Source organism: Schistocerca gregaria, chromosome 2 (genome assembly GCF_023897955.1).
Source record: "Schistocerca gregaria isolate iqSchGreg1 chromosome 2, iqSchGreg1.2, whole genome shotgun sequence".
Lineage (NCBI taxonomy): Eukaryota > Metazoa > Arthropoda > Insecta > Orthoptera > Acrididae > Schistocerca > Schistocerca gregaria.
In genome coordinates, this window is record NC_064921.1 from 548895185 (window position 1) to 550048617 (window position 1153433).

The following is a 1153433-nucleotide window of genomic DNA, read 5'->3' on the forward strand; positions in this document are numbered from 1 at the left end:
TATGTTGCTTTACACAAAATTTTTTAGTTTCTAAATTTTTTGCACTGTGGAAGCTTTTGACATATATGGCAACTCCTCCTCTCATCATATTATCTCTACTTACATGTGCAGCTAATTTGTACCCATTGATGCTAACCTTTTGCATATCAGTGACAATGTGATGCTCAGACAGGCATAGTATATCTATTACATTCTTGGTTTCTATATCTTCTAAACAAAGCAGAAGCTCATCAATTTTATTCTTCAATCCCCCAATATTTTGATGAAATATACTAACATTATTTTTCACTTTACTTTTGTGAGTATCTTGAACTTTTTTAACATCTTTAGTGCTTGCCTGGCTGAGTTTCCCACTGGACACTGATCTTACACTAAAAAAGAGTTTCCACCATGAGATGTAGTTCCTCCCCCCTTTAAATTTCCTGCTATCAGCCCAGCCAGTTTACCCTTCCCTTTCCTGTTGAGGTGTAGGCCATGTCTAGTATAGTCCCACCTACAGAGTGAATCAACAGGAACCACACCAATGTGTGACCCTGCACCAGATCCAAGTAGCCGTTCCAACTCCAAATTAACTCTCCTGACAGAAGAGGTCAAATGAGGTCGGTCGTGGCGCTCCAGAACCGACACAAACCCAACACTGGTATGATTCGATGCCGATGCAATCTTTGCCAGGTCACACTCTATGCTGTACCCCGGATCTCTGTCAATACTGTTACCCGGCCCACCCACAATAACCACGGTGTCTTCCTTAGTAAAACCTTTACATAGTGAACCTAAATCCTCTGTAACCTGCCCAAGTTCAGCACTAGGTTTGAAAAAACTTGTGACCTGGTAATCCAACCCTAATTCATCCTGCAGAAGTTGGCCCACACCCCTAGCATGCGAACTACCTAGCAACAAGACTTTCTTTCTCTTTGCAGACTTCCCTACATTCTTAATCAATTTGCTGCTGAAAGCTTGTTGAGCCCTGTCTACATCTACTTCTTTGAGAGGCTCATCAGTTTCTGACTGAGGCAACAGGTCAAACCTATTTTGTACAATAATAACAAAGCTGTCAGAAGAATTTCTTGGCCTGTTCCTCATGCCTGTTGCCACTTCCCACCCCTGTTTACCCTTCTCCCCCCTTAACCTGCCCAGTTCTCGCCTAGCCTCATCTAACTCAGCCTGAATGGCAGCAATTTTCCCCTCCTGTCCCACAATCTTCTTATCTCTACTGCATAGCCTACAGAACCACTGACGAGTCTCGCTCATTTTCCTAATTCCCACGCCACTACAGTCGCCCCAATGAAAAAAGTTACTACATCCATCACACCAGACCCCGGAGCAAACGATCCTACGGCACGTCAGGCACTTTACACTCATGGTACAAATCGATTTTAGTGACAGAAAGACAATTAAGTTACCGGAAAACAATGAAAATACGTGTACGAAAATTTAGGCCTACTCGCGACTATGTAAACAGTGGTTCAGAAGTTTTTTACTGGAAATTACTTAAGAGATGACGATACTCTACAGATATGAAGGGGCAGCAAACGTATTTAGCACACTAAACTATCAGTAAATGCACTTAAGATTGCGGTATGAAGTTTAATCTGAAAACTCAAAAGTTCGGCCTGGCCGCGATATGTAAACAAAACGAACTTTACGTGATTACTGTGAAAATACGCGAGTGAGACAAAAACCTTTAATGGTACGCTTGCAGAGCACTATAATTAACGTAATAAATTAGTTTAAAGTGTTAAAAAACAGTTTATTACTACTTAAATTACTTATCTTGTACAAGAGCTGTGACTCAGACGTCCGTGTAGCAGGTGCAGGGCTACCAATGTGTTCAGATATACCAATAATTTCAGAGTCAACATCTATAAGCAGTTCACTGACTTTATCTCTAATACGCTGTATATTTTGATGAAATATACTAATTCCCTCATTAATTGGATACCTAAGCTTTGTCGAAAGTGGTTTCTTTGTTAGAAAAACTTCCCTTAAGCAGGAATACCTATCAGTTGACTTAAATCTAAAAAAGGTACAGCTCTAACACCCACAACTACCAGAATTTTCCCATGAATGATCCCACCACCCCCACCTAGGCTGTCACCTATAAGCTTTGCCATCCTCCCCTTTTCGTACCTGTTGAGGTGCAGACCATGTCTAGAGAAACCCGTCCTGCTGATAGACTCCACCGACACCACTGAAATGTGACTCATGCCTTCTGTCATCAGCGCACCCCCAAGTCTCATGTTATTACGCCTGACGACTGTATTAAGAGGAGGCCGATCGTGACGCTGAAACAGTTCCACGAAATGCACATTCGTTTGCCAGTCTGAGTGGCTATCTTTTCCAGGTCACCATCTATGTCATACTCTCCATCCCTATTAATACTATTACCAGCCCCACCCACAATCAGTACCTGACCCTCTTTAGTAAAATCCCTACATAACCTCCCTATGTTAACAGTCACCTGAGCCAATCCTGCATTAGGCTTCGCAATGCTGGTGACCTGGTACTCACTCCCCAAAACTTCCTGCAACTGCTGGCCTACGCCTCTACCATGAGAACTACCTAACAGCAGAACCTTCTTCTTTCTCTTAGACTTTGCCACTGTCCTAGTCACTGTAACTGCTGAGGTCTGCTGCATACTTCCTACACCTACAGCTACTAGAGACTCCTCTCCACTAGACTCTGACAGTTGGTCATATCTATTACAAACACCAATAGTAAAACTATCTGAAAATCTCCTTCTCCTAGCAGATCTCTTGCCAACAGCCAGCTCCCATTCCCCAACCCCCTTCTCCCTCCTCATCCTATCTAGCTCCTCCTGTGCGTTTTCCAACTGCCCCTGAAGGGCACAGATCTTACGCTCCTGCTCCTCTATCAACTTACTCTTGCTACATAACCTGCAGTTCCAGGAGAGGATCTCACCAGAATGCCCACTGGCTTCCCCACTGCATTCCCCCCAGTGAAAATACTTCGAACAAGTCTCACACCGCAATCCACTACTCACGAACCTACGGCAAAGCTCACACTTCTCACTCATGGTAAAATTTTACAGTTATTGAAACAAGAAAACAACTTTATCTAAGTTCCTCTACTACAATAAGATGTTAAAAACTGACTACAATAATCACAATAATCACAAACTTGCTCTACAAGGGAAGTAACTACTATTATTGACAGTATTAATCAACAACAAATGAGAATATAACAAAATACTAACACAGAAAGAAAATCAAACGTCTAATGACACAGTAACGAAACTGAAAGCAGATCACAAAAATTTTTTCTGAAGTTATTTCACCGGAAAACACTAAGAACACCGGTTGAAGACTACTAAAGTTCATAAATAAACTATTATACACAAACAATTAATTAGTACTTAGCGCCGGCCGCGGTGGTCTCGCGGTTCTAGGCGCGCAGTCCGGAACCGTGCGACTGCTACGGTCGCAGGTTCGAATCCTGCCTCGGGCATGGATGTGTGTGATGTCCTTAGGTTAGTTAGGTTTAAGTAGTTCTAAGATCTAGGGGACTGATAACCACAACAGTTGAGTCCCATAGTGCTCAGAGCCATTTTAGTACTTAGCTTTCGATGCGCCGCTACAGCTGCAACTGGTCAGCGCGGAATGTAAACACGGGTAAGAGGTTAAGTTGCTCGATACTAAACACTCACAAATGTCGTGTTACAGCACAGGAAAGGCAGAGGTAAATGAAGAAACGACTAATAAGTCACTTATATGGTAAATATTATCACAAAAACCGTTAAAATGTATATCTGAAACCTAAAAAAAAAAATATCAAAGGTAACTAACGCTCACGAGGGTTACAGCACCCTCATATTGGCGCTACTGGGGGTGCTCCATCTTGGTGCTGCGATTTTTTCCGTCAGCGCGTTATTTCATAATCGAATGTCGTAGTAACAAAATTTCTATCGAGTTAATTCTGTTTTTCCTTGCACATAAGATACATTTATGATAACAGCACAGTATTACCGATTGCTTTCTGATTATTCCACCGATACCATACAATCCTCAAAAAAAAAAAAAAAAAAAAAAAAAAAAAAAAAAAAAAAAAAAAGGACTTAATTTCTGTGGTCATCAGTCCCCTAGAACTTAGAACAACTTAAACCTAACTAACCTAAGGACATCACACACACCCATGCCCGAGGCAGGATTCGAACCTGCGACCGTAGCGGTCACGCGGTTCGAGACTGTAGCGCCTAGAACCGCGCGGCCATTCCGGTCGGCTACCTGACCTCATATTTTGCTACAGCCAGCCGAGAATCTGTAGCAACTAAAGACCATAATAGAATAATAGGTTTAATGGGTGACCGATCAATTTTGTTACTTCATAAAACTGTATCACATCTTAACGTACGAAGTTGTTGAGCAATATTCAAATGCAGCTACAAGAAGACACACAGCAAATCTCAGAAGACATCCATGAAGAACTTCCTAAATGTTGTTGGAATTTCAGGTTCATCTTATATGTTACACAGACCAATGTGGAGTGCACAGTTCTATTCATGTGTGAAGAGAGGGGCGAATGATTTGCTTAAATACCTCGGTGAGCGCTGTAATTAGTCAAAAAATTTCCTTGGCGATCCGTACGATAGCGATGTGTAGCCGGTTAAATACTGTCCAGTCACAGTCAACAGCCGGAATGACCACCTTTTGAGAGCGGACCATTGCAAGGCGTGCAGGAAGAGCGTTAGTGAGATTCTGGATGGTACCGAGAGGGACCTGGGGCCATGCAGACTCCAGTGCTGTGGCCAGCTGTTCTAGGTTTTTCGGGTGAGGATCCAAGACGCGAACAGCCCGACTGTGGTGGTCACACAGATTCTCCGTCGGATTTAAATCCTGTCAGTTTGGTGGCCAGGGGAGTACGGTAAATTCATCCCGGTGTTCTTCGAACCACGCACGTACCCTGTGAGCTGTATGACACGTCGCATTATCCTGTTGGAAGATGCCATTGTGCCGAGAAGAAAGATACTGAAACTTCCTGACAGATTAAAACTGTGTGCCGGACCGAGACTATAACTCGGGACCTTTGGCTTTCGCAGGCAAGTGTTCAACCAACTGAGTTACCCAAGCACTCCTCACGACGCGCCCTCACATCTTCAATTCTGCCAGTACCTCGTCTCCTACCTTCCAAACTTCACAGAAGCTCTTCTGCGAACCTGAAGAGCTTCTGTGAAGTTTGGAAGGTAGGAGACGAGGTACTGGCAGAATTGAAGCTCTGAGGGCGGGTCGTGAGGCGTGCTTGGGTAACTCAGTTGGTTGAACACATGCCCGCGAAACCCAAAGGTCCCGAGTTCGAGTCTCGGTCCGGCACACAGTTTTAATCTGTCAGGAAGTTTCATATCAGTGCACACTCCGCTACAGAGTGAAAATCTCATTCAAGGAAGATACTATATGTTGTGTTGGCAGAAGAGCCAACACCGTATTACGAATGGAGGCCGAAATGCAGCGTCTTAGCTCACGCAGGCTGGCGTGAGGAGGGAAGAACTATACTGACGTGAGGTCTTGAACATGACAAGGAATGACAATTCAGAAAGCGGACGTAATTAGTTTGATACTTAACTTTAATCCATTAATGATGAACGTCGCTTTTGACGGTACATGGTTCACAATATTATCTATTCAGAATACATTCTTAAAAAGTATGGCGCCTTGATAGGTCGCATCAAATGACGTAGCTAAAGGCTATGCTAAACTGTCGTCTCTGCAAGTTACAGCGTATGTAGTCAGTGAACCGTCGCTAACAAAGTCGGCTGTTCAACTGGGGCGAGTGCTAGGGAACGTCTCTAGACTAGACCTGCCGTGTGGCGCCGCTCGGTCTGCAATCACTGATAGTGGCTACACGCGGGTCCGACGTATACTACAGGACCGCGGCCGATTTAAAGGCTATCACCTAGCAAGTGTGGTGTCTGGCGGTGACACCACACTGTATGTGGAGGTAGACACGGTCCCCAAGAATAGATGCATAATGGTGTTGATCCACAGTGCCCTCCAGAATGATGAAATCCCCCAAGAAATGCCAGGAAAACATTCACAGATCATAATGCTCCCTCCTCCGGCCACGATTATTACAGTGTGTTTACTTTCAGACGTTTCACACCATTAGAGCATAAAATATGATTCATATGAAAAGGTCAGTTGCTGTACGGGCGTGAAAATTGCAGGCTTCATCACCGGGTACATAAGCAGGTGCCCACTGCTGAGGCTCATACGCAGCAACGTTCGCTGAATTCTCGTTGAGAAGTCACTGCTGGTAGTCCAGTGGTTGAGATGGACGATCAGTTCAAATGGCTCTGAGCACTATGGGACTTAACTGCTGAGGTCATCAGTCCCCTAGCACTTAGAATTACTTAAACCTAACTGACCTAAGGACATCACACACGTCCATGCCCGAAGTATGATTGGGATCTGCGACCGTAGCAGTCGCGCGGTTCCAGACTGTAGCGCCTAGAGCCGCTCGGCCACTCCGGCCGGCGACGATCAGTTGCTCAATATCTGCATGTCCATTCGCCCGTGCACAACTTCACAGCTGTCAACCAACCCTGTCATTTATAGCACCACTGCTGTCTCGTCGCCGGTTTTGGAAGGCGCCATTTTGCCATGCGGCGCATGAACAGTTTACAAATCTCGACGCTTCGAAAATGATTCCTCCAATGGTGCGAAAGCCAATAAGCATGTATTTTCGCATGTCAGATAAGTTGCTCCGTTTCCGCATTATGATAACGACTGCACTGTTTTCCAGATTCCCTGCATCCACCGCCAGCACTGCCGCCTGCCTGCCGTCTGTGAATGGCTGTTGCACGTCGACGTTGAACATAGGCGGTAGTCTCATTAACGGGACTGGATCGTGTGTATTCATACAATTCTTACTTAATACTGGCTCTTCAGTCTATGTAAATAAGCTTTTGTCGTTTCATCTGAGTCTACCTGTCCGCCAATTTCTGAAATCGTAGCATCTCTGTGTCGATATCCAATGGTTTCAACAATCTTGAGACGTATCGTATTTCTGCTCTTTGTAAACTTTCAGTATCCACTGTTAGTCCTGTTTCGCACTGGTCCCACACTCTTACGCAATGTTATTTGAATGCTCGCACGATTATTTTGTAAGCAGTCTATTTTGTAGACACTTTATTTTTCCAGTGTCCTACCAATGGACCGAAGATACCTGCTTCATCTACTACCGAGGCTACCGTATGTGACCATACCATTTCATATTCGAACGAAATGCTAGGCCTAGAAATTGGTATGAGCTGACTGACTCCAGTTGCCACTCACTGGTACTGTAATTTTTCTGTTCCACGTTTTACTCGTCCTGTGACATGTACGATTACATTTAAAGCAAGCTGCCCATCGTTACACCACTTTGAGATCTTATCAAGATTTGACACAGTGTTTGTGCGGCCTTTTTCATACACTTCTTCATCATAATTTACTGCATCATCTGTGAAGAGTCTGAGGATACTATAAATACTGTCTCTTAGGTCATTAATGTGTAAAATGAACAGCAAAAGTCCCAGGACATTTCCTAGGGCACGTACGAAGTTAGATCTATCGATGTACATGGATGTGATATGCCGATTATAAGAAAGGGGAAAACACCTCAACTTGTGTCTAACTTCCTCGCATCGCTATTATACACAGTCGTTAACAAGAAAGTAGACAAGAACTAGTCTGGAGTATCATAGTGATCCACTCATCATCTGTGCCTATTTAATTTCTTTTTTTGTCAATAGTTTTTGATTAACACACACACACACACACACACACACACACACACACACACACACACACACACACACACACACACACACACACACACAGAACAGCACAGCACAGCACAGGAATATATTCAGAGGAAATAAAGAAGTTCTAAGAAACGTACAAAGATAACAATGAAGAGGCATGGTATGAGAGACCAAGAGAGGATGAAAGAGACCAAGGGAGGGTGTTAAGTGCACGAAAGGAAGGGATACGAAGAAAGGGAGAGACGAATAGGAGATACTACAAAAGAAGGAGAAGTAGATCAAGGGACTGGGTGAGTGAGAGCAAGTGAGTGAGAGCAGGAAAGGGAACGAATCCGAGAGATCAAGATAGGTAGGAGAAGAGCGAGGGATAGTGAGTACCTGAGAGTGAAGTAAATAACGCAGTCGAGAACAAAAGATGGGACAGAAGGCTTTTAGGAGTGAGGAAGATAATGCGCGGAAAGACAAAAATGTAAAACTGAGAGAGTCATTGGAAACTCTCTACTGTCTCACAGCTTTCTCTTCGACGAGCGTAACCAGGCCTACGCGGTGGTAAAACGTGGGTAAATGTTTTCTAATTGTATGAAAACAATGATATTTACAGCAGTGACGACCTGACCGACCAGCCAAAATTTAGATATTTTCGATATAGTAAACTGTTATTCCGGAAAAAATACAGAAATTCTCTGTGTGCCAAAAGAAACGAAATTTACAGTAACTATTTTCCCAGGGAAATTCGATCGCAAGTCTGTTTAGTAACTGTGTGTAAATCATGCTGAAAGATTATGCATACATTTCAAATCCACCACTGAACTATACATTTACGTCAAAAAAGAACACATGTACCGTCTCGAAACCACCTCTGCTTAAAGCGAACTTTTTGTTTTTTAAACATGGAAAATGGCAAACGTGGCTGGCTTTGGCCACAGAGGATTTCGTTATAAGTTTCTTTCTGGCATTAGTGCACTAGAATACGTAGCTGTAAACTGGATACAAAGCTATTACTTTGTCTTAAGTTATGTAGCTTCAAAACCTGTTAAACTGCCAAGCGTCGTAATTTGAAACCGAAACGCAGGAAGGAAAAATGTCTTTTCATAACAGGTTCCAGACTCTGTTAAGGCGATCGAATATATAAAGTATTCAGTTTCCGTGATTACAAAAGGAAACCGGAAACGATTTCGCTTTGCCCGCCATTCAGCATCGGTTTTTTGGATGTGTGCGTGTGATGTTCGTATCTCACACTCTTACGACTACAAGTGTACAATTATCTGCTTCTTCTATCCTGATTCTGTAAATATATATTAACGAAAACTGCTATAGTCAATTGATAGAATTCTGTCCTACGACAACACTGTTTCGCCAGTATTGTGAGGTAAAATAGAATAACTTACCTGTTATCAAGACAACAACTTATTCCTTCTTATGTTTAGTGGAGTAAAATATTCAATTTAATGGTAAGTGAAAATGAATGTATATCGTTCAGTCACATTGAAATGTCGCTACTAAGTGCGGCTGAGTCAGCAACAGTGTAAAATTAGATGGAATCGATACCATGATGAATTTATGAAATTGATAATTAAAATCTTTTGAGTGAGCTTACTTGAAGGCCAATGTAGCCCTCAGTCACTTACCAGTTGTAATATTACTTTATTCATTATTTCATAGATACTTCGCCTCGCATTGTTTTATGTGTTTCAGTGTATACCATATTTCGTAAATTAGTGTGTCAAGACGTAGGTTGGAGCTTTTTGCCATGTTTCATTCTATGAGTTCACCTGATGTTATTGTGGTCGCTTCTCGGCCGCGTATTTTGTGATAATTCGTGAATATTTTTACGCTGAAGTGCGTGGTGTGCTCGTAAATTTGTCGAGAGAAAATTCTTGGTAAATTCTAGATGTTGAGTATACGTAGTGGTTAGTATTCTCCAAGTCCCTTGTATAACGGGTGACCAAAATTTTCTGTTCAAAGACCGTACAGTCCAGCATCGCTATGCTAATAAGACAAAATCGCCGTGAACATTGAGGCAATCATTCCACCGATGCACCACGTTGAAGGTACCCGTTTGGTAAACCACCTTGTCCTGCTGTGTGAAGAAATCCGTAACTGCGTGCTGCACATCCTCGTCCGACAGGAATTGTCACGACCCTTCAATGCCTATTCTGAGGGACCCAAGGAGTGATAAAGGCATGGGGATAGACCAGGACCATGGGGCAGGTGATCCGGTGTCTCCCACCTGAGTAACTGCTGCGTTACGACATTGAGATGCAGGGACGTGCGTAATCAAGAAGCAGCAGCATTCTCTGCACATCATTTCACAGAGGTGGTTTTCGGTATACATGCTACCCCTTATACATTCTTCATTCTCCGTTGGATAACTGTCGATGTCTGTCCTTCGGCAGCCAAGAAAATAACACCACGTTAGTCCTATCTGGAAGCATTTGGTAATATCGTCGTCATAGTTCATGTTTTCGCATTTAGAGCGCGGACGTCGGAAAAATACGATTCCCACACTAATCTCTTGCCTCCACGTCCTTGCTTTTATAAGATGGTCAGAACAGTCTGAAAACCTTGTAAGGATGTTGCACGGTATGTTGCGATGAGAAATAGTTGTTAAGAAAATAAATCGATCGTTGTGCCATTTCCGATTTAATTAGCATTGACGTTAGCCAATCAGGTAGTTGTGCGTGAAAATTATCACGTCCATGCATTAAAATGCACTAAAGCACGGGCACCTGTGGGTTTGTTGGTTATCACTTGTTCAACTGCTCATTACCCGTTAAAATATGCCTTTTCCGAAGCGATAAACTTAAGCTAGGTGAGGAAGAGTTCGATCTCAGGAAACCAAACGAAGAACAAGTTTGGCGATACTGTCTCTATCAGGCTGCTTCAATTATTGCGCTAAAGGACCTGATCGACTAACTTCAATGCCAAATAATTCGGAAACGGCGCAACGTATGGAATTTCTTTCTGGACCATAGTTTCTCAGAACAACCTACCCTGAAACACCCTCACAAGCCTATCAGACTGTTTCTGACCACCCTATACATCTGGACTGGAGGGAAGTTAACAGGGAAGTGGAGAACAAAAGATGGGGCAGAAGGTTTGTAGGAATGAGGAAGATAATAATGGGAGAGACCAAAATGTAAAACTGAGAGAGTCTTCCATTGCCCGCGGGGTAGGAAACTGCCCCTAAAGGTGGAACAATCATTAATTCATGAAGATGCAGAAGGCAATTGAAACCACTCCATCAAAGACACGTAATGTGTATCTACAGGACATGCGGCCTATAATAGAAAAAGTGTCATGAGGGCCTCTCCATTGGCAAAAGGTTGCCGGCCGCGGTGGTCTCGCGGTTAAGGCGCTCAGTCCGGAACCGCGTCACTGCTACGGTCGCAGGTTCGAATCCTGCCTCGGGCATGGATGTGTGTGATGTCCTTAGGTTGGTTAGGTTTAAGTAGTTCTGAGTTCTAGGGGACTGATGACCACATATGTTAAGTCCCATAGTGCTCAGAGCCATTTGAACCATTTTTTTTTTTTTTTGGAAAAAGATTACCCCTGTCTGAGCCTAAGGGATTGTGAACTTCTTGATACGGTAGGTGTTTTCCAACACAGGCTGGAAAGAGATTTTTAAATATCCTGGCAGCGTGTTTCGGAAATTCATTTACCGACTTTGGGGACAGGTTCTTTATACCAAAACAAGACAAAAAGTTCATATAAACATATGTCCGGAAACCGTTCCGTTTCGAGTTATGAATGAGAAAAAACGATGTCAATGAAAGTTTATTATCTATGCGGTTGGAGTTCAGCAACATATAAAGCCATAATAAACGCTCTAAATGTCCTCATTTTGGTTATAAATATGCGTGAAGTGGTCAAATCATGTACTGTCTCATCCGTTCAAATATTTTCTGAGGGTTACGAATGGTTTCGTAGGCTTCTACGACAAGGTGATGAAGGGTTTCGGCATCCGTGCGATCTTGGGGCATACACCAATTGTTTAAAATGTATGAAATAAAAGTCGTAGGTCAAGATCACAAAAGCATATTTACTGATAACTAGTTTTAACTTACTAACGACCCGTCTTCAGATCAGTGTATAATTATTAATTTGTTTAGTGTGTATCAGCCACCAGATTACAAGTCGTAGTAACCTGTTGAGCTGAATCGCTCTAATTAAACTGAACGATCATATGGCCATGTTTGTACTAATGTAAAAGGTTGTCATCGGCTGCTTTAGTAAGTGCATATCCATACGATCCTTCAGTTTAAAAAGAGTGATTCAGCTCAACAGATTATGAGTATATGTAGTGCCTGGTAACTCACAGACACTGAACAACGTAATAATTTTATACTGGTCTGAAGACGGATTGTCAATGGGCTGAAACTATTTATCAGTAAAGGTATTTTTGCTATCTTGACCATGGATTTTTAATCCATAATTTGACATGACCGATCGCTTCTCTCTCTATTTGACAACAACAAAACCATTTGTTTAAGTTGATCCCAGAGATAAGAATCGAAAGGATTGAGCTCGGGGGAACGTGCGAGCTATGGAACTGGCTCTCCCCTACCTATCCATTTGCCATGGTATTTACCAACCTTCGCAGATCGAATGCTGACTGAAGTGTTCTGGATCTCCATCGTGCATAAACCACGTGTTCTTTTTATTTACAGGGGCACTAGTAGATCTCGGAGGGAGTCCGTAAAGACAGCATCTGGTCTGCTGGGAGAACATGTGGCAGTACCAGGGAGTCACCTACAATTCCAGCCAACCGTTGCTGATGGCTAGACTATACTGTAGCATGAGGACTGCGATCGGCCCGTATGTGTTGATTATAGAAATTTGTTATTCCATTTCTTCCAAACGTTGAAGAGACAGACAACGGCTTGGCAGCAAACAAACCATCGCCAAAAGTTTCCTGGTGGTGGGCGATCGGTAGGTTCAAGGCGCTGCACACGTTGAAGCTGATACACGAGTTGCTCGTGAAGTATCTTCCACTTGGAGGTGTACCGCATGGCAGTGCCACTTGTCTGGCGCTGATAGCTGGCTCTTCTTTGATAGGCCGTAAAAGGTGCCCTTCCAGGTCAGGCGTAGCAAACCCACGTGGTCTTCGTCGGCCAGAAGTCTGAGGTGCTACTTACGCTGTCTCGGCTACACGACAATACATCGTACCAGAGATCGGAAAACTCGGGTGCCTTCGGTATGGAAACGCCATCTGATAAAGCAGTGCTGTCTCATTTCCATTATCATTCTCTCGGCTGTACCTAAAAATCATGTCTGCCTGATCGCGAAATGAATATCCTGCCATATGTGAAAGGAGCACATTCACTTAACTCACAACCTGTAGCACATGCACAAAATGGACACGCTGAAGAGAGACGAATGAAGAATGTAAAAATGTCTCCCTGAGAACAAAGTGCCATCTAATATACACAGACAGGCGGGTACATAGATAAGTGAAGTTGTCGTGTTGTACCTGAAAGCCACTGAACGTCAGCTTTAACTGAAAAACGAAGCATTTTCGGACATATATTTATGTGAACTTTTTTCTTTTTTTAGTACAAGTAACATGTCCCCAAAATTTGCGAAACTACTTTTGGAAAACCTTGTACATTAACCTTCTGGTTCTGGTTAGTTTAAGTACTGTGGGCAGCCTCTGTCTCCTATTTCACAATAATTACTGAGTGAAACACATACTCCAGGTTCGATCTCCGATGCTGCCACAGTGAAACACACAAGAAGATCTTCAATCAAACTAGTTTTTACTTGGACATAGTGAAAAAAGTATCTGTTAGTGCAGTAGGTCCAATACTGCATCATTCAGTTTAATTATTTCGCTGAGGGCCATTCTAATGAAAATCACTACCTTCTTTTAAGTATTAATTTTTGTATGCAATTTAATAACATACATAAAAAGTCACAATCTGATGTTATCTCTTAAGGATCGTAATAGCAACAACGCAGGGTGCTCCAACTCGCTTCAAAACTTGTACAGAATAAAAACAGAGGAAGGTATGCATTCCAAATTCAGTCCCGCGAAATCTTATATAGACTGCACTAGTGCATACTTACCCAACGCTGCGTTGGCATTCTACTCACAAGTCAGTGGGGTATGTGCCGTGAGAGTCGCCGGCAAACAGTGCACCGGACAATGACTATTATGATATCGGCAATGTCGCAAGCGACGAATGTGACTACGGTTGCATTTGAAGAATCTAAAAATCAAATAAAGCATTTCAATTGGACAGTTTCGACTTATAATTCGTTATCAGCTTCATCAAATTACTTTATACCCGAAGTTTTAATCTAAACCGCTAGATTTAAAACATTTGATTCGCCAAATTGGATCCGTCATTTTGAATTTACAAAATTCCGACATTGGATTAGTAATGAGTGACGCCAAAAATCTAAAAAGAACACGGATTTGCAGAAATTAATAGTGATTTTTCTTTCATGTCCAGGTTCTGAAGCCAGTTGCTCCACTGGGCGACGTGGAGACACCGTGTCAGGCGCACACATGTTACTTTTTCATTTTTTTTGGTTGGCTCCAGCTAGTATCTGATTTTTCCACACAAGTCCTGTCACCCAGTCCCTTGTTCTAGTTAGTGTCTTCCATATAATATATCTTTCTTCAGAAATTCTGCTAAGAATCTCCTCATTTTTAATTTTATAATTTAATGTTATTACTAAGTTTTCAAGTTTTCAGCATCCGTCTATGACACCACAACTGAAACTTTCAACTTCTCTTCTCCGTATATCCCACCGTTCATTATTCACTCCCATACAATAGTGTGCTCCACATGTACACTTTTAGAAAAAGTTGCTACATAGGGTCACAGTTTTTCTAACGGTCTTGATGTACACGGGTGGCTGAGACCTAATTCACATTGTGTCTCAAGTGAAATGGGGAAGTGACTAAGAGAAAGAAATGAAGAATGGTCATTTTATTGACACAGACGTTAATTTAGATTTCATAAAAGGAAAACTATCATAACATTTTTGCGTTTTAGAAACGAAGAATACTGGTAAGCGTCGTTGGTAAGTACTAATAACACTATACTCAAGAATTCACCTTCCGTGCGTAGGATGTTGATTGACAGAATTAAAATATTTTATTCCATTTCGTTGTCGGTATCGGGCAATGTGTTCGTCACTTGACAGTGATCAGGTAGTCTAATTGTAAATCGACCGATAGTGGAAAAATGGAGGAAAACGGTTAATTTCCAACAATCAGTAGCATATTCCGAAAAAAAGAAGAAAAGACTACTCCTTTCTCTTAGTTTACCTTGGCAGTGGCTCACGTTCGAGGAAAACAGTTGACAGTGTAATGCGTTACGGAACACTGCCGTTAGGAAAATACATCGATATTTCTGGAGCTGACGAAGTAACTATGTATATATTTTGCTATTCCTCGTTGATTCACTGATGCAGCGGGTGATTCACACTGTTTCTGGTGTCAATTCCTTGTGTTAGGAGGCCTGGTAGCGGAGACTGCAAAAATGCACAATGTGACGAGAACAGAGCAAATTACTGAAAGCGATCTGGCAGCTTTATTCGAAAGGAGTGTGAAACTGCAACTCTCTCACCTAGAACAGTATTTTATGGTCCGTGGTCGAATCGAAAACCAGCTCGCCCCTTGCATTTTACTTACATGTGATATCGGGGCTAGGAGCTGGTGAAGTGCTCCACGAATACTGTAAGAGACTGTACAATTTGACACTAATACTTACGGAATACGACAGGATGGTATTCTAACTAAGCAGGTAATAGCTCGGCGATTAGTGGTGTCGGAAACCTCCTTTTGGCACAATAAAAACTGTCAAGCCAGGTATTAACATAAGTAGTGTTTTAATAGGCTGAAATCATTATCGGGATTGATGATTGCAGGTATCCGTGTAATACTACTGGTTTAGCTTTCCTAAGATACGTCACGTCGATTTGTTTGCATATATTTGCCCAGCTTGGGCTCATGCTCCACCGTTAGTGTCATCGGTGTCGACAAAAGATAATCTTTCTTTCTCGAAGCAGTTGTTCCGTCCCCACACAACGAGAGCTTGTTTTCCTGGAGTTCAGTGACTGACGGCATCAACGGGTGATATTGCCGTATCCAAACAAAAAATCAGAACACAGTGCAGAGAAAATCATTTTTCTCTGCTCATACAGAAGAAGGCTAAGTAAAGCAGTCAGTCTACACAAGCAATATCCATGAAGCATGAAATCATTATTTTCTAAGTGCGTTCATCTCTGGGACTATTGTGTACATTCCAGCGTTCCTGGTATTCATCATGCTTAAGAATCCCAGAAAGACTATAAAGTGAAAGAAATAGCTCAAGGAGACTCCGTTAAATTATGAAACAAACTGAAAATCAGTGCTCTGATAGAAGCTCAATTTGTTTAGGCTGCTGGCGCCAAAATACAGAAAAAAATTCCTTATTTCTTTTGCTTAAATGCTTTATTAGCATGTCCGTAGCGAAGCAATGCAATTAAACTGACAAACAATATGAATTGTTGGAAATCAGAATGAAAACTCGCAAGAGGCGGCCATGCCGGTGGGAATACAAACATTTACTGCAAACTTTGTTCACTTTTAGTAGGCCATTGAAACATCATAATGGGCAAATAGTAAGATGCACTACTCTGGCAATTCCGAGAAAATCACAAGAGAAGTTTTACGCGTAATAACTATGTGTCACATGTATCTGTGCTTTGGTGCTGGACGCCAGAGATCATGGTGATCAAGTGATTAGCGTTCGAGCATCGTGAGACGAACGTGTCTGAAGCGAAGGTTCGACTCATGTTCAAACTGAATTGTTGATCTATTTTTTTTTCAACGCTGGTAATATTATTTAATTTATATGACATTTGAGAAGAAATATAATGGAAAAAAACACACGTGTAATCGCATGAAGTTTTAATTTATATTTTCCTCGTCTGTATGACAAATACCATCCTGCAACGTGTGATGAATAGAGGTCATCCGACGAGTAAACTGTTCATAGTCTTGTGGCCTGGCACATTGTGGGCTATTATATTACTGTTCGTGTGTAACGTCGTTCGCATCATTATTTATCTAGACAAGTTCATGAAAATGCAATACCTGACCAGAAGGCTGTTTTTGTGTGTGAGGTTGGTGACGGAGGGCTACCCCTCTGGTAGCTTCCGCTGCATGGGGAGCTAGGTAATCTCTAAAGAGAAAGGGGCACTCTTCGGTTAACGCTTGGTGAGTACGGATCGTAGCTCTGAAGGGGTGGTTTCACGTGATAGGAAGCAAGTTGAGTTAGAACTTCGTTATGTTTAACTATTGAAATACGTAAGAACTTCAGCTTAACTGAAGCGTGTGAAGCGAGTTATTATTCCGAATGTACCATAATTATATTGCTTTAAATAGGCGATTTTTGAATGTTTGAGTTAAAAGTGTGGAAGAACAACGATGAAGTAGTATTTCAAACGGTAAATCTGATTAGGAAAAACCGGTTAGGATCACTTCAACCGAACGTGAGTACAAAACTGTTCGAAGCGAGTGTGATTTTTAATATTATATTTTGTGAAAGTTCCTTTTGTCTTTGTGTGTCGATTTTGTGCCACGTGTTTGATAATCAATGACCCTTCTGGTCCACCACGGCACCGCAATAGGCTTCATTTTAACAGTTTGCTTGTTTAATAAGCTACAATTTCTACACGAATATCTGTTCTTTCGTGCGAAAGCAGCACGACAGTTTGATTCGGACTGCACCACGTGTTCTAGTCCGGCCGTTTGCAAGCAGCAGACGCAGTTAGTATGCTGAATAATTATCGCACAACCTCGTGCAATGGTTAAACCTCTGTCCAGAATAGTACATGCGTAGAATCGTAATGCGGATCCCACTGAGATATTTTTATGGTATGAATGCAGAGGAGATGATAGTAACATTGTCTCCCACCCCAGTTTTCTGTGTTTCTTCATGCTATAGTTAAATTGTGCTCTGTTACATTATCACGTAATTCTTGCTTAAATTTTCTAGTCAGGCACCAGTTATGTGTAGTTAGGATGTGCAACCAAATAATTAGATACAATAAATAATCTACGTGAAAGATAAATTCTGTGGTATTGATCTTACCCACTTACTCCGATTTTCAATCCTGAGTTAATCAAGTTGCTTCATGCACGATATGGAGTGCTATTTATCTGGTTACTTAAACAAATTTGAATACTTGTAATTAAATTATTAAAATAATTAAACTAATAATTTTCCAGCTCTGTTTTTTTCTAAATGATTAGGAAGATCCTGGGCTGGTGGCGCCCCTGAATCTCTGAATTTTTATCATTATTTGTGTGAGAGAAGCAGCTAGAAATGCGAGATAACGTATATGGCTCGGTGAGAAAGGTCGTAAAGATAGTAATACGTTACCAGCTTTAGATATCTGTAAGTTGTGTTGATCAGCCTACGGGCTTCATTCTTCAATTCCAGGATACCTTAGGTTCCTCACGGTGGTCATAAGGAGGGACACTCCTTATATCGGCAGTCATTTGGTGCCCGGTTATGTGCGAACCACAACTACTCAACATAAAGACTGAGGTTGTAATCAACTGTTATAACTTGTGCCAGATATGCATTTAAAGATAATCTAAAAGTGTATCGATAATATATGTCCACGCATATTATATAGATTTCTGGCGCGCTATTAAGTAAAATCATTCATTCTAAAGTACATAATTAGTAAAATTTGTTACGATATCAGAATGGTATACATTCCATTATACAATGTGAATAACTTTTTTTTCACTATGTATTATTATTGTGCACATTGCGTGATTGGATATGTACCATTTTGAGTTTGTAAGAAATGTTACATATAACGGATTTTAGATTGTGAAATTTAACTACCATTAATCGGCGCTCCAGGTAACTATGTAATACAAGTGGACCGAAGACTCGATTATTATGTTGTCTGTGATTTCTCCAGACTGTAAGTAAAGTAGTACTCTTTTACGCTGTTATGTTCTTTTATAGGTTCTTGACAATGACATGGTAGCAAAAAATGGACAATTGCACAACAAATAAATGGTGTAAAGATACAGCCTACAAAGGACGGTGTTTTCTTTAACATATAGATTTTTCCTTATACTATTACGTAAATTAACAATCAATTTGTAAAGACAAATGTCCTTAGTGAATAAAAGAGAAGAAGGTGATGGAAGAAGGTAACCCATACTCATTAAAGTCTTCAAAAATGTTGATCGTCCAGAGTCAAATTTGGGACAAGAAAACAAATTCAGTTTACACCATTTTCTAAAAAAATGGCTCTGAGCACAATGGGACTTAACATCTATGGTCATCAGTCCCCTAGAACTTAGAACTACTTAAACCTAACTAACCTAAGGACATCACACAACACCCAGTCATCACGAGGCAGAGGAACATCATTTTCTAACTCAGAATTACACTCACACGCATGGGAGAAGTAAATTTTGATTCTTTGTAGGTAGAGGGAGGAAAAAGGAATGGTTAAAGCGGACTCGATTGATGATGGCAACCCCTGATCGGTCTAAATGAGGCCCGTAAACCACAGCCTTATAGGAATTTGAGGCTGTAATGCCGCATAATAGTCACGTTTCATTCGTTGGGACATGTTTCACATCTCTCGCTACTGATGTTTTCCATGGCTAGTGACCTCACGTAAGTGAATATGGAAACTTCAAATCGAAGATAATTGCTATAGACAGCTTGCTTCATTAACACTTCAACTTACTCTCACAGCGGTTGGCAGCGTGGGAATGCACCCACAGCATATTGACTGTCTGATCTTTTTGTTTACGGCGAACATATTCCAGTATCCCATCCAGTATATAACGGTTGGCTGTTTTATTCCTTCTCAGGTCTTAAATATTTTAAAGGACACTCTGGGAATCGTATACGATTAATATCTTTAAGAAGACAGTAGAAAACCCGTTCTTGACTGTCTCCAAATTCCCCGGAGTCTCAGTAGTAAACACTGAAGGTATTTCACGTAGTTTGAAGTCTTTAAAGATTTGGAATGTGGTCAGAGAAAAGTACATGCAGTAGACTTCTCTTGTGGAATTTTGGATCCGTCTACATATGCAGGTATCACCAGCGTACTGAACTGCACTGCAACGAGACGACTGACTTTGCATTTTACATTAACATTCTCTGAGCGTACTGTACTAAAGTTACAGATTGGTATCTGACAGATGAGCATATAAATATCGTATTCAAATAAAGGTAAATGCTACGAACATCGTATAGAATGCATGGTAGGAGGCCGTGAATCAAAGCTGTTACAGCCGACCGGAATTTTATTTCTTCTGTTGGAGGGAGTCCATAATTTGTAAATACAGTCTTTTCTTGTGTAAACAGAACTGTCTTTGAAGGCTACGCCTTCAAGGTAAAATTTATCTGATCACGTTTGACTTCTAACGCTCAACAGTACCATTGCTTCCACTAAAAAGACCTTTGTGGGCATCGAACGCATGACTATAACGCAGGTAAGAATGACTTTTTATTGATGAGTATCTGATTTGGTAAGATAAACCATCGGTGTGCTGTGTTACGGTATACAGTCATAGTCCGGCAGAGGTCGAATAATCTCTCCATACAAGCTGAGTAGAATAGTATGATGCGCTCCCTACTCACACAGGTGAGTGAACGAATTCCATTCAAACCTTCTACGCATTCATAAACAGTAGATCAAATGTGAGGCACCCAGCTTAATAGAGAGCTCAATACCATTCGTAGGAATCGAGCACTAGTTTGTATCCGGAACGTATAGATACCATGTGATTTGACCGCGAATAGTAACAAGGTTCGATTTGTAAGAAGACACGAGCACCGATTTTTCAGCCGAAATCTCCAGCCCTTTCGTAGACAGCCATTCATCGACGCGTCCTGTGTTAGTGAGTAATGCCGTTTTGACCTGAAGGTATGAGTCTAAAATTAAATATACAGACACACACATCGACTGCCTTCTGTAATATTCGCCGTTGACTGTAAAGATCATATGTTTCACTACTGCTGTTTCGGCCTTTGCAGAGATGTGCTGAAGCAAAATGTTTTGCAGTACCACTTGAAAATGAACCAAAGGCAGAAACTGAAATAGGGAAACAAATAATCTCTACAGTCAACGGCGAATAAGACGCCCTTTACAAAGTTTTACGTGACTATGAACTCCTGCTATGAGAAGTTAATCTGTTATGTTGGGAGAAACCTGTCCTTCCTAAATCGTGAGTATACAAAGTATACAAGGAGAGACTTGAAATTGCAGCATGCGGCAAGCTATACCAAGGAAGTTGTAATGGCACTACGAATGATTTTTGAAAGAAAGACTGAGATAAACGGGAATGTGTCTGTCGTATTTATTGAGCTAGAGATGGCTTTTGATAGAGTTAATGAAATAAAATTTGAATAGATTGAAAAAGAAAAAAAATAGATTCTCAGTCTACATAAAAATCTTGCAGATATATCAGTGGCTTTGAGAAAATGCATCTTATTTACTTAAGGATAAACAAATACATTGTATTCGAATATCCGATGACACACTAGTCTTACCTGATTCGCAAAGGGACATGAACTATACATGAAAAGTTTTTTCTCGCTCTTTGAACAGCCACAAAGTGAAAATAAACACAAAAAGATTAAAATAACGCTGATAAATAAAAAGAGCACGTAAGTAGGGGATACAATACTAACGCAAATAACTGAAGTTCTCGGGAAGTACTATGAAATGAAATGATTGTATGGCATTTATTGTTGGGATATCCCCTTCGGGGTTCAGCAGCCGTATTGCAAGCCTTTTTAGTTGACGCCATTCCGGCGACTTGTGTGTCAGTGATGATGAAGGACACACAACACTCAGTCCCCTGCCGGGAATCGAACCCCAGCCCCCTTGGATGGTCGGCGGTGCCGCTACCACTGCGCTGCGGAAGCGTACGGGAAGTACGATAATAGACAGAAGTGGTCAATATTTAGGGATATGACAGAAGCTACAATTCGAAGCAAAAAGTCTAGTGAACATGCATATGGGATATGAGCACCGGTTGATTTTCGATACTGTAAAGCAAATCTCTTCTACTGAAAGCTCTGTGCTTTCCATGTATTGGGAGTAGGTAGTACGCACATGCGAGATACGAGCACCTCTTCATCTTCGATTCCTTAATAAAAATCTTTTCTACAACAGGCTTTGGCTTTCCATATTTTGGGAGTAGGTAGAATGTATCAAAACAAGAAAAAAAAATTACTAGTAAACGTGGGTTCTAAACTGCATCCCCTAAGACATACGAGCACTTGTTCTTTAGAAAAGATATGTTCCTCAGTAGTGAAGATGAATAAGTGTCATAGCTCCTAAGGTGTGCATTTTTGAGCCCATGTTTGCCAGACATTTCTGCTTCTAATGATCGTTCCTATCATATCCCTGAATATTGAATATTCCTCCTGGAGAACCCTTACACTTACCATTTGTAAAAGGCGTCAGTGAACGGCTAGGCAACATCTTCCGCCGACGAGGTTTCAGACCGATTTTTCGAAGCAGTCACAGGATCCACGAAATGATAGGTTCCACCAAGGATGCAGTCAACCATCTTAACACTGCAGGTGTTTACGAACTACGGTGTGAATGCGGAGCTGCCTACATAGGAGAAACAGGAAGACCTATCAACTTACGAGTAGCAGAACACGAACGCTACGTACGACTACAACAACACAATAAATCGGCGATAGCGGAACACCACCGTGACTGTGGACAACCTATCAGGTTCCAGGAAGCACGAGTACTGGCGAAACAATCGTGGATGCGAGAACGCAAAATTCGGGAGGCGATCGAAATTATTAAGCAGCCTGACAACATCAACAAAGAAGATGGCTACAAACTCCCAGCGTCCTGGCTGCCGGCCATCCCAGTCCAACGGGCCGCGAGCGGCCGCGGGGCAGAAGCTACACGGGACACGGACGTATCTACACAAACAGCTGTAGAGCAACTGTCAGTCCACTTCCGCGCACAACAGGAGGAAAACTTGCCGACCAGAAGCGGAACGCTGATTGGCGGTCAGCTACCAATCGTTGACGACATGGATATCCACGAATAGCCCTTTTCTTCCATCTTCCCTTACGTCATGACTAGCCAATCATTTTAGAGGGCCAATTAAAATTCTACAAATGTGACGTCAGACATCGATAGTCTGTAATAAATAGTAGCACCTAACCCATGCAAAACCAGTCGTGCCCTGAGGAAGGCCGTTGCAATTCGGCCGAAACGTCGGTTTAATTTATTATTGTTGTTATTTTTTTAAAAATATCGCGGCATATTACCCAGAAGAATTTTAATCACTATGACACCGGCCGCGGAAGCCTACGTTCTTATAACCCTTATAATAATTATTAAAAAGGAATAGCAGTGAACAAACAAGACTACAGAAATAAGATTAATTTATTAACGAGAAATTCACCAAGAGAATTATCTTGATCAGTTTTGTTCTATGACTGTGTTATTTGGATAAGTTTTTTCTATGCCTGTGAAGGATGGACTCTGACATAAAAGATAGAAATGGTAGATAATGACACTGATTACCACAATACAAAGGAGAAAAACTAAATTAATTGGAACCTAACTGAACGTAAGCCTCATAAGTAACATCTTAGAAGGAAAAATCCTGGGAAAAAGTGAAGAGGCTGGCAAAAAAATCTGTATCAGATAGTGTTACCAGCAGAGTGAACTGAAGAAAAGACAAGCAAATGATAAAGTCGCCAAGAGATAGAGAAGGGTGGCTGCATCTACAAAGTTTTCCTTTCAGTGTCTGACGATGATGGCTCGCAAGCAACAGAATATGCCCTACTGGTTATATTGTGGTCACCAAATCAATGCTACAATATATAGACATAATTACTCATATTCACCAACATCCCGATAGAAACTTCTACTACAGTTTGCTGCACTTAAAACCTGCGATGAGTGTAATGAGTAACGTTTTCACTCTGGGATACTCGACTTCTGAATAATAAATAGTATACACCTTGTTGAGTAAGACTTAGTAAGGAGTGAGCGGGTAGTAACTTGTAGTAGCTTCTTCTGTGAGCACCAGTTACGCAAATACCATTGTGTGTCATCTCGCAAAGTACTGGCCTAATATCAACTTCTTTGCCCATGGGTAATTGCTTACTGATACTCAGAATAACAAAACTATCAAGTATCTCAAAGGCAAATTTACAGTTGTCAGTTGCCATTCTTATCTGTCCATGCCCTCCCGAGGAGTAGGCACAGAAAAGAGCGCATAGTGCTCTGCGTAACCCATGCAGGTGTTAGAATGATCGTAAAAAGTATCTAAGCGAACAACGGTGAATAATAAATGCGTGCGTGTTGAATGGCATACCAACATACGTGGGAGATGCAAAAATCTACTGCTCCGTACACATGAAATTATTGTTTCAGTGGATATCACTATTATTCTTTCGTTCGTTGTCATTATTTTTCTACTTGTCGGGCTACTAACCATCAGATCAAATCACATGATTACTGCCTTGTCATTACTTGGACACCAGTACGAAGCACTATGTTTCATCCCCTGGTGAACAAGTAGCAACTACCACTTTAGACCTTCCGTTTAGGAAATAATATAGCAATTTGGGAGACTGTGACAGAAATACAACAATATTTAAAAAGGAATTGATTTAAAACTCACATTGGCATTAGCAAAACTGAGCCAGATCGATTACGTATTTAAAATGGAATACTCCGCAGATCCAGAAAGGTATTACGCAAAGAGATTATTTCGCCCTTGAAGTTAATGGCACCGCCTCATAGTTTATGGACCAGAAGAAACAAAGCAGACTTCTAAATGAGGTATGATGCACTATGTATGTGACTGCAGAGCTATCAGTCGATACTGTTGTATGTGTTCTTTGCAGAGGGTGGCAAATTATTACGAGAACGCAAATACATTATTTGTATTTTTCGCCGCGGTGCTCGTTGGTAATATCCCTCAGTCATTTTTGGTTCATTGTTTGCAATTACACTCACGCAGATCAGCAAAACTTTGCTTGTAATAAACACTTGTTATTGTTACTTCCGTTCATTGATGTCATATGGAATAATTTTCTGGAGCGATACCCCACGTGGACACAAAGAATTCATTGTAAAGAAATGTTCTGTATGGATAATAAATCGTATCCATTTTCGAACTTCGTGTAAACCACTGTTCAAAAACTATGCATATTAACAACAGATTCACAGTACAACTACTCTGTCATGAAGTTTATGGGGAAGAATCATGCACAATACAAAAATAAAAGTAGCATTCATAAATGTAATATTAGGAACGAAGTTAACTAGCTTCTGCTACCCATAAACACCATATTCTTGTACAGAAAGGAGCAAAATTCACAACCATAAAAATATGTAACCACCCCCCCCCCCCCCTCGAGAAGTGCAGGTGCTGACGGAGCTTGTATATTTTAAAATCGAAATAATTTCTACTTGAATGCTCCTTCAACTCGTAAATGAATTCCTGAGTAGATTGTATGTGTGAGACTGAGTTGTTTCTCAAGTTTTCTTGTAGATTAAGTTTAAAACAAAACATCACTTTATATAAATGGCCAGCATGTAGCCATGTTTTGACAGAGAAAATGTATCTTATTTGTATGCATAGCGACACGTTCTATAACGCGGTGGTTTGTTGTGAATATGATCGATGAAACATGCAGAAAAATAAAGTGAACAAAGCTAACAGAGTTTTGTCATGAAGCCCATAAACTGTCAGCACAGTAGAAATAGCAGTACACCCTAACCATACAAGACCTGACAGCCTCGTCATGATTGCAACAAGTGAGCCTCCAGTCTGCTATCAAAAGTAGACAAACACAACACAGCACTCACCGACGTACTATTTCCTCAGTACGCTACCAGAAATATAACAGCACGAGTTTAAAATGAAAGATAACGTCTAAGTGTTATACATAAGGGACAAAATAAGTTGCAGCAACAAAGGGCTTAAGTAGGAAAGCAATATCAAATTGGACATTTGATTGGTTGCCGACGTCAAAACACCCCAACCTTCCTCAAAGTCAGGCCTCTCTTAATAAGCCAGAAATCACCCCGCCCCCTCCCTCACCAGTCACTTCCTATACTCATGACCCTCTTCTCTCCTTACTAAATCATTATCTTTTTTGGGAACAGACCAATCAAAGAGTTCCTTTGACAGGTATGGTACATTTATTTAAGTGTCACAAGAACAACCCAGGTCACGCGTGTTCGTACATGTATATAAGCGAGCGAGTGCCGCTTAGCGGCTATGTCGCGCTGCTGCTGCTGCTGCTGCACAGGCAACTGCATTGAACGCTGCCAAGATGCCTTACAGAAGATATCGCCGCCGTTCTAAACAAACAGTCTACAAGACCATCGAGAACATCGAATTTGCTACAACAGCTGGAGACAAGAAGAATCGTATTCCAGTTAAGTCTGTCGCTGCACAAGCTCTGCTGGATGGTCCAGCTGTTTTCGTCGGGTGTAGACTTAATTTTAGTTTAGATATAAATGATACGTTTGGTCATGGTAACGGATGGTTTACTGTTGCCATTGTTCGAGGAGGTACTGGAGTACCAAGTGTTCCTGGACTCGAAAGTTTTGTGGACAGAGACATTATTGCATTTCGTACTTACCATATTTCTGAATTAGCTAATAAGGATTTTGGTAAGTGTTTAAAGTAATCTGGTGTGTTGCAGATTTGCACCAGAGTAGTCTTTCAGAGGTCGTTGTGAGCGGTCGTGGCTACGGCCGAGCTAAAAGGGAACGGCAAGCTTCTCAGCTCGAAAGCTCATACTGTCAAAAAAATTATTTCTGTCTCTGAATAAATTGTAACTTGATATTTAGAGGGTGCTTTCTGATTATAACTTTTAATTTTTTTTAAAAAAGAAAGGGTTTTTAGGAATAAAATTTCCATTTCTTGAAATTTAATTTGTTTTCATCAGTTACCCACAGGCAACTACTTCCACGCTCACATATTTTGATTAAATGTGTTAATGATTTTGATGAATCGCTAGTAAATAAAGTAAATACTCCAAGAAAAGATTTTGAATGTAAATGCACGGTTCAGTCAGTCAAAGACATTCGGATCGCTATGGTAACGAGCATCACGTCTTCCTTTTTTTTGAACTGTGGGAAAACCAGAACAGAAGCGAAGCATTTGGGGTGTGGTGCTACAGGCGGATGTTGTAAATTAGGGGATTGATGAGTTTAGCAATGAAGAGGTTCTGCGCAGAATCGGAGAGGAAAGGAATATGTGGGAAATACTGACAAGGAGAAGGGACAGGATGATAGGACAAGTGTTAAGACAACAGGGAATGATATCCAAAGTACTAGAGGGAGCCGTAGAGGGCAGAAACTGTAGAGGAAGACAGAGACTCGAATACATTTAGCAAATAATTGAGGACGTAGGTTGCAAGTACTATTCTGAGACGAAGAGGTTGGCACAGGACAAAAATTCGTGGCGGCTCGCATCAAGCAGTCAGAAGACTGATGACACACACACAAAAAAAAGACTCATGAAGTGAGTATTCTCTTGGTTTCTTCATATGTGTCAGAGATCACAGCAAAACCATCAACTAAATACTTTGGTTCCCCTTCTAAGCAGCCCCACAAAAAAAAAGTGTTTGTGAATGGTGAATATGGTGGGATCTTGATCAATCGATTACGAGAATTGTTCCCAAAAGTGAGACCAGTTCTCAACATTTCCAGAAAACGTCTCGAGTTTTATAGTGAAAAATTCGGTATTAGGTGGTGGATCAATTGAAATGACGGTCGTAGCAGTTTGCTTATCACCCTCTATTCACCCGTGTCCTGCGTATAACAGAGCACTTGGCTGCTTCTATGTATAAGTCACATTTGAGCTCATCAGCAGCGTAATCAGGGCCATCGAGAAGACCATGTACTTTGTTATCAAGATTTGTTAGTGTACATAATAGTTCCTGCGATCGATTTTTGGAATATTCATAATCTTCAATGATAGTTGTGTCATTAAAGTTGTGTACTTCATTCAAAATACGTGTAATATTAGCTCTTGCTCTCACCCGTTCTGGATTCATCGTTGTAACTGATGGTTACTATCAGCGTTTTCTGTTTCAGACATCATGAAGTGATTGTAATCGTCCAACTTGTAAGCTGACAAAGATAGTACGTAGTTTGGTAAACAGCTAACAGGTGGCAGCACCAGTCGTAAACAATCTACAGGCGTAACGTAAGATCTGATAATCTGTTAAAGCGCCAATCGAACAGCTACAATAGCAGGATAGAATTGCTATTATGTAACGAGTTGCCTTTACAAATGGCACTACGAAATATGTGGCGTGATAATTCGGTTGAAATTAACTTTCTATGCAGGCGGTCGACGTCGGGAGTTTGTTGCGTGGCGTGGCAAATTACTGGAGTGACATTCTCGTGGTATGGCCGCGTGAAGTACGTTAAAAATCGTGTTGTCACAGCAGCGATCGTTTAAAGCTCCCCGGTCCCGGCATTAATTCTTATGTCGCGAATCACGGTAGTAAGCAGCGGTTTGTAGTCTGGCACCCCACTTTATTTAACAGTCACAGTTTACACGCAAAACAAAAGAGTTTATAACAAGTTATGTCTTACATAGAATAAGTTAGTCAGAGGTATAATGTCCGGGATGACTTCAATTCCCAACACAGTGAGATGCTTACTGAAGACTAAAACCTGCAGTTCGAAGCGAACGCCGAGGAGTCCTGTCGAGAGGTGCTGTATTGTTGCACGTCCACTTACCGTTGTCCACAGTGCTGAAACGCTCCGGAGACTCAAGGATGAAGTAGTGGTTCATCCCCCGTATAGTTCTGACTTGCTCCTTCCGACTACCACTTGTTTGGTCCACTCAAAGAGGCATAGAGGAGTCGTCGATTCAGCTCGGGCCAAGTAGTGAAGGGCGAGGTGAATGTGAGTCTCGTTGTCGAGCCGAAAAATTTCTTTACTGAGAGCATCAGAAAGTTTGTGCAAGCATGGACCAAGTGCATTGAAAAGCAAGGGGAATGTATTGAAAAATCGTGTTAACGTAGTGTTCTATTTATATTGCGGTAAAAGGTATAATTTTTGACTTACTCTTGTATATTAAAAAGCCAAAATAGCGCTGCTGTCTAGCTCTATACTAAAAATACAGAGTAGCCCAATCTTGGGCATCACGATTGGTATCTGCATTGGTAGACTGCTGGATGCACAAATCTAATTAAGAGTATAATGGACATTTCGTAATATGATAATTGTCTATAGTAAGTAAACCTTCTTCTGTACTGGTATAACTAAACACACTAAATCTGTGTAACATTTTAACCAATAACAGTATAACTGTTTTAAAAATGAAAAAGTAGAACTCCAGAATTTCTGTGGTCTTCTTTAGGTAGGCTTTGGTTACCTCGGCTGCATAGCGAACACATCAGTGTTGAAACTTCTAGAATTTGAGAGTGTAGCCATCAGCCTCCTCAGTACCTCATTTTTAGATTTCTATTCCTTATCTAACGTGAAGTTATGAGCCAATGCAGGTCGCTGACTCTACTTGGTTAATACGTAAAGACAGATGAACGATCCTGAAGAAAAGAAGTAAATTCTTCCAGGAGTGTAATAGAACTTAATGGAGTGCAGCAATCAGCAGAAAGGAAACACACAATTTTACGTTAATTACACTGTCGGCAGGTTGTGCACTACTATATCTGCACAACATAATTCTGTGCAGGCAGCGCATTGCCACGTATACTATCACTCCTGGTCCAGAGCGATCGACGATTAATAACTGTATATAAAGGTATGCCACCATGTTTATTCCGATAATAGGAGTTATGGAACTCAGGCACAGACGATGTTAGCGGATTTATTAAAGTTTCAATATATTTCGTGCAGGTGATATTCCTCAGCCTGCAGATATTTAAAGAAAGTAATATTTCTGTATCAGCAGTAGCTATCAGTTTCTTCCGAATAAATCATCATCAGGTAACATAAAAATATTACAGCATGATATATGCTATTACTGCAGTGTCAATAAAAATCGAACTAAAAATAGTCCTACATCACTGTCGTGAAGATTAAAATGTATTTGGTGCACAGCTCAAAAATGGCTCTGAGCACTATGGGACTCGACTGCTGTGGTCATCAGTCCCCTAGAACTTAGAACTAATTAAACCTAACTAACCTAAGGACATCACACACATCCATGCCCGAGGCAGGATTCGAACCTGCGACCGCAGCAGTCGCACGGTTCCTGACTGCGCGCCTAGAACCGCGAGACCACCGCGGCCGGCTGGTGCACAGCAACACGGAACATACACTATCGGGAATTTAAACCATTACACCAGGAAAGCCTTGAGTGAGCATTGCTAACGTGACTGTGGGACATGTTGATTAAAATTTCATTGTTATACCCGCTTATTTTCGGTACAGATAACAGTTATTCCTACAGATAAGAAGTCTTGTGAGTACATTATCGTCACTGAGTGTGTTATAGGAACTACATGCCACATAATGTCCAGAGGGCGTGCATATGTAGCTAATGTCTGTCTTTCTGACTTTGATAAAATCTTTGGCATGATGGGAGCATCATAGTGGTCCATCACACAGACGACTGCAGTGCAATGTCTCCAGAAGAAATGGCGACATGTGGACTGAAGTTTGAAAAAGATTAATTTTATCAGCATTCTCTGTGATACATATATATGACTTTCTCTAAATGCTGACATTTCGCCCATTAGAGATACCCGTGATCATGTGTGACTAGAGGACAGTTTTAAGATGCCCCCACTCGTAGCGTGAGAGTGCCCCCTGTGAGGTAGCTGCGCTACATTCGTGTACGCACCTACATGCGTGTACGCTACTGTACGAGTGCGTGCGGCTAAATGCGTGTACGCACCTGCACGCGTGCTGCCTCTTGGCGAGGCCGGCGGCCGCCGCCGCGTCCGTGGAACACCGCCGGCACAGCTTGCGGTACCTGCAACAACGACAAGCACACACACCGCTGGTTACTCCCTCAGCTGGGCCAGTCACTCCTCACTTACCCAGATTTCCTTCTGTCACCACAGCACTCCGCCTTACAACTAAGCTGTGACATCCAAGGATGGGACGACTTTCGTCGTCAAGCTGTGCTCATCCTCGGCGTTTGGTGCGATTGACTCATATACGTGTGGTGCACCAGACGTGCTATTACAGTTGTTGCCAACCTTTCTGAGACCATTACCCCTGAGTGCAGTCAAATATTAGGTAGTAACCCCCCCCCCCCCCCTAAAAAAAGAAAAATCACCAGCATTAGCAATCAACTAAGTGTAGAAAGAAAAAGAATTTTCTTTGAAGAGTTTTAGCTTCAAAATTTCGTAGGCATCTTATTAAGCCGCGAACTGCTGAGACAACGATATAATTTCTACTGCTTATTTGCAGCAATCTTTTTTTAAATATATAGTAGAATGTAGCAGTTCTTACCGCATCGCGAGTGATATCTACAACTCCTTCTCAGAAAAGAAAGTTAACTAACCACATTGACCGTAGACATTTGTTACAAGCATGTTTGCTCTGCACGACTCCTCTAACTAATGACACTTGCTTCGCCCGCACGCTTCATGCCCATTTAAAAACATACAAGCTGAAACCAGTGCACTGTACTTACTGTTCTAAAGTCACTTAATTTCCCGATTCCTTATTTCTGAAATTGAAAGAATTTCCATGCCAGTGCTTTCTGTCTGGCAGGTTCTAATAATAATAATAATCTAAAATTCTGTATGTCCTTGACAGCAGTGAAGAGTATGTAACCACAGTTACTGTCGAATTATTTAATATACTATTATCACTTAAATAAAGAAGCAGTTTCCGGTCTATTGCAGGATTTTTCACGAAGTATTTAAGCATATGTGACGTTCAGAGTGACAAATCCTTAACGCAACCGTCTTGTGGGGATTTTCTCGCCCGATCGGCAACCGTCCGGCGGCGGACCTGACATCCCATCCGGTACGAGTCCTTTGTTTGGGCACGTAGCACATGTTTGTTAGGTGACGCAATCCAGTGTATTGACTGAAAGTGTTTCAAGTGAAATGGCGAGATACAAGTATTCCGTTCACTAAAGGGAAGTCACATATGTTTCATATGTGCGTACCGAATCAGCGCTCGCAGTGAGGAGATTATTTCAAGAGGAATTTCCTGCGGTTCACACTCCTAATCGGAGTAGGATTCATCGATTGATAAATACATTTCGCGAAACTGGGAGTGTTCTCGACAGGAAATATAGATAAGCACGTAGAGCTCTCGCAGAAGAAAATCTGGATAACATGGGGCACGCTCTGGAAGGGTCTCCTAAATAATCAATTCGACGTTTTTCTCAGAATATGAGAATTTACCATAGCTCTGTTCAAACGGCTATAAATTACTAAAGTTTCAGCCCTATAAAACAACTGCAGCGAAAGAACGTATACCTGGTGACGCTACAAAACGTTTGCGATTTCGTGAATGGATTTTGAATAGGTTGTATGACGGAGAAACTGATCCGTACGTAACTTCACTTTCGGACGAATCGTAATTCTATGTAAGTGGTTACTTTAATTCACATATATCCATTATTGGAGTTCTAAAAAGCCAAACACGTAGGCAGCCCTGCATCATCACAAGGTAGGAGCATGGTGCGCCGTTACCGGTGAGAGAATACTAGGCCCATTTTCCCGGGGAAAGTTTAGAATTAGACATATGTGGAAATCGTTTTGCAGGCTCTTTGGAACAATTAAGTGAAAGAGAACGTGCTTTCATCAGGACTCTGCCACTGCACGTAACAGCCAACTCCTCATCACATCAAATTCGTGACGTGTTTCAAGATAAAGCTATCAATCACTAAAAAACACATAGGTTCCTCGTTCCCACAAATTAACCTCTGCAATCAGGTTAACAGCTCATGCATAAAGGTTCCTTACAATAAAAATAAACAGAATAATGGAAAAGAGAATTGAGGATGTGTTAAATGACGATCAGTTTGGCTTCAGGAAAGGTAAGGGCACCAGGGAGGCAATTCTGGCATTGCGGTTGATAATGGAATCAAGAGGGTTGGGTTGGGTTGTTTGGGGGAGGAGACCAGACAGCGAGGTCATCGGTCTCATCGGATTAGGGAAGGACGGGGAAAGAAGTCGGCAGTGCCCTTTCAAAGGAACCATCCCAGCATTTGCCTGGAGCGATTTAGGGAAATCACGGAAAAACTAAATCAGGATGGCCGGACGCGGCATTGAACCGTCGACCTCCCGAATGCGAGTCCAGTGTGCTAGCCACTGCACCAGCTCGCTCTATGGAATCAAGACTAAAGAAAAATCAAAACACCTTCATAGGAATTTTCGACCCGGAAAACACGTTCGACAATGTAAAATTGTGCAAGTTATACGAAATTCTGAGAAAAATTGGATAAGATATAGGGAATGAGGGTAATACACAATATGTACAAGAGCCAAGAGGGAATATTTAGAGTGGACGACCAAGAAAGAAGTGATCGGACTAGAATGGTTGTAAGACAGGGATGTAGCCTTTTGCCTCTACTGTTCACTCTGTACATCGAAAAAGCAATGATGGAAATAAAAGAAAGGTTCAGGAGTTAAAATTGAAGGTGACAGGATACCAATGATACGATTCGCTGATGACATTACTATCCTGTGTGAAAGTGAAGAATAATTACATGATGTGCTGAATTGAATGGACAGAATACGATTTTACAGTCAATCGACGTAAGACGAAATTAATGAGAAGTAGCAGAAATGAGAAAGGCGAGGGACTTAACATCAGGATTGATGGTCACGAAGAACATGAAGTTAAGGAATTCTACTACCTAGGCAGCAAAATAACCAATGACGGACGGAGCAAGCCGACTAGGACTGGCAGAAAGGACATTCCTGGCCAAGAGAAGTCTACTAGTATGTAACATAGGCTTTAATTTCAGGTAGAAATTTCTGGGAATGTATTTCTGGGTCACAGCATCGTATGGCAGTGAATCATGGACTGTGTGAAAACAGTAACAGAAGACAAGCGAACCATTCGAGATGTGGTGCTACAGAAGAATGTTGAAATTTAGGTGGACTGATACGGTAAGGAATGTCGAGGTTCGGCGCAGAATCAGAGAGGGAAAATAATATACAGAAAACACTGGCAAGGAGAAAGGAAGGATGACACGACATCTGTTAAGACATCAGAGAATGACTTCCATGTTACTAGAGGGAGCTGTGGAGAGCAGAAATTGTAGAGGAAGACATAGATTGGAATACATGGTGCAGATTATTGAGGACGTAGGTTGCAAGTGCTACTCTGAGATGAAGAGGTTGGCACAAGAGAGCAATTTTTGGGAGGCCGCATCAAACCAGTCAAAAGACCGATGACTCAAAAAAAAAAATTATTTGAGAAATGACATTTAAGAAACGTATCATGGTAATTTCTGTAACAACACGCCCAATATGGCTAGACCCTACTACGTGTTTGTCGTGCTGTACTGGCCACCCCAGTGTCTTCCATTATCGACCAGATGTAATTTCAATCTTTAAATTATATTTTCTTCTTCTTACTTCTTTTCAGATTGAAATGGTGGGAAGTGAGAATAAATAAGAGAACAATGGTAAGAAGGGAGAGTGAAAAGGGTTGTGAGCAAAGTTATGTCTAACAAATTGCCCACGAGGGAGGTAGTTGAAGAGTTTTCAACAATGAGAAAACAAAACTCGCCACGGAAGAGAAGAAAATAAAAGCAAAAAAAGTCTTAAAGAAAGCTGAACTTGTATTCCAAAGTAAAAGTAAACATACAAAGGGTGACCATGGAAATTCAATAATAAAGAGAGGAAGAAAAGTGGATTTTACGGGAAATAAGGGATCAACAGAAGAGACTGGAAAGTGTTTTATGTGTCTAGAGACATTTGAAGAAGGCTAGCTGTTGTACACCAAGCCATGTGTAGAGGCTGGGACAAATGTAGGATTTGTGGATCAAGAGGATATTTTGTAATTTATTTGTGATCTGTATGAAGCAGTCAGCTATACGTTCGTGAACTGAGCAGAAATAGTAACAATAAGTTCCCATGCTTATGTGTTCTATTATTATTCAGTAAATATCAATGCAGTGTATCATCAGAAACCGATATTATCACAGAAAAGACAATGGCCGATACTGCGAGACACTTTTTACAAGTCTCGTAATTGTAGCACTTATACTTTCGTAGTAATTAAGTGCTATTAACAACAAATAAAAATCACTACACTATGCTATTCATAGAATATGTCTTGAGATGAGAGCATAGTATATTATTATGCCGATTAACCACGATAGTTACATAGTAAAGCCAAAAACCTAAGCTGATGGATACTGCACGACTTTCCCCTATAGCTGGAGGAAAACATAAGTAAGTTCATGGACGGTTTGGGAATATACAAGGTGCGGCATGTAGCATATCGTCCTGACAGGTCTGATAGCAACAACGGACCTGATCCGGCCGGTCATTGACTCGAACTGAGCTCGGAGGCACATACGTTTACGTCATATCATGCTGATACAACTTTATGCCAGCGTTCATCAGTAGCATTGACTGGTGTCGTGCCATGCTCTCGGATAAGGTGTTGTCAGTGGATGAGAGATCTGGAGAACCAGCTGGCCTCTTTATTGAAGTGGTTCAAAATAGCATGGATAACTTGCTAATTTCGATTACTTCGCTGAAAGATAACGTTCCAGAGATCTCTAACACAGCGTACAGCCAGAGGCCTTAAAACTTCATAAATATAACGGTTTCTGACCAGCCATGCCCATGAGAGGTATACGATTTGTCAACGTTCGTCCTACTTGGCACCTGCGCACACGGATACATACATCGTGACGCAATATGAAGTATCGAGATTATTGGAAAAGATGATGTGATGTCACACCTGTTGGCAGATTTGGCATCGAGTGCACCGGGCTGCCGCATCGAGTGATATCCCAACCGTGATTGGTCTGCTGACGGTCCGTGGTAGTCCTGACGTCTTGCTGGACTCAGCTACATGAGATGGATGTGCGATGGCTACATCTACATCTACATCTACATGACTACTCTGCAATTCACATTTAAGTGCTTGGCAGAGGGTTCATCGAACCACAATCATACTATCTCTCTACTATTCCACTCCCGAACAGCGAGCGGGAAAAACGAACACCTAAACCTTTCTGTTCGAGCTCTGATTTCTCTTATTTTATTTTGATGATCATTCCTACCTATGTAGGTTGGGCTCAACAAAATATTTTCGCATTCGGAAGAGAAAGTTGGTGACTGAAATTTCGTAAAAAGGTCTCGCCGCGACGAAAAACGTCTGTGCTGTAATGACTTCCATCCCAACTCGTGTATCATATCTGCCACAGTCTCTCCCCTATAACGCGATAATACAAAACGAGCTGCCCTTCTTTGCACCCTCTCGATGTCCTCCGTCAATCCCACCTGGTAAGGATCCCACACCGCGCAGCAATATTCTAACAGAGGACGAACGAGTGTAGTGTAAGCTGTCTCTTTAGTGGACTTGTTGCATCTTCTAAGTGTCCTGCCAATGAAACGCAACCTTTGGCTCGCCTTCCCGACAATATTATCTATGTGGTCCTTCCAACTGAAGTTGTTCGTAATTTTAACACCCAGGTACTTAGTTGAATTGACAGCCTTGAGAATTGTACTATTTATCGAGTAATCGAATTCCAACGGATTTCTTTTGGAACTCATGTGGATCATCTCACACTTTTCGTTATTTAGCGTCAACTGCCACCTGACACACCATACAGCAATCTTTTCTAAATCGCTTTGCAGCTGATACTGGTCTTCGGATGACCTTACTAGACGGTAAATTACAGCATCATCTACGAACAGTCTAAGAGAACTGCTCAGATTGTCACCCAGGTCATTTATATAGATCAGGAACAGTAGAGGTCCCAGGACGCTTCCCTGGGGAACACCTGATATCACTTCAGTTTTACTCGATGATTTTCCGTCTATTACTACGAACTGCGACCTTCCTGACAGGAAATCACGAATCCAGTCGCACAACTGAGACGATACCCCATAGCTCCGCAGCTTGATTAGAAGTCGCTTGTGAGGAACGGTGTCAAAAGCTTTCCGGAAATCTAGAAATACGGAATCAACTTGAGATCCCCTGTCGATAGCGGCCATTACTTCGTGCGAATAAAGAGCTAGCTGCGTTGCACAAGAGCGATGTTTTCTGAAGCCATGCTGATTACGTGTCAATAGATCGTTCCCTTCGAGGTGATTCATAATGTTTGAATACAGTATATGCTCCAAAACCCTACTGCAAACCGACGTCAATGATATAGGTCTGTAGTTAGATGGATTACTCCTACTACCCTTCTTGAACACTGGTGCGACCTGCGCAATTTTCCAGTCTGTAGGTACAGATCTATCGGTGAGCGAGCGGTTGTATATGAGTGCTAAGTAGGGAGCTATAGTATCAGCGTAATCTGAAAGGAACCTAATCAGTATACAATCTGGACCTGAAGACTTGCCCGTATCAAGCGATTTGAGTTGCTTCGCAACCCCTAAGGTATCTACTTCTAAGAAACTCATGCTAGCAGATGTTCGTGTTTCAAATTCTGGAATATTCCATTCGTCTTCCCTGGTGAAGGAATTTCGGAAAACTGCGTTCAATAACTCCGCTTTAGCGGCACAGTCGTCGATAACAGTACCATCGGCACTGCGCAGCGAAGGTATTGACTGCGTCTTGCCGCTTGTGTACTTTACATACGACCAGAATTTCTTCGGATTTTCTACCAAATTTCGAGACAATGTTTCGTTGTGGAACCTATTAAAGGCATCTCGCATCGAAGTACGTGCCAAATTTCGCGCGTCTGTAAATTTTAGCCCATCTTCAGGATTTCGCGTTCTTCTGAACTTCGCATGCTTTTTCCGTTGCCTCTGCAACAGCGTTCGGACCTTTTTTGTGTACTACGGGGGATCCGTTCCATCTCTTACCAATTTATGAGGTATGAAGATCTCAATTGCTGTTGCTACTATATCTTTGAATTTGAGCCACATCTCGTCTACATTCGCATAGTCAGTTCGGAAGGAATGGAAATTGTCTTTTAGGAAGGCTTCTAGTGGCACTTTATCCGCTTTTTTAAATAAAATTATTTTGCGTTTGTTTGTGATGGATTTGGAAGAAATGGTATTGAGCCTAGCTACAATGACCTTGTGATCACTAATCCCTGTATCAGTCATGATGCTCTCTATCAGCTCTGGATTGTTTGTGGCCAAGAGGTCAAGTGTGTTTTCGCAACCATTTACAATTCGCGTGGGTTCGTGGACTAACTGCTCTAAATAATTTTCGGAGAATGCATTTAGGACAATCTCTGAAGACGTTTTCTGCCTACCACCGGTTTTGAACAAGTATTTTTGCCAACATACCGAGGGTAGGTTGAAGTCCCCACCAACTATAACCGTATGAGTGGGGTATTTATTTGTTACGAGACTCAAACTTTCTCTGAACTGTTCCGCAACTGTATCATCGGAGTCTGGGGGTCGGTAGAAGGAGCCAATTATTAACTTAATTCGGCTGTTAAGTATAACCTCCACCCACACCAATTCGCACGGAGTATCTACTTCGACTTCACTACAAGATAAACCACTACTGACAGACACCAACACTCCACCACCAATTCTGCCTAATCTATCTTTCCTGAACACCGTCTGAGACTTCGTAAAAATTCCTGCAGAACTTATTTCAGGCTTTAGCCAGCTTTCTGTACCTATAACGATATCAGCTTCTGTGCTTTCTATTAGCGCTTGAAGCTCAGGGACTTTTCCAGCGCAACTACAACAGTTTACAACTATAATTCCGACTGTTCCTTGATCCAAGCACGTCCTGTAATTGCCAAGCACCCTTTGACATTACAGCCCATCCCGCACTTTCCCGAGGCCTTCTAACCTAAAAAACCGCCCAGTCGACGCCACACAGCCTCCGCTACCCGTGTAGCCGCCAGCTGAGTGTAGTGAACTCCTGACCTATTCAGCGGAACCCGAAACCCCACCACCCTATGGCGCAAGTCAAGGAATCTGCAGCCAATACGGTCGCAAAACCGTCTGAGCCTCTGATTCAGACCCTCCACCCGGCTCTGCACCAAAGGTCCGCAGTCGGTTCTGTCAACGATGCTGCAGATGGTGAGCTCTGCCTTCATCTCGTAAGCAAGACCGGCAGCCTTCACCAAATCAGATAGCCGCTGGAATCCAGAGAGAATTTCCTCAGATCCAAAGCGACACACGTCATTACTGCCGATATGTGCCACCACCTGCAGCTGGCTGCACCCTGTGCTCTTCATGGCATCCGGAAGGACCCTTTCCACATCAGGAATGACTCCTCCCGGAATGCACACGGAGTGCACACTGGATTTCTTCCCCTCCTTAGCCGCCATATCCCTAAGGGGCCCCATTACGCGCCTAACATTGGAGCTCCCAACTACCAGTAAGCCCAACCTCTGCGATTGCCCGGACCTTGAAGGCTGAGAATGATCCTCTGAAACAGGGCAGGCAGCTGCATCTGGCTCAGCCAGAGACAGTGCCTGAAACCGGTTTGTCAGACGCACCGGGGAGGCTTTCTGATCAGCCTCCGGGGACGCCTTTCGCTGCCTGCCACGCCTTTGGAACGACCTCCCAATCAACCACAGGCGAGGGCTCAGCCCCACTGCGGGCAGCAACCGGGGCAACCACAGCGGCAGACCGATCTGGGGACAGACGGGATGAGGTTGACATCCCCGTGATACCCGAGTCCGACTCCCCACAGTGGTGCCCATCTCGTTTATTATGGTACGATCGGTCACGAAATGGAAACCGCAATGAAAATCAAAAGTGTTTTATCTGCAACAGCTTGCTACTCTATTTTAACTAAAGTTCAGTCTTGATCACAACACTTATGTCTCTATAACAACAGTGACCTGTTTCGGTTATATTTATATAATAATCTATTGATCACTGTATTCCAAGAACATTTACCAAAACTGTACAGAGTTACCTACTCCTTCCAGCTAACTCTCTACATAGTCGCCAGTATGACTTAGACACCTATCATACCATTGTACCAACATTACAATTCCGCTATCACAGAAGGCAGCCGCCCGTGCCTTCCACCAATTCTCTACGTGTTTTTGAACCTGATTATCTGTGCCAAAATGTCCTCATAGCGGGTGGTTCATGTGAGCAGAGATGAAACACAGAGGGAGCCAAGTCCGGGCTGTATGGAGGATGATCAAACTTCCCATCACAAACGCTAGAGAAGCGTCTTCATTGCCTCTGTAACGTGCGGCCGAGAACTGTCGCGAACAACGGAAATCATGACAGTTTCGTCATGCAGGCTGCATGAAATCAAGCGAAATCTCTCAGCAGGCACTTATATTTGGTGGGAGGCACTATTTTCTAGGCAGCTCTACTTGCCCACTGTGCGCTCAGCATTGAAAAGTGACGTGATGCGGAGAATGGGCGTAATAGAGACACTGTCGAACACATCTGTGCAAAGCTTCATGGAATTTTCACTATGGTTTCTGTTTCGCGACAGGTCGGATCTTAGTAAAGTGAATCAATTGAAGAGTGGTAAGTCAAATGTTTCAACTGCAGTTTCTTACAAGGCGCGTTTTCAGCGCTGTTATGTTCTCAGTATCGTGTTGCATGCCAATAGGCTTCTTCCAAGTGCCAGATCACGAAGAAATAACTAGTAGATGGCACATGCTGTATGAAATAATACTTTCCTCTGGAGTTCCAGGTGCCATCCGTCTCCATCTAGTTTTTAATGATGCTTCTGGTAAGCCTGCGATGGTTTGAGGGGATAACACACAAGTTTCTGGTGGGTGGGCTTGGCTTTCTGAGCTACGACATACATTCTACAGTTTTAGAGAAACGAAGTTATCGTAGTTCTTTTACATTTTATCCTGTGTTATGGTAAGACCAATTCATGATACGTAATAGATGGTCATGTAAAATCATTGTAACGTTGAGGACTTTTGAAATATCTAACAGAAAGATGAACTTCTTTTCCATCTGATGTATTTGCCCTTTTCTTCCAATGATGATATTCTGAGTGACCAAAACCGGTAGAGAATAAAGATATATATGTACAACTGATAGTAAAAAAATGCAATTTAAGAAAAGACTTTGTTCAGCAGGCTTTGTGTCTGGTAAAGCTATACTTATTTCAAGTAATTCGAATGCAAGAACGTGATTTATTTTCAAAATAAAATATTTACTCTGCTACGGAGTGTACGCTGATATGAAACGAGCTGGAAGATTGAAACTGAGTAACGGACCTTTGGCTTTTAGGAGAAACTGCTGTACTAAGTGAGTTGCCCGAAAACCACTCACGAGCCACCCTCATCGCTTTGCTTCTGCCAATACCTCATCTAGTACCTTCCAAACTTCAAAGGAGTTCTCTTGCTAAACTTGTAAGACTAGCACTCCTAGTGGAAAGAATGCTGCGGAGACGTGGCTTTCCCACAGTCTAGGGGATGTGTCCAGAATGAAATTTTCACTCTGCAGCAAAGTACTAATTTTACAAGTTTCGCAGGTGAGCTTCTGGAAGTATAGACGGAGGGAGATAAGGTACTGGCGGAAGTAAAGCTGCGAGGACAGATCGTGCTTGGATAGCCCAATCATTTTTGTTTTGCCGTCGGCAGGGCAGCACTGTGGACGTGCTGTCTGTGTCCTCGCCGCGTATTGAGCGCTTGTATTCGTTTAGTCACCACTCGGTCGTTCCATGCTCGCCGGCTTCAGCATACGCATTAGCATGGCGAACCAGTGTTCCAAAACGAATCTGTACGACCAAAGGTACACGAACTCGATAGATTTTTACGAGAAGAGGTGAAAATCCCGGCGGCCGACGTTATTGGCATACGTTTATCCACTGTGAACGGTATAGGCTTTGTAAAGATCAATGATGCAACATGTTAAAAAATTGGAAGGAACACACAGAAAATGTTGTGGGGAAGGCTAACTAAAGACTGCGTTTTATTGCCAGGACACACAAAATATAACAGATATACTAAGGAGACTGTCTACACTACGCTTGCCCGTCCTCTTTAGAATACTTCTGTGCCTTGTGCGATCCTTATCAGATAGGACTGACGTAGTACATCGAAAAAGTGCAAAAAAGTTTTGTATTATCGCGAAATAGGGGAGAGAGAGCCAGTGAAATGATACAGTATTTGGGGTGGACATCATTAAAACAAAGGCGTTTTTCGTTTGCTACGGAATCTTCTCACGAAATTCCAGTTACCAACTTTCTCCTCCGAATGCGAAAATATTTTGTTGCCACTGACCTACATAGGGAGAAACGACCAGCACGATAAAATAAGGGCAATTAGAACTCGTACGGAAAGATATAGCTGTTCATTCTTTCTACGCGCTGTACGAGATTGGAATAATAGAGAACCCTCTGCCAGGCACTTAAATGTTAATTGCAGAGTATCCAAGTAGATGTAGATGTGGATTCTTCGGGAAACGGAACAGGGTCTCGCTTCTGCCTTGCTGATGGCAGTGTGGGCACTTCAGGCTGCTTTGGGACTCCACACCATCAGGATATTTGAGCTTCCATATGAACTCCCGGCAGAAGAAGTAGTGTCGGCTCTTCGCCCCTACGGCGCGGTATTCAGTCATTTGCTGAAGGATGGACGCAATACCGAACAGTCCCTGACCTGAACGTAGTTCGATAGGTCCGAATTGAAAGAAGAAACTTCTTCTCATATTTCTATATCGACAGCTGCAGTGACGTCATTTACGAAGAAGAATCAAATATCTGTTCAGGATGTGGGAAACAGGGAACCTCCGATCCGAATATATGGAACGACAGATCACGCAAATACCGTCTGCGGACGTGGCGCCAAAAGTCGCAGTCGATACTGCTTTGCATGACACGTTGCCGCTCTCATCGGTGCTGCCACTTCACCACGGCATCCTCCGATGCGACGGGAAGATGGAACGCCCTTTCTATGTGTCGCGGTCTCAACTCCGACAATGTAGGCCCCTTCGACAGATGACGGATGTCCATGACGATAGAGTGCTGATGGACTCGTCGACTGTGCCAGCTATAGCCTTCATCTAACAAAGAAAGACACACCAGAAGACAGCGATTCCCAAAGTGCTGTAAGCGGAGGTGCAGAGCAACTTCGGAACAGGTTGAGGACCAGCCGTGGGACGAAGACTCCATCCGCTAACACGATACTCACACAGAGACAACCGCTACGGCTGAAGCATATTATCACATAATGAAACTGAGGGTTGGTTGGTTTGTTGGGTGATTTGGGCGAGGGGACCAAACAGCGAGGTCATCAGTCCTATAGGATTAGGGAAGGACGGGGAAGGAAACCGGCCATGCCCTTTCAAAGGAACTATCTCGGCATTTGCCTGAAGCGATTTAGGGAAATCACAGAAAACCTAAATCAAGATGGCTGGACGTAGGGATTGAGGATATTTCCTACATACCCTCAGCTGAGGGTATGTACTGGCTGAATCCTACCGGGCTTGCCACACTGTGTTGGAGCCAGGGCGGATCATCATCTACCCAGAGCTGATGTCCCCCAGTTTTTGCGTACGACCTGCTTTCGACGAGGTACAACTCACTCCGAAGCACAAGACTTCAAGAGGTCGATCAATTGAGCTCTACCACCTGATTACAATGTTAAATTCGCACTATAAAATCTTTTCCCTGTCCCTGGTGGCGCGCACAAGAAAGGTCCTGCCACTAATGGTTTCGATGCTGCGTGCAACACAAGGAAGCGCGACCAATATGCAGTTGGCCACTGGTGAATGTAGGGATTTGATAGCTCTTGCTAAATCTGGTCGCCTTCTAACTGCTGTGATCTAAATTGACTTGGACCACGCTTTTGACAGAGTGCACCACAATTTTCTTATGTCAGTTCTAACCTGCGTGGGCTTCCCACCGGACTTCCTGGACGTAGTTTTGGTCCTCTTCCGTGGAGCAATGATCCCATGTACTAGTAAATGGACGCACGGCTGATCCCTTGCCAACTTGGCATTCAGTTCGAACAGCATGCCCACTCTTCATGATTCTTTACACGATCACACTGGAACCGCTCATTGGAATGCTGAAATGCAGACATTCAGTTGTGTTGAGGGGCACACCTTCCACTGCAGTGCGTTTGTTGATGACCTTTTACTGCTTGTCCGATCAGGTGATGAAGTGCACTCTATGCTGGGATGGATAAAGAGATAAGGATGGGCGGCGAGAAGAAACGTGAATGTAGCGATGTCAGTGCTGATGCATATTGGAAGCGGGCTCCAGGAGGGCTGTGACCGTCCCTCCCACAGGTGAATGTCATCAAATATTCGGACATTAAATTTAATGAGATGTTACGTTGCACAGCTGTTATGAATTGTAGATGTCCACTGCAGGTGCTATTTACAGACGTACACTAGGACCTACACTCTTGGAAATTGAAATAAGAACACCGTGAATTCATTGTCCCAGGAAGGGGAAACTTTATTGACACATTCCTGGGGTCAGATACATCACATGATCACACTGACAGAACCACAGGCACATACACAGGCAACAGAGCATGCACAATGTCGGCATTAGTACAGTGTATATCCACCTTTCGCAGCAATGCAGGCTGCTATTCTCCCATGGAGACGATCGTAGAGATGCTGGATGTAGTCCTGTGGAACGGCTTGCCATGCCATTTCCACCTGGCGCCTCAGTTGGACCAGCGTTCGTGCTGGACGTGCAGACCGCGTGAGACGACGCTTCATCCAGTCCCAAACATGCTCAATGGGGCACAGATCCGGAGATCTGGCTGGCCTCGGTAGTTGACTTACACCTTCTAGAGCACGTTGGGTGGCACGGGATACATGCGGACGTGCATTGTCCTGTTGGAATAGCAAGTTCCCTTGCCGGTCTAGGAATGGTAGAACGATGGGTTCGACGACGGTTTGGGTGTACCGTGCACTATTTAGTGTCCCCTCGACGATCACCAGAGGTGTACGGCCAGTGTAGGAGATCGCTCCCCACACCATGATGCCGGGTGTTGGCCCTGTGTGCCTCGGTCGTATGCAGTCCTGATTGTGGCGCTCACCTGCACGGCGCCAAACAGGCATACGACCATCATTGGCACCAAGGCAGAAGCGACTCTCATCGCTGAAGACGACACGTCTCCATTCGTCCCTCCATTCACGCCTGTCGCGACACCACTGGAGGCGGGCTGCACGATGTTGGGGCGTGAGCGGAAGACGGCCTAACGGTGTACGGGACCGTAGCCCAGCTTCATGGAGATGGTTGCGAATGGTCCTCGACGATACCCCAGGAGCAACAGTGTCCCTAATTTGCTGAGAAGTGGCGGTGCGGTCCCCTACGGCACTGCGTAGGATCCTACGGTCTTGGCGTGCATCCGTGCGTCGCTGCGGTCCGGTCCCAGGTCGACGGGCACGTGCACATTCCGCCGACCACTGGCGACAACATCGATGTACTGTGGAGACCTCACGCCCCACGTGTTGAGCAATTCGGCGGTACGTCCACCCGGCCTCCCGCATGCCCACTATACGCCCTCGCTCAAAGTCCGTCAACTGCACATACGGTTCACGTCCACGCTGTCGCGGCATGCTACCAGTGTTAAAGACTGCGATGGAGCTCCGTATGCCACGGCAAACTGGCTGACACTGACGGCGGCGGTGCACAAATGCTGCGCAGCTAGCGCCATTCGACGGCTATCACCGCGGCTCCTGGTGTGTCCGCTGTGCCGTGCGTGTGATCATTGCTTGTACAGCCCTCTCGCAGTGTCCGGAGCAAGTATGGTGGGTCTGACACACCGGTGTCAATGTGTTCTTTTTTCCATTTCCAGGAGTGTATTTCGCCACGTGGACCTCCTACAGAATGTCCGGTATCTTAACTTTTATGTGGCGACAAAGCTGATACACATAGCGCAGGTTCTCCCACTAGTGATAGGTGTGGCACACAGATTGCAGGAAGAATTCCTATTTAAGGTAAACTACTACACCTTCACCCTCCTCCATGTGAAGGGGACTAATAAATGTACGAGCATGGGCTGCAGCCTTATAATTATGCACAATGGCGAAACTGAGGACCCATCAACATACTTCACTTATGGGCAGTCTATTGGGGGAACTGATGTCGGCATACATCCTGCCACATATTACGATTGCGCACATCGCTCCTTCTCATTTCCATATCCTGGCATTCGTACTTGCATATACACACATCAAAAAATGTTTTGCATCACCCCGGTTCCCAGAACTCCTGAAGATAGACGTTGACTGTGAATATTGTATCACAGACACCGTCCCTTTGACTGTTCAGAGATGTCACTAAACTCGCACAAACATGTAAAGAACCATGCACGAGCAGCGCCCACTATACGAAGGGGGTCCGACAGCCGATTAGTTCCACTTATTCCACCAGGCAGTAGGTACGCGGCACGTGTTGTCTGTAGTTCAACCATGCCTAGACGGTCAACACTTCGGTTCGATAGCGTCCGTTTTGTTACTTTGTGCTATGAAGGGCTCTCAACGAGGGATGTGTCCTGGCGTCTCGGACTAAACCAAAGAGATGTTGTTCGGAGATGGAGGAGATATAGAGAGGCAGGAACTGCCGATGACATGCCTCGCTCAGCCTCCCAACGGCTACTACTGCATTAGATGACCGATACCTATGGATTATGGCTCGGAGGAACCCTGGCAAGAACGCCACCAAGTTAAATAATGCTTTTCGTGCAGCCACAGGACGTCGTGTTACGACTCAAACTGTGCGGAATAGGCTGCATCATGTACAACTTCACTCCCGACGTCCATGGTGAGGTCCATCTGTGCCGCCACGACACAATGTAGCGCTGTACAGATGTGCCCAACAACATGTCGAATGGACCGCTCAGGTCTGGCATCACATTCTCTTCACCGATGAGTGTCGCATATGCATACAACCAGGCAATCGTCGGAGACGTGTTTGGAGGCAAGCCGGCCAGGCTCAACGCCTTACACACTGTCCAGCGATTGCAACAAGGTGGAGGTTCCCTGCTGTTTTGGGATGGCATTATGTGGGGCCGACGTAAGCCGCTGGTGGTCATGGAAGGCACTGTAACGGCTGTACAATACGTCAATGGGATTCTTCGACCGATAGTGCAACCATATCGGCAGCATTTTGGCGAGGCTTTCGTCTTCACTGACGACAGTTCGCGCCCCATCGTTCACATCTTGTGAATGACTTCCTTCAGGATAATAAAATTTCTCGATTAGAGTGGCCAGCATGTTCTCCGGACATGAACGCTATCGAACATGCCTGGGGTACATTGAAAATGGCTGTTTATGGGCGATGTGACCCACCAACCACTCTGAGGGATCTACGTCGAATCGCCGTTGAGGAGTGGGGCATTCTGGACCAACAATGCCTTGATGAACTTGTGGATAGTATGCCACGACAAATACAGGCATGCATCAATGTAAGAGAAAGTGGTACTGGATATTAGAGGTGCAGATGTGTACAGCAATCTGGACCACTACCTCTGAAGGTCTCGCTGTATGGTGGTACTACATGCAATGTGTGATTTTCATGAGCAATGAAGAGGGCGAAATTGATGTTTAGGTAGATCTCTATTCCAATTTTTTGCACAGGTTCCGGAACTCTCGGAACCGAGGTGACGCAAAACTTTTTTTGATGTGTGTACTTATGTATACACTGATCTGCGCACCACTCGAGCTCCGAAGGCGAAGGATATTTATCGTTTGCTGCTGAGATCCATCCCTCACAGCAAGATTGAGAGTGAAAGCCCAGCCTCAATATAGCCTGCGGTGTGGAGAGCAGTCCAACTGATCTTCCTCCCTACTTGGGTAAAAGAAACGGGATATCATGGGGTCAACCAGAAATACGTAAACGGACATAGGATGCACGCTATTGGGTTGATTGGTTGGTTAGGAGGAGCGGACCAAACAGAGAGGTCATTGGTCCCATCGGATTAGATAACGATGAGGAAGGAAGTTGGCCGTGCCTTTTCAAAGGAATTATCCTGGCATTTGCCTGAATCGATTTAGGGAAATCACGGGAAGCACAAATCTGGATGGCCGGATGCTGATTTGAACCATCGTCGTCCCGAATGTGAGTCCAATGTGCTATATGCTGCGCCACATCGCTCGGTACGCTATTGGGCTGACAGAGTCTTCCCTCTGTGCACAGTGTAAGCGCTTGGGCCCTGACGAACAACGTTGAACTTGTGGAACAGCGTTTGACATATGGATGCTGGTACAGGAGATTCTCGCCTTTCACCTTCATGGCCCTCCTCGCACTACGACCCCAGGCACCTCCAATGCTCGAAGAATATTTGCTTCCCTACTGCGAGGACTCACGCTCCCACATGATTTAAGAGCATATCCATTTACTACTTATTCTGTGATGATGAGTAGATACTTCTTGACTCTTGGCACTATCATCATGATAATCACAGCACACTTGAGACACTCCATGCTATCAACAACGCTTCATACATTATTTGTGCAGTGTCATCATAAAAGGCCCACATACTTGGGATGCACCCAGAGAACGATCTTGACACCAGCAGAAATGATTATCGACTTGGTACCAATGAACATTGTCCGCACATGGAAAGCGCGACTGGTATGCCGTGCATGATTTGTTTTTCATCTTATTTTGATTTTCTTTGTCCATGTAGTCGTTGTTTAAGCAAGATAACTATAGGAATTTCGTTTCCCTTATTTGTTCTTAGAATGCTTGAGTTCACTTGTATGTTGGAAGATGGACACATGAAGTACGTATGACTGAAAATATTATTTCATGTTGAGATGATTTATGTTATTTAATTTGTTTACAATGCCTTCTTTGAAACAGAAACAATTTGCATTACAATTATATCCCAAATTTTGGAGTTGAAACGCAAAAATAAATAAACGAAAATAAAATCGTAGGGTGAGTTCAGGGACTGGAAGAAGGAGGCAAGGTGACAGGACTCGTGTTTCGATCCCTGCCCTCCCCCTCCCATCTGACCGCTCTACTTTACTCCAACTTAAGAAGGTGAACAGAGCATCTGAAAAAAAGACCTCCTTCATTTAAAAAATAAATAAATAAAAAAAATCTGTACAGTACTTGGTCGCGAAAGGCAATGTCCCAACTTCCAGTCTCGATCAGGCACGCAGTTTTAAGTGGCTTCTTTGATTTGAAAGATGCTGCTGAAACAGTGTTTTCAATGCAAGCGTGTAAGATTCCCGAACGCCGTGTGATCAAAGTGTCTCTTACTCATCCGTCTCACATAGCTATTTAAAAGCTAGACTCTGAAACAGGATGACGGAAAAAGTCAACTACTTCAAAAGAGGAAACACCACGGCTGATGTGTTTGACATGCCGTATTTCACGTGAAACACCAAACGTTAAACAGTTGCAAAATAGAAATCCCTTAATATCACAAGGAATTCTACAGTAGAATTTACAACATACAAACCCAGAACGGAGTTGCGTAAGACAAGAAGTCAGTAATAAGAATTTTTTATTGAATATAATTGTTTTATTCTCTTGCAAAAATGTAAAAGATATGAGAAAAGATTTTTGTTGAGTGCAGTCCTCCTAGTTAAAACATTACTAATTTATTTCTGGGCTTAAATTATGACTAATAAAATGTAGTGCCTCTGAACTAACGGTATTTGAAACAAAAACCGTCTTAGTGGCATTTAGAACCAATCAGGGTTATCGTGTGGCATCTACAACGTTCTTAATAAATTATTTATTTTCTAATTTATCTCGTTATTTTTGCAGCGATGAGGTATAAGTGAGTGGTACCAGTAAAACTTCTCTTATTTTCTGGATAGAAATAAGTTTTGTAGAAGCAAAGATGCATAGCTTTTTGATTCTCCTCACAAAAGTGTGATTTGGAACATAGAACCTTGGAAATTACCGCTATTCATATGTCTCTCGAGCGCTAGTCGCGTGAGGCCATTGGGCTCCACTGAGTATGGCCGCCTTGAACACTTCGTTTCCATTTTCACACGATCCTGATCCACACTACCAGTATTTGCAAGGAATGGTAAATCGTAATCTCGATAGAGGAAGATCTTGTCGAAGTCCAACCCGTGTTGGTGTACGTTTCTACTCGTTACACTGGATTACAGTCAACATTAAAAAGATTTTTCTGAATGAGAAACACGCTGCGAAATGTTTCCTTATGTACTTAGAATGTTGGTGGTATTACTGCTACCTACTTTCCACTGCAATTCTAGTTATTTGTACAACCGAGCCATTTTGAGGTTTGTTGCACTCCGTCTTTATGGTGTGACCATCAGTATGGCTGAAACTTCTGGCAACTGGTAGCCTGCTTAAGTGTGATTTTGACTGGGTCTATAACCTTCACAAAACTTTTGAATGAAGTAATTTAACTTTAGGTGGTAAAAATTTTATAAACTACGATTTCAATTTCGGCACTTGATCATTGTCATTTATTCTGAAAGCAGTCATTTACCAAATTAAATTGACAAACGCTGGGAAATTAAAATTTCAAAGCCACTGAATAACATAAGGCTGTGATATGCTGGAACATAGTTCCCACGAGTGTAGAACCATAACCATGCGGTGGTGTAAATTTATCCACTGTTCCGTACACCATGCGATCACTGTTTAGAAAACTGGTGAAATAAGCGCATCTATGATGAACACTAAGTCAAAATCTCGTGTAACAGCCGTGGTATGTATGATCGCATGTTTGCTTTTATTGTGATACATTTAACACGCCTGCTGCACAAGATTTTGCTATCATATATGCCATTATTACATTGGATTTCCAACGTGTGATCACATAGTTTATGGAACAGCGGATGAAATTGTTATGATTTTTCGTAAACTTTCCCTTCATGGCCAACAGCAAATGATCAGTGACCTGTTGTATTTCAGTTGTTTGAATCCAAATAAAACTTTTTAGATCTTCGCCAATTATCTCTTCTGGTAACGTGTAACATGAGTATGTGTTATTTTCTTTTTAATTGCTTATCCGTTAAAGACAAATACTCTTTCCACTATAAGCATGTTGTACAAAAACACCTTGCTGCCGCACGCAGGAGAGATAAGCCTCGCACCGCAATGACTAGCGTAATGGCGCTTTCTGTTCTTGATGGAACAGCTATTGGGGGCTTAACAGGATGAAATTACTTATCTCTAAACAGACATCACCATCTGGCGGAAAATGTGGCATGCGCTGATAACGGATAGCAAGTGATAACTTGATCAGTCTGCGAATCTGACAACGCTCTTTGTTTACAGGCAAGAATGACGTCGCGAGGTCTTAAGTGAAAGCAAAATAATTTGACAAAATTTCAACGTGATGCAATGATGGCAACTGACTTTAAATGTGGATATATCAAGTTAACATCTATAATAAAGAGAAATAATCCGTCAGTATCAGATAATACGGTTAGCAGCGAACTTATAAATATTTAGGTGTAATAACAAGAAGCGCTTTCAGATGAGGAATATATAAAATCATGAATAAGTAAAGCGAATGGTTTGGTTCGTATATTTTACGTCGATATCAGAAGAAAAAGATAAGAGCGATTAGGGTAGCTACCGTGGCATGTAGACAGCCATTTCACCTTCCTCGGCACGCGACGGCATACAGCAGACAATCTCCGATATTTGTACGAAGTATTTTCACCATACGCTCTAAAGCAACTTGCGAAGTTACAAGGACGGACAAGACGGTTTAGGAAAACCGATGGCCGTCGAAACAGCTCCCAGTCATCTCAGAATAGATAAATACAGGTCCTGCATTGCTTGCCACTGCAAGTTAGAGTAACAATGGGGCAGGTGGATAGCGATCACGCACCATTCTCTTCAAAATAGAGAACAGAGGCTCAATAATACTGAGAACTGGTGACTGGTGGCCAGGGGATATACGACGATTCATCCCAGTACTCACAAAACCAGTCACGGATAATGTGAGCTTTATGGACAGGGAAACCGTCGTCTTACAACACAGCATCACCACAGGGGAACAAAACTATACCATTGGATGGACCTGATCACCCACAATGAATCTTATGCGGCGTTGCATAGTAACCGTGGGTCCAATGGAACTTCATGTTTTTGTTGTTATTGTTGTGATCTTCAGTCCAGAAACTGGTTTGATGCAGCTCTCCATGGTACTCTATCCTGTGCAAACTTCATCTTCCAGTACCTACTGCAACCCATATCGTTCTAAATCTTCTTAGTGTATTCATATCTTGGTCTCTCTCTACGATTTTTACCCTCCACGCTGCCATCCAATACTAAATTGGTGATCTCTTGATGCCTCAGAACATCTCCTACCAACCGATCCCTTCTTCTAGTCAAGTTGTGCCACAAACTTCTCTTCTCCCAAATTCTATTCAGCACCTCATTAGTTATGTGATCTACCTATCTAATCTTCAGCTTTCTTCTGTAGCACCACATTTCGAAAGCTTCTATCCTCTTCTTCGCTAAATTATTTATCATCCACGTTTCACATCCATACATGGCTACACTCCATACAAATACTTTCATAAACGGCTTAGTGACACTTAAATCGGCACTCGATGTTAACCAATTTCTCTTCAGAAACGCTTTCCGTGCCATTGCCAGTCTACATTTTATATCCTCTCTACTTCGACCATCATCAGTTATTGTGCTCCCAAATAGAAAAACTTATTAACTATAAGTGTCTTATTTCATAATCTAATTCGCTCAGCATCACCCGATTTAATTCGACTACATTCCATTATCGTCGCTTTGCTTTTGTTGAAGTTTACCTTATATCCTCCTTTCAAGACACTGTCCATTCTGTTCAGCTGGTCTTCCAGATCCTTTGCGGTCTCTGACAGAAGTACAATGTCATCGGCGAACCTCAACGTTTTTATTTCTCCTCCATGGATTTTAATTCCTACTCCGAATTTTTATTTCGTTTCCTTTACTGCTTGCTCAGCACCATGATATGCCTGCCAAAATCATCACCGAACCGCCACCATGTCCACTTTTGGGACGTAAACTTGGTCACAGTTTCAAAAACAAGGCTGACTAAATGATTTTCTTCCATTCCTCCGAATTCCATGTTTTATGGCTTCGGAACCACGATTTCCTGGTACACGCATTTCAGTCACTGAAGAGTGATTGTGGAATCCAAGCTCGCTCTACAGTTCTCTTCTTATGGAGGTCCCTTTGAGTTGTTTTGGTGCTGACAGCGTACGCGAGTGCAACATTCAGTTCTCAGTGATGTTCACAGCTGTCGTCCTCGTATTTTTCGTCACAGTTCTCTTCACTGGCAGTCCACACTACCATTTAGGACACACTCTCGTCCGCGTTTTGTCACTTAGCGAGTGGTGTTTTTCCGCTTTCCGCTGTGTGCGGTATAAATGATAGATACGGTGCCTCTTGAAAGGCCAATCATTTCGGCTATCTTGGCTACGGAAGCACCCACAGTATGAGCACCAACAATTCGCTCACGATCGAATGCACTGTCCTCTGACATAATACACTCAGAACTATACATAATACATAGCGCGAATGACATTGTAAGCGTACTGAGGACGTTGCACAGGTTCTGCCAAAGTCAGAGAGTTGTCCCGAATGGAAAGTGCTGCAACGCAATGCTAAATGAAATGTGGCGCTGTTGTGGGTACTCCAGAGAAAACCCGAGCAAAGCCCAGTGACAGACCCGACCCTGGCCCACATGCGGACATCACACAATGCATGCGTGAAGTTTGACACGCCGTGGCCGGCTCTGGTTTAAATAAATTGCCTTTTAGTCAAATCAGAATATTATGGTGTAACAGTAAATGCTGCAAAATGGTTTAAATCCTATATCTCTGACAAGTAACAAAGAGTGTCAATAGGAAAGAGAAGTATATTAAGCTATTAGGCATTACCCAAATGGCAACTAATTACATGCGGTGCCCCTTGCTTTTTCTTGTATATACCAATGACCATTCACCTGTAACATTACCAGATGCAGAGGTTGCCCTCTTCAGAGATGATACATACATTGCAATAAACAGCAAATCAAAGCTGAGTTCAAACTGACGTACTTTTGGCCACATGTGGATGACATCTTTGTCATCAGGTCCCATGGCACTGTGTTGCTGAAGTCATTTTTGCAACACCTAATTTCCCTTCATCCAAACATCAAATTCACGTGAAGATGGGGGAAAACGGCGAACTACCTTTCCTGGTTCAAAAAATGACTAAGCACTATGAGACTTAACATCTGAGTTTATCAGTCCTCTAGACTTAGAACTATTTAAACCTCACTTACCCAAGGACATCACACACATGCCACAGGCAGGAGTCGAACCTGCGACCGTAGCAGCAGCGTGGTCCCGGACTAAAGCCCCTAGAACCGCTTAGCCACAGCGGCCGGCTTACCTTATCTGGACTTGTTGGTATGGAGAAAAGAGGATGGCGGCTTGGGTCACTCTGTGCACCGTAAACATACGCAATGTGGCGATCCGATGGCTGCGTGAGGGTATGGCGAATGCCAGCGTGTGTAGTGCCAACAGTAAAATTTGGAGGCAGTGGTATGGTGTGGTCGTGCTTTTCATGAAGGGGTCTTGCACCTCTTGTTGTTTTGAGTGACACTCTCTCAGCAGAGGCCTACATTGATGTTTTAAGCACTTTCTTGCTTCCCACTGTTGAAGAGGAATTCGAGGATGGCGATTGCATCTTCCAACACGATCAAGCACCTGTTCAAAATGCACGGCCTGTGGCGGTGTGGTAACACGACAATAACGTCCCTGTAATGGACTGGCCCGCACAGAATCCTGACTTGAATCCTACAGAACACCTTTGGGATGTCTGGAAGGCCAACTTTGTGCGAGCTCTCACCGACCAACATCGATACCTCTCCTCAGTGCAGCACTCCGTGAAGAATGGGCTGTCATTTTTACCAAGTCCCATAAGAGTTCGGGTAATATGTGTGCATCCTCATAGTAGAAGAAGGTCATGGCCGGTTTTGCCAGAACTATATACGTACGAATGTCTTCAGCCGTATGAATTTCTTTCACGAGTAATAAGTGTGTTGGGTAGGGACACTACGAATGTAGTATGTGGACATGTAAGGTGAAAATGTAGGTCTCGAGGGAGGCGTGCGTGGGATAGCCCCTGCAGTCGCACTCTCCACTGTGCCCTCGGTGGCTCAGATGGATAGAGCGTCTACCATGTAAACAGGAAAATCCCGGGTTCGTATCCTGATCGGGGCACACATTTTCACCTGTCCTCTTTGATTTATATTAACGCCCGTCAGCAGCTGAAGGTATTAATATAATTCTAATTTCGCTGTAGACAGCTGCAGGTCATCACTGGTGTCTGTTCTTTCGGACATATTCGATGACCTGCAGCGGTCTAGAGCGAAATTAGAATTCTTTCGAATATGTCCGAAAGAACAGACACCATATCCATATACGTATATATTTACAACTGGTCCATCGGGAAAGCCTTAAGCAACAAATCAAATATAGTCTTAGCAAACTCGGTTAGTGACATTTTCAGGTACATTAATAAATACTTTTTGCCACTTCTTTTTCAGTAAGCGTTGAAAAAACACTGTATGTAGTTTAGAACTTGTAAGAGGTTTCCCGCCTGTATATGCTTAAAATATGATGGAAAACAGAGGGAAGAAGTCGACGCTGTTAAATTACGGATAATAAAAAGAACTTGGAGGAGCGTAACATAAATTGCTGAATCGACTAATTGCAATGAGACTGTTGTCAGATATAGGTGATACTAAAATAAAAATGCTAGCATACTATGTTACTTTCTTTCCATAATGTCATCCAAGATTATTTTTTGGGGTAGCTCATTCAGCCAATCTAAAGTGTTCCGGCCCCAAAGACGTATAATAAGAATTATTTGTGGTGTGAGCTCAAGAACATTATGCAGACGTCTTTCTAGGAAACTAGGGATACTTACTACCTTCTCTCAATATATTTATTCCTTAATGAAATTTGCCATTAAAAATATATATCTCTATTTATACCAACAGCTCAATTAATGGAATCCATACTAGAAGTAAGAACAATCTTCAGAAAAATTTCAAGTCACTATTCCGAATTGTGTCCATTATTCAAAAACGTACATCTTCAGTAACTTGCTAGCAACCATAAAAATTTTAACCAGTAATAAACTGCAGTTGAAGAGGAGCCTAAAGAATTTTTTGGCGAACAACTCCTATCCTTACTTTGGTGAATTTTTTCTAGAATCAGCTGATGTGTTTGTTACGAATAATATCATATAACGAGAGTATTAATACACTCTGCACAAATTCATGTCATCATTGCAAATAAGTGATATAAAATGCTGTTTCTATTTGATGATGAACAGCTGCGATAGCCTAAGAATTATCATGTGCACCTCAGTGTATTAAACATTTACGTGTTTTGTGAGAAGTTTGCTGGAACCTATTAAATGGAAATACGTTAAGAGTTTTTGACTTATTCAACTCCCATGAAGACCATTTCTCTTGGCGTTTTTAGAAGGGACGTTTACATATTTGTTTTTCATTGTAAATAATTACTGTATGTTCTTGTTTTTCTGGCATCTTCTACATCCCGGAGGATCTCTCTACTATGGGCCTATTGGAACGAGAAGTAAATCTAATGTAATATAATATAATATAATATAATATAATCTAGCCTAATCTAAGAGAGAGCACAAGCTTGGAATGGAGACCGATGCGAAACCATCTCAGTGTTTTCCTTCGGCGACTTTGGGAAACATCACCGCAAAGAACTCGATATGTGAAAGACTTAGTGTTGTCAGGTCAACACATATACACGAACCCATGGTAAGTTCTGTCACGGACATGGAAGAAAGAAACAGCAATAAAAAAAAGAAGAACGGACTGCATAAAAAACCTTTATATAAATGACATAGGAAAAACAAATTATAATGGTAAATAATTCTAGTGACTTTGAACGAGATTCTGGAGATATATACAGGCAAATAGAGGGTTACATGAGGACTTCAAGAAATTAACCATTTGTCCGTTGCCTTGAAACATGTGGTCAAAACCTAGGACTCACAGCTATTAATAACTTAAATTGGAAGGAACACATAGAAAATGTTATGGGGAAGGCTAAACAAAGGCTACTTATTATTGGCTAGACACTTAGAAAATGTAACAGATCTACTGAGGAGACTGCCTACACTACGCTTGTCCCTCCTCCTGCTGCGCGTTGTGGGATCCTTAACCGATAGAATTTACAGAGTACATCGAAAAAGTTCAAAGAAGGGCAGCACGTTTTGTATTATCGCGAAATACGAAAAAGAGAGTGTCACTGAAATCATACAGGATTTGGGGTGGACATCCTTAAAACAAAGGTGTTTTCCGTTGCGGCGGCATCTTCTCACGAAACTCTAATCACCAACTTCCTCCTCCGAATGCGAAAATATTTAGCTGACGCCGACCTAAATAGGAAGAAACGATCACCATGATAAGATAAGAGAAATCAGAGCTCGTACGGAAAGATATAGGTGTTCGTTCTTTCCGCGCGCCATACGGGATTAGAATAACAGAGAACGGTGAAGGTGATTCGATTAACCCTATGCCAGGTAGTTAAATGTGATTTACAGAGTATTCATGTAGATGTAGAGAGGACTAACCCCGAGGGGAACACAATAGTATGTATAATACGAAAGTTTACAACTTAATCTCCATAACTCTCCGACAAGTATCATAGAATAGAGTGATCTGCTGGGAAGAATGTTCACAAGTTGTTAGGAATCTCTGATCCTGAAGGAAGTATACTGAGATTGAGTAAAATGCTATAACAGGGTGATTTTCTGTTCAAGCCAATTGGTCGAAATATAGACATACCACAAAAAATCATCTTGCACGTTCTGAGTAGATTTTTCCCGAAACATAAATATCATGAAACAGCGTGATCAACAATGACCATAGATACATTTAACAGAGGAAACAGAGAGAATCCAAAGAAGGCACTATGTTTCGTTACACGTTCGTTTAGTAAGCGTGACGGGGACGCTCAACAAATCCATTGCTGGACGTTGCACGAGTGGCGTTGTGCTTCATGGTATGGTTTAACGTTAAAGTTCCGAGGGAGTACGTTCCTCGAAGAGTCAGCCAAAATATAGTTTCCTCCTAAGTATACCTCTCGAATAGACCATGAACATAAGACCAGAGAGATTAGAGCCCATAAAGGAATTTACCAGCAATCGGTCCCTTCGCGAATCATTTGCGATTTGAACAGTGAAAGCGAGGAATGACGCTGGTGCAGAAAGTACCCTCCGTCACACACCGTAAGGTGGATTCGCGACTACAGATATATATACTGATGTCGCTCTGTCCAACGAGGTCAGGTAATAATTAAACAAAAATTCGTAGGACAACTGCTTGAAGATAACGTGAGTGCAGCGTTCGTCATTTACACCCGCTTGATGACGTACTCACTGTTTCACGTAAGAACATACAATGGCTTCCATGCTAGCAGCTTACTTTTTTGAATTTAAAAGAACTATATGCTTGCAAAGAATAGAGGATGATCATACCGAGATAATGTTCAGGCATTTCGCGCCATGCACTCGGAAACTGATTTTCTTCGCGTTGTTAGTTCTGACTTGCGCATGTAGTCAGATCGCAAATACTTTTCTCTGCGATAGGTTATTTAGGCATTGTGTAGCTTTGAACGTATATCAGCAACTCTCAGTGGAAATGGTGAGCTGTTACATGCAGTCCACACGTATGGAGAATACAGGTAACAAACTCGATTACATTTCAATAAATACCAAATTCCAATTCCGACACTACTGGTCGCTGACGAAGTTGCAGTTTTACAGATTCTGATACAGCATCAGTGCAGGAGTGTTAAATCTGCTACTCAGGAACAAAAAGGATTAGTAATGCTACAAAAAACTTAAGAAGAAATGTGTGTAGTGCTCAGTATTGATTAGGAGTTTGGATTTATAATATCTAGTCTCAACAAGGAAGAGCGGCGGGTTAATGATTGGATGACCAAACATTGATTGCAAGAAGCAGGGTCTGATGGCTGTAGGTTGATAAAGAACTAACACGTGATAGACTAATGTGAAAACCTGCATGAAACCAGAGTTGAGAATAAAGGCCTCAATAAGACAAAAGTCTGCGAAACTGTACGATTCCTCAGTTGTATACGAGTTTTCAATTTTTTCTAACAGGCACGCTTTAGTTGCAGGTACCTAATGAGTTCTACTTATCCTGCGTATGACACCTGTCTCCTCCACGAGATGTCGTCGTTAACAACTCAATCTCGTTGTAAAAGAAGGGAAGGATTGCATTACATTAAATTACATAGATCATGAATACGACATTTGGTAATGATGTGGAAAATGTCAGAGTCCGTGTTATATTTTGCAATTGTAGCTTGTTAAAGTGATAGTTTGGTAATTTTCACACCTGTCAACGCCTGCTTTCTTTGGGATTGGAATTATTACATTATTCCTGAAATGTGGGGGCATTTTGCCTGTCTCATAATTCTTTCTCACCAAGTGGAAGAGTTTTGTCATGTGTGACCCATTCATGGCTATCAGTAGTTCTAATGGAATGTATTCTACTCCTAGGGCCTTGTTTCGACTTCCAGTGCTGTCAGACTCTTTACGCAGAATCATATCTCCCATTTCATCTTCATCTACGTTCTCTTCCATTTCCATAATATTGCCCTCATGTACATCGCCCTTGTATAGACCCTTTATATATGCCTTCCACCTTCCTGCTTTTACTTCTTTGGTTAGGACTGAGCTCTTGATGTTCATACAGGTGGATCTATGTTCTCCAAAGGTCTCATTAATTTTCGTGTGGGCAGTATCTATATTACGCCTAGTGATATATGTTTCTACAGCCTTGCTTTTGTCTTATAGCCGTCCCTGCTTAGCCATTTTGCACTTCCTGGCGATCTCATTTTTGAGACATTGGAATTTTTTTTGCCTGCTTCATTTACTAAATTTTTATATTTTCTCCTTTCATTAATTAAATTGAATATCTCTTCTGTTAGCCAAGGATTTCTACTAGCCCTCATCGTTTTAGCTACTTGACCCTCTGCTGACTTCACTATTTCATTTCTCAAAGCTACCCATTCTTTTTCTATTATATTTTTTCCCCTCTTGTTGTCAATCGTTACTTATTGCTTTCTCTGAAACTCACTACAACCTCTTGTCCTTTCAGTTTATCTTCTTAAATTCCTACCTTTTTGCAGTTTCTTCAGTTTTAATCTACAGTTCATAACCAGTTGTGGTCAGAGTCCCATCTGCCGCTGGAAATGACTTACAGTTTAAAACCTGATTCCTAAATCTCTGCCGGTCAAGGTGGCCGAGCGGTTCTAGGCGCTACAGTCTGGAATCGCGCGATCGATACTGTCGCAGGTTCGAATACTGCCTCGGGCATGGATGTGTGTGATGTCCTTAAGTTAGTTAGGTTTAAGTAGTTCTAAGTTCTAGGGGTGTGATGACCTCAGAAGTTAAGTCCTATAGTCCTCAGAGCCATTTGAACAATTTTGATCCTAAATCTCTGTCTTATCATTATGTAATCTATGTCCCCACGTCTCTTCCACGTATACAGTCTTCTTTCACGATTCATAAACTAACTGTTAGCTATGATTAAGTTGTACTCTGTGCAAAATTCTACCAGATGGCTTCCTCTTTCATTTCCTACCCCCAGTCAATATTTACGTACAACGTTTTCTTCTCTTCCTTTTCCTACTATCGAATTGCCTATTAAATTTTCGTCTCCCTTAACTATCTGAATAATTTATTTTATCGCATCATACATCTCTTCAAATTCTTCACCATCTGCGGAAGTAGTTGGCAAACATGTACTACTTTGGTAGGCGTGGGCTCCGTGTCTGTTTTGGTTACAATAATGTATTCATTATGCTGTTAGTAGTAGCTTATCCGTGTTCATATTTTTTATTCCTTATGAAACCTACTCCCACGTTACCTATATTTGATTTTCTATTTATAACTCTATATATACCTGACCAGAAGTCTTCTTCCTCCTGCCACCGAACTTCACTAATTCCCAATATATATTACTTTAACCTATCTATTTGCCTTTTTGTACTTTGTAATTTAAGGTATTTGTCATGCCACGCTCCGATCCGTAGTACGCCAGTTTTCTTTCTCCTATAACAACGTCCCCGCTCGGAGATCCGGCTGGGGAACTATTTTACCTCCAGAATATTTTACCCAAGAGGACTCCATCATCATTTAACCATACAGTTAAGCTGCATGCCCTTGGAAAAAAATTATTTCTGCAGTTTCTCCTTGCTTTCAGCTGTTCGCAGTACAAACCCAGCAGGCCGTTTTGATTGATGTTACAAGGCTAGATCAGTCAGTCATGCAGACTTTTGCCCCTGCGTCTACTGAAAAGGCTGCTGTCCTTTTTCATTAACCACACGTTTATCTGGCCTCTCAACAGACACCTCTCTGTTGTGGTTGCGCGTATGGTACAGCTATCTGTATCGCTGAGGTACGTAAGTCTCCCCACAAATGACAAGGTCCATGGGGGAGGGGGCACTTAAGCTTATCTAAAAAAATTCATGATTCACATACTCAAAACCCTTTAAGAGATCACAACATATCCCAGTGCGTGATGTTCAGTTACTCAGAGCATTTAATATTTGATCAATGAAAGCTTATTTTATGTTGAAAAGCTTTTCTGAAAACCGAGTCTCCCCACAAATGACAAGGTCCATGGGGGAGAGGGGCACTTAAGCTTATCTAAAAAATTTCATGATTCACATACTCAAAACCCTTTAAAAGATCACAACATATCCCAGTGCGTGATGTTCAGTAACTCAGAGCATTTAATATTTGATCAATGAAAGCTTATTTTATGTTGAAAAGCTTTTCTGAAAACCGTATTGACATTTTGTTAGTACTTCATTTTACAGATATGTGAAGCTACTCTTGAATACATTACTTTTTCAAGAATTTTCGATATAGCTGTTAGAAGTAATATTAGGTGGAAGTTGTTAGCATTGGACCTATCTGCCAGTCTATCCAAAAATGTTCTATTTCAGTCTGCTACTACGTATGTGGTCGCGGCTCCTACTTATCTGTTGGGAACAAGCTTTTAATACTCTGTTGGAACTGTCATCAACTCCAAGTGAGCTTTTACTTTTGAGTGAATTTAATATTTTCCTAACTTCAGCAGAGAGGTTGGTTGAATTTCAATTTTATCAAACTGCATATGTTTGCGTCTTCCATGTACAGTCTGGCATTTTCTAATAAATAGCTGGATTCTATTTTCTCCACAACACTTAAAAAAATATTAATAAATTATTTTCTACTTCTGACTTTTTGTTAACAAAGTTTTCATTGAGTTTGGTACAAACACAGTGTTCCTGTGCTCTCAGTTTCCATGTTTCCGTTTTTAAAATAGTTCAAATTGCTTTAAATTTTTATCAGATTTGTTTATCTCAAACATAATGCAGATGCTTCTGGAATTTTTAATAACTTTTCTTACCAGCGCAGTAATTTTTATAATGTTTAGCTGTTTCTGGGTCATTACTTCTTCTAGGTGTAAGATAAATTTCACTTTTCTTTTAACAAGATATTTTTATCCCTTTAGTAAGCCATGACTTTTTAAATGCTTTCTTACAGTTATGTTTCACTGTTTTCTAAGGGAAACTGTTTTCAAATATACTCACAAAGGTATCTTCAAATAGGTCAAATTTAAACTAGCGTCAGATACCCTATACACCTCATCCCAGTCTAACTGTTGCAGGCTTTCCCTCAAATTTGCAATTTTTAAATTGTTAACTGAATGCACTATTTTGGATGATTGTTTTGCATTACTGTATGGAGCTAAGTCATATACTGTAACTAGTTGTGCAGCACGATCAGACAGATCATTCTTAACATAAAAAGTTTTTATTTGTTTAAATTTACCTTGGTCTTTAAAAATATTACTTATAACTGTCCACTTTCTTCCATTACCTGAGTGGGAAAAATAAATACCTGATGTCAAATTGAAAGAACCAAGTAATACTTCAAGGTCAAGGTTTCTGTCAGACTCTTTCACAAAATCTAAATTGAAATCCCTGCAAACAATAATTTGCTTCCCTCTGTCTGACAGATAGCACATCAAAGAATTCAAGTTTTTCAGAAATAGCTGAAACGTTCCCAATGGGGATCTGTACACAGCTGCAATTACAAAGGTATCAATATTTAGTTCAAGCTCACATGCACATGCTTCTATCTGTTGCTCTACACAAAAGTTTTTAATTTCTAAATTTTTCTCACTATGATAAATTTTAACATATATGGTAACTTCACTTCTGCCCATAATGCTTAAATACATCTACATTTACCTTTTCCTCATACGTGACCGTATGATGTTCTGACAGGTATAATACATCTATTCCACCCTTCTAAAGAAAGAAGAACCTCATCTACTTTGTTTTTTAATCTCCTGGCATTCTGATGCAATCTACTAACACTATTTTGTGCTTTTATGAGAATCTTGATGTACTAACATTATTTTTCACTGTATTTTTATGAAAATCTTGTGATATTTTAACATCTCTAGTACCTGCCTGTCTGAGCTTCTCATTGAGCTCATTTCATTCGATGTTTAATCATTGGACACTGATTTTACCTAAAAAAAGAGGTACTCCCATGAGATTCAGTGGGCCCCTTAAAGATTTTGCTAACATCCCAGCCAATTTACCCTTCCTTTCCCTACTGAGTTGCAGGCCATGCTTTGTGAAGTCCCACCGACGAATACCATCAACAGGAACCAAACCTATGCTTGACAACGTAGCCGTCTTAAGCAGGACTAAAGCCAACATGTGTGTGGTGCCTGTCATTTAATTTTTTCCCGCAAGATCTGGTCCACATCTCTTCCAAGGCTACTACCTAACAATATAACTTTCCTTCTAATTTTTATTTTTTTTAATAGTTGGTTTCCTGGTGAAAGCCTGTTGAGTAGTAACTACACTTACATCTAACTTAGCCTTTTCCTTAGTTAAATTATGAAACTGTTAGCTACTGATATCTTTCTGCGACCACTGTTCCTTTCTACCATTTCACACCTGACTTCACCCTTCTCCCCCCCCCCATTCTCCCCCCCCCCCCCCCAACGTCATCAGCTCCTCCCTTACAGTGTCAAGTTAGTCCTGAGGGCTCTAATATTCCTGTTCAACCCTTTTCCTATCGCTTTAATATACTCTGCAATACCATGGAAGAGAGCCATTTACTTCCCCAATTCTCATGCCGCTACATCCTCCCGATGTAACACTCTGTCACAACAGCTGCACAGAACCCCAGAACTCAAACACTTCTCGCTCATGGTTGTTTACAATGTTTTTACAAAATGTATCTAGGTAGTAACAATCATTTTCTTTTAACTAAAGATCGCAAGAATCTCTTAAGTTATGTGGAACACATGTGTATAGGCATTAACATAGTAACGTAGTGCACATGAAATAACGTTAAAACTCGGAACCTGTATATTGAAAAATTTGGCCTAAGATTGGGTATGAGCGATTTGGAGACAACTTTCTTTGAAAAGAAATAGAAGGTAGAACTTAAAACCTTTAAATCTCCATGTATATGCGGCACTGCTAAATACTGCTTAATACTTACCCAGACGTCTTAAATTCGTATTATAACATGGGTCTGCTCGGGAAACATGTTCTTAGTTGTTTTTTGGTCAAGAAACACTTTGGGACGAGAGAAAACTTTAATACAGAAAATTGAATATAATCTAATTAACTTCTTTACAGTATAATATTGACTTAATTGACAGTTATTCTAGATCTGACTACTTATCTGCACGAGCTCCATATTCAAGTGTGTGCCTCTTCTGAAAGTATTTTGCGTTTTCGTGTTTTATCTGCATGAATGTGCTTTGATGAGGCGAATCAAAAGTACACGCCCATTAGCGGACGCTAAAATAGCCTACAATCTCCAACAAGGCCTCCGTACAAGGTTAACAGTTGTTCAACATGGGATCATGGATGTGGTGACATGCCTCCCTGTTTGAGGAACGTGGTAGAGGCAGGTACAGAAATGCTTTTTGAAAACTCGTTGTTGAACTTAGTAGGAATGCTGGTGCACTTCTGGAACACAATTCAGTTGCGATTCTGCGTGGCACAGATTCGACAAGTCATTTGCAAGTTTCCAGATACTTGTGGCACTAGCTGTCTAAGCACAGGTTACACAATTCCCATAAATTAAAATTACGAGCCAGTGGTTTGTGGGGGGGGGGGGGGGGGGGGGGGGTGGAGCGACCCAAATGTGTTCCAACAGGTTCAGATAGAGTGAATTTGGTGGTCAAGGCGTCAAGAGTTAATTGTCATCCTGCTCAGGCCACTGAAGCATGACGGTGGGTTTGTGACAGAGACAGGTAGCCTGCTGAAAGTTGCTACTGCCGCCAGAGAAGACGTGAAGGGAAGCAGGTTGTCCGAAAAAATCGCGCAATCCATGGTGCATTCGGTTACTATCACTCTGTTTCCGCTGGGCAGCGTTTGTGACGCGGTATATGTTTCGAGCAGACGTTCATATAGATAACGGCTTGTCCGAGTACGTCTATCGATCTGTTGCAAGAGGAAACGTGATTCACCCGATTAGTTGACACGTTACCATTGATCCACGGTCTAATCTCGACTATCTCGTGCCCATTTCAATCGTAATTAAAGATTCACTTGTCGGTCGACATGCGAGCACATACATGTCGTCAGCTGCAGAGCCTCACGTCCAACTATGTGCGCTGAAAAATACGAACCGCGAAACTCCTGTGCCTGCACTAGTACTGTACTCTATGGTAAAATGTGCCAAAGATAAAAGATTATACTGCTTTGTAGAGCGGACAATACTGCGTCATAAACGCTCTATGATTAGGGGTGTATGTCCAACACCCTGTCAGCTACTCGAGATTTCACGGTCCTTCACTCACTTTCCATAGATGCTGACGACAGTAGCTCGTGAACAGTCGACCGATTTCGTCATTTTCGAGATACTCGTTCCTAGGCGCCGGACCATAACAATCTACCCTTTTTCAAGTCAGTTATCAAGACACAAGGGAACTGCCAGTCGGCATTGATTTATACCAATGGGGAAAATTGAAACTTGTAGCAGACTGTGATTTGAAGACAAGTTGACCCCCATACGATCTGGACACAGTGGTCGGCGCAGCTGCACAGACTGCTCCAGCGGGCCTCCCATCAGTCTCAGATTCTCGACATATCCACACACTACTGATGTAGTGCCCCTTGCCCTTTATCCTCGTTACTCGCAGCATTTCCGCAGTTGCGTAAGAAATCGACTTCTATGTGCATCTGTACTGAAGGAACCATTTCCCGACCTCTTCTTAATTCGGTGTAGATAACCAAGCTCGAACGTTTACGGGAATCGGCGAAATGCCACAAGCAATTAGGATAATAGGCATCGGACACTTCATCAGTAGTGTGTGGATAAGCTGAGAATTTGAGTCTGATAGGAGGCGTGCAGGGTAGTCCACGCACAGTGGTCACTACCTCTGCCTAGCAAACAGGAGACCCGCGTTTGAAATCGGATCCGGTCACAATTTTCAACTTTCTCCATTGATACGAATCAGTGCCCACTGGCAGCTTATGTAAATTGAAAAGGGAGGAACTACTGATGTCAGCTGCATCAGGGCTTTATGCAGATTCAGCGACTACCAGTGAAAATGTGTGGTGGGCCGGAATTCGCACGCGAGATCTCCTGTTTACTAGGCATTTGGGTTAATCACTGAAGCATCTGGTTACAGTGTTTATTGCAAAACGCGTACTATGACACCACGCCTCTCGACCGACCCACATTCCTACCAGGCGCCACCTGTCTCGACGTGTCCGAAAGAATAGATGCTACGCATTCACATAACTGATTCTCCTCGATGAGCAGTGAATCCACTCCATTTAGTGGGGAGGCTTAGATCACTTCCACCTCCTGCGGGAATTGCAAAGTAATGAGCACGGAGAACAGGGACGAGGGCTGTGGGTAGGTGGCGCTAGGTGGGAATGTGGGTCAGCGAGAGGCGTGCCGAGGTAGATCACGCTTTTCAGATAAAACACTGTGTTCGGATGACGCAGCGGTTAACGCAACTGCCTAGTAAGCAGGAGATACCGGCATCGCATCCCGATCTGGCACACGTTTTCACTCATCAAATGGTTCAAATGGCTCTGAGCACTATGGGACTTAACATATGAGGTCATCAGTCCCCTAGACTTAGAACTACTTAAACCTAATTAACCTAAGGATATCACACACATCCATGATCGAGGCAGGATTAAAATCTGCGACCGTAGCAGCAGCGCGGTTCCGGACTGAAGCGCCTAGAATCGCTCGACCAAAACGGCCGGCTTTTCACTCATTGCCGCTGATTCCGCATAAAGTTGGGATGCAGCCGACTTCACTAGTTCCTTCTCCTTTCTTTCCTTTCCTTTCTGCCTTATTCCATGCACATAATATGCATCACAGCTGCGAATTCTGCTTGGTGTCTCTTCTTTCAGACACGTGTTAAAGAGCAGACCAGGCATTCATATAAATGGTTCCACTGTATCTTGATTCATAGTAGATGCGGGATCAACATGTCTGAAATAACAGATACCACATATATACAAAGGGAGCTATGTCAGTGAGTTTCGCCATTTTTATTGTGTGTCAGAGCGGCAGTCCAGCTTATCAACAAAAAAATGTGTACGACTCGCAGCCATGAAACACGACAGTGGTTGTATATATTAAAAGAAGAAAGAAAAGTTACAGAAATCGAGGAATTGGCGTTGAGTGGCAATAAAGCTCCATCTCATGATTTTTCACAGGCGAACACATCGAAATGAAATGCATGAGATAGACGTGCGGAGTCGGGTACCTAGCAAATAGGCCATTACCCACAGCGGGGTATTAATCTGCACGCCTGAAGTTGACCAAACAACATAGAAACTGGGGACAAACTGACCAGAGGTGTAGTGTGGTCCGTTGGGTCGAAAGTTTGCATCTTTTCAAATGATATCTGACTTCAATAGCACAAATTAGGCGTTTAGCCTCCAGTGTGTAGAGGGTCTTGATCAGGACAGAAGTAATTTTCTGATGTTTTGGGAATGTAGTTCGTAGCACGACCTGGGCCTAATTATTCAGGTTACTGTGAAAATAAATAAAGGTGTTTATTTCAACATTTTCAGTGACTGAGTGCTATCCATTCTTCTGTATCTTCACGCTAAGTATACTGTGGACACTTCTCTCTCCTAAGGAAGATGACAACAGTTGTGTTTGCATGGCTGCTCGTGTACGTTACTGACCTGGAGAACACTCAGGCACCCTCTAGCCCAGGGATAGCCCGCTAAGTCATCCGATCTTAATCATATAGAAAATGTCTTCAATAATAGTCTCGAATTATTTGGAACAGTGGATGAAATAAAGCAGTCAACATCCTCGCAGTTTAGAAACCCTCGGGATCAAATCATCTACGAGTCACTTGATATATCATACCTGAAGAAACTTGTGGATTATCAAGGCTGAAGACAGAATTACAAGGCATTAGCGTAACTTCTCCTGCGCTTGAGTAATTTTTTGTCTGGTGATTTCACTAAGGAACGACCAAATCATTTTCAGTTATTCTAGTCTTTATCTGCTTTGTAATTTTTCCCTCCCCTAACCTCTGTCAAAGCCACATTATTTGTTACTAAACCACTTCGTATAGATCCCTCGAACGCTTTGTTTCCTCTCTTATGTGAAGGACTTGTGGTGATAAGGAACAGATATTTATTGCTAGGAAAAATATGAAACGATATCTGTTCATTACCGGCCTCAGAACATGAACGACGATAACACAGTTTTGTCTTTTCCTCATCGAACTGAGGTCAATGTCAGATTTAGAAGTTATGTTTTTCTATATTTGCATGGTGCTCGTAGCTTCGAGGGGGTTACTAATTTCTTGTGTGAATTTACTTAGTAATAACGTATGTATAGAGTGTATCAGAAGGTAAAGTTAATCTTTGATGGGATGATAGAGGACCTTATTTACAATATAAGTGTTAGTAAATTTTTTTTGTATTCGTCAGCATTTTGGAGTTACAGATGAAATTCAAAACATATTTTTTTTCTTTCCTTTGAATACTACCCTCACATAACACATTCGTCATATTATTCATTACATCACATTCTTCCAATATCTTTGATGATTACATTAATAACATTAATAAGTGCCACTACCCTTCGTTTGTCTTTGTATGTCCATCCTTGTAATTGATGGTCTGCGGGATCTCGCTCATCACTTACGTAGGAAAAAGAAGAAGTGGAACCCTTTCAGCCGTCGTTTTGAGGTTATTTCATTATATTCCACCAGTTTTGGTGACTCAATACAGCCCCCCCACCACCCCCCTCAGTGTCACTTAAGGTCTGAAGAAGGTGTATTGTGTCACCGAAACTGAGTGGAAAGTAATAAAGTAACAACAAGACGACGGTTGCAGGTGTTTCATTTCATGTAGGCAAGAACCCTCCGAAAACGTAGCTTATCAGCAAGAGTTAGTAAGCTACCTGTTAGTAAGGGTTTTGAGCGCGTTGTAAAAGCTGTTCTTGTAAGCTGATTGCTATGTGCAAAACCATATCTGTAACATTCTACATGTGTATATGTGGGAACGTGCTCGTCCCCACATAATGGCTTGGTTCAAATGGCTCTGAGCACTATGCGACTTAACTTCTGAGGTCATCATTCGCCTAGAACTAATTAAACCTAACTAACCTAAGGACATCACACACATCCATGACAGAGGCAGGATTCGAACCTGCGACCGTAGCGGTCGCTCGGCTCCAGACTGTAGCGCCTAGAACCGCACATCCACTCCGGCCGGCCCCCACATAACACGGAATAAACGTTTTTAAATGTGACAGATCACCAATATCATGTAAGTAATTTCAACAACAGTTGTAATACACTGGCGTAATGTTATCCACTAATGTGTCTTACCTGACGCGCGGGATTAGCCGAGCGGTCTTGGGCGCTGCAGTCATGGACTGTGCGGCTGGTCCCGGCGGAGGTTCGAGTCCTTCCTCGGTCTTGGGTGTGTGTGTGTTTGTCCTTAGGGTAATTTAGGTTAAGTAGTGTGTAAGCTGAGGGACTGATGACCTTAGCAGTTAAGTCCCATAAGACTCCACATACATTTGAACGTTTTTTGTCTTTACTGTCGGCTGTACCTTCGGTATCATGTCGCAGACATTTCATAAGGGCCCTAGGCCGAAACTGGCCACTATTGTAATTTATATACATGGTGCAGTAAATGAATAAAATTTGCAGCCCACTTTGGTTAAAATTGTTCCGCCTTTAGACGATGTCCACGACGTTGTGGCTTTAACTCTTGCACAGGGATCATATGGTACTGATGAAGACTTTGCTGGTTAAGCACTCGCCAGACAGGTGAGTGAGGGAGCCCAACGCGCCGCCCAATCCACCTTGTACTGATAGACGGACGTGCTTCTACAATATTAAGAATTTTATCTTCACGATCTGGATCATGTCCTGGTCAGTCAACACCATGCGTAGGTTTTAGCATTCCTATATCGTGCATGCATTGGAGAAGTACTTGAAATAACCGTCTCCTTGGATAGTGTTGTTGTGAAACCTCTCTCAGTATTCTCTTTCAGATGTGACCGCTTTACCGTTAGAGAAACCGTAAACAAAGTGCATGTTCCGGTATTTCTCGGGGGGTAGATATTGGGGATAAAATGTTCACGGGTTTCCAACTGCGTCAATTGCTTAAAACGACACGAGCTTTCGGCCAAGCAATCCTTGGCCATTTTCAAGTGTTATGACTGCCAGTGGGCTGTTGGTGTGCCCTTATATACGCTGGCTACAGACTGTGACGTCACTGGTGCCCGTGACATGGCCATAAATGGGCATGTTTTCAGTCGGCGTTCGATGTGCCCTCTTCAACCGCGCGATCGCTGGATCCGACGCAGCGCTGAGCTGCAATCCACCGTCTGTATTCAGGGTGTTTGCGGTAATTTTTATTTCGATAGCTTCCTTTATTAAACTGTCCCAGACGCCGTTAGTGCGAGCCACGATAGAGATATCGTCAAATTTTATGTGGTGACCGTTGTTTCGTAGGCTCCAGGTGTTCTGAGATCTACTGCGTCTTTAACTGGTCACAGTAATTAACGGACAGTACATTGATACATCGTGCAAGAATAATATCAGACGACGACAACCTGCCCCATGAACTGAGCCGCCTACGCAAGGTTTTCAGGAATAACGGCTACAGCACCCATCAAGTGAAAGAAGTGATTTCTGGGAAATATCAGAATAAGACTACCGACGAAGAGCAGGAAAAGAAACTTGCTTTGCTGCCATTTTGTGGCGCTGTGTCGGGCAAGATAAACCGCCTGTTGAAAAGACACAAGATCAGATCAATTTTCAACCCTCCAACGAAAATCCGTCAATTACTGTGACCAGTTAAAGACGCAGTAGGTCTCAGAACACCTGGAGTCTACGAAATACCTCGTGAGTGTGGCCAGAAGTACATCGGACAAACAGTGCTCACTGTGGAACAACGCAGGAAAGAACATGAGAGGTATTATCGCATACGCTATCCAGAGAAAGCTGCGTTAGCTGAGCATGTATTAGAAAACGGTCACCACATAAAATTTGACGATATCTCTATCGTGGCTTGCACTAACGGCGTCTGGGACAGTTTAATAAAGGAAGCTATCGAAATAAAAATTACCACAAACACCCTAAATACAGACGGTGGCTTGCAGCTCAGCGCTGCGTCGGATCCAGCGATCGCGCGGTTGAAGAGGGCACATCGAACGCCGACTGAAAACATGCCATTTATGGTAATGTCACGGGCACCAGTGACGTCACAGACGGCAGCTAGCGTATATAAGGGCGCACCAACAGCCCACTGGCAGTCATAACACTTGACAATGGCCAAGGAGTGCTTGGCCGAAAGCTCGTATAGTTTTAACAAATTGACGCGGTTGGAAACCCGAGAACATTTTATCCCCAATATTTACCCCCCGAGAAATACCGGAACATGCACTTTGTTTACGGTTTCTCTAACGGTAAAGCGGTCAAATCTGAAAGAGAATACTGAGAGAGGTTTCGCAACAACACAATCCAAGGAGACGGGTTGCTGTGATTTGCTACTTTCATTTTACGGCACTGTTGTAGGCCGACAATGACTAACGTTTTGAAGCGTACTGTGAATGTGTTAAGTGAAAGTAAAGTCTTAAAAATTTTGTCGTTCGTATTCACTGACGGCGAATTGTCACTTAATACAAAACAATCCGGAACGGTACTGTTTTTATCCAGCTTATATTTCTTGTTTACGGCTCGAAGAGGATGTTGTATTGCTCGTGTCTACCGGGATATATTTTTCTTTTACTAGGGACCTAATACTAGAATGGTTCCACACACATGTTTAAAAATACTATCAAATGGTTCCAATGGCTCTGAGCAAATGGTTCAAATGGGTCTAGGCGCTATGGGACTCAACTGCTGTGGTCATTAGTCCCCTAGAACTTAGAACTACTTAAACCTAACTAACCTAAAGACATCACACACATCCATGCCCGAGGCAGGATTCGAACCTGCGACTGTAGCGGTCGCGCTGTTCCAGACTGTAGCGCCTAGAACCGGTCGGCCACTAAAAACACTATCGATGATGTCATTGATACTAGCTTCAATATATCTAACACCCCTAACATCCCCCACCCCCACCTATTTTATACCCCTACACTGTTGTGTGTTGTTGAAATGTGTTTAGCTATGTTCAACATGTATCTTTTATTTTTCATTAGAGACATAGTACTGTCAGGGGTTCGCACATATGTTATAATTATTAAAAAATATGCACACTATGAGATAGGTCTTGGATACATACAGCATATTTCTGATCTGCCCTGCCCCCTCTTTTTAAACTCTTACATTTTTGTGTATTAGGTATAATTTCACAGCTGGCTTATTTTGATACAATAATAGATTGTATGTATTTTTTGAAGTTAAATTCATTGTTAGATTTTTCGTACTGATGCTGCTGGATAATATAAGGTGTACTTGGCATATGCCATGTTCAGATTACTGGTAAATTAGTCTAATAAAATTGGTTAGCTATAGACAGTAGTGTCACACATGTCGTACTAATATGAATAAATACAGTTTCTCCACGACACTACTAGTAGTGATTCGACCTTTGGTGTCTCAAGTGATTACAATATGTTTAATCCTGAACCTGACATTGGAATTGTTGTGGTTGTTGTCTGGTTTTTATGCTCGCTATTTTTAGTGGTTATTGCTTAGCATAATTTATTTGATATTGTATGTCTATGTACAATTTTATGGTGTTGTTGGCATCGAATCTTTGGGTCGTTATGTGACACTGTAATATCACTAGATTTCTTAATAGTATCATCTTATTATTGGATAACATAATACTACATGCTGTATGCAGTTCCTCATTTCGTTACATTATTTGTATCCTCAAACCTCTGATGTAGATTTGACTTTTGAGTTATTTGCTGCTGCCACTTTGAATTTGGAATACCAAACATAATTTTTTTTCAACATCATATACCTGAGGACAGTTCCATATGATGTAGGTTTTACTAAATGGTCAGTTTGTTCCATTATGTGACATTGTAGAATCATGTGACAATGCAATAACATCATGTGACTTTTCTTATGCGCTGGTTTTCACCAAAGGGTTGGTTTGCTTTCTTCCTCTGACAACATATCGTGTAACATTATGAAAAATTATAGATCTGTGTCTGCTTTTATTGTATTTCTTTTATTGTAATTTTAGTGCAGGTGTATCTCCTGTGACTACTATAGTGTACGCATATTATGTAACTAGTTCTTTCATCTTGGCTTGTAGCATCTTTCATCAACACTTATATGCTAACCAACTGGATGATGTTGTGCTGAGCAATGGTACTGTGCTCCTACTGCTATTGCATGATTTCATATTTTCAATGTTTTCTGTTTGCTTAAGCCAATATTGGCGGGAAGTATCTTTTTCTGACACTTGCAAGTCAGCTATAGCGTCCTTTCTGGTTAAATAGCGTGGATGACATGTGAAGTTGTTACAGTATCTTTCATAAGTAGATTTAATTTTTCCGACTAATAATTCCTATGAAAATATAATTTTTGATGATATTCACAGTTTTCACTTTGTTTCCATTTTTGTGCCGGTTCTGCTACGATGATCAACAATGGTTGTGAATGAATATGTTTGTAAGACAGCACAGTGTGTACCATGCATTTCTCCAGCACACATAAGTGCCTGGCAGAGAGTTCATCGAGCCACTTTCACAACAATTCTCGGTTACTCCACTCTCGATCAGCGTCTGGAAGAAACGGACACCTATATCTTCCTGTGCGAGCTCAAATTTCCCGTATTTTATTATGATAACTGTTTCTATCTGTATAGGTTGGCATCAACAAAATATTTTCACATCTGGAGGAGAAAATGGGTGACTGAAATTTCGTGACAAGCTGCAGATGCAATGAGATTTTATTTTTATATCCATCTCAAATCGTGTGTAATACACATGACACTGTCTACCCGATTTCTCGATAGTACAAAATGTTCTAACATTCTGCGTGGTGTCTGTCTGTTCTAAGTCGTGCCACCCTACCACTTTCGCGCAACGACGCTCTGAGCGTGTTTTTTTTAGGGAAGCGACTAGTTTAAACCTGGGACCTGTTGCTGATAAGGAGACGCCAGACCACACATGACATGTAGAGTTCAGAAGAGTTCAGTGAGACTAGCGATGATATAACGAAATACTTAATGATTTCAGCGTCAGCTCCACTGCACTCCGTGTAAAAGAATCTTAATACTAACTAAATTTAGTGGAAGGGGTTCAAGGCTTTCCTATTTTTAGTTAGCTGGAAAAATAACGTCGAAAAAGCAGTTAAGTTTACCATTAGAAATTTTATTCTACTCACAAAACATGGTTTATAAATTGCACTATTAATAAAAGGAAACGTTTTAATACAGGATGATAAAAACCAACTGCGCTCAACAAAAATGTGAACGAATATTCCCTGAATGGGTTTCCAAGTTCTACAATGGATCGAAGGATGACCTATGCCATATCACATCTATAATCTAGGTTTAATTAAGTTTCTTAAGAGAGAAAACTATCAAAATGGTCTACAGTGACCCTCAATTATCTTTAATTATTTATCTAACTGGTCGTAAATTACAGTGGCTGATGTGGCTTCTCAATAACTATATAACAGAAAAATCGTCGTGTTTCAGATTTTACTTCAAGTGGCAAATGTGAATATCAGGAGGTTTAATTGATGATCGACACTAGTATTACTCAAAAAAGGGGTGTAACAGATGAGACTTCTGCAGTTCTGAGTGAAGTTTTATGCGCTGTTATGCTGCATCGCGTGCCTTCATTACCTTGTCGGTGTTCGTTAGGGGGCGGCGGGCAGTACAGCTCCGCTCACCTCGCCGTCTCGGAAGCAACTCTCTCCTAACTTCTCCTTACTACAATTTACCGAAGATGGTTTAGAAAAACTATCTAGCTGTGTTTTCATCTGACCAATGAGGGTCTCAATGTTAACCTTAAGCCCCGCCTTCAAAAATTCTGTCTATCCAATGATAAACGTTATATTTTTCGTGGTGGGGCAATGTTTTTAAAGTTTGCAACGTAACAGAGACGAGAAAAAGTCTCACGCTAAAACTTGCAGCTGGTGTGGTCCTTTTTGTGTTAGCGTAAGATCTATACTGTTCTTCTGGAGGGCTCTAGCTTTTAACATGGGCTGGGGGGGGGGGGGGTGGTCCTGACGTAACACACGAAAAAGTCTCATGCTAAAACTTGCGGTTCTGGTGGTCCTAGCGGTAAGCTGGCAACGTGGGAGTCCGTCTATTATCGTAGGGCCTTCCAGCTTAACACAGTTCTGCTCTCGGCTTCTGTTCTCGTTTCTCCCCTCGGAACTGCGTCTGTCTCACAGTGGGAAGGTATGACATGCATTTAGGCATTCTTGTGTTAGTCTGTGGTATTCCATTTGCTCACTTGTTACTCGTATTACTTTGGTTAATTTACTGTCACGATTTATTCGGAGCTATGTGACATACTACTGGATTTGCTTACCATGTCAGGGGTTTCATGGAAAGTGTTGGATTTGCCTGACACCTTACAATGTGTGCCTTTCTTTCAACTTGCAATCTGTTAATTCTGTCTGACAAGGATCCCACAACGTACAGCAGTACTTCAAAGGAAGACGGACTAGCTTCTCTTTAATATATCTGTTGCATTTTCTAAGTGTTCTTCCAATAAAATACAGTCTTTGGTTCGCCTTCAAGACAGCATTTTGTATGTCTTCCTTTAAGTATTTTGTAATTGTAATTCCTAGGTATTTAGTTGAATTTACAGCCTTCAGAAATGATTGGTTTATCGTGGGACCGAAGTTTAACAGATTCCTTTTAGAGTTCACCTGTGTGATCTCACACTTTTCATTATTGGGTCAATTGCTACTTTTCTCTCCATACAGCAATCTTAAGTAAATCGTTTAGCAGTTGAATCTTCTAATAATTTTACTAGACGAGAAACGACGGCACCATCTGGAAACAACCTAAGACGGCTGTCTCCTAAATCGTTTATATAGATAAGGAACAACAAAAGGCCAATACAGCTACTTGAGGCACGCCAGAAAACACTTCTGTTTTACTCGATGACTTTCCGTCTGTTACTACGAACTCTGACAGGAAATCACGAAACCAGTCGCATAACTGAGATGGTATACCTGCACCTAATTTGATTACTACCTGCTTATGAGGTACAGAATAAATTTGAAATCCCTTGTCGATAGAATTCAACATTTCGTGTGAGTAAAGAGCTACTTGTGATACATAAAATCGATGTTTTGTAAATCCATATTGACTATGTCTCAACAGACCGTTTCATTAGAGATAATTCATAATGTTCGAACACAATATATGTTCCAAGATCCTGCTGCACATCGACATTAATGATATGGATCTGTAATTTAGTTGATTACTCCTATTGGTTTTCTTGAATATTGGTGTCACCTGTGCAGCTTTCCAGTCTTTGGGTACAGATCTTTCTGTGGGCGAGCGGCTGTGTATGTTACGTGTTGAGCTTTTACATCAGCATAGTCTTAACGGAACCTAAGTGGTATACAGTTTGGAATGGAAGACATTCTTTTACTAAGTGATTTAAGTTGCTTCACAGCTCAGAGGATGTCTTCTTCTAAGTGACTCATGTTGGCAGCTGCTCTCGGTTCGAATTATGGAAAATTTACTTAATCTTTTTTGGTGAAGGAATTTCGGGAGGCTGTGTTTAGTAACTCTGCTTTAGCAGCACTGTCAGCGGTAGTGTTTACACTGCTATCATGCAGATAAGGCATTGATGGTGTCTTGCCGCTAGCATACTTTGCACACGACCAGTATCTCTTTGGATATTCTGCCAGGTTTCGAGACAAGGTTTCGTTGTGGGAACTCTTACAAGCATCTTGCATTAAAGTCCATGCTAAATTCAGAGCTCCTGTAAAAGATCGCCAATCTTGGGCTTTTGCATTCGTTTGAATTTGACATGCTTTTTCGTTGTTTCTGTAACAGTTTTCTGACCTGTTTTGAGTACCATGGAGCATCAGATCCGTCGTTTGTTAATTTATTTGATATAAATCTTTCATGTGCTGTCGATACTATTTCTTTGAATCCAAACCACATCAGTCTTACACCTACGTTGTTAACCTGGAAGGACTGGAGATTATCTCTCTGGAAGAAGTCAAGCGAATTTTTATCCGCTTTTTTGAATTCACCTAATATTAATGCACAATGAGTTAATTTTCTCAAAAAAGTAAATAATACCATGTATAACACTCGTTATCTCCTTCTCCATGGTTGAGTAACTACATTTGCCTTTATTTAATTGCCTTGATGCATATGCTAGTACATTCACATCTTGAATTATAATGTATCCTATTGCCCAGTTGCTGGCATGACACGTCAGCATAAATTCTCTCTCATATCTTGGAAATATTAGTACTGGTGTTTGGCAAGTTTTCAATGCTTTCTTAAGAAATAAATTAACACTGTAGCCATTTCATCAAAACCTTTCACATATTTTGTATAGTAATTACATAGATCTAAAAATGATTAAAATTGCATTAAAATTCACAGGGGTACGGAACCTCAGACAGCGCACACCAATGTTGGGTCGGTTTTCAAATCATCTTGGCTAATGATGTGAACCAGATAGTTCACCTCTGTGGCCGTAAAGTGACACTTTTCAATACTTAAAGTTAAATGTGCCAAGAGTAGCCTCTTAAATACTTATTCCAGCCATTGTGCATGTACCTCTTGATTTTCAGAAACTCAAAAATACCATCTAAATATACTATATACTGACATTTTTTAGCATTCCGTGTAATAACTTGAGGAATGTGGCTGGTGGATTCTTGAGCCAGAACAGCATCTGTAAAAAAAATGTTTGTGTCCCATGGAATCGGAAATTTGGTCTTTGTATGGCCTTCTTGAACCTCTTAAAACTGGTGAGCCCCACTCCTTAAATCCATTGTGGAGAATTATTTACATTGGCCGAGGTTGTTCAATGTTTCCATTACGTTTGGTAACACTGTTCTTGCGTTCAGATATTTGTAATCACAACAGAACCTTTTTCTTCTGTGTGTTCTTTTGGCATAATGACAACTGATGCTCCTCTTGGACTATCATTCTTCTCAATATCGCGATCCTCCAACTGTTGAATGATGAATTCCTCCATTACCATATGCAAGTGTCATGATATTCTGGAAGAATTCTTGTAGACCGAAAGATTAGGCCCCATCTTGGTATTATGCAGTGTCGCGTGTGTTACAAAATTTCAATGGTTGTCTTACGTTTTCAATTTAAATGCAGTATTTCTTTGTATAATGTAACTGCATTGACTGCTTGCTTGTGCAAGGGCCTCCTGTCGACCTGTCTATATCTTCCTCATCTAGGACATCAAAATTGGCAATCTATAACGCTTTCATAAGTTCCAGCCAAATTATCTACACTCACTTGATCCATGTAATATTCATCTACTTCTCGCACTCAACCATAATTCCATATTGCACTGTGGAAGATCCATTTTTGCGTGATGATTGTTTAGGAATCCTCACTTATGTGGGGTAATACTTCCCTGCATTCCCAAAAATTTCGTGCTTCAATACAGCACTTGAGCAATGTTGACTCCAATGATAGCATACTGTTGACCTACACTCCATCATATTTATATCATGGAGAGCACAGACTCTTCCTTCCCAAGAGTTGCTGAGTAGCTACTGACACATGAGCTCCTGTTTCCACTAAAAACTGAAGTTCCATTTCATTTACTGTGTCAACCTGGTAACATTCCAACTATGCATACACCTTTGTAGCATTACACTTTACTGGGAATGATGTACGGCTGTTGAGAAACTCACACTGGCTCTTACCAGGACGTTGCCCACCATCCTTTCCACTCTGACAGTAAAGTGCCTAATGCATCATCTTGTACGCTTAGCATTTCTGATCTTGGCGTTGTTTCCTGTTGTTGCCCACATGTCTAAACTTATAGAACTTTACTTCTGAGGAACAAAAACTGCATTTAATCTGTGTCCCTGTCACTATGTATACTTCCTCTAGCTGTGTTTCAACCTCAATGGCAGCAGCCAAATCCTTTGGATTCTTCCTTCACCCCCTCCTTGAACTATCAGTTGGAAGTACTCCCAAAGACATATTTCATTCTCTTTGCACTGTCTTTAGCAGAACAATTTAGTCTGGCTCTTCATTCTGTGCTAATTCATATGTTTGTGCAGCGATTTTCTTAACTGTAGCTAAGAATATTTCCGTCTCGTTTTGTTTGTGAGATATCGCATGAAGTTGCTCCTAAATAATCCAGTATCATTCTACTGCTGGTAGATTTCCTTTTTGAGTTGTTCAAATTCTATGTTCCTTATTTAGCCCCTCGTAACTTGGTTGTGTGCAAACAAATTCATGTGAGAAACTAGCCAGACTAACAGCAGCTTTCACATTGACGGTAAATGCCGACTCAAACTAAATCTCTCTACTTGAAAAAGGAGCGACTACATAGAAGGACCAGGTATTCAATGAATAAAGCTCTTGCCTCTAGCATCCTCCGTAACCCGTATTGTCTTTGTGCATTATCTGCTACTGAAGTGTCCACCTGCTTTTGTAATGTGGCATTCCCCTCTGGCAGTTTGGCCATCTGGTTCACCAAAGGCTCAGCCACATCCTGCTTCGTCATTGTACAGGTTTCCGGCTTTTTTGGAACCTCCATCTTCCAAAAATACAACATACTTAATTTACACTACACATTAACTAAGCAAGAACCACTATCACAACACTTGGGCGTAAATACAAAAATGATAGTAATCCAAATGGCAGACCATCGCCCATCAAGATTCTGAGTTCTCATATGCCTCACGCCCATAACGACTACAAGTGCTACAGGTAGCTGGTACTACCTACAGGCACGAAAATTTGTTCTACACCAAACTGCAATCTTGGGACCTCACTGGCCGAAAATTAATACTCCCTAAATTTACCCCTAAACTTTGACATATCTGCAAGTCTCTCAAATTTCACAAATCGCACCCTCAAGTTTCTATTTAATATCAATTCTGTCTACAATCGTCATGTACAAAACAAAGTAAAAAAAGCGACAAATATAAAAAAAAAACTCGCCAAAATAATACTGCTGAACTGCATATTCCAGCTGGATATGTGGTCTTGGAACCTACTATGGACCTCAGTAATGGTTTCTGATAACACTTACAAAGACTGGGTGGTAGATAGTCCTGTGTTGGTAGAGGTCAGGACACAAGCAGTTCACCACCCTGGGCATGGAGCATTGGAGTGAGAATAGGATGCATGGTAGCTGTCCAATGTATCGTCATGAAAACATTGTTAATACATTCATATATTGCTCAGCAAACTAGAACAGTTCTGACAATTCTATGATGAGCCAGCATCCCCAATGCATAAGCTGTAGGCAGCCTGCAAAACGGTGTGGCCATCAGCAGTGTCGCACAGCTGGTAGAGCGATGACAGCAGTCACTCAGCAAGTGCTCTGACCGCAGCAGTGGGCGGTATACCACGACATGGACAAGACGCAGGCTAGCTTAGGACAGGGCGAGTGAATGACATGATTCACAGCAGCAGTTGCATCCCACTTGAACAGAGGTGGTTGGCAAAGAGTTTTCCCACATTAGCTATGGTGGTTGAGTGGCTGCGCAACACCGAGCCGTACTGTTGATCACCAGGGCTGCAGCTGAGGTAGACTTGCAGGTAAGGTGTTAAGTCCACAACCTTAGAATCAGTGTGAAAAGTAGTGCCAGAGCTAGCAGCTGCAGCAGAGTGTGGAGGTGGTGACTTCTTGCTCCACGTAGGCTCAGTGACTTGTGGACCTTTGTAGTTTCCACGTCGGAATTGGTTGCCTCTGTACAGAAATGAGGAGTGTCTTTGATTTGCTACAGAATTGGTTCCTAAACCACAAATTGCAGCACAGCTACAGCTGAGGTGCGAAACAGATCACCCACACTACTGCAGCGCTGGTTTTCTGCTGTGTCAGTGGTAATACATCTCTGGTCCCACTGCTTGGCCTTATTGATATGATAACTGTTTCGATGCCTTGGAGACATCACTTGCCATATCAACAGGTAGTCCCTGATGTAACTTCGCCATGTCAGTCTGAACTAGTATGTTTCCAAAGCCTCTTGCAGTAGTCTTGAGTTGTCTTGCCGTAGCCATATCAAGTAAAAAGCTCGTTTTTTCCCGCCTAGGTTCATCCTCTACTGGCCCTATAGGAGTTATTTCAAATTATCCTTTCTGTCACAACGTTCAAGTAGGTACTGACGCCCATACTTCGTATGTGTAGGTTATTACAAATGTCATGCAAAACTCTATAACCGTTGCGATGGTACATAAAGATTATGAATGACTGTAATTGCTCTAACAGCATCCCATACAAGGAAACCAGTTGATTCTTCTCCTGGGTTCAGTCATATTTTAGGTTCTTGGCCTATGTGCGGCTCTGTTTAAAAAGAATAGCTTGATGTAGTCTTAAGATAGAGCTATGCATGATTTCATACCACACAGATATTTCGCTGCAAATTAGCCTTTAGCTTCCATACTGCAGTTAAACAGTCTATGAATTGGCTAGAACTGCGAGTTAATGAAACGCACAGATATATGTAATAAAAGTTAAATGGACAATTAATAGCCATAAATCTATTATAACGTCTGTAATTGATGTAGAAGACAGAGAATTATGTTGAATAGTGTTTAGCCAAGAAAGGCTATCTCAAATAAAAAGGAGGTTGTCTTACGGTACGTGATTAAAATACAGACAGAAAATACCCCTATCTAATGCAGTAAAGTAAGGTTGAGAGCGTTGAGAAAAAGGCACCAAAACCCTAAAATTAAATAGTCATCACAGATACATGAAAATGAAGTCCATTTCGTAATAAAAATACAGAAATATTCACCAGATCAAAACTGTTCAGAGTTCAAAGTGATTATTCACAAGCTAATTCACGTGATACAAAGAATAACAACTCATACTCGGTCAATACGCAGTTCCGTAAATCAGGCGGAAGTAGTTAGTCATACTCTGGAGGACATTCAGAAGTGAAGGTATTTTAGTGGCAGTTTGCCACCTAGAATGAAACATGTTGTTGTTGTTGTGGTCTTCAGTCCTGAGACTGGTTTGATGCAGCTATCGAATGAAACATATCCACCGCTGAATATCACTCATTACCACAGCAGATCTGGCTCCCTCCAGAACCCACATAAAAGTGCCTGGTTTCGCTCCCATGAGCTCTTCGGTCGAAAAGCTCTAGTCTCGACATAATTCTCACAGGGTTCTGCTGCTGTCTGTTTTCCCATTGGCTGAAGGCCGTTCCCAGCAAAAATACATCGTTCGTTAGGTCTAAAGACATGATTTGACTTAAAATGATCAAATCCCAGTCAGGAATAATGTATTGCAACAATATATAAATAAATAAATGCTATTAATAATCGATCACACATCATTCACAATAATTACAAATATAGGTTTGTTGAGAAATAAATAAGCGGGTGTTCTCACATTAAATGCACTCACATTAAATGCACTCACATTAAATGACAGCGAACTTTGGTTAAATTTCGTGTACACAATTATTTATTTCTTCTTGACAGAAGCATCTTCGGTTTCTCTTTTTAAATTAGCACACTTTTTTAATAGCATTTGCAATCAATATCAGAAAAAAATTATTGGTAAAATATTAAACTGTTCATTAAATAAAAATACAAGTACGACAAAATGTGAGGTATTTATGCTGCATTCATTTGCTGTGTAATTTCGGTGGCTAAGATGTTCTGAGAAACATATGCACAATGAAACGGATATAAAATGTGTAACTCAATAAATGAAATAGACACATATATCTAGATTTCAGGAGTGATAGCCATAGTGCAATGCTGTCATCTGAGATAAAGTTTTTTTTAAATTGCATGATGTGATTGAAAGTTGTTAATTCTAAAGTACACTGAGAAAACGTTCGTTCACTGTGAAATTTTAACTTCTGTAGTTTTAAATATATTGAAACTGAATGTGTCTCATTTTCCTGAGAGTGCAGATGTTATCAGATTTGCACTAATATTTGACTGAAAATTTATTGACGAAGGCCAAAGAGCTGTAACTTAGTCATCTTTAAGATGACACTCCGTCATTTCTTGGAGCGTGGTCTATTCTCCTAAATGACAGTCTGTCATAAAAATTCCGCATACGGGGATTTACTCACATCTGGCCGTTTGCTGATGCACCTGGCTCTCCTGGAGCAGTCGCGACATCCCTCCCTGCCATGATCTAAACAAATTAACCTTAGCTTTTAACTGTTCTAGACAGACGATTAGCTAACCTACATATGCGCAACGTTACACACTCAGTTGTTATGCTTAAGTGTGTTTTGTATTTTATTGTATTACTCAGATTAAAATCCCTGTCTCATATGTGCTTAAACAGAAGTTTCAGTTTATACCGATCGTAAGTAACTGAATAACGTGCGAATTATGTTGTTTGCATTTAAAATTATTATTAATTACAAATGAGGATTTGTTCCAGTAGTATGCCTCTACCAAAAAAACCAGATAGCCACATGAAAACCCAAATATAGGATTAACAGGTATGTTCCACAAATCTTCAGCGAAGCTGATGACCATATTGACACCAACAGAAGTTAGTTATACAAATAACTCGACTTCTACGCTACTGGTATACTAATGATGGTACAACACCACAACTAAACCTGTATGAAAAATGATAAACTGTCTTCTGTTCAAGGCAGTGATCTCAAATTTCTTAGGTGATAAGCTAATATCGAAGTGAAGTGTAACATCAGCAAAACTCATGATTATCTTTTTATCCTTGTGTGAGAACCATTGTATGTCTGACGGTTCTCCATCTTTTCCACTACTAACGACTATTTTGGTCGTTTTATTGGAAGTCTGCTTCACAGAAATACTTACTGGCAGTGAGAATACCATATCTAATGCTCTCATGAACAGATCATCATTAGTAAAGAACATTTCCGCCACCCACGCTGTAAAACTGCTTACACTTAGTTCACAGTCTTGCTATGTAATCTAATGATCAGGTTTCACTTTCTAGTATTCTTGTAAAGTTCCTGCCCACCATGCTCTGCCACCATCAAATATCACTGCAATTTATCTACTGTGGCACAGTTATATTTTTCCTCTTTTTCCCAAATGCGTGGAACGACCAAATGTAAGTTAGAACACCATGAATTAATACGATACCTACTCAGAGATGAAATCAATACACTATGGGTGGAAGCTTATTATCTCATATACGAAATATAACCAGTCTTCGGTCCAGATTATGCACGCACGACTTAGATACACGTTACAGACATGGACGTCTGCTAAATTGCTGCATACTGAAGCGTCGTATATGACGTAAATACATTCCAAAATTGAAAAATGTTGCCACTATCTAGAACAGAGGATCTGATGATGGTGTGTTGGTTTGTCGAAACCAGTAGCCTATAAAACAAACTGAACATACAGCTTTTATGTTCATATATACATATCGGCTGCTGTACGCCACCCAACATAGCGAGATCGATGCTTCTAAGATACAGCGATTGTAGTTGCTCTTTTATTCCGCGATTTCTCATCTTAATATCTACCACTTCGGCGTTCATGCAGTGATTAATGGTATGTGCTAGTAATGGAGCCTGCATTACCTCAGTATTGCAGTATGGTGTATTATACTGTAGAGGACGTCATAATGTGTGTCATCCGGCGCTTTTTGGAGGTATGTTTCTTCACCATGGTCTCGTGTCACTCGCCTCGCTTGTGTTCGGCTGGAAATGGCTTCCATTTCCCGGTGGGTATCCCTCATCTCCGCCACCGCCCTCCTTCTGCAACGGATGTCATCTGCAGAGAAATCCGGAACGCCACCTAACGAAGTTAGGTTCCTCAAAGCTTCGCTTCTCACGGCCGGAAATAAATACTGGAATTAAGTAAAAGCTGTCCCTGACCCGCGCAGAAGAGGCGTTCTGTTCCGCTGCTGCCTTTTAATGTTCTGTCTGATGTTAGCCTACCTGCTAATTCTTCTGAAGTACGGTACCAGTTTCCACGAAACACAGTCCTTGGTATCCGTAGATTAACTACATTTTTATTTTATTTTAGATTGAATCCTGGATTTTTAGAAATATGAGACGATATGACACGTACAAAATTAATAACTTGAAAGAAGTTTTGAACTAATTATAAGCTAATTGCAGATGGAAAGTGGACAACTTCTACGGCTCAGAAGTAGAAAGAGAAAATTCTCACTGGGCTCTAGAGAAGAACAGTACAGGCAGTTTATCAAAACACTACTGTGGATTTGGTACAACATAGACAAATGCTTTAAGACTATGAATGGGTGTTCTGTTTGCTTGATTTTTTTTTTCGTTGTGCTTTGTTAGTAAACAATGTTGGAGTGCCAAGACAGATTTTAAGTCCACAGTTCGTAGTCTTCACTGAATTCCTGCGAAGGTTCGGTGTGGATTTTGACAAACCCAATGGTCCTCCGGAAGAATTTCTCAGCAGGTTGACGACGGGAAGTAGCAATGCGTGTGTGTTGACGCTGATAATCCAAGGGCAGTGCAGACGCTAGTCGCCCTTCCTGCAGACACTACTGGCATACGTGTAAAATCCTTCATCGCCTTGTTGAAACGAGCGGCGACCGCAACACGAAATAGCCGTAACGTTCCACAGAACTGGAAGTTCCAGCAAACGTCTGCAGGAAGCTGGACTACGAGCAAAAGCACCAGTCGCAGGGCCTCCTCTCGCCCTACGTCAGCGTCCAGCCTGTCTCCGATGGCGTACTGAACGACGCAGCTAGCGGACCGAATGGAAAAAGTTTGATTCACCCTTTCAGTACCAGTGTTTTCTGCCTGAAACCACTGTTTCATTACACTGTTTTTGAAGTATCAGTGAAACCACTGATGGATGCTACTGCAAGGCACGTCTTCTAGTGGTACACTACGAATGTAGTATATTGTCGAAGTCACTTACTGCGTTCAAAGCAACAGTCCGCGCGGAGATTGTGCTACTTGAATGTCGGAGATCGTGACATGGATTTATTTTATTTTATTTCTTGTAGTAGCCATATAGATCAGTGACAGAGGAAGTAAGTGTATCTAAGTTATTGTAACATAAACTTGTGTTTCTACTACTGCTCTTATGCGTAGTTGAGAAATGAAACCAATGGGGCAGTGTGAAATTTTGATTAAAAAAAAATTAGTCCCTTCCTTGCTTGTTATTTAGGACTATAATTTACTTCAGGGGTTATGAGTCCATGGAGATCACGAACGTTTCGGGATGTGGGATTTTGTCAAGGAAAAATGATAATTTACTTTCAAATATATCACACAAAATGACTGGAGCTTGAGAACTGTATGTTCCAGTGATTCCAAAGTAAAGATCCTCCCTTAAAACAATTGATTTTTTACTTTACGCCAATTTTATTCTTCTATTCGTGGTTACTGTGATAATGAAATTTAATTAGGTGGAAAATATTAAAACAGCATTTATTAAAAGTTGTTTGGACCCTAAAGTTTAATGATGAAATCAGAATCTACCTTGGCAGCACAACACCGTTAATAGATCGCCAATTAATGGGAAATGTAACAAGCACCTACATACGCCTGTCTGAAGTCTCAGTGCACCACTACTGGATTTCATAGTTTCTAACGATTGCTATACAGGATGTAGAGATGATTACCTGTGTGTGTGATTATGAGCATGCGCAACAAACGATGTTTTAAGATGTAGAGATGATTGCCTGAGCCTGTGTTTATGAGCACGTGATTATGCGCAACAAACGATATTGTTTTCTTAATCGACTGTTTCCATACGGCCCACCACGAATTCTGCGCCTGCACTAACCTCTTCATCCCAGAATAGCAATTACATCCGCAGTTATTTGTTAGAGGTATTCAGATCTCTGTATTTCCCTACAGTTTTTACTCCACACATTTTCCTCTAGTGCCATGCAAGTTATTCACTGATGCTTTAACGCATGTCCTATCACCTTGAGCCTTCTTCTTGCCAGTGTTTTCCATTTCTTGCTTCCTACACCGGTTCTGCGGAGAACCTCCTCATTCCTTACCTCATCAGTCCTCCTAGCTGTCAACATTCTTCTGTAGCACCACATCTGAAACGCTTCGATTCTGTTCTATTTCAGTTTTACCTTTGTCCATGATTCACTGTCATACAAAGCTGTGCTCCGAACCTACATTCTCAGAAAATTACTACGTAAATTGCGGCCAATTTTTGAAATGAGGAGATTTCTTTTGTCCAGGAATGCCCCTTTGCCAGTGCTAGTCTGCTTTTTATGTCCTTGCTTCGTCCGTCACGGATTATTTTGCTTCAAAAATAGCAGAATTCCTTAAATTTGTCTACTTCGTGATCCCAGTTTTGACGTTACGTTCTTCGCTATTTTCATTTCTGGTACAACCCAATACCTTTGCAGTTTTCCTGTTAAGTCTCAATCCGTATTCCATGTTCATTAGGATGTTCGTTCCATCCAATAGACCCTGCACTTCTTCTTCAATTTCACTGAGGATAGCAATGTCATCAGCAAATCTTTTCACCGATATCTTAACACCCTGAATTTCAACCTCCTCAATTCTTACCTTATCAGTCCACCTAATTTTCAACATCATTCTGTACCACCACACCTCAAATGCTTTGATTCTCTTCTGTTCCGATTTTCCCACAGTCCATATTTCACTACCACACGGCGCTGCGCTCCAAACGTACATTCTCAGAATATTTTTCTTCAGGTTAAGGCCTATGTTTGATACAAGTAGATTTCTCTTGATCATGAATGCTCTATTTGCCACTAATAGTCGGCTTTTGGTGTCCTCCTTGCTCCGTCCGTCATTGGTTATTTTGCTATATAACTTCATCTACTTTTTGACCATCAATCCTGATTTTAAGTTTCTCGCTGTTCTGGTGCTTCCCATTACTTTCGTCTCTCTTCGATTTACTCTAAATCCATATTCTGTACTCATTAGACTGTTCATTCCATTCAGCAGATCGTGTAATTCTTCTTCACTTTCGCTGAGGATAGAAATGTCATCAGCGAATCGTACCATTGGTATTTTTTCATCTTGGATTTTAATTCCACTCCGGAACTTATTTCATATTTCCGTCATTGCATCTTCGATGTATACATTGAACAGTGGGGGCTGAAAGGCTCAATACTTGTAGTGCATCGTTTTCAGTCTGAACACTTCGTTCGTTTTTTTCCAGCGTTATTGTTCATTGTTTGTTCTTCTGCATTATTACCGTTTTCCCCTACAATTTACTCATCAGAACTTTGAGCATCTTGCACGATTTTACAGTATCGAAAGCTTTTTCTATATCGACGAATCATACGAACGTGTCTTCTGTTTTTTCTTTCCCGTTGCTTCCGACATCAAGCGCAACGTCAGGACTGACTGTCTGGTGGCTTTACTATTCATAAACCCAAACTTGTTGTCATCTAACGTATCTTAAATATTCATTTCCAGTTCTGTATATCATTCTTGTCAACAAGCTTGACTTCATAACTGTTAACATATTGAGCTGTTAAGCTGAATGTGCAGTAGTTTTCGCACTTATCTCCGTTTGCTGTCTTCAGAACAGTGTGGATCATATTTTTCCAAAAGTTTGACGATACGCACCAGGCTTATAGATTGCACACACCAATTTGAATAGTCGTTTGGTTGTCACTTCCCCCCAATGATTTTAAAAATTCCAATCGAATGTTATCTGTTTCTCCTGCCATCTTTGAACTCAAGTCTTCTGACTCTGAATCACCTACATCATTCCAGTTGACTCCAATTTCTTCTTGTAAGATATCGTCAGACAAGATCTCCCCATCAGAGAGTTTGTAATGTACTTTCTTTTTTTAACTTTCTTGCTATCTCTTCTGCGGATAGCAATTAAATTCCCATTGCACTCTTAATGCTACCACCCTTACTTTTAATTTCACCGAAGGTTGTTTTGACTTTTCTGTATGCTGTATCAGTCCTCCAGACGATAATTTCTTTTTCGACTTCTCCACGTCTTTCATATAGCCATTTCGCCTTGTCAGCTTTTTATTTGATATATACTTCATTCCTAAGGTATTTACATAGCTGTATTCCTGTCTTTACCTCATATTTTTGTGCTTCCTTCTTTCGTCGAGGAACTGAAGTATTTGATCTGTTATCTATGGATTCTTCGCTGTTACCTTCCTTGTGCCTGTATTTATCTGGCCAACATCCATGAATTTCCTGTTTATAGCTGTCCACTCGTCTCCAGTTGAGCTGCCTACCCTGATGCTCCTCATGACAGTGTCTACAAACTTAGCAAACTTCAAACACGTCTCGTCATTCCTCAGTACTTCAGTACCTTCCACTTTCACTTTTTCCCGGCGATCCTGTTAAACTTCAGTCTAATCTTCATCATTATTAAATTGTCATTTGAGTGTATATCTGCACCTGGATACGCCTTACAATCCAATATATGATTTCAGAATGTCTGTCGGACCATTATGTAATCCAGCTGGAACCTTGCCGTGTCTCCCAGTCATTTTCGAGTACTCCTCCTCCTCTTGAGATTCCTGAGAAGAGTATTCGCTATTGTCATCTGATAGATTAGATTAGATTAATACTTGTTCCATAGATCATGAATACGACACTTCGTAATGATGTGGAACGTGTCAGGTAAATAAAAGATGTCTGTACAAGATATTACATTACACAAAATATTGCATGACACTAATGTTTAAGCTAGTTTTTTTCCCTTCTCCTCCCTTAATTTATATCTAAAAATTCAGCCAGTGAGTAGAAGGAGTTGTCATCTAGAAATTCTTTTAATTTATTTTTAAATGTTGGTTGACTATCTGTCAGGCTTTTGATGCTGTTTGATAGGTGACCAAAGACTTTTGTGGCAGCATAATTTACCCCTTTCTGTGCCAAAGTCAGATTTAACCCTGCATAGTGAAGATTATCCTTTCTCCTGGTGCTATAGCTATGCACACTGCTATTACTTTTGAACTGGGTAGGATTATTAACAACAAATTTCATAAGTGAATATATATACTATGAGGTTACTGTGAGGATCCCTAGATCCTTAAATAGATGTCTGCAGGATGACCGTGGGTGGGCTCCAGCAATTATTCTGATTACATGTTTTTGAGCAATGGATACTTTTCTACTCAACGATGAATTACCCCAGAATATGATGCCATACGAAAGCAGTGAATGAAAGTAGGCATAGTAAGCTAATTTACTGAGATTCTTGCCACCAAAATTTGCAATAACCCTAATAGCATACATAGCTGTACTCAGACGTTTCAGCAGACCATCAATGTGTTGCTTCCAGTTTAACCTCTCATCAATGGCCACACCTAAAAAATTTGAAAATTCTACCTTAGCTACAGACTTCTGTTCAAAGTCTATATTTATTACTGGAGTTGTGCCATTTACTGTACGGAACTGTATATACTGTGTTTTATCAAAATTTAAAGAGAGTCCGTTTGCTGAGAACCACTTAATAATTTTGTGGAAAACATCATTTACAATTACATCACTTAGTTCTTGGTTTTTGGATGTTATTACTATACTTGTATCATCAGCAAAAATAACTAACTTTGCATCTTCATGAATGTGGAATGGTAAGTCATTAATGTATATCAAGAACAGTAAAGGACCTAAGACCGAACCCTGTGGGACCCCGTACTTGATAGCCCCCCACTTTGAGGAATCAGCTGTTGTTTTAACATTGCATGAATCACTTATTTCAACTTTCTGCATTCTTCCAGTTAAGTATGAATTAAACCATTTGTGCACTGCCCCCCTCACACAATCAAAGGCCTGAAGTTTCAAAATTATGCTTCAAGTGCTCTTATCATGAAGCCCTGGATGAATGTAACGTAATTAGAATTATATTAATACCTTCAGTTGCTAACGGGCGTTGATATCTATCAACGGGGACAGGTGAAAATGCTTGCACTGACCGGGACTAGAACCTGTGATCTCCTGCTTACGTGGCAGACGCTCCATCCTTATGAGCCACCGAGGTCAGAGAAACTTTTCACTCGAGTGAAGACTTGAACCAAGGACCCCTCGTTCCGCATCTGATCACGCTAACCACAGGACCACGGCGCTCCTTATTGTTGTCTGTAAATTACCCACCAGGATCCGTAGACTTGAATCGATATTAGTCGGCACTAGTCGGAGGGCTTTGCCCAGTAATCATTTGTTTTTGTTTGCGCCCAACTTTACCCAGCTGTTAGTGCTTTGTGGTTAGCTATTGTTATCTCTGAGTTACTGTCTTGTACGTCAACCCGTTTTGTACTGTTTCCTTTCCTCGTTTTATGTGTCACTAGATCAAATTCCACTACGAACAGTGTTTAAGTGATCTTCACCTCCTTCCATGGTCTCTGTGAAAGCACGAAGCGCAGGTTAAGGTAGCTGCTTTGCCGGAGGGGTTCTCCCTCCCCTCCCCTTTCTTCCCCCCCCACCCCCTCACCCCTCCCCAGCCGCTGCCTTTCCGACATAGCTGAACAATCTAAGGCGGTCTATGGAGGCTCGCTTCTTACGGTAGATGTTAACTCCCTGTTGGAGTCGACCGACTTACAGCTAATACTCTGCAGTACGCAGAGTCCATTGTATCATGATGCCCGTTTGTCTTTACGTCTGTGTTAAAGTGAATCATCATTTCGTCAGGCGAATCTTTCGCGAACTTTCTAGGTAAAAATAGCCGCCTAAAATGCCTTATTTGACAGCGTAGGTTATGTTATGCTGCGCATTGAAATATGTATTCTTGATAAGACATCTAAATGTATATTTATGAAACAATTATTCATTTCCAGTCACAATATTTGAAAAGGCGTAATTCATTAACACAATTGTCTTTTCGGCAGCATATTAGATAAAGCGACGATTATGGAAATGTTGTAAATCAGCGTCTAAGTGTTAGAGCGAGGCGTGTGTAGAGGGAAAAACAAAAATTTTTTTCCTCAGATCTAAGTAACTATTCTTCTCGCAAGTGGTGGGAAACACTTGTCGTATATGATGTTTTAGGTGACACAAGAAAATTCCAACTGAATGCTAACTTTGTAGACAAAATCTATACAACATAAAAAAATATTACGCCTTTACGAATGCTACATATCTGATGTATTCTTTGTAGAGAATTGATAATGGATTAAAAACTGTAAAATGTTAGTAGATACTGAACTATGAAATACTTGCCTTCGTTTATTAACTAAAAAAAAGAAAGCAGCTCATACATGTCGACCATATCCAGTAGGAGCTGGAATCAACTGCCTGGCATGACATTCAGATTTCAGCGTGTCGCGTGTACGTCATCACGGTCTTCTAGAAGAGGTTACGGCGCATTACTCTGTCATACGCGGTTGGGCTTCATCTACGTCACCATCTACATGGCTACTGCGGCAGGAATTTACATTACTTCGCAACTGTTCCACTTTAGAGCAGCGCTAGGGAGAAACGAAGACGTAAATATTTCTTTGTTAGCTCCGATTTTCCTTATTTCGTCATGATCGCTTCTCAATATACACGTGGGCGATATCAGAGTATCCATTACTGAAGGCCAAATTGCTACTTTTCACATCATACAGATATCGTGTGTAAATTACTTTGCAACAGTTTTTGATCATTAATGACTTTACGAGGCGGTACGTAGCATAATCATCTGCAAGCCGGCTAAGAGGGCTGTTAAGGTTTTACCTTAAATCGTTTATATACGTTAGGGACAGTAAAGAGCCTGTAATACTTCCTTGGCGAAGGCCAGATATTACACCTGTTTGACTCGATCACTTTCCATCAGTTATTACTAACAGTGCCCTTTATGACCGAGAATCTCAAATCCACTCCACAGCTGAGACGAATCTCCCTATGCTCGCAGTTTTTTCAGAAATAGCCTGTGAGGAACGGTGTCAAACGCCTTCTGAAAATCTAGAGATGTGGAGCCAGATAGGGAACGCCTGTCGTGTGAATAAAGAGCTGCAAGAGAGCAGTAATTTATCAATACGTGCTGACAATGCCATAATAGATCGTTTCCTTCGAGCTAATTCATAATGTTCAAAACAGTACATGTACCAAAAGCCTACTGAAAAAATACGTCACTGATATGAGTCCGTAATTCAGCGTGACGTATGCAGCTTTCCAATCTTTAGGTACGGGTCTTCCGTTGAGTGAGCGGTTGTACATGGTTACTAACTATGGAGCTATTTTATCAGTATACTCTCAAAGGAACCAAACTTTCATACAGTCTGGATCGGAAGACTTGCCTTTATTAAGTGGTTTGAGTATCATCGCTACACCGAGACTTCTGAGCTACTTATGTTGGGAGCTTTTCTGCATTCGAATTCTGGGATATTTACTTCGCCTTGTTTGATAAATGATTTTCGGAAAAAACTATTTAAAATCCCCGCTCCACTAGTACTGACATCGATAACACCATCATCACTATCATGTAGTGAAGGTGTTGGTACTTTCACAGCAAATGATAGTGGTGTTTACGGGATGTTACGACTGTAACGCTCATCTGCTCCTCCACGTCTTAGTTGAGCTATTACTGTGTTGTTCAACAGCTAGTCAAACAATTGCGTTATTACTGACATAACCGAAATAAAATTTGAAAACGACGACATAAGGTTTACTTGACTTACTGAGAGATGAAACATCCCATGACCGAATCCCCGTGCTTCATTAACAACCACTGTTGTGGTACAACAGCCAATATCTTCCTCAGAGACCCAAGAAATGATATGATCAGACACCGAACTAGTGGACCTAAATTTTTTTATAGGAATCGTTCTCTTACCAGACAACATAATGTTTGTTTGTGTATAGAATAATTCGAGTACAATGTTGACAACTTATATCTGTTTTTGGTAAACCTGAGTCTGCCTCTCACGAGCTGTAAAGTAGTGGGGTGTGATAAGGAGATTAACACCCCTCAAAGTCCTTGGCCCAGTTGGCCCAGCTAGTTGCACTGCATAAGAGGCCTTACCAGGGTTACTTGCGAAGATGGTCAGCGGTCTTAAAAAGGATACCTCATGGGCCAACAATGGATAAAAGGGATAGAGGCCATTGGATGGGGAGTGTTCATTGCAGTTGACAAAAATATTGCCTTTAGTGAGGTCGAAGTTGAGTGTCACAGTGAAGTTATTTGGTCTAGATAAATCCAAGTTAATTGTTGGATGCTTTTATCGGCTACTCGACTCCACTGTGACATTTATAGAGTCATTCAAAGAGAGTCTATAGCCAGTAGCGCATAAATATCCACATCACACAATACTGGTGGGGGGCGACTTTAAACTATCGAGTAGAGACTGGGATGTATATAGATTCATTGTAGGGGGTACAGACAGTCGTGTGAAGTACTTTCTAACACGTTTTCTTAAACCTGTCGTGAGCAGCGAACGTGCAATGGAAATATCTTAGAGCTTGTAGTTACAAATAGGCCAGACCTTATCGACAACGTCAATATAGAAGCGGGGATTGACGATCATGATGTTAGTATAGCAACTATTGTTACGAAAGTTAATAGTTGAGAAGTCTAGCAGGGTGTTTCTGGTAGAAATAGCAGATAATCAGTTCTTAGAATTTCACTTAGATAGTGGACTGACATCACTTAGTTCCAGTAAGATAGATATAGAGGAATTATGGGCAAAGTTTAAACAGATTGAAAATCATGGGTTGGAGAATGATGTGCCTAGTTAGTGGGCAAAAGACCGAAAACACCCACCATGGTTTAATAACGAAATTCGGAAAACGCTGAGGAAGCAAGGGGCTGTTCCGCTGTCGGTCAAAAGAAAACGCGCAAATGACATCAAACAAAGTTTAGTAGAGATTCGTTAGTCTGCGAAAAGGCCTATCAGCGAAGCCTACAACAAGTGCCATCGTCATACCTTAGCAAAAGATCTGCCAGAGTAACCTAGAAAATTCTTGTCTGATGTCAGATTGCTAAGTGACTCCAAGGCTTCCATCCAGGCACATGTCGACAAGTCTGAAGTGGTAATAGAAGATAGTAAAACAGAAGCCGAAATTCTAAATTTCACGTTTAAGAATCCACTCACGCGGGAAGATAGTACAAACATACCATCGTTTGACATCGAACTAACTATCGTATGGACAACATAGTAGAAAGCATCCCTGGTGTACAGAAATAACTGAACGAGTTGAATACAAATAAGTCACCAGATTCGGGTGGAATTACAATCCGATTTTTCATAGAGAACTTTACAGCATTGGCCCCGTACCTAGCCTGCATTTATCGCTTATCTCTCGTGCAGCCAAAAACTCCCAAGCGACTGTAAGAAAGCACAGGTGACTCCTGTACACAAGAAGGGAAAAAAACGGACCCGCAAAATTACAGACCAGCATGACTAACATCGGTTGGCTGCAGAATCCTTGAACGTATTCTCAGTCCGAATAGAATAACTTTTCCTGAGATCGAGAATCTTACGCCTAAGAATCAGCACGTTCTAGATTTCCGGAAAGTATTTGGCACGTTGCCCAATTGCAGGCAGTTAAAGAAGGTGAGGGCATATGGATAAGGTTCTCAGATATGTGAGTTGCTCGATGCTATTAAGTTGTAGAGCTCAGTATGTTGTCCTCGTCGGCGAGTGTTCATCAGAGACATAAATAAGCCGGCCGCTGTGGCCTAGCGGTTCTAGGCGTTTCGGATCCGCGCTGCTGCTACGGTCGCAGGTTCGAATCCTGCCTCGGGCATGCATGTGTGTGATGACCTTACGTCAGTTAGGTTAAAGTAGTTCTTAGTTCTAGGGGACTGATGACCTCAGATGTTAAGTCCCATAGTGCTTAGAGCCATTTGAACCATTTAGAGAAGAGTATCTCAAAAGTGCCTCAGGGCCGTATGATAGGACCGCTATTATTCTGTGTACACAAAATGATATGGTGGACCAGGTGAACAGCAATTTGCGGTAGTTTGCTAATGGTGTTGTCGTATACGGTAAGGTGTCTAAATTGAATGACTGTGGAAGGATACAAGATGACTTAGAGAAAATTTCTAGTTAAATATCTGGGCGTAACGTTGCAGAGGAATAGGAAATGGAACGGTCATGTGAGGAGTATGGTAGGGAAAGCAATGGCCGACTTCGGTTTATTGACAGAATTCCAGGAAGGTAAAGGAAACAGCATAGATGTTGCCAGTGCAACCTATGCTTGAGTACTGCTCGAGTGTTTGGGATTAGCACCAGGTCGTATTAAAGGAACACATCGAAGGAATTCAGAGATGGGCTACCAGATTTGTTACTGTTAGGTTCGAATAACACGCAGGTGTTACAGACTTGCTTCGGGAACTCCAATGGAAATCCGTGGAGGGATGGCGACCTTATCGAGGAACACTACTGAGAAAATTTAAAAACCGGTATTTGAAGCTGACTGCCGATCGATTCTACTGCCGCCAACATACATTGCGCGCAAGGACCACGAAGAGAAGAAACTGGGGCTCATACGGAGGCATATGAACAGTCGTTTCCCTCTCGTGGAACAGGAAAGGAAGTGCCTCGTACTGGTAAGTGGTACCCACTGCCACGCGCCGTACGGTGAATTCAGTATTCATGTAGATGTAGATGTTGAGGAACCATCTACATGAACGTCGGGCCTATAACGGGGAAATCTTCTGTACATTATTCACGTCAGTAACTTGAAGTTATAAGCTATTATGATTACTGTGTTACAGTTCTCGCATTTTTCTGTCATTATTATCTTAGGGAATGTCTGAATGATATTTTTCTGATAGTCTGATGAATTATCATCAGTACTACAAACCACGTACAAAGCTGTTTGTTTGCCGCTTACCCAATGATTTCGAGAAATTCCGAAGGACTTATCTATGCGTCCGCCTTATTTCATCACAAATCTTCAAAAATGGTTCAAATGACATCTCGTAAAATCGGGTGTACTGCCGCTGGTCCACGTCTTCCCAACACGATATTTCGATGTCGTAACTCGGCGTCTTCGTCAGGTGTTCCATGAGACTGGGAATACCTGATGAAGACGCCGAGTTACGACGTCGAAATATCGTGTTGGGAAGACGCGGACCAGCGGCAGTACACCCGATTTTACGAGATGTCAACAAATCGCCGGGAAAGTCTTAGAAATTAGATGGTTCAAGTGGCTCTGAGCACTATGCGACTTAACTTCTGAGATCATCAGTCGCCTAGAACTTAGAACTACTTAAACCTAGCTAACCTAAGGACATCACACACATCCATGCTCGAGGCAGGATTCGCTCGGTTCCAGACTGCAGCGCCTAGAACCCCGCGGCCACTTCGGCCGGCCACAAATCTTCAAAATTTCTGTGAAAAACTGACCCTAATACTAGATACCTCATGTCTTTCTCTTCAATTACTACTTTTCTTTTTGTCACACCATCAGACGTTTCCCTTCCTTTTTAAAGGCCTTCGGCCTCTTCTATAAATCACGCTGCATTGTTCATGTTGACGCACTTTTAATTTCAACGAAGGTTTTTTGACATTTCTATACGCTGAATCAATTCCACCGACGGCCACATCTTTTTCGATTTCATTGCATTTGCTCTGCAGCCATTTCTCCTCGGCTTCCCTGTACTTCCTCTTCATTTTCTGCTGAGAAATAAGTTGCTGTATTACTCTCTTTATCTGAACAATTTCATACTACCTTCTTTCGTCGAACAACAAACGTCTTTTTTCTGTTATCGTTTCTTCGTAGTTACTTTTCTTGTACCTACATTTGTTTTTACTACTTCTGTGAGTGTTCTTTTTAGGGATGACCATTTATTTTCATCTGTGGTGCCCACCATCTCAGTATCAATAGCTCTAACGAATTCCAAACGCGCTTCATCTTCCTCAGCACTTCAGTATCACACTTCATCCCATATTAATTCTTCCAGATGATTCGCATAAACTCCAGTCCAATCTTTATCATCATTAAATTGTGGTACGAGTCTATGTCTGCTCCTTGGTGCGCCTTACGATCCCATACGTGATTTCGTAAACTTTAACTAATCATTATGTAATCCAGTTGGAAGTTCCCCATACCTCGTGGGGGTCTTTCTTTTTTGTTTCTTGAGCAGCGTTTTGCTGTTATTAACTGAAATTTATTTTATTGAAGAACTCATCCTTTCTCCTCTCTCATTCCTACTGCTAAGTCCATATTCTTCCGTAACTTTGTATTCTATTGCCCGCCTAAAACAGCGTTCCACACATCCATGTCTATTAAATTTTCATTTACTTTCTGCACACTTTCGTCTTCTACTTGTGGCGTGGGCATGCATAACCTAAAATATATTTGTTGGGCCTCGTTTATTGTTGATTCTTATAAGAATAACTCTATCAGCGAATGTTCGCAGTAACTCATTCTTTGCCGTACCTTGCTATTGGTGACGAAATCTATTGTCGTTTATTTGTCGTTGCTGTTGATATATTCGTTTATTCTGACCAGAAATTCTTATTTTCTGTTCTTTTCAGTTCCCTGACCCACCGAACACAATAATACAGCTACACACATAACAAACATCCGAATAATACACAATCTGGATGACGTAATAAACAGATAACGGTTTTAGTCTCTGGCGCGTCTACTGAATTCATAACCACAACACAAACGACGAACAAAAAAGCTTACAGTGACAATCAACATCATAACATACAGTTAACACAACTAACACGCAGTGAAAATGAAGTGTTCAACAGAAATGTGATCGAAAACACCGAAAATCGGGCAACCTGGAGTACGAAGGCGAGCTAACTCCAGGACAACACATATGGAACAATAAAAACACAAAATCGTAAGCAGAGCAAAATAGTAATTCAACATAACGAAATTTGTGCTCCAAACAGTTGTTTCTTACTTAAGATCAAGCGAATGACGTAAGATTGTGATACGGTAATTTTTCTTGAATCATTATATAATGAAATTACTATACACATAAAGCAGACATGTGTTACAGGCCAGTGAAGATGCATCATAAACAAAAAGAAGCGAAACGCTTAGAGCACGAAACAAACTGCCTCTCATTTAATTGCATAGACGAACTCCATCGTGAAGTCGACCTGTTGTGATGCAGTTTTATCAAATTTCTCAACGAGTCTATTAGTCATCAACTTTCTCCTGCGTGAACGAAAACTGTTTGTCGACACGCACCCACTTTGTGAGAGATGACCATCTTAATAAAAGCCAGCCAGTGTGGCCGAGCGGTGCTAGGCGCTTAAGTCTGGAAATGCGCGACCGCAACGGTCGCAGGTTCGAATCCTGCCTCGGGCATGGATGTGTGGGATGTCCTTAGGTTAGTTAGGTAGAAGTAGTTCTAAGTTCTAGGGGACTGATGACCTCAGAAGTTAAGTTCCATAGTGCTCAGAGCCATTTGAACCATTTTGAATAAAATAAGAGAAATCAGAAATCGCAAAATCAGAAATCGCACGGAAACATTTAAATTTATATTTTACCCACTTGCTATTCGCGAGTTTAACGGTAGATAAGTAGTCCGAATGTGGTTATAAACCCTCTGCTAGGCACTTAACAGTGAGTTGCAGAGCAGTCATGTAGAGGTACGTAAAGTTTGGCTAAGGACACCAACAGAAAAATTAATTATGTGAAACGAAACACGAGTGCTGCGTTTAACCGCAAACTACGTCATTCACTACAAGCAAACATTGAATTATACAAGTAAATTGCCAGATTAAATTTATTAATTAATTGCTAATGTTCTGCCAACAAAAATTACATTTAGTGGAGTGCGCAACGACTCAGAACTGTATTATTTGTTGGTATTGTAATTAATTCAGTTTACAGATTTCTACGAATTACAAGCAGATCTAATTATCTGAGATTAACTAACAGGTTCCTACAGCCTGCAGTTGTCCAGACAAAGGGAGAACGAATTACCGTTACCAAACAGGCTACATTATTCTTCTTAAGTTCCTCTCAATATTTCGATAAATATTCAATCTACAGGACTTATCTCATAAGTACCACATTGCACGAGCTTGTTGTTCGTGCTGTTTTGTTCCCGAAACTGCATGCACACATCGAGATACAGTATGTGATGAAAAGGATTCGGACATCATGCTGAAAATGACTTACAAATTTGAGGCGCCCTCCCATAGCCTTGATGACAGCTTACACACTCGCAGCATCAGGTTCTGGAAGCTTTCTTGGGGAATAGCAGCCCATTCTTCACGGAGTGCTGCACTGAGGAGAAGTATCGATGTCGGTCGGTGAGGTCTGGCACAAAGTCGGCGTTCCAAAACACCCCAAAGGTGTTCTGTAGGATTCAAGTCAGGACTCTGTGCAGGCCATTCCATTACAGGAATGTTATTGTCACGTAACCACTCCGCCACAGGTCGTGCATTATGAGCAGGTTCTTGATCGTGTTGAAAGATGCAGTCGCCATCCCCGAATTGCTCTTCAACAGTGGGAAGCTAGAAGATGCTTGAAACATCAACGTAGGTCTGTGTTGTGATAGTGCCGTGCAAAACAACAAGGGGTGCAAGCCCCCACCATGAGAAACAGACCACACTGTAACACCACCACCTCAGAATTTTACTGTTGGCACTACACACGCTGGCAGATGACGTTTACCGGGCATTCGCCATACCCACACCCTCCCATCGGAACGCCGCATTGTGTACTGTTATTCGTCACTCCACACAAAGTTTTTCCAATACTCAATCGGACTATGTTTACACTCCTTACACCAAGCGAGGCGTCGTTTGACACTTACCGGCGTGATGTGTGGCTTATTAGCAGCCGCTCGACCATGAAATCCAAGTTTTCTCACCTCCCGCCTACCTGTCATAGTACTTGCAGTGGATCCCGATGCAGTTTGGAATTCCTGTGTGATGGTCTGGATAGATGTCGTGCTATTACACATTACGACCCTGTCTCTGTCAATCAACAGACGAGGTCGGCCTGTACGCTTTTGTGCTGTACGTGTCCCTTCACGTTCCCAGTTCACTAACACATCAGAAACAGTGGACCTAGCAATGTTTAGGACTACGTCCGAAATCCGTGACTTCCGCAGAGCGCCCCATTCTGCTCTCACACGATGTCTAATGACTGCTGAGGTCACTGATATGGAGTACCTGGCTGTAGGTGGCAGCACAAGGAACGTAATATGAAAAACGTATGTTTTTGGTGGTATCCGGATACTTTTGATCACATAGTGTATTATTTTTGGGAATGAATTTCCTGCCTGCAAACGTTGCTGTTTAATCTCGGACGCGACCGCTAGCCATTTGTAAGGAAAAGCAGATGAAAGTGGACTGTGTGCTAACGCCTTTTCGGAATACAGGAACTTTTTAACCTTTAATACCTCTACGACAATATGTCATTATAGGAAAGAAAGCTATGCCTTCAAAATGGAGAGAAAATTCGTGCGGAAAGCTGTGTTCAGTCTGTAAGTGAATTAAAAAAAATTCTTTCGCTCTCAACGTGTTTAGAGATACGCGTTCATCACTTAAGTGCACATTTCAGTGAAACGAAATATGTCGCCACTAACAGGTAATCAAGCATCAAATGATGTAACGTGCCTAATGCTTGAAACTCTTGTATACTGAAAAAAATAGAGATGGCGATGTCACTAAAGCAAGCCTGTGGGGTGGCGATCAAGTCGGAAGAAAAGGGTTCAAATGGCTCTGAGCACCATGGAACTTAACATCTGAGATCATCAGTCCCCTAAAACTTAGAACTACTTAAACCGAACTAACCTAAGGACATTGCACACGTCCGTGCCCGAGGGAGGATTCGAACCTGCGACCGTAGCAGTCGCGCGGTTCCGGATTCAAGCGCCTAGAACCGTTGGGCCAACAGGGCCGGCTGATCAAGTCGGAGATAGCCGGTTCGAATTCTAGTAGTCGAAGAAAGTTTCACCACCAGAATTTTGCTTGCAAGAGAAGGACGGGTTGTGGTGTAAGCTTTGTGAGGCACATTCTTTGAACGAAAATTCTGCACTTATATTGTCAATCTCACGACAGTGCAAGGACCTAACATCCCCCCCCCTCCCTTAACCATTATCACACACGACGTAGTTGCCGTTCAGTGACACTTAAAGATATTTTGAGTTTCAATCATACGTCGAAAAAGTGTTAGGCACTATCGCAAGGCCAACGACAGATTTATACTGTCTATACATCCCTGGTCCTAGCAGCTGTCGCCCATTCCTATTTTACCGAGGACCGATTGTTGGCCTTGCTTGTTTTTTTAACCAGTGCAGTTCGTACTTGCAACTGCATTCAATGTTACGTGCTACCGTTTATTGTGCTGTTGTGATAGTTTCTAATTATGGATAAGACTGTAACAAAAAAGAAGAGGTGAATCGATTTCGATTCGCCCTCTAATGGTAAATTAAAAATATGTACGCACTTCTATAATAGGCTAATTACGTAGCTATAACAGTTTAATTTTAGAGCTGTGGTCGTTATTTGGAGACTGGTTGAACTTTGGGGTTGCAGTATTTCTGTATTTCACATGGCAACGAAGCGGTAAATATAGTGACACATAAAATTAAATCAAAACCAGTTCATAAAAATGGATTTGTCTGTGTCGCTCAAAAACAGCGATGATCAACAAAAATGTCGCCCAAATGGCGATGGTTGCATTTCATTACAAAATTTGCCCAATACTCTATCATTAGTAGCCGAAATGGCAAAATATCGCCTACTATGGTCACCCATGGTACTCAGTTATGAAAACCAGTTCCGATACGAAACGATGGTAAGGGAGTTGTGGAGAGCGGATGGGATATGTGATGACAGCACATTCCATAGTTGGTTCGTTTCTAAAAGATTTTTTCAGCGGGCTGCTTGAATTCGTTCGAGCCGAGAGCACCCTTCATTACTTCCTTCCATTTCCACCAAAAATCTATTTACGCTCTTGTAATACAGTATTAATTGAAGCTATCAGTTTCATCTGCAATTAAATCTTACAATATGCTCGCGATCATGTATTAGCAGAGGACTTAACATGCACAATTAAGGGAAAAGTATGTTATGTCAGAATTGAATGTTTTGTTGTGATGAATCATTGTATTTAAAAAAACATTGTACAACAACCAGTTTTTTCCAGATTCTTCATAAACTTAATGTAGCTCTACGAGTTGAGCCGTTAGCTAGCAATCCGTAAACCCGGGATCCAAAGTGGTTTGAATGCATTCGCGACAACCCCGAAAAATTTTCAGTTTGGGCAAATGCCAAAGTTGGTTCCCAACACTTCCCTTTACAAACAAATTCTAATTCCCTTAAAGATGGAGTCCCTCTTCTTAAATGAAAAGAGCTGCATCGAAGGCAAGCCGAACATTTCTTCGGAGACTCTCGGCACTAAAGGCTCTGTGATAAGTAATAATCCTAATGATCCATTTTTAGGCTCATGCATTTTTAATACAGAAAATGATCTTTCTGCATTGCAAGAAGTGACGAATGCATACTTCAATGAGGAAATTTCGGAACCTGTAAGGTTAATAATTCCAGATCATCTGCATTATCGCCATAAAAGATGATTCTAGCTTCTCTGTCGAACACAGATCTCTTTTTTTCCAAAAGCCCTGTCGGCAGTAATCATGATGTCTTAAAAAACTAGCTCTCATGCATTCCAGATCACTGCCTCAGCTCAGATCCAGTCCGAAAGAACAAGAGAGTAAAATGACAGCGAAGAGAGAATGGAGTATGACTGCTTCTTAGTGGTTTGCCAATATACACTCCTGGAAACGGAAAAAAGAACACATTGACACCGGTGTGTCAGACCCACCATACTTGCTGCGGACACTGCGAGAGGGCTGTACAAGCAATGATCACACGCACGGCACAGCGGACACACCAGGAACCGCGGTGTTGGCCGTCGAATGGCGCTAGCTGCGCAGCATTTGTGCACCGCCGCCGTCAGTGTCAGCCAGTTTGCCGTGGCATACGGAGCTCCATCGCAGTCTTTAACACTGGTAGCATGCCGCGACAGCGTGGACGTGAACCGTATGTGCAGTTGACGGACTTTGAGCGAGGGCGTATAGTGGGCATGCGGGAGGCCAGGTGGACGTACCGCCGAATTGCTCAACACGTGGGGCGTGAGGTCTCCTCAGTACATCGATGTTGTTGCCAGTGGTCGGCGGAAGGTGCACGTGCCCATCGACCTGGGACCGGACCGCAGCGACGCACGGATGCACGCCAAGACCGTAGGATCCTACGCAGTGCCGTAGGGGACCGCACCGCCACTTCTCAGCAAATTAGGGACACTGTTGCTCCTGGGGTATCGGCGAGGACCATTCGCAACCGTCTCCATGAAGCTGGGCTACGGTCCCGCACACCGTTAGACCGTCTTCCGCTCACGCCTCAACATCGTGCAGCCCGCCTCCAGTGGTGTCGCGACAGGCGTGAATGGAGGGACGAATGGAGATGTGTCGTCTTCAGCGATGAGAGTCGCTTCTGCCTTGGTACCAATGATGGTCGTATGTGCGTTTGGCGCCGTGCAGGTGAGCGCCACAATCAGGACTGCATACGACCGAGGCACAGAGGGCCAACACCCGGCATCATGGTGTGGGGAGCGATCTCCTACAATGGCCGTACACCTCTGGTGATCGTCGAGGAGACACTGAATAACGCACGGTACATCCAAACCGTCATCGAACCCATCGTTCTTCCATTCCTAGACCGGCAAGGGAACTTGCTGTTCCAACAGGACAATGCACGTCCGCTTGTATCCCGTATCCCGGATCTGTCCCCCATTGAGCATGTTTGGGACTGGATGAAGCGTTGTCTCACCCGGTCTGCACGTCCAGCACGAACGCTGGTCCAACTGAGGCGCCAGGTGGAAATGGCATGGCAAGCCGTTCCACAGGACTACATCCAGCATCTCTACGATGTCTCCATGGGAGAATAGCAGCCTGCATTGCTGCGAAAGGTGGATATACACTGTACTAGTGCCAACATTGTGCATGCTCTGTTGCCTGTGTCTATGTGCCTGTGGTTCTGTCAGTGTGATCATGTGATGTATCTGATCCCAGGAATGTGTCAATAAAGTTTCCCCTTCCTGGGACAATGAATTCACGGTGTTCTTATTTCAATTTCCAGGAGTGTACAACACGTCTAAGTACCGAGGTAATATCTCTGTTTGGTGAAAATGTTGAGATTATTTTCCAATAAAATGAGTTATTGTTCTTTATGAAAATTTTCAGAATAAGGGAAAAACATGAGTATTTGTGAGATTCCCTTTAAGAAATCAGACCCCATCCTCAACTCCGTTGAGAAAATCGTCCTTGTGCAGTGGCTTATTTAGTGACGGCATGCAACACCGTAGATGGTCATTCTTTCTTCGGCTGGGATTTTAAGCTCGGTGGTCCGCTCATTGTTGTCGGGAAGCAGCAGGTTATGATCCAGGACGGGATTTCACCATCTCTCTTTTCTCGTCATCAAAATACAAGACATACTAATAAATGTCACTACGCAGTACACTCATCCAATATAGTCACCTAAGCTTGGTACATACATTTAAAACTCTATAAAACCGCGACAAATTCTATCATTGTGAGCTAGAGGATGAATACTTCTTCCGACTGGGTGCCATCAATGTTTCGCAGTCAGCAGTGTCATATGACCTTTTTCTTTCTTTCTTAATAGAAGGAAAAAACCGAGAGTGACTGTGCCGACGAATCGAAGAAGGCGAAAATTAAGACATATGGATTGAAGGAGTAGGTAGGATGTTTCCATAAGAGCGTGCAAAAATGTAACAGGATATAGAGGATGCTCCACTAAATGCTCCACTAAACAATTTGAGGTAAGAGAACCTGGGGCTGGAGAAGTCAGAGTCAGCTTAAGGAGATATGCAAGTAAACTTGTCTACCACTTTGTCTAGCGTTACTGTTTCCCAGCTTGTTTACAACTAACATGCGTACAAGTTTACACGTACTGTGTTTCTTTACATGTCTTTTTTTATTTCTTGCAAAGAAGCTAAAAGAACACGCATGATTACTAGGATGTCATAGTGCATGTTTTGTTTACTGCAACTGTCCATGAGGTGGCTCTGTTGTATAGTATTTACATTGTTCCATGACAGAAAATGCTATGAATCAATGACAGACCCATTCTTACTCGGTGCTATTCACAGATGTACAATTCAGTACGATGGAGCAGTACCGCTACGGTTCGCACAAGTCACTGACCTGAACCTTATGTATGGGGAAGCATGTTACAAAGCTCTCGCTGCTGAAGGGCTGTGCAGGGAACCATTTCCTAACAGGTATCATCCGTCACGACGAGTGTTAATTTTTCTCGATGGACGAATGCGGGAGACTGGTTCATTGGAAAGAAGAAACGAGAGACGTAGCAACACGAGGACAACACACACACCAGATTTTGAAGTGGAACTGCTGGTGCGTGTTGCAGCAGACCCCACTGTAACTACTCCTCATACTGCACCTGAAATGGGTGCTGCACATAATAGCGTGTGGCGAGTACTCCACGAACAATTACACCCACATCAATACAACGAGTCCATGAAATGCTTGTGACTGACTTTACACCAAGGGTCGCTCTGTGTCAGTGTTTGCCCTAACAGTGGATTGTTCGACCAGATTTCCTCCCAATCCTGCTGTTTACTGACGAGGCCTCTTTTGATCACATAGATATTTCGAACAGTGGGATGAGGAAAACCCTTACGCTATAGTAGAGAAACACCATCAAGTATGTTTTTCTGTGAATATCTGGGCCGGTATTGTAGGCGACTCTCTCGGTGAGCCATATTTTCTACCTGGCAGTCTGAATAGCCACCTGTACTTGAGGTTTGTGCAAAGAGTTTTACCCGAGTTGTTGGGGAACGTGCCCTTGTCTGTTAGTAAGAGGTGCACCGCCCCACTTCAGTGAGTATGTCCGCAACCATCTCATTGCTGTATTTCCTGGCCGCTGGGTTGGAAGAGAAGTTCCTATTCCATGGCCTGACCTAAATCGGATATTTAAAGTCACTCGTGCAGGAGACGCCAGTGGATACGGAGATGGAATTAGTTGCTAGAATTGTAGCAGCTTGTGACATGATTCGAAAAGAACCAGGGATATTTGTCAGAATGCGTCAGTATCTTGTTCGCCGATGTCATGTTTGCATTGAGCTTGATGGACATCAGTTTCAGCACATTTTGTAAGATACAGTACAAATAATATGCTCTTTATGTCGACGACGGTATATGGAATTAACTGTAACTAACATAAATAAAAAAGTACACAGTAATGTGATTTTATTCCTATTATCTCCTTAAGCTCGTTTCTCACACTCCAGGTTCCTTACCTCAAATTGTTCTGTGGAGCATCCTCTATGTCCCGTTAAATTTTTGCACGCTCTTATCGGAACACCCTGTATAGTACCTTCTCGTCTTCATACTATCAAAATGTCTTCACAGTTTTCGACATTACCGAAATAAACACACAACACTATCCTTTCCTAGTCATCAGTTTTCATATGAGCGCCACTTAATGTAACAAGAGATTCGGGAAGGTTATTTACTGAACACGTTAAGAAGTACTTACTTTAGGACGTCCTGGCGTTTTCTTGCTAGAGAACAGTCCACACAGAGGTCGTAATACCTGTAACAGAAAACAGATTTACTGAGAAAAAATTTTACACAATGAGTAGGCTAGTATTTTATTCAGGCATGAAGTCAAATTCAAGTTGATTGACAATAACCAATCTATGACTTCACGTGACATATAAATTTCGTTTCCTTAAACATTATTATTTTTATGTACTCATTCAGTGCATAGGTACCTTTTCGGATGCTCAAGTAGATTTTCAGCTTATCACAGCGGTTTCAATACAAAACTGCGGTGTCGACATTCTTCACGGTACGTGTTAAGCGATTTTCAGTCAACAAAAGGTTCCTTTACTATTACTGGCCACCGGTAAAGCCATTCCTCTTGCTATACGCCATAGGCTTTGTTCCTGATACGTCACTGGTTATTTAAACAAACAAGGTTCGTGCTACAAGTGAACGCCGGGGTACCTGGTTGTTAAAATCTCAGCGACATCTTGCGACGGATTACTATACAGTTTTCGTACTCACAGAAGCCAAAGTCGTCAACAATTTGTTTGTAGAAGATGGATATGACATACAGACTTGTAAGAATATGTAAAGTATATGTACGTATATCTGGCTGTAGTCTTTAAATCGATACGAGTCATGTCCTAGGTTTATGTTCCCGCAAAACACCTCTATCTGGTGTGTTTCTCTTCAATTCTAAGGGAGTAGTGATACTACTGTGTGTGATATGTGAGGAGCAATACCGTTTTGTGGAATTTGTTAATATTCGAAATCGATGTAGACACTGACCTTTGTGGCGTAGTCGATACAAAGCTACGGGTGACTTGCTCATGAAAGGACCTTTGATTGGCAGGCTCTGGGCAAGAGAGGCAGGTTCCGGTAGGGTGACGGGAGGCGAAGCTGAGGGGTCGGCTTGAGTGTAAGCAGGGCATTATTTCCGGCACACGGATTTTTTTGAAGGAGTTCTGAGAGCCGCCCGTGCCGGACGTAGCGGTGTGACTTATCACTGCATGCTTGCCAGTGCTAGTGCTGTCGTAAATAAAATTTTCTTGAGGACCACCCCACCTTGCTAAAAGAACTGGTCTTCGCGGTAACGCTTTTTTAAGTTACTCTGGGATTCTTCGTCGAACAGGGAGTCTGTCTTTGCTCTCCGGAACGTGGCCTCGTATGATTTCATCTGAGTTACTCTGATTTAACGGTTATGTTTTGTTAGGGAATCATTTAGGTGTTTCAGTTACAAGTTTGCATACGTTTGTAATTTGGTTGTGGTTTAATTCCTATACATTTATAGTGAAACGAACAAAGTTAATATCGTCTTTTCTTCTGAGCGGTCACATCATCATGTCTTCCGCGCTTGTGCCTATTAACTTGAATCTGTTCGTGTCTCCAAGGCTTACTATCTTGGAGCCTGGGACCATCGTATTTCATCGGGTCAAGTATTTTAAGTTGAATTTTCGGAACGGTTATTGATGTTGAACAGTGAATTTCAGTGTCGTACCCACGTTACATAAACATTGTAACAATTTGGATGCATAATCGGCTCTAATCTACCCATTGTTCTTGTGCTTGTTTCTGTTAATTTTATAATGGATTTTACTATCGCTTCCCGTCCATGTTTGTCAACATTCGTGTCGTGTGGTCGCTAATGGTGTTGAAAATAGCTATTTTGTGGCCACAGACAGCATCACTAAATAGAACAAAGTATCATACGCAGAAAGAATCCCAGTTTGTTTGTGAGAAGTCGAGTTAAATGAAGTTATTGAATTTCTTAATTTTGCGAGAAAGCTGTGATGTCAAATTCTACGTCACTGTTTTGGGATAAGACTATATGGTTATTTGACAGCAGATATCGAAAACCGAGTTACTCTCTCTTTCATGAATCTTCGTAGTTCGATATGCACACTCTCAGAAAACATGTGTGCCACAATTCCCATTGAGTCTTGGCAGAGTATATAATCATTAATGTTAAGCAATGATTTTTCTTGGTATATTGATTCGTTAATAGTTGATGTGCTAACGGGTCTTTTTAAATAATTTTAATAAATTACTATTTTGATTGTAATCTAGCTGTAACAGTCAAATCCGTCATATTCGGTTCCATTTCTTACGAGGTTCCACGAATAGCTCATAGTTCATGCTTTTTAAGGGATAACGTAACAGAGGATCAAATATTCTGAATCTTTACTAAAACAGGTTACTTAAGGTGTATTTAGTCTCCGTGTGCCTATACCGTATCTGTAGCAATCCAATGTCGAGCAGCCTAAATTCAGGAATGGACGATACTACACATAAGATAGGCGAGAGCGGTACGCTCCCCTTTTTTCAGTCCAGGGAGAAAAGAATGTCCATAGCCGTAAGGCAAAAAGTGTATCTACTAAGGTAGTGGAAAATTAGACAAAATTATTAGATAGTGTAATTGGGGAATAGAGTAAGAAATGCTTAGCTTGCCAGTTCCTATCAGAACGACTTAAAATTAAAACTAATTGGTGGCTATTAAGATGAATTCCTGACATGCAACTTTATTCCTATCACGTGTTTTAGAGTATGTAAGTGTGTTACTAATGAATTATTTTACAACAATGTTCCATAACCACTTGTGAGGCATGTTGTGTGACCTTAATAGAACTGGATCGGGTAGTTCAAAACAGAAGGAGGGGCAAGGATTATTAAGGATTTTTTTCTTTATGCGTTAAAAAAATGGGTCTGAGCACTATGGAACTTAACTTCTGAGGTCATCAGTCCCCTAGAAGTCAGAACTACTTAAACGTAACTAACCTAAGGACATCACACACATCCATGCCCGAGGCAGGATTCGAACCTGCGACCCTAGAGAACGCGCGGATCCAGACTGTAGCGCCTAGAACCGATCGGGCACCCTGGCCGGCTCTTTATTCATTCCCAGCTCACAAATGGCACAATGATTACTAAATCTCATCACATAGTATGGATGGCAATAACTCTTTGACCCTCCACATAACCTTGATATAGAACCGGCAATGAATAGTTTTTTCCGCATCTGATAAAAAGTTAACATAATCGAGGGCGATGTCAAAACAGTCGTTTTATTGGAGGTTGAACAATAAGGTTGCTGATATTATCGGTGTGGAATTCAGAAGTATATTGTTCGTCATGACAAATGTCTTGATATTGGTGACAATTTAATTGAAAAATATGCTATGGTACAGGTTTTCGTGTAATCGTAAAATTGTTTTAAATACGCACCTATCTTTCTCTTAAGATAAAAATGGATGTATTTGAAATCTACAGGGACGAGTGGGAAACGATTATGACAGCGTCTGAAGATTAGTAAAATATGTGAATACTTTTCATTGTTGGCTGTACGACGTAATTTACTACTGACCCTCGGTGACTGCATGATGCCTCTGTGTGAACATTGCCTTATGGGATTGTGATTACCTGACAGAAACCGACAGTTACAGATTTATTTAGCAACAATTCTCGGTGCTTCGCAGATATCTTCTTTTCTTTCTTAAACAGTATTACAGATTCACAGCAACAAAAATTCCTGTAACAAAACAGCGTGTTCAAAAATTGATTGCACAGTCACAGTGATCATGAGAACTGTACAATCCATTTAGGTGTTAAAAACGTGTAATCAGCGTATGAATTCTTAACTTAAAATCTATTCAGGATGAAAGATAAGTTAGCAATTCAACGTATTTTCACATAGTGGTTTGTAGAGACAGAGAAAAGTAGTAGTAAAACTGTGGTCGTCAGCACAAAAAATTGTCAGTTCATATTGTTGGCTCAATTTAAAAAAAATTGGCGCTTTGCATGGCCCCCGAGCGGTGAATACAACGACAGAATATAAGTCAATAAACAGATAACGGAAATTAATTATGCGGTCCGGTGTGGAGAAAAAGTTGACAGTATAACCAGAATACAAATAAAATATTAGAATTCTGAGAAACAATAAACATTATACGCTTCGAGTTTTATTAACGGATCCAGCCAATATTATTAAATGTTTAGAGAGAGAGAAAATCCAGCATCATTTGTTATGCGAGGGTAACGTGAAATAAAACTCGCCTCTGTATTTAATGTGATCTTTTATTCTTTAGCTCGACTGTAGAGTACGCCTGACATGAAACCACTGATTATTCGCACGGGCTTTGTATTATCCCAGCAATTAAGTATCCAGTTATCCTGTGGCCGCTGTCTCCGTCTCGTAAAGGCGATATCGTTACAGCCAAAACGTTAGAATATTTCTCACAGGAGTGAATGTCACAGGATTAATAACAAACAATGCCTCTTTCAAATCAGGTCTTTCAGCTGCCCTTTGTACCCAAATTAAAGATAATGCAATCTTTCAGAAAGTGAAATCAGAAATTATTACCGGATTAACGTGAAATGGCGATAAAACACCTTCGAAACGTTCGCATAAAACCTGCTGAACTCTGACAAATTCTGCTTGGATCATGTCAGCATACGTTATAAATGTTTCAGGCTGCAATGTAGTGACATTCTTCAATAGATTACAACTCCGTGTTCGTTGAGCTCTGGGATGCATGTTTATACCCACTGAGGCTGTCCTCTTACCAACTCAGCTATCCGAATCCACATCACTGTCTTACTCGAAGTACCTTGCGACCACTTTCCTGACTCTTTTACTGAGCAAAAAGTACGGCACATGTTCCATGTAGATACGGAAACATTGTGTTAGCTCAGGCGTATGTAATACAACAGTTAAGAGATTTGTGTCGGAAGGCAGACGCCCATATTTTATGACTCACAGTTTTAATTTTCTCTCTTGTTGTAGTTAGCAGACGTAGAAATAGTATAAGTCTCTCCCACTATGCTCTTGTATGGTTCACCTGCATGCCACAGGAATTATTTGGAGCACAGACGAACATTCCTATGTTTTTTATCTCTTTTCTGAGTGATCTGAGTTTAGAAATGCGTCGCCCAAAGTATTGGTGCGTTACCGCTATTGAGAACAAAGTTTTGCTCCACTCTTCGTTACTCACTCTGAGACTTAAATTTTCTATCTTTTAGTGCCGTGCAGAAGTTTTTCTCCATGTTTATTGGAACATGCAGTTTTATTAAGAATGTCTGCTTCATGATGCATCCACTTCCAGATGGTTGCCAATTTTGACTAATACTGAAAGGCAGGTCCACATAAATGAACTTAATGCTTTGTTACTTACTGATTCGGTTGCTGGCTCCGTCACCTTCTTTTCAAGGATGTGATAATCTCGGATACTTATTGCACGAATATATCGAAACTTTTCAGGAATGTAAGTATTCTTTTGGTCAGCCACAAAGAAATGAAGAGTTTTCGGAGCTTTAAGTTGTATGTTATGAAACATTACTCTCTACGGACTGACAAAATTTAGAGCCAGAATTTTAGGTATATACAAAACATGACTACTCTTCACGTCTGCAGTAGCACTTCATTGTTTCTTCCAATAATTAAAACCCAAAATTCTCTCCAAGTGCTAGTAAGAACAGAGATCATATTGAAATGCATAGAACTTGATGATGTACATCTCTGATAAAGATCTTACTTAAAACAAGTGATACATTATTAACGAAAATTCAAAAATATCACATTTTTCGTGTTAAAACTTCAAATTTATCCTATGGACATTAAATATCAACAGTAGAATACGACATCTGCATTTTTCCATAAACTTTACCATTTATAAATGAAAATATCGAGGCCCATAGAGATCGGAGGATTCAAAATGTGTATCAGGCTTCATAACAACACCCCACATAGTAGTACGGACTTGTTTATCTGTGCAGTGCTCTCCGATACTCAGGAATACCCATAGTTTACGAATAGTTTTTGCTATCTCAACTGACTGATAATCGTCTACATCGCTTCTCAGGTAGTAAAAAAATTCATCCACAACCATCTTCGTACTCTGGCATTGAAATCGTTAACAGTTGGGGTAGATAATCCGGGGTATAACCACAGATAAAAGTAGTACGGTCAACAGATGTTGATATGCAGGGCGTCATCTAGGTCAAATTAATTTCACGTGAGCTCCCGAGGCCCACCGCAGGGCGTCCATGGAGACGAGGCGCTCGCCGAAGCATAAGTTAAGTTTTGGTGCCGACTTAGTACATATGCACCGCATTTTTAAAATGTGTCTACACCTATTCAGTCTGTTTTAGTTTTATTTCTAGACCATGCCCTCGTAGACATATTATAGAATCAGGTTTATCTTCTGAAGAAGTCTCAATTACTGAAACCTAGGTAAAGGTTGGTTTCATTACCGAAATTATATTAGATTATCACGATTACTGACTGGGCTGCAATGTTGAAACTACTACTGTTTACAGAGATTTGGCAAATCCTGAGCTACTAAAGAAGTGTTTACATGGGAAGACTCAGAATCTGAATGAGTCCTTTAATAATGTTGGGTGGTAGAGTGTGCCTAAAAATGTATTTATTGGCCTTATGACTTTAAAGTTAGCAGTGTGTGATGCTGTAATAACGTTTAATGGTAGAAACTATGAAAGATTTAATGTTCCGGAGAAGTTAGGGATAAGATTTGGACAGAACACAGCTAAAGGACTGCGGGAACTGGATGTGCTTCGTGTACGTAAAGCAGAGTTAGCTGCTCAGCAAATGACAAAAGAAGCAAGAACGAAGAGGAGGAGGCAAGCACTGGGCTGTTGTGACACTGGAGAAGACACAGACTATGGGCCAGGGTAATTGTAGTGCATAAAAGACGCAGAAATGTAAGTCTGTATAAGAATTTGCAATAAAAAAGTTTTAAACCTCAATACCTTTGAACTACATTTTTTGCAATAAATGCCCCGTTTTCTAGAAAGTACTGATGATAGAGACATGAAATTTTCACAGAATGCAAAGTGTGAGATTCATATGGAACTAGAATAATTAGAATACACTGAGTTGTTTTGCTTTTATGCTAATTTATTTACAAAATTGTCAAAAATTGAGTGTTTGAAAAAAGGATAATATGCCCAACAATAAAATTTTAGTAATAATTCTAGTTCAGTATATCTACAAAGGTACATTCAATAATTATGGAAAATTGTAAGTTAGTGTCTTCAAAAAACAAAACTAGATAATTTAACACTGGCGGCATAGGACGTACAATGTCCTGTTAAATCATCTTTTATGCTTTATATTCTGTTTTATACTATATTGTTGCAAATATTAAGCGTAACGTGAGAAGGACACATTTACGTATTGGGCGTAGTAACTACATACAGGAGAAACTTTAGAAGAAATTAATCGATTCACTATCTAGCTTGCCATTGAGAAAAAATTTTCTCCTTGTTTTCTGAGGCTAAAAAAAATTTCCAGCTCTTTTTTTAAATTTGTTGTATGTGATTTCTGAAAGTAATGGAGCATCTTAAGATCTGCTATGTTTGTCGCCACGACTGACTTTCTGCATTGGTTATGTGTCTAACAACTTGTGTCTTCAGTTATCCAGTATGGAAGGTCTTGCCACTATTTACTTTGTACTAGCTTAAGCGAGTTTTATATGTGACTTTGTATATCCCCGAGTGAAAATTTATCCCCATTTTTTTGTTTAAGGTGTCAACTTTTTTCTGTTGAAGTTTGCTATTTGTGGAGAAGCTACCTTCACTTTATGTGATAAGTAGGTCTGCTATTTTTTGGGAACTGTTACCTGCATAACATGTGATGGCCACACATTTGATTGTGTTATTAGTTCCTTCTAAAGAGTCACAATCTTCTTCCTTCTCTGCTATTTATTTATGTGGGAACTTGGTATGGATAATGAAATATCTCTAATCCAAACTCTTTGGAAGCCATCTTGTCTAATTTATTTTCTTTGTATTTTGTTTTCACATAAACAATCATCATGAGCGATGGTTTGCATTTGTGTGGATTTCTGCACAATGATAGTGACACAACACCTGTAAGCAGAAAGACAGAAAGCAACATTGCCTCATAAAAATAACAAGATAAATGTTTTATTTCTTCTGATTGTAGTGAAACCACTAAAAGATGATTGCAGAGCAAAAGATGCAGAAAAACACACATACAAAAACCACATAAAATACCAACATAAAATCTGACGGATGAAATACCGCCATACTGAACCCAACTGAATCAAATATAGCTCACAAACAGACCAGAATGTAGCCCACTCGATCATAACAGCGATTGCCACTCTGTTATGACTCAGCATCAGTCACAAAGGAACCTCGCCAATACATTATTGCTTCGCAAATATTTGGTTGTAAAAAAATGGTACCTTTTGATCCAGAATAATTATATATAAGGAATTTTATGATTTTTAGCTGCTCTTCACTAACGCAAACACCCGGTGTTGGTTATAAATGGAAACAGTGAAGATTGTTGAGAAGGAGAAAGCTACGTAGGCTGCCTGACATTACATTGGCAGTACACTGTCAAAAAAGAAAAAAAAAGCCGATAACACGGTACTGCGTATCATTCATTTCAAAGTCACTCACACAACCAACTCGTCTAATTTAAATAAACGTGCTAACCAAACGATTCCGCTGATCAGATTAACTTTTGACTATAGTCCATTGATCGTGACCGGACCAAATATTTCACGAAATAAGCGTCAAACGACAAAACTACAAAGAACGACACTTGTCTAGCTTGAAGGGGAAAACCAGATGGCGCTATGGTTGGCCCGCTAGATGGCACTGCCATAGGTCAAACGAGTATCAACTGCGTTTTTTTTTTATTAGGCACCCCCATTTTTATTACATATTCGTGTAGTACGTAAAGAAATATGAATGTTTTAGTTAGACCACTTTTTTCGCTTTGTGATAGTTGGCGCTGTAATAGTCACAAACATATGGCTCACAATTTTAGACTAACGGATGGTAACAGGTGGGGTTTTTTAATCGAAATACAGAACGTAGGTACGTTTGAACATTTTATTTTGTTTCTTCCATTGTGATACATGTATCTTTGTGACCTTCTCATTTCGGAGAACGTATTCTGTTAGAGAGTTATTACCTGTAAATACCACATTAATGCAATAAATGCTCAAAAAGATGTCCGTCAACCTCAATGCATTTGGCAATACGTGTAACGATATTCCTCTCAACAGCGAGTAGTTCGCCTTCCGTAATGTTCGCACATGCATTGACAATGCGCTGACCATGTTGTCAGGCGTTGTCGGTTGATCACGATGTCAAATTTCCTTCAGCTTTCCCCACAGAAAGAAATCCGGGGACGTCAGATCCGTGCGGGCCATGATATGGTGCTTCGACGACCAATCTACCTGTTATGAAATGTGCTATTCATTACCGCTTCAACCGCACGCGAGCTATGTGCCGGACATCCATCATGTTACAAGTACATCGCCATTTTGTCATGCAGTGAAACATCTTGTAGTAACATCGGTAGAAAATTAAGTAGGAAAACAGCATACATTGCACCATTTAGATTGCCATCGATAAAATGGGAGCCAATTATCCTTCCTCCCATAATGCCGCACGATACATTAACCCGCCAAGGTCGCTGATGTTCCACTTGTCGCAGCCATCGTGGATTTTCCGTTGCCCAATAGCGCAAATAATGTCGGTTTACGTTACCGCTGCTGGTGAATGACGCTTCGTCGCTAAATAGAACATGTGCAAAAATTCGGCCATCGTGCTGTAATTTCTCTCGTGCCCAGTGGCAGAACTGTACACGACGTTCAAAGTCGTCGCCATGCAATTCCTGGTGCCTAGAAATATGGTATGGGTGCAATCGATGTTGATGTAGCATTCTCAACGCCGACGTTTTTAAGATTCCCGATTCTCGCGCAATTTGTCTGCTACTCTGTGCGGATTAGCCGGGACAGCAGCTAAAACACCTACTTGGGCATCATCATTTGTTGCACGTCGTGGTTGACGTATCACAGGTGGCTGAACACTTCCTGTTTCCTTAAATAACTAACTATCCCACGAACGGTCCGGACACTTGGATGATGTCCAGGATACCGAGCAACATACATAGCAGACGCTCGCAGGGGCTTTTTGATCACAATAGTCATACATCAACACGATATCGACCTTTTGCGCAATTGGTAAACGGTACATTTTAACACGGGTAATGTATCACAAAGCAAATACCGTATGCGCTGGCGGAGTGTTACGTGATACAGCGCCATCTACCACAAAACGAAAAAGTGGTCTAACTAAAACATTCATATTTCTTTACGTACTACGCTAATATGTAATAAAGAAATGGGTGTTCCTATTTTAAAAAACGCAGTCGATATCCGTTTGACCTATGGCAGCGCCATCTAGCGGGCCAACCATAGCGCCATCTGGTTTCCCCCTTCAAGCTGGACGAATTTCGTTATTTGTAGTTTTTTCCTTTGATGCTTAATTCGTGAGATATTTGGCCTGGTCTGTATCAATGGACCACGCTGTATATATATGCTGGATACACAGCTTTCTCCCTTTTAAGTGCTTCAATTTTTAACTGCATATAGTAGCACATGATAACCAAACTACACAGTTTCGAACAGAACGAACAAGAACATTTTTTCCACGTCCAAAACTACGAGAGCATGCCTAGCGTCCTGCCTTCTCATTGACTGATGCCTCACTCGTCTCAAAGAATTGCGACAAGGAAAGAACATTAACAGACGCCACAGTAGGTAAATAGTGGGCGACCAGTAGGTTGAGAGATAACAGCAGAAATCGCTCGCGAGCAGCTGACACGTAAGAAATGGAATATCTGGAAGTTGGCGGATATAACAGACAAATTTCATCATCTTCGTGATAAATACGTCAAATTTAATTTAAATTAGCCATTTTTAAATGTTGAAAACGATGTTGTAGATTTTTGATTAGAATGCACTAACTCTGCATGATCTTCCGCTGGCAGTACACTGTTAAAAAAAAAAAAAAAGAATTCTGATAACGTGGTACTACGTACGATTCATTTTAAAGGTACTCACACAACTCGACTACTTTAAACAATCGCAAAACCAAACTATTCCGCTGATCAGATTAACTCTTGATATCCATACTCTACGTATGATGATGTGCAACCAGTAACAACGCAACAAAAAATAAATTTCGGCCATATCCACGGGGTATGTTTGTAGGTTTAGAAGTTTCCACCTGCTCGTCATACTGTAATGGCGGAGCACATCAATGGCCAGTAGCGTTATGGACCAATTTGATTAACCATCTTTTGGATTCATCAGCTCTATCATCTATCCAAACATGTTATATGTTCCCTGGATCATCTTATTACATAATAACTCCTCTGTATTTACACACTCTGTAAGGAGTGGTACTGTATTGGACAAACCTATTTTCACTGAAACCTCCTTTCTTTGTTTTATGTATTCCTGTCTATTTCTTGACGATTTTGAGTATTTTTTCTGTAGAAAAGCTTGTCTTATAACTCTTTCTATTTTACAAGTATGTTTCACTCGAAACAGGTTAATTATAAATATCTTAGGTTATCAATGTGATGGAAGAGTCAGTCTATAGTTTCATGTGTTAACAGCACGTCTCCCGCCATTGTGCTTTTATTTATTTAAAAACTTCTACATTGGTCTATCCTCCTTCCCAGATATTCTTTGCTAGTCTTCCCAGCAGCCATATTTAAATCACTCGTAAGTGCTTTATACTGAGATGACGAACGGCTTTGGGTAGCGATATGCACGCATGCAGATGGTGGTAGTATTGCGTACACAAGGTATAAAATGTCAGTGCATTGCCGGATCTGTCATCCGTACTCAGGTGGTTCATGTTAAAAGGTTTCCGACGTGATTATGCCTGCATGACCAAAGTTAACAGACTTTGAATGCAGGTTTAATAGTTGAAGTTATGCGTGTAGGCATACCATTTTGGATATTATTAGGGAATTCAGTGCCAAGAGTGTCCCGAGAATACCAGATGCTAGGTATTACCACTCATAACGGACGCCAAAGAGTTAAGAACTGAGAGCGCTGAAGACTGCGTAGAGCTGTCAGACAAGCAACACTGCCTGAAATAATGGCAGAAATCAGTATGAGACGTTTCCTTTAGGTGAAACCTGGCTTTAGTGGACTACGATAGCAGTCGATCAACGCGAGTGCCTTTGTTAACAGCACGTTGTCGGCGCAAGCGTCTGTCCTGGGCTCTTGAGCATATTGGTTGGACCCTAGACGGTTGGAAAAGAGTGACCTGCTCAGATGAATCCCAGTATCAGTTGGTAAGTCCTACTCGTAGCGTTAGAGTGTGGCGCAGAACACACGAAGCCATAGATCCTAGTAGTCTACAGCGAACTGTGACAGCTGGTGGTGTCTTCATAATGGAATGGGTTGTGTTTACATAGAATGGATTGGGTCCTCTGGTCCAAATGAGACGAACATTACCCGGAAATGGTTACGTTCGGATACCTGGAACCATTTGCAGCAATTCGCGGACGTCACGTTTCCATGACAATGCGCGCTGTCGCTTGGCCACAGTTGTTCGGGATTGGTTTGATGGACATTCTGAACATTTCGAGCCAATGATCTGGCCACCTATATCGCCCGACATGGATCGTATCGAACTTTTATGGAACATTGTCGAGAGATCAGTTTGTGTACAAAATCCTGCACCGGCAACAATCGCAATTATGGCCGACTACAGAGGTAGCATGGCTCAATTTTTCTTCAGGGGACTTTCAACGACTAGCTGTGTCCATGCCATTCTGAGTTGCTGCACTGGGCGAGGCGAAAGGCGGTTCGACAAGAATTAAGAGGTATCCCATGACGGTGTCGATGGCACATCTTACCACCATGTTGAACTTAATTTCTGAATAATTTTTTCTTCAGTTGTTGTTAGTTTTCCTGATTCTCTTGAGAGTGTTTGGGTTTTGGTTGTGAGATTAATAAAGCTCGAAATTAATGGTAAAAGATTTTCTTTGATGAAATATTTTTGTAGAGCAAGTGTTGCGTGCTGAGAGAACAGAGGGCTTGAGCCGAGGAGCGTCTGCCAGTGTTAGAAATGGACGAGGGGAGGAGGAGGTGTGAGAAGAACGGAAATAAAGGAAACGATCCCGTAACGAGGGCAGGAAATTGGAGCGCGGCAGCTCCAGGAGGAGCTGCCGACTTGCTGCCGAGGGGACAGCCTCGGCTGCAATCTTGGGATCATCCTCTGTACGCTAAAAGCCGTAAACACTGAAGCATGTACACAGATTTCGTTTCAATGACGGGTCTAAAATACCCGTGTCGCTGCTAGACTCATACTGTTCAGGAACAAGAGGCACACACGCAACTAGCGACATGCTGCTCTAATGGTTCGCTGATTTTAGGGATGGAGCTACAGTTTTTAATGAAATCCCAGTGTCATTATTTAGATTTATCGTGACTTGTGGAGGTGCAGTTCTTTCCGCTTCATCCTTGTAACTACGGAACTTGTAACAGAGCTCCTCAAATTAAAGTGAGGCGAATAACCGCTAAATAAGTAAAATGAATAAAAGTTTTTATGACCTCTATCTGTACTAAAAAGTGGCTACCTGTCAAATACCTGAATATGTTAGAATAATGTGACTTCGTATGCTTTCCCGGCGTAATAAGTCTTGAAAATCTCTTCGGGTTTGCTGCCGGATCCTAAAATCAACTTGACTCGATATTTCGACGATCCAACTGGTCGCCATCTTCAGGAGAATGCTGCTTGCTGATGATTAAAGCTGAGAACTAACGCCTGGCTGCAAAACGACGTCCTATATAGCCCACCGTGCAGTACACGGCGCGTGCGCCGACCGTCACAGTTGCTGCCCTCCAAGACAGGGAAGGGGCGCCGCCCCTGGTAGAACTTCGCGGCAACGATATATCGCACTCATGGTCGCACTGAAGAACGTTCAATTTTGATGCGGGATAGTACCGGATTCCACGTCCTGCTAAGGGGAAACCCCTTGTCTCTATTGATTAAATTATCCGCCAACCTAATTTCAATTGCCTCTTTATAAACACTATTCCAAAAACTGGAAATGTTGGCAACTACCACCGTTTCGTCATATTTCATGCCGTGTCCCTCATTTAAACAGTGTTCTGCTACTGCCGATTTTTCCGGCTGTTGTAGCCTCGTATGGCGTCGGTGTTCCACACACCTGTCATGAACTGTGCGAATCGAACGACCAATGTAAGTTTTCCCACACTGACACGGAATTTTGTATACACCGGGTTTCCTAAGCCCCAGATCATCTTTTACAGAGCCAAGTAGTGCCCTAATCTTAGAAGGCGGTCGGAACACACTTTTGATGTTAAAATTCCTTAAAATTCGTCCAATCTTAAACGATATACCTCCTGCATAGGGAAGAAAGGCCACCGATCCATGTTCCTCTTCATGCACCTCCAGAGATGGTCCAAACTCCATAGCCCGACGAATCTGCTTCTCGGAGTATCCATTATCCTTAAAAACAGCCATCAAATGCTCAAGTTCTTGGGTTAAGCTGTCCGCGTCGGAAATGGCATATGCTCTCCTTACCAAAGTCCTGAGGACGCCACTGCGTTGGTACGCGCAGTCCGGAACCGTGCGACTGCTACGGTCGCAGGTTCGAATCCTGCCTCGGGCATGGATGTGTGTGATGTCCTTAGGTTAGTTAGGTTTAAGTAGTTCTAAGTTCTAGGGGACTAATGACCACGCAGTTGAGTCCCATAGTGCTCAGAGCCATTTGAACCATCTCGTCATTAGGAACCTATCGGACGCGACCGATGGCCAAGTCATCCTTTGCCAATAACGTCATCGTATGCAGTATGAAAGTACATGGGGAGAGCACAACGCTGTACATCTACATCTACATCTACATCCATACTCCGCAGGCCACCTGACGGTGTGTGGCGGAGGGTACCTTGAGTACCTCTATCGGTTCTATTCCATTCTCGTATTGTTCGTGGAAAGAAGGATTGTCGGTATGCCACTGTGTGGGCTCTAATCTCTCTGCTTTTATCCTCATGGTCTCTTCGCGAGATATACGTAGGAGGGAGCAATATACTGCTTGACTCCTTGGTGAAGGTATGTTCTCGAAACTTCAAGAAAAGCCCGTTCCGAGATACTGAGCGTCTCTGCTGCTAGTCTTCTACTGGAGTTTATCTACCATCTCGGGAACGCTTTCGAGATCACTGAATGATCCTGTAACGAAGCGCGCTGCTTTCCGTTGGATCTTCTCTATCTCTTCTATCAACCGTATCTGGTACAGATCCCACACTGCTTGCTGAGCAGTATTCAAGCAGTGGGTGGACAAGCGTACTGTAACCTACTTCCTTTGTTTTCGGATTGCATTTCCATAGGATTCTTCCAATGAATCTCAGTCTGGCATCTGCTTTACCAACGATCAACTTAATATGATCATTTCATTTTAAATCACTCCTAATGCGTACTCCCAGATAATTTATGGAAGAACTGCTTCCAGTTGCTGACCTGCTGTATTGTAGCTAAATGATAAGGGATCTTTCTTTCTATGTATTCGCAGCACATTACACTTGTCTACATTGAGATTCAATTGTCATTCCCTGCACCATGCGTCAATTCGCTGCAGATTCTCCTGCATTTCAGCACAATTTTCCATTGTTACAACCTCTCGATATGCCACAGCATCATCAGCAAAAAGCCTCAGTGAACTTCCGATGTCATCTACAAAATCATTTATGTATATTGTGAATAGCAACGGTCCTACGACACTCCCCTGCGGCACACCTGAAATCACTCTTACTTTCGAAGACTTCTCTCCATTGAGAATGACATGCTGCGTTCTGTTATTCTGTTACATAGGAACTCTTGAATCCAATCCCACAATTGGTCTGATAGTCCATATGCTCTTACTTTGTTCATTAAACGACTGTGGGGAACTGCATCAAACGCCTTGCGGATGTCAAGAAACACGGCATCTACTTGGGAACCCGTGTCTATTGCCCTCTGAGTCTCGTGGACGAATAGCGAAAGCTGGGTTTCACACGATCGTCTTTTTCGAAAACCGTGCTGATTCCCACAGAGTAGGATTTCTAGTCTCCAGAAAAGTCATTACACTAGAACATAATACATATTTCAAAATTCTACAACTGATCGACGTTAGAGATATAGGCCTATAGTTCCGCACATCTGTTCGACTTCCCTTCTTGAAAACGGGGATGACCTGTGCCTTTTTCCAATCCATTGGAACGCTACGCTCTTCCTCTGTGAAACAGCGTTGGAAAAAGACATTTTTTATCTCGGCCTTTAGTCTGTCATCCTCTGTTTCAGTACCATTTTGGTCACAGAGTGTCGGGACATTTTGTTTTGATCCACCTACCGCTTTGACATAAGTCCAAAGAACTACTATTAATCGATCGAGTAGTTACTGAGTTGGCCCTACCCTCCTCTCACATCAAGGAAAAATTCCTAGCAGTACCGGGGAATGGAAACTAAGTCCCCGCATGGCTGTCAGCCGCGTTGATCACTGAGCTACTGATGCTGACCATATGCGGTATGTGTCTCAACTGCGCCGGAGATACTTCGTACGAATTATGTGTGTAGTAGGTGGGCTGTGTAAGGAAGATGTTCACACATTCGTTTCACGAGATGTAACTTCCACCACTTGTGTCTCACGTTAATGGTCTAGCATTTTTAAAGGTATTCAGTGGCAATTTAGGTAATCAGTATAGCACTCTTACGAAATAGAGAAAATAGTAATGATCTACTAAAAATAATTTAGTTTCGTGACCGAAATACAATTTAAACTTTCTTTTTCTACCTTTCCTGAGGTAATTACCCCCATGTTGTTAAACATTGGTTCAAAAAATGGTTCAAATGGCTCTGAGCACTATGGGACTTAACATCTGAGGTCATCAGTCCCCTAGAACTTAGAACTACTGAAACCTATCTAACCTAAGGACATCACACACATCCATGCCCGAGGCAGGATTCGAATGTGCTACCATAGCAGTCGCGCGGTTCCGGATGAAGCGCCTAGAACCACTCGGCCACGGCGGCCAGCCGGTAAACATTGGTGTAATCATCTTTATGTGGTTCAGAACTATGTTGAAACATCCCGTTACATGTGTCGGGGGCCAAAATTTTTATGTACCTAAATTTGCTGGAAGTTTGCAGTTTGGTGCGGAAAGGTATCTGTTGGATTCCTTTCATGTTAATTTCTTGAATCTGCTGTCATTTACGGCATACATTCCAGTTCTAAATTTACTGTGGTGTTTCTCCCTATCTGGGAGGAGACTGAGCAGTGGAACGTGTTACTTTTACACCTAACCAAGAACGATCTGTCACACTGCCACACTTTAAAACACAGTTTATATGTACGAGGGTCAGTCAAAAAGTAATGCCTCCTATTTTTTTTTCTACGTTTAATTGTCAGGAAATTTAAATGCAATTACATAGGTTGAAAACCACAACATTGAGGATCATTTTGTCATTTTTCAATGTAATCTCCACCCATCTTTACAGTTTTGGTCCATCTTTGAACAAGGGCATGTATCCCAGCACGGTAAAAATCACAGCTCTGCTTCCTAAGCCATTGACGCACGGATGTTTTGACGGCCTCCTCATCTTCAAAATGAATCCCACGATGAGCTTCTTTTAGTGGCCCGAACAGATGGAAGTCTGATGGTGCCAGGTCAGGGCTGTATGGGGGATGAGGCAAAACTTCCCATCCAATTTTGACAATCTCGTCAGAGGTGTGACGACTGGTGTGTGGTCTTGCATTGTCATGCAAAAGAAGAACATCTGCCATTGATTTTGTTGGGCGAACTCGCTGAAGACGTGCTTTAAGTTTTTTGAGGGTTGTGACGTATTGAACAGAATTTATTGTGCATCCCTGCTCCAAAAAATCAACCAGAATCACACCCTCTGTATCCCAGAAAACTGTTGCCATAACTTACCCTGCCGATCGCACAGTTTTGAATTTTTTCTTCCTCGGTGAGCTTGTGTGACGCCACTCCATTGACTGCCTCTTTGATTCGGGTTCAAAAAAATGCACCCATGTTTCGTCCCCGGTCACAATTTTTTTCAGAAACTCATCTCCCTCCAAACGGAAGCGCTGCAAGTGTTGGGAGGCTATTGTTTTCCTTGCCTCTTTATTCTGATCGGTTAACATTCTTGGAACCCACCGTGCACAAACTTTTGAGTACCCCAATTGTTTAATAATCGTGATCACACTGCCTTTACTAAGAGAAATAATGCGACACACTTCATCTGCAGTCACCCGACGGTCACCACGAATGATGTCATCAACTTGCTGAATGTTGTGTGGAGTCACTGCACTCACCGGCCTGCCGCTCCGCTTTTCGTCAGTCAACGGTGTTTGCCCTTCAGCTTCCTTACAACGACGAACCCATCGTCTAACAATGCTGACATCCACTGTCACAACACCATACACCTTCTTCAGTCTTTCATGAATGCGTATGGGCGTTTCACCTTCTGCATTCAAGAATTCAATCACACAACGCTGTCTCAAACGAACATCGATGTCGGCCATCTTACAAACTTCTGCTGTGCTGCCACCTGTTGACACAGAAAGTTACTACTGCAGTGGATTGCAGAAGAAGGTTTGAGGAATGGCGCCAAATTCAAATTTTTCACTTAACTTAATTTTTTTAAGTAGAAAAAAAATGGGAGGCATTACTTTTTGACCGACCCTCGTAATTAATGTCACACTGTCTCATACGGAACCTACATCCGCTTTCTTTTATATACTTTATATGATAAGATACTGTCATCCCCCTTCCCTTCTGTCTGAAAGGATGAATGAGCAAATGTATTTCTAGTTGAATGCTTGATGGTAGCAGACAAGCCTGTCTGCTAGAGAACGTTAGGACCAACGTCGGAACAAGTAGCTATGCTTTCTAAAAGCGGAGAGGTTTCTCTTCTTGGTATGGTCCTGTCCATCCCTTGTCATGTTGGTATAGGGAGCTGCCTCTCTGGTCACTTCCGTTTGTATCTGTGAAGCACCCTCGGTAGGGGCCCAGGCCAATCTGTCTGCGGCGAGCGTCTGAAGTGGTAAGATCCCCGGCTAAGCGCGTGTCTGCTAAGTCTGTAGGACAATGGATTGCTTAAGTACAACCTAACTGAAAATTTAATCAGGTTTAGATCTAAAATGTCTAATGTTATCTTAAATTGCAACGCAGTGTAATTCGAGTGTGAAGTTCAGAATATCTTCCAGTAGTTGCTTGGTCACTACTTTGTGAGTAAAGTGGAACCACGTGTGGATGATCCGTAACTATAACTAAGATCATCAATCTTAAATGCGATGTGCTTGAGATTATGACGTCTCGTCTTGACAATATTTTTCAATATAGCAACTTTTCTTTATGTTCAAACCACTTGGGGTGTACTTTGTGGGACCAGTACCACATGCTTATACAATTGTTTACCCATCAGGTTAAGACAATAGTAACCAGTTCGAGGTTTTTCTTTTGTAAATTGCGTTTCGATGTAATTTATTTTAATTATCAAAATTATTGTGGAGTTACACTCTTTGTGTAAACCAAGTTGACCACGTGAAGCATGTGGTGTAATCATCAAAGTATCCTCAGCTATTCTTTTCGGGAAGATTTCACAGAGACTTAGTATGAATTTAGTATACCAGTGTGTGGTAATTTCATGACGGACACGATTGCGCTACGAACGTAACTTCTTTGGGTGAAAATTGAATCGGTTGGTTGTGGTTAATTTCCAGTTGCATATGTTTCAACGTTCTTCTTGTGTTATTTTATGAATGCAGTGTTGTATGCAGTCTCCCAATCTTGGTTCCATATTTGATGTGTTCCGTAAGATTACAAACTCATATTTTCAGAATCCTAAATAAGGCACCAGCTTAGTTATGAATCAAGTTTAATATGCTTAAATTTTAACGGAACAATGATCAATGCTAAAATAAATGTCCAAATATAAACTGATTTATTTCTTTTTATTTAAATTCTCTTTTTATGTGTATTTCACCGGTTGTCATAAGATGACTATTAAAAGATTATAATTAATATTAGTGTGGTTGGGAATTTGGTAAGCTAGACTGGATACCTAGTGAAACAGTTGCTCAGTAATGCCAGGTTAACTTCCCCAGATAGCTCACAGCTTTTAACCCGCTTTTGTTGTCTTGAATATCAGCACCGCTTTCAGAACAACTTAAAGCATCAACATTGCACTGTCAATATTCATATGCAACAGTTCCAAAAGTCAGACGTAAATATTTACTCTTACCATCATAATTTAAAGAGAAAACGTTATTTTGCTACTTATTTCTGTTGAAAATGGCCGAATGAGTATTACATATGCTATGATGCAGCATCGCAAACTTACGCATATTTTCATGTCATGATTAATCGAGTAACGAGCCTGCCCTTGGAACAAGACAGCATACAGAAAGACATGCAAGTCCTACAATACGTTGCAGAATGAAATGATTTTGATCCTGGAATTGTCACATACGTATACGATAAACGCACGAAGCAAAAAAAAAAAAAAAAAAAAAAGTCAACCATATGTAAGGAAATGACGCTGACAAGAAAATTAACAACAAAACAAACGTGTATGTGTATACCCGCTTCATATCTTGGAATGATACCACACAATTAACGCATTACTAAAACACACTAACATAAAATTTGCAAACCAAACACATAACAATCTTTTAACATTACTACATTCCGGACACACAAAAACCAACCACATTTGCAAATCCATGTATATACGAAACTGAACGTAAAGTACGTGATACATTCTGTATAGGTCAAACTGGACGGAATTTCAATATTCGATACCGGGAACCATTACAGAGAATGGCAATAACCTATTAACTTTGTTCCACTACTTAAAGACAAGGGACACATATCAGACGATATAGAACGGGATGTCGAGATTTTACACAGTACACAAAAAGAACCACTAATGAATATTCTTTAAGAGATCAAAATATATTCACACACGTAAAATTACCCTAAAGAAATTCTAAATGAACAGATCGATTTGAAACACAAACATTATGGACAAAATTTTATTGAAATTATCCTCTCAAACCCGAGATGAGTAGAAAAACAAAATCCACAAACACACCAAAGATCATGCTACCCTTAAATTAAAAATAATCACTGGAAGCATACGTTTAAGAAAAAAAGCAACATAGGGAAATTGTCACAAAGCTCGAACACCACAATACTGTCTGGCATAACCAACAAAAAAAAAAAAGGAAAAGAACCCACAGTGTGGTTAAATTACCTGTGAACAATGAACCACATAAGCACGAATTGTATAAGCAAGTAATATAGTTGGTAAGAACAAAGATATGACCTATAGGATACCATACAAACAAACAGCTTAAAACCATATAACATTACTGACTCAACTGTCAATACAGCTGCCAAGTAACGTTATTATGAAATAAACTTTCATAGTTTGCCAACTTCAGAAATAACTGTTTCAGCTGGAGATTAACATCTAATATTGATCTACGAACATCACAGGAGCAAACTTATACGTAGTGACAGCAACGGAGACATCGATTTCACATTTAAAGACCACCTGATGTAGGTAGCAAAGCATAACAATATAATGCGTTAAATTATCTACTTCAAAATTGGGAATATTGTACTACACCATGTGCTTTCCACATCTAACATGATGATGGCAGTCACGCCGAAACAGTCCTACTGTAATGAAAAATTAAATCGAACAGAGCTGCGTCTTGATAGCACATGATATTAAAAAGGAAAAACGGTGTTAGTGTAACTGCATGTGAAGAAAGAAGGAAAGCAAACGTATCAGAGCCACTGAACCAAGCCGGATGAAGTGGCCGTGCGGTTTTAGACGCTACAGTCAGGAACCGCGTGACCGCTACGGTCGCAGGTTCGAATACTGCCTGCTCGATGTTCTTTGTAGTCACTGTTGCCTCTTTGCTAGAATATTTTCAAAACCTTCAAGAAAAGGTTGCTAGGTGAAATATGTCCTTGCTAACAGGATACTTTGCATCCAGAACGACGGATCTACAGCTAGAGGACACAAGCGTGTTACCAAGGTATGCTTGACGTCATAATGGGGTGACGGACAACAAAAAATATTTCTGGTTACAAACATATCCAAAATACATCTTGTGAAAAAAATAGTGCTAATAAGTGGTAGAAATGTTACTGCAAATGATCGGAAGAATAACGAACGATTATGAATATGTTAATGAAATACCTACAGTGTAAACTGAGATCCAAAACTGCTCGCCGACGAGCAGACTAGAAAATCAGTGGTGTATGGTCTTTGCCTAGCAGCATAATCTGTACCACTCCGTAATATTTTGATAAAGTTTGATTGCTCTGATAATAATTTTGTGATAAATTTGCATTATATCCATTTTTGTGCAATTTGTGTGGAACAATTGTGCGTTATACTCTCTCGTCCACGGTCCCGTTTCTCATTTTCGCTTGAGAGACTAAAGTTGTGTTTGCCGTGGTTATGACTTCCCCATGATGGTGTTATTGGAGAAAATTTTGAGTCATCTGTTTATTAATCGTATGAACTCTGTAGAATATATTTCCGATTGAAATGCCATCAGATACAGAACTGAGAGTAGAAGAACCTAATGTAATGCGAATTCAAGTAAATTTTATTGAGCATTCATTATTTTTCAGACTAATAAATTACGGCAACCACCGGGACTTTCAGGTAAACACCTCGCATATGCTGAGTGATCTTGTCACGGTAGAGATGTTTCAGACTGTCAGTGACGTCATATAGAAGTGTTTAGCCTCAGTTCGACAGTTCTCGTTCTTCTAACCTAGCTGCCGAATTACGGAATTGGGAGGCAGCAGACGAACCCGCTTCAGGTCCAATAGAGTGAAAAACCTGCACCTGTATCAGCAAATCACGCGAGTTACAGCCGTCTACGGTTGCTGGTCAGTGTAATGTTCCATTCATTGTCTGCAACCCGATTCATGTCATATGGGTTTTATACCGCTGAGCGAAATGAGCACGGAACAATTGGTAAATAATATCTCGGTGCTAATAGCGTGTGTGATACGACAAATCAACTAGTCTATGCAAATTTTATTAAATCGCTGTAATCAAGAACTGATTCTTAAAGTATTAGAGGTCATGGTACGGAAATTCTGCTCTTCGAAAGCAAAAGGTGAGAATATTTTACGAACACTGTTATTTTAATACATTGCTCAGAGCTGTCACTGAAACCAGGTTAAAATCGACAAAGGTGTTCGTACTGCTAGCCTGTAATGTGATGTAATGATCGCGAGGATGTCTATGGAAACTGTGCAGATCTGGGACAAAATCGAGTACAATGTTGACATATTCGTCTCAAATAAACAAATATTGGTGCCCATTCTCTAAATGCCAGATAATTCACAGGATGACAGAACTCCTGCTTACAAACATACGAAGTCATTTTTTCGTATAACAAAAACATTTGAGGGCGCGCGTAGCGGCAGTTTTATTGTCAGACAATATTCTTATCTTATGTCTACTAAATGTTAGAGAACATCATAAAATCTGGATTGTGAGCTGGTGCGCTTCTGGCGCCAGTCGCCATCGATTCTCATCACGATCGTCTGAGTCGATTTTCGAGACCTGCTGGGCTTCGTATCTTTGGCGGATGGCTATTTAACTGCGGCGAGCGCACTCTAGGTCATCAGTTCGGGTATCAGCTGTCAGCGACTGTCAAGTGTGGCGATGTGCCTGTATGCAGCGTGGCGAGAGGCCGAGTCGGTTCGACGAAGGAGCGTGGGTCCTGCTGCCGCGTGTTCAGCCGTTGTAATGCAGATCCGCTGCCGACGGTGAGTGCGGTTTCTTGGATATGTGAAGGACAGATTTCCTTCAGATCTCTTGCATATGATTCAGTCAATGAACTGGAGTTGTAGAAGTGTTCATCGGTGGGTTCTGTTCATGATACATGAATACCCCTGTGCACTGAAAACTATCTTGGCTGTTTCAGTTATCTTTGATCTTGCTGCCTGATACGTTGACGGCATTTAAGGGAGCGCTACTGAAGCACAACCATTAGACATTAAGCCATATTTAATGCATACCAAGTAGTGAATAAGTTTGTGCCTGGCATTCAGAAGCGGACCTATATATTTCCCTAATTCCTTTCCTATTTTATTATTTTATTTGTTTTAGAAGTTGTCTAATCAAATCTTAAGAGCTACTGTCACGTATGTTAAGTCTGCTTAAGGTTCATTTGTGCCCTGTAGAATTAAAGGTTTATTGATAACTGGTTGGGTTTATATCTTGGTGTATCTGTTGGTTCAGAATGTTGTCTGCCGCTGATGTGTTTATGTTTCAGATAATTGGCGGTTGTCGACGCAAGCTCAGATCGGGTTTTCACGGTGGAAGAGTGAAAATTAAGGACCTGGATTCGTGTCTATGGTTATGTTGTTAACGTGCGGCAATTCCATATTGCCGGTTGACCGTTGTGGTTTTCCGCACGCTTACTTGTAGATCAAACTTGAGTGTATTTTTATTTCACCTTCTTGTCCGCGCAGCCGGTCGAAGTGACCGAGCGGTTCTAGGCGCTTCATTCTGTAACCGCCTGACCGCTACTGTCGCAGGTTCGAATCCTGCCTCTGGCATGGATGTGTGTGATGTCTTTAGGTTAGTTAGGTTTAAGTAGTTCTAAGTTATAGGGGACTGATGACCTCTGAAGTTAATTCCCATAGCGCTCAGAGAAATTTTTTTTGGAAAGATCTGAGCTGATTGGACTTAAATAGATTAATGTTCTTAGCCAGGTCCTGAGATATATGAAAATCAGTTTCTATGTTAGTTGCAGCATGTTTGAGATTTGATTAATTATGGTTTTGTAAATATTGTTTTAATTAATGAAAGTTGGCTAAGCAAATTTTGAAAGATATGAGTTTGTTGCACTTAATGCATTCTTTAGCTGTTGTATGTAGTCAGTTTTGATGTGAGTCATGTGAAAAACAATTCCATGAAGTTTGTGTGATTTAGTTCACTCAGTCACATTTCGTTAATGATGCTTCCATGAACATTGTTTCAGTTAATGAAATTGGGTTGAGACAATTTTGAAAAACATGTGCAAGCGCCTTTCTATAATTGTTGTTACTGTTAATTTGATAAGAGCAATATGTTCGTAATAAAGAAGTGTCTGGCAACTACAAACCGGTTATGTGTTTAATTTCGATGTGTTGAAAGGTTTCCACACATTAGATTGTAGCAGTGGACAGCAAACAGAAGTATAGGCCCTTGTTAACTAATGAGTTCAGGGTGAACCAGTACACTAATAAAACTTTGGTGCCCTTAATGACAGACGTTGAACTAAAATTCCGTTGGAACAATTACTTGGTTTTTGTAAATTTGTTGTTAAGTTCCTATGGGACTTAATTGCTGGGGTCATCGCTCCCTAGGCTTACACACTACTTAATCCAACTTAGAAACTAACTTACGCAGAGGACAACATTGACACACCCGTGTCGAAGGTGTTGGAATTGAATGAACAATATATTTCGTGTGTGACGGCGCGAAGTGCACTGTGTAAAATAGACCTCTTTGGTATTGTCTAATACTCTTTGTGTGCGCTAATTATTCTGTTGTGTTCGCTGTAAATTTTTTTGTTCTTGAATGTGCAAATATAGTTATTAGTAAAATGTCCTTTTTTCTCCTTGATGCTTATTCAGCTGCGCAAATTCCAATATGAGGGAGCACCCGAACCTCCGACGAATAGTGACATGCCCCCCCCCCCCCCCCAGACCACACGGCTACCCAGGGTGGCAATTACTTGGACGCCGTGTTAAATAACAATAACACTACCAGCCCGACGACAAAATATTTCTTACTCTTATGGAAGACAAATAAGTAACTTTGCTAGTCCGGACTCCATTTATTCACAGCATACACTGATAAGCACAAATACATGACCACTCACTACTTCGTGGCGTTGCGGGAACGTGACGCAGTAATGAAAGTTTATAGGCGGGGCAATGACGAATGGAGAATGATTTTAGCGACGACACCGGTTACAAATGGGTAAATACACTGACATAGGGGATTTGAACAAAGGGTACGTTGCTGTGACACGGCTCCTGCGAACAAACATCTCGGAAACGGCGAAGTTGGTCGACTGCTCGTTCGGTACATTCAAAAGTGTATATGGTAAGTGAACGACAGTGAAGCCACGAGTATACGAAAAGGTGTTGGATATCGACGCCTCATCAAAGAACGTGGATGTCGGAGACTTCTCCGCCCTGTAAAGCAGTATAGGCTGAGACATGATGGCAGAGTGCAATACCGGTACAGGCACAAGTGTTTCAGAGCTTAACGTACAGCGCATGCCGTTGGAAATGGGGCCCCCAATGTGTTCGAAAGACATCGTCAATTACGGATGAAGTGGGTGTGGGATTTTCGAGATTGGACTGTCAAACAATGGAAGCGTGTCGCGTGTTCGGTAAAGGCTGTGTGTGACGTTCACCCGGGCTTCCACATGACTGTGGCAGTAATTGGACATCGGAGAACAATTGACGCTCTCCATCAAGGATTGGTACTGTCTCCACAATTATTCAGCCTCATTACTTTCGACTTACAAAAAGATCTCGTCTCACTTTTAAGTTTCTGCAACATGGTACCAACATGCACATTAACATGACTGGCAAGAGCCTGTCGGAACGCAGACAATATGACCGCTTCACTGCTCTTGTCTGATTACTTCCACAATGTGACCACAATTACAATATTCAGTAAAATGTATTTAGGTGGTAGCTAGGTCTCTGCTACCATTGTCAACTTCAATAACGCGTTTCAGAGTATTTGATCTACTAATCGTGTTGTTTTATAGACCAACGATTCTGCCACCATTGTAACGTCACTTGCAAAACATTGCTCCAAAAACATGATGTGGGACTCATTTGCTACCGCACTCTGCTACATCAAAATATGTGCTTCAGTTCATCATCTGACGGAATTATTAAAACATTTGATACAGAGTATTCAGAAATTCCCGTTACAAACGTCAAGGACTTGTAGAGAGAACTGAGTAGACAAATGAATTGGAACCCATATCGGGGAACGTACCCTTTGTAGGTAGTTGTGCACAATCTACATCTACATCTACATCTACATATATGCTCCGCTAGCCACCAAGCGGTGTGTGGCGGAGGGCACAATTCGCCCCAAAGTCATAATTCCCCCCCCCCCTCCTCCCCCAATGTTCCACTCGCAGTAAAGTGGTTATGGTATGGGATCGCTTACATCGTATCAGCTGATGTTCTTTGACATCTGTCCTACCTCTTGGCCCTGTTCAAGTTTCATTCTGTGTCTGTGAGTGTTAGAGCAACTTCATTGAGTAGACATTTGCAGAACACACCTACGTGATCATTCTGTATTGCGAAGATCACGGTGATGGAAAGTCTACTCATCCCCTTTATCAAGCTCGTTCTCCACAACGTCTGACTCCATCGCATACCCTTTGTGCCCCAATAACGCAACGGCTTCGGGAAAAGGGTAACTTGACTGTCAACAGGCGTGACTGGGGTTCTCCAAGGAGACGCGACACACACAAAATGGAAGGGGCTGTAACGTAAACAACATTATTTGTGAAAACTGATTAAGTTTCCTTTTGTTCCTTTGGTTATTAATGAGTGGAATTGTAGAAAAAGTGATATATTGGGTGATGCCTACTAAATTACTTGTAAAAGTGGTCGCGTTACCAATATGTTTTCAAGTGGATTGCAGTTCAAAATAATATCTGCTCAGTCTGTTCTACAAGTCCTAGAAGTTTGTAACGGTAATTTCCGACAGCCTGTAACTCAAGATACACAAGCATGTATGAGTTTCTTGATGACCAACACTCTTCCCGTCGAAACGAGTAAGATATCTGCTAAAGAAGATGCTCAGTACGCTTGAAAGAATCATGTCTTTTTGCCCCGTTTCATGCTACAAGCTCGGAAATGTACCACGTGTTTGGTCTGCTCTGTTGGACAGACCACGTAACGGAGTCCTCCCCCTTCATGGCAAAAAGGCTCCTTTGTAACGGCCGTCCGTTGGCTACTTTCCTAAGATACTCTTACCGGAGCTGTTGTGTTGTGAGTATTTCTGTTCCTTGGAACAAATCGCTTTGTGTAGACCAAATTGTGGGTGCGGTCATGGGAAACAACACCTTTACATTTAGCATTCAATAATGTTAGTTTAGTGAAGATATACGATGTTATCCGTGCGTAATGCATTAACTTTCGATTACGCTTTGCGCTCTGCGTCAAGATCACATGCCTTCAGCACAGTCTTCTTGGTTAACTTCAGGACCCCCCCCCCCCCCCCCCCCCCCCCCGGTGCCTAATAAGTTAATGCGTGCGGCTTTGCGTGGTACTAATTGGTCGTATTTAAGTGTCAGGAAGTCGTTTCTGAAAGTATTTGAATAGAGTGTAGCCATGTATGGAAGTGAAACATGGACGATCAATAGTTTGTACAAGAAGAGGATACAAGCTTTCGAAATGTGGTGCTACAGAAGAATGTTGAAAATTTGTTGGGTTGATCACATAACTAATGAGCAGATACTGAATAGAATTGGGGAGAAGAGGAGTTTGTGGCACAACTTGACTAGAAGAAGGGACCAGTTGGTAGGACACGTTCTGAGGCATCAAGGGATCACAAACCTACATCCTTCTGAATCTGCTTAGTGTAGTCATCTCTTGGTCTCCCTCTACGATTTTTACCCTCCACGCTGCCCTCCAATACTAAATTGGTGATCCCTTGATGCCTCAGAACATGTCCTACCAACCGATCCCTTCTTCTGGTCAAGTTGTGCCACAAACTTCTCTTCTCCCCAATCCGATTCAATACTTCCTCATTAGTTATGTGATCTACCCATCTAATCTTCAGCATTCTTCTGTAGCACCACATTTCGAAAGCTTCTATTCTCTTCTTGTCCAAACTACTAAGGATTGAAATTAAGTACGTATGCGTCAACTTCGAGCCACATGTTTTGGCTACCAATGATAATCTTTTCGAAGATTAATTTTCGCAGTAAATTCCGCTAGCTGTTTAAGATTTTCCTCGTGCTTCGGTTTCCTGAGGTTTGGTTTATGAGTTTGACTTCTGTTAATCCTTAGACCCCCCACTAGCCGAAAGTCTGTTATGCCAACTGTGTTACTGCAAAGCACATTGAGGCTATCGCAGACATTTCTGAGCTCATGAAACAGCTGAATCCATAGCTAATGTACAGTTCTCTCCGTCTTTGGAGTAGAGGAGTACGCCACGATTCCCAGCTTTCTGTTAGAAATGATTTGAGACCGATTTACTGAAAAAAAAGCAGAATAAATACAGATCATTCTGAAAGTGGTGACAGTGTGTAACATCACAATGAATAGTGAGTAGTTTATACAGTGTGATTTATTACGTGAAGCATAAAGTGTTTACTCTTTATTGCTTAATGTCTTTGCATTACTGTAAGGAAGTGGTATTTAGCGAAATATGTTGTGTAGAATTATAACTGTGTGTTTCAATAATGGAATTTTATTAAATATGTTTGTCTGAGTATGAAAAATTACATTGTAAAAACTGCTTCATACATAGGGATTTTGTATTGTATAATATAAAAGACATAGTAATTACCCTACGCTACGGAAGTGGTGTGGCGCGAGCTAAAAAGTGGAACTGGCGCTCAATCTGGGCTGCAAGCGAGAGAGCACAGTAGGCAGTCAGTGGCCATGAGTTGTGGCGTCAACACCGCAGGTGCCGAGTGAGGCGTTCGGTATCCTCACCTATGGTGGAATGGCCTCGGATGGGGTTACTGCTATAAAAGGGTGCTCTAATATTGGGAATGGCTCTAAAATTAATATTTACGTCACCAAGAAGATATGAAACACAGCAATAATCCACCAGATGAGAGATGAGGTAACTGCCACGTGCTCGCCACAGCTATTGCGCCACTGCTCTAACAACTTCAGGAGGTTAGAACTGTATATCAGTATGAACCAGTGTCTTCGTGTGTGTTCCGTTGTGCAATAATAATCCAAGTGCTACAAAAACGGGTATTTGAACCATGAAAGTTTCCTCTTCAATCAACCAAGCAGAGTCCTTTCCTTAAAGTATTTAAGTCCGAGTATCCTATTTGTGAAAGACTGATATTAATCCAGTTTATTTTAATTTTAATTTAAGAAAAGCTTCAAGTTACTTTGAATAGTTTCTACTTTACAAGTGTCATTGTTCAATGTGTAGGACCATTAAGATTGTCAGTGAAAACTACTCGCTTCACGAGTAATATAAGGGGCACATAATGTTTATTAGAAGAAAAGTTTTTAGTTTACTATGAGTTGCTAAAGATAAGAGGCACATAATGTTTATTAGAAGAAAAGTTTTTAATTTACTATGAGTTGCTAAAGTTGGAAAGTGCCAAAGTTGCAGCATTGATGAACAAAATTGAGGTTAATTTAAGAACTCTTGCTTCTCAAGTGATGTTATGAGACACTTAAATTTTAATAAGTTAACTTTTAATTAAAAGTCTTTTATAAAGTTGGTAGAGAGTATTGTCAATGCAAATGGTATTAAAATATTGCAAGATAAACGATTTTAGGTGGAGAAGTCATTTAGCTTTCATCATAATTAAAAATATTTATTAAAAGTATGTATAGTTTCCATATATAAAGAAGGGATCATTTGTGCCCCCCCCCCCCCTTTTTTCAATCTGTTATATCAGGAAAAAACCAAACTGGATAGTTATTTTCAATGTAAAGAAACCAGAAGTGATAATTTGAAAGAGTATATATAAAAGATATGTGTACAGTGTTATCTTATTGCATTTGTGATGTGTATGTGTGTTTTAGCCATATTACCAGATGATACTCAATCTGGGGAACAATTCGTGTGCCAAATTAGTGAAACGTAGAAGTGAAGATTGTGGTTAATAAGGATAAAGTTTCTTTTCCATTTCTGTGATTGCTTAACTATGCTGTTGATAACTACTGCTACCCACTGTGCACTTTGGCTGGTTATTGTAGGTGTTCATTGCATTTTCCTGAGAACGAATCTATGAAACTCACTTTTGGAAGAGTCTATGCAAATCTGTTGGAAATAATGTTTTCACATTATTCTGCTTAATTAGGCTGGCGACTGTTTCATTATTTTATTTATATTAAATCTGTTACTGTAATTTCTTACAAAATTTTTAGTCTTTCTGTTGTCTACCAACTGCTACTCTCACAAGTGTCATGTTCGATACCCTCTTTCTGTTCGGTAACACACGGTCAAATTCAAAAATACTCCTAGACGGTAGCACATACAGTGCGTTTGTCATATTTAGGCAAGTTGCAGCTGTATTGTTATATTTGGCTTCCTTGTGACAGATTTGTAAGTTCCGTTATTGGGAAACAGTGTGGCACACATACACGCGAACGTCAGTATTAGCGTTATTAGTGTCGTAAGTGGACATTATTCTGTCACTCTACAAAGTAACTGATGGATTAAATGTGAGGAAGTTTCCGATCAACAAGTATTGCCAAATGATGTTTGCTTGTATGAAGTAATAAACACGAATAACATCGATCAGATAGAGATGACGTGTAAGCTTTCATCATAAGTTCCTCCGTTGTCGCTTAAACCTCTTGGTTTGACAAAGATTGAACGTGACCAGATTGTTTAGGTTAATTAGAGTGCGAAAGAAACAGATAAATTATGTGGCTGTTCTGATTTCGAACTTTCAAAATTGGGGAATGGATTATCACCAGTGGTTGGTTGTGCTTGTTACATTGCCATATCGCTCTGTGTTGTGGCCACGTCACACAGTTCTCATTGGCACCCTTCCCAGGTGCCGGCCGAGGTGGCCGAGCGGTTCTAGGCACTACAGTCTCGAACAGCGCGACTGCTACGGTCGCAGTTTCGAATCCCGCCTCGGGCATGGATGTGTGTGATGTCCTTAGGTTAGTTAGGTTTAAGTAGTTCTAAGTTCTAGGGGACTGATGACCTCAGAAGTTAAGTCCCATAGTGCTCAGAGCCATTTGAACACTTTCCAGTGTGTTTCCTGCTGCGTAAGCAAGGCTGTTAACGTGCTGAAGCGCCTTGAGGAGGAAGCTAATCTGAGGAGTAAGGCACACGATATCGAAGGCAATGAATCCGTTACTCCAGACGATAACAGAAGAAAATTATTCGGTGAGAACTTTACTTTGCAATTGTTGCTGTCGTCGGTTTCCGTTGCGAAACTTCTTTCCGTCGCGGAACTGCGCTTTTATGTAGATCAAATTACCAGCAGTTCTATACTTTAGTAACTTTAAATAACTTTCGGTATCACTGCTACTCGCACCAGAAATCATTGGCCGAGGGTAGCGTTAGAGAGGAATGGAAAATTAAGTAGCTACCAGAGTGATTCTATGCTACATGTATTGTTACGGATAGCTCAAAAGCTGCCGAAGAGACGCTATGCGCATGCATTAACAGAAAACCTCGACGCCATGCAAAGATTAAGCTTCCGGTAGAGAACTCAGTAATGGCTATTAAACTAACAGCTTTCTTTAAAGAACTAGTACATACGAGAAATTAGTTCGATGAAACAAAACCAATCCTTTTAGACACTCTCTCTTCGTGATCTTATAAAGGAGCTTTACAATAATAACCATTAAAACAATTTGGTTAATTGGATAACGGAAATGATACAAAACTGGAATAAAGTATCATTCTACATACTAAAGCTTAATGCAGGCTCACCCTCAATGGAAAGGTGTAATCCCCACTTAAGAATGCTGGCCTAATCGTCTGGTGCCGACTGTCTTCTATATCATTAAGATTCATTTGCGGATACGGAGGAACAACTGATAAAATTATTCAGAACAATCAAAGGCAGACACTACATTGGTACCCATTGCCTCGAGCGACCAATTACATGAGGGCAGGAAGTGCATCCGAAGTCCCAAAGTGAGAACTGCCTGGATAGGATTTCCACCAGCAGCTTTACCACCTTCGCTGAAGCCCTATCCGTAACTGCGATCCGAATTTCATCTTTATCTTCAATGTCCACTTCGACACAGATGCTATAGGGATAACTGATGACGGTCGCAGCAGATAGCATATAAAATGTAGACTCGCTCTGGCATGGAAAGCGTATCTGAAGAAAAGAAATTTGCTAACACCGAGTGTAGATTTAAGTGACAGAAAGTCTATTTTTAAAATATCTGTGTGGAGTGTAGCCGTGTATGGAAGAGAAACATGGACGATAAATAGTTTAGACAAGAAGAGAATAGAAGCTTTCGAAATGTGGTGCTACAGAAGAATGCTGAAGATTAGATGGGTAGATCGCGTAACTAACGTCGATGTACTGAATAGAATTGACTAGAAGAAGGGATTGGTTGATAGGACACGTTTTGAGGCATCAAGAGATTACCAATTTAGTACTGGAGGGCAGCGTGGGGCGTAAAAATCATAGAGGGAGACCGAGAGATGAATACACTAAGCACATTCAGGATTATGTAAGTTTCAGTAGTTATTCAGAGATGAGGAAGCTTGTACAGGACAGAGCAGCATAGAGAGCTGCATCAAACCAATCTCTGGACTGAAGACCACAACAACCACCAGTATGTTACCATGGAGATAAAATCATAACATCTAAAATAGGAAAAAATGAAAGTAATACAGTCCATAAAGAGCAAATTGAAGAGCAAAAGGCTGCAGGGATTTGGAAATGTTAGGAGAATGAACAATGACAATGGGACTAAGAGCGTGTCAGTTTAAGCGTCGAGAAGAACAAAGAAATGGACGACCACTTGGCGTGAATCACTGTAGTCAGCAGCGATTTGCAGCCCAACAATACTTTACTTAATAGTCACCGAACATACTATAACAAAATAGTTTACAACATGTTACGTCTTACAAAGAGTGTTACTAATTAGAGATATAAATGTTCCGAAGACTTCATCAATTCCCAACGTCCTTCCAATCCCGATCCACCTCCAGGGTGGTGACCGGCTGAACCGAACGTGCTGTCTACTGTCCTTCTAGCGTGTGGAATATTATTGTCCTTATTTTATTGTCTCTTACCTGTACACATCCTCCTGTTTTCCCTTTCCTCAACATGTATCTTGATCGTCTATCCTTTAGAATCAAAGGCTGATCACCAGGTCGGTAATCAATACGTCTTGCAGTTGTTGCCGTATAAAACACTGCTGATGTACAGAGCTGCGCCATACGCTCGTTCGGAAGCATCACAAAATACGTGAATCTGATCGTCGCGATCTTTGGTAGTTGATATCCACCGTGGGATACAAATGCAAGGCAATGAAGGTAAAGTGGACACCCAAATATTCCACTGTGATGGCAGATTGATGAGTATCAATCCATTCCAGTCAATTTGCCTATACCAGGTTTCTTGGAATAATAGTTTTGCCATTTTATGTAAACTTCGAAATTAGTCGTAGTAAAACATAGAATGATATTTTGTTTCTTAGGATAACGGACGAATCCTCGCTGATCCTGCACAAGATCAGATGCCTGAAATTCCAGTCAATTTACCTACACCATGTTTCTTGGAATAATAGTTTTGCCATTTTATGTAAACTTCGAAATTAGTCTTAGTAGAATATAGAATAATATTTTGGTTCTTAGGATAACGGACGAATCCTCGATGATCCTGCACAAGATTAAATGCCTCAAATTCTGGAATGAGGGCAGAATGTTTATTAGTGTTTACGGTGTCATGATGCGCAATTATGTCAGTACTATCTAGATCCCAGAATCAATTGGTCATCCGTGTACATGTGAGCCAGAAGTACGAAGTTAACAACAGCTAAATTCGCAGAGGCGGCAGATCTACAGCCACTATGGCTCCAACCAAATATGGTGGGAAGCAGAACAACAGATTTCAAAATACGGATCGGTAAATCACCGGAGGCAATCTTCCAGTAATGATCACTACCAATCTGTCTGTGGACCAGGTAACTGTAGTGTGCACAGATGTGCTACACTCTTAATATCTTGTGGAACTCTGGGATGAGGTTTGAAGTAGTGGTAACTTCCATACGCGTTGAAGTAAGTCGTAGAATTAGTATGTACTCCTCTAATTTCGAAATTGACAATGCTACGACATCGTGAGGAGCCAGTGTGGGATTCGAACGTGCTAATACTAAGTTGTCTTAGGTGTAGTTCAGGCAGTTTTAAATCTTCTGTTAACAACTTTGCTATGAAGGGTGCTTGGTTTCCATTGTCTAGCGCACATCGAGTGAGTTTACTTAATTCTGTTGGTCCTACGATGCGCACCTAAGCAGTTTGTAAGAAGGTAAAGGTGGGTGTAGCTGTGTCTGTTTTAGTAACAGAAGTGACGTTGCTCTATGCTGCTTTGTTACACGTCGTATCGCCTTGTGATGTGGAGTTTTACAGTTAGAACGAAATGCCCTACCCTTCTTCTCGCAATCTGACATTTTATGTCCTCTATTTAGGAACATAAGACACTGGTTAGTACTTTTCAGTTTCTGTTTCCTTTCAGTGAGGTCAGTAACTTTCTTATATTCTCGGTCCCAATGGCCAGGTTCTTCGCAACAGACGCAAAATGGATCGTAGTTTTTACTCTCCTTGGGTAATGTTTGCTTCTGATCAGCGCAGACATGAAATGTAGCAGCTGTGAGAGTGTAGGAAAACGTTTTATCGTCACAGCAGATCTTCTGTGAAGTAAGCGCTGCGTTCGTTTCCGTTCCTATAAATTTCACCAACCGAAGTATGTCCCCACCTCAAAGGTCGGCTTGCTTGACATGAATGAGACAGCGTCGGCAGATATTATCAGGAAGATTTTTGAGAAATTTTGGTGCTAGTACCCGTCTTCACCGCACGCGAGCAAATCTTAGATGCGGCGGTTACATTACATAAATGTGGAATTAAGGGATTCTGGATTCGGAAATGGTTATTGGTGTGATAGATTCTAAATAATCCAGGTGAGCTTGTAGTTTTATCGCTATAGAGTGCTGTGAGGATTCTCGGTTTTTTCACATGCGTCAGAGATCACACCAATACCATAAACTAAATACCTTGGTTCCCCATCTAAGTAGCCAACCAGAAGTATGTATTTATTAATGGTGGATATCGTGAGACCTCGATCAATCGATTGCTGGAATTATTCACGAAAACGAGCACAGTTCTAAATATTTCTAGAAAATGTCTCAAGTATTATAGTGGGCAATCTGATACTAGGAGGAGATTAGTGTTCAACGTCCCGTCGACAACGAGGTCATTAGAGACGGAGGACAAAATCGGGTGAGGGAAGGATGGGGAAGGAAATCGGCCGTGCCCTTTCAAAGAAACCATCCCGGCATTTGCCTGAAGCGATTTAGGGAAATCACGGAAAACCGAAATCAGGATGGCCGGAGACGGGGTTGAACCGTCGTCCTCCCGAATGCGAGTCCAGTGTGCTAACCACTGCGCCACCTCGCTCGGTGGCAATCTGATACTAGGTGGTGGAACAGCTGAAGTGACGCTGGTGGCAGGTTGTTAATCACTGATGGTAGTGAAAGCCATGGAATTCGTAAGTCATCACTCTACTTCGCGCGACGTGCGTACAACAGCGCTTTTAGCTGTGTATATGTATCTGTGACATTTGAACACATTAGCAGCGTAGTCAGCGCCATAGAGAGAAGATCGTTTATTCTCTTGTCAACATCTGTTAGTGTGCTTTGGAATATTCAAAACCTTTAGTGGCAGTTATGTCATTAAAGTTGTGTACATCGTTCTAAATACATGTAATACTGGCTCTTGCTCTCACCCGTACTATTTGAAGCGTTGTAACTGATGATGACTATCAGTATTTTCCGTGTCAGACATCGTGAACTGATAGCAGTTGTTTAAGAGGAACAAGATAGGACGTAGTTTGGTGAACAACTAACAGATGGCAGAACCAGTCATAAACAGCCGACAGACATATGTAAGAGTAGATAATCTGTTCAAGCGAGAAACGAGCGGTTGAAATAGCAGTATAGAGCACAACAATGTAATCAGATGCCATTAAAAATGACACTAGAAAATGTGTGGCGTAATAATTTAGTTAAACTTAGCTGTGTGCCCAGGCAGTTGTCGTCGGAAGAGTTTTTTGCCTCCTGTGACAAATAACTGCAGTGAGCCGCTCGTGGTATTGATGCGTGAAGTACGTTAAAAATAATGCTGTGGCAGCAGCAATCGAGGAAATCTCCTGGGTTTCGGACCACTTCTTACGTCGTGATTCGCATCAGTTGGCAGCGATTTGCAGTTTAACACAGCACTTCAGCAGCCACAGAAGGTACAAACAACAAAAAAGTTTACAACATGTTATGTCTTAGAAAGAGTATTACTAATCGAGATATAAATGTTCCGAGGACTTCCATTCCCAAAACCAGTTTTACCGTATTGTTCGAGCAATGAACAACAATGGGCTAACAGCTTTCGATTGGGGTAACCGTGGTCTAGGATCGCCGACACGGTAGCTCACCGTCTTCGGTCAGAGAGCTGGCTGTGCTCTGTAATTAAATAAATAAATAAGCAAACCCTGAGTGAAGTATTCAAAGACGAACTTGAAGGGTGACATGTAACGTCCACCAAAATAAATGCAGAGAACAATGACGAACAAAATGAGGGAGGAAAGAAAAGGGTAGGGTCTTTGACTAGTACTCGAAACGAACCGCGACATGGGATCGATCCTCGTTACTGCTTAAATTCTGAATAAAAATCATCAACGACGGTGGGCGAAGACTACCGGAAAAAGTCACTCTAGTTCTGCCAGTGGCCCTGTAGAAGACGGTGGTAGTGCAGGCAGATGTTCAGGGCACTCTCTTGCCTTGGTGCTAGCAACTGTTCCTAAATGCGTAAGAATCAGCAATGAACAACTGCATGAGGATGCAGAAGGCTATAGTAAGCTCTGCACTAAGGGCGCATATTGTGTACTCAAAGAACATTTTGGGATCTCCGGGAAGGAGCTATCAAGGGGGAGGTGACCTTGAGAAAAGTTTAATTAACAAACGAAAGGCTAACATTCTACGATTGCGGCGTGGAATCTGGTACGGAAGCTAGAAAACCTGGAAAGATATATCGGAAGGCTCAATCTAGATATAGTAGGGGTCGGCAAAGTGAAAAGGAAAGAAGAGAAGAATGTCTGGTCAAAGGAATGTAGGGTAATGTCAACAGCAGCAGAAAATGGTATAACGGGAGTAGAAGCCATAATGAATAGGAAGATGGGACGGAGAATGAGTTATTGTAAACGATGCATAGGGTTGTCCTCCTCAGAGTCAATACGGCAACGCCGACAACATTAGGTCAGGAATTGATGCAGATACCCCACGCAGGAGGTGACGATATAGAGAAAGTATATGAGGATATTGAACGGGTAATTCAGTACGTAAAGGGAGATGAGGATCTAATATGGGAAAGTGTAGAAGGAAAGGTTATGGGAGAGTATCGGCCTGATAATAGGAATGAGAGAATGGAAAGAGTAACTGAGTTCTGCAATTAGTTTCAAGAGTAGAGCGAATAATTTGTTCAAGAGTCATAAGAGTGGAAGGTATACATGGAAAACGCCGGTATATACGACACGATTCCACTCAGAATTAGTCATGGTCACGTAGAGATTCCAAAAACAGATCCTGAATTGAAAGGCGTACCGAGGAGCAGATAGAGACTCAGGTAACAATTCAGTAATGATGAAGAGTAGGCTGAAGTTTACGAGACTACTCATGAATGAAGAATCAGTGCACAAAGAGGTGGGATACGGTAGTACTAAGGAATGAAGAAATACGCTTGAAGTTTTATGAGGTTATTGATACTGCGATAATGAGAAGCTCAGCACCAGGATCAGTTGAAGAGAAAAGGACGTCTCTAAAAAGGGCAACCACGGATGTGGTAAGAAATCATGGGTAACAGAAGAAACACTTCAGTTTCATGACTAAAAGAGAAAGTACAAAAATGTTCAGGGAAATTCAGGAATACGGGAATACATGTCATTTAAGAATGAAACATGTAGAAACTACAAGGTAGCTAAGGCGAAATGCCTATTTGAAAAATGTGAAGAAATCAAGAAAGAAGTGACTGTTGGAAGGACTGACTTAGCATACAGATAATTCAAAGCAGCCTTCCGTGATACTGAAAGCAAGGGTGGTTAAATCAAGAGCCCAATGGGAATTCTACTCATAATGCGCACAGGAGAGAACCAATAGATGGAAAACCTATACTGGAAGCCTCTGTAGGGGGAGGACATGTCTGATGACTCGACGTTGGAATTTAAAAGAGCTTTGGACGATTTCGGATCAAATAAGACAGATCGGGTAGATAACATCCCGTTGGACTTCCTAAAATCATTAATGGAAGTGGTGACAAAACGAGTATTTACGTTGGTGTGTAAAATCCATAAAACAACCGAATACAATCAAACTTTCAGAAAAAATGAAATAAACATTCACAAAAAAGCATCATCCACACAACTGCGATGATAACGAGAGCCGACAACGGCGAGAACTATAGTACAGTCAGATTAACAGTTCATGGATCCAAATTTCTTACAAGAATTATATTCAGAAGAATGAAAAAAATGTGGATCTGTTAGATGACGATCAGTTTGGCTTCAGGAAAGAGAAAGGCAGCATAGAGGCAGTTGTGACGTTGCGGTTGATAATGGAAGCAAGACTGAAGACAAGTTCATAAGATCTGAGGGCCTAGAAAAAGCGTTCGACAACGTAAAATGATGCAAGATATTCTAAATTCTGAGAAAAATCAAGGTAAGCAGTAGGGAAAATGGGTAACATACAATATGTACAAAAATCAAGAGGGAACGATAAGACTGGAAGACTGAGAAAGAAGTGCTCGTATTAAATACGGGGTAAGACAGGGATGTAGTCTTCCGCCCATACTGTTCAATCTATGCAACGAAGAATCAAAGACGGAAATAAAAAAAAGGTTGAAGGGTGGGATTAAAAATCAAGGAAAAAGGATATAATGACAAGGTTGTCTTGTGACATTACTGTCCTGTGTACAGGGGGAGAAAAATTACAGGATGTGTTGAATGGAATGAACGGTCTAATAGTAGAAAATATGGACTGAGGACAAACCGGAAAAACAGGGGTTATAAGTGTCAAAAATGAGGATAGCGAAATACTTTAAATCAAAATTTGATGTTCAGAAAGTAGGCGAAGTTAAGGAATTCTACAATCTTCGAAGCAAAATAAGAATTGACGGACGCAGTAAGGAGACCGTAAAAAGCAGACAAGCACAAGAAAAGAGTGCATTTCTGGCCGAGAGAAGTCAATTAGTATCAAACATAGGCCGTAACTGGAGGAAGAAATTCCTGAGAATAAGCGTTTGGAGCCTAGGATTGTACGATAGCGAAACATCGACTGTGAGAAACCCAGAACAGAAGAGAATCGAAGCATTCGAGATGAGGTGCTACAGACGAATATTGAAAATTAGGTGAACTGATACGAATGAGGAAGCTCTGCGCAGAATCGGAGAGGAAAGGAATATATGGAAAGTACTATAAGAAGATGGGACACGAAGATAGGACATCTGGTAAGACATCAGGGAATGACTTCCATGGTACTAGAGGGAGCTGTGAAGGGTAAAATGTGTAGAGGAAGACAGTGATTGGAATACATCCAGCAATATCTGAGGATGTAGGTTACAACTGATACTCTGAGATGAAAAGGTAGGCACAGGAGAGAGATCCATGTCGGGCTGCATCAAACCAGTCAGAACACTGATGACTGAAATCAAAAAGGAAATAAAAAACGATACTGCAGAAAACAGAGAACGACCAAACAGCAGTGGAAGAAGTCAAAGAAGAAGAAGAAGAAGACGGCGGCGTCAGTGGTGGTGGTGGTGGTGAAGATAAAAACATACACTGCATTTTTTATGTTTATCGCGTTAGCGGTTTCTTCTTTTGTTACACACAGGTCATCTGTCAGCAAGTTGAAAGATGCAATTAAAACCCAAGTTTAAAATTATCTATGGATAATAGACGGCACGCTGAGTGGTCCTGTTAACGACGAGATACCGCGGGCTGTTTAGCTGCACTGAGGGTGCTGATTTCATTTACTGCCAGTACAAAGATGTCTGTACGTAGAAAATTCCTATGGCGAAATGAATACTGAGAAAATTGTTTCTTAAAAATTAAAAAAAGTTATAGATAATTTTCGAGAAGTTAATGTTATGAACTAAGACAGAAGTTTCACTTTAACATATCTGAGTTTATCGACCTGAAGATGATGAAATGAAATAAATTCTGACCTCGGCCATAGATAGACACTGAAATGAATTGAATGGCTACAAAGGAAAATGTATGCGAACCCTGATTTCCCACATGGGGCGAGTGGGCGCCATAACTTTTGTTTTCTTTTTGGTCGATATTGTTCGCTGCATTTGTTCGGGGCGGGCGTCCCATGACACCCGTTAAGGTTCATCGATGATCCATTCACTAAGTCCTTTTATTACGGAGGACAGCTAACACTCCGACAGAACACGCTGAGCAACCGTGCCGTCTTGTTTCGGCTATCCGAACACGCTTTCCGTCTAACCCAAATTCCCACCGTGTTGCACACTGCTTATGTAACGCCCGCCGTCAACCATAATGCACGGCGCATTACGCCGCATTACTGCATCAGTTCAAGAGGCGCAGTGCATCCGCACTGAAATGATCGTATGATACGGTAGACAAATTTTCTGAGGCCAAGATGTCATAAATATTTGTTTCCTTTCAGCAACCTGTTTCGACAGTCTTTGCTGTCATCTTCAGGTCTCAAAAATGTCTGTCGAATCCGGTTGTTGAAAATAAAGAAATATTAAAGCGATTCTGGCTTTAGAAAACTGTTTTACCAAGTAAAACATCGCTCCTTTACGTTTCTGAAAATGAGAAAATTCGATCTTACTGTCATCAAGTCATCAATGTCTTCATGTGTGCTGTCTGTTCTTTCGAACACGTGTGACTGAACAGACACCATCCCTCATCCCGCAGCCATATGTATACGTTATGACACGAAATAAATTCTCACATCGGTCGCAACTGGGCATTTAAATGAACTCTGTAGGGATCCATTGCGATGTAGCAATAAGGGGCGCTAAATAAGTAGTGTGTGACAAGATAGGGATTGGAGTGGGACTAAAAGTGCGGTCGGATATCCGAAGCGATTCAGGAAACGGTCGCGTAAAGCGAGACATCCAGTTTCGCGTCCCGATCCGGCACAAATTCTCAATTGTCACCATTCAATTTATTTCTCACAGCTGGGGCAATGTTAGAATACATTTCATCCTGTGTATGTACGGCTGCGGGATCAAGAATGATGTCTGTTCGTTTGGACATGTCTCAAAGGAAAGATACCGCACAAATAGATCTGAAAATGGCCATACAAACCGAACCTGAAGAGGATTTCCAGTAATCTGCAGTCTAGAGAGAAGTACATTACTGGCCATTAAAATTGCTACACCACGAAGATGACGTGCTACAGACGCGAAATTTAACCGATAGGAAGAAAATGCTGTGTATGCAAATGATTAGGTTTTCAGAGCATTCACACAAGGTTGGTGCCGGTGGCGACACCTACAACGTGCTGACATGAGGAAAGTTTCCAACCGATTTCTCATACACAAACAGCAGTTGACTGGCGTTCCCTGGTGAAACGTTGTTGTGATGCCTCGTGTAAGGATGAAGAAATGCATACCATCACGTTTCCGACTTTAATAAAGCTCGGATTGTAGCCTATTGCAATTGCGGTTTATCGTATCGTTACATTGCTGGTCGCGTTGGTCGAGATCCAATGACTGTTAGCAGAATATGAAATCGGTGGGTTCAGGAGGGTAATACGGTACGCCGTGCTGGATCCCAACGGCCACGTATCACTAGGAGTCGAGATGACTGGCATCTTAGCCGCATGTCTTTAACGGATCGTGCAGCCACGTCTCGATCCCTGATTCAACAGATGGGGACATTTGCAAGACAACAACCGTCTGCACGAATAGTTCAACGGCGTTTGCAGCAGCACGGACTATCAGCTCGGAGACCATGGCTGCGGTTACCCTTGACGCTGCATCACAGACAGGAGCGCCTGCGATGGTGTACTCAACGACGAACCTGGGTGCACGAATGGCAAAACGTCATTTTTTCGGGTGAATCCAGGTTCTGTTTACAGCATCATGATGGTCGCATCCGTGTTTGGCGACATCGCGTTGAACGGACGTTGGAAGAGTGTATTCGTCATCGCCATACTGGCGTATCTCCCTGCGTGATGGTATGAGGTGCCATTGATTACACGTCACCTCTTGTTCGCATTGACGACACTTTGAACAGTGGACGTTACATTTCAGATGTGTTGCGACCCGTAGCTCTACCCTTCATTCGATCCCTGCGAAACCCTACATTTCAGCAGGATAATGCACGACCGTATGTTGTAGGTCCTGTACTGGCCTTCTGGATACAGAAAATGTTCGACTGCTGCCCTGGCCAGCACGTTATCTAGATGGTATCGTGTTGAAGCTGCATGGGCAGCTGTACTTGCACACGCTATCCAAGCTGTGTTTGACACAATACCCAGGGGTATCAAGGCCGTTATTACGGCAAGAGGTGGTTGTTCTGCGTACTGATTTCTCAGGATATATGCACCCAAACTGCGTGAAAATGTAATCACGTGTCCGTTCTAGTGTAATATATTTATCCAATGAATACCCGTTTATCATCTGTATTTCTTCTTGGTGTAGCAATTATAATGACCAGTAGTGTACCTTTCCTTCGTAATTGTGTCATGCCGACTGCCAAAGCTGTTGAACCGAGGATGGTTATGGTGGAGAGGGGATGGAGCAGTGCGGCAGCTAGACGGCGTGGCTGTCAGCGGCCGTGATGGATACTTGTGTTTACGGCTGCCGGCGGCAGGGCTCTGTTTACCGACTGCTAATGACGTGGCGGCTTCACGTAGTCTGGTAATCACTAGGATCCGCCGAACGAGTAGGCATTATTTAGCGGCGCGGCGCTACGCGGCCTGGCGGACTCAAATAATTAATACGCCTCGGGTGATCAGGCGCGCTCGAACGTCATCGCAGGTGTGCGTGATGCGCGCTGCCCGAAGCTCCGGTGACAGGTGCGACCGCTTGCAGCAGTCGCGCCACCGCCACGTCACCCACGAACCGCACGTCGCGGCCAGCCACGCGCCACTTGTTCCCAGCATCGTCAGTACGCTTCGCTGCCTGCGGAAGTTTGGGATCCTAAATAGTGCCTGCCGGCAGGAAAACATCGGCGTTACACATTTACCGACCCGACAGATGCTAATTTCGGTTACTGGGACAATGTCTAATAGGGAGCTACTGTGCGCTCCATAGTCTACTATTTTCCTATTAAAGCTGAATGAATTTTCACTCGGCTGTGACGTGTCCACTGATGTGACACGCTACTATTTTCCTATTAAAGCTGAATCTCTCGTGAGTCCAAAGGTTACAGAATGAATTCTCACTCTGCAGTGGCGTGTCCATTGATGTGAAATTCCTTTGCAGGTTAAAAACGTGTCAGTCAAAACTGGGCCTTTGCCTTTTGCGGGGAAGTGGTCTACTGACTGAGCTATCCAAGTCAAAGGTGAACAGATTCCACATTTAACCTATCCATGTTTACCTGTTGGCCACTCAGGCAGAACGGGCAAGCTCTTTTACTCCCTATGCCCAACCCAAGGAGGCTAAGGAAATTTTGCTTTCCCGCCCTTCTTACCGCTACGCTACGCCTTGTAACAGATAATTGTATACGCTTTCGTTCTAGTTTTAGGAGTAGGGTTCAGAAGTTGATGAAAAGTATTTTCTTACCCGTCTATCACGCGATATCAATGAAATAGATATTCGTTTTGGGGCATTGTACGCGAGAAAATTATGCATTTTATTTTTTCCCTTTTCAGCGTATTTCAAGCTTATTTATTTCTTTCGTGATGAACGGTTTCTTCTTCATCTACACTCTCCTTCGAGTAGCACTGGCTATTCTGAATGCGAACCAAGTCACCTCTAATACATGTTTTCTGTAACAAGCAGAACCATCTCTGAAAATCGAGATCCTTTGCACCTAAGAACCTAGTCTATTGTGCTGCAACGGCGACTGAAGTAAGGTTATGGAAGTCCGGCCGGTTAGCCGAGAGGTCTAACGCACGACTTTCCGGGGTGGGAAGGAGCGCCTGGTCCCCGGCACGGATCCGCCCGGCGGACTTGTGTCGAGATCCGGTGAGCCGGGCAGTCTGTGGATGGATTTTAGGCGGTTTTCCATCTGCCTCGGCGAATGCGGGCTGGTTCCCCTTATTCCACGTCAGCTACACTATGTCGGCGATTGCTGCGCAAAAAAGTTCCCCACGTACGCGTACACTACCATTAGTCTACCACGGAGACATAGGGGTTACACTCGTCTGTTGTGAGACGTTCCCTGCGGGATCCACCGGGGGCCGAACCGCACAATAACCCTGGGTTCGGTGAGGGGTGAAGTAGACTGCGGTAGTCGTCGTGGGGTTGTGGACCACTGCGGCTGCGACGGGGACAGAGCCTCTCCGTCGTTTCTAGGTCCCCGGTTAACATACAATACAATACCAGGTTATGGAAGAATAGTTTCATAACCTTATCTTGTGTCAGGCAAAATTGACCGCTGATATGCCAATTTTGATTACTCTTAGGATGTTTTGTATTTCCGCTTCGCTGAATCCATTCTAAGTGGTCAAAATAGTTCGCTTTAAATGCTGCGAATGTAGCAAACACGAAGTTACTTATTTATATTACGGTAATGTAAAAAGTACGTGTCTGAAGCTTTTCTTTCGCACTAAGCTCTTCGTACTATGTTTCGTAGCATAGCATAGCCATCTTTTACTCCCATTACGATCAATCTTCGTCCTAGATTTAGAAAGCCCTCATGTCCTCAGCAGACGTTTCCGCACAATTAGCTGCCCTAGTCGCTGTCCTCTTTCAGAATATTTATGGAGTAGGGAAACTGCTGGTCAGTTTTATAAGCATATTGTACCATACTCGACGTTCCCGAATGAATGTTTTTATACAATTTGTATGCAAGACAGCTACCGACTTATTTGAAGCTGCCTCATAAAGACACGAAAACTTCTATGTTCGACTTGGGCTCTGTTTCGTGATTGATATATATTCCTCAATTCTTAATTTCTCCTTAATCTCCTTTAAGGTTCTTTTTTTTAATTTTTCTGCCCCAGTCGTTGTGATAAATGAGCCTTAGTGAAGCTACCTACGCAAACGTACACCTGGCTACTCACGTTGGATTGATAGCGCAACATCTAGTAAGGTGCAGCAAGCTGCATGGGTTCCGCTAAGCTCGCCAGGCTTGTGAAACCACAAGTGATTTGTCTTAACCAGTGTGTTTCGGAACACATGTACCCTGTGTGTCCATTGTGGGAGGCTGAGCTGCTTAAACGCTTTCTACGAGAATGGGGACCGGGAACCTGGAAGGAGAATTTGTACATCTCTGATCCAAGCACGACTCACAGCCAACTCTCATAGATTTACTTCAGCCAGTACCTCATTTCCTACCTTCCAATCTGCACAGAATGCCTCTTGCACACCTTATGGGACTAGCACTCCCGGAAGAGTGGATATCGTTGAGATATGGTTTGCCTATAGCCATGGAGATTGTTTTTAGAACGATTTTCAGTCTGCAGTGGAGTAGGCGATAATCTGAAACTTGGCTCGTATAATAACACTATATGTTCGACTGGGATTCTAACTTTGGACCTTTGCCTTTACTTTCTTCCAGGACTGTTTTGACCTTTGTGATCTTTTTCGAGTAACTTTGAATCTACTTCGAGATTCGTTGTTACATGTGCAGTTTCTGTTGGGAAACCGGTATGTAAAAGCGAGCAGGTTTCATTGAGAGGCTTCTACTTTTCCGTCGATTGGTTCGCTCGAACACTGAGTTTTGACACAATTCCATGTTCATAGCGCTCCGTACCTCCTTTAATTTTTTGTTAATTCGTTTAATACGTACACCGGCATGACAAGATCTACTGGAAGTTGTGTGTGACATTTTCTATTAGAGCAGCTATCGTTACGTGGCCTTTGCTTCTCGTTTTAGCAAGAGTACTCCTCATTCGCCAATACCACGATTTTCTGAAAGGGCGCTGCTGCCCACGCTGCTCTGTGTCAGTGGTAGTTACTAACAATCTCCTACCACTTTCTTGATAATCATTATTGAACTTTGAATGAAACGGGAACATATTGTACTGATGCGTTATCACCCCTGAGGTATAGCCTGGTGGCTTTGGATTTTCAGCAGAAACATGTGTAGGCTCTGTCTCATTATTTTATGCCAGCTAGATCGCTTCAAAACAGTTTCTGCTGCAACCCTACTGAAAGATTTCCTTGAATTTTGCTGAATAATTCCAGTAATAATGGCGACATTTGCAGGAGTTCTACAGTTTGCCTGGCGCCAATATTTCCCGCTAGATGACCAGCCACGCTGCGTGTCATTTGGAATTTGGCGTGGTGCTTGCGAATGGCTTTCCCGTCGCTTCCTTCTGAACCATTAAATGGTTTTTATAAGCTGAGGCTTGTTGCCTGTGGTGTTAAAGTACCATAAGATAACATGTTGTTCAGTGGAATACATAATATCAACCACTTCCTTCGGTAGGCTAACCTCTTTTCTCGTTTCAAAAGTGGAACTGATAACCCTGAGCTACGGTAAATTGCTTATAGACATTATGCATTGCGATTAAAGCACCGTCTCTTAGGAATTTTTAGAACTATTTCGAAGCTTCTGTATAGTATTCTCAGAGCTTTCACAATGAACATAACGTTTTTTGCCCTCTATTGATCTTGGGTTTCGAGATATTTCTTTCTGAAATCAGTAACTTCTTCACTGTACACACCGTAAGATAAAGATAAACATACGAAAGTGTTAAGAGAGAAGTATTAATTTTTTGTGAAGTTAGAGATTTCATGTGATTTGCTTCTGTAAGATGGCTTAATAAGTTATGTTTCGCTCCGGTAAGATGGCTTAATAAGTTACGTGTGTGGTTTCGATCGCCTCAATGACGATTCTTTGTGTATAACATGCAAATAAATGAAACTCTACTGAAATAAGTTTATCGCTCTGTGAATACCACTTCTGCTGAAACAGGACAGAAGTGTACTTTCTTATAACTTGTCTATAAATAGTACTTTAACTTTAATATAATCGTGGCCCCTTACCTAAAGTCACAACCGCTCCTGATACAGAGTGATCTTACATTAGAATAGAAAATTTTCTGTAGAAGAAATTCCTGTCGGATTTAATTAATCGAATACCGAAAGAAATTTTAGGTAAGTGCAAATTCACTGGATACTAGAATGACCAAATCTCGCATTGTATTTGTGTAAATATGGACGGTAGGACGTTGCAATCTGAAGAGTAGTTGTTAGTGGCATCTGAACCTTGAAACTTCCCGAGGAGTCGATTAGTCGATGAAATATCGGAAATTCTGTCATAAATTCAATTAAATCACTAAACAAACGTCGGAAAAAGTACCCGAGACAGAATTCAGCAGACAATTCGTCAAATATTCAATACATCTGTTCCCAATATATTGACTGTATTTGCCGCCCAATAAACATCTGTCTGAATATCAGGATCAGCGCGAATTGCTTCACAATACTGATGCGTGTAGCTAATCAACGGCATTTGCGCCTGTACTAAGAAACCACCAAACGGCGCCTTGACGACTGGCTCCTGCAAGCCCGCAGTGTAGATACGTATGGCGGGTGGCTGTGCACTTCTTTGTAGGCGACACTTTACTAGGCCTAAACAAGATACGCCAAGCTTTAGTGAAACGATAACGCAGTGAAGTAAAAGGAAGTTCTCTCTTTAAAGTAAGAGCTTTTCAAAGCACAATACACTTCCTACCGAGAGGCTGTTTACAAAAACTCGTTTGACGCAAGCACTGCAGTTACAGGTCATATAGGTGAAGCACATGGATGGGGCGGACATATTTGAAAGTTGTCAGTGTTTCTGCGTCACCTCGAAGTGATCGGCAGAGCTGTTGGTAGATCGGTTCATTCTTCGGCCATCGCGTACACTCTGTAAACGGAAGTACGTGACTTCTACACACGGCGATACTGGGTCATTTGTATTTCAGATCATTAATGTAAAATATTGGTTGTTTGTAGTGGTGCATTTTTCAGTCGTTCACGGCTGAGAATTAAATAAATTTTCTGTGTGATGTGACACTTAGAAAACCATAAAAAAGAAAACCATCAGATTCATTAAAGACACTAAATTTCAATCTGTTATCTCCAGTACAGGTTATTACAGAAGAACTTCCTGATCTACTTCTACTGTAAAAACCTCACAGTGAGTGCTTTCGCACATAGAACAACTAGTCTAGTATTCTCTGGGACTTGCCCAAGAGGATTGTCCCCACGACTTCGATGGGTACCGAAACCCTCTTCGCTATCATTTGTTTCTGAAAATGGTTGTTGTGCTTTACAAGGAGCAAGGCGATCAAAATTTCATCTCGAATTGCATGCCTTGGAACTGTACTGCAGCTCCAACACGTTTCTCAAAAAGTAAACACATATGCACTTTTCCTGTCAGGAGTATAGTCCATAGCTTAAGCTAATGTTGAATTTAAGACGCTACTATTATCGTGGAAAATTTTGTACCCCCATGCCCATATTTTCAGGTACTACAACGTAGTCGCCTGCATTAGTAGTGTCGACCTCGCTGGAGATTGGGGGAGCAGGTGTTGTCTAGTCAGGATGGCAATTCCGATCTCCTCATCACGACAATACTTATTCTTCAGTGGGGAGCAAGAACAAACATAGCAATACTCATGTTGCTGTCAAATCCATTTATCGTTACTGGTTGTGGAACATCGACGCTCCAGGTTCGTGTTCAGTGGAGAGGATGTGTCGAAACCATGGTCCTTAGGGGCAGTACGCTTTCAGCTTCCTATCCACAGTTCAGAACAGTGCATCAAAGCCGGAAGTGGAGCATTGTTGCTGGGTTGACATCCGACGGCGCCGTAATCGTGCTTCACAGTTGTATGGCGGCTTTCACGCTGACAGCAGCTTGTGGTGAAAGTGGTGTTGTCAAGGGAGGAGGTAACAGTGGCTCTCGACGTATGTATGGTAGGCATGAAGGACAGTAGGTTGCTGTTCGGCCCCACACCCATCAGCCCTAGATGCAGGCCCATGCGGCAATGACATTGATAGCTTCTCCATCGCACAGTGGAGCAACAGTGCCTCTTCCAGCCGGCCGGTGTAGCCGAGGAGTTCTAGGCGCTACAGTCTGGAACCGCGCGACCGCTACGGTCGCAGGTTCGAATCCTGCCTCGGGCATGGATGTGTGTGATGTCCTTAGGTTATTTAGGTTTAAGTAGTTCTAAGTTCTAGGGGACTGATGACCTCAGAAGTTAAGTCCCATAGTTCTCAAAGCCATTTGAACCACTTATTTGCCTCTTCCAACGATAGGGCAGGTGCCCGCTCAACAGTGGTAGCTGACTGAGTCCTATTTTCCTGCTGTGCGAGTGCTGTATGTAACAGCTCGGATCACGTGTGTTTTCTTGTAGACGCCCCAGATGCCATGTAGTTCTTCTATCGAAAGCTGAAGTGGCGTCCTAGATGCAGTACCTCTGGCATCTGAACGATGGTCGTATGGAAGAATACCAGGTGGCATAATGCTGAAGCGTCGGCTTGTACCAATAGAGGACGGTTATGCGGATATCAGGCAGTGACCTGCAACTCTTGAGCGGCATTACTTTACATTACGTAAACTGAAGACCTGAAACATTATGACTACTGCCCACCACGAGATTGGACGCCTTCACGTGGAATTGCGTGCAAGTGACATCATAGGAAAAGTACGTAAGCAATAGGTCATAACGCTTTGGCTCATCAGTGTAATCGTATGGAGAGGAAAATGAATATGTACTTTGCTTGTTGCATAGAGATGTATAGATAACTGGCCACTGGCCGAAAAGAACTAGAAACAGCGATGGCCACGGAGAACACATATCAGCCTAGTGCTCTGAGGTTAACTAGGCTGAGAACCTTGGCACTTCAGTTGCTCTGGCGGCACGTGGTAACCTCGAGGTCACCACATCAACTAGTCGTCACAGCTTCTGTCCAAAACGAATGCCGATAGTTTTCACGTCGTGAATCTGTAAGCGGATGTCTAATTCAAGAACAGGCCGTACCCCCCTCCCCTAACGGCATAGCGACAATTCAGAACTGATTATGGCACTGTATCTGGACCAAACCAGAACACCTGCGGAGGTTGCGGTTTATCTTCTTGAGAGGTAGGTATGGTGGCCAATGGGGAGAACGTTGGGTGCATAATGGAATTTCTCACAGAAATAGCTGATAGATAGGGGAGATTGATCTGCGTCCAGTCGGTATACTTTATTAACCTTGTCGTCTTATGCCCTGTCGGCGTCAAGTGAGGGCACTGGTTGCAACCGACAGCTAATCCAAGATCATGTCGACACGAATGACGTATACCGACTGAGTTCAGATGCCATAGTCAATTTTTCTAGGCAGGTCGGTGATGCTACTAAGCAGGATCATTTCCAGAATAGATCACAGTCCTCTAATTTGGAGCCGAATAAAGTGTTTGAGCCGCAGGATCATATCTTGCTGTGACTATTTTGGAGGCAGATATATGGAGCTACGCTTTCGGTTGGAGACCTCTAGACCATCAACCTTCCCCTTTTTACTTCACACCCGAGGCGCTTACTCAAGTATCATAGTACGAGTGGCGCCGACGTATCAATCTTTAAGTGCTAGAGAAACCCCACCATAGATACGATGATGAATTAGGAGCTGTATTCGGATAAAAACGTTGATCATCAACAACAGGTACATTGAGGAGGCTGAGGACGCAAAAAAGAGAATAAATAAATTTAAAAAATAAAAAGTGTCGTGAATTTGGCTTTGTTGACTGATTTTTGCGAAAGGAATGCTGCGAGTAGTGCTGAATGGTTTCAATAAACGAGGAAGGGAGGTACGAATGAGGCAAGGATGAGATAATTGAAAACAGAGGAAGTTGGAATCTGATAGGAGAACAAAGTGAATATCACGAGTTTGAAGAAAGATTTCATTACTAGGCTGAAATGAACACGGAATACAATGAAACGTTCAGTCAGGAGGTTCACCTGGGGATTTCAACCACGATTATTCTAAATAAAGTCCGTCGTCTTTATCTCTGCACTACTTTTCTCGGTCTGAGGCTGATGTCAGTGAACGTTTGTCTGGAGTTATCAACGTTGTTTATGTTGATACAAGATTGTATATCACGCAGAGAACGATGAATATTCCGTCTTTTCACAGCTGAGCTACCACATTCCAGGCCATTAAGGCTGCGAAAAGTGGTAGCCGGGATTTACCTTCAGTAGCTATGAAATATATAACCGCCTCTGGTCCGTGTAGCAGCATAAATCTGCCGTGAATGTGAGTTACGGTATCGTTCCGGAGATGGGTGGGCTTTAGGCTGACAGGCTGTAGAGTATGAATCCCTTCTCACGGTTTATAATAAAAATCTTGTGCAGAGGCCTTAGATGGCCAGCTGGAGGGAGTAGTCTCAGGTCTATCTTCCAAAGCGAAAGCGTATCAGTCTAGGCTCTGTCAAGTGGAGAACGTGGTCGGTTTCCATTTGGTGGAGTAATCGAGGGCGGGAAGCTAATCATTTTGTCACTGCTCGAAGCATAGCGCAACACACTGAATGTCGTCGTTACTGGATTATAAAATACATAATTTAATGTAAGGGAACACGAAGCAGCTGTGTGAGTGTGTGTGTGTGTGTGTGTGTGTGTGTGTGTGTGTGTGTGTATGTATATGCGTGTTCGTGTATGTGTTTGTGTGTATGCTTGTTCAAAAATGTTCAAATGAGTGTGAAGTCTTAAGGTCATAAGCCCATAAGCTTACACACTACTCAACCTAAATTATCCTAAGGACAAGTACATACACTCATGCCCGAGGGAGGACTCGAACCTCCGCCGCGTTCAGCCGCACATGTATATGCTTGTAAACCCCCGCAAGAGGACGACACAATCTGAGAATATCGCATTAGTCGTAAGCTTGGCAGTTCGAAATCCGGAGACATGGCATACGGCATACCTTCTGTGCTGGAGTTCCCCCCCCCCCCCCCCCCCCCCCCCTTGTACTGCAGATGTTGTCCCTCATAAAATAAATAAACAACGTAAAACACGACTTGAGAAAGTTCCCACTCGGTGCTCGAGCTCACAGTCACGTCTCGTAAACTAATATTCTCCGTGTGGAGTAGCGACGTGCCTCCTATAAATGTACAAACTTACGTGGCAATAATTCTCCTGGTTGGGTGACTGCGTCTTGATGAAATAAACCTACCACTGCCTGTAACTTCATTAGGGTCAGCCAAGAAGCCTGCCTGCAGTAGTAGCTTATCACATAGTAGGAGTTCTATCACGCGTGATGCAGTCACGCCACCAGAAGAGTTTTATTGAAAGGAACACCGGTCGCGAAAGCCCTTCCCACGAGTTGGCTCCGAATAAATTCCGGCAAACCATTCGGCCGCATGATATTTTGACGATATGTTGCGCTGGCTGTGGTCAGCCGGATTAAAACATCCTCACATTTTGTGACCAACAGTAACCTGCAATTTCAGCTGCGTACCCATTTTCAAATAAAAACAGAATTACCGATCAGTCGGGCTTATTTGTGTTACAGTCTGAACGTTCGCCTAATCATACGTTATTATAATGTATTCGTTTTGTCGGGGTCTAAAACTAAAAACGGAATGACAATAACATCTCGTGCTACCCAAAGAGAAATCCTATGTCATTGCTGTTTAGAAAAAACGTGCTGTAAATTTTTAGTTTTAAAGTCTGGCCGGTCACACAGTTTAATAATGTTTAACAAGAGGAACATTCAGATTACAACATTCATGTCCTCATGATTTGTTACACCATATTAACTTGAAAATAGCTATATAGCCATAACCGCTCAAAAGCGGTTATTACAAAATTAAAAGATATTCTAAAGTAACTAACTACAGACAGTGCTGTAGAATTCTTACTTTTAATTTTATTTTCTAAGCCATCAGTCTTCTGACTGATTTAATACAGACGAATTGCTCTCCTGTGCCAGCCTTTCCATCTCACAGCTGCACATGCAACCTACGTCCTCAATTATTTGCTGAATGTGTTCGAATTTCGGTCTTCCTATAACCTTTAATGCTACCTTTAGAACTATAGAGGTTATTCCCTGGTGTCTGAACAGATGTCCTATTATTATGTCCCCCCTTCTTGTTAGTGTTTTTCACATATTCCTTGTCTCACTGACGTTGCAGAATACCTCCTCATTTCTTACTTCATCAGTCCAGTGGCTTTCCGAGATTCGTCTGGAGCAACACACGTCAAATACTTCGAATCTCTTTTGTTTCCATTTTCTTATAGCCCGTGTTTCACTACTGCTCCAAACGCACATTCTCAGAAATTTCCTCCTCAAATTAAGGTCGATGTCTGATACATACAAATTTCATTTCGACAGAAATGCCCTTTTTACCCGTGCTAATCTGCTTTTTATGTCCTTCTCGCTCCGTCCGCCATGGGTTATTTTGTTGACTAGGTAGCAGAATTCTTTAACTTCATCTACTTATTTATCCCCAATCCTGATACTAAGTGTTTCTCTGTTCTCATTTCTGCTACTTATCATTGCTTTTGTCTTTCGTCGATTTACTCTCAGTCCATATTATATATTCATTATTAGACTATTCATTTCATTCAGCAGAACCTACAATTTATCTTCACGTTCACTGAGGATAGGAATGTCATCAGCTATTCTTAAGACTGACATCCTTTCACCCAGAATTTTAATCCCCTTCTTCACCCCTACATATTGTGTGTTATGCATCTTTTCCGATGGGGCTGCGCGGTTCTAGGCGCTTCAGTCTGGAACCGTCTGTCCGCTACGGTCGAAGGTTCGAATCCTGCCTCGGGCATGGAATTGTGTGATGTCCTTAGGTTAGTTAGGTTTAAGTAGTTCTAAGTTCTAGGGGAGTGGTGACCACAGATGTTAAGTCCCATAGTGCTCAGTGTCATTTGAACCATTTTTCCTATAGCTTACTTATATTTTTATCAGAATTTCGAACAGCTTGCACCTTTCCACATTGTTGAAAGCTTTTTTCAGGCCGATAAATCCTATGAACGTATCTACGTTTTTGTTTAGTCTTGCTTCCATTATCAGCAGCAACGTCAGCCCTGCCTCTCTGACGCCTTTACCTTTCCTGAAGCCAAACAGCGTCATCTAACAAGTTCTCAATTATCTTCTCCATTATTTCGTGTATTATTCTTGTCAGCAACTTGTATGCATGAATTGTTAAGTTGATTGTTCGATAATTGTAGAACTTGTCAGCTCTTGCTGTCTTCTGAATTGTGTGGATATCGTTTCTCTGAAAGTGCTGTGGTATATCGCCAGTCTCATACATTCTACACACTATCGTGAGAAGTCGTTTTGTTGCCACTTCCCCTCTGTAATATTGGACCTTACGATGGATTCCCTTCTGCCTAATTTTATCTTAAGTGATCCAAAGTTCTTTGAAATTCTGACTGATACTGGGTCCCTTACCTCTTTCCTGTCGACTCCGTTTCTTCTTCTATCATATCATCAGCCATATCCTCCCTTTCGTAAAGCTCTACAGCGTACTCTTTTCACTTATTCACAACCTCCTCTGCATTTAACAGTTGAATTTCCATTCCAATCTTAATGCTAAAGCCCATACTTTTAATTTCACTTAAGGATATTTTGCTTTTTCTATATTCTGAGACAGTCCTTCCGAGAATCATTTCTTTTTCGATTTCTTCACATTTTTCCATGTAGCCATTTCGCGTTAGTTTCCCTACACTTCTTATTTATTTCGTTCCTAAGTGACTTGTATTTCTGTGTTCCTGAAATTCCCTGCACATCTTTGTGCTTCATTCTTTCGTCAGTTAATTTTAGTATTTCATCTGTGATCGATGGTTTCTTCACAGTTACGTTCCTTGTATGTAAGTTCTTCATTCCAACTTCTGTGATTGCCCTTTTTAGAGATTTTCATTCCTCTTTAACTTGACTCCATACCGAGCTCTTCATTATCGCAGTATCTATAGTCTTAGAGAACTTCATTCATTATCGCAGTATCTATAGTCTTAGAGAACTTCAAGAGTATCTCTTCCTTCCTCAGATCTCATTTCTTTGCGCATTGATTCTTCCTAACTTGTCCCCTAAACTTCAATTGTTAAAGTTAATGGTGTAACCTTCAGCTGTCCTTTTTTTTGTACAGTTCCCTACCAGTTTCGGTCAAAATGACCCTAATAAATATGGTGTAACTCTCCTGCTGTTCATGCCAGCTAAAGTCGATAACGGCCATTGACCGGAACTACACTCCTGGAAATGGAAAAAAGAACACAATGACACCGGTGTGTCAGACCCACCATACTAGCTCAGGACACTGCGAGAGGGCTGTACAAGCAATGATCACTCGCACGGCACAGCGGACACACCAGGAACCGCGGTGTTGGCCGTCGAATGGCGCTAGCTGCGCAGCATTTGTGCACCGCCGCCGTCAGTGTCAGCCAGTTTGCCGTGGCATACGGAGCTCCATCGCAGTCTTTAAAACTGGTAGCATGCCGCGACAGCGTGGACGTGAACCGTATGTGCAGTTGGCGGACTTTGGGCGAGGGCGTATAGTGGGCATGCGTGAGGCCGGGTGGACGTACCGCCGAATTGCTCAACACGTGGGGCGTGAGGTCTCCACAGTACATCGATGTTGTCGCCAGTGGTCGGCGGAAGGTGCACGTGCCCGTCGACCTGAGACCGGACCGCAGCGACGCACGGATGCACGCCAAGACCATAGGATCCTACGCAGTGCCGTAGGGGACCGCACCGCCACTTCCCAGCAAATTAGGGACACTGTTGCTCCTGGGGTATCGACGAGGACCATTCGCAACCGTCTCCATGAAGCTGGGCTACGGTCCCGCACACCGTTAGGCCGTCTTCCGCTCACGCCCCAACATCGTGCAGCCCGCCTCCAGTGGTGTCGCGACAGGCGTGAATGGAGGGACGAATGGAGACGTGTCGTCTTCAGCGATGAGAGTCGCTTCTGCGTTGGTGCCAATGATGGTCGTATGCGTGTTTGGCGCCGTGCAGGTGAGCACCACAATCAGGACTGCATACGACCGAGGCACACAGGGCCAACACCCGGCATCATGGTGTGGGGAGCGATCTCCTACACTGGCCGTACAGCTCTGGTGATCGTCGAGGGGACACTGAATAGTGCAAGGTACATCCAAACCGTCATCGAACCCATCGTTCTACCATTCCTATACCGGCAAGGGAACTTGCTGTTCCAACAGGACAATGCACGTCCGCATGTATCCCGTGCCACCCAACGTGCTCTAGAAGGTGTAAGTCAACTAGCCTGGCCAGCAAGATCTCCGGATCTGTCCCCCATTGAGCATGTTTGGGACTGGATGAAGCGTTGTCTCACGCGGTCTGCACGTCCAGCACGAACGCTGGTCCAACTGAGGCGCCAGGTGGAAATGGCATGGCAAGCCGTTCCACAGGACTACATCCAGCATCTCTACGATCGTCGCCATGGGAGAATAGCAGCCTGCATTGCTGCGAAAGGTGGATATACACTGTACTAGTGCCGACATTGTGCATGCTCTGTTGCCTGTGTCTATGTGCCTGTGGTTCTGTCAGTGTGATCATGTGATGTATCTGACCCCAGGAATGTGTCAATAAAGTTTCCCCTTCCTGGGAAAATGAATTCACGGGGTTCTTATTTCAATTTCCAGGAGTGTAGTAGTGAACTGTGCAACATAAACGATAGCTGAAGGTTTCACGATGAATGGTAAGAACTATTTATCTACTAAATATCCCCAACCGCAAACACACATAAATTAACTTTAAACTCCAGTCTGCATTTCACCAATACTAAAATGTGATCTGAGTCTATATCTGCGCCTAGGTACACCTTACAATCCAGTATCTGAATTCGGAATCTCTGCCTAATGATAATGTAAAATAACAACTGGAATCTTCCGTATCTCCCAGCGTTTTCCAAGTACACCTCCTCCTTTCGTGGTTCTTGAACACAACAAACGTTACTACTAATTGATGTTTATTGCAGAACTCAATTTCTTCTCTCTTGTTGCCACTACCAAACCCATATTCTCCCCCAAACATTTCTTCAGCTCCCTCTCCTACAACTGCATTTCTGTCTCTCACGGATACTAGATTTGCATCTCCCTCTACGACCTGTTACCCGTTCACTATCCTCATGTACTTTCTGTATGTGCGACGTCGGCATCTATACTTAAAGCACTGTTGTCGGTGTTCGTTTGCTGTCGATTCTGATGAGAACAACTATATCACCGAACTGTTCACAGCAACTCAATATCTGCCCTACCTTCCTATCCGTAATGAACACTACTGCCGTTATGACATTTTATGCTGCTTATGATATTACCCTATACTCGTCTCCCCAGAAATTTTGGTCCTCTTTCCATATGACTATACTGACACCTATTATATCTCTGTATTTCCCTGCCGCTTGGTCCAGGGTTCAAACCTCGCCATTGTTTGTATGGCCGATGACTTCTGTCATAAGAAGTCTCCCTGCTTCTTCCAAAGGCCAAGGTCCCGAGTTCGAGTCTCGGTCGGGCACACAGTTTTAATCAGCCAGGAAGTTTCATATCAGCGCACACTCCGCTGCAGAGTGAAAATCTCATTCTGGAAACATCTCCCAGGCTGTAGCTAAGCCATGTCTCTGCAATATCCTTTCTTTCAGGAGTGCTAGTTCTGCAAGGTTCGCAGGAGAGCTTCTGTAAAGTTTGGAAGGTAGGAGACGGATACTGGCAGAAGTAAAGCTGTGAGTACCGGGCGTGAGTCGTGCTTCGGTAGCTCAGATGGTAGAGTACTTGCCCGCGAAAGGCAAAGGTCCCGAGTTCGAGTCTCGGTCGGGCACACAGTTTTAATCTTCCAGGAAGTTTCATATCAGCGCACACTCCGCTGCAGAGTGAAAATCTCATTCTGGAAAATCCTGTGGTTAGAGGTACATGATAATATTTCAAAAATTTCGCCCGACTACATTCTGGAAACAAGAGATACTGTTACAAAACTATTACTGTAAGAACTTGAATCAGAAGACCCCCGCTGCGACAATTGATTATCAGGAGAATAAAAAGGAAAGTATAATTTCGATTAATGGTCTATGATCACCTCTAGAGATTGCGTAATATTACCCATAAAAGTTCGCACGGGAAGGTCGTACCAAAGCTACTCTCCTCCTCAAACTTATCTCGTGGCATTGTGAGGCGTTCTGCATTATAGAATCCAAGTGAGGAAGTTCTTCAGTAACTGCCAATAAGTTTGATATGACACTCGGTTACAAACGCTGTTTAATCTGTGGAATACACCTCTTATGCCGTAGGAATGAAGGACTTCACATCTGCAGCACTGCTAGTATAAGTTGTTCTTCACGGAGCCCGTCTTCACTCAAGACGAGCATTCGTATCTCTGGAGATGAAAGATTGCTAAATCCGAGATATCTTTGTCAATTCTTGGAATGTTAGTACCCAACCATCAATCAATTCCGGTGAGCTACAACTCCGCTGAAAACGTCAAAGGCTATATACAGGGAGGGGCAGATCTTTCGAAGCTGCTATCTGCCACCGAGATGACTAATTTATGCGAAGAGCTAACGGAATACTAATCAGCTTCTGTGAGTATCTGTTTCTGCTAACATATGTTTTGAAAGTCGTCGAAGATTGATATTTGTAGAGCGAAGCCCTTCTATTCTCGTCCTAAAATGTGGCACCTAAATATCAAGTTACTGTCTAGCTTTTACGTCTCGGTCTTGAATGTCCAGCAACCACTTCGCCTGTTTACAGTTGAGTAATCACTAGATTCAACAAATTCTATTTCGAAGATTCTGTACCTCACTGGCGTTACAAAGCTGCTGGAGTTTTTTCTCATGAATTGCTGGATCTTTTGCTACAGGAAGCTATTTTCTCTCCTTACGAATTTAGTGACACTGTAGTAGTCGGGTACACAATATTAGAGGCACTGTTGAAATGATACGTACGACGTCACTTTCGAGACACTTTTATTCATGGGTGGAATCTAAATAAATTCCATATGAAAGAATTTCCAGAACCACCATGAAATCTAAAACACGTTCATAGTGTATGCGCTTCTGTTCAACTGCACAAGAGTTTATTGTGTACCTTCTCAGCTCCAGTGCGTAAACGAGGGTCGGTCAACAATCAGTTCATTTTCTATGCTGAACCACAGACGCTACTCGACTCATTTCTATCTCTCCGCATATCTATCTGTGTTTCGAGGAAACCCGTACACAGCTCTCAAGTGAATCGGCCTTCACTGTCCCCCACGTGGCGTAGCTCTCTCCCACTGTCGCACAACAATCACAGCTGCAACTGTTACGTGCTCTCATAAACTTTTCTGTGTATTTGTAGACGATTCCCACATAACACATACAGGAAATGTATAATAATTTAAAAACAAGGAAGTACATCCGCCTGTATCCTTTGCAGAGTGAAAAGACAACACGTAGCTTGCAGAGAGGCTTTTATTTTTTTACATGGCCCATTTTCAGGGCATATTAATATCTGTTACGTTTCACTTACATTGAGTTGTCACAATGTCCACACCTGATGCATCAGGTACGTTTTTGTTTCGAAAAACAGGTTTTTCGCCTTCCAGCCATACAGCATTTCTTAGGTGTCGTCAATAACTGTACTTTACATTGTGAATGTAAGGACAATCCATCAGTATTGTGGACAACACATTTAGCACCTGAATATACGCCTACAAAACCATCCGCATGTGAACGTACAAGCATCGACGACACGCTAAAAGTGAAGGGAACTTTCCGTGCTCGGAGAACCGACAAATGCTTTTGGGGTACGTTCCGAAAGAATGATACCGCTCTTGTCGGTGGCTACGAATGGTTAATTTATTGCAGCTCCAAAGCCGAAGACGAATAATTTCACAAGCTACGTGTTAACTGTAAAATACACAATAAGACTTGTAATCATGTTTTTTAAGGGCAACCAAATTCCAAGGGCGTAATATACATACATCTTAAAACGACGTTGATAAATTTAAAAAAAAATCAGAATCTCTGGGTGACCTTACAGTATACCGGGAAAGGAAAGGTAGGAAGGATACAAAACTAACGCTCTAACGTAACACACGAGAGACGCACAAATAAAAGCACAAGTGGACATCTTGAGTTACGTAATTCCGGTACACAATCTTAGATGGATTCCTCAAGATATTCGTGAAGAGCTAAAAACAAAGCAAGCACTAAACTAGCTTAGTAGAGTATAAGCCGAAGTAGAAGTAACATGTTCTCGGAATGTTAGTCTGCAGCCAGTTTAAGTTAAGACGAAAATACGCCGAGGGTTTTCCATGCAATTGGCTTAATGCGGTTTTTCATTAATTTTATTAGCTGAACTTGCACGTTTATTTGTGGAATTACAATGTTACTGTACTATTATTATTTATTAAATTCATTTTATAACTTTCAGATTTGTATTACATTTTATGTTTATTTTAAATTTTGTGTAACCAAAGATGATGTCTTATGAGTGGTTATAAGAGTTTCAAACAATTTGTGCCACTAGTGTTGTAAGTAGGCTGTTTAGTTTTTTTTTATATTGGTAACGCCGCCGCCACGTAGCGCTCTGTATGAAAATCACTGGCTGTGCCGTGTGCAGTCTGTGGCTGGTTGGCATTGTTGTAATACTCGCCATTGTAGTGTTGGGCAGCGGCAGCTGGATGCTAACAGCGCGTAGCGTTGCGCAGTTGGAGGTGAGCCGCCAGCAGTGGTGGACGTGGGGAGAGATATGGCGGAGTTTTGTAATTTGTAAGACTGGATGTCATGAACTATCATATATATTTTGACTATTAAGGTAAATACATTGTTTTTTCTCTATTAAAATCTTTCATTTGCTAACTGTGCCTCAGTAGTTAGTGACTTCCGTAGTTTGAATCTTTTATTTAGCTGGGATTAGTGGCGCTCGCTGTATTGCAGTAGCTTGAGTAACGAAGATTTTTGTGAGGTAAGTGATTTGTGAAACGTATACGTTAATGTTAGTCAGGGCCATTCTTTCGTAGGGATTTTTGGAAGTTAGATTGTGTTGCGCTAAAAACTATTGTGTGTCAGTTTAAGCACAGTCTTGTATAAATTGTTCTAAGGGGACGTTTCACTGTAAAGGGACCTTTTTAATATGATTTTCTTATAATAATAAATGGCATATCGCAAGCTTTTCCGGTGTGTATCACAGAAATTAAGAAAACAGTTATACTTGTTGTATCATACATTTGTAGTTCAACCATTGGAACAAAACTATCCTAAAGCAAAAGGCAGTACAAAAAGTTTCATTTTTTTTGTCAAGAAGCACGAATTATTATTAGGAGAACGGACCACTTAGTTGCTAAGTTACTGAACTCTTTGGTGATTGGTAAGGTTTACAAAAATATTCATCTAGCTTTGCAGGTAAAGGCTGGTCTTTTCGACGTAACCTAGTCCCATGTATTGGAACTGATGGAAACTTTATTAATCTTTGAAAATTAAAAAATTACTGGGATCGATAGTTGGTGTAGATAAAAATCTAAAACACAAGGAAGAATGTCACCTGTTCTATTTACGACTAAACCTTCATTTCAAATCACGAAAAATTGTTACATCCAAACATTTGTATGAGCTGACAGATTACAGCTGTGACCCACTGATACTGTTGTCATTTTCTACTATCTTTGTGCTCTTTGTCTAGTACACAGTTTTAAATTCCTGAACGTTCAAAAAAAGTTTTCAATCTATATTGACCGCTTTAATCACGAAATATATATAACATCTTAACACAGATTGTGTTAGACTTCTATGTAGTATCCTGTAGCCGAGGTATTGCGTTGGCTTAGTTGCATAATTTTATTATCTGCAGTATTTGTTTCTGTTGACATAATAGTCTTCTGTGCTTGACAGGGTTCAATTCTGTGTCTGTTACCATAGGTGTAGTTTCGCTCGCGGCATATCCCAGCTGCTTTCCTTATGTCCAAAATTGGAATATATTTGGTACATTATTAATACACTCCTGGAAATTGAAATAAGAACACCGTGAATTCATTGTCCCAGGAAGGGGAAACTTTATTGACACATTCCTGGGGTCAGATACATCACATGATCACACTGACAGAACCACAGGCACATAGACACAGGCAACAGAGCATGCACAATGTCGGCACTAGTACAGTGTATATCCACTTCGCAGCAATGCAGGCTGCTGTTCTCCCATGGAGACGATCGTAGAGATGCTGGATGTAGTCCTGTGGAACGGCTTGCCATGCCATTTCCACCTGGCGCCTCAGTTGGACCAGCGTTCGTGCTGGACGTGCAGACCGCGTGAGACGACGCTTCATCCAGTCCCAAACATGCTCAATGGGGGACAGATCCGGAGATCTTGCTGGCCAGGGTAGTTGACTTACACCTTCTAGAGCACGTTGGGTGGCACGGGATACATGCGGACGTGCATTGTCCTGTTGGAACAGCAAGTTCCCTTGCCGGTCTAGGAATGGTAGAACGATGGGTTCGATGACGGTTTGGATGTACCGTGCACTATTCAGTGTCCCCTCGACGATCACCAGAGCTGTACGGCCAGTGTAGGAGATCGCTCCCTACACCATGTTGCCAGGTGTTGGCCCTGTGTGCCTCGGTCGTATGCAGTCCTGATTGTGGTGCTCAATTGCACGGCGCCAAACACGCATACGACCGTCATTGGCACCAACGCAGAAGCGACTCTCATCGCTGAAGACGACACGTCTCCATTCGTCCCTCCATTCACGCCTGTCGCGACACCACTGGAGGCGGGCTGCACGATGTTGGGGTGTGAGCGGAAGACGGCCTAACGGTGTGCGGGACCGTAGCCCAGCTTCATGGAGACGGTTGCGAATGGTCCTCGTCGATACCCCAGGAGCAACAGTGTCCCTAATTTGCTGGGAAGTGGCGGTGCGGTCCCCTACGGCACTGCGTAGGATCCTATGGTCTTGGCGTGCATCCGTGCGTCGCTGCGGTCCGGTCTCAGGTCGACGGGCACGTGCACCTTCCGCCGACCACTGGCGACAACATCGATGTACTGTGGAGACCTCACGCCCCACGTGTTGAGCAATTCGGCGGTACGTCCACCCGGCCTCACGCATGCCCACTATACGCCCTCGCCCAAAGTCCGCCAACTGCACATACGGTTCACGTCCACGCTGTCGCGGCATGCTACCAGTTTTAAAGACTGCGATGGAGCTCCGTATGCCACGGCAAACTGGCTGACACCTACGGCGGCGGTGCACAAATGCTGCGCAGCTAGCGCCATTCGACGGCCAACACCGCGGTTCCTGGTGTGTCCGCTGTTCCGTGCGTGTGATCATTGCTTGTACAGCCCTCTCGCAGTGTCCGGAGCAAGTATGGTGGGTCTGACACACCGGTGTCAATGTGTTCTTTTTTCCATTTCCAGGAGTGTACAATCCACACTTTATTCATTGGGCCAAACAAAGTCGGAAGGTGAGAGATCCAGGCTGTAGGGTAGAAGAGCAGGAACATTCTAATGAAGTTTCGTGAGTTGCTCTCAGCTTCGTAGCGTTGGTGATATCTTATATTGTCATGGGGAAGGAAAAGTTAGTTCACATTTTTGTGGCGACGAACGAGAATGTCTGACGTGCCAACAATGCAAGGGTGACAGCTGTGTGCGTCCGGGCGGCACGCGGGATGTCGGACAAATTTGTGAGCCCTTGCTGCGATGATGACATACGCCTCGCCCATGGACTCACTGCCAGGTCTGCGTAGACGTTCTGCGGGCACCTACGAATGTCTGCTATGTTCTACTTGGAACTCACCTCCGTTACTGATTCCATTGTGGAGGCTACGTATAGCACAGCACGTATCGGAACGTCATGAAACTACTGTATATGTGCTGAAGCAGGAATGTTTCACGATGTCCTACAACAAATTCCGCATTTTTTTCAATCGAAATTGGCTGACATGAAAAATGTGTAGCATATCTTACTGAACGCCCCGCGTAATTCAGAGCACGCTGTAAACAGAAACTCTACCTGAATCATCCTCTATCGTCCTACAGTCACTCAACGACGATTCTTTCCCGGACACTAAGGGGTCATCAGCTTCCACTCCTACACCCACTTTCCAGCCAGATATTTTGCATGTATATAGAACAAGTGTCGTTCGATCACAATTCTGTGCCGTCTTGTCTTTAATGAAAACTCGCTGTCCAGTGACAAGTACTGTGTTCAGTTACCTGAAAACTGCGGCATGCACAAATCAAGAAAGAGGGTATCTAATACTGGTACATAATGCCCTCTGCTACGCTGTCTAGAGTATAGCGTCGGGAATATCTTTGAAATGCTTATTTCTTCCTCAAGTCCTTGGCCAGTTCCTCTTTCCAGCTCTTACAAGAGCTTCATCTGGAGGAATCGCGTTTCCACTGCGTGTTTCTCTTTGTAACACTGTTGACTCGGAGTAATGGCGAAGCTTACTTTTTAGGCAGGCGCCCTAGGGCCGGCTTAGGCGAGGCTAGAGGGCGGTCCCCCCGGCAGCCCGGCAGGTGTGGTGCAGTTACTCGGCGCCTAAGTGCTTGTTGGCAGTTTCCGGGGATCCCCTCGGAAGTTGGCGGCCCTGCGCGCCGCTACACGGGCACTTAGCGGCGCGCCGGCGCAGCTACTTGTCTTTATCTGCGCCAACTGTGTTAAGCTGGAGTGACTTTATGACTTGCGGTAAGAGCCCGCGTCGGTGCTCCATTAGTCTAACGATCCAAGTTTCCCGCGGAGGGGCGACCCCTGCGACGCAGTATCAAACATGCACTCCCACGCTGACAGCCGCGCCGAGCTGTTCGCAAGCAGAATGGACCGAAATTCCGCAGTCTCCTCCCGAATGGCTCCTCCCCGCCTTCCTCGCGCTTTATGTCTGCCCCCACAAACTCGGTCTCGACTGCTTGCATAATAATAACCTTGTAATGCGAACGCAGTAACGTGACAAGATTCGATGTCAGTTACTGTTCTGCAACTGGAATTACACTTGCAGAACTGTGCTTCAGCTTGCATTTCGTATGTTTTTAGAGCTACGTTAAAAATCAGGCAGCAAGTGTCACATTTAAAGAGAGTATATTTTAATTCTTTTTACTAATATTGTTAAGACGGATGTTGAGTAAGTAGTGCACACTTTTGTTTCTGAAAGCATGATGGTTATTTTAGGATTCCAATACACTACATTATTCCCCAGTATTTTGGCTACAAAACTATTTTTCAACATAATCTCCGCTCAGTTCGACGACGCTGCGTCACCTTAATGGTAGAGCCTGTGTGTTCACATAGTGCGACTCCGTCGGTAGGGGGCGGGGGGAGGGGGGAAGGAGGGCAACATCTTGGCTTCATTAATAACCTCCCCATCATCCACGTACTGCTCTTTATGGAGTGCGTCCTTCACTGAGCCAAGTACGTGGTCCATGTTGGGTCTTTATGGTCTTCTGTTAGGTGGCTACGATCCCCGAGGGCAGACATGAAAACCCCACGTGGTGGACGACTTCGTGAGCACCATTAACAGGAACATCCAGCTGAGCAGCGAAGTGTTTAATTGTGGCCTAAAGATCATATCGAATGAGAGTGTCCGCACGTTCCAACACTGCAGCAATGACATCTGTGTACGGCCGACTGGCACCCGAGTGATCGAAAAGTTTTGCATGAACTTCATGGCATAGTGACAGACGCGCAGCAACTCACCGTGCTTTTTTCAGTGTCAAGTCTCCGTAGACATTCTGCAAACGCCTATGAATATTTGCGACACTCTGTTTTTTTTTCTTTTTTTTTGCCAAAAGAAACTCAATGGCAGTTCTCTTGTTGGAACGCGCCTCCGTTACAGACGCCATTTTTGAGGCACAGTCATCTACCGGAAATTCACGGAAATTCATGAAACTACAGGAGCTGAAGCGAGAATATTGCACGAGGTCCAACAAAAACTTCGCGTTCATTTAATCGAAATTTGCCGGGAACGAAGTATCGGATTAACCACTGAACGTCCGTCATAGCATTGAACAGGCCTGAGTTAAACTGGTGCGTAATGGTGGTGCGCCTGCCGGTCGGCAACCCATCTGACCGCCAGGCAGTACTTTCCACCTAGCACACAGGCGTCACCGTGGGGAAAAAAATTCACTCGGCAACTGCTGGTGAGCTGGGTAAGTAAACAAAATGTGAATTGAGCACAAACAGGCGCGGTGCGATAGGAAGACAACCATCACCAGACGACCATTTAGAGAAAGCCACAGTTGTGCAAGGAGGATCTAGCTTCACAGCTGTCATTTCCACAAACTTTTTTGCCAATAGTGGCAAAAATGTCGCTAGGAGAAGCATGTAATTGCTCTCGACTTGGTATGATAGTTTCTGACACGGTGTCGCGGACTGGAAGCATTAGCTGGGGCACATCAAGAGCCCGTTTCGCGCACCAACATCCAGCTTCTGCAACAGCGACGGCCGACAATGAGTGACTGTCGCCACGTCCTTGATCGACTGCTTCAAACCTTCAATCCACTAACAAGGAAGACTGGAAGGACGTAAAGTTTTAGAACTGTATAGCAGACCTCAGCTTTTCAAATTGTTCCATTTTCGTAACTATAATTACAGCAACTTAGCATGAACATTTGTTGCTCATTGTCCCAATTGCATTACCAAGCAGGGTCCCTTTCCTTTTCCGGAATGAACCCGAGTGTCGTTGAAATTCAAACGCCAGAATTAAAGTAATATTCGATTTCACTGGTTTATTTTCAAAGTTCAGTTAAGGTATTCATAGCTGGCTACAATATTTTGATTATGCAAGCACAAATTATGAGTCCGAGTTTTGTTACCATATTTTAGATTACCTGTGACTACAGCTGAACTTGGTACGTACTAAATTTTACTATTGTCAATTGTTGAGAATCATTTAATTCAAGTTCATAGTTAAATCTCTTATTTCTAAATTGCGTAGATTCAAGTAGCTTTTGAAATGATTGTTGAGGTAGCCCAACACTAACCGTATTTGACTGAATTTAGATGTGCTTCAGGAACAAAGCTCACAATTAATTTCAGTCACTAAATTAACTTTCAATTTTCCGGTTTTATTAATTCTTTTGCTAAATTAAGTCAGAGTGCAGCGAAATTTATTACTTCTGACAAACATTATTTTCACACTACACGTGTCAACCTTCAGTTGCCACGCTTCTAGTGCTAATTATATCTGCAATAACCTTTCTTTTTCAGTTACTATAGTAATTGTCCATAGGACTGGCGACCGTAATTTCCCCCAAATCTCAAATATCTAATTACCGCTGGTTAATTGTTAACGTAACGGCCACACATTTACTTTCTTTATTAACTTTACCCCTTTTCACAATTAATTTCCACCAGTTTCATTTGCATTTTTCCTTTCATTTAGGTGTAACCCTTTCCTCCCTCTTTACTGACAGATTAACTTCGGTGACGATTGCTTTTCCCAAATTTCCATTAGCTACACGCGGTTTTATTTTTCACAGTCATTAAGGTCGATAAGTGAGGGGGAGGTTACAAAGTGACCGAAGTACGAGGTTTGATTATCTAGGAAACCATCCGAACATTGTGCATTTTACTAGTGCCCATGGCCCGAATTGAGTGATGAAAATGCACAAAAGTGTAACAAAGTCAAGATTTATGTGGACTTTAGTTTACCGATTAAATATTGATAAAATATTTGAACACATTAGTGAACAAACAAACTCTTATATTACACAAACGAGAGTTGTTAGAAAACCTCTGAACCGATGGGCGCCAACAAACAAAGATGAAATAAGAGAATTGGTTTTTTGGATGGGATTGCTGAAACTTCACTCCATACCCTTTATATTGGTCCCAGGATCCACTGTTTATTCAAACATTCCCGTGAAGGGTAATGTGTAAAGACCGTTTCTCAATTTTGTTGAGAGTATTACATTTCGCAGACAGTATAAGAGTTGACGTTTAAGATCGTTGTGTTCATCGTCGACAAACCCCTGCCGAAATACTATGTGATTGCAAGTTTCTATACCATTCCCAGAGGAAATCACATTCAGGCAATACAATACTTCAAACAAATGAGACGTAAGAATGGCATCAAAATATTATATCTTATACCATTGTACCCCTTGTGGGCGTGTCCAAGAAATGAAAGTAGGTCACTTCATCCTGTAGGGATGAGTTAGATTTTGATCGTTCCTTAAATTCTTCCGTTTGTTATCTCGTTGACTGAAGAAACCTCGACTTAACATGGCGAACATTCATAACGCGTAAGGGAGACTGTATGGCAGCTTTATGAAATTTTTCAATGTTGGGCTCCATAAGGTTCCCTTTCTGTGCAGCAACCGTGGAAGATAAAATTTAAATTTAAGCTTTATGAAATTATTGCAAACACGGAATAACAGAATTCCTGGGTCTGCCGGAAATCTCTTGTCATCTCAGTTCCGTAAAACATTAATGCTTTCTGGAACAATAGTTTTGAATGTTGTGATCATCATTCCTTAAGAGAAGGATAGTAACGCTTCTCCGAAAGCAAGCTATAGACCCAAATCTCTCGAACGATAATCTCGAGGGAACGAAACTTTAAAGAGAGATGCGTTCAGGACAAGCGATACAGATTTACTGGTTGCCACACATGGTTTTAGGTTACAGATTCGGCGCAGTGATCGATGAAACAAGTGGGTATCACGTCTATCGCTAACAATTGCCCACATAAAGGATCAAAAACAGAAAAACCATGTAGTCTGCGGCTGGAAGTAGCTGAAAATGCGTACCCCTGACGAGAATGGGATAGTGTCTACGAAGTGCACACAAAATCGTCGATTTCCTTACTGAAATTAAAGTTGGGGGTCTGATCCACTGGACGCAAAACACAATTACAATCTTCGCCTAACAGAAATTTCTGCGAAGTCCTACGATATAAATAAATTATACCCTCTTTGTAACAACGCGCTAGATATGTGCCAATCCCAGAAGGGGCAAAAATTAAAGTAAGGTCACAAAAGTGCGGACTATCCTTCGGCCGCTACTAAGAACTTCGAAAACAGTCAATGGTATTCCCTCTCTGTAAAATAATACAGTACGAATAGATTGTTCAGGAATTGTATTGAAGAAATTAGGAAAGCTGATAATAGGAAAATGATCAAATAACACGCAAAAATATCTCGCCGCATTTGAAACGTGAATAAACTGCCGCAGTGCTGCAAGTGTAAGATCGGAACTAATTCCATTTCATTCAAGGTAAGGAAGGTACAGGCCTTCGTCCAGTTATTACCAAAACAACTCATCTGATTACTTGCAAGTGATGTTTAAAGTCGTGTACCACAGTACACGGCAGAGTCAACAGATGAATCTGAATGTAAAATGCTGGCTCCCTCTCTTCCACCCTTGTTCTGTTCTTTTTTTTTTTCTTTTTAGATGCCGCACGCTCAGGCAGGGGATTGCTGTTTGTTGCGGCTTTGGGGGAAGACGACTGTCACATGGGGCAACGTGAGGTGGGGAGGTCCTGTGGTCCAGATGACAAACATCACTCTCGCACAGGTGGGCGATGCCGCTTCTGATAATCAGCAGATATCTGACGGCATGTCTTTCACCGTCACCACGTGTTCCACTTGAAACGTCCCCTTTGAACAATTATACAGGACTGTGCTTAAACTGACACACAATATTTTTAGCGCAACGCAATCTGACTTTCAATAATCCCTACAAAAGTATGGCCCTGACTAACGTTAACCAATACCTTTCACAAATCACTTACCTCACAAAAATCTTCGTTACTCGAACTACTGCAATACAGCGAGCGCCACTACTGCCAGCTAAATAAAAGATTCAAACTACTGAAGGCACTAACTACTGATAGGCATAGTTAGCAAATGAAAGATTTCGATAGAGAACAAAAAATGTATTTACCTTAATAGTCAAAATATATATGATAGTTCATGACATCCAGTCTTACAAATTTCAATACTCCGCTATCTCTCTCCCCACATCCACCATTGCTGGCGGCTCACCTCCAACTGCGCAACGCTACGCGCTGTTAACATCCAGCTGCCCAATGCTACATTGGCGAGTATTACAACAATGCCAGCCAGCCACAGACTGCACACAGCACAGCAGTGATCTTCACACAGAGCGCTATGTGGCGTTACCAATAAAAAACCTAAACAGCCTACTTACACACCGGCACACTTGTGGCGATCTGGGTCTGATCAGCAGCAGCCTGTGGCATGTTTTTCACATCCCAGGGGCGCAGAGGAAGGGTAGGAATACGTTATGGGCAGCTATCTGTAATTGCTTTATCGACATTTATGAAGTCCGTGCTACTGATCCATTTACTCCTCTCCTAATTGCGTGGTACCTTCTACATTAAATGTTGAGTTCAGTAAATCAGTATACTTGCGACTTAACACATCGCTTTATTGTTGACTCACCATTGTAATAATGACCTGGACTCGACGGTATTCCCAAGAAATGTTATATACAGTTTAGGCCTCTTATAAGTGATATCATTACATCACTGGTAAATGAGGTGAAATGGAGGGGGGGTTGTGTCCTGTCTAAGGCTGGTAAAATCGTTCTACTTCTTCCGAAACAACCGGAAGTCATGACATTGATGAGATCCATCTGAGTACACTACTTAAATTCGGTTACAAAACTCGCCGGCGGTTAATAGCCGTTTGTCGATATTCGATATTGCTAGACAAAGTTCTTCCTGTTCACCAAAGTTTTGTACACGATCTTGACTTCTGTAGTTGAATGTCGCGACGTCTTCTGGATAGCTGCAGCGACTTGTGTTTCCGGAGCCTTACTTTTTATTGATTTAGTAAGTCACAGCTGCTTGATGAATGTGCTCGAGGCAACAAGTCTCAATCATGCTGCGTGTCAGGTATTATCCAATCTCTTGACTGGTATTCAAGCATCTGTAATAGTGAATAGATTAACGCAGGGTAGCCCCCCCTCTCTTTGTCTTGTCTCCAGAGCCTCTGCTTTGCTATATAGCTGTTCAGTTATGTGGCTGAAAGATACTGGGAGAAACCGGTACGAGCGTACTCGGATGATGATATGGTATCGCTATGTCACATCGATAATATATCTTTGATCCTCCGTTCACGTCAGTTAATCCCAGGTACCACAATCGCCGAAAATTTTGCCTAAGCAAGAATATGAAGGGAAATCCACACCAACAGCGAGGAGCCCTGCTAAACGTAAGACCAGCGCTTGAAAACAAAAACTTCAAAGCTATAACTGCTTCTATAGGTCATCGCTAGAAAACTTGCGTGCTGTAGGAGAAGTGCCGGGTAGATTCATAGGCTTGAGAAAGGCGTCTGTGTAGAAGAATGATTGTCCCTGACCAAAACAATTACTACGACATATTAATTATATGTTTCAACGGGTATCAACATATGACAGTTAATTATTAATAACACAACAATTTGTGCTTCACAATTGGCAATAATACATAGATGTTATCATATCAATGGATTCCTCATAAATTCTCTATCCGTATAGGCCTCCGAAGACCCAACGGTACCGAACGGCCGCCGTGTCATCCTCTCAGCTCAGAGACGGATACAGAGGGATATGTGGTCAGCACACCTCTCTCCCGGCCGTTGTCAGTTTTCGTGACCGGAGTCGCTACTTCTCAGTCAAGTAGCTCCTCAGGTTGCCTCACAAGGATTGAGTACACCCCGCTTAACATCAGCGCTCCGCATACCGGACGGTCACCCATCCAAGTCCTAGCCCAGCCAGACAGTGCTTAATTTCGGTGATCTGACGGGAACCGATGTTACCACTGAGACAAGGCCGTTGGTGGATTACTCATAACACAAATGTTAAAAATGCTTGTCTGCCTTACGCCTCTCGGTCTTAGCATGGACACCTCTTAACATTTCTGCAGATAATGAAGCGCAGGCGTTACGCATTCGTTCTTTCAACGGATTTTCCGATTCTGTTTTGTGAACCCTGGATTGGCAATCCAGAAAAAATTCAATGGGGTTAAATTTCGAGATCTCGTTGGCCATGGAATGCCACCACCACGACCTACCCACCGCTCGGTGTGCACGTCGCTCAGATATTACCTAAGCCGTCGACAATAATGGGGTGATGCACCATCGGTATGAAACTAGTGCCTCACAGCTGAATGACGTGGGATGTGTTTTAGCAGATGCTCAAGATCCAAATTATCACAAATACAGCCGACCAGTAACTGGTCCAACGTTGTGGTGTCCTAGAATGCCACATCATACGTTAGTACACTAGCGTGATTACATGACATGTGACCAGTGATTATTTGCAGGAGCTCAGTGTCTGTTGGCAGTGGCCTCATTTACGAAACAGTATTCATCTCTCCAAAGATTTGCCTGATGGAACCTACATTTACGGCTACTTTATTTAAGAGACGGCTGCAGAACAATGATTGATTTTGGAAATCGTTTTCATATGGGTGTTGGTGTAGATGAAGCTTAAAGGAATACCTTTTTAATTCCTTTAGGATCCACTATACCGAAGACATCGATAGCCCCAGGTCAGCTGCAGCTCTTCTTTGTCCTAATTATGACGAGAAATAAATATTACTAGGCGAGATCTAATGACTATCATAATATTAGTAATAATGACAATAATAGTATTATTATTATTGTTATTATTGTAGGTAAAAATAATACTGCAACCTAAATCAATCGCAAGTAAACACTTTTTTTTAAATATTACATTGTACATACGCGCTATTTTCTTTTAAGCTATGCTTGTCGTGCATGGGATGTCCTCCAAGATACTCAATAACTTTCCAGCTAACATCGGTTGCGTCAGGGATAGGTCTTTCACGACACGTTGTAATTGGAAAGCTCCCTCGTTTCTTAAACGCACCACTGTACACTTAAAAACATGCGCTGAAGGCAGACGTCACGTTGGAAAACGTTGTGAATACAGCATTCTGGCCTCAGCTGCATTGCGTTGCGTCTCCCCATAGATCAATTTCATCTCGGTGTATTCAGCGCTACAGCACATTGCAGTTGTAACCTGTTTGACTGTAAGATGCGACTCGAAGTACAAACGAACTGCCACGTAACCTTATCAGTGCGGAAGAAAGAGGAAAAAGCACCCAGATGGCGTCACAGATCGGTGGAGGTTCGGTTGTACGTGCACTTTCCCTTGACAAGGCAGCGCTTCTCGCACGTACTGCACTAACGTATGAGAGAAACGTGAAACTACAGATCAAAGCGTGCGTGGGCCAACTGCTATACTATCAAATTAAAATTCTCTAATCTTGGGTTCCCGGGTTCGATTCCCGGCGGGGTCAGGGATTTTCTCTGCTTCGTGATGACTGGGTGTTGTGTGATGTCCTTAGGTTAGTTAGGTTTAAGTAGTTCTACGTTCTAGGGGACTGATGACCATAGATGTTAAGTCCCATAGTGCTCAGAGCCATTTAGCCAAAATTCTCTAATAAAGCTCAAAACTGTTTAGTCGAATTTAAAACATACGGGACTGAGAAAGGAACGTTACGCCCAAAATTTACAATGACTGGTAAAGTATCGGAGTGTTCAAATTAACCACAAACCAATTTACAATTTTTGAATTTACATTTTATTAATTTCATACTCAACTATAATTTGTAATCAATGTCTTATTTACAAAATACTTAATGAATTAATAATATATAAAAACTGAATTTTATAAATGAGCTAGATAAGATTGAATTTTAACTATTTAAAGTTATTAAAATTTAAAATTTTCAGTTATCTAAGCGCTAATTTGAACGGTTTTCCCACACGTCAACAGGCGAAATAAAGTTGCCCGTGAGTGAAACACCTATTTTCGAAGTCCAAATTGCAAATAGTCATTGTTTTGTCTTGGAACTTATTGATGATCATCGCGAAAACCATACTAATCCGAAATTGAAGCCTTCTAAATGGTATTGGAGATTGTGACGCTATCACGGCAATACATGGCAGCAGCACGATTTCTCCTTTAAACGTTTTCTTCAAAATGATTGCTTCGATAACATTTCCGGTGATACTTTCGAAGATCAAACGTGTACCATTGCATAATATAGGTGGGTTGAAATTATGGAAAAGAATAATCGGTGAACCAGCCTTCAAACGAAGACTGCGTGTTGGCATTTCTGCTGCATCCAGAGAATTTAAAAATTCATTTGGAAAATTTACGGCTTCGTTTTCATTAACTATTGTGCCGATTGATTTAAAAGACATCAAATCACCGGGACACAGTTGTCATATCTAGAAATAAATTTCGTCAACATCAACATTTCTTGCTGCTAAAATAGTACGATTACTGAGCCAATAATGACCTAAGTAAGTATTCAATATATCCTGGAAGACACTCTCAATTAGTTCTTCTCAGTAACAGTGAAGAAATTGTTTGTCAATCTGATGTATTGTGTATTTTGTTGCAGTTCAATTTCATCGTTTCCAGTATCCAGCAATTGCTTAGAAGATACCGGTACCTATGAATCATTTTTGAAATTGTAGTCGCATGTTTACGGTCAATCTAAGTGTCTTGACACTTCGCCATAAAAACGATTAGTTTAAAGATGCGTTAATATGCAAAAGTAGAGCGAGGAATGACTAGTAATGTCTCTCACAAGACACCGGACAGTTTTAAGACAGTACAAACGAAAAGTTTATTGCTGCCTGTCAAATCTTGTATAGTTCTATGAGATGCTTTGAGTGAATGCTTACGAGCCACAGTACAATCATCCCAAATTATAATTGAATCTTTTCCAACACTGCACCCTTTCCGCTCTTTAATGTTACACATTGTGTTTGGTTTGTTACGAATGTCTAATGGCAACTTAATGCTGAATGCGCCATTCGTCCACCAGCTAACAAAGTGGCAGCAAGCCCGGCAATGCAACTGCCAATGCAATTTTCTGTTGCGACCGTATCTTCGCAAGGATTAATGACGCTAAAAATGTCCTACCGATTCCACCTGGTGCGTCTAAGAAAAAAACCCGCCTTGTTGAGTATCAACAATCAACGTAGTCCGATTATAAATATTTTTTGTTTAGCTCTCAGTAGTGGGTCATTATTCGCAAAAATTGTAGCCAAGTCAACGTCGTTCTACGGTTTTTCTCTGTGCAAATCACTGTTAACTAAGTTGCGGCCGGGCGATCGTATGTTGGCATACCACAATGACTGTCAAATATAAAATAAAAATACATAAATCTTCGATCAACACTAATGCTTCATTCCATATTTCTGGTGTGAAATCTACATTTGGACTTTAGTTGGTTTGTTTAACATGGTGCAATATGTCTTCGGTTATATAGTTTTTATGTTTATCCCACAAAGTCTGTGATTGTGTTGAATAACATGTCGTCAAAATAATTCAAAACAGATGACGAATACTATTCGTCGTGGATGTCAACGCTACATCAGCAAGTGTCAAGTCCCAATGATTGTCTTCTTTCAGTAATTGCAGCTCGTGACATGCACCTTGATATGAACTGAAAACTCGGCCATTAACTCTTCGCAAAAATTCGTAAAATGTTGGTCTGGAAATATTCACCAACGACAGACGCAAAAAGGGGCACTCACACATTTTTGCATCTACTGTGCAAAGTCGAACCAATGTCTTGGCTTTAAATATGCCTGGGATTGATAGATGTGGTTTTCCTTGTTTACGTGGCTCCCATTTCTACCCTGATTTATTCCGTGTGAAATAGCGCGGAACATCGGCATATAGTGATGTTTTTGCGAATCGACCGAACATATCACATTTTTGACGCAATGTGAAACATTAAGCTATTGTCTTTGGTGGGTCAGGTGCTCTTTCTAGCGTATTTTCTTTGGTGAAATACACACGTTGATTGTTTTTGATATTTACTGTAAGATGCTGGATAGAAGGGTCTCTTTTGTGTATGGGAAAACTAAAAATCGCTGCTGATACACCTATCCCTCTGGTATCGCGTTATTTCGTCATTTTTGTTTATATTTTGTACTTGAAATACTGCCAGATCACTATCTTTGTCTGCAGCTCGTGGTCGTGCGGTAGCTTTCTCGCTTCCCAGGCCCGGGTTGCCGGGTTCGATTCCCGGCGGGGTCAGGGATCTTCTCTGCCTCGTGATGACTGGGTGTTGTGTGCTGTCCTTAGGTTAGTTAGGTTTAAGTAGTTCTAAGTTCTAGGGGCTGATGATCATAGCTGTTAAGTCCCATAGTACTCAGAACCATATGAACCACTATCTTTATTAACGTATTTGCAAATGTAGGCCTACTTAATTGATTTTACGGAACTGCAAATCTCGACCTCAATGGGAGCCTTTATGTTTTTGAAGGTAATAGTGAGTATGATACTACCTAATGATTGTCAATTTCAGCTAGAATTGTAGAATTTGACATTCGCATTGTAAACGTGTGGCCACCATTCTCAGCGTTTCTGCGGTAACCGTCGATATCCGTAACAGTATCATTTGCGTATTGTTTTGGGAAACGCTTCTTACATCTTCCATCTGCCATGCATGGCGATGTCATGTTAAGAGCACCACACGGTACGTGGGTCATGTAACTGGTAACAGTATCAAAGAGTTCTGGGTCAATTTATGTATTCGGAATTTCGGCACAAATTATTTGACCAATTTCTTCTGGGCGGATTTTATCAAATCAAAATGTGAGAATGGGACAAACCTCGCTTTTGCCAATTATAAGTACAATATAAGCAGCAACGTGTGTTACCGAAAACTGAATGTTTTGCGATTAAACGACATAATGAGCCGCTCGGGGTAGCCGCGTGGTGTTAGGCGTCTTGTCACGGTCCACGCGGCTCCACCCCCGTCGGAGGTTCGAGTTCTCCCTCAGGCATGGGTCTGTGCGTTGTCCATAGAGTAAGTTAGTTTAAGTTAGATTAAGTCGTGTATAATGTGTAAGCATAGGGACCAATGACCTTAGCAGTTTGGTTCCTTAAGTTCTTACCACAAATTTACAAATTGTACATAATGATTTTAATTTTCGTTTGAACAAACGTGCGCTGATATCATGACGATGTATTAATTGTTGGCCTGGTAATAACAAATTTTGTATTTCTTCCCAATTCGGATTACATGTAAATGTAATAAACGAATCAGGACAACCGTAATAACGTAAGTAACTCATCGCATCTTGTACGTATTCCTGCATGTTCCGTGGACTGCCAATGTAACTTGAATGTAAAATAAATGCAGTACCGATGCCATTGGTGCTCAAATTTCCATCGATGTTTCCGTTAATAACATCTCGGAAATGAATATATTCCTCCGATCGTAAATTGGTCTGGTTGTATCTAATGTATCGTAAACGTTCACTTTCGATCTTAGCGCACATATCCACAACGTATTCATTGTACAGCTGACGATATCGAAGGCTATAATTATCTCGATTAAGTCGGATCATCAATCGCTTGCCAGAATATTAGAGGATACTGAAGTGCGTCATACGAACAGTATAGGTTTGAAATTGTACTAACCGTTCTGTCTCGATGTTGTGATTTTGGTGTCTCTGTTGAAAACTGGATCACCAACCATAATAACAGCAACTTCATCTACGGTTGGCGCGTTGAACCTGCCATCGTGTTCTCCTGATTGTACTTTGTAGGCTTTGATGACGATGCGATAGTTGTAATTTCTTGGTTGGGGAGACACTCTTTTAAACAACTGAATACGTTGATTACAATTTTCCAAAATATTTTCAAACTAGTCGACAATTACTCTCTCTTCTGCTTGTTCGATGAAATTTAATTGGCCCCGTGATGTCACGCGATCCTCACTACTGCCCATAAAATAAATTTAGAGAAACTTCGGATCATCACTAGGTATCGGCATCTGTGACCTAATCTTAAGACACTTGCCCTTCGATTTTGAATGCAATTTCAAAATTATGTTCATTAGATGTGAGATCGTAAATTTTAGTTGAACCAAAGGACGTCATTTGAAAGCAAGAATTTAATTTGCGTGTCTTGCGTAAAAACAATTCTAAATTGTCTGATTCGTCAGCAAGAAGTGATTGTAATGGTTCCGGAGGAGTAGGAATATGTGACAGTACAACTTTTCTTGATGCACAACGCGTATCGATGGCGTCATTGCGGAATTTTAACGCATGAAAATATTGATATAATTTGTTCACTGCACCAACTGTAATTTTGGAACGTGCAGAGTAGTTAATGTCTGGTGCATATTCGAACGCAAAGCGAACGAATGACGCACGGGTTAATGCACGTATGGTTTGCTGCCTCTCTCCTTCGCTTTCTCTGAATGTGGCTATGCGCCTTTTCTCGCGCTGCTCTTGATATATTTTGTCTCGGACGTTCACCACGCTGTTCTCAAGATTCTTGTACACGAATTTCTGTTGTTCTGATTCGTTGAGCTGCGTTCCTTGTCGCGATTTGTTCTTCCGATTCATGAGCTCTCTCAACACGCTTGTGTCGTGCTTCTCTGCTACGTGAATTGCTAAGGTTAGATTTTTTCCGCGGCATTATAATGAAATTGAAAAAAATGATATTTGTTATTTTAATCAATATGTTAGATGAAAAATAATGAATGAATTAATGAACAGTTAACAGATTAAAAAATACAAATAAAATACAAATAATAAAATAGAAAGCAAGCAAGAAATACTTACATGTTTTCGCGGTGGTATGAAGATCAACAGAAAAATTATCAATAAAGTTTTATGTTATTATTATTATTATTATTATTAAAAATGATGATAATATTCAAAAGATACACATAACAATTGTAACACAATACGCAGTACTATTATAAAAATGATACACGAAAAATTAAAATAGCACAGCTATGTCGTATACATAACAAATATTACCTAGAACAGATTGTAGCATCTAGAAATAGAAACAGACGCCATCTACTGCATGTCTACCCAACCTAGATGTCAAAAGATGTTAGAGTGTTTGTCGATGAACTAACATACACCGAAATCTGCTAGGAAACATACAACTTAGAAATAAATACACGCTACTGTCGTATTATAAATATTTAATATGCCAGAATCACGTTATATACTGGCATACCTGAACATTCTTGAAAGCTGATGGCGTAACTGTGATGAGCAGACGTGAATGTTCCGTCAAAACATCATTGGAAAAAAACACCTACGACGAAACAAAATGCTTAAGGTACTTAGGAAGTATCGTGATAGAAGGTAGAAAATTTGGGGAGGAAATGACAAACGGACCATCTTTGGCTGGATGAACGTTGGAAAACGTGACAGGTTTACTGACAACAAACAGAATTCAGATATAATTAAGAAAGAGATTTGCCCATTGGTTTGCCTAGAGGGCAGTTGTATGTGGCAGCCAATCATGGATACCGAAAAAGAAAGGAGAAAAATTCTGGGACAGTTCTGAAACGTAGAGGAGGAGGCAAATGCTAAGAGTGAAATGCAGTGACAGAATGTCGAATGAAGTATTACCAAGAATAAGAGAAGAAAAATGAACTAGTGTAAAACTTGGATGAGATATATGTTGCAAGAGAATTGGCTGCAACGATAAGTAATAGTAAAATGCACAAAAGAGCGAAAATAAAGAAAGACGTTTGGAATATTAAGAATGGATAAAGTGAACAGGTCGAGGAAGACGCATCTAGTAGAAGGAAGAACTTCCACTCGATACACGATGTAAAACGGATATATGAAAGAGGCATACATGTAACAGTTTTCTGTGTGTGCGCTATTGGTTGTAGGTAGTTTCATCACATATATTTCATTTCATTTAACGTATTTCATTTGGATAGCAGCTCCTGTATGATACTTCAGATAATACGCACTGTTTAATAGCTGCCAATAGAGATCTTTGGCGCATTTAGCCTGTAGAAGTGATTTTACTGATTATGTTCTTCGAATCAGATATTACATCTTGAGCTGAGTCTTAAGTGGTTGGGGGTGGAAGGCTGGTGTTTTATCAACTGAAGAGGCTAAGATGAATTGCATTTATCAAAGAATTCATCTGCGACAGTAATGTCCGCGACCACAGCGAGCATTCTTCGTGGCTGCGGGATCACCAGCTTTGGAGGCGACGTAAGCCCCACCAATCCCCAGCTGTGGCCACAGACGTCTTCTTTTGAGATCAGTATAAAAAGCAACTCTCACTCACAACGTTACCGCCCTTTAAGTTCAACGTATTAGAGGTTGTGTATCAAACATATTTTGAAAAGATTTTGCTTTTGAAATGTCATGAGACAATATTAACGAATTTATACAGCCTTTTAGAAAAGAGCACTGAAATCGACAGCTGCTCATTTAAGGAGCTCCGGAAAGGTTCAAAATCACGAAATGTTCCATTTTTTTTGCATTTTAAGTATCTGTAGACCATCCAATTTCAATTGATATAAAATTTATTCAGTCCAAAAGACTACAAATATCTTTAAAATATTTTTGAAATATATTCTGCGTGGGCGTGACCCAATATAACGCTATTTAACTGCTGTCAAATGTTGTGCTCAAGAATCTACATGCTCATCATGTACATTTTAGCGATGTTAGAGAAAATAAGAGTTATAAAATAAATGTTGTGGCTAACTTGTGATAGTTTGCTATATATCGCTTGCTAGAGTTTCATTTGCTTCATGTTTATTTAATCTTTTGTAATCCTGAAAATATTCTTAATGAATTCTGTTCATTGAAGTTTTATTGGAGGATATTCAAGGGTAAACGTAAAGTCTTTGTACTTTCAACATGGTGTTGGTGTTGACTTACTACTTATGTACCGAATTTTTAAAATGTGACTACGCCTCTTCAGGCTGTTTTAGTTTTATTTCTAGACCATTCCCTCTTAGACAAATTATAGATTCAGGTATACCTGCTGAAGAAGGCGCAATTATTTGGGCTGAACCCTAGGTAAAAGTTGGTTTCATTAACGCAATCAAGGCTGATAGTTTCTTATATATTAAACGTTAAGTGACTAGGAATCCACTGAAGACTTTTAAAAAAAGGAGAAATGTTGTAAAGCGTAAGGTAGGTGTTATTACCGTAAACAATGAAGGCGATAACCTAGTGTGTGAACCTAACCTTGCTAGTACACCTACCCCTTAAAATGAAAGTGAGAAAGATAGTACTTCGCGGAGGAAACTTGGTTCAGTTAGTGAAAAACATGAATGTTTTACTGCCAATTGGATCTGAAAGAAATATTTCATATGTCGGTTCTCAACCGGATCCTTCCAAACTGTGGTAGACGTGTTCAGTGTAGTGACGTCAGTCTGGGACGCTCTGTAAAAAATCACGTAGGACTGCCAGTGAAATGGAACTGAAGTGTAGCAAGTGTTCATACATGACCAACTTTTGGAACAGTGTCGCACTAAATGAAATGAAGAAAATGGTTGTAAAATCTATGAACACAACATTATATTTATTTATGCCTTGCGTACAGTTGGTAAGGGTGCTATTGCAGGTGCAGTTTTCTGTGGAATAATGAATCTTTCGAATCCCCCAACCGAGTTTATGAACTACATTAGAGTTATAGGGTCTCAATTGGAAGATATCTGTATAGAATCTATGAAGAAAGCTGTGAAATAGGCAGTAATAGAAATCAGTGGTAATAGAGACTTGACTGCAGCATTCGATGGTACCTGGTGTAAATGATACACATCTATTCATGGCATAGTATCTGCCACCAGTATGTATATAGGGAAAGTTTTAGATGTAGCGTCTAAAATAAAGGTACGCGTTCTGTTGAGTGTGATAAACTGTGATATGTGAATTACCTTGGTGACGTTGATTGTAAAAGTTTCAAACATATACAAGAACTGAAGCCCTATGGTGATGGTGTTGTAGTGTAGAAGTTTGAGTGTATTGGATACGTACAGAAACGAGTAGGATCTAGACTTCGGCGACTGAAAGCTTCGTAAAGAAAACAAAACCTCAGTGATGATAAAGGGTTGGATGAGAACCGAAGGTTAACTCACAGTCTAATTGACAAAATACAGAACCATTATGAAGCGGCTATTAGGCAAGATACACACAGTGTCGATGAAATGAAGAAGGCTGCTTGGGCTCTTTTTTTTTGTACTTTTTCAACCAATGAAAATCCCCATCACTATTTGTGTCCCAAAGGATAAAACAGTTGGTGTACGTACAACAAGGGATAGCTAACTAGTGAAGTGTACACTCATGAACATAGTCTGCCTGATCCGGTTATGGAATGATAAAACCTATTTTCAGAGACTTAACAGCATCTGAACTGTTGAGAAAATGTATTCATGGAAAAACTTACAATCCCAATTAAAGTGTAAATAGTGTTATATGGTTAAGAATCCCCAAGACTGTGTTTGTTGGAATAAAAAGACTTCCGTCAGGAGTGTGTGAAGCTATTGCTACTCTCAACGACGGCAACGTTGTCACATGTAAGGTATTCTGAAATATGGGACTGAAGATAGGTTTCAAAATGGTACGAAAGGTGCTTGATTTAGACAAGGAACGTCTTCGGGCTGCTGAGAACGCAGTAAATAGGCTAGAATTTCAAGCCAGAGTAAACAGGAGGAGGACAAAGAGGATGCTGAAGGAGGAGTTTGTAGAAGATAATACATCCTATGGACCTGGAATGCACTAAAAGAGTAATCCAAACTTTGTCGCTCGATTCCAAAAAGTTTTATTTTTTCATGCAAATTACATGTTTCCTCAGCATCTACGAAACCAATTTGTTCCAAATTTTCCGGAAATGTTACGCAGTTCCTTCTGCGTAACTTAACTCTGCCTTTTTTCAAAAACCTGTGCATTGTTGAATTTATAAGCAAAAAAGGCCCAAAAATCTGTGAATTTTCATTACAATAAAAAATTTATCTCTGATAGCAAAATTCAAATTTTTAAAAATGACTGTCTCAAGTTGTAGCCAATACTCCAATAAATAACCTGTAAAAAGTTCAACTTCCTAACTCAAATACTTTCGAAGAAAGCATGTAATTTATAAGCGCTATTTTAACTTTGGAAAGATAGGACATCAGGAGCCAGTTAATAAAAAAGTGAAATAACGCCAAATTCTACCATAAATTGAAAGGTTAACTTTAATCACGTGGCAATTAAAAATTCAGTTTAAATGATCAATATCAACACTTGACTTTTTTATCATGTTTCACTCAAAAATGTTCAAAAGCAGGTAATGAAATTGGACTCGATTTATTCTCGTTGACGAGAGCTACCCCACCATAACAAATCAACAATTTACATCGCGTTTAAGAACTAATGTTCCTCTTATTACCGGTCACCACAGGACACGAATGCCCTTGCACAACCTTAATGGTACAGCATCAGCCCAACTAGTTTCTTGCGCAGCGGACTTTAAACAGCTCAGTAAGCCTTAAGAAAAATATACACATTTTGTGTAGTTCAGCTTAATAGCGCTAGATTAGCATAGATAGCTAATCAGGAAACTAGCATAAGGGAGCGTGGTACCAAATTTATTTTAGAATTAAGTGTCACCGTTATTGAGAGCAAGAACATTTCTGACTGTCTTACTCTTAATTAAGCACACACTACCAACCAGTATCAAAACGTCACGCTGATATTGCTTTATGCCAAATTACAAAATCCTGAGTTCAGTTCTTTGCTCACACTGAGGACGGCAATCTGTCAGTACACTTCCTGGTATATTACACCAGCTTACATAAGGCGTGTAATACTTCCACAGGGACTGTCACTAACTGCGCAAACCTCTGCTTTTACCTTGCACCGGAGAAAGACGTCTGAAGAAGAACTGAAAGTACAATATTGCTCGATCAGCACATCTGTAATCACATCATACAACAGAAACATAACACGTCACTGTCCGACACTTCAAGCAGTGAAAGTAGAGGGAGAGGATTAACGACCTACTGCTTGCTTTTAACTTCAAGTCCAACATACCAAATAACAGCAATACCATGCGACAACGCTGGAACAACTGACGTGGGCCACACTTCTGTGCTAAAACGTGACATTAGACAGAGAAAAATCTGAACTTGCTCCTTGCCTGTTGATAGTGGACACAATCCACCACACATATTCTGTAGTTAATTTATAGCGTCTGCTGTCAAGGAGTTACTAAAAATTTCCAGTATTGGTTGATGCACACGCCAAAGCACCTTTCTTAACTGTAAAATATTTTTTAAGCAACAGTGAACATTCACCAAAATAGTGAAGCCAAGGAGCTCTCAGTAAGACAACGCTGGACTAAATCCAAACAGCACCCCACTCACAACTTCGCCGACCAGAACGTTTCTGCAGAAGACTACCACCATCTGTGGTAGCAACGCTGAGCCAAGACGATACCAGACCCAATGTACGACTTTAAACCAATCGGCTCAGCATAAATGTACGGTCTTCATTTAGTAACTTGGTATCTGCTTTTCCGTCGACGCCCTGCACATTACTGTAATACCCTCTTGTTGTTGTGGTCTTCAGTCTGTAGACTGGATTGATACATCTCTCCATGCTACTGTATCCTGTACAGGCCTCTTCATCTTCGAATAACTAGTGAAACTCACATTCTTCTAAACCTGCTTACCGTATTCATCTCTTGGTCGCCCTATACAGTTCTTACTCCCCCACACTTCCCTCCACTCCTAAATAAAAAAGGGTGGTACTTAACTACTAAGGTCTTCAGTCCCTACGCTTACACACTACTTAACCTAAATTATACTAAGGACAAACACACACACCCATGCACACTCGAACTCCGGCGGGACCTCCACTCCTAAACTGGTGATCCCTTGATGTCTCAGAATGAGTCCTGTCAACCGATTCCTTGTTCTAGTCGGATTGTGTCACAAATTCATTTTCTCCCCAGTTCTATTCAGTACCTCCTCATGAGTTATGTGACCTACCCATCTAATCTTAAGCATTCTTCTGTAGCACCACATTTCAAAATCTTCTATTCTCCTCTTGTCTAAACTGTTTTTCGCCTATGTTTCACTTCCATACGTAGCTACACTTCATACAGATACTTTCAGGAAAATTTCCTGAAACTTAAATTTGTATTCTCTTTTAACAAATTTATTTTCTTCGTAATTGCTTTTATTACCATTGCCAGTCTACATTTTATTTCCCGTGGACTTCGGCCATCATGTTATTTTACTGTACATATAGCAAAACTCTTCTATTGTTTTAAATATCCTGTTTCCTAATATAATTACCTCAACATAAACTAATTTTATTCGGCTGAATTCTAATATCTTTGTTTTGCTTTTGTTGATGTTCATCTTATACCCACCCTTCAACTGTCCGCTCGGTTCTACTGTTCTTCCAAGTCATTTGCTGTCTCCGACAGAATTACAGTGTCATCGGCATATCTCAAAGTTTTTATTTGTTCTCCCTGAACGTTATTCCTTCTCCATATTTTTCTTTGGTTTCCTTTACTCTTTGCTCAATATACAGACTGAATACCTTTGGGGACAGACTACAAGCCTGTCTCACTCCATTCTCAACAAGTGCGTACCTTTCCTGCCTCTAGACTCTTATAAATGCCGTCTGTGTTTTTACATAAACAATAAATAGCTCCCTGTATGTTACCCTTGTTATCTTCCGAATTTCAAATAGAGAATTACAGTCGACACTGTCAAAACCTTTCTCTAAGTCCACAAGTTTGCCTTTCCTTGACCTATCTTACAAGATAAGTCCTAGGGCGGTATTGTTTCGCGAGTGCTCACATTTCTAGGAATTACTACATTCTGCATGAAGTCTGAGGGTAAATTGCCTGTTTCAACTATTTCGCACACCAGATGGAAGAGTTTTGTCATGCCTGTCTCTCCCAAGGCTATTAGAAGTCTGCCGGAATGTCGTCTAATCCTGGGCCGTGTTTCGACTTACTGTAGGTCTATCAGTGCTCTGTCAAATCCTTATCTCAGTATTGTCTCCCATCTCCTCTTCATCTACGACCTCTTCCATTTTTATAACATTGGCTGCAAGTTCATCTCTGTTGTGGAGACGCTGAATGTACTCCTTCCACCTTTCAGCTTTCTCTTCTTTGCTTTGTGCTGGTTTTCCATCTGAGTTCTTGATAGCCACACATATGCTTCTCTTTTTTCCGAAGGCCTCTAATTTTTCTTTGGGCAGTATCTAATATATCCCGTAGTGCTATATGCTTCTATATTCCTACTTTTGTCCTCTAGCTATTCTTGCTTAGCCATTCTGTAGTTACTATCAGTCTCACTTTTTAGATTTCGCATTCCCTTTCACCTGCTTCATTTACTTTTTATCCTTTCTCCAATTAAACTCAATATCTGCTGTGTTATCCAGGGATTTTTAAAATGCCTTGCCTTTCTACCTACTTGATTGCTGCCTTCACTATCTCATCTCTTGCAGCTACCCATCCGTCTTCTGCTGTATTCCTTTGTTCCAGTCAACCGTTGCCTAATGCTCTCTCAGAAACGCTCGAAAACCTGTGGTTCTTCCAGCTTATCCCTGAAGCATCTCCTTAACTTCCTCCCCTTTGGCAGTTTCTTCAGTTTTAATCTACAGTTTATAACAAATAAATTGTGGTCAGAGTCCACATCTGTCCATGGAAATGTCTTACAGTAAAAAATCTGGATCCGAAATTACGTCTTACCATTACATAATCAATCTGAAACCTCCTGCTGTCTCTGGGTTTCTTCCACGTATGCAATCTTCTTTCACGGTTCTTAACCACGTGTTAGCGATGATTAATTATGGTGTGTGCTAAACTCCACCAGTAGGCCTCTTCTTTCATTCCTTTCCCCCAGTCCATTATTCACCTACAATTTTTCCTTCTCTTCCTTTTACTATTATTGTATTCCAGTATCATTACAACTAATTTTTGTCTCCCTTAAGTAGTTGAATGATTTCATTTATCTTGTCATACCTTTCTGCAATGTCTTCACCACCTGCAACGTTGTTTGGCATATAGACTTGTACTACTACTGAGGAGGTGGGATTCGTGTCTATCATAGCTACGACAATGCGTTCACTACGCTGTTCACAGTAGATTTCCAATATTTCTTTATTTTCTTCTTCATTATTAAACATACTACTGCATTACCCCTATTTGATTTTGTATTTATAAACATGGATTCACCTGAGCAGAAGACCTGTACCTGCTGCCGGCGAACTTTACTAATTGCCAGTATATCTAACTTCAACCTATTACCATTTTTAAATTTCCTGTTCTACCTGCCCGTTTTGTTCCTCCTGAGTAGTCCCCTCACGGAGATTCTAATGAGGGACTATTTTATCACGTAAATATTTTACCCAAGAGAACGCCATCGTCATTTAACCTTACAGTAGGGCTTCATGCTTTTGAGAAAAAATTATAGCTCTAATTTCCTCTACCCTCTTCAGGAACCACACGTTTGTCTGGTCTCTGAACAGAAACCCCTCCGATGTGGTTGCACCTAAGGCATGATTACCTGCATCGCTGAGGTAAGCAAACCACCCCACTAACGCCAACGTCCATGCTTCTTATCAAACTGGTAACTCAAACAAATCCACGAGTCCAAGACCAGCAGATCAACGACGTGGCCACGTAACCAATCATTAACATTCTATCCTTTGAGTACCGAGTCGCGTCACACCACAGCAGGGATGAACGGAAAGGTCCCGGTTGCACCAAGCCACCGGGTTCAGAGACAGCTGCTCGCCTCGGTCGGCCACGGCTTGTTCACCACAGAGGTCGCTCCCTCGACAGCCTAGAAGCTAGTTGCCGATCAGCGTCCCAAAGTGCGGTAGCCGCAAAGCAGACGCGAGAGCCTAAATCACCGGAATGATGGACATCCGGCACAACCCAACTTACTACTTTCATATAAATCAGAACGGAGCAGAGCAAAAAAAATTAAGGTTTCCATGTTAAGATAGCTTTACACGAAGTTAATTAGTATGTGGAACAGTAAAAAGCACACTTTCAAATGGCTCTGAGCACTATGGGACTCTATGCTTTGCCGTATTGTGATTTCTGTTTTCTTAGTGGTACAGTCCGTGTGTTTAAATATATAAAAAATAACTTTCATAAGAAAATTGTAATATTAAAAGACTTTCTGATAGCAGCCCTACCAGATCTCTAGACGTAAGTCTTTCGGGGAAGCCATCTTCGCCAAAGTCTTTCCCAACACAAATAAAAATCTGGCCCTTGTCGATACTTTATTGTGTAATAATAAACGCATACGAAGTTTTCTCTGTACCGGAAAGCTCAGAATACGGTCGAAATCCGATACGAGGCGCAGCAGCCTCTCAACGCCTCCTACTGAGCCTTGTAAGAGTGGATAAGAAGTTAGTTGGAAACTCGCGGCCGCTCAATTTTGTCTTTAAAGTGGCCGCCTGGAAGACGCACACGACGTTGCAGAAGTTCCTAACATAGGACGCAATTCTGAGGTCTTAAAACTGTGCATATCGGAGCACTTAGCGCTTCGTGGACCTCCCTAGTGTAATATGAAACTATTTTAGACTACTTCTCCTTGCGGTATAAAATTGTCTGAATACTTGAAAGTTCTGTGAGTATCTTCTTTAAAAAGGGGCTACATATAACTGCTACCGGATGATTCTTTCCTTAAGTAGTTGAGTAAGTGTTTAAAAATACGAGGGTCACTCCAAAAGAAATGCACTCTATTTTTTAAAAATCAATCTTTTATTCTACATGTTTGAAAGTTTTACAGTGTGTAGATACATCCTTTAGGAACAATATTTTCATTTCTCCACATAATTTCCATCCCTCTCAACTGCGTTACGCCATCTTGCAACCAGCGCCAGTATACCCGGACGGTAAAATTCTGGACCAACCTGTTGGAGTCGCTGTTTGGCAGCGTGCAGAAGGGAGTCATCATCTTCAAACCTTGTTGCACGAAGAGAGTCTTTCACTTTCCCAAAGAGATGATAGTCACATGGAACCAGGTCAGGATTATAAGGCGGGTGTTTCAGTATCATCCATCCGAGTTTTGTGATCGATTCCATGTTTTTTTGACTGACATGTAGCCGTGCATTGTCGTGCAACAGCAAAACACCCTGCTTTAGCCGATGTGGTCGATCACGACTCAGCCGAGCTTGAAGTTTCTTCAGTGTCGTGACATATGCATCAGAATTTATGGTGGTTCCACTTGGAATGATGTCCACAAGCAAGAGTCCTTTTCCAGCAGATGGTGTGGTTTTGAATTTTTTTTTCTTGGGTGAATTTGCATGATGCCATTCCATTGATGGCCTCTTTGTCTCTGTAGAAAAATGATGGAGCCATGTTTCATCACCTATCACAATTCTTCGAAGAAATTCATCTCCACCATTCTCGTACTGTTCCAAAAGTTCGCTTCATACAGTTTTTCTTGTTTCTTTGTGAACCACTGTCAACATCCTGGGAACCCACCTGGCACAAATCGTTTTCAACACCAACACTTTAAGTATCCTACACACACTTCCTTCCCCCATCCCAATGTAGCGTGACAATTCGTTCACCGTGATGCGTCTGTCAGCAGTCACCAGTTCTTTAACTCTCTGCACATTGTCTGGAGTGTGTGCAGTACGAGGCCTGCCGCTGCGAGGACAATCCTCAATATTGCTGCGCCCGCTTCCATCGCGTAACCTGCTTGCCCACCGACTAACTGTACTGCGATCGACAGTAGCATCTCCATACACCTTTTTCAACCTCTTGTGGATGTTTCCCACTGTCTCGTTTTCACAGCGAGGGAATTCTATTACAGCACGTTGCTTCTGACGAACTTCAAGTGTAGCAGCCAACTTGAAGACAAGCTGTGACAGCGCCACTCATGGGAACAGGTTGAAGTGAGTTTGAAAACAAGCGGGAAGGATGTATCTACACATTGTAAAACTTTCACACATGCAGAATGAAAACTGTATTTTTACAAAAATAGTGTGCTTTTCTTTTGGAGTGACCCTGGTATATGAGTACCTGTTTCTATAGCCGCTCAGCTGCCTGCAAAACGACGAACTCTCCTGAGTTCTGATAGTCGACGCTTATGAACCAACATCAGCTTCATTCCTTTGCTTGGGATGTTCACGTATACTGGCTGGCTTATATACGGGTCGACCAAAAGATCCCGTCAGGAGGCCACAGCAACTCCTTTGGCTGCGTGTCGGTGCTTATATACCCGCATCGGACTAGGGCTTTGTTGCAAATCGCTCAGACCGAAACTTCGTAATCATCCCTTATACGGAAGGTTGTCGGAATGTTACACATGTCGTTCCACGCAAGACCATTGAGCAACAGCTCCACGGAGTGTCGGCGGGTTTTAGGGCGCCACGTCACGGATTGCGCGGCCGCCTCCCACCGAAGGTTCGAGTCCTCCCTCCGAAATGGGTGTCTGTGTTGTCCTTAGCGTAAATTGGTTTAAGTAGTGCCTAAATCTCGGCACCGATGACCTCAGTAGTTTGGCCCCGTAGCAGTTCACACACATTTGAACATTTGAGCAACAAGATTCACGAGTCATCAGAAGAGACTAAATGTTTCGGGTGTCCTGCAGAAACGCCTCTGCTGCGGTACGGATAACAGTTGCATCACAGTGTGGAAGTGAAGTGGCGCTGCGACTGGAAATGTACCCCACAGTTAAAGAACACGAGACAATGGCATTCTGCTGGGCAGAACTTTGAAACTGCACTCATATTCACAGTACAGTTCTGGCAGCATATGGGCCAAAAGCAGTGTCGCACCCAAGCGAGCAGAAGCATTGCGAGCGAAATGTTAGAAAAAAGTGGAAACGACTGACTGAGTGACAGATACATTACTTAAAAGTTTTTTTTTTTTTTGTTTAAATTTCCACAGATCAGCCAATTGCAATCTTGTGTTCCGTAGAACAATCTCCTTTATCATCAAACATCTCATAAGAATAATCTTTGTGCTGAAACATGATTACTATTCAAATCAGCAGTAGCTCAAGATCATTAAAATGCTCTTAAAACCATTATTCATCCAACATCAAAGAAGTTGACAGCATTAAAAATCAATTGACCGCAGTCATCAATTATTCACAAGAGCATCAAGTATGTTGTTTGGATTGAAATTATAGTATGGTTCAAAAGGCTCTGAGCACTATGGGACTTAACAGATGAGGTCATCAGTCCTAACTAACATAAGGACATCACACACATCCATGCCCGAGGCAGGATTAGAAACTGCGACCGTAGCAGGAAATTATAGTACAAACTCCAGAATATTCTTAAGTCCCAATCTTTGGGTAACGTAATTGCGTAGCTTTAAAAGAAAACACCACAGACGTTATTAATAGTACCATCAAATAGATTTTAATGCTTCAGAGTAATGAGTGTAAAGGCATATTGAGCAATTTCTGCGCATTTCATCTACCAGCCAGATCAGCATTCAAAATAATAACTATTATTGTGTTAATTGAATATTCCATAGATTCTTGGTACAGCAACATTATAACACATGAAAAGTGCTAATTTGCATTTGTTCTGCAGTATTACTTTTATTGTGTTAACCGGTTTTCGGCTTACAAGACCATCTTCAAATATCTTTGATGTTAGATGAATAAGTGTTTTAAGAGCAGTTTAAAGATCTTGAGCTACTGCTGGTTTGAATATTCATCATGTTTCAGCATAAATGTCTGAAGATGGCCTTGTAAGCCGAAAACTCGTTAACACAATAAAAGTAATACTGTAGAACAAAAACAAACTATCGCTTTTCATTTATTATAAAATTATTATCATCGACCAAAATTATCAGAATTGCTTTATTCCCTTTTGAAAAGTTCTTTCAGTTTCCAGGTGCCCTTCATTAAATGCAAATACTCGTTTCCAAGTCCTTCATACAGAAGAAAAAGTGCCTCAAAGTACACCTGAAACAACGCAGTATTAGAAAAGGCGCTACGGTATTTGACTAATGTGTGCACCATCCGAAAGCTTCTCATAAGTCAGCAGAGTCAGGCGAGTACATGTTTTATTGCGACACCGACACTGGCTATCATTGAACTTCGAGGAAAAATATGAATGCCACAGAACTGAATGTGAGACTAACGGCACATGTGCAAATAGTAGTTAACGCAGCATACATGTTTTATTCACTTTAGCAAGAAACGCTTTAGACAGCTATGTCTAGAGCACAAAAAGTGAACTAATGTGTTTGCAATCCAAGTATACATCAAAGTCTCACGAGGGGCACCAAAACTACAACTTGTTTCACGAACTGTTACAGTACTTGGGAGCAATTAGCCATAACCTGTAATACGATAATCATTACACAGTACCTGAAAACAGCGAGTCTTTTACACAAAAATGGTTCAAATGGGTCTGAGCACTATGGGACTTGACTGCTGTGGTCATCAGTACCCTATAACGTAGAACAACTTAAACCTAACTAATCTGAGGACATCACACACATGCATGCCCCAGGCAGGATTCGAACGTGAGACCGTAGCACGTCTTACGCGTTGGCGAACTTCGGAGTTCGGTACGCTCGCAGCCAATATACGCAACGACGATAGTGCACGGAGCCTTCCGTCCAGAGCCAAGTAAACAAGTAGTCTGTGCTTACCGTGCGTACATCGAGAAGCGCAGTTGTCGCATACTCGCCGTCACCGTCCCGCGCCAGTGTTGCCCTCCTTCCGCCACAGTGGCGCAGATAAAGCTTCACTTCAGTCGGAAAGGTCACCGTAGCATCTATGAAGAGTATAGGTAACGTAAATATCGGACCGAACACGGCACAGGAGTGAAATAGTGCCAATAATTGCATGAAGGCAGCACAGACGTGGCTGATGGTGACAGGGTAGTTCAGACGTCGTAGCACGCAATTCCCATCCTCTTCGCATTTAATGAATATGTGGAAAGAAGAAGTTTACCAGCAATGAGGACGTTCATACAGCTGTTCTCGACTGACTTCGTGGATTTCTACCGTCGAGTAACTCATTGTTTGGTAGAAGGTACCGACCGTCATGCACCGAGAATATTGAACGATGTTGAAAAATATTGTCATGCACCAGGGTCATTTTGAGATGAAATGCAGCGCTATAAAAGTCAGGTGGCCTGCCATTATAATGTCTTACTCTTTGCAGTCCCCTGGTACCACCACCATGCCTTCAGCTTTGTCGATGGAGCCAACATTCGCCTTGTGACGAGGGAAACCACAAAGTTTATCTGCCCCTCAGCCATTGCAGCTGAGTTCGTCCTAGTTGAATAGTTCGTACACCACGTTTATTTGGTTATGTCTGAGTAACTACGGTCCTTGGCAGCGGTAAAACTCTGGAGCAACAGTTCCTGGCTGTGCGTTAGAGCTCGGCCTTTGCCCTTTTTCATTGTCCGAGGGAACTGGGTTGAGGCCGGGTCCTAAGATACTGTCTTAAGAGCTGGCGCTATTCTCCTGACAGCAGGTGTTGGAAATAAGTTTTGTTGAAGCCAGGTATTAGCGTCAGCACGAAACGGCCCCACAAACTGCCTGTATTCTGCGCTTAAGACTGACTGACGATTTTGTGAGCATACTGTAATATCGGTGCCTACCCCACGGCCCACGGCAGATTGGATGGTGTCCTCTCTGAAGAACAAAGAGTGCAATTGTCTCGAGGCGTTGTTCATTCTCCGTAGTAGTTGGCACGTGTAGCACCGACGTCGCTGTTGCAAAAACGCAAATAGTGATATTTTGTGTTAATAGTCGAAAGTTGTGTATTTTGCATCAGTGTTGACGGCTCGGTTCTACTGAGTTATTCGAGTGGGAAAAATTCCGAGCCCTTGTCTCGTGTCGCGGGCTAACAGTCACCCGTGTCGAGACGGGTGCACGAATAGTAACGGGACAATTAAATCTGAGTGAAAAATTGAAATGAAAGGGACACATACAATATATCGAACTAAATCTCCTTAACGCAGATACTTTTCGTTTGCATATCGTACCACTAAATCGCCAACAACTGGGTCGCGAACAGTGACGCGTACACATGTGGAAATGATTGGTAACATCGTTAAAATGGATTGATATTAATTGCGAGAACTGTGGAATTTGTCTTAACTTATAACAACATATTTTACGTATTGTGTGCTCCAGCTAACTGACGTGAGTGGCTAGCACCTGGACAACAGACTTTAGTATATTTCGGCTGACTCAAATACCAGTTGATGACTACATCGGTCATACATGGTTGTGAACAATCCATGCCGTCTAACTAGTTTATGATACGAGAGCGTGCTGAAAAGTAATGCCTTCGAATTTTTTATTCTGTTCTCAATATCGCTTAGTCGGTCGACTTTCTCGTTTAGCTGACGCGAGTTCAACCCTCTGCCGCTAGAGGTATCGAAATAGTAGCGTGTAACATGGCTCTTTCTAGGCTATGTCCTTGCGTGAGAAACAGCGTTCTGTAATCGAGTTTCTAATCTCAGGAAAGTTCATCCATACATGGAAGACACTCACCTTCAGCTGGACAATGACACACTAAGCACAAGCGCTGCGACATCTACAACAGTCTGGTTCGCTGTCATCTAACATCCTCCATACAGTCCTAACTTGGGGCAATCCGATTTTCATCTCGAAAAATATCCGAAAATTGTATGCAGCAATCACATGAGTAGGAGAGAACCTTTTGTTATTTAACCCCAGGGCGTGTTATAAGTTGTAATTATTTATTTATCGTAGAGCTGCCGTGAGGTCGGAAAATCAAGAAATTGTCGGACAGCTGACGTTGTGTCTTTGGGGCGGGCATGAAGTTTCCAAAGTGTAGACTAGTTCGATTCGGAAGAGAGTGGTCTTCAGTGACCAGTGAAGATATTCTGGCAGTTTGAAAAGCTTTGGAAGAGCTCCCAAGTAAACAGCGGTCGTGGGTGTGGAATTGTAGTTAATCTTACTGTTTTTTAGGCGAGTGTGCACTTGCTCGGTAGGTAAAGATTGCACAGTAGGTAGTGGAGTGATACGATATCTGGAAGGTGTTTAACGACCGGGGTATAATTCAAGGCGTTTAATCCCACCTGTTCCCGTGTGCCATTTTCATACGCATTTTCGCCTTTTTCAGCTTCACTATTTTATTATAAGGAGATTATCGGCGGGAGTGGCAGAGTACAAATGGGAGCGGTTTAGTGACAGTTGACATTGTATGTTTTCCGAGCTAGCGGTCGGGATGTGGGAGTGTATCTGAAACCGACTGGCTTGCAACAGAGCTAGTACTATTGGTACGGGAGTAGTGACAATTGTTATTCAGTCACAGGAATCAAACGAAGCTGTCAACAGTTATTTAGACTTTTACACTGTCCAGACACACTACTGTAACCACCTGACAAAAGCCTCAAGAAACACCTTTTGCAGAACGAGACGTGCAGGAAGACAGTCAGCGAGGCTTTTGAAGGACCGACAGAGATGTGGAGCCATGCCGGCTCCTGCGCTGTGGCCATCCTCGGTTATCTAAAGGTTAGATTAGATTAATACTTGTTTCATAGATCATGAATACGTCACTTCGCAATGCTGTGGAACGTGTCAGGTCAACGAAAGATGTCTGTACAAGATATCACATTACACAAAATATTGCATGACACTAATGTTTAAGTTAGTTTTCTTTTCCCTCCCTTAATTTATATCTAAAAATTCAGCCAATGAGTAGAAGGAGTTGTCATCTAGAAATTCATTTAATTTATTTTTAAATGTTGGTTGACTATCTGTCAGGCTTTTGATGCTGTTTGGCAGGTGACCAAAGACTTTTGTGGCAGCATAATTTACCCCTTTCTGTGCCAAAGTCAGATTTAAACCTGCATAGTGAAGATCATCCTTTCTCCTGGTGTTATAGCTATGCACACTGCTATTACTTTTGAACTGGGTTGGATTATTAACAACAAATTTCATAAGTGTATATATGTACTGTGAGGATCCCTAGATCCTTAAATACATGTCTGCAGGATGACCGTGGGTGGTCTCCAGCAATTATTCTGCTTACACGTTTTTGAGCAATGAATACTTTTCTACTCAACGATGAATTACACCAAAATATGATGTCATACGAAAGCAGTGAATGAAAGTAGGCATAGTAAGCTAATTTTCTGAGATTCTTATCACCAAAATGTGCAATAACCCTAATAGCATACGTAGCCGTACTCAAACGTTTCAGCAGACCATCAATGTGTTGTTTCCAGTTTAACCTCTCATCAATGGACAAACCTAAAAATTTTGAAAATTCTACCTTAGCTACAGACTTCTGTTCAAAGTCTATATTTATTACTGGAGATGTTCCATTTACTTTACGGAACTGTATATACTGTGTTTTATCAAAATTTAAAGAGAGTCCGTTTGCTGAGAACCACTTAATAGTTTTGTGAAAAACATCATTTACAATTACATCACTTAGTTCTTGGTTTTTGGATGTTATTACTATACTTGTATCATCAGCAAAAAGAACCAACTTTGCATCTTCATCTATATGGAATGGTAAGTCATTAATGTATATCAAGAACAGTACAGGACCTAAGACCGAACCCTGTAGGATCCCGCACTTGATAGCCCCCCAGTTTGAGGAATCAGCTGTTGTTTTAACATTACATGAATCACTTATTTCAACTTTCTGCATTCTTCCAGTTAAGTATGAATTAAACCATTTGTGCACTGCCCCCCTCAAACCATAATGATTTAGCTTATCTAAAAGAATTCCATGATTTACACAATCAAAGGCCTTCGAGAGATCACAAAAAATACCAATGGGTGATGTACGGTTATTCAGAGCATTTAATATTTGATCAGTGAAAGCGTATATAACATTTTCTGTTGAAAAGCCTTTCTGAAAACCAAACTGACATTTTGTTAGTACTTTATTTTTACAAATATGGGAGGCTACTCTTGAATACATTACTTTCTCAAAACTTTTTGATAGAGCTGTCAGAAGAGAGATTGGGCGATAGTAGTTGACATCCGACGTATCCCCCTTTTTATGCAATGGTTTTAAAATGGCATATTTCAGTCTATCGGGGCAAACACCCTGCTCCAAAGAGCTATTACATACGTGGCTGAGAATCCTACTTATCTGTGGGAAACAAGCTTTAAATATCTTGCTGGAACTGCCATCAATTCCGTAAGAGCTTTTACTTTTCAGTGAGTTTATTATTTTACTGATTTCAGAGGGAGAGGTTGGTGGAAATACAGTTGTTTCAAACTACACACGTATGGTCTCTTCTGTTAGAAGCCTTGCCTCTTCTAGTGAAGATCTAGATCCTATTTTCAACCAATTAATGGAGCTGAAGAGAATTTTAAAGCAGGGGCCCTATTGAATAAAATTCTGTTCTTAACGACGACTTAAGTAATAAGGTTTTACGAATACTTGGACTAAATATCAGGCATTGAAACAGTGAAACAACTTTTACCACAGTATTATTTCAAAAGCAATTTTCGTGGCGTGAAGCAGAAGCTAACGAAAATTTATCTCTCTTAGGAAAACCAATCACTAATCTTAGCAAAGAGCAGAGCTATAAAATATGTTTGCTTTTAAAAGAATTTTTTAACAAATTAGCAAGTATAAAAGTGCCTGCTCATATATAATTTTTCAAAATATTGAATCAAAATAAGCGTCAAAATAAGTAGCTCTCAGCTAAAACAAAATCTTGAAAGATCGATAAAAAGTCTGACCACACAGTGTACCACTGACAATATAGATTTGAACACAATCTCCTCGAACAATGCCAGACTCTCTAACAAGATGAGTGGTTTACATTGATACTAAAGCTAACAAGTGCTTGTGTATCAAATTGTAAAGCTCGCCGCTTATTTATTTGCGGTCTTCTTTCTTTTGCTACGATAAAAATCCACAAGCAATACGGCGGACTTCAGCGTAATTACCAAATGACACGGGACTCAGTTACAGCGCCTGCTGACCTTTAAATAAAACAAAGTGCACGTTCGGCAGTGTATGCAGAACTAGTAATCTCGACGGAGAATCAGTGGGGCCGGCAAGTATAACACTTTCATTTTACTGGTTAGTTTAAACGCCAAACATAGCTCGAACTACACTTCACTTGCTGGTGACCGTGCGAGCGTTACTATAAATGCAACCGTCCAAGGTAACACTGAGCCAACCTGCGAGCGTCAACTTCGCATACGAACGGCTCTCCTGCTGTGCCACAAGACTTGCTAGCTTTGGTATTTGGTGGAGGCGACCAGACCATGAGCCGAAAAGCGCAAAACGCTTTATAGTCTCATCGCTCTACCCCGCTTCCACCTAGAAGTACGTCGTGGAAGACGCTGACAAGAGACGTGGTCACCGCATCTTTGAATGTCGATAGTGGAACAGCTAGCAGGTAGCAGGGATAAAATACAGGGAGCGAAAGGCTATTTACAATTTGTACAGAAACCAGATGGCAGTTATAAGAGTCGAGGGGCGTGAAAGGGAACCAGTGGTTGGGAAGGGAGTGAGACAGGGTTGTAGTCTCTCTCCGATGTTATTAAATCTGTATATTGAGCAAGCAGTGAAGGAAACAAAGGAAAAATTCGGAATAGGTATTAAAATCCATAGAGAAGAAATAAAAATGTTGAGGTTCGCCGATGACATCGTAATTCTGTCAGAGACAGCAAAGGACTTGGAAGAGCAGTTGAACGGAATGGATAGTGTCTTGAAAGGAGGATATAAGATGAACATCAACAAAAGCAAAACAAAGGATAATGGAATGTAGTCGAATTAAGTCGGGTGATGCTGAAGGAATTAGATTAGGAAATGAGACATTTAAAGTAGTAAAGGAGTTTTGCTATTTGGGGAGCAAAATAACTGACGATGGTCGAAGTAGAGACGGTATAAAATGTAGGATAAAACTTTAAAATTCACATGCATGGATGATGACGCCAATATTAGAGACTCTACAGTCCAGATGAAACTTCCTGGCAGATTAAAACTGTGTGCCCGACGGAGACTCGAACTCGGGACCTTTGCCTTTCGCGGGCAAGTGCTCTACCATCTGAGCCACCGAAGCACGACTCACGCCCGGTACTCACAGCTTTACTTCTGCCAGTATCTCGTCTCCTACCTTCCAAACTTTACAGAAGCTCTTCTGCGAAACTTGCAGAACTAGCACTCCTGAAAGAAAGGATATAGCGGAGACATGGCTTAGCCACAGCCTGGGGGATGTTTCCAGAATGAGATTTTCACTCTGCAGCGGAGTCTCGGTCGGGCACACAGTTTTAATCTGCCAGGAAGTTTCATATCAGCGCACACTCCGCTGCAGAGTGAAAATCTCATTCTGGAAACATCCCCCAGGCTGTGGCTAAGCCATGTCTCCGCTATATCCTTTCTTTCAGGAGTGCTAGTTCTGCAAGTTTCGCAGAAGAGCTTCTGTAAAGTTTGGAAGGTAGGAGACGAGATACTGGCAGAAGTAAAGCTGTGGGTACCGGGCGTGAGTCGTGCTTCGGTAGCTCAGATGGTAGAGCACTTGCTCGTGAAAGGCAAAGGTCCCGAGTTCGAGTCTCGGTCGGGCACACAGTTTTAATCTGCCAGGAAGTTTCATATCAGCGCACACTCCGCTGCAGATTGAAAATCTCATTATGTCTACAGTCCAGATGGTTGCCATTTCCCCCAAGTGATTTTATAAATCGCGATGGAATGTTTTCCATTCCTTGTGTTTTATTTGATCTCAAGTTCTCTAAAACTCTGTTAAATTCCCACTGTAATACTGGATTTCCGATGTCTTTCATATCTATTCTTCATCAAGTCATCGGATATGTCCTCCCCCACACTGAAGGCTTCAACGTATTCCTTTCGACTCTCCCCCTCGCATTGTAATTTCCATTGTACTCTTGACGTTACCATCCTTGCACCTAATTTCACCGAGGGTGTCTTGCCTTTTTCATATGCTGAGTCAACATTCCCTACGGTCATTTCTTTTCCGATTTATTCGCATTTTTCCTGCAACCATTTCTCCTAGGCTACTCTGCAGTTCCTACATGCTTCATGTCTCAAGGACTTATATTGCTGTCGGCCCATTTTTCTCTTTCCGTGAACATCCTTGTACTTCCTTCTTTCCTCGATCTATGGCAGTATATATTCTGTTATCCAAGATGCCGCCGCCGCAGCTCCTTCCTAGTAACTATGTTGCTCTTTCTAACATCTGTGAATGCTCTTTTTAGATATATCCTTTCCTATTTCACTGGTCTGCGTACCGAGCTAAGCATTATCACAGTATCTGCAGCCTCAAAGAACAGTCTTCATTCCCTAGTACATGCGCACATACTTCTTGGGGCATTGATTCTTCCTGACTAGTGTCTTAAACTTCAACCTGCTCTTCATCATTTGTAAATTGTGATCTGAGTTTCCTGGACACGCCTTATAGTCCAAAATCTGATGTCGCAATGTCTGACTGCGATATAATTCATCTGAGATCTTCTCATGTCTATTGGTCATTTACAAGTATATCTCCACGTCTTGTGATTCTTAAACAGCGTATTCGATATTATAGGCTGAAATGTTTTGCAGAAATCAGTTAGACTTTGTCCTATCTGGTTGAAACTGCCATGCCCATATTCTCCCGTAACTCTTTCTTATGTTTCTTCCTATTCAACCGCATTGCAATCCCGCATGCAGTGGTTACATTTACGTTTCCCTTCACATACTGAATTACCCGTTCAGTATCCTCACATACTTTCTCTAGCAACATCAGCTTTATACCGTCCCCAGTGAAATATTAAGAAAAGATTTAAAGACAGTATTTATAAAGAAGAGACATTTAAGAATTGAATAATAAGTGGACACTAGCCACTCAGGCGAACATGTATTTTTCTCATTTATCCGTATTATAATAATTTCTCTGTCTACGTTTCGAGGGCAAAGAAATATGAAAGTGCACTCGAAACAAAATGATCTAAAGCGACGACAAGATGCGCTCTTTTGTTAATATTTTAGCCGTCCTCACTTCTCCTCGTGTCTTGGTTGCGTATAGAAGGACATTTTGCGAGTGCTGACAAATATAAGCATATTTGTACTAATTATGTAGATAATATATTAATTTAATATTATTGTTCACTTTTAATTTGTAGGACGTGATCCCGATTTCATTTCCGCCTTCCTTGAATTAACCTGCACTCGAGTAATTTACAGTACAACAATCGCAGCGGGCGATGCAGCCAACGACGCAATACGTGGCCATATTAACTCATAAAAATTACTGGAAGCGAAAAACTCGCCCGCTATTAACATAATATACATTTTCTCTACAGCAGCCCGACGTTGCAGAAAATACGTAGCTTAGAGATTCTTATTTTCAGTGCAACAACCGAGAGCCAGAGCCAGGACTCCGACTACAATGCAGTGGTTAACGTGGGTAAGAGAAAATACTCTCGCGCGTGTGTGGGCCGCAATTGTAATTAATCACCAAAGATTTTTTCCTTTAAAGTGAACTTACTAGCCGAGAAAATTAAGATGAAATATTTCGCCGGCCGCGGTGGTCTCGCGGTTCTAGGCACGCAGTCCGGAACCGCGCGACTGCTACGGTCTCAGGTTCGAATCCTGCCTCGGGCGTGGATGTGTGTGATGTCCTTAGGTTAGTTAGGTTTAAGTAGTTCTAAGTTCTAGGGGACTGATGACCAGAAATGTTATGTGCCATAGTGCTCAGAGCCATTTGAACCATTTAATATGAAAAGTTTATTCCATTGTTCAATTTACATCCTCATGTTTAAAGATTCAGCGAGTCTTAGCGTAACAAGTAATTTCCACTGAAGATTAATATTGTTAAAATTGAGACAACTTCATAAAAGCATTTAATTGTAAATCAAAATTGAATGAAATATCATTTTGATTAAGGCCCACCACGTAAGTCGGCAACAATCACCATTACCAATCAATTTGTGTAGTAAATAATAAATTAAATTACGACGGCTGTGGAATTCGAGAGGTCATACACCCGAACTATCGTTGTCAGCGTTATTCTGTTTGTGGTTCTGATGAGAACAACCCTATCAGTGAACAGTTCGTATTAAATCGGTTTATGCTGTGCTTTTCCCTTCGTCATGACTCCTAAACGTTGTTATACCATTTTCTACTCCTATTTATATTATCCTCCATTCGTCTGACGAGACTTCATACTGTTTTGACATCGGTTTTCCTTAAAAAGAGGTGCCTTGCATGATCTTCTTCTTCCCTGACATAACGGTTCCAGCCACACCCATACCACACATGCCATCATATGGAAGGGCAACCAGGACCTGGCGAGGATTCCAGATATAGGGCCCCATGGAGCCAAAGGCATACACGACCATCTGCATCATCTACAACTACCCCCAGGCAAGTCGACCATGTGGACCCCGTCGACATCGAAATCTCCATCATCGATATGGGCGCCTCCATCACTCCCCACGGGAAGGATGGGGGAGCGTCGGTTGCGTCGGTTGCGTGATCATTGATGGATCCACCAATTTTCCCCTGGGTGAGGGAGGGATGCTGTATCGCTGCATCCTGGCAACCTCCAACTTCCCAGCGGCGGGTTGCCGCACTAAGAGACCATAAGCTTCACGACACGGACCAGCAGGAACAGCGTATCACAGACAAGCTGGATCAGGTATCAACACAGCCACTGACTAAAACCAATCACAATAAATCTCGTTGGGAACATTTGATACCGAATATCGTAATAGATGTCGGTAATCTTAAGGATTGTCTTTTTAAAGTACGTAAGCCCATTTGGTCTAATAAATGTCTAACATGAGGCACAGATCTTCGAGTGTCGCGGGACTGGATAGTACTGAGGCGAGTACAGGAAGTGAGCGCGGAGCATTTGTTAGACCGAAACAAATCGTGAATTTCAAAAATGAAAGCCTTGCAGCTGAACGGATAATTTTCATGTCTATTACAAAACAGACCACTCTGAGTCAGGTTCCAGCCGACAACATAGAAATACGACGGTTGGAACTTTAATAGTGGCAACTATTTATTTACCGCTCGCACAAAATAGATACGTGTTTCAAAGTTTTACTGACCTTCAAAGTGGTCACCAGCATTGTGTATACTCCGTTGCCAGCGATGTGGAAGTCATAGTATACTCTTAGCAGTGCCAGTTGTGTTGACACTTCGAGCGGCACGATCTATTGCCTGGCGAATTTGTAGCAGTTATGAAGCGAATGCCGTGAAGTGTTTCCTTCAATTTAGAAATCGAGGGCTTAAGTCAGGGGAGTACGTGGTATAGCACGTAGCAGCCACATCAGTCAAACAAATCAGTAACAGCTTGCACTGTACGTGCTTGAGCATTGTTCTGCAAAATGATGGTCCGGTACTGCAGAAAGTGTCATCACTTCTGCCTCTATGCTGTTAATTTTTGGAACACAGCCTACGACCAGCTTAGAGACAGAAGTGATGACACGTTCTGCAGGATCTGACCATTATTTGTCAGGATCTGAACTCCCCTGACATAAGCCCTCGTGAGTTCAACTCGATTTCTAAACTGAAGGAAACGCTTCACGGCATTCGCTTCAGAACTGCTACAAATTCGTCGGGCAGTAAACCGCGCTGCTCGAACTGTCAACACAACTGGCATAGCTAAGAGTATCCTACTGCTTCCACATCGCTGGCAACGGGTTATACACAATGCTGGTGACTAATTTGAAGGTCAGGAAAACTTTGAAACACGTACCTATTTTGTAAGAGCGATAAATAAATAGTTGCCACTATTAAAGTTCCAACCCTCGTATGTGATGATGTCAACTGCGGTGTCACGACAGTTGCCTCCACTGATCACACATCCTCACGAAAACCGTGAAAATATCAATCCGCCAAGTCTGTATTTAAGTAGCTGACTAGCGACAGAGCGGCTAGTTCTACTCACAGCTCCAATACAGCTTCTACTTAGCACAGCAGTTGACGTCCGTTGATCCTCGATACCTGCTCCGTTCACCGCCTTCTATCGTGATATACTATCGTCTGAAGATGGTATCAGTTTTACCGTAAACTGTTACCATTGCCAATAAATATTTATCGCGATCAAGTCTATCCTTTAATTCAATTTTTTAAAATTCCATTTCATCGGTGACAGATGTCTATCCTTGACTTAGAACGACTCCAGTGCTATCGATTTCCCCCAATGAACGGTTAACACGCTAGAAAAAAGCTTCGCATAATGTCCACTGTCTGTGAGACCCGAAATTTTAAGAGAAGTTAATATCGGCCGTAAAAGCTCAAACTGTATGAGCAGTAGACATAGATTTGCATCATTCCTATTTTCAATCCAAATCTAGAAGACTTACAGTTGTGTGTTATCAGATTTATTGAATATGCATCCTCAAGAACAATGTTTTGAGAGTCACTTATTTTTTGTGTTCATTTTGTATACCACCGGAAATCTTCTTTGTGTGAGTGGGTGCACTCCTGTCACCTTGTCTGTTCAACATTTACCAGACAGAACAGTCAGATATCGTACATGAGTTTCAGCGACGTCATCCCAGAAGGGCTGCAAGTTACACCATCGAGACTAAGGGTAAGGAGATGTATACATGCTCCTGACGAAGAACGCACACATACAGACTATACCACGTCTGAAGGCACGATCTTGATGAACATTTAATGAACGGTAACGGGTTCTCTCGTAGTCCAGTTCCGCCCTTGACGCTTGGTGGGTAGGACGCTGTTTACTTCCGCTCCGTCACAGCGCTACATTTACACCTACATCTACATCTGCATCCATACTCCGCAAGCCAGCTGACGGTGTGTGGCGGAGGGTACACTGAGTACCTCTAGTTCAATACTCTACGAGTATATGATGCTCAATATGTGACATTTTGTGCTTTGTGAATGTCTACCCTACGTCGTGTTCATCTTTGTGTCTGTTTAAGTGTGCTCTTGGTAGAGCGTTGTTCGCTTGTTTAGGTCGTGTGGCGTCTTGGTTCGTTTCACGTAAATGTACAGTGAGTTTTTCTTTTGATAAGTCAACCCGTCATGTGCTGCCCAGTTCTCTGGCAATCCACAATTGTTTGGTAGATACTATATCTCTGACTTCGTTCAGATACAAACTGCGTATTTTGACACGGAAGTCATGTTTTATTTCTCAAATTTGTGAATCCCTTACAAATTAATGCTTAACATGGTTCTCAGGTTAGTTTCCGTCACAGAGATTACTCAGTTAGTTCAGTCCTCCTGCCGAACACTGAAGTTGAATACATAAATATTTGTGTGTTCAACGTGCTTCGCCACGCGAGGCAGCCGACCGGTTTGAGGCGTCTTGTCAAGGTCCGCGCGGTTTCCTCCGTCGGAGGTTCAATCCCTCCATCGGGCATGGGTGTGTGTGTCGTCCTTTTTTGCCCTCTACAGCTCCCTCTAGTACCATGAAAGTCATTCTCTCATGTCTTAGCAGATGTCCTATCATCCTGTCCCTTCTCCTTATCAGTGTTTTCCACATATTCCTTTCCTCTCCGATTCTACGTAGAACCTCCTCATTCCTTACCTTATCAGTCCACCTAATTTTTAACATTCGTCTATAGCACCACATCTCAAATGCTTCGATTCTCTTCTGTTCCGGTATTCCCACAGTCCATATTTCACTACCATACAATGCTGTACTCCAGACGTACATCCTCAGAAATTTCTTCCTCAAATTAAGGCCGGTATTTGATATTAGTAGACTTCTCTTGGCCAGAAATGCCTTTTTTGCCATAGCGAGTCTGCTTTTGATCTCCTCCTTGCTCCGTCTGTCATTGGTTATTTTACTGCCTAGGTAGCAGAATTCCTGAACTTCATTGACTTATTGACAATCAATCATGATGTTAAGTTTCTCGCTGTTCTCATTTCTACTACTTCTCATTACCTTCGTCTTTCTCCGATTTACTCTCAAACCATACTGTGTACTCATTAGACTGTTCATTCCATTCAGCAGATCATTTAATTCTTCTTCACTTTCACTCAGGATAGCAATGTCATCAGCGAATCGTATCATTGATATCCTTTCACCTTGTATTTTAATTCCACTCCTGAACCTTTCTTTTATTTCCATCATTGCTTCCTCGATGTACAGATTGAAGAGTAGGGGCGAAAGGCTAAAGCCTTCTCTTACTCCCTTCTTAATACGAGCACTTCGTTCTTGATCGTCCACTCTTATTATTCCCTCTTGGTTGTTGTACATATTGTATATGACCCGTCTCTCCCTATAGCTTACCCCTACTTTTTTCAGAATCTTGAACAGCTTGCCCCATTTTATATTGTCGAACGCTTTTTCCAGGTCGACAAATCCTACGAACGTGTCTTGATTTTTCTTTAGCCTTGCTTCCATTATTAGCCGTAACGTCAGAATTGCCTCTCTCGTGCCTTTACTTTTCCTAAAGCCAAACTGATCGTCACCTAGCGCATTCTCAATTTTCTTTTCCATTGTTCTGTATATTATTCTTGTAAGCAGCTTCGATGCATGAGCTGTTAAGCTGATTGTGCGATAATTCTCGCACTTGTCAGCTCTTGCCGTCTTCGGAAAGGTGTGGATGATGCTTTTCCGAAAGTCAGATGGTATGTCGCCAGACACATATATTCTACACACCAACGTGAATAGTCGTTTTGTTGCCACTTCCCCTAATGATTTTAGAAATTCTGATGGAATGTTATCTATCCCTTCTGCCTTATTTGACCGTAAGTCCTCCAAAGCTCTTTTAAATTCCGATTCTAATACTGGATCCCCTATCTCTTCTAAATCGACTCCTGTTTCTTCTTCTATCTCATCAGGCAAATCTTCACCCTTATAGAGGCTTTCAATGTATTCTTTCCACCTATCTGCTCTCTCCTCTGTATTTAACAGAGGAATTCCCGTTGCACTTTTAATGTTACCACCTTTGCTTTTAATGTCACCAAAGGTTGTTTTGAGTTTCCTGTATGCTGAGTCTGTCCTTCCGCCAATCATATCTTTTTCGATGTCTTAACATTTTTCCTGCGGCCATTTCGTCTTAGCTTCCCTGCACTTCCTATTTATTTCATTCCTCAGCGACTTGTATTTCTGTATTCCCGATTTTCCCGGAATATGTTTGTACTTCCTCCTTTCATCAATCAACTGAAGTATTTCTTCTGTTACCCATGGTATCTTCGCAGCTACCTTCCTTGTACCTATGTTTTCCTATCCATCTGCTGTGGTTGCCCTTTTTTTGAGATGTCCACTCGACTTCTGGGATGGCCCTTTTTAGAGATGTCCATTCCTCTTCAACTGTGTTGCCTACTGCGCTATTCCTTATTGCTGTATCTATAGCGTTAGAGAACTTCAAACGTATCTCGTCATTCTTTAGAACTTCCGTATCCCACCTCTTAGCGTATTGATTCTTCCTGACTAATGTCTTGAACTTCAGCCTACTCTTCATCACTACTATATTGTGATCTGAGTCTATATCTGCTCCTGGGTACGGCTTACAATCCAGTATCTGATTTCGGAATCTCTGTCTGACCATGATGTAATCTAATTGAAATCTTCCCGTATCTCCCGGCCTTTTCCAAGTATACCTCCTCCTCTTGAGATTATTGAACAGGGTATTCGCTTTTACTAACTGAAACTTGTTACAGAACTCAATTAATCTTTCTCCTCTTTCATTCCTTGTCACATGCCCATATTCTCCTGTAACCTTTTCTTCTACTCCTTCCCCTACAACTGCATTCCAGTCACCCATGACTATTAGATTTTCGTCCCCCTTTATATACTGCATTACCCTTTCAATATCCTCATACACTTTATCTGTTCATCTTCAGCTTGCGACGTCGGCATGTATACCTGAACTATCGTTGTCGGTGTTGGGCTGCTGTCGATTCTGATTAGAACAACCCGGTCACTGAACTGTTCACAGTAACACACCCTCTGCCCTACCTTCCTATTCATAACGAATCCTACACCTGTTATACCATTTTCTGCTGCTGTTGATATTACCCGATACTCATCTGACCAGAAATCCTTGTCTTCCTTCCACTTCACTTCACTGATCCCTACTATATCTAGATTGAGCCTTTGCATTTCCCTTTTCAGATTTTCTAGTTTCCCTACCACGTTCAAGCTTCTGACATTCCACGCCCCGTCTCGTAGAACGTTATCCTTTCGTTGATTATTCAATCTTTTTCTCATGGTAACCTCCCCCTTGACAGTCCCCTCCCGGAAATCCGAATGGGGGACTATTCTGGAATCTTTTGCCAATGGAGAGATCATCATGACACTTCTTCAACTACAGGCCACATGTCCTGTGGATACACGTTACGTGTCTTTAATGCAGTGGTTTCCATTGCCTTCTGCATCCTCATATCGTTGATCATTGCTGATTCTTCCGCCTTTAGGGGCAATTTCTCACCCCTAGGACAAGAGAGTGCCCTGAACCTCTATCCGCTCCTCTGCCATCTTTGACAAGGCCGTTGGCAGAATGAGGCTGACTTCTTATGCCGGAAGTCTTCGTCCATAGAGTAAGTTAAATTAAGTAGTGTGTAAGCTTAGGCCCGGTGACCTCAGCAATTTGATCCCATAGGACCTTACCACAAATTTCCAATTTCCAAAGTGCTTCTTGACGTAGTTAATGTTTACCTTAAAGACGTTTTGGTTTTGTATTGTGAGGTGAGGAACATGCGTCTTGAACGATGGTCTAACCAGTATAGACATTAGTGTTATAGATGGTTTCGTTCCTTAGGAATGCAGGTGAGACAGAATATTTCGACTCATTTACGAGTAGGTGTTAACGTGTACACTTGAGAGACAGTGGCCAGGTGGGGAGGTGCTTTTTGTGTAAGGAGAGTGGTCACCTTCGTACCAGCACATCTTCATACAAGAATCTGTGTTGGGTTTTCGTTTTGAGATCTTCTCTTGAACAGCGGCGTAAGTTAACGGTGGCTGGCATTGTCCACAATGGCACTGTCTGAGGGACCGAACAATCTTCTGATAATGACGTCCACTGGAAGTGTATGAATTTCACCGTGGGAAATTTGTTTCCGTTATGACCAAAGACGGGTCCTGATGAGATAGCTCCTCGAACGGATGCTTAAGCGATGCAGAAGAAGAGGTGCCGTACATAGCATGGGGTTACTGCTGACGTTTTTCCTCCTATCCTGGCCCCCACCCGCCCCACACCTCCGTCCTGTACCTCGAGCGTCTGCTCATCCTTTGGGTGATGGGGGTGGAGTCAAGACTGATGAGGCGGCAATTGAGATGGAGAGTTCTGGTGCTCCTTCGAATTCCACAGGTGTTTCCTCTGACTCTTTCTGGCGGTCGGAATACTAGGTATCAATTCAGTTCACTTGTCGCCTTTACCGTTCGTTCCACCTATTGAGCCGCAGCAACCCTCTCCCCCCATCACCGTTCTCTTGCCTGCTCCTTTTGACGGCGGATCTAATTCAAAGCTCCTTGGGAAGCTGGACTTGAGGGTAGTTTCACATGATTTGTCTTCCGTTATACCTTGTTTGTCGTCTGACTGTCTTGTTGACGAGAGCCATTCGCTTAGTCTTGGGATTCCTCCTGCGCAGACTGCATCCGAATCACTTGTACTTCATTGCAGATCTTCGAATGAGCACTAGTGTAACGATTGAATTCACGATATCTAGAGATTTATGGCACCATATGACATTTGCGTTTATTTAGATAGATGCACATGGGGCCTGAAGGTGGCATAATGAAATGCCGAATCTGGTAGCTTTCACAATAAAAGAAAATAATGTCTTAAGTTACACGGCTGTTGGTGAATTTCAGTGACATTGACAATTATTTAACCAGTCGATGTCCCCTGTCCATGATGGACCAACAGGGATTACATCTAAACCTATGCCACTTGTTAAAGAGGAGTTGACGTCCTTTTATCACCTGGCTCTTCGCTTTTTCATTACGTCTGTCACAGTTGCTAAAGGCCGCCAACTGACTGCGCAAGGTGATACTGTTCACGCTCTCCACCGCTGTTAAGCACAACTACTTGCGGTGGATGACGATGTGGGACCCTTTCCGGACCATGTTCATACACACCTGCGTGGGAGGAACACTCGTGCACAGAACATTGAGTTTCTGGACGCCTTTCAGGCAGGTAAGGCTTTTGTTGTTACTACTGCTTCTCCCCCCAATAAATTACCTGGTGGAGACGGTGTTCAACGAGGCGGTGTTACTAAGGAGTTTTATGTTCACTTTTGGTCCCCTTTGAGGGCGACGAAGGCTTATTTCTTTCTTCCTCTCTGCTTAATTTTGCTTATAAAACTATTGCAATGGTAGTCGACATCAGGTTATCTTCTCTGCAGGTTCACGTGACTGGAGTGTATCAAAGTTGCCCTCTTAGTCTTTCGATTTTGACTCCACGGGCGGACTGCCCCGTAGTGATTTCAGTTGCTGCAATCGTTTCTGTTGGCAGTGTCTTTGCTTCTCTGGACTTTACCAAGCCATTTGCCCTGCGGAGTAGACACTTGGTAATGATGAGATAATGCCGCCGATAGCGATTAGGGTTTCTCCCAGGGCAACCCACTCTCAGAGTTCTCATTTGTTCTGTTCCTGCAATGGCTGCTTCGCTGTCTCTCGCTTCAATTACGTGGGGTTATCCTCTCTGGCGTATGCCAACGATGTATTTGGTCTTCTTCGCCGTAGAAAGGAGTTCTCCAAGGTGCTGTCACATGATTGTTGTCGAGTCTTTGGTGCACGGCTGAATGAGGGAAAAAGTAAAATTCTTAGGGAATTTGACGATACTGTTGTTCCGTGGGCGGTTGCTGTAGAACAGCTTGCGTCATCGGGGTCATAGTCGATTGTTTCCTTATTAAAATGGCGACAAGGCGCCGAGTTTCAGTTCTCTGAAAAGATTGCATGTTGGATACTTAGGTGTTGCGTAAGGCATTTTACATTGGACTCGGAGATTTGTATCGAACCGTTACATATTTATGTTCTGCTATGCGATCAGCGATCACGAGCAAACGGGTTTGGGTCTCTATGACATCAAGACCAAAGATTCTGCTTACACATTAGGCGCATGGTTCGGCTGTGCACACCTGTGCGACATCCGAGTCTCATTCTGCCTGCTGAAGTTGGTCACATTAATTCTAAACTGAGCCACGTCAGAGCATTTTACCTTGCTGTGAGCTATTATGGTGCAGATGTACTACTGTGGCCGGTGCCTAAGACACGGTCTTTGCTCGCTGGCTGGGAGAGAGTGGACTGTCTCAGTCCCGTAGGACGATTGTCGCTGCGGATCTCCTGGAAGACAGTATGGAACAATGTTACTCTACCGGTTCCATGGCAATGGCCTCTTCTTTGTATAGAGTCGTAAATGATTTAATCCTCACTAATGACCGTCTGCATCAGATTGGGGTTAGTCACACGGACAAATATAATAAGTATGCTTTTATGGATACCATCCAGCATCGATTTTGCTGCTATGAACATTTGGCCAACAGTTATTGGCTCCGGAAACAGTTGGCTTTGCTTACCAGATTTGTTGACACCGCCTACACCAGTCACACTGTTCTGCAGCCTTCGACTTTCCTTCTTCCAAGAATGAATGTGGCTGTTTGGCCATTTTGTACACTTTGTGGGGAAGACGTACAGTTGGCGTTACGCTAGTATACACATTTTGCATACTGGTAGGACCAACAGTTGCTCCGGTTAAATAGAAAAAAATTGTCTGATCCTAGTTTTATAGTGAAAGGTAAAAGAAGCAACATAAGAAAATGGGGAAGCATCCTTGACTAAAGAAAGAAAGCGGTAGTGCATCACCAGCGAACAGGCAGACTGAACAGATTGAAGGAAGAAGAAGAATAAGAAGAAGTGGTAGCGTCATTGACAACTAATCAACACCCCAAGGGTTCAGGTTTAGTTGCTTATGTTTCGCTTACTGGTTGTACACTGAAGCTACAAAGAAACTGTTACAGGCTTTCGTATGCAAATACAGGTATATGTAAACAGGAAGAATACGGCGCTGCGATCGGCAACGCCTATAGAAGACAACACGTGTCTGGTGCAGTTACTGCTGCTACAATGGCAGGTCATCAAGATTTAAGTGACTTTGAACGTGGAATTATAGTCGGCGCACGAGTGATGGGACACAACGTCTCCGACGTAGCGATGAAGTGCGGATTTTACGGTACGACCATTGCACGATTGTACCGTGAACATCAGGAATCCGATAAAACACCAAATATCCGATATCGCTGCACCCGGAAAAAGATCCTGCAAGAACGGCACCAATGGCGACTGGAGAGAACAGTTCAGCGAGACACAAGTAGCCCCCTTCCGCAAACTGCTGCAGATTTCAATGCTGGGCCATCAACAAGAGTCAGCGTGCGAACCATTCAACGAAAGGTCATCGATATGCGCTTTTGAGCCGAAGGCGCATTCATCTACCCTTTATCACTGCACGACGCAAAGATTTACGACTCGCCTGGGTCCGGCAACATCTACTGGTCTCGTTTCACATTGTACCCAGTGGATGTACGTGTACGGGTATGGGGACAACCTCATGAATCACGGACCCTGCATGTGAGCAGGGACTGTTGAAGATGGTGGAGGCTCTGTTATGGTGTGGGGCGTGTGCAGTTAATGATAGGGGACGCATGATACGTCTAGATACGACTGTGACACGTGACACGTACATAAGCATCCTGTCTGATCACCTGCATCGATTCATGTCCATTGTGCATTCCGACGGACTTGGGCAACTTCAGCAGAACAATGCGATATCCCACAAGTGCAAAATTGCTACAGAGTGGCTCCAGGAACACTCATATCAATTTAAAAACATCCTCTGGCCACCAAACTGCCCAGAAATGAAAATTGTTGAGTGTATCTGGGTTGCCTTGCAACGTGTTGTCGACAGAGATCTCCATACTACGTACTCTTATGGGTTTATAGACAGCCCTCCAGGATTCATGGTATCAGTTCCCTCCAGCACTACATCAGACATTCACCGAGTCCATGCCACATCGTGTTGCCGCACTTCTGCGTCCTTGCGGGGGACCTACACGATGGCAGATGTACCAGTTCCTTTGGATCCTCAGTGTACTTTGAATAAAAGTCACCAGCAACAGCCCCCGAAAATGTCCGGTACAGAAAGTCACCCTCGCTCTACCAACGGCCTTATCACAGAGGGCGCAGAAGCGGACAACGCTTCAAAGTTTCAGGCGCTCTCTTGCCCTTGGTGTGCGAAATTGCCCCAAAAAGGCGAAAGAATCAACAACTGTAATCGGCATGAGGATAATGTGTATCCACAGGACATGTAGCGTGTGACAGAAAAAAGTGTCATGATAACCTCTCCAGTGTCAAAAGATTCCTGATTAACCCTCTATTCGGATCTCCGGGAGGACACTGCCAAGAGGAAGGTTACCAGGAGGAAGGGATGAAATAACCAACGAAAGGATAACATTCTACATGTCAAGGCCTGGGATGTCAGACATTTGGGCATAGTAGGGAGTCAGTGAATTTAAAGTGAAAGAAGACAAGGATTCCTGGCAACCGCAGGAGAAAATGGTAGATTGGTAGTAGGATTCGTTATCCATAGGAAGGTAGAGTAGAGAGTGAACTACTATAACATTTAAGTGGTAGGGTTGTTCTCATCAGATTGGGCAATTATAGTTCAGGTATGCATGCCAACGTCTAAAGTAGAAAATGAAGAGACAGGGAAAGTATATGAGGATATTGAACAGGTGATTTTGGTATGTGATGGGAAATGAAAATAATAATAATCATTGGGGACTGGAACACGTTTTTAGAGGAAGGAATAGAAGACAGGGCTAATGGAGAAGATGAAACTGGATGTAGGAATGAGAGAGCAAGAGTAATAGAAATCTGCAATAAATTTCAGGTGCTAACAGCGGCTACTCAGTTCAAGCATCATGAGAGGAAGTTGTATTCTTTTCAAGTAAGGCAAACCTAACTACAATCACAGAGACAGATCATAAATTAGTATCGTAAAGAGTAAACCGAATATTAATAGAATCGTTCGGAAGATTCAAGTAGAAGGAAGTGGGGCACTGAACTAGTGGGAGAAATGATGAGACGCGTTGGAACTTGGCTAAGGATGTGGATACTGAGATAAGGAATACCAGAGTAAGCAGTTCACTTGAAGAGTAATGGAAAGTTTGGAAGGTAGGAAACGAGATATTGTCGGAATTAAAGTAATGAGGTCAAGTCGTGAGTCGTGCTAGGGTAACTCAGACGGTTGCGGAGGCAAAGATCCTGACTTCGAGTTTCGGTCCGGCACAAAATTTTAATCTGCCAGGAATTTTCAGGAATGAACATCCCTAAAAAGGCCTATTACAGATGTTTGACGCACAATCATAAGTACAACGAAGGAAACTACGAAATGACCCTGGGTAACAGATAAAATAGTTCAACTGATCGACAAAAGAAAAAAGAAAAAAAAAACGGTCAGGGAAAACAGGAATACGGCAATATAAATTCCTTAGGAATGAAGTAAATAGGAGGTATAGCGTTGCCAAGGCGAAATGGGTGCAGGAAAGCCGGCTGGAGTGGCCGAGCGGTTCTAGGTGCTACAGTCTGGAAACGCGCGACCGCTACGGTCGCAGGTTCGAATCCTGCCTCGGGCGTTGATGTGTGTGATGTCCTTAAGTTAGTTAGGTTTAAGTAGTTCTAAGTTCTAGGGGACTGATGACCACAGCAGTTATGTCCCATAGGGCTCAGAGCCATTTTAGGGTGCAGCAAAGGTGTGAATAAATATAAATGATCGCCAGAAGGATTGACTCAGCAATTAAAAAAGTCACTGTTAAATGCAAAGAAGAGAGTGGAGAGGTAGAAAGAGTACCATGAAGGCCTCTATCAGGGGAGGGTTAGTCCGATGACACGATAGAAGAAGAAATTGGAGTTGATATGGAAGAAAAAGGGGAACCAGTATCGGAGTCAAAATTTAAATGGGCTCTGATTACATGAGATCATATGAGTCACAAGAGACTGATAATTTCCATCTAAATTTATAAAATGGTTTTGGGTTGTGGCAGCCAAATGTCTATTCATGTTGGAATGTAGAATCTTTGAGACTGGCGACATACCACAGACTTTCGGAAAAATACAGGGTGTTTCAAAAATGACCGGTATATTTGAAACGGCAATAAAAACTAAACGAGCAGCGATAGAAATACACCGTTTGTTGCAATATGCTTGGGACAACAGTACATTTTCAGGCGGACAAACTTTCGAAATTATGGTAGTTACAATTTTCAACAACAGATGGCGCTGCAAGTGATGTGAAAGATATAGAAGACAACGCAGTCTGTGGGTTCCCCATTCTGTATGTCGTCTTTCTGCTGTAAGCGTGTGCTGTTCACAACGTGCAAGTGTGCTGTGGACAACATGGTTTATTAATTAGAACAGAGGATTTTTCTGGTGTTGGAATTCCACCGCCTAGAGCACAGTGTTGTTGCAACAAGACGAAGTTTTCAACCGAGGTTTAATGTAACCAAAGGACCGAAAAGCGATACAATAAAGGATCTGGTTGAAAAATTTCAACGGACTGGGAACATGACGGATGAACGTGCTGGAAAGGTAGGGCGACCGCTTACGGCAACCACAAAGGGCAACGCGCAGCTAGTGCAGCAGGTGATCCAACAGCGGCGTCGGGTTTCCGTTCGCCGTGTTGCAGCTGCGGTCCAAATGACGCCAACGTCCACTTATCGTCTCATGTGCCAGAGTTTACACCTCTATCCATACAAAATTCAAACGCGGCAACCCCTCAGCGCCGCTACCATTGCTGCACGAGAGACATTCGCTAACGATATAGTGAACAGGATTGATGACGGCGATATGCATGTGGGCAGCATTTAGTTTACTGACGAAGCTTATTTTTACCTGGACGGCTTCGTCAATAAACAGAACTGGCGCATATGGGGAACCGAAAAGCCCCATGTTGCAGTCCCATCGTCCCTGCATCCTCAAAAAGTGCTGGTCTTGGCCGCCATTTCTTCCAAAGGAATCATTGGCCCATTTTCCAGATCCGAAACGATTACTGCATCACGCTATCTGGACATTCTTCGTGAATTTGTGGCGGTACAAACTGCCTTAGACGACACTGCGAACACCTCGTGGCTTATGCAAGATGGTGCCCGGCCACATCGCACGGCCGACGTCTTTAATTTCCTGAATGAATATTTCGATGATCGTGTGATTGCTTTGGGCTATCCGAAACATACAAGAGGCGGCGTGGATTGGCCTCCCTATTCTCCAGACATGAACCCCTGTGAGTTCTTTCTGTGGGGACACTTGAAAGACCAGGTGTACCGCCAGAATCCAGAAACAATTGAACAGCTGAAGCAGTACATCTCATCTGCGCAGTGCCGATGGTACCGTAATCGACGACTGTGCCTCTAAAGCGGAGTTATTGAACGCAGTTTTCCGAAATTCCTTCACCAGGGAAGACGAATGGAATATTCCAGAATTTGAAACACGAACATCTGCTAGCATGAGTTTCTTAGAAGTAGATACCTTAGGGGTTGCGAAGCAACTCAAATCGCTTGACACGGGCAAGTCTTCAGGTCCAGATTGTATACCGATTAGGTTCCTTTCAGATTACGCTGATACTATAGCTCCCTACTTAGCACTCATATACAACCGCTCGCTCAGCGATAGATCTGTACCTACAGATTGGAAAATTGCGCAGGTCGCACCAGTGTTCAAGAAGGGTAGTAGGAGTAATCCATTTAACTACAGACCTATATCATTGACGTCGGTTTGCAGTAGGGTTTTGGAGCATATACTGTATTCAAACATTATGAATCACCTCGAAGGGAACGATCTATTGACACGTAATCAGCATGGCTTCAGAAAACATCGCTCTTGTGCAACGCTGCTAGCTCTTTATTCGCACGAAGTAATGGCCGCTATCGACAGGGGATCTCAAGTTGATTCCGTATTTCTAGATTTCCGGAAAGCTTTTGACACCGTTCCTCACAAGCGACTTCTAATCAAGCTGCGGAGCTATGGGGTATCATCTCAGTTGTGCGACTGGATTCGTGATTTCCTGTCAGGAAGGTCGCAGTTCGTAGTAATAGACGGCAAATCATCGAGTAAAACTGAAGTGATATCAGGTGTTCCCCAGGGAAGCGTCCTGGGACCTCTACTGTTCCTGATCTATATAAATGACCTGGGTGACAATCTGAGCAGTTCTCTTAGACTGTTCGCAGATGATGCTGTAATTTACCGTCTAGTAAGGTCATCCGAAGACCAGTATCAGCTGCAAAGCGATTTAGAAAAGATTGCCGTATGGTGTGTCAGGTGGCAGTTGACGCTAAATAACGAAAAGTGTGATATGATCCACATGAGTTCCAAAAGAAATCCGTTGGAATTCGATTACTCGATAAATAGTACAATTCACAAGGCTGTCAATTCAACTAAGTACCTGGGTGTTAAAATTACGAACAACTTCAGTTGGAAGGACCACATAGATAATATTGTCGGGAAGGCGAGCCAAAGGTTGCGTTTCATTGGCAGGACACTTAGAAGATGCAACAAGTCCACTAAAGAGACAGCTTACACTACACTCGTTCGTCCTTTGTTAGAATATTGCTGCGCGGTGTGGGATCCTTACCAGGTGGGATTGACGGAGGACATCGAAAGGGTGCAAAAAAGGGCAGCTCGTTTTGTATTATCGCGTAATAGGGGGGAGAGTGTGGCAGATATGATACACGAGTTGGGATGGAAGTCATTACAGCATAGACGTTTTTCGTCGCGACGAGACCTTTTTACGAAATTTCAGTCACCAACTTTCTCTTCCGAATGCGAAAATATTTTGTTGAGCCCAACCTACATAGGTAGGAATGATCATCAAAATAAAATAAGAGAAATCAGAGCTCGAACAGAAAGGTTTAGGTGTTCGTTTTTCCCGCTCGCTGTTCGGGAGTGGAATAGTAGAGAGATAGTATGATTGTGGTTCGATGAACCCTCTGCCAAGCACTTAAATGTGAATTGCAGAGTAGTCATGTAGATGTAGATGTAGATGAAGCCATTCCGCCAGACACGTTGTCAAAGGTTTCGGGTAATTTCATTCAGAGACTACGCCATATTATTGCTACGCATGGTGGATATGTGGAAAATATCGTATCCGAAACATACAAGAGGCGGCGTGGATTGGCCTCCCTATTTGCCAGACATGAACCCCTGTGACTTCTTTCTGTGGGGACACTTGAAAGACCACGTGTACCGCCAGAATCCAGAAACAATTGAACAGCTGAAGCAGTACATCTCATCTGCATGTGAAGCCATTCCGCCAGACACGTTGTCAAAGGTTTCGGGTAATTTCATTCAGAGACTACGCCATATTATTGCTACGCATGGTGGATATGTGGACAATATCGTACTATAGAGTTTCCCAGACCGCAGCGCCATCTGTTGTTGACAATTGTAACTACTGTAATTTCGAATGTTTGTCTGCCTGAAAATGTACTGTTGTCCCAAGCATATTGCAACAAACGGTGTATTTCTATCGCTGCTCGTTTAGTTTGTATTGCCGTTTCAAATATACCGGTCATTTTTGAAACACCCTGTATCACCCACATAATTCCGAAGATAGGATGGGCCGATAAGCGTGCGAGCTATCCCACATTCGGCTTAACAGCTCATGCATCCAAGCTTCTGAAAAGGATAATGTACAGAAGAAACCAAAAGGAAATTGATGGTTTGTCAGATAACGATCAATTTGGCTTTATGAAAGCTAAAGCACAGAGAATTAGTTCTGATATTACGCTTGGCAATGGAAACAAGACTGAAGAACAATTAAGACATGCTCTTAAGATTTGTAGAGAAGGTAAAAAGATGCAAGATGTTCGAAATTTTGAAAGAAATAGGAATAAGCTACAGGGAAAGTTGGGTAGCATACAATTTTTAAATGAAATGAAAGGGAACAATGAGATTGGGAGATCAAGAAGAAAATACTCGAATTAAAAAGGGGTATAAGAGAGGGTTGCAGTCTTTCGCCCCTAATCAATACATCTAAGAGGCAATGACGAAAGCAAAAGAATGTTTCAAAAGAGGGGGTAATATTCTGGGTGAAAGCCCATTAATGATAAGGTGGAGAAGAATTACAGCATGTGAGGAATGGAATGGACAGTTCAATGAGTACAGAATGTGGTTTGAGAGTAAACCAGAAAAAGACAAATGTAGCGTGAGAAAGCAGAAATGATAATTGCGAAAAACTTAATATCAAAATTGATTATCACGAATTTAATTGTATAATATATATAATTTGAGGAAGAAGCTTCTGAGAACTTACGTTTGGAGTGCGGAACACAAAAGAATCGAATCATTTGAAATATAGTACTACAGAATAATGTTGAAAACTATGTAGACTGATAAGATAAGAAATGAGGGGGCACTCAGATGAATTAGCGAAGGGAGGAGCATTTGAGAAACACTGACAAGAAGAAGGGACAGGATGATAGAACATGATTAAGAATATAAAAATTGTAACGGAAAACAGAGATTGGAATACATCTAACAAATAGCTAAGGACGTAGGGTGCAAATCCTACTCTGAGATGAAGAGCTTAGCCCATAAGTGGAATTCATATTGAGCCGCAAAGAAACAGTCGGAAGACTGATCAACTGATGACTCAAAGCGGTTTCAGATTTCATGACAGAACCACGCATTACCCACGGGGTAAATTGTTCGAGGATATTCTTGTTATTTTTTCTTATTTTATGGGCGATGTGATAGAGGTAACGCAGACGACAGTTAATGACCGAAACCTCGAAGAATGAGTCGTGCGAAAGTGAAAGTTTTTTAATTTCTATGTGTATAATTTTCTTTAAGTTTAAATTTATGTTTGTTAGTACAGAATTTTAATTTTTTTGTTTTATTTTAATACAAATAATTTAGTTTCATCGTTGTGAGTTGACTACGAAGCTTCGGATATTCATCACATAAAACAAAATTTCTTCATTTGTAGCAACACCACAACACCATTGCTTTCTTTCTTTCTTTGTAACAGCAGCATAAGACGATTGTTTTCGTAGCCAATGTTGCCCTTTATGGTGAAGATACAGAAGTTACATCACGGCACCAAAATAAATGTTGTTTCCAAAAGTCACGCACAGTAATAAACTGTTTTTAAAATTACTCCTCACGTAAGAACAATTAATTTTTAGATGCCAGTGCAACACTTTCTTTTTATGCCGTCTGATCGCAGTATATGGTAGCGATGTGATTACTGTATTGTTGGCCTGATGCCCACGTCGTGCGCTATAGCAACCTGTCAAGGTGCTGTTAATGCGATGGGGCTTCCGCATGGGATTGCCAGCTGTCGGCAAGCTGTCGTAGTAATCTCCTTTGATAGCAGTCGATTAAGGTGCGACAGACGTTGATGGTTGCAGTCATCTATACTGACAACTGGCCGATAAAGCCTGTTTATTACTGTATCTCTGTACAGGTTTTACCGCACACAGACCTTTACTTTGCTCGAAGGTGGCTATAATACAGATAAAGTCACCCACTTTTTGTGTACTGGCAGATTTAAAAAAAATTGAAATCTGCATGAATCATTCTATCAGCACAATCATCTAAACGAATTCGTAAATGTCCTACGGGGCGGACAGCAAAATGCGAGTATCTCAAGTATTTCTTGTTTTTAAGTGTCGGTTATGTCCAAATAAGCCTTTATCATGTTTTTCTCATAAATTAGTCACATGGTAGATCAGTGGTTACCTCGGAAGCAGTAACACTACGTAATACATTTAGTTCTTTTCAGAAAGTTGATAACGTTATGAGCAAATACCAGTGTAGACCATAATTTGGATTGTGATGCCAGAATTACGGCAAATTTTTATATAAAATATGGAGACATAGCTACAACCGGAATCGGCTGTCCCTGTTGTCAAAATGACTCCTATTCCATTTTCGTTTTAGTTATTATTCCGCCATCCAATCCAGTTGGTTCTTTAATGAAACTGTTTTCTTTTCTCTCTAAGTAATTCGCAGCCTGCTTTCTACATTGTCCACCAAGTAATACTCCCTATTTGAATAATTTTTGCATTAAGAAAATGTTTCACTATCGTAATCCAAAATCGATGGATAATTTGCGGCTTCAGACACGTCAGACTTCTTGGTTATCCAACGGCCCTCTGGACAAAATTTCCTCCTATTTTAACCAATTGTTATTGAGTCTTTTTCCTGTTCGTCTTTTTGTCTTCAGGACAAAAAGTTGGGAATTTATTTTAAACTAATTTTCAGATGAGTTCGTGACTTGCAACTTTCAGCACAGCTCGGAACCGAATGACAGTGTAATATTAACTCGCATTATTGCCTTGTGTATGGTGGAGGGCTCTTTGTGTGCCGCTGCTATTCTCAGTTTTCCTGCTGCAATCACGAATGTTTCGCAGGAGCGATTGCTGGCAAATCTCCGTGAGAACTCGAATCTCCCAATTTTTTTTTTACCTTCACGGTCATTTCGCGATATGCATGTAGGAAAAAAACAATATTGGTTGACTCAGGTGAAAATAAAACGAATTAAACCTGAAATTTACCATAAGTGTCTGTTGTAATCTAGTGTCAAAATGCGTGAAATCGACTGAAGAATTTCACATACAGTAGATTAAAAAGCAAAAAATATGAAATGATCGTATGGCATTGCTGGCCGGGAGGCACCATCCGAAGTTCGGCCACCGAGTGCGAGTCTTATTTCTGTCGACGCCACATTTGCGACTCAAATGCCGGTGATGAGGATGAAATGATGATGAGGACAACGCAACACCCAGTCCACGAGCGGAGAAAATCTCCAACCTGGCCGGGAATCAAACCTGGGACCGCAGCATGGGAGGAAAGCACGTTACCACTCAGCTAATAAGGCCGGCAAAAAGCAGAAACTAAGTATGCAAATAAAAATTAATGTTTTTAAATAAAAAATATTCAACGTTTTGATACAGGACTAAAAAGAAAAAAAAAATTCCTCCTAGCGGCCTACAGATTCCTAATTCCATACAGATTTCTACGCCTATTCTTCTTAAAGACTGTGATTGCGAGTCAAGTGTATGGAAATAATTGTAAGATTTAAAAATAAAAACATGAGTTGCTTACAATATGTGACTGATGTAGAAATAGTTCACTTACATAGAGTTACCTGATGCACGTGCCTCACGTTTTCTGTATAAATTACAACTGCTAAGAGTTCACCGTCATAGATTTTCAGGCCTATTTCGTGGGCTTACGAATCTGTATGGAATTAGGGGAAATTATTTTATACATTTTAGTCTGATTTACAAACGTGGTATACTACAAATTGAACTTTATTTAAACAATGTTATATCATTTGTTGCTAATCTAGCTGTCATCTTCAGCTGCTCTAATTACAAAAACTCAGTAACTACTTACATTACTTTATTATTAATATGTTCTAATTCTCTTAGGATTGTTGTTTATGCACTATTTTAGTAAAACATATAATAAAAGTAATTAAAAAAATGTTCAAAAGTACGTTCATTTGTCCTTGACGCTTAGCTGTATTATAGGTCAACAGTGCAATATCCATTAGGCATATTACGTTTCCCAGTTTAAAGACGTAAAAGCTTCCTCTAGAGGTTCTGAGATTGGATTTTGTGGTATATACGTAAGAGCCAGAATTCTCTTTTAGTTTTGTCCTCTTACAGTCTCCAGATTGTTTAATAGAAACAGCAGCATTAATGTGCTTGTTTTTCGATATACTAACAAAAATTAATCAAAATATTGTTCCTTAAGAGTTGTTAGTAGATATTTATAAATTTGGAATGAAAGTTTTCTCAGAATCTTCGAATCTCTTACAATACGTTAAAACTCACTCGTAACTCCACTTTTCAATCCCGCTTTCGATTTGCAGATAGTCCATGAGCTTGTTCCTTTCTACATATAGGCTTATATCTATACTATGAAAGCCACTGTGAAGTGCATGGCAGTGGGTACGTCCCATTGTGCCAGTTACTGGCGCCGTTACCTGTTCTAGTCACTTATGGAGTGCGAGAAAAATGACCCCTATGGGAGCGATATATAGGGGGTCGTAACATATTCCTAGATTCATCATCTAAAACTGGTTATAGAAACTTTATAACAAGGGAAACTCCCCATCATCCCCCATCCACCCCACCCAACCCTCTCTTACACGTTTATTGGTAAGATGGCCCAGTGGATAGCTCGCCAAAAACTGAACATAGATTAAGCACGAAAACAGGAAGAGGTGTGGAAAAAAAAAAAGAAAATAGATACAGTGATCGGTCGAAGGTTAACAAGTGCAGCATTGAGTAGAAGAAGTGTGGCCTGGTGATGAAGTGGTCATGGTGTTGGATTGGTACATGGGTTTAAAACTTTTTCACAACACTTATTTTTAATATTTTTTCATAAAATTATGAACCATCTTTCCGGTCATTGAACTGCTTGTTCTTTCCTGTAGTCTTGGCAGTTGTCATACTACACAGTGATTAAAGAATATGAGCAATATGGGGAGAATACGTTGCCATCGCAAGTAAATATGTTGAATAGTGAGAGCAGGAGAGATACCTCATAGACGTCTCACAGAAATGAGAACAACAAATAAACGGGTGTGAACTACGTTACAACAAAGGAATTCAGGAGCAGAAACGCCCAAAACTGAACGAAACTTCAAAAACTTTAAATTCTTATGTTTCTGACAGAGCGCAGGAAAAACTATGAAACTTTTGCGTTCATTTGTTTAACTTTATGTGACAAACTACTATGTTTTCATCGTTCCCTTGGGAGTGATCACATTCACGTTCATACGAACATCTAAACTGGGCAAGGAGATCAAGGAAATATACCTCACTCACTCACTGGGCGTACACGTTAGGTACGTCGATAAGAGATTCCTATCACATGACACATTCCGTTACTAATGTCTCACTAAAAAAAAAAAGCTTAATCATGCTAAATCTCATTTCTGCTTATGATGGGCTGTTAAGTGAAGTGGGCCCTCTTACCACTAAATCTGAGGAGTAATGGGGAGTTTCCATTGTAAGCAGACTTTCGTGGTACAGTTTACATATGTCTTCAAGCGTCTGCCAGTTTAGCAGTCTCAGCATCTTCGTTATACTCCCTGTGGCCGTTAGTTCTGCTTTTTTGTATCCGTTAAACATCCCCACGCACTTGAACTGCATTCACACCCTGTGCTGAATGTAGTCTCCTTTGTAGATTGACTACATTTCTCTGGTATTATATAAATGAAATGTAGTCTGCTAGCTAATGTGCCTACGACTGAGCCTATGTGATCGTTCCATTTCATGTCCCTAAAAATTGTTCCACCCGCAAATGTTTGTGAATAGATCGACTTCAACAGTGACTGATCGATATTATACTCAAAAGATACTAAATTTTTGTTGGGAAGTACGCAATTTTACATTGTGACCATTTAAAGGAAATTACCAAGTTTCTCACTACATTCAAATGTTACCAATATCTGACTGAATATTTGTGAAGCTTCATTCTGAATATATTCACTCTGTTGTGCCCCTGCGATGGGACTACCGCTCTTACAGACCCGTACAGCGGGTGACGCACAGCCCCTGCTGCTGCTCACAACTGTGCTCCGAGAGATTGCATGGAAACACTAGACGTCAGCACAACTTGCCGGGCTGATTTCTGCAAGCCACACACACTCGCCACAGCGTCAGGGAGCGCGGGCCATGCTGATATGCGTCACACATGTCACAGTAAACATCGCTGCAGTCACAGGTATCATTTCGCTTCCATGAAATCATGTGCCCACGCAAGTTGGAATGCATTTTTACTTTTTATGCCTTTAAAGTAATTTAAAATATTCTACGTAAAGTGGTATAAATTTTTTTAAGGAATTCTAATTGTGAAAATTTAATACATTTTTCAGAATTGCGTGTGCCCTCAAGGAAGTTACCCAACTGGTAAGGTGTTTGTATTCAAATCTCCGCATTTCCGGAAACATGACTCCTCTGTTGAGAAACGTTGATATTCTAGTTGGTACCATTTCATAGCAACCACCTGTGTTTACAGTTTAGTTTGTGGTCTGTTAGTGTTTTCAGTCTAGAATTTCGTTTGCGCCTCATTCAGAGTTCATTATCTGTCTTGTTGTTACTTCTAGTCCTGATGAGACAGTTTGTACAGTGCGTGGAGTGTACAATTATTTAAAGAGCGTAAGTTCTGTGGAAATCGATTTACAGACACCTTTAGTGTAGTAACTCTCCTTAAATTTCTTATCGCTTTCACAGTGTAGGTATGTCTCTGTAATAATAGCCTACCGGAGTTCTTTATCACCATAAAACTCCTGTCTCAGTGTCTGTTACGGTTGCAATTAAGCCAGTATATAGCGATTTGGAGCATCCTTATCATCTCATAAAATGTCTTCATGGTTGTATCAGAGTGAATACGTGTCGTTCGACAAACTCATATGAACTCGTGCGCCTAAGTATTTATTTCTTAAGGTAAAAAATGAGATGTTTAGTTAGTGATGGTCCTATTTCATTCGGCAGAGGCCTTTTGGGTACATTAAAGGACATGGCAAGGCTAGACATTGTTCGGCTTCAGCTTTTGGACAAGCTGCCAGTCAACAAAGCTCAGTATACTGCGGACTTTATTAGAAAGAAAGCAAGGGCAGCTTGAAGAAGAAAGCTTCTAAGTGAAGAAGAAAAACCAGAAGATTATATTATTTCACTGCTGGACCCATTTGGTAATAAATTAGGAGATATTTGTGATTTTGTTCAATAAATTAATTACTTTTTCTAGCATTGTTAAGTATTAATATCAGTGTTATATGTACCTCTACCTCACAAATCACTAAATCAATGACATTTTTAAAACTGCTGGAACTTCAATCATAATCAACTAGAATCATGAAAATAACTGTCCTATTCTGTGAAGCAGAGTGATTTATACGAAATTTTTTAGAATTAAAAATGGCTTAACGTTAAAAAAATTCATAAATATTATGCTAACAAAAAAACATTTATTCTAGAAGAGTAAATCAACAGTACATGCTGAAAACAGCTACCAAAACTTAATTGTTGTAGGTATAGTATTTCCAGAGCAAAAGCTAGAGAAAAATAGCATATTGAACGTTGGTGACATGTTGATGTTGTCTGTTCGAGATCGGTAACTTAGGGATATTGTTGTTGTGGTCTTCAGACCAGAGACTGGTTTGATGGAGCCCTCCATGCTACTCTTTCCTGTGCAAGCTTCTTCATCTCCAAGTACATACTGCAACCTACATCCTTCTGAATCTGTATAGTGAATTCATCTCTCTACGATTTTTATCCTCCACACTGCCCTCCAATAGAAAAATGGTGATCCCTTGACGCCTCAGAATATACCCTACAAACCAATCCTTTCTTCTAGTCAAGCTGTGCCACAAATTCCTCTCCTTCTCCATTCTATTCAGTGCGTCACATTAGTTTCATGATCTACCCATATAATTTTCAGCATTCTTCTGTAGCACCACATTTCGAAAGCCTATATTCTCTTCTCTTATAAACTAGTTATCGTCCACGTTTCACTTCCACACATGGCTCCGCACCATACAAATACTTTCAGAAAAGACTTTCTGACACTTAAATCTACACTCGATGTTAACAAATTTGTCTTCTTCATAAACGCTTTATATTTTATAACCTCTCTACTTCGACCATCAGTTATTTTGCTCCCCAAATAGCAAAACTCATCTACTACTTTAAGTGTAACAATTCCTGATCTGATTCCCTCAGCGTCACCTGATTTAATTAGACTACATTCCATTATCCTCGTTTTGCTTTTGTTTGTGTTCATCTTATATCCTCCTTTCAAGACACTGTCCATTCCGTTTAACTGCTCTTCCAGGTCCTTTGCTGTCTCTGACAGAGTTACAATGTCATCAGCAAAAATCTAAGTTTTTATTTCTTCTCCATGGATTTTAGTTCTTACTCTTTGCTCACTCCCTTCCCAACCACTGCTCCCCTTTCATGCCCCTCGACTCTTATAACTGCCATCCGGTTTCTGTACAAATTGTAAATAGCCTTTCGCTCCCTGTATTTGATCACTTCCACCTTCAGAACTTGAAAGGGAGTATTCCAATCCAAATTGTCAAAAACCTTCTCTATGTCTACAAATTCTAGAAAGTAGATTTGCTTTTCCTTAATCTGCTTTCTAAGTTAAGTATTAGGGTCAGTATTGCCTCACGTGTTCCAACATTTCTACGGAATCCAAACTAATCCTTCCTGAGGTAGGCTTCTACCAGTTTTTCCATTCGTCTGTAAGGAATTCGTGTTAGTATTTTTCAGCTGTGACTTATTAAACCGATAGTTGGGTAATTTTCACACTTGTCAACACCTGCTTTGTTTGGGATTGGAATTGTTATATTCTTCTTGAGGACTGAGGGTATTTCGCCTGTCTATACTTCTTCCTCATCAGATGGTAGAGTTTCGTCAGGGCTGGCTCTCTCAAGGCAATCAGTAGCTCTAATGGAATGTTGTCTACTCCTGGGGCTTTGTTTCGACATAGGTCTTGCAGTGCTGTGTCAAATTCTTCAAGCAGTATCATAACTTCAATTTCATCTTCATCTACATCCATTTCCATAATATCGCCCTCAAGTACATTGCCCTTATATAGACTCCTTCCACCTTTCTGCTTTCCCTTCTTTGCTTAGAACTGATTCCCCATCTGAGCTCTTGATATTGATAGAGGTAATTCTCTTTTCTCCAAAGGTCTCTTTAATTTTCCTGTAGGCAATATCTGTCTTACCCCTAGTAATATATACCTCTACATTTTTACATTTATCCTCTAGCCGTTTTCTCTTCCTGTCGATCTCATTTTTGAGCCGTTTATATTCTTGTTATGCCTACGTCATTTACTGTATTTTTATATTTTCTCTTTTGATTATTTAAGTTCAATGTCTGTTCTGTTACCCAAGGATTTGTACTAGCCCTCGTCTTTTTACCTAGTTGATCCTCTGCTGCCTTTATAATTTCATCTTTGAAAGCTAACTCATTCTTCCTCACTGCATTTCTTTCCACCGTTCTTGTCAATGGTTCCCTAATGCTCTTCCTGAAACTCTGTACAACCTCTGATTCTTTCAGTTCGTCCAGGTCCCATCTCCTTATATTCTCACCTTTTCGCAGTTTCTTCAGTTTAATCAGTTTAATCTTCAAATGGTTCAAAAGGCTCTGAGAACTATGGGACTTAACATGTGAGGTCATCAGTCCCCTAGAACTTAAAACTACTTAAACCTAACTCACCTAAGGACGTCACACACATCCACGCCCGAGGCAGGATTCGAACCTGCGACCGTCGCGGTCGCGCGGTTCCAGACTGAAGCGCCTAGAACCGCTTGGCCACTCTGGCCGATTCAGTTTAATCTGTTTTCAGTTTAATCTGTTTTCAGTTTAATCTACAGTTCATAACTAATTGATTGTGGTTAGTGTCCACATTTGCCCCTGTCAATGTCTTACAATTTAAGACCTGGTTCCTAAATCTCGGTCTTACCATTATATAATCTGAAACCTTCCAGTGTGTGCAGGCCTCTTCCACGAATACAATCTGCTTTCATGATTTTTAGACCAAGTGTTAGTTATGATTGAGTTATGCTCCGTGCCAAATTCTACCAGAAGGCTTCCTCTTTCATTCCTTATCCCAATTCCGTATTCGCTTACAACTTTTCCTTTCCTTCCTGTCCCTGCTATCGAATTCCAGTCCCAAGTGACTATTAAATTTTCGTCTCCTTTCATTATCAGAATAATTTCTTTCATCTAATCATACATTTCGTAAATCTCTCAGTCGTTTGTGGAGCTAGGTGACACATAGACTTGTACTACTGTGGTAGGCTTGGGCTTCGTGTCTATCGTGACTACAGTAATGCCTTCGCTACCCTGTTTGTAGTAGGTTACCCGTGCCCCTATTTTCGTAATTCACTAGTAACCCTTCTCCTGCATTACCCGTATTTGATTTTGTATTTATAATCAGGTATTCATCTGGTCAAAAGACGTGTTCCTCCTGCCACCGAACTTCACTAACTCCTACTATATCTACCTTTAACCTATCCATTTCCTCACAGTAATTGATAACAGCTAAACAGTCGCAGGATTAAGATTTATTGAAATCCTTTACCACAGTTTCGGTATATCTAAATATACCTTCATCAGAAGCAAAAATACATTAAAATCACATGTAGCAATGGACATCCATAAAAAATCGTGCTAAAGGCGACACTACTAGTGTACGGCAATGAATCACAAACTGTGGAAAAAAAAAGTATCAAAGGGTTTGCGATGCGAGGTGTGATGCGGTAAGAAATGAGGCGGATCTGCGCATCTCTCTCAAATACCTCCATGATATTAGAGAGAGCTTTAATGCGCAGAGGCTGCAGGAGAAGACGATGGGTGATTTCCCACCTGCTGAATTTTTAGTTTTCTACCTTTGTATCTATTTATCAGCTGTGTCTTACAAGTTTATGTTCACTTGGAGTTGTAGAGTCCTCAAAGGATTTGTAATTATTAAATGTTTTATAAAAAAGTAACATTTTTCATTTGTAGTTGCATTTGGCGATCATCAGGTCGTTTTCACTTGTTTTCTTCTGGGATACTGTGCTAGTGATAAATATTTTTTTTCTCCGTATAAAACTAAAAGAAGTGTTACTGACATTGTTTTCCACTATTCTCTGGGATACAAAAAACATTATTTATTTATTTGCCAAGAGTAAAAAATAACCGGCAAATACCTGAAGAGTTTTCTCGACCAACTGGTTGAAAGAAACGCCTGCACTATAAATGGATGAGCACAAATTACCTTTAATTAAGAAAATTCTCGATATCCCTATAGGGATAATAAAAAAAAGAGAAATGAAAACTTACGAAATTTAAGTTCTCTCTATTTAAACTTCTGTCCTGTTCCCTTGTTTCGGAAATCTTTCGCAGCCCGATTTTCTCAAACCCAAAGAAATTTGTGGCTCGCAATTTTTTTTGGGGTAGTGAGGATTTTTTATTTATGCAAAGTTACAGAGATGGGTTTCAATAAGTGTAAAAAGCTTTTTATAGAATGTAATAACCCTAAAGGAAATTTCAGCACAAAGTATAAATTTATGACCTAATAACAGAGTATTTTACTGCTAAACCCAGAAATATTTCACCTTACAATTGAACATAGGTTGGCGAACAGTTGTAAATGCAATCCTGCCAATACAGGTCACCGATGTACTGACGACAGAAATAAGCAATAAGACCATTAGTATAGTAAATTACATAATCAGGTATTAGCTTCATTCCTCAACACGACCTATAATCCCATAATTCAGGCAGCTATGTCATTTCAGCAAAAGTTTGAACAAGAAGATATAGTACAGTAGAATATACATAGAAAAAGTACTGAAATGGTAAACAAACAGTTCTATATTCACAATCAAAGCTTCATCTAATTTCTTTTTGGGTTAGCAGTCTTCTGACTGGTTTGATGCGTGCCGTCACGAATTCCTCTTCTATGCCAATCTCTTCGTCTCAGAGCACTTGCAACCTACGTCCTCCATATTTGCTGGATGTATTCCAATCTCTGTCTTCCTCCACAGTTTTAGCCCTCTACAGCTCCCTCTAGAACCCTGGAAGCTATTCACTGCTTTCTTAACAGATGTTCAGTCAACTGTCCTTTCTCCTTGTCAGTGTTTTCCACACATTCCTTTCCTCTCCATTTCTGCATAGAACGTCCTCATTCGTTACCTTAACAATCCACCTAATTTTCAACATTCATCTGCAGCACCACATCTCAAACGCTTCCATTCTCTTCTGTTCTGTTTTTTCAACAGTCCACATTTCAATAACATGTAATGCAGTGTTTCAAACGTACATTCTCAGAAATTTCTTCCTCAGCTCGAGGGCTATGTTTGATACAAGTAAACTTCTCCTGACCAAAAATGTCCTTTTTGCCAGAGCTAGCCTGCTTTTGATGTCCTCCTTGCTCCATTGGTTATTTTGCTGCCTAGGTATCAGAATTCCTTAACTTCATCTATTTTGTGACCATGAATCTTGCTATTTTCTCGTTGTTCTCATGTCTACTACTTCTCATTACTTTCTTCTTTTTTCGATTTACTCTAAATCCCTATTCTGTATTCATTAGACTGTTCATCATGTAATTCTTCTTCACTTTCGCTCAGAATTTCAATCTCATCAGCGAACTGTATCACTGATATTCTTTCACCTTGAATCTTAGTTCTACTCCTGAAACTTTCTTTTATTTTCATCATTGTTTTTCCGATGTACAAATTGAACAGTAGGAGAGAAAGATTATGTCCCAATCTTACACCATTTGTAAATCGAGTACTTCGTTCTTTGTCGTCCACTCTTACAATTCCGTCTTGGTTCTAGTACATACTGTGTATTACCCATCTCTCCCTGTAGCTTACGTCTATTTTTCTCAGACTTTCGAACATCTTGCACCATATTACACTGTCGAACGCTTTTTCCAAGTCAGCCAATTGTATTAACGTCTCTTCTTTTTTCTTTAGTCTTGCTTCCATTATCAACCGCAACGTCAAAACTGCTTTTCTCGTGCTTTTACGTTTTCTAAAGTCAAACTGATCGTCGTGTGACATATTTTCAGTTCTCTTTTCCATTATTCCGCATATTATTGTTGTCAGCAACTTGGATGCATGAGCTGTTAAGCTGATTGTGCGATAATACTCGCACTTGTCAGGTTTTGCAATCTTCGGAATTGTCAGAATGATATTTTTCGGAAAGTCAGATGATATGTCGCCAGACTCATATAGTCTACACATCAACCAGAATAGTCGTTTTGTTGACACTTCCCTGAATGATTTTAGAAATTCTGAAAGCATTTTATCTATTCCTTCTGCATTCTTTACACTCAGGTACTCCAAAGCTCTCTTAAGTCCTGATTCCAATACTTTATCCCCTATCTCTTGTAAATCGACTCCTGTTTCTTCTTCTACCACATCAGAATAATCTCCTCCCCCCCCCCCCCCCCCCATAGTGGCTTTCAGTGTATTCTTCCCACCTATCCGCTCTCTCCTGCGTATTTAAGATTGTGATTCACTTTGCACTGTTAATGTTACCACCCTTGCTTTTAATGTCACAATGTCACCGAACGTTATTTTGACTTTGCGGTATGCTGCTTCTGTCCTTATGAAAATAATTTCCTTTTCAATTTCTTCACATTTTTGTGTTACAGTTTCATCTCAGCATCCCAACACTTCCTATTTATTTCATTCTTCAGCGACTTCTATTTCTGGATTCCTTAGGTTCCCGGAGCATTTTTGTACTTCCTTCATTCATCGATCAACTGAAGTAGTTCTTCTCTTATCCAAGGTTTCTTAGCAGTTACCTTCTTTGTACCTTTGATTTTCTTTCCAACATGTGTGATGGCCCTTTTTAGAGATGTCCAGTCCTCTTCAACTGCACTGCCTACTAACCTATTCCTTATTTCTGTATCTATAGCGTTAGCGAATCTCAAGCGTATCTCGTCATTCCTTAGTACTTCCGTATCCCATTTCATTGTGTATTGATTCTTCCTGATTAAGCTCTTAACTTCAGCCTACTCTTCACCACTACAGTATTGTGATCTGAGTCTATATATGCTCCTGAGTACGCCTTACAGTCCAATATCTGATTTCGTAATCTCTGACCAAGATGTAATCCAACTGAAATCTTCCTGTATCACCCGGCCTTTTCCAAGTACACCACGCCTCTTGAGATTTTTGAACAGAGTATTCACTATTAATACCTGAAATTTATTACAGAAATCAATTAGTCCTTCTCCTCTATCATTCCATATCCTAAGTCCATATTATCCTATAACGTTTTCTTCTACTTCTTCCCGTACAATTACATTCCAGTTCTAAATGGCTATTAGATTTTGATGTACCTTTACGTACTATTTTACCCTTTCAGTATCCTCACATAGTTACTCTATTTCTTCATCTTCAGCTTGCGGCGTCGGTATTTATACCTGAACTGTCGTTGTCGGTGATGGTTTGCTCTCGATTCTGATAATAACAACCCTATCAATGAACTGTTCACAGTAACACGCTCTCTGTCCTACCTTCCTATTCACAACGAATCCTATTCCCGTTGTACCACTTTCTGCTGCTGCTGATATTACCCTACACTCATATGACCAGAAATCCTTTTCTTATTTCCATTTCACTCCACTGAACTCTACTGTATCTATACAGAGCCTTTTCATTTCTCTTTTCAGATTTTATAGTTCCCCTACAATGTTCAAGCCTCTGACATTCCTCCCCCCGGCTAGTAGAAGGTTATCCTTTCGTAGTTTATTCAGTCTTTTTCTCATCTTCACCTACTCCCTGGCAGTCCTCTCCCGGAGATCTAAATGGGAGACTAGTCCGGAATCCTTTGCCATTGGAGAAATCATCATGATACTCTTTCAGTTATAGGCCACATGTGCTACGGATACAGCTTATGTGTCTTTCATGCAGTGGATTCCATTGCCTTCCTCATCGACATGCCGTTGATCATGGCTTATTGTTCTGTCTTTAGGGGCGGTTTCCGGACCCTCTGTCCTCCGCCTTGTTTGACAAACCCGTTGGCAGAATAAGGGTGACTTCTTAAGCCCGAAGTCTACGGGCGCCAATGCTGATTATTAATCAAAACTTAAGCTTTGGCGGTATTCGAACCTGGAAACTAGGACATTTTGATTACTAATCAAAGGCTCTAGCCCTATACCACAGGTGTAGAGCTTCATCTGTACATATCTGTAAAATGTAAACCTCGAACAAAAGAGGATGGGAGTCAAACAGAAGACGTCTTGTTACCACGAGAAACGTGTGAATAATGAGATTTCGTAGCAAAACCTCACAAAGAAACGTATAGTGACAAAAATCCAAGCACTTTTATATCACTTACTTAGAAAAAGAGTCTAGTCTGTCTAGAGATTCTAGATTTGTTGATTACATAGAGACATAAATAGATAAAAGTAAAATGGAAATTGTAATGACAGTTCTGATTTCACGTTCTCAGGTATTACCTGTCTAGGGAAAAATGTTATTCATTATGAGTGATTTATGTATCGTGTCAAAATCAAGTGATACTGCAGTACCCAATATAAACTCCTGTGGTTGACAAAGTACATAATGCATTCTGTCTTTACTTTGAATGTACATTTGTTCCACTCAACTGCAAGTTTCTACTATTCCCACGTACAACCAATTGTTTCCGTTGCCTCGATATCAGTATCTGGTGTTCTGACCTAAAGTGACAATATTACCTTTTCGGTGCAGTGGAACTGTACAGAGAACTCGAAAAATTATTTAATTGTTGCAGGGCTTACAAACAATACAATCCCCATTACAATCATTTTTCTTAAACTCATATTGTGAAGTTTTTTGGATAATATCGGAATTAAATTTAGTGTGACCATTTTCATAATTTTTTTCTGCGAGAAATATCGTACATTACAAAGTGGATATTAATCACTCGTATGCGATTCATTCAAATCAGAACAGTATAATACTTTAGGCAAGGCTATGATGGTTAATAACGAGACAGGAGCTTGGATAAATCGATATTTCATGCCCCAAGTTCGGAAATGTTAATAATGATATAAATATTCATAACCATAACGCATTTTAGTGCTAGAAAAAAAGAGTTTCTCACTTACAGATGGCAGACGTTATCCGCATCACCAAACAACCTGTAAGAGGAAGAGAATGAGTGTTACGCACATTTATATGCAAAATAGAAGTCATGTTAAAAATTACTGGTAAATACTGTCCGTACTGCTCCTTGTATGAGGATTTACTAGGTACTTACAGCGTGCATACAGGTTTAATGAGTACACATTAGATATAAAAATGGGTAAGATTTTATCGTCAAACTCATATTGTTACATAGTTTCATGCATATATTACACAGCAACTTTTTAATGGCTAGTTTTGATATACAGTAGTCTTTCGAAACTAGTATATGAGTATGTTTCATAAAAATTAGGGCATGGACTACAAAAAACACTGCAAAACATAAAAATATAAAAGGAAACCCAGATGACTATGGGTTAATATTACTATAAGGCATTCCAAGATGAAATGTGATGGCTATTTGGAAACGAAGAATATATATAGTATTCTAATCATAAGGACTGGATTGGTGGATTGAAGAATGCGAAGAAGGAAAATAATAAGAGAAAAATGATGATAAGTTGACTTGAAAATCAAGTGTTTGGAATCGTGTGTAAAAAATACCGGAACTATACTAAACATAAAATTCAGTATTATATCTTTGATAAGGCGCACCCATTTCCTTCCCCATCCATTACCAGGTTTAGCTTGTGCTTCGTCCTTAATAACACAGTCGTCAACAGCCCATTAAGTCCTAATCTTTCAGCGTTGCTTTCAAAATATTGACACCACAGTCACTGGACTTAACCATTAAAATATCAGTGGAGATACCAGATTTATTGATTGAGTACGATTACATGTCATGCCTATTGATAGGATGTGAAGCACATATATAGTTCATGCTTTGGCAGAGGCGTTGTTCACAAAATTATTTGCGAAATTTTGTAACCGAATGAATTTCGTGGAAAATATAGCCATTAATGATGTGGTCAACAGGAACCTCATCATGTGAACTACGTATTTACTATGGGAACTTTCTCCTGATATAGTAAGATGAACTGACCAGAAAAGGAAACCCCTAATATTTGTTTAAGAGGCTACCAATCGAGAACTCCGTAACTTATTTTAAATAGTACGACATTGTAATGGAGTGGTGACTCTTGACTGTTACAATACTTTCCACTTCCCAACAAAACTACGTTTAACGCTGCCTGAAAAATATATCAGGTTGAGAGGATGTGTGGTAGAATTTCAGTGATTACAATAGCGAGTCAAATTCAGAAACGATTTGGCTGTACGACTTCATTTGTCAGTATGAAGCTGAACCCCTTTTGGCCAGGATACATACGCCGAACTGGTACCTAAGCGTGTCATAAAGCCGTTTTATTCTATACTGAGGTAAGCTGGCTTACTGTTGTAACTGGTCCTTGATGTCCTAGATGCAATGATCCCCTGTATGTTCTGTCGGTGACAGATTCGAGGATTTTGTGTACCACAAGTGTAACTGAGTGTCACGCAGCCGGTTTGTAGAGACACGTGCTTTCTGTGGACGAGTATTGTTCTTTTGAAAAATGGCACCTTCACAGTATGTACGTGACGAACAGTTGTGTCGTACTGTCATCTAAATCATTATCTTAAGTCATACTCTATATATTCTCACACAATGACTCCAGGAGAAACATTGCCGAACGTCTCAAAATCGATGCAAGAATGAGCCCTCTCCTAAGAACACCACCATACACGCCTATTATTGTCAACCGGAATCGTGCAGAACTACGATTCATCGCTGAACAGAAATCGATGTCAATCATCAACAACACCCCCCCAATGGATCCCCACACCATGACGTTGGGAGTAACGCCTGTGTATCTCTCCAAAACTCTGGACTAAAGGGACGTCCGACCAAGTCGTGGTAACATCATTAAACACTCTTCTGGACGTTCTACCTGTCACAGAGATATGGAACAATAAGCATTTACGTACCCGCCTGTGGAGTGAGTGTGTTGTAAGTTAAACTTACAACTGACCATGTCTTCAATTTTTTGTCAGGCATCGTATTTTTATATTAGTGGTTTTACAGTATCTTCTGATGAAAGTGTAGCAGGATTTTGTTAGCCTATGATACTGTGACAGAGAATAGTCCTTAAAAGTGGTGGGTAGGTTTGGGTCTGAGATACCGTCCATGACGAGGTTATTTGAGGTGGAACAAAAACTCGGATTGAGGAATAAAATCGGTCGTGTCCGTCTTAAGGAATCATCTCGGCGTTCGACTAAATAGATTGAAGAAAACCACGGGAAACATGTATCTGGATGGCTAGACGGGGATTTTTTACCACTGTCCTCCCAGCTTCTCTTAAAAGAACTAAGACTAATTTGCTGCCTCTTGATCTGGAGGTGATCTTTTAATAAGGACAAAATAAGTAGTGGTTGTGTCAGCAAATAAAATTTGCTTTAACGCTGCCGTAACACGTATCATGGAGGGCCTGTGGAAGGACATCAGCGCATGCTGAAACTATTTGCAACGCAATAACGCTGACCCTCATTTACTCTTTATTATTTTATATTCCCTTCAGGAAGTGAAAGTGGTTTGTATCGCAATATTGTCTACTTAGTAATCGATTTCACATTTGCCCTTATTACACAAAGGTTCCACTGTTTCTTTGCAAAGCATAACGTGGCACGACGCTGTCCACCCACTTCTCTCGGACAGGCTATATCTTTGTATTAAGGCTATTTTGAGCTGTTTCACGCAGCACTGCTTGTCTTGTTAATATCAAGGTTACATCCAGTGGAGGCAGTCCTAAGGTGCAGGTAGAAGGAAAGAAAAGGCCTCCATTTGAAATATGGCAGGTAATGCACCATTAATGGCGGCAATTTCCTAATGCTCTTCCCGCGACCCCACGGCAACTTTCTCTTCCCTCTCCCGCACGCTCTACTCACAATCAGAATATTTTCGGCTCACGGCCTTAATATCATTCAACGAGCACTAGATTGTGTCTGATTTGAAGATTTGACTTAATATGGCCCGTAACTACGCTATTAAGCTAACAGCCTGAGAAATTGTAGACATCGTTCGTGACATGCTGTGTCCGGTCACGAGAAACCCGTTCTGTGCTGGGGACTCACAGATGACACATTGGTCACCTTGTAACAGGATGACCCATTTTGTTATTCTAGACGATAATTTTGCGTGTATGACTTGTTAACGCTTATACACGGCGATACGATTAACTACATTACACTAACCAAATCGAACAACTTGCATACTTTCATTTTGTCTGCAGTGCAGTGGAACGTATTCAAAATATACTAAGTTGTGAAATCCACGCTCAAATTGCGAACGCCCAAGATATCGGACTAATACCGCCCAACAGCTATAATCGGAAAAACAGAATGCTGATATTGTTTTCAATATTGTTTGTTACAACAAATCAAACATTCTGTCTATGATTTGCGAGTCATGGTTTGTTCCACTAGCCACAGTCACAGCCATATCCACAGATACTAGCAACAGAACTGGCGACTGCTAACATTCAGCCCAAGTTCCATTAATTTGTCAGTGCCTGAGCACGAACAACAGTTTTACCAATAGATCAGACGCAAAACAGTCCACGCCATAACATAGGTCACGTCGGATTTTCCTTAACACTCATGGTGAAAGAAGGTAGACGTAGGTTAGTTCGCGTCATCCCAATGTCTTCTAAAGACCTCATCACTCCGCAGATGATCAAGCATATTACAACAGTCTGCAGAACATTCATGTTAGAGCACCTCCAGTTCATTAACAAGATTGAAATTTTCGCTCTGGAGTGGAGTGTGCGGTGATATGAAACTTCCTGGCAGATTAAAACTGTTTGCCGGACCGAGACTCGAACTCGGGACCTTTGACTTTCGCGGGCAAGGGCTCTACCGACTGAGCTACCCAAGCACGACTCAGTCCCCGTCCTCACAGCTGTACTTCTGCCAGTACCTCGTCTCCTACCTTCCAAACTTTACAGAAGCTCTCCTTTAAAGCTGCGAGGACGCGGCTTGAGTCGTGCTTGGGTAGTTCAGTTGGTAGAGCACTTGCCCGCGAAAGGCAAAGGTCCCGAGGTCGAGTTTCGGTCCGGCACACAGTTTTAATCTGCCAGGAAGTTTCATTAAAAAGATGTCATTAACCTTCTGATCCCTCTTCTCGCATCTTACTCCGAAGCTCTAAAAAACATACACAGAAACCAAGTCCACATCTTATTCAGTCCTACCTACGTTTCGACGTTCCTTGGAGCCCCCTTTCCTTAAGTCTGTAGAGTGACAGGAGGAAGATATTATATCCATAACATCCGGTCTCTAAACTGCAACCAAATTCTCCTAGCCCCGACTGCAGTCGTATATTATCCTGCACTCCATTATTAAAAAAATAAAAAAAGTGACCACATCAAATTATTCACCTTTCTCGTTAAAATCTCCCCCGAACCGGCAACTCCATTCCCAGGCCCATAGTAGAGTTGCCAATGATGGTACAAGAGCTGGCCATATGAGGGGTAGTGTTATACAATCATCGTATCAAAGAAAGTACGGTAAACTAATCACCTTCCTGAAAGTTATAAAAATCACCAGCCGACAAGTTAGGTATTTATGTTACAAAAATCACTCATTCTACTACTCGATACGTCCTTCCACCAGCGCCACGTTCGTATACATTCCATTGCCAGAACTGGATAATGAAATAGGTTTACTAACAATGTGACATCCATTCCACCAACACCCCCAACCGGAAACCAACTTAAGGACAACTGTTTCAACAAAATTATTTTTTTAGCTTTTTTGGCACTCAAAAGTACCTTACATTTATTCTCATATTTAGATAACACTTTATTACAAATTCTTCTGTTACTTTAGGAAAACTAAATACTAGTAACACTTGTGTATAGTTTTGTGTATCTCATGTACCATGCTGTTTTTGAGGTGGTATTATTGTGATTCCTTTTAGTTTCTTGGCAATATTCCTGTCCTAAATGGAGCATTGACGATGTCAGAAGTGGGAGATTAATTTTCGAGAGTGAATAAATTTTATTTCTTTCCTAACTCATAACTGAGTCATTTCCTTTGTTTTTTCTTTGCATCAGCAGCTTTCCTATGTACCCTCCTGGAGATATGGTTTCAAAGCTGCATTTGTTATCAGCTGCACTAAGCTGAGATATTTGGATGATTTCCTTTTCCTTAATGTTTTCCTCGTGTTCGTCTTTACTTTCACTGTTAATGGAACTTCAAAGTTTTATTTGTAATTACAAAAAATAAAACCTACCACAGTGCCATATTTTCGGACGTTATTAGCTTCGCGGGCACGCGCTTTGTACACTATCTTTCCTGTGTATCTTGCGAAGGATGCAAAGGGATGGGCTCTTAAGCGTAATGGAACATTTCGAATATTAAAGTAGAATGGCATCTTTTGCATGCATATAGCCAATGGAGATTTATATTATCATATTCATGTTACACTGTGCGCTCTCTCATAAGCTACTTTTGCAACATCTAAGCTAAAAATCATAATTTTTTCACTATAACCTACGCTTCTTATTACATAGTTGTCTTTGATGTATAGTTGTTATTAAGCATACTTTCGTAGAGTGGTATACATGCGGGCGCCCAGAAAGTATCATTATAACTGAATCTGGTTGATATCTAGTTTTCAGATGTCGAATATGTGTGAACCCCAAACATGTGCCCTAACTCTACAAATACCGGGAATACAACTAGAAGTATTTCCGGGAAAATGTCTGTTACGCTCAAGAACCTTAAGATGTCCACTGCTTTTCTTCTTTGGTAATTAAATTTCCGCTTTAGTTTCACACCTGAAGGTGCACCCGTGGTAGAGGTAGTCTGACTAATAATGAAAAAGGTATGTGTTTTGGGTTCTAACCGAGCCACTGTTTCAATTATTAATAAAAATAATCACAATTTCAAATGAAAAATTCCGTATAAGGAGGTTCTAACAGAATTTCAGGGCAACCATTGGCCCATGAGGTAGGAAACTGCCCTACGAAAACGGAATAATTAGCAGTTATCAGCGGCAAGCGGATGCAGGAGGCAGTATTAAAGACAAATCATGTATATTCACAGAAATTTCCTGTAACTGAAAAAGTGTTGAGATGCTTTGTCCATTGGCAAAAAGTTCCGGAACTGTTCTCCATGCGGATCTCCAAGAAGGGAATGCAAAAAGGAAGAGGACAATGGGAAAAGAATGAATAGCTAACGAAAGGGTAATGTACTACGAGCTGGAATGTGAATGTCAGAAATTAGAATATTGTAAGAAAGTTTTAAAATCTGAAAAGGGATATAGAGAAGCTCAGTCTAGGTATAGAAGGACCAGTGAAGTGAAATGGAAAGAAGATAAGAATTTCTGGTCAGACGAATATGAGTAAACAGCAGCAAAAAATGGTATAACTGGAGTAGGATTTATTATGAATAGGAAAGTAGGGTGGAGAGTGAGTTATTACGAGCAGTTTAGTGATAGGGCTATTAGATCAGAATTAATGAAAAATCAAAACCAACAGCGTAAGTTCAAATATGCATGCCGCCATCACAAGCCGAAGACAAAGAGGTAAAAGTATATTACGTTTTTTAATAGATAACTCAGTATTTAAAGATAGATGATGATCTAACTGTCACGGGAACTGGAATCTTGTCTTAGGGCAAGGAATAGGACAGAGCTATAAGAGAATAAGGGCTCAATAGTAGGCATGAAAGGGAGAATAGCTCAGTTCTGCAAAAAGTTTCAAATACTGATAGCGAATACGTTTTACAAATATCACAAGAAGGAGGAGGTATACTCGAAAAGTCGTGGAGATTCGTGAAGATTCCAGTTGGATTCGATCATACCAGATACTGGCCTGTAAGGTGTACCACGAGCAATTATAGACAAAGATCACTACTTAGCGAAGATGAAGGTAGTCTGAAGATTAAGTGTGAAAGTAAGTGAGACTCTGAAGTAATGAGGAATGATGAGATGCGTTTGAAGTTCTCTAAAGTCGTAGATATCGCAGTAATGAATATCACAATATACAGTTCAGATGAAAGGGAATGGACATTTCTACAAATTGTAATCACGGAAGTGTGGTATAAATTAAAAAAATGCGGTGGAACTTTGGGTAACAAGGGAAATACTTCCAATGACTGACGAAAGAAGACAATGTAAGAATTTTCAAAAAAAGACGCGAATACAGCAATATAAGTCACTTAGGAATGAAATGGATGTAGCCAAACTGAAATTTGAAAAAACACGAAAGGAAGTGTGTGTGTGTGTGAAATCTTATGGGACTTAACTGCTAAGGTCATCAGTCCCTAAGCTTATACACCACTTAACATAAATTATCCTAAGGACAAACACACACACCCATGCCACAGGAAGGACTCGAACCTCCGCCGGGATCAGCCGCACAGTCCATGATTGCAGAGCCTGAGACCGCTAGGTTAATCACGAGAGGCAGGAAAGGAAGTGGTCGTCGGAAAGACTGATGCAGGATAAGGAATAGACAGAAAAATCTTCGGTCAAATTAAAATCGAGGGTAGTAACATTAAGACTGCACCAGGTCTTAGTCTGTTAAACACCTTCAGGTTTGAAAGTAAAAGGGAAATTAAAGTACCAAAGGATAAAAGTAGTGGAAAGCTTAAGGTTCGTCAGCGTAACAGACATTTTTCCCATATTTTCATTCCTTTATAATTTTTACTTCCCCCCCCCCCCCCCCCCAACACTTTCCTCCATTACTAAATCGATGATCCCTTCATGTCTCAGAATATGTCCTCTCAACCGATCCCATATTTTGGTCAAGTTGTGATACAGTTTTCTTGTCCGCCAAGTTCTATTCAGTATCTCCTCATTAGTTACGTAATCGATCAATCTAATCTTCAAAAACACATTTGTCTTCTTCGGCCATCATGTGTTTCTTTGCTGCAAAAATAGCAAAACTCACCTGCTACTTTCAGTGACTCATTTCCTCATCTGTTTTCCGTAGCATCCCCTGATTTAATTCGACTACATTCCCTTCTCCTTGTCTTGTATTTGTTGATTTTCACCTTATATCCTCCCTTCAAGACGATGTCCATTTTGTTCAACTGCCCTTCCAAGTCGTTTTTAGTCTCTGACAGAATTACAATGTCATTGGCAAGCCTTAAACATTTTATATCTTCTCTCTGAACTTTAGTTCCTACTTCAAATCTTTCATTGGTATTCTTTACTGCTTTTTCAATGTACAGATTGAATTACATCGGGGATAGACTCCAACCATGCCTCACTGCCTTCTCAAACACTACTTCCCTTTCATACCCGTCGACTCATAACTACCGTCTGGTTTCTGTACAAAATGTAAGTAGCCTTTCACTTCCTGTATTTTAACGTTCCTTCCTACGGATCCATGGTCAAGGGGTCGCATCATTGATTAATAATGAGAAAGTCTTCGGTTCTGGGTTCGAAACCCGCGAGCACTTAAATCTAGATTAAAAATCAGCATTGTAGGTCGAAGACTTCCGGCATAAGAAGTCACCTTCATTTTGCCAACCGCCTTGTCAATGAGGGCGGTGGAGTGGAGAGAGTTTCAGAACACTTTCTTGTCTTTGGCGTGGAAAACCGCCCCTAAAGACGGAAGAATCAGCAATAATCAACGGCATGACGATGCAGAAGGCAATGGAAACCACTGCATTAAAGACACATAACGTGTATCCATAGGACATCTGGCCTGTAATTCAAAAAGTTGTATGATGGTCTCCCCATTGGCAAAAGATTTCGGAACAGTCACCCAGTTGAATCTCCGCGAGGGGACTGCCAAGGGAAAGGAGACAATGAGATCAAGATTGAATAACCAACGAAAGGGTAACTTTCTACTAGTCGGGGGGTGGAATGTTAGAAGTTTGAACGTGTCAGGGAGGCTAGAGTATCTGAAAACGGAAATGCAAAGGCTCAGCATAGATACACACTCCTGGAAATGGAAAAAAGAACACATTGACACCGGTGTGTCAGACCCACCATACTTCCTCCGGACACTGCGAGAGGGCTGTACAAGCAATGATCACACGCGCGGCACAGCGGACACACCAAGAACCGCGGTGTTGGCCGTCGAATGGCGCTAGCTGCGCAGCATTTGTGCACCGCCGCCATCAGTGTCAGCCAGTTTGCCGTGGCATACGGGGCTCCATCGCAGTCTTTAACACTGGTAGCATGCCGCGACAGCGTGGACGTGACCCGTATGTGCAGTTGACGGACTTTGAGCGAGGGCGTATAGTGGGCATGCGGGAGGCCGGGTGGACGTACCGCCGAATTGCTCAACACGTGGGGCGTGTGGTCTCCACAGTACATCGATGTTGTCGCCAGTGGTCGGAGGAAGGTGCACGTGCCCGTCGACCTGGGACCGGACCGCAGCGACGCACGGATGCACGCCAAGACCGTAGGATCCTACGCAGTGCCGTAGGGGACCGCACCGTCACTTCCCAGCAAATTAGGGACACTGTTGCTCCTGGGGTATCGGCGAGGACCATTCGCAACCGTCTCCATGAAGCTGGGCTACGGTCCCGCACACCGTTAGGCCGTCTTCCGCTCACGCCCCAACATCGTGCAGCCCGCCTCCAGTGGTGTCGCGACAGGCGTGAATGGAGGGACGAATGGAGACGTGTCATCTTCAGCGATGAGAGTCGCTTCTGCCTTGGTGCCAATGATGGTCGTATGCGTGTTTGGCGCCGTGCAGGTGAGCGCCACAATCAGGACTGCATACGACCGAGGCACACAGGGCCAACACCCGGCATCATGGTGTGGGGAGCGATCTCCTACACTGGCCGTACACCTCTGGTGATCGTCGAGGGGACACTGAATAGTGCACGCTACATCCAAACCGTCATCGAACCCATCGTTCTACCATTCCTAGACCGGCAAGGGAACTTGCTGTTCCAACAGGACAATGCACGTCTGCATGTATCCTGTGCCACCCAACGTGCTCTAGAAGTTGTAAGTCAACTACACTGACCAGCAAGATCTCCGGATCTGTCCCCCATTGAGCATGTTTGGGACTGGATGAAGCGTCGTCTCACGCGATCTGCACGTCCAGCACGAACGCTGGTCCAACTGAGGCGCCAGGTGGAAATGGCATGGCAAGCCGTTTCACAGGACTACATCCAGAATCTCTACGATCGTCTCCATGGGAGAATAGCAGCCTGCATTGCTGCGAAAGGTGGATATACACTGTACTAGTGCCGACATTGTGCATGCTCTGTTGCCTGTGTCTATGTGCCTGTGGTTCTGTCAGTGTGATCATGTGATGTATCTGACCCCAGGAATGTGTCAATAAATTTTCCCCTCGTGTTGAGCAATTCGGCGGTACGTCCACCCGGCCTCCCGCATGCCCACTATACGCCCTCGCTCAAAGTCCGTCAACTGCACATACGGGTCACGTCCACGCTGTCGCGGCATGCTACCAGTGTTAAAGACTGTGATGGAGCCCCGTATGCCACGGCACACTGGCTGACACTGATGGCGGCAGTGCACAAATGCTGCGCAGCTAGCGCCATTCGACGGCCAACACCGCGGTTCCTGGTGTGTCCGCTGTGCCGCGCGTGTGATCATTGCTTGTACAGCCCTCTCGCAGTGTCCGGAGGAAGTATGGTGGGTCTGACACACCGGTGTCAATGTGTTCTTTTTTCCATTTCCAGTAGTGTACAAAGAACTGGAATACGGAAGTACTAGGGAGTGACGAGATACGCTTGAAGTTCTATAGGGTCATAGAAGCAGCAATAGCCCAGTAGGCAATGTAGATCAAGTCGAGTGGACATCTCAAAAAAAGGGCAACCACAGCAGACGGATAGGAAAACATAGGTACAAAGAAAGTACTGCACAGCAACCACGGGTAACAGAAGAAATGCTTCAGCTGATCGATGAAAGAAGGAATAGTACAAAAATCTTCACGGAAATTCAGGAGTACAGAAATACACATCGCTGAGGAATGGAATAAATAGGAATTGCAGGGAAGCTAAGACGAAATCGCTGCAGGATAAATGTGAAAACATTGAAAAAGAAATGATTGTCGGAAGGACTGACTCAGCATATAGGAAAGTCAAACAACTTTCGGTGAAATTAAAAGCAAGGGTGCTAACATTAAGAATGCACAGTGTATTCCTCTGTTAAATGCAGAAGAGCGACCGGATAACTGGAAAGAGTACATTAAAGAACTCTATGAGAGGAAGATTTGTCTCACGCGATAGACAAAGAAAAAAGGAGTTGATTTAGAAGAGACAGCGGATCCAGTATTAGAATTAGAAATTAAGAGAGCTCTGAAGGACTTAAGATCATGTAATTCAAAAGGGATACATAACATTCCATCAGAGTTTCTAAAATCATTGAGAGAATTGGCAACAAAACGACTATTCACGTTGGTGTGTAGACTATATGAGTCTGGCGACCTACCACCTGACATGCGGAATCATTCAGCCAATTCCGAAGATTGCAAGACGTGACAAGTGCGAGAATTATCGGACAGTCAGCTTAACAGCACATACGTTCAAGTCGCTGACAACAGTAATATACAGAAGAATGGAAAACAAAATTGAGGTTGTGTTAGATGACGATCAATTTGGCTTTAGGGAGAGTAAAGGCACCAGAGAGGCAATTCTGACGTTGCGGTTCATAATTGAAGCAAGAGTGGAGAAAAATCAAGACACGTTCATTGAATATGTTGAAGTGGAAAAAGTGTTCGACGGTGTAAACTGGTGCAATATGTTAGAAATAGAGGTAAGTTATAGGGAGAGATAGTTAATATACAATATGTACAAGATCTAAGAGGGAATAGTAAGAGTGGGCGAAGTGATCGAATTAAAAAGGTGTAAGATGGGGATATAATATTTCGTCCCTACTGTTCATTCTGTACATCGAAAAAGCAATAATGAGTAGAATTAAAATTCAAGGTAAAAGAACATCAGTGATACAATTCGTCTAATTATGCTGCTTGAGGCTCTTCAGGCGAACTATTAGAGGTCTAGTGTCGTTGTGAGAGTTCCAAAATATGTCATAGCAGACATCTTCAGGTGTGACGAACATACTGCTACCAGTTTAAGAAGAGACCTTGCAGGTGTGAACACGACAAATTCGGTGATCAATAGCTCAGATATCCGCTAGCAGGAGAGGCGGCTACACCAGCTGTCGGAGGATGAACGAGCAGTTTCGACGGATGCGAAAAGGATGTCACTTACACTGTGCACTGCCGTCGGCCGCCCGTGCTCCCTCTGTCGGGAGGCGAATGGCTATACACGTGTACGCGCTAGTTAGTGCCCAACATCTCCGTTGTCAAACGAATATCAATTGCCACCGCACCGTCATCCCTCGTACAACGAACAGTTCCTCTCTGAGGTCGCTATGATTTTATCATGGCCAGCGCTGGATTCCATGCAGTGCTAGGATGTATGCTCTTCAGCAGATTAGTGGAACTGCTAGCTGCCGTCGGGAAAGCCTCGAGCAACACGTCGAATGGGGAGGAGATAAGTGAAAGGAGTGTATAAGTTTGAAAACTTCGAAATAAGAAGAGTAGACTTGTGTGTATTCTTACTTTCTTATTGCGATGCCGAGATCTTCGAATTATTCCTACTTTCGCTAATGTTACTCACTTTATAAACTCTGCAGCCGTTAACAAAATTAAAAATCGAGCTGCTCGCACTATGGTGAAAGAGAGGATTCGTTGTACTCTGCGGGAATTGGAATTCGTATCCAGAGATCCACTGGTGTTTCATCTGGAAAATCGTGACGACTATCAGTAGAGTCTTGGACGGATTGATAGCGATACCTGTGTTTCTCGCGTTGGATATAACAACACGACACGGCACGGCAGACTCGAAAGTTCAGAGACTGGTTTCGACAAAAAGAAATGCTAGAAGGTGATCTTATTAGACAGCCCGTGAACAAAATTACGCACTAAGTTCTCCCTGACGGCGTAAGGTTCGGCCTTGGGACTGAACTTCAAGCCCACACTGATTACACCACCAGTCGTACCTCTTTCGAAAAGGGAATCTCGAAACTGCCTAGGTACGCTGCCGAGGAAATCGGGCGGGAGACTTGCCGTACTATGACATGGGCGCCAGCATCCAAGAATAATGTCTCAGCTCCAGAGTAGTCGGCACTTCGATATCTACGTGAGGATTCCAATTTTGTAATCAGATGGCAGAAGCAGTGGTGATAAAGACAACGCAACAGTCATCCTCTCCAAGCCGATGTGATGATACAAGATGGTCCGGTTACTGGACAACTGTGCATAACACCTTCTAAACAAGGACCCCAAGACCAAAACACAGCGTAGAACTTTAGAGTTTCTCAAGAACAGCACAGTCTCTGATGTTGTGACCAAGACACTACGTACGTAGGCGCCTGAATGTACTTACAGCCGTTCTTTAATTTCAGTAGCTCCATGAACCCAACACCGCTTATTAAAACCGGTTTGTTATGGACTGCAAAGGGGATTCATTTGTTATGGCAATTAATGTTCTATGGTTGCCGTTGCACAACGGCTTTTGATTTCACATCTGAGTCTACGGAGAGCGATAGGCATCTGAGAAATTTGCCACATTGGTCTCAGGACTAGTAATTATAAACATTTTGCTTCATTTATATTCGAGTAAAAGAGTATTTGAGACGACATGTGACAGTTTCACCCACTTATTGTGTTAACAGAATCAGATTAACAGTTCGTGGAGTTGGACATTAGAGTGCTCTAAGGCAGTGCATAAAATCTTATTACATCCAACTCCAAGTTTCTGGTGAAAGCTACGTGGCACAGATAGTTAATAATTCCGTATCGATGGGCGTTTCCGCCTGACAGATAGGAGGTAAACCCATAAATATTTACGGTTTGGCTCCAATTGCCTTTAGGTTGGGTCTACGGATTTGTGTGCAGACCAGCCGGCAGGTGGCACCGTATACTTGGCTCTTGGCAGGTTGCAGCCTGGGCCATCGAGATATACGGGCCCTGCAACTTGGGGCGTCACACTAGCCGGCTTGTCCGCCAAACTTAGCGAACGCTCGGCTCCGCACAGAGCTCGCGAGAAATCAATATGTGATTGAAAAGATAACCACTTAAGGATCTATTTTTGTAGTGTGCTGTCGGGAACTTGCAAGCATGTAAACACGCAGTTACGAATTATTAAACTCGTCTGAAATAGTGAATCACTCGCCGTCAGAGACGACTGCTGACACTCGTAAGACCTGCAGTACGGGCTGTGACGTACGTGTCACTGCCTGTCTTTCTCGTGGGCCTAAGGTGCAGCGTTATCACATCAATATGGTTTGCGCTGTTGCGACGTAAAGATGGTCTCACCAAATGGTTCAAATGGGTCTGAGCACTATGGGGCTTAACATCTGAGGTCATCAGTCCCTTAGAACTTAGAACTAGTTAAGCCTAACAAACCTGAGGACATCACACACACCCATTCCCGAGGCAGTACTCGAACCTGCGACCGTAGCGGTCTCGCGGTTCCAGACTGCAGCGCCTAGAACCGCACGGCCATGGTCTCACCACCCTTTGTGTTGCACCACAAAAGAAATGCCTTCCTTAATCGCTTTTTCTTTAAATAAAGTTATTCTATTTCGGCTGATTTTAATACTAATCCTCTAAACATCAACAACTGTAAAAAAAACTGGGACGCCAGTCTCGGGAAACGAGGTTGACTCACTATGATTCAGGCCCATCTCACCGTTCATTTTCCGAAGATAAAGAAGCCCGTCATCCTAATACGAACGCCGGAAATGCCAATAATAGTTCCAATTAAATGACATAATCTTCCTTCCACCGTTATCTTTCGCACTTACATGCTACAGAACACTTCGGTGTACAGCGACAACAGAAAATATCGAAGAACACTTTAAAGGAAACAAACATCAACTACTAATGAGGATACGTTAATATAAATTAAGACAGGAGCTCTTTCACCAAATATAAACTCAAAGTTACGTTAATAGATTAATGCCCAGAAATTCCTAGATTTACATCTTGGCTCAAGTAGTTACTAAAGAATTGGTAACAAACCTCAGTGACACACTTAGTAACTCGTAGGTTCTTCTGAAAACTAATCACAGTAATAGAAAGCAATCCACTTTCCAATCCTTTGCCGAACATTTCTATTCTCCCACACGTAAACTAACTACAACGAGACTCTTTCGGCAGCGTACCTTGAGTTCTTCCCTCCTACCCGTAAAGCAACTCCACTGCACAACATAATTAAAGTGTCACTTTTTCGAAATCCGAAATTGTCTCCAATTTTAAATTTGGCTCAAAGGTGCTTGAAAACTTCATCTCTAATGATGCAAAAGCGTGACGCACTGCGACGGCACCCTCTGGCTCTCGACGACGCTTCAAACAGCAAATTGCTGACACATGCAAAAAATAAAATAAAAAAAAGTTGCAGCTCAGAAGTTCATATGACGTGTAACGTGGATTAATGACGTCATATTGACACCAAAATTCATAATAATTCCTCCTGATGCCACTGTGGACGTATCGCGTGATAGGACGGTCGTCACAGCCTCACCTACCTATATTTCACCCCTTCTTTGGACGCCTCTGTGATGAAGGTTGGAACCGCGACTCGCGGCGTTGCAATGAGGCTATTTTCTTATGTGGGACAAGGAAAACATTCCAGATACACGTCCGCTCAGAATCGGCACGAAAGGTCTCACGGAGTGCCATAAGCGCGTCAGTGAAACAACCCTGGACGTTGATTTCCACACATTTCGCTGTCCTCAACTGCAGCGTAGTTTCATTCCGATCTGGACCACCGACAAAGTGCTCTCGTCATCTACTGGTCCTAGTGGTACAGATCAGACCAGTCTACAATAAGGGCAGTAGCAATGATCCACAACACTACCGTCCAAGGTCAATGACGTCCGTCGTACAATCCCAGATCATACTATGAGTTCGAACGTAAAGAGGTGTCTCGATCAGACTTAACTCCTCCATGCCATTTTGCATGGATTCCGGAAATACCCGATATGCTCTTTTATCATATGACATGCTGAAAGCGATTATTCATGGAAATAAGGTGGATGCAGTATCTCCTGATAACCGAAAAGTATTTTACGGGGTATCTCTAAAATGTTCATTAACAGAAGTAATTTTATATGCATTATCAAAACAAATTTGTGACTGAGTTTATGATTTTTTGTTCGGCAGGAAGCAGAATGCAATCTTGGAAGGACAGTAATCGATATAATTTAGGAGCAACTTCATGCGTGCGCCAGGGAATATGTTGGGAACCTTGTTGCTCTTTATATAATGGTTTGACAGACAATATTAAAACTGAAACCTGGCAGATTCAAACTGTGTACCAGCCCCAGACTCGAAATGGGACCTTTGCCTTTCGCAAGCAAAGTAGGAGACCAGGTACTGGCGGAAGTTACTTTTTCAGGACGTGTCGTGAGTGGTGCTTGGGTGGCTCAGTCGGGCGTAATCGACTTTCAGCCGTGACGCCGAGCGGACGCGCTTGGTACGCTCCGCAGGCGTTATTGTTTACCCGCTAGCTCGCGGACGTGCGTCGTTGTATTGACTTACAATACAGGTACCGACACGCCATGGCGTTGCATATCGACAAGCCACAAACTAACGTTCAACGCGTGGTCCACAAGATCGAAGGTTCATGAAATAGAACGATTTCTTCGAGGCGTGATGCAAATAGAACCGCAAGATCATATCGGCGTCCATTTGTCTATTGCATCCGGCAAATTGATTGAGGAAGTAACTTGTGACAGACTAATACAACGATCTTCCACGCTGACGGTAATCGAGGTAGCAATTGACCATGCCGGTGTGGAGATGCGTACAGTAGGCATCTTTGAAGTGTCGTTCGAAATTTCCGCTAACTTCGTCGTTGTCGTGCTGCGGCCATATGGCACAGTTCTGGGCCACATAGAAGAGAAATGGAATATCATTGAAACGCAACCTTTACTTAACGGGATATGCGAAGTACACATAGAACTTAAGAATCATATTTCATAATGTGTTTTCGTTGGCGGCTGCTGCGCGATTGTTATATATGATGGCCAACAGAGGACGGGTGTTCGGACTACGAGAGTCATATCCTATCTCAGTGCCTAGAGCGCCGCCTCGTCCATGAAGTTCCCCAGCGATCCACGACGACCTCCCTCCCGCTAATGTGTATGGAGGCAGCACGACATGATGTGAACCTGGTACCACCTCAAGCAACTACAACTTCCATTAGAGAGCCGGCATTAGTGCCGCCGGACAGTACAGAAATTCTTGCAGGCTCTGCACATCGCGGTGTTGGGGGCACGCAGCGGCCGTCACTTTCGGGATCAGATCCAGAGATTCCCAAAGACCGTGTCGAGTCCTGCCCTCCGGTGGATGTCGATCCACGACGACCTCCCTCCCGCTAATGTGTATGGAGGCGGCATGACATGATGTGAACCTGGTACCACCTCAAGCAACTACAACTTCCATTTGAGAGCCGGCACCAGTGCCGCCGGACAGTACAGAAGTTCTTGCAGGCTCTGCACATCGCGGTGTTGGGGGCACGCAGCGGCCGTCACTGTCGGGATCAGATCCAGAGATTCCCAAAGACCGTGTCTAGTCCTGCCCTCCGGTGGATGTCGATCCACGACGACCTCCCTCCCGCTAATGTGTATGGAGGCGGCACGACATGATGTGAACCTGGTACCACCTCAAGCAGCTACAACTTCCATTTGAGAGCCGGCGCCAGTGCCGCCGGACAGTACAAAAGTTCTTGCAGGCTCTGCACATCGCGGTGTTGGGGGCACGCAGCGGCCGTCACTGTCGGGATCAGATCCAGAGATTCCCAAAGACCGTGTCGACTCCTGCCCTCTGGTGGATGTCGAGTCACGGACCTGCAAGCAAAAGTCACTCAACTGGCACAAGAAGAGACGATTGTCAGCTGGATAACGGGATGCTGAAGTGAGAGTGATGAAAGACAACGGCTCTGTCGCAGCGTCTACAGTTGCAGCCTCATCTAACAGCAGGCGCCAAACTGCTTGGAATGGTTCAAATGGCTCTGAGCACTATGGGACTTAACTGCTGAGGTCATCAGTCCCCTAGAACTTAGAACTACGTAAACCTAACTAACCTAAGGAGATCACACACATCCATGCCAGAGGCAGGATTCGAACGTGCGACCGTAGCGGTCGCGCGGTTCCAGACTGTAGCGCCCATTAACCGCTCGAAACTGCATGGAATACTCGCCCCCTCTTGGTGCTCCTGAAAGCGAGATACATCGGTTTTATCCCCAGAATGTAGAGTCCTGTGAATGTGGCCCGCCACCACTGATCTAGCAATCCCCTCTTAGTGATTAGGCAGATGACGTGGAGGCAAATGACACGCAGCACATACCGATAACTCCTCTGGTGCCCATGGCTGGCACTGAATCTGGAGGATCCTCCCTGTCGAGGGACCATGTAGCATAGTAATGCACATCACGCTGTCCATCCCCACGTTGGGCTTGCGCCTGAGTATTGCCTCTACCATTTGAGATTTCTCAAACCGACCACGTGTGGTCTGTCAGTGTCAATGATATCCACCCCACCGTCAAGACCCGCTTGTTACACGACATGATAAGAGCGGCAGACTGGCACATTGCCCTTCTCCAGGAGGTGCGTCCAGAGCTGCGTTCGTAACTCTATGGCTACAAAATCTACAGCCTATCACGTGTTGATGGCGCAAGAGAAACGACCTTTCTTCTCCGAGATGGCACTGAAGCAACGGACATGACGAACTTGCCGAATGTGCGAGGCATAGCACTCACCCTTGGCGCGTTAACATCTACACGCCATCCGGTATTTCACATTGCCATTACAGGCACACCTTCTTCTCTCTGCAGGTCGTCACACTTTTGCGGGGAAGCATGGACTATTACAAAGTGAGCGGCGATTTTCATCGTGTCCTATGGCCCGAGGACCAGATATCACATTACGTCCCATACCTGGCTCTATACGCAACGATATGTGACCTCGCGCATGGTTCTTACACCGCAAGAAACATCGCAGATATATGCACTTTGCCGGCCACTCTGCCAGTCGACTGGACCGGTCGTATGTCTCGCGGGGCCTCCGCACAGCGACCCTTGATGCAGAAATCTGGCTGATGTGGCGTTTCTGGACAGATCAGGGGACGAAATACACATGACACCTCAGTGGCTACACCATTACACAGCGGTCGATGGGAGCGTCATCAGTACGAAGATAAAAAGATACATGGATGTTTTAGGGGGCTTCCCCAAACAACAGCGGTGACTTTTGACATAGTGCCCGTACTCAAATGTTTGGGAGTGCTGTTCTCTAGCAATGTACGCCACACTCCGGCAGCTACGTGCCGTCGACTACTACACCAGACACGTCCTTGATGTAGAGCAACTAATTGCGTCGAACTGACATGCTCGTATGTACACGTTATGTCAACACCTATCTTGTCTCCAAACTGGACTATTTTGCGCACTTCTTTCCCTTGATGGGTACTATGGACGAGAGATTTCTAGCAGCATATGGACATTTCGTGAGCACCGATCTTGTTTCCATAGTCCGATATGCTAGGCACTGCTGCAGCGGGCGGCCAGTATCGGTTTAATTCATGACAATAACCGTGCAGGACCACTCTGTCTCAACACTGCCGACTGTGGACCTCTGCCCGCGCCAATCAGGCTAGCACCCTGATGGCTGAATGTGCACCTCCGCTCTCTATAGCCATCGGTTTCTGTGGACACATTTCACTGGCACTCGACCACGTCAGAGAGTCCTCGATTAGCCTCAACTGCTGATGATCGGACTTTCAAAAGACACGGATGCCCAGCACGAAAGATTGTTATCGCCTTTATGAACAGCAAAAACCCATCATGGTCACACACTGGCATGGCACACTGGCACCCCGAAGTGCCCTGGAACAAAGTGTCTTTCCTACGAAAGGCGGTGCGTTCGTTGTGTTGCGTGGTTGTGAACGGGAAATTCCCTACTCGCTGGCGGCTACATTCCATTCATCTGACGGATGACCCCTTGCGTCCGAGATGTTGATTCGGGTATCCACCGCCTCACGTGTGACGTGACTGGCGACTGCTGGCTGCTCACGCAGCGCCTGCTAGCATTACTCTTGCGACGATTGCCGGAATCTGTCTTCCCTGACGATATATTGGTCTCCGACATCGTATATTTTCCACCTACCGGGACGAATTCCATTCATTGGATAAGAAACATGGCCTTTTACTATATATTTATTAGAATTTAAGTTCCTACTGATGACGACACATGCGGCTTTCAGACACCACCCGAAGTACGGAACCCACTTTGCTAATTATTTAGGTTCATCATTTGCGGACCCTCCTGCTCATTGCGGCGTTCCAGGTATGAGACGCTGTTCTGAAGAAGAGACTTGGAGCACGTAGATACCCTGTCGACGGAATAGGGATTGGAAATGGGATTTATATTTATTGAAATGTAAGAAACCCGTGGTCTAGGGGTAGCGTCTTTGATTCATAATCAAAACGTCTTCGGTCCCCGGTTCGATCCCCGCCACTGCCTAAATAATCAGCATTGGCGGCCGAAGACTTCCGGCATAAGAAGTCAGCCTCATTCTGCCAACGGCCTTGTCAAAGAGAGCGGAGGAGCGGATAGAGGTTCAGGGCACTCACTTGTCCTAAGGGTGTCAAATTACCCCCAAAGACGGAAGAATCAGCAATGATCAACGACATGAGGATGCAGAAGGCAATGGAAACCACTGCATTAAAGACACGTAACGTGTATCAACAGGACATGTGGCCTGTAGTTGAAGAAGTGTCATGATGATCTCTCCATTGGCAAAAGATTCCGCAATAGTCCCCCATTCGGATCTCCGGGAGGGACTGCCAAGGGGGAGGTTACCATGAGAAAAAGATTGAATAATCAACGAAAGGATAATGTTCTACGAGTCGGGACGTGGAATGTCAGAAGCTTGGACGTGGTAGGGAAACTAGAAAATCTGAAAAGGGAAATGCAAAGGCTCAATCTAGATATAGTAGGGGTCAGTGAAGCGAAGTGGAAGGAAGACAAAGATTTCTGATCAGATAAGTATCGGGTAATATCAACAGCAGCAGAAAATGGTATAACAGGTGTAGGATTCGTTATGAATACGAAGGTAGGGCAGAGGGTGTGTTACTGTGAACAGTTCAGTGACCGGGTTGTTCTAATCAGAATCGACAACAGACCAACAACGACAACGATAGTTCAGGTGTACATGCCGACGTGGAAAGACTACATTGAAAGCCTCTATGAGGGTGAAGATTTGTCTGATGTGATAGAAGAAGAAACAGGAGTCGATATAGAAGAGATAGGGGATCCAGTATTAGAATCGGAATTTAAAAGAGCTTTGGAGGACTTACGGTCAAATAAGGCAGAAGGGATAGATAACATTCCATCAGAATTTCTAAAATCATTAGAGGAGGTGGCATCAAAACCACTATTCAGGTTGGTGTGTAGAATATATGAGTCTGGCGACACATACCATCTGACTTTCGGAAAAGCATCATCCACACAATTCCGAAGACGGCAAGAGCTGACACGTGCGAAAATTATCGCACAATCAGCTTAACAGCTCATGCATCGAAGCTGCTTACAAGAATAAAATACAGAAGGATGGAAAAGAAAATTGAGAATGCGCTAGGTGACGATCAGTTTGGCTTTAGGAAAAGTAAAGGCACGATAGAGGCAATTCTGACGTTACGGCTAATATTGGAAGCAAGGCTAAAGAAAAATCAAGACACGTTCATAGGATTTGTCGACCTGGAAAGAGCGTTCGACAATATAAAATGGTGCAAGCTGTTCAAGATTCTGAAAAAAGTAGGGGTAAGCTATAGGGAGAGACGGGTCATATACAATATGTACAACAACCAAGAGGGTTTAATTAGAGTGGACGATCAAGAACGAAGTGCTCGTATTAAGAAGGGTGTAAGACAAGGCTGTGGCCTTTCGCCCCTACTCTTCAATCTGTACATCGAGGAAGCAATGATGGCAATAAAAGAAACATTCAGGAGTGGAATTAAAATACAAGGTGAAAGGATATCAATGATACGATTGCTGATGACATTGCTATCCTGAGTGAAAGTGAAGAAGAATTAAATGATCTGCTGAACGGAATGAACAGTCTAATGAGTACACAGTATGCTTTGAGAGTAAAAGGAAGAAAGACGATGGTGATGAGAAGTAGTAGAAATGAGAACAGCGAGAAACTTAACATCAGGTTTGATGGTCACGAAGTCAAAAAAGTTAAGGAATTCTGCTACCTTGGCAGTAAAATAACAAATGACGGACGGAGCTATGGGAAAAATGACATTTCTGGTCAAGAGAAGTCTACTAATATCAAATACCGGCCTTAATTTGAGGAAGAAATTTCTGAGGATGTACGTCTGGAGTACTTCAATGTATGGTAGTGATACATGGACTGTGGGAAAACCGGAACAGAAGAGAATCGAAGCATTTGAGATGTAGTGCTATAGACGAATGTTAAAAATTAGGTGGTCTGATAAGTTAAGGAATGAGGAGGTTCTACGCAGAATCGGAGAGGAAAGGAATATGTGGAAAAAACTGATAAGGAGAAGGGACAGGATGATAGGACATCTGCTAAGACATGAGGGAATGACTTCCATGGTACTAGAGGGAGCTGTAGAGGGCAAAAACTGTACAGGAAGACAGACATTGGAATACGTAGGTTGCAAGTGCTACTCTGAGATGAAGAAGTTAGCACAGCAAAGGAATTCGTGGCGGGCCGCATCAAACCTGTCAGTAGACTGAAGACCAAAAAAAAAAAAAAAAAAGAAAAGAAAATTTTACTTATTCCTTGTATAACTTTCAAATTAAAACGGAAAACATATCATTTTATAGTCTCTTTCAGTCAGTTTATTCTGGTTTCACAATTTTGTAGCTCCTTTACCAGAAGCCTGTCAGTGCTTCCGAGACAATGATCTTCATATAAAGTTGCCCGATGTTTATGAAGATGTGCAGCGAGTGGACAAAAATATGGAATCACAACAAATACAGCGCATAACCATTCCTAATACGACATAGGAATACTTTTGGAAGCTCAAAGCATCTTCCCGTTCTCTTTGAGTGGACAAACGCATGTCCTATATGGATTCCAATGTAATTTTATACCATTCCTCCTGCAAAATAGCGATGAGTGCTAGTAACGATGATGAAGGTGAAAAGCGATCACGCACCATCTCTCAAAAGCAGACCACAAGGTCTGAATAACATGACATCTGGTGACTGTGGTTGGCGGGAGGGGGGGGAGGAGGATTTGTGATAAATCTTCTTCATGCTAACAAAACCAGTCCTGGATGAATCTAGCAGTGTGAACTGGGATCTTGACGTCTTGAAAATCATAGCATACCCCCCCCCCCCCCCACGAAAACTTCATTCAATGAGTGACGCGTATTCGACTTTAGCTGTCCTCCGTCAGTGAGGTCAATACTGTGCTGGCAGTACAGAGTTATAAACTCAATACTTTTAAGGAGGGAACCAGTCACGGAAAATGTATATTTAATTTCTTATTGTCATAAAAACTCACTCCTTGTAGTAACAAATTACTATTAAAGCGACAGATTGTAGTGAAATAGGGGATAGCTGAGGGATCGGTGGAAGCAGTGGGAAAGGCTGGCGACCGGGAAGTGTTGCTCTGCTGCTGAAATTAACTGACACGCAAGAAGAATGAATATAATTTGTGAGTTGTAGAAGCACTCTACAATTCTCTGTTTACTTGCAGAAGAGGTTCGTGCCCTTTGGGGCAAATGGAACATGCTTTTTATTACAATGGCTTGCCTAGTTACCGTGAAGTACAAGGAATGATCCGTTAAATTTTGAGCATGCAGTCGCGCAAATAAAATTTCCTCCACTCATATTTCGGACGCGTATCGTTCGGCCATCCTCAGAGTAAGTCACAAGACTGATGACAAGATGCCAAGAGCGGCCTTTGATGCTCCACCGCGGCGGTACTGCGCATGTGGGTCACCGATGCTGGTCGTCGGCAAAGAAATACGCTTACACTTACCTGATGGTCGTGATCCTTGGCGTTCAGGAGGTCTTGTGAGAACGGTGTGAGATGAGTTTCACATGTTCTTTGTTTTTGAAATCTAGCATGGAGGGATCATTTAGTTCCAGATACCTCATTATGTCAGAGTTCAGAATATGCTCTAAGATTCTACAACAAATGTATATTGGACGGTAATATCGTGGACGACTTAGGATACCCTTCTGATAGAAGGACCTTTGTTTTCTTCCAACTACTGGGCAGGGTTTTTTTATTCGATGAATCTGCGGGACTAACTGAGCCGCAATTGGCTACAGAATCTGACTGGAATTTCATCGTACCCTGGGAATTTAGAATTAAGCTGTCTCTCAACGCCGCTGACGTTAATATCTTTTTCACTCAAATTTTCAGTGGTACGAAAATTAAATTGGGGCGTTTATCCTGGCTTTTCCTTTGTAAAGGAACGTTTGAAAACGGAGTTAAGTATATGTTCTTTTCCTTTGCTACTCGAAATTTCAGTTCGTTTCTTGTGCTTCAGTAACTGGACACTAACTTTAGTGCCACTAACAATCTTCACATACGGACAGACCGTCTCTGGATTCTTAAAGAGCTCTTCATTCTGCTAAGGTAGTCATAGATGGCTGCACGCATTGCTCTATTGACTGCCAAATACGTTTTATTCAGCATATATCTACCTGTAGTACTAAGCTTTGTTGTACACCTACTACGCAGTAGTCTGCTTCTTTAGAAATTTCTGTACAGTGGTTGTATACATAAAGAATCTCTCCCAACATGAAATGATTCACTGGGTACATATGTATGCAGTGCATGGTTAACTATTATTTTAAGCCCGAACCGCAGTTCCTCTAGATGTTCATGACCTGAGCTAAAAGTTTCACGTTCCTTGTTGAGTTGTGACACTGCTGCTTCTTTGTCTAGTATTCTGAACATATAAATATTTCTACTTCTATTAATTGTCGTTTGTACTTGTCATTCAGTGTTGCTATAACTACTGATGCCAGTTTCGTTGTGGACATCCTCAATGACGCCGTTTTTCCCCGTGATTGGGATTTGCAGCTGTGAATTCCAAGTAGTTTCCAGAGAAGCCATTTCGTAACGTTTCACATCATGCCTTTGCAAGTCCATCACTAAAAGTAACTATAATTATCCTAATTGATTGTTGGATGATTAATGTCTAGTTCAGTGATTATAACGTGAATGCAGATGATGAAGAAATTGAAGAAATGTACGATGAAATAAAAGAAATTATTCAGATAGTGAAGGGAGACGAAAATTTAATAGTAATGGGTGACTGGAATTCGAGTGTAGGAAAAGGGAGAGAAGGAAACATAGTAGGTGAATATGGATTGGGGCTAAGAAATGAAAGAGGAAGCCGCCTAGTAGAATTTTGCACAGAGCACAACTTAATCATAGCTAACACTTGGTTTAAGAATCATGAAAGAAGGTTTTATACGTGGAAGAACCCTGGAGATACTAAAGGGTATCAGATAGATTATATAATGGTAAGACAGAGATTTAGGAACCAGGTTTTAAGTTGTAAGACATTTCCAGGGGCAGATGTGGACTCTGACCACAATCTATTGGTTATGACCTGTAGATTAAAACTGAAGAAGCTGCAAAAATGTGGGAAATTAAGGAGATGGGACCTGGATAAACTGAAAGAACCAGAGGTTGTACAGAGTTTCAAAGAGAGCATAAGGGAACAATTGACAGGAATAGTGGAAAGAAATACAGTAGAAGAAGAATGGGTAGCTCTGAGGGATGTAGTAGTGAAGGGAGCAGAGGATAAAGTAGGTACAAAGACGAGGGCTGCTAGAAATCCTTGGGTAACAGAAGAAATACTGAATTTAATTGATGAAAGGAGAAAATATAAAAATGCAGTAAATGAAGCAGGCAAAAAGGAATACAAACGTCTCATAAATGAGATCGACAGGAAGTGCAAAATGGCTAAACAGGGATGGCTAGAGGACAAATGTAAGGATGTAGAAGCTTATCTCACTAGGGGTAAGATAGATACTGCCTACAGGAAAATTAAAGAGACCTTTGTAGAGAAGAGAACCACTTGTATGAATATCAAGAGCTCAGATGGCAGCCCAGTTCTAAGCAAAGAAGGGAAGGCAGAAAGGTGGAAGGAGTATATAGAAGGTTTATACAAGGGCGATGTACTTGAGGACAATATTATGGAAATAGAAGAGGATGTAGATGAAGACGAAATGGGAGATACGATACTGCGTGAAGAGTTTGACAGAGCACTGAAAGACCTGATTCGAAACAAGGCCCCCGGAGTAGACAACATTTCATTAGAACTACTGACGGCCTTGGGAGAGCCAGTCATGACAAAACTCTACCAGCTGGTGAGCAAGATGTATGGGACAGGCGAAATACCCTCAGACTTCAAGAAGAATATAATAATTCCAATCCCAAAGAAAGCAGGTGCTGACAGATGTGAAAATTACCGAACTATCAGTTTAATTCGTCACAGCTGCAAAATACTAACGCGAATTCTTTACACACGAATGGAAAAACTGGTAGATGTGGACCTCGGGGAGGATCAGTTTGGATTCCGTCGAAATGTTGGAACACGTGAGGCAATACTGACCTTACGACTTATCTTAGAAGAAAGATTAAGAAAAGGCAAACCTACGTTTCTAGCATTTGTAGACTTAGAGAAAGCTTTTGACAATGTTGACTGGAATACTCTCTTTCAAATTCTAAAGGTGGTAGGGGTAAAATACAGGGAGCGAAAGGCTATTTATAATTTGTACAGAAACCAGATGGCAGTAATAAGAGTCGAGGGGCATGAAAGGGAAGCAGTGGTTGGGAAAGGAGTGAGACAGGGTTGTAGCCTCTCCCCGATGTTATTCAATCTGTATATTGAGCAAGCAGTAAAGGAAACAAAAGAAAAATTTGGAGTAGGTATTAAAATTCATGGAGACGAAGTAAAAACTTTGAGGTTCGCCGATGACATTGTAATTCTGTCAGAGACGGCAAAGGACTTGGAAGAGCAGTTGAACGGAATGGACAGTGTCTTGAAAGGAGGATATAAGATGAACATTAACAAAAGCAAAACGAGGATAATGGAATGTAGTCAAATTAAATCGGGTGATGCTGAGGGAATTAGATTAGGAAATGAGACACTTAAAGTAGTAAAGGAGTTTTGCTATTTAGGAAGTAAAATAACTGATGATGGTCGAAGTAGAGAGGATATAAAATGTAGACTGGCAATGGCAAGGAAAGCGTTTCTGAAGAAGAGAAATTTATTTACATCGAATATAGATTTATGTATCAGGAAGTCGTTTCTGAAAGTATTTGTTTGGAGTGTAGAGATGTATGGAAGTGAAACATGGACGATAACTAGTTTGGACAAGAAGAGAATAGAAGCTTTCGAAATGTGGTGCTACAGAAGAATACTGAAGATAAGGTGGATAGATCACGTAACTAATGAGGAGGTATTGAATAGGAATTGGGGAGAAGAGAAGTTTGTGGCACAACTTGACTAGAAGAAGGGATCGGTTGGTAGGACATGTTTTGAGGCATCAAGGGATCACAAATTTAGCGTTGGAGGGCAGCGTGGTGGGTAAAAATCGTAGAGGGAGACCGAGAGATGAGTACAGTAAGCAGATCCAAAAGGATGTAGGTTGCAGTAGGTACTGGGAGATGAAGCAGCTTGCACAGGATAGAGTAGCATGGAGAGCTGCATCAAACCAGTCTCAGGACTGAAGACAACAACAACAACAACAAGGGACTTAACGTACGAACTGGCGGTTTTGGTTATATAAGAAACTTACTATAACTGCATGTCCACCCTTGATACGTAGTCTTGCCCAAGGAAACTCACATATAGTTTCAACTTATGTTTCGGTGGGTTTGAGTTTCTCGTCTACCGTGAAAAATACAATGTCTCCATTCCCAATTTTCCATTTCTCTATCTTTTCGGTACACGCATAAATTTTCTCCAAAAATCACAGTACTGTCAACTTTATGTTTGAACCAGAAATCTGCGCATAGTATTCTGTGAGCTTCATTACTATTTAGTAGCACCCACACTCTGAAAATTTATTGCAAATAATTCAACAGTTAACTAATAGAATTTCAATGCTCTCGTCTGTGGCGAGCTTCCCTTTGGATCATACACTAATACATCCGGGTCTCCTACAGCTGTCATTTTCCGCACTGATGGTGAGACACCTCATAAAAAAAAACTGTTGTATGCAACCTACACACAGTCAACTACTTGTGTAGCCGCCTCTGATGAATAGTGCACACCTGACCCATTTAAGGGGACCCAACAACCCTAAACTCTATGGCGCAAGTCTAGGAGACTACAGCCAAGCATGTCACAGATTCTTGGCAGTCTCTTGTTCAAGCCTTCCTATTCGACTGTGAACTGGGTGGCCACAATCTGTTCTGGGAACAATCCTCTATATTGGGAGCTTTTTTGAATCTCAATGAGCGAGGCCGGTATTCACAACCTTATCTGCTAGACAGTGGAATGGTCCAGCTTGCGCCACAGTCCTCTCACCTCTCGGTGGTTGCCGGAGTAGTCTGTTCAACATGGTGACTGAGGCCACCAAGCACACATACTGACTGCACCTGGTGTTCCTACCATCCCTTGCTACGATTCTCTAAGGGGCACCATTATTCGCAGCCGATGTGAACTGCCGACAATTAGTGGACACGTACCACTTTGCGTTTCCTGCCCCTTGACATAGGACACAGGAGGTTTCCCAACAAGTGAAGCAAGTCTCACTAACTCTGTTTCAGTTTCAACGGAAGACAGCACCTCGAACTTATTGGACAGGTGGATGGGTGCAACAAATTTGGTTCGCCCTGATCTCTGCCTCCCCTAAACAGGACGCCTAACGGGCGCTGATAAATTCGCAGTTGAGAGTCTGAAAGCTCAAAACTAACCCTGAGATCTACCATTGGCACTCTGTTCACACTGAAATGGAATAGTAATGACGGCTCCTGTATTTCCCGCAGGAGGGACGATATCAACAAGACAGGATATTAGTAGAGGTACATTTGGTATCTCTGGTATACACCTCTTCATAGCCCTCTAAACAAATCCATTCGAGGCAGCTTTTGATCGTTTAATAGTAGTCAGGGCGATTTGCAGCTGTTCACGGATAACAATCAACTCCTCCCAGGAAACTTAAGGGCTGCATTAAGGCTGTTGCATTATTTTACATAAAAGTAAGCAAAAGCTTATTCCTGGTGCAGTACTATACAGAATATTTAATTTGTGAGACTGATATGCTTCGAGTACTAACAGTAGCGGATTGGAGTTAAAGTAATTTACAGCCAATAACAAGATATCTATTACAGCAGAAAAACTGGTACAAGTACCACTGTTTCTTTTAAACATTTTTCAGGTTGTGGTCAGTAATAAAATTTGACAGTAGCGTTAATCTACGGTAATGCAGACAATATCAACTACGAAGAGAGAGAATTAATGTATAACTGTATGTTACCTATCTTTATTACAAAACGGCTTAAGCAAAACACTTGTAATTTACCAAGATAATTGAAAGTTTCAGAAACTTTACAAAAATATACCGTTTTCACATAAAAATGTAATGAAATTAGGGGAATAGCTCTGAGGGAGGATACTGTGGCCAAAGCTTTCGAAAAGGACAGGCTAAGTTTTTAGTTAACGATATAATGTTACACAATGTACAAAGCACAGGTTATGAAAACATTTGACGACTAAATACTGCACAATATATCATATCACCTGACGAGTTTTGATATAAAAAGGTACGAAAAACACATTTAAGTTTTACATCAAGTTTGTACCTAATTTTTCGAAATGAATTTTTGTGACTCACGTATTATACACCAAGGCAAAGGATATACCGTGAGTCATCTTTTATGGGCAACAATAAATAAATAAACGTGCGAATTGCACAGATATTTGGCACTTCACTGATTTTGCGCCCCGTGTTACGATAGCGTGCCAAAGATGAACATTGCAGTATCAGTATATCTCACGAAAACGCACGTCCGCTTAGAGTGGCTAGAGATGACGCTGTCGTTTATCGTCTAATAAAGTCATCAGAAGATAAAAAAAATGCAAAACGATTTAGAAAAAAAATGTCTGAATGGTGCGAAAAGTGGCAGTTGACCCCAAATAACGAAAAGTGTGAGATCATCCACATGAGCGCTAAAATGAACTCGTTAAACTTCGGTTACGCAATAAATCAGTCTAATCTAAAAGCCGTAAATTCAACTAAATACCTAGGTATTACAATTACGAACAACTTAAATGGTAAAGAACACACAGTTGTGGGAAAGGCTAACCAAAGGCAGCGTTTCGTTGTCAGGACACTTAGAAAATGTAACAGAGCTACTGAGGAGACTGCCTACACTACGCTTGTCCGTCCTCTTTTAGAATACTGCTGCGCGGTGTGGGATCCTTATCAGGTACGACTGACGGAGTACATCAAAGAAAGGCAGCACGTTTTGTATTATCGCGAAATATGGGAGAGAGTGTCCCAGAAATGACACAGGATTTGGGCTGGAAATCATTAAAAGAAAGGCGTTTTTCGTTGCGACGGAATCTTCTCACGAAATTCCAATCACCAAATTTCTCCTCCGAATGCGAAAATATTTTGTTGACACCAACCTACATAGGGCGGAACGATCACCACGATAAAGTAAGGGAAATCAGAGCTCGTACGGAAAGATATAGGTGTTCATCCTTTCCGCGCGCTATACGAGATTGGAATAATAGGGAATTGTGAAGGTGGTTCGATGAGCCCTCTGCCAGACACTTATATGTGATTTGCAGAGTATCCATGTAGATGTAGATGTGGATGTAGATTTTCTACAGTCGATCTTCTTCGATTATGTTTCTTGGTCAGTAATGCTCACTTCAGGCAGATTCCCATAAATAAGGAAGTAAAGGGTTCCTCTGTTCAATGGAGGCGTCCTGCTGGATGTATAGAGTTACCACAGCTCCAGCAGGTTTTACCATGGCTGCCCCGTCAGCCAGCACGCCTTCCCGCACCTCGGCCACCAAAGCAGGCACTCGCAGTCGGCGCCGCACAGCCCTACGGCTTGGAGCTGCCCGCCTGAGGTGCCGTGCGTAGCGGGCGGCCGCGATGCCAGGCGCACTGCCGGCCGGTTATTGATTCCCGGCGCGGCGGCCCTCTTTGCCGGCCAAGCCGCTGGGCGGCCGCGGCCGCCGTCTGCCGACCGGCAATTTGAGCCCGAGGCGGCGCGCCGGCTCCCGACTGTGGCCGCGACGCAGCCACTTGCGGCGCCGGCTGCGCTCTCCGGCCGAGCAGCAGAGAGCAACGCACCAGCTCACTTCCGTACAGAGGTAAGGTCGACCAGACGGCGAAGATTTACGACAACGGGAGATCAAACTGCTTAAGTCAGAGGCATACCCACAAGCGAATGGAACAAACGGAGGGATATTAAAGATACGCTTATGGGCGCCTGGTACAGACGGTTTTGCCTATTTCTATCGTCGGCACAGTTATACGCTAGAAAAGGGAGAAACGAAACGTAATTACACTGGAAGTAGGCAAAAAGTTCCTTGAACCTACATCGCACACACGTTTTCAAAGACCGTTGTTAGCACTGTGTCAAATTCTGCGATGTCAAATTCTGCAGATGCAATACACTGACGTGACAAGTCATGGGATACCTCCTAATACCGTGTCGGACCTCCTTTTGTACGGCATAGAACAGCAACTCGACGTGGCATGGACTCATCAAGCCTTTGGAACTCCCGTACAGAAATGTTGTGCCATGATCTATAGTTACCCAGAAATGCGTAAGAGTTGACTGCAGGATTTTGCGCATGAACTGACTTCACGAGTACGTCCCGTATATGTTCGATGGAATACGTATCGGACAATCTGAGCTCGTATTGTCCAGAATGTTCTTCAAACCAATTGCGAAAAATTATGGCCCGGTGGCACGGCACATTGTTATCCATACAACTTCCATCGTTCAAAAAATGGTTCAAATGGCTCTGAGCACTATGGGACTTAACATGTGAGGTGATTAGTCCCGTAGAACTACTTAAACCTAACTAACCTAAGGACATCACACACACATCCATGCCCGAGGCAGGATTCGAACCTGCGACCGTAGCGGTCACGCGGTTCCAGACTGATGAGCTAGAACCGCACGGCTACACCGGCCGGACTTCCATCGTTCCTTGGGAACATGAAGTCCACGAAGGGCTGCAAGTGGTCACCAAGTAGCAGAACGTAACTATTTCCAATGAATGATAGGTTCGGCTGGGCCAGAGGAATCAGTCCATTCAATGTAAGCACATCACATACCATAATGGGGCTTCAAATGGCTCTGAGCGCTTATGGGACTTAACATCTGAGGTCATCAGTCTCCTATACCTTAGAACTACTTAAACCTAACTAACCTAAGGACATCACACACATCCATGCCCGAGGCAGGATTCGAACCTGCGACCGTAGCGGTCACGTGGTTCCAGACTGAAGCGCCTAGAACCGCTAGGCCACAGCGTCCGGCCATAATGGGGCCATCACCAGCTTGGGTTGGGTTCTTTGGGGGAAGAGACCAAACAGCAATGTCATCGGTCTCATCGGATTAGCAAAGGATGGGGAAGGAAGTCGGCCGTGCCCTTTCAAAGGAACCATCCTGGCATTTGTCTATAGCGATTTAGGGAAATCACGGAAAACCTAAATCAGGATATCCAGACGCGGGATTGAACCGTCGTCCTCACCAGCTTGCACGGTACCTTGTTGATACCTTCTGTGTATGGCTTCGTGACATCTGCGCCAAACTCGAACCCTACCATCAGCTCTTACCAATTGAAATCGGGACTCCTCTGACCATGACACGGGTTTACACCTGCCTAGGGTGCAACCGATATGCCCACGAGCCCAGAAGAGGTGCTGCAGGTGATGTTGTGCTGTTAACAAAGGCAGTTATGTAGGGCGTCTGCTGCCATAGCTTATTACAGTCAAATTTTCAAACACTGTACTAATGGATACGTTAGACATACGTCTCACATTGATCTACACGGTTATTTCACGCAGAGTTGCTTGTCTGTTAACGCTGACAACTCTATGCAAACGCCGCTGCTCTCGGTCGTTAACTGAGTACAGCCGGCCACTGCGTTGTCTGTGGCGAAAGGGAACGCCTGAAATTTGGTATTCTAGGCACATAATTGCACTGTGGATCTCGGAATTTGAATTGAATAACGATTTACGAAATGGAATGTCCCATGCGTCTAGCTCCAACTGCCATTCCGTGTTCACAGTCTGTTTATCCCCGCCGTGCGGATATAATCACGTCGGAACCCTTTTAACATCAATAAGCTGAGTACAAATGACAGCTTGTGTTTGCGATACTCCGGCCACCTGTATATATATGCACAGCGCTGTCCTATGACTTTTAGCACTTCAGTGTAATATTATACAGAATGGTTACAATTTTTGAATAAAAATCATCTGCAAAGGTTTACGAAGGTTTCCATTATAAGGAATCATGCTAGTTCTGTCAACGATTTTTCATAGAGGTTTGAGAGGCAGAACGGAAACCAGTGAACTGAAGATGCGTAATATGTATAGACAGGACATTGGCCTGTAATAGTAAGTAGCGTTGTCATGATCTCTCCATGGGTAAAAAATTAGGATCACAGTGAAAGGACACCCAGAGGGTGGTGCCCATGAGGGAAAAACTGAATAGTCAACAATAGACAAGAAGAATGATTGTTTATTATGTAAGCGAAGACATCCGCGGCCGTTGTCCACAGTCATACTCTTCGAAGGCTATTTGCAGCAGTTGCTGAACCGTCGGAGAATTTGCATACAGACAACGCAAGTACACACTCAGAAGAATTTTATCGACAACTATTTACTATCTTTATTTTGAAACTAAACGCTATTTTTTGCTGATGTTCATTTCTTAAGATCGATTTCCAAACTCTGATGGTGTCATAACCTTCCAAAAGTCGTTAAAATCAAATAGCTGTACAGCCAGAAGGTAGAGGGTGGGCTACAATTCAGCTGTCATTAGCAATTTGTAGACTTCGTGTAGACTAGTAGTTTGAAGTTATGTTGACTGTTGTTGTCTGAGCAACAATGATTAAAAACCTAACTATAGGGCAGAGTGTCTGGTCACGGTGGAAAAATGGCAACATGGCAATTTATTTGTTTGTGATTACCAAACATCCAACTTCCATCTCGAAAATAAAATTTAAGATTTGAAGAGGCTGATCGGTAGTGGTCCTCCACCGTTCGTGTGGACTGAATGCTGGTGCAGAAGAGAATCTTAATATAGTGCACAAAGTTTTGAGCAATCAGGGAGGAAATTTTAAAGAAAAGCGTCCAAGGAGAATGACACAGCAACAACAAGCGTACGAAGGAATCAGAAGAAACTGAAATTGAGGCCATGTCGGCTTTACTTTACTGCATCAATGAAATTGATTCTGTCATGGGCATGAAATTCTGCGAGCTGTATACGATCGGAAAATGAGCAAATCCCAAGTTTTAGAAAACCATTCCTTGGAGCAACAAAGCGACTTTTAAGGTGAATCCCGTTTTGCTTGAGTGCACCGCCAGAGATTTGCACTGGTGGACCAATCTGGTTTTATTTTGTTAATTATACTGTCAATTTTGTAATAAATGACTTACATCTGCATCGATATGTTTTACTATAATTGGGAAATGTATTAAAAAATGTGCATGCCTTCATCCATGTCTGTCCAAAGGAACATTACATCGTTCCTCTGAACAACACAGGCACTGCAACATCGTAAAAGTTGATATGTCAACAGGAGTTACTGTGAGAGACTTCATAAATGAAAACTTTGGTGAATGGATTGACAGACGGGGTAATGTTAAATGGCGTCCACGATCCGCAGATATCACACTCGCGTATTTTTCAGTCTACGGTATACTAAAAGTAAGATTTAGTCCGTTAAGATTTTAGATATTGAGCATTTTTAAGAAGCGAATCCAATCAGAATTTGAAAACTTATAGCCTACACATCCGAAAATTTCTGACAAAATTTGTAAATCAGTACTGAAAAGATTTAGTGTTTGCTTAGAACAGTGCGGAAACCACGTTTGGCATTTTTTGTAAGTTCATTTAACTCTTCTTGTATGTCTGTGTTGGTAATAAACTCATTTTGATGAATGACCTATCACCCACCTTGGATATATTTGCAGAATAGTAAAATACTTTCGTACATACTTTTACCGTGATTGTCAACATCAGTCAAATGCAAAGTCGAACATTAACATGGGTAGCAATAAACAAAATACACATGTATACACATGTAGCTCTGGCTTAACTCACCAGAGGTACACAAATTACTTTGGAGATACACATGTATACGTGTATACTTCCCTTATTAGTATTCAGGATAGTGTTCACTCGATATTTTGGTTGATGCTGACAGTTAAGAAGAAGCTGTACCTGACAATTTTCTATGGTGGAGCAGATATATGGCTCGGCCTGAGCAGCAATTTGTCACAGCATGTGCCTTCAGAGCATCGAAATCGATCGCAGTAAATGAGCAAAGCGGAATACAGCTGGTCATCACTAAATCCAAAATAAAAAGAATGCTTATACTACGCAACAATAGTACATGAACTAATGCCCCCAACTCTTCAGAAAAATGGAAGATGACAGACATGGATTTCTGGTCAGACGGATATAGGGCATTATCTATGTCAGTAGAAAATGGATTAACGAGAGTAAGATTTGTATTCAGTAGCAAGGTACGACAGAGACTGAGCTATTGTGAACAGTTGAGAGACAGCATTATTCTCATCCGAATCGACAGCAAACCAGCATCAACAACAAAAGTTAAGTTGCTTATGACGATGTCACACGCTGAAGATGATGAGATAGAGAAATAATGTATTTTGAACGTGTGCATCAGAGGAGATGAAAATCTAATAATCATGGCTGTTTGGAAGACTGTACTGGGGGATAGGATAGAAATTACTCTTTGTACTAAGTGAGCGAGCTGTTGAGAAATATCTGACGGTGCCCAGCAGACGATTTGTCTTTGTGAGCTCACACGTGGAACGCTCGATGCTACGAAGCGAAGCCATCAGTTGGTTTGATACATGCATTTTAGTGTCGAATGGACGCAGCATGCAGTTTGTGTTTTAAGTTACAGCGTCTGAAATTTTGAGAGACACTGTTAAATATCGTTGTGTAATGCGGGACAAAAGTAAAAATTGTAGTAACCGTTTAATACCGTACTGTGAACCGGAGAATGGTGCCAAAGTAATAATTCTGTTGTGGTTTTGGTATATTTCGGTATACGTTGTAGTTTATTGATCCTAAATCACATATGATGTTGTGTAATAAAGCTATAGCTTCAATATGAAAGCAGATGAAGGAGCTGTGAAAACTGAAACGCGACAAGTGCCACTACTTCATAATTCAGATCTTGCTAACCTTTAAAAATGTAAAAAAATCTCTATGGTAATAAGAAAATAAAAGAACTTATTTACTATTTATTTGTTTTCTAAACTTAGTCATCATGAACTGCATCAACTTGCATTAACTAATTTTTCGTGCCAGATGCTGGTCGTTGACTTAAATCGGTATCAAATTAATAAATTGGTCTAATGCAGCAAAGAGTCACCATTCTCCTGAAACACATATCCTCTGCTGGCAACTGCCTGAAAAAAAACATCATCATTAACCTTTATTCAAAGCAAACAGTATGTTGCTGGAAATTAGAGCTGTAGTATAACAGATTTTGCAACGCCCACTATATGACTAAGGGTCTTAAGAAAATTCTGAGCGTATTCCTTGAACACTAAGGAGTTACACTAGGGTTAGTCATAGAAAGGATAAAATTTTCCACGAACACATCTCTCCAGATGTCGAGTACGACTTCGCACTCAGCGGTATGGAGAAATGAGCTACAGACCAGGGCGGCAACAGTCGTCGTAGGAAAGCTGTACAGGACCAGAAGTGATTACCGAACAAACAGAAGATTTACTTAACTCGAATTTCTCCAAACGTACGAAATTACATTAAAGATGAGGCAACAAGAAGCAGAGGTTCACTGTAATGAAGTACGAATGTTGGTGTCGGTGGCACGACTACACCGCGCATAGGATGACGTGGCGAAGTGGCTGTGTGCCCGGGAGGGCTCAGTCGCTGGTGACGGCCGTCCTGTATCGTGGTGGCAGAGGGCACTCGTAGTCTAGAGGGGCTGCAATCGTGGCTCAGAGTGCGAGCTCCACTGGGTCCTCCAGATCCTGCGCGACCACTAGGGTCGCCAGACGGTAATTTGGAACTCCATCGATGTGACGCCAGTGGAATGGTATCGACACGTGGTACCACACCGGATAAATAACAGCAATGCTTCACAATTGCTACGTATCTTTGGGAATTGGGTATGAATCCTTATCTCCTCCTCCTATCTTTGACTATCTCCTCCTCCTCCTCCTGATCCTCCTCCTCCGCATCTCACTGTCCTCCATTTCCTCTTTCCCCCTCTCTATATCCTTTTCCTACACCCACCTCTCCGTCCATCTCCACTTCCCCACTATCTGACCTTGAACCTGACTTATGTTAAAACAGACAGCCAAAAAATCCTAAATTAGGAGTTGCATTCACTTGAAATGAATCTGCAAATCGGATGGGATCATTGTGTATGGGGTTGAGAGACCTCTACTATCGCTGGATCTTTACATAGGTTTAATCTGCAAATGGGCAGGATTACAAGGTTAGATATAATACAGCTTTCCTCTTTTCTGTTAAAATCGACAGTGAGAAAGAAAACAAAGCAACACACTGTTGTGTGTACTATTGTTATTACCAATATATATAAGGAGAAAGAGTATGCAATTCGTCTAACGGTTTGTGATTTGTGTTTAAAATTGACAGCGAGAAAGAAAACGAAATCGCACATTTTTGCAGCGCTGTGTTTTCTTTCCCGCAATCTGTTTTAACAGAAAACACGCACATCGTTGTTTAAAAATTATTTAGCTTATCGCCTTCTGATTGTTTACTAGATTATCTTGTAAATATTTCAAGTAAGTTGAACGAGAGCTCTGCGAGATTTTTGCTATCAACGTTTCCCTACAATTACACTCCTGGAAATGGAAAAAAGAACACATTGACACCGGTGTGTCAGCCCCATCATACTTGCTCCGGACACTGCGAGAAGGCTGTACAAGCAATAATCACACGCACGGCACAGCGGACACGCCAGGAACCGCGGTGTTGGCCGTCGAATGGCGCTAGCTGCGCAGCATTTGTGCTCCACCGCCGTCAGTGTCAGCCGGTTTGCCGTTTCATACGGAGCTCCATCGCAGTCTTTAACACTGGTAGCATGCCGCGACAGCGTGGACGTGAACCGTATGTGCAGTTGACGGACTTTGAGCGAGGGCGTATAGTGGTCATGCGGGAGGCCGGGTGGACGTACCGCCGAATTGCTCAACACGTGGGGCGTGAGGTCTCCACAGTACATCGATGTTGTCGCCAGTGGTCGGCGGAAGGTGCACGTGCCCGTCGACCTTTGACCGGACCGCAGAGACGCACGGATGCACGCCAAGACCGTAGGATACTACGCAGTGCCGTAGGGGACCGCACCGCCACTTCCCAGCAAATTAGGGACACCGTTGCTCCTGGGGTATCGGCGAGGACCATTCGCAACCGTCTCCATGAAGCTGGGCTACGGTCCCGCACACCGTTAGGCCGTCTTCCGCTCACGCCCCAACATCGTGCAGCCCGCCTTCAGTGGTGTCGCGACAGGCGTGAATGGAGGGACGAATGGATACGTGTCGTCTTCAGCGATGAGAGTCGCTTCTGCCTTGGTGCCAATGATGGTCGTATGCGTGTTTGGCGCCGTGCAGGGGAGCGCCGTAATCAGGACTGCATACGACCGAGGCACACAGGGCCAACACCCGGCATCATGGTGTGGGGAGCGATCTCCTACACTAGCCGTACACCTCTGGTGATTGTCGAGGGGACACTGAATAGTGCACGGTACATCCAAACCGTCATCGAACCCATCTTTCTACCATTCCTAGACCGGCAAGGGAACTTGCTTTTCCAACAGGACAATGCACGTCCGCATGTATCCCGTACCACCCAACGTGCTCTAGAAGGTGTAAGTCAACTACCCTGGCCAGCAAGATCTCCGGATCTGTCCCCCATTGAGCATGTTTGGGACTGGATGAAGCGTCGTCTCACGCGGTCTGCACGTGCAGCACGAACGCTGGTCCAACTGAGGCGCCAGGTGGAAATGGCATGGCAAGCCGTTCCACAGGACTACATCCAGCATCTCTACGATCGTCTCCATGGGAGAATAGCAGCTTGCATTGCTGCGAAAGATGGATATACACTGTACTAGTGCCGACATTGTGCATGCTCTGTTGCCTGTGTCTATGTGCCTGTGGTTCTGTCAGTGTGATCATGTGATGTATCTGACCCCAGGAATGTGTCAATAAAGTTTCCCCTTCCTGGGACAATGAATTCACGGTGTTCTTATTTCAATTTCCAGGAGTGTATATGACATGTACAGACCACATATATTAAAACAATATATGGCGTACGTCTGTCTGAACGTTTAAACGTTTGAAGTAAATCAGTCAAGAACGTTCTGAGAATTTTTCTACAGACGTTTCTTCTTTAGATATAAAGATGAGGCTTATATCTCTCCAAACATTTATTGGAGGATCATGTAAAAGTTTTTAGTAAATCGATAAAGATGTTTTCGAAATCATTGCTAATAAAGCTTTCCCTTATTTAGTATGTACCTATTTATATATCGTATATATTTAAAAATCGTGGTATGTATCAATCAAACATTTTGTGGGGAATAAAGTAAAAATTTTGACTAAATTCGTAAAAAATTTTGGAGAACATTGGTTACGACGTTAAAAAAACGACTTGTCATATATATATTTAAAAAATATAAGTAGACTATGTTCATCTGACAGTTTATTACAGTACTGTGCAAAAATTTACATTAAATCGGTCAAGAAATTTTCGAGTTTTTAGTAACAACGTTAAATGACTTGTCATTATACCACGGGAACACCGGGTAACGTGGAACAGTGAAAGGAGAAGGAAGCAAATAAGGTCCTGTAAGATGATCTTGGACAATGCCTAGCCGTACATCGACAGAAAACCGTTGCTGGTAGCCAGCTATGTGAGAGGCGTGAGTGTTGCCCTGACTCCAGACATGGCTGTTTCGGCTGTTGAAAAGATCATGCATCATCTATAAATAATACAAACTATCGGGGTTCGGCTCTACAGCACTGCAGTGGATAATCCATTGACATAAGTGAACGCAGGGGTCAAAATCCCTTGGTCCCACTGTTTGCACACGATCTTTATGATACGGGCGTAACAGCTACTTCGCCAGTACTCCCTACAATGTATACTTCGCAGTGTGCGATCCGCATGAAAGTTGACGGGTGTTTACTGCTGGGTGGACGGTTACCGATCCAACGCCATCTCCTCAAAGTGTGGTATTAGGACATGTCGTTGGCTGGAATCTTGGCTGGCTCTCTCTGGCGTACGTCGGTATCCATGGAGGTAAACTGCTCTCATTTGGGATGAAGTCTATTGCCAAAGCCTTACCTGTAAATTTGTGCTGCTTTATGGGCACTACATCATGGGGCAGAGTACATAAAATGTGTCTCTGCCAAATCTTGCGACAAGTAACTATCCGTCATTGACTACGTGTCATGGACTGTATGCAGTAACACACCTCACCACGGACACATCACAAGTTGTCTGATGAAGTAGGCATCATAGCGGTGTGATTGCGACACAGATTAATGCACCGGTACGACGCATGCAGCCGTCGCATGACAGCTATGAGCTAAGTGGTCAGGGGTGTACACTGTTTATCCTCGCTACCTGTTCCATTGTACAACAGACACCGGGGATCTTGGCGAGAGCGCAGCAGAACTGCATGCGCCGTTGCAATACATGCATCGAGACTGGCGGTCGTCGCGTTGAACATTTATTGTGAGCTACGTTGTTGGTATACGGTGTATGCTGTGCATGTCTATAACACAATAAATATGCAATTCCGGCCATTAGGTCCGTATCCCAATGTCATCAGTTGTGGGTTCACTATCACACGTTTCAGTTGCCGCAGAAGTTTGGAACACCCTGTATAGTAGTGCACAATAGGATCTCCCCTTTGTCGCAGACCATTTTCCTTTGTTATTTGCTACTTAGGACACGAGTTTTCCATTAAAAATCTCTTTCGTCCAAGATAGCAAATGAACTTGTGTTACTGGTTGGGCGTGCACTGGGCGAAATTGTATGGCAACGTGTTACACATAGGACAAAGTAACCATAACAAGCTGCTTCGTGTTGGCTCCTTCGAATACGTGTGTGGTCGGCGCCGATTACTCGTATCAGACTAGCTGTCACGGGAAAACATGAGCTCGGTGGTAGAAATGAGTGTGTACATTTGCGTGCATATGTGGGTGTTTATTTTTCTTATTTAGAAACTGGTTTGTTCACAGAAGATCACTTTTTGTGCACAGTTGTTATTAATGTAAAGAACTCTGCTTTGAATTACTTATAAATTTTGGAAATACAGCTCTGTAAGTCTGAATTGACTATATTGGTTTACCCTGTACTGTGTGTGAAATCGTATTGCACTTAAGTGCTAAGGTCACCAGTCCCTGAGCTTACACACTACTTAACCTAAATTATCCTAAGGACAGACACACACAGCCATGCCCGAGGGAGGACTCGGACCTGAGCCGGGACCACTCACAGTCCATGACTGCAGCGCTTAGACAGCTCGACTAATCCCGCGCGGCGAAATTTGTCAGCTGCTAGCCTTCTTTCTTTCTGTTGTTATGTGAATGTCATATTTAAGATCTACAAAATCTGAATATTCGGAATACAATAATAATATTTGAGGCAATATTTCGTTAATGCACAGGGGATTGGTATGCGAGTGCATGAATTACCTTAATAGCCAGCAGAACGCAGTACATCGTTCGTGAGGTACTATCATCAGTAAGGCTTTGGAGTCCTAATCCGTAAGCCGTTTCTGTTCACAAAGGCTTCCTGGAAAGGGACCTCCTTTCGGCTATAACTAAAACTCTAGGATAGTTAAATCCATTGCAAAAATCTTAAAACTACGTCCCTGTGTTATTTCTCTATACAATGAGCATTCAAATTTAAGTATGCACATACCAGACGTATTTAAAAATTCTTTTTGCATGAAATTGCTAAGATAGCAACTTGAAGATATTTAAGCCGGCCGAGGTAGACGAGCGGTTCTAGGCGCTACAGTCTGTAACCGTGCGATCGCTACGGTCGCAGGTTCGAATGCTGCCTCGGGCATGGATGTGTGTGCTGTCCCTTGGTTAGTTAGGTCTAAGTTCTAGGGAACTGATGACCTCATAAGTCAAGTCCCATAGTGGTCAGAACCATTTGAATCATTTTTTGAAGATATTTAAGGGGATGTTGAAGTGATAATGGCCGAAAAACTTTTTTTATGTTCCATGAGAACAAGATTTTTTTTTTCAGATTTAAAAAATTTCGGTATACTAATATTTACACTTTTCTTTCCGACTGAAAGGCACTTTGAGAGAAAAACTAAGATTGGCTCACGACCTATTTTATTTACATGACGAGCAGGAAAATTTACGTTCCTTCAATTATGGCAGTCACATTTTCAGAACATTTTGACACGTGTGGTTAAGAAAGAGCAGTTCGATGAAAGAACTTATATACACGTATTTTTATTGTCTGTTGTCATAGCCAAAGATTATATTGTATTTGTGTGCCGATTGTGAGATCGCTGTTGCAGTTTCATTTCTGTATTTGTGGTGCTCAAAATGGTAAGAGTGATGAAATTTGGTACTGTACAACAGTTTACTGCAGTTTAAAAAATAACAACATTCACTAAAGGCACCTTGGAAGACCAGTGAGCCAAGAGAAACAACCTGCAGTGCTTTCAAACCTAATGGGCGCCAATCTGAGGATACCATGTAATGCCGTGCGGCTGGTCCCGGCGGAGGTTCGAGTCCTCCCTCGGGCATGTGTGTGTGTGTGTGTGTGTGTGTGTGTGTGTGTGTGTGTGTGTTAGTGCTTAGGATAATTTAGGTTAAGTAGTGTGTAAGCTTAGGGACTGATGACCTTAGCAGCTAAGTCCCAAAAGTTTTTTTTTTTTAAAAAAAGCAAACTATGTAATGACTTCGGTGCGACGAAACTTACAGAAGTAGAAAATGTGTAGATAGCTCTGGCTGTCTTACACAGAGCGTAATAAACAATATGAAACAGTATTGTCGGCTAATAATAAGAAGAAATGTGAAGGGATTTGCAAAGCACGAGAGTAGCTGTCTGCACAACTTGGTACATAGCAGGCCAGAAAACGTGGCATAGACGGTGCATCAGAGGATAGGCCTCAAGGTGCCATTGGATGAATGACGTTATAGACAGGTAATACCGCTGTAGGGGTTCCTTGGCCGCCACTGTTATGGAAGCGATGTACACTGTATATGGGGTTTTTGTTTGGGTTGTTTGGGGGAAGAGACCAAACAGCGAGGTCATCGGTCTCATCGGATTAGGTAAGGAAGCCGGCCGTGCCATTTCAAAGGAACCATCCCGGCATTTGCCTGGAGCGATTTAGGGAAATCACGGAAAACCTAAATCAGGATGGCCGGACGCGGGATTGAACGGTCGTCCTCCCGAACGCGAGACTGTACATAGGGATCATTCCGATTTCATGTCGTTTGCTGAATCTTCACGCGGTTCCGTGTAGAGCTTAATGAAATTCGCAAAATCTGTACATTAGTACAAGTCCGAAAATTATCTGGAAACTCATGATGGATGGTATCATATGTTTCAATTACGGTTAATCAGCTGGACTGAAATCGTCGAAGAATCCTGAAACCGGTGCAAAGGAGCCTAGAGCAAGGAAGAGCCTGACAACAGAGAGTTGTCTAGTCAACAAGGCATAGAAAGAGCTATATGATGTGGAAAGAGCGAACTTTAACTCCTCATTTCCTGAAAACGTCGTTTTCAGTGCGTAAGGAATACATACCTTACAAAGTATTACAGCTATATTCATCAAATTTCCCACAATTGAAGATGATGATGAAATTTTTGTGTCGTACCACATACGTCTTAGAAATTCTCCAATGTAAGTACACTACACATACTGTTGTTGGTCGCTGTTCGTAAATAATGAGTAGGTAAAACAACTACTTGTTATTTTCTCATATATATTCTAAACTACAAGATTTGAGTCATAAAGTGTTTCCATACGTACCGAAGGAAGCGTGGCACAGTCTAACGATATTAGATTCAGGATGCACCAGAAGATGGTAGCCATATTAAACGTTGTTTCATAATTACCTCATAGACAAATCGCTTTAATAATTACACTAACACATATAACTAAATAATTTTCTAATACTGGTCTGTTTAGTACTATTCGATTTTGAGATGTGCAGCTTCGGGAGTGTTATGGATAAATAGTAACGTACTGTCAAAGTACGTGGTGAAAATATTCCCGGTTCGGCTCCAGCCCTTCAAGGTTATATCACTAGTATGAATGTAGGACTTGGAAAGGCAACTGATAAAATGAAATTTATCTAAGCGTTTCAGAGGGAATATAAGGGACGTAGTCAGATTTTTGGTGAAGTGTAAATTTCTTGCATTTTGCTGACACTATTCAATACGCCTTCCATTTCATATCACCTGGAGTTTCTTTTCTCATTGGCATCCGTTGCACTATATTATACTGGTGTCTTGTTGAGATAGTTTTAGTCGCAAATGATACTGCAAGGTGACTATTCTGAGGCAGAGAACCTTGAAAATATGTACTCGACGCTCTACATCTGTGGAATTTTCGAAATGCCTTACGAGATCCCAAAAATTCGAAAATAAAAAATTTCCTGTTGTGGACCAATCATATGGCAGGAAAATTGCCACGGCCATGTTTTGTGAGGCCTGGAACTTGGATTATGAAGGTACCATCGAGATAAATAAGGTTTTTAAGCATATCGCGGAACAGCTCCAGTATATTCTTGGATTGACAGAATGTAAAATGTACAGAAGCACGTGCATATAAACTTCTGGCCATTAAAACACCACCTCCATTAAGAATTGCCAGTAACGAAATTTTACTAGTTGTGACTATTCAGTACGGTAGAGAGAAATAATATTTAAATTCATAGGTGATATATGGGTAAAAAAGTAAAATCGTATGATATAAATGTGTCATAAAGTCATACAGGGAGCAGGCGACTATTATTTCAATAATCAGTAATTATAATTCACTTTGTAAAGACATGTATATTGCTTGGTGATAGTAGGAATCGCTGTCGTGGAGCAGATCCGTCTGTACTGCCGTGCAAATAATTGTAGCAATGATCTCCACGCCACCACGGACTCGTCTGCTCCACGACAGCGATTCCTACAATCACTGTTTACTAAATAAATTATAATGTTATTCGATCGCTGTTTTCTAGGAATAATGTTCCAAAAGATTTTAAGCAGTAGTTCTGCATTCAGGCTGACAGATTCACACACGCTTAAACATCCGATCACAAATCATGTGTTGCAGATCATTCTCTTGGCTCCGGTCATCCTATGGAATACAACAACACGGAGGTTCTGGCAAGCACTTCTTGCTACTGGGATGGTGTTATTAAAGAAAGGAACTGAGATTAGATTAGCATGTCACCTTGTAAACAGAGATGGGGGTTGTTTTTGCTCTCTCCCTCGTAAAAAATAGAAAGACGGTGTTAATATTACCTCACCCGTTGTTTAGCAAAATTTGATTGTCGATAACATCCACCGTCAGTCATCTTTGGTTCTGTGGTGGCACCAGTGTTTACAATTGAAGTTTTAAATTCACTTGCATCGCTCTTACTCGCCCCAGTTTTGCCTTGAAATGATACGGAATGCATATGTCGAAATATCGGCAGTTGCCGACGACATCACCCGGCTGCATTCCCACAAGTTATCCGAGCAATTACAAGTTATGTGATAGCTATATGAGACTATCAAATGATGACGAGGCGATTGGAAAAAGTAAGTATACTCTTTATTATTTCAAATGTAATCGCAGCAACTGTTAGTACCCATACCCCCTAAGAGAAAAGATTTTCATTCCAGAATGAGATTTTCACTCTCCAACAAAGTGTGCACTGTTTTTCATTGCCTTCATGGAAAAATGTTTGAGGTTGCCTACGGAACCATTATAGCACCCAGCCATACACTTCTTTGTCCGGACCAAATCTACACCTAAGAATGTCTTTCTCCAGGCCTCCAAAACGAGGAAATAGCTTGGAGAGACAGCGGAACTGTATGGCAAAATCTGTAACGGCTCTCAATTGAAACGTCTGCAGAATTTTCGAAACGACCTTGGCAACATGTGGGCAGGAATTATGTTGCGATAGAATGATGTCAACTGTCAACGTACTAGAGCTTTTGGACTTGGTAGCGTGTTTTACCTTTTGAGAAATGTCCACGTCCCGCTGTGAATTCATTGTGGCGCCAAGCTACAGAGAGTCAATGAGCAGCGGGCTATTACAGTCAAAGAACAAGGTAATCATGACTTTCCCGGGGCAGATGTACCTGTCGTTTCGATCAGGCTGCAGAAGTTTCGCTGAGAAGCCCTCAAACATCCATCATACAGTCGCGTTGTCTCCCCAATCCTGTTTCCATATTTTTGTGATCCCGAAGGAAGACATCCATGGCCGTCGATTTTCCTCCGACAAAGAGGTGCACTCTTGGATGCAATCATGATTTCGTAGACAACCGAAAAAATATTTACATGAAGGCACCGTCAGTATTGTCTCACAGTAGGATAAATGTATTAATAATTATGGCGATTACTTTTGAAGTAATAGTTCACTTACTTTTTTCCATCCACCTCTTTTTAATTTGACTGCCCCTTACAGATAAACTACAATCATTGAAGCTCTTTATTAGTACTGATCATGAACTACTTCTCTCTAAACTATCTTCTGGCAGACAGAAAAGCTACAGAAAACAGAGAGAGGCAATTAAAAATGTGGCGTCCTGTACGAACTGATAAACAACCCAGCTTAAAAGAAGCCTCAGACAATATTATGTTTCTGGAGAAATGTACAACATGAAGTCATTTGTGAAGCTTTAACTGAAAATAAAACTGGGTATCAACGGAAGACACAACGCTGGAAAGCAAGTATAATGGAGAAAAGAATATACCATGTGGTTAACACTCGCCAGGCAACTAGCAGGGTAATAAGATAAAAAGAGCAAGTACCCAAAATCATAATGTTAAACCCGAGATCAGAAAGAAAAAAATAAAGCAATGCTTGAAAATTACACAAGAAAAAAACATTGATGAATCTGGAACTAATCTAAAAAATAATCAGTGATAAGCAGAAAATCTTTTGTTACTAGGGACAGCCTAAAGAAGATAAATCATATTGAGGAAGAAGCTACATTAATGGAATCGCAAGAACGTGAGGAGACAGAACAAACTATGAAAAGCAGGGCCACGCAGTTTCGACACTGAATTAACAAATGCAGTGTTTCATTTCCTAGCGAAAATTTTTGGTAGCTTACTGAGAGGGAAATTATGTCGCACGAATGTGAAAATAAAGCAGAAATCACATGTACTCGTAAGAAAGGAGATGGTGGAGACTGCAACAATTGTCATGGCACAGGTTTTACTACAACAGGAAGAATTTACCACAGTGCTAGCACAGGATAAAACTATCACAGTTGAGAGCCGAAAGATAATGACTGGGCGGACAGTATGGGTCCGAAAATGTTATGTCCGCATCTCTTATTTAATCAAATTGATATTGAGATTTTAAGCTTCAGAACAGTTATTTACGCCTGGAAGCTTCGATTAATGCAGTGGGCTGGACGCCAGAATAGCTGCTACAATGCCATTAAAACATGTGGCAGTACTGTTACTGTAAATACCACCACACGCCTACGCCAACAATGGCGTAGCAAATCTGAGAAGCCGAGGCGGAAAATTGCCTGTAATACCGGAAGAGAGACGCTAGGGAGGTGGTTCTGTACTGAGTATCAGGCTCTGATACATTAACATTGATACGTGCAAGTGCTGAATCGTTGCAAAGTATAGACAAATCGGAAATCTGTTTACTAGAAACACAGTAGAAGGAGCGCAGCATCCTATGACAGTGAAAGATAGACGATAGGAAATCAGGAGAGTGACTGCAAGTATCTGAGATGATGTGCCATCGAAAAATTTAATAAGGACGTTTGCATGTAAGGAACGAAATCAGCAAATACTGAAAAGAATAGTTGACGTAGAGGATGAGAAAATTGTAAAGCCTGTTAGGTGGAATGTTTACGTAAAGAAAGGAAAAGATTGAAGGCACCATCAAAACCAACGGAAAGACGGATGACTTAAGGTAATATAACGCTCTTCGCTAACTGAAAGTTTAGGAACCTGTCTCGTCATTTACTTGCAGAGAGACACTTGAGTTAGGCTTCATCGATTTGGAGTTTCTTTTTTACTACTGCAGTAATTGGTATGAATCTGAAGGTACATAAGCTTCTTCAATTGAAATTCAGTTTTATAAATTGTCGAACATTGTCTTTATTGCAAGAGACTATTAATTCTGACTTCTAATTTGTGTTCTGTACACTTTTGTCTCCAAGCTTCTGGAGCTGAAGCTGACCACTACTAATCACTCGAGGGTCAAACATTTTGTAGGAGCCAATCCCAGCAGCTACTACACAGCCACTGCAAAAACGAAGGAGATTACCATGACGATAAGGAAAAGGGCTTAGAAATTATAAGCAAAATTCTAACTTAATGTTTATTACCTTAATCAAATTATCTTTGTGTGTGATTAATAGTTACTTTAGTACAAAAAGCCAGCTACCTCTACGTGTAGTTATCAAAAACTTCAGTAATGCTCGTTAGTCGAGTTCATGTCGTCCGCTAAATACCGTTGTTTCCAGTTCACTGATTCTGTTGGGAAAAACTGGAACGATGATGAGTCGAAAATTATGAGGAGAGCAAAGTATGCAGCTACTGCGCGAACTTAATGCAACCGCTGAACTGTGCAAAACTACGAACAGCACGGAGCTAACGCGGTAGTACAAGACTGTCGTGTCTGTAAATACCACCACATGCCTAGGTAAACACGGAACGCCATCGTAATTCAGAGCAGCCGAGGCGGAAAATCACATTATGTCGTCGGTGGGCACTGGAGAGCATCCTCTGAATGTAAACTCAGACCGCTCTTCAGTCTGCTGCAGAGCTTCATATGCGCGCGTGCTGCGTGTACGAAACAAACCATCCACGTCGTCGTAGACGCACCGCAACTACTTGACAGAAATTTCCAGCATCGCACATGGCTGACGTGATTCGCTCAACATGAAGACGCAACACGCCGTACATTGCAGCACGTGCTAACCCTTAACATAGCAAGCCTAAGTGGTCAACATTGTATACAAGACTGGGGTCTTCCGGAAAAGCCATGCTTTTTTGTTAATTTCCCAATAAATTAGTGTAGAAGGTTACTCAGGTTAGATCCTTTGGACGTCTAAAGTTAAGTAAGCCCTGTTCACGGGTTGCTTTATCATAAATCCTGATAAACTGAAGAATATGCACATATTGATTTCGTACCATCGCAGAAATAACAACAGCACCATGAATAATTTCTCCTGCTGTCCACATTTGAGAAACTACTTCCTTCCGGAAGCTCCAGCACTGAACAACACACCTCTCAAGTTGACAGAATCTACGCCTCTCAAAGTTCGAACTCTCTTCAGAGAAGCACTTGCGTTATTATGATGAGCAACTTGTGGCGGTTCAGAATTGGTAAAGGTGTATCTAGTATCTTCAACTGGGCCATCAAACAATATGTTGCAAAAATCAGATATTGTGACTACAAGATGACTTGCGTGAGTAGCCCCCCACGAAATCCTTTGGATACCTTTACTGACGACAGCAAGTCGCCAGGGGCACTGAACTTGCCCATTTTCGCCCTGATTTTGCAATAAACTCATTTACTTCACAGGAATCCTTATCAGAATTTTCGCTGTTCATGCAAGTTTCTTCTGAATTCACTTCAAAATTATCTTCCGATTCTGACACACTTTCTTCCGGTATAAAGCCTCAACAGTTCTATTCAAGACATCTTCCGAGACACTGAGATCACATTCACCCAGCATCCGAAGAACGTCATCATCTGACGGTTGCTTGTGAGCCATTTTCAAAAATTTATTCACATAACAAAGAAGAAAATACAGCAAGATAAGGACCCTTGCATCACAAATCTAACTACACAATTTATTCCTTAAACAGATGCAGTCCACACATATAAATGTAAAGAATAAATTGGTTCCTATCCTTGCCGCTGTATCACCAATATTTACTCTCTTGGATACCTAGAGCATCCTGCTTCGTATGTTCAGGGTGAATTGCTTTACTTCGGTATCTGCTGTTGCTGTGCTGAAAGTACACCGAAGAGCCAAAGAAACTGGTACACCTGTCTAATATCGTGTAGGGTATCAGCGAGCACGCAAAAGTGTAGCAACGCGACGTGTTTTGGATTCGACTAAGGTCTGAAAATAGTGCTGGAGGGAACTGACAGCATAAATTCTGCAGGGCTGTCCATAAATCCGTAAGAGTACAATGGGGTGGAGAGCTCTTCTGAACGACACATTGCAAGGCATCCAAAATATGCTCAACAATGCTCATGTCGGGGGAGTTTGGTGTCAAGCGGAAGTGTTTGAACTGAGAAGAGTGTTACTGGAGCGAATTTGTATCAGTTCTGGACGTCTGGGGTATCCAATTGTCCTGCGGAAATAGCCCAAGTCAGTCAGAATGCGCAATCAACATGAATGAATGCAGGTGATGAGACAGGATTCTTAGGTACATGTCACCTGTCAGATCCGTACTTAAGCTTATCAGGGGTTCCATATCACTGCACTGCACGTGCCCTACATCATTACAGAGCATCCACCAGCTTTAACAGTCCACAGATGACCCGAAGGGTCCATGGATTCATGAGGTTATTTCCACAGTCTGACGTCTCCATTCGCTCGATACAATTTGAAACGAGACTCGTCCGACCAGGCAACATGTTTCCAGTCATCAACAATCCAATGTTGGTGTTGACCGGCCCATGCAGTCATGAAGGGTACACGAGTGGGTCGTCGGCTCCGAAAGCCCATATCAATGACGTTTCCGTGAATGGTTCTCACACTGACACTTGTTGATGGCCCAGCATTGAAATCTGCGGAAGGGCTCTACTTCTGTCACTTTGAACGATTGTCTTCAGTCTTCGTTGGTCCCGTCCTTGCAGGATCATTTTCTGGCCGCAGCGACGTCCACGATTGGATGTTGTATCGAACTCCTGATATTGACGGTACACTCGTAAAAAGGTCGTACGGGAAAATCCCCACTTCATCGCTACCCCGGGGATGCTGTGTCCCATCGCTCGTGCACCAACTGTAAGACTACGTTCAAAGTCATTTAAATCTTAACAATCTGCGTTGTGGCAGCAGTAACTGGTCTAACAACTGCGCAAGACACTTGTTGTCATATATAGGCACTACCGACCGCAGCACCGTATTCTGCTTGTTTACGGATCACTGCGTTTAAATCTGCATGCATATACAAGTATCGCCGGCCGCGGTGGCCGTGCGGTTCTGGCGCTGCAGTCCGGAACCGCGGGGCTGCTACGGTCGCAGGTTCGAATCCTGCCTCGGGCATGGGTGTGTGTGATGTCCTTAGGTTAGTTAGGTTTAAGTAGTTCTAAGTTCTAGGGGACTTGTGACCTAAGCTGTTGAGTCCCATAGTGCTCAGAGCAAATTGAACCATTTTTTTTATACAAGTATCTTTGGCACTTCGGTGTAAATGCTTATTGATGAAGTATAAGCCGGACAGAATGGACATACTTTGGGTGGAGTACTTTAAAAGTAATGAGTGTAGTACAAACAATGGATACTTAGAAAATACAGGCTCTCTTGCAAGTTATATAGAAAATATCAGAAATGATTGCAATGGGACAGATAATCTTCTCGGCCTGTGCCGAATGAATGAAAACAAGCTCTCCAAATATTTCTGAAAGTCTGGAAGAAAAATGTCAACAAGAACAGGGCAAGGGAAATGAGAAAGTGTGTTGGAAAGACTTCACCTATGTTCCTGTCTTTCAAACAACTGTGGCTGAATTTTGTCGAGCTGAAGTGACAGCTGTAAAAGGAGGATTTCTGGACGTGCTCGCAAAAATACGGGATGCGTCTGATTATCTTGTGAATGCCTATCTTGGTTGAGGCAGAGAGCATAGTAAATCCTTGTGAAAGGTAAATGAAATTTTCATCCTAACATAGATACGAAAAGAACGCTATGTTTATTAAATCGGTTCTCTCTTCTGAAAATAAAACTTTGTGTGCGTACATATAACTTAAAATGTACCGCAAGTTTATGAGAAGCCGGATTAATCTTCTTAAACACCCTGCATTTCACAAAAATTGCTATTTCTTCGAAAGAAAGTCTGGTTCTATTATTTACACTTATTTTATACCGTTATAATAGCTATCGAAGAAGTTTAACTATAAACAACATTCGTTCTCGAATACTATCCTACTGGAGAATCAAATGGTTCATATGGCTCTGAGCACTATGGGACTTAACTGCTGAGGTCATCAGTCCCCTAGAACTTAGAACTACTTAAACTTAACTAACCTAAGGATATCACATACATCCATGCCCGAGGGAGGATTCGAACCTGCGAACGTAGCGGTCGCGCGGTTCCAGACTGTAGCGCTTAGAACCACTCGGCCACGCCGGCAGGCACTGGAGAATAGACAGCAATATAGTTTACTGGTCGTTGGGGTTATGAATGCTCTTGACCGTTTCGCAGAACAATGAAATAGAAGTGACTGGTTATAAACGGGTTTGTCCCCCACAGAAACATAAAATTGCTAACTGAATCATGTAACCGATGTTTATGTGTAGCAATGCGATTTGAAAAGTGTTTGTTTGAGAAGCTGTACTTTCTGGGTAGGCGAGAAACACGTTACGCAGTGGTAGGAATGGAAATACTGAGACTTATAGAAATAAAACCTTGAAACAGACACTCTGAGCTCCGTTAACTGTACGAACTACCATACGTAATGACAGCTGTATGAGACGCATATTTTTCTAAATAACTGGCAGTGATAAATAAATATTCATTTAACATAACTATCGAAAGCAGAGCGGTCGCACAGTCCACGTTATATATCTCGACAACTTACTTTTCGCCACGTGCTGCTTCCGGTAGTAACAATAGCTTATACACGCTAAACAGTAGAAAGGTAACTGCAGTTGAGAATGTAGTTGTAGAGAGCCTACCATCCACATACGCAGGATGTATCGTAATTAATGGAGAACACTGATACTGATATAAGTATGTGGCAATAGAGCAGAAACACTCCATAAAACATCGATCTGTAAAGGAGACGTTAGGAGATAATTATGACCGTGTGGTTATCAGCTGCAACTGACTTCAGGATGAATTATTGTCCTACTTAAAACACTGTATCTGAAATGCGACCAAGGCCTTTATCAGTTGAGTGTAATGGTTAGACTCATGACCTGTGATATTAACTTCTTTAATTTCACTCCTGCTGGACGACGTGTATACGAATTATGCACAACCATTAACAACAAATCAAGACCCTTTTCAGAATTACAGAAGAATTACTATTATTTTTTGAAGAATAGAGCAAAAGTAATAAAACTACTGAATACAGAATGCCTCAACGGGTTGGTTTACAAATTCACAGCAGATTAACAACATCTCTAAATTAATTAATAGGCTGTATACATTCACGTTACAAGTGTGAAAAACAAAACAAAAATTCTAAGCACACGAACATTTCATTCAGACAGCCCTTACAGTTGTGATAACTTGCTTTGATTCCCTTATGTCTTCAGCTGGACCACATTTTTGGGAATACCTTCGGTAATACGATGTGCACCTGCTTCTCTTGCTGCCGGTTTCTTGCAAGACACAGTTCTATGAACTTGATGGTCCTTGCACATCTTTCAGGTTTCCAATGTTTTTCAATGCAAGTGCAACTTTCAGTTACTTGGAAATTTATGTACAATACTTGACTGTAGATAGCATGTCCATTGGCAGTTGCCGTATTTGTGAGGTGTTCAAATGCAATCTTGCGACACGCTTCAAATCTTTTATGGAGGCGTAAGTTGCCATTTGCTCTTACACGTCTATGAAGAATTTTGCGGCATTGTAGTCCAAAATTGTGGATGGTTTTTTGGTTACTCCTTTCTTTGAGATGTTTCTGGGACTTTTTTTAATGCTCAGAAATAAAAAATTTCTCTTTTCTGTCCCTTTTCGTACCTTAACACTTGTGTTACTCTGCATGCACAACAAGTCACCCTTCTTAACCTTCCTTTTACTACGGTCGTTCGATTGTGCCTCCTGTTACTCTTCAATGAAGCTACGAGATCATTTGAAGTGTTCGTTCAGGCAACACTTGTGTAGTAAATACAGAGTGTGTCCGACTTTTATCCATTGACCCATCAATTCCATCACTACACGCGAGGGCACTTCTTGATCTGCAGGACCATCTCCTTGCAAGAATATATTTTCACATGTAAAGTATAGCCTCTCTGAACACACAGCTTGAGTAGCTTGAACCACGTTCATGACCTTTCCTTGGAATATACTTACGAAATCCAGCCTGCTTCTAAACGACAGTCCGCCTGCTTCAATGAGTGGTAACGTGCTTGCCTACCCTGCAATTAGCCCGGGTTCGATTCCCGGTGGGGTTGAAGAGTTTCCCCGCCCGTGGACTGGGTGTTGTGTTGTCCTCGTCATCATGTCCTCATCAACGACGCGCAATTCAGCCTATTGGAAACATTTGAAATCAGACTTGCACCTGGCGACCGAACTTCCCCGAACGGGGAACAACAATGCCACACGACCATTTCATTTTTTTTCCCAAACGGTACTCATAGTTTCATCAATGGACACTTTCTCACAATAGCAATACACTTAGTGAAGTTCATCGTTTATTAAATTAACCAACACTGGAGTTTTGTAATGTTTGCTTTTGTTTCTGGCAAAATTGTGCGAAAAATGTGGCATATTCAAAAGCATCTCAAACCTGTTGCGGAGAAAAAACTTACATCCTTTTTTGTACAATGCATTCTTTGACCCATGGTTTTAAAGTGTAGGTTTCCGATCCAGACCAATGCAAAAGACGAATCCAAAAAGCCTTGCTTCATAATATGTGTCCATCCATTGTTGTGGCCTGGAGTGTTCTGTACATTTTTCATTGACAACACTCTCAGTAATGCGTTGCTTGGCATAACTGTTCGTCTCGGTGACAACAAAAAAATGTTCAAATGTGTGTGAAATCTTATGGGACTTAACTGCTAAGGTCATCAGTCCCTAAGCTTACACACTACTTAACCTAAATTATCCTAAGGACAAACACACACACCCATGCCCGAGGGAGGACTCGAACCTCCGCCGGTGACAACATTTTCAAAATTGGGCCATCAGAAAACAATGGTTAAAAGTCCAATTCATCACATATTCCAGTCATTTTCGACTTCATATGATCATCAATTCCCTCATTACAGATTGTGATAATATATTTCATATTTCCAGGTACATCACGCTAAGTAACTTAGGAGACGTCGCTGGAAGGCACATTTGCTGATTTCCCACCAGTTGCTCTTTCTCCTTGCCTCGGTCCATCTGAATCCGAATCGTCGGAATCACTGCCTGAACTCTCAAGAGAGTGCACAAGATCATTGCTGACAGATACTGCGCTGAACAAATTCGCCTCACTCTCTCTGAATTAGCTCCCCTTGTGGGACACCGTAGCAGGCTCACTAAGAAACATTTTCTAATCTTTACATAAACACTACTTAAAACACACATAACCTCTAGAAACGTTGCCGGGCGAGTTACCACGGCTGTAAAAAAAATACTAAACGCAAAGAATTAGTTGACTGCAGGGAACACTATGAGAGTTGATTGTCATACTATCCATCAACGAATTTCGGTAACGAAAGGGCACGGCCTTTCCAGGAGGCTAGGGACACTATGCATCCATTTGAATTAAATGTAGCTGTATATACGAATTATTCACGCGGCCTGGAATATGTGTATAAATCGACGTACATGGCCTGCCTTTGATACACATGGCGGGCCATATGTTAAGTCATCTAACCGTTTTTTATGTACATTAAGGATTAAAAAATCCTCGAAGTCAGAATCACAAAAAATTGTCATTACTGCATATCGTTTGCGAAAATGGGAACTCCAAGAAGGAAACGCATGAATTCAATTAATTTAATATCGCAGGTTAAGCACACGACAAGTAGCAAATGATAAGCTTATCAAATCTGTACATGTCCTTTGAGCCCTACCATTCAGTATGTCGTGCGGCCACCATGCGCTGGAATTAGAGCTGCTTTACACTGTGGCATTGAATCAATAAGGTTCTGAATACATTCCTGAGGAATTTCCCTCCACGCTGTTTGTATCCGAGACCACAAATCCGTCGTGCCAGTTACTGGAAGACCGTGACGCACCAGGTACCTACCACCCATATCCCAGACACGTTCGATGGGCGATATGTCTGGCGAACGTGCAGGTCGGTGAAGCAACGGTACCCGTCGCTCTTCGAAGAAGGCCTGTACGTTCCTCGTCATATGTGGCCGGGCATTGTCCTGTTGAAATGTGGCCTGTGGAGCTGCCTGAAGCAGGGGGAGTACCTCAGGCTCTACAACCTCCGTTAGGCACCGGTTGATGTTCAAAGTGCCCGCAATACGTACGAGGCGAGATCGGTTGTTGTAACGAACGGCGCCCCAAACCATCACACCTGGTGTTTGTCCGCTATGCCGCTGCACAATCCAGCCCTCCAGGTTGCGCTCAACAATGTACAGCCGGCCATTACTGTAGGATACGCTGAAACGGGACTCATCTGAAAAGATTACATGTTGCCTCACAGCACCCCAGTGACGGTGTTCACGTGCCCACTGCAGTCGTAGGTGCTTGTGGTTTCTGGACAATGGAAGCCGACGTAATGGCATGCGTGAAACCAGTCCAACCTGGAGCAGACGGCGACGAACCGTCGACGCTGACAAGGTCACACTTGTTGCAGTGCTCCAGCGATGATCCAACACTGTGTATAACGCTATACGGGCCGTAATGGACATGCGGACAAGATGACGGTCATCCCGTATTTCGTGGTTCAGTTCTCGCTCGTCGCTGCGTACGACATTCCTCTATTCACTGCTTCCACACACGCGTCACTGTCGTAGCTGCATGCCCTGCGTGAGCCGAAATGTCACGGTGTGACAGCCCCGTTTCCCGGGGACCGATCATTCTGCCCCGTTCGAACTCGCCGATATGGCCTCCTTTGATGTCGAAGGGGAATACTGGCACTCACTGTATTGTTTCCACCTTGTGTGACAGCTGTGCACCGACTACACTAGGCGCAACACCGACCCTGTCGCACCGAAACGAGATGGCTCTGCGCGGCCTACGTGTACCCCATCTCGCTGCAAAATGTATCACTTACTGCTTGCACACCCTTCACCACTTCCACCAGGTGTGGCGCTATTCGGGTAATTCATTCTTGGTGTTTCACTTTTCGCAAACGGCAGTGTAGTTTCAGCTGCGAACGAACCATTGGCACATAAGAAAACAGCAATGTCGAACAGCATATTACAAGAACAGAAATTAGAGATCTAGGATACAAAACTGCATGTAAAATTACAGAAATGTCCAACGGCATGTAAGAAAACATTTTTGCAGGATATGTTCCATAAAAGCAGCCTTGATTAAACTACCATAGCGGCTTAACACATAGTCATAATACTGTGAGTGACAACGTTCATGCAGAATGTAATGGTGGAGTAATTTGACATATCGTTCATATTCATCAATTAGAACTTACTACAGATATATATTCATCGAAATGCGAGGACGATACATAGAACATCTCTTTCAACAGACAAACTATAATGTGTAACATGCTGAACCAGTGCTGTGTTTCTCAAAATATGACTTGAGTAAAACTAGAATCTAATTACTTTGTCGAAAAGTTATTCTGCCTAAGACAATATTTCATACCACAGACAACGGCGGCGCTAAACCACACATTTTCCGTTATGTCGGAGACGGCTCGTTTTTGGACCCATGTATACTGGAACATTTTTACTTCTATTGTCGTATGTTTCCACCCGTGTCGGCTTTCTGTATTAATTGAAGAGTGTAACCAAAAAACCTGCTATCTGTAATTTTTTAAGTAAATTAGTATTTCCACTACGGCCCATCTATGTAAAATTGCCATTGCACCCAAGACATTGTGATGTGTCAAAGTAGTTAGTTCAGTTCATGCATTCATCACAACCTTTGCTATGTTGGCCACCGGTTCACTCAGAAGTCTGCTAAGTGCCATAGCAGATCTCAATAAAAAGGGGTGCTAATCTCCCTTTTTGTTTATTATGTGTCATTTGGAGTCTCTAACATCACTGAACAAAATTTCTTAGTTGTGCAGGGCATTTGTACCTGAAGACGTGTTCGACATTGTAGAATCTGCTACGTATGTTAACGGAACAAAATTTCATTAATATTTACTATCCTGGTGACGTCTCGTAGCGCGGCTGCCCCCGGCGGAGATTCGAGTCCTCTCTCGGGCATGGTGTGTGTGTGTCCTCCTCAGCGTAAGTTAGTTTAAGTAAGATTAAATAGTGAGTAAGCTTAGGAACCGATGAGCTCAGAAGTTTGGTACCATAAGACCCTACCACAAATACCCAAAATTTTGCTCCCTCTTAGTAACAGCGAAGTTGCATATGTCAAAGGCAGTGATGGTACTCTTCTCGGCAACGAACCATGGAGTTAGAGAAGTGCAATATCCCTTCAGCGACCTGGAAATTCGGAAAGAAATTGTTACAATCTAATAAAGGGAGTGGAGGTTCCTAATATCAGAAATGGTAATAAGCCTGGTACCACCTTTGGCACTTGGTTGATTTTTGAGTAAAAGTGTATACACAGGAATGTTCAGTTTCTCTGACTTCAGCAGTTCACACTAATATGACATGAAATAAAATGGTCGGATGGGATTGTTCGGGTTTGGCAGCCAAGTGCAAGTCTTATTTCCGTCATTCAGCTACTTGCGGCCCAGGGTGAGGATGAAATGATGATGAGGACAATACAACACGCGGTCGCCGAACGGAGAAAATCTCCAGCATGCCGGCCTTTGAGGCAGAGCGGTTCTAGGCGTTTCAGTCTGGAACCGCGCGACAGCTACGGTCGGAGGTTAGAATCCTGCCTCGGGCATGTATGTGTGTGATGGTAGGTTAGGTAGGTTTAAGTAGTTCTAAGTTCTAGGAGACTGATGTCCTCGAATGTTAAGTCCCATAGTGCTCAGAGCCATTTGAACAATTTTTTCTCCAACGCGGCCGGGAATCGAATCCGGGCCCCGTGCATGGTAAGCAAGCACGTTACCCGCCAGATAAGCAGGCGGACACTAATATGACATGCAATACGTTAATTAAATATAAAAAACTATCTATAATTCTATTTCTTCCATTTAGTGCTCACTGTATTTAATATTCAAACTTAAAATGAAAACTCATGTGATACATGTTTTAATGTAATTCCTAAACAACATTTTGGCGCTTAGAAAGTTTCTGAGTTACACTATTCAGCTGGCGAAATTTAGTTCCAATGACTATTCATCTGCACATTACCGTATCCTGTGCGGGTAGGAGAGTAAGTGACTGGAGTACCATAAGCTGCTTGTGAAGCTGGCAGTCCAGATTTAGGCCTTACGTGGTTTCTCGATTTCAGTTAAGCAAAATACCGGGAATGGTTCTTTTGGAATGGAGCCGACCGAGTTTCCTTCTCATCATCCCCATTTCCGGTCTTCTGATCCGTCTCTAGTTGATGGGACTGTAAACAATAACACCGTTTCCTTGGTTTTAATGCACTCTGGCTGCTTGAGTTTCTCTACTGGTCAACGCTGTTGTCGGCTGTCTGTTAGATACAGCTGTTGTCAAATCTGAAATGACGGGAAGGTAAAAAAAAAAAATCACTAAATCGAAACCGAACAATGTTGTTCTTGCAGCAACCTGACATTTTAGAGATAAATCTTTAATTATGTAAATATTTTATTGTGAACAGTTTAAATGTTGTGGAAGGCGAAATTATTTCTATGGTCCCACACTACTGAATTGAGGAGAACAAATATTTATGTATTCTTTCATTATAAACTGTACATTCGAAACACTCTTCATGTTGGATTATTCAGCGTTGGCATTCCGAGTCATGCTGAAATAATAGGCTGGTTGGCTCTGGTGTAAAGTCAATATTGGTACTCGAGGGAAAATATAATTAGCATTTATCAGTCATAAAGACATTCAGGATTGATAAACAACGTCAGATAAGAACTTCAGAATGTGGTACAGAAAATTTGACCAGCTGCCACAAATAGAGTGCTCATGATTCACTGTTTGACACAAAATACGAAACAATAAGAGAAATATTCTTTTATGTGAACATATTCGCATTGCGTGTCGGATGTACCACACAGCTGAGTGCGTTTCTCCTGCGTAACTAACCGTCTTATTGCTGGCCATAGTAACATAACACAGCATGTGTTTCGGGTATCATATCGTGTATGGTCCTACAAGAGACGAGATACTGTTCCCATTTCAAAAGAACTATTTGTCTTCCTGCATTGGTAAACTACACCGCCTGTTCTCGACGTCAACATATAACAACCACTCACAGATATTAGGTGGCAGCACTAGCACAGGAGGGCATATAAAGCGTACCGGGGGATGCGGAAAACAGTGCCGTTGCCGAAACGTAACGGTTTATCTGAAGTAAAAAACGGCATGATCACTGGCTTTCGGGGCAAGGGCGAAAGCTTTTCCGAAACGGCTAAGCTTTTAAACTGTTCCCGTGCTACCGTGGTTAAAGTATACAGAGCACGGCTAAATTTAATTATCCAAAATCATCACTGAGGCAGCTGTGTTGCACCACGGGCCATAGAATGAAATGATAATTGAATCAAGATCTTAAGCTGTCGACAGGCGTAGATGTACACGAACAGGGACAGTAGAAAATGTGTGCCCCGACCGGAACTCCAACGCGTTATCTCCTGCTTACATGGCAGATGCTCTATTCATCTGAGCCACCGAACGCACAGGGGACAGTGCGACTGCAGGGACTTATCCCTTGCATGCTCCCAGTGAGACCCACATTCCCAACATAATGTCCACACACTACATTCGTAGTGACCCTGTCCATTAGACTCATTATTCGCGGCAGGCAATCTTACAGAGTCCCCTAAGAGGTCGGGAAATGCGTGTGCATCCAGCACAAAAGAATAAGATCAATGGCCGGTTAGCCTGAACTGTAGGAGGATCGTATCTGTTCTTTCGGGCATGTCCGAAAGAACAGATACCATCTTCACATACGGGCCGTAGACGTTAACTGCGGAGATGTGTACGGTCGATTAGACGTGCAGCTGTGGCGCAATTGACCGCCCATATGAATCAAGGAGCCAGCAACAGTGAACGCTGCTACGTTTGGCCCTCCACAGCAGACGTCTGGTTCATGCATCCATGCTGGCTGCTCTTCATTGGCGACGATGTTTGGAATTTACACGCCACTAGCGCAACTGGGCATCCATAGAGTGGCGATAGGTGGCGTTTTGCGGATGAATCGCGTTTCATGCTCCGTCGGACCGATGTCCATTGGCGTGTACGGCGTGAAACGTCTGAAAGCAAACAATCGCCACAAGGCTCCAGGCCAGAGGGCTTTCCGTGGCCGATCTTGTCATCCTGGAACGTAAAATAATCAACGCAAGTATGCAATACCTTTGGGGACCATGCAAACCGCTTCATGCCGTTTGTTTTCGCAGCCTTGATGACATCTACCAGGAGGACACTGTAACGTGTCACACAGCCTACAGAGTAAGTGCATGGTTCGAAGAGCAGCAGGTTGTGTTTACAGTTCTCCCCCGTCTACCAAACTCCCCCGATTTAAACGGAATCGCGAATCCGTGGGAGCTTCTCGATCAGGTTATACGTGCCACGGATCCTAAATCGAGAAACTTAGTGCAGCTAGACAATTGAGTCCTCACGCCTCTACATCCCTGTCTGTACCTTCCAGAACCTCACTGACACACTACCTGCACGTCTCGCAGCGGTTCGCGTTTCTTAAGGTGGTTATACAGGCTTTTCCTGGTGGTCAGATTAATGTGACTGGACTGTGTGTCTCCCAATTTGGACGGCATGACATCGACGTTTTTCGCGGCAGCACCCTTATAACAAAGGCATCGCGTCGGTCGTCTGCTGCACCTAATTTCGCAACACTGTCCTAACGGATGCATTCTTCGTACGTCCAACATTGATTTCTGTGGTTATGTCAAGCAGTGTTGCTTGTCTGTTAGCACTCCACCTATCCGCCAAGGCCACTGCTCTCGGTCGTTAAGTGAAGGTCGCGGCCACTGAATTGTGCGTGGTGAGAGGTGGAACCTGGCTTCGCGGGACCGAGCGGAGCAAATTATGGTCGTGGAAAGAGGCCAAGATCAGTTACTGCTAGTTACACAAAACACCCGAGCTTGCTCTCTGTCTCTAATGACCTCGTTGTCGACGGAACGTTAAACACTAATATCCTCCCTCCTCCTCCTCAAACATGCCCTTAAAAGGATGCAAAACCGTTCGGCTGAAAGCCCAAACAGAAGTCATAAAATTGTTTTAAGGAATACACTCGGCTGAAGGCCTTAGTTTAAAAAAAATTCACGTAAATACTCGGCTGAAGGCCACATACTGAACATAGAACAACTCAAGGCTTAAGGCCTGAATAACAAAGATTTGAAACAGAGCAAAATCTCCTTTCCAACATAAATTTTAAACAACTGAATCTTAAAACCTTAATTTAAGTCGCCTGCAGGCCTTATTTCAAAATTAAAACAAACTCAATTAACAGGCGGCTGCAGGCCTCGCACAGTACTTGAAACGAAAAGAAAGTCACAATCAAAAAAACAACAGAACAGTGGTGCTCAGAAGTGTTCCAAGGGTCGGCCTGAGGAGGTAACTCTAACATCAGTTTAGGTGAGTCAGGCAGGCAGCCAAACGTATGATTAAATAATCGGACGGCAACCCGACCCAGAGACGGCTGAAGGACCGACCAACAACCTAATCAATCCCCTTCCACCCGATCAACGGCACGACAACGGAAAATATCAGCGAGGACGAAGATACGCCTTCAAAATCGGCGTTTAAATAGAGCCAATGCACAATAACCACTAAAATATAAACAAACATCAAAGGTTGTCGAACTACACGCCGTGCCGGACAGCATCAACAGGCGAGGCAACACACACTCGCTGCTCTGTCCCAAACGACCGACTGCCTACTTCAGTACGCAGACAGCATTCATAACTACTGAGTGGAAATCACAGAAGCTACGTAAAGGTCCACGTAAACACTTACACCAAGAACTCTGACAATCCTAAAACCAATCACTGTGGAACAACAAGGAGAAACCACAAATCGACACTCACAGGCTTTCCATAAGTGGTCGGCAGCCAAATACACTTCGCCCGATGAGACGACAGACCGAACGACAAAACTAGGTCGTCCCCACTCAAGTTATGTGTGCCTGCAACTGTCGGGCGAGTCATGCCTGCATGCCTGTCCGGAGATCACTGCAGCTTCATCCCGACTCCCTTGATGTCCGCTTGCAAGTCGCACACACGACGACACCGAGACACTGGCTCGGACCCAACCATGCAGAGGGAACACTTGCCCATTCACCACCCGACAAGGAAGGAACCTACCCACGTCGGGCAAGGTGATCAATCGACGAGGCACAGAAGCGGTCAAAAGACCAAATACACGTCGCCCGATGAGACGACAGACCGAACGACCAAGCAATAGTCGTCCCCGCTCCAATCTCTTTCCGTCAGACAGTTCATGTGTATCGCCAGCGGTCGGCGAGTACTGGCGGTCCGCACCTCACTGGCGCTCCGTACCACCGACTGAACTCCGACAGACCACGACCCGTAAATACTAGCGGTCGTTCCAGAGATAGTACAACAGTGCACTTATTGATAAGCGCTGCTGCTGCCACTCACGGGCAAGCAAACCAGCAACGTACAGACGCCAGTGGACCGAATAAGAAACGAGGCGACAGTTCCGTAAAGAGCAGCTGTCAAGCAAGAAAGGGCATGATCACGAGCCGCGCACGGCTCAAGAGGTAATGCCTGAAATTTGGTATTCTCGGCACACTCTTGATACTGTTGACCTCGGAATACTGAATTCCCTAAGGTTTTCCGAAACAGAATGTTCCATGCGTCTAGCTCCAACTACCAATCGGTGTTCGAAGTTTGTTAATTCCCGTCGTACGCCTACAGTCACGTAGGAAATCTTTTCACATGAATCACCTCAGTACAAATGACAGTCAACCCAATGCACTGCCCTTTTGGACGTTGTTTTAGGCGAGACTACCTCTGTCTGCATATGTGCGTATCGCTAATCGCATAAGGGAGCCCTAGTGTCTTGCAGGGCCCCCTGTAAGTTCAGTTGCTGGTTAGTTGTGAAAGTAATCAGGTGCTTGAATGAGCGGACTAGAATTTGTGTTAAATTGCTTAGTTCATCGTGAGCCAGTCGTCGTACAAATCTATGAATCAGCTTTGGAATCGCTGTTTGCCAGTAGGCACAAGTTCTGTGGAAAAAATGTATTATGTTGACTGGCAAATAGATTTCTGTGAGATTTTGCACAGAGTTATTAACTTTGATTTTTGTTTCATATTCTGACCCCCTACCCGTAGGAGGTTAATATTTAATACGATTTGAAACCGATTTGTGGCTTTGTTATTTTATCACAAATTATTTTATAATCCGTGAACCGTAGCTGTCGAAAGGCATGCTATTAGGAAGAACTCCGAAACAGCTGGAAAATTCTTGTTTGGTAAATTACGACCTGTATCGTGCCTTAAAGCCATATCATCAGTTGGAACCTGCATGATAAAAGGTAAAGTACAATGTTACCACATTTTGGTGATATTAAAATTAATAAAGAAATGTTTAAAATATACTCACAACGTTAAAAGAACATCGCTCCTGCTCAAAATTTACTGTTCAGAGAATATCGTCATTGTATGGCGAGCGAAAGGTAAAGAAGACATGCTCCATTCTTTTAAAGTTACCTACGTCGGAAATGTAAACAAGGAAAAATTTTTTTGTGAGTGGACGCTAAAAGTTTTTAAATATGGGCCAGATTGTTGATTAAAAATTGTGACTGCTGATATGATTAGTCGTGGCAGTATGCAAATTACTACGTGGAAAGTGTCACGTGGCACTGCCTTACCAGTGTGACGACAGGGCAGTTCCGTGCAGGGCAAGGAAAAGCGGCAAGCAGGAACGACAAAGGGTGACTAGCTGGCTGACGGAGCGGGAGAGACCCATGTAGACAATGAGACGTCATATACTCATGTCTAGGAGCGCTGGGTCGCCACCTTTACAAGCCAGAATAATACAGAATTTTATTACGTATTCATAAAAACTCTCAAAATTAGCCAGAATGCTATGGTGCTTTAATTCCAATTGGTTATTCAAAGTGAACTGTGCGTTTTCGTTTCTGTATATAAAAATTTCTGCTTCCTATAATACATTCAAAATATGTTTTTCTTCTTTTTCATGAAGTGTTCTTAAATTTTCTGAAGGGCTTGTGATGGTGTGCCCCTGTTTGTGTAAGTGCACTGTTAATGCATATCGTGGGTCATGTAAGTTAAAATGTTCGTGAAATCTTATTCGAAATGACCTATCGGTTTGTCATATATACAGGGAGATCAAAAAGTTAGTATAAATTTGAAAACTGAATAAACGACGGAATAATGTAGATAGAGAGGTAAAAATTGACACACATGCTTGGAATGACATTGGGTTTTATTAGAACAAAAAAAAAGTATTGCTAGACGCGTGAAAGATCTCTTGCGCGCGTCGTTTGGTGATGATCGTGTGCTTAGCCGCCACTTTCGTCATTCTTGGACTCCCAGGTCCCCAGAACTCAGTCCATGCGATTATTGGCTTTGGGGTTACCTGCAGTCGGGCCTGTATCTTGATCGACCGACATCTCTAGGGATGCTGAAAGACAACATCCGACGCCGATGCCCTAACTTCGGGCATGCTTTACAGTGCTGTTCACAACATTATTCCTCGACTATAGCTATTGTTGAGGAATGATGGTGGACATATTGAGCATTTCCTGTAAAGAACATCATCTTTGCTTTGTCTTACTTTGTTATGCTAATTATTGCTATTCTGATAGGATGAAACGCCATCTGTTGGACATTTTTGGTTCAAATAAAACCCCATGTCATTCCAAGAATTTGTGTCTATTTGTACCTCTGTATCTACATTATTTCGTGATTTACTGATTTTTCAAATTTATACTAACTTTGTGATCATCCGGTATTTCTTAAGTCAATCATTGCTTTTAACGTAGTATACACCCGCTTTATTGTATATATTTACCACAGCTTTTTCCTTGTGCCTAAGCCCACTGCCTACATCCGAAAATGTAAAATATGCTGGAATAACGTTTTTAGATCTCATACGTCTGGCAGTTTTTCAGGATATTACACCAAGATACGGTATTCTACAAAAAAAAAAAGGCGTTCCTTTATCTGTTCAGCTGCTCTAAGCTCTATAAAATCTTCTTCTGATCCTCTATGGAGAGGAAGATTTTTATTTCTCAGCATACTTCTATTAATTGTGTTAGCAAATTCTGGATCGTTAGCGTTCTGATACGCTGTGTACTGTATAATCTCACATTCAGCCACTTGAGCTTCAATAGTAAGGGACACTTTATACATACGGTTTAACATGGCTCGAAATCTTGCGAATTTATGTGTCATTGGGTGACATCGTATGTTCAGCTGCAGCTGCTAATGACTCATGACTGTTTTGAGAATATTTTAGTAACAGTTTAACAAACTCAAGAGACTGACTATATATTTAAGTACATTGATTCAAGGCATTAACCCGCTATTCTTGAACTAATTATTCAAGCTGCAAGTGAGCATTTCATTTGCTCCACAATAAAATCGCTCAAGCGATTTTGTTATTCTTAAGATAGATTGGAGAATGAAGTTATATTGATATTTCATCCTTTTTTTGTTGCTGTAATCTTTTAAATGATGAATGTGCTTGTAAATGGCAACTGCGAGCATACCCCCTGGAGGCGGTATTTGATTCGGTTTTTGAGTGTATGTAAATGGTTTTTTAAATTTGCACACACCTCTCAATCCAGTCCATCACTCCTAGTTCCGCTACACATTCGCTGTTGACTGAGTGCCTCTGCTGCTCTGGATTTTAATTCTAGTACATCACTTTGTTTATTATGGGGAGCATTGAAACTCCCCTAATCCCTCTCAATAGGAGGTACACGAGCTTTAAAATGTCAATTTTCATTTATTGGAGCATAAGATTTCGGAAATTTATCAATAATAAAAAATAAACTTCAACGTATTTGAAGTCATTAAAACTTCGCATCGCAATAATACTGAAGGGTAATCACTGGAAACAAGGGTGGATGTTGACAAGATTCATTGGAAAATTGTAGAAAATTAAAGTATACATACGTAACTGATTAACACAATTGGTGACTGAAGTATAATGGCTCTACAAATCAACGAAAATATTTGTTTCGCTGCACTAGATTCCATCTCTTGCTTGCATTCACAAATGTATACAAACTACTAATAATATCAGTTTCACACAAACAGTATATTCGGATTTATCTACACATGCAACTTGTTAATTACATCAGAATGTAATTTAGATCTCTAAACATATACTACAGAACAAACAATTAATTTTGACGCCTGAACCTGCCGCTGTAACTAGCTGTAATTCTCCAAAAAATGACGACAATTTTTCGTGTGAGCGTATTGTCAACAAAGCCGTGAACAGTAAATTGCTCAAGAAGAATTCGAAATCTTCGGAAAACCGTAACACGTTTCAGAGATGTTGGTTGCTTTGTGTAAAACACTTACCATAGCCTGTGCCTAAAAACTGTTAATCTTTTTACCAGTGTCATTCTGGTATGATACGACTTCGCGACAGTCACATCAAGAATCATTATGTCAACCTATTCAAACAGCCGGACAAGACTTACATTGTCATGACTGGGGAGTATATTATTAAGCCTAAGGAAATAAGTGAAACAAATCCGACGGAGCTTCTTGGCAGATGCTCATGAGTGTGTGCTGCCAGTTGCCACAAGGACGTGGCAGACCTGAGTATTTGTAAACGATAACGCCTTAGGAGGCAGCTGCTCCAGTTATCACTTGACAGCCTGCCAAAGCTACGGTATGTGAGTAGCACTTGTGAAAATACCAAGTGAGTCTAGGTTTGAGGACAAACCCCTGACAGGGAAAAGCCAGCCGTGGAGTATGGAAACTGGATTATAATTAATATGATCATTTCTAGATGGAATTTCCCAGAAAGATAATGAAGAGGGTCACGTGCAGTCACCTCTCAGTGGAGAACTTCGCTTAGGAAGTTATAACGGGGCGCTGAAAGGCAGTAGTGAACACTCAAAGAATCAGTGAATAGTCAGTAGTAACCTAGTAAGTAGAATATCAACAGAGGTACCAACAACTTGGATGGGCCATTGGGCCAGTGATATAATAATAATTAGGTCAACTGGCCGCTTAGTTGGTAGGCCAACTGGCCATTGATTCAGTATACTGCAGAACAACAGTTGTACTAGCGCATTTGATACTGACTGGAACAAGAAGGTGATAGTGGGAAGCTGTTGTGTAATATGATGGAATAATGGTGATGAAGGTTTCAACAGTGAAAAGTGGGTATCGGGTGTAACTGTTATATATATGTTAAGGGATTTGTTGTTTAGGTAGATCCCACATAAATATCTCTATAGATAAATAAACTTATTTAACGAATTAATATCATGAAACTTCCTGGCAGACTGAAACTGTGTGCCGGACCGAGTTCGATTCTCGGTCCGGCACACAGTTTTAATCTGCTAGGAAGTTTAATATCAGCGCACACTCCGCTGCAGAGTGAAAATATCATCCTGGATTTAATATCATGTTGATACTTTTGACGCTCACATCGCTTTTAAACATTCTTCTCTCTTCCCCAACACCAACCCTATGCCGTCTCAAGTCCTTTATAAGTGTGTGTGTGTGTGTGTGTGTGTGTGTGTGTGTGTGTGTTTTACGACAGGTGGGGGAAAATAAGGGAAAATTTATCAGTGATGTCGTTGGGTAGTAATGGAAGAAGAAGCTTTTATGAGGAGCAACACCCAAGAGGCAGACGACCAGAAGAGTACAGCAGATCAAATCAGCACTACATGAAAACATCAGAACTTTCAAGTTAGCTCATCAGAATTAGATATAAGGCCACTTCTGATTGTGTAAAAGGGCGTTCTCCAGCAGTGACAAGAATGCTACAAGTGCTAAGGAAGCACTGGTATTAGTTTCAAGAACATTCGAGTGCAACAAAAGGGAACTGCAAGTGGTTATTGAGAATATGAAAGACACATTTGAAGTAGTTGAAAGTGGGGACAAACAATTATTATTGCAACACGTAAAATAAAAAATTGAGGAAGATGCATGGGCTATAGACAGAGGTAATACGAGCACCTGGCCAGATGTGTGAAGTACGTTGGGAGAAAAATATTCTGATAAATGTATGAGTGATTTTTATGCATGTAGAATGTTTCAAGCCAGACAACTTTTAGGAGAATCGAAACCATGATGGGCGAATAGGATCGCTGAGCTACCAAAATCATTCAGAGTTGCGATAATGAGGGTGACTGATAAAGCACAACTGAAAGGCGCAATATATTTTTTTTTACGTGCTTGAAAGAGTCTGTTTCTTTCTTCATGCACAGACAAATGATAGCACTCCTCTCCTGTGCCAACACCTTCATTTCAGAGTAGAAATTGCACCCTACATCATAAATTATTTGCTGACTGTATTCAATTCTCCATCTTGCCCTACAGTTTTTACCCTCTTATCTCTAGCTCTAAGGAGATCATTCCCTGATGCCTTAACACATATCCTACCATCCTGTTCATTGCATTGCACTTGTCAGTGTTTTCCATACATTCTTTTCTACGCTGATTCTTTGGAGAACGTCATCGTTTCTAACCTTATGAATCCACCTTGTTTTCAAATTCTGTCTGTAGGACCACATCTCAAATATTTCAGTTCTCTTTTTTTTCAGTTTCCTCACTCTCCATGATTCACTATAGTGCTCTGCTTTAGATGTACATCCTCAGAAAATTTCGTCAAATTAAGGCATCAGTTTCATTTCTCTTGGCTGGGAATGCGCTCTTTTCTCGTGCAAGTCTCTCTTCTATGCACTTCCTGCGTCATCTATCATCGGTTATTTTGCTGGCTAGGTAGCTGAGTTCCTTAATTTCATTTACTTCATAATCACCTATCCTAATGTTCAGTTAAACACAGTTTTCGTTTCTGCTACTTCTCATTACTTAAATCTTTCTTCGATTTACTCCCGATCCATATTCTGTACTTGTTAGACTCTTAATTCCATTCAACAGATCCTGTACTCTCCTTCACTCTCACTGAGAATAGGGAAGTCATTAGTGAATCTTACCTTTGATATCCTTTCAGCCTGAATTGTAATACAGAGTTTGATCTTTATTTTATCCCCATTATTGCTTCTTGGTTGTATAGAACTGAACAGTAGGGATGAAAACCTGCATCAACTGTCTTACTCCCATTTTAATCCGAACAGTTCCTTCTTGGTCTTCCAATCTTACTGTTGCCTCTTGGATCTTATACACACTGTTTATCACGTATCTTTCCATGTACCTTACTCCAATTTTTGTCAGAAAACTCGTTGAATCATTTCACAATGTCAAACGCTTTTTCCAGATCGAGAAATTCTATGAGCACATCTGGACTTTTGTTCAGTCTTGCATCCGTTATTATGTGTGCAGTGAGAACTACCTCTCTGGTGCCTTTACCTTTCCTAAATCCAAACTGATCTCAATTTTCTTTTTAATTTTTCTAAATACTGTTATGATCAATAGCTTGGCCACATGAGATGTTAAGGTGATAGTGTGACAGTTTTAACACCTGTCTGCCCTTGCTATCTCACAATGATGCAGATGATACTTTTCTGTAAGATGATGGTACATCGCCATTCTCACATGTTCTACCCACAAATATGATTATTTGCGTGGTTGCCACTACTCTTATTAATTTTAGTAATCTCTAAGGAATAGTACCTGTACATTCCACCTTATTCTCATGTCTTCTGGTGCTCTTTTAAATTCTGACTCTAATAATAGATCCCCTATGCCTTCTAATCAGGTCCAATTTCTTCTTCTATCAAGTCATAAGACTAGTCCTCCTCTCATAGAGACCTTCAGTGTACTCTATGAACCTATCTACTCTTTCCTCTGTATTTAACATTGCACTCTTGATATTACGATCCTAGCTTCTAATTTCAACGAAGGTTGTTTTGACTTTTCCTAATCAATCCTCATGAAGATCATTTATCTTTCGATTTCTTCACATTTCTCCTGGAGCCATTTCACCTTGGCTGCTCTGAACTTCCCTTCTATTTCATTCATTAGTGATTTCTATTGCAGTATTCCTGTCTTTCTTTCACCTTTTTTTTACTTCCTTATTCTACCAATCAACGGAAGCATTTTTACCTTCACCCTCAGTACAATTTGTAACACAAAAATGCACATTCTATACAGTCACCCTTATCTTAATTATTATAATTTATGATTTATTACATCTGATAAATTACGAGATCACTGTCAGGCTACCTAAGATAAGTCTGACAATATGACATTACAGTAGCAATGTAGAAATCGTGAGAAATTAGAAAAGAAGATGACTAATTTTTCAAAAATCTCATAGTGCTGGTCACACACAAGAAACCTCTAAAATACACCGATGGCCATTTACCAAAGCATTTTTTATTCGATACCACTGTACTAATAGGTACAGTATGGAAGTAACAGACCATTACGTCGTCTTCATGTTTAAAACAAGCAAACTGCACAGTTCATAAGAAGCAAGCTCGAGCACTGTTTTCATAATATTGCCCACTACAGCGTTCTGGAGTGTGTTAGCTCGCTGCTTCCACCAAGGCTTGACCAGCTAATGCACTCACCAACCACAGCCGTCTGACTCAGTCGAAGGTGCAGTATGTAGTGATTGTAATAACGCAGCGGTAGGAGGTATGGTTCTCCTGTCCATTACTGTTATAAGAGGATATTAATAATTCCTAGACCACTGTACCTGTGTATTCCATTCTGGAACCTGGAAACCCATTCAGCGAACATTCTTTCACATTTTTGTTGAACACAGTTGGTTTTTATCATCCTGTATTAAAACATTTCCTTATATCAATAGTGCAATTTATAAACAATGTTTTGTGAGTAGAATAAAATTTCCAATAGTAAACTTAACTGCTTTTTCGACGTTATTTTACCAGCTAACTAAAAATAGGAAAGCCTAGAACCCCTTCCACTAATTTAGTCAGTATTAAGATTCTTTTACAGGGAGTGCAGTGGAATGGCTCTGAGCACTATGGGACTCAACTGCTGTGGTCATTAGTTCCCTAGAACTTAGAACTAGTTAAACCTAACTAACCTAAGGACATCACACACATCCATGCCCAAGGCAGGATTCGAACCTGCGACCGTAGCAGTTGCACGGTTCCGGACTGCGCGTCTAGAACCGCGAGACCAATGCGGCCGGCGGGATTTAACAGATGAAACTTGTGCAGTTCTGAGTGTAGCGTTATACGCTCAAAAATGAGGCATCGCATGTGTTCATTACCTTGTCGGTGTTTGTCAGAGGGCGGCGGCCAGCGCAGCTCCATACAGCTCGCTGTCTCCGAAGCAACTCTTTTCTAACTTCTCCTTACCACAATTAACTGAAGTTGGTTAAAAAAAAACTATCTGGCTATGTTTTCATCTGACCAATCAGGGTCTCAATATTAACCTTAAGCTGTGCCTACAAAAATTCTATCCAATGAGAAACGTTATACATTTCGTGGTGGGGCAATGTTTTTAAAGTTTGCAATATAACAGAGACGCGAAAAAGTCTCACTCTAAAACATGCAGCTGGTGTAGCCCTTTTACTGTTATTGTAAGATCTGTACTGTTCTTCTGGAGGGCTCTATCTTTTAACATGGGCTGGGGGTAGTCCTGGCGGTTACTTTTCGTGGTGGGGCAATGTTTTTTAGGTTTGTAACGTAACAGAGACACGAAAAAGCTGGTGTGGCTCTTTTAGTGTTATCGTAAGATCTATAGTGGTCTTCTGTAGGGCTCTAGCTTTCAACATGGGCTGGGGGGGTGGTCCAGGTGGTTAGCTGGCGACGTGGGTGTCCGTCCCTTATCGTAGGGCCTTCTAGCTTAACACAGTTCTGTTTTCGGTTTCTGTTCTCGTTTCTCCCCTCGGAACTGCGTCTATCTCATGGTGGGAAGGTATGACATGCATTTAGGCATTTTTGTGTTAGTCTGTGGCATTCCATTTGCTCACTCTGTAAGTAGGCTGTTTAGGTTTTTTTATTGGTAACGCCACCTCTGTATGAAAATCACAGTCTGTGGCTGGTTGGCATTGTTGTAATATTCGCCATTGTAGTGTTGGGCAGCTGGATGTTAACAGCGCGTAGCATTTCGCAGTTAGAGGTGAGCCGCTAGCAGTTGTGGATGTGGGGAGAAAAATGGCGGAGTTTTGTAATTTGTAAGACTGGATGTCATGACGTGCTATATACACTCCTGGAAATGGAAAAAAGAACACATTGACACCGGTGTGTCAGACCCACCATACTTGCTCCGGACACTGCGAGAGGGCTGTACAAGCAATGATCACAGGCACGACACAGCGGACACACCAGGAACCGCGGTGTTGGCCGTCGAATGGCGCTAGCTGCGCAGCATTTGTGCACCGCCGCCGTCAGTGTCAGCCAGTTTGCCGTGGCATACGGAGCTCCATCGCAGTCTTTAACACTGGTAGCATGCCGCGACAGCGTGGACGTGAACCGTATGTGCAGTTGACGGACTTTGAGCGAGGGCGTATAGTGGGCATGCGGGAGGCCGGGTGGACGTACCGCCGAATTGCTCAACACGTGGGGCGTGAGGTCTCCACAGAACATCGATGTTGTCGCCAGTGGTCGGCGGAAGGTGCACGTGCCCGTCGACCTGGGACCGGACCGCAGCGACGCACGGATGCACGCCAAGACCGTAGGATCCTACGCAGTGCCGTAGGGGACCGCACCGCCACTTCCCAGCAAATTAGGGACACTGTTGCTCCTGGGGTATCGGCGAGGACCATTCGCAACCGTCTCCATGAAGCTGGGCTACGGTCCCGCACACCGTTAGGCCGTCTTCCGCTCACGCCCCAACATCGTGCAGCCCGCCTCCAGTGGTGTCGCGACAGGCGTGAATGGAGGGACGAATTGAGACGTGTCGCCTTCGGCGATGAGAGTCGCTTCTGCCTTGGTGCCAATGATGGTCGTATGCGTGTTTGGCGCCATGCAGGTGAGCGACCGAGGCACACAGGGCCAACATCCGGCATCATGGTGTGGGGAGCGATCTCCTACACTGGCCGTACACCTCTGGTGATCGTCGAGGGGACACTGAATAGTGCACGGTACATCCAAATCGTCATCGAACCCATCATTCTACCATTCCTAGACCGGCAAGGGAACTTGCTGTTCCAACAGGACAATGCACGTCCGCATGTATCCCGTGCCACGCAACGTGTTCTAGAAGGTGTAAGTCAACTACCATGGCCCGCAAGATCTCCGGATCTGTCCCCCATTGAGCATGTTTGGGACTGGATGAAGCGTCGTCTCACGCGGTCTGCACGTCCAGCACGAACGCTGGTCCAACTGAGGCGCCAGGTGGAAATGGCATGGCAAGCCGTTCCACAGGACTACATCCAGCATCTCTACGATCGTCTCCATGGGAGAATAGCAGCCTGCATTGCTGCGAAAGGTGGATATACACTGTACTAGTGCCGACATTGTGGATGCTCTGTTGCCTGTGTCTATGTGCCTGTGGTTCTGTCAGTGTGATCATGTGATGTATCTGACCCCAGGAATGTGTCAATAAAGTTTCTCCTTCCTGGGACAATGAATTCACTGTGTTCGTATTTCAATTTCCAGGAGTGTATATTATGACTTTTGATGATATTAAGGTAAATACATTGTTTGTTCTCTATTGAAATCTTTCATTTGCTAACTATCCCTATCAGTAGTTAGTGCCTTCCGTAGTTTGAATCTTTTATTTAGCTGGCAGTAGTGGCGCTCGCTGTATTGCAGTAGTTCGAGTAACGAAGATTTTTGTGAGGTAAGTGAATTGTGAAACGTATAGGTTAATGTTAGTCAGGGCCATTCTATTGTAGGGGTGTTTGAAAGTCAGATTGCGTTGCGCTAAAAATACTGTGTGTCAGTTTAAGCACAGTCATGTATAATTTTTCAAAGGGGACGTTTCAACTCGTTACTTGTATTACATTGGTTAATTTAATGTCACGATTTATACAGAGCTATGTGACATACTACTGGATTTACTTGTCATGTCAGGGTTTTCTTGGAAGGTATTGGATTTGCCTGACATCTTACAGGTCAATTGTGCAAAAGTGCCTACAGCACTTTGATTTACCCTTAGTTTCTGTAATGTTAGATGTGGCATGGAGAAGAGGTGGACAAAAATATGGAAGAGGCAAAAATACTCAAATTAGAATGCGTAATATGGTGAAGAAAAACTACTGGCATTCAAAACACAATCCTCTCTGAATGGTTAAAACACGCCCTGTATCGTCTTCAGGGGAATCTTTGTCCATTCTACCTGTAAACCAGTGGCAAGTTCAGGTGACGATGATGGGGATGAATAGCTTTCATCCACCCTTCTGTTCAAAGTAGACCACAAAGCCTAAAAAATTTTGATATTTGATGACTGTAGTAGCAGGGAAGGTGTAACAATTCATCCTTATGCTTACAGAAACTGTCCTGAACGATGCGAGCTATACCTGTCGTATGAACACAGTTTAACCGATTGGCTACATGGTATCATCCGATGGACCTGATCAGCCACAATGGTCTCCTAATTCTTGGCAGTATTGCGAACTTACAATTAACCATGGGGCCAGCCTACCCTGTTAGCCGTGCGATATAATGCACTGCTTTCCGGGCGGGAAGGCATGCCGGTGACCGGCGGATTAGTGTCGACGTCCGGTGTGGCGAACAGCCTGTGGATGGTTTTTAAGGCGTTATTCCATCTGCCTCGGCGAATGAGGCTGGTTTCCCTTGTTCCGCCTCAGTTACACTATGTCGGCGATTGCTGTGCAAACACTGTCTCCACGTATGCGTACACCACAATTACTCTACCAGGCAAATATTTGGGATTACACACGTGTGGCGTGAGACGTTCCTGGGGGTGGGTGGGGGGAGATGGGTTGGGGGGCGGGAGGGGTCCGCTGGGAGCCGAACGGCACACAATACTCCCGGGTTTAGTGTGGGGTGGCGGTGGGGTGGTGAGTAGACTGCTGTAGCCCGTTGTGGGGTTGTGGAGCACTGAGGGCTACGGCGGGGACGAAGCTTTTCCGTCGTCTCTTACGCCAGTTCCATACAATAGAATACAATTCAATACAACCGAGGGGCCCACGGAATACTACAATACGGCTGCCCAAATCAGCACCGAACGTCCACCATATTACACTCTTTGGACATTCTCTCGGCTAGACGGTGTAAATGGTGTGAAAAAAGACTCATCCAACATTCTTCCGTTTCTTCATAGTCTCGTTTCGTGGCTTCGGCACCAGGTTTTCCTATTATGCCCATTTTAATCACTGATGAGTAGTTTTAGAATTGCAGCTCGCCCTGCAGTTACTTGATAATGAAGCTCACTTCTAGTTGCTTTATCTCGCGAGTGTGAGATTTATTCCTGCATTGACTTTTGCAGCTGTCCTGCACTTATTTTTCTTCATAATCATATTTAATGACCTTACGCTACCATCACTTAACACACTTTTGTCTGTGTTGTGACTTAAGCGGTGATGTTTCTTCGATTTCCCTGAATGTTGTACGTAAGTTCGATACGGTGCTTCTATGAGAACCAAAACACTTAAGGGCAATCTTGGTTACGGTTGCTTCCACCGTAGGAACAAAAACAGTTTGCCCACAATCAAATGCTCTGGACTCCGACATCATGCGCCCACTAATTCATAGAAAACTGTCCTGACTACAACTGACGTTTGCATTGATTTGTGGGCAACGCACAAATGCCTTTAGAGGTCAAATTCGACAGTGCAACCTGCAGGCTTGATTCAAGCATTTATTTCCAAAGATGCATTCTCGCAGCCTTCCGATATTTGGGTTCACCCTCTGTACGTCCGTCACCGTTCTACTGTTTAATTAGCGATAATCCAACAAAATATATATTTCCTCATTTCGTCTGATGACTTCTTTTGTACAATAACTCCAGCAGCTCCCCAGTGGCTAGCCGTTGAGTAAGTAATGCAATACATTTTTTCCCGACAAATTTGGGCTCAAAAAATTCGGGACTTGTTGTGGGACATCGTGGGTTATTGCTGCTTCAGCCCCTATAGTTTCATGAATTTCCGATGTGTGGTGGCGAACAAGTAGCCTGTATCGCAGGGGTGTTACTGACTTCCTTTTGGCGGAAAGCCAGAACATCGCAGATAATACACAGACGCTTGCGAAACGGCTACGGAGACCTGGCAGTGATCAAACGCACAGTGAGTCCTGTAAAACTGTTCTATCTCCCGAGTGCCTGTCAGCGGCATACAGCTGCAACGTTGCAACGTGCGGACACACTCCCTCGAGGTGACCGACAGGTCACAATAAAACACCTCGCTGCACAACTGGACGTCTCTCTTGATACTGTCGATCTACTAGTCCACTAGTTGGGGATACTCAAAGGTCCCTGCCTGCTGGATCCCTTGCCGCCTAACAGAACTCGATAAAGAGCAACGAATGACCATATGTGCGGAACTGCTTAGTTAAGTGACTGATCGTGACCAGTTTTTGTCGAACACCTCCACAGGCGACGAAACATAGGTTCATCATTTCGAAACGGAAACAAAATGGCAGTCCGTGGGGTGGCGCCTCACTACCTCTCCTCCGAAGAAGATGTTCAAAGCCGCTATCCCAGCCGGTAAAGTCATGGCGACGGTCTTCTCGGAGTCTGAAGGGGATGTGCTGTTTGATGCCCTCCCTCATGGTGCAACGACCAACAGTGAAGTGTATCGTCCGGCCGGTGTGGCCAAGCGTATCTAGGCGCTTCAGTCTGGAACCGCGCGACCGTTACGGTCGCATGTTCGAATCCTGCCTCGGGCATGGATGTGTGTGTTGTCCTTATGTTAGTTAGGTTTAACTAGTTCTAAGTTCTAGGGGACTGATGACCTAAGATGTTAAGCCCCATAGTGCTCAGAGCCATTTGAAGTGTATTGTGCTACGCTCAGGAAGAAACAGCTTCAGCATATTCGTCGCCACAAAAATGCAAACGAACTTCTTCTCCACTACAAAGCAAGGTGTCACATAAGTCTGCGCACCCGAGAGGAGTTCACAAAACTTTGTCTGTTCTTCCTCATCCAAACTACCGACCGGATCTCACACGTTCCATCTGTTCGGCCCAAAGAAGAATGCACTCCTCGGGAAGCAGTGCTTGGATGATGCGGAGGTTACTGATGCAGCAAGACGTTGACCCCAGTGTCGACCGGTAGAGTGGGACCATGCGGCTGTACAGGCCGGCACATACAGGTGCTATATTGAACGGATATTATATGGAAAAATAGGGTTCATTTGAACCCTGAATAAAACCGATCTGTTTTAAGAAAAAAAAAGTGTTGCACTATTTATTGAAAGTCCCTCGTAATTTCTTCTATGATAGTATCGTTTATTTGCTGGTTGATGAATTCCTTCATAGTCGGTTTTAAATGACTGGGGCTCTTCGCGGTCTTCGATACACAGGTGCTTTATCTCAAGCAGCCATTCAGTGTTGTCTTTGTAGCCAACATCGGACGATGAGATACAAATGGAAATGAGCGTTTGGTGTCATTGGCCGGAAGGCCCTTTGCAGGACAGGTGCGGCCGTCTTGGTGCAGGTCTTATTACATTCGACGCCACTTTGGGCGACCTGCGCGCCGGATGGGGATGAAAGACAGCACAACACCCAGTGGAGAAAATCCCCTACCTAGCCGGGAATCGAACCCGGGCCCGTAGGACGGCAATGCGTTCCGCTGACCACTCAGTTATCGGGGTGGACGGACGATGAGATTGAAACAGGGAACGACAAGAACTCCATAGCTGTTCTGTCGGTTCCCTTCAAGATACTCCACTTTGCATTTAATACAATGTACTGGCAGCTTGCTTCTGGCAACGGTCCATACATGAGCTGTCCACATTCGTCTAGTAAGTGTAAATTAGTATCTTACAATCCCTTAACCGACTTATTTCAGCGGCGGTGAAGTTATCCACATTGATGAGAACTATTCTTCACTGTCGATTTCCTGTATGCTTACTATACTTCTACGTATAAAACATTGTGATGCGTCGAACAGTTTTCCTCTACTACACTCAACATGTCAACGGCTAGTTTTACCCAATGCTCACCCAAAGAAATTTCCAACTGCCTTGCGGCACTTTATCACATCAGTCGAGACTTAGTGACTTTGTCTGCAGATTTACTGGTTTGTCCTTCAGTACGGACGAACTTGTGACAGTGCGTCACTGGCGACGGTTTACCCAAGCAACAGCAACGTTCCCCGAATTCTAACGTGCGTCGCAGAAGGTCCGTTTTAGCATGATGGTTACAAATAAAGCCGGCCTTTATGACCGAGCGGTTCTATGCACTTCAGTTTGGACTGCTACGGTCGCAGGTTCGAATCCTGCCGCGGACATGGATGTGTGTGATGTCCTTAGGTTATTTAGGTTTAAGTACTTCTAAGTCTAGGGGACTGATGACCTCAAATATTGTCCCATGGTGATCAGAGCCATTTGAACCATCTGATCACGCATAAAATCCAGCTCCACGAATCCTATACTGTGGCGGGTTACTCAAGAGCTACAAACACACCTGTGACACACGCACTCAAGTATTTAATAAAAATGTGTGTTCCTTACCATTTGCATCGCCTACTAAGAAACACTCCACATCTGCAAATGTATTCGCAGCACCGAAAGATACTGAGGACACTCAGCAGCAGGTACAGAGTTCCTGTTATTGTTTAATGAATAATTATTCCGCCGCTGCGCATTTAGTTTTACATAACTGCAATCCTTCTGTTGGTGCACAAGCCCTTCACGTTTCCTACATTGCGGTTGACGACACTGCTTCTGTATGTGGTCCTAACGTCCATGTCGTAACACGTTGGCATAGTCATGCCGTAGGAGAGGATGCTCCATTTGTGGACCAACTATTTGAATCCGAAACTCAATTACTGCACATTGTTTACATTCCATCATGTTTCACGCTACATGTCAATAGACGTCTAGTGGGAGAGGCCTGCAAATATGATGACATGACGAATAATGATGCACAGTTTTAATTTTGGCGGTAGGGAGCTGGGTTGAGTTGGGAACGGTAAGGTGCTAGACCAGAGTAACAATAAATATTCAGTCAATAAAATTCTTCTGGGTATGTCGCCGCATTGTCAATTGTATAAGATTCTCTGACTTTTCTGCCACTGTTGCAAATGGCTTTCCTTGGGTGTTTTTTTCGTAACACCCTGAGGAAGGCCATTTGTAGCAGTGGCCCATGTCAGAGAATTTTTCAGAGTGTGAATGCAGTCTCATGCCTAGAAGAATTTTATTGACTGTGACAACGGCCGCGGAAGCCTATGATTACAAAAGATATTCAGTGTAACCAAACAGGATTTGTTTGCAAATCGAAATACCGTTATACCACAAGACATTGGGTTTCATAAGTTACAAGGGCTATTCAATATAATTCCCCTAAAAAGAACATTCTGTCTTCCTGATTGATAAAGGTTTTACAAAGTAACAGCAAACGGAACTTGAAATTAGTTTGTTACACAATGCAAGCGTTTACAGTAGACACACACGAAAAGTATACCTAGGCCTTGGGGTACTTTAAACAAAGTCATTAATTACCTCCCCTCCATCCCTCACAACGACTGAACAACAGCGATAAGGCATTCAAACACTGAAATTCCCACTGAAGCAGGCAACATACATCAAAATAAATACTTTTCAACAGAACAGTAGGTGAGTTACTCTTCTATTTACCACGCTCCATCGAGCAGACCAAGTACAAACACAAGATCGTCAAACCTTAAAGAAATAAAACTGAAAATATTATTATTCTGCCTGTAAGAGACAAGTCAACATTGCGTCAAACGACGCTGAGAGCTGTACTGTCTCTGGAACAATTTGGGCTTCAATTTACACGTTCTTCTGAGCCAACTAGTCTAACAAGTCAAGAGGCGCCAAATAAGGTGACGTGTTTGATTTGCCTTTCTGAATAAAGACACCTCAGAGTGCGACCGTCGCGTACATAGCAGTGATTGTCCCAGGTCAGTGTTGACAATCAGACGGACCACGCAGCTCTCCATTCTGTTGGCCGGTAAGGAACATCCCTCAGCTTACTGCGCGTGCCTCTGAATACACTGCAGTCGGGTTGCAGACTACAGACTATACTGGAGCGCGGATACCAAAGACTGCACCTGAGCTATCAATACGGACTAACGCCAAGAAAACAGAACACGGCGATCGCATATTAATAACGTCTGTTTTATTTAAAAATATTAAGAGGTTTCACATGAAAAAGTCGGAGGCATTACTTTCCAGTACGTTCTTGTAGTACTTTTTATTTCAGACACGCGAAATAACAAGACGCACGATGTGAAGTCCACCACATATTCGGACTTTTTTAAAGAGATCGAAATAGGATTGGATGTTTATAAACAGGTCCTTTGTATATCCCCTAACGTCATAAACACCATCAGACCCATAATTTTTTGATTGTACGTCAGTAGTCTGCGGATAAAATGAGAATTTGAGTCTGAGGGGAATCGTGCTACGACAAGCGATGCAGCTGCGATGACCACGTGTCTGGATGGTTTAGTGGTCAGAGTATCTGCCTTGTAAGCAGGAGGCCCGGGTTTGAATTCTGTGCTGGCACAAATTTTCAACTTTCTCCATTAATGTAAGTGATGTCCAACAGCAGCTACATGTCGTAATTCCTTTGTGTCTTGATTTGTTAATGTTGTTTCGTGAAATGATTTGTAATAATTCGAAAGGGTTTTCTGTAGAATGTCGTTTAACCTGAAGAAGCTAGTATGTTTATTAGTATGGACGGAACCATAGAAATCGTATGTCCTTAATGATAAAAGCAACGTTAGAAAATGACGAATGAAGCTTTCCTGTTAAGTTCCGATCCGGAATGATGTTTATAAGGTAAATAGAAACTGTTTTAGCGGCTCTTGTTCCTTTCTTAATTAACGCTATCTGGAAAGTGGTTCTTCTGTACAATTATTAAAATTCGTTCGTCTGACAGTTCCATTTACTGTTGGGAACATAGAGTAAATGGACTGAATAACGGAAATCTGTTGGTCAGAGACTATAGATGAACTACGTGCTTTTCAGGAAATCACTTTAAGTTCGGGAGGGTTCCACATGCACGGAACCCCTAACTTCTTGAATAAGCAAATAGTACACGTTATTGCTGCTTCTGTATCGGTACTCGTAACCAGAGTGCCTCTTTACACAACGCAGAGTTCGACATTCCGTGACGGGAGGGCGCTTTGAGCGTGAGTGATGAAATCAAGGACCAGCACGTGCAATTGACGGGAGAGAGCTGTTAAGGACCACGACGCCAGTGGAGAGACGTCACGTGAAGCGAATGGGCAGGACAGAGCGGCGTACAAAGAACGACTTGCTGGCCGAAGTACGGGAAAGGCATGCAGGAGGACCACACCACGACAGTCGCCGATGGTCGAGTGTCTGGGCGCGGTACAGCAAGAGTGCGTGTGTCCGTCTCTTCCCTATTTCCCAACTACGAGTGCGCCAGCGCATATGGACTTCATTTTTACAAACGGTTAGCATCCTTGTTAAACTGTGCTCCGAATTTCTCGACAGCGTGGGAATTGATTATCAATGCTGCAACATCGTGAGCAGTCACGCTAAATGACGATGGAGTCTTTCTGTCATTGCGGACAGTTAAAGTGTGCTAAGCCGGGGTTACCAACTGTTGTGGTTTATTAATGGTTTAGACTTCTATGTTTCTTGCACGACGTTCATTCATTGTCGTAGTTCCTTACGTTTTTAAAGATGCAGCGCTTCTCATAGGGTCACTGAAGACTTCGATTATCTACTCACAGAAGGTTAATGGTAATTGTAAGGTATTTTGTTTCGCCGGCAATCAATTTAATTACGCGATGCCTTTGGTGCTACGATTTTTCAATCAATGCTCGTGTTTTCTAAAGGCATGAAGTTCGCCACCAGCAAAATTAACCGTTCAGTATTTCTTTTCGTGAACTCAGTCGTGATAATCTTGCAATTAATATTCTAATTCAAGCCAAAGGCAAAGCGTACCCCATTATGAAATGTAATTGTGCTGTAATTTTTCCATGCATAAAGGACTACGTTAACTCTAGTTGTTGATTTAAAGACAATATTATTAGAGCAATGTGTATGTGTTTTAACGTCGTGCTTTTTAAGAGTGGCATCAGCGTTGAAACTGATTGGTGTTTCCCTGTTTTAAAAAGTATGTTTTCTACTTGTTACACGCCTGTTCTGTGGGGCGACGGCCTGTTCGCACAGTGGCACACAGTGGAGGCATAAGCTGGGCCACCTGAGTCACAGTAATGCTAGCCAGTTTCTGCGTCCGCGTGTATTTGATACTAGTGTATGATTTCTAATTGTTTAACCGATTCACATTCATTGTTCATGATATATTAATTGTTTTGCCCATGATGCTCTTTGCATGAGTAATTTTTTTTTCAAAAATGGTTGGATTTTAAATGTAAAGATTAAGCTTTCGATGGTGAATACACTGTACTGTCTAAAGATGCAATGAAAGAATTTTGACAGCGGCCCCTTTAAGTAACTTAGAAGGGATTAATTAGTTAAGTAACATATGTGTATTAATACCAAGCTTTAATGTTTTAAAATTGATTATCACTTATTGTTCCCTCTGAGATATGTGCAGTTTCACCTTTGCATGGTTAAGAGTACTTATTGTTAGTGTGTGCACAATAACTGTCATAAGAACTAAAATTTGTTGTTGTATTTGTTTCTATGTGGTTTCCGCTCCCTGGATCCCCAAGTTAAAATGTTCAAATGTGTGTGAAATCTTTTCGGACTTAACTGCTAAGGTCATGAGTCCCTAAGCATACACACTACTTAACCTAAATTATCCTAAGGACAAACACACACACCCATGCCCGAGGAAGGACTCGAACCTCCGGCGGGGCCATCCGCACAGTCCATGACTGAAGCGTCTGAGACCGCTCGGCTAATCCCGTGCGGCGGATCCCCAAGTCCTGTTATCACATTTCATATATAGTCGACTTAGACAAATTGGTTCAAATGGCTCTGAGCACTATGGGACTTAACATCTGGGGTCATCAGTCCCATAGAACTGAAAACTTCTTAAACCTAAGTAACCTAAGGACACCACACACATCCATGCCCGAGGCAGGATTCGAACCTGCGACCGTAGCGGTCTCGTGGTTCCAGACTGCAGCGCCTAGAACCGCACGGCCACTTCGGCCGGAATTATTTCTTCCCATTAGTATTAGAAATGTTGTTAGTTAAGGAGTGTTGTTAAATGTTCTGCTATTATGTTACTGTAATAGTAATTGTGTCGTGTTTCGTGCCATATGCAGTAACCACACTTTGTAATAGGTGATTATTTTTTGCCTCAGGCATCTGCTTCTGGCTCATTGTTGCCCAGACATCCACTTACACACGCCCGCATCTACCCAAACACACACACACACACACACACACACACACACACACACTCACACACACACACACAAACGCGCGCTCGCTCGCTCACGCTAGTAATTGTGGGGTGTGCAGCAATTGGTGAAGGCAGGGGTTACACATGGCTTGGTTTTCGTAAACTATCCTCGTTGCTGGCGTGCACTCGGGAGACGAGCGGTCAGGCGCGCAAAAGGTGAGGGAGGCTTAATCCGGCGACGCCCCTAACCCTCCAGCTCCCCCTCCTTCCAGCCCCTCGGCCTCAGCCCTCGCCGGAGCCCCGCAGTAACGAGACGACGGCAGGCGTCGCGACGCGAGACGACGCGCTGCTAACGACGCCGCCAGTTAAGTGAGCGCGGTGCACTTCCGGCGCCTAATGAAAAACCCGGCTGTGCCCGCCGTCCCCCGCCGCGCCGCGACGCGCGGTCAGACCGCTGCACGCTTCACGGCCACTTCCTCAAATGAGACTGCTCTAAATTGCCCCGATCTCGGCGCCGTGAAGTCGCCTGCGCGGCTGTAATTATTTACTGAACTTCAGCTGTACTGCCGCCTTCCAGATGATTGTAATAATGATCCCGCTGAGTTTCTAGGCGAGGTGGACAAGTGTACAGCTGCGGCGCTTCTGGGAGACTGAGTTCGTTAGCATTTCTGCTGCGGACCTCGGGCTGCCACTACGAGTCGTGGGTCAGCGGACTGGGAGGTACAGCGAATGAGAAGACATCATCTTAGCAATAAGATCTGTCTGTGACGGGTTCTGTGCTTGTCACTGCCATGAAAACTACCTTAACTTTGCTTTCGTAACATTGGTGCTTGTTTTATAAAGCTTAGGGTGCTTAAATGGCTCTGAGCACTAAGGGACTTAACAGCTGTGGTCATCAGTCCCCTAGAACTTAGAACTACTTAAACCTAACTAACCTAAGGACGTCACACACATCCATGCCCGAGGCAGGATTCGAACCTGCGACCGTAGCAGTCGCGCGGTTCCGGACTGAGAGCCTAGAACCGCTTGACCACCGCGGCCGGCAGGGTGCTTAAAGAGTGGGATATAGGATCAATTAAGTTTTGACTTGAACGGAAAGTATAATCCAGATTTCCAATTTCGATTCTTTGCGCAAGTATCTAAAAATCTAAAAATCCTAGAACTGAAAATTCCAACTCGCAATTTGTCTTAAATATCGAAATATACATAATACAAAAGAATTAAAAGTAGGCATAACGTGAAAAACTTCTTTACTATAACTACAAGCAACTGTTGTTCATATTTTTATGGTATCGAGCAACATACGCGTACAGCAACGTAAGTTCCGCACATATTATGTGCAATAATGTGATCAATGTAAATAACTATTTAAGCTGATTTTATGTTTGATATTTTTAGCCAAAATAACCCAAGAATTATCGTCTGCACCTAAATGTACCCTTCACTGATATAGTACATTTGGTGATGTGTTTGTTATTACCTATGAAAAGAAAATATGTTTAAGAATTTTTGGCTTCTTTCACATCCGTGAGGACCAAAAATGATTCAGATGGCTCTGAGCACAATGGGACTTAGCTTCTGAGGTCATGTCCCCTAGAACTTACAACTACTTAAACAAAATTAACCTAAGGACATCACACACATCCATGCCAGAGGCATGATTCGAACCTGCGACCGTAGCGGTCGCTCGGTTCCATACCGTAGCGCCCCAGAACCGCTCGGCCACTCCGGCTGTCTCCGTGAGGACCGTTCCACTTTGTATGGGAGGAAGCAACATTGCGTATATATATTTTCGTGAATGTGTATGACATATACATTTTTTGTGAGATGCTTCAGGACCCTTGAGGATCTATGAACAAAAAATATACCTAAACACGTCTTCAGCAGTATGTATACCTGCAGCGACCCAAAAACCGCATCGTTTTTACAGGAATCTGCTGTACGGTATAAAGGCCTGGATTAATCAAGTAGTAAAGTTTTACACGAGACAAAGCGTTGCAGTATTAAAAAGCTAAACGAATGTGATGAAATGTATCAGCATTTCCACAGTTAAGAAATAAGAGAAAAATGTCAGCAGAAGTGCGTGGGATACTAGAAAATCTAAGTGACGAAGCTGAACACATTTGTTTAATATGTAAAATAATATGCAGCTGAATGCGTCAAAACATAAAAAGAAAAAAAATATTAAATTACAACACTCAAAATAAAATAGAGAGCAGTCAGTGCACGTTTTAGTGTAAACCGACCGGTAACTTTCCTGTGAGATGTAATTTATTTTGGTGTTGATTTTTTGTGTACTCTTGTTTTTTGTACAGTTCGAAGTAGATAACTTGGAATAAAATACAATCATAATAATGGAGGATTTTCTCGAGTACAAATTCGTCGTTGTGTTGTCAGGCTAGATAAGGAACCAGATGCTTCGTTTTCAACATTTAACAAAACTATCGTTCAATTCAAGTGTGACCCTGCTTCCAGCTGCAATATATCCAGAGACAACAATCATGGGGTAAAGAAAGCTGAGTAGGTCGCCAATCAGATGTGTGAATAATAGCGATTAAAGGTGTTCAAAAATGGTTCAAATGGCTCTGAGCACTATGGGACTTAACTTCTGTTGTCATCAGTCCCCTAGAACTTAGAACTACTTAAACCTAACTAACCTAAGGACATCACACACATCCATTCCCGAGGCAGGATTCGAACCTGCGACCGTAGCAGTCGCGCGCTTCCGGACTGAGCGCCCAGAACCACTAGGCCACCGCCGCCGGCATTAAAGGTGTGTCACAGTGCTGACTCCATAGGTGTATCAGAAAAATAACTGCGTTACGCTTTTAGGAGCGAACTTTGAGTGGGATTGGCAAGATGCATACGATATTTGTTGAAATGTACAGAAAATACAGTGAATATGAGTATTTTGGCAATGTTTGGAAAGGAAAAGGAATATCCCTTATTTTATGTTGCTTTTTGTTACTATGAAGATGACATGTATCCATCCTTAATCACAACAATCAGATCAGCGAGTAGAAGGGAGTATTCCTCACATACAACTTTCAAAATAGATCAATCCACCGTTGATAAATTTAACTGGAAATGTATACCAATTTTCAGAATTTTAAAAGCGGCAATCCTCACCTAAAACATTTTTCGAATATTGTTCTTAGCTCTTTTTACACCTGTAAGGTGGCAGCATGAATGAATGTCAATTTCGCAACTTACATGAGATTTTACATGTCATAACAAGTAGCTGAAAATGTCACCTGACATATTTTGGAGGAAACATACTTTGGAGGTAGTGAGCAGATTTGGCTATCGAAATTTACAGTAGGCAGTGCCAAAAGGGATGACACTCGAATCGATGGTATTAACACACTGCACCAAAATCATGAATGTCAATAGTATAAGGAGAAAATAGCTGCTGGAGGAAACGTTTTAGTTTGGGGGAAGGCGCGAGTTGCGCCACCACGATCTATATACAACATAAGGCTTCTACCACAGGTTGGTGACCCACAGAGAGAGAGAGAGAGAGAGAGAGAGAGAACATACACGCTGGGCTATACAGCGAGGGGAGCAGGTAGCAGCCCAGCGCTGCTTGCGATGGAAAAATTCTTTTCAAAACAGCATTGGGGAATTTCCAGATGGATACAAACAGACCAACAACAAAATTTATCATGTGAAAGGCCCATGGTACGCCCACGATGTACACGTGTAACTTTTAGCCATCAGGAGTGGGTACAAAATGTCCGATTGCCTGAAATAAACTGAGAAGGAGAAAAAGAGGCGATGTTGCGACGCAGTTTGAATGTAGGTCTTTGCGGTATGCAGGGGTAGTTTCCAAAAGGTTAAAGGAACGCTCCCATTGGTCTGAAAAAGCCGTGAAGTAAAGAAGGAAAGGACACAGGTGGGGGACAGTTTGCTACGAAAGACACAATACCCAAAACTCTGGGGACTCTCCTCTGAATCAGCGTCAAGTGTAGAACAGGGCGCATCACGCTCTGCACGACGCCAGAAGAGGAACTTTGTATGAACACTGCGTTTACTTTGGCTGACATTTAGATAGAAATTAGCTGAAGAGTCGTTGAGCTCCGATAGTGGAGAAACAAAACAACCTCGTAGTTAATTGTTCTTGCAAGAACTGAGAGGGCATTGAGCAAACTGCTCCATCTATGCATGTGTATATCGCCATATTTTCCAGAATAGGGATGAATGCATATTTTTTCGCCTAACAAGAGACAAAGGACAGTTTCATCTGATAAAATCAGTACAGATTTTGATTAGCTTTTTATAGGATTTTCAGAGGGCGAGAGAACCTATGCAAACTTTGCCACGTCGCAGCTAAAGGTAAATGCCACTGTCAGAAGCTTAAAATTGTTGAATTACCAGCTTGCATCCACGGTGAATTCGAGCAACCTTGAGTAATAACTTGATTATCTTGCACAAAAAGTGACCATCCTCCATAGATTTTATTGTCTTTCTAAAAAGTATCGGACTTAGAACCGGAATCGAAAGGTTCGTGGTAATGTTGGCCAACTTCATTGTCTAGAAGTAAGAAAAATCTTGTAGAGAACCTCCTCACAATGTATGTAAACCCATGTGCTTCTTTAATAACAATATAGGAATAAAACAAATTTGGTTCAGCTAAGCACCGATGTGCTGTGTCACAGAAAAAGGGTCCACCCACCCCAAAAATTTATTCTAGTGAGCCTAACGAACTCACAGGCCGTTTTGCTAATGTCTGACGAATGTGAAAAGGAGTGGTATGTCAGATAATGGCGACCCTGCCAGGATGGCAATTGGTCAGCCAGGATGGTAGTTAGTCAAATCAGAAAGAGTAATTAATATTTCGTATTACAAAAAAATTGTTTTCTTTTTAAAAAACAAGAAGTGAGATGGTTAGTAAATGTATGTGTCTGTATAGTGGTCAGAGTACTGTAAATGTGTGAGCCACAGAGTAGAAAAGGTTGTATTAACGAGTAAAGAAGAATTTTTGTGTTTTGGGTCCAAATGGCTTTGCATGACCTTCCTGGCACGCGCGAAGTTATTCAAGGCGTTGGTGAGTTGGTTTGAGTGGCAACAAACCTTAAACGGCGTTGATGTTGATGTGTTAATGGCATAAAAGACTTTCTATGATAATTTGGAGACGTTTCAGGTTATATAACTTCATGTTGACTAGAGCTCAGGCTCCCGCTAATCATGATAGACAGAGGTCAGTTAGACGGTCTGAGATGGCGGACGGACGGAGATCATCGGATATAGGGCAAACTGAAGACCTTGATAGAATAGAAAATGACGTACAACGAAATGTATCGAATACGAGTCACGAAACCGAAGGAAGTGACAATGCAGAGGGAACGGTGGCAATTTCGCGATCGGTATCTCAGGTTGAGATCTCGCAAAACCGAACAGATAACGGATCTAGTGGTTCAAAAGCAGAATTAGAGGATGTAAAGCTTCGGTACGTTGAAATAATAGTTGTAATTCTAAATCAAACGGGACCGTCTCCTACGGAAAGAATGTGTGCAAGTGCCTCAGCACTGTGCACCAAAGTCAGTGAGGTATCACATGAAAGACGCGAACGGCAAAATTTACACCAACTGGTGACAGATGACGATGGCGAAGAGTCTGATAGTGGATTCTCAGTGTTGAAGCAACTCACTACTGTTGTCAAGCAAACAAGTGAAACGACGGGAGCAGGATTAGCAGACTTAAAAAGAGAAACAAATGCAGTGTTAGCGGTCACAAATGCTGCTTTAAATGGTCTTAAATTTGAAATAAATGCAGGGTTCGAAAAAGTCCACAAAGATTAGCGAAAGACGCAAACGAAAGTTAATGAACAGTGTACTGAAATCAGGAAAGAGGGCCGGCAGCGGTGGTCTCGCGGCTCTAGGCGCGCAGTCCGGAACCGTGCGACTGCTACGGTCGCAGGTTCGAATCCTGCCACGGGCATGGATGTGTGTGATGTCCTTAGGTTAGTTAGGTTTAAGTAGTTCTAAGTTCTAGGGGACTAATGACCACAGCAGTTGAGTTCCATAGTGCTCAGAGCCATTTGAACCATTTGAACCAGGAAAGAGGCAAGAGACTCGCGCGAAGTAATTCAATCGCTTAAGGCCAATGAGAAAAAGATGCGTACTACATTAACCAGGTGAAGGATGCAGTGTCTAATATCAACCAAAGAGTTGATCATTTAGAACGTAAGGCGTCTGGTAAAGCGCAACAAACCGTGGAAGACCTCAATTTCAGAAAACGTGTCACGCGAGCCGCGTTTAAAGATTCAATACACGCTTTGTAAACATCGTCTTGAAAAATAAGCAGCTTCGTAGAGAACTGAAGCAGTGTTTTGAGAAACGTACAGAAAGCAATAGGGAGGTGACGGAATTGGTAGTATCATCTTACATGCTGGTGAAAAAAGATTCAAAGGTAGCCTAGTTCGTTATTCAATCTTCCGTGTCAGTTGCGGAAACACAGAAAGGTCATGAGATGCCACTTGTATGTCCACAAGACGTTGAGTCAATATTTTCCGATTCGGAACAGAAGCAAGTGGCAGAAGTACAGTTGAGACAGGTGAGCGAAGGAGGTAACGTGCTTTCACAGCAGGCAAAGGTGCGAGAAGCGGTAACTGCGCGCATAGCAACAGAGCGGCAGCCGACCCTCAGAACGTAAGCGAATGACGCCAGAACAGTGCATTTTACTGCACTACACGTACCAAATTCTCAATTTACGAGTTACAGTACAACAGGCCATATACCGCAGGACAAAAAGAAGCAAGTTCAACGATAAAATCCTGACCCCGTAACGGGAAATTTAAACGTACCTTCCAGTCCGATACATGAGTATGGGTACGGTTGAGATAATTGCACACCACTGCGTAGACGCGATGCTAGATGGGACTGAAATATGTCGTCTCAGGATCCTAATTTGCTATTACAAATAAAGGAAAACATGAAGCAAGTGAAAGGAACGGTAAATGTTGCGAAAACAGGAACGCCATATGGAATTGAAAAATTTGACAACGATCGTTTCGTGATAGTCAGAAAATTCCAATCTTGCAAAGAAAACGGGAACGGCTTACACCTCCGCACGTTTATACATCAATTCCAAATTGGTTTACCAGAACATTTGGGGTGATATGGAAGGCCCAATAGCAGAAACGATTAAAAGAGTGGCTGCAAACTGTCAGCCGTATGAACAATTCAAGTCTCCATTCTTGGAGCGACACTGGTCTGTGGAAACCCAAAAAAAAAAGGATAAGATATTAATTTTTATACAAGACGTCATTTGAAAATTCGGGAGAAAAGAAGGCAGTTTTTTGAAGAAATGACGAATAAGATTCAGTATTTAGACAATCCATACAGTGATGGGGAACTGGTACGTATGTGCACAATGAAGTTACCCTTGGTGTTATCAGCAATCGTTGGTTGGTAAAGCTGGAGATAATATTCAGGTATTTAAACGAATGTTCATCTTCAGTGAAGATGACGCGAAGAAACAACGTGCAGTGAGAGAAACCAATGGTAGGGGAAATAATAGCAATCGTTTGGCCTTTAATAATGCCCACAATGGCAATAGTAATATAGGGAAAGGTAATCGTTTTGGGAAGAATAGTAATCGCACATGGGATAATAATAGCTATGGTTTTGGCAACTCACCGAGCTCAAACAATAATTTTGGTTTTGATGACGCGCCTAATTACAATAATGGCGTTGGTTCCATAAATTATGGTAGTAAGTATAATTCGCGATATGATCACCATGGAAACGAAGCTGGAAGGTTTAGATGTGTAACTCCACAAAACCCAAGTCATTCGGGTGGAACTAGAATGCCTACAACGCAGAGAGGATGAGAGAATCGGATTTCAGTAGGACAACACACGTGAGTGGAACCGGTACACGAAGTCATGTTGATGCCACCAAACCCTGGTAAAAAGCAGAATTGACGAGATGAAGAATACGAAGACCAGTCACAAGAGATTCAATCGGAAAATGGAGTTGATTTTATAATTAAATGTGTAAATAGACTTAGCTTTGATCAACAAGATTCTGAAGTAAGTTTAGGGAGTGATCAGATACAAACACTAGCATGCTGGGAGACAATTGTGTGGGCATCATCCGATGATGAGGGGAACTAGAGTTGTCAACAGTTAAGGAATGCAGCTGCACAAAAACTGATTATGACCAAATTGTGGAGGATGTAGTTCAGCCGGCCACGGTGGTCTATCGGTTCTAGGCGCGCAGTCCGGAACCGCGCGACTGCTACGGTCGCAGGTTCGAATCCTGCCTCGGGCATGGATGTGTGTGATGTCCTTAGGTTAGTTAGGTTTAAGTAGTTCTAAGTTCTAGGGGACTGATGGCCAGAGTAGTTAAGTCCCATAGTGCTCAGAGCCATTTGAACCATTTGATGTAGTTCATTTATTCGAAACCGAGAGAGCAATGTTATGCCAAGAGGATAATTCACCATTGGCAGCACCAGTATTGATACGCAAGTCAGATGATGTGTATAGGAAAGGGACTTATCTGGGGAATAATTAAGTTCCCACCAGTACCCAGAGTACATTAACATCTAGTAAAATTGGCACGCAGCAATTTGAAGGCTGCTGCGTTAAATAGAACAGAGCGAACAAAACGGCTCCCTTACTAGTATTTTCAATAGGACAAAAAGTGCTTGTGAAAACCCATCATCTCTCTAGCAAGAAAAAAATATCAAAGCCATAAATTCTCTTCAGCATATAAAAGCCCTATAGAAGTAAGTAAAGTGTTTCATGAAAATGTGGTTGAATTGATTAACCCAAAAACAGGAAAATCATTGGGCTTGCACTATGCGAGTCACTTGAAAGTGTATAGAGGGTAAAACAGTAAATATTCACTCCACAAGGCAAATTAGATGTATGAAATATCCAGATCCTAATGAGTACAAATAGTAGAAGCCAAAGACTAGGGAAGCTAAGGAAATGCACATAATATTTTTTTATTTATACTTCTCTCATTAAAATAAATTGACTAACTTTCCCAGTATATCAAAAGGATAGTTGTGAAGTTAGAACAATAAAGTAAGAGCTAAAGTCACTCTCCTGCGCTGGCAGCTGTGACCTAGCGGCGCTAGGTGCTTCAGTCTGGAACCACGTGACTGCTATGGTCGCAGGTTCGAACCCTGCCTCGGGCATGGATGTATGTGATGTCCTTAGGTTAGTTAGGTTTAAGTAGTTCTAGGTTCTAGAGGACTGATGATCTCTGATGTTAAGTCCCGTAGTGAACTTATCTGCAGACGAAATTTGTTATTGGTAAGGAGTAGAAAGAAGGGAGAAAGATTGATATTGGCATGTGATAGTTTGACGAAATAGTGGTAGATTCTCTCTTAAAATGTAGTGTAAAGTAGAAACAAGTTGATTTTCTTGTGGAGGAAAGGAAGCCAAGAAATTAGGTGTGTGAATAATTATGTAAGAAGGAAACATTCATTTGTGATTTGTTCCATAGTGAACAGTGAACATTTTGTTGAGGAGATATTTTGGGGGAAAATGAGAAACATTTATTATTGATGGAAGTTACCACAAGTTGATATTAAATGGAGATGTGAGGGAAATAGATATAAAAGATTGCTATGGGATAAAAATTAAGAGACAGAATTGAATTATTAAGGAAAGTGAGAAACATGTTATTTCTTGGAAGGATGTAGATGGAAGGATATGAGTTTAACACAGGGATAATTTCAATAAGGAAGAGTAAGATAGGAGGAGAAAGTAATATAAAAGTTTACTGTTTAGAAGAAGGAGATAGGGATAATTACAACTAATTACAACAAACAAAGTACGAGCTCCAGAGTAATCGAATTGGAGAGAGGAGAAAGTTTTAAAAGGGAAACAATAATAGAGATATATTGTATTTTGAAGTTCTGTTACAACTTATGCCGAAAAGAAGAGATGGCAGAGAAAAAACGCTGGAGTCGTAGTCAAGGTGCGAAGTTTTCATCATAATATGATGTACCTGTAGTTAGAACAAAAGAAAGCTGACACACTAATACACTAACCTTCATCGCCATCAATTTTCCTCTTGATATTCATCGTGATGAAGATGAGGAAACCATTACCTTTACAGTAATAGTGAAAAAAGGGAGAAAAGAATATTTACATATTCAATGGAGATAAAATATGTAAAATAATGAAGAGTATAATAAGGAGAATCTTAAGTATAGTTTAAATACGGAATTTTTGTGAAGTCTCTTAGTAGTTTAGTGTTTGTAAAGCTTGTTGCTTAAGGGAGAAAGGGTTGCGATACTATAGGCGGTCATAACATGTAAATTTGAGGAATTTGGGGATGTAAGATGCAAAAAGTGTGTATAATGTTGCACTGTACATGACGTCTTCAAGAATGATGTATCACCATTGTGGTCAGATTGACAGATGAACTGAGTAGAGCGGTTAGGCATGAGAAAAGGAACAGTGAGTGTGGGTGACTGTTATATCTGCTTTCGAGATGACGAAACGAAATGCATTGGTGGAAGCAACAGTCCAAGAGGATAACACCTTTGAGGAAAAGTATGGGAATCTACGACGAATTCTGGGTACAATCAACATGTGCCATGACGCGATCTTTATTCATGTGAAAGTCTCACGCTATCTTCATAACAACAGTTTTGTTAAAGTGCTAGATTCTTATCACTTCTGCCACAGACTATTTAGAGCAGAATAAGGAGTTACGGTGGATGTCCACCAAACCGGAATGGAGACGGACGTGTTACATAAAGGACGAACGAATGTTTGAATTCACTGGAAGAAGAAGAGTTGTATTTCTGTAACGCCATATGCAGAATGGCTGAAACTATCGTCATACCATACGGAATCCAGTAAGTGTGAAACTTTCCCTGGACACTCATGGGAGTAAGCAAGAGAAAATTGGAAGGCTGTCTCATCTATCCTGATGAACATTCTCATACAATAAAGGACACAAAACGATTTGAAAGGAAATATCATAAGAATAAATCATACATTAATGAGGTTAAGCGTGTCTTAAATCCCAATTCTCGGTCCAGAGAAGTACGAAGGCACAATTGAGAAGACAGCAACAGGCAACAAGAAAATAAGATTCAACGCAGAAGATAAGGAAGAAAGAAGATCTGGACAAGAAGAAATCAAGAAACCTTTCTAAATTCCTTCCTATAGAAGACCACTATTGCGTCTACCTACCAAAAATAAAAGAATCCATTTTAATTGCTCTACGAATACAAATGCCCGATATTCCTTATGGCAAATTGCAACACTTTCAAATGTCACACAGAGAGATGAGGGATGACTATTAGCTTATAAAACAGGAGATGAATAAATCAACAACGGATTGGCATAAAGATTCGTGGACTGACGAATAATATAAGTTTTATGCTGCTAATAATGATGATGAAATCCCATAATCCTTGACAGGGCATAGGGTAATGATGCAGGAGACCCCCAGCGCCTTACCAGGCAAGGTCATAGTGGGGGTGCCTTCCTCCGACCGTAATGGGGACGAATGATGATGAGGAAGACGACACAGCAACACCCAGTCATCTCGAGACAGGTGAAAATCCCAGACCCCACCGGGAATCGAACCTGGGACCACATGCTCGGGAAGCGAGAACGCTACCGCGAGGCCACGAGCTGAGGACATGCTAATACTAGATCTCTAACATAATTTCTCCATGGGTACATGCAGAATGGAACAAAGACAACGAAGCATTCACAATACACTCAAACCTTCTGCTATCTTTCTCCCTGCCGACTGTCAATCCTTGTTCAGAGGAGACGCGTCAAAGCGTATGAAGATGAGAATGACGGATCCATTGAAACACGTTGAAGATATATGAGAAAAGACGGTATGTGACAGACTAGTAGCAGATTAAACAGGAAAAAAGTTACGAACACACAAAGTTTATTATTGTTTAAACATGTAATTATTGAAGAGTTTTGAGCAAGAAACTGATTTTTGCTAATAGTACTTTCGAGTTTTTAATCTTGACTGATGAATGATGTTTTCTTGTATTTAATATTTTGATAACACATCTGAGTTTAGAAAACCAAATGTTGATATTTTCTTTGGAGGCTAGGGTTTTGGTTATGTAATGTGTTTGTTTATATATAGGTTATCTACAAAAAAGAATTTTGCAATTTGATGATGCTGATTTAATATTTACAAGGTAATTAGTAGGATTAGGAATTAATATTTTTGTAAAAGGCAATGAATAATTTAATTCTTCTGTAAAGTTGTAATGCACAAGTTTAAGATTTTTGGGGGATATAAATATGTCTGTGAATGGAATTTTGCTTGTAAAGTTATGAGAAAGGTGCTGTTAAATGTAAGATAAAATGAGAAATTATTGTAAGAGACGAAACTTTCTTGAATTATAATTGCCATACAAGTTACTAACAGACATAGAAATTACGGTTGAGAATAAGACATAAGTATTGGAGAAAGGGACGATAATTTTAAATGAAGGTTTTCTCAACTTTAGTACATCTACATCATCATTTAACATAAGTCCTCATGTGAAAAAAATCGTCTTCTTCATCTACGTGATTACTCTGCTATTCACAATAAGTGCCTGGTAGAGGGTTCAATGAACCACCTTCAAGCTGTCTCTCTACCGTTCTACTCCCGAACGGCACGCGAGTAAAACGAGCACTTAAATTTTTCTGTGTGAGCCCTGATTTCTCCTATTTTATCGTGATGATCATTTCTCCCTGTATAGGTGGATGCCAACAAAATTTTTTCACAATCGGATGGGGAAACTGGTGAATGAAATTTCATGAGAAGATCCCGTCGCAGCGAGAAACGCTTTTGTTTTAATGGTTGCCACTCCAACTCACGTATCATGTCTGTGGCACTATCTCCCTTATTTCGGGATAGTACAAAACGACCTTACATTCTATGAACTTTTTCAGTATCATCGATCATTCCTACCTGATACGGATCCCACATCGCACAGCTACACTCCAGAATAAGCCACACAAGTGTAGTGTCAGCACTCTCTTTAGTAGATCTGCTGTACCTTCTAAGTGTTCTGCCAATGAATTGCAGTCTTTGGTTTGCTCTACCCACAACATTTTCTATATGATCGCTCCAATTTAGGTTATTTGTGATTGTAATCCCTAAGTACACTCCTGGAAATTGAAATAAGAACATCGTGAATTCATTGTCCCAGGAAGGGGAAACTTTATTGACACATTCCTGGGGTCAGATACATCACATGATCACACTGACAGAACCACAGGCACATAGACACAGGCAACAGAGCATGCACAATGTCGGCACTAGTACAGTGTATATCCACCTTTCGCAGCAATGCAGGCTGCTATTCTCCCATGGAGACGATCGTAGAGATGCTGGATGTAGTCCTGTGAAACGGTTAGCCATGCCATTTCCACCTGGCGCCTCAGTTGGACCAGCGTTCGTGCTGGACGTGCAGACCGCGTGAGACGACGCTTCATCCAGTCCCAAACATGCTCAATGGGGGACAGATCCGGTGATCTTGCTGGCCAGGTTAGTTGACTTACACCTTCTAGAGCACGTTGGGTGGCACGGGATACATGCGGACGTGCATTGTCTTGTTGGAACAGCAAGTTCCCTTGCCGGTCTAGGAATGGTAGAACGATGGGTTCGATGACGGTTTGGATGTACCGTGCACTATTCAGTGTCCCCTCGACGATCACCAGAGGTGTACGGCCAGTGTAGGAGATCGCTCCCCACACCATGATGCCGGGTGTTGGCCCTGTGTGCCTCGGTCGTATGCAGTCCTGATTGTGGCGCTCACCTGCACGGCGCCAAACACGCATACGACCATCATTGGCACCAAGGCAGAAGCGACTCTCATCGCTGAAGACGACACGTCTCCATTCGTCCCTCCATTCACGCCTGTCGCGACACCACTGGAGGCGGGCTGCACGATGTTGGGGCGTGAGCGGAAGACGGCCTAACGGTGTGCGGGACCGTAGCCTAGCTTCATGGAGACGGTTGCGAATGGTCCTCGCCGATACCCCAGGAGCAACAGTGTCCCTAATTTGCTGGGAAGTGACGGTGCGGTCCCCTACGGCACTGCGTAGGATCCTACGGTCTTGGCGTGCATCCGTGCGTCGCTGCGGTCCGGTCCCAGGTCGACGGGCACGTGCACCTTCCGCCGACCACTGGCGACAACATCGATGGACTGTGGAGACCTCACGCCCCACGTGTTGAGCAATTCGGCGGTACGTCCACCCGGCCTCCCGCATGCCCACTATACGCCCTCGCTCAAAGTCCGTCAACTGCACATACGGTTCACGGCCACGCTGTCGCGGCATGCTACCAGTGTTAAAAGACTGCGATGGAGCTCCGTATGCCACGGCAAACTGGCTGACACTGACGGCGGCGGTGCACAAATGCTGCGCAGCTAGCGCCATTCGACGGCCAACACCGCTTTTCCTGGTGTGTCCGCTGTGCCGTGCGTGTGATCATTGCTTGTACAGCCCTGTCGCAGTGTCCGGAGCAATTATGGTGGGTTTCACACACCGGTGTCAATGTGTTCTTTTTTCCATTTCCAGGAGTGTATTTTGTTGAACGTACAGCCTTCAGATTTGTGTGGCTTATCGTGTAATCGAAATTTAGCGGATTTCTTTTAGCACTCATGTCAATAACTTCAAACTTTTCTTTATTCAGGGTCAACTGCCACTTTTCGCGCCGCATAGATATCTTATCTAAATAATTTATCAATTCGTTTTGATCATCTGATGACTTTGAAGACAGTAAATGACAGCATAACCAGCAAATAATCTAAGAGTGCTACTTAGATTGTCTCCTATTACGAGCGGTAAAAATTTATAGAGAATCCCTAATTTGTATAAATTTAAAATTGAAATATAATGATAGAATAGAAAGAAAAAGCTTCATATTATTTGAATAATTGTATTAAATCAGGAAACTAGTAAAAACAAGCTAAGTTCTGAAGAAGCATTACTTTAGTGCTCAATATCAGTAGCACATAGTAAATAGATTGCATTGAAAAAAAAAGGATACTGAAAAATCTCCTGTTTGACTATGCCATATTGAAATAGAGATTTGGTCAATATAAATATGTAACAATTGCTACATTCAGTAGTTGAGAACAATTTTGCACTGACTTTAATCAATTTCTCAACCGTTGATTGACCCTGTGCACAACTGACAACAGAAGGAAGTGGATATGTAAGGTGGCTGTTTGAATGAATGTCAATTTTGCACCTTACAAGAGATTTTAAACGTCATAACAAGTAGACAAATATGTCACCTAACATACCTCGGTGATAGTGAGTAGATTTGCCAATCAAAACGTACAGTAGGTAATGCCAAAAGGGATGACACTCGATTCGACAATATTAACATACCGAAACCAAATCCTGCATGTGCATAAGCAAAAGGTGAAGATAGCTGCTGAAGGATACGTTTTAGTTTGGGGGCAGGCGCGAGTTGTGCCGTCACAGCGTGCATACAACGGAAGGGTTCTAATAGGGGTTGCTAACCCTCAGCGAGAGAGACAACATATGCGCCTGGCGATACAGCGAGGGGAGCGGGTAGCAACCAAGCGCTTCCTGCGATGGAGAAATTCTTTAGAAGACTGTGTTGGGGAATTTCCGATGGACAGAAACAGACGCAGTTGATCATATGAAAGGCCCATGGTACACTCGTGATGTGCACATGTAACTTTTAGGCGTCAGGAGTGGGCACAAAATGTCAGATGGTCTGAAATAAACTCAGAAGGAGAAAACGGGCCGATGTTTCGACGCAATTTGAAGGTAGGCCCTTTGCGGTTGGCAGGGGTAGTTACCACAGGATGAAAGGAACGCTCCCATTGGTCTCAAAAAGCTGTGACATGAAGCACGAAAGGACACAGGCGGGGGACAGTTTGCTACGAAAGACACAATACCGAAAACTCTGGAGACTCTCCTCTGAATCAGCGTCAAGCGTAGAACAGGGCGCATCACGCTCTGCATGACGCCAAAAGAGGAACTTTGTGTGAACACTGCGTTCAATTTGGCTGACATTTAGCTAGAAATTAGCTGAAGAGTCGTTGAGCCCCGATAGTGGAGAAATAAAACAACCTCGTAGTTAATTGTTCTTGCAAGAACTGAGAGGGCATTGAGCAAACTGCTCCATCTATGCATGTGTATATCGCCATATTTTCCAGACTAGGTATGAATCCATGTTTTATCGCCTAACAAGAAACATAGGACAGTTTCAGCTGATAAAATCAGTAAAGATTTTGATTAGCTTTTTATAGGATTTTCAGAGGGCGAGAGAAGCTATGCAAACGATACCACGTCGTAGATAAAGGTAAATGCCACTGGCAGAGGCGTAAAATTGTTGAATTAGCGTCTTGCGTCCACTGTGGCCTCGAGCAACCTTGAGTATTATTTTGCTTATCTTGTTACAAAAACTAACTATCCTCCGTAGACTTGATTGTCATCCTAAGTAGTATCGAACTTAGAAAAGGAACCTGATAATTTGTGGTAATATTGGCCTACTTCACTGTCTAGAAGTAAGAAAAATCTTGTAGAGAACCTGCCATTTAAATTTGATATTGTTGAGCTGCATTATCTTGACAACTGTCCTGAAATTGTCATGTCAAAATCTACATAAGCCCATCTGCTTATTTAACTACAATATAGGAATAAAACAAATTTACTACAGCTAAACATAGATATGCTCTGTCACAGAATACAGGTCCACTCCTGACCCTAAAAATTTATCCTAGTGACGCTAACGCACTCACATGGTGTTTATGCTAATGTGTGACGAACATGAAAGGGAGTGGAGAATCAGACAGGTTTGTTTCGTTACATAACTGTCGTCTCCAGATTTTCATGTACGAAGAAGGCTGAAACTTTTGAGCATTGTAAAGAGGTTGAGAGACTTCTAACTATAAAATAGTTAATGCTGAGTGTTCTCAAACATTTCAAACAACTGGTTTACAAAAACAGCTTGTATCTGCTACAAGATCCAGCTAAATAAAAAAAATATCTGCTCTATACAAACAACTACAAATCACTATCTGTTACAACTATTCTCCCTGTAGCGCGAGAGAGAACAGTGATTACATTTATAGGCACCTACAGGTATTTACATAGGTGACAATAAAAGTACTTAAATTAATTTTACATAAAGATCACGAAAACTTACAAAATTTACAGTTGTGTTTCTGTTCATATATAATACAAGCAGTATTGCACAGTATGTGACTTTTAAGTAGAATTATTTTTGTGTGATATTATTGTGGTGCAAATCAAATTATCTATATGCAACAGCATCAGAGTGTCAGTCATGTACATTAGGTTTGATTATATCACAACCTGAATTTAGGAGAAAATTTTGGCATGACTTTAGGTTTCCAAAATATAATCATCACAACGAATATTTTACAAATGTTAAAAAAAGAAAAAAAAACAATGGCACTTCTCATTTCATCTGGCCACATAGGTAACCGAGGGATCTGCAATACGAATTTTTACTGGAAACGGCCGCATAGTATGCTCGAATAGCATCTGAAGAGGGGAAATGTTAAATGTTCTAAGTGCCATTTTTTTTTAAAAAAATGTGGTGTCAGTGTTACTGCGTGCTCGATACCCTGTTGCATGTGACTACACTTATTCCAAGAGCCAAATGAAGGAGAAAAAAATCATTCATTACTACATGTCACCTGCTATAAGCAGGGTAAGGAAGATATTTCTTCCGAAAGATTTACACATTGTTGATTCAGCTAATTCCAGTACGTACAGTTCACTTGTTCCGTTTTAAAGACGGTGGTGAAACATTATGATCTTAGTGTGAAACAGAGGAGTGGAAAACTGCCAATGGCTTCAAAACAGGAAAGATTACGGGTGATTTTTACCATGCCGTACTTTATCTGAAAGATCATTTGTTTATCAGTTACAAAACAGAATGACCAGTTGACGGCGCTATAAACAGAAGACAATACTGAAGGATTTTTTCTTAAATTTAGTTTAGTTAAACGATATGAGAAGTGATTTATTTGACTATAGTTGTACTATGTTTCTGGTACTGTATAACTGCAGAAAACATAGTGCCTCAGTATTAATCGCACTTGCAACGAAAGCTTTCTTATTCGAATTTAGGACCAGCTATTTCCCTGGTATGGTAGTTAGAACTTTCATAATAATGTATTTATTTTCGAATTTGTCAGTGTTTTCAGTGACGAGATGAACAGTATAGTTCTGGGCTATCTGAATACCTTCTCAATTTTTGGTCAGAAATATGTTATGTACAAAAAGAGAAGCGTTCGTTTCTGATTCTTCTAATAAAAGTCAGACTTGATACTTGATTTTTCCACTCTTCAATTAGTGTTAGTGCTACTTTCTATTGTGCTATACATCTATGGATCTCTCTAATACAATGGCTCCCCTTAAACTTTCACGTGGCCAGCGAACCCATAATAAACTGCCTCTGAGTAAGTGTGTACCTACAGTCCTGCAATGTCCGTTAACGTCTCCCATTCTTGTAATATATGAAATTAATCTACCTTATATGATCTTAAGACGTTACCTAAAAACTCTTAAACCTCTTCAGACGATTTCCGTATACCGTATGACACTGATTGTATTATTTTTGTCCTGTGTGTCAAAAATCTGTAAATGAAATGTGCTGTGGAATATCAAATGTGCAACATAAGCTACTCTACCTGTCGGATAAACTTGCAGTTTCTAACGTCTTGCTAGACTATGGTCTGGAATTGTTTTCTGATTTTTATAGTTGTTAGTTGACAAGATTAGTAACAAAAAAAGAAGAAATTTTTACCAAAATGACTGAATAAAATTTTTTGCTCTTAAATTTATGTTCAAAGAAAAGTTGTATAGTACGTTAATCGTTATACAAATTATGGATTTTTCCTAACTTACAGCTATTAAGAATTGTAAACGTAGGTTTCCGCGGCCGTTGTCACAATCAGTAGAATTCTTCTGGATATGCCAGTGTGCAGAATTCTCCGACGTTTCAGTCACTTCTTTCCCACTAGAAAGGACGAATACCTATATGGCTCCTCCCACCATCACCTCACCGAGCGACGTGGGTCAGAGGTTAGCACACTTTTCTCGCATTCGGGAGGACGACAGTTCAAACCCGCCTCCAGCCATCACGCATTGAGTTTTTCGTGATTTTCCTAAATCACTTTAGTAAATGCCGGGATGGTTCCTGTGAAAAGGCACGGCCCACACCCTTTTACATCCCTCCCTAATCCGATGGGACCGATGACGTCCCTAATTAGTCCCCTCCCCCTAATCAAAAACCAAACATCACCTTGCGCAGAGGAAATCTGCCCTGCACACTTTAAGCAAAAGGGTCCACAGGATTAGCGATGAAGAACATCTGACCACTGAACTACAAAACAAAAAAATGTTCAAATGTATGTGAAATCTTATGGGACTTAATTGCTAAGGTCATCAGTCCCTAAGCTTACACACTACCTAAATCATCCTAAGGACAAACACACCCGCCCATGGCCGAGGGAGGACTCGAACCTCCGCCGGGACCAGCAACACAGTCTATGACTGCAGCGCCTAAGACCGCTCGGCTAATCCCGCGCGGCAACTACAAAACACCAGGTCCATTTGGTGCCAATTTTTGGGGGATGAAGGTGGAAGATAAAAATTATGACGACAAGGGATGTAGGCAATAGGGAATTGCAGAAGGAAGCACGAACATCGCCATACTACCGCACGTTCAAGGGGTCACTGAACGAGCGGGCAAAATTCTCCATCGAGCAGGCATCTACTGCTATACTTCGTCGATTTTTCGTTTCTGCTTCTTTCTTGACGTTTCTTCTCCCTAAGAAAGCTGGTTCTAACTGCGCAGTAATACGGAATTGATTGTGTAGATTAATCCTACAGCTGGTTCTGGCGGCAAACGCTTGCCTACAGTTTACGTTTTTTTTTTTCTTTTTTAAAAGAACTCGTGCATTTGTCATTGACAATGACGACCTATATTGTTATTCTCCCTACAGATCTCTTGGAACCAAACCATACTTCACGTTTATCGATCTTTGTTTTCACTGGGTTAGAGAAAATACAGAGTTTGGCTATAATTCTTTGTTTTCATCATCCTACAACAACAGCAAATATCGGCTTTTGACAAACCCGTTTCAACAGGCCATGCGTGGCAGGGTGAATGACGTGAACTGCAGCCCATCAGCAAAGAGAGAAGTCCACCTACCAAAGTTCTGGTAGTGTCGAAGAAATAATGATCTTCCGAGAAGGCATCGCTGAGAATGTGATTCTTCTGTCGTTGCTGGCGTACATTCTTAAAGAAAAGTTCAGGACGACGATCTGGATTTCCGTGGCAAACAAGCACAATATTTCGACGGCTGTGGTGCCATTATTAAGCACAGGGCAGGCGGATGGAGTAGAGCGGCCGACTTCACAAAAACGCAATGAAGGAATTTTGTAAATATGGGTGGCAACTGATGATAAGTGGCTCAATATCTCGACTGCGCTGAAATTTGAAATTTTGAACTTTAAGTGACGATTTTTCTTATCTTCACAAGGGATTCATCAATGAAAATACTCGTTCGGTAGTTGCCTTCGTCCCTGGTAAACAGAGAAGGTACCGGACGACGCTTAGACAGTTTTTATGTGGTATTTGCCATTCATTAAGTTTTTGGAACCCCTAACCACCATTGCTCCGTACAGTTCTTCAGTTCTTCCCATCTCTTCGGAATATCGTTGTCCACTTGATTTGAGACGTCGGGAAAGTTACATTCTGATAATGTTGTTGCTGTCGGAGGCGTCTGTACCATTAACTGTTGGTAAATCTGCTCTACGTCAGCCTATTTAAGTCATTGTTGTAGCTCAGTCCAATTATAAGTTTTGAATTCACTATATTGATGAACATATCATTGCATTTCTGTAGGTGCTGAACGCAGCTGTGAAAAAAGTTACGTATTTGCCCCTTATCAGTTACCTGTATGCTCCAGAAAATAATTTCTGGCGATTTTCCCGCTCTCCACAAACTGTTTTAATTCATTTCGTGTGCTCCGAGGAATATAATCGTTTTATAAACTTGTTGTGTACTTTCTTCAGATCCAAAAGAAGTGAGAAACTTTCGTAAAGTTAAATTTGTCTCTACCCATCATTTTCACGGAATCGTTAAATAATACAGCTTGAATATGTACGAATTTTAGCCATAACTCTAGGTATTCATTATAGAAGAATGTTGGTAGTCCAACTACACGTTTTTATTGTGATAGAAGTAAGCTTTCAGTGCTACATTTGAAAAATTCTCTCAACCGCAGGCAAAAGTGGAAGGCATTTTGTTTTACTACATCCCAAAATTCATTTGCACTGCATGTCTGCCTCTTAAAAAAATATTTGATAGCTTTCACATGCACTGTTTATATATAAAAGTACGAATATATCTTTGAAACAATATTTTGGTCGTCCATTGGTAACGAATCTCCTGACGTTTATATAGCGTCGTATGAAGAGCGTGCTGCACGCTGCTCACCAACTGTTTTTATACCTAAGCCTTCTTGAAGTTTGAAGTAAACGTTACATTGTCCTTCACATTGAACTCCGCTAAAATTCATATTGGTATTATCAGCACAATTCCGAATCACTGGCGGCAGATTCAGCATTTTCCCTCTCATATTCCTGTTCCAAGGAAAACCCTCCGCGTCCGACTACTCTGCCAACTTTTCACCGGTGCTGTACTGGCGCCTTTTAACCTTGCTTAAAATATTATTATGCTCTATTTCTTTCTCTTTAATTTGCACTTGACAACGAATGCCATTGCACATAGTCACACACAGATTCTGTGTTGATAAGTTTATTTATGCTTCCTATGACATATGGAAGTAAAGTAAGAAGTGACTTGTAGAATGTGAAAATTAGCGGAATAAGGGACATGCGGAACTTATTAAGAGTCCCGTGGGACTTTTTTTGTTACTTATTACAATGCAAGATTGCAATTACCACCGCTGGGCCGGCCGGAGTTGCCGAGCGGTTGTACACACTATAGTCTGGAACCGCGCGACTACGGTCGCAGGTACGAATCCTGCCTCGGGCATGGATGTGTGTGATGTCCTTAGGTTGGTTAGGTATAAGTAGTTCTAAGTTCTAGGGGACTGATGCCCACAGAAGTTAAGTCCCATAGTGCTCAGAGCCATTTGAACCATTTTGAATCACCGCGGGACGGTCCCGCAGAATCTGGGACTGCTGGCCGCCTTGGGCTGGAACGACACCTTTCATTCCTCTTTCACCCCCTCCCACCAACACCCCACCACACCCCTCTTCTTCAAAGGTTATCAGCACCTTTCGGCGTACCTACTGATAATGCTGTTGCAGAAATATTGTCCATATTCGTCACGCGACCCAGCTGCTCGCTCGATAGCTATTCTGAAAACCCTGAGAATGATTATCACACTGAACACATTATTGTTTTCTTTTTCAGTTGTAATATGTGATGGAAAGTTATTGTTTGTGTCCTTTTTTTTTCTTTTGAGCCATCAGTCTTCTGACTGGTTTGATGCGGCTCGCCACGAATTCCTGTTCTGTCTCAGAGTAATACTTGCAGCATACGTCTTTCGTTATTTGCTGGAAGTATTCCAATCTCCGTCTTCCTCGACAGTTTTTGCCCTCTTCAGCTCCCTCTAGTACCATGGAAGTAATTCCCACCTGGCCTAACAGGTGTCTTATCATCCTGTCCCTTCTCTTCGTCGCTGTTTTCCACTTATCCCTTTCCTCTCCGATTCTGCGCAGAACCTCCTCATTTCCTACTTTGTCAGTCCACCTAATCTTCAGCACGCTTCTGTACCACCGCATCTAAAATGCTTCGATTCTCTTGTGCTTCAGTTTTCCCACAGTCCATATTTCACTACCATACAGTACTGTGGTCCAAACGTAAACTCAGAATAAATTCTAAAAAAGTGTAACATCAGTCAGTCTATTAGTAGCCCAAAACAAAATAAGTGACTGTAATGTACGTTATTTACATTCCTGAAACTGGCGCACTTAATCCTTTTAATTAATTGCAAATGCTGCACTCAGCTGCCAACAGATTTTGTAATTAATAAAAGTAATCAACATAAATTAGCTCCTCAAATTGAAGCGTAGCAACATCGTTTATAAAATATTGTAGGCGAGCAGCTTTGGTCTCTTTTATAGGTCTTCTGACGGTGTGAAAAACGCCGGATTTTAAGTTCAATCGGGAAATGCCAATGCAGAAATAGAGAAAGGTGTACAGGTCTTTCATTGTCCACAAAAATACAAAAATTGTACTTTCAGAGTAAACGAGTGCGGTCTGATTCCAGCAGACGCATGATTCTGAGGTACTGGTAGGTACCGAATTAGACACATAGCGCCCCATTCATGTCCACTCAGTTGTTCTGGACGAAGTGTAGTGTCTTCATGAAATTTACAACTGAATTTTCTCCGTTTTGTTGCGGTAAAGCTCCCATGCGTTTCGGAGGTCAGTCACAGATAAAACGTGAATTATTAAGACACAGGGAACACACACCGTCGTTCAGCAGAGCTTACAAGAGGAGTAGTCACTACTGAACAGCACCGGTCCCTGAGCTATGCCGCATAAATCTGCCACATTCCATACCTACATAAAAAGTTCTCAACCTCAAATTATTCTTGGGAGTAAGAGCTGGCTAATATCCAAAGTAAAAAGCTCTGAGACATTTAACGATTCATGGAATGTTTGTCGGAAAGACACATTCGACGCCGTAGGAGGGGAAGTGTTCTTTGCAGTCGACAAAAGTATTGTCTCTATTGAAATTGAACCAGCGTGTGATGACGAAGTCATATGGTCGCGCATAACAGGTGAAACCAACTATGTACCTAGTAAGTGGATTAAGGAGGGAAAAGACCCACGATGGCTTAATAATGAAATTCGGAAAATGCTGAGGAAGCAAAGGCTGTTGCACTCTCGGTTAAAAAGAGGACGCGCAAATGACGACAGGCAAAGTTTGGCAGACAATGAAAAGATCTGCTCGCATAGCACACAAGAACTACCACAGACATACTTTCTGGCGATGAAACCGAAAAATTCTGGTCCTGTGTAAAATAGTTAGGAGGATCTAAGGCTACCATCTTCTGCAGTAGAAGATAGCAAAAGGAAGTTCGAGTTTTTAAATTTCACGTTAAAGAAATCGTTCACAGAGGAGAATCGTATGTACGTCGTTTAACCATCGCACAGTCTGGTATGGATAACATAGTAATAAGCATCCCTGGAGCAGGGAAACAAGTGAAAGAGCTGATAATAAATAAGTCTCCAGGGCCGGATTGAATCCCAATTCTGTTTTACAAAGAGTACTCCACATCACGGGTCTATAACGTAGTTTGCATTTATCGCGAATCTCTCCACTAGCGCATTGTGCCAAGTGGCTGGAACAAAGTGTAGGTGACTTCTGTATATAAGAAGGGCAGAAGAACGAACACGCAAAATTACAGACCACTATGACTAACATCGGTTTGCTGCAGAATTCTAAAACATTTAAGAGTCCAAGACTCAGCACTGCTTTAAAAAGTATTGCTTTTGTGGAACCCAGCTTGCTCTTTTCTCAGATGATGTACTATGAATGAAGAGCAACAGGCAGATTTTATACTTCTAGATTACCGAAAAGCTTTCACGCGGTACTAGACTGCAGACTGCTAACAAAGGTACGAATGTACTGACTAGGCTCCAAGATATGTGAGTGGCTCGAAGACTTCTTAGGTACTGGAATCCAGTATGTTGTCCTAGACGGCGACTGTTCACCGGAGACAGAGATAACATCAGGGCTAAGTGTGATAGCACCGTCCTATTTTATATACACATAAATGACCTGACGGACGGGGTGGGTAGCAATCTGGGGTTGATCGATGTGGTGTACAGGAAGGCAGGATCATACAGGGTGACGTAGACACAATTTCTAATTGGTGTGATGAATGGCAGCAGGGTCAAATGTAGAAAAATGTAGTTAATGCGGTTGAGTAGGAGAAACAAGTCAGCTGTTTTCGAATACAGTGTTAGTAGTGTTCTGCTTGACACGGTTACTTCATTTAAATGTCTGGGCGTAACGTCGACAAGTGACATGAAATGGAACGAGACTGTGAGGATTGTGATACGGAAGGCAAATGGTCGACTTCGATTTATTGGGAGAATTTTTGGAAAGTGTGGTTACCTGTAAAGGAGACCGCATGCAGGAAGCTAGTGTGACCTAATCTCGAGTATTGCTCGAATGTTTGGGATCCGCACCAGGTCTTATTGAAAGCAGACATCGGAGCAGTTCAGAGGCGAGCTGCTAGATTTTTTACCCGTAAGCTCGATGATCGTGCAAATGTTGCGGATGTGGTTCAGGAACTCAAGTGGGAATCCGTGGAGGGAAAAAGACACTCCTTAGGAATAACACTATAGAGAAAGTTTAGAGAACCTACATTTAAAGCTGACTGAAGAACGGCCCTACTGCTGCCAACATTTATTTCGCGTAGGCATAATGTAGCTGTAGATGTAGATACAATACACAACATTGTGTCTTCATTGCTGAAAAATCCAGCAGAATTTCGTATTCAGTGATGTTGTCTACAAATTTAACTTTTCTAAATTCGTCACTTCGTGTATGCTGTGAGAAGAGTAAAAACTCTTTAGGGTCAAACGGAAAGATTGCCATCTCGCTTTCTAACACATAGAGAACTTTCAACGCAGCATACCCGTATGAACTAATCACTCTTGTCAGTTTTCCATTGTTCGTGCAGGTATGATACATAAATATGCACTGAGTCGGGTAGGATACAGCAATTATAAGATCTAGGCAGCGAATACTTCAGAGAAGGGGCAAGCGGCTCTTAAGGTCAGTCTGATTGACTCTCTATCAGGCACTGGCGGGACGTAGCTACAGGTTTACTACTACGAGCGCGTGGCGTGCCATACTTTTTACACTTTTCGAAGTACGAATACCTACAACAATAATTTATTCTCTCCAAGAACTGGTGTTTATAGTTGCTCTTTTCTCTGTCTCTGGGTTCTCTGCACAATGTGAGTGAAACCCGAGTGGGCACAAAATAAGAAACAACTTAATACACGGATTCATGATAAAATATTTTATAAAAATAATGAAATTAAACAAAAACACAATATTTGCCTCATTAGGAACGATTATGCAGAGTGATAAGAAATTCTCGTTACAAAATTCTTGGACTTGTGGAGGGGATTGTGTAAATAATATTTTGAATAGAAACTCTTGTCCAGAAAAGTACTGCTTCGGTTCTACGACGCTTTCACTTCAGATGTTTAACTCATCCACTTCTGCTTGAGGAACTGAATTAGGCGTGACGCAGTTCAGTAACAATTCGAAAGGAAACGTAGTTTATCACGGAATCACATTTGTTTGTATTTATACTATTCCAAAACATAAAAGAGAACCCAACATACTGCACATAGAAACCAGTGCTGATGCGGCAGGACAGGCGTTAAGGGACATCAGGTAACCGTCTGACGTAGTATGCTCCATCCTGTCTACAACATTGCATAGCAGGACAAGCAACTCTGAGCTTTTCTCTTTCCCTCAGCAGATATGGACATATTACATATCTCAACTTAAATCGTTTCCTGTTGTAGGTTCTCATTCAAAATATTATGTACTCACTCCCCTCTACAAGTCCTAGATCTTCGTAACGGAAAATACGCCAGCGAACGGCACTAAATTAATGTAAGGGACTCCTCTACAGGGCAGCAGAAATATACCACAAGATCTCCGACTTCTTGGTCTATCAAAATCTGATATTTAACAGAGTAGTGCACAACTTTATGTGCAAAGAACTGTTTTCCAAGTTAAATTTGTTACTGTGTCAAGGGTTTACTGGATGAAACAGTTTTATTAACAGCACATTCCTTCAGGAATCAGTGTACATGCTATAGGGTGCCAGGGGTAGTATCCCAAGACTATCCAACATCAAGCTGAACAAGTTCGCAAGCTGATATCGCCGCAGTATGTGCTACAGCACATGATAGAGAGGAGATAATAAGCTTAAATAAGCTTTCGAGTTTTAATAGGAGCAGCAATAGAGATCGTAATCAAAGTGAGCAGAATAGCTCGCAGTTTTCAACAAGCTCATTAGTATGCGTGATTAATTATTTAGATCTTATAAGAATTAAGAATAATACGTAAGGAATGCCGGCCACCCTCCCTGGGTTATCTTTCTCTTTTCTCTTAAGAGTCATTATATCCTCTGTGGGTCACAAACTGATGTTGCCAACTATCCTATAAGTCAGTCCGTTTACATTACATAACATGACTTTCACAAAGGCAATTTTGTCATTTCCCAACACCTAGTCTTTGGAATAATCTATAACATTAAGTTAAGTCCAATGTACGTATGACAAGAAACGTGCAGAAGACATATTCTGATGTCAATGTAAACACGTACACGGTTACTCGATCGGCGGGTATGTAAATCATGACAGGTGTAGTTCTAGCGTGGCCAACCACAAGAGTGCAATACTGTAGTCCGGGGCTTGTTTTGTTTCCACGTGTGATAGGGCATATAAGGGGCGTGAGCAGCGTCAGAGCTAGAAGCGATCGCAATGAAGAAAATGGAAATACCGTGTACTTGTATGAGAAAGCGGCATCAGCACATGACAGAGTCTGAAAGGAGCTTCGTCGTTGATTGACCTCCATTGGTCCGCTTGGTAGAAACATGCAATATTTGTGGGGCATCCGAATGTGTGAATGGGACGATGTTGGACAGCAAGGGAATGTAGGGTAGGCATATTTGTTGCCTAGATTCTGGACGACCACCTCTCACCACAACAAACGTCAACATCTCTGTGTGGTGCACCACGTACATTGTACCCCTTCACGTCCCTTCGCCTGGCGCTCGAGGACAAGTAATGAACTCCCTACAACTTTCTGTGTCACCATGATCCGTTGGTCAGTGACTAACAGTAGCTAGACTCGGGAACTGTCAAAAAAAAAAAAAAAAATGGTTCAAATGGCTCTGAGCACTATGGGACTTAACAGATATGGTCATCAGTCCCCTAGAAGTAGAACTACTTAAACCTAACTAACCTAAGGACATCACACAACACCCAGTCATCACGAGGCAGAGAGGTATCATGACCAGAAAACGTAGACTGATAATGGATGTGTTCAGCGATCTATCGGGATTCTGCATTGCCCTTGATGATCACCGTCAGCGACTGTGGTGGCCAGCTACGGAGAAGACCCATTATTTCAATATCTTGGAGAGGATCAGTAGTCCTAATCCTCGCGTCATTGTGTGGAGTGCCCTCGGGTATGACTGTAGGTAGTCATTGGTGGAACCCTGACGACCGAACGAAACGTTAGGGCTTCCAGCGTTCTCATATGTTAGCTCCCACGTGACAGTATCGTGGTACCACATTTCAAGAGGACAATGTTCGTCCATACGTGGCACCTGTCTTAGTGACTGTCTGCGTAATTCCAAAGCACTCCCGTGGCCAGCAAGACGCCAAGATCCGTCCAGGACGGAGCATGTGTGGGGCCATGTCGGGCGTCGAGTACGTCTTACTGTCAGGTTGTCTCAGGAGAGGTTATAAAGGCTTTATAACAGCTTTCACAACAGAATCAGTGCATGCATCCAGGGCAAAGACCGTGCAACATCACACTTACATTTGCCTTCAGACGGCCAAGTTATTTGTAAATTTGAGACGATATTGAAATAACTGAAATGATATCAGATATGCTATCAATCTTCGAAGTTTCATTTCGTTTTTTTCTCCCCCTCACCATCTCCCCCGCGTGTACTTCACTTCTTTTATCCGGCAGTATGCATCACAAAAAGTACCCCTCGTTTATAGCATATCGGGAATATTTAAATTTGTTCTTTATTTCTTAGTAAAGAAGGACAATAAGTGTTTTGTATTTGTTGTTTATAAAATGATCCTACAATGAAATATTTCTAATCGGACCTGGTGTTCCATTCATTTTGCCATTGAAACAGTTGGTCTATAATTGGCAGCGACATGGCAACAATCAGGGTAAAATAGTGTGTTTTAAGAGATTATTAACCTGTATGGCCTTCTCCCTTCCAGTTCTTTATGTCTACATTTTGTGCGATCGTAAAATAGACCCGACGGAGGGGAATATCACTGTTCATTGGCACACATGTTTTTTCATTATTCACAAATAGGTTTTCTTAGTTTCACACGGTGGGTTGCTTCTAGGTGACAGCTCTCGCATTAGAAAACTGCAGCACCAAAAAAAAAAAAAAAAAAAAAAAAAAGGGTTCTGGGCATTATGGGACGTAAAATCTAAGGTCATCAGTCCTCTAGAACATAGAACTACTTTAACTTAACTAACGTAAGGACACCACACACATCCATGCCCGAGGCAGGATTCGAACCTGCTACCGTAGCAGTTGCGCGATTTCGGACTGTGGCGCCTAGAACCGCACGGCCACCGCGGCCGGCCAAACTGCAGCACCAACGACGCGTGGAATCACTAATATTGCCATGAGATCCACATCTGAAATTCTGCTATATACATTAGATGTAATGTCACTGTCGGAATACAATTAGCTTTAGAGATACGCTGGTCTTGGCTGTCGCTTTCAGTAACAGCAGCAGTAATAAGTCAGGTGGTAGCACCGGTGTCTATTCGCCCTCGTATAGTGCCGACTGGCGAAGAGGCACTGTTATTCAGTGGTTGTTGACCTAAACCGATACTTCAAGCCGCTGTTACCTGTCTTCCCCGTAAAGTGTCGTTGTGTGTGTCAATAAACACTCGAACAGCAGGACAGACTGTGAATGTTACCGCCGATGCTATAATCTGAAAGTACCAAGACTTTCGACATTAATTTTACTCACTTCCCTTAAAGGAAAGCTGCTGTGCAACTAGTTAACAGGATAAACCGTCCTAGTAGTTTTTCATTTCCTTTAAGTCATTCAACTGCAACGCCGTGATGTCACTGTACTGTCCACCTGACAATTGTTTATGTGTGGAAAACGCCATCCTTCAGTACCAATATTCTTCTTTTGTGCTACACATTCTGTTGTGTATATCAAGCTTGGATGTGTCTGTAAAATTTCTGTGAGTCATTCACTTATTTTAGGTAATATACCATTTAAGTAAATTTTCGTTATTTACGTACAGCGGCACGCATACCATAATGCATGGGTGTGTGTGTGTTGTCCTTAGCGTGTTAGATTAAGTAGTGGTAAGCCTAAGGACCGATGAATGGTTCAAATGGCTCTGCGCTCTATGGGCCTTAACCACTGAGATCATCAGTCCTCTAGAACGTAGAGCTACTTAAACGTAAGTAAACTAAGGACATCACACGCATCCATGCCCGAGGCAGGATTCGAACCTGCGACCGTAGCGGTCGTGCGGTTCCAGACTGTAGCGCCTAGAACCGCTCGGCCACCCTTGCCGGCCTAAGGACCGATGACCTAGCAGTTTGGTTTCATAGGAACTTACCACAAGTTTCCTAAATACCATAATGATGTGGCAAATATACTTGAGGGTCTCATCGGCGCTGTGTACGCATATTTTTGTACTGCCAATTACTCGAAAATATAGATGTAGACTTTCTGACTAAGGAACTGTACACTCACGACACGATTTTTCCATTCGAAAAATTATCGGGTGCCTCGTAACTGTCTTCTTCTTAGGGGTGGGGAAAACCGACCATTTAAAACCGATGCCGTTATTTTAGTTCTGAATAATCGTTATTTTTCGGTATTTGCTTGTTCTCGGTTGTAACAGGTGTTTCTCTTTATTTTTTTACTAAAAACTGAGTCATTAGTAATATTTGCAGTTTTCAGATTTTTCGTTTCTAAATAATTGTTAAAAATGAAAGAGGAAGAAAATTATGGCAACCGTAATCAGTTAAAAACACTACACGTCATTCATAGTAATCATATAAAATAAAGATAGAAAGTAGCTGATCCGCAGCCCGTGTCTACAAATATGCCCTTACCCGCTAACAGGCTTTGACAACGGACAAATTGACATGAAAGCCGTATTTCTTTAACCATAGTTTTCAGCATTTGGCACTTATTATTAGTAATGCCCGAAATAGCTGTACGATTCGCAGTTACAACACGATTTTTGGGCTGAGTACCAAAATTTTAATCAATAGGAGAATACTAGTGCTCGTGGTATACAACAACTTATCACTTTTCGACAAAAGGAGCGAACAGTGGACGGACTGAGTTTCCTTTTATTTGCATATGTAATTTAACATTTAGTCAAACTGAGAGGGGCAAATTTTTCAGCCTTTCTACGACTTCTACGTTTATTACAGTTGATAGTAGGAATGAAAAACAGAAAATTGGTTATTTCAGAAACCGGTTATTTTGACCGGTTTTAGCAGTCTCGTTAAACTGCCACAAAAGATCGATATAACTGAAAACAGGTTGTTTCAGCGATAATCACAACCCCAACCTCTTGGCGTGTATCCTGTGTGTAAACTGAAAGTGCTGTTCGTCGTTGATATGCGGCGGGCAGTGTTAGCTGTGCGCATTGCGATATTTTTCTTACTTAACGACTGATCTGACAGACGTTCGCACTGGACCGTCATTTTGGGACGTGCAAGAATACACCGCTAAAGCAAAAATAATGCTTTTGACATGAAGGAAACAGCTTCTTCCTTTTCTCTCCGTGTTCTCTTACAGTGCTCCTGTAAATGTTGAATAATGTGCCTATGTAGTATCGTCTTGGTTGTGTAACTGGATTCGTGTTTTCCTAACAGAAAGTTCACAGGGAAGTCAAATAAGGAAACAAGTTATTTCTGGCGTTCTCCAAGATAGCATTATAGGCCCTCTGTTCTACTTCAGCTATATAAACAATTTAGTTGTTGCATTGTTTGCAACTGATGCCGGGTTTTACCATCCAGTAAAGTTATCATTAGATGGAATAAATTACATAAAGGCTTAGGCAATATATTTGCATAATGGGAAAAATTACAACTGACTCTGGACAAGGAAATGTGTATGTCTTCAAAATGCGTACTAGAAAGATTCTGTTAAATTTCGGTTTCACAATAAACCACATGCATTAAATATTTGTCGATTCGAATAAACACCACGGGAATTCAGCTCCTAAGAATATCTGTTAAAGCATCCCATAGACATTGTAGTGAGGATGACGAACCAAAGATTGCGTCTAACTAGCTGAACACTCTGTATTTGCAACGGGTCTATTAAACAGACGACACTTGTCTCTGGTCTTCTCGAGTATTGCTCCACGCTGTGTGATCCTTGCCAAATAGGACTCACAGAGGACATCGAAAAAGTTCAAAGAAAGGCAGCTTCTTTAGTATTATCAAGAGAGTGTCACGGGTATGATAAGCGAATTAAAGTGACAATTATTAAAGCAAAAGCGTACTTGTTTGTGGCCACGTAGTATCACATTTCAGTCTCCCACCGAATACCAAAATATTTTCTTCACCGCTACTTAGATACAGAGAAATGACCATTCTGATAAAATAAGAAAGACCAGAGTTCGCGAGGAGAGATTTCGTTGTTCTTGTTTCCAAAGTGTTGCTCGAGATGTAGGGAAACAGTCTGATAATGGCTGTATACAAAACTTAAGTCTTAAGAGCAGAATAATCATGTACATGCAGATGTAGACTTAGAATAGCGGCATATCCCGGTAGACCCGAAATATTGTGACAAGGGAAATCCGTTTTGTGTAGACCGATCATTTTACATCGTTAGAAGTCATCCTTATATATTATAAAAAGGATATACTTAAGAATGTAAGCAAGTATTTTATATGTTCCACATGTCTACCTAATCTACTGGACCAATCTGATCCAAACGTGGTACAGGCATCATTTACTGTCTGGAAAAAATGGGAACGAGGGTGAGAACCGTGTGACTATCAAAGGGTTGCCATGGGACTACAAAAACAGCGTAGCCCACGAAGCGTGAATATCCATATTTTAGACATTCAGTACTTGAGAATGAGAACACTTAGAGACTTCACTTTTATGAAACTTTTACTCGCTGACGACTCCCACAAAATGATGAAAGTCAAAAAGTTTGTGGCATACCATATTCTCTCTGTTCATGCAGTATAATTTCCGCATGAAGCATGACATTTTAATTTATTACTTCTTCAAAACTAGCTGTATTGGCAGCACATTTTGCAGCCAGTATTAACATGTACCTTTGAATATACAAGCAAAGTTATAATATCGTACACATAGTTCTTAGACATGACGTCATTTACACTAAGTGCGTGATAAAACTAGGGCATCATGCATTACTTCTTTTGTGATAACTGTATTCAAAACACATTTCTCAGACAGTACCCACATACGCCATTGGATGTACTTTAAAATTATATCATCGTACAGCACATAATGCAAGAGATAATGAAACTGCACGGCGAAATTCGCTTGAGATGCGGATAAAATGTGTGTACAAATACATGTGAAAGACGTTAAATATGTGTGAAATGTTTTTGACATGTGAGTAGGCGGTAAAGCTAATGGTATAAAGCACACCCTAAGCCCCCAGATTTATTTCAGCTAAGCTAGTTACGATCCCAAAAGAAATACTGTCTGGGATAAGAACCACCAGCCTCCTATTGGTGTGAGATTGGGCTGAGGGAGTATGGGTGAGGAGGATGTGGACTGACACCTGGAGGTGCAAGGAGGAGATGGACACATATAGTGGTAGGATGAGGTGGTCAACAGAGAGGGAGGGTAAGTGGACAGAGACAGGTGGAGATGGACAGGAAAAGGAAAGAGGAGGACAGAGAAAGAAAGAGGAGGTGATGGACAGAGGCTGGAGGTGATAGGGTTTGGTAGATAGTTGGCGGGGGAGGGTGGGGAGATGAACAGAAGTAGAGGAAGGAGGTAATGGATAGAGAAGGAAGAGGAGGAGATGGACTCAGAGAGGGGAGGGGAGACGACGGACAGAGAGGGGAGGAAGTAGATGGAGAAAGGAAAGAGAAGGAGATAAACAAGGAGAGGAGGGAGAAGGAGCTGGACATACAGAGGGGAAAGTGATGGATGGAAGAGGGGGGTGCAAGATAGGGGGGTGAAGAAAGGGGGGGAAGAATAAATGAAGTAAGAGGGGGGGTGGAGCAGCTGGACAGAGTGGGAAGGAGCAGACGGCCATAGGGGGAAGAAGCAGATGGACAGAGGTGCAAGAGCAGATGGATGGCCACTGCCAAGTATGAGAGATGCACAGAGAGTGATGCACGGCATTTTTTTCAACAATTCTTTATTAAACATAATGAGAATTACACACACGAAAGAATGGTGTTTTATCTACGCACCTTATTTTTTCACGTAATCTCAATCCCGTTCTATGGCCTTCCTCGTGCGCGAAACAATGACGTGTATGCCCTGTCGGCACCAGCCCTTGTCCTGGTGGCGAGCCAGTTCTCCACTGTGTGAATCACGTCCTCATTGTCCTCAAACTGTCTTCTAGAGTCGTAATGCGTGTGTCCTCAAGAGTGACATCAGCTCTCTGCAACATAGTCAGGTGTCACAGCAGTGGATGTTCTCCTCGACCGCTACAAATCATGGAGCTCCGTCGAACCGCCTTCTGATGACCTCACCCTCTGTGCCCAGCGACTAACTGTCCTTTTGTAGACAGTAGATGCTCCGTAGACTTTGTGCAAGCGTTTGTGAATAATCCCCAAGGTTTCTTTTATTGCAGTGATAAATTCAATGAAGCCACGTTGCTTGTAACATACATTACCTACAGATGCCGTTTTGCTACTGTCCTGCAGCTAAGCTATACGTTGTATGTGACGGAAAATTGGCGTGCTGACTCAGGAGAGTCAAATAAGACGCACGTAACGTTTCGCATTCGTAGCATCGTCTTCGGCTGAGAAAAGAAAATGCGGTGCATTACTTTCTGGGCAACCCTCGTAAACTAGCTCTATTAAACTTTGGCCATACAGCTGTAGTATAGTCCAGAAGAAAAACGGAATAAAATACGCAATGAGACGAAGAGAAATGACTCTTATATCCAAAGGAAATAATTACGTTGATATCACGACGATATGATGGTCACATGGACATTATGAACGGCGTGACAAGATTCTTAATAGCATGTGAAATGGTCAAGTACGACAATGCAAGTTATGGAAATTGCTTATATGCTAGTCAAAATATTCTTGTGACAAAGAATTACATTGAAAACTGCTGGATGGTTTTTGGAACGTATGGACGTGCTGCAGTACGTTTTCTCAACACATAAGACACGTTCTCGACGTGATTTAAGTCGGGTATCGGGCATGATCTTCCATCGCCGAATATCCTTTCGTACCAAGAGCCCTTAACTTTCGCAGTTCGGGGAACTTACGCATTATCGTCTACAAAAATGAAGAGAGGGCCAAATGTACTCCTGAAAACACGTACATGGAGAAGGGGTACAGTGTTACAATAACATTGCCCGGAGAGGGCACGGTGTTCGAAGAGTTAGAGGTCACTACTCTCATGCAGCTTAATGCCTCGCAGAATCATAGCACCAGGACCACCAAAACCGTGATATTCGACTATGTTCCCTGGCGCACTACATGTTCCTGCATATCGTCGTATGAGGGTACGTAAAGCGTTATGGAACATGATCGTTTCGGTACTCCATATGTTATGGTGTGGGAAACATAATGTTGCATGTGAGTACTCAGCTCCAAATGACTGAACACGGTAAACTAACAAGTTATGGTTATTGTGACACTGTAGTTCTTCACCATGTGCGTATTTCCACGGGTACATTTTCCCCTGACTTAATTTTTAAGGACGGCAGTGACTGGCCACATCGAACTGCACAGGTGGAGGAGCTGTTGGAATGAAGGGTATGAAGGGATATTCCGCGAATGGAATGTCCTGCCCGTTCCCCGACTTAAATCCCGTCTAGAACGTGTATGATGGTATGATGTGTTGGGGAGACATATTACAGCACGTCCACATGTTCCAACGATAATCCAGTAGTTGTCAAACTGCTAGTGGAAGTATGGAGCGCCCTACCACAATTACTTCTTGACAATTTTCTGGCCAGCATGAGAGCATGTTACATATTACCGTCTGCAGTGTTGGAACTTGGTAGGGAAACTAGAAAATCTGTATAGCAAAATGGTAAGACTCACTCTAGATGTAGAGGGGGTCACTGAAGTGAAATGGCAAAAAGACAAGGATTTCTGGTCAGATGAGGATTGAGTGATATCAACAGCAGCAGAAAACGTTATGACGGGAGTGTGATTCGTTATGAATGGGAGGGTAGGACAGACAGTATATTACAGTGACAGTTTAGTGAGGGTAATTTTTATCAGAATCGACAACAAACCAATACCGACAACGGTAATTCGGATGTACCTGCTGACGTCAAAGGCTGAAGATGAAGAGATAGAGAAAGTATACGTGGACAGTGAAATGATAATGCAGTATGTAAAGGGGGATGAAAATCTAATAGTCATGGGCGACTGGAATGCAGCTGCAGAGGAATGAGCAGAGGAAAAGTTTGCAGGAGAATATGGGCTTGAGACAACGAATGAGAGAGGACAAAGATAAATTGAGATCTGTAATAAAGTTGAGCTAGTAATAGCGAATACTATGTTCACGAATTACAAGAGGAGGAGGTATACTTGGAAGAGGCCGTGTGATACTGGAAGAATTCAGTTAGATTACATCGCTGTCAAACAGAGATTGCGATATCAGATACTGGATTGTAAGGCGTACGCAGGAGAAGATATGGACTTAGATTGTAATTTAGTAGCAATGAAGAATAGGCTGAGGTTTAAGAGAGTTGTTAAGAACAATCAGCGAGGAGAAATGTGAATTACATAAGTAAGAAGGGACGAAGACATAAGCGTTAAGTTCTCTGTGGCTTTATATACTACGATAAGGAATAACTCATACGTAATTAATCTGAAGAGGAATGAACATCTCTATAAAGAGCAGTAACAGAAGTTGGAAAGAAACTAAAAAGAAGGTAACCCTGCGAAGAATCGAAGGACAACAAAAAAGTACTTCGATATGAAACTTCCTAGAAGATTAAAACTGTGTACCAGGCAGAGTCTCGAACTCCGTACCTTTTCCATCCGCGGGCAAGTGCTCTACCGTCTGAGATACCCAAGCAAGACTCACGACCCTTCCTCACCGCTTTAGATCCTGCAAGTACACTCCGCTGCAGAGCGAAAATTTCATTCTCGAAAAAATACTTCAGTTGATGGATGAAAGGACGAGGTACAAAAATGTTCAGGAAAATTCAAGACTACAGAAATGCAAGTCACTTAGGAATGAAATAAATAGTGAGTAGAGGGAAGCTGAGGCGAAACGGCTGCATGAAAAGTGTGAAGAAACAGAAAACGGAAAGGATTCCTGAGGGATTGACTCAGTGTATACTAAAACCAGAAAAACATTCAGCGAAATTAAAAGCGAGGCTGGTAATATTAAGAGTGAAAATTGAATTCCAGTGTTAAATGCAGAAAAGAGAGCAAACAGGTGGAAAGAATATATTGAAAGCCTATCTGAGGGTTAAGACTGGTCTGATGTGATAGAAAAAGGAACAGGAGTCAATTTAGAAGAGATAGGGGACCAATATTACAATCGAAATTTAAGAGACCTTTGGAAGACTTAAGATAAAATAAGGCAAAGGGGATAGATAATATTCCATCAGAATTAGTAAAATCATCAGGGAAAGTGGGGATAAAACGACTATTCTTGTCGGTGTGTATTGTCTGGCGATATCGCATATGAGCTTAGGAAAAATATCATCCACACAGTTTCCAAGACTCCAAGAGCTGACAAGTGCGAGAATTACAGCGCAATCAGCTTAGCAGCTGATCATCCAGGTTGCTAACAAGACCAGTGTACAAGGAGAATGGTAACGACAACTGAGGATCTGTTAGATGACGATGAGTTTGGCTTAAGGGAAAGCAATTCTGATGTTGCGGTTGATAACTGAGAAAAGAGTAAAGAAAAATCAAGACACGTGCTCGGACTAGAAAGAGTGTAAGGAAGGTGTGCAGTCTTTCACCCCTGCTCATCAATCTACATCTACATCTACACATACATGGATACTCCGCAAATCACACTTAAGTGCCTGGCAGAGGGTTCGCCAAACCACCTTCACGATAATTCTCTATTATTCTCCTCTCGAACAGCGCGTGGGAAATAAGGTCACCTATATCTTTCTGTGCGAACTCTGATTTCCGCATTTATCATGATGCTCGTTTCTCCCTGTAAAAGTTCGTGTCAACAACATATTTTCACATTCATGGGAGAAAGATGACGATTGAAATTTCGTGAGAAGATACAGACGCAACGAGCAAACGCCTTCCTCTAATGGTGTCCACCACAAATCCTGGATCACGTCGGAGATATTCTCTCACGTATTTCTCGATTATACAAAACGCGTCGCTCTTCTCTTAGCTTCCTTGATGTATTTGGTAAGGATCCTATACCGTGCTGCAGTACTCCCAAACAGGACGGACAAGCGTAGTGTATGTAGTCTCTTTAGTAGACCTGTTTCATCTAAGTGATCTGCCAATAAATCGCGGTCTTTGGTACGCCTTCCCAACAACATTTTGTTTGTTCATTCCAATTTAAATCGTTCGTAACTGTAATTTCTAAGTGTGTAGTTAGTTAGCGGCCTTTGGATTTGAGTGATTTATCGTGGAACCGTAGGTTAACGGATTTCAAAAAGTACTCACTTGGATGACCTCACAGTTTTCAGTTGCCAATTTTTACACTATACATATATCTTTTCTAAATCGTTTTGCAGATTATTTTGACCATGCGATGGCATTACTAGACGATAGACGACAGCATCATCTGCGAACAGCCCGTGACGGCAGCTCAGATTGTCTCCTAAATAATTTATGTAGTTAAGGAACACCAGGAGGCCCGTAGCACATCTCTGGGAACGCCAGACAACACTTCTGCTGTACCCGATGAGTTTCCGTCTGTTACTACGAACTATGACCATTCTGACAGGAAATCATGAACCCAGTGGCATAACTGAGGCAATATTCCATAGGCAAGCAATCTGATTACAAACCGCTTGTGGGGAACAGTTTCAAAAGTTTTCTGGAAATCTAGAAATACGGAATCGACTAAAAATCGCTCGTAAATAGCGTAAATAGCACTCAACCCTTCGTGTGAGTGAAGAGCTAGAACGATGACCTGTAAATCCGTGTCACTGTGTGTTAATAGATCGTTCTCTTCGCGGTAATTCATAATATTGATGTTACCTATGCAAAATTCCATACATTGTGTACGGATGTTTCGTCAAACGAGCAGTTGTATATGGTTGTTAAGTACGGAGATATTGCCTCACAATACGCTGAAAGGAACCTAATTGGCACGCAATTTGGACCGCAATTCTATCTCTTGTTAGATTATGTAAGTTCCTTCACTTCTCCGTGGACAGCTACTTCTAAGTGACTCATGTTAGTAGCTGTTCTTGATTCGAATTCTGGAATATTAACTTCGTCTTCTTTGGTGGAGGAATTTCGAAAGACTGTTTTTAGTAACTCTGCTGTGGCAGCACTTTCATCAGTAGTATTTCCATTGCTATCCGACAGAGAAGGCACTGGATCGATCTAGCCTCTAGCATATTTTAAATACAACCAGAATATCTCTTGATTTTCTGCCAGGTTTCGAGACAAATTTTCATTGCGGAAAGTATTGTAAGCAGATCGCATTGAAATCCGCGTTAAATTTCGAACTTCTGTAAAATACTGCCAGTTTCTGTGATTTTGCGTTCGTTTAAATTTAGCATGCGTTTTTAGTTGTTTCTGCTAGAGTTTTCTCACCCGTTTTATATTCCAAGTGGGATCTGATGCGTCGTTTGTTAATTTATTGCTATAAATCTCTCAGTTGCTCTCGATATTACTTGAATTCAAGACACGTCTGATCTGCTCTTACAATGTTGACTAGGAAGGAGTGGAGATTGTCTCTCAGAACGTTGTCAAGGCGATATTTATCTGCTGTTTTGAATAGGTGTATTTTTCGTTGGTTTTTGGAAGATTTTGCAGTTACCATATTGAGCGTCACCACGACAGTACTGTGTTCACTAATCTCTCTATGCGTCTTGCTGCTCGCTATTAGCTTAGAATTATTTTATGCTAAGAGATCAAGCGCATCTTCGCTACCGATTACTATGCTAGTTTGCTCGTGAACTAACTGCTAGAAATACTTCCCAGAGAATGCGTTTTGCACAATTTCGGACGATGTTTTGTGCCTACCTCCGGATTTAAACATGTTTCTTCGCCAAGGTATCTAGGATAAATTGAAAACACTACCAGCTATAATTATATGAGTCGCATACATGTTTGAAATTAGAGTCAGCTTTTCTTTGAAAAAAATGGTTCAAATGGTTCTGAGCACTAGGGGACTTAACATATGAGGTCATCAGTCCCCTAGAACGTAAAACTACTTAAACCTAACCAACCTAAGGACATCACACACATCCATGCCCGAGGCAGGATTCGAACCTGCGACCGTAGCAGTCGAGTGGTTACGGATTGGAGCGCCGGCCACAGCGGCCGGCATACGTGTTTCTTACAGTAGAAATTAACCATTACTTAATGCTTTATTTATCAGGGGAAAAACCAGAAACGTACTTCGTTGTATGCTTTAGTCTCTCTGGTGGTATTCACAAAACGAATTTGTATACTTCCTATACATCTTTAGCAAAGTATCTATTTTGATGCAACAGGTGGCCAGCTGATGATAGTAAGGCCGCATTACCTGTCATTTGATATTTCCCAGATTATCTGCCTGCGTATTAATTGTTATGTCATTTGTTTATTTGGCGTTCTGCCCACCGGGCCTAGTTGATTCTGCCTATATTTTTATTCTATTTCCGCTGTTTGCATTCCGGTAACCTGTGAAAGCAAGCATTTACCTTGCTTTGGTATTTTATATTTCAGCTGTACATGATTTAATGCAAAAATAATTGTAAAAAAAACCTTGTTAAAATAATTCCAAGCGGCACGGTCTAGAGGCAGCTTTTAGTATACGTTTAACTTTAGTAACTTAGCGGTAGACATCCTCTGAATAGTGAAGCAGCTTAAATTACTTAGTAAAAGCAAAGTTTTCGGGACCACACTGTATAACAACTAGGTTTCTCTCAGAGTATACTGATGCAATAACTCCGTACTTAACAGTCATATACAACCACTCGCTGGACAAAAGATCCGTGCCCAAACACTGGAAAGTAGCACACGTCACACCAGTATTCAAGAAACGCAATAGGAGTAATCTTCTAAAATATTGGCCCACATCATTGACATTCATATGCAGCAGGATTTTGGAACATATTTTGTGTTGCAACATTATGAATTACATCGAAGAGAACGGTCTATTGACACACAGTCAACACGGATTTAGAAAACATAGTTCTTGTGAAACACAACTAGCTCTTTACTAACACGAAGTGTTGAGTGGTATTCACAAGGGATTTCTAATTGATTACTTATTTCTAGATTTGCAGAAGGCTTTTGATACTGTTCCTCACAACCAGCTTGCAATCAGATTCCTTGCCCATGGAATAACGTCTCAGTTATGTGACTGGATTCGTGATTTCCTGTCAGAGAGATCACAGTTCGTTGTAACTGACGCAAAGTCACTGAGTAAGACAGAAGTGATTTCTGGCGTTTCCAGAGGTTGAGTTACAGGCTCTCTGCTGTTCCTTACCTATAGAAACAATTTAGGAGATATCTGAGCTGCCGTCATAGGTTGTTCGTAAATGATTCTGTAGTTTATTATCTAGTAAGGACATCACAAGATAAAAACAAACTACAAAACGATTTAGGAAATATTTATGTATAGCGTAAAATGTGGCAATTGACATTAAATAATGAAAACTGTGAGGTCATCCACATGATGACCGAAAATACATCTACATGTCTAGGATTTACAGTTACGAACAACTTAAACTGGAAAGAACACACATAAAATTCTGCGGGGAAGGGAAACCAAAGACTAAGGTTTATTAGCCGAATAGTTTGAAGATTCAACAGGCCTACTAAGGAGACTTCCAACACTACGCTTGTCCGTCCGTCTTTTTTGGAATACTGCTGCACTTTGTGGAATCCTTACAAGACAGGATTAACGGAGTACATCAAGAAAATTCTGAGAAGAACGGCACTTTATGTAGTATCGACGAACAGTGGAGAGAGTGTCACGGACATGATACAGGGTAGAGTGTGGACATCATTAAAATTAAGGCATTTCTCATGAAAATTAAATCACTGATTTTCTCCTCCGAATGCGAATAAAATTCTTGAAGCCGAACTACATAGGGAGAAACGATAATCTTGGTAAAATACGGAAATCATAGTTCGCTTGGAAAGATATAGATGTTCTTTGTTTCCCAGACGCTGTTTAAGAGTGGAATAATGGAGAATTATGGTTTAGGTGGTTCGATGAACCCTCTACCAGGCAATTAAATGTGATTTGCAAAAAAATGGTTCAAGTGGCTCTGTGCACTATGGGACTTAACATCTGTGGTCATCAGTCCCCTAGAACTTAGAACTACTTAAACCTAACTAATCTAAGGACATCACACACATCCATGCCCGAGGCAGGATTCGAACTTGCGACCGTAGCAGTCGCGCGGTTCCGGACTGAGCGCCTAGAACCGCTAGACCACCGCGGCCGGCTGTGATTTGCAAAGTATCCTAGTAGATGCAGGTGTAGAACTTTATGCTTTGGCCAGTCATTGCGCCATAAAGCTCTGTGTGCTTAATCTCAAGACCCGCCTAATCAAATACTAATGTCTGTTAATCATGAGCAGGTGAACTATTGTGAAGTTGGCTGAACGGTTGCTAGCAGTTAATTTTGTTGCTCTGTATTTGTCATAATTGCTATTAAGGTTCCTTGTAAAGTAATTCTGTCCATTGAAGTTTGTTCACTGTTGTCGTTTACGGGTCATCAGGATCGAGGCATCATATTTCATAGTGAAAATTGTTTATAAAATTACACGTAAAACTGAAATGGATTCACCATAGTAGATATACGTTATTAATTCTTAAGGGGTTTGTGCAATTCCTAAGAATGATTAATTGATCTTCACATGTAATTTTTTGTTAACCACTTGTACAGCAGCAGCTTCTTAACGCTTTAAATTATTTTGGCTTCTCAGTGGAAGACATTCATCCCTTCCCCATAAGCCGTTGTTTACAGTTGCTTAGTATAGTCAATTGAGGCTCTCGAATTATCAATTAACGAGCAACGCTGTTTAGCGATTAATAATTTTTTTCTAATTCTTTGTTAACCACTCCTACCTCAACTTCTTAACGCTTTAATTTATTTTGGCTTCGCAATGGAAGACATTAATCACTGCACCACAACTACTTGGTACTTTTGTCGTTTGATAATTTCATTTTGGACCTCCTAGGTGTAGTGATCTGTGTTGGTTTTTCATTGCAATCTTACTCTTAGGCGTTTCAAGGATTGTATTTAACTGGGTATTTTCTCATTATAAAAGGTTTAACTTTTTATTAATAAATTGCTTTTATAGTGCACATTATTTTGTGGTCCCAGTATCTATCCACTACAGTCAGCTCCTTACCGCTTCATTGATGTCTTTTAATAAACGATTCATTTCTGCGCGGCCCACGGCGTAATTGTTTCAGTTACCTTCTGTGATCCACTATGGCAGTTCTTAGTACACGTATGCATGCTGCAAGATTCATCGAGCAATGTAACTTGGCAGTGACACATCAAGCGAGAATTGTTTTCGTCCTCACGTTTTGCACATTAGTGTAATTCTGATACTACCGTCTTTCCTGACGCACCCTGCTCGTTTCTCGAATAGTATGTGGGAAGAATGACTGTCGTAGGAGCTTCTGTTTCTCTGATCCTCACAATGCTGGTAATTACGAGAGATGTATGTTCCTTCCTGGAACGTCTTTTTCGTTATGTCAATGGTGAGCTTCTGCAGGATGCAGAACACCCTTCTTGTAGCTTCTGCCACTTTTGCTTGATGAAGATATACATAATACTGGAGCTTACTAGTGTATGATGTCCCACAGCGTAATAATATTTATGTGGCTGAGAAAATAATTTTGAAGTCTTTCCCAAAAAACGGAAGAGGCGACCAAAGCAGGTCAATGCACAACAGCCAAGTAGATTACCCATCACTGCTGACGCTGCACGTAATATGACTGCAAGACAGAGTTAATTGTTGCACACCGTAAGAGTGGGATGAAGTGCCAATGTATCAGTATGACATTTCAGAGAGAGAACGATGTCATCATTGTGTTGACAATGCTGAGTGAAGCAAGGAGGCATAACTCGGCTGCAAGAATAGCTCTCCAGTTTACTGACTTCGCAAAATATTTCCGCCACCATTCATGAAAGACGAAGTTGATTCACTTTCTAGCTCAATCTAGGGCAACCAGAAAGCTGGCCAGACAAGAAAATCAGGTCAGGTGATGTCACTGCCGCCTCACAGTGACAAAACACAGGGCCAGCCCTGTATGAGTGCTACTCTTGGTCCAGTGGAGGTAAGTCTGCGGACTACAAGCCCGGAGGAGGGGCCTTTGTCGGTCTGCGATCTAAGGTCACACCAATGCAGCCTGTGATGTGAGCCTATGTTGATGTAACGCATACTTGGCTAACTGTCTACATACTTTTATGGAGCAGCAAGTCACAATCGGTAGATATAACAACCGCGAGGCTCAGCCATTCGAGTCAAGACTGCAGATGAGTTGCCGACGCCTTCTTTCAACGGGCTTTTTGGCTTCCTAACCAGCAGGTCCTGAGAGTATACCATTATCTGTAATCGTGGGAGGGAACCTTTCCCACCAACCGCCTCTGTTTCTGAAGGCAGACTTCGACGCTGCCAGCCTTTCTCCTGATGGGAGGCAGCAGCATAGCTGGGTGTTGCTACATGCACTTTGAGCAGCATTGGTTAGTGTCTTCCAGGAAGCCGTACACAGTGTGAGCGAACACTCACTGGTTACCCACTTTCTGAAGCTGAGAGCGACCTTGGAGATCGCAGTCGGCAGTGCCAATACAGTGTGCCAAGATCCTTTGAACTTGTTGGACACGGACTCCTTGGCTCTCTCTGACGCTGTGGCTGAGACGGTGTGCTGCAGCCAATCATCACCGCATTCCAAAATGTCGTGTGCCACATACACCCTGCCGTTGTTGCAAGCAGACCATAAATCAAGACAGTTGCGTGTACTTTGTTAATCACTTTACATTAGTGCCTTTGGACGTGAGACACGACGTGTCACGACTAGCAGCTGCTAACCTGCACGTAGGGGTAGTGGTTGTGATGTCCTTAGATTAGTTAGGTTTAAGTAGTTTTAAGTTCTAGGGGACTGATAACCTCAGATGTTAAGTCACATAGTGCTCAGAGCCATTTTTAGGGGTAGTGGCCCATCAAGTTCTAGAACTTGACCACCAACCACCGCCACCTAGTGTAGTGTCTGGTGCCATGGGCGTTAGATCTAGTGTCAGAAATGGTCAAGTCTGACACTTTGGAAGGAAAGAAGTTAGGTTATGGTCTAAAGTCATTTGGTATCCAGTGTCAGGAATCATCCGATGTTGGCTGCGGTCCAGTGTCAGGAGTACAGCTCGGTCTGGTAAAACAGCTTTATCAGCAGTTTGCAGATCGTTGTGGATGGAGAACAACTGATTGACGACTGGCTTAAAAGTTTTGGTCGAGGACAGGAAACAGGATGTGGAACAATATGTCAGAAATTGTAAACTATGCAATGTGCCAATCTCAGTCATCAACAAGTCCCATTACAGATGTGACCAAAAGCACGTAAACCGTTTGAAATGACAGAGGATGGGTATTATAGGTCCATTTAATAAAACACACGCAGATATTTCTTACACATTGACCATGATAGATCATTTTGCTCCTTATCTCAGAATGGTTGTCATTTCAAACCACCAATCGAGCACAGTATCGTAAGCTTCAGTGAACAGCCGGTTGCTTAAATTTAGTGTTCCAGACATCATAACCACAGATCAGGGCACTAACTATATGCCTGAAACAATGAAGCAGCTATGCAAGCAGTCATACATTCACATGCTTCGAATTAGCCCCTTGCACTCTCAATCTAACTGGAGACATTAGCAAATGTATCCCACAATTTTAAAAATGATTAGTCCTTATATGAAGAACTATCACTATGATTGAGACATCTCTCATTGACTGTGTCCAGGTAGAACTCTAAAATGCATGACGGGAAGAGACATTCATCACATGAGGTAGTGTATGGTAGGAAACTGTCTTTACCCTTTGAAGAAGTGAATCATAACAATGGAAGATATCGTAATTTAGTAGCCGGCCGCGGTGGTCTAGCGGTTCTAGGCGCTCAGTCCGGAACCGCGCGACTGCTACGGTCGCAGGTTCGGCTCTTGCCTCGGGCATGGATGTGTGTGATGTCTTTAGGCTACTTAGGTTTAAGTAGTTCTAAGTTCTAGAGGACTGATGACCGCAGATGTTAAGTCCCATAGTGCTCAGAGCCATTTCAACCATTTTCGTAATTTAGTAAAGAAATTTTCGAAAACGTTAGATGATGTTTTTCAGCCATGAGCATCAGGAATGAAAGGGTAATATGTACTATGTTACTGTAGTACAGAATGTGCCAGTAGGTTTTAATGACGAATACCTACACATGTAAGATACAACAAAAAATTATTGTTCCTCTACAAGGGAGCGTACCTCGTCTTAGAAATCATGTCACTTACCAACGTCACGTTCCAGCTAGCAACGAAAAATTCTGTTGTTCGCGTGGGGAATGTGGAGCCATTTAAAGCGGGTGTAGATGTTTTGCCGCAAGTGATTGTACTGTCGCCAGTGCAGCGTAATGAATCTAAAACTGTAGGAAAAAAGAGAAAACAAAGAAAGAACGAGTAAACAGGGTGCACAGGAGACACCTTATGCACTCTGATTGCGTCAATGAGTAGCACACTAATTTATTTTCTATATCTTCATCGTGGGCAATACGTGTAGTAATTAGTTTTTGTTTAGGGATGTTACATGTTTATTTTTGTTACTATGCAACGTGTATTTTGGGGGATTTTTCATGACGGTGCAGACTGTACGTAGGGAATGTTGTTAACTGTCGTAGGTATTCATGAACCGTGGAGCATACATGCGCGGAAATGGGAAATGAAGGAAATTACTTTCTCCCAAGTGTAAAATTACTGAGATGAGTGCGATTCTCCTGGTTGCTCCATACCTCTTCAGGGGAAAGAGTAGCAAATGCTAACAGAGTGAATGTCATAAAAATTAGTCATCAGTAGACACAATAATTGATGTAAAACACATGGGAGGCGCGAAACGAAGTAGGGAGGTTGGGAGAAGTATTTACAAAACTGCAAGCGTACCAAAGAAAGTGTGTTAAGATCTGTCAGACTAGAACGGTTTAGAGTTACGAAAGACCACGTGGCGAACAATTGTTCTTGGGGAAAAACGAAGCACTTGGATGTCAGAGGGAATGTTGTCCCAAAACCTTATTTCAAAAGAGAGAGCATGTAACGGGTTAACTCCTTTTCTTCAGAAGTAATAATAGTAGCCTGTAACGAGCACTGAAAGCCAAAGTGCTTCACCAAGATGGAGTTGCGGGACTACTAAATACTAAAGTACTAATTGATGGTAGAACTTGCGACAGCAGGCGTGAAATTCTACATCTATAATCCGCAAGCCACCTGACGGTGTGTGGTGGAGGGTACCTTGACTCCCCTTATCGCTTCTCCCTTCTATTCTAGTCTCGTATTGTTCGTGGAAACAAAGATTGTCGGTATGCCTCTGTGTGGGCTCTAATCTCTCTGACTTTATCATCATGGTCTCTTCGAGAGATATATGTAGGAGGGAGCATTATACTGATTGACTTCTCGGTGAAGGTATGTTCTCGAAACTTCAACAAAAGCCCGTACCGAGCTACTGAGCGTCTCTCTTGCAGAATCCTCCACTGGAATCTATCTATCATCTCCGTAACGCTTTCGCGATTACTAAATGATCCTGTAACGAAGCGCGCTGCTCTCCGTTGGATCTTCTCTATCTCTTCTATCAACCCCATCTGGTACGAATCCCACACTGGTGAGCCGCATACAAGCACTTGGCGAACAAGTGTACTGTAACCTACTTCCTTTGTTTTCGGATTGCATTTCCTTAGGATTCTTCCAATGAATCTTAGTCTGGCATCTAGTTTGCTGACGATTAACTTCATATGTTCATTCCATTTTAGATCACTCCTAATGCCTACTCCCAGATAATTTATGGAATTAACTGCTTCCAGTTGCTGACCTGCTATATTGTAGCTAAATGATAAAGGCTCTTTCTTTCTATGTATTCGCAGCACATTACACTTGTCTACAATGAGATTCAATTGCCATTCCCTGCACCATGTGTTAATTCGTTGCAGATCCTCCTGCATTTCAGTACAATTTTCCATTGTTACAACCTCTCGATATACTACAGCATCATCCGAAAAATGCCTCAGTGAACTTCCGATGTTATCCACAAGGTCATTATTGTATATCGTGAATAGCAACGGTCCTACGAAACTCCCCTGCGGCACACCTGAAGTCACTGTTACTTCGGAAAACTTCTCTATATTGAGAATGACGTTCTATCTAGGAACTCTTCAATCAAATCACACAATTGGTCTGATAGTCCATATGCTCTTACTTTGTTCTTTAAACGACTGTGAGGAACGGTATCAAATGCCTTTCGGAAGCCAAGAAACACGGCATCTACCTGGGAACCCGTGTCTATGGCCCTCTGAGTCTCGTGGACGAATAGCGCAAGCTGGGTTTCACACGATCGTCCTTTTCTAAACCCATGCTGATTCCTACAGAGTAGATTTCTAGTCAACAGAAAAGTCACTATACTCGAACATAGTACGTGTTCCAAAATTCGATCTCCTGGCTACTGTCACTGATATAACAATTATTAAATTGACACACCAGGTATTGTATTGACCACACACGCTGTTGGACGTTTTGACAACCCAGAATCTGACACCCCTAATGAGACCGTGGTCTAGCAGTACCGTCTTCGAGTAGTGACGATAAAATGTCCTCGTTCCCAGGTTCGAAATTACTACGGTTTAAATTCTGAGTAATAATCATCACTGGCAGCCGAAGCCTTCTCAAAGATGGCGGAGGAGCGGGCAGAGGGTCAGGAATCTCTCTTGTCCTTGGGGCAGGAAATTGCCCCAAAAGACTGGAGAATCGCCAATGATCAACGGCATGGGAATGCAGAAAGCAATGGAAACCACTACATTAAAGACGCATAACGTGTTTCCATAGGAGAAGTGGTCTATAATTGAAAAAAAAAATGTCATGACGATCTCTCCGTTGCCAATAGAATCAGGAATCCCATTCGGGCCTCCGGGAGAGGACTGCCAAGGGCGAGATGACCATGAGAAAAAGATTAGATGACCAACGGAAGGATAACGTGCTGCGAGTCGGGGTGTGGAAAGTCTGAAGCTTGAACGTGGTACGGAAACGAGAGAAGCTGTAAAGGGGAATGCAAAGGTTCTATCTAGGTACAGTGGGGGTCAGTGAAATGAAATGAAAAGAGGACAAGGATTTATGGACAGATGAGTATAAAGTAAAATCAACAGCAGGCCGCAGAAAATGGTAAATAGGATTCGTTATGAGTAGGTAAGACAGAGAGTGTGTTATTGTAACCAGTCCAATGATAGGGTTGTCCTCATCAGAATCGACAGCAAAACAACACCGACAACGACAGTTCAGGCTTACGTGTCGACGCCGCAAGCCGAAGGTGAACGGCTACAAAAATTGAGTGGGTAATGCACTACGTAAAGGGACATAAAAATCTAATAATCATGGGGTACTGAAATGCAGTTTCAGAGGAAGGAGTAGAAGAAAAGTATACAGGAGAATATGGTGTGGTTCTAGGAATGAGAGAGGAGAAAGGCTAATTGAGTTCTGTAATAAATTTAAGCTACTAATTATCAAGACTCTGTTCATGAATCACACGAGGAGGTATATTTGAAAAAATGCCGGAAGATACGGAAAGAGTTCAGTCAGATTACATCATGGTCAGACAGAGATTTCGAAATCAGATACTGGATTGTGAGGAGTTACCAGGAGCAAATATAGACTCTGATCACAATGTAGTAGTGATGAAGAGTAGCCTGAAATTTAAGAGACTTGTCAGGAAGAATCAATACGCAAAAAAGGTGGAAACGGAGGAAGTAAGGAGTGAAGGGACGCCCTCGAAGTTCTCTAAGCCTATAGATAAATAAGGAACAGTTCAGTAGACAGTACATTTGAAGAGGATTTTACGTCTCTAAAAAGGACTGTCTAAGAAGTTGGAAAGAAAAACGTTGCAACAAAGAAAGTGACCGCGAAGAAACAATGGATAACTGAGAAAATTCTTCATTTGATCGACATCTGTCTCGCGTGTGTAATCAGGAAAATTTAGTGGCACAGAAGTTCAAGTCACTTAGGAATGAACTAAATAGGAAGTGCTGGGAAGCTAAGACGAAATGGCTGCATGAAAAAGTGAAGAAAAGCGAAAAAGATGCGAATGTCGGAAGGACTGACTCAGCATACAGAAAAGTCAAAACAACCTACGATGAAAATAAAAGCAAGAGTGGTTACATTAAGAGTGCAACTGTAATTACAATGTTAAATGCAGGCGAAAGAGCGAGTTGGTGGAAAGAGTACACTGGAGGCCACTATGAAGAGGACGATTTGTCTGCTGTAATAGAAAATGAAACAAACGTGGATTTGGAAAACTTAAGGGGTCCAGTATTAGAATCAATGCTTAAAAGAGCTTTAGCAGATCAAATAAGGCAGAATGAATAGATAACATTGCAATAGAATTTCTAAAATCATTGGGGAAGGGGCAACAAAATGACCATTCATGTTGGTGTGTAGACTGTATGAGTCTGGCGATATACCGTATGACTTACGAAGAAGTACCATCCACACAATTCCGAAGACTACAAGAGCTAACAAGTGCGAGGAACATCACACAAGCAGCTTAACAGCTCATGCATCCAAGTAGCTGACAAGAATAATATACTTAAAACGGAAAAGAAAATTGAGGATCAGTTAGCTGACGATCAGTTTGACTTTAGGAAAGGTTATGGCACAAGAAATTGTGACGATTCAGCTGATAATGGAAGCAAGACTGTCGAAAATCAAGGCACGTTGAAAGGATATGTAGATATGGAAAAAGCTCTCGACGATGTCAATGGTGCAAAATGATCGAAATCTGAAGAAAATAGGGTTAATCCATAGAAACAGACGGGTAATATGAAATGCGTACGAGACGGAAGGGGGAATAATAAGAGCGGATTGAAGAAGGTGTGAGGCAGGGATGTAGTTTCGACCCGATACGCTGATAACATTGTTATCTTCAGTGGAAGTGAAGAAGAATTACATGATCTGCTGAATGGAATGAACGGTCTAATGAGTAAAGACTATGGATTGAGAGCAAATCGAAGAAAGGCAAACGTAACAGTAGATTGATAGTCAGGAGCTAAGTTAAGGACTTCTACTACCTAAAAACAAGCTAAACTCCTTCCGAACAGGCCATGAAGGCACAACGATACGGACCGGGCACTATAACCTCTGCCCGTAGGCGTCACTGGATGCGGATATGGAGATGCATGTGCTCATCACACCGCTCTCCGGGTAGTATGTCAGTTTCTGACACCGGAGCCGCTACGTTTCAGTCAAGCAGCTCCTCAGTTTGCCGCACTAGGTCTGAGTGCGTCCCGCATGCCAACAGCGCTCTGCAGACCGGATGGTCACCCATCCAAGTGCTAGCCCAGCTCGACAGTGCTTCACTTCGGTGATCTGCGGGAACCGGTGTTACCACTGCGGCAAGGCCGTTGACAATTCTACTACCTACGCGCAATATAATCAGTGAAGAACGCACCTAGGAGGTCATCAAAAAATCAGACTAGCTCTGGCAAGGTGAGCACCCCTGGCCAAGAGAAGTCGACTAGTATCAAAAATAGCTCTTAATTTGAGGAAGAAATTTCCTGGAATGCACGTTTGGAGCTCAGCGTTTTGTGGTAGTGAAAACTGAACTGTGGGAAAGCCTGTACAGGAGAGAATCGAAGCATTTTATACGTCGTGCTACAGAGGAATGTTGAAAATTAGGCAGACTGATAACCTAAGGACTGAGGAGGTTCTACGTAGAATCTCAGAGGGAAGAATCTATATAAAAGGGACAGAATGGTAGGACATCTGTTAAGGCATGAGAGAGTAAATTCCATGGCACTAGAGTTAGCTGTAGAGGGTAAAAACTGTAGAGGAAGACAGACATTGGAATATATCCAGGAAATAATTAAGACGTAGGTTGCAAGTGTTGCTCTGAAATGAAGAGGGCGCCGCTGGAGATGAATTCGCGGCGAGAGCAAGAGTGAGAGAAAGAGAGAGAGAGAGAGAGAGAGAGAGAGAGAGAGAGAGAGAGAGAGAGAGAGAGAGAGAGAGGAGAGAGAGAGGGAGGGAGGGAGAGATCTGCTACGTTCATTAGACGAGTTATTAGCACCACAGAAGGAACTGACCTCAGGAGTGTAAGTACTTCAGCATACGTATCAATATCGCGGTAAGCAACGTCACAATGTCGTGACTATCATCGTCACAGTTTCCGCTACTGTAGTGGTTTTAAATGCGATCTGTGCATTCTTTTTCTACATGAGACGGGAACCTGTACATCACACTGACTTACCATTTCATCATATATCCATTAGGTAGATTATCAGTAGAGAATATGAATTAATTAACTGAGACTTAGAGTGAGAGCTTACTAATTATGTGAAAAGTACTTGAGACTGTAAGCTAGAATATATGAGAGGCTATCACATACGAAAAGTACACTATTGGCCATTAAAATTGCTACACCAAGAGGAAATGCAGATGATAAACGGGTATTCGTAGACAAATATATTATACTAGAACTGACATGTGATTACATTTTCACGCAATTTGGTTGCTTAGATCCTGAGAAATCAGTACCCAGAACAACCACCTCTGGCCGTAATAACGGCCTTGATACGCCTGGGCAATGAGTCAAACACAGTTTGGATTGCGTGTACAGTTCTCGGCCACCATTGACCAGACGTTTTCAGTTGGTGATAGATCTGGAGAATGTGCTGACCAGGGCAGCAGTCGAACATTTTCTGTATCCAAAAAGGCCGGTACAGGACCTTCAACATGTGATCGTGCATTATCCTGCTGAAATGTAGGGTTTGGCAGGGATGGAATGTAGGGTAGATCCACGGGTCGTAACACATCTGATATATAACGACCACGTTCAATGTGCCGTCAATGCGAACAAGATGTGACCGAGACGTGTAACCAATGGTACTCCATAACATTACGCCGGGTGATACGCCGGTATGGCGATGACGAATACACGCTTCCAATGTGCGTTCACCGCGATGTCGCCAAACACGGATGCGACCATAATGATGTTGTAAACAGAATCTGGATTCATCCGAAAAAATGACGTTTTGCCATTCGTGCACCCAGGTTCGTCGTTGAGTACACCATTGGAGGCGCTCCTGTCCGTGATGCTGCGTCAAGGGTAAATGCAGCCAAGGCCTCCGAGCTGATAGTCGATGCTGCTGCAAACATCGTAGAACTGTTCGTGCAGATGTTTGTTGTCTTGCAAACGTCCCCATCTGTTGACTCAGGGATCGCGACGTTGCTGCACGATCCGTTACAGGCATGCGGTAAGATGCCTGTCATCTCGACTGCTAATGAGACAAGGCCGTTGGGATCCAGCACGGCGTTCTGTATTACCCTCCTGAACCCATCGATTCCATATTCTGCTAACAGTCATTGGATTTCGACCAACGCGAAAAATGTCGCGATACGATAAACCGCAATTGTGATAGGCTACAATCCGACCTTTCTCAAAGTCGGAATCGTGATGGTACGCATTCCTCCTCCTTACACAAGGCATCACAACAACGTTTCACCAGGCAACGCCGGTCAACTGGTATTTGTGTATGAGAAATCGGTTGGAAATGTTCTTCATGTCAGCACGTTGTAGGTGCCGCAACCGGCGCCAAATTTGTGTGAATGCTCTGAAAAGCTAATCATTTGCATATCACAGCATCCTCTTCCTGTCGGTTAAATTTCGCGTCTGTAGGATGTCATCTTCATGGTGTAGCAATTTTAATGGCCAGTAGTGTACTATGTTAGTTTATAAGTAATGACTTAGATAAATCGTTAAGCTTAAACACCGTGCTAAGCCCTGTGAATTAGAGATTAAGTACAGGAAATTTATGTTTTCTCTCTGTTAGGAAACAAGTAAAACACAATGTAGAATGAAAACATTTTGTAAATGTTTGTGAAGATTTTTTTAAAGGAGTATTTGGGGCACATTCGTGATCGGTTTGTTAAAGTAAGGAGGGACTGAAGCTCCACGAAATAATAGGCTTTACGAGGATGAGACAAAAAGTCGACGCCTTGGCCTGGTAAAGCAAGAGGTGAGCAGTCAGGTCAGTATGCAGTGGCCAGGTAGAAAGCAGAAAAGAAGGGACTGCTGATTTTGCATGTAATACGGCCTCAAGACATAGTTAACATAAGTGTTTACAAATGTGCTCTATAATGGGAAGTATATACACTTTCATAAGTCTGTCTGCTCATACCGTACTTGAAAACTATCCATCGACTGCTGGAAACAGACCAGAATTGACATAAATTTGGAAAAAAAAATAATTATGTAGACTGTTAATGCAACTAGAAACGAGCTCCCTCGAAGAGCATCGTGCATGGAAATAAAATCGCGTTTTTGACTGAAGGCGACGTTCCAGTGTAAATATATCAGTCTGCAGCCCGAAGGAGGGACCTATATGTTGGTCTGGCGTCTACTCAGTTCTGGCCTAGCGATTCTAGGCGGTACAGTCTGGAACCGCGCGACCGCTACGATCGCAGGTTAGCAGGTTAGAATCCTGCCTCGGGCATGGGTGTGTGTGATGTCCTTAGGTTAGTTAGGTTTAAGTAGTTCTAAGTTCTAGGGGACTGATGACCTCAGAAGTTAAGTCCCATAGTGCTCAGACCCATTTGAACCATTTCTACTCAGTTCGCAGCAGTCGACCCTGGGAGCTGGATCGATGTTGGTCTAATTTCTGTCTTTACAGACGTATACATTTTTTGGCGAAGCAGCAAGTCCCACCTGGGAGACATTACCGCCATGATCCGCAGTACCGCTATCTGAGTCCAGATATTGGGGAGCTGCAGTCGCTATCTTTCAGTATAAATAGTGGATCCAAAGAGCGGACCATCATCCCTCACGGTGGGGGCGTGCCGTTCTCTCCACCCGCCTTTGTTCCTGTAGGCAGGTTTCGATGTTGCCAGCTTTTGCCCTGATGGAGTCCTGTAGCATAACCACTAGGCGCACTACGAACAGATAACGTGAATGTCTTCCAGGGCTCCGTGTATGGTAACATGGAGTGCGCCTGTTCCCACTTTCTGGAGTTCTGGGCGACTGTGGAGAGCTCGTATGCCTACGCCAGCACGGCGTGGGTAACAACCCCATGAAATCGCTGGACGCTGTCTCCTTGGCTCCCTCTTCTGAATGCACCCGAGACAGCAAGCCGCACTTAGGCGTCACAGCATTCTGGCGTGGCATGTGCCACTTGTGTCTGCCACCAGTGCAAGCATCTGCTGAATAAAGACAATTAGGCATCTTGAACGATACATGTGGACTTTCTCAATGATATTTCATCAGAGCTTTCTAGTGCAATACAGTTCATCTCATACCTAGCGGCTGGTAAAATGCGACAGTGGGTGGCGATCCACAAAGATCACCATCATCTGTGGTAGCATCCACTTCTGCGGCCGTTGCACCAATGACGAACATGGATTTCTATTAAATCTCATAGCTGGTAGCTGGTAAATGTCCCAATGGGAAAAAAAACAGAAAAAAATCAGCAGCGGATTGAGTGTTTTGTGAGCCATTTATTTTGTAGGTAAATTACGTTTCCACGATCTAGCTACTGGAAAGGCAGATAGTAAACTAAGGCTTACTATGCAAATACGAAGGAAAAGTAATTAATACAAAATTGAGGTACCTTAAAACATACGACTGATTTTAGAATACCGTACTCGGATGTGGGACCCGAAGGAAGTAAGATTACTGGAACTAGAGGAGAAGGCTGGTATAGGAGCTGGATGACTCATCAGTAATTAATTACCTAACAGTGAATGAACAACTATATTCAGGGAGAGACTACAGTGAAGGACTTTTTCGTCACATTAACGATTCCTGTAAAACTCTACGACTGTACATTCCAGGGCACAGCTAGAACTCCATTTAATGGCCACGTCCACGTTAGAGGAATTTAGGCACATACTGAGATATACCGAGAGTAATGGTTTCCTTGCTGTCTGCTACCAGAACAGATCAAATGACTCACGTAAGTTATGTAACGTCTCCCCCCCCCCCCCCCACGACCCCTACCCCACACCCTTCGTGTTATTACCGGAAGAGTAGGGTATGTCAATGACTAGATTTGCAATTCTCCGAGAGAGGTATACTGGCCACCAGAGTGCATTAATGTTTTTTTTGTGTTTAGTGTTATTACGAGGCGTGGATGGGGTACATAAGGATCGTGAACAACGTCAAATTCTGAGTAATCAATGTGAAGGAAATGGAGATAACACCCAATCGTTTGAAACCACGTTATTGGCACCTGACACAGTTTGAAGTGCGACTCATTTTCTGAGCGGCTGGTGGAATCGAGCAGTATCCAGATTTGTGGGGCACTCAGACGTGACAGTGGCCTAATGCTTGACAGCTTCGGTAAATGACAGGCATACTAATATTCATGCTCCCGCTCGACAAAGTCAGACCTCTATATGTCACGATAGCCGTATTGTGCATCATGCACATCCTAATAGACTCCTTGCAACGTGTTGGGTCATCCGGCACTATTGGTCGAATACTAGAAGCAGCCGAGTTAGGGAATCATGTCCCAAGCGCAGGCTGCTGTTAACAGCAGAACACAAACGACTGCGTTAGGTGTCGTGACCAGAGACAAACGGCGTCGCATTGTGTTCCGGGAGATCTCATAATGCGAATGTTTTGGAGAGAGGCATCACATGTGACTTCATGTCGAGGCTGACAGAGATTGAGGGAACTACGACGGCATAGCGGTAAGAAAAATGGTTCAAATGGCTCTAGGCAGTATGGGCCATTTGTCCCCTAAACTTAGAACTACTTAAACCTATCTAACCTAAGGACATCACATACATCCATTCCCGAGGCAGGGTTCGAAACTGCGACCGTAACAGCAGCGCGGTTCCGGACTGAAGCACCTAGAACAGCGCGGCCACATCAGCTGGCGCACAGCGGTACGTCTTGGACATTCTGTGTTCTCATGTGTTACCTTTCACGTGATAGTATAGTGGCAGGACTGTGCTCGTCTACGGATGGGACGTGCCTCTGTGAACTCGTACGGTCAGTGCGGTCAAGTCAGAAGCAACAACGGGTGCGGCTGCCTTCGACAGGACAACAGAAGTCCGCACATAGTGAAAATGAGGGAATTCACGTCGTCTGTTGAGATTCTGCTTGTATCACGATGGAAGTATCCCTGTGTGGAGGCTCCGAGGATGTTGCACTCGTCATCGCCACATGGACCAGCAGCTGGCGTGATAACTTGAGGTGTATAAAACAAAACCACCACTGGTTTACGTAATTGATAATTTGGGTAGCAGGCCTTTCGTTTCTGAGATATTAAAGACGATGGTCATCCCATACGTTAGACGTATCCGCGACCTTGTATTTCAACAGGATAACACAGGATCACTTGTTGTCCATCCTGTCCTGACTTTCACGGTGGAGAAATTGTCCGATTTTTGCCCTGGCCTGCAGGGCTCTCACACACTGGTAACATCTGGTACGCGTTCCCGGGAGATGCTGATCCTCGCTCACCAGACGCTAGGGTTGGTGTACTCTGTAGTTGAAGCAGCATGGACTGACGTACCCTTATGTAGGTTGCACATGTTGTTCAACTATGACCGTAGGTTCAAATACAGGGTGTTTAAGCACGAATATTGGATTTTTAACGCTTTATAATATTTATTACATTAAACTTACAGTTAAAAATGAAATGTCAAATGAAAGAGTGACTCACGCAGTTTTACCAAGAACCTTATAAATGCGCCATGTGAACACTGGCATAGCGAAGTACGTAATAGGTTGAACTTCACTGTATCCAAGCGCTGGATAGGACGCAATGGGCCCAACGATACGGCTTGCTTTGCATGGCCTCCACGTTCACCCGACCTAACGCCATGCGATATTTTCCTTTGGGGCTTCATCAAGGATCGTGTGTACGTGCCTCCGCTACCAGCAGACCACCCTGAATTAAGAAACCGGATTGCAGCAGCTGTTGCAACGATCACTGAAGACACACTTATGAACGTTTGGGAAGAACTCGGCTATAGACTTGATGTGTGCCGTGTGACAAATGGTGCTCACATTCAACATTTATGAGGTTCTTGGTAAAACTGTTTGAGTTGCTCTTTCATTTGTCATGTCATTTATAACTGTAAGTGTAATACAATAAATATTATAAAGCGTTAAAACCCCGATATTCATTTATAAACACCGTATATTTTTGTTTACTCGATGACCAGTTTAGACAGGTCTAGCAGCAATCTTCGGATTTTCTGGAAATAATGTTACTGTGCATGAATCGCACACCCGTAACGAGAACACATTCTTCTTATGAAACAAGCCAATGTGACGCCTCTGTTTTATAAACGGTGTGTTCCCTCGATATGGTAGTACGATTATTGTACAGTAACATGATTTGCAGAAAATCCGAAGACGACAGCTAGACGCGTCGAAGCTGGTCATGGAGGAAATAAAAATAATTCAACACGTGACCTTGGTTAGCGAAAATTCTTATGTAGCCTTATGTATCACCTAAGCACAAATGGTTCAAATGTCTCTGAGCACTATGGGACTTAACATCTGAGGTCGTTAGTCCCCTAGAACTTAGAACTACTTAAATCTAACTAACCTAAGGACATCACACACATCCATGCCCGAGGCAGGATTCGAACCTGCGACCGTAGCGGTCGCGCTGTTCCGAACTGAAGCGCCTAGAACCGCTTGACCACCGCGACCAGCCCACCTAAGCACAGTTCGCTACGAGGGAAAAACGGGATAGAATAATTACTGCTGGTAGAGCTACCAGCTCAGTGTGCCAAAATGGCTCCCTTTAGTCCCTAATCATTTACAAAATTAAATGTTATTCTTCACACGATACTGTACAAGTATAATAAGTAAAACATTATAATTCTTATCCCTCCTGGTATTGCAGTTAACTTACTTGATTTTAATATTAAGGTGGCAAGTTTCGTAAGACTTGTATACTAATCTTAATGTTAAAATTTTTAATTGCCTGTGAAATAGTGTAAACGTCTACATCCCAGTTATCATTTGAATGAGACTGATGAAAGTAGGTAAAGATTACCTTTTTAGAATAAAGAAACTTCTTGCTGTAAATCAGGAATTTACAACTATTAGGTGTTCGATTGCTACAGGTAACAGAGTGAATAAATTAAAATCCGTCATCCCTCTGAAATAAAACTACAGAAGGTATTTGTACTCCTATGCAATTATCATCAAGTCAAGTTTCCGAGCACCAAATGATTAGACTTAATACCCCAACGCATGAAATATTGATCAGTGCTTCGGTTTTGAAGCAATCAAAACTCTACTTAGAGAACTATCGACAACAAAAATTAATGGCTGTGGTAGACATCAGCATATTTCCGCAATGGACGTTAAATATGGATATCATTGGGAGCAGACGTTTCGGTGTTTAATTTGTAGAGAGTTTCTTCAAATGCACGGCCGTTATGGAGAGGAAAGAAAATAGTGACTTCATCTATGGAGCGTAATTAGTAGAACTGTGTAGGTGACGTGCCCATATCTTGCAGAGTTAACGAAGATGATGCTTAACTTCTGTTAGTACTGAGAAGAAATTAAGTGACCCATATCTTCCATATCAGGCAATGTCTGCTGTGTTGACTTATTCGTGTTCACAGATATTTATCTCCAAGCATCATCGCTGTGAGTCGTTGAGAAATAGCTTTCTGCAGTGTACCAGTTATTCCAAAAGAGTTTCCATTACGTTGTGTTAGTCTGTGAAGGAAATAACATCTTAAAACATAGTCATATGTATCCTTAGTCAATTTTCTTTTGCTTCTTTGAATAAACAACAGTTACATGTGTTTGGAAACAAAACACCGTAATAAAGAATGGTGCAAATGGCTCTGAGCACTACGGGACTTAGCTTCTGAGGTCATCAATATCCCAGAACTTATAACTTCTTAAACCTAACTAAGCTAACGACATCCATGCCTGAGGCAGGATTCGAACCTGCGACCGTAGCAGCCCGGTGGTTCCAGACTGTAGCGCCTAGACCCGTTCGGTCACCCCGGGCCGGCAACAGCCTTATACATGGCTTTTATAGGAAAGCTACGAAGGTTTTTAATTCTAATAACCAACAAATTGATATTTGCCCTGCGTGCCTATAAAATGGCAACACGGGTAAGTTAGCTCCCTCGTTGTCTACACAACTGCCAGAAAACACGTAAAATGCCGTAACACTTGCATTTTTGGAAGGCTATTAAACTCTCTTATTTTAGAAGAGCATTTTGGAGTAAAAACTTTATGAAATTATCACCATTAAAACAAATTAGTCAAATCAAGTACGTATCGCTCTACGTAATGTAGTAAATTTTGGGTTTTAAGACGGTATAAGGCACAGCTCCGTATTATTAGAGGAACTCTCCTAAATATAGTTATCCTAACTCGGATGGGACATTGGTGGTTACTGAAATTTCAGGATTCTTCGGATGTTAATCTCTACAGTTCGATATACTGGAATCAGTCATGTGGTGAGGTACTGCTGGAATGAATGCTGGTCGGTCGCAGAGTGTGGTAGCGAACACCTTTCACATTTCCCGAACTGTCACATCGCCCATTCCGTCAAACAATGGCAGCTATTTTAAGTAGGGCCGAATAAGGTCGACCAATTGCAATTTCTCCAAGTTAATATCATTAGGTTACACTTAAAACCTCGAAATAGGTGAAGCTGAAGCTAACCTCTCAGACAAAAACATGCAGAAGCAAGTCAACCAAAACTGTCAGAAATTTTATTCGTGATGATTGCCTCTACGTAGATCTACTGATTGTTCAGCAATAAAATTCCACCACAGTTCCAGAAAACAGCCAGTGCAAAAATGTATAATGGTTAGGAACACATCGATTTTTTTGGCATTAATTCGGGTTAGTGTCGCTTTTTGTTTATTGAACGAGCTCCTGAAATGGCCTCAAGATATCACGATCTTATTTGGTCGTCGGGCAGGGTACGTCGGTAACTCACGTTATCTGCGAAACGTGCAGCAATGTCTTTCAGGCTGAGTATAACAGCCAAGATTTCTGGCAATTTTTTAGCTAAGTTGCAGTTAATGACGAAACTTAAAAATAAAAGGACGTACACCCTGATAATCCTCCTCCCTTCCGGACTTCCAAGTGGCCATTGTGTCTGGAAGGGTAGAGCATACTGACACAGGTAAAAAAGGCTAAATAAATTGAGAAAATCGAAGTTGCTGAAAGTTTTTTGAGAGGAAAGAGAACTTATTTAAGTACAAATTATATTCTGAAATCTAAGAATTTATTACCCAATGAAATTATCATTATCACGGAAAAAATGTTATTGCTTCAGAGGAAAATCAAGATAAAGTGATTAAATAATAGTCACAGTTTTAGCAAAAGTTGTTCGTCTTCACCAATAGTCGCGCACTGTTCGATTGCCACAACTTCAGACTACTGGACACTGACGCTACTGTGCCCTACTAGACGTCATTGCGCGGAAGGTGTTATTAATTCGCGACGTCCTCTGATGAAACATTCGGTGACTCGATAAACTGTCGCTAAGCAACCACTCTTTCAATACAATTACGTTAGACAACCGCAACTTGTTATGTAAATTTGCAATAATTACAGTCAGTGATGACTTACCTTAGACTTCATGATGTTAAAACCATACAAAACGTGACTGATTCCTTCAAGTGTTTCAGTGTACCGGCGGGGCCTTCTTGCAATTTCCACACGATCTCAGCTCTGTACGGACTCACAAATTCAAATGGCCTTTATGCAGTGGCGATTTTTCTCGCACTTCCCTCCATATTATATGGACTTCCACAGGCAAGTCTCGTGCCAGTCTTGCAAATACGTTACTGACTGGAATCAACCACATCCTCTGCCTACCAGACAGTCCCAATAGAGAACAGAACATTGAAAAACAATTTCCAGAAATATTTCTTCAACGGTAAGGGGACAGCTTAGTAACTCCGCTGCAGAGTGAAAATCTCATTCTGGAAACATCCCCCAGGCTGTAGCTAAGCCATGTCTCCGCAATATCCTTTCTTTCAGGAGCGCTAGTTCTGCAAGGTTCGCAGGAGAGCTTCTGTAAAGTTTGGAAGGTAGGAGACGGATACTGGCAGAAGCTGTGAGTACCGGGCGTGAGTCGTGCTTCGGTAGCTCAGATGGTAGAGCACTTGCCCTGAAAGGCTAAGGTCCCGAGTTGGGGTCTCGGTCGGGCACACAGTTTTAATCTGCCAGGAAGTTTCATATGTCAGGATGTTATAAAACATCCATTTTAAGGAAAATCGTCTTGTAACTGACATTATCAGAATTATACTCTGTACCAAATCACATTATAAAAATTAAAATTCGCTCGCGAATCGCGACACATAGCCGTAAGTGTCAAACTTCCTCTCTTCGACAAAGAACTGTTAAGATTATGTGCTGAACGTGACCCTCTGCTACTGAAATTTCTATAATTAGTTTAGCATGCTTCGCTAGTGGAAGTTTGCTCTTTATGCATTTTAATTACTCATTTGCCTAAAATATTTGATATTAATACGGATGTAGGGTAACAATGTTATTTCAAGTTCCACTTGGGAACCTTTCCAATAACAACAAATTTAATCCTGAATTATAGTAGCCTTGACTTTCAGAGTCAGCTGTCTTCCATACGAGACCCAGGCTTACCGTCTCGCGGTTTAAAGTAGTGACACTATGAAGTCCAGTGCAAACAGAACTCGTGAAATGTTCCATCCAGTTCACAAGTGCCTGAATGAACTTACGAAATTCACTTAATATACTGAGAGAAATATAGAAAAATAAAGGGTATTCGATTAACCTCAGAAACCGGAGCCGATCTCTGCAACATGAGGAACTGTTCAGTGGTGCTGCAAATGTCCATTGATAAAGCGCTTCAAGTTGGCGTTGACGGTAATAACGGTCGCCACAGTGAAGTGATTTAGAGGAACCAGACCTATCGAAAACTTCAAAAGTTCAAAAGTGTATGAATCCCTAAGGGGCTAAACTGCTCATAAAAGTGCTTGGCAACGCCCTCAGTCTACTTCGCAAACGTATATACTGTTTTAGATCTTCTGTATTCTATTATTATGCATATTAATGAAAGACTAATTTCCTTCTGTTGCTTCGCAACCGTATACGTAAAGCTAAAATTGTTAATAATAATTTTATCCTCTATGTCACTAATTTTTTTAATGCGAAGGTGTGCTTTCCAAATGTATACATTTCAGATATTCTGCTTTCATTATTCTACAAGCTAGTGGGACAACAATCCCTCTGATTACCTTACAGTTTTTCGTATAATATTCTTAAAAATGTTTAATAGTAGTTCTATCAAGCATATTGGGTGGTTGGTCGATGTCGGCGACGGCTTTCCAAACAAGCTCAAGTGGGGAGCATTAATTATCAATATGCTGCGTCAGATCTGAGCGGATTAAGCGAGGACTAGGCCACCCCTCCCCCTAGCGGCCACTGCTCTGGACGCTGTTGGAAATACCCTCTGTCGCCGACTCCTTGTTGTCCAGGTGGGCGCGTGTGCCGATTCAGGCCTACTGAGTGAAAAACTGCGTACAGCCTGCTGACGACGACTTTCCAAGCAAACTCATGGAGGTACCAAGTGCTGCATTTTCAGATGTTTACGTAGCGATTGTATGTGGCAACCAAAGCTTTCCCCCCAAACCTCGCTTGCAGTCTTTCAGGGAATACCTGTAGCAGGGCATCCGTGCAAAAGATACTATTCTCAGACGTTCAAGTACGAACATTGTGTGGCAACTTAACAGGTTCAGACAAAAATTTCCTTTGTCTTCTATGTCATCAGGAAAACATTCAAAATAACGAAATTCTTCTGGCGCTGTGTGGAAAAAGAACTTTATTGGCTGACTGGAAAAATACCTAGTAGGAAAAGGATGAAGATGTGCTTCTAAAAAATTGAGTGGGCCACCTTTAAGAGCGAGCCTTCCCATTGGCTGGAAAACTTTGTGCGAACAGTGCAGGATCATAAAGAGAGGTTTTTGGTGGACGTTCAGGCAGCAGTCGAAGGAAAGTTAGATGGAGAGGAGGGATGGCTGAGATAAGACTTGCATCTTGGGAAACGGCCCGCCATCCTCTGATTGATGCACGGCGTTTGCCAGCAGGTAACTGGTAACAGTAAACTTGTTGTTTCATTTAATGCCTGCAGGCTGTTGCGAGTGCGGGTGATGTCGAGCTTCTGCGTTGATTCTGGTAAGAATTTCTTGCAGCATGGGGTATCGTGATAGGAAGGCGATCGGAAACTTCCGATTTGATTAAAAAATTTGAATGATTAACGTGTCACGACGTTAGGCTTTGTGAACATGGGCTCACTTATTTTCGAGCGCAAGTGGTTCTTGCATGTGAACATTTTCTTACGTCACACTCGCGACTGGAGCATTCATTACAAGCTCAACGATTTATTTGTCTCAGGGGAGTGACTTGGCAAAACGTTTGCCACTCCGGTCTCATCCTTTCCTAGAGGTCTGTCAAGCTAAGTCAGCTTCAACTTGGTGATGTTCATATACAATATCAGTTATTTATGTTGTTCTTCTTTCTTTACTTTTTCTCGTTGAGGATAGTCTTTCTTCGTGTTTGATCACAAATTGAGGTTAAAATGGACTATGACTATCAATTCAGTAGTTAGATTACCTTCCCCATAGTCAATTATTACTGATTTATGTAAGAGCTGGCGAAGGCCTTGCCGCAGTGGCTACACCTGTTTCCCTCAGATCACCGAAATTAAGCGCTGTTGGGTGTGGCCGGCATTTGGATGGGTGACCATTTGGCCTGCCATGCGCTAATGCCATTTTTAGGGGTGCACTCAGCCTGGTGATGCCAATTGAGGAGTGACTCGACCGAATAGCAGAGGCTCCGGTCAAAGAAAACCATCATAACGCCCAGGAGAGTGGTGTGCTGACCACACGACCCTCCTATCCGCATCCTCATCTGAGGATGACACGGCGGTCGGATGGTCCCGATGGGCCACTTGTGACCTGAAGACGGAGTGTTTTTTTTATGTAAGAGCCGCCAGCTATAATTCACTTACTTGGGTCATTCCTTCCTACTAGAGCATTCTGCTGTGCGACAATGAGGAACGATCCTTCATTCGGTCACTTCAGCCAGTGGAGATCACAAACACGAATGAAGGGCTGCATTTTGCAATATCCCCACAGCCTTCGCTATTCGCGCAGTGTTGCTAATCCCATGGCTCATTTATTCGCAATAGATTTATTTGTCTTCATGTTTTTACCATTGTCCCTAGCAAAACTGATTACTATTTCTTGCATTCGATTTATATCATGAGAACAGTTATTTGAAAACAGCTATATCTATAGTTTATGTTATGTATGGTTAAACTTGGATCTAGCATCTAATTATTTGTTCCTATTGTACCACAAACTCATTTTGACCAGTACACAAGAGCGTATCCTTTGTTTGATGGAGCACCACAATTTCCGATATTTATAATGAGAAATCCAGGAAGTCGCGATGGATTCCCTTAAAGTAGGTGTCGTGAAACTTTTATGTTGAAGAGACAATACTAACACTGTTGACGGCACCTCGGGTCGTATACGAGCCGATGTTATTATGAAGTGGTAACCTACATAAATTAATTTGTTATGAGCCCGCGGTAGACTAGCTATACTAAGGGCATGGAAAGTTGGCTGACGACTCTCAAGTTCTGGTCGTTAAAAGTCGGCACCATGCGAAACAGTTCGTGTCTATTGTTCTCTAATTGAGATGGCTGACGCTCTCAACGTCACTAAAGTAGTGACACTGTAATTGCCTGACGAAGTTTTGTTGTGTTGTCAGTGTGAGTGAATCATTAATCGTTTAGTGACTGTTTTTGTACTTATATTAAAACCTTGCGTAACACACGATCACAAATGTTTACTAAAGAACTCGAATGTCATTTTTCTTCAACTTATTACGTTGTATTACAAAATGCTTAGTATAATTTCGCATTCCGTGCTACAGATGTGTACCCCATTTGAAGCTGACCGTCAGTGTAATGCATAGTCACGAATCCAGATTACTTCTATGTCAAAATGTATACCATAGCAGCTGACCGGGACGAGTCGAGCAGCCCCTTAGGGTGTCATTAGTAGGAGACAAACAATGAAACATTACCCCATCTTGCAACCTGTAATCCCGTAGTGCCCGGGATACTTATCCCTCCATCCTTGACGTAAGCTGGTAACTTAACTCACCAACATTCATTAAAATTACTGTCTCTATTAGTATTTTTGTTTGATACTACGCAGGAAAACTACGATCTTAAGCTCTTATGTTGGTTTACTTTTTTGGAATCGGCTGTTAGTAACTAGACGCAAATTACTGTAAAATACAGCTGATAACAGCGGGCCGCAAGAACACTGGATTCGGGCCGCATGTGGCTAGTGGGCCGCACTGCCAACCGTGCCACGGAACAGCTCGGTGCACTGCATAACTAGCTCTAAAAGCTGTGAGCAATGTTTTGTGCAAAGAGCTTCTCAGTTGCACTGGAGCTTCTGTGGACGATAATTATGAGATGCGTCAAAGCTCATTGCAGTTGATTTCATGGCTGAAGGCAAATACTTTCATTCAAAGCGATACTTGTCCCTCGACGAGTCGAGCGTTCAGTGAAATTATACAGATAAAGTAGTGATGTAATTAACCTGTTCTTTTGAGTCATTCTTTTTACTAAAGAGATTAGTTTATAGATTTTCTGTCATCAAACACACAGGACGTTCACCATCTGCAGCAGAAGAAGAACTATTTAAATACTGTAAGAGATTGGGTGGCTATTGACTGTTTCTTTTTTTGAAAAATGAAAAAAAATTAATGCTACAAATAATAGCTGCAAATGTAATAGGCATTTCTTAATAAAGGATTCTGTGCTATGTTTCATTAGAAAATTGTTAGCGACGTAGTAATAGGCCATGTACTTATATGCACATGGTGTCTGTTCTTCCGGACATGTCGGAGAGAACAGACCCCATTGAAGACCTGCAGCGCCTGCCATGTAAGCAGGAGATCCCGGGCTCGAGTCTCGGTCGGGTCACACATTTTCACCTGCTCCGTTGATATATATCAACGTCCGTTAGCAGCTGAAGGTGTTAATGTAAGGCCAGCCGGTGTGGCCGTGCGGTTCTAGGCGCTTCAGTCTGGAACCGCGTGACCTCTACGGTCCTGCCTCGGTCATGGATGTGTGAGATGTCCTTAGGTTAGTTAGGTTTAAGTAGTTCTAAGTTCTAGGGGAGGGCAGGGACCCGTGGTCTAGGGGTGGCGCCTTTGATTCATAATCAAAAACGTCTTCGGTCCCGTGTTCCATCCCCGCCACTGCCTAAATTTTGATAAATAATCAGCAGTGGCGGCCGAAGACTTCCGGCATAAGAAGCCAGCCTCATTCTGCCAACGGCCTTGTCAAAGAGGGCGGAGGAGCGGATAGAGGTTCAGGGCACTCTCTTGTCTTAGGGGTGGGAAATTGCCCCTAAAGGCGGAAGAATCAGCAATGATCAACGACATGAGGATGCAGAAGGCAATGGAAACCACTGCATTAAAGACACGTAACGTGCATCCACAGGACATGTGGCCTGTAGTTGAAGAAGTGTCATGATGATCTCTCATTCGGATGTCCGGGAGGGGACTGCCAAAGGGAAGGTTACCACGAGAAAAAGATTGAATAATCAACGAAAGGATAACGTTCTACGAGTCGGGGCGTGGAATGTCAGAAGCTTGGACGTGACAGGGAAACTAGAAAATCTGAAAAGGGAAATGCAATGGCTCAATCTAGATGCAGTAGGGATCAGTGAAGTGAAGTGGAAGGAAGACAAGGATTTCTGGTCAGATGAGTATCGGGTAATATCAACAGCAGCAGAAAATTGTATAACAGGTGTAGGATTCGTTATGAATAGGAAGGTAGGGCAGAGGGTGTGTTACTGTGAATAGTTCAGTGAGTGGGTTGTTCTAATCAGAATCGACAGCAGACCAACACCGAGAACAATAGTTACGGTATACATGCCGACGTCGCAATCTGAGGATGAACAGATAGAGAAAGTGTATGAGGATATTGAAAGGGTAATGCAGTATGTAAAGGGGGCGAAAATCTAATAGTCATGGGCGACTGGAATGCAGTTGTAGGGGAAGAAGTAGAAGAAAAGGTTACAGGAGAATATGGGCTTGGGACAAGGAATGAAAGAGGAGAATGACTAATTGAATTCTGGAACAAGTTTCAGCTAGTAATAGCGAATGCCCTGTTCAAGAATCACAAGAGGAGGAGGTATACTTGGAAAAGAACGGGAGATACAGGAAGATTTCAATTAGATTACATCATGGCCAGACAGAGATTCCGAAATCAGATATTGGATTGTAGGGCGTACCCAGGAGCAGATACAGACTCATATCACAATATGGTAGTGATGAAGAGTAGGCTGAAGTTCAAGACATTAGTCAGGAAGAATCAATACGCTAAGAAGTGGGATACGGAAGTTCTAAGGAATGACGAGATACGTTTGAAGTTCTCTAACTCTATAGGTACAGCAATAAGGAATGGCGCAGTAGGCAGTACAGTTGAAGAGGAATGGACATCTCTAAAAAGGGCCATCACAGAAGTTGGGAAGGAAAGCATAGGTACAATGAAGGTAGCTGCGAAGAAACCATGGGTAACAGAAGAAATACTTCAGTTGATTGATGAAAGGAGGAAGTACAATTATGTTCCGCGAAAATCAGGAATACAGAAATACAAGTCGCTGAGGAATGAAATAAATAGGAAGTGCAGTGAAGCTAAGACGAAATGGCTGCACGAAAAATGTGAAGACATCGAAAAAGATATGATTGTCGGAAGGACAGACTCAGCATACAGGAAAGTCAAAACAACCTTTGGTGACATTGAAAGCAACGGTGGTAACATTAAGAGCGCAACGGGAATTCCACTGTTACATGCAGAGGAGAGAGCAGACAGGTGGAAAGAATACATTGAAAGCCTCTATGAGGGTGAAGATTTGTCTGATGTTGTAGAAGAAGAAACAGGAGTCGATTTAGAAGTGATAGGGGATCCAGTATTAGAATCGGAATCTAAAACAGCTTTGGAGGACTTACGGTCAAATAAGGCAGAAGGGATAGATAACATTCCATCAGAATTTCTAAAATCATTAGGGGAAGTGGCAACAAAACGACTATTCACGTTGGTGTATAGAATATATGAGTCTGGCGACACACCATCTGAATTTCGGAAAAGCATCATCCACACAATTCCGAAGACGGCAAGAGCTGACAAGTGCGAGAATTATCGCACAATCAGCTTAACAGCTCATGCATCGAAGCTGCTTACAAGAATAATATACAGAAGAATGGAAAAGAAAATTGAGAATGCGCTAGGTGACGATCAGTTTGGCTTTAAGAAAAGAAAAGGCACGAGAGAGGCAATTCTGACGTTACGGCTAATAATGGAACCAAGGCTAAAGAAAAATCAAGACACGTTCATAGGATTTGTCGACCTGGAAAAAGCGTTCGACAATATAAAATGGTGCAAGCTGTTCGAGAATCTGAAAAAAGTAGGGGTAAGCTATAGAGAGAGACGGGTCATACACGATATGTACAACAACCAAGAGGGAATAATAACAGTGGACGATCAAGAACGAAGTGCTCGTATTAAGAAGGGTGTAAGACAAGGCTGTAGCCTTTTTCCCCTACTCTTCAATCTGTACATCGAGGAAGCAATGATGGAAATAAAAGAAAGGTTCAGGTGTGGAATTAAAATACAAGGTGAAAGGATATCAATGATACGATTCGCTGATGACATTGCTATCCTGAGTGAAAGTGAAGAAGAATTAAATGATCTGCTGAACGGAATGAACAGTCTAATGAGTACATAGTATGGTTTGAGAGTAAATCGGAGAAAGACGAAGGTAATAAGAAGTAGTAGAAACTTAATATCAGGATTGATGGTCACGAATTCAATGAAGTTACGGAATTCTGCTACCTAGGCAGTAAAATAAGCAATGACGGACGGAGCAAGGAAGACATCAAAAGCAGACTCGCTATGGCAGAAAAGGCATTTCTGGCCAAGAGAATTCTACTAATATCAAATACCGGCCTTAATTTGAGAAAGAAATTTCTGAGGATGTACGTCTGGAATACAGCATTGTATGGTAGTGAAACATGGACTGTGGGAAAACCGGAGCAGAAGAGAATCGAAGCATTTGAGATGTGGTGCTATAGACGAATGTTGAAAATTAGGTGGACTGATAAGGTAAGGAATGAGGAGGTTCTACGCAGAATCGGAGAGGAAAGGAATATGTGGAAAACACTGATAAGGAGAAGGGACAGGAAGATAGGACATCTGCTAAGACATGAGGGAATGACTTCCATGGTACTAGAGGGAGCTGTAGAGGGCAAAAACTGTAGAGGAAGACAGAGATTGGAATACGTCAAGCAAATAATTGAGGACGTTATTTGCAAGTGCTACTCTGAGATGAAGAGGTTGGCACAGGAAAGGAATTCGTGGCGGGCCGCATCCAACCAGTCAGTAGACTGATGACAAAAAAAAAAGTTCTAGGGGACTGATGACCACAGATGTTAAGTCCCATAATGCTCAGAGCCCTTTGAACCATTTGTTAATGTAATTCTAATTTTGTAATAGCCCAGTTTGGGAAGGATAGGAAAATAAGCCATGTGACATGTTTAAGAAAACATCCTGGTGTGCAAATGAATTTAATTTGGAAATACGTGTGATACCGTCTGGCGCGATTAGCGGCACACGGCACAGTTATAGTCTCATACAGCTGAGAGCACGATGGACAGAAAGGCAGCAGATCACAGCGCTACGATGAACCGATGGACGGTTAGGGATAAAAAAAATCTTTATTACAAACCATAATAATTGTAGAATATTAATACACTTCCTTATCTGATTAGTAGGTCACAATAATTATAAACTGGTAATTATGTTGCAGCCAATTACAGTTTTCAAGTGAGCTACAGTTAGTATTACATACAATGGGTATTTAATATCTAGTACCTAGGACTTATATATATTTCTTATAACTAGTTCCTATCACCTGCAGCGTCACAGGTGTGCCACTGAGCTATAAACCTATTTTGATAACCTTGCTCATTGAGCTAAGCCCGAAGAGCGTGCCCCGGGCACTGGGCAGGCCACGATGTTGATTCGGTGCAGTTCCCTGGCATTATTTTGGGGCCATAGCTGAAGCGTCAACGGCGCTGCCCTAGGAGGACTACTTGTAGTCCTGCTGATTCTGCTACCACGAAGCCATTACAAGAAAGAACAAAATGCATGACGACTCTCATAATCGGTCCTTCTTAAGACCACGTTTGACTATCATCTCCATAAATGTGGAGGGATTATCACCTTCCAAACAGGATATACTGGCTGATTTGTGCAGATCGGACGAATGTCACGTCCACCGAGGCCCAAACAGAAATAGACCTAAAATTGCCGGCATGAAACTGGCAATCGAACGGCCTGACGATCAATACGGTAGTGCAATTTTCATACGAGAGGGAGTAGCCTACGAAGGGTTTTAACTTTCAGACAAAAACAACATTGAACTTCTCAGAGTTGAGACTAATCATATGACAATAACATCAATACATAAGCATCTAAATACGACGTTCGAATATGACCTGTCGCTCAATAACCCCCTTCCCACGGTCAGTATTGTAATGGGTGACTTCAATAGTCACCATACACGCTGGGGTTACAATGAATCTAATGAAGACGGACTCAAGGTGGAGACATGGGCAGATGCTGAATCACTCTGTCTCATACACGACGCCAAACTCCCCCCATCTTTTAACAGCGGCAGGTGGCAAAGGGGATACAACCCTGACGTCGTCTTCGTCAGCCAGAACTTGGTAACTGAGTGCGTGAAAGACGTCCTGGCTCCTGTTCCAGACTCCCAATACAGACCCATCAAAATCACAGTTGCTTCAGCAGTGGTGCCAGTGCGGATTCCATTTCGACGAAGATTTACTTTCAAGAGGGCAAACTGGGAAGGTTTTGCAATTGGAATCGACGAAAAGCTGCAAACTCTAGAACCAACACCCAGCAACTACGATAAGTTCATAGAAATCGTCCAGAATGTATCAAGAGAGCATATCCCTAGGGGCTGCAGAACGGAGTTTGTACCGGGCCTAACGAAAGGCAGCCGGCAACAATACGATGCATAGAAGGAAAAGTATGAGGAGAACCCCATCTCTGAAGAAACTCTTGAACTTGCAAATGCACTTACCGACCAGCTAATCGAGAAGCGCCGAGAAGAATGGCAACATCTAATAGAAAGTGTAGACATGAAACACTCTAGCCGGATTGCCTGGAAGACAATTAAGAAGCTAAATAATGACCCTCAACAGCAAACGGAAACACCAAGGGTAACAGCCAACCAAATAGCGCACCAACTCGCTCTTAATGGGAAAACGAAGACTCCAGCAAAACAATCCCAATAAGAGGTGGCGAAAGTAACACGAACTACTACAGCCGTCCATTTACCATCGAAGAGCTAGAGTCCGCACTTAAATCTCTGAAACCTGGCAAAGCAGCAGGGCTAGGCGACCGTAGGAATGAACAGATCCTTAAATTTGGCGAGTACACGAAAAATTGGCTGCTCCTACTATTCAATACCTGTATCCGGCTAAACAACATCCCGAAAATCTGGAGAAAGGGCAAGGTCATAGAAATTCCAAAACCCGGCAAAACATTCGACGAGCCAAAAAGTTTCAGACCGGTAACATTACTTTGCTGCTTGTACAAGGTGTTCGAGCGCATGCTGCTGAATCGACTTGTGCCTAATACTGATCATCAGATAATTCCGGAACAGGCGGGGTTTCGCCCTGGGAAAACTTGCTCTGGACAGGTCTTGAATCTTACCTAGTTCATAGAGCATGGGTCGAGAACCGTCCAATTACTGGAGCCGTACTTGTCAACCTCTCATCCGCATTCGACACTGTAAATCACAAACGGCTGCTCACTAAAATACACGCTATGACTAATGATTTCGGGCTGATACAAATTATATCAACTCTTCTCAGCAACAGACGGTTCATCATCAACCTGGGAGGGAAGCGAAGCCGATGGCGTATCCAGAAAAATAGACTACCCCAAGGCAGTGTCCTCGCACTCACTCTTTTCAACATATATGTGAATGATCAACCAGTTGCACCAGGGACTATGAGCTATGCTTACGCGGACGATCTTGCAATAGCCGTGCAGCGTCGGAACCTTAACGACATAGAAATTAGCCTTACGAATGCCCTCAACGGTCTAACGCCATACTACGAAGCCAACTGCCTACGCCCGAACGCAGCAAAAACATTATCCTGCCTATTTCATCTTCTAAACCGAGGCGCCAAACATACATTAAACATCACGTGGAACAACCAACGCATCGCGTTTAGCAGCACTCCTTGTTATTTAGGCGTCACCCTTGATCGCATACTTACTTACAGACATCATGTAGACAAGGTCAGGGGCAAACTATCAACAAGAAACAACCTCCTGAGTAAGCTCACCTCCACAAAATGGGTTGCCGACTCACATACTTTACGTACGTCTGCACTTGCACTCTGCTACTCGGTTGCTGAATACGCTGCCCCAGTCTGGGAAAGATCAGCGCATGCGAAACGAGTGGATCCTCTGCTGAACTATGTCTGTCGCGTAATCACGAGATGCCTAAGACCCACCCCGGTTAGCCAACTTTATTTGCTTAGTGGCATAGCTCCACCCAACACCAGACGAGCTATAGCAAGCGAAGCAGAGCGCCTCGAGCAGCTGCGCGACCAGCGCTACCCTCTCTTCGGACAAAACCCTCCACACACACACGTCTAAAATCAAGACGGAGTTTCCTCACCTCAGTTCAACCGCTCTAAACCTCAAAACAAAAGGCCAGATTGTCAAAATGGAAAGAAACACTGCCTACGGGAGACCAGGCACCTCTAATCTCACCCAACGAACAATTGGCCTCTGGAAATGCACTAAAATGGCCATTATGGAGAACCCTCGACCGCCTACGAACTGTGGTGGGCACATGCAACGTAAACACGTGTAAATGAGGATACCGGGATGGGACGGACACGTGCCAGTGCGGGCAGACCCAAACAATGGACCACCCCCTGGAATGCACCAACATGGGGGAAGTGTGCAAGAAAGAAGATCTGGCAAACGCTACGGCAGTGGCAGTTAAATGCACTGAATTTTTGTCCTTATATTGTAACCTGACTCCCCATGTTGGGTTTGTTTTATTTATACATATGTGTATTGTATTTGTATTTGTGTATATATGTAATATGTGGGTTGTCTATGGCTTGACCACAATTAAATAAATAAATAAGCATAACTAAGCCCTACAAGCTAACTTATCCTACGTCATATACAGTGCATGTCCTTATCGGTAGCATTGACCCCGACACCCCTAATCCTGCAGGTGGCGGATTCCAACTATGATGGAAAGTCGGCCAGTCCACGCAGAGGCGGTATGGGAATAGAGCTCTGGACGCAATCAGTGTTTGTTGTCTCAGTTATTTAGTTCATGTCCCTCAAGTATTCCGTTAAAACTTTCCCTGATACCTCGCTGGCCAATGTATTTAGCAGTTGGAAAGTGTCCTCACGTCTGAGCAGTTGATATGTGTCGTGGTTTGGAAGTCTGTCTCGAAATGTAGTCGCAACATCATTGAAGAGGAGGCACTCGTAAACCACATGGTGGGGAGTACTCTCTGACACACTACGGTCACACGCGGGTGTAGCCCTCTTCACATATCGACATAAGTATGTCAGAGTTACAGCACGAAATAATCTGATGTGTGGCAAGGGGGCAACCACAACTTGAAGCCACTGCTGGGGCCGTGCGTTGCAGCTGACACCTCCAGACAGTGCTGGACGCGTGGTGGGTGCGCCGTCCAGTGTGGCCTTGGTCCAAAATTGCACTCACTGGTTCTTGTTATTCTGTATTATTATTATTTGGCGAGAATTGAGAACTGTTCCTGAACGTTTGACTTGAAAATTGTTATCTTAGTGAGCTGTTTAAGGATTTCCCTTAACATTCTATACTCATAGCGAACTGTATCACTTGCAGTCCGCCTCCGTAGCTGACTGATTAGCATAGATGGTTACAATTTAGAAGACCCAGGTTCGATTCACAGTACTGCCAAGGACTTTTCCTTGGAGGGAGGACTGGTACGTGCTGCACTCAGCCTCGCGAGGTCAACTGAGGAGCTACTTGGCCGACTAGCAGCGCTTTCGTGGTCTTGAAAGTCTGCAAGACGGCTGAGAGAGAGGTGTGCTGACCACATGCCCCAGCGTACCACATCCGCTTGATGCCACAATTCGGGGGACAACGAGGTGGCTGGTAGACATCCCTTGGGCCTCCATGGCTTCGACGAGCTCATACTATGAAAGATTGTGTATTCCGATAGCAAACGTACAGGCCCCCACAACCTACAGTCACTACCACTTGGCAGCCAATATATCTGCTAATCTCGTCATACCACTTGTAGGCAAGGAAGAATGGAAATTTAAATCTCTCCTCTCCATAAAATATGAATCAAGCGTGTTTAGCACCGTGGCAGCTGGCTGGCAATATATTCGCGCATTTATAAATAATTCAAACTGGATCATTTAGTACCACGTACGCAGTGTCTGCTCTTTCGGGCACGTGCGAAAGAACAGGCACCAATTTGGTTCTGCAGCCACTGTGAGGTAAAGCACAAATAAATTGAAGACGTTAGCGGCCAGTGGGCACTGATGTATGCCAATCACACAAGTTGCCGCGCGGGATTAGCCGAGCGGTCAAAGGGCGCTGCAGTCAAGGACTGTGCGTCTGATTCCGGCGGAGGTTCGAGTCTTCCCTCGGGCACGGGTGTGTGTTTGTCCTTAGGATAATTAAGGTTAAGTAGTGTGTAAGCTTAGGGACTGATGACCTTAGCACTTAAGTCCCATAAGATTTCACACACATTTGAACATTTTTTGAACAAGTGCAAAATTTATGCTATGCCTGGATTCGAACCCAGATCTTCTATATATTAGACAGAGTGGTCTACAGCACAACTGCATGAACTACCCTACAACATCTCCTGCCAGAGCCAAATTCTCAATTTATACCATACAATACTGATGAAGTGCCCCTGCTCGTTAGCCTAATTCCTCGTAGCATTTCGCCAGTTCCCATAAGACTTCTTGCTTGGTGTGCATATGAAGTGACCATTGGCCGTCTACGCCGTTGGCAATTTAGGTCTCTTGAGAAGCGTGCTAGGGTAGTCCGTGCAGTTGTGCTTACCACTGTGTGTGGATGGCGTAGTGGTCAGTGCATGTGCCTAGTAGGCACGAGACGAGTTTCAAATTTGAGTCCAGCACAAACTTTGAACTTTCCCCTTTGATATAAAACAGTGCTTTTTGTCTTCAGTTAAATGTGTCTTGATTTAGTATCAAATTTTGCAGCCTGAAAGTTATGTCCAGCACTAATAATAAATGCGAGAAATCGACTGTCAAGTATGCACACATAAATGAAAATGTGAACGATTAAACAGCTGTCCTGTATTCATGAAACAGCTGTTAAATGATAAAACTTGGATTCCAACTGGAAATGATACAATCAATATTAGTAAGATCTATGACGCCAATAGGCACAAATTAATTCTTTTATTCATTGGGACATATATGCAAACTGCCTCTGAAGGCCATTTCAAGGAATATGCGGCAAGCCTGAAACAAATATTTGATCAGTTCAGGACTGCTGGGTAGAGGCCAGTATTAAAGAATACATTTTCCAAAAACTGCTTTTTGGGTGACAAAGCTGGGACACAGACTCGTCAGTCAATGTTTACGAACTCCAGTGTGCCATCTTGCATTGTCCTGCTGAAATACGCGGCTTATTAATCTAGTGATGGAGAGTATGACAACTGAGTTTACCATTTTTCCCACAATAAAGACAGAAACCTAGGGCTGAAATGAGCGTATGGCGTCAGTGGCCGGGATGTCCCAGTCGGGACGTTCGGCCGCTAAGCGCACGTCTTTTTGAGTCCGACGCCACATTGGTCGATGGGTGTGGTAAATCGCTGCTTCCGGTAACCTTAGAACAGATCGTCTAAAGAGACAATGGTGTCAGGACTCAGATATGGCCAACCGATTCGGCTGATGTTTGGCAGGTGGTTGTGTACCATCTAGCATGTAACGTCTTAAGAGGTTCTGGCTCATTTCCACCTCGCGTGTCTTATGAACTCGCTACGTTCACGACTTGCAATTCTTTCAATGTAAACTAGACCGAAAGATAACTAAAAATTGCTCACTGTTCTATATACATATATGATGTCTGTGAATGCTTACTTTCTGAGAAACTGAGAAAAGAAACTTTGACAACTACAACTGCCTCTAATGTAACAAAAGTTCTTGAACGAAAGCGGTACTAACCTAGCGACCGAGGTAACTGGAGCAGGAGCAAAGGATCTGTGTAACCACGCTAACTGCTGTTCATCGGCGACGAACGCTGGAATTTGCACCCCAATAGACGTCCTCTGAGTGACGACAGTGGCCGTTTCAGATAAATCAAGCCAATCGATGAGATGGCCTTTGGCGCACAAGGCGTGAAGTCTGAAAGCAAATACTCTGCTACAATTGGTAGAAGGATGGAGTATCAAGGTCTACGGAGTGTTTTTGTGGCAGACTCTGAGTGTTCTCGTCATTCTGAAAGCCACGATAGATCTACTCACGTATGCATCTATCCTTGACGACTATGTCCACCCCTACACGGACTCTGCTTTTCCTTGGACCGATGGCATCTACCAGTACGACAACGCAATGTCTCACACAGCTCGCAATGCACATGCGTGTACGAAGAGCACCCGAGTGAGTTTACCCTTCTTCCGTGGCCATCAACTTGGATCCTCAACCGAGAAACCTATCGTAGCTAGCCGCGGCACTGAAGCCTGCATGTCTCCATATCCCTGTCTGTACCCCACAGAACCTCACAGGCTCTCTTTCTACAAGTCTCACAGCGGTCCGCACTGCGGAAGGTGGTTACTCTGGCTATTACAGGCGGTCACAGTAAGGTGACTGGACAGCGCATTCCGACATTTAAATCCCAAATATTTATTCTGCAAGCCTTTGCGAAGTGCTTGACACTTACATTCCTTTATTACGACTTAAGGATCTTTCCCTTTCCATCCGCGTATCGTGTTAAATTAATCTAATCTTCTTGCTACAGGAAAGATATGTAAGAGATGAAACTATTTTTCTATATTTCTCATTTAAAGATGGTACTTGAGACTTTGTAAGTCCTCTTTGAGGCTATAGTTCGCGTCCGTTTTCAGGCGCCACCCACCTCAGTTTCTCCAACATTTCAGAGACGTTGCAGAACTAGCACTCCTGAAAGAAAGGATATTGCGGAAACATGGCTTAGCCACATCCTGGAGGATGTTTCCAGAATGAAATTTTCACTCTGCAGCGGACTGTGCGCTGATATGAAACTTGCTGGCAGATTAAAACTGTGTGCCGGACCGAGACTCGAACTCGGGATCTTTGCCTTTCGCGGGCCAGTGCTCTACCATCTGAGCTACCCAAGAACGACTCACACCCTGTCCTCACAGCTTTACTTCTGCCAGTATCTCGTCTCCTACCTTCCAAAAGGTTCGCAGGAGAGCTGCTGTAAAGTTTGGAAGGTAGGAGACGAGATACTGGCAGAAGTAAAGCTGTGAGGACGGGACGTGAGACGTGCGTGCGTAGCTCAGAAGTAGTTCAGCCCTAGCGGCAGTGCGAAGCGGAGGTCCGATACTTCCGCGTGTGCGGCGTGTGCGAGTGTTTGTTTACTTGTGGACTTAATCGGCGCGCGGGCTAGTGACAACGATCTGGCAAACAAGTACAGGAAAACTACATTACGATTTAATTTCTGCAAAGACTACGAACGACCAAAGGCTTTAGCAGTGGAACGATTCATTCGAGAGGAAGTCAAGATACCACCAAACAATATTGTCGGAATTCACCTGTCCATCATTAGTCCCACGGTGTATGTTAAGATGGTAAATGACGCGGCGTGTGAGAGAATTCTACAGGCGACAAAAGCAGGTCTCCGATTTTGCCATAGTGACGGGAATGTTGGCACGGTAACTGTAGAACGTGCTGGTCTGGGTGTACGGACAGTACGTGTTTTTGAGGTGCCATTTGAGCTCCCGGCTGAGCCTTTTAAGCCATACGGCACGGTACATGGTCACACGACAGAACGCTGGACACAATTCGCCACGTACCCCGTTCTTAACGGAGTGCGACAGATCACTATTGATCTTCAGAAGCATGTACCGTCCTATTTTACAATTGGTGGTTGTCGGGGGGTGGTGATTTACGATGGTCAACCACGTACATGTTCTGGCTGTGGCCAGGAGGGTCTCCTCAGGTCGAACTGTATGCAACGGAGAATTACGCAACTGCCTTCAGATGTGCGGGAGCCGTCGCCGGCGATGACGGTACTACCGATCACCTATGCCAAAGCCCTCACTGCGTCCGCTGATGACCGAAAGGACACAGCCCCAGTGGAAGATCAAGATGGCACTCTCCGAAACCTTGTAGCAGACGTGGAGATGACAGAGGATGCTGCTCCATCGAGCATACAATCTACGGCGATAAGATCAGATGAGATCGAACTCCCACCAAGCACATCGATAGTACACGAAGCAGTACCAGCCACTACGGCTGCTGTTCTTTCTAGAACGCACTCCGTGGCGACAACATCAGTTTTGACCGAACTCTCGCCAAGTACAACGATGGGCTCGAAACACTTCCAGTTCCTACGGATGCTTTTCTATCGGGCAGCCGTGATTCCCTACAATCTGAGGACACGGAAGGAAGATCACGCAAACAGCGTTCCCCGAAGAGGAGGAAACGGCGGCGTCGCACGACATCTCCTAGGGACGACTCCCCTTGCCCCGACGACGATGTGCCTTGTGCCTGTGGACCAAGACGACACAACAGCCTCTACGAAACAGGATGAGGCAATGGAATCACAGCCAGTTGGCTCTCCAGACGCAGATGCTGTGGCTATGGACACGAATATATCACTGCCTTAAAAGGTATAGTATGATGATATTGAGAAGGCGCCGGACATCATACAGAGGCAGCCGGCACTCACAAAGACGGCCTAATAATTTGCTGAAGGTGAAGTGAGAGGGGCGAGAGAACGTCTCCTAACTCAACCCCCAGCGCCGATGCAGGGAGATGTTGTTGCGCCTCGACAGAGTGGGATTCAACTCCATGCGAACCGTATTGCGACATTAAATATAAATGACGTGCGTTCACCGGCCAAAATACACCTACTGATTGAAACGATTTGGGAATCTGATGTGGATATTGCTTTGCTGCAGGAAGTTCACACAGCGGCACTCCCATACATCGCAGGCTACCAGTCCTATTCGTCACATGGAGATCACAATGGGAGTGGGGTGGCAGCTTACGTGCGAGATGGCTTCCCAGTGGCTTCCATCGGCCAGGGGAATGGCTTTCACAACTTTTGGGACACGCATCATCAATCTTTATGCACCGTCGGGAAATAATAGGCGGCGGGAAAGGGGGCGATTTTATGCACAAGACATTGCCCCACTATTCCATGGACGTTATGAATGTGTAATAATTGGTGGAGATTTCAACTGTGTTCTCAACCAGAAAGACCAATGACCGCAAGCAAACATCAGCCAGGAGTTGCGAATCGTTGTCAACGACCTTGTACTTAGTGACACGTGGGAATTACGACATGGAGATGCACCGGGATACACCTACGTGACAAGTAATTCGGCGAGCAGATTAGATCGCATTTCTATCTCACGGGCTCATTCAAAAGATGCCCAGGACGCAGAACGCTGGCCATTGGCATTTTCCGATCACAGCGCTTACATCTGTCCTGTGCTTCTTCCCTGTAGAGAGGTGTGGAAAAGTAAGGCCCCGTGGAAACTAAACATTCAACATCTACATGATACCGAATGCCGTCAACGGATCCTTGAGACATGGACGATGTGCGAGCGAAGGGTTGGAAGGTATGTGACGATGCTTGATTGGCGGCTGACTTGTGCTAAACCGGCGCTTCGCCGTACGTTCATCTCATATAGCAGGGAGATAGCAGAATAGCGCCGCCGTACGACCGAGTTTTATTTTGCAGCACTGCACGACCTGGATGATGGTCCGCCTGGACAGGACATCTGGATCGAACGCAAAACACTAAACTAGTGGCTTTAGCTCGGAAACATCTTTAGGGAACCATGGTGCGCACCAGATGTCACGATACGATAAGGCACGAGATTCCTTCCATGCACCATGTCGTGAGTGAACGGAAGCACCGACGATGCGTTTTGGTACGGGAATTAATTGCCCGTGAAGACCGAAGAGTGACGTGTCAAGCAGACATTGTCTCTGCATTCATCGACCATTACCAACACATCTATCGGGAAGAAGCAGCCCCTGTCGATGACCTCGACCGTATAGCCACGCATGTCTCCCGTACACTGACGGTGGAAGCCGCGGAAACCTTACTGGAAGCCATTAGCTGTGAGGAAGTACATGATGCGCTCGCACAAGGTGCGTTGAATCGGTCTCCAGACATTGATGGGCTTCCTGCAGAATTTACTCGAGAATTTCGCAACGAACTGGCACCGCGATGGACAGAAATATACAACGAGATGTTAAATTCCGATGCGCCTATTCCACCGGCTTTTATGGAAGGCTTCCTGGTGCCAGTACATAAACCGAAGCCAGGAATTACGGTCACACATTATCGCCCCATCACCCTGCTTAATGTCGACTGTAAGATCTTTGAACGGTTGCTAGCGTCCCGATGTCGTATGTTAATTACCAGCGTTCTCTCTCCAGAAGAGACGATGATACCGGTGGATCGGTGAATGTGCAAACAGCTACTGGCGAATGCCGTGATGTGATAGCGCTAGCGGAGGAGTGCCGGTTTCAAGCGGCGATGGTGGCGGTTGATTTTGACAGTGCTCTTGATAAGTTGCGCCACAACTACCTGTACGCTATACTGGAACAAATGCTATTTCCAGACCGTTTTACTCGTCTCATTAGAAGAATTTATGGGGCGCACAATCCTTGGTACAGTTTAATGGGCGTATAGCAGGGCCCATTCAAATTTGACGATCCATTCACCAGGGCTGCCCTCTTTCGATGCTGCTGTTCGCGATAGCGTTGGAACCATTAATTGGGAGGCTAACAAATTCTATTTCTGGGATGGAACTACGGGGCTACACCTTCAAATGTCGTGAATATGCGGACGTCCTCCTGCTGCTCGTTCGTTCCGAGGAAGAGGTGAAGACGGTCCTTGAACTGTTGTTTGACCACAGTGTGACGGCGGGTAGTGCAGTGAACATGAAGAAATCGGCGGCAATGCCGGTTGGAAGGGGTCTTACGCCGGAAGAAATCAGTCCCTTTCCTTATGTGCAACGATTCCGCTATTTCGGCATAGACTTTACCTCAGCTGTAAAGCATACTGCGGCAGTTAACTACGAATGTATTTTACAGACAACACGTACCATGGTCCGACAACATCTCCTATGGCGCCTCGATCCTTTGCAGCGAGTCGATTATCTGAACACTTATGTGGTTTCTCGAATGGTGCATATTTCGCAGATCCTGCCCCTACCACTCACACTCGGACGTCGACTTCAATCAGCACTAGGCTATTTTGTGGTGATTGGATCGCCCCTCAAGGTGCGATACGCAACGCTCACGCTCCCTACGGACAAGGTGGGGCTTGGACTTAACGAATGTTCAATGCCGAGCGACGGCGCTCCTTCTAGCCACGATGTACAAGCAATGGCGTAGCGGGCGTGATTCTCTTACGTCCCGCCTACTGGATCTCTTGGGTCCAGCGTCCCTCACACCTCCGGTGGCGGTGGGCAACATTACACCATATTTTGCGCATGTACCAACATTTATCGTGGAACTTTGTTAATTAAAGACGGGCTTCCGCGCACGAGACCGCCATGCGCGAAGGATTTTTATGTTTGGCTGCTACGACGGACAAGCCGTAATGTCATTGAACTCAAACATCCCAGGTTGAAGTGGCTGAAGATTTGGAGATATGTGAACCAAAAATTCCGTCCTACCTTCGTTCGGGCACTGTGGATCTCTGTCGCCTGTGGCAAGTTCAACACAAACCAACGGCTCCATGCAACTGGACTAGTGAACACTACACTATGCCCGAAATGTCGCCAAGTGGATGACGACCATCACCGCTTAACTTGTATCGTGGTGGAGGACGTCTGACTACTAGGACGACAGACGGTAGCTTGCTACCTCCGTGTGACCCCGCTACATATTACACCTGCTTCCTTCTCACATCCGGAAAATGACTACTTTCCGGCGACTAAATCACAGTCGATCATCTGGGTCAAATGTTGGACGATCGCGTACCTCTATGGGGATGCTGCCAAGTCGCGACTTGACTTTTGGTATTTCTTGCAGCAAGCCCACAATGAGGTTAATAGATGGTCACCACTCAATATGTAATGCTCATACAGGGTGTTTCAAAAATGACCGGTATATTTGAAACGGCAATACAAACTAAACGAGCAGCGATAGAAATACACCGTTTGTTGCAATATGCTTGGGACAACAGTACATTTTCAGGCAGACAAACTTTCGAAATTACAGTAGTTACAATTGTCAACAACAGATGGCGCTGCGGTCTGGGAAACTCTATAGTACGATATTTTCCACATATCCACCATGCGTAGCAATAATATGGCGTAGTCTCTGAATGAAATTACCCGAAACCTTTGACAACGTGTCTGGCGGAATGGCTTCACATGCAGATGAGATGTACTGCTTCAGCTGTTCAATTGTTTCTGGATTCTGGCGGTACACCTGGTCTTTCAAGTGTCCCCACAGAAAGAATTCACAGGGGTTCATTTCTGGCAAATAGGGAGGCCAATCCACGCCGCCTCCTGTATGTTTCGGATAGCCCAAAGCAATCACACGATCATCGAAATATTCATTCAGGAAATTAAAGACGTCGGCCGTGCGATGTGGCCGGGCACCATCTTGCATAAACCACGAGGTGTTCGCAGTGTCGTCTAAGGCAGTTTGTACCGCCACAAATTCACGAAGAATGTCCAGATAGCGTGATGCAGTAATCGTTTCGGATCTGAAAAATGGGCCAATGATTCCTTTGGAAGAAATGGCGGCCCAGACCATTACTTTTTGAGGGACGATGGGACGATGGGACTGCAACATGGGGCTTTTCGGTTCCCCATATGCGCCAGTTCTGTTTATTGACGAAGCCGTCCAGGTAAAAATAAGCTTCGTCAGTAAACCAAATGCTGCCCACATGCATATCGTCTTCATCAATCCTGTGCACTATATCGTTATCGAATGTCTCTCGTGCAGCAATGGTAGCGGCGCTGAGGGGTTGCCGCGTTTGAATTTTGTATGGATAGAGGTGTAAAGTCTGGTGCATGAGACGATACGTGGACGTTGGCGTCATTTGGACCGCAGCTGCAACACGGCAAATGGAAACCCGACGCCGCTGTTGGATCACCTGCTGCACTAGCTGCGCGTTGCCCTCTGTGGTTGCTGTACGCCGTCGACCTACCTTTCCAGCACGTTCATCCGTCACGTTCCCAGTCCGTTGAAATTTTTCAAACAGATCCTTTTTTGTATCGCTTTTCGGTCCTTTGGTTACATTAAACCACTGTTGAAAACTTCGTCTTGTTGCAACAACACTATGTTCTAGGCTGTGGAATTCCAACACCAGAAAAATCCTCTGTTCTAAGGAATAAACCATGTTGTCCACAGCACACTTGCACGTTGTGAACAGCACACGCTTACAGCAGAAAGACGACGTACGGAATGGCGCACCCACAGACTGCGTTGTCTTCTATATCTTTCACATCACTTGCAGCGCCATCTGTTGTTGAAAATTGTAACTACTATAATTTCGAAAGTTTGTCCGCCTGAAAATGTACTGTTGACCCAAGCATATTGCAACAAACGGTGTATTTCTATCGCTGCTCGTTTAGTTTTTATTGCCGTTTCAAATATACCGGTCATTTTTGAAACACCCTGTACTATACCATGAAATGATCTACATGTTCCTTTTAACAGAGTGATCTTTATCGGAAATAAACAAATAAATAAGAAAAAACAACATCGCTGTTCCTTTAAATTTGTGATTTGTTTTAGTGTTTGTGAACTGCCTAATTTTGTATCCAAATCGAATACAAAAAAAGAGGTAGAGCACTTGCCCACATAAGGCAAAGGTCCTGAGTTCGAGTCTCGGTCCGGCACACAGTTTTAATCTGACAGGAAGTTTCATATTAGAGCACACTCCACTGCAGAGTGAAAATCTCATTCTGGAAGTTTGTGACTGTTCGTCCTGCGTTCCGTTGTATACACTCAGTATCCCCTGTCATATTTGGAACGTCTTCCACACTGGTAAAATTCTAGGATGGGTCGAACGGGTGTTTTGTTAGCAAATTTCTTTGTGTACTGACTGCATTCTGCTAATGGACCGATGTCTGCAAGCTGTCTTACCTACAACTGAACTTATGTGATCACTTCATTACATACCTCTACACGTTGATAGATCCAGGTATTACATTTTTGAACATTTCAAACAAGTTGCCATATTTTGTACAATCTTGAGACGATATGAATTCTGCAGAATTCTCCAGACAGTGCGTCATTACCGATAACACCACCTCCTGGAAAACACTTAGGTTTCTGTAATTAGTAGAGAGTCCGCAGCGTAATGTAAGTCTTGCAGAGACATTTTAAGTACAGAAATCCATGTAGCTGCTATGTTTAAAGTATTTAGCGCTTCATTGTTTGATTTTCGACAGGCCTATTTCGGCTACAGTGGTGTTTACTAGCTGCCTGCGAATAATAAATACCTTCGTTAACCTTTGTTGCTATTTTTCGTATAACTACTGACAATATTGGGTAATTACACAGCAGTATTTGCGTGTAGCTGTTTTTCACGTCCTTAAAAACACCGTTTGGTGCTGTCACTGCCTAATTAATATCTTGCAAGAAACAGAAATTTAAATGCACGCCTTTAACTACCCACAGAATATGTTAAACGAACTAACTGATTTTAAACACAAACACTATGTCGAATATTTCATTGACACATAATGTAGAAATAACGGATAAAAATAAATAGCAAAACCGTTTTCAAAGAGAAGATGAAAGTAATAGCAAAGATCAAATCACTATCCTTATACATTATTAATTTAAAAAAACAATTGACCATATGACATTGCTGGTGTCCCGTGAAAATTAAGCTGTCAAAATACACACCCCTTAAAACGAAAAGGCAATAGACAATAAATAATTTCGTGCACAACAACTCTGACGATCGAGATATGGCAGTATAGCTGCCACAATCATAGATCAAGACATGTATAAAACAATAAGGTCATTAAAAAGTGACAGCGCCAGTTGCTGTTTTATGGACGTCAAAAACAGCTGGAACAATATTGCCAAAGTGTATACGTAAGAACAGATAATAATTTAACGAAACTACGTAATAGTCGCAGGCAGCTATAAAATGGCACTTTAGCAGACGTAGTCCTTTCCGAGACGAAAAAACAAAGCACATTATCATAGCAGCGATTTTGGTTTCTCTTCGTATAAACTCTTAATAATACTTGCCAGTTCAGTAATATGCAATATGAGCGACAAGAGTCTCGTCCCATTTAACTGTATCTCATCCATCATTTGCTAATAGCAGCAGGCTGTTTGAATGAAATCCTTAACCCAGTCAAGATTCCGCTTGATACTCCATATGATCGTACATTCGATACTATGCGTAAATGTGCTTTAGCCAAAGGCTTTTAGGAAGTCAAGAAATACTGCAGTTGCCAGATTATTTTGATCCTAGGCTTCCAGAATGTCATTTCGGAAATGCGCAAGTTGGGTGTCACACGAGCGATGTTTTTGAACGTACTTCATAATATCTGAGGTTGGTTTATATTCTAAGATTTGACAACACATTGATGTCTGGGACATTAGAAACCAGTTTTCTGGATCATTACTTCCACTACTATTACAGACGATTGTAACCTGTTTTTTCTTCCAACTGTTGAGTAAATATATTCGAGGGATGTGCGATGTAGTGCGATTAAGAGAGGCTAACTCAACCGCAAATTCCGTAAACAACTGATAGAGTCTCTGTTGGACCCTGAAACTTTGTTCGGGTATTTAGTAGCGTCGCTGCCACTAATATACAGTGCGATCCATTGATCGTGACCGGGCCAAATATCTCACGAAATAAGCGTCAAACGAAAAAACTACAAAGAATGAAACTTGTCTAGCTTGAAGGGGGAAACCAGATGGCGCTTTGGCTGGCCCGCTAGATGGCGCTGCCATAGGTCAAACGGATATAAACTGCGTTTTTTTAAATAGAAACCCCCATTTTTATTACATTTTCGTGTAGTACTTAAAAAAATATGAATGTTTTAGTTGGACCACTTTTTTCGCTTTGTGACTGATGGCGCTGTAATGGTCACAATCATTTGGTTCACAATTTTAGACGAACTTTTGGTAACATGTAGGTTTTTTAAATTAAAATACAGAATGTAGGTACGTTTGAAGATTTTATTTCGGTTGTTTCAATGTGATACATGTACCTTTGTGAACTTGTCATTTCTGAGAACGCATGCTGTTACAGCATGATTGCCTGTAATACCACATTAATGCAATAAATGCTCAAAATGATGTCCGTCAACCTCAATGCATTTGGCAATACGTGTAACGACATTGCTCTCGACAGCGAGTAGCTCACCTTCCGTAATGTTCGCACATCCATTGACAATGCGTTGACGCATGTTCTCAGGCGTTGTCGGTGGGTCACGACAGCAAATATCCTTCAACTTTCTCCACAGAAAGAAATCCGGGGACGTCAGATCCAGTGAACGTGCGGGCCATGGTATGGTGCTTCGACGACCAATCCACCTGTCATGAAATATGCTATTCAATACAACTTCAACCGATCGCAAACTATGTGCCGGACATCCATCACGTTAGAAGTACATCGCCATTCTGTTCTGCAGTGAAACATCTTGTAGTAACATCGGTAGAACATTACGTAGGAAATCAGCATACATTGCACCATTTAGATTGCCATCGATAAAATGGGGGCCAATTATCCTTCCTCCCATAGTGCCGCACCATACATTAACCCTCCAAGGTCTCTGATGTTCCACTTGTCGCAGCCATCGTGGATTTTCCGTTGCCCAAGAGTGCATATTATGCCGGTTTACGTTACCGCTGTTGGTGAATGACGTTTCGTCACTAAATAGAACGCGTGCAAAAAATCTGTCATCGTCCCTTAATTTTTCTTCCGCCCAGTGGCAGAACTGTGCAAGACGTTCAAAGTCGTCGCCATGCAATTCCTGGTGCATAGAAATATGGTACGGGTGCAATCGATGTTGATGTAGCATTCTCAACACCGACGTTTTTGAGCTTCCCGATTCTCGCGCAGTTTGCTACTGAAGTGCGGATTAGCCGCGGCAGCAGCTAAAACACCTGCTTGGGAATCATAACTTTTTGCAGGTCGTGGTTGACGTTCCACATGTGGCTTAACACTTCCTGATTCCTTAAATAACGTAATTATCCGGCGAACGGTCCGGACACTTGGATGATGTCGTCCAGGATACCGAATAGCGTACATAGCACACGCCCTTTGGCCATTTTGATCACAATAGCCATACATCAACATGATATCCACCCTTTACGCAATTGGTAAACGGTCCATATTAACACGGGTAATGTATCACGAAGCAAATACCGTCCGTACTGGTGGAATGTTACGTGATACCACGTACTTATACGTTTGTGACTATTACAGCGTCATCTATCACAAAGCGAAAAAAGTGGTTCAACTAAAACATTCATATTTCTTACGAATATGTAATAAAAAATGGGTGTTCCTATTTTTAAAAAAAAGGCAGTAGATCTATGGCAGCGCCATCTAGCGGTCCAACCATAGCGCCATCTGGTTTCCCCCTTAAAGCTATACGAGTTTCGTTCTTTGTAGTTTTTTCGTTTGATGGTTATTGCGTGAGATATTTGGCCCGCTACTATCAATGGACCACCCTGTATAAATAACCTATCTTTGAAATAGTGTGACCGTAAAATGGGGTAATAATTGATTTTCATTTGTAAAAAACTTTCGAGAACCGAGTTCAATATTTCTGTATTACCTTTGCGAATTTAAATTTCAGTTTCTTTGTCATCCATGAATGCACACTACCTACGGTGCTGCTGACAACACTTACAACTGACAAGAAATTCATTCGGTGTTGTGAGATGTTTCTCGAGAAGTCACTGGAGACTGCATACATAGCATTTCTTCCGTTTTCGGTGGTTTAGCTTAGCAGTTTCTCCCTTTCTATGATGCGTTAGAAGGCACCGCCTGCCATGTAATCACTTTGTTTTCCAGACTACTGCTGAAGAGCTTTTCGCATCTAAGTTGGCAGCAGAACTGCCATTTGCGCTGTGGTGAGTTTAATCAGCTACAACCATCCACTGCCTGGTTAATCCCCCCACATCGCGAACACTGTTCCGGCGGCATGCAGCCTGGGTCCTAGCAGAACAAAGAGCCTTTCCCTGGGGCCGGAAAGTGCGGGCAGACCACGACTACTCCAGCGCAAGCGGAAATGGCACACAATGACCGCCCTGCAAATTGCTGCACAGGGCACTTACGCCTGAAGCTAATTCAACGGAGATGCACCTCAAACACGGTTCTTACCGTTTAAAGAGTGTCTTAAGTTGTGAAATTTTCAACATACTGTTGGTATCCAACGGCTTTTTACCTAGACTATTTACGCGATTCTACTGATCTGGGAATACCCGAACACCAGTGCAAATGCCTCTGAGAGTTAAGAAGGGGAGGGAAGAGAATGGGGATGGGGTAGGTCGCTTGTGTGAATTTTTCTAAGGCAAGCTTCTGAATTAATTCAAAAATGGTTCAAATGGCTCTTAGCACTATGGGAGTTAACATCTGTGGTCATCAGTCCCCTAGAACTTTGAACTACTTAAACCTAACTAACCTAAGGACATCACACACATCCATGCCCGAGGCAGGATTCGAACCTGCGACCGTAGCAGTCGCGCGGTTCCGGACTGAGCGCCGTAACCGCGAGACCGCCGCGGCCGGCTGAATTAATTAATGCTATACATTTCTTATAACTTAGGTAATGAAGTACCCTCTTGCCATTTTGGAACCAAGCAACGATAGGACTCTACCGTGTGTAGCGAAACACACAAAAAGCTACAAAATATACTGTACATGCCTGTTACTGGAAACATGGCATACGTTGAAGTTACGATCTTCAGTCCGAACGCTGGTTTAATGCAGTTCTCCACGTTAATCTATTCTGCGTAAATGTGTTCGTCTCTGCGTAATTACTCTAGTATACGAGGGTAATTTGAAAAGGCCTGCATACTGCGCATCTGTGACCGTTATGGTGGCTTCATCAAGTTGACATTCATGTCAGTTGTGAAACTTTAGGCGTGACGGTTGATTGTGTCTTTGATGGTTCACGTAGGCTGTGTCATGAGTCATTCAGTTTTAAAAAGAAAGCTGAAATCGCGTTAAGTTGGCATACACTTAGTTACCAGAATTCCAACATGAGAATCGGATCCCTACGTGGAAAGACACTTACTGAAATTTACAACGCTTTGAGGTAGATGTGTTGGATTGATGTATCGTGGCACAGTATCACGGTGCTCTGCTCGTTTATGTGAAGGTCAGTTAAGCATTGAGAACAGTCCGGTAATTGCAACGCCATCAGCTGAAACAACTCTCAAATTACTGTCAATGTTTTGAGAGAGGATAGACGAAAAACATGTGAGGAAATTGCGTATGAGGATAGAATGTTTGTGACTTCAATTTAAGGAATCATAGCTGGAAAGTTAAAAATGAGAACAGTAGCTGTCAGAAGGATTCCGCATGATCTGAGTGAAGTGAAAAAAAAAGCACATGAATTGCTTAAGAATTGCTCCAACGACATCGAACAGAATGAGCACAGTTTCTGAAAAGTATTGTTGGATTTGATAAAACCTGGATACGGGATTTTGAGACTGAACTGATGACTCAGTCACCACAATCGATCAGTTCTGACTCTCGACGCTCGATGAAATTGCGCTGTCGTCTATCATTGATGAAACTCATGACGATCTTTGCGTATGACATGAATGGAGTCATAGATGAAATAGAGTGCCCCATAGGTCATCCATAACAGACGCTTACTACAAGCGGTTTCTGCAAAATGTTTTGCCCGCGATAATTCGTCAAAGAAGGCCTGACATGCTTTGAACTGGTGCCCATATTTTGCACGATAACCCAAGACCACATTCTGCCCCACCGGTGATAGAATGTCCGAAAAAAATACGGATGGTAAATGTTTCCACACACACCATATAGTCCTGATATGAGCCCTGCAGACTTTTTGTTTCCAAAATTGAAAGAATAACTCCGTGGAAAACGTTTTGATACACTTGATGAAGCTTCCAGTGATGACCCGAGCAGACAGACACCTCAGCAATGAGGGTAACCTATCCGGAATACAGAAGTTGCCAAAACATTGGAAAGCTTTCATCAGCAAGAATTCGGATTATATTGATGGCCTAGAGAGCATTTTGAATACAAAATTATTGTAAAATAAATTATTTTCTTCAGTTCTCTCTCAAAGTGTGCAGAACTTTTGTCCTCTTAGTCAAATGGTACCGTATAGTTCTTCGTTCAAGGTCTGATTCAGTAACTGTTAGTTGGTTACTCTGTCTAACCACGTTGTCTTCAACATTGTTCTGTAAAATCATGTTTTTTCCTTTCTGTACAATTTTTCGTTCATGTTTCACAATCAGAAAAAATTTGCTGTCTCTCCAATTAATATTCCATGTTATTCATTTTTTTCTTTGTTGCCTCCAGTTAGAATTTATATCCCCTTTAGTTAGAACACTTTTAATGACTTTTCTGCAGAAATAGCAAACAAGTTTGCTACTGCTAGTAGCCCATTTCCTAATTACCTCAGCGTTACCCCAATCAATTTTAGTATACTCCATTACCTTCGTTTCACTTTCTGTGTTTATCGTACACTTCTTTTCAACTTTCAGTTGAATTTATTTTGCAGTTCCTTTATATTTTCTGATAAAATTAGTATGTCTTCGATAAACTTTATGGTTCTCCAAGTTCCTCCTTGGTTTCCATTACTGTTTGCTCTACCTGCAAATTCAGTTAACTGTAGTCTGGTTTTGTATTTACCTCTGACATATTAAGAATTTCGAAGAGTATATTCCAGTCAACATTCTCGAAAGGTCTCTCTAAATCAACAAATGTTGTACACGAGTTTGTTTTTCTTCATTATATCTTCTAAGGTGAGTCATAGAGTACTTAGGGCTTCTAGAAGTCCTACATTTCCGTAGAAGAAAAAATGATCTTGACGCTAGTCGCTTTCTAGAATTCGTTCCATTCTTATGTCGACAATAAACGACGATATATCAGGGATTGCACAGTGCGATCTACATCTACATCTACATTCATACTCCGCAAGCCACCCAACGGTGTGTGGCGAAGGGCACTTTACGTGCCACTGTCATTACCTCCCTTTTCTGTTCCAGTCGCGTATGGTTCGCGGGAAGAACGACTGTCTGAAAGCCTCCGTGCGCGCTCGAATCTCTCTAATTTTACATTCGTGATCTCCACGGGAGGTATAAGTAGGGGGAAGCAGTATATTCGATACCTCATCCAGAAACGCACCCTCTCGAAACCTGGCGAGCAAGCTACACCGCGATGCAGAGCGCCTCTCTTGCAGAATCTGCCACTTGAGTTTGCTAAACATCTCCGTAACACTATTGCGGTTACCAAATAACCCTGTGACGAAACGCGCCGCTCTTCTTTGGATCTTCTCTTTCTCCTCCGTCAACCCGATCTGGTACAGATCCCACACTGATGAGCAATACTCAAGTATAGGTCGAACGAGTGTTTTGTAAGCCACCTCCTTTGTTGATGGACTACATTTTCTAAGGACTCTCCCAATGAATCTCAACCTGGTACCCGCCTTACCAACAATTAATTTTATATGATCATTCCATTTCAAATCGTTCCGCAAGCATACTCCCAGATATTTAACAGAAGTAACTGCTACCAGTGTTTGTTCCGCTATCAGATAATCATACAATAAAGGATCCTTCTTTCTATGTATACGCAATACATTACATTTGTCTATGTTAAGAGTCAGTTGCCACTCCCTACACTAAGTGCCTATCCGCTGCAGATCTTCCTGCATTTCGCTACAATTTTCTAATACTGCAACTTCTCTGTATACTACAGCATCATCCGCGAAAAGCCGCATGGAGCTTCCGACATTATCTACTAGGTCATTTACATATATTGTGAAAAGCAATGGTCCCATAACACTCCCCTGTGGCACGCCAGAGGTTACTTTAACGTCTGTAGACGTCTCTCCATTCATAAGAACATGCTGTGTTCTGTTTGCTAAAAACTCTTCAATCCAGCCATACAGCTGTTCTGATATTCCGTAGGCTCTTACTTTGTTTATCAGACGACAGTGCGGAACTGTATCGAACGCCTTCCGGAAGTCTAGGAAAATAGCATCTACCTGGGAGCCTGTATCTAATAATTTCTGGGCCTCATGAACAACTAAAGCGCGTTGGGTCTCACACGATCGCTGTTTCCGGAATCCATGTCGATTCCTACAGAGTAGATTCTGGGTTTCCAAAAACGACATGATACTCGAGCAAAAAACATGTTCTAAAATTCTACAACAGATCGACGTCAGAGATATAGGTCTATAGTTTTGCGCATCTGCTCGACGACCCTTTTTGAATACTGGATCTACCTGTGCTCTTTTCCAATCATTCGGAACCTTCCGTTCCTCTAGAGACTTGCGGTACACGGCTGTTAGAAGGGGGGCAAGTTATTTCGCGTACTCTGTGTAGAATCACAGCGATAATGTAGAAGTGGTCATGATCATAATGTTCGCAATTTTGGACGGCAAGCCGGCCGTGGTGGTCTCGCGGTTCTAGGCGCGCAGTCCGGAACCGTGCGACTGCTACGGTCGCAGGTTCGAATCCTGCCTCGGGCATGGATGTGTGTGATGTCCTTAGGTTAGTTAGGTTTAAGTAGTTCTAAGTTCTAGGGGACTGATGACCACAGCAGTTGAGTCCCATAGTGCTCAGAGCCATTTGAACCATTTATGGACGGCAAGAGAAAGAGTTATTGAATGACCTCTTGTTTTGTACGGCAAGAGAGTTACTGAATGACCTCTTGTTTTGTACATATGTACATATTAAAATGAATGAAGAGTGGGAATTTTGAATGGTAAGAAATGACTTCTGACAAAATTCAATGAATCTTAAATTCAACTATGTCAGCTAAATAAAAGATTCAAACTACAGAATGCACTAACTATATATAGGCATAGTTAGCAAATGAAAGATTTTAATAGGGAACAAACAATGTATTTACCTTCATAGTCATAATGTATATAGCAGTTCATGACATCCAGTCTTACAAATTTCAGAACTCCGTCATTTCTCTCCCCACATCCACCACTGCCGGCGGCTCACCTCCAACTGAGCAACGCTACGCGCTGTTAACATCCAGCTGCCCAACACTACAATGGCGAATATTACAACAATGCAAACTAGCCCCAGACTGCACACAGCACAGCCAGTGATTTTCATACAGAGCGCTACGTGGCGTTACGAATAAGAAAATCTAAACAGCCTACTTACACACTCTTAGTACTCCATGGGGACAACAAAATGTGTAAACAGTAGCGCTTACTTCTCAAAGTGTTATTGAGAAAATCGCAAGATAATTTCGGTCGTCAAATATATACCTGTGCGTGGCCATTTTTACCATGAAGCGCCGGCAACCGAGTGGTTAGCGCTCAAGCCCCGCAACAGTCACTTTCTTAACTGTATAATTACATCTGATATAATGGGAAATATACGTGTAATCGGATGAACTTTTATTAAATTTACAATGTTATTGGGCTATCTACAAATTTTTATTATCACAAGTAATATAATATTCATAACTCTCGACTAGTAAACGACCAAACACATAAAGCGATACAGAAAAGTATGCTTGTCCGTGATTACTGAAAGCCCTTATACCTGTAAGGAGCCCGAAACTACCTGATAACTGCGAGTTTTGACCGACACACACGGCTTTCGAAAGATGTACAATTAATCGTCGCTTTCGACATTACAAGTTGCAGGACGGTATTTTTCGTCGAAACATGGAAAACAAAGTTATGAATATTATATTATTTGTGATAATAAAAATTTGTAGACTACCAAATAACATTGTAAATTTAGTAAAAGTTCATCCGATTACAGGTATTTTTCCCATTATATCAATTGTAATATAAATAGTAAAGAAAATTGATGTGTTGAAAAAAAGAAAAAGTAACTATCTTTCGATAGAGCGACTACGGTGCTTGAACGCTAACCACACGGCTGCCGCAGCTTCATGGTATAAATGGCTTTGTACAGGTATATACTTGACGACCGAAATTATCTTGCGATTTTCTCAGTAACGCTAGAGAAGTACGCGCTTCTGTTTACACGTTTTGTTGTCCTCATGGAGTACTACGAGTGTACGAAGTTTGCAGTAAATACGCGTTCCAAACGTCGTGGCCTCCTATTGTTAGAGACACACAATGGTTCGAGAACCTGAATAAACTTAAGAAAAGTAATCACACTGTCTTATATAAACTTTATCTGCAGATGAACATAGCACGAGTTCGTAAACACTGACTGGCAGCTAAAAACATACTTGCAAATTATTCTAGCATTTCTCTCGTCAACATATGGGCAAACAAAAGTAATAAAATAAATTAAAATCGCAGAAATTTGCTCTATAATACAAGACATTATAATACCGCGTCTCGATATTTTTAAACATATAAAGCGCCTCACAGCAATATGATATTCACTATTACAGATTTATTGCACGTACCTATGAAAAGTAACTGTTCCTCCTTTCACGCACTTCACTTTACATCCGTCGCAACAACAGTACTGTACCATGGCTGTTATTACTACTAAAACGTGTAGAAACGTATGTAAAACAAGTGAATACGTGTAATATTAAACTTTCGCTGTTACCACAAATTGCAGAGAAGCAGCGACGTCCCAAAACCACGTGTCTAGCCCGGTTGGATGATGAGAACATGCGCAGTAGGCTATGCTCACTCCATAGATATTTATACTCTATGGTAGCAATAGTCAAAGATTACTCAACTACATCGTTTTACTCTTTGTGAGCTATGTGTATCGATATTTACGTAAGAAACAGATTGTTCAGAGTGACTAAAATAATATGCATACCTCACACAACTTATATTGTTGTCTCTTTTTAAGATGAACATGTGTTTAAACAGCGAAAGCTTGAGTCTGTTTGGGCAAGACCACATCCACACAGTCTTACCACACGGTTGGAAAAAGAAATCAGTTAACAGGCTAACTGTAAGTTCCTGCATTGGGAATACCAAAACTCTGGACGAGCAATAAACATGTGTTTCCCTTGAGTAATGTACAAAACCATTTAAAAGATATACAGGGTGTTACAAAAAGGTACGGCCAAACTTTCAGGAAACATTCCTCACACACAAGAAAGAAAATATGTTATGTGGACATGTGTCTGGAAACGCCTACTTTCCATGTTAGAACTCATTTTATTACTTCTCTTCAAATCACATTAATGTTGGAATGGAAACACACAGCAACAGAACGTACCAGCGTGACTTCAAACACTTTGTTACAGGAAATGTTCAAAATATTCTCCGTTAGCGAGGGTACATGCATCCAGCCTCCGTCGCATGGAATCCCTGATGCGCTGATGCAGCCCTGGAGAATGGCGTATTGTATCACAGCCGTCCACAATACGAGTACGAAGAGTCTCTACATTTGGTACCGGGGTTGCGTAGACAAGAGCTTTCAAATACTCCCATAAATGAAAGTCAAGAGGGTTGAGGTCAAGAGAGCGTGGAGGCCATGGAATTGGTCCGTCTGTACCAATCCATCGGTCACCGAATCTATTGTTGAGAAGCGTACGAACACTTCGACTGAAATGTGCAGGACCTCCATCGTGCATGAACCACATGTTGTGTCGTACTTGCAAAGCCACATGTTCTAGCAGCACAGGTAGAGTATCCTGTATGAAATCATGATAACATGCTCCATTGAGCATAGGTGGAAGAACATGGGGCCCAATCAAGACATCACCAACAATGCCTGCCCAAACGTTCACAGAAAATCTGTGTTGATGACGTGATTGCACAATTGTGAGCGGATTCTCGTCAGCCCACACATGTTGATTGTGAAAATTTACAATTTGATCACGTTGGAATGAAGCCTCATCCGTAAAGAGAACATTTTCACTGAAATGAGGATTGACACATTGTTGGATGAACCATTCGCCGAAGTGTACCCGTGGAGGCCAATCAGCTGTTGATAGTGCCTGCACACGCTGTACGTGGTACGAAAACAACTGGTTCTCCCGTAGCACTCTCCATACAATGACGTGGTCAACATTACCTTGTACAGCAGCAACTTCTCTGACGCTGACATTGGGGTTATCGTCAACTGCACGAAGAATTGCCTCGTCCATTGCAGCTGTCCTCGTCGTTCTAGGTCTTCCCCAGTCGCGAGTCATAGGCTGGAATGTTCCGTGCTCCCTAAGAAGCCGATCAATTGTTCGAACGTCTACCTGACGGGATACCTTCGTTCTGGAAATCTGTCTCTATAAAACGTACCGCGCCACGGCTATTTCCCCGTGCTAATCCATACATCAAATGGGCGTCTGCCAATTCGGCATTTGTAAACATTGCACTCACTGCAAAACCATGATGAAGACTAACCTGTTGATGCTACGTACTGATGTGCTTGATGCTAGTACTGTAGAGCAATGAGTCACATGTCAACACAAGCACCGAAGTCAACATTACCTTCCTTCTATAGGGCCAACTGGCGGTGAATCGAGGAAGTACAGTGCGTACTGACGAAACTAAAATGAGCTCTAACATGGAAATGAAGCGTTTCCGGACACATGTCTACATAACATTTTTTTCTTTATTTGTGTGTGAGGAATTTTTCCTGAAAGTTTGGCCATACCTTTTTGTAACATCCTGTATACCCTATATGCTATTAAGAAATGAGAAAGGAACTTCCTTGTTCGTGTCAGATACTCATGACAAGATACACGGCATAGGTGGACATGACAACAGGCGAGTTTTGTAAGCGGCAAACATCCAGATCACTTAATCTGAGTTTTGAGCTCCACCAGGCTTAACATACTGGCAATTAGAAAACTAATATCTCGTCACGGGATGGAGTGTTTTCCGTATAAGTCACTGCGTTCAAAAGTTCTCCAGCTCTTCAGTAAGTTCAAGGTATACACTAAATAAAAAGTCCTATCATGGACTACTCACCTCCTACACAACTGATATTGCAGTTAAGTCTTCTCTGTCTCCTCCCAGCCCCTGTTTAACATAACAACAATGGGCGACGTCTTTATTCAATTGTAAAGCTTCAATATATCGTTTGTCTATGTGTTTACACAGAAGCCAAATGCCAGTATACATTCAGGTGACAAAAGATCTCCTTTTGACTGGCGTAGTGCAGCAGCTCGAAGTGACATGGACTCAATAAGTCGTTGGAAGTCCCCTGCGAAAATATTGAGGCATGCTGTGTGTTAATAGAGTTGAGAGGTTCTCCATATCCTGAACATATATAAGTGACAAGACTTGGAAAACGTAAAATGTCCAGTATCGTGAAAAAAGGGTATCATTCGCTTACAGCGTTGCAGGTGTGCAACGAAATCACCAAACCTCTCTGCATCGATGTAATTCGTTTATCAAATTCACCATTTTGAAGTACTGGTTACGTAGCATTGCTCTGGCTCCATTGTAGGTGGACCTGTCTATCGGTTCTCCAGATTTGAGGGCCACTGACTCAGGTTATTTGTACTGGTTCACAGAATTCAGTGAGGGAGGTGTAATATCCACGACAATATATTCTAGCCGCGAGATGTTAAAATGAACTATGTGTACAAACGTCAACCAATATTATCGATACTACGTATAAAAAGACATTATCGTGTAAAAATGACGTTAATTATTTCATTATTTCTGTAATAATTTAATGTCTGTGTGAATTAAAACTATTATCAGAGAACTACATTAATAGAAAACGGCAATTATAACATTTTTTTGTTATCTGTGATAATTATGGTTCAGTTGTTCTTCATGTGATGAACTGTTCGGACGTGAGACGTGTGAGGTCTGTAAAGAGAAGACCTGTAACTATATATATTGTTAATTATTATTTGTAACTAGAGTCTCTATTGTCTAGACGTGGATTTGTATTTATTTCAATTGTAATCCAATCTAATTAATGTTTTTAATTGTTAATTTTCAGCTCCGCAATTAGGAGCACAGCCATTAGCGCTAGTAACTTCCAGCGGAGTTTACTAGTGGCTGGTAAAAAAAATATGTCGGTATTTATCATTGAAAATGATTTTAAATGATAAAGAATAGAGATAAAAGGGTTAAAGAGTTTTATCTAAATATATTACCTTGATATAAAGTAAATCGAGATTAACAATATACAAATTGACCATCGTCTGTCTGCCGCTATCGTAGCAAAGATATCTCCGCGGCAGTTTTGAGTCGAGAATTTTAACAAACATAAATGTTGTTAGGTATAAATGAATGGAAGTAAATGTGCACTGGTGGTCCCGAATCTACTTTAAAAGACAGAATTCAACTCAGATTGAATCCTTAAATACAGTGCTCACAGCACGTTAAGTAATATTAATTTCTTATTTGCTGATATATGAAGCCTAATTATTTCGGACGATTTACATGAAATATTTTAATAGGAGACATACGTCAGTGTTGTGCGCGGATAGTATTTTGTGACTAAATGTTCCCTTTGCTAGAGAAAAGTGCTTCCATCTTAAGTAACAGTTGTGTAAAATCTGATAAATGATATGCAATTTTGTGCCACTCACACGACTTTACAGACAACATTTCTTCACAACGTTAAGTGGATATTTCTTTAGCAGAGTGACAATTATTAGCCAGGATAATCATTTTTGAGTTCAAATGAATTGTTACGCTGAGAATAGGTAACTGGTTTTATACTTTTTTTTATCTAACGTGAAATATTATTTATAAGTTCAGCCACAGAGGCTCAGATAATAAATCTCTCGTAAGGATGTTGTTGTGTGTCTGCTCTTCCTCTGAGAGTTGGACTTCGTGTGATAACATGTCTGAGAAGGTATTTTTAAACGGAAGACGACCCCGCACTGCTCTGCTAGAGGCGTGCCTATTCAGTACGTCGTGCACTGATACTGGAGCATACATAACGGATGGAACGTCTTTCAAACCAAAACCTATCATGATGTGCTTTACACACCCCAAAAATGACAAAATCAGATGAAATGCCCCGAGACGTATATAGTTCAAAGTGTAATGTATTTGTTGCAGCTGTAACAATACACCTGGCTTTCCAATGCAGCAGTTCATCAAAAGCTACAAATACATAATTTTGATCTAGTTCGTCACATAACCTCCGTGAACAGTGCAGCGCCGTATGAGCTGTGTCAAGTTCTGATGGAGGGTGGGGGTGGGGGTGGGGGATGAATTTATAAACGGAATGGTAATCACTCGAGTCTTTTCACTTGGTTTTCCTCTAGTTATAAAATGCATGTACCCCTTCCATTCTGGGACTGCAAAGCTTCATTTTTGGCTACGAACCACAGGATGTCATGTGATGCAGGATGTATTGGCTATTCTGGTATATTAGTCGATACCACACTGACATTTGGTAGACGTTCTTCTATTGCGTTGTACATTTCTAGTGAAATGGTTTCGAGCATTCCAGTTTAAGTAAACGTTGAATCTTGGTATTCATTTGAACCACTTTCAACATGTTTGGGTGGAGTGACACATTTCATCCTATCCATAACGTCGAAGGTATTAAACACATCTATGGTGCAAACATTGAAATTCACGTTATCTAAAGCAAGTTGGTTGAATTTAGCTGGCTTGTAGATCAGCCGAACGGGGTCAGTCACAGGCAGTTCAATTTTTGTGCTTTGTAGTATGGTGAGCTGAAATCCGCACTTCCCAGGAGGTCAACCAAGTTCTTTGAGGTATTTCCTGTGCAGAATAAGGGAGATTCCCATCAGTATTGGTGACAAGAAGATATTAAAAACCTGAGAACCAATATGATTGTGGGAACACAGTTACCTGGCCCATCGACTGTTTCATAACACACAAAACAGGAAGCAGCCATTGTGCAAACTACTATGTCCACAATGTAAACATAAATTTTAAAAAATCAAGAAAAACCCACTCATAATACCTGAAAAATAGGCCCGAGAAACACTTGAAGTGAACTGAAAGATAAAGAAAGGAAGAGTCTGAGAACCAACCGATCTTTTGGAAGAAGCCAGGTGGCTTTGTTGTTCCTCGAGAAGGCTCCCCATTCTTAACCGTTCCTCGGGCGTGCGGTATCGGTCGCTTTGACGGCGTTCCCACTCCTGACGAAAATGAATGCCCCTCGACTCTCCCGCCTCAACAAATTCAAGATATTACCACGAACGCACATTTTTCTCATTTTTAAATTACTATTAGTCCATGTAAATACTTTGATTATATCATTCATTGTAATGCAACAACAGCTGTAATTAAAAAAAACCTGTTGTGCTTCAATTGTTGTTACCTTATTTCCATTGTTAAAGTTTTGTTATTTATTATGACAACAAGTTATAGCAGTTAAACCGCAACTTCCTCTGAATGTACTCAATTCTAGAGGATCATCGAAACTGAGTGTATACCTTAGAAATTCTGTAACGTCTGGTTGGTTAAATCCCAACTTTATAGTGGATTGTGGCTGCCCTTCTACCACAACTGTGTTCTCATATGAGCATTAAAAGTACTGGTGGTTGTTGTATGTATATTAGTATTCGTACTGTATCTGTGGCGTATTAGTACAGACACAAATTGTACTTAGGCCTGTAAAGCCATAAGATAAATAAATAATGAAATTTGATTGATCGAAGGTAAAGTGATAAAAGTCCACTTCAAACTGAAGGAAATTTAGAACTCCACAATTTCTTTCCTGGCAGTTTTTCTGATAAAACGATCGTGGGAGACACTAGAAGCAGATTTTCGACAAAAACGGTTAGCAATTCGGCAAATATGTATCGGCGTAGTTTTATATGAAATTTAAAAAGTTCTCATTTTTATTCGGAGCATTTTTTCTACAGTGCAATGTTTTCGAGATATAAGACAAAAATTAAAATGCGAACTTTCACCCTCCCTCTTCCCACCTTTAGCTCAGCTCCCAGGGGCAGTAACGTATAGTATTTTTACCTCTTTACCAATCCTGATGTAGTCTTGAAGTAAAAAGTTCTCGCATATTCCGTGCATTTTACACCTCTCTTTTGAGCACTAATTGACTGGTCGATATTACATGGACCTTACGCAGGTTTGCAGATTATGTATGTAGATACAGAAACGCTCTATTGTGAGATCTGTTTTAACCTGTCTTCTTTCGACGTTCAGTAACGTCATTATTAACCGAAAAAAGCTACAAGTTACGCGCTAGTCGGCATTTAACAGTGAGACACGTGCAAGGCGTAACAAAATGTAACATTGAAGGCTCAGAACAAGTCTTAGGAGAAAAACGCGAAATATTGTTGGTAAAAACAGTTAACATCGCTGAATATCTCAGATGACCGGTTTCCGCACATTTAATCGCCCATCTTCAGATTGTGAGGACCATTTGATTGGCGCTGAAGGCGTGATGAACGGTTGAGCGTGGTTGCAATGGTAACAGCTGTTACTGTTTGTGTCTTTTAAGCCCTTTATTACACTGGTCCGCCAGGCGACGCAGCCAGACGCGCCACTGGAGGTGCTGCTCGTTATTGCGAATAGATTGTTATGGATCCTATTAGACTGAGGCAGCGAGTGGCGACGCCAGAAGCTGGCTGCCAACTGGTTGCCTTACCCCGCCACCACGTCGGCCGCCACTGGTGGCGGGGAGTCTTGGTGGGGCGTTGTGTCGAACGGAGCCTATTACACTGGGTCGCCAGGCGGCGCATCTAGTCCTCCCACCACCACTGGGTTTGGCCACCACGTCGTCAGTTCGCTGTGCACTAGTGACCAGGAATCATGTCGGACAACGACTCTATACATACTTGCTCCTTCTAGAACTTTCAATGAAAAGGAGAAGGCGAAGGGAGAGGAAGGCGTGTGTACAACCTGTGCTGTCATTAAGAGAATATAAAGGGTTGCATTATACTCTTGCTGATGAACTACGTATAGACGACAACAAGAGTGAACAGATAACTTCATTCCAAACATTTAGTTTTAACTTAAGCTTCAGAACTAGTGTCCCAGATTGTGGGATGTTGTTCAACTGCACAAATGAAATCTTCAGTATTCACTTGCTAGTCCAATAACTTCTGGCATACTCTCAGTGCTTCTTCCAGCGTCACGTTTTTCCCTTTTGTCGTGTCTACTCTTTTGCTCCTTTTCACAGTGACGGTCTAGAGTTCACTAGACAAATCAAATAGTGCGCAGAAAAGTAAACAGACTGCTCGTCGATCACGTCCAAGCCGGCTAATTCTGATCACGAAACAAAACTCACCGGCATTTCCGAAGGATGGGCCGTTAGGAAGAGAAAATAAGTACTATACAATAAGCTCGTTTGCAGACAAAGGAAGAAAATATTTGACAGATATAATTCGAAATATCGGTCGGCGTAGGCACAACACAGGTCAACTACGTGAGCGTCGAGTAAGACTGACAAAGAATATAGACAGCGTTTGGAGGCAAATCGAATACACACAAGATTTTACTGAAATTGTTTTCTTTTTATTCACACAAATTTAAGGAAAGATTCAACTACATGAACCTCCTCTCAACCAATCGACTGACTGACACAGACAACGCACCCTCCAAAGTACAAGGCACACATACATAGTTGTTATGGAATAAAAACTTTTCGGTAAACCGACTGCGAGAAAGAACATGTTAAGATGTGCTTTAAAAATATGTTCTTGTTTACCTACTCGCAGTCATTTTTAACACAAAACGGGAACGTTCTGTTTATGGTCAGCTTTACGGTCCTACATGTTCGTAAATTAAAAATATGTGAAATATTGTCATTAAAGCTTCTATTCCCATAGATTCAGCAGCTAGAAAAGTCTGTCTTATACCCCATGTTCTAATGATTTCAACCAATTTACCCACTCACTTAGACCTCTATTCGCATTCAAGGTTCCGTTTACAGTGACAATAAATAAGGTCAGGGGAGGGGGAGGAGGAAATGGACAGATAAGGGGGGCAGGAAATGGATATAAAGAAGGCTAAGGAGGATATGAACAGGAGGAGGAGAAGATGGATAGAGAGAGAGTGTGGCATAAGACATGTACAGGGAATTGCTCAAAGGTAATGGACAGAGATGCCGGGAGGAGGAGGAGATAGACAAAGGGTGGAGGAGGGGGGAGGAACAGAGTGTTAAAGGGAGGAGGGGGAAGTAGATTAGGGCTTATAATGAACTCCCACACATAATTAGCAAATGCGAAGAATTGCTAGGTTCGCTAGTATTTTAGCTGACCATCAAAAAGATTCGGAGCTCGTGATCTGACGCTTAGCGTCGTTGCCTCTAGGCTGCGGTGTACTGGGTTCGATTCCCGACCGAGACGAAAATTTTTTTTTTTTTGCTCGGCGACCGGCTGTTTGAGCTGTCCTTACTATTTCATCTCATCTTTATCGACGCGCAACCCCGAAACGGCGTCAAACAGAGAGATTTGCATTTAGGCGAGCGACCAACCCCAGACAGCATCTCCTGCTCAGAAATGCCATCCGATCGTTATGGTACAAGGAGAAAGCGTAGTTAAAATCTGATAATTCATGGAAAAAGAAAGAAATTTTATAACGTCTTGTACGGCTTTTGTTTTCAACAGATTGTGTTATCTGAAGACCACTTCAAGTGTCCAACAGTGTCCTTTATAATCCCTGTACTCTGCAACGTATATACGATGGCGAAAGTAAATTTGTGCCAAGTTGGCATTCGGACTTTGATATCCTAGTTCTCGCCATCCAGTCAACGTATCCATTAAGCTATCTGAGCACGGCGAGAAGCGCGACGTACACTTTCGTTCGAGCATGTTTCGACATATGATTTCAGAGTCTACTATTGTCAGATATTGTCTCACTGAGAATGCAACTTTCATGTCACTGCACTTAATTTATGTAGGTCCATTTTGCCTTGTAAGCTGTAGTTCACCGGTTTCAGTAAACAGAGTTACAGTGTTCAAATTTGTGTGAAATCTTAGGGGACTTAGCTGCTAAGGTCATCAGTTCCTAGTCTTAATCTAAATTATATTAAGGACAAACACACACACCCATGCCCGAGGGACCAGCCGCAAACAGAGTTACTGTCATCTGACCTGTGAACAGTGTACATAGAGAGGGAAGCGCAATCGATTATATAAAAAAAGTAGGGAACAATGTCACAAATATAATACATATAGTGAATCGTTACTACACATACCTCGGTGAAGGATAATACAGCAAGAGCTATAGATGTGCTCCATACCTTACTGAAATGATCAATTAACGTAAGATGTACTGGCATGTCAAAGTTGCAACCAGTATTTACGATATGTTTCACCGAGTGCATCCGTCGCATATTAAAAGTCGCAGAGTACATCACTGATATGGGATCGCCGCTCAACTGAGGCGCGACGTCTGTTACTAGAGAACGTGTTGACATTTAGTGCCGCTAATGTTCACTTGTGTACTCATGTCATTGTTCACTGCAAACATACGTATTTAATTTTAATAAAGTTACGGCAATTTGAACTACACAATTACTTTTTTTAGCAGATACAAGTTAAAATATTTTATAGAACAGAACGAGCAAGTCACTATCAGTTGCAAATATAAATATGTAATTTTACTAAAAAACCTTGTAACTGATACATAATTACAAAATTTTTGTAGCAGGTATAAGCTAAAATATTTTCTAGAACAGCTTGAGCAAACGTAACCATACAGAATTGAAACAATAAGCCGAAATAAAAAAAAACATGTCGCTAAGACTGCAAACTGCTGCCAGCTTATTATTTTGATTTTGAGATTGTTTTCCTTTGTAACGGTTGCTGAGAGTCCGCAGTCATACGCAGACGTCGCGCTACGTATCATGTTGTATATCTAATAGGCTTTTTCGCCCAATTGACCTCCCATATTGCGTTCACCACTTCAAACAGATAATGAAACCTTAGTTGTTGAATTTATTTAATGAAAGTTTGCCTCTTCGTCACCTACGTAATGAGGTAGATATGGCGCTCTGTATTGTGTAATTTCGTCATCTACTGGGTTTCTACTGTACAAACATATTGTCAATAAATGTTACTGTGCGATTATTTTGTAGTTTAGCTGACTTTGTAGTGTATGTAGGTAATATTTTGACATACGTTTTTGGCATATGTTTCTGTTACGACTTACTGCTCTTTCTGTGTACAGAAAATATTTTAAGTCTTACCTGGCACAAAACAATCTAGAAATGTGTATCACTTATCAGAAATTTTATTTCAATTTAGTATCTGTAACTGCAGTTGACTTAGTTTGCAGTCTTAACGACATGTTGTCTTTATCCACTTACTGTTTTATTTCTGTATGGTTGCGTATGCTCTTGCTGTTCTACAAAATATTTTGGATTCTACCTGATACAAAAATTTTGTAATTGTATACCAGTTACCACATTTTTAGGTAAATTACATATTTATATTTGCAACTGATAGTGACATGCTCTTTTCGTTCTAGAAAATATTTTAGCTTCTACGTGCTGCAATAATTTTATAACTGCATTATCGAATGCCCACACTTTTATTAAAATTTTGTATGTATGGTTGCAACTGATAATGACATGAATACACAGGCCTCCTCTAGTGGCAATAAACGTCGACATATCCTCCAGTTAATGTCGCCGCGCTACAGTTCAGCGGCGTTTCTGTATCAGTGATGTATTCTGTGACTTCTAACATGGGACAGATGCACTGGGCGAAGCGTATTGTAAATGCTGATTTTAAATATGAGACGCCAACGTGTCTTACGTCAACTATCTGGCTATGTGATGTGTAGAGTACATTTTTAGACATTATGTGAACGTTATCTAGGTAAGTGTTTCAATAATTCGCTGTTTGTATTAGATTTATGGCATTGTATGCCATTTTTTATAATCCAATATGCTTTACACTTTATATACACTATTCATAGCTCTGCTTTGCGAAGCCGGTCATCGTAAATAAAGTTTTCACAATTGCGATCTTAGGTAAGAAGTTCTCTTCCTTCATACAAAATATTTACAGATCGTCTCTTGTAACTCAGTATCAGTAACTTAAAAGAAAATAATGTTGTCTTGTGTTCTTGTTACATACTTCCAGACAGCTTTTTGATGACTCAGTAAATTAGTCCCGTGAAAAATATTAGAGCTTTTCCTTAAGTTTCTACAAATACCATACAATTGACTATAGACTGTACACTTAAAAACAAACATTAGTGAAAAAGGTATCCTACACACTTGAAAAAAGGTTTTGCATCACCTCGGTTCCGAGAGTTCTGGAAACTGTTAAGAAAATTGGAATAGGGATCAACATAAAACTCATTTTCGCCATTTTATTGCCCATGAAAACCACACATTCCAGGTTGTAGCACCATACAGCGAGACCTTCGAGGTGGTGGTCCAGATTGCTGTACACACCGGTACATCTAATATCCAGTAGCACGTCCTCTTGCATTGATGCATGCCTGTATTCGTCCTCGCATACTATCTACAAGTTCATCAAGGCACTGTTGGTTCAGATTGTCCCACTCTTCAATGGCGATTGGGCGTAGATCCCTCAGAGTGGCTGGTGACTAACGTTGTCCATCAACAGCCCTATTCAGTCTATCCCAGACATGTTCGATAGGGTTCATGTCTGGAGAGCATGCTGGCCACTCTAGTCGAGCGATGTCGTTATCCTGAAGGAAGTCATCCACAAGACGTGTACGTTGGGAACGCGAATTGTCGTCCATGAAGACGAATACCTCGCCAATATGCTGCCGATATGGCTGCACTAACCGTCGAACAATGGCACCGTTACGGCGCCTTCCATGACAACCACATAATTTCACCTCAAAACAGCAGAGAACCTCCACCTGGCTGCATTCGCTGGACAGTGTGTCTAAGGTGTTCAGCCTGCCTCCAAACACGTCTCCAAATATTGTCTGGTTGAAGACATATGCGACACTCATCGGTGAAGAGAACATGATGCCAATCCTGAGCGGTCCATTAGGCATGATGTTGGGCGCATCTGTACCGCGCTGCATGGTGTCGTGGTTGCAAAGATGGACCTCGCCATGGACGTCGGGAGTGAATTTTCGCATCATGCAGCCTTTTGCGCACGGTTTGAGTCGTAATACGAAGTCCTGTGGCTGCACGAAAAGCACTGGTTCAAATGGTTCAACTGGCTCTGAGCACTATGAAACTTAACTTCTGAGGTCATCAGTCCCCTAGAACGTAGAACTACTTAAACCTAACTAACATAAGGACATCACACACATCCACGCCCGAGGCAGGATTCGAACCTGTGACTGTAGGGGTCGCGCGGTTCCAGACTGTAGCGCCTAGAACCGCTCGGCCACCACGGCTGTCCACGAAAAGCATTATTCAACATGGTGGCGTTGCTGTCATGGCTCCTCCAAGCCATAATCCGTAGTTCGTAACCCTTGGGCGGCATGAGCGAGGCACGTCATCGACTGTTCCTGTCTCTCTGAATCTTTTCCATGTGCGAACAACATTGTTTTGGTTTACTCCGAGACGCCTGGACTCTTCCCCTGCTGAGAGCCCTTCCTGCAACAAAGTAACAATGCAGGCGTGATCGAACCGCGGTATTGACCATCTAGCCGTGGCTGAACTACAGACAACACGAGCCGTGTACCTCCTTCCTGGCGGAATTACTGAAACTGGTCGGCTGTCGGACCTCCTCCGTCTGATAGGCGCTGCTCATGCATGGCTGTTTACACCTTTGGGCAGTTTCAGTGACATCTCTGAACAGTCACATTGTCTGTGTCTGTGATAGAATATCAACAGACGTCTATCTTCAGGAGTTAGGTAACCGGGGTGGTGCAAAACTTTCTTATGTGTGTATTTAACAAGCTATGGATATCGTTAGGACGCTTTTCATACAATAGTTGCAATGGTGGTAAGCTTTTTTGATGCTTGAAAACTTAAAATTTTGTACTTCTCCAGTGTCTGTAATAAACCTCTCATTGTGTGTATGTGTGTGTGTGTGTGTTTCTTTGAAAACTTCAATGAAACATTTGTGAAGACTACTGTAAATTTAGTTTAATATTATGCTCTCTATACAGGGATAGTCTAAGAATTACGTGGTAATATACGTACTAGCGGTACGTTCCCGAGTCTGTGACGACAGCAGAAGTAGGCAGGACACGAATTGGAGGTGTGTTCTCTTTATAGTGCAATAGCGATTAAAAATGAAAATAAATTTACTACAGTCTTTGAAAAATTACAGAAATACATGTTACGCTACACAACTAACTATTAGTCAGTATATGCAAGTTACTATGACACGGAGAATACACGAACTATCCCACATGGCGTTTTAGTATCTATGGGTAGTATTGTTCCGTTATCATACTTAGCATTCTATCTTATGCTAACACACAAATAATTTTAAGAGAATATTTGTAGCTGTGCGAGTTAATACGTTGCACTTTATTATCTAGAGCAATAACCAAGTAAATACAGATTTTAATTTTTAATTGCCATCAATTGCTGATGAAATGGAAGTTTGTGTGTGTTGCAACAAATATGAAAAAATTATAAATTGATTTTCATAAGTAGAATTGACTTATTCATAAGCTACCGACCTCTGATTTCCTATATCGCTTATTTAATAAAACATCGTTCCATGATTCCATAGTAATTGCAACTACATTATCATGTTAGTGATATGAATCTTTGTAAACTATCCTGAGCTTTAGAAAAAGACGAAAATTTCGACATGGAAAGAAGAGAAATGTAAATATTTACTAAAAACTCACCACTAACACACTCCTGCGCGCTTTAGTAAGGGCACGAGTCGACTAGAAGTAAACCACGGTAGCACCACATTCCCAGACCCGCCATACTCGCGGAATTTTAGTGGGAAGGAGAGAAGCCTACATTACACTGACGTAACAGCGACGCCTTGATTTATAATGTATGCAGCTCTCAACATTGAACCCTTCTGAGCGGACTTTCGTATGGTGCTGAGATCTGGAAATGATATGCTAAAGGAGAATGTAAGCTGAAGTACCTTTCATCTGCAGCGCTTCCGAATTATTCCGGGCGTAGCATTGAGGGATCATGTGACAAACGAGATGATCCTGAATATTGCGAAGCAACTGAGTGTAATCGCTACTCTCAACGAGCATCTCCTGTAATGGCTAGGACACTTACATCGCATGCACCACTCTCGTCTTCCCTATAGTGAGACAGCACTTTCCAAGAGACTGCCTGGGTGACCTACATTGTGCTTTAAAGATTTCACCAAGTGTGATATGAACAAATTTAATATTAACTGCAAGAAGTCAGAGGAGCTCACCGAAAACCGCAGTAGGTGGTAGAAATCTGTCAAGGATAACAACAGCTTCCGTGACGGCGTCTTGTTCAACAACTTAGCTATGGAACGAGCACGTAGACTAGCACCTTTCACAAACCTCTCTTCTGGGGTGATTCGCACTTGCCTATTGCAGTGCGTTGGCCTAATACCTAGCCGCAATGAATTACATCAAGTGTTAAGTCATTTCCTATTTACAGTGATGAATTAACTAAGTAAATTCCTTACATAATAAAATTTCATTAATTAAAAAATGTGGATTGTCAGTGGTCTCTGACATTTGGTTTCTGAGTCACCAACGAAAGTTCCTGCGTGATGGTATTTGAATCTTCTGTTAGAAAATATAGGCCATTGTTGATGAGCACACCATTCTCGACTATCGAAAACCGCTATGAATGAGTTTTAGCACCATGACAGACGTTAAAATGGCAGTGGACTAGCAACACATCACATAGCCACAAATTCTGTTTTTCAGTTTCTATAGTACACAGTTTATCCTCATCGTCTTTTTATTTGTTACAGGAAAGCTAAGAAGATAGGTCATCTAATCATGGTAGCTAGTAACAGATGCGGTTATTAGTTTTGGTTAAGGCGGGTCTGTTTATGTAGAAAACTGTTCTTCATGCAGAAAAGTTTATTTGAAATAATAGGAAGCTTACCTCAAAGCGTGCTGGATCCTAGTCGAGACTGTTGCAGTTATACACGTCCAGATGTAAACCATCCAGTTTCTGGAACAATTATGTTTTTTAGTTAGAAAAATATAATAAATTATTGTCATTAAAAGATAGCAACATGTACATTAAATAAGTCCATTGTTTATGCACTCTCTGGGATTTATGCAGACAGTCCACTGCAAAACATTTGCCAATGCTTTTGAGTAGTTCTGAACAAGAAAAAATCCATTTTTGCTCCAAATTATAAATTAAACTAGACACAACCATCGATTTCAGCAAAATTATTCCCGTGAAGATTTACGATACTTCGAGACAGCTCTATTCTATAATGCTTTCATGAAATGTTTGATTTGTTGGGTAGCAAATCTTGCAAATGAATATTCGTCTATGCCAATAATACAACTATAGTTCTCTGAATACTTTAACTGTCAGTACTTACTGAAAATATCTTTGACGCTCCCAGATTCGGTAGTTCTTGCCTTAAATTACTAAAATCATTTTTGTACCCTTCACTCCATGAGCTGCAGAGGACGTAGTGGTATTAGCATGAGGTGGTTGACATAAACGTCTTAGTCCGTTAGCAAGATGTGGTTGACGTCACTGTCCGTCTCTTTATCTCTGTGCACGGTTCTTCATCTCTAAGTGTCGTTGCCATCACCATATCTTTGTAAAACTATGGAGGGTATGGGTACGATCTGGTGGAGGATAATGGATTGGGGCGTCAGAAGTCGCTCGATGCTAGCAGAACCCCTGTGTTAAGTTATTACAGAATCAAGCCCTCTTCTTGCGGCAGTTGGAAGCTAAGTCTCGACTCTCAGACCCTGTGGCAGTGAAGCGTCGTCCTAGGAGCTTAGAGAGGCCAGAGGGGTGGCGCGACCTTGCTCCTGGACAGTCCCAATAAGCATAGCTAAGTTCGATGTTTATGCAACAGGCTATATCACTGCTGAGCATGGGACAGTCAGTGTCCCCCCCCCACTCCCAACCACTGCAAGTACCGAGCGGCAACATCCAGGGAACGAACCGCTGTCAGGGGCAGTCTGGAGACGGCTAGTGACCCAGGCTAGCATCGAAATGGTTTGGTGGCTCGGAGGGCCTCAGTTGGATCCTCGGTCAATCAGACGTTGGCTGGACCTTCCTGTTACTGTCAAGATGTCGGCAGAATACAGGTGACCTCATGCCGGAGATCGTCACTACGGATACTGAGCGCTTGATGGCTCGCCGACTTGATCGTTGATTAGTGTGGCCGGATGGCATTTATATCCGCCACAGCGGGTCTGTTGTCCTGATGCGCCTGCTGAAATCACGTACGCCATATGCCGAAGAGCTTTCTTGCTTCAGCAGTCGTCTGAGTACTGCCCCCCCCCCTCCACCACATAGGGTAATTAACTATAAAGGGTCTCGACAAAGCATTGTAACACCAAAAACACAACACACTGCCGTACCTAATGTGGTGTAGGAAAACCACTGGGATTCGAAACATATTTCTACCTACTTGGAGTGAATAAACACAGGTCCTGTTTGGTTTTCAAATGGCTGTTGTACCGTGGCAAGTTTAGGTAACGATGATGCTTGTGGATAACGTTCACATACCTTTCTATCCAAAGTAGACCACAAAGCCTGAACAAAACAAAACAAAACAAAACAAAAAAGATACTGAGCTATGATAACTGTATTCGCCAAGAGAGATGCCACATTTAATCATTGTGCTCGCAAAACCACTCCTGAATGATGCGAGCTGAGTGAACAGGGCCCTTGGAACCCAGGGTCACCATTTGAGGCACAAAAATTGTACCATGGATTAGATCTGATTAGCTAAAATGGTCACATAATCATTTCCAGTAACGCGACCTTACAGAGTAACTGTGGAGCCCATGAAATGCACATGATATGGCTGCTCTCATCATCATAGAACCCTCGCAATGTTGGGAGATAAACTCGGCGGCCATTGCAAAAAATGTGAAACAGGACTTCACCGACAAAATGACTTTCTTCCATTGCTTCATATTACGAGTATTACGGGTTCGGCAACAGGTTTTCCTCTTACGGGGAGTTGCACCACTGATGACTGGTTATGGACTTGCAGCTCGCCCTGCAATTCCTTGCTTATGGAACTCCCTTCGTGTTGTTTTGTTGCTGGCATTCTTCGCAAGTGCGAAATTCGGTTCTACAGCAGCTTCTGAAGCTGTCTTAGTTTCCGTCACTGTCCTCTTCAGTGACCTTCTGTTAGAATCTCTCAAAACAGAGTTTTGTCCGCGTCGTGACTCATCGGACAGTATTTGTCCGCGTTCCCTGTATGCGGTAAGAAAGTTCGATATGGCGCCCCTTGAAAGACCAAACATTTCGGCTCCCTTGGTTACAGAAGAATCCACCATGCAAACACCAACAATCGGCCAGCGTTAGAATTGACCTAGCTCCGACATAATGCAGTCACGTGACACCGGTATGGCCCCGACTGTCACTCGCAAAGAATTGAGGACATGGCACAGGCGCCTTTCATGGTCAAATACACTATTGCAACTGAAGACTTGGCTAGCATCGGCTTATATGTTCAAGCGTGCATTTCTCTCGCTCTTTCCTTTTGTGCAACCACAGACATTCGACGTGGGTCTGTACATGGTGAGCAAGATTTTTTTCGTAAAACTGTTTTAGCAAAAAAAAAAAAACAGTGACAATGCTGCTGCTGTAAGCTAGTATCGAAGCAGTAAAGGAATACGGAGAGTTCGTCTTTCTGCATAGGGGTTGAAGAAAATGATTCAGATGTTCGAATTAACTATCTATTTGGGATTGCTCCTGGCCGACTGCCAACAGCACCACAAATTGTTGAATACCTTAATGTTGACATGGCTGAGAAAGCTGGACGCAATATACGATCTCAACCAGTGCATGTACTGTGTCGCGATAGTTGAACATTCCATGTCCACTGTTCGAAAAGTGCTGCAAACAGTTATTAAATACTACTTCTAGTGTGGATCCAGGCTGTCGTGGGTAGGGATGGTCGTCACAATGAACAACATGTTTAACCTGGACGTAAACGTGGTACACAATTAACAAATGTTCCTCTATTATGAGGAAATTAAAACGTATTTCTTTTAATGGTTTATTCGTTACGTCCTTACAAATATTTTCACAAAGTTTCATTCTCCTACAACATTCGTTTTCATGGCAGCCTTCTCAGGAAGCTAATGTTTAGTTATAACTACCCTGCACTTAATCTGTAAACTCGCTTTTACTCCGCGCTTCAGAGTCTCAGTACTTCTATTATGACATTCCGTATTCAGTCTTCCACTTTCTGACATAAGTGTTTATCGAGCGTCTCGTTTCTGAAACTTATTTCTATCGTTTTCTCCCAGTAGCTTCGCTTTACGGTCGCTAGACGTTCCGGTGACAAAAGTCATGCGATACATCCTAATATCGTGTCGGACCACTTTTCACTCGGCGTAGTGCAGAAACTCTACGTGGCCTAGACTCAACAGGTCGGTGGAAGTCCCCTGCAGAAATACTGGGTCATGTTGCCTCTATACCCGTTAATAATTGGGAAAGTAATGTCAGTCCAGGATGTTGCACACAAACTGACGTTTCAATTATGTCCATAAATGTTCATTCGTTCATGTCAGGTGATCTGGGTGGCCAAATCATTCGCCCGAACTACCCAGAATGCTCTCCAGACCAGTCACGAACAACTGTAACCCAGTGGCATGACAAATGTTGGAATGTATGCGAATTCCTAAGGGACCAAACTGCTGGGGTCATCGGTCCTTAGGCTTACACACTACTTAAACTAACTTATGCTAAGAACAACACAAACACCCAAGCCCGAGGGACGATTCGAACCTCTGGCGGGAGGGGCCGCAATCCGTGACATGGCGACTAAAACCGTGTGGCCACTCCGCTCGGCGTGACTTGAAAACTTTGTTTATGAACGTAAAGTCCATAAATGGCTTCAAATGGTATCAAAGTGGCCGAACAAAACGATTTCTAGTCTGTGGTAGGTTCAGTTGGACCAGCTTTCGCAGTGCCTTGTTGATAACTTAGGTTCATGGTTTTGTGGGATCTGTGCCACACTCGAACCCTACCATCATCTCTTACCAACTGAAACCGGGGCTCATATGACCAGGCTAAGGTTTTCCTGTCATCTAGAGTCCAGCCGATATGGTCACGAGTCGAGGAGACGCGCTGCAATTTCGTTCTGTTAGCAAATGCACTCACGTCGGTTGTCTGCTCCCATATCCCACTAACGCCTAATTTCGCTGCTCTGTGCTAACGAACACGTTGGTCGTATGCCCCACATTGATTTCTGCAGTTGTTTCAGGCAGTGTTCCTTGCCTGCTAGCGCTAACACCTCTTCTCAAACGCTGCTGTTCTCGGTCCTTAAGTTAAGGCCTTTGGCCACTAGATTTCGGAATACTAAATTCACTAACGAATTCCAAAATTCAATGTCCCACGTGTCGAACTCCAACCACTACTCCGCGTTCAAAATCTGTTAATGCTAATTGTGCGGCCATATTCACTACGGAAATCTTATCAGAAGAATCACCTGAATAAAATGACATATTCGCCAATGCTCTTCCATTTTATACCTTGTGTATGCCGTCCTATTGTCATCCGTACATGTAGGTAATTCTATCCCATGAGTGTTGTCAGCTCAGTTTTGATTTTAAAATCGTACTATTCGTTCGCTTCGATTCAATTTTTTCTGGCTATTTATGCATTAAAGAAATACGTAACTATTTGAAATTATGGATTTTCTACTTCGATCGCGTAGTCTACTTTGACACCTAATTTCAGGTGCGTCCCCTTTTGTTGCCTTTCTGAATATTATTATATTTAGCGTATTAATGCTTCGTTCGTCCACTGTTACTATTAGTTATCCGTGTTCTGTTTTGATGTGTAATGGAAGACGTGGTGAACCTCTTTGGCCGAAGCTAAGCAACGGCCTGCGTCGCGTCCGGGCAGATGGCATTACCTCGCTCTCAGTCCTTGAGCATTGATAATTGGAAGAGGCATCCAGGTACAAGTGCTGACAATTATATGTGACATGCACGTTATATGCAATTGAGGGAGAGTATGTGTTGCGAAGCCGTCAGTTTACATGACTGAGAAACACATCGCTAGGATTTAGTGGAATACGGCTTTGGTACTGCGTCTGATCTTTGGTATCTACACAAATCACGGGCGAAGTGGAACGGCTGAGCCAAGTGGATCTGTTTGGTAAGCATCTTAGTGCGTAGACTACGAGCTAATATTCGGAGCTATCCGCTGTGCTATAGGCTTCTTTGTACTGTGTGTGTAAGTGTCACTTAAAAATTTACTTATCTTCCTAACCTATACTGGTAAAATATTTTGTGTCCCTGTTAATGCTGTACATAACCTTTGAGCCCTTGTCCATAATTTATGAAGATTATACATGCTGCTGTCCTATACTTTAAGAGTTCAAGACCAGTATTCACGTCTTAGTTGAACTCATGTGGGCGTACTAATTCGAATTTTATTCATTCATTTTTTTATGGAACTGGTCTCAGTAATCTCAACTCAAAATCAAGCCCCGTAATTTGCTCAAGATTTCGGTCAATGTATGCCACCGATATTCCTGTGTATTGGGTTCGAGCTCAGTTTGTAATTTATGAGCATTTTTTCTTATTCCGTTGGTAATCAGTTTTAATTTTACTTCTTGTTCTGCAGTTCAGCTAGGCGTTGTTCTTTATATTTTATTTAGGTACCTTATATGGCTGGCTGTCCCCTCCATAGTATTTTCTTATGGTAGTCATTATGCACAGATCTGATAGCTTAATATTTATTCATGTTGGGTTTGTTATCATTGAAAACTTGTTCATTGAAAGGCTTTTCCCTGTATATTAGTTTATAGTATGATTTATTTAATCGACGTTGAAACAGAACCACTGGAGGGCGTTGCAACTCATCCGTCTGATATCTCAAGTTAAATTGTTGAATTTGTAATTCTAAAAAAATGGTTCAAATGGCTCTGAGCACTATGGGACTTAACATCTGTGGTCATCAGTCCCCTAGAACTTAGAACTACGTAAACCTAACTAACCTAAGGACATCACACACATCCATGCCCGAGGCAGGATTCGAACCTGCGACCGTAGCAGTCGCGCGGTTCCGGACTGAGCGCCTTAACCGCGAGACCACCGCGGCCGGCTTTGTAATTCTAAAATTGTATTGTTCACTTGTTATATTCACTTTTTCTGGCATTTTACGCGTTAAAGGAAGATGCAACAATCTGTTGTACCCTTAATAAAACTGGTTCTCTGGTTCTAAAACTGTTTATATCTTGCATGGCGCCTTACCACTCTCATCTCCTCGCTAACTATAGTTTTTTAGTTGATGTATCTCTTATATTATCCTTGACTGAATTTCTTCTACTCCTCGTTTATCAGCTGTAGTCCATAAAATAAAATTTATAAATTTGCAACAGATAAAGCAAATAATGTCGGAAGATGCAAAAGAATATTGAGCAATAATAAGATCTGGTACCATATTCTCCTCATGTAAAGGCACTGTACGTCCAAGACACCGAATCAAAGAGTGTCAGCCCTTCATGCTTCAGTGAGAATAGGAACTGCAACTTAACTAAATTTTGCTGGTAAAAAGTAAAAACCTTGAAAGCCATTTTCTTGGACTGATGTTTTCACGATCTTATCTGAAAAAGCTCACTGTTTATAAAAATGTTAATTACGTTAATGAGGGATTCGCCAAATGAAAGACGTACCTTATTTCTATAAGCAGTAAAAACTTCCTTGTTCGTCATATAGTTTAGATGTCAAGAGTGATATTAAAATCACTTGCTACGAGGATTACACCAGAAATGAAAAATAAACGTGACAGCACTGAATGATCCCACAGTATCACTATCATCCTACCTTCCAGATACAGAACGTATTAAGCCCGACTATCGTTAATTAATTAATTTGGTCATTAATAAAATAGGCAGTAATCAAATACTAGTGCGATAAATGTAAATTAACTTATCATTTAATGTGTTTAGGCCGTGACTAACGCACTGCTTTCCGGACGGGAAGGCGTGCCGGTTCCCGGCACGAATTCGCCCGGCGGATTACTGTCGAGGTCCGGTGTGCCGGCCAGTCTGTAGATGGTTTTTAAGGCGGTTTTCCATCTGCCTCGGCGAACGCGGGCTGGTTCCCCTTATTCCGCCTCAGTTACACCATGTCAGCGGTTGCTGCGCAAACACTTTCTCCACATACGGGTACACTATAATTACTCTTCCACGCAAACATTGGCGTTACACTCGTCTGGTGTGAGACGTTCCCGGGGGATCCACTGGGGGCCGGACGGCACAATAACCCTGGGCTCGGTGTGAGGCGGCGGTGGGGTCAGTGGACTGCTATAGCCTGTTGGAGGGTGGCTAAGGCGTGGACGAAGCCTCTCCGTCATTTCTAGGTCCCCAGTTCCTTACAATACAACAGCCCGTGACTATTAAATATGGTGTTTAACTGCAGCAGATAAACCTCTGAATATAAGTTAGTTATGTGTTGAAATGTGACACGCAGAGCTGTCTGCAAGGGGGGCAGTGTCTTGAGCTGCAAATTCTCCCAGATGTAGCGCTTATTGTTCAGATTTCTGTTAATACGTACGAGGCCAGATCACATACTACAGCCAATAGTGCCCCAAACAGTCATACTTGCCACGTGTCGCCTACGCCACTCGAAATCACAGTCTACTTGACTGCGTTCATCACGGTCGCTTCTAACATGGATGCTGTAGGAAAAGTTCAAGCGGGACTCTTCCAAAAGCACTACACTTTACCAGTCAGCACGCCACTGATGGCGTTCACGTGCCCATTACAGTCTGAGGCAGTGGTACTTCCGGCTCAATGGACGTCGACACAATGACATGCACGTCACCGGTCCAGCCCTCTACAGACGGCGTAGAACCTCGACTCAGGCATTTACACACCCGTTGCAGTATTCCAACACAGAGCCAAAGCTGTGGATGAAGCTGTTCTGTCAGTTACAGCCATGCGGACAAGAGGGTGGCCACCCCATGCTATGGTCACACTGTGTGGCCCAGTATCCGCTCTTCTATCCACTGGTTCCACACACGCATCACTGTCGAAGCAGCGATGTGAACTGTATGACTCCAGCTCTCCCTTTGACGTCGATGAGGTATAACGGCACTTCATTGCACGTTTTCCCTTCGTTTGACATCTCTCAGCGATTGAGCCTGGCGCAACAGTGACCTGTCCGATAAAACGGAAGAGAATGCTGCTGGGCCTACGTGCATGCCATTTCTCTCCAGTTTTATTCACTTATTATGGTTTCACTATTCTACACATCCTACAGTTTTGGAATGATTTGCTGGCCGGAGTGGCCGTGCGGTTCTAGGCGCTACAGTCTGGAACCGGGCGACCGCTACGGTCGTAGGTTCGAATCCTGCCTCGAGCATGGTTGTGTGTGATGTCCTTAGGTTAGTTAGGTTTAATTAGTTCTAAGTTCTAGGCGACTGATGACCTCAGAAGTTAAGTCGCATAGTGTTCAGAGCCATTAGGAATGATTTAGGTGCTTCTATTTGTCACAAACTATAAACCAGTCTCACAAATGGATAGTGCCGACTACAACCACTTACAGTTATTATCCTTTGTGGCGCAGCTTTGGCATGAAGTAATTCGATGGAGACACTACCGCCACCCCGAGGCGGTGTCGAGTAGCGCGGTCGGCAACGGCCTGGGCAGTCAGCGTCACCGTGCAATGTGAGACGAACTTGGGGTATACCTGGGTACGCCAGCCGAATGGAACTGGTGTGCATTCTGCTGGATAATAATGCTTCCTGTGATTTGGAAGAGAAAACTGTCCAGCTTGTCTTCGATGACAACGTTAGCGATGGTATATGCCTTGGGGCTGCATGAAGGAATGAGTCTGCTCAGTTGAATAGTACAATCGGACACAGTACGTAAACTCTGTTAAATAGACTTTACAGCAGAAGAGCGTACCTTCCATTAGTTTCTTGTTTTATGCAGAGTAGATTGTGGCCATGTGCTTGCGTATGGTATATGCAGTTATACTTTACTATGAGTGTCTGAATTAATACATACTGTGCTATATTTCTGTGGTTAGAGCTCAGCGTGGTGACCGGAGCCGCACCGTAGTTGTGATCTGCAGGCTTGGGAACACTGTTAGTGTACCCTTGCTGTAGCTCTCCTTTCATGGCCCTTGCAATTGTACCAAGTTACGCTGAACTCGTTTGACGTTACCTGTGTGTACTCTGAGAGAGATTGCCTCCTGCTTCCATATATGTCATGGGATATACCCTCATATCGTATCGGACCTCCTCCTGCCCCGCATAGTGCAGCATCCCGATGTGTCGTAGACTCCGCAAGTCATTGGAAGTACCTCGCAGAAATATTGAGCCCTGCTGACTCTAAGCCACCCGTAGTTGCGGAAATATTGTGCTCGAACTGACCTCTCGATTATACTCATGTCGGGAGATATGCGTTGCCAAGTCATTCGCTCAGATTGTCCACCATATTTTTCAAACCAAACGAGTGCTCTTGTGTCTCGGTGACATGGTGCATTGTTCAATCGTTTTTTGGGAACATTAAGTCATCAAGTAACCGAACATAATCGTTTTCAGTTAATGATAGGTTCATTTGGAGCAGAGGACCGAGTCCATACCATGTAAACACAGCCAACGTGGAACCACTGTCATCTTCGGAGAGTCTTAATGACAATTTGATTCCATGGTTTCATAGGGACTGCGCCACACTTCAATGCCACCATCAACTTTCACCAATCGGGTTTCAAAAAAATTGTTCAAATGGCTCTGAGCACTATGGGACTTAACATCTGTGGTCATCAGTCCCCTACAACTTAGAACTACTTAAACCTAACTAACCTAAGGACATCACACACATCCATGCCCAAGGCAGGATTCGAACCTGCGACCGTAGTAGTCGCGCGGTTCCGGACTGAGCTCCCAGAACCGCTAGACCACCGCGGCCGGCAAATCGGGTTTCATCTGACCAGACCACAGTTTCCAGGTGTCCAATCTATATGGTCACGAGCCCATTAGAGGCGCTGCAGGCGAACACGAGCTGTTAGCAAAAGTATTCGCATCTGTAGTCCCGTGCGATAACCCATTAACAGTGAATTTCGCCACAGTGTCCTAAAGAATACGTTCGTCGTATGTCCCGCCTTGATTTCAGCGTTTATTGCAAGCAGTGTGGCTTATCTGCTAACACCGACAACTCTACGCCAACGTCGCTACTCTCGGTCGTTAAGTGAAGGGTATCGGCTACTGCGTTGTCTGCGGTGAGTGGTAATGCCTGAAATTTGGTATTCTATGCGCACTCTTGAAACAGTAGACAAAGCAATAAGGAACTACCGCCGTCTGTGTAAGTGCTTATCGCTGTACCATGACTTTTATCACCTTAATGTACATGTGTGTGCTATCCTAGTGTAAATGAGCCATGCAATGTTTTGAATGTGACGTACAATTGTTTGTATAGAAAGGTATGATACTTCAATTTTAAATATTATCAAGTATTTTGGAATAGTGTGAGTTGGAGATTGTGTGCTATCTGCTTGCTTAATACGGCACTGAGGAAGAAGTTGATATACATTGTTGTGATGGCAGTAGTTATTAAGATTGTGAGTAAACTCTGAAAGTGCCTGAAACAGGGGCAGTGTATTGATGCTTTTGCAGAACGACGACGGTGTGATATTTGGGAAGGAACATTTTATAAATAGCCAAAATCCATAGCTCTACAACTGAGGTTTGTGCTGATTTGGGGAAAATGTGCCACACTGAAGGAAGACTGTGTAAATACGGTTTAACACCAAGGTTTGTGGTGGCAGGTTAATTTTTTTCGAAATGATACAAATTTTACAAGTGCTTCTCATACACAGTGAGGCAGAAAAGATATAGTGACCTAGAGAGAGAGAGAGAGAGAGGTATAGTGAAGTAGACAGACAAATAGCGAGAGGCTGAGACTGAGAAACACAGGGAGAGAGAAAGTGAGAGGACAGGAGAAGTAGAAAGAGAGAGAGAGAGAGAGAGAGAGAGAGAGAGAGAGAGAGAGAGAGAGAGAGATCTTAACAGGTGATAGGAGTCCTAGGTAATGACACGATGAATACGGTGAATAGAATGACTTTGTGACATTTGAACGGAGATGGAATGTGTTGACATTTACATGGAGCGTTAAACACCTTCAGGTAGTTGTACCAGGGAACACGCTGTTCCAGAAGTAGGATATACACCGGCCCGTTTGTCACTACCCACTACGTATTGCTGGGAAAGTCCACTTCCCGCTCTAAAAGCGTAAATCAGTGTGTATATTGCAGACTAGAACTGTTGTGGCACGTGAGTCTCTTCGAGAGTTCAGACATGCAGGTGGTTGCTGTCTGACAAGTAGTGTTTCATATTATCACTGTTGCAGAGATGGACTTCAACCAGACCACAAAAGAAAAGCCTTTACTGATTTACAAAGGGTATCAGTATTTGTGGACTATAACAATAAATAAGATGTAACATATTTGTGTTGTGTCAAGTATAGAAGAGTAAGTGCGAAGGAAAATTACCCACTAAAAATACCATACCTTTACGCGACGGTAGTCATGTCTGTAACTAGGTGAAGCAACAAAAGAAGTGCGAGAGCTTTTGTAAGTGCAAAGAAAGCACGCAAAAGAAATATACTACGATTTCATCAATTTACGCTATTTAATCGAGGCTACGAGTTAGTAACATCGTATTGTTGAAACGTTCCCTTAGAGAAATTATACAGGACTGGGCTTAAACTGAGACACACTATTTTTAGCGCAACGCAATCTGACTTTCAAAAGTCCCTACAAAAGAATGGCCCTGACTAACATTAATCTATACCTTTCACAAATCACTTACCTCACCAAAAATCTTCGTTACTCGAACTACTGCAATACAGCGAGTGCCACTACTGCCAGCTAAATAAAAGATCCAAACTACGGAATGCACTAACTACTGGTAGGTATAGTTAGCAAGTGAAAGATTTTAATAGAGAACAAACAATGTATTTACCTTCAAAGTCATAATGTATATAGCAATTCATGACATCCAGTCTTACAAATTTCAAAACTCCGCCATCTCTCTGCCCACATCCACGACTGCTGGCGGATCACCTCCAACCTACCCAACGCTACGCGCTGTTAACATCCAGCTGTCCAACACTACAATGGCAGACAACAATGCAAACTAGCCGCAGACTGCACACAGCACAGCCAGTGATTTCATACAGAGCGCTAGGTGGCGTTACCAATATAAAAACCTAAACAGCCTACTTACACTGTCTCGCAGAAATGCGAAACAATAGCTGCGTCGCAAGACACAAAAATATATGGAACCAATACAACATCTGATCGATGCTGGAGGGATATTCTTTCAGAAAGTGATTTTATGATGAACGAAGTTAGGAAACTTTCCTGTGGACGGGACGTAATAGAAAGCGCTGATGCTCAAATCGGTGTAGGCACTGAAAGCTGGTTAAAGCTGGAGATAAGTTAGGCCGAAATTTTTGTGAATAATCTAACAATTTTCGGAAAGGATAGGCTAAACACTGTTGATGGTGGCGCGTTTGTTGCTGTTAGAAGTAGTTTATCTTGTCGCGAAATTAAAGTAGATAGCTCCTGTGAGTTAGTACGGGTAAAGGTCATTCTTGGCAACTGGAATAAAATAATAGTTGGATCCTTTCACCGACCTCCCAATTCAAATGATAGAATTGCTGAAAGTTTAAAAGAAAATTTGAGTTTAATTTCAAACATGTACCCGACTCGTACGATTATAGTTCACCGTGACTTTAATTTATCCACGATATGTTGGCGAAAATACATGTTTAAATCCTGAGGTACGCTTAAAACATCATACGAAAGTGTGCTAAACGCTTTCTCTGAAACATTTTTGGAGCAGTTAATTCATGAGCCAACGCGAATAGTAAACGGTTGTGAAAACTTGACCTCTTTACTAACAAATAATCCTGAGCTAAAAACAAGCATCAAAACGGATATGGGGATTAGTGAACACAGGGTTGTCGTAGCGAGCGTGAATATTGTAATCCCCAAATCTTCCAAAAATAAACGAAAAATATGCCTATTAAAAAGCATATAAAAATTCACTTAATGCCTTCCTGAGAGACAATCTCCACTTATTTCCAATTAACCAGGTAAGTGTAGACCAGATGTGGCTTGAGTTCAAAGAAAAAGTGTCGGCAGCAACTGAGATGGCCAGAGCACTGTTCCCGAAGCAACGGAAAAAATATGCAAAGTTTAAACGTACCCGAAGTCTCCAAGATTGGCGACCTTTTACAGTAGCCCGAAATTTAGTGCGGACTTCAGTGCTTATAATAGTTTCCGCAACGAAACTTTGTCCCGAAACCAGGCAGAAAATCCAACGAGAGTCTGGTCGTATGTGAAGCACGCTAGCGGCAAGACACAGTCACTGCCTTCCGAAATTCTTTCACCAAAGAAGACTAACGAAGTAAATATTCCAGAATTCGAATCAAGAACAGCTGCAAACATGAGTAAGGTGGAAATAGATATCCTCGGAGTAGTGAAGCAACCCAAATCACTTAACAAAAGCAAGTAAGTCTTCCGGGCCAGTCTGTGTGTCAGTTAGCTTTCTTTCAGAGTATGCTGACACAACAGCTGCATACTTAACAATCATACATCATACATCACATGAAAGGTAGTAGGAGTAATCCACTAATTACAGACCCATATCATTAACGTCGATATGCAGCAGAGTTTTTGAACATATATTGTATTCGAACATTACACATTACCTCGAAGACAACGACCTATTAACATAGAGACAATACGGATTTAGAAAACATCGTTCTTGTGAAACACAACTAGCTCTTTATTCACAAGAAGTGTTGAGTTCTCTTGACAAGGGATTTCAAATTGATTCCGTATTTCTAGATTTTCAGAAGGCCTTCGATACTGTACCACACAAAAGGCTCGAAGTGAAATTGCATGCTTATGGAATAACGTCTCCGTTACGTGACTGGATTCGTGTTTACCTGTCGGAGAGGTCACAGTTTGTTGGAACTGACGGAGTCATCGAATGAAACAAAAGTGATTTCTGGCGTTCCCCAAGGTAGTATCTTAAACCCTTCGCTGTTCTTTACCTGTATAAACTATTTACGAGACAATCTGAGCATCGGTCTTAGGCTGTGAGCAGGTAATGTCGTCGTTTATCGACTAGTAAAGTCATCAAAAGATGAAAACAAATCGCAAAAAGATTTAGAAAAGATATCTGTATTGGCAGTGGAGCCTAAATAATGAAAATTGTGAGGTCGTCCACGTAAGTGCTAAAAGGAATCCGTAAAACTTCGGTTACACTATAAATCAGTCAAATCTAAACGTCGTAAATTTAACTAAATACCAAACAATTACAATTTCCTGTCGAACAAAAAGCGAGAAACATATGATCGTTTTCTCTACAGCTATTAAATCCAAGGTCCCAGGTTCCTGCGTCTCTCAAGATGGATTACGAAATAACTGTCGTCCAATCAGCAACAAGTTGGCTCCCCCAAACAGAGACCGAGGATTTCTATTATCAGTTTAACCAGTGTTTGTGGAAACAATTTCAGTGCTGCGGCCTTGCCCCTGCCTACAAAGAAAAAGAAGATATTTCCTGACACGTAAAACGTTCTTGAGATCTATCACAGCCTACCCTGGAAATTTTGGGTGATGGTTGGCTGTGAATTCAGGATATCATTCCCGATAAACAAAAGCTGCAAGGCCACTGCCACTGTTTTGTTGACAAATGACTCGATAAGGAGCACACTGCAAGTATGTGGACTTCTAGTGGACGGCGCCATCCCACTACCAACACCTCTAAAGGATGGAATCGAAGAATAAACATGTTGTTGTTGTTTTTGTTGTTGTCTTCAGTTTGATGCAGCTCTCCGTGCTACTCTGCCCTGTGCAAGCTTCTTCATCTCCCAGTACCTACTGCAACCTACATTCTTCTGAATCTGCTTAGTGTATTCATTTCTTGGTCTCCCTCTACGATTTTTACCCTCCACGCTGCCCTCCAATGCTAAATTTGTGATCCCTTGATGCCTCAGATCATGTCCTACCAACCGATCCCTTCTTCTAGTCAAGTTGTGCCACAAACTTCTCTTCTCCCCAATCCTATTCAATACCTCCTCATTAGTTACGTGATCTGTCCACCTTATCTTCATTCTTCTGTAGCACCACATTTCGAAAGCTTGTATTCTCTTCTTGTCCAAACTAGTTATCGTCCATATTTCACTTCCATACATGGCTACACTCCATAGAAATACTTTCAGAAACGACTTCCTGATACATAAATCTATTTTCGATGTTAACAAATTTCTCTTCTTCAGAATCGCTTTCCTTGCCATTGCCAGTCTACATTTTATATCCTCTCTACTTCGAGCATCATCAGTTATTTTACTTCCTAAACAGCAAACCTCCTTCACTACTTTAAGTGTCTCATTTCCTAATCTAATTGCCTCAGCATCACCCGACTTAATTCGACTACATTTCATTATCCTTGTTTGCTTTTGTTGATGTTAATCTTATATCCTCAAGACACTGTCCATTCCATTCAACTGCTCTTCCAGGTCCTTTGCTGTCTCTGACAGAATTACAATGTCATCGGGGAAACTCAAAGTTTTTACTTCTTATCCATGAATTTTAATACCTACTCCAAATTTTTCTTTTGTTTCATTTACTGCTTGCTCAATATAAAGATTGAATAACATCGGGGAGAGGCTACAACCCTGTCTCACTCCTTTCCCAACCACTGCTTCCCTTTCATTCCCCTCGACTCTTGTGACTGCCATCTGGAATGCAAATTGTAAATAGCCTTTCGCTCCCTGTGTTTTACCCCTACCACCTTCAGAATTTGAAAGAGAGTATTCCAGTCAACAAGGTCAAAAGCTTTCTCCAAGTCTACAAATGCTAGAAACGTAGGTTTGCCTTTTCTTAATCTTTCTTCTAAGATAAGTCGTAAGGCCAGTACTGCCTCACGTGTTCCAACATTTCTGCGGAATCCAAACTGATCCTCCCCGAGGTCCACATCTACCAGTTTTTCCATTCGTCTGTAAAGAATTCGCGTTAATATTTTGCAGCTGTGACGAATTAAACTGATAGTTCGGTAATTTTCACATCTGCCCGCACCTGCTTTCTTTGGGATTGGAATTATTATATTCTTCTTGAAGTCTGAGGGTATTTTGCCTGTCTCATACATCTTGCTCACCAGCTGGTAGAGTTTTGCCGTCATTGGCTCTCCCAAGGCGCTTAGTAGTTCTAATGGAATGTTGTCTACTCCTGGAGCCTTATTTCGACTCACGTCTTTCAGTGCTCTGTCAAACTCTTCACGCAGTATCTTATCTCCCATTTCGTTTTCATCTACATACTCTTCCATTTCCATAACATTGTCCTCAAGTACATCGCCCTTGTATAAACCCTCTATATACTCCTTCCACCTTTCTGCCTTCCCTTCTTTGCTTAGAACTGGGTTGCCATCTGAGCTCTTGATATTCATACAAGTGGTTCTCTTCTCTCCAAAGGTCTCTTTAATTTTCTTGTAGGCAGTATCTATCTTACCCCTAGTGAGGTAAGCTTCTACATCCTTACATTTGTCCTCTAGCCATCCCCACTTAGCCATTTTGCACTTCCTGTTGATCTCATTTTTGAGACATTTGTATTCCTTTTTGCCTGCTTCATTTACTGCATTTTTATATTTTCTCCTTTCATCAATTAAATTCAATATTTCTTCTGTTACCCAAGGATTTCTAGCAGCCCTCGTCTTTTTACCTACTTGATCCTCTGCTGCCTTCACTACTTCATCCCTCAGAGCTACCCATTCTTCTTCTACTGTGTTTCTTTCCCCCATTCCTGTCAATTGTTCCCTTATGCTCTCCTTGAAACTCTGTACAACCTCTGGTTCTTTCAGCTTATCCAGATTCCATGTCCTTAAATTCCCACCTTTTTGGAGTTTGTTCAGTTTTAATCTACAGGTCATAACCAATAGATTGTGGTCGGGTCCGCATCTGCCCCTGGAAATGTCCTACAATTTAAAACCTGGTACTAAATCTCTGTCTTACCATTATATAACCTATGTGATACCTTTTAGTATCTCCAGGATTCTTCCATGTATACAACCTTCTTTTATGATTCTTGAACCAAGTGTTTTAGCGATGATGAAGTTATGCTCTGTGCAAAATTCTACCAGACGGCTTCCTCTTTCATTTCTTAGCCCCAATCCATATTCACCCACTATGTTTCCTTCTCTCTCTTTTCCTACTGACGAATTCCAGTCACCCATGACTATTAAATTTTCGTCTCCCTTCACTACCTGAATAATTTCTTTTATCTCCTCATACATTTCATCAATTTCTTCATCATCTGCAGAGCTAGTTGGCATATAAACTTGTACTACTGTAGTAGGCATGGGCTTTGTGTCTGTCTTGGCCACAATAATGCGTTCACTATGCTGTTTGTAGTAGCTTACTTGCACTCCTATTTTTTATTTATTATTAAACCTATTCCTGCATTACCCCCATTTGATTTTGTATTTATAACCCTATATTCACCTGACCAAAAGTCTTGTTCCTCCTGCCACCGAACTTCACTAATTCCCACTATATCTAACTTAAACCGATCCATTTCCCTTTTTAAATTTTCTAACCTACCTGCGCGATTAAGGGATCTGACATTCCATGCTCCGATCCGTAGAACGCCCAATTTCTTTCTCCTGATAACGACGTCCTCCTGAGTAGTACCCGCCCGGAGATTCGAATGGGGGACTATTTCACCTCTGGAATATTTTACCCAAGAGGACGCCATCATCATTTAATCATACAGTAAAGCTGCATGTCCTCGGCAAAAATTACGGCTGTAGTTTCCTCTTGCTTTCAGCCGTTCGCAGTACCAGCACAGCAAGGCCGTTTTTGTTAATGTTGCAAGGCCAGATCAGTCAATCATCCAGACTGTTGCCCCTGCAACTACTGAAAAGGCTGCTGCCCCTCTTCAGGAACCACATGTTTGTCTCGCCTCTCAACGGATACCCCTCCGTTGTGGTTGCACCTACAGTACGGCCATCTGTATCGCTGAGGCACGCTAGCCTCCCCACCAACGGCAAGGTTCATATACATATCAGTATCAATATCAAAAGTTCATCCAAATGTTCACTGAATACTAAGACGCAGAGTACCGTGCCCACCAGTTTCACCGATGCACATATTATAAAACGGATCACTGCATCTACGATTTCTCGGTGACAAAACGAAAAGAAATAAATCAGTGGTTAAAGCGGACGAGAATATTGCAAAGGCTTTAAAAACGCTCAAAATTGATGGTAAGGTAAGATGGTTTCTAAACTGTGTGGCCTTGTGACAGAAGTCTCAGTGATGAAGATAATACACTCCTGGAAATTGAAATAAGAACACCGTGAATTCATTGTCCCAGGAAGGGGAAACTTTATTGACACATTCCTGGGGTCAGATACATCACATGATCACACTGACAGAACCACAGGCACATAGACACAGGAAACAGAGCATGCATAATGTCGGCACTAGTACAGTGTATATCCACCTTTCGCAGCAATGCAGGCTGCTATTCTCCCATGGAGACCATCGTAGAGATGCTGGATGTAGTCCTGTGGAACGGCTTGCCATGCCATTTCCACCTGGCGCCTCAGTTGGACCAGCGTTCGTGCTGGACGTGCAGACCGCGTGAGACGACGCTTCATCCATTCCCAATCATGCTCAATGGGGGACAGATCCGGAGATCTTGCTGGCCAGGATAGTTGACTTACACCTTCTAGAGCACGTTGGGTGGCACGGGATACATGCGGACGTGCATTGTCCTGTTGGAACAGCAAGTTCCCTTGCCGGTCTAGGAATGGTAGAACGATGGGTTCGATGACGGTTTGGATGTACCGTGCACTATTCAGTGTCCCCTCGACGATCTCCAGAGGTGTACGGCCAGTGTAGGAGATCGCTCCCCACACCATGATGCCGGGTGTTGGCCCTGTGTGCCTCGGTCGTATGCAGTCCTGATTGTGGCGCTCACCTGCACAGTGCCAAACACGCATACGACCAACATTGGCACCAAGGCAGAAGCGACTCTCATCGCTGAAGACGACACGTCTCCATTCGTCCCTCCATTCACGCCTGTCGCGACACCACTGGAGGCGGGCTGCACGATGTTGGGGCGTGAGCGGAAGACGGCCTAACGGTGTGCGGGACCGTAGCCCAGCTTCATGGAGACGGTTGCGAATGGTCCTCGCCGATACCCCAGGAGCAACAGTGTCCCTAATTTGTTGGGAAGTGGCGGTGTGGTCCCCTACGGCACTGCGAAGGATCCTACGGTCTTGGCGTGCATCCGTGCGTCGCTGCCGGTCCGGTCCCAGGTCGACGGGCACGTGCACCTTCCGCCGACCACTGGCGACAACATCGGTGTACTGTGGAGATCTCACGCCCCACGTGTTGAGCAATTCGGCGGTATGTCCACCCGACCTCCCGCATGTCCACTATACGCCCTCGCTCAAAGTTCGTCAGCTGCACATAGGGTTTCCGTCCACGCTGTCGCGGCATGCTACCAGTGTTAAAGACTGCGATGGAGCTCCGTATGCCACGGCAATCTGGCTGACACTGACGGCGGCGGTGCACAAATGCTGCGCAGCTCGCGCCATTCGACGGCCAACACCGCGGTTGCTAGTGTGTCCGCTGTGCCGTGCGTGTGATCATTGCTTGTACAGCCCTCTCGCAGAGTCCGGAGCAAGTATGGTGGGTCTGACACACCGGTATCAATGTGTTCTTTTTTCCATTTCCATTTTCCATTTAGTGACTGGAAACAATGTAAATATTTACTATATCTACAATATATCTAGACGTATATTCAATACTAAAATGTGCTCGTATGTTTCAATTTACTAGCTGTCAATTACGTAACGTAATAATCTCTTTCGTTCTAGCTGTGAGCGTATCGTTATGCATATCTATGTATGTGACCGCAAGTCCTTTTGTGGATAATTTAAGCTATATTTTCATCAATGTCAATGTATATCTTTCAGTTTCAACTCTATTTCTGTCTGTAGTTTTATTATGTCCCTTGTTCTTTTAAATTTGTTTTCTACGTCCGTCTCCCTGCCTCCTTCATCTTCCCCGTCCTCCCCCCCTGCTCTCCCCCACCCTACCCGACACCTAGGTTGTTGATTTTTTTTAGGTTCTGTACATTACGAAAGTACCATCCACTGCTTACAATCTTCTTATGAACTGAGTCTTATCCAGTGGTTTTGTTAATTCGTACTTTATAACTGCGACAGTTATATCTAAGGACGTGTGCTGTACCAAGCCACGTTTACATGCTTCCATTTACTGGCTGTCAGTTACATAACACAGTGATCCCCCTAGATTTACGAATCACCCTACCATCAACGTGTAATGCCATTGTAATCATGGATATCTGTAATCTATTCGACCCTAGTCCTGTTTATGTGTTTGATCGGGATTGTGAACAGTGTCAGTGTTTATTGTCCAGTTGGATCTACACTCAAGCCTCCAATTCTTTTTTATGTAACAAGGTTAAAACGAAGTTTTATGTAAATAGTTAGTTCGTACTGTCTTATAAATAATCACCCACACATCGTCCGTCGCCTTAGTGCTGGGGCACCGCATGGCGATCATGCTTATAAGCATTTAATTTGAGTTCTACAGCCCAACAGTTCAGTCTTCCGGAGTTGGCACCGACACATCATATTTACTTATGTACCTGTTTTTGCGCCTATACACCTTACTGGTGCGATGGACATCTTATTTAGCAAGTTTCATATATTTGACAAATCATGTGGAGGTGCATGATTGTAACCGCAGCACGAGCTTAGTATGTCGACGAGGCATGTGTAACTATATTTCTAGGAGGTAGGTAAATTTTGCTATACAGGTAATATGGTTTCTTGTGTATAATTGTTGTACGATTATGCAGATTGCTACACTAACGTACATTGTAGACCCGAGAATCTGAAGATGACAGCTAGTTCCAGTCGAAATTGGTCAGGAAGTAAACTGTTTTACATCAAGCGATCTTTGCTTCTAATAGTATAAAAGTAAACAAATTTAATGGAGGACGAAAAGGAGGCTACCTCTTAGTTGTGTTCCTTGGAAATGACACAAATTCGGCTAAATGTCTCTCGCAAAACATTATTTTATTCGTGTGGATATTAGAACTGTTGATATGATGAGACATCCTAGAAGCAACACCTTACGCATCACTAATGCCGTTATGTATAAACGTTCATATGTAGCAGCCCTGTGCAAATGAAACAGTTTTGTTCATCCTTTTATCTTATATTAAAACTAATTCCCAGTAACTTTTGTCGTAACCGCAACTGTACCGCACTGCTAGACAGTAAATAAATTCTTACGGTGCCTGTACTCGCCTATCGCTACCTGAAGAGCCCCAGTCTCCGTACAGATATGTTTATGTGGACGTGCCACTCCGTTCAAGTGTTCCAACCCTATATAGAATGACAGCAGCTACTCCTCACCTGTAGCTACACAGGATTCGTAACTCTCAGAGATAGCCACTACGCTGGCGTGTCCTTTCGCGCGTAGAGTCCCTGCACAATGGAATCCCGAAGCGCTTATCTTTCCATTGCCAGCGCGGCCTGCGGGACCGAAAGCACGTCCGCCCACGGCTCCACTCCACTCCACTTCCGCAGCTTTTAAATTCAGTCCGCACTCTGCGGCAAGCCGCACTTAATCGATTAAGTGGTTTTCGGGCCAGTGTCCTCTTCGTTGACGCATTAAGATAATTTCGTTTTCGCCGAGTTGCTAAAAGGAGGAAGTTCGCCACAGATGCCACTTACTCCGTACATCTTCTAAGGTTCCGTCAACGACAAAATAACTTTCACAGAGAACCGATGGATGTGTTACGATATATACCGCTATAATTACTGTCTCTCGTAATGACTAATCTCGCCAATTGGAAAAGTTCTTAACTCATTTAATTGTTAGGCCTGCACTCATACATGCCCTTTACTGTGTAGACTCTATTCCAATGGACACATTTTCATTTCGAGCAGTTCGCAGCTCGTGGTCTCGCGGTCGCGATTTCGCTTCCCGAGCACGGGGTCCCGGGTTCGATTCCCGGCGGGGTCAGGGTTTTACATCTGCCTCCAGATGACTGGGTGTTTGTGTTGTAATCATCATTCCTGAAAGTGGCGAGATTCGACTGAGCAAAGGTTGGGAATCTGTGCGGGTGCTGATAACAGCGCAGTTCAGCACCCCGCAAACCAAACATCATCATTTTGAGCTGATTTGACCCGACCTACGTGGATCTCATGCTAGGAGGAAAACAATATGTCATGGTGTGAGGCGTTTTTTATTAAGTCAATAAGTGTGAGCTCTTGCGAGAAGAATTTTAAAAATTTTCGTGTACTCGTTATCGTGAAATTCTTCAGCTGTCAAAATGGTGTGAGCTACCTATCGGAACAAACATTTCAAAACTCTCGCACAGTTAGTGTTTCCTTCAGTTTTCAAACAGAATAACACTTATCCATCATCAGTAACTGTGTTTCTATTTATTGAAATTATCAGCGATGCGCTGATTATAAACTTCTGAAGGAGGTCACTAGGAGCCTGAAATCAATAAAGGGGTTTCCTTAGCGCACAGTTGGTTGCTAATTATTTCAACAAGAAGAACAACACTTTTATAGAAAAATAGCAGTGAAAATTCACTAAGAATGTGGGCAGGCGTACGAGTGTACTATTAAAAATGTCATATTGGAATTTTTAGCTCTGTTCCGGTGCTTGCAGAGAAATAATAATGAATGAAAGTTGGAGCCGCACTTTATGGTTTTGCTTTAACACCCAAACATGTTTCGCCACTGTTGTGTCATCCTCAGCGAGTTTTTAGTTTCATTTCTCTGAAATACATACATACAGACTATGTTGACATTTGGAAATATGTTACAACAGAATTTCTTGTTATTTAAATTATGTCTCCACTTTACCTTTTATTGTACATGGTATGTGTCCCGCGGCTGGCAACCAAATCATCCGAAGTTCATAATTAGTAAACCATGTCATCAGCAAACATGAGAGATATTACGACATCGTCTGCAGTGAATTTATGTTTATAATCCAATGTGCCCCGTAAAACTCATGGCATATGCCCGTTTTTGGACCTACCATTGCAGTATTTGGCTACTCCTAAGCTGTGGCTGATTTGTGTATGTGTGTCAAATGTGTTTTTGTTGTTTTTTGTGTAGTTGGACAGACCTGTGGACATCGGTAAAAACTTTTTGTGAAACTTATGTATGAAGCACCATTTGGTGTCGTTTATTTTTCTCGGACCATGTTTCGCATTTAGATAGTGTTTACTCAAGCTTTCACCTGTCCATTTTTGAAACCAAGTTGCTGTGGCTTGGACTCCTGAGTCACTGATGAAATTTGCGTTTCTGGCGAGAGTCCAGTTTTAGTTGGTTTACTGTTCCGTTTTGGTTTCACTTTCGCGAAATTTTAACTCCGTTCCACGCGCGTCCGCGCGTATGTGTGTGTGTGTGTGTGTGTGTGTGTGTGTGTGTGTGTGTGTGTGTGTTCAATTTTGTGTTGCCGAATAGTTCGTTTAGAGTGTAGCATGGTATTTTGTTGCAGAGCACTGTTTGGTCATTGATGACTTTTCCCCTGCGTGATAGGTTTTTGAATATAACAATTTTCTTCTATTAGTAAAAAATGGTGCAGATGTTTACTGCGTTTTAGGATTTGAAGGACCGTTTTCATGCCAGTGGGACGGCGGTTGTATTCAATGAAGCCGTCCACAAATCCGGATTGAGTGCTATCTCCTTCATTATGAAAGAAAGTTGTACTGAATAAGGGAACAACAGACGCCGAGCCGAGAGGGCTCACCAGCAACAGTAGGATCAACAGTAATTGTCTGATACACAGTAATATATGTTATTTTACTTTTTCTCACGTTTCCTGCAAAAAAGTGAACTATACCGGTGTATCTCACTGTGTAGACTAGTGGTTAGCAAATTACTCTAAGTTTTTGTTTCTGAGTACATCTTAGTGTATATCCTTGTGCAAAGCGGCTTCCTAAGGTAATTTTCCCGCCGCCAGGAGCTCCGCTCACTCCACTAACTTTAAATCTCGTGCTGGTATAGTGTATACAGTTTCGATCAGTGTATTCCAGTGTGCACGGTTATCACATTCAGTAGCTTTTCGGTACGTAGAGTATCTAGTAACAGGTAACTGTAGATATAACCACAGTGGAGAAATTTATTTCTGATTAAGAGTTGCCTTTTCTTGGTATAGTGAGAAATCTGCCCAGCAACTTTTCGTGTTTCCTTAGTCTCCTCGTTATCTTTTGCGTACATTCCAAACTATGGCCAGGGTCTATATTTTCTTTGAGCTGAAACAAGGAGAATTAGCTACTGTCCGTAAGCAACTGGAAGCTGCATTGACTACCGTCAATATGCTTCTGGTTAATGCTCAAAGTTTCGGCGACATTGGGGCGCTGGTGACGAGACCTGCGACACCCTTGGTTCCGTTAAAATCACCTGGTGACCCAGGTGTCGCTGCATCATCGGATACGCAGCATCTGACCGGTCCGTCCTCGTCTAAAGTGGGTAGCAGACAGTGGTGGGTTCGCTTGTCAAAAGGTGGAAGGAGAAGGAGGGAACAGGTCTCGCGGCTGGCTCCTTACGCTTCAGCAATACGTACGAAATGCTGCCCGGTATTGATATGATAACTCTCAGCATGTACGGGATGCCCCTCGTGTTGTGCCAGTGACCGATTTGTCTGTCTAGTCCGGACAAGTGCAGAGGGTGGGTATGCTTGTCTTTGGGAGATCCAGTGTTACGCGGGTGATGTAGCCCCTTAAGGAGATATGAGGCAAGACGGGAAAGAAGGCGAGTGTGCATTCGGTATGAACGCCGGGCGTCTCGTCCGTGATGTGGAGGAGGCCCTGCCAGCTGTTATCAAGCGCACTTGGTGCAACCGGCTGCATATAATGGCACATGTCGGCACGAATGACGCCTGCTGCTTATGTTCTGAGAGCATTCTTAGGTCCTTTCTGCGGATGGAAGATTTGGTGAAGGTTAACTAGGACTGCACGCGGGGTGTAGGCTGTCTATTTGTAGCATCGTAGCCAGGGTTGATGGCGATCCTCTCGTTTGGAGCAGAGGGGGAGGTCTGAACCAAAGGCTCAGTAGACTCTGCGACGGTACTGGATACAGATTTGACGACCTCCGCTATCGGGTGCAGACTTGTAGAGGTCTTCTACGCAGATCACGCGTGCACCACTAGGATAGCGGAATACGTGTGGCGCATTGGGTTTATTTAAGTTAGAGAAACCATCCTTGGGATCAAAGACGATTTGCCTGCTACATAAGACCCAATGTCCTCGGCGAATGTTCGTCGTCGCAGATCAGAGATAGGAAACGTTAATATGACTTTAGTAAACTGCAGGAGCATCACAGAACAGGTGCCAGAATTAGTATCGCTCACTGAAGGTTGTAATACACAAATAGTATTAGGAACAGAAAGTTGATTGAAACTGGACGTTAATGGCAACGGAAACCTAAGTTGGGATTGGATTATTTAGCTTAAAGATAGGTTAGTCGCCAATGGAGGCGGCGTATTTATCGCAGTAAGCAATTCGATAAAATCTATGTAGGTTATCACGGATTCCGATTCTAAATTAATTTAGGTGAAGTTAAGTATAAAAAATCAGTCAAAAATGGTAACTGGTGGCTTTACAGACCGCCTGAGACAGGAGCTCTAGTGGTAGAGGTATTCCAACAGAACTTGCAGATTATCTTCCATTAGGAACGTGGTTGCACTGAACGACTGTGTTATAACTTTTAAATGACAGAGCACAGCAATCAGTCTCCCTTTTCTTGCAGGGTTTATTCGGCAAATCTAGATTTCGGCTAAAAATTATCAATGCACCATTTCATAGTATCGGTGCCTGTTCTAGTACGTCAGTCCCCTGTTGTTCGGGTTTCTGTCACAGTTCTTTCAAGACTACTCAGAACTTACTAGAACATGCATTCATACTGTGAAATGGTATATCGATAATGGCTGGGCACAAGCCGAAGTCTGGATTTGCCGAATAAAACCTGCAAGAAAGGGACGACTGAGTGCTGTGCTCTGTCATTTAAAAGAACTTGCAGAATATCGTTGGTAATTTTCCTGATCGTACCGTTGTAATGCAACTTGCCAGTTATGGATTAGGAGAGCAAGCTATCAAAACTGTTGCCAGAGACAGAGATTCCTGTGACATTGTTCTGGATGTCTTGTCCGAAAATTTCTTTGACCAGACGTAGAACCAACTCGTGAAGGTAACGTATTAGACCCCCTGGCAACAAACAAGCCTGAACTTATCGAATCAGTTACCGTAAATGAAGGTATCAGTGATCATAAGGTTGTGACAGCATTTGTGACAACGGATCTTACAAAGAATTTTAGGAAAAGTAGGAAGACGGTTTTGCTTAGCAAGAATGAGAGGATAAAAATTTCAGAGTATCTGGGCAGTCGGCATCATATATTCGGTAGGACGAAAATGTGGAGAACAAATGGAAAAAAATTCAAAGCAATCATCCATTATGCCCTAGACAGGAGCGTTCCGAACGAGGGCTTAAGGGATGGAAAAAACCAACCATGGTTCGATAGCCGTGTTAGAAAACTGCTATTGAGAGAGAGGGAACTTCATTTCAGATTCTGGAGAAGTTAAAGCCTAGCGACAAACAAAATCTGAACGAAAATGAGCGTAAGGAGCGTAGGGAGAGCTATGAGAGAAACGTTCAATGACGTTGAAAGTAAATCTTGTCAAACGATGAGAGTAAAATACTCTATGAGGTTTTGGTCGTGTATAAAATCAGGAAGTGGGTCAAAATCATATATTCATTCACTCAGTGACAATGCTGTTACCGAAACAGAAGATAAACGTGAGAAGACCGAATAACTGAATTCATTCTCCCGTAATAGCTTCCCCGCGGAGGATGTAACATGCCCCTCGATTGAATCGTCGTACGAACGTCGAAATAGCAGATACTGAGATAGCAAATCGCGAAATGGAAAAAAAAATTACAATCACTTAGTAGCAGAAAGGCGTCAGGGCCAGATGAGATATCTATATGATTCTACTAAGATTATGCGAAAGAACTTGCTCCACTTATATCAGTAATTTGCTGCAGATTGAGCAACGAAGGTTTCTTAGTGACTGGAAGAAAGTGGAAGTCATTTCCGTTTTTAAGGAGGGCAGTAAGACCGATACGCACAATTGTGGGCCTACATCGTTGTAGTGAAAGGAGTCTACTGGGACAGAATTGTATCTGGCACCAGAATATGATAAAAATATTAATAAATCAAAATGAAAGTAGTATACTATAAACGATGAATGTCTCCTATAGGCTCGATAATGCGGATCACTGACTGTGTAAGACCGCGGACCCAGAGATACTGCTTTGTTGATGTAAGAGAGCGCGGGGCGCACATTTATATAAAAAATTTTATAAAAATAAATATACTAATTCTATCATTATTACTAAAATTTTAAAATTAAATTATAATCTTAATAAAAAACCTAAAATATTTATAAAATAAAAATATAAAATAATGAACTAAATTATAATAATATAATTAATAAATTATCTATAATTAGATTATGTAATTATTATATATTTAAATTAATCTGTGAGGGAAAGACAATCGAGTAGGCAGTTTTTGTGGTGTGCTGTCTGAAGCCACTAAGAGTTAGATTAATTCAGGTATGCCAATATTGTTGAACATGGAAACAGAAGTCTTCATGCAACCAAGGTAAAGATGTTAAGTAATTATGATTTCTGTTTTTGCCAGTGCGTTAGTACAGATGAGTTGGCTGATAATTTGTAATTGCTGAGTAACCCCACAATATACGTAAGCGATTTTGATAAAATTCTAGTTAGATATTTCATTTTAGTAATGCTTTTCAGATTAGTTAACAGAGCTATATGTAATTTGATGATTTCCATTTATGTTGAATTAGTGAAGTTAGATAATACTTACTGTTTAAATTTCAGTGTTTGTGAATTAATTGAGAGTAATGTAACTTCAATTGTCAGATGTTTGTGAAAAGTCAAACTTAAGTTGCAATATAATTTTTGCAAAAACACTGAGTGTTAGGAATTCACCATATTCAGTACCATCTCACTGTCCAGGTCAAATATTTTTTAAGGAAGTTGGATTTTCTTAAATGTGCTCGTTTTTCAGCCAAATGAATTTCATGTTCATCTCAAAAAATCACAGGCATTATTGCACACCCTTTCCATTTGAAAGATAGTATTACTACTGTCATTTATGTTAATGTCTGATGAATCATTATTACATTTTTGTTGGTTAGTCGCTCTTTGCATTTTATAATGTTCCCATGTTTCATTGATGCCCATTGTTGTGCTGTAATGTGCTGTATATCTCTTGTACTTAATGATGTCACTATTTTACTTGCTTTCACCTACGTAGATTTAAGAAATCAATGTACCCTTAAGTCATGTCCCTTAAATATACTCATCCATTTCGTATATTATGCAGAACGAATGTACCGAAGTCTCAATGTATCCAAGCGAGCCATTATGTTCATAAACAGGAATTGCATTACGTAGAAAGCATGACATAAGCAGCTTACTTGGAATACTAAACGCCATTGACACTACTGATACTGTTTTCTAGCAGGCTTTTGTAACCACTTTCCTTTTCGTGCACTAGGTAAACGTGGCAGATTACCTATAAAGATTTAGGATTAACGATATTTTTTCTGCATTTTGTGTTAGGCATAAGAGTATTGTTAGATTATTTACTGAATGCTCATGCCATGTGCTGCACCAGATTTTTGAAATAATGATGGAATACTCATGTTTAATAATTGTTCATGCCATGAGCTGCACTTCAATAATGAGAACTGTATTGGCATATTGATGGTTGATCTAAAATGGTATTAAGTTAATATGCATTTTGTTTCTGTTTTGTCCTTTCTCGGAAAATCTGTCTAACCTTGTGCCACATAATTGGAGCTTTCGACATAAAAATATTTTTTTACCATTCCGTATGAGATTGCATTTGGTACTGCCTTCTTATGTTAGCCTACATGACTTCTTTTTTTTCAGATCACTAATCACGTTTACAGGTTCCACTGTTTCTGCAATTCATTCGCATCGTTGCACATTTACTTCGTGATTTACTGTGATGCGTTACATTTACCTAGTCACTGAGCTGTATGGCACTTAGCGCTCCTGTCTTTATGCTTGGATATACTACAATCACATTTTTCTTTGCTTTCACCCTAGCAGTTCTTGAGTCAAGACGAATGGCGATTGACTGTTAATCACTTTCTTTACAGATGAAGTGCACTGCCATTATCAATCATTCCCATATCCTTCCGTGAAGATATGAGCATTGTTAGGGTTATAGGTCATTTAACAGATACTTTTATGAACCCCAAAGCTGTAACAAAAGATACAAATATTGTGTCTTTACTCACACAATGCCATACTTTGATTCTATGATTTTGTTTGTCTAATATGTACTCATACTGGCCACAAAGAGCCATAATTTTATATAATACTGCTGTTTATGCACCTTCTTGTAAAAGCCTTATAGAGTTACATATTCTCATAATGAATTATGCATAGGCCTCTGAGTGCCATATAAAGTTGTAGGTAAATGATATTTCACGATACTCTAGGCCACCTTGAACCACAAACATGTTTTCTACCATATGTTTGCTACTAAGATCAAAATTTATGTATGCAAAAATGCCACTTGGAGCCCCTGATTGATTTTTTCTCTATAATTGTTTTAGGTATTAAGATTTGCATGTATTTCAAGTACAAGGCCACCTGGAGCCGTTCAGTTCTCGATTTTACTGTCAGGTTTTCTTAAGTGGTTATGTCACAATATTGCAAACACAAGGACACAGTATAATATTTGGAACCAGTCATGTTAGGCTATTCTATGTCTAATTGGCAGCCTGATGCCACATTTATTGATGTTATCTTATTCAGAGTTCACTTTCAATTTTGAGAATTCACTGTGATGTAAGGCCTTGTTACTTCATCCAGTCTGTAATTTCGTTAGGATGCTGAACTTTTTCTAATCAGATAAATTACTCGATGTTGACATAGGTAGAAATGGTCATGTCGCACTACCTTACCTTTGATACTTTTTTGTACTTCCTATCCAGTCTCCTACCTCAAATTATGCTACTGGAACAATTTACTACTGGTGTTCGTACTTCAAGATAAGTAACTGTATGTGTTGTTTGGATCTGAGACGAATCTCTAGTATGAAGACCAATGATGATGCTGGTCATCAGGTTACTGGTATTATGATAATCGCCAACTATGGTTGTTGGCAATCTGTTGCCAAGTACTTCTTGTACCTCTGCATATAATTGAGGAAAATAATATGGAGTTCAGATGTATTGGTACACTGAATAGAATAAACATTAGTAAACACTAAGTTGTTGAAACTGCACAAAACAAAAAGAAATGGACTTTAGTATGCAGTCACTTCAACATGCTCATTGGCTTCAGCCATGACTAATCCTTTTCCTTGCCCAATCCTATACCATTATCTTGACGATTAGTATTGTATACTGATTCTGCTTTTCATGATTCATTTGTCAGCAACTTTGTTCATGAGACAATTTACTCATATTATAACCAGACTGTGATTTATACTAGTGCATCTGAGCCCTATAAATTCTTTCAAGTTTAATGATGTTAATGGAGTTCGATAAACTTACCATACATTTGTTGTACAAGGTACTTCTAAATATGTACCAAATTTGCTAAACCCCGCTGGACGGTTGTGAAAGGAGTCTACTGCAGCACACTTGTGTATGACTCCAGAATAAGATACGAATATTAATAGATTAAAATGAAACTAGTATACTGCAAACGATGAATGTCTCAACTCAATTTACTAACTTGTACAGTTTTTCTACATTTCATCGGAATTCTTATGCTCCACCCCGCTTTTTTTTCGCAATGTTGAGTGTTCTAATTTTGTCTTTGGATTCGTACTCTGTATTTGACTTGCGATGCCGCGCTATAGTGTCAAGCGTAATCTTACAATTAGAGATACCGAAATAGACGCTTTTCCTATTTTTGACAACAATGTTGAGAATGATAGTGACCACTCTGCGGCGCAACAAAAAAATGGCTCTGAGCACTATGGGACTCAACTGCTGTGGTCATTAGTCCCCTAGAACTTAGAACTACTTAAACCTAACTAACCTAAGGACATTACACACATCCATGCCCGAGGCAGGATTCGAACCTGCGACCGTAGCGGTCACACGTGCGGCGCAACAGTTGCAAAGCACCAAATAAAACGTGAGTTCCGTTTCCAAAAATAATGTACAGTTTCCTGACACTATAATTTCACCCACTAATCTGACTGCTAATCAGACGCTAAATTACGGTATTGCAGACGCTGCTGATCTGCACATGGCTCATGTGCGCAATACAAAACTTGATCGTTTACCGTATGACTTCAGTGATTTACCTACTTTTCACACAGTTAATCAGATAGCCAACAGTATCTCAGAGGACAGAGTAGTGCAAAGTACTCAATCTGTTTTTAAAACTCCGTCAGATTCCGTAAACGGCAATTATGCAGACAACGCAACAAACGAGACGTCCATGGTTGAAGATGAGGCCTCCACACCACAAAGCAGAACACAGGTGACACCCGATGCGTCAATTCAAAGCAAGATGGAAGTGGTGTTTCAAAATCTCACGCACATGTTCAATGAGCGATTTAATAAATATGATGAACAATTTTCCATCATACGAATAATACAAGTTGGCACCACGAATCAGTTACAATAAGATATACGAGAAATACAAGTCAACACCACCACTCAGTTCAAAGAATAATTTTCCACCTTACGTGACGAGCTTAAATCGTACACAGAAACGACTAAAAACCTTTTCCAACAGATAGATACAGACATTAAGGCCAGTCAAACAAGTCTTTGCGATAAATTTGAAGCTATAGCCAGGCAATGTGCAGGCAGCACCAAACCTGTAAGGGATGACATTAATGCTATAAGACATCAATGTTGTTAAACCTATCAAAATTTTACTGAGAAAGTGTCCATGACCTCTATTAAGCGGCATGAAATTGTCAGATTTTGCTGCCACGCTACCGTTATCGACAGCAATCTGATAATCTCAGAAAACATTAATGAGCTCATTGTGCCTACCAAATCTGATAATAAAGCAGTTCAATGATACCGACAACAGTACCGTCTGGAGTGATGCACATGACCGCTCTGTTGAGCCACCCGTGCAGTCTGAAACAGTTAACAGTGAACGTATCAAGCCTCATATAAAGCATGATGACACTAACAGTAAAGAAGTTTTCTGTCAAACGAAAAATGGCATACACAACGTCGCCTTTTGTCATGAAAACCTTCCCTTCACACCACAGGTTTCCTCTTCAACGTGTGCAGACACTTTTACCACTTGTACTTCAGTCAGCCTTTGTGCTGATAAATATGCTACTCCCCACCGATCGATTTGCAGACCACATTCTTACAGAAAAATCAACCTCAACAAATAACTTTTATTTCCGTCAGTTTAATGATGTGAACAATCAAACATGAGATGTCACGTTCAGTCTCAACACAAAACAGTTTGTTTCCTTCCGTGACGCATACCACAAATATTACATTCTCACTGCGTTACAACGCCAAATTTTTTGAAGAACAAGACGATTTCCCTTACTCTGAATCTTTGAATTGAACAACTAATACTGGGCAAAAGCAAACTACGTATACTCATCACAGCCCACTGATATACTTAGCAGCCCATCCAGTCAAGCAAAATTTTTCTAACAACAATAATGTTTGATATACTATTGCTACAGATTCCTGTGAAATCACGCAGTATATTACCATTCCGTTTATCTCTTTCAAACCACATACGTATAATCATGACAACCTACTGCCAGAATGCAAAATTAACAGCTAGAAGCTACGATGTCCATTACTACAGAAAATAAAACACAGCAACTTCGTGGAGGTCACGTGCAGAATTCCAGCACGGATGTACATGTTATTTTGAAGAAAAAGGGTTTTATTATCGACTGTAAACCAGCCCAATCTGATGTGACAGCCCATACGAATAATGGTCACAACAGTTCGAATTCATTTCAACAGCCCACTTCTAATTCTAACGAACAGCATATTCACTCTGATTACGTGAGAGAACAACTGACAGCGGCTTTGCTAAAAAAAATATCTTCTGGCACAGCTGACCTTACACTGTTAAGCAACATTTGTGACATTTCAGATAAAGTTTGTGATACACACCAATACTTTCAGTACCAGTACAGAAAAGCCTAAGTTACGAAAGCAACGCCGTAGCGAGCATATTCAGAATACCGGTATATATGCAGATGTCATTTTATGTGAACAGGACTTTATTATCTACGATCAATCAGTTCTACACTACGTGATCAAAAGTATCCGGACACTTGGCTGAAAATGACTGACAACTTCGTGGCGCCCTCCATCGGTAATGCTGGAATTCAATATGGTGATGGCCCACTCTTAACGTTGATGAAAGTTGATGACAGCTTTCACTCTCGCAGGCATACTTCAGTCAGGTGCTGGAAGGTTTCTTGGAGAATGGCAGCCCATACTTACCGCAGTGCTTCACTGAGGAGAGGTATCGAAATCGGTCGGTGAGGCCTGGCACGAAGTCGGCGTTCCAAAACATCCCAAAAGTGTCCCATATGATTCAGGGCAGGACTCTATACAGGCCAGTCCATTACGGGGATGTTAATGTCGTGTAACCACTCCGCCACAGGCTGTGCATTATGAAAAGGTGCTTTATCGTGTTCAAAGGTGCAGTCGCCATCCCCGAATAGTTCCTCAACAGTGGGAAGCAAGCAGGTGCTTAAAACATCAATGTAGGCTTTTGCTGTCATAGTGCCACGCAAAACAACAAGGGGTGCAAACCACCTCCATGAAAAACACGACCACACTATAACACCACCGACTCTGAATTTTACTGTTCGCACTACACACGCTGGCAGATGACATTCATTGGGCATTTGTCTTACCCACACCCTGCCATCGGATAGCCACATTGTGATTCGTCACTCCACACAACATTTCTTCACTGTTCAGTTGTCCAATGTTTACGCTCCTTACACCAAGGGAGGCGTCGTTTGGCATTTACCGGCGTAATGTGTGGCTTATGAGCAGCCGCTCGACCATTAAATTCAAGTTTTCTCACCTCCCGCCTAACTGTCATAGTATTTGCAGGTGGATCGTGATGCAGCTTGGAATACCTGTGATATGGTCTGGGTAGTTGTCTGCCTATTACACATTACGATCCTCTTCAACTTTCGGCGGTCTCTGTCAGTCAATAGACGAGATCGACCTGTACGATTTTGTGCTTTATATATCCTTTCACGTTTCCACTTCACTATCACATCGGTACGGGTGGACCTATGGATGTTTATCAGTGTGGAAATCTGGCGTACAGACGTATGACACAAGTGTCACCCAACCACCTGATCACGTTCGAAAGTCCGTGATTTCCGCCCAATCATCAGACCACGTTAGAAGCCCGTGAGTTCCGCGGAGCGCCCCATTCTGCTCTCTCATGATGTCTAATGACTATTGAGGTAGCTGGTATGGAGTACATGGCAGTAGGTGGCAGCAAAATGCACCTAACATGAAAGACGTATTTTTCTGGAGGTGTCCGGATACTTTTGATCGCATATTGTATCTAACAAGGCAGCCTGTCAAGATAATGCCAAAAACAGTTCCAAAATATTTTCGCTCCAGGAAGCGCAACGGGAAGAAAATATTTTATATTCAGTTCACCGTTTATTTAATACAAGCAAACACAGATTCAGATATACCGACATCGTACAGTTATCCTATACAAACTGAAAGCAGCTCTGATAACATTTAGATTTCTCCAACGTTACAAAATATTCAAGGTCAAGTTGTCTGTATTAGAGCCTATGAAAAGCATTGAGGCGTGACATCTGCAACAGGTATGTGCCATGTCGTCCTTGAAATCAGCAGCGGCGCGGCCACACAGCAGCACGCCACAGCTTACTTCAAAGCAATGTAGAGCCACGCCGACCAAAACAAAACTCTGCTCCTCATTTTCGAGCCTATCAGAGACATTCATCATTTATAGTATACTAGTTTCATTTTAATTTATTAATATTCTTAGCTTATTCTGCTGCCACATACAAGTGTCCCCAGTAGACTTCTGTCAGTAGGATTATGGAACTCGTTTTATGCTCAAGAATTATAATGTTCTTGGAGAACGAAAATCTTCTCACAAAAATCATCATGGATTCCGAAAACAGAGATCCTGAAAAACTCTGCTCGCACTGTTCCTCCTCGTGATCCACAGCGCCGTAGGCAGCGGCGCACAGACGGATGCCGTGTTCCTTGACTTTAGGATAGCATTTGACACCGTCCCACACTGTCGTTTAGTGCAAAAAATACGAACTTTTCGACTATCGGAGTGATCTGTGACTGGATTCGAAACTTCTTTGGCGATCGAACTCATCACGTCGCTCTTAATGGAACAAAATCGGAGGACGTAATGGCAATTTCCGGATTACCCCAAGGAAGTGTGATTGGACCGTTACATTTTGCAATATACAAATAATCCAGTAGAAAGCGTCCTATGTTCTTTAATGCTGTTCGCGAATGATCCAGCTGTAGCAGCGCCAGAAGGTAGTAGCAACTTACAGAATGACCTCCAGAGAATTCGTGAATGGTGCAGGCCCTGGCAGTTGACCCTGAACGGAAATAAATGTAGCATTTTGCACAAACTTTTAAATAGATTCGATGAGTTACTTTATTTTTAGTTTTATTATTTATTTATTTAGTTTCATTATTCATTATTAGCCTCATTTATTTAGTTTTATTGTTTTATATTTACTTTAATAACCTGTAAAGCTTATATGGTGACTGAGTGGGGATGCGGAAAGAGAATAACGATTGCATACGAATCTACATAAAAAAACAAATCTTGTCATTTAAGAAATGGAATTATATAAGATACAAAATTGTTTGCTGCGTGGAGGTGCACAGCCTGAAAGAATGAAAAAAAAATGAACGAAGAAACAGGTGCACTCTGCTGCTGTAAAAGATTGTTTAATGTGGAGAAACGAAGTACAGGGAGGTAATGCGTTGTTGTTGTTGTTGCGGTCTTCAGTCCTGAGACTGGTTTGATGCAGCTGTTCATGCTATTCTATCCTGCGCAAGCCTCTTCGTCTCCAAGTAACTACCGCACCCCACATCTTTCTGAATCTGCTTAGTGTACTCATCTCTTGGTCTCCCTCTACGATTTTTACCCTCCACACTGCCCTCCAATACTAAATTGGTGATCCCTTGATGCCTCAGAACATGTCCTACCAGTCGATCTCTTCTCCTAGACGAGCTGTGCCACAAATTCCTCTTCTCCCCAGTTCTATTTAGTACATCCTTACATACCCACCTAATCTTCAGCATTCTTCTGTAATGTTTATGAAATACAAAAACCCAAAAATTATAGGCTCGTTCTCTACATAGCTTACTTCCACTTAATAACATATTCATCTCCAGAACCCAGAAGTACTGATTACATCCAACTACAGTAGAAATTGCTGGAATAATGATTTTCAGAGGGAGTGTTGACTGTATGAATACAAACTTCAGATTTCTTGGTAAATTTGTTTATCCACGTATATATTTGAAGAAATTATTGTTATTTCATGGAGAAACATAGGTCAGAACAAAATCTCTTTTCTCTTGAAGACAGGATCTGGTGAACTACTTAATAGTAGACACGGTCGAACATTGCGGCAGGGTCACATTAGTAATTCTGAAGGATAAAACAATGTCTGACAGTCTTGTTCCGTATTCGAGGAGTCCGCAGCTCGTGGTCGTGCGGTAGCGTTCTCGCTTCCCACGCCCGGGTTCCCGGGTTCGATTCCCGGCGGGGTCAGGGATTTTCTCTGCATCGTGATGATTAGGTGTTGTGTGCTGTCCTTAGGTTAGTTAGGTTTAAGTTGTTCTAAGTTCTAGGGGACTGATGGGCATAGATGTTAAGTCCCATAGTGCTCAGAGCCATTTGAACCATTTGACCGTATTCGAGGAGGAACTGGTTCAAATACACAACAGGGCATCGTAATTTCGTTTTCATGTCGCCTCTCTATGGAAGTAACAGGTGAATTCCAGAACGGTTTAATCAAGAAAGGTTAAACGCAATTCAGTTCCGTGTCGCTCCCCAGCACTAGCACTTACCGGGGAAACATCCCGTCGCACACCCCCGCAGATTTAGTGGTAAGATGGCACAGTGCATATCCCGTCAAAAATTGAAAGCAGATGAAGCACGAAAACAGGAGGAGGCTGTACTGAACTGCGAAAAAAAAAAGCAAAATAGAATCAGTGTATGGTCCAAGGACAATGAGTGCTATAAAGAGCGGCCTGAAATACACTCCTGGAAATTGAAATAAGAACACCGTGAATTCATTGTCCCAGGAAGGGGAAACTTTATTGACACATTCCTGGGGTCAGATGCATCACATGATCACACTGACAGAACCAAAGGCACATAGACACAGGCAACAGAGCATGCACAATGTCGGCACTAGTACAGTGTATATCCACCTTTCGCAGCAATGCAGGCTGCTATTCTCCCATGGAGACGATCGTAGAGATGCTGGATGTAGTCCTGTGGAACGGCTTGCCATGCCATTTCCACCTGGCGCCTCAGTTGGACCAGCGTTCGTGCTGGACGTGCAGACCACGTGAGACGACGCTTCATCCAGTCCCAAACATGCTCAATGGGGGACAGATCCGGAGATCTTGCTGGCCAGGGTAGTTGACTTACACATTCTAGAACACGTTGGGTGGCACGGGATACATGCGGACGTGCATTGTCCTGTTGGAACAGCAAGTTCCCTTGCCGATCTAGGAATGGTAGAACGATGGGTTCGATGACGGTTTGGATGTACCGTGCACTATTCAGTGTCCCCTCGACGATCACCAGAGGTGTACGGCCAGTGTAGGAGATCGCTCCCCACACCATGATGCCGGGTGTTGGCCCTGTGTGCCTTGGACGTATGCTGTCCTGATTGTGGCGCTCACCTGCACGGCGCCAAACATGCATACGACCATCATTGGCACCAAGGCAGAAGCGACTCTCATCGCTGAAGACGACACGTCTCCATTCGTCCCTCCATTCACGCCTGTCGCGACACCACTGGAGGCGGGCTGCACGATGTTGGGGCGTGAGCGGAAGATGGCCTAACGGTGTGCGGGACCGTAGCCGAGCTTCATGGAGACGGTTGCGAATGGTCCTCGCCGATACCCCAGGAGCAACAGTGTCCCTAATTTGCTGGGAAGTGGCGGTGCGGTCCCCTACGGCACTGCGTAGGATCCTACGGTCTTGGCGTGCATCCGTGCGTCGCTGCGGTCCGGTCCCAGGTCGACGGGCACGTGCACCTTCCGCCGACCACTGGCGACAACATCGATGTACTGTGGAGACCTCACGCCCCACGTGTTGAGCAATTCGGCGGTACGTCCACCCGGCCTCCCGCATGCCCACTATACGCCCTCGCTCAAAGTCCGTCAACTGCACATACGGTTCACGTCCACGCTGTCGCGGCATGCTACGAGTGTTAAAGACTGCGATGGAGCTCCGTATGCCACGGCAAACTGGCTGACACTGACGGCGGCGGTGCACAAATGCTGCGCAGCTAGCGCCATTCGACGGCCAACACCGCGGTTCCTGGTGTGTCCGCTGTGCCGTGCGTGTGATCATTGCTTGTAAAGCCCTCTCACAGTATCCCGAGCAAGTATGGTGGGTCTGACACACCGGTGTCAATGTGTTCTTTTTTCCATTTCCAGGAGTGTAGCAGTGGCGTCGTGGGAAAGTGGTCATGGTGTTTAACTGCAAATTCGGTGAGCCATTTTCATAACTCCCTCGTGCAATTTACTTTTTCACAACATTGTGAACTGTCGGTCCGGTAACTGAAATGCTTGTCCTCTTTCTGCAGTCTTGGCAGTTGTCATACTATACATTGGTTATTGGATACGTCATGCGGCAAGAAAATGTCACCGTCAAAAGTAAATGTGATAGCGAGAGCATGCGAGTCCTACACAGACGTCCCACAGCAATGAAAACAACACACAAGCGGGTGTGAACTATGTTACAACAAACGAATTCAAGACTCAAGACTTCCAAAACGGAACGCAACTTAAAAAAACGTTAAAAACCTATGTTTTGACAGAGTACAGAGAAACTGTGTGATTGCGAACATGTTCCGTTCATTTATTGCAATGTTATGTGACAAACTATTATGTTATCATCATTTCCAATGAAATACACATTGGGCAAGGGGACATATCTCACTCACTTATCAGTCATACGAATCAAGTGCGTCGCTAGGAGATTGCTATCATGTGACAAACGTACTGTCATTAAAGACGTGTATGGCACATAAGTCGTGTTTTTCGGTTGAGAGTTTGGTTCACGTGTTGCCTTGTCATCAAACGTTAGCGGTTCCCTTCTGCCACTTCCTTTCTGCTGCTAATAGTTGTGCAGATTCAACTCTCATTATAGGTCCCTACCTTACACCTAGCTTTCTCAAACGGACACTTTGCACGACGACATAGACACGAAACAGAATTAAGCGAAAAGACACGAAAGACGTTTAAACACTGTTCGCACGCATGGTAGCCCCACACCGTAATTACTAACCCATGACGCCAGTGGCCTTCGTGTCTGCTATACATTACACTAGTTATTCTTGGACCGTTAATTGTTCCTATTTTGCTTTTTTGCAGTTCAGTACACTTTCTTCCTGTTTACATGCTTTATCTGTCTTCAGTTTTTGACAGGATGTCCACTGGGACCTCTTACCGCTAAATCTGAGGGGGGAGGGGCGATGGGGGGTTTCCCTTGTTAGTTGTACTGACTCGAAGTCGATGGTAACATTCCTCCAACTCAATGATAATCGATTCCATTAAGAAATTTGTTCCTTCTACTCTCTGTATAAAACGCAAGACTTTGGACACTCGCTGTCAAGTTGTAACTGAAACAAATGGAAACTGTGTCCGGGTACTGTATTACATTATCGCATTCGCTAGTCAGTACGTATGCGCTGTTATGAGTTAAAAGCAGTCATTAATAAGGAAAGAGAATCAGCTCGAATATCACGGTGGACTGAGATATTAAAACAGTAGGAATCAATATTCTCTCGCACAATGTGAAAACGCGCCGCTGCCGGGTATGGAATCTGTCGCGTTCAGTGGCAATTTTTCTCTATAATACAGTTGTTACCGATGTAGTAGCGTGCGACGAGAGCGGTGCAGTTAATGGCGTGCAAATGGCTGTTAATAAATGCAGCCCACATCACTTGCAGAAGAATCATTTTTCCGCACACCGGCTGAGAGCGGTCGATATTGAATTTACAAGCGCTGTGTAACCGCAGCCCTGGCAGACGGGAGCCCTGTTCACCGTCACTGATGCGAACGTGTTGTTTATACTACTGTCACAATGAATGTTAAATCAGTGTATACACGACTACGTTCTAGCTGTGCACAGGTATGTAATTGCCTGCTTATTTTAATTCGAAACCTCATTTCGAATACAAGACAGTACCTAATAAAGTATTGTTACAATTTGTGTTTATATCCGTTTGTGCTGTATGCGACATACTTCATTTCTAAGCATGGAGTAACGACTACGGTGACTGTTTGGTTCTTCCAGAGTTAAAGGGGAATTATGTTTGAGACTACCACTACTATTATCAAAACAATGTGGATTGTTGGCAACATTGGGAGATTTTTCGGCTCCTTATAGCGACAGATCACAATTTAGTTGTGATGAAGAGTAGGCTGAAGTTTAAAGGACTAGTCAACAAAAATCAGTGCGTCTAGAACTATTATACTGAAGTTCTATGGAATGGAGGGGCACGATTGAAATTCACTGAGGCTATAGATACTGCAATAAGGAATAGCTCAGTGGGCAGTTCAGTTGAAGAAGTATGGATACATCTAAAAAGGGCAATCACAGTAGTTGGAAAGAGAACAGTCGGTGCAAAGAAGGTAGAAGCGAAGAAACCACAGGTAGCAGAAGAAATACTTCAGTTGATCGATGAAAGAAGGACGTACAAAAATGTTCAAGGAAATTCAGAAATACAGAAATGGAAGTCGGTTAGGAATGAAATACACAGAAAGTCCAGGAAAAGTAAGGCGAAATGGCAACATAAACCTGTGAAGAGATCGAAAAAGAAATAATACCGTAAAGACTGACTCAGCATTTCGAGAACTCAAAGCAACTTTTGGTGAAATTAAAAGCAAAGGTAGTAACATAAGGAGTGCAATGGGAATTTCCCTGTCAAATGGAAAGCTCAGAGCGGATGGGTGGAAAGACTATATTGATAATCTCTATGAAGGGGAACACTTGTCTGATAACGTGGTAGAAGAAGAGCAGACAGTGTAGAAGACATAGGGAATTGAATGTGAGAATTTAGAGTGAATAAAGCAGAAGGGATAGATAACATTTCATCAGAATTTCTAAAATCCTTATGAGAAGTGGTAACAAAAAGACTAATCACGTTGCTGTACAGGATATCTGTGTCTGGAGAGGCACCATCTCACTTTCGCAAAAACTTCATCCACACAATTAGGAATACGGCAACAACCGACGAGTGCGAGAATTATCGCATAATCAGCTTAACAGCTTAAGCATACGAGCTGCTGACAAGAACAACATACAGAAGAATGGAAAAGAAAATTGAGAACCTATTAGATGACGATCAGTTTGGATTTAGAAATGGTACAGGCACTAGAGAGGGACATCTGACGTTGCGGCTGATAGTGGAAGCAACGCGGAAGAGAAATCAGGATACATTCTTAAGATTTATCGACCTGGAAAACGCGCTGACAGTGTAAAATGGTGCAAGATGTTTGAAATTCTGAGAAAAATAGGGACAAACTATATGGAAAAACGGGTAATATTTAATATGTACAAGAGACAAGAGGGATTAATATGAATGGAAGACCAACAACGAAGTGTTCGGACTAAAAAGGGTGTAAGACAGGGGTGTAGTATGTCGCATCTACTGTTCAGTATTTACACAGAAGATGCAATGACGGAAATACAAGAAAGGTTCAATCGTGGAATTGAAATTCAAGGTGAAAGGATTTCAAGATAAGATTTGCTGATGACATTGTTATTCTGAGTAAAAGAGAAGAAGAATTACAGGATCTGCTGATTGGGATGAATAGTCTTATGACTACAGAATATGGACTGAGAGTAAATCGAAGACAGACGAAAGCAATGATGAGTAGCAGAAGTGAGAACAGCAAGAAACTTAGCATCAGGAATTGTGCCCACGAAGTGGTGATGTTAAGGATAACCGATGACAAATGAAGCAAGGACGATATATAAAGCAGTCTAGCAAAGCCATAGAACCCATTCCTGTCCAAAAGAGAAATTTTCTAGTATCAAAAATAGGCCTCAATTTGAGGAAGAAATTCCTGAAATTGTACGTTTGGGGCACACCATTGTTTGGTGGAGAAACAAGGACTATGGGAAAACCTGAACGAAGGACAATCAACTCATTTGAGATGTGGTGCTACAAAAGAATGTTGAAAGTTACGTGGAGAAATGGCTCTGAGCACTGTTGGACTCATCATCTGAGGTCATCAGTCCCCTAGAACTTAGAACTACTTAAACCTAACTAACCTAAGGACATCACATACATCCATGCCCGAGGCAGGATGCGAACCTGCGACCGTAGCGGTCGCGCGGTTCCAAACTGTAGCACCTAGAACCGCTTAGCCACACCGGCAGCAGTTATGTGGACTGAGAAGGTTAGGAATGAGAAGGCTCTGTGCAGAATCGGAGAGGAAAGGAAAACATGGAAAACATTGATAAGTGGATAATAGGGGACATGTGCCAAGACATCAGAGAATAACTTCCTTGGCACTAGAGGGAACTGTAGAGGGTAAGAACTGTAGAGGAAAACAGAGACTGGAGTACAATCAGCAAGTAATTGAGGACGTAGGTTGCAAGTGACACTCTGAGACGGTGAAGTTGGCACGGGAAAGGAATTCGTGGCGGGCCAGTAGTAGAACTATGACTATATATATATATATATATATATATATATATATATATATATATATATATATATATATATATATGCTAACAGAGGCAGGTGAATATACTGTAGAGGATGTGAGTATTGGAAGCTGTATAACATCTTTATTACTACATATTTCATTGCATTTCGTAGTACTGAATTTCACAGTACAACTCAGGCCCACACCCAACAATGCTGGAAAGCGGGCCTCTACACACAGGCCACAGATAACATATGGAGCGAGTAAAGGTTTCATACCGCGGGTTGCACACTGTATAAATCAAGGTGCCGCTGTTACGCCAGTATAGTATCGTCTTCTTTCCCTCCTGCTATACTTCAGAGAGCGTGACGATTCTGAGAACGGTGGTGGTTCTGTCGCTTCCAACCAGTCAACTCGTTCTCTCTTACTGAGGCGTGCTGGAATGTGAGGTTAGTCGTGGCTGTGTACGGAACTTGAGTACAATCTTGTTGTAAACCGGCACTGACAAGTAGGAATGACAGACTCTCAGCATCAGATGAGCTTCAACGAAGATTTGTTCTGTTAAACTGTGGAGAGAGAAAGACGAAAATTAAGTGATGCTGCGTATACAATTGCCGATGTGTTCCATTAGAGGAAGACTGAGGTCTAGAATAATAAATTCCATGGTGTAGTCCGCGCTTCACACGAAAAACATACAAATTTTATCCACCACGAAGAAACACCTCCATCAAATGAAAACTGGGCACAAAGCAGCGTCACTCTTATGTATCTGTGACTGGAAAGCGCCTTTTGGTCACAACAACTTGCGTTTACGGGCTAAAGCGAGTTGTGAAGATTATTATTAATTTCTGCAACTTTTTCAATAGATTGCTGTAAATTTATTCTAATAATTGATTACCATTTAGCACTTCATGCTGGATTCATGTTTTCTTGTACCTTCGTGACAAACTGACCCGATGATGTGACGAAAATATGTGCATGTCAACGTTACTTGGATAAAGTTTTACACATATACGTAGATAAACATAAAAACACACACACACACACACACACTTAGGTGGCGTAAGTCAATGATTAGCGAAAGGCACGTATACAGATGGGGGTAGTATCGCAGACAGAAGGTATACAACGGCGGTGAATCGGCAGAGCTGTCACTTTTCTCAGCTGTTATGTGGTAAGGTCTCCGACTTGATTATGTCCTCATGCCGGGAACTAACAGACATTGAACGCGGAATGGTAGTTGAAACGAGACGCATGGGATAGTCCACTTCGAAAACCGCTAGGGAATTCAATATTCTGAGATCCACGGTGTCAAGAGAGTGTCGAGAGTACCACATTTCAGGCGTTATCTGTCATCACGGCTAATGGCCCTCACCTTACGACCGAACGCAGCTGCGTTTGCGTAGAGTTGTCAGTGCTAACAGAGAAGCAACACTGAGTGAAATAACAGCAAGAAAGAATGTGGGACGTACGACGAATATATCCGTTAGGACAGTGCTGCGAAATTTGACGTTAATGATCTATGGTAGCAGGCGACCGACGTTAGTTCCTTTTCTAACAGGACGCATCGCCTGAGCTCTTGACCATGTCGGTTGGACCGTAGACGTCTGGAAAATCGTGGTTTGGTCAGATGAGTCCGATCACAGTTTGTAAGGGCCGATGGTAGGATTCGACTGTTGCGCTGACTCCACGTAGTCAAGGATCCAGTTTGTGAACAAGGCACTGCGAAACCTGGTTGTGGCTGCATAGTTGTGCGGGCTAAGGTTGCAAGGAAGCGACTGAGTCAGTGTCAGAAAATGGTTATGTTCGGCTACTTGGAGACCATTTTCAGCCATTAAATGACTTCATGTCCCCAAACAACGATGAAATTTTTGTGAATAACAATTCGCCATGTCACTGGGCCAGAATTGTTCCTGATTGGTTTGAAGAACATTTTTGACAAAGAACAATATTCGCTGCTAACCGGTCATTGTGTTGGTATAGAACAATCATAATTACCAAAGTTCCTGTGTAGTGTCGATGCTGTGGGTCCATATAACTGCAACTCATGTACTTGGAGTCGTTTCTACACAGGGTGATTTCCATTGTTTCCGGCAACGGACTCAGGCGATTAGTTCTCAGTTAAATTGTCAGTGACGAAGACCTGCTCCTACTATCGTATGTGACACATCTCCAGGGGATCAAGTTCAGAATTTAGTTTTTCCTGTGTTTCCTTAGTAGTATATTTTACTTAAACTGGGGGCGTGTTTTTGTATTTGAGATATTTACTATCGCATTTTGGTAAGTGTATATTCAGTAGCGCAGTAGTTTCTCCTTTGTTTGTCCCGAAGGCAAGTGACCATTTGGGTCAGCCTAGTTGGCCATTTAGTCCAGCTCTGCTTCCGTGTCATCTCCTTCTGTTCCCAACACGGAGGATCCTCCCTGACAGTAGGATCAGTGGCGGGCTGTAATGCGTTCACGTCACTTGAAGCGGAGGACCAATGTGGAGGTTGGTCATCTGGCCTAGCCACGCACCCTATTCATGAACAGACGGCTGTTCCTCTAACAGGGTCTGAACATGCATGCGTCGGCAGGGGATTGCTAGTTACCAGGATTCCAAGGTTAGGTGCGTTATGGAGCCCCTGAGGAAGACAGCGTTCCGGGGTTGAAAGATAGCCAATGTCAGGCGCTATACATGCCGGCTGGGCCTCCTCAGAGATGTAGAGGCGACCATGTCTGCAGCTATCGAGCATGCCGGGTGCAGTCATCAGCAACTTCAGGCTCACTTCGGCACCATCGATGCCCGTCGGATGGGTTCTGAGGCCATCATCGATTTATGCAGAGGCTGGCAGAAATGGAGAAGCCTATTGGCGTCGCATGCAGGGCGCAAGCAGAGCTTGCAATTTGCAGCATTGCACCCAGTGTTGATCGGCGTCATTTGGTTTGGACCCGAGTGGAGAGTCGGAACCAAAAAATCTGTCAACACTGTGACGGTTTTGGCTGCAGATTTCTAGACCTGCGTAATCGCGCAGCGAACTGTAGCACTCCTCTTGATAAGTCAGGGATGCACTACAGAAAGGAAGTAGCTACTCGGGTAGCAGAATACTTGTGGATTGCATACGAGGTTTTTGAGGCTAGGGAGTAGTCTGAGGTAATCTGATGAATGCTCGCCAGTCGACTCGCTCATAGAGACATCAGACTACGTCCAGAGTAAAGACAATTCGACTATCAAAAATTTATAAACTTCCGAGGTATCCGCAACAAGGTTCCTGAATTTACTATCCTCCAGGAAAGTACTGGCGCTCAAATTATTCATGGGACGGAGAGCTGGCTAAAACATGAAGTAGAAATCTCTGCGACATTTAGCGAGTCATGGAATGTATATCGGAAGGACAGATTAGACACAAGTATGTGCCCATAAGTGCATTAAGGACGGAAAACTCTCACCGTAGTTTAGCAATGAAATTCGGAAAACGTTGAGGAAGCGAAGACGGTTGCACTCTTGGCTCAAAAGAGAACACGTAAAAGACAGCAGGGAAAGTTTACCAGAGAGTCCTGCGTCTGTGAAAAGATCTATGCGCGAACCATACAACTACGACCAACGTCATACCTTAGCAAAAGATCTAGCCGAGAACCCGAGATGATTCTGTTCCCAAGTGAATTTGCTCAGCATGTCTAATACTTCCATCCAGTCCCTCATTCCCCAATTAGGTGTGGCAGTTGAAGATAACCGAAGTTTTAAATTCCGCGTTTCAGAAATCGTTCACGCAGAATAATCGTACAAACATGTCTTCGCTTGACCATCGCACAGCATCTCGCATATATGACACAGTAATAAGAAGCTCTGCCGTAGAGAAACAACCGTAATAGTTGAAAACAAATTAGTCGCCATATCAGAATGGAATCCAAAATCGGTTTTACGAAGAGTACGCTACGGCATTGGTCCGTTACTTAGCTTGCACTTTTCGCGAATCTCTTGCCCAAAGCGAAGTTCTGAGCGATTGAAAAAAGCACACGTAACTCATGTCGATAGGAAGTGTAAAATAACGCACCAGAAAACTACTGATGAATATCCGTAACACCGGTTGCTGCAGAATTCTAGAACATAATCTGAGTCACAGTATAATAAATGTCCTAGAGACCGAGAAGCAGATGATCACGAATGAGAATCAGCACGGTTTTAGAAAGCATCATTCATGTGGAAGCTTGTCCTCTTCTCAGATGATACACTGCGAAGTATGGATGAAGCGCAACAGGCATGTTCCATATTCCTAGATTTCTGAAAGCGTTTGATGCGTTGCACCACTGCAGACTGTTAACGAAGGTACAAAAAATGGCTCTGAGCACTGTGGGACTTAACTTCTGAGATCATCAGTTCCCTAGAACTTAGAACTACTTAAATCTAACTAACCTAAGGACATCACACACATCCATGCCCGAGGCAGGATTCGAACCTGCGATCGTAGCGGCAGCGCGGTTCCGGAATGTAGTGACTATAACCGCTCGGCCACTCCGGCCGGCAACGAAGGTACAAGTGGACACCCAGTTGTGTGAGCGGCTCGAAGATTTCTCAAGTATTAGAACCTTAGAACCTAATGTCCTCGACTAGCCTTCATCAGAGATACGAATATCGTCAGAAGTGCTCCAGGAAAGTGTGATAGGACGGTTGTTATTTTCTGTGTATACAAATTATCTGCCGGACAGATCGTTTCTTGATAATGTTGTGATGTATGGGAGGTGTCAAAGTTGAGTAACGTAGTATGATACAAGATGACTTAGACAAAATTTCTACTTGGTGTGATAAATGGCAGCTGGCTCTAAATTTATAAAAATGTAAGTTAATGCGGATGAGTGGTAAAAACGAAACTATCACTTCGGATACAGCGTTAGTAGTGTCCTGACTGATATAGTCGCGTCTTTTAAATATCCCGGCGTAACTATGCAAAGCGATATTATTTCGAGACTGTGGTTCATTTGTTTAGGAGACTTCTTATAGGCCGCTAGTGTGACTTCTTCTTGACTGCTGGTAAAAAGATGGGGATCCACACCATGTCGGACTAAAAGAAGACGTCGAAGTAATTCAGAGGTGGGCTCTTAGATTTGTTACCACCAGGTTTCAACAACACACCTGTGTTGCGGAGAAGCTTCGGGAACCCAAATGGAAATTCCTGGACTGGAGGCAACGTTCTCTTCGAGGAACACTGCTGAGATAATTTAGAGAACTGGCGTTTGTAGCTGACTGCAGAATGATGAGATGATGTCATAGAACTCCCTGGCGAGTTTAAAGCGAGTATACGGAGCTCATTTCTGATCTCTTCCACGGACCCCCGCAACAAAGCATTGTAGTAAGGCTCTGGCCACTGATGTGATTAATGAGGCCCTGGTGTGGTGCAACCTTGCGTTGTCAGCGGTCCTGGCCATGACGGAGAAACACCAGGACTGATGCACCTGGCTGAGATGGCGCGCTGAGTGCGGGATGCTGAGTTCCACACAGCCATGGCAGGTGATGGGGCGAGGCGTTCAGGGACCGTACGTCAGACCGGCGGCTGGCTGGCCAGGGCAACGATGGTGGTTGACAACTTGATGATTCGCTACTTCGCTACTTCGATGCTGAACCTGACCAAACGGCCAGTATTATTAGGGCCAAAACTGGTCTGTCGTTTCGATGCAGCTGCAGAATAACAGAAAAGGATGAAAGACGTAGCATTACAATTACCTGAAAAACGAAACGTTAACAGTAACGCGTGAGAGTAAGAAACATCCACCCTATATCCCATGGATTTAAATGAAATCAACTTCTATACCAAACCATTTGGTCATAATCCAGAATCACACTAAGTACAATGAAATCTGTATTATAACAACAGTGAAGTGTGTGGGCGAAAAGCTAAACTCACTGCTTCGAAATTTCATATGTTCCAAATAGACAGTGGCTTATTTATGCGCTTTAGCCATTCTGAAGATATTTGTTCTTCCACTGCTGGCTGGAATTAATACGCAAGTGATCCAGCTGTATTTAAATCGAAACAGGGTCGTGAAATGGGTACTAGGCACATGGCTAGAGCTTTTGTATTGTTTGTGATCTCCACGCTCACAATACATAAAATGTTATTGCCTTAACTGAACATCCTTGAAACAGACTACGACTGTGGTGTGGACGCTTACACTCTGAGATGACACAAATCATGGAACAGCGATATGCACATACACAGATGGCGCCAGTATCGTATAAAAGGGCAGTGCACTGGCGGAGCTGTCATTTGTACTCAAGTGATAAATATGAAAAGGTTTCAGTCGTGGTTGTAGCCGAGCGACGGGACTTAACAGATTTTGAACGCGGAATGTTAGTTAGAACTAGACGCTTGGGACATTCCATTTCTGAAATCGTTAGGGAACCCAATTCTGAGATATATTGCGTGAACAGTGTGCCGTAAATACTGAATTTTAGACATTATCGCCCAACGCAATAGTCGATCTCCTTCGGTTAACAACGGAGTGCAGCAGCGTTTGTTTAGGGCTGTCAGTGCTAACAGACAAGAAACACTGCGTGAAATGACAGCAGAAATCGATGTGGGTCTAACTACTGCGTGAAGTAACCCCAGAAATCAATGTGGGACGTACGACGAACGTATCCGTTAGGAAAGTGGGGCGAAATTTGGCGTTAATGAGAGGTGGTAGTAGACGACCGAAGCGAGTGCCTTTTGCTAACAGCCCGACCTCACCTGCAGCGCCTCTTTTGGGTCCTTATTCAAATGTTCAAATGTGTGTGAAATCTTACAGGACTTAACTGCTGAGGTCATCAGTCCCTAAGCTTACACACTACTTAACCTAAATTATCCTAAGGACAGACACACACAGCCATGCGCGAGGGAGGACTCGAACCTCCGCCGGAAGCAGCCGCACAGTCCATAACTGCAGCGCCTTACACCGCTCGGCTAATCCCGCGCGGCTTTGGGTTCTTCACCACATCGATTGGAACCTAGGCGACTGGAAAACCGTGACCTGCTCAGATGGGTTCTGATTTCATCAGTAAGACATGATGGTGCCGTTCGAGTCTGGCGCAGACCCCACGAAGCATTGCATCCAAATTTTCTACAAGGCACTGTGCAAGCTGGTGGCGACTTCGTAATGATGTGTTCTCTGGTCAACCTGAACCTGTCATTGACCATTTGCAGGCAATCATTGACATCATTGACATGACGAGGAGATTTTTATTGATGCCAGTACGCCACCTTACCGGGTCACAGTTGTTCGTGATTGCTTTCGGGGACATTCTTAACATTTCGAGCGAATGGTTTGACCACATTCCATCAATGATTTGTGGAACGTAATGGAGAGGTCAGCTCATGCACAGAATCCCGCTCTGGCAACACTTCGCAAATATAGACGGCTGTAGAGGCAGCATGGCTCGATATTTCAGCAAGGGACTTTCATCAGTTTGTTAAGTATATGCCGCGTCACGTTACTACATTACACCGGACAAAAAGAGGTCACAGACTATATTAGCAGGTAACCCATGAACTTTTTCACCTCATTGGACATAAAAAGTGTGATTATATGCTGTGATCGATCTTCTTAGACTAGTGCTGGGATGTTTACTGTGTGTTTGCATCCTGTTACTCGCTCCAGTAAGGGCTGCATGTGTGTTTCTGCCACAGATTGACTGCCCTAACCCCTTTCCCTATAGCGAAACTCACCGAAGTGAAGCAGTGCTGCACGCTGCTACCAAGCTAATGCAGTAGATGTGAGGAGTGGTGTCATTACAAAACGGAGCACGAAATGGAGCATAACGCTAACAAGACGTTTCGTTGCAAATTAGGGAAAACGACAAAGGAACCTTTTCAGAAGTTAGTGAAATGTCCAGTGTGGGAGCAGTGAGTAGAAAATGTGTGTCTGAGTGGTTTAAACGCTTTAGAGAAGGAAAGGAAAGTGTCGAGAATGAGCCGTATTCGAGTCGACTGATAATCGAACGAGTGCGACGGATGCTTGTGGCTGATCGGCACCTGTCTTTTAAAATGATGGCAGAAGAATTGGAGATAAGCAAAGAACAGTGTAAGCATTATTGTTCACCAAGATTTGGAAATGCGAAAGTGTTGTATTCGATTTGTACCTCACACGCCGACATTTGAGCTGAAGCAAACTCTGATTGAAACGTCTGAATGTTTCTCCGACGTGTCTCACCGGAATCAGCAGTTTCTGGAAACCAAACGTTACAGGAAATGGGATCAGGTGATAACAAAAAAGATCCCAAGAACAACTGAGAGTACTCATCGTCCCAAAAAGGTCGGCTTACAAAATCCACGATTATGACGATTTCTACCGACGATGAAACCGTCAACGCAAAAGTTTACGAGGGAATTTTGGAGCAGCTGCTACAACGTGCCCGGCGGGTTTAAAAATGGTTCAAATGGCACTGAGCACTATGGGACTCAACTTCTGAGGTCATTAGTCCCCTAGAACTTAGAACTAGTTAAACCTAACTAACTAAGGACATCACACACATCCATGCCCGAGGCAGGATTCGAACCTGCGACCGTAGCGGTCACGCGTTTCCAGCTGCAGCGCCTAGAACCGCACGGCCACTTCGGCCGGCTGTGCCCGGCGGGTTCAGCCAGAACTGTACCAGAGTGGACACTGGAATTCGTTCCACGATGATGCCCGTCCGCAGCCAGTAGTTTTGTTATGATGACTTACGGTAAGTATGCTACTGTATGTACGATAACATCAGTTGCCCTCAAGTGTTGCCCCCCAGTCTGTCCCCTGCGTATATAGGGCATGGGCAGGAACGGGCGTCTTTGCTTCTTGCTACTGAAGTAGGGGGGAAGTATGGGTGTATCCGTCATTCTCAATTATTAGAATCACATCACGTACCCGATATCAACCAATAAAAGTGATTTTACGTATATAATGAAGTCCAAAGACAAAGAGCAAATAGTTGTCCCTTTATTCTCGTAATATAATTCAAGTCAATAGGTATCTTGTACTACATACTTTCTAAGGTATCTTGTGTTCTTCCCAGGGTTCAGCTTATCTCCTTATGAAACTTACGGAAAGTTCTGGTTGAGAATTACTACTTATTTAAGAATAAAGGAGACGACTCTCCGAAAGGCAGAAGAGCCTTGTCGTCGACGAATACACTATGCTAGCGTTAGGAATGGAATTCATTTTTCATGCTTGTAGGAGAAACATGGACAAACACACACACACACACACACACACACACTCTCTCTCTCTCTCTCTCTCTCTCTCTCTCTCTCTCTCTCTCTCTCTCTCTCTCTCTTTTCCCTCATGCACATGGCTGTCTCCCTACATTGTGCTCAGTCGCGTTCGACTGAGGGAGGCAGGCGTGTGCATGTGAGTATGTGTGTGTTTGTGTGTATGTTTCTCCTACAACCTTGAAAAAGGAATTTCATCCCGAAAGCTGTCAAAGGCCTGTAACTTTTGTCTATATACCCGTGGACGACGCAGCGCTTTTCTAAATAATCCTTACGGAATTTTATTGAAATAGGTTCAGCTGGTAAGTAACTAAATATTTAAATACCTCGTGTTATGCATGATGCATGTATCCTGAACTATGTATCGCAGAAGCTGTAATTTTCCATGTACAGTGAGTAGTATATGTGAATTCTGTCTGCAAAATGTGTTACAAATATAGTCAGTAGGAAATAAGTCATAAATTAAAAAGTCATAAGGTCAGATGCGAAACTGACCATCATTTTCTGTGAGTGACTGTGTGTGTGTGTGTGTGTGTGTGTGTGTGTGTGTGTGTGTGTGTGTGAGTGTGTGTGTGTGTGTGTGTGTGTGTGTGAAGGGTGGGGGGGGGGAGGCGGGGGGTATGGAGGTGTCAGTGAGAACAAGTTTCCTAAAAGTTTGAAATTACGTGTCAAGTTTGAAGCAAATCACTAACAGGTCCAGTGATTTCGGAGAAGGCGTTGAACACAAATATATACACTTTTATAAAATTTGTGGGTATTTTCTTTTTTGTAATCCGATTTTGATGATATAAAGCCTATATGGTGAACAAGCTATAATCAAATTACCTGCGAAAACCCCGTGAAAATTAGTGCAGTCGTTTTGGAGACTACCATCTTCAAAGACAAAGAGACAGACAGACTACGTAACAGATTTGTTATTAACGTAGACTAGATCCAGTTGACTCACCTAATTGCGGGGAAGTTGAGTACTACGTTTCACCCATTGATCGAACTAATTCCGGGTATTTTATGTAGAACTGAGTTCGCACGATATAGCGGGCCAGCCAAGCGGCAATAGGATGCTCGAGTGTTATCAAACCAGTAATTCACGCTTGTATTTCTCTTGTCATCTTGGAATACGGGGAATGAACGCGCGATAATACACGAAGACGCAGAAGAAAGGCAACGTTTCGCCACCAGTAATAGTGAAATAAAATAATATCGTGGTAAGCTGAATCGGTGGTTTCAAGTCATGGTACGAAAAACGCCATCAAAACATGACAGAAGCATTTCCGCCCTGAAATGCACTCTCTACACACTGCTCGTTAAACGCTTCAGTTTGCCGTCGGTGTACATTCGTAATGTCTTACCCTACTAACCGACTCCGACCACCTAATGTCGAGTCTCTGTGTTACTTGGCCCATAAATAAGGTTCAGTATTAGGTGCTCCTTGAAGCAATGGTCTTTCGCGAGTTACCCGAGGCGGAATGTCATTTTAATGCAGTCCTCTTCACTAGGATACCGACTGAGAAGGTGTTGTACTCACTTCGAGCAGTAATTCAAAACGTGTAGACCGAGTGTCATTCACAAGAGGTGTGATTTCTGGTGCCCTCTAACTTTGTACGACCGTTGTTATTACTCCATATTACATAACAGTGAGTAGATGTATTGGACAGTGGGTTGCCACACCAACAAATCGGGAAACTTCATTCACATAGCGGTCATGAGCGTCTCCAAACACAATAGCTTCTTCTTGATATTCTGCTAAGTCTTAATGTAGATCTTTCTAACTACGTTGATACCACACAAACGAGTGGCATATACGTACCACTTAATAGCCACGCATTACATCAGTTGTGGACGGTCAAATTACCAATAAGGGATTTAAATCAGGCGAACGGTCAGGCCAGTCCATTCGCCAAACACTCTCTCGTTTTAAGAGCTCTTCCATCTCGCATTGACATTCATAGATATGAATTCAACCCTGAAAAGACGCACGCAGGGTAGGAGTATAGTGTCACGATAAAGTCGACTGCCGAATATACGGCGTTCCAAGATTTATAGGTTGGTACTCCCAACCAAAATTACGCCTTCCCACATCATAACACTTGGACCACCAAAACGATCATGTTTGATGGTAGTTACAGGCGCATTACACGCTTCCACCTCTTGCCACATGAGGGTACGTCTAGAATCACTGCTCATACTGAACCTGGTCCCGTCTAAGGAGAGACCGTGAGCCTGAACCTCACTGATACAATCTGTGTGCTCTTGGCACCATCCAAAATCGTATCGCCGATGTTCGGATGTCAGCTTAACGCAACATACTGCTCTTCGGCCGAAGAGGCCGCCCTCTTCCCTGAGAGTCGACGTGCCTCTGTGGAGCACCTTGCAATGAGTTAAATGCGGTTACAATTACTTTTTGAAGTGAATCCCTTCTTGCCTGTTGCACAATATAGCGATGTAGCATTCATCTGCCACTGTCCATCGGGCAACAGTGTTTGTGGTTGGAACGACTCACATGCGCTGAAACGAATTTGTGTGTATTACCAAATTCCAGGACTACAGTCGTCACACTTCGACCCCCAAATTTCTCGATGATTTATTTGTGTGTGAAATCATCCAGATATTTGTACTGTTCTCGGGTCTCCAGCCGGGTGCAGTCATTTCCAAACCACGATATCTCGACAGCATTCCTTGCCGTCATCTTCAGGTGGTACCTGCAGACTGAGCGCCTCCGCTGAATCTCCTCCCTTTTATACTCTGGTCTCTCCCCACCCCTTTCCCCGCTTCCTGCCTTACGCGGCGCTGGAGGGTTGGGCTGCTGGTTGCTGGGTGCGAACTGTGGACCATCAGATGTCCTGTGGCCTTCGTCAGGTGTGGAAGTCGCTTTGGCTCGGTGCTGTGCTTTTAGTTGGCTGAGTGCTGTGTCCCAGGCTTTGCTGAGGTTGAACCCAGCATCTATGTTGATCAGCCCATCAGCTACACGTATTTCAATCGCCTCTCCCCACCGCTACTCCACGCAGCGCCGCGTGCGGCAGGACGCGGGGGAATGGGTGGGGAGATGTCGGTGTATAAAGGGGAGGAGATTCAGCGGAGACGCTCAGTTTGCATGTACCACCTGAAGATGACGGCAAGGAACGCTGTCGAAATATCGTGGTTTGAAAACAACTGCTCCCAGATGGAGACCCGAGAATAGTACAAACAGTTAATTCACCGGGAAAGCCTAAGATCACACATCCAGATGTTGTCTCTAGGCTACAGTGAAATGAACAACAGCACCACACTGCACAGTAGCTGCACATTGATTGACACCCGCTGTCTTTTCCCATTCCTTCAACTGCCTCGTGTAGTGGGGTCAGCTACATATGGTTCTACAGTCATGCTGACCTCAAGCCACGTGATGTCAACTTTCAGCGCACGCTCCGCCCCCGATAGCTGAGTGGTCAGCGTGACGGAATGTCAACCCTAAGGGCCCAGGTTCGATTCCCGGTTGTGTTGTCCTAATCATCATCATTTCATTCCCATAGACGTGCAAGTCGCCGAAGTGGCGTCAAATCGAAAGACTTGCACCTGGCGAACAGTCTACCCGACGGGAGGCCATAATCACACGCTTTTTTTTTTTTTAGCGCACTACTGGGAGACATGTGGAAAATAGTTGCGCACCTACATTCAATTCCACAGAGTTGTTAGTATCTTATCTTACTTTACATGTTTCGTCATAATTTTTGTCAGAGCAGAGTGCTCGTATTTATATCATTTATATACATACTTCATTTAGATAGGAGTATACTTGGTTCCTTGTAACCTGTCAGGATTGCGGAGTGAATTGGAGAGCCCACTTCTAAGAAAAGAGATGCCATGCAGGCCCAGGATCGAATATGACAGCTGATTAATGATGAGAACCGATATGCCAGCCAGCCTGAATGTGTTTTTAGGTGGTTTCCCACATACGACATGGAGACGTCCCACCTCAAATCAAGCTGCGAAAACATTTACAAAAAGTTATCACATTTTAACATGGGGTAACACCAGCTGCAAGAAGGTGTGGTGCACAGATTACGTAGTATAGGGAAGTGGTGACGTCAGGAGGGGCATCCTGCCATCCACTGCCAGTAAAATTGCAAGATCTGCAGTGACACCTCGATACCATAGTGACATGGGAAAAGGCCAGGAAGAACAAGAAACAAGAATCCTCGTCTCCTAACTAAAAGATGAATGTACATAGAATTCAGTGTAAATGCTGTCCCTAGTTGGTGAATTCAGTAATCTCATGAGGTTTAAAGAGTGTTATGCCCGCCAGAAGTTTCTCTTCGCTATACCTGCTCTTTAACTACTCGTTTAAGCGTTCACCCTTATTGCTGAACCTTTCCTTTGCTCACAGTCATTAGCTAGTTTCACTCATTGTGAAACTTGCCTCTTTGTTCCTTGTTGGCTATGCTAGCTGTCTGCTGTAATTCTCAGCTGGTATGTCTCGGTTAGGAGTCACATTTCACTTCCTTTCACCCGGCTTATCTTGTATTTTGGACAACTGCGTGTTTATTTAAGGGTCATTATCAATGTCACTGCTGGTGTGTACCATTCAGAAGTCGCATTTAAATTTATGCTTTCCCAGCTTTGCCTGTATTTTGGGAGGCTGTGTATGTTATTGCTGAAGGTTTTTTTTAATTAATGCTTACGTACTGTTTAGGGCTTTCCAACAGCTACAATCAGTGGCGTGACTTGCTATACTTTCTGTAGTTTGGACAACTAAAAACCATTTCATTTAGTTGTACCTGAATAAAATAAAATTCTTCGAAAACCAGTATATTTAACTCATTGGTGTTATATAAATCTCTGTTCTATGATAATTATTATTTCTGTGGAATACGCCACACTAGACTGAATTCTTCTTCTTGTTCTGGCGAGGACACTATACGGATGAAATATGCACAAGAGCTATATTTTGGACAGTAATATCTGTAACACTGTATTTAAAGGTTATTTTTTATTCTGTAAAACTACTGTCTTGTCAGTTTTCCTGTTTAACTCGAATCATGCTGTTATTTTTGGCCATTGAAATGAAATTGGAAGCGAGCATTTGTGAAGCAACGGTAGAGCACCTTAGGCCTTCCATCGTTAGATATTATATTATTAAAAAGTCGGGCCTACATCATAATTCGAAGACTGATTATCTTTTAACAAAAATAGTTTCTTTTTTATCAACATTAACCACTTAGACAGTCATTGGTCAACAAGGGTAACGTTAACCAACAATGACTTTTGACCTGAATATAGTTTTCTTCCAGTCAGTTAATGTCAGAGAATATCATTTCGTCGTCAACGGCAAAATGATGCAGAAGCCAATAGAAACCACGCCATTAAAGACACATAATGTGTATCCACAAGACATATGGCCTATAACTGAAAAACTGTCATGGTGGTCTCTCCACTGGCAAAAGATTTCGGAATAATCCTTCATTCCGATCTCCGGCAGGGGACTGCCAAGGGGAGGTGACCAAGAGAAAAAAAAGTGAATATAAAACGAAAGGATAACGTTCTACGAGTCGGGGTGTGAAAGGTACAGAGTCTGAATTTAGTAGGGAGGCTAGAAAATATGAAATGGAAATGCGAAGGCGCAATTTAGATAAAGTGAAAGTCAGTGAAGTCAACTGAAAATACCACAGGGATTTCTGGTGAGGTGAGTTCAGGGGAATACTAGCAGCAGTAGCAATTTTTATAATGGAAGTAGAATTTGCATTGAATAGGAAGGTACATCAGAGAGTAATCTAGTGCGAAGAGCTCAGTGATAGCGTTGTTCTCATCAGAATCGATAGCAAAGCCGCAACAACAGGTATAAATGGCTGAATCAGTACTTCAAGGGAGGCAAAAACCTAAGAGTCATAGGGGATACGAATGCTGTTATAGGGGAAGGAGTAGAAGAAATGGTTACGGAAGAATATGCGCTTCGTGGTAGGTACGAGAGAGGAGAAAGACAAATTGACTTCTGCATTAAATTCCAGCGCATATTAATGAATACCCTGTTCAAGAATCACAGGAGGGGAAATAAAGGCTGGGAGACGAGGGGAGCTTTAACTTAGATTAAATCATGGTCAGCCAGAGATTCCGAAGTCAGATACTGAATTTGAAAGCGTACCCATGAGCAGATGCAGACTCAGATCACAATTTAATAATGATGAAGTATACACGGAAATTTAAGAGACCAGTTAGGAATAAACATTGCTCGAAGAAGGGCTAAGGAATGAAAAGAGACCGTAGATACCGCAGTAGTGAATATCTCAGTAGGCAGTTTAGCTGAAGAATAATTGACTTCTGGAAAAAGGCCAGTCACGGAAGTTTAAAAGAACAACATAGGTACAAGAAAGGTAACTGCGGAGAAATCATGGATAACAGAATAAATACCTCAGTTAATCGATGAAAGAAGGAAGAACAATAATGTTCAGGGAAATTCAGAAATACAAGTCATTTAGGAAATAAATAAATCGGAAATGCAGGGAAGCTAAGGCGAAATGGCTATAAGAATAATGTGAAGAAACCGAAAAAGAAATTATTGTCCGATGAACTGTCTCAGCATACGGAAAAGACAAATCAGTCTTCGATGAGATTAAAAGCGAGGTCGGCAACATTAAGAGTGCAATCGGAAATCCATTTTTAAATGCAGAGGAGAGAACGAATACGTGGAAGAAGTACATTGAAGGCCTCTACAAAGGGGAGGACTTGTTTGTGGCGTGATAGAAGAAAAAACAGGAGTCGGCAGGGAAGAGATAAGGTATCCACTATTACAATCAGAATTTAAAAGAGCTTCGGAAGATTTAAAATCAAATAAAGCAGAACGGACAGATAACATACCATCGGAATTTCAAAATTCATTCAGGGGAGTTTCAACAAAACGACTATTCATGTTGGTGTGTAGATTGTATGATACTGGAGATGCGCCATCAGACTTTTGGAAGAACATCAACCAACCAGTTTCGCAGACAGCAAGAGCCGACAAGTGCGACATTTTTCGTACTATCTGCTAAACAGCTCATTCTTCCAAGTTGCTGACAGAATTGATCTACAGAAGAATGGAAAACAAAATTTAGAATGTGTTAGATGACAGTCATTTTGTCTTTAGGAGAGGTAAAGGCACCAGAGAGGGAATTCTGACGTTGGGGCTAATAATGGAAGCAAGACTGAAGAAAAATCAAGTCATGTTCATAGAATTTGTTGACCTGGAAAAAGCGACCGTCAATGTAAAATCAGGCGAGATGTTTAAAATGCTGCGACAAATAGGGGTAAATTATTGTAAAGGGCGTTGACACAAAATACGTACAAGAGCCAAGAGGAAACAATAAGAGTGGAATACCAAGAACGAAGTGTTCAGATTAAAAAAGGTGTAAGAAATGGATATATTCTTTCCCCCCTCATTGTTCAACATATACATCGAAGAAGCAATGACGTAAAAGAGAAGTTCAGGAGTGGGATTACAAAAGAAATCAATGATACGATTGGCTGCTTGCTATCCTCAACGAAAGTGGAGAAGAATTACGGGATCTAGTGAATGGAATGAACAGTCTTATGACTAGAGAATATGGATTGAGAAAAAATGAAATTATAGAACATTCTCGATTCTACTGTCAGATTTGCAACCTTTTTCAACATTCTCCAACAACATAGAGGCAACTCTCCTACCAGCCTCTGTCGTTTCGGCACTCTATTTTTAGCTGAAGTTCAGAGGTCTGGTGTTCTTTTTTGACACTTGCGTCTTCGAGTGCAGTTTCACACCGAAACTTTTGTTCATGAATGGTGGGATGGAGGTTTACCATGCCATATGAACACCACGTGGCTGTGAGGATGAGTTGTTGATTATAGTGCAAGGACGGGCAAACTATGCATACTTTTACTATGTACACTCCTGGAAATGGAAAAAAGAACATATTGACACCGGTGTGTCAGACCCACCATACTTGCTCCGCAGACTGCGAGAGGGCTGTACAAGCAATGATCACACACACGGCACAGCGGACACACCAGGAACCGCGGAGTTGGCCGTCGAATGGCGCTAGCTGCGCAGCATTTGTGCACCGCCGCCGTCACTGTCAGCCAGTTTGCCGTGGCATACGGAGCTCCATCGCAGTCTTTAACACTGGTAGCATGCCGCGACAGCGTGGACGTGAACCGTATGTGCAGTTGACGGACTTTGAGCGAGGGCGTATAGTCGGCATGCGGGAGGCCGGGTGGACGTACCGCCGAATTGCTCAACACGTGGGGCGTGAGGTCTCCACAGTACATCGATGTTGTCGCCAGTGGTCGGCGGAAGGTGCACGTGCCCGTCGACCTGGGACCGGACCGCAGCGACGCACGGATGCACGCCAAGACCGTAGGATCCTACGCAGTGCCGTAGGGGACCGCACCGCCACTTCCCAGCAAATTAGGGACACTGTTGCTCCTGGTGTATCGGCGAGGACCATTCGCAACCGTCTCCATGAAGCTGGGCTACGGTCCCGCACACCGTTAGGCCGTCTTCCGCTCACGCCCCATCATCGTGGAGCCCGCCTCCAGTGGTGTCGCAACAGGCGTGAATGGAGGGACGAATGGAGACGTGTCGTCTTCAGCGATGAGAGTCGCTTCTGCCTTGGTGCCAATGATGGTCATAGGTGTGTTTGGCGCCGTGCAGGTGAGCGCCACAATCAGGACTGCATACGACCGAGGCACACAGGGCCAACACCCGGCATCATGGTGTGGGGAGCGATCTCCTACACTGGCCGTACACCTCTGGTAATCGTCGATGGGACACTGAATAGTGCACGGTACATCCAAACCGTCATCGAACCCATCGTTCTACCATTCCTAGACCGGCAAGGGAACTTGCTGTTCCAACAGGACAATGCACGTCCGCATGTATCCCGTGCAATCCAACGTGCTCTAGAAGGTGTAAGTCAACTACCCTGGCCAGCAAGATCTCCGGATCTGTCCCCCATTGAGCATGTTTGGGACTGGATGAAGCGTCGTCTCACGCGGTCTGCACGTCCAGCACGAACGCTGGTCCAACTGAGGCGCCAGGTGGAAATGGCATGGCAAGCCGTTCCACAGGACTGCATCCAGCATCTCTACGATCGTCTCCATGGTAGAATAGCAGCCTGCATTGCTGCGAAAGGTGGATATACACTGTACTAGTGCCAAGTTGTGCATGCTCTGTTGCCTGTGTCTATGTGCCTGTGGTTCTGTCAGTGTGATAATGTGATGTATCTGACCCCAGGAATGTGTCAATAAAGTTTCCCCTTCCTGGGACAATGAATTCACTGTGTTCTTATTTCAATTTCCAGGAGTGTATATTGATTTGCCACAGTTCTTCGATTTCGAATATTTATGCCATTTGTAAGGATAGTTGACGCTGTCATCGTTTAAGAAAGTTTGTGGGACTGTTGAACCTACCTGAAATAAAGCCATCGTGTTTCCATTAACTGTTATGATTTATTGGTTTCTACAGCACTTCAAACTATAAGAGCCTTTGTTGCACTAAGCTAAGCATCTTTCAGGTACTTGTCTTATGGAAATGAGAAACACAGTTCATAAGCCACGATCGCATAGTAAATACTTTAATTACTCCCAGATAACTGATGTCAACAGCATTACGTTGCCGTCATCAGATCCGAAGAACGTTGTGATGTTACATTATATGAAGTTAGAGCATAAAGGACACTCCGCACGAACACTTATCTTGATGAAAATCCAGGTGGTAACTTGCACACAGCTGAGAAAATCCTCGTACCGTCAATGTGTATCGGCGGCGAGCATGGCTGTCCCAAGCCTTCCGCGCTGCCTCGAACAATAGGAGTGTCTACACTGCGATCGCGGTTTGTGTTCTTCATTTCCAAATGTACAGATCGCTTCACAGCACAGCTTGTGTGCCTTACTTCTTTGATGTCGGAAACCACAAGTCACTTGTTTGTGGAGCGTTTTCTGGTACATCACATGACTCATTTTAGTTTGGACATGCAGCATAGTAAAGCCGATTTAATTCTCATGATATGTGAATGAAACGAACATGCAAGCTCCACCACTCCTCCCATCTAGTTACCGATGTTGAAAGCATTGTCGTATGTATGGTGTTGGTAGAGGAAATATCCACTCGGCAGCAGATTGTAGTACCGCTGAGAGTATCCTTAAACGGAGAGATTTAGACACGTCTAATCTTATCGGGCACGCTCATTATCGTCAGCTCTCTTTTACAGGGCATTTAACATTTCACTGCACGTAGCAGGGCTTCCGGAGGAAAGTCGTCCTTTTATTTTGCTTCAAGGTTGATTCTTTATTATTAATGCAGACACGAATGGACATACACATTGTGTATTCAGTAAACAATGGTACATTCATGAAATGCGCGCGCTTACATTGTTGAGTGAGTAGCTATATTACATTTTTATTATATTTACGTGTTAATTCTCGGTGTCTCGAAACGACAATAACACGAAGGAACAGAGACATTAGTTTTGATACTGATGATTGCTGATGGTGAACTGCGCGAAGCCAAAGTGCTTGAGACCGACTACGGACTGATACGCTCTGTTGGGAGTCTACCCGTTTCGTGGTTGTGAGGTCATAGTGCGCTAATGAAATTACTAGAATTGCAGGTGTAACGTGCTTATTACTAATTCAGCGATCCAATTTACTGGAGTTCAGTAACCGTTTGACAGCAGAGAAGCTTCCCATTGTCGGCGCACCTGTGGAGCTTTGCAATCTCGCCTGGCCGCTATCTGATAAAACTGCACGCGTGGCATTTCATGTAATGACTCAAGAAATAATTCAGTACGGGCTCTCTTATAATACGTTGTTGTTTAGAGAGAGGTGCCGCTTGCAGTATGAAACAAATGCGCTGATTACAGAGGGTTGAAAGAGTATCACTCACACAGTATTTGGAAATTTTGCACTAGAGGTACAAGAATTATACTGTTATCTGTATTCGAGTAGGTCCTGAAAAGTAGGGACTGTTTCGTTAACACATCAGCAAAATCGTGTTCCAGGAACATGCAAACCAGGAGCTAGCATTCAGCACAAGAAATTCAAAACTTGTTCAGTGAGTGTCGATGGTTTTTCCCCTATACGTATGTGTGAATCAGCTCAGGAATAAATTTAGAGCACAGAAGAACTCACGTAGTGGTTCCATATTTCAACAAACGAAGATGAAGATACAATCATACTTTGCCTCAAAACAAGTAATGCCTCCAAGACGAATAATATTTGGTAATTTGATTAAGGGATTACGGGCCTATTACTTATTTCGACAGTTTGCTTTACTGATGGATCCAGAGGATTCTAGCACTTCCTCGTAGAAATGGAAATGTTACGATGCATCAATGGAATGATTTTGGTCTACGCTTCTGTGGAATGAGTGTCGAGTTCCTTTTTGTACAGAAATGATGCAATCATTGGAAAATAAAGTATCTGACGGTGACCCACTGGTGTCGAGCTGGCTAGTCGAAATGTACGAATATCTAAGAAGTGAGCATTACGTACTAATCATAGCATCAAGACCAAACTAAAAATTTTATGTAACTTCGACAAAACTCTATTTATTTAAATTTAACACGAAGACCAACATTACACAGATAGGTATTGCTTGAATTCGCAAGGGGAAACTACAGCCGTAATTTTTCCCGAGTGCTTGCATCTTTACTGTATAATTAAATGATGATAGAGTCCTCTGGGGTAAAATATTCCGGAGGTAAAATAGTCCCCCATTCGGATCTCCAGGAGGGGACTACTCAAGAGGACGTCGTTATCAGGAGAAAGAAAACTGGCATTCTACGGGTCGGAGTGTGGAATGTCAGATCCCTTAATCGTGCAGATAGGTTAGAAATTTAAAAAGGGAAATGGATAAGTTAAAGTTAGATATAGTGGGAATTAGTGAAGTTCGGAGGAACAAGACTTGTGGTCTGGTGAATACAGGGTAATAAATACAAAATCAAAGAGGGGTAATGCAGGAGTAGGTTTAATAATGAATAAAAAAATAGGAGTACGTGTAAGCATAGTGAACTCATTATTGTGGCCAAGATAGACACAAAGCCCATGTCTGCTACAGTAGTACAAGTTTATATGCCAACTATCTCTGCAGATGACGAAGAAATTGAAGAAATGTACGATGAGATAAAAGAAATTATTCAGGTAGTGAAGGGAGACGAAAATTTAATAGTCATGGGTGACTGGAATTCGAGAGTAGGAAAAGGGAGAGAAGGAATCGGCTAGTAGTCGCTCCGGAGATTTCCGTCACTTCTACTTGGGTCAATATTATGTCTCCATGGCAGACATTCGTTTCTGATGGTTCTGTTAGCCATTCAGTACTCAGGAATGCGATAGTTATGTTGGAAATGGTAACAAGCACGAATTACATCGTGGAAAAGTTAGAAGCTTATTCTTAAACACTGAAGTAAAACACAGGTAGGTGAGTGAAGTACGAGGTACTGAAATCCATGGCTTCTATTTTTGGTGCTTTACGATATGATTGTATAGTGCCAGAGGGAAGCATATAAAGCCTTTAATATCTTGATGCACATGAGAACGACAAATGTTTTCTCTGATTTTCATTTCTGAAATTAGTTTCTTTAACAAAAAATTAAAAAAAACTGTAAATGTACTAAATTTATTGTAGATTCAATTAAACTGCAAACACATCATTCCATATCTGTGGAATATTCTTCAGTGAACCTCAGCATTTTTAGATTTTTAAATTATTTTTTCTGTGACAATTAATTATAAACAATTATAATTAGACGTTGTGACGAAGTTTGTATCGCTGATTACTTTGACTTTAATTATCTTTAATAAAAAAATACTTCTTTTTATTACGTTTAATGAACTATGCACAAAAAATAAATAACTTTCTTTAATTCAATTTTTGAACGAATGTCTGAACTGTGGAATGGATACAGAACTCGAATTTTCGTGTTGCGTGTTGGAACTGCAAGTGATGTGCTTACTCTGTGTTATTCTTAGCAAAAGTTTACGGATTGATTGAGCAATGCAACTCCCAATACCAATTTAAAAATACAGTCACTGCAAAATACATTCACCCCTTAGGCAATGAATAATCTGGCCATGTTCAAAACTGATAACTTTGGTCCTTGTGCACACAATAAATAAATTGAATTGTCTTACCTCTAAAGCAGCAACGGAGTAACGCGATATATTCTGGTCTCTCAAAAGAATATGAATGCTAGCTACAGGCTCAGCAGTGTGCAATGCTTCCCATAATGCTTGAAATGCCCATGAAATGGCTGATAAACGAGAACGTTTAAGAAAATTTGACTTCTTTAAAATAAATATGATCTGGACTAGGAGGCGGTACTGATTAAGGTGAATTAATGATTCTCAGCTTTTTTTAGCAAAATTATATTGCAAGTTAAGTTTGGCTTTTCAAAAACATCTGACAATTGATGTTACGTTACTCACAAATGATTCGCAAACAGTGAAATTTAAACAGCAAGTATTATCTAACGTCAGTAATCCAATATAAATGCAAATCTTCAAATTGAACAAAGCTCTGTTAACAAATCTTAAAAGCATTACAAAAATGAAATATCTAACTAGACTTTTTTTCAAAATCATTCACATACACTCTGGGGTTACTCAACAATTACAAATTATCAGCCAGCTCATCTATACTAACGTGCTGGCAAAAATAGAAATCATGGTTATTTAATATTTTTACCTTGTTTCCATGAAGACATGTGCTTCTATGTTCAACAATATTGTCATACCCTCATTAATCTAACTCTCGGTGGCTTCACATAGCACACCACAGAAACTGCCTATTCCATCGCCTTTCCCTCACAGACAGCTACCTACAACTGTGAACCAAGTGCTGTCTTACTCCAACAAATCAGTACAGTATCTTTGGCTCTGCGGTCGCGCACAGTCAGCGATCCACTTTATCGAGCCTATGAGAGACATTCATAGTTTATAGTACACTAGCTTCATTTTAATTTATTAATATTCTTATATTATTCTGGTGCCACATACATGTGTGCCCCAGTATATTCCTTTCAACTGTACCATGTATATAACCAATGACACGATTTATGTAATGTTCTGGATACATGGAGGTCTGAAAATGGTCTCAGCTGACCGAAATCAATTATCTGATTATTAAAAATGCTTGTAACAAAACAAATTAATCGTAATTTTAGCAAGAACTTACGAATTTCGTTTCCTGAAAGCGTCTGAGAATGAACTACGATTGCTTTCTTATGAACTGAACAAGGCTGGTGGCACCCAAGACTAGTGTTGTCTTGTTGAAATTGTATGTGACTGTGTCGCACAATTAAACAATTTTGAAGCAAGTATTTCATTGCTTCATACAAATACTGGTGTTTAATCCAAAGTTATTCTTTCTGATCGTGCATTAATTGCTGTTGTATCTCTAACAGTTGTATTATTTGGGAGAAGTAAAGCTGTTTCCGGAGCTGGTAAATACCGTACCTCGTGCCGGTTCGGCAGATTTTCTCGTTTCGAAACGGTTCGGCTCTCAGTCACTTTAGCGAAGCCGCACGCCTACCACATCCGTACCGTGGGCGTGTCTACCGCAGCCCTCCAGCAGGAAGTGCTAAGCCGTGTTGCTCGGTATGTCTGACGCCGACTGGGCTAGTAGTCGGGTCCCCCGCCACTGGTCGGAGGCGTGCCGTACCTAAGCGCGCCACCGCTCCATCGGCCGGCGATGTGCAGGGCTCTGGTACTTGACATTACGTAAAGAGGTCGGTGACATTTTATTGGGGGTTTTCTTACCAATCATTCTGTGAGAAGTCTATTAACTGGAAAATGTTAATTGACTGTATTGTAGGGAGTGACAATTGACATGAATGAATGACTGTAAAAGAAAGAAAAGAGCAGCGACGCAGGTCACGTATAACATTAAACGTACCCTCTCTGTTATTGTTATTGTTTTTTGTTATTGTAGTTGTAGAGATATGAAATTATTGTAGCGGTTTGCTTAGTCAGCCGTACTTCGGAATTTTTTGACATTAAATGGAGCCTGAAACTTGCGTAATAAATACTTCGCGTGAAGTGCGATTTGCGGCATAAATAAAACTTAATTGCGGAGATGCAATCCACAGAATATTAACAGAAAAGCCTTAGAACAATGCGCACTACTGACTAGCCACATTCAGAGGCTACGTACATTTGCGTACGAGTGGTTGCGATCTGATGAGAAAGATCTATCTTAATTTTTTGTGTGTAAAATAATTACGTCGTAACTCACTCGGAGATTAGTGGCACGTACTTTCTGTCTTTCCCCGTGGTCTGGGTAAAAGAATTGCAATTATTGAAATTTAAGAATATTTCTTTTTCAATCGGGTTCCTGTTTTTATACGAAATTAATCTTAGCGGCCACCAAAGCAAAGTAGTGAGCACAATCACGTACCTCTATTGTTGAGCAGCGCCGTCGTAAAAATCGTCGCCTCAATCTAAAATTCGCCTTCTCGAATTAACAGAATAGTTTGTACTCCATTGGTATGGGATTTAGGCTTGATCTTGACAGAAATTATAAAACACATTTTTCATCATTTAACATCTTCATTTAACACACACATAGACATGAAACTATACAGTACGTCTTTACGCCAAAACATCAGAACAAAAAGATAGTTAATCCTAGAACTAATAAAAGAATCTCGAAATTGGTCCTTTGTCTCTCAATGATAAAAAAGTTTTTTAGAGTATTCCTCTGGTATGACAGTCGAACAAATTTTCTTCTTGTATCTTTGAGATTAAATTCCAACATTTTTTAGTTCCTTTTAAAACAATAATCATTTGTTCGTGCTGTGCGGAATTCGTTAATATGAGGGCGCGTCAAATGAAAACCTTAATTTTTTTAAAAATATTATTTATTGTGCAGAAGTGGTACAAAGCTGTAGCACTTTTCAACATAATCTCCCCCACGCTCAATGAAAAGTCCTCCAGCACTTACAAAGTGCATAAATCCCTTTAGGAAAAAACTTCTTTTGATAGTCCGCGCAACCGCTCATGCACCGTGTGGCGTACCTCTTCATCAGAACAGAACTTCTTTCCTCCCATTCCGTCTTTGAGTGGTCCAAACATATGGAAATCACTTGGGGCTAGGTCTGGTGAGTATGGCAGATGAGGAAGACACTCAAAATGCAGGTCTGTGATTGTTGCAACTGTTGTACGGGCAGTGTGGGGCCTTGCATTGTGATGTTCCAAAAGGACACCTGCTGACAGCAATCCACGTCGCTTTGATTTGACTGCAGGCCGCAGATGATTTTGTAGGAGATCTCTGTATGATGAACTGGTGGCAGTGGTCTCTCTAGGAATGTAATACTCCAAAACGACGCTTTTTTCGTCCCAAAAGGGAGTCAGCATAACCTTCCGTGCTAGTGGTTCTGTTCGAAACTTCTTTGGTTTTGGGGATGAGGAATGACGCCATTTCTTGCTCGCTCTGTTCGTTTTCGGTTGGTGGAAGGGAACCCAGGTTTCGTCCCCAGTAACGACTCTTGCAAGGAAGCCACCACCTTCTCTTTCAAAGCGCTGAAGAAATTCTTCACAATCATCAACACGTCGTTCTCTCATTTCAGGAGTCAGCTTCCGTGGCACCCATCTTACAGACACTTTGTGCAACTGGAGCACATCATGCACAATGTGGGGTTCTGACCCATGACTAATTTGTTAGCATGCTGCAATGTCATTCAGTGTCACTCGTCGGTTTTCCTTCACTATGGCTTCAACTGCTGCAATGTTCTGTCGAGTCACAACTCGTTGTGCCTGACCTGGACAAGGAGCATCTTCCACTGAAATCACACCATTAGCGAACTTCTTATACCACTCGTACACTTGCTGCTGTGACAAACATGCGTCATCGTACTGAACCTTCATTTGTCGATGAGTTTCAATATGTTTCACATCTTCACTATGCAAAAACCGAATAACAGAACGCTTTTCTTCCCTGATGTAAGTCGCAAGTGGAGCGGCCATCTTTATACTGATACTGCGACAGTATGTGTGCATCTGCACTATGCTGCCACCTACAGGCCATTCTGCACGCTGTTTGTAGCACGCTTACCAACTTACAGGTTAACGGTGTGAAATTTCCATTTGTTATTACAAATTTAAGGTTTCCATTTGACTCACCCTCGTATGATGCAACAAAATTCTGGCGAGAGTTTCGTGGTTATTGCTGTGTAGAGAGACAGTGGATCCTGCCAGCAATGTTTTTGAAGCTTAAGTGGGGCACTAACAAAAATGCACTGAAAATTAATGAATTTATTTTATATGCTGTACATGCTGTGTCGGTAATACATAAAAACTCAAAACCTCGTTCCATACCAGGGTTCAAATTCGTATAAATAATTTTATGCCACAGTTGCTTGTCTTACATACCATCTCAAAGTTTCATCGTGTTCGTTTCTGTTTCGACCAGCTTGGTACATTTTTATCAGAGTTTTATATTTTCAAGACAGTAACTCGGAAAACAAGACGAGATAATGAAGGAAACAAGCTGTAAAGCATGAGAAGAAGCGACATTATCTTCAGCTACAGGTGCAAAAACTCGTCTTGCTTGTGCGTCAGTCTGTCTTATAAGGAAGCTAACACTCTTACGTGCAGGGGAAATGACCTCAATCTAAATGTTGTTTTATGTTGATTTTCTTCTAAGGTCTCTCCGACATAGAGTTATTTTCTTACATTACACAGGGTATTAGAGGTACAATTATAGATATTTCTATTGATTACTGGATTACAGTGTACTTAACAGCATTGCATCAGTATTACTTCATTTGCAGACTGATAATGTCGGCTGTTGAGAGTAGTATGTTTAAAGGTTAGTTGATACCTCCAAGTAGACGTGGCAAAAGCAAGCCATTAATATTTATTTTTCCCTGGGCAGTAGGCCAGATATTGCATGGACGCAAAACGGTTAGTCTTTACTGACCTAAGTAGTCCGCTTAGTGGTGTCGTTACGACTGCGTAGGAAACATCAGGTAGTAAATTATGTGTCACAGGCAATAGTGTTAGAAACAGAGAAGAAACAAGTGACACAGTGAATACAGGTTTGGTTCTCCTTTGTTTTATGTCACTCATAGTGTAAATTTTCATTTGCATACTATTTGACATAAAAAAATAAAAAGACTAAGTAATTAATCTGCATGGGCGATAGACATATAAGAAATATTTGTTAATAATTTTCATAACAGGAAAAGACGTCAAGAGAAATAGCTGTTTCTAACTCATAAATAATAAGAAGGAAACTAATGTTACAGTTTTGACTTGGCGAGTAATTTGATCTTTGCTAAGAGTCAGGCAAATTTAAGTGACAAAGGAGAGGAGGAAGGAGGTTCGTAGGCATATTTCGGTAAACTGTAACTAAATGTATTAGTCGACATTTTAACCGTAAGCCGGCCGGAGTGGCCGAGCGGTTCTAGGCGCTACAGTCCGGAACCGCGCGACGGCTACGGTCGCAGGTTCGTATCCTGCCTCGGGCATCAATGTGTGTGATGTCCTTAGGTTAGTTAGGTTTGAGTAGTTCTACGTTCTAGGGAACTGATGACCTCAGAAGATAAGCCCCATAGTGCTGAGAGCCATTTTTTTTAAATCCGTAAACAAGCTGGAGACAGAATCTTGCGTTAGTTGTAACAAACTTTAATTACGTTGTCCGTAAGAGTCGATGACACTGTAAAGGTCCAACTGCACTTCAAAGAAACACACTTCTTCTACTATTGCATTTTGGGATATTAGTTAAGCAAATGATCCACGTTTCAGCCTTACTATAACGGAACTATTCGTTGGTAAGGCGTGACCCATAGATTACAACACAAAGATGAACCTCCAGCAAGTGTCGCTGTACATTAACAAAGGGCAAATAACGTAACTCTATAGAGTGTACTAATAATAAACTGTCACAATACTGTTGAATGCTACTCATGCTTAAGCCAGCTAAACGTAACCAAGTAATGTTTACAGTATCTTATTACTTGAAATTTTTCATTAAACACTGCTACTTGCCATCTAATTAATAATTTTTTCAATCCTTAAATCTAGATATTCAGATAATTTGTAGGAAATTTTTAATAAGGTATATTTTCCATTTCCTTTCGAACTGGTTAGATTTTTCAATTTGTTACTTTATCTTATATGGGAATCTGTTGAGTACCTTCGCCCTACTGCAGGTAATTCTACTATGAACACGACAGAGACAAAATTTGTACATGAAAATTGTTTTGATGTCCTGCACTGTGACTGTATGCGTCACAGTTCAGCTGAATCTGTTTTTCATCGTTAGAAATTGTTAAGGGGTAAATATATTCGGAAATGAATGTCAGAATTCCAAGATCTTTAAAAAGGCCTCTGTAAAATCTATTGTTATGTACTTGAGGCGGTATTCTTACCATTCGCTTCTGCTAAATTAATATTTTATTAATTGTAGGTGAACTGTCCCAGAGGATAAATGAACGAGATAAAAGGAAATAAAGATTTAAAAAAGCTAAGTACGTTACTGTGTATTCGAGTGTGACAATTTTCATTATTTTTCGAACAGAGCTTAAAATAATACGAGTGTATTTGTGTGTGTTTTCAAGATCATGATAGTGAGCATATGGACCTAGTAATTATTCTGCAATCTAAAGGAATAACCTGATGTACCGAAAGCGAATGTTCAAGCACTGGTCAGTCAGAGGTTTTTATGCGCTGCTGTTGACTGAATGTGGAGAACAAAACACTATACGTGTTAGAGAACTACTGTCACTGTTGCTTTTCCTTTACTTCTTTATGTATTTGCAAATGTAGGATTAGGTGAAATATTGATACACCTTGGGGAAACAGTGCGGTATGTTAATGCACAGCACTGTAGTAATTTATGTATAGGATCTGTCGTTTAATATTCCTGTTTATTTCTGATGCAAAAGAGAAACCATTCTCTGTTAGGACAACGTAAATGTTTATGATTTGTTTACTGCGTGAATAAGAGTTGAGATGCATCTGTTTGATGTTTTGGAGAAACTAAAGTTATATTGCAATTTTGTGTAAACATACTGTAATTGTGAGATACTCTTTTTTTTTTAACAGTTGGACTATGACCTGTTGATGAAGTGTCTCACATCATGAGGAAACATCTTGCACTCAAGAACGACATTAATCTCATTGTAATCCCACATCCATCAATAGCTGTAAAATCATTAAAATTCTGATTTTATATCTACTTCATTGTGTAATGCTTTTGCAAAACTTGGAGTTGTAGCAAAGAACCTGGATCATTTAGAACCGATGTCCTGAAGCCATAGAAACTACAAAATTTCTTGTGTGGATACAAAGTCGATAACTTTATTTCTATAGTACGAAATTATATTGATAATTATTTATAATGTTGTGTTTTATTGGAAAAATTTTCATAACATTTCTAAAATAAAGTTTAAAGTCATCCAAAAAAACCACAAAATAAAAAAGAATTAAAGACCAGAAATACAGTACGAAAAACATACTAAGTTCAGATGACTTCAAAAACGTTAAAGAAAACATACAGAGCCAGCTGAAAAAATATCAGGGATAACTTATTTAATAAAGCTGAACTAATAGGATCTCAAACTAGAATTAGATCACATACATGGTGGTCACATGGAATGTGAACCATACACTGAAACAAGAAAGAAGTTTGGCAACAATTGCAATCACGAAGAAGGGTGAAAAACATTAAATTTCATTAAAATTAGGAAAACTGCAGATAAATATGTAAAAAAGTTAAAGCACGCAAAAACAAAACTCAACAAAATTGATGAAGAGTTTACTAAATGCAACAGAAGAAGTTTGTATACAATTTTCAAGCAAAAACTGTCAAAATACAAAGCGCCAAGCCTTAAATTTAGAGATGCTAATGGAAACACTGCTGACAACAATGTAGAAAATTTTAATATATTAGCAGGGTAATTTGAGAAACTCTAGAATTCTGAACACTTTCTTGAAAAATTTTAATTAACTCAAAATAATTACGTTAAAAGAGCTTCAGATCCACAAACGATTGCAAAATTGCAAAAAAAAATCATTTCAGAATTATACAATAATAAAGTATTGAGTGAAATCAAATAGTCGCCATTGCACCTTCAGCGGGGGGGGGGGGGGGGGGGGGGGATACCAGGCAGGGATCACAGGGATCAGAAAGGGTAGATCTTACTTTGAACAAGTTCTATACCCCAAAAACATTATAAAATAGCAAAAATCAAGGTCAACTCCCTTTGTTGATTTCAAGGAGTCTAATTCGATTGAGAGCAGTAATACGAAAACAACTAATGTAATAAAAGTCACTACTAGAAATACCTTTCCAAAAGGTATTTGTATGGGTGGATTACCAGATGTTAATTACTGAAATAAAAACAGAAGTAAGTCAAGGGGATAGGGTTTCCCCTGTTTCTGTTTACCTGTGCACTTGAGAAAGTAATCAGTGAATGGAACAAAAATTTAGAGTGGGATAAGAGTGGAAAAAACCTCAAAATCAACTTAACTGCTTTAGCAAATTGCTGAAACAATGGAAGAAGCAAAGAGACAAATTCATAAAAACAAGAGAAATAAAACAGCTAAATTACGTATTAACTTTCCTTTGAAAAAAATGAAAAAAATTCACAAATCTGTGAGAGAAAGAAGACTAAATGTATATGTGCATCTTATCAGAATTAATTGAGATCGGTTAAAGAAACCAATTGTTATTTCTTCCATAAATTGATAACGAAACCTAATTAGTATATTAAAATTATGATATATCTAAAAGAAGCAAAAAATACATTAAAGTCACTCGATAGAACCACTGAGATAAGTTCTTAAGGCGAAACAACTTGGTCCTAAGACAAAGTTAAAATGAAGTCGAAACCTATTATCTCAGAAGGGGAGAAAAGAAAAGGTCAGAGAGAATTAAGAAATACTGGACACAAAGGGAGGAAAAATATATAAAGAAACGACTAATGTATTGTACGTCAAAGAAGGCGACACAAAAGAAGAAACAGAAGGAGAGGATTAAGAACATCTTGAAAGTGATGTGAAATGTTCACGTGATTCGCTCTTAAAAACAGATCTCCAGCCAGGTCTGCTCACTACCACTGCTACTACCTTCTCTATTATCTACTTATTAATTTTGTGCTGTTGCAAGATCTCCTCCTATCAATGTCAGACAAGCCACGCTGAGACTGTTGTATGGCTGGGGTTATCTGTGGCCTAGGAGTAAGTGACCCGCATCGGCTAGTGTGGGATCTACGCTTGCATTCTGCTTAGAACGCGGTAATGAACTGTCTGTCTGCTGCAGTGGATCGGCGAGCGGCCAGTCCGTGCGCGCACTCACACTTCAGTCCACCACTAGCAATGGAGGGTGAAACATTGGCAATGCCAGCCACTCGTGCTGGCGATACGTCAGAGAGAAATCATCAGACGAACTTCGGCCGAAGAACCTGAGACAGAAGCCTCACACAGGTGTTGCCGCTGAACAGCGAGGGTAGTGCCTGTTTAGAAGCATGTGCGCTGGCTGTCTGTTTCCTTTTATCGTAGCCGTGTACGAAGTACAGGGGCCTGGTGCACGCTAGTGGACGCTATGCCAGAGAGTTTCCAGCAAGTATCGATGCGGAAGTGATGTGATTATGATATCATAGTGCTCAGCTGCGTTTGCAAACGGATAAATTGCCACCGCGCCAGCGATTTCTGGAATAGAAGTTATCTTCTGTTCAACACACTTCTGGTATAAGCTGTTTTGTATCGTATCCTCCCTTCTGCTTTGGGACGGTGCAGTAGTGTGATGAGTATATCAAGTGAGGGTACTCATTGTTTGAGTAACATTATTTGGCAGTCATGGTCGTTGATCAATATCAATATCAATATCAATAGCAATATCACCCGTCAGACATTCTGGTTGATCAGTGTATGACAGAACTCATTTTGGTTACCATTGTGGTTCCTTATGACGTTGTTCTTGTAGTTGTGGCTCCTCCGTCATGTATGAATCATTTGTTATTTTGAGTTAATGTTCCCTTATCGCGTGACGTTGTGCCGTAGTAAAGCGTGTTTGTTGGTGCATTGGTCTCTGGTATAAGCGAGGTGCACTGTTCTAATGCCAAGAAAAAAAATGTGTTCAGATGTGTGTGAAATATTATGGGACTTAACTGCTAAGGTCATCAGTCCCTAAGCTTACACACTACTTAACCTAAATTATCCTAAGGACAAACACACTCACCCATGCCCGAGGGAGGACTCGAACCTCCGTCGGGAGCAGCCGCACAGTCCATGACTGCAGCGCCTTAGACTGAATGCCAAGATTCTTTCTTGTTTATGTCCTGTTTTGAAATTAATGGTTAAGTAAAACACAAGTGATTCCTGGCTTTTGGAAAGGTGGTAGTGTTATAGGCTCTCGGTTTTTCTTTATCTGTATTAATGATTTAGGAGGCAGTCTGAGTAGCCGTCTTAGGTTACTTGCAAATGATGCTGCCGTTTATCGTCTAGAAAAGTCATCGGAAGATCAAGATATCTTCATTGTGCGAAAATTGGGAATTTACCTAATTACTGAAAAGTGTAAAGTCATCCTATGAGTGATAAAAGGAATACGTTAAACTTCGGTTACACGATAAATCAGTCGAATCTAAAGGCTGTAAATTCAACTAATTATCTAGGAATTGCAATTATGAACAACTGAAACTGAAAAGAACAAATAGAAAATGGTTTTGGGAAGGGGAACTGAAGACTGTGTTTTATTGGCAGAACACTTAGAGGATGCAACAGGTATATTAAGGAGAATGCCTGCACTACGCTTGTCCATCGCCTATGGGAGTATTGCTACACGGTGAGGCATCTTTGCCACGTAGGGCTCACGGAGTATATTGGGAAATTTCGAAGAAAGGTAGAAAATCTAGTATCGAATACGGAAGAGTGTGTTACAGACATGATATAGGATTTGGGGCGGCATGTTCTCACGAAATTTGAATCACCAGCTTTCTCCTCCGAATGCGAAAATATTTTGTTGACACCGACCTACATAGGCAGAAACGAGAATCATAATAAAATTAGGAAATATTCAAGTGTTCGTTTTTGCCGCTCTGTTAGAGAGTGGAATAACAAAGAATTGTTGCGAAGCTGGTTCCATGAACCCTCTGTCAAGCACTTAATAGCAGTTTGCAGAGAATCCATGTAGATGAATCATTAAACGTAGTTGATGTTTGGCTTGCTTGTTGCTTACTTATGCCTGTAACTGTGTGTTTTTACAGTGATGCAAAGAATTTTGATATTTTCTTGAGAGGTTAATTTATGTTGTTTTCCACCACTTGGCTCGTGTTAAATATTTACTATGCTGGTAGCGCTGAGACTCTGTAACAAATAGGTCGATATATACTTTTGGTACCACTAACTACACTACTGGCCATTAAAATTGCTACACCACGAAGATGACGTGCTACAGACGCGAAATTTAACCGACAGGAAGAAAACGCTCTGATATGTAAATCATTAGCTTTTCAGAGCATTCACACAAGGTTCGCTCCGGTAGTGACACCTACGACGAGCTGACATCAGGGAAGTTTCCAACCGATTTCTCATACTCAAACAGCAGTTGACTGCCGTTGCCTGGTGAAACGTTGTTGTGATGCTTCGTGTAAGGAGCACAAATGCGTACCATCACGTTTCCGACTTTGATAGAGGTCGGATTGGAGCCTATCGCGACTGCGGTTTATCGTATCGCGACATTGCTGCTCGCGTTGGTCGAGATCCAATGACTGGTGGCAAAATATGGAATCGGTGGGTTCAGGAGGGTAATACGGAACGCCGTGCTGGATCCCAACGGCCTCGTATCACTAGCAGTCGAGATGACATGCATGTTGTCAGCATGGATATAACTGATCATGCAGCCACGTCTCGATCCCTGAGTCAATAGATGGGGACGTTTGGAAGACAACAACCTTCTGCTCGAACAGTTCGACGACGTTTGCAGTAGCATGGACCAACAGCTAGGAGACCATGACTGCGGTTACCCTTGACGCTGCATCACAGACAGGAGCGCCTGCGATGGTGTACTCAACGACGAACCTGGGTGCACGAATTGCAAAACGTCATTTTTTCGGATGAATTCAGGTTCTTATACATCATCATGATGGTCGCATCCGTGTTTGGCGACATCACTGTGGACGCACATTGGAAGCGTGTATTCGTCATCGCCATACTGGCGTATCACCGGACGTGATGGTATGGGCTGCCATTGGTTACACGTCTCGGTCACCTCTTGTTCTCATTGACGGCACTTTGAACAGTGGACGTTACATTTGAGATGTGTTACGACCCATGGCTCTACCCTTCATTCGATCCCTGCAGTACCCAACATTTCAGGAAGATAATGCACAACCACATGTTGCAGGTCCTCTACGGGCCTTTCTGGATACAGAAAATGTTCGACTGCTGCCCTGCGTAGCACATTCTCCAGATTTCTCACCAACCGAAAACGTCTGGTCAGTGGTGGCCGAGCAACTGGCTCGTCACAATACGCCAGTCACTACTCTTGATGAACTATGGTACCGTGTTGAAGCTGCATGGGCGGCTGTACCTGTACACGCCATCCAAGCTCTGTTTGACTCAATGCCCAGGCGTATCAAGGGCGTTATTACGGGCAGATGTGGTTGTTGTGGGTACAGATTTTTAAAGATCTATGCACCCAAATTGAGTGAAAATGTAATCACATGTCAATGGAGCGTAAGAAGAATGACTGTCCGTAAGCCTCCGTATTGGGTCTAATTTATCGAATTTTCTTGTCGTGGTCATTACGTGAAATGTGTGTCGGAGGAAGTAATATGTTATTCGTCCCTTCCCGGAAACTGCTCTCTCGAGATTACAATGGTAAACCTTTACGTCATGCCAACGCCTCTCCGTTACATCTGCTACTAGTTTGTTCATCATCTCGTAACGCTCGGTCCGAATGACGATCCCATGAGACACGTGCCGCTGTTCGTTGGGTTTTCTCTAGCTGTACTATCATTCCTAAGAATCACTTACTGTTGAACAATATTCGAGAATCTGTCGAACAAGCGCCTTATAAATCGCTTCCTTCGTGGATGAGTTACATTACCTTAAGATTATTACCGGAACCTTAAGTTGGCATCTGATTTTTCTATTGCTTGTTTTATTTGGTCATTCCACTTAAGGTTGCTCTCAATAGTTGTATCTAGATATTTTACGGCAGATACTGTTTACACTAGTTTTCCATCAATGGTGTAGCTGTACAGTCCTTTTCCTTAGGTATGCGCAAGAAGTTACATTTATTTTTGTTCAGGGTCTATTGTGAGGGCATGCACCATTCATTAATCCTCTGCTGGTCATTTTAAAAATAGATACTATCTTCTGGCGTTGCCACTAACGTACAGGTAACAGCATCATTTGCGAAGTCTTAAAAGAGCATCTGAAGCTTACTATTATATCACTTATATACATTGTAAAAAGTATAGATTCTATCACATTTTCTTGGGGTATTCCGGAAAGCCGTCCGCGGTGGTCTAGCGGTTCTGGGCGCTCAGTCAGGAACGGCGCTACTGCTACGGTCGCAGGTTCGACTCCTGCCTCGGGCATGGATGTGTGTGATGTCCTTAGGTTAGTTAGGTTTAAGTAGTTCTAAGTTCTAGGGATCTGATGACCACGGATGTTAATTCCCATAGTGCTCAGAGCCATTTGAACCAACTCCGGAAATCACCTGTACCGTTCTTGAGTTCTGTCTGCAGGAAAGTCTTGAATCCAGTTGCAAATCTGGTCCGACTCAGTAAGCTCGTAATTGATCTGAGACTGCAAAGATTTAATTGTGTATATTTTTAGAGTGTGTGTTGTGTAAGATTTATTTTTAAAGAAATTGCTAACTACTTGCAAATGTTTTAGGTGAGTCTTAAGGTGAAGATACCACTGGTTGCGTTCTTGCTGGCACTCTAAATCTAAATATTTTTCATAACAGTCCCTGTTTTGAAACTGGAGGTTAGCATTCAACTTTGTTATCACTTTTTGTGAACGATTGCCCCTTAATAATAGATATATTGCTGGGTGTTGGTTTGCTTTAATAAAGCGCCTGAAACATTACAGCTAAATATTATTTTACAAGTAGCTACAAGATAAAACATTGTTTTTCTTGTTGCCAAATATGTTAACTGGACTGTGTTATGTTCAGCTGTGGTGAAATTGCTGTTACAATAAAATTTGTCGTTCAGATTGTGTTTTTGTTAGTAAATGATGAATTCATAATAGTTCCGCAAAACCAGCAGAATGCTCCGACTCTCCACGCCCACGCTCGCTACTGACATAAATTTTGATGTTCTCCGTAGTGTTTAAATGGAACTACATTACATGCACAATGAGAAACAAAGGAAACGTTCGTGTAAAAGGAGAGAAAATAAACTATTTATGGATGACTTTCAGGTATTTAACGGTGGTGTTAACAACCTGTTCCCTAGTGCAGATAATTCAGAATCTTGTTAACGTAAATGTGTAGCAGCCAATAAGTCCTAGAATACTGTTTTCCTGAAGAAGTTTGCATAAGTCTAAGTGCTCTTTTTTTCGAAACTGTTTTAAATTAGTCAGTGGATTATGTAGAATATTCTACAACGGTTTTGCTTCTTCATAAAAATTTTAGAGATCAGTGCAGCGTTTTCTTGACGCGTGTTTGCGCAGAACGTCTAATTCAGTTCAATGTAACTTGGCGTTTAATCTGGTGAAATCAGGAAAAGAAAAGGATATCAAGGATTTATTTAAGTACATCGATCATCAAAGTAATTCATGGTCGCACAGTATGCTTGAAGATAGTTAGCAGAACCCAGACGCTAAGTAGAAAATAGACGTTCATACAGGACAGGAAGAAGAAGAAGAAGACGAAGAAGAAGAAGAAGAAAAGGAGAAAAAAGGACCTTCAGTAGCTGGAAACTGTCTCAGAGAACTTGTACATCTTAATGCATGTACCACAAGATAAAACAGTGATAGCTAATATGTGTGGTTGCATTTTGTTTTCACTTTACTTGCTGTTATATTATTTTTGTACCTTTCTGAGGGTGTCAAGTCGTAGGCATTATTAAGAATAATATCACTGTTACGTGTTAATGTTTCACAAGAGGTAAAATAACGTTTGATGAAAAAATATTTACTCATAATCTATTGACTCCAATAATAAAGAGGCAGAATACGGGGCTGCGATCGGCAACGCCTGTATAAGACAAGTGTCTGGCGCAGCGATTGCATCGGTTACTGCTGCTAAAATGGCAGGTTATCAAGATTTAAGTGAACTCGAACGTGTTATTATAGTGGGCACACGAGCGATGGTAGATAGCATCTGTGAGGTAACGATGAGATGGGGATTTTCCCGTACGACTATTGCACGACTGTATCGTGAATATCATAAATCCTGTAAAACCTCAAATTGGCGACACCGCTGCGGCCGGAAAAAGAACGGAATCAACGACGATTGAAGAGAATCCTTCAACGTTACGGAAGTGCAACCATTCCGCAAATTGCTACAGATTTCAATGCTGACCCATTAAGTGTCAGCGTGCGAACCATTCAACGAAACATAACCGATATGGGATTTCGGTGCCGAAGGCCCACTGGTGTAACCTTGATGACTGCAAGAAACAAAGCTTCACCACGCGCCTGGGCCCACCACAGCCGAAATTGGACTGTTGATGATTGAAAACATGTTGCCTGGTAGGACGAGTCTCGTTACAAATTCTATCGAGCGGATAGACGTGTACGCGTGTGGACACAACCTCATGAATCCATGGACCATGCATGTCAGCAAGAGACTGTTCAAGCTGGTGGAGGCTCTGTAATGGTGTGGGGCGTGTGCAGATGGAGTGATACGAGACCCCTGCTACGTGTAGATAAGACTCTGACAGGTGACACGCACGTAACCACCCTGCCTGATCACCTGTATCCGTTCATATCCATTGTGCATTCCGACGGACTTGAGGAATTCCAGCAGGACAATGCCACATCCCACACGTTCATAATTGCTACCGAGTGGCTCCAGGAACACTCTTACGAGTTTACACTCTTCCGCTGGCCACGAAACTCCCCAGACATGAACATAACGGAGCATATGTGGGATGCCTTGCAGTGTCCTGTTCAGAAGACATCTCCACCCCCCAAACTCCTACGGAATTATGGACAGCCCTTCATGATTCATGATGTCAGTTCCTTCCAGCACTACTTCAGACATTAGTCAAGTGCATGCCACGTCGTGTTTCGGCACTTCTGAGTGCACTGGGCCCCTACACGATATTAAGCAGCTGCACTCGTTTCTTGGATCTTTAGTGTATGTGGCAAAGGGTTTATGAATGTTAAAAACTTAATAGAATACACAGCATATTAAAAATACTAGTGTATTACAATCCGGTTGCTATACAGATATTTTTGTAATATGTACACTCCTGGAAATTGAAATAAGAACACCGTGAATTCATTGTCCAAGGAAGGGGAAACTTTATTGACACATTCCTGGGGTCAGATACCTCATATGATCACACTGACAGAACCACAGGCACATAGACACAGGCAACAGAGCATGCACAATGTCGGCACTAGTACAGTGTATATCCACCTTTCGCAGCAATGCAGGCTGCTATTCTCCCATGGAGACGATCGTAGAGATGCTGGATGTAGTCCTGTGGAACGGCTTGCCATGCCATTCCCACCTGGCGCATCAGTTGGACCAGCGTTTGTGCTGGACGTGCAGACCGCGTGAGACGACGCTTCATCCAGTCCCAAACATGCTCAATGGGGGAGAGGGTAGTTGACTTACACCTTCTAGAGACGTTGGGTGGCACGGGATACATGCGGACGTGCATTGTCCTGTTGGAGCAGCAAGTTCCTTTGCCGGTCTAGGAATGGTAGAACGATGGGTTCGATGACGGTTTGGATGTATCGTGCACTATTCAGTGTCCCCTCAACGATCACCAGAGGTGTACGGCCAGTGTAGGAGATCGCTCCCCACACCATGATGCCGGGTGTTGGCCCTGTGTGCCTCGGTCGTATGCAGTCCTGATTGTGGCGCTCACCTGCACGGCGCCAAACACACCTATGACCATCATTGGCACCAAGGCAGAAGCGACTCTCATCGCTGAAGACGACACGTCTCCATTCGTCCCTCCATTCACGCCTGTCGCGACACCACTGGAGGCGGGCTGCACGATGTTGGGGCGTGAGTGGAAGACGGCCTAACGGTGTGCGGGACCGTAGCCCAGCTTCATGGAGACGGTTGCGAATGGTCCTCGCCGATACCCCAGGAGCAACAGTGTCCCTAATTTGCTGGGAAGTGGCGGTGCGGTCCCCTACGGCACTGCGTAGGATCCTACGGTCTTGGCGTGCATCCGTGCGTCGCTGCGGTCCGGTCCCAGGTCGATGGGCACATGCACCTTCCGCCGACCACTGGCGACAACGTCGATGTACTGTGGAGACCTCACGCCCCACGTGTTGAGCAATTCGGCGGTACGTCCACCCGGCCTCCCGCATGCCCACTATACGCCCTCGCTCAAAGTCCGTCAACTGCACATACGGTTCACGTCCACGCTGTCGCGGCATGCTACCAGTGTTAAAGACTGCGATGGAGCTCCGTATGCCCCGGCAAACTGGCTGACACTGACGGCGGCGGTGCACAAATGCTGCGCAGCTAGCGCCATTCGACGGCCAACACCGCGGTTCCTGGTGTGTCCGCTGTGCCGTGCGTGTGATCATTGCTTGTACAGCCCTATCACAGTGTCCGGAGCAAGTATGGTGGGTCTGACACACCGGTGTCAATGTGTTCTTTTTTCCATTTCCAGGAGTGTATTTCTGACCTCTCTTCCGGAAAATGCCTCTATAGTAGCGTAGACGGAAGCGGTGGCATCTCATTTGATTGGACAGGCGCGTGGCCCAGCACAGGTGGCGGGAGAGCGCGCAGCGTGCTAGGCCTCGCTGCTCGGAGGTGCTACGGCCACTATTCGGCCTGTCCCAGCAGAGGCCGACACAACACGGCACGGCGCAGCGCAACAACACGAGGCGGCGCTTTCCGCGCCAGCGCGCAACAGCCGGGCCGTCAGCACGACGAGAGGAGGCTGACAGTGTGGCAGCGATCCCGGCAAGCCTTCCGGAAGAATGGCTCCGCGAGGAGCAAATAAGACGCACGCTGAGGGCCGCAGTCGTCAGGGGACGGCGAGCTCGAGGCGGCGCGAGGGGCAGAGGCTGCAGCCTAGGGACTGGAGGTCTCCACACGGCAGTCGTGTCCAGAGCAGGACGTTTGTACCTGGCTGCAGTAGCAGTCAAACACGGCGCAGCGCCGCGTTACTTATTTTGTGAACAGCAGAGCGTGCAACAGTCTCAAGGAAACCCTTCCACATCGGTATATCACATTTTTCTTTTTCTGAGATTTCTGTTAGTGTTTCAAATTGGTCTTTTCTACGCTAAGCGGTGCTTTAACTTTCCACTGTGTAGATTTAAAATGTTAATTACTTGATAATAATAATAATTACTCTTGGCCCAGTATCCGGATTCAAGTATTTCAGTGGGATGATAGTACTTCGACAGCGTACGTGTCCGTAATCCACATCTACATCTACATACATACACGGCAAGCCACCATCTTCTGCGTGGCGGAGGCAACCTTGTAGCACTTCTAGTAATTTCGTTTATCCGTCCACACTCAGATTGTGCTAGGGAATATCTTAACCATCCTAAATAACTGTTTGTCGAGATGAAAATCACAAAATGTTTCAAGCAAATGTTCTTTAGCCGCCAGCGGGACATCAGTCACCATGATTGCCTTCCTTGTAGCTTTGGATTTTACAAAGATATGAACAGCGGTATGAATTTTTTAAAGGGCGACCTGTATTTTTTATTCGGTAATTCATTTCCTCTCCTAAAGACCTAATCAAAAATGTATAACAGAGTACCATTCTCTGATACACGGTCTATTTCATATCGCTTTGCAACGATACGCCTAGATAATTGGTAGACCTGACTATGTCATGCCGGAGGCTGTGGCAGTGCGGTTCTAGGCACTTCAGTCCGGAACCGCGGTGCTGCTGAGGTCGCAGGTTCTAATCTTGCCTCGGACAGGGCTGTGTGTGATGTCCTTAGGTTAGATAGGTTTAAGTAGTTCTGAGCTTAGGGGACCTCAGATGTTAAGTCCCATAGTGCTCAGAGCCATTTGAACCATTTTTGACTATGTCTTGCAGTACACGACTACTGCTTTTTTCGAACAATACGCGATTGCTTGTACTACTCATGTGAATTAAATTAAATGTTTCTACATTTATAGGTAGCTGCTCAATAACAAAACATTTCGTCAGAGGAGGAGGATATAGTAAATGATATTGACTAGTTTTCCAGAAACTTCGCTCGAAGGAAGAGGAGTGAAAATAACCGTATAATTATCTCGGTTTATCCGTGGATATTAAACCTTTTATAAGAAAACGACGGTCAAAGTTTTCGATGTAAGTTACGTGCCTATTAATGCGCTATTACTTTGGCCCAAATGATGGCACAGTCGCTATGTTTTTTGGCATCTCACCTTTACGCTCCGTGTCCCAAACCCGATCATTGGTTTTTATAGTATTTTACTTTTCATTTATGTAACCCTTGTCCATAAAACTGTACTACAATAATGTTTCTTAACAGGGGAGGGTATAACAAGGGGTCATATTAATTGTAAAATTTCAACTAGGTTTCACAGTGACTTGCCATACATTTATTACATACTAAATGTATTTATGGTATTTTCGGGGGTTTCGACCTTTATATATTCTCATATTCTTATGTTTCATTTTAATACCAATTCTTATATTAATTCTTAAATTTTATTCCTATGTTTATGTTTCGGGAAGATTTGGAGCATTCCCTTGGATGATACCGATCGCAGCAACATCGGAAGCATAGAAATTCCAAACACCACAAGCATTGCGCGTAGACAAGTTTGCCACAGTGGCATTTATTGGAGTGAATCTCACTCGGGAATTAAACTTCGTTAGTACTGCTGAAGATTACACGCGTTGGGAATAATTACACGCCAATCCAAGCGTAACGGATAACCTTACCGAAAAGTGGATCTTGGAACTGATTGTGAATCAAAATATACTACAGGAATTTCACCAAAAACAATTTGAATAATTTTCTCGTTCATACTCTGCTTTTTCTTAAATTCATTTAGCAAACACGCAGTTCGTAGACGAACAAGGACAACGTTATTTCAGTGTACAAAAATAATTGAAAACATTCTCGTAGTAATCTTCAGTGAACATGAGTAGGTAAATGAAACATAAAAATTAAAGTAACAGTCAGGTTTCGAATAAGGGGCGCATAAGTGCGATGCCGCGACGTTGACCATTGCACCACCGCTTCGGTTGAACTACTTACCCGCTAAAAGGCAAATAGACTATTTCTAAGCTCTGACCATCGTTTTCTCAGAAGCTGTAGAAAATCTACGGATAAGGTCTAAACACGGTAATCATTGTAAAGAAAAACATTGGTACAAGGAAAGTAAATGGAAAGAAACGATGCTTAGCAGAAGAAATACTTCAGTTGATCGATGAAAGAAGGAAGTATAAATATGTTCATGGAGTCACAGGAATACAGAAATACAAGTCGCTAGAAATGAAATAAATAAGAAGTAAATGGAAGCTAAGACGAAATGGTTGCGTGAAAAATGAGAAGAAATCGATAAAGAAATGATTCTCGGAAGGATTGACTCATCATACAGGAAAGTCAAAACAACCTATGTAGAAATTGAAAGAAGGCTAGTAACATTAAGAATGCAACGGGAATTCCATTGATAAATCCAGAGGAGAGAACGGATAGGTGGAAAGAGTACATTTAAGACCTCTATGCAGGGGAAGATTTGTCTGATGTGATATAAGAAGAAACAGGAGTCGATTTAGAAGAGATGGGGGATGTAATATTAGTATCAGGACATAAGAGAGCTTTGAAAGAGTTAGGTTTAAATAAGGCAGAAGGCGTAGATAACATTTCATCAGAATTTCTGATATCATTGGCGGAAGTGGCTACAATACGACTGTTCACGATGGTGTGCAGAATGCATGAGTCTGGCGACATAGCATCTGACTTTCGGAGAAATATCTTTTACACAATTCCGAAGACTGCGAGAGCTCACTAGTGCGAGATTTACTGCAGAATCAGTTTAAAAGCTCATTAATCCAAGTTGCTGATAAGAATAATGTACAGCAGAAGACAAAAGAAAATTGAGGATGTGCTAAATGATGATCAGTTTGGCCTTAGGAAAGGTAAAGGCACCAGAGCTGCGAATCTGACGTTGCGGTTGATAATGGAAGCAAGACTAAAGAAAAATAAAGACATGTTCGTAGGATTTGTCGACCTGGGAAAAGCGTTCGACAATATAAAAGGGGTTCGGCATTCTGAGAAAAACAGGAATAAGGTTTAGGAAAAGACGGAAAATACACAATATGTACAAGAGCCAAGAAAGAATAATAAGTGTGGACGACCAAGGACGAAGTGCTCGGATGTAGTCTTTTACCCCTACTGTTCAAACTGTGTATCGAAGAAGCAATGATGGAAATAAAAGGAAGGTTCAGAAGTGGGATTAAAGATCAAGGTGAAGGGATGAATACAGGTTAAGACCAAACAGAGAGCTAGATCTGAAAACGGAGAAACTAACTGATGTAATGAGGAAGAGGAGACTACAGTTTTTTGGACATTTATTGAGAATGGATAACAACAGACTAACCAAGCGGGTATTCACATTAATAGCTACAAATCCAAGCCAGCATGGTTCATAGAGACTGAAAAGGACATTGAAAATGCTGGAGTTACAATAGACACAATAGAAAACAGAACACATTTCAGAAAGGCAGTTCAAAAGGCATAATTTCAGGAGAGAAAGAAAATAACTAGACGAAAGTGGACTCAAGAAGAAAGGGAACAACACTCTAAACCGATGAAGGAAATTTGGAAACTGGGGAAACCTAATACAATGAAGATTAGCCAAAGTTGATTCATCGTACCCTCCAAATGCGTTATTCGAAAGAAGCAGAAGAAGATTGCCACTCCAATTCACGTATCATGTCTGTGACACCAACTCCCCTATTTCGCAATAATACAAAACGAGCTGCCCTTCTTTGTACTTTTTCGATGTCATCCGGATTCCACACCGCACAGCAGTACTCCAAAATAGGGCTGCAACCGTAGTGTAAGCAGTCTCCTTGGTATACCTGTTGCACCTTCTAAGTGCTCTGCCGATGAATCGCAGTCTTTGATTTGCTCTACCCACAATATTATCTATGTGATCGTTCTAATTTAGGGTATTTGTAATTGTGATCCCTAAGTATTTAGTTGAATTTACAGCCTTCAGATTTGTGTGACTTATCGCGTAAACAAGATGTAGCTGATTTATTTTAGCACTCATGTGAAGAACTTTGCACTTTTATTTATTCAGGGTCAACTGCAACTTTTCACACTATACTGATGTCTTATCTAAATCATTTTGCAAGTCGTTTTGATCATCTGATGACTTTACAAGACGGTAAATGGCAGCATCATCTGGAAACAATCTAAGGCGGCTACTCAGATTGTCTCCTATGTCGTTAATATAGATCAGGAAAAATAGAGGGCCTATAACACTTCCTTGGGGAACACCGGATTTTACTTCTGTTTTACTCAATGACTTTCCGTCTATTACTACGAACTGTGACGTTTCTGAAAGGAAATCACGAATCCAGTCGTACAACTGAGACGATACTCCGTAGGCACGCAGTTTGATTAGAAGAAGCTTGTGAGAAACGGTGTCGAAAGCCTTCTGACATCTAAAAACATGCAATCAATTTGACATCCCCTGTCGATAACAGTATTACCTCATGAGTATAAAGAGCTAGTTGTGTGCCGGCCGCGGTGGTCTCGCGGTTCTAGCCGCTCAGTCCGGTATCGCACGACTGCTACGGTCGCAGGCTCGAATCCTGCCTCGGGCATGGATGTGTGTGATGTCTTTAGGTTAGTTAGGTTTAAGTAGTTCTAAGTTCTAGGGGACTGATGACCACAGATGTTAAGTCGCATAGTGCTCAGAGCCATTTGTAGCTAGTTGTGTTCCACAACAACAATATTTTCTGAATCCGTGCTCACTATACGTCAATAAATCGCTTTCTTCGAGGTACTTCATAATGTTCGAATACAGTATATGTTCTAAAACCCTACTGCAAATCGACGTTAGTGATATAGGCCTGTAATTTAGCGGATTACTCCTACTTCCCTTTTTGGGTGTTGGTGTGACTTGAGCAATTTTCCAGTCTTTAGGTACGTATCTTTCTGTGAGAGAGTGGTTGTATATAATTGCTAAAAATGGAGCTATTTTATCAGTAAACTCTGAGAGGAATCTGACTGGTATACAATCTGGACCGGAGGCCTTGCCTTTATTAAGTGATTTAAGCTGCATCGTTACACCGAGGATATCTACTTTTATGTTTGTCATCTTGGCAGTCGGTGAAGGAGTTGCGAAAAACCGTGTTTAATAACTCTGCTTCAATGGCACTGTCATTAGTGACTTCACCGTCGTTATGGCGCAGTGAAGGTATTGATTGTGTCTTGCCACTGTTGTGCTTTATGTATGACAAGAATCTCTTTGGCTTTCTGCCAGATTTCGAGACAGAATTTTGTTGTGGAAATTATTAAAAGCATCTCGCATTGAAGTACGCCACATATTTCGAACTTCTGTAAAACTTTGCCAATCTTGGGGATTTTGTGTTCTTTTAAATTTGACATGCTTTTTTTCGTTGCTTCTGCAACAACCATCTGACCCGTTTTGTCTACCATGGGGGATCAGTACCATTACTTATTAACTTATGTGGTATATATCGTTCAATTGTTGTTGATACTATCTCTTTGAAAACATTCCACAACTTTTCTACACTTATATGATCAGATCGGAAGGAGTGAAAACTGTCTCTTAAAAGGCGTTAAGAGCATTTTTATCAGATTTTTTAAAATAGATATACTTTGTGTTTCTTTTGGATGGTTGTAGGTGTTACGGTATTCAGCCAAGCAGCAACTGCCTTGTGGTCGCTAATCCGTGGATTCGTCACAACACTCACTATCTGTCCAGGATTATTTGTTGCTAAAAGGTCAAGTATGCTTTCGCAACCATTTACGCTTCGAGTGCGTTCATGAAGTAATTGTTCGAAATTATTATCTTAGAAAGCATTCCGTACAATTTCGGATGCTGTTATATGCCTGCCGCTGGCTTTAAAAGTATAATTTTTCCAGCATATCGAGGGTAGATATGTATATTTGTATGAGAGGGGTACTTAAATTAAATGAGACTGAAGTTTTCTTTGAACTGTTCAGCTACTATGTCTTCTGAGTCGGGGGGTCGGTAAAACGATCCAATTAATAGTTTAGTCCGATTGTCAGGTATAACTTCTACCCATGCTACTTCACATGAACTACCTACTTCAATTTCCCTTCAAGACAATCTACCTCTGACAGCAATAAATACTCCACCACCAACTGTGGTTAATCTATCCTTTCTGAACACTGTTAGATCGTTTCAAAAAAATTCTGCTGAACTTATTTCCGGCTTCAGCCAGCTCTCTGTACCTACAACTATTTGAACTTCAGTGCTTTCTATTGGGGCTTGGAGCTCTAGTTCTTTCCCAACACAGCTACGAAAATTTACAACTACAATACCAATCGTTTCTACAACTACCTTACTGTGTTTTACCTGCCTACTTTTAGACGGACGCCCCTACTGTGGCTCTCTCAGAGCCTCTAACCTAAACAACCAGCCAGTCCCTTCCACACAGCTCCCGCTACCCGTGTAGCCGCCTCCTGTGTGTAGTGGACTCCTGACCTATTAAGCGGAACCCGGAAACCCACCACCCGATGGCGCAAGTCAAGGAATCTGCAGCCTACACGGTCACAGAACCGCCTGAGCCTCTGATTCAGACCCTCCACTCGCCTCAGCACCAAAGGACCATAGTTGGTTCTATCGACGATGCTGCAGATGGTGAGCTCCTCCTTAATCTCGGAAGCATGACTGGCAGTCTTTACCATTTCCGCTAGTCGCCAAAACCAGACAGAATCTGCTCCGACCCAAAGCGACACACATCATTGGTACCAACATGAGCCACCATCTGCAGTTCGCTGCACCCTGTACTCTTCATGGCATCCGGAAGCACCCTTTCCGCATCCGGAATGACTCCCCCCGAAATGCACCCAGAGTGCACAATGGCTTCCTTCCCCTCCTTGACAGCCCCATTACGCGCCTAGCGTTGGAGCTCCCAACTGCCAGCAAACCCACCCTCCGTGAATGCCCAGACCTTGCGGTCGAGAAGCTTCTTCTGGAGCGGGGTGAACGACGACTGCATCCTGCTCAGAGACATCGTCAGTCACAGATAAAGCCCGAAACCTGTTCGTGAAACGAACCGGAGAGGCCCTATGATCGCTGCCTGCGAGACTTTGGAATGGTCTGGGTGAGGGGTCAACCTCAGTGCAGGCAGTACCCGGTGAGGTCAGAGCAGTGGTCCGACAGGAGGACACGTGGGACGTGCTCGACGTCCCTCGCATCCCCGCGTCCGATCCCCCACAGTGACGCCCCTTGGCAGCAGCCTCAAGCTGTGTGATGGAAGCCAACGCAGCCTGAAGCTGTGAGCGAAGCGTCCCCAGCTCAACAGTTCCTATTCATTACTGTACTCCTCCTGTTTGAAGCTCGAAAAAATATGTAACAAGCGAACGGTGTACTCACCTTAGTAGTCGCAGGAAATCAAGTCGCTCCTGTTTCAAGCTCGTAAAAACATGTAAAAAGCGAACGGTGTGCTCGCCTTAGTAGTGTAAGTAGGCTGTTTAGGTTTTCTTATTGGTAATGCCACGTAGCGCTCTGTATAAAAATCACTGGCTGTGTTGTGTGCAGTCTGTGGCTAGTTTGCATTGTTGTCTGCCATTGTAGTGTTGGGCAACGGCAGCTGGATGTGAACAGAGCGTAGCGTTGCGCAGTTGGAGGTGAGCCACCAGTAGTGGTGGATGTGGGGAAGTGAGATGGCGGATTTTTGAGAATGGATAATCTGGAGGTGTGTCCATCAGAAACAGTACGTTTGTAAGAATTGATGTCATGAACTGCTATATATATTTTGACTATTAAGGTAAATACATTGTTTGTTCTTTATTAAAATCTTTCATTTGCTAACTAGCCCTATCAGTAGTTAGTGCCTTCCGTAGTTTGAATCTTTTATTTAGCTGGCAGTAGTGGCGCTCGCTGTCTTGCAGTAGTTCGAGTAACGAAGATTTTTGGTGAGGTAAGTGATTTGTGAAACGTATAGGTTAATGTTAGTCAGGGCCATTCTTTTGTAGGAATTTTTGAAAGTCAGATTGCGTTACGCTAAAAATATTGTGTGTCAGTTTAAGCACAGTCATGTATAATTTTTCTAAGGGGACGTTTCATAGTAGTAGCAGGAACTGACGATGCGCTCTCTTTGACGGTCTATCTGACTGCTAAGACATCTATCAAGACAGCAGGGAATGTCTTCCATGATACTAGAGGGAGCTGTAGAGGGCAAAACTATAGAGGAAGACACAGATTCAAATACATCCAGCAAAGAATTGAGGACGTAGGTTGCAAGTGCTACTGTGAGGTGAGGAAGTTTGGCACAAGAGAGGAATTTGTGGCTGGCTGGCGGCATCAAACCAGTTAGAAGTCTGATGACTTAAGAACGAAAAAACGTTGAATCACGTGTTCACTTATTTTTACCCCCCTCCTACAGAGAAAAGTTTCGGGGAAACGGATTATGGCACTTGTCGTGTTCTGCTTCTTAGTCACCACGTATGCTCTCGCAGTCACTCGACGTCGACACCTTCCCATATAAGACAGCTCACCCGATACGTCATGTCATTTACGTATACAGAGAATTAGAGCAGTCTTATCACACTTCTCTGTGGCGTTCCTGACGATACCTTCGTCTGTGAAGAGCACTCACCGTCTTGGGCAACGTACTGGACTCCATTACTTTAGAGGTCTTGGAGCCACTACTGGGATCCACTCATGTATCTGGGACCCTGTTCTGTATGAAATGATTTCCGGAAATCTATCAAATGGATTCTGCCTGTTGCTCTTCATCTAGATTCCCAGGGCATTATGTGAGGAAAGGGCAAGCTGAGTTTTTCCCTACCGTCTCAAGGAAATTTATTATAGCTGAACTGAAAAATGTTCAAGCATTCTGCAGGAAACAGACGTTAGGGATATTGGTCTGAAAATTAGCGAGTCCCTTTTTTTATCCTTCTTGTGTACGGGAGTCACCTGCTCTTTTTTCCAGTCGCTTAAGAGTTTGCGCTATGAGAGAGATTCGCGATAAATGCAAGCTAAAGAAGTGACCAGTGACGTAGTTTACATATTGTAAAACCGAACTGGGATTCCACCCAAGTCTTTCAGCTACTTGTCTACGTCAGAGACGCATATTACCATGTCTTTCATATGGCAGTATGTACGACGATCGAACGATGGTATATTTGTGCGCTCTTCGAGGGTGAATAATTTGTTAAAAGCGAGGTCCAAAACTTTGGCTTTCCTTTCGCTGTCGTCTATTACCACACTAGACTACCCCACAGGGGTGATAGCATCTTGGCAAGCAGAAATACGACGAAGTAAAATGTTCACAGCGTAAAGTCGCGGTCATATGGCAGTAAGAAGTTGAAAATTAGAGAAAGCAGTCGTGGAACAGCTTTACCAGGAACAGTTTTTTTTTTACTGACACAGCGTAAGGGGATGGAGTCCAACATGTTCAGCGGGAGTTAGTATGGCAAATGTGCGAGTAGTAGTGGGCGATAACTTCATTTGCAGCAAGTACAGCAACACTCCTGCAAGCTGTCTAACTCAGCGATTGCATTAAGTATACAGAAGGGGGTAATTAACGGAGAGTAGCAAAACGAGTTGTTGCGTCAATAAGTTACTGCACAAGTAAGGAAGAGATGGATGGATAAGAACGTAAGCCAGAAGCCATTGCGAATAGAAATAGAGCTGTATGGGATGAAAAGTGATTTATTAAAAGTAATGAAAGCTGATAGCTTCTGACGCAGACTATCTATTGATAGTAATGCTTTGTGGAAGTAATAATTTTTTACTTTGTTGTTGGTTTTACCGTACGTGAGGCGGGTGTATCAGTTTTATGTCTGTACTTCTATCACGCAGGTTGTAAACGACGTTACCACTTACTGATGACGACGGAGCGGACTTTATGGAACAGTATGAATGATCAATGTGTAACTACTGATCACTGAAACGTATGAGAACTTGAAGTTCGCGTCTGTTTGTATGTTAGCATATGAAGTTCCTACATGAATTTCTATGGCAATCATTTCTATAGGTACCTTAACTGTACGTACTTAAAAAATAAATTCGTGACTCTTGTCACGAATGAAACAATCAAGCGTCCATCATCATTATACCCTTTATGATAGGTCGGACATGACTTTGATAACACAATACTTAGACAGTTATAGACGTACAGCAGCCTGAAAACACTGCAAGAGAAGCAATACTGCACGTGGAGAACGAAAGGGTAATATCATTTTATTACAGACCATCCAGGAGATAAATATAGGGAATGTCAAGTTGATATGAAGGAGTTCAAGTGAAATAATTGAGACCATGTAGCCCACAAAGTGGCCTAGTGAAAATAAATAAATAAATAAATAAAAATGAAAAAAGTAAATAATAATTTTTAAATCCATAAGACAATGAAATATGATGGAAAGGTTCTTTCGTCGTTTGTTGTCACCATGCCTGAGACGAAACAACTGCAACAGCGCAAGAAGAAGTATTGCTGACGTAAAAGATAGTACAATGTTGCGAGGATGGATGCTAGCATATCAGTAAGACCATACGTAACCGGGTTATGTTCCTCTCAGTCTTTTTATGTACGCAAGCCATCAGCATGTTTGGTAAATGGAGATTTATTTCCAGAGCAGGGGACATTGTGGAGATATAAAATGACGCGTACGAATTTTATATTACGTACAGCTGTTGTTGACTATCGAAAATTTGTGTGTCATAAGCCACGGGCGTTCAATGAAAGGAATTTGGCGTCAAATTAACAACTATTTACCTAAAGGATGGGTAAAGCGAAGTGTCGCCTCTGGAACGTGACAAAACTGGAAAGCGGTGAATTAAATTTGATTATTTTTCACAGCATTATTGAAGCTAGCGTATTTGTGTTAGTATAAAGTGAAAAACAAACACCGCATTTACGTGTTTATGTGGCGCCTTCTGCTCCTGCCTTCAGACAGCTGAAGGAGAAAAGTCACCTACCTTAATTTTACACAAATAGAACAACTAGAGGGAATTAAGTGTTTTTTCAGCTGAATCTTAAACATCTCTACTGGTATTGATATAATGTTAAAACAGTAAGCGCGTACCACAAACAACAAATGCAAGGAGATGTATGCCGGTTCATGTTATTTAATAATACACTGTTGCCACACGCAAACAAGTGCGTGGTTGTCATTAAGGAAATGAATCTGTGGTGTTAAACCAGCTCTTTACATTAATATCCATATCGAGGAATTATTAATAAGCGAAATATGAATCGAAATGGTCTTCTGCAGATTCTTATCCTTTAGTGGACTAACTGCGTCCGATAACACATGTACACTAGAGGTATCGTTGCTACGATGCATTTGACGCAGTGGATCGGTTCGACAGATTAAAACACGGGTCCTAAAATAGCATTTCTCAGATTGCAAAGTCCACCGCTGGCTGTTAAAGGTTCAACATCATGCTTGGATATGCGAATAGTTAGTGTTTACAGCGTAACCTCATAATGTTTATATTTTCTATATGCGAAAATATTTTGCTGCTGGTCATTCATTCAAAAACGAGTTTGAATATTTTGTTTGCATAAAACCCGTGCTGTGCTTCATGGAAGAAGGACAACGTCTGTCAAGTGTCGCTATTCGACAGCAACAGGAACTTGGCCTATCGAGACTGTAGCTCATCTTTCCTCGATACTGCTGTTCGAGTAGGTGAGGGTATCATGACTGTAACGCCAATATGGAATCGATTGGCTCACAAGAGCCAGCCGCTGCGGCCGAGCGGTTCTAGGCGCTTCAGTCCGGAACCGCGCTGCTGCTACGGCCGCAGGTTCGAATCCTCCGTAGGGTGTGGATGTGTGTAATTTCCCTAAATTAATTAGGTTTAAGTAGTTCTACGTCTGAGTAATCATGGTTGGTTGGTTGGTTTGGGGAAGAAGACCAGACAGCGTGGTCAGCGGTCTCATCGGATTATGGGAGGACAGGGAAGGAAGTCGGCCGTGCCCTTTCAGAGGAACCATCCCGGCATTTGCCTGGAGTGATTTAGGGAAATCACGGAAAACCTAAATCAGGATGGCTGGATCCGGGATTGAACCGTCGTCCTCCCGAATGCGAGTCCAGTGTCTAAGGGTAATCATGACCTGAGATGTTAAGTCCCATAGTGCTTAGAGTCATTTGTACCATTTTTAGTTCAAGAGAGACGTACTCAAGTCTGTGTGTGATGTCAATGACCCAAGCGCCTAGCGCCATAGAGGAAAGACAAGTTTTTGACTCGCCTTTGCACAGGAACTTACAGAGACGTGTCGTACCATGAGCGAAGAAATGGGCTCGTTCACAGCACATGGACAGTTTTTTTCATTTGTTTGTTTCTTTGCAACATGTTCAATTACAGTTTTGCTTAATACTACTTACACGTATTGTGTGTTTCTGTGGAGTGTAATTCAATGTTTGTGTTGTGTGATGATGATGATGATGATGATGATGAGAGATGGGAGTGGGTGAAACCCGGTGCCGACACATAGCCTACTCCCCGCAAATACCATCAAAGTGGCCGCCAAGCTTAACGTCCCCATCCGACGGTAGGTCAGCATCAACAGTGTCATATGCCCTCACTTCATGAGACACTACGGACAGGATTTATATTTAAACTAGGACATTGGCGCAAAGTCTGTTTGTCAGGAACGTTACGCCACCACCTTTCCTCCCCTTGTCAGTCAAATACTGGCAGTGAAACGTTTTCCCACCACCAGGTTTCGAACCTGCTCACTCTCTGGTCTAGCGCCATCGCACAAGCATGCGTTAGCGACTTCAGCCACAGAAGCGGGTAGCACATGGACAATGTGCGAATTCTGGAGTACCATGTAGTGTTAGCATGGCGGCCATTAACTCAGCAGAAGAGAGAGAGAGAGAGAGACAAACAGTAATATGAGCTCAAGAACAACACTGGTACCAGGAGTTTTATGACGTCTTCTGTTTAGACGAATCCCCGTCCTACGTTCAGCATCACGGCCGTCGCATCCTTTTGAGAAGTCTGAGGAAGATAAAAGTTAACGCACAGCATTTTTCTTCGTCGTAAGAGCCTCGCACCTGTCGAAGGAGTTTGGGGTGCATCCAGTTCACAACATGACGCTTCTGGCTCACATATCCGATAATCTAGACAACAGCCATTATATTCCTCACCTGTCGACTCTGTGTTATACCTCTTACGTGTCTGAGACGTTATCTTTCACAAAGATAACGAAAGTTTGGGTGTTGTCCGTACTTTCCGGATCTCCCTCGATACAGAGTGTATTCGACTTTTGTCACGCCCAGTAAGCTGTCCAAATCTCAGGATACTGGTGACGCCACTATTCGCGAACCAGTACGACTGATGAAGCGTGGCATAGAGCACGGAATGATGGATCCGTTCTGACATGCAGTCTTTCGTCTTTAGGCTGAGCATTATTAGACGTATTGATGTTGGATGTGACAGCACTCCGTACTAAATTTCGCACCCAGTGTACTCCAAAATCATCGGCAGATTTAATGAGAGGATTGATGGTACCATATTCAGCCGCGATTTTTAAAATTTCTTCATTCAATGGTATTAACTGGATCAAAACCAATTATCAATCCATGCCAATTGGGGGTCGGCTGACGGTGCATTGTAGCACCCAAAACGGTCGCAATAAACAATTGAATTTTAAAAACACGTGCGTGAAGGTGGCACCATCAATCCTATCATACCAAAAGGTCGTTGTCTCGTTTCCCACCGAAGATGAATATACGAAAAATACGCGTTTAATCATGCATTCTTCCCACTGTAATCTGTATGCACAATACGTAAAACTTTTCTGTTTGCTCTCTTTGCTCTCCTACCTGACGCTACAATTTTTGAAGCCAGCAGTGTATTTAGAGCTACTGTGATGCAGTGCTTATTTTACTATCTGCCACAGCTGTCTTGGATACAGTCGTTCATTTTTCTTTGCCATGTAGACCTGAAGGAAGGCCAGTCTGTTTCTTGAAGACGATCCAAGAGTTACCTGAAGGAGAAAAGACGATTTAGCTTTAACAACCTGGAATTTTAACGCTGGTGGGCTGGTGTACTGAGCATGTGGTTTCGAATGAGATCTTAGGAAGAGGATGAGACTATTGCTAGCTGAAACCTCACTTGCACTACAGCAATATCGTGTTCGGCCTCTCTTACAAGCGATCCTCTTCCTTGGATAGTTTCGAATACTAATCTATCAATGCTGATCCAGCTGACTAATGTTTCTCGGTGAACCAAGGTGTAATAAAACCTCTCTGATGTTCGGTGAGAGAGTGATGATGAAAGAAATCGATATTTATTGATGAAAATTATTATTTGGATTTCTTTTGCCGGTATTTTTACATGAAGGGAATGCCGCGAGCGCGACATGACAATAATGCCGCGATGAACAGCAGCGCTTAAGACCAGCCTGAGGCACACATATTTTATGTTCTGCTACCGCTCGTGCCATATCAGATGTGTGCTCATATGTAACTCCTTATCACAACTCCGTGTAGGGTGTTTAGTTTTGTGGTTTCTCCCGGGTACTTTTCGACACTTAGCGTTTTATCAGTTGTATCAGTTCAGGTCGAATTCCAGTCCTTCTTCAATCAGTAATTTTGCGGGACTTCATCTGTCCAAACAAAAACAAGCTGGAGAACACGTGTATATAATACATAACATCATGAAAGCACACTATCTCATAAAAATAAAATTAGTTCTTTGCGGCGTTTTTGGTACGTATAACTCCTATAAATTGATATAACGACACTTGCAGTGGTAGTGTATTTTAAGTTGGGCTGTTCGAAACGCACCTCTGAAATACTAACGACACAAAGGAGAAATGCAAAGAGTATTCCTCTCCGGGCAGGCACCACGGTCCTCCAAACCTGTGAAACAACAGTTTCCACCTTTAGCGTAAGTTACTCTTTTTCTCCGACTATTAACCAGTTTTGTCTGTTATGTTATTTTCCACCATCCGCTGGTGACTGGGTACTTAAGTGGACTGCGTTCATGCACGTCAACTACCTTTTAAAAGTGACATGAGACCCCAAATTGGCCAATGGTAACAATTATCCCCTTTCAATGTGGAAAAAGTCATTTCAGCAAAGAATTGTGGCTTAACACTTCTATTATACCCTGAAATGGTGTAGTGTCAGTAATTTATTTGTGACAACCGCCTACCTGATGTACGTTCGACGCATTTTGTTCCAGTTTTTATTATGTTTTGCATTATGTGTGTACCTGAAACGACCACAGAAAATTGTTTTTCTCTTTTCGTGTAATCGCTAATCACAGGAAGAATTTATGACGCCTTCGAAGACGAGTAGGCGCTTTCAAATATATGGCCACAACTAATAAGACGCCGAAGGCCATCGTTTCTCTGAGAAACGATCACGCATTGTTCCTTCTTTTATCGTTAGTTTATAACTTTATGTTAATGGAATTTTATTACAGATGTTATCGGGATGAAATTGAGACTCTGTCAGATTAACTTCGAAAACAATAAAATTTTAAGTTGTGCAAGAGCTGGTGATGTTTATTTACATTACGATATGCACTAAACGAAAATAATGTAATGGTTTATTAAGATGGCGATGATTATTTTTGTTAAGTGATACATATTATTTTTCCAACCTGAGAAGACAGAGAAAGAAGCTACAAAATATTTCAAACAGAAAGTTATGAGCTTTGGAAACCTTTACTATGTTTTGCGTGATTTAAGATTTTTTAAAAGAAATACAGTGAAGTTCTGTACCTTTTAGCGGCTTTTTAATGAATGCCACTGACGACAGATACGTCAGAAGTTTATCACAGTCGCCACCCTGATTTATCTATCATATGATAGGTTTACAAAGTCTAAGCTGCCATCTAAAGACGAAAATTAGTATCATCAGTCAATGATGGAATTTCATGCACAGCGAAGAACGTAAAACTTCGTTATCGATTGTTTGCTTTCTGAATTGTTACGTGGTGTTCAAAAAACTTGCAGGTAATGAAATATAATAAGTAAAACCTACGCACGACGACGCAACATCACACTGGGCAACTGCAAAGCTATTTTGTGATACGTACAATCGTGTTTACACGTCCGTGCTTCTGAATATCAGTATGAAATTTTATGATGAATTATTTTAACCTGTTTAGCAGTACCGGTATTTTACATACTGGCCTTGTTATATTTCCGTGGCCACCCACAATCACGTAACGACGTCTTGTATATTTAGGTTATGTTGTTCAATAAGGAAATGACTCTGATGAAGTTATGACTGCATTTTAAACAACTCCTAAAGTGATTCAGTTCACCACTGTTTGCGGGAGTGGTGTGGCGCGCCACGTTCCACAGAGGAGTGGCAGGCGCGGGGTGGCTGCCACCACGTGCACTGCACGCCGCTTTGCGTGCGCCAGCACTGTGTTCGCGACCACGACTCAGTCGATGGCTCGCCGTGAATTGGCAGAGTTCGCCTAACGGTCGCCCCGTCCCGACGTATTGGTACGAGCGATCCGAAGAACACCTCCCGCTTTCATAAAGCCAGATACACGCGATTCCGTCATGTAAGAAATTGTGTTGCGGGTTTTTAGTTGCACGTAACGTGGTATGTACTACAATATATATACCTTTACAAGTAAATACTATAAGGGTTGTTAATGTCCATGACTGAAATTGGAAAATACGCCAACAGAAATAACTTATCAGCGTAAGTAATATAAAACAACGTTGAAATTGGCTAAACGATTGTGTACTGACTCTTCTTATTCGAGCCGTTTACACAATGTTTATGAGAGACGCTATAGGACAGTCAACAGAGAATTTGGTGGCATGGGTCTGCAAAACAGAGTTACCTATACTAGAAGCAAATAACGTAAAACTTTTCATTAAGGGCAACATCAGATATAAGAAATTATCTTGAACGTTAAAACCGGCAACTCAGAGAAGTATTCTAAATTAATGACGACGTCCTTCCAAAATTCTAATATTACACTTAAATATTTTTAGTAGTGGACAATGAAAAGAATGTGTTGGTTTCTCACGCTGACAGAGTGATCTCCAAATAAACAACCCAGCGCTGCACGGCGGATGGTAATGTCAATGCTGCTTGATATTAAATAGAAATACAATAAATGCTTCCGGATGCTCTCCTACAATTTCTGTTCTCGTACGGCATTCCTGTTGCAACCCTTTCGCATTGCACCATGCACCGTTTACCTAGCGTTGCACTCGTTAGACATTTGTATAGTGATTACGCGTTGTCGAAATGAGCAAATAGTCGAACACCGACCAAATAACTCTCTGAGAAAATAAGCCGTTAGCGATACATTGTCGTATTGTGAGAGTGGTAACTAGAAGAGAACGTTTGCAGATTATACTGCCATTTCAAAAGCTTTTCAGTTGTTTTGTTATAGTGATCGTTACAGTCTTGAAAAGTGTAGGAAATTTTATTCTAAGCTGGGTAGAGACATTTTTCCGCGAATTCTAATCAGATGTTTAATAAGATAAAATATTTAAGTATCTGAGTGAATAGGGTAAGTATTCGTAACGATGACGTCGAATTGAGAGGACTCTCTGCATCAAACAGTGGTTATTTGTTTAACTAATGACATCTGTGTATTTCTGCTGAAACCAAAAAGAAATCTGCTAAACGTGTATTGAAGTTGACATTCCAATTGCGTCTTTACTTTTATTACAAATCGTAACTGGCACCTGAATTTAATTTACAAAAACGTACGTTTGACAAATGACATCACAACAGGGAGGAATTTGTTACTTCTATAAATGAAAGGGAACGGTAAAGCTGTCGGAAGAGCTGTCATCGTAATAAAAATTATTATGTTGGTAAAGGAAGAGATTGTCAAAATATTTTGACTGCACTCACTTTGACAAATGACATCACAACAGGGAGGAATTTGTTACTTCTATAAATGAAAGGGAACGGTAAAGCTATCGGAAGAGCTGTCATCGTAATAAAAATTATTATGTTGGTAAAGGAAGAGATTGTCAAAATATTTTGACTGCACTCTGGGGGAAGCAGTTCAGGTTCAGAGTATTAACGGGCAGTGCTAAAGCTCATCTGTGCATAAGTTTGCAAAGGATCGTCTGCGGTGGAAAAGCGTCGTGCGCAGTGTATGAGCGAACTGACCTTATGTAGGCAATCAGCATAGAGAGGCTGCATGTGTAGGAGCAGGCGGGCGGCAGCGAGGCCCGTCGCGGAGACGCCAGCGTGCGGCGGGCGCCGGAGGCGGCGGCGGCGGCAGCGGCGCGGCGTGGCCCGTGCCTGCGAGCTGCCCCTGGCACTGCCGTGGCGACCCGCCGCGGCGCGCGCTGTCCGCACTGTGGCGACGCCGCCGCCGACGCCGCCGCCGCCGCCGCCGCAGCCGCCTAGAGGCGCCACCTCCGACGCGACCTGCGCCGGACCGCGCCGCGCCGCGCCGCCGAGAACCGGCCCCCCAGGCCAGCCTCCACGCACAGACGTACGTGCCTTCCACTGGAGCAACATCACGGATAGCGGGGTCAGCCTGCGCACCGCGACACGGCGATGCAGTCCTGCTATTGAGGACATTTCCTGTAGAGTAGTGCTTCTCAAATTGGCGTAATTACCGCCTAACAAATTTTCTCTAGGGTAAAAACAAAGTCAGGTGACTGTGCTTCAGTCGTAAGACTAAATTATTTTCAAAGACAATTACTACCACAATTACCTCAAAAGATTTTAATACTGATTACATATGTTATCAATAATTACACTTCCTAGTAAGTACACAAGCCACGAAAAAGTTGTATGGAATCTCGAAATATAGCATACTCTTCAGTGTGATCCTTCCAGAATCCATATAAAAAAGAATTGCCAATATGAGTAACTTAGATGTAGATATCCTTAGTGTGTCGAAGCAGCTGAATTGCTTAAGTCCTTACATGGGTAAAATTGATCAGCATACATTTGAAAAATGAAAGGTCAAAATATGTATTCCTCTGACCTAACTAACATTCAATTAGAAAAAAAAAAAAAGAGAGAGAGAAGAAAGAAACAGTTGGTTATGTGGGACACATGTGTCCCATGAGCCTACCTAGATCCAGGTTTTCATGTCAGTTTAGGATTTTGCCAGTTAAATTTTTAATATTAGGATGATTTTATCAGGATTGCAATTATGGAAGAAAATTACAAGAAATCAATACCAAAACACGTTTATTCTCCTGCTAATGAAAACATCAAATATGACACAAGTTTTCATATAATATTTAAAGATGGCATTGACGTATCACAAACCAATATTTACTACATTATATGAAGTTTTCTGGGGAATATATGCCTCACTATATACAAAATATGCACAACCCTGCAGAATTACTGGGCTGTGTACTCATGTTTTAAAATAATATACACTCCTGGAAATGGAAAAAAGAACACATTGACACCGGTGTGTCAGACCCACCATACTTGCTCCGGACACTGCGAGAGGGCTGTACAAGCAATGATCACACGCACGGCACAGCTGACACACCAGGAACCGCGGTGTTGGCCGTCGAATGGCGCTAGCTGCGCAGCATTTGTGCACCGCCGCCGTCAGTGTCAGCCAGTTTGCCGTGGCATACGGAGCTCCATCGCAGTCTTTAACACTGGTAGCATGCCGCGACAGCGTGGACGTGAACCGTATGTGCAGTTGACGGACTTTGAGCGAGGGCGTATAGTGGGCATGCGGGAGGCCGGGTGGACGTACCGCCGAATTGCTCAACACGTGGGGCGTAATGTCTCCACAGTACAGACCGTAGGTTCCTACGCTGTGCCGTAGGGGACTGCATCGCCACTTCCCAGCAAATTAGGGACACTGTTGCTCCTGGGGTATCGGCGAGGACCATTCGCAACCGTCTCCATGAAGCTGGGCTACGGTCCCGCACACCGTTAGGCCGTCTTCCGCTCACGCCCCAACATCGTGCAGCCCGCCTCCAGTGGTGTCGTGACAGGCGTGAATGGAGGGACGAATGGAGACGTGTCGTCTTCAGCGATGAGAGTCGTTTCTGCCTTGGTGCCAATGATGGTCGTATGCGTGTTTGGCGCCGTGCAGGTGAGCGCCACAATCAGGACTGCATACGACCGAGCCACACAGGGCCAACACCCGGCATCATGGTGTGGGGAGCGATCTCCTACACTGGCCGTACACCTCTGGTGATCGTCGAGGGGACACTGAATAGTGCACGGTACATCCAAACCGTCATCGAACTCATCGTTCTACCATTCCTAGACCGGCAAGGGAACTTGCTGTTCCAACAGGACAATGCACGTCCGCATGTATCCCGTGCCACCCAACATGCTCTAGAAGGTGTAAGTCAACTACCCTGGCCAGCAAGATCTCCGGAACTGTCCCCCATTGAGCATGTTTGGGACTGGATAAAGCATCGTCTCACGCGGTCTGCACGTCCAGCACGAACGCTGGTCCAACTGAGGCGCCAGGTGGATATGGCATGGCAAGCCGTTCCACAGGACTACATCCAGCATCTCTACGATCGTCTCCATGGGAGAATAGCAGCCTGCATTGCTGCGAAAGGTGGATATACACTGTACTAGTGCCGACATTGTGCATGCTCTGTTGCCTGTGTCTATATGCCTGTGGTTCTGTCAGTGTGATCATGTGATGTATCTGACCCCAGAAATGTGTCAATAAAGTTTCCCCTTCCTGGGACAATGAATTCACGGTGTTCTTATTTCAATTTGCAGGAGTGTAGTTGCACGGGACTTAATTAATCAATTGTGTTAATAGAAATTCCTTGTCGTTCTTTATTTTAATTTTATGCAGTCAGAGTGCGTGTTAATACTAGTTAGGGCCAACTGGTTACGAGACCTCGTAACTGGTCACACAGCTACTAAAATTATTGCATTTAATTCTTTTTAATTAAGCCCCCATGCACGTGGCGACTCTCCCAGGATAGTCCCTTGGAATTCTTTTGATAATAAAAATAGTAGACAGTAGTATTGTTGTAGTAATTTGTATTTTAGTGATTGGAGTCTATATTACACGTGTTGATTTTGTAAGTGAACATTTGTAGTTGTCGTGTCATTCTTCTGTTGGTATTTTTGTAGAATTTAATTTTTGATGTGTTGTATATGGGTTTGACAATTTTGTGCAATTGTGAAAGTTTTAATTGTTCGTTAATCGTGTTTGTAGGCAAGCATTTCTTGTGAATGGTATTGTTGGTGATGAAGTGTTATATTGTGTGTAATTTTCGTATAGTGGCGAGTTTTGTATGTTTTGTAAATGATTACATGATCGATGAAAAAGGCAAGAATGTTCGAGAGTCAGAATAACGAAACTGTTAACAAGGCGACCTCGCCAACACAGGAGAACAGCATGGTGAATAATAGAGTAGAAAACAATTTAATAAGCCGGGAAAATAGTCCGGAACCACTTCAAATTTTTTCACAATCGGATAATTTTCAGAATACGAGATTAACGTTAGAAGATTCTGAAATAGTATCGAACACAGACAGCTTTATGTCTATGCTGAAGGAAGTTAGTTTTACAGGAAATATTAGGGGCGAAAATAATTTAGAATCAGTTAATATGGAGCAGTTGATGAGTGCAATATTAAATTTGGGATTACAGTTAGGATCCGAATTAAAAACAGAGTTGGGAACATTGGCAACGCAGTTAGACTCACGAATAGGGACATGTTTTGAAAACAAGAAAGATGAATTAAAGAAAGAAATTAGAGAAGAAGTACAACCGATTTTGAATGCTCACAATAATAGATTAACTTCATTAGAAATTAGACAAAAGGAACAGGATAGAGAACAGGAAGAAAGAGATCGCGTGTTAGTACAAAAATTTTCAGAGTTAAATTTACATTGTGCACACGAGAGAAGGAAGAAATATTTGAAAGAATCGAGGAAATCGTACCAAATGACAGAATAAATAACGTAACACAATAATATGAACAGTTAACTACTGAATGTGTCAATACTGAAACCCGAGTCGCGACACTTACGGAAGACGTAAATAAACAGAAAGAACAAATAGGTGACTTACCGGAAAGAGTTGAGGAGATTTTAAATAAATTGACAAGTCTTAGTTTAAATGGGGGCAGAGATTCAGAGGATACAGCTCCATTGCCACTTGCAGAAACAGTAGAGTATCAGAATATAAATAAACATGTTGAAAATCAGGGAAAATTTAATGAACGCGTTAAAAGCGAATCTGAGGCGTTACGAAAGCAAGTTAAAACAAATTGAAACCGAAATCGTTGGAAAAGACAGTAGAAGAAATTTAGAATCACCGATAGCAGCAGGTTTTGAAGAAAATAATATTTCATTTACGAGATGCAACAAGAGAGCGTCAGGCGCTCGATTTGACAATAATCGACATTCGGACTGGGACAGACGCGGTAGGTCTTTGTCGCAACGAGGCGAAAACTTTGACTATAAACACTTCTTAACTGTTCGTAAATTTAAGATCTTTCGCAATTCTAATAATGACATACATCCATGTTCATGGTTAGATCAATTTATGTACGAACTTCCGCCAAACTGGCCACTAAGTCACAAACTGGAAATTGTGTGTGGCTATTTAGGTCCTCAGGGGATTCACTACACTAAGTGAATATGTGCCGTAGCGTGCACAGGGCCCCGAGCTGTAGTGGTGCTATTTCCCTTTTAGTTTCCTGCACTGCTACCTATTCTTTTACTATTCTCTGTATCTATCAAAACAACTCTTCAACTATCAATCTCTCTAGAAAAGGAGTCAGTAAAGAATAACCGAATATGACTATTTTACCCAAAAGTGACAATTTTCAGGATATTGGTGAAAAACGAACCGGTGACATGGATGCGCACACTTATTAGAGATTGTAATAACTTAAATGATTTTTATCATGCTTTTCTATCGGCATATTGGTCCGAAATCACGCAAGACAGAGTCAAACATAGTCTTATTATGCAGCGTAATTTTAAACAGTCTGAGTTCCCCACGCCGGCAGAATACTTTGAAGACATGATTCGAAAGAATCAATTCCTTTCCAACCCTTATAGCCCGACTGAATTAATTCGCATTTGTTTAACTAAGCTGCCACAATCGATAAGACACTTTGCTTTGGCCAGAAGGTGTAAAGACGACATTGAAACCTTTAAGACTTTGCTACAAGAACTTGAGTATGACAACGACGACGGAACTTCTTGTAATTTTTGTCAGTAACGGTAATCACAATAGATTTTCAGAGAAAAGGGATAGTGATCGGAACGGACGTTATAACGGTAATTTTGGAAATGACAGACGAAACAGTCAGGACAATAAATACCAGCCTTATGACAAAGGAAATCATAGCCATGAGACGGTATTATTTAGTTCGCAATGATATTCTTTTTGAACGAAAATCGGTTGACAACTCTGGTTAGTTTGCATTCCTGATGAGTAGGTTAATAAATTGATCTGGTATACACATTTCAGTTACGCACACTTTGGTCCCAGGAAATGCTTTCATAAATTACGAGAAAATTGCTACTTCAGTAATACGGAAAAACGTATTTGATTTGTTCTTGCCAAATGCAAAGTATGTCTAAAGGCTAAGCCGTCAAACTACTTCTCACAGAGCACTGTTGGTTCCTATCATTCCAGCGAAATTAAAAGAGATGGCCGCAGTCGATTTGTTCGGTCCAGTGGTTCGTTCTACTAATGGTTTTGCGTACATTTTGGAAGTAGTGAAATTGACATCAAAATATGTCTGTTTTACACCCTTTACACAAAGCAACAGCTCTTTCAGTATCTACTGCTTTCATCAAACATTTTCTTAAAGAAATGGGTCATGTTGATAAAGTTAGATCAGATAATGGATCACAGTTTCGCTCTAAAATTTGGCTTCTTACTCTACGGCGTCCTAAGATTAAACCAATTTTCATTTCACTTTTTCACCCTCAATCTAACGCTTCAGAGAGATGGATGAAGTAAATCAATAAATTGTGTCGTCTTCATTGTCATCATAATCACAGAACGTGAAATCAGTATCTTCATATTTTTCAAAACATTCTGAACGAACTCCCTAATGATTCAACTTTTTTACCGCCTATATTGATATTAAAAAATAAAGTACTGACAAATCGCATTTCTGGAATCGCTCCTTTCCCACCTACACGGAAACTGCAGCATTCTGAAGTTGTCAACCTGGCTCTGCAAAATATTGCATCTGCGGCTGATAGAAGAGAGAAATCAGCTAAACGTCCTGACCGTTTAAAAACTTTGTCAGTTGGTCAAAAGGTGTTAATTAAGTCTCATCGTTTGTCTCACAAAGGGAAAAGCTTGTGTCGCAAATTTTTTATGCTTTATAACGGTCCATATAGAGTTCGCAAAATTATTCATGATAACACTGTTGAAGTAGAAACTCCTAAATCACGGCGCTCTAAGGGAATACATCATATATCCAACGTTAAAATTTTTGTGGAATGCCATAATTTTGAGAAATTAAAAGTTACACGTACATACGCAGAGAATACAGGGATACCACGCCGTGTTCTAGCGGCAGCACATACACAAAGCGACAGTCAGTCCGCGCGCCGCTCAAGGTAGCCATTGACAGCAAACAATTACTTCCTACGTCACGGTTACCTACAGCTGATCGTGCGCTCAGTGCGAATGCACTGACAGCGCTAGACAAATACAAAGTCTAATTTCTCCGATTAAATTGAGTATAAAGCTACAGTGACTTGATAACTTGTGTTATTAACGTTCAGTTTTTCCAGGATACAGTTGCATAAAATATTTAGGAACTTCAGGTAAATTCTGTGCGTTTCCGACGTTAAGAGGACTTGCTATCGAGAATATTTCAGGAAGACTGTAATCTCGTAGAAGAAAGTAATAAACTAAAAAGGTAACTATTAATTGAGTCTATTTTTCAGGTAACATATTTCTACTTAGGTATGCACTTTATACGTCAATTGCTGCTCTTGATTACGTGATTTACACTTTGTGTTAAATTTTATGCTCTATGAATTTTCTTGTGAAGCGACATGCTTGCGTACATTTGCTGATTTTGGCAATGTTTTATTAATGAACAGGGTTGTTACTTGTGTATATTATGCATTGCTTGGCAGCTATGCTTATTCACTGATGTCATGTTTTTTATTATGTGCCTGCTGTGCCTATTTATTTAAATTATAGTTGTCACCTGATTAGTTCAGCTTATGTGGTCATGTATGTAAGTAATAATTTGTGATTTATCTGCTTGCGCCTTGTAAGGTGTCAGGCAAATCCAACACCTTCCATGAAAACCCTGACATGATAACCAAATCCAGTAGTATGTCACAGAGCTCCGAATAAATCGTGCCATTAAATTAACCAAAGTAATACGAGTAACGAGTGAGCAAATGGAATACCACAGACTAACACAAGAATGCCTAAATGCATGTCATACCTTCCTACCATGAGACAGATGCAGTTCCGAGGGGAGAAATGAGAACAGAAGCCGAGAGCAGAACTGTGTTAAGCTGAAGGCCCTACGATAAGGGACGGACACCCACGTCGCCAGCTAACCGCTAGGTCCACCCCCAGCCTATGTTAAAAGCTAGAGCCCTCCAGAAAAACAGTATAGATCTTACGATAACACATAAAGGGCCACACCACCCGCAAGTTTTAGCGTGAGACTTTTTCGCGTCTCTGTTACGTTAGGACCACACCTCAGCCCATGTTAAAAGACAGAGTCCTCCATAAGAACAGTATAGATCTTACGATAACGCTAAAAGGACCACACGAGCTGCAAGTTTTAGCATGAGACATTTTCGCGTCTCTGTTACGTTGCAAACTTTAAAAACATTGTCCCACCACGAAAAGTATAACGTTTCTTATTGGATAGACAGTATTTTTGTATGTGGAGCTTAAGGTTAACATTGAGACCCTGATTGGTCAGATGAAAACACAGCCAGATAGTTTTTTTCAAAACCAACTTCGGTAAATTGTAGTAAGCAGAAGTTGGAAGAGAGTTGCTTATTATCAATGCTCTTACACTAAACATACAAATTATAATAAACACACAAATGGTAACAGACAATTGTCATATTAGCTATTACAAATACACAAATATCAGTAGACCTATAATATTTATGGGTGTCAGTGTACGCCACAACAAACAAGTAAAATAATGTTTAGTAGATAGGTCGGTACCATTTAATCGGGATTAGGAAAAGAAAACACACAAAACACACTCACTCATCTTTCATCCACATATTAAGTACTGTTGTGTAATTGAATAGTGTTAACAGTGTAAATGCCATTCTATCAAAATTTGATGTTCAACATGTATATCAAATAGTAGTGGCAGCAGTGCATAATAGTCAATAATATTTAGTCAACGTACAAGGTGTCAGGCAATTCCAACACCTTCCATGAAAACCCTGACATGATAAGCAAATCCAGTAGTATGTCACAGAGCTCCGAATAAATCGTGCCATTAAATTAACCAAAGTAATACGAGTAACGAATGAGCAAATGGAATACCACAGACTAACACAAGAATGTCTAAATGCATGTCATACCTTCCCACCGTGAGACAGACGCAGTTCCGAGGGGAGAAACAGAAGCCGAGAGCAGAACCGTGTTAAATTGGAAGGCCTTAGCTAACCGCTAAGACCACACCACCCGCAAGTTTTAGGGTGAGACTTATTCTCATCTCTGTTACGTCAAGGACCACCCCCCAGCCCATGTTAAAAGCTACAGCCCTCCAAAAAACAGTATAGATCTTACGATAACGCTAAAAGGACCACACCAGCTGCAAGTTTTAGCGTGAGACTTTTTCGCGTCTCTGTTACGTTGTAAACTTTAAAAACATTGCCCCACCACGAAAAGTATAACGTTTCTCATTGGATGGACATAATTTTTGTAGGTGGAGCTTAAGGTTAACATTGAGAGCCTGACTGGTCAAATGAAAACACAGCCAGATAGTTTTTTTTAAACCAACTTCGGTAAATGGTGGTAAGGAGAAGTAAGGAGAGGAGTTAGTTCCGAGAACGTGAGGTGAGCGGAGCTGTGCTGCCCGCAGCCGCCCTGACGCTGCCTAAACACCGACAAGGTAATGAACGCACGCTATGCCGCATTTTTGAGCGCATAAAGCTTCACTCAGAACTGCAGAAGTCTCATCTGTTACACCCCCTTTTTGCGTAATACTAGTGTCGATCGTAAATTAAAGCTCATGGTGTTCACATTTGCCACTTGAAGTAAAAATCTGATACGCGATGATTTCTCTGTTATATAGTTATTGAGAAGCCATATCGGCCACTGTAATTTACGACAAGTTAGATAAGTAATTAAAGATAATTGAGAGTTACTGTAGACAATTTTGATAGTTTTCTCTCTTGTGAAACTTAATTTAACCCTACATTATAGATGTGATATGGCATAGGTCATCCTTCGATCCATTGTAGCACTTGGAAACGCCTTTCAGGGAATATTCGTTCACATTTTTGTTGAACGCAGTTGGTTTTTACCATCCTGTGTTGAAACATTTCCTTTTATCAATAGTGCAATTTATAAACAATGTTTTGTGAGTAGAATAAAATTTCCAGAAACTGCTTTTTCAACGTTATTTTACCAGCTAACTAAAAGTAGGAAAGCCTTGAACCCCTTCCACTAAATTTAGTTAGTATTAAGACTCTTTTACAGGGAGTGCAGTGGAGCTGTCGCTGAAATCATTAAGTATTTGGTTATATCATTGCTAGTCTCACTGAACTCATCTAAATTCTACATGTCATGTGTGTTCTGGCGTCTCCTTACCAGCAACAGGTCCCAGGTTCAAACTAGTCAATTCCCTAAAAAACACGCTCAGAGTGTCGTTGCGCGAAAGTGGTAGGGAGACACGATATAGAACAAACAGACACCACCATGAATGTTAGAGCCTTCATGTTTACTTATTGAGATTACATATGAACATTTAATTGCTTATGTGGGTATGATGCTAATGACCTATTTATTACGTAAGGTATACTTGCTGCTTTGCTAATGGATTGCATATTTACCCATTTCTGCTTTGTTGACATAACTACTCTGTTATTTAGTATAGAGAAATATTTTTATACTATGTACGAATATAGAGTTTAGGTTACACTCTGGTATTAATTATAGATTGTCCGCTTGGCAGAGCCTCGTTGTAGGGATTGTGCTGCATCCACTTGTTGACATTCTGTTCCCTACTGGTATATTTACTCGGTATTGCATGTTTTGCTTACACTCAGTGCTTTACGTTTTAAGAAAAGGAAATGAACTGCTATAATTCTACGAACTACATGGGTACAAGAAACTTCATTGAAGTCACTCGAACCCGAGGTTTTATGGAAGCTGCATTAATTCATTATTATAGAAAGGAAGTTGACGACATGAAATACTAACACTAGCTTTAGACCATTGACAGTTATTACACTGCGTTCTTCGTGAGCAATTGAAATAGCAAGTGACACTTGACACAAGGAAATACTTCGCATGTTTGCTTCTGTTTTGCCATGATTCTTGAAGTGGTGTACATATTGTGAAATATTACGATTTATTCATTCAAATTATTATGTGGTAATTACTACTGTGTACTCGCACCTGCTTACTAAAAGTTACTCAAATTAAAGACTGTTAGAGGTCATGTATGCATTTCTTTTATTTTATGATGGACAAGGTAACCAAAATGTATTTTATCATTCATAATGAGTAGAAGATTTAGCTCAGGTGGATTACACAGAGGTTGTGTGTGGACACTGTGTCTTCGGATTGAATGGGATGATGAATTGAAGTCTGCACTAGGATTTTATCTGTACTTGTTCGAGGAGACTGATTAGAGGAAAGAGTTGTTGTGGAAGTGAAATGATATTGGTGGTAAGGTTTATATGTATCGACGTATGGAAGAGGTGTTATTGAAATATTGAGATTATGTGATGCTGATGATAATCGGAGTTTTGGTGGATAAGAGGTAAAGTAAGAGAGGAGCATTTTTCTTCTTGGTTTATATGGAACAAGAGGGATGAAGATGGCAGACTAGAACACTCCAGTGGAAGGAAGATTGTCTACACAAACACATTGTTAAATCAATGAGCAGTATATACTTTTTGGGGGGGGGGGAGGAAGTATTTGCGTATCTTGGCCAACTGACAGTTGTTCAGCAACTGCACATTTTGATTTGCCTTGGCAAACATTGGTCTTGTCATGATGGGTGACACTTGGAAATGTTTAATTTCTGCTGATGAACTCTGATGAACTGCTTAATTATTGCTGGGGAATATTATGGACTGTTACCTGGACTTGTTCAGTATTACTGGGTGCCATTGTTGGAACTGCTACTATTGATGTGATGACACTCATTCCTGACTGCACCTGCTCGCCATTACTGGGTGCCACTGTTTCAACTGCTGCTACTGAAATGATGTCACTTGTTGCTGTCTGCACCTGTTCAACATTGCTGGGTGCCACTGTTGGAACTGCTGCTACTGGAATGATGTCACTTGCTGCTGCCTGCACCTGTTCAACATTGCTGGGTGCCACTGTTGGAACTGCTGCTACTGGAATGATGTCACTTGTTGCTGTCTGCACCTGTTCAACATTGATGGGTGCCACTGTTGGAACTGCTGCTACTGGAATGATGTCACTTGTTGCTGTCTGCACCTGTTCAACATTGATGGGTGCCACTGTTGGAACTGCTGCTACTGGAATGATGTCACTTGCTGCTGCCTGCACCTGTTCAACAATGCTGGGTGCCACTGTTGGAACTGCTGCTACTGGAATGATGTCACTTGTTGCTGTCTGCACCTGTTCAACATTGCTGGGTGCCACTGTTGGAACTGCTGCTACTGGAATGATGTCACTTGCTGCTGCCTGCACCTGTTCAACATTGCTGGGTGCCACTGTTGGAACTGCTGCTACTGGAATGATGTCACTTGTTGCTGTCTGCTCCTGTTCAACATTGATGGGTGCCACTGTTGGAACTGCTGCTACTGGAATGATGTCACTTGTTGCTGTCTGCACCTGTTCAACATTGATGGGTGCCACTGTTGGAACTGCTGCTACTGGAATGATGTCACTTGCTGCTGCCTGCACCTGTTCAACATTGCTGGATGCCACTGTTGGAACTGCTGCTACTGGAATGATGTCACTTGCTGTCTGCACCTGTTCAACATTGCTGGGTGCCACTGTTGGAACTGCTGCTACTGGAGTGATGTCACTTGTTGCTGTCTGCACCTGTTCAACATTGCTGGGTGCCACTGTTGGAACTGCTCAACCACTGATGAGATGTCACTTGTTGCTGTCTGCACCTGCTCGCCATTGCTTGGTGCCACTGTTGGAACTGTCAACAACTCTGAGGAGTGCTACTTGTTTATTGAACTATTGCCAAGATTTTATGTGAATATTTGTGTAAACTGATTTAATGTGTATATACTGTTTATGAAATGTTATGAGACTTTTATCTGCACCTATTCGTCATTGCTGGTGACATTGATTGAACTGTTTAACTACTATGAGAAACGATACTTGCGTAAACTATAATGTAAAATCACATGTAAGCAAGCATTTGTATTCCTTACTGTATTTTTATATATTATGTTATTGAAGGGTCAGTGCAAAGCCAAAATTTATTTAGTTAGGTGATATTTACTTATTAATATCATCTTTTATTTTTGTCTGTGTATTTTTGGCGAATTTGGTGGTATTTTTACCACCAATGCTAGCAAAAATACCACCAAATTCTAGCCCGTGGAGGAGAGGCATATGAAAGGTGGCTACACTGAGTCACAGCGCCAGGGACCGCGCCAAAGATTATTATTCCACCGCCTCCACTGGAGCAGTAGTAGATCAGAGGATGTTTAGGGCAGTTGTTGTTCTGTTGGGCGAGAGAGTAGATGCTGTTCGACTGGTGTAATTTATAGATGGAATATATTGCAAGTATCACAGTGTATTTGAGAAAGAAGATGGGCTTTTGATTTATGATGCTGGTGTAATATAAAATTTTTGTCAATATATAATGAGGTAAAAAGGTATTATAGATTTCTTTAGTGACAATGCCACTTGCTGACAGGTACAACCAACAAGGCATCTGGCTCGTGTTCATTTATTAGACTTGTATTTCTGGTTTCTAAGTGCAATTATAGTATTTCTGGTTTTTCAATTAGTTCATTGTAAATGTTGTTTAAAAATATTTTGTCGTATTGAGAAAAAACCGAGCCAGATACGTGTACGTTGAGTCAGACTACCACACGCAGAACAGTTACACTTGTGGTTTGTAGTTTAGTAGTTTTTATAGTTGCAGGGGACTTAATTAAACAATTTTATTAATGGAAATTCCTTGTCATTCTTTATTTTTATTTTATGCAGTCAGACTGCGTGCTAATACTAGTTAGGGGCAACCGGTTACGGGACTTCGTATCCGGTCACACAGCTACTAAAATTATTGCATTTAATTCTTTTTCATTAAGCCCCCATGCAACCCCCACCCCCACCTTTGAATATACACTACTGGCCATTAAAATTGCTACACCAAGAAGAAATGCAGATGATAAACGGGTATACATTGGATTAATATATTATACTAGAACTGACTTGTGATTACTTTTTCAGGCAATTGGGTGCAAAGATCCTGAGAAATCAGCACCCAGAACAACAGAACAAACACCACTGGCCGTAATAACGGCCTTGATACGCCTGGACATTGAGTCAAACAGAGCTTGAATGGCGTGTGCAGGTACAGCTGCCAATGCAGCTTCAACACGATACCACAGTTCATCAAGAGTAGTGACTGGCGTAGTGTGACGACCCAGTAGCTCGACCACTATTGACCAGAAGTTTTCAGTTGTTGAGAGATCTGGAGAATGTTCTGCCAGGTCAGCAGTCGCACATTTTCTGTTTCCAGAAAGGCCCGTACATTACCTGCAACATGCGGTCATGCGTTATTCTACTGAAACGTAGGGTTTCGAAGAGATCGAACGAAGGGTAGAGCCACGGGTAGTAGCACATCTGAAATGTAACGTCCACTGTTCAAAGTGCCGTCAACGCGAACAAGAGGTGACCGAGACGTGTAACCTATGGCACCCCATACCTTCACGCCGGATGATACGCCAGTATGGCGATGACGAATACAAGCTTCCAATATGCGTTCACCGCGATGTCGCCAAAGACGGATGCGACCATCATGATGCTGTACACAGAACTGGATTCATCCGAAAACATGACGTTTTGCCTTTCGTGCAACCAGGTTCGTCGTTGAGTACACCATCGCAGGCACTCCTGTCTGTGATGCGGCTTCAAGGGTAACCGCAGCCATGGTCTCCGAATTGACAGTCCATGCTGCTGCAAACGTCGTTGGTGCAGATGGTTGTTGTATTGCATACTATAAACCGCAATCGCGATAGGTTGCAGTCCGACCTTTATCGAAGTCGGAAACGTGATGGTAGGCATTTGTGCTATTTACACTAGGCATCACAACAACGTTTCATGCGGTAACGCCGTTCAACTGCTGTTTGTGTGTGAGAAATCGGTTGGAAACTTTCCTCATGTCAGCACGTTATAGGTGTCGCCACCGGCGCCAACCTTGTGTGAAGGCTTTGAAAAGCTAATCATTTGCGTATCTCAGCATCTTTTCCCGTCGGTTAAATTTCACGTCTGTAGCACGTCATCTCCGTGGTGTAGCAATTTTAATGTCCAGTAGTGTATGTATCGATGAAAATAAGAGATAGCTTGAAATGAAGTTGAGGCTGAAACAAAATAGAAAATCAGTGGTGATACTCCCTGATAAAATTGAAAGTGAGGAAGGTCTCGAGAAGAGCCTCAGTCTAGGACGGTGCAAGCCAAACATAGGAAGGTATACCTATAAAACGTCGGAATTCGAGTTGTAAATTGCTGGAGCTGTGTTGGAAAAGAGCCAGAACTCCTAACACTGAAATAAAGCACTGAAGGTCAAATCAGAGAGCTGACTAATGTCGGAAATAATTTTAACCGAAATTTTTACAAAGGACGAAACCGTGTCCAGATTAAATACTGTTTATGGCGGAGTGTTTATTTTGTCAGACGTAGTTTACTTCGTATAGTGAAACTGAAGTACAGTAGCTCCTGTGAGTTTTCTGTTTTAGTGGGGGAGTTTGAGCCGGCAGAGTTTGATATTTAATTTTTTTGTTTTTGAAATCACCCGCCTTCTCAGTAGTTGCCGCGATGTCAGTATCGCGATCGAATTTGAGTCTCCAGTCGTCGCATATCTTTGGCGAGTTAGCTTCCCGCGAACCGCGAGGCGACGGAGCGAGGACGAACGGACTTGCTGTGTGCTAGCTCTGGACTGTGCGTGAGGAGCGACGCCGGTGTCGGAGGGCAAGGCCGCTTGGCCGGTGGGCCACGCGGAAGCAGTCGGTTGGAGACGGAACGGCGTGGGCTAGTGTGGAGGGCCGGTGTTGTCCCGATGGCTATCATCGTGTAGTCATTCAAGGGCTGAGAAGTGATTTCTTGATCCTGCCCTTGGACTCAGACGAAGAATTACAGCATATTTGGTTTATGAGGTGAGCATAAGAATTCAAAAAAGGCGCGCGTTGGGGGCGTGTATATCAGACTTGTCGGTGGTGTGAGCTTTGCTTCGTTACTGCAGTCTCCAGTTAGAGCTCTGCTTGGGAGGAGAGCGTTGATGTCGGCATTTAGCTGTTTTAAATAAATGACTATTTTGGATCGAAGTTGGATCCAAGTGAGGGACAGAATCGCTGCTTGTCTTATTAAGAAACCTAAGTCGGACCCCGGCGTGTTAAGCTCTATTATCTACGATTACTACGAGTAATTTGGCACTTTGGCAGTGTCCACGAGTAAACTTTCGAAATACTGTTAAGTGTTTGCAGTAGTGGAAAGATTTAGTGTGTAGCTATTTGATCGGACGCTTATGAAGCGTGTTCATTGCAGTTCACCTCATATGGTTGTTAACGGTTCTACGTGTGGCAAAATCGCCGATAGTGTTTTCACTATTTAGCTTGGGACCTCATTCTGTGAGTTGGTGTGGTGCTCCCAAGAGTTTAAAGCACAAATATATTCTTACTTTCTTTGCTGAGCTTGCCTTGCAACAGTTCTCGATTTGTCTCTTGTCTACCCTACCGTATTGCTATTTGGTGCGGTGCTGCACAGTCGCAGAGTTGAGCAGTACCGCATCTACCCCCTCAGCCGTTTAAAGCTTTTCGAGCCGCAGACATGCAATTTGTGTGAATTGGTTGTGCTCTGTTAACGTTTTGTACATCGTGGAAAAACTTTCCCATGCCGCATGTGATCCTGAAGGACAGAACGGTGCACAACAGCGCATGATCACGACGAAATCAAAAGATATGTATTGTATATCATTTTCGTAACGGAAGTAAACCACAAGCTTAGCAGTTGATTAGTGTGTTTTTTATTTAATATTAAAAGAGAAGATTTACATACCTGGTTAATTATAACATCTACGCTTCACTGTTTGACACAATTCGGTGGGTGTTGTATGCATCACATGTAGGGAAGTTTGTGGTGTAAAGTGTTTAAAAGGAAGGAAAATATTTTGTGATACGGTCCGCATCGTAGAGGCTACGGGATCTGAGTGTACGTTGATAGTAATCAAATTGTATTGCATTTAAATTCTTGTTTAAATTAAAATTTTGTAATCAATATATCATTGGCTTTAGAGATCACAGATGACAGGAAAATTTTGGTACTACCGAGTGGCGTTATAATCTTTTATTTAACCTTGCATTATGCAGTTTATATTTTTTCCTTTGCTGAAGTAGGGACTTTTAGTTTTAAGCCTTGTAAATTGATTCTCAGAGTTGTTCTTTGATATGTTCTTATTCAACAGACTGTTGATGAAATAATGCTTTAGAAACTATCATTAAGAAACTATATTGAGGATCTTGCTGTTCATGATAGCGAATGTTCACTTACTATTTTAAAATCAAGTTAATAAAGTCGTAAAATTTTAAAGGCAAAAGAAACAACTTTTATTAGACATGCCGTGTGTGCCCGTACTCCCCACAACTTCCACGAATTCAACCTTGAATTCGTGGAAGATGTCTCATGTTGCTCCCGGTATCTATCCCAGCTAACAACTGTGGGGAAGAGATGGTACTTGACAACCGCATGTTTAAAGTCGCTGGTAGGCATAGAACATCGTCCGGAAACATTCTGAATATGTTCTCAGTAAATTAATTTGAACAGTTAGTTCAGGAGGCCATTACAATTTTAAACAGTCGCGAATATATGCTTGACCACTTTACGAGGAATAATTCTGAGCAGATAGGGAACATCATTATGAATACAGGATTTGGTGACCACAAGGTTGTTGTAGCAAGACTAAAATACCGTGATATTAAAACCCACTAAAAATCGCAAATTACATCAAATTTTTTAGAAGCTGATAAAAATTCACTTGATGCCTTCCTAAGAGACAGTCTCCACACCCTCCAATCTGACTATGTAAGGGTAGACGAGATGTGCTTTGAATTCAAATAAAAAGTATCAACTGCAATTAATAAAATAATGAGGGTTGGTTTGGCCCCACATGGTACACGAAACAGGTCAGCATACTTGAGCAGAAGCAACGAAAAAACCATACCAAATTTCAAAGAACCGAAAAACCTGCAAAAGATGCAAAGTATTACTTAACGCGATTTCAGTGCGAGATGCTTTTAGTAGTTTCCAGAACGGAGCATTGTTCTTGAAATCTGGCAGAAAATTCAAAGAGATTGTGGTCGTATGTATAGTACACCAGTGGAAAGACACAACCAGTATCTTCAATATGCGATAACAATATTGATTTTACGGATGACAGTGCCAAAAAAGCAGAGTTATTCAACTCTGTTTTCCGAAATTTCTTCACCAAAGAAGACGAACTAAATATTCCTGAATCGAATCAAGAACAATCGCCAACATGAGTAACTTAGGAGTAGATATCCTCGGTGTAGCGAAGCAACTCAAATCACTTAATACAGAAGAGGCTTCCGGCCCTGACAATATACTAATCAGGTTGCTTTAGAGATACGTTCCACACTTAGTAATCAAATACACTACTGGCCATTAAAATTGCTGCCCCATGAAGATGACGTGCTACAGACACGAAATTTGACCGACAGGAAGAAGATGTCGTGATATGCAAGTGATTAGCTTTTAAGAGCTTTCACACAACGTTGGCGCCGGTGGCGAAACCTACAACGTGCTGACATGAAGAAAGTTTCCAAACGATTTCTCATACACAAACAGCAGTTGACCAGCGTTGCCTGGTGAAACGTTGTTGTGATGCCTCGTGTAAGGAGGAGAAATGCGTACCATCACGTTTCCGACTTTGATAAAGGTCGGATTGTAGCCTATCGCGATTGCGATTTATCGTATCGTGTTGGACGAGATCCAATGACTGTTAGCAGAACATGGAATCAGTGGTTCATGAGGGTAATACGGAACGCCGTGCTGGATCCCAACGGCATCGTGTCACTATTAGTCGAGATGAAAGGCATCTTATCCTGATGTCTGTAACGGATCGTGCAGCCACGTCTCGATCCCTGCGTCAACAGAGGGGGACGTTTGCAAGCCAACAACCATCTGCATGAAGAGTTCGACGACGTTTGGAGCAGCATGGACTATCAGCTCGGAGGCCATTGCTGCGGTTACCCTTGACGCTGCGTCACAGACAGGAGCGCCTGTGATGGTGTACTCAACGACGAACCTGGGTGAACGAATAGCAAAACGTAATTTTTTCGGATGAATCCAGGTTCTGTTTACGGCATCATGATGGTCGCATCCGTGTTTGGCGACATCGTGGTGCACGCACATTGGAAGCGTGTGTTCGTCATCGCCATATTGGCGTATCACCCGGCGTGATGGTATGGGGTGCCATTGGTTACACGTCTCGGTCTCCTCTTGTTCGCATTGACGGCACTTTGTTCGTTACATTTCAGATGTGTTACGACCCGTAGCTCCACCCTTCATTCGATCCCTGCGAAACCCTACATTTCAGCAGGATAATGCACGACCGCATGTCGTAGGTCCTGTACGGGCCTTTCTGGATACAGAAAATGAGCGACTGCTGCTCTGGCAGCACATTCTCCAGATCTCTCACAGACTGAAAACCTCTGGTCAATGGTGGCCGAGCAACTGTCTCGTCACAACACGCCAGTCACTACTCTCGATGAACTGTGGTATCGTGTTGAAGCTGCATGGGCAGCTGTACGTGTACACGCCATTCAAGCTATGTTTGACTCAGCGCCCAGGCGTATCAAAGCCGTTAATTCGACCAGAGGCGGTTGTTCTGGGTACTGTTTTCGCAGGAATTATGCACCTAAATTGCTTGAAAATGCAATCATATATCAGTTCTAGTACAACATATTTGTCCAATGAATCCCCGTTAATCATCTGCATTTCTTCTTGGTGTAGCAGTTTTAATGGCCAGTAGTTTACAACTGTTGGCTCGTTGAAAGTCCGCAGCTAAAGACTGGAAAATTGCACAAGTCATACCAGTAGCCAAGAAAGGAAATAGGAGTAATCCGCTAAATTATGGACCCATATCGCTAAAGCCGATTTGCAGCACGGATTTGGAACCTACAACGTGTATGGTTACCTCGAAGAAAATGATTTACCGACAAACATCAAAGATGGATACAGAAAATATCGTTCTTATGAAACTGAACTATCTCTTTATCCTCACGAATTAATGCGTCTTACAGACGCGAAATGTGTAACTGGTTACTTATTTTTAGATTTTCAGAAGGTTTTTGACACCGTTCCTCACAAGTGACTTCTAATGAAATTGTGCGCTTATGGAATATCGTCTCAATTGTGCGAATGGATTCGTGGTTTCCTGACAGAAATGTCATGTAGCTGATGGAAAGTTATCGCGTAACAAAGCAGTGATATCTGGTGTTCCCAAGGACGTGTTATATGTCCCCTGCTGCTGCCGAACTACATAGACGGTTTAGGAGACAATCTGAGTAGTTCTCTTACGTTGATTGCAGAAGACTTACCGTCTGGTCATCAGATGATCAAGACAAATTGCGAAACTATTTAGATAAGATTTATTTATGCAGCGAAAAGTGGCAGTTGACTGTAAATAATGAAAACAGTGAAATCATCCCCATGAGTACTGAAGGGAATCTGCTATATTTCGGTTACAGGAAAAACACATTCATCTACATTCTTATGGATTACAATCACGAATATCTCTGATTGGAATGATCATATAGATAATATTGTAGGGAAAGCAAACAAAAGATTTCGATTTATTGGCAGAACACACTTTTGTAGTACGGCTGCGCGGTGTGGGATTCGCTTCAGACACCGACAGAGGACGTAGAAAAGATCAGAGAAGGTCAGCATGTTTTTCACCTTACCGTGGAATAGAGACGAGCGCCATGGATATGATACGCGGTATCGGGTAGAAATCAATAAAGCATAGATGATTTTTTGTTGTGGCTGGGTCCTTTCATGAAATTTCAATTGCCAACTTTGTCCTTAGTGTCCGAAAATATTCTGTTGACGCAATCCTACATACGAGGCTTGATCATCATAATAAAATAAGAGAAATCAGAGCTCGCATAGAAAGGATTTAGTGTCCGTTTTTATAGAGCGCTGTTAGACAGTGCACCGGTAGAGAAATAGCTTGAAGGCGCTTCGATGGAGGGTGAATTGTAATCATATATATGTAGATGTAGTTGTGTCACTGCTCAGTAAAAGTTAGACTATTGACAGGAAGAATTGCCACAGCCGGCCTCGGTGGTCTCGCGGTTCTAGGCGCGCAGTCCGGAACCGTGGGACTGCTACGGTCGCAGGTTCGAATCCTGCCTCGAGCATGGATGTGTGTGATGTCCTTAGGTTAGTTAGGTTTAAGTAGTTCTAAGTTCTAGGGGACTAATGACCACAGCAGTTGAGTCCCATAGTGCTCAGAGCCATTTGAACCATTTTGAATTGCCACACAATAGTACAGGAGGTACCTGAAATAAATACGCCACTAGATGATCAGAAGCGACACTTTTATTCAAAAGCAATAATTACAGAGAAGCAACCACGATTTATGATATACCCCTATATACCCCTTGGACATCGCAAAGGTGAACATGGTTATTAACAGGGGTTGTGATAACTACGGTCAGTAGAGCATTCTAGGCAACGTGTTCCCAGGCTGGCCACAAGGTTGGTAAGGAGTTTTTGTGGTAAGGCGAACCATTCATCTACCAGAGCGGTTGACAGTTGCTGGATCGTCGTTAATGCTTATGGACATCCGGTGATAAATCATCCCAACGAATCCCACGCGCATTCGATGTGATTAAAGTGGGAGGAACGGGTAGAACAGTCCATTCGCTGAATATGTTTCTCCACCTGGGCTGTTCGGTGAGGTGTGTCATCCCCAATGAAGTCATGGCCGTAAGCACCTCCGAAAAGATGCACTTGGCGAACTATGATGTGCTACGTTAAAAGATTTGGTGGTCATGCAACATTACGCCTTCCATAACCATAACACGTGGAGCACCAAAACGATCATGTTCGACAATGTTCATGGGTGCATTACATGATGCCACCTCTCACCATTTGAAGATACTGAATCTCCTCTCATTCAAGAGGAGCATGTATCTCCATTCCTTGTTGGTCCAGTCCTCACGCTCTTGGCGCCATCGAAAATGGTTACATCGATGTGCGGGTGTTAACGAAACACGGAGCACTAGTAGTCGCCTCAAGGGACCGCAATCCATGCGGTCGCCGTGCCACTGTGGAGCGTTCAAATGGTTCAAATGGCTCTGAGCACTATGGGACTTAACATCTGAGGTCGTCAGTCCCCTAAACTTAGAACTACTTAAACCTAACTAACCTGAGGACGTCACACACACCCACGCCCAAGGCAGGATTCGAACCTGTGACCGTAGCAGCAACGCGGTTTCGGACTGAAGCGCCTAGAACCGCTCGGCCACAATGGCCGGAGTGGAGCGCCATATTGCGTGCCTTGCAGTCCGTTAAATGTCGTTGAAATTGCTCCCATTATCCGACGTCAGTTGTACAAGCATGGGTCACCTGTTGCTGCAGTTGACTGTGTCGAGCACCTCCTCTCCTTGGGGCCTATTCTTCAGAACGGCCCTATGTACTTGAAGGAGTACTGTGAGCAATATCAAGCTCCTTGGCTACCCCAATCACACTCCGTCGTTCTTCCAGATTCGCAATGCTGTCTCCCCATCCAGATGCCTTCAAGGCATGTTATAATAAACACAACCACTGCAGATGTCTTCGAGGCATGTTATAATAAACACAACCACTGCAGACTGTAACTGCTGGCTCATTGCGACGACTATCTTTTCATGTTCCTTGAACTGCCCCGTTCTGATGTCACGCTGTATGACGTCCAACTTTCTGTGCTTGACAGGAAGACCTCTGGCAACATGCTTCTGCACTTTCATTCATTTTCATAAAGCGGTTAATATGAAATCACATTTCTCGGTTGAAAACTATACTTCCCCTGCGATGACCAGCATTTTTTTGACAATTTTGATACTACTTACAACTCCCTGGTGCTTCAACCCTTCTCCAAGGACATCGTAGGCTAACAACCCAAGTGAACGTGGTCTTATTCTTGTGAAGCGCAGTCCAGCTTTTGTTCTTCTGTACGGTGGAGAGGGGGGGCGGGACCCTTAGAAACCATTCAAAACCATTCGAAAAAAGCTGAACGTGATCCAAAACGGCAGATGGCTATTTTTCAGTGCTCCTGTTCTACGTCCTTCTGCAGCGTGATCACGGAGGTATGCAATATTGACACGTGTGGGAAGAAAATGGTAAATGGTTCTTCTAACACGCCCCCCCCCCCCCTGCACCCTTTTCGGTAATAAACTCGGTGGCATGCGCCTTCTTTTACGGAAAAAAATTTCAACCCCCCCTCCCTCCCCCCCCCCCCCCATCGGACGTCGGAGCCTCGAGTCCTCCCTGGGGCATGGATGTGTGTGTTGCCCTCTTGCCCTTAGCGTAAGTTACTATAAGTTACATTAAGTAATGTGCAAGCCCAGGGACCGATGACCACAGCGGTTTGATCTCTTAGCAGCTTTTTACAAATTTCCAAACATATGCTTCGCATCGGGAGACAATTACGTGGTGATCCTTTATCTGTTATGCAGTGAAATTTTTTGTGTCATGTGATTTTACACAACTGGCCATTAAAATTGCTACACCAAGAAGAAATGCAGATAATAAACGGGTATTCACTGGACAAACATATTATACTTGAAGTGGCAAATGATTTCATTTTCACGCAATTTGGGTGCATAGATCCTGAGAAACCAGTGCCCAGCACAACCACCTGCTGCCCAGCCGTAATAACGGCCATGATACACCAGGGCATTGAGTCAAACAGAGCTTGGATAGCGTGTACAGGTACAGCTGCCCCTGCAGATTCAACACGATACCATAGTTCATCAAGAGTAGTGACTGACGTAGTGAGACGAGCCAGTTGCTCGTCCACCATTGACAGACGTTTTCAATTGGTGAGAGATCTGGAGAATCTGCTGGCCAGCGCAGCAGTCGAACATTTTCTGTATCCAGAAAGGCCCGTACAGGACCTGCTACATGCGGTCGTGCGTTATCCTGCTGAAATGTAGGGTATCGCAGGGATCGAACGAAGGCTAGAGCCATGGGTCGTAACACATCTGAAATGTAACGTCCACTGTTCAAAATGCCTTCAATGCAAACAAGAAGTGATCGAGACGTGTAATCAATGGCACTTCATACCATCACGCAGGGTGATAGGCCAGTATGGCGATGACGAATACACGCTTCCATTGTGCGTTCACCGCGATGTCGCCAAACACGGATGCGACCATCATGATGCTGTAAACAGAACCTGGATTCATCCGAAAAAGAGGCGTTTTGCTATTCGTGTACCAAGGTTCGTCGTTGAGTACACCATCGCAGGCACTCCTGTCTGTGATGTAGCGTTAAGGGTAACCGCAACCACGGTCTCCGAGCTGACTGTCCACGCTGCTGCAAATGTCGTCTAACTGTTCATGGAAATGCTTGTTGTCTTGCAAACGTCGCCGTCTGTTGATTCAGGGATCGAGACACAACTGGACCATCTGCTGTTACAGCCATGCGGAAAGATCTCGACTGCTAGTGATACGAGGCCGTTGGGATCCAGCACGGCGTACCGTAATACCCTCCTGAACCCACCGAGTCTATATTCTGCTAACAGTCATTGAATGTCAACCAACGCGAGCAGGGCTGTCGCGAAACGATAAACCGCAATCGCGATAGGCTACAATCGGACGTTTATCAAAGTCGGAAACGTAATGGTACGCATTTCTCCTCCTTCACGAGGCATCACAACAACATTTCACCAGGCAACGCTGGTCAACTGCTGTTTGTGTATGAGAAATCGGTTGGAAACTTTCCTCATGTCAGCACCTTGTGTGAATGCTCTGAAAAGCTGATCAGTTGCATATCACAGCATCTTCTTGCTGTCGATTAAATTTCGTGTCTGTAGCACGTGATCTTCGTGGTGTAGCAATTTTAATAGCCAGCAGTGTACTATTTAATATACTACCTCAGGAATCTTGAATGCGAAGTATGTAAGTATATACGTATCATGCCCTTATGCATTTTTATTCCTATGCCCCAGATTTTGTACGTCTACGCCGTCCTGTAGCGGTGTACATAACGGCGGCCTGGCACGACAGGTGGTAATCAGACGCCGCCGGGCCGCCAGTGAGATACGTGCACAGCGCGCAGGTGCGAGGCGGCCAGTTAGGGTGCCGGTCTGGTCTGGCGCCAATCGCCGTCCGCTGGCGCGCCGATAAATCCCAGGCGTGCCGCGGCCCCGCCGTGGCCCGCGCTGCGCGGCGGCGGCGGCGGCGGCGGCGGCGGCGGCGGTCCGCCGCTGGCCGCTGTGTCCTGCCACTGCGGGACGCTCGCCGTAAATCTCGGCGTGGGGCCGCATCACCTGCGCTGGCGCCAGATCCCGGGCCTCCTCCGGTGCAATAGCGCCTCCAGGCCGAGACCGTACCCCGTAACTAGACGGCTTAGTTCTCCGTTTGTAATACGCATGGAGTTTTAACTATCAACTCGAACAAATGAAGTTACGTAGTTAGTAAAAACTGAAGAATATGAAAAAAAAAGGGGCATGGTTATGCCGAAAGAAGCAGAGTTATTTGTAAGTTTCAGAGGCAGCATTAGGAAACAATTGACTAGAACAGGAGAACAGCGTACAGCACAGGATGAATGGATAACTTTGAGGGATTAAGTAGAGAAGGCAGCAGAGGACAAAATACCTAAAATGACAAGTCCTGTCCTCTTTGGATAATGCAGAAGACACTGAATTAAACTGATGAAAGGAGAAAATGTAAAAATGGAGCAAACGAACTGAACGGAAGGGAATAAACACATCTAAAAATGGGACTGATAGGAAGTGCAAAATGCTCAAGCAGAAATATGGACAGAGGACAAATGCAAGGTTGGTTCAAATGGCTCTGAGCACTATGGGACTCAACTTCTGAGGTCATCAGTCCCCTAGAACTTAGAACTACTTAAACCTAACTAACATAAGTACATCACACACATCCATACTCGAGGCAGAATTCGAACCTGTGACCATAGCTGTCATGCGGTTCCAGACTATAGCGCCTAGAACCGCTCGGCCACCTCAGCCGGCGCAAATGCAAGGAGTTAGGAGCATGCATCACTAAGGGAAACGGTCTACAGGAAAATTAAAGAGGCCTTTGGAGGGTGGAGAAGCACCTCTACTAATGTCAAGAGTCAGGTGGAAAATCAGTTCTAATCAAAGAAGGGAAAGCTGAGAAGTGGACGGACTACAAAGAAAGACCTACTTGAAGGCATTATTATAGAAATGGAAGACGAGGTGGATAAATATGAGGTGGGAGATACGACACTGTGAGAAGAATTTGACAGAGCACTGAAAGACGTAAGTCGAAACAAGGCCCCGGGAGTACATGGAATTATGTCAGAACTACTGATAGCCTTGGGAGAGCCAGCCTTGACAAAACTCTTCCATCTGATGAGCAAGATGTATGAAACAGGCGAAAGACCCTAAAACTTCAAGACAAATGTAGTAATCCCAATTACAAAGAAAGGAGGTACTGACAGATGTTAACATAATCGAAGTATAAGTTTAATAAATCATGATTCCGAAATACCAATAGGAATTCTTTACAGAAGAATGGACAAACTAGTAGAAGCCGACCTTTGGAATCCCAGTTTGAATTCTGGAGAAATGTATGGAACACAGGAGGCAATACTGACTATACGATTTATCATAGACGATAGCTTACCGAAAGGCAAACCTACGTTGACAACGTTGATAGACATAGAAAAGCTTTTGATAATGTTGACTGGAAAAATGTCTTTCAAGTTATGATGGTAGCAGGGGTAAAATAGAGGGACAAAAGGCTATTTACAACTTGTACTAAAACCAAGAGCCGATAGTCATGAAAGGAAAGCAGTGCTTCAGAAGGAATGAAAGAGATTTGTAGCCTATTCCCGATGTTATTCAATATGTACTTCGAGTATGCAGTAAAGGAAAGCAAAGAAAAATTTGAAATAGGAATTAAGGTTCAGGGAGAATACATAAAAACTGTGAAGTTTGCCAATGACGCCATAATTCTGTTGGAGACAGCAAAGGGCTTGGGAGGACAGTTGAACGGAATGGACAGTGTCTTGAAAGGAGGATGTAAGGTAAACCTCAATAAGAGTGTAACAGCTATAATGGAATGTTTAATTTTTTACATGTGGCAAGGGCCTTATCGACCATACGCCTGCTCTATGAGCCTCTTCCATTTCTGCCTGTCCAATGCGCTGTTTGCCCAGTTGCTGTTGCTCTCTCGTCCTCTCCTTCCATCTATTGTTCTGCTGAATGCCATTCTAGGTAGTCTATTCTCTGTCATTCTTGCTATATGGCCTGTCCAAGAGGAACAAAGTCTCTCCCTTCTTCTCTTGAGCGATGTTACGGTGTTTGTACAGCCTTCTCAATTCTTCATTTCTTCTTATTCTCCATTCTATGTTATTTTCGTCGTATACAGGTCCAAAAATTTTCCTTAGTACTTTTCTCTCAAATATTAACAGTTTTTCCTCATCTTTCTTTCTAAATATTAATGTTCCACATCCATATAACATCACAGGTATAATGGTCGATTGATATGAGCGGATTTTGCAGTTACTGCTAAGTGATGTTTTTCTTAGAATTTTGATGAAACTAAAAAGTGTATTGTTAGCTGTTGATAAACGGGCATCTATGTCTATATCTGTTCTGTTGTTATTACTAAAAAGACTTCCTAGATACTTGAAGTGGTCCACAGTCTCGGAATTGAATCCATCAACAGTCAGAGGTGCATCTTTTCTGGTTTTCTTACTTATGGGCTGGTATTCTGTCTTTTCTTCATTAACATGTAATCCTGTTTTCTCAGCAATTTTGTAGTAATTTTGCATCATTCTGGTCAATTCTCTTTTGGGACAACTTATTGGTACTATATCATCTGAGAAGCAAGTCTTGTAATGTTCACATCCTGTAGCCGAATCCCTTGTGGACTGGTTTTAGAAAATTCTCTATCGATTTTCTCTAGGACAAGGTTCATTAAAATAGGTGAAATGGCATCCCCTTGTCTCAGTCCAGTGTACACCTTAAAATATTCAGTTTCTCCTATCAGTGTCATAAAGTTTCATCTATACACGTTTTAACTAATCTGATTAATTTTGATGGTATTTTGAATTGCTTCATTATACTTAGGAGCGTCTGTCAGTGTATGCTGTCATAGTCTTTTTTAAAATCTTTGAATAATGTGTGGACATCTACATTGAATTCCCACGCCTTCTCAGATACTTGTCTTAGGGTGAATAAGTGATCTAAAGTGGATCTGTTTCTGCGGAAACAGCATTCGTAGTCCCCAATCGGTTCTTCTGTTATTGCCTGTTTAATAGACAGCTCGATAAGATTTGTAGGTGACATCCAGCAAGGCAATTCCTCTGTAGTTATCACAAACAAGTTGATCATTCTGCTTAAATATGGGGCACACAATTTCAGTGTTCCGATCTGCAGGAATGGTTTCTGTCTCCCAAATTGCTTCTATTAATGCCTTTATTTCTAATTCCAGTTGTGGGCCTCCATTCTTTAATAACTATGCGTATATCTTGTCCTCGCCACAAACCTTGTTATTCTTTAATTTCTTTATTGCTTGCTGTAGTAACTGTATCACCTGATCAGTTGTATCAGTTCTTCTAATTTAAAGTAAGAGTGTGTGTCATTGCAGTTGAGAAGTTGTGAAAAGTAGGCCTTCCATCTGCTTTGTATGTCACTTTTGTTGGTCAATATTTTCCCATACTGATCCTTATAAACCGTTCCTTTTTATTGAATGTACCAAAGGAATTTTTTATATTTTGATACATCTGCCTTGTCCTGTAATGTTGGAAATTATCCTCTGCTTCTCTAATCATATTGTTATAGTATTCCCTTTTGTCTTAGGGTTCTTTGCGTATTTGGGCGGAGTTTATAATATCTTTCCTTCAATGCCATACTGCCTCTTTCTTTAATCCATGCATTCCTCACATTTCTTCATTCTTGGGCTTTTTCATGACTGTATTAAACCAAATTTTATTAGGTCGTTTTCTTTCGCCTATGATCTTGGGAGCTGCTTCTTGAATACAGCCCTTCAGGTGTCTCCATCTGCTTTCGACGTCATGTGGTTCTGCATTGGTCAGTCTCGGTTTTGTTAGATTGCTTTCAATTTCTTTTGTAAAATGTTCTTTTATGTCTACTTTCGCCAGGTTTCCTATGTTATATCTTGTAATTTCTTCTCTATTTCTGATTCCTGATATTCACGGTACAGTCGTGAAATAGTCGTACGGGAAATCCCTACTTCATAGCTACCTCAGAGGTGCCGTGTCTCACCGCTCGTGCGCCGACAATAACACCACCTTCCAACTCTTAAATCTTCATAATCTGCCATTGTACTAGCATTAACCGATCTAAGATCTGAGACAGACACTTGTTGTCTTATATAGGCGTTATCGACCTCAGCGCCGTATTCTGACTGTTTACATATCTCTGTATTTAATTAACTTGCCTATACGAGTTTTGTTTGGCGCTTCAGGGTATACAGCTGCTGTAAAATACTAAAGGTCGGTATGTTTTAATAAACAGATACTGTCGACTATTGTTTTTAAAGTGATCTTACACATGTAAATTTAACAAAATCGATTTCATTTTCCTCTACATTAGCTGAAATCGTTTGGTAAACTCATTTTCAAAGGATTGTATCACCACGACGTATGTTTCAAAGCGCTTTCTTTCCCGCACGGATGCTGTCAAATGAAACCGTCGTACTGTTTTGAATAACGCATTTTTAAAAACTGGACGCCATATTGAAAGTAAAATTTATGTATCGCTTACGTAGATCAGGTAAGTGTTGTATACTTTTATCTGAAATGTTGTTTATGAGGAGCTGAAGTTTGTGTTGGAAAGCTTTCATTTTGCCGATCATATCACTGATGAGATTATTTTCGTTTTGGAGTTTCAGAATTAAATGATTTTGGAGAGCCATAATGTCTGCAAAGATCCCATTGACGGCATTTCAGAAGTGTCCCCGGACCGTTATCCTCAAAAACCGAGCTTTGTTGAAAAATTCGGAAAATCACTTTTTCTTGGTTCAGCCAGTTTTATCATGGTAGGGGATTTCTGGCCACTCCTCTTCAAATGACATCAAACATTCTTTGAACTGACAGTGAATGGACCCGTGGAAACGAATGTAGTTCTTGATAAGCGCCACTACGTTAACCCCGTCTTGATAACCGATGATTTTTGTGCAAAGATCCTTGTGGTGTTTCAAACAGTGACTGAAGGTAAATTCGGCACGTTAAGCTTCCTCTGCAGTAGGTCAATAAGTTCTATTACTTTACCGCGCGTTGTAAGGGCCCATTCTATGTTAATGGAACGCAGCTTTTCGCAAGTGAGTCCTATTCATTCACCTACCATTTCGAACGCTTCTATAATCTACTCCTCTGTTGCAGTGTCCATCATGGAAATCGTATCTAGGAGTTCTTCTTTCACATGTAGGTCGTCGTTCTCACCACGCAAAAAGAAAAGAAAAGGCTAACTGAGCTGTGTCGCTAATGTCTGTGGACTAGTCAATTGTGATGGTGTACGATAGAAGGTTTTTATTTTGGGTTCCAATTGTTCATACATATTCCCGGAAAAGCCTCTAATTTGCCGAGATAGTGTCATGGGATGTGGTTTTCTGGTTCATGTAGGAGCCAAAGTGGGATTCATTTTTTCTACTACGTCCAGCAAAATATTCCTTGTTAATGGCCCTTCCACAAACGTCTTTCCAACTCTTGATAAACATAGAGCAATTTCATAACTATGCCTTTGCCCTATATTGAAGAATAAAGATTGTGTTAGGAATAATACAAGAGGAAACGAAGAAGAAAACACGACTGAGACGTATGTGAACAAACTTTATTTCATTTCTCAGGACCTTTAATCAAAATAAACATGCTATGATACTGTACCAACCTCGTTTGTGGATACAGAATTTTCTACTCCAAGAGTTTGTAAATTCCTTAATTATTCCTCCCTGTTGCCCCGTATAATTTCATCATTCTTTCCTTAATGCAATTTGGTGTAGTGTTTTTAACAGACAATTTTCTTACACACGTAATTACTGTACTGCCAAAAAAAATGGCTCTGAGCACTATGGGACTTAACAGCTATGGTCATCAGTCCCCTAGAACTTAGAACTACTCAAACCTAACTAACCTAAGGACAGCACACAACACCCAGCCATCACGACTGTAGTGCAGATTAGGATTCGGCCTTACTGTTACAACTAACCAAAAGATAAGAAAGTTCTCACTCCTGTTAAGTGGACTTCGAGGAATTGTGCCTTTTTCCGGAGCAGGATGTTCCCTTAATCTAGTAAATACCTTGCGTTTATCTATTTCATCGTTGAATAAGGCGTCTGTTAACGCACTCGGTAGTGCATCATGGCTTCACCATACAAGCACAGTTGAGGCGAATTAAGCTGAGATGGACCGGTTTACTGTGCAAACACTTTCTGCGCCTCGTTTTAAATTCGCGCGATTTCCCATGTTTGAGGGGACCTGATGTAGAGGAAGACAGAGAGTGGAATACATGCAGAAATGAAGACGTAGGACGCACTTGCAACACTGAATTTGTGCTGGGCCTCAACAGACCTGACAGACGACTGATGAATATGAAATGTCGTATGGCGAGGGCCTCACGGCGGGTAGACCTGATCGCCTGGAGAAAATCTCTAACTTAGCAGGGAATCGAACACGGGCACACCTGCATCACAAGCCGGCGCGCTGGTCACTCAGTTATGGTGGCGGACAGAAAACTGATGACCGAAAACAAAGAAGAAGGCATAATCAAGGCTGTGCAGGCTAGTTATATGCTTGCAGAGTCACTTAATTCGATCAGGGATTTAGGTATTTTTCGGAGATTATTCAGTCTAATTTGATTCTTAAAATTAACATATAGAAGGAATCACATAACGTGTCAACTGTTATTTTGACCTATTACTGTTGATCGACTGACTGGTAGACGTACAATTTACACTCTTATCCAAAAGCTACAGGTAAACTGAAAAGGATGAGGGACTGTCAATGATTACTGCCGAATGCAACAGTGGAAGACCGGTAACAGGACTCCAATTCGCAATTCAACTATTACTGACCAGAGCCGCGTCTTCGCTGTCAATGCCAGAAGAAATCATCTCACATTTCTGCCTTTGATATCCATGTGTCGTACGGCACAAAAATTGCCACAGGCACAGAAAATAACAACGGGATGCTCGATGCATGGGGAAAGGAAATCTTAGTCTCTGAGTTGAAGTACTCTTTGCGTGACGCCCGTCTTTGTCTCAAGGTAGTCGGCGCTTACTGCATGCAATTAATTTCTTTGACTGCGTTAGGATGGTATCCCTGATGTACTTGTCGTACCTCCTGCACCTGTAAAGCGACTGTTCAGGTGCTAAGTGGAAGTAGAGAGTGGTAGGTTGACGATTCACAAAGGAATTTCCAAGTGCCAATAAAAGTGGCAAAGTGGCTATTGAAAAAAAAAAAAAAAAAGTGGAAGTTGTCGATGCAGTAAAACAAACTCGGAAAGAGGAGCAAAGATGGCTCAGAAATCGTTACGGTCATCACTTGCAATGATTTAAAGTAACCAAAAGCTAACCATTCTGTTCCCGTGTCTTCGAATATGCTTTGCCTAAACAGTCGAAAAACCGGTTACACAAGATTCCCGCGCCTCCTGGCGCTGTACAGCGCGCGAACAGGTGTGTAACAGTTCATCACACTATCCCCTTCGCACCTCTACATGTATCGAACAGGTGTGTAACAGTTCATCACACTATCCCCTTCGCACCTCTACATGTATCGATTCATCCCTCAGTATGCCACAAGAAGCGATTTAATTAAAAGTGACAACAATTTATGGTAGTAATTACGAGGTCCGAAGACAGATAATGTCACTATATTTGTAGGTCATAGTCGAAAGTTCCCACTGATGGGGAAAAAGCGAGTTATCTTTTATTTCTGCACAAGCAGCCATTTTTCAGTCACTAGAAGCCCAATTCACTTCTGTCACCCAGCTGTCTTACAATTTTCTTCAACATTTATGCTATAAAACAAGACCCTTTAGTGTGCACATATTTTATGCTGCGAGAAATAAATATAGAATGTCTCAGGAAGCATCAGAAACTGTAATTTTATTTACGGACAAAGTTCAAATTGTATAACAAGTGGGACATGTGTGCTCATGGAATGATAGTTTTATACATTAGCTCGTCTATGCTACACAGAGATAATAGATTTCCTTGAAGGATTTGTGCAGTCATGTTAAATTCTTTTATATTCGTGGTCCTTGACGGGATAAATAACCACAGTAGCGGAAGAAAAAGAGTGACGCCTGAATACAAGGCAAAAATGCAGTTGAAATATACGTCAAGCAACAGGTTAGAAATGGATGTATGAAGATCAAACACGCGTTCATAAAATCCGTAAATGAAGGTGTTCCGAACGCAAATGGAAAATGGAAGCGACGAAAAAGCTGATGAAAGGATACTGACGTGGAAAGAAGGTAAACTAAAGTTCATTGAGTACTAGAATCAAAGGAGGAGAAAGATAGATTTTGGTTACTGCTATTACTGAATTCTACAAAGCAATGCACGATACAAACGCAAGCAAGGCAGGATGAGTTAGCTGCATGTCTTTAGAGTTACGTATGTAGTGATAAGAAGGTTACCAAATCGAAACTGTTTACAAATATCATCGAAAAAAAGCTGACATGTATGCAAGATAAAATTCACTAAGGGCCATTAAAATTGCTACACCAAGATGTAATTCAGATGATTAACGGGTATTCGTTGGACAAATATAGTCTACTAGAACTGACATGTGATTACATTTTCACGCCATTTGGGTGCATAGATACTGAGAAATCAGTACCCAGAACAACCACCTCTGGCTGTAATAACGGCCTTGATACGCCTGGGAATTGAGTCAAACAGAACGTGGATGGCGTGTACAGGTACAGCTGCCCATGCAGCTTCAACACGATACCACAGTTCATCAAGAGTAGTGACTGGCGTATTGTGACGAGACATTTGCTCGACCACCATTGACCAGATGTTTTCAAATGGTGAGACATCTGGAGAATGTGATGGCCAGGACAGCAGTCGAACATTTGCTGTATCCAGAAAGGCCCGTACAGGACCTGCAACATGCGGTCGTGCATTATCCTGCTGAAATGTAGGGTTCCGCAGGGATCGAATGAAGGGTAGGGCCACGTAACACATCTGAAATGTAACGTCCATTGTTCAAAGTGCCGTCGATGCGCTAAAGAGGTGTCAGAGACGTGTAACCAATGGCACCCCATACAATCTGGCCGGTTGATACGCCAGTATGGCGATGACGAATACACGCTTCCAATGTGCGTTCACCTCGATGTCGCCAAACACGGATGCGACCATCATGATGCTGTTAACAGAACCTGGATTCATCCGAAAAAATGACGTTTTACCATTCGTGCACCAAGGTACGTCGTTGAGTACAGCATCGCAGGCGCTCCTGCCTATGATGCAGCGTCAAGGGTAACCGCAGCCATGGTCTCCGAGCAGATAGTCCATGCTACTGCAAACGTCGTCGAACTGTTCGTGCAGATGGTTGGTGTGTTGCAAACGTCCCCATCTGTTGACTCAGGGATCGAGACGTGGATGCACGATCCGTAACAGCCATGTGGATAAAATGCTTGTCATCTCGACTCCTAGTGATACGAGGCTGTTGGGATCCGGCGCGGCGTTCCGTATTACCATCCTGAACCCACCGATTCCATATTCTGCTGACAGTCATTGGATCTTGACCAACGCGAGGAGCAATGTCGCTATACGATTAACCGCAATCGCGATAGTCTACAATCCGACCTTTATCAAAGTCGGAAATGTGATGGTACGCATTTCTCCTCCTTACACGAGGCATCACAACAACGTTTGATCAGGCAACGCCGGTCAGCCGCTGTTTGTGTATGAGAAATAGGTTGGAAACTTTCCTCATGTCAGCACGTTGTATGTCTCGCCACCGGCGCCAACCTTGTGTGAATGCTCTGAAAAGCTAATCATTTGCATATCCCAGCATCTTCTTGCTGTCAGTTAAATTTCATGTCTGTAGCACGTCATCTTTGTGGTGTAGCAATGTTAATGGCCAGTAGAGTATATCTGAGCTGTAGATTAAATCCTGTACGTCTGAATATGCCGTCAGGATTAACAGTAAGTCTGGCGCCAGTGGAGGTGAATTAACAATACAACCCAAGTAATAAACGTATAATCGTTTTATTGAAAAGTAAGGACATCTATGATTCTGCTGTGTGCATGCACGAACTCTGAGACATTATTACCATGAGTAGTAGCGAGCGAGCAGTTGTCGACAGGAGTCTGAAGTGGTCGGACGCATGCTGAGGTGAAGAGAACACGCGAGATATAGAGTGGTCGCTACCTGTTGTGATCGTGTTACTACCGCCGGCGGAGACTGTGGTATTAATTGAGGACTTTTTTTTTGGTTATTCGCCTTTTCACAGCTCTTAGTTATAGGTTGCTGCGCACTGGACGCTTTTGTCAGATTTGTGTATGGGTACAATCAGAGTAAAGTCTGGGTAATGTTCGTCGGCATTTAAATTATCAATTTTCTGAATACAGTAAATAAAAAAAATTTTCTTGGTTTCTTTCAATTTTCCCTACCTTGGTTAAGGTTAGTTGACCAAATTCCTCCTGATTATTCAGTTTCTGTGTGTAAAAGTAATTAGTCCATGAATTGCACTCTGCATGGCTCGCAGTATTGCTCTTTGAAATATGTTAGCACGTTGCTGATCACGCAGTTGCAGCGGCAAGGCGAGGTAAGTTGTATTCTGCATTGTGTTTGTTCTCCACCACGACGCCATTATTTATTAAAGGTGGAGTGTCAGACATATAATTTTGTACAAATATACAAATATACAAATAGGGCATTAGATTCGGAAGTGAGACACTTAAAGTAATAAATGAGTTTTTATATTTGGATAGCAAAGCGACTGATGATGGTAGAAGTAGAGAGAATATAAAATGTAGACTGGCAATGGCAAGGTGTTGTTGTTGTTGTCCTCAGTCCTGAGACTGATTGGATGCAGCTCTCCATGCTACTCTATCCTGTGCAAGCTTCTTCATCTCCCAGTACCTACTGCAACCTACATCCTTCTGAATCTGCTTAGTGTACTCATCTCTCGGTCTCCCTCTACGATTTTTACCCTCCACACTGCCCTCCAATGCTAAATTTGTGATCCCTTGATGCCTCAAAACATGTCCTACCAACCGATCCCTTCTTCTAGTCAAGTTGTGTCACAAACTTCTCTTCTCCCCAATCCTATTCAATACCTCCTCATTAGTTACGTGATCCTCATTAGTTACGTGCTCTGCTCTGCTCAGTGCTCTGTCAAACTCTTCACGCAGTATCGAATCTCCCATTTCGTCTTCATCTACATCCTCTTCCATTTCCATAATATTTTCCTCAAGTACATCGCTCTTGTATAAACCTTCTATATACTCCTTCCACCTTTCTGCCTTCCCTTCTTTGCTTAGAACTGGGTTGCCATCTGAGCTCTTGATATTCATACACGTGGTTCTCTTCTCTCCAAAGGTCTCTTTAATTTTCCTGTAGGCAGTATCTATCTTACCCCTAGTGAGATAAGCTTCTACATCCTTACATCTGTGCTCTAGCCATCCCTGCTTAGCCATTTTGCACTTCCTGTCGATCTCATTTTTGAGACGTTTGTATTCCTTTTTGCCTGCTTCATTTACTGCATTTTTATATTTTCTCCTTTCATCAATTAAATTCAATATGTCTTCTGTTACCCAAGGATTTCTAGCAGCCCTCGTCTTTTTACCTACTTTATCCTCTTCTGCCTTCACTACTTCATCCCTCAGAGCTACCCATTCTTCTTCTACTGTATTTCTTTCCCCTATTCCTGTCAATTGTTCCCTTATGCTCTCCCTGAAACTCTGTAGAACCTCTGGTTCCTTCAGTTTATCCAGGTCCATCTCCTTAATTTCCCACATTTTTGCAGTTTCTTCAGTTTTAATCTACAGGTCATAACCAATAGATTGTGGTCAGAGTCCACATCTGCCCCTGGAAATGTCTTACAACTTAAAACCTGGTTCCTAAATCTCTGTCTTACCATTATATATTCTATCTGATACCTTTTAGTATCTCCAGGGTTCTTCCATGTATACAACCTTCTTTCATGATTCTTAAACCAAGTGTTAGCTATGATTAAGTTGTGCTCTGTGCAAAATTCTACTAGGCGGCTTCCTCTTTCATTTCTTAGCCCCAATCCATATTCACCTACTATGTTTCCTTCTCTCCCTTTTCCTACACTCGAATTCCAGTCACCCATTACTATTAAATTTTCGTCTCCCTTAACTATCTGAATATATTTCTTTTATTTCATCGTACATTTCTTCAATTTCTTCGTCATCTGCAGAGCTAGTTGGCATATAAACTTGTACTACTGTAGTAGGTGTGGGCTTCGTATCTATCTTGGCCACAATAATGCGTTCACTATGCTGTTTTTAGTAGCTTACCCGCATTCCTATTTTCCTATTCATTATTAAACGTACTCCTGCATTACCCCTATTTGATTTTGAGTTTATAACCCTGTAGTCACCTGACCAGAAGTCTTGGTCCTCCTGCCACCGAACTTCACTAATTTCCACTATATCTATGGCAAGGTAAGCGATTCTAAAGAGGAGAAATTTGTTAACATCGAGTATAGATTTAAATGTCAGGAATTAGTTTCTGAAGCTATTTGTATGGAGTGTAGCCATGTATGGAAGTGAAACATGGACGATAAATAGTTTGGACAAGAAGAGAATAGAAGCTTTTGAAATGTGATGCAAAAGAAGATTGCTGAAGATTAGATGAGTAGATCACATAACTAATGAGGAGGTATTGAATAGGATTGGGGAGAAGAGTAATTTGTGGCACAATTTGACTACAAGAAGTGATCGGTTGGTAGGACATGTTCTAAGGCATCAAGGGAGCAGCAATTTAGTATTGGAGGGCAGCGTTGAGGGTAAAAATCGTAGAGGGATACCAAGACATGAATACACTACGCATATTCAGAAGGATGTAGGCTGCGGTAGGTACTGAGAGATGAAGAAGCTTGCACAGGATAGAGTATCATGGAGAGCTGCATCTCAGGACTGATGATCACAACAACAACAGTATTAAAATAATCACGAACGCGTTTCATCCTTTAAAGGAAAGTTAATCGTTACAAGGTAGGTCGTAGTTGGTGATTATAAATTTCATGAAAGCGAAAATGGTTCAAATGGCTCTGAGCACCATGGCACTTAACTTCTGAGGTCATCAGTCCCCTAGAACTTAGAACTACCTTAACCTAAGGACATCACAAACATCCATGCTAGAGGCAGGATTCGAACCTGCGACCGTAGCGGTCGCACTGTTCCAGACTGTAGCGCCTAGAACCGCTCGGCCACTCCGGCCGTGAAAGTGCAACCTAGTTTGAAGGCTGTGATGATCTAACAGTCAAAGTTAATGTTCACTCGGAAGTGGAACAAAATAACGTAGTGAAGGTCGACGGCCGTGGAAAGTCCTGGCGATGGCGAAGGGAGGCGCTGGCAGCTCCATTGGTCGGTGGTGGCGGCTGTGGCACGGCGTCACACTTAGCGGAAGTTCCGATCGAGACTTTGACTGTGGAACTTACAGTGCAGTCAGCGCCTGTCTCTGTAAACAGAAAAGTACCCGTCTACCAGATGTGTCAGATGCAACTGTGGTGAGAGGGAGCGAAAATTTCGTTTGCAATCCCATAATTATCAAAGGCCTGCGTAAGCCACGATCCTGGGATATTGCAGCAAAATGTGTAGAAGATTTTCGAGGGTAATGACATTTCAGACGATACCGTCTGCAGCTCGTGCAACAATTAAAAAAGGCAGATAATGGCCGATGCTTTCAATTTTGCATCACAATGCAGCAAGCACTTGAGAATGACAACTGACTGTTGATTCTAAGAATTTCTTCGTCCAGCAAGACAGGGCACCCTTTTACTTGACGCTAGATGTTTTCGCAACCTAAACGGCGGACTTCCGAAACTCTGGATTGTGAGGTTGATGTGGCTCTTGTGTTTTTCCTTTAGGGTTGTTTTAAGGGCCTAGTCTGTATACTCTCACTGCCAAGAACACTGGAACAGCTCAGAGAACGCGTCAGTGTTGCTGTGATGGCCATTGGCAGGATGTTGCTACATAAGGAATGGAACGAACTTGTCTACCGTTTGTACGTGTGTCACTTGACCAGAGGGTCACTCACGAAACAGCTGCATAATGCAAAACGTGAACTTGGAATGTTTACCGTTCTATTCATGGATCGGTCATATCTGTACACGTAATACTGTGCAGAACATAGAGTTTTGGAAGCTAATTAATTATTTATAGCAGCCCTGATTTATTAAGCGGGTAGCCCAGTCCATGGCTCATGGATAATGATGCGCGGTCCCAGTTGCAAGTTGCTTATCTAACAACTGAATAATAATAATAATAAAAAGCTCATTAAGATTTAAATTCTTAGGTTTACTACATCTAGTATTACAGTTAAAAATTGTTTAAAATGTCCGGAGCCAGCGTAGCTCATTGCGTGCGAATACTAAGACTATACGCATCCAGTGTTTGAGAATAAGAGCACTTACAAAAGAACATTAGTAAGTGTCAATAAACGATCTTGATGAAAACTGGCGAATTTGTAGAAGGTGCAAAATAATGCAATACGTTAGTTTTTGTTTAAGCCTAGTTTCAAGTTTAAGGGGTAAAACACGTTCCAAAAGATAACTGGGCAAATAAATTTGGACGGAATGTCTTCGAAACGATAATAAATAAATAATGTTTCTCATATAGGAGTTAATATATTATTAACGTCCTTGAAAACTATATAATCGAATTTTGTAATACACTGAAATTTTGCAATATACCCCTCCACCACTAGTTAATCCTGTTGTTGTTGTTGTTGTTGTCTTCAGTCCTGAGACTGGTTTGATGCAGCTCTCCATGCTACTCTATCCTGTGCAAGCTGCTTCATCTCCCAGTACCTACTGCAACCTACATCCTTCTGAATCTGCTTAGTGTACTCATCTCTCGGTCTCCCTCTACGATTTTTACCCTCCACGCTGCCCTCCAATGCTAAATTTGTGATCCCTTGATGCCTCAAAACATGTCCTACCAACCGATCCCTTCTTCTAGTCAAGTTGTGCCACAAACTTCTCTTCTCCCCAATCCTATTCAATACCTCCTCATTAGTTACGTGATCTATCCACCTTATCTTCAGTATTCTTCTGTAGCACCACATTTCGAAAGCTTCTATTCTCTTCTTGTCCAAACTAGTTATCGTCCATGTTTCACTTCCATACATGGCTACACTCCAAACAATTACTTTCAGAAACGACTTCCTGATACATAAATCTATATTCGATGTTAACAAATTTCTCTTCTTCAGAAACGCTTTCCTTGCCATTGCCAGTCTCATTTTATATCCTCTCTACTTCGACCATCATCAGTTATTTTACTTCCTAAATAGCAAAACTCCTTTACTACTTTAAGTGTCTCATTTCCTAATCTAATTCCCTCAGCATCACCCGATTTAATTTGACTACATTCCATTATCCTCGTTTTGCTTTTGTTAATGTTCATCTTATATCCTCCTTTCAAGACACTGTCCATTCCGTTCAACTGCTCTTCCAAGTCCTTTGCCGTCTCTGACAGAATTACAATGTCATCGGCGAACCTCAAAGTTTTTACTTCGTCTCCATGAATTTTAATACCTACTCCAAATTTTTCTTTTGTTTCCTTTACTGCTTGCTCAATATACAGATTGAATAACATCGGGGAGAGGCTACAACCCTGTCTCACTCCTTTCCCAACCACTGCTTCCCTTTCATGCCCCTCGACTCTTATTACTGCCATCTGGTTTCTGTACAAATTATAAATAGCCTTTCGCTCCCTGTATTTTACCCCTGCCACCTTTAGAATTTGAAAAAGAGTATTCCAGTCAACATTGTCAAAAGCTTTCTCTAAGTCTACAAATGCTAGAAACGTAGGTTTGCCTTTTCTTAATCTTTCTTCTAAGATAAGTCGTAAGGTCAGTATTGCCTCACGTGTTCCAACATTTCGACGGAATCCAAACTGATCCTCCCCGAGGTCTGCATCTACCAGTTTTTCCATTCGTCTGTAAAGAATTCGCGTTAGTATTTTGCAGCCGTGGCTTATTAAACTGATAGTTCGATAATTTTCACATCTGTCAGCACCTGCTTTCTTTGGGATTGGAATTATTATATTCTTCTTGAAGTCTGAGGGTATTTCGCCTGTCTCATACATCTTGCTCACCAGCTGGTAGAGTTTTGTCATGACTGGCTCTCCCAAGGCCGTAAGTAGTTCTAATGGAATGTTGTCTACTCCGGGGGCCTTGTTTCGACTCAGGTCTTTCAGTGCTCTGTCAAACTCTTCACGCAGTATCGTATCTCCCATTTCGTCTTCATCTACATCCTCTTCTATTTCCATAATATTGTCCTCAAGTACATCGCCCTTGTATAAACCTTCTATATACTCCTTCCACCTTTCTGCCTTCCCTTCTTTGCTTAGAACTGGGCTGCCATCTGAGCTCTTGATATTCATACACGTGGTTCTCTTCTCTCCAAAGGTCTCTTTAATTTTCCTGTAGGCAGTATCTATCTTACCCCTAGTGAGATAAGCTTCTACATCCTTACATTTGTCCTCTAGCCATCCCCACTTAGCCATTTTGCACTTCCTGTCGATCTCATTTTTGAGACGTTTGTATTCCTTTTTGCCTGCTTCATTTACTGCATTTTTATATTTTCTCCTTTCATCAATTAAATTCAATATTTCTTCTGTTACCCACGGATTTCTAGCAGCCCTCGTCTTTGTACCTACTTTATCCTCTGCTGCCTTCACTACTACATCCCTCAGAGCTACCCATTCTTCTTCTACTGTATTTCTTTCCCCTATTCCTGTCAATTGTTCCCTTATGCTCTCTCTGAAACTCTGTACAACCTCTGGTTCTTTCAGTTTATCCAGGTCCCATCTCCTTAATTTCCCACATTTTTGCAGTTTCTTCAGTTTTACTCTACAGGTCATAACCAATAGATTGTGGTCAGAGTCCACATCTGCCCCTGGAAATGTCTTACAACTTAAAACCTGGTTCCTAAATCTCTGTCTTACCATTATATAATCTATCTGATACCTTTTTGTATCTCCAGGGTTCTTCCACGTATACAACCTTCTTTCATGATTCTTAAACCAAGTGTTAGCTATGATTAAGTTGTGCTCTGTGCAAAATTCTACTAGGCGGCTTCCTCTTTCATTTCTTAGCCCCAATCCATATTCACCTACTATGTTTCCTTCTCTCCCTTTTCCTACACTCGAATTCCAGTCACCCATTACTATTAAATTTTCGTCTCCCTTCACTATCTGAATGATTTCTTTTATTTCATCGTACATTTCTTCAATTTCTTCATCCTCTGCAGAGCTAGTTGGCATATAAACTTGTACTACTGAAGTAGGTGTGGGCTTCGTATCTATCTTGGCCACAATAATGCGTTCACTATGCTGTTTGTAGTAGCTTACCCGCATTCCTATTTTCCTATTCATTATTAAACGTACTCCTGCATTACCCCTATTTGATTTTGTGTTTATAACCCTGTAGTCACCTGACCAGAAGTCTTGTTCCTCCTGCCACCGAACTTCACTAATTCCCACTATATCTAACTTTAACCTATCCATTTCCCTTTTTAAATTTTCTAACCTACCTGCCCGATTAAGGGATCTGACATTCCACGCTCCGATCCGTAGAACGCCAGTTTTCTTTCTCCTGATAACGACATCCTCCTGAGTAGTCCCCGCCCGGAGATCCGAATGGGGGACTATTTTACCTCCGGAATATTTTACCCAAGAGGATGCCATCATCATTTAATCATACAGTAAAGCTGCATGTCCTCGGGAAAAATTACGGCTGTAGTTTCCCCTTGCTTTCAGCCGTTCGCAGTACCAGCACAGCAAGGCCGTTTTGGTCAATGTTGCAAGGCCAGATCAGTCAATCATCCAGGCTGTTGCCCCTGCAACTACTGAAAAGGCTGCTGCCCCTCTTCAGGAACCACACGTTTGTCTGGCCTCTCAACAGATACCCCTCCGTTGTGGTTGCACCTACGGTACGGCCATCTGTATCGCTGAGGCACGCAAGCCTCCCCACCAACGGCAAGGTCCATGGTTCATGGGGGGAGGAGTTAATCCTGTAAATTGAAAATTTTGTTGCAACATAAATTAAAGAAACGTTCAAGCCACATACATCCATGTGGAATAAACCTTGTTTCTTAAATACCTTTTTTGGAAAATAAATTGTACGTTATGTGCTGTCAGAGTATTTTCAATGTACCTTATTAAAATATCTAAACATTCACTACTAGTTTAGTTATTTATTTTAGTTGTAGATACTCCGTGCGAATTGGTATGGGTGGGGGTTATACTTAACAGCCGAATTAAGTTAATAATTGGCTCCTTCTACCGACCCCCAGACTCCGATGATACAGTTGCGGAACAGTTCAGAGAAAGTTTGAGTCTCGTAACAAATAAACACCCCACTCATACGGTTATAGTTGGTGGGGACTTCAACCTACCCTCGGTATGTTGGCAAAAATACTTGTTCAAAACCGGTGGTAGGCAGAAAACGTCTTCCGAGATTGTCCTAAATGCTTTCTCCGAAAAATATTTCGAGCAGTTAGTCCACGAACCCACGCGAATTGTAAATGGTTGCGAAAACACACTTGACCTCTTAGCCGCAAACAATCCAGAGCTGATAGAGAGCATCATGCCTGATTCAGGGATTAGTGATCACAAGGTCGTTGTAGCTAGGTTCAATACAGTTTGTTCCAAATTCATCAGAAACAAACGCAAAATAATTTTATTTAAAAAAGCGGATAAAGTGTCACTAGAAGCCTTCCTAAAAGACAATTTGCATTCCTTCCGAACTGACTGTGCGAATGTAGACGAGATGTGGCTCAAATTCAAAGATATAGTAGCAACAGCAATTGAGAGATTCATACCTCATAAATTGGTAAGAGATGGAACGGATCCCCCGTGGTACACAAAAAAGGTCCGAACGCTGTTGCAGAGGCAAAAAAGCACGCGAAGTTCAGAAGAACGAGAAATCCTGAAGATGGGCTAAAATTTACAGACGCGCGAAATTTGGCACGTACTTCGATGCGAGATGCCTTTAATAGGTTCCACAACGAAACATTGTCTCGAAATTTGGTAGAAAATCCGAAGAAATTCTGGTCGTATGTAAAGTACACAAGCGGCAAGACGCAGTCAATACCTTCGCTGCGCAGTGCCGATGGTACTGTTACCAACGACTGTGCCGCTAAAGCGGAGTTATTGAACGCAGATTTCCGAAATTCCTTCACCAGGGAAGACGAATGGAATATTCCAGAATTTGAAACACGAACATCTGCTAGCATGAGTTTCTTAGAAGTAGATACCTTAGGGGTTGCGAAGCAACTCAAATCGCTTGATACGGGCAAGTCTTCAGGTCCAGATTGTATACCGATTAGGTTCCTTTCAGATTACGCTGATACTACAGCTCCCTACTTAGCACTCATATACAACCGCTCGCTCACCGATAGATCTGTACCTACAGATTGGAAAATTGCGCAGGTCGCACCAGTGCTCAAGAAGGGTAGTGGGAGTAATCCATTTAACTACAGACCTATATCATTGACGTCGGTTTGCAGTAGGGTTTTGGAGCATATACTGTATTCAAACATTATGAATCACCTCGAAGGGAACGATCTATTGACTCGTAAACAGTATGGCTACAGAAAACATCGCTCTTGTGCAACGCAGCTAGCTCTTTATTCGCACGAAGTAATGGCCGCTATCGACAGGGGATCTCAAGTTGATTCCGTATTTCTAGATTTCCGGAAAGCTTTTGGCACCGTTCCTCATAAGCGACTTCTAATCAAGCTGCGGACCTATGGGGTATCGTCTCAGTTGTGCGACTGGATTCGTGATTTCCTGTCAGGAAGGTCGCAGTTCGTAGTAATAGACGGCAAATCATCGAGTAAAACTGAAGTGATATCAGGTGTTCCCCAGGGAAGCGTCCTGGGACCTCTGCTGTTCCTGATCTATATAAATGACCTGGGTGACAATCTGAGCAGTCCTCCTAGATTGTTCGCAGATGATGCTGTAATTTACCGTCTAGTAAGGTCATCCAAAGACCAGTATCAGTTGCAAAGCGATTTAGAAAAGATTGCTGTATGGTGTGTCAGGTGGCAGTTGACGCTAAATAACGAAAAGTGTGAGATGATCCACCTGAGTTCCAAAAGAAATCCGTTGGAATTCGATTACTCGATAAATAATACAATTCTCAAGGCTGTCAATTCAACTAAGTACCTGGGTGTTAAAATTACGAACAACTTCAGTTGGAAGGACCACATAGACACTATTGTGTGGAAGGCGAGCCAAAGGTTGCGTTTCATTGGCAGGACACTTAGAAGATGCAACAAGTCCACTAAAGAGACAGCTTACACTACACTCGTTCGTCCTCTGTTAGAATATTGCTGCGCGGTGTGGGATCCTTACCAGGTGGGATTGACGGAGGACATCGAAAGGGTGCAAAAAAGAGCAGCTCGTTTTGTATTATCACGTTATAGGCGAGAGAGTGTGGCAGATATGATACACGAGTTGGGATGGAAGTCATTACAGCAAATACGTTTTTCGTCGCGGCGAGACCTTTTTACGAAATTTCAGTCACCAACTTTCTCTTCCGAAGGCGAAAATATTTTGTTGAGTCCAACCTACATAGGTAGGAATGATCATCAAAATAAAATAAGAGAAATCAGAGCTCGAACAGAGAGGTTTAGGTGATCGTTTTTCCCGGAGTGGAATAGTAGAGAGAGTGTTCGGGAGTGGAATAGTAGAGAGATAGTATGATTGTGGTTCGATGGACCCTCTGCCGAGCACTTAAATGTGAATTGCAGAGTAGTCATGTAGATGCATGTAGATGTTTTATGTTATAATTATTTTAAATTTTTAATTAATTTTTCTTTTGTCTTTTAATTACCGTTTCAAGAAAGTCTATTTTGATAACTGAAAACAATAAATAAGCCGTTATTATTATTCACATTTTATGGCCTTCATTGGACCACTCTAGCAAACGTTATACAAAGAATTTTTCAGTTTCCTGTCAGCCCAGTACGTCTTCATTCTCTCGTATCTCATACTTCTTTCTTCATCGAAATCACCCTTCCTATTTTCTGTTTGTTGATTCTCGTTTGCAGTCTGGTTTGTTTGCCTGTGAGTTTTCTGATTTTTGTCAGTTTTGTTTCTTAGGTCTTCCAATAAGCCATTATTATGATACAAAATAGCTACATTCATGATAATCTGCAAATAAATCCTTAAAACACAACGTTCTCTTGCACCATGCACATAAAATGAACGAAATTTCTTCACATAGTGCACACAACAGAGGATACAGTAAAATACTAAATTCAGCATCATTTCAAATTGTCGCGGATGACTCTCTAAATATCCTAATTTGTATCAGGCATATGTAAATACACTGGTGAGCGTTGGTGGAGAAAACTGATTATGTACCAGTCACTGAAACTCGATTTCTCAATTCGAAACCGATATATTAATCACTCCAACAGAACAAGACCAGAAAGTCTTCTCATATAGTTCTTCCACCATCGAAAACCAGATGGATTTCATGACTGTACCTGTGCCTTTGAGCCCTTTGGGATAACCAGGCGAACAAGATTCTGGTCATCGGGTTTGTGGTCAATACGCTTTATTCACATTGACCTAATGTGCCCAGTTACCTTTCGGGGCAATTTTTACCTCTGAAAAATGAAATTGGGCACAGACAAGAAAACACGTGTTGTATTATTCCCTCTCCCCCCTTCCGGTTACCTGCCAAGTTTAATCAACATTTTTTATTGGCTCTTGGGAATGTTACTTTGTTAGTGAAGTTAGTGAATTCCTACAAATTTTGCATATAATTTCAAACGATTTTCTCGCTGAACCTCCCACCTCTTGCCTCCCCACAAAATGAAAGGAAAAAGGGTTTTATGCTTAATAAATATTCATTGTTCATGCAATAAAACTGCTGAGTCATAGGGTAACTTTTTAATTTATTACTTCCTCACTATGGTCTCTACCAACATACTCCACCCAATTTACCTGCAAAAGTACGTCTCTGTGGGACACGTAGGTCAGGAGATAAGACGTCATCAACATTGAGATGCGTAAAAATACAGCATTCTCTTAAAACAGAGGACAAATTATTTGGAATATACTCGTCAACTGTTTGATAATGAGGATGTTCAGCGACTTACAAGGAACTTTAAACACAGTTTAAATTTTTTTTCTAATTCTCCTCCAAAATATGCATAACGTCAACTGTTTGACACATCAGCTCATATATAATCAAAGGTTCTACATCTACATCTACATGATTACCCTGCAATTCACATTTAAGTGCTTGGCAGACGGTTTATCGAACCACAATCATACTATCTCTCTACCATTCCACTCCCGAACAGCGCGCGGGAGAAACGAACACCCAAAACCTTTCTGTTCGAGCTCTGATATCTCTTATTTTATTTTGATGATCATTCCTACCTTAGTAGGCTGGGCTCAACAAAATATTTTCGCATTCGGAAGAGAAAGTTGTTGACTGAAATTTCGTAAATAGATCTCGCGGCGACGAAAAACGTCTTTGCCTGAATGACTTCCATCCCACACTCTCTCCTCTATTACGTGATAATACAAAACTAGCTGCCCTTTTTTGCACCCTTTCGATGTCCTCCGTCAATCCCATCTGGTAAGGATCCCACACCGCGCAGCAATATTCTAACAGTGAACGAGTGTTGTGTAAGCTGTCTCTTTAGTGGACTTGTTGCATCTTCTACGTGTCCTGCCAATGAAATGCAACCTTCGGCTCGCCTTCCCCACGGTATTATCTATGTGGTCTTTCCAACTGAAGCTGTTTTATGTACAGCAGTTAGATTTTTTAAAGAAATGCGACTTTACTGGTTGTTAACTAACACGGGAGGAATTACTAAACGAGTTACGCTTTGCAGTAAATCGAGCTTCAAATGAAACTACTTAAATTAAACAGTCTTGCTTAGCAAGAGCCACACCAAATGTTACTTTCTTTATAAAGTAATTGTGTGGGGAAGGACAGGAAAAGAAGATTAAGCAACATAAATGGGATGAAACCAAACTGATAGCGGACAGGTAAAATGGTACCAACGAAAGTGTCAGTCAGTCAACAGACGAGGTCGTTCTGTATGCTTTTGCACCTAATACGGAAAACGTATGTTTTTGGGGTATCCGGACAGTTTTGATTTCATAGTGTAACTGATAGTGCTGCGAAATGACATCACCTAAAACACTGCGGTCAGTTGGTGCTGTGTACTCCGGATCCAGCAATGACGATGTAATTATGCCCAGAAGTAGAGTACGCTACTTGAGATCCGGTCCGTATTAGAGTCAAGGTTCTTCTCAACCAACTACAGGTCATTGAGACCACGTGGAGGGAGATTAACAGTCCCAGGTTTCCCTTACTTACTATAAAAACTTGCCAAATGCCTTGACCCAAACCTCTTTTTCTTTTTTTTCTTTTTTGAATGATCAGTGTCCTCACTGGTTTGATACAGCCCGCTACGGACTCCTCTCCTGTGCCAACCTCTTCGTCTCAGAGAAGCACTTGTAACTTAGGTCCTCAGGTGTTTGCTGGATGTATTCCGGTCTCTGTCTTCCTCTACAGTTTTTTCCCTCTGCAGCTCCCTCTAGTGTCATGGAAGTCATTCCATAATGTCTTAACAGATGTCCTACCATCCAGTCCTTTCTTCTTGTCAGTGTCTTCAACATATTCCTTTCCTCCCCGATTCTGCGCAGAACTTCCTCATTGCTGACATTATCAGTCCACCTAATTTTCAACATTCGTCTGTAGCACCACATCTCAAATGCTTCGATTCTCCTCTGTTCCAGTTTTGACACACTCATTGTTTCACTACCATACAATACTATGCTCCAAATATACACTCTCTGAAATTTCGTCCTCCTATTAAGACGTATGTTTGATTCTAGTAGACTTCTCTGGGCCGAGGACGCCCTTTTTCTTCGTACTAGTATGGTTTTGATGTCCTCCTAGGTCAGTCCGTTATTAATTATTTTACTGCCTATGTAACAGAATTCCTTACTTCATCTATTCTGGGACCATCAATCCTAATGTTGAGTTTCGCGCTGTGATCGTTTCTGCTATTTCTCATTACTTTCGACTTTCTTTGTTTTACTCTCAAACCATATTCTGTACTCATTAGACTGTTCATTTCATTCAGCACATCATATAATTCTTCTTCACTTTGACTCAGGATAGCGATGTAATCAGCGAATCGTATCGTTGGTATACTTTCACCTTCAATTTTACTTCCACTCCTGAAACTTTTTTTTATTTCTATCATTCCTTCTTCGAATTACAGATTGAATAGCAGGGTCGAAAAACTACATCCCCCTCTTACACTCTCTTTAACCAGAGCACTTCGTTCTTGGTCGTCCACATTAAATGTTCCCTGTTGGCTCTTGTACATATTGTAAATTACCCGTCTCTCACTATAGCTTACTCCTATTTTGCTCAGAATTTCGAACAACTTTCACAGTTTGACGTCGTCGTACGTTTTTTACAGGTCGACAAATACTATCACCGTATCTTGATTTTTCTTTAGTCTTGCTTCCATTATCAGAACCGGCTCTCTGATGACGTTACCTTTCCAAAAACCAAAATAATCGACACCTAACACATCCCCAGTTTTCTTTTCCATTCTTCTGTAAACTGTTCTTGTAAGCAGCTGTGATAAATGAGCTGTTAAGCTGATTGTGTGATAATTCAGCTCTTGCAGCTTACGGAGTTGTATGGATAATACTTTTTCTGAAAATCAGTTGGTATGTCGCCAGACACACACATTCTACACACTAACGTGAATAGTAGTTTTGTTGCCACTTCCCCTAATGATTTTAGAAATTCTGATGGAATGTTATCTATCCCTGCTGCCTCATTTGATCTTCAGTCCTTCAAAGTTTTCTTAAACTCTGATTCTAGTACTGAATCCGCTATCTCTTTTAAATCGACTTCTGTTTCTTCTTGAGGCAAATCTTTCTCCTCATAGAGGCTTTCAATGTATTCTTGCCACCTATCCACTATCTCCTTTGCTTTTAACAATGAAATTCCCATATCAGTCTTAATGTTATATCATTTCTTTTTCAATTTCGTCACATTTTTCCTGTTGCCGTTTCGCCTTAACTTCCATACACTTCCTATTTATTTCAACCCTCAGCGACTAGTGTTTCTGTATTCGCAGTTACTTTCTGTGTACCTATTTTTTCTTTCCAGCATCTATGATTGCCCATTTCAGATATGTCCGTTTCCCTTCAACTGTACTGCCTGCTGAGCTTATCCTTATCGTTTTCTCTATAGTTTTAGAGAACTTCAACCGTATCTCATTATTCCTTAGTGTTTACGTATTCCATTTATTTGCGTATTGATTCTTCCTGACTAATCTCATAAACGTCAGCGTACTCTTCAACACTACTACTTTCTAATCTGTTCCTGGGTACGTCTTAGGGTCCAGTTTCTGATTTCCGAATCCCTGTCTGACTGTGAGGTAATGTAACTGAAACACTGCTGGATCACCCGTCATTTTCCAAGTATACATCTTCCTTTCGTGATTTTTGAACATAGCATTCCCTACTACTAACTGAAATTTATTGCAGACCTCAATTAGTCTTTGTCCTCTCTCTCATTTTTTATCCCAAGTCCATATTCTTCCGTAACATTATGTGCTACTCCTTCCCCTACAACTGCATTCCAGTCTCCCATGACCTTAGACTTCGTCTCCCTTTATGTACTGTATCACCCTTTCAATAACCTCATATACTTTCTCCATCTCTTCATCTTCAGTTTGCAACGTTCGCATGTATACCTAAACTATCGTTGTCAATGTTGGTTTGCTGTCGATTCCAGTAAGTACGACCCCGACACTGAACTGTTCAGAGTAACACACTCTTTGCCCAGTCCCCCTACTCATAACCAATACAACTCCCGTTATAACGTTTTCTGCTGCTGTTGATATTAACCTACACTGATCTGAACAGAAATCCTTGCCTTCTCTGTACTTACTTACTTGACCCCTGATATATCTAGATTGAGCCTTTGCATTTTTCTTTCTCAGATTTTCTAGCTCCCCTACCACATCCAAGCTACTGACACTCCAGGCCCCGAATCGTAGAACGTTATCCTTTCATTGGTCATTCAATCTTTTTATCATCGTCACCTCCCACTTGGCAGCCCCCTTCCAGACAACCGAATGGGGGACTATTCCTGAATCTTCTGCCAGTGGAGAGTTCATGATGATACTTTTTCAGTTACAGGCCACATGTCCTGTGGATACACATTATGGATCTTTAATGTCGTGGTTCCCATTGCCTTCAGCATCCTAATGCCATAGATCATTGTTGATTCTTCCACCCTTAGGGATAGTTTCCCACCCCAAGGATAAGAGAGTGCTCTGAGCCTTTGTCCGCTCCTCCTCCCTCTTTGACAAAACCGTTGGCAGAATGTGGGTGGCTTCTTATGCCGGAAGTCTTTGCCCCCAGTGCTTAGGTAATGCTTACCAAACATTGTATATATCGCATGTTCGGAAATTTTCGTTACAAACTTCTAGCTCCAATAGAGGAGGGGGGGAGGTGATAACATGGTATTTTAAATAGGAATCCACCTTCGGAAACGCAAGTTTACGTTCTACAACTGTTTCAGTTCAGATGTTTAACGCATCCAATTCTGCTTTGGGAAATAAATTAGGTGTGAAGCTGAAAAGTTATCGGTAACAGTTAGAAAGAAACACAATGAAACATCCATTTATCACTTTACATTGTTTGTATCTAAAATATTATGTTTTTGTATTATTGTAAAATGGAAACGAACCCAGCATACAGTTTGCACAGGACAAAAGTGATGCACTAGAACCAGCTAAATGTGGCGATCACCAATGTTTTTACAAACATTGCACCTACAGACCATATTCTGGTACACACGCTCGCCTTTCTACTTGGTGTCCCTTCAATTTATTGTGCAGCGGCTGGATCTCGTACCAAGATCTTTCTTTGTTTCTACTGGAGTCTCGTAAATTAAACTTAAGTGACGTCAGGTGACCGTCTGACACGTCATCTTGTGTACCCTGTTTCACACCGGAATAAGTATCTTCCTTATTTTTCTTTTTCCCTCAGCAGACATGGACGCGTTATACCTCTGAAATGTAACCACCGTAGAACGGAAACTGTGCGTTTCCGGACACGGGTTCCTATTCAGAATGTTATGTACTCACTCTTTTCTATTAAGTTCTAGAAATTTCTAACGGGAATATTCCAGCACCCAGTATGTCTCTACACGCGCACGCGCGCTTGTGTGTGTGTGTGTGTGTTGTGTCAGTGTATTTAAATCGACCAGTGGTTGATTCATTAAGTTTTAGGTGCCAGAACGCACCTCTTCAGACATATAACGTCCCAGCCGTAAAGAAACACAAGGTTAGATTTCTGAAAACTTGTGACAAAACTCACAATGACCTTCTGTCAGTCGTTAACAAAAGACAGTTAATACAATGGTTACTAACATGTGCCGATCACAGCTTAGGAATGAATTTACCCTCTTCGCGGGTATATTACGCAACTCACACACACACAAACACACACACAGAAAGTACCTCGCACGGCGCTCCTGCCCATCTTGCTGTTGACGCGTGTGAACGCGACCAACCGCAGCAATCAACCGCCGACGTCTGTGTTGCAGCAGCCTTCGACAGCGAATTCCAGTCGTACTTTAAGACTTTACTCAGCTTGTTTTCAGCCATCGATCTACAACGTTGCTACGCTGTGATGACTGAATTCTTTTTTGACTAGCGATTTGGGCTTGTTCTGTCTACCGTTGACATCCTTTATAGTCACTGCGTATTCTCAACCGAACAGTGTAATTGCGGTCACTTCCCTTGCAAGACTAGTTCAGGGCTTTCGTATTACGCGTTTATTGAGTTAAAAAGATCCAGACTGCATGGATACAACAATAGTCATTTAACAAAGACCAAAGAATACCCGATTGGGATGAGTAGAAATTTTACCATTTGCGGCAGATCACGAGGAACTATGAAGATAAGGTAGCTGCGACATAAAATCTTCGTACGCCACTACCACCTCCGTACGTGTTGAAACGCATATTTATATTCCTTACTTATATTATCTGTGTTATTCCCAACACTCTGTATGTGTTGTACATCTCAAAAGTATTCTACATTCGGGATAAATATTCTTTATTTGTAACTACTTTGCGATGTTTTACTTGCATCATCTCAATTATAGTTTGAAAACATTCCGACATTTAGTAGCTGATCGATTAGTTTGGTAATAAATAACCATTAACGCTCTTAAGGCTGGTGTAATTGTTACTGATACTTCGGATTCTACTTAGAAGGAAAGTTACTTGTCATTGATAAACATAGCCTCATTGGACTATAATGACACAATTTCTTCTTATCTTCAAGGTACCCTTCCTCCCTGCCTGCTAAAATGAGTAATCTGGAGGACGAGGGATTGCTGGAAGGTAAGGCCTCAGAATATTTTATGAGAAAAATCTTAATGCTTCTTAAATAAGACAAACGTTAATAACAGTCTGCGTCTTTATTCTTCACTAGCAAACCTGATAATGCTTTACAATTGCAAGTATCTTTTGGAATTGCACGTACTTCTTAAATTCCTTGTTCTCCCTCTCTGCGTATCCTCTCATCTCTCCTCTCCGTATCCCCCCTCCCTCTTCATCACCTACCTGCATAACTTTCGTCCTCCTCTCACTTCTTTCCGTCCATCTCCTCCTCTGTCCTCTCTATGTGCATAGCCTCTCTAAGTCCGTTTCCGAGTGAACGCGTAGAAATTTGAACTAAATCCATAAAGATATTTTCGAGATATTTGGTAACAACCATTTCCGCTTTATACCTGTATCACAATTATATTTATGTATGAAATATGCTACAAAAATATATTGCCTGTGTCCGTCCGAATGTTCAACAGAGTATCGTGTAAAACAGCGGGAAGAACTTTCAGAAATTTGTCAGTCCGAATGTTCATGAGAGTGTCGTTTAAAAATTTTTAGTAAAGCGGTCAAGAACTTCAAAGATTTACGGTTAAAACGTTTCCCCTTTATATAATGCAACTATATTTGTATACTGCATATATAAATGTCAAACTGAATTTTTTGTTAGAATACATGAAACAACTGAACTGTCAGACTGGGCTGAAACAATATTTTTATTTTCTTTTTCATACCAAAAATAACACTACTGTCCACAATTACGAACACACACACACACACACATACACACACACACACACACACAAAGAATCAACCAAATCGGTTGAGCCATTCTCAAATGATGGTCTATCACAACTGAGTTTAATTTTCGGCTCTTTTCCGTTGGACTTTCCAAAAATTTTCTTTCATTAAAATCTTGTCTGGACACTAGCGAACAGAACAATAAGAAATGAACCAGATCGGTTAAGCTGTTCTCAGGATACGATTTTACAAGTGCGGCAATTGATTTTTATTCATATAGGTTAAATTTCGAAAACATATTTCGTGAAAAATATCGTCGATCTAAGTAAAATGCATTAGGAACAGTCTTGAGTCAATGAAATAATGTTTGCTATGGTAACCGACTTCTTTCAGAATGTGAATATTAATACCATGATGGTAGCCGATGGCAGTGAAACGAGCAGGTGTTGTGGCTGTACGGACGTCCACTGAGAGCAGTTTTACTCGCACCTCCCCTCAGTTACACTCCGAGCAAGCAGGAGACGTTCTCAATAATTTGCACATGGAATATACACTCCTGGAAATTGAAATAAGAACACCGTGAATTCATTGTCCCAGGAAGGGGAAACTTTATTGACACTTTCCTGGGGTCAGATACATCACATGATCACACTGACAGAACCACAGGCACATAGACACAGGCAACAGAGCATGCACAATGTCGGCACTAGTACAGTGTATATCCACCTCTCGCAGCAATGCAGGCTGCTATTCTCCCATGGAGACGATCGTAGAGATGCTGGATGTAGTCCTGTGGAACGGCTTGCCATGCCATTTCCACCTGGCGCCTCAGTTGGACCAGCGTTCGTGCTGGACGTGCAGACCGCGTGAGACGACGCTTCATCCAGTCCCAAACATGCTCAATGGGGGACAGATCCGGAGATCTTGCTGGACAGTGTAGTTGACTTACACCTTCTAGAGCACGTTGGGTGGCACGGGATACATGCGGACGTGCATTGTCCTGTTGGAACAGCAAGTTACCTTGCCGGTCTAGGAATGGTAGAACGATGAGTTCGATGACGGTTTGGATGTACCGTGCACTATTCAGTGTCCCCTCGACGATCACCAGAGGTGTACGGCCAGTGTAGGAGATCGCTCCCTACACCATGATGCCGGGTGTTGGCCCTGTGTGCCTCGGTCGTATGCAGTCCTGATTGTGGCGCTCACCTGCACGGCGCCAAACACGCATACGACCATCATTGGCACCAAGGCAGAAGCGACTCTCATCGCTGAAGACGACACGTCTCCATTCGACCCTCCATTCACGCCTGTCGCGACACCATTGGAGGCGGGCTGCACGATGTTGTGGCGTGAGCGGAAGACGGCCTAACGGTGTGCGGGACCGTAGCCCAGCTTCATGGAGACGGTTGCGAATGGTCCTCGCCGATACCCCAGGAGCAACAGTGTCCCTAATTTGCTGGGAAGTGGCGGTGCGGTCCCCTACGGCACTGCGTAGGATCCTACGGTCTTGGCGTGCATCCGTGCGTCGCTGCGGTCCGGTCCCAGGTCGACGGGCACGTGCACCTTCCGCCAACCACTGGCGACAACATCGATGTACTGTGGAGACCTCACGCCCCACGTGTTGAGCAATTGGGCGGTACGTCCACCCGGCCTCGCGCATGCCCACTATACGCCCTCGCTCAAAGTCCGTCAACTGCACATACGGTTCACGTCCACGCTGTCGCGGCATGCTACCAGTGTTAAAGACTACGATGGAGCTCCGTATGCCACGGCAAACTAGCTGACACTGACGGCGGCGGTGCACAAATGCTGCGCAACTAGCGCCATTCGACGGCCAACACCGCGGTTCCTGGTGTGTCCGCTATGCCGTGCGTGTGATAATTGCTTGTGCAGCCCTCTCGCAGTGTCCGGAGCAAGTATGGTGGGTCTGACACACCGGTGTCAATGTGTTCTTTTTTCCATTTCCAGGAGTGTACTTTAGATGCAAACGGATGAGGTACACAGATGTCCCCTGGGGCTAAATAAGAGCCTGATAAGCTTAGATGTTAACCACCTCCAATCCTTAATCAGCAGTAGTTCAGTTCTTATGTGGCTGCATCATTAAATGCTGAAGAGCGCGTGTGTGCTGTTTCTTGAAGTCAATGATGCTGCTGCTTCGGCAGTAGCCCGCTTTAGAAACATGGTCGTTGGGTTGCATATGTACAGACGCGCAGTTTTATTTTACTGTGATAGAGAATTTAATTTAAATTTTTTATAAGTACTGTTATCTTTGTTTGAGGGTTAGTTTTAATTTTTTATATCGTTTGCTTCCTTTACATTTGTTGTTTATTATTTTTAACTGCATTACAACTGCACTGTCAAAGATGACAATTTCTGTATATTCGTATTCACTCTCGAAACTTAGTATCTCGTGCAACATTTTTCACTAATATTGTGTCAGTTTAACTCTCATGATGGCTTCTTAAGCTGAAAACCGGTTAATAAGCTAAAGCAGTACATAGAAAATGCGTGTATACTTAGCACTTTGATTTCTTCATAGTATATTTTGCCTTCTCATAAACTGTGAGGCCCATAATTGCTACTTTCTTTATCCAATTTCTATCGAGACAAGCTCTTCAGCAACCACTTTGCCTGGCGACTGCATCAGACCTAAGTCTTTAGTGAATCTGTTTGCTCTCGACCAATAGATTTCATTCAAAGGTATGACACGTACGTTGGTCCTTGTTTTAAAATTGTTCACTATTAATCTTAGTTACGTCTTGTTCAGACTTTGTTTGGTGAAGTAGAGGAAGCACTTTATGCTATGTTCTAGTGTTTGAGAGGAACCTACTTTTGGGTGACGGAGGTCCAAGCTGTTTAGCAGACATTGCAGTACATAAGGAATTGGATAAGGCCAACTCAATTTGTTGATTGTGACAAAGGTTAGTTTTACGTGATGACGTTAGTTTGGGAACGTTTCCTTGAGTTATTGTGCTTGTAGGTATCCAATGGCGTCCATCTGCTCAGTGCATTATATGTTCAAAGCTTGCTATTAAAGACTATCTAGAAGTTAGTTATTGTGTCACATATTGGATCACATCACTCCATGACATCACGAATTCGTATACGTTAGCTTCTCCTAAAGTGTGAGAATAATTTTTCAGGGAACTGGAATCACATATCTCAGGTGATGATGTTCTGTGCTGTAACATCAGGTCTTAGAGTTGTTTGTTAAAATACTTCTACACGGTTGTAAACTTTTTCTATTGTGTTTACAGTGAATAGAATGCTTGTTAAGCCCACTTCTTACTAATTCATTTGCCAGAACTATTAAATCTACTTGAAAATGCCCCGCTCACTTCGCAAATCGCAGACACTCTGCTGTATGGCCACAGAGCTGGTACTAAGAACTGTATATAATGATAAGTAGAACTGATCGGCGGGCCACTTAGGTTTGTGGCTCTGATAGAAAGTGGGTCACGTTTTCTGCACTGCTGGTTGCTGCTATTAGACACTGTGTTGTGTCGCCTCGCTTATCTAGTAAACTGTTATTGAAGGAGGGACTTAGGACACTCTGACAATTATTTTCTACTACTGAATTTCTCTGTCATTATAGTACTATATGTGATGAGATAATTGAAAGTTGGGGACGCATTTATTGTCATAAAGTATATATTAGATTACACTGTTTTAGTTCAGTGAAGCAAATGTGATTTCCATGTTTTGTTTGAAGATAGGATGTAGATTAGTTGTGATCGGTTACTTATGCGGTGTTTGAAATTAAAGCGACACAGTGCACAGAGTCAGAGGAAGCTGATGACATTTGGCTGCGATTAAAACAAGTCTGTTTCAATTCAAGTATACTTTGGGAGGTTATTTTTTTGTTTGAAATACAGAGAAATACAGTGTGCATTGCGCAGGAAATTATCGTTTGAGAATTGTAGAGTATATTTATATTCATCAGGGTGAAATTTCTTTCAGTGATGTTGCAACTGTTCAGTCGCGTGAAGGAACATTAAATTTTGCAGTTAAAGGTAGGACTTTTTTTGGAAGCGGTTTAGTTAATTGCGTTACGTGCTTGTAGCAGATCGAGACCTTTACTTTTGCAGTTGGTTGTCGGTACATCATAGTTGTATTTTATTAATTGAACAAATAGTGGGTAATTCTAGTTACTTCGCTAAATTTATCGAGTCAGTTATTATTAAAAGGAGACACATTTGGCATTTAAATGGCGTAATGCAGAAATTTGTGGTAGTATGAAGCAATCGAAAGTGTACAACAGTAAGATAGGACTATTTTAGACAAAGACCACCTCAGCTCCGAGAAGAATTATCGATGAGAGTGTTCAGAAGCAACGTGAATTCCGTCCTTCATGTTAGAGCTACACTGTCGAAAAAAAAAAAAAAAAAAAAACAAAAAAAAAAAAAACGATGCCGCTCAAACAAGCCAAGAGAACCGACGCTTATCGCTCCTTCCGTTCCGTGGTGCAATGGTTAGTGAGATAAGAAGAGTTCTAAACAAGCAACAACTGAGATCGGTCTGCTGACCACCCATAAAAAATAAAGAAATGTTGCAACCATTTAAAAATAATCTCGCGCTTAGAATTCCGAAACTTTAGATTATTCCTTGAGAGAGTGGCAAAAGTTATGTGAGCCAGTCTATAAAAACTGTAGCCGATAGCTGCGTCGAGCATCAGCATCACCTTAAATACAAATATTTTCATAAATCAGCGATGGCTTTTTTTCTTTTGTTGTTATTTCATCCCCTTCGCCCCATATGGGCGAGGTGCTGGCTGTCAACATTACAATATTCTGCTCTTAATCCAAGGGAATTTTTAAAAACATAAAACTTACGAGAAGAAAGAAACACGTTAGATTTTTCTTTCTTAAACTATAAATCAAAAACGGGCAGCTAAAAAAACGAAAATATATAGATTTGAAAAACACGTCACAGAATGGTGAAATTTTTCAAAGGAAAAGAACTGAAGCACTGCACTTTCACGTACAATCTGAAGGACCTGTGAACGGATAGAAGTATTTCAGGAGAAGAAACTAAGTTCCTAAAGTTTGAGGGTGGGGCTACAAAAGACGTCTGCTGGGTAGTACAATATGGAGGTGAATATAGGTAATGAGGTGGATAGTGAGAAGACAGGGGGTAGGAACGTAATAGTGTGTGAGTAGGGAAATGGTAACAAGAGGGGAGGGATGGAGATGGACGGATAGGGGAGGGGGAAGGGGATAGGCGAGGAGGATCGAAGATTGGTAGGAGGGATAAAAATCTGGCCAGATCCCCTGATCTGGGAGAGGACTGAAACAGCGTCTTGAGAGAATATGGAGTGTGTGAAGGTTTAGGGATGCTGACACGAGTTTATAAAGGCTCCGCAGCCTATCAGCGTTGATGATCAGAGGGGAGACCATCGCATTATTGATATCTAGCTGGCACTACTACAGGTGATGTGGATGTGTTCCATGTGGGTGACGAGGATAGGTATTGCGAGGCGGTAAAAGATCCCAGTGGGGGAAGGTAAAATGATGTGGAAAATCAGACTAATAGCGTAGCATTCGAGTATTTGGAAGGACTTCTAAATCTTTGGTTGGGCGTAAATCCATGCAACATTTGTCTGCCGTGCATGCTAGTACATCCGGCGTGCGGCACGATATCAACTCCGCTTCGGTCGTAAGCTGGTCTTTGGCGATGGCCTTGAAGCCTGCTGAGAGCTGGAAAGTCGCTGGGAAAGTATATTTAAGAACTGAATGCGTTTGGGTAGACGGGCTGTTGTTTCAGTCTGAGCGAAGCATTAACGCTTCGAGGACGCCTGTACATGCCAGGATCGATGGGCAAGGTGTCACGCCTCTGTACAAGTTTAAACCGATGGAAGTAGGAGCTGTTGGGCATCTAAGCGGTTGTGCCGTGAGGCTACAATATGCCCGAGTTAACAGTAATAGCTCGTTTTATTATTTAGCTAGCGGACTAACCATGTAATTTTCGGTAAGAACTTTTCTATTTTGGTCAATGCCTAGGAAGTATTAAGTCTTGGTCATTCCTTAAATTTTTGCTGACTCTGTGTGGCCTGAACGTACTTCAAGAACTAGCTTGTTAGTGGCATATTTTTGTTTAACTTGTAATTTTGCTGTAGTTTATTCGTATTTGTTCGCGATCGAGGATCTTAAATATTTTCTTTTGCGTTACCTACAGAAGTGAAACGCCTTTGTTCTGCCTAGTGTTAGGAGGTGAACGGAGAGCGGCTGTGTAGTTCTGCCGTTCTTCTTTATTAACAGGCTTTATGTATAGGTGCTGCAGTTGTTTTACTGCGAGAGTGGCAGGAAGCTCGGGTCTGTGTGAGGTTGTCGTTTTCTGTCCAAACGGTGCGACCGACGCACGTTATTTGCTGTAGAATTTTGAGGAATTGTGTTGAGTGAGGACTGCCACAACCGACTACGTATTTCCTGTTTGAAGTCATGTTGCTGATCCTGTTGCATATTAGCTAGCCCCTCGAGGCGATGGAATTTTCTACTTAGTATTTGGTTTTGGCAAATTGATGTAGTAAACTGTGGTTTACCATCGTGAAACTTAATTATGTTTAGTTTTGTCTTTCTTCGATTGTATGTGTAATGGGATTACTAAGTTTGGAGTATTGTTGTGGCTTCGGCGCTTTTTGGTGAAGACTCTAAACCATTGGTCACTGAATGACTTTGTAAACATCATTCATTCTAGGAAGATCCCGCGCGCATCAAAAGGAAAGATATATTTTCTTCTCTGTTCAAAATGACGAGTAAGTTAACTTTATGTTACTGTCGTCACTACACAATTTCAGAACATGGCTACCTACACAGCGATTAATATACCATTTTCCTCAGTATTTCTACGTCGCTTGTGGTGAACTCGAGAATTTGTTTTTGACATCACATAACATGAAATTTACCAAATCGGCCCACATTGGGGGACAATAATTAAGTGTGCCGGACCGAGACTCGAACTCGGGACCTTTAACTTTTGTGGGCAAGTGTTCTACAGCCATGTCTCCGCAATATCCTTTCTTTCAGGAGTGCTAGTTCTGCAAGGTTTCGCAGGAGAGCTTCTGTAAAATTTGGAAGGTAGGAGACGAGATACTGGCAGAAGTAAAGCTGTGAGGACGGGGCGTGAGTCGGGCTTGGATAGCTCAGATGATAGAGGACTTGCCCGCGAAAGGCAAAGGTCCCGAGTTCGAGTCTTGGTCCGGCACACAGTTTTAATCTGCCAGGAAGTTTCGTGTCAGCCCACACTCCGCTGCAGAGTGAGAATCTCATTCTGGAATAATTGACAGCAGTAGTTAAATGAAATAAAACATAATATGTTACGAGATTAAGTAGGTGATGTATGAATGGAACAGCTTGCTCAAATGATTAAAAGGTGAAAAAATGTATTTATTTAAGTACCGTTTACACAATACAGAACAAAATTACAAATCTCAGGGCTGATTTGACTGGGAGTGGACATTACTCAGCTACCAAGCGTAAGGAGGGAATTGTTATCTCACCATTATTCGTGTCATTCGTCGTGTAGCTCTGCCGGTGGCAGGCACTGCGTTGGTAATGCGCACCGCCTCGGAGCTGTGAGGCGTGAGTCGGCAGCCCTTCCGGCGGGCCGTGGCTGTGCAGCGACGGCCGGGAGTTGTCCCCACGTTGACAGGTCGCCATGTGTCGCTGCAAACGAAGCATGGTTATCGCGCTGTCTTCTTCGTTCCCCATCCTCCTCTCAGCCCAACGATTTCTCGAAATTTTTCTCCTCCCAACGTTTTTTGGCGGAATAAATTTTCAGTGCCTGATGGCCGTTTCATGAGCACACTACCCAGCCCAGGGCGGAAATTCTTTACGTTGCGTGAGCTGGTGTGCAGTTCGGGAGCTGGCATCTCTCTTACGATTTGACACTCTTACCATGTTTTTCTGCATCCCGAAGTTGTTGTGAGAGCAGCCACACATCATTTGTTTTTAGCATCTGTCTCTGCGTTAGGTCTGGAAGTCTTACAGTTGGGCTTCGTCTCTGAGTCGGCCGGCGTCCGTGATTTATAAGGAACCTCATTACTGTCCCCAAAACATCTTCTGAAGAAGGCGGACTTCTTTCACACGCGTCCCTGTGCGTGTGCTTCGCGCTTTGTCCTCCTCCTTGTGCCTGCGCGGTGCTAGAATTGTCCTGCTTTCTAAGGCAGGTAAAACGACTTCCGTCACTCCAGAAGAACTCGCTTCCTTTGGCGTGGTGCATTCTTGGCGTTGCATCCTAATGGATACACGGGTCCATCAGTTTTCTGCGCGCTTCTCATTGTTCGCCAGGCTCTTCGCAGCATGCCTGTTCTTAAGGGAGGCGAGGGAGTCCGCCCAGCTATCCCCTGTATGGTTGCAAAATGGCTCCTGTGTTTGCTTCTCGGGCTTTCGCGGCATAGGTTTCACCGTGATTTCTTCTGGGCTGCTGAAGGCGTTAGTCGGTGATCGAGCCATTGGGTCGAGGTATCATACGTTGGAGTGCTTACCTTAAATTTGTATTGATTTTTCTGTGCTTTAACGACGTCATGTTAAGAGTGTGGACGCTTGTTTGTTCTTGTTTTGGAAGATGGTATAGTTCTTAGTAGATTAATGGTGTTAGTATGAGTTGAAACTTTTGTGCCTATGCGTTGAAGCAAGGTATAGCTCTTTGTTTGCGTTCTTAAGGTTGTTGTTTTATGCGCTTTCTTAATGGTGGTTATTAGTCTTGGTGCCTGTATAAATTCCTTGAGTATTCTCTTGTTTCTAAAGTCTCGTCTTGTGTCGACATTCAAAAGACGTTTTATGCACATCACAAAAAGCAGATCCTTGTAAGCATCTTGGCGAATGGAAACTCTATCACGAAATTTAATAACTCGTGGCCTGTGCTGGTCAGACAATAACTTTAAAGGTTGTCTTACTGAAATTGATGTCACGTGCTCCGGCGCTAGCGTCAAATATAGGTGATTTACTTTTACCTATTACTATTAAGCTGTCACTTGCCTGACATAATTGTTATTGTACTCTGTCCTGTACGTATTGAGACTTGCTGCTTCGTGTTATCTGCCGTTGAGCCCCGCAAAGGTGGCGTCCGTTTCTGTTGTATTTTCTATTGTGATTATTCTTGTATAACTTCTAATATTTGATCATTGTCCCTTATTCTAGAGATCCTTAAACATTGTAGAGGGGTTCCACCAGTAAATTTTTTCTGTTTCAAACAACTTACCAAAAAATTTGGTAAAATGTTGGCGCATGGTAAAGTTAAAATGGGATTAATTTTGGTTGTCGTTTTTTATTGGGTACAAACTTCTGATTTGAAATATTTCTACCTCTGGAAAATTTTTAAGATTTTTAATAAATTTATTGTTAGCCTTGGACAGTGTTTACTTTGGTGGCACTACTGTATCGCCTCAGACATAGTTCTCTACCGTCAACAATTTGCATAGCAGAGGATGGGTTGGATAAGGGTTTTGTAGGTGTGGAGAATAGCCGAGGGACGCAATCCCATGTTCAGTCTGCTAGTAGTTTTACTAGAATAGTCTGTTTGGGCTTTCTATTTGCCGGTTAGTAGGTGATGTTTCCAAGGTAGCTGCAAGTTGAGCGTCAGTCCAAAATATTTTAGTATAGTAATTTGCTTGATAGGGTGGTCGTAAATGGTAAGGTAAAAGCCATGGAGATGGCGGGTGTGACTGATGCATCCTATAATTAGTGCCTGTGTTTTAGAGGGGTCCATCCAGAGGAGCCATTGGTTACACCAGGAGGTAAACTTATTAAGGTGGATTTAGAGGGATCTTTGGAATTTCTGGGCGCTTCAGTCTGGAACCGCGTGACCGCTACGGTCGCAGGTTCGAATCCTGCCTCCAGCAATGATGTGTGTGATGTCCTTAGGTTAGTTAGGTTTAAGTAGTTCTAAGTTCTAGGGGCTCATGGCCTCAAATGTTAAGTCCCATAGTGCTCAGAGCCATTTGAAACATTTTTAGAATTTCTGGAGTGTGAGGGTGAGGAATGCAGTGCCATCAAAATATGAGCATATGAAAGGAGGTTAAGTGATCTCCACAGTTTGGACATATGAGGAATACGGAGGACGTAAAGGAGAGGGGAGAAGACAGGGCCCTGGAGCACCCCTGCAGTAGGATGGTAGTTATGGGAATTGGTATTATCAATAGTGATGAAGGTTATGCGATTAGATATGAAGGATGAAATAAGGCAGACATAGTTTTTAGGAAGGGCGTATAACGTTCGAAAAGAAGACCAGAATGCCATGCATGGTAGTAGGCTCTTTCTAGGTTGAAGAAGACACGAACAGCGGATTTAGGGGAGTAGAGCTGGTGGGATAGGAGGTGAGTGAGGTGCAGGAACTGATCATCAGAGAATAAAGTAGGACGTCTGACGCGAAGGAGGTGCTGTTGGTTCAGGCATTGATGGATGTTTCGGGAGAGAATGGATACGAAGGCGCCGCTAAATATGGAGATGAGGCTCACCGGACGGTAGGAGGAGACTTCAATGGGAGGTTTGTGCTGTTTGTCGAAAATAGGTATGGCCTGGTAGGGTATCTGATCAGTGACCAAAGCGTCCTCAGCGCTGGGTTCCAATCAGACCACCAATTAAGTTTGGAAGAAAACTGATCAGCGTTGACGGCCGAAGACTTCTGGCATAAGAAGTCATCCTCATCCAGTCAATGGCCTCGTCAAAGAGGGCGGAGTAGTGGACAGAGGTTCAGAGCAGTCTCTTGCCCTTCGCATTGGAAACTTCCCCTACTACAGACAATTAGCAATGACCAACGGCCCGAGGATGAAGACTGCAACGGAAACTACTGCATTAAAGACACATAATTTGTACTCACAGGATATGTGACCTGTAATTGAAGAAATGTCATGATCTCTCCATTGACAAAAGGTTCAGAAACAGTCACTCATTCGGATCTTCGGATCTACGGCAGGATGCTGACAGGGGGAAGGTGACGATGAGAAAAAGACTCAATAACCAACGAAAGGATAACGTTCCACGGGTCGGGGCGTGGAATGTCAGAAATTTGAATGAGACAGGGACGCTAGAAAATATAAAAAGTCAAATGCTAAGGCTCAGTCTAGATGTAGTGGGGAGTCGGTGAAGTGAAGTGGAGAGCAGAGATGGATTTCTGAGCAGATGAGTGAAGGGTAACATACGAGCTGCAGCAGGAAACTGTTTAACAGGATTATACACTATATGATCAAATCTATCTGGACACCTGGCTGAAAATGACTTAAAAGTTCGTGGCGCCCTCCTTCGGTAATGCTGGAATTCACTATGGTGTAGGCTCACCCTTAGTCTTGATGACAGCTTCCACTCTCGCAGGCATACGAACAGTCAGGTGCTGGAAGGTTTCTTGATAAATGGCAGTCCATTCTTCACGGAGTGCTGCAGTCCTGCTGCCTGGCACATAGTCTGCGTTCCAAAATATCGCAAAAGTGTTCTGTAGGATGCAGGTCAGGACTGTGTGCAGACCAGTCCACTACAGGGATGTGTAACCACTCCGCCACAGATCATGCATTATGAACAGGTGCTCGATCGTATTGAAAGATGCAATGTCCATGCCGGAAATGCTCTTCAACAGTGGGAATCAAGAAGATGCTTAGGACATCAATATAGGCCTGTTCTGTGATAGCGCCACGCAAAACAACACGAGGTGCAAGCCCCTTCCACGTGAAACACGACCACACCATAGCACCACTGCCTCCGAAATTTACTGTTGGCACTACACACGCTGGCAGATGACGTTCACTGGGCATTCGCAATACCCACACCCTGCAGTCCGATTGCCACGTTGTGTACCGTGATTCGTCACTCCACAGAACGTTTTTCCTCTGTTGAGTCGTCCAAAGCTTGCGGCCCTTACACAAAGGGAAGCGTCGTTTTGGATTTAGCGGCGTGATGTGTGGCTTATGAGCAGCCCTCGACCCTGAAATCCAAGTTTTCTCACCTCCCGCCTAACTGTCATAGTACTTCCAGTGGATCCTGACTCAGTTTGCAATTCCTGTGCGATGATCTGGAGAGATGTCTGCCTATTACACATGACAATCCTCTTCAACTGTCGTCGGTCTGTGCTAGTCAACAGACGAGGTCTGCCTGTACGCTTTTGTGCTGTACGTGTCGCTTCACGTTTTCACTTCACTATCACATCGGTAACAATGAACTTAGGGACGTTTAAAAGTGTGGAAATCTCGCGTACAGGCGTATTACATAAGTGACACCCAGTCACCTGACCACGTTCGAAGTCGGTGAGTTCGGTGGAAGGCACCATTCTGCTCTCTCACAATGTATAACGACACGTGAAAAATTGAGGAGCAGCCATAGGGCCTCCAAAAATTCTGAAGATGATTTCAACGTAAGCCGAAACCAGTAAATAAACAAATGTTATTACGATTTCGACTGATGATTTTAACCCAAAGTATAGCACCAGATCGCTGTACTCCAGACTATGTTGTCTAAATTTATGAATAACTTCAAAAAGTTATTGCTCTTTGAGTGCTGATAAGTACACACTGAGTACAGTTGCATAGGATGTTGTGACGGATCTCCTGTTACATAATAACAACGTAGATAATTCAACCGATCGTATTTACAGCTTACAGAGCTCATGCATCTGTGGTTAGTCAAACAGTAACAAAAATTGCGAAGCGCTACTTTCCATGGACCAAGATGTAATGTAAAAGGATAAAATCAGTTAAATTCAAATTCATTTTTGCTTAAGTTAATTTGCTCGTTTAACATTCCTTAATAGTTTTGTTGTCTTCATACGTTCATACGAATTGGATGAAAAGGCGCGTAGCTAGTGTTCTGCTCTTGCACTCGAAGCCTTCGGACGAGGACTGTAGGAGAGACCATGAGTAAATCTGTTATACAGTGTAACAGTCTACGAATCAGCAATTCCCCGTAGTCCTTTAATTGTCTGAATGGAAGTTTGCTCGGTGGCATAATTCCCTTTCCCGGAGAACGTCTTAAGAGCCCCGTTGTTTGTTTTAAGAGGATATCGACGCGCGGGGAGCGCCGATTCTCGGACGGCTCAAAAAGCGCCTCCGCTCCGTCTCCCTCTCTTGTTTCCTGTCCCGCGCTGCCACCTTCTCTTCATTCTCCTCTTTTTCTTCCAGCGGTCGCAGGGATTCAATTAGATTCCATAAATATGCAAGAGCAGCTACTCACGCAAGAGTAAGGCACGGGAGAGAAAGAGTAAAAAAAAGATAAAAAAAAGAAAAAAGTGAGAGGAAGGAAGGAGGCGACGCACCAAGGGAGCGGTGAGAGCCGCCGCTCCGCTGCTCTCCCCTCCCCCTCCCTCTCCCCCCCTCCACCACCATCCCACTCCCCTCCCACCCTCGTCACCCCAACCTTCCTCAGCGCGGTTAGGAGGCTCCCCGCGGAAGTCAGTATGGCAAAGGTCCCGCAGGAGCCCAGCGAGCGAGCGGTCATGCGAGGTCCTGTGGGGCGCAGATCCCAGCAGGAGGGACCGACAACCCCGCAGCCGTCAATGAAATTACCTCTACCGGTTCAGAAAACTTCAGACGAGTAAGGAGCGTGTAACTACCCTGGAAGCAGAAATTATCACTCGAATGCGACCAGTACGCTGACAAGGAGACAGCGTCTACTCGTCACCATCGATTTCGACGAGGATATTGTGGAGGGCTTGACCAGGTGAGAATGTGACAGAAGTGGGATCTTCATACGGCCAAGCATTAAGGGGGAAAAATAGTAATTTTGGTGTGCGTCGAGCGTGGCGTGATCCTTTTACATTGCCGTCGTTTCCATCCAGATTTGGGGCAGCCGAAAGAGTGCCGTACAGTAATCAGAGGGTCATGGGTACGAATCCATATTAAGAAAGTTTCTTGTTTTCAAATTTTTATGTTATTTACACTGCAAATAATCAAAGTCTGCGAAAGTTAGCAGCAGCCTTACGCGAAATATTTTTGACTAGTATCCTGGAGCTTTAAATGTAGCCGGCCCTAGTGGCCGAGCGGTTCTAGGCACTAGAGTCTGAAACCATGCGACCGCTACGGTCGCAGGTTCGAATCCTGCCTTGGGCATGGATGTGTGGTATGTCCTTAGGTTAGTTCGGTATAAGTAGTTCTAAGTTCTAGGGGACTGATGACCACCCATAGTGCTCAGAACCATTTAAACCAGAGCATTTGTATCAGAGCAGATTTCTTCTTTTAATATACATATGGCAAGTGCAAACGAATCCGCAGCTATACGACGAGATTCTTCAAGATGAAGAATGGTAACTGTGCAGCATTTAAGAAAATTCCCCCTCCCCCCCCCCCCCACCACCACCACCACCATCATATGCACTCCGCTGGTACAACCGTGTGATGTCGTAAGGAGAAGAATGTGTTAAAAAAGCTTCAAAACTGCTGTTATCTGATGGAGAGAGAAAAAAGAAATCACAGCCAGAGGAGACTGGATCAGAATACAGTCCACTGTGTATCATCAGTCCTCCATAAGAAAAATTAGTGAAATGATACGTTACATGTTGTTTGATGTTGGTTTGATGCCAAACTTATTTTTTCTTTTAATGAGAACCGTTTTTATGTTACTTACGTCAGTGTATGTATTGCAATGTTAATCTGAACAATAAGAAGGGTGTGATTATGTAAATGAAAAAGAGTCAGCAAATCCATCTCGAGCTGTAGACCAATACTGAAATTAAAATTTGTATACTAAACAAGCTATCCTGCGATATTCAGCATTGTGCAGTTCTCTGAACAGTGCTACAATGCGTGACATCACAGTGTTTGTCTTAAAGTTCCAAAACATAAAAGTAAAATTATAAAAATGCTGCCTAAAATTACAAACCGAATTTCGAAAGAAAAAGGTCCAAAATTCTTCCCTGGAAACGACCTCAAAATTTATATATGCAAACTGAGAAAATAAAGTACCGAACCCTAAATGACGCAGCCGGCCTTTATGGCCGAGCGGTTCTAGGCGCTACAGTCTGGAACCGCGCGACCACTACGGTCGTAGGTTCAAATCCTGCCTCGGGCATGGATGTGCGTGATGCCCTTAGGTTAGTTAGGTTTAAGTAGTTCTAAGTTTTAGGGGACTGATTACCTCAGCAGCTAAGTCCCCTATCCCAGCGGAAGTTCGAGTCCTCCCTCGGGCATGGGTGTGTGTGTTTGTCCTTAGGATCATTTAGGTTAAGTAGTGTGTAACCTTAGCGACTGATGACCTTAGCAGTTAAGTCCCATAAGATTTCACACAAACAAAAAAAGGTTAAGTCCCATAGTGCTCAGAGCCATTTTGAACCTAAATGATGCAAACAGACGCGTATGTAATACTACAATGTAAGAATGAGATTGCCTGACAAAGTAATGAAATCTAAACAGAACTTTACCTAAAATGTGTCTGCTGATAATTTTTAAAAACAACGCTTTACTTCAAATGATGTTATCGTGTCCTGGCTGTAATGTTAAACTGTCCCTAACAAATGCAACAGAAATTCGATAATGCTCTAAAGTGATGAATATTAAAATACAGCTGGCTAAAGATAAACCTCGACATATATAGTGCAAGGGAAAAGAGCTGCAATCAGCACATAATGTGACTGTGAGGGCGCCTGTGTTCCGCTCAGTGCAATGTAGGGACAAATAATGGCAAAACAAAATTAACGTGAGGGGTCGGTGCAAGGAACTAAACTTACTAAATAACTCTAAAGAGACTAGCTTTCAGGAAGTGTGTTGTTAAACTCTGATTCCTTAACAGTTACAACTAATTTAACAACATTCACATCTTACGGAAAAAAATATTACTCCGTCACTTAACACTTTACTGAAATAGTAAAAGAGTTGTGAATTTCTAAATGTGAGTCCGAGCTGTGTGAGCAGATAACTTTGTTTAATCGCCTCTCGACACTCAATCTAAATATACTGAATCAATAAACAAAATATCGTGCTAAATATTTGCCTTTCAAAACTCATGATAAATATCGCGCAAGCAAGCCATGATGCGGCAACACTAACTGAATATCTTCAAACTTTTTAAATCAGTCTTTAAAAAATCATATTTCCAAAAGGCAACATACTCTGCGTTTGCATCTCTGTGTTCTGCTGGTTACTCTGCCTTTGCATCTCTGTGTTCTGCTGGTTATTTCCAAGTCGTTCAGCAACGTAGCCAATACAAGACTCCCTTACTTACGACTCTCGAATGCTACAACAACAACAATAATGCTACTGACAACCAAAGATCACACTGCCAATAATCAGAATCGCTGTGGCTAACTTACCGACTATTGAAGACGTCTGCTTCAAAAGTATCCAGTGTACATATATGAAGTGTAGCACATCGAATGAACAGAGACCTCACATCACTCTAATTTAATACCAAAAATGAACTAGAAACGTTACATTATCGGGTGAGAGAACCTTTTATGAATGTTCCTATAGAAACTTTGAAACTACCGTGTTTTTAACGAATTCGGCGTATGGGTAAGATACCGTAAATATTATTGCTTCTCCTGTTTTAAGATGAAATGATACATCGTAAAATTATAAAACTATCAAATTTTTATATAGGAAATTCTTGTGTATGCCTGACAGTCTCTTCTGAGAAATTTATTTGGAATTTAAAATTTGCCTTTGTTTCCCTTTTCATGCTTATTATGAAAATATTAATACGTACAATATACTGAACATTATATCCGTTTATTTTGAAGTGTAACTAGCGCAAATATCGAAAGTAAGAAAATTAAAGAAACTTTTGCGTATAAGAACTCGACCTTAGGAATATTGTTACGCACCCTTTCCGCTGGGCCAAACAGTTCCTGCAAGCTACGGTAGCATAAATGGCTCATGACTCACCTGACACTAATTAAAAATGATTTCTTTCCTAAGCTCTCTGTCATCTGCAGATTGGACTTCCGTCGCTTTCATTTTCGGCCGAGCCCTGAAAATACACTCCTGGAAATTGAAATAAGAACACCGTGAAGTCATTGTCCCAGGAAGGGGAAACTTTATTGACACATTTCTGGGGTCAGATACATCACATGATCACACTGACAGAACCACAGGCACATAGACACAGGCAACAGAGCATGCACAATGTCGGCACTAGTACAGTGTATATCATCCTTTCGCAGCAATGCAGGCTGCTATTCTTCCATGGAGACGATCGTAGAGATGCTCGATGTAGTCCTGTGGAACGGCTTGCCATGCCATTTCCACCTGGCGCCTCAGTTGGACCAGCGTTCGTGCTGGACGTGCAGACCGCGTGAGACGACGCTTCATCCAGTCCCAGACACGCTCAATGGGGGAGAGGGTAGTTGACTTACACCTTCTAGAGCACGTTGGGTGGCACGGGATACATGCGGACGTGCAATGTCCTGTTGGAACAGCAAGTTCCCTTGCCGGTCTAGGAATGGTAGAACGACGGGTTCGATGACGGTTTGGATGTACTGTGCACTATTCAGTGTCCTCTCGACGATCACCAGAGGTGTACGGCCAGTGTAGGAGATCGCTCCCCACACCATGATGCCGGGTGTTGGCCCTGTGTGCCTCGGTCGTATGCAGTCCTGATTGTGGCGCTCACCTGCACGGCGCTAAACACGCATACGACCATCGTTGGCACCTAGGCAGAAGCGACTCTCATCGCTGAAGACGACACGTCTCCATTCGTCCCTCCATTCACGCCTGTCGCGACACCACTGGAGGCGGGCTGCACGATGTTGGGGCGTGAGCGGAAGACGGCCTAACGGTGTGCAGGACCGTATCCCAGCTTCATGGAGACGGTTGCGAATGGTCCTCGCCGATACCCCAGGAGCAATAGTGTCCCTAATTTGCTGGGAAGTGGCGGTGCGGTCCCCTACGGCACTGCGTAGGATCCTACCGTCTTGACGGGCATCCGTGCGTCGCTGCGGTCCGGTCGCAGGTCGACGGGCACGTGCACCTTCCGCCGACCACTGGCGACAACATCGATGTACTGTGGAGACCTCACGCCCCACGTGTTGAGCAATTTGGCGGTACGTCCACCCGGCCTCCCGCATGCCCACTATACGCCCTCGCTCAAAGTCCGTCAACTGCACGTACGGTTCACGTCCACGCTGTCGCGGCATGCTACCAGTGTTAAAGACTGCGATGGAGCTCCGTATGCCACGGCAAACTGGCTGACACTGACGGCGGCGGTGCACAAATGCTGCGCAGCTAGCGCCATTCGACGGCCAACACCGCGGTTCCTGGTGTGTCCGCTGTGCCGTGCGTGTGATCATTGCTTGTACAGCCCTCTCGCAGTGTCCGGAGCAAGTACGGTGGGTCTGACACACCGGTGTCAATGTGTTCTTTTTTCCATTTCCAGGAGTGTATGATAAATCTAGATGAAATCTGTGATGCCGAAGAGTAGTGGTCCCTTTTGTGAGTCGCACAACGGAGATTAACAGCAAACAGCGAATTTGTATTAACGTTGTTAGGGTACCTTTTGTAATTGGAGTTCATGAAATAAATATAATTTCACTATACGGCAACACTTCTTAATTTAAAGAAAACGAAAGGTTTCAGTGTTCCGCGTTTATCATTCGAGTTTTTGTATGCGTGTTTTGTGTCAGGGAAGCAATTTAAAAGAGTTTTGTCGATTATCGTAGCGAACAGTGTCCAATGGCTTACGGAGCAGAGCGAAGTAATCGGGAAGATTACCAAAGGCGCCAAGGCTCCTTAAGAGGGAAGCTTAGGATTGCAAGCGTGTTTACACGGGACAGATACCGTTGAAGGTATTGTTGCATACCCACATTACGTCCTAGCAGCTGTGTCTGCCAAGTCCAGGGCGGAACTTGAGGAGAAGACGATTAATGTGGTTTTTCGGATGTAGCGATGATGCATGAACAACAAACTGAATACAGCCGTCCGTAGGAACATACTAATGTACCCGTGGTCTGGGGGTAGCGTCTTTCATGAGTAATCAAAACGTTCTCGGTGCTTGGTTCGAAACCCGCCAACGCTTAAATTCTGATTAAGATGATCAGAATTTACGTAGAAGACTTCCGGCATAAGAAGGCAACTTCATTTTTCCAACGATCTTGTCAAAGAGATCGGAAAAGGAGATAGAGATTCAGGGCACTCCCTTGTCCTGGGGGTGGGAAACTGCCCCAAAAGCGGGAGAATCAGCAGTGACCAACAGGATGAGGATGCAGAAGGCAATGGAAACCCCAGCATTAAAGACACATAACGTATATCCATAGGGCATGTGGCCTGTAATTGGAAAAGTTTAATGATGATCTCTTCATTGGCAAAAGATTCTGGAATAGTCCCCCATTCAGATTTCCAGAAGGGGACGGCCAAGGGAGAAGTGACCATGAGGAAAAGATTCTATAACCAACGGAAGGATAACATTCTGCGGGCCGGTGCGTGGAATGTCAGAAATTTGAGTGTGCTAGGGAAGCTAGAAAATCTGGAAGGAGAAATGCAAAGGCTCAATCTAGATATAGTAGGGGTCAGAGAAGTGAAATGGAAAGAAGACAAGGATTTCTGGTCAGATGAGTATAGGGTAATATCAACACCAGCAGAAAATGGTATAACTATTGTTATGAACAGCAAGATAGAGCAAAGATTATGTAGTGTGAGCAATTCAGTGACAGGGTTATTCTAGTCACAATTAACTACAAACCAACACCAAGTTGAAGACGAAGAGATAAAGTACATGAGGATAATGAAAGTGTAATACAGTACTACAAAGGTAGATGAAAATCTAATAGCAATGGCGGACTAGAATGCAGTTGTAGGAGAAGGAACTAAAGAAAAGCTTACTGGAGAATGTGGGACTGCGACACGGAATGAGAGAAGAGAAAGACTAATTTAGCTCTGTAATAAATTTCAGGTATTAATAGCCAATAGTCTGTTCAAGAATCACAAGAGGAGGAGATATACTTGGAAAAGGCCGGGTGATACGGTAAGATTTCACTTCGATTACATCATGATCAGGCAGAGATTCCGAAATCAGATACTGGATTGCAATGCGAATCCAGGACCAGATATAGACTCAGATCACAATGTAGTAGTGATGAAGAGTATGTTGAAGTTTAAGAGATTAGTCAGGAAAAATCAGTACGGAAAGAAGTGCGATACGGAAGTACTTCGGAATGGCAAGATACGCTTGATGTTCTCTAAGGCTACAGACACGGCAATGAGGAATAGATCTGTAGATAGTACAGTTGAAGAAGATTCGACATCACAGGATTCGGAACGGAAAACATAGGTACAAAGAAGGAAACTGCGAATAAACTATGGGTAATAGAAGAAAAACTGGACATGATAGATGGAAGATGGAAGTACAAGAATGTTCAGGGAAATACAGAATTACAAGCCATTGATGAATAAATGAACAGGAATCGCAGGGAAGCTAAGACGAAATCGCGGCATTAAAAATGTGAAGAAATCGAAATGTTCAAAAGTGTGAGAATTTCTAAGGGACCAAACTGCTGAGGTCATCGGTCCCTAGACTTACAAACTACATAAACTAAACTAACTTACACTAGGAACAACAAACACACCCTTGCCCGAGGCTGGACTGGAACATCCAGTGGGTGGGCCTACACAGTCCGTGCATGACGCCTCAAACCGCTCGGCTACTACGCGCGTCAAAAAGCCGAAAAATAAATGATTGTTGGAGAGGTTGACTCAGCATACAGGAAAGTCAAAAGAAAGTTCGGTGAAATTAAAAGCAATGGTGGTACTATTAAGAGTACAATGAAAATTCCATTGTTAAATGCAGAAGATAGAACGGATAGGTAGAAAGAATACAGTGAAGGCCTCTATGAGAGGGAAGATTTGTCTGAGGCGATAGAAAAACAAAAAACAAGAGTCGATTTAGAGGAGATGTAGGCTCCAGAATTAGAATCAAAAATTAAGAGAGCTCTGAAGGACTTAAGACCAATTAGCGTAGAAGGGATACATAAAGTTGCATTAGAATTTTTAAAATAATTCGGGGAAATGGCAACAAAGCGACTATTCAGAGGGTGTGGGGAACGTATGAACTGGTGACGTACCATTTGGCTTTCGGAAAAAATATCATCCACACAATTCCGAAGACTGCAAGACTTGTTAAGTGCGAGAATTATCGCACAATCAGCTTAACAGCTCATGCATCCGGGATTCTCACATGTATATCTTCAGATGAATGGAATCGAAAATTGTGGGTGTGTTAGACGACGATAATTTGCCTTTAGGAAAGGTAAAGGCATCAGAGAGGAAACTCTGACGTTGCGGTCGATAATGGAAGCAAGACTACTGAAAAGTCAAGACGGTTCGTAGGATTTGTGGACAATGTAAAATGGTGCAAGGTGTTCGAAATTTTGAGAGAAATAGGAGGACGGGTAATATACAATATGTATAGGAGCCAAAACGGAATAATAAGAGTAGACGATCAAGAACGAAGTGCTCGGGTTAAAAAGTGTGTAAGAAAGGGATTTAGTCTTTCGCCCCTACTGTGCAATCTGTACATCGAAGAAGGAATCATGGAAATGAAAGAAAGGTTCAGAAGTGGAAGCAGAATTCAAGGGGAAAGGATATCAATGATATGATCCGCTGACGACAGCCACAGCGCTTACCGGAAATCCACCCACACAGACCGATATCTGCACGCTAACAGCAGTCACCATCCGTTGCAGAAACGTTCTGTTCTGAGGACCTTAGAGCATCGAACCGACACCGTCTCAGAATCTGAAAACTTGCCGAAGGAACTGAGTCAGTTACGAAAAGTTTTCAAGGAAAACGGCTACAACCACCGCCAGATTTCGCAAGCTATCTTTCCGAAAACACATAAGCAGAAAGACTCCGAGCAGGACTTGAAGAAGTTGCGTTCTTGCCATTCTGTGGCTCAATAACAGGAAAGATGAGCCGCCTCCTAAAGAGGCACAAAATAGATTCGGTCTTCAGGGCTCCAGCAAACATTCGACAGCTCCTGAGTCCTGTGAAAGACTACGTAGGTTTCAGAACATCAGGAGTATATAAAATACCATGTTTCTGTGGACAGTTCTACATAGCACAGACTGTGCGTACCATTGAATAGCGCTGTGTGGAACGCGAGAGATGTTTTCGTCTACGGTACCCAGAGAAATCAGCGTTAGAAAACAGTCATCATATGGCATTCGACGAGACATCTGTTATCAAACGGACTGACAGTGTTAGGGGCAGCATAATAAAAGAAGCTATCGACATAAAAATTTGTGACAACACGTTCAATAAAGACGCCGGCCTACATCTACATGACTACTCTGCAATTCACATTTAAGTGCTTGGCAGAGGGTTCATCGAACCACAATCATACTATCTCTCTACTATTCCACTCCCTAACAGCGAGCGGGAAAAACGAACACCTAAACCTTTCTGTTCGAGCTCTGATTTCTCTTATTTTATTTTGATGATCATTCCTACCTATGTAGGTTGGGCTCAACAAAATATTTTCGCATTCGGAAGAGAAAGTTGGTGACTGAAATTTCGTAAAAAGCTCTCGCCGCGACGAAAAACGTCTATGCTGTAATGACTTCCATCCCAACTCGTGTATCATATCTGCCACACTCTCTCCCCTATAACGCGATAATACAAAACGAGCTGCCCTTCTTTGCACCCTCTCGATGTCCTCCGTCAATCACACCTGGTAAGGATCCCACACCGCGCAGCAATATTCTAACAGAGGACGAACGAGTGTAGTGTAAGCTGTCTCTTTAGTGGACTTGTTGCATCTTCTAAGTGTCCTGCCAATGAAACGCAACCTTTGGCTCGCCTTCCCGACAATATTATCTATGTGGTCCTTCCAACTGAAGTTGTTCGTAATTTTAACACCCAGGTACTTAGTTGAATTGACAGCCTTGAGAATTGTACTATTTATCGAGTAATCGAATTCCAACGGATTTCTTTTCGAACTCATGTGGATCATCTCACACTTTTCGTTATTTAGCGTCAACTGCCACCTGACACACCATACAGCAATCTTTTCTAAATCGCTTTGCAGCTGATACTGGTCTTCGGATGACCTTACTAGACGGTAAATTACAGCATCATCTGCGAACAACCTAAGAGAACTGCTCAGATTGTCACCCAGGTCATTTATATAGATCAGGAACAGTAGAGGTCCCAGGACGCTTCCCTGGGGAACACCTGATATCACTTCAGTTTTACTCGATGATTTGCCGTCTATTACTACGAACTGCGAGCTTCCTGACAGGAAATCACGAATCCAGTCGCACAACTGAGACGGTACCCCATAGCTCCGCAGCTTGATTAGAAGTCGCTTGTGAGGAACGGTGTCAAAAGCTTTCCGGAAATCTAGAAATACGGAATCACCTTGAGATCCCCTGTCGATAGCGGCCTGCAGCTGAGTATAGCGTGGGACCTGGCAGTCGGAAGGCTGAAGCCGCCGCGGCGGCTGCACACCGCAAACATTACCAGATGTGGTGCTGGAGCTGGTACTAGTGTCGTCACGGAAGGCAGCGCTGCTATATAAGGACGGCATCAACAACCATAAGACAGTCACCACCTGACAATGACCGAAGAGTACTCGGCCGAAACTTCGTGGATTTTAGACCACTTGACACGGCTGGAAGCCCGAGAAACTTTTATTAATCATTGTCTTCTTCCCATTTCACTTCCCTTACCCCTAGTATATGTTGACTGAGCCTCTGGATTTCATTTTTCAGATTTTCTAACATTCCTACCACATTTAATCTTCTGACATTTGTGGAACGTAACCTTTCATTGGTTATTCAAATTTTTTATCATAGTCAGGCATTCCTTTCCCGGAGATGAAATGTCCCCTTAGAAAAATTTATACAAGACTGTGCTTAAACAGAAACACAATATTTTTGGCGCAACGCAATCTGACTTCCAAAAATCCCTACGAAAGAATGGCCCTGACTAGCATTAACCTATACGTTTCACGTATGACTTACCTCACAAAAATCTTGGTTACTCGAACTACTGCAATACAGCGAGCGCCACGACTGCCAGCTAAATAAAAGATTCAAACTACTGAAGGCACTAACTACTGATAGGCATAGTTAGCAAATGAAAGATTTTAATAGAGAACAAACAATGTATTTACCTCACTAGTCATAATATATATATATAGCAGTTCATGACACCAATTCTTACAAATTTCAAAATTCCACCATCTCTCTCCCCACGTCCACCACCGCTGGTGGCTCACCTCCAACTGCACAACGCTACGCGCTGTTAGCATCCAGCTGCCGCTGCCCAACACTACAATGGCAGACAACAATGCAAACCAGCCACAGACTGCACACGGCACAGCCAGTGATTTTTATACAGAGCGCTATGTGGCGGCAGCGTTACCAATAAAAAAACCTAACAGCCTACTTACATAGCCCCCATGCTCCCCATAAAAAAATTTACAAATTGTTTAGGGCAGTGGCCAACACAGATTTGAAAAATTTTTTCATAATTACAATGACAAAGAAATGAAATGCACACACTTATCGATACAATGTTGGTCAAAAGCTAAAATTTTCTCACAGTCCATAAAGACAGTCCTGATCATTCATCAAAGTAAAATTGCAGTGTTTTTCTCAAAGTCTGAGTAGTAAAAGAAAATGCACATGGAAGTAGTGGATTTCCATGCAGTCTTGAAGAAGTAGTGTTGTCCTTCCAACGGAAAGACAGTGCTGACTCTTGACATGCAGACAGGTAATGGGCCACAACAGAGCAAACCCACAGCAGAGTCAGTCGAAGTTTTGAAGAATATTGGTAGGTAGGTCATCACAGAGTAGACCCCTTGTAGTCCTGGTAGAGATTACGGTATTGGTGGGCCACCAGAGATGCAGACCCACTGTAGACCTTGTAGAAATAATGGTATTGGTGGGTCATCAAAGGTGTAGACCCACTGTAGTCCTTGTAGAGATGGCCAGCAGCCATCTGTTTGACTGTGCAGGCGCACAATCACCATTGAAGAGTCTTGTGGATAATATAGCAAGTCCATAACCACCACTTGTGCACTCACAAAAATTGTTTTTGAAATGTCCTTACAACCAGCAATGCTGTTATCCAGTCCCTTACTGAATTATTAACACATGTGCTAACACTATCAGTCCCTACTTCTCACATATTGTCCATATACTATGACCAACAGAAATGTGTGCAGTGAAATGTAACTTACAAGTTACTTAATTTGATGAACTGGTGTCAATTACAATTTTATAACATAAGAATACAATAACAAAGGTACAAAATATATCATTAAAAAACATAACAATACAGATAACTTTTGCAGTAATACAGGCTTTACAAAAGAATCGAAATAACAAATACATCAGTGTTACAAAAATTATGACATAAGTACATACATAAAATATCAGAATAACTTTTGACACATCAACTTCACACATGAGCATTAGAACAAAACAGAATAAATAATGCATAAACATCTTTATGAAGTAAATAACATGTTATTAACGCAAATTATATTTGAGGATAACAGTATTCCTCATCATAGTGAATGTAGCTTAGTATTAGAAGAGAAAAAATTCTATGAAACACCACACAGAGACAGGAAGAAAACAAATACACATGGGTACACAAACACATAGTGGGATAACACAAGGAAAGGACAGGGTTTGTTTTACTGCAGTATTTTGCATAGAGATCTCCCTTAGTTCATCATTATTCCCAAAAAGTCCTATCTAAACCTGCTTTCTGTATTCTGTTCACATCCTCTTTCAAAAATAATTTTTCTCCACTGTACACTGCTTTTTTGGCCAAACCATTTTCTTATAGCTTCTCAATACTTTTCTTCCAATTCATTATAGTTAGTTTCTTATATAGTCTACCCCCTCTTAAACTAACTTAAAGCTACTGAGCTCAGATGCTAAACTAAGGGACGACGCAATGCAGCAGCACAAAACAATTAACACAAACAACAATAACAAAAATGGAAATTGTGAAAGCAAGCAGCAGCAAATGCAATAACTTATATCTAAACATGACAAAGCTGAAGCAGAAAAAATATTACAGTAAAAATTTTAATACCTATGTCACATCTTAACACTAGAGTGATGCATCACGAGAATATACGCTAGCAGATAAGTTACCAAATCGTAAAAAAATTATTTTTGCAATTCCTGTTAAGGGAAATGTCTATTTTAGCTCCTTCGTTTTTTTTAAAGTGCATCATAAGGTTATTATTTACTGGATCTGTAGACATAAAACATTTATATTAGTACATCCATTAAGTTTTATAGTAACCAATGCTGCAGTGCACCTATAAACTAGATATTTAAAAAAAATAGGCAAAGCAAGGCGTGAAACGTCATTCGCTAGCTGTATGGCGTTTCATAGTGCAGTAAACAATCTTTCAACTAGCAAGACAATAGACATGAAACGTTTCTCATCAGTTCATTTCAGTAAATATCATGAATTAAGAACTCTACAGTGTAATCATGTTTTCAAGTTTGAGGGTGTCGTATTTGTGATGCTTTCTACAAAGGAATGCCAATAGCGAAGATAATGGCTTCCCTTTTTTTTTCTCCACCTGTGCCTCTGACAGGCACACACTAATGGCTTTCTTTTGTCAGGTGGTTGTCGCGCAGCTGGGTGCCCACGACGCATTACGTGCAGGTGGTCACTTACCTTTCTTACTGAAAAACTTACGACAGCAGTTTCCGCTACAGTGACAGTCTCATATAAAAATATTTTCACAGGCTGAAAATTTGCGTTAGAAATCTGTAGAAAACTTTTTACCAGCATAGTGATACATTCACGCATATACACACATTTCATAACACTTAAAGTACGATTCTCGGTTTCCAACATCCTTTTTCACAAACCAGAGTCCCTAAACATTACTCGTTATTCCTTACCTTTATTACATATAAACATATTCGTAGACACTTCTTCAATTTTTCATCATAACAGATACGTAGCATAATCAAGTAGCATCAGTTTATTTATCATAAACATACCACAACAGCATAATACACACCGTCGTCGTAATAATATCATAACATCTCAGTCAATTCTCAAAAACGTCGTAGCTTCCTCCAATAATTTCAAAACCTAAAAAAATTCTCTGCTCATGTCAAAAGAGTCATCTGCCTCAAACGTACTTTAAAAATCATGATCCCATACCAAATACATCAATCAAAGCTCTCATAGTATCACAATGGTTCTGAAAAATATGAAGGGTTTACACAGTACAGACAAAATACAATTTCATAAGTGTGAAGTTATCCAGCTGTGTAATTGCGTAAACATCTGTCACTGACGTAGTAAAAAAAAATGTTTGTCTCTCTCAGTTAAATGATCAGATAGCTGTGTAATTTTGTGTTAGAGAAATATGGTACCGATGTGTAAAGTTGTATAAGCAAGTACCATATTAGCTAGGGCTCCTTGTGCTTACCAAACACATGGTACACAAAGTAAGCGTGTACCCCCCTGAGGATTAATGTAATTATACCCTCAGGTGTTACAGATTACAGCAATGGAATGAAATGTATCACAAAAAACTTTCTTTTTAATTCAACAATATTGATAAATAAATGGTTTAAGTACCAAACTACTCACTCAAATGCGTGCCCTGTAGTGCTAAATGTGCGTTTTGCTGTAAGATAATTCTGTGGAACTGTTGTAGTTATCGTCCTCTGTAAGCAAAGTTCCGCTGAAGTCAATGTACTTACCTCATCATAAACGAAGGTGAAATGCTTTCCATATAGATATCGTAGTTATTACGTACCTTACCGTGATCAAGAAAGTACTATAATGTAATGTATTGTTGTGCTACGATAAAGGCTGCCTCATTGTAGCTATACCACAAAAGTTACTACTAAAACATGTTTTACTTTCCAGAATAATACAGAAAAACTGTGCAGATATAAAACAGATACACCGCAAAAGCAACAATGTAAATCGTGTCACATATTAGTAGTGTCGTGATATAATCGTGTAGCTATCAGAGAAACCAAATGCTAAGTCATCTTTAATCTTGGCGAATGTGCTTCAAATAAAGAATGTATTTTCAAGTAAACCAAAATGTTGCATTAAAATCTCATTAAGAGTATATGTTCTAAGTATGTAAGCCTTATAGTCGTTACGTAATCGTGCAACTAACAAACAAGAATGTACAAATAAACACACTGTGTCCTCTGTTCACTATAACAATGCATTCGTAATTTCTGTTTAAAAATGTTCCCTAGTTTCTAGACTGGATAGTTAACTTCAGAACATTGTTGCATGTTAACAGTTTCACAGTGTGACAAAGCATACTAGAAATGTGAAGTGAAATGTTTTATGGCAAAGACAAAGTTAAAAAGCAGATTATCTTTCAATAAACGGTTTTACATGTGAAATGTAGTACAATCCTTTACTCTTCCTAGTGGTCAGAGTTAACTTGAACGCAATTATCATGCGGTATACGTCGGCAAAGAATACTGGAATTTTTCTCAAGGTTAGCGTCTATGTTATTTTTCTCTAAGCCAGCCGGCGCACGCGGCTGCCTGCGGTGCGAGTCATTGTCTGTCTCTTTGTTGGCGCGCGCCGTTATTGGGATTAGGAGACCTAACTTCTACAAATTCACCTTGTGGAGAGGGCCCCGCCCTGTTTGAATCCTGCCAGTTCTGATGCAATTCAGGTCTGTCGTTACGATCATATCGTCTGTCATCATGTCGGTAGATTCCATAGTTCCTTTCTTGTCGGTCACGTGGTGGTGAATTTCTCCCTGAATCCTAACTGCGCGCTGGTCCGTTGCGTCTTAAGTTATTTCGTCTCCCTTGATAATAATTATTTGGGTTTCCATATTGTCTGTTTCTCTGATTGTCTCTGTGATAGTCATTACCGTGGGAGAGGTGATCTTTCCCTGTAATAATTACTACTCTGCCAACGGTTGTCATACGGGTGGTGTCTGTTTTGGTCACGATTTACGTTGTACGAATAGCCTTGTAGTGTATTATTTCTGTCATCGCGGAATTGTGACAGGTGTGACCTGTAATTGTTGTGCTCCTGTTTTCGCGTTCCGCGATTGTCAGTGTCAATTTCCAGTTCTTGTAACAGTCCCTGAAAAGCTTCAATGTCGTCTTTGCATCGTCCTGCTAAAATAATCTGTCGTAAATGTTCAGGTAATTTGATTAAGCAAATGAGGATGAGTTCTGAGGGGCTGTATGGGTTTGAAAGATACTGATTCTTATGTAACATGTCTTCACAATATTTGACAAGACTGGAAAATTCAGATTGTTCGAAATGTTTCATCATTATGATGCTATGTTTTACTCGGTCTTGTGTAGCTTGAGACCAATATGCTTAGAAGAAGGCATGATAAAATTCTCCTTCAATATGACAATCGTGAATGACCGATCGCATTCTTACAGCTGGTTCATTCTCAAAGTAGCCACACATAAATTCTAATCTGTGCTCTAATGACCAGTTGGGAGGAAAACAATGAGAGAATTGATGGAGCCACGCTTGTGGATGAATGTCGTAGCCAGAATTCTTAAATGTTTTGAATTTACGTGCAGTAATGAACAGATTATAGTCAAAACCATCGTGTCGGCGGGTAGCATATCGGTCATTGTTACGTCGTGTCGGCAGTTCCATCTCAAAATTCGGTGCACACCTTGCCAATTTCTTTCACAATTTCCGAAATGCCCTGTGTTATTATTTTGTGGCTTTTCCGTATTTTTGAGTCCCTCTTCCCGTGTTGGTGCGCGAGTGTCCTCTGAAATACGTAATTCTTGTATTACCTGTGTCAGCTGGTCTTGTACTTCCCGAATTTCTCTTTGGTGTTGTGTATTAATTTGATTCTGATTTTGTTTGCATTTCCTAATTTGTTCGCACTCTTCTGTATCATTCAGATCATCATCTACCTTTGTAGATAAGTTAGTGAACTGATCTGAAAGTTCGGCTACTTTCTCCAATGTTGTTGTTGTTGTTGTCTTCAGTCCTGAGACTGATTTGATGCAGCTCTCCATGCTACTCTATCCTGTGCAAGCTGCTTCATCTCCCAGTACCTACTGCAACCTACATCCTTCTGAATCTGCTTAGTGTACTCATCTCTCGGTCTCCCTCTACGATTTTTACCGTCCACGCTGCCCTCCAATGCTAAATTTGTGATCCCTTGATGCCTCAAAACATGTCCTACCAACCGATCCCTTCTTCTAGTCAAGTTGTGCCACAAACTTCTCTTCTCCCCAATCCTATTCAATACCTCCTCATTGGTTACGTGATCTATCCACCTTATCTTCAGTATTCTTCTGTAGCACCACATTTCGAAGGCTTCTATTCTCTTCTTGTCCAAACTAGTTATCGTCCATGTTTCACTTCCATACATGGCTACACTCCAAACAAATACTTTCAGAAACGACTTCCTGATACATAAATCTATATTCGATGTTAACAAATTTCTCTTCTTCAGAAACGCTTTCCTTGCCATTGCCAGTCTACATTTTATATCCTCTCTACTTCGACCAATAGTGAACACATTTCCTCAGCGTGTTTTTCTGAACCAAGTTTCAGAGTGTCCATTTGTGTTGAAATCGAATCTACTGTGACCTTTAAGTTTTCCTGAGTTCTTGCAAGTTGCGTAACCGAATCGGTCGATGCAACTGAGTCCATTTTAGCTTGCAAGGTGTCGTGATTTTCACGAACAATAGTTTGCAGTTCTTTTATGGCTGCTTCATGATTCTGTAATGCATTTTCATGCGGCGAAAAAATAGGTTGAAAATGCTCACAAATTTGTGTTTTTACGTCATTACAGATTTTTTGGCATTTCGATTCAATGTTATGTAACTCAGTAGTTAAATCGTCACGTGTTTGTTCAAGTGTGCTGTCTAACTTCCGAAGATTTTGTTCCATTGTGTCTAACTGTTGCCGTGTTTGTCTCTGGTGTTGTTCCATTGTGTCCAACGTTTGAAGATTTTGTTCCATTGTGTCTAACTTTTGAAGATTTTGTTCCATTGTGTCTAACTTTTGAAGATTATGTTCCATTGTGTCTAACTTTTGAAGATTTTTGTCCCATTTGTTTCTGATTTTGTTCAAGCGTTGTGTCTAACTTTTGTAGCCTTTGTCCCATTTGTTGCATTAACTGTAATAACAGTGCACTGGTGTCTGAAACATGTTCCTCAGTGCTTTTTGGCAGTGCATTTGAACCGACAATATTCGCATTTTGAAAAGCAGAAAATGTGTCTTGATTTATTTGAGAAAACGGTGAGGACGCAAAATCTGAATCTACAGTATTTGCAAGATTGTGTCCTGTCATCTAGGAATCCTGAGGCGAGCTGTTGCCGACCGATCGATCGATAATGCTTCCCTGTTCACTAATTGTTTCACTGCCTACACCATTATTTGCAGCCCGCTCCATTTCCCTATGCGCTATTACCAAATTACTACTTTGAACATTAGTGAATTCATTACATGGTGACGCTAACACACTGCTTTCGTCTTCACTGTCATTTCTCAGTTTACTTTGGAGCCTAGTATTACGTTTTTCACATGCCATTATAGTCGCAATATTTCACACGACAACACAGAAAAGCACAATTTGAAGAGCAAAATAATAAAACACATAAACATAGCACTGAAAATAATATCTAGTTAATTGCAAGCGCAGCTGCGAAATACTTTGTGCAAAACTACATGCATGCCACAACTATTTTACTGTACAACAATGAAAGACTGCAACTACAAAGGAAATTCTCTCTATGATTACGCGCTAACAATAAACAAAAGCTACACTAATTACACAAACTAGAAGGAAAAAATCAGCAGATTGCAGTGAGGTATCCTTGGCTAAGGGTCGACATATGAAACGTCCCCTTAGAAAAATTTATACAAGACTGTGCTTAAACTGAAACACAATATTTTTGGCGCAACACAATCTGACTTCCAAAAATCCCTAAGAAAGAATGGCGCTGACTAGCATTAACCTATACGTTTCACATATAACTTACCTCACAAAAATCTTGGTTACTCGAAATACTGCAATACAGCGAGCGCCACTACTGCCAGCTAAATAAAAGATTCAAACTACTGAAGGCACTAACTACTGATAGGCATAGTTAGCAAATGAAAGATTTTAATAGAGAACAAACAATGTATTTACCTCACTAGTCATAATATATATATAGCAGTTCATGACACCAATTCTTACAAATTTCAAAACTCCGCCATCTCTCTCCCCACGTCCACCACCACTGGTGGCTCACCTCCAACTGCACAACGCTACGCGCTGTTAGCATCCAGCTGCCGCTGCCCAACACTACAATGGCAGACAACAATGCAAACCAGCCACAGACTGCACACGGCACAGCCAGTGATTTTTATACAGAGCGCTATGTGGCGGCAGCGTTACCAATAAAAAACCTAAACAGCCTACTTATACCATCATGCCATTGATCATAACTGTTTCTCCCAACTTTTTGCGGGCAATAACCACCCCAAGCGCAACAGAGTGTCCTCAACTTCTGTCCGTCCTCCGCCATCTTTTACAAGGCTGTTCACAGAACGAGGGCGACTTCTTATCTCGAAAGTATCAGGCCACCACTGTTGACGATTTTTATTCAAAATGTAAGCAATGGTGGTGGTTGGATCTGAGTGCCAGGATGATTTGATTACCAGCCGGAGACGCTACCCTCAGACAACAATGTCTATGGAATCGTTATGTAGGGGACTGTAATTTGTTCCAAAAGTCATCATTAGAGGCCGGCCCTTGGAACATTATTAGCAGACTTTCTCGGGATAGTGTCTACTTACCCTCAGGAGTCTGCCATTTCAGCTGTTTCAGCATCACTGTGACACTTCCCTGTAAGTTATGGAATACCTATCCATTCATGCTGTCTTTCTCTGTATACGTTAATTATCTCTTCCCAGTCTTATTGGTAATGGTAACACGCACTTGAACAATATTCTGGGAATGGTCGTAAGTGTATTTTGGTAGCCTCCACTTTTGTATACTTAATGTATTTCCCTAGCATTCTACCAGTGAATCGAAGTCTGCTACCTTATTTACCTACGTCTGGGACTATATTATCGTTCTAATTCATGTCTCTAGGAAGTGTTACACCAACGCATACGCTTTGACAAAAAAAAAAAGTAAATACGTACAATGAGAGAGTTATCCGAATTGGACGATAGGACTGAAATAAACGATTACAACTTCAGGAAAACTGGATGAGCTGTTCAAGAGAAAGTGCTTAAAAAATTCAGCAGACCAGTAACGCTTTGATTCATCTCTAGCCTTACCCAAGCAGTTATTCGGCATGGCATTGTGTGACAGTTGTTTGTTGCCCTCCTTTCGGATTTTTCAGTCATCATTCTTCTGTCAGGTTTGATGTGGCCCGCCACGAATTACTTTGCTGTGCCAGTTACATCATCTCAGAGTAGCACTAGCTACCTACGTCCTCAATTCTTTGTTGGATGTTTCTGTCTTCATCTACAGTTTCTGTTCTCTAAAGTTCTCTCTAGTACTATGGAAGTCATTCCCTGATGTCTTGAGAGATGTCCTATAAACCTGTCCGTTCTTCCTGTCAGTGTTTACCACATATCCATTTCCTCTTCGATTCTGCGCAGAACCTCCTCATTTCGTACATTACCATCCACCAAATTTTCAACATTCGCCTGAAGCACCACATCTCAAATGCTTCGGTTCTCTTCTGTTTCCGTTTTCCCGAAACCAATTTCTAGATTTCTAGAAGACGTTTCACACCGTACCTCACAAGCCGCTTATAATAAAGTTACGTGTTTGTGGAAGATCATGTCAGTTATTCGACTAGATTTGTGATTTCCTGTCAGAGAGGTCACAGTTTTTAGTAAGGGCAGAAAGTCATCGAGTAAAAAGGAAGAAAGGAAGTGATTTCTGCCGTTCCCCTAGGTAGTGTTATAGGCCCTATGTTGTTCCTTACCTAAATAAACATTTTAGGAGACAAACTGAGCGGTCGTCTCAGGTTGTTGCAAATTATGCTGTCGTATCTGGTATATCGATGTCATAAGAAGGTCAAAACAAATAGCGAAATTACTTAGACAAGATACCCACAGGGTATGAATATCGGCAATTAACACTAATTAATGAAAAGTGCGAGGTCATCCGCATAAGTGCTAAAAGGAATCTATGAAACTTTGGTTGCACGATAAGTCAATCAAATATAAAGGCTGTAAACTGAATTAAATATGTAGGAATTACAATTATGAACAACTTAAATTGGAAAAAAGACATAAAAAATGTTTTGTCTATGGCCAACCAAAGACTGCTTTTTACAGGCAGAGCACTTAGAAAATACAGCATATCTACTAAAGAGACTGCCTACACTCAACTTGTCCGTCCTCTTTTAGAGTATTGCTGCGCGATGTGGGATTCTTACGAGTTAGGATTGACGGATGCTGCAGATTTTTCACTAGAAAGCTCTTACACATCCCCATACAGTCCCTTTCTCCGTCACTCCATTTCCGCATATTTAGAGCCTTGAAGAGAGACGTTCATAGCCATCGATTTGCTTCGGACAAAGAGATGCACGGCTATGTCCAGTCATATTCCCTTAGGCAACCGTAAACATTTGTCCGTGAAGGCACCGACTATTTTCTTTCACAGTGAGACAAACCATCAGTTATAGTTTGAAATAATAAACAGTTAACTTTATTTTCTTCCATCTGCCTCTTTTGATTTGACTTCCCTTTATAATATCTGAATGACTCACGTATTACAATTCTATATAGGCTTCTCCCTTAAGTCACTGATGAATCAAGTGATTTGCTCAAAACAGCTAGGTGTTGGCGAAATAGCGTTCCCAATTAAGTACCAATATGCACATTACAAACGAGTAACTTCTAACTGAAGTCATTCATCTCGCACAGTCAAAGACCTACAGACCAGCAGCTCTGATCGGAATACTAAACCACGGACGACTATCGATAACAATAGAGACACTACTCTGCCCGCAAAGTCAGCACGAACGGCTTAGGCGCATTCAGAATTGAAAAAAGCGTGTTCCATTCAACGTTCACAAAGAATTCTCTGAACGTACAAATGACGTTTATGTAGGATTTTTGTCTTCTTTCTTTCTTAGGTAGGTCGTGGGGTCAGTGTTGCCACAAGTTATCTCCATAACCGAAAGCGAACTTTCCCTAGGTCGATTAATAGGTACTGTTTCATTCGTTGAAATAATTCATATTATTATTTTGCAATCACGATTTGTTAAAATGAAGTTGATGAAACTTACGTTTCTTATGAGATAAGGTAAGGAAAGGCAAACCTATATTTACACCATTTCTAGTTCAATGGAACATAATCTTAGAAATTCTGAAGGCATCGGGAATAAAATACAGGGAGCGAAAGGTTATTTACAACTTTTACAGAAACCAGACGGCATTTACAAGTCGAGGGGCATGAAAGGGGTGACACAGGGCTATAGCCTATCCAAGATATTATTTAATCTGTCAAGTGAGCAAGCAGTAAAGGAAACCATATAAAAATTTTGAGTAGGATTTGAAGTTCAGGGAGAAGAAAGAAAAATTTTGAGGATTGCCGATGAAAATGTGATCCTGTCATAGATACCAAAGGCCTTAGAGGAGTAGTTGAACAGAAGAGACAGCCCGTCTTGGAAGGAGAATGTAAGATGAACATCAACAAAAGCTAAAAAAAAGAAAAAAATGCAATGTAGGCAAATTAAATCAGATGATGTTGAGAGAATTAGATTAGGAAACGATACAAAGTAGTAGATGAATTTTAAGATTTAAGCATCAAAATAATTATTAATGACCGAAGTAGGGAGGATAGAAGATATAGAGAGGCAATGGTAAGAAAAACTATTCTGAAGAAGAGAAATTTGTTAACATACAATTTAAATTCGAGTGTAAGGAAGTCTTTTCCGAAGATATTTATCTGGAGTATAGCCATGTACGGAAGTGAAACATGTACGATAGACAAGAAGAGAATAGAGGCTCCTGAAATTTGATACAGCTAGAGACTGCTGAAAGTTTGATACCTAGATAGAGTACTAAACGAAGAGATCAGTTTTGAGACATCAAGGGATCACCAATTTAATATTAGAGGAAAGATCGCGGGGGTTGTAGAAATCATTGCGAGAGATCCAGAGTAAGCTGATTTGGAAAGCTATAGGTTGGAGTAATTACTCGGAGATGGGGGCTTGTGCGGTATGAAGAACCACAGAGAGCTGCATCAAACCAGTGTTAGAGGGTAAGATCACAGCAAAGGGTTTCAGTAAATCTGAATATAAAATCTTATAGACAGTTACGTCGCGTCATTTTCGATCAAGTAGGAGAAAATGGCGCGACATAACAGCCCAGAATATTTTATGTTCAGTGGCAATGGGCACGAAAGCCTGTAAACAAGCACAAATTTGAAGTCTGTCAACGCCTGCCAACGTAATGGAAGCTAAGTGGCAAGTGCTGCATAATGGATCTTTAAAGCGGGAGGTACGGGCCCTTCTCCAGGGAATGCTACAGCCCGTGTTTCAGCACACGTACCAAAGAGAGCGAAAATACAAGTACTGACACAGACGACAAGTTCACCCGACAGCACTATTTGCAGATTGTACTTACTCTAATATCAGTGAAGATTTGTTAACATGTTTTGTAAAAAATGGTTCAAATGGCTCTGAGCACTATGGGACTTAACTACTGTGGTCATCAGTCCCCTAGAACTTAGAACTACTTAAACCTAACTAACCTAAGGACATCACACACATCCATGCCCGAGGCAGGATTCGAACCTGCGACCGTAGCAGTCGCGCGGTTCCAGACTGGGCGCCTAGAACCGCTAGACCACCGCGGCCGGCCATGTTTTGTAGATCAGTAGATAACCACTTGTGTCTTGGCCCATATGATGCTACGTCACACTAGTTTACTGCACACTGTATAAGAACAAGAAGTATTTTAGCAGCTTTCACATAAAAAGCTGTTTAATACAATTTAATGAAGAATCTACGACATTATTTTAGGTTGCAAAGTTAAAACGGTCTTGTTTGGTTTCCGATTAAACAAAATCTACTACTAACCACGAACAGGCTTCAAAGGGATGTTTCCGAATGAGGTAGTGCTTAGTGCATATCGGCTCGTTCACGTACGCCATAGTCTCCCCACCTGGGTAGAACATGACTAGTAGTTTCAGGAATCATTAAAAAACCTGAAGTTATAGCAGTTCATTAGAGTATGGGGCCATACTTGTCATCACTTTTTCTTCTTATTTATTTGTTGATCAAGTACAAAATTAGAGTTTCCCTAGATATGCCTCTAATGCAGCAGTTCTTTGCTTGAGACTCCGCTGGCCAAGGTACTTCTAGCAAGTCTAGTTATATTGACTTTACATAATGGTAAAGGAAAAACTATTGAAAACAATGGGGAGAAAAAATTGCAAAAGTTGTAAAAATTGCATTTATAACATTTGCAATACGTAGAAACTCCATAATGTTATGTTAATAATGTCGTAGCCGCAGTCCTGTATCCCGGTTCTTAGAAGTATCGGCGACAGCTTGATGCGATACTGTATTGAAGAGAAAATCCACTAAGCATGGAGATACAGAGCTTGAACTTGAGATTATTGCCATAATGTGCCTGGCACGTAAGATTACTACAAAAAAATTTTTTTGTTTTACAGTACCTGCTTGATTTACTTTTTTCTAGACAGTAAGTGTGTTAAAAACGGATTTTTCTTTCTTGAATGAGAGTTGTTGGTGTAACCATTTCAGGTAAGATGTTAAATTGCACTGTATGTACCTGAGAAATAGATGAACTGTTGCCTGTGATAATTTAACACAAAATTGTGATGTTCTGTTAATGAGGGGTGTGACGCCAAAACTACGCCGTCTCTCAGTTACCGCTTCATTATTTGCCGAGTCCGATTTCTGACAAGAAAATGAAAATTGCCCTTAAAAGCGCAACTCAGTTCGAGACCATTCTGAAACAACTATTAGAAAAAAATTAAAATGTATACCTGTGAAACTTTGTTGCAGAAGTTTATTAGGGCCACGAAGGTCTGCATCTGACAGTGAAATATATTTCAGTGTGCATAATACGGAAATGAATACCGTGGATTGCTCGGGTAACTTCTGGCTGCTCCTGCAAATGACGCTGTACTTCCAAACTAAAGTAACACGCAATGCAGCAAAGATAAAGTTCTGCCTCGTATAATAAGTACTCAGGCGCTGGTGTAGGTCTTCCGAGTAGACCGCACAGTTTTCTGCTCTTTCATCCGTGCTTCCCCAGCAGCTACCTACATTGTGGTAATATATTGCCAACGTTATTTTTATGCACTGCACATATGGATGTCAAAAATCTATAAAATCAGACGACTTTCACCATACGCAGTTACAGGGCAACCAGTCTGTCACAGTTTCCGAAATACAGTAATGGTCTCAAATACAATCATGGTAACTGAGATACACATTCTTTTAAGACAGAAAAGTTTTATACAGTACAGGCTAGAGTTAGTCATCTTTACAACACTGGTTTCCTTAAGAGAGGTCTAAATTTCGTCGTATTAATAAACTGAAGAGCACGTTTTTGCTGTGGGCTTCAGTCCAAAGACTGGTTTGGAGTAGCTCCATACAGCATAAGCCTCTTCATCTCCGAGTAACTGCTCCAACCTACATAGTTATGAATCTGTTTAGTTTATTTATCTCTTTGGTCTCCCTCCCCGATTTAAGGGGAGTCAGAATGAAAAAAAAATTCATATTTTCGGATTTTTACCTCATTACAAAAATTGCAATTTTCCTAATAAAATGATATGTCTAACCTAGAAACTCACATGGGAAGTATTTTCATTTACTTTTTTAAATATAATCTACAGTGGTTGAAAATGTTAAAATTTTTACGTGCAATACATCAAGATCTAATAAAATCGGTAATTTTTTTATATATAAGGTTCTTGGTTGCTGTGTTATAAAGGTTAAATTACGTGATTGTATTGGTCATGTCCAGAAGAGGATGGACACCAGGTTGAGGAAGTTGAAACAAAGTTCGAGAGACAAGAAACTTTTTGATGGTACAACCATAAGAGGCAGGCTGAGAGACAAAATGATTGATGAACTGCATCAGTATTATGGAACGGCCATTAGAAATAGTACTGAGGATTTGTTGAAAATGAAGGAGGCAGTATGGGCTAAATTCTTCCACTGACTATCAAATCATGAAAAACTAGTACATTGTCTTTGCCCTCCCAGACCTGATTCATGGTGCAATTACCGCAATGCCCAGTACTGAAACAGGTCATATAGCCATAAACATTCTATCCCAGCAGCAGTCATGGATATCATAAAATCTATTTACAGATACCTGAAATGTCCTGAATTACTGCAGTAGGTTCTGCATTGTCAGACTCAAAATCCCAACAGTCGTTCAATAATATTATATGGACTTGCTTACAAAAAATGTTTTTGTTGGAATGAAGACACTACAGTGGGGGGTCAGTGATGCTGTTATGCTTTTAATGATGGCATCATGGGTAGGGTGAAAGTGCTACAACATATGGGAATGTATACTGGAGCAAACTGCATGAGAGAACTTGAATGGATGCACAAGGTTCGCATTAATAAAGCAGAGCATGCAGCACAGTTGGCCACTAAGGAGTCCAGAAAGAAGATTAGCAGAAAAAACTTCGAAAAAGATCAAGAGGATGATATACAGTATGGTACAGGGTGCTTCTGAGTGACTAAAAATAAAACAAAAATAAGCATATATTACGTGAGTTACAGTCTTTTGAAACTTTAGAAGCCGTTCCTGAAAATTTACATCTCCTAGTGCATTGTTCCCTAAATATCAGAAACCACTTCGAGTACAGTATTCAAATTTTTAGGGAGTGATAACATACATACCCTGACTCTACTGTACTAAAAGAAGAACGTAATGTTGTGTTTAATTAAAATTATTTATTATAGCATACAAAAAAGTACACAAAATTTTGTCCATGTAATTAAAAAATTTTATTTCCGAAGGCAGTAGCTGAAATGCAATGATTATGGTTCAGAAGATTCAGGACATACAGTTTAGTGTCCTGTGAAAGTTTCATGTCAATGGCTACAGTGGTTCCTGAAGTACATGGAAGCCAAGTCACTAAATTTAACATCGTCGGCGCAGGGCATAGTTCGTTCCTGCTCCCCTTAATAGTTAATAGGCAGGGGGGGGGGGGGGGGGGACGCTGGGCTCGCCACCCTTATCCTCGCAATGCCTCACTGAAGAAAGGTTGTTCTCTACCCTCAGCCAGGCCAGTATCCCAATTACGGGCTTGTGCAAAGGACTTACGAAATTCAACGGCAGTACCTTCCAGCTAGGGAGCATAAACTTCAAAGATTTGGAATAGAAGTAGCACAATTGGAAGAGGGGTCAACTAACATGAAATGGTAAATAATAGCGTTATTTAAGGTAAGATAAGAAGAGAGATATTAAATCAAACTTGATTTCGCTCATTCATTATGTCAGAGGCGAAAAAAGCTGCCACAAAATTAATCTGTATACCTTTTTCATGAAAACGAGGGTCAAAAATAATGTTTCAGATACTAGTATCTATCGGGCCACCACTAGCCAGTGCTGGAGCCCGCAAAATATGGAACATGGCGCTGGTAGAATATTCAGAAGTAGAGGACAGTGTACAACGGGAAATTTAAAGATACGAGATGGTGTTGCAGAGAATTTGAAATATGCAAGATGACTGTGATGAGAAACGGTAATATGTAATATGGCGGTAACGGGAATTTAAAAATTCAAGTTAATGTTGGTCGGAAATTATAAAATCCAAGATAGTGGATCTGGCCTAGCTGTGTCTTTTAACCCTTTTTTATCCCTATCCGCGGGGTCAGGGATTTTCTCTGCCTCGTGATGGCTGGGTGTTAGGTTGAAGTAGTTCTATGTTCTAGGGGGCTGATGACCATAGATGTTAAGTCCCATAGTGCTCAGAGCCATTTGAACCATTTTTAATCCCTATCCGCCCTCTTATGCTGCCTGCCAAGCCGTAGTATTAAATTGGCGTGGGCAATTACTTCGACTGTGTAAAATTGGCACGAAGTTAAGAAAATAAGCGTAAAATTCGCTTTCAATGCTTAAACAATTTTGTCGTGTTCAATGATACTTGCATCTCAACTACGTACAGTAGCATCGTGTTCAAATACGTACAATATTTACATGTGGGGAAACATGTAATTTTCACTTGAATTGGCGCCAAATTTACAGATATTTGGTTCTGAATTGCGTAAATTAGCAAAGCACACAATCTCTCTCTCTCTCTCTCTCTCTCTCTCGCACACACACACACACACACACACACACACACACACACACACAGGACTGGATTGGATGAGGGCAGCGATGATCAGTTTACAAGGATCACTGTCATTAATCCTCATCCTGTTGAGTGAGGCGATGATGGTCAGTTTGCAGGGTGATTGCCGTTACCACCGAACTCTTTTTCAATACGTGTTCATCTTCATAAGTAGCAAATTTTATTGCCCTGATTTGTACATCACAGAAAATTAACTTCAACAATCTAAGGGAAGATTGTACTAGATACTTACCAACAGTGACTGATAAAAAATTGGAGACAGTAGAGCAGAAATATTAGCGTATAGAGAAGGCCATACTTGAAGCGCCGAAAGAAGCTATTGGAGAATATGAGAAAAAGATAATGGCAGTTTGGTGGAATGCAGAAATAACAGAGATGACCAAAAGAAAAAGAGAACCTTGTCTAACGTTCCTGAATCTGAATGACAGCCAGAGTGGAGATATAGGTCACTAGGTACAGAAGTAAAAAGATGACTGTTAAAAGGGAAAAACAAGTCCTGGTTAGAATGATGTAAATTTGTAGAGAAAATGATTGTTAGGGGTCGTAGTGCTTATGCATGGAGAGCAATCAAGCCAATGTGAGTATCAATTAGTGAAAAGTTACATTATAATTATATTAGTCGTGGTCTATTTATTAAGCCACAATAAATTTTGAGTCTAGATTTTGCTCACTCCAACTTATGTACACTTTGACCATTGAATATCAAAAGCTAGGATACTAACCGACCCTGACATTGAGTACATGAGAGCTTTTGCAGTGGTTCAAAAAGTAAATTTGTTCTCCACCAACTCAGTGCATTGACCAGCTACAACAATGCAGATCTAAATGAGCTAATAAAGATTTTTAATAATCATTCCGTGTATAAATTTCTATGTGTAGAGGTAACGATTTTAATAATCGTCATTTACATATGTCCAAGACTTAAATATTTTGTTGATGAGGGTCAAAAGTAATTGAACATGATTGTTGTTTATCACTTGACCCCTGAAAGCAACAATTGATAAATTATATATAGAATGAAAAAAGGGAATAGCTGTTTCGTCATTCCAGAATAGGCCCCAAACTTTCACTTTTATTAATCCATGCATTCTAGGTATGTAAAAGCAGAATTTCTAATGATTTTTGTTACGATCCGCTCCTGATATTAGCTGCCTTACAGAGCCAGGATCATATTTATTTAGAAAGTCTGTAAGTCTGTTTGGCACCCTGGACTTGAGAAGACAGTTCAGATGCTTCGTCCATTTGCGCAGTAAGTGGTAAGTCAAGTTCTCACACATTAGTACATTCACTGTGCTGATACAAAGGTCAGACATATGACAACAATAGATGTCAGCAAGATAGTTAGCCTGTATTTTGCAGACAACAAGATTGAATCAGCTGTCAATAAAGGTGATATGAGTTCCATGATAAGAAAGTCAAAGAGGAATACAGTAAGGCTGGCCAGAAGATAAACATGAAATGTGAGTACTTGACGGCTGGAACTGGAATAGCAAATAATTTGGAAGTAGATAGACAATAATTGTAGGTGTGGAAGAGATAGAACATCCTGGGGTATTATTTTATAAACAGGGCAAACCCAATGATGAAATCGGTATTACGATTAATGAATGGTTCAAATGATTCTAAGCACTGTGGGACGTAATATCTGAGGTGATCAGTCCTCTAGACTTAGAACTACTTAAACCTGACTAACCTAAGGACGGCACACACATCCATCCCCGAGGGAGGATTCGAATCCGCGACCGTAACAGCAGCGCTGTTCTGGACTGAAGCGCTTCGAACCGCTCGGACACCATGACCAGCTTACGATTAATGAAGGACTAGCTGTAACAAGAGAGATGAACTCCATTCTGTGGAACAAATAACAAGAAGAACAACGAAGAAACCACAGGAATGGATTACTTAAGACGAAGCTCAGACTGTGCTAGGATAGGTGGGATAAATAACGACGTAATCGGAGAAAGGAGGACATGGGCAGGAGTATCTGTGACGACATAAAAAAAATCTAAGAAAAAGCAGCCCATGTCATTTTCCATGTGAATAAGATAAACTAAGATGGATACAGAACAGGATACTACTATGGATACCATACCTGCAAAGGAAAGGGGCATTCTGGAGGAGGCAATGGAAGCAAGGAATCTGAATGTTGAGAAAAGTGAAGACAGCAGAAGATGGCGACTGGGGGCCATCAAGCTGTAGATAATTCTCTCTCTCTCTCTCTCTCTCTCTCTCTCTCTCTCTCTCTCTCTCTCTCTCTCTCTCTCTCCCTCTCTCTCTCACTCTCCCCAACTCTCTCTCTCTCTCTCTCTCTCTGTCTCTCTCTCTCTCTCTCTCTCTCTCTCTGTCTCTCTCTCTCTCTCTCTCCCCTCTCTCCTTCTTTCTGTCCCCTTCTGTAACGATCGCTTTAGTGAAGCAAAAACATAATATATTAGAGAGGGAATGAAGAGAAGAACAATCAACCAAATAATACTATAGTACACATATTATTCCTTGTTTACATTAAAATACAATAAATGAAAATCAACTTTGAATTGAAGCACTAATTGTTCTGCCTCTCCTGTCACACAGTGGAAATGTATGAATTCAATACACTTTTCAGAAAGTCGTCAGTTGTAAACAGCTGGGTCAGTCTGAGTGAATATTTGAGATGTCTCCATTAGACAACAAAGTTCTGAGAACGTAATCTTACTTAATGAAATCGAAGAGACATTGAACTGCATTTTGAGGAGAAAACTGAATACTGTATCATATATTCTTGATGTAACAGTCAATCATGTTGTTACTCTGAATCACAAACAGTTCAGTGTTACAAATACATTCATACACAGCACACACTTCAGACACATCAAGTGATCATACTCGATAAATCACTCCCTTTTAAATGACTGCATTATATTAACATCTAAGACGAAAAAAGAGTTTAAACTGTAATCAGACCCAATGAATTTGTGTTTGTAAAATTAAACACTCCTGCAAATTAAATACAGAGCCACGGCGACCTTTCTGTAAAGAGTCAGTATTAATGCCTTTTATACAAAAATAAAAAAAAGTTTTGCGTCATCCAAGTTCCTAGAGTTTCTGAAGATAGACGTTGACTGTGGATAATGTATCGCATACAAATCCCGTTGACTGTGCAGAGATTTCATTAAATCCACCCAAAGATGTAAACAAACATGTATGAGCAGCGTCCGTTAGATGGAGGGGGTCCGACAGCCGATCAGGTACAGGCATTCCACCAGGAAGGAGGTACACGGCTCGTGTTATCTGTAGTTCATCCATGCCTAGACTGTCAATACCGCGGTTCGATAGCGTCCGCTTTGTTACTTTGTGCCAGGAGGGGCTCTCAGCAAGGGAACTGTCCAGGTGTCTCGGAATGCACTAAAGCGATGTTTCTCGGACATGGAGAAGATACAGAGAGACACGAACTGTCGATGAAGTCCCTCGTTCACGCCACCCAAAAGCTACTACTGCACTGGATGACCGCTATCTACCGATTATGGCTCGGAGGAAACCTGACATCAACGCCACCATGTTGAATAATGCCTTTCGTGCAGTCACAGGACGTCGTGTTGCGACTCACACAGTGCGTAATAGGCTGCATGATGCACAACTTCACTTCCGACGTCCATGGCGAGGTCCATCTTTGCAACCACGACACAATGCAGCGCGATACAGATGGGCCCAACATCATGCCGAATGGACCGCTCAGGATTGGCATCACGTTCTCTTCACCGTTGAGTGTCGCATATGCCTTCAACTAGACAATCGTCGGAGACGTGTTGGAGGCAGCCTGGTCAGTCTGAACGCCTTAGACACACTGTCGAGTGAGTGCAGCAAGGTGGTGGTTCCTTGCTGTTTTGGGGTGGCATTATGTAGTGGGCCGACTTCCGCCGCTGATGGTCATGGAAGGCACCGTAATGGCTGTAGGATACGTGAATGCCACCCTCAGACAGACAGTGAAACCATATGGGCAACATATTAGCAAGGCATTCGTCTTCATGGACGACAGTTCGCGCCCCCATGGTGCTCATCTGGTGAATGACTTCCTTCAGGATAACTACATCGCTCGACTAGTGGCCAGCATGTTCTACAGACGTGAACCCTATCGATCGAGCTGGGATGGATTGAAAAGTGTTGTTTGTGGACGACGTGACTCACTGACCACTCTGAGGGATCTACGCCGAATCGCCGTTGAGGAGTTGGACAATCTGGACCAACAGTGCCTTGATGAACTTGTGGATAGTTGCCACGACGAAACAGGTCTGCATCAGTGCAAGAGGACGTGGTACTGTGTATTAGAGGTACTGGTGTGTACAGCAATCTGGACCACCATCTCTGAAGGTCTCGCTGTATGGTGGTACAACATGCAATGTGTGGTTTTCATGAGAAGTAAAAAGGGCGGAATTGATGTTTATGTTGGTCTCTATTCGAATTTTCTATACAGTTTCCGGAGCTCTCGAAACCAAGGTGATGCTAAGCTTTTTTTGTTGTGTGTAGTTCCCCTGCACAATACCTCACGGCTAAGAGCTGACATTTTTAAATACACATTTTTTACTAGGTACACTTCGAAGCCCCCTGTGTCCATGTTGTTCAGTCCTCCAAGTCTTACCACACACAAGGTACCGCTGTTTTAAGTTCACCAGCACTGGTGGTCGAGGATCATGACAGGAGATATACTTAGCAGTTCTCCAGATGAAACAGCATTGCCACAGAGTGATGTACTTTGGGCAAGTGCGAGACTGTATGTTTATTCTTAGGACCGTGTATCTTTGACAAGTTGTATTGTATGTTCTGTGACTATGTAATAAAGTGTTGTTAAACTGCTAATCGCTGCTCTACTGTGATTCACGACATACAAATTTGGTGCCGAAACCCGAAAGACAGTTTCCACGATTGCCGTTGTGAGCCACCAATTCTGGAACGCACGTCACGCGGCAATACTACGAGGGGGTTTACTGCATCTATTTTTCATACCACGCAACAGGCTCTTGGACGACAACGGCCTGCATACAGCTACGTTCAATTGAATTACCACGCAACATCTTTTGTAGTGCCATTTGTAAAGGCAACTGATTACATTATTGCCGCTCTGTACTGATACTGTAGATGTTCGATTAGCGCTTTATCGAATTATCAGATCCTACGCCACTCCTGTAGATTGTTTATGACTAGTGCTGCCATCTAGCGACCATCAATTGAACTACTTCAACTAGCGCTCCGAAGATAACGCCTTACTAGGTCCAGCTGATCGCTAGCATGAAAACGCATTACAGAATCACGAAGCAGCCATAAAAGAATTGCAAACTATTGTTCGTGAAAATCACGACACCTTGCAAGCTAAAATGGACTCAGTTGCATCCACCGATTCGGTTACGCAACTTGCAAGAACTCTGGAAAACTTAAAGGACACAGTAGATTCGATTTCAACACAAATGGACACTCTGAAACTTGGTTCAGAAAAACACACTGAGGAAATGTGTTCACTATCGGAGAAAGTACCCGAACTTTCGGATCAGTTCACTAATTTATGTGCAAAGGTAGATGATGATCTGAATGACACAAGACCTGTAGCCATCACTGACACACAAGAGTATGAACACATTAAGAAATTCAAACAAAATCAGAATCAAATTAATACGCAATACAAAAGAGAAATCCGAGAAGTACAAGATCAGTTGACGCAGGTAATACAAGAATTACATATTTCAGAGGACACTCGCGCTCCAACACGGGAAGAGGAGCTTAGAAATACGGAAAAGCCACAAAATAATAACACAGGGCATTTCGGAAATCATGAAAGAAATTGGCAAGGTGCACCGAATTTTGAGATGGAACCGCCGACACGACGTAACAATGACCGATATGCTACTCACCGACAAGATGATTTTGACTATAAGCTGTTCATTACTACACGTAAATTCAAAACATTTAAGAATTCTGGCAACAACATTCATCCACAACCGTGGCTCCATCAATTCTCTCATTGTTTTCCTCCCAACTGGTCATTAGAGCAAAGATTAGAATTTATGTGTGGCTACTTGGAGAATGAACCAGCTGTAAGAATGCGATCGGTCATTCACGATTGTCAAAGTGAAGGAGAATTTTATCATGCCTTCCTCTCAGCATATTGGTCTCAAGCTACACAAGACCGAGTAAAACATAGCATCATGATGATGAAACACTTTGAACAATCTGAATTTTCCAGTCTTTTCAAATATTTTGAAGACATGTTGCATAAGAATCAGTAACTCTCAAACCCATACAGCCCTTCAGAACTCATCCGCATTTGCTTAATGAAATTGCCGAAACATTTAAGGAATATTATTTTGGCAGGCCCTTGCAAAGACGACATTGAAGCTTTTCAAGGACTGTTACAAGAATTAGAAATTGACACTGACAATCGCGGAACGCGAAAACAGGAACACAACAATTACAGGTCATATCCGTCACAATTCCGCGATGAAAGAAATAATAACTGGACACGACAAGGCTATTCTCACGACACAAATCGTGACCAAAACAGACACCACCCGTATGACAACTGTTGGAAGAATAATAGTAACAGAGAAAGATCGTTTTTCCAGAGTAATGAATATGACAGAGATAACCATAGAAACAGACAATATGGAAACCAAAATAATTATTATGACGGGAGACAGAATAACTTCAGACGCAAGGGTCCACCGCGCCGTGAAAATATAGGTACAATGAGACAGCCTTTATCGTAACACAACAATACGTTACATTATAGCACTTTATTGATCACGGTAAGGTACGTAATAACTACGATATCTATACGGAAAGCCTTTCCCTTTCGTTTATGATGAGGTAGGTACATTGACTTCAGCAGAAGTTTGCTTACAGAGGACGATAACTACGACAGTTCCACAGAATTATCTTACAGCAAAACGCATATTTAGCACTACAGGGCACGCATTTGAGTGATTAATTTGGTACTTAAACCATTTATTTTCCAAGATTGTTGAATTACAAAGAAAGTTTTTCGTGATACATTTCATTCCATTGCTGTAATCTGTAACACCTGAGGGTATAATTACATTAGTCCTCAGGGGGGTACACGCCTACTTTGTTTACCATGTGTCTGGCAAGCACAAGGAGCCCTAGCTAATATGGTATTTGCTTATACAACATTACACATCGGTACCATATTTCTCTAACACATAAATTACACAGCTATCTGATCATTTAACTGAGAGAGACAGATATTTATTTTACTACATCAGTGACACTTGTTTACGCAATTACATAGTTGGATAATTTCACACTTCTGAAATTGTATTTTGTCTGTACTTTGTGAACTGTTCATAATTTTTCGGAACCATTGTGATACTATGAGAGCTTTGAATGACATATTTGGTATGGCATCATGATTTTTAAAGTACGTTTGAGGTAGATGACACTTTTGACATGAGCAGAGAATTTTTTTTAGGTTTTGAAATCTGGATGAGGTTTTATGATTTTATGATGACGATGTGTATTACGCTGTTGCGGTATGTTTGTGATCAATAAGCTGATTCTATATGAGGAATTTGATTATGCTACGTATTTATTATGATGAAATATTGAAGAAGTTTCTAGGAATATGTATATGTGTAATAAAGCAAGGAATAATAAGTAGTGGTTAGGGACTCTGGTTTGTGAGAAAGATTGTTGGAAACCAAGAATCGTACTTTAAGAGTTATGAAATGTATCTAAATGCGTGAATGTATTGCAATGCCGACGAAAATTTTTTGGACACTGTTATATCAATTGGATTTTGTTGCTACAGATGTGTAACGCAAATTCTTGACCAGTGAAATTTTTTATATGAGACTGCCACTGTAGCGGAAACTGGTGTCGTAAATATTTCGGTAAGACAGAAGTGACCACCTGCACGTAATGCGTCATGTGCACCCAGCTGCGCGACAGCCACCTGACAAAAGAAAGCCATTATGTAAAAAAAAGTCCATTATCTTAGCTATTGACATTCCTTTGTAGAAAGCATCATAAATACGACACCCTCAAACTTTAAAACATGATTACACTGTAGAGTTCTTAATTTATGATATTTACAGAAATGAAATCATGAGCAACGTTTCATGTCTAGTGTCTTGCTAGTTGGAAGATAGTTTACTGCATTATGAAACGCCCCTTAGAAAAATTGTACAAGACTGTGCTTAAGCTGACACACAATATTTTTAGCGCAACGCAATCTGACTTTCAAAAATCTCTATTCACAAATCAGTTACCTCACAAAAATCATGGTTACTCGAACTACTGCAATACAGTGAGCGCCACTACTGCCAGATAAATAAAAGATTCAAACTACTGAAGGCACTAACTACTAACAGGCATAGTTAGCAAATGAAAGATTTTGATACAGAACAAACAATGTATTTACATTAATAGTCATAATATATATATAGCAGTTCATGACATCCAGTCTTACAAATAACAAAACTCCGCCATCTCTCCCCATGTCCACCACTGCTGGCGGCTCAGTTCCAACTGCGCAACGTTACGCGCTGTTAGCATCCAGCTGCCGCTGCCCAACACTACAATGGCAGACAACAATGCAAACCAGCCACAGATTGCACACGGCACAGCCAGTGATTTTCATACAGAGCTCTACGTGGCGGAGGCGTTACCAATAAAAAAAACCTAAACAGCCTACTTACATACACTCCTGGAAATTGAAATAAGAACACCGTGAATTCATTGTCCCAGGAAGGGGAAACTTTATTGACACATTCCTTGGGGTTAGATACATCACATGATCACACTGACAGAACCACAGGCACATAGACACAGGCAACAGAGCATGCACAATGTCGGCACTAGTACAGTGTATATCCACCTTTCGCAGCAATGCAGGCTGCTATTCTGCCATGCAGACGATCGTAGACATGCTGGATGTAGTCCTGTGGAACGGCTTGCCATGCCATTTCCACCTGGCGCCTCAGTTGGACCAGCGTTCGTGCTGGACGTGCAGACCGCGTGAGACGACGCTTCATCCAGTCCCAAACATGCTCAATGGGGGACAGATCCGGAGATCTTGCTGGCCAGGGTAGTTGACGTACACCTTCTAGAGCACGTTGGGTGGCACGGGATACATGCGGACGTGCATTGTCCTGTTGGAACAGCAAGTTCCCTTGCCGGTCTAGGAATGGTAGAACGATGGGTTCGATGACGGTTTGGATGTACCGTGCACTATTCAGTGTCCCCTCGACGATCACCAGAGGTGTACGGCCAGTGTAGGAGATCACTCCCCACACCATGATGCCAGGTGTTGGCCCTGTGTGCCTCGGTCGTATGCAGTCCTGATTGTGGCGCTCACCTGCACGGCGCCAAACACGCATACGACCATCATTGGCACCAAGGCAGAAGCGACTCTCATCGCTGAAGACGACACGTCTCCATTCGTCCCTCCATTCACACCTGTCGCGACACCACTGGAGGCGGGCTGCACGATGTTGGGGCGTGAGCAGAAGACGGCCTAACGGTGTGCGGGACCGTAGCCCAGCTTCATGGAGACGGTTGCGAATGGTCCTCGCCGATACCCCAGGAGCAACAGGGTCCCTAATTTGCTGGGAAGTGGCGGTGCGGTCCCCTACGGCACTGTGTACGATCCTATGGTCTTGGTGTGCATCCGTGCGTCGCTGCGGTCCGGTCCCAGGTCGACGGGCACGTGCACCTTCCGCCGACCACTGGCGACAACATCGATGTACTGTGGAGACCTCACGCCCCACGTGTTGAGCAAATCGGCGGTACGTCCACCCGGCCTCCCGCATGCCCACTATACGCCCTCGCTCAAAGTCCGTCAACCTCACATACGGTTCACGTCCACGCTGTCGCGGCATGCTACCAGTGTTAAAGACTGCGATGGAGCTCCGTATGCCACGGCAAACTGGCTGACACTGACGGCGGCGGTGCACAAATGTTGCGCAGCTAGCGCCATTCGACGCCAACACCGCGGTTCCTGGTGTGTCCGCTGTGCCGTGCGTGTGATCATTGCTTGTACAGCCCTCTCGCAGTGTCCGGAGCAAGTATGGTGGGTCTGACACACCGGTGTCAATGTGTTCTTTTTTCCATTTCCAGGAGTGTAGATTTCTCTGTTATTGTAATTATGAAAATTTTTTCAAATCTGTATTGGCCACTGCCAAAAACAATTTGTAATTTTTTTTGTGGGGAGCATGGGGGCTATGTAAGTAGGCTGTTAACCCATTTAGTTTGTAGCAAGAAAAGACTTGCTCGTATTAAGATGGTGACATTGCCTCGATTCGAACTTTTAGCGGCAGTAGTTGGGACCAGACTATTGTGTTACTTTTGCCGGGCAACAGACTTTAAAATTGCCCATGCGACATTGTGGACGGATTCTACAATAACACTAAGTTGGATTCGCTGTGATCCTAACAGATGGAAGACCTTTCTTTTGTAATCGTGTAACTGACATACAAACCCACACGATTCCCACGCAATGGAAGCACTGCTCAGGACCAGACAATCCTGCTGACCACGTCTCATGTGGAATCCTCGGTTACCAAATGAATTCTCTGGATATTTGGTGGCATGGGCCGCCTTGGCTTACACGCCCTCTTGAATACTGGCCAAACGATACTCCAACGATGGTACGACTTCCTCCCAAAGAAAAGAGGAAGAAAACCAACAGCCAGGTCTTGTCGATATCTACGCCAACCAGCCTTTTGAACTTACTTAAATTCAGCCCATACTGGAAGATCATTCGTATCACAGCATGGACTCTCCGCTTCATACACAACATTCGTCAGAAGAATAAATCTTGAGGAGAGCTTACAGCCACCGAATTATCAGCTGCCAAAATGTATTGGATTCGAGTGGGCCAGAGAGATTCTTTCCCCAGAAAATTACATGCACTTCAGAATAACTTACCACTGCCAAAAAGAGTCAAAAATCGCACGATACAATCATTTCCTGGAAGATGGGCTTATACGTCTAGGAGGTTGACTGCAGTGCACTAGACTAAATAGGGAACAAAAACATCCTGTACTCCTTGACGGTTTCCACCACCTCACACAATTGGTTTTTCGAGAGACACACATCCGTCTCCATCACTTTGGCGTTCGTTCTGTACTATCCGAACTGCGAACCGAATTTTGGATGCCTACAGCTCGTCTGGCCATCAAAATAATCCTGCACTCATGCCTCGTATGCAAGATCTTTAAGAATCCACGAGGGCAACAGATCGAAGCAATTTTGCTACCTGGACGAGTTCAACCTGCCAAACCATTTGCTGTAACCGCAATAGACTTTGCTGGCCCACTATTCATCAAAGTGGGGAAGGAAATGCACAAGTCATATATCACTCTTTTCACATGTGCTACCACACGAGCTGTACACCTCGAACTCTGTACAGACTTGTCAACGGACAAGCTTCTTATGGCACTTCAGCGATTCGCCGGAAGACATGGACTACCCAACACGATCTATACAGATAACGCGAAAACATTCCACGTCACGAATATGGAGCTAGTCCAACTTTGGAAGGCATTAACTACCACAAAAACTTATCAGTTCCTCACCCACCACGGTATTACTTGGAAATTCATTGTCCCCTTGGCGGCTTGGTGGGGAGGATGGTGGGAAAGAATGGTGGGCACTATAAAGCATTGCCTACGGAAGGTATTGGGACTCGCAAAGCTCACTGAGGGACAACTGAACACCACCTTGATCAGTATTGAAGCTGCGGTGAACTCCAGGCCCATCACACCAGGAGATGATTGTGATGCACTCACACCTTCCCATTTTCTGACGGGAGAAAAACTTACGACTATTCCGACGGGACCAGAGCCTTCAGCGAACACGAATTTAACAAAGGAATTCCGACTGAGACAGCAACTCTGTGACAGTTTTTGGAATAGTTGGGTTAAAGAATACTTATTGGAGCTCCGGATCTACCATGAAGTTAAACGCCTACCGGAACGAGTCATCCCCTTTCTCCTTGGCGACATCGTGCTGATCCAAGAGGACCTTCGTCCGCGACATATGTGGAAGAAGGCCAGGATAGAAAAGGTACTACCAGGAAGAGACGGCAGGGTAAGGACGATAATACTCCGGACACCAGAAGGTCACATCATTAGCCGTCCTGTGCAGCTGTGCAGCCGTCCAGGGTGGGGAGGATGTCACAGAGTGATGTACTTTGGTCAAGTGAGAGACTGTATGTTTATTCTTAGGACAGTGTATCTTTGACATGTTGTTTTGTATGTTATGTGACTATGTAATAAAATATTGTTAGACTGCTAATCGCTGCTCTACTGCGATTCACGACAAGCATTGCCACACCAGATCTGTTGTTGACACCTATCGCTCTCAATATTTGATGGCTCTCTCGGTTTGAAATGGTGGGGAACATGGAACTGGGAGGGAATGTGCAGAGCTAAAAATAAAGAAAGCTATAACAACATTTGTTTGCCTCAGTGGCGTTTTGACATTGGGAAATGAACAATAAAAGCAACCAATAGCATTTAATAGATGCCACAATGAGAAATATCGTTCAAATTATTCAAAGCTGTCGTGGTCTTTAGTCCGAAGTCTGGTTTGATGCAGCTGTCCATACTACTCTATCCTGTGCAAGCCTCTTCTTCTCCAAACAACTGCTGCAATCAACATCCTTTCGAATCTGCTTTCTGTATTCATTTCTTGATCTTCCTCTACGATTTTTAATCCGCACACTCCCTTCCAGTACTAAATTAGTGGTCTGTTCATGTCTCAGAATGGGTGCTACCAACCAATCCCTTCTTCTAGTCAGGTTGTGCCACAAATCTCTCCTCATTACTTATGTGATCTACCCATCTAATCTTCAGCATTCTTCTGTAGCACACCTTTGCAAAAGTTGCTGTTCTATTTTTGTCGTAACTATTTGTCGCCTACATTTCACTTCCATACATGGCTACACCCGAGACAAATACCTTCACAAAAGATTTCGTAATACTTACATCTATATCGATGTTAAGAAATTACGCTTATTCAGAAAAACTTATTCTGCCATTATCTGCTTATTATCTCGCCTCTACTTCGGCCATCATCGGTTATCATTCTGTCCTCAGCATCGCCTGATTTAATTCCACAACATTTTCTTACCCTTATTTTCCTTTTGTTGTAGTTCATCTGATCTTACGAGTGCTACGCTCTCTCTGATAGAATTACAATATTTCACCAAACTTCAACGATTTTGTTTCTTCTACGTGAACTTTCGTTCCTTCTCCCAGTCCAAATTTTTCTTTCATTTCGTGTGTTTCTCACTGTACAGATTGAATAACATCAGGATGGATTTCAATTTTGTCTCACTTCCATGTCAACCACCACTCCCCTTTCATATCCCTCTACACTTGTAATTTTCGTCTCGTTTCTGTACAACACGTAAGTAGCTCTTCATTCCCTGTATTTTATCTCTGCTCCATTCAGAATTTCAAAGAGTGTATTCCAGTCAAGCCAATAGCCTTAGCACAGTGATGACATCGCGTCCTTTCAGGAGTTAAGGACTATTCGGGCACTTATCGTAGTGTTCATAGTAGCTTGTCCATGTTCTTATTTTATTATTCACTATTAGACCTACGCCTGCATTACCCATATCTGATTTTGTATTTGTAGCCTTGTACTTACCTGACTAGAAGTCATGTTCCTCTTGCCATCGAACTTCATTAATTTCCACTTGAACCCATCCAGTTTTCTTTTTAATTTTTATAGCCCCTCTGCTCGATTAAAGAATCCAACTTGTGCAATGCCAGTTTTGTTTATCCTGATAACGACATCGCTTCTTATTCAACCCAGTCTATTGTTTCTATTCATTCTTTACTTTCTTCTTCATTTCAGCTTCTCCCAGCTTCTATTCAATGGGAGTGCCAACTATTTTATTTCGACGCACCATTACCCAGTCTGCCACTACATATTAACGCGATCAGTTTTTCTATGTTAAACTGCTATATTTAAGAGGCAAACCCATAAATTTTACGATGGATTCCAAATATTCCTAAGATAATCAGATAAAAGTAAGCCATTAATAATAGTAAACATACCTTCTTATTTTCCGACTAGTGAAAATAAAAATAAATTGTCCTGTCTTATTTGCCTCACATTCGCTCATTTCACAGCTCGTATGAAAACTGTTTTCTTGTTTCTGTTTCCGGAACTGTACTTCTGTTGTGGCTCTAACAGAATTTCTTTGTTTTCAATGAAGATCTTTCGCCAGTGTCAGATTATGCTACTAAGACAAACTATAATGAAAATGAAATTGACCTGATTGGATCATGTATCGTCACGAATTAATTGTGGACGAACTGATTATTTCTAGGTTCCAAGACATATGTAAATATCGAACAACGACAGTGAAAGGTTGGAAGCTGACAATAGAAAAAATGGAGGGGCATAGTCGATGGTTGAGTGTAATGTAAGTCCGGAAAGGCTTGAGATGTTGTAATTCCGTTTCCCCAAATAAATTGTTAAGAAGTCCTGACTAAATGACGTATACCCTTGTTTTGTAAATTAAACTACCTTTTGCTGCTGCTATTTAGTTTATTTCTCCCATACGCGTTTCGCCTTTTCTTTTTTTAAGGCATCATCAGTGGGATCTACAAAGATACATTTTTGTTTAGTTTTAGATTATTAAACAGTTCACGTCGCGATTTTTGTAAAAAAGTAGTTACTTACAATTTGCTGATTTGGGTTTTCTCACATCTGGTGTAAAGGTCGCACTACCACTTTTTTCACTGCCACATACTCATAACTTCGAGTTCTGGCCTTCCTTACACTGTTTCCCATGTTTCTCACACTTTTCGTGGTGAAATCTTGTGGTTTTGACACTCGACACAACTATTTCGTGTGACACTGCCTTTCACAAACGTAAATATTGCGACTCCATTTCTCGTTTCCCCCTCTTTGGCATGTTCACGTATTTGTTGCCAACTTATCAAAGTATGTGTTTGAAACTACCTTTTATATGTGTTGTTTATACCGTGTTCGTGTGTGTATGAGAGAGAGCGAGAGAGAGAGAGAGAGAGAGAGAGAGAGAGAGAGAGAGAGTGTACTAGCTTATTAGCGAGTGGTTGACAACTTTGGTGACAGATATGTTTGATGTTTGGTGCTGTAATCCTTTTGGGTGTGTTATTCTATTATTTTATCTATTAGTGTAAATAATGAACTGTTTGCCATCTGTATTTGGTCATTCAACAGGATTTTCTTTTCTGCTTTGGTTTTCTGTATGTGATAATTTTCTTGCATGGTTAGGAGGTGTTTTTTATTGTTGAGTCTAATTATTTTCATGTCATCTTCTCTAGAGGTTGGTTTGTGGTCATTTTCTCTTAGGTGTTCTGCAAATGTGGAGTGGTTTTTCCCATATTTCCAGGCTCTCATGTGTTCTTTGTATCTGATATCAAATGTCCTGCCTGTTTGCCCTATGTATCTGCCATCACAAGTGTTACACTGTAATTGATATGTACCTGCTTTCTGGTATATGTCTATGTTTTTTGTCAGTTTTGGAGTGCATTTTTGTATAGAATTGTCTGTTGTGTATGCTATATTTATTCCCTGTCTTTTGAAAATGTTGGTGATTTTATGGGTGAGTTTGTGTTTATATGTCATTGTGTACCATCTTGTGTTTTCTTTCCTCTTTTTCTGATCATCCTGTGTAGTTGTTATGGGACTGTGTGTTTGTGTTTGGTTCTGTTGTGTTGTCTTTGTTTTGGTGCTTTCTGCTTTTATTTTACTTTTAATTTTGTTGTTTAGCTTTGTGACTGTATTATTATGTAACCATTATTTTGTGCTATCTGCATTATTATGTCCAGTTCTTTTTGGTAGCTTTCTTTGGTGAGTGGTATTGTGTTGAGTCTATGGATCATATGTCGAAGTGCTGCTTGCTTTTGTGCATGTGGGTGGTTCGAGGATTGGGGAATGATAATGTCCGTAGCTGTGGGTTTACGGTAAATTTCAAATGTATGCTTATTGTTTTGTTTTTTGATTGTTATATCCAGAAAGTTTATTTGGTTGTTCTGTTCTTTTTCAATTGTGAATTTTATACTTTTATGTATCTTGTTGATGTCAGTATGTAGTTTCTCAATTTTTGTTTGTGGTTAATCTATTAAACAAAGGATGTCATCCATATACCTGAACCAATATAATATGTTGTATTCTTTTGCTGCTATTTTTGTGAAAATGATCTGTTCAATGTTGTTTACAAAAATATTTGCTAAGGCTCCTGAAACTGGGGACCCCATTGGTAATCCATCTTCTTGTAAATAAAATTCATTATTGAACTGGAAGTAGTTTTGTTCTGTTATGAGCTTTATTAATGTGAGTATTTCCTTAATCTGTTCATTGGGGAGTTGACTGTAATTTTTCAGGTTCTTATCTATCATTTTTATTGTTTCTGGTACTGGTATGTTGGAATACATGTTTTCTATATCAAATGAGAGGAGTGTTGCTGTGTCTTGAATTTCTATATCTTTTATTTGTTGTATTAGCTGTGTAGTGTTTTTAATGGTTCTGTCTTCTTGTATTTTGAAATTTTCAGACAGTAGTTTTACCATGTATCCTGCAAGCTTGTAAGTGGGGGATTTTCTGAAATCTAGTATTGGTCTCATAGGAAGATTCGGTTTGTGGATTTTTGGTTGGCTTTGGAGGGCAGGTGCAGTGGGACTCATCTGTGTCAACTTTCTTTTCTCTGTGTTATCCAGTACAATGTCAATATTTTTCAGAGTGTTTTTTACTTTTGTCTGGAATCTGTTTGTTGGGTCTGATTTTAATTTTGTAATGTTTTTTTGTGAGATGAATTCTTGTGTTTTTTCAATGTATTGTTCTTTGTCTATCAGTACTACTGTGTTCCCCTTGTCTGCTTTTGAAATGATTACATTTTCTTTTTGAAGTTTTTTTTCTAAGCTTTTTGAATGTTGTAAATTCTGTGTTTTTATTGTTTTTGTGTTGTTGTGTTTTCATACTGGTTATTATATTCTGGATTTCTTTTTTTACTAGTTCTCTAGTTAGTCCAATGTTGACACTGTTGTTTTCATTCTTATCTTCCCTTGTCAAAACACTTTCTGCTTCTATAATTAGATTTTCTAAGTACTCTTCATCTATTTCTGAATTAACATTGTATTTTAATCCTTTCTCTAACAGCTGTCTTTCATTACTTTTTAACTGTGTGTCAGTAAGGTTCACTAATCTTGGGTAGAATACATGTGTGTGTTTTTCTTGGCTGTGTGTAGAGGTATTATGTTGTGACTGGAGTTTTTTGAGTTGATTGATCTTTCTTCTATGAACTGATTCCATTCTTTGTACAGCAGTTTTTGTGTGCTTTTCTACCTTGTTGACCAGATGTGAGAAAACTGTCATATTATCAATGGTGTGTGCAAGTTGTAAATGTGTCTTATACAACTCGTAATTTAGCTCTTGTTTTTTAGAGTATAGGGATTTGATTTCGTATTTTAACCATATTTTCTGCGCAGCATGCATTGCTTTTTGAGCGCTGGGTGAACTGTTTTTAATCTTTACATTGATATATTTAGGTACAAGATCGTTACATTTGCATATGTTGTTGAATTTTATATGTAGTACGGTTTTATGGATGTTCAGATGAAGTCTTCTGAATTTTTGGTATAAGCCACCTGGAAATGCCCGGCATGGCGTGAATAACAAGTTTGTTTGCGTGGCCATCTTCCGCAGCAAGCATATAAATACTTGTTTTGTAAATTAAACTGCCTTTTGCTGCTGCTATTTAGTTTATTTCTCCCATACGCGTATGGGGGAAACGCGTATGGGAGAAATAAACTAAATAGCAGCAGCAAAAGGCAGTTTAATTTACAAAACAAGTATTTATATGCTTGCTGCGGAAGATGGCCACACAAACAAACTTGTTGACGTATACCCTACTTTCATAGATAATTACTGAGATATATGTATCAAGCCGCTTTTCCAAACGGAACTATAGTACTTTCCTCTATTACTACTATAATACTGAATCGGCCTAATTGAACAGTGTTTCATTTCAAAATACGATTACTATTTCAGGACAAATTATAAAATTTGGTAATTAGGATTTATCTGTTTCGAAACTGAAGACGACTGCTGTCATATGCGGAGGTTCGTGTTATTGTACAGACTTGTCGCAGGCGGCTGACGGAGCGATCCCCCTTCATGCAGCTAAGACTGCCTACTTACAACAGCCGAATAGTAGAGAACTGATGGTATTCGCATTTGGTTACACGTGGTTGGGTCTGCCCCTGGTAGCTGAGTATTCAGCGCGACGGAAAGTCATATCTAACGGCCCTGTTCGATTCCCGGCTAGGTCGGAGATTTTCTCCGCTCAGGGAATGGATGTTATGTTGTTGTCATCATTTCATACCCTTCGACACGCAAGTCGCCGACGTGGTGTCAACTCGAAAGACTTGCACCAGACGAACTGTCTACCCGACGGGAGGTTATAGCCACACGGCATTTTTACACGTGGTTGTAATGACACATCAGCTGAAAGCTGTATCTATCCAAGAATTACTCACCAGTTTAACAGCGTAACAGTTCTGCACTTTATTCTGCCATAAATAAAGCTACACGTGTAAGATTAAATGGATGTGTAAAAGCAGGCCGCTGTGGTCGAACGGTTCTAAGTGCTTCAGTCCAGAACCACTCGGCTGCTACGATCGCAGGTTCGAATCCTGTCTCTGGCGTGGATGTGTGTGATGTCCTTAGGTTAGTTAGGTTTAAATAAATGTAAGTCTAGGGGACTGATGACCTCAGATGTTAAGTCCCACAGTGATTAGAGCCATTGGGACAACTTATGATGTGCAAAACTGTGGATGGAATAATAAAAATTATAAAAGTATTAATTCGGAGTTCAGTGTCTAGACATCCACGTACTTTGGAAAGTTACATCAGCATCAACAGTGTGTGTGTCGGTATGTGACCTCCACAGTCGTGGACGTCGACTAAATCTGGATGGTACACCCTTTCCGCACCTGGACATGGATTGTGGAGGTTGTTGTGACTGGAATCGCACGGCAAACCATCAATAAAACATCACTTGTTACAAGAGCCTTTTATTCATGTCAGTTATATGGATGGAGCTGCAGTTGGAGGGAAGGCTGCTGGCCTCGATGACGTAGCTGGGCACAAATTCGCGACGTGTCAGCTTCAGCGTGTCGACCACCTGGCACGCAACGCATGAGGAAACTGCAGTTGCTGGCGTCATTGCAGCCGTAGAGTCCTGATGAAAGCGTCCTGTCGGCGACGGATGGCAGCTCCTACTGGTTCGGCTGCTTCATGTCCGCAGTGACAACTCACCAGGATGTGATGCGTTTAAACCTTTTAGTCCGGCATGGCTGAAGATGATGAGTGTGTCCATCCAGAGCAATGGTCAGTTGGTCAATAACAATGTAGGCCTGCACAGGGCGGTGTAATAATTGTCCATGCATTCCTTCTTGACGGCCTAATATTAAATTTGAAAAATGATTAACTGAAAATAAAAAAGAGCGTATGGGCAACTGATATTTAAACATAGTTTCTCTTTCTTGAAACTGGATTCTAAATGGCGAACACGTCCAAAAATATTCGTTAAGGGGCAAAATATAGTTTGTCGTAAATAAATAATTCAAATGGCTCTGAGCACTATGGGACTTAACATCTATGGTCATCAGTGCCCTAGAACTTAGAACTACTTATACATAACATAACACCCAGCCATCACGAGGGAGAGAAAATCCCTGACCCCGCCGGGAATCGAACCCAGGAACCCGCGAGTGGGAAGCGAGAACGCTACCTCACGACCACGAGATGCGGGCTGTCGCAAATAAGTAGAAATCTGTATCTCCGAAAAACTTGAAATGAGAAGGCTGTAGGGCTTCATATGATCTATTGCTTTCTATTTTTTTAGAGGTATCGATTGATTTGTTACGTTTCGAGATACATCGAATAGTCTGCTACGATCTCGTAAATATTTAAAAAAAAAAAATCTCGTTAACGTTCACATACCCATAAACGCTAGTTAGCAGTTAAGTATAGCCCATGTTAAGTCAAAAGGTACCTGTTTGAAGAATTTAAAAATATTAATTATTTTTCGTGTTACATCGATTTTTTGATGGAAGGCGCTCTCCATAATTGTCTGAATCTTCTCAGCAGATGGCCCTACAGTAACAGTTTTAGGTTTATTTTCTTGGAAAAGAGTTGTGGTAGGATGCTACGGAATAATTTTCAGGATTTTATTTATTCTAAGGACACTTTTATTGGGCGTCTTTTTTTTAGCTGTCCCAAATTTTCATTTTCTGAAAATAACTTTCAAAGGAAGAAATTGCAGGCAGCCTTTCACGAATGTTTTAAAAAGCTTTTGTCCACTTCCGGAGTCGGGATAGCTTAAGAAGGAAAGTCTGGTGGACATAACTGAACCGTGAATTTACTTTCAAAATCTTTTCTTAAAGAAATACTTAATTTACTGGCGATTCATCAAGAACATTGACACATTTAATCACACTAGGTGAGCGTGGAAGTAGTTGCCAGGAAGTAACTGATGGAAAATTACCTTTAACAAATGTGAGTTTATTCCTAAAAGCTTTTTCAAAACAGATTTAAAATGAAAAGCAAAAAGGCACACTCGTAATATCAAGTTACAGTTTTATTTAGAGGCAAGAACAATATTAACAGCAGGAGCCTTCGGGCTGAGAAGCTTGCCTGCTCCCTTTCAACACCGCTGTAGTCATGACCGCTCACAACAACCTCTGAAAAATTTTAATAACTCATACAAACATGTAAACTATGCACCCTGTAAGAGAAAGGGAAATGGTACAACCCTCAAATTAGTTGCCACCGAAAATGCAATTTGTTTTTTAAGGACCCTTACTGTGGAAGGGTGGCAAGCTTATAACCTAAAATGACTATTTAAATAAAACCCATAAAAAGAAGACTTACATAAAATGTGCAACATGCTCTACTTACACATATACTACCTCGCAAGATAAGGAGATAGAAACATATTTCAAGAATTCGGCCTTTAAGCAATAAATTCATTAACACCGAATCGGACAAACATGACAGAGGCAGCTATTAACGTATGACACATTGACAAGAGTGGGGGGAGGGTTTACTAAACAACCCGAACCGCAGATTGCTCTAAACCTCCCCAATTCCACAAGGGAAAAACGGACCACCCAGTTCACAATAACCACCTTCCCGCGAGTGGGCAAACGAAAAGAATGGTGGGACGACCCCAAAACAAAGCGGCTGGTGACCTCAACAAGAAAACAAGTAGAATTTAACACGTAAGTGAAACAAAGTGTCTCCAAACACTTAACATATAATAATCTGCTATTTCTGTTGAAGACCTGGCACAGCATCCCCAACGCTCTCCCGAACTGTCCGCTGCCAGCCGCTTCAACGGAAGCAGCAAGGTGGACAAGTCATCTCGTGTCTCAGTGCGCGACCAGCCAACCGAACAATCCAACCGCCAATGACCGTTGCCCAAGCAAGTCGAGCAGACTGGCGGCCTAATGCGCAGACTCAGATGCAGGAACTCAGCCCCAACTGGGTGACCACTAGCTAAGTTCCGTTACTGGCGGAGTGACAAGAATCTCATTTTCTGGCTTACAGTTTGATCCAAACGACAGACATACTCGCACTCCGACGACAGATAGACACTGACTGCCCCACACTGAGCACGATGACCAACTGAATAGACTCGCCTCGACTGACCGACTCACCTCTACCGATTTTTTTTTCTTTATTGTTATTTTAAACCTGTTTACAGGCAGGCCTACAGCAGCATACTACGGCGCTCTTCGGCGGCAGAGAAACATACAAGACAGAAATGATGACAATGTGAGATAAATAGATGGTGGACATATAAACGGAGACAAACACATTTTAAAATACATGGGGCCGTTCACAGGTGTAGAGTCCAAGATAAAAGATGTTCCGACACTTGGACACAGACATAAACGAAAAATAGTCACACGTGAACGTAGGTGCACAAAACGAATAACACTGAACCACTTAAGCACAAAACGACGGCACATACAGAAACATGAGGCGTCGATCTCCAGCGCGCAAATGTTCACTGAGCGTGTGCGAGTCTGGGGACCTGCCAAGGGAGGGGGAGGAGTAAGGGGAGTGGGACAGGGAGAGGGGAGGGCAGATGCCATGGGCAAGGGAGATAGGGGGAGGGGAAAAAAAGGGGGGAGCCCGGGGGAAGAGGGGTGGAGGAAGGGGACGGGGGAAAAGGAAAGAGAAGGGAGGAAGGGTGCCAAGAGGACAGGACACGGGAGTGGGGGTGGGGAGGATCACAGTTGATAGGAGGGGTGGATGGAGGGGAGGAGTACATCATTAGGGAGGGGGAGCTGGTGGAAGCCACCTTGGGAGAAGGTAAGGGGGTGGAGAGATGGAGACCAGGTCAGACGTGGGAATACAGGTGCGGCAGCAGGCGGGGGTGGGAGAGGATGGGCGAGACAAGTAGGTGAGGAGGGTCGAGTTTGCGAGAGGTGTACAGGAACCGTATCCTTTCAAGGAAAAGGAGGAGGTGAGGGAAAGGAATGAGATCGTACAGGATCCGCGTGGGGGAGGGGAGACGGATGCCATAGGCGAGGCGGAGAGCATGGCGTTCAAGGATTTGGAGGGATTTATAAAAGGTAGGGGGGGGGGGCGGAGATCCAGGCCGGATGAACGTAGCGGAGGATAGGGCGGATGAGGGATTTATAGGTGTGGAGGATGGTGGAGGGGTCGAGACCCCACGTACGGCCCGAAAGGAGCTTGAGGAGACAGAGTCGGGAGTGGGCCTTGGCTTGGATTGTCCGGAGATGGGGGGTCCAGGAGAGGTGACGGTCGAGGGTGACGCCAAGGTACTTGAGGGTGGCAGTGAGGGCGATAGGACGGCCATAGACAGTGAGATAGAAATCAAGGAGGCGGGGTGGTTTTGCCTACAATGGTCGCCTGGGTTTTGGAGGTATTGACCCTGAGCAACCACTGGTTGCACCAAGCGGTGAACCGGTCAAGATGGGATTGGAGAAGGTGTTGGGAGCGCTGCAGGGTGGGGGCAAGTTCAAGGAAGGCGGTGTCATCGGCAAACTGGACAAGGTGGACGGGGGGTGACGGCGACGCCATGTCCGCCATATACAAAAGGTACAGAAGGGGGGAGAGGACGGAGCCTTGGGGTACACTGGCGGAGGGAAAAAAAGGTGTAGGAATCCGTGTTATGGATGGTGACGTAGGACGGACGGTGGGGGAGAAAGGAGCCGATCAGACGGACGTAGTTAATGGGAAGGGCGAAGGTTTGGAGCTTGAAGAGGAGACCGGAATGCCATACGCGGTCATAAGCTCGTTCGAGGTCCAGGAAGAGGAAGATAGCGGAGCGACGGGAATTAAGCTGGTCGGGAAGGAGATGAGTGAGGTGAAGGAGAAGGTAGTCGGAAGAGAAGGACGGCCGAAAGCCACACTGGGTAACCGGAAGGAGGCTCTGCTGGCGGAGATGCTGGTGGATGCGGCGGGAGAGGATAGATTCCAGGACCTTGCTGAAGACCGAGGTAAGGCTGATGGGACGGTAGGAAGAGACGGAGGACGGCGGTTTGCTAGGTTTCAGGAACATCAGGATACGGGAGGTTTTCCACAGGTCGGGGTAGTAACCGGTGGACAAGACTACATTGTAGAGCCTGGCCAAGGTGGAGAGGAAAGAGGCAGGAGCTTCACGAAGGTGACGATAGGTGACACGATCGTGACCAGGAGCGGTGTTGAGTTTTGTGCGGAGTGCAGCAATGAGATCCTGTATAGTGATTGGGGCATTGAGTTCCGTGTTTGTAATGTTGTCGAAGTACTGGAAACCACCTCTACCGAGCTCATAGCGCCCTTTAAATGCACGTGAACAGGCAACCTTTCCGCTTTCCCACCAGAGGAAGACACCAAACCTGCGACTGCCACCGCAGCGCCACCGCCAGAAACGGAGGGCGACTGCTTCACACTACGCGCTGCGGCGCGCTCTTCAAAACAGCAACTTTTTTTTACCACGGCTCAATAATTAACATTTTAAAGCGATGTGCTTGCCGGAGGGTAATATCGAATACTTATATCTTCAAGAAGAAAAACGTTTGCATATGTTTCATTGACTTGGAGTACTGATAAGTCAGTAATAAAGTGAGGCGTGCAAGCATGGAGTGCGTTAGCTGGTGCGTGCCGCGAAGTGTGTGTGTGTGTGTGTGTGTGTCTGTGTGTGTGTTTGTGTGTGTTTGTGAGGGGGGGGGGGGGGGCACGGGAGTGGCAACCGGTAAGCGATCGTTCTAAAAACTGATTGCAAACGGCCTGCGGATGTATATCTCCCATGAATCTTCCAGAAAAACCCTTCGCCCAGCGGCGCCAGCAAGCAGTACATCAATTCCGTCTACAATATTGACCAGTTGGTTAAAAAACGTGACAAGATATTTTTGTATATATTGGTGAACGTTAATTTTTTTAAACGTAACGATCTAGGATTCGGGTATAGTATAAAAAGATAGCCTACAGACGCATGATTTTCTACATAAATAAATTCCAGACGGATTTTTACTGCACGAAAATTTTCTACACATATTTTGCATTTTTTACTCCACTGTCAAACTCTACTCAATAAGTAATAATCTACTGTTATACTTTGCTGCAATAATTCCACAAAATGTATGTGTAGGAATTTTTCTATAGGAAATACTTTGCATGACTTTTTCGTGTAGCAGATATAACATTCGCGTTTATCTCACCAAGGTGCCCGAGGGTAAGTACAAAAGGATTTTCGCGCGAGTTCCGTAAGTTGAGATATTAAAAATTATGCAGACATAGGCCATTTAGAATCACAATTCACCCTGCAAGGTTAGCTCTTAGTTCATATACTACGCTAACCCGGTTAAGTACTTCGTCCTTATTTTCTGTTTTCTGCTTCCGCTTCGGTACTACTCTTTTAATATCTCAAGAGTTCGCCAACCTAATATAGCCTATTGACGAACGACTACACAGATCTCTGTTTTTAACGACTGTGCTCATTCCTGCTGTATCATATCCGCATACTCTGGAGTATGCTGTCCGTGGTATAGTTCGCTAAGTCATGTTCTTTCAATTCTGCTACGTCTGCCTGGTCTGTTCTTATTGCAGCTACTAAAATTCTACAAATTTCCTTCGAGGTTACCCCCGGTGGTATCAAAAACTACGTGATTAACCCTCTATCAGTCACAAGAAAAGGCAAGAGAACGAAAAAGAATGACGAGGAATAGCTCGTGGTCGCGCGGTAGCGTTCTCGCTTCACGCGCCCGGGTTCCCGGGTTCGATTTCCGACGGGGTCAGGGATTTTCTCTGCCTCGTGATGACTGGGTGTTGTGTGATGTCCTTAGGTTAGTTACCTTTAAGTAGTTCTGAGTTCTAGGAGACAGATGAAAATAGATGTTAAGTCCCATAGTGCTCAGAGCCATTTGAACCATACTACTAAAATATCTCTTGCTATACCAAAGTCTTTCAGCCTCAATAGCTGCTCATGCTTTCTACTGTAGATACTTCACTACAATGACTCTTATTCTTTGCTCACAAGATACACTGCCTGTTCCAAACGGCGCAAACTAACGTACGTTTCGTATTATTCTGAGAACACCGTCTAAACTAAATATAATGGTACAGGAAAGTCGTAGAGCTGGGTCGAGCTGTAAGCGGAAACTATTGTTAAACATATTTTATTTCACAAAGAGTTTCATGCACTGAAAGGAAAGGAACACGGAAGATAAAAATTCACGGCAGTAGGATTACTAACGCAGACAATTTCGTGTTTGACTGCTAAGGATTGGTAGAACAACGTACCGTATCTACAAAAATTTCAGTGAAACAAGCTTAACTGTTATAGTGATCAGCTTAGCGATAACTAATAAAGTAGAATAGATCGGTATTATTTTGGTAAATCAGTAAGAACAGAGCTTGGACTTAATAACGAAGAAAATTAATTCCACCCCCGAGATCGGCGCGCATCCAATAGCACTGTTTCGCAGAGCAGTGCCGGCCGTTGTGGCCGAGCGGTTCTAGGCGCTTCAGTCTGATCGCAGGTTCGAATCCTGCCTTGGGCACGGATGTGTGTGATGTCCTTAGGTTAGTTAGCTTTAAGTAGTTCTAAGTTCTAGGGGACTGATGAACTCAGATTTTAAGTCCCATAGTGCTCAGAGCCATTTGAACTATTTTGTTTTGCAGAGCACTGCCCCAGATACGAACTCCATCAGTGCCACTGCACGACCATACTCAGCGGGTTACTTCACTGTGACAGTTCGCTCTTTGCCTTGGCACAGCATTTAGAAAACCACGCACCTGTGATTTCTCGTGAGTCCACATCCTCTCTGCCATATCACCTAAAGGCCCCAAAGGAACAATCTTGCACCGGAACATGAATAATCACAGTATGACGTCATGTATAAAAACATCAAAGATATAAAATGCAGAGCCACTCAGTTTAAATAATCTCATTAATGTATAAATTTAGTGGGTAACATGCCTGAAATGATTCATTACAGATTGTTTATCATAGCTAACAACAGCTAGGGAACTGCACTGATGACCTTTAATGTAGGAAAAGTAGAAAATTACATAACACTTAGGACCCACTGTTTTATAAAATTCGCTATTTTTGGCTACTGCGGAATAATGCTGCCACTGCTTTGTAAGAGTTCACAAGTGTGCGCCATCGCCTTAAACAGGACACTATATTACGAATCCTATTTTTAACAAAAGATGTCAGTGGCTGTCAAATAGTTTGTGAGCAAGTTATACTATTTACCAGAACTGTGGAGTAAAACAGGAACACTTGTGGGGAGTCGGTAACCTTTCGCAGCCAATTCTTATTCAAGGCTGATTTGAAATCGTGTACTTGGAACATGTCATTATGATGTGGTTAAGATCCGCTACTGCCGTTGTGTCCTTATAGCAGTGTCCAGACGTGATAATCTTCAACTGATGTAAGAGCGCTGAATAATACCCGTGTCCCATAATTCAAAATGGCTCAAGTGGCTGTGAACACTATGGGACTTAACATCTGAGGTCATCATTACCCTAGAACTTAGAACTACTTACACGTAACTAACCTGCGGATATCACACATATCCATGGCCGAGGTAGGATGCGAACCTGCGACCGTAGCGGTCGCGCGGTTCCAGACTGAAGCCTAGAACTGCTCGACCACACCGGCCGGCCCCGTGTCCCATCCTCACGCGAATGATAGAGGTCAAATGTAGTCTATGAAGCTGCATCGAGGAGAGCCATGGTCGAGAACAGATGTTCGATTGTATGGACGCTGGGTGGCCGCCGATAGAGTGCTGAGAGACATGCCTTTCTCGGTTCCAAGCCTGATAAGCAGCCTTCCGTATCGTCGATATTTACGATGGATCGGCGTTTGGCGTAACTGGCCTTCTGTAATACTCCTCTCGGTAAGGCGGTCAACAGTTTCATTATGAAGAATGTTCTTTAATCGAGAGTAATTAAGCGCCAATGCTCAACGTCTGCGCGTCTCTTATGGTTGACAAGACGTCCAGAACATAAACGTTAGTCTGTTTATCAAACGCGGGATGTTGCAATTTCTGCAGCACACTTTCATCATAAGCAAGTATCAGGACAAACTTGAATGTCCGGGTGCAATAATGAATAGCACCTCTGATGGCCAGTAGCTCAGACGTGTAGGTATAAGATACAGGTGGAGGCACAAACATTTGCTAGGCGCCACTAGAACGGCAAGAGAAGGCATATCGCACACCTACCTCAGACTTAGAACCGTCCGTAGAGATATGAACTTACAATGGCTGAGGTCTCGAGCGCTGTTGGTTTCCGTTCGGAAAGCGAACGGCAGGTGTGACACAGGGGCTGGAGTAAAGAATAGCCTAAACGAAAAACGAAAACACGGAAGTCTTGTGTCCTGTAGAACGAATGGAAAGAGATGGCGCCATTTAGCCTCGACATGGCATGCCATTTAAGTTATTGTTGACGTCTCACAGCTCTTGACGGCACATTTACGTTCTTTGCCTTGAAAATACGGGCACAATAGGAAAACCTGGCTGCAAGCAATGGTGAGTGAAAAGGTGGTTGTTTTGCGAATGTTTTAGATGACGATCAGTTTAGCTTTAGGAAAGGTAAAGGCACCAGAGAGGAAATTCTGACGTTACGGTTGATAATGGAAACAAGACTAAAGCGCGCGACTGCTGCGGTCGCAGGTTCGAATCCTACTGTAAGTAGGCTGTTTAGGTTTTTTTATTGGTAACGCCACATAGCGCTCTGTATGAAAATCACTGGCTGTGCTGTGTGCAGTCTGTGGCTGGTTGGCATTGTTGTAATACTCGCCATTGTAGTGTTGGGCAGCTGGATGTTAAACAGCGCGTAGCGTTGCACAGTTGGAGGTGAGCCGCCAGCTGTGGTGGATGTGGGAAGTGAGATGGCGGATTTTTGAGAGCGGATGATCTGGACGTGTGTCAATCAGAAACAGTACTTTTGTAAGACTGGATGTCATTAACTGATATATATATATATATATATATATATATATATATATATATATATATATATATATATAATATGACTTTTGAACAATATTAAGGTAAATACATTGTTTGTTCTCTATCAAAATCTTTCCTTTGCTAACTGTGCCTATCAGTAGTTAGTGCCTTCAGTAGTTTGAATCTTTTATTTAGCTGGCAGTAGTGGTGCTCGCTGTATGGCAGTAGTTCGAGTAAGCAAGATTTTTGTGAGGTAAGTGATTTGTGAAAGGTATAGGTTAATGTTAGTCAGGGCCATTCTTTTGTAGGAATTTTTAAACTCAGATTGCGTTGCGCTAAAAAATATTGTGTGTCAGTTTAAGCACAGTCATGTGTAATTTTTCTAAGGGGACGTTTCTCTACCTCGGGCATGGATGAGTGTGATGTCCTTAGGTTAGTTAGGTTTAAGTAGTTCTACGTTCTAGGGGACTGATGACCTCCGATGTTAAGTCCCATAGGACTCAGAGCCATTTTGAACCAAGGCTAAAGAAGAATCAAGAGCCGTTAATAGGATCTGTCGAGCTGGAAAAAGAGTTCGACGATGTAAAATGGTACAAGATGTTCGAAATTCTGTTAAAAATAGGGGTAAACTACGGGGAGAGACGGGTAACATACAACATGTACAAGAGCCTAGAGGGAATAATAAGAGTGGACAGCCAAGAACGAACCTCTCGGAGTAAAAATGGAGTAAGACAAGCATAAAGTCTTTCGCTCCTACTGCTCAATGTGTACATCGAAGGTTCAGATTTGGGATTAAAATTCAAGGTGAAAGGTTATCAATTATACGATTCGCTGATGACTTTGCTATTCTGAGTGAAAGTGAATGAACAGTTTAATGGGTACAGAATATTGATTGATAGTAAATCGGAGAAAGACGAAAGTGGTGAGAAGTAGCAGAAATGAGAATAGAAGAAACTTAAGGTCATGGTTGATGGTTACGAAGTAGACGAAGTTAAGGAATACTACTACCTAGGAACCGAAGTAACCAATGATGGACTGAATAAGGAAGACTTCAAAAAATGTTCAAATGTGTGTGAAATCTTATGGGTCTTAACTGCTAAGGTCATCAGTCCCTAAGCTTACACGCTACTTAACCTAAATTATCCTAAGGACAAACACACACATCCATGCCCAAGGGAGGTCTCGAACCTCCGCCGGGACCAGCAGCACAGTCCATGACTGCAGCGCCTAAGACCGATCGGCTAATTCCGCGCGGTAGAGGACTTCATAAGCACACTAGCGCTGGCAAGCCTTAATCTGAGGGAGCATTGTATGGTAGTGAAACATGGACTGTGGGAAAACCGGAACAGAAGAAAATCGAAGCATTTGAGATGTGGTGCTACAGAAGAATGGTGAAAATTAGGTACATTGATAAGATAAGGAAGGATGAGCTTTTACGCAGAATCAGAGAGGAAAGGAATATGTGGGAAACCCTGATAAGGAGATGATCAGTTAAGACGTCAGGAAATGACATACAGAGTACTAGAGGGAACCGTAGAAGGCAAAAACTCTAGAGAAAGACAGATACTAGAATACATCCAACAGATAACTGAGGATATATACTGCAAGTGCTCCCTGAGATGAAGAGGTTGCCACAGGAGAGAAGTTAGTGGCGGGGGCCGTATTAAACCAGTCAGAAGATTGATGTCTCAGAAAGAACCACTTAATTAAGTTTTTTCAAGTACATCAATCTTGAAGCTTTTATTCAGACAAGTCAATGTTTCCCTCTATTTCTAGAGTAATGACATATTTTTGAAATCATGATTTGTATTCAAAATTTTATTCATAAAAATACGTCAGTGGGTACTTATCCACGTTTGCATGCAAACTAAGTACACGTAACATTGGTTAGTATTCACTTAACACTGTTTAGTTGCTGAGTTAACAAAAGACTGCTGCAAAACTTAGTAATATTCCGAATTGAATCGTGATTATAAATAAAAGTTCCTGCCTGAAGGATGAGTGAGACATATTGAAAAGATCCGAAATGTTTCAATTTTTTAAGATTTGCATTACTAATTTTTCCGATAGTAAATCATACAGCCTAATGAATTTTATAACTCACTAGCATATAAAAATAATTTTATTTCCCCCTCACTGCAAAAAAATTTTCAAAGGTGTGTGAAATCTTATGGGTCTTAACTACTAAGGTCATCAGTCCCTAAGATTACACACTCCTTAACCTAAATTATCCAAAGCAGAAACACACACTCACCCATGCCCGAGGGAAGACTCGAACCTCCGCCGGGACCAGCCGCACAATCCATGACTGCAGCGCCTCAGACCGCTCGGCAGATCCCCCTCACTGCAGCATGTAAAAAATCATAAGGGCAACCTTTAAATATTTCTGCTGAAACACTGTCACGTAATTTCACACAGGGAGACGGCTTCTTCATTAGCAACAACTTTCGAAGTGCATTTTCTTTCAGGGAAATACAACGTGATTCAGAATACAGTTGCAGGTGTTGTAGTAGGGACTCAGGATAGCTATATTTGGCAATAAACCCATGAACGGAAGTGCGCCATTTCGAAGATAAACGACTTTGAATGATGGAAGGCAATCCACATTCACAGCGGTCGGTGTTTGTGTCACGTGATGTCTTGTGTGACGTCATGTAACGTGTCGTCAGTGAGCTACCCAATGAGTGGCTTGTACTGTTAATGTGGAACCGACTGCTGCTGGAAAAAAAAGTTACTACCAATACTGCCCACGAGTTGCAAATCTAGCGCTGTGAATAAAAAAATGACCTCCATACATTACTGGCCATTAAAATTGCTAAACCAAGAAGAAATGCAGATGATAAACGGGTATTCATTGGACAAATATATTACAATACAACTAAGATGTGATTACATTTTCACGCAGTTTGGGTGCATAGATCCTGAGGAATCAGTGCCCAAAACAATCACCTCTGGCCGTAATAATGGCCTTGATACGCCTGGGCATTGAGTCAAACAGAGCTTGGATGGCGTGTACAGGTAAAGCTGCCCATGCAGCTTCAACACGATACCGCAGTTCATCAAGAGTAGTGACTGGCGTATTGTGACGAGCCAGTAGCTCGGCCACTATTGACCAGACGTTTTCAATTGGTGAGAGATCTGGAGAATGTGCTGACCAGGGCAGCAGTCGAACATTTTCTGTATCCAGAAAGGACCGTACAAGACATGCAACATGAGGTCATGAATTATCCTGTTTAATGTAGGGTTTAGCAGGGGTCGAATGAGGTGACCGAGACCTGTAACCAATGGCACCCCATACCGTCGCGCCGGGAGATATGCTAGTATGGAGATGAAGAATACACGCTTCCAATGTGCGTTCACCGCGATGTCGCCAAACACGGATGCGACCATCATGACACTGTAAACAGAAACTGGATTCATCCGAAAAAATGACGTTTTGCCATTCGTGCACTCATGTTCGTCGTTGAGCATACCATCGCAGGCGCTCCTGTCTGTGTTGCAGCGTCAAGGGTAACCGCAGCCATGTTCTCCTAGCTGATAGTCCAAGCTGCTGCAAACGTCGTCGAACTGTTCCTGCAAATGGATGTTGTCTTACCAACGTCCCCATCTGTTGACTCAGGGATCGAGACGTGGCTGCACGATCCGTTACAGCCATGCGCATAAGATGCTTGTCATCTCGCCTGCTAGCGATACGAGGCCGTTGGGATCCAGCACAGCGTTCCGTATTACCCTACTGAACCAACCGATTCCATATTCTGCTAACTGCCATTGGATCTTGACCAACGCTAGCAGCAACGTCGCGATACGATAAACCGCAATCGCAATAGGCTACAATCCGACCTTTAACAAAGTCAGAAACGCGATGGTACGCATTTCTCCTCCTTACACGAGGCATCACAACAACGTTTCACCAGACAACGCCGGTTGGAAACTTTCCTTATGTAAGCACGTTGTAGGTGTCGCCACCGGCGCCAACCTTGTGTGAATGCTCTGAAAAGCTAATCATTTGCATATCAGAGCGTCTTCTTGCTGTCGGTTAAATTTTACGTATGTAGGACGACATCTTCGTGTTGCAGCAATTTTAATGGCCAGTAGTGTAAATGTTTCTGTGAGTCATGGATTAGGATAGGACGTGGGCGGAGAAGGTAAAGCAAGTGAGGAAGGCACAAAGCTGATTTTATTCTGAACCACTGCTTACACACTGCGTTCAGAATGAGCACCGCAGATGCCGACGAGATGTTGTACAACGCTAGATTTGCACCTCGAGGCCTAAATTGGAACCAATTTTTAGAGGATACATCGTTTTTCCATTAACGCATTAGCACATCTGCCAAGTTTCGCCGCCATATATTACAACCCCTATTGATCCTCCGTGAGTAGCTACAAGTTAATTGTAACCATCCAGTTCATTAGTTGCCTCTGAATTACATGGAAATGCGGTACATTACAGAGAAACAGAGTACACGGTATCCCAGTGGAGTGACATGTTGCTCACCTATGGCAAATGGTCTATTAGCACAACTCCCTTAGCACGAATGATTTCCGGGTCGTGCTCGTCCATCACAAGCCAGATTTGCAAGATTTGAACAACGGCTTCGGAAACCCGGCACCTCCAAAACTAGTAGGGCCGATAATGGACGTTGCGTCGAAGAGGAATTCCTGCGACTAGTCGATCAGAACCTATCAACAGGTACCCGCAGCATCTCTCGTCCTTTGGATGAACCCAAGGCAGCATCAGGCGAGTTCTCCATGAATAGCAGTTTCATCCATATCACGCCCAGAGCGTACAGGCATTGGGTCCAGCTGGATTTGAACCTCGTGCAAATTACTGTGCATGGTTGCTACACTACTGTTCTACATTCCAGACTTTCCTCAGATCATTTTTTTTTAAACAGACGAAGCATATTTCACAGCAGAAGGTCTGAAAAAAGTAATCCGTCGCAACAGGCACATCTGGGATGAGGAAAACCATCAGGCAACACATCCCCATGTAATTCAGCATCGTTTCGATATTAATGTGTGGGCTGGTACTTTTCATGGGTGTCTTACTGGTCCCTAAATTCTGCTGGCCCGTCGAATGTGTGCAACTACAATACTGGCCATTAAAATTGCTACTCGACGAAGATGACGTGGTACAGATGCGAAATTTAACGGACAGGTAGAAGATGCTCTGATAAGCAAATGATTAGCTTTTCAGAGCACTCACACAAGGTTGGCGTCGGTGGCGACACCTACAACGTGCTGACATGAGGAAAGTTTGCAACCGATTTCTCATACTCTAACAGCAGTTGACCGGCGTTGCCTGGTGAAACGTTGATGTGATGTGTAAGGAGAAGAAATGCGTACCATCAAGTTTCCGACTTTGATAAAGGTCGGATTGTAGCCTATCGCGCTTGTAATTTATCGTCTCGCGACTTTGATGCTCGTGTTGGTCGAGATCCAATGACAGTTAGTAGAATATGGAATCGGTTGGTTCAGTAGGGTAATACGGAACTCTGCGCTGGATACCAAGGGCCTCGTATCAGTAGCAGTCGAGTTGACAGGCATCTTATCCGCATGGCTGTAACGGATCGTGCAACCACGTCTCGATCTCTGAGTCAACAGATGGGGCCGTTTGCAAGACAGCAATCATCTGTACGAACAGTTCGACGGAGTTTTCAGCAGCATGGACTATCAGCTCGGAGACCGTGGCTGCGGTTACCCTTGCCGCTGCATCAAAGACAGGAGCGCCTGCGATGGTGTACTCAACGACGAACCTGGGTGCACGAATGGCAAAACGTCATTTTTTCTGATGAATCCGGTTTCTGTTTACAGCATCGGGATGGTCGCATCCGTGTTTGGCGACATCGCGGTGAGCGCACATTGGAAGCGTGTATTCGTCATTTCCATGCTGGCGTATCACCAGGCGTGATGGTATGGGATGCCACTGGTTACACGTCTCGGTCACCTCTTGTTTGCATTGACGGCTCTTTGAAGAGTAGACGTTACATTTCAGATGTAATACGACCCGTGGCTCTACCCTTCATTCGATCCCTGCAAAGCCCTACATTTCAGCAGGATAATGCACGACCGCTTGTTGCAGGTCCTGTACGGGCCTTTCTGGATACAGAAAACGTTCGACAGCTGCCCTGGCCTGCAGATTCTCCAGATCTGTCACCAACTGAAAATGTGTGGTCCATGGTGGCCGAGCAACTGGCTCGTCACAATATGCCAGTCACTGCTCTTGTTAAACTGTGGTATCGTGTTGAAGCTGCATGGGCAGCTGTACCTGTACACGCCATCCAGGCTCTGTTTGACTCAATGCCCAGGCGTATCAAGGCCGTTATTACGCCCAGAGGTGGTTGTTCTGGGTACTGATTCCTCAGGATCTATGTACCCAAATTGCGTGAAAATATAATCTCATGTCAGTTCTAGTATAATATATTAGTCCAATGAATACCCGTTTATCATCTGCATTTCTTCTTGGTGTAGCAATTTTAATTTCCAGTAGTGTCCTGGGTGCAAGACATATTGGTGCCGCATTTGGAGGATGCGTCACTGAATATCCGTCGGACGATGTGGTTCAGGCATGCTTTTCATGCAACGTCCGTCGGCATCTTCACCAAAAATTCGGGGACAGTTGAATAGGTCGCTGTAGACATCGTCTTTGACGGCTAAGATCGCCCGAGTTAACACCTCTGGAAGTGTATTGTTTACGAGACTCCTAATGGGCCACAGGTCAATCTCTTTGCCAGTGTAATAGCTCCATCATAAGTCATTCAGAGCAGGGAAGGAGTTTTGGACTGTGTGTTTGTGAACATTGTTTGCAGGTATACTCTGTGCAAGGGAATTCGTGGTTGCCACTTCGATCATATTTTGCAGTTCATGCAGATACGAATTGCTTGATGCATGTACAGAATGTCTTTTGAAGTTCTTTCGAAGTCGTTAATTTTCCATACGGCACATTTCTTAAGGCTGAGGCTACACGAGCGGAGTGTCTCCGCAACAGAAGACATGTTGCGTCGGGACGCATAGTTCTGTAGCCGTGTGGCTAGTTGTAGATCGAAATACGAACAGTTAAATATTGAGTCAGCTGCTGTGACTCTAGCAAAGTTGTTTTATGTACACGAAGCAGCGCTACATCTGTGTAGGTAATTAGTTTCTACTTAAAACTTTTACTTTATCCTTGTTGTTGATGTTGTGGTCTTCAGTCCAGAGACTGCTTTGATGCAACTCTCCATGCTGTTCTATCCTGTGCAAGTTCCTTCACTTTCCAGTACCTACTGCAACTGCATCCTTATCAACCTGTTAGTGTATCCATCTCTTGGTCTCCCTCTACCAGTTTTACCCTCCACACTGCCCTCCAATACTAAACTGGTGATCCCTTGATGCCTCAGAACATGTCCTACCAACCGATTCCTTGTTCTAGTCAAGTTGTGGCATAGGTTTGCCTTTCCTTAATCTATCTTCTAAGATAAGTCGTAGGATCAGTATTGCCTCACGTGTTCCAACATTTCTACGGAATCCAAACTGATCTTCCCCGAGGTCGACTTCTATCAGTTTTTCCATTCGTCTGTGAGGAATTTGCGTTAGTATTTTGCAGAAGTGACTTATAAAACTGATAGTTTGGTAATTTTCACACCTGTCAACGCCTGCTTTCTTTGGGATTGGAATTATTACATTCTTCTTGAAGTCTGAGGTTATTTCGCCTGTCTCATACATCTTGTTCAGCAGATGGTAGAGTTTTGTCAGAGCTGGCTCTCCCAAAGCTGTAAGTAGTTGTAATAGAATGTTGTCTACTCCCGGGGCCTTGTTTCGACTTAGGTCTTTTAGCGCCCTTAAAAATTAAAAAAGAAACAATTTTGCGATTCGTATGTTTTATGCATTATGCAATTCTTCTTATTCGCTTGTTAGGAAACTATTTGATAAAAAAGTTTGTTTTTTCATACTTTGAAGTCTTATATCATAGCTCGATAGTGAATCGGTTTTCCTTTCGTGATTGTTCATTGTTATACACAAAAAAGAAGAAAAATCTCGTTAGTCTTTCGACAAATTTGCAGTGAAAAATGTAGTTGCTGATAAGTTTACGTTTAGTGCATTTTAGGTCACATGTTGTTGCGTATCATATGTAGCTAACATTTCGAAATTGGTTTTAACACTGGAACGTGAGTCATATCACTTTCCCGTCGCTAGTGAATGACATACTACACCGCTACGGGCTATGATGCGCCATACTCGGTCTATAGCATCTCGCTATATGGAGTTTTACAATGTTTCTCTTTCGCATGTCGTTTGTGAAGTCAGCTACAGTCACACATTCTGTTAACATTTTAACATTGCATTAACAGTTTTTCTCTTTAAAAGTAGAGATGGACATTCGCAGATCCAGAGGCAGAGCTCGCTAGTGAACATTATGCTCATCTACCTAATAGCCAACTACCTTTGGCATGGGTGACATGGAAGCAACGAGGCTCTGGTAGGTCGCTGGAGGGAACTGGCAGCACAACTGCACACACAACCCACCTAATTCCCGTAAATTCCGGACAGGTGGGCCATGAGCTCTGAAGCGTAGTTCAGTCACATTCTAGATATGATCGATCTGGTTGGTATCTGGCGAGTTGGGGGGCCAGTACATCAGATGGAACTTGCCATTGTGTTTCTAAAACTAGCCCATCACACTCCCGGCCCTGTGATGTGCTGCAATATCTTGTTGAAAAATGCCCCTGCCGTCGAGAAACATGATTCCTCATGAAGAGGTGTAAGTGGTTTGCAACCAGTGTGCTATACCCCCTGGCCGTCTTTGTGTCTTGCACGAGCTCCACAGAACTCATGGATGCCCAAGTGGAGCCACCAACAGCTTGTCTCTGTCCCGCAGTACAGGTGTAAAGGAGCTATACTGCTGGAAGATAACGGATTCGCCCCCTCCCGACAGCGTTATGAAGAAGGTGTCGGGATTCGACAGGCCATGCCCAACGCTCTGACACAGCGCCAATGTCTGGTGCCGATGGTTACTCCCCCATTTCAGTCATAGTTCTCGATGTCATGGTGTTAACATGCATGGGTCGACGGCTGTGGCGGCCCATCGTTAGGAGTGTTCCGTGCACTGTGTGTTTAGAAATACTTGCGCTCTGCTGAGCATTAAAGTCTGATGTTAGTACTGCCACATTTTGCCACATGTCCTGTTTTCCCAGTTAGCTTAGCCCTGTGACGTCCGACATTTGTGATGAGGGGTGGCCGCTCAACGCCACGACGTCTGGACGTGGTTTTAGCTTGGCTTGCCCACGTGTTGAAGACAATCACCGCGGCACTTTTCGAACACTCGGTAAGTCATGCAGTTTCTAAAATGCTCGTCCTGAGCCTCCAGGCCATCACTATCTGCCCTCGGACAAACTCAGATCGCGCGCCTTACCTATTCTATACATGGTCAGCACACTCAGTGATACTACACGCACCGTGCGTGTGTCTGACTCTCATTCCTCGCCAAGTGAAGCCACTGCCGTATGGACAGGTGGATATCAATGGTAGTCGATGGTCATAACGCTCCAGCTGATCAGTGAATATTGCACATGTCACTTTTTCTTGTCTCTGCTTACAGCTTTACTCAAGGAACATTCAATAACTAGTATTGCTCACGAATTATGAAAGCTGGCTGATAATTTATATTGCGATTCTAAGAAAGCAGAAATTCAAGACACGGAAGAAATAATGCAGCGAGAAATGTTCTTAGAAGAAAGACAATTGGCTTGATATTGTTCCCCTTCTATCCTTTACTTTTTATTAAGCTGGTAGCCGCGATGGATGCTCAACGCAGTTCTGTTGTGAAGTATGTAGGTTTAAAAATTTTGAAAAAAAGAAAAATACATCGAAAGCAGTGGGTGCACCCAGTTGTGAGTAGTCGATTGATAGAAGGGGCGTTTTACGCCTTGTTCAACGAGCTACGAGAGGATGAATTGAAATTTTTAAATTATTTCGAAATGTATTTCTTAAGCTTTGATGAATTACGTCACACGGTTAGAAACGCTTTACAGAAGCAAGACACGAAGATGAGACTGGTTATACCTTCAGTAGAAATGTTGGCTAGAACTTTAAGGTAAGTGAACTCCAGTGTATTAGAATTGTCTCAGTTCAAAATTATCTCGGCTAAAATTAAAGAAACTCAACATCGTTTCTTACTATTTTTAATAACATTTTCAGTCAAGTTTTTTTAAAACGATAATGATTAAGGCAATAAATGAACAAGTTGAATTTTCTTTTCTTTAATGATATTAAATGAAAAATTACAAGTAAATGTGTCTTTTTTCAAGATAAGAAACATCATTAACTATAAATTAAATTAACAGAATGAATATACAAAAAGGGAAGGCGAGTAACGCCCTTAGTTCAGTTTTCTTTAGAAATGTTTAACTTAGAATCAGTGAACGATGGAGAAACTGAAGGCGACTGTTCTGTAAACGTCACATTCCTTTGAGATCGATACTATTGAGATAGCATCTGTTCTAATTGAGGAGCTGCACACTGGTTGTGAATATTGTTGTGTACGTGATGCTCGGAAATGCCCTGGGCTTACAGCATGCATTGATATATGCTGCACAGGTTGCCGACATGCTGCATAATAACCATGAAATGGTAGCGATTTTGCTTCTTGGGTGCCCTGAAGTAGACGTAAAACCTCCATGCGGAATTCCAGTTATTGATCCGTTTCAAACTTACGCGAAGTTAACAACGAGGAATTTAAAAATGTTTCTCTTCGTCCTCAGGAGACGGAGCAAGAATTGGAGGACCGTCCAGAAATTTGCAGAATTTAGCTTCAAGATCAGGTTTCACACTTCTCATTGTCATTTTCTTATACGAGACTGATGACCTTTTTGAAGTCTACGCAGGCATTAAAGCGCCATCAGAAGTTTTTAGTTTGTCGGTGTTGTCGTCTGCCAGGGATGATGCAAAGGATATTCCTAGTGCTGTATTTCGTCATCCTATAGAATTGCAACTCAATCTCTTGTGTGTAAAACAGCTGCCAAGAACCCCAATTGGTCAGTATATACGTATTTCAGTCTTTTTATTGTTTCTGAACCAGATTTCTTCACTTTCTTCGTATATTTCCGACAATAGACCTAACATTTACGCCACTCTTGTTGAGCATTCTGGCCTGCAAGAGAAAATTGAAATGGAACTTTAAAATAACTTTAAAATCTTTAAAATCACTAAATAATGGCTAAATATTGACCGTAAATTGTATACATTTGTATTTTTGGTTTCAGATGTTTGGCAGTGGAAGAATATCGCAAAAGAATTCCAAACCCGTGCGAATGTTCCAAACAGCGTAGGAGCAATCCATGGTAAATACATTCTGCTGGTGAAGCCAAAGACCAGTGGGTCCATGCTTTACAATTACAGGAACATTCCTTCCATTGTTCATCTGGCGGTGGAAGATCAGGCTACAGATTTGTTTTTAAGGACACTGGCTCGTTTTGAAAAGATTCAGAAAGCACAATTAAATAAAAAATTTGTAGAGTTGACCGAAAGAAAATACTTTGAATACACCAGAGCCCTCTCGCTTAACAAATACCATTGAATTAGTCACGCCATATGTGTTTGATGGTTATGAAGCGTTTTGGGCTCTCAGAACACGCCCTATGACCATGTGAGGGTAAAATGTTGTCGCGCGAGAAGAATTTTCAACTACCGTTGATCACGGGCTCGTAGATACGCTGAATGTTCCTTCCGCGTATTGTTGAACCAATGGAGCGTGTTCCAGCGATCTATGAATGTGAAACTGGATTTTTCTGTTGAATAACAAAACCATGTTGTGTCCTGCATAGTTACGTACGCGAGAGAAATGGGCACCAGAATGAAGACATATTTATTGTGAAACGATCTGAGTCTGCCACAAACTTGGATGAAAGAAGAAGTGTGTCAGCCGTAAGAAACGGAGGCGCAATGGGAAATTATTTCGTAAGTGAGGCTGCTATAGAATCTAAGATACAAGCAGCAGAATCTAAGATACATAAGATAGAATACCAGTTGTTATACATATTTTCCTTAATGTATACAATTTTATCAATCACTCTTGTTATTATCAATAGCTGAACTTGTAAATTCACCTGAGACATAATACAAGAAACCGATCTTCTACTGTTGACTCTTCCTCACACCACCGATAATCCCATTTGAGAGCATTTCTTACTGAATCTAGTTCGATTAACGTGGTATTTTTAGTGATGTGTCACTCTATCCAATATTGTCATTGCCTGTGGCGATCATATGGCTTAATACATGTGATAAAGAGGAAACGATAGCGTTATTGCCGATTCTTACCCACTGTTTTTCAAATATGTTGCACTTTTCTAAAGTTACATTTGTGCAGTATTGTTACATTGTCAAGGTGTAATACGTCAACAATAAGAAGAATGTAGAAGATTCTCAATACTTATCACTGTTAATGAGTCTCTGATTGAAATTATGTAACAACGTCAGGGAAACTAATTTGCTAATTTTGTTGAAATTCCAACTGGTGCTTTAACAAAAAGTATTACCATAATGAAATGAAAACTTACCAACTGATTTTCTTTCCGACCTTGAATGATCTGCAAAATCATGAAATAATGCAATACGTAGTTCATACCATGCTGCATCTATTTCGATCTTTGAATTCCTCCGTCCTTATGTCCTAAATACACTGCCTCTCCTCCATCTCTATTATGGGAACCTCCGTGTCGACACTGTATGTCTAGAAGACACATTGTGGTAGTGACTTTGTAGTCACACACACGGAACGCACCAAGCAACACTGCCTGCTTTCAACTGCCAACTGCGTACCGAGAAGTGTTTACCGTCACCTGGTCCTTTTTCGCAAACCCGCCGCACCGCCCGTGTGAAGAGCCCAATTGATTCTCGTGGCCCACAGCACAGCGGCTGCCGTCGCGGGATTTCCGCCCCGCTATAGGCGATCCGTCTGGCAGTGGTGAAATTCCGCAACGGCAGACATTTCGCCTCGTGTGTACTGCCTCACCTATAACTGTGTAACAGGAATTCCGAGTCACACACTATTTACGATTTTTAACTGAGTCGTACTTAGGGTCATCATCCTAGGATTTGTAAAAATCGTTCCACAGAAGGATTTTTCTGGGACATACACTGAACAATTTACTACTCCTGGGACCCATATTTTTGCCGCTTATCATTGTTTAAATGTACACACCCTGAAAAAGCTCCCAAGTTAGAATCAGAAACTAGAGACAGAGATGTATTTCTCAGTTTATCTTGTAACTAATTAACTAATATGAATAACGCTCATAGAACATCATGTTTTACATGCAACAACTGTTTCTCATCGACTGTCCCTTGCCACTGTTTACAACCGAAGCCTTCAGTTAACCTAGCCGAACATAAAATACCATGAAGAACACACAACAAAAACTGTGACAACTGCCTTGGAAGCCTATGTTTGGCTCTGAGCACTACGGGACTTAACATCTGAGGTCATCAATTCCCTAAAACTTAAAGCTACTTAAATCTAAGGACATCACACACATCCATGTCCGAGGTAGTATTCGAAACTGCGACCGTAGTCGTTCCAGACTGTAGCGCCTAGAACTGCTCGGCCACACCAGCCGGCAAAGCCTATGTTTGCACAGCACACAAGAAAATTCGAATAGCCGCTATGCGCAAAGCAGGAAACGCTTTGAATTCTTACCACGAATCGTTATCCATTTCAGCTTTGAACACTGATGCTTGTCATGCAGTAGCGTTGACGTGTACTGCATAAAAAGGTCACTGACTGAATACAAGGCAAATCGTGGCCTTAAAAATTGTACAGTTTACGCCTTACTGGCCGCAGGTAGTCTTCTCAAGCGCTATCCTTGAACCGAGACAAATCATGAGATCCTTTCTGCTTTCACCATCTGTTCTAATGATGACGTTGCAGCTGGAGTATACTCTCGATGAACGACAGTCATGTTGAAAAACTTTACTTGACTTTATCAAGCATTTCCCACTTTTCAGCAGTTTCCTGACACCAAAATATAGGGGTTGGATGATTAAGCTGATGGCAAGTCAGGACAGATCGCCATTTCTTCACTGTACGTAACTTGCGGCGATGGTGGTGACTTCTGAACAGTTCTTCTTCCATGTCAGTTATAAGGATGGAGACAGAGCGAGTGACGAGGTTATTGGCCTTGGTGACGTCGGTGACCAAAGACGCGCTACATATCAGCATCGGCTTTTACCCACCAGGCAAGCAATGCATGCCAGAAGCCGCAGCTGGAGGTGTCACCACAGCCCTAGACGGCTGACGCAAGCACCATACCGTTGCCAATGAATGACACTGGCAGCTGCTCATGTATCAACTGCTTCGCGGCTGCAGTGAAGGCTCAGCAGAATAAACGGTGTTTAAACTGTGGAGTCTGGCATGACTGTAGATGACAGCGGGAACCTGCGCCCCTCCCCCCCCCCCCCCCTCTATCCCAGCTGGAAGCTCAATGATGTTGTTGATCGGTCAGACCTTTCCTTATCCACATCCTGAACAAATTTATCAAGAATACGAATAACTCTTAAATATGTTGGTGGCTGAATTCCGCACTCTTTACGTCACTGCCTTTTAACCTCCATCGTGTTTTCGTCCTTGCGCTGCTCAAACTACAGTGTTACTTCATTCGTTGCTGCGCTGTCATCTACTGGAAAACGCGCCCCGAGATCTGTTGAGAAACGAATGCCTACACTACCGCACAAAACTCCAACGATATGACATTTTGTTCCAAAGACATTAACTATCAAAGAGCGCCTACATTTTTCTCGACACTTCTGCAAATACATTTACATCTACATTTATACTCCTCAAGCCACCCAACAGTGTGTGGCGGAGTGCACTTTACGTGCCACTGTCATTACCTCCCTTTCCTGTTCCAGTCGCGTATGGTTCGCGGGAAGAACGACTGCCGGAAAGCCTCCGTGCGCTCGAATCTCTCTAATTTTACATTCGTGATCTCCTCGGGAGGTATAAGTAGGGGGCAGCAATATAATCGATACCTCATCCAGAAACGCACCTTCAGGAAACTTGGACAGCAAGCTACACCGCGATGCAGAGCGCCTCTCTTGCAGACTCTGCCACTTGAGTTTGCTAAACATCTCCGTAACGCTATCACGCTTACCAAATAACCCTGTGACAAAACGCGCCGCTCTTCTTCGGATCTTCTCTATCTCCTCTGTCAACCCGACCTGGTACGGATCCCACACTGATGAGCAATACTGAAGTACAGGTCGAACGAGTGTTTTGTAAGCCACCTTCTTTGTTGATGGACTACATTTTCTAAGGACTCTCCCAATGAATCTCAATCTGGCACCCGGCTTACAAAACAATTAATTTTATGTGATCATTCCACTTCAAAAGGTTCCGTACGCATACTCCCAGATATTTTACAGAAGTAACTGCTACCAGTGTTTGTTTCGTTATCATATAATCATACAATAAAGAATCCTTCTTTCTATGTATTCGAAATACATTACATTTCTGTATCTTAAGGGTCAGGTTCCTCTCCCTGCACCAAGTGCCTCTCCGCTGCAGATCTTCCTGCATTTCGCTACAATTTTCTAATGCTGCAACTTCTCTGTATACTACAACATCATCCGCCAAAAGCCGCATGGAACTTCCGACACCATCTACTAGGTCATTTATATATATTGTGAAAAGCAATGGTCCCACAACACTCCCCTGTGGCACGCCAGAGGTTACTTTAACGTCGGTAGACGTCTCTCCATTGAGAACAGCTTGCTGTGTTCTGTTTGCTAAGAACTCTTCAATCCAGCCACACAGCTGGTCTGATGATATTCCGTAGGCTCTTACTTTGTTTATCAGGTGACAGTGCGGAACTGTATCAAACGCCTTCCGGTAGTCAATGAAAATGGCATCTACCTGGGAACCTGTATCTAATATTTTCTGGATCTCATGAACAGATAAAGCGAGTTGGGTCTCACACGATCTTTGTTTCTGGAATCCATGTTGATTCCTACAGAGTAGATACTGGGTTTCCAGAAATAACAAGATACTCGAGCAAAAAACATGTTCTAAAATTCTACAACAGATCGATGTCAGAGATATAGACCTATAGTTTTGCGCAAGTGCTCGACGACCATTCTTGAAAACTTGAACTTCCTGTGCTCTTTTCCAATCATTTGGAACGTTCCGTTCCTCTAGAGACTTGCGGTATACTGTTGTTAGAAGGGGGGCTAGTTCTTTCGCGTACTCTGTGGAGAATCGAATTGGTATCCCGTCAGGTCCAGTGGACTTTCCTCTGCAAAGTTCATCGTGCGATATACGAAGAAAAGTGATCTCTGCTTATCTTCGAAGTAATGTTTGAAACAAGTGGTAAGTACGCACTGGAACTGCTTGTACAGTATACTAGAGTCTTCACACATATAATTCAAGTTGCTGCTTTAGCAACGGAAAATAACTTCGGTTACAGGTTACAGGGATAGGATAATAAGCTTGCAGGAGGAATTCCTCATTTCCTGAAACCACTTAACGAGATGAATTAGAGTGCAAAGAAGAAAGTGTAGTGCACTTAGTTCTTCTTTGATTTGACAACAGTCTGCTGTGTCAATGAAAATAGCTGAGGTGAGTTAAATTGCTGCAATTACAAGTATTGTTCATTTTAATACGAAGAAAAGACAGACTTGTAATTAACTACCGAAATTGTTTTTTACTAACACATATGGATTTTTTTTAATAAGAGGTGCAAGGGATTAAAATTCCAGCCTTGACTTTTCTAAGTGAAAAGGCTGTAATTACTTCGAGCCATAAACTTGCTACGTTCCTCTACTAATCCGTCCGTGATGCCAATATGCTCGACAAAAATTAAAAGGAGGGAAGTCTTAGCTATGTGCGACAGAAGTGCTCTACATTTAGAGACACTACATTGGATCATTAACCAATCGTTCTTGTACAGCTGGTACATATTGTAATACAGCCAAACGAAAGTTTTACTATTTGTATAATGTTCTATCAATGCAAAATACATTTTACTGGTGTACGTCCATACAGTTCTATATTATTTCTCTCTCTCTCCGTTGTTTGTTAACATAGAGCTGGAAAGTACAGTGCGATCGCCACGCAGCGAGAGAAATTTTATCAAAACCTGAGATAATAAATTCCACGGATTAGATAAAGTGCGAGATCTCTGTATTTTAACACACGTTAGAAATGATGATGACGTCTTAAAGTTGTGGAGCATACATGAAAAGCATCTACCAGGATGGCTGCAGTTACGTACCCCAGTAGCAAGCGAACCTAGTGAACGCTGCTTTAGTAAAGCTGGCATGTTGTCAACAAATCACAACAGCCAGTTAAAATCCAGACTAATCAACAGTAAACACAAATTTTCTTCAATTTTCAAGACTAATTAGAGCTATGAAAATATGATTTTTTTCATAAGTTTTCTTTATGCAGACAGGAGTTTCCTAGATTTGAGGGATAGTATTTGTTAAATGTACACGTAGTTTCCTATGACAGATAAGCACAGTAAGTATTCTCTTTGGAGATGAGGTTTTCTGTTGTGTGCTTGAACGGAATATAAAGCTGTTTCTCACGTGTTGTATGAAGTTAACTATGTGACGTAACCTTTTTCTTTTTTTGGAAATGTTACTTTTGTGTTGAAAAAGAGCGACAGAGAACGAGAGAGACAGAAAGAGCATGAATATAGACAGACTGAGAGAGATGTGCGTTGGATTCTGCAGTCTGTTGCGGTGAGGGGAGGTGAGACGTCAGCGAAGGCCGCGGTCATGATCAGTTACTGTCCTATTCGGAGACCGGACCACAAACATGGAGAGAATACGTGATTGAACAGAGTGCTGTGGGGCCAGACAGGCACGGGTTGGCCCCCTTCAGCAGCAAGTTGTAAATGGTCAAACACATAGCGATGTAGCACTCTACCGTCTTGTTGTTCATTTAATGACACAGATGTCAAATTCTTTTACTAGGCATTGTACTTACTATACATTAATCACTAAATCTGCGTTAATGTTACATAAAACAACAGCAAAGCACATTTCCCAATAGAATTTTATACATTCAAATTCGTCAGTTAAGTTTAGCATTTGCATTCAGAGGTGTACGGCCAGTGTAGGAGATCGCTCCCCACACCATGATGCCGGGTGTTGGCCTTGTGTGCCTCGGTCGTATGCAGTCCTGATTGTGGCGCTCACCTGCACGGCGCCAAACACGCATACGACCATCATTGGCACCAAGGCAGAAGCGACTCTCATCGCTGAAGACGACACGTCTCCATTCGCCCCTCCATTCACGCCTGTCGCGACACCACTGGAGGCGGGCTACACGATGTTGGGGCGTGAGCGGAAGACGGCCTAACGGTGTGCGGGACCGTAGCCCAGCTTCATGGAGACGGTTGCGAATGGTCCTCGCCGATACCCCAGGAGCAACAGTGTCCCTAATTTGCTGGGAAGTGGCTGTGCGGTCCCCTACGGCACTGCGTAGGATCCTACTGTCTTGCGTGCATCCGTGCGTCCCTGCGGTCCGGTCCCAGGTCGACGGGCACGTGCACCTTCCGCCGACCACTGGCGACAACATCGATGTACTGTGGAGACCTAACGCCCCACGTGTTGAGCAATTCGGCGGTACGTCCACCCGGCCTCCCGCATGCCCACTATACGCCCTCGCTCAAAGTCCGTCAACTGCACATACGGTTCACGTCCACGCTGTCGCGGCAAGCTACCAGTGTTAAAGACTGCGATGGAGCTCCGTATGCTACGGCAAACTGGCTGACACTGACGGCGGCGGTGCACAAATGCTGCGCAGCTAGCGCCATTCGACGGCCAACACCGCGGTTCCTGGTGTGTCCGCTGTGCCGTGCGTGTGACGATTGCTTGTACAGCCCTCTCGCAGTGTCCGGAGCAAGTATGGTGGGTATGACACACCGGTGTCAATGTGTTCTTTTTTCCATTTCCAGGAGTATACTAGTAAAAGTGTGAATTAGCTCAACATTAAAAGCCAAGATAATTGACAAAAACATACAGGATACTCGATCTATACTATTAAATATATGTGAAAAATTCTCCGCCACACTTCTTTGGGTTAGCAATTACGTATTACATTCTTTTTGAAGCGAGAGTATTTTGCCTGACACGTGCCATTCTACAACTCCTGATTCATCAAGTGGGTGCAAGTCGTTTTAGACTTTCTGAGTTTATCAGGAAGGTCATATGAGAGAACACCAAAGCAGATTACCCTCTGGGCTTTTACATAATGGTGCAGCTGTGCTGGCTAGGCAAGGCAGTTAATCGTCGGCTTTTGAGCCGGGGCGATTCTCTCCCTGCGCGTACCACGATTGGCTGGAATCAAATATTATGTAATCGGCATATGTTTGGATTCCGTAGAGGTTTATTTTTCACATTGGTTACCAGTTTTGCGGTGCTGGAGATAACTCTTAGGCACCATCTTCAGTGTAGCCAGTGTTGTCTTACGACTATATTGTATTGTTGGTTTATATGCTATAATGACTGTAATTACCGGTGTTATAAACTATAACACTTGAAAAATGTTTCAGAGCCGGCCGGATTGGCCGAGCGGTTCTAGGCGCTTCAGTCTGGAACCGCGATACTGCTACGGTCGCAGGTTCGAATCCTGCCTCGGTCATGGATGTGTGTGATGTCCTTAGGTCAGTTAGGTTTAAGTAGTTCTAAGTTCTAGTGGACTGATGACCTCAGATGTTAAGTCCCATAGTGCTCAGAGCCATCTGAACGTTTCAGCAATATCTTACACTGGAATCTGTAGCTAACCACAGATTAGACAGAATAGGGTCAGCAGCTGGGTGACCACAGTGGACGTTAGTGTGATTTGTTCCTGATTTTATACATTGTTGTATGTCATAGTCCGACATAAAAGTACACATTTCTCGATAGCAGTTTTCGAGCTGGTGTTTAGGAAATTTGGAGAAATGCTGAATTGCCGTACACGTTGAACGGTCTGAAAATCAAATAGAATGGCGTCACTCGTAAACCATACGCCTTATCTGAGGTAAGTGAGAGGTGCTGTGCGTAGAGAAATGTTGTCTAACACTGGTAATAGGATCGCGTAACATTTAGTCGTATTTATTACTATATCTTTAGGGTTCGTTGATGATAACCCTTATTTCAAGATTTTGTGTGTCGTAATGCTGCAAAGTTCCTTGTATACATCTGCTCGATGTATTGTACAGGATACTAGATGAAGGTAAAAGAAAGGAATGTTTCCTACATTTCATATTACATTACTGGCCATTAAAATTGCTACACCAAGAATAAATGCAGATGATAAACGGGTATTCATTGGACAAATATATTATACTAGAATTGACGTGTGATTATATTTTCACGCAATTTGGGTGCATAGATCCTGAGAAATCAGTACCCAGAACAACCACCTCTGGCCGTAATAACGGCCTTGATACACCTGGGAATTGAGTCAAACAGAGCTTGGATGGCGTGTACAGGTACAGCTGTTCATGCTCCTTCAACACGATACCACAGTTCATCATGAGTAGTGACTGGCGTATTATGACGAGCCAGTTGCTCGGCCAACATTGTGCTGGCCAGGGCTACAGTCGAACATTTTCTGTATCCAGAATGGCAGGTACAGGACGCAACATGCGGTCGTGCATTATCCTGCTGTAATGTAGCGTTTCGCGGGGATCGAATGAAGGGTAGAGGCACGGGTCGAAACACATCTGTAATGTAACGTCCACTGTTCAAAGTGCCGTCAATTCGAACAAGAGGTGACCGAGACTTGTAACCAATGGCACCCCATACCATAATGCCGGGTGATACGCCAGTATGGCGATGACGAATACACGCTTCCAATGTGCGTTCACCGCGATGTCGCCAAACACGGATGCGACCATCATGATGCTGTAAACAGAACCTGGATGCATCCGAAAAAAATGACGTTTTGCCATTCGTGCATCCAGGGTCGTCGCTGACTACACCATCGCAGGCGTTCCTGTCTGTGATGCAGCGTCAAGGGTAAACACAGCCATGGTCTCCGAGTTGTGCTGCAAACGTCGTCGAACAGTTCGTACAGATGGTTGTTGTCTTGGAAACGTCCCCATTTGTTGACTCAGGGATCGAGACGTGGCTGCACGATCCGTTACAGCTATGCGGCTAAGATGCCTGTCAACTCGGCTGCTAGTGATACGAGGCTGTTGGGATCCAGCACGGCGTTCCATATTACCCTCGAGAACCCATCGATTCCATATTCTGCTAACAGTCATTGGATCTCGACCAATGCGAGCAGCAATGTCGCGATACGATAAACCGTAATCGCGATAGGCTACAATCCGACGTTTATCAAAGTCTGAAACGTGATGGTAAGCATTTCTCCTCCTTACACGAGGCATCACAACAACGTTTCACCAGACAACGCCGGTCAAGTGCTGTTTGTATATTAGAAATCGGTCAGAAACTTTCCTCGTGTCAGCACGTTGTAGGTGTCGCCACCTGCGCCAACCTTGTGTGAATGCTCTGAAAAGCTATTCATTAGCATGTCACAGCATCTTTTTTCTGTCGGTTAAATTTCGCGTCTGTACCACGTCATCTTCGTGGTGTAGAAATTTTAATGGCCACTAGGGTAGAAGCGGAAGATATTTTTAAGAACTTCAAGTAAATAGTTTCAGAAATTAAAAATTTTAAAGAATGAAATTTAAGAATGTATATGATATTTGGTACGAGTCCGGGAAAAAGTTTTTCTCTGAACCCTAAGTGGTAATAAAATGGGTGAAAGAAATTTCCATAGTGTAACGAACTCCCGATTGTAATGTGACGATCTACATTGGAAGGAAATGAGGGTGAAAACTATATATCTATTACCTAGTTGTTTTGATTGTGTAGAAGTAACTGGATTTTTTCTAGATAGGAACAGATCAAGAAGAACCATGAGTTCGATCAGTAGCACCGACAGAAGGTGCCACTCAGCGAACCCTGTTTGCGGCATCTTCTGCGACACAAGAAAGCTCTCTGTCTGTGCACGTCACTGATGTCTGCAGCTCAGTACCCCGTAGCGTAGCAGAGTGGTTTTTCTCACAGACAGCTCTTATCTATCATAAGCCAAACTTTTTTCAGATCAAAAATTTTTACAGAGCGTTTTCATATCCTGCTGGGAAAGCGCTAATAAATTGGGAAATATGGAGAAAATGGTCTAAATTAGATGAATGTATCTAACTTCTGTATAATAACAATAATTTTCTGAGAGACAAGCGGAACATATGAATTCATTTAACAAAACATATGCACTAGTAAGTCATTCTTCGTTCGCACATTATGTGAAACACATCCACAACCTTTGTCAGCTTTTCTAATAGTGTAGGTTAAATCATCACATGTGTGTAAAACATGATTTGTGTAAACATTAACTGTTTTACACTACTGACAGAAAGAAAATATCGTCAGGATTGGAAAATTGATAGACCATCTAGAAGAGTCACTCAATCTAACAACTGACAACCAATTCACTCGGCCGGCCGGAGTGTCCGAGCGGTTCAAGGAGCTGCAGTTAGGAACCGCGCGACCACTACGGCCGCAGGTTCGAATCGGGCCAAGGGCATGGATGTGTGTGATGTCCTTAGGTTAGTTAGGTTTAAGTAGTTCTAAGTACTAGGGGTCTGATGGCCGCAGATATTAAGTCCCATAGTGCTCAGAGCCATTTGGGCCAATTCACACGTTATAGCGCCCAATAACACTACTGACCCGCTGTGACAGTTTTAGAGTTAGTCAATAAAAAGTCTAAATAATCAGGTGATTCAGTATTAGTTGAAAGCGACTTTAACCTACCGAGTAGTGACTGGGACGTCGGTGGATTCATTACAGGGGGCACTGACAGACAGTTCTGCCAAGTACTTTTGAACACGTTCAGTTAGTCAACCCGCATGCAGTGTCCGCTTGACAGAGTTACGAATATTAAATACCTAGGGGCAATGTTGCAAAGCGATATGAAATGGAACTAGGATATGGGGACTGAGAGAGAAAGCGGATGGTCGACTTCGTTTCGTTGGGAGAATTTTAAGAAAGTATGGTCCACCAGTAAAGGAAATGACATACAAAACAACAAGTGGCACACATCAATGAGTACTCCTCGAGTACTTGGATTACTCATTAGCTCAGATTAAAGGAAGACATGGCTGCGCGGAGTGGCAGCGCGGATCGAGGCGTCATGTCACGGACTGCGCGGCTCCTCCCACCGGAGGTTCGAGTCCTGCCCCGGGCATGGGTGTGTGTTGTTCTTGGCATTAGTTAAAGTAGTGTGTAGGTCTAGGGACCGATGACCTGAGCAGTTTGGTCCCTTAGGAATTCACACACACACAAAGGAAGACATCGTAGCGATTCAGAGGGTGGCTGCTAGATTTGTTACCGGCAATTTCGAAGAGCACGCATTTATTACAGAGATGCTTCGGGAACTCAAATGAGAATCGCTGGAGGGAAGGCGACGTTCTTTTCCAATAACACTATTGACAAAATATAGAGAACTGAGATCTGGAGATAACTCAGAACGATTCTCCTGTTGCCAGTGTTTATTGCGCATAAAGATCATGAAGATGCAACAGAAAATAGCCGTCGTAAGGCGGCATTTAAACCGTCGTTTTTCCCTCACTCTGTTTGCGAGTGTAAAAGGAAAGGAAATGATTACTAATGGTACATGGTACCCTCCGCTACGCACCGTACGGTGGCTTGTTGTGTATGTATGTAGAGGTAGAGGTAGAGAAACACTACACGCAGACAGTTGGGATACACATATTCCATATTAAATTAACCATGCCAAATTCGTTTGCGGGACAAAGGCACAAGAAAAAAAGATAATCGGACTGCAGCACACAGGGTAGCCACGATATCAGTCGACATTATGGAAACTGTTTGTTTTCATTTTAATGTCCACATCGAAAGAGGAGGTATTATAGAAATTATTGTTAGGGGTTTTATTTTTGTTCCACATCGTAAGGGAGTCCTTTCCAGTAGAGCCTTTCAAGGACTTTATCATTATTTTTAATTTTGCAGTTGGTAAAAAATCTCTGTTTTGTGTCCCGTCAATCTAGGAGTGAGCCTTAAAATGTCTTCCAAACGTGTTTATGCACATACAATGTAAGCTTTCACGGCCGGTATTGTCTTCACATAAAACTTCCGGGCTGATAGCCCGTGGTCGAAGTATAAAACTTTCTCCTGACGTTTCGTCTCCGACTGCGGGAGATATCCTCGGAGGTAAAGCGGCGAACTACGAAGAGAACTCGAGGAAGCGCTGATTATATAGGCAGTAGAGAGGGCGCCACTGTCCATCGCGTAGCGTCGGCTATGAGATTGTCGCTGGTAATGCCAACATACTCGATTGAAAGTAATCGATCGTCACGCTTGCGATGCAACGCCGGCATCCAAATTTTATCCAGTTTAACACATTCGTCTTTCCTGTTAAAATTATTACGATGTTTATCAATCTCGATAGCCTCTCTATACAAGCGTGCATAATAATGCGAGATTTTTGATATGACGCTCGTCTCTCCAAATTTTATTTCATGATCACCTTCCTGGTAAACATGTTCCGCTACGGCCGATTTATGCGTGTGGCCCAGGCGGAAATTTCTCTTATGTTCAACAAGACGGGTGTTCACACTTCTCTTTGTGGTACCGATGTAAACCTGTCCACAACTACAAGGAATTTTATAAACCTCCGGTGTAGCCAAAGGGTGTCGCGCATCTTTTGCCGATCTTAAAAATTCTTTTATTGACTGTTCAATGAAGGACGTGATCAAGTGCACGGTGAAGAACGAAGTGGATGCCCGTCTTTGGTTATTGATGAACTCGCTCACACAATTGAAGATGAAGCACAACCGTAAGTTTACACTTAGTGCCGTTGCTATGGAAGTTCCGCAAATCTCACGATCACTAATTGATGAAATTTTTACTGAAAAACTGAAATTTCGAAAGCTTTGCTTACGTTGGGTACCCAAAACTCTCAGAGGAACACAAAAAAAACCAACGTATGGGCAGTGCACTTCAGTTTTTAACACTCTATAATGAAGAAGGCGATGGTTTTCTTTCTCGAATAGTCACAGGCGATGAAACTTCGGTATCCTACGACGCCCCTGAAACAAAACGGCAATCAGTGGAATGGAGGTACACTTCATACCCAACGAAGGTTAAGCCTAAGCTAATCTTGACACCTCGAAAAGTCATGTGCACCGTTTTTTGGGACAGAAAAGGCATTTTGCTGATTGATTTCTTACCACGAGGCCAAACAATCAATGCACATGTTTACTGCGAGACCGTTAAGAAATTGCGAAGCGCGTTACAGAAAAGCGCCGAGGATTACTGTCAAAAGGTGTCATTTTTTTCCACGATTATGCCCCACCTCACACGGCGAATGTGACCAAACAACTCTTTCGGAAATTTCACTGGTACGCGTTTGATCATCCTCCGCACAGCCTGGACCTCTCATAGCGACTTTCATCTCTTCTTACACGTAAAATCTGTCCCTGGTGCTCAACACTACATCGACGATGACGAGCTGAAAGAACATGTTACCTCATGGTTTAATACATAGGAAGCCATCTTCTATGAAGAAGGCATACAAAAACATGCGCCACGCTATGCCAAGTGCTTACAAAATTTTGGAAGCTATGTAGAAAAGTAGTTTTACGATTGTAGATTTTTGTACAATAATTATTTCTTTTGCATCTATACACGTTTGTTTTATATAACCAAACGGAACTTACTTTGTGAACATACCTCGTATCAACGTTAATACAACTCACCCCACTCTTCACTCCATTACCAATACAATTTGTGTGTGTCTGGTGCGAACACGTACGTGTATCACCCTCATACAACTTCACGTCCCGTTACTGCACACCAACTGTCTTAAACAATTACTGTCACTGCCAGCTGTCTCACGGCAACAGTGCTATAGATGCGTTACAACAGTCATCTTCCAGTACCTTCACAGTCTGTGGAGAAATTCTCAAATAAAGTTTGAGGAAACTAAATAACAGAAAAAGTGAAACAATTTTACTGTCCAGTATGCGACATGAAAATAGCCAAACGTCTCCAAAGAAGAGAGGAAAACACTGAAGTGGCTCCGAGAATATGCCGAGACTGTCGTCCTCTCAGCATATAAAGGGAATTCCATGGGACTATTACCATCTAATGTGTACGAGCAAAGACTGTGCGATCCATTGGTAGACGATACCTACAGCAGAAATGAAAATCGTCTTAACAGAGTGAAAAGAAATACGACTGAACTTCTCCAGCACATTCCAGGTTAAGAAGACACTGAAGAAACTCCGTCCACGAGCAGATGCACCCCTAGACCTTACGGACTATCTTAAGTCCACAAGGAACGAATGCCTCTCCTCCCAGTTGTGAACAACATTGGAGCAGTACCATAGGAATTAGCGAAACACCTAGCGTTGATGCTCAGCCCCTTTGCCGGAAAATGTCAGCGCATGTCGTCCAGCAGCTTCGGAATATCCGATTGCGCCAAGAAGACATCATGATGAGCTTCGAATTGGTATCCCTCTCTGTTCGGTTGCCTCTAAAAGATCCTCTATGCCTTATAGGTGAAACGTTAGGACCACTGCTGCCGAAACTGTTCGAATCAGTGTTCACATCAACGTACTTCCTGTTCGACGGGAACTACTACAAACAAACAGATGGATTAGATACGGACTGCACGCTATCATCAGTAGTGGCCAATGTGTTTATGGAGGCTTTTGAAGAAGAAACTCAGTCGTCAGTTTACAAGCCCACTTGCTTTTTTAGATGTTTGGACGACACATACGTAACCTGGCCTCAGGGGGAGGGCCTTAATCTACAAGACTTTATGAAGGATCTGAAATAGCTGCGTCAGAACATTCAGCTCACGATGGAAGTAGAGGAAAACAACAGCTTCCATTTCGGTATGTGCTCGTCAAGCGAACACCAGTTCGCACCCTAGGATACAGTGTGCACCGTAAACTGACACATACAGGTTTGTACCTTCATACCTCCAGCCGTCATGCTCCTTCACAACAAGAAGGTGTTCTAAGCACATTGATGCACAGGGCACGCGAATCTCGGACCGGGCAAACGTACGAGCCAAACTACAGCACTTATAGGCCGTGTTACAACAATCGCTCCAAGACCGAAGAAGTTGAGATTGCAGCATGCCGTGGACGAATACAACCCGGTTGCGACAGCTATTATACTATCTGTGGGGAGCACATTGGCAAAGATCGGCAGAATACTCCGAAAACATAATGTCAAGTGGGTGTTTCACCTTGCATTAGGACCAATCAACGACGACTTTAAACTCCGGAAACCGGGAGTGTACCGCATCTCTTTCCAGTGCGGGAAAATGAATGTAGGCCAGACAATCCGGAGGGTACAGGAGAGATGAACTGAAGATAAACGCCAAGCAGACAATGTTCAGACGACGAAGTCGCCAAGGCAGAGCACTGCATTTCCCATGTGACATGAAATACGATGACACAAAGATGCTGCAGCAACCGAATATCTTTGTCTTGCTGAAATATCGCGTCTTTTGGACGATACCACCTGGCTAAATACCAAGAAATAGTCAGAAATGCTGTGTTTCTACGAATACTAACATGGTTTTGACAAAGAACTTTTACAACAGTAGGTCAAAAGCACAGAGTTGTAGTTGTTGTCCACGTTAAGCTCGTAAATTTAAATGTATGATTGGCAGTAAGACTTAAAGGAGGAAACATAGTTATATGAACCAAATTAAGGACACATTAGAGGAACTATTAGCTATATTTCTACACAGTTGGGATTAGGGATAAACAAAAAGGAGCTTGATGGTTACAGTGTATGTGTTTATACACTGTCTGCGTCTCCACAATTCAGTGTCATTAGGACATGCATGCAAACCTGAAGTGCAGTGTAATGTGAAGGTACAGACACTGTATAAACACAGGCTTTGATATCACCATTTACATATCCATGCCTCGACGGGCTAAAATAACGATAAAACATTTGTCTCTGTGAGGGAATCACGAAATGAGCGAGATTAAGATTTGTTGACTGCGTGACATTTGGAAGTTTTGGACGGTCGTGGGGGAATACTTGGACAGCCGAAGCAGTTGAGGGGAACGCTCGCGGTAACTGAGAAACCGGAGTTCGAGTTCCGATCCGGGACAAATTTTCATTAGTTACGAATAGCTGACGTCAATGTGGATTCGCAAAATGCGAATCAGTTTAGAAACAGACATGTGATGAACAGCAACAGAATCGAGTACAGTGAACGCGACGGAGACACTCCACATATTCAATTCTTCTTGCAGGAAAAAGGCATAAAATGGTCACTTATCTCCAAACGTTTTCTGTGTGTCACTAATTATGTGATCGCCTTTTATGTTCCAGAAAATGGACTTCACTTTATCTTCATAGCAGTTGAATCTCTGTTTTAGCCAAAAACTGTACAATTCTGAAACTAGTTTATGGTTCTGTAAATTGTGTGCTCCAGTACAAGTTTGTTGTCTGATTAAAAGTATCTCAGTGGCCAAATCATCCTTTCCCGTTAGCAATCAACTAGTCGCATCTACCTGAATAAGATAACGGCGTACAGAAGATATCGCCGCCGTTCCAAACAGACAGTCTACAAGACCATCGAGAACATCGAATTTGCTACAACAGCTGGAGACAAGAAGAATCGTATTCCACTTAAGTCTGTTGCTTCACAAGCCCTGCTGGATGGTCCTGCTGTTTTCTGCAGTTGCAGACTTAATTTTAGTTTAGATATAAATGATTCATTTGGTCATGGCAACGGATGGTTTACCGTAGCCATTGTTCGAGGAGGTACAGGAGTACCAAATGTTCCAGGACTTGAAAGTTTTGTGGACAGAGACATTATTGCTTTTCGCACTTATCATATTTCTGAACTAGGTAATAAGGATTTTGGTAAATCAGCATATGATTCGCCTTCTTCTTTGTCGTTATATACCCGTAACAGGAGGAAAATATCTGTAAATGAGTCTGTATTTATTTGGGTGAAAGGAAAAGGTGTGTGTGAATATGTACAAAAATTCTTCTTGCTGTTGGTGGGGAGGCTTGCGTGCCTCAGCGATACAGATGGCCGTACCGTAGGTGCAACCACAACGGAGGGGTATCTGTTGAGAGGCCAGACAAACGTGTGGTTCCTGAAGAGCGGCAGCAGCCTTTTCAGTAGCTGCAGGGGCAACAGTCTGGATGACTGACTGATCTGGCCTTGTAACACTAACCAAAACGGCCTTGCTGTGCTGGTACTGCGAACGGCTGAAAGCAAGGGGAAACTACAACCGTAATTTTTCCCGAGGGCATGCAGCTTTACTGTATGGTTAAATGATGATGGCGTCCTCTTGGGTAAAATATTCCAGCGGTAAAATAGTCCCCCAGTCGGACCTCCGGGCGGGGACTACTCAGGAGGACGTCGTTATCAGGAGAAAGCAAACTGGCGTTCTACGGAACGGAGCGTGGAATGTCAGCTCCCTTAATCGGGCAGGTCGGTTAGAAAAATTAAAAAGGGAAATGGATAGGTTAAAGTTAGATGTAGTGGGAATTAGTGAAGTTCAGTGGCAGGCGGAACAAGACTTTGGTTCAGGTGAATACAGGGTTATAAATACAAAATCAAACAGGGGTAATGCAGGAGTAGGTTTAATAATGAATAAACAAATAGGAGTGTGGGTAAGCTACTACAGACAGCATAGTGAACGCATTATTGTGACCAAGATAGACACGAAGCCCACGCATACTTCAGCAGTACACGTTTATATGCCAATTAGCTCTGCAGATGATGAAGAAATTGATGAAATGTATGATGAAATGCAAGAAATTATTCAGGTAGTGAAGGGAGACGAAAATTTAATAGTGATGGGTGACTGGAATACGAGAGTAGGAAAAGGGAGAGAAGGAAACATAGTAGATGAATATAGATTAGAGGAAAGAAATGAAAGAGGAAGCCGTCTGGTAGAATTTTGCACAGAGCATAAATTAATCGTAGCTAACACTTGGTTCAAGAATCATGAAAGAAGGTTCTACACATGGAAGAATCCTGGAAATACTAGAAGGTTTCAGATAGAGTATATAATGGTAAAACAGAGATTTAAGAACCAGGTATTTAATTGTAAGACATTACCAGGGGCAAATGTGGACTCTGACCACAATCTATTGATTATGAACTGTACATTAAAACTGAAGAAACTGCAAAAAGGTGGGAATTTAAAGAGATGCGATCTGGACAAACGGATTAAACCAGAGGTTGTACAGAGTTTCAGGGAGAGCATAAGGAAATAATTGACAGGAATGTGGGAAGATGTACAGTTTATAGAAGCTCTGAGAGATGAAGTAGTGAAGGCAGCAGAGTATCAAGTACGTAAAAAGACGAGGGCTGGTAGAAATCGTTGGGTAACAGAAGGAGTATTGAACTTAATTGATGAAACGAGAAAATATAAAAATGCAGTAAATGAAGCAGGCAAAAAGGAATACAAACGTCTCAAAAATGAGATCGACAGGAAGTGCAAAATGGCTAAGCAGGGATGGCTAGAGGACAAATGTAAGGATGTAGAGGCTTATCTCACTAGGAGTAAGATAGATACTGCCTACAGGAAAATTAAAGAGACCTTTGGAGAAAAGAGAACCACTTGTATGAATATCAAGAGCTCAGATGGAAACCCAGTTCTAAGCAAAGAAGGGAAAGCAGAGAGGTGGAAGGAGTATATAGAGGGTCTATAGAAGGGCGACGTACTTGAGAACAACATTATAAAAATGGAAGAGAATGTAGATGAAGACGAAATGGGAGATACAACAGTGCGTGGAGAGTTTGACAGAGCACTGAAAGACCTGAGTCTAAAGAAGGCACCAGGCACCGGGAGTAGACAACATTCCATTAGAACTACTGACGGCCTCGGGAGAGCCAGTCCTGACAAAACTCTACCATCTGGTGAGCAAGATGTATGAGACAGGCGAAATACTCTCAGACTTCAAGAAGGATATAATAATTCCATCCGAAGGAAAGCAGGTATTGACAGATGTGAAAATTACCGAACAATCAGTTTAATAAGCCACAGCTGCAAAATACTAACGCGAATTCATTACAGACGAATGGAAAAACTAGTGGAAACCAACCTTTGGGAAGATCAGTTTGGATTCCGTAGAAATATTGTATCACGTGAGGCAATACTGAACTTACGATTTATCTTAGAAGATTAAGGAAAAGCAAACCTACGTTTCTAGCATTTGTAGACTTAGAGAAAACTTTTGACAATGTTGACTGGGATACTCTCTTTCAAATTCTGAAGGTGGCATGGGTAAAATACAGGAGGCGGAAGGCAATTTACAATTTTTTCAGAATCCAGATGGCAGTTATAAGAGTCGAGGGGCATGAAAGGGAAGCAGCGGTTTGGAAGGGAGTGAGACAGGGATGTAGCATCTGTATATTGAGCAAGCAGTAAAAGAAGCAAAAGAAAAATTCGGAGTAGGTATTAAAATCCATGGAGAAGAAATAAAAATTTAAGGTTCGCCAATGACATTGTAATTCTGACCGAGCAGCAAAGGACTTGGAAGACCAGTTGAATGAAATGGAAAGTGTCTTGAAAGGAGGATATAAGATGAACATCAACAAAAGCAAAACGAGGATAAGGGAATGTAGTCGAATTAAGTCGGGAGACGCTGAGGGAATTAGATTAGGAAATGAGACACTTAAAGTAGTAAAGGTTGCGACGGGTCAGGCTCTTATCGCGCAGTTTCCTTTCCCTGAAAGAAAATCCACCTACCTCGTTTCTTAGGTAGTTGCTGCACTCGCCTCTCCTGATAGCAGCTACTGGAAAAATTGCAGAAAAGCAGTGTTGAAGAAACTGCAATTTAATAGCCGCTCACCGGAGGCCGCGATACATGTTTGCTGAAATACAATCTATGAGCAATCTTCCTAAATAAACTGAGTTATTGGAATGGTAGTAATTGTTTACTCAAACGAGAACGCGAAGTTGGTAATTCTATTTAAGCTCTTTATTGTCTTTAAGCCTGATCATCAGCCCGCTAATCTACGTTTGAAGAAAGTTCAGTTCACAATTCTATCCACACTCAAACCCCGCCAGAATTAGCTTTCAAAGTTACGGAATTTACTTAACTGCAACACAGACGATTTTCTAACATACACGTTTGCAGTCGATGTTCAATAATAGTTCGTTTTTTAACGTTAATGCTCGCCATAAGCACTTAGTAAAAGTTTACGAAGTACCGCCACGCTTTTAATTATTAAAGTTACTCGCGTCTTTCGCGGAACGAAAAGTCACAACTCGCTCAAACTCACACTACGCGTTACTGGACTCTTCCAGTCTCAAATCGCACAGTACCGAACCGATGAAGCCGTTTTATGACTTCATTTTACACATTATTCGCGAGGACACATCAAGCATGTCTCTTCTCGATCACAGTTCCTTCGCGACTCCTCATCCACTCGCGACTCACTCTCCTAGTCCGCTAACCGTCCTCGCATCTCATTGGCTCACACATACACACAGCCAATCAGAATTAACTCTTTGGGTGCGCCTCGCGCCAAAATCTAGCACGCACCAGTCATGACTTCTGAATCATTTACGTCATGATTTCTTGTTACACAAAATTTACTGTATAATTTAACAAACCGAAAGGAAAACTAGACTTTACTTTATTTCCAGAAATTATTTAAATACTCGCGAACGTTCTGGCTGCTTGTACAATACCATACACTCTTGGACATCCGACATTCACTAAGATGGGGAACCACTGGCGACTCTGTTCCCACGGTTACATCGTCTGAACACTTGCGAGTTCCAACCTAGATTTTATACACTTGCAAAGAATGGCGAATGTCCCTCTTTCATTCACTCAGGCACACTCATTCACTCTCACCTACTCATATAAAATAACTGTTCACAAAAATTCAAAACATTTATGGTTTTAACAAAGTTATAGGTGAATTTCTAAAAGTAAAATTCTCAAAATAAATACAAAAGCACGGAAGGTGATTTTGTTTCATAGTTGGATGGTCACTGAAGGTGATCTATACATAATGGTATTTATTTAGACTCGAAAATTGTAGAAATTTGCGTTTTCTGTAAGATTTTTCTAATTTCCAAAATATGCAGGTTTCAAAGCTCAAATTTGGATGACTTATTTTTATTCATAACAGAAACTAGTATATTAACTTTTAATTTCCTCAGGTTCCTCAGTTAGAAGTTATTAAAGATGAAAGTTCCACGTTATACACGCGGCTAGTTAGCGCACAGGTCTTACATTCTCACGGTACAGACATGCCATATGGTCGTGACGTCAGACGAACGGACACCGGTAATCTGCCCGCTACAGCACATATGCTAATCTGATGGCTACTTTACAGTCTGTCTACATTTCACAGTAAATATTTGATAGAAAACTGTGCGCTCGCACTAGTTGCGACGCCACACACCTCCTGAGGAAACTAAATTTTTTCATTCATGACAAACTTTTAGTTTTCTAAAAAAAATTTCTATTAAAGATTTACTCAAACAGCTATTTAACATTTATAGTTCCTGTACATCAATCATCCACTTATACCTAGGGCTGACGACCTACAAAACATCTTATATCTAAACATGCACTTTTATCATCATTCAAAAAAAAATTTTTCAGATTACAAAAATCTATTTACAAATTCCTGAAAGAGAAAACAAACCTAAATACTATCTTGATGTACGTCACACGCACACTAACACTACTATCGCTATGGTGAGCGTCACTTTTTTTTTTTTACCACTTACACTTAAGATTTTGATGGCACTCGTAGTTCGACCGGGTCCTGCTTGGGAGGTCCATTTCAAGTCTCGTGCTACCACCTCTGTTTACTTCGGCGCACCTGAAACATCAGCTGGCCTCAGTTCCCTTTCTAACTGCTACGTCTTAACCTACAGCAGCGATAAATGGCGCTATCTGCTTGACTCTAAAGTCTCATATTTTTGATAAAATTTACTTTACAGTATGTACAATTTTCAAAATATTTTTTTTTTTTTTTTTTTTTTAAGTGAAAAGTGAATTGACTTTCCTAATGCAGTACTGAAGTGGCACATTTACTCTTTAATTACTTCTTCATCTCATAATCAAACAAGTTATGGTTACATAAGAAATACTAAGAAAAACAATTCCTACAAATAGTTCACAAATACATAATAAATCTCCGCCAGCACTGGTGACTCTCCAGTTCCTGTACAATACACAACAATATAAAATATACACAAAATTATCAATATTACAATTCTGTCTCCAGGCAATCTCCTGTAGTCCTGTATCATAAATTAAACACTGAAAAATACATATTTACTTATTCATTTATCAACACTACAATCCTTATACTAATCTCTACGACAAACTTGGGGAGCTTTGTGTGTCTCTGGTCAAAAATGGAATCGATGTCATGGGTACTTTCCTCATCTCACATATCTGGAGTTACTTCAATTTCTTGTCAACATCAGGTTTTCTTTAGTCACATTCGGGTTTAATTTACAACTCTCATACTCATACTTCACACACTCAGGTTAGTATTTGTTAAAGCGTTTCCTACTAATCTGCGAAACCTCGTTACCCATACTTTCTAACATACATCCACCTCCTGAGTTACCAACGTCGCCTCAGCTCTGTTTACATTCGTAGCCTCACTTCCTTTTGTTTACAAACATCTCCTCTGTTTACCAACAAACGCCACCTCTGGTTACCAACATTAAGCTTTTTATTTACTCACCTTCGTAGCCTCACTTTTTCCTAATATCGAGCTAGCCAAACACTATGCTCATTCTTTCTCCTTTTCTCACATATTTCTCTTCATTTGACAGTCAGTCCTGCTGCACTGTCCCTTTAACTTAACTTCCTTTACCCCTTTGACAGCCAACCTTGTTGCACTGTACCTTTACTCATTTTACCACTAAATCACCTCCTGAGGCTCTGACTTCATTGAACAGACAGTTTTGCTGTACTGCTCCATTTCCTTTCCTAAACATTAGCTTAATGCTACGTCTTAACATATCGTTCTGTTACTTAACAAACAGCTTCAATGTTCGTCACCATATTTTCTGAGGCTCTTACATTTCTTAGTTATTTTACCTTTCTAAGGGCATTACTCACACCTTAGGCCAAACATTTACTTTACTGAGACTTATTACTTATCTGAGGTATCTTAATCCTTTTTGATTTTCTCTTACACTCATTCCTTACGCTTAACCTATACTGCACTGAGGTTCTTTCCTACTCATTACTTAAACACTTTATCACTTAAAAACTACGATAGAGAAGAAGGAAAGACGATAGAATTTTAGTTCTGAATGAAAGAAGAGGTAGGTTGACAATACGGAAAAGAAAGTGGAAGAAATATTGTCAAACGACTCGAGACCTAGTGCTCGTCACGCACTTAGCTCTGCAAAGAGTGCAAAGCTCTCTGAGGTATCTACTCACTCCTGGCCACGTCTCTCTTTTGAACATATCTTTTCAAATCCACAATGTTCCTAAGCCCTAACACCTTATGTGATTTCACAAACTCCAGTCTATAAGCATTTGGGTGAGGCTTCTCTACGATTCTAAATGGGCCCACGTACTCATCGGTAAACTTCTTTGTTTCTGACGTAAGTTTCTTAGATCTTTCCCTAGTTTTCACTAGCACTAGATCCCCTACCTGAAAACTAGTGGGATCAGCTCTTGCGTCATGCCTTCTCTTTCTTTCCAGGGCCTTCTTTCTTATATTAATACGTGCCAGTCTCTCCTTCTCTTCGATGGCTATGTCTGTGAGATTTGGAAACTCGACCAGGTCGAATAAAATATTATTCGGCCTAATGTCACACATTAGCTCTACTGGTGCATATCCTGTGGCTTCATGCTTCAGATGGTTTATTACTTCTTCGAAGTATTCAATATAATTGGCCCAAGCGGAGTGTTTTTTATGACAATATGTTCTACACAATCTGTTTAACTCCTTCATAATTCGCTCACACATGTTCCCTTGAGGAAAGTACGCGGAGATTTTTATGTGATCGATACCTCTCTGTTGTAAACATTCACTAAATTTCTTAGAGATAAACTGGGGCCCATTGTCTGACAATATTGCCTTTGGCACTCCTATCTTCCCAAAATAGTCCTTCTCCAACTTATTCACTAATAATTTAGAGTTGGCTTTCTTAATTGGGTAAAATTTTACGTACTTAGTAAACCCATCCACCATCACAAACACATATTCACATCCCCCTCTAGACACTGGTAGTGGACCAAATAAATCTACAGCTACTAAATCCAGCCGATTTTGTGGTTCTACTGAATACATCTGTCCTTGGATAGTTCTATTGTTGGCCCTAACTTTCTGGCAACGATCACAGGATTCTAATCGCTGTTGCACCCTTCTCCACATATTATCAAAAATTACCACTTCACTTAACTTAGCTATACATTTACGAGCGCCATAATGCCCATACTTACAATGTACGTAGTCTATAAGTGCATCTACATGTTGCTCCGGAAAACATATTTTCCAATTCTCCTCACTGTCTTTCCTGCGCCTAAATAAGACATCTTTATGCACTTTATAGTAGACCAGTAATTTTGGGTAGTCTGGATGACCTAATCTACTCTTTACTAATTTAATGTTGTCATCCTGGTTCTGTTCCCTCCGTAGGTTCTTACAAATGCGCTTAATTAAGCCATCGTCCTGGAGCTGCATGATGGCCAACATTACTTCATTATTATCGGTATTTCTTAAAGATTTCCCTTCTTGTCCTGTATCTTTCACACTTCTTGATAAGGCGTCCGCCACGATGTTCTCGGAACCCTTAATGTATATCATCTTATAATTAAATTGCTGTAAATACAGGGACCACCTTCTTAATCTAGCATGTTTTAGCTGACATGAGTCTAAATATGTAAGGGCACTATGGTCTGTGTAGATCCAAATTTCATGTCCTAAAAGGTACTTTTCAAATTTTTGCAGGCCGAAAATAACAGCTAATGCTTCAAGTTCAGATATACTATAATTTTTCTCGGATTGTTGCAATGACCTGCTCGCAAAGGCTATGGTCTTGTGGACTTCCTCTTCTCCTTCTTTTTCCAACTGAAATAGTTCAACTCCTAACCCGTAACCACAAGCATCAGATCCCAGACAAAATGGTTTCGAAAAATCGGGATGGTTCAAAATCTTACTATTAATAAGAGCTTCTTTCAATTCTTCAAACGCCTTCTGACACTCAGAAGTCCATTTATAAACTACATTTTTCTTTAAGAGTTCTCGCAGGCACGGTGCATTGAATAATTGTCCAGACACAAATTTTCTATAAAACCCAAACAAACCAAACATCCCCTTTAATGCTTTACGTGTTGTAGGTGCAGCATAATCCCTTATTGCTCTAATCTTTTCTGGATCCGGCATGATACCATCGCCACTCACTATGTGCCCCAAGAATTTAATTTCTTTCTTCACAAATTCAGTTTTGTCTAGCTTCAATTTCATACCCCCCAATTTTATGGCCCTCAATACTTCATCCAATAACATACAGTGTTCCTCCCACGTTGGTGTCGATATCAAAACGTCGTCTACATACACTGTAATTCTTCTTAGTAGATGGTCCCCTAATACCTGCGACATAGCTCTTACAAAGGCACATACACTTATATTTAAACCAAACGGCACCACCTTATACTGATAACATCTACCTTCGAATAAGAATGCCGTGTACTTTCTTGATTCCTTTGCTAACGGTAGGTTCCAATATCCACAGGTCACATCCATGGATGTAAAGAACTTAGCACCTTTAAACTTTTGTAGCAGTTCTTCAATATTCTCCGGACGGTCACTCTCAGGTAGTACTATTTTGTTTAATGCTCGAGCATCCAACACTAGTCTAATTGAGCCATCCTTCTTAGGAACTATGACTAGCGGGTTATTGTACACACTAACAGCCCTTTCAATAATTCCCCACTCTAACATATTTTGAATTAAGTCACGTACTGCCTCCTTATGTACTTCTGGGATTGCAAATGGTTTTTTGAAGAAATGAGCGTCTTTCTGCACTGTCAAAAAACACTCATAATCCTTTACTAGCCCTGGTTGATCTGAGAAAACCTCGGCATGTTTGACTAGTATTTGTCTTAAATCGTTTTTCCTTGCTTCATCAATATCAATTAATTCTAGTAATTTCTCCTCGATCCTATTTCTGACACTCACAAGCTCAGACGGATCCTCTACTTTTTTGCCACCGTACTCATTATAGCCCTCCAAGAATTTCTCTGTTTTACAAATACATATAGGAAAATCATTCTGCTCAGGATCCTCACATAGCTGCTTACCGATGAAAGGTATAGTAATTAGTTTACCCTTAATTTTTACCATAACATCATTGGTAGAAAAATTCACCCATCCTTCATATTTATTCAAAAAGTCAGCCCCCACCAATATGTCTACACTCAGTCCATTTATAACTAAGAAGTTCTGTCTTATTTCTACTTCCTTAAATGCTATGGGTAGAAACACTTCCTGTTTTACTGTCTTCTTAGTCTTACCGGTTGCTACTACAATGTTCAAGCCACTTACTGGCATCTTAACAATCTGTTTACTGTTAGGGAGTTCATTTACCAAGTTCTGGGATACTGCACAGACTTCCGATCCAGTATCTATCAAACATTTAACTGGTTCATTTAATACTCTTAGCTCTACTATCGGTTGCCCTAAGTACTCTTTATTTATTTTGGGTTCTGCTTCCTCCAATAAATCTTGCACAATTTCTCTCCTTTCGAAGCCTGTCTTTTGGGTGGCAATCACATTCACACTTACAGGGTTTATTTCATGCTTATTATCACCCTCAATTCTAGTGGCAGCTCCTATTAGCCTATCCACTATTGCTAAGTCAAAACATTTTTCCAATGTTTCCCCCTCTTTCTCATTAACCTCCTTTTCTACGACCCTATCCAAGGCGTCGTCATTAACCTCTACCTCCTCCTCTAATCTATCCTCTTCTTCGTAACTATCTACAACATCAATTATCTTATCAAGCACAGTCACAACCCTGCCATTATTACTGTTCTCACCCCTATCCGACAGCTCTTCATTAGTTTTACTGTGCATAATGTCTTTCTGATTATTACCCTTATAACTAGTACTTAGTTCTTCAATAAGTGGCTTCTTATGATTATTCTTACAGTTAATTGGTTCATTAACCTCCACTTGACTTAAAGCTACTATCTCTGTCTGTTTTACGTTATCCTCCCTAAATTTTGTAGCAACAACATTTATGTTAGGTGGTCGTTCAGGCTGCTTTCTTATGAATGGTTTTGCCAGCGGATTTAACTTTAAACGCTGTTGCCTACGATCGCCAGCACACTCGTAGACAATTAATGGTTTTCCGAGCGCGGTGCGTCATCACTATGCCTCCAGCTGACCGCCTCACCTCCTGACATCTGTCGGCCGCTGTCATACTGCTCGCGTTCATTGAACCTGTTAACATATGTTCTTCCTCTACCACGTGAACTGCCACGGTATCCGCCGCCTCTCTGAACACCCATCCTATTAATGTTTACATCCGCGCGATTGTCATTCTGCCTAGCAGGCGGGCGATGCTCCCTCCTCATGTTTTCTTCTTCTTTTTGGACGGATTCAACCCTTTCTAAATACTGTACGAACTTGTCAATGTTATCTCGGGGCGCAGATATGATCTTAGTTTTCCAGTTCCACGGTAGCTTATTTTCTACCCCTAATATGATCTGTTCTGTTTCTAACTTATTACTAAGGTAGGACAGAGTTGTTACCCACCTTTGAACAAATCGTTTGATGCCCTCTCTCTTGGGGTCATACTTCTCTCCCGACCAGAACCGATTAAGAACATCCATCTGCTTTCTCTTTCCCCAGTATTCCTCAAAGAACGCTAATTTAAATTCTGACAATTTCGCGTATTTTTCAGAGGCTAAATTCCCCCATACTCTGGCCTCTCCCATCAAATTTGAAGTGATAAAGCCTATCTTTTGTTTATCGCTCCATACTTTCGGCAAAACGTCTTCAAAATCGTTCCAAAATTCTCTGGGGTGCATGTTCTTACTTGGGTCAAATTTTAAAAACTGTCTGTGGGTAACATACGCAACCTCGGTAGATTCAATTATTCCACTGGAAATTATACTACCACTATGGTTAGAAACACACTGTTCTACTTTGGTTAGTCTGCATTCATGCCCACAAAGTTGCTCATTCACACTTTCACTGAAATGGCTTATGTGAGTCTCTAAATTATTGACCTTATTTACAACTTGCTCTCCAAGTTTCTCACACCGAATTTTGGTATCATTTACTTTACATTCTAAGGCGGCATGATTAATTTCATTGGAATTCTCTACCACTTTTATGTGCTCACATACTTTATCTAATTCTGCATCAACATGGGATTTAAATTGCTGTTGATCCTCAGTAACCTGTTCGATTCGTGTCGTCAATTCACTTTGCACTTGAACAATATTTTCTGTACATTCTAGTTTAACCTGCTGTATTTCAACATTTACTTTACTACTGAGCACTGCTAAATCTTGCTTCCAACAGTCTCTGAGATCGGATATTTTGGAATCTAAATCAGCGCCCATTTTAGTCATCTCATTACTTAAATCAGATCCTAATTTAGACATTTTTGAATCCATTTTACTTGACATATTAGTTTCCATTTGTGACATATTAGTTTCCATTTTTGACATACTGGAATCCATCTTACTTGACATATTGGAATCCAACACGTTCATCTTAGTTAACAGATTCATCAGCATACTGGCGACATTATCCTTCGCCCCCTCATTTGCTGATACAATGTCCCTATTAACATTAACTACCGGCATGGGTAACTGTAACTCACTGGGCACTGACATATTTGGATCTGACTCCAAACTATAATTAACATAGGATGAATCGGTCAAACTACTACTGAAATTGGGTTGAGACACGTCTAAACTAAAATTCATGGGGTCATTTTCCCCTGTCTCCATCCCACTATCACAACTTAGTTCCGCCTTTTTGTCACTTGGTTGAAACTCAGCCATTTTTCTCAGTTTGACTCCACAAACACACAAAGTTTTCAAAAGCACTGTACTTAACTTTGTGCTTCGGCGTGCCGCGTTGCTGCTAGATGAAACTGCGGGTCCGTTCACCATACACTGCAATGCTGTACCAGTTTCCGGGCCCCCGCTCGAATCAGCGCTACCAACTGCCACTGCTGTCGTCGCCTCTGCGTAGTCTCCGTAGCTCGTCGTCTGCCAGACGCCGTCGTAGACTGCTATTCCAATCGGCGCGTAGTCACCGAAAAATTCTTCCGTTCCGTACAACACATTACAGTTCACGGACACTTTCACTGTCCTTCCTATTCACGTGGCGATATCAATTTGTACGCTACACAGTTCCTACACATAGCGAGCACTTCTGTATTGTCCGGTAATTGTCACTACTGCTTTTTTTGAAATTCACTGGAATTTACTATTTTTATTTCCCGGCCGATGCACCACTTGCGACGGGTCAGGCTCTTATCGCGCAGTTTCCTTTCCCTGAAAGAAAATCCACCTACCTCGTTTCTTAGGTAGTTGCTGCACTCGCCTCTCCTGATAGCAGCTACTGGAAAAATTGCAGAAAAGCAGTGTTGAAGAAACTGCAATTTAATAGCCGCTCACCGGAGGCCGCGATACATGTTTGCTGAAATACAATCTATGAGCAATCTTCCTAAATAAATTGAGTTATTGGAATGGTAGTAATTGTTTACTCAAACGAGAACGCGAAGTTGGTAATTCTATTTAAGCTCTTTATTGTCTTTAAGCCTGATCATCAGCCCGCTAATCTACGTTTGAAGAAAGTTCAGTTCACAATTCTATCCACACTCAAACCCCGCCAGAATTAGCTTTCAAAGTTACGGAATTTACTTAACTGCAACACAGACGATTTTCTAACATACACGTTTGCAGTCGATGTTCAATAATAGTTCGTTTTTTAACGTTAATGCTCGCCATAAGCACTTAGTAAAAGTTTACGAAGTACCGCCACGCTTTTAATTATTAAAGTTACTCGCGTCTTTCGCGGAACGAAAAGTCACAACTCGCTCAAACTCACACTACGCGTTACTGGACTCTTCCAGTCTCAAATCGCACAGTACCGAACCGATGAAGCCGTTTTATGACTTCATTTTACACATTATTCGCGAGGACACATCAAGCATGTCTCTTCTCGATCACAGTTCCTTCGCGACTCCTCATCCACTCGCGACTCACTCTCCTAGTCCGCTAACCGTCCTCGCATCTCATTGGCTCACACATACACACAGCCAATCAGAATTAACTCTTTGGGTGCGCCTCGCGCCAAAATCTAGCACGCACCAGTCATGACTTCTGAATCATTTACGTCATGATTTCTTGTTACACAAAATTTACTGTATAATTTAACAAACCGAAAGGAAAACTAGACTTTACTTTATTTCCAGAAATTATTTAAATACTCGCGAACGTTCTGGCTGCTTGTACAATACCATACACTCTTGGACATCCGACATTCACTAAGATGGGGAACCACTGGCGACTCTGTTCCCACGGTTACATCGTCTGAACACTTGCGAGTTCCAACCTAGATTTTATACACTTGCAAAGAATGGCGAATGTCCCTCTTTCATTCACTCAGGCACACTCATTCACTCTCACCTACTCATATAAAATAACTGTTCACAAAAATTCAAAACATTTACGGTTTTAACAAAGTTATAGGTGAATTTCTAAAAGTAAAATTCTCAAAATAAATACAAAAGCACGGAAGGTGATTTTGTTTCATAGTTGGATGGTCACTGAAGGTGATCTATACATAATGGTATTTATTTAGACTCGAAAATTGTAGAAATTTGCGTTTTCTGTAAGATTTTTCTAATTTCCAAAATATGCAGGTTTCAAAGCTCAAATTTGGATGACTTATTTTTATTCATAACAGAAACTAGTATATTAACTTTTAATTTCCTCAGGTTCCTCAGTTAGAAGTTATTAAAGATGAAAGTTCCACGTTATACACGCGGCTAGTTAGCGCACAGGTCTTACATTCTCACGGTACAGACATGCCATATGGTCGTGACGTCAGACGAACGGACACCGGTAATCTGCCCGCTACAGCACATATGTTAATCTGATGGCTACTTTACAGTCTGTCTACATTTCACAGTAAATATTTGATAGAAAACTGTGCGCTCGCACTAGTTGCGACGCCACAAGGTGTATTGCCATTTGGGGAGCAAAATAACTGATAATGGGCGAAGTAGAGATGATATAAAATGTAGAGAGGCAATGGCAAGAAAAGTGTTTCTGAAGAAGAGAAATTTGTTAACATTGAGTATAGATTTAAGTGTCAAGAAGTCGTTTCTGAAAGTGTTTGTATGAAGTGTAACCATGTATGGATATGAAACGTGGACGATAAATAGCTTGGACAAGAAGAGAATAGAAGCTTTCGAAATGTGGTGCTGCAGAAGAATGCTAAAGATTAGATGAGTAGATCAGGTAACTAATGAGGAGGTATTGAATAGCATAATGGAGAAGAGGAGTTTGTGGCACAACTAGACAAGAAGAAGGGACAGGTTGGTAGGACATGTTCTGAAGCATCAAGGAATCACAAATTTAGCATTGGAGGGCCGTGTGGAGAGTAAAAATCGTAGATGGAAACCAAGAGATGTATACATTAAGCAGATTCAGAAGGACGTAGGTTGCTGCAAGTACTGGGAGATGAAGAAACTTGCACAGGATAGAGTAGCATGGAGAGCTGCATCAAATCAGTCTCAGGACTGAAGACCACAACAAGAACAACATATAAAAAAGTCTCATTTTGCCTGTTGAAAGTCTTTTCGAAATCTTCATGTATACATTCTTTCCGCTTACTTCCTCTCATAACCCGTCTTAGAAGAGAATGAAAAATCTGATTTGACAAATGGTGCTCGAATTCATCAGCGCACTTCCGATTTCCCAATTGGAATATTAGGTTTGTCTACGATATTGAAATCAGAATTAACTGGACCATTGTGCAACCTTCTTTAGCAAAAACGCATCTTAAGTGTTTGAAGGGAACTACGGATATCAGGAATTTATGACAGACTCGCGGTTGACATGGAAGTGAGAGCCTGGGAAAACCAGAGGACAACGAAACCGAATCGTTTAATGTTCATGACAATGAACTCTTATTGAAAAAAAAGTGGACAGAGATAGTAAGGAGTCAGAAGATTGTGCAAATAACAAATGTAAGGAAAAGGCTACTAGAAGAAGGACTGTTTGCAGGATCACCTATTCTATTAAGGGATTTGCTCATGCTGTAAGGTGATAAACGCTGTAGATGTATACAGTATTTAACACGGAAAACTGAGAACTGAGAACTTAGTATATGTTAGAAATGAAAGTGAATTTTAGTCAGTCCCCAAGATGGAAGTTAATTAATGGCAACTATTGGTGTTAACTGTAATGTAACAATACCTGAGTGCTGCAGGTGCAATTAATTTAATAATAGGAGGGATTAGGTATGGATGTTCTGTCTTGTAACACAGTTAGATAATTTGATTTAACTGGAAAAAACACACATACAACGCAATTAAGGTACACTGTAAGACAAAAAATAAGTAAATAAATAACATAAACGGTCCACCACTAAGGAATAATCTGAATGGGACGGAAATCTGTGGATGTGATATGCAAGTGCGAAAAAACAAATGATTACAGTTTCAGAAAAAATGGCTAACTTATTCGTAAGAACGAGCTTCACAAAATGACAAGCCAGTAATGTGTTGATCCACGTCTGACCTTTGTGAAAGAGGTTATTGGGCTTGACATTTCAAAGGAACCATCCAGGCATTTGCCTGAAGCGATTTCAGGAAATCAATTAAAACTTAAATCAGGATGGCCGGACGCGGGATTGAACTATCGTCCTCCCGAATACGAGTCCAGTGCGCTAGACACTGCGCAACCTCGCTCGGTACCGCTGGAGGGCCATGCCCATAATGCTCCAAACGTTCTTAACTTGAGATTTGGCGATCTTGCTGGCCAAGGTAGTGTTAGGCAAGCACGTAAATAAGCAGTGGAAACCTTTTTGTTGAAATACAATCCCAGGACGGCTTTCAACAAGGGCATCATAATGGAGCATAGAATATCATCGATGTACCTCTGTGCTGTAAGAGTGCCACAGGTGACAACCAAATGTGTCTGCATGAAACGAAAAGGCATTTCATACCATCACTCTTGACTGTAAGACGGTATGGTTAGCGACAGTCAGATTGTTATCCCACCGCTATGCGGACGTCTCCAGACACATCTTCGCTAGTCATTGGGGCTCAGTTCGAAGCAGTACTCATCACTGAAGACAATTCTACTCCAGGCAATGAGATTCCAGGATGAAGACGCGTCTGTATACACCCGAAGAGCAGTAGGATACCAGTCTTTCCCTCCCACGCCATACAGCATGACAACCAGGAGTCATGGTCTGGGATGCGATCGGCGACACCCTTTCTGCACGGCGATATGATTATTCTCTCCAAGTTTTCTTGCCTTTCATGGCAAGCTGTCCTGGGCTTACATTTCAGCACGATAATGTCCGCCCGCACACCGTGAGAGTTTCTACTGCTTATCTTCGTGCTTGCCGAGTGATACCTTGGCTAGCAAGGTTGCCGGATCTGTTCCCAACTGAGACCGTTTGGAGTAGTATGGGTAGGGCCCACCAACAGGCTTGGCATTTTGACGATCTAATACTCCAGTTGGACAGAATTTGGGACGATATCCCTCAGGAGGACACCCAGCATCTGTATCAATCAGTTCCAAATCGAAAACTGTTCTCATAAGGGCCAGAGGAGTTCCAGCTAACTATATTCTATTGAATAAATCACCCTTTTTTATCTTAGAGTATATTTCTACCATTACATATAATGAAGCTTTAGTACGCCTGTTAGATTAAATAGAACACTCAACAAGAGAGAGGAAAGCCTTAACGTAAACGAATCGTGGTTTCCCGTGCTGTAGCGAACGACCGTGGGGAACCGCGCCGGAAATGACCGCGGAGAAGCCCTCGGACGCTGGCGCGCCAGGTACCTATACACTCCTGGAAATGGAAAAAAGAACACATTGACACCGGTGTGTCAGACCCACCATACTTGCTCCGGACACTGCGAGAGGGCTGTACAAGCAATGATCACACGCACGGCACAGCGGACACACTAGGAACCGCGGTGTTGGCCGTCGAATGGCGCTAGCTGCGCAGCATTTGTGCACCGCCGCCGTCAGTGTCAGCCAGTTTGCCGTGGCATACGGAGCTCCATCGCAGTCTTTAACACTGGTAGCATGCCGCGACAGCGTGGACGTGAACCGTATGTGCAGTTGACGGACTTTGAGCGAGGGCGTATAGTGGGCATGCGAGAGGCCGGGTGCACGTACCGCCGAATTGCTGAACACGTGGGGCGTGAGGTCTCCACAATACATCGATGTTGTCGCCAGTGGTCGGCGGAAGGTGCACGTGCCCGTCGACATGGGACCGGACCGCAGCGACGCACGGATGCACGCCAAGACCGTAGGATCCTACGCAGTGCCATAGGGGACCGCATCGCCACTTCCCAGCAAATTAGGGACACTGTTGCTCCTGGGGTATCGGCGAGGACCATTCGCAACAATCTCCATGAAGCTGGACTACGGTCCCGCACACCGTTAGGCCGTCTTCCGCTCACGCCCCAACATCGTACAGCCCGCCTCCAGTGGTGTCGCGACAGGCGTGAATGGAGGGACGAATGGAGACGTGTCGTCTTCAGCGATGAGAGTCTCTTCTGCCTTGGTGCCAATGATGGTCGTATGCGTGTTTGGCGCCGTGCAGGTGAGCGGCACAATCAGGACTGCATACGACCGAGGCACACAGGTCCAACACCCGGCATCATGGTGTGGGGTGCGATCTCCTACACTGGCCGTACACCTCTGGTGAGGGGACACTGAATAGTGCACGGTACATCCAAACCGTCATCGAACCCATCGTTCTACCATTCCTAGACCGGCAAGGGAACTTGCTGTTCCAACAGGACAATGCACGTCCGCATGTATCCCGTGCCACCAACGTGCTCTAGAAGGTGTAAGTCAACTACCCTGGCCAGCAAGATCTCCGGATCTGTCCCCCATTGAGCATGTTTGGGACTGGATGTAGCGTCGTCTCACTTGTGTCATACGTCTGTATGCGAGATTTCCACATCTCTAGGTCCACCGCTTCCGATGTGATAGTGAAGTGTAAACGTAGAGGGACACGTACAGCACAAAAGCGTACAGGCCGACTTCGTCTGCTGACCAACAGAGACAGCCGACACTTAAAGAGGGTCGTAATGTGTAATGAGCGGACTTCTATCCGGATCATCTCACAGGAATTCCAGACTGCATCAGGATCCACTGCAAGTACTATGACAGGCGGGAGGTGAGAAAACTTGGAATTCATGGGCGAGCGGCTGCTCATAAGCCACACATTACGCCGGTAAATACCAAACGTCGCATCGCTTGGTGTAAGGAGCGAAACATTTGGCGATTGAGCAGTGGAGAAACGTTGTGTGAAGTGACGAATCACGATGCACAATGTGGCGATCTGATGGCAGGGTGTGGGTATGGCAAATGCCCGCTGAACGTCATCTGCCAGTGTGTGTAGTGGCAACAGTAAAATACACAGGTGGTGGTGTTAAGGCGTGGTCATGTTGTTCATGGTGAGGGTTTGCACCCTCTGTTGTTTTGCAAGGCACTATCACAGAACAGGCCTGCACTGATGTTTTAAGCACCTTCTTGCTTCCCACTGTTGAAGAGCAATTCGGGAATAACTATTGCATCTTTCAACACGATCGATCACCTATTCATAATGCACGGCCTATGGCTGAGTGGTTACACGACAATAACATCCTTGTAATGGGCTGGCCTGCACTCATTCATGGACTGAATGCCATAGATAAGCTTTGGGAAGTGCAGAGCTCGGTGAAGAATGGACTGTCACTTCCAAAGAAACCTTCAAGCACCCGATTGAATTTATGCCTGCGAGTGTGGAAGTTGTGATCAAGACTAAGGGTGGTTCAACACCATACGGAATTCCAGCGTTACCGATGGAGGGCGCCACGTACTTGTATATCATTTTCAGCTAGGTGTCAGGGTACTTTTGACCTCATAGTTTATTTGAAATAATACTGCCCATCAGGCGGTGTGTAAGGTTGCAACTTGAATGAATATCAGTTTCGCACCTTACATAAGATTTTATATGTCGTAACAAGTAGGTGAATATATCACCTGACATACTTTGGCGATAATGAGCAATTTTCCTATCAAAGTGTACAGTATGTAATGCAAAGGGATGACACTCAATTCGACGGTATTAAGACACCGGCTCAGCGCTCCTCCCGTCAATGTATCGCGTAGCGAGTTCATTGTCCCTCTCGCCACGGGTCACCTACCCCTATTAAAAGCGTTCCGCTGAACTCGGATCGTGACGATGCAACTGGTGTCTGTCCCCAAACTAAAACGTTTCTTGCAGTAGCCTTTTTCACCTTTTGCTCATTGACATGCAGGATTTGGGTTCGGTGCGTTAATACGGTCGAAATGAATGTCACCCCTTTGCGTTAAATACTGTACATTTTATAGGCAAATCTGCTCTTGGTATGCTCGTACGTAACTTTTAGGCGTCAGGAGCGCACACAAAATGTCCGATTGGCTGAAAAAAGGAGCGATGTTGCGATGCAGTTTGAAGGTACGTCCTTTGCAAATTGGCAGGGGTGGTCTCCACAAAATGAAAGGAACGCTCTCATTGGTCTGAAAGAGCTGTGACGTGAAGCACAAAAGGACGCAGGTGGGGGACAGTTTGCTACGAAAGACACAAGACCGAAAACTTTGAGGACTGAACCAGTGTCGAGAACAGGAAGCATCACGCTCTGCACGACGCCAAAAGAGGAATTTTGTGTGAACAGTGCGTTAACTTTGGCTGAAATTCAGCTAGAAATTAGCTGAAGAGCGTTGAGCTCCGATAGCGGAGAAATGAAGCAACCACGTGGTTAATTGTTCTTGCGAGAACTGAGAGGGCATTGAAGTATACATGCTGCACCATCTATGCGCGTGTATATCGCCATATTTTCCAGACTAGGACAGTTTCAGCTCATAAAATCACTAAAAATTATGATAATTTCTATATGGTTTTCAGAGGTCGAGAGCAGCCATGCGCCCGACAGCACATCTCAGGTAAAAGGTACATGGCTCTGGCTGAGGCGTAAACTTGTTGGTTCACCAGCTTGGGTCCACTGTGAACTCGAGCAACCTTGAGTAATCTTTCGCTCATCTTGTCACACAAACTAACCATCCTCCATAAACGTGATTGTAATCCTAAATAGTACCGAACTTAGAACCAGAATCGAATGATTTGTCGTAATATTGGCCAACTTCACGGTGTATAAGTAGGAAAAATCTTGTAGAGAACTTTCTACTTGAATTTGATGTTGTTGTGTTCAGTGTTATTTCTGCTAAACAGAACACAATGGGTTGTCTTGACAACTGCCCTCACATTGTCATGTCACAATCTATGTAAATTCTTGTATTTCTTTGACAATAATTCTGAAATTAAAGAAATTGTGAACAGCTAGACACCGATGAGCTCTTTCATAGAATAAGCGTCCACTCCTAACCCCGTCATTTACTCTAGTAACGCTAACGCATTCACAGGGTGTTTTTACTGATGTCTGACAAACGTGAAAGGGAGTGGGGAGGGTCAGAAGTGTACACTGTGGTGTCAATAGGCACGAGGCGAACACTTCACAGCTCCAAGGACCACAACACTTCACAGCTCCATGGACCACTTCAGCGACAGAGAAGCACAGCCAACCAAAGCAGCAGCAGCCGACTGACTACGTGCCAGTGTCCACACTCCGTGCGGGCCCACCGTAATCCTCTTAACTCCTTTTCGCGACCGCAGTCCTCACGCGTCTCTCTGTTCACGCTGCAAACCCGACCTCTCGCGGCTAGTTTCGCTACTCGATCTCTCGGAATTCTCGCAGAGATCTCCTTGCCATATGAAAGCGTCACCTCACATTGAGCGCCATGGCTCACTTTTATTTGCCCATTTTTTTAAACATGATTGTTTTCGATCTCATTGTATATTCTTCAGATCTGTGTATTAGGTTGGGGAAAAGGTTTAGCAGCGTTTATGTTTTGCGTGTTGGTATTCCGCTTACTGTGCGTTTATTTATCGACTGCCGTTTTTTATTTATAGTTGTCGCTATTTAATTTTACCTATAGTCATTCCGTCATTTGAAGATAGTGGAGGTATGGATCCTAAAATATGGAGTGCCAAATGAAGAAATCGGAGCATTTATAAGACATTTTTCTGTCTGAGTTCATTAGAGGAGTGACAGCAGCGAAGGTAGCTAGAAATATTTGCCCGTGTGCAGTGATAAAGCCATCGTATGAAACACAGCAAGAAAATATTTTCATCTTTTTAGAGGGGGTCGTTTTGACATTAGTGATTTTCTACGTACATGAAGAGCTTCGCAGTTTCATGATCGTTTAAACGTGTTATCCGACACTGATTCATGTCAGTGTATTCAGGTGTACGTGTGCCTCCTGCTCTGAGCCAAAATCACAAAAATCAGCGGGTGCCCTTATGTGCATATCTGCTTGCTCGTCGTTCATTGGGTCGATAGAAACACAGAAGATTCAAATTCTGTATCATTGCTCATGACTGTAAATAGTGTCTCTATCCTAACGAATGCTTGATCCTAAACAAAGCATCAACTCCCCGTACGAAGATATGTGCTCATCCACGAAAGGTAAACTCAAACACAACAACTGTGCGGTGTATAACACTTCTGCCTGCCACTGTTATACCCTAACCTCAAAGTTGTCGACAGGTAGTGAAATAAAACTATCTTGTTAAAGCAATTATGGTATAAAGCAACAGAGCAGTGTTACACTCTGAAAGGAATTTAGTTGTGCTGACCGTGATATACCTAACGGAGGTGGCTTATCGGAAATGAAAGTTAGAATTAAGGAAATATTGAAACAGTAACAAACAATAATTTACATATCCACAGTGTCCAAATGATAATAACAACGGTCGCCAGCCTAATTAGGCATAAGAATGAGTAACATTTTTGTTCAAGAAACTGAAAATAAGTAACTTCAATTGGAAATCACAGCCTATTCTTTGTCACACGAGCGTACAATAAACTCTGGCACCTGCATATGTTCGTTTAAAGTTAAAGCTGACAGAGCTCAACAAACTATTTGCATAAATATAACAGACAACTAAACACACTGTTACCTTGAGAACTTAGTCAAACTGAATGGTCTCAGTAATGTTACTGTTAATATTCACTGTAGATTCGTAAATTGGACATAGATTGAATATTAATTTTTAAACATATCCCTATCTGACATGAAATATGGATATGGTGTACGCAAAATTAGTTATTGTGCATAGATTAAGTATTTCTCTACCAAACACCTTTCTACTTGGATTGAAAATTAAATGGAATTCACTAACAGATTATTTCTCACTGTCTTTTGAATAAAGAAGTTACTGTTTTCATAGACAGTGGTCTTTCTATTAATCGTTATCTAGCATGAGCAAAATAGACAAACTGTGGATCCTGTTACACCATTATTATGCACTTTTAATACACAAGAGGAACCCAATATTGTACAGAATTTGACTGGAATAGCAAGAGTAATTAAAACATTCTATAATGAAGTAACTTTGTGCATTTGAACTACTTTCAACGGAGGGGGGCCCTTAATCTTGACCATTGTAGCACAGCAAACTAAACACATTTTCAATATACTAAAGAAACAAGCCCTTAACAAGCATGAACATGTAACTTTCAACACTAATAGTTCTCAACTTTTACTGCAGTAGAACACAACTCGATTTGGTTATAAGACAACAGCTCACCTTTGGGTGATTTTCAACAGACTGCACTGTGATCATTTAATTTATAAAAGTCTATAAGGCACAGTTTTGAGAACATTCACCTTAGAAGTTGACAACAAAATATTAATAAGCAGTTTTAGCAGAAAAATTATTTTCAGCAAGCATCTTTTACTATATTACTCAGATCTGCTACATTAACTTTAACTTAGTTTCTTCTAACTATCTTCAAGTGGCATTAATTAGTAAAACACTGCGCTTTAATGTTCTTTCAATAAGGACACTTGGTAATCACTTTTGCATGGGAAGGCTCCTAAGTACAAATGTGACAGAGGATAAATCAAGGTAAGTTTTCATAAATAGTCTTTTGGTTACCTTATTATTGAAAACCTCCCCCCATGAACCATGGACCTTGCCGTTGGTGGGGAGGCTTGCGTGCCTCAGCGAAACAGATGGCCGTACCGTAGGTGCAACCACAACGGAGGGGTATCTGTTGAGAGGCCAGACAAACGTGTGGTTCCTGAAGAGGGGCAGCAGCCTTTTCAGTAGTTGCAGGGGCAACAGTCTGGATGATTGACTGATCTGGCCTTGCAACATTAACCAAAACGGCCTTGCTGTGCTGGTACTGCGAACGGCTGAAAGCAAGGGGAAACTACAGCCGTAATTTTTCCCGAGGACATGCAGCTTTACTGTATGATTAAATGATGATGGCATCCTCTTGGGTAAAATATTCCGGAGGTAAAATAGTCCCCCATTCGGATCTCCGGGCGGGGACTACTCAGGAGGATGTCGTTATCAGGAGAAAGAAAACTGGCGTTCTACGGATCGGAGCGTGGAATGTCAGATCCCTTAATCGGGCAGGTAGGTTCGAAAATTTAAAAAGGGAAATGGATAGGTTAAAGTTTGATATTGTGGGAATTAGTGAAGTTCGGTGGCAGGAGGAACAAGACTTCTGGTCAGGTGACTACAGGGTTATAAACACAAAATCAAATAGGGGTAATGCAGGAGTAGGTTTAATAATGAATAGGAAAATAGGAATGCGGGTAAGCTACTACAAACAGCATAGTGAACGCATTACTGTGGCCAAGATAGATACGAAGCCCACACCTACTACAGTAGTACAAGTTTATATGCCAACTAGCTCTGCAGATGATGAAGAAATTGAAGAAATGTACGATGAAATAAAAGAAATTATTCAGATAGTGAAGGGAGACGAAAATTTAATAGTAATGGGTGACTGGAATTCGAGTGTAGGAAAAGGGAGAGAAGAAAACATAGTAGGTGAATATGGATTGGGACTAAGAAATGAAAGAGGAAGCCGCCTAGTAGAATTTTGCACAGAGCACAACTTAATCATAGCTAACACTTGGTTTAAGAATCATGAAAGAAGGTTGTATACGTGGAAGAACCCTGGAGATACTAAAAGGTATCAGATAGATTATATAATGGTAAGACAGAGATTTAGGAACCAGGTTTTAAGTTGTAAGACATTTCCAGGGGCAGATGTGGACTCTGACCACAATCTATTGGTTATGACCTGTAGATTAAAACTGAAGAAACTGCAAAAATGTGGGAAATTAAGGAGATGGGACCTGGATAAACTGAAAGAACCAGAGGTTGTACAGAGTTTCAGAGAGAGCATAAGGGAACAATTGACAGGAATAGGGGAAAGAAATACAGTAGAAGAAGAATGGGTAGCTCTGAGGGATGTAGTAGTGAAGGCAGCAGAGGATAAAGTAGGTACAAAGACGAGGGCTGCTAGAAATCCTTGGGTAACAGAAGAAATATTGAATTTAATTGATGAAAGGAGAAAATATAAAAATGCAGTAAATGAAGCAGGCAAAAAGGAATACAAACGTCTCAAAAATGAGATCGACAGGAAGTGCAAAATGGCTAAACAGGGATGGCTAGAGGACAAATGTAAGGATGTAGAAGCTTATCTCACTAGGGGTAAGATAGATACTGCCTACAGGAAAATTAAAGAGACCTTTGGAGAGAAGAGAACCACGTGTATGAATATCAAGAGCTCAGATGGCAGCCCAGTTCTAAGCAAAGAAGAGAAGGCAGAAAGGTGGAAGGAGTATATAGAAGGTTTATACAAGGGCGATGTACTTGAGGACAATATTATGGAAATAGAAGAGGATGTAGATGAAGACGAAATGGGAGATACGATACTGCGTGAAGAGTTCGATAGAGCACTGAAAGACCTGAGTCGAAACAAGGCCCCCGGAGTAGACAACATTCCATTAGAACTACTGACGGCCTTGGGAGAGCCAGTCATAACAAAACTCTACCAGCTGGTGAGCAAGATGTATGAGACAGGCGAAATACCCTCAGACTTCAAGAAGAATATAATAATTCCAATCCCAAAGAAAGCAGGTGCTGACAGATGTGAAAATTACCGAACTATCAGTTTAATAAGCCACGGCTGCAAAATACTAACGCGAATTCTTTACAGACGAATGGAAAAACTGGTAGATGCAGACCTCGGGGAGGATCACTTTGGATTCCGTCGAAATGTTGGAACACGTGAGGCAATACTGACCTTACGACTTATCTTAGAAGAAAGATTAAGAAAAGGCAAACCTACGTTTCTAGCATTTGTAGACTTAGAGAAAGCTTTTGACAATGTTGACTGGAATACGCTTTTTCAAATTCTAAAGGTGGCAGGGGTAAAATACAGGGAGCGAAAGGCTATTTATAATTTGTACAGAAACCAGATGGCAGTAATAAGAGTCGAGGGGCATGAAAGGGAAGCAGTGGTTGGGAAAGGAGTGAGACAGGGTTGTAGCCTCTCCCCGATGTTATTCAATCTGTATATTGAGCAAGCAGTAAAGGAAACAAAAGAAAAATTTGGAGTAGGTATTAAAATTCATGGAGACGAAGTAAAAACTTTGAGGTTCGCCGATGACATTGTAATTCTGTCAGAGACGGCAAAGGACTTGGAAGAGCAGTTGAACGGAATGGACAGTGTCTTGAAAGGAGGATATAAGATGAACATTAACAAAAGCAAAACGAGGATAATGGAATGTAGTCAAATTAAATCGGGTGATGCTGAGGGAATTAGATTAGGAAATGAGACACTTAAAGTAGTAAAGGAGTTTTGCTATTTAGGAAGTAAAATAACTGATGATGGTCGAAGTAGAGAGGATATAAAATGTAGACTGGCAATGGCAAGGAAAGCGTTTCTGAAGAAGAGAAATTTGTTAACATCGAATATAGATTTATGTATCAGGAAGTCGTTTCTGAAAGTATTTGTTTGGAGTGTAGCCATGTATGGAAGTGAAACATGGACGATAACTAGTCTGGACAAGAAGAGAATAGAAGCTTTCGAAATGTGGTGCTACAGAAGAATACTGAAGATAAGGTGGATAGATCACGTAACTAATGAGGAGGTATTGAATAGGATTGGGGAGAAGAGAAGTTTGTGGCACAACTTGACTAGAAGAAGGGATCGGTTGGTAGGACATGTTTTGAGGCACCAAGGGATCACAAATTTAGCATTGGAGGGCAGCGTGGAGGGTAAAAATCGTAGAGGGAGACCGAGAGATGAGTACACTAAGCAGATTCAGAAGGATGTAGGTTGCAGTAGGTACTGGGAGATGAAGCAGCTTGCACAGGATAGAGTAGCATGGAGAGCTGCATCAAACCAGTCTCAGGACTGAAGACAACAACAACATTATTGAAAACAAATAAGTCATCCACATAAACTGAGTCTTCACTGTACATTTTTATAATTCCTTGGTTCCTTTTCAGTGATAGCACAACGTGGTGGCTATTGCATGTTGGTAGGTGGATTAGCAGGTAGAATTGCTGGACTCTCATTTCTTGGTGGCGATCATAAATACCAATTTCAGAATAGTTCCAGCTCTTTATACATCCATCCGAGGCATTGGAAAGCGTCAGGAAAAGCCTCTCTGGGATCCAGCTCAATACACAACTTTCATATGAGCAGTTGATAGTTTGGTAGCTCGTCCCCGACTGACTCTTGGTTCCACCTTTCTATCCATGCTAACCACATTTTGCGCAAGTTACACAGTTCTGTTCCCAAGGGGAACCACTCCACCTTTTACATACAAAATAGCTAAGAACCCTAAGTGAAGGTCAGCAATTACATAAAAATAACCAAACATATTATATAAAACAGAACATTGCACATATTGACATTTCTACAAAAAATTATTCTCACTGTAAGCTTTGTTCTCCCCAAATGTGAAAAAGATTTTAAATGATAGATACACTAAATTGCATAGAATCAAACAATGACATGAAAGTCATACAATTTTGTGTTGTCGATTCAATCAAACAACATTTACAGAAGCTCATCGATGGAATGGTTGAACAAAATAGAAAGCAAAATGAATCAACAAAAGGCCTGTAGTGTCTAAGCTATGGTGTTACTGGTGTACAATGAATTGTTTCCCGAGATGTAACCATCACTGCTAACATTTATTTTCAAGAACTGAAATGTCATGCACACGCAATCCAAGAACATCAACCAGGAAGACTGTGTGAAGTGATTATAGTTTACGTTAACGCACTCTCTCATTCTGCTAGACGAACAGAAAGCAGCATACAGAAATTGTGTTGAGAAGTTGTTCCGCATCCCCTTTATTCAACTGATCTAGTGCCCTCAGATTTTCACCTTTTAAGCTCTCTATCGAGCAACCTATAAGGAACCTCCTTTCCGGATGAAAATGCGCCCCAAAAAGGGCTCGACGAGTTCCTCGCTCCAAATCCACGTGATTTTTATAGCCGCGGGATGGGAAAGTTACGCCAGAGGTGGCAGGCTGTTGTATATAGTGAAGCACAATACATTATCGACGACTAAAGTCTGTGTTATGTGTATCTCCTGTGCTTATTAAACCAATGGAAAACGCTATGAGCTTATGCTTCAACCCAATATTAGCCTCAGCAACCTGTCGTGTGCCTGTCAGAACCACAAATCATTGATCAAATATGACAGGAAAAATACAATCACATTAAAGTCAGCAAACGCAGGGATTCCTTACATTTAAAAAAAATATCGTTGAAAAAAAAAACAGCTTTTTAATGACCAACTAAGAACTGGAAACTATACACTATACAAAATCGTCGAACGAGTTACAAAAAAAAGAAAAAAAGAATATAAAATCATTCTCTCTGTCTCTCCCTGCCACCATCCCCTCGATTTCACCTTTAATTCCTGCCCCCGTTTTTCATTTCATTACTAACTCATTCTTCCTTCCCGTACTTCAAATTCACTGTCGACTATCTTACCCATCTTTGTCCATGCATCCCCCCCCCCCCTCTTGGCCCGCTGGAGTGGTCGTGCGGTTCTAGGAGCTACAGTCTGGAACCGAACGACCGCTACGGTCGCAGGTTCGAATCCTGGATCGGGCATGGATGTGTGTGATGTCCTTAGGTTATTTAGGTTTAATTAGTTCTAAGTTCTAGGCGACTGGTGACCTCAGAGCCATTTGAACCATCCCCCCCCCTTTCTCCCACACTGATCCTTCATTTTACTTGGATATTAAGTAAATACACACACGACAAACCGCAGATAAGGCGAACGGTTGTAGACCACTTGGAAACGAAAACTAGTGGTCAAATTGGCAACATTATGCGCACACAAACATACGTTTATGAATAAATATGCGATGAAAAACTAGCGATGCTATAGCATTGTGTTGTATTTAACATTCTAAAATGTGTAGTGCTCTAAACCAGTGTTAGGTTAGGACTTAACAAAAGTCTCGTCAGTGTCAAACGAAGCAACATTACAAAAATGTGCAAGCAGATGACACTTCCTGATGCGAGCAACTATCAGACATTAGCTTAAATAGAAACCACACCTCAGTATCTTTCTAACGAAATGTTTCTAGATTATAGAAAGGAAACAAAGATTGTACGTATATTTCATTGTACATCACATATATCCTCTGGGTGTTGTTAGTCTATGTACGGTGTATGTATGTGTGGTTTCGAATGTTGTATCCGAAACTGAAATATCACGCTTATCAACAAATTGAAAAGAGCCCTGCCACTTTGTTTGAAGAGATTTCAGGATTGCAGCTGACCGTCGTAAACTTCGCTCCACGATATTTCAACTGGACACGTGCCAGTCATCTTCAGGTGAGCCTTCGAAGACTCCAGTGGTTCACGTGAAGATAACTGCTAGGTGTCTAGTTGAAATGTCGTGAACTTACGATGAGCAGCTGCAATCCCGATATTCGTCGAACATTTAACTCGCCGGCAAAATTTTAAATTTCACAGCCCTACCATTGACAACCTATACGTAAAGGAATAAATTAGATGAGACGTCTATTCTACCTTAACTGGAACATCACTGATGATGCATAAGTGTCCTACTAGAATTAATACGATACCTTAAAATTATTTATTTTCAAACCACAGAGAAATTAAATGAATGCATAAATCATTTCAGAGTGTTAAATTCCACTCTTAATCTAGCTTTGAAATTGGGAGAACATCTGTGACATTCCTCAAACTAAGTAAGTTGCCACTGATTAGCCCTGCGAAAGGGAAGACCTCCACCTTGACTGGCACTGACATTAAAAATTTCAAGAGAACAAGTAGATTGAGCGCAACACATTTACTGTGATTGCTTCCCTAAAATTACGGAGAATGAAAAATGGAAAGACAACGGGGCAGATGATCTTCCTGCAGACTTGCGGAAATCAAAACACTGGGGTTCAACCGAATGGTTGACGTATTACCGGACTACTTTGATAAGATTAGTGAGGAGGGAAAGATTCCAGCTGACTGGACATGTAGCACAACAGTTCAAATTTGGAAGCGAAAGGGAAATCCAGCTGAATGTAACAACTACCACCGAATACGCCATCTGTCACACACCATGAAAGTAATCGAGCGCATCATCGATAAAGGGGCAGTGAGACGACAGATGCCATCCATGCTGCTAGCCTGCTTATCGAAAGCACTGAGAGAAGTCAAAACATCTACACTTTTCCTTTGTCGACCTCGAAAAGGCCTTTGAGCGAGTGCCACACTTGTTAATTAGCTCGCCCTGCGAGAGCATGGAGTTCTTGAAGAGCTCGTTAGGTGGGTCAGACTGCTCTACCAGAACAGCCGGATACAGTCAGCTGCCGGACTATCTGACGACTTCTCTATTTCCGTGGGAGTTCATCTGGGATCTGCTCTGTTGCTGCTCCTATTTATCACTGTCATGGATACCGTCACAAGAAACTTGCCTGGAACCGTGCGACTGCTACGGTAGCAGGTTCGAATCCTGCCTCGGGCATGGATGTGTGTGGTGTCCTTAGGTTAATTAGGTTTAAGTATTTCTAAGTTCTAGGGGACTGATGACTGCAGATGTTAAGTCCCATAGTGCTCAGAGCCATTTCTACCAAACCTGCAGAAAACGTCACCCTGGACGTCACTGAATGCTGATGATGTGCTACCGGCCAGTAAAGATAAAAATGATAAACAACTTCCAGTCCATGTATGGAATGACCGCCTTGGAGATGTAGGACTGCGGCTCAATGTGTTGAAGACATATTACCTTTCCACAGATTTAAATGATTCTGTAACCATCAGAATCAATGGTGTTGACATCCAAACAGGAAGGACTTTTAAGTACCGGAGCTCGACAATTGCTGCCGATGTAAATCTTAGTGTAGAAATCTCCAACCGCCTTAGCAGTGCGTGTCTCAAATGGTGTTCCGTTACTAGTGCTATGCAACAAGAAAATTCCAAACAGGCTCAAATCAAAAGTATACTAATCGGTAATCCGTCCAGTTGCACTGTATGCTGGCATTCAACAGTGGAAGTAGAGGAAACATTTGCTGTTATGGAGACAAAAATGCTTAGGTGGACATCGGGATTAACATTGGAATAACGATGTTGCACCAATAGTAGACAAAATAAGAGAAAGTATCCTACTTTGGTACGGGCATGTCCTCAAAGCAGACAAGACAATAGTGCCAAAGACTAGATTCAACCTAAATGTAAATAGATAATGGCCAGCAGGACAACCAAGGCAGCGATCGCTTGATACCCTGCATGAAGAACTCAAGATTTGAGGCGTTCACCCTGATGAGGCACAAGATCGCAAGTAGTGGCGACAACGAGCGAAAACAACGCACCCCACCAGCACGCTGGACAAACGTTAAGGCAGAAGAAGAAGTTTCCCCAACCACCGAGCCGTTGTGGGCCTACCACGGATTATGGTGTGCAAGACGTGGTAATACTGCGTCCACCTACTCGGTATCTTTGACCGTCGTGGAGAGGGTGTACGTCGTGTCCCTCTAAATTCTGTGTCCACAATGAATTCAATATACCATCCGCTGACCCACAGACCTGAAACTACTTGAGTGCGACACAGAACAAGAATCGAGATTTCTGTTTTCTCAGTCATAAGTCAAGAACAGGAACTGAATTCAAGTACTCGTTCATAAAACAAAAGCGATTCAACATGCCGCATATTCCACAGAGAAGCAAAGAATCGTCACTCGGATTACGCAGATACAACTATCTAGTAGTAGTGAGATCGACATTTTTGTAAATTCCACCAGCGAGATACTGATGCTCTTGCCAGCTCGTGGCGTTCTCGTGTGCTCTCCCTGCAACGAATCATCCCTCGCGTTACAAAAGCAGTGCCTCCTGCTGCGAGGGTAGTGAACCTGCTAGCCACTCGATGAAAGTTCATACTCAGAAGAGAACTCTGTTCTAGTACTTTTTAATCTCCTCCTACGACTAAGGACATCACCGTTCAAATTCACTTCTCTGCCTTTTGGTGGGAAAGTGTGCTCCCCCTTTCTCGTGATAAGATATGCGGGTTGTCAACTCTCATCTGCCGTTCGAGATTCCCGCACATTCCTTCGCATTAGAAGGATGTCTTCTCTCATTATCGCTGTGCATCCCCGCCTTCCAGCACCTAGTTGTTTTTTAGTGGCAGGAGTGTCCTCACCTGTTAGCTGAGTGATCAGCGCGACGGAATGTCATACGTGACGGCCCGGGTTCGATTCCCGGCTGGGTTGGAGATTTTCTCCGCTCAGGGACTGGGTGTTGTGTTTTCCTTATCATCATCATTTCATCCCCATCGACACGCAAGTCGCCGAAGTGGCATCAACTCGAAAGACTTGCTCCAGACCATCGGTCTACCCGACGGGAGGCTCTAGCCACACGGCACTTCCATTTCCAGTGGCAGGAGAACGTCTATTCCCAGCTCACCGGCCCCGCCACCAGGAGGCCGCCCGTAGGAATATAAAAACTTTGCCTCCACACTGTATTTTATTGGATAGTATAACATCCCCCTTGGTCGAACACGACACGTCTACTTTTGCAAACCACATTCGTGTCGATCGCTGCCTTTACGGGAACGCGTAATCGTCGGCACTCCCTGCTGTCAGCGTCCAGCTCATATTAGTCTCCAGACATTAAATACACCACTGGCCATTAAAATTGCTGCACCACGAAGATGACGTGTTACAGACGCGAAATTTAACCGACAGGAAGAAGATGCTGTGATATGCAAGTGATTAGCTTTTCAGAGCATTCACACAAGGTTGGCACCGGTGGCGAGACCTACAACGTGCTGACATGAGGAAAGTTTCCAACCGATTTCTCATACACAAACAGCAGTTGACCGGTGATGCCCGGTGAAATGTTGTTGTGATGCCTCTTGTAAACACTCCGTCTTCAGGCCACTAGTGGCCCATCGGGACTATCCAACCGCCGTGTCACCCTCAGATGAGGATGCAGATGGGAGGAGCGTCTGATCAGCACACCGCTCTCCCGGTAGTTGTGACGGTTTTCTTTGACCGGAGCCGCCACTATTCGGTCGAGCATTGGGATCACGACTCTGAGTGCACCCCGAAAAATGGCAACAGTGCATGGCAGCTGGATGGTCACCCATTCAAGTTCCCGCCAGGCCCGACAGCGCTTAACTTCGGTGATCTCATGGGAACCGGCAAGGCCGTTGCCCGATGCCTCTTGTAAGGAGGAGAAATGCTTACCATCACGTTTTCGACTTTGATAAAGGTCGGATTGTAGCCTATCGCGATTGCGGTTTATCGTATCGCAGCATTGCTGCTCGCGTTGTCGAGATCCAATGACTGCCAGTAGAATATGGAATCGGTGGGTACAGGAGGGTAATACGGAACGCCCTGCTGGATCCCAACGGCCTCGTATCACTAGCAGTCGAGATGACAGGCATCTTATCCGCATGGCTGTAACGTATCGTGCAGCCACATCTCGATCCCTGAGCAACAGATGGGGACGTTTGCAAGACAACAACCATCTGCACGAACGGTTCGACGACGTTTGCAAATGGTTCAGATGGCTCTGAGTACTATGGGACTGAACATCTAAGGTCATCAGTCCCCTAGAACTTAGAACTACTTAAACCCAACTAACCTAAGGACATCACACACATCCGTGCCCGAAGCAGGATTCGAACCTGCGACCGTAGCTGTCACGCGGTTCGTGACTGAAGTGCCTAGAACCGCACGGCCAGTACGGCCAGCGACGTTTGCAGCAGCATGGACTATCAGCTCGAAGGTCATGGCTGCGGTTACCCTTGACGCTGCATCAGAGACAGGAGCGCCTGCGATGGTGTACTCAACGACGGTCCTGGGTGCACGAATGGCAAAACGTCATTTTTTTCGGATGAATCCAGGTTCTGTTTACAGCATCATGATGGTCGCATTCGTGTTTGGTGACATCGCGGTGAACGCACATTGGAAGCGTGTACTGGTTTATCACCGGCGTGATGATATGGGGTGCCATTGGTTACACGTCTAGGTCACCTATTGTTCGCATTGACGGCACTTTGAACAGTGAACGTTACATTTCAGAAGTGTTACGACCCGTGGCTCTACCCTTCATTCGATCCCTGCGAAACCCTACATTTCAGCAGGATAATGCACGACCGCATGTTGCAGGTCCAGTACGGGTCTTTCTGGATACAGGAAATGTTCGAATGCTACCCTGGACAGCACATTCTCCAGACGTCTCACCAACTGAAAACGTCTGGTCAACTGGCTCGTCACAATACGCCAGTCACTACTCTTGATGAACTGTGGTATCGTGTTGAAGCTGCATGGGCCGCTCTATCTGTACACGCCACCAAAGCCCTGTTTGACTCAATGCCCAGGCGTATCAAGGCCGTTATTACGGTCAGAGGTGGTTGTTCTTTGCACTGATTTCTCAGGATCTATGCATCAAAATTGCGTGAAAATGTAATCACATGTCAGTTCTAGTATAATACATTTGTCCAATGAATATTCGTTTATCATCTGCATTTCTTCTTGGTGTAGCAATTTTAATGGCCAGTAGTGTAATTCAGAAGAACCTGCTACCCAGCTATTATTACTGATTATTATGTTTTACTAATGGAGGAAATTAGTTGTGTTGTGACTGTTATGTAATTTTCTGATTCTGTTGTTCCTGGTCAAATGTAACAGACTGGTCAGGCTGAAAAAGCAATAAATAAATAAGAAATTGAATTACCTTACAGGAGACAATATGTTATATCCCATACTGGTATTATTACCTTCTATCTTAAATGACGCCAGTCGAGCAAACAGGGAATCCTAGATTCCTGTCACGCATCCTGAGCTTTTGTAAACATACATGAACACTGCGACTCGCAATGTCTGTTATTTTCGTGTAGCAGCTTTGCATATACATTGATAACAACACATTACCTCTCCAAGTCATTTTCTTTGTGTCTCTCGAAGTTATTTTTCGTTTTGCGGTCTATGCATTTGTAGTTTGCTGCACGACTTGTTTCCTACTCCACCCAGACTGCCGCGTCAGCGTTCCTCTTACGCTATCGCTTGGTTTAGAAGTAGCGGTCGTCTCGTCTAGCACGCGTCGGCGGGACAGCATGAGACGGGAGTGTGCAGTCGTCTGCTCCATTTCAGACTTCGCACAGCCCACGGACGCAAGCACCGTGACCACCGTCAGGTAGTCTACAGTACGTCAGCAGTTACTGGGCGGCTCACAGGCCTGGGGACGCTGGCCGGGCTCGGCGGCTCAAGCTGCTCATCGCGATGGGTAGCGGGGTGGGTATTCTCGTCTTGCCAGGTCTCCAGCCGTACGGAACAGCGGCCGGCGGCGGTGGGGTCGGTTGCTGCATGGCCGGGAACGAAGCAGTATTTACACGACGAGGTACAGGAGCCTCCACAAGCTGGTGTGCTGCGGAACAGTCGACAGCGCGTCACTGACTCTCAGCGATGGGCGTGGCCATTGTATGGACTCAACAGTCTTATGGAAAGGTTGGTGTAGCTGTGAGTTCAATTTTGGTGGGTGAGTGATTCAGTACAGTTCAGTGCTGAGCACGAACACTCTATTGAGTGTATTGGTCAGCAAGGAATATTATGCACAGAAGTTTGTGGTTATCATGTGACTAGTTGTGGCTTTTGTTTTATGGCACCCTGTGATGTGGGTGCATTCTCTGAATGCGAGAGCCATTTTGATTTTGCTAAATTACAGGCCGTGAGAATCACAGGTTTGTATTACATAGAAAGTGAATTTATTTATATTACGCCTTGAGCTCATGCCTGTTGGACAAAGAAAGTTACATTGTTACTTGATTTCTACTAATGATCAGCTTGTATGTTCTGTTGTACATGAGTTTATTAAGATGTAGGTGCAGGTAGTTTTGTAAAGTGTTGGTGGTATCTTGGCGAAGTACCTAGTTGGTGATGATAGTAGACCAATATTCAGTTGTACGATGTATGGATGATCTTAATTAAGTCTGAGAGTTGTTTAAATTTGGTTAGTTGCTGGAGGTGCATATACTTTGTTTCCTTTCAGTGGCTTTTTTGTCCGGTTCTTTGTGCAGCGGCAAAAGTTTGTTTTTACTTTTGTTTATTACACTGAAGACATTTTATTCGTATTCTCTTGAGCGAGACCTGTTCTCAAAAACTATATGGGGCTGCAGTGTAAGTTCTGCTTCACCATTTTTTAATTATTGGGCTGTTATTATGAGGAATTTTATGTTTAACAAATTAATTTTTGAACCGAGCCAACAAAACCCCCAGGCTGAATCAAAATACACTCAAATCCCTACGCTACATTGTATTGTTTGGTTTAAGTATTGCGTGCTTTCAGTTGTGAGGTCGTCTCTGATGCGAATGCACACACAAAGCTGAGGAGTGTGTGAGCACGAACGTCTACAGAAAGAACAAACAGTTACACAGTCCTTAAACATGACGGTACTGACCTGTGTTCCTTCGCAAATACGTGCTACAGAAACCAAAATTGCAATTTAACCACAGCGACTCAAAGTAGATAGGAAACTAGGGATCTTTGCCGATGGACAAAATCGCCGTTGGAACATAACTTTAATTTCAGCTAAAGAACAAATTTGTTTATTACAGAATCGGAAAAGCAATATAAAAATTTAATTCGGACATTTGTTCTCTTAAAAAAGAATTCGAAACACAAAATGGAATTGCCAAAGACCAAGTCTTTAAATTTCGGACGTTTGTTCTTCACAAAACTTAGAAACACTATGTGATTGGGTCATGAATTAATATAACAAACAGCATTTTAAAAATAATAATGAGATCTGATTGTACAAGGATTACAGACAGTCACCACCATGAGCACACTATTAAGTTCATTGCTTACGTAATCAAAATTTACACAACGATAATGATCCACCTTGAGTTACTTATGAAAAGATCTCGTCCGTCCCGGCGGACAGACCGGATGTTTAACTAAAGGATCGAAGTGTGGCTTATACACGGTGGTACTCAGAAAAAACGAGTAGAAAGCAACGGACCAGCAATTTCGAAGATGATCAGGCTGCAAGCCAGGGTAGAAAACACGCCGAACACGCACACGATCTCAGCCTGCTCGCCAAGGCCACACTCCCCATCTGCCTCACATACTAGACAATTTCTGTAACAGCAAATAAGTCACGCGGCAGACAAATTCAACTGGTGATTCGCCGTTTTCAAGACCGTGTAGGGCTTACTAACTACGCGACTATCTGTAACCTAACTGACACCCAAACTGAGACATTTACCGAATAAAAGAACAATTGAAATTACACTGACTGAACAAATGCTCTGCCTTCCATATTAAAGAAAGTCTAAAACCAAAACTGGGCGAAGAGCACACTAACTAATATACTACAAATTAACCTTTAAAACAAGCACTGAAACTCTATTCCATTTTGCATTTGCCGAAATAATTTGACTCCTCTCCGTGGAAACTGCACTTGGAAGCCTTAGACTTAACTTCAGTATAACACTCTCTTATTCGGAATCATCCTTAACAGATCTCCAGCAGATACAACATGCCACCATAAATTTCACAAATCTCCACAGGTTAACAACAGAATGTGAATCTTCCAGCTACGCATTGAGATGTCCAGGATGAAATGACGGACCCGCCACCGTTTCACATGGAAACGTGTCAACTAATCATACCCTACACCCGGCGCGCAGCAAACGGCGAGGACAAGGCACAGCGGATAAAGAGGAGGGCCTGCCTTCAGAACATGTTGCCTCGTTGAACGCCGACCGGAGAGAGCCCCTGTGCCCACGCCAAGCCGGAAAACCCAAGGCCGAAAATACAAGACCAGGCGAGAGTCGATATCAGCGACTGAAGTGGAGCATAACTAGCGCCAGCCGCCACGGCTCAGGTACCTTCAGCAATTGTATGACAGTAAAACTGAAGAGGTTGGCAAAAACAGCCCACCAGTTGCAAATTAAGGTTTGACGTGGGTCAACGGTTCCAATAAACCTTTTTTATCAACTGTTTGGCTGATGTGCGCAACTTCCCCAAGTTTAATGACAGAGGTAATGAGTTTTAATCTGCCAGGAAGTTTCATATCAGCGCACACTCCGCTGCAGAGTGAAAATCTCATTCTGGAAACATCCCCCAGGCTGTGGCTAAGCCATGTCTCCACTATATCCTTTCTTTCAGGAGTGCTAGTTCTGCAAGGTTCGCAGGAGAGCTTCTGTAAAGTTTGGAAGGTAGGAGACGAGATACTGGCAGAAGTAAAGCTGTGAGTACCGGGCGTGAGTCGTGCTTCGGTAGCTCAGATGGTAGAGCACTTGCCCGCGAAAGGCAAAGGTCCCGAGTTCGAGTCTCGGTCGGGCACACAGTTTTAATCTGCCAGGAAGTTTCATATCAGCGCACACTCCGCTGCAGAGTGAAAATCTCATTCTGGAAACATCCCCCAGGCTGTGGCTAAGCCATGTCTCCACTATATCCTTTCTTTCAGGAGTGCTAGTTCTGCAAGTTTCGCAGGAGAGCTTCTGTAAAGTTTGGAAGGTAGGAGACGAGATACTGGCAGAAGTAAAGCTGTGAGTACCGGGCGTGAGTCGTGCTTCGGTAGCTCAGATGGTAGAGCACTTGCCCGCGAAAGGCAAAGGTCCCGAGTTCGAGTCTCGGTCGGGCACACAGTTTTAATCTGCCAGGAAGTTTCATATCAGCGCACACTCCGCTGCAGAGTGAAAATCTCATTCTGGAAACATCCCCCAGGCTGTGGCTAAGCCATGTCTCCACTATATCCTTTCTTTCAGGAGTGCTAGTTCTGCAAGGTTCGCAGGAGAGCTTCTGTAAAGTTTGGAAGGTAGGAGACGAGATACTGGCAGAAGTAAAGCTGTGAGTACCGGCCGTGAGTCGTGCTTCGGTAGCTCAGATGGTAGAGCACTTGCCTGCGAAAGGCAAAGGTTCCGAGTTCGAGTCTCGGTCGGGCACACAGTTTTAATCTGCCAGGAAGTTTCAGAGGTAATGAGTTCGTACAGATATCGCTTTTGTAACACCCCATCGCCCAAAGGAACCCTCCAAGATAGGGATAAACATAGTTTTGTTGCAGTCTGCGTGAAAAACAGGGTGCTTACTGGATGTAATAAAACGCCAGACGAATCATATGCCGTCGTAGCTCAAGTAGCTCAATTGAATCCAACGTAATGAATTTGCAGAGTTGCAGCTGAAGTACAATGGTCAGCCATGTACGAATACGTTTAAAATGATTTTAAAGAAAGTGGTAACGTCTTGGCGCTCTTAGGATATCCTGAGACACTAAGAGGAAAGAAAAAATATCTTGCATGTAAGGCGACGAGCGACAAATCCACAGCTCCAGTTTAAATATGATGACGACTGCAGTGCACTGCCAGGCCCGGACAACACTGATCGCAACCGCCGTGCTGGACGCCGGAGCACAGGCCTTCACAAGCTCTCTCGCCAGATCCCAGCTCCACTCGAGAGCCACTTCATGTCGACCCCGAGCGCCACCTGTCTTCCTGGTTTGGCGGCCAACCAAATATTCTGCTTTTGGTGGAAGATCTACATCTACATCTGCATCTAAATAAATTATTTGCAAGCAACCGTACATCTACTACTCATTTCCTTTCCTGTTCCACTCGCAAACAGAGCGAGGGAGAAACGACTCTGTGCCTCCACAGGGAGCCCTAATTTCTCATATCTTATCTTCGTGGTCCTTACGTGCAATGGATGTTGCCGACAGTAGAATCGTTTGGTAGTCAGCTTCAAGAGTTTCTCAAAAATAATGTCGTGTTGCCTCCAGAGTTTGCCATTTGAGTTCCCGTAGCATCTCCGTAACAAATGTTGTTCGTACCTACCTTTAACAAATCTAGCAGCCCTTCTCTGAATTGCTCTGACGTCTTCGATCAATCCGACCAGGTACGAATACAAAATACTCATTCAATACTAAAGAAATGGTCGCTCCAGCGTTCTATACGCGGTCTCCTTTAAATGTTATCCACTCTTTCCTAAAATTCTGCCAAGACAACGAATTCGACCATTCGCTTTCCCTATCATAGTTCTCATTTCCTCCTTCTATTTCACATCGCTTTGCAACGTTATGTCCAGATATTTAACCGACTTGACTGTGTCAAGAATGACACTACTAATACTGAATCCGTACTTTACAGGTTTGACCTTGTACTGCGTGTTCTTCCAACTCATCCGCAATAATTTAAGTTTTTCCTCATTTAGAGCTAGCTGCCAGTCATCACAGCAACTGGAAATTTTGTCTAAATCGTCTTGTATCTTCTTCACTCAACTTCGACACCATACCGTACACCGCAGCAGCATCACTGAACAACTGCAGATTGCTGTCCACCCTGTCCGCCAAATTATTTATGTGGAATAGAGAACAACAGCAATCCCATCCCACTTCCCTGGGGCGCTCCTGACGATACCCTTGTCTCCGATGAACACTCGCCTTCGAGGACACCATACTGGGTTCTATTACTTGAGAAGTCTTCGAGACACTCACATAGCTGCGAACTTATTCCGTGTGTTCCTGTAATGATGCACCGTGTCAAATTCTTTCCGGAAATCTAGTAATATGAAATTGCCCGTTGTCCTTCAGCCAAATGTTCAAACGTGTGTGAAATCTTATGGGACTTAACTGCTAAATTCATCAGTCCCTAAGCTTACACACTACTTAACCCAAATGATCCTAAGACCGACACATACACCAATGCCCGAGGGAGGACTCGAACCTCCGCCGGGTCGAGCAGTACAGTCTATGACTGCAGCTCGTAGACCGCTCGGCTAATCCCGCGCGGCGTCCTTCAGCCATTGATCCCAGAATATCATGAGAGAAAAGGGCAAGATGAGTTTCACACGAGCGACACTTTCTGAAAACGTCCGATTCGTCGACATAGGCTCCTCAGACTCAAAAAAGTTTCTTATATTCTAACTGAAAATATGCTAAAGGATTCTGCAGAAAAAAGAATTTAGGTATATTGCTCTGTAATGGTGCGGGGCCAATCTTTTATTCTTCTTGTATACAGCTGCGCTTTTTCCCAGTCATTGGGAATTTTTGACGGGCGAGAGATTCAGAATAAATACAGACTAGGTAAGGGGTCAACAACGTAGAGTACTCTTTGAAAAACCGGATTGGGATTCCATTCAGATCTGGTGATTCATTTGCTATTTAAATCTTGTTTCTCTACACCTGGAATGCTTGTTACTATGTCATCGATACGGGAGACTGTCCGATGGTCAAATGAGGATATACACTCCTGGAAATGGAAAAAAGAACACATTGACACCGGTTTGTCAGACCCACCGTACTTGCTCCGGACACTGCGAGAGGGCTGTACAAGCAATGATCACACGCACGGCACAGCAGACACACCAGGAACCGCGGTGTTGGCCGTCGAATGGCGCTAGCTGCGCAGCATTTGTGCACTGCCGCAGTCAGTGTCAGCCAGTTTGCCGGGGCATACGGAGCCCCATCGGAGTCTTTAACACTGGTAGCATGCCGCGACAGCGTGGACGTGAACCGTATGTGCAGTTGACGGACTTTGAGCGAGGGCGTATAGTGGGCATGCGGGAGGCCGGGTGGACGTGCCGCCGAATTGCTCAACACGTGGGGCGTGAGGTCTCCACAGTACATCGATGTTATCGCCAGTGGTCGGCGGAAGGTGCACGTGCCCGTCGACCTGGGACCGGACCGCAGCGACGCACGGATGCACGCCAAGACCGTAGGATCCTACGCAGTGCCGTAGGGGATAGCACCGCCACTTCCCAGCAAATTAGGGACACTGTTTCTGCTGGGGTATCGGCGAGGACCATTCGCAACCGTCTCCATGAAGCTGGGCTACGGTTCCGCACACCGTTAGGCCGTCTTTCGCTCACGCCCCAACATCGTGCAGCCCGCCTCCAGTGGTGTCGCGACAGGCGTGAATGGAGGGACGAATGGAGACGTGTCGTCTTCAGCGATGAGAGTCGCTTCTGCCTTGGTGCCAATGATGGTCGTATGCGTGTTTGGCGCCGTGCAGGTGAGCGCCACAATCGGGACTGCATACGACCGAGGCACACAGGGCCAACACCCGGCATCATGGTGTGGGGAGCGATCTCCTACACTGGCCGTACACCTCGGGTGATCGTCGAGGGGACACTGAATAGTGCACGGTACATCCAAACCGTCATCGAACCCATCGTTCTACCATTCCTAGACCGGCAAGGGAACTTGCTGTTCCAACAGGACAATGCACGTCCGCATGTATCCCGTGCCACCCAACGTGCTTTAGAAGGTGTAAGTCAACTACCCTGGCCAGCAAGATCTCCGGATCTGTCCCCCATTGAGCACGTTTGGGACTGGATGAAGCGTCGTCTCACGCGGTCTGCACGTCCAGCACGAACGCTGGTCCAACTAAGGCGCCAGGTGGAAATGGCATGGTAAGCCGTTCCACAGGACTACATCCAGCATCTCTACGATCGTCTCCATGGGAGAATAGCAGCCTGCATTGCTGCGAAAGGTGGATATACACTGTACTAGTGCCGACATTGTGCATGCTCTGTTGCCTGTGTCTATGTGCCTGTGGTTCTGTCAGTGTGATCATGTGATGTATCTGACCCCAGGAATGTGTCAATAAAGTTTCCCCTTCCTGGGATAATGAATTCACGGTGTTCTTATTTTAATTTCCAGGAGTGTATTTGTACGATTCTCCTGTGTGAACGAGTTCTTGAATGTGAGATTTAAAACTTTCGCTGTCGTTTTACTATCTTCAACTGCCACACCACACTGGTAAAAAAAGGGGCTGAATGGATGCCTTAGACCGGTTTACCGATCTTACGTACGACCAGAATTTCCTCGGGTTCTCTGCCAGAAGTTTTGCTAAGATATGAAGGTGCTACTTGTTGCTTGTTTCGCGCATAGCACTTTTCACAGACGATCGAATCTCTACTAACCTCCGCTTGCCATTTGTGTGTTCCCTTTTGAATCGAGAGTGCAACAGCCTCTGCTTCCGCAGGATCCTCCGAATTTCTACTTTGAGCGAGCCACTGCTAGGGCTCAGAAATGATTTAGTCCGATGTCTGAGTTGCCTAACGACAACAGGGACTAGCGAGCTGCAAGCACGTTGCAGCCAGTCCTACTTTTTTTGGCGCTATCCTGTGTTTCGTACAAGAATTTTTCTGACGAATGTGCGATGTAGCGCAATACACACAGACGTAAGGTGGTTCTCAACTCTCAGGCATATCAACCTTAAGTGAAATAGTTGTAATGGAAGGCACCTCATGTTGTGATATGGTTCAGGTTGTCATCACGACGCCAGTTAGGACTTTTATTTCGGGTTCGTGGAAAGAGATTTTTAGTCGAACACATTGCAAACGTGGTTAATGCCAGACAAGGGCATTACTTATCATATGTGGATACATCGGAACGCAGCTAAAGCACTTTCCTGTTCAGTTGTGTGAGTCCTTGAACAAATTCAAGGTAGTACGATCGTCCGTGGTTCAAGAACAACTGCAGCCCAATTCAAATGGCGACCGCGTTATGAGGATAAGTCCCACGTCGCTCAACGTTGGCACCAGACTAAGAAGAATTGTACCCAAATGTCGAGGAATCTTCTTGGAAGTTAAATGAGATAATCGGCTAGACGTTGAGGAAGCTTTTTGGAGGTTAATGGAGACGCTCCGCTAGAACTCAAGAAGACACATAGATCTCTGTGAAATTTGATTCACAAACACGACCGCTGGGTACATTTTACGTGTAAGTACTGCTACAGCGTAGGGTGGGACTTTCTGAATCGTGAGGCTATGTCGATAAAAACAAGAAAATAATCTAGAGCTCAGCCTGTGTGCGCATCAATGTCATCATTACCTTGCAAAACCTTTGCTAGACAAGAGAGGTACGATTGGCAAGAAGCCTTTTTTCAAACAAATTTAATCCGGACAGCAAAAGGAGATGTACGTCGGTATCGATTTGAACAGTCCACCACTGAATATTAAGTCTGCTTAAAATAAGGTTTCAAATTCTGAAGGTGGCAGGGGTAAAATACAGGGAGCAAAAGGCTATTTAGAATTTGTACAGAAACCAGATGGCAGTTATAAGAGTCGAGGGACATGAAAGGGAAGCAGTGGTTAAGAGGGGAGTGAGACAGGGTTGTAGCCTCTCCCCGATGCTATTCAATCTGTATATTGAGCAAGCAATAATGGAAAGAAAGGAAAAATTCGGAGTAGGTATTAAAATCCATCGAGAAGAAATAAAAACTGTAAGGTCAGAGACAGCAAAGGACTTGGAACAGCAGTTGAACGGAATGGACAGTGTCTTGAAGGGAGGATATAAGATGAACATCAACAAAAGCAAAACGAGGATAATGGAATGTAGTCGAATTATCTCGGGTGATGCTGCGGAAATTAGATTAGGAAATGAGACACTTAAAGTAGTAAAGGATTTTTGCTATTTGGGGAGCAAAGCGACTGATGACGGTCGAAGTAGAGAGGATATAAAATGTAGACTGGCAATGGCAAGAAAAGCGTTCCTGTAAAAGAGAAATTTGTTAACATCGAGTATAGATTTAAGTGTCAGGAAGTCGTTTCTCAAAGTATTTGTATGGAGTGTAGCCATGTATGGAAGTGAAATATGGGCGACAAATAGTTTAGACAAGAAGAGAATAGAAGCTTTTGAAATGTGGTGCTACAGAAGAATGCTGAAGATTAGATGGGTAGATCACGTAACTAAAGAGGAGGTATTGAATAGAATTGGGGAGAAGAGGGGACCGGTTGGTAGGACATATTCTGAGACATCAAGGGATCACCAATTTAGTATTGGAGAGCAGCGTGGAGGGTAAAAATCGTAGATGGAGACCAAGAGATGAATACACTAAGCAGATTATGAAGGATGTAGGCTGCAGTACGTATTGGGAGATAAAGAAAGCTTGCACAGGATAGAGTAGCAAGGAGAGCTGCATCAAGCCAGTGTCAGGACTGAAGACCACAACAACAAAAGAAGGTATGTTTTTGAAATAAATGAAAGCTATAAATCTTTTCCTTATTAGTTGTATAGCATCCAATAGGTCGGTCAATAGTACTACAAGCGACATCTTTTGTAAATTTGAGCAACTGCTTATTTTTAAGTTAACTGAATCTTGCGACGGTTCTTGGTAGAACAACATAATAATAAACGAAAAGCGCTAGTTTGCTTTTGTTCTACAGTATTACTATTATTGTGTTAACCGGTTTTCGGCTTACAAGTCCATCTTCAGACATTTACTGAATATTGTCACCAAAGAAATTACAATGCTTGTAAACAACGTTGCAAGAGAAGTTACACATATATATATAAAAGCTGGAACGAACAGTAAATAACATCTTTGACAGTGTGGTGGTAATACAATGTAAAAAGTATAAGGTTGAATAGTAAATAAATAAGAAACAGAGTAACCAGGAAAAAACTTTGACACAAATCAGGAACATCAAGCGTTCATAATAGTTTATATGAGTAAAAAGAACCATTAAAATAAAATAAAATTAGTACTCAACAAGTCTACTTCAGTAGGTATAAAACATGGAAAGTGATATACAAACCAATTAAAAGCAGAAAGAGTTATCATTGCAGCTACAAAATCTATGAAGAATGTGTAAGTAATATCAATAACATAAACAGAAACGAATAAATGCAGAATTCAGGAACACCAATCCTATGTAACAGTTTTGTATTAATAAACAAACCCAATAAAATTAAATTAGTACTTGACAAGTCTACTTCAGAAGATATAAAACATGGAGAGTGATGTACAAACCAATTAAAAGAAGAAAGAATCATCATTGCAACTATAGAATCTATAAGGAATATCAATAACATAAAGAGAAACGAATAAACACAAAAAATGGAGGAGTATGAGGGAACATTCAGTAAACGCAATGTTTGGGTGGATGGTGGTACTGCACTTTAAAAGGTAAAGAAACTAACCGAAACAGAAATACAAAACGAGCAGACAGGAAAAACATTAGCACTATACTCAAAACTGTGCCTATGTAACTGTTTCCTTACTTTTAAAAAATAATAAGGGAATGGGGCTATGTGAATCAGACTTCTTGGGGCTTTCTGAATCATAATTTCATACGTATTATTTCTTCTTTATTTAAGTACTCATGTAGCTTAGTTATACATAATAATCCCTCAGCTTCTATTAAAAAATTTGTGTTTGGTAGAACACGACGCGGAGCTAATGTAGAACATGCTGTGAAGGAATTTGAGTTCACAGGAATTCCCCCCTTCAGTCCCAACAAATTTATATCGCAGGACTTCCTTTCTGCATCAACATCCCTGAATGATGAGTTCCGTTTTGTAACGGCAGAATCAGAAATTTGAAAAGTCGGATCTCAGCAACACTTATAACACTTCCGTCTGCTGCAATTTGCTACTGCTGTACCATAACCTTAAAGCTGGAAGCAGAGCGTGAAATATAATTAGCTAGTTAAAACAATTATGGTATAAAACAACAGAGCAGTGTTACCCTCTGAGAGGAATTTTGTTGTGTTGACCGTGTTATATCTAACGGAGGTGGCTTATCGGAAGTGAAAGTCAGAATTACGGATATATTTGAACAGTAACAAACAAAATGTTGCCTATCTGCACTGTTTAATGGGTAAAGAAAACGATCGCCAGCCTAACTAGGCAAGAGAATGATTAACATTCTCGTTCAAGAAAATAGTTATTAGTAACTTTAATGGATAAAAACAATCTATACTTTGTCACACGCGAGTGTGACACATACATATGTTTATATGATTGAAACTAACAGTTAGAGCAGCACAAACTATTTGCAAAATTATAACAGATACCGAAACACACTATTACTTTCAGGTCTTACACAAATTGAATGGTCTTTGTAACGTTATTATTACTATTTGCTGCAGAATCATTAATTGGATATAGGTTAAGTCTCTCTCAGTTAAATACTTTACTATTTAAAATGAAAGTTAATTGGAATCCACTAACAGGTTTATTCTCACTATCATTTGAATAAAGAAATTAAGGTTTTCCTAATTTGTGGTCTTTCCGTTACTTGTTACCGAACATTAGCCCAATCGACAAACTGTGGATCCTGTTATATTATTAATAAGCACTTCTAATACACAGGAGAGACAAACACTTAGCAAACATGAGTATATAACGTTTCACACTGCAGTTTTCCACTTTTACTACATTGAGAGACAAAATTAACATATGTGTAAGACACTGAGTCACCTTCTGAGATTTACAACAGGCAGTAATGTGATCATTTACTAAGCAAAACTTCATAAGCCTCAGTCTTACGAACTCTTAATTTGAAGTTGGCAACAATACATTAATAAACATTTTTTTTAGGAAAATTACTTTCAGCTAGCATTATTAACTTTAACTTCCTTTTTACTATGTTCAAGAGGCATTAATTAGCAAAAACGCTGGTCTTTAATGTTATTTCAGTAGGGACACTCGGTAATCACTTTAGTTCAAACGGAGAGGAACCTGAGAGGTGTTATGATAAGGAAAAAATCAAGGTAGGTACACAAATTCAGTTATAAGTTACCTTATATTTGTGCGCACTAGAACATCCGATGAGCTGATCCTTCACTGTACATTACTATAATGCTCCATTACAGTGATTGCGCAATGTGGTGGCGATTGCATGTTGGTAGTTGAAATTGGAGGCAGAATTGCTCGACTCTGTCATTTCTTGGTGGCGATGACACATACAAATTCCAGAATAGTTCCAGCTATTTACCCATACATCCGAGGCATTGGAAAGTAACAGAAAAAGCCTCTCTCGGGACCAGCACAATATGCAACATTTACATGGCAGTGCACAGTTTGGTAGTTCGTCCCCGACTCGTGGCTCGTCCCCGACTGACTCTTGTTCCACCTTTTCTACATGGGCCAACCACAATTTGCGCGCGCTACACAGTTCCGTTCCCGAGGGGAACCACAACACCTTATACATACAAACTAACTAAGAACCCTAAGTGAGGATCAGCAGTTTACATAACAGCAACCAAATTCATTCAATAAAACAGAATATTTGCACATATTGACATTTCTACAAAAAATTATTCACATAGAAATCACAATTATATACAGTAAGTTTTGTTCCCTCCAAATGGAAAAAAGAATTTAAATGACAGATACACTACGTTGCTTAGAATCATATCATGACATCGAAGTTCTTACAAAGAAAGGAGTATACAGTGTTATGTTATCGATTCAATCAAACACATTTACAAAAGATCAACAATGTAACATTAAATAAAACAAAAGCAAAATAAACCAGCACAGCATTAGAGCTATGGTGTTACACACTATCACCTTCTTCTGTTTTGTCAACCACTACAAAAACCATCGGTGGCACGCGTGAGGGAAGAAAGAAAAATTCAGCTTGCGATCTGACTTCACTAGTTCATTTCAGTGGTACTAGGGAGAAGAAAAAACTGCATTTTGAATACTCGGAAAGAAAAAAAGTGTCAAGGGCTGAAGAAATGCGCTATATGTTGAAGCGAAACCTTCAAATCCGAAAGGGGATTAATCTTCAACATCATCTGAAGCTGAGACGGGGAAACAAAATTTATTTGCGATTCCTGCAGCATCAAATATTTCGACCCTAGATCCGTCAAAAAAAAAAGTCATGTGTGATAAGTGCAATACGTCCTAAAGTCAAGAAATTTGTTTGGCAGCTGCTGGTTATAGCCAGCTGCGGTGTGGGAAATGCAAGTAACACCTACTGGACCAGTTAGAAACTGTAATCTTACATATTGTGTAGCACACGACAGTTTACAACGGTTCACGTAGCCTCATTTAAGATCCAGATAACCCCACCTCACCCTATTCAAAATACAGAACGTTGTTTTTACTTTGGCGTATAGGGATTCCTCTAGAACACTATAAGAGACAAGAGTTAACGTGTTAATCGGAAACAGTCACCGTTAATGTCACAGCTTCTAGTGCATGTCGTTCATTCAGGCTTTTCGCATAAACATGGGCTTCACTCTGAGTGTTGTTAAGTAGTATGACGCATGTCATTCTTCACTGTGCAGGCATTAGACTTACACATCGCGTAATGCATCAGCGAGAGTGAGAGACGAAGATCGGCTTACCTGGCCGAGGGCCGTATCCTGAAGTGTCCTTAAAAAGTCTGCAAGCAGTTCCGTTAAGCAAGGTTAATGTAACAGTGATCCGCGACATAATTAAGGATCGATTACTGTTAATCGAAAGTCCGACGCTGGCTGGGACCCCGGGAGGGGCGCTCATTAAAACTGAGCTCCCGTGGGCCCCGGGGCCCCGCATGGGCGCAATTACCACCGGGGCGAGGCAGAGGCGGCGGCGCGCTCCATTAGGCGACGCGTCAATAACCCCCCAACTTGCCAGCTCCTCAATAATTGCTTCTCTCCGGGCCAAGTACTACTCTGCGAGCAGGAATTCGCCGCCAGATTGGCGTTATATCTGCAGAGCCTCCGGAAGGAAGTGCGCATAATTCAAACGCCGGAATTTTAATCCCCACCAGAATTGCCTTTTCAGGGCGCCACATTACAAGGCAACCGAGACGTTACAAACTCTCCTCGAAACCACGAGTTTCGGCAGCCTCCAGCGTCTCCGTAGACCGTTCTCGCATAACATTATCGATTGTCTTCAAAATGTATTCCAGATCATATGAAGTAATACGTTTACAGTTATCGCAATAATAATTTCTTAAAGTAGGCAAGCGTTTCCAACTGAGTTGCATTTATAAGGATACTTCTGGACCCGGAAATGCTTCGCTAAACATGGATGAGAATTAGATATACATCCGAATCTTCTTGCCCCCTCTCTTTTTTCGCCTCCTCCTCTCTGTCTCTCTCCACTTCCTCCAACCCCTTGTTCACCACCTCCTTCCCCCTCTCTATATCAATTACCTTCTCACCCCCCACTGCCCATCTGCTCTTCTCCCCTCTCTTTGCTTTGAGCTTTATTTATTGTTCTTGCCAACGAATCCTTAATTGGGAACTGAAGTCACTTAAAATCAATGGATAAATTGTGAATGGAATATGACGGGATTGCATTGCTGCTGTATTTGTGAGGGTAGAATCTTCCATAATATTCTAGTAGAGATGCATAATGCACTATGTGCTGTCCCACAGTACATTTATTCATTACCGGTCTCGCTCACTGACTATCTTCACAATGGAAAAGTAACTATTTTAATGACTTCAAGTGGTATACATGCTATTTGATCAGGAAAGCATAGACCACTGCTGACATTAAAACATAAGGAAATTGCTATTTAACCCCATAATACTGTCTTAACTAAGCAGAAAACAACGCTGACAACATGAAAGCCTGTAACAGCAGTAAGAGCGCAGCATCATTGCTGAGGTACAACATGACCCATTGGGGTAAGACATTAGAATTGATCGAAAAAGCTAGATGTTTTCATGTTTTTAATGTTGCTTAACACTTGGTTAAACCTATATTACGCCATCAAATAGCAACTGTCTTACGTCTTAATGTCAGCAAATGTGTGTATTGTCCTGATTAAATAGCATGTATGTCATGTGAAGTCGTTACTATAAATATTTTTCCACAGTGAAGAGGGTCCATGATCGAAACCGGAAGTGGATAAATGTACTGTGAGACAGCACAGTGTGAATCATGCATTTTTCCAAGTATGTCGACGCTGTTGGCAGTTTCATGACAAATTTTTGTTCAGTAAGGTTAATTCGCATAGTTTTAATAAGCGAACTGGTACAGTTACAATCAGATTCAGTAGTAGTATTCTAATCTCCGCCCCCCACATGAACCACGGACCTTGCCGTTGGTGGGGGGTCTTGCGTGCCTCAGCAATACAGCTGGCCGTACTGTAGGTGCAACCACAACGGAGGGGTATCTGCTGAGAGGCCAGACAAACGTGTGGTTCCTGAAGAGGGGCAGCAGCCTTTTCAGTAGTTGCAGGGGCAACAGTCTGGATGACTGACTGATCTGGCCTTGTAACACTAACCAAAACGGCCTTGTTCTGCTGGTACTGCGAACGGCTGAAAGCAAGGGGAAACTACAGCCGTAATCTTTCCCGGGGGCATGCAGCTTTACTGTGTGATTAAATGATGATGGCGTCCTCTTGGGTAAAATATGTTGTTGTTGTTGTTGTCTTCAGTCCTGAGACTGGTTTGATGCAGCTCTCCATGCTACTCTATCCTATGCAAGCTTCTTCATCACCCAGTACCTACTGCAACCTACATCCTTCTGAATCTGCTTAGTGTACTCATTTCTCGGTCTCCCTCTACAATTTTTACCCTCCACGCTGCCCTCCAATGCTAAATTTGTGATCCCTTGATGCCTCAAAACATGTCCTACCAACCGATCTCTTCTTCTAGTCAAGTTGTGCCACGAACTTCTCCCCAATCCTATTCAATACCTCCTCATTAGTTACGTGATCTATCCACCTTATCTTCAGTATTCTTCTGTAGCGCCACATTTCGAAAGCTTCTATTCTCTTCTTGTCCAAACTAGTCATCGTCCATGTTTCACTTCCATACATGGTTACACTCCAAACAAATACTTTCAGAAACGACTTCCTGATACATAAATCTATATTCGATGTTAACAAATTTCTCTTCTTCAGAAATGCCTTCCTTGCCATTGCCAGTCTACATTTTATATCCTCTCTACTTCGACGATCATGTCATTTTACTTCCTAAATAGCAAAACTCCTTTACTACTTTAAGTGTCTCGTTTCCTAATCTAATTCCCTCAGCATCACCCGATTTAATTTGACTACATTCCATTATCCTCGTTTAGCTTTTGTTGATGTTCATCTTATATCCTCCTTTCAAGACACTGTCCATTCCGTTCAACTGCTCTTCCAAGTGCTTTGCCGTCTCTGACAGAATTACTATGTCATCGGCGAACCTCAAAGTTTTTACTTCTTCTCCATGAATTTTAATACCTACTCCAAATTTTTCTTTTCTTTCCTTTACTGCTTGCTCAATATACAGATTGAATAACATCGGGGAGAGGCTACAACCCCGTCTCACTCCTTTCCCAACCACTGCTTCCCTTTCATGGCCCTCGACTCTTATGACCGCCATCTGGTTTCTGTACAAATTGTAAATAGCCTTTCGCTCCCTGTATTTTACCCCTGCCACCTTTAGAATTTGAAAAAGAGTATTCCAGTCAACATTGTCAAAAGCTTTCTCTAAGTCTACAAATGCTAGAAACGTAGATTTGCCATTTCTTAATCTTTCTTCTAGGATAAGTCGTAAGGTCAGTATTGCCTCACGTGTTCCAACATTTCTACGGAATCCAAACTGATCCTCCCCGAGGTCCACATCTACCAGTTTTTCCATTCGTCTGTAAAGAACTCGCGTTAGTATTTTGCAGTTGTGACTTATTAAACTGGTAGTTCTGTAATTTTCACGTCTGTCAGCACCTGCTTTCTTTGGGATTGGAATTATTATATTCTTCTTGAAGTCTGAGGGTATTTCGCCTGTCTCATACATCTTGCTCACCAGCTGGTAGAGTTTTGTTATGACTGGCTCTCCCAAGGCCGTCAGTTGTTCTAATGGAATGTTGTCTACTCCGGGGGCCTTGTTTCGACTCAGGTCTTTCAGTGCTCTATCGAACTCTTCACGCAGTATCGTATCTCCCATTTCGTCTTCATCTACATCCTCTTCCATTTCCATAATATTGTCCTCAAGTACATCGCCCTTGTATAAACCTTCTATATACTCCTTCCACATTTCTGCCTTCCCTTCTTTGCTTAGAACTGGGTACCCATCCGAGCTCTTGATATTCATACACGTGGTTCTCTTCTCTCCAAAGGTCTCTTTAATTTTCCTGTAGGCAGTATCTATCTTACCCCTAATGAGATAAGCTTCTACATCCTTACATTTGTCCTCTAGCCATCCCTGCTTAGCCATTTTGCACTTCCTGTCGATCTCATTTTTGAGACGTTTGTATTCCTTTTTGCCTGCTTCATTTACTGCGTTTTTATATTTTCTCCTTTCATCAATTAAATTCAATATTTCTTCTGTTACCCAAGGATTTCTAGCAGCCCTCATCTTTTTACCTACTTTATCCTCTGCTGCCTTCACTACTTCATCCCTCAGAGCTACCCATTCTTCTTCTACTGTATTTCTTTCCCCTATTCCTGTCAATTGTTCCCTTATGCTCTCCCTGAAACTCTGTACAACCTCTGGTTTAGTCAGTTTCACGAGGTCCCATCTCCTTAATTTCCCACATTTTTGCAGTTTTAATCTACAGGTTATAACCAATAGATTGTGGTCAGAGTCCACATCTGCCCCTGGAAATGTCTTACAACTTAAAACCTGGTTCCTAAATCTCTGTCTTACCATTATATAATCTATATGATACCTTTTAGTAAAATATTCCGGAGGTAAAATAGTCCCCCAATCGGATCTCCGGGCCGGGACTACTCAGGAGAACGTCGTTATCAGGAGAAAGAAACCTGGCGTTCTACGGATCGGAGCGTGGAATGTCAGATCCCTTAATCGGGCAGGTAGGTTCGAAAATTTAAAAAGGGAAATGGATAGGTTAAAGTTAGATATTGTGGGAATTAGTGAAGTTCGGTGGCAGGAGGAACAAGTCTTTTGGTCAGGTGAATACAGGGTTATAAATACAAAATCAAATAGGGGTGATGAAGGAGTAGGCTTAATAATGAATAGGAAAATAGTAATGCGGGTAAGCTACTACAAACAGCATAGTGAACGCATTATTGTGGCCACGATAGACACGAAGCCCACGCCTACTACAGTAGTACAAGTTGATATGCCAACTAGCTCTGCTGATGATGAAGAAATTGAAGAAATGTATGATGAGATAAAAGAAATTACTGAGATAGTGAAGGGAGACGAAAATTTAGTAGTCGTGGGTGACTGGAATTCGAGAGTAGGTAAAGGGAGAGAAGGAAACATAGAAGGTGAATAAGGATTGGGAGTAAGAAATGAAAGAGCAACCCGTGTGGTAGAATTTTGCACAGAGTATAAATTAATCATAACTAACACTTGGTTCAAGAATCATGAAAGAAGGTTGTATACAAGGAAGAACCCCAGAGATTCTATAAAAGGTGTCAAATATATATCATATAATGGTGAGACAGAGATCTAGGAACCAGGTTTTAAATTGTAAGACATTTCCAGGGGCAGATGTGGACTCTGACCACAATCTATTGGTAATAAACTGTAGATTAAAACTGAAGAAACTGCAAAAAGGTGGAAATTTAAGGAGATGGGACCTCGTGAAACTGACTAAACCAGAGGTTGTAGGGAGTTTCAGGGAGATCATAAGGGAACAATTACGAGGGATTGGAGAAAGAAATACAATAGACGAAGAATGGGTAGCTCTGAGGGATGGAGTAGTGAAGGCAGCAGACGATCAAGTAGGTAAAAAGACGAGGGCTGGTAGAAATCTTTTGGTAACAGAAGAAATATTGAATTTAATTGATGAAAGGAGAAAATATAAAAATGCAGTAAATGAAGCAGGCAAAAAGGAATACAAACGTCACAGAAATGAGATCGACAAGAAGTGCAAAATTGCTAAACAGCGATGGCTAGAGGACAAATGTAAGTATGTAGAGGCTTATCTCACTAGGGGTAAGATAGATACTCCCTACAGGAAAATTAAATCGACCTTTGGAGAAAAGAGAAGCACTTCTATGAATATGAAGAGGTCAAAAGGAAACCCACTTCTCAGCAAAGAAGGGGTCGCAGAAAGGTGGGAGGAGTATATAGAGGGTCTATACAAGGGCGATGTACTTCAGGACAATATAATGGATATGGACGAGGCTGTAGATGAAGATGAAATGGGAGATGCGATACTGCGTGAAGAGTTTGACACAGCGCTGAAAGGCCTGAGTCGAAACAAGGCCCCGGGAGTAGACAACATTCCATTAGAGGTGCTGACGGGCTTGGGAGAGCCAGTCATGACAAAACTCTACCATCTTTTGAGCAAGATGTATGAGACAGGCGAAATACCCACGGACTTCAAGAAGAATATAATAATTAAAATCCCAAAGAAAGAAGTTGTTGACAGATGTGAAGAATACCGAACTATCAGTTTAATAAGTCACAGCTGCAAAATACTAACGCGAATTCATTATAGAAGAATGGAAAAACGGGTAGAATTCGACCTTGAGGAAGATCAGTTTGGATTCCGTTGAAATGATGGAACACGTGAGGCAATACTGACCTTACGCCTTATCTTAGAAGAAAGACTAAGGAATGACAAACCAACGTTTCTAGCATTTGTAGAAAGCTTTTGCCAATGTTGACTGGAATACTCTCTTTCAAATTCTAAAGGTGTCAGGCGTAAATTACAGGGAGCGGAAAGCTATTTACAATTTGTAGAGAAACCAGATGGCAGTTATAAAAGTGGTTGGGAAAGGAGTGAGACAGGTTTGTAGCCTCTCCCCGATGTTATTCAATCTGTATATTGAGCAAGCAGTAAAGGAAACAAAAGAAAAATTCAAAGTAGGCATTAAAATGGATGGGGAAGAAATAAAAATTTGAGGTTCGCCGATGACATTGTTACTCTATTAGAGACAGCAAAGGACTGGGAAAAACAGTTGATCGGAATGGACAGTGTCTTGAAAGGAGGGTATCACATGAGCATCAACAAAAGCAAAACGAGGATAATGGAATGTAGTCGAATTAACTCGGGTGATGCTGAGGGAATTAGATTAGGAAATGAGACACTTAAAATGGTAAAGGAGTTTTGCTATTTGGGGAGCAAAATAACTTTTGATGGTCGAAGTAGAGAGGATATAAAATGTAGACTGGCAATGGCAAGGACAGCGTTTCTAAAGAAGAGAAATTTGTTAACATCGAGTATAGTTTTAAGGGTCACGAAGTCGTTTCTGAAAGTGTTTGTATGGAGTGCAGCCATGTATGGAAGTGAAACATGGACGATAAATAGTTTGGACAGACGAGAATAGAAACTATCGAAATGTGGTGCTACAGAAGAATGCTGAAGATTAGATGGGTAAATCACGTAACTAATGAGGAGGTATTGAGTAGAATTGGGGAGGAGTTCGTGGCACAACTTGACAAGAAGAAGGGGCCGGTTGGTAGGACATGTTCTGAGGCATCAAGGGATCACAAATTTAGCATTGGAGGGCAGCTTGGAAGGTAAAAATCGTATAGGGAGACCAATAGATGAATACACTAATCAGATTCAGAAGAATGTAGGTTGCAGTAAGTACTGGGAGATGAAGAAGCTTGCACAGGATAGAGTAGCATGGAGAGCTGCATCAAACCAGTCTCAGGACTGAAGACCACAACAACAACAATTCTTACTGTAAGCCGATAAGCTATAACTACAACTTTCCTATGTACTATTAACATCGACTGCGAGAAAGGAAACGAAACAGCATGTAGTGATTTATACAATTTTTGGGTAAAATTGGATAAACAATCTATATGACGTTTAATGTGCCGCTAATAACAGGGTTGGAAGTTTAACAGTGGTAACTATTTACTTACAGCTCGTACAAAATAGATACATGTTTTAAAGTATTACTGACTTTCAAAGCAGTCACCACAATTGTTTATAATGCGTTGCCAGCGATGTGGAAGTCGTAGGATACTCTTAGCTGTGCGAGTTGTGTTGGCAGTTTGAGCGACGTTGTCAATTGCCCGTCGAAATTGTAGATGTTCTGAAGCGAATGCCGTGAAGTGTTTCCTTGAGTTTAGAAACCAAGCTGAACTCTCTATGGCTTAAATCAGGGGAGTGCAATAGGTGGTATAGCACTTAGCAGCCCCATCAGCTAAACAAATCTGTAACAAATTGCACTGTACGTGGTTGAGCGTTGTCCTGCAAAATCATGGTCAGGTCGTTCAGAAAGTGTCATCACTTCTGTGTCTATGCTGTTCATTTTGGAACAAAGCCTACAACCAGGTTAGAGACAAGTGATGACACTTTCTGCAGGACCTGACCATCATTTAGCAGGACAATGCTGAAGCACGTAAGTTGCAATCTGTTACTGATTTGTTTGACTGATGGGGCTGCTAAGTGCTATACCACCTACTGCACTCACCTGACTTAACTCCATTTCTAAACTGAAGGAAACACTTCAGGGCATTCGCTTCAGAACTGGGCAATAGACCGCGCCGCTCGAACTGTCAACACAACTGTCACTGCTAAGAGTATCCTACGACTTCCATATAGCTGGCAACGGGTTATACACAATGCTGGTGACCACTCTGAAGGTCAGTAACACTTTGAAACACGTAAATATTTTGTACTAGCTGTAAGTAAATAATTGCCTTTGTTTAAGTTCCAACGCTCGTAGTTAATACTGACTGCATGAAAGAAAATGAAACCGCACAGTTTCACTGCACAGCACAACGGAACATTTCCCTTCCTGCCGTCTGTTTCAAGAGAAAGCCTGTACAATGGCGTTTAGAAAAATGTGTTGCCTTCGTCCCTCAGAATATGTATTAGAGCAGAGTATAAAAATTTCAAGTAAATCGGTGAAGAACTTTCCGAGATTTTTGGTAACACACTTCTATTACATATACTAGAAATACGTGGCCCGTGCACGTTGACTGTTTTTTACAATATCGTCTAACATTTTGAAGTAAAGTGGGCAAGAGCTTTTCGAGATTTTTTGTTAAAACGTTAAACGCTACGGTCGCAGGTTCGAATCCTGCCTCGGGCATGGATGTGTGTGATGTCCTTAGTTTCGTTAGGTTTAAGTAGTTCTAAGTTCTAGGGGACTGATGACCACAGATGTTAAGTGTCATAGTGCTCAGAGCCATTTGAACCATTTTTAAAACGTTAAACAACGACTTGTCTTTATATTTCGCTATAGAGTTTTAAAAAAGAAAGTAGAGTGATGCTAAAATTTGCAGTCAACGTAATCCTTCCGACGGAAATAAAGATCTGCTTAAAATCACCGAAAGGCATAGGTTTACTCACTAGAAATTTGATTTGAAGAAAAATAATCGTGATAAGAAAGAGACAAAGAATTGAAATTTGTGAGCCCTGAGACTGGGGAATAATTAACCACTAGGACAATGGTTGGGGTGACAATAAATCGCTAAAAATGTGATTATTAATAGAAAGGCAGAATCGGCGAAGAAAAAGTCTTAAACTTTTCCAAATTTGATTAAAAATGCTACGGATAGGTGGACACGTAAGAGCGAAATAAAAAGAAACGCAAGAATATGATGTACGAAAAGAAGTCTGAGGGAACCGTTTGTTCGACGTTTAGTTGGCCTTCAGTTACATATTCATGAACATTTTAGGAAATGGTTAGAGCAGAAGAATACTGGAATACATGCTGTAATTCTCTGCCTGTGTTATACTTCGTGTAAGTCGGCCGGTGTGACCATCTGTTTCTGGGCGCTTCAGTCTGGAACCACGCGACCGCTACGGTCACAGGTTCGAATCCTGCCTCGGGCATGTATGTGTGTGATGTCCTTAGGTTGGTTAGGTTTAAGTAGTTCTAAGTTCTAGCGGACTGATGACCTCAGAAGTTACGTCCCACAGTGCTCAGAGCCAATTTTATACTTCGTGTAAGAAGAAGAAACCTTTTCCAGCATGCGTTACAAATCGATTGCGGCAGCATCGTCCTCTATGGAGACACTTGTTTCTCCTTCTGACGTAATACTCATCGCGTTCTCCAGTATGCGACGACCGCCATACGATTATTGAATCGACGGGATCACGAATGGCGTACTCGACGTCATTCAGGATTCCAACAGCCTTAAGAAACAAGGACTCGAGAGGACATACACATCGTTCCCTCGGTCTTGCAGGCATCGTTGCAGCTACCGTTGAGGTAGCGCCAGAAAGAAGCGAGCCCAGCTACATCAGTGGGTACCTGAGTGGTATTACGTCGTCTTTCGAAACTGATCCTGGTTCTGTGTTCAGGATTACAACAAACACGACAGTGTATGGTTGCTCCGAGGAAAACAGAAGCCGCCAGATTACATTCGTCACCATGATGGAAGCCCACCTTCTTACGTGATGGTACTAGGTGGCTGTGGCAACACAATACTATCACCTTTGGTTCGCGTAGGCGGTAATTTGGACACCAGAAATCACTTTCCAAACGAATTATATTTACTATAATTTTCTGTTCGGCACCATTTATTGTAGTTTAAGTTTGTGGATTCTTAACATAGTCCTAGCTTTTATGCATGACTAATGCATGTTGAAGTAGCTTAGCTAAGATTGTTTCACAAATTCTAATTAAAGTCAAAAATATGCCAGAACACGTCGCCTTTAACTGACTACGACAACGAAAGCCAATACTTTCGCTTCACTGTCTAGAACACATTGACAGTATCCAATGTATTAGGACAAACACTTAGCACGTCAGTACACAATATGGTCACAGCTAAATCTTCCTAACCAAAATTATTTCAAAGTGCGCCATCCCTTAATCAAATTCAGCTTAACGCAAGATTCCTCATAGACGAGTACATCTACAAAATCCAGTTGTGGCTAGCTTTCCTCTCACGTCTGCGTGTCATAGGCAAAACTCTACTCTGGTAAATACGCACTCACTCTTACCTCAAAAAAAAAAAAAAAAAAAAAAAACGTACAAATGGCTCAGAGCACTATGGGACTTAACATCTGAGGTCATCAGTCCCCTTGAACTTACAACTACTTAAACCTAACTAACCTAAGGACATCATACACATCCATGCCCCAGGCAGGATTCGAACCTGCGACCGTAGCGGTTATGCCGTTCCAGACTGAAGCGCCTAGAACCGCACGCCCACATCGGCCGGCACTCTTACCTCATAGTATATATTCTCTCCATTCGAACAGGCATATATATAATGAAACCTACAATGTCTTAAAATACGTCACGCAAGATTATGTTCATATTCTCTAGCTCGCTACTCGGAGAGCAGTAGCCCTAAAGAAGAAATGAGAAGGACCTTCCTGTAGGAAATTTAATGTTGCTAAAGTCTGCACTGGGGTAAGCTTTCGCCAGATATCATATTTTTCAAGCTAAGAAACGTACAAAAATGACCTTCAAATGCGATTTTCTTGAATAACTCGAAAACTTTGGCATCCAGAGAAAACGTATCCCTGTACGAAATTTGACTACTTTAAATTTCCTAAGTGAAGGTCTTTTTCTTTTTATTCCGTAGGGCTAATAGCAGTTCGCGCGTAACAAGCGAGAGAACATGAAAATCTCGCACGAGGTTTTCAAGGCACCAGGTTGGGTCAGCTTAATTTCCCTGTGTGGATTTGATGTTGTGTTATTCAAGGAGCAAGAGAATGGATGTGTACTAATAACATGTATTGTCTGTTTGGTATTATAATTATATTCAGATCAGAATTCATGACAGAATGATGACTATGATGTTTGGTTTGTTGGCCACTCAACTGCGCGGTCATCACCGCCCATACAAAGTCCCAATTTTTTCTCAGTCCAGTTTGGCCACTGTCAAGAATGATGATGATGATGATGAACTGATGAGGACAGCACAAACATCCAATCCCCCGACAGAGAAAATCCTCAGTCTAGCCGGGAATCGAACGCGGAATCCCGTGATCCAGAGGCAGCAACACCTGCCACCAGACCACGAGCTGCGAACCTCAGTGACAGGAAGTTATTGAAATATAAGTTGTTCGTTCATGAAAGTGAAAAGCTTAACAGGAGTTAGGAAATCCTAATATAGAATGACGATCAACGTCATGAATGTCTGAGCGCATCTGAATAAAATTTAAGATGTCTCTGAAGTAAATATTATATAGAGGGTATATGTCAGGCTACTTCCTATCTTTAATCTTGATTTTGCTAGACTTGAGGGCATTGATACCTTCTTTTTTATATTTACATACATTTAGAAAGTAATTACTTCCACAATGAAATAATTCTTTGTTACAGTAAAATGTTTATCACAAGCTCTTACGGTGACAGAATATAAGGATGTTAGCTCACAGAACCTTTCCACGCTGAGCATTCAGTCGAATTGTGCTTCGATGATAGATACAAGTGTGAAATCCCATGCTGCTTCCACTCCACACCAAAAGTTCATCGTCTGTAGCTGTTGGTCAGTCGTGGCCTTCCAGTCTCTCGGCAACCCGTGACCAGATGTGTCGAGTGGGCGAGAGTTCTGGGTAAGGTGCACGCCGGTTCAACAGTGCCGAGTTGGTTCGCGACAGAACAAGCAACATACGGTCTTGTGTTATCCAGTAGTAAGAAAACGTCAAGGAGATCCAGATACTGAGCACAGCGAATTGCCTTAACACTTCAAAAATGTGACGTCTGGTGTCAAATTATTTGTTACGGTAACTAAAGACGGTAGAGTTATATCACTTCCACCCCATACCATCACGCTAGGAACTCGACCCCGAGGCAGGGTTCTTTTTCCTCTGAAAAACTATGCACGCTTATGTTCTTTGTAATCCTGAATCCAGAAACAGGTCTCGTTTCAAAAGAAAGCTTCAGGCCACTCCTGTAGCCACTGATGTCGTCGGGTGTACTTCTCTCTGACACTTCGTCACGGACAGCCGCAACGATGCTGTGCTGACGGTCCATTGTACCCCATTTGACGTCACACTGCCTGTGTGGACACTTGCCGAAAACAAGGCAGTTTCCCGACTCAAAGTACGAGATTTGACTGTAGACTCTTGTAAGACCGACGGAACAATGTGGTAGTCCTCTCTAGTTCTTGTCCCTTAAGGCTGTTGGAATCCTGTATGACGTTGTGCATGGCACTCTTGATCCCATCGGTTTAATTTTCCCAGTCAATACGATGAGTACTACAACAGAAAGGTAAATCACTGTCGCGATAGACGACGACTCTGCCGCAACAGAATTCTGACACATGCTGGGAAAGGTTTCTCCTTCCTACAAGAGGCACGACAGAGTCTGAGAAGGACGATACATACACAGGGACTTACGTGTTATGAAGTGTTCACTTTTTTTATGTACGTTAGACTGGGCTACTGACAACCATTTGAAGTCAAGTGTCACCTGCTACAGTTAATTAAAGGTGTCTCTAATGTGCACATTGTTACACACTCACAGAAATGGAAAGTGTTACACTATGAACACCTTTACCAAACGATACCAAAACGTTACTCCATTATATACATGCCTGTGGGATTTGTTGGTTAAAATTTCATTCCTATGCGACATTATTTTCAGTATTGAAGGAAGCCATTCCTAAATTTGCGGAATACACTGAGGTGACAAGGGTCTTAGAGTAGCAATACGCACATACACAGGCTGGCAGTAGCATCGGGTACGCAAGCTATCAAAGGACAGTGCACTGGCGGGGCTGTCATTTGTATGCAGGTGATTCATGTGAAAAGATTTCCGACTTGATTATGGCCACACAACGGGAACTGGAGAACTTGAACGCGGAATGGTAGTTGGAGCTAGACGCAAGGGACATTCCATTTCGGAAATCACTAGAGAATTCAATCTTCCGAGACCCACAATGTCAAGAGTGTGCCGAGAATATCAAATTTCAGGCATTGCCTCTCACCACGCACAATGTATTGGCTGACGGCGTACACTTAATGCCCGAAAGCAGAGGCGTTTGCGCAGAGTTGTCAGCGCTAACGACAAGTGACAATGCGTGAAATCAATGTGGGACGGACGACGAACGTATATGTTACGACGGTGAAGCGAAATTTGGCGCTAATGGGGTCTGGCAGCAGACGACGGACACGGGTGCCTTTGATAACAGCACGGCATTGCCCTGCAGCGCCTCTTCGGGGCTTGTGAGCATATCGTTTGGACCCTAGACCACTGGAAAAACCATGGTCTGGTCAGACGAGTAACAAGTTCAGTTGGGAAGATTTCAAGGTAGGGTTAGTTTGGCGCAGACACCACGAAGCCATTGACCATAGTAGTCAAGAAGGCACTGTGCAAGCTTATGGTGACTCCATAATGGTGTGGGATATGTTTAAATGGAGCAGACTGGGTTCTAGTCTCAGATTGAACCGGCTGTTGACTGGAAATGGTCATATTCGGCTGCTTGCAGGCCATTTGAAGTAATTCATTGACTTCACGTTCCCCCCAAGGATGGAATTTTTATGAACGATAATGCGCCATGTCACTGCGCAACAGTTGTTCGCGATATGTTTGAAGAACGCCCTGGACAATCCGTGGGGATGATGTAACCATCCAGATCACTCGACGTGAATCTCATCCAAAATTTATGGCTAGTAATCGAGATGTCAGTTAGTGCACAAAATTCAGGGCTGGCAACACTTCAGCGGTCTATAGGCATATAAACACGTAGTCACGTAGTCTATTTATAACGCTGATTACTTTTTGTTTCCACGAGCAAAAAAGATCTGCCAATTTCTTTCTTTCATTTGTTTCTTCTTGTTTGTAACTATTAGGACGGATGGTCCAAGTAAGTGTTCTTAAGAACAGTAGCCAGATGTATTGCACCTCTGTATTTCAATACGATAACATGCTCACTAAATATTCAATGCTTATTATTTCTTAGTAGCTCATTTCATAGATCAGTTGATGATTTTTGTGAGACGAATTATCCCGTTTGGTGACGATTTGCAAAGCTACCAATTGAGCCATTTTATTGAGGTAATTACCATTTATATTTATTACATAGAACATGCATGTTTTATCTTAACGAAGTTCGAGCTATCAGGGCGAACAGAAATTGACGCGCTTACAATATTAAAGCTTCACGGTCATAAAATTTTCAGCCAATTCAGTTAATTCTAAAAGCACTATTTCATGACGTCGAGAGGGAAGAGAGAGAGAGAGAGAGAGAGAGAGAGAGAGAGAGAGAGAGAGAGAGACATTCGACGATAGTAATATTTCGCACAGAACTTTGTAGTGAGGGTAGCCATTGCCGTTAAACTTCATAATGAATGACAGTAAAATGAACCACAAGACAGCTGTAATCAGTGCTTTCTTTCTTGGACATATCTGACTGCCTTCCGTGCTGTACCTTCGCAACAACCAAAGGTGACCCGCCGCCCGATATCTTGTTTTATTTGGACGTCTTACCGTCTTCAGGAGTTTTGATTGTCGACTACGATCGTTAGGACCGTCTTGGTGCGCTAACGCGACTTTGTTTTCACCTGAGGATGGTGTTTTAATGCAACGAAACCAGTTGTGACAATTAACAAAACATCGGTTACAGCTGTCTTGCTCTTCATTTTATTTCCATTCATTATTATAGTAACATTATTATGAAAAAAACAGCACAATTTTCTCTCTCACCGATGTAGCTGGAGTGTTTATGTGATCTGAAACCACGATCCGCCCTTGAATCAGCCTGACATCGGACAGGATTTGCTCAGATCACATACAGAGGACGTTACAACACCTACGTGCCCTAGACGACCCTGCTAATAGTCAAACGAAGCACCAGTTCTCAAAACGCAACACTTGGAATGGCGCTGTATGATATGGCACCAAGAGAGGATTAATGTGGTGGATGGAACTTTGAACTCTGTTGTTATAGCCTTCAGGATCATGGTGCCAAATTACACATTCCCGCTATGGAATGCACGACAACACACGGCAGTTCATACTACAAATGTCTTGAGGAATGTGCCGTTCATTAATTGACCTGGCCACTTCTCTAATTTGCCATCGTCGAAGCATGTCTGGAAAGCGATGAGAAGACGTATACTTTCATACCAGATTCCAACAAGAATATCGATGTACCAACATACCATGTTTCAGTCACAGAAAGAAATTCCATAAGATGAGGTTCGGAGGTTCTTTAGTTCCACGCCACACCGAATACAAGAGTATATTTGTGTCTGTGGGTGTAATGAATCATAATGACGTTGATGACAGGCATCAGTTCGGAATGGAATAATTAATTAACACCCATCATGCAATCAAGAATGGTTTTAGAATTAATTGACTGGTGCTTCATGGAGTAAAGCCTTCAGTTTTGGTCAGTGTATATAATTTTTACCAGGACTGGGAAAATAGATAAAGGTGAGACTCAAAATGTCTTAGCAATACCTACTACATATGATTAATATATCAGCAGTACATGAGGTACAGGCAAGATTACCCCATTTAGCTCATTGCTAAGGTGCTACTCCAATACTGGAGAGTCTTGGCAATAGCGACGCGATTTTAGAAGGGAAGTAGCAATGAGCTGAGGCATAAGTTGGAATTTGTATCGATGAGGGAGACGTAGTAAGACAGCCCGTGCAGCTGTGGTCTTCACAGTGTCAGTACGGTCTAACGGATACCGCATACGCAGGTCACATACGTTTGAATCTTTGCGCTAGTACAAATTTTAATTTATTAGCCTACATCATTATCATGTCAGAAAAATGTTTTGAGTGTTGTATCCTTGCCCTCATTTATTCCTTAGATTATAAAAAAACCTTTTGATTGTGTCATGTGAGACAAGCTTTGGTATATGTTCAAAGAGTTTGAGGTTCCGAAACACCTAGTACCATTACTAAAGCGATTTTATAGCGGTCATACTGCAACAACAGATGTGGATGGTGGGTGAATACTAGGAGTTTATCGATGAGACAAACGGAGTCAGACAGCATTACCTACTGCCACCACTGTCCTGTGACATATATGCACAGTATTTCATCAGGAAATCACTGGTTGGCTGGTATGGTGCAATTGCAATTAGTGGCAGGAAAATCAACAATTTCTTTAAAGTCAGTGCCCTCATTAGACTGTGTTTTATTTACAGTGTTACATTTACACGATCATGATTTTGGCTTTAAAGTGCCATTATCAAATGTTTTAATGTTATACAGTGCCTAAGATAGCATAATGTCGTATTTAAAACATACTATTATTTAAAATACACTATATTGGTGTATAATAGTGTATTTGAAATACGACAGTATGCCATCTTAGGCACTGTATAACATTAAAACACTTGATAATGGCACTTTGAAGTCTAAATCTTGATCGTGTAAATGTTGTAAGTAGGCTGCTTAGGTTTTTATGTTGGTAACGCCACGTAGCGCTCTATATGCAAATCACTGATTGTGCTGTGTGAGGGCTGTGGTTGGTTTGTATTGATGGAGTATATGCTATTGTAGTGTTGGGCAGTTGGCTGTTAACAGCGCGTAGCCTTGGCAGTTGGAGGTGAGCCGCCAGCAGTGGTGGATGTGGGGAGAGAGATGGCGGAGTTTTGAGAGCAGATGATCTGGACATGTGTGATATATAATGACTTTTGAACACTATTAAGGTAAATACATCGTTAGTTAGTGCCTTCAGTAGTTAGACTCTTTTATTTAGCTGGCAGTATTGGCGCTCGCTGTATTGCAGTAGTTTGAGTAACGAAGATTTTTGTGAGGTAAGTGAGTCATGAAAGGTATAGGTTATTGTTAGTCAGGGCCATAGTTTTGTAGGGATTTTTTAAAGTCACACTGCGTTGCGCTAAAAATATTGTGTGTCAGTTTAGTGTTGATAAGAATAAGTAAAGAGCAAAATGTCTGAGTACGTTCAGTTCTGCTCTGCTTTTTGAAAATCTAATAATTTAAAAGGTTTATAAGCACAGTCACTCAGTAATTTTTCTAAGGGGAGGTTTCAATGTAACAAAGCAAATAAAAAACAGTGTAATGACGGTACTGACTTTAAAGAAATATATTATGACTATGGCACCACATTATGAAAAAGTTATTAAAAATCAACAATCTTCGTTTAGCAGATGGTACTACCCTCATTGTAGGAAATGAGAAACAGGTTGTGGGTGTGGTCTACAGAGTGAAAACTATTAGCCCAGAATTCGGTTTAGAGGTAAACTTGAAAAAAAAAGCCAATCTTGTAGTTCTTTGAAGATCTGAAGGTAGTGAATGACTGTGTTTATCTAGGATCTGTGATCACTAACACTGGAAAGTATGATAAAATAAAACGAAGAATTCTACTATGCCGAGCAGCAGTGGTTTAACTCACTGAAGGTGAGGACACTTAGAAGATGCAACAAGTCCACTAAAGACACAGCTTACACTACACACGTTCGTCCTCTGTTAGAATATTGCTGCCCGGTGTGGGATCCTCACCAGGTGGAATTGACAGAGGACATCGAAAGGGTGCAAGAAAGGGCAGCTCATTTTGTATTATCAAGTAATAGGGGAGAGAGTGTGGCAGATATGATAGGCGAGTTGGGATGGGAGTCATTAAAGTAAAGACTTTTTCGTCGCGGCGAGATCTATTTACGAAATTTCAGTCAACAACTTTCTCTTCCGAATGCGAAAATATTTTGTTGAACCCAACCTACATAGGTAGGAATGATCATCAAAATAAAATAAGAGAAATCAGAGCTCGAACAGAAAGGTTTAGGTGTCCGTTTTTCCCGCGCGCTGTTCGGGCGTGGAATGGTAGGGAGATAGTATAATTGTGATTCGATGAACCCTCTGAAAAGCACTTAAATGTGAACTGCAGAGTAATCATGTAGATGTAAATGTAGAAGGTCGCTGTGGACGGAGACGTCATATCGAAGATTCAATAACTTAAGAAATCAATGAGAAAGTGAGGTCACGACACACAGCAATGAGTTAACCGATTTACACTCCTGGAAATGGAAAAAAGAACACATTGACACCGGTGTGTCAGACCCACCATACTTGCTCCGGACACAGCGAGAGGGCTGTACAAGCAATGATCACACGCACAGCACAGCGGACTCACCAGGAACCGCGGTGTTGGTCGTCGAATGGCGCTAGCTGCGCAGCATTTGTGCACCGCCCCCGTCAGTGTCAGCCAGTTTGCTGTGGCATACGGAGCTCCATCGCAGTCTTTAACACTGGTAGCATGCCGCGACAGCGTGGACGTGAACCGTATGTGCAGTTGACGGACTTTGAGCGAGGGCGTATAGTGGGCATGCGGGAGGCCGGGTGGACGTACCGCCGAATTGCTCCACACGTGGGGCGTGAGGTCTCCACAGTACATCGATGTTATCGCCAGTGGTCGGCGGAAGGTGCACGTGCCCGTCGACCTGGGACCGGACCGCAGCGACGCACGAATGCACGCCAAGACCGTAGGATCCTACGCAGTGCCGTAGGGGACCGCACCGCCACTTCCCAGCAAATTAGGGACACTGTTGCTCCTGGGGTATCGGCGAGGACCATTCGCAACCGTCTCCATGAAGCTGGGCTACGGTCCCGCACACCGTTAGGCCGTCTGCCGCTCACGCCCCAACATCGTGCAGCCCGCCTCCAGTGGTGTCGCGACAGGCGTGAATGGAGGGACGAATGGAGACGTGTCGTCTTCAGCGATGAGAGTCGCTTCTGCCTTGGTGCCAATGATGGTCGTATGCGTGTTTGGCGCCGTGCAGGAGAGCGCCACAATCAGGACTGCATACGACCGAGGCACACAGGGCCAACACCCGGCATCATGGTGTGGGGAGCGATCTCCTACACTGGCCGTACACCTCTGGTGATCGTCGAGGGGACACTGAATAGTGCACGGTACATCCAAACCGTCATCGAACCCATCGTTCTACCATTCCTAAACCGGCAAGAGAAGTTGCTGTTCCAACAGGACAATGCACGTCCGCATGTATCCCGTGCCACCCAACGTGCTCTAGAAGGTGTAAGTCAACTACCCTGGCCAGCAAGATCTCCGGATCTGTCCCCCATTGAGCATGTTTTGGACTGGATGAAGCGTCGTCTCACGCGATCTGCACGTCCATCACGAACGCTGGTACAACTGAGGCGCCAGGTGGAAATGGCATGGCAAGCCGTTCCACAGGACTACATCCAGCATCTCTATGATCGTCTCCATGGGAGAATAGCAGCCTGCATTGCTGCGAAAGGTGGATATACACTGTACTAGTGCCGACATTGTGCATGCTCTGTTGCCTGTGCCTATGTGCCTGTGGTTCTGTCAGTGTGATCATGTGATGTATCTGACCCCAGGAATGTGTCAATAAAGTTTCCCCTTCCTGGGACAATGAATTCACGGTGTTCTTATTTCAATTTCCAGGAGTGTATATTGGCTCTGAGCACTATGGGACTAAACGTCTGAGGTCATCAGTCCCCTAGAACTTAGAACTAATTAAACCTAACTAACCTAAGGACATCACACACATCCATGACCGAGGCAGGATTCGAACCTGATACCGTAGCGGTCTGACTGAAGCACCTAGAACAGCTCGGCCACACCGGCCGGTCGAGTAAATTTCGTCTGGCATGTTATACACGGATCCAATGAAGCACTGTGACGGAAGGAAGTGCTCGTTGAAATATGTATAAGCTGAACCTGACTAGCGATTTTAGGGAACGATATCGTGAGCACGTGTAGAGCCTTTAATCTACAAAATCAACTTACTTGCAATTTACGACTGCCAGTCTCGCCCGACACTCGAATTCTAAACTCTGCGGGACCAGATTTATAATATAAAGAAACAACTTTTTATGTTTCTTTACGACCTGTCTCACTCTAGTGGGTCCCGTGCATCGAGTTTTTCTCTTAACTGAGAACCGTGGGGGCCGCCTTTCATTAAAAGAGTCAGAGAATTGGAGAGCCGGGGCACACTAGAGCTTGCATTTTAATATTCCGTTTTATACGACCTCAATCAGATACGCCGGCCATTACGGAGATGGCTTCTCTGCGAAAGGGCGGCTGGGCAGAGGGGTCCCGCTGCCGCCGCCGCCGCCGCCGCCGCCGCCGGCGCGGCTAACGAAATTCCGCGGGCGCCGCTGTCGGGCCCGCGGCCCGCAGCGTACAGCGAGCGTGGCCCGCGACCCGAGCAGGCTTTCATCTGCTGATAGCTCTTAATGCAGGAATTCCCCGCCGAAAGAGGACGCACCAACTAGTCCCCGCGTGCGGGCGTGCGGGCGCGCGCGCACTGCTGCCGATCTAGTTCGGAAGTCGCCCAACCATTCAGAGTTCCAATAAGTGTTTATTTTTTTGCGAGTTTTGTTGAATTATAAAGTCAATCCGAAAACGGCGGTCGCTTTGCGGAGGTACATATTGTCTGTGTTGCCCATCTAGCGTTTTGTATCGGTTTCCCGTATCACAAACCGTCGATGAGCAGCTTACAAGTTTACTATTGTACGAATGAACAGTTAAAATAAATTTACGAAGACAGTAACTTGTTGTCGAAAGAACAGTTACTGTTGATGACCGTGCAGCTTTTCCCTGGAATAAATGATGTCTAACTGACAACCTCATCTGCCGACAGGTGTTGTTGATATACCTCGATACGGACAGCTGAAAATATGTGCCCCGACAGGGACTCGAGCCCGGGATCTCCTGCTTACATGGCAGACGCTCTATCCATCTGAGCCACCGAAGACACAGATGAATAGCGCGACTGCAGGGACTTGCGGACCGTTGGGAATGTGAGTCTCATGGGAAGCGTTCAAGGGATAAGTCCCTGTAGTCGCGCTATTCATCTGTGTCCTCGGTGGCTCCGATGGATACAGCGTTTGCCATGTAAGCAGGAGATTCCGGGCTCGAGTCCCGGTCGGGGCACACATTTTCGGCGGTCCACATGGAGGTATATCAACAACAGCTGTCGGCAGCTGAGGTTTCCAGTTAGTCACCAGTTAAAACAAAAACGAGTAACATTTTTAGTGGCTGTAACGATCATATTGACAATAAAAGAAAGTCTTCAGGTGAAACTTCCGGGCTGAGAGGCCTTTGTCGATGTATAAAATTTCCACCTAACTTTCGTCTCCATCTGGAGACACTGACACTGAGGCTCTTTTTCTTCCCTTATTGTATTTCGATTACCCCCAGAAGGAGGAGGGCCGACAGCAGCTTATTACGCTCCTCTGCAGCCTACAGACTTTTTAAAATGTAAGTAGAAGTTAAGAAACAATAAAAGCAGGTGATAAAACGGGGACTTAAATTGTAAAACGGCGGAAAATGGGGAAAGTTAAAACAAAGCAAAGGGTGGGCAAAGCGAATAAAAATACACAGGATGCAGACAGGTAACATAGTAGACAGACAATTAAAAAACATGGCGACCGTCTGGTTTCTGTTCGCAAGAGATCTAAAATCACACCCAGCGACAGTATGATATCCGTTCGCAACACGTCGGAAAAGACACACAACTCTGAACACTCACTGTAAACACTGCACTAAAATGTAGGCACAAAGAGGACACAACATGATGGGAGTTGGACCTGTACAGATGAGGGGGAAAACAACGGGGGAGGAGACGAAAAACGAAATGGAAGGGGAACCAAAGCACTCAGGGGAGAGAAGGGCGGCAGAGAAAAGGTAGGTGGGGTGAAAAGAAGATGGAAGGGGGGGGGGAGAGGGAGCCCAATAAAAGGATGGAGGAAAGGAGGGGTGGGTGAGGATCAGAGTTGATAGGAGGGATGAATGGAGGGGGAGAGGGCATCTTCTGGGAGGGGGAGTTGGTGGAAGCCACCTTGGGAAAGGAGATGAAGGGTGTAGAGATGGAGGGTAGGGGGGTCACAACAGTGAAGACGAGCCACTGAGGCTCCAGGTACTCTCGCATTTATAGAGTGCATAGAGGGTACCACTATTTGTGTCGTGATGCCGACAGTATGCCTATCTTTGGAAGGCGTCATCATTCTTGATAAAGAGTAGTCGATTGTCATTCTGCTGGCGCAGCGTCGACATCCATATTTTGTCTAACTTTAAAACTTCCTCTTGTCTATTAAAATTGTTATGGTGTTTGTGAATATCTATTGTTTCTCTATACATGTGCGCATGATAATGGGATGTTCGTGCGAGAACCCTTGCCTCATTAAATTTAATTTTGTGGTTCCCGTCTCGAAAAACATGCTCAGCTACGGCCAATTTTTCAATGTGTCCTAAGCGACAATTTCCTTTATGTTCGGCTAAGTGGGTGTTTACACTTCTTTTTGTTGTTACAATATATACTTGTCCACAACTGTATGGAATTTTGTATACCCCAGGTGTTGCTAGGGTGTCGGGCGTCTTTTGCAGTTCTTGAATATTCCTTAATCTTCTTGGTAGGTCTGTAGAGTGTTTCGACCCCATACTTGGCCAGAACTTTCCCGATACGGTCCGTCACATTGTTAATGAACGGTGACCATTGTTGCTCTGGAATTCTGCCTCCTTTTCTTCTTTGATGGAGGTCTCGATCAATTTCCTTGCTGGTATATCCGTTTGTCGTAAAGGCTGACTGTAAGTTATTTAGTTCATCTTTTAAGTAAGCCGGCTCGCAGATTTTGTTGGCTCTTTCCACCAAGGTTTTCATGACACCTGTTTTCTGCCTAGGATGATGGTTTGATTCCTTGTGGAGGTACCGATCAGTATGAGTGTTCTTTCTATATACCTTGTGGCCCAGTGTTCCATCCACCCGTTTAATTACCGACACTCCCAGGAAATGGAGTTGACCGTTGATCTTTTTCTCCATCGTAAACCGTATTTTCGTGTTAATACTGTTCAGATGCACCAAGAAGACATCCAGCTCTTCTTCACCATGAGTCCACACTACAAATGCGTCGTCAACATAGCGGTACCATTTAGTTGGCATTTTACTGACAGTCTGCAGCGCTCGCTGTTCGAAGACCTCCATAAATAAATTGGCAACAGCTGGATTGAGAGAACTTCCCATCGCCACCCCATCGGTCTGTTCGTAAAACTTGTTGTTGTACTGGAAATAAGTTGCCATCAGGAAGTGTTTAAATAAAGCCACTATGTTAGTCGGAAGAATATCTGCCATATGCGAAATAGCTTCGATTACAGGCACCATGGTAAATAATGACACTACATCGAAGCTCACAAGAATATCACATGAGCTGACATTAATCTCCCTCAGTTTTTCAATAAAATGCGCCGAGTTTTTAATGTAACTGTCCGTTCTAGCAATGTATGGATGCAGCAAGCTGACGAGATATCTGGCCACCTCTTGTGTTTGAGATCTTATGGCACTCACAATCGGTCTCAACGGGACCTGTGGTTTATGTACCTTTGGGAGCCTTTATAGTTTGAGTGGATAAGCTTCTGTTTTCAAGAGTTGTTTCTTATCATCCGAAAAAAGAGAAGGTTGTTTTATCAGTTGATTGGTATATCTCAAATATTGGTTCTAAGATCCTTCTGAAGCTTTTTATACGTAGGAAGTGTAACATGGGTGCTGTTGTACATACTCTCTGAAATATAAGTGCCTATTAGAATCACATTTTCTAAATGCCATTTGTGGCGTCACCCATCCAAATTCATCGCTTTCAATAGCGTTTTATAGCATAAGCTAGAATATTTGTAATTTTAAAGACGGTCATTTCATATGTGTGACCCGAAATAGGAGAGTAACGTACACCCTCCTAATGCCACTTAAGCATAGGTTTTGCTGAATCTTAACGCTGAACGTTGGATTACAAATTCTATGTTTTGTTGAGTAAATATTTTAAAATTTTTATAATTGTTTAATTTTTCACCTTTGGCTGCCTGATAGTGTATAACAGTGTCTCATTCATTTGTTCCTTTGACCTTAATTACACATCTAATTACTCAAGTAGCCAAAATAACGTTGTAAATGAAGAAATACATTGTGCAATCTAGACTGCTCTATTCAGAAAATATCCACAAGAAAAGGAGTCTCATTCCACAAATTCATTTTCCTTATGTAGTTTGTCGTGTACCACACATTTCCATTCAATGTAAACAATGAAACTCAGTTGAGATTAGTCATAACTTTGCCTCTGACTGCAAACATGGTTTTAAGAGGTAAATATATTCCAGCTATCATCTTACCATACAACTCCGTTACCGAGTTCCATTAGAGATGGAAAGTTTCCATATGATGCGTATCATTTGTCCTCAGCATAAATTATTGCAATACATGGAGATTTTTGTCTAAAAGTGATCTAACAGTTAGAAACGAAACACCTGTGTGTTACAGGAAGATAACTGTAAAACAACGTCCTTCACTCTTCACTGTGTGCTAGATGGAAGAGTAAAGGTACTTTTATACGGGTGACGGTTATTAATTCTGCGAATGTTTAATGAAGTGTTAACAACGCCCAACGTAAACCAACCACACAATAGCTGCGTGAGACATTAGGAGCATGTCGTTGCAGCCACTGATGGTCCATTTGTTGTTACAGTACTCTAAAAGCGCTTCCTTGTAGTGATCTCGAAAACCGTTGCACAAAATGTCTGTGAAGTTATAATTACATAAATTATGCTAGGTTACTGTCGCTCATTTTCAAAGCAGTTTTAGTTCATGTGAACGCATTGTTTTATGTATATGGTCTTGTAGCATGGTACTGATCATTCCCAGACACGAGTTCCCATTGAAATAGTTATGTACCCACAGCTCTCCATCTTTCTCTTTAGGACCCCTCCATATCATCGACCGGTCCATCGCTGGATATGGGTTGACGTATTATGGCATTTCCAAATAACCATGTTTTTCAAAATTTGGCGCATTATTCCTTGTCACCCAGGATCTTAAACTATTGTACTTCTTTTTACATAAAAATTATGCACATTAATCATTTGTTCTGTATTTAACCTGCTGTTCTGCTCCATGTCACCCACTCAACCACACCCTCCCCTTAACTATTGCACCACTAACACCACGTTGATTCATGATGGCGGCCATGACGTCAGCTGATGATGCGAGTACCGTTATCCAAGATGGCAGCTTTTAGCAGGAAGTGCCTCGCCGCCTGTATGCCCCCCCCCCCCCCCCCCCCCATGGTGAGATGTTTGTATTTTTGTGGGACATTGAATTACGTGCTTCTATGCATGGTGACAGTAGTGAAGTTGCAATTATCGTGACTTTAATAGCACGATCCTTATACACAATGTATGTTGTGGCTGTAGAATCCCTCTGTGGTCAGCTTCAAATGTCATTTCTCAACAGTGTTCCTTGGAAAGAACATCATGTTCCCTCCATAGATTCTCATTGACCTACGTGGTGAGTGTAATCTGACGACATAAAAAAACAAAAACAAACATTACTCACCATGCAAAGTGACTCTCATATTCAATTTAATTTCTAAATAACAAGGACACTATGTGGTGATCAGTAGTTTTAGCATCAAAATAGTCGAAGATTTTTTTTCCTGATTTTAGACACGGTGGGTATGTCTCTGCTGATCATTTGTGATCGGTGGTGACACACTTTGCTGGACGTCACAAAATAATGAGATGCAAGTGCAGTGGAATGTAGAAAACTATACCGATATTGATCATAAAACTAAATGAAAATGGACTTTGTCTATTTTCGTGGAAGCAGGACATTTACTATCACCACGAATATTTGTTTCTTTTTTTTTCAATAGTTGGTTTATTACAGGAGTCAAGTTGATGTTAAATAGTCCAGCACAGAATGGAGGGCTCTCCCTCATCTGTAGCATCATATGTGACGCTAAGCAAAAGTGTTTTCCACCGCAGAATTAGAGGGCGATTGGAGGCGTTGGGGACCCGTCTAGTCTGTGACAGCTCTTCACGACAGCTGCGACCCCTAACCATTCGGAGAAGCTGTGTCACTATACTTTAGATGGCCAAGATACTTTCGAGACAGCCGTTCCTTTATCTTCTATTGTTTAGGTAACTATACCTGCTTTTGAATTGGCAAAGGACCATCGTGTCAAGGTGGACATCGGCCAACATTCGCCACATGACTGCTGGTGGACTAGCTCATTCCCTCTCTCCATCAGAAAATGTGTGAAATCTTATGGGACTTAACTGCTAAGGTCATCAGTCCCTAAGCTTACACACTACTTATCCTAAATTATCCTAAGGACAAACACACACACCCATGCCCGAGGGAGGACGCAAACATCCGCCGGGACCAGCCGCACAGTCCATGACTGCAGCGCCTTAGACCGCTCCGCTAATCCTGGCCGGCCTCTCTGCATCCATGCACCCTGTAGGTGGAGAGAGGGCATCTATTTTCGGCAGTCTGTGATTGTACATAGAGGAGAACGCCCATTCAACTACCGCCTCCACTGCAGTCTTTTAGGACGACGATTTTCCCCTGTACATGTGCTCCATTATGACCAATTCGTTACAAGTGCTGTGTTTTTCACGACTATTTCGCAGTGTAATTAGAACTGTGACGCATTTTTGTCCATCAGCTGTGATAGCGTCTATTGGCCTCAGTTTCCAGGGCTGTAGGGTGATTTTTAGTAGGCATCTGTAGCGGACTCTGATGTCAAACAGTTACAGATGCCACATACTTACAGGTAATATACTTTTCAAACTCCTCTCTATTCAACACCAGCATTTCGTCAGTTGAACGTATGTACCGACAAAAAGAATAAAGATAGTACCTTACACCACAGACGTTTTGTCATATGGTTGTAGGTGTAGGGTAGAGTTAGGTTGTTTCTTTCGCTGGTTTCGAGTGTATTGCGAAATTTTTTCCCAGCATGGTAACAGCAGTGGTTTGGTGTCCTCAGTTTTTGCAGCGTATTGCAGTTTCTTTGTCGTCCTCATGAAGCGCTATTCATATCTTTGTATAATTAGACCCGATCTTAGCGGTTAATTATGTAATTAGCATCGATATTTGCTTCAGTTTCGAGTGGTACTGCGAATTTTTTTTCCCAACAGGATAATGCCAGTTGTATGGTATCATCAGCTTTTGTGGTGTATTGCGATTCTGTGCTGTCCTTGTGCAGCCCTATGGATATATTTGTGTAATCAGGACCGATTGTTGTGGTTAATTATGTAATTAGGATCGATAGTTTCGTCGCTTTCCCGGCCAAAATAAATAAAGTACACTAACCTAACCTTCCTCTTCCGCATCTGAACCGTTTCCATGTGTTAGGGGGTCCACTTAGGCTTTCTGTCTATTAGAATAAGGGTTCGAATCGCTGATGCATTGCCTTTTTTGTACATGCACTGAGTGTTCGTGCACTACATTATTTTCAGGTGTTTAAGCGTTGTGAGCGTGTTTGCATAGCATTACACATGCATTATTTTGGTGATATATAAGTAATTTGCATGTCTGTATGATGTGTGCTGATTATTTTGGTAATTTACGAGTTGTCTGCGTCTCTGCACATCTGTGTACTGCATTATTTATGAGTAGTTTCCAGGCCTGTAAACTATATATTGTGACTCCAAGCATGTCTGGGTGAGCGTTTTGTATCAGCGTAATAAACAAACTACATTAAATCTGTCCCTAAATAAATTATTCCAGGGATAAATAAAGTACACTTCTTCTTTACAGCTTCACAGAGCAGGCCTAGTTCTTTTCCTGCCATTTTCTCCTCCAGACCGCCGGCAGGATGAGAAGGCTAGGGCACACATGCAGCTGAAAATCACACGTGACATCGTCATGATGCTGTGCTCCTACTGACTGAACTGCATGATCATGTGACCTATTATGGCGCCCTCTAGCGGTGAACTCGTGAACTAGCTCAGCTATTTGGTCTCCTGGATTGGTGGCATTTGTCTTTTGTTGGCTGGAAGATTATACGTAGGTTTTAGAAATGATAGACAGTTCCAGCAGAGACAGATGTTTCCATGCATTGTGTAAAGATCTTTAATGCATCTTGATTCAAAGCATTTATTTACAGGATCGTATTCTTGCTGTTCATATGTTCAAACATTAATGCTCACTTCCATTCTTCATGTAGTGAGCTGTGGATGCACTCCTCAGCTGGATGAGTGAATGTAATACAGCTATTAAAACTCCCCCTTTCTGGCACCATCATCACGCTAATTCAATGCATGCTCCTTCCTCACCAACAGCTCAACAAGCACTAATATCTTAGCCTCTTGTGATTGTATCATCACACTAAGCCACTAATGCGGTAGGTAGATAATAAATTTAAGGAAATTTCATCTAATTTCAATAAATTTCAACAAATTTCGACAAATTTAAACAAATTAATATATCTTCAAGCAAATTATTTTCTTCTTGACTGACATCATGAGCACAATACTAACTTCCCTCCCCTCAGTTCTTAGAGCAAAATTCCCTCCAAAACTCGAAATTCCCACCAATTTCCCAAGAGGATGTGATGCAAAAATTCGAAAAGTGGGGGCAGGGGACTGCCAGGTGACCCATAGAGGCACATAATTCAATTTCATGTAAAAATTCATACATCCCACTTGGGAAAGGGGAGGGGGCATGCAGGTGACGTGGCACTTTCCCTCCAAAAGCCGCCATCTCGGATAACGTTATTTGCGTCATCAGCTTACGTCATGGCCATCATCTTGGGTCAACATGGTGTTAGTGGTTCATTAGTTAATGGGGCGATGTGCATGCATAGTTGACATGGAGCAGAACAGCAGGTTAATTGCAGAACAACAAGTTAATTTGCATAATTTTTATGTAAAAAGCTGCACAATAGTTTAAGGGGTTGTGACAAAGAAAGATGCATCAGAAATTGCACCCAGAAGCATGTGACATTTGTAAAGTGTGCCAGAAAAATGGTGGGAGGACATAACTAATTACTTAATTTGGTATGAAAGGCGTTACAATAGTTTAAGGAAATGGGGGGTAACATGAAAAAACATTTAACATAACAACTTGTTAAGTGCTGACAAGGGGCTGAACATTAGGTGACGACACCCAGCGTATAGTGCCGAACCATAGGCTATGTGACATGTTTGCCCCATGTAATTACATGTTTCCATGCAGCACAAAATGATGAACAAGAGAAATTCATTCCCCACAAATTGAACTTTTTATAAATAATCAATATACCCTTGAATTTCCTCTCCAGACTCCCACACATTTGCGACACTTTCGCCCTACTCCATGGCTTACACAAGGCTCAGACATCTGGAGTACATTGATTCCATCCTGCGGGTTTCATGTGGTGAAGGGAGGGCATCCGGTCGCCCCTTAAAATTTACATGCCACGTCCGTTTGACCAAAATAGCAGACCCCAAAATGTCGGGATTAATGCTTGGAAAGAGAGATAGGGAGAGAGATCCTTTCTCTCCACCAAAGTAATACCAATTTCCATACATTCAATACACTGCCTTTGGATCACCTCAATTTTGGAAGTAAACACTAATCCACACATTGTCTAAATTGTTTAAACAATATTCTATACACAGCAATCGATTTCCCTTCAAAACACCGATCAACTTTTTTCTCCAGTTTCTGGGAGGGAGGGTGAGAGTGGATGGAGATTTACCAGAGGGTGAGAGATTAATTACTTGATCAATTTAATTAAGTAGTAAATTATACTGATAGGAGCGAGACGGATATTCCAATAAATCAGTCCTGAAAGTGTACCTGTAGCAGCGAAGGGGAGGGGTGGGTTGGCGATTTCCTGAGGGGGGGGGGGGGATGGGGGTTTGGGGGACAATAGCTTAAGTGCCTGTCAATCAAAAGGAAGGATCTTCTTAGCAGAACAGTAGGTTACATACCTGTCAATCAAAGGAGAACAATAGGTTTTGCCACTCAATGCATACGAGCCCCTGATGTAGGAAACCTGCACTAACAAAATGTGGTGACGCAGCTATTTTCTACAACTGTTATGCATGCACTTTTGTCTTCTTGCTAGCTGTTGTGTCCGTAACAGAACTACACATTAACAGTACTGTTTCAGACATGTGGTGTAACATATTAGATGATCATCATAAATCCATAATTAAAACAGATGACTTGGAACATCAGCTGGTATAATATATGTTAAAAATGAAGTAATTCCTCCAGCTTATTAAGGTTTTGGTTTTATTGGCTATTAGTTTTGATGGTGTTACAACATCATCTTCAGGCCCATACTTGTTGACAGTAACTGTATGTGTCTAACAGTAGTAGTCAGTGGTGAGATAGGCATGTTCCATGCGGAAGGCAGGTAGTAAGTTACAAAGTAAGAACATATGGACTATCAGACCAATTGTGTGATTGGATTGAGGAGTTCCTAGATAACAGAACGCAGCATGTCATTCTCAATGGAGAGAAGTATTCCGAAGTAAGAATGATTTCAGGTGTGCCACAGGGGAGTGTCGTAGGACCGTTGCTATTCACAGTATATATAAATGACCTTATAGACAACATTGGAAGTTGACTGACGCTTTCTACGGATGATGCTGTAGTATATTGTACTGAAATGCAAAGAATTGATGCGTGATGCTGGGAATAGCAATTGAATCTCAATGTAGACAAGTGTAATGTGCTGCGAATATATAGAAAGAAAGATCCTTTATCATTTAGCTACAGTATAGCTGGTCAGCAACTAGAAGCAGTTAATTCCATAAATTGTCTGGGAGTAGCCATTAGTAGTGATTTAAAATGGAATGACCATATAAAATTAATCGTCGGTAAAGCAGATGCCAGACTGAGATTCATTGGAAGAATCCTAAGGAAAAACAGTCCGAAAACAAAGGAAGTAGGTTATAGTATACTTCTTCGCCCACTGTTTGAATATTGCTCACCAGTGTGGGATTTGTACCACATGGGGTTGATAGAAGTGATAGAGAAGATTCAATGGAGATCAGCGCACTTCGTTACAGGATCATCAGTAATCGCGAAAGCGTTACGGAGATGATAGATAAGTGTTACACAGATGACAGATAAACTCTAGTGGAAGACTCTGCTAGAGAGACGCTCAGTAGCTCAACACGGGCTTTTGTTGAAGTTTCGAGAACATAACTTCACCGAGGAGTCAAGTCCTCTATTGCTCCCTCCTATGTACATCTCACAAGGAGACCATGAGGATAAAATCAGAAATATTAGAGCCTACACAGAGGCATACCGACAATCTTCCTTTCCACGAACAATACGAGACTGGAATAGAATAGAGAAGCAATAGAGGTACTCAAGGTACCCTCTACTGCACATCGTCAGGTGGCTTGTGGAGTATGGATGTAGATGTAGATGTAGAAACACCTAGAACCGCTGAGCCACAGCGGCTGGATTATTAGATGGTGAGGGGTGATTTGGTCACCTTGAAAATCCAGTATCTGGCAATATGTAGAAACCAAAACTGTCTATGGCCGCAAATATTTTTTTCAGTGATTGGTTTTGACAATTAATTAATGAAAAGTCACTCCATATGCCTAATTATTACAGTCATCAGAGGAGAACAATAGGTTTACCACTGAGCGCATACCTGTCCCTGATACAGGCAATCCGCACTAACAAAATACGCTGACACGGCCCCTGTTCTACTACTTTTATGCATGCACCTTCGTGTTCTTACTAGCTGTTTTCTCTGTCAGTATGACATTAACAGTACTGTTTGAGGCACGTGGTGTAACGTATTAGATTATGAGTGTTGGTATGGTCACCTTGAAAATCCAGTGTTTGGCAATATGTAGAAACCAGAAGTGTCTACAAATGCAAATACTTTTTTATTCAGTGACCGGTTTTGACAATTAATTAATGAAAAGCCACTCCATATGCCTAACTAGAACTTTATTAAGTCAGCATTACCGCTTTGGCTTTAAAAGAAGCTTTGTCACATGTATCTCACACTCCCAAATGTTGGTACTGCCAAATTTTGATATATGATGGGTATTTAGATGTTTTGTACCATAGCAGATGATAGAAAATATATAATAACAGTCCGAGTGCAAGAAGAATATACAACTTATCTAATGTTGTAGAGAACTAACATCAAATGACAGAAACTGTACAGGTCAAGTGGATTTATAAACTGTTTCGCGCCCTATGACGTCCTGCAAGAAATGGGTGTGTTTCGATAATGTACGAAACAAGTCACTGAATAAGACAAATATTTGCAATAGTAGAGTGTTTTGGTTTCTACATATTGATAAATTACGTGGGTACATTTGCTTTTGGCAGACACAAATGTAGCATCAGATTTGTACCTTGTGAACTGTGGTGTTTCCCAGAGATCATTGTACTACATCAAAGTCGGCAACACGAATCGAGAGCGTGCACATTAGGGCTGGCTCACTGCAAACCGCAACAACCAATGGGAGTCACTCCAGAAGACCACACCTCCCTCCAACATAACAGTGCCCTCTCACTGGGGTCAATATAGTGCTGAACAACCAAGAGCTCAGGCCAGTTCGTGACCTCATCTGAAGGAGTAACATTAAAGTGTAGGACTAACGAGTTGTTAAAGTTTCTGATGAACTTGTACTGTGGTAAATGTGGAACGTTCTGTGTCAAGAGAATAGCTTGTTAATTAATGCATAAAGTTAATCAATTACAGTTGTAAATTATACAATTTGGCAAGGAAGTGTGAGAAAGTGAACCTTTTATTCATTTACTTAATGAAGTGAACTAATATTTCGTATGTTCTAGTTTGATGAGCATTCTCCCATAGCAATTAAAGAATCCACAGTGAAACGTCCCCTTGGAAAATTTTATGAATTACAGTGCTGGTAAACCCCTTACGTTATTGATTTTCAAACAGCTGAGCAAAACTGAACGTACTCAGACATTTCGCTCTTTACCTGTTCTGATCAACACTAAACTGACATACAATATTTTTTAGCGCAACGCAGTCTGACTTTCAATAATCCCTACAAAAGAATGGCCCTAACTAACATTAACCTATACCTTTCACAAATCACTTACCTCACGAAAATCTTCGTTACTCGAACTACTGCAATACAGCGAGCACAACTATTGCCAGCTAAATAAAAGATTCAAACTATTGAAGGCACTAACTACTGATATGCATAGTTAGCAAATGAAAGATTTTGATATAGAACAAACAACGTATTTACCTTAATAGTGTTCAAAAGTCATAATACATATAGCAGTTCTTGACATCCATTCTTACAAATGTACTGTTTCTGACGGACATACGTCTAGATCAACCGCTCTCAAAAAACGCCATCTCACTTCCCCACATCCACCACTGCTGGCGGCTCACCTCCGACTGCGCAACGCTACGCGCTGTTAACAGCCAACTGCCAAACACTACAATAGCCAACAACAATGCAAACCAGCCACAAACTGCACACAGCACAGCAAGTGATTTTCATACAGAGCGCTACGTGGCGTTACCAATAAAAAAACCTAAACAGCCTACTTACAACATTTATGGCCGGACTATTGTAGTCACAACAGGAAGGCGTGGAATTTGTAGAAAGACATGCAGGTCAATCTTTTTGATGAACTAATACACCAATTGTAAATTAAACCCTAGTCAACTTTGTTTGACGAAATGACCAGTCTCGAGAGGAATCCAGTGAAAAGTTCGTTCAGAGTGAGAGATTCACGATAAGTGCAAGATCGGTAAGAATCCAATACCGTAGTGTACTCTTCGTAAAACCGAACTGGGATTCCATCCGGACCTGGTAATTTACGAGCATTTACTTTTTTCAAATCTTTAAGTTGCTTCTCTACGCCAAATATGATTATTTTTAAATCGTTCATACGAGACTCTGTCCGATGGTCAAATAACGGTATGTTTGTACCGTTCTCCTACGTGAACGATTTCTTGAATATCAGATTTAAAATTTCGGTTTCGTTTTGCTATCTTCAACTGATCGCCGCGCGGTGTAGCCGCGTGGTTTGAGGCGTCTTGTGACGGTCCGCGCGGCTCCTCGCGTCGGAGATTCGAGTTCTCCCTCGGGCATGGGTGTGTGTGTTGTTCTCAGCGTGAGTTAGTTTAAGGTAGATTTAATAGTGCGTAAACTTAGGGAGCGATGACCTCAGCAGTTTGATCCCCTAAGACCTTTCCAGAAATTTCCAAAATTTTACCAATCTGGTCAACAAGGGACTTGGGTTTACCAAATCTTTTGCTAAGGTGTGCTGGTGGTAGTTGTATACTTCGCGTATAGAACTTTTCAAAGACGCGTGAATCTCTACTAACCTTCGCTTGTCGTCTTTTTTGCGTCCCCATTTGCCCCTCGAATGTGACAGCCTCTGCTTCCTCATTATCTTACGAATTTCGTTACTACACCATGGTGGGTCTTTTCCATTGTTTATCGACTTACTAGGCACATGACTATCCAGACTACGATTTAAAACCTGCTTAAAATTTCCCCATGATTCCTCTACATCCATGTTACTGTTACTAAGTGATTCCAATTCACTGTCAAAGATGTTAATAAATACTTATCTGCTCTGTCTAGCAGAAACACCCTATGGCCTTCTTGACTGATTTATTAACGTTCGTAATCATAATTGCTATCATGAGCTCAAGATCGCTTTCTGTACCGACATTGTCGATATAGTCCTGGCTATTTGCAGCTATCAGTACTAAGCAGTCGAGCTAGCTACTCGAGACAATTTTCAGAAAACGTGTTCAAAAGTTTTTTGCAGGACTGTCTGTCCATAAGCCCCGCAGTGAATTCATAGATATCCCAGTCTATACTCGGCAGGTTGAAGTCCCCTACAACTAGTATTATATGACCTGAGTGTTTATGCGTTACTGACTGTAGGCTTCCTTTAAATGACGCTATAACTGCCACAAACCAATAGGGTGACCGGTAAAAAATCCAACTTAGTTTCACCTACACTTATTATGGGCGACCAAACAACTTCACTGTCACAGTCCATTTCTATCTCAATATCCGCAATTTTTTTTTCAATTGCAATGATAGCGCCCCCTCCTATGACCTCTAGTCTGCCTTTCCCATACACGTTCCACGACTCATTATATATGTCAGAGCTTTGCACTTCGAGCTATATCCAGCTCGCCATTCCAAGAATAATCTGAACGCCGAATTTTCCTGGGGAGCAGCAAATTTGGCAGCTTTATGAGGAATAATTGGACAGTTTACCAAGAACCATGGTTCAAAAAATGGTTCAAATGGCTCTGAGCACTATGGGACTCAACTGCTGTGGTCATCAGTGCCCTAGAACTTAGAACTACTTAAACCTAACTAACCTAAGGACATCACACACATCCATGCCCGAGGCAGGATTCGAACCTGCGACCGTAGCAGCCACACGGTTCCGGACTGCGCGCCTAGAACCGCGAACCACCGCGGCCGGCAAGAACCATGGACCTTGCCGTTCGTGGGGAGGCTTGCGTGCCTCAGCGATACAGATAGCCGCACCGTAGGTGCAACCACGATGGAGGGGTATCTGAGGCCAGACAAACGTGTGGTTCCTGAAGAGGGGCAGCAGCCTTTTCAGTAGTTGCAGGGGCAACAGTCTGAATGATTGACTGATCTGGCCTTGTAACATTAACCAAAACAGCCTTGCTGTGCTGGTACTGCGGACGTCTAAAAGCAAGGGGAAACTACGGCCGTAATTTTTCCCGAGGGCATGCAGCTTTACTCTATGATTAAATGATGATGGCGTCCTCTTGGGTAAAATATTCCGGAGGTAAAATAATCCCCCATTCGCATCTCCGGGCGGGGACTACTCAAGAGGATGTCGTTATCAGGATAAAGAAAACTGGCGTTCTACAGATCGGAGCGTGGAATGTCAGATCCCTTAATCGGGCAGGTAGGTTAGAAAATTTAAAAAGGGAAATGGATAGGTTAAAGTTAGATATAGTGGGAATTAGCGAAGTTCGGTGGCAGCAGGAAAAAGACTTCTGGTCAGGTGAATACAGGGTTATTAATACAAAATCAAATAGGTGTAATGCAGGAGTCGGTTTAATAGTGAATAAAAAAGTAGGAGTGCGGGTAAGCTACTACAAAGAGCATAGAGAACGCATTATTGTGGCCAAGATAGACACGAAACCCACGCCTACTACAGTAGTACAAGTTTATATGCCAACTAGCTCTGCAGATGGCGAAGTAACTGAAGAAATGTATGATGAAATAAAAGAAATTAGTCAGATAGTGAAGGGAGACGAAAATTTAATAGTCATGGATGACTCTAGTTCGGTAGTAGGAAAAGGGAGGGAAGGATACGTAGTAATCATAGCTAACACTTGGTTCAAGAATCATAAAAGAAGGTTGTATACATGGAAGAAGCCTGGAGATACTGACAGGTTTCGTATAGATTACATAATGGTAAGACAGAGATTTAGGAACCAGTTTTTAAATTGTAAGACATTTCCAGGGGCAGATGTGGACTCTGATCACAATCTATTGGTTATGAGCTGTGGATTAAAACTGAAGAAACGTAAAAAGGGGGGAATTTAACGACATGGGACCTGGATAAACTGAAGGAACCAGAGGTTGTACAGAGTTTCAGGGAGAGCATAAGGGAACAATTGACAGGAAGGGGGGAAAGAAATACAGTAGAAGAAGAATGGGTAGCTTTGAGAAATGAAGTAGTGAATGCAGCAGAGGTCATAGTAGGTAAAAAGACAAGGGAAAGTAGAAATTCTTGGGTAACAGAAGAAATACTGAATTTAACTGATGACAGGTGAAAATATAAAAATGCAGTAAATGAAGTAGGCAAAAAAGAATACAAACGTCTCAAAAGTGAGATCGACAGGAAGTGCAAAATGGCTAGAGGACGAATATAAGGATGTAGAGGCTTATCTCACTAGGGGTAAGATAGACACTGCCTACAGGAAAATTAAAGAGGCCTTTCTAGAACAGAGAACTACTTGTATGAATATCAAGAGCTCAGATGGAAACCCAGTTCTAAGCAAAGAAGGGAAAGCAGAAAGGTGGAGTGAGTATATAGAGGGCCTATACAAGGGCAATGTGTTTGAGGACAATATTATGGAAATGGAAGAGGATATAGACAAAGATGAAATGGGAGATACGATACTGCGTGAAGAGATTGACAGAGCACTGAAAGACCTGAGTCGAAACAAGGGCCCGGGAGTAGACAACATTCCATTAGAACTACTGACGGCCTTGGAAGAGCCAGTTCTGACAAAACATGAATGAGACTGGCGAAATACCCTCGGACGTAAAGAAGAATATAATAATTCCGATCCCAAAGAAAGCAGGTGCTGACAGATGTGAAAATTACCGAACAATCAGTCTAATAAGTCACGGATTCAAAATACTAACGCGTATTCTCTACAGGCAAATGGAAAAACTGGTAGAAGCTGACCTCGGGGAAGATCAATTTGGATTCCGCAGAAATGTTGGAACACGGGAGGCAATACTGACCCTATGACTTAACTTGGAAGCTAGATTAAGGAAAGGCAAAGCTACGTTTCTAGCATTTGTAGACTAAGAGAAAGCTTTTGACAATGTTGACTGGAATACTCTGAAGGTGGCAAGGGTAAAATACAGGGAGCGAAAGGCTATTTACAAATTGGACAGAAACCGGATGGCAGTTATAAGAGTCGAGGGGCACGAAAGGGAAGCAGTGGTTGGGAAGGGAGTGAGACAGGGTTTTAGCCTATTCCCGATGTTATTCAATCTGTATATTGAGCAAGCAGTGAAGGAAACAAAAGAAAAATTTGGAGTAGGTATTAAAATCCATGGAGAAGAAATAAAAACTTTCAGGTTCGCCGATGACATTGTAATTCTGCCAGAGACAGCAAAGGACTTGGAAGAGCAGTTGAACGGAATGGACAGTGTCATGAAAGGAGGGTATAAGATGAACATCAACAAAAGCAAAACGAGGATAATGGAATGTAGTCGAATTAAATCACGTGATGCTGAGGGAATTAGATTAGGAGATGAGACACTTAAAGTAGTAAAGGAGTTTTGCTATTTGGGGAGCAAAATAATTGATGATGGTCGAAGTAGAGAGGGTATCAAATGTAGACAGGCAATGGCAAGGAAAGCGTTTCTGAAGTAGTGAGATTTGTTAACATCGAGTATTGATTTAGGTGTCAGGAAGTCGTTTCTGAAAGTATTCGTATGGAGCGTAGCCATGTGGCGAAGTGAAACATGGACGATAACTAGTTTGGACAAGAAGAGAGTAGAAGCTTTCGAAATGTGGTGCTACAGAAGAATGCTGAAGATTAGATGGGTAGATCATATAACTAATGAGTAGGTATTGAATAGGATTGGGGAGAAGAGAAATTTGTGGCACAGCTTAACTAGAAGAAGGGATCGGTTGGTAGGGCATGTTCTGAGGCATGAAGGGATCACCAATTTAGTATTGGAGGGTGGCATGGAGGGTAAAATTCGTAGAGGGAGGCCAAGAGATGAATACACCAAGCAGATTCAGAAGGATGTATGTTGCAGTAGGTACTGGGAGATGAAGAAGTTTGCACAGGATAAAGTAGCATGGTGAGCTGCATCAAACCAGTCTCAGGACGGAAGACCACAACAACTACAGCAACAGGGTAGGAATGGAGTTTGTGGCACAACTTGACACGAAGAAGGGACCGGTTGGTAAGGCATGTTCTGAGGCATCAAAGGATCGTAAATTTAGCATTGGAGAGCAGTTTGGATTGTAAAAATCGTGGAGGGAGACCAAGAGATGAATACACTAAGCAGATTCAGAAGGATGTAGGTTGCAGTAATTACTGGGATGTGAAGAAACTTGAACACGATGGAGTAGCAATGAGAGCTGCATCAAACCAGTCTCAGGACTGAAGGCCACACCAACAACAACTGATAAAATTGTGACAGTCTAAGTGAATTTATTCTGAACGCCCTTTGAATTCCCTTGCTACGAATCGACCGGCGAGTGTTAATCAGAGCACCTCAAAGTAACGCCTATCCTAAAAAACCCTCATGTGCACTCAACAAGTACTCTTCTACCCAAGAAGCTGTTTCGTGTGTGTAGCGCGCCCCTGACCTATCAAAGGGAGTGCCATAAATCCACACACGATATCGCAAGTCCAGGAATCTGCAACCAAGACCGTCACAGTGTCGACGAAGCCTTTGGCTGAGACACTCCACTCGGCTCCAAACCAAAGGACCCCGATGAACTTTGCGAACACTACTTGCACCCATCGAGGCCAGCAGTTTTCACCACCTCCACCAGCCGCCTGCACGAACTGAGGATCGCCTCAGAATCCACACGGCAGGCGTCGTTGGGGCCGATGTCAACCACAACTTGCAGACGACTGCACCCTTCACACTCAATATCCACGGGCAAGGCCGCCCCCACATGTCGGATGTGGCCCTCCGGCATACATACCAAGTGAACATTGGCTTTCTTTCCAGCCCTCCCTATATGGCTCCACAACACGCCTAACTTCGGTGCTCCCAGTATCCAATAAACTCCTCCCCTATGTGCCTGCCCGAACCGTGCTGAAGGAATCGCCACCTGTCCACTCACAGGATGAATGGCGACGAGTTTCCACACTGGCCCTATGCCTCGAGCGACGAGAACTCGTAAACAACCGCCACTCATCCTGCTGTGAGGGCTGATCCATCACGATGTGTGAGGTGCCTCTGAAGCACTTGGTCCACTGGAGCACCTATGGCAGCATCCAGGTTGTGTATTGGTACGGTGGCCATGAGCGTGAGCGGTGAGGGTAGCCCTGACTCGTGTTCGCTAGATGCAGGATGTCTGTTGGCCTCCCAGTTCTTGGCGGGGTACACGCAGTATGGCGCCTGTATGGATGTTGTGGGGCAACTGGCATTGAATATGGGTTATCTGCCTGGAATTACATTGGTCCTGTGTACCAAATATGACTCCCACGTGGAGGTTGTGGACTCATTGGCAACAGGAGAAAGCTGTTGTCTTGCAACTTTCTCGGCGCTGTGTGTGGGTACGTGGCATAGATACAAGCTAATTCTGTCACTTTCCTGATAATCTGGATGCCAAAGAGAAGGCATCAATTAGCATGGTGCTCAGATGTGACTACAATAGGTCGCTTATGTGTGTGAGAGTGATGTTATTTAATCGTCCATTCTGGTTCATAAAGCTTTATGTACCTGTATGGAGTCTTTGATGTCATATTTGTCTAGTTCATTGAGTTGTTCAAATGGCTCTGAGCAATATGGGACTTAACATCTATGGTCACCAGTCCCCTAGAACGTAGAACTACTTAAAACTAAATAATCTAAGGACATCACACAATACCCAGTCATCACGAGGCAGAGAAAATCCCTGACCCCGTCGGGAATCGAACCCGGGAACCCGGGCGTGGGAAGCGAGAACGCTACTGCACGACCTCATTGAGTTGTGTCAGTATTATCTGCCGCATCTTTACACTGTATATGTCAGTGCTTGTGGGCTTTGGTAGGAGCGAGTAGCCCGTTTTCTAACGTAAAACTTCCTTCGGGTTTGCCTCTGTTGGCTGCAATTAGCGTTTAGGTTGTCGTTTGTCTACCTGTGTCTGTATCCAAATGTGTCATGTGCTGAAAAGGATAGTCTTGTTTTATTGATGGGGAAAATTGTAGCGCTTCCCGCCGTTCCAATGCCGTGAAGTATTTACTGCGCTGGTAACGCTGAGGTTGTCTGTAAAGCAGATCCAAAAATGTGAAGCTATCGATGGGAGATTGCTGCCCGTTGGTCCTGTAAAGCTTAGTGCGGCAGTTACACTAAGGATACTCTGTATGGTAAGCATGAATTGTGTGTGTTTTTATTCTGTAGACGTTTTACGTGAACAATTATTTTAAAGAATTTGGTAACAGCCCTTCTCGTTCACAAGCTGAAACTGTCACAGGTTGCGAAGCTATAGTAACTGTAAATTTAAAAGTTTTTCAGAACAGTCTTTGTTTTTATATCGATCATTTGCGTTCAGTTCTGTCGTCATCTCTGGTGAATCAATGTGACATAATAATATGCATGTCTGAGTTTTGTTGTGTTTCTGTGTAATGTGCGAGAGACATTTGAGCCACACACAGTTTGCTACCAGCTGTAAGGCCAAATAGCCACTTCCTTATGATTGAATGCATTTAAGTGTATTTCGACTAGAAGCTCTGCAGTTAATTTTATTTATCTTATGCGCAAATATGGTAAAGTACACATGATATCAAACAGTCATGATTCACAGTGAAGTCGCTCTTATAATTACATGTAATGTTTGGATCTGGTCTTTTATTAATAAACACTAAATTGAAGTTTCTCCAGTAAAACCACAAGCGCCAACTACTCCTCCAATCCCACACTGCATACCGTTTAACATACGCTGCTGACAAGAACAGGTTCGAACATACAAAGCATTGGTCTGCACTGTGCAATAAAGAAGATAAGGAATTGACAATGCTGTCTTTGGTTTATGGTCCATATTAAGGTGAATTTTGCGTCTTCAATGTATCTGTGGGGTTTATCTGCAGAATAACTAATTACCCTGGGTTCATTTGCTATTTGTACCGTTGAGAGCAAAAAAAGTGGGTCACTGCCGAATACAACCAACATAACATAGCTGTGTTGCAGGCCCTCTAAACACCAAAACACTGTGGGGTGCAGTCGTTTGACTACATACAATGGGTACTGCATGAGGCTACTAGAGACCAAACGCCTTTTTGGCAGTCATTCTAAGCGTCAACTAATATCGTCATACAAAATATATTAGAAAACACGTTGTTAGCAATGAGACACCCCATAACACTCATAAATTAACCTTAATTACATCAAGTGACGTTCCAAACGTTCCGAGATAACGAATTATTTTACATATATCATACAGTAATCCTTAGTCAAAATTAAATAATTGAGACAATATGTAGAGTTACAAAGCTGTTCGGCAGTTGCAAAAAGATTTTCGCTCTCGAAAAGGTTTTCCATCCATGTGCTGAACGTCGCTCAACGGCGAGTGGCTCTGAAAACTGGCTATTGGACGAACCAGTAAATAAACGCGATTAACGGCAACAAGCACTCTACGGAAATCTCAACATTAACAGCGAATCACCAGTAATATCATTGTTCTCGGAACACATCAAAAGCTACGTGTACACAAATTTGAACTTTAAATGACATGACCAAAGTCGTCGCTCTGGACCTTGTTCAAATGGTTCAAATAGCTCTGTGCACTGTGACACGTAACTGCTGAGGTCACCAGTCCACTAGAACTTAGAATTACTTAATCCTAACTAACCTAAGGACATCACACACATCCATTCCTGAGGCAGGATTCGAACCTGCGACCGTAGCGGTCGCGCGGTTCCAGACTATAGCACCTAGAACCGCTCGGCCACCACGACCGGCTCTGGTCCTGGATTCAAACCCAGCAGCTATAGCCACTGCTAACTAAGCTAATCCTTTTTTGTGCTTCACTGAGACCCGATCACTAGGCATAAAGAGACGTGAAGTGTAGACGTTTGCACCAGTATCAGTTATCAATTCAGATCCTGAAAATAAATGACGAAAATGTTTGTACTGATCTGAGAATCATTAGAGTTACCTTCCTGGGAACTGCCTCCAACGACGTTTAATATGATGTCATTCACAAGGAACAAGGTATGCTCATGTTTAAAATTGAAATGCCATCATGTAAAACCTGTGACAAGGATGCGAATTCAGCACCTAATCGGATTGTTAACGAAGTACGTAAAATCAGAAGTTAAATGTCAAATGTTTCACCAATAACTAGATGTTAGAACCTTAAATGATGATAGAATTGTTTTTGCAGGCCTGGGATTCGAACCCAGCATCTAGCCAGGAACAGACTATAAATAGCTACTGTTGGTTCACCAGTAACGAGATGCGCGCATGTTTAGCTAGACATCAGGCTACGGAAAGTTCTGTGCTGAATGGAATTCAAATCCCACACACGTGATCATGAAGACACTTTAACTATCAAATTCTTTTCCAATAATGGTTAGGAGTGGCATGTTTGTACTTTCAATGATGTGATGGAGAATACTCTGCTGGCTAGAAGTTGAATCCACCACATATCGTCCTTGGTGATCACAACGAACACAACGTCAAACCCAAATCCGTTTTCGCCAGTAGGATGGACAGGAATGTTTGAACTTTGAAAGATGTAAGGAAACGTTTGATCGTGTAATGTTGTGATAAAAAACTCATCATGAGGCTGTGAGTTGAAACGAACACGTTACAGCTGACAACGCATGAAGAGACGTTGAAAATGCAACTATTTTTCACTAGTAGTTCGGAGTGCACATGCAAGGGGTTGAAATGAAATAATACATATTTTGTGCTGATCAGGATTCGAAACCAGATAGGTGCCTTTCGAGGAGGCCAAGAAGAGTTTGCGATCTTGGGGAACACAGTGAAATCGAATTCGAATCCCAGTCCAGCGTCACAATTTTCAACGTCTTAGTTTGAAATAAAGTAAGAGGCTTGTGAACTTATATGGCCATTGGTTCATTAAATGAAATACGTTTTAATGTTTACGACGGCTTGCTGGTGACAGAGTCTCTGACTTCCGGGGTTTCTCCATCTGTGACAGCTGAAACGGATGCCGATCTGCCCCAGTCGGCGGCGAAGGGCTGTTATTTTCACTGCGGATATTGAACTACGGAGCTTACTGGCGTTCTGCACTTGGCGTTACTAGGGGTGCAGGAGAGTTACTTGTGCGTGTTACAAATCTATGCCTGACGTGAGATGTGAACCTACACATTTTACACATCAATATAAGATCCACCAGACCACAGAACTCCCTTCCAACCACATAATTATGAATTGCAGAGTATTCATTTAGATGTAGATGCAGATGTCAAGGGACCGGTAACAGGAAGGAGGGCGGGATCTGGGAATGGATAGAAGTGCAGAAGTGCAAAATATAAGCGTGAAATCCTTGCAAAGTATTGCTTACTTAGATACGTGCCACAGTTCGTTTTATCTTAGGACCGAGAGATAAGAAAGGACCGTTTTCAGAACGAAGAATGTGTTATAGGGAAGGGGAGATCAAAGAATACGGTTTCAAGGTGTTGAGAGGAATGACTGAGATTAAATACAGCAGCAATTAAAAAAGAAAATGTAGTGTCAATGGAAATCGCTAGATTTGTCTATAAAGAGGTGGGGGAATGGAACAGAAGGGCACTTGCAGCAGTAGCGTCAGAGAGAGAGAGAGCGAGAAAGAGAATAGAGGAGATATTAGCAACGAGTAAACATAATGTGAAATCGTTTGCGTATTGTGTGGAGGACGGAGGGTGTATTCGTGGATAAAGGGGAAGAGAGAAATGTATTTGAATTAACAAAAACTACTGTGACAGAGTTCATCTACGCTGATTAGTTTGTAAGTATCTAGACAGGGTATAAATGAAATAAACATAGAATATTTAACAAACTGTCTATTCAAAAGAAATCCACTTGAATTAAAAAGGCAACTCAAAGGAGCCGGCCGCGGTGGTCTCGCGGTTAAGACGCTTAGTCCGGAACCGCGTGACTAATACGGTAGCAGGTTCGAATCCTGCCTCGGGCATGGATGTGTGTGATGTCCTTAGGTTAGTTAGGTTTAAGTAGTTCTAAGTTCTAGGGGACTGATGACCACAGATGTTAAGTCCCATAGTGCTCTGTGCCGTTTGAACCAACTCAAAGGAAAACTAAGCCATATTCCATCTTTGCTGTTGCCACTCGATTTTCCACTAGCTCCGAGTGAGGATAAATGACGAGAAAGAAGACATAACAAAACATTTTAAGGACTCTAACATTTTTTCCAGAATTCTTCATTATTTTGTACTTCTATCATGCGTCTTGGCATAAAATGTACAAACCGTCGGACGTAACAGCCTGAAGAAGCAACTTCCTCCCAGGCTTCCAGGACTCAGTCCCAAAGAGCGTCCGCAGTAGTTAGTTGGTTTCGTGGCCAGTTTTCTGTTAACCTTCTGTCGACCTCAGCCTACATGTTTTCCACTGGGTTTATGTTAGCCGCCCGTAGCGGCCAGTCCATGACGTTGACGCCAATCTTGGAGAGCCGCTGCTGAACAAATTCAGACTTGGGAATGGGAGAATTGTCATCTTGCAATGTGACGTCCCTTCTGCGTAGAGCATTCGCACTGACGGAAGCATCACATTTCCAATATATGGGAATACTGCTGTTCCTTCTATCCTAGGAAGAATTCCCGCCTCTCTCGCACAAATCCAACCCCAGCAGGCAACAGATAGCTGGCAACTTCTTCTCGTCGTGGTTACATATTCGCGTCGATGGTGAGTCCCTTGCGGCCTGTAAACGATTCGTGGACCGTCGTTGCTGGTGGAAAACACTTTCTCATCAGTGAAAATGACTTTGTCCCACAACGCCCTCAGATGGAGCTCCGCAAATGCTAGCCGGTATAAAACGTTGTCTTCGCTGACCTCTTGTTTCACGGCGGATCGTCGTACAAGCAGTCCGGCGTCCCTCAGCCTTCTACGAATCGTGTCACTGGAGCCGGGGAATTTGGTCTCCCGCCGCAACTGCTTCGCGTTCAGAAAGGTATTTTCTCTGCTCCTTGACACTAGGTCCCTGTCTTCCTGCTGTGAGCTAACTCTCTTCCTGCATGAGCCATGAGCCCTGTTGGTAGTGCCTCTTTCAAGTTAGATCCTTAACCATCTCGTTGCAATGGTGTGGTACGCCATACCGTCTGCCAGCTACTCTGATGGAACATCCTCCTTCAATGAGAGCAACGACTCTATCTCGAATAGATCTCTACCAGTGAGCCATTACGGCAGCCTGATGTGTATTTCTGCTTGCCGCTCTTATACTGGTGCCAGGAGAGGAGGTAAACATATTTACGTCAAACGGAGCGGCAGAGGCAGAGGCATGCGGCGCAGCCATACTGGATCGTCCCAGGTTGTTGGCCCACCAACGCCACCGCCAGCTCGCTCACTTCCGTCTCGCCTCGGCCAGCCTGGCTGGCCCGTAGCTCGCGAGCCGCGGCTGGTACAGACCCAAGCCATAAGGCCACAATCACTCCTTGAAGGATCGAAAGTTACACCTAATCTACCCAAGTCTGTAGTATAAACTAACGCAGCCACAGCTATTATGTTATAACATGTGCAGGCACACCAAGAGTCGTCGATTCATTGAAATATTAGATGAACAATATGTTCAAAAATACATTCATTTTAAACATAGATACCACAGAATATTTCACCTAACTAGCAATAGCATGACGCACGAAACTATTCTTTCTGCAGGCGCTCTGCATTAGATGTAGCCTTAAGAAAACGTGTATTCAACTATGACAACCAAGTGGAATGTAAAAGTAAACAGGTTTGGCGGCAGCTCCTCCAAATAATAGTATATACGTAGTATATAATACACGTTTTGTGCACTTATAACATGTACTCAGTGTCTCTGAAACAATACGTGCTGCACGACGGAAATTACTTTCTGCTGAGGCACTTCATTTACATCTCAATGATACACGACTACAACAGAACATTGCTCTTTATGGCAGTCAATCCACTTGTAAATTAACACCATGATATCACAGATATTAGGCAACATGTTACTAGGGATGCGTAAGGCCTTAAGGTTTGCAGCTAAACATGCTACTCCTAGCTACTACTGAATAAGAATTTGATTATTAACGTGTCTTCATAACCATGTGTGCTGCGTTCGACTCTCAGTCAGCATAGACGTTTTCGTCGCCTTATTTCTAGTTAAACGTGCGCACATCTCGCCAATGGTGGACCAACATTGGACATTTCTCGTATGTTCCTGGTTAGACAACGACGGCGGTAGGCGCCGGGTTCGAAAACCGATCAAGCAATACAACTTCAGTCGTCATTTAAGGTTACAACCTTACTACTGGTGACAAACTGTGATATCTACATTCTAATTTTACTTACTTATTCAACAATCCGATTAGGTGCTGTGTTCGCATCCTTGTCACCAGCATTACATGATGACTTTTCAATTTTAAACATGTGCATCCTGTGTTCCTTGTCAATGCAACAATATACAACATCTTTCACAGTTAGTTACCAAGAAGGCAACTGTCATGTTAGGGTTCCTGGTTTCGTGCAAACATTACGTTCAAGTTGAGAATTGACAGCTGATACTGGTGCAAACGTCAATATTTGACGTCTCTTTCTGCCTAGTTATCGAGTGTCGATAAGGCACAAAGCTTTGCTTGGTTAACAATGGCCTTACGTTCTGGGTTTGCATCCGAATCCAGAACGAAGACGCTGGTCATGTCATTTAAAGTACAACTTTGTGTACAAGTAACTGTTGATGAGTAATGTGAACAATTATATTATTTGTAATTCGCTGTTAATGTTGGCCTGTCAATAGTCCAACCATGAGTTTTATTTCTCTCCTGCTTAAGCGCAGGATTGAGAGGCTTCTCTTAGAACATGGCTTCGGCGTCAATAACTTACCATGTTTTTGCTGTCTCCTTGTCCAGTCTCGTTGTTTTATTTTGCCGCTGTTAATCACGTTTTCTTTTAACTACTTAGAATTACATAAAGTTGATGCGAAACCACTCCCCGTTGAACGTTGAACGACGTTCATAATGTGTTGGGTAAACCTTTAAGACAGCAAAGAACTTGTTTCCAATTGCCATACAACTTTATAAATCCATATACTGTCTCAAATATTTAATTATGCCAAAGGATTACTGAACGATTTATGTGACAAAATTAGTTGTCCCATAACGTTTTTAATCTCACTTGTTGTAATTAATTTTAGTTTATAAACGTTAAGGACTGTCTGACCCCTTCTGTACTATCGTGGTGTTACTTTACATCTGGACAGATTGTCATAAAGACTGATGTTCTCTAACAGTCTCTGGCGGTACCCATTGTGTATCTTACGCCGACTGTATTGTGGAGGTTTGTGCAACACAGAAATGCTACAGTGGTTGCATACATTCAGATGCAGCCTACACGTTGGAATTCAGGCGTGACCCACTTTTTTTGCTGTCGAGAGTACTTAATTTGGTCCGAGTGCAAATAGCTTATTCACTGTAGGATAAATCTGTCCAGGAACTATGATGAGAGGTATCAATGCTGGCTCCGGTGGTTTCCCTGTGCACGACAAGACTAGATATGGTGCAGAGTTTAATGCCTGTTTCCGAAACACTTTGTCTCACTCTGTTAACCGTTTTAACTTCATTCTCTTTTACTGAAATGCATTGATAGGGTGCAAGACCTGTGGTACATTGGCAATGAACATACAGCAACAGTCTGATTTGATTTTATCAAGGGAGCAGAAAGCATTGGTCAAGCCCACTGCTGCCAGCACCAAAACAGAGTTTATTGTACGGTATCGTTCCCTGCGTCTCTAGTAAAGTCAACCATTGTCCTTTAACAGTGAAGGAAATCCTTTACCCATGCTTTGTCAGACACAGTTTCTCCAGGTTAGGTTGACACGAATATTCTGTATCTTTTAATCTCCAACGACTCGCATTGGAAGATTAAATGTGATATAGTTTTCTGGCCTTAACCACACATCCTACATTTGGGGTCTCCTTCTATTATCTTCATTGTATGTAGGTGTTTTTTTGAAGTTCCCTTGGCCTGTCAATAGTCCAATTATGGATCTTATTGCTCTCCTGTTAAACCCAGAATGGAGAGGCTTCTCTTAGAACATGGCTTTGGCATCAATACCTTACCATGTCTCCATGTCCAGTCTCGTAGTTTTATTCTGAACATCGCCTTGGTGATTTCCTGGACAGGTTCTGGTCCAATAAATGGTGTTATCGCCCTTATCCTGGCCAACCTATCGTCTTGCTCATTATCACTAATTCATGAATGACCAGGGACCAACAACAGGTTTACCCTGTTACTTTCCCATAGCTCCACAAGGACTTTGTGGCATTGTGAAATGATATTTGATATTGTTTCAGAGGTCGCCAGTGCTTTCAGGGTTACTTGGCTGTCTGAATAAATGAAAATGCTACGACCTCTGTAGCACCTCCGCAAATTCTCCTCCACGCACACCCTGATGGCAGATAGTTCTACTTAAAACACAGTGGTCATCTTCCTGGCGAGATTGCACTCACCAGTCTTAGCTGCACTGTGTACGCCCTGGCTCCAGTAGCTTGGTCTGTTTTAGAACCATTAGAGATCCAGACTATGTTCCCAGTATGAGGTCGAAATTTGTTCTCCCAGAGCTCTCCAATTCCAATTACTACATTGAAAGGCTTGTTAAAGCACCTGGGAGTTATTATAAAGTTGTCCGGCATTCCCCCAACCATACTTATGTCTACTTCACTCAGTATTTTAGTGTGATATTATGGATACCACACTGAATTACAGTTTTTGACAGTCCTTATGTGCTCTAGCTGCTGCCTCATCTTTACCCACAGGTGTAATGGGTGTATGTTCAGCATGGTTTCCATTGCAGCAGTGGGTATACTACTAATTCCGCCTGTAATGGCTAAGCAGGCCAGTCTCTGCACCTTAGCAAGCTCCTTAGCAGCTATCTGCTGTTCTATCTTCTGCCAACACACTGTAGCCCCAAAAGTGATCATAGGTCTCACTACCACGCTGTATATCCAGTACATACTCTTGGAGCTTAAGCCCCAGTTTTTACCACAAGCTCTCCTGGTACTCATTAGAGTACCTCTCACCTTGGAACAGGTGCTCCTTAGGTGAGGAGTTGACGACAGTTTCTCACCGAGGGTAACCCCTGGATATTCCCCTATCCCCTTTGACTGGTAGAGTTTCATCGAAAGGCTTGATATTCCAGTATGTGTGTTGGATCTACTTACTCGTAAATGGTACTACAACAGTCTTCTTTGGACTCACGCTTAGATTCTTTTTCCTGCACCAAATTTGCACAATGGACAGTGCCCCTTGTGCCATAGCTCTGACTGAACTTGAAAATTTTCCAATTACTATGACAAGATCGTCTGCGTATCGCTGGCAAAAGTACTTGTCTAGAGTTTAATTCTACAATGAGTTCATTCACCACAAGGTTCGACAGTATTTGGGACAGGAACCCTCCTTGTGGACAGCCCTGCATCATGGTGAATTCTACCTTTCTACCACTAAACATGGCTCTCCACCTGCAAATTCTGGTCTCCAAGCCATGCACCGCTGCTGCCTGAACAATGGATTCGAAGTTCGTGTTGTGCTTTCTCCACCTTCCCAACAAGTTAGTGGAGTGCAATTTCAAACGATTTTCCTGATTTGAATGCATGTTAGTTTATTTGAGGGACCTTAGTGTACCTTCTCTCCCTACCATGCACATTGACCAGGTTTTCTAATGTTTTAAGAAGAAAGAAGGACAGACTGATTGGCCTCATACTCTTGGTTTTGGTATGATCAATTCTCCCTGGATTTGGAATGAAGACAACCTTCACTGCTCTCCACACATTAGAAATGATTCCTGCTGCTAGGCCAACCCTAAATAACCTGCACAGGAATTGTATTAAGTTCACTCCTGCTTCTTGCATGAGTGCTGGAAAAATTCCATGTGGGCCAGCTGACTTGATTGTTGGAATGTTCCTACCGCTCATTGGCTTTTACTATGGTCAACACATTATTTGGCAGATTCCCAGCTCTCCCTTCGAATACCTGAAAACCGGTATCTAATAGGAATCTCGTCCTGGTGTATCTTGTCTGTCAGAGTACATTGAGGAAAATCGGTCTTGAGGAGTAGTTCCAGCGTTCATGTGCTGTCTTTGTATAATCCCCATCCTCTTTCCTTAAAGTTCCTGTTGCAATAGCTGGTATCTTAGCGAGGATTTTGTGAAGTCTGGCGTGAGTAGCCATACCCTCTACCTTCTCACAAAATATCTTCCAGCGCGCCTGCTTTGGTTGCTTAATTGCAAGATTATATTTGACAAGGGCCTCCTGATATTCTGCTCATTGTTCTTTCCTTCCCGCAAGATTAAACAGTCTTCATACCTGTTTCCTCTGTGATTCGATGTTGTCGTTCCACCAAGATACATTCCTATTCATGCACTTCTTGGCGATTGAGCAGTTTTAATGGTATTACGTCATGATGGCAGAGGTCATTGCCTCTGCTACATCCTCAAACTCTAATGGATTCTTTATCGAAGTACTAACTCCCAATATGCTTGAGTTGAGGCCCTCCTATATGTCTCCCAGTCAGTTCTCCCAGGGTTTCTATAGGACATGGTCTGTCTAATACCCATTTCAATCTCAATGTACATGTGGTCTGATGAGGATAGCTCTAACGCCATATGCCACTGTTTGACATAATTACCTATCAAAGTGGAACCAAAGGTTATGTCAATTACCTCTTTACTTCTGATATTCCTAATTGTAGATTCCTTGCCCCTATTGAGAATTTCTAAGCTACTAGCTACAAGAAATTCTAGAAGGTTATCACCTCTATTGTTGGTGCCAGTGGTGCTTCACACTAAGCTGTGGGCATTAGCATTGCATCCAACCAATAGTTGGTCGCCCTGTTGTGCACAGGCTTCCTTCAGTCTCCTCATCTCTTGAGAAGGAGGAGCACTGTCCTCTTAAGGAAGGTATGCTGACGTCATTACAAACTCCCTCGTGATTCCATCCTCACGTTGCCACGTCCTGATGGTCACTAAGTCCCTAGCACAAAAGTCAGCCATCGACATGAAGGGAGGTTCCATTTTTTACATAAATGGACGTTCTGGAGTTTCTTACATTTCTAGCATAAACCAGCTTGCTTCCAGTGTTGCCGAGGCCCAATACATCCCCTATATATAAATAGGGTTCCTGAATTAGGGTCTTGTCCACTTCCTGTCTTCACAGAAGACGACTCAGTACAGCAGTGGCCCCTTCACTGTGTTGCAGATTTATCTACAGCACATTCAGTCTTCATCCTGCTGCCATTGTCGCTTCTCATGCCTTTGATTACCCTGGCAGCAACTTGCAAGAACCCCAAGAAAGTCTCAGGTCCTATTCTCGCATTGCCCACAGTGATTGCTCTCCCCCTTTCACCACAAGCGTTTGGCCATTTGGTGCAACCTTCCCATTAATTGCCTTCCAATCCTCTGTCGAGATTTTCGGTTTTTGGAAACCTATTTCCTCAGCCAGAGTCTCTGGAGAGGTATCTTTGCAATTTTAAAGGGCTCGGCGCTGTTTGTACCAGCAGCTTTGCATCCTCCCAGGGTGCTATTAGGGGCACCTTGTCCTCACGTGAGTCCACTGTACCCATCCCTCACAGACAAAGACGAGAGTGGCATGATCCAGATAGAGTCTTCTGAATTTGGGTCCTGGACCAGGGCCCCCCGCCCCCCAGTCTTCTCAAAGAGAGCCATCTGCACGAGGTCCTCCTGTTGCGAGGTGATGTTGACCACTGGATAGCTTTGCTGGATAACCACCATATTAAAAACTGAGACTGCAATACTATAAATCTGTTTTCTTATTTCTTATTTCAGCTTTTCTGGATAAGCTTATCTTGAGAAGTGGGAGTCTTAGATTCCTCCCTTATTCTCTTACTGCCTGTCCTTGATGAAGAAGGGGTTTGTACATCCCCTTCGCACTGGAACAGTCTTTTCTTGGAGTTCTTGGGATCTAGCCCTTGTAATTCCCTCCACTTTTGTTCAGGAAGCCACTCTTTTCATTACTGTAGCTTTTGTTCTCTAAGAAGTTTCCTTCTCTGAGTCCCATACAAGTCTTTGATCTTAGTCTGGTCCAAATTCATAGTAACTATTCCCACTTCTTGAACAGGTCATGCAGCGCGGTACAGATGGGCCCAACAACATGCCGAATGGACCGCTCAGGATTAGCATCACGTTCTCTTCACCAGTGATTGTCGCATATCCCTTTAGCCAGATAATCGTTGGAAACGTGCTTTGAGGGAACCCACTCAGGCTGAACGACTTAGACACACTGTCCAGCGAGTGCAGCAAGGTGGACGTACTCTACTGTTATGAGGTGGCGTTATGTTGGGCAGACGTACGCCGCTGGTGGTCATGGAAGACGCCATTAACTGCTGTACAGTACTTGAATGCCATCCTCCGACCGATAGTGCAACCATAGCGACGGCATATTGATGAGGCATTCGTCTTCATGGACTACAATTCGCGCCCACATCGTGCTCATCTTGTGAATGGCTTCATTCAGGATAACGACGTCGCTGAACTAGAGTGACCAGCAAGTGCTTCAGGCATGAACCCTATCGAATATGCCAGGTATAGCTTGAAAAGGGCTGTTAATGGACGACGTGTTCCATCAACCACTCTGAATTATCTACGCCGAATCGCCATTGAGGAGTGAAACAATCTGGACCAACAGTGCGTTGATGAACTTGTGGGCAGTATGCCACGACGAGTACAGGCATGCATCAATGCAAGACGACGTGCTATTGAGTATAAGAGGTGCCGGTGTGTACAGCAGTCAGGACCACCACCTCTGAAGGTCTCTCTGTATGGTGGTACAACATGCAATGTGTGGTTTTCGTGAGCAATAAAAAGGGCGGAAATGATGTTTATGTTGATTTCTATTCCAGTTTTCTGTACGGGTTCTGTGTGTATAAAGACTATTGTTCATGAGAAGGCAGATATGTATAGTACAGAAGCCGCCGTAATTTGTCCGCAACACACGACGGATTGTTCATGTCCAGCGGATGAGAACCAACAGTAATGCCTCTACAAATTTTTCGTAGTGAAGTGCGCGCTGGTAGAACACTGCCTGGTGCTTCTATGAACCTTGTTAAGAACCAATTCAAGAGCAACCTAAAGAGTCTAAACCTTGAACCACGTAACTGGTGTGCCTCAGAAGGAGATAGTAATCGCTGACACCCAAATACTTTAACTGCTGTCTTACATCTTGAGCAGGAATATGGGAGTGCGGAAAATGGAAAATGTCAGATATGGAAACTCCGCCAGTCGCCGCCATGTTCCGCATCTCGTATTTCAATATAGCTTACCCGTATTTTTCTCGGAATGTGGAATATCCTGGACCATCTCACACTGTCGAACCCTTTTTCCAGGCCAACAAATAGTATGAAACTATTTCGATCTTTTCTCAGTCTTGCATCCATTATCAACAACAAAATCAAAACTTCTGCTCTGGTGCGTTCACTTCTGCTAAAGCCAACTGACCGTCATCTAACAGATCCTATTTCTTTTCCTCCATTCTCCTATATGTTGTTCATGTCACCATCACGGAAGCAGAACCTGTTAAGCTGATTCTACGGTGGTTACCACACTTGTTAGCTCATGCTGTGTTCTAAGTTGTGTGGATGACGTTTCTCAGAAGTCCGGCGGTATATAGCCACTTTAAGACATTCTTTACACCAACGCAAGTAGTCGTTTTGTTGCCACTTCACCCAATGGTTTTTAGAAATTCCGATGGAAAGTTTCCTGTCCTTTCCACATTATTTGATCTAAGTCTTCCAAAACTCTTTTAAACTCTTACTACAAAACTGGAACCGCTGTCACCTGCACATTGACCCCTGGTTATATGTACTTCCAACACGTCATTAAACAAATAATCCATCTCATAAAGGTCTTCAGTGTACCCTTTCGACTTACCCGGCCTCTTCTGTGCATTTGACAATGGTATTCACGTTGAACGCTTAAAGTTACCACCTTGCTTTTAATTTTACGAAGGCAGTTTTGCCTTTTCTACATGAGTCACCCTTCAGACTCTCATTTGTTTTCGATTGCTTCACATTTTTCACGTAGACATTTCGCCTCACCTTCCATCAGTTTCCCAATTATTTCATTCCTAAGTGAATTGTATTTCCATTATTGTAAATATTTAACCTTTACCTCTGGTACAAAGATGAATAAAGGCAGTGCATGAGTAGTGAACAGGATCCCTGTTTTTGTGTTTAGTTTTATCTGTAACTGAATTTATAGATAATCGTCTGTGCAGGGCTGTGTCTTTTTATTTGAATCATAATTGCGATCACTTGAGTTTTTTAGGAAAAAAGATTTGATATTAGTGAATCTGGAAGAAGCTGTCTAGAATACATTCTTATGGAGATGAACACTCACTTATAATACTTTGTAGTGATGGAGATGATTTTGGGGAAATTTTTGGAGGTATGTTTGTAGTTTCTTTGGAAGATTTAACCTTTACTGCTGGTACGAAGATGAATAAAGGCACTGCATGAGTAATGAACAAGATCCCTGTTTTTGTGTTTAGTTTTATCTGTAGCTGAATTTATAGATAGTCGTCTGTGCAGGGCTGTGTCTTTTTATTTGAATCATAATTGCGATCACTTGAGTTTTTTAGGAAAAGAGATTTGATATTAGTGAATCTGGAAGAAGCTGTCTAGAATACATTTTTATGGAGATGAACACTCACTTATAATACTTTGTAGTGATGGAGATGATTTTGGGGAAATTTTTGGAGGTATGTTTGTAGTTTCTTTGTAATATTTAACCTTTACTGCTGGTACAAATATGAACAAAGGCACTGCATGAGTAGTGAACAAGACCACTGTTTTTGTGTTTAGTTTTATCTGTAGCTGAGTTTATAGATAGTCGTCTGTGGAGGTCTGTGTCTTTTTATTTGAATCATAATTGCGACCAGTTGAGCTTTTTGGAAAAGAGATTTGATATTAGTGAATCTGGAACAAGCAGTCTAGAATACATTCTTATGCAGATGAACACTCACTTATAATACTTTGTAGTGAAGGAGATGATTTTGTGGAAATTTTTGGAGCTAAGTTTGTAGTTTCTTTGTAATGAGAGAAGTTTTGTAACTGTTCCTCTTCTTGCATTGTGCAGGCTTTTTGTTAATAATCAGATTTTAATTTATTCAAATTCTGCGTGATTCATAACAAACCCTTAAATTTTGGTGGAGTATACATTGCACCTTACGCCACATGACGTCACAGACTGTTTCTGACAAACAGATTTAGAGTAGATTACTTATCTTTAGCTTTTGCTTCAGCTGATTTGTATTTCCTTTAGAGAACGTCAGCATGCCAGGAAAAAAAAAAAAAAAAAAAAAAAACACCACAGCCCTCTGTGCAAGAGGTGACTCACTTATATTTCAGGGTGGATCTCACCTCAAATGTTCGATCAAACAGTGTGTAGTCCTGATTGCCTGATATGGTGCTAGCATGCAGATTGATTTTCGGTGAGCAGAATTGGTAATTTCAAACAGTTATTTTCTATCGAGTGGAGAAGTAACTCATATTTGCGGATTTTTCAAATAACACTTTGCACTTCATATCACCTAACTTCGTCATGTACTTCAGTACTGAGTTCTAGTTATATAGCTTCAATATGAAACACAATTACTTTGCTTTAGCATGTAATTACATTAATTTGCTTTATTATAGATTTCGCATTTTATGAAGCTTTAAGTTTTATTACACGACACTACCCACATATGCAACACAGGGCCAAACAACAGCCAGTTTTTCTCAGCTACAGTATACGACACCTAGATAACATGTTAGTTGAGGAAAAAGTTTAGAAAAAAATATACTCAGTTTTCCCACATACCGACAATATTTCGTACAAATACGTATGTCAACCGTTTTCGCCTAGGGTACTCCTCTGGGTTCTCTGTAATTACGCACTTAAATTGCAAAACAGGTTATCGAACACAAATCCGCGATAAGGGCATGTGTCGTAATTTAATTGTCAATTTAGTGTGTGATTTTATGTGAAATTTGTTTTCTCACTTTGCAAAAGAATATTGAGTGTGAAGATCTTTGTTGCTTGGCAGACAACAGTACAAAATGTGTGAAATGTTTCAGTGTTACTTCGATTTTCGCAGATACTTATTACTTTCGATTATTTTACTACAAACTGAAATTTTGCTTGGTAATTTAGTTTTTAAATTTAGCTAGTAAGACAGCATTTTGTTGTGCTTCTAGATCGCCAACAACGCCACAAAGTAATTGCTCAATTATTTATGAAATAGGACAGTCACAATAGACATTACACAAAAATACTTACCTGAGTTTTCAGAGAATGCAAATAACTTTCCATCACAGCTGCGTCCTCTATTAGGAAATGACACAGAACAGATATCCAACAGTTAGCAAGAAATTTCAAAAGACAAACCGGCTGGTGAAAAGTCGCCTCGGCTATGCGAAATCTTGCAACAACCACTTTCTGAGACAGGCGATTCGGGTTTTGCTTCAATTTATTTTAATCAAACAGTACAGAGCCAACATCAGTTATTGAAAATACTCACTCAGTCATTGCAAATGTTGTAGACACGAATGTGGAAATCAATAATCCAAATTGTTATAGTTTCTACAAAACATGAATAAAGCCTTTAAAGGCATTTAAACAAAACAAAGGACAATAACAGAAAGTACACAAAATATTCAAAACACGTTGTTACTTACGATGCAATGGGCCAGGCTACGCACTTTTGAATCTGGGCAAAATAATTTAAAAACTATACAAGAGAAACGCGGTGTAAATGCTAACACGCAATCAGCCGCACGAGATTAAAGAGCAAAACAAATCCGCCCAATGGCAAAATAGAAGCAATGTAATATCCTGCACCATTAAAGCTCACGGAAAACAGAAAATCGAACATATTACCGTCCCAACCTGTGATGAATAGAAAGAAATAGTTATCACTTCAGGTAACATAAGTAGAAACTCCGATAACAATTTGCTACTTCGTACCGCGGTACAAAGAAACGTAAACCTTGAAAACAGCAGACAGGCGATCAGGTAGGAATAATGGAACGACTGCTTACACATAGTGAAAAAAATTCAAGTACGTTGATTTTCGTTATTCTTGCGAACATTTTGGGCGCTGGCCGTATTTGAATGTTTCCATGGCAGGTAGGTGGATTTTAGCGAGAACGTAGTTACTCCCACAGTCGAAACTCCGATTAGCCTTGGCGGCATACGAAAGAAGCGAAAGAAGTTTTGGGGATACGGAAGACTCACTGATAAATTTACAAAACTTTCCATACGGTCAATCATTTTCCTGTACAAAAGGGCACTTACACGCAGACAGTGAACGGTTCGCGTTCTGTTACACTGAACGTTTGAGCAAACGAGAAGAAGTGTCACTAAATTTTATGCGTTTTTCTACGTTGAACAGTATGTAGGGGATCATTTATATTTCTGTAGATACATTGACTGGCGAACGAGGCCTCCCCCAGCTGGGTGTTAACTACTTTTCAATTTCTTAGAACGCATGTCTTTTCCTATTATTCGTTTTAGTCGATAAATACGTGGAATTTTATTGTACTGTGTTAAAGTAAAAATGTTGAAAATAATTTCAGTAACTTGTGAGCTATGATTATGTATGTGTCATATTGGGTCAGGGTATATTCCAATAATGCCAGATTGAAAACTTTTATTAGATTCAGAAGGTGACAGTAACAAAATTACACCCTGTTAAAGATGTTAAAATGAAAAATTACTCGCACCTTACGAATACTTGATCCCGTTAGGAAAAGATGTAAAGGAAAACCAGCGACATTTCGTTTCTTCGACCACGGCACATACATAACAATACGCGACTGGAATACACTATAGAACAACGACTTGCTATTTTGGCAGGAAGCAGTGGGTCACCCAACACAGCGTATACCGCTACTACAACACTAAATTTTGCTAAGGTGAAGAAATGTCTGGTACATCCTACGATCAGTAAGATGTCTTAAGCTCGACGCTTAACTGCCCACTCCCACAAAAATAAACATTTTAGTTTCGGTAAATTTTTCTCTAACACGAAATGTTTGGACGCAAAACACAAATTCGCGGAAAAAATATACAGCTTTGACCACCATAAAAGCTGCATTAGCAGTAATGAGTTACACAATGAACGATTTAGTACCAGTTCTGACGAGATATATATAGAATATTGAGATTATAGTTGTGTTGTCCAAATGGGAATCCTGTTTTGCAAATAGTACTGGTACTGACGAATTACAAGTACGTGAAGGAATAATTACAGGTTGTTAAAAGTAAGATTTTGTTGTCTGAAGGAAACTATCATTGTCCGACGTAGTACTGTATGTGTTTTTGTGAAGATTTTCTTTTCATGACCAGTCGTGCAGTAATGAAGGTTTGTTTGGTTAGTAGTGTCAGTTACATATTATGATTCTGGAATGTTTCTCCTGCACAAATTGATTAATGAAACAGGACACAAGGTATTTACTGTTGATTATCTACGAGGGAGGAGGATGTTGTAAGTATGAAGCTATCATGATGATGATGCAGTAGAATAAATATATTGAAGGTATTAGTGATTATTAATGGTGGTGGTAATTATGATAATACAATAAGAAGATATATTGCTTATGAATTATGATGTGTTATAATCAAGGAGTAGACAATCATCAGAGCACATGTTAGGGTCGCTGTTTTTGTTGAGGTTGATGACTTTCTTTGCATTTGTACATTTAATTAGCTTGTGTGTAGTAAAAGGATGGTGAGGAACAGTTACATGATTAGTAGCACAACAGAGATCTTGAGTAGAAAGCAACACCAATATGGCAAACAGCAACACAATTATTTTCTTAAGTGAGATTTCTTCAGGTCATCAAGTACAACTGGTATGTCGTACAGTTGTCACACATTGATGTTCTACGTTTTGTGATATTCTTTTGTTTTGCTGCATATGACATATGAGAGCATTATGCTGTTGAAGTATATACCTTTTTCTTTCGTAACTAGCTACATACTTTTTGTCTACTCGTCAGAATATATATTGAAACGAATTTGGCTCATATACAGTTTTTTTAGATATATGATACATAAATGCACATAGGATGCGTCATTGAATGGCAGTTTTTTATAAAGACACAAGGCACAGACCATATACATGAATAGCCCACCCGGCTATCCACGTGGTCCAACGTGCTGCTTCCCGAGCAGTAAGGCGAGGCGATCCCCAGCACGAATCCTCCTGGCGGATTAGAGTCGAGGTCCGGTGTGCTGACCAGCCTGTGGATGGTTTTTAAGGTGGTTTTCCATCTACCTCGGCGAATAAGGGCTGGTTTCCCTTATTCCACCTCAGGCGATTGCTGCCCAAACACTGTCTCCACATACGTGTAGTCCATGATTACACTCGTCTACTCGTCTGGTATGAGGCGTTCGCGGGAGGGGGCTTAGCCACAGCCTGGGGGATGTTTCCAGAATGAGATTTTCACTCTGCAGCGGAGTGTGCGCTGATATGAAACTTCCTGGCAGATTAAAACTGTGTGCCCGACCGAGACTCGAACTCGGGACCTTCTGGAAACATCCCCCAGGCTGTGGCTAAGCCATGTCTCCACGGTATCCTTTCTTTCAGGAGTGCTAGTTCTGCATGTTTCGCAGAAGAGCTTCTGTAAAGTTTGGAAGGTAGGAGACGGATACTGGCAGAACTAAAGCTGTGAGTACCGGGCGTGAGTCGTGCTTCGGTAGCTCAGATGGTAGAGCACTTGCCCGCGAAAGGCAAAGGTCCCGAGTTCGAGTCTCAGTCGGGCACACAGTTTTAATCTGCCAGGAAGTTTCGTTTAATATTTGTCATGTTTATATGTGCATGATAATGAATCTGGCTGCACTGCTTTTCTAGTGAACTATTTTTTGAATATATGTATATTGCAGCAGCTATACTTTTGTGAGAGTACACTCAGAATGAACATTTACTATTAGTGGCTATGAATGAGGTAAATGTCATGGCATAACAAAATTATGAGAAATGGGTATAGAAAGACAATAATTCGAGAATGTAGCAGGTGCACCTCACTAACCTACAAATATCCCTGATCATATCTAAGAATGATACCACACTTACCAAATAGATCGACTAGTCATTAAACACGCAAACTAATTCACTAGTTTCCTGCCATTGACACCCATTTTTTCCTCAGCCCTCTCCATATCACCGACAAACAAGTACACATACCTGTCCGCTGACGCTTACTGCCTCGGTCAACATTGCCAATCCCAAGATCGTGGTGTGTGAGGTCGTGTAAAAGATCGATCTATACTTATAAATCTGAACGGAGTCGACATTCTGGCCAGATCTTGCGTATCGAATCCGTGAAGCATATTTAGGATTGTTGGATGATAAACCGGTCATTCTCAGTGTTGCGTTTAGGTGGATTTCCACCTTTCTTTTGGAAAATGTTGGGTTGGTGCCCAACGTCCGCCTCAGAGATGGTTCTACATAACAAGTTGATCAACAACCACAGAATCCAGTCCAAAACACTCACAGACAGATGACACTAACGACTTTTCACCCGTAGCTTACGACTGAACTGTCAGGCAGGGCGTCCGGACATAAAGTTAAGTAATGTAGTAAAATTAGCCACATCCTGTAAGCTGAATTTCTTAGTAGACTGAAAAAAGAAGAAGAACCGAGAAGGATGCTGGTGTGAAAAGGGAAGTTTAGAAATTCAGTACACTTATTACGTAGGTTGACCTGCATTATCTATGTTTAGTAAACGTAGTATCATAGTATGCGAATTAAGAAAATGCAATATGGAAAATCGTTTAAAAACGTTTGTAACGTAGTGTGCGCTATCTCACCTGGTTGTCGATATCATTTTCCTGTAAGTGTTCACATTCCTCATGTGCTTATAAAAGACTGTACTAAGAGGTGCATCACATTTTGACAAGTCTGCTAGGTATTTCTTTCGACATTATGTATACACAATGCACCATGCACCAAATGCGCTACAAGGCGATGAACTTACAGGGGAAACGTTGCACTATACCACAAGTTAGGCAGTGGTCGTGAGCTTTATTGCACAGACATCTACGTACTCCGCCTTTTTACGGTTTTTGATAAATGAGTCTATTAGAAACTAAACAGATGTTCAACTTAGAGAATTTATGTCCAGCAGTAACTATACTTTTCTATTGTGGATTTTGTCAAATAGTGTTATTATAAACAACTTTTTTCTTTTCTTCTAAATGAAATAACTTGCTTAAATACACTGAGACTAGGTTCCGTCATTTGCAGTTCCTTGACTCTTTATCTACCTGAGAGAACATGCGTCGGATTTAGAGCTGTAAAGAAAACGCCGAAAGAGACAGTTAGGTTTCACTGTGTAAGTAGGCTGTTTAAGTTTTTTTATTGCTAACGCCGCCGCCACGTAGCGCTCTGTATGAAAATCCCTGGATGTGCCGTGTGCAGTCTGTAACACCTGAGGGTATAATTACATTAATCCTCAGGGGGGGTACACGCTTACTTTGTGTACCATGTGTTTGGCAAGCTCAAGGAGCCCTAGCTAATATGATATTTACTTATACAACTTTACACATCGGTACCATATTTCTCTAACACATAAATTACACAGCTAACTGATAATTTAACTGAGAGACCAACTTTTTTTACTACATCAGTGACAGATGTTTACGTAATTACACCGTTGGATAACTTCACACTTATGAAATTGTATTTGGTCTGTACTTTGTGAACTGTTCATATTTTTTCAGAACCATTGTGATACTATGAAATCTTTGAATGATGTGTTTGGTACGGGATCATGATTGTTTAAGTATGTTTGAGGCAGATGACACTTTTGACATGAGCAGAGAATTTTTTTAGGTTTTGAAATTATTGCAAAAAGCTATGACGTTTTTGAGATTTGACTGAGGTGTTATGATATTATTACGACGACGATGTGAATTATGCTGCTGAGGTATGTTTAAGCTGATGATATGTGAGTTATTTGGTTATGCTATGTATCTGTTATGATGAAATATTGAAGACATGTTGACGAATATGTATATGTGTAATAAGGTAAGGAATAATGAGTAGTGGTTAGGGACTCTGGTTTGTGAAAAAGGATGTTGGAAACCGAGAATCGTACTTTAAGAGTTATGAAATGTGTGTATATGCATGAATGTATCACTATGCTGGTGAAAATTTTTTGGAGACTGTTATATCAATAGGATTTTGTTTCTACAGATGTGTAACGCAAATTCTTGACCTATGAAATATTTGTTATATGAGACTGCCACTGTAGCGGAAACTGGTGTCGTAAATATTTCGACAAGACAGTTAAGTGTCCACCTGCACGTAATGCGTCGTGGGCACCCAGCTGCGCGACAACCACCTGACAAAAAGAAAGCCATTAGTGTGTGCCTTTCAGAGACACAGGTAAAAAAAAGAGGCCATTATCCTCGCTATTGACATTCATTCCTTTGTAGAAAGCATCGCAAATACGACACGCCCAAACTTGAAAACATATGATTATACTGTGGAGCTCTTAATTTATGATATTTACTAAAATGCCTAATGAAACGATGAGAAACATTACACGGCTATTGTCTTGCTAGTTGAGATAAATACCATATGCATTGCTTTATATGTTTATTTAATATCTAGTTTCTATCTATACTGCAGCATTGGTTAAAAAACAATTTAATAGATGTACTAATATAGTTATTTTATGCCTACAGATGCAGTAAATAATATTTTTACGGTGTACTTAAAAAACGAAGGAGCACAAAAGGACTTCCCTTCACAGGAACTGCATACATAATTTTCTTTTCAAGTACTTGGCAATTTTTATGGTAGGATAACTTATTGTGGTGCACCACTTTAATGACATAGATATTAATATGTGAATAGACATTTCCCTTTTCTCCATTGTTGTCTTTACTGTAATATTTTTCCTGCTTGAGCTTTGTCATGTTTACTTATAAGCTATTGCATTTGCTGCTGCTGTGTGCCAGGCGTAATGTTACTGAATTTGACTTTGTATTACTCATTTAAGCCAGTTTTACTAGTGATTTGTTTTTCTTGTTTGCTGCACAGCGCCTTATATTAGTTGTAATATTACAATTGCTTTACCAATTTCCATTTTTTTGGGACATTGCTGTTTGTATTAATTTGTTTTGTGCTGCTGCTTTGCCTCGTCCCTTAGTTTAGCATCTGAGCTCAGTAGATTTAAGTTACCTTAAGAGGGGGTAGACTATATAAGAATCTAACTATGATGAATTGGAAGAAAATCATTGAGAAGCTATAAGAAAATGGTTTGGCCAAAAAAGTAGTGTACAGTGGAGAAAAACTATTTTTGAAAGAGGATGTGAACAGAATACAGAAAGCATGCTTGGATAGGATTTTTTTGGAGGAAACAAATGTTGAGATACGACGAAAGATCTACAGAATGAAGTTTTAGTTGACCTGCAGTACCAAATGTTACCCTGAAAACAAGCCCTGTCCTTTCCTTTTGTGTATCCCACTATGTGTTTGTGTACCCTTATGTATTTGTTTTCTTCCTGTCTCTGTGTACTGTTTCATAGAATTTTTTCTCTTCTAATACTAAGCTACATTCACTATGATGAGGAATACTGTTATCCTCAAATATAATTTGTATTAATAATATGTTATTTGCTTTGTAAAGGTATTTAGACATTATTTACCTGTTCTGTTTTGTTGCTCATATGTGAAGTTGATGTTTCAGAAGTTATTCTGATCTTTATGTATGTACTTATGTCATAATTTTTGTAAGACAGATGTGCATGTTTATTTCTATTCTTTTGTAAAGCCTGTATTACTGCAAATGTTATCTGTACTATTATGTTCTTTAGTGATATATTTTGTACCTTTGTTATTGTATTCTCATGTTATAAAATTGTAATTGACACCAGTTCATCAAATTAAGTAACTTGTAAATTACATTTCACTGCACACGTTTCTGTTGGTCATAGTATATGGATAATATGTGAGAAGTAGGGACTGATAGTGTTTGCACGTGTGTTAATAATTCAGCAAGGGACTGGATAACAGCATTGCTGGTTCTAAGGACATTTAAAAAAAAAATTGTGAGTGGATGAGTGGTGGGTTATGGACTTGCTATATTATCCACAAGACTCTTCAATGGTGATTGTGCGCCTGCACAGTCAAACAGATGGCTGCTGGCTATCTCCACAAGGACTGAAGTGGGTCTACACCTTTGATGACTCCCCAATACCATTATTTCTACAAGGACTGCAGTGGGTCTGCAACTCTGGTGGCCCACCAATACCGTAATCTCTACCAGGACCACAAGTGGTCTACTCTGTGATCACCTACCTACCAATATTCTTCAAAACTTCGACTGACTCTGCTGTGGGTTTGCTCTGTTGTGGCCCATTACATGTCTGCATGTCAAGAGTCAGCACTGTCTTTCCGTTGGAGGGACAGCACTACTTCTTCAAGACTGCATGCAATTTTACTGTGATTAATGATCAGGACTGTCTTTATGGACTGTGAGTAAATTTTAGCTTTTGACCAACATTGTATCAATAAGTGTTATTGTAATTATAATTATGAAAAATTTTATGAAATCATTTTTGGCCACTGCCCAAAACAATTTGTAAATTTTTTTGTGGGGAGCATGAGAGCTATGTAAGTAGGCTGTTTTTTTATTGGTAACGCCGCCGCCACGTAGCGCTCTGTATGAAAATCCCTGGCTGTGCCGTGTGCAGTCTGTGGCTGGTTGGCATTGTTGTCTGCCATTGTAGTGTTGGGCAGCGGCAGCTGGATGCTAACAGCGCGTAGCGTTGCGCTGTTGAGGTGAGCCGCCAGCGGTGGTGGACGTGGGGAGAGAGATGGCAGAGTTTTGAAATTTGTAAGAATTGGGGTCATGAACTGATATATATATTATGACTATATAGGTAAATACATTGTTTGTTCTCTACTAAAATCTTTCATTTGCTAACTGTGCCTATCAGTAGTTAGTGACTTCCGTAGTTTGAATCTTTTAGTTAGCTGGCAGTAGTGGCGCTTGCTGTATTGCAGTAGTTCGAGTAACGAAGATTTTTGTGAGGTAAGTGATTTGTGAAACATATAGGTTAATGTTTTCAGGGCTATTCTCTTGTAGGGATTATTGAAAGTCAGATTGCGTTGCGCTAAAAACTATTGTGTGTCAGTTTAAGCACAGTCGTGTATAATTTTTCTAAGGGGACGTTTCAACTGGTCCCTGTTAATTGCCAGAAAAAGTTAAGGAGATCAATCGTTATTTAAAACGAGGGTTGATAAACCAAACAGCGTCATCACAACAGTATGAGATTTCAACTATATTCGGTTGCGTCTTCGGTCACGACAACTGACAACGGCTGGGAGAGCGATCTGATGACCACATGGTCCTCCATATCCACATCCAGTGTCACCTGCACGTTGAGAATGACATGGCAGTCCGTACCGATGGGTCTTCAAGCTATGTTCGTACGCATCTTAGTTTGAAGGTTACTTTCGAAGTCGGAAATTGTTTGAGCTTCATGAATAAATCCAAATCATTCGATCGATCTCTTTCCAATAGGTCCCCAGGCGACAAAATGAGTCCAACTGACAGAACAACATTCACAGAGAAAGTAAAAGTACGGCTCCGGTGTAACGATCTGCCAGCGAAGATCTAGCGCGAGAAACAATTTTGTACTGCACGCTAAGAAACCCAAAGTTTGTGATAGGATTTCGCGTTTACCGTCTGTATGCTATTTACATAGATCGAAACACGAAAAATTCATTGTGTATATTCAGTGTCAGACACAACGGAAAAGTAGTTCTGAATGGTACCAGAGTGTGCTGAAAAGTAATGCCTGCAAATATTTTACGTGAAAACTCTTAAAACTTCTCAAATAAAACAAACGTTATTAATATTTTTCGTCTTTATTATTCATTTCTACATATTTATTTCTCATCTTAAGCACCCTGGTAACGAACACATTTCTGCTAACGAGAGACCGGTTCGTCGATACCGTCACTGCAGAATGTTTGACTTCGTTGACGCAGGCACAACCGCACATCTGCTTGTACCGCTTCATTGCTATCGAAGTGAAATCCCCGAACATGTTCTTTAGTTTTGGAAATTATGAAAACGGTTTGGGCCATATTAGGGTCTGGAACTGTTATGCTTGAAGTAGAGGTTGCTCCATGTGTGGACCAACTCTACGAATTCTGAACTCGATTACAGCACCCTGTTTCTCAATCCCCGACGAAGTTAAGTTACATGCTACCACGTTACACGCTACGATTCGAAGCTCTCTAGCGGCACAGGGTAGCAACTTGCGTCAGTGAACGGAAAAGTCAACCAACTGCACGACAAGTAATACCTCAGCTGATATTGCGAACAGAATAAAAGATTTGGAAGCGTTGTTTTTCAGAATGCCTTGGTTTACTTAGTTTTCAGAAGGCATTTTTCCGTTTATTCCTTTTTCTCTCCATTTTGTACTTGTTATGAAACAGCTCTAAATATAGAAACTGATTCACTCGTTGTATGACTTCGTTATTAATTTGTTTCATTTTAATATTCAGTCATTTTACAAGATAAGAGGCGTTTCGTGTAACACCATTTGAGATTACGATGGTCTGTCTCACTGTAGACTGTAAATGGAAATTTCCTGTATAATTCGATATACATGAAGTAGCTGCTCCTTTCAATAAACATGGAGCAAAGAAAAATCGACATGTATAAAACAATACACGTAGCGTTACGTAACTCTGGACTGTTATCTAAAAAGTGACAGACAGGAATTACGTAGGAGTAAATACTTCGATGTAATTCTGTGCAGTTTGCCCCTTATGCAGCAGCCAAACAAGACTAGTATCTGTCATACAAAAATATGTATTTATCTCTGTCGAATTGCGTATAATGTACATACAAAACAAACCTAAACTAAATATCATTAAAATCTACTTTTTATTATATTTTTAAATGTTACTTAACACTCAAATTTGTTAATTGGTAGTTTCAGAATATATTAGACTTTTCCAAACAGCACGATATGTAATCGGTTTTGTCCTTTAATGAAATTATTTTTAAAGCAAACATTGATCTTGTCTCTTAACTGACATCGTATCAATGTTTGAATATTATTTAGTTAGTATTTATATTATCTATTTTTGCTTACGCAGACAGATACTGGATGTTTACACAAGTTCTGATAAACTGAATCATGGAAGAGAAGCAATAAAAATCCTTTTACCGACGGCTGTCACTGCGTGTTGGTAACCATGGACTAACACTGGAAAATGGAGCTCGTCATTGCTGCAGGGATATGTGTTTCGACAGACGGTAACTGCATACATTTATTTATCTATTAAATCAAATGCAAGCATGACTGCCTGTCATAAATAATTGTTTCTCTGTGTGTCAATAGGTGTGTGACAATACTAGTGGTAAAAATAGTGTCTTAAAAGTAATGTTACGTAACGGAATTGCTACTTGCACGAACCTTCCTGCAGTCGCGGTACACTTTGAAATCCCCGCCGTATAGAACCTATCACGCCTAAAGAAAATGGCGTAGCTCACATAAAATGTAGACAACGTCAGAAGAAGTCATAATGTTTCAATTATCACCACCAAAACTATGGATACATAATTAATTTCTTGTTTATTTTAAAGTACACGTGTACAGTGGTGGAATTGTCCCCTTGGCAATGCTGTAGCATGTTGCTAGAGAAGCCGAAACCACAAGCGCATGTAACAAGGAATCCAGTGCAGTACAGTTAATTGTGAGACAGCTAAAGATAACCGGAAATTTGTTGTTATTATTATTATTTTTGTACCTATCCTTTTGCCAATTTATAATATGTTGTGGGACAAGGATGACATTTTAAAGCATGTAATATGCAACCTAAAAAGGAAATTAGTGTATTTAGAGAGAAATATAATTTTTAAGCTTGCATAAATGCAATGAAGTGACGGAGGAAGTGTGATAAGTAAACGATCTGGAGAGCAGCATGAGCAATAATCTGTGGCTGTTTGCGGATAATACTTTGGTGTACGGTTAGGTGACTTCGTTGAGCGACTGTAGCCTAGTTGGTGTGACGAAAGGCACCTAGCTCTAAATGGAAAACAAGAAAAAATGTGAGTTATTGTAGATGAGTAAGATAAACCATCTCGTAACATCTGATTACTACATTGGTATTGTGCTGTTTGACGCAAATGTATGGGCATAGCGTTGCAAAGCGATATGTAATGGAACTAGCATACAGAGATTGTAGTAGGAAAGGCAGGCTTCGGTTTATTGGTACAGTTTTAGTAAAGTGTGGTTGATCTGTAAAGACGACTCTGTATCGACCATTATTGCGACCCATACTTCAGCATTGCTTTAGTGTTTCGGATCCTCAACAAGTCAAATTAAAGGAACGTAGAAGCAACTGAGAGGCGGGCACTAGGTTTGCTACCGGTAGGCTAGATCAACACGTGAGTTAATACTTCAGCAACTTAAAGGGGAACACCTAGAGGGAAGGCGATGTTCTTTTCGAAGAACATCGAGAAAATGTATAGAAACATTTGAAGCTGACTGCAAAACGAACCTACCACCGCCAATGTACACTTCACGCAAGAACCACGAAGATAAGAGAAATTAGGGCTCGTAGCAGGCCATATAGAAATGATTAGTAATGATAAAGAGTACCCTTCGACACGCACCGTACGGTGATTTGCGGAGAATGTATGTAGATGCTTAGGAATAAGTGATGTACTACACTGAATGAATGTCATATGACTAGGGCCTCCCGCCAGGTGCAAGTCTTTCGATTTGATGCCACTTTGCCGACTTGCGCGTCTATGAGGATCAAATCATGATGATTAGGACAATACAACACCCACTCCTTGAGTGGAGGAAATCTCCGATCCAGCCGGGAATCGAACCCGGGCCCTTGGGTTGTCGCCCTAACCACTCAGCTACCGGAGGCGGAAACATACCACGCTGACGTGACGAAAGTCGTGAGATAGTGATATGCACATATACTGATGGCGGTAGTACATCTACATCTACATGGTTACTCTGCAATTCACACTTAAGTGCCTAGCAAAGGGTTCATTAAACGATTTTCAAACTACTTCTCTACCATTCCACTCTCCAATGGCGCATGGGAAAAATGAACACCTAAATCTTTCCGTTAGAGCTCTGATTTCTCTTATTTTATTATGATGATCATTTCTCCCTACGTAGGTGGGCGTCAACAAAATATTTACGCATTCGGAACAGAAAGTTGGTGATTGGAATTTCGTAAATAGATATCGCCGCAAAGAAAACCGCCTTCATTTCAGTGACTGCCACCCCAACTAGCGTATCACATCAGTGACACTCTCACCCCAACTGCCCGATAACACGAAACTAGCTGCCCTTCTTTGCACTTTTTCGATGTCATCCGTCAATCCTGCCCGGTAAGGATCCCATACCGCTCAGCAATATTCCAGCAGAGGACGGACAAGTGTAATGTGTAACGTAGGCTGTCTCTTTAGTGGGTTTGTCGCATCTTCTAAACCTTCTGCCAACGAAGCGCAGTCCTCGTTTCACCTTCCCCACAATATTATCTATGTGGTCTTTAAATTAAGTTGCTCGTAATTGTAATTCCTGGTATTTGGTCGAACTGACACCCCTCAGATCTGTGCGATTTATCGTGTACCCAAAATTTATCGGATTTCTTTTAGTGCCCTTTGTTTAGTGCTAATTGCACTAAACGCATACACAAGGTAGAAGAAAGCGGAGCATTGATGGAGCTGTAATTTGTATTCGGGTAATTCATGTACAAAAGTTTCCGACATTATTACGGCAGCACCCCGGGAATTAACATACTTTGAACGTAGAATAGTCAAATGGCTCTGAGCACTATGGGACTCAACTGCTGTGGTCATTAGTCCCCTAGAACTTAGAACTACTTAAACCTAACTAACCTAAGGACATCACACACATCCATGCCCGAGGCAGGATTCGAACCTGCGACCGTAGCAGTCGCACGGTTCCTGACTGCGCGCCTAGAACCGCGAGACCACCGCGGCCGGCGTAGAATAGTCGTTGGATCTAGACGTTGGGGAAATCGTTAGGAAATCTAATATTTCGAGATCCATAGTTTCAAGAGTCTGCCGAGAATACCACATTTCAGGTATATCCTCTCACCACGAACAATGCAGTGGCAGACGGTTTTTACTTAAAGACTGAGAGGAACAGTGTTTGCGTATAGTTTTCAGTGCTGACAAGCAATACTGGTTGAAATAACCGCAGAAATAAATTTGGGACGTGCGGCGAATGTATCCGTTAGGACAGTGCAGCGAAATTTGGCTTTAATTTGCTATGGCAGCAGACGACCAAAGCGAGAGACTTGCAAACTGCACGACATCACCTGCAGCGCCTCTCGTGACTGTATCGGTTGACCCTAGGCGACTGGAAAACGGTGGGCCGGCCAGGTAAGACCAGATTTCAGTTGTAAGAGCTGATGACAGGGTTCGAATGTCAAAAAAAAATTAAACTTCAAATGGCTCTGAGCACTATGGGACTTAACATCTATGGTCATCAGTCCCCTAGAACTTAGAACTACTTAAACCTAACTAACCTAAGGACATCATACACACATTCATGCCTGAGGCAGGATTCGAACCTGCGAGCGTAGCAGTCGCGCGGCTCCGGACTGAGCGCCTAGAACCGCTAGACCACCGCGGCCGGCGGTTCGAATGTCTCGCAGACCCCTCGAAGCCATGGTCAACAAGGTACTGTGCAAGCTTTGTGTGGCACCATAATGGTTTAGGCTGTCTTTACAACGGATAAACTGGGTCCTCTGGTCGTTGACTGGGAATACATTCGGTTACTTGTTCCAAAACAAGGATGGAATTTTTATGGAAGACAATTGTTCGCTATTGGTTTGTAGAACATTCTGGACAAATCGAGCGAATGATTCGGTGACCCAGATCCCTCGCCATGAATTCCATCGAGTATTTTTCGGACTTCCAAAAATCTGTCAAGTCTACGCCACCTCGAGTTGTCGAGCTGCTGCACTACGCCGGACGAGAGGCAGTCCAACATTACATTAGCAGATATCCCACAACTATTGTTGACTCAACGTAATGAAATTAGATGTATAATGATATATGTGGTTACATATACAGAACATACACAGACACGAAATCAAAAGTAAAGTTTCGGGGTGAAGTATCGAAGGCATTCAACATAAAAAGAGGTTAAGCAATGTGATGGCCTGTCTCCACTCCTCTTTAACTGCGTACTAGCGAAATTAGTAAGAGACTGGGAACAAAAACTAAGAGAACAGAAGCCATCACAAAGCAGACTGGGAACTAACAACAAAAGTATTCAGACTCACTGTTTAGCATTTGTGGACGATTTTGCCATTCTTTCTGGAAACCTAAAAATGCTGTAATACAAATCAGTCTCTTAGAAGAAATAGCCAACAAAGCAGGTTTAAGAATATTTGTAGAAAAAACAAAATTCATGACAAATATTAAAAATGCTGCGGAATCTCTAGCAACAGATATTAGCTAGATAAAGAGGGTAAATAAATTTAAATATTTGGGAGAAAGTATCCAAGCAAATGGCTTAGAAAAATTCGCTGTAGAAGAAAGAGCACATAAAACGGAGAGAGCTTGTGAAATAACTAGGAATGTCTACGACAAAATGTGCTTGTCTAATAATGTGAAGATACAGCACTACAACACAGTAGTAAAACGTCTCTATCCAAGTAAATGTTTGGTAGTGGACCACAAATTACACAAACTTGAAGTCCTAGAAAGAAAAAACATTCGAAAAATACTTGTGGCAAAAAAAATAAAAAATACAAAGGTTTGGAAATTAAGGAACAATGAAGACGTTTATGGCAACATAGAAAACATAAATGAAACACTACGAAAGAGGCGACTGCTATTTTTTGGATACTTATAGAGAATGAAGAGCAGCAGGTTAACAAAACAGATTTTTAAATATCTTTGGGATAAGAAAACAATAGCCTGGATTCACGAAATTAGTAAAGATTTGGAAAGAAACAACATAAGTGAAAAGATGGAACAGAAAGAGAGATTTTCAAGAGCAAAGTGTTAAAAATGGAAGAATTCCAAGGCAGGAGGGAGAAGAAGACAGAGTGAAAATGTTCCGAAGAGAGAAAAGATGAAAGAATATTGGAAGAAAATGGAAGACCAACAAAGAAGAAAGATCTGAAATTGGTGCATGGTCCTTAGATGACCCAAGCACAGAAAGAAGAAGAAAAAAAAATTAAAAAAATTAAAGAATAAAAAATAAAAAAGCTAAAAAATTTCAAAAGGGAAATGTTAAGGGTCAATCTAGATAGAGTGGTGTAATGACCGTCAATGAAGTCAAATGGAAAGAAGACAGGGATTTTTGGTCAGCTGAGTATAAGAATACAACAGCAGCAGGAAATGGTATAATGGGAGTAGCATTCGTTACGAATAGGAAGGTAGGGCGGAAAGTGAGCTGCTGTGAACACTGACTGTAGCAGTTGTTTTGGTTGTGGGAGATATTACATGTAGCTTCACATTTCTCTTAGTCTGAGAAACGGACATCGGAGAATAAACGTATTTGCTCTGCGAACAAACAATTCCGATCCAGAATGAGATTTTCACTCTGCACAGGAGTGTGCGCTGATATGAAACTTCCTGGCAGATTAAAACTGTGTGCCGGACCGAGACTTGAACTCAGGACCTTTGCCTTTCGCGGGCATGTGCTCTACCACTTGCCCGCGAAAGGCAAGTCGAGTCTCGGTCCGGTATACAGTTTTAATCTTCCAGAAGTTTCAAACAATTCAGTTTTTTGGACAGCTTTGCTAGTAGTGAAAACATCGCCACACGTCCACAGTACAACGAGATGTATTACGATGAGGTTATACGGAGAGATATAAAGCGTGTACATCATGCAGATAACACAAACGTCAAGTCTGAAGCAGACTTACTGCATCTTTATGGAAAAAGATTACATTCCAGAAATTTAAACAATAACGGTCCTAGCTAGCCCGTACGATTGCTGTTGTTTCTAATAAAGTAAAAAGAATGTGGTCACTTTAACTAGAATGTGAAGTGTGTGATCAGCGACTGAAAATGTAAGAACACGTAAACAGCAAGGAAAACGTAATAATATCCTGTTTCTCATCGGCATGGTGACGTTTCTGAAAGTGACATGTGTGAACAGCGTTTGAAAATGTAAGCGCATATGAACAACAAGGAAAACATAATAACATTCTGTTTCTTATCGGTATGGTGAAGTATTGTAATTGTGATCTGGTTTTTATATGAGCGAACTGTCGGGTAGTCCTACAGATAAGTTAAAATGTTCTCTCGGGATAGATTGGAACCAGTGATCTACGGACATTGCCTTATAAAATTCGACGCTTACCGCTCTAACAACTGAGGTACCGAATAATTGAGGTTTTGTTAGATAAAACGTCAATTTTCACTAGAAATTTAATTTCGTTGAATGTGGCTACCCTTCGTTGTAACAGTGGGAGAGCACATCTCGGAGATGAGTTAATATTAACTTTACAGTGCAACACATTTTTAATTACGCTAGTGAACTTTTGCGTCGACGTGGTGGCAATTTTCCAGTAAACTGCAACCAAATTTTACGCATCCTCTCATTCCCTGGAACACTCAAAAATAACCTTTTAGGAGTTTGTGTAGATGTATTTGTACAGTATGATACTACACATCATTTCTAACCCTTTTTCCGTCAAGTTAATTCGAAAACAAGACATCACTGTGATTTAGCATTATGACAGTAGAAGCAAAAAGCTAACCAGTGACGTCACATGCATCACAAAACTTGAATGGAGCGCTTTAGCGGGCGTTCAAATTATTTGAATTTCATTTTCACTTTTATAAAAGAATACTGAAATTTAAGAGGAAAGAAAACATGTTATAAATGACAGAATTAAGGCTTTAAGGTAATTTCCATAAAACAGTAAAATACCCTCTTTTACTCACGTATCTCCGTTACAGCAGATTAAGCTGTTTTGATAGTTGCAGTGTAGATAGGGGCAGGAAGGGCCGGAGCGAGAATTTATACACCTTTGCTCTCGGGACAGAAAACTGCCCCTAAAAGGCGGACGTATCAGCTATCATCTACGCAATCATCGTGCAGAAGGTAATTGAAAACATTGCAATGAAGACGCAGACTGTGAATCAACAGGAGATGTGGCCTGTAACTGCAGAAGTGTCATGATGGTCTATCAATTGGCAAAAGATTCCTGGCTTGTCCTCCTTTCGGAACTCTGTTAACGGAGTGGAACGTCATAAGTTTCAGCGTATTAGGAAAGCCAGAAAACCAGCAAAGAGAAATGCTAAGTCTCGATCTAGATATAGTGGCGTTCAGTGAAGTGAAATGAATAAAGGAAATTCTGGTAATGTCAACAGCAGCAGATAATGGTATAATGGTAATAGCATTCGTTATGAATAGGAAGGTAAGCCATAGAGCGAATTACTGTGAGCAGTTCAGTAATAGGTTTGTACTCATTAGAACCTACTGCAAAACAGTACCGACGACGGTATTTCAGGTATACATGCTAATGTTGCACACAGAAGAGGAAGTAGAGAAAGTATATGAGGATATTTAAATGTCAAATCAGTGCACAAAATGGAGATGAAAATCTAATAGTAATGGGAGATTGGAACGCAGTTGTAGGGGAAGCAAAGGAGAAAAGGGTTACAAGAGGATATAGACTTGGTACTAGAAATGAGAGGGGAGAAAGAGTAACTGAGTTCTGCAACCAATTACACCTACCAATAGCGAATACTCAGTTCAAAAATCACGGTAGGAGAAGGTTTATGTTGAAAGAGGCTGGGTGATATGCGAAAATTAGCGTTAGATTACATCATCGTCTGGCAGAGATTTCGAAATCAGATTTTGGATTGTAGAGGCGTACCCAGGAGCAGACAGAGACTCAGATCAGAATTTAGTAATATGAAGGGCAGGCTGAATTTTAAGAGATTCGTCAAGAAATATACATGCGTAAAGAATTGCTATATGGAAGTACTAAAGAAAGAACATGTACGCTTGAAGTTCTGTGAGGCAATAGGTACTGCGATACTTAATAGTGCAGTAGGCAATTCAATTCAGGAATAGACATCGCTAAAAATTGCTATCAAGGAAATTGGAAAGAAAAACATATGTACAAATAAGTAACTGCGAAGAAAGGGTTCAAGTCAGAACAAATACATCATTTGATCGATCATAGAAGGTAGAACGGAAATTTTCAGTGAAACTCAGAAATGTCATTCAGGAATGAAGAAAATAAGTGGAGGTAAACTAAGGTGAAATAGTTACATGAATTATGTGAAGAAGCAGAAAAAGAAATGATTCTCGGAAGGACTGACTGAGCCTACAGAAAACTCAAAACAACCGTTCCTGAATCTAAGGCGTGGGTGGTAACAGTAGTAGTGCTATGGGAATTCCACTATTAAATACAGAGGGAGAGTGGATACGTGGAAAGACTGTAACAAAGTCCTCCATCAGGGGCGGACTAGTCTGATGACGTAAGAGAAAAAGTAAGAGGAGACGATAGGCAAAAATCAGAATTAAAAGAGCTTTGGACGACTTACGATCTACTAAAGCAAAAAGGGTGGATAACTCATAAAACCATTGGGGAATGTGGCAATAAAACGACGATTCGCACTGGAATGTAAAATGTACGAATATCATCCACACCATTCCGATGATAACACGAGCCGACAAATGTCAAAATTATCATACTAAGCATTACAGCTCATGCATCCAAGGATAACATACAGAAGGATGGAAATGAAACCTGAGGACTTATCAGATGACGATCAGTAATTTGGCCTTGGGTGAAGCAACCGACAGGCAATTCTGGCGTTGATAATGGAAGAGACTCAAGAATAATAAAGACACGTTCATAGAATTTCTCGAGTTGCGTCACTATCAACGTTAAATCCTGGAAAGTTTCCTTTAAGTTAAGGGTACAGATGAAAATCGGATGGGACCAAGTCGAGACTGTATGGAGGATTATCGACGACAGTGAAACCATGGTGTGGTATTGCTGAGCATGCCGCTGCACTTGGGTGTGGTGCGGCACTGGCATGCTGAAGGAGAGGTTGCGCAATGTATGGACGAACTCTTCGAAACCGTACTTCCAGTTTCTCACGTACCGACACAGTTACGTTACACACCCAAATGTTACACGGTATAACTTGCAGCCTTCTAGCTGTAAAACGTAGCAACTTTCATCAGCAAAGCGGGAATTTCGACTGAGTAAGATGTATGACATATGATACCTCAACCGATATTGAGAATAGAATAAAAAATTCGGTGGCATTACTTTTCAGAAAGCCCTCGTACTTAGGTTAGTAATGGATTTTCACTCAAAACGAATAAATGACAAGAAAAGATACAAACGATCATTTGAGTGGGACCAGTATTTTATTCTGTCTAAGTGTCACGTAGGCAGAAAGAACGTGAGGTGGTTAGTATCGGAGTATAAATTTCAGTTTTCAATGTTATTGCTGGTCGCAGAGCAGTAAAGTTGCACAGCCAGTTTACTTCTACTCTTAGCCCTGTTTGCGACGAGTCGATTTCCTCTATCTCCTGCTCTCTGATGGATGCCTTATAAGCTTTTAGACGGAATGTTCCTAAGCGATTGGAATATTTGATGTCGGAAAAAGCGTTGGTGAACGCGGCTATATTTTATGCTTTTTATTTATTTTGTGATTCATCAGTCTTCTGCCTGGTTTGATGCGGCCCGCCGGAAATTGCTCTCCTCTGTCAACCTCTTCATCTCACAGTAGCACTTACAGCCTACGTCCTCAATTATTTGCTCAATGTACCCCAGTATCTGTCTTCCTGCACAGCTTTTACGTTCTAGGAGTCTCTCAGGTATCACAGTAACAATCTAAGTACGTTATTTTTTCTTATTTACTTACAATTATTGGGTCGTAAAGTAGTGACTCGCGGTGGAGTCGTATGTCGTAACAGATGTCCTATCGTCCTGTTCTTTGTCCTTGCCAGTGTTTTCCATATTTCTTTTCCTAACCGACCTTACGGAGAACCTAGTCGTTTCTTACGTTATCAGGCCACCTAATTTTTAACACTCTTCTGTAGCACCACACCTCAAATGCTTCTATTCTTTTCCGTTCCAGGTTTCTCAAAGTCCATGTCTCAGTGCCATACGAGGTGCATTCAAGTTCTAAGGCCTCCGATTTTTTTCTCTGGACTGGAAAGAGATAGAAACATGCACATTGTTTTAAAATGAGAACGCGATCATTGTCAACACGTCCCAGAGGTGGCAGCACCGTACGGCAGATGGAATTTTACCGCCAGCGGCGAGAATGAGAACTGTTTTAAATACTTAAAATGGTGACGTTTTCCTTACTTGAACAGCGTGCAATCATTCGTTTTCTGAATTTGTGTGGTGTGAAACCAATTGAAATTCATCGACAGTTGAAGGAGACATGTGGTGATGGAGTTATGGATGTGTTGAAAGTGCGTTCGTCGGTGCGATAGATTAATGAAGGCAGCACATCGTGTGACAACAAACCGAAACAACCATGACGACATGATCGAGAAAGTGGAGAGAACTGTTTTGGGGGATCGCCGAATGACTGTTGAACAGATCGCCTCCAGAGTTGGCACTTCTGTGGCTTCTGTGAACACAATCCTGCATGACGACCTGAAAACGCGAAAAGTGTCATCCACGTGGGTGCCACGAATGCTGACAGACGACCACATGGCTACCCGTGTGGCATGTTGCCAGGCAATGTTGACCCGCAACGACAGCATGAATGGGAGATTCTTTTCTTCGGTTGTGACAATGTATGAGACGTGGATGCCATTTTTCAATCCAGAAACAAAGCGCCAGTCAGCTCAATGGAAGCACACACATTTTAAGCCACCAAAAAAAAATTCGGGGAACCGCCAGTGCTGAAAAAATGATTGTGTCCATGTTCTGGGACAGAGAGGGCGAAATCCTTACTCATTGCGTTCCAAAGGGCACAACGGTAACAGGTGCATCCTACGAAAATGTTTTGAAGAACAAATTCCTTCCTGCACTGCAACAAAAACGTCTGGGAAAGGCTGCGGGTGTGCTATTTCACCAAGACAACTCACCCGCACATCGAGCTAACGTTAAGCAACAGTTTCTTCGTGATAACAACTTTGAAGTGATTCCTCATGCTCTCTACTCACCTGACCTGTCTCCTAGTGACTTCTGGCTTTTTCCAACAATGAAAGACACTCTCTGTGGCCGCACATTCACCAGCCGTGCTGTTATAACCTCAGCGATTTTCCAGTGGTCAAAACACACTCCTAAAGAAGCCTTTGCCGCTGCCATGGAATCATGGCGTCAGCGTTGCGAAAAATGTGTACGGCAGCAGGGCGATTACATCGAGAAGTAACGCCAGTTTCATCGATTTCGGGTGAGTAGTTAATTAGAAAAAAAATCAGATGCCTTAGAACTTGAATGCACCTCGTACAATGCCGTGCTGCAAACGTACATTCTCCCTCAAATTAAGGCCTATATTTGATATTATAAGATTTCTCTTGGTCAGGAATGCCCCTTTTGCCAGTGCTTGTGTCCTCCTTGCGCCGTCCGTCAAAGGCTACTTCGCTGCCTAGGTAGCAGAATACCTTAACTTCATTTGCTTCGTTGTCACCAATTATGATGTTAAGTTTCTCACTGCTCTCATTTGTGCTACTTCTCATTCGATTTGTCTTTCTTAGATTTACTCTCCATATAGATGGCAACAAATTGGTCTGGGCGTAGCGAAGCATGAAGTCATGGAGTAAAGATGTGGAGCAGCCTGCTGGACTTCCGATAGTGACTGGAAGGTTCTTGTTGTCACCAGGAGGCATCGTATCTATCAAGAGCAGCGGAGGTGTTTGGTTTCATTGTTCTAGGTAAAGCAGCTTGGCGAAGAGTCTAGAGTGTCTCTTCGCCTATGACAAAGGAATTGCGTTGGTTGTACAGTTGCGCTCTACCGAAACTATCATTCAATGGTTTTTACAGTACATAAATGACGTAGCAAATTGTACGATTGCCGATAGTATAGGCAGCATTGCTAGAGAAAGCCACGCCATTTTATGTAACAACATTCAGTTTCTAGACGGTTCTCCACTTACAGTTTCTAAGGAAATCTAGTAAGACACCGATCGCATATGCAAACAAAGCAACCGATAAGAGGTAAAACCCGATAGGTATGCAACACACCTAATGCACAAGTAACATGGGTACTATGTTAACTGGAAAAGGCTCCTAGGAAGGCTACTGTTATTTATACTCAGTTATGATAGTTTACGGTAGTCTACGGTAGTTTTACAACTGGTCGTTTACGATCAGTGCAGTCTCGTACTGCAGACGAGGTGTCTGAGATGGCCGAACTGACCTACCAAAAGACCAACGTTTTCACATACTGTCCGGCCACTGTGTCTCCAACTCTATTAAAGTTCCAAAATCGGTTTTATTTCTTTTGTTTTCAATGAAATATTTTTTTCCCTACTTGTTGTCACCATACACCGTTTTGTCGAGGAAAAAGTTTCATGTAATGGTAAACTAAACTACGGCTACTTTGCATATCATCTTTTCCAAACGTTTGGAATTGCTAAAATTGATTGATAAAAGTCTTTATGTACCGTTGAGGACCAACATAGCATTACATACCTAACCGGTTGAGCATAACTGGTAGGTACTTTCACCTAAGTTCGACACCTACTTGGGGCGTCTTCATCAGGATGAAATTATGATGAATCCTATAAAATACACTCCTGAAATTGAAAAAAGAACACATTGACACCGGTGTGTCAGACCCACCATACTTGCTCCGGACACTGCGAGAGGGCTGTACAAGCAATGATCACACGCACGGCACAGCGGACACACCAGGAACCGCGGTGTTGGCCGTCGAATGGCGCTAGGTGCGCAGCATTTGTGCACCGCCGCCGTCAATGTCAGCCAGTTTGCCGTGGCATACGGAGCTCCATTGCAGTCTTTACAACTGGTAGCATGCCGCGACAGCGTGGACGTGAACCGTATGTGCAGTTGACGGACTCCGAGCGAGGGCGTATAGTGGGCATGCGGGAGGCCGGGTGGACGTACCGCCGAATTGCTCAACACGTGGGGCGTGAGGTCTCCACAGTACATCGATGTTGTCGCCAGTGGTCGGCGGAAGGTGCACGTGCCCGTCGACCTGGGACCGGACCGGAATGACGCACGGATGCACGCCAAGACCGTAGGATCCTACGCAGTGCCGTAGGGGACCGCACCGCCACTTCCCAGCAAATTAGGGACACTGTTGCTCCTGGAGTATCGGCGAGGACCATTCGCAACCGTCTCCATGAAGCTGGGCTACGGTCCCGCACACTGTTAGGCTGTCTTCCGCTCACGCCCCAACATCGTGCAGCCCGCCTCCAGTGGTGTCGCGACAGGCGTGAATGGAGGCACGAATGGAGACGTGTCGTCTTCAGCGATGAGAGTCGCTTCTTCCTTGGTGCCAATGATGGTCGTATGCGTGTTTGGCGCCGTGCAGGTGAGCGCGCCGCCAGGACTGCATACGACTGAGGCACACAGGGCCAACACCCGGCATCATGGTGTGGGGAGCGATCTCCTACACTGGCCGTACACCTCTGGTGATCGTCGAGGGGACACTGAATAGAGCACGGTACATCCAAACCGTCATCGAACCCATCGTTCTACCATTCCTTGACCGGCAAGGGAACTTGCTGTTCCACCAGGACAATGCACGTCCGCATGTATCCCGTGCCACCCAACGTGGTCTAGAAGGTGTAAGTCAACTACCCTGGCCAGCAAGATCTCCGGATCTGTCCCCCATTGAGCATGTTTGGGACTGGATGAAGTGTCGTCTCACGCGGTCTGCACGTCCAGCACGAACGCTGGTCCAACTGAGGCGCCAGGTGGAAATGGCATTCCAAGCCGTTCCACAGGACTACATCCAGCATCTCTACGATCGTCTCCATGGGAGAATAGCAGCCTGCATTGCTGCGAAAGGTGGATATACACTGTACTAGTGCCGAAATTGTGCATGCTCTGTTGCCTGTGTCTATGTGCCTGTAGTTCTGTCAGTGTGATCATGTGATGTATCTGACCCCAGGAATGTGTCAATAAAGTTTCCCCTTCCTGGGACAATGAATTCACGGTGTTCTTATTTCAATTTCCAGGAGTGTAATACAATGAACATTATGTATGACAAAACAGCACATTAACAAAGACGACAATTTTCATGACGTACAAAGGGTACTTATGTAAAATTACATTGCTAAAAAGCAATGGTCAGAATTTAGAGCAGCTATGCTCAAGTCAAAAGTGAAATAAAACCTTGTAGCCTTTGCCACTTTTGCCTAGCTGGGCACATAATCAAACTGATCGGTCCAGTGCCACGAAAACAGTACGAGCTGCGCCGCGTATCATGCGCGTAGAGTGACATGTGCCCATTTGAAACATTATACAACGAAGAGCCAAAGACGCTGGTACACCTGCCTAATATCGTGTAGGGCCCCCGCTAGCAAGCAGAAGTGCGGCAACAAGACATGTTATTTACTCGACTAATGTCTGAAGTAGTGCTTGAGGGAATTGACACCATGAACCTTGCAGGGATTACAGAGCCTCCGCCAGCTTGAACTGTCCCCTGAAGACATGCATGATCCATGGATTCATGAGGTTTATCCAAACCCGTACACGTCCATCCGCGCGACACAATCTGAAACGAGACTCGTTCGTCCAGGAAACATGTTTCCAGCCATCAACAGTCTAATGTCGGTGGTGAAGGGTCCAGGAGAGACGTAAAGTTTTGTGCGTGCAGTCATCAAGGGTACACGAGTGGGTCTTCGGCCGCGAAAGCCCATATCGATGATGTTCCGTTAAATGGTTCGCTTGCTGACAACTGTTGATGGCCCAGCACTGAAACCTCCAGCTGTCTGCGGAAGGGCTGCACTTCTGTCAGGTCGAACGATTCTCTTCAGTAAAGAAAATGATGTTTCGGAACTAGAAGCAGGGAAAAACATAGTAAAAAGTAGACGAATCCAACTTCCGCGAGCAGTGGATTGACACCATTGAAAATCATTTTGTTACATTATTTTAACTATTCATTGAGGATGAAGTCACTGATCTTAGAAATATTTGACCTGTATTAGTTGCTTTTCGAAAAATTCCGAAAGAAAGTCTGTCGTTGTCAATAGCAATACTGAGGTCCAAGTAATTAAGCTGACGATCGTCATTTTCTAATTCAAAGTGTAGCAGATTTTTTCATGATGACTATTAAAAATTTCAAACAAATGCTGAATTTTTCCCGGGAGCCACTGTAAATTATCAAAATGTCATTCATGTACGAAGTATATGAAAAAATACTAAGATAAGCAGCTGAAAAATTATTGAAAAATGTCGCTTTCAACAAATTTATGAAATTATCGGCCAAGATGACTGCCGATTGGTTAAACGTTCCCAGGCCGTAACGCCGATGGTATAATTTGCACTGAAAACAAAATAGTTGTATTTTACTCCTGTTCTTACCAAACGAAATAGGTCAGTGATTTTCTCACCAGAAATATCTTTTTTGAAAGTACGTAAGTCTTCTTCAACGACGTCAGTGGTTGTTTGACCAGGTTCAAATGTCCCCATTCAAAATTAAGAATGACTGTGTAGGTAAACGTCTACGATATTTGAATTTCTGAAGCTGAGCAAAACTGAACGTACACATACATTTCTCTCTTTACTATCATTACTAAACTGACACACAACATTTTTTAACCCAAGGCAATCTGATTAATAGCGTTGAAAAGTCATAATCGTGACATCCAATTAAACAAATTTGCTTTTTCTGACGGACGCGCGTCCAGATCGTGGTCTCATAGTAACCCCTCAAAACTGTGGCATCTCTCTCCCCACAATCACCATTGCTGGCGGCTCACCTCGAATTGCACAACGCTACGCGCTGTTCACATCCAACTGCCCAACACTACACAAGCGAATATTGCAACAATGAGTCCAACCAGCTCTAAACATTCATGGTGGTGTCTGATTGTTTTATATCGTGTCTCCCTACCACTTTCGCGCAACGATGCTCTGAGCGTGTTTTTTTAGGGAATTAACTAGTTTGAACCTGGGACCTGTTGCTGGCAAGGAGACGCCAGACCACACATGACATGTAGAATTCACAAGAGTTCAGTGAGACTAGCGATGATATAACCAAGTACTAAATGATCTCAGCGTCAGCTCCACTGCACTCCCTGTAAAAGTATCTTAATACTGACTAAATTTAGTGGAAAGGGTTCAAGGCTTTCCTATTTTTAGTTAGCTGGTAAAATAACGTCGAAAAAGCAGTTAAGTTTACCATTGGAAATTTTATTCTACTCACAAAACATCGTTTATAAATTGCACTATTGATAAAAGGAAATGTTTTAATACAGGATGGTAAAAACCAACTGCGATCAACAAAAATGTGAACGAATATTCCGTAAATGGGTTTCCAAGTGCTACAATCGATCGAAGGATGACCTATGCCATATCACATCTATAATCTCGGTTTAAATTAAGTTTCACAAAAGAGAAAACTATCAAAACGGTCTACAGTGACCCTCAATTATCTTTAATTATTTATCTAACTTGTCGTAAATTACAGTGGCTGATGTGGCTTCTCAATAACTATATAAAAGAAAAATCATCGCGTTTCAGATCTGTTCTTCAAGTGGAAAATGTGAACACCATGAGTTTTAATTAACGATCACCATTAGTATTACGCAAAAAGGTGGTGTAACAGATGAGACTTCTGCAGTTCTGAGTGAATCCTTATGCGCTCAAAAATGCGGCATCGCGTGCGTTCATTACCTTGTCGGTGTTTAAGCAGCGTCAGGGCGGCAGCGGTCGGCGCAGCAGCAATCCAGCTCGCCGTCTCGGAACAAACTCTCCTAACTTCTCCTTACCATTTACCGAAGTTAGTTTAAAAAAACTATCTGGCTATGTTTTCATCTGACCAATCAGGGTCTCAATGTTAACCTTAAGCTCCGCCTACAAAAATTCTGTCTATCCAATGAGAAACGTTATACTTTTCGTGGTGGGGCAATGTTTTTTTAAAGTTTGCAACGTAACAGAGACGCTAAAAAGTCTCATGTTAAAACCTGCAGCTGGTGTGGTCCTTTTAGCGTTATCGTGAGATCTATACTGTTCTTCTGGAGGGCTCTATCTTTTAACATGGGCTGGAGGATTGTCTTAATGCAACAGACACGCGAAAAAGTCTCACGCTAAAACTTGCGGGTGGTAGTGGCCCTTTTTGTGTTATCGTAAGATCTATACTGCTTTTCTGGAGGGCTCTAGCTTTTAACATGGGCTGGCGGTGGTCCTTGACATACCTGAGACGCGAAACAGTCTCACGCTAAAATGTGCGGGTTGTATAGTCGTACAGGTAGGCTCGCGGCGTGGGTGCCCAGCCCCTCCCTTATCTAGCTTAACACGGTTCTGCTCTCGGCTTCTGTCCTCGTTTCTCCCCTCGGAACTGCGTCTGCCTCACGGTGGGAAGGTACGACATGCATTTAGGCATTCTTGTGTTAGTCTGTGGTATTCCATTTGCTCACTTGTTACTCGTATTACTTTGGATAATTTAATGTCACGATTTATTCCGAGCTATGTGACATACTACTGGATTTGCTTATCATGTCAGGGTTTTCATGTAAGGTGTTGGATTTGCCTGACACCTTACACACCCACCGGCTGCACACAGCGTAGTCAGTGATTTTCATTCAGAGCACTACGTGGCGTTACCAATATAGAAACCTAAACAACCTACTTACAAGGTATGTTAACTTACAGTTTCGTAATGTCTAGTGAAACCAATTTAGTATCTTAGGCACACTGCAGCTCTTGATTCTGTCTATTGACGACGGAGTAATTAATTGGATAACAAAGGACATTTTTAATTTTTTTGTGAAGAAACCTTGCTAACTCATAATATGCACTATTCACACTGTTCACAACCGGACTTATCGGGTGATGAATTTTGTGTACTTTAAACTGGGAACGCAATTCTGGGGCCTGTGGATTCACATTAATAAGCTGATTTTCATGAACCAGTTTGAGAAAATGCGTTAACAACAAGTCTGATTTCTGTATCATAAGGTCGGATCCATATCTAACATATTCTCCTCAAAAAATTGTAAAGTTTTATACACATATTCTTTCTGAGCAGCAATGAGTACAGCATTCCCCCTGTCAGACTTCGTTATAAGGGCATTGTTTTCTTTTAGCTTGACATCAATATTTTTGATCAGTTTATTATCATAATCATATTGACAGTTATTAATTGCATGTTTCTCAGACGTAGTACTTACGTTAGGAGCTACCCTCGTTTGTCGAGAAACGTCTGCCTTGGCACTGTCAAGACCTATTTTAAGATCTACACTTATATTTTCTACAATATTTTTATCGAACAGATCATTGTGTTGAAGCCCTTTTTTCAACAAGGCAGTTTCTCGGGATGTAAAATCTGTTTCAGTCTTATTCACATTATTGTTGAAAAATTTATGCTAAAAATAGAGATGTCTAATAGGTTTTAAAAAAACTTTTGTTAGTATTTGAAATTATCTGGCAATGTTCTACGGCTGTTAGATGACCTTGAGATTCCTATTTTAGTGATGGCCGTTACAGTAAGAAAACTCGTTTCCCTTTCCAATTAATAGTTTTTATTTTTTGTCATCAGTCTTCTGACTGGTTTAATGGGACCCGTCACAAATTCCTCTCCTGTGCTAACCTCCCCATCACAGAGTAGCACATTCAACCTACGTCCTCAATTATTTGTTGGAAGTAATCCAATCTCTGTCTCCTTTACAGGTTTTGCCGTTTATAGCTCCCTCTAGAACCATGGAAGTCATTCCCTATGTCTTAACAGATGTCCTATCATCCTGTCCCTACTCCTTATCAGTGTTTCCCACATTCACTGTGCGATGAAAAGAATCCGGACACCCGCAAAAAGATTTCATATCAGGTGCATTGTGCTGCCACCTACAGCCAGGTACTCCGTATCAGTGACCTCAGCAGTCATCAGAATCGGGCGCTCCGCGGAACTCACGGACTTCGAACGTGGTCAGGTGACTGTCACTTGCGTCATGCGTCTGTACGCGAGGTTTAAGCGCTCCTAAACATCCCTAAGTCCACTCTTTCCGATGTGATAGTCAAGTGGAAACTTGAAGGGACACGTACACCACAAAAGCGCCTCGCCCTCGCCTGTTGACTGACAGAGACCGCCGAAAGTTGAGGAGGGTCGTAATGTGTAAAAGGCAGACACCTACCCACGCTATCACACAGGAATTCCAAACTGCATCCGGATCCACTGCAAGTACTATGACAGGAGGTGAGGGAATTACGATTTCATGGTCGGGTGGCTGCTCATAACCCATACATCACGCCAGTAAATTCCAAACGACACATCGTTTGGTGTAAGGAGCGTAAACGTTTGACGACTGAACAGTGGGAAAAGTTGTGTGGTGTGACTAATCACGGTACACAATGTGGCAATTCAAAGGCATGGTGTGGGTATTGCGAATGCCTGGTGAACTTCATCTGCCACAGTGTGTCGTGCTAACAGTAAAAGTGGTGCTACGGTGTGGTCACGATTTTCATGGAGGGGGCTTGCAACCCTTGTATTTTTCGTGGCACTATCACAGTACAGGCTTATCTTAATGTTTCAAGCACTTTTTTGCTTCCCACTGTTGAAGAGCAAGTCGAGGATGGCGATTGCATCTTTCAACAAGATCGAGCATTTGTTCATAATGCAAGCGGCCTGTGGCGGAGTGGTTACACGACAATAACATCCCTGTAATGGACTGGCTTGCACAGAGTCCTGACCTGAATGCTATAGAACACCTTTGCGATGTTTTGCGTCACCGAATTCGTGCCATGCGTCACCGACCGACATCGATATCTCTCCTCCATGAAGAATGGGCTGCCATTCCCCAAGAAACCTTCCAGTCGCTGATTGAACGTAGTCCTGCAAGAGTGGATGCTGTCATTAGGTCTAAGGCTGGGCCAACTCCATATTGAATTCCAGCATTTCCGATGGAGGGTGCCATGAACTGTTGAGTCATTTTCAGCGCAGTGTCCGTATATTTTTGATCACATAGCATATTTCTTTCGTCTCCTCTTCTGCGCAGAACCCCCTCATTCCTGACATTATCAGTCCACCTAAATTTCACCATTCGTCTGCAGCAGCACACCTCAAATGCTTCCATTCACTTCTGTTCCGGTTTCCCCACAGTGAATGTTTCACTACCATACAATGCAGTACTCCAGACGTACTTTAAAGCCTAGGATAGAAATGTCATCAGCGAAAGGTGTCATTGATATCCTTTCACCATGAATTTTAATTGCACTCCTGAATCTATGTTTTAATTCCATCATTGTTTCTTCGATGTACAGATTGAACAGTAGGAGGGAAAGACTGTATCCCTGTCTTACACCCTTCTTAATACGAGCACTTCATTCTTCGTCGTCCACTCTTACTATTCCCCCTTTGCTGTTGTACATATTGTGTATGACCCGTCTCTCCCTATAGCTTACCCCTACTTTTCTCAGAGTTTCGAACATCTTTCACCGTTTTACACTGTCGAACGTTTTTTCCAGGTCGACAAATCCTATGAACGTGTCTTGATTTTTCTTTAGTCTTGCTCCCATTATTGAGCCAAACTGATCGTCATCTAGTATATCCTGAATTTTGTTTTCCATTCTTCTGTACATTATTCTTATCAGAAACTTGGATGCATGAGCTGTTGAGCTGATTGTACGGTAATTCTTACACTTTCAAGCTCTTGCCGTCTTCAGAATTTTGTTGATGATGCTTTTTCGAAAGTCAGACTGTATGTCGTGAAAATCGTACATTCTACAAGCCAACGTGAATAGTCATTTTGTTGCCCCTTCCCCCAATGATTTTAGAAGTTCTTCTAGAATGTCATCTAACCCTTCTGCCTTATTTGATCTTAAGTCCTCAAGACCTCTTTTAAATTATGATTCCCTGTCTGTCCTAAATCTACTCCTGTTTCTTCTTCTATCATCGCAGACAAATCTTGCCACTCATAGTGGCTTTCAATGTGTTCTTTCCATCTATCTGCTCTCTCCTCTGCATTTAAAGTGTGATTCCCTTCTTAATCTGCAAGGAAGTTTCAGTGTCACCGAAAGTTGTTTTACTTTCCTGTATGCTGAGTCTGTCCTTCCGATAATCATTTCTTTTTCGATGTCTTTACGTTTTTCCTGCAGTCATTTCGTCTTAGCTTCCCTGCACTTCTTATTTATTTCACTTCTCAGTGACTCGTATTTCTCTGTTCCTGATTTTCCCGGAACATTTTTGTACTCCCTCCTTTCATCGATCAATTGAAGTATTTCTGCACTTACCCATGGTTTCTGTGCAGTTACCTTCTTTGTACATAGTTTTCCTTCGTAACTTACGTGTTGGCCCTTATTAGAGATGCTTATTCGTCTTAAATGTACTGCCTACTGAGCTATTCCTTATTGCTGTATCTATAGCCTTGGAGAACTTCAACCGTATCTCGTCATTCCTTAGTACCTCCTTATCCCATTTCTTTGGGTATTGATTCATCCTGACTAATGTTTTCAGCCTACTCTGAATCACGACTATATTGTGATCTGAGTCCATGTCTGCTCCTGGGTACGCCGTAAAATCCAGTATCTGATTTAGAAATCTGTCTGAGCATGATGTAATCTAACTGAAATCTTCCCGTATCACCGGGCCTTTTCCGAGTATACCTCCTCCTCTTGAGATTCTTGAAAGGGTATTCGCTGTTACTAGCTGAAACTTGTTACAGAACTCAGTTAGTCTTTCTCCTCTCTTATTCCTTGTCCCAAGCCCAGATTCTGTAACCCTTTCTTCTACTCCTTCCCCTTCAACTGCATTCCAGTCTCTCATGACTATTAGATTTTCATATCCCTTTACCTACTATATCACCCTTTCAATATCCTCATACACTTTATCTATCTCTTCATCTTCAGTTCGCGACGTCATTATGTATATCTGAACTATCGTTGTTGGTGTTGGTTTGCTGTCGATTCTGATAAAAACAACCACCCTATCACTGAATTGTTCACAGTAACACACTCTCTTCCCCACCTTCCTATTGCTGGCCGCTAAGCCCGAGCAGTTCTAGGCACTTCCGTCCGGAAATGCGCTGATGCTAGGGTTGCAGGTTCGAATCCTGCCTCGGGCATGGATGTGTGTGATGTCTTTAGGTTAGTTAAGTTTAAGTAGTTGTAAGTCTAGGGGACTGATGACCTCAGATGTTAAGTCCCATAGTGCTCAGAGCCATTTGAACCATCTTCATAACGAATCCTACTTCCGTTATATCATTTTCTACTGCTGTTGATATTACCCTATACTATTCTGATGAGAAATCCTTGTCTTCTTTCCAGACCTCAGATGTTAAGTCCCATAGTGCATAACTTCCAGGAAAACAGTACGAGCTGCGCCGCGTATCATGCGCGTAGAGTGACATGTGCCCATTTGAAACAGAAGTGCGGCAACAAGACATGGTATTTACTCGACTAAAGTCTGAAGTAGTGCTTGAGGGAATTGACACCATGAACCTTGCAGGGATTACAGAGCCTCCGCCAGCTTGAACTGTCCCCTGAAGACATGCATGATCCATGGATTCATGAGGTTTATCCAAACCCGTACACGTCCATCCGCGCGACACAATCTGAAACGAGACTCGTTCGTCCAGCAAACATGTTTCCAGCCATCAACAGTCCAATGTCGGTGGTGACGGGTCCAGGAGAGACGTAAAGTTTTGTGGCGTGCAGTCATCAAGGGTACACGAGTGGGTCTTCGGCCGCGAAAGCCCATATCGATGATGTTCCGTTAAATGGTTCGCTTGCTGACAACTGGTGATGGCCCAGCACTGAAACCTCCAGCTGTCTGCGGAAGGGCTGCACTTCTGTCAGGTCGAACGATTCTCTTCAGTAAAGAAAATGATGTTTCGGAACTAGAAGCAGGGAAAAACATAGTAAAAAGTAGACGAATCCAACTTCCGCGAGCAGTGGATTGACACCATTGAAAATCATTTTGTTACATTATTTTAACTATTCATTGAGGATGAAGTCACTGATCTTAGAAATATTTGACCTGTATTAGTTGCTTTTCGAAAAATTCCGAAAGAAAGTCTGTCGTTGTCAATAGCAATACTGAGGTCCAAGTAATTAAGCTGACGATCGTCATTTTCTAATTCAAAGTGTAGCAGATTTTTTCATGATGACTATTAAAAATTTCAAACAAATGCTGAATTTTTCCCGGGAGCCACTGTAAATTATCAAAATGTCATTCATGTACGAAGTATATGAAAAAATACCAAGATAAGCAGCTGAAAAATTATTGAAAAATGTCGCTTTCAACAAATTTATGAAATTATCGGCCAAGATGACTGCCGATTGGTTAAACGTTCCCAGGCCGTAACGCCGATGGTATAATTTGCACTGAAAACAAAATAGTTGTATTTTACTCCTGTTCTTACCAAACGAAATAGGTCAGTGATTTTCTCACCAGAAATATCTTTTTTGAAAGTACGTAAGTCTTCTTCAACGACGTCAGTGGTTGTTTGACCAGGTTCAAATGTCCCCATTCAAAATTAAGAATGACTGTGTAGGTAAACGTCTACGATATTTGAATTTCTGAAGCTGAGCAAAACTGAACGTACACATACATTTCTCTCTTTACTATCATTACTAAACTGACACACAACATTTTTTAACCCAAGGCAATCTGATTTTCAATAATCCCTACAAAAAATGGCCCTGACTAACAAAAACCTATACCGTTCATGAATCACTTAGCTCAAAAAAATCTTCGTTACTCGAACTACTGCAATACAGCGAGCGCCAGTACTGCCAACTAAATAAAAGATTCTAACTACCGAAGGTACTAACTACAGATAGGCATAGTTAGCAAATGAAAGAATTTGATACAGAATAAACAATGTATTTACCTTAATAGCGTTGAAAAGTCATAATCGTGACATCCAATTAAACAAATTTGCTTTTTCTGACGGACGCGCGTCCAGATCGTGGTCTCATAGTAACCCCTCAAAACTGTGGCATCTCTCTCCCCACAATCACCATTGCTGGCGGCTCACCTCGAATTGCACAACGCTACGCGCTGTTCACATCCAACTGCCCAACACTACACAAGCGAATATTGCAACAATGAGTCCAACCAGCTCTAAACATTCATGGTGGTGTCTGATTGTTTTATATCGTGTCTCCCTACCACTTTCGCGCAACGATGCTCTGAGCGTGTTTTTTTAGGGAATTAACTAGTTTGAACCTGGGACCTGTTGCTGGCAAGGAGACGCCAGACCACACATGACATGTAGAATTCACAAGAGTTCAGTGAGACTAGCGATGATATAACCAAGTACTAAATGATCTCAGCGTCAGCTCCACTGCACTCCCTGTAAAAGTATCTTAATACTGACTAAATTTAGTGGAAAGGGTTCAAGGCTTTCCTATTTTTAGTTAGCTGGTAAAATAACGTCGAAAAAGCAGTTAAGTTTACCATTGGAAATTTTATTCTACTCACAAAACATCGTTTATAAATTGCACTATTGATAAAAGGAAATGTTTTAATACAGGATGGTAAAAACCAACTGCGATCAACAAAAATGTGAACGAATATTCCGTAAATGGGTTTCCAAGTGCTACAATCGATCGAAGGATGACCTATGCCATATCACATCTATAATCTCGGTTTAAATTAAGTTTCACAAAAGAGAAAACTATCAAAACGGTCTACAGTGACCCTCAATTATCTTTAATTATTTATCTAACTTGTCGTAAATTACAGTGGCTGATGTGGCTTCTCAATAACTATATAAAAGAAAAATCATCGCGTTTCAGATCTGTTCTTCAAGTGGAAAATGTGAACACCATGAGTTTTAATTAACGATCACCATTAGTATTACGCAAAAAGGTGGTGTAACAGATGAGACTTCTGCAGTTCTGAGTGAATCCTTATGCGCTCAAAAATGCGGCATCGCGTGCGTTCATTACCTTGTCGGTGTTTAAGCAGCGTCAGGGCGGCAGCGGTCGGCGCAGCAGCAATCCAGCTCGCCGTCTCGGAACAAACTCTCCTAACTTCTCCTTACCATTTACCGAAGTTAGTTTAAAAAAACTATCTGGCTATGTTTTCATCTGACCAATCAGGGTCTCAATGTTAACCTTAAGCTCCGCCTACAAAAATTCTGTCTATCCAATGAGAAACGTTATACTTTTCGTGGTGGGGCAATGTTTTTTTAAAGTTTGCAACGTAACAGAGACGCTAAAAAGTCTCATGTTAAAACCTGCAGCTGGTGTGGTCCTTTTAGCGTTATCGTGAGATCTATACTGTTCTTCTGGAGGGCTCTATCTTTTAACATGGGCTGGAGGATTGTCTTAATGCAACAGACACGCGAAAAAGTCTCACGCTAAAACTTGCGGGTGGTAGTGGCCCTTTTTGTGTTATCGTAAGATCTATACTGCTTTTCTGGAGGGCTCTAGCTTTTAACATGGGCTGGCGGTGGTCCTTGACATACCTGAGACGCGAAACAGTCTCACGCTAAAATGTGCGGGTTGTATAGTCGTACAGGTAGGCTCGCGGCGTGGGTGCCCAGCCCCTCCCTTATCTAGCTTAACACGGTTCTGCTCTCGGCTTCTGTCCTCGTTTCTCCCCTCGGAACTGCGTCTGCCTCACGGTGGGAAGGTACGACATGCATTTAGGCATTCTTGTGTTAGTCTGTGGTATTCCATTTGCTCACTTGTTACTCGTATTACTTTGGATAATTTAATGTCACGATTTATTCCGAGCTATGTGACATACTACTGGATTTGCTTATCATGTCAGGGTTTTCATGTAAGGTGTTGGATTTGCCTGACACCTTACACACCCACCGGCTGCACACAGCGTAGTCAGTGATTTTCATTCAGAGCACTACGTGGCGTTACCAATATAGAAACCTAAACAACCTACTTACAAGGTATGTTAACTTACAGTTTCGTAATGTCTAGTGAAACCAATTTAGTATCTTAGGCACACTGCAGCTCTTGATTCTGTCTATTGACGACGGAGTAATTAATTGGATAACAAAGGACATTTTTAATTTTTTTGTGAAGAAACCTTGCTAACTCATAATATGCACTATTCACACTGTTCACAACCGGACTTATCGGGTGATGAATTTTGTGTACTTTAAACTGGGAACGCAATTCTGGGGCCTGTGGATTCACATTAATAAGCTGATTTTCATGAACCAGTTTGAGAAAATGCGTTAACAACAAGTCTGATTTCTGTATCATAAGGTCGGATCCATATCTAACATATTCTCCTCAAAAAATTGTAAAGTTTTATACACATATTCTTTCTGAGCAGCAATGAGTACAGCATTCCCCCTGTCAGACTTCGTTATAAGGGCATTGTTTTCTTTTAGCTTGACATCAATATTTTTGATCAGTTTATTATCATAATCATATTGACAGTTATTAATTGCATGTTTCTCAGACGTAGTACTTACGTTAGGAGCTACCCTCGTTTGTCGAGAAACGTCTGCCTTGGCACTGTCAAGACCTATTTTAAGATCTACACTTATATTTTCTACAATATTTTTATCGAACAGATCATTGTGTTGAAGCCCTTTTTTCAACAAGGCAGTTTCTCGGGATGTAAAATCTGTTTCAGTCTTATTCACATTATTGTTGAAAAATTTATGCTAAAAATAGAGATGTCTAATAGGTTTTAAAAAAACTTTTGTTAGTATTTGAAATTATCTGGCAATGTTCTACGGCTGTTAGATGACCTTGAGATTCCTATTTTAGTGATGGCCGTTACAGTAAGAAAACTCGTTTCCCTTTCCAATTAATAGTTTTTATTTTTTGTCATCAGTCTTCTGACTGGTTTAATGGGACCCGTCACAAATTCCTCTCCTGTGCTAACCTCCCCATCACAGAGTAGCACATTCAACCTACGTCCTCAATTATTTGTTGGAAGTAATCCAATCTCTGTCTCCTTTACAGGTTTTGCCGTTTATAGCTCCCTCTAGAACCATGGAAGTCATTCCCTATGTCTTAACAGATGTCCTATCATCCTGTCCCTACTCCTTATCAGTGTTTCCCACATTCACTGTGCGATGAAAAGAATCCGGACACCCGCAAAAAGATTTCATATCAGGTGCATTGTGCTGCCACCTACAGCCAGGTACTCCGTATCAGTGACCTCAGCAGTCATCAGAATCGGGCGCTCCGCGGAACTCACGGACTTCGAACGTGGTCAGGTGACTGTCACTTGCGTCATGCGTCTGTACGCGAGGTTTAAGCGCTCCTAAACATCCCTAAGTCCACTCTTTCCGATGTGATAGTCAAGTGGAAACTTGAAGGGACACGTACACCACAAAAGCGCCTCGCCCTCGCCTGTTGACTGACAGAGACCGCCGAAAGTTGAGGAGGGTCGTAATGTGTAAAAGGCAGACACCTACCCACGCTATCACACAGGAATTCCAAACTGCATCCGGATCCACTGCAAGTACTATGACAGGAGGTGAGGGAATTACGATTTCATGGTCGGGTGGCTGCTCATAACCCATACATCACGCCAGTAAATTCCAAACGACACATCGTTTGGTGTAAGGAGCGTAAACGTTTGACGACTGAACAGTGGGAAAAGTTGTGTGGTGTGACTAATCACGGTACACAATGTGGCAATTCAAAGGCATGGTGTGGGTATTGCGAATGCCTGGTGAACTTCATCTGCCACAGTGTGTCGTGCTAACAGTAAAAGTGGTGCTACGGTGTGGTCACGATTTTCATGGAGGGGGCTTGCAACCCTTGTATTTTTCGTGGCACTATCACAGTACAGGCTTATCTTAATGTTTCAAGCACTTTTTTGCTTCCCACTGTTGAAGAGCAAGTCGAGGATGGCGATTGCATCTTTCAACAAGATCGAGCATTTGTTCATAATGCAAGCGGCCTGTGGCGGAGTGGTTACACGACAATAACATCCCTGTAATGGACTGGCTTGCACAGAGTCCTGACCTGAATGCTATAGAACACCTTTGCGATGTTTTGCGTCACCGAATTCGTGCCATGCGTCACCGACCGACATCGATATCTCTCCTCCATGAAGAATGGGCTGCCATTCCCCAAGAAACCTTCCAGTCGCTGATTGAACGTAGTCCTGCAAGAGTGGATGCTGTCATTAGGTCTAAGGCTGGGCCAACTCCATATTGAATTCCAGCATTTCCGATGGAGGGTGCCATGAACTGTTGAGTCATTTTCAGCGCAGTGTCCGTATATTTTTGATCACATAGCATATTTCTTTCGTCTCCTCTTCTGCGCAGAACCCCCTCATTCCTGACATTATCAGTCCACCTAAATTTCACCATTCGTCTGCAGCAGCACACCTCAAATGCTTCCATTCACTTCTGTTCCGGTTTCCCCACAGTGAATGTTTCACTACCATACAATGCAGTACTCCAGACGTACTTTAAAGCCTAGGATAGAAATGTCATCAGCGAAAGGTGTCATTGATATCCTTTCACCATGAATTTTAATTGCACTCCTGAATCTATGTTTTAATTCCATCATTGTTTCTTCGATGTACAGATTGAACAGTAGGAGGGAAAGACTGTATCCCTGTCTTACACCCTTCTTAATACGAGCACTTCATTCTTCGTCGTCCACTCTTACTATTCCCCCTTTGCTGTTGTACATATTGTGTATGACCCGTCTCTCCCTATAGCTTACCCCTACTTTTCTCAGAGTTTCGAACATCTTTCACCGTTTTACACTGTCGAACGTTTTTTCCAGGTCGACAAATCCTATGAACGTGTCTTGATTTTTCTTTAGTCTTGCTCCCATTATTGAGCCAAACTGATCGTCATCTAGTATATCCTGAATTTTGTTTTCCATTCTTCTGTACATTATTCTTATCAGAAACTTGGATGCATGAGCTGTTGAGCTGATTGTACGGTAATTCTTACACTTTCAAGCTCTTGCCGTCTTCAGAATTTTGTTGATGATGCTTTTTCGAAAGTCAGACTGTATGTCGTGAAAATCGTACATTCTACAAGCCAACGTGAATAGTCATTTTGTTGCCCCTTCCCCCAATGATTTTAGAAGTTCTTCTAGAATGTCATCTAACCCTTCTGCCTTATTTGATCTTAAGTCCTCAAGACCTCTTTTAAATTATGATTCCCTGTCTGTCCTAAATCTACTCCTGTTTCTTCTTCTATCATCGCAGACAAATCTTGCCACTCATAGTGGCTTTCAATGTGTTCTTTCCATCTATCTGCTCTCTCCTCTGCATTTAAAGTGTGATTCCCTTCTTAATCTGCAAGGAAGTTTCAGTGTCACCGAAAGTTGTTTTACTTTCCTGTATGCTGAGTCTGTCCTTCCGATAATCATTTCTTTTTCGATGTCTTTACGTTTTTCCTGCAGTCATTTCGTCTTAGCTTCCCTGCACTTCTTATTTATTTCACTTCTCAGTGACTCGTATTTCTCTGTTCCTGATTTTCCCGGAACATTTTTGTACTCCCTCCTTTCATCGATCAATTGAAGTATTTCTGCACTTACCCATGGTTTCTGTGCAGTTACCTTCTTTGTACATAGTTTTCCTTCGTAACTTACGTGTTGGCCCTTATTAGAGATGCTTATTCGTCTTAAATGTACTGCCTACTGAGCTATTCCTTATTGCTGTATCTATAGCCTTGGAGAACTTCAACCGTATCTCGTCATTCCTTAGTACCTCCTTATCCCATTTCTTTGGGTATTGATTCATCCTGACTAATGTTTTCAGCCTACTCTGAATCACGACTATATTGTGATCTGAGTCCATGTCTGCTCCTGGGTACGCCGTAAAATCCAGTATCTGATTTAGAAATCTGTCTGAGCATGATGTAATCTAACTGAAATCTTCCCGTATCACCGGGCCTTTTCCGAGTATACCTCCTCCTCTTGAGATTCTTGAAAGGGTATTCGCTGTTACTAGCTGAAACTTGTTACAGAACTCAGTTAGTCTTTCTCCTCTCTTATTCCTTGTCCCAAGCCCAGATTCTGTAACCCTTTCTTCTACTCCTTCCCCTTCAACTGCATTCCAGTCTCTCATGACTATTAGATTTTCATATCCCTTTACCTACTATATCACCCTTTCAATATCCTCATACACTTTATCTATCTCTTCATCTTCAGTTCGCGACGTCATTATGTATATCTGAACTATCGTTGTTGGTGTTGGTTTGCTGTCGATTCTGATAAAAACAACCACCCTATCACTGAATTGTTCACAGTAACACACTCTCTTCCCCACCTTCCTATTGCTGGCCGCTAAGCCCGAGCAGTTCTAGGCACTTCCGTCCGGAAATGCGCTGATGCTAGGGTTGCAGGTTCGAATCCTGCCTCGGGCATGGATGTGTGTGATGTCTTTAGGTTAGTTAAGTTTAAGTAGTTGTAAGTCTAGGGGACTGATGACCTCAGATGTTAAGTCCCATAGTGCTCAGAGCCATTTGAACCATCTTCATAACGAATCCTACTTCCGTTATATCATTTTCTACTGCTGTTGACATTACCCTATACTATTCTGATGAGAAATCCTTGTCTTCTTTCCAGACCTCAGATGTTAAGTCCCATAGTGCTCACAGTCATTTGAACCATCTTCATAACGAATCCTACTTCCATTGTCCGCAGCTCGTGCTCGTGCGTTAGCGTTCTAGCTTTCCGCGCCCGGGTTCGCGGGTTCGATTCCCAGCGGGGTCAGGGATTTTCTCTGCCTCTTGATGACTGGGTGTTGTGTGACGTCTTCTAGGTTAGCTAGGTGTAAGTAGTTCTCAGTTCTAGGGGACTGATGGCCATAGCTGTTAAGTCCCATAGTTCTCAGAGCCATTTTGAACCTACTTCGATTATACAATTTTCCACTGCAGTTGATATTAATCTATACTCATCTGATCAGAAATTATTGTCTTCTTTCCAAACCTCAGATTTCAAGTCCCATAGTGCTCACAGTCATTTCAACCATCCTCATAACGAATCCTACTTCCGTTTTATCATTTTCTACTGCTGTTAATAATACCTTGTACTCATCTAATCAGAAATCCTTGTCTTCTTTCCAATTCACTTCACTGACCCCTATTATATCTTGATTGAGCCTTTGCATTTACCTTTTCAGATTTTCTAGTTTGCCTACCACATTCCAGTTTCTCACATTCCACTCCCCGATTCGCAGAACGTTTTCTTTCCGTAGATTATTCTATCTTTTTATCATGATAAATACGTAGGGTACAATGGTAAATACATAAAATACGAGTACAATATCAAAATTGGATTCTGGCATTTGCGATAAAAGCTTGAGACCAGCTGCGTGACCATGCCTGTCAAGTAGATTCACATGTCAATTCTATCTCACATCTGTTTCACGCCCTCTGTTTTCGTAATTTCCCTCACTATCGCAGCCGTCGTGTCAGGTGGTCTCTCCCTCCTCAGCCGCAGCAGCGTGCCTCGCCCAGCAGAGGCCAGCTGCCCGCTCGGGCCGCGCAGCGCACTACATTCGTCCGTGCGTACGCAGCTGCCGCAGCCCCTAGCAGCGAGTGGCTGAGCGCCCGCGTCGCCCCTCTGACGTAACGACAGCGCCCCGCTGTCGACCTGGCCGTAATTTCATTCCGGCCAGCCGCCCCTGCGCTGCGCCACGCCGGCGGCAGAAAGGCGCCCTGGCCGGCTACACGCGTTAATTCGGTTTAGCGCCCAGTTTTCCGGCCGGGGATTGTTTCCAGACTGCCGCCGCATACAAATGGCGTCTCTCGTGAGCGCGGCCACTCTGCGCCATCGGCTGCACTCGGGGGGAAGACCTGCGATAGTGGACGCGGGCCAAGTGTATTCTGCACGTGGCCCCTCCAGCCCAGCCAGCACTGTGCCCAGTTCTCTACATCTGTTCTTCAGACGGTGTCCACGCTGCCGACGGCTGTCGCTAACAAACAGAGCGGAAAAAGCATACAATGTTCAAGAGATTTTCCTCTTTCGGAGGGGGGGGAGTGACGTTCATCAGCCGTTAAGTAATTCAGAAAAACACTTATTGTCCATCAGTTCTTTTTACTTGTAACTTAATATCGTCTTTTCCGGTTCTACCAGAACGACAAAACGGCACAAGTAACCTACTGAAATAGATACAAAATTCGTGTTAAGTACACAAGCATAAGCTCTTCGTGAATACTTACAGGGTAAAAGTACATCGGGTAAATACGATCAGCCGGCCGCGGTGGTCTCGCGGTTCTAGGCGCGCAGTCCGGAACCGTGCGTCTGCTACGGTCGCAGGTTCGAATCGTGCCTCGGGCATGGATGTGTGTGATGTCCTTAGGTTAGTTAGGTGTAAGTAGTTCTAAGTTCTAGGGGACTAATGACCACAGCAGTTGAGTCCCATAGTGCTCAGAGCCATTTTGAAATACGATCATTTTCTTTCCCGACTGGTGGAAAGTCTAAAACGTCATAACGGGTATAAGAATGATTCTATTTACAGAGTGTAAATTTTTAGTTGACAATCCAGAATAACCGGAAAAATAAGCCTCACACGAAAAAAAGGTGTAGAATCCAAAGTTGATTACTTTCGAGAGGGACATCTGCTGGTTCTAAAATTAGCCCTCCACCCCAGCCCCCTGGGGGATGGGCGGGATGCAACTTTAAATTTTCAAATGAGAACCCCTATGTTTATTGCACAATCAGATTCTATATAAGAAACTTCGTACATTTTCTCTTAAATATTTGTTTTGATTCTTCGTAGTTTGTGCTGTAATTCAAGAGTCCATGTTCTCATTGTTGCGTGGAAAATGGTTACGGATAAATAAAAAACATTTATTTACTTCGTAAATTCTGATTCGCCAGAACTAAAACTCTCCCTCTCTCCCCATAGGGTGGAGTTTGAGAGAGAGGAATTAGAGTTTTACAAATGTTGACCCAAATATTAATTTTTTTCCCAGATTCGGATAAGCCTTCTTTGGGTCAACATTTGTAAAAGTCCTTTGTAAAATTCCTCTGCGCCAAGTTTTCGGAGTCCTCCATCGATTGCGGGCGATAATTCGTCGAATTCGATTGGAATACGGAAAGGCAGGTTCCAGGTCGCTGCTCCACGATAATGCTCCAATCCACAAAGCTAAGACCTTGTGCGAGTTTTGGCCATCATATGAAACAAAGTCCTGGATAACCTGCTGTATTCGCCTTATTCGGCCCCATCTGACGTTTCGTTCTTCCTCTAAGTTAGCAATGAAAGGACACCGTTACGACGCTATTAAGGACACCAAAGTGAATTGTAATGCAGTACTAAATGCATTTCCATAAGCGGACCACAATGACAGTATTAAAAATTTTAAAATGATTTCAGCTGTGAATAATTTCAGGAGGAGACTCATTTGAATAAATACAGTGACTTTTATTTTTCGTAGCCAGAGACGTAACTGAACTGGGATAAGGTGTCCCAGAAATATTGCGGATAACTACGAGGGAATTGAAGGGGCAACAAAAAGCCATGTAGAAAGCATGCTACCGTAATGAATAAGTAAAACACTATTGCATGAATTGTGTATAGCTCATTCAATCAACTGTCATCATTTGGTGAACAAATGACTGTTATGAAAAGGTCGAAAAAATCAGCTAACCAGTTGCAAAAAAATATTTACTAGCCTTTAACCCAGATTTCAATATTTCTAAAAATATCTTCTTCAGAAGGAGTGGCCTTATTACATCACATGTTGGTACATTAGATTAGTTGAAGCCGAGTGGCTCTCGTCATGTATAAAATTGACTAAATAGGATTCATCCCTAGCCATGGCTTATGCTCACCAATAAATGCCCACCGGTAGAGTCTCTTGTCAACGTAAAATCGTAAAAGGAGTCACAGGATCAAATATTTGAATGCGTTACGTGTACATCGTATCAGAGACTGAACTCTGGAGCATTTTAGAAGAATAACCAGTCAACCAGTAAACGCTCGATTATTTGAAGGACCGAACTCCCGTATAAAACAGCTCGAAACTTCTGATTACTTTACAAGTGAGTTACTGTGTTAAATATTTAAGGAAGAAATAATAAATCGTTACATATTTAAGGAAGGAAAAGTTGAGGAAAGATCTGAAGTCGCAAATTGCTGTCATTATGGAACACTGGGTGAATATAAACTGTGCAATTTATTCTGCATTTTAATCAAAAGCTAGTTCATCACGCATTTTCATGTTTACAACGTCGTATCTCCTGAATCGGGGCCAACGGAATATACGGACCCTGTGGCGTACGTCACAATAGGTGACATTACAGATCTTACGAGTTGCAGAGGACGTATCCAGCAGAGAGCGAGGTACTATTTAAGACGAGATTAATAATTCTTAACTGCACGTTTAAGTACGTCCAAGCTCACGGTAATGCACGAGAAAGTGGATATCTTTAATGTGTACATTTCTTCTGACATACTGATTACCCGTAGGTTCCAGACATAGCCGAGCGTTTGTGATAAATGTTGGGCAAGGCAACTGGTGAAGGTCACAAGTTGATTGTGGGCCCTTATTCCGCGTGGGCCACTCCCTGAAAAATGTCTTACACAATGACATAATTTTGCAGTACATTCAGTGACATATACATATACTGTATGTACTGCGTGGTGCAACTAGAGTTAGTAGTGTAATTAAAACGTTATAGTCGGTGTTGAAGTTTTCCTACACGTCATTATAAGGAAAAGTTTTTTTTTTATTTTTGCTTTTTTTTTATACGCATCTCAGTCAAATGACATCATGTCTCCAGAGTTACGTGCCGTAGAATGATACACTGATCAGAAAAACGTAATGACCACGTGCTTAGTAGCTTGTTTGTCCGTCTTTGGAACAAAGTACATCACTGATGCTGTGTATCAGGCATCCGACAGTTTGTTGGTAGTTTTGTGGGCGTATGGGGCATTAGATGTCTACGCACACTGTAACGCCGGAAATACATATCCTCCTATTTCCATCTATTGTACTTATTTTTCCTTGTTTTGTTACCTCAAGATATGACATTTCTGTTTCTTTATATATTGTAATTTTTTACTGCTTGTACATATATATATATATATATATATATATATATATATATATATATATATATATATATATATATATATATTGTAACGCTGGGTCTTGCCTAGGAAAAAATATGCTATCGAACGATTACATCGATAGGTCGTGTGGAGAACCAAAGTGTGTGGGATCTTTGGTAGTATTAACTCTGCCGCATGGAGCGTGGGCAGAGAGAGTCTGGCGGGAGTTTGGCAGCATGTAATTGCGCTCGACTTGCTATGATAGTTTCTGACACGGTGTCGCGGACGGTAAGCATTAGCTGGCGCACATCAAGAGCCCGTTTCGCCTGGTGACCGTGTCGAGAAGAAGGCGCACCAACATCCAGCTTCTGCAACAGCGACGGCCAACAATGATCGATCGACGACTTCAAACCTTCAATCAACCAACAAGGAAGACTGGAAGGACGTAAAGTTTTAGAACTGTATGGCAGACCTCAGCTTTTCCAACTGTTACATTTGAGTCACAAAATTATAGCAACTTAGCAAGAACCTTTGTTGCTCATTGTCCCAATCGCATTACCAAGCAGGGTCCCTTCCTTTTCCAGAATGAACCCGAGTGTCGTTGAAATTCAATCGCCAGCATTAAAGTAATATCATTCCATTTCACTGCTTAAACTTTAAAGTTCAGTTAAAGTATTCATAGCTGGCTACAATATGTAGATTACACAAACACAAATTAAGAATGCGAGTTTTGTTACCATATCTTAGCTTACCCGTGACTGCAGCTCAGCTTGGTACGTACTAAATTTTACTATTGTTAATTGTTTAGAATCATTTAATTCAAATTCAAACTTAAATCTCTTATTTCTAAATTGCGTAGATTCAAGTAGCTTTTGCAATGATTGTTTAGGTAGCCCAAGACTCACCTCATTTCACTGAATTTCGTAGTGCTTCAGAAACAAAGTTCACTATTAAATTCAGCCACTAAATTAATATCCAATTTTCCAGTTTTATTAATTCTTTTGCTAAATTAAGTCAGAGTGTAGCGAAATTTATTACTTCTGACAAACATTCAGTTTTCACACAACACGTGTCAACCTTCAGTTGCCACGCTTTTAGTGCTAATTATATGTGCAATAACATTTCTTTTTCAGTTAGTATAGTAGTTGTCCATAGGACTGGTGACCGTAATTTTCCCCAAATCTCAAATATCTAATTAACGACAGTTAATTTATAAGGTAGCGAGCGCACATTTACTTTCTTTCTCAATTTTACCCTTTTCTCAAAATTAATTTCCACCAATTTCATTTGCATGATGTAACCCTTTCCTCCTTCTTTACCGACAAATTAACTTCGGTGACGATTGCTTTTCCCAAATTTCTATTAGGTGCACACGGTTTAATTTTTCACTATCATTAAGGTAGATAAGTGAGGGGGAGGTTACACGTGGCGACCTGGTGACAGGACAATCTTCAGATTTGAGGTTGTTCTGGACACGAATTTTGTATTGTGCAAATCTCGTAAAAAAGTACTGGCTACGAACAGGCCGTTACGTCAGCGAGAATAAGTAGTGGGAATAATCCTAATTAAATTTGATATTTGGCATTTATATTGAAAATTATTAAAATAAGTGAAGGCAACAATTACCAAAATTTTGTAGACTTGGATACGGAACAATCGGTCGAACAGTGGGAAACGCGCACCGCGGTACCCACTGTTCACGGACAGGCGGCTGGAATTACAAACTTCAGAAAATGTTTCGGAATCGGAAGTGATAATCAAATCTGAACCCCTTGATGACGAATACGGAGGGACAATTAAAGAGGCACCCGCTACGGAAGTAAAACCGCTGGTTTCCGGGAATTTAACTGAACTATTGAATGTTTTGATTAACGAAATCAAGGCTCAGTCTAGCAAGATACAAACTCAATCGGCAGAAATTAAAGCTCTGTCTGCCAAACAAGAAGCTCACTCTGCCAAGCAAGAAGCTCAGTCTGAAAAAATTGATCGGAAGCTAGACAGTCAGAACAAAGCTATTAATGTTGTTAACAACAATTTTGGAGTTGTTAAAACAAAAGTTGATAAAATCAAGGAAGATATTTTGTGATTAATACCGAAATTTATAATCTTAAACAGGAAATGATAGGCGTTCAGGCGGAAATTGCGAGCATAAATACTCGTTTTTATTCCGAAATTAGCAGAATCGAGAAAAGTGTAGGAGAAGAAGTTGCTCCGATAATCGAGAATAAGGTGACAGAACAAATTCAATTAGTGAAAAAAGAGGATCAGCAGAAGGTGGAAACTTCAAAGGCCTTAGTATCAAAGGGATCACCCGTGGTCTAGGGGTAGCGTCTTTGATTCATAATAGAAACGTCTTTGGTCCCGGGTTCGATCCCCGCCACTGCCTAAATTTTGATAAATAGTCAGCATTGGCGACCGAAGGCTTCCGGCATAAGAACCCAGTCTCATTCTGCCAACGGCCTTGTCAAAGAGGGCGGTGGAGCGAATAGAGTTTCAGGGCACTCTCTTGTCCTAGGGGTGGGAAATTGCCCCTAAAGGCGGAAGAATCAGCAATGATCAACGACATGAGGATGCAGAAGGCAATGGAAACCACTGCATTAAAGACACGTAACGTGTATCCACAAGACATGTGGCCTGTAATTGAAAAAGTGTCATGATGATCTCCCCATTGGCAAAAGATTCCGTAATAGTCCCCCATTCGGATCTCCGGGAGGGGACTGCCAAGGGTGAGGTTACCATGAGAAAAAGATTGAATAATCAACGAAAGGATAACGTACTACGAGTCGGGGCGTGGAATGTCAGAAGCTTGAACGTGGTAGGGAAACTAGAAAATCTGAAAAGGGAAATGCAAAGGCTCAATCTAGATATAGTAGGGGTCAGTGAAGTGAAGTGGAAGGAAGACAAGGATTTCTGGTCAGATGAGTATCGGGTAATATCAACAGCAGCAGAAAATGGTATAACAGGTGTAGGATTCGTTATGAATAGGAAGGTAGGGCAGAGGGTCTGTTACTGTGAACAGTTCAGAGACCGGGTTGTTCTAATCAGAATCGACAGCAGACCAACACCGACAACGATAGTTCAGGTATACATGCCGACGACGCAAGCTGAAGATGAACAGATAGAGAAAGTGTATGAGGATATTGAAAGGATAATGCAGTATGTAAAGGGGAACGAAAATCTAATAGTCATGGGCGACTGGAATGCAGTTGTAGGGGAAGGAGTAGAAGAAAAGATTACAGGAGAATATGGGCGTGGGACAAGGAATGAAAGAGGAGAAAGACTAATTGAGTTATGTAACACGTTTCAGCTAGTAATAGCGAATACCTTGTTCAAGAAACACAAGAGGAGGAGGTATACTTGGAAAAGGCCGGGAGATACGGGAAGATTTCAATTAGATTACATCATGGTCAGTCAGAGATTCCGAAATCAGATACTGGATTGTAAGGCGTACCCAGAAGCAGATATAGACTCAGATCACAATATAGTAGTGATGAAGAGTAGGCTGAAGTTCAAGACATTAGTCAGGATGAATATCAATACGCAAAGTAGTGGGATACGGAAGTACTAAGGAATGACGAGATACGTTTGAAGTTCTCTAACGCTATAGATACAGCAATAAGGAATAGCGCAGTAGGAATTACAGTTGAAGAGGAATGGACATCTCTAAAAAGGGTCATCACAGAAGTTGGGAATGAAAACATAGGTACAAAGAAGGTTGCTACGAAGAAACCATGGGTAACAGAAGAAATACTTCAGTTGATTGATGAAAGGAGGAAGTACAAACATGTTCCGGGAAAATCAGGAATACAGAAATACAAGTCGCTGAGGAATGAAATAAATAGGAAGTGCAGGGACGCTAAGACGAAACGGCTGCAGGAAAAATGTGTAGACATCGAAAAAGATATGATTGTCGGAAGGACAGACTCAGCATACAGGAAAGTCAAAACAACCTTTGGTGACATTAAAAGCAACGGTGGTAACATTAAGAGCGCAACGGGAATTCCACTGCTAAATGCAGAGGAGAGAGCAGATAGGTGGAAAGAATACATTGAAAGCCTCTATGAGGGTGAAGATTTGTCTGTTGTCTGATGTGATACAAGAAGAAACAGGAGTCGATTTAGAAGAGATAGGTGATCCAGTATTAGAATAGGAATTGAAAAGAGCTTTGGAGGACTTACGGTCAAATAAGGCACAAGGGATAGATAACATTCCACCAGAATTTCTAAAATCATTGGGGGAAGTGGCAACAAAACGACTATTCACGTTGGTGTGTAGAATATATGAGTCTGGCGACATACCATCTGACTTTCGGAAAAGCATCATCCGCAAAATTCCGAAGACGGCAAGAGCTGACAAGTGCGAGAATTATCGCACAATCAGCTTAACAGCTCATGCATCGAAGCTGCTTACAAGAATAATATACAGAAGAATGGAAAAGAAAATTGAGAATGCCCTAGGTGACGATCAGTTTGGCTTAAGGAAAAGTAAAGGGACGAGAGAGGCAATTCTGACGTTACGGCTAATAATGGAAGCAAGGCTCAAGAAAAATCAAGGCACGTTCATAGGGTTTGTCGACCTGGAAAAAGCGTTCGACAATATAAATTGGTTCAAGCTGTTCGAGATTCTGAAAAATGTAGGGGTAAGCTATAGGGAGAGACGGGTCATATACAATATGTACAACAACCAAGAGGGAATAATAAGAGTGGTCGATCAAGAACGTAATGCTCGTATTAAGAAGGGTGTAAGACAAGGCTGTAGCCTTTCGCCCCTACTCTTCAATCTGTACATCGAGGAAGCAATGACGGAAATAAAAGAAAGGTTCAGGAGTAGAATTAAAATACAAGGAGAAAGGACATCAATGGTACGATTCGCTGATGACATCACTATCCTGAGTGAAAGTGAAGAAGAATTAAATGATCTGCTGAATGGAATGAACAGTCTAATGAGTACACAGTATGGTTTGAGAGTAAATCGGAGAAAGACGAAGGTAATGAGAAGTAGTAGAAATGAGAACAACGAGAAACTTAACATCAGGATTGATGGTCACGAAGTCAATGAAGTTAAGGAATTCTGCTACCTAGGCAGTAAAATAACCAATGACGGACGAAGCAAGGAGGATATCAAAAGCAGACTCGCTATGGCAAAAAAGGCATTTCTGGCCAAGAGAAATCTACTAATATCAAATACCGGCCTTAATTTGAGGGAGAAATTTTTGAGGATGTACGTCTGGAGTACAGCATTGTATGGTAGTGAAACATGGACTGTGAGAATACCGGAACAGAAGAGAATAGAAGCATTTGAGATGTGGTGCTATAGAAGAATGTTGAAAATTAGTTGGACTGATAAGATAAGAAATGAGGCGATTCTACGCAGAATCGGAGAGGAAAGAAATATGTGGAAAACACTGATAAGGAGAAGTGACAGGATGATAGGACATCTGCTAAGACATGAGGGAATGACTTCCATGGTACTAGAGGGAGCTGTAGAGGGCAAAAACTGTAGAGGAAGACAGAGATTGGAATACGTCAAGCAAATAAATGAGGATGTAGGTTGCAAGTGCTACTCTGAGATGAAGAAGTTAGCACAGGAAAGGAATTCGTGGCGGACCGCATCAAACCAGTCAGTAGATTGATGACAAAAACAAAAAAACAAAAAAAAAAAACAAAAACAAAAAAAATCCGAAGTAGATACTAAAGTGAGAAACCAGGCTAATACCTGCCAAGAGAAAAAGAGGGAAGTGGAAACGCTTGCGACAACCACTTGCCAAAAGTAATTACGAGAGTTTCGGAATTACAAAAGAAACTTTACGAAAAACGGAATTGTTGACGAAAGAGGAGCGGTTCGACCCCTCGAAAAAACGCGGTATACACGCGACGGATTTCATTAAAAATTGTGAGAGTTTTACCCAGATCATGGACTAATGAGCGAAAAATTAATACGGTTAGTGACGTGTTGGCTGGTGATGCCAAGCTTTGGGACTTAAACCTCAACATCACGAACCTGACTTTTGACGAGTTTAAAAATTTGTTTCTGGCTTAATACTGGTCAGAGGAAATACAACAAAGTGTCTGGCGCGAATTTGTCGTATCGAGGCCTTTCGATGCGAATTAGCGCGGCTCGATGAAGGAGTTTTTTGATGGCTGGGTCCGCAAGTTAGAATATTTGCGTGATCGCCGCACGGAATACGAAATAGTCTTGGAACTCTTCAAGAAGCTTCCAGATGATACAAAACGCTACGTAGGAAGCAATGACAGGAAAATCAATGATTTCCTGGTATGAGTGGAGGACGAGGACAATTGGCGCACTAATCGCGACAGTGGTAGAGGCTGTGGTAACAATAACGGGAACCACAACAACGATAACCATGGGAATAATGCATACCGCAACCATGGCAGCAATAATAATAATGGTTCGGACCCTAATAACAATCGGTACAATGCAAATAATAACAGGAATGACGGAAACCAGTATCATACTAACGTGATAAGGGCTTCACAGAATATAAATAACGCCAGAGGGTGTAATCAGCCGCCTCGGCAGCATCCAGAGACACCATTAGACGCGCTGGTGAGGGATTGACCGGGCGTGGAGAAATTTAGGAGGCACAATAACAGGAGAAAACCCAGGTGTCGTCGTTATGAAAATTCCGTATAGAATATTCAACGGCGGGAGAGTGTGCCAGTGTTAAGAGAAAGGAGTGCGCCCTCAAGTAGTAGATCAGCTGTAGACACGGCAGTAGAAAATTCATTCACTGTCAGTGAGAACGATTTAAGTTGTGTTCCGGAAATAGATTGTAAAGTGGCAGCTGTAACACCCAAAGTGGAAATGGAGAGTGGGTTTAAGAATGATTCGCAATTGTTGAGAGAAGATCAGATGTCGGATAACACGTCCGTCAACGAACGAGGGTATGCAGAAAGGGATGAGGTCTGGTTAAGGCAGTTCGGTCGCTTATACGGCGAACTAAGAGATTACAGCTCCCTGTACGGGAGAAGTGTTTATGGGGAGCGCGGGCAGGATTTGCCGCGTCTCGTCCGGCAGGAAGGTAGTGTTTGTGAAGTGATAGAAAGTTCTGGTCTTAACTGGCAGACTTTACCAGAAATAGTTGATGTTAGTGGGGAGCACGAACAAGATTGGTCGTGTTTCGTCCGGCAGGAGTTGGATGTTGAAGTAGTAACGGACAGTTCTGGCCCTAACCGGCAGACGTTACGGAAAGTTACAGTGGTAGAAGTAGCCGACCCATCCGACGCAAAACTCCAGTTTAAACATTATTAAGGAAAAAGATTACGAAAATTTTAGTGATAGCCGGACACGATTGGCAGAAAAGCACGTAGATTACAGCGTTTATGAGTTTAGAGCTGACGTTATACGGTCGGACGGTAGCATTGTGGGTTGCGCAGATCCAGTGGAAGTAATTGCAGATACTACTGGGCACATTACTCCAGGTAGATTGGCTGATGAGATCAATCTGACCAAACAGGAATCAACGATGGTGATAATTAGTGAATTGATAGCAAAGCAACACTCACTAGTTGACGAGTTACAGCAAAAGGTTTCGGTATTGGAGGCGGAGCTACAGACTAAGCCTCAGGACAAACGTGTTGAAATTAACACTGTATGTGAACAGAGGCTAAAAAAGCCACCAGATAAGCCGGATTTACGATCAAAGCCGCATGGTTTTTTCTGGAATGATCTGGATACAGACGAGGATTTACTGTGGAAAAATAAAGAAACAGTCGAGGACAAGTGTAGACAGATCGTAGTGTCTGTTAATATGCATGACCTACAACGAAACGTGTTAATTGACACCGGTGCAGAATTGAGTGCTGTATCTGGGAAAATATTTGAGTTACTGAAAGACAGACCTGGCATCTTAGTTATGCCAGTAACAGGAGTGAAAATTATCGGTGCTACTGGGAAGGCCAGTAAACCGGTCACAAAACAGATTTTTGTCAACTTTGAGATATGTGGGGCACGATTTGAACAAGAGTTTGTCCTCGTGCCAGACTTAACTACGGAAGTAATTATCGGGTTAGATTGGCTATTAAAGTACCGTGCAGTGATTAATTGCGAAAGCAAAACTTTGACATGTACGTCACAAGATAAAACAATAGTAGTTAGTTTTGACGAGGCGGGAGACAGAGTGGATAGGCAATACCAGCCTATACACATTGTTAACTGCTCGGATGCTATTGACGTAGGTATGAATTTTAACTACTTTAATGTGAGGAATCTCGGCATTGACAATAGTGTGGAAAGTGAATTGGAAAGTATTGTAGACGGTGTGTCAAACGTAACACACGAACAAAGACGAGGCCTTTATGAAGTAATAATGAGGAATAAGAGTGTGTTTTCAAACAGGGACTTGTGGAAGGATATAAATGCAAGCTGCGAGTAATTCCGCACGTGCCATTCTTCGTGAGACCGTATGCTATACCGCTGTCCAAAAAGGAAGCAGTGCAACGGGAGATAGATAAGATGATCGAATGGGGAGTGATTGAAAGAAGTACGAGTCCATACAATAACGGTTTGGTCATTGTAGCAAAACGGGATGGTAGTGTGCGTATTGTGATTGACGCACGCACGTTGAATAGGGTCGTTCAACGCGAAACAGACAGACCAGAGAGTATGGAGGAGATTTTGCAACGTTTTCATGACATTAAGTTCATGACTAGCCTCGATCTGACGGCTAGTTACTGGCAAATAGAACCTGAAGACGAATCTAGGCCATACACCGCCTTCTTGTTTGCGGGCAGGTGTTATCAGTATAGAGTACTGCCGTTTGGAGTTAATATATCTGTGTCCGTATTCATCAGGGCCCTAGATAAAGTGCTCGGCCCGGTTTTGATTTCAAGGTTAACTGTATATGTTGACGACCTTTTGTAGGGCAATGCCACTTGGCATGACCATTTTGACCTGTTAGATGAAGTTTTTAGAGCATTGCGCTGTGGCGGAATGACTCTAAAGCTACAGAAATGCGAATTTGTGAAGCAGGAACTGAAATTGTAGGGCATGTAATTACCACTGCTGGTATTCCGAGAGACCTACATAAACTAGAGGCAATAAGGAATTGTCCTCCACCCAAGTCTAGGAAACAGTTAAAAAGTTTTCTAGGGCTCACAGAATTTTACCGTGAAATAATAAAAGGACAGGTGTTTAATGATGAAAATTTGAATAACCTGTTACGCAAAAATGTTCCGTTTGTGTGGACTGACGGGTGTCAGGCCGCTTTCGAGAGATTAAAAGACGAGTTGTTAAGATCTAACATACTATTTCATCCAGATTTATCGCTACCCTTCCATCTGGAGACGGATTCGTCGAATTACGGGGAGGGGGTAGAGCTGTTCCAAGAAGTTGGTGATGGAGAGGATAAGGAACACCGGTAGATAGCATTCGCGAGTCGAACTTTATCAAAAAGTGAGCGAAACTACACGATTTCAGAGAAGGAGTGTCTCGCTATCGTGTGTACATATAGTACAATAGATGGATATAGGAGGATATGCATTTCCGGCGTTACACGTGCCCCACATTGTGTGAGGATGTTCGTGTAACCTAAACAGGCTCAGAAAATGTCCCAAAAAGGAAAAAAAGTAACGGAAATGCATATGCTCAAAATATCAAGAAAATTTAGCATTAGGCTAATTAACCATAAATCAATTTTTAGACCATAATAATTGAGTGGAGACACTACTAACCTTATTCCAGTCCGTCATCTTAAACAAAAGAAAACAGGTTGACAACATATTAGAATTCATAGAAAACATAGAAAATAGTTCAGCTATCCTAAAATCAGCAAAATTACTTACAGAATCAAGAAATTGAATACTATCTACAAAATTAAACTGAGTGTGTGATCATAAAAGCAGGTAGATCAAAATACGCAATTTAATAATTAATTACATAGAATACACATTTCCATATAACCTCTTCACAATTAGTATTCTCGCCATGAGAGTCCACTTAACGCTAAGCAAAGAAATAATATACAGCATATCGAAAAAAAACATAAATATTGACAGCAGAATTCTTTCACATCAGCTTTCCGGGAAGAAAAACAACTCTGCCTTCCGTACCCGCAAGTACAACGAATGCCGACCGGCACAAGAGCCGACAGCTGCTCAGTCTCGCCAGTATTGTTGTGCCCGCCTGTGCGGCACGCTTGATCTCACTCGCCTGTGTAACGGCATTTCCAGAACGTCCGTTTCCCTGAATTCTTACTCGAAAAAACTCACTCCCGAGTAATCTCAAGGAGTCCATTAACACTATCACAGTGGATAACTCAACACTGTCCATCATCACACGCATGTTCTAGCCTGAAACTTAAAACAGCGTCTAAGTACATCGGCAATGACTAGTAAATCACATATTTATGAAATCTTACAGCTAGTTACAAAATCATATTTACATTCCTTAATCTACTGTGACTCAGCTGAAAACTTAAACTAGCAGCTTGGATTTTTCAATTGATTAATAATCAGTTACTCTTAAATCATTTAGTCAAAATTAATTACATATTAATTACAACTTCTTTAATGTCCTATTGGTCAGGCAAAAGCATGGCAATCTAGCAAATCGTTAAATTTTACGCTTTATATTTACATACTGTACAAATTACCCATTCTGTGGTATTAATCAATCCTTGGTTGGTACAATTTCAAGTCTACAATGTTCCGTATACCCAACAGTTTTCCAGATCTTGGATACTCTAAGAAATAAGCATTTGTGTGAGGTATACCAATGACTTTATGTGGTCCATTATAAACAAACTTAAATTTAGAGATTTCGTTGTCTATCTCGCTCGATTTCTCATAAGCTTTTACAGGTACTAAGTCTCCAACTGCAAACTTAGCAAAACGCGCTTTAGCGTCGTGACGACGTATGCGAGCATCGGCTTTTAGCTTCATTATTTCTCGCAAACGATCTTTTTTCACACCAATACTAATGTCAATGTGTGGAGGAAATTTCATTATCTCTTCCACTAAACTTTTACTTATGTCATTTAACAGGATTTCCTCTGGAGAAAATCCCGTAGATTCATGTCCCAAGGTGTTCATAATTCTCTCAAATACTGCTACATATTTGCCCCATGCCCTATGGTTGTGATGGCAAAAGGCACGGCAAAGTCGGCCTAGCTCGCGCATATACCTCTCAGCGGAATTTCCAGTCGGACAGTAAGCTGAAATATGGATCACTTTGACCCCATTACTTGCCATGCCTTCATTCCACAACTTAGAAGTAAATTGTGCCCCAATGTCTGATAGAATCGCCTTGGGTTTACCAATATGAACATAATAATCGTTCGCAAGCTTGCTATAGACCGCTTTGGCTGTAGCTTTCCTAATCAGATATAGTTTGATGAACTTGGAAAAAGCTTCTAGCACTACTAAAATGTAGGCAAAATTTCCTGATGCCTTGGGCAAAGGTCCGTACAAGTCGACGCACAGTAATTCAAAGGTGTCGTTAGGCCTTATACTTTGCATAGGACCACGACTCGTACAGTTGGTAAACTTCACCTTCTGACATAAATCGCAAGTTTCACTCTGTCAGTAACGCGTTTCAACATGTTGTTAAGATGCACTACTTCACTCAGCTTTTCCGTACATTTCTTTGGTCCACAGTGACCATACGCCAAATGGTAATAGTCTATTATTTCCGTGACGTATTTGGTGGGCCAGCATACCCGCAAAATATTACTATCTTCACCCTTACGTATGTACAAGATATGATCGTATATCTTGAAATATTTCCTTAATTTCTCTCCTTCTGGACTCCTTTCGTCATATCGGGTTTTCACCATATTTAAACAACCGTTCTGATGACGACGTAGATTCTTACAGATGTTCATTATTAATTTACGTCCCTCAGCTTCTTGAAAATAGTATAGTTTGACCACTCCATCTGACTCATCTTTCAATACATCTTGATTAGACTCGGGCAACCGCGACAGCGCATCCGCTACGGAATTGTCGGTCCCTTCTACGTAACAGATGTCATCGTTAAATTGTTGTAAATAAAGTGTCCACTTAGTCAGTCTTTCATGAAGGAGGTTACAATCCTTCAGATAAGTGAGCGCCTTATGGTCCGTGTGAATAACCACCTTACGGTTCCATAGGTAACCCTTGAACTTAATTTTTCACTATCATTAAGGTCGATAAGTGAGGGGGAGGTTACAACACGTCTTGCGATTCGCGTAAATAACAGGCCGAAGATCTGCATACACTGTGCTGACACCCGATAGTGACCAATGGATCCCATAGGGTTTAAATCAGGCGAAACCACCAAGGCATGGTTCTGGCTCCGAGACACGAACAATTATACTTCTGAAAGGTGACTTCGCAGTTTGGAGCACATCAAGCATGAATAAACGCAGGGGGTTTGCAGCTGTCAGCGTGTCTTCGATTACTAGCACAGATGCCATGAAACACCAACCCGCGTCTGTAGCGCGCTGCATGTTTCGAGCCGCTGTTCATTCTGGCGACGGCGTTTGTGTAGCAAAACTGTGTTTCACCAGAAGAACCGACAGTTTCGTCCAATCCACAGTAGAATCGTGACGATCCCGTGTCCATTGTAATCATAATAGGCGATGTTGTTGGGTCGCCATGTGAACACATAGGAGCGGTCTGCTGCGGAGATCCATGTTCCATAACGTACGATGAACTATGTGCTCCGAAACACCTGTGCGTGAAGCAGCATTCTGCTCTTTCGGCAGAGATGGCACTGATCACCATTTGTCGTACTTTACATCTACATCTACATCCATACTCCGCAAGCCCCCTGACGGTGTGTGGCGGAGGGTACCTTGAGTACCTCCATCTGTTATCCCTTCTATTCCAGTCTCGTATTGTTCGTGGAAGGAAGGATTCTCGGTATACCTCTGTGTGGGCTCTAATCTCTCTGACTTTATCCTCATGGTCTCTTCGCGAGATATATGTAGGAGGGAGCATTATACTGATTGACTTCTCGGTGAAGGTATGTTCTCGAAACTTCAACAAAAGCCCGTACTGAGCTACTGAGCGTCTCTCCTGCAGAGTCTTCCACTGGAGTTTATCTATCATCCCCGTAACGCTTTCGCGATTACTAAATGATCCTGTAACGAAGCGCGCTGCTCTCCGTTGGATCTTCTCTACCTCTTATATGAACCCTATCTGGTACGGATCCCACACTGCTGAGCAGTATTCAAGCAGTGGGCGAACAAGCTTACTGTAACCTACTTCCTTTGTTTTCGGATTGCATTTCCTTAGGATTCTTCCAATGAATCTCAGTCTGCCATCTGCTTTACCGACGATCAACTTTATATGACCATTCCATTTTAAATCACAGCTAATGCGTACTCCCAGATAATTTATGGAATTATCCTTCCAGTTGCTGACCTGCTATATTGTAGCTAAATGATGTGGGATCTTTCTTTCTATGTATTCGCAGCACATTACACTTGTCTACATTGAGAGAGAAGACAAGCCACCGAACCCCACGTTCTATGAACAGTCGCGGACGTCCAACCATTTATCAGCTAGTCGTATTCCACCCCTTTCCGTAGATGCTCAAGACAGTAGCACATGAACATTCGACCAGCTTCACCGTATTCGAGATACCCGTCCACATGCTCTTCATAATAATAATCTACCCTTTGTCAAAGGCACTTATCTCAATGAATTTCCCCACTTGCTGCCCATATCTACATTAATTTGATCCCCCGTCCGTGTCTTCTCCCCTTACATACTTTTGTTACCGCCTCACGTGCCCGCAACGCCATCAGGCCACATCCAACGTCGCGGTGGGCAGTGATCACAATGTTCTGGCTGACCAGTGCTGCAGGTACATCCAGAGATACATGTAGATACCATCTGCAAAGCGTGTTAGAAAAAGAGTTAGTAGTAAAGGAATAATACTTGAAGACGTCACGCGTGATGCTGCCATTTTACTGCAGGAACAGCGGCAATCTAGCAAAGTATAAGATTTTCTTCTTCCATCATATTTTGGGGGATATCAGTGAGAAAAGTTTCATAAAGGGTTGGTAATTATGTGTAATCTTTTTTAGATGTCGGGAAGTGCTCTCATTCTCAAATACTGGATGAATGAAGTCCGTGTTTTTTCGCACCGCCTAACTACAACCCTTGTCTTATTGTGTCAAACTTTTAACATAATGTTATAATTCTTAATGAGTAGATTATGTCAGCAATTTCAATGTTTACATTCGTCCAATACCTTCGCGAATTGTGGAAAATCGAATTTCTGCTGCCCAGGGACTCCAACTGGTACTGGGATCAAGGTTCTGGGGTCTGTGTTTCGACATAGCATTTTATTAATATATATATATATACCTGTTTTTTAGAATTCATGTAAATGAACTTGTGCTCGCCGGCGAGTGTTGATCAGAGACATGGTTATCGTGAGGACTGCCGCAGGGAACTGTGACAAGACCGGTCTCATTCTCTACATACATAAGTCACCTGACGGACAAGGTGAGCAGGAACTTACAGCTATTTGCTGATGACGATATGCTGTACCAGAAGGTGTGACTACAGGAATATACAAGATGACTTAGGCAAAATTCCTATGTGGTGTTATGAAAGGCGGCTTGCTTTAAATGTAGAAAAATCTAAGTTATGCGGATGAGTATGAAGAACAATCCTGTAACGTTCGAATACAGAATTAGTAGGGTGCAGCTTGACAGAATCAGTTCGATTAAATATGTAGCCATACCGTTGCAAAGCGATAAGGAATGAGCACGTCAGATTGATAATAGGGAAGTAGAAAGGTTGTCTTGCTGTTATTGGGAGAATTTTGGGGAAGTGTATTTCATGCATACAGGGGACGGTTAAGAACGCTAGTGCGACATTTTGTTGAGTACCGTTCGAGTGTTCGGGGTTCCCACCAGGTCAGATTAAAGGAAGACATGGAAGCAATTCAGAGGTTGACTGCAACATTTGTTACAGGGAGATTGGATCGCCACGACAGTGTTACGGAGATTCATGTTGAACTCAAATGGGAATCCCTGGACAGAACTCGATGTTTTTTTCCGCGAGGCACTACAGGAGAAGTCTGGGGAACCGGTATTTTTGGGACGAATGCAAAACAGTTATACTGCCACCAACGTAATTTCGCGTAAGGACCATGAAGATAAGATGCTAGATACACTACTGGCCATTAAAACAGCATCATGATGGTCGCATCCATGTTGGGCGACGTCGCGGTGAACGCACATTGGAAGCGTGTATTAGTCATCGCCATACTGGCGTATCACCTGGCGTCATTGTACGGCCTGCCATTGGTTACATGTCTCGGTCACCTCTTGTTCGCATTGACGGCACTTCGAACAGTGGAAGTTACATTTCAGATTTATTACGACCCGTGGCTCTAGCCTTTATTCGATCCCTGCGAAACCCTACATTTCAGCAGGATAACGCACGACCGCATGTTGTAGGATCGTGTACGGGCCTTTATGGATACAGAAATTGTTCGACTGCTGCCCTGGCCAGCACATTCTCCAGATCTCTCACCAACTGAAAATGTCTGGTCAATCGTGGCCAAGCAACTGGCTCGTCACAATACGTCAGTCACTACTCTTGAATTGCCGGCCAGAATGGCCGAGCGGTTCTAGGCGCTACAGTCTGGAGCCGCGCTGCCGCTACGGTCGTAGGTTCGAATCCTGCCTCGGGCATGGATGTGTGTGATGTCCTTAGGTTAGTTAGGCTTAAGTAGTTCTAAGCTCTAGGGGACTGATGACCTCGGAAGTTAAGTCCCATAGTGCTCAGACCCATTTGAACCATTTGAACTACTTTTGAATTGTGGTATCGTGTTGTAGCTGCATGGGCTGCTGTACCTGTACACGCCATCCAAGCTCTGTTTGACTCAATGCCCAGGCGTATCAAGGCCTTTATTATGGCCAGAGTTCTCAGGATTTATGCACCCAAATTGCGTGAGAATGAAATCACATGTCAGTACCAGTATATCTGTCCAATGAATACCCGTTTATAATCTGCTTTTATTCTTGTTGTAGGAATTTTTAAAGGCCAGTAGTGTATTAGGGCTCATACGGAGGCTTTTGGACAGTTGGTGTTTCCTCGCTCTAACTGCGGGTGGAATAAGAGAGGAAATGATTAGTAGTGGTACCAAGGTACCCTCCGCCAAGAACGGTGTGGTGGTTTGCGGACTGTGTATGTAGTACATATTAACAACAGTGTGTGGAATAAGTAGCAGATTACCATTTGATTTGCTATGTAGAGAGCAGGGATTTCCAGGCACAGCAGTGGATATGGAAAGTAAGGGTTTTGAGCCCGTCGCGTTGCAGACTGAGTGCAGTAAGTGAGGGTAAACTGCGCTCACTAGAGTCAGCAATGGTTAACTTCCGAGTGGGAGGCAGAGACTTCCGAGTCTGTGTAGTAACTATACCTCACGTTGGGTGCAGCTACGGCATCATACTTGGCCAAGCTTTTCTGCACGCGCATCACTCTGAACTCGAAATGGAACAGTGCACAGTAGATCTGACAGGTATATCGATCCGTTCAGGTGCCGCTTTCGAGAAGACCAAGGCCAAGCCCTTAGCCTTCTAAACATCATGTTTAGAGTCAGCTCGCGAGATAAAACACCACAATGTAAAGAGAAACTGTTGTTAATAGATGTACGTGCAGACCAGCTAGTCGACACTCCGTGTATGGTAAAGCCATGAGCAGAAAATGAAGAACTAGGTACGCACCTGTGTTTGGTTCGAAGTAATATTTTACGCACTAGAGGTGTCTCGCTGACGTGTAGTTCCTGTCAGCACGGAACACGGTGTTTAGCGATCAAGGGATGCTCTAATTGCCCATGTTGATATAGTGAAGGAAGAGATTGGATTAACTGTTTCTTATAAAAAAATCGGATTGGAGTAAACCAATAACGCCACACTGCGAATGTGTCACATTTGCTGAGCAAGGGCAGGGGAAAACATGAGATATTGTTGATACGTTATCGGGGGCTATTTAGTCCTCCAGTTCCACTGCATCAAACTCACGTATCACAGCATAGGATCACTACTGGCAATGGTCTGCCTTTCTAGAAGAATCAATACCAAATTTCACATCACCTTCCACCTATAATGGAGGAATCTGCAAACTGGCAGTTTGGAGTGATCTTATTTCTGTGGTATATCTAGTAGGACATATGAGCCAATATCACCGATAGTATCAGCATCGACACCTTATACTACGACTCTAGCGGGCAGCTCTCTAATGTCTGTTAATGTGTTTGCCGCTAACGGTCTCCACGCTACTACTACACTATGTGAGCAAAAGTATCCGGACATCTGGCTGAATATGACTTAGAAGTTCGTGGCGACCTCCACCGGTAATTCTGGAATTAAATATGGTGTTTCGGTCATTCTTAGCCTTGATGACAGCTTCCACTCTCACAGGAATACGTACAATCTGGTGCTGGAAAGTTTCTTGGGGAATGTCAGCCCTTTCTTCACGGAGCGCTGTACTGAGGAGAAGTATCGATGTCGGTCGGTGAATCCTGGCACGAAGTCGGCGTTCCAAAACATCCCGAAGGTTTTCTATAGCATTCAGGTCAGGACTCTGTGCAAGCCAGTCCATTACAGCAATGGTATTGTCGTGCAACCACTCCACCACAGGCAGTGCATTATGAACAGGTGCTCGATCTCTTGGAAGATGCAGTCGCCATCCCCCACTTGCTCTTCTTGAGAAGCAAGAACGTGCTATAAACATCAATCTAGGCTGTGATAGTGCCACGAAAAACAACAAGGGGTACAAGCCCCCTCCATGAGAAACACGACCACACCATAACACCACTGCCTCCGAATTTTACTGTTCGCGCTACACAAGCTGGCATACGACGTTCACCGGGCATTCGCCATACCCACACCCTGTCATCGGATAGCCACATTGTGTACCGTGATTCGTCAGTCCACACAACATGGTTCCACGGTTCAATCGTCCAGTGTTTACGCGCCTTACACCAAGCGAGGCGTCGTTTGGCCTTTACCAGCACGATGTGAGGCTTATGAGCAGCTGCTCGACCATGAAATTCAAATTTTCTCACCTCCCGCAGTGTGGTACTTGCAGTGGATCCTAATGTAGTTTGGAATTCCTGTGTGATGGTGTGGCAAGGTTTCTGCCTATTACACATTACAATCCTCTTCAACTGTCGGCGGTATCTGTCAGCTGAGTTCGGTCTGTACACTTTTGTCCTGTTCGTGTCCCTTCACGTTTTCACTTCACTATGATATCGGTAAACGTGGACCTAGGAATGTTTAGGAGTGTGGAAATCTCGAGTACAGACGTATGACACAAGTAACAGCCAGTCACCTGACCACATTCGAACTCCATGAGTTCCGCGGAGCGCCCCATTCTGGTCCCTCACGATGTCTAATTACTAGTGAGGTCGCTGATATGGAGTTCCTGGTAGTAGGTGGCAGTACAATGCACCTAATATGAAAAACGTATGTTTTTGAGGGTGTCCGGATAGTCTGATCACATAGTGTAGGTCGGTCGCTCACACGCTAGTTCATTACCCGGTGTAAGTCGAGTCCCATTGCGATAACACAGCAACAAAGGGCATTTTATCAGCATACACAAGTGTATTTCAGTTTCAACCGTGAACCGTGATTTTTGTTACACCTTCTCCATGGTAAGAGGCGTACGGATTTGGCATTTTCACTATATGCTTCCAGAGTCACCTGATCTCTTGCGCTTCCCGTCCCAACACATTTTGGTGCCTAGAACAACGCATTGCAACACCAGCGACGGCAGTAACACTAGAAATACTCGAAAACGTATAGAACAAGTTTAACTGTCGTCTAGATGTGGGTCGGATCATTGGAATATTGAACTTCTGTGAATGGAAAATGAAAATTACGATCGTAAGGGTAATTATAAAAGTTACCAGTAGGCTGTATGTCCACGCATGTAAGAGACATAACTTGTAAAATAAAATGGTTGTTTGGAAATTAACCACTTTGTAGTCTTCTGCGGTAAAATGTAGCCCACGTTTCCATTTTAAGTCATGTAGAAGATATAATTTTGTGAAAGAGTATGAACCTTTTTGAAATACATCCTAACAGTCTACTCTGGCTTGGTTGGCAAGGTAAACAAAAGGTTTGAGGTTCGATTGTAGATGGCGTTTATTACATTATGATACGTTACGTGACAGTTAGTTGCAGCAAAACAAATGAAAAGCTGAAGTTAAGCGTAGTTCCGAAACAACTGGTACAAGTATCTGAGTTATTTGGTTAATAGATGAACCAAAGTTAAGCACTCATTGCTTCAAGACAAATTTGCAGTTAGGAAATAATTAGCGGCTTAGGAGATGAGGGTGAAAGCTGTGAAGGCTTCACATAGTTTGTGGATTTCGAGCCGTCAAGTCCAGATGCTGCACGGTCTATCAAAATGTGTCCATCTAGAGCCACTACGTCATGTGCAGACAGAAACCGAAGAGACAAAATGTGGAGCCAACTATGATTCTAAAGGTAGTCCCGAAAATTAAAATAAAATTATGCAGCTGTAAACCCCCCTAAAAAAGAGAACATAATTTAGATTTTATCTTTTACTTTCCTGATTCCGTAGTGCAGCTATAACAGGATGGAAAGGAGATCAAAAGATAAGATTTTGAATATCTTACAGTTATTATTCTTCTGGCTGTTTAGACATCAATTCGAGTCGCTACTATGTCAATTTCTCGCCTCTATGCAGGTCTGAAGCACTGTCTTCAAATGCTGCTGACCCTAGGTCCTGGGTTTTCCGTAATTCTCCCAATTTTCCAAACCTTGCCAGCCTTTTTCTTAATCGCTCTTCCTTTCTCTTCTGCCAGAGTAAGACCCACTGGTTCAGGAAGCTTGTAATTTTCCTGGACTTTTGTTTGTGTTCGCTGTTGCGACAGCTTCATGAGTATTTCTTTTGTATCCAGTAACATTATACACTCCTGGAAATGGAAAAAAGAACACAATGACACCGGTGTGTTAGACCCACCATACTTGCTCCAGACACTGCGAGAGGGCTGTACAAGCAATGATCACACGCACGGAACAGCGGACACACCAGGAACCGCGGTGTTGGCCGTCGAATGGCGCTAGCTGCGCAGCATTTGTGCACCGCCGCCGTCAGTGTCAGCCAGTTTGCCGTGGCATACGGAGCTCCATCGCACTCTTTAACACTGGCAGCATGCCGCGACAGCGTGGACGTGGACCGTATGTGCAGCTGACGGACTTTGAGCGAGGACGTATAGTGGGCATGCGGGAGGCCGGATGGACGTACCGCCGAATTGCTCAACACGTGGGGCGTGAGGTCTCCACAGTACATTGATGTTGTCGCCAGTGGTCGGCGGAAGGTGCACGTGCCCGTCGATCTGGGACCGGACCGCAGCGACGCACGGATGCACGCCAAGACCGTAGGATCCTACGCAGTGCCGTAGGTGACCGCACCGCCACTTCCCAGCAAATTAGGGACACTGTTGCTCCTGGGGTATCGGCGAGGACCATTCGCAACCGTCTCCATGAAGCTGGGCTACGGTCCCGCACACCGTTAGGCCGTATTCCGCTCACGCCCCAACATCGTGCAGCCCGCCTCCAGTGGTGTCGCGACAGGCGTGAATGGAGGCACGAATGGAGACGTGTCGTCTTCAGCGATGAGAGTCGCTTCTGCCTTGGTGCCAATGATGGTCGTATGCGTGTTTGGCGCCGTGCAGGTGAGCGCCACAATCAGGACTGCATACGACCGAGGCACACAGGGCCAACACCCGGCATCATGGTGTGGGGAGCGATCTCCTACACTGGCCGTACACCTCTGGTGATCGTCGAGGGGACACTGAATAGTGCACGGTACATCCAAACCGTCATCGAACCCATCGTTCTACCATTCCTAGACCGGCAGGGGAACTTGCTGTTCCAACAGGACAATGCACGTCCGCATGTATCCCGTGCCACCCAACATGCTCTTGAAGGTGTAAGTCAACTACCCTGGCCAGCAAGATCTCCGGATCTGTCCCCCATTGAGCATGTTTGGGACTGGATGAAGTGTCGTCTCACGCGGTCTGCATGTCCAGCATGAACGCTGGTCCAACTGAGGCGCCAGGTGGAAATGGCATGGCAAGCCGTTCCACAGGACTACATCCAGCATCTCTACGATCGTCTCCATGGGAGAATAGCAGCCTGCATTGCTGCGAAAGGTGGATATACACTGTACTAGTGCCGACATTGTGCATGCTCTGTTGCCTGTGTCTATGTGCCTGTGGTTCTGTCAGTGTGATCATGTGATGTATCTGACCCCAGGAATGTGTCAATAAAGTTTCCCCTTCCTGGGACAATGAATTCATGGTGTTCTTATTTCAATTTCCAGGAGTGTATTTTCAGTGACTTGGTTAACAGGTGCATAAAATATTCAAAACCATGAATACCTAACGTTCACATCTTATGTACCATCTGTGGCACTTTAGTCACAAAACGGGATTTAGGTATTTTTACAGTCTGAGGATGGTTTTTTAGGCGGCTGACCATCTGCCTCGGCTTATGCGGCGTGGTTCCCCTTATACCGCCTCAGCTACACTATGTCGTCGATTGCTGCCCAAACAAATTCTCCACGGTCCTGGCTGGTACCGACGGGGATTTAGCACCATGTCGCCTCCAGCTCAGTGATCAGCTGCACTAAGTTTCTCGGTTGAGGATTCATGGTGCGAACAGACCGATCGAGATGGTCCCACAGATTTTCTATAGGGTTTAAACAGGGGACTTTGACGGCCTGGGAAGTACAGTAAACTCATCCACGTGGTCTTAGAAACCAAGCAAATCCACCGCGAACCATATGACACCTTGCATTCCATGTCGATACAGCACATCGTGCCGAGGAAAAACGAACTACATGCTTGGGTGTACATGATTCTCAAGGAGAAACGCCCACTTCTGTTGATCCAATGTTCCTTCCGGAATGAGGAGATAACCCAGTGAATTCCACGAAAACATTCCCTAGACCATAATGCGCCCTCAATTGTTGGAGGCGTCTTGCTTTCACGGGCTTCATGCATTATGCATCAGCGCCCATCCGCCCCATGGTGCGTAAACACAACCTGTCCCACTTAGTAGATGTCTAATTGTTGGTAATAACATGAATTTCCAACCTACGTTGCCGACGGGCAGCAGTCAACATGTTTTCATGAACTAGGTGCCTGAACGGTCATTGAGGAGACTCTGCTGGCAGCCCCTTGGTTCACCTAGGCGGTCAGTTGCTCAACAGTGCCACGTATATTCATTTACCCGTACACACACTCCACAGCCGTCATTCACCCTGTCATCTATGGCCCATGGTGCACTGCAGTTGTCTCGGCGCCGGTTTTGGGTAGCGCCATTCTACCATTCACGATATACTTTAACCACTTAGTCCTTTCAGAAATGGTTCCACCCTTGCCCCAAAGCCGATGATCATGCCCTTTTGGGTGTCAGATAAATCAGTCTGCTCCAACTTGCGACAAGGACTGCACTGTTTTCCGTGACCTCGTCCTCCCCAACTGCTAGTGTAACCCCCTGAGAGTTGTTACTGCGCGTTGACGTACAACATAGGACTAGATCACACTAATGTGACGTGACGGTGTAGTCTGACAGCAGTATCAGAGTGAAAAAATTAGTCGAGAGGCAAACAGAACTAATGAGCACTACTGCATACTCATCGTTCATTACACAAGTAAAATTGCCATATCTATTCAAGTACTTGTTTCCGGATATCTGTTTACCTTAGAGACAGAAATATCCTCTGTAACAATGTGCGCTATGTCTGATTTAAACACTTTGTGTAGACACACCTCAGTCAACAATACAAAACGAGACGCCCTTATCTGAACTTTTTCATCGTTCTATGTCATTTCTATCTAGCAAGGTGCCATACCGTTCAGTAAATGTTCTGGAAATAAAACGCTATGTTTGGGTTGCCTCCCGCTCAATTTCTGTTTGATGATTGCAGTTTAATTTTCGAAACAAGCTACCTTTGTTTGAAATTTTCGATGTCCTATTCATTTCAATCTAGTAAGATGACTTTCTGCGCAGGAAGTATTCTGCAAATAAAACGTAATTTTTGTTAGCCTTCCCACAGTTGCTATTTGATGCTTTCCATCTGATTTTCTTCTTAATTGTAATCCCCAGGTAGTAGCACAACCTTTAAAGTAATTTCCATTACGGCCTAACCGAAATCAAACCGTTTCTTTGTAGTACTCATGTGGAAGGCCTACACTTTCATTATTCAGTATCAGTTACCACTTTTTTTGCATCACACAGATAAATTATTAAATCTTTTTTAATTCGTATTGATCCTTTGATGACTTTACGTGATGATAAAGTGCAGAATAAGCAAACAGTAAGAGGGTTGTTCACATTGTCTTCCAATCAATTTCGTAGATGAAAGGCACCAAACGGTATTCCTTGGGGAATCGCTTCCGTATCATTCGGCGATATCCAATCAGTACAACGAACTGTGGCCATTCAGACTGTAAATCACGAAATCAGTCGCACAAGTGAGACAGTTTGATTAGAAGCTGTTTCTGACGGTCTGTGTCAAGGAAATGTGGGAAATGGGTCTGGGCACTATGGGACTTAACTTCTGAAGTCATCAGCCGCCTAGAACTTAGAACTAATTAAACGTAACTAACCTAAGGACATCACACACATCCATATCCCCGAGGCGGTCGCTCGGTTCCAGACTGTAGCGCCTAGAACCACACGCCGAAGGAAATGTGGTATCACCTAGAGACCCCCGGTTGACAGCACTCATTACTTAGTTTGAATAAAGGGCCTGTAGATAGAACGAAATTTTGTAAACGCATGCCAAGTATAAATAGGTCACTTTTTTGAAGATATTTCATAATGTTCGAACACATATTCCAGAATAATGCTGCAAGTTAATGTCAGCGATCACACAAGGTATATCTTATACTGGGTTTTCATTTCAGTAGTGTACGTGTAGATTGTTTAAAAAACCACAAACATGACTTTGAAGTCTAAGTTTGCGATTCTTACTGGACACATAAAAAGATTTCACATATTGTCTTCTTTGTTCAAAGAAGTACGAGAAGCAACTGTAACAAAGACGTTATCAATAGCAAATATCTTTCTTCGAAAAATAAGAAACGAAATGTGATACAAATAAGCAAGAATTTATTTATTTTACATGCGTCAATATCTAACAGATAACAGTCGCAGTTTTCTATCAAAATACGCTAACGATAGAAAATATATTGGAAACATAATAATATAAATACAGTTGAACTAACATTGTGAAACTATGAAATCATAACCTAGTATTTATAACACACTCGGGGACGCTCTGCACTCTCTTCGTATACCTTAGTTTGTTTTTATAGGTACTTTAACAGCACTTGCTATTTCTGTATTGCTGTGGATATTTCTATTACGTAGGTCAGATATAACTGACATTTCTTTCAGTTGACAGGACAATTTTCGTCGTTTATGAAATTCGTTAATGTATTGGTTTCAGAAGGATATTAGTTTCCTTATAATTTTCAGTTGTTTTATGATTATTTGACACACTGTGAGATTCATTTAATGGTGCAAGCTCTTATGGCTTATGGAAATTCTGAATGACGACAAAGTTCTCGGGCTTACAGCCGTGAATAGTAACCAAGTATGCGCAACTTTTATATGAATTCCACCATTTTCACCTTCTAGTAACGTACCAATATGATCCACGGCGATGCTCCTCTCATTTCTGAACCTTTGTCTTGATCATATTGTGTGAATTATAGACAGGTGAATCCTAGCTTTGAATTGGTTGTTCCTCGACATATACATCGTCCGTGCTGTTTATTATTGTGTCGTTTCTTTGCCTTCTGGGTGTTCGCCAGGCCTGTTGCGACAACATTTGCCACGCACTACACACTTTTCTATGACACTCTCTGCAGATGATGTGTATGTTCCAACGGAAGGTCTACTTGTTAAAGCAGCTCGCGTTTTAATTTTTCAGCATTGTTTTTGTTAATCAGTTCGCATGCAATAATAAACTTAAGAATGTTCCATAACGGCGCGCATAAGGGTGAGATTTTTCTGAATCTCATAGCTCAGGTTCCATTGGTGATGAAAGGGTAGGGGCCAAGTATTTTGGTCAGCACCTAGGGACCATTTATAGTCAGAAGAACAGTCTAAGAGTCACTACCCTACAATACGGGTGAAAGTACGAGTATTGCACACTTCTTTCTGGTTAGGCAAATGGAGCATATCGGTAGCTTTTTTTTGCATTTGATATGGTCTACGGTGGGCCCTAGGTGGTTTATCGAGGCATCATTAGTTCATGGGTGGTTCCTTTGAAAACCTGAAACAAATCGTTTTCTCCCCATTTATTCATAAAAACTTGAGCGGAGTATCCAAAGCCGGCTGTGCACAGAAAATGGCAGAAATGTTTACTATACAGGGTGTTACAAAAAGGTACTGCCAAACTTTCAGGAAACATTCCTCACACACAAAGAAAGAAAACATGTCATGTGCACATGTGTCTGGAAACGCTTACTTTCCATGTTAGAGCTCATTTCATTACTTCTCTTCAAATCACATTAATCATGGAATGGAAACACACAGCAACAGAACGCACCAGCGTGACTTCAAACACTTTGTTACACGAAATGTTCAAAATGTTATACGTTAGCGAGGATACATGCATCCACCCTCCGTCGCATGGAATCCCTGATGCGCTGATGCAGCCCTGGAGAATGGCGTATTGTATCACAGCGTCCGCAATACGAGCACGAAGAATCTCTACATTTGGTACCGGAGTTCCGTAGACAAGAGCTTTCAAATGCCCCCATAAATGAAAGTCATGAGTGTTGAGGTCAGGAGAACGTGGAGGCCATGGAATTTGTCCGCCTCTACCAATCCATCGGTCACCGAATCTGTTGTTGAGAAGCGTGCGAACACTTCTACTGAAATGTGCAGGGGCTCCATCGTGCATGAACCACATGTTGTGTCGTACTTGTAAAGGCACATGTTCTAGCAGCACAGGTAGAGTATCCCATATGAAATCATGATAACGTGCTCCATTTGAAACGTCCCCTTAGAAAAATTGTACACGACTGGTCTATGTGAAACGTCCTCTTTGAACAATTATACACGAATGTGCTTAAACTGACACACAATAGTTTTTAGCGCAACGCAATCTGACTTTCAAAAATCCCTACGACGAATGGCCCTGACTAACATTAACCTATACCTTTCACAAATCACTTACCTCACCAAAAATCTTCGTTACTCGAACTACTGCAATACAGCGAGCGCCGCTACTGCCAGCTAACTAAAAGATTCAAACTACGGAAGTCACTAACTACTGATAGGCACAGTTAGTAAATGAAAGATTTTAATAGGGAACAAACAATGTATTTACCTTTATAGTCATAAAATATATATCAGTTAAAGACACCAATTCTTACAAATTTCAAAACTCCGCCATCTCTCTCCCCACGTCCACCACTGCTGGCGGCTCACCTCCAACTGCGCAACGCTACGCGCTGTTAGCATCCAGCTGCCGCTGCCCAGCACTACAATGGCAGACAACAATGCAAACTAAACACACACTGCGCACAGCACAGCCAGTGATTTTTCATACCGAGCGCTAAGCGGCGTTACCAATAAGAAAACCTAAACAGCCTACTTACATAGCCCCCATGCTCCCCACAAAAAAATTTACAAATTGTTTTGGGCAGTGGCCAATACAGATTTGAAAAATTTTTTCATAATTACTATAACAAAGATATCAAATGCACACACTTATTGATACAATGTTGGTCAGAAGCAAAAATTTTCTCACAGTCCATAAAGACAGTCCTGATCGTTCATCACAGTAAAATTGCAGTGTTTTTTTTTCAAAGTCTGAGCAATAAAAGAAAATGCACACAGATGTAGTGGATTTCCATGCAGTCTTGAAGAAGTAGTGTTGTCCTTCCAACGGAAAGACAGTGCTGACTCTTGACATGCAGACAGGTAATGGGCCACAACAGAGTCAGTCGACGTTGAAGACTATCGGTAGGTAGGTCATCACAGAGTAGACCCACTGTAGTCCTGGTAGAGATTGCTATTGGTGGGCCACCAGAGGTGCAGACCCATTGCATTCCTTGTAGAAATAATGGTATTGGTGGGTCATCAAAGGTGTAGACCCACTGTAGTCCTTGTAGAGATGGCCAGCAGCCATCTGTTTGACTGTGCAGGCGCACAATCACCATTAAAGAGTCTTGCGGATAATATAACAAGTCCATAACCACCACTTGTGCACTCAGAAAAATTGTTTTTGAAATGGCCTTAGAACCAGCAATGCTGTTATCCAGTCCCTTACTGAGTTATTAACACACGAGCAAACACTATCAGTCCCTACTTCTCACATATTGTCCATATACTATGACCAACAGAAACGTGTGCAGTGAAATGTAATTTACAAGTTACTTAATTTGATGAACAGGTGTTAATTACAATTTTCTAACATAAGAATACGATAACAAAGGTATAAAAATATAATTAAAGAACATAATAGTACAGATAACATTTGCAGTAATACAGGCTTTACAAAAGAATCGAAATAACATATACATCAGTGTTACAGGAATTATGACATAAGTACATACATAAAAAATCAGAATAATTATTGAAACATCAACTTCACACATTAGCATTAAAACAAAACAGAATAAATAATGTATAAACATCTTTACAAAGTAAATAACATGTTATTAACGCAAATTATATTTGAGGATAACAGTATTCCTCATCATAGTGAATGTAGCTTAGTATTAGAAAAATTCTGCAACATAAGTCTTATCAGATAAACATATAAAGACAGGAAGAACATAAATAGAGAAGGGTACACAAACACATAGTGGAATAACACAAGGAAAGGGCAGGGTTTGTTTTACTGCAGTATTTTGCAAACAAACTTTCTTTACTTCTCGGAGATCTCCCTTCGTTCTTCATTATTTCCAAAAAGTCCTATCTATACCTGCTTTCTGTACTTTTTTGATAAATCCTGTCAGTGCATTTCTTCAAATTCATCGCAACTCATTCTCTTATATAGGTTACCCCTTCTTAAGGTAACTAAAATCTACTGAGCTCAGATGCTAAACTAAGGGACGAGGCAATGCAGCAGCTCAAAACAATTAACATAAACAGCAATGATAAAAAAATGGAAATTGGCAAAAAAGGCAGAGATATTACAACTAATATAAGGCAATGCGCAGCAAACAAGAAAAATAAATCAGTAATAAAATTGGCTTAATCTAGTAACACAAAGTGACGTTCAGTAGCATTATGAATGGCAAACAGCCGCAGTAAATGCTATAACTTATACCTAAACATGACAAAGCTCAATCAGAAAAAATGTTACACTAAAGACAACAATGCAGATAAGGACAATGTCTATTCACATCTTAATGTCTATGCAATTAAAGTGGTGCACCACAAAAATTTATTGTAAAAAGTGTTACGATGTACTTGAAAAGACAATTCTGTATGCAATTTCTGTGAAGGGAAATGTCTTTTGTGCTACTTCGTTTCTTTTTTTAAGTACATCATAAAGTTATTATTTACTGGATGTGTAGGCATAAAATATTTGTGTTAGTACATCCATAAAATTTATTTAACCAATGCTTCAGTGCAGTTAGAAACTAGATATTAAACAAAATGAGTAAATAAATGCATAAAGCAAGCCACATGGCATTTCTCTCAACTAGCAGGACAATAGCCATGAAATGTTTCTCGTCGTTTCATTAGGCATTTTAGTAAATATCATAAATTAAGAACTCCACAGTGTAATCATATGTTTTCAAGTTTGGGCGTGTAGTATTTGCGATGCTTTCTGCAAAGGAATCTCAATAGCGAGGATAACGGCCTCTTTTTTCTTTTCTCCACCTGTGCCTCTGACAGGCACACACTAATGGCTTTCTTTTGTCAGGTGGTTGTCGCGCAGCTGGGTGCCCACGACGGATTACATGCAGGTGGTCACTTAACTGTCTTATCGAAATATTTACGACACCAGTTTCCGCTACAGTGGCAGTCTCATATAAAAAAATTCACAGGTCAAGAATTTGCGTTACAAATATGTAGAAACAAAATCCTTTAAATAGAATAGTGTCCAAAAAATTTTCGCCGGCATAGTGATACATTCACGCATATACACTCATTTCATAACTCTTAAAGTACGATTCTCGGTTTCCAACATCCTTTTTCACAAATCAGAGTCCCTAACCACTACTCATTAATTCTTACCTTATTACACATATATATATTCGTCGACACTTCTTCAATATTTCATCATAACAGATATGTAGCATAACCAAATAACTCATATAGTATCAGCTTAAACATACCTCAGCAGAATAATTCACATCGTCATCGTAATAATAACATCATAACACCACAGTCAAATTCTCAAAATCTCCGTAGCTTCCACCAATAATTTCAAAACCTAAAAAAAAAATTCTCTGCTCATGTCAAAAGTGTCATCTACCTCAAACGTACTTTAAAAATCGTGATCCCATACCAAATATGTCATTCAAAGCTCTCATAGTATCACAATGGTTCCGAAAAAATATGAACAGTTCACAAAGTACAGACAAAATACAATTTCATAGGTGTTAAATCATCCAACTGTGTAATTGCGTAAACATGTGTCGCTGATGATGTAGTAAAAAAAATGTTTGTCTCTCAGTTAAATGATCAGACAGCTGTGTAATTAATGTGTTAGAGAAATATGGTACCGATGTGTAAAGTTGTATAAGCAAATACCATATTAGCTAGGGCTCCTTGTGCTTGCCACACACATGGTACACAAAGTAGGCGTGTACCCACCTGAGGATTAATGTAATTATATCCTCAGGTGTTACAGATTACAGCAATGGAATGAAATGTATCACAGAAAACTTTCTTTGTAATTCAAATATGTTGAAAAATAAATAGTTTAATGCGTGTCCTGTAGCGCTAAATGTGCGTCTTGCTGTAAGACAATCTCTGTGGAAGTGTCGTAGTTATTGTCCTCCGAAAGCTAAGTTCTGCAGAAGTCAATGTACTTACCTCATGATAAACGAAATTGAAATGCTTTGCGTATAGATATCTTAGTTATTACGCTTATTGCCGTGATGAAGTAAGTACTGTACTGTATGTATTGTTGTGCTACAGAAAAGGCTGTCTCATTGTAGCTATACCACAAACGTTACTACTAAAACATGTTTTACTTTCCAGAAAAATTCATAAAAACTGTGCAGATATAAAACAGATAAACTGCAAAAGCATCATTGCAAATTGTCACTCATTAGTAGCGTCGTGATAAAATCGTGTAGCTGTCACATAAACTAACCACTGTATCATCTGGTATCTCACAGAAAGTACTTTAAATCCAGAATGTATTTTCAAGTAAACCAAAATGTTGCATTAAAATCTCATTAGCAATACTGGTAAATGTTCTCAGTATGTGAGCCTTATAGTCGTTACGTAATCGTGCAATTAACAAGCAAGAATGTACAAATAACAACACTGTGTCGTTTGTTCACTATAACAATGCATTCGTAATTTCTGTTTAAAATAAGTTCTCTTGGTTCTAGACTGGATAGTTAACTTCAAAACATTGTTGCATGTTAACAGTTTCTCAGTGTGACAAAGCATACTAGAAATGTGAAGTGAAATGTTTTATGGAAAAGACAAAGTTAAAAAGCTGATTATATTTCAATAAACGGTTTTACATGTGAAAAGTGGTGTAAACCTTTACTCTTCCTAGTACGCAGACTGTCAACTGAAAAGCAATTATCATGTGATTACGTCGGTAAGGAACACTGGAATTTTGCTCAATTTTAGCTTATGTTATTTTTCTCTGAGCCAGCCGGCGCACGCGGCTGCCTGCGGTGCGAGTCGTTGTCTGTTACCTCTTTGTTGGCGCGCGTCGTTATTGGGATTAGGAGACCTAACTTCTACAAATTCACCTTGCCGAGAGGGCCCTGCTCTGTTTGAATCCCGCCAGTTATGATGCAATTCAGGTCTGTCGTTACGATCATATCGTCTGTCGTCATGTCGGTAGATTCCATAGTTTCTTTCTTGTCGGTCACGTGGTCGAGAATTTCTCTCTGAATCGTAACTGCGCGCTGGACCGTTGCGTCTGAAGTTATTCCGTCTCCCGTGATGATAATAGTTCTGGTTGCCATATTGTCTGTTTCTATGATTGTCTCTGTCATATTCATTACTACGGAAATGCGATCTTTCTCTGTAATTATTACTAACCTGCCAACGGTTGTCATACGGGTGGTGTCTGTTTTGGTCACGATTTGCGTTGTAAGAATAGCCGTGTCGTGTCCAGTTATTATTTCTTTCATCGCGGAATTGCGACGGATGTGACCTGCAATTGTTGTGTTCCTGTTTTCGCGTTCCGCGATTGTCAGTGTCAATTTATAATTCTTGTAAGAGTCCCTGAAAAGCTTCAATGTTGTCTTTGCAACGTCCTGCCAAAATAATATGTCGTAAATGTTCAGGCAATTTCATTAAGCAAATGTGGATGAGTTCTGTGGGGCTGTATGGGTTTGAAAGATATTTATTCTTATGTAACATGTCTTCAAAATATTTCACAAGACTTGAAAATTCAGATTGTTCGAAATTTTTCATCATTATGATGCCATGTTTTACTCGGTCTTGTGTGGCTTGAGACCAATATGCTGAGAGGAAGGCGTGGTAAAATTCTCCTTCACTGTGGCAATCGTGAATGACCGATCGCACTCTTACAGCTGGTTCATTCTCTAAATAGCCACACATAAATTCTAATCTGTTCTCTAATGACCAGTTGGGGGGGGGGGGGGGGGGAAACAATGAGAGAATTGATGAAGCCACGCTTGTGGATGAATGCCGTTGCCAGAATTCTTAAATGTTTTGAATTTGCGTGTAGTAATGAACAGCTTATAGTCAAAATCATTGTGTCGGCGGGTCGCATGTCGGTCATTGTTACGTCGTTTCGGCGGTTCCATCTCAAAATTCGGTGTACTTTGCCAATTTCTTTCATAATCTCCAAAGTGCCCTGTGTTATTATTTTGTGTCAGTTCCGTATTTTTATGTCCCTCTTCCCGTATTGGTGTGCGAGAGTCCTCTGAAATACATAATTCTTGAATTCCTGTGTCAGCTGATCTTATACTTCCCGGATTTCTCTTTGGTGTTGCGTATTAATTTGATTTTGATTTTGTTTGAATTTCCTAATTTGTTCGAACTCTTCTGTGCCATTAAAGACTACCGGTTTTGTGTCATTCAGATTATCATCTACCTTCGTAGATAAATTATTTAGCTGATCCGAAAGTTCAACTACTTTCTCTGATAATGAACTAATGTCCTCCATGTGTCTTTCTGAACCAATTTTCAGAGTATCTACTGTGTCCTTTAAGTTTTCTTGAGTTTTTGCAAGTTGCGTAACCGAATCGGTAGATGCAACTGAGTCAATTTTAGCTTGCAAGGTCTCATGATTTTCATGAACAATTGTTTGCAGTTCTTTTATGGCTGCTTCGTGATTCTGTAATGCATTTTCATGCCGCGAAAAAATAGGTTGGAAATGCTCACAAATTTGTGTTTTTACGTCATTACAGACTATTTGACATTTCGATTTGATTTTATATAATTCGGTAGTTAAATCTTCACGTGTTTGTTCAAGCATATGTTCCACTGTGTTTAACTTTTGAAGCTTTTGCTGTGTTTGTTTCTGATTTTGTTCCATTGTGTCTAACTTTTGCTGTGTTTGTCCCTGATTTTGTTCCATTGTGTCAAACTTTTGAAGATTTTGTTCCATTTGTTTCTGATTTTGTTCCATTTGTTGCATTAATTGCAATAATAATGTATTAGTGTCTGGAATCTGTTTTTATATGCTTTTTGGCAGTGCATTTTCACCGGCAACATTTACATTTTGACAGGCAGAAAATGTGTCTTGACTCATTTGTGAAAACGGTGAGGATCCATAACCTAAGTCTACAGTATTTGCAATATTGTGTTCTGTCATTTCGGACTCCTGAGGCGAGCTGTTGCCGACTGATCGATCGATAATGCTTCCCTGTTCACTACCTGTTTCACTGTCTACACAATTATTTGCCGGCCTGCTCCATTTCCCTATGCACAATTACCAAATTACTGCTTCGAATGTCTGTTAATTCACTACACAGTGGTGCTGATAAGCGACGCTCGTCGTCACTATTATTTCTCAGTTTACTTTGGAGCCTAGTGTTACGTTTTTCACACGCCATTATTGTCACAATATTTCACACGATAACACATAGAAGCACAATTTGAAGAGCAATAATAAGAGAACACATTAACATAGCACTGAAAATAATATCTAGTTAACTGCAAGCGAAGCTGCGAAATACTTGGTGCAAATCTACAAGCATGCCACACCTTTTTTTACTGTACAACAATGAAAGACTGCAACTACAAAGGAAATTCTCTCTATGATTACGCGCTAGCAATAAACAAAAGCTACACTAATTACACAAACTACAAGGGAAAAAAATCAGAAGATTCCAGTGAGGTATCCTCGGCTAAGGGTCGACATATGAAACGTCCCCTTAGAAAAAATTAACAGCACAGGTACAGTATCCCGTATGAAATCATGATAACGTGCTCCATTGATCGTACGTGGAAGAACATGGAGCCCAATCAAGACATCACCAACAATGCCTGCCCAAACGTTCACAGATAATCTGAGTTGATGACGTGATTGCACAATTTCGTACGGATTCTCGTCAGCCCACTCATGTTGATTGTGATAATTTACAATTTGGTAACGTTGGAATGAAGCCTCATCCGTAAAGAGAACATTTGCACTGAAATGAGGATTGACACATTGTTGGATGAACTATTCGCAGAAGTGTACCTGTGGAGGCCATTAAGCTGCTGATAGTGCCTGCACACGCTGTACGTGGTACGGAAACAACTGGTTCTCCCGTAGCACTCTCCATAATGTGATGTGGTCAACGTTACCTTGTACAGCAGCAACTTCTCTGACGCTGACATTAGGGTTATCGTCAACTGCACGAAGAATTGCCTCGTCCATTGCAGGTGTCCTCGTTGTTCTAGGTCTTCCCCAGTCGTGAGTCATAGGCTGGAATGTTCCGTGCTCCCTCAGACGCCGGTCAATTGCTTCGAACGTCTTCCTGTCGGGACACCTTCGTTCTGGAAATCTGTCTCTATAAAACTACCGCGCCACGGCTATCGACCCGTGCTAATCCATACATCAAATGGGCATCTGCCAACTCCGCATTTGTAAACATTGCACTGTCCGCAGAACCACGTTCGTGATGAACACTAACCTGTTGATGCTACGTACTGATGTGCTTGACGCTAGTCCTGTAGAGCAATGAGTCGCATGTCAACACAAGCACCGAATTCAACATTACCTTCTTTCAATTGGGCCAACTGGCGGTGAATCGAGGAAGTACAGTACATACTGACGAAACTAAAATGAGCCCTTACATGGAAATTAATCGTTTCCGGACACATGTCCAAATAACATCTTTTCTTTATTTGTGTGTGTGGAATGTTTCCTGAAAGTTTGGCCGTACCTTTTTGTAACACCCTGTATATTCCGGAGACAACGATCCTGAACAGCCTTGGAAATTTTCTTCATATTTTTATCCATTTCCGAGATGCTGAGTGTCAAAGATACCCCACCTGTGCACATAAAATACACACTTAAAATCCAATGTCAAGAGAAAACGTAGTTTATAAAGTGATGTAGCACTAAGAAATATGGTGTAAGGTTTCTCCGTTATTATAAGGGTTCTGGCACCCTCATGTTATAACACTGAAGAACATGCAAAAATTTTCCCCGTGTAAAATTCGGTTTGAGATAAAATTAGATTTGCGTTTTTTCGACTACGCACAAGAAAACCGTCAAAATTTTAGGAGATCAATTCATTTATTTCCATGTGAGTGAAGTGTCCTGCTGCATCAGGGAAACGAAAAGAAGAAAAATGCCCCTTTCTTCGAAAGACTCTGAACAGCGAGGCGCCAGCTTCCCCCTCTTTCCGTCTTGAGCACCTTTCAAATTTTTCCTAGAAATCGTGGAACAAGAACATATTCGCCCTTCTTTGCGCTGAGAGAGAGAGAGACAGGGAGGAAATGGCGATGAGAAAAAGATTGAAAAGTAATAAATACTGCATGGTAGTAGACAGCGCCTGCGGTATAGCAAGAGTGAAGGAGACATTGGCAGTGTGAAATAAGAAATGGGACACAGTGGCAGTGGAACATAGTTGACAGTGACAGAACAGAGACAGGAAAAGAGTTGAGACAGTGCCAGTAGTAGAGGAGTAAAGAGAAGGAGAATGTGGATGAGAGCTACTGATAATGAGAGACTCTATGGCAATCCAGCTAGGAAGACAGAGATGTTGACAGTGAGAAGAAGTAGCAGCAATGGGATGAAATGTATGAGATGGGAGCAGTAAGAGAGAGCAAGAGGGATTGAGCGACACTGGAAGGAGACAAAAGAAGTATGACAGAACGAAGGAGACTGTGGCTCTGACACAGGAGGCAGTTTGAGGAACAGAAAGAGATAATGACAATGAGTTGGGCTATTTGAGTGAGTTAGAGTTGATGTGTGTGACTTGACTTCAGTGATGGACTTATGGCTGTGAGCAAGCTACAGCTAACGGAGCTTCTTGGCGTTAGAGCTACGTTGGATGTTAAAAAGAGCACGAATATCTTCTCATGCCAGCATTTTCGGAAAAGTTTTGAAAACTCTAAGGCAGGTAGAATGAAGCTGCTGGTACCTCACTTTTCTTTCGAAGTCTTTTAAATAAACAGGAATATATCTGTATTTTTTTGTGCTCTAATAGCAGCATTGCTCCGCCAGACAATCCGATGATCAATGGATACAAACTCGATCTTGACACAAAATTACCACAAAAGTCCCCATGAAACGTTCTCTATCCTACAGAGGGGACCACTCATGCGCTACCTTGTACAATCATTTATGCAAAACAACAACACTATAAAGCGCAAGCAGATGATGATTCCAAGATGGGACTGCAACTCAATTTCATGGATATGTTGACGCCGGCCGTGTGGCCGAGCGGTTCTACGCGCTTCAGTCTGGAAACGCGTGACCGCTACGGGCGCACGTTCGAATCCTGCCTCAGGCATGGATGTGTGTGATGTCTTTAGGTTAGTTACGTTTAAGTTGTTGTAAGGTCTAGGGAACTGATGACCTCAGAAGTTAAGTCCCATAGTGGTCAGAGCCATTTGAACAATTTGAATTTGATGTGTTTACGTCATGTTGGTCGACAAGGTTACAAGCTTTACCGTTCCATGGAAAACTGCAACCACTGATTCAAACAAACGAACGACAGAGATGTCAAGACAGCTAAAGTCTATGTCACATTAAACGTAAATCCTAGTTTTGCTGCCATCTTAGCCTATTATATGATACCGTCAACCCTGCACTTGGAATAAAGCGCTGTGTCGTCTATATACAGCACCAGGTGCATGCACTACGTCTATGAAAGGTCTACTGCACATTTAGGAAAACCAGGACACCCCAGCGCTAATGGCCATTGCGTCGATAGTCTATCAGATACATGTAAGTTTAACGTATGTTTCTGGGGCAGTGCTTCGAAATCTTACGTCTGATGCTGGGGGTTCTTGTGTAAGTTTGTAAAAGCGCAAATTGTCTCACACTGTGTCTCCCACCTGTGTCGCATAATGGCGGAATCTTTTGAAGAAGTCGCATCAATCCATAACCTTTTCAACGGAAGTTAGTGGATGGTGACAAGCGTGTTTCAGCGTCACATCTTCTAATGGAGAAATCTCTCTGCCTCGACGAGATCAAACAGACTACCGGAAGACATTGGTCAGCGTGGAAGGAAGCTGATGGGACTGTAGCTTTTGGAACATCGTGCATCTTTCTGTAAAATTTGGGTAGTAACGAACATTACGTACATGTATGCTGTTAGATACGCGTCAGTCTCGAGTTCGGTGACAGAGTTAGTCTCTAAATTGTCGTCGGTTGTGGGCTACTATTCGAGACCATGTGTCACCAATGTGTTATGGCGACCTGCTTCTCTTCTGCTTGATTGGGTGAGACTGGTGTGATGTGGTTGTCCTGTTGATTTTCTCGTGGAAGTGCGGAAATCATTCACCAACAGATGGGATGGGGATCTGAAGTGCCACGAACCGGCGTGAAGTTCTTGTTAAAAAGCCTAATTGTCATTCAGCTTCGGTACTCGGTCTACTGTTCGTTCATCATTGTACTCTAGTGATCCTGTCCACTTTCAGCACTTGCAAGAGAATTTCTCGTTAATTCAGTTGAACACTGATTTCACGTCAGGGCTTCACCTAAGTTTCCACGCACGGCAAAACTGGTTATTTTCTGTAATGTAGCGTACGGTCAATGAGGGAGACGATGGATGATTGGACATAACATGCCAATACCCGCCAGTGCAGCCGTTCTGGTTGCGTCCAACACGCCGTTTGTGAAGCAATGTACTGGTTCCTCAGTCCCGATGTCCTGCTGTCTCTCGAGACAGGGTTATCTTACGTCACCTTCTTTGCGTTAATATCACATGCTTGCGTCATACAGAAACTGAAGACGAATAATTTCTGTAAGTACATCATTAAACAGGAAGGTTTTAGGACCTCGGCTGTTCGATTAAGATCTCAAATCACCATCACAATACAACACTTGTAGACAAATTATCATTGAAGGTATCGCTGTGTTTGAAAGAAATCTACGGATATCAGTGACTGTAGACTGGACCCTGTTTCAGTCGTAGAAGTGGCGGGATTTTTCCTACACGTCGCTTATGGGGCCTAAATGTGAGGTAATATAACACTGATACTGGTGGCAAAAATTAAATAAAACTAGAGGTATAGACAGCTGAAGGTTTTGTGATATGACATTTTATGAAGACGAGTTAGCCATGGACCAAGAATAACATGTTTCGTGCTTCAGCGTTGGTTTATTATGGCATTAATTTGACAACAGTCATGACCAGCACATCTACCCGGCCATATCTTGGGAAACCGTTGGTATCATGTGGCCACACACTACCATATATTCTTGATCACCGACTCAAAGCATTGTAATTGGCTGTTCCACTCGGCATCGGTGGCATTCAAGTCATCTTTATGACGGGAAGAGCCAAGGGTACGTGGACACATACATGGTAGTACCATTATCTGTCACGATACAGTAGGCAGCATGCATTTAGAAAGGTTTTAGATAGAGACCTTGCTTCATGTGTCCGTCATATAAAATGCAAACGGATGTTTTCATTCAGCATTAATTTGCCATGGGTGTATGTAATAGGAATTCAACGCAGGAAAAGCCATTTCAGTCAACGACCATGACAGCTAGCTGCTTTTCTTGGTGGTGAGATAAGAGGCCAGTTGTTACAGCAGAGAGAATCATCTGCTGTACGCTCTACAGTCATGATTTTTGTTATGATAAGCGACATTCTGTCACGTTAGCAGTTAAATTAATTATTAGAGGAGACTGGATAGCAAGTGTGGAGAATGAGAGTTTTAAAATATTGGTTGTTCATTATTGAAGCAAAGTCCCAGATCTGATGTTCCTGCTAGAAAACACTATCGCTTATGTAATGATACAAGATGACAATTACTGAAGTAAAAAAAATATAATCGTCATAATTTCTGATCGGATTTCTTTAGGACATTCAAACTTCGCGGTCACCGGGTGACTATGTGGTGTGCACTGTCCAGTCACGGAATAATTGACGCGATATTCCTCGGTGACACGACGACTACCGAACGGTACGCGAAGGTTTTGGTAGATGATGTCATCCCCATTATCCAAAGCGACACTGATTTCGACAGGACGGGGTTCATGCAAGCCGGAGCTCGACTCCATCGAAGCAGGAGAGTGATGTCCTGGAGAAGCGATTTTGGAGCCGCATTGTGGTTCCGGGGTACCCGAGGCCGCCCGATTGGCTGCTGCATTCTCCGCATCTGAACACATGTGACTCCTTTTCGTGGGGCTATATTAAAGACAAGGTGTACATCAATAACCCCAAAACCACTTCTAAGCTGAGAACAGCCTTTAAAGATGTCATCGACCTCCGGTCATACAAAATTTCTCTATTCGTCTCCGTCACCTCATCGCCAATGATAGCAAGCACATCGAATATGTCATAAACTAAATCCGAATATCTGTAGTGACGTTTACATCTTGAATAAAGTGTGTATACGCAGTAGTTTGTAACTTATTTAAGTTTCTTTTCATATACACTCCTGGAAATTGAAATAAGAACACCGTGAATTCATTGTCCCAGGAAGGGGAAACTTTATTGACACATTCCTGGGGTCAGATACATCACATGATCACACTGACAGAACCACAGGCACATAGACACAGGCAACAGAGCATGCACAGTGTCGGCTCTAGAACAGTGTATATCCACCTTTCGCAGCAATGCAGGCTGCTATTCTCCCATGGAGACGATCGTGGAGATGCTGGATGTAGTCATGTAGAACGGCTTGCCCTGCCTTTTCCACCTGGCGCCTCAGTTGGACCAGCGTTCGTGCTGGACGTGCAGACCGCGTGAGACGACGCTTCATCCAGTCCCAAACATGCTCTATGGGGGACAGATCCAGAGATCTTGCTGGCCAGGGTAGTTGCCTTACACCTTCTAGAGCACGTTGGGTGGCACGGGATAAATGCGGACGTGCATTGTCCTGTTGGAACAGCAAGTTCCCTTGCCGGTCTAGGAATGGTAGAACGATGGGTTCGATGACGGTTTGGATGTACCGTGCACTATTCAGTGTCCCCTCGACGATCACCAGAGGTGTACGGCCAGCGTAGGAGATCGCTCCCCACACCATGATGCCGTGTGTTGGCCCTGTGTGCCTCGGTCGTATGCAGTCCTGATTGTGGCGCTGACCTGCACGGCGCCAAACACGCATACGACCATCATTGGCACCAAGGCAGAAGCTACTCTCATCGCTGAAGACGACACGTCTCCATTCGTTCCTCCATTCACGCCTGTCGCGACACCACTGGAGGCAGTCTGCACGATGTTGGGGCGTGAGCGGAAGACGGCCTAACGGTGTGCGGGACCGTAGCCCAGCTTCATGGAGACGGTTGCGAATGGTCCTCGCCGATACCCCAGGAGCAACAGTGTCCCTAATTTGCTGGGAAGTGGCGGTGCAGTCACCTACGGCACTGCGTAGCATCCTACGGTCTTGGCGTGCATCCGTGCGTCGCTGCGGTCCGGTCCCAGGTCGACGGGCACGTGCAGCTTCCGCCGACCACTGGCGACAACATCGATGTACTGTGGAGACCTCACGCCCCAGGTGTTGAGCAATTCGGCGGTACGTCCACCAGGCCTCCCGCATGCCCACTATACGCCCTCGTTCAAAGTCCGTCAACTGCACATACGGTTCACGTCCACGCTGTCGCGGCATGCTACCAGTGTTAAAGACTGCGATGGAGGTCCGTATGCCACGGCAAACTGGCTGACACTGACGGCGGCGGTGTACTAATGCTCCGCAGCTAGCGCCATTCGACGGCCAACACCGTGGTTCCTGGTGTGTCCGCTGTGCCATGCGTGTGATCATTGCTTGTACAGCCCTCTCGCAGTGTCCGTAGCAAGTATGGTGGGTCTGACACACAGGTGTCAATGTGTTCTTTTTTCCATTTCCAGGAGTGTAGTTCAAAATTTGTCCCCCTGTGGGAATTGATTTTTGAAATGTAAAACATGGAAATTTTCGATAACATGTGGAGTGTATGTCGGAAAGATAGATTACACTTCACTGCAGGAATTGTTGTATCTACAATCAGAGTAATAGATTTAATGAGGTCCAGAATGAAACCGACTCAGCACTAATAAGGATAATACTAACAGAGGTCGAGGTTAGATGGTTGGATGCTTCCACCGTCCACCAAATTCAGAAAAGTGTGTCGTAGAGTCACTGAAAGACAGTTTGAGGTAGATGGTAAGTAAACTCCTGGAGCATGTGGTAGTAGTATGGGGCAAACTAACCAGCTCACTATCGAATGAGAAAACTGCTTATACGTAACGGTTGTACGGACAAAAAATGTTGCAAAGACATAATGAAATATTTTTTAGTCAGATATTCTTTTCCATACTGTCATCACTAGGACAACTGGTTGTTATTACAGAAACAGGTCATCACGAAAGCTAAGATAGTGTTAATATGTGGTCTAGCTAACTATCACTAACAATCTGCTTGAAAGACGAAAAGAGACCGTAATATTCGAAAACGTGGAACAAGTGTCGGTAAAGCTCTTCGACTTTGGAAACCACGATTTGCATAAATGTTTACCAAGTAAATTAGGAAAAGGGATGACATACTTAGTGTAACAGGACCATTCGGATAATCATAACACACAGCACTATGCTCTCGCTACAAAACAGACTGGAGAGAATCTAACAGAGAAAATCTCAGCTTGTGCATCCGTTAGAGGGCCTGTGCATGAAGCCTATAAATTTCATTTAGATTACGTGACAAAGTCAACTGGAAAATCTTAAGAATTTCTATTCGTATACAGGGTGGTCAGAAGGAGTCTGAAAAGTTTATAAGGCTGTTGTAAGATAGTTTCCACTGAGAAATAATTGTCAAGAAAAGAAATTCGATACATTGCGTCATTTCCAAGGTAATTAGCATTGAAGTTAGCCAGTCAGGCTCTTGCGTGCTCGAATTCAAGCTCCCCGACAAATACAAGGGCTATTCGGAAAGTAAGGAACGATAGGTCACGAAGTGGAAACCACAATGAAAATCCAAACTGTTTTATTAGCAACAGTTAGCTACAACTTTCAGCTACTTACCTCCATAGTCGCCTATCCGACTTAGACGTTTGTCGTAGCGTTGTACCAACTTTACAATATCCTCGTTATAGAAGGCAGCCGCTAGTGCTCTCCGACAATTCTCTATGCTGGCCTACAGCCCGTTGTCTGTACCAAACTGTTGTCTTCATAGCCAACGGTTCATGTGAGCAGAGGTGAAACTCAGATGGAGACAATTACGGACTGTATTGTGGGTAATCAAACGTTTCCGACTGAAAACGATGCAGGAGCATCTTCATTGCCCCTGCAGAAGGCAGCTGAGAATTGTCTTGAAGAAGAAACCGCACGACATTTAAGTAATGTTGGCTGCATAGCTTCAGACGAAATTTCTCACCAGGCCCTCGGACTAGAAATGAGACACTATTGATCTAGGTATCTTTATGTTCTCCCTGTGCGCTCAGAACTAAAAAGAACGACGTAACGCGATCGACGGGCATACTAGAGACACTGCCCAACACACCTGTGCAAAACGTCATCGGATTTTCACTGTGGTTTCCATTTCGTTACCGATCGTTCCTTACTTTCCGAATAACCCGCGAACAATTAATGTCAGTCGTTCTCGTAGATCAGATGGTAGCACATGAGACTGCTTAGTCTTTGGTTCTGGTTCGATCCTTACTACTGTCCCATGTCCAATGTCGGTATCGCTTCCTCGTTCTGTTTTAGGAAACCGAGCGAAGGACACGTTTGGTGACATCGTCTAAGGCGGACCGCCCTGAATGTACTCGGTAACGGCGCTACGTTTTGGTTTGTTTTCCTTAACTGTAACTTTTCAGTACACACTACCCTGCAAAATATGTTTCTTGGATAGTTTCTAACCACCGCGTATAATGTCAATGAACCTATCGGAGTATTTCATCTCTCTCACGTGCACTAATGTGGTGTTGAAAAGAGAAAGCAAAAATATTAAATTCTGTATTCTTCTACTTGGTTACAAGGCATGTATACAACCCTCTTTACCCTCTTTCTGGGAGGAGCAGTATTTTGTTTCTCAGCCGACACGTTCTGGTTATTTAAAGGCGCCCTTTTCCTACATAACCTACAGCCACTACACTCCGTGCACTGAACGAAGATCACGCGACGTATGTCTTCTTGCACGTGACAGTGGGGTTTGTTGTTGGAGATGGCTTGAATTATTCAAAATAAAGTGGACGTTTTTCGGAGTTTTGATTCTATCCAGGTATCAGCAGCCTGAACAGACTCTGGTATCCTTTTTCGACCTTTTGTAGAAACGGAAGCTGATATATACCCTCGGGCCTCGAAGGTCTGTATCGTTGGGATCGGAAAAGCCAGAGGTGGCCCAGGAATGGCGGCAGGAAAGAAAAAGTAGAAGAAGCCTGACAGAAGTAAGTAATATCGGAGTTATCTAAGGGCCCACGTGGTTGCCACCCCCATACTCCCAAGAGGGGAGCCCCTTAGGGCTGCAATCTCAGCAACTGACCAGTCTGGGATGGGTGGCCCTGCAGTAGCACTTCTCCCGCTACCACAGCTCAGCGAATCATGGAGACATACAAATCTCCCCACAAACATTAAGGTGGTAGTCCAAGGTGAGGATTATTATTTAAAGTATATAAAAAGTGAACAATACTCCAGCCGGTCCTGACGGAGTTTCTGTTACATTTGACGTTGAAAATTCAGTGAAACTAGATCCTACTTAAGTCATATTTATCGAGTACCCCTTGAGCCGTGGCTGATAGGGTCGATTGTCCGCGGAAAGCAGAATGTTTGGTTGGCCGACGTAGTAGGAAAGCAGGTGACGACGGGGTAGCGATTTGAGATTGCTGGCGAGAATTAGATATTTATAAGAAAGATGGAAAGGCCCACTAACTGACCAAGATGAAACAACAAGGCAAACATTTAAAGCCACGCAATAGTATTCATAAAATACCAGCTTTGTTTAATGCTGATTTAACAATTTGTCTGTATTTGTAGCCTACGAAGGAGACATAGTTTTGCTTAAGAGCACTGAGTTACCCAAGAGTTGTAAGTATGAAGATCTCATTTGTGTTACTCCTTTGAAAAGTGTTAGAATGTATGTAATTAACAAACATTTAAAGTCAATTTTTTGTTAGTCAAACGTTTCTCTTGCCCAAGCCAGCTGAAGAGAAACAAACGTACGTTGGTACAAGGAGTGTGAGTTTCATGACATCTAAAATTAGTGATGGCTGGTACTCGACATGATAGTATTCTTTCGGGTAAGGAACAAAGCTTGCTGTACTTTCAGCTACCAGCTTTCAGTTTCATTTCAAAGTCATAAAAATTTGCGGTGTGGAGGCAGGGGGAGGGGTGTGTGGACTGTCACATCTGCTTGCGATCTTGAAAAGTAGCTCAAATTAGATAGCTGAAAGTATAGGAACCCTCGATTCTTACCTGTAAGAATATTTTGGAAGTTAATTAACACGCGAAAGTACATCAGAAGCCGAAAAAAGGAGCTAGTAACATATGCAACGTAGCCAAGTGTAAAATGCTTGATGACAGTTCTAATACGAATTTCAAAATTCATGTGCTGCATCCTGCTGATGTGTTTAAAATCTTTCATGATTTTTGTTTTATAACATAGGAACTGGAACCTATGCGTTATGTTACATCACCTGACTCGGTATGAGGTGCTCCACCGAAAATGAGAACTGCAGGTTATAGCTCGGTATTAAAGATCTCCAGTTTATTGAAACAGAATTTATAGGTGCTATTGTTCATTAATCTTGTAGATAATCCGTTACCAATATCAGATTCATTTCGGTGACAAAATAGGCGAAACTTACACACTGTATCATGATGTAAGTGGTATTTAGAGCTGGGTGATGTCACAGTAACTTTTGGTGTCAAGTCTCCCGCAGAGAGAATTGAAACTTTTGTAGTGAAACGTGGACCAGGCGATTTTGGCATAGCATGCATTTTAGAAGTGGATCTCAAGCATTCCGAGAGTATTTACGATTTTACTTTAGATTTGTCTCTGCCCTGGGGGAAATGCCACCACAGTTTCATAGCATTAAACTTATAAAATTAGTTTTTGATCAGATGTGACTAGAAAATATGTGTTATTCGTTACAGAAATTTGAAAAATTGATTCTTTTTTAAAAGATTCGTCGAAATGCATTATTTAGGCAAGCTTCATGGACGAAGACGTATTTTGGAATTAATGCACAAAACGCATTAGTATGAGCAATAATTGTGAGAAGAACTTTTCAAACTAATAAGCAACACTTTCTCTGCAGAAACTAAGCAAAATGTGCAAAAGAAGTGGGGCATTAGAGCTAACAACATAATGCGAAGGGAGATATGGAATAACTGCATTAGTTGTGAAACCAAATTTTCAAACATGCTTTGTTAAACACCACTCACAGATTATCACTTAACCCTGTTCCAACTGGCCAACTTCTGTAACTGGACTGAACAGGTATAATAAATTCTTTGATCTCTCTGATCAACCCATTTCAGTAGGAGTGCCCATTCGGATTTCCACAAAACCTTTCTACAGACTTTCGTATGTTATAACATACTCTGTAACGTCGCACCTGCTAATATTAACGATGATATCAGGAGTGATTTCCGTACACAGTTTCATACTTCGCTTTTCCCGGTAAATAGCACATACAATTTTCCGATGCTGAATGAGAAAAAAAGGATTAGTAAAAGATGAACTGAATGATTAACGTATAACGGAATTTGTCGATCTATGAGCAGTTGAAACTGAATATGGACACGTCATGTGCAAAACAAAGGGAATCCAGTAGTCACCTGTTAAGAATAAACCATTGAAAATCACAATCATTGTGAGCTGAATTCGGAAGTTAAAGAAAACTATGCAGTATGTAAGTCAATCGAAGCACCATCTACACTCAAGTCCTCCGATTTTCATGTCACGTCAAATTCAGACAATATCCAAAGTTTCCAATGGTTTGCCCCTATCATTTTATTTATTTCGTAAGTTCGACTGCCGTGAAACTGGAGCAACTCCCTTTTTTATGGCATCACGGAAATGGCACATACTGAGATGGTGCTCTCTGTATCCATATATTATGTTCCTGTCCTCTGTATAACGTCCTTTGAAGAGCCATCACTCGCATCGGGCGGTAAAGTACAGGAAGTTTTGTTTTGTGCTCTTTCTTTGTGAAGTACGGCTTTTCCATGCATTGTAAAGTGCGTAGCAGCTGTCTCTGTTACAGATTTTTTTCACGTAGTCTGATTTCAGGTGTCCCCTTAATGACAGAGTCTTAACAGTTCGATATGTGAACTGGAATACTCGTTTGTTGAAACAAAATCTTTTGTGTATTTTTAATGATGCTGATGCTAAGTACAATGTCTTCTCTCGTCTCATCTACACAGCCATTATGCTCAAACCACATCTACCAATTCGCCTCCTTCAATATACTGATGACATTACACTCCTCGCTCTCTCCTACACCCCAGAAATTTCAACGATCCCTCCAAACCCACTTCGATCAGTTTAATTCCTGTGGTAACCAATGGCTATTTAAGATCAATCCTTCAAAAACCCAGGCAAAAAGTACAGAACACACCACCCTCACCTTCCGTCTCTATGACTTCTACCTTACTTTTTATGATCGCCCTATCCAGGTAACTAATACACAAAATTTCTTGGACTAACAATCGACTGGCAACTGTAAGACTTATCTATCAACCATCTAAAAGGAAGCCCACAGCAGACTAAAAGTACTAACTGGCCGAGCTTATCGACTGCACCGCTCCACTGTCCTCCACACGTATAAATCCAAATTCTATGAGTCCCTCTAGATGCTGGAACGCCATGCACTCTGCCTTCGCTTTCCGCATCCTCTTACCATCCCCCACACGTATCCTTTACCAACTAATCAAACTGCTGCCTTTCCCAACCCACATTGAACACCTCTGAAGTATCCACATCATCTGCAAAATTCGACTCCAATAATCCTATTGTTTACCCTCTACTTTCCAGTTCTCATACGCCGCCGGGCTTTCACCAACATGTCCCCCCAGTCCATCACCTATACACCCTCCACATCCTCCCTGAAAAAACTTCAACCGTCTCGATCATGAATTATCCACCCTACCAGCTGTAATTGTCAATGTAATCGAACCTCAGCAACAGCCATGAACTTAAGATGTTACTTTATTTTATTTAGTAGGCTACCAGTTTCAACATTTCATTATGCTATCTTCAGGCCCCATATGCACTTTAACATGGTATAATGAAACGCTGAAACAGGTAGCCTTCAAAATAATCTAAAACTAGATATTACGCTACACAGCTGTTGGTGAAGTTCACTGACATTCACCTAACCAAACGATCTCCCCTGCTCATAATGGACCAGCAAAGATTAAATCTACCAGCATTAGGTCTTCCCCTTCCAGTTCACCTTATCAGTGCTTCCTCTACCTCCCTACCCCCTTTACCATATCTACCTTTCTTTCAGCACCCCCATTTACCTATCAACTATTATTGTCACCAATTCCCCCTGTACTCCACCACTCTTCTGCCCTGCCAGCCACTCCTACCCCACCACTCCTAAGCACGAGGCCTCCATCCCTGTGTCACACCATTCCTACCTTCTCCTCATTGGCCAGCCTTTTCCCCTTCGTTAACTGACTCCCCATCCCATGGCAGGTCCTTTCAGTTTCTAATGACAGGAAAGTGCTTCTTGTATATGTTTCAGCAATATGTTTTAAATGTGCTCTTATTGTGTTTCACTTTACCTTTTATTATTATTACTTTTTTAACTACCTGTGCAATAAATTCATTGTATGCCTCAAAATTAACATTTAATTTTTCTTTTTAAATACAATGTAAATATCGGCATTCTATGTCCCTTGTTTTTTTCATCTAATTTAATTTTTAATTGTCAGTTGGATGAACAGCACGGACAGCCCACAATCCACCCGTTTGGGAGGAGGGAGGGGGAGGGATGAAATACCAGAAATGAACTCAGCAAAATAATCAGCAACAGTCCTTGTAGACTGGTCCGTATGACTTTCGCCACACTTGCATGGAATATTATCAATACATGGTACTCTTAGGATGAGGTTACCTTTAATGAGACGCTACATTCTTAATTTGTCTGGCTGCTAGAAGACTAGTGTGATTCCTTGCCTGTTTAGAAGTCTACTTACGTTACTAGTTGTTACACCATAGAATGGACGCCGAGGTAAGTGCTGATCCTTTTAGATTGCCTGCGCAGCATCGCGTCTTGGTTTCCTCGACAGCGTCAATCTAGGATCACAGACAGAATACCGACCTTTTTTAACTCCATCAGATGGTTAATTTCGGAGCAGATGTCGTCTTTCTGCAAAATACCATATTGCAGTGTCTGCGTTACTCTGATTACTATGCATGTCCAAAGGAACTTTGCACTATAATCAGAATAACACAGGCACTGCAAATGGTAAGGCGACCGCTCGCAATAGGCGGGAAATCCGGCTTCAAGTCTCGGTCCAGCACACATTTTCTTTGTTGTCATTCCATTCTACAGCTGAGGGTAGTCCTTATTCGCAATCGCTAGTTCATTTGATGTATTTCGTAACGGCTGTGGTCGACGCAGTGCCTGTTCCTTTGGACGTGCATGCATGTCCAAAGAAACTTCGCATCCTAATCCGATTAACACAGGCACTGCAATATCCTATCGTGACGTATCCAAAGATATTAGTCCCTCGTTCTTTATCCTACAAATATTCTACTTATGAGACTTATCTGTCATTGAAAACTGGCTAGTAGGAGGCCTTACCTCATTTGCTCCTGCTTAAGGGGGATGCAGCACTGTTTGTTCAAGTCGACTGATTATCATGCAATGAAGGCTTCCACGACCGGATGTTTCAGCAGCCTAGAATTCTTCAGAGTTGTATGGCCTTTGTCCATGGAATTCTTCTACCCCTGACGTTTTGCCCAAAGCTACGTTGGACGTGTTTGGAGGTGCTCCTGGTATAGAATAATTCTGTGAACCAAGGCCATGCAACCCGGAAGAATTCTCGACGACTATCTTGATCACTACTATCGTTTAAGGAGCTGGAGAAAATTACTCTCCAGCTTTTACTGTCTCAGGCGCAGCTTCTACAGCCAACTGCGATCCATATTTCCCACTAGAGGAACCTAATATGGCTACGAAGTCTTTCACAGCAGAGTCATTTACTAAAATATTCTCAGTCTACTTGCTGCCTCAAATGTGAAAAAATCCCAAGCTTTCGATAACTGCTTTCATCATCGTTGTCAGGCGCTAAGTCTGACTGTCACCAAGCTGGCAAGGCTTCCACTGTTACGTGAAGAGGACAACATATGATTGGCTGACATACAGACCTGTATCTCAGTGTGTGCAGCTTTCACGATACAGCTCTTAAGAGATCTATGCTGACCACTCTAATATACAGAGCCAAGACCATTTCAGACGAAGACCACCTCAGCAGTAGTGGGTCACTGGGCATGCTGGGCAGAGAAGTGCTGACATCAGCAACAGCGCTTTCAGCTGACACAACTATGCTTGTCATATTTCGCTGACATTGGCATCACCTCTTCCATACAATTATATGAACCACATCTGGCCATGTGACAAGGCCAGGGAGGTAGATGAGGAAGGCCCCATCCCACGTATCAACATCTACATCTACATGATTACCCTGCAATTCACAATTAAGTGCTTGGCAGAGGGTTCATCGAACCACAATCATACTATCTCCCTACCATTCCACTCCCGAACAGCGCGCGGGAAAAACGAACACCTAAACCTTTCTGTTCGAGCTCTGATTTCTCTTGTTTTACTTTGATGGTCATTCCTAACTATGTAGGTTGGGCTCAACAAAATATTTTCGCATTCGAAAGAGAAAGTTGGAGGCTGAAATTTCGTAAAAAGATCTCGCCACGACAAAAAACGTCTTTGCTGTAATGACTTCCATCCCAATTCGCGTATCATATCTGCCACACTCTCTCCCCTATTGCGCGGTAATACAAAACGAGCTGCCCTTTTTTGCACCCTTTCGATGTCCTCCGTCAATCCCACCTGGTAAGGATCCCATACCACGCAGTAATACTCTAACAGAGGACGAACGAGTGTAGTGTAAGCTATCTCTTTAGTGGACTTGTTGCATCATCTAAGTGTCCTGCCAATGAAACGCAACCTTTGGCTCGCCTTCCCCATAATATTAGCTATGTGGTCTTTCCAACTGAAGTTGTTCGTAATTTTTACACCCAGGTACTTAGTTGAATTGACAGCCTTGAGAATGGTACTATTTACCGAGTAATCGAATTGCAACGGATTTCTTTTGGAACTCATGTGGATCTCCTCACACTTTTCGTTGTCTAGCGTCAACTGCCACCTGCCGTATCATACAGCAATCATTTCTTAATCGCTTTGCAACTGATACTGGTCTTCGGATGACCTTACTAGACGGTAAATTACAGCATCATCTGCAGCAAACAACCTAAGACAACTGCTCAGGTTGTCACCAAGGTCATTTATATAGATCAGGAACACCAAGGTCTCAGGACACTTGTCTGGGGAACACCTGATATCCTTGCTTGAGTCCCTACCTGACAGCTAATGGCTTGCAAGTTCTAGTTTGCATGCATGTTCTCAGTGGAGCTTACAGTGTATTACTGGTCGAACTTTCACTTTGTGCTACTTGTTAGTCGTTTAAAATGACATTAACAAGTGTTGTGGCATTTTTTCACATTTATGGGACTGGAATGTGGTCATACAACTGTGTCGATAGAAAGGTTCGCAGGAGAGCTTCTGTAAAGTTGAGAAGGTAGGAGACGAGGTACTGGCAGAAGTAAGGCTGTGAGGACGGGCCGTGAGTCGTGCTTGGGTAGCTCCTGAGTTCGAGTCTCGGTCCGGCACACAGTTTTAATCTGACAGGAAGTTTCATATCAACGCACACTCCGCTGCACAGTGAAAATCTCACCCTGTCCTCAACTGCCTAGCACACAGTCTGCAGCCAGAGCTGTAACTGACAGCTTGTAGTGATTAAAATTCTTAAAGACTAAGAAAGGATGCACTATATTCCAATAATAACTTCTCTGAGACTAAGACATGAACAGCTGCTTTAAAGAAACTGTGAGTTGTCCACTCCACCAGTTTGGTCGGCATTGCCACTCAACATGTTCTAGCTATGTGACGTTGTACACGCACACATGCACAGATGCTACAGCCACAACAAGATGGTTGATCCCTGCTCCACTAATTAGCATTGCGCAAGGCACTCCACTGCCTATCGTAATGTCTCATAATGTAAGCTTATTTCCACAAATTTTCCAATCGATGAGCAATTACAACAATAACATCCCTATGACACCGGTCCCCAAAACAAAATAGTTGCAAATATTACGAGGAAGGGCCTTCGACATTGTCGATTGCGCTTGTGGTGTCATTTGCTGTCTGTACACTGGTGGAGAAGATATCAGTGCTAACAGAACTACTGGAGCGTGTAATATAGTTATTTTGCAAGCCAACCTGTTGTTGGAGGTATCAGGTTAGTAGAAAATATCTGCAGCCCAACAGACCTCAGATGCAATGCTGGTGGAGCTATTGGCATAGCTATTGGATCAGAACATAGCTGTATTCGGCAATACTGTGTCACCTCAAACATCGCAGGAGCAACAATCGTCTGCATCCCAGCGGGCTTCTTGTGATCCCATGCTAGGAGAACTGACATAAACACAGCATACAAGTATATGAAGCGTATTACCGGATTCAACGCTCGAATACAATGAGTGGAACCTATTATAATTGGCGTTATACGCAGCAGCAACTGTGAGTTAGACAGTAACCATTTTGTTAAAACCTTTTTGTTATTACTAAAGTCAAAACCAGCGAGGCCAGCTTCTACCATAGAAACCAAAATGTCATGTTTACCCTTTAGTTTTCATGTTGTTTTACAGACCCTGATGTGGTGTTGGAATTTTAGAGGCAATATGGGAGAGGTGTGAGGGCTCTGCACAATATTAGTGATTCGTGGGTTGATTGTGGGGGAATACGAGCCCCCGACATCTTGGAAAGCCAATAGGGGACAAGCAGTATTCGGCGTCACCGGTATTGGAACGAGTTGTAACCAGGTTCCAGCTATAAATGACACCAGTTTTAGTTTGAGTGCTAATGTTAGCAGCATCAGCATCAGTGTTAGTCCGTCACAAATAGATTCAAGCACATGTTCTTTGATTGGAGAGGATTTCGCTCACTACACCCAATCGATTTGTCGCAAATGACCTTGCATTTCTGATGCTGGTTAGCGCTCGATGTGATGTGATTGCATCTGCAGATTTTATTCGGGAGGTGACACGCGACACTTTGGTTGAATTCAGTTCTGCGAAACGGTTGATGGAGAATTTCCACTAGCACAGTATGGACTCGGCTGTTATGCCACTGGAGACCGTGTTAAATTGCATATGGCGAGTAATATATGCTGAACTGCATGTCCTCATTAAGCGCTTGGATAAGTTAAAACAGGTTAATGATTTGTTATCGGAATCTGACGTTTATAATTTCGACAGTGAAGGAAATCCCTCACTCGCTGAGCTAAGACTGATAAGTGTGTTTACTGAAATGATCAGTGAATGCTGAGTTAAATGTGAAATTGTTGGAACTGTGGTGATACCATCGTCAGTCTCACATAATATAAGTGTAAAGTTTCTTTATGTCAAAATCAACGTTGTAGTGGAAAAATGGAATGTAATATGCCTTATGTGAATACCACAACTGCAATGTACACAAAAAAGTCACTCATGGTCTAGTGTAGCGTCATTGATTTGTAACAAAATTGTCATTTGTCCATGACGGGACGATGCAGGAAGAATCAGTTAGATTACATCAAGTCAGGAAAAGATTCCGAAATAAGATACTGGATTGTTACGCTTACCTTAGAGGAGACATAGACTCAGATCATAATATACACTCCTGGAAATTAAAATAAGAACACCGTGAATTCATTGTCCCAGGAAGGGGAAACTTTATTGACACATTCCTGGGGTCAGATACATCACATTATCACACTGACAGAACCACAGGCACATAGACACAGGCAACAGAGCATGCACAATGTCGGCACTAGTACAGTGTATATCCACCTTTCGCAGCAATGCAGGCTGCTATTCTCCCATGGAGACGATCGTAGAGATGCTGGATGTAGTCCTGTGGAACGGCTTGCCATGCCATTTCCACCTGGCGCCTCAGTTGGACCAGCGTTCGTGCTGGACGTGCAGACCGCGTGAGACGACGCTTCATCCACTCCCAAATATGCTCAATGGGGGACGGATCCGGAGATATTGCTGGCCAGGGTAGTTGACTTACACCTTCTAGAGCACGTTGGGTGGCACGGGATACATGCGGACGTGCATTGTCCTGTTGCAACAGCAAGTTCCCTTGCCGGTCTAGGAATGGTAGAACGATGGGTTCGATGACGGTTTGGATGTACCGTGCACTATTCAGTGTCCCCTCGACGATCACCAGAGGTGTACGGCCAGTGTAGGAGATCGCTCCCCACACCATGATGCCGGGTGTTGGCCCTGTGTGCCTCGGTCGTATGCAGTCCTGATTGTGGCGCTCACCTGCACGGCGCCAAACACGCATACGACCATCATTGGCACCAAGGTAGAAGCGACTCTCATCGCTGAAGACGACACGTCTCCATTCGTCCCTCCATTCACGCCTGTCGCGACACCACTGGAGGCGGGCTGCACGATGTTGCGGCGTGAGGGGAAGACGGCCTAACGGTGTGCGGGACCGTAGCCCAGCTTCATGGAGACGGTTGCGAATGGTCCTCGCCGATACCCCAGGAGCAACAGTGTCTCTAATTTGCTGGGAAGTGGCGGTGTGGTCCCCTACGGCACTGCGTAGGATCCTACGGTCTTGGCGTGCATCTGTGCGTCGCTGCGGTCCGGTCCCAGGTCGACGGGCACGTGCACCTTCCGCCGACCACTGGCGACAACATCGATGTACTGTGGAGACCTCACGCCCCACGTGTTGAGCAATTCGGCGGTACGTCCAACCGGCCTCCCGCATGCCCACTATACGCCCTCGCTCAAAGTCCGTCAGCTGCACATACGGTTCACGTCCACGCTGTCGCGGCATGCTACCAGTGTTAAAGACTGCGATGGAGCTCCGTATGCCACGGCAAACTGGCTGACACTGACGGCGGCGGTGCACAAATGCTGCGCAGCTAGCGCCATTCGACGGCCAACACCGCGGTTCCTGGTGTGTCCGCTGTGCCGTGCGTGTGATCATTGCTTGTACAGCCCTCTCGCAGTGTCCGGAGCAAGTATGGTGGGTCTGACACACCGGTGTCAATGTGTTCTTTTTTCCATTTCCAGGAGTGTAGAAGTCATGAAAATAGGTCTGATGTTTAAGAGATTAGTCAGGAAGAATTAATACGCAAAAGAGCGGGATACGGAAGTTCTAAGGAATGAAGCGAGAAGCTTGAAGTTCTCTGAGGTGACAGCTAAATGCCGTAAGCACTGCCAAAATTTACTGCTATTTTTCTCGTCTGTATTTTGCAACAGAAGAATGTTTCACTGCTTTAAGACGAAAGACTCCAGTGTAACTGCCCCTACAGTTAGATTCTAAAAGAGAATTACCAAAAAATTTGGAACTGTTATAAAGTGTGATTGCCAGTTGTACATAACACCTTTAGTATATGTTCAGACAACTCCAGCAATTGCGGAAAAGGACATTTGCTCAATGCATAGGTTGTTTTGATAACTGTTCAACTACAAGGTAATTTTTAATATGACATTGATACAGTTGCAGAATGGTTTATACAACTTTTAGGTAAAAGATACTTGCATCGGTAACAAAGGTTAAGTACTGACTGCGACTGAAACTATAAACTGTCGTAGTGTACTTGAAGAACGGAGACTTTACAAGAAGCTCTGTTCATTTAAATCGTTGTGCTACAGAAAGGAATGGTTTTATTTGTGTATTTATTTATTTTGAATCATCAGTCTTCTGAGGACTGGTTTCACGCGGCCCTCCACGAATTCGTCTCCTGTGCCAACTTTTTCATCTCTGAATAGCACTTGCAACCTAGGTCCTCAATTATTTGCTGGATGTGTTCCAATCTCTGTCTTCCTCTACAGTTTTTACAAAATTGTTAAGGCTTACGTGGCCACTTGTTAACGAACTTCCTATTGGCTTCTGTCTTGGGTTCTTCGGACGACGTTCATCTCATGATTTTACTGACGTTTCGCCAGCACGAGCTGCAGGCGTTGTCAAAGCTTCACCCTCCATTGCCGTTGGTGAACTGAAGCCGAGCTCGCCGCTGCAGACAATATGTACCTGGAGCACCAACGTCCGAGGGCTTCTCCTCCGTCATTTCCGGTGCGGTTCTCCTCTTGCTACCTGCGACGGTCGTTCGCTGCAGTACGGGAAGCCAGGATCCGTTTACTTAAGGCTTTCCTCTTTCTTGTTGAAGCTGTTCACGTGTTTTGGTATTTCTACAGCTTCTCTGAACAAGCGGGTGTGATAGTGCTTCTCTACAGCCAGAACTTCCGTGTCATTTTATTACGTGGTCGGTCTAGCTCAGTGCGTGCTCTGCCACTGCCGATTTCTCCAACTGCTCCAACCTGCAATGTCGCTTATGTTCTTTGATCCTGGTGTCGATTGATCGTCCAGTCATTTCCGCATGTGCATGGTATACTGTGTATTTCTGACATTACAAGAGGGTCCCTTTTTCTCCTTTGCCGATCTGAGACACTCTTTGATCTTTCTTGTCGGTTTGAAAATCATCTTTACGCCGTGTTTGCTCAATATATGGCCGATTATATCCGTCACTCTGGGAATGTATGGCAAAAAAGCCGTACACGACATTTCTTTTTCTGATTCCTTATTTCGCTTAGTGTTTGGTTCTGTTACACTTCTAATATAATTTGTGGAGTATCCATTGTTCCTCAGGACCCTTTCCAGGTGTTGCATTTGGCTTCTGAGGTGCTGCGGCTCACATATTCGTCATGCTCGTATTGCGCGCATATTAATCATGCCTCTTTTCTAGCTCGGGTGCTCGTTTGATAGTTTGTGCAGGTATCGGTCCGTGTGTGTCGGTTTTCAATACGCGCTGTCCCAGATTTTCACCCTCCCTTGTGACCAGCACATCTAGAAATGGCAGTTTTTTCTCATTTTCTACTTCCATGGTAAATTTTATGTTGGCCTGGAGGCTGTTCAAGTGTCATGAGAAGTCACTGAGCTGTTCTTCACCATGGCTCCACAAAATAAAAGTATCATCGACGCATCTGTACCACACTTTAGGTTTGCAGGTCACGAAGTCCAGTGCCTGTGCTTAAAAATGTTCCATGAAGAAGTTGGCCACCACTGGATTGAGAGGGGACTACCCATGGAGACGTCTTCCAGCTGTTCGTAGAAATTGCCATTCAACATGAAATAGTTCGTGGTGAGACATGCATGGAAGAGCTTTGTAATGTCTTACGTGAAAATTGAATCAATGTGCTCCAGAGGTTCACTGAGTGGCACTTTAGTAAACGAAGAAACAACAACAGAGTTGACGAGGATGTCGTTTGGTGCAAGTTTCAGTTTGTTCAGGTTCTCGATGCAATGTCCTAAGTCCTTTATGTATGTGTCAGTCTTCCTCACGTGCGGCTGGAGCAGAGAGGCCAAGTGTTTTGCCAGTTTATACAACGGTGAGCCAGGAGCGCTAACAAGCGGTGTTATTGGAACGTTGTTCTTAAGGAGTTTAGGTAATCCATACAGAGGAGGTGGTAGGGCTTCTATGTTGCGCAGGTTTCTCTGTATGTCAGCCGACAGAGAAGACGCCTTGATTAACCGATTGGTATTCCGTGTGATACGCTGCATCTGATCTGCACTTAGTTCTCGGTACGTCGTCGGATCTAATAGGTCTCCGATCTTTTGCTCATAACCTTCGGCCTTCATTACGACGGTCGCATTCCCCTTATCGGCAGGCAGTACCTATATACTCTTGTCGGGGTTGAGATTCATAACAGCTTGTACCTCTTCTTTCTTCAGGTTGCAAGTTGGTGGTTTTGCCCGGCGCAGTATCCTGACTGTTTCAGTGGGCATTTCCTCTTTCACAGGGAAGGGTCCGAATGGCCGCTTCGGTGTTGACAATGATGTCTTCCATAGTTATAGTTTTCTGGATGATAGCGAATTTCTCTCTTTTTTTGAAGAACAGACGCTTGCTCTTCTGTCAATTGTCGTTCAGTGAGGTTGAGCACTGTGCATGACATATCGGGAATCGCCTTGTCGGTCTGCTTCCGGGATCTTTCAAACTTTTTCTTCTGTCGCTCAGTGCAGCGCTCGAGTTCGTTCTGCCTGCTCCTGTGAGTGATGCTGACGATCTTGTCCCAGTCGTCCCGATGCATTCTGCTGCTTAGTTGACAGAAAATGTTCAAACGTTCCTGATCTGTTCTTAGTCTCTCCGTGTTGTATGAATTCGCTCCCGAAGAAAAGCTCGTTCCATTCTGTCGTAGATACGATGTGCTTCGGTGGTGGTGAACAGGTGAACTTTTAACCAGTGCGTGAAGTACACAGTTAAGCAAATTTCTTCCGTGTGAAATACTCGAATGAAATACTGGTTACACAGTAAGCGGTTCCTAGTGTAGAAAAATACGTCACAACACCCAGTAAAGCAGACGATCGTAAGAATTTCTGTAAATATCACATTTAAGAAAATGTGCGCCTAGCGGTTACTAAAATACCTTTCAATTATAATCTATCTTTTCACAATCATTTAAACGAAATTTGCAGTTTTACAAAAATGTGCATCTGGCGCTTATTAAACCATCAGTCAATAACAATTTATCTTTACAAAACAATTTGAATAATATTTGCAATTTTAGAAACACGTGCGCCTGGTCCTTACCAAATTCTGTTATTAATTTTCCGATTAACAACTGTAATTAAGAACCATGCGCCACCGCTCTTAGTAAGTCCCTAACTGATAGAAATTCAGATTACAAGATATTTAAGATAAAAACACGCCAAGGCACTTAGCAAATGGTTAACTAAATATCAACAGCTCAGTGCGAAGTAAGCTTCAAACTTAAAAATTAGCAGCCAACAGAATACAGCCAGATATGTTTAAGAAACGAAGATACATATGGTATAGTTATTATTGTTTTACAGCTTTGATCTCGAACCGTCAGATGAGCGACATGAGACGCCTCGGCATTTTCAAACACTGGCACGTGGGTCGGTCGGAAGGCCGGTCGCTAAGAGAGCAGCGCCAGACCTGTGACCGAGCTACACACATCAGCAATAGTACAAGAAGTGGGAAGTCAACCACAAGTCAGGGAATTAATACTGTTCTCGGAACATCAATAAATATCAACAAACTCTAGGTAGAATATTATAATTTATAAGGGCACAGTGATCTAACAATCAGTACTATATAATATTTTGAAATAAAATAGTATACCGCTTATGAAAATTTCCTGTCTTACGTTGCGCCTCAACAACTGGCTCTGGCTCTGAGCACTATGGGACTTGACATCTATGGTCATCAGTCCCCTAGAATTTAGAACTACTTAAACCTAACTAACCTACGGACATCACACAACACCCAGTCATCACGAGGCAGAGAAAATCCCTGACCCCGAAGGGAATCGAACCCGGGAACCCGGGCGCGGGAAGCAAGAACGCTACCGCACGACCACGAGCTGCGGACGCCTCAACAACTGGTAGAAGCTCCAATAGCACGTCAAAGCAGCGCAGGATGTTGTTCTTACAAGTAAACATGCACTTACCAGACGAAATGTCTCGCCAGATTCAGAAACTGGGACCGGCAACATGGATTGTCGAGGAGTTCTGGATGGAAATCAACACCTGGAGGTTGTCACTCCTCCCATTGGTGAGATCGGCGTCCCAACACCACACACGTGAACACGAAGCCAGCAACACCACCGAAAGGACAGAGTCTATCTCTTACGCTGCAGGCAGGTAACACACTGCATACCCTCCAGGCTCCTAACTGCCACTCTTTTTCATAGCGCGGTATTACATCTACTCCCTGGCTTCACTCTTTGTCCATATACCACTCACACCCTCTCTCAGACATCCTCATATCACCAGCCAGGAAATTCTGCATGTAAGGATCATGAAGCAGCTACTAGCGATATATCGATTCGGAAACCACGGCTAAATTTACAGTATTTTTCTTCCTGAAGTTTATTTCTTCCCACTACATCGTACAAATATCGCTGCGTAACTGGAAGGCCACATACAGTTTACGTAGAGGACTAACATTTTTCAGCACCATTTTGCTGATATGTATTCTCAATAACAACAAAATTAATTTTTTCATCCTCACCTACCCTTACACCAGCGGCTAGGAGTAAGAAAACATAACAGAACTACACCGAGGCGACATATGTCGTTGGATACTACCTAATATGTTGAAAGACCTGCTTTTGCTCGGTGTAGTGTTTCAGCTAGGCTTGGAAGGGACTCAAAAAGTCGTTGAAAGTTCCCTGTAGAAACACTGAGTCAAGCTACCTCTTTAGCCATTAATCATTGCGTGAGTCCTGCCGGTACAGTGTATTGTGCATGAACTTATCTCTTGATAAATATATTTTTAAATACTATTCCGTGCCTACATCCTCATCTTAGAGTAGCTCTTGCAAGCTACACTCCTGGAAATTGAAATAAGAACACCGTGAATTCATTGTCCCAGGAAGGGGAAACTTTATTGACACATTCCTGGGGTCAGATACATCACATGATCACACTGACAGAACCACAGGCACATAGACACAGGCAACAGAGCATGCACAATGTCGGCACTAGTACAGTGTATACACACCTTTCGCAGCAATGCAGGCTGCTATTCTCCCATGGAGACGATCGTAGAGATGCTGGATGTAGTCCTGTGGAACGGCTTGCCATGCCATTTCCACTTGGCGCCTCAGTTGGACCAGCGTTCGTGCTGGACGTGCAGACCGCGTCAGACGACGCTTCATCCAGTCCCAAACATGCTCAATGGGGGACAGATCCGGAGATCTTGCTGGCCAGGGTAGTTGACTTACACCTTCTAGAGCACGTTGGGTGGCACGGGATACATGTGGACGTGCATTGTCCTGTTGGAACAGCAAGTTCCCTTGCCGGTCTAGGAATGGTAGAATAATGGGTTCGATGACGGTTTGGATGTACCGTGCTCTATTCAGTGTCCCCTCGACGATCACCAGAGGTGTACGGCCAGTGTAGGAGATCGATCCCCACACCATGATGCCGGGTGTTGGCCCTGTGTGCCTCGGTCATATGCAGTCCTGATTGTGGCGCTCACCTGCACGGCGCCAAACATGCATACGACCATCATTGGCACCAAGGCAGAAGCGACTCTCATCGCTGAAGACGACACGTCTCCATTCGCCCTCCACCACTGGAGGCGGGCTGCACGATGTTGGGGCGTGAGCGGAAGACGGCCTAACGGTGTGCGGGACCGTAGCCCTGCTTCATGGAGACGGTTGCGAATGGTCCTCGCCGATACCCCAGGAGCAACAGTGTCCCTTATTTGCTGGGAAGTGGCGGTGCGGTCCCCTACGGCACTGCGTAGGATCCTACGGTCTTGGCGTGCATCCGTGCGTCGCTGTGGTCCGGTCCCAGGTCGACGGGCACGTGCACCTTCCGCCGACCACTGGCGACAACATCGATGTACTGTGGAGACCTCACGCCCCAGGTGTTGAGGAATTCGGCGGTACGTCCACCCATCCTCCCGCATGCCCACTATACGCTCTCGCTCAAAGTCCGTCAACTGCACATACGGTTCACGTCCACGCTGTCGCGGCATGCTACCAGTGTTAAAGACTGCGATGGAGCTCCGTATGCCACGGCAAACTGGCTGACACTGACGGCGGCGGTGCACAAATGCTGCGCAGCTAGCGCCATTCGACGGCCAACACCGCGGTTCCTGGTGTATCCGATGTGCCGTGCGTGTGATCATTGCTTGTACAGCCCTCTCGCAGTGTCCGGAGCAAGTATGGTGGGTCTGACACACGGGTGTCAATGTGTTCTTTTTTCCATTTCCAGGAGTGTATATCCTCGGTTATTTGCTGGACGTATTCCAATCTCTGACTCCCTCTTCAGCTTTTACCATCTACAGTTTAGTACCTTCGAATTAATTCCCTGACATCTTAACATATGTCCTATCTCTTTGTCAATGTTTTCTTACATTTGCCTTTCCTCTGTGGTTGCGCGAAGAACTTCCTTACCTTATCAGTTCCCTTATTATCAACATTCGTCTTTATCATCGCATCTCAAATGCTTCGACTTTCATCTCTTTCCGTTTACCCACAGTTCATGTTCCACTAACATACAGTGCTATGCCCCAAACGTACATTCTCAGAAATTTATTTATCAAATTATGGCATATATATATTGAAACTAGATTTCCCTTGGCCAGGGACGCATTTTCTTCCATTGATAGTCTGCTTCTGATGTCGCCCTTGCTCCGTGTGCTCTTGGTTATTTTGCAGCCTACATTGTAGAATAACTTAACTTCATCTACTTCGTGACCATCAGTTCTGACGTTAAACTTCTTACTGTTCTCATGTCTGGTACTTTTTATTACTTTCATCTTTCTTCGATTTACTGTCACACCATGTTCTGTACTCATTAGATTATTGATTCCACAAGCAAATCGAGTAATTGTTCTCCATTTACACTGAGGATAGCAATGCCATCAGCGATCTACATCACTGATATCCTTTCACACTGAATTTTAATTCCGCTCCTGAACCTTTCTTTTATTTCCAACATTGTGTGTTCGATTTTTAAATTGAACATTAGGGGCGAAAGACTACATCCCTTTCTTACACTAATTCTAATCCGAGCACTTCGTTCCTGCCTTTCACTCTTATTATTACCCTTGGCACTTGTCACTTAAATTTATTTTCCTCAGAATTTTGAACTTGTTGCACCATTACCACTGTCGAACGATTTTTCTAGGTCGATAAATCCTTTGATTGTCTTGAGTTTTCTTGAGTCTTGCTGCCATTACCAACCACAACATCAGAATTGCTTCTCTGGGCCTTTAAATTTCCTAAAACCGAGCTGATCATCATCTAACATATCCCCGATTTTTTTTTTCATTCTTGTACATATTATTCTTGAAAGCAACTTGTATACGTGAGTCGTTAAGGTGACTGTGAGATAATACTTCCACTTGTCGGCTCTTTCAGTCTTCAGAATTGTGTGGATGATGTTCTTCCAAAAGTCAGATGGCATATCGAGAGACTCATAGATATTACACACCAACGTGAGTAGTCGTTTTCTTGACATTTCTCCCAATAGTTTTTAGAAATTCAGATCGAGTTTGGTATGTCTCTTCTGCCTTATTTGTTCTTAAGTCTTCCAAAAGCTCTATTGATTTTTGGTTCTGGATTTCTCGATAAAGTCCAATGAATGTTCGCTTGGCTATAGGTCGAGTGCAATGGATTGCCAAATCATTCTTTAAATCTGTCCAAATTGTTTTCAAATCAATTGCAGTGAATTATGTCCCGTTGACATGACATCTTTGTTTGGGAAGATGAAGTCAATGACTGACTACAAATGATCTCCAACTAGCCGTGTATAGCTATTTCCAGTCAGTGGTCAGTTCAGATTGGCCAGAGGTCCCTGTTAGTTCCATATAAACACAGCCCACACAATTGTGGAGCACCCACCAGCTTCCAGACAGCCTTGTTGCATGTTGATTGCTTGGGTCCACGGCTTCGTGGATGCTGCACCACACTCGGGCCGTGCCATCAGTTCTTTCGAACTGAAGTTGAGACACTTCTGACCAGATCATGATTTTTCAATCATCTAGGGTCCGACCGACACGGTCACGAACCCAAGAGGTGTGCTGCAGTCGGTGTCGTGCCCTTAGTAAAGACAGTCGCGTCGGTGGTCAGCTGCCATAGCCAATTAACGCCACATTTCGCCGCCCTGTCCAAACTGACACGTTCACCATACGACATACGTTGATTTCTGCGGTTATTCCACGCGTTCTTGCTTGTCTGTTAGCACTGACAACTCTACTCAAACGCTGCCGCTCTCGGTCGTAAGGTTACAGCCCTCGGCCCTTGTGTTGTCCCTGGTGAAAAGTAGTACCTGAAATTTTCTATTCCCGGCAAACTTTGCCGCTGTTGATGCTACAAACGACAGCTCCGCCAATGCACTGCCCTCTTATGCCTTGTGTATGCGACACTACCGCCATTTATTTATATGCATATCGTTTTTCCCTGACTGGGTACCTCAGTGTAACGTGATCAGGTGTATTGTCTCTGTAGGTAGATGTTTAACTCTATGCCTACAGCTTTCATAAACTACACTGCCTACAACAAACACGACACAGAAGCGCTACCTTAAATTAGGATAACCGGGTCAAATTAGGAGTGGTAACTATAAGCAGTGTTAATCCGCTGGTGCCGCCTTTCCAATGTACGTGATTTCTTATTTTACCTCTGAAATCTTAATAACAACTCGCCAGTCTTTGGACCATGGTACAGCAGAATCCATTTCAACAGCGTCAAGTGTTGCGTCATGCTTACGGCGGGGTCTGTATTATTGGTTGCTCTTGTTACAAGAAAATTGCAGCATGACCGCTTACTTTATAATAATTACTTGCTAAGGTAACGTCTTGCGTAAATAGATTGCTTCGGTAGTTCTATAAGTTTCCTAGGTGCGACGTAACGTTTTCTTGTAGATGATATCTCGGATAAGGTATAGATACTTTCGACGCCATGAATTTGAAATACTCTAACAGTTACACTTTCTGTGATATGGAAATATGTATATCCGAAGAAGCAACTTGAAATAAGCATAGTAGAGCCATATTTCATGCAATGTTTTTAAAGTGTAATTTATGTATTCTGATTGGAAAAAAAGAACTGTAATTCCATAGGGAATCTCTTGTTTCAGTATAATGTGTCCTTGCAACTTCTTTCTCGGAAAGTAAAATGTGATATTTCCGCTAATCATAAATCATGAGTTTATGTGTGTCATTTCAGCCTTTAAACCATTTTAGAGTGATAGCAAATACGAGCATTTTTTGCAGAATACTGTCTTTATGTACACATAATGATTAATACTTACAATAATAGTTTTTATGTGCTTTAAATTAGGTATTCAGGCGTACAGGCGCAATTACATATATGGACATTTCTTCAGTAAATTAAGCCTCAACTGACTTTATGCTTATAGTTTCGGTTGAACCGTGTGATCAAAAAGTCAGTATAAATTTGAAAAAATAAACCACGGAATAATGTAGATAGAGAGGTAAAAATTAAAACACATGCTTGGAATGACATGGGGTTTTATTAGAAGAAAAACCAAAGTTCACAAAATGTCCGACAGATGGCGCTGACCAGCAAAACTTCAGTGACTGTGCATGACAATCGTGTAAAAAAGGAGCTACAATGAGACAGAGAATCAGATGCGCCAGCAGCCGCAGCATGTTGACATTACCTGAAAAGGCGCTTTTAGTTAAGCTGATTATCAGAATGGGGAATGTGCTAGTTAAGCGTTACGATCCTATCGCCATAGGAAGGGGATTCGAACGGGTAAAGGTCCGTTGACAGATGCAGCTGTGGCGAGAATGATTTCGAAGTCCGAAGCCACGGGTTGTTTAGACGATAGATCCCGTAGTGGCCGGCCGAGCACAAGGCGTAATGCTGCTGAGACAGTTCAGGAAGAAATGGGAGACTGTAGCGGGTTCGTCTATGCATGGGGAAGTCAGCGCTCGTGCAGTCGCACGTCGCAACGGCATTCCATACACTACTGTTTGGTTGGTACTGATGTGTACCATCTGATGCTATCCGTACAAAATCCATCGGCATCATGAACTGTTACCTGGCGATTTAGTGAAGCGGAGAGCATTTGCGACGTGGGCGTTTCAAAAGATGGCGGAAAATGACGATTGGTTGAGTAACGTGTTGTGGACCGACGAATCTCGTTTCACGCTCCGAAGGTCTGTCAACGCCCACAACTGCAGAATTTGGGCTACCGAAAATCCCATGTCGTGGAAGCTCCGTTGCACGACGAGAAAGTCACGGTATGGGTTGGTTTTGCCACATCTACCGTTATCGGGACTTTTTCTTCGAAGAAATGCGTGATTCTGTTTTGAAGCTGCTATCGTGACGGGTGAGAGGTACGCCGATATGTTACAGAATCGCATCATCCCCAGCCTGGCTGCTGGAACGTACGATGTTTATGCAGGATGGCGCTCCACCCCATATTGCTAGACGCGTGAAAGGTCTCTTGCGCGCGTCGTTTGGTGATGATCGTGTGCTTAGCCGCCACTTTCGTCTTGCTTGGCCTCCTAGGTCCCCAGACCTTAGTACGTGCGATTATAGGCTTTGGGGTTATCTGAAGTCGCAAGTGTATCGTGATCGACCGACATCTCTAGGGATGCTGAAAGACAAGATCCGACGCCATTGCCTCGCCATAACTCCGGACATGCTTTACAGTGCTGTTCACAACATTATTTCTCGACTACAGCTATTGTCGAGGAATGATGGTGGACATATTGAGCATTTCCTGTAAAGAATATCATCTTTGCTTTGTCTTACTTTGTTACGCTAATTATTGCTATTCTGATCAGATGAAGCGCCATCTGTCGGACATTTTTTGAACGTTTGTATTTTTTTGGTTCTAATAAAACCCCATGCCATTCCAAGCATATGCGTCAATTTTTACCTTTGTATCTACATTATTCCGTGATTTATTCAGTTTTCAAATTTATACTGACTTTTTGATCACCCGGTATTTTGGTTTTGAATGAACATAGCCTTTTATACTGTGTTCTAGTTGATTGACATCCACATTTTTGGTCACGCAAATAATCGATAGAGACATAATAATCAGCTGTAATATAAGGACGTTAGCTGCTCAGTCGGTCTGCAGCAATCAGTAAAGAAATGTACCAATCATTAAAATTAACCACAGCAGAAAGTTTAATGTGCATGTTCGCACCTTCAGATCTTAACAGAAGAACTGGCTCCCCATGTAAATCGATAATTAATGTCTAGATCCGTAGGACCAAATTGAGAAGCAAATCTCCAAGGTCATGGAACGTGTCAGTACATGGAGTTACAACATAAAACTAATAACAGACAAAATAAAATGTTTATGAATCCAAAATAAGTCAAATTATAGGCTGAAGTTCACACGATCAACAATATAACGTAGGAGTCAGCCTATTTTTTTTTTTTTTCAAGGAACTCCTTGACAGAATAGAAACAGCGACTCTAGAGGCAACTCTTCAGTTTCGATTTGAAAACGCGTGGATTACTGGTAAGATTTTTGGATTCTTGTGGTAGATTACTGAAAATGGATGCAGCAGTATACTGCACACCTTTCTGCACGAGAGTTAAGGAACTGCGATCCAAATGCGGACTGGATTTCTGACCGGTATTAACAGAGTGAAATCTGCTAATTCTTGGGAATAAGCTGATACTGTTAGCAAAAAACGACACTACAGAATATTATATTGAGAGGCTAATGTCAGAATACCAATACCAGTGAACAGGGGTCGACAAGAGGATCGCGAACTCACACCACTTATTGCCCGACTGCCCGTTTCTGAACCAAAAATATCCTTTGAGAATGGGTAGTTACCCCAAAATATAACACCATGTGACATAAGCGAATGAAAATAAGCAAAGTAGACTAATTTTCGTGTCGGACGATCACTTACTTAAGATACCGTTAGAATAGGAAAAATGGCAGCATTAAATCTTTGAGCAAGATCCTGAACGTGAGTTTTACATTACAGTTTACTATCTATCTGGACACTGGAAATTTGAACCGCTGAGTTTCTCTAATCGTGTGCACAATCTGTGAAATTAAAATCTCCGGATTTGTTGAATTGTGTGTTAGAAACTGTAAAAACTGTGTCTTATGTGATTTAGTGTTAGTTTATTTTCGACAAGCCATGAACTTAAGTCATGAACTGCACTATTTGAAACAGAGCCAATATTGCACACAACATCCTTTACTACCAAGTTAATGTCATCAGCAAACTGAAATATTTTAGAATTACCTGTAATACTAGAGGGCCTATCATTTACATAAATAAGGAGCATTTATACATTTATAATTTATATAAAATTATATTAATAGAGGTAGGTGATGGATTGAATTCAGGCATCATTTTTCACTATGCGAAAACCACCATTGTAGATAAACGTCGTGCCAAGAAGTCACCACATCAAAGTCACTGACAGGTGGTAGACTAACATTCACACATCTACACCTGCTCCCAGTGGAATTCTATGTGTTGGTGAACAGCAGGTTCCGGGTTTGGCAGCTGGCGTAACTCAGCTACGGTATAGTCGAATGACAACAGGTCAGGAAGTCATTATGTGGGCCGTAGCTCCTGATATAACGTTCCCTCGTCCGTAACAGTAGAAAAGCCCTGAGTATAGCGACATACAGAAACACAGAACAATAGTAATAACAATAATTTTAATAATAATAATTAGGGATTGACTGACATGACATGTACTTATAGTCTTCTCCTTCCGAGACGATCGCTGTGATTTGTGATGCTTAATGCTGAAGAGTGAATGAAAAAGTTCATGCAGTCAATTTATTCTAAGAAAATGCTCTAAGTTTGGGTAGCTAATTTTACATGGAGCTGGCTGTGGAGAACCTTTGGGTGGGGTGGGGGTATCTACATCTACACCCACCCATATATTCCGCAAGCCACCATGCGGTACGTGGCGGAGGGCACCCTGTACTACTACTAGCCATTTCCTTTCTTGTTCCGCACGTCAACAGGTCGAGGGAAAAACGACTGTCTGTAGGCCTTCGTCCTAATTCCTTGTATTTTACCGTCGTGGTCCTTGTACGCATTGTATATTGGCGGCAGCAGAAACATTCGGTAACCAGCTCAAAATGCCGGTTCTCTAATTTTTCTTAGCAGTGATCCTCGAAAAGAACGTGTTCTTCCCTCCAAGAACCATTAGAGTTCCCGAAGCATCTCTGCAATATTTACATGTTGTTCGAACCTGCTGCTAACAATCTAGCAGCCCGCCTCTGAATTACTTCAGTGTACTACTTCAAGCAGACCTGGTACGGATCCCAAACAATCGAGCAATATTGAAGAATAGGTCGCAGCACATCCTTTATGCTGTCTCCTTTCCGGATACACTGCACTTTACTAAAAATCTCCCAATAAAGCGAAGCTGACTATTCACCATTGATACTATAGTCCTCATATGCTTGTTCCATCTCATATCGCTTTGCAACGCTACTGCCAGATATGTAAACGACGTGACTGTCTCAAGCAGTACACTAATAATGCTGTTTCCGAAAACTACAGGTATGTTTTTCCTGTTCGTCCGCTTTTACTTACAGTTTTTCACATTTAGAGCTAGCTGCCATTCATCAATACAACTAGAAACTTTGTCTAAGTCATGTCGTATCTTCCTATGTCACTGACCTTTGACACCTAACCATACAACACACCATCATGAGCAAACAATTGCAGATTGCTGCCCATCCCGACAGCCAATTCATTCATATATATAGAGATTAATATCGTTCCTATCACACATCCGTAGTGTGCTCTATGGGACTTAACATCTGAGGTTATCAGTCCCCTAGAACTTAGAAGTACTTAAACCTAACCAAACTAAGGAAATCACACATATCCATGCCCGACGCAGGAATTCGAACCTGCGACCGTAGCAGCAGCACGGTTCCAAACAGAAGCGCCTAGAACCGCTCGGCCTCACCGGCCGGCTTCTAAAGATAATCTTTTCTCTGACGAACACTCGCAGTGGGGGACAATATACTGGGTTCTATTACTTAAGAAGTCTTAAGCCACTCACACATCTGTGAACGTTTTCCATATGCTCGTAAGTTCTTTAAAGACGGGGCCCTCCCTCGTTCCCATCCATTGCTTTGGCAGTTGGCCGGATGCAATTCGCAGAATAAAAGTGCTACTGCTGATGTCAGCAAAATATAGAATTTTCATTTATGTCGGCTGTAATATGACACCAGAGATAAGGAAGTGCTACTGCTGACGTCAACCCTTTTCTGCCAAGAACAAACTGTGAGACATTACTCTCACCTCCGACCTTAACAATCTGATGCTTCAGAAGGAATGGGTATTCTGTACATGGTAGAAGGTAAATCCTAACGAGGAAACCAAGACGTGATGCCATTTAATCAAGCTAGAATGATCAACACCTAGAGCAGCGTCCATTGTGAGGACCAACAACTACTAAGGTAGGTTGGGTCCAAAATAGACAAGGAATCAGACCAGTCTTCTATCCACGAAAATTAAAGAATGTAACAATATGTTGAAGATAATCTTGGCCTGAGAATACCACAGATTTGTAATACTCTTTTCGAATGTGATAAAAGTTATATGACCAGTCTATTCAGAGTATTGGCGATCGTAGCATTAAACATCAGCGTCACTGTAAACATAGATTTCTCGAAAATCAGACATGTGCGAACAAAGCTGGTTAAATAAATAAATTGTTTGAAACAACAAGAATTATTGCTCACACATCGAATTATTGGGACCCTGTGATCAAGAAAGCAGCTGAAATCAGAATATGTAGCAAGAACTTTGTTAGAGACACAGGCTATTCACTTGTCAATGCACGAAAGCATGCACTTGATAAAGAAAGAGCGAGTGATGCCGCTAAAGCCGAAGCTGGTGAGAGAGGACAAATATAATGTATGGACATAGAAGGCGCCACCTCGACACGCCCTGTTTCCACTGTGCTGTCATGACGTAATCCAGCGAATCTGCTGGGCATACAAGTGCGAACCTCGCTAATATCACCAAAGTAAAACTAAGCACCTGACGACGATGATGGAAGCAATTATTAAAAGCTTGGCATTTTATGCCTTTTTGACCACGCAACTGAACCAAGTTCTTTATAGCCAAGCACTCCACTGTGATCGACTTTGAAGCCAAAGTGCCATGTAGTTTGCACTATCAGACAACATAAATTAGGTTTACCTCTTCTGAATAGTAAACATTTCATACTTCTGGATAAGGTGAATACATTGGCTTGGGATCACTATTGAACGAATATGGTGATGATTATGGATTTTAATCAAAATATCTGAAAAAGGTAAACAATATAAACACCTGAGAAATGTTGAAAATGAAAATTGTGTCTGTGTTCATGTGTGTATGTGCGTGAAATGTAATTTTGGATTGTGATTTTGATCTGCAACTGTAGTTGTAAGTTGGGGTATTCCTACCTTTCTGACTCATGTGATTTCCAGTCCTCGTACGAAAATACGCCTTTCTGATTGACTCTATTAAACTCTAGGACATTGTATTCCTATAAGCTTGAATTCTTCTGATTTCAGGTACGACATATACTTTTTGATGGCAGTTTATGTAATTTGGTTTGTTCATTGTATATTTTTGGGGTAATTTATGTACTTTGTTTGTGTAAGTTTGTGATCAAGAAATGGTCGTCATAATTGCTAAGAGCGGGAAAATGTAAAAACAACGAATGTATAAGCATTGTACGATTTAAACTGGGAACACCCCTTGTCAAAGCTAGAGTGTACGGAAATGTGGGTAATACGCAATGCTTACATTTACGTGGTACTAAACCTGAAAAGTAAAGGGAAAAACATTTTACTATTTAAATACTGAATATATTGCATAGCTAGAGCGTATCGAACCGTATGTAATAGGCTGTGCTTAAATTTAAAATGTACTAAAAGTGTAAAGTAAAAATATAAATATTGTACAGTTTAAACTCTTGTGATTTATATGCGAAGATGCAACTAGTTGTGTGTGTGTGTGTGTGTGTGTGTGTGTGTGTGTGTGTGTGTGTGTGTCTGTAGTTCAGAGACATGATGTCAGTACGAGCCACGTTTGCATATATAACATGAAAATATTTGTCATGACAGCATTTTACGCAAATATCTTTGCCTTGGCGGCATTTTTACGCAATTCAAGTTACTCGTTTTCTTGTTTTAATACCCTCTAAAATTCTACTCTGTCGTTGGTTGCCTCATTTTAATACTATACTAAGATTGGACTGAGAGGCGGACGAGGAGCGGTAAAGTGTAAGTGGAGTGGGAAGGGAGGAGGCTTGGATGACGATCATGAGGTCATTGATACAGGTTAGGGCTTTCCGCCATCTCGCTCTGTGATTTCATTGCTCCTGCCTTTAGGCAACCCGCACTATCTCTTGCATTTCAAGTCAGTTCAAGCGCTAGAGTCAGCAGTGCATTGAAGTGCAAAGTTCGCCAATGTTATAATCCTCACATATTCGTACATATATTTCGTCTGTATCTTTAGCGAATTTCACAGTTTCATGTTTTATTTCTGCCAGTAGCTATTGGTTGTTTCGAAAAAAAAGGTCAGTCGCTAACTGAATCTCCGCTGATTTACACCGCTAAATGTAGAGGGTGATAATTATTAAACTTCAGGAAAAAACGTAAATTAGTTATACATTATGGTGTACACACACTTTATTCCACATGTAAACGCCACTACAGATATTCAGACTTAGGCTATGACATGTTCAATATACCTGCCGTTGTTGGCGACGATGTGGCGCAGACACATAACGAAATTCTGCATTACCCGCTGAAGTGTCGGAAAACTGATGCTCTGGATGGCCTCCTGAATGGCTGTTTTGAGCACAGCAGTGGTTTTGGTGTAGTTGCTGTACACGTTGTCTTTAATACAGTCCCACAAAAAAGAGTCGCATGTGTTCCGACCCGGAGAATATGGCAGCGAAATCGAGGCACATGTCAGTGGCCTCTGGGTAGACCAGAGGCAGAATGCGGTCCCCAAAGCGTTCCTCCAGGACATAACTCTCCTGCTTTGATGGGATCGGAGTCCGTCTTGAATGAACCACATCTTGTCGAAATCAGGGTCACTTTGGATAATGGGGAGGAAATCATCTTCCAAAACCTTCTCGTTGTAAAGACATTGCTTTCACAGAAAGTCGATAATGTTTTATACACTCCTGGAAATGGAAAAAAGAACACATTGACACCGGTGTGTCAGACCCACCATACTTGCTCCGGACACTGCGAGAGGGCTGTACAAGCAATGATCACACGCACGGCACAGCGGACACACCAGGAACCGCGGTGTTGGCCGTCGAATGGCGCTAGCTGCGCAGCATTTGTGCACCGCCGCCGTCAGTGTCAGCCAGTTTGCAGTGGCATACGGAGCTCCATCGCAGTCTTTAACACTGGTAGCATGCCGCGACAGCATGGACGTGAACCGTATGTGCAGTTGACGGACTTTGAGCGAGGGCGTATAGTGGGCATGCGAGAGGCCGGGTGGACGTACCGCCGAATTGCTCAACACGTGGGGCGTGAGGTCTCCACAGTACATCGATGTTGTCGCCAGTGGTCGGCGGAAGGTGCACGTGCCCGTCGACCTGGGACCGGACCGCAGCGACGCACGGATGCACGCCAAGACCGTAGGATCCTACGCAGTGCTATAGGGGACCGCACCGCCACTTTCCAGCAAATTAGGGACACTGTTGCTCCTGGGGTATCGGCGAGGACCATTCGCAACCATCTCCATGAAGCTGGGCTACGGTCCCGCACACCGTTAGGCCGTCTTCCGCTCACGCCCCAACATCGTGCAGCCCGCCTCCAGTGGTGTCGCGACAGGCATGAATGGAGGGACGAATGGAGACGTGTCGTCTTCAGCGATGAGAGTCGCTTCTGCCTTGGTGCCAATGATGGTCGTATGCGTGTTTGGCGCCGTGCAGGTGAGCGCCACAATCAGGACTGCATGCGACCGAGGCACACAGGGCGAACACCCGGCATCATGGTGTGGAGATCGATCTCCTAGACTGGCCGTACACCTCTGGTGATCGTCGAGGGGACACTGAATAGATCACGGTACATCCAAACCGTCATCGAAACCATCGTTCTACCATTCCTAGACCGGCAAGGGAACTTGCTGTTCCAACAGGACAATGCACGTCCGCATGTATCCCGTGCCACCCAACGTGCTCTAGAAGGTGTAAGTCAACTACCCTGGCCAGCAAGATCTCCAGATCTGTCCCCCATTGAGCATGTTTGGGATTGGATGAAGCGTCGTCTCACGCGGTCTGCACGTCCAGCACGAACGCTGGTCCAACTGAGGCGCCAGGTGGAAATGGCATGGCAAGCCGTTCCACAGGACTACATCCAGCATCTCTACGATCGTCTCCATGGGAGAATAGCAGCCTGCATTGCTGCGAAAGGTGGATATACACTGTACTAGTGCCGACATTGTGCATGCTCTGTTGCCTGTGTCTATGTGCCTGTAGTTCTGTCAGTGTGATCATGTGATGTATCTGACCCCAGGAATGTGTCAATAAAGTTTCCCCTTCCTGGGACAATGAATTCACGGTGTTCTTATTTCAATTTCCAGGAGTGTATTTTATATTGTACGAATATAAATGTTCTGGTTTTATATGCTCTGTAAATTTTTGGTTAGGCTAGGAGAAGTACTGTGTCAGAGAGAGAGAGCGAACGACTATCGATAGAGATCGTGCGAGTTGTGGTATCGTAGCCGATTCGCGGGTCGAGAAAAGTTGCAAAGTTCGGCGTGAAAGATGGTGATACGCGGAGGAACAATTAATTACAGTGCGTCCGCTGTGTTAATAGGAGATCGTGCATTATTAAGTGTACAGTAAAACTTGAAAATATCGAGGGTTTGCCGTGACGATTTCAAATACTGTGTTAACCTGTGACAATTAGCCGTGAACCAGACGCCATTGTCGTGTGGAGACACTAACTGTTAGAATTGCGTGAAAGTGGAACGAAGCAAAATGTTAAGTAAAAGAACAGTGCTGTGGTTTGATCAAGAAACGTTTATTATATCATCCAAACTGTTTAAAGACGACGACGTAAATTGAACTGATGTTTAACGGACTGTTATAGTGATAAACACATGTGACTGTTTTCCTGTGGCAACACGGTGAAAGAACTGTGCGAAGTATTGGCATTAACCGGCTATATGTCGTAAATACTAAAGACATTGCACAATTCCAACCTAACCGCACCGCGTGATTAATAAACTTTTAATAATAAAACGTAGCGCGCGTAACGACAACTCAAACACTGGAACTATTATTATCGCGCCAGTGCTGCCAGCTGATTCGACTACAACGGAGACGTGGACCACCGCCGTAACTGGAATATTAATGAAACAGGAGGAACCATCATTATCTTCACCCCACGAACGAGGATTAACTTCACACATCATCCACCCGTACCACCGTTGGTGTCATCGCGCTGCCTCCAGCAACAGTTAAGACATTAAAAGAAAATTATTGCGCTCTCTCTCATTTCAAAATTAAAGGCAATTGCAGTTAAATTATCTATTTTAAAAATACTGGCACAATATCAAGGTTCAATTTTGTTTAGTTCCAATAAATACTCTTTCCATTATTTCGTCTTGTTGACAGTGTTGAAAATCCGCCAAATTAAAATTAAATTAATAATTTTCATTCTTAATTCTTCTGAGACATTTTGCTGCTCATCATAATTTTATTTTAATGTTTGTGTGTAACTTCTTTTGGAGGGAGTACACATTTTATTTTTTGTGTAGTAAAATTAGCTACTGTAAAATCACGTATATTACCAGCTGATGCTGTCCGCCATTACTGCTTGAAAACTGCCCAATAGTATTTTTGCACCTATTTTCTCGTTGGCTGTCAGCCTCAAAACAAAATTACGTATTTCGTCGGCATCTAGCAGATGCGCGATATCTATTTAGGTCCCTACAATATTTTTTTTTACTTTTGCATGTTTACTGGAACTATATTGACTTTAATTGTTCATTTGGCCCCCGTTGAAGTGATTTATCGCATCTATATAGTAATTGTACTGAATTACCTAATTTACTTTTCTTATTACGTAAACATTGGCATACCATATTTAGATTGAAAATGACATGTCATTGGTCCCACATAAGATTCTGCACGTTCTGACAAAGACTATGCCAATTTTTTTTTCGTCCATGACTAATAGGGATAGTCAGATTCCTTGTATAGGTCATGTTTTATTATTTAAGAGGTTTTGTTTCGAGGAATATCGCACCAATTACTCCGTGAGTGGGCAGTGAACACCACACAGTCGCCCGTTGAGGTTGCAGAGACTTCTCGGATGCGGACTTTGAGTCCCGAAAATGCTCCAGTTTTACTTATTGACGAACCCATGTAAGTGAAAGTGGGCTTCGTCTATAAGCCAAATCATACCGATTCCCATCGTGCCCGATGCTAACCATGTATTTTTTACGTCCTAAAGCAAACAGTTCAGTTCTTTATAATTCAATAATTGTCGCCTGAATTTGCGGTACTGAGCCATGTGGTACGACCTCTGACCGCGAAAGTTCGTTGCAGGTCCACTGTCACGATGTTGTTGACGCACTGACTGGCAAGAATATGAGACAGATTGAGCTTCACACATTTAAAGTATTCTAGTTAACTTTGGGATAGACATACTAATAGAACATTTTCTATTACACCGCCTAATCGTCACCCACAATCTAGTGGTAGTAGGATTACCTTAACTCCACACTTTTTTCATGCAAATAATGAATCATGTAAACCATATTAAAATTTTAGCTGAAATTGTACCACGTGTCCCTGAGTTACATGTTTATATAATGCATTTCAAACCAAACCTGTGGCCATAGGCTGGTGAGAGTCTCACACTGTCACAGCAGTTTTTACCAGATAGCAAGTGATAAGTCTGCCAAGTTTGGTAGAAGCTCATTGAAGTACTACAGGGATACGCTGATATGTCACAGTGGTTGCACCGTCCCTCTTCACCCCCGCATCGCTCCACCCTTCCACGAACAGTAGTGCTGAAACTGTCCCCAAGTTTAATGACCTCGGAAACTTGGAATTCTATACTTAAATCCGTCGTTATCCTTTAACTGTCACCCATGCCCTTGCCGCTGGGAGTGGTTGCGATACATTACTCACGAAATAGTACCCATAAATAATTGTTGAAACAATGAGTGATGTACATACAAAATTTGATTCAAACTGCTTCAGACGTTTCTGAGTTAATCTTCTGTGCCACTTCATTTTTTATCGCAGTCCCTACGGGTGTTAGGTGGTTCTTACCACTACAAAAATCTTTGCTGGCGTGCACACAACTATTCACCAAGTTTCGTAGTAATCGAATGAATAGTATAGGAGTGCGTGGAATGCAAAAAAAAAAAAAAAAACAAATATTTATTTTTGTTTATTTGATTATATCGTAAAAGATTTAACCGAGCAGACCGTTATTATGAAAATACTCGAGTCTCAATTCCTCCCGTTGTTACAATAGACTGATTGACCAATGGTATATTATCAACATGAGTTACGACAGCCATTGCTTTAAAACAAGACCGCTGTGATATAACCAGCAGTTGTTCAATGTCCTCAGTTTTTTATTGGCAGTCGTGCAGAGCACGGAAGGAGCTGCTGGTATCTGCTGGGCTGCAGCTCTGCTAGTCGGTAAATACAGCACACATTCCGGCCCCGCAGAGAAACTGTTTCAATCCATTATATTGCGTTGGAACAAAGAGCACCAAATCAATGAGCCATTCCAATTTCTCATTTGTTTCGAGGACTGAAAAGCACGCAGCCGGCATTCCGGAGCTGTCACATCCTGCTGCAGGCAAATCGGTGAGTCGCTTTCTGCTGCCGCTGCTGCTGGCCGTGTGTCATTGCGTAGGTCGTTTGCCGAGGCGCTTGTGGGGCCACATTTGGAACATAAGTATGAAGTGTATACATGTACTTAAAAAATTCTAACAATAAAACAAAAGGAGCAGTTCACTAAACCACAGTCCTAAAAAAAGGAAGAACAGACACGATTATCGTTATATCAGAGGCAATAGCGGGGTCGATTACAATGTCAGAAAAGATTGGACGAATAGCAGGAGAAAAAATCTTTTGTGGTGCAAAGTGACAATGACAGCAAGCTGAATGAATATATTAAATAATTTCCTTACGCCAAGTAATTGCTATCTGCACTGTTAGGAAAAGTTATACTAATAAGGGATTCATTAGGATGATACAAGTTTGTCTCTTTTTCCCTGCCGTTATGTGGATATAGCTCCACAACAGTTAGCCAATAAACTGCTCAACATACGAGGTCCCGTAAACTACTCTGATGGTTGTTGTTATTTACATTTCTTCCTAAGCGCAGCGGGCTTGTAAAATGGTTCAAATGGCTCTGAGCACTATGCGACTTAACATCTGAGGCCATCAGTCCCCTAGAAGTTAAAACTACTTAAACCTAACTAACCTAAGGACATCACACACACCCATGCTCGAAGCAGGATTCGGACCTGCCACAGTAGCGGTCGCGCGGTTCCAGACTGAAGTGTCTCGGACCGCTCGGCCACAGCGGCCGGCCGCGGGCTCGTAGAGGCTATGTCGTCTTTTACTGATATAATTATATAGACGTACGTACATTTATTAGAATGAAATCAGTGATGTTGTTCTTGATGATATGGTGACGTTGAGTCATGAGACGGTGTGGTGCTGTCGGCTCCTGCTAACATTTTCTAGGTCAGGGATTTACGTGTAGATGGGACTGAAAAAGAAACGATAGGAAATTGGCATGAGTATTGACATGAGTATTGTGAGAGGTCAAAGTCGTGATGCAGCCAGCAGGTGGAATATAGGATGGTACATACGGCAGGAAATGCGGCAGTCGTTGAAAATAGGTGGGGTAGGGTAAGGTGTAGATCATAGGATCAGTTGATCTCGCATATTTTAGGAGGTGATGATAGTTGAAATTACCGAGAAAAAGAACATGAAGTACGTTGAGGTATAAGGATGGTGGGACACGACTTCAGAGTTTTTGTGCACCACACTACTAACTGGTGGCGATCAGCCGTTTTGTATGCTAAACACAACAACGTGTTTCGAGACAAAAACGTAAGTTGTCAAGTTAAGCTTATTAGGTTAAAACTCTAAGAATTATACCAACACATTTTATTAATGCAGCAAATGTGTTGGAATACTTTTTAGTGTTTTAACCTCGTAAGATGGAATTGGCAGTCTAATAATAAGAACGTTGTCTCTTGAAACAGATTGCTGTGTGTAGAGCATAAAACATATGAATGCTACCAGATATTACTTTTACGATGATAATGATGCTGTAGTAGGCCAGGATTCTCTCTCATGGGGGATACAATCTGGTGCTCGGATTAGCTTTCGCGGGTTTCATAGGAGTTACAATGGAATTGCAGGTGTATTTCGAGTTGCTGGAACTTCATCAGCTGCTGAAGGATATGGGTTAGAATAAATGCAGACAGAAACTGAGACACAGTATGTGGCACTAAGGGGTATGGAGAATGTGGTAAGACATTAGATGGGCAGAGATCCATGCAACTCTTGCGTTACTGTTCTTGTGATCAGAGCATGTCTTATAGGCAGTTCCAGTATTTCGCTTTGTTATCAGCTTTAGTCTATTGTACGCTTTGTTTTTTATGGTTCGTAGTTGAAGGTTCCAGGTTAGCTTTAGACTGGGTGTTAATCCAATATATTTTAGTACTGTTATTAGGTTAACAGAACGGCATTGGATCGTGAAGGAGGGTAAGCAAGACGGAAAGTTCATGTGACTTCCCATAAATTTATTTCATGGGTTCTAGCAGCAGTGATGAAATGGTGGAATCATTGAAAGGACCGAAGAATGTAATCGACAGCAAGGAAATCGTCACTGACAACGTTTTGAAGTACTTACATGAGAGGGGATGGTGTAGGGACGTCAACTGTGACAGGATGCATCCTTGGGCAAGTCTGCTGTTGTATGGATAAATCAACGAGAGTGTATTATTATATACTGAATAGGATGAACATTGTGCTATCAACGATAAATTAAAGGTGGACGTAATTTACTAGAAGTATATGCCAGTGAGATCTGAAGAGAAAAAGAGAACATCATTCACTGATGTAGGCCTTTTCGACATTTAAATATCGAAACAGGGGCAGTCGGCGTTTGTTCTGTTACTAGTACATGTGAGGGTGGATCGCCAATTCAAAACTTGAATCGGATGTAACAGTAGGTGATGGGGAGGGGAAGATACCTTTCAATGGGTTTGGTAGGCTTATCAGAGCTTGTCAAATGATGGGTTCATGGGATTTGCTAACACAAGGCTGATAGGAAGGCAGGAAGAGGTTTCCTTAGGAAAATTACTGGGTTTTAGGGCGAGGAGATTCTTCAACTGTTCAGGGTAGAAACCGTTATAGATGATGTTTTATATTGACTTGCAAGTGTTTCTGAGAAGAAGAATGGACTTTGTGTAATGTGGCGGAATCTTGATCAGTGTCTGTCTTAAGTTCCTGACAATCGTAACTTCTACTTCGCGTGTACTGATCAATGTGTTTAATGTAGTGTGGAGTGTAAGCACTGAAAAACAAGAAGCGTTCAAGGATATACTGGACCATGGTGTGGTAAAAGTAGGTATCATCATGAGCGGTGAATGTGCCTTGAGGTAATACTTAGACTGACAGGGAAGTGTTGATTGTATGTAAGAATGGATAGTGTGGAGAATATTCCGACCTGTGATCAGGCGGACAGCGTTCCAAACCTTGCTTAAACTTGTGGATAGCGTTCTAATGAGTTTAGTACATGTCTGTATCCAGTTCTTGTCACTGGTGTGCAAGTGAGCTGCGGTCATGGCTCTACAAGAGCAGGCAGCATTCCCTAAATATTTCAAGAGCTCATGGGGGAAAGGGACTGGAGACGACGGCAGCAGCAACTTCAGCCAATTTTTGTCGCAAAAAGGAAACAGTGTCTTTTAGATTTCGGAGGGTAAAAGGGTGGAGTACAATGCTATACATTCCATCAACATGGCTGTAATCTGGAAGTAGCCTGGGTGGGATGTACTGGGTTTCGATTCTTGTTTGTGGAGATTTCGTTAGGACGTGCTCATTGTCATTTTCAGTAGTACCACTGTATGGGTTGGATGCTATCTGGGCATGTAAATGTTTTGAAGGCTGATATAGCTTGATGAATGGTGCCATCTGTGTTCTTGGGGTAGCCTCTCCGGCTAGTAATCGAAAGGTACTCGGTCCTGTTTTCGATCTTCACCACTGAATAAATTTCGAATAAAGAATCATCAGGAATGGCGAACAAAGATTTATGGCCCAAGATGTCGTCCTCATTCTGCCAACAGCCTTGTCAAAGACGGTCAAGGAGCGGATTGGATTTCAGGGCACTCCTGCCCTTTGGGTGAGAAACTGCCGCTAAAAATCGAAAGAATCAGCAATTATCAACAGCATGATGATCTCTCCATTGCAAAAATTCCAGACTATTTCCTGATTGTGATACCCGGAGAGGCTTCCAAGGGGAAAGTAACGCTGAGAACAAGAAAGATTCAATAACGAACGAAGGGATAACGAGATGTAAAATGTCAGAAATTTGGACGTGGTAAGGGAACTAGAAAATTTGAAAAGCGGAATGCTAAGACTCAGTATAGATATAATGGCAATCACAAAAGTAAAGTTCAAAGAAGACAAGGAATTGTGGTTGGTCGAGTGTAGGGTAAAATCAACAGAAGCAAAAAAATGTTATAATGTGGCCAGGATAAGCTACGAATAGGAAGGCAAGGCAGAGAGTAAGTTATTGGGAACAGTTCCGTTACACAGTTGTTTTCATCAGAATCAACATCAAACCAACAGCGACGACAGTAGTTCAGGTATACATGCCGAAGTCTCAAGCAGAAGTAGAATGGGTAACTTAGAACGTAAAGGGAGACTAAAATCTAATACTAAGGAATGAAGAGATATACTTGAAATTCACCGAGGCAATATAGACACTGCGATAATGAACAGATCAACAGGCATTTCAGTTGAAGACGAAAGGATATCTCTAAAAATCACAGAAGTTGGAAAGATAAAGATAGGTAGAAAGAAGTTAATTGCTAAGAAACCAAAAATAACAGAAGTACTTCATTTGATCGACATAAGAAGGAAGTAAAAGAAAATGTTCAGAGAAATTCAGGAATGCAGAAAAACAAGCACTTAGGAATAAAATGAAAATGTGGTGCAGGGAAGCTAAGGCGAAATGGCTGCGTGAGAAATGTAAAGAAATGTAAAAAGGCTTGAGTGTAAGAAGGCTGACTCAACACATAGAAAAGTCGAAGCAACATTCGATGAAATTAAAAGCACGAGTGACAACATTAAGACTGTAATTGGAATTGTACTGTTAAATGAAGAGTAGACCGAAGATGGGTGGAAAAAGTAACCTGAAACCCTCTATGAGGGGAGGGCCTTTCTTATGAAATGATAGAAGAAGAAGCAGTAGTCAATAAGAAAGAGATAGGGGATCAACTATTAGAATTGAAGACAGAATTGGACGAATTAAGATCAAATAAGGCAGAGGGGACTGAAGAAATGAGAGTACCATGAAACTTAACATCAGGTTTGGGACCAAAAAATAGATAAAGTTCAGGAATTCAAATACGTAGGCAGCAAAGTGATCCATGATGGACAGAGCAAGGAGGACAAAATGAAGACTATCACTGGTAAAAATCGCTTTCCTGTCCAAGACAAGTCTACTGATACCAAACATAGGCCTTAGTCCGAGGAAGAAATTTCCGAGAATATACGTTTGGAGCACAGCATGATACGTGGGGAGTCGGAAAATAAGTTTCCCCTGTCGACTGTAGTCACAGTTGTTTGAGAAAGGAAAAAAAAAGAAAAAAAGAGAATGGGACATTAAAGATAAGACATATCTTTACTTTTCTTTATAATTTTCAAGTACACTGAGACATTTGTCATACCGCTTTATGAGCTTCAAAAAGGCTTCCAGCAAAATATCAGGGCGTTGCATAGGGAAGAAGCGTTGAATGGCTTGTTTGACGTCAACATTACGGCCATAGCGTCATCCGCCGAGAGTCTTCTTCAAATCAGGATACAGACGGAAGTCACTTCGTGCGAGATCCGGACTGTAAGGCTGGTGGTGTAGGAGCTCCCAACAAAGAGTTTCAATATGGTTTCGCGTTGCCGCCGCCGTGTGTGATCTCGCATTGTCATCCAACAGCAGAACGCCAGATCTGAGAAGGCCAGGCCGCTTTTCCGAATCACCTCTTTCAATTTCGACAGAGTGGCCCAATACCGCGCAGCACTGATGGATGCATCCTCCAGAAAGTCCAGCAGCAAAACTCCTTTGGCTTTCCAGAAAAAGGTAAGTAGCACTTTACCTGCAGACGGAGTGCTTTTGAACTTATTTTGGACAGGTGATGATTGATGTTTCCACTCCATGGATGCGGCCTTCGATTTGGGCGTGTAATGGTGGACCCACGTTTCATCCCCCGTCACAATCCGAGACAGTAGGTCATTGCCAGATTCATGGTAACTCACGAGCTGTTCCAGGATGAATGTCATGCGTTGTTCCATGTGTGTCGGGGTCAGTTGGTGGGGTACCCATCGTGCTGTCACCTTCCTGTAACGAAGAATGTCATGGATGATCTTGTGAGCTCACTCATGTCCGATTCCAAGTTTTGCCGCTACTCCGTCGATGGTGATACGCCGGTTCGCTTTAATGATGCCATCCACCTTCTTGACATTTGCATCTGTAGTGGCACCATCTCCACACCATTTGCCTCGACATCACACCTGCCCCATACACCTCTACAAGGCGGTTATGAAATTCTGTGCCTGGTACCCCACGTGCCCATTCATAGCGATAACAGCTCTCACTTCCGCCTGTGACCAAGAGTCCAAAACGCACCTTCTCTCCATAGCTCCGGGAAAAGACTGAGCGACTCCATGGCGTGTTGTGTGCACCACGACCAAATGGTGGATAGAATTGGAAGGAAAATCAGCATTGGCCGTATTTTGTGGTTTTTTGGCAGCAGCGATATCTGCTTGATCGCGGTCGACCTCTACCCAATGGTGTATCGGTGCCTTGCACGTGAGAGTTCACCCGCCATGTCGTCTTTCGGGCATGTCACACAACTCTGCCCACAGTCTGCAAGGGGAAACTAATTTTCCAACTCCCCCTCGTATGTTTGGGAAACATGGGCTTTGGGAGGGGAATCGAAGAAAAGAAAGGGATATATGGAAATCACTCACTGGAAGAAGGGACAGGATGCTGGAACATCTGATAAGACATCAGGTATTACAGGAAGCTAAAGATTATAAAAACGTAGAGGAAGACAAAGATTAGAATACATCCAGCAATTAATTGAGGACATAGGTTGAAAGTGCTCTTACGAGATGGAGAGATGGACACAGTATAGGAATTGGTGGTGGGTTACATCAAACCAGTAAGAAGACTAAAAGATTAAGATAAGGAAAAAAGCTTTGAAGTTAGAAGTAAGGCTACGTCACCTAAAAGGAAGGTAATAAACTGATGCCACCAGTTGAGTTCAGCTAGGGAGCTGAAGCAAATATTTAGCTGCTGTAGTAATACTGATTGGGATGAATGCGAAGTGTACAGGTGACTGTTAAGATTGTAAAATGGATGATAAGGAATAGATATTAGACAGAATGATTGAACAGGGCTTGTGGAAAACGAGGAAATGTTTCCAGAATGAGATTGACACTCTGCAGCGGAGTGTGCTCTGATAAGAAACTTTGGCATGAAAGTTTGGAAGGTAGGAGTAAAGCTGTGAGAATGGGGAGTGAGTCGTGCTTGGGTAGCTCAGGTAGCAGAGCAGTTTCCCACGAAAGGCATAGGTCTCGAGTTCCAGTATCGGTCCGGCACAAAGTAAATCTGCCAGGACGTTTTGAGGAAATGTTGCAGCACAACCAGTAGGCATTGGTTGGTGGATGTCAGTTAGTAGCAGGATGGGATGTAGCATTTGCATGATGTGATGTATGAAACAAATTGAACAGGAATGAACATGGTGTTTAGGGTTTGGGGACTTTCAGATTGGTGAACAATATGGATAACAATTTTTATAAAATGAATGCAGTCCTGAGATGGTATAGTAGGGGGAAGCAACTGTAGAGTTCATAAAACTGACAGCTACTTGACAGGGGACAGCATATACTTCATGTGGACAAGGTTAAAGTATGTAGAAAAGATTAATCCATGCATTATATGTTGTGAGGTATTTGAAGTGTTATGTGAAGGCTTAAAGCATGAATAAATAATTGAGGATCCATTTCATTGTAGGCTGTAGAGGTGTGTATGATGTATATCGGAAAATATAAAACCTTCATTATGGACGATATGGTCAATTCTGGTTAAAATGCTACAGACTCTGATATCAATTTCTAGGTTTCGGTTTGAGTTAATTTCCTGCACGATATCCTACAAATCTCATGATCGACCCATTCCTGAGAGAATTTGTTGGCAGCAGTGCAGATGAGATTGTTTTAGATGGAGCTGAGGTTGGGGGTGAGAGGGCAATTGGCGCCAGAGTCTGGAGTAGGGACCACAGATTGTTGTAGAGCTCTGGCTTATATAAGTTCATAGTGTCGTAAGTATTATTTGGTTAATATGGCAGTTCGGTTAACGTTTACGAATTTCTGAAGAGATCATATTTTGGTTTCGAAATTCCTTTCTTGACGCATATAAGGATATGTTATAGTTGTCCTGGGAGGTTGTATGGTAGGAATGGGTATGTGGATTGGCTTGGGAAGGAGGAAAGTGGGTGGATGTTATCTCTTTTTACTCTGTAGTGACCATTTGGGCTTGGTATTTGTTGTGACTTGATTCGTGGGGGGTGTGTATACTATTTTGTTAGGTAGGATGAAATATGTTGGATACCAGGTGGCAGGAAATGGGTAATCGTGGAAATATCACAAAGAGCCTATGATGTCTTCAGAATGGTAGCGTATGGATCTGTGGTACTGGTAACGGCTGTTGTGATGATGTTGATGGTAGGACTGATGATACAATTAATGATGATACAGATATTGGATTAGGTGAAGCAATGGCAGTATCGATGGTGCTGGCACTGCTTCTGGTGACAAAGAAGCTGAAAACAACACGGTTTTAATGTTTAATTGGCAGGGTGTAATGAAAGAATTAAACGATCATATGGCATTACTGGCCAGTAGAGTCCATCTGGGGTTGTTCAGTAGCCTGATACAAGTCATTCTGCACGATGGCACTTCGACGAATTGCACATCTTTGTGATGAAAACCAGGTGAAATGACTGTGACAACGCAAATACCCAGTCTCTGACAGAAGAAACTGTCCGACTCATCCAAAATTCAGTCGTGATATTAACAAGCTAGAGGCAACACTCACCATTGGAGCATGAGCTGTGAACTGGAGAATAGGAGGAGAGGGGTGGTAAAGAGGATTAACGTATTGTGGGATGTGTTTATGTGGTTTTTGGTGAGTCCTTGTGAGTGATGGTGATGGTGGTGGTGATACTAGTAGTATTATGATGGTGCTGCTCTGTCCATGGTCCAAAACTGGGCGGAAGGAGGCATGGACACATTATTCGCGGAACAGGCGTCAACAGTAATGGCTAGGCGAAAATGCCCTCATCTGCAAGTTGCAATGTGACAAATTCTGGTCTAAGGAGAAGAGAGCTTCATTGACAATTGTTGACGGCTCTACAGCTCCAGTGATAGCTTTTGGTAGTCGTCTATGAGATGTTCGACATTGACAGTGAAGATGATACCTTCAGCAACGACGACATCTCGAAAACTTAGGAGAATATTCATGACCAATCTACTATTTAGCAAAGGATTCTAACCCTGACGTTATGACCCGAATATCAGTTGGTTTTCTGCACCCTTCTTGGCTGAATGATCTATGTAGCAATGACAGAGGTAGAGGATTTAGGAATAAGAGCCATGTTTTCCCTTACTTCGACATGAGTGGGGTATAAAATCAATGGAGGAAAAGTATCGTACAGGAGGGTGGAGGATGAAGTATGTGTTAGGCTGCCTGTAGCAAGCTGCACCTGTGTTCCTGTTGAGAGCATGAGGACGAGGCAGCGTAGTGCAGCATCCCGCCGCCGCAGGAATACCGGCGCTTCCTCCACATCGCACGAAGGAGAAAGGAAATAAATTGCCCGCCGCGCAGAACAAAAGGCGGCAGATTAGGCCCACCGCCTGACGCGCCGCCGACAGCTAAAATATTGAATCACGCCCATCGATCTGCCGCGGCAGCCCCTCAAACGTTTATTTGTCCTTATTTGGGCGCCGCTGCCTCGCTAAGACGCACGGCACGTCCTTTGTTTCCTCTACGGCTCGAGGCTGGGACTTCGAATGGGGCCGCAAAATGGCAGGCTGTCGGCAACATCGTGCTGTGTCACCTGTATAGAAAAGGACTGATGCATCCAATAAAGAATATGTTTCCCATTCGAGACAGTTTTATTAAGGCAAATGCAATGACACAAACGTCTCGCTTGAAAAACGGAATCAACATATTCGTTTGTCAATTTACCTATTTCATTTACATTCTGTGATTGATCACCTTACAGTTACAGTGTTCTTCTGATTGTCATTAGGATTGGAACTGCAAATGTTCTTCATCTTTGACTTTCAAGTATATCTTGTTGCAGGTCAAAGCTGTCATCTTGTCAGAAACCGAATGGAGATGCGTTGCTGAAATACGTCTATTATTTTCAATCTATTGTGTTCATTAATTTTCATTTCCACATAGAGGAGACACATGGCAAAATTAGAGAAAACTTAGACCTAAGTCTAGTAATACATAGTCCAACCAGATATTTGGAAATGACACACTTTTGTAAGTAGAGAGTGAGAAATATATTGAAGCTATTCTAAGTAAAACAGATAAAGTTATGGAAGAAAAATTGAACATGAAAATAGATAACTTCAGAACGTAGGCTGGATGTGGGATAAGCTAGATCTGAATACATGTCGGTGGGCTAAATGAACCAGCGTATTACGGGCGGTAAAAACCTTATTCTTGTGTGGCTACACCAACATGTTACCATCATCGTGGTATATGGACAAGCTGACTAATTTATGTGTGCAGGAAGTAAGGGCACTAGACAGGGACAGAGTAACGACGAGCTAAGGATTGAGAAAACTCAAAAACTTTGTCCTGTCTCCTCAATTACAAAAATAGAGAAAACCAAGTGCCAACCATAACGAAAAAAGGGTAAGTTCAGTTTCATAACTCATGACCGTGAAGTTACTATTTCGTATCTATAAGTTACTCTGTAGCTGCAACAAATCATCAGAAGATGGGCAACTGGCCTGAAACCAGTTACTGGCAAACAAAGAGAAGCGATTAGCAGACTGAAAGTAAACAGTTTTTTGGAAATCAATTGACACACCCGGTCTCAAATGTCGACAAAACGGTCGTTGAGAACCTAGTCAAAAATTAACACAGATGGAAGATGGTTCAAATGGCTCTGAGCAGTATGGGACTTAAACTTCTGAGGTTATCAGTCCCCTAGAACTTAGAACTACTTAAACCTAATTAACCAAAGGACATCACACACCTCCATGCCCGAAGCAGGATTCGAACCTGCGACCATAGCGGTCGCGTGGTTCCAGACTGTAGCGCCTAGAACGGCTCGGCCACCCCGGCCGGCACAGAAGGAAGACTGTAGGTCTTCGACCGTCTATTTGGACTATTAAAGTGCAACGACATGTATGTGTGAATGTGTAAGGGGCTTGATGAAGAAAGCAGGTGAAGATCAGTATACAAAAAAGTGGCTAAACCAGCTCAGACAGTAGAAACAAAGGTGAAAGATGGGGACAATTGAGACTAGGACACTGACGCTCGCCGAATGATGTCGAACAAGAGATGAAATTATTAAGGATGAGGGATCTCTGTAGTAGACATATTAAACAAATGGTTGTTTTAGACAGTACATAGTAACAAAAGTAGTGATTTTTTCTAACCACGCCTATAATACTCTTTTCAACATATAGATAACTGTGTCAGTAACGTTAAGTATCAGTTTTGAGTTCAGTCAATGTGTGCGAACACGTAAAACTTAACTGTTGGTAAAATAACTGATTTTACAAACAGAATACAGCGATGGTCAACAGCAATGGAGCTACAGTGACGTATCTAATTAATGAGTCTTCTGAACAGTCAATAATTACATTTAAGAGCAGACTAACGTACTCTAACATTTCACTGAAATAATAATCAGTACACAAAATAAGGTAAAAAGAAACTATGCTTAGCATCGCAGCTCTTACGTCAGAGAAGCAGGCGAGATAAACAAGCATCCACACACGCATATTCATAGTAGCACGTGCATTGAGCACACTTAGGAAATACCGTAAAAAATTTGTCAAACAAAGAGAAATCAAGTTCATATCGTGTAACACTGCTTCTAGCCTTCCCCCTCCCCCCTCCCCCCTCCCCGTTTCACTGGCTGGTTATACGTAGCCCATCACGAATTCCTCTACTATGCCAGCTTTTCTATCTCAGTGTAGCACTTGTAACTTACGCCCTCAATTATTTTGTTAATTCATTCAAGTATCTGTTGTTAGGTAATTCTCACGCCATTTCCTGCAGGATGTATTAGTATCAGAATACCAGGTCACTGATTTTTCTAAATCTAGTGCTGGTCTCGGTCAGATGACAGACGATTTAAGTTCACTCTGTAAGGACGTTACCCAGGAAAACACCGCGGAGGAATTAGTTTCAGTCAGTAAACACCTTTCGTTGCAAAACACCGTGGGTACTGTAGGCGGGCTGGGCAGCAGACAGATGTCCTGGGTTAAATATAAAGTGTCTCCTGGTAAATATTGCATGAACATCGAGACATACCATTGTGGAGACTGCTTCTGTTCTGAGACGATCGACCTCATTTGATCTCTTCATTCAGGAGATTTAATTAGGAGTTGAACAGCTGCTTGAGTCTGGTGCGGGATCACACAATGTTGCGAATCTTGTTAATTCTGTGTGTAGGTGGGATTATACTGGCTATGGCCTCCACCTCAACAGGAAATGGAAGTGTAAACTGACTGGATTAATAGCATACGATTTAAGGAGGGGAAGTCTTGCCATAAGTCATAAAATACTAGTGGTTACAGATGCTGAAGGAGCACCTTTTGAATTACGGTAGTTACGTAAGAAAGAAGTCTGCTTCAGAGAGAGGTCAGGATTGATACAAACCTTCAGTTTGAGAAAGAAACTAAAGAGCTTAATTCTGGCAAATAGGATCAGCAAACACAATTACTGATTAAAAGTTTTCCCAAATCAGCAGAAATTTTCAAGTTTTACCTAGGTCAGTGTGAGATGCCAAATATGTTTAGTGTATCAAAATAAGCGAGGGCTAAGAAGTAAATTTAATTAATCACCTACAGGGTGGCATTTATTTAACTAAAAAATCGTCATTAATTTCTGATCGGTTTGTTAGGAAACTGCATGGGCATGAGAATTAGTATGCATTTTGTGGCTGTCGATTTTCACGTAAAAATGTCACGGTACATCGTGCCTGAGCGTAAAGCGTTTATAAAGGCCTAATATGCCAGTGATAACAGGCCACCTACGGATCAAAGGCAGTTTGCGATCGAGGTCAAGCTTAAGACAACCAGCCCAAGTGTGCTAACAGTAAAGAACTTGAATTGCAGGTTTGAGAGAACGGGTAGTGTTCATGATGACAGTGTTGCCATGTCGGTCGTCGAAAACGGGCGATACGCCGCTGTGTTTCAAACCAATCCCTTTAAATCGATTAGACAAGCCGCTCCACGAGTAGGAATCAAACAGGAGACACTGTGACAAATTGTCGAAGATCTGCATCTCTACACCCACAAAATTCGAAACCGTCAGCCATGGAGCACCAGGGCCATGCAACATTGGCTGTGTTTCGCCAACACTATTGTCCATAGAATTGGTGAATAGGACTTTGGTGTGACCATGGTCTGGTTTGGCGACGAAATCCACTTTCATTTGGATGGGTCCGTCAATAAGCAAAACTGGCGTGTTTCGGGAACTGAGAATCCGCATTTCGCGATCGAAAAGTCTCTTCATCTTCAACAGTAGCTGCGGTGTGCAATGTCCAATCACGGAATATTTGGTGCGATATTTCTTGATGCTACGATGACTATTGAACGGTGCGTGGGGAATTTGGAAGATGATTTCATCCCCATTTTCCAAAGTCACCCTGATTTTAACAAAACGTTGTTGATGCTAGATGGATACCACCCCATCAAAGCAGGATGGTATTTGATGTCCTGGAGGAGCACTTCGGGAACCACATTCTGGCTCTAGGGTACTCAGAGGCCATTGGCATGTGCCTCGATTGGCTACATATTCTCCGGATCTGAAAACATGCGACTCCTGTTTATGGGACTATATTAACGACAAGGTGTAAAGCAATAACCCGAAAACCATTTATGAGCTGAAAACAGTCATTCAGAAGGTCATCGACAGCATTGGTGTTCCGACAATTTTGCGGGCAATTCAGAATTTCACTATTCGTCTGCGACACATCATCGCCAATGATGGCAGGCATATCGAACATGTCATAACCTAAATCCGAATATCTGTAGTGACATTTACATGTTGAATGGAGTGTGAGCACGCCGTAGTTTGTAATTAATTTACCTTTTTTCATACAGTTCAGTAATTGTCACCCAGCGTCTCCATTGACGAATTAGAATCATCCAACTCAGTTGACATAATGTGTTTCTCTGAACATCATGTGACCATCGGTATACCTGTATTAAGTGTTGCATGATTTAGGTTAGCTTCACACTTTTGTAGGGCAGCAATGGAGGGTGGAAGAGTTGCCACATTCATAAAATAAAATTAATAACATAAACATTGATAATATCTTTATGGAAATGTTTACTGAATAACATTGTATTATAAAACCAATAATAAGTAGCCTCTCAGACCATGACATGCAGTTCCTTTTGCTTAATATTGATACTGATCAGGATATAAAACCTACTAAATGTAAGTTCAAGGGGTTAGTCAGTACAACAAAACCTGGAGTGGGAATTGGAGTTATGATTACATTACTTCAGTTACTTGGAAAATGTTTTCCCCAAAACTAACCCAGATTAGACCAAAGTTTATAAAAGAAAACCATTGGCTACTTAAGGAATGAAAGCATACAGTAAGACAAATAGGACAATTTATCTATCAGTCAGAATTAGCTCTAATGTTAATGCTCTAAATATTTACAAAACATATTGAAAAATATTGAAAATAGTAACATGGACATGAAGCAAATGCATTATCATAAAAGGATAGTCATATCAGAAAGCAAAGTGAAGACAGAATGGGATATGCGAGACGAAGAGACAGGGGGAACCAGAAATGAAGAGGAGCACAGAGAATTAAGGAGCATACGATACATGGTAACAGATGTGTGCAGTGTTACTGAACTTCTGACTAAGCACTTCATAACTGTTAATGAAAATATGGAGTTGTCAGGTTCAGTAGGTGCTGCCATGAAATATCTCAGACCAGTCACTACAGATAACTGCAATAATACGAGTATGATCCTCACAGCACCAGTAGAAGTAATGTCAACCATAAAATCTTTAAAATCAAAACACTACAGTGGCTGTAATAACACATCAACGAAGTTGATTAAACAGTGTGTCATTTTAAGTTATTTGTTTAACTAACCTATAATGAGTGGAACATTTCCTAACTGTTTAAAATACGCATAAGTTAAGCCATTTTATAAAGAAATAACATCAAAATCCCGTCCAGGTCCAATTTTGCCAGCATTCTCAAAAATTTTAGACCAGATAATATATAGTCATCTTCTTAACCATCTGTCAACGATTAAGTATTATCCAACTCACAATACGGATTTTAAAGGGTTCCAATACTAAGAAGGCTATCTACACATACAGTGAGGCTACCGATATATTTTGTGATCTTTGACTTGGACGAGCATACCACAGAACTGCTGAAGCACCTAAAAAATTCTCTATTAGCTATACGAATGTTGTCACTCATAGGTGACATAGAAACAGGAAACTAGCATACTATGCTTCGTTCATCCCAAAATGGGGTATGGAATTATGTTTTGGGGTACATTATGAAACCAAGATAACGTTTTCCTAACCCAAAAACCGTGCAATATGAATTGTTTGTGGTGTGAACTGAAGAACGTCCTACGGAGGACTTTTTAAGGAAGTGGGATATTAATTACCACTTCTCAATACATTTACTCCTTAATAAAAATTGTCGTCAAAATACCTATCTTCTCTTCAGACCAACAGCTTAGTTCATGGAATCAGTACTAGAAATAAGAATAACTTTGGTTCAGAAAGGTGTCCCCTATTCAGCAACACACATTTTCCGTAACATAACAGCAGCTGTGAAAAGTTTAACTAATAATAATCTTTAGTGTGAGAAGAGTCTAATGGATTTATTGGTGGCCAGCTCCTTCTACTCCACTGATGAATTTCTTAGCAGAAGCGATTGATGTGTTTCTGTTATGAATAATATCACATTATCTGAATATTATGTACAATCTGATTTCTGTACAAATTTTGTGTGCTAATGTGATCATTGTAAGTAAGTACTGTAAAATGTTATTATTTTATTTTTTTAATTAATGATGTGTGGCTGAAGTAGCATAAGAATTATCATACACACCTAAGTGACTGAACATTTAATATTTCCTTTTTTAGGAAAATATTCTTAAGATTTTTTGACACATTTCACATTCACAAGGTTAATTTCATTTGGGATCTGTAGAAGTAACATTAACATTTCTGTTCTTATTTTGAAAGTATTCTTGTTTTATAACATGCTCCCATCCCAGAGGCCCTCCTCACTATGACTCAACTGTAACGAAAAGTACATCTAATCTAATGTAATATACAGTTTTTATCCCCTGTAGCATCCTTTAATACCATGGAGGATATTCCCTGTTGTCTTAACGGATATCCTATCATCCTGACCCTTACTCTCGTCGGGGTTTTCCTGTATTCCTTTCCTCTCCGATTCTGCAGAGTTATCAATCCACCTGATATTCATTATTCTTCTGTGGCACGACACCTCAAATGATTCGATCCTCTTCTCTTCCCATACTCCGTGCTTCGCTGCTATAAGATGCTGTACTCCAAGCGTACATTCTGAGAAAATTCTTCCTCATTTTGTGAGCTATGTTTGCTACTAGCACCTTTCTCTTCGCGAGGAACGCCCTTTTTCTCCATCGCTAGACTGCTTCTTTTGTCCTTCTTCTCCGTCCGTCATAAATTATTTTACTGACCAGTTGGCAGAATTCCTTAACTATATATAATTCGTGGTCACGAATCCCGACGCTAATTTTTTCTATACCCTCATTTCTCCTACTTTTCATTCCTTTTGTCTTTCTTCGGTTTACTCTCAGTCCATATACCATTCAGCATGTCGTGTAATTGTTCTTCCCTTTGACTGAGGACTGCAATATCATCAGTATGTCTGATCTGAAATATCCTTGCACCTTCGATTCTAATTCGACACTTGAAGCTTTGTTTTATTTCCTCATTGCTTCTTCGATATACAGGAGGAGTACGGGCGAAAGGCTGAGTCCTGTTTTACACCCTTTTTGCACCGAACACGTCGTTCTTAAAACATTTCGTTCTTAGTCTTCCGTTCCTATTGCTCCCTCTTAGTGCTTGTACAGAGTTTGTGTTACCTGTCTTTCCCTACAGCTCATAACTTCGAATACCTTGCAACATTTTACACTATTAAACGCTTTTTCTAAGTAGATAAATCCTATGTTCAGGTCTTGATTTTCCTTCAGTCTTCCTGCCATTATCAGCCGCAGCGTCGGAATTACCTTGTCTAAAGCCGAACGTACTGTCATTTAACAGATTTTTCAGTTTTCTTTTCCATTATTATGTATATTATTCTTGTCAACATCTTGCATGCATGAGCTGTGGAGCTGAATGTGTAATTATTTGTGCACTTTCCGGCTCTTGGAGTTTTCAAAATTATGTGGGTGATGTTTTTCCGCCAGTCTCATACATTCTCACACTAATGTGAACAGTCTTCTTATTAGAGCTTCTCCCAATGATTTTAGAAACTCCGATGGAATTTTATCTATCCTTCCTGCCTTATTTCAACTGAAGTTTTGCAAAAGTCTAAATTCTGTTTCGAATGCCGGATCACCTATTCCTTTCCTATCGACTCATGTTTTTTTCATCGCATCAGACAAGACGGCTTGGCCTGTTTTTCCCACCTATCCGCTCCGCCTTCTGCACTTAACAGAGAAATTCCCATCGTACTCTTAATGTTACAGACCTTCAATTTAGTTTCATTTAAGGTTCTTTTTCCATACGCAGTCAATACTTTCTACAATAGAACAACCATTTCTTTTCCAACTTTTTTTTCACGGTTTTCATGTTGCCATTCATCTCAGCTTCTCTGAACTACATATTTATTTCACTTCTAAGTGAGGTGTTTTTTTTTATTCCCGACATTTTTGTACTTCCTTCTTTCGTCGCTTAACTTATTTCTTCTGTTACCCATGTTTTCTCTGTAATTACCTTTCTTCTACCTATGTCTTTCTTTCCAACTCCTAAGAGTTTCCTTTTTCGATACATTCACGCCCCATACACTGAACTGACTATTCAGCTACCCAGTATCGCAATATCTATAGCCTCAGAGACCTTCAAGAGACCTTTTTAGTTTTTCTACATCCCACTTGTTTGTGTAATAATTCTTTCTGACTCTTCATCATTAGTATCTTGTGATCTCAGTCCATATCCGTTTCTGTGCATTCCTTGCAGTCCAGTGTCTCATTTCGGATTTTTTACATGATTGTGATTTAATGTAACTGAAATTTTCTCGTATCTCCTGACCTTTTCCAGGCATACCTCCCCCTTGTGATTCTTGAACAGAGTATTCCCTGAGACTCAGATACAATAGAACTGTCAGAATGCGGGATCGATGACTGCTACGTTCCACCCACTTATGCAAATAGTCACAGGCATTTCCTATCGGAGTAGGATCTTGTGAGCTACCATCGGGTACCTGAGCACTCGTCAAACCAGAAACGCGTGCGTGTAGCGCTGTGGGAGACTGAGTGAGTACAGCAGTTAACACACAGTCACCGAGATTGTAGAAATAAGCACAGTGGTGCATTTTTCAGTTAACGCGAATGAGTGGGTCTTATATTTTGTTAGAAAAACATATTCAAAACGTAACGTAACCGCTGCCTACCTCAGCTGCTCTTTCAAAATATTGAGAGTTAAACTTCTCGTGGGGCCGGCAGTGCCCTCGATGAATCCTCACACCATTAGAAAAGTGATCGAGACTCTTAGGGCCGCACTCCTCACCTTGTCGGCCTTTGCCCATTTTCTGTGCTGTTTAGACAACTGAAGTTTATGTGCCACTGTGACTAATGCACTCGTACAACCCACTCGACTACAAATTTCCATTGCATGAGGTTCGCTTCGAACTGTTCGTTCACAATGTGAGACGGACCTGCATTTACTAACAACAGCGATCCCTGTCGGGATTAAAACAAATTGTCTCTATCCATTGTCAGTTATGATCGTCTTATAACCACTGTTCATATACCATTTACCATTTTACGTTTTACGTGGTTCCCAATGGTACTCTATTCCATACAGACAATATATATATACAGAGTGTTTCAAAAATGACCGGTATATTTGAAACGGCAATACAAACTAAAAGAGCAGCGATAGAAATACACCGTTTGTTGCAATATGCTTGGGATAACAGTACATTTTCGGGCAGGCAAACTTTCGAAATTACAGTAGTTACAATTGTCAACAACAGATGGCGCTGCGGTCTGGGAAACTCTATAGTACGATATTTTCCACATATCCACCATGGGTAGCAATAATATGGCGTAGTCTCTGAATGAAATTACCCGAAACCTTTGACAACGTGTCTGGCGGAATGGCTTCACATGCAGATGAGATGTACTGCTTCAGCTGTTCAATTGTTTCTGGATTCTGGCGGTACACCTGATCTTTCAAGTGTCCCCACAGAAACAAGTCACAGGGGTTCATGTCTGGCGAATAGGGAGGCCAATCCACGCCGCCTCCTGTATGTTTCGGATAGCCCAAAGCTATCACACGATCATCGAAATATTCATTTAGGAAATTAAAGACGTCGGCCGTGCGATGTGGCCGGGCACCATCTTGCATAAACCACGAGGTGTTTCCAGTGTCGTCTAAGGCAGTTTGTACCGCCACAAATTCACGAAGAATTTCCAGACAGCGTGATGCAGTAAACGTTTCGGATCTGAAAAATGGGCCAATGGTTCCTTTGGAAGAAATGGCGGCCCAGACCAGTACTTTTTGAGGATGCAGGGACGATGGGACTGCAACATGGGGGTTTTCGGTTCCCCATATGCGCCAGTTCTGTTTATTGACGAAGCCGTCCTGGTACAAATAAGCTTCGTCAGTAAACCAAATGCGGCCCACATGCATCTCGCCGTCATCAATCCTGTGCACTGTATCGTTAGCGAATGTCTCTCGTGCAGCAATGGTAGCGGCGCTGAGGGGTTGCCGCGTTTGAATTTTGTATGGATAGAGGTGTAAACTCTGGCGCATGAGACGATACGTGGACGTTGGCGTCATTTGGACCGAAGCTGCAACACGGCGAACGGAAACCCGAGGACGCTGTTTGATCACCTGCTGCACTAGCTGCGCGTTGCCCACTGTGGTTGCCGTACGCGGTCGCCCTACCTTGCCAGCACGTTCATCCGTCACGTTCCCAGTCCGTTGAAATTTTTCAAACAGATTCTTTATTGTATCGCTTTTCGGTCCTTTGGTTACATTAAACCTCCGTTGAAAACTTCGTCTTGTTGCAACAACACTGTGTTCTAGGCGGTGGAATTCAAACACCAGAACAATCCTCTGTTCTAAGGAATAAACCATGTTGTCCACAGCACACTTGCACGTTGTGAACAGCACACGCTTACAGCAGAAAGACGACGTACAGAATGGCGCACCCACAGACTGCGTTGTCTTCTATATCATTCACATCGCTTGTAGCGCCATCTGTTGTTGAAAATTGTAACTACTGTAATTTCGAAAGTTTGTCCACCTGAAAATGTACTGTTGTCCCAAGCTTATTGCAACAAACGGTCTATTTCTATCGCTGCTCGTTTAGTTGTTATTGCCGTTTCAAATATACCGGTCATTTTTGAAACACCCTATATATATATATATATATATATATATATATATATATATATATATATATATATATATATATGTTGTTGTGGTCTTCAGTCCGGAGACTGGTTTGATGCAGCTCTCCATGCTACTCTATACTGTGCAAGCTTCTTCATCTCCCAGTACCTAGTGCAACCTACATCCTTCTGAATCTGCTTAGTGTATTCATCTCTTGGTCTCCCTCTACGATTTTTACCCTCCACACTACCCTCCAATACTAAATTGGTGATCCCTTGATGCCTCAGAACATGTCCTACCAACCGATCCCTTCTTCTGGTCAAGTTGTGCCACAAACTTCTCTTCTCCCCAATCCTATTCAATACTTCCTCATTAGTTATGTGATCTACCCATCTAATCTTCAGCATTCTTCTGTAGCAAGATATATATATATATATATATATATATATATATATATGGGCGATTTCATCATGTGCACGTTCAATCACGGTATCACCCTTCTGGAAGTCTGTCACGTTTTCTCGTCATCTTACTGCGTTGATTTCATACAACCGATTGCTACACGTACACAACTTCACTGGTATAGGCTGTACACCAAATGCAGTACTACAGTGCTCCAAAGTAACCAGCACCATCTTTGAAGGGAGTGAGTAATTTTCTCCATTGGTATTATAGGGTTTACATTACATATCTTTATGTTGAGAGTCAACTGAGAGTTCCGGTTTGAAGTTACACAAACAAGCCACCGTTATCCACGGAAAATTTCATGTGGCTTCCGTCGTTGTCCATCAGCACATCTCTACAGGATGTCTATCTTGAGAGCTCAAATTGTTCAAATGGCTCTAAGCACTATAGGACTTAACATCTGAGGTCATCAGTCCCCTAGAGTTAGAACTACTTAAACCTAACTAACCTAAGGACATCACACACAGCCATGCCCGAAGCAGGATTCGAACCTGCGACCGAAGCAGCAGCGGAGTCCCGGGCTGAAGCGCCTAGAACCGCTCGGCCATAACGCCCGGAATTTTGAGAGCCCTCAGTCTCAATGCATCTAGTGGTCCAGCAGATATATGGAGTTTCGTGTTTGCTTTGTGTAGCTACTCAGCCGAAACAAGTAGTGCTTACGACGCTGGTGTCGACGGAAAGCGTTGGTTTTCTTACCGTTGCAGACAAAACGATTTTTGAAGCGGAATTTTGCGTGTCCGTTCGACACAGCGGTCGAATATTTGTGTAGTCCGATATTCGTTTTATCCGTATGTATCAACAGGGAGAGTAAAACTCGAATAATAACCAGTAGTCCAGCATCGACAGCATTGTCCTGGCCAGGACTGACTGCTACCGTCAAGCACGCAGCACTGCTAAGTCGCTCTTGGATTGCTATTTATTCTTCGTTTTTAATGCCCTTTTTAATACATATCAATAAAAAATATTGTACTGGACTGATTTGGGTGGGCCTCTCGAATTGTCATCCAAAATTCCGATTTAAAAATAAATTTGTTTGTAATGGGAAACAAACAGACTCTCTGTCGATATTGGGCGGCGCGTAAATGACGTAACGAGCAGTAATTGTTTGGACTGACAGAGTGCAAAAACGAAATTTTAAATATCTTCCGAAACACCAGGAAAATGTTCCTCGCGACTCATAAGAGAGACACCCAGTATATTTCACGTGCAATAGTGACTCCGCAACACTCTTTTGGGGTATCATGGATATACATACATACTCGTCTGACGATTTCACCTCTTTGAGACTACGACTCAGGCTGTCTTTTGGGTCTCCAAATCATTACATAAGAATAAAACATATTTAGCCGTTATACAACAGAGTCGCCTCTGTTTAGCTGCCTGATGACGCTTTTTGAAAAGGGGACTCGCCTATTCCATTTTCCTGTCGTCTGATACGCTTGATTATCCCAGCAAACCGCAGTGGTCAGCATCTGTAAGAAAAAAAAAGTTCTTTGAATAACTTTTGAGAATGAAGCGTGGTCATTTCTTCAGTATCCGACATATCGTCATTCGTCCAACTACAGAAAGTAGGAATCGCTTCATTTATAATTTAGAAAAACAGGAACCCGTTTTTCAACGTTTGCTATGTTATTCTCCATTTTGTTGATATTATGATATTTAAGTGGTTTTGTATATTACATTTATCTTTTTACTGGCTTAGATAATACCAAAACTATATTTCCCGTCTAATCAGTAAGTACATACTTATTCTAAAATTAATGTAACTTTTCTTGCTATGTTCTTCTTACGCTAACGTTTGCTTCATTTATCTTTAGTCTGTTACCAACTCCCTAAATTCGTTTAAATGTACGATAAAGTTTTCTGCTTTTTCAGCAACATTCTCCCATAGAAATTGAATGAAGGCGTACATTTCTTCTTTCTCAACGCCTTTCTCATCAGTTACTTGTCTAGTTTACATTGCCCTGATCCGTTTAATTTCAGCTTCCAGAGATTCTGACTGCTCAATAAATTTAAATTCATTTCTGGTTGCACGTACCTTTCTTTTTGCCATTTTTAACATTTATTTCAACAGCTGTTGTCACTGATGGCTACAGATCACTGAGAACCCCCTTTCGTTTACATAACAGGAGTCTTCGTATGTGTTTGACACACATGGTTTAAATCTACATTTGCGTGACTACATCTTCATACTTAAGTGCCTGGGAGAGGGCGTCTGTCACTCCATACGCTTTTCGTTGAAAGTTCCACATATTACCGTAGCACGAACAGACAATTATTACAGGCAACAATTTCCAAAAATGTGGCTAGGAAGCTATCCGCGGTGGTGGCCTTGCACAAAAATTTCTCGGTTCACTTGCCGCATTGAATTCTGTTTAAATCCCAAACGTTCGATGATCGTCTTCGTCAGAGACTAAAACTGACAGTAGTGAAGGTTTTTTTTTTTCGGTACAGTGCCACTGGTGGAGAGCTGCTTAACTGTCTTGATGTGAGAGTAATGTCTGAACCTCTTACAAAAACGGCACCGCAGTGACATCAAAGGCATCATAACACTGCACGTTGAGAGCGTGGCGGCGGGACTAGAAGTCCCGTACCAACATCCGACGCTATAAGTTTAAGTTGGCCAGGAAGGTGTAACACAACTACAGAGATAATCAGAGTGGTGGTCACACAAAGCATTAAACAGCATGAGTGGCTGTATGAAAACACACAGTATCAGTGGCCGTAGCAGAACTATTGTTAGCCACAGTCGGAATCCGAGTCTACGAGAGTGTTAAGAGGAATAAGGTGGCGCTTTCAGTGCCTGGGAGACGTGGTACAAATACGCTGAATCACTTGTCGTGTAACGCAGGGCGCTCATTTATTGTAGAGGAGCCTAGCTTTCACCCGAATAGACGACTTTTCAGGGCCCCTTTTTGGCCTCTTCGTGTACGGTAACAGTCATCGTGAGCGGAGAGGCATGCAGGTTCCTCCGAAGTACTTTACTCTGCAGGCGCTGGAGAGTATGCTTCTTGGAGACACTAATAGTGATCAACGCAGAGAAGCCAAAAGTGCAGAAAGAGTGGAAACAGTCCGGAAGAAACAGAGCTTCGTGTCTAAATTCAGTTCTGTGCTGGGTGTCGTGAACTCGGAAAGTTCCCTCTTTTATAGCCACTGAATGGCATCTGATTGATTGGTTACGTCATATGACGGGGGCAGACGTGGCACTCTCTACGTCCATATACACTATTGGCCATTAAAATTACTACACGACGAGGATGACGTGCTACATACGCGAATTATAACCAACAGGAAGAAGATGCTGTGATATGCAAATGACTACCTTTTTAAAGCGTTCATACAAGGTTGGGTCTGGTGGCGACACCTACAACGTGCTGACATGGGAAAGTTTCCAATCGATTTCTCATACACAAACAGCAGTTGACCGGCGTTGCCTCGTCAAACGTTGTTGTGATGCCTCGTATAAGGTGGAGAAATGGGTACCATCAAGTTTCCGACTTTGATAAAGGTCGGATTGTAGCTTATCGCGATTGCGGTTTATCCTGTCGCGACATTGTTGCTCGCGTTGGTCGTGATCCAATGACCGGTAGCAGAATATGGAATCGATGGGTTCAAGACTGAAACGAAATTTATTAAGAACGAAGTGTTCGGTGCAAAAAGGGTGTAAAACAGGACTCAGCCTTTCGCCAGTACTCCTCCTGTATATCGAAGAAGCAATGAGGTAATAAAACAAAGCTTCACGTGTCGAATTAGAATCGAAGGTGGAAGGATATATCAGATCAGACATACTGATGATATTGCTGGATCCCAACGGCCTAGTATCAGTAGCAGGCGAGATGACAGGCATCTTATCCGCACGGCTGTAATGGATCGTTCAGCCACGACTCGATCACTGTGTCAACAGATGGGGACGTTTGCAAGATAACAACCATCTGCACGAACAGTTCGACGACGTTTCCAGCAGCATGGAATATCAGCTCGGAGACCATGGCTGCTGTTACCCTTGACGCTGCATCAGTGACAGGAGCGCCTGCGATGGTGTACTCAACGACGAACGTGGGTGCACGAATGGCAAAACTTAATTTTTTCTCATGAATCCAAGTTCTATTTACAGCTTCATGATTGTCGCATCCGTGTTTGGCGACATCGCTATGAATGCATATTGGAGGCGTGTATTCGTCATCGCTATACTACCATATAAGGCGGTGTGACGATATGGATTGCCAATGGTTACACGCTTCGGTCACCTCTTGTTCGCATTGACGGAACTTTGAACAGTGGACGTTACATTGCAGATGTGTTACGAACCACGGCTCTACCCATCATTCGATCCCTTCCAACCTCTACATTTCAGCAGGATAATGCGCGACCGCATGTTGCAGGTCTTGTTGGGCCTTTCTGGATACAGAAAATGTTCGACTGCTGTCCAGGCCAGCACGTTCTCCAGATCTCTCAGCAATTGAAAACGTCTGGTCAATGGTGGCCGAGCAACTGGCTCGTCACAGTACACCAGTCACTACTCTTGATGATCTGTGACATCCTGTTGCAGCTGCATGGGCAGCTGTACCTGTACACGCCATCCAAGCTCTGTTTGACTCAATGCCCAGGCGTATGAAGGCCGTTATTACGGCCAGAGGTGGTTATTCTGGTTACTTATTTCTCAGGATCTATGCACCCAAATTGCGTGAAAATGTAATCACATGTCAGTTCCATTATAATATGTTTGTCCAATGAATACCTGTTTATCATCTGTATTTCCTCTTGGTGTAGCAATTTTAATGGCCAGTAGTGTATATTGCTTTCACTGTCAGTCTAGCGTTGCTTGCAGAGTCATTCGTCGCATCAGGCGACCCACGTAACCCTTGCCACTCTCGCAAAGAATGTTGTAAATCCCTGGCACTCTCACGCTGACCTTATCTTTCAAGGGCCACAACATTTCTTTATTGTTCCGTCACCTTAAATGCAAGCATTTGGGATAAATCGGCGGTACAGGGCACAGCGTGTTAAACAAGCATCTCACTTTTCAAACTATTGGGACTCTGTGATCGAAGAAGCTGTTGAAATCAGACTTTGTGAAAACAACTTCAACAGAGACACCGGCTACGAACTTAGCAATCAAGCAATGCATGGAAGGGTGCACTAGGCAAGCGAACAGCACAAAGGAGCAATAAATGAGGGAAACTCACCAATTCACGCCTGCTGATGACATCGCCTTCCTGGCCCTCTTCTACGCTTCAGCATGCCCAATGTAGCCTTCAAACCTAACTCGACCAGATCACTGCTTGGTACCACCAGTGGCTCCTTCGTATGAATATTTCCAAGAGCCAGAGTAATCATCATAGGACTTACCACCATCCCCTTACGGCTCCACAACTTTTACCTTACCATTTATGGTTGTCCTATTAAACTCAGTGCTACCCTGAAATGACTTGGCCTCGCCAACGACCGTCACTTCGCCCGGACTCTCCATTTCCTTACGATCCGACATAGGACTCACAATAGACTCCACCTTCTAAAACTCCTGTCTGCCTGGACATGTGGACTGCTTTCTTCCACCATCCGTCAGACCTACAAATCCTTGATCGCCTCATGCCTTGCTACACCTGCGTTGCCTGGATTTCCACCCTAACCAGATTCCAAATCGATAGCCATGCTCTCCGCCTCGTTTACCTCATTCGCCTCCTGTCCCACACACGGATCCTATATGACCTCCTCCTCTTCCCACATCTTCTCCTTTTCCCTGGACATCGCCCGCAGACTTGCTCACCCTCACCCCCTCCCCACCCCGTCGCCACGCCTGTTGCCTCACCTTTACTGTTGTACCCGACCCACTCTGCACCTCCAAACCATCCACCTCCTTTACCAACGCAACTTCCGACGCCTATTCCTCCCAGATGATGAGCTTCACCCTATCAACTCTTAAAACCACCTTTCCTACCTCCTCAGGGCTCCCTTTCCTCTCCTTTCCTTTCCCCCGAGCGCTTTTCCCTCTCTCCTACACTTCCTGCCCTTCCAACAAATCACTGTCGAGTCTCTGTGCTCCGTCCTGGCTTGCTTTCACTCTACCATCCTCCCTGTCCCCTGCCCCTCGGTGTGCCACCGGACCCCCATCTTTCATCCCACACGTTCCAGGACCCCTCCCCCCACTGTCCCTTCCTCACCCTTGTCTTGCCCTAACTTAGGCCTTCACTCCCCTGACAGGTGCCGGCCAGAGCAGCCGAGCGGTTCTAAGTGCTACAGTCTGCAACCACGCGACCGCTACTGTCGCAGGTTCGGATCCTGCCTCGGGCATGGATGTGTGTGGTATCCTTCGTTAGGTTTAAGTAGTTCTGAGTTCTAGGGGACTGATGACCTCAGACGTTAAGTCCCATAGTGCTCAGAGCCATTTGAACCAACCCTGACAGGTTCCCCACCCCCTCCCTCCACCCCTGGCAGTTATAATCTTTGTCATGTGTGCTATGTATCGTGCAATGATTTTGAAGCACCATCGTTCTGGCACAGACTTTATATACCATGGCTTAGTTTCATCTTGTGTTGTGGTACAATGTCTCTCATGTGCCACGCGCATCGTCAAATGTGTTTTTAATTTTATGTGCGCTTTTTTAACTGTGTCCCACAATGAACGTCTTTCTCAGTGTATTTTTAACTCCCATGTCTCCCCCCCCCCCCCCAAATTTATGTTCTTATATTCCAATTTTTATCATTGTATTTTATCCTTTGCGTTATGTTTTTTAATAAATGAGATGTTTCTTTGGTGGAGAGTGTGGAATGTGCCGCTTACAGCCCTACCCTGCCCATATAGGACTGAGGAATGAAATAACAGTAAAGGAAAAATATAGTGTTTACTTGGAAGTGTGTGCGCGTCATACACTACGGTCTCGACTTTTGCTCAGCGTTGTCTAGTAATAGTGTCTGAGTCGATGTTGATTTGTCGCTCGTCTTCTAAGGCGCCGTTGTTTTTCATACATGTCGCTTTCTACAGGGGATTTATAGATGACAGGCGTTAGTACATTTTGTCTGCCAGGTCTTTGGCTACGTCCGTCAGGCCTAGGCAAGGACAGGAATCCGCCAATAGGCTACTCTTCCACCTCCCCTTCGCGCGACATTGTGCCGTCAGTATTGACGGCCGTCCAGGCAAGCACCACTCAAAGAGCTAAGGGCCAGAGCACCATGCGTCCCACCACAAGTCACACGCAACCACTGACAGTGACACCTATTCACGTGAGCCCTGTCGGCAGCCTCACATGAAGCACAGATCTTTGTCATCTGACAACTCCCATAACCTCCTGACGATAGACCCTTCACTCAGTGGTGCTCAATCCATGTCGGCCCCCAGCACTGATACAACCGACCACCGCATGAATGCCTCATTAGGTGCTGTTTCGTCTATGCCATCTCGTTGGCACAAAGGGCCTTGTGAGGACTCTTTCTATCCTGATGTTACTGTAACAGTTCGGTGGACCACTGCACCTACACGTCTCAGCACCACAGCATACGTACCCTTAACTTTCTCAGTTCCTGTAACTTAATCAGCATGCATAGAAGTTTCATTTATTGCTGTGTTGCCCGTTCATGGCTCAGTAACCGTAAATTTAATCATCAGAGTGAGTATCACATCATCAGTAATATTACACGAGACAAAACAACAACACTGCTGTTACCCAGCAGGCTGTACACAGATGGATTGTATGCAAAGAATGAAGAGTTTCTGGCTAACATAAAATAATGAGAACTGAGAGTAACCGACACTATGCTGTCCACAATATCCTAAAGTAAATTTTTAAATTTATAATTTCAAGTACTTGATTCACAAGGAGTCGTAACAACTTTCATGGAATACGTAATTATAGATATCTGGGAAAATCAATGTTTACACTTCACGAGTGATGCTACAGCCAGCTTCTAAGCCATTCTGTATTACAAAGTATCTGCATCAGTTTTACTGTACGGCAACATACGACCAGTCCTACATACAAATTGATACCCTGCAGTATTCCCATGCTAACCGAATCCGCAAATCTACATATCGTCATAGAACATAAATCGGATTGATCTTTCCGGATTCACTGTACATGGTAATGTATGCCCGACAACATGGATCATCATCGGACAAAGATAAATTCCTTCTCAAGGTCTTGTAGCCTGTAATGTAACTCTAAGCGGAGCCAAACTAGCAGTGGTAACGGTTAACATTCTTCAACAAGAAAGCCACACGGCCTGACACCCTCGAATGTTTGCTTTTGTAATAGCGGAAACGACTCGCCAGATTCTTAATACTGACATAGTGCTCGAGGTTGCATAGACAGTAAAGCCGGTAAGAGCGAGATCACATTGATTACAGTAAAATAAGTGTCGCGATTCACAAAAACAGTTGAAGTACCTGGTGATGAATCCTTCTGGTTGGATACCGGTGGCTGACGTTTTATCCAGAGCTGCGCTGGAAATCTTCGGAGGTGCTCCTGGCGATTCAGATTCTTGCCGACTGACCAGCCGGACGAGAGAGCAACACAAATAGTGTGGAAAGTGGGCGTGGTCTAGTTTACACGATCAGCACAGATAGTCTTCCTCAGAGATAAAATTAACTATCGATCATTGCCTGTTAAGGATAAAAACTTATCTATCGCTTCTGCAGATCCACCAGCAATATATAATTGACTTTCGTGGCTCCTTCTTTTCGTGTAAGATTATCACTACGGTTTCACATATATATCGATATCTTTTCTATATAGTTGTTGATAATTGTTTGCCAAAGATGATAAAATTTCGGTTACCGGAAACTTCACTTCACGATTTCCCGACTATGATCATGCTCTCCTACAACTGATTTTTCTATTTTCTCTAGTCAGTAAAGACTTTTATGTTCTTTCAGACTCGTATTCACGCTTCTCTTGGCAGTACCACAGTAGGCCATCCCACAAATACACGGAATCTTATATACTCCACTTGCTGACAGAGACGGGTCTTTGTCCGTTATCGTTTAATTGGTCTAAAAACTTGAAAGTCTCTTAGAGTTTGCTGCCGGATCCTAAAATCAACTTGACTCGATATTTCGGTGATCCAACTGTTCGGCTTCTTCAGGAAATGCTGCTTCTGCTGATGAGTCCCGCTGAGAACTGACGCAAGATGGCAATTCGACGTCTTATATAGGCCACCGTTCAGTACACGGCGCATGCGCCGCCCATCATGGTTTCTGCCTTCCAAAACAGGGAGGTGACGCCGACCTTAGTGAAACACTGCTGGCAACGATATGTAGAAATCAAGGCCGCACCGAAGAGCGTTCAGTTTTGATGCGAGATAATACAGGATTCCACGTTTTGCTAGGAGGAAACCCATTGTGTCTGTTGATTAAATTATCAGCCAACCTAATTTCAGTCGCTTCTTTATAGACACTATACCAAAAACAGGAAATGTTGGCAATCACAAAAGTTTCCTCAAATTTAATTTTGTGTCCCTCATTTAAGCAGTGTTCTGCTACGGCCGATTTTTCCGGCTGTTGTAGCCTCGTGTGACGGCGATGTTCCACACACCTGTCATTTACTGTGCGAATAGAACGGCCAACGTAAGCTTTCCCACATTGACACGGAATTTTGTACACTCCGGGTTTCCTAAGACCCAAATCATGCTTCACAGAGCCGAGAAGAGCCCTAATCTTAGAAGGTGGACGGAACAAACTCTTAATGTTAAAATTCCTTAAAATTCGTCCAATCTTAAACGATAAGCCTCCAGCATAAGGAAGAAAGGCCACAGATCTATGTTCCTCTTCGTACGCCTCCGGAGATGGTCCAAATTCCATAGCCCGACGAATCTGTTTCTCGGTGTATCCATTTTCCTTAAAAACAGTCATCAAATGCTCAAGTTCTTATTTTAAGCTGTCTGCGTCGGAAATGGCATATGCCATCCGTGCCAAAGTCCTAAGGACGCCACTACGTTGGTGTGGTGGATGAAAACTCTTAGGGTGCAGATACCAATCTTTGTGTGTCGGCTTTCGGTGAACACTGTGTCCCAAAGTTACATCTAGTTTTTTATAAACCATTACGTCTAAAAATGGAAGCATCCCATCATTTTCAACCTCCATAGTAAATTTGATACGGGGATGAAGACAGTTGAAGTGGTCCAAAAATCTGTTAAGAGCATCAGGTCTATGCGGCCAGACGAAGAAGGTATCGTCCACGTATCTCCAGAAGCACGTTGGTTGCAAAGCTGAAGTCCTCAGTGCCATGGCTTTGAAGTCCTCCATAAATGAATTGGCGACTATGGGTGATAAAGGACTACCCATAGCCACTCCGTCATTCTGTTCAAAAATGTTACAGTTAAATAAAAAATACGTGGAGGTCAGCACATGACGACAAAGCTTCACCAGCTCTTTATCCAGTTTTTCACTGATCAAGCTAAGGGACTCTTTCAGAGGAACTCGTGTAAATAGGGATACCACATCGAAGGTCACTAACAGATCTGAAGGACTCAACTTCAAAGATCCCAATCGTCGAATAAAATCCACCGAACTGGATATATGCTGCTCACACTTGCCAACAAATGGACTAAGGGCAGATGATAAGTACTTTGCCAGGTTATAAGTGGGTGCACCCAAATTACTAACAATAGGGCGTAGAGGAACCCCCTCCTTATGCAACTTAGGCAGACCATACAACCTAGGCGGAACGGCAGCACCAGGGTGAAGTTTCTTACGTAAATCATCTGAGAACGAACTCTTTTCGACAGTGAAAGTGTCTTACGTTTGATCCTTTCTGTTGGGTCATTAGATAGTCTTCTGTAGGCCGGGTCGTTGAGAAGTGAATCCATTTTTAGGACATAATCATCCCGCGTCATTACAACCGTGGCATTCCCCCTGTCAGCTGGTAAAACTACTGCTTCGTCATCATTCTTAAGGGAACGAATGGCTGCTCTCTCTGCGGAAGAGATCTTATCCCGCGGTGGTCGAGCCCGACGTAATGTGTGCGACACTCCTTGCCTTATTTCCTCTGCTTGATCCTCGGGTAGGCTGTGTAGTGCTTGTTCTACAGAGCATATGAACTCCGTGATAGGAAGTCTCTTCGGAGTGGGCGAAAAATTTAAACCTTTCTCCAATATCGACACTGTGGACCCATACAAAGCCTTGTTAGTGAGATTATTCACAGTACGCCGACGTTTATCCACTTCTGATACTGTAGAACGAGAAAGAAGCCGTTTAAATTTCGAAGATTGTCTGGTAACGGCGCTCCTATGTGGTCTAAAAACTGGTCCGATGTCATCTTTGTGTAAAATGCCAACCTGATCAGTTAATTTTGTGATAAAAGATAGAGAAACTGTGTGTTTACATCGCTGTGATTTATCGTTACCCTTTTTCCTACTGTTATTTGGTCGCAGAACCTTGTTTACTCTTTGTTTGAGTAGCCATTCTTCTCTAAAGCTTGCTTCATATGTTTTAATCCGACGTGTAGGTGTTCCTGAGCTCAAATTATTTTGGTCCGGTCAACAAGAGTTTTAATGGCACTTCTTTTTTGTTAGGGGTAATGGTTAGTGCTGTTATGCAACTATCTACTCGTATGTGTCACTTTCCGAAAAGTCTTATGTTTCAAAATTCCATCAGCCTGTCTGGTAACTAAAACAGATAAGAAAGATATTGCTCTGACATTTTCCATCTACATAGTAACAAGGATTTTTCGATTTGTACCATTCAAATAACAACAGAGTTCTTCTAAAGCATTTTTACCATGTGATAAAAACCACGAATGTATCACCGACAAACTGATACGATCGACATGGTTTCTTATTCATATCTTCTAGAGACGACTGTTCGAATTTTTCCATATAAAAATTAGCGATGGCAGGACCTAACGGGGTACGCACTGCGACACTATCAACTTGCCATAAAATTCATCGTCACACTGGAAATGAGTAGAAGTAAGGTATTGTCTAAAGAAATAAAACAAATCACCAGGAAAAAATCCGTTACATGAGTCAGGACTTCATTAAGAGGAATCACAGTGAATAAAGACACTATGTCAAAACTTACAAGAGTATCTTCAGTAGCCAAAGTTACTCTTTCAAGTTTTTCGATAAAATTACTTGAGTCTTTTTATATATGGATGTAAAAGTGTTGCCAGATATAATGATATTTGATGTGTTGGGGAATCGATAGCACGGACAATTAGTCTCAGAGGAGGAGTAATTTTACGAATTTTGTGTACGCCGTAAAGTGTGGGACACATTGATTCATTCTTATTAACGCTTTCTTTTCTTCTTTTTGAACTGAAGTAGATGATTTTATCACAGTACATATTTTCTTACAACCTCCTAACCTTTTTGAAAACATCAATGACATGCTCCCTTTAGTAGCAACATAGGACAATCCGTTGTGCAAGAGTTTCTCGTTGAATATAAGCCATAAAAGCAATTAATCCGCCGTGTATTCAGTCCAGCAGGTATTACGTCTGAAACTGGGTCTGGGACCTTATCCCCTTTAAATACTCTCTGTTCTTTCCTTCCGTAACGCGTGTGTTTATTTCAGTATCTCCCATTTGTAAGTCTGTGAGGCTACCAAACAACACTAACGTTATATCATCATACGTCAATACATTTTGAATTGCGTAAGTTAATACTTTTGTTTCCTATCGGTTGTATTAAGTTTCGACACCAGATGAATCCACGATAAACGTAGTGAAATGTTTGAATCAGTTCTTTACACGCAAGCAATTTTCAGATAGAACTTTCGCAAAGATGTGACTGAGAATTATTATAGGGCTCTTTCGAATGCACGACTTGCTATTAAGTTTTCTCTACCAGTTACCCTGCGTTATATTTTGTAATAGAAGTGTAGGTGTTTTCGCGACGTTCACCGAATGGTATCATTAAGGGAAAATGATGTTTTTCGACGACACGATACACAGTTAAATGCTACCAGATGAAACTAGTGCCTCACGGACAATATATTGTGAGAAGATAAGCTGCACCTTGTTAACATACATGTACTCTTTGTTATGTATTCTACAGATATGTGTAATGTGAAGTGAAGGTTGTATGGAACCGAGTTGTTTAGGCACCCGCAAACAAACATCGAAACAAATAAGCAGCTACTGCAAGTAAATATCTGGAATCCATTATCTGTGCATCGGTGTTCCCTATCTCTGCCGTGTGGTTTTAATGGCTGGTTCAAATGGCTCCAAGAACTATCGGACTTAACATCTGAGGTCATCAGTCTCCTAGAACTTAGAACTACTTAAACCTAACTAACCTAAGGACATCACACACATCCATGCCCCAGGCAGGATTGGAACCTGCGACCGTAGCGGTCACGCGGTTCCAAACTGAAGAGACTAGAATCGCACGGCCACACCGGCCGGCTGTGGTTTTAATAAAGTATAAACAAGCATGAGTAGAAATGTATGTGTCGATCAAAGGTGAAAAAGGGCTGTTTCTCAGCACTTTCATTTCCCCACAATATATTTTAGAACTAATGATGTCACATTTGCTGATGAGTCTTCCAGGATGTATAGCTCTGATCGAAGAAAGTTACGATTTCATCCAGAGCTGCGCTGGACATCTTCGTGGGTGCTCCTGGTGACTGTGTCTTACCAACTGACGAGTCGGAGGTCAGAGAGCGACACAAATACTGTGTCTATAGTAGGTGTGGCCGAGTTTATTCGTGATGAGCGGAGATAATCCTTCTCAAAGATAAAACTTAATAATCGGTTGACACCTATCGATTCATGTCTGTAGATTCTGCAGAGCCACTATCCATATATCAATGTGTTTCATGACTTCTTCTTTACAGTTAGATTATCAGTATGCCTACATATTTCGATGGTTTCTCTATATAGTCGTGAATAATAGTCTGTCATAGTAGGTACAATTTCACTCTCGGAAAACATCACTTCACGATTTCCTGACTGAGGATCGTGCTCTGATACGGCAGATTTTTCTGGTTTTCTAGTGAGAAAAGATATTTACATCCTTTTAGTCTTCTATTCACGCTACTCCAGGTAGTTCCAATATAGACCTTCTTCCCTTCTCTGCGCTTGTTGACGGAAGAGGGCGTATGTCCTTTACAGATCGAAATGTTCGACTTATTTTCTTAGTTGGCATAAAAACCTCTCTGATGTCATGTTTCCGTAAAAATCTTGTCATCCTGACCAGTTACGTTTTTCATAAAAGGGAGAGAAACCGTGTTTTATCGTTGTCTTTTTTTCTACCGCTATTCTATAGCAGAACCCTATTTACGTCTTCCAACTGAAGAGATTTCTGACAGCCCGTGTACAACGGATTTATGCTTGTATAAAAGCAGTATTACTCTGAGAAGGGACACAATACGTGAAATGGATTATGTTAATCGTTAAGTTGCTGCAACTGCATTTACTAATTGCTAATAAGGTGGAGACAGATCTACGGAATAAAATAGATTACCTTAAATTTAGATCCGTGGAAGCTATAATGGAGACAACTACTAGTATGCATAAGAATAAATTCGAAAAATTACACACTAATTTACAAAGCATAAAAATATGGTGACGTCTGATACCGTTATTCATAAGTCAGGTAGAGTATTGTCTCAAGACAAAATTTCTGTTCATTCCACAAACGACAAACTATGCTATAACACGTATGAGTGTACCGGATGAGGAGATCATCGCTAATGTAGAAGCAGAAATACGAACCCTTCCCAAAGAAACTACAAACGCAGTTCGACTGGAAACCATCATAGTACTGTGCCGCAGCACACCTTTGGAAAGTAATTTAACGAAAGCTGAGAGAAAGCTCTCAAAGATTTACATGGAGATCAGGAGATAGCGGTTCTTCTGACTAACAAAAGTTATGCTGCAGTTGTTATGAACAAAGAATATTATCGAAGCAAAATTTTGAAGCTGTTAACCTCAGGATCGTACATACAACTTAAGAAAGCCCCAAGGCTGGCGTACTGAAGAAAATAAGTACTGTGATAAAATCATCTACTTCAGTTCAAAAAGAAGAAAAGAAAGTGCTAATAAGAATGAATGAATGTGTTCCACACTTTACGGCGTACACAAAATTCGTAAAATTACTCCCCTTCTGAGACAAATTGTTACTGCTATCGATTACCCAACACACCAAATACCAGTATATCTGGCAACTCTTTTACAACCATTTTCTTGAAGAACCTTTCAGCTTATACTAAGCTCAAATCTTGTGACTTTTCTAGAGGAAAAAAAGCTTGTCTCAACAATACCAGTCTGGTGAAAAACAGAATTAGACGGGGCTCTCTTGCCATTCTGTTGTAAATGTTGCATATTCGATTAAACGGTAATTTTTCTTTCACATTTATCCGTGCGAAATGGATCGGAGGTGAGCGCACAGAACGTGCACTGAAGAATTTGCCGTTTCAAATTCCGTTCTGGCCATAAACATTTAGGTTTTCTGTTGCTTCTGTGGGTAATTTAGGGCAAATGCCGCGACAGCCCTTGGAAGTTCCCTTTCCATCCTGTGTTGCGGTCAAAACGCTAACAATACAGAGAATCAATAATATTTGTACTAACACTCTTCCACCACGCACTGTACTGTGTCTAGCAGAATACATGTGTGTATGTAGGAAGTTTATTTAAACATTATTATAACTGAATCTGTGTGTGTGTGTGTGTGTGTGTGTGTGTGTGAGTGTGTGTGTGTGTGTGTTATATATGTTTACGGCAATCAACTACCACACGACATTTTTGTTTCACCGTTGATTTCCAAACACTGCGCGTAGAACTATTTGTTTTAATATCCTTTTACGTACTAGTCAGTTCCCCCTTCATCACCAGCGCAGTACGGAAGGTTATAGAAGTTATTATCAAGCAAATATAGCAAATGTTGCGAATATTTTGGAGAGGATTTCCATTTTGGCATTTATCTTCCATTTTGGCATTTATCTTACAGCTAGGAGAACCGCTTGAAAATCTTTCGTCTACACCTAGGGATTGAAGCGATTTCAGTACATTTCTGCGACAATTTCCTTAATTTTTTTCGTAAGAAAAATTAAGATTTTTTGCGGTTGTTTTTTCAGTAAAGATGCATCATTTTTCCTGTAAGCATTTATTTTTAGTATTGTTTTATCATTTACTATCAAAAACAGTGTTAATCACAATTTATGTATTACAGTGACCTGTTTCAACCACTACCATGGTCATCTTCAGAAACACAAGTCGTGCACAAAGTTTTAACTAGAGGGCTACGTACATTAAAGAAAATACATAAAGTTATAAAGCTATAAAACGATGAATTACCAATGAGTAAAAACCTCCTTCTGCTGGAGAATCACTACTGGAGAAACCAGTGTACGTCTTATTACATATAATGGAGGCTCCGCCCACTTCTGATGGAATGATGTCGTTACTAACCAAAGGGGTATAGGTCGAATAACAAGGTAAAATTTCTTAGTTAAAGGTACATTGTCATAAAATAAAAACAAACACACACTAAACTAGCTTATTTAACAGCTACTGTCAATTAAGAAGCGTTGCCATGGTGACGTTGGACGCCGTTCTAAAGATGAGGCAGCTGGCTTCTTTCTAACGAAGTTGTTGCGAAAGTCGAATGGCAAAGACTGTCGCGTCAGACGATGTACTATTGAGCAGCAACATGTTTTTATTGAAATGATTTTTAATGAGTAGGCTGCAATAATCTTAGCTGACATGTATGGAACATGCTGCACAGACACAATTTACTGGTATACTAAAGAAATTGTCACCAAGACTGTTTTTGCTAGTAAATATTTGTAATACATTGATCACTGACACTCTCATAATGTATTCAAAAGTAATTAGGTTTTCATTTAAATAATAAACATGGCGGTCAGTAGCAACCGTAAATAGGTTTTCAACATATGAGGTGTACAGCCAAACAAGTCATGCAACCAGTTGTCTCTATATCTTGTATAATGAGGATTTATCATTACGTACTCGTAAAGTACCACGGATACGTCCAATAACGACCCAGTGAACAGCCAATGAATTTTCAGGCAAATTACTGTCAGCAAGCTAGTAGTGGGGCTGAGGAAATCCGATTTGGGGGTATACAGGAGCAGTTTTCCAACGCCGTCATCGGCCTTAAAACCTTGAAAAACCTCCTCGAAACCTTGCTCAGAACAGGGAGACGGGGAGCGGAATTGCACTGTAGCGCCAAAGAAACTAGTATACAGAGACAAGGAAAAAGGTAAAATATGGCCCTTTGGGCGGCAACGCATATATAAGACAACAAGTACCTGACGCAATTGTTAGATCGGTTAGTACTGCTACAATGGCAGGTTATCAAGATTTAAGTGAGTTTGAAAGTGGTGTTATGGTACGCTCACGAGCGACGGGACACAGCATCTCCAAGGTAGCAATGAAGTGGCGATTTTCCCGTACGACCATTTTGCGAGTGTACACTGAATATCAGGAATCCGGTACAACATCAAATCTGCGACATGGCTGTGACGGGAAAAAGATACTGCAAGAACGGTACCAACGACGACTGTAGAGAATCGTTCAGTGTGACAGAAGTGCAACCCTTCCTCAGAATTTCTGCGCATTTCAGTGCTGGGCCATCAACAAGTGTCGGTGTGCTAGCCATTCAACGAAACATCATCGACATGAACTTTCGGAGCCGAAGGCCCACTTGTGTACCATTATGACTGCACGACACAAAGTTTTACGCCTCGCGTGGGCCCGTCAATACCGACATTGGATTGTTGTTGACTAGAAACGTGTTGCCTGGTCGGACGAGTCCAGTTTTCAAATTGTATCGAGCGCAAAGCGCAAGGATGTCATCGGGTATGGAGCTGCCGCGTACGTAAGCGTCTTGTCTGATCATCTCCATGGATTCATGTCTATTATGCATTCCGGCAGACTCGGGAAATTCCAACAGGACAATACGACACCCCACCCGTCCAGAATTACTACAGAGCGGCTCTGCGAGGACTCTTCTTAGTTTAAACACTTCCGCTGGCCACCAAACTCTGTAGACAGGAACACTATTGAGCATACCTGGTGTGCCTTGCAACGTGCTGCTCGGAAGAGACCTTCACCGCTTTGCACTCTTACGGATTTATGGACAGCCCTGCAGAATTCATGGTGTTAGTTTCCTGCAGCACTAATTTTGACAATAGTGTTTCGGCACTTGTTCGTGCTCGTGAAGGCCTTACATGATATTAGGCAGGTGCACCATTTCTTTAAATCTTCTGTGTATTTAGATATATATAATACCTGTGGCTCATTAGTCTCACTATTCATAACTGGTTCTGTCTTGGCAAGATAAAAGACCACAATCAATCCATCTTTCATACAACCTCTGCAGCATGTCTTTTCAGTGCTCGTGTTTTCTCATATTTTTAGCATGCAAGGGACACTTGGAAATGGAATTGAACATGACTGATTTTTATTAAGTTTTATATACCACGTTCGTTACTGGCCATTAAAACTGCTACACCACGAAGATGACGTACTACAGACGTCAAATTTAACCGACAGTTGTGATACGCAAATGATTAGCTTTTCAGAGCATTCACACAAGGTTGGTGCCGGTGGCGACACCTACAACGTGCTGACATGAGCAAAGTTTCCAACCGATTTCTCATACACAAACAGCAGTGGACCGGCGTTGCCTGGTGAAACGTTGATGTGATGCCTCTTGTAAGGAGTAAAAATGCGTACCATCACGTTTCCGACATTGATAAAGGTCGGATTGTAGCCTATCGCGATTGCGGTTTATCGTATCGCGAAATTACTGCTTGCGTTGGTCGAGATCCAATGATCGTTAGCGAGAATATGGAAACGGTAGGTTCAGGAGGGTAATACGGAACGCCGTGCTGGATCCCAACGGCCTCGTATCACTAGCAGTCGAGATGACAGGCATCTTATCCGCATGACTGTCACGGATCGTGAGTCAACAGATGGGGACGTTTGCAAGACAACAACCATCTGCACGAACAGTTTGACGACGTTTGCAGCAGCAGGGCCTATCATCTCGGAGACCATGGCTGCGGTTACCCTTGACGCTGCATCAGTGACAGGAGTGCCGGCGATGGTGTACTCAACGACGAACCTGGGTGGAAGAATGGCAAAACCTTATTTTTTCGGATGAATCCAGGTTCTGTTTACAGCATCACGATGGTTCTATCCGTGTTTGGCGATATCGAGGTGATCGCACATTGGAAGCGTGTATTCGTCACCGCCATACTGGCGTATCACACGGCGTAATGGTATAGGGTGTCATTGGTTACACGTCTCGGTCACCTCTTCTTCGCATTGACGGCACTTTGAACAGTGGACGTTACATTTCAGATGTGTACGAACCGTGGAGCTACCCTTCATTCGATCCCTGCGAAACCCTACATCTCAGCAGGATAATGCACGACCGCATGTTGCAGATCCTGTACGGGCCTTTCTGGATACAGAAAATGTTCGACTGCTGCCCTGGCCACCACATTCTCCAGATCTCTCAACAATTGAAAGCGTCTGGTCATTGTGGGCCGAGAAACTGGCTCGTCACAATACGCCAGTCACTACTCGTGATGAACTGTGGTGTCGGGTTGAAGCTGCATGGGCAGCTGTACCTGTACATGCCAACCAAGCTCTCTTTGACTCAATGCCCAGGCGTATCAAGGCCGTTATTACGGCCAGAGGTGATTGTTCTTGGTACTGATTTCTCAGGATCTATGCACCCAAATCGCGTGAAAATGTCAGTTGTAGTATTATATATTTGTCCAATGAATACCCGTTTATCATGTACATTTATTGTTCGTGTAGCAATTTTAATTGCTAGTCATGGATCTTTAAAGACCTGTTATGAACATGTATGGTTGCTAGACTGTATAATGCGGGTGGAAATGGAAACAGAAGCACGCTGGTGAAGTGAGGTGCGCTCTTTTGACACAGCTTGGGAACGGTCGTTGAGTTTAATTTCTGAAGTTGGCTTGAGGCGCCGGTCTGCTAGGACCAAATCTCCCAGAAAATTCCTACCGTGCGGTCTCACGATTCGTTCCATCAGAAACCCGTTCAGGACATGCGTTCGTTTGAATAGTAGACGTTTAACTGATGGAAAATTTTGAGCTACGGAAACAGGCGTTTTCTCTCCTGTCTTCTGTTGGTAGAAGATGCCTGGTATAACTGAAAAGATTTTTTTGGGGTACTCCTTTTACCCACTGTAGCTTTTTTTGCCTCTGTTTATGAAGGCGAGCCAAGTTGGAAGCAGTCAGTCACAGCTGTGAGATTGGATCAGCATGATAAGCCGGTTTTGTCCCCACTTAGATGGTGACTTAGTTCAATCTTTTGTGTTTAGAAATTATTTTATTTTCAATGTCATTTGTTAGAAGCGTAATAGGGCTCTCGCAAGTTGCAATATTACTATCGTTTAGTGAGTCATAGATTGGACCGTACTTTTTCTTTATCCGATCACGGTTCGTTTCATGCATCATGATCTCTATTAATATTCCTATTATTTTCCGCGGTGAAAGACAAAAGATTCTACTTTTGGAGGAAAATGATGAATTTCCCCGTGAAGCTTTGTGTGTGAGTACATTAGCGTTTATGTTACGTTTCTTGATCAACCCAGTCCTCGCTGAGTTGGGTTGGGTTGTTTGTGGGAAGGTCATCAGTCTCATCGGATTAGGGAAGGACGGGGAAGGAAGTCTGCCGTGCTCTTTCACGAACCATCCCGCCATTTGCCTGGAGCGATTTAGGGAAATCACGGAGAACCCAAATGAGGATGGCCGGACGCCGGATTAAACTGTCGTCCTCCCGAATACGAGTCCAGTGTGCTAACCACTGCGCCAAATCGTTCGGTACTCGCTGAGTAAAGATAATTACTAAAATGAGATACTGTTTACCTTTATGGAAGCGTACTGTGAAGGTTTTATTCATGATAAATGTTCACTGAAAATCAAGATTACGCTCCATTTTGCGAGTAAATGTCCATTCAGAATCAACTTTCTTTTCGACTATGTGCATACCAGCACGTCCTCCCATCTCATGTGGTCATTAACCTAATGTTCTCTCTAAGAGAAATATGCTAGGAAGTATTTAGTGAAGGTCAATCCCTGATCGGACGGTTTTTTTGATATTGCGTGGTTTCTTTGTGATAAAACATGTGGCTAAATTCCATTAGTGCTTCTCGAAATTTCAGATGAGTCGGCTTTCCGTGGAAGTTGGAGACTCATAAGAACTGGTTTGTTCAATAGGAATCTCACGGCTATGAAAAGCTCCATTTTCCATAGCAAAAAAGGCGCCCCATCGAAGAACGAGCTACCAAAAAGTACACGTTTTAAATAGATAATAATCAGTGGGCGCCTTTCACAACATGTTAATGACACTGATGAACCTGATTTTTCACGTATTTGTTGGAACGTGCAAAACAATTAACGACGCGATATAGAACGCCATCCTTGTGCACTTGTAAGAGCCTCAGCTTTTCTCACGTTCGCCGACGACTACTTGATGGACAACGTTTTCGACTGCCTGAAACCTATCACAGATAAAGGCTCAAAAAGTCCTCGGGATCCTTGAGCGTTTGCCTTCCGTCACATTACGAATGAGAAAGCTACGTTTCGTGCGGTCATTATTGCAAATCAAATCAACAAAAACAATCTCTTTGGTAGCAGGAGACAGCGTGGGCCCACCGGCAACACCAGCCTACAGCAATTGATATTCCACCCCACCGTCGCCACTGTGCGGAGGGACCATATCCAAATGTTCAAATGTGTGTGACATTTTATGGGACTTAACTTCTAAGGTCATCAGTCCCTAAGCTTACACACTACTTAACCTAAATTATCCTAAGGACAAACACATGCACCCTTACCCGAGGGAGGACTCGAACCTTCGCCGGGACCAGCCGCACAGTCCATGACTCCAGCGCCCTATACCGCACGGCTAATCCCGCGTGGCAGACCATATCCGATAGTCCCAGTGACAGTCAACACTAACCTAATTTCTCAATAGTTCATAAAAAATCTTAAATTAACATGTCCACACATAGTGAGGACAGCGCCAAAACCGTTTCTGCAATTATTAACATTCGGACAGTGCATTCGCTATTTCGGGAGAGCTAAGGGTGCAGGACATAAACTACGACAATCGCACCTCTAGATCACTCCCACCCGAGAACCACATTTCCGGATCACTCGCAGCTATCCGACCCAGTGTATGTGACGCCTGCCATTTATTAAATACTGAACCACCATAGTCAACAGCAAATACTGAATTAGCAGTTTTTCTGAAATATCAGTACGTTCTCGTAGGCTCGCAGGAGCACATTCTGTCCAAATACGTATTTGTTAACAAATGGACGATACTTCACCGTTAGAAAGTTAATGTGTCCCTTTGACAGAGTGGCCGCGCGGTTTGGGTCTCCATATTATCGCAGCCTCTCCCTTTGGCATGGGTATGTGTGTTGTCCTTAGCATAAGTTACTTTCAGTAGTGTTTAAGTCTAGGGACCGATGACCTTACCAGTTGAGTCCCCTAGGAATTCACACACATTTCAACATTTGTACCTTTGAGTATGCTCTTCAACCAACACCTTTCATCTATTGCGAACACGAAACTTAGTAATATCACCTAATTGCATAACTACGAGGCGTGCTTTTTAAGTAAGTACCGTTTAGAAATTTAAAAAAAAGACGTGCTAAGATATCTGATTAATTTTTTTACATGAAAGACCGTACATTAATTTACGCACTGAAGCTATGACAATCTGAATGTTCCTTGTTTATGTTTTGTACTATGTGTTCAAGATGCCTCCGATAATCGTTAGTCCCGCCGACTGTGAAGTATGGGCTGTTGTAAGATTTCTTAATGCTAAAGGCCTAAAAGCGATCGATATTCTTCGTGAGATCTGTGCAGGTTACGGCGAAAACATTATGAGTGATGGGATGGTAAGAAAGTGGGTGAGAGCGTAAATGTGCAATATCAACACCGGAGTGGTCGTCCTTCGGTCGTTAATGGAATTTTGGTGCAGGAAGTGGACAACAAGGTGAGAGAAAACAGACCCTTTACGATTTCCTCCTTGAGGGATGACCTTCCAAATGTTTCTGTTAGTGTTTTGTATGGCACTGTAACCGATCGTTTGACGTACCGAAAACTGTGCGCGCGTTGGGTACCGAAAATGTTGACGGATGTGCACAAAACCAAACGTTTAGACAGTGCATTCACTTTCCTTGTGCGGTACCACAACGACGGTGATTATTTCGTAAGCCAGATTGTTAAGGGCGATGAAACATGGGTGTCACACCAGAATCAAAGCAACAGTCCATGGAAGTTGAGCAAGGGCATCGTTTTGCTGCAAGAGAATGCCCGTCCGCATGCGGCGAATCACACCAAAGATCTCATCACATATTTTCGATGGGAAACTCTAGATCATCCTCCGTACAGCCCCGATCTTGCGCACAGTGACTATCATCTGTTCCTGCACTTGAACACCTGGGTAGTTAGCGTCTTCAACACGATGACGAAGTCAAAGCAGTGGTGATGCAGTGGTTGAAAAGTCAGGCGGAAGACTTCTGTGAGGAGGGTACTCAAAAACTGGTACAACGTTATGATAAGTGCCTCAATATTGACGGAAATTATGTAGAAAAGTAGATTAAGGTACAGGATTTCGTGTAAAAATAAAATTATTGAGATGTTTTATGACGTCTTTTTTTAATTTCAGAGCGGTACTTACTTACAAAAGGAGCCTCGTACTTCCCTAGCATCACCATTCAAAAAATTCTTCATTTCAGCATAACTGTACCATCATTCTTGTACCTACTGTTTTTGCATAATCTAGATTCAACAGGGGCAAACAAAATTTTTGGACAATGATTTTTAATAAATACATCTTACTAACAACATAATAACAAAGCAAACCTTAAGTTTGGTTTTTTATATACATGAAATCTTAATATTGATCAGCGCACGCCAAATCCACGTTTTTATCGTCACATACAGAGATGTGTTTGTAGTAATGCCGGTTTATTACAGTGACTCAGTAGGTGCTCCTGAGCAGCGGAACCAGACACAAACAATAAGGCTGGAGCAGCAAAGCCGTTATAGGCTAAAGAAAAATCCGAAGTAGGGCAATTTCGGGAAAAATGGTCTATAAAACAAGTTCTAATGCCAGAATAACAAATTTAAAACCGGAAAGCTGTTGAAGAACAAAGTTCATAGCGAGTATCCGATTACTGCTAAAGGGAGAAGACATAGACGGTATTCACATTAAACACGACACTGGCTTTAAATTTCAAAACCGGTACTTTTATGTGCCGACCACTGCCAGAGGTGTTGCCCACGAATTGCGGCAAGAGCGATCGTTAAAACGCTTGGAGGTTCGCGTTGGCAGCGCCCTCGCTGGTGTGCGAATAGCTGCGTGCACCACGTAACTGACAGTTACAGCACGTAATTCAGCGGTTTAATGAGCACCTAAGGACAGAGAGAGCCATGAGAAAATTCAGCCTATTAACGAGGAGGACAAGGGGATGCTGAGGTCTCTGCCAGAGACATCCATCTAGAACGTGGCGCCAAACGAAGAAAGAAGAGTGGGATTTTTAGGCTTTCGTGGCCATTGTCACTGACGATAAAATCTTATAGGATGGGAGGCCTCGCCATCTTCCACATAAGTTTCTTCAACACGATCAACGCTTCCACCTCTCTGCTGGAATATTCTGACTTTAACATTTTTTTTGAATAGCAGTAGATCTTGAACAATATCCCCGCAGAAGGCTCCAAAAGTTGATGGTGTAGAAGAAATTGATATGGAACAACACGCTGCCTAATACGCTAAGAGACTTTTACCCTGAAGATTAAGGTTTAAAATTCCGTTGACAAAGTCACTGTAGACAGAATACCAGGTTGGATTGGGAAATATGGGAAGAAAAATATGTCATGCTTTTACCTTAAGTGGTTCAGGAAATCACAAAAACCAAGTTCTATATTGCCGAACGGGGATTTAAACCGCCGTCTTCTACAAAAAAAAAAAAAAAAAAAAAAAAAAAAAATGGTTCAAAATTCTCTGAGCACTATGGGACTTAACAACTGAGGTCATCAGTCACCTAGACTTAGACCTACTTAAACCTAACTAACCTAAGGCCATCACACACATCCATGCCCGAGGCACAAGGATGGCTTTCTATATCGCGTCGTTGATTGTTTTGCACGTTCCAACTAATACGTGAAAAATCAGGTTCATCAGTGTCATTAACATGTAGTAAAAGGCGCCCAGTGATTGTTATCTATTGAAAACGTGTACGTTGTGGTAGCTCGTTCTTCGATGGGACGCCTTTTTTTGCTATGTAAGATGGACTTTCTCATAGCCTTGAGATTCCTATTGAACAAACCAGTTCTTATGAGTTTCCAACTTCCACGGAAAGCCGACTCATCTGAAATTTCGAGACATATTAATGGAATTTAGCCACATGTTTTATCACAAAGAAACCACGTAATATAAAAAAAAGTCCGATCAGGGATTGATCTTCACTAAATACTTCCTAGCATATTTCTCTTAGAGGGAATATTAGGTTAATGACAACATGAGATGAGATGACGTGCTGGCATGCACATAGTCGAAAAGTTTAACGAACAAAGTTGATTCTGAATGGACATTTACCCGCAAAATGGAGTGTAATCTTGATTTTCAGTGAACATTTATCATGCTTAAAAACCTCACAGTACGCTTCCGTAAAGGTAAACAGTATCAAATTTTAGTAATTATCATTACTCAGTGAGTGCCGAGTGGTTTGGCATAGTGGTTAGCACACTGGACTCGTATTCGGGAGGACGACAGTTTAATGCGGCGTCCGGCCATCCTCTTTTAGGTTATCCGTGATTTCCTTAAATCGCTCCAGGCAAATGGCGGGATGGCTCCTGAAAGAGCACGGCAGACTTCCTTCCCCGTCCTTCCCTAATCCGAGGACACTGATTACCATGCAATTTGGTCTCTTCCCCCAAATAACCCAACCCAACTCAGTACGCTCATGTAGTCACACACAAAGCTTCACGGGGAAATTCATCATTTTGTACCCAAAGTAGAACCTTCAAAACTGGCGTGTCATTCACCGCGGAAAGTAATAGGAGTATTAATAGAGATAAAAATGGATTAAAATAATCATGGTCGGATAATGAATAAGTTCGGTCCAATCTGTGTCTGACTGACAGATAGTAATATCGCAACTTGCGAGAGCCCTATTTACAGCGTAACGATGGTTGCATCCGTGTTTGGCGACATCGCAGTGATCGCACATTGGAAGCCAGTATTCGTCATTGCCAAACTGGCGTATCACTCTGCGTGATGGTATGGGGTGCCCTTGGTTACACGTCTCGGTGACCTCTTGTTTACATTGACGGCACTTGGAACAGTGGACGTTACATTTCAGATGTGTTACGACCCGTGCCTCTACCCTTAATTCGATCCCTCCGAAACTCTACATTTCAGCAGGATAATGCACGACCGCATGTCGCAGGTCCTGTACGGGTCTTTCTGGATACAGAAAATGTTCGACTGCTGCCCTGGCCACCACATTCTCCAGATCTCTCAACAACTGAAAGCGTCTGGTCATTGTGGGCCGAGAAACTGGCTCGTCACAATACGCCAGTCACTACTCGCGATGAACTGTGGTATCGTGTTGAAGCTGCATGGGCAGCTGTACCTGTACACGCCAACCAAGCTCTCTTTGGCTCAATGCCCAGGCGTATCAAGGCCGTTATTACGGCCAGAGGTGATTGTTCTTGGTACTGATTTCTCAGGATCTATGCATCCAAATTGCGTGAAAATGTAATTACGTGTTAGTTCTAGTAATATATATTTGTCCAATGAATACCCGTGACCGTAGCAGAAACGCGGTCCGGGCTTCAGCGCCTAGAACTAGGCCACTGCGGCCAGCTCGTCGTCTAGAAGCTAATCCAGTTTCTTAGTGCTGCGCCACTTGCTCTGTTTGCTCTCGAGGTATGTCTGCGGGCTGCGTGGGGAAACGGCAGCGAAGCTCGAGGATGCCAAAGGTGCTGACAGGCGGTGAGGTGCAGATAATGAATTGATTCTCAGTGCGGTGCACTCCTGCCGTTATACGTTTTACTATTATGTAAGTCTGCAGACTTTCGTGGCCATTGTCACTGAAGTTAAAACCTTCTGGGTTGCTAGACAGCATCATGTTTCTTGATAGAATTGACGTTTCGATCCCTGTGCTGGAATCTTCTTCAGAATCTTGTGGTGTCCACTGTAGATTGAGCACTGTCAAAGAACAGCGTCGTTTCTAAAGGACGGAGAAGTGGAATTATTGGTTAAAGATCTTGAGCTGCCACTGATTGGCCACGTCATAGGGTGGCAAGGGAAGTTAACCCGCGCAAATGCCAAAGAAGAGGATTATTGGCTAAAACTCCTGGGCTACCATTGGTGGGAAAAGTTTACCCAGTAATCCGACGTGTCCATCACAAGCGTGGGAAAACTCAACTTTATAAGCGATGGCGATCACGATCTCTGAGAGCGCTCAGTCAACAGTGGACTACACGAGATCCTGAAGAAGAGCTCAGCAGAGGGATCGAAACGTCGATTGTTTGAAGAAGATTTTAACTTCAACGTTTTTGTTTCTCTGCATATATAATACTCTGCACATGGCGCACGGAGCACTAAAGTGTAGAAATCCTAGGTTTCTAAATTTTTGATTAGATATTATGGGACCATACTGCTGAAGTCATCTACCCTACTTGATCTGACTTAAATTAACTTACTCTAAGGACAAAGCTGCCACAGCGCAATCTAAAGCGTAGAAGTCGTGAGCTAGCCAGGACGGGCTAGAATAATCACTTGCGATGTATGAAATATCAAGTAAATCCTACTGTCCCATAGTTGTCGGACCCCGGTAGCTGAATGGTCAGTCTGCCTTCGGCAGGGCAACAGAGCGGACGCGTACGTGTTGACTGCGTGCGGCGCGCGAGCTCGCCTTGTTTACATTCTGACGGCCGTTCCTTAAGCGCCGGCTTACCTTGTACGATCCATGGCGAACCGTTACCGTAAATCAACACTCCGATTTACTTTCTGCAACGATTATGCCCGATCCAAAGCACTCGAGGTGGAGCGTTTTCTGCGAGAGGAAGTGAAGATCCCGGTGACCGATATTATCGGATTACATTTGTCAATCTTGAGCAGCACGGTCTATGTGAAAATCATTAACAACGCGGCGTGCGATCGTATACTACGTGAGACCAAACAGGGGCTCCGCTTCCCGTCATGCTGATGGCAGTGTGGGGGAGGTAAACATCGACCACGCAGGCTTCGGTATGCGAACGATACGCATTTTCGAATTGCCATTCGAACTTTCCGCTGAGGAAGTCGTCGCGGCACTACGCCCATACGGCACAGTCCATGGCCACACTGCGGAGAAGTAGACACAGTTTGGGACGTATCCGACAGGTCACCATTGATCTCCGAGGCCACGTCCCGTCCTACTTACAGATCGGCGGATGCCGTGCAATGATTATATACGTCGGCCAGCCTCGGACCTCTTCCGGGTGCGGCAAAGAAGGCTACCTTAGATCCGAATGCCTACAACGGCGTGTTACGCAACTTCCAGCTGCCGAAGAACCACCCACGTCGCAACCTACAGTGCTACCGGTGACCTATCCCGCTGCTCTAGCTTCTCCTACGGCTTTGCAACGTCGCCCGGTCACCACAAACGACGCCACCAACGAGCCCGACCAGACACCGACGGAGAGCGCCTCGGACGGCCCGCCGCCTCGGCCGGCCACCGACGCCGCTGCGACGATGCCGACGCAACCGGACGCTGACCCTGACCTCGAAATGGAGACCGACTCGCTTATCGTTCGTACAGTGGCCTTTCTGTCAGAACGACGTGACTCCCTTCCGTTGTCGGACACGGAGGATCGCAGAAGGAAACAACGTTTTCCGAAATGTCGCAAGCGAAGACGTCGCACAGTTTCCGGCGAAGAGGAGACGTTTCAAGTCGAGGAGGACGTAACCGCCGACCAGCACGAGGCCTCAGAACCCGCTACTGCTGACGAAGACGTTATGAGCGCGGAGACATCTATCGGTGTGCCTACGCCCCGTGCAGACGCTGAACTAAATCATGAACGTATCACAGGCGACACTACACCACGCACCATTACAACATCTTCTGCAGACAAAATGGACGATACACTAGTTTCCGCTTCCACGGCGTGGCACGAGGAGGAGGTCGAGGAGCAGGACCCATTACGGGACCCTGCGCCGTCACGGCCGCACCACTAATCGTACTCTCGCCAGACTCCCCTGCGGGCCAGCGGGATAACGTTCCGACACCCTCGCGCGGACAGCGGAGTGGACCAGCCTCCAGCAATCCGACACCAGGCCTACCGGATAGCCACCATCAACCCCAACAACATCCGTTCCAGGGTGAAAATCCGCCTTATGCAGGAGATGTTCTGGGCTTCGGATATCGATTTCGCCCTTCTGCAGAAAGTTCACTTGGCTAGTCTCCCGGACATCAATGGCTATACCGCCCATGCCTCCGCGAGTGATCCTATGGGCCGCGGAGTGGCCATCTACGTCCGCCACGGGATTTCTGTGACCGATGTCGCCTTCCTTTCATCAACTCGGGGCATGGCACTCACTGTCATGGGGACACGCATCATTGATGTCTACGCTCCCTCAGGCACCGACCGACGGCATGAAAGAGCTCAGTTTTTAGGGCGTTGTGACCATTGGCTAATAGGAGGTGATTTTAACTGCGTTCTGCATCCTAAAGATCAAATTCCCCACTATACTACACGCCGGGAACTACGTATAGTGGTGCGAGACCTCCTGCTTCGCGATATGTGGGAAGTTCAACACGGTGACCAGTCATTCCGCAAGCCGACTAGACGGGATATATGTCTAAAAAACTCTTAGATCTGCGATACGGGGTGCCAAACGCTGGCCGCTGACCTTTCCCGACCATTGAGCCTACATCTGTACGGTCCTCCCGCCGCAATCAGTATGGCGCAGCCGTGCGCCACGGAAACTCAATACTTCACACTTGCATGACCTGGCGTGTCGCCAACAAGTCACTGTAAAGTGGACAGCCTGCGAAAGACGCCTTCCCAGCTACCACTCGACATTGACATGGTGGCTGGACTGCGCCAAGCCGGCGATCCGGAGGACACTGATGAGATACGGGAAGGACATGGCCGACTGGCATCGCACCACTGTTGACTTCTATTACGCGATTCTCCGAGATCTGGAAGCTCTACCGCCAACCCCGGACACCCAGTTAGAACGGCAAAGAACTAAGGAGAAAATAATTGCGCTGGCACGCCGGAAACAGCAAAGGGTCGTGACACGGACGCGACCCCACGATCACGCGGATTTAGAAATTCCATCCATGCATCATAGAGTGTCCGACAAACGACGGCGTCGTTGGCAGATCATCAGCACTCTGAGCACGCCTCATGGCACGCAGGTGACCACTCAGAATGACATCGTCCACGCATTCGTCGAGCACTACCGTCGTACTTATAGTGAAGAAGACGCTGAAACTGCAGCAGACGACTCCATTTTGCATTACGTCACGCGCACCCTCCCCCACACGCAGGCGGATGCTTTGACAGTGGTGGTCACCCTAGACGAAGTCAACAACGCAATCGCCAAGGGTGCTCCCAACAGATCGCCCGGCATTGACGGCTTACCGATTGAGTTTTACCGTACCTTTCGGGACCTCGTGGCACCACGGTGGACGACTTTGTATCAAGAACTGATGACATCTGACCAAGCAATCCCACCCGCCTTTGCTGAGGGCATCATCATACCAGTCCACAAACCAGCCCAATGGACGATTAGCAGGGCCGGTACTATCTACCGTTCGATACGGCAGGGGTGCCCCCTCTCTACCCTCCTGTATACCATTGCCCTTGAGCCCCTTACTGGGAGATTGACGACCAAGCTCTCTGGCCTCACCCTACGCCAACAGACATTTCGCTGTCGGGCATATGCTGATGACCTCCTCCTCCTCATTCGCTCTGGCCCTGAGATTCGAGAAGTCCTCGAATTGATTACCCGTTATGGGGCTGCCGCTGGCAGTGCCTTGAATGTCGACAAATCTTCTGCAATGCACATTGGACGAGTCCTCCAAGAGGGTGAAGTGGCCGCTTGTGCGGACTTTCCGGTACCTGGCTATTACTTTTACCCCCACGGTCACAGCGGCAACGAATTTCCGTCGCCTGTTACACCTCATCCGCAACGACGTCTGCCAGAGCCTCTTGCGCCGCCAGGACACACTTCAACGGGTTGAGTTTCTTAATCTTTATCTGGCATCAAAATTGATTCACATCGCGCAAGTTCGCCCTCTGCCAACTGCAATTGGGCGCAACCTTCAGGCGGCTTTTGGCTATTATTTCATGGGTGGTTCAATGTTCAAAGTCCGTTATGAGACACTTACCCTGTCCCCACGATATGGTGGCGTCGGGCTCGTCAATGTCCGTATGCGAGCTGCAGCCTTGTACATGAGTACCATGAGAAAACAGTGGATGGTCCAGGGTACATCTCTAACACGCAGCTTGCTTGAGGTCCTCCTGCCTGCTTCCACCTGACCACCGGTGTCTGTCAGCCATATCGTGCCTCATTTGTCCCATTTTTCGACCTTTCTGGTCGACTACAGTTGCATACATACCAGTCTCCCGGATACAAGCCCGCCCAGGACTAAGGATTTTTACAGCCTGTTGCTGCGCTGTGTTCCCCGGCATGTGAAGGAGACCAAACATCCCTCCATCCAATAGCCCATAGTGTGGACTACCGTCCACCAGCCCTTCCTCCCTACGAACGTCCGGGCACTGTGATATCATATAGTCAACAGGAAATTTGCCACGAAGCAGCGATTGCACAACATTGGATTGTCAAATCCCCTCTTTGTCTCCTTTGACAGCAACTGGACACTGATGAACACCGTCTGAAGTGCACCTCATCGCAAGATGTATGGCGCTTCGTGCAGCAAATCATTGCCTGCTATCTCCGGGTGCCACCAGGCACAATCGAACCTCGATGTTTCTATACCCGGAGGACAGACATTTTCCCGCCGCCAAATGCCATGCTATTACGTGGGTCAAAGGGTGAGCGGTCGCTTATCTGTTTCATGAGGGACCTAAATCCTACCTCGACTTCTGGACCTGTTTGCGAACAACCCATGCAGCTCCGAAGACCAGTATCAGTTGCAAAGCGATTTAGAAAAGATTGCTGTATGGTGTGTCAGGTGGCAGTTGACGCTAAATAACGAAAGGTGTGAGATGATCCACATGAGTTCCAAAAGAAATCCATTGGAATTCGATTACTCGATAAATAGTACAATTCTCAAGGCTGTCAATTCAACTAAGTACCTGGGTGTTAAAATTACGAACAACTTCAGTTGGAAGGACCACATAGATAATATTGTCGGGAAGGCGAGCCAAAGGTTGCGTTTCATTGGCAGGACACTTAGAAGATGCAAAAAGTCCACTAAAGAGACAGCTTACACTGCACTCGTTCGTCCTCTGTTAGAATATTGCTGCGCGGTGTGGGATCCTTACCAGGTGGGATTGACGGAGGACATCGAAAGGGTGCAAAAAAGGGCAGCTCGTTTTGTATTATCACGTTATAGGGGAGAGAGTGTGGCAGATATGATACACGAGTTGGGATGGAAGTCATTACAGCATAGACGTTTTTCGTCGCGGCGAGACCTTTTTACGAAATTTCAGTCACCAACTTTCTCTTCCGAACGCGAAAATATTTTGTTGAGCCCAACCTACATAGGTAGGAATGATCATCAAAATAAAATAAGAGAAATCAGAGCTCTAACAGAAAGGTTTAGGTGTTCGTTTTTCCCACTCGCTGTTCGGGAGTGGAATAGTAGAGAGATAGTATGATTGTGGTTCGATGAACCCTCTGCCAAGCACTTAAATGTGAATTGCAGAGTAGTCATGTAGATGTAGAAAAAACGCCACGTTACCGAACATTATTTGCTAACTATCTTCGAGCGGTCTTTGTTAGACTTCCACTGAGTTGGGTGGTGCCTGGCTCAGAGGGCACCTATCACTCCTCCCCCGGCGGTGCCTTAGTTTCAACCGCCTACGATCTATTCTACTTCTGACCTCCGCGGACGGAAGAGCGCGTCGCAGATTGCGCGGATTTTATTTCTTTTTGGTTTTCCTTTTTCCTTTCTTTTTCTTTAACCAGAATCTATATTTATTTTCTCTTTCACCGATGTGTTTACATAGTTTCATGATATTAGTGAATAGTACAAAAACACATGCAAGAAGAAAAATGGTCAGTGTGAAAAACTGTGAATTCTCTGGCCCCGGTTCGATTCCCGGCGTGGCCAGAGAATTTTTTTCTCCCAGGAACTGAGTGTTGTGCTGTCCTCATCATCATACTATCATCCTCATCGCCTGCAGGTCGCCGAAGTGGCGTCAAATTGAAAGACCGGCACCCGGCTACCGACGTGCCCGACGGGGGGCCCTATCCATACGATTAAGTAAATAAATAAATGAAAAACCCCACAGCAGTGTTCGGAGTGAAACGAAAGCGATACATACTGTAGAGAAAGGAGTTGGCTGTGATGAGTGCAACGGTTAAATAATTAATGGATCCGCTCACGCTATTTGCGGCTTGCCAGTCTCCCCTGATATTTACAGACTGAGTTGACGCACAACTGTTCCTTCTCGTGTTGCGATAGGGAACTTTTCAGGTCTTGAGCATTGATGGTGTCCTGTGTCCACCCGACCACCCTCCCCTTTCCGCCGCCGGGAAACGGCATCTTCGTTTGTGTCACAGGAGAAGGAGTGCCGTAGGGAGCGATGGCTGTATCCTTAGAAGATCTGAGCTGGCCTGTGTCTGTTGATTGCGGTGAACCAGAAGGTTTGCAAATATCTTGTCAAGGCTTCGTCCTTTCTTGCATTTTCTGCCATTGATTTAACAGTGCCCTAAAAGCGTTCAGATTCCATTCCTCTCGCAGGAAGATATAAACTGCGGCTACATAAATTATGGATTTTTAAGTGATATGGCAGTGTTATGGGCGCTGTCGATGGCGGTAGTGATTGCTGCAACCTCTATAGTCATTTACGTTGTGGTTAACGTCATGATGGACAACCGAAAATCCATCAAGACATCACCACTAGAGACATAGAGCCCAAGAAAGGTGCCGCGAAATCTACATGAAGACATTCCCATTATTGCTGCAGGGTATGTCACGTTGCCGCGACGACGAGTCGATCCATACGCAACATTCATGATATTTGCGTCTGTGCGAGGCCACTGTGCCTACCAGTAGGCTTCCTCCTCACCGTTCCACTACAGGAATGCTGAAGCAATTGCAGCACCTTCCTGCGAAGTATCTCTGGGATTACCACCCAGTTGTCTGTGGATGCCGTAGCCACCAGGAGATACATACCGCGCATCATGTTGAGGGGACGGTACACCGAATTGAAATTCCGTAGGATAAACGTGACTGGCGCTCCGGCCACACTCGCTGGTTGTAGGTGACGATTTGTCGTAGAAAAGCGTCCTTGATAGTGGCGGCCGTCACTTGTACGTCAGAAGTCAACACCACACTTGTTACTGCAAGGGACATCGGCTTCCGTCACTGTTCATGCATTACCACATGACAGACGCCTGTATATATTCCGTACAGTTCATTTTGTAGAAGAAGAAGATCCACCAAAGGGCTATCTTCTTTTGCTTGAATAATAAAGATCAAAAGAAATTAAAAAAATTAACAGCTTGGTAGATCTTTCTCCGATACGTAATTCCGCCTATCCTGTCCCATTATTGCAGTACTGGTACGCGTTTTCCGGTGGTAGCAAAGTGTTGCTATTTGATGGAACCTCCTTGGGAAATGCACTCGAGAATGTCTCCGAATCTCTTCAGTGTCAAATGAGGATGTTTATTTTTAGGTGCAGATAATATTTACATGAGCACCGCCTTCTGCCCGCTTGGATATAAGCAGCTTCTCGGAATTTCTTGCAGGGGTAGGTGCGTAAGGCGTAATAAACGCTGTGGGTTACATTCTTTAACAGCCTGCCTTACTGCAGTATATTTGTAAAAAATGTCTACATTGTTAATTTTTACATTTCAGTTGCACATTTTGGATGAATGACTATTTTCGCTCACACTGTAGTTGCGTAAGCAACACGTCGTATCTGTAACGGAACAAAACAGACTATTCGATCAAGTTGCGGTCTGCATATAAGGGGCAGTGAAACCAAATAGAGACAGACTTTATAACGAGAATGGGGCACAGGTAGGTGAGTCTATATAAGTGTCCTCTATTGGGAAACAGGAAGAAGCAGCGTGACTGTTCACCACTGTGCCATGTGAGAATTAGACGTGTTCGACGTGAGGTCAGAGAGTCGTTTACGCCTCCCAATTCACTGCAGAGGCCGGGGATGGGAACATCCTGAATGCGAAAGGAATGTCAGGAAGAGAAATTCATCTCCGAATGTCTGTTGTGCCTCGTGAGCGTGTGTCGGAATGAAGTAAACAGTTCCGAGACGATCGGGCGTCACTGAAATACAACTGTCGGCCAAGAAAGTTTCATCTCGCCATTACTCCTTCTGTCATTGCTACGGTGGATGCTGCCGTCGGAAATGACCGACACCAGACGGTGGAAGGCATTCGTCTCATGTTGGACATCAGTCACAGTGCCGCTCACACCACCATGAATCTGAAGTTCCCAAAAATACATTCTCATTGGGTTCCCCACAGCCTGAGAAATGAACATTGTAGAATGGCGTCCCCTCAGCTCCTGGAACGGTATTAGGATGAAAAACTTCGTTACCCGTCCCGTATTGTCACGGGAGATGACACATGGAGTAATCGTTTTGACCAGAGAGAAAAAGTCGGAACTAATAATGAAAGCAAATGGATTCACTTTGATCGAATAACTCCAAATACGTGCACGCCAGCTCTGAGACTGTCGCGGTGACCTTATTCTTTGACTGCAACGGCCCAATGTTCGTTGACTTTCACGGCTCTTTACGTAGACACTTTGTAAAAACTGAAATCCGTCATCACGTCCAAATGCTTGGGAATTTTGAGGAACGGCAACATTTTGTTGTTCCATACGTTGCAGAAGTTTCACTAGGTAGCTCTCACACAACCTCCATGCAGTTCCGATCTCTGTCAACGACCATTTTTAAGAGCCATAAAGAAAGACGTTCGTGACTGCCGATTTGCTTCTGCTATGGATGAAGTGGTACGCACTTGGGTACAACCTTGGTTCCATAGGCCACCACTAACATTTTCCATGAAGGTATAAACAGTCAAGACGATTACTTTTGAAGTAAGAAACAGTTTACTGCTGTTTTTTGACAGATTACTTTGTTTTCGTTTAAGCGCCCCGTACTGTTCCGAAATCAAGCCGTTGTATATACGCAAACAAAGCACTGTAGTGATCTTTAGTCCGAAGACTGGTTTGATGCATCTCTCCGGGCTACTCAATACTGTGGAACGCTTTTTATCTCCGAATAGCTGCTGCAACCTATATCCGTCTGAATATGTTTATATTATTCAGATCTTGGTCTCCCTCTACGAATTTTATCCTCCACACTCCTGTCCAGTTCTAAATTGGAGATATTTGGATGACTTAGAAAGTGTTCTATGAACCGATTCTTTTCATCAAGCTGTGCCATGAATTTATAGTCTACCAAACTATATTTAGTATCTCCCACTATTTACTTAATCTGCCCATCTAATACTCATCATTCTTCTGTACGTCCGCATTTCAAAAGCTTTTATTCTCCTCTTGTCTTAACTGTTTATCGTATATGTTTCACTTCCATATATGGCTACATTCCAAACAAACACTTACAGAAAAGACTTCCTGAAATTTAAATGTATATTTAATGTTAACAAATTCCTCTTCTGCAGAAACGAATTTCTTCCACTTTTCAGTCTACCTCTGATACCCTCTCTACTTCGGCCATCACCAGCTGTTTTTCTGCCCAAATAGCAAAACTCGCCTACCACCTTTAGTGTCTCGTTTGCTAATCCAATTCCCTCAGCATCTCCTGTTTGAATTCGACTACATTCCGTCATCCTTGTTTTTCTTTTGTTGGTATTTCTTATATCCTCCTTTCAAGACGCTGTCCATTTTCTTCGCTGCCTCTGACAGAATTACAATGCCCGCAGGGAGCCTCAAAGTTTTTGTTTCTTCTCCCTACACTTTAATTCCTGCTTCAAGTTTTTCTTTGGTGTCCTTTATCGCTTGCTCAGTGTACATATTTAATAAGATGGAGGATACTCTACAACCCCGTCTCTCTCCCTTCTCAACATCTGCTTCCCTTTCATACCCCTCGACTATCACGACAGTCGTCTGGTTTCTATACAAGGTAAAACAGCCTTTCGCGTCCTGTATTTTACCCCTACTACCATCAAAATTCGAAACGGAATAGTCCAGTTAACAATGTCAAAAACTTTAGAAATTCTGTAAATGTCGATTAGTCTTCCTTCACCTGTCTTCTAGAGTGTTCCTACATTTCTCTGTATTCCAAACTGATCTTACTCGAGGTATGCTTCTACCAGGTTTTCCATTCTTCTGTAAATGAATCCCGTCAATATTCTGAGATATAGTTCCTATACAGGGTGAACATTAATAACTCCAACAAACTGCAGGGATTGACTCCTGACTGGAAATGGAGGAAAGAAGGTACTATGAAAATATGTCTTGAATTGTATCGTTGCCACGTTAGATGACGCTGACGAATGACAGTCCCTCTGATCACGTACCGTGTGTTCCGCGTGTGTTGCAGGCTGTAGGATTGACACAACGTATGTAAGCAGGAGAATGGGCGGGAGCAAGCAGAGAAGGTGTTTGTGTACGGCCCAGCAGATGTTCGAGAGGCAGAACGGCTATACTAAAAACCACCGCGGACACCAACCACATAAAAGAACATATCAAGTCCTTTTTGGGCGTTTGTGTAATAATGGGTCCGTTCATATAGGCGAACGTGCGTGGAGGCGGCGGACTCTGAATACACCAGATTTGGATTACCGGGTTCTACAGGATGTTAAGGCGAACCCAGTGCAAGCTCCATGGAAATGGTCTGCTAACGTGGTGCAAGGCAAAATACGATTTTGAATATCCTGCATGACAACCGCTACTGTTCTGGTCATCTGCAATCCATGGAGGCCACTTTGAACGTCTTTTGTGACGTGGATGCTACGCAGCTCTGTACTGTGTTCCTGGACAATTTTTTGTCGTAGAATGCACACTGTCGATTTCAGACACATGTTCTTCGGACATTTTTTCTGCCGCTTTCAGTGAGCAATTCGACCCTGCAGTTCGGCAACTGTATTTATGTTCACTCCGTATAGATACGTTGGATTGTTTAAGCACCTACATGAATATGAAGACGATTAATGTGTTAGAAACTATACCGTAAATAGATGCAACTGAGTGGAGTATATATATCATTGCTGGATTCCCTCCAGACGAATATTTCTGCTGTGCTAAGATTCGTTTGATGATGATGGAGAGTTGAGACAGCTCTCCATCCATTCTCGCAGGGTCTTCAATAAATGCAAATTTATTCTTGCAGGTTCATCAAAGTCTGATGAAATCCTCTGTCTGTTATCTTTTACGGGCTCACATCCTGACGGCAATTGTACTCCTCGCGCTTCTTGGATGACGATCTGTTTTTTACTGTTTAGTGGTGTGCCGTGTTGGTACAAAATCAGTCCGATTCTTTCCAGATGTTCCAGAGTGAGTGAGAAGTTTGTATTTTCATTCCCGTTTGGTCACTGTTCAATAAACGCGGCACCCATCACTTGCAAAAGTTTTCCATACTTACTTCTTTGAATAAAACATATTGTACCCTTCAATCTGATACTAATCTAGTGTCGACTTAAGCTGTGGACTGCCAGTGTTATGTTAGCCAGTATAATGCAGATTGATCATTCCTGTGAGAAATATGGTCACGGTTCAAATCACATGTCCACGTTGTAACTGTTAATAATGAATTTAGATTCTTCTCACCAATACTGGACGATTTTTATTGGCAATAAACTGTCTAAAACAAATAACTTTTTAATCGTCGCATTTCAGTTTTAAATATTAAAAATGATTATTTTAGATCTTCGCACAGAACTCTAATCTTCAAATTCAGTTGACGCCTGACTGATTTTAAACGAGCCACACTTACTTTTAAATTATACCATTTTGTTAAGCATAGTGCGAAATGAGCGACATATTTCAGATGACGTTGTAAGTAAATGTATCACTGTGATGAATTTGTAACAGTTTTTCTGTATAACTGCGTTACAACACAGACAATAGCTCAGAAATACTTTTATTGACATATTCTTCTCGAGTTTGAGGGTCACTCTTGTGCCCGTGTTTGCAACCTAACAAATTTGTTTTTGGGCAAGTTTCGCCTTGAGAAGGCACAACTACCTTTCTTTTTACATCTCCTGGAGTTACTGCGTGAGTAAAACACATCAGGCTAAAAGAAAAAAGTAAAATAAATTGTGTTTGCTCAAGGCTAATTCCATCCAGAAAAAAATTTATTCTAATATGGTTCATTCTCGTAACTATATCGATTCCTGCTGCTGCATGCCAGCCGACATACGCCATTTGCCAAGTGCAGTTGAACGAAACTGGAACATACGTGTAAAGCTAACCACCGTAATAGGTAAACCAAGGCGGCACTGTCTGTTATCCATGAGATGTTGCAATGCCTGTATTATTAAGAAGAACAATGCATACAAGTCCGAATGAACATAATGTGTGCATGAGTACAGATGTGGGACAGGAATGACGACAAATAGACGTTTGGTTCCAGTTGTGCACGGATAGCCGAAGTGGTTAAGGCAACCTCTCGCGTAAAGCGGGAAATCCGAGTTAGGGTCCTGGTTCAACACGAATTTTCTTTGCCGTCTTTCTCTTACACAGTTGATGGTTGTTCGTATTCGCAACTGCGGATACATTTTATTTATATTAAGAATGCCTCTACTAGTTTAGCTTTGAAATGCTCCTGTGTATCTTTTAGGTGTTCCTTAATTTATGTGGAATTTATATTGTAACCTTCATGCCATTTTTTATATTGAGTCTTGAAAGAGAGGCGACATCTTTCAATATATTATGCCAGTCAGATGAGACATGAACATATATTTTACAATAAGTAGACGCGTATAAAAATGAGAAGGCGATACTTTGTTCTAATCTATGTCTGTTCACCTTTGGAAGTGTAATTGGAAAATCTGTTCGGTGCCGATTAATTAGTGAGAAAGCTTACGTGAGACCGACTCTCAGCGTTCAGAGAACGTAAAGGTGGCGTTAGCGAAAGCATCACTGTGATTAAGGTGCGACTATCCGCTAACAAATATTGTTTCTTCCTCTCTTGAGAATTTCCAGCAACGTTTCTGTAGACTTTTCTGAAGAAGGACTACTTTCCTTAATTGAATACAGTAGCATAAAGCAATGCACAAAAAAGGCACGTTTCAAAAATTGCTCAGTAAAATTAATATCACACTGTGAACGTTTGGCCAAAGTAGCAGCAGCAGCCGCTCATCTTCACTCAGTTCCAGAGGTACATGTCACCTGCGTATCAAGGTTTTGCACATACGATGAGTGTTTTTTTAATCAAGTACTCTTTTAAAATTAAAATAAAACATTTAAAGTTGTCAAAGAAGTTTTATTTTTACGTTTAATATACTTTTCTACATGATTTCCACCATTACCGTATTGTACAATCAGTTTAAATATAATCCCTGTAGAAATTGGCCCCCTGAGCGTAGCTTTCGGTAAGTTAAACGTTCTGTAACCATTGCATAAATCACACTTCTTCACACTTATGAGCAATGGGGTGATACGGGAAAGTGTGGGAACTTTTAAAAATGGCCGTGCCAATGTGCATGATGAGGTACGAAGAGAGCGACCTTCAGACACTACTGGCGATTTGGTACGGAGTATTGATGAAAACGTGAGGGACAACAGATTCTTTACGATGTGAGTGATGAGTTTTCTCCAGTGTCAAGAACTTTCCTTTGTACGGTTGTCATACAACTTTTATACTATCGAAAATTATGCTCAGGCAGCAGATTGCTATGAGGATGGTATTCACATCTGGCTGTAAGACACGATAAGTGTCTTAATATGGTTGGTATCATGTAGTAAAGTAGATTAAACTACACACTTTCATGTGAAAACAAACTGCAGAGAAAAGTTGACTTGCCTTATTTTTGTTTCAAAACAGTACTTACGTAAAAAAGCACTCCTGGTATTTTCCAGAATGCCTGTTATAATTGTTGTGCCACCTTTCATCCGTTACAAAGCTCCTTGGAATTCTGCCTGATTTCAGCATCCCCAATATTAATTCCGAGTTACAGTTTTCAAAGATCTGAGTATTTTCGAATACAGTTAACCTTTGATATTTTTTAGTATGCATGTCCGGTTACATTTGAAGGGCTTATTTGAATAGTGGTACAAGTCCATTTGTTCCATCTTGACATACAGAGCCCTAAAGTTAAATGATCGATGAAAAATATGCAGTTGCGATACCAGAAATATTCAAGCGTATGGCTTCTTGCTAGGGACGAACCTTTCTGTCGACTTGTTTGGATTAATTGCAGAAGCATTACAGGCAGAAAAGTGGAGGTAATGGACTTGTACCACTATTGAAATAAGCCCTTCATTTGGTTTCTTGGCAGTATACAAGGCGCTAAACGAAAATGCCATCAAGGCTACTTACTCATTTTACATTAATCTGGTTGATGACCAGAAAAACAGAACAGAGAATTCTGTCGAAAGCATAACGGAACGTGCATCCCAGAAGTTCAGGCACACTTCACATCAGTAGCTCTACTGATGTGATACACAATCATGCTATGAGAAATCATTTTCCTTGACGCTGTGCGCACAGTAAACAAAGTACAATTCTATGCTTTCGTACATCGTATGTGAGTTTAAAAAAACAATAGAGATACATTATTTTCTGTGTGCAATAGCCCTATAAAAGACTGTGGAGTTGTTTCCTAGTGCTGGCGGCAGAGATTAGTTCCAGAATTTTAATTTTATGAAATGACGTAACAACTTACGTCAGACATGGACATATTACACGATGACAAAGAGCTCCCAGAATGTAAGAGTGCGATGTACAGTAAAAGAGAGCCAGTCGACGTTAAATTATCTCTCCACATACGGATGAATTACATTTTCAAGAAAGGTTTTAATCTCCTCCCGCAGGCGCTACACTATTTACTCTGAAACTGGTAAGTATTTACTTCGAATGTTACTGGCGAATGCACTATCACAGGGCTGCTTCCCTTCAAAGAGAGAGAGAATAAATGAAAAACATTCGGTTTCTATGCATGCTGTTGAAATTTTAGAAGGTTACAGAAAATGGTGAGCCCTGACAAAAAAAGGTATGAAGAGATTTCTACGGTCATATCTGACGAGCAGTGTAACATCACTATGCGATGTATTTGCACACGTGCTGCTATCATAACTTCCTGTGCATCAGAATAATTCTTAAATGATCATTTACTCGCCGGGCAGCTGCGTACATCGTCTTCTTGCCCACGTTGTATATTTCCTGAGGACTGCTCTTCTCAAACCCATTGACAACTTGAAAACTACTTGGTGAAATCCGATCGAGTAACGACTTCGTATTGTTGACTGTTTATTCTTTATGGCTTGTTGTTGTTGTTGTTGTTGTGGCCTTCACTCCTGAGTCTGGTTTGATCCAGCTCTCCATGCTACTCTATCCTGCGCAAGCTTCTTCATCTCCCAATACCTACTGCAACCTACATCCTTCTGAATCTGTTGAGTGTATTCATCTCTTGGTCTCCCTCTAAGATTTTTAACCTCCACGCTCCCCTCCAATACTAAATTGGTGATCCATTGATGCCTCAGAATACGCCCCACCAACCGATCCCTTCTTCTAGTTAAGCTGTGCCACAAACTTCTCTTCTCCCCAATCCTATTCAATACCTACTCATTAGTTATATGATCTACCCATCTAATCTTCAGCATTCTTCTGTAGCACCACATTTCGAAAGCTTCTACTCTCTTCTTGTCCAAACTATTCATCGTCCACGTTTCACTTCCATACATGGCTACACTCCATACAAATACTTTCAGAAACGACTGCCTGACACTTACTCGATGTTAACAAATTTCTCTTCTTCAGAAACGCTTTCGTTGCCATTGCCAGTCTACATTTTATATCTTCCCTACTTCGACCATCATCAGTTATTTTGCTCCCCAAATGGCAAAACCGATTTACTACTTTAAACCTCTCATTTCATAATCTAATACCCGCAGCATCACCCGATTTAATTCGACTACATTCCATTACCCTCGTTTTGCTTCTGTTGATGTTCATCTTATATCTTCCTTTCAAGACACCTTTAAGGCTTATTATGTAAAAATTTCTTATATACTTGAAATCTGTATCAGCAGCTGAACCCTACGCTATGAGAACATTGGTGGTGCTTTTCCTATTATTGCGATACTCTGACAGCTTTCATTTATTGCTTAAATTAATGTGGCTAGATTAGGGCCACTAAGCTTACTCTTATATCTAAGCAAGTATTCCACATATTTTACATGACATCCATTACAATTAGCATATCACTTGTAGAATGTAGCGTTCGTAAACTAATATTCCCCCTCCCTTCCCCCTCCCCCCACCCCCGGGAAAGAAAGGTTATATCATGAGAAGTACATCAAAGAAGATAAACTACAGGGATATTTAGACTACAACGTTATAGTAGTATGTAACTTGTCTGACAGGAAACACATTAACTGTGCGAATGTAGCTCCTGCATGTTGAAATTTAAAGAATGTAACGCTACAAGGATTCATTGTTAGTTCTAGTCGTCTAGTGTAATGACTACTCACGTCGTGTTAAATCACATCGCAGTAGTAGAGGTTCAGTAGAACGAGTTGTTGCGCTATCTTACGGTTCACTTCCTGTGGAAATAAGTTTCGGATTTTTTGAGGTCATAGAGTCAGGTAAAAGTCTGCCTGCATCTAGCCACAGTATTTCCGGCGCATCTAAAGTACTCATCCGAAGTTACACCGAAGTCACTCACACTTTTCAGTTATGGTATTGGAATACCATTGAGAAGAATAGGAGTCAGTTGTTCGCCTAATTCAGAACTCTGTAATTTCTGATGTAATTCAGAACTCTGTAATTTCTGATGGCACGCTAAACGTACATGGCAATTTTTCGCATGTTGTTGAAATCCCACGTTTCGCGGCCCACTATTACTAATGACAGTTCATTAATCGTGACGATTACGTTGTTAATATACTCAGGTGTGGCTCGTAGGTGAAGCTGGAAGTCGTCAGCATAAAAACGGTATGTACTTGACAAAACCGACAAAGAAGGAGAACGATAGTGGGCTCAGGACTGACTCCAGCAGAACTACGGAGAGAATTTTTCCGTGATGACTTTCCATTTCCACATCCCACAGAAAACACTTTGTTGAAAATTTTGTTGGTCGCATTTATCTGAGCAGAATGTCGAATGTGACGGCATATAATCCCTTTACAATTTTTAGGGGTGGAAATATTGCTGCTTTACGATTGTCTATGGCGTATTTCGGCTTCTCACATACTTTAATGCTTACGCTATGACGTTTACAAAACAAATATATATATTGTGTCATCAATCTTACGAATGATTTTATACGGTCCGACATGCTCACCTGCGGAAATCTCTCAAAACAGAACTAGAGGCCTATGACCTCAGACATCTTTTGGATCTATTACAGTTTCTGTAGTCCTTTGCAGTTTTTGCCCTTTACAGATCCATCTAGTTCAATGGTAGGTGTTCCCTGACACATGTATTAAACACCTAATTTCAACAGTAACTTAGTATTTATAATTCTTTATTTGAATGTTGTGTCACAGTTGCGTGTATTTTATCCTTTTGACTAGTTTTGGACGTAGACGTTCGTTTCCAGTGCATGTCTGGTTGGAAGATCAAAGATTACATTACCTTCGAAACTACTGACCAGCACAAAACACACGAAACTGTGAAATTTTAAATAAAGAACGTGTCTTCTCATCCCGTCCCTTCTTCTTGTCAGTGTTTCGCATGTGTCACCTTCTTCGCCTATTCTGTGGAAACTTTCTTCATCTCTCATGGTATTAGTGCACCTAATTTTCAACACCTTTCCACAGTACCACATCTCAACCACTTAGATTCTCTTCTTTTCCCATGTTCCCATCATCCATGACTGATTTCAGTGCAAAGCTGTACTCTCAACGAACATTCTCAAACACTTCTTCTTGGACTGAAGACATATTAGAGACTAGCAGACTTTCTTTGGCCAAGTGTCCCCGCTTTTCTTGTGCTAATCAAATTTTTAGGCTTTCCTTCTTCTTCTATCGCACTCCTACGTTATTTTTCTGCTTAGGTAGCATAATTCCTTAACTTCGTCTACGTTGTGGTCGCTAATTTAATTTCTGCTACTCCACGTAAGAGAAACTTCTGCATTGTCGTATAAATTTGAAACCATTCTTTTTGTTGTTAATACATATCAATTTCAGTGAAATACTACGTTCTGGGGACTCATAAAATCATGCAGAAAATAAAACTTCGAACTTGAAGCATATGCCAACTAGCAGGTTGGATTGAGTATCTGAATCTAGTTGCCAAGTCCTTAACTGTTGATTTTGAAGCCTACCTACTGGTTGGCAGGTTCTGCATGACTGAGTTTTAATCTTACCTGCTACCTGGCACGTTTCTCACGATAAACAACGGCAATTGAAGTTGTATTTTGTGGGTGACTGTACGGGTCCACAGGAATTAGTCTTGCACTGAAGATGATCACTTTGGGACTGAAATAGGTATGCAATAATAATAAAAAACGGTTCATTTTTATGGGACCAATTCTGAAGTTTCCCCTATTTGCAATGCTTGGTGTGTAGCCATGACGCACAAATTTCCTAATGGAATTCAATATGACCAATTTCTGCTACTCGTCATTGTACTCATCTCAAACCATATTGCGCATACAATAAACTGTTCACTCTATTAACCAGACAATGCAATACTTTTTCACTTTCACTGAGGACGTCCTTGCAGTTATATACTCCTCAACGTATTGACTGCCACGAATCTGTGATTCCTGATGCGTCTTTCTTCGTGCCCGTCCTCACTGTCCGGCCTCTTTTCAAATCAGCGCAGCAGTTCGAAGCTGTTGCAGCTGCGGGATTAAGAAGCGACTGATGACTGTAAGTCAGTCGATATACGGCCAAGAACGAGAAGTCTCCTCCAACGAGCTGCCTACGGGATGCCGCTAATAGTCAGTACGCGGAGTGGTCACTGTCCGGACACAAACAAACTTAGGGAACTGTTAGTTTGTTTTCCTGGGCCAGAAGACGCCGATTCCACTGGTGGCGGAGATAAAGGATTCTGCGTTTCAAGTAAAGCACTACGTAAGTGCATTGCTAGAGAACAGCTACGTCTTAGTGGTTGGTGGTTCTTATAACGTACAGTGCAGAATGTAAGTGTTGTACTGACTGTTAACGAGTAATACTGTGCCCAGAAAGATCATAGTTATAGTGCGATGCGATATGGTTGGTGTATGACGGTATACAGTGCGTGCGGATGCGTCCTCTGAGAGCGGGAACCGATTCGATTACGTTATTTATGAGTCCTGAGCGGTATTCATTTTTAAGTTTTATTGTACAAAAGACGGAACTGAGGCACATGGTGTAATAGGTATGAGTGCTGATATTTCTATTGGTAATGATGGTGTACTGAACACCATTACTAAAGTAAAAATGGTTCAAATGGCTCTCAGCACTATGGAACTTAGAACTACTTAAACCTAACTAACCTAAGGACATCACACACATCCATGCCCGACGCAGGATTCGAACCTGCGACCGTAGCGCTCGCGCGGTTCCAGACTGAAGTGGCTAGAACCTCTCGGCCACAGCGGCCGGCCTTTCTGAAGTAGTCAGCTCTTCTTCAGGCTCATAATTATAGCCGTTGAGCGTGGTACGTTTTTAGGTTAGTACCTCCAAGTACATGCGGTAAGAGCGACCCATTAATGCTTGTTTTCCATTGAGAAGCAGTTCAGGCGTCGAAGAGTAGACGAAAGAATTCTAAACGGTTATTGTATAATGGCAGCTGCAGACCACTTAGTGGTGCAGTTACGACCATGTGGAAAACATTAGGTAGTAGATTAAGTGACGTGTTTTCGGGAGGCCTGTCAGATGCGGAGAAAAGACAATGAACACACTGATGTGAGTACATATTCAATTATCATATAGAAAAATAGCTGCCCTTCCTTTAGTTACACACTGTATATGCGAAATTCGTCATGCAGATAGTGGACAGTTGCTTGTTGTAGTAGCTAGCTATTGATAGTAGTGGCTGTATGCCAATATTTACCTTCATGCTCTGTGGCTGATCTTAATTAATTACGAAAGTTGTTGTAGTGTACTATGGTTAATTGTGGAAGCTATATTTATTTTATTTTCTGTCTGTGTGCTGTGTTCTAGGGTTTTTATGTTTAACAAATTAGTAGTCAGAATGGAGCCCACGACTTCATAATCTCAAATTGAACTCCATTTCTAACACATCCTACGGTACAGGCCGAAAGTCCGCATCCCTGCGTTACACCCTTTTTATTCTCCGCACTTCGTAGTTGCACTTCTGCTGTATCTACCAGAAGATATGGTACCCAGCGATCCAGAGAGGCTGGCCGTTGTGGCCGAGCGGTTCTAGGCGCTTCAGTCTGGAACCACGCGACCGCTACCTTCGCAGGTTCGAATCCTGCCTCGGGCATGGATGTGTGTGATGTCCTGAGGTTAGTTAGGTTTAAGTAGTTCTAAGTTCTAGGGGACTGATGGTCTCAGAAGTTAAGTCTTATAGTGCTCAGAGCCATTTTGAACCATCCACCCGCCAAACACGGAAATAAGTGAGTGCACGGCACCACTTGGTGTATCAAAAGTTACTTCGACAGTATCAGTTCCTTCGCTGAAGAAAGCACCGTCTGTCACGTGCTTCTAATCGCAGATGTCTTCATTGTACTCTTCCTGCTCTCTTCAGTACCTTTAATGATGAAATTCTCAATCCTCCTCTAATGCTGACATCCTTGGGGTTGGGTTGCGCTGTTTGGGGGAAGTGTCCAATCTGCTAGGCCACCGGTCTCATCGGATTAGGGAAGAACGGGGAAGGAAGTTGGCCGTGTCCTTTCAAAGGAACCATCCCGGCAGTTTCCTAGAGCGATTTAGTGAAATTACGGGAAACGTAAATGAGGATGACCTTAAGCGGGATCGAATGCTAGTCCTTTGTGCTAACCACTACGCCACCTTGCTCGGTATTGACATACTTTCTTTTAATTTGACTTAAGATTATTTTGACTTTCCTATAAGCAGACTCAGTCCATTCGACAACCATCTGCTGTTTCTTCACATTATTCCAGTAACCATTTCGCCTTGACTTCCATGAACTGCTTCTTTCTTTTGTTAGCAAGTAAGTTTTATTGTTGTACTCACGTCTTCTCCTTACGTGACAAGAAACATTCATCTAAATTTCGAAGTAACCTGAGGAGATGAGTTAAATACGCCTTATAAAGCGACCTCGAAATCACTTCTTTGTTAATGCAAGTCGTTTGATAAATTCATCTGACGGCCTTGCTGTTACTCCTTACTCATTTGCTTAGATTATCAATCCGTCTATTACTACTAATTTCGGGACGGAAAAGAGATACAAATGGAAAAACTGCAGAATCCGTACGGGAATCGAACACTGGTTCCCTGCTCCTGTAAGAGATCCCTTGGTAGCTTGTTAAGCGGTGTTCATACTGAATGTTGCTTGCCTTACTGCTACACAAATGTTAGTCGTCAAAGTTTATATCCCCGATATCTTGGAAAATATACGTTGTGATCCCGTGGATGACGATGGGAGAATGCTCAATTATCAAATACGTAATGATTCAGTTAGTTTGGATTCTGTTGTGCGTCGTGAACTATTGGGGTGGTGCTCTCAGTAAACGTGGGATGTTGAACCATAGTATCTTAGCGAGTTTCATTTTGGGCTGTACAGATTCAACCTGCCAAATACGGGCCGTATCGATTTTCTGTGTCTGAGTCATTCTCTTTTTGAGTAGTGGCAGACATTTCAGGGAATTACGTTTTTGCACTTCGTGATATGTGTAGGGACTTGATTCTTGCATGATATGTTTAGTTTCATTTCGGTACTGTGCTGATCAATTATTGGGGATTTACCCTCCATTTTAGTTATTTGCTGGTTGCTTGACAGTCTACACCAGAGGTTTCCTAACTTACGTTTGTCACGCCCCCTTTGTGCCGAAAAGGAAACTTTCGTGCCACACCCCCCTAAAAAAATATAGAGATTTTTATTAATTATCAAGAAACTATTGAAGAATTTTTGGTGGTGACGTCATGTAACATGGTGTGCTGTTAATGTATCGAGTCGCAGTTATTACGTCATCAGTCTAGTCTAGTGATTATAAGCCACTCCTAAAGTAAAGAAAGTCTTTGGTAAACAAGGAAAAATATTTGCGACCTTTGCAGATTAGTGGATGCGGGCCATTATTTTAAGTTGAGTGTAGCTTATTACTTTCACTCATTATCAAAAATAGTCACTCAGTCACGGTATTAACGAACATCACTGATTTGTATGCCTATAGTGCTCCCCAGTGCCATTGCGCACAGGTTGGCATTTATGTCAACGACAACAGTTACCGAACGGCGACAATGGCCCAGGTCCCAGAAACAGACAAAAAATAAAAAATAAGTTTTACGAAATAATTTTGCTGACTACACAGAACTTTAAAACATATTAATAAAACAACGTCCTTACCTTGATTACATTCCCTTGCTGCACGAAATTTCTTCACCAGTAAATGATTTTAGGAATCCTCTTCGCTTCACATATGTAGGATAAACTTTCGCTATGTCTTCATCCAGAAGAAATACTATTATTAGTTGAAATAACATACCACACGTAACATCAGAATCCATAAGGATAACACGCAGTATTTATATTTAAATCAGATTCACTATGTTTATTTTATTTTGTTTCTTCGAAATAGTGTTTTATAATTTTACAGTATTACCTACATGTAAGGATAGTTAGGAGGAAAATAACAAGTTCTCTTATAATGTGACATATGTATTATAAAACTATTATTTCCACACAAATATGGCAAGAAACAAACAAATAAATCAATGTGAAGGACGAGCACGTATATTTTTTACAAGATTTTAAATTCTTGGCTGAATAGTAGAAGCTGCGCAACATAAATCACTGGCAGTACTGAGTTTGCTACTAAGCTTATTTTTTATCGCCAATACCGCAGAAAATGGTCTTTCGCACAAATAAGTACTTGAAAATAGTAAATACAGTTTCAGTGCTTGTTGTTCTGTGCTGGGATTTACCGTGAGATATTTCATCCAAAATAAAGGCTTATCCATCTTCTCAAAGTCATACTTCGCTGCAGAATAATTTTTAATTTCTAGGACTTCCTCTTGTCGTCAACGTGAAATGGATCCATCGCTAACTTAAAATAAATTTTATCATCACAACTGTTAGGAAAGTATCGTTCGAATTCATCAATGAGGTGCTGCAAATGGTTCGATATTTTGCTCTTAGTATCAGTATCCTTAAAATGGTTTTGAAATAGGGCTTCTTCCAGGATTCCAAACAATCTGGGAAAGCAGGAATAATTGCAGGCTAAAATTTTAAGTTTCCATAGTTGCAACTTACCGGTAAACGCTTTGATGGCATCCAGATGAAAAATTATGTTTGACTCTCCACCTTATAATTTCAAATTCAATGTGTTTAAACATTCGAAAGTACCTGACAGATAAGCCAATGCAACATGAACACCGGGCTTTCTAAATTCCACACACAATTCAGTTTGTTTGTTACTTTCCAAAAACTGCACCACTTCGTCTCTAAGTTCAAATAATCTTCCTAGCATATTTCCTTTTGAGAGCCAGCGTACTTCTGTATGAAGTAAAAGTGTTTTATACTCTGCTCCCATGTCTTCACAAAGAGCAGTAAATAACCTGGAATTTAACGCACTCTCTTTAATATGATTCACGATTTTGATGCACAATTTCACGACATCATTGAGTTCCTTTGGAAGTGTCTCAGTTGCCAATGCTTGACGGTGTATTGCACAGTGGATAGCAGTAAGACTAGGGTTTTTTTTCTCTGACCATCTGCACGAATCCTGAGCGACATCCAAGCATTGATGGGGCGCCGGCGGTGCATACGGCTATCAGTTTCTGCCATGATAACTCAGTTTTACCAAAGAATTCAGATACGGCTGCCATTATATGAATTGCTTTTGAAGTTGTCTCTGTAGAAAACAGCAACTCTTCTTTAATTGCTTCTATTTCTATATAGCGAACGAAAGCTAGCAGTTGGCAACAATTCTCAACATCGGTACTCTCGTCTAACTGTGTTGCTAAAAACTGCGATTGTTTGACGGCCGTAACTAATTGCTTTTGAATGTCTTCGGCCATATCACTAATCTGACGTTTCACTGTATTGTCAGAAAGCGGTATTTGTGAAAGTTTTGTTTACTTTCTGACCCAAGAACATCAGCAGCTTTCAACAAACATCGTTTGACTACTGTCTCTCCGATAATATGACTTTTCTTGGTCCTTGAAATACGTAGCGATAACTCATACGAGGCTTCCACTACCTTTTCCGATGTCTGAGCGAAGGATCCAGCAGTGTCCAACTTCATTCGTTTCAAATTATCACATTTTGCAGCAAAAAATTCCTTCGGCTTCTCTTTCAATGCACCATGCTTTGCCCACAAATGGCGTTCCTGACGATAAGGTCTCATGGAATCATTGCTCAATACCTCATAGCGAGTAACACATTGCGGCTGGTCAACACCTTTTTTTTGTATAGAAGCAAAACCGCATTTGATATAATCATCATTATATTTACGTTTTTTCACGACACTCATGGTGAAGTAAAAAGAAAACAGTGTAATTTTGCACTAACACTGATTTTACTGAGGCACAGCTATGAAAGATTCAACGCGATTTCAGCAAAATCCAATACATCAGATGTGTCAACAACTGCAAGGAACCAACAGAAATAAAGGAAAGCTACTGTCGTCTGTCAGTACCTCAGATGACTGCCTGTGAGGAGTGGGGCGAAGAACGGGGAAGCTCAGCCGCAGCGCAGGTAGTCAGTGCACTGTCTGTCTGCGACCTGGTGGCCGGGCAGGGCTCTTGCTGGGAGAGACGGGCTTTTCCCGGATTGGGGCGGAAACAGCCCACAGGCACCCTAAGAATTTGCTACTTGTTCCGCGGTGCTGTTCTGAGCAGTGCAGCCTGGGGTTTTATGCGAAAATCGTTTTCGTGCCTCTGTCTTTCGTTACTTATAAACGAAACGTTATAAGTTTTGAGATAACATCAATGAATTGATTGTCAAATTTCACATTAATTAAGTAAGGTCATTGATACACCTCACACATCGCTGGAAACTTGAGCACAGTGCCAAGCAGTTATCTCTGTACTCGTACCAAAAGAAGGCATTGTCGCAGCAAAGAACGTACACTAATTTCAAGCGAAATTATGCCGTGTTTCAAAAAGGCAGAAGAAAAATAATTGTTTTGTCAGATAAGTAATCCGAATAAAAGAGCTGTAGTACTGATCGTTCGAAAAGAAAATAGCCTCACTAATGGACTTCATTGTCTACCTAGCTGGGTTATGTTTCATTGTTAGCAGTCACGACAAATTTCCAGGACGGCGAGAAGTACTCTGCTCAGAACGAACACTTGTACTAGTTTCGCATTCACGTCGTGACAAAGGGCATAACCCTGGCGTCCAAATTACGAGCCGCCAGTTCATTTGAGGCGTATACAGTCTATTTAAGTCTCTGTAATCGCATCACATGGGGATCCGCGGGTGGACAGGGCAATAAAACGGCATTTTTGCAGTTACGCAGTATAAGTGATTATTACTCTGATGAACATAGCCTACTGCGGCTAAAAGGTATAAGGTGATTACGTTCAGTTCATGTGTACAAATGTACGGAATTGTTAACAAAAAAAAATCAAATGGCTCTGAGCACTATGGGACTCAACTGCTGCGGTCATTAGTCCCCTAGAACTTAGAACTACTTAAACCTAACTAACCTAAGGACATCACACACATCCATGCCCGAGGCAGGATTCGAACCTGCGACCGTAGCAGTCGCACGGTTCCGGACTGCGCGCCTAGAACCGCGAGACCACCGCTGCCGGCAATAGTTAACACCTGACTTTTCTATTTTCCAATTGTCAGAAGTAAGTTGTTTACAAATCTGATATATTAGAATTAACAGATATCGCCTTCGTAATTTTGAGAGTTTCTGTGTGTGACATTCTAAACGTGACATTATAAACGTGATCTTCAAAAGCTGTATGTTCTAGGATAGGTTATTGAGATAGTATTGCGGGAAGTTGGACGCCAAACGATTGCATTTAACAGCATAATACCTTCAGATTCATTTTTATTAAAATATGGATATTAAAAAGAAATATTCGGTTTATACCGCTAACTCCACCCGCGGCCCCCTTGCAACATCATCACCTCCCCCCCCCCCCCCCCAGGGGGGCGGGCCCCCTATTTTCGGAACCTCTGGTCTACATACTCCCCCATTATTTGGCCAGAGGTATGGGTGCAGGGGAGGGGATGGGGAGGCAAATGTTGCCATTTAATGGAATACCTTTAATGGAATACCTTTCACGGTTGTCTCTGAAATTCTTTTGTGGCAACGGTAAGGCTCGGGATTAGCCGAGCGGTCTTGGGCGCTGCAGTCATGGACTGTGCGGCTGCTCCCGGTGGAGGTTCTAGTCCTCACTCGGGTGTGTGTGTGTGTTTGTCCTTAGGATAATTTAAATTAAGTAGTGTGTAAGGTTAGGGAGTGATTACCTTAGCAGTTAAGTCCCATTAGATTTCACACACATTTGAACATTTGACAAGGGTTGGTAGATGCAAGTTGTAAATGCAGGAGAATCAACCACTGCCTGTGTGGTCCTATGTACCTTTTCGAAGAGTTTCACGCCTAGGACATAGCGAACACTGTGTGTCCTATTGTTTTGAAGGTGGAGGCGTTCCTTGCTTCAGGTGTGTTGATGAGGAGTTATGCTAATTCTCCAGTCATTCTACCAGACAGAAACCACTGCGTCTTTGATCAAGATTCATAGGCGCTGCTCGACTCTATTCGTTGTGCTACACACTATTCTCCTTCATTCGGTGCATTCGGTGCATAGGATGCATTTTCTTTGCACGGAAAACTTCACTGACGTCAGGTAACTTTTATTAAATCTGCCGTTTGCGAAACGGCTGTACCTCGTTTGGATATCCAGTAATAATCGCTTTTTACAGCTCTAATAAATGAACTCTTTGCTCAGTGATCGCAGGTGGTGATCTGTTTGGAGAGCACACAGCGTTAATTAACTCACAGATCCTGATGCAGACACGTGGCTCATTTCATTCATTACATGAGGGAAATGTCAAACGAAATCAGACCGTGTACCACTGGGCAAGTAAATTCGACTGAAACATCAAACTAAACAAGGATGCTTTGTATCTGTGGGTTTACATAATTTACACGGAAAAAAATGTTCTCTGATTAATGAATTTGAAATTTAGAAAAGAAATCATAGTGAAACACTTCCATATCAAAATTCTGCTCTCTCTTCAGTAATTAAATGTCGGTACGGCCTTATCTCGCTGCATGTAATGGCATAACCATTCCATACGCTGGTGACAATGGGCTTACAACGAATTGTGAAACTATTTGAGATCTGAGGGGCTTGTGTAATTATTAATTGATGAATCTTCAATCACTTCTTTATAATTTTCCTCGTCTTTCAATTCTTACGTAAGAAGCACACCAAATCTCTCTGTTTGAGGTCAGCAACTGTTCTGTGAAATAAAACTAACTCATTTTTGAGCTTCGCCGTTTTTAATTTTATCCAACATTTACTGGTACGTCAGATTTCGGCAGCAAGCTCCCATCATCATGCTCATAATATCATTATTATGTTATTAGTTTAGCTTCATATTGTTCTAAAAGTACTGTGACTAGAGTTCGGAATGAAACCACCACGGGAACTGCTCTTCTAAGGACTAAGCAAACCATGGAATTTTCTGTATTTCACAACTTAACAACAAAGCCGGTACAGTGAAATTCCTAATTACGAAATTTATTCGCCAATATATACTTTGAATCACCAGCTACATTTTCAGAAATTTAGTTCGGTACCGAAAGACAAAAATTATCACATCAGTACGACAGAACTGCAGATCTGTCATTTCTGTTGCATGTCTCTACGTTCGTTTCACCTTCCCTTAAATTACGCTTATCCAGCTTTAGTCATGTTTGTTCTGCAATACTGTACCTTTCATGTACACTTAAACTTCATCACATAAAGCCATCAGTCGACTTATATGAAGAACTAAAAACGTATAAAAATAGTTAAAAAAGGTCCATTTACGAATTCTTGTTCCGGTAATAGCAATAAGGCTTGTTGAATATTTGTGCAGTAATGGTAAGGATTTAGTAAGTGCTGTCGGTTTAAGAAATTAAATAAATATGGAGTAAGTAAATAAGTTGAAGAAATCTCACTGAACAAATAATTAATGTACTAAATATGTATGTATTATCCGAGTAGTATACATTATTTTAGCGGCTGATGAATGTAGCCACTCTACTACAAAAACTGTATGAGAAAGTGTGAAGTGATTTTGTTGAGTTCCTTCGTGTGCTTTTTTGAAATAATTTATCGACGTAATGGTACGCACAAACATACACCAATCTCTCCGGACATGGGCAATCAGATATCAGAGATCAGAAGAGTGAGTAATATGACAATTGATGTCTAACGCATCATGATGGGAGTTTGCTGCCGAAATCTGACGTACCAGTAAATGTTGGCTAAAATTAAAAACGGCGAAGCTCAAAAATGAGTTAGTTTTATTTCACAGAACAATTGCAGACCTTAAACAGTCCTATGTAACGCGTACAAATTTTCAGGCGTTTCACTCTCTCCGATTCTCCAGTAACAGCCATTATGATTATCAAGAACTTCATTACAGTGTGTGGCAATGCGTTTTGTTTTTTCTTTGTTGTTTAATAGAATACGGAGTAGTATAAAGTCAAGTCGCGAAGATGTACATAAGTACGTCCGCAGGGTACGGGAGAGTACAGCTTTTACGATATTGTAACAACTGATTTATTGTGAAGAAGATTAGAAAATCTGTTCTGTTGAACCCAACCATTTATTTAGTACTGAGTAAAATAATTCGATGATACAAACTTTAAAAAAATGATTCTGTAATGTGTGATCAGAACGTAGCGAAAATTTATCATCTTTCAACTGAGCAACACCTACACACTAGAGAGTAAGAAATTAAGAGAGTAATAAGTTACAGTAATTTAGTAATTTTTAATTCGTCTCACTTATACCAAGAATAACCTTTATGGCTACCACGAAATTCACCATATAAGTTGGAAATTCAATTTTTGTTTGCATGATAGTGTTGTGAAACGTAAAGTTGTTAAAGTAGTGACCATTCACACAAACGAAAAGGCGTGGTTACGTCCACAGGACATCAGACTCTACAGATATTGGCAATGTTGGTAGCAACTGATCACTGCCATGAGGGTTAAGACGGCTGTTCTAAAGATTCTAATCACTTATTTACTACAGATTAAAAAGAGTCTGTGGTGAAAACTTCAAAAAAGTATCAGTGCCTTATCAAACATGAGTAAAATTAGGTATCGAAAAACTGGAGTAGCACCATAATTATTATTTTAGTCACCAGTCTTCTGAATGATTTGATGAGGCTGGCCAAGAATTCCTCTCCTCTGCCAACCTCTTCATTTACGAGCAGCGATTGCAACCTATGTTCTTACATCTACATCTACATGACTACTCTGCAATTCACATTTAAGTGCTTGGCAGCGGGTTCATCGAACCACAGTCATATTATCTCTCTACTATTCCACTCCCGAACAGCGAGCGGGAAAAACGTCTATGCTGTAATGACTTCCATCCCAACTCGTGTATCATATCTGCCACACTCTCTCCCCTATAACGTGATCATACAAAACGAGCTGCCCTTTTTTGCACCCTTTCGATGTCCTCCGTCAATCCCACCTGGTAAGGATCCAACACCGCGCAGCAGTATTCTAACAGAGGACTAACAAGTGTAGTGTAAGCTGTCTCTTTAGTAGACTTGTTGCATCTTCTTAGTGTCCTGCCAGTGAAACGCAACCTTTGGCTTGCCTTCCCGACAATATTATCTATGTGGTCCTTCCAACTGAAGTTGTTCGTAATTTTAACACCCAGGTACTTAGTTGAATTGACAGCCTTGAGAATTGTACTATTTATCGAGTAATCGAATTCCAACGGATTTCTTTTGGAACTTATGTGGATCATCTCACACTTTTCGTTATTTAGCGTCAACTGCCACCTGACACACCATACAGCAATCTTTTCTAAATCGCTTTGCAACTGATACTGGTCTTCGGATGACCTTACTAGACGGTAAATTACAGCATCATCTGCGAACAGTCTAAGAGAACTGCTCAGATTGTCACTCAGGTCATTTATACAGATCAGGAACAGTAGAGGTCCCAGGACGCTTCCCTGGGGAACACCTGATATCACTTCAGTTTTACTCGATGATGTGCCGTCTATTACTACGAACTGCGACCTTCCTGACAGGATATCACGAATCCAGTCGCACAACTGAGACGATACCCCTTAGCTCCGCAGTTTGATTAGAAGTCGCTTGTGAGGAACGGTGTCAAAAGCTTTCCGGAAATCTAGAAATACGGAATCAACTTGAGATCCCCTGTCGATAGCGGCCATTACTTCGTGCGAATAAAGAGCTAGCTGCGTTGCACAAGAGCGATGTTTTCTGAAGCCATGCTGATTACGTGTCAATAGATCGTTCCCTTCGAGGTGATTCATAATGTTTGAATACAGTATATGCTCCAAAACCCTACTGCAAACCGACGTCAATGATATAGGTCTGTAGTTAAATGGATTACTCCTACTACCCTTCTTGAACACTGGTGCGACCTGCGCAATTTTCCAATCTGTAGGTACAGATCTATCGGTGACGAGCGGTTGTATATGAGTGCTAAGTAGGGAGCTATAGTATCAGCGTATTCTGAAAGGAACCTAATCGGTATACAATCTGGACCTGAAGACTTGCCCGTATCAAGCTATTTGAGTTGCTTCGCAACCCCGAAGGTATCTACTTCTAAGAAACTCATGCTGGCAGATGTTCGTGTTTCAAATTCTGGAATATTCCATTCGTCTTCCCCCGTGAAGGAATTTCGTAAAACTGCGTTCAATAACTCCGCTTTAGCGGCACAATCGTCGATAACAGTACCATCGGCACTACGCAGCGAAGGTATTGACTGTGACTTGCCGCTTGTGTACTTTACATACGACCAGGATTTCTTCGGATTTTCTACCAAATTTCGAGACAATGTTTCGTTGTGGAACCTATTAAAGGCATCTCGCATCGAAGTACGTGCCAAATTTCGCGCGTCTGTAAATTTTAGCCCATCTTCGGGATTTCGCGTTCTTCTGAACTTCGCATGCTTTTTCCGTTGCCTCTGCAACAGCGTTCGGACCTTTTTTGTGTACCACGGGGGATCCGTTCCATCTTTTACCAATTTATGAGGTATGAATATCTCAATTGCTGTTGTTACTATATCGTTGAATTTGAGCCACATCTCGTCTACATTCGCATAGTCAGTTCGGAAGGAATGGAAATTGTCTTTTAGGTAGGCTTCTAGTGGCACTTTATCCGCTTTTTTAAATAAAATTATTTTGCGTTTGTTTCTGATGGATTTGGAAGAAATGGTATTGAGCCTAGCTACAACGACCTTGTGATCACTAATCCCTGTATCAGTCATGATGCTCTCTATCAGCTCTGGATTGTTTGTGGCTAAGAGGTCAAGTGTGTTTTCGCAACCATTTACAATTCGCGTGGGTTCGTGGACTAAGTGCTCGAAATAATTTTCGGAGAAAGCATTTAGGACAATCTCGGAAGACGTTTTCTGCCTACCACCGGTTTTGAACAAGTATTTTTGCCAACATACCGAGGGTAGGTGAAGTCCCCACCAACTATAACCGTATGAATGGGGTATTTATTTGTTACGAGACTCAAACTTTCTCTGAACTGTTCCGCAACTGTATCATCGGAGTCTGGGGGTCGGTAGAAGGAACCAGTTATTAACTTAATTCGGCTGTTAAATATAACCTCCACCCATACCAATTCGCACGGAGTATCTACTTCGACTTCACTACAAGATAAACCACTACTGACAGACACAAACACTCCACCACCAATTCTGCCTAATCTATCTTTCCTGAACACCGTCTGAGACTTCGTAAAAATTTCTGCAGAACTTATTTCAGGCTTTAGCCAGCTTTCTATACCTATAACGATATCAGCTTCTGTGCTTTCTATTAGCGCTTGAAGCTCAGGGACTTATCCAGCGCAAGTACAACAATTTACAACTATAATTCCGACTGTTCCTTGATCCAAGCACGTCCTGTAATTGCCAAGCACCCTTTGACATTGCAGCCCATCCCGCACTTTCCCGAGGCCTTCTAACCTAAAAAACCGCCCAGTCCACGCCACACAGTCTCCGCTACCCGTGTAGCCGCCAGCTGAGTGTAGTGAACTCCTGACCTATTCAGCGGAACCCGAAACCCCACCACCCTATGGCGCAAGTCAAGGAATCTGCAGCCAATACGGTCGCAAAACCGTCTGAGCCTCTGATTCAGACCCTCCACCCGGCTCTGCACCAAAGGTCCGCAGTCGGTTCTGTCAACGATGCTGCAGATGGTGAGCTCTGCCTTCGTCTCGTAAGCAAGACCGGCAGCTTTCACCAAATCAGATAGCCGCTGGAATCCAGAGAGAATTTCCTCAGATCCAAAGCGACACACGTCATTAGTGCCGACATGTGCCACCACCTGCAGTTGGCTGCACCCTGTGCTCTTCATGGCATCCGGAAGGACCCTTTCCACATCAGGAATGACTCCTCCCGGAATGCACACGGAGTGCACACTGGATTTCTTCCCCTCCTTAGCCACCGTATCCATAAGGGGCCCCATTACGCGCCTAACATTGGATCTCCCAACTACCAGTAAGCCCACCCTCTGCGATTGCCCGGACCTTGAAGGCTGAGAATGATCCTCTGAAACAGGGCAGGCAGCTGCATCTGGCTCAGCCAGAGACAGTGCCTGAAACCGGTTTGTCAGACGCACCGGGGAGGCTTTCTTAAATGTTTTGCTGGGTATATTCCAGACCCTATTTTCTTCCACGGGTCTTAACCTCTACAGTTACCTCTAGTACAATGGAAGTTCTTCCGTTATGTTATTACACTCGACATATCATCGTGCTCTATCTCCCTATGTTTTCAATATATTCCTTTCCTTGCTGACTCTCCATAGCCAGCCGGAGTGGTCGAGCGGCTCTAGGCGCTACAGGCGCTACAGGCGCAGGTTCGAATCCTGCCTCGGGGATGGATATGCGTGATGTCCTTAGGTTAGTTAGGTTTAAGTAGTTCTAAGTTCTAGGAGACTGATGACCTCAGAAGGTAAGTCCCGTAGTGCTCATAGCCATTTGAACCATTTGATTCTCCAGAGAACTTCCTCATTCCTTATCTTATCAGAGTAACTTATTTCCAACTTTCTTCTGTAGCGCCACATCTCAAATGCTTCGATTCTCTGCTTTTCCGGCTTCCTCACAGTCCATGCTTCACTACCACACAATCCTGTGCTTCAGACTTACATTCTCAGAAATTTATTCCTTAAATTAAGGCTTATGTTTTACGTTAGTAGACTTCTCTTCTCTAGAAATGCACTTCTTGCCATTGCTAGTCAGCTTTAATGTCCCCCTTGCTTCGTCCGTGACTGGTCATTTTTCTATTTAGGTACCAGATATCCTTAGCTTCAGTTGCTTCGTGATAACAATTCCTGATGTTAAGTTTCTCATTGTTCCATTTTCGCTGCTTCTCATTACTTTCGTCTTTCTTCGATTTATTCCAGGTTCGTATTCTGTATCCCGTAGACCGTTCATTCCATGGAGCAGTTCGTTAAATCTTGCTCACTGTCACTCAGGATAGCAACTTCATTAGCAAAAACTTGTCATTCATATTCTTTCTCCTTTAATTTTAATTTTACTGTGGGATGTTTCTTTTATTTCCACCGTTGCTTCGTCGATGTATAGATTGAACAGTAGAGGCAGCAGATTACATCAATGCCTTGCACCTTTTTTAATCCAGGCACTTTGTTTTTGATCTTTGGCTCTTATTGTTCAATTGTTCTCTCTTGTGTCTTACAGATGTTGTATATTACTCGTCTTTCCATATATATTATGCCAGCTTTTCTCAGAATTCCGAAGATCTTACCCTACTTCACATTGACGAATGATTATTCCAGGTTGACAAATCGTATAAAAGTGTATTGCTTCCATCATCAACAGCAACGTCAGATTTGCCTCTCTGGTGCCCTACCTTCCTTAAACCCCAACTGATCTTCATCTTCTTTGTAAAGTGGGATTGGATAATGATGGTGGGGGAGGGGTGATGGGAGGAGGAGGTAAGGAAAGGGATCACTGCTGTCAACTGCATCGGGACATTACGCGGAACCAGCGGCGACGAATGAAAATATGCACTGAACTAGGATGCGAACCCGAGATCTCCTGTTTACTGCACAGGTGCGTTAACCACTGCGCCTGCGTTATCGCAACTGCACGTGCTATCCCGGCACGTCTCAAGGTCGATCCACATTCTCACTGAGCGCCTCCTATCGGCAGTTCCTGCTCATTTCCTCTATGTTTCCTTTCAAGAGACCCATCTCGGCGTTGGCCTGAAACGGGTTAGGGACATCACGGAGAAACTAAATCAGAATAGCTAAACGCCAGGTTTGAGCCGTCGTCCTCCCGAATGAGAGTCCAGTGTGCTAACCACTGCGCCATCTCGCTCGGTACATCAGAGGTCGTTGTGTATCCGCAATGAAACAGTTGGATCAACTGCCCAGCTAGGAATATCGGTTATAATAATTTAGGATATGTCTCAAAGATCAGACACCATGCACTCACATAATAGATCGTCATCCAGCAGAACCTCCACTTTGTTTTCCTTTCGTGTGTATATTATTCTTGTCAGCAACTTGGATGCGTTAGCTGTTAAGCTGATTGCGATAGTTCTTGCAGTTGTCAGCTCTTGCAATCTTCGGAATTGCGAGGATGATCCTTTTTCGAAAGTCGGATGGTAGATCGCGGAACTCATTCATTCCACGTCAATCTGAACAGCCGCTTTGTTGCCAGTTCCCCCACGTATTTCAGAAATTGTGATGGAATGTTATGTATCCCTTCTGCCTTATTCGATCTTAAATCTTCCAAAATCTTAAGCATTCTGGTTATAACACTGGATCCCCTGTCTCTTCTATATCAAATCCTGTTTCTTCTTTCGTCACGTCATCAGACAAGTCTTTAACGTCTTCAGTTTACTCTTTCCACCTATCTGCTCTCTCCTCCACATTTAACAGTGGAATTACCATTGCGCTCATAGTTACCAACCTTTCTTTTAGCTTCACCGAAAGCTGTTTTCACTTTTCTATATGTTGAGTCAGTCCTTCCGGTAATCAATTATTTTTAGATTCCTTCACGTTTTCCATGCAGCCATTTCGCTTTAGCTTCCCTGCACTTCCTATTCATTTCATTCTTAAGTGACTTGTATTTCTGTGTTCCTGAATTTTCCTTAACATTTTTGTACTTCGTTCTTTCATCGACGAACTGAAGTATTTCTTCTTTTGTTAATCAACTAAAGTATTTTTTATGTTACACGTGATTTCTTCGAAATTACCTTTTTCCTGCCTATGTCCAACATCTTTTTATTTTTTCGATTCCTCTTCAACTGAACTGCTCATTGAGCTATTCATTATAGCAGCGTCTCCAGCCTCGGAGAACTTCAAGCGTATCTCCTCACTCCTTTGTATTGCCGTAGTCAACTTCTTTGCCCAGTGATTCTTTCTGTCTAGTCTCCTAATCACCGCCCTGCCCCCATCGTTCCTAATTCGTAATCTCGGGCTACATCTTCTCCTGGGTACGTCTCACAGTCAAATATCAGATTTAGAAATCGCTGGCTGATCATGATGCATTCTTCCCGTTTCTCCTGGCCTTTTCCAAGAGTGCTTCATCCTCGTATGAAACTTGAACAGCGATACTAGATGATGTTTATCGAAGAACTCCATTAGTCTCTCTCCTCTCGCATTCCTAGTACCAAGCACCTATTCTCCCGCAACAGTTCAACACTTTCATTTACTTCTTCTGCCATAACTGCATTCCAGAACCCCATGATTATTAGATTTGCGTCTCCCTTTACGCACTCAGAATACCCATTCAGTATTCTCTTATACTTTCTCTATCTCTTCATCTTCTGTTTGTGACGCTGGTATGTATACCTGAATTATCGTTGTAAGTGATGGTTTAGTGTCGATTCTGATAATTGCCAACCTATCATAAAAAAGTTCACAGGAACTCGCTCTCTGACGCACCTTACTATTTATAAGGAATCCTACTCACATTATATCATTTTCTTCTGCTACTGATATTACCCTGTAGTAATCTGACAAGATATTTATGTCTTCTTTCCATTTCACTTCACTGACCCGAACTGTATCTTGACTGAGTCTTAGCATTCCCCTTTTCAGGTTCTCTAGCCTCCCTAACACATTCAAACATCTGGCATTCCACGTCCCGACTCGTAGAATATTATTCTTTCTTTGATTATTAAATCTTTTTCCATGTTCCCCTCCCCCTTGGCAGACGCTCCCAGAGATCAGACTGGAGGACTATTCTGGAACGTCGAGTGGTCTAAGGCAATGCAGTCGTGGACTGTGCGGCTGGTCCCGGCGGAGTTTCGAGTCCTCCCTGGGGTATGGGTGTGTGTGTTTGTCCTTAGGATCATTTAGGTTAAGTAGTTTAGGGACTGATGACCTTAGCAGTTAAGTCGCAAAAGGTTTCACACACATTTGAACATTTTCTATTCTGGAATCTTTTGCCAATGGAGAAATCACCATTTTACTTTTTCAATTACCGACCACATGTGATGTGTTTTCACATTCTATGTCTTTAATTCAATGGCTCCGATTGCCTTCTGCATAGTTATGCCGTTGATGTAAGTTATTTTTTTACATTTCTAGTTCCGTCGGACCAAATTCAGGAGTAAATCCCCAAGATCATGGAACGTATCAGTACATGAAATTACAAGATAAAAGTAATAACAGGTAAAGAGAATGTTTATGAACCTAAGAAAGACAAACCATAAGTTTAAGTAAACGCAAATCAACAATATAACATAAGAATCAGATTAATTTTTCAAGGAACTCCTCAACCGAATAAAACGAGTGACCCATGAGGAAATTCCTCAGTTCCGATATGAAAGTGCGTGGATTACTGCTGAGATTTTTGAATTCTTGTGGTAGCTTATTGACAATGGATGCAGCGGTATACTGCACACTTTTCCGCACAAGAGTTGAGGAAGTGCGATCCAAATGCAGATTGGATTTCTGCCGAGTATTAACAGAGTGATAGCTGTGTATTCTTGGGAGAAAGCTAATATTTACAGCTAGAAACCATAGTGATCATCTTTGACTGTTCCACCTTTAGGGGCAGCTCCTCACCCCAAGGGTGGAAGGTGCCCTAAAACTCCGTCAGCTCCTCCGTCCCTTTTGACAAGACCGTTCACTTAATGAGTGTAACTTCTTGTGTCGGAAGTCTTTAGCTGCCAATGTTAATTATTTTTATTCAGAATTCAAGCAGCCGTGGTGTTCGAGTCTAGGACAGAGGGCGTTTTGATTACTAATTAAAGGCGCTACTCCTAGACAATAGGTGTTTCACTTGTATCTATATATTGAGAGGGATAAGAAATTAAGATAATTATAAATTTTAGGATTTCTTTATTTTTTCCACTTCAACCGCTAAACATTTTTACTACCACATGATCAGCTTCAGTGCCTTATGTGCAACTACTGGATGATTATGATTATAAGCTGTAAGTAATATTGCAGTTCATATTGACGTTCTATTCAAATCCTAACGTATTCTATCAGTTAATGGTGCATGAGGGATGAAACTGGTCATATGTTGACAAAAATTGTTAGTTTGAAAGCGAGAAGGAAATATTACATACTATTAACAATAATGAGATTATTAGCCCTGTAAAGATTCCACCATTTCTAATTACGTTAATGTTTGAGGGAAGATGTACTCTTGTAATATTACACGTGATCTAATTCTTAACCACGTATTCGCCGTCGGTCGTAGGAAGTCTGTTCACGAAAGGGGTACCCACTCTCCACCTGAGCGGAAGCCGGGCGGAACGCGAAACCATTCCTGTACATGACAAGTTAACAGGGGGTCGGCAGGCGTGTTGCGGATATTAATGAGCAAGTCTGCCAAGAGTCGTGCGGCAAACTAATATCTGGAAGCGCGCGGCCTCACCTCGTGCCGCACAGTGGCTGGCGCGGCGCTGCCGCACGGCGCTGCCTAATTTCAGGCGCTCCGCGGATCCGCTAGCTGTGTTCCGCTGCCGCCGCCAGATGGCGCTCCGCGGGGAGTCGCCTGCCGATACTGTGTGGCGAGCGCCGCCGCGTCGGGCCCGCCTGGGCGCACTGGCAAGTCCGCTCTGCAACCAGCTCGCCAGGCAACAAGTTTTTCGCTGATGTCGAGTTTCTGCCGGGGCACCAACTTCGTAAACGGCGGTCACGAACTTATCCCCATGATTAAAGACACGAAAAGATGCATCGTCTCCCTGTGGAGCAGAGCGCAAATATGCGTCGTCTAACTTTGTAGCTGAACGTTAATACGAGGATGCCCGAAACGAATTTCCTCTACGACAGACAATTTATTTCTTCTGTACAGACATATTGCAGCTATATGAAGTTCTTGAATGGGGTGTACGTTGATTTACTAACACTGCAAATATACGACGATCATAATGTAAATAACATACAACACTCTTTCTTCACAATACGTATTTAGTATTAACAGAAGTTACAATATAAATTAATATTCCTTTTTCCTATACTACTTTTCTACGCAGTCTATCATATTTTCTTCTGTTGCGCAAGACAATGCCTTCGCTGTTGGAAAGAGATCTTGCCGTGTTAGTATCCAGGTTTTCACTGTAAGAATTACGCTCTCATCACCTTCAGAGTCTGGCCACGTAGAGAATCTTAAAGTAACCGAAGCAGATGGAAGTCTAAGGGCACCAAGTATGGGCTGGGGTGAATGAGACAATGATCTCGAGCCCAATTTCGTGACGTGATCCCGGGTTCTGAAGATTGTCTCTGAGCATGTTTTTCCGGATTCTTGTCACGACGGTTCTTGAGTTTGTTCAGCATTTTAACACATGTCTCTGAATTACTGGTTCAGCTTCATCCTTTTCCTACATTGCGGGTGCTGGCTGTCTTTCTGTTTTCTGTTCAAACTGATGCATTCAGGTTTCATTATCTTTAACAATCCGTGACAGAAAGTACCGGGTGATCAAAAAGTCACTATCATTTTGAAAACTTAATAAACCACGGAATAATGCAGATAGAGAGGTAAAAATTGACACACATGCTTGGAATGACATGAGGGTTTATTAGAAACCAAAAAAACCACAGTATTGTTAGACGTATGAAAGATCTCTTGCGCACATCGTTTGGTGATGATCGTGTGCTCAGCCGCCGCTTTCGTCATGCTTGGCCTCCCAGGTGCCCAGACCTCATTCCGGGCGATTATTGGTTTACCAGAAGTTGTAAGTGTCGCGATCGACCTACGCTGAAAGACAACATCCGACGCCAATGCCTCACCATAACTCCGGACATGCTTTACAGTGCTGTTCACAACATTATTCCTCTACTACAGCTATTGTTGAGGAATGATGGTGGATATCTTGAGAATTTCCTGTAAAGAACATTATATTTGCTTTGTCTTACTTTGTTATGCTAATTATTGCTATTCTGATTAGATGAAGCGCCATCTGTGGGACACTTTTTGAACGTTTGTATTTTTTTGGTTGTAATAAAACCCCATGTCATTCCAAGCATGTGTGGCAATTTGTACTTCTCTATCTACATTATTCCGTGATCTATTCAGTTTTCAAATTTATACTGACTTTCTGATCACCCAGTACTTTCCAATGAACTCATACTTCTCCAACAGTTCATATGAAAGGGGTTTCCTCCGAATCTTTCAGTCCCTGGTGAGAATTCGTTGTACACACCTTCGAAAATTCAAGAAACTCAGTTACTGTACACGTGCTACCAATTATCACCGATTGCTGTAGAACCGAGTATCGAGTTGTGATGCTCCGGTCGTCGTGAACAAGGGCACCCGAGGAAGCAGTGCCTGTTACAAGACGTCCTGAAGAGGGCGATGACGTCCGATTCTGCACGTCCTGATGCTTTATCTCACTCTACCCATTACGCAATAGTACTTCCATCAAATGGGTCATTGTCGTAGATTGTATATAAACGTTATCCGTTTTCACCTTGGCTCCTTTTATGGCAAACGGAAATTGCAGCACGTTGGTTGTAAAAAGTGTCTTGTATATACGTCATTCGGATCGTACAAAAGGGACCTGCCGTTGTTTAGAATCAAAGTCGGGTATTGTTGTCACTCCTTTCTCTCGGAAATATCAATAGTAGTGGTGGCTAAAATTAAACTATTCGACGAGGTCGTTAATGGAATCCTTTTGAATAAGTGATGTTCAAACTTTACTCATCCCTGCCTCACTAACGATGGACGTCAAGTTGAACAGCAAGGAAACTAATAATGCAACAACTAGCCATCCCCATTAACAAGAGAAGGGAATACGAAATAAGGTTCTAGAGTAGAAACCCAGTAATGCCACAATACAGGTCACCGGAGTAAGGTATGCAAGGGCCTTCGAGGGAGGTAGCTACCCGGATGAACAAGAAAAGGGAATAGGAAGTGAGGTTCTGGAGTAGAAAATTCATTCAGGCTACAGTATAGGTCAGCGGATTAAGATGTGCATGCCAGTTCGAGGCAGGTGGAAGATGTGTAGTGCTGCGATGGACGGCTGACACTCATCTTTGACTTCACGTATTAGTCCCACAGTTTCATAGATTAAGAGTAGCCAGCTTTGCCCAGTTACTTATTTATGGATATTTAATGTTACGTAGGAAAAGAGCTCAGATCTCTCTTGGAGTTTATTTACTTCTTTTTTTCTTTAACTTCGAGTATCGTACCTCACGTATCACCTCTTTCTGACAAAAATTGCTACTCCTGGAGAATAAATGTCATTAGGACTGCAATCAATCAGCTTAACGACCCCGTAAATTGAGGAATAGATAGTAAGATTCTTCGTTTTCTATTATTTGTACGTTGCACCGCCTTCACACTCCACTCCTATGGATTAAAGGGAAACTTAAGGCTAGTAGTATTTATTAAAATCTGGTGAATAATATATCGAGAAACATACTATTGGATGAGACAAATAATGTAGAAGAAGACCTAGTAAAGGTAAACACCGACAATATATGCTCAAAAATTAGATCACTAAGGCTTAAATGCAGAACTCGTAGCAATTTAGGTCAACATAAGAAAGGTATCACTCTATTTGAACATCTACATCTACACCTACGTGATTACTCTGGTATTCACAATAATGTGCCCGGCAGAGGGTTCAAAGAAACACCTTCTAGCTGTCTCTCTACTGTTCCACCCTTGAACGGCGCGCGGGGAAAACGAGCTCTTAAATTTTTCTGTGTGATCCCTGATTTCTCTTATTTTATTGTGATGATCATTTCTCCCTATGCAGGTGGGTGCCAACAGAATGTTTTCGCAATCGGAGGAGAAAACTGGTGATTGAAATTTCATGATGACATCCCGTCGCAACGAAAAACGCCTTTGTTTTAATGATTGGCACTGCAATTCGCGAATTATGTCTGTGACATTGTCTCCCCTATTTCGCTATAGTACAAAAAGACCTGCCCTTCTTTGTACTCTTTCGATGTCCTCCGTCAGTCCCACTTGATGCGGATCTCACAACGTACAGCAATACCCCAGAATAGGGCGGACAAGCGTGGTGGAAGCAGTGTCTTTAGTAGACCTGTTGCACCTTCTAAGTGTTCTGCCAAAGAATCGCAGTTTTTGGTTTGCTCTACACACAATATTATCTAGGTGATCGTTCCAATTTAGGTTATTTGTAACGGTAATCCCCAAGTATTTAGTTGAATTTACAGCCTTCAGATTTGTGTGACTTATCGCGTAATCGAAAATTAGCTGATTTCTTTTAGTACTCATGTGAATAGCTTCACCCTTTTCCTTATTCAGGGTCAATTTCCACTTTTCGTGCCATACAGAATCATTTTGCAAGTCGTTTCGATCATTTGATGACTTTACAAGACGGTAAATGACAGCATCATCTCCAAACAATCTAAGACGGCTACTCAGGTTGTCTCCTATGTCGTTAATACAGATCAGGAACAACAGAGGGCCTATAACACTTCCTTGGGGAACGCCGGAGATTACTTATGTTTTACTCGATGACTTTCCGTCTGTTACTACGAACTGTGATCTTTCTGACAGGAAATCACGAATCTAGTTGCACAATTGAGGGGATACTCCGTAGGCGCGCGGTTTGGTTAGAAGAAGCTTGTGAGGAACGGTGTCGAAAGCCTTCTGGAAAACTAGAAATATGGAATGAATTTGACATCCCGTGTCGATAGCACTTATTACTTCATGAGTATAAAGAGCTAGTTGCGTTTGACAAGAACGATATTTTCTGAAAAAGTGCTAACTATGAAAAAAATTACAGACAGGTGGAACGAACACTCTGACGAACTACAAGTTGGTTATAATTTAACTTCCGCTCCTTGAGAGGGCTCCCATGAAAAAAGAGTGATCTTAGTAAAACGAAACATTTGTAAGGACATGCGGAAGAAACATTGCGAATAAATGATTGAAAGGAATACATTTTAATTTACACATGAGAGGGTAGCATGTCCTAACTGCGTACCATGTTTATGTTCCCGGCTACAAACGTTGCTCAATGTAACTACCATCTGCGTCCGCAGCTCGTGGTCGTGCGGTAGCGTTCTTGCTTCCCGCTCCCGGGTTCCCGGGTTGGTTTCCCGGCGGGGTCAGGGATTTTCTCTGCCTCGTGGTGACTGGGTGTTGTGTGATGTCCTTAGGTTAGTTAGGTTTAAGTAGGTCTAAGTTCTAGGGGACCTATGACCATAGCTGTTAAGGCCCATAGTGCTCAGAGCCATTTGAACCATTTTGAGTACCATCTGCATCCTTAAAATTTGTACGGATACCATTGCACAATTTCTCGCCGCACTGTTCCAACGGTGGGCCCTGGAACGTTCCGCTGTGATGATAGAGCTTGTACACCGCTTGAATATCGCAAATTACGTCCAAAATTATCAGCCATAGTGCCTTAACGGCAAGTCAGGACACTACTAACAAGGCAAATTCTGAGATCGTCTATCTCAAAATCATTCCTACAAGTTTGGGTATTCATACGGTAAAATGTTTCCCACCCACACTGACTGAAACAGCGCATGTTTAATTATAGCCACCCTGTATATGATGCAGAAGGTATCAAAGAAGATGCAGACTACGTAAGTACAATGGAAGCTGCGAAAATGTTTAGGGAAGAATCAAGAATTTGGCCCAGAAGACACATATTAGAAAACCTTACCACTGGAAATAAGTGCAGCAACTACAAGCAAACGGTAATGATGGCAAGGAACAGCGATTGACAGCTACATCAAGAAGGCGTTGCCTTTTGTGTCTGACAGTGAAAAGGTCGTATTTGTAGCAAGTATTGTTGGAATTCCCTCTTATTTTCCCAATTTATACTTGCCACTCCTTTCCAACCCCATCCGTCACAAATACGAATATCAATGTTAATTGAGCGGTACTTCAAAAAAAATGTTCGTTATAGAGCCAAGCCACATTCTTTGGCGCTATTCCCTCTATACGCTGTTATCAGCAGGAAGGTTGCAACGACAAACCATTGCAGCGAAATGCGGAAAGACCTGAAGACTTCCAGAAGACCGACGATTGGCGCACGGACCAGTAATACACCTAAAACGTAATTGAACATAGCTCACGGACATAAATACCGTAGAGGACAGCTACAGTACCTAGCAGTAACAGCATACAGAGAGATCCTAACTGGAGTGGCCACATGAAACAAATTGTACGAAAAGCAGGTGCCAGATTTAGATTTATTGGGAGAATCTCAAGGAAGTGTAGTTGACCCACGAAGAAAGTGACTTCCAAAATACTCGTTTTGCTGTATGAGACCCTTTTCAAGACAGACCAGTAGAATACACAGAGAACAGCCGCATGTTTCCTCTAGGGATAGTTTAGTCGGTGCGAGAGTGTTATGGAGATCGTGAACAAACGTCAGAGGTGGACGCTACGAGAAAGACGTTGGGCGCCACCGAGTGGTTTACTGTTGAAACTGCAGAGCGCCGACGAACGTTTCCTTTGGCCCAACTGCAGCAACGTGAGCAAGTAGTGAAGAAGGCAAAAAAAGTCGAGACTTCGATAGCTGCTTGTGCTCGTTGTTTGTTTATGTCGAACTTTATATATTTCACGTAGTTTACAAGATAATCCACTCAGGAATTTTGTTAACCACGAGGAAAACACGTAGGTTTTTGCCAATGAAATGAATTTAAGAATGCGACTGGGTCTACTCATAATCGTCGATTTCGTCCAAATTACTGACGTGTGCAGGGCGCGTCGGTCTATCGTGCAATGAGTCATTTACATGACGGTGGTTTCTAGGCAGCAGTTGTCACAGCGCACAGAGTACAGAACAGAACTTTTTTTCGATTTTTAAGTTACTTACACTGCAAGTAAACCTAAATAATGCTACATATATTGCACTTATTAATTTTCTAATAAAAAGCATGAAAAGGAAAGGCAATGGGTAATTTGGGATAGCGAATAAATTTTTAAGATAGGACTATAGTCGCAGCATCCGCTAGGACAATGAAAACAAATATCCAGCAAAGGATTGTATGGTGTACATAACAAGTTCGTACGTAAAATTAGATCGTTTTGTTGTACTGCAGTTGATTTAGACGTGCTTGGGCTACATTTGCCGTAAATTAGAGGAAGCAGTAATTTTCCCTGCATCTTGCCGACGATACAGACGCTGCATTTCTACAATTGCATGCTTGTGTTAACGCTGTTATAGAAAAACAAACCTGATTTACATTCGTCGTAGGTACTTAGCTGACCAAGCATAGCGAGGCTCGAAGATCAAAATCCGACTAATGGAATACGTAGTCCTGTGGGCTTTACTAACAATCTCTTCTTTGAAATTTATTTGCTGTGCCAATTTTCCTATTTTTCCTTTCCAAGCCTTTCCGAAAATATTATGAAATACAGATAGTTAGCATTTAAGTTTCTCTATATTGAAGGTAATGTAAAAATGTAAAATAAGGAAAGACTCTTCTCATAGAGATTTGACCCCCACGACTCTCAGATTACCGTTTTATAGTCCTTTCGCTGCGTCAACCTCCGCCCAAACCACACAGTAGATGCTATCCTTATTCCAAATGATCTTCCACCTGGAATTCCCACTTCTGTCAATTGCATTATTAAGAAGCCGCACACATGCCTTGAATTTGGGTGAAATCGACGATTTCTTGTAGGAGCGGTTTCATCATAAGTTTAGATCACAGAGCCGGTCATAGTGGCCTTGCGGTTCTAGGCGCTACAGTCTGGAGCCGAGCGACCGCTACGGTCGCAGGTTCGAATCCTGCCTCGGGCATGGATGTGTATGATGTCCTTAGTTAGGTTTAATTAGTTCTAAGTTCTAGGGGACTGATGACCTCAGAAGTTAAGTCGCATAGTGCGCACAGCCATTTGAACCATTTCTTTAGATCAAAGAACCAAACCTGACGTTTATCAAGAGAATTAAGGAAACAATGTATCTATTTTTGTACATAACTGTTTTGTATCCGAAAATCTTAAACTGTATTACAGTGCCACAGAGTTATGCTCATCAACGAATCTCTTAAAAAAAAATAAAAATAAAAAAAAGTTCTAAGAGCGAAATAAGGAAATTGACAAGTTCAAGATGGCAATACGAAAGGTCACACAAGTTTCTTTGTTGCAAGAATCAGCTTGTATTTTGTCCATAGCTAAGGCCTCTAAAGTGTTAAGTTCTCGACTAAATAACAGGAGGTATATTTTCGTTCCAGTTGCCATTAACGCTGGGGCACTACGTTTTATTTTGTGATAATAGAAATAAAGAAATACAGCATCAGGTTATTTAGTAAACATTTCTCCAATATTTTAATTTTCAAACTCCAGAGGGAGCACACCATGCGCTATCTACTAATGCATGTTTGATAGACTTTCTGCTTGTATTAGTACCTGGGTCAACTACAGTGATATGCAACATGTCGAGTATACAGTAGCACCGAAAACTCGTTAAAAAAGTTACAGAACGATTTCTCATTTGTTTGTTCTGAACAAGTTGTTAAACTTCTCGTAATCAGTAACCGTAAAACATCGCTGATTGGAACGTATGCGTGTAATGAGAGGCATTCGGCGTTCCTTTCTCATTGAACGGTAACGGAGCGCAGCAGTATCTGATCAGTCCGTTTCTATAAATAACACCCGCCTCCGTATCTTACACTGGACGGTTGTTTTGCAACCAGTGGCCAAGGGGAGCCGTTCGGCTGCAGGGTGAGATTGAATTCAAATGACGAACTCTGTATGGCGGCCCGCCAATACTGGACGGAATGAGAGGCAGGCAGCATTACATTCTAAACCACAAACAAAGCACGCGCTTCCGCTGACCCGCCTGTACAGTCAGATTGTTCAATTTTGTCATTTTGTAACGGGAAAAACCCCCCGCAGAGGGGCAGTACGTTGCGGTAACAGGACAGCAGGTCTATTCAATTACTTCCCAGTGAGCTTCATTACTCTAGAGGGAAGGGAAGAGGAAAACACTTACCAAGAATTAAATGCGTATAATTACATGCTGCCCATTACAAAACGAGTTTGTCGCACTTCGTGTTTCAGTTCTCTAGGTCATTTGCTCATGAAGTAATTGCATGGCTCAAAAGAGATGAAATGCTAGCAAAATAATACCGCAGATATTACACTGCGAGAGCCATTTCATGATCCGGAAAGACTTGGCATATGCTTAGCAATGTTTTCTAAATACTAATACGAACCCTTTTGAAACTCATTGCTGTATTCTCAATGAAGTCAATGCATTCAAGCTAATTAAATGTTATAGCGATACTGATTCTCAGTGTACTTGGATTATTACATAGGCCACTTGTAGCCAATTAAATGTGTCTCCCCTGTCGACTAATACTGCACTTTACCCACATCTTACTGCAACTCCTCAATGATAGTTGTCAGGTATGTGTCCTTTGACGTCGAGATAGCATTTGAACTGTATGTGGAATTCTGGTCTCCTCTTCAAATTCCTTCTAATAAATTACGTCCACCCTATTGCATTTGAACTGTATGTGACATTCTGGTCTCCTCTTCAAATTCCTTCTAATAAATTATGTCCACCCTATTGCATAATTCCTCTCCAAGCGTCTATCCCACGAATTCATAAGCAACACCCATCCGACTGTGTGTGTAACTCAATAGCCTGCCCTTTCTCCACTAACATACAACTTTAAAACTGGCGATACAACTAAATCCTGTCCTCCTGTCTACCTCATTCACTGCACTTTCATTAACTTACTCCAGAAATCTCAGTGTCCAAATTCATCCCAGCCACTTCACCGTCTGGTACATCTAGCGACTCCTTAAAAACAATCCTTCGAAGACGCAGTAAAGATAACAGGACGAAGTGCTCACAGCTATCGACTCCATAGCTCTATGTTCAAGCGATTGACTATCCTACTGAAATACCGGAGATAGCCTTCGACCGTAAAATAACATTGAAACCTTATCTAGTAATCATCTAACAAAAGGTGTACAAAAAATAAAGCTGCACGTATAACTACTAATCGGCGCAACATGAGGATTGCAGCCCTCCATACTAAACATCTCAATGTCGTCAAGTCCATTCTACCGAATTTTAACGATTCTCTCCAGATCCTACTACTCCACCGACTCCAACTCGCTTCTATCTCCGTTTAACATGGATTATGCCTGAACTTACTGAAATCATCCTCTCCCCCTCACCCACACTGAACAGCTTAGGATTTCCTAGACATTCCCCAAACTTCACACGAATCCCTTAATCTTGTATTCTGCACGCTTTTGACAACACTTTTCGCCAACCTTACACCAGCGAGTATGCACTCTCCACGTCTTCCCCCATCGAAACTTTAACAATCATTCTACCCGACTGTGAAATACGACCTGGCATATACCCCTCCTTCCAACGTGAGCGGAATATTTCTCTTCCTTCAAGTCAGAAATTCTATTGGTCACTCCCCTTCTTCTCCCATTCTTACTTTTGTGTCTTCTTTCCGCTTTCTTGGTCTGGGCACTATCCCTCCCACAACCTACATCACCTACAGATCATGTCTTGTGATCACAATACAGTGAAGTGCGCCATTTTTATAAACACTGTTTTGGAAAAGATAACCACGTTTTATTAAAATTCTTCAGTGTACCAACACCGTTTCCGATCATTATAAGACTTATACACTTTCGACATTTTGAATATTTTAGGAATTATTTATGTATTTTATAATCTTCACAGAAGAGTGCGAATGTGTGCAACAGCAATAAAGGAAATCAAACGAAACAAAAAAAAACATTCATCCACAGTCTCACTGTACCTATTCGAGATTTAATTCTGAATGTCCGTAGATGGATGAACTGAAAAGATTATCTCTTCGTAATTTTCTGCACTCTATATTACTGTTGCTTACTTCCATTTTTACTGCAACGCTTCACTTAAAATGTCAACACATATGTCAGATTAAGATAAAAAGTTCGAGATAAAAGAGCAGTAAATACGCAACAAATTGATAGAAGCCTGCAGCTATTCACTTCACTGGCGACACTAGTTCGGCGTGCTAATAGCACAGAAAACGTGACACGAGTTAATTAAATTCAAGTGTCACAGACTGTACAAAGGCCTCTCACAGCACTCCACCACGCAATCCACGAATATCAACTGTGAAAAATAAGCTATAACGGCACAATTATTATTTTCTGCAACTAGTGCTGTCTCGTGAAAATTTTCTGTACTCGTTTGCAGCCGATCCTTATGTAATGACTTAGTGAACAGTGGACTAAAATACTTCTAGTTCAGTGATATTTGAAGCGCGATAGAGGAAGAAATGCTACATGCGCTTCCAACGCTGAACAATTCTTACCTTGTGTTAACTATTTTGTTCCATTTATAACAGATACTTTTAATTTATCACAGCTGCTACGACAGATTACACTGATTCACTGCATAATCGATTAAACTTATCATTTCTGCTGTAAATGCGTATTTGGAACTACTAAAGATTCGATATTCCTTGAGATTTCCTGTCGATCTTCTACTTTGCAGTAGCAAAGATCTCTCTTGGCCTATTCACCTTCTTGACGCCTGGTAGCACATCTTTCCCACTTCAGTCTCATCTCTGTTATTTTCATTACCGTATCTTCAGCTACATTCTGTCCAGTGATCCACTTGTCTACTTTCCTCTCTATCTTAACATTTCAGAGAAAGCATAGTTCTAATTCTCAACGAGCAAGCTTCATATTTTGATTGTATTTCAGATGAAAAGTATACATTTCACTTTAATAAATCAAAACCTACTGACATAAAAGTTTTCTGACAAGGGAAGCTCGCCATCGCATTCCATTCAGATTAAGTTGTAAGATGGGCCAGTAGACAGCCCGCCAAAAGCTGAAGATAGATCAAACATGTAAAGAGGAGGACGGTGTACTGAACTACGAAAAAATAAACAAAATGGAAACAGTGAACGGGCCAGGCTCAAGAGGTGCAACATGGACCGAATAGGAACGGCTACTTCGTCGTAGTTATGTGGCTACGCTGTTGGACAGTGAAGGCGAGATCCGTCATCAAACCTCCCTTGTGCCCAATATGTATTTATTCATTTTTTTTCACAAAATTATGAAGTATAGGTCCGATCGTTGATGTGTCTGTTCGTTGTATTCAAATTTGTGTCTGTGTCGTGGTGTAACGTCCTTTTATAACAGCGAAGTGTAACGAAGGGAGCTCCAGACGTCCCTATCTGCTATTGTTTTACACAGGTACCACATGTTATGGATTATAGCTCTTAGGTTCCGTTTTGGAAGTTTTGTCTGTTGAATTCTTTTGTTGTAACACGGTTCAGAATCGTTTGTTTGTTGTTTCTATTTCCGTGAAACGTCTATGCGGCATCTCACCTGCTCGCACTTCATCACATTTACTTGTGACCGTAATACAGTCATACCACATGACTCATGTTCTGCAACCATTGTGGAATCGACAAAGCCAAGACTGCAGGAAGGGAACAGACACGTTAGTGGCCAGACGAGTAGTTAATCATTCCAGGAAAAGAAGAAAATTATGGATACGAGGGAGATTTTAAAAACGGATCTCCTACGTGACAGTCCAACACCGTCACTACACAACCACGAAATCGGCGATTTTGCAGTTCCTTCTACGTAACATATCTTCATCTACGATCATTCACTTTTTCCGCGGTTCAGTACACTTCCTTCCTGTTTTCATGCTGGATCTATTTTCACTTTTGGCAGGCTATCCACTGGGCGATTTTACAACCACATCTAAGGAGGGCCATTGGGTGCTTCCCTTGGGGATACTGAACCGCGTTATAATGTAAAAAAACTATACTAAATGAACCGTTTCGGCCGCGGTTACATTGGACTTCTGCTGGTTATACTGTGCTTTGGTTGTGAGACGTCGCTTACATTTGGTCACCACCGCTCACTGAGGACGACCTTACGTCATAATTTCAGAAAGTCGTAGTTGTAATTGGTCACTCTAGGCGGAAGGAGCGAGTACTTTATTATAATAGATTGCTACGGTTGAGGGAGTGTGGATCCGCATTTGTCTAATGCTTGTTGTATTGTTTTCTATGACTGGTGCTCATCGACGAATGTGGCGTGGGCTCCTGTTTTCCTCCCGCTGGACGCAGCCCACATGGTGGCAGTTACACGCCGGTGGTGATCGCGTCACGTATATCTGGTGCTACCTGTTAGACTGTGAGGTCTGGCAGCCTGGATGGGCCAAGCCTGTGTCCATCCTCTCTGTTCATGTTGTTAGGCTGTCTTATTATTTGTATAGCTTCTGTGATCTTGCTTTTCGTCAAAGCCGTCTCCGTGGCCAGTTTGTGGGTGTCGTTAAAATTAATTCCCTTGCCACAGTCTCGTCGGTGTTGGACCACTGCAGGCTTCTTGTGTTGCCCTCGACGAGTCTAGCGCTCATGATCTCGTACGCGGGTTGCTGTCGGCCGCCCTGTATCAGTGATGCATACTACACCATACTGACAGTCTACATTGTAAACACCTGCAGTGTGTAAAGCATCTGTCTTATCCTTCATGGAGCTTAGTGCATCCTGGGTCTTGCTGCTGCTGTGGTAGACAGGTTGGACAACAACCCAGCACAGGATTTACCAATCCGGTCAGTGACATTTTTCACGCAAGGAAAGCGCATTTCTCGCTCCAGTTTGCCGATTTCTTCTCTATCTAGCTTCCTATTGTACGTTGCCGTGGGTCTCTGGGCTGATTTATGGTTGTAGCTATCGGTCACGAACGTTGTAGTCAGCCTTTTGAACTGATGTGCGCTGTTTCGAGCATCGCTTAGGTGCAGTGCAAGGATGGCCAAGGAGCGGTAATCGGATAACTGAGTTCTTCTGCCCTGGTGGTAGTTGTCCAAAAATGTTCAAATGTGTGTGAATTCCTAGGGGACAAACCTGCCTAGGTCATCGGTCCATAGACTTCCACACTACTTAAACTAACTTATGCTACGAACAACACACACACACACACACACACACACACACACACACACACAGATGTCCGAGTGAGGACTCGAACCTCTGGCGGGAGGAGCCGCGCAATCCGTGACATGACGCCTCAAACCGCGCAGCCACTCCGCGTGGCGGTGGTGGTTGGATTAGGTGTGCAGATACCTCTCGATTTGTGTATGCGTAAAGGAGAGGAACAAAGTTCCGATGCTTCAGAGCCTTCCATGTGTATACACTGTGTGATCAAAAATATCCGGACAACTGGCTAAAAATGACTTACAAGTTCATGGCACCTTCCGTCGGTAATGCTGGTATTCAGTATGGTGTTGGAACATCCTTACCTTGATGACGTTCACCGGACATTCGCCATACACACACACCCTGCCATCAGATAGCCACATTGTGTACTGTGATTCGTCACTCCTCACAACGTTTTTCCACGCTCCTTACACTAAGAGAGGCGTCGTTTGCCATTTAGCGCCATCATGTGTGGCTTATGAGCAGCCGCTCGACCATGAAATCCGTTTTCTCCTCTCCCGCCTAACTGTGTTAGTTCTTGCAGTGGATCCTGATGCAGTTTGTAACTCCTGTGTGACGGTCTGGATAGACGTCTGCCTTTTACACATTACGACCCTCTTCAACTCTCGGTGGTCTCTGTCAGTCAACAGACGAGGTCGGCCTGTACGCTTTTGTGCTGTACGTGTCCCTACACATTTTCACTTCACTATCACATTGGAAACAATGGACCTAGAGATGTTTAGGAGTGCGTAAAACTCGCGTACAGGCGCATGGGACAAGTGACACCCTATCACCTGACCACGTTCAAAGTCCGTGAGTTCCGCGGAGCGCCCCATTCTGCTCACTCGCGATGTCTAATTACTACTGTGGTCGCTGATATGGAGTACCTGGAAGTAGGTGCCAGCACAATATACCTGATATGAAAAACGTATGTTTTTGGTGGTGTCCGGATACTTTTGATTACATAGTGTATCTGCAGCTAACGAGATGAGGGAGACCACACTGGTGTGCCACCTGACTGCCCCTAGTATTTTTCTTGCCATTTTGAGTATGTTGAAGACAAACGTATTTGGCGGTATATGTTTTTGTAGGATGCGAAGAGTTTCGTGTACAGGCTCGATTTTGAATAATGACTTTAAGTCGAAGCTGAACATGATGTCTGTGGGCAAAAATTGTTTCTCTGTTTATGCGTTCTGTAAAGTGCATCGAATTCTTCACATAAGAGTCCGTCTTGCCATCTGGAGGTCTTAGTTTACAGGCTAAATATTTTGCCACATTGCCTGTGGGAGAGTTGATCCCATTCATTATTGGCCTGAAAGGATATTTTTTCTCATGTATCTTTGGCACACCGCAAAATCTAACACCAGCTGGTACTCTAGGAAAGAGTCCCCTTTGGATGTGTCAGCGTCAGTTCTGAAGTCCCTGACTGAGATCTACGTTTTCGGCTACCTGTGGAGTCCGCCCTTAGTTAATTGTAGATGGGATCTTCTAATAATTCCTTCATCTTGTCTTCATACTGCACGGTGTCCAAAAATGACAGTGGCATTGTCTTTGCCTGTAATATCACACTATCGATTTTCTTCTTCAGTTCAGCATGATGTAATAATAAAATATGAGCGGGCTCACATTTCAGTAATAGCAGAGCAATTTGAGCTTGTATGTTTCACAAGTATACTATCTAATTCTGTATCAAAGAAACATTTGATAGAGTCTTGAAAGCAGTTGGTTGTGTTTCTATAGCCAGTTTCAGGTCTATCATCAGTGTCGTCAGCGGGGTAGCCATGCTTTATATCGCATTCATGAACATATCGTCTGTTATGAATATCAGTGAATCGAGCCATTCTATCTTCTTACAATATTGCCTCTGCTTCTAAAGCAACAAAAATACATGTTTGTTTCTACTAATTTCTCGAAAGCAAAACAATTCCTTAAAATATCTCCATGTTATGCAGCTTGGCCCATTATTGCCTGTTGCAATCTTGAAAATTGTATCATCTGGGCTAGCTCAATCTCTTTCTAGCACTGCGGTGCTTGTCTGCTCTCCTTTCATTTATCTGATGTGCATATTTCGTAAGCTGAAACAGTCATCAGAGCAGGCTACAGCACAATACTGCCGGATAATTATTTTCCTTGTTAAATGCAGTTTTCTTAAATTTCACTAATGAACGAAGCATTCTAGTCTCATCCTGCCTCTGATCCAGTTTTCGTGATTAATAATTGTAATGCAAACTTCCGCTATGACAGGGCTGTTTCTTATTAGTGCTGTGTAATCCGTTGCATGAGCTGATAGCACTTTACCAAGTATTGTAAAGGAGAATTACGTGTCTCTACTAGCGCTAAATGTGCATACCTGGGTGACTCATAGTTTTCTAGTACAACTAGATAGACAACATATTGCAGCATTTCATACATTTCAGTCGTGAGATGACGACCACAAAGCTGCCCGTCACTCGTGTAGCACTCGTAACCCTTGTAACCTTCTTCTTCAATTATCTGCTGCATTTATTCTAATCTCTGTCCTCCTCTACGGTTTTTTCTCTCTAAAGCTGCCTCTAGTACTGTGGGAGTCATCCCCTGATGTCTTAACAGATGTCTTACCATCCAGTCCCTTCCCCTTATCAGTGTTTTCCACATATTCCTTTCCTCTCCGATTCTGTGCAGTACGTCCTCATTCCGTACCTAATCAGTCCACCAAATTTTCAACAATAGTCTCTAGCACCGATTCTCAAACGCTTCTACTCTCTTCCGTCCCGTTCCCATTTTCCTACAATCCATGTTTCACTACCATACAATGCTGTGGTCAAAACGACATTCTCAGAAATTTGTTCCACAAATTAAGGCCTATGTTTGAAACTAGTAAATTTCTCTTAACCAGAAATGCCCTTTTTGACAGTGCTATTCTGATTTTGATGTCCTCTGTGCTCCGTCCGTCGTTCCATCATTGGTTATTTTACTGCCCATATAGCAGAATTCCTTAACTTTATCTCCTTCTTGACCATCAATTCTGATGAATTCTTCTCGGGCTATCAGCCGAGAAGAATTCATCACTGGAATATGCCGAGAAAGACTGCAGTCGCATATAATAATCCTGATGTTAAGTTTCTCGCTGTTCTCATTCCTGCTACTTCTCATTACTCTCGTCGTTCTTCGATTTACTCTCACTCCATATAGTGTACTCATCGGCTTGTTCTTTCCACTCAGAAGATCTTCTAATTCTTCTTCACTTTCACTCGGGATGGGAACGTCGTCAGCGATACGTATCATTGATATTCTTTCACTTTTTAACTAAAAAACATTAATTTATTTGTTGACGTTTGGGTATCCAAAAACAGCCATTCAAAACTTACAATGCTGCCTGCATTTTAAAGGTACCAGTCTATCGTTGCTACAACTTCAAAACAAATTAGAATGGCATTCTCAATAACGCGTAAATACACTCCTGGAAATTGAAATAAGAACACCGTGAGTTCATTGTCCCAGGAAGGGGAAACTTTATTGACACATTCCTGGGGTCAGATACATCACATGATCACACTGACAGAACCACAGGCACATAGACACAGGCAACAGAGCATGCACAATGTCGGCACTAGTACAGTGTATATCCACCTTTCGCAGCAATGCAGGCTTCTATTCTCCCATGGAGACGATCGTAGAGATGCTGGGTGTAGTCCTGTGGAACGGCTTGCCATGCCATTTCCACCTGGCGCCTCAGTTGGACCAGCGTTCGTGCTGGATGTGCAGACGGCGTGAGACGACGCTTCATCCAGTCCCAAACATGCTCAATGGGGGACAGATTCGGAGATCTTGCTGGCCAGGGTAGTTGACTTACACCTTCTAGAGCACGTTGGGTGGCACGGGATACATGCGGACGTGCATTGTCCTGTTGGAACAGCAAGTTCCCTTGCCGGTCTAGGAATGGTAGAACGATGGGTTCGATGACGGTTTGGATGTACCGTGCACTATTCAGTGTCCCCTCGACGATCACCAGAGGTGTACGGCCAGTGTAGGAGATCGCTCCCCACACCATGATGCCGGGTGTTGGCCCTGTGTGCCTCGGTCGTATGCAGTCCTGATTGTGGCGCTCACCTGCACGGCGCCAAACACGCATACGACCATCATTGGCACCAAGGCAGAAGCGACTCTCATCGCTGAAGACGACACGTCTCCATTCGTCCCTCCATTCACGCCTGTCGCGACACCACTGGAGGCGGGCTGCACGATGTTGGGGCGTGAGCGGAAGACGGCCTAACGGTGTGCGAGACCGTAGCCCAGCTTCATGGAGACGGTTGCGAATGGTCCTCGCCGATACCCCAGGAGCAACAGTGTCCCTAATTTGCTGGGAAGTGGCGGTGCGGTCCCCTACGGCACTGCGTAGGATCCTACGGTCTTGGCGTGCATTTGTGCGTCGTTGCGGTCCGGTCCCAGGTCGACGGGCACGTGCACCTTCCGCCGACCACTGGCGACAACATCGATGTTCTGTGGAGACCTCACGCCCCACGTGTTGAGCAATTCGGTGGTACGTCCACCCGGCCTCCCGCACGCCCACTATACGCCCTCGCTCAAAGTCCGTCAACTGCACATACGGTTCACGTCCACTCTGTCGCGGCATGCTACCAGTGTTAAAGACTGCGATGGAGCTCCGTATGCCACGGCAAACTGGCTGACACTGACGGCGGCGGTGCACAAATGCTGCGCAGCTAGCGCCATTCGACGGCCAACACCGCGGTTCCTGGTGTGTCCGCTGTGCCGTGCGTGTGATCATTGCTTGTTCAGCCCTCTCGCAGTGTCCGGAGCAAGTATGGTGGGTCTGACACACCGGTGTCAATGTGTTCTTTTTTCCATTTCCAGGAGTGTAGAAACAGGGGCCACTTTGGTTAACAAACAATTTCTAATGAATTAAATTAAACATCTACACACACATACAAACCGAAATTTAACGGTTACAATTTAATGTCAAGTTGTAACACTAATTCAACTAGTAATTTTTAGTTACTATTTGCTAGGCTGACCACACACACCGCAGATGATCGGTGGCCTCACTAGTCACCCTCCTCCAACTTTTTTGGTCAATGTATTCCTTCCCAACTAACCCCGTCGCACTCATGTCCTCTGATGACGTGGTCTTCCCCTCGATCTTTTGCCTCTGCTGCCTCTTCCGCCACTTGCCTGGTGATGTACCTTCTTGACGTATTATGTGCCATCATCACTTATGTTCCATCTCTCTAATCACAGCCACAGTGTCCAGCGATTGGTACAACTACTGCAGTCCATGGTTTTTACTTTTTCTCCAGTCGTCTCTATATTCCACAGGTCCAAAAATCTGACTCAGACGAGCATTGCCCATTATCTTTTATGTTATAGTGCATGTCTCCGCTCTGTATAGGGCGACAGGCTGAATTACTGTTCCGTAGATCTTAATCTTCGGGGACCTCGATAGCAGTCGGAACTTAGGCAGCTTCCCGAGCGCAAACATTGACCTTTCTCCTACCTGAATTAATGCCGTTATTCCCTGGCCTGTCTCTTTCACTGAGTTCTGCCCCAAGATCTATGAGTCCTTTTACTCTTGCAAAGATTTTATCAATCACATCTGAAGGTCTTTCAGTTCCATACGAGATATTTGGTCTATCCGTATTCATCTCGGAGGTTTTTCTCATTGCCGCTCCCGTAAAGCTCTTGCCATCCGATCCAGATTTCGTTAATTCTATGGTATTAAAACTGCCTCTTCAGCATAGACTACGCTGTTGATCCTGCGTTCCACTGTATTCCTGTCTCCATGCTTCTTACCTTTCTGAGTGCTCTTTTCAGAAGTAAAGTAAACAGAAGGGGGCGAGGCATTCTTTCACACTGCAGTCCACACCTTGAACTTCCCCGACACCTATCCATTCGCTTTCGCCGTGCATGTTACCCTCTTTAATATATGTTTCTGGTAGTTTAATTACTTTTAAAGGTTTTCCTATATTGCTTGCCTGTTTACACGCATATGCTTTTTGTAAGCCCACAATAAGCGATTTATAAAAGTCTGTATTAGAGACATATGAAGGAAGTTCTTGATTCAATGGAACTAGCTAAACAAGTAGACAGTCTATATTTCATAGACGGCAGCAAAAGTGTATCTTCCCACAGTCTCAATATAGCGATGGTGTAATTGGGAGTCTGTAAGGGTGTTGACAGTAGCAAGCTTAGTTTTAGTTTCAACCAATTATCCTTTCAAATTGTCTCTCGTTCCCTACGTCAGTTGAAATGCATCTCAGAACCCACTTTTCACCATGCCATTGGACCTTCGGTAAATGCAAGTGGATTTACTTGCACTAGTTTTCTTATGCATATCTTCCATCTCTCACGCATTGGTACATTAGCTTTTGGCCATATCTCTACCTACAGTAATGAGACCTTCCACTGGAATGCATCGCCCTTGTATGCCAATCGTCGTTGTGCTCTTAGTCGGTTGGTCAGCTTTCCCATTCCCTATTACCGCAGTATGGCTCTTGATCTACACACATGTTTCCTCTGTACCGGTTCTATACAGCTTTGATAGAGCAGCAGGTATTCGATGTGGTAGGTAACAACTCACTTTGTCCTTGCCAACTGATCTCAGTGTTTGCTCCACTGAGAGGATGCCCGTGAATATTTTGGTATGGTTGTTGCTATGCTATTTTATTGGCTACGAATTTATAGACGTGAACTGACACCTCTTTCGGTAAGCAAGACTGTTCACTGTTTTTTTTATATCTATACTAATGTTAAAAAAAAGAAACCAGAACACGTTGAACAACTAGACACAAACACTGAATCACTGTTCGTGTATCTACATCCACATACATACTCCGCAATCCACCATACGGTGCGTGGCGGAGGGTACCTCGTACCACAACTAGCATCTTCTCTCCGGGTTCCACTCCCAAACAGAACGAGGGAAAAATTACTGCCTATATGCCTCTGTACGAGCCCTAATTTCTCTGATCTTATCTTTGTGGTCTTTCCGCGAAATGTAAGATGGCGGCAGTAAAGCTGTACTGCAGTCGGCCTCAAATGCTGGTTCTCTAAATGTCCTCAATAGCGATTCACGGAAAGAGCGCTTCCTTTCCTCTAGTGACTCCCACCCGTGTTCCTGAAGCATTTCCGTAACACTCGCGCGAGGATCAAACCTACCAGTAACAAATCTAGCAGCCCGCCTCTGAATTGCTTCTATGTCTTCCCTCAATCAGACCTGATGGGGATTCCAAACGCTCGAGCAGTACTCAAGAATAGGTCGTATTAGTGTTTTATAAGCGGTCTCCTTTACAGATGAACAACATCTTCCCAAAATTCTACCAATGAACCGAAGACGACCATCCGCCTTTCCCACAACTGCTTGTCCCACTTCATATCGCTGTGTAATGTTCCGCCCAAATACTTAATCACTTGACTGTGTCAAGCGCTACACTGCTAATGGAGTATTCAAACATTCCGGTATTCTTTTTCCTGTTCATCTACATTAATTTACATTTATCTATATTTAAAGTTAGCTGCCATTGTTCACACCTATCACAAATCCTCTCCAAGTCATCTTGTATCATCCTACAGACACTCAACGACACCTTCCCGTACACCACAGCATCATCAGCAAACAGCCGCACATTGCTATCCACCCTATCCAAAAGATCATTTCTGTAGATAGAAAACAACAGCGGACCTACCACACATCCCTGCGCCACTCCAGATGATACCCTCAACTCCGATGAACACTCACTATCGAGGACAACGTACTGGGTTCTATTACTTAAGAAGTCTTCGAGCCACTCACATGTTTGGGAACCAACCTCATATGCTCGTACCCTAATTAGGAGTCCGCAGTGGGGCACCGAGTCAAATGCTTTCCGGAAGTCAAGGAATGTGGCATCCGTCTGATACCCTTCATACATGGTTCGCAAGATTTCATATGAAAAAAGGGCGAGTTGCGTTTCGCAGGAGCGATGCTTTCTAAAGCCGTGCTGATACATGGTCAGCAACTCCTCTGTCTCAAGGAAATTCATTATATCCGAACTGAGAATATGTTCGAGAATTCAACAATAAACCGATGTTAAGGGTATTGGTCTGTAATTTTAAGGATCCGTCCTTCTACCCTTCTTATATACAGGCGTCATCTGTGCTTTTTTCCAGAGGCTCTGGACTTTACGCTGGGCAAGAGATTCGAGATAAATGCAAGCTAAGTAAGGAGCCAATACAGTAGAGTACTCTTTGCTAAACCGAATTGGAATCCTATCAGGACCTGGCGATTTATTTTTTTCAACTCATTCAGCTGCTTCACAACCCTAGTGATGTGTATCACTATGTTCTCCATACGGGAATCTGTACGAGACTCAAAGGGCGGTATGTTTGTACGATCATCCTGCGTGAAAGAATTCTCAAATGCTAAATTTAAAATTTGAGCTTTCGTTTTGCTGTCTTCCGTTGTACATTAATGTGTACCGCAGAAATTAGTAGCATTTGAACCAATTCGACAAGCAGGTTCAAGGTCAACATCGGTATCGCGGCGCAACATCACCTGTTCGTGTAATTTCCCTGCGGCTCTCCATATCGCCATTAAACCGTAGGTGAAGGATCAGTGTGACACGAGCAGATGTACAGGATGCCTCGCAGACGTATGAGCAAAGTTTACCACCAGATCAATGAATTTGAAAGAGGGCGTATTATTGGCATAAGACAATGTGATGCATCCGTCTGAGAAATTGCTGCTCGTGTGGGACGAAGTGTTTCGACAGTGCAACAGGTGTGTGCAGAATAATTCACCGAAGGACGTAGATCACGATCAGATATAATTGGATCAGGTCGCACCAACCAGACCACTCCCCGGGAAGATCGACACCTCATCCGAATGGCATTGCAGGGCAGGTCCTCCTCGGCTCTGGCGCAATAACTGAATCGTGTAACACATCGTACACTTTCAGAAATGACAGACCGTCGCCTTTTATTACGGCATGGGCTACTTGCGTGTTGTCCACTTCTCCGCCTACCGTTGGCAAATGTACAGAAATGTGCTAGACGGCAAAGGTGTGTGGAACGACGTCACTGGGGACAAGAATGGCATCAGACAGCGTTATCAGACGAATCCAGGTTTTGTTTGTTTGACAGTTACGACCGCATTTTAGTTGAACGCAGGCAGGGGAAGCGACGTCATAGTGACTGCATTCGCACAAGACATGCAACGCTAACTCAAGGTCTTATGGTGTCGGATGCTATTGGATACTTCTACAAAGCACAGTTTGTGTGTGTCTAGGGCACTGTGCCCAGCGTGACCTACGTGAATGACATCCTACGACTTGTAGCCATACTCTTTCTGGACAACACGCCAGTCACCATTTTTCAGCAAGACAATGCACGATCACATGTCGATGTCACAGGGTGTCTGCCTTTATCCCTGCTCCGTCAGATCAACATAGCTTTTGTGTGATGTGGAGAAACGACAGGTGCACCGCTGTGACCCAGTGCCAGCCACCACAGATGAACTTTGTAAACAGTTTAAACAGTTGAATGCAGCACGGACTGCTATACCATAGAACGCCATTCGCGACTTATTCGCGCAGATACCATCACTCATGGAACAAGCTATCAGGGCCCATGGTCGATCCTGTGGCTAGTAGGCAAGAGAGCACATGCTCAACTTAAGAGACTGTGATGCTAACCATTTCTGCAAAACATGCTAATGTACATGTCCTTGTGAATATGAACATCCTGTCACAAGTTTTTCAGGGAGTTCTATTATTTATGCACATGAGTGTACATCGGATCTTCAGCCGACGGTGTCCTTAGACGCTCCGATATACAGGTACTGTGGAGTTCTGCATCCCTGACGTCACTGTTGGCCGGACTGGAGTGAGAACAACTCGTCGCAGTTTGGCTAATTTAGAGAGGCCACTGGGAGCAGGGCAGAGCGGCGTGGTGCCGTGTGGTGCGGCTGGTTATTGATTCTTTCCGCGGGCGCCGCGGCGCCGCTGTGTACTCACTCCTCTGCTCTGCCCTCCGGTGTCAGACGGCGGGCGGCCGCCTCGGGCACTCGGGCCATTCTGTTCCAACCTCCCTGTACAAGAGGCTGTACAGCAGACCCTAATAAAGCACAAGAAAAAAATGTTCAAATGTGTGTGGAATCTTATGGGACCTAACTGCTAAGGTCATCAGTACCTAAGGTTACACACTACTTAACCTAAATTATCCTAAGTACAAACACATACACCCATGCCCGAGGGAGGACTCGAACCTCCGCCGGGACCAGCAGCACAGTCCATGACTGCAGCGCCTAGACCGCTTGGCTAACCCCGCGCGGCAAGCACAAGAAACTCGCATACACGGTATTGTTGAAAACATAGAACTTCTTCAGCTATTCCCAAATTATAAATATTTTACTTTTAATGACAACATGTATAAGCAGTAAGATGGACTATGTACTTAGATACAACGACGAGCGAAAACATTTTGACCACTACCCATAATGAGTGCCGCCTTGTACCGTTGCGGGTACGTTTTAGGTAAAGTATGTATCCAAGCGAAGCAGCAACGAAGGGGGGAAGGGTGGCTAGTTCTTGTGAAGATACCGGCCACGAAAAAGCATCTCGAAAACAGCGATGCCGATCAGCTGTTCTGGTGCATGTCCAAAGTAACAGGCACTGCGCCGTTACGAAACATACCAAATGAATTCGCGGTTGCGAATGGTAAGGCGACCGCGTACGATAATCGGGAAATCCGGGTTCGAGTCCCGGTCCGGCACAGATTTTCATTGTCATCATTCGATTCTATAGCTGATGGTAGTCCTTATTCACAAGCCACAGCTGTTCGCTGGGTCAGGCGTCCCAGACAGCAGGGTTCTACTCAGCGGAAAGCTGGCTTTAGGTATTTCCAATCGGCGTGTGGCTAATTTCCTCGCGGTTCTTTGACACTGGTACAGTGCCTGAACGAAAGCCTCGTTAACAGTGGTTACCATGATTTAAGATTCTCTTCCACTTACATTAGATCCAGACATCGGGAGATGGCTGTCGGTTACCTCCTGATTAGGGATCCTTCTACCTCACTTTGTGAAATATTTTAAGTACATTTTCACTTGATTGTATATAGTCTTTTTTAATTTTTTTCGTAGAATTTTCAACAAAAAAAAAATACTAGTAATAAAACCGAATTTGTAAGAGAAAACGTGTAAAATCGCACAATGTACGACCAGGTCTTTACTTAAGAAATAAATACATATTCGCTGTTGCGAATTCATTTGATATGATTGTGATGCTGGTGCAAAGTAAATTCGTGTGGAATATTGGCTGCAAGTTCGTCAAGGGGAATGCTCAGCTGCCTGGATGCCAGTTCTTTAAACTGGACACCACACAAGTAGCTTGTAAGTTTGGCCAAACAGCCGTCTTTACAATCAGTAGCAATCTATCCTTTTCGTAGCTATCAGTGGGAGTATTAGGCACAGTTGATGACTGAACACCTTGCAGAAGCCTCTTTGGACATTTTGGGATTCTTACACTTTCATTATGTTAGACGTACTCCTTAATGGGAGGTACAGCAAACTAACTCAGTGTGGGAGAGATTCATCTGTGTCAGTGGGGAAATTGCAATGCAATATATTTACGTCACAGCGTAGACGTATGAGAGCCACTGACTTATATCTGACCTACCAAGGGAAAGACGCCCTGCAGTTAAATGTTGAATCCGAGCAACGGTTTGTTCCTGGTATATCATTAAATCTTTGAGAGATAAGGCCAAAAACAAAAGGAAACTCAAATAACCACTGCGCTGGCCGAGGCTAGATCCCACGGCTTTATGGTCTCCAGGCATACTGTAGCACCACGCTCGGGAATACTGGTGTAGTCATTAGTGTTTCGGGGCACACCATTCAGTACACAGTGCTGGATATGGTGTATGACACCAGACAGCATCGATTTATTCCCGTGTTGACTCAGCCACATCGTGAATTAAGGTTTCAATTGGCTCATCGTGAATACTCTTAGACCTTCCAGAATGAGATTTTCACTCTGCAGCGGAGTGTGCGCTGATATGAAACTTCCTGGCAGATTAAAACTGTGTGCCCGACCGAGACTCGAAATCGGGACCTTTGCCTTTCGCGGGCAAGTGCTCTACCAACTGAGCTACCGAAGCACGACTCACGCCCGGTACTCACAGCTTTACTTCTGCCAGTACCTCGTCTCCTAGAGCACTTGCCCGCGAAAGGCAAAGGTCCCTAGTTCGAGTCTCGGTCGGGCACACAGTTTTAATCTGCCAGGAAGTTTCATATCAGCGCACACTCCGCTGCAGAGTGAAAATCTCATTCTGGAAACATCCCCCAGGCTGTGGCTAAGCCATGTCTCCACAATATCCTTTCTTTCAGGAGTGCTAGTTCTGCAAGTTTCGCAGGAGAGCTTCTGCAAAGTTTGGAAGGTAGGAGACGAGGTACTGGCAGAAGTAAAGCTGTGAGTACCGGGCGTGAGTCGTGCTTCGGTAGCTCAGTTGGTAGAGCACTTGCCCGCGAAAGGCAAAGGTCCCTAGTTCGAGTCTCGGTCGGGCACACAGTTTTAATCTGCCAGGAAGTTTCATATCAGCGCACACTCCGCTGCAGAGTGAAAATCTCATTCTGGAAACATCCCCCAGGCTGTGGCTAAGCCATGTCTCCACAATATCCTTTCTTTCAGGAGTGCTAGTTCTGCAAGTTTCGCAGGAGAGCTTCTGCAAAGTTTGGAAGGTAGGAGACGAGGTACTGGCAGAAGTAAAGCTGTGAGTACCGGGCGTGAGTCGTGCTTCGGTAGCTCAGTTGGTAGAGCACTTGCCCGCGAAAGGCAAAGGTCCCGAGTTCGAGTCTCGGTCGGGCACACAGTTTTAATCTGCCAGGAAGTTTCACTCTTAGACCTTGCATACACGGACAATTGTTGCCTGATCTGATGAATTACGTATTTTATTATACCCGGTCAATTGTCATGTCCGGATAAACCGTCATCCAAGTGAAAGCGGTTATGAAACATGTACTGCGCCACGGATGAAGACTTGCGGAGGCAGTATTATGCTATGGGGTATATTTAATTGGTCTTTCATGTGATCTTTTGTATTACTCGAAGACACAATGATAGCTGCTGACAACGGGAACATTATTGTCAACTGCTTGCATCCTTTCATGCATGATAGCTTTGCCGACCTCGATGTCATCGATTTCTAGGATAACTGTCCGTGTTACAAAGCCAGGCGTGTTTTATAGTGATTTAAGGCGCTTGACACTGAACTAACGTCAATACTTTATTTTCTACTTTGCCTACCTCTGAAAAAAAAAAAAAAACAATGACTTCTCGAACCTGTGCCAAATACCATCTCCGCTATATTGAATTCCGAAGGCGTTCTGCTAAGCAGGTAGCAATAGTTCTTTGGCGACATATGTAAGCTAGGGCTTCTGCGGCCGTTGTCGACTGGAATAAAATTGTTCTGGATGGGTGACCGAATTGTAATGTGTAGAAGTTTCTACGTTTCAGCAACTACTGCAATGGTCTTACTTTCCTTTCTCTCTCTCCCTCGCTCTCTCTCTTTTTTCTTCTAAAAAGTAAAAAAAGACACCACGAGAAGGCACTTTTCAATGGTCGCCGAAACGTCGTAGGTTCCACACATTGACAATGCGGTCACACACCCTGGCTATTTAGATTACACGCTACTGCAAAGTGTCAACTACATCGACCTACAAGACACAATATTCACACTAGATACATATTGAAGATTGACCCGCCAGGGTAGCCGAGAGCGCTAACGCACTGCCTTCTGGACTCGGGTAGGCGCACCGGCCTTGGATCGAATACGCCCGGAGGATTAACGACGAGCGCCGATGTGCCGGCCAGCCTGGATGTGGTTTTTAGACGGTTTTCCACATCCCACAAGGTGAATACCGGGCTGGGTATTCCATGGATTACACTCGAAGCAGACACTTGGGGTACGCTAATTCCATACCAGGGGGTATGGGGTGGGGGCAGGAAGGGCATCCGACCACCCCTTAAACATTAACCTGCCAAATCCGATTAACGATGGCTGACCCTGCGGAACTGCGGGACAAGGCTCAAGCAATAGAATACGTATTCCAGATTTATAAGAAAGAATGGCCACACCTCTATCCATGAAACACTATGTCGCAGAATCATTCACAAACAACCAGGATATCGGGCAGTGTTGCAAAAGAGTAAATAAAATGCACACGATAAAAAAAAAGGTTTGAGGAAGTTGATGTAGTAAAACAGAGAAGAGTAGCTAATAATTTTACCGTTTCAAATTATTGACTCAGTAATGGACAAAGTAAAGGAAGAATTATCAACTACATACCAAGCTGAAGAAGAAAAAGATAAAAACAAATTAGTGTCAGCATCTCATACATTTTCATTTTTTCACAAACTTTGCAAATGACGCAACATTTGCCAATCATCACCACGTAAACTGCCAAAACATGCTCTACTGGTCTGCAGACAACCGCCATTGACTTCGACTGGCGGAGCGTCAGCGCCCATGGAGTTAAAACATGTGGTATGGGATAATGAATCACCATCTCATAGGTCTGTCTATTTTTATAGACGGAACATTGAATGCGTGCAAGTACCACATTTTCCTAACAGACTATTTTCCACATATGCTAAAAGACGTTTCTCTGCAGAATGGGAGGATTCTGTGATACCAACATAGTGGATGTCCAGCTCATAGTGCACGAAGTACTACAGCATGGCTTCACGAATTGTTTCCAAACCCCTGAACTGGACGCAGAACACCTATACCTTAGCTGGCCCATTCCATAGATGTGGCACCTGTAGCCCTTTCACGTGAGATGCACAGCACAGTATCTCCTCAACAAACTACTCCCTGACCATGACTACACCCAGGACAACGATCATCACCCCGCCCACCTTAGACTACTTTATGACAAATACAAAAAGGAAGGTATCACCATCCCCTTTTCTCTGCTGCTGAATAATGTGATGTATGTGTGAGATGAATTTTCTAGCTTTGCGTAGTTGTGGAATAAAACTGTCTCAGTGAAAACTTTTCTTTCTCTGCTTATTATTCTTTACTGTTACTGTACTTTTATTTCGTGTGTGACAACATTATAATTGGATTTTTCTGCATTGCAGAAATAATCTTGCTTCTTTGAAACACATATTCATTTTGTACGAGCTGTAAATACACTCCTGGAAATGGAAAAAAGAACACATTGACACCGGTGTGTTAGACCCACCATACTTGCTCCGGACACTGCGAGAGGGCTGTACAAGCAATGATCACACGCACAGCACAGCGGACACACCAGAAACCGCGGCGTTGGCCGTCGAATGGCGCTAGCTGCGCAGCATTTGTGCACCGCCGCCGTCAGTGTCAGCCACTTTGCCGTGGCATACGGAGCTCCATCGCAGTCTTTAACACTGGTAGCATGCCGCGACAGCGTGGACGTGAACCGTATGTGCAGTTGACGGACTTTGAGCGAGGGCGTATAGTGGGCATGCGGGAGGCCGGGTGGACGTACCGCCGAATTGCTCAACACGTGGGGCGTGAGGTCTCCACAGAACATCGATGTTGTCGCCAGTGGTCGGCGGAAGGTGCACGTGCCCGTCGACCTGGCACCGGACCGCAGCGACGCACGGATGCACGCCAAGACCGTAGGATCCTACGCAGTGCCGTAGGGGACCGCACCGCCACTTCCCAGCAAATTAGGGACACTGTTGCTCCTGGGGTATCGGCGAGGACCATTCGCAACCGTCTCCATGAAGCTGGGCTACGGTTCCGCACACCGTTAGGCCGTCTTCCGCTCACGCCTCAACATCGTGCAGCACGCCTCCAGTGGTGTCGCGACAGGCGTGAATGGAGGGACGAATGGAGACGTGTCGTCTTCAGCGATGAGAGTCGCTTCTGCCTTGGTGCCAATGATGGTCGTATGCGTGTTTGGCGCCGTGCAGGTGAGCGCCACAATCAGGACTGCATACGACCGAGGCACACAGGGCCAACACCCGGCATCATGGTGTGGGGAGCGATCTCCTACACTGGCCGTACACCTCTGATGATCGTCGAGGGGACCTGTGGTTCTGTCAGTGTGATCATGTGATGTATCTGACCCCAGGAATGTGCCTATAAAGTTTCCCCTTCCTGGGACAATGAATTCACGGTGTTCTTATTTCAATTTCCAGGAGTGTAAATAGTTCCCATTATTAAAATTCCAACCCCCATATGTACAGTCTGCTTCCACTGTATTATCATCTCTGTCACACTATATTTAGCAAATTATAGAACCCTGGGTTGATGTCTGAGGGGGGGGGGGGGGGGGGGGGGGAGGTTGAGCTGTGCGTGGCTCGTGTTCACGCAGTCTCTTATTTTACATCCTGTTTCGTTTTTTTTTTACCATTCTGCCACCTCGTAACGTATTTTCTTTTTTTTTTTCAATTTCTGTTGTCACTGAGTTGCTGCTTTGCCTCCAGGTGAGCGGCAGCAGCGGTGCTTATCGATATAAGCCCTGGCGTATTATCGTTGCTGACTGCTATTACTTCCCGGTTGTCGTGTGTTTGGAGTTAGTTCGGATCTGCCACTGAGTTGGAAGTGCATTTCGGACCTGGCAGTGTTTGACTTAGGACAGCGCAGTGGGGTCCGGACAGCCATGACTCGCCCGATGGTTGACGATACACATCACTTGAGTGCGAACCTCGGAGGAGAGGTTGTGCGGCGGGATTCTGTGGATTCCTGTTTGGTTTTCGATTCGAAGTGATGAATTCATGTTTCATCACCTGTAACTGTGTTTGACAAAAATTGTAACGATCAGTCTCGTAACACACAAGCAATTCCGCACAGATATTTCTTCGTTGCTCAATATGGTCTTCTGTTAGGCGGCAAGATACCCAACGGAAACACATCTTTGAGTACCAAAACTTGGAGACGATTGAGTCAAAACAATCAACAGAATTGCCAAGTAGTGCAGTGAGATGAATGACTGTGATCTGTCGATCACCTGAAACCTGAGTGTACGCGTAGCTCAATATTGTAGGAGTCACAGCTATGTGAGGCTCGCCAGTACGCGGGAGATCAGACGGATTTGGGCGATGGTGACAGACGCCTCGGCAAACGACTCACCGTGCTTTTGTTAACTGCCAGCGCTTATGAACATCTGCTTCTACCAGAAGAAAATGATTGCTCTCTACTTGGAGCTCAACCCTGCTACAGAAGCCATTTGGAGGTTACGTACAGCACTGCACCTATCGGAACTTCTTGTAATTATACGGACTTAAGCGGCAATACTCCACGATGTCCCACAACAAATTCCGAATTTTTCGACCGAAATTGACCGAGAGAGCAGAGTGTTGTATTACTTACTGAAAGCGCCTCGTATGTCGCATTTTGTGCAGAATAAAGAAAATGCTGGTGATTACACTTAACGCTTACAGGACACGCTCGACGTATTGTCGAGCACGCTACAATGTTGTTTTTATACGCTTCATCAGTTTGCAATCAGAAAATGTATTGGAATGCAAGCACAAGTGAGTTAAGTGAAGTCTGCAAGGTTTGTGATATTCAGTGCATACATAACTGCACTCACAAGATCTCTCCGCGATATGAATGTAATGAGTTCAAATACTGTCACTCAACTGGACACTGCAACATTCTGGGAAAACTGGACTTCTGCATAAGCCGGCAATGAGATAGGATACAATACTGCTAAAGGAAACACGCGAATGTCTCATCTTCTCGTCTCACTCTTACAGCTACATATACTGAACCTTACTTGGGTAGACTAAATGAAAAAGAGCCTAGCAATACGAGGACCCTAATTCCACACCGAACCACGAATTTCGATGCTTCAACCTCCTGATGCTTCTATTCCGTGGGGGATGACTTCAGTGATTCTGTTTATTTTCCTGTTTCTGTTTATTTACCTGTGAGCTCACCAACTAGCTTCATCCGGAAATAGGCTTTCATGGGGGAAACAACGGTTTCAGTCCGCCTGCAGTGACACCCACTGTACCCAATGAAACCGACGATCTGGTGCGTTCTCGGTGAGATGTAACATGTTCATTTTGGGAAGGTGGCATTTCCATATGGGCAAACTTCTCATTACTGACATACGACTGAGAGAGGTAACGGGTACTCCACTCCGGACTCTCAATCAACGATTCAAAGACAGCGGTTGTCGTCGTTTCTTCCCTAGCCGATTTCGATATTTTAGCATTCGGTTTGTCTGCGGCAAACTTTTGTTAAATACTGCTAGAGGTGTAGATCGTGCCACCTACATTTAAATGTATATTCAAGGGTAATCTTGCGGTGTGTAGAGGAGAGTGCTTTGTGCGCCAGTGTCACTTCTCGCTTTTCCAGTTCCAGTAGCGTATGGTCCAAGGAAAAAGATTGCTGGTAAGCGTCCATGTGAGCTCAAAACTCTATAACTGTATCTTAATGGTCATTCCTAAAGATATGTGTAGGGTGAATCAGTACGTGCTAGAAAGTATCGTGCGTCCAAACGCCAGTTGTCTGATATTTGTCCACACGTTTGCCTCACGCGACAAGAAAAGCCAGTTTCACGGAGTTGCAAAGGAAAATTTGTGGAACATTTGGTCTGTTTTGGTTGCGTTACTTGAAATTCTCTACAGTAACATAGTTCCTCCACTCTTCTGACATCAGGAAGAGCCCAGTGTGCTCAGCTTGTGTGAACGCAATGTAACGCGACAATATGACTCTACATATAATGAGAGACGGCATTGCTTCTATTTTCAATTATTTATCTGTTTGATACGTCAAATGAAGCACTTTCTATTTGAAAATTACATCCACCGTAGTGGCTTCCAAAATGACCGCCAGGTTGTTAACGTAGCCTCACAGCTGTTTCCCGTCTTTCTTCTGACGCTACATATCTTTAAATTTATTTATTTATTATTTTTTTGGAAATTTGGAAATTTGTGGTGGTGCCAAGTTACTATCGGTCCAACCAAATGGTTCAAATGGCTCTGAGTACTATGCAACTTAACTTCTGAGGTCATCAGCTGCCTAAAACTTAGAACTAATTAAACCTAAATAACCTAAGGACATCACACACATCCACGCCCAAGGCCAGATTCGAACCAGCCACCCAAGCGGTCGCTCGGTTCCCGACTGTAGCGCCTAGAACCGCACGGCCACTCCGGCCGGCTCGGACCAAATAGCTGAGGTCATCAGTCCCTAGGTCCTAATTAACTTACGTAAGGGAAAACACACACACCCATGCCCGAGGGAGGGCTCGAACCTCCAATGGGGAAGAGGAGCCACGTGAACCGTGGCAAGGCGCCTCACACCACGCGGCCTCACCGCCAGGCTGAAAATTTGCTTATCCAGCGGTTTTTGTTGTAGAAGGGAGACTCCACACGTATGGACCACACTGTACATGTACGTTTCCTTGAAGTTCATGATGGTCATTGAATTTGAACGCTGAACGTTTGATTACGTAATACCTTAAATACATTTTGAAACTTTAGTGACGTGGTGTTTTTTATGTCTTATGCATTCCGCGCCGTTGATCACTGCTGACTACTCCACCTTTGTTTCAGTTATATCCTCCACGGGAGAAACATTTCTAGAACTTGAGCACTTCCGTCCTTTCCGAAACAATCTTCAGAAGAACTGCAAGTGATAGCCACCACGAAATGATTTCAGTTTCTATGGCGCGTGACTCTTAGCGGTTGTGGGGATCAAGTAGAGGCACTAGATAACAGCTTTAAGACGATAGCTCTTGGAAGACTTCACTGCATCAATCGTAACGCACTATCCAACGGTAACTGCGGCTCCCTGACCATTGAGACGGCATCTTCTCTTTTCCACCCATCACCTTCCACAAAAGCAACTTCTCTGTTATCAGCCAAATGGCCCAACGAGGTTCTAAAATGGTTCAAATGGCTCTGAGTACTATGGGACTTAACATCTGAGGTCATCAGTCCCCTAGAACTTAGAACTACTTCAACCTAAGTAACCTAAGGACACTACACACATCCATGCCCGAGGCACGATTCGAACCTGCGACCGTAGAGGTCGAGCGGTTCCAGACGGAAGCGCCTAGAACCGCTCGTCCACACTGACTGGCCTCAACGAGGTGACCCAGAGTTCAACACGGGCGTGTTTGAAACTAGTCAGCTTTAATTATGATGACGTTCGTTTTTTAAGGAAAAGAACGTAACGAGCAAATTCCCAACGGATTCCTTATATCCTATTACTTCAACGCACACTGGCTTCTACGTTCTACCCTTGCCTTCTGCGCTTTCGGCCATAAAGCTTTCGTTGCGGGACGTAACTTCTCATGATAACGAATTTTTCGCTCGATTTATTTCATTTGCAGGTGACTAATTTTTCTGGTTCGGCAATGAAGCACCATAATTCTAAACAAATTCTTCCTCCTACAGAAAACATATAAAAGCTTTCTTCGAAGGCTCCTAAAACGATTACCAATATAACTGCTTAATTATGCAGGAATATCGTGCTGTTCCTCATATCCACGTAATGTGTGTCCAAAATACATATGTCAAGGTAGTCTTTGTGTGAAGAACAATATAAATGAGAAGAATTACGGTGAATTAAAAAAAATAGCGAAAAACTTATTGCAATGAACCAAGTTGGTGCTCTTTCCTTGTTACCAAGAAGTAAAATATAAAGGTAGTAGAGGTGATGTATTCAGAGGTTTCCTGCTATCCAACTAAGGGAAAATAAACAGTTCTTTTGAGATGTGTGTACCAACTACAGCTCTGCATGCTCTGAATCGTCTCGTTTAGTACGATGGAGACACGCCTAAGAGGAGACAGCGACAAATTCGGATAAAAAGAGACTTGTGATGTCATTAAGCGTAGCTATCGGGAGACAGGAGGGAAAATAACAAGGTTAGAGACTCTTTGAGTGACGTGTAATTTGATTTTAAACGCCGATACTGGTTGACTGCCGCCGATGCGAGTGCAACGCTGTCCAACGTCAAACGAACGTGGCAGACGCTGCTGCCTGCTTGCTGGCCGAACCGATGCCTCTGATGAGTGTATTGTATCTGACGAGCTACAGCGGTGTATGATCGATGCTGTTTCTGTAGCGACCGGGTGGAACTTCTGATCTTCGATCACGAGGGTCTGGTATACAATGCATATTTGACAGCGAACAGACGCTTTACAGATCAGTTATCGACTGGAACAGAATACCACCGTATGAAAAGCTCTTTCCCTAAAAAAAATCGGCTTTTGTAAAGCGTAGCTGTATGTGGTTTCCATGTGATTCGTCGTGAGAAATGAAAATGTTTATCTTCAACTAGAGGGCGCGTTCAGGGAAATGGAAACTTTTAATTACCATAGTTTAGCCAGTAACGTCTTCATTGGCTCTGACTCGCTATTAACATAAGCTAATAGCACAAAAGCTTTTTTAAAATCGTTTTTATAGTTACACTAGCTGAGTACCTGGCGTCACCTAGGTATATATTTTAGAAGCCCATCTCATCCTTCTTCCTGTCTTAGTCCTTCTCCTCTTCCTTCATCTCTGTTCATCTCCTTCTCTCCACTCTCTCCATCTTCTCAGCCCGCGCTCTCTGTCTATCTCTTCATGTCCCTCTCCCTGTGTCCACTTCCTATTCTCTTTCTTTATTTCGTTCTCCTCGAACCCCTGTCTTCCACCTTATCTGTATTTCTCCTTCTCTTTCCTTCTTCTATCCATTTCCTCCTTCCCCATCTCTAGGTCAATCACCTTCTTTTCCCTTTCTCTCCATTTCACTGTTCGTATCATTGTACGTACCTCATATTCCCTCATATCTGTGTCCTCCTTCCTCCACTCAGTCTGCCCATCTCTTTCTTCCCTCTTCCGATTCGACCTTATCACTCCTACTCCAGTAAGAGGTTACTATTTCTGGCCCCAACTGTGTGTCGTTCCAGATAGTAACTTTCACCAGGTTTGGTTGAAATCGATCCAAGGTTTTAAGAGGCGCTTTTACCTCCAGATTTGTAAAATTACACATGCGTCATATGTGTTTCACATACGTTTAACATCTTTCACACTTGTTTGTGTACTTATTTCACCTGCGTCCCAAATGAATTTTGTCTGCACTTTTCTTTTCACCTAGCTCTGTCTCCATGACAAGATATCTCCTTAATTATGTGTCGTAATGATGTAATTACATTCAGTGGTAAATGCGATTATTGTCTGAAGAAAAGTGTCATGAATGCAGTCAGTAGTAAATAAGCAATAAATTAAAACGTGATGCCTGACGCGGAAGTTTTCTTGCATGAACTGCGAAACTTTCGTGAGCGTTAAAAGTTTTTCCTTCCAGTATTTTTTGGGAGGTCCCAGCGATTACCCCCTACCCCAACCCCTTAGATAGGTAGATAGTTCTTAGCCTCAAGTCATTCTCTATGGTAAAGATGTGACGTGTCTACCAAGTTTCGTTGAAGTCTGGCCAGTGGTTTAGGAGATTACGTGGAACGTACATACATGTACATACATGTACATCCGTTTTTATGGTTCTCGTATAGATGATTGTTGTCCAATTACAGGTTCGTAGTAGATTATTTTTGTTACATAAATAGCATTCAATATAGAAACAGCTGCGAAGCAGAAATAATTTCCACTGTATTTGAAAATACTTCTAATATATGTCCGAAACTTTGTTTCAGAGGGTAGGGTCTGAAATACTTCTACCGGTGTATGTGCGTATTTCAGAGGGAATTCACACCTTGGAAGAGACTCATTGGCGGATGACATGTACCACATTTTTTTCTAGTGGTCCTGAGTAAGTCTGTCGTCTCCTAAATAAAATGTTTATCAACCGTTGTTATTCTGGGAATAAATAGGAGTAACATAGCACTTCGTTGTGAATGAATCCCACACTGTTAGTGAATCTCCATCTGGAATTTGTCTTCCACAGAACTACAGCAGCGATAGTAGTGAGATTTTATAGGAAAATTTAAGCATATACGAAGGGATTGATACATAGTAAGTAGAGATGGTGTATTCACCCCTACCAGAAATTAAGAGCGCATGTGAGATTCTCTGGGAAAGTCTAAGTATCAAAGGTGCGCATAAACTTATAATAGTATCCACCGACCACCACTCACCTCTAGATATACCCGGGTACTTCAGAGGTAAAATAGATTCACCAATAAATGAGTTCTCCAATTATAGCGCCGTCATTGTATGAGACATTAATCATACAACAATAAACTGAGAAAATTGCGATTTTGTAACTAATGGGAGTGACAAGACGTACTGAGAAACATTAGTAAATACGTTCTCTGAGAACTGACTGGAATAGATTATTCGGAAGGCCATCCGTGGTGGAAGTATCTTAGACTGTGATAGATACAAGTAGCTGTGATTTCTTTGAGGATGACCGCAAAGAAACTGGTGTCAGAGACCATGAGGCAGCAACAACGATAAGCGAAGTCGAAGGGCAGCTAAAACAACCAGAAGGATTTATGTTATCAGTATACTACATTATGAGATAGTAGTAACTCAACTCAAAAGGAGTTCGAAGGATTTACACCGTGAGCAGCACGTAGAAGAGCTGTGTTTTCGGTTTAGAGGAAGAGTTGACCATGCTCGTCATACCCTACTAGTTCGTGATGGGAGGGACTATTTGTGGTACATAGGCACTGTAAAGCAACATCTAAAGAACCTGAGACGACTGATAATGGATGTAAAAAAAAAGAAAGCATCTAGCTACAGGTAGGGAGATGGTGAGTGAGACGCTTTGGATTTTCTAGAGAGAAATTCATGAAGCTTTCGACGATTACCATAGCAGAATATAATCGTAGGATCTCTCACAAAACCCAAAGTAATTCTAGTCATGTGTGAAGGCTCTACGTGGTACCAACGCTACCCTACAGATACTGATGGACGAGACAGGGACTGAAACTGAGGGCAGCAAAACAAAAGTGAAAATGCTGAACTCAGTTTTCAAATGTTCCTTTAGAGATGAAAATCCAGGAATACTGCCCCAGTTTCATTTGACTTCAAAGGTGAGCGATGTAGATAATTGTATCAGTGGTGTTGGGAATCATCTCAAAACTAAACAAACCTCCACTGACTAATGAGACTTCTATCAGATTCAAAACGAATCTGCGGCTGTGTTAGCCCTTCTTTTAATCATAATCTACCATACATCCCTCGAACATAAAATTGCTACCGGTAGTTGGAAGAAATCACAAGTGAAAACCATCTAAAAGAAGGGCAGCAGCCGGCCGATGTGGCCAAGCGGTTCTAGGCGCTTCTGTGTGGAACCGAGTGACCGCTGCCGTCGCAGGTTCGAATCCTGCCTCGGGCATGGTCGTGTGTGATGTCCTTAAGTTAGTTAGGTTTAAGTAGTTCTAAGTTCTAGGGGACTGATGACCTCAGATGTTAAGTTCTATAGCGCTCAGAGCGATTTGAACCATTTTGAAGAGCAGCAGATGTGATCCACACAACTACTGTCCAATATCCTTGACATTCATTTGCTGTAGAAAGTTAGAACATATTCGAAGGTCAAAACAACTAGAGCGGTGCAATGATTGTCGGTTTGTTTCAAATGTTCAGGAGTATAAAATTATGCAGTTCGCAAAACGAAATACTTCAGTAGTCTGATCATTCAAGGACAGTTCAAGCGCAGGCAATATGCATCCGTCTGCATCAGTGTCATGGGCGATCGACCTCTCCCCTTGTTTTTATTGACAAACAATTCCGCTGCAGCAGACAGCCATCACGTGATCTGGATTAGACAGAGTCGGCCCAAGAACGGCAAGGGACGGGAGATGGTAGTCGAGTGGTGGCCCTTATTGTGCCTTATTATGCTGAGGTAAGAAAAGTGTGAAGGAGTCTATGACAGTTTGATTGGCTTGGCAGATGAACTTCTGTGTCTTGAGTGAAGCACAGCTGCATGGGGTGAATGAACCCGGAATATACCTACATTTTCTTGATACAGCTACCCGAAAATTTTGACTTTCTTACCGCCTCCCACAAACACCACATCTGTAGATGGTGGTTTAAACTAGCCCTCTGAATGTTTCGTATTGTTCATCCGTTTCCACCACCACCACCACCCTCACTCCTCTACTGAGTGTAGAATATGGACTGTATGTATGTATTCTACGTGCGTAGCTTTAATGTGATATGAATTTTCAATTAACAATACTATCACATGACTTCACAAGTTAGAATTCAAGTAACCACATGCTGTTCTAGTTTACTTAGGTCAATTATATATTGTGTACTGGAGCGAGGTCAGGGTTATTAAACAGCAGAATGACAACTAAAAAATTTATTAAGTAAACACATACAGTAGGGTAATAAAAATATTTTGCGAAACAAAGATTCTATAACGTGGAATAAAGTTAAAAAAAATACATATATACAATAATACAATAAGTAACACTGGTAGCTACTTAGACAGATGAGGTGTCCACAAGATATAAGACGTTGATATTTAATTTCCATTGTCCACCTATTTATCTGTTATAAAGGACATGACTCTAGTCATCTGAAAAGCAATCAGTACGTTCATTGGCCAAGACGAAGGCTACAATTCTTACCGAACTCTCTTGCACCTGTGGCTACTACCTTCCTTCCAGGACCGACTCAGTTATGGACATTATAACCCAGTCCCAACTGGAAATCAGCTCATCATAAAACATTAACAAATCCAAAAACCATAATCCATAGAATAATTATGTACAGCAGTAAGTGGCTTAGAACAAAACTCACTTAAGCTTAAACAAAAGTCTCATTACATTAAAAACATGAGGAACACCAGTTTCATTCAAAAACTGCAAGAAAACCCAGTAGATATGAAGTAACTTAGAACTCCTAACCATTACAAGCTATGTGTTAAAATATGCTAGTGATATTTTTACTTAACATCCCCTAGCGACCAGGGTGGTCAAGAGTATTAAATCAGTGTAACACAGCAGCCACCAGCTAGATACCAGCTCTACAAGCATGCCATATACTTTTCAATTCCTGAGACCCAATGTGATAACAGCTTAATAAAGACAAGCCCCAGGACTTAACGGCCATTACCAAACTGGAGGCGTCATCTGTTATCTCATAACGAATTTCCTTACGGAACCACAAAGGATCGGCAACGAAATCTCCAACCAGCACTCCATAATTCTGGAGAGATAGAATACACCCAGACACAGCCTAGATTAATCAAGCCACTTTAGGTAACAGAAAAAAACGTAACACTAGTATTTCATATTGCTTGGAGCGGCGTATATATATACACTCCTGGAAATGGAAAAAAGAACACATTGACACCGGTGTGTCAGACCCACCATACTTGCTCCGGACACTGCGAGAGGGCTGTACAAGCAATGATCACACGCACGGCACAACGGACACACCAGGAACCGCGGTGTTGGCCGTCGAATGGCGCTAGCTGCGCAGCATTTGTGCACCGCCGCCGTCAGTGTCAGCCAGTTTGCCGTGGCATACGGAGTTCCATCGCAGTCTTTAACACTGGTAGCATGCCGCGACAGCGTGGACGTGAACCGTATGTGCAGTTGACGGACTTTGAGCGAGGGCGTATAGTGAGCATGCGGGAGGCCGGGTGGACGTACCGCCGAATTGCTCAACACGTGGGGCGTGAGGTCTCCACAGAACATCGATGTTGTCGTCAGTGGTCGGCGGAAGGTGCACGTGCCCGTCGACCTGGGACAGGACCGCAGCGACGCACGGATGCACGCCAAGACCGTAGGATCCTACGCAGTGCCGTAGGGGACCGCACCGCCACTTCCCAGCAAATTAGGGACAGTGTTGCTCCTGGGGTATCGGCGAGGACCATTCGCAACCGTCTCCATGAAGCTGGGCTACGGTCCCGCACACCGTTAGGCCGTCTTCCGCTCACGCCCCAACATCGTGCAACCCGCCTCCAGTGGTGTCGCGATAGGCGTGAATGGAGGGACGAATGGAGACGTGTCGTCTTCAGCGATGAGAGTCGCTTCTGCCTTAGTGCCAATGATGGTCGTATGCATGTTTGACGCCGTGCAGGTGAGCGCCACAATCAGAACTGCATACGACCGAGGCACACAGGGCCAACACCCGGCATCATGGTGTGGGGAGCGATCTCCTACACTGGCCGTACACCTCTGGTGATCGTCGAGGGGACACTGAATAGTGCACGGTACATCCAAACCGTCATCGAACCCATCGTTCTACCATTCCTAGACCGGCAAGGGAACTTCCAGTTCCAACAGGACAATGCACGTCCGCATGTATCCGTGCCACCCAACGTGCTCTAGAAGGTGTAAGTCAACTACCCTGGCCAGCAAGATCTCCGGATCTGTCCCCCATTGAGCATGTTTGGGAGTGGATGAAATGTCGTCTCACGCGGTCTGCACGTCCAGCACGAACGCTGGTCCAACTGAGGCGCCAGGTGGAAATGGCATGGCAAGCCATTCCACAGGACTACATCCAGCATCTCTACGATCGTCTCCATGGGAGAATAGCAGCCTGCATTGCTGCGAAAGGTGGATATACACTGTACTAGTGCCGACATTGTGCATGCTCTGTTGCCTGTGTCTATGTGCCTGTGGTTCTGTCAGTGTGATCATGTGATGTATCTGACCCCAGGAATGTGTCAATAAAGTTTCCCCTTCCTGGGACAATGAAGTCACGGTGTTCTTATTTCAATTTCCAGGAGTGTACGAAGCCAACGCCTACCACAAGTCTATGTGCCAACTAGCTCCGCAGATGGAAGAAGTCGCTACCTTAACTCCGTTAGCGATTGTCGAAAAAATGAAGAGCAAATCGCGAAGAATGTTCTGGGACCGTCGATGGCTTGAACAGCGAATAATGGCTATAACGATCTGTCATACATACTAGTAGAAGGCACTCGTGAATCCAGTTGAATTTTAATCACATTTAAATTGTATAGATAAAAGAAATTATAAAGATAGTGTAGGGAGACGAAAATTTAATAGACATGGGTTACTGGAATTCGGTTGTAGGAAAAGGAAGAGAAGGAAACGTAGTAGGTGAATATGGAACTCTGGTAAGGAATGAAAGTGGAAGCCGCCTGTTAGAATTTTGCACAGAGTATAACTTAATCACCGCTAACACTTGGAAGAAGATTGTATACATGGAAGAAGCCTGGAGATACTGGAAGGTATAATATATTTAGGTATCAGAGATTTAGGAACCAGGTTTTAAATTGTAAGATATTTCCAGGGGCAGTTGTGGACTCTGACCACAATATTGGTTATGAAGTGAAGATGAAAACTGAAGAAGCTGAAAAAAGGTGGGAATTTAAGAAGGTGGAACCTGGATAAACTGACTAAACCAGAGGTTGTAGAGAGTGTCAGGGAAAGTATTAGGGAACGAATGACAGTAATGGGGAAAGAAATACAGTAGAAGAACAATGGGTAGCTTTGAGAGATGAAATAGTGAAAACAGCAGAGATTCAAGTAGGTAAAAAGACGAAGGCTAATAGTAATCCTTGGGTAACAGAAGAGATATTGAATTTAATTGATGAAAGGAGAAAATACATAAATGCAGTAAATGAAGCACGCAAAAAGGAATACAAAAGTCTCCAAAATGAGATCGACAGGAAGTGCAAAGTGACTAAGCAGGGATGGCTAGAGGACAAATGTAAGGATTTAGAGGCTTATCTCACTAGGAGTAACATAGATATTGCCTAAACGATAGTTAAAGAGACCTTTGGAGAAAAGAGAACCGCTTGTATGAATATTAAGAGCTCTGATGGAAACCCAATTCAAAGTAAAGAAGGGAAAGCAGAAAGGTGGAAGGAGTATAAGAGAATCTATTCAAGGGCGATGTTCTTGTGCACAATATTATGGAAATGGAAGAGGATGTAGATGAGGATTGAGGATGAAAGGGGAGATACGATACTGCATTAAGAGTTTGACAGAGCACTGAAAGACCTAAGTCGAAACAAGGTCCCGGTAGTAGATAACATTCCATTAGAGCTACTGATAGCCTTTGGGAGAGCATGTCTGGACAAAACTCTACCACTTGGTGAGCAAGATGTATGAGACAGGCGAAATACCCTCAGACTTCAAGAAGAAAATAATAATTCCAATCGCAAAGAAAGCAGGTGTTGATAGATGTGAGAATTACCAAACTATCAGTTTAACAAGCCACGGCTGCAAAATACTAACACGAACTCTTTAAAGACGAATGCTAAAACTCCTCAAGGATGATCAGTTTGGATTCAGTAGAAATGATGGAATATGTGAGGCGATACTGACCCTACGACTTATCTTAGAAAATAGATTAAGTAAAGGGAAACCTACGTTCCAGCATTTGTAGACGTAGAGAAAGCTTTTGACAATGTATACTGGACTACTCTTTTTCCAATTCTGAAGGTGGCAGGGGTAAAATACAGGGAGTGAAAGGGCTATTTACAATTTGTACAGAAAACAGATAGTAGTTATAAGAGCCGAGGGGCATGAAAGGAAAGCAGTGGATGGGAAGGGAGTGAGACAGGTTTGTAGCCCATCCCCGATGTTATTAAATCTGTATGTTGAGCAAGGAGTAAAGGAAACAAAAGAAAAATTCGGAGTAGGAATTAAAATCCATGGAGAAGAAATAAAAACTTTGAGGTTCGCCGATGACATCGTAACTCTGTCAGAGACAGAACGGGACCTGTAAGAGCAGCTGAACCTAATGGACAGTGTCTTGAAAGGAGGATATAAGATTAACATCAACAAAAGCAAAACGATGATAATGGAATATAGCGATTTAAATCGGGTGATGCTATGGGATTATAGAAGCTTTCGCAATGTGGTGCTACAGAAGAATGCTGAAGATTATTTGGGTAGATCGCATAATTAATGAGGGGGTATTGAAGAGAATTGGGGAGAAATTTACGGCAGAACTTGACTAGAAGAAGAGATCACTTGGTAGGTCATATTCTGAGACACCAAGGGATCACCAATTTAGTATTGGAGGGCTAAGTGGAAGGTAAAAATCGTAGAGGGAGACCTAGAGGTGAATACATTAAGCAGATTCAGAAGGATGTAGGTTGCAGTAGTTACTTGAAGGTGAAGAAGCTTGCACAGGATAGAGTAGCATAGAGAGCTGCATCAAACCAGCCTCTGGGCTGAGGACCACAGTCTACTGTCCGTTTTTTCGACGTGTTTGGCTCCTTCTTTTTCTTCCTGAATATTCAGCTTTTTTGCCTTTTTAAGTGTAATGGAGGACTTAAATTCTGTAAAGCAGGTGACGGACGGCCACTGGTCTTGAGGTGTTCTGCACCATTCATCCCTTGGCACTGAAGTCCTTGTCAACAAGTTGCTGGAGGCAGATCGAAGCTAGATTGCTGGAATCACTGCGGTCTCCTTCGAAATGATCTGCTGCAGTTCTTGTAGACTATGAAGTTTGTTGCAGTACAGCTTAGACATGACGTCTCCCCACAGAAGGAAATCGCACACTGATAGATCATGTGATCTGTGTGGCCAGCTAGGGACTCGATGGGAGTGACTTCTGCTAACAGTTTTGTCAGGCGTGAAGTTTGTGTAAATGTTCTTAAAGGTTCGGCCGGCTGCATGGGCAGTTGCTCCATTCTGTTAGATATAAGTTGGTGAGGTTTTACGTAAACTTTCACGTCCAATCGTATCCACTCGTCTTTTCAGTTAGCACCTTATATTAAATAGTAGTTCTGGCAGCAGAAACTACCTTGCAAATCCATCCTCAGGAAAAGTTAACGAGATCGTTCGAAAACTTGTCCAGCAAGGGCAAATACACTTAATAATTTTCCATCTTGGATAAGCTGTTTAGAGAGCTAACGAGACTATTAGACACTTTTGCCTCATGAATACTGTTTACAGTGGAAGCGCTATAGCCATTTATAGCAGCGCTGTATTTCAGGTTTTCAGTCTCTGCAGTGGTGGTTGAGTTAAACAGAGGCAACCCTACCGTACTGCCCGACATTTCTGAGACGGAAAATAGTTATGTATGGCTGCCCTTCTTGGAAAAATTTTCCTCCGATCCGGCAAAACACTTCCGATGGGTGCATGTTCGAGTAGTTTTATCTGCAGTATTCAGTATAAGAAAATTCGAAATAAAAACCAACCAGAAATAAACGTCAAAAATCAAGTGTGTATATGATAGAATGTGGTGTGTTCACGCTGCTTATATTGGTCAAACTGGCAGCATATTTAAGGCCTTATTTCATGACGATCAAGTGAATTAAAATGGACAAGTCAATCACAAGTCGACGTTTGCGGAACATCTAAAAATCAATGGCCACCCGTCACCTTCTTTAGATAATTTAAAGATCCCCCATTACTCACAAAGAGGCATAAAGCTGAATATTCCGGAAGAAATAGAAAGAGCCAAAATGTTGAAAAAATGGACAGAAGACATATGATCAGCTGGCCTTAAAGAATCGAATATTCTGCGATACCATGAGCTCAATGTTTTAGTAAGCTGTTATATCTGGGTGGTGTCAGTCTTTTGCGCCTCCTCACATTTTTTAAATTTTTTCACAGCTAAAATGTTTACTGTGCTTTTAAAAGTTCCAATTTTTAATATAATTGTTTTTTATTTGTAGTTCTTGCACTTCACGTGTGACTTACTGTTTTATGCAACATGGTATACGCTGTATTCGATCCTTTACACTGATGCGTATTTGTATTTCTCTACTTCGGACGCTTACAGTCATTGTTCTAATGTAATATATTATGACTCAGTTATTAGCATCCACATAGGGTATTAATGATTAAGTCTTACTTTCTTAGGTTACTGACTGTATTTACCGTGTCTGTGGGCTTACTTTGATTCTAGGGGATGAAAGGGTACGAAATGATCTCTAGCCACAATATTACCTGGCCCAGTGAGAAACTAGTTTTCTTCGTTCCCTCGTGCATGCTTTATTCAAAAATGTTCAAATGTTTGTGAAATCTTATGGGACTTAACTGCTAAGGTCGTCAGTCCCTAAGCTTATACACTACTTAACCTAAAATATCCTAACGACAAACACACACACGCATGCCCGAGGGAGGACTCGAAATTCCGCCCTGACATGCCTTATTCGTTTACGCCACAGCAGTATGTACTTTTATAGATATTTTACTTGGCTTTCAATATTTCTATACTATATAGCCAACTGCTGTGGGGTAGGTTTATCATCTGCATCATACTTCTTGTGCGTTTCTATGCCCGGTACCACGTGCAAAGATCGGAGCATGAGCAACTGCGGCTCCTACGTTTTTGCTGTGTGATGCATCTGTATAGGCTTCATAGCGTTTTAGTGTATCTCGACGGCTCTGCACATCTGACAAGGTAATCTTCTGCATATTTACACAGATATACGTAGTTCGTGTTAGACTAAGCCGGTTATTTGCTTTTGAATACTTCTTGGCTTTTCTCGAGATAATGTATTGTATATGACATGGCCGAGGCTTTTTTAAAAAGAAAAAAATGAAATGAGCGTATGTTATCGTTGGTCTGGAGGTCTGGAGGTGCCATATGGCGAAGTTCGGCAACCAAATGGAAGTCTTATTTCAGTCGACGCCACATTGGGCGACTTGCTCGCCGGTGGTGAGCATGAAATTAAGAAGAGGACATCACAACTCCCAGTACCTGAGTGGAGAAAATCTCCAACCCGACCGGGATCGACCCCGGCCAGCTTGCATGGGAGGCGAGCACGTTACCACCCAGCTATTTTAAAAACAATTGTAAAACTCCCTGCTGGGGCAGTTAGCATCTTCTATATCATTAAGTTGGTTTTTTTATACATTTTTAAATCTTGAATTCGCTTTGGGCGTTTAATGCATTAGACCGTTTACTGGCTTCTGAAAATTTACCGGGCGTACTCCGACATTTTTTTTTATCTTATAGGACGCGTACAGAGTTTTTTTTCAGATTCTAACCACGATGGTTTCCTGCTGGGAAATTTCTATGCGTGGCATCCTGCATCTTTTGACAGAATGTTGTTAATTTTCTTTCTTTTCAAGCTTGGTCAGTTTTGCTAAATCCTGTGTCACGCCATTTATATGGAATATTGTATAATTTTGCTCATAGACCAAGCTGAAGATGCCTTGTAAAAGGCGAACGCGCTGTTTGGAGTAAATAAAATAAAAAATCTAGTTTTGCAACCAAGATTGTTTGTCCTTTCGTACTGTTACCTCTGGTTGCTTTATCACACCGCCGTCGCTTGGAGAAACAAGTGCTTTTGTCGGGCATCGCGACTGGTCGTAAGAATATGCAGCTGATCCCAAGACTATGACTTAAGCCACATCACTCAGCGCGGCACTGCATTTTTCCCAGCTTCCTTTCCTTTTTTTTCTTTTTCGACTATGTATCATAGGCGAGATCTTGATAGGAATATGAAACTGCAGTTAGTGAAACCAGACGAACCTGCAGATGAACAGCAATTTAACTTTGCAGGTCACGAGTTCCCATGTTGCAGGCAGCACCAGCCAGTGTATCACTTGTCGAACGTACGGACATGAAGCGCATCCATGCTGTCAGTTGTGTTGAGCTACTGTCCGATGCAGGGACTGGCTTAACTTTCCTTGTATCACTGTCTGTGTGTTTATGGCTGTTATCTTTCATTTACAATGTTCTGTTAGGCGGAGATTCCAAAATTGCCAGAAACAGAAGCAGTGGCGATACTGGAAATGGGTGACGTTTTGGCGAAGCAGTTTGCTGAACTATGCATTAAAAGTGGGGGTAGACACTTTTAAAGCAGTCAATGAACACAGAAAAGCCGGGCCGGTGGAAAGAAAAGTCTTAATTGCTTTTCTTATTTCTGCTATGCATCCTCTTTCAGCTAATCTAATAGCCCCTTTTGCGAGTAATTCGACGAGGATGAGTCAATATTGCCGGCCGCAGTGGCCGAGTGGTTCTAGGCGCTACAGTCTGGAACCACGCGACCGCTACGGTCGCAGGTTCGAATCCTGCCTCGGGCATAGATGTGTGTTATGTCCTTAGGTTAGTTAGGTTTAAGTAGTTCTAAGTTCTAGGGAACTGATGACCTCAAAAGTGAACTACGTGTGTCAGTATTCATTAGTAAAATAGAAGCTGTTGTGAAGTTAGGTAATTAATGAAATGAGACACAGGTGTACATGACTAATTTATGATTGTTTGGAGACGCAAAAACGTACGTCCTGTATCATGAGGAATTGATTAAGCTACATACGTGTCATCAGGTTAAGAAAGAAAAGACCGTGAGACGTTTCTGGGAAGAACTTAATGGATTAGTTCCGAAAAGGAGCGAGATAGTGGAGGCACTTGTCGACAACAATAGAAAATTCTGTGCTTACACCCACAAGCCGAATCAAAACGTGACAGATTCTGCAACAGGCAGAGAAAAAGGCTCTGGGTGTTTTTTTTTTGTTTTTTTTTAATACGACTTCCAGCAAATTTATGTAGTTGGATAAGGATGGACAACCCGAGGGACGCAGCCGCCATTGCTAGTCTGCATGTTACATCCTGTCTACTTCGACCTTATTGCTGTCCAAACAGCAAACATATATACCGTCTTTAATACCTAATTACCTGAACTAATTTCCTCAGCATCACTTAACTCAATTCGATTACATTCCATTAGCATCGTTATATTCATCTTGGAAGCCATTTTTAGGCACTATCCGCTCATTCCAACAGTTGTTCCAAGTCATTTGAAATCTGTAACTGTATTACAATATAATGAGCAATCCTCAGTGTTTTAAAGGGTTCTGACTGAACCTAAATTCACTTTCTAAATTTTTTTCGCTCTTCTTTACTGCTTGCTCAGCTTACAATTTGAGTAAGATGGCGGATGGACTACAGCAGTGTCTCATTGCGTCTACTAATGTCGTCTGCATTGCATGACCTTCGGCACTTGTAACTGACATTGATTTATGTACAACTATAGAAAACCTTTCATTGATTGTATTTTACTAGCGCTAGCTTCAGAATTGCAAACAGCGTATGCCAGTTAATACTATGTAAACCTTTGTCTAGATCCATAAATGCTATAAATGTAGGTAAATCTCTTTTCTAAAATAAACTTTTTTTTTACATTTTCCAAGATCTGTCCAGATCTCAATCTTGTCTTCGCCGACATCAGCATTTCCGAAATTTCCCATTCTTCTGCGACTGCAAGCACGAGTTCTGTAATATTCACAGCCCCTATTGACTGTCTGATTCTGAGATGAAATTCTTATGCTCTGCTTGAAGACTGAGGGTATTTCATCTGTCACACATACGATTCGTAAACATGAAGAACGTATGCAGACTGAAGATACGAGTAAAAATTTGTACTAAGACTGGCATTAGAACCCGGGTCTCTTGCTCGTAGGCAGATGGTCTAACTACTATGCCACCCTGGTCCGGTGGCATTGCATAATTCAACGATCTAACCTAGGCTCCGTCTCTACTGAATAAAAATTCCCATTAATGTCTCGATGATGTGTTATTCAAATACAGGAGAGCCTCTGCATTGCTGTTGAAGCTTAGGCGGAGAATCAAAGTGGGCCGAGCGTGAAATGGAATTTGGATTGAGGAGTGGTGCAGAGGTAGTGAGCGCAGCTGTGCAATGCCTCTGCGCCAGGTTGGGGTAGTGGTTGGCGCATCTACTTAGTGATTAGGAGACCTGCGTCAGGATACCAGCCTTGCTACAAATTTTCATCTGTCGCTTCAGTCAGGATATATACAGCAGGGATATTTGAGTGTCTCTGCTACCATATACTATCATTTGATTCGTAAACAGGGGTTATTCAGACATAATAAATAATGAATGTATTGTAAGCAATCTGTCAGAGCATTCCATTACATTCAAAATAGTTACTAACTTAACGCTATTCTTTGCATTGTGTGAGCACTCAGAAATCGATAGTAACAATCTGAGAGCGAAACATGGCTGCGCGATTCTAAGCATTGTTGTGAGACGACGTCTGTCTGCGAGTGTGTAAGTAGTAGTGTCAGTCGAGAGCTCGGAAACGGAAGACGTGTCACGCTACACTCACGTCGGTGATGGTACACCTTATCAAACTCAACGGTTGCTTTCATTTACAGAGCCAGGAGAGATCTAGATGGCTTAGCTACGCTTGAAGATGGAATTCAAGGTAAACGCAAAAGTAATTACAGGATTAGTCCGAGTTTGCAATAATCCGATGTTCTGCTTGTCAGTTAAAGAAGCCTCCAAATAATAATGATTGTTTTCCACTTCTAATTAATAAATACGCTATAATTCTTAAATGTTAACGTAACTTTGAAATTGAAATAATTTGTTAAACTTTCACTCAGCCGTTATTGATACCTATGTCATTGTAATTGTCATTGTCTATTATCATTTATGGGTTATAATGATCCTGAAGTTTTTAAATAGACTTAATCTGTGAAATAATTTCTCACATATTATTTGGTAGTTAACAGGACACAAGCGAACTCCCTTTTATCAAATTCATTCTTAGTAATAATAAGCTTTAGCCGCTGCTGCTACATGCTGCTGCGAATTGCTGTAAACCATATGGAAAGAGGCAGTCTTCTAAATAGGTGAGTACAAACCTTAGGGCCAAAACAGAGACACTGACACACCACAACATGTCATATACTCTAATCCAGTAAATACCCTTGCGCAACTCATACTCTGTATCGCTTGAAAATGTATGTTCACAAAAGGCAGACAGATAGCTTATTCAAACGTTAGTTTTAAGTTTCTCATGTAACGATCTGTTGAGGGGAGTGACACTGACCCTCATACAACAGGCACACAGAGATATGACAGTTAGATTCCGTTTACTGATAACTCAGGTTGCTTATCGAGTCTTATTTTCACAGACGAGTAACGTCACATATTTTTTGTAGATAGGTTTCGTGTATTAGTTGTAGGCATGTTGCAATATGCGAGTACAGCTCTCCTTCATAATTTTTTAAACTGTCATCATGCTACTGATCTTCCAAATGGTTCTAATGGCTCTGAGCACTATGGGACTTAACTTCTGAGGTCATCAGTCCCCTATCTCTTAGAACAACTTAAACCTAACTAACCTAAGCACATCTCACACATCCATGCCCGAGGCAGGATTCGAACCTGCGACCGTAGCGGTCGCGCGGTTCCAGACTGTAGCGGCTAGAACCGCTCTGCCACTCCGGTCGGCGATCTTCCACGTTATTCTATCTTTTTCTGCGTGTGTCGAATGAGAATTCTGTCAAGGGTTCCATCGCAAAGACGAACAGTATCTACGTGCCCGTGTAACAGAGGGCACGTTCGGGAAGTGCCTGCTCTGTTTGTGTGCCCGCTTCCGCGTCCAATTTCTGTAAGGTGTGGCGTCGCCATGTAGCCAGCCGGCCGCACTTGTTCCCCGGCGATGAGCTGCGCTACAATCGTCCGGCTACGAGCCGCCGGGGCTCTCGAGGCTATCGCCCCGCTCCACGGTCCGTGAAATTTGCTTCCCTGCAGCGCCGCCTCCGTCCCAGAGGAGCAGGCGCCAGCCGGCAACCCGCCACACAAAGCGTCCGGAAGCACCAACAGACGTAACGAGGGTCGCACAGGTGCAAACATCCACGCAGACTCTGTCCTGCCCTTAGGTTCCAGTCGACGGCAGACGATGTCTGCTACAACGTTTTTCCGACGCGAACAAGCGACTGAGTCACCTATGCTTCTGTGTCACGTCGATACCACAACGTCCTTCGTTTCTTAGAAAGCACTTAGAGAGAAACAGTTTCTTCCTCGATCACCCAACTTATTTATTCGCAGGCTGTTATCTGTACACTCCAGGTTACTTGTGTGTTTGGCCTTTCTTCTTCTTGCGACGACTCCGTCCATCTGTGGATCACATGGAACTGATGAGAAGAATTTGGCTTTCGAATAAATTTCTTCTTCCTATCTTCTCAGTACATTTTCACTCTCCCACTCTCCTATTGTGCTTATTCATAGGTGAAAAATCTTCCAAATTTCTTCTCTTCTTCTTGGAAACCGCTGTATAGTTTGTCCTCTGGATTTTTCACTGTTTTGAATGACTTCTTGGAAAATTTGTTTAGTTAATTTATTGGCCACCATTATATTCACTTGTTCAAAGCAACTGACCTACCTTGCCCAAATTGTGTGTAGGAGTTTCAGATATTTTTATAGAGTTCTTTGTTTATCCTTCGTTTGTAGATGCTAATTCCGTCTATGGAGAGTCCTAGTAGTTTTAAAAGGATTATCCACACCTTTTTCCATTATCTTTTTTTCCCACTTTAAGTAGGGCAATACACTTTTCTGCACAGAGCGATTGCGGTTGTGCAGCTGTTTCATAGCGTCTAATTTTCACATCATTGCCTCTTTGGCTAGTCCATTTGTTTCAGTTGTCTGTACGAGGTATTTACGTTTTCGAACTTTATGAATTTTTCCGAAACCGGTTGCAAACGATTATACCTAGTTTCTTAAAAACTTTTGTTTATCCTTTTCCTTCTTGCTAAGTCGTAAGTTTCCTTTGGGTACATAAGTATCTCGAAACCATCTTGAATTTTGCTGGGTTCTAGGCGCGCAGTCCGGAACCGTGCGACTGCTACGGTCGCAGGTTCGAATCCTGCCTCGGGCATGGATGTGTGTGATGTCCTTAGGTTAGTTAGGTTTAAGTAGTCTAAGTTCTAGGGGACTGATGACCACAGCAGTTGAGTCCCATAGTGCTCAGAGCCATTTGAACTATTTTTTTTTAATTTTCCTGTTTTTCTCGCTGATGTGCTAAGCTTTAGATCAGAATATCTTCTTTGGTAACTTGCTTATTTTTAACCGGAAAATTTCCGTTTAGCGTCTCTTGAACGTTTCTTCTTCTCTATGTTGTACTTGTCAGTAATTTGAAAATGAGAGGTATGCGAAATTAACAGTTCAGTTTCAAATGTAGCTCAATGCTCTTTCTTGGATGAAGAGCTCATGCTTTTTTTTCTACATTTTCCCTATTGTATTACGAGACACCTTGGGAACATACCTCCTGCTATTTTCACATCCTTGAAGATTTTTCCTTTACTATTCATCCATAATTTAAGTTCGAATTATTACATCTTATTTCAAACAGAGTAAGCCGAAACGGCCATTTCGTCAGTATGAAGCTGGAAGCCCAGTCATGTAGCCTTCTTGTATACCTCACTGTCCTTGGACGAACTTCTGGCATGTACGCGCTCTTTCTTCCTGACTTATTGGAGGTTTGTCATCCTCTCGCTTCTCTGAATTTACGTTTTATCTTCCAGCAATCAACGTCAGTTCTTCCGACAGTCATTTCATTTTCAGTTTATCTAAATATCCCTTTCATAAGATAATAAGATGAAACTTGGTTGGTGGGGGGAGGGGGAGAAGTGGTGGGAGTAGGGTTCTTATCTTAAGTTGAACTGTAATTCTGACTAATTACATTCACATTATTATAAGAGTAATGGCAGGTGTTCTGGAGAATCGGAAAAGCACAATGGAAAGTACATAGTACATGTGTGAAATCTTGTGGCTCTTAACTGCTAAGGTCATCAGTCCCTAAGCTTACACTCTACTTAACCTAAATTATCCTAAGGACAAACACACACACCCATGCCCGAAGGAGGACTCGAACCTCCGCCAGGACGAGCCTCACAGTCCACGACTGCAGCGCCATAGACCGCTCCGCTAATCCCGCGCGGCACAACGGAAAGGTCACGTACCTTAGAAAGGATCTATTTCTACATAAATGCTCATCTGCTCACTACGACGCGGCTACTTTGTGAAATTCTGGCGATACGAACACAATGTGCAACGTGCAGCAGATATTGGCGCTCAAAAATCGATGTAGATGAACTGACAGAAGGACACTGAGGTCATAGCTGCATTTTGAAAAATAATAAGTAGCATCTTGAAATTACAATTTTTATTAGTTTATAAGAACTTTTACACTAATTTATAAGACCTTCTGATTACTAATGTAAAAGGACAAACACCATTTCACAATCACAGACTGACATCGTAATGACATAGTTACGAGAACCGGAAGGGTCACACCAACTCATAACAAGGGCAGCAACCTAAGAAAGAAATTAAACATACTCTGCTGTGAAAATATTGATCTTTCAGCCTGTACACAGCTGTGTAGCACACAGCATCAGTTGATGCTATTTCCATAACCAAGCCTGAGTACAGATAAGTAGCATAATGGATTTTAAGACAAAGCAAAATGAGAAATTCTACCAAACTGCAATACAAAACAATCCTCAACACTCACAATACCGATTATAATACACTGGTCGTACGTGCAGTTCTAGATGAACCAGAAAATGGAAGAAGTCACGTAACGACCAAGAAACGCAAACTAGCAAATTCCAACGACTCACAGTATTTTCAGTCGAACTCTGGTCAGGAACAAAGTAATGCATTGATGTATATAGAACACGGCCTACCTCCAAGACGTAGTTCAATAGATAGACGTATTCATAACAAGAATTCGGAGAAGACAATACCACTTTCAGTGCCGAACTAATCCTCAATATTTGTCAGTGGCACAAGCTGAAAACACACATGCAAGGAGTTCCACTAACCAGATGTAACAAGTTGGGACTCTCCTCTACCAAACGTTATGCACGTGCCAGAAATTGTTTCCAAAAGTTAAATACTAATACCAAATCATATCAAGCGACGGTAGCTATCTGTTCGGATACATTAAGGCGTCTATGCACTGCATCTATAACATGAATGTCTACGAGCACGACAAAAAAGAATGTAATTGAAGAAACGCAGGGCAAAATTTTTTGTTGAAGAGAAAAAGAAAAATAAACATGTTCATATTATTCAACGTTCTGAGATCAGCCACGAATACTGCAAGAAAGTAAAAAGACAAAGGACTAGCATAGGTCACTGCTGCACCGGTTTTACTGCCAATCATCTAGACTTCTGCCTGTTGCTGTGTACCGGAAAACTCTTTCTAATAGCAGAGCGTGGGCGTGAGGATTCATACAAGGAGAGCTGTGAAAACTGCACGCCTGTTATCGTTAGTCAGAGACATTGCTTTCTATACTGTCGTTAACGACTTATTTATAATTCAAAGAACTAAGTAGCTGAAGTAAGTGAGCTTCCATATGAAATAGGCGAGCAATACCGCCACTGAAACCTATCTTAGAAGGTAGGCTGAAAAAAGCCAAACCAACGTTTAAAACATTTATATATTTAGAGAAACATTTCTATAATATGGACTGCATCAGACTCTTCTAAACAGTGAACGTAGCAGAAAAACTGGGCCTGAAAAGTAATTGGTTCTCTGTGCTGAGCAAGTCAAAAAATGGTTCAAAAGGCTCTGAGCACAATGGGACTTAACTTCCAAGGTCATCAGTCCCACAGAACTTAGAACGACTTAAACCTAACTAACCTAAGGACGTCACACACATCCATGCCCGAGGCAGGGTTCGAACCTGCAACCGTAGCGGTCGCACGGTTCCAGACTGTAATGCCTACGACCGCTCGGCTACACCGGCTGGCCTGAACAAGTTGTTAAGGTAACCAAGGAGAATCTGGGAAAGGGAATTAAAGGTCAGGGAGAAGAAATAACAACTCTGCTGCTTTCTGGTGCAGAGCTAGGGAGTAGCTGACATCTATGGTGTGTGGTGGAGCTGGCCTCTAGTGGGTGCAAAGACTCCAGTTCTCCGCCCTAGGCGTGGTGGCTTCGTTGTGGTGCGTTGATGCCAAGCTGTTGACCGAACTTCCCTCATGAAAACAGCGTTGTTAAGTTTTGCTCTTTATTTCATATCAAATTACAACAGTGACGAGGGTGTTAGGAGGTAGCCAATGCACTCAGTGGCACAGAATGATCTCGCTGGGGTGACAGTGTGTTAGGCTCATCACGGACAGCAATCAGCGCTTGGCGAAGCCACTCGGCCGGCTGAGGTGTGGACGTGTTGACTCATGGCGGGAATCAGCAGCCAGAAACGGCGAGTTTGTCTCCAGCATAGACGACCGCTTGGAGGTTAGCGCTTCTGGCCTCTAAGTACCAAAGAAGATGGATGACAAGGTACGACCATTGAACAACCATGACGTCTCTGCCCCAGCTTTAATGCAGGGTAAGTAATTTAAAGAGCACAGGTGATGCTGTAATGGTGTAGCAACTTCTCACTTCAGAACCCGTGGGCAGCGACTCCTCCAGTAGTGTTGTACTGAATACCTCATCCTGCGCAGGGGCACGTTCCTGTGACGTCTTTCTCTGAGAGGGTCTCAAGACCCTGCTCCCAGGTGGGACGACGTCGCAACACGCGTCCCCCTCTCGTATGATACACCAGATCATAGACCGTCTACATCTCAGGTAAAATCTCGAAACACAACTCACGGTTTGGCAGATATGAAGGATACAATTCAGTTCTGCTGATACTAGTCTTGTGTGAATCATGACGTTCTCTGGCTGCTTACCACGTTATTTGCAACAGTTCAGAAATTCTAGATGGCATCTCCTGCAATGTCAGCATACCCAATACTCCCCGCCAAAGACCAATTGAAGTGTATTGCGCAGGCTCGATACAATATCGTCTTAATTAGGTGGTCACAAGAGACTGCTGTAATGCCAGACGAGACCGCGGAACAATCCTCATGACAATGTTATTCTGTCAGAAATGGTCAAGGGCTTGGAAGAGGCGTTTAACAGAAAGGTTAGTGTCTTGAAATGAGTGTAGATGATGAACATCAATAAAACTAAAATTATGGTAACGGAACGCAGTCGAAGCAAATCAGGCGATCCTGATGAATTACATTATGAAATGAGACGCTGGAAATAGGAGAGGGGTCTTGGTATTTGGGCTGCAATGTAACAGAGGGTGACCTAAGAGGGGAGGACATTAAATGCAGACTGGCAAAATCAAGGAAAGCGTTTCTGAGAAAGATGAATTTGTTAAAACCTAACGTTAATTTGAGTGTGAGGAAGTGTGTGATGGTATTCGTTTGGAGTGGAGCCTATATGTGGAAGTGAAAAGCGGACAATACGCATTTCAGACTACAAGAAATTGAAAGATATTAAAATGTGATGCTATAGAAGAATTCCAAAGTTCAAATGATTATATTGAATAACACATGAAGGAAAAAAGTAATTCGTGGCCCACCTTGATAGGACTGAGGCTGGGTCATCACGGAGTAGTCAGTTTTGTATGGATGGAAGTGATTAAAATGCGTTTTAAAGCCACATCTAATCGAATAAAATTCCTGAGCTTTCGACTGCTACTCCCACCATGGCCGTCAGGAGCAGAAACCACTGACTGCCACGATTTTCCACTTATATTGGTACAATTACAGCATCTAGCAGCAATCAGAGAGGGCGGAAATGATCCGAGCACAGAAGGCGAGCTGCGCAGCCCGTAGTAGCTCCAGTCCGTCGCGGGACCGAGAGACGTAACGCCGTACGCCACATGCGTAAGCGCCACGTCTAAAACTGGCGCTCCCGCCTCCCTGACAGCGTCAAGCTTTCGTCTTTGCTTTCTTTCGATTTCCTAAGACCGTCTTAATGACCTACTAAGTGTGTGCCCATGGTCTTCGTTAAAATTGTGCTGTTTATTCTAATCTCAGCCGTTTCCTTCAGAACGGAATCCCAATAAGTTGACTCATGAGCCAAGACTCTCCCCTTTCAAACTGTACTTTGTGTATGTTTAACAGGCAGTACTGAGTTATGGCCGATTAGTTAAACTCTCTTTGTATAACACGTCGCTTGTGCTCGGTACAACGCTCCGCAACAGTTCGAATTGTTTGACCTGCGGCATTCTCAAGGGATACTGTTTACACTGGGCACGCTAAGAGCTGTGTCATCTTTAACAAGGCGCAGGATGTCTCGTATCTTGTGGCCGAGACGAAACACTGGTCATAGTCCATGTTACTGCAGTACATGGCGTAACTAGCACCTGGTCGCCCCATAGCGTGGCGGGAAAGCACGCGGCTAGGCGTCTGCTTGCGATTCAGAAGGCCTCCATCGTCGGTGGCAAACGTTTCCAGAGTCTCCTTAGCTATAACCTTTATGTCTGAACACGTGTCTTAAACGCTGTGTGTTTATGTCTTTAGGACCGTTATTTCAGGTACAGGGCGATGGAGGGCAGTGTCGTAGGTAAGGATGTTTGTTGCTGTTGATATGCAGAAATGGAGAGGCTTGTACGTATTATAATGACATGGATAACTGCATAAACCAGTCTTCGAATGAAGACCACAACACTAAAACATCACCCTTTTAACACCTACTGCTTGATAAATGCCACTTCTAGACATTCTGATGTATTACAGTCTTCCTCTACATTCATGTTAATTTTAGAATTTTTTAATTTCAACTATTACTTTACAGTTACATTTTCGTCTCATTATTCTCTTATTTCCCAGGAACCAAAAAAAAAAGAAAAGAAAAGAAATACGTTCATCATGAACCACACAGCTACATCTTATAACGCAGAGTGACTTCTGATAGGTGTATTTATTCTCATGTCTCACACAATACTTCCGAACAATTCTCTCTCCATGCCTTTCTCAGAAACATGTGATTTAACAATTGTTTTCACATTAAAAGAGCACATCTTACTACTATAAACCAAAACTGTTATCAGATTCACAGGATATGGTCGTATTGCGCTCTAGATACGTCGAATTGTTTGTTTTGAAAAGCCTGTATATTTTATCAAAATCACTCAAGGCCATTTGTTGAATGCCAGTGGACTCCATCTGCAATGCATAAAATCATTAACCTGTTCAAGTTACCCAGTTCTAACAGTTCACACAATTTTATCTGCGTAACTTAATTACCAAATTCAATTTCGATATCAAAAGTCGATATTCCCACACAACGAGTACACATTACCAAGATGCTAATCGTTGCACTGAGCTAAATAAGTTAGACGCTCACATCACGCAACACACTGACACATAGGCTGTACAAGACCCTTCCACCTTACCCTTCCAGCAGAACAGCCACCAAAGGCCTCAGCGACCTCTTCTACTTGAAACGTCAAATCAAAACACCTTCTGCCTTCTGAATTTCCAGTTTAATTTTGCTTTCACTCCCTCACCACAATCCCACCTTCTGCAAAACCAGAATAGGAGCTGCCATATAATCACTGGCATCCATGTAATTCTTTCACCAAAGCAACCCCTTAGATCATTACCTGCAGTATGTTACACAAACAGTCTGGCAAGCAACTAAACCGGTGAAAGTCCATGATTTTAGAAAGATGAAGGTGTTTCTACTTTCGATTTGACCTTCTGCACTGAACAGCCAAGGTTCCACAACCAACACGTTCAAGGATGGTTGGACTTACAAGGACTATCATCCTTGCCGCTTCCTCAAATCAATCTGTCATGTAATTATACTTCTGCAAAAAGAGTATTTGCATATTTGCATGCCAACCAGTACTCTCTCGTATAATACATTTTTGCCCTTAAGAGAGTAATTGAGCTTGAATGTTACGTGATTATTCAATTTTACTCCCTTCTTTTATGTTTTCTTCTTCTTTTCCTCTTCCTAAAACCTTTCCAGTCCTTGACTGTGTTCGTGTTTCCTTTGTTCTGTCCATATTTTCACTAGTTTCTTCCTTTCTTTTACTTCAAATTACGTGTTCGTAACTTTGTTTCAGGATTTGTCTGTTTCACCTATCATTTCTTTATTGATTCCAACTTGTTTTAGATCTTTCTTTATTTCATGAAACCAGTTTCCTTTTTTATTGAGCCGTTGACTGCATCAAAAATTCTCTTTGTGAGTCCAGTGTTGTTCAGTCTGTGTATGTGACCAAGGAATGTTAATCGACGTTTTCTGATTATGTCTGTGAGGCTGTATGTTCTTAAAGTTCTTTCGTTGACCTCTTCATCCATATACCATCTCTATGTACCGTTCCTAAATATTTCGAAGGATTTTACGTTCTATCTTTTCTGTCTCTGTGATGCCTGACGTCTCGATGGTGGCCGTTTCTGATGAATAGAGGCCTTCTGGTAGTACAACTATATTGTAGTGCCTGACTTTCGTCTGTCTTGAGATGCTTCTTTTATTGTAGTGTTTTAATGTGAGTTTGTAAGCTTTTTGAAGTTACTCTGTTCTTTCTGCCTTGTTTGATCCTACTATTTGTATGTATTCTCCAAGATACTCGATGTTTTCCACTCTGTTAACCAATCCAAATTTTGTGCTCATGACTCAGGTATTGTTATTCTTTCTTTCCCTGTATTGTACTCTCTCATATGATATCTGTAACCTCGTTTCAGCTGAGATTTCTTGTAAATATTCCAGGGTTTCTAGGACTTCTTCTTTGTTGTTGCTGAGTATTGCCAAGTCATCTGCAAATGCTAGGCATTTTATGATTGTCTTGTTAGCACGTGTTCTTGCTAACTGTATTCCTTTTGCTTTTTCTTCCCTCTGCTTGATAATTTTGTCCAGGACTATGTTGAACAGAAGTGGTGAGAGACCATCTCCTTGTCTGACCCCGGTACGCATCTCAAATGACTCTGAGATTTCTCTCATGAATTTTATTTTGGACGTGGTGTCTGTGAGAGTCTGTTCTATCAGTGCCCTAGTTTTTCTGTCTATTCTATATTCTTGTAGTGTGTCAAAGAGAGTCGGCCTGTTAGTGGAATCGTAGACCTTCTTAAAGTCCACAAATGTAACTACAGTGTTGTTCGCCTGTCTAACCTCCAAGATTGTTCGTTAGTTCCAAGTTTGTTCAATACTGGATCTTCCATTCGGAACCCTGCCTGGCATTCACCTATCTTTGTATCCACTTGTGGTTCCAGTCTGTTCAGGAACTCCTTGGACAGAATTTTGTAAGTGACCGGTAATAATGAGATCCCTAAGTAACTATTAAGGCATGCCCTGTCTCCCTTTTTGTGAAGTGGGTGAATCAGTATGGATTTTTCATTTCCATGGAATTTTCACTGCACTCCACATTTCCAAGAGAATTCTATGAATTCTCTTTGTAATATTTCGGTCTGTGAATTCTCAGATCAAGGCGATATTGCCTTTTTCCCCTGGTGATCTGTCGTTCTTTAGTTGCTTTTTAAGCTTCTCTTCCTCTTTGATTGTAGGCGGTTTCGATTCTGGGTTTAATTGTGTTTTCGTGAAGTGTAATGTTTCCTTGGGCTTCTCACAGTTTAGGAGTTTATAAAAGTATCCTTTAAGAATATTGGAATTTTCTTTAGTGTTTCTTTCTAGAGACCCATTTGTTCTTCTGAAGCAGATATTTGGAGGCTGATAACTCATTATATTTTCCCTGAATATTCTGTAGAAATTTCTCATATTATTTTGGTTCAAGTCTTCCTCGATTTCATTTACTCTATTTTTGTCGTATGCCGTTTTCACTGCTATAATATCTTTCGAGGATTGTTTTTGGACTTTGTGGAAATCCAGCCACGTTTCTGTTGTTGTGTTGCTGCTAAACTTTTTCCATGCCTTAACTCTCCGTTCAACTACCTGAGCACAAGCTGTATTCCACCGTCTACGTTCGCGTGTCCTGGGAGGCTGACCCCAACGCACTGTCCTCTGAACTGTCTTCGCCATGTCTGTCTAATTTTATGTTATAGTCTGATTAATTTATTCAATAAATTTATCCTTTTTTATCTTTATGTAATCTGTATCTGGCCTTATAATTTTGTTCTGTTTGGTTTTTCTATTCCTTGGAACTGGCCTAATCTTTACTTGTAGCAACTGATGGTCGGACTCGAAGAATCCCTTGCGAGTTCTCACATTTGGAATTTCACTTGTATTTTTACTTTTAATGGCTACGTGGTCTATTTGGAATTCGCCCCATATGCTTTTGCACGTTTCCCACGTTATGAGTTTTCGTCTTGGTTTCTGAAATTGTGTCGACATAACATTTAAATTAACATTTTGACAGTACTTTATGAAATGCTCCCCATTCTTGTTTGTGTGCTGTGTGTGACTTTTGATTTGCTTGTACTTCTTCTTTTTACCTAGCTGTGCGCTGAAATCTGCTAGTACAAAATTGAGGTGTCTTTCTGGTATTTTTTGTCTCATTTCACCCATGTCTTCCCAAAAGCCTTTGACTTCTTGTGGTCTCTTCCTCTTGTGACATTTTGTAGCTGCATGTGCGTTGGTGACTATGTATCTTTTGTTTCCTGATTTGAAGGTTACTGTGGAGATACTGAACTGAGATTTATGATTGTTGTCTATGACAGATTCATGTACAGCAAATCCTGAGCCAAACATCTTTGGTGTTCACCGTCTGGAGCAGGTGTTACCTTGTATATCCCTATACAAAGCACTTAAAACGCGTCTCTTGTATTTCGATGATTTTTGTGTGAAATTTTCCTACTACATCAGTCAGCTGTTTAAGTCTACCTATCTTAACGAGTGAATTGGTGTTGAGTGTGCCAATACAATGTTTGCGAAGAGGTTTCGAGAAGCTCCGACTCTTCCCTATTTCATAATGCCCCTGGTTCCCCAGAGTCCGATGACTAGGAAAATCCAGTAAATTCACTGGGGCCTGGGGTAGTGGGTATCTTTCCCGTTGTTCCATCATGATTTTTTCAAGTTGAAGGCGGTGTGGTGATCTCTGTTGGAGGTCACAATTATTAAAGACTTGATTGTTGAGATCAAGAAGTGTTTTTAGCAGCCACACCAACTTGGTGAACAGACGCTGACTACTAGCTGCTGGGTGCCAGAAAATATACTAATGTGTGTAGGTCTGTGTTAGTGTTTGGTCCGCCCTGGGTATTTCATTTCCCCAGTACCATATCGCGAGGTTTTCCCCTGTCACCTGGGGAGGCGCCCGATGAGGGATCTAACGACCCAACAGGATACATACACTCCTGGAAATTGAAATAAGAACACCGTAAATTCATTGTCCCAGGAAGGGGAAACTTTATTGACACATTCCTGGGGTCAGATACATCACATGATCACACTGACAGAACCACAGGCACATAGACACAGGCAACAGAGCATGCACAATGTCGGCACTAGCACAGTGCATATCCACCTTTCGCAGCAATGCAGGCAGCTATTCTCCCATGGAGACGATCGTAGAGATGCTGGATGTAGTCCTGTGGAACGGCTTGCCATGCCATTTCCACCTGGCGCCTCAGTTGGACCAGCGTTCGTGCTGGACGTGCAGACCGTTTGAGACGACGCTTCATCCAGTCCCAAACATGCTCAATGGGGGACAGATCCGGAGATCTTGCTGGCCAGGGTAGTTGACTTACACCTTCTAGAGCACGTTGGGTGGCACGGGATACATGCGGACGTGCATTGTCCTGTTAGAACAGCAAGTGTACGGCCAGTGTAGGAGATCGCTCCCCACACCATGATGCCGGGTGTTGGCCCTGTGTGCCTCGGTCGTATGCAGTCCTGATTGTGGCGCTCACCTGCACGGCGCCAAACACGCATACGACCATCATTGTCACCAAGGCAGAAGCGACTCTCATCGCTGAAGACGACACATCTCCATTCGTCCCTCCATTCACGCCTGTCGCGACACCACTGGAGGCGGGCTGCACGATATTGGGGCGTGAGCGGAAGACGGCCTAACGGTATGCGGGACCGTAGCCCAGCTTCATGGAGACGGTTGCGAATGGTCCTCGCCGATACCCCAGGAGCAACAGTGTCCCTAATTTGCTGGGAAGTGGCGGTGCGGTCCCCTACGGCACTGCGTAGGATCCTATGGTCTTGGCGTGCATCCGTGCGTCGCTGCGGTCCGGTCCCAGGTCGACGGGCACGTGCACCTTCCGCCGACCACTGGCGACAACATCGATGTACTGTGGAGACCACACGCCCCACGTGTTGAGCAATTCGGCGGTACGTCTACCCGGCCTCCCGCATGCCCACTATACGCCCTCGCTCAAAGTCCGTCAACTGCACATACGGTTCACGTCCACGCTGTCGCGGCATGCTACCAGTGTTAAAGACTGCGATGGAGCTCCGTATGCCACGGCAAACTGGCTGACACTGACGGCGGCGGTGCACAAATGCTGCGCAGCTAGCGCCATTCGACGGCCAACACCGCGGTTCCTGGTGTGTCCGCTGTGCCGTGCGTGTGATAATTGCTTGTACAGCCCTCTCGCAGTGTCCGGAGCAAGTATGGTGGGTCTGACACACCGGTGTCAATGTGTTCTTTTTTCCATTTCCAGGAGTGTATTATTACAGCCAAATGTTGCCATATAATCAACTTCACATTAAATTGTTCGAGTAAATTTCCTTTAGATATTAACTTAGAACTACCTGATTAAATAAATATGGTTAAACACGATGGTACAGACCGTTCATGCAGAGACTAACCTTTTTATGAAACTGTGGAGATTATTTATTTTGGAATCTTTTATTTCCATTAAATTTCTTGTGTGTCTAACCTTCTCATTTTGTGGCAGATTTCAATACCTGTTTATCGGCGAATAACATACATTTGTAATATATGTTCTTATATGTTGGTTTTCAAAAATAATTTTACATACAAAAACTTTCACGTAATTGGTCGAATAAATTTTATACTTATTTTATAGAACTCGCATCTTCATTGTAGTTTCAGTGCAGTCATAGATAGCTTTATTTTAAGCAGTTTTAATATTTTCAGTGTATAACTGAGCTTCAGTTTTCTTTTCAACACAGAATCTTGTCATGCTGCATAGCGTCCATAGGTATGTGGTTGCTCGGTTTCACCCAATACTCCTGCGAAGAAATGCGGGTAATTTCCGCCTACTGGCTCACCGGATACCTTCTCACCTTTTTCCTCAGCTCTCTGACACAATCGTTCTTCTGGATGGTTCCTGCTTACGTGCTTGGCCTGGCCACTGTAGCGCAACTTGCCAGCCTCGTATTGCTCGACCAAGCCTTCCATTATTTACCCCATTTGTGTACAATACCACCTGCTTGTAATAATTCACACAAGCGCTTTGTGTCATATAGGCTAGCCACATGTGACATAAAGTAGCGTACGACTGCCAACAAAGTACGTCATTTCTCAAATACGGTTGAAAACTTTATTGCAATTTGCCAAAAAATGTATGGTAAGGTTGTGGTGGTACATTATGCCACATGATTAATACGAGAGACTTTCAATAAGTAACGCAACACATTATTTGTTTCGGTAAATTTGCTTGCAAAAATGCGCAATCTTTTGTGAGACATGGTGGAATATTCTTGCTTCAGTTCCCATAGTTTCAAGAAGTTCCGAAAGGTGGTGACGATGCACATGGCCCTGAAAATGGCATCTGTAACGGAGGTGTATTCCAAGCAAAGAGATGCCACTGAGTTTCTTTCGGCGGAAAACCAGAGCATTGCGTATATTCACAGGCGCTTGTAGAATGTGTACGGAGACCTGGGAGTGAACAAAAGCGTGGTAAGTCATTGAGTTGGGCGTCTGTCATCACCCCAAAATGGGTGCGCAAACTTGTCCAAGCTCCAGTTTGCCGGCCGGCCGCACACAGATCTGACTTCTGCAATGTTGAAACGTGTGTACACTATCGTTCGAAGTAACAGACGGATCACAATCAAACACCTCGCTGTATAACTGGACGTCTGTGTTCGTAGTGCTGGCACGCTCGTCTACCAATGGGGTACTCAAAGGTGTGTGCCAGCTAGGTTCCTCGCCACCTAACACAAGACTACAGCAAAGGAGGACCATCTGTGCGGAACTGCATGCGGTTCACAGGGCTGATAGTGAAATTTTTTTGTTTGGAACCTCGTCACAGGGACGGAAGCAAAACAGCAATCCGAGGAGTTACACCGCACAGCTTCTCCTCCGAAGAAAAGATTCAAACCTGCAACCTCAGCTGATAGTCAAGACGACGGTTTCCTTAGATTCTGAAGGGGCTATTCTGTTTGATGTTTTCCCTTATGGCGCAACGATGAACTTGGAAGATCATCGTGCAACCCCCAGCAATATGAAGAAATAATTTCAGCATGTCGTCACCACAAAAATGCAAACTAACTTCTCCATGACAACGCAAATCCTCACACAAGTCTGCACATCCAATATGAGCTCACAAAACTTCATTGGACTGTTATTACTCATCCAGCCTACAGCCTGCGTCTCGCAGCTTCCGATTTCCATCTGTTCGGCCCAGTGAACTATGCACTCCGCGGAAGCAGCACCTGGATGATTGGAAGGTTATTGATGCAGCAGGAAGTTGATTCCGACGTCCATTAGTAGATTGGTATCTTGTAGGCATTCAGTACTCCCAATAACGAGTCGAAAGACAGTCACATTGAAAGAATATCGTGTTGGAAGATAGGATTTTGTAGTAAAAAGACAGGGGAATAACGTGATATATTGGTATCAGGAGTAAAACCAAGCTGCTTTCACAAGGAAAAAACGTGTTAAATTAATCACTGATAGCTCCTTTTACAATATAAACAATTAGATGTATAAACAAAGTCATTCAGTTAGTAATTATTCCTTTTACATAATGGTTCATATGTCTCTCGATTGTGCACGACGCTCTCAAGAGAACACTGAAAGCTATATTGTCTGTTGATTTCTTCAGGAACAGACCTCCAGTATCCTACCTCAGTTCAACTGCAGAACTTATTCGAAACATATGCAGAGTCGGAAAAAAAATAGCATCAAGATAGCTTCCAGCCATCGCTGATTGGATAAATACAGGGCATGTATGGTTTTGAAGGCAGCCTGATACGATTATTTCTACAAAATAGTGACAAGATCAGGTTCAAAAAATGGCTCTGAGCACTATGGGACTCAACTGCTGTGGTCATCAGTCCCCTAGAACTAAGAACTACTTAAACCTAACTAACCTAAGGACATCACACACACCCATTCCCTAGGCAGGATTCGAACCTGCGACCGTAGCAGCAGCGCGGCTCCGGACTGGAGCGCCTAAAACCTCACGGCCACCGCGGCCGACGACAAGATCAGGTAACGATGATGGAGGTGCATAGCGATCACACACCCTTCTCTTCAAAGTAGGCCACAAAGACTAAATAATACTGAGACTTGGTGACTGTGGTGACCAGGAGAGAAACAACAGTTCACCTGAGTGAAATTTTCACTCTGCAGCGGTGTGTGCTCTGATATTAAACTTCCTGGCGGATTAAAGCTGTGTGCCGGACCGGCACTGGAACTCGGGATCTTAACCTTTCTGCGCGCAAATGCTCTACCGACTGAGCTACCTAAGCACGACTCACGACCTGACCTTACAGGTTTAAATTCGGCAGTACCTCGTCTCCAACGTTTCAAACTTCACTAGCACACTGGACTCGCATTCGGGAGGACGACGGTTCAATCCCGTATCCGGCCATTCTGAATTAGGTTTTCCGTGATTTCCCTAAATAGTTTCAGGCAAATGCCGGGATGGTTCCTTTGAAAGGGCACGGCCGATTTCCTTCCCAATCCTTCCCTAACCCGAGCTTGTGCTCCGTCTCTAATGACCTCGTTGTCGACGGGACGTTAAACACTAACCACCACCACCACCAAACTTCACAGAAGCTCTTCTCCGAAACTTTCTGAACTTGCGTTCCTGGAAGAAAGGATATTGCGGAGACATGGCTTCGCCACAACCTGGGGTTGTTGTTTGAGTTGCTCAGTCAATATGGCACTTGCCTGCGAAAGGGAAACGTCGCGAGTTCGAGTCTTGGTTTGGCACACAATTATAATCTGCCAGGAAGTTTCACAACAGTTCATCTTATGAGTGAGACTTGCAGTTTTTAAAGTTACACTGTCGCTTTAGTGTTTGTTTCTATTATTCACTATTTGTTTCACTGAATCATGTGATCAATAGTAAAGAGTTTTCCGGATTTTTTTCTACGTTTTGGCCCTTATCCAAACTTTATTCCAGGTGGATCTGATCTCCGTGGGTTTCTCTGTCAGCCCAACAGATCAGTAGTGAATTTTCTATCTTATAATGCGTTGTCCTTGTTTCTTAAAGGTATTCTTTTATTTTCTGAGTTAGTTCCTTACGAATCTTAAGGCGCGTAATTATGAAACAGTAAAACAAAACAAAAAGCCGATGTTTTGGCCATTTCTGCAGCGATCCTCCTCTGGGCGATTGAAGTGGTGAGCGCTGAAAAACTGATATATGGGATTTGAGGTTTCTTTCTTCTTTTTAGTCATCAGTTTTCCGATTGGTTTGATGCTGCCCACCACAAATTTGCGTGCTGTGCAAACTTCTTCAGCTCCCAGTAGAACATGCAGTGTACGTTCCCTATTACTAATTGGATTTTTTTCCAATCTCTGTCTTACTCTACAGTTCTTACCGTCTACAGCTCCCTCTAACACAATGGAAGTTTTCAACGCTGTCTTAATAGATATTTATAATCAGCTCATTCTCAGCTCTACCTTCCTATTCATAACGAATACTACATTCGTTACACAGTTTGTCTGCTGCTATGAATATTATTGTATTCTGGTCTGACCAGAAATTCTAGTCTTCTTTCCATGTCATTTCGCTGTCCGCCACTAAATCTAGATTGACCCTTAGCATTTACCCTTTTAGATTTTCTATCTTTCTTACCACATTAACATTACACGCACAGACTCGTAGAAGTTTACCCTTTCGTTGGTCATTCAGTCTTTTTCTTAAGGTTACCTCTCGTTTGGCAGCCCCCTCCCAGCGATCAGAATGGCGGACTAGTCCACAATCTGAATGGAGAGACTGTAATGACACTTTTTCAATTATGGACCACATGTTCCATGGAGACACACTATGCATCTTAACATTGTGGTTTCCCTTGCTTTCTGCATCCTCATTACGTTCATCATTGCTTATTCTTCCTCCTTTTGGGAGCAGTTTCCACTCCAAGTGTAAGAGACTGCAATGAATCTCTGTCCTCTCTTCCGCCTTCTCTGACTAGACCATTGGAAGAATGGGGGTGACTTTTTATGCCAGATGACTTCGACCGCCAATGGTGATGATTTTTATTCATAAATTAAGCAGAGATCTGGTTGTAAGGTGTCAGGAAAATCCAACACCTTCCATGAAAACCCTGACATGATAAGCAAATCCAGTAGTATGTCACATAGCTCCGAATGAATCGTGACATTAAATTAACCAAAGTAATACGAGTAACGAGTGAGCAAATGGAATACCACAGACAAACACAAGAATGCCTAAATGCATGTCATACCTTCCCACCGTGCGACAGACGCAGTTCTGAGGAGAGAAACGAGAACAGAAGCCGAGAGCAGAACTGTGTTAAGCTAGAAGACCCTACGATAAGGGATGGACACCCACACCTCCAGCTAACCACTAGGACCCCCCCCCCCCCCAGCCCATGTTAAAAGCTAGGGCCTTCCAGAAAAACAGGATAGATCTTACGACAACACTAAAACGGCAACACCAGCCGCAAGTTTTAGCATGAGACGTTTTCGCGACTCTGTTACGTTGCAAACTTCAAAAACATTGCCCCACCACGAAAAGTATAACGTTTTTTATTGGATAGACAGAATTTTTGTAGGCGGAGCTTAAGGTTAACTTTGAGGCCCTGATTGGTCACATGGAAACACAGCCAGATAGTTTTTTTCAAACCAACTTCGGTAAATTGTAGTAAGGAGAAGTTAGGGGAGAGTTGCTTCCGAGACTGCGAGTTTATGGAGCTGCGTCAGTCGCCGCCCCCTGACGAACACCGACAAGGTAATTAACGCACGCGGTGCCGCATTTTTGACCGCATATGGCTTCACTCAGAACTGCACAAGTCTCATCTGTTACACCCCCTTCTTACGTAATAGTAGTGTCGATCGTCAATTAAATCTCATGGTATTCACATTTGCTACGTAAGTTAAAATCTGAAACGCGATGATTTTTCTGCTATATAATTACTGAGAAACCACATCAGCCAATGTAATTTACGACAAGTTAGATAAGTAATTAAAGATAATTGAGGGGCACTGTAGACCGTTTTGATAATTTTCTCTTTCATGAAACTTAATTTAAACCTAGCTTATAGATGTGATATGGCATAGGTCATCCTTCGATCCATTGTAACACTTGGAAACCCATTCAGGGAATATTCGTTCACATTTTTGTTGAACGCAGTTGGTTTTTACCATCCTGTGTTGAAACATTTCCTTTTATCAATAGTGCAATTGATAAACAATGTCTTGGGAGTAGAATGAAATTTCCAATGGTAAATCAAGTGCTTTTTCGACGTTATTTTACCAGCGAACTAAAAATAGGAAAACCTTCCACTAAATTTAGTTAGTATTAAGATTCTTTTACAGGGAGTGCAGTGGAGCTGACGCTAAAATCATTAAGTATTTGGTTATATCATCGCTAGTCTCATTGAACTCTTCTGAACTCTACATGTCATGTGCGGTGAGACGTCTCCTTACCAGGAACAGGTCCTAGTTTCAAACTAGTCAATTCCCTAAAAAACACGCTCAGAGCGTAGTTGCGCGAAAGTGGTAGGGAGACACGACATAGAACAACAGACACCACGCAGAATGTTAGAGGGTTACAACCTGGGACCCAGGATTAAGAGTCATAGATGATACCTCCACACCACAGATTCATAGTAAGCAGTATTTATGTATATTTTGAAAGAATAAAGACACTTCCTTCATAGAAAGTGAAATGATAACCGAGTGATAAATACAAACATACAATACAGTTTTTAAAACGATGGCACGTAACTAGTTGTGTACTGTTGTTCACTAGCAAAAACCGTTTGTGTGCGACATGTAGAATATGACGTCTTGCAAATGCAACAATATATCAAATTTGTACCTCTTAACATTGTTTCAAACATTCTGTTTTGAGCCATATTTTAACACTATAAAATAGGGCTCATAACGTTGCTCTGGCAATACTGACCCTACGACTTATCTTAGAAGAAAGATTAAGGAAACGCAAACCTACGTTTCTAGCATTTGTAGACATAGAGAAAGCTTTTGACAATGTTGACTGGAATACTCTCTTTCAAATTCTAAAGGTGGCAGGGTTAAAATACAGGGAGCGAAAGGCTATTTACAATTTGTAAAGAAACCAGATGGCAGTTATAAGAGTCGAGGGGTGTGAAAGGGAAGCAGTGGTTGGGAAGGGAATGTGACAAGGTTGTAGCCTCTCCCCGATTTTATTCAATCTGTATATTGAGCAAGCAGTAAAGGAAACTATAGAAAAATTTGGAGTAGTTACTAAAATCCATGGAGAAGAAATAAAAACTTTGAGGTTCGCCGACGACATTGTAATTCTGTCTGAGACAGCAAAGGACTTGGAAGAGCAGTTGAATGGAATGGACAGTTTCTTGAAAGGAGGATATAAGATGAACATCAACAAAAGCAAAACGAGGATAATGGAATGTAGTCGAATTAAGTCGGGTGATGCTGAGGGAATTAGATTCGGAAATGATACACTTAAAGTAGTAAAGGAGTTTTGCTATTTGGGCAGCAAAATAACTGATGATGGTCGAAGTAGAGAGGATATAAAATGTAGACTGGCAATGGCAAGGAAAGCGTTTATGAAGAAGAGAAATTTGTTAACATCGAGTATAGATTTAAGTGTCAGGAAGTCTTTTCTGAAAGTATTTGTATGGAGTGTAGCCATGTATGGAAGTGTAACGATAAATAGTTTGGACAAGAAGAGAATAGAAGCTTTCGAAATGTGGTGCTACAGAAGAATGCTGAAGATTAGATGGGTAGATCACATAACTAATGAGGAAGTATTGAATAGGATTGGGGAGAAGAGAAGTTTGTGGCACAACTTGACCAGAAGAAGGGATCGTTTGGTAGGACATGTTTTGAGGCATCAAGGGATCACAAATTTAGCATTGGAGGGCAGTGTGGAGGGTAAAAATCGTAGAGGGAGACCAAGAGATGAATACACTAAGCAGATTCAGAAGGATGTAGGTTGCAGTAGGTACTGGGAGATGAAGAAGCTTGCACAGGATAGGGTAGCATGGAGAGCTGCATCAAACCAGTCTCAGAACTGAAGACCGCAACAACAACAACTACAACAACGTTGCTCTGTTGGTGTAACATGCACACCTCCCGTAACAGCCAATTTTATGTTATCTTGAGCACCATTAGCAGTGACAAAATAACATTTTTGACAAAATATAGATGATATTATTTGATGTTGAACAAATTAACAATTTAAATGTACACCAGACGTGGCTGGAACTCAGGGAAGTAGTATCGACAGCAATTGAGAGATTTATACCAAATAAATTAACAAACAACAGAGGTGATCCCCCTTGGTCCACAAAATGAGTCGGAACACTGTTGCAGAGACAACAAAAAAAGCATGCCAAATCTAAAAGAAAGAAAAATATTCAAGACAGGCGAATTTTTAAAGAAGCGCAAAATTTTGCGCATACTTCAGTGCTATATACTTATAATAGTTTCCACAACGAATTTTTGTCTCGAAACCTAGCAGAAAGTAGAAGGAAATGCTGGGTGTATGTATAGTATGCTAGCGGGAAGACACAATCAACGCCTTCTCTACGCGATAGCAATGGAAATACTATCGACGACTATGCTGCCAAAGCAGAGTTGCTAAACACAGCCTTCCGGTATTCCTTCGCCAATGAAGAAGAAATAAATGTTCCAGAATTGGAATCAACAACAGCTGACGACCTGAGTAAGTTAGAATCAGATATTCTCATGGTAGTGAAGTAGCATATATCATTTAATAAAAGCAAGTCTGCCGGCCCAAACTGTATACCAATTAGGTTCCTTTCAGAGAATGCTCACGCAACAGCTCCGTATTAACAATTATGTACAACAACTCTCTCGACGAAAGATCCGTACCGAAAGACTGGAAAGTTGCACAAGTCACACTAATATTCAAGACAGGTAGGAGGAGTAATCCACTAAATTACAGGCCCATATCATCAATGTCGATATCCTGCAAGATTTTGGAAAATATATGGTGTTCGAACATTGTGGATTACTACAATCGTGTGGCTTCCGCGGCCAGAGTCAGTCGACATAAATGTTTTATGGGTATGGAACAGCTTCATATTGCATAAAACTACTGCTAGTGGAGAAAAACCAACGTTTCGGTCACGGTTGCAGCGGCCTTCTTCTGGGTCTACTGGTACGTTCTAGCTATGAGCGTCTCTTATATTTTGTTGTTGGTGTTCACTGCGCATGCCATTACGTCATAATTTTAAAAAGATAGTTCATTGGTCGTTTAAGGAAGGAAGAGAAAGAACTTTAATTTAATACGCTATTGCGGTGAAGGGAGAACATAACCTCTGTTGTCTATTGGCTCTTGTGTTATGTGCCATGATTGGTGGTCACCATTGAATGAGAAGTTGGCTACTGTTTACCAAATGCTGGACGTCGGCCACGCAACGGCAGTTACTAGTTACTCGTCGGTAGGCCTCGTGCCTCCTGTTGACAGTCCGGTGTGCTGGCAGCCAAAAGGGGGCAAGCCCGGGTCCATCCTCCCTATTCATGTTATTAGGGTGTTTAAGTATTTCGATGGCCTCTCTCATTTTGCGTTTCGTCGTACCCGGTTACTTGGCCAACGCACAGGCTTCGCTGTATTTTATTTATTTTCCGCAGTCTTGCTGATGTTCTGCTACTGCAGATCTGTTGTGTTGCCTAGACGATTATAGCGCTCGTGTTCGCAAATGCACGTTGCTGTTGGCAAACCAGTCTCGTCGATGTATGCCTCTCGACATTCGCATTCCACCTTGTACACCCCTGCAGTGTGTAATGCATCCACCTTGTCCTTAATGGAGCCTAGCACGTCCTGGATCCTGCGACCACTATAGAAGACAGGCTGCATCCCAACCCAGCGAAGATGTTTGCCTATTCGGTCAGTAACATTTTTCATTTAAGGTAAGCACACTGTTGGCTGTAGTTTGTCGATTTCTTGCTTATCTTTCATATTTGTGTTCGCCGACAAAGCTGTGTGGGTCGATTTATGGCTTAACCATGGGCTAGAAACGTTGTGCGTAGCCTTTTAAGCTCACTTAGGCGCTGCGCATGGATTACCTAAGAACGGATGACTGATTTCTTATCGTTGCGTGATGGTAGGATTGGGCATGCAGATACCTGTCTGTATGTGTGGGTTTGCGATATATTCTGTGCCCCAGTGTGCCCTCCGTTGTCGTGTGTACTTCGACGTCTAGAAATGTAACTGCACCATTCTTCCCTTACGCGCGCGTGACCTGTTATCAAGATATAGTTTGGGTAGTAATTGCCAAGTGGATGTGTGACCACGTGCCTATTAAGCCGAGTCATCGTAGCAATGAATGTACCACGTGTGTAATATCAGTTCGTACTTCCTTCAGTTTGCTAAGGAGCATATATGCCTCTCTCTTGAGTTTGTAATTCAGGACTCTTCCTAGAGCATAAATACAAAATTAATCCAATGCAAAATTCTTATCTGTGAACAACTGAACGATGTGAATTTATGAGTCCTAGGTGCCATTAAGAAGTGATTTTCGTAGCATTTATTACGTCGGCCTTGGTGTTCTAATTCGTGGTTTAAATATGTCAGAACGTCTGTATGGATGACTGTGTACAGAGACTCCACAGCCTTGTGCCCTTCAGCGAGTGTCCGAATTGGAAATGAAATTTGTGGTCAAAACCCTCACGTCAACGCGGCTTAGATTTTTCTTAGAGTACTTGCTTACTCAAACGGCTACTGAATGTAGGGTGAAATAAATAAACAGGGAATATTGCAGCAGTAATTACTGTCATGAATAATTTGATTTCTATACAACCCGAGGCCTATCGGTTGGCATGAATTTGTTTGAGGCAAACCACGCAGGCGTACCAAAACATATCATGAATATATTATGGTATTAATTTTGCAACAGCAGGCGACCGTCAGACATTCGTCATTCGGTTCCATAATCAGCCAGTATTCACCTGTACGTAAATTCAGTAACATGCTCTTTCCCACATGTGTCTCTGTATTGATCAGTGACATTACCTCTACACACGTCAGCCATTTTTAGTCGTAAACAACAAACCTCTGTGGTTGCTACCTCCTACGCGTCACACACTAACGGTATTGTAAGGTGAAGTAATTGATGAAGAAAAATATAACCAAGGTGCTAACCAATTTGCAATTTTTCATTTGCTGAAGTGGGCAGAATACAGCCCCTCAGCGCTAGCAAAATGACCTTATACCAAGGTATAATAATATCTTACTGATTTCTTATTATTTCTTTTGTTCGACAACCGGAGAACCGATGATTATTCCTGAGAAGTTTTATTCTCTGAGATTAAGGAACACATTTTGCAACGTATCTACCTACTTTTTGGTATTCAAGGAAAGAGATGTACACTGTGTACTTTTCGAACAGAGGTTATTCGATACTCGATATATTGCGCCATAGATGATTGCAGTTGTAGTCAGGCAGTTTCATTTTTCACAATACAGTTCTTTAAAAAAGGCTACTTTCTTTTGAGGCATTCAACAAGTTTAAATTGCACCACTGTTTCCTCACGGAAGTTTCTTTTCTGGTTATGCCACTGCACTATATTGAGCGGAACACAATGGCTGAAACCAAAGCCTCACCTGCTTATAAGAGTAACACGTCCTTGCATTGCACTGCGCAAGCTTTTTCTCCTTTTAGCTAGTTTTCTGCTGTGATGTGTTTTTATGTTCATCACTTTGAGCAGTACCAAGTTTCTGTTGCCACACATGAGACACACAAATTAGTAAGAGCCAGTTTACATGATATTCAGAACATGTTAAGATCTTTCGTAGTTAGGTATTGCTCTTCAAAACCATTATCAGCTTCAGTTCCAGCAAAGATTAGTTCAGATTTCATTTCTAATGCATACAATCTCATTCTTACATTCCATTGTTACATTTGCATGTCCATTATTTAAAGTTTGGGACTTTATTTAGTCATTTTACGTTCATAAAATTACAGGACATTTTCACACAAACATTGTTAGTTACTTATTCGCTCAAAATTTGTTTTGCAATTTAATCTAGCAGTTTTATTCTGTTAGTCTTGTGCGTTTTCACACAATGTAGCACTGTTCACTGTACTAGAAAATACACAGTTTCTCTGGGCTGCCATTTTATTATATAGTTTTACAGTTTACAGTTACCCAATTTCAGATGGTCGGTGACTCAACTTTATCAGATGATGTTAGGTGACTACACCAATTGCATTGTCAACACAGACACACAAACGTTAAGACATGAAACATGTCCTATTTTAGTTCACCACAAATAAAACATTCTTATTTAGAAAAGTGCCATTGGCGACCCTGCTAGGAACCGAGACTTTAATAAGTTTTAGTGATTTCACAATCAGATAAAGGTACTCTCTCAGTAGAGAAGCTATGGCTTCCATCATGCACAATAATGTGAGCCCATACTGCTCTACTGGATAATATTATTGCAGGAATTTTCTACATTTTTCTGTATGTACTACCATCTGTATTTCATGATTTGTGCTGCTCTGAGAGAATTTGTTGGGTTATTTGTATAACAGTTTTGTAACATTTCGAAAAAAGCAGTTATTCCCTCTGAGGTCACTGTAGTGCATATTTTAGGTCTTTCTATTTAAAATATTTAGGCTTTTTATCAGTTATCCATTATCTGGGATAATATCTCTTTAGTGGACAATCGTTGACAGAGAATTTTTTTTTAGGATAGTAAAAATGTTTTGTCTTAAATCATTTTTGTTACCAACTGCCACTGTGATTATTCGAATACTACCTTTGTCGTCTTCTGTCAGCACTCATGTTGAATCTAATAACATCAGTGTTCTACAATTGTTGCTAATGTTGAAGAAGAATGTAACATCACTTAATAAAGAATACTATGCTAACAGATGGGAAGAAATAGAGGAAATATTAAGGAAAAGGCTCGGTTACAAGAAGAGATGAAACACAGATAAAGAATTTGGCAATGAAAATTAGGAAAGAGGTCATTGACGATTTCCAGCTGTTAACAAATAGTACTGACGCACCATCGTGTACTAATGATTTAGAACCTGGTCATCAGAACAAAATGCGATGTGAAGAAGATTAAGAGGTAGATGAGAGCATTTATAATATCGAAATAAATCAACGTCTGGATAAAGAGAAGTTGTTATGATAACAGTTAATGTAGTGCCCAGTTATGTAATCACTCTAGTAAACCAACATAATGAGGAATCCATGTTACTATTCGCGAACTGGTGTGCAGGGTGATGCGTTGAAATCACAGTAGGAACAGAAAAATTACAACTTGATAACATTTACGAGAAATCTGACGAACTTAATACGAAATTAACAAATTTGTCAATCAGTACAGATAAGCATGCAGAATACACTTTGCCAGCTCATGTTTCAGAAATAGCAAAATGTAAAGCTTTGAAACAATAAATGGTCAGATGAAAGTTAATCAATAATGGAAACGAGAAATAATCATGATATGTGATCAGCTCACAGAAATCGAAAGAAACGTAATCAAGATAACGATGCTAATAATTTTGGTCATTTTTATCCAGACAATTTAAATGAATTTGTAAAAGGGTGCATAAGTGATGATAGTTCGAAATAAGATTTCTATCACAGGCGATTTAGTGAACGACCGTTCTGCAACAAAGAGGATACGAATACACAGAAGAATTAATATTCCAATAATGTTTCTTGACAACTACAGAAGTCAAAGTGTTTCTAAATTTTCGCAAAGACCAACAGAAAGTCTCTAAGGGGTTCACTAGCCTTTAGATAATATATGTAGTAGTGTTCATAGCGTCCCAAGCTGTTGCAGTTCTGTTTCTGTCATCAGTTTTCTGTACTGTTTTCTACTCTTCTAATATCCTTGTATCTGTCAACTCGACTTGACTATATTACCCTAAATTAACAATTTATTGAGTGATGATGACAAAGTAAGTGAATGATAGACGCGTGTTTCGAAATCGATATGAACAAGATAATTATCTGTGGAAACCTTTCTGTAGGAAACCTGGGTCTATGGACAAAAAGCAAAAGTGTTGTAGTAGTGTGGACTGTGTAATTTGAGTGATGATAATGAAGCCATTAAAGTATTTTATTGGTGAGTAGAAATAATGATTGAAGGTAAAAGGGGGTTTTGCTAATGCGGGTGTTTGAGTGTGGAAAGTGGTATCTGGACAAATTATAAATTTTGGTGATCAGTGGTAAGGAAAAGTGTCAGTATTAAGTAATAATAGTAATTAAAGTTGAAATGCATAAAGTAAGGTGAGAGCATTAGGAGATGAAGATAAATAGAGGAAAGGAAGATAAGATGTGACGAAACGTGGAGAATATTGTAGACAGAAGAATGGACTTTGTCTTTCTGTAGTCAAAAGCAATGGATGGAATTCAGTAAACAAAAACAAAAAAATTGCTCTGAGCATTATGGGACTTAACAGCTATGGTCATCAGTCCCATAGAACTTAGAACTACTTAAACCAAACTAAACTAAGAACGTCACACAAGACCCAGTCATCACGAGGCAGAGAAAATCCGTGACCCCGCTGGGAATCGAAACTGGGAACATGGGCACGGGAAGCGAGAACGCTACCGCACGACCACGAGCTGTGGACTTTCTGTAAACAACAAAGTTAGCTAGTGTATTGGGAAATCAGCAAATAATGTGAAATGTAATGATTATTGTAATGCCGTGCATCATAAGATAATTGAAGGAAGATTTGTTAAAATGAAAAATGGAGATGATACACAGAAATAATAAAATTCAATAGGATAACAACTGATGCATTAAAAAAGACAGGATTTTTTTCTAAATACGCTCATAAACAGATATATTTGTCCAATAAAATCTGTATGTACACACAAGAGTAGACGACTGCACCATACTACACCTGCAAAACCATTTACTGAATAAAATCTAACACAGTTTGGTCAATGGTATATGGACATGTAGCTACATTCTTGCATAAAATTATCTACGTTTTCACTATTGAAAGTGCATTGCTATAATTTTGACTGTTTTACTTTAAACTATCTGTATTGAATTGCAAGGTAGAGAATATAAGGTATTGTGGATAATGTTTTGCTATAAAATGAAATTTTTTTGTGCACTTAAGTCATTCATTGCTACTAAAAATTTACAGGGGGAATTTTATTGTAAGGACTGGTTCACAGCAAAGAATGTACCTACATGGGAAAAAAGGACTCACAAACTTGTATTAGAGAGGAAAAACAAAGAAGATACAGAAGCTATTTTCCCTTTCTTGTAGCCTAAGCGAAAGACTTCTTTTAAATTATTTTTTCTGACATTGAATAGTTCAGCTTTTAATGTTGCAAGATAATCTAACATAGAGATATTTGCTTGTTACAACATTTCTTTCAGCCGTTTAGAGACAATAATATTTAATATAATTTAGGAACATAGTGAATTTATATAAGCTATAATATGTACCAACATGAAACTCTAAGCCTGGAGCAAGATCAGAACGAAATAAGAGATTCCTTTCTACTGAGCATACCTGACGAACCAAATATTTCATGGATGGTGTGTGAAATGTCAGTGGACGCCTCAGGATAAAATAACAAATAAACTGGCATGGGAAGCTACAAGCCGTTTCTCACATGTCTTTTGTTACTTCACAAAGCATAATAAAATATCATTTAGCAACTGAGTATTACATCAGTATTAAAAATATTGCATTATAAAGCCAACCATCAGATAGGGAAACCACGGAAGGTGCCAGTGTGGCAGGCCAGGTCTGAATAAGACGGAAAAATAACGGGTGGTACTGGGTAAATTAACGCCCAATTGTTACGAGATCACGTACACAGCCAACGAAGACAGGCTATGCCCGGTGGACCAGCAGATTATAAATAAGACCCCAGAGCAGCGTTTCTAAGAGTTACGAACAGCTCTGAAGGCCGGGAGAAAACAAACAAGCATGTAAATTATGAATAATTGCCATGGAACATATGAAAATGCTCAGACCAAGATGTGAGCGTGGCCCCAAGCCCCGATGAAATCTTATGTGTAACAACCAGAACTTTACAAAAGAAGTATTAATGACTAACAGGTTAATCTTACAATAAAATGTAACCATTTAAGATAATAATCACACACAACCTTCAGTCACAGTAACGTAAATGGTTTAGAAGGTAACAGGCAATGTTGAAGGCTAACACACTAACAGCTACAATCGTTATCATGTCTGGAACCTTTAATATTGATTTTCACAGAAGGGTAAATCTCACCAGAGTAATGGAACCGAATTAAGCAAAAAAAGGCAAGATTCACTGTGCAGGTTGCCAGAGCTGTAGCTAATTTTATACATAGTCGCTACATCAGTCAGAGAAGTAACAACTTCCATTACAGATGTGACTCAATCTCGTCCTCAGTCGTCAATACATGCACTGCGGCCTAGTACATATGACAGTTAATTTAAGAGGTTCCTGAGAAATAAGCAAATACTTAACAAATTGTAATTAGCTTTAAAATACACACTGCAAGGGCAGAACAAACAACATTAGAACATGAACAGCACTCCAACACATATTCTGCAACTACCCCCCCCCCCCCTTAATGTAGGGAATGTATCCGCAATATACAAGCCCAACGCAATCTAAACGCTATACATTGACAACCTAACTTCCAATAATTAATACATAAGAATGGCACTGAATTACAAGAAATCCTAACAATAATACAAATCCACAATATTTGAAATTAAAGAAACATGAAACTACCCCCAACTCTATTAATTGCCTAAACTCATTTCAGTCACGAAACCCAACAGTGAAAACCAAATTCTTTTCCATAAGTCACTTAGTTTGCAGAAAATCTTCATAACACGAACTACAGCAAGTAGCAACTACAGACAGCTAGAAAAAAAAATTCTATCTACTATTTGCTTTAACTACTATGAGGCATATGGTTAGCAAAAGAAAGACTTTGTTCAAGAGCAAACCATGAATTTATAAAATTTTACCTTATTCATGTGTCACCAAGTTCCAAAACTTATATAGTTGTTAATAATTCCACTGCCCAAATATTATCAAGCAAACATCCATCATCATACGTTTCCTTGTGTATTTTCTCATAAACACATCACTTCATCTCACTTAACAATGCTTGTCCTACCAACAGAGAGTCTTCACTAAGCATATCATGTCCATACACTTCCATATCCACTTGTTAACTGTTAGTCTGTCAAGCCACTGAATCTCTTGCTATGGGCACAATGCACTGTCAGCCATATTATCACTGTCAAAGTGTTTTGGGCAGTGGCCATGACTAAGTTGATAAATTTTTTATCATCAATATCAAATAGAGCAGATGCACTCAAATGTTAAATAATATGCTGTTGGTCAATAAAGTAAAAATTCTCCTCGCAACCATAATAATTGATCAGAAGAGAAATCTACCCCAGTTTTACCGACAAAGGCTGAGTAGTACATGAAAATTCACAACTAAGCTGTGCGTAACCATTGACTCTTGAAGAAGTAGTGTTGTCCTGCCCACGGAAACGTAGTACTGACTCTTGAGATGAAGTTTCGAAATGTAATCGTAAGACTCGTAATGGACAACCACAGGGGAGAAACACAGCAGTATCAGTGGAAGTCTTGAAAAATATTGGTAGAATTGGTGGGTCAACACAGAGCAGAACCATTGTAGTCCTTGTAGAGATGGCCAGCAGCTATCCATTACGACTGTGTGTGTGCATAATCGCAACTGAAGAGTCTTGAAGATAAAATAGCAAGTCCGTGAGCCATCACTGTGTAGTCAATATTGATGCATATTACAAGTCCCTGAGACACTATTTGTGCACTCACTATTTTTTGCAATATCCTTAAAAGCAGCAATGTTGTTAATCAGTCCCTTTCTGAATTATCAACACCCATGCTAGCACTAACACATTCATATAATCTCTGAGATTTGGTACATATAGTATTACCAACAGACAATTAGTATTACCAACAGACAAATGTGTGCAGTAAAGAGAATCCCCACTATTTAACTAACTTGGAGAACTGGTGTCTATGCAATTACAGTTTTATGGCATAATAATATCATTACAAATGTAAAGAAAACATCATTATAGTACAGAACATATATTGTAATACAAGCTTTAAAAAGAGAACAAAAATAAACCACACAGACACAGGGGTACACATAAACACATCAGAATAACACAAAAGGAAAGGGCAGAACATGTTTTCAAGTGTACATCTGTTAAAGTGTAAATGTAACATTTGATACTGTGGTGTGCATATTATGTCTCTGTTTCATTTTTCTCTTTTCAATAAGATCCTTAATGCTCATACATCCTTTAATTTCAGTCAAAACTACTTCATTTCCAACCAAAATTTTATTTTGTTCTCACAGACCTCCCTTACTTCAACATATGTTTCCACAAAAATCCTACAAAGGATACTATCTGTATGTATACTTTTAACCAGTGCTTCTACTTCCATATTTTTCTTACCTCATCATTCATTTCGAAGAAAGTCCTACCTAAACCTGTAGTCATTATACTCCACTTAAATCTTTTCGTTTCCTTTTTCAGAATAATTCTTCGTCACTTTATAATACTCTCTGGCCAGACCTTTTCCCTATAGATTCTCAATTCATTTCCTCCCAACACATCAGAGCTCATTTTCTTATATAACATATACCCTCTTAAGCTAACTTAAATCTACTGAGCACAGATGCATAAACTAGAGAACAAGGCAATGCAGCAACATAAAAAATTAACACAAACAGCAATGACAAAAATGCAGATTGGCAAAGCAAAGAACAGCATATCTAAACTAGCAAAGGAAATGCAACATTAGAATCTGCAGCAATCAAGAAAAATAAATAAATGGTAAAACTGGCTTAACACTGTAATACAAAATAAAATTCAGTAGAACACTGCCTAACAAGCAGGAGCAACAAATGCAATAATTTATACAAAAATATGACAAAGCACAAGCAGATAAATTATTACAATATAAAGAAATCAACACAGATAAGGGAAATATATGTGTGAACTTACAACAGCATTTGTGCATTTGTAATCATCAAAACTATGCAAAATGTCAGCACAAGGAACAAGATCTCCTATGCAAAATGCTATGATTCTCTGTCTGATCTTAACACTAAAGTGGTGCACCAAAGCAACTTATTCTACTAAATAAATTACCAAGTTCTAGGTAAGAAAATTATCTATGTAGTTCCTGTTGCTTCTTATTGTTCTTACCTTTCTAAGTGCTCTTTTTTTTAAGAATATGGATAATGAAATTATAATTTGATGGATCTGTTGACAGACAGTGTTGTCATTAGCATATGTATTAAATTTCATTTAATAAAACCAATGCTGCAGCACATCCAGAAACCAGATATCAAATAAAATAAGCAAATATGAACAAAGCAAAACATAAAAACATCACTCAATAGCCATGTGGCATTTCATAAGTCATTACATTTTCTCTCAACTCTCGTAAAGAGCCACTTGTCATAATCAGGTGTGTAAATGAAAGAATATTTCTCTTCAGTTCGTAAGCATTTCACTAAAAAGCACCAAGTTCAAACTCCAAATTTGAATCATATGTGTATGTCGTGTTTGTGGTGTGTTCTGCAAAGAAATGTCAGTAATGAGGTCAATGGCCTCTCATTTCTACAGCTAAGCGAGTGCTTGGGGGAATGTGGGGAGCTTCAAAGGGGCTGAAGTGGCACCAGTAAAGTTGAAAGCCAACACAACAATTGGAATATTTCAAGGCTGGTAATGCGCAGCCTAGCACAGCAGAGGTAATGGTCACATATACTATTTACCAAAATATTTAAAATGGCAGTTTTTCGGTACAATGACAGTTTCATACAAATAAATAAATTACTAGAGAAATGTGTAGAAAAGAATTCTCATCAATATCAGTGTCCAGAAATTTACGTCCGCATTCTGGTACTCATATTCACATATATACCCACTTTTCATAACTCTTAAAGTACAATTTTTGGTTTCCAACATTCTTTTCCAGAAACCAGAATCCTTAACCTTTACTTAATATTCATTGTATTATTATATATATACATATTCGTCGATATTTCTTCAATATTTCATCATAATAAACATGTAGCATAATCATATTCCTCACACATTATCACCTTATTGATCATAACCATACGTCAACGTTGTAATACGTATCTTTGTTGTAATAATATGTTCATAACACATCAATCAAGTCTCAAAATCGTCGTAGCTTCCTTCAATAATATCAACACCTTTAAAAACTGCTCTCTGCTCGTTTCAGTAGCGTAATTTACCTCAAATTTTCTTCAAAAACCATCCATACAATATTGATTACTCAAATCCCTCGCAATATCACAATGATTCCGAAAATATATGTGAACAGTTCACAAAATGCAGACAAAATACAATTTCTTAAATGCAAGGTAGTCAAACTGTGTAATTATGTAGACGTCCAACAGTAACGCAGTAAAAATGTTTATTTCTCTCTGTTAAATTACCAGGTAACTGTGTAATTCTGTTTTACAGAAATATGGTACCGATGTGTAAAACTGTATAAGAAAATACTATATGAGCTAGGGCTCCTTACACTTGCAACACGCATGGCACACGAAGTGGGTGTACCCGCTTGAGCGATTGTTGTTGTTGTTGTTGTCTTCAGTCCTGAGACTGGTTTGATGCAGCTATTCATGCTACTCTATCCTGTGCTAGCTTCTTCATCTCCCAGTACCTACGGCAATCCTTGAGGGATAATGTAGTTACATCTCAGATCTTACAGATTAAAACTGCGAAGTGAAATGTATCACCGAAAACCGTCTCTGTATGATTGTAGTTAAAAAAATTCTAACAATGTGTCAATTACAAAAAGTAATCACTCAAATGTGTGCCATCTAGCGCTAAACTGTACTTCTTGCTTAACATAATTTCTGTGATCGCTTGACAGTAAAAATGTGCCAAGTGTCGTAGTTATCGTCGTTCGAAAGCTAAGTTCTCCAGAATCCAATGTACTTACCTTGTCTTATACTACAGTAAAGTACTATCCATATAAGTGTCATGTTATTACATTAATTGCCGTGATCTTAAGAGTACTGTACTGTAACGTATTGATGTGTTACGAAAATAACTGTCTAATTGTAGCCATACCACAAAAGTCACTACCAAAATGTGTTTTACTTTCCAGAAGAATGCAGAAAAACTGTGCAGACATAAAACAGATACATCATAAAAGCAAGAATGAAACTGTGACACTCATTAGTTCTGTCGTAATATAATCCTGGAGCTGTCAAACAAACCAAATATTGTGTCATCTGTGACCTCTTAGAAAGTACTTTGAGTAAAAATGTCTTTTCAAGTAAACCAAAATGTTGCAGTAAAACCTCATTAGCAGTATATGTTCCAAGAAGTGAGCATTGTAGTCATGACATAATCATGCAACTGGCAAGCATAAATGTACTCACAGTAAGACTCTGTCATCTGTTCCCTATAAAACTGTACTCGTAAAATTACTGTCGTAATATGTTCATACGTTCTTTACTGAATAGTTAACTTCAAAACCTCACATCATGTTAACATTTTCTAAATATGGCAAAGAGTAATAGTAACCTAAAGCAAAACGTTTCATAGCACAGACTTAGTCAAAACGCAAATTATCTCTCCATAAACGGTTTTACATGTGAAATTTGGTGTAATCCTTTACTTCTCTTAGTACTCAGAGTTTCAACTTCAACACAGTTTTCATGCGGTATACCTAAGGTCCATTGTAGCTCAGAAAGAATTTATGACTTAGATGAATGAGCTTTAATGAGAACTATTTTACCAATATGTAGTTTCATTGCATTTGGCTTACCGTATGGTTTTCTCCTTTTGTCTCCTGTAGAATTTATGTTTTTAATAGGTAAAACAATCAGATTTTTATCTCGAAGTTTACGTAAAAAGGTACATGCTCTCTGATTCAGTTTGGCGGTTCCTTGTTCTTCAGTACAAGAATGGGTGGTAGTCATGAGACATTTCATTTAGTACATTTTGAAATAAGTGTAAGTATCTGTCGAGTATTGATGTTTCCTGTGACAATAAAGTCTGCAAAGACTATTAATTTCTTTCATAATGCGTTCAAGCGGGTTTCAGTGTGGAGAGTACAATGAATTAAAAACAGGTTTGATTTTACAATTCCCAAGCATGCGTGACTAAATAACAGATCTGAATTGTGGTCTGCCATCTGACATGACATTGTCAATGTGTCCAGCTTCACAGAAGAATTTTTTAACAAAGACGTTGGATACAGAACGTCCAGTGGCTTTACATAACTGTGTTAAAGAAGAAAAAATTAAGTAACGGCGACAAAAACGTACGAAAATCAATTCAATGTTTTAACAAGGGGTTCCAGAAGATCAGGTGAAGTTAATTCGTTTAATGATATGAAACAATGGAGCTAATTGTGAGACCATTTGAAAATAGACAGAACTCTCCTAATTCTCTTTTCCATGTTGTTAAAGTAACAAGTCGTCCGAAGCATATGATAACATTTTCGTGGACTATAATGTGTGTATCTGAAATGGATATGCCAGATGAGCTTATTAACAAAATTGTCAGGAATAACAAGTTAATAGATCTTGTCATCAACAGTGCAACATTTAAAGAGTATGTTATTTCTAACCAGATAATAATGACGAATCTGCATGTATGTCTTTTCATACCATTTACTTTTAGTATTCCATATCCCATAATTATTTTCCTCATGGGCAATGTCCTTTAAAGATGCTGTGATGCAGTTTTCAAAAACTACTTTTTAATGTAAAGAATACAAATTTTTTTTCTCAAGGTTAGCATCTTTGTTGCTTTTCTCAATGCTGGCAAGTGCACGTGAAAGTGCATCCGCAACAATGTTTTCCATGTCAGGAATGTAGAATATCATGAAGCGGAATTCTTGCAGAAATAATTCCCAACGTTTCAACATGTCATGATTTAATTTTGAAGACGTAAGAAATTCCAATTCTCGATAATCACCATAACCTTTTACATGTTTGCCAGAAAGGGAGAAACGAACTTTGTGAAATGCCTAAAGGATAGCTAAGGCTTCCAATTCAGTAATGGAATAATTTTTTTAGACTTTGTAAGCACACCTCTAGAAAAAGTGACAGTTTTCTGAATAGCAATGTCATTTTCTATAACTTCTTGAAATAAATGGGCACTACGACCAACTTAAGAGTCCTTGCTAAGGCAGAAATCATTTGACAGATTTCAGTGAGTTAAGATTAACATGTTAAGTAGCGCTTCTTGCAACTGTGCCTGTTCATCCCATTCCAAATAGCGTTTTTGCCAGTGAGAGAACAAAATTTTGGAGTTACTAGAATCTGCATATTCAGGAAACGACGGTAGAAATTCATTAGACTTAGAAAACTGCGAACTTATCTTTTTGTGGATAGAACAGGAATAGCTCAGATTTCTTCCAACTTTTCAGGATCTGGCAGAAATAATGTGACCCAAATACGTAACCATTGTCCTACCCAATTCAGATTTTTCCAAGCCAACTGTAATTCCAGATTCAGAAAAATACATGACAAACTGTTGTTCCCAAGAGGCTTCTGCTATTAAAATGTACTCCATGTACGAAGTGATGTGTGGTTTTAAAAAACTCAGATAATATGGAATGTTACCCATGAATGAGTGTTGCTGAAGGATTATTCAAACCAAAAGGAAGATTCTGCAGTTGATAACAAACTCCAAGACAAAGAAATACCATATATTTTCAACATTCTACATGAAGTTCAATTTGCCAAAAGCTCGATCTGAGATCAATAGAAGACAAAACTTTTACAGGATTGAAATTTTGAAAAAGTTCTTCCAACATTTGCGGCCTGCCTGTTTCAGGAATGACTATGGTATTTATATGTCCAGAACCTAAAACAAGCCTGATCCATCGGATTTTCTTCTCATCTTCTCAACAACATAGAATGAATTATTGTATGAGCTTATCACTGGTACAATAATGCCCTCATCGACCATAGACTGTACTGCTCTTCTAACACATTCCCTATAATGTGCCAGAAATACGTATGGTCTGCCACAAAGTTTTGTATACTCATGAACATGAAATTTGTACTGAAATCCTTTAATTGATCTTGTTTTGTGAGAGACTGGGGAATGTAATTGTAAGATATCAAAAAATCCTGCCTATCAGCACCATTACGGTTCTTGTTTGTTTGAGTTTTTTCCTGAATAAATACGGCAGTATCTAATACCTCATTAATATCATCCCTGTCAGTACATTAAAAGTGATCATTAGTGTCAAATTCCATCGAATGTTTCAAACTTTGATACGACAAAAGGTAAAGCCGATTGATTTCGTCATCACGGTTTTGAAATCCAGTCTTGAAATTTGAAAGCTATTGACTTACCTTCTTTCTCTAAACTTATTTCAGCGCCATGAAAGTTTAAAAGTGCTGTATACTCATTGTGGATGTATGCCATTAATAGAATTCTTGAATGTTTTAAATTGGCGCACTGTGATGAAGAGCTTATAGTCAAAGTCATCATGTCGGCGAGTCGCAAATCAGTCAGTGTTACGTCGTGTCTGCTATTCTATCTCAGGGTCTGGTGCACCCTCCCGACTCCTTTCAAGATCTCCGAAATACCTTGTGTTATTACCGAGTGACTTTTCTGTATTTTTAAATCCCTCTTCCCATGTCGGAGCGCCAGTATCCTCTGAAATATGTAATTCTTGCATCACCTGTGCCAACTGATCTTGTATTTCCCATATATCTCTTTTGCGTTGTGTAGTAATTTGTTTCTGACTCTGAGGTTTCCTAATTTCCTCGTACTCCTCTCTGTCACTAAATGCTACCGGTCTTGTATAATTCAAATCGTCATCTACCTTCGTAGATAAATTTGTTAACTAATCCGAAAGTTCACTACTTTTTCCGATAATGTGCTAATTTCCTCCTTTCTCCGTGTTTTTTACTGAGCCGGGTTTTGCGGTGTCCATTTGTGCCGTGATCTTATCTACTGCAACCTTCAATTTTTTCTGTTTTTTTTTCAGAAGTTGCAAAACCGTATCGGTAGAAGCATCAGTCAGTTTTAGCCTGCAAGGTGTCATGATTATCGTGTACAATGGACTGCAGTTCTTTTCTCAATTTGCTTTGCAGCCTACTGTCACTTTTTTTACTCGGCATGATTATCACACTATTTAACACAATAACACACAAAAATAATCTGAAAAGCAAAAATACAAAGAAAAATTACAATAGCACTGAAAATAATAAATATCTAATTAGTTGCAACACCGACTGCAAGATACTTAGTAGAAACCCACATGTATGCTACAGCTGCTCTGCTCATGACAATACAGTAGAGAAATAAGTAATTGCATCTACAATTGAAATTCCATATGTACAGTTACTCCCTAGCAGTAAACAATAACTAATTTCTAATCATGCATTAATTATTCAAACTAGAAGGATTACTGTGAACTACCAGCAGCTAAGAGTCGACAGATGAAAATAAATCTTTAATTATGTTTATTAAGTACTGACCTACAGACTTTTCTCTCACAAACACAGCTCAAACTTAACCTACTCATTTATTATCCACAAGATACAAGTCCAACGCAATCTGACTGCTATACAATGACGACATGACTTCCAATAATTAAGACAAAAGAATGACCCTGAATTGAAAGAAATCCTAACAATAATACAAAATTCAAAGAGTCTTAAATTAAAGAAAAATGAAACAACCTCCCACTATAGACTTTTAACTAGTAGGAGGCATATTGTTATCAAAATAAAGATTTTGGTGAAGAGTAAACAATGTATTTCAGAAATTTTACGTTACTCATGTGACATTCAGTTCCGAAAATTGTCAATAATTCCATTGACCAATTATTATCAAGCAAACATCCATCACCATACGTTTCCTTGCTTATTTTCGTATAAGCAAATCATTTCATCTCCCTTTACAGTGCTTGTCCTAACAACACAGAGTCTCCACTAAGAAAACATGTCCATACACTTCCCTATCCACTCGTTGTTAGTCCGTACAACCACAGAATTTTTTTCCGAGTGCGCAGAGCGCTGTCAGCGATATTAACACAGTCTATAGCGCTGCTAACATACAAACAGGCTACTTATAGTATTGCCGACCAACACGACTTTACCAACGACTGTCCACTTAGACAGTCCTACGCCCGTAACCTCTGGTCACAGCCCACTGTACGTCACATGTGCCTCTTATCTCACCCACATTGACTACGACCGACTGGCCCCCAATGTGGTCAACAAGCTGCCCAAAGAACTACAAGCAAAGACTCTACTAATGGGCCAGTGAGGCGTCACGTTGCGACTAGACAGAGGTGGATCCAGCCAATAGACAAAGATGTAGAAATATGGAACGAGCCTTTTCACTAGCTGCGTATACGAACAGAGATCCACTACTGTCAAATGTTTTTTATTATAGTCTTTGATCACAATATCAATTCTTTTGACGATTACCGGTTTCAGCCCGTAATGACCATCCTCAGATCTTTTCCACACCATTTCCTAAAGTGATAAGGCCATAATGGCATAGTGAAAACATATAAATATAATCAGCACAGCATCGTCACATAGATCTGAAATAAGGTGTAGAATAGGCCACATCGTCCACACAGTCATCATTACAACTAGATACTCAATGTTGGAATAAAACTGAATTGACGATGTGGCCTATTCTACACCTTGGTTTAGATCTACGTGACGATGCTGTGAAGATTATATTTATATGTTTTGATGATGCCATTATGGCTTTATCACTTTGTGACATAGTGTAGAAAAGATCTGAGGATGGTTATTACGGACTGAAACCAGTCTTCGTCAAAAGAGTTTATATTGTGATCAAAGACTGATATAAAAAAACATTTGATGGAACGAGCTAACACTGCTGTCATGTGATGTTGTTGTATATGAAGAAGTAAGATGAAATCTGTAATGGTATATATTTAGATTTTCTAGCGAAGTGTGACGTTGATCGTTTTGAAAAAAGTAAGGTGATGGGTGTACAGGTAAATGAATAACGTTGTGTTGTGGGGTACAACAGATGAAAAATGGTAACGAAGTGCAGATGTTAGTTGAAGGAATTAGATGTGGGATGTTGACAGAAGACAATATTGTTTAGTGATCTATTCTGTATGAAACTGAACGTGTATAGAGCTATAGTAATAACAGAAATGAGAAGGTAGGTGATAAGAAGTAAAGAAGGAGTGGGAACTGTTGTAAGTTCATTGCTCTGAAACACAATGTTGTTTATGTGACTTCTGTCTGTGGTTTTTACTCTTCATTTTATCTAACGCCTCTTTCATTCATATTTTGGTCATACTTAAGCAAAAACGCTCTATATTACGCAATAAAACAGGTCATTTATAACTTTAGTTAATCGGTAAGTTAAATTCTCTTTGGTTTACGTTACTTACCTTAGAGTTTCGTAATTACGACACCTGCATTTTCTATGAAGCTTCGGAACTGCAGCCGGATGATGTTCACTTCTTGCCACAATATTTCGACTGCCAACCGTCCAGCGATCTTCAGGTGAGTGCCCGCCACTGGACACTCTAACATTTTCTTCTCTTTATTGTCATTTATTTCCCCTGCCCCATGGGGAGAACATTACATATATAAAATACGGGGACAAAAGATGAAATCTACACATGAAAAGGGGGAAGTAATTGAAGTTAAGATACACAAAAGCGGGTAGTGAGGCTCCAGTTCACAGTGTCGGCTTTTTTGTAAAAATTGTTAAGAAAAATCCTGCACATTGACGGCCGTCACAGGCGCGTCCTCCATCGAAATCAGCGCTCTTTGCAAAAACTGTTCCATCTACGGAGCGCCGGTATGTGCGTAAAGGTGAAACCACATGTTCACTCTCTGTCCGAACGCGCGCTCGCCTCGCCAAAACCAGCCAGACGTGTCATTCTGAATGGAATGTTTTCTCTCAGAAAGAATTAAAAAGATAACGGTGTCCCTAGCCTTGTCAGTTGGAAGCCTCAGTCACGATTCATAAGATTCTGTGCTAGATATATTTTCACAGATTCTGTAATTAGTGAATCCCAGAATGATCTCGTCGGGCAGATTGTTGTGGCAGAAAAATCCGTAGAGTCTATTACGGTAATACAACGCCAAGTTACGGTCCAACTTATTGCACTACGAAAGGTTAGTGTGGCGTTTATGTTCAACGCACGTTTCATTTACTGTGCATAACGTCTGACCGATCTACGCTTTGCGACATTAGCAAGAAATAACGCAAATTCCAGCCTTTCGCAGACCCAGATCGCCCTTTACAGAACCGAGGACACTAATCTTCACTGATGGCCTGAAGATTAAGTTGGTGCTCGCTAGGATCCTGCCTGCAGTGGAAAAGAGGTTGGCGACGTATCGAAGAAACTCCTTGGACTTGAAGGTCCTTACCTTCTTGATGTTGTTAGTGGTCACGTTTCTTCCTCCTTAGCGCTGTACTAATCTGGAGAGACTGTAGATGTTTTACCTCCTTTGTAAGGGTGTCTCCATCACAAACAATGTGAGCCCGGTGCCTCAAGATCCTAAGGACGCCAGTAGTTCGTGAAGGGTGATGGCAGCTCGACGATTGCAGGTAGAGGTTCTCATGTGTCGGCTTATGATAGAATGCCCTAAAGACGCAACCATTCTGTTACTAACCAAGACGTCCAAACACGGTAAGCAATTATCCTTCTCTGTTTCCAACGAAAACTGGATTTTTTGTGGACTGTATTCCCATGTTGTAGGAACGTGTCAGTTCTTCTTCACCATGGGGTCACACTACTAAAGTGTCATCTACATATCGTGAAGACTACCGGTTTAAGTTGGTTGGTTGGTTGTTTTGGGGAAGGAGACCAGACAGCGTGGTCATCGGTCTCATCGGTGTACGGAAGGATGGGGAAGGAAGTTGGCGGTGCCCTTTCAGAGGAACCATCCCGGCATTTGCCTGCAGTGATTTAGGGAAATCACGGAAAACCTAAATCAGGATGGCCGGACGCGGGATTGAACCGTCGTCCTCCCGAATGCGAGTCCAGTGCCTTACCACTGCGCCACCTCGCTCGGTCCGGTTTAAGTATTGCCCAATCAATTGTCCTTTCGCCATAATCTCCAATGGAAAAGTTTGCTACCAGAGGTGAGAGAGGACTGCCAGTGGCAACACAGTGTGTTCAGAATATTCATTGTTATATAAAACACCACGAACTAGCAGTCTCATCTACCCTCGTTGAGTTGCTTACCAGGGCTGCCTTATGGTGTGATCTAAAAATCTTCCAGTGTTTACGCTGCTAGTCGCATTTGGTTGTTGCTAATGCATGTAATCTAGGGTGTCCATTCGTCCCGTTTTTCCCGGGACAGTCCCGTTTTTTACCAAAATATCCCGCTATCCCGAAAGTTTTTTTGGGGACGCTCAAATGTCCCGTTTCTTCTTTATTTATGATTCCGCTTGGCTAGAGTATTTTACGCTACTGGTTGTTTGACTTGCTACTAACTGCGCAATTATTTACGCTAGGAAGCGTGTGATGACTTTCAGTATGCCCCAAACATGTACCGAACTGTCAAAAATCGCAAGTAATTTTAAACGCACTATAACCCTCTGTCTATTGTTCTTCTACATTTTATTGTTTGCCAGCTAAAGTCTTTCTCCACAACAGTCAAATGTATTGAGAAACAAGAAATCACAAAAGTGGAAGTTTATCAAGAAATAAACTAATTATGGGCAAATTACAATGTAGAAAATGTGGTGTCACCGCCAGACACCACACTTGCTAGGTGGTAGCCTTTAAATCGGCCGCGGTCCGGTAGTATACGTCGGACCCGCGTGTCGCCACTATCAGTGATTGCAGACCGAGCGCCGCCACACGGCAGGTCTAGAGAGACTTCCTAGCACTCGCCCCAGTTGTACAACCTACTTTGCTAGCGATGGTTCACTGACAAAATACGCTCTCATTTGCTGAGACGATAGTTAGCATAGCCTTCAGCTACGTTATTTGCTACGACCTAGCAAGGCTCCAGTGTCCGTACTATTGATATTGTGAATCATGCACCATAAAGAGCGACGTCCATCATTAATGGATTAAAGTTAAGTATTCCACCAGATACGTCCGTTTTTCTCAATTCTAATTCCCTTGTCATGTTCTAGACCTCACGCCAGCCTGCGTGGGCCTAAAACGCGTGAATTTCGGCCTCCTTTAATAACACAGGGTTGGCTCTCCTGCCAACCACAACAGAAAATCTGAAAGATTTCTCACATCCTTTGCACATGAGACTCTAAGGAAGCTAGAAGAAGAGGGTGAAATTACTGCAAAGCAGCATATGTTTCAACCTCGCCTCCCCTCAGTCCTGCAAATCTGCAATGAAGCTCATCCCACCTAGGCCTGCAAATGTAAAGCTAAATTACCCTCCCACCAAACTCGAACTCACCATCATCATCCATGCTATAGATTAGCCAACCTTATTCCTCGCCATCCTCCCAGCACAGCCGGCCTGAAAGTGACATCACCATCCATGTTGACCTCACCTCACCCAACCTCCTTGCGTGCAATACTGCGGAAGTCATCTATCCCATTGTCACTGATAATCTACCCGTCTTTCTCACCATCGCTTTCGCCCACGATTACCTCTGGGCCGACTGAAATGCGGTGATATTTTTATTATATATGTTGTGTTCCTTTATGTACGACAAGTCGTGTGCTTCCATTGTGTGTACATGTACGGTTCATTAGACTGTATGATTTGTAGACGCATATCCATATAGTTACACATAAAATGACGCTACACGCCCTAAACTTACATCTTACAACAGAAAAATGACAATCTTTTTTAACATTATTAGAAGATTTCAGGCCCTCAATATGAAATACGGATGAAGAACCGAACTAGCTCGTAAACCAACAGAATATCTCAGGTTCTGTTTGCATTGCAATTTAATTGAAATTAATAAAGCTGTAATGTCATGGGTTCGCGTAGAAAAATTTTATTGTGTTGCGTATTTGTCACTTATCATTTCGGGGTAAGTTAATTGCTGGGATTAATGTAGCTAAGATAAAAGTAGCTGTTATTCTACAAACACAAGAATTTAATGGTAACTGTTATTAATTTTTCCAAATAAATCAAAATGACATTGAAGTAGTGTTGTCAATATTGAAATAAGATATTTCGCTATGCAAATAGTCGACAACAATCATTCATAAGGCGAACGCTGTATTGCGCGTGCTGATACTGTGAAAAAATAAATTACTAGTGTCCTAACATCTAGGGTTGCTGAAGACAAGTAAATAAAGGTTTTAAGAGTAAACAAGCAAACGTATTTAACCTAAACGCAACCTAAGTATACATACAATGTCTATTCTCATCCACAATTAAGACGAGAGTAAGCAATTATGTAAAATCATTCGACTGTCTCACAGCTATTAACATTTTTAACATAGAACAATCAATACTACACATAATAGATCAATATTGTTTTTCAATAGAATTACAATGAATGATAATTCTTTCTGAAAATTTTGTGTTTTCTTCTTTCAATAATCATAAAGGTGTTAATTCACTGCACAGTTCATAATTCCATATGAATAAATATTGTTCTCCCCATGGAAACCAAAACAATGACGCCCTGGGATGATTGCCCCACAAATGCACACCTTTTTTATGGACAGTACTGGTTCTGCACCGTGGGAACTGATCACCTTTTTCGTACTTGCGGGAGACGCTTTACGTTTGTTTGAATTCATTATTAGAGTTTGCATCATCTGTTTTTCAGAACGTTCATGACTAGTTAATAATGTGTATATTAATCAAGTGTTCAAATCATCATCATCATCATCATCATCATTTAAGACTGATTATGCCTTTCAGCGTTCTGTCTGGAGCGTAGCCCCCCTTATAAAATTCCTCCATGATCACATATTCAGTACTAACATTGGTGCCTCTTCTGATGTTAAACCTGTTACTTCAAAATCATTCTTAACAGAATCCAGGTACCTTCTCCTTGGTCTGCCCCAACTCCTCCTACCCTCTACTGCTGATCCCATGAGTGTCTTGGGTAACCTTGCTTCTCCCATGCGTGTAACAGGACCCCACCATCTAAGCCTGTTCGCCCTGACTGTTACATCTATAGAGTTCATTCCCAGTTTTTCTTTGATTTCCTCATTGTGGACACCCTCCTGCCATTGTTCTACTAGTACCTGCAATCATCCCAGCTACTTTCATATCCGTAACCTCAACCTTGTTGATAAGGTAATCTGAACCCACCCAGCTTTCGCTCCCATACAACAAAGTTCGTCGAAAGATTGAACGGTGCACGGATAACTTAGTCTTGGTACTGACTTCCTTCTTGCGGAAGAGAGTAGATCGTAGCTGAGCGCTCACTGCATTAGCTTTGCTACACCTCGCTTCCAGTTCTTTCACTATGTTGCCATCCTGTGAGAATATGCATCCTAAGTACTTGAAACCGTCCACCTGTTCTAACTTTGTTCCTCCTATTTGGCACTCAATCCGTTTATATTTCTTTCCCACTGACATTACCTTCGTTTTGGAGATGCTACTCTTCATACCATAGTCCTTACATTTCTGATCTAGCTCTGAAATAGTACTTTGCAAACTTTCAATCAAATCTGCCATCACAATTAAGTCATCCGCATATGCAAGACTGCTTATTTTGTGTTCACATATCTTAATCTCACCCAGCCAGTCCATTGTTTTCAACATATGATCCATAAATAATATGAAAAACAGTGGAGACAGGTTGCAGCCTTGTCTTACCCCTGAAACTACTCTGAACCAATAACTCAATTTACTGTCAACTCTAACTGCTGCCTGACTATCCATGTAAAGACTTTAATTGCTTGCAAAAGTTTGCCTACTATTCCATAATCTCGTAGAACAGACAATAACTTCCTCCTAGGAACCCGGTCATATGCCTTTCCTAGATCTGTAAAGCATAGATACAATTCCCTGTTCCATTCATAACACTTCTCCATTATTTGCTGTAAGCTAAAGCTCTGGTCCTGACAACCTCTAAGAGGCCTAAACCCACACTGATTTTCATCCAATTAGTCCTCAACTAATACTCGCACTTTCCTTTCAACAATACCTGAGAAGATTTTACCCACAACGCTGATTAAAGAGATACCGCTGTAGTTGTTACAATCTTTTCTGTTTCCACGTTTAAAGATTGGTGTGATTACTCATTTTCTCCAGTAAGATGGAACCTGTCCCGACTCCCAGGCCATTTCAATTATCCTGCGTAGCCGTTTAAGACCTGACATTCCACTGTATTTGATGCGTTCCGAATTAATTAAATCCATCACAGCTGCTTTATTGCACTGCAGTCTATTGACCATTTTCTCCACTTCCTCAAATGTGATCCTATTTCCATCATCATTCCTTTCCCATTCTACCTCACAATTTGAAACATTACTGGCTAGTATTTTCACCTACATTCAGCAACTCTTCAAAATGTTCCCTCCATCTGCCCAAGGCATCCACAGGATTCACCAGAAGTTTTCCTGACCTGTCCAAAATACTTGTCATTTCCTTCTTACCTCCGTTTCTAAGACTGTTAATTACACTCCAGAATGGTTTTCCAGTAGCTTGACACAATGTCTCCAACCTGTTTCCAAAGTCTTCCCAAGATTTCTTATTGGATGCTGCAATTATCTGTTTGGCTTTGTTTCTTTCTTCAACTAAACTTTCTCTGTCTACCTGAGTTCTAGTATGTAGCCATTTTTGATACGCCTTCTTTTTCCTTTTACAGGCTGCCTTGACTGTGTCATTCCACCAAGATGTTTGCTTCATCCTACTTTTACACACTACTGTTCCAAGACATTCTTTAGCCACGTCTAGCACTGTGTCCCTGTACCTTGTCCATTCCTTTTCCAATGACTGAAATTTACTACATTCAACTAACTGGTACCTTTCTGAGATCGCTGTTACGTACTTGTGCCTGATTTCCTTATCCTGAAGTTTCTCCACTCTTATCCTCCTACATATGGACCTGACCTCCTGCACTTTCGACCTCGCTATCCCAATTTCACTGCAGATTAAATAATGATAAGTGACATCAAAGAATCCCCTAAATACACGTGTGTCCCTCACAGCCTTCCTGAATTCCTGACAGATATGGTTCTCCTGCTTTCCCAAGTATACCGGTTAAGGTTCTTATGTTTAAAAAGGAGTTTGTGATTACTAAGCCCATACTGGCACAGAAATCCAAGAGTTGTTTCCCGTTCCTGGTAGCCTCCATATCCTCTCCAAATTTACCCATAACCTTTTCATACCCTTCGATTTCCAATACTGGCGTTAAATCACCCATGAACAGAACACTGTCCTTGTCCTTTACTCTAACAACTACATCACTGGGTGCCTCATAAAAACTATTCATCTTATCTTGATCTGTCCCTTCACAATGCGAATATACTGACACAATCCTAATTTTCTTATTAGACACTGTCAAATATATCCACATAAGTCGTTCGTTTACATACCTTATTGCAACTACGCTGGGTTCCATTTCTTTCCTGATGTAAAGCGCTACACCCCATTGTGCTATTCCTGCCTTGACTCCTGACAGATAGACATTGTATTATCCCACTTCCTCTTCTTTCTCACCTCTTATCCGAATGTCACTAAAAGCTAATACGTCCAGCCCCTTCTTACTTGCAGCCGCTGCCAACTCTACCTTCTTCCCAGAGTAGCCCCCATTGATATTAATAGCTCCCCATCTCATTACCGTTTGCTTGCCGAGTCGTATCTTAGGAGTGCTTGGTTTGTCAGTTAGAGGTGGGACTCCGTCACCTGCAAAGGTCCGAGGCATTTTGCTCTGATTGTTGCCAGCATCATATTTAAATTACCAGGAAAGCAGCCTTACTTGCCACGAGTCCCATTGGGTTTTACCCCTAACGGCTGAGGGACTATCCGGTGGATTTGGTAGTTTTTGCCGTATGAGCACAAAGGTGACCACGACTCAGAATATGTCCGAGATGCCCAGCCTTATTCCAAAGTGGCCCCTATCCCGACTGTCAGGACCACTTGGCCACTCATACGTTGTCCATGGTTCATGAACTAGGACATGACTACAGGAACCCACACCTTGAACCACCAAGTGTTCAAAGTTTTTTTTTAAAGTGTTCAAAGTTTTTTTAAAAAAATTTAGGTACCAGATGACAATGAATATGATTGGTTATATACATTGTTTGCATAGTTATTTGAAGTTAAATGGGTACTACAATTTTGACTATTGAAGCCATTTGTTGTTGTTGTTGTCTTCAGTCCTGAGACTGGTTTGATACAGCTCTCCATGCTACTCTATCCTGTGCAAGCTTCTTCATCTCCCAGTACCTACTGCAGCCTACATCTTTCTGAATCTGTTTAGTGTATTCATCTCTTGTCTCCCTCTACGATTCGTACCCTCCACGCTGCCCTCCAATACTAAATTGGTGATCTCTTGATGCCTCAGAACATGTCCTACCAACCGATCCCTTGTTCTGGTCAAGTTGTGCCACAAACTCATTTATACATTATAATAATCGTAGTCTGGCAAATTTACATTCCCGGAAAGATACAGACTGACGCCCCCATTCGGGTTACAGGCAATAAGAAAATACGGATACTACGAAAATTCCTGCCTGAAGTCTTCAGACTGTGAATGACTGAAATTCACGTAAATAATTACCAAACTCCTTACAGGTTACCTTATTCCAGTTATCAAGAAAGCGGTAAGAAATCAGAATTATTTCGTTATAGTTACGAAATTTACAGAAACATATTTGTTATATAAAGAATGCTGTAACAAACGTTTGCAAGATTGTCTTTTGTATATCAGAAACATGAATGAATTCATAGTCTTGGGCAAGAAATTTATGATAAACAATTCATAATGATAACGTATAAAACCGTCGCAAGTTCGAAGTTTTCACTATCTTAGTTCGTGAATACATAAATAATTATTTTTTAGTTGACATAGTGACGACGGTGTGCGTGCGGTGCGCTGGAACGAAAGTTCATCGTTGGTCGGTGCGGTGCGGCTACCCAACGTAAGGAACACGCCCCTTTCGGAGATCACTGGTTACGGCCGGCTCTGCGCCAAGAGGCGATCAGTTGGTATGGTTCCGCACGCTCCGTTTGTTGTCTGGATTATTGCCCCGAGTACATGAAATAGCACCGAACACGGCATTAATACCTCATCAGTATTAGTGATTAAACTGTAAAGAAGTTTTGTTAGTCTTCGTTCATTCCACAGTTATTCTTGTGTGTGAATAAATGTTCTCGTATTTAATATGAAGATGTATTTCAGTCCAGGTTTTGTACACGTTTTGCTCGTAGGAAGTGATTCCTTTCAGGATTCTGCATAAAGCATTACCGTTAACTTTTGCACAGCACTTCTAGCATCCCGCGTCATGTGAAGATACTGTATCGAGGGTTCGTTACGGGCTTGTCGGGTTGTAGTGCTTTTAATTTTCATGATTGGTGCACGTGGCGTAGCGGCGTTCATATGCGTTGATTTGAACTAGCACTGTCCGCCTCGAGGGTGAACACAGCTGCTTTCCGCTCGCGCGACGCGGTTTCAGTCTCGTTTTCGTAATGCATATTTCTAGAGATGAAGCACTTCTCAACTAAATATCAAGTGAATAATTGAACTCACTGATAATTATATCAGTCACTTGTTTTCCGCGATTACCAGTCTTTGCCCGTTTGCGCCACACAGACCTTAGCACTCTAATGAAGCCTTCTTGCACTTAGAGGACCGTTTATTTTCACAGAGTAATACTTAAGACGTGTTTCACATCATTCAGTCCCTAAAAGATGAAAAAGGAACCATATAAGTATGTAAATCCCTTAGTTCATGAGCATGTACACCAAAAAATGTGACATACATTTACGTGTTACATTTTTTTATTTACAATGCCTTGAACTTTCGTCACTTACGATCACATCAGAAGTAACGTAGCAGCTATTCATGCCGAAAACTTGACCATGTGGTTGTTCTGGACCATTGTTGTGGTCTTACACTCATTTGTACTGATGCTTTCTGCGAAATATATTCACATACGTGACACGGCTACATCCTGCCAAGCTTCGCTGTAACGTGCAGGAAACTCTCGCGCATGAATGAACAGTTATGAACATACGCATAAGGCGTGCAAGTGTACACAGCCAGAATAAGTCTCATGGTGGATGAGACGTAAGTACCAGAAACTGCAAATCACAAAAGCCTGATTAGTAAGTCAAATTCATAAAAGCTGAAAATGCCCCTGGAGAATGCGATAGGTGCTTACTGAGGTCACTTTGACTCAAAATTGTTGCAACTCTTATGTCAAATACTTTGAAATATCTGTGGCTTTAATTACTGCCTCAAAGTCAAACAAAACATTAGACAGACACTATTACACAAACATAGGAAAAAAAGCTACTGACATACATACATAGACATCAATTAATAAATTAATAAAACACAGAAATCATGCTTAAACTACTATTTCGATGAGTAAAAATTTTGTTTCTTCTCTCATCCGACACTGCGTATTAATATTCATTTATTCTTCAGTAATAAGAGGTGCGGGTATAACTCTTTCACCGCTATTGGGTTTGCAAGAAGGTAGCAACCTTGTCTTTTGTATACCTACTAAAAGAAATATAGCAACCTTCATGCAGTATCTTTAAAATCAGTTGTGGCCCTGTTTGTTCCTCCAGATTTTCCGTTCGACTTCGCACAGGAAAGATTATCTTGTTTATATCACGCACGTCAGGCACAAGGGGAATGCTACCATTAGACTTGGGGACTGCAACTAACGGGCTTCTCTAAGGGGATAAGGAAGTGTCTGCTACTCCCCACATCATTATCCGATGTATCTCTTTTAATATAACATCTTTCTTGCTCCAAGGGACAGAATAGGTAGTAGCTCGACAATATGTCTCATGAGGTTTAACTTGCATATCATAAATGTATCCTTTTATTATGCCCGGTTTATCCGAGAATACCACTGCATAATGTTTTAGCAGTTGTGCGAGTTGGTGCTGCTGACTTTTGTCGAGATAACTCAACTCGGTGACTTCAGTTTCTATGTCCCTTTTTATGACGTCTGCCTCATTCTCGCCATTTCTACATATACACTACTGGCCATTAAAATTGCTACACAAAGAAGAAGTGCAGATGATAAACGGGTATTCAGTGGACAAATATATTATACTAGAACTGACATGTGATTACATTTTCACGCAATTTGAGTGATAGATCCTGAGAAATCAGTACCCAGAACAACCACCTCTGGCCGTAATAACGGCCTTGATACCCCTGGGCATTGAGTCAAACAGTGCATGGATGGTGTGTACATGTACAGCTGCCCATGCAGCTTCAACATCTTACCACAGTTCATCGAGAGTAGTGACTGGCGTATTGTGATAAGCCAGTGGCTCGGCCACCATTGACCAGACGTTTTCAGTTGGTGAGAGATCTGGAGAATGTGCTAGCCAGGGCACCAATCGCACATTTTCTGCATCCAGGAAGGCCCGTACAGGACCTGCAACATGCGGTCGTGCATTATTCTGATGAAATTTAGGGTTTCGCAAGGATCGATTGAAGGGTAGAGTCACGGGTCGTAACACATCTGAAATGTGACTTCCACTGTTCAAAGTACCGTAAATGCAAACAAGAGGTGACCGAGACGCGCAACCAAGGACACCCCATACCATCACGCCGGGTGATACGCAACTATGGCGATGACGAATACACGCTTCCAATGTGCGTTCACCGCGATGTCGCCAAACACGGATGCGACATCATCATGCTGTAAACAGAACCTGGATTCATCCGAAAAAATGACGTTTTGCCATTCGTGCACCCAGGTTCGTCGTTGAGTGCAACATCGCAGGCGCTCCTGTCTGTCATGCAGCGTCAAGGGTAACCGCAGCCATGGTCTCTGATCTCATAGTCCATGCTGCTGCAAACGTCGTCGAACTGTTCGTGCAGATGGTTGTTGTCTTGCAAACGTCCCCATCTGTTGACTCAGGGATCGAGACGTGGCTGCACGATCCATTACAGCCATGCGAATAAGTAGCCTGTCATCTCGACTGCTAGTGATACGAAGCCGTTGGGATCCAGCACGGCGTTGTGAAGTACCCCATGAACCTACCGTTGCCATATTCTGCTAACAGTCATTGGATCTCGACGAATGCGTGCAGCAATGTCGCTATACGATAAGCCGCAATCACGATAGGCTACAATCCGACCTTTATCAAAGTCGGAAACGTGATGGTACGCATTTCTCCTCCTTACACTTGGCGTCACAACGACGTTTCACCAAGCAACGCCGGTCAACTGCTGTTTGTGTATGAGAAATCGGTTGGAACCTTTCCTCAAGTCAGCACGTTGTGGGTGTTGCCACTGGCGCCAACCTTGTGTGAATGCTCTGAAAAGCTAATCATTTGCATATCACAGCATCTTCTTCCTGTCGGTTAAATTTCGCGTCTGTAGCACGTCATCTTAGTGGTGTAGCAATTTTAATGGCCAGTAGCGTACGTGTGTGGTCGTCCCGCGTGTACTCGCAGGCGATGTGAAATAGCAACGGGCAGTCATAATTAGGCTTCAACCTCCTACAATATCGACCGTGCAGCGCGATTGTCTTTAACATTGCCAGTTCTACAGTTCCTTAGTGAACAGAGAACAAGAGAAAGGTCTATTTTTACATCCCTCCAGCTCAAAAATTCCCATCCCAGGATAGAGGGAACCGCCAAATTCTTTACAACTAAGAGTTAGCATTTAATTACTTCGCTTCGCATAATGGCCTGCACTGGCTTTGGATTCGTTGCATTCGTCCACGTATAGCTCCGACAATTTTGCAGTTCTGCACCGGCAGTGACGTTAATCGTACCTTCTTTACGCACCTGAGTAAGTCATAATCTAACAAGGATACACTTGCATTAATGTCGATAGGGCATTCCACGAATAGTTCTCTCAGTCGCCGCTTGTACCAGTGCAGTGTTTCACTGGCCAAATTTCCGTGTATCAGTGCAAAATCCTCCTTTATTTCCAACCTGTCGTACCTGAGCAAGGGTGCATTTGTTTGACAACTGCACCCCCCCCCCCTTTGAGCCCCCACAATGACATGCGGAAGGCTCACTGGGGTCGTGTGGAGTTTGACGCTTGTGACGTGCTGGGATGGGGTTCGTCAACAATCCTAAAGCTACGAGATTGCAGCTGCATGTGCGGCGGAATCTCGTTTTGTGGCGCTATCAACTGTTGTTGCTGGTTTGAAGATGACATGGCTATTACATTGACATTATTTACAGGGTGGTTTCTATCCTGTGGTGGATTCGGCTGGCAATTTACAGGACCTGTACTTTGTCCAGGGTCATTCATCTAAGGAATGTTTTTAGTTTGTAGTCTGGAATTGTAACCATTTTCATTCCTCCTTTTTCTGTTAATGTTAACGTTTCCATTGCGAAAGTGATAACCGTTCGATCGGTTATTATGGTTGTTGTTATAGTTAGGCTGATTTACATGTCCGTTCGGTTGAGTATTGTTATTCCATGTACAGTCATAATTACCTCTCTTTTGACCGTCCTTAAGTGGACTGTTGATATTCTGGTTTTGTTTTTATTGTTGTTGTTTTGACTACCATTCACTGCTTCGCTCTACTTCGCATCCTCTTAGATAAGATCGAGTAAGTCAGCTGTAGCCACAACCAATTCTAGTCCGTGCCAAGGACGTGGATTAGTTTCTAGTGTATAACGATCGGTAACCTGCCTTTTTAAAAGTCTTAACACGTAGCACGAAGACATGGGTTCATTTCAGAACCACGTTTTGTTCAAGTACTTTTGTAAGTACTTTTCCCTGCTTTCCGTTGTACGGCTCAGGATTATAAACTTGTTTTCTTAATGATTCTTGTGCAAACTTCGACCAAAAGTCACCGAAGGATGCCTTATCACGGAATGCATAGTTTTCTTCTCTTTCGAGAGGGTTTGGAACTGGAGGTGTTCTACTAAAGATTCCTCACGTTTTATATGTGAAAATGATGGCACCGCAGCTCTACCGCTTGCCACGCCAACAGTGTGTTCTTCGCTAAACGGGATGTACCTAACACCAGCCTTGCGTAACGCGTATCATTGATTGGACTCTCAGTAACGTGTCGATATCTTTTGTCATTGTTCTCACACTCTGCCCCTGGCATAGTCTGCGGTACTTCACGCCCATCTTGTGGAAGTCGTGCACTGTGTTCGTTTTCCTCGCAATTCGCTGCAATATTCATACGCAGCAGAGTCGCGGCTACGTCGGTATCCATTTTTCTATCTAAGTTGATAGTCAAATCGTGTACAGTCGTCGTAATCCTTTTAAACTGGTCTTCAAGCATTTTATGCGCTCCCCCCTAAGGTAGTGAAGAGAGTCTAGTTCGCTCACTTTATTCGGCAAATCTTAGTATTGAGTAAGAAGCTCTTCGACCTGGCAGCTCATTTTATCTATTCGTCTTTAATATGGTCAACGAACCGCTTATCTCGCACATCGAGGTCCTTATTGAGCTGTTCTCCTAACCTCAAGTCTCTTTCGATTTCCCTTGCCTTTCTTTTTCTTTGCGTTCCAGCTCCTTAATCCTTTCTCTCTTTTCCCTTTCCCTTTCTTTTGCGTGCTCTCTCTCTCCTTGCGTTCTACCTCCTTATCAGCTAGCATTTCCTGTACACGATGGATTAACGTGGAGAGAAAGTAATTTCCTACGACCTTACGTATTACATTTCCTGCCGCTACTGTGTGTTCAATATGGACCTTGGCGTCAGCTGATCTAGCGCCTGGCTACGATTCCACATTAGAACCCGACATTAATTTCCCTAATTAGAACTCTTCGGTTTCCAAAGCTTTTAATTGCGGGCTAATATCTTTTGTATCTTCTTCTTGTGCTGTAGTGGCCAATCCAAGGATTGGTTTGCAACAGCTACAATGGCAGCTTGTCTCCATTCTGTGTGTCTTTCAGCTTTTCTCTTCATTTCTTTGTAGGTGTTACATCCCACGTCTAGCACGATTTGATCCATGTACCTCAGCCGTGGTCTTGCTCTTGGTCTTTTTCCCTCTGCATATCCATCTATGATTGTGTTCGGGAGTCCTTTATGTCTTAATAGATGGCCTGTAAATTGCATTCTTTTTCTAACAATGAAACTCCAGAAGCTTCTCTTCTCACCTGCTGTTTCCAGAACCACTTCGTTTGTGACCTTGTCGACACACGTAAATTTTGAGCATGCGTCTATAGCACCACATTTCAAAAGAATTTAGCTTTTGCTCTTCCTCTGTTCCGAGAGTCTATGTTTCATACCCATAGTATGCCACACTCCACAAATATGATAACAAAATATTTTCGTGATTTCAAGGCTGATGCTCTTAGATGGTAAGATGTTTTTCTTCTTGTTAAGAGCAGCCTTTGCTTGAGGAATTCTTCTTCTCATTTCTGCCTTTCTCCTTCCATCCCTGGTAATATTACTGCCCAGATCAGTAAATTTATCTACTTGTTCAAGGAGTTCATTGGCTACATAAACTTGGACTTTCACTTGATCGTTTTTGTCGGATGCCATTACTTTTGTTTTTGCATATTAATTCTCGTATTATATTTTTCCCTCATAACTTTATCCATTCTATTCAGTAGGACTACAAGATCTTCACTTTTAGCTAGGACAGCTATATCGTCGGCATATATCATATCTATTCGTTGGCCATGAATTACTACACCCGTCTGTGAATTTTCCCTTACTTTTTTCAGCGCCTCTTCAATGTATAGGTTAAAGATAACAGGGGATAGTGCGCAACCCTGTCGGACACCACTCTTGTTTTGTCCGTCCACGGATAACAGCTGTCTCGTTTTTGTACAGGTTCCATATCATTTTTCTATCTTTATAGTCTATTCGTACTTTTTTGAGTACCTCAAACATCTTATCCCATTTAACATTATCAAAGGCTTTCTCTACATCTACGAAAGCTATGTATGTTGTCAGGTTCTTATCTAGTCGTTTTTCTATTATTAGTTTTAGAGCAAATATTGCTTCTCTGATTCCTTTATATTTCCGGAATCCAAACTGGTCTTCGGAGAGCGTAGTTTCGACTTTTTGTTCTATGCGATTTAGGATAACTGAGGTTACTATTTTAGAGGCGTGAGTAATTAGTCTGAGCGTCCTATAATTTTCACATCTTGTAGCATTTGCCTTCTTTGGAATGGGGATCAGAATGTTTTTCTCAAAGTCTTTAGGAATTTCACCCTGCTCGTACATGTTGAAGACAAGATTATACAGCTCCTGATCAGTTTTGCTCCTCCAGATTTCAGAAGTTCAGCTGGGATATCGTCTATACCAGGGGATTTATTGTTTTTCATTTTTTTCAGAGCTGGTTCAAACTCTTCCTCTAATATAGGTTCACTTATGTTGTGTGGATCTACTTCTGTGTCTTCTTCCATGATGTTCCTTTATATTTGTTCCATCTTTTTGCATCTTCATCATCGTTATCTAACAAATTGCCATTTTTATCCATCATTTGTTTCTTTTGTCTCCAAAGAAATGTCTCACACATTTATAGGCCTTGTCAATATTTCCCTTTCTCATGTTGTCCTCAACTGAAATACAGACATCATGAAGATATTTTTCTCTTACTTCTTTTGCTTCTCTGTTGATTCTGTTTTTCCGACTCTTGTATTTCTCTTGGTCTTCCCTCTTCACAGATTTTTTTTAATTTCCCTCTTTCTTCCATCATATTTAGTAAGTCATTAGTGATCCATTTCTTCCTTTTCTCTGTCCTTTCTTTTCCTATTACTTCTTCTGCTGCTTCTAAAATACCAGTTTTTATTTTTTCCCAGCTGCTTTGGATGTCATTGCAGCCCTCTGTATTTGTTTTCCTGTCTGTTTCCAGTCGATAGTGCCTCAGTGTATTTTAATTTTCCAGGTTTGTCAGATCCCATTTACATGTGCTTCTTTTTTCAATGTTTTGAATTTTAGTTCAGTCGTCATCATAGCGAGTATGTGGTCACTTTCTACAGCGCAGCCTGGATATGATCTGCTGTCCTTAACATGGTTTTTAAATCTTTGCTTCACTAATATGAAGTCAAATTGATATCTGTTAATGGCACCAGGCATTTTCCAAGTATATCTTCTCCTTGGATGATGATTACAGAAGGTATTTGTAATGTATAGTTTATTTCTTTGGCACAATTCTACAAGATTATACCCTCTTTTGTATCAGTACACAGTTAACTCACTTACATGCTCAGTCTCCTCTAAATCTGTAGTATTTTCACCTTCCTCTCTATCCTGTTTCTTTGTCTGTCCTGTCTTCGATGACGAAGTACAATGTACTTACTAGACATAAACAAATATAACACATAGAAGCACAAAACATTTTGCAACACTGAAAATATTGCGATAAACTCAATAAAAAAGATCTCCATTACTAAACCTAATCTCCTATAACCTACTGAAACAAATCAATAAATGAAACTAGCTCCCACAGCATTGCAGTATGAAATGTACAAAACAAATCATTTTTACGTGCTCCCAAGCACTAGTTGTTTGTATCCCTTAGGGTCAGTGGGCATACAACCGTCTCCTTACCTTGATTTTCTGTCGTATTGCAATTTTCCTCAGAAACTGAATTAACAATGCCTCCTCTCTCTTGAAGAATCCTAACCAGTCAGTATTTTTATTGTTGTTGTAATCGACGTGGTACATATAAGAAAAAACAACACGTATTACAATAAATTACAAATATTGTGTAGCCTAACCACACAAATACGTCTGGCCTCACGTTTGACGCTAGTGTGTTGTTTATTTGTATATTGTTGTGTTCCTTTATGCATGCCAAGTGGTGTGCTTCCATTGTGTGTACATGTGCAGTTTATTAGACTGTATATTTTGTAGACACATATACGTGTAGTTACACACCAAATGACGCCACACGCCCTAAACTTACAACCGGCAAATGACAATCTTTTTTGTGAGATATTATTTGAAGAGTTAATGCCCACAATATGTAACACGCAAGGCGCCGTGTGAAGCACCGGACTAGCTCGTAAATCAACAGAATATCTCATGTACATTTTGCATTGCAATTTTATTGAAATTAAAACTGCTGTAATGTCATGGATTCGCGTAGAAAAATGTTATTGTGTTGCGTTTTTACCACTGATCATTTCGGAGGAAGTTAATTTCGGGGAATTAATGTAGCTGAAATAAAAGATAGTTGATATGCGGCAATCACAAGAATTTAATGAAAACTGCTATTAATCTTTGCACGTAAATAAAAATGCAATCTTTGTAACTTACTGTCGCGGCTCTATGCAACTTACTATTGGAAATATTCAAATAAGACGTTTCAGCGGTGCAAATGGCTGACAACAATCATCCGTAGGAGAGCGCTGTATTGCGCGTTCTCATATTCCGAAAAAGTATCTTATTAGTTTTTCAACATGTAGGGATGCTAAAGAAACACAATAAAGGTTTTAAGAGGAACCAAAGACATTTATTTAAAGAAAAAGCAACGCAAGTACACTTACAATGCCTCTCACGTCTGGCCGTATTCAAGATCAAAACCAGTGTAAATAATTGTATCACATCATTTGACTGTTTCACAGCTATTAACGTTTTTCATGTAGGACAAAGTATAACATACAAAATAAATCGAAACTTTTTGAATAAGATTACGTTGAATTTCATTTTTGTACATTTTGTATGCACGTCTTTCAAGAGTCATAAATGTCTTAATTCATTGGACTGTTCGTAATTCCATACAAACAAAATTTTTCTCTTCAGCATAGCCAGTACAATATTCAACGGGTATCCATTGACACCGAGATCGGAAGTCACTCCCTCGCCTTCCAACACCCATCCTTCGTCCTTCCTCCAGAAAACCCTGTCTGACATTGTGGTAGCCCACATCCCTACCAAAGCCATCCATCCCCGTCGCCCTACCCTTCCCTCACGGGCCGTACTGCTCCGTGAATCCCGACGGCTCTACTGTTCCTTCCTCCGCACTAATGATCTTGATATTTCCCTTCGCGACTGATAAATGCAGAGACACACCCGCAAACTTTTGACAGCGGAGGAACACCGCTAGTGACGTGAGACATATACCCGACTCAATGCCAGCCTCCCAGTCAACACCTCCAAGTAACAGTCAGCCTTCCATCACCATGCTGGCAGCAACCACGCCCTGTGCTACCAGCTCCTCGACAGCCCCTTCCTCGATAACCTCAGTAATCATTATGCAACCCACCTACCCGACACCTTCTCTGTCCCTGACGATCGTTACTCAGACTACTCCTTCTTTCCCACTATGCTTGGACTGCCCCACTCGTTGCTCCTAGCTTCCAGAACTTGGACCATATGCCGTAGACAGAATTAAACACTCTCATTACAACACACGACATTCAACACATCCTCCACACCAAATGCAACACTGCTCTGTTCACGAATGCATCACCTTCCATTACATGAAGAAATGTTCTCCCTCCTTTCTTGCCGCCCTTCTTATTCTGAACACCATACTCACCACCGGCTTTGACCCCGACCTGTGGCAGACTTCCTACATCCTTCTGTTCCCTAAACGCAACAAATCCCCTTCTCATACTTCCTCCTACCGTCCCACATGCCACATCTCAGTGTTCAGCAAGGTTTCCGGATCCATCCTCTCCCACTGTACCGTTACTGCTTACTTCAACACCGCCTTCCTCCTTTCACCCAGTGTGGATTCCAGCGCTCCTTCTCCGCTGAAGACTAGCTCCTTAACTTTATCCATCTCCTCTCCCCCAACTTAACTCCTGTCGCTCTGCCATTTTTGTTTTATTAGGCCTTCAGAATGCATATGACTTACGTACTTTCTTTTACTACATCTATCAGGATCCATCCATTCTCCTCTCCTTTATCTCCTGTACATCACTGATACGCCCAAAACACCCCCCTGACACCGTCTATTTCTACAATATGCCAATGACACTGCCTTCCTCGTGCTCTGATCCTCCCTTCAATTGTGCTAGCATTCCCCTAAAACCTACCTTAACCAGCTCACCATCTTAACCAGTTCACCATTTCATCTCCTTAAGATAAACTCTTTCAAAATGCAGGCAGTCATCATAGGCCGCACCACACGTTCCTTCCAGTTCCTTAATTTCTACCTCACCATCTATGAAATATCTTGACCTCACCCTTGACTGCCATCTTACCTGGACTCCCCATTTCTTACCACCTTCTGAAACTCTTGTTCGGCTGAGCTTGGGGATTGCGTCCTTCCACCATTCTCTGTACTGCAAATCCTTGATTTGTCCCATCCTGTGCTATGGCAGTGTCATCTGGATCTCAGCCCCTGCTAAATTCTATAAATCCCTCCAAATTCTTGAACACCATGCACACCCTCCATATCTGTCTTCCGTCCCCCATCAGGATCCTCTACAAACTATCATCTTTCCACATCTCCTTACTTACCTCGACCAAATCCGCATCCTCTACACCATCCATAAATTCGATCCCCTTGACCACCTCGTGTCTCCCCTCCTCTCCAATTTATTTATGTTGCCATGCCTATACCGCTGCCTCCCCGGCTCCATCTGCACGCCCTCCATGTCCTATCACAAAGAAACTTTCACCATCTACCCATTCCAGATGATGAGCTTCGTACTGACATCTATCATTCCTTCCAAGTCTGGCCCTTTTTTCCCTCTCATTCCCTTCCCTTTCCTTCCCTTCCCTTAGCAGCAGCCTACCTCTTCCCCTCCTTTCCCTGTTTTTCCGCTCCTTACCGGATTTCTCGTACTCCCCAGCCTCCCCTGCCGCCTCATTCCGCCTGCCCCTCCTCCAACACTCCTCCCCCTCCACTCCCTCCTTTCCCCATTGCCTCTGGCCTTCTCTCGCTTGGCAGGTCCTTCCTGTTTTAACTTGTGAAGTCCTTCGTGATTTTCATTTGTGTTCTTCTACAAATACAGAGTTTTTAAAATGTTTTCGTGCCATGTGGGTTTTAATGCTGTCACCTACGTCTTCATCATGTCAAAGTGCCGCTACTGTTTCTTTAACGTCTTGGTCCAGTGTGGTTTTTATTTATGCTCTTTGCGGTTTTAATCTGAAAGTGTTTCCCCTTTACATTCTCCTTGTTTTGTGTATTTCATTCATATGACCCCCTTGCCATTTCTAAATTTCGCCGACATTTCGCGTTAGACTGGAGAGCGGCGTCAATGTGCCGCTACCATCCCAACCCCGCTCACATGGAGTAGGGGTATCAAATTACAATAAACGAAATAAAAAACTAGCAGTCTCCGGTGGCGTACGCTTACTTGAAGATATTTGGACTGTATTCAGTGGAAATATTATGACAAGAAGTCAACAAGATCCGTCTGCAATCTCAAAATACCGTAGAATATTTAGTATTTCTAGAAAACTTCTGCAATCACAACACTTGCATTGTTCAGGACAACAACACAGACACACGAAGTCTGAGACAGGAAACCAGTCGGAGTTTAGTTCACAATGAATTAACGATGTTATTCAGAAAAGCTACAATGTTTTGAAATGTTCGCAAGACAGCTGTCACAAACACTTGTAACTATCAAACTCTGTTTCATTATGGATCTGAAAACTACAACAAGTTGTGTGTCGTTCGTAATAAAATCTAAGGAGTTGGGTAAGTTGTGCTCATTGACTACTACCATTGTTAATAGTGACTACTACGTATCTTTCTTACATCGAAGCGCGGTAGTGGATGCTCGATGTATATTCCTTTTATCGTTAACACATTCCTACTCTTATACATCACCTGCGACTCTGTTTCATGACGGAACTTTAGTGTATTTTCCCTTTAACAATCCCTTTCACTCCCTATAGCTCCATCCCTTCAACATACATACACTTTCACAAACCCATGTTGTTGTTGATGTGGTCTTCAATCCTGGGACTGGTTTGATGCAGTTCTTCATGCTACTCTATCCTGTGCAAGCTTCTTGATCTCCCAGTACCTGTTGCAACCTACATCCTTCTGAATCTGTTTAGTGTATTCATCTCTTGGTCTCCCTCTACGATTTTTACCCTCCACGCTGCCCTCGATTACTAAATTGGTGATCCCTTGATGCCTCAGAACAGGTCCTATCAACCGATCCCTTCTTCTAGTCACGTTGTGCCACAAACTTCTCTTCTCCCCAATCCTGCTCAATACCTCCTCATTAGTTATGCGATCACCCATCTAATCTTCAGCATTCTTCTGTAGCACCACATTTCGAAAGCTTCTATTCTATTCTTGTCCAAACTAGTTATCGTCCATGTTTCACTTCTATACATGTCTACGCTCCATACAAATACTTTCAGAAACGACTTCCTGACACTTAAATCTATGCTTGATGTTAACAAATTTCTCTTCTTCAGAAACGCTTTCCTTGCCATTGCCAGTCTACATTTTATATCCTCTCTACTTTGACCATTATCAGTTATTTTGCTCTCCAAATAGCAAAACTCCTTTACTACCTTAAGTGTCTCATTTTCTAATCTAATTCCCTCAGCATCACCCGACTGAATTCGACTACATTCCATTAACCACGTTTTGCTTTTGTTGATGTTCCTCCTATATCCTCCATTCAAGATACTATCCATTCCGTTCAACTGCTCTTCCAAGTCCTTTGCTGTCTCAGACAGAAATAAAATGTCGTCGGCGAACCTGAAAGTTTTTATTTCTTCTCCATGGATTTTAATACCTACTCCAAATTTTTCTATTGTTTCCTTTACTGCTTGCTCAATATACAGATTGAATAAAATCGGGGAGAGGCTACAACCTTGTCACATTCCCTTCCCAACCACTGCTTCCCTTTCACACCCCTCGACTCTTATAACTGCCATCTGGTTTCCTTACAAATTGTAAATAGCCTTACGCTCCCTGTACTTTACCCTGCCCCGTTCATAATTTGAAATAGAGTATTCCAGTCAATACTGTCAAAAGCTTTCTCTAAGTCTACAAATGCTAGAAATGTAGGTTTGCCTTTCCTTAATCTAGCTGCTAATATAAGTTTCTGCTACATCGAATGAGTCCAGTTTTCTAAGATGCATAAGGAATTATCCAAAGTTTGTTGACATTTTGAAAAATATAAAAATGCTATATGCCACAGGTGAACAGAGAAACTTACTTGTGTCGTATGAATCACTGCCAAACAAAACTGTTTACAATTTGATACAATAAAAAATAATCATTGTGCATCAAACTACATACTTTCACCCAATACAGGTAAATTTTATAATGTAACGCACGAACGCATAATTTACAATTAAATTTTCAGTCGAAGTTACTCCTTCATATACCTTCTTTAAAAGAGTGATAAAATTTCCAGAAGGTATCTCATTTAAAAATGCCCTAAAACCCTTAACACAACATCACGTACATGAATAGCTCAAGTAATAAATATATGCACGGCAAAGCCCAACATTTGCTTCCTCACAGAAAGTTTGCTGATTTCAACAGTGCAGACCACAATAAAACCTTAGCCAACATGGGCCGCTTGCCGGTCAAAACATGTTACGACTGCGGCAGTGGGGAAACTTGTAGGTAATAAAAGAACATAGGCCATCAAACAATCTTACGAAAATCAGTTTACACGAAGGATGAGGAGTGGGGGGGACATAATAAATACCATACGCAAGTTCACTTGCCAAACCTACTACTAAAAATACAGTACAATAGGATCTCAGTTATTGACAGAATCCGGGATAGGCCCGGCAATGTTGCACCAGAGCGCTAATAGCCAAAATATGGTTGACAGATGCCAAGGTCTGACATCATCTTAGGGCTAACTGCCACAACAAATACATAAGAGTAAAAGAACAAGCAATTGGCAATACCCAAGAATTTAAATAGGATTAAGTACACACGAGGCTAAAATCAATTTCTAACATCTTGGACATCGTCTTAGTCTTAATTGACACTACAAATAAATAAAGGTAAAAGAACAGGCAAATGACAATGCTCAGCAATTTAAATAAAAATAAGTAAGCACAAGGCTAAAAGCAATTGCTAGCAAGTTAAGAAGCACACATAAAAACATCAGACTGCTGCCACATCACAAACGGAATAGGCGCGCACGCAGTCCGCAGCAAGCCAGAAAACCAATAACACACACTCCAGCCTGACCATAGTAATTTCAATTCCGAATCAGGGCACGTTAGCACACCGGGTCCACGTAAAACACACACTGTCAAATAATTAATATCGACAGATACGGCTGCCCCGGGCCAAAAACGGGGGCGACGACCGGGTACACACCAGCAGAAAACTGGACACCTAGACTACGGCCGAAACGGAATCACGCAGAAAATACTCTCCTGGAAATTGAAATAAGAACACCGTGAATTCATTGTCCCAGGAAGGGGAAACTTTATTGACACATTCCTGGGGTCAGATACATCACATGATCACACTGACAGAACCACAGGCACATAGACACAGGCAACAGAGCATGCACAATACCGGCACTAGTACAGTGTGTATCCACCTTTCGCAGCAATGCAGGCTGTTATTCTCCCATGGAGACGATCGTAGAGATGCTGGATGTAGTCCTGTGGAACGGCTTGCCATGCCATTTCCACCTGGCGCCTCAGTTGGACCAGCGTTCGTGCTGGACGTGCAGACCGCGTGAGACGACGCTTCATCCAGTCCCAAACATGCTCAATGGGGGACAGATCCGGAGATGTCGCTGGCCAGGGTAGTTGACTTACACCTTCTAGATCACGTTGGGTGGCACGGGATATATGCGGACGTGCATTGTCCTGTTGGAACAGCAAGTTCCCTTGCCGGTCTAGGAACGGTAGAACGATGGGTTCTATGACGGTTTGGATGTACCGTGCACTATTCAGTGTCCCCTCGACGATCACCAGAGGTGTACGGCCAGTGTAGGAGATCGCTCCCCACACCATGATGCCGGGTGCTGGCCCTGTGTGCCTCGGTCGTATGCAGTCCTGATTGTGGCGCTCACCTGCACGGCGCCAAACACGCATACGACCATCATTGGCACCAAGGCAGAAGCGACTCTCATCGCTGAAGACGACACGTCTCCATTCGTCCCTCCATTCACGCCTGTCGCGACACCACTGGAGGCGGGCTGCACGATGTTGGGGCGTGAGCGGAAGACGGCCTAACGGTGTGCGGGACCGTAGCCCAGCTTCATGGAGACGGTTGCGAATGGTCCTCGCCGATACCCCAGGAGCAACAGTGTCCCTAATTTGCTGGGAAGTGGCGGTGCGGTCCCCTACGGCACTGCGTAGGATCCTACGGTCTTGGCGTGCATCCGTGCGTCGCTGCGGTCCGGTCCCAGGTCGACTGGCACGTGCACCTTCCGCTGACCACTGGCGACAACATCGATGTACTGTGGAGACCTCACGCCCCACGTCTTGAGCAATTCGGCGGTACGTCCACCCGGCCTCCCGCATGCCCACTATACGCCCTCGCTCAAAGTCCGTCAACTGCACATACGGTTCACGTCCACGCTGTCGCGGCATGCTACCAGTGTTAAAGACAGCGATGGAGCTCCGTATACCACGGCAAAGTGGCTGACACTGACGGCGGCGGTGCGCAAATGCTGCGCAGCTAGCTCCATTCGACGGCCAATACCGCGGTTCCTGGTGTGTCCTCTGTGCCGTGGGTGTGATCATTGTTTGTACAGCGCTCTCGCAGTGTCCGGAGCAAGTATGGTGGGTCTGACACACCGGTATCAATGTGTTCTTTTTTCCATTTCCAGGAGTGTATAAACAACAGATGAAGTAAGTTGAAACGAACCCCGCCACGCAGACCTGACAGAGCAAACACACAGAAAGCCTGCCCTGCAGTTCTTACAACTCCAGGGTGCGGAAACTCAAGCGATATCGTGACACCCTTTTCAGAGGCGGAGAACCTCGAGCGATATCTTGCGGGGATACATAAGTTGTCCACTACAGCGCATCACCAACACGCCACACCACCCAACGGCCATATCAACGAGGCCCGCCAACAACAAGACCACACCTCTGTGCCGGGGCAGAAGGTAAAATACCACCAGCTCGGTGCAAATCCAACTGCCGAGCCGAGCGCGCGCGGCCCCGCGCGGAAAACGCTCCAGAGGGCAACAGCCGCCTCAGCGCCTGCCCAGGCCGAACCACATGGAAACAGAAATACAAGTCGCTATCGATAGTGCCGGATACGCAACGCGCCAGAGAACTGGCACAATCTCCCTCCACCAAAGACTAACTCGGGGGTGAGGGGATGGGGGGGGAGGGGGGAGAACACTACTGAGTATAAGACGGGCATTTAAGCTGGCTGAGGTGCACCCTGGAAATACGTCCGGAAGAGAGATCTCTTACCTCAAAGGTTACAGGTGCAAAGATTTTAACAATGCGACAGGGGCCCAAAAATCGCGTTGTAAATTTCCCTCCGAAACAGTGTCCACCAGTCTCTGAAATTGTACGGACAAAAACTAAATTACTTAACTTACCATTAAATGTCCGTCTTCCCTTACTATACCTGTTGGCCTCTTTCTGGTGGGCGGCGAAGACGTTTCTCCTCGCTGTCTCCCAATTTTCCCGGAGAATCGCAGGAGTAAATTGCTCCGGAAGAATATCATTGATGGTCCAGAGATTAGAGAGTGGCGAATTGACCTGATAGGCAAACATCAACTAGTTGGGACAAGAGCAGGATTCGTGCCTGGCGGAATTGAACGCCGGATAGAGCCAATCTAAGGTGGTATCCCACTTAGAAGGAGCCCTAGCGTGATAAATACAAAGAGCCGCCTTCAAATTGCCGTTAACTCTGCAAATGAAGGACGGGGATAATAAGGGGTAGTGGTAATATGCCTAATACCTTCATTAAAACAAAATCCCTTAAAGTGGCGAGACAAAAAGGCCGGCGCATTATCGGAAACCAAACTCTTCGGGGGTCAAAACCAGGCCAAAATATGGGTTAGCTTCTGAACGGTGACAGAGGCAGTAACTCCAGTTATAGGCCACAACCAGACAAAGCGAGAGACGGCATCAACAGCCACAAAGATGTACTTTCTTCCTCTCTTAGTACGCGGCATAGGTCCGCTATAATCAACGTATATATGCGATCCAAAGGATACTGCTGCGAGTAGACTGTAGCAGACCTTTCCGAGCCCCGGAGTCGGGTTTAGTCTTTTTACAATCGTAACAATTGTTGACGTAACAACGAACATCGTGATACATGCTCTCCCAGAAAAATTTATCGCGAACTTTCGCTAAGGTTTTAAAAAAACAAAGATGACCACACAGGGCCGAGTTATGAAAATAGTGCAAGACACTCAAAATGAGTCTTCTAGGAAGTCTGCTCCGGGAGCACATTGTTTGCAGAGGACCAGTTGACGCAAGGAAAAGCCGGATACCACCTCTCCACTCTGGAGACGAGTATAAATATCATTCCACTTAGAATCCTGTTTCTGTTCTTGAGGTAAATCACAAAATAGATCTGGGACTTCGCTCAGTATGGTGTTAACGACTACCTCATGTACTTCAACCTCGGGCTCTTCAGTAAACATACGACTCATGCGTCGGCCACCTCATTATCGACACCACTGATGTGACGAACCCTAAAACGAAATGCCGACAAACTAATAGCCCATCTAGCAATACGATCAGTTTCCAAAATGAATTCTCGATGTTCGAGGAAACAGAAGTACAAGTCGCTATCGATAGTGCCGGATACGCAACGCGCCAGAGAACTGGCACAGGTGCGATTTGTGATTAAATGTATTTTAATAGCATCTTCACGAGAAACAATTTCTCGTTCGTTGTCAAACAAATATAAACAAATCTGACGTCGCTTGATACGATTCTTAACTTGCCGACATAAACCTACATAATTAAAGGTCACATAGTAGGTGTTGTAATAATAATAAACAGACAGATTTATTTATTTGCCATCTGGCTTACAGAACTATAAGTAAAAAATACATAACAATAAGTTGATGAAAGATAAAATGATATGAATCAGTGTAATCAGATATACAGAAAGCTGGAATATTCACGGTAGACAAAAATGGTTGAGGAATCTCTTTTCCATCGTAGCTGATGTTCCGCTGTCGCATTGGTAATCTTAATTCCGCACTTTTGTACTGTTGCTTTGATCAAGGCGTGGCCAGTTATTGTTTTGTTGAGGGAGCATCTTACAGCAGCAAATAACAAATTAATTTCAAAAATGTTCATGCAAATACACATTTATTTCATTATTTTCTCTTTGAGGCGTGATATGTATGAAATAATATGTCTAGTGTTGAAGAAATATAAATTAAAAAAGAAAAGAAAAGATGTAAGCGTGACTCGAACCAGCGACCCAAAGTACGGAGCCTGAAAGCACTAACTACATTACCGTCGCCGACATGAGCTCAGAGTCGATCTTCATCGGTTCATATTCGACGCGTGAAACTTTTCTTGCGATATTTTCGAAATCGCCCAATTACTTGCACATTATGCTGTCCTTACAGACTACTAAAAGTGTACAAATTTCGAAGCAAATCTGTAATCCGAACGTCGTGGCCTCCCCTTGTGAGTCGGCAAGTACCAGTTTTATTCTGTGTATAATTCCCCCGAACTTCTCTCCATATCGTTTTCGTCTTTTTGATCAGTTACCAATAATTTCCACTTCTTACTATAAATCAACTACTGGGCAGGTTTTGTTAATAACAATCTACTGTTGGTTTCAAGTTCTTCTTCGTCACGAAACTAAGAAGAATCATTCTTGCATCATACCCTGGCCGTGTCCATGTTTAGATCCTACCGGCTATTGGCAAGTTGGCATTTCGCAATGGTGGGAAAAATGGCGTTTCAAGGTTACGAGCTCCTCCGGCACATTACGTTATTACACTAAGACGGCTGGAACATTCGCACTCAAATGCGTTAGGCTTATCGTCATATTTCTTTACAAACTTTCACAGCAGCAGATCCGTGAAATCGACATATTTCGATCTGCTTAAACATTCCCCAGAGAGAATATCATCTGCACTCTTTGTACCTATGTACTTGTATCGCGTCATGAGAGGCTCATAACTCAACTTAAAGGCTACATTTACTTGAAAGAGGTCAACCATTGAGAGAGCCGTATGTTAACCCATGGTCCTCCGTACTACATCCAAATGGCGTCGTCTGGCGGAGAACGACACATGGCATCTTAGCATCAAATAGTCCATTGAGCCTGATAGCAGAGCTACTCTACAACACCACATATCAATGGCTTCGATCCCATCTTTTCTATTTTCATACAGTTATGATCAACTTCCACATAATGCTACGCTCCATACGTACATTCTGAGATATTTCTTCCATACATTATAGCTTAGTTTTGATATTACTAGATTTCTTCTAACGAAAAATTTACTCATTTGCTACTTTGCTCCTTATGTCGTCATTCTGCTTCCATGGCAATAAAATTTCTTCGCTAAATCTAGTACATGTTCCTCAATTTTTACTTCAAGTTTATCGCTGGTTTCCGCTACTCTTCATTACTTTCGTCTTTCTTTGGGTAACTTCCAGTCAACATTCTGTGCGTATTAGACAGCCCATCCATTCAACAGGTCTTGTGAGTCTTCTTCAGTTTCACTGAGTCTAGCAATGTCAGCAGTGAATCGTAATAAGGTATTATTTCACCGTGAATTTTAATTGCAGCTCTACAACTTTCCTTTCATTCCTTCACTTCTCAAATAATTCTAAATTTAAAATGAAAAATGTTTGAGAATGTCTCCATGTTTGCCTTACTCTTATTTTCATCAGAGGACTTCTTTCGTTCCCCATTTTTCTGTGACATACTAGATATTATATGTACTTTCTGTAACCATCTAGTTCCTTTTTAGTGTGTCTCATACTTTTTAGGCGTTCACTTAGCATACTAAAATTCCTCAATTTATATCAAGCCTTACCTGGGTTATGAAGCGAGGCATGGGAACAGCATCTCTCATACCCTTACCTATCCTACAGACTAACAGATAACAGATCGTAATCTAACGGATCCTAAAGTTTCATATCTGTTCTTCTGTGAGTATTTCTTGTCACCTTTGTGACCGAATGACTTGATGACATCGCAGCATTTCATTTCAGCAGTATATAGCTATAGTCCTGCAACTCGTATTTCCTGAATTTTCTTGTATTTTCTTTCGTCGCTCAATTCATGTATTCCGTCTGTCAGCCAAGGTTCATTTGCCGTTACCTTTCTTATATGTGCATTTCTCTGTACATTTTTGGGATGTTCTTACTGTTTCAGCTGAAATGTGTGCTATGGTATCCATTAATAAACTATGAGCAGCGTCAGAGAAAACACGTAAATAGTACTTCAGGATTCCACTTATTATACATTGATTCTTCCTGGCGATTCTCTTGAACCTGTTCCTGCTTTTTATCGTCACTGCCTTGCGATCTTAGTTTCTACCTGCTCCTGGTTAGGCCTTACAATAAAAGTTCACATTTCGGAAAGTCTGTCTCAGCATGGCGTAATCGAGCTTATCTGTTCATTCCTACAGGTCTTCTGCAAGTATACTACCTCCTACTCTGACTGGCCTCATGTATTTCAAATTTCTAGCTGAAACGTCTTGCACAAGACAAAGAGCCTTTTTCCTTTTTCAGAGCTTCTGGGAGACTAGCATTCTTTGTGACTCAATCTAGTTTTCCTCCAATTCAGCGGTCCTGTCCCCGAAGATTATTTGTTTTTATTTCTTTGTATATACTGAGCTTCCCGTTCAATGCCTCCAATTACTCCACGCCTCTGTCTTTACGTTGTGATTCTGATGCTGGCGTGTATAACTTTCATGTTGTGGTTTTTGGTTTCCTGTCACTCACTCTTTACCCTCCTATTCACAACAAATGCTGCATTTGTCACACCTTATTCTCTTACTGTTAGAATTACACTGTAGAGTTTCAATCAGAAATCCTTATTCTCTTGCCACTTCACTTCACTACCTCATTGACCTGTAGACTGAATCTTTGCGTATCTCTTATCAAATATTCTAGCTTTTCTGTTGGTTTCAGCCGTCCGATATTGTAAGCTGCAAGTGTATGTATGTTACCCTTGACATTGAAGATCTTTTCCGTATGGTTATCTGTCTCTGGTAGTCACCTCCCTGAGATTAAAATGGTGACTAATTGCAAATTTTTGCCAAAGAGAGATCATAAAGATATTTTTTCAGTAAAATAACACATTTTACTGTGCATGCAAAAAATTTGTCAAAGATGCAATGCTTTCGACTGCACAGCCTCATCCCCTTGAAAAAAGTCAGTTCTCATGTACTTAGCAATTTAACCCCACAAGGACATGAGGGCTCATCTCTGCAGGTACATTCAGAAGTTTTTACCCTCCATTGCTGACCATTTTTGTTCAGAGTCTTAGCTACTGATGGGACTGAATCCGGGATCTAGTGTTCTTTGTGGAGTACCGACAGACCACGATATGAACAACAGAGATGAATGGGTGGTTTCACTGTTATGGATTATACTGCACTGCATTTTAATCACAGTTTACTGGATTTGCCCTTTAGCCATTCCATTCACCTTTATCGATCACAGCGAAATAGGAAGCACATCCATTATCAGATGAATTGTGATATGATGTCCGCTGCGGTCACCGCACGCTCTAATACGAGCTGTTACATCTCTCGGAACGTGCTTCCCACTGTGATTTGCAACATAAGCGCTCTCTAGCGACAGTCTGCAGCATTTGGTACGTAGATCACAAAGTTAATTTACGAGAAGGAACACACATAGAGTCGCTACGTTAACTCCGCTAGCGTTTGTCGAGAAAAAAGAGGAGCAAATCGCAAAGGCTTTCTGGAACCGTCGATGGCTTGAACAGCGAATAATACCTAGAACGATCTGCCATTCATATTAGTAGAATGTATTCGTTAACTCAGCTGAATCTTCATCTCATTTACATTGAATAAAGTTAGAGTATATTGTGTAACGTCAGTCTGTGCTTCCATAATATCCACTTTCTCGATGTTGTATTAACTACCACCACTCTCAATTAATGTATTTCATCACACAAATTTCATGAAAGAGATTGATAATTTCATTTGAATAGAAGAAGTGAGTTTTTTGAAGGTTCATCGCTGAAAAGATATTTACGGACAAGAGACAAACACAAGGCAGTACATAAAGCCAAGAGATAGGTACATGTATTTTATACAAAATTTGATAATACCAAAACTTCTAGTGTATAGCTTGTGCTTATTTTCTGATATAGACTGACAGTTACGTCAAGATTTCTGGCCCAACATTCAATTTGTTAGTCTTTGCAACAAGAATTGTAGCAAATCCATTATTTATGGTAAATAACATCGACTGCTGCAGGTAATATTTCTATTAAATTACTGAGAAAGACCGAGAATCGTTGAGAAAATAACTGTGAACTGAGCGATGGCTTCAACGTAGCAAGCAGGTCTACATGCGTGGTACAGACTGTCTGAATACGGTAACAACAACTGTTATTATCTGATATTTAACTACAACAAATTGTGTCAAAACGACGCGCTTTCAATGTATCATCATTGTCCCGAAACATTGAACGGTATACGTTTGTTGCACACAAGTTGTAACACTGAAAACATCAAATACAGTAAAACTTTATCTATCAAAATGTAGTTATACGCCACTAGATTGAACAAAAAATCGTTGTTAAAACGTCGTGCTTGTGAGAGATCCTCAATTTGCTGATGCTTTGAACCAGCTTATATTCACACCACGTACTCTGTGGTAAAGGAAACCCCCCAAATACGTAGTTCAATTCAATATAGTACGCTGGCAGATACATCTGCCTCTGAGGTTAAAATGATGTCACTTATCACTGACCACATTTCGTGCCACGAGATAAAAATCTGACACTCCAGATTCTTCATTTCACGGTGCGCAGTTTGGGTGAACGAAGAACTCCAACGGGGCCCACGAGAAAGGCAGGCCACAGCGCTACCTCACTGCACGTGACACTGCAGGTCTTACGAGTGCTAGCTGGCGTCTCCGGTGGGGTTTGAGTAACTACTTTAAAGGAGCCCTGCTCGGAACTGAGCGTTCGCGAAATGTGGCGGACAAGCAGCCTAGTGTAACGTCACACGTTCGTTGTGGGGCCCGTATTCCTCGTAGGCCACGAATTCCACTCTGTGACGTCACCAGATCATCGTACAAGTGCTTTTCCACATGCTATGAGAGGATGGCTGTAACAGAGTCACTTGCGTGAGGAAGACGTTTGGAAACTGGCGACATTTTTTTTTTTCTTGATCATCAGTCTACTGACTGGTTTGATGCGGCCCGCCACGAATTCCTTTCTTGTGCTAACCTCTTCACCTCAGAGTATCACTTGCAACCTACGCCCTCAATTATTTGCTTGACGTATTCCAATCTCTGTCTTCCTCTACAGTTTTGGCCTCTACAGCTCCCTCTAATACCATGGAAGTCATTCCCTCATGTCTTAGCAGATGTCCTATCATCCTGTCCCTTCTCCTTATCAGTGTTTTCCACATATTCCTTTCCTCTCCGATTCTGCGTAGAACCTCCTCCTTCCTTACCTTATCAGTCCACCTAATTTTCAACATTCGTCTATAGCACCACATCTCAAATGCTTCGATTCTCTTCTGTTCCGGTTTTCCCACAGTCCATGTTTCACTACCATACAATGCTGTACTCCAGACGTACATCCTCAGAAACTCCTTCCTCAAATTAAGGGCAGTATTTGATATTAGTAGACTTCTCATGGCCAGAAATGCCTTTTTTGCCATAGCGAGTCTGCTTTTGACGTCCTCCTCGCTCTGTCCGTCATTGGTTATTTTACTGCCTAGGTAGCAGAATTCCTTAACTCCATTGACTTCGTGACCATCAATCCTGATGTTAAGTTTCTTGCTGTTTTCATTTCTACTACTTCTCATTACTTTCGTCTTTCTCCGATTTCCTCTCAAACCATACTGCGTACTCATTTGACTGTTCATTCCGTTCAGCAGATCATTAAATTCTTCTTCACTCTCACTCAGGATAGCAATGTCATCAGCGAATCGTATCATTGATATCCTTTCACCTTGTATTTTAATTCCACTCCTGAACCTTTCTTTTATTTCCATCATTTCCAGGTCTATAAATCCTATGAGCGTGTCTTGATTTGCCTTTAGCCTTGCTTCCATCATTAGCCGTAACGTCAGAATTGCCTCTCTCGTGCCTTTACTTTTCCTAAAGCCAAACTGATCGTCACCTAGCACATTCTCAATTTTCTTTTCCACTCTTCTATATATTATTCTCGTAAGCAGCGTCGATGCATGAGCTGTTAAGCTGATTCTGCGATAATTCTCGCACTTGTCAGCTCTTGCTGTCTTCGGAATTGTGTGGATGATGCTTTTCCGAAAGTCAGATGGTATGTCGCCAGACTCATATATTCTACACACCAACGTAAACAGTCGTTTTGTTGCCACTTCCCCTAATGATTTTAGAAATTCTGATGGAATGTTATCCAACCCTTCTGCCTTATTTGACCGTAAGTCCACCCAAGCTCTTTTAAATTCCAATTCTAATACTGGATCCCCTATCTCTTCTAAATCGACTCCTGTTTCTTCTTCTATCGCATCAGACAAATCTTCACCCTCATAGAGGCTTTCAATGTATTCTTTCCACCTATCTGCTCTCTCCTCTGCATTTAACAGTGGAATTCCCGTTGCACTCCTAATGTTACCACCGTTGCTTTTAATGTCACCAAAGGTTGTTTTGACTTTCCTGTATGCTGAGTCTGTCCTTCCGACAATCATATCTTTTTCGATGTCTTCACATTTTTCCTGCAGCCATTTCGTCTTAGCTTCCCTGCACTTCGTATTTATTTCATTCCTCAGCGACTTGTATTTCTGTATTCCTGATTTTCCCGGAACATGTTTTTACTTCCTCCTTTCATCAATCAGCTGAAGTGTTTCTTCTGTTACCCATGGTTTCTTCGAAGCTACCTTCTTTGTACCTATGTTTTACTTCCCAATTCTGTGATGACCCGTTTTAAAGATGTCCATTCCTCTTCAACTGTGCTGCCTACTGCGCTATTCCTTACTGCTGTATCTATAGCGCTAGAGAACTTCAAACGTATCTCGTCATTCCTTAGAACTTCCGTATCCCTCTTCTTAGCGTATTGATTCTTCCTGACTAATGTCTTGAACTTCAGCCTACTCTTCATCACTACTATATTGTGATCTGAGTCTATATCTGCTCCTGGGTACGCCTTACAATCCAGTATCTGATTTCGGAATCTCTGTCTGACCATCATGTAATCTAATTGAAATCTTCCCGTATCTCCCGGCCTTTTCCAAGTATACCTCCTCCTCTTGTGATTCTTGAACGGGGTATTCGCTATTACTAGCTGAAACTTGTTACATAACTCAATTAGTCTTTCTCCTCTTTCATTCCTTGTCCCAAGCCCATATTCTCCTGTAACCTTTTCTTCTACTCCTTCCCCTACAACTGCATTCCAGTCGCCCATGACTATTAGATTTTCGTCCCCCTTTACATACTGCATTACCCTTTCAATTTCCTCATACAGTTTATCTGTTCATCTTCAGCTTGCGACATCAGCATGTATACCTGAACTATCGTTGTCGGTGATGGTCTGCTGTCGATTCTGATTAGAACAACCCGGTCACTGAACTGTTTGTTCACAGTAACAGACCCTCTGCCCTACCTTCCTATTCATAACGAATCCTACACCTGTTATACCATTTTCTGCTGCTGTTGATATTACCCGATACTCATCTGACCAGAAATCCTTGTCTTCATTCCACTTCACTTCATTGACCCCTACTATATCTAGATTGAGTCTTTGCATTTCTCTTTTCAGATTTTCTAGTTTCCCTGCCACGTCCAAGCTTCTGACATTCCACGCCCCGACTCGTAGAACATTATCCTTTCGTTGATTATTCAATCTTTTTCTCATGGTAACCTCCCCCTTGGCAGTCCCCTCCCGGAGATCCGAATGGGGGACTATCCCGGAATCTTTTGCCAATGGAAATATCGTCATGAAATTTCTTCAACTACAGGCCACATGTCCTGTGGATACACGTTACGTGTCTTTAGTGCAGTGGTTTCCATAGAGGGAGGAAAAGCGAGCAGTATGGCAGCGTGGTGCACCTCGTGTTGGGAGGAGAACACAGGCGCCGACGGCACAGAGGAGTGCAGACGGAGGTGTTCCGGTCAGCTTGGCTCCCGGTGCCTGCGTATCTATTGTGACTGCAGCCTATGGGCAGTCTCTGTGCATTTTGTTACTAAGCCGTATTTAGATTTTTTTTCAGTCGTGATTGGTTTGATACCGCCCTCCTCGGATTCCGCCGGCCGCGGTGGTCTCGTGGTTCTAGGCGCGCAGTCCGGAACCGTGCGACTGCTACGGTCGCAGGTTCGAATCCTGCCTCGGGCATGGATGTGTGTGATGTCCTTAGGTTAGTTAGGTTTAAGTAGTTCTAAGTTCTAGGGGACTAATGACCACAGCAGTTGAGTCCCATAGTGCTCAGAGCCATTTGAACCATTTGAACCTCGAATTCCTCTTCTTCTCAGAGAGGCACCTGCAATCTACGACCTCAATTATCTGCTGGATGTATTCCAATTTCTGTCGTACTACACAGATTTTACCATCTACAGCTCCCTGTATACCATAGAAAGTGTTCCCTGATGTCTTGACAGACGTCCTACCAATCTGTCCCTTCTTTTTGTCAGTGATTTCCATAGATTCGTTTCCTCTGTGATTCTACGGAGAACCTCCTCTTTCATAACCTTATCAGTCCACATAATTTTCAACATTTGCCTGTAACACCATATCTCAAATTCTACGAATCTCTTTGTTTTCCCACAATCAATGTTTCACTAGCATACAATGCCGCACTCCAAACGTACATTCTTAGAAACTTCTTCCTAAAATTAAGGCCAATTATTGTTGCTAGTAGACTTCTCTTGGAAACAAATGCCCTTTTTTCTAGTGCTAGTCTGATTTTGATTTCCTCCTTGTAGTGTCCAGCATTCGTTATTTTAATGCTTAGGTACTAGAACCCATTACCTTCGCCTGCTTCGTGATTGTCAAACCTGATGTTCAGTATCTCTTGTTTCCCATTTCTGCTGCTTCTCATTACTTTCGTCTTTCTACGATTTACTCTCAATCGAAATTCTGTACTCAGCAGATTGTTCATTCCATTCAGCACATCATTTAATTCTTCTTCCACTTTCACAAATGATAGCAATCTCATGAGCAAATTGTCATTGATATCCTTTCACCTTGAATTTTAATTCCACTCCTGAACCTTTCTTCGTCGCAGGTTTGAATCCTGCCTCGGGCATGGATGTGTGTGATGTCCTTAGGTTAGTTAGGTTTAAGTAGTTCTAAGTTCTAGGGGACTGATGACCTCAGATGTTAAGTCCCATAGTGCTCATAGACATTTGAATCATTTTAACACTCTCTTGGTTTTCCTCTATGAATTTTACCCTCAGACTTCCCTCCAATACTGTATTGGTGATCCCTCGATGTCTCAGAACGTGTCCTGTCAACTGAATCCTTTTTTGGTTAGATTGTTCCACGAAGTCCTTTCCTCCTCAATTATATTCATTATTTCATCATTAGTTATGTGATCTATCCGCCCAATATTGAGCACTCTTCTGCAGCACAACATTTCGAAACTTCCTGTTCTCGTATTGTCCTAACAGTTTATTACCCTCGTTTCACTTCCTTATGTGGTACACTCCATGCAAATGCTTTCAGAAAAGATTTCCTGACACTTCAATCTGTACTCGTTGTTAACAAATTTCCCTTCTTCAGAAGCGGTTCTCTTGCCATTGGCAGCTTACATTTTATATCCTCTCTATTTCGGCCATCAGCAGTTATTCTGCTGCCACGTAGCAAAATTCATCTATTACTTTGTCTCGTTACCTATCCTAATTCCCTCAGTATCAGTTGGTTTTACTTCGGCTATATTCAGTTACCCTCGTGTTTCTTTTGTTGATATGCATCTGATAGCCTCCTTCCAAGGCACTATCTATTCCGTTCAACTGCTCTTCCAAGTCCACTTATTGCATTTTGTCGTGAACTGAGGTCAGATATCCTGATGAAGTCAGTTACTGAACACTCTGATTCTCTTTTATTGATTTCTTAGATTATTTCGTTTTGTTCTCATTTTATTTATGTTGTTTATTAATACCAGGCACATTTGTTGAGTGTAAGCGAATTCTGGTTATCATTAGTTCCTTCTTTTTTCTTTTCTTTTACTGTAAAGAAGATGTGTTACTTAGACAAATACATTGCTGAGCAAAACTAACGGATGAAATATCTTCCACATGATGTATCACTGCCAAGTAACACAGCTCGATTAAAGATGGATCATACGTAAAAATAAGTGCTAGATTACAGTATGGTAGATAACAGAAAGAAATACACACTGAGAAGAACAGAAATGAATATTTCAGTCTAAGACAATAAATACAATGAAGTGATTTATGATGGTTCGTGGAAATTACAAAAGGCGAGATATGGTAGTAACCAGTGTGTGAACATCTCGGACGGCAGTGCATGCCCTGAAACCTGCTCTCCGGCTGGACAGGAGACTGGCAAGAAGTTATACCAACAGTGCTGTTGAGAGCTACTGGATGGTCGTTGGTGCTGCAATACGTCTACTCCACCCATTCCACACCCACCCGATGAGAAGTAAGTGGTGGTGGGGGAGGGGGGGGGGGCAGGAAGGGCATCGCAGTGCGCAGGTGGATGAGCTTTTGGAAAGAGAGGATAGTCGGTGATTGTACTACACCCCCCCCCCCCCCCCCCCCCCTCACTTAAATCCCATCGGAGACTTGTGGGATGCGTTGGGTACACTTACTGCACCAACGGCCGGTCAGCGGTTGTCAACGGCAATGGGGACGAAAAGGAACGCCCTTACCAATCATGCCGACAGCAGGGAGCACGTTGCACAGTATTCACTGCTGCCATTTCTCGTTTTTTGTGATATCCAAAACGATCACAGATCACTGGGACTACGCTGTAACTAGTGTCTACGAACAAAAGTGTCATTTCTGTACCGCTAATTGCGTATTTCTTTCAGCTCCTTCTATATTATGCTAAAAAATTGCGTTTCACGTATGGCAAAGCTGTGTGACTTGGCAGTAACACATCATAGGAAAGTTATTTCCGTCAACAATTTTTTAACACCACTGTACACTGCGCCCTCACAATACCCAGTCAATCCCACTTCACAGCACAATATCGTCGCAAAAATTTACCTTCTCACTTAAATAACTAAGTCCTCAAGGGAGAGTACAGACTCTCAGCCGTGAATGGCTCGTCCCACCATTTGGTATTTAACACACTGTTTCAACGTATTTCCATCTCACCACACTGTTTTTTAATTGCTGGCGCTATTGAGTTGCTGTTTTGCCTGGCCGTCATCGGCGCTGGTAGCGCGTATCGATATATCCCCTCTGATAGGATTTTTGATCGGCTGCTATTACTTCCCAGTTGTCATCAGTCGTGTAGTCAGTCGGAAAGTGCGAGGAGGAGAGCTCACGGCGGCAGTTCGGGTCGTGAGTTGGGCCCTGGCAGTCAGATGCAACGCGCCAGGAGCGCAGCCCGGGCCAGCCAGTCTCCGGTTTGCAGCAGCAGTGAGCCCTGCGTGGACATCGCTCGCCCGACCGTTGCCGCCACGCATCACTGTAGCCGCGCCTGACTTTTGGTGGATTCTTGGTCGGTCGGTTGGTCCGAAGACGTCTCCATGCGGCGGAGTTGACGTGGCCGCTGGAGGTCATTGCGCAGTGTCGGAATTTGTCTGGAGCTGTCCATTGGTATGAGCATCGTCGCTCGCCTACCCAGGACGTGAAGGTTGAGTGGTTTTGAGCATTGCATTGTTGGTTCCGGCGTCGCTGTTATGGAGGTTTTCCTGTGAGCAACAACAAGTGAAGTGTTCGAGATAGCCGCCGTCAAGTGGAATTGATCAAATTAATTTATCCATAGTCAAATGCACCAGCGGAATTTTCTGTCTTGTGGCCGTTAGTGTTCTGGTTACCTGCCTTGGCCGCTAACATAGTTCTTAGGCAGTGTCTTTTTCCTCACCTGTTGTTGCTGCCCAACATGGTGTGTAGTTTTGGCAGCTCAGTTCACATACGCGTTTGTTTGGGGATAGTGATACTGAAACGTACCCTTAGAAACCTTAATGAATTACTGTGCTGATAAACCTCTTACATTACTTGATTTTCAAACAGCTGAGCATAACTGAACGTACTCAGACATTTTGCTCTTTACCTAGTCTGATCAACTCTAAACTGACACACAATATTTTTAGCGCAACGCAATCTGACTTTCAATAATCCCTATAAAAGAAATTCCCTGACTAACATTAACCTATACCTTTCACAAATCACTTACCATACAAAAATCTTTGTTACTCGAACTACTGCAATACAGCGAGCGCCGCTACTGCCAGCTAAATAAAAGATTCCAACTACTGAAGGCGCTAACTACTGATAGGCATAGTTAGCAAATGAAAGAGTTTGATAGAGAACAAACAATGTATTTACCTTAATAGTGTTGAAAAGTCATAATATATACAGGAGTTCATGGCATTCAGTCTTACAAATTTACTATCTCTGATGGACACACGTCCAGATCATCCGCTCTGAAAACTCCGCAATTTCTCTCCCCACATCCACCATTGCTGGCGGCTCACCTCCAACTGCGTAACGCTACGCGCTGTTAACAGCGAACTGCCCAACACTACAATAGTAAATTCCAGCAATGCAAACCAGCCACAGACTGCACACAGCACAGACAGTGATTTTCATACAGAGCGCTTTGTGGCGTTACCAATATAAAAACCTAAACGCCCTACTTACAATACCAGTAATTTTTTGGTGGGGACCTTAAATTCTCGTGTACTTCGTCGTGGCAAGCAAGTGGTTGGACGGTCGATCCGTGACTGTCCCTTGGATGGGTTCGTACGCGTTAAGTGTAGTTGGACTAACGACCTATCTCGTCTAAGTGAACGAGGGCAGACCGATCCACTGCAGACTCCTGAGTGCCGTTCTCGTAATTATCCTTTTGGTAGTGTTAATGTTGTTGTAATGTAACTGTTTTTGATATTTTTAATTTGGCAAAGATAGTTGTGGGCCTTCAGCCCTGGAAACATGGTCTCAGAGTTTCCTTCAAGGCCAAACATTATCGCCTTCTGCTCTTGAAAGGTTATTGTAATTTCCTCTGAAAGATTTATTGTGAGCCTTCCACCGTTACTGTTGCAAAAAGGAAATTTTTAGATTTAATATATTGTTTTACCGATTGTTGCAAAATATATTTGCTTAATTTGCAGAATTTAACTTTGCGGCCTTCAGCGTTTGTTTATCTCTTTGTGTGCACCTTGTGGGCCATCAGTCCTGTTAGCATCTTAAAACATGTGGCCCTGTGCCTTCAGAATCATCATAGAATATTTGGAATTTTGAAGATTTAATCCGGCGGCCTTCAGCCGCTCGACATGCTGATCTCATATATGTATACGATTTATCTTATTCGTAAATTTAACTGCGTGTCATGTCTTTTCAAAATTGAACTTATTCTAAAGCATCTGTTTGGAGACCTTAGCCGCGAAGCCAATTTAATTCTCTCAAAAGTGTATCTGTGAACTTAATTATAATAAATTACAACTGTGAAATGAATCTGACTACAAATCCCTTGGCCCTTTCCACAATCCTAATTACCTGTTAGCACTGAGTGACTTAGCGGGCGTTTCGGAGTCATTGGCACTCATGTGAAAAATTATCGTTTCTATGGTATGTTTCATGCATTCAGCCTTCAGATTAAGGTAGTGATGCTGTGAAGAACTGGTACAAGTAGGCTGAGCTATGTTGCCGTATGTCCAGCCATATGAAATTCCACAAATACCGAAAAGCGTGTTGCAGTGTGTAGATTGCAGTCCTGCCCATTTCGTAAAATGCGAAAACTCTGAGGCAGCAGCAGCCAGTGCAGCGCCCCGTTCTGTATCAGAGTAAGTGCCCGCGCCGACCCCAAGCGATGGCAGAGCCACTCGTTTTCACGCTCGGCCCCCGTCTCAGAGTCGGCGGCTCCGCTAAACGCGTTACGAGCCGCCGCGCCGGCCCTCTCCGGCTAAAGCTCCGGTCCTCGGCGAAACACAATTACTCCCGCAAAGACCCGTCTTGGAAGTGGGAAATTAACGCCGTATAAACTTGGGCCTGCGAGTCGCGCGGAGCAGAGGCGAGCGCTGAGGAAAAACGCAGCTCCTAAAACGGTGCCCCGGGCGGCGCCCAAAGAAATTCACGCTCGGCGAGCTGCCAAAGCGTCCGGCTGGCTCGGCCCGCCCCCCGGGAATTCTCGTTCGTTTAGCCGGGCTGCCGCCGCAGTTTCTTTGGTTGGCACTTATTAATTAGAACCCACTGCGCCGGATGCCGTGCCGAGCTGCAGCCTCGCTGCCAGGCCTTGTTCGACATCTAGCCCATTAGACACGGAGCAATTTCTTCCGTCAGGTGAACGCCAGAAAAGGTACCACCAATGGTTTTTCCTAACGAAAGAACTGCACAACCTGCCCTGTGGAGCGTTTGCTGGGAATTAAAGTAAGGAAGTGAGGGAACCTTTAATCACCGTCTTGTATCCTGGGTCCGTTACCTTTCACAAAATTTCAGAAGAACAGTAATGTCTATTCGTTACCCTGTCCTTATACATGGCGACAATAATTACACTTCTTGAAAGAAAAGGCGAAGAACCTAGAAAAGGAGGAGGAGGAGGAGGAGGAAATAAGATAAAAATTCACAGTTTGAGAGAGCATGTGATGTTGTTGCAGTGATTATAAAATTGAGTTAAATTAACGAATGTATAGCCCATGTGAGCCCACTTACCAATATGACGTTGCAGTGCCTCTGATATGGACGCATGCAGTGATTCGGTTGGGAAGGGAGGGTGTCACAAGCAACGGTGTCCTCACTTGAGACAAGCTGGCCCACAACTGTATGTGGTCCATGTTATCCTGGCTATTGGTAACTGAACATAGTTGATGTCTCCTATACATGTTCTATCAAAGACAGATCCTGAAATGCTGTTGGTCACGGGACTGTCTCAACAACACGCACACAGCTTATAGTCACGTGCCATACCGTAAGTAGGCTGTTTAGGTTTTTGTATTGGTAACGCCACATAGCGCTCTGTATGAAAATTCACTGGCTGTGCTGTGTGCAGTCAGTGGCTGGTTGGCATTGTTGTAATACTCGCCATTGTAGTGTTGGGCGGCTGAATGTTAACAGCGCGTAGCGTTGCGCAGTTGGAAGTGAGCCGCCAGCAGTGATGGATGTGGGGAGAGAGATGGCGGAGTTTTGAAATTTGTAAGACTGGATGCCATGAACTGCTATATACATTATGACTTTTGAATACTATTGAGGTAAATACATTGTTTGTTCTCTATCAAAACCTTTCATTTGCTAACTATGCCTATCAGTAGTTAGTGCCTTCCGTAGTTTGAATCTTTTATTTAGCTGGCAGTAGTGGTGCTCGCTGTATTTCAGTAGCTCGAGTAACGAAGATTTTTGTGAGGTAAGTGATTTGTGAAAGGTATAGGTTAATGATAGTCAGTGCCATTCTTTTGTAGGGATTTTTGATAGTCAGATTGCGTTGCGCAAAAAAAATATTGTGTGTCAGTTTAAGCACAGTCTTGTATAATTTTTCTAAGGGGACGTTTCATATGTCGATCCTTAGCCGAGGATACCTCACTGGAATCTTCTGATTTTTTTTCTTGTATTTTGTGTAATTAGTGCAGCTATCGTTTATTGCTAGCGCGTAATCATAGAGAGAATTTCCTGTGTAGTTGCAGTCTTTCATTGTTGTACAGTAAAACAGTTGTGGCTTGCATGTAGATTTGCACCAAGTATTTCGCAGCTGCGCTTCCAATTAAGTACATATTATTTTCAGTGCTATGTTAATGTGTTCTCTTATTTTTGCTCTTCAAATTGTGCTTTTCTGTGTTATAGTGTGAAATATTGTGACAATAATGGGTGTGAAAAACGTAACACTAGGCTCCGTAGTAAACTGAGAAATAATAGTGACAACGAGCGTAGCTTATCAGCACCACTGTGTAGTGAATTAACAGACATTCGAAGTAGTAATTTGGTAATTGTGCATAGGGAAATGGAGCGGGTGGCAAATAATGGTGTAGACAATGAAACAAGTAGTGAACAGGGAACAATTATCGATCGATCGGTCGGTAACAGCTCGCCTCAGGAATCCGAAATGACAGATCACAATATTGCAAATACTGTAGACTTAGGTTTTGGGTCCTCACCGTTTTCTCCAATGAATCAAGACACATTTTCTGCCTGTCAAAACGTGAATGTTGCCGGTGAAAATGCACTGCCAAAAAGCATAGAGAAACAGATTCCAGACACTAATACATTATTATTGCAATTAATTCAACAAATGGAACAGAATCAGGAACAAATGGGACAAAATCTTCAGAAGTTAGACGCAATGGAACAAAATCCGAGACAAACACAGCAAAAGCTTCAAAAGTTAGACACAATGGAATAACACCAGAGACAAACACAGCAAAAGTTTCAAAAGTTAGACACAGTGGAACAAAATCTTCAAAAGTTAGACATAATGGAACAACACCAGAGACAAACACAGCAACAGTGAGACGCAATGGAACAAAAGCATCAAAAGTTAGACTCAGTGGAACATACGCTTGAACAAACACGTGAAGATTTAACTACTGAGTTACATAAAATCGAATCGAAATTTCAAAAAGTCTGTAATGACGTAAAAACACAAATTTGTGAGCATTTTCAACCTATTTTTTCGGTGGCATGAAAATGCATTACAGAATCACGAAGCAGCCAAACTATTGTTCATGAAAATCATGAGACCTTGTGGGCTAAAATTGACTCAGTTGCATCTACCGATTCAGTTACGCAACTTGCAAAAACTCAGGAAAACTTAAAGGACACAGTAGATACTCTGAAAATTGTTTCATAAAGACACATGGAGGAAATCAGTTCATTATCAGAGATAGTAGTAGAACTTTCGGATCAGCTAAATAATTTATCTACGAAGGTAGATGATAATCTGAATGACACAAAACCGGTAATCTTAAATGACACAGAAGACTTCGAACAAATTAGGAAATTCAAACAAAATCAGAATCAAATTAACACGCAACACCAAAGAGAAATCCGGGAAGTACAAGATCAGCTGACACAGGTAATACAAGAATTACTTATGTCAGAGGACACTTGCGCTCCAATATGGGAAGAGGGACATAGAAATACGGAACAGCCACAAAATAATAACACAGGACACTTCGAAAATTATGAAAGAAATTAGCAAGGTACACCGAATTTTGAGAGGGAACGGCCGAAACGATGTACCAATGACCGACATGCGACTCGCCGACATGATGATTTTGATTATAAGCTGTTCATAACCACACGTAAATTCAAAACATTTAAGAATTCTGGCAACGACATTCATCCACAAGCGTGGCTCCATCAATTATCTCATTGTTTTCCTCCTAACTGGTCATTAGAGCACAGATTAGAATTTATGTGTGGTTACTTAGAGAATGAACCAGCTGTGAGAATGCGATCGGTCATTCACGATCGTCACAGTGAAGGAGAATTTTATCTTGCCTTCCTCTCAGCATATTGGTCTCAAGTTAAACAAGACCGAGTAAAACATAGCATCATTATGATGAAACATTTTGAACAATCTGAATTTTCCAGTTTTGTGAAATATTTTGAAGACATGTTACATAAGAATCAGTATCTTTCAAACCCATACAGCCCATCAGAACTCATCTGCATTTGCTTAATCAAATTGCCTGAACATTTACGACATATTATTTTGGCAGGACGTTGCAAAGAGAACATTGAAGCTTTTCAGGGACTGTTACAAGAATTGGAAATTGACACTGACAATCGTGGAACGCGAAAACAGGAACACAACAATTAGAGGTCACATCCGTCACAATTCCGCGATGAAAGAAATAATAACTGGACACGACAAGGCTATTCTCACAATACAAATCGTGATCAAAACAGACACCACCCGTATGACAACCGTTGGCAGAGTAGTAATAATGACAGGGAAAGATCACCTCTCCGCGGAAGTGACTATCACAGAGACAATCAGAGAAACAGACAATATGGGAACCAAAATAATTTTTATCAAGTGAGACAGAATAACTTTAGACGCAATGGTCCAGCGCGCAGTTACGATTCAGGGAGAAACTCTCCACCATGTGACCGACAAGAAAGAAACTATGGAAACTTCCGACATAACGACAGACCTGAATTTCATCAGAACTGGCTAGATTCAAACAGAGCAGGGCACTCTCGACAAGGTGAATTTGTAGAAGTTAGGTCTCCAAATCCCAATAACGACGCGCGCGCCAACAAAGAGACAACAGACAATGACTCGCACCGCAGGCAGCCACGTGCGCCGGCTGGCTCAGAAAAAAATAACATAGACGCTAACCTTCAGATAAATTTGAGCATTCTTTACCGATGTACCATATCCCACATGATAATTGTGTTGAAGTTGAAACTCTGTGTACTAGGAAGACTAAAGGTTTACACCACATTTCACATGTAAAACCGTTTATTGAAACTTCACACTTATGAAATAGTATTTTGTCTGTACTGTGTGAACCCTTCATATTTTTCGGAACCATTGTGATACTATGAGAGCTTTGAATGATGTATTTGGTATGGGATCATGATTTTTAAAGTACGTTTGAGGTAGATGACACTATTGAAATGAGCAGAGAAATTTTTTAGGTTTTGAAGTTATTGCAGAAAGCTACGATGATTTTGAGATTTGGCTGATGTTTTATGATGTTATGATGACGATATGTATTATGCTGTTGCGGTATGTTTATGATCAATAAGCTGATGCTATATGAGTAATTTGATTATGCTACGTATCTGTTATGATGAAATATTGAAGAAGTGTCGACGAATAAGGTAAGGAATAATGAGTAGTGGTTAGGGACTCTGGTTTGTGAGAAAGGTTGTTGGAAACCAAGAATCGTACTTTAAAGGTTATGAAATGTATGTAAATGCGTGAATGTATTAGGATGCCGATGAAAATTTTTGGGACACCGTTATATCAATAGTATTTTGTTTCTACAGATGTGTAACTCAAATTCTTGACCTGTGAAATTTTTTATATGAGACTGCCACTGTAGCAGAAACTGGTGTCGTAAATATTTCGGTAAGACAGTTAAGTGACCACCTGCACGTAATGCGTCGTAGGCACCCAGTTGCGGGACAGCCACCTGACAAAAGAAAGACATTAGGTGAAAAAAAAGGAGGCCATTATCCTCGCTATTGACATTCCTTTGTAGAAAGCATCGCAAAAACGACACGCTCATTACTTGGAATGATACTTTCTTACATCTGCACACCTGATAATGACAAGCGGCTTTCTACAAGAGTTGAGAGAATTTGTACTAACTTATGAAATGTCACATGACTATCGAATGAGATTTTTATGCTTTGCCTTTCATAGTTGTTTATTTAATTTGATATCTGGTTTCCAGCTGTGTTGCAGCATTGGTTTTATAAAATAAAATTAAATGCATTTGCTAATGTGAACACTTTCTGTCAACAGATCTATTAAATAATCATTTTATGATCCACGTTCTTCGAAAAAGGAGCACTCGGAAAGGAAAGAACAATAAGAAGGGATTAATAACAGTTACTGCATACTTAATTTTCTTTTCAACTACTTGGTAATATCTTTTGTAGAATTAGTTTTGTGGTGCATCACTTTAATGACATAGATATTAATATGTGAATAGACATTTCCCTTTTCTGCATTGTTGTCTTTACTGTAATATTTTTTCTACTTGAGCTTTGTCATGTTTAGATATAAATTATTGCATTTGCTGCTGCTGTTTGCCAGGCATAGTGTTACTGAATTTCACTTTGTATTACTCTGTTAAGCCAGTTTTACTACTGATTTATTTTTCTTGTTGCTGTTCATGGCTTCATATTAGTTGTAACGTTGCGTATGCTTTGCTAAGTCCTATATTGCTGCCTTTTTTTTGCCAATTTGCATTTCTTTGTCATTGCTGTTTGTGTTAATTGTTTTGTGCTACTGCATTGCGTAGTCCCTTAGTTTAGCATCTGAGCTCAGTAGGTTTAATTTAGCTTAAGAGGGGGTAGACTATATAAGAAACTAACTACGATGAATTGGAAGAAAAGAATTGAGAAGCTATAAGAAAATGGTTTCGCCAAAAAAGTAGTGTACAGAGGAGAAAAGCTATTTTTCAAAGAGGATGTGAACAGAATACAGAAAGCATGCTTGGATAGGATTTTTTTTGGCTGGAGCAAATGTTGAAATAAGAGGGACGATCTATGGAATGAAGTTTTGGGTTGGGTTGCAGTACCAAATGTTACCCTGAAAACAAACCCTGTCCTTTTCTTTTGTGTATCCCACTATGTGTTTGTGTACCCTTGTGTATTTGTTTTCTTCCTGCCTCTGGGTACAGTTTCATAGAATTTTTTCTCTTCTAATACTAAGCTACATTCACTATGATGAGTAATACTGATATTCTCAAAAATAATTTGCTTTAATAACATGCAATTTACTTCTTAAAGATGTTTACACATTATGTATTCTGTTTTGTTCTGATGCTCATATGTGAAGTTGATGTTTCAAAAGTTATTCTGATCTTTTATGTATGTACTTATGTCAAAATTCCTGTAACACTGATGTATATGTTATTTCGATTCTTTTGTAAAGCCTGTATTACTGCAAATGTAATCTGTACTATTATGTTCTTTAATGATATACTTTGTACCTTTGTTATTGTATTAGTATGTTATAAAATTCTAATTGACACCAGTTCATCAAATTAAGTAACTTGTAAATTACATTTCACTGCACACGTTTCTGTTGGTCATAGTATTTGGACAATATGTGAGAAGTAGGGACTGATAGTGTTTGCACATGTGTTAATAATTCAGCAAGGGACTGGATAACAGCATTGCTGGTTCTAAGGACATTTCAAACAAATTCTTTGTGAGTGGATAAGTGGTGGTTTATGGACTTGCTATATTGTTCACAAGACTCTTCGATGGTGATTGTGCACCTGCACAGTCGCAACAGTTGGCTGCTAGCCATCTCTAAAAGGACTACAGTGGGTCTACACCTTTGATGACTCACCAATACCATTATTTCTACAAGGACTGCAGTGAGTCTGCACCTCTGGTGGCCCACCAATACCATAATCTCTACTAGGACTACAGTGGGTCTGCTCTGTGATCACCAACCCACCAATATTCTTCAAAACTTCGATTGACTCTGCTGTGGGTTTGCTCTGTTGTGGCCCATTACCTGCCAGAATGTCAAGAGTCAGCACTGTCTTTCCGTTGGAAGGACAACACTACTTCTTCAAAACTGCATGGAAATCCACTACTTCCGTGTGCATTTTCTTTTACTGCTCAGACATTGACCAAAAACACTGCTATTTTACTGTGATGAACGATCACGACTGTGAGAAAATTTTAGCTTTTGACCAACATTCTATCGATAAGTGTGTGCATTTCATTTCTTTGTTATTATAAGTATGAAATATTTTTTTTCAAATCTGTATTGGCCACTACCCAAAACAATTTGTAAAATTTTTTGTGGGGAGCATGGGGCTATGTTAGTAGGCTGTTTAGGTTTTTTTTATTGGTAACGCCACATAGCGCTCTGTATGAAAAATCACTGGCTGTGCTCTGTGCAGTCAGTGGCTGGTTGGCATTGTTGTAATACTCGACATTGTAGTGTTGGGCGGCTGGATGTTAACAGCGCATAGCGTTGCGCAGTTGGAGATGAGCCGCCAGTAGTGGTGGACGTGGGGAGAGAGATGGCGGAGTTTTAAAATTTGTAAGACTGGATGTCATGAACTGCTATATACATTATGACTTTTGAACACTATTGAGGTAAATACATTGTTTGTTCTCTATCAAAATCTTTCATTTGCTAACTATGCCTATCAGTAGTTAATGCCTTCCGTAGTTTGAATCTTTTATTTAGCTGGCAGTAGTGGCGCTCGCTGTATTGCAGTAGTTCGAGTAAACAAGATTGTGTGGTATGTGATTTGTGAAACGTATGGGTTCATGTGTTAGTCAGGGCCATTCCCTTGTAGGGATTACTGAAAGTCAGATTGCGTAGCTAAAAAAAAAAAAAAAAAAAAAAAAAAAAAAAAAAGTGTGTCAGTTTAAGCACAGTCTTGTATAATTTTTCTAAGGGGACTTTTCAATACATATGCGTCACTTGTCCTGTTGAAAAATGGCACCATAATACTGTGATTCTGTCAAGATCTGAACCCAGTGACTCCCAGTGAACAGAAAGCTCATGTGAGGCATTAAGGCGAAGTCATGCAACTGAAACAATAGTATATCTGAATGTCGGAATGTGTATGGGGGGGGGGGGGAGGGGGCTATTGAACATGATATACATGAACCACTGATGACATAGATGTAATCAGAAAGAATTTCATCCCGCTATGGAATGAAAAAGCCCGAAAGGAGATCATGTGCACTACTAAGATACATTAAATTGATCCTGCTAATTGAATAGAAAATGCAAATAATTACAAACTGCAGAAATGTTCAAGTGAATCATTCAAAATAGGCAATACCTTGACGCAGTGGGTGGAAATAGAAATGAAATGATACATTTGTGTGGACTGCCAATAATTGCAGAATTAGTCAGCAGACGAAACAATAGTCGGGGAAATCATATGAGCACCAGTTATGTTGCTACAGGGTTTGTATAAGAAGTAATGAAAACGAGTTTGTTAATCAAAATTTGTTGTAGATATCGCTCGCTACAACAACTTCGTACTCTTCAGTATATGACCCTTGAAAGTCAAGTCAACAACCCACTTCATGCGAGATTTCACACTTTTGCGAACTCCAAGTCCAAGATGGCCTTAAAATCCCTTGTTGTTACTGCTTGGAACTCCTCCAGGGATCCATGACGGTGTCCTTTCAGGGACGTTTTGTTTGGGGAACAGAATAAAGTCTGACAGGGCCACATCGGAATTTTAAGGGGGGTTCGGGAGTCGTTGAAATCCCTTTCTTGGCCAAGCAGGTGGTCACCATGAAGCAGCTGTGATTCAGTGTGTTGTCATGATGCAGCTTCCAATCATCGGTGATAGCTGGCCTCACTCAATGGACCCAGGCTTTCGGTCTCTTGAGCACTTCACATTAAAAAGCACCGTTTCCAGGTTGGCCTTGGGGCAGGACCTCATGATGAACCACGCCCCTGACGTCGAGAAACACGGTCACCATGGCTTTCACCTTCGATTTGCTCATGCGATCCCATTTTGGACGTGGGGATGCTGCAGTGCGCCATTCGGCACTCATGCGCTTCGTCTCCAGGTCGTACTGAAACACATAGGTTTCGTCTCTGGTGATAATGTTATCTAAAAATTCCGTATCAGTTTCATGGCTCTGGAGATATTACTGGTAGGCGTTCAAATGTGCTTGCTTTTGAATGTCTGACAAAATATTCGATACCACATTGGTGCAGATCTTCCTCATGGTCAATTCTTTGGTAATGTTGTGATTTTTATCAAGTCCAAGTCGTCTGCCATCATCCAGACACTTATGCCGTCGATATTTTCGTAATTTTTGCTAGCTGACGAGATTCCGGAGCGATTCTCGTCCTCAACGCTGTCCCGGCCCTCTTTGCAGCACTTTGGCCCACCTGAAAACCTGGGCTTTTGACAGGCAATCATCGCCGTAGGCTAGCCGACAACTATGCAACGTTTCCTACCAGATTTTTCTAGTTTCACACAAAATTTGGTAGCGTAACGTTGCTCTATCGTTTGCTGCATGTTCCGCCAAGGCCGACAACTTTGCTACGTGTCCACTCAACGCACGATGCTGCCAAGACAAAAGTCCGCAGGCAACTGGTACGCTTCGCGTTTACGGCCAGAGTCCCCCTCACCACCACCACCTCCAATACCCCTGGGACTTTTTATACAAACCCTGTAAGTGCATTTTGGGTTCAACTAGATGGCTATGTGAATTAATTTAATGAAGAAGTCTCTAACTCGAAAGACTGAGTTAGTGGTCCCCTCGTCATTACTCGTTCTAAAACTCAGGCGTAGAAGATGGCTGTAGTGGTATCTGAGATTTATAAGTTCGGCCGTGGTATCTGTGATTAGCACTGGGACAAAGTCATTCCTCTCTGCAGCTCTAAAGTGAAGATATCTCTCCCTCTACGATCCAAGACGAAGAGGGTATCTGCTCTCCTTACAAAATCTCGCTGGTGCTATTGACAGCAGATTTTACAAACAGTTTTCGCATAGAGATTTTGATTTTCTTCCTGATGTAGTAGTTTCTGTATTCAATCAGGCACTACATTCCAGTATTTTACAAGTTACTACGACCACGCTTTCGCGTACGACTCAGATACTATTGAGATTGGGAATGATGCAAGCTGTTGCGATGGTGTTAGCTCTTATCATCAAAGAGCATGCTGATGAACGGTGTTCAGTTCTCAGTTTCATAGCGATGTTTCAAATGAGACCATGAAATACTGTCAGAGACAGTTGCGAGTGAGATGAGTTCATGAAGATGCATATTTGTTGATTCTGCAGACCAGTAGGACAATACCAGTACTGTGACTGATATGCTTATGTGTTTTGGATGGTGGTAATGGAAAATATTGTACTATTTTTCTTAAAACAAGTGGCCACATCACTCTTTCAATATATCAGACATGCTGCAGTAAATGATGCATTCTCTACGTGCCAAGGAGTCCTTCGTTCTAGAGTTCGAAGTGCCACGCGTCAAGGTCACTCCATTTAGACTGAGATTGTTTGAAGAGATAAAACACACGTTTTTGATGAGTGGACACAGCTTTATGAGCTGTGACAGAGATTTCACAATCATAGAGAACCAAGAAAGTTAACCAAAGACCTTGTTCCGAAACATTTACGGGAGATCATCGAGGTAATTAGTGTGCATACAGGACTTCTTTGCTTTTAAAGATGCTCCATTAACATTACTGCCAATGCAGTGTTGTGAAAACTCCAAATGCATAACGATCCAACTGTCTCATACTCATCCACTGCATAAACCATTACAAATTCTTACTCTGTAGAAGAAGAATCGAAATATGCCAATGTAGTCAAAAGACGAAAGACCATGTCTGATGTATGCAACGCCGTGCCTCATCCGAAGGATCAACCATATTAATCAGTTCAAAATACGAAAGAGTGGTTGACGACGTTGCCATTGTCTCCGCAACAGCACAGTTACTTTCACAGTAAACTTTACATAATCTGATCCCAAAAGTGGTGTTGTGTAGGAAACATAGGTCATAACTGGCAGATATCTTCCCTGTATTTAGTTCTGTTATACTCACCAAATTTAAAAGACAGGAGAAATGGTTTTACTGACTACAGTTCTACTGGTGAAAATATTACCGCTGTATTTGTTGGTATTCGTATCACAAATAAACGTAGTGCCTCTGTATTAAAGGAAATCGACACAAAAACATTCGTGTGATTGTTGAAATTTTCCCTGTCTAAAGAGTATTCCGTGAAGTTTCGGGACTGCAGCCGGATGTCGAGGACTTCCTGCCACGATACTTCGGTTTTAAACTGCTCAGCCATCTTTAGGTGAGTATTTAGCACTGGATTTTGTTAGTTCCCATTGCTAACTTTATACCAACATGCTAGTTCTGCAAGGTTCGCAGGAGAGCTTCTGTAGAGTTTGGAAGGTAGGAGACGGATACTGGCAGAAGTAAAGCTGTGAGTACCGCGCGTGAGTCGTGCTTCGGTAGCTCAGATAGTAGAGCACTTGGCCACGAAAGGCAAAGGTCCCGAGTTCGAGTCTTGGTCGGGCACACAGTTTCATACCAGCGCACACTCCGCTGCAGAGTGAAAATCTCATACTGGAAACATGCCCCAGGCTGTGGCTAAGCCATGTCTCCGCTATATCCTTTCTTTCAGGAGTGTTAGTTCTGCAAGGTTCGCAGGAGAGCTTCTGTAAAGTTTGGAAGGTAGGAGACGAGATACTGGCAGAAGTAAAGCTGTGAGTACCGGGCGTGATTCGTGCTTCGCTAGCTCAGATTGTTCAAAAACGAGGCACTGCAGCTGATGGGACGGAACTTCCTGTCGGTGCCATCCTCTTACTTCCCTTGGTGATGGTAGATGCGCATCCACCACCACTGAAACAAACGTACCGGTTTGCCACGCTAAACATCAACATGATCGGCACTCCACCCAAGCTGCAACTCATATGTGACATGCTTCGGGCCTCTGACGTCGACGTCGCCCTTCTTCAGGAAGTACACGTTGCCACACTACCACCAGTCTACGGCTACGACTCATACACGTCCACATGTGATCAATCAGGGCGTGGAGTGGCTTTCTACATACGCGAAGGAATCCCACTCAAGGACACGACAATCCTTCCCTGTGGAAGAGGCGTGGCTGTTACCATCTTCGACATGCGCATCATCAATATTTTTGCTCCGTCTGGTTCCACGAACCGTCGGCAGAGGTCCACTTTCTTCGGATATGACGTGGCGCCCCTGTTTTCTGGACGCTATGATCGCCTTATCATGGGAGGCGATTTCAACTGTGTCCTTCATCCGCAGGACCAAATGCCTGATTGTTCGCCATGCCCCGGCGCTTCTCACATGAATCAAAGATTTTCATCTAGTGGACGTTTGGGAGAAAATTCATGGCAATACCCCCGGTTTCACCCATTATACAGCAAATTCTGCGAGTAGACTGGACCGGCTTTATGTCTGCGCAACTTGGCAATGACGTCGCCCAAGCTGAACGGTGGCCCCTTGCATTTTCAGACCACTGCGCCGTCATTTGCTCACTAGCTCTGCCACCTCAGTCGGTGTGGCGCAGCAGAGGTTACTGGAAGCTTAATACCTCCCTCCTTAATGATCCACACTGCCGACAATGTATTGCCACTACATGGGCGTCTTGCGAAAGACGTCTTCCGCAGTACACATCCGCGTTCCATTGGTGGCTCAAATGTGCCAAACCTGCGATCAGAAAGGCCTTCATACAATGTGGAAAGGAAGCAGCAGCATGGCATCGAGACAACCACTAGTCGTCAACCACTCTTTCGTATTTTGAACTGATTAATATGGTTGATCCTTCGGATGAGGCACGGCGTTGCATATATCAGACATGGTCTTTCGTCTTTTGACTACATTGGCATATTTCGATTCTTCTTCTACAGAGTAAGAATTTGTAATGGTTTATGCAGTGGATGAGTATGAGACAGTTGGATCGTTATGCATTTGGAGTTTTCACATCACTACGCCGTCCTCTGTGAGCTCGATGCGCTCCCTCCATCACCTGATACCTATAGGGAACGACAACGTACCAAAGCTCGTCTCCTCTCTCTTCAACGTGCACGACTGCATGGTGTCGTGATGCGTTCCCGACGACAAGACCTCCTCCACGGCGAAACTCCATCCACAATCCATGCCGCATCCGACCATAGTCGTCGACGTCGACTTTTCGTCCCCAACATCACGATCTCCGATGGTGTTCACCACACAACACAGGCGGCGGTAGTGTCTGCCTTTGATGAACATTATCGTCAATTTTATGATCATGAACCGAT

At 42.4% G+C, this 1153433-nt stretch overlaps 1 protein-coding gene across 1 annotated transcript; it reads right to left on the reverse strand.

Moving 5' to 3' along the window:
• Positions 1–15511: 15511 nt before the first annotated feature.
• LOC126335873 (uncharacterized) lies at positions 15512–541602 on the reverse strand. The gene is made up of 7 exons (XM_049999346.1): positions 541585–541602; positions 541246–541484; positions 439524–439592; positions 242940–242972; positions 107786–107842; positions 30639–30716; positions 15512–15554 (listed from the first exon to the last, which is right to left on the reverse strand). Exons 1-7 carry the CDS (start codon positions 541600–541602, stop codon positions 15512–15514), a joined length of 537 nt encoding a protein of 178 aa, XP_049855303.1.
• Between the last annotated feature and the right edge of the window lie 611831 nt (positions 541603–1153433).

Coding starts and splice junctions, on each gene's coding strand:
- LOC126335873 (XM_049999346.1), bottom strand. Junction 107,843..242,939: donor GCGGATAACGTCTGCCATCT/GTAAGTGAGAAA, acceptor TTTCTGTTACAG/GTATTACGACCTCTGTGTGG. Junction 15,555..30,638: donor AAGAGGCAGCACGCGTGCAG/GTGCGTACACGC, acceptor TTGTGCCAAAAG/GAGGTTTCCGACACCACTAA.